The sequence below is a fragment of the Bacillus rossius genome, chromosome 18 (genome assembly GCF_032445375.1).
Source record: "Bacillus rossius redtenbacheri isolate Brsri chromosome 18, Brsri_v3, whole genome shotgun sequence".
Classification (NCBI taxonomy): Eukaryota; Metazoa; Arthropoda; class Insecta; order Phasmatodea; family Bacillidae; genus Bacillus; species Bacillus rossius.
This window is the reverse complement of record NC_086345.1, coordinates 7,153,065-8,136,711: the sequence shown is the minus strand read 5'-3', so window position 1 is coordinate 8,136,711 and position 983,647 is coordinate 7,153,065. Positions and strand designations below refer to the sequence as shown.

The window sequence follows — 983,647 nt, the reverse complement described above, 5'->3', positions numbered from 1 at the left end:
TTATGTCAAGGACGAGGTCTTCCGAACACATGTACCAGATGTTGCAACCCTTCGACAACGGATCATTGCATCGATCCCTCCAATGATATTGGCTAATGTGTGGATGGAATATATATATATATATTCTATTTAAAAATACATGATTTAATTTTTTTATATAAACATCACTTGTTTTGAACCACTGTTTAAACCATGTTTTAAACCATTATGGATTAAATCAGCCAACCCTGGATAAATGAACTTTCAAAGTTAGTTCTGAGCAATGCTTTTTTGGGAAAATTGAGGTAAGTATTTACTAGCACCGTATTGCTTGGATTTAACAACAAATTGTAGTTTTTATCTGGTTCTATCTTCACATAATATAATGTTTTACCTTTGATGGCAGATGTGCACCAGAGTGTAGGCGGAGCTGTGTGAACGAGACAGCTGTGTACCTGATTTTTTATCTTCTATAACTCCATTTTGTCTTATTGAATAATTTGATACTATTTTTAATGTTGCTGATTTAAGAGATATTCCAAGAGAAATCACTAAATAATTAAATTAATAATTGCTTGGAAATATATATATATATATATATATATATATATATATATATGTATATATATATATATATATATATATCCATATATTCTAATATAAAGCTTGAATAAACAGCTCAAAACGATTTTTATTTCATTTTTATCTGCCACCATTTGTATTCAAGGCTCGGATATATTTACTAATACATGCAGAAATACGGTCTCACGGAGATTTTGATGAAAGTTCATTGTTGGCCTTGACTAAAAGGTAGAAGTGTCTTGTTTCTGCTGATGAGAATGATACTTAAAAGGCTTACATATGATGCATAAAAATATATAAAATCATTTTTGAAACACTAGGTAAAATGACATTGAATCGTGCTAAAATATTGGACATATTTCATGACCGTTTTAGGGGCCCGCCTCGTCAGGGGTGTATGTGTGTCAGCGAGGCGGGATGATAAGCGCGACGCTCGCTGGTGCTTCTAGCGCGGTGTCTCCTCTGGACTGGCGCGCAGTCTTCTCGTCGTACACATGAGCGGTGACCGTAACATTACATGGCGGGGAAATGAAGATAAAGGTATAATGCAAGTCCCTTAAGTGCTTTCAAGAATCTGTACCGGTTTTTACGCCTTAAAATTACTCTGAAAACATGCGTTTTAGCCATTTTAACTCTTCTAAAAATACAGTTTAAAAACTTAATCCGAAATCAAAAGTACTTTTTGGCCCTCAGTGAACTCTTAAATGCATTTCGTAAGCAGACCCCACTCGGATATCTTGATTAGTTTTGAAATTGCGTTGTTTTTCCTGAAACTCTGCTCGTGTGTGTCCGGGTAGGCGGTGGCCTTAGGGTGACTTTGAGTTGGAACCACAAGAACAAAATTTCTTTGAACACCTATCCCTAACGTAGCACATCTTCAGATTGCGCGGATACATTTAACGTGATGTAAATTTTACTGCCCCAATCTTTAATAGCACGTTTGCAAATTTCAGTTAGCAAAAAATCTTGGCAGGCAAAAAAATAAGTCGAACACAACGCCACAAAGTCTGTTTCAACTGTTGTAAACAACAGATGTGCCGTGGGATAGAGTTAGTCATACAAGGGGGGAAGAGTTGCATGCGCAGGTCTGTCTACGCTATCGGCTGTTGTACTAACATCAGCTATGGCAAGTTAAATTGCAGCTATGGAGTGTAAAGGACCAAATGTTTTTACGTCCGCGCGTACCGTTGTCGCCTGGCCACAAACCGGGCCATGAACTCAGTCTAGCCAGTGGCAGGGAATTCACTCAAACAAAGGTAACGTCTGCCCATTCAGCTGCCGGTAACTGTACGTGCTTGATCACTCATAATGCATCGTGTTCAAGTATTTGAGACAAAACTAGAAGTATTACGGCACACAGATTTTCGTGAAGGTCACGCTTATGTTGGTCGCACTTTAGTTTTAAGCAAGTCAACTGTGCGCACAATTGTACGAAATAAGGACTCTTACGAAAAGTTTATATAGGTCTGATGCTGTTGGTTGTACTAGCGGGAATATATTTGACATTGTATACCGGAATAGAAATGAACAGATGATCCACGCGGAAAAGGTTGTTAAATGAATGTTGCAATGAAAAAAAAGTAATCATTGGCCTGACAGGATTGGTGTGAACCAGGTGGTGATACGTGAATAAATACTTTAATTTTTGCAAAATTAAAATGTAACCATCCGGTAAAATAATATCTGTTTCACTGTCAGTAAAGGATGGTTTGGTAAAGTACGCGGCGTGAGTTCAAGGTCACGCCCGGGCGGGCAAGTCAGCCAGCCGACTGACGAAGTACATAACCACGTATCTCATGTTACGCTGTGTCATATTTGTCATAGAAAGAGTGATGGGAGGCATATACAGACAAATGGTGTGACAAATTTATAGTTGAGTGTTATATTACGTAAAGTATATTTTCCTACACAATTTTGGAACACATTAAATAAATTAGCTTTGTTATTTATGGAAACTAATGCTTCAGAATCCGCGATTTCGAATAACCCGGGCATTTTTAGGAATAAATTAGTCGTGCTAAGTGAGTGATAGGTGTAATAACTGTGACTAGAGTGCTTTCCAGCTGTGTTGAGCTGGTGAAGTATGGGGTTTAACAACCCTTTTGTGCTTTTTTTGGATTTAAATTTCTAAATGTTCCAATTTTGCTTATTTCAAGGTCAAACACCGGAACTTGGGTTACTTTTCTCAGTTTTCCTTATATTTTTATTTATATTGACTAGTAAAATGGTATTTTAAGTAATATTTACATTTTAATTTTTTTTATCAACTAAAGTGGGTTACATAGATGATTTCGGTGTTAGTTGTAAGAAACCATACGTACAGTGGTCACATCAATATTTTTTAAAAAAAGTGGAGCATGTTAACCTTAAGTTGGGGATACTTTGCACCAGCCTTTAAAATCAATACTTAGATTATGTAGTATTGTATGACTTTTTCAAATATAAAATCCTGTCTTATGTCAAAATAGAACAACTTTTTGAACAGCAACATTTTTAAATATGCTGATTAACATCACAACATAAATAGTTTTTAAAATGTTAGTATTGGTACACTTTATTCATTGACATCTTGAATAGAAAAAAAAATAAGTTTTATCCTCATACATTTCTTGGAGTAGAACACACCAAAATCAATATAGTTCAGGGACAGTAAAGTAACCACAATGATTTATCACATTTGGAGGTTTGATGCTTCCAATTATATTATCAAAATGATAAAGTTTTTCATCTTGAGGTGTGGGCCGCCTCCATGACTTCAGTGAAATTTTCATGGCACTTATAGTCTCTCCTACTTCAGTTACCTTTGTGATCACACCAGAAAAATATTCATCTCCATAAAACTTGCTGTCTTACATTCTTGATGACTTCTCCAAATCCTGATCTGCTTTCTTTACATACGTCCGGAGTCTCTTCCTCGGCCATTGAACTGGCTTGCTGCTTGCGGTGTAGCTCAAAGTTCTCTTCTCCAGATGAATCTTGAAGAGTGAGATTTTCACCGTCTTCCGCCGAACTGCTGTCATGTATACACTGTTTAGAAATCTGCTTCTTTGTTCCCAAATCAGTGTAAAATCGTACCCATCACACTATGTCCTGGAGTCACCTGTAATTTTTTTTCCTTCCTCTGCTACTTCGAGCACCTGTAGCACCTTCGGCAGTCCCAGCCAGGCATCAGGGAAATGCTGGAGTTGCAAATATTTTCTGGGTATTTTGCCCTCCATTTTTCGAGACCCCATTTCTTTCCTGGGTCATCATCGGTTAAGTTACTTTCGTTGAAGTTCCAAATACTGCTAGCAGGCACAGCCGTCACTTCGACACTCAAATGGTCTGTGTTCTTGCTGTCATACTTCTCTTAATATTACTCACAAAATGTAACATTCGTGACCTGGTTAGTTTTCTTTAAATCTTGGTGCAGTTGTTCCCAACCTAACGAGGTAAATTAACTTCTCATGTGTGAACATTTTTATCATAGGAATACTTTGCCCAATTTGCTGTGGTGCAATATCCCCAAAATCAGAAAAAATCTAACCTAAAAAGTTGAATATTTTGTGACATATAATTCAACACGCACACATAATGAGCTCTGAAAAGAAAGCCAATTTAACTCCAAATGAAATAACATTCAGTGCGCTGTAGACCGAAAATTAAACTTATCATGTCTGCCAACCACCAATTTTATGCAATATTAAAAAAAATCTCACAATTGAACTTAAGCTGATTTTGTATCTGGGTAACAAAACAACTTTTTCTTTAAATGAAACAATGTTTTACCCGAAAGAGTAATGTTTACCCCCAAGTTATGGTATCTTAAAAGGGGCACCAGATAAAATTTTTCTGTTTATGCCAAAAAATACTTCTATTAGTGCTTGTCAAAATCTGCAAGTTTAATTTTGTAGTTAAAACTTGTTTAAAAGTTAGAGATTTTGAAACACATGTTAATTTTGTATACATCTATACTATTATTAAATAACTGTCTGTGTGTTTGAACATCACGCAAAAACTACTGGACCAATTTTGATGAATTTTTTTTATTAGAAAAGTCTTTGGCTAACTTAACTTGGCTATGTATAACTACAGATTTCCACCCCTAAGGGGTTGAAAAAGAAATAAATATGGTTTTAAGATAATTATAACTTAAAAATGAATCAAGCTAAAAAGATATTCTGTACCAATACGTAACATACAAAAACATCCAACCAAAAATTTTAAATTTATAAAAAAGATGAATAATAAAATCTCAAAATTTAATTAAGCAAAATAAATTATGTTGGGTAGCAATAATAAACATACAAACACAATCAAATTTTATGTTTTGCAAAGTTCAACCCCTAAGGTTTAAAAAAAAAAAGGGGGGGGGGAAGTGGTGGCAAATAAAATGAAAATAGTTTTGAGTTATTTATTGATAAGGCTTTATTTGTTAAAAAATAAATAACCTTTTCTAAAATGGAGAAGCAACCACACCATGGTAATTTCATACAGAATTACACTTAACACAACTTGGACCCTTTACTTTAGTTAACATTGTCTAGGTTTACGAATAACTAACGGAAGAACTACCAAGGTGCTTTGAAAAGAATTTAACAAAAATAAATGCTTACATCTTTAATGGTAAATTTTTAAATGATCAGCCTAGGTTTTGCAGAAGTTATAATTCATTGGAAAAATATGTAATACAATGTCATACACAGAATTAAATTTATTTTGTCCTTGGAAAGGAAGGGGGTGGGGGGTGGATAGTACCTCTAAGCCTGCTCTTTGCTTTCAAATTCTTACGTTTTGTTGTTGGGAGTAAAAGAATTATTGGATTTGTTTGTTGGTTTTTTTTTCCTGGTAGGAAAAGGGGGGGGGGGGGGTGATATCACACCAGTGTCTCACAGAATTAAAATATAGGTAATAGGACTACATGTGTAAAAATATTTTGATCTGCTACAAATGGAATAAAAACCAGTTTACTATAGACCAAGAAAAATGTCAATGGAATGAAAAACATTTGTGTAAATTTACTCTTTTGATTGGATTTTAAATTTATTATTTCCATATCAGTCCTTGAAGGGCTATATGAGTGCAGGTTAGTTGGTTGTATAATAAGTGCATTTTTGGAATAATAATCAATTGGTAGTGGTGTGTTGGTAGGGTGAAATAAATTGAACAAATTGATTAATTTTAAATGTATATGTAGAAAAATTAGGATGAAATAGGTGTATGTCGATAGTGGTGGGATTTTAATGTTCTTACAGCTTTTTTTTTTGTACAACGGTTGCCCTCATTGCTTCACTGAAGCTACCCCAGACCATGCAACCATATTTCAGTTGCGAGTTTTAAGTGCGCAAAATATTAATCTCAGAGCCTTGATAGCAAGTCTTGTATACTTGCATCAGGGAGCAAAAAAACCTATTTTTAATTGGTTTTAAAAATTTCCTGGATATTCACCATTGCAGGAGCATCCATTCATGAAGATACTTTATGCAAGCTCCCCCATCGCAAGAATTATTCAAAGAACATGTAATTTCATTTGCAATCCTTCTGTACTCGAGCATAAAATTAATGTCCCTTAGGTTTGTCCACAATCAATAACACAAAAACAGTTTCACTAGCCATCTGCCGCTTCTATAATTCACAGGGGAAAAAATTTCAGATATGAGAACAAAACAGTCAGGATTTACATATATAATAAAAATGAACCACAAAGTAATGATTAAACACTAAACATTCTTGTATTTGAAACAAATTTAACGTCGTGTAAAACGTAAATAAACTTGGCCAAATACACTGCTTCCGTTGGTCGCACGGAGCGACGTAAACGGGAAGAGTTGGGTGTTGCCAGGCTGATCCGTACCACAGTGGACACTCCATTCCGTGAGATCCATCTCCATTTACGTGATGCTTCCTCGAGCCTTAACGACTTATTTCAGGTTATGAGGTCTCGTTAAGTTACTTGTCCAAGTTCAGCATAAGTTTATTGGAACCAAAACAAATTCCTAGTATTTGAAGTTTGTGACTAGCTGTTTCTGTCAGCTGCAGTAAAATTGTTTTTGCACTATTTCGAAGAAAGAATGTAGACTGCCTGTCGCAGTTGTACCCGTGGTGAGACTTATGGAAAACTGCACCTAGTTTTTGGTCTCCAGGTCCCTAGATGTTGAAGCTGTTGTCAGCTCAGAAGTGTATGCACATCTCGCACTTTCGGGACCGCAGGCTCGCCACAGCGCCAACTGCAGGAATGTGGAACGCCACGCACAGTCCAGCGACTTAGCGACGGAGGTTCTCCGCCTGATTGGTGCCGGCTACAGGGTGTACTGAACCATGAGTACCTTTACTGTCAATCACTTTTTGGCATGAATTTCCGACAGGAATATGAACGTCTTTAATCTCGGGTTGGGTTGTGTCACTTCGGCTGAGGATTCGACACCGCTTAAAAATCGTAAACTATGAAAGCTACAGAAATTAAGTAAATATATTTTATTAGAGCAGACTTTGCATGTGGTCATTACGTATGACTCACCCGGTTAACATTTGCAGTGATGACGTAATGAGCGTTGGTGGGGGGCGTCGAATTGAAGTCACTGAGACCTGTGACTCCGAGAGTAATACACCGATTGAAGAGATTTTAATTATTAGTTGCTCGTGAGTGAGCACTGAGTGGAACTAGTTGAATGGAATAACTATAAAAATACTGGCTTTAGTTTTGGAGCCATTAATCGGTAAATACCTAAACGAAAATAGGTTATGTTGGAAAAAGAAAGAAAACAAGAGAATTTGCCTGAGCAGAAGTAATTAAAAATGCAGACAAGTGTCGTAGGTATCAAATGAGGCAGATAGTGGCTACGAGAAATGAGTTAGTGGGGCGAACGAGGCACGAAATTGGCGCTTGTGCAAGCCTCAGCCATTCGCCTCGCGAGAAGTGACGGGAAATGCAGAACATTGTGTGGTAATGGACGTGGATATTCTCCCTAATGATTCTGATGTTGATATGGAGACATTGAGTCAGTGGTTGTGAAGGATAGGTAGAGTGTTTCGTGGTTTGGTGTTGCCTGGCGTGGCCGCCTGACCGTCAAGTAAGATGTTCATTGAATTCACATCAAAAAATAAAACATCAGTTTTGTTAAATTATTTTATTTATTTCATACGTAACATTCCCGTACAGCACAGTGGAAATTCGTGAAACAAACCCCTAACGGCTGTAGTCCAAAATACAGCCTACCCAGAATTTTTATGTAAGAATGTAAAATTTTGCTCGAGTTTTTATAAGTGCAAGATTGGTCCTTTAACTCTAATGCAAAAAAATATATATTCCATTTGAAGTTATTATGTATACCAAAGACTTTAGATTAAAAGTTTATTTGGTAATACCAAACATAGTAAATAGGTATGTTATTTTCGAGGTAGTTTTCACTAATAGCACTGGGTCGGACACAGTGTCCAGCTCATATTCATGTATATAGAGAATATTAAAGACAGTCTATGAAAATGCTGGTTGCATTAAATAGAAAACAAACAAAACATTTTTGCTGCATGGAAAAGTTTGCAGTGTGTTCCAGAAGCTTCTAGTGGGAAGGGCAATCTGTGTGGTTGCATGGGTCTATGAGCATTCCAGAAATATTTGATATTCCATTCCAAAAATAAAATAAAATAGTTTATTTGTTTTTTCTTTACAGTAAGTGGGACTCATTCACAAAAAACTAGAATTAAAAAAGTGTGTGTTAAGATTAATGAAGCCAAGAAGATTCATTATAAAATTTTGGTTTGCTTTCTGCAGGTATATAATACATACCTACTTTTTAAGTTTATCAAATTATCTGTGATTGTGATTAAAAAGTATTAAAAATAACTATTTTTATGTATATAATCAGTTGGACCAACACAACAATTTTCAAACTCAAATCTGTACTGTTTTAAGAAAATAGATTGCCCCATTTTTTTTGTTATTCTCTTGCAATTGACACTACACTATAATGGCTTCATATACATTTCTGTCTTTAGTTTTTATTACTATTTTGCATTAATTTTTCTTCAAATCCTATATTTGAAGAAAACAAAGTTCACTGTATGTTAAATTTTAATTTGCAAAATATTCAACAGTAATGAATAATTTGATATTAAGTTCTAAATTTTAGTCAAATTAAAAAAAATTGGTTATCTGTAAAGTCGGTTTATGGACGATAGTTTAACGTGACAATATAACAAAACATTGATGAAATGATTGATCCAGAAGAAAATGAAATATCATATTCAGCCTGAGACTGAGCTGTAATAGGTTTTTGCAAACAAACCATTCAGGCATTAAAAATATTATATTCTTTGAGAAAGAAATTTTTTTTAAATTTTTCAATCTTTTGTATGATAAAATCTACCTCTGCATACTGTTATGAATAAAATTGAATCATTTTTATTGAATTATCACTATTTTGTATGGATACAAAGAAGGAGTGAAATTAAATCTACAATTTAATTAATAAATTTACTTGTATTTGCATTCATTAATTCAAATATATTTATTACTTTTGAAGTGTCATGCACGCCATATTTATTTTTACAAGTACAAAAAAAAATTTCAGCCGCCGGGATTTGATCCGTCAACCTACCATAATACGTACTTGTAAGAACGCCATTTCCTTGCGAATATACTCCTGTGGCGCGGTGCACAACAATAACCTCGAACCCCGCTACATTGTCGTCTGCCCCAAGCCGTGTGTGGCGACATGCGCAGGCGTGATCCAACCGGTGATACCCGCCTATCCCTGCAGCATGGTGGGGTGAAACCTGAGCAGTACGCCGCCACGTGCCGGCCGGAGTTCTCTGTACCGTCCGCAACATACCAGAGTGATGCCACGCATGCGTAAACAGGACACATCCGTAGTGGGACAATTTTTCGTGCGTGCAGCCAGTGTTCATCGATTTATTAGACGTCACGTCAAAACCAGAATTCACAAAAGCCTCGGAAATACGTTGGCTGCCAGGTTGCAAGCATTTATGAGCCCTGACTTTCTGACTACATTTGCAGATGATTTTTGTCCATTACTGGATTTGTGGCAACTTCGCATCCCACGGTTGTGTTTTAGTGTATAGCTACTTTTTCGAACAAACACACATCCCCATCAGCCAATCTAAAGTAGTATTTCTTGTCGTCAAGACAATCAACTCGAATAAAGTTATTTTAACTTTATGGATCCTGTTTGTTGTTGCAATTGCATCTAAACACAAACTTTCCTATTAGTTTGTATTTAGGTTCGTGAACATTCTACATTCGTCTAGGACTGCAATGGCTAACTTCACTTAGTGTGAGCAGTAGATATCACTTTTGAAACTTATCAGAAAGCCAGTTACATATGAATTAATATTGAATTTTTACAACAATTTTTATGTATTTTGTTCTGTACAGGGACTAATAAACAAAATCTACGGCAAAAAATGAAATAATTAACAATAAGTCTTTTAAAAATTGAATTTAAAAGGAAAATAAAAATAATTAGTGAACATTATATAATGTTAATGATTGGAATTAACTATTTTTTGAGAATTTGTATGAGAATACTGTGACTTCTAAACACTGTCAGCTGAAAACTTTCATCTTCAAATATAAAAAAGCTGGCTTTTACGTGATAGTTTACCTGATGGTATGTCTTTGTTGAAGGATTGTTCAGGCGAGCCGTTGGCAAGGGTCTCACGGGCCAGATGTGGTTCGTGGACCGCCAGTTGCCTACCACTTTAATACTGCTGCAACGTGCTTCGACAAACTTATTTTGAATACTGGAATTCACGAGCAAAGTTCGCAGTATGTTTGTAACGTATGTGGTCTGAGTTGGACCCACGAGCCAAGTTCGCTGAGCTCATGCGTGCGTGAGCTGCTTTAGGCCCGCCTGGGGTCTACAGTTGCGATACACCCTGTGCCATACCCGGGTCTACAGTTGCGATACACCCTGTGCCATACCCGGGTCTACAGTTGCGATACACCCTGTGCCATACCCGGGTCTACAGTTGCGATACACCCTGTGCCATACCCGGGTCTACAGTTGCGATACACCCTGTGCAATACCCGGGTCTACAGTTGCGATACACCCTGTGCCATACCCGGGTCTACAGTTGCGATACACCCTGTGCCATACCCGGGTCTACAGTTGCGGTACACCCTGTGCCATACCCGGGTCTACAGTTGCGGTACACCCTGTGCCATACCCGGGTCTACAGTTGCGATACACCCTGTGCCATACCCGGGTCTACAGTTGCGATACACCCTGTGCCATACCCGGGTCTACAGTTGCGATACACCCTGTGCCATACCCGGGTCTACAGTTGCGATACACCCTGTGCCATACCCGGGTCTACAGTTGCGATACACCCTGTGCCATACCCGGGTCTACAGTTGCGATACACCCTGTGCCATACCCCGGGACAGAACCTTTTCAATTCGAATAAACGCCATTCAGGAATCAAACTAGTTCTGATTATATAAATATAATTTTTGGTGTCACTATGTTGTATCCACCAAGATATATTTTGTTTAGTAAAATATTGGTCAGAATAATAATTGTAATTAATGGGTGTTTAAATTAGTGCTTAAAAATTTCATGTTTACTTAAGTTTAAAGAAATCAATGTTATACATGTTTAATGAAAACGCGTTTCAAACTTACATTGTTTTTGAGTAACATTCAATCTTGTTCTTTTTTTTTTTCCTGAACGAGTATAATGCAGCTAGAAGAGAAAATAAAATTCTTTGTGAAGAAGATAGGTCTGCAAATCTGGTCCGCTAGGCGAATAGGACAAGAATTTGTTTGGACAATGGGTAATTCACTAATTAGTGAACATTGATTACTTATTTTGCATTATTAATTCACAGAAGCACTTATTTACTGTTCACTTTTTGTTTGGTCATAATTACAAAAACATGTGAGTTGTGTGTAAACTGGGAAGGCTACAAAATAAACTGTTTGACTGTGGCAGGTTTGAGACCACAGCCATCCCAGATTAGCAGTTTTACTGGAATGTTGAACATCAACGGAGCGATGGAAATACCAAAGGAAAATCAACACGCAATATGATACTCAAAGCATATTTTAATAAGCTATTCTATGGCAATAAAAATTACACATGAGCGGTACTGAGAAGAAATTTCTCTGATGTGCATTCATGTTCAAGAAAACGCCGAATCCACCTGAAACGATCTGAACGGAAACAGCTCAGTTGGTGCGAGACAGAAGGATGCTCAATTAAAGTGGTGGTCTCTCACTCACTCGCACGCACTCTCACACAAAGAGGATATATGACTGTGTGAAAGCTTGTTCTGTTAATAAAGGATGTCAATATTTGATTCAATATGTTATTTGGACTTACGCCATTGCTTGTTATACTTCGTCATAGATAAACCTCTATCTGTGCTTGTGGATGGGAACAAATCTCAGTTCCTGAAACATCACGACTGTTGTCTCGGGAAGTACTATGTTCGTCTGAACTGTTGTCTTTGCGGTGTCATCATCGCTGGGTTCACCTGTGCGTCGTCTTTTTTATCTTTATTTACATCTCTTGCTTTTTCTTTTGCCAAAAAATTGTAAACAGCATTTTACAAAATGTGATCTTAAAGCAGACAAAATGAGGACCGCGAATGTTGGTAATTATTGTCATTTGATGGACATTTTACAGCGCAAAGAAGAGTAATGGTGAACTCTATAAGAATAAAGCTTACATATAAAATAAATGCATAAAAATATAGTTATTAAAGTTGCATATGAGACAGAGCCTAGATTCCTTTTTTTTTTTTTTTTTTTTTTTTTTTATGTGTGTTTTTGCAGAAGTTAGTGCAGAATATGTTTTGTATCACCGTTGGGTTTGTCTATCACTGTGTTGCTAGCCCATGTGTTCATTTGTGCTGTAATATTTTTTCTGAATAATGCCTTCCATGGAATTTTCTGTGATGTCTATGTTAGCCAGTTATGCACATAACATCTGCATCTTTAAAAGATTTTTGTAATACTTTGTTTCAAATGTGGAAGGCGGATACGCAAGCCAAAATACATTAAGTTGAAAGTTAGCTGATGTTGCATTGCGTTTTTACATCTTGTGTGGTTTATAAACTTGTATTTTAAAACGGTGTTATTGAACTTTTGTGTCCTACATTTCTTGCGTAATTTATACACTCGGCCTAACGGTTGTATTTATGCGTCATACTGGACAGAGTAAAACTGTCTCCTTAAGATTTCTGAAAAGACAAAGTTTAGAAGTGGATATTAAATATATATATATATATATACACACACACACACACACACACACATATATAATAAAATAAAATAAAACATGCAGTGTCAAATATAAATGTACACATAATGGTCAAAAAGTGTGCTAAATTGACAATAAATATTTTTAATAAAGAATCATAAACTCTCACATGCAATGTTAAAACTAGTATGTTTTTATGCAATATTTTATATTTAAGTTTTATTCTCATAGAATTCGCCATTATTTTTTTTTTTTTTTTGAGTTTAAAATGTCTATAAAGTGATAATGGTTACTACCAACATTCATGTGTCTTTTTATTTCGCCTTTAAGATAACACTTTGTAAAATGTAGTTTTAAAATTTTTTAGCAAAGCAAAATGCAAGAGATGTAACACATTCACAGGAATAGCCCTTAAAAATACTAATAATATAGATATAAAAGAATTAATTTGTCATGTTAAAAGTGAAGAATAAATTGTCAACACTTAAAACAGAGAAGAATAAAATGTGAAAAAACACTGCTTCAACAGCACCCTCAGTTGCAGCATGTGTGCAGGTTACAAAAGTCTCGAGAAAGCCAAAATAAACAGCAAGGATGCTAGAAGTCACCCAACTTTAATCTCCATCAGCCTTCATCTTACTTATAATTGGTTTTTTGACACATAACTTCAGTTTATCGGCACATACTTCTATTTAGTAAATGTAAAGAAGAGTTTCTGTTTGGTTGTTTGTTTCTTATACAAATCTATTTTCACTCGGATATTGATACAATTTTGCTCACTCGACCTTCGAAACAAAAGGAAGGTCACTGTCTACATGTGATTTCTGAAAACTTACCCCGTCTACCATTTCTGTACCCTTAGAGCAGAATAGTGAAATATAATTCCAAGTTTTAAAATACCTGAGAAAACTGGCATTTCATTCATTATAATACACGTCTTTTTTAACTCTCGTCTGGCTTGCAGCGCATTATAGTGCGAGGTTTGTAGACTTACGGAACATGGTGCAAATCTAATCACTGGTAATTTTTTGTTTTGCTTTTTTTTTAATAACATAATATAATAAGATTGCATAATACATAATATGGAATAAGCTTGATAAAGTTATCTGTTTGTAGCAAGTATTTACAGACTGATTTCAGTCATTAGAGCACATACAAATATACATACACATACTTAGTGCTAAAACACATGCTTTAAAATAACAATTCTGTTTTAATGTCTCTACTAGATTGCAAATTTTAGTTTGAAAAACACCTAAAAGATAGGGCCATGTTCGTAACACTTTAGAGAACCAACAAAATGTGAAATAGTTTTGACGCCATGTTCGTCCCAACACAATTTTCCGGGCTAATAAATTTTAGGTATTATTTAAGTAGTAGATTCCCCGATGTTCGCGAAACATGAACGGGTGCATGTTGCTACATGTGGGTCCGCCATGTTGACTTCGGCTCGTGGCTATAGCAGTTTCTGCGTGCATGCGCATTAGATTTTCAACCCGTCAAATTTCCGTTGTGTAATGTGCGTTAATTTCATTGCCTTTATACTGCACACTAAAACTCAACACACCTCAAAAACACAGGCGATAATTCCGGTTTAGGGGGGAAATGTCGCATGTACATGTGATGCGATGCGTTTGGTACTTGTTTTTTATGGCTAGCCCCGAGAAACTAATAGCACTATTTTATATAACAGAATTATATGTAGTTAAATTTTTAATTAGTGTTTTACTGTTTTTCCCTAAAATGAGTACTTTTTGTATATTTATCACTATCTCGCAATATTTTAAAGAATTTTACGTTGAATTTGGTGTCGGAGTTTTGTGTTGCAAATTTTTTAGAAAATGAGAATACATGGATTCACTCATTACTGAGGTAAGATGTTTACACATTACTAGACTTGCTCAAAAACTTTTTGAGGCCAACATTTTTTTTAAAACAAGAGATTTCTGTAGTGTGTTTTTTTTTTATTAATTCTGTTTATTCATAATGATAGCATATTATTCTATGAAAATGACACTTAAAACTGCTTGTGAAATAAAAATTAATGAAAATTTAATTTTGACTAATAAATGACACACTATTTCAATATAAGTATTTGTAATAAGCATTTCTAAATACAGTAAGTCCTCGGTTTACGTCGGGGTTACGTTCCTGAAAACCGCGACGTAAATAGAAGACGCAAAATGAGCCATGTTTCATGCCACCGGCCGGCCGGAAGCGCTGGCATACAGACGTGACAACGGGCAATTTTATCAGCAAATGACAACCGACAGCATGGGAAACAAGTCCAACTAGTACTTCTCAGCTTTATAGAATGGTTATTTAACCACCAGCTGCTTTATTACCTTTATTGACTGAAATATAAAAACAGATATATAGTACATACTGTACGTAATATAAACGCATAATGCATTCAAAGTGTAAGGATACAAAGTGGTTTAGCGCTACACAGATTTTACTTTGAGTCATTCGCGGGAGAAAACAACTGTTTTCTTTTGGAGGCTGGTAAGAACAAAGTCAAAAGAAATGCATACATACAATAAAAGTACTATAAGTATGACAAACATTGAGAGCCCTTGATTTAAAATAATCACATGAAGTAATAAACACCTAAAAGAGGTTATACAATAGCGCGGCGCAATTCTTACAATTTACGTACGGGAATAACTAATAAAAATCAATGTAAAATATTTTTCATGAGAAACACTACTTTAAATTTACGTCACAAACAATATAAATTATATCATTTTACGTAACATTTTAAATGAAAAAGCTCTGAATACACTACACATTGTGAATAGAATTCCAAAAAGGATGACGTGACAAGTTTGTCAATTTATTCCGAGTCACTTTGAACATTTTCCGATTCCTTTCCTACACACATGGAAGCTGTCGCCGCCTTTGATGTTCCGCCGAAGAAAGCATGAAGTGTTGTCTGCTTGGTTGTCTGCTTCTTTTTCTCCTTGAGGAGCTCCTCGTAGCACTAACACTCTCCATTACGTTTCGCCGCACTTTAGAGCTCCGTTCCTCATTTATGTCGTTTTCAGAAAAAATTTGCAATGCCATTTTGACATGGCCTAAGGTGGAGGTTAGTTCTTTCACTGTGATGTCTGTTTTCACTTCCGGGTCATCATCTTCACTATCAGTGTTGTCTGCTGCAGGATGGTACAAGTTGGTGGAAATAATTGTCATTGGCAATTGTGTTCCATTAACGCTAACTGAACAATAACCACTAACAGGGGAAGATGTAATCAAGACAGCTAGCTTGCCTGGCGCCTCCTGTTTTCCGCATGTTGCATGGTTCGCACGCAGAGTCTGCTGGTGCATGTGTGGTGGTTTCCTTCCTCTCTCTTGGCTCGAGTCGAGCTTCACCCGACGTTATCCCCAGCCCGTACAGCTGGTGTAGCTCTTCGTTTGTAAGCTCTTCTACATTAGCATCCAAGACTTCGTCAATGTCGTCAGTTTCGAGATCGTTGAATCCAGTTCTTTTAGCGATGTCAACGATGTCCGCGCGTACGTCTACAGCAGGAGAGGCATCTTCAAATCCCTTAAAATTATGTAGGCAATCAGGCCACAGTTTACCCCACGTCGAGTTCAAGCACTTTATAGTGACCTCAGTCCATGCTTCTCCAATATTCTTGATAGCATGCAAAATGTTGTAGCCACGCCAGTACTCCTTGATTGTAGGCTTATCCTCACCATCTGTACCTTCAAGCAGCTGTTGGAATGTACGCCGCAAATAATAGGCCTTGAACGATGCGATGACGCCTTGGTCTAGTGATTGCAAGATAGCTGTGGTGTTTGGAGGAAGAAAAACCACTTTCAAATTTTCATGCATTTCTACTACCTTGGGTGGGTGACTAAGTGAGTTGTCGATCAGAAGGAGAATTTTAAAGTCAAGGTTCTCCTTGGAACAGTACTCTTTCCATGCAGGGATGGCATACAAGTTAAGCCATTCCCTGAACAGGGTGCCAGTTATCCAGGCATAATTATTTGCTCTTAAAATCACTGGCAGGTGCTCCTTTGAGTAACCTTTCAAGGCTCGTGGGTTGGCTGACTTGGTTATCAGCAGCGGTTTCATTTTACAGTCGCCAGCTGCATTTGCCGCCAACAATACTGTCGCACGATCCTTTGCAGCCTTGAAACCAGGCGCAGTCCTCTCTTGTTTAGCGATGTAGGTTCTCGCCAGCATTCTTTTCCAGAAAAGTCCCGTTTCATCTGCATTGAAAACTTGTTTCGGCATGTAGCCACCTTCTTCAATGATCTTCTCAAGTTTCGGGATGAATTCCTTTGCGGCGTCAGTGTCGGAACTTGCTGCCTCGCCTGTCAGTTTTATATTATGGAAACTGTACCTGGCTTTAAATCGCTGAAACCACCCGCGGCTGGCATTAAACACTTCCTCTTTAACGGTTGAAGTACCTTCAACATTTTTCATTTCCTCATTGTACAATGATAGAGCTTTTCTTTGAATAAGCCTTAAATTTATGGAGCAATTGTGCTGGTTCTGTGTTTCAATCCATACGGCAAGCATCTTCTCCATTTTCTCCATAGCGCTATTACGTGTATAACTTGTCTTTGTAGCACTGACAGATGACATGTTCAGTAAACTACTCTTAATTTTGTCCGCGTTTGATCGAATTGTACGAACTGTGGTAGGTGGCAGACCTAACACTTTACTAATCTCAACAGCCCTCTCGCCCGAATCGAAACGTCTCAAAACTTCCATTTTCGTGGCTAATGAAACATGTGTTCTGTTCTTATTTTTTGAAATTACGTTTGAAGATAAATTTAGTCGTTTGGAAGACATCTTATGAAGAAAAAATCATAAATTGCAGTGAGCTGATACTGTAGGCCTACTACAAACGCATTTAATCACAATAAAGTTAACAATGGCACGTTTAAAACTCCGGCCAACTCAATGATATCATAGCGACTGAAGTGCCAAGGAGTTGGACGAAAAGGGGTAGGAGAAAATGCTGTGTCGTTGCGGGAAGTAGATTACACTTCTACGTGCGAGATACGTGGGTGGCCGAGCGGGCGGGCTGGTAGTATTGCATCACCGCGCGGAGAGCAGCGGAGAGCAGGAAGCGTCCCTCATGATGTATGATAAGGCGGTGAACGTGTAGCTTACGCTACATAGCATAAATTAACTACCGAAGGAAACAAAGAATTATAAACGAATTATATACGGTGTTTTGGTTAAAATAAAGATTTACGGTCATTGTAAACGACGTTATTGTGAATCGGCGACAACTTAAATTGAAACATGAGTACTCAAACATTAGCGACGTTAATCCGAAACGACGTAAATCGGTACGACTTAAATAGAGGACTTACTGTACTCCGAACAATAAATTTAATTGGCAGGCATTTGTTCATTTAAAAAATGTATCTATGTTGTAATGTAAAAATATGTTAATTATAACAGTGCAAGAACAAAGTAAAAGTTTTTCTAATATAGTTAGCGATACATTTTGATTTTGGTACAAACTTCATGTTAAATAAGTTACATTAATTGTTTAAATATATTAAAAGTTTGTTCTTACGTGATTTTAATTAAGTTTTGATTAAAATAATTAATTTCACGATTTTAGTTGCATCTTGGTGCTTTATGTTGTATTTAAATGCATTTGTATTTTGGATGTTATATAATGTAATGACAAGATTTTCGATGTTATTTCAGTTTTATCGCATTCACCACATAATCTTGTTCCTTTTAATTAGCAGTCCTAACATCCACATTTTCCGTTATAACACCATGGCCCATTTTGAAGTGTAGTTTGCGCGTTTCAAATAATTACAATTCATCTCAACATGAATTAATTTATTTCAAGGAATGCAATTATACACAGAATATTACAGATTAACAACATTCATCCAGTTCTTTCAAACCTGTTTTGATTTAACAAATATTTAACTGTACTTGCAAGCAGTGATGTCTAAGTGATATCCTCGATTCTCAAGGAACTGTATGATTTGCTACAATGCACTGTCATTCTACAGCACTTGTACTTTTTTGATTATTGCCTTTAATATTTTATTTTACACATAGTTACCTATTAAATATTAATGAAATGATTTCTGGAATTGAAAACATGAATGGTATTGTCACTGGCATCAATCAGGAATCTAAATACTGCGACATCCCTACTTACAAGTCTTGCTACACAGTAAAAATTCCAATTATCCATTGTCACACATCACGTGAGCATCTGGAAACACTAAAAATGTCTTGCAAATACACTTAAACACTTACACTAAGTCATAAATATACAAAATACTAAGCTATACAATGTACAATTGTTTCCAAAACAAGTTGACACTTGCCAACATACTTGAACATCGGTAGTGTAGGTTACGTGCACGCATCTTGCCTGAAGCCACTAAGAGCGTGTGTATAATACTGTATAGCGGGCCGCTGCCGTGCGACGCACAAGCAACATTCGCCTGAGCACGGCGCTGCCCTGCCTGCTGTGACTGCTTGAAACTACGCGAGACCGTCGCTATCTCGACACATGCACTGCAAGCAGCAATAACGAGGAGTGAAGCTAACACTCAACACAAGACTGAACTGTGAAAGCCTTCTAATAAACTGGTCAGTAAAACAAGAGTCCTGCAACATCATTTTTCACAAACAGGCAGTTTTTTACTCAGTGTTAACAAGAACGAGATGCGACTGTGAACATAGCCTAGTTGGTTTACTGAGACGGGTAGCAATTGTTTTGTGACCCGTGTATAAGAATAATAAATCAGTAGTTCCTGAGAGTCCAAGTGCACCAGTAGCTGCCCCTTAATTGTGCAACCCAGTTATTTTAACAAAATACAACCCCTAACCATTTATACTATAACGATACTTAAACCAACAATTTATCTTCTTGCAATCTACGTATGTAGTTCTTGCAACTGTAAACACAGATGAAAATTAATTTATTTTCAATAATTCTGTAAAAAAAATAATGTTTTACTCATTTGTATAAATATAATGAGTCTAGCCTAAAGTGTGACATACCAACGTGTTGGCAATGCTGGTGTCCATCCTGGCTCAACAAGACGGACAAGTCTTTCGCTTGTTCCTACGCCTAACCAACTGTTAGATTAAACCTCAAATTTCTTCTTCTTCTTAGATTTATCACCTCCAGTTACACTTCCTGTTAATTTCTTAAAACTCTTAGGCTTCTCTCAAAAAGCATGCCGACGTATGATCCGCATCTGCTCTTGCCGCTAGCTGGTGACTAGACACTGGTCATACGATAGAGTAATATCACGGTATCGTCCATCACACAGTTTCACGAAAATACTTTTAATACCATTCTAAAATATGATATATGTATAACACACTTATTTAAAGATTGCCCAATGCCAGTGGAGCATAGCTTGCCGAGGGTACGCCCCTGTGCACGAAGCGATGACTAATCTAGGTGTCGCAAGCAGGTGGTCTACTGCAGCATTCGCTACACGATAACCACCCCCCGCGGTGAGCTAACCCGTGTGAGATAGGCCAGTGTGTCCGTAACTTATGACTGGGTCGATGGTGTGTTCGCCCGCGAAGCGTTACATCAGCTATGCTTGACAAATTTGCTTTGAAATAAAATACAGCCACAATTAAACCCTTCACTAATGGGTCACAGGATAAAGCTACATTCTTCCAGGTCTGTACCTGCAACTCGAAGAGTTTGAATTTAAAAAAAATAGTAGAATAAACTTATAATAGCTATTGTACATATATAGACAATTTAATAATCGGGTAACATTTTTGAGACACTTGTTAAAAATTTTGGTCCTGAAATTCTGTGCGTATATAAATAGAAATTCTGTCAACATAAGCATTTTGTATTTACTGGCTTTCAAGGTCCGCACAGCAGAACTTCCAAGCCATTTATACTATTTGACGCTGTATTACTTGGCCATTACACAAGATGTCTTAAGCATGTCAACAGTAATAGATACAAGAGAGATAGCGAGCTATAAGTACGGCAGTGTTCAGTCAGTACTTGCAGATGGCTACTGAAGCAGCTCTGATCTGCAACATGAGGAGCAATCCAATGCAACTTGTTGGATCACTTCAGTAAACCTTTCACTAACAACATTTTAATTATTTTTTTCCCAGAGCATAAATAATTTTTTTTTGATTAGAGAACTGTAATTAAATTAATTCAGAAACACATACTTTAAAGTGGAAATAAGTTAAGCATGTATGTACACTTAAAGACTTCCCACTGCGTGAAATGGACTAGTTTTTCAGATAATATTTCTTTATAAAATCAGTTATGTGGTGTATATAGATATTTAATAATAATACAATATCATATGACAGTATAAATAGACTAAATATTTAAGGGTGTTGAGTTGGTACCCCTGGTGCTGCGAGGATGCAGCCGGACTGTGAATTGTCGACCACGCCATGTATTAACATTAACCAAGTCGTAACCCAGTTATGGACCAAGTTACAGACAAATGTGTGTTTTGGGCACAGGCAAATGGAGGTATATTTGGCAAGTACACACGAGCTCTATATTAATATAATAGACAAGCGTTTCTTGCCATTAGTGTTTGCCTTGTAACAATCTATATGGCTAAAAAAAATTAATCCGATTCGATTTAAATACAAAAAAAGAGCAATCCAGCTGACAACATGTTAGGTACACATCAGAAATCTTTAATTATTTTAACTGTGACAAACACACACATTATTTCTATACACATGTGTTCAATTGAAACCCAGACCTGATGGTCTGCCCCTAAGTGTTTAAGTAAACTAAGGTACGGTATGTCATTGGTAATGTATCAAAATCACACTCCAGTAATAGATGTCTCTCTGATCCGGAACGTTTGAAACCACTGCCGTGAGAGATTAGCAATTTTGCTGGATCATGGAAAGCCAATGTAGTTTTAACTGGACTACCAAAGAAAGTCATGCGTATCGCAATATTTAAAACAAGCTGTAATACACTGCTAGGTTACAAGAAATAACACCTGACCGTTAACTTTATAAAAGTTATCTGATGCATTTCACATCTCTTCTTTAAAAAAATCCTTAAATAACTAAAAACACAGGCAGCGAAAAGGCACAATTTAAAACTCAATGTCAACAAAAGCCCAAAACCATTCCAAAACATCCGAGCAAAAAGTGCTCCATCAGTTCCGAATAACAAATTTTTGTTTAAATTGGCAATAATGATGACTTTAATAAAGTGCATCTTATAATACTTTATTAAGTTGCTTCAATATAACAATGCATAAAATATTTCAACTCAAGTATTCAAATAATTACAAAGTAAAAAACTGTGAATCATTAACAAACTTCGGACACTGCTTTTAAAAACTGAATCATAAATTAATTACAAACATACGTAATGTTCACATAAATCACGTTGAGTTTACTTAGTAACACTTTTTAATACTTCACAACCAACCAACTGCAGCAGTAACTTCTCCAAATTTATGTATAGCACATCCCTGCTAGAATGAACATTTTGTAATCTACTTTCTACAGTCATACTGGCAAACATCTGCACCAAATACAACCAAAACAAACCTGTCTTACACCTGTTTCCAATTAGAACATATCAGGACAAGTAGTTTAATCATCTTGTCGACTGACTGAAAGAAAGCACTTAGCAATCATTCAAAAGCATCCGTATTACAGGAAGAAAAATATTTTGCTGCATGCATATGGAAAAATCAGCTGACTACACTGGTACAATTCACATACTATTTTCTTATGAATATCATAAAATATTTTTACAACTATATTTTTTTCTCAAACAATCGTACAACCAATCGACATCACAATTTGGGTAAGTTTTATTTTTGCGTGTTATAACAATTACACTACAAACTTAAAATAATTTTTTTACATAATGACATTTCACGTGATATATTACAAAATTTAATAAAGCTAAATTTTTTACAAAGTGACTCCACATACTTCCAAAATTTGCCAAACCAGGTAAGTATAAAACAATCATAATAAAATGTAAACTGTCGGCAGCCAACCTGCAGGTGCTACTCGGAGGGCAGGTCTCGCCACTGCAGCAGGCGCTGGTAGCGGGACTGGAACCGGCCCGGGCCGGACGAGCTGCTGTCGTCCGAGCTGTGCCCCGACGAGTCTGGCTCGTCCCGCTGGTGCTCGTCCTCCGAGGTCTCCTCCGAGATCATGGCCTCGCCGCCCGACTCCTTGGGCGTGCGGGGTGGCGCGGAGCAGGCCAGCAGCGTCAGGTCGCCGCTGCTGCCGCTGCCCGGGAGCGGGGGCAGGGGCAGGGGCAGCGCCTCGGGCTGACTCCCCTTCCTGCGGCGCCCGCCCGAGCTGCTGGACGAGGAGCTCTTGGCCGGGGAGTCCGCCTCGTTGGAGCTCTCCGAGGGCGAGGACCGCTTGGCGGGCTCCTCCGGGGAGACGCTGCTGGCGAACTTCTCCAGGAGGTTCCTGCGGGGCCAGTCGCAGTCCTCGGGCGCGGGGCCCGGCCGGGGCGAGGTGGCCTTGCAGCGCTGCCTCTTGGGCGGCGGCAGCGTGCGGGAGCGTACCGGGGACGGCACGCAGCCCGGGGAGGTGTGCCCCGTGGTACCTCGGAAGCTGCCCGCGCGCCGAATAAGCCTGGTGTAGATCTCGGGGGCCTCCTCCATGGCCAGCGTCCAGGACACCGAGTCGCCCTTCTGCACCACGCTCTTCACCTGGGGCGACTGCGGGGGCGAGGGCTCCCCGTCCCCACCGAGGGGCAGCGGCAGGAAGGAGGGCGGCTCCGAGAGGTGCTGCAGCAGCGCCGCGGTGTCCGGCGTGGCGGGGCTGGGCACAAACACCAGCCGTCACCACCTGCTGTCACCCCCACCCGCTGTCGTCACCCCCCGCCTGCTGTCACCCCCCGCCTGCTGTCACCCCCGCCCGCTGTCACCCCCCCGCCCGCTGTCACCCCCCGCCCGCTGTCACCCCCCGCCCGCTGTCACCCCCCACCCGCTGTCACCCCCCACCCGCTGTCACCCCCCACCCGCTGTCACCACCACCCGCTGTCACCACCACCCACTGTCACCACCACCCGCTGTCACCACCACCCGCTGTCACCACCACCCGCTGTCACCACCACCAGCCGTCACCACCACCCGCTGTCACCCCCACCAGCCGTCACCACCACCAGCCGTCACCACCACTAGCCGTCACCACCACAGGCTGTCACCACCACTCGCTGCCTCGCATCTCGAGTATGGCGAGGACAAAACAACAGACATAGCCCTAGTGTATTGTTTCCCTGTGAGTTCCATTATTTCCAATTGTTCTTTCCTATGTTTTATTTTATTACTCATGTCTCCCAATGAAAAACATTTGTAATAGCAGTAATGAATCACTATTTGAAGAAACTTTTTCAGCTATGACCCCCAAAACTTGTCAACAAGTTCAAATAATATCACACAAGTCAAATAAATTATCTGTATGTTAGTGAACGTCAAATAACTGAGAAATCAATATACATAAATATATTATTTCGTCAAGTAAAATGCACTTATCCTGAAAAAATTTTTTAAAAAGAATAGAGGAAATTAACAAACAGTGGGCATTGTGATCAACCGCTCAAGAACACAATAGCCTCTACAAACATAACTTCATTCAATATACAGGATAATTATAAAGTCCGTGTAACATTTGAAAAAATCCGTACAGTGAAATGGCTAAGAATTATGTAACAAATTATATACCACGTGAAAGAAAAACTCTCAAAGTTTTTTTTCTTCACTAATTATAAATGTTCTGTGTGTCCACCTTGCGTCACACGCCACACATCTAATCGATAGTCCAATTCTGCCCATACCCGACCCAGAATATCAGGAGTGATGGTAAGAGAAGCTGCTACGATGCGGTGTCTCAATTCGTCAAGGTTCTGTGGTAGAGGTGGAACATAAACACTATCCTTGATGTATCCCCACAAGAATAAATCGCAAGGTGTCAAGTCCGGTGATCGTGGTGGCCAGCGACGTGGCAACTTCTCATTCAGATAATCTCGTACCACATTGTGGTAATGAGGTGGAGCACCATTTTGTTGGAAGATGAAGTCCCTGCTATCAGCTTCAAGTTGTGGCATAAGCCACAATTGCAGCATGTTGAGGTAGGTGATACCAGTGACAGTTCTCTCAGCGAAGAAGGAGCCATAAACTGTCTTGTTTGACATGGCACAGAACACGTTAACTTTTGGCGAATCTCGGACGTGTTCGAGAGTTGCATGTGGATTCTCTGTCCCCCATATGCGTGTGTTGTGTCGGTTGACTCTTCCTGAGAGATGAAAAGTGGCTTCATCACTGAAGATTAATTTTCTTGCAAAGTCATCATCTTCAAGATAGTTCTTGCATGGCAATGCAGAACTGCAGTCGGAGCAATTTGTCATCGTGGCTGATAGCTTGCAGAAGCTGCAATTTGTACGGCTTCACTCTTAATCGCTTACGAAGAATTTTCCACACTGTTGGCTGAGGGATGTTCAATTCTGCACTAGCCAGATAAGTTGACTTCTTGGGACTCCGCACAATCACGTCCCGTACACAATCCACTGTCTGTTGTGACACGCCTGGCCGACCCGACCGTTTTGCGTCGCACAAACAGCCGTCTTCCTCGAATTTCTTGTACCACTTCATTAACTGGTGGTGTTTTTTTAAACTTGCCACGGAACGCTCTTTGGACACTCACTACTGATTTACTACGGCGTATTCAAGCACACAAAAGGCTTTCTCTGCCTGGTTCGCAGCCCTTTTAAGCAACTACATGCACTAGCGCCCCTGTCGGTTGTTTTTTAAAATAGCTTTTTGGCGCTACATTCAAAAAAATTTTGAGTTCTTTCACGCTGTATACAATTTGTTACGTTATTCTTTTCCATTTCGCTGTACCGATTTTATGAAATGTTTCAAGGACTTTATAATTACCCGCATGAAAAATTTGTAAATCGTCAATTTATGCTTTTAAAGTAACCATATTGAAACATAACTCCTCATGTTCAAAATATTAACAGCTTTTTGGTTGCACACGTGGGATTTTCATCTTTCAAGCAAAGGTGATGATTGAATTGTTAGCTGTCCATTTACGATGTAGTTTCGCTTGATCTATACGGTTATTACCAAAAGGTTTCCTGTCATATAAAATTATTCATTTGTATTTTTTCCTATGGAAGCAAATTGCGACGACAAGGTCGCTTCAGGAGAGTGGCTAATAACACAAGTCACTGCTGCTGGAGGGACAACCAGCCGTAGGCTGTATTAAGGCGCATACCAGTACTTGCCTGAAGACAGCTGGACTGGGGCTCCGAATCCTAGCGCTACCTTGATCTGTCTAAACAACGGGAGGCTTCAAACACTTACACCACTCATTATCAGTCATTTGGAGAAAAATGCCAATGTTTCACAATTAAAATTTAATCTGAAGTAAGGAATGGATTTGAGAGATATTTTTTACTTTGTTATTATGCAACATGTAGTTTTGAAGTGAATATTTGTATGAAGTTCATAATTGATTTGTAAAATGGTATTTCATAAATATCATAGTTACTTCTATTTTCATTTTAAACTGACATTTTGATAGCTACTCAGATATGGGTGAAATGTATTAAATTAAATAAAAACTTACAAATAAATTTTTTTTTAACATTTCATAATGCTACCAATACTGATGAATGCCATGATCATGGATAAAGAGTACTTAGCAGAAAAAACTTTAAATGATTAGCTATCTATAACTAAATCAAAAAAAAAAAAATCCAAAATAACTGGCAAAATACGTGTGTTAAATCCCCCCCCCCCCCCCCAACACACCCTTGATAGAAATGTTTATCTGCCACTGGTGGCACTACGCAACATTCCACATCCAACAGCAGCAACAGTTCAACATGTGCCATGTTATCTGTCCTCCACAGACCCCCTTTAACTCACAACAGCATATCTTGATCTTTGGTGATCCTCAAAGTCTAGTCATTAAGTGCAACTTGATGATCAAAATTCTGTCCGCCCTCAACAGTCCACAGCCAAAATGCACCGTTTACCAGCTAGCCGTCAATCATCACCGACTTACTTAACACAACCACTGCGACCCTAGAAAAAAAAAAAATTACTCTCAAGTCACATTAACTATAAGTTTGCATTTTTTAAATATTGTATTACAAATAAATAGGTAGTATCCTTACTAATTGAAAGAGAAAGAGAGAAAGTGTGTGATAGTGTGGTTCTTGTCCTCCTTACACACAGCACTGGAGCAACGGATCCAATTGATTTTTGACGTGACAAAGTCTAATAAATCGATGAACTCCGGCTGCACGCACGAAAAAGTGTCCCGTTACGCATATTGTCCCGTTACGCTCATTGTACGCTTGCGCCGCATCTATCTCTCTTCCACTCGATTGGAACAACCATCGATTTGACTATTTCGAGGCACATTAAACTTGAAACACTCCCATTTGTTTTCTACTTATACTATCATCGTCCTATCCTTAACAGAATAACACAGATTGGAAGAAGTTAAATAGCAAACACGTATAAAAGTTATAGTTAAAATAATCTCTTCGTTAAAGTAATAAACATATTTGAATTAATGAGTGCAAATAAAAGTAAATTTATGAATTAAATTGTAAATTTCATATCACTCCTTTGTATCCCTACAAAATAGTGATAATTCAATAAAAATGATTCAATTTTATTCATAAAAGTATGCAATCATTTCATCAATGTTTTGTTATGACGTCACGTTAAACTATCGTCCGTAAACCGACTTTACAGACAACCAATTTTTTTTTCATATATAGATAGTTTATGTGCCAGAGAAATTCTATTCCTAAGGGAGTTAAAAGGGATAAATTCAGTTTTATAATAGAAAATGATAGGAGGTAGTGACGCCGACCGCCGGTACTCCCTCTGGTTCGCACAGGTCGTTATGCCACAACAACACTTACTCTTAAGTGCGCCGAACACGCCCGAGCGTGATGTCCGCCGAGTGTGTGAAAGTGCGCCGCGACGAACACCAAAGCGACGTCAGCGCCCGGCCGGGTGTGGCAATGCGCCTAATTAATTATATAATTATTCTGTCAAATCAAAAACAACCAATCTAATAACAATTTAAAACATAATTAATTCAAGGGAAATCATGTCTAATTATTGTTTTATAAGCATATATTGTGTAACTTGTCTTTAAGTCCAGAACTGGCCGGGTCGGTTTTCCCGCGTTCCACGTGGTTAGGCGCGAGGCCGCAGGGCGGTCTTGCGCTCAGTTACCGTCGGGAGCTCGAAGGGGTCGGGCGCTCCGCGAACGTCAGGCCATCAACTTTCACGCTTTATCTCCATATCAGCAATAGTGTAAGTCTTTTAAAATCCTTTAACTAGCTTGGCGCCGACCCTACCCGAGTCGCACGATATTTCGTGCGACTCATAACTTATTAATTTTTATCCCGACAGGGAATTTTCACATATTTTACGTAATTTCATGTCCAGTTTAAGGACAGCGTAATAGTGGTACGCAGTTTCGGCTTCATAGCCAATTAATTGTCATCATCGAAGATTCTTTGTAACGAGTGTTGAGTGCTTACTGACTAACTCTCGCCTTTTAATTTTCACCATCTTAAACGTGTAATTTGTAACGTGTGATTTAACTGAATAACTTTCAATTCCAAGAGACTTTAACGTGTACGTCTCCACCTGGCATATCTACGTAATTTTAGAGACATTAATATTTCATCGCAAGCTAGATTGCAAACAATCCTGAACATAGGGATTTCTCTTCGTGTTTCCGTGTCAGCCTAAGTCGTAGCAACATAAGTTCCGCGACTATCCGCCAAATCCTCCATAGGGACGAGTACTCACCGTTCCAGCTTGTCGATATTACTTTGCAACCTATCCTGGTCGCGCGCACCGTTTACGTTCAGAGATACGCGTGTCGCAGCGGTCAGACAACGGACGCGGCCAGTACCGGGACCAATAAGTGTATCGGTTCTGAATAAAGTGCAGTGTCGTGTCAATCAGTTTACCAGTTATTTACAAGGCGTCCTGGGTGGCCTGAACAGCCCGGGTAGGTTCCGAACCACAACGCGCTCCTGCCTGCAGCCACGAGGCCGAACCCCCGTTAAAACCCCTGAGATCACTTTCCACATTAATAATCAATTAAAAACTTAAACAGGCAGCGGGAGTGGCGTCAGTAGGGTATAGACACAAATAGTGATTTTTTGTCATTTCTCTATATCTGCCACACGGTCATATAATAAGGTCTGGCAACTTCCTATCCTTCTCCTTGGCGAAACCCATCCGTTTAGTGAAGCTCACGGCTGCTAGCGAACTAAAGGCGCTAATAACAGTTTAGTTTAGAAATTCCTCAACAGATGGCGTTGTCTTGAATTTTTAACGTGCTATCGTTTGGTGCGTCAGTCACGTCTTGCCTGCGTGTTACCAGTCTTCCCACAAAATGAAGTTGAAGATTGGCATCCCGGTTTTGCTGATGCGTAGCCTTGATGCACCGAGATTGTGCAATCACTGGGACTATAAAATCAAAATTTCCCATTCTTAAAGTATATGTCCTACAAACAGGAAACACGGTAGTGATGTTTCTTATATTACGATGTGTTTAGCCCCGGCAACGCCGGGTACTTCAGCTAATTGTAATAAGACTAACCGGAAATTAGGGTGCAGGATTTACACTAAAATGTTAATGATTTTCAAGGTTGATCATCATAAACTGACAAATTTGTTGTAAAATTTAGTGATTCCCTAAAAGTTGCTCATGACCCCAAGGAGTTGTGAACACTTCTCACGAGCAAAGAGACCACAGCTAAGTGACTAAAACTACAAGCACTGTACGTTCACAGGATTCTGCGATGGGGAAAAATGTACTTTTCCTCATTTGATGCCAAGTTATTTACACCTACACATCTGCCGGTGTGGATATTTCCCGAACAGTGCAGGTATCTTTGAATACATTACCCAATAACCACTCAAATCCTTAAGTAGTTGTTTAAGCTTGAAACTGTAAGCACTGGCAGGAAAACTGGCCAAACTTCTGTGCCGGTGAAACAAACCTAAACGCAAGCAAGCAACAATCACCATCATTCAAGCTTAATGGTTTGGTACACTGATTCCCTACTGCAGCTTGGCAAGTAATTTGCAGAAACATTGTTTTGTAAAACCAGGGAAAAGGCATTGGCCTTGTCAATAAGCATGGGGGCTAGTGAAAGCACACAGTCTGGATTCCTGCAGTACAGTGCTGGTGAAGACATACAGGTGCAGAGGTGCAGTTTCCGTAGTGTGCTCCACCAAACACTAAGCTCAGTTGCAAAGTGACTTGTGCAAGAAGCCTGCCAAACTACCATATTCTCATGACCACACACTAACTTTCTTTAAAAAAACAATTCTAAAAAACTTATTTGTATCTTGACTATATTGTACAAACACTTCCTATTTGTAAAATCAGAAGTAAACAAAAGTAACTATTTTCCATACATGCTTAGCTCAAGACAGTTCATTTTCGAAAATTAACAGCTAGTCCGATCAGAACTGTACGTCTACTACAACCTGCAAATTTTATTTATCATTAGTATGCAGAAGTTATGCAACATAAACTAACATTACCATGCCATCAAATCATTGTTTTTATTTTGACATCTGCCTTTATGTTGTTAGCCAACAATTTTCACAGCTAGGTCACATACCTAACATAGCCTTCAAGTCTATCAGACAAAACAGGTCATGTACAGTAAAACCATCTTAAGAAAATTCCCTCAAAAATATTTCCTGCATAAAAATTTAAGTTTAAAAAATTTACAGCTGAAAATTTTAAAATAAATTTTTTTAATTTTCATCACCAGTCTGTGGCCGGGTCAGCTGTCCCTCCACCATTCCTTGTTTACTATGTTCCTCTCTCCTCTCTCCTACAATTCCTTACCAAGGTAGCCTCTTTTCCCAGTCTCATACATCTCATCCTTGCTTTTTCAATCATCTCATTCAAGACGGTACGCCTGCTCTTGCTTAAACCATCACACTAGCCAACATACTCCTCATAGACTTCATACAGATTACTCTGATCTCCCCAGCAATAGAGTAGTGACCTATTAATGCACACAATTTTAATATTTAAAAATTTTTTCCCTGTTAATAAGTATAAATCTCCAAGAACCTTAAACTTCAAACAGTGATTTACCTTTAACACCAGGCAGATGTGGCCACCAATATGGCAAAACTCCCGACTACATCCCAGATTCTGATTAAACATGGAAAGGAGGAAATTGTTAATCCCTAGATCTATGAAAAGGGTTAAGCTGTAATTCGGCTACCGGGAACAGAATATAGTCTCTGAAATCACGATGAATTAGTTCCGGTATAGATAAAACCTGATGCAGCGATCCTATTTACTTCAGTAACTAAATATGACTGCTCGCTTAACTTGTCTCTTGTGCTTCTCAGAGTTATACATGTGCTTTTAGTGGCTATTGACATTATTATAACAGTTTCGGTCATTTCCAAAAAATTAATTCAATACTAAATGTCAATGACTTCTCAGGATAAGTTATTCATAGCAACCAATAACAATTGTGTGTTCAAGCCATAAAATGTCATAGCGAACTGTGGCTTACTTTTCAGAAGAAAAAACCTAATGGCAGACTAAATTCCCTAGCCGGTAAGTAGCCTTACACTGGTCTCAGTCAAAGTCAACATTACAGAATATTACAAGCAACCAAAAAAACTTCAAACAAATTTATATAAAAAAAAAATTTGGCATTTTACAATCTTAACTTTTTATTTTGAAATTTTAATGTAAGAATTTAAGGTCTAAAACATTGCAAATGATGTCACAAAACCTTAAACAATAGAAAACACATTAAATTTTCGCAAACTGAAATGTGTTAGGTAAAGCTATAAAAATTATCAGTTCTTCTCTCTTTCGCATCTTTTACCCTTGACCACTGCAAATGGGGGAAATAACTTGCAGATAAATAAAATGTTGGTGCAAGTTTTCAATTATGCCCATTTCAACTCATTTCTATATTTTTTTTTATTTTTATTTTATGCCCACACTTTACTATTTACATTCTTAAATTACAGTTATTGCAAAATTGATACATTCCCTGACAAGGCTGTTTGTGCTGTGCTTATCACTGTCTGTGTATTCTTAAAAAATGGTATGTTCTGAACATACGTGAATAAAACACACACCTCACTCAATACCACCTTGCTGGTAAGTTATTTAACATTTCACATCAACAGTGCATGAAAATATGGTATGTTTGAGCATAATCTCACTACGCCAAATAATATCCTTACCAAGAGTAGGCATCAAAGTGTGAGTAACCTACACAATAAAAGAAATCAGTTTAATAATTTCACTCAAGCTACTAATCTAAATCACAGCAAAATTTGCAAACTTTGAACATGGTAACTCATAAATAAAATTCTGACATCTCATTCTGTGTGTTCAACAGTAGTAGGCTACTGTTGACACAATTCATTCTCAAATGCTACTAATACTATAACATCCACACCAACGTTACTGTATGGTTAATAAATCCACTGGCATAATAATATTAAAAATGTATTTGTACCAAAACCAACAGAAAAAAATTATGAAATACACAGGGAAACTAATAATATTTAATCGATAAAGCTTTGATGCAGAGGTTAATACTTTTACATTGCTCACTAAAAGCTTTTGTTTCTGTAGTGACATTCCAAAAACCATGAAATATTTCACTGAAAAGGGATAAATATTTTTTCAAGCAGAAATGCAGCTTCAAGCATATCACCAGATTGTCAAACAAGTTGTTAGCAATGGTGTACTGTTGTAAATGACAGCAAAATAATAATATGAATTTAATAAAAACTAGCAATGAGTCAAATCTAAACTTTCTTTAATCATAATCTGGAATTCAAATCTCAAACCCTCAAATTCATATCTAGGGTCTGTATTCAAAGACGTTCAGGTAAGGCAGCGAATAAGCACTGCCTTGTTGGGACACAACCGTAACCCAACATGTAGGCCGTATTCCAAAACTTGCCACAACCGAATTCCAGTAAGGTAACGGATTGGCAGCTGTTTTAATAAATGGTGCCCTGTGCGAGGCTAGAAACAGTTTCACATAGCGGAACGAACATGCTACTTGACATGTACATACACAGCATTTGTTTACATTTAAACGAGAAGAATGGAAGACGACAAAAATCAGTGTGTCTGGTTTACGTCTCGTGAAAAGTCTTAATTTCAACATTTGCTATCACAGTTTTTGTAACTGAAAAATATTTCACAACACGGAGAATATAAAATGTATTATTAATATATAGATACATCCTATAATTTATACTGTTTTCATGTTTTTTTTTTGTAAAAACTAAGGGTCATAGTTATAAAAAATAACCTAACCAATGGGCTGAGATACGTATTAGAAGTTATTACAGCAATTACTCAAGAAAATATTTAATTTTACATGCATAATGCAATTAAAACTTTTATAAAAAAGTTTTAAAAAAATTTCCCACTAACCAGACTTACTTCTGATTTAACTTGCATTTTACCACCCTGCTACGTAGCTAGGACAAAAATGTGGAAAACTATGGGTATTTAAGCTGCAATGCTAATTTTCAAGTATTTTTATTTGTTATTATTTCCTGTGACTATTAAAGTGTACAAAATGTGTTCCAGGATAGTTTCACTATCATAAAGTTTCATTTGGCATACCAATACACTTGGTACATCCCTCAATGTTCGCAAAAGTGAATATATAAGATGGCACCCGTTGTATCTTGACGAAATCACCAAAAAAGTGAGCTCTGTGCATTCACACAAGTTTGAGCAACATCTAGGTTACGGATAGAACAACAATCTGTTCCCTAAAATTAAGGGACTGGCCATCAACTATAAGGGTTTTGGTACGTTAATGTGACTAGGAATATGGTTAGAATACAGGTGTAGCATATTCAACTCCTAAACCATTATTTTTCTGCCTTGGAATACAGGCCTAGGGCACAAGGGTATAAATAAAGCAATACTCAAGAAATAAAAAACCCTTACTAAAACATTGTTAAAACATTCAACCCTTTAAATATGGTTTCACAAACTTATTTTTCAAAAATCAATACATATGGTTTTATATTTATGTATTTGATTACGTATTAAAAGTACTATATCTTGGGGAAAGATAATACCTTAGGTACAGAGGAAAATGCTAAAAGACCTTGAAGACCTTTGCACCTTTTTCCTTAAATGTCAAATCTTTAAAATTCATGATATTAGAAGGTTTAAGGATTTGATCGGTTCAACCCTAAAAAAAACTGCCTGCTATTGATGGGCTCAGAATTATTGTGGTTATCTTTACAGTGCTACTTGTACCAAGTCTTTACATTTTTCAGTCTTTCTTATAGAAAACAACACAGTTCATACACATCATGTCTAATCAGGGCCACCGAGAGAAACAAAAGACCCAGAGGCAAACAATTTTGTTGCCCCACTCCATATTATTTAATGTAAAACTTTAATACCCCAAAATGAAAAAGAAAAACTTAGATTGTGAGGATTACCATAGCTGTAAGTGTAAAATTGATCGCCGCATTTAGCATAACATTTAAGGTTTTCAATAAATTCTAATACCAATAGCGACCTATCAGGGTAAACCCAAGCATTAAAAATAATCTCGAAACTCAGCAGAAAAATGCAGCTACGGAATGTCACCGATCATTCGTACATGCATAAACCTGAATGTGAACTAACAGTGTCAAGAGAATATGAATGTATAGTGCATGTAGAGTGCATGTATAGAGCAAAATCATAATTTTACATAAAAACTTCAGCTAAAGTTACATTATAAAAAAAGTTAATTGAAAGCAATATTACTTTCGCTCATAAGTGCTTTCCAAGGCTGGTATATGCCTTTGAAGTATGAGTTACACAACTGTTAGTTGCAAATACAGAAAGTATTCAAGATAAAACACTGAGCATCTAGAAAATGTTTAAATGAAAAAAGTTCTACCATACCGTGTTTTATCGCATAATCATCACACATTTTATACTAAAATCAAGTTTGAAAAGTAGGGGGTGCGACGTTTATGCGGAAAAAACATTTTTTTTGTTAGGTAAAGTTAATCATAAAAACAAAACCCATTCATGGGAAGTAAATTTATTTAAAGGTGGAGTATACAAGAGCAATCCGAACAATTTAAATTAATAACTCATGTGACAAAAACATTTCTTCAACTTTAAGTACAAAAACAAAATGTGAATGTGAATGCAAATGTGAGCCTGAACTAACGCATAACTATCGTTGTAGTACACACCATGAAAGAGTGCTGGCCATCAAATGTAGTTGACTTGGCAAGACAAAGAGCGCGAATTGCATGTAATCGGCGAGAGAACGATATTCGACTACGTGTGCACGCTCTATACGGAAAGCAACATAACCAAACATGAATGATGCCAACTAGCGCTGGCTACATTATTATAAGCGGTACACCGTGGCAATGCAGACGAACAGATAAAGGTTATAACATTTAAAAACATCTTTAAAAGAAAATTTACACATCAGACGTATTTCCGTTAATTAAATAAGTAAGAGGTAATTTCCGAATAAATATTAGATTCATATTTTAAAATACATCATTTTATACGGAAAAGATACCTACACAAAGCGCTCGGAATCTAATAGCGGGACCAAAAACATCATGCAACGTTTACGTGAGAGGTTTTTTTATCCAAATTTTGACACCCTAAAATATAGGTGTGACGATTATGCGTGTGCGGCAATTATTCGATAAAACAGGGCAATTCTAAAAAAAGGCAATGTTGCAAAAAGATTTCATTGAAATAAATGAAGGTACCAAAAAGTCAGAAAATGTACAGAAAATTATGCTGTTACCCCCAATTATATAAATGAAAATTTTACAACAGCAACTAGTTTTGTGCTGGTTGTAGCAGTGTGTTTACGAATTATGTAATTAAACATTATCTAGATGGTCATACACTTTCTCCCTTATTTACAACCAGCCAGTGGTTCAACTCCACTTCTAAAGATATGCAACAGCCGAGGGAAGCACGTCAGACCATCCGTCATGTGTGTATATTATGAACTTGCAGCCCAAGTTTATCTGCAGCATTTAGACTCACTCTATGCACTATCATGAAGTACAGCTGGCCTGAACAACAATTCTGGCTATTTTCTGTCCACGAAGCCATTAAAATATGGAACATACATGTCATGTCAGTTGGATATTTGAAGTTGAATTACACGCAGTTGTAAACAGGAACGATTGTCATAAATAAACAGAAAAATTCTTCAGATTAAAATGGCTAAATTTGTGGGTTCAAAACTTGGATATCACACCATGTTCATTTTTAGTTTCATCGTCAATGCTTTTCTGTAGGGGCTTTTTCTTGCAATTTTGGTTCTGCCACAAATATTTTCAACAGATATTAATTTAGTGTAATAGCATTGGTGTAAAAAGGAAGTGGTGATATTTACAAAGACTTGTGCATGCTTTTATACCCATGATATTACATTAAGTGAAAATATATAGAAAATATTTGTGGTAGAACAATAAATTTAAGGAAGGTAGAGAGTTAAAATTTTACAAATAACCACTGAATCAGCACTGTCAACTTTCATGATCATCCACCAGTATAATCACATTTATGCACACAATAAAATACATGTATAACCAACACTAATAAGTTAAAACCAAATACTAGACTATTCAAAATAATTAACACTTTCATTCATCAAGAGGCTGATTATTTAAAAAATCAAAAAATAACAAAGGTTTTAAAATAATTATGTTTTGGAAAAGCTGAAATGAGTTTCAGGAATTATACAGCGAAACCCCTTATTTACGTTACCGTCATTTAAGTTTTCCCGTTATTTGCACTATATTCTTCAGGTCCCGTTTAGTTCCCATTTAGTCCAATACAATACTTTCACGCGAATTACGTCTCAAAAATCAAATCCATCCCACTATTTACGTCACGTAACAAACATAAACTTGGTGTAATCGCCATAGATGATGAAACTGTAAAAGAATTGTCCGAGAATAAACATGTGAAACGCGTCAAAGATTGCGTTAATATCGAAAACCACAACAAACACATTACAAAATGGCGATGAAGTTGTGCTGGCTGGATTTGCGCTGCGATAGCTGTCGAGATTCTGAACGATATTTTAATCACATACAGTGAAACCTCGATTCTGCGTACACTCACGGTTCTCCAAAATTTGTCCTTACGACCGAGTTGTACATACGAACAAGCGAGGCCAAATTACGTCCATTTGTGGCTATTCCTTCCCCCACCATTTTTCTCACCGCTGCCGCGGGAAATGAATTGCCGTTGCCGTGTCCTGCCAACCAACGTAACGTTTATAGTCGGCAATGAACATTTTAAATCGCAAAATATACATATTTTATAACATGAAAAGTTGCTTTCATTTCTAAACATGTAATAATTTAAGCCTAGGCGTGTAAAAGTCCGAGTAATTATAGCAGGAGACAATCTAAAATGTACTAGGGAAAAACGTAAACACACGAATGTATAAACGTAACGGAAATGTTGGGAATATTATGTCGCTGAATGTTAGTTCTGATACTATATTTATGTCACAACTTAGCCGAAATACTGGTACGAGACATAACCTTCACAAGATAAAATGAGCTGTCTTGGTAACTGTTTTATACGTATTTTATAATTTCGGAAGTATTGTACAGTTGAAGCATGTTTTTTAAACTAACCATTTATTTCTGGGGATCGTAAACAATTAATTATTGGTATCAAGACATCAAGATGAACGTAAACTTGAACATGTCACGGCAGCGAGAAAACTGGTGCGTATACCAATAAACTGGTATTAGAACTGGACAAAACTGGTACACGGGAGGTGGAGCTTATATTTTCTTCCGCTAAGCTCGCATCTATTGGCTGGCTGCTGATAGAAGGTCACGAGTCTGGGCAGAGCGTTGAGTGAGTTATACTGCGCATGCGCAGCTCAGAGAACAGAGAGAGCCAGCCGGCGGCTACGCCGTGCCGTAACAGCTGATCGAGTACAATGACCTTTCTCCGCGCACGGCGCGCTATTGACAGTAAATTTCCATCAATTTAGGCCCTTTTTTTTAATTTTTTTACTGTGGTGCAATGCGTATGTTTAATGTAGCCCGTATTTGTTCTGAACGCTGCAGGATGCGACTGTATTTTAGTTAACTTTAACGTATTTCTTATTTTTCCTTTTATTTACACTTTCCCGCCTTTTATACTTTTTTTCTTTGTCCCCATGAAAAGTGCAAATAAGGGGTTTTGCTGTATTTAATTGAAGATTTCGCACCAGGTTTTACTGTCTTGTTACACGAGCTAGAAAAATGCTGCCAACAACAACTGTGCCCGTGGTTCCGTGAAGGGAAATCAGCAGCGCTCGGGAGCACTGCCCGACAGAGCTCGGCACGGCCACTCACTAGCAAGTGTCCGAGGACGAGGGCGTGGAGTTGTGGCAGCTGCGCAGGCTGGTGGACAGTGCTGCCAACATGTACTCCTTGTTCTGCTTGAGCTTGTACTGCAGCTCCTCGTTGTGCTGCGACAGCCTCTTCTTCTGCTTGCTCTCCTCGTGGAACGACTCCAGCAACTGCTTGTTCTCCTTGGACAGCTGCCTGCAAGCAACACAGCCCCCGAGCTCTCCCTCTTCCTTGCATCCGACTGCAGATACATTCCAGTACACATTACTATCAGTGCCTGTTCTCAACAGGCTGGAGTTTAAACACAACATCTGTGCTTGAGGTAATGGTAGCCAAGAAAGCATATGCATTACCCATGTTCTGACTCAATAAAGTACAATGTTTTATCGCATAATCGTTGCACATTTTTATTAAACTCAAGTTTGAAAAGTAGGGATACAACATTTATGTGAAAAAAGCATTTTTGTTAGGTAGATTTATTCAAAAAAAAAAACCTACTCATGGAAAGTACATTCATTTCAAAAGTAGGGTATACAAAAACATGCCAAACTATTTAAATTAATAAGCAATACAAAAAAAATTTTGTTCAACTTTAAATAGAAATACAAAACGGTGACGCGATAGTAAGTCGAAGCGCATAACTATCGTAGTACACACCACGAGAAAGCATGGGCTATCAAATGTAGTTAACTCGGCACTAGACAGAACGCGTGTGTTGCACGCAATCTATGAGCTATCTGTATCAATATACGACTACCTGCGCGCGCTCTATACGGGAATAAACAGAACCGAACTGGCGCTGGCTACATTTAAATAAGCTGTACACAGCGGCGATGAATACAAAAAGATAAATGTTATAATGTTTGAAAACATCTTTAAAAGAAAATTTACACATGAGCACTAGCATTTTTAAATTCTCTGGTATCACATTGCATCTGTGATTGAGATCTGTTTGAAACTTCACGACAGAGATGTTACCCACTGTAAGACTGGAAGCGCGGCAGGGGACCGGGCACGCACCTCTCGAAGGTCGTCTTGTCGCGCAGCTGGGCCTGCAGGTCCTCGACGCGCGCCTGCAGCCCCTGGGCGCGCAGGCGGCAGCCCTGCACCTCCTCCGCGGCCCACGTCAGCTCCGCGACCTGGCGCCGCAGCTCCTGCACCTCCTGGCCGCGCAGCTCCAGCACCGTCTGCAGCGACTGCACCTCGTCCTGCAGCTGCTTGCAGCGCCCCGCCGCCACCTGCGCAGCGACACACTCGAGGCCAGTCTGGGCAACACACGAGCCACTCTCCCCCTTACCGAAACACTGGCATCAGGAAATGTAAACTTATATTGGTAACCAATCTTTAACTTTCAAGTGAAAACTTCTTTAGCCGCGTTGAGGGATTTTTTGGTAGGGGCAGAACTTACGGGTTCGAGTCACCGACATGCTGTAGTAGCAGTACATGAAGTTAAACTTACCACATTCAACAATTTTCTTTTGTTTATTTATTTACGCAGTGAATGTTTATTATTTGTGGATTTAAGTTCATTGTTTTTTATAAGGATAAAACCTAACTTATTCTATTTTTAAGGTTATAAGATTTTAATTTTATTTTATTTTCCAAGGAAATTTTAATGTCATGAGGACTGTCAACAGAGGTGAAAACTTAAAACTCTGTTTTTAAATTTGTAATATGACATCATATCTACGTCAAATGTACGTAAGAAAATGATTTTGGTATTATATCAGTACGATGTCAGCATGTTATCATTTATCCTTACATCATTCTTTAGTCACAATAGATGTCAGTGGTATGTAAAAATTACATAAAATTTCATTACCTAGCTACGACTTACCAATGTATTCATTTATTCACCTGGTCAAATTAACTTCACTTACTGCTACTACAGCATATCGGTGATGCGAACTCTCAAGATTTTACCCATCCAAAAAAAAGTCCAACACGCACGTGATACAGTCGAGTATATACAATGTATATACGCGTATACATGTACACAGGCCGCTGCGATTCGCCTGTCTGGCACAACACGTCACTAGCATGTCGGTGACATGAACCCGTAAGTTTTGCCTCTACCAAAAATCGCTCAACGCGGCTAAAGAAGTTTTCACTTCAAAAGAACTTAAATCCACAAATAATCAACATCACCTCTCATAAATCAATAACCTGACATTTAAAGAAATTCACTACTTAAATAAATAAACAAAAGAAAAACAAAACCTCACCTTAACTTCCTACTAAAAAAATAGCCAATACTCACAATATATACCACACAAAATCTTTACATTTCTTACTCATGAGTACAAATTAAAGTTCGTCTGACATAACCTTAGATTTTTGTGTTAAATTAGTTCCCTGACAAGTTGCTATTGTAGATGACCATTTCTGAACCAATATGTTTTCAAGAGTCATAAGGTAAACATAAAAATACAGGATTCATATCATTTACCAACACTTTAGGTCAATTCTCTAAATATAATTGCATGTCTCCTAAAGTAATATATGCCTAATACAGGCAGCAGCGCTCAGCTAAATGTTCGATCACTGTAAGCCTAGTACTATATACAAGTACAACCGAAACAGGAGTTCTTCGGATTCTATACGTGATAGGTGTTGGTGAATTCCAAACACAAGCATGAGAAATCAAGACAGTTCCCAAGTTTGTACAAACTTGCTTTAGTAGGGTGATGAAATATGGATATAATATAAAATAATGAGTTTCAATGTATCAGTAGAGTTTTGTTGCTATGAATGTGTTTACATGGGGGGGAAAAAGTAAATTTCCTGCCTTTTCATTTTTGGCCCTCCTAATTAATGTTGACTGTTCAATCAAATGTGTCACGAGTTAATATGCACTATTTTCCCTATTCACTTGATATTGCCTAGCAGCAAGTATTACCACAATATTTTATATATTATAGATAAATAGTTGAGGTATGTACCTCATTATTACCAGGTGAAAAAAAAAAATTACTTCACTTATGTAAAGAAATTTTAAGGACAGTAAGCGATTTTCAATATATATTGTATGAAAAATATAAAGTGTTTTTGTAAGGGAAAAAAAAGTTGCTTCATGTATAAAAAATATGAATCATGGTTTAAACAAATACCACTTTCATCTGCCAACTAATTATTAGACTGGTAAGACACCCAATAGACGACACGAGGTTTGGTGCAAAAAATTGAGTAGCTGTCAATTGCTTGCACCCATGCCTGAAAAAGGAGAAGAGAAGAGGGGCGCATTCTGCCTTGGGACATAGCCGTTCTCGGTTTGATAATTTAGTTTAACGTCGTAGCCAGGGCCGTCGAGAGACTAAGGACCTGGTGGCAAATCAGGCCCCTCCACATTGTTACTTACTGTATAATTTTTAATCTCCGCAATTTGAAAAAATATATGTAAAAAATAGTTTTAATTACTGTGGGCTCAACTGTAAATCTGATCTGCACGTATCGTATAACCATTAGGAATTACGTTGACAATACCTTTGAATATATATACTGTATAGAAGTCGCGAGTGGATAGGATTTACTCTATGTTTTTCAGGAACGTATAATGAGCAGCTTGAGGAACTTCACCGCTGCAGTGCGCTGCCGTAACTCCCTGCATCGTCTTAGGTTGTCGTTTACACGTTGGAGCGTAACACTGACGCACGCTGTCATTCCCCGCACCCCCCCACCAATCATTCACTGCAGCTAACGGTCGTACAACAAGAATTTGTGCGTCACAAAACTGTAGGGATGAGAGGTGGGGCAGAGGGTGGGTGGAGGACAACTCATGTTTGAGGGAGGGTGGGGAAGGGGTGTTTGAAGAGTTCGACACTCGTCCGCCAGGGACCACCACAAGTCGATGCCCTAGAGATGGTGGCGATTGCGGCGGTGAATTAACCAGCTACCTCAAAACTGGGCTGGTGACTTCTATACAGTGTATATATATTCAAAGATCGCGGAGCCCCACCTGCAGCTTGGAGTCCTTGTCCTTGCGCAGGTTGTCCATGACGCGGCGCCACTCCTCGCGGTTCTCCTTGCCCACGTCGGCCAGGCGCTGCTGCAGCTCCGCCTCGCGCGCGGCCGCCTGCTGCACGGCGCGGCGCTGGTCCTCGCCTCGCCGTGCCGCGTCCTGAGCCAGCGCTTCGCCCTCCTGGCGCGCGCGCTCCAGCTGCGCCAGCAGCTCCCGGCGCTGCTCCTCTGCCGCCGCCACCTGCGCACCGCGCCACGTCACACCTCTACTCCTGCACGGTCCCGTGTTCCCGGCGCTGCTCCTCCGCCGCGGCCACATCACACCTCTACTGCTGCACGGACCCACGTTCCGTCACCGAGGGCACGCACACCGAGACTTCCCTCACACCGGGTGTCCACAGGTCGCAACTCAGGCGGGACCCGAATAAAGTTTACAAAATAAACAAGTCACTGTGCTGGGAAACCAGGAAACTTTCAATTTCCAACAGCCTTTTGGAAAACTTCCGTTTTGTTTTTTATTGACGCCTCACTTCAGTTAATATTCGCACATCAAAAAATAAGCAGTTGGGGAGGGGAGTGTGTCCATTAAATTATCTTGAAACTTATCTCAGAGAAATTTTTAGCTTTTAACGTTATAATTGGCACGTTCCTGAAAATAGTATTTCTATACTGTTTATAAAAATAACCCTGTGATTTAAGAAATTTAAGAATATTTCGTGAAACGGTCCTTCAATTGGCTCACTAGATGTTTCAGTAATGAGAGGCTGCAGTGATGCAATGGTGTGACTGATCAACTACCTCCCTACAAGGTGATCCAGAATCAAGCCCCAGCAGGGTCAAACCTAGGTTTTCCATTAGTATTTACAAAATCTCACCAACCCTTTCCTTGATTTTCCATGACCAATATTTCCAATCTTCCCATATTGTGAAATAATTTACCTATTTTGTTAATTTTCTGAAAGATATAAAAATACAGCCTTTACCAACCTCACAGACGGTCTAGGTCACACAGAACCTTGCATACACCAATTTATACTGAGCACCAACATCGGAAAAAATAAATGCCTATGCAGTCTGGCAGATAGCAAACCGGAGCATTAAATTTCCCCACCTAAAATTATCATCACTGAAAATTCCCATGACTTTTCCAGGTTTTAAAATAAATTCCCCGACTTTCCTTTACAAATTTTAACTTCTCAGACTTCCCTGATTTCCCCAATTTTCCAGAATGTGGACTCCCTGGAGTGGGTCATGCTGTGTGGCACCAGGTTCTCTCAGGTCAGTCCAGTTTCCCCAACCTTCTAAACTCAATCAATCACCATCTCCAGCGCTGCCAACTTACAGGCACGCCCATCAGTAATCACATTAGAGAATACAATAAAAAAGTGATAAAGTTCACACCAGATATTAGAATCAAAAAATAATTACCACTGACTCCTATAGTGACAATCTAAACCAACCATTATATTATATTATTTAAAAATTACGCAGGTTTGCAAATCACATATAATTAAAATAATTTAAAGGATTTATTTATTTCAAGTATATTACAAAGGTCACCTTTTTGTTACATGAGCAAACTTTATGGTACGGAATGCTGAATTCACACGATATTACATCAATGTCATGTTTCTGCATGTACGAGATAAATTGATACCTCTCCATTATTCCATAACTGTATGTCAATAATAATCATGAGAAATCTATCAATCTTGGCTGCACTGCACCTTCAATGACCTCGATGATACCAATTTCCTTTTAAGTAGCAAAAAGATAATTCTAGTCTCCCAGATAAAAAGAATAAACTTATTTCAGACACAGACAGCAAATCAAAAAAATATTTGTTTACTTTGAATAAAATTCTATAAAAAGAGTACCAAATAATTTTGTAGACTTTCAGTGTATTGTAAGATGTAGTGTGAATTATTTAAACCATATAATTATTCTCATTACATTATACACAACTACTACCACACAGCATGCACTTATAAGTATTATAACGAAAACCTTATATGACTGGAAATGTGTTAAATAGGTGCTTTAAACAATTTTTTTTAAATTCACTCCCAAATTAATCATTAATTTTTATAGATCTCTGAATATACCAAAACATAAACAATGTACTATACATTTAACTAACACTATCCCAATGAAGACCCGACATTTTAATGTTTTTATTGCTTTACTTAAGGATGTTCAAAATTATTACATGCTTCTCTTGCAATCCTAACATATTTGTGCAAGCAAAGTCATTAGTAGTGAGCTAAAATCAAATAAATATGCATTTGTATTTGCTGTTTACAAAACAATTACTTGAATTTGTTTTGGTCTACAACTACTTACCACTTCTTGGTGTTGTTTCTCCAGTTCTGCCACCCGAGCCGTGTGCATTTCATGAACTGAAACAAAAACTCATTAGAGTTAAAGAATTCACTAAAGAGATTAATTTTTTTTTACAATAAGATTTTGAACAAGCGAAATTATAATTCTGCGAAGACCGTACAAAACATTTAAACAGGTACCAAGTTAAATGTTCTAAAAAAAATTACACCCACAAGCATTTTATCATGAAATATAAAGCCTCTAGGTGTCTTTGACAGAATTTTGTTTAAATGTTAATGGTACTGAAAATTATAGAAATGATATCTTAAAACACAAGTGACACTTCACCTCTCATTTGTTTAAAATTTTTATTTACTGGGATGTAAAATATGATGGCATGAATTGTGTGATGCAATCTTCCCAGTCATTAAAATTTTGTTGAAAATTGGCACATGAGTACAGAAGTACTACTACCGACCAAGCATCCCTCGAACATGATTCAGTTTCGATCCGCAGCAGCTCCGCCTGTGTACTCTCGGACCACAAGACAAGCAGTTAAACACTTAATAGATGGTCTTCCAGCCCTCGGTCAGTCCACAGGGATCCAGGCGTCAACTAGATTTAAATATTGCTCACGACTTCTGAAAGGCATCACCTTACAAAACAGCATTTAATGAAACACTGATTTTTTTTTAGGTAGTGTTGTTTTCATATTTCATATTTAATTACAATTTCGTGAAAGGCATGAATAGTTGAAACCAGTTTTTTTTTTCCAAAACTGTTCGTTGGTTGGGAATTTTGGTACAGACTCTTTCAAAGTAGGATACATGATTCATACCCTCTTGTGCAATCAAAAATTAAGGAGTTTCTAAAGACCCTCTTTGCTTCATCGCCTTCCCCATCACGAAGTAGAAAACTATTTGTAATATCACAAAATCCCTCAAGAAAATAACCTTGTTAAAAAGTTAATGTACAAAAATATTTTTTTGTTGATTGGTTCAAATCTATAGTCCATAATTTTCTCTGGAACATATATCTAACTCAAGCATGGAATCAATGTGAAATTTGTAGCTCTAAAACCTTTTTCTAGAACAATAATTACATTTACTTTATAAGTTCAAAGTAGTACATTAAAAAAAAACTTTTTTTAGTTTAAAGTGAAATAGAAAATACAAAAAAATATTTTAAATATTTTTTATAAATTAATTCTAATCACATGGCCCGAAATTCGCCAATCGTACTGAGCATGAGAAAAGCATTGTTTACTGGAAACTATATTAGGGTTAGCCCTACTTGAGTTATACAGTTTAGTTCTTCAAACGACAATGCTGTCAGGGAGAGCTGGGTCAGTTGAGATGCCCACGAGGGTTACTTCTCACTCGTCCCACAGGCTGTGTGCAGCTGTGCTAGTGACATCCAGGCCAGAGCATGCACCGTGCAACGACAACCCTAACATCTAGGTTCACGTCACAAATAACTCAATCCTAAAATATTCCAATCACCACCTAACCAATAATCCACCTACCAACACTTTTTTCTGGCAGTGTGGTACAGACAATTGGCACACCTGCAAGTGAGCACCATAAAGGAGTCATCAAATGGATCCATGACACACACTAACCTTCAAAAATAAGTTTCAAGACCATTACATGCTGGTATATTTCTTCTGCAAGAACATTACAATCCACCTTGTATACCTTGACTTGTGGCCAACTTAAGTTATGTGAACTGCCACCGAGTATGCTAGCAACTAGCATACAAGGACTTTTATGCTAGCTAGTGCCACATAGGAACAGTACTATTGTTTCATTATCTCTATTGTAAAAGTCCAGTATAAATAAATAGAAAATTTACCTATGCACCTATCCCTCACTTAGCACGACTAATTCGTTCCTAAAAATGCTCGAGTTATTCAAAATCTCGTATTCTGAAGCATTAGTTTCCTTAAATAGCAAAGCTAATTTATTTAAATGTGTTCCAAAATTGTGTAGGAAAATATACTTTATGTAATATAAATGTGTTGAATAACACTCAACTATAAATATGTCACACCATTTATCTTTATATGCCTCCCATCGCACTTTATAGGATAAATACAACACCACGTAACGGGTGATACGTGGTTATGTACTTTATAGTCAGTCAGCTGGCTGACTTGCCCGCCCGGGCGTGACCTTGAACTCACGCCGCGTACTTTACCAAACCATCCTTTACTGACAGTGAAACCGATATTACTGTCTGGATAATAACTTTTTTTTTTCCCCCAAAAAAATTAAAGTGCTTATTCGCATATCACCACCTGGTTCACACCAATCCTGTCAGGCCAACGATTATTTTTTTTCATTGCAACATTCATGTAACAACCTTTTCCACGTGGATCATCTGTTCATTTCTATTCCGGTATATAATGTCAAATATATTCCCGCTTGAACAACCAACAGCATCAGACTTATATAAACTTTTGGTAAGAGTCCTTATTTCGTACGAGTGTGCGCACAGTTGACTTGCTTAAAACTAAAGTGTGACCAACACAAGCGTGGCCTTCATTATAATCTGCGTGCCGTAATACTTCTAGTTTTGTCTCAAATACTTGAACACGATGCATTATGAGTGATCAAGCACGTACAGTTACCAGCAGCTAAATGGGCAGACGTTGCTTTTGTCTGAGTGAACTCCCTGCCACTGGCTAGACTGAGTTCACGGCCCGGTTTGTGGCCAGGCGACAACGGTACTCGCGGACGTAATAACATTTGGTCCTTTACACTCCATAGCTGCAATTTAACTTGCCATAGCTGATGTTTGTACAACAGCCGATAGCGTAGACAGATCTGCGCGTGGAACTCTTCCCCCCCTTGTTTGGCTAACTATATCCCACAGCACATCTGTTGTTTACAGAAGTTGAAACAGACTTTGTGGCGTCATGCTCGACTTTTTTTTTGCCTGCCGAGATTTTGTGCTAACTGAAATTTACAGACGTGCTATTCAAGACTGGGGCAGTAAAATTAATATTGCGCTAAATGAATCCGCGCAATCTGAAGATGTGCTAAGTGAGGGATAGGTGTATCAGAGTTATAAAAAAATTACACTTCCTTCAAAATGCATATGAATTCTAGCCCATATTAGTTCTCACAAGTATATATTAAATAACTTTCTGTATCAAATTTTATCTCACGTCAAAAATAATAAGCACATGAACTTGTATATATATATATTTTTTTTTTGACTGGGACTGGAATTAGGGTTTGCCAAATACAAACGGATTCAAAACTGTAGTATTCAAACAATTTCACTGGCCGGTAAAATATTCTAAGAAAATATTTAAAAAAATAATATCTTAAAAATTTAAAACTAACAACAAACAAGTTGAATAAACATACCTATATATTTTTTCATGAAGCTATCCAATTACCATCTTCCAATACATTGGTCCTTTCATTAACTATGTAAATAAAATTATAAATTGTGAAACTAATATTTCTGGGGTTCAATTAAACAAACACAATATTTTTTTTTCTTATACATTAATTTATATTCGAACCTTAAACACCTATATTTGGGTTCAAGAGACAGATGTGAGGTTGTCTCAGTAATTTGAATTCAAGATTGGATCCAACCCACCACTATTAGCGTCAGGTCTTCCAGCAGACGTTCTGTGCTTTCGCACTTCTGCAATCCAGCGGCTCATGGTCATGTTGTTCGGGCGGTAATACGGCGCTGCTGGCATTTCTAGTTTGCTCGGAGTTTTTAGTACTGTCTGTTTACAGTACGTCCTGTTTTCTAACGCGTTAAGAGTTCACTTTTTACGAGTCCATTTCCATAATGATTTTGTTTTGGAAAAAAATTGGTTGTCTGTAAAGTTGGTTTACGGACGATAGTTTAACGTGACAACGTCATAACAAAACATTGATGAAATGATTGCATACTTTTATGAATAAAATTTAATCATGTTTATTGAATTATCACTATTTTGTATGGATACAAAGAAGGAGTGAAATGAAATCTACAATTTAATTAATAAATTTACTTTTATTTGCACTCATTAATTTAAATATGTTTATTACTTTAACGAAGAGATTATTTTAACTACAACTTTCATACATGATTGCTATTTAACGTCTTCCCATCTGTGTAATTATGTTAAGGATAGGACGATGACAGGAAAAGTAGGAAACGAATGGGAGTGTTTCAAGTTTAATGTGCCTCGAAAAAGTCAAATCAATGGTTGTTCCAATCGAGTGGAAGAGAGATAGATGCGGCGCAAGCGTACAATGAGCGTAATTGGACAATGTGTGTAACGGGACAACGTGTGTAACGGGACAAAGTGTGTAACGGGACAAAGTGTGTAACGGGACAAAGTGTGTAACGGGACAAAGTGTGTAACGGGACAAAGTGTGTAACGGGACAACGTGCGTAACGGGACAAAGTGCGTAACGGGACAAAGTGTGTAACGGGACAAAGTGTGTAACGGGACAATGAGTCATCCTTTTTTGTGCGTGCAGCCGGCGTTCATCGATTTATTAGACGTCACGTGGAAAGACTCTACAGAGCAGTAGTGTTGTGACGGGGATCTCACCTCGCTCCAGCTCGCAGGCGTGGGCGGCCCGCGAGTCCGACAGCTGCTGCTGGTAGCCGGCGGCCGCGAGCTCCATCTCGCGGCGCTGGGCCGCCACCTGCTGGCACATCTCCTCGCCCAGGCGCCGGTAGCTGGCCTGCGCCTCCTCTGCAGCACGCCCCCACACCCGGCCATCACGCTCGGCCCTCCCCACTTACATCACAGCATCTTTCCACACTCTTCATTTCTCAAAGATACTTCTATCACCATCAACTTAATATGAAAAAAATTTGTAACATTTTTAAGATATAAAATTACATATGTTCTGTGAACAACTTTGTTCAAGACATTACAGTGCTAACTTAACTTCCATAAATTATACACATATACAGTAGAACCCTGTTATAATGTTTTTAAAGGGTGCACAATAAAAAAACATTATAAGCAGGAAATCTCAATCTAGCTCTTAACAATGTTCGAGCTTTGTACCAATGGACTCAGCTATGTAAACAACTTTAATGTTAAAACCAAATATAGTATACTTGATACATGAATTTTCTGAAACAAGCCAACAATTTTTTCAACTTCGTCTTGTTCCTTGGTTAAATTTTGTTTGTCTTTAAAGATACACTGCCACATTTTTTGTAAAATCGTCTCACGATTCATGATGACAACCTTAAGAGTGAGAACGTCTACTCCTTTGCCACCTGAAAATGTTTAATTTTGGGATTCCTACGTATGAATGAAAAAAAAAATATTTGTAAGCAATAGAAAACACTTTTAGTTATGCCCTCGCTCAATGGTTGGCAATTTAAATATCGTAGGACTATGTATGTGCATCTGAATACCCACTGGAATGGCAAGGAAGAGAAGAGTTGACTAAGGGTGCCAACTGACACATAACTATGAACATTGTGTACCTTCAGTATATTGAATAAAATTGTATTTTAACAAACTTCATGTATTGTATGGCAGTGATTGTAAACATAAACATACATAAAATAAACTTTTTAATGTAAGTGTTGGAATAATTTGGTTTTAAAACATATTTTCCCCATTTATTAAATGTTAGAAAGCAAACATTATAAGCAGGAAATTACACTATTTATGAACGTTATATGCAGGAAATAAATACATTGTCCTTATGGGGGAAATATTGGGACTTTAAAAATATGACATAAACAGGAAAACATATGCAGGAACATTATAACAGGGTTCCACAGTAATTTTAATTTTTTTTTGTATATGATGTTACTCATTGTAAACTGTTCAAATTATTTGTGTTTGTATGTGTAACATCCATTTGTTGTGCATTTGTTGTATGTATGTAGATGTACATAAGTTCTTTAACTGTTGTTCGGTGGGAGAGTGAAATTATAAATAGGGTTTAAATAAAACTTCAAACCACCAAAATGTATTATATTAATGTTTGAAATTCGATGAATGCCGTTATTTTAGGACAGAGTTTGTATCAAAGTGCATTGATAAGAAAAATTTTGCTAAACATTTATTGTATAGGGAAAAAAAATCCTTCAAATTGAATAATGTTTGTGCAGTTTTCAAACATAAAACTTACTGCTCATCATTATTATTGTTCGGAATGAATCCGTCAGACAAGTTTACTGCAAATTATTTATTGTAAAAATGCAGTATGTTAACATTGCACTATTTTGGTAGAGTAAGGATTATGACACATTTTAATGTCATTTATCAACAAGGTAAGGTACTACAGTAGAACCTTTATAAACCGGGGTAATTGGGGGGAAAGAAGAAGGTCAGCACGGATAAGTAAAAATCACAAATAATAGAATTAAAATATATTTAGGTTATGCAATGCAGAAAAATTTTGTAAGTAATTTATACAAAACAAATGTACAAATGTACAAGTGTTTAAAAATATGTATGAATGAAATTATTTTAATGACCTAAAAGACACAGTTCTACTACTTTCTTGTCCCTTCCCTAATGAACTACACTTCGCGGGCCAGTTATTTCCTCCTCCCCAAAAAAAAATGTTTAGTTTTTAATTGAGAAACCAAATAACTGAATGCTGATTAATCAGGTAATGGATAAGAGAGATTCTACTGTATATTTATAAACAAAAAATATTTAAAAAAATAAAACAATAAAATCTTGTCTGAATTAAAACCCAAGGATTTTACAAATACGTATATCAAAATCTAATACCAAGCTATTTTTCAAGGACAGTTTCATCGTTTTCCAGACCTTATGCCTCCTTCAGAGATAGTGTTGTCTGCACAGTGATTTTCTCACTTCCCGTATTGTGCCTGAAATTCTACTCACAGATGAAATTTCTGTTTAACCTCTACTTAAGTGGTCTCTGCAGTCTAAATCTGTATTCTCATAGGCATGTTCATATTGTGAATTCTGATGTTTTGCAATGTGATAAGAACAGTTTGTGTATCCAAAAGAATATAATAAGTGTGAAGCATATTTCTTATGGATATTTTTGACATATTTTAGCACGTACAATTATGTCTCATTTAGATAGCAAAACACTTGTAACTACTCATGTTTGTTTTACCTTCTTTTTTTTTCCCCCTTAATATTGCTTAGAACTAAAAGTAAACATTTTTAAAATATAGTATCATTACTAAAATGCAAGAGAGCTATAGTGATAAATTTAACTAACTAGCCCTTATTACAAAGAAATGCCATACAAATTAAAAAATGAATATGTCTATCAGACCAATGTTTCAGCCAAAAAATTAAAACTATTTTTATTTTTGTCAGCCTCTCTTCAAAAAAATTATTTCAAACATAGAAAACCCAAAAATAAAAACACACAGAGCAAGCATTAAAGAATGTATTATGTTTGAATGCCACGGACATGGCTGAGAGAGAACAGAGATAAAGGAGAAGTGGAATGCAACAGTGCACGAAACAAAGAGCAGTCAGAAAAAATCCACAGCTCACTGCACATCCGTCATATTCTCCAAAAAAAATAACATTTTTACCCCACTAGAAAAAAAGTGATCTAACCAATCAGCAGACTTTCACAGGAAAGCTGAAAATTTTTCCCCCACTGCACTTCCGAAACAAAATTTCTCGTAAGTACACATGCTTTACCATCCTGGCTGACTTTTTTATCACATTTTTTGTCATGCCTGCACTAAGCCTTTCGTGCAGACACTGAGACGAGTTTATGTCCTATGTAAAGCTGTAAGTTCAGTTTTATTTCCTTGAAACTGAACTAAAAATCTTGGACTTCACAGATTAGCATGACAATATCGTCGTTCTTTAAATGGATGAGAATGTTTGATTGTGCTAGCAGTAAAAAAAAATGATGGAAGTACTACAAACAAACTCTTTGGTAACATGATCAAAAAAGTTAACTTTTAAGCATTTTGATTCTGCTATTTGTATATGTATATGCATAACTACAATTGTATTCTAAATAGGTTTCAAAATATCTGCAAGCCTAAGCACAGAATCTGTTCCTGTGAATTAGTGAACATACCCAGGAATGAAATAAGCCACTATGATCATGTCCAATTAACCTATCGAACACAGTTGTCAATGCATAAACATGTAATGCCATCTGCCAATGAACTTCTTACAAGATGTGTGGTTCACGAGTTCAAGCACAGCTACAGAAAACCATATAATTGCAGTTACATGCATGATAATTAATTTAATATATTACAAAAAGCTAAATCACAATTGGGTTGCAGTCTATTTTAATGTGATTGTATTTATATCATAAAGTGAATGAAAAGGGACAAAGAAAGTATGCTCTACAATTCAGATAAAAAAAGGGGGGGAGGGGGGGGTGGTGGTGTTTGTAAAGTCGGTTTATGGACGATAATTTTACGTGATAACGTCATAAGAACACATTGATGAAAAATTGCAAACTTTTTTAATTTTCAAATATTATTTACAGTTTTTGCAAATGTAATTTAAATAATTTGTTTAAATATAATCACGAACAATTACTTTAAAAAACCCGCCTTAACCTGTTTGATATTATAGAAGATTTTCTCGCACGGTGGTTGGCCGGTTCTTGCACGCTCGGCTCAGGCGGAACGTGACAATGAGTCATGCCTTTTTCGTGCGTGCAGCCCGGCGTTCATCGATTTACAAGACGTTATCACGTCAAAAATTAACCAGTGGTGGCAATTTGATCAAGGTGACATGTTTGGTAGAAAGAGAGTTGCCTTGCCTAGTTCGAGCCTGGTGCGAAGCCACTCTCCGTTGAGCTGCTCCAGGTCTCGTCGCAGCTGCGGCGTGGCAAACGCCTCCAGCTGCCCAACAGAAACACCAGTAACACCAGTAACACCAGTCACCGCGAGTGCAACACCGCCACGCACCAGAGAGCAGTAGGCCTACCTTGGCCGAGACGCTAGAGACCAGTCCTCCCATCCCGCGCCGCGCCGGCCAACTGATCCCGGCCAGACCAGCCTCCTGGCCAGTGTAACACGCGCGATCGAGAGCAGTTTTGCTAACCGTCAAGATAGCGTCCCAGCCCCCCGCACTCCTACACTTCTACCAACTCCCACCAACTCCATCATAACCAAGGGCGTCGCCAGGGGGTAGTGGGGCAGTCGCCCCCCCCTAGAGCCTTAGAGATATAAAAAAAATGTAGCCAAATGCAAAAAAAACACATAATTTTCCCAAAACTGCCCCCCCCCCTCCCCCCAGACCATCGGCTGGTGATGCCCTTGATCATAACTACTACCTATTATCATACTGACATACATCAGCCCAGCCACACTTACACATGTGAACATCCTTTACAGACTCACTATATTTTTTTTTATAATTTTTTACTTAAATAATCTTAATCTATCAACCCACTGTACCCAATGGTATCGAACCAACAACCATGGATAGAATCAAGAGAGACAGCAAAAGAGTAAAAAATAATTCTATTACAAAAATATTTGTTCATCCAAAAAAAAAAGTTTTTTTTTTTACATATCACGGCTTTGATACGTTATTTGCAGGGTTACATTGTAACTGCCTTATTTTAACGCTCACCCAACATACAAGGATGGACATTGCATACACATTCTCCATAAGGGGACGAGATATGAATATAAAGACACCTTTATGGTTTCAATAGTTAATTGACAATTGCAAATTTACTTATTTAATATTTAAAGTTTGCAGAGGCAAAATTATACCGAATTTTCCACATACTTCATCCCATTTACCTGAGTTTTCTCTGGTTTCCTTGTCACACTTTACATTTTTTCCTGTCTCAATCTATCTAGTAAGAAAATATAATACAATAGTCACTATTACCCAAAACATTTTAACAAATATTCATTCCCAGCAGAAAAAAATTGTAAAATGTTTCCAATTACATTAAACTGTTTGCACTGTTATAATTTCTCTCAACACGACATAACCAACACAACTGCGTGAAAATAACATTTGATCAAACTTTGAAACAGACATATTGCTTGTAAAAAAGCAAGATATTTGATTGGGCTTCAAATTAATTCTAACTTGTTTCTATCCCTTAAATATAGTATTCATATCATTAAAACATTATATATGTATGATTAAGTTAATATATTTTGGTCTGGAAGAACACAAACATCATCATTAGAGGTCACAAGCTCAACTGTTTTATCTCGTACCCCTGGTGACAGACTGTTCACAGTGTGTCTAGACAATTTATTATTAGGGGCATGTGAATTTATGATCAAAATACACATTAGGTTTAAGAGACATTGGGATATTAGCCTACATGGTTAGAAAAATTGACAATGACTTGTAACCAGGACACTGTCTGATTACCTGTATTTTCCCGTTTTTGCAGACCTTTTCAATCCACAGGGTTTTTCTCAATTTTCCCAGATTTTTTTCTTTTGTCTGCAGGAACCCTGACACATGATTCAATAGGATGTTGAAGTTAACAGTGGCTAGTTGCTGCAAATAGTTTACCTCGAGAAGGAAAATCAAGGTTAGCGTTGAATCAAATTTTTAGGAACGCCTACAATTTTGATAACTGCCAGATACACTGTGCCAAGGGCTTTGTAAATATCTTTGTGTGATCTATGCCATAGCAAAAGGTCAATTTCCAATTTTAAAAATATTGTGGAAAAAGGGTGGATATAAAAGGTGTGTGTGTGTGGGGGGGCGGGGCGGGGGGGGGGGATTTCCAAATTGTGACATACCTATAAAAAATTGGTTGTCTGTAAAGTCGGTTTACGGACGATAGTTTAACGTGACACGTCATAACAAAACATTGATGAAATGATTGCATACTTTTGTGAATAAAATTGAATCATTTTTATTGAATTATCACTATTTTTTATGGATACAAAGGAGGAGTGAAATGAAATCTACAATTTAATTGATAAATTTACTTTTATTTGCACTCATTAATTCAAATATGTTTATTACTTTATGGAAGAGATTATTTTAACTACAACTTTTATACATGTTTGCTATTTAACTTCTTCCAATCTGTGATATTCTGTTAAGGATAGGACGATGATAGGAAAAGTAGGAAACTAATGGGAGTGTTTCAAGTTTAATGTGCCTCGAAAAAGTCAAATCGATGGTTGTTCCAATCGAGTGGAAGAGAGATAGATGCGGCGCAAGCGCACAATGAGCGTAACGGGACAATGAGCGTAACGGGACACTTTTTAGTGCGTGCAGCCGGCGTTCATCGATTTACTAGACGTTGTCACGTCAAACATAGCTATCCGATGAAGAGAAGGCAAGGCGAGGGAGGGGGACTCACGTCGAACACGAGGTAGTGCACGAGCACGCCGAGCGCCTCGAAGCCCGCGGAGTTGTGCCTCAGCTGGGGCAGCAGACGCTCCTCGGGGGCCGGCCTGGGGGCGGGCGCCGCCTCCGGGGGCTTGCCGGGCCCCGCCGCCGGCTGCTGTCGGCGGTTGTGCTCTGCAACACAACATATCCCAGTGGGATGAGCACTTCGTTCTTCAAACAGTAATTTTAGGGTAGTGAAAATTGCTAGACCCCGTCAAGGCACGATACACACATACAGACACTTGATGGCAGTCGAGGGTTCTTGTATTAAACCTTCGTCTACATTTCTCCACCTTGCAAGATGACGGTGAACGCTGAGATCTGATTGAAGACTGCGCGCCAGCACTAGCGGGCCGTCCTGACTGGACTCCACACACCTCACTTGTAGCTTTGAATATATATACTGTATAGAAGTCGCCAGCCCAGGTTAAAATTTCTAATACGGTTTTGAGGTAGTTGGTTAATTCACCGCCGCAATCGCCACCATCTCTAGGGCATCGACTTGTGGTGGTCCCTAGCGGACAAGTCTCGAACTCTTCAAACACCCCCTTCCCCTCCCGTTGAACGACGCTGAGCTGCAGTGAATGATGGATGAGGGGTGCGGGGAATGACAGCGGGCGACAGTGCTGCGCTCTAACGTGTAAATAACAACTAAGACGATACAGGGCGTTACGGCAGCGCACTGCAGCGGTGAAGTTCCCAAGGTGCTCATCATACGCTCCTGAAAAACGTAGAGTAAATCCTATCCACTCGCGACTTCTATACAGTATATATATTCAAAGCTTATAGCCGGCACTGCCTGGCTCCACTCGCCGAGCAACGCGTTGCTCTTAAATCCAAAGTCCCAAATTTTTTTACTAAATAATACTTGGGCCATTAAAAGGGCTATTGAAATGCAGTGGTGTAGCTAAGGGTGACTGGCGCCCCCTCATCATGGATTAAAAGAGAGGGGGTAGGGTTCAGTAACCACGAAACCGTCACAGCGGTGCCCCCCCCCCCCCCTCCCTGCCACCCGCCTGCTACGCCACTGTTGATATGCATATCGCACGTCATGTGACCGGGAGTAATGCAGACTATAAAAAGAGAACCCGAGCCGTCTGGCAGAGGGGGTGGAGAGGAGAGGGGAGGGGAGCACGTGGAGCACAAGAGGGTCACGAGTGCGCCAAGGTCGCCCCGCGCCGCCGGAACTCTTCTCTCCTCGCCCCCCTTTTCTCGCCCCGAAGGGGCCGGATGCACCCATGTCCCAAGCCTGGGCAAGCTCAGCCACGCCGACCTCGTTCCCAGGCCACGTGTTTCACTACGACCCCTTCGTAAATGACGCAACACCAAAATATACCAACCATTAACCTACTAGGTGAAAAACCTTAATGCCCCCCTCCCCCCACCCAACACCCCCAAAAAAAATTTCCTTGCCTCAAAATACATCACGTAAGCCTAAGATTTTGTTAACAATCAAATGTAAGCAGGCTTTTTTTTTTATTACAAATCATAAACAGGTCACCGTGGATAGTCTCATGTGTAAAACACGGGGCGATAGAATTGTATCCCCTTGAAAAGGGTACCTTTCATACTATTGGTGGCGGTAGAGTAGCTGGGTAGAAACTGAAAAGGTAGCCTTTCCGATTTCTTAAAACGCATGTTATTATCTGCTTAAAAATCGTAAAAGTTATCCCCTCTGGAAACATATCCCAAAATGGCTGCCACCAGCACCTAGTTCCTCAGTTTCTTACTAGGTAGCGCTGGTAGGGAGTGTCCACAGAATACCTTAGCAAAATAACCGCCTATGTAGCGAAACATTTGAAAATGGCTTCTCTTTTGTCTTTTTGTTCTGCGTGTAAACACTACTTCGATCAGAACATATGATCGGATGAAAATTCTTATCACGTGTATTGTCTGTGGCGAACTAGGCAACCGCCGAGGGCGCCAAGTAGCTGGGGGCGGCGCAGCACGACACATAACAGCTGATGTAATATGTAACGATTATTGAAACTAGATGAAAATGGGTTTTTTTGTAACAGTTTGGAATTATTATATTGATATAAGTAATTATTTAAAGTCCACGGTGACCTGTTTATGAATTGTAATAAGTAAAAAAGTAAAAAATAACACAAGCCTGCTTACATTTGATTGTTGACAAAATCTTAGGCTTACGTGATGTATTTTGAGGCAAGGAAAATTTTTTTGGGGTGTCCGGCCCGGGAGGGGGGGGGGGGGCATTAAGGTTTTTCGCCTAGGGCGCCAATTTACCTTGCACCGGCCCTGGCACCATACTTACCTAACCAAGGGGATAACTACCCAGTACCTACTCTACCGCCACCAAAAGTAGGAAAGGTACCCTTTCCAAGGGGATACAATTCAGCACCCCCCCTCCCCCTAAAAACAACACGGGTAGGTAACATTCTACTGTCCACCAGGAGGCATCACTACTGCCCTATGCTCTCTCCATGTGACGACGGGGCCTCGCGTGTGGCAAGGGATAAGTTCCAAAAATTTAAGTGTCAGAAGAAACTGGCATGGTGAAACTACCGTGGAATTTTGTTTTGCAAACTTAAATAACTGTAACACGAAATAATCACAACTTTAAGAAGTCGTGGTTAAACTAGGGTCCGCAGCACCACGGTAAAGTGCTGGTATCGGTGAATGACACATGCAGTCCTCGATCCAGATTGTATCGTCGCGGATGCTGCCAGAAAGAACAAAGCAAGTATTTCTGCATGAGAATTATAATTTAAAACGTATAAAAATATTATATCCATTAAGTAAAGCTCAACTTTTGTACGAATAAAAGTTCATGTTAGATAAAAAAAAAACAAATTGGTGCATGTACTTATGTAGTAAAAAACTAATTTTGCATGAAAAAATTTATAGAAATAAAATCATACAAAGGACTAGTGACATTATAAATAGGCTTGGTAAAGTAAAACTTAATCAATTTTAATTTATAAATACAATATATAAATGCAAAATATTTAATCTTAAAAAAATATATATTTAATAGTCCCAGAAACGTAAAAACCCACAAAATAAATCAAGGTCACGATAAGTTATAGTCGAAAATTTAACGACTTTTTGAGTTGTTAGGTTGCTTATAAATACCGCACGGTTGGCTGATTTCCAAAGAAAATGAGGGAGTTAGTTATAGCATTGAGTTGTTTTGTGGCCAAACTACTTTCCCCTGTGGCGCTTCTTTGGCTTCTCTGCATCCTGCTCGTTCACACGCGCCACCGAGTGGCGCGACCGAGTAGCGCGACCGAGTGGACAGAAATGTTTCATAGTTTTGTGTACGAGAAGAGTATAAGAAAAATATGAAAGATCAGTTACATGGTAATATTCCTTCAGAATCAATGGCTTGCATATCTTTGGTTATTTTTAGTGTTTGGTTCAATTGACAGCATCATGTGTATTTTTAGTCAACTGCTATGGAAAAACAAATTCACCAAGGGAAAAATAAAATGTATATAAACATTAAACAATATGTTTTCTGAAAAGACACAAACATTTCAGGAGATTAACTATCGTTATGTTATCTTCTGTAGTTCACATTAAAAAAAAAAAACAAGTCTTGATATATAAAAAAAAATATTGTGCCATTTTTGACATAACATTTATTTTTCATGCTAAGCTATTTTGAAAATCTAGGATTAAAGGGTATTGGAGTGTGATTTAATTATGTAACCATAACATTAGCATGCAATTAGTCACGTCATGACAATAATTCATAGCAATAATTGTACTCATTTAACTGCAAGAGTTAAAAACGCTACCGAGTTAATTTTTGTTAAGTTGGATTATTAATAACTTTTTTAATGATCATAATCATTAAATTCTTAGTTAAATAAAACCAGCTAGGTTTTGTTTTTCCATTTAACAGAGCTGCAGTTCCTCTTAATAATTTGATTATTCATGAACATTATATGGAAACACGTAGAAGTGTTCAATTTTAGAGTTATTTTATTGTTTAATGTTATTGTTCTTATATTTCTTTTTACAATAAGAAATACAGGTTATGCAGTACAAAAATACTAAAACAACTGACTGAGATATGTATTAAAGTTATTACAGCAATTATTAAATCATTTTTGCTTAAAGTACAATTTTTATACTGCAATACTCTCAAATAGTAACCGAATAAATAAGACAATAATTGTACCACGTCGCAATACGTACACACTACTATAAAACATAAATCAAGGGTAATGCAATGAATAATCAATTATTGACAAACAATTCATTGAGCCAAACCAAGTAAAATTGTAGTGCAACAGATGCATCGCAATTTTAATATATGTAATCCTGTAATGTATCATCTAATTAAAACCTACTTAATCCCCACAATGTAATTGTGCCGCGTAAACCCATGTAAGCCGGTAGTGAAATCAAACAATGAAAACCAAAGAGATCAACAATAAGGACGTAAGTGGTACTTCACAAGAAGGAAAACCACAGACATCCGAATGAATCGAAAACTGAACCAAATGATTGGGTGTTTCAGTAATACTTTTTACCCACAGAATATCCGAATCATGCTGTACAAATCCAATGTGATCAGAACAAGGGGACCCGACTAAGGTGTTGGTAAAGTAGTCGATGGCAACTGCACGCATGTTCAGGAACTACGCAACACAGGTCCGCCAGTGCGCGCTCTGGTCAACTCGTTCCACGCACTTCCAAGGGCTAGAGACGTGTTTACATTCGGAAAAAACATTACCACATTTTTCCCGAATATTCTACTTTTTCTCATCACTAGAGACCGGGAAAATTCGCGGATTCATTTTGCGATAGGCTAGAATCCAAACTAGTTCAACTTCTTGCTGCTTCAGTGATTGGACCACAGATTACCTTAATGACTAAGCCAATGAAAAATCCTCAGCAAAAGAAACAGCGAATCACAAGCATTCCAGTTGACAGGTGTCACGGATTAGTATCCAATTCAGCAGGTGTAATCTGCACAAGTACATAGAGGATCGTGGAGTCTATCCTAGAGGTCATTGAACCCGCCAACTTTTCCAGTCCCTACTCATTACCAACATAGATTTACACAATTAAGGTTGAACTGAAATGCGTTTTACAATAATTTATTTCCTGCAGATTGGTAGCCACTGATCAAACAGCATGTTCTTTGTGTTATATGTTGGTGGAGGGTGGCATGGGTTTCTATGAACTCTCTGAATCTCGAGTGAGCAAATAGGAAGTTGTTCGCATAAAAACGTAGTTTTCAAGTGGAAGTATGACTCGTTAAAAAAAATTCCCAAAAAAAAAAAATACTTTTAAGGAAAACTAACATCTGTTTTTTGAATTTTATTTTTGCAATGGAGAAAATATATTAAAACTGTTATTTTGGTCATACGCCATTGCTAGTTACACTGTATGTCAAAAAAAACCTCAAAAACGAACAAACAAATGAATACACACAAAAAATGAACTTGCAGATACACAGAAAACAAGCTAAAAATCAGCCGAAGTAAAAGAAATGTAAAACATGAACAAGCACACAATATTCCATGGAATGAATCACAGCAGAGACGGACCACGAGGAGGACAGTAAGACGAACAGGCGAACGACAGCACAGACTCCAGCCCGCTCCCTGAGCGGTGTGACGTCAGACGGCGGCCCACAGCCTCCTAGTGTATTTATAGAGCTTATCTAGGCGGCGCGCTCAAAGGTCGACCTCGCCTATCGGCCGGCCAGGTCGCAATCGATTACTTCCATTCGCCCAGAGGAACCGAGTGGCAATCCGAGAACCTCACGTCTAGCTCCTGTAATGCATGCCTGCACAACGGAATCTTCATGTGTGAATGTGTGAACATTGTATACGGCATTTGATAGGAGTGATTTCGTGAAAAGGAACGGAAGTGTCAAAACGGAAATATGACACAAATATGGCGCATCCACGCGTAGCATGGTCACTTTTGTAAACATTGGGGTACACTGCAAACGTTTTGGTGTGCCAAATGAAACTTTACGACAGTGAAACCACCCTGGAATACATTTGGTACACTAAAATAATCAAAGTAAAAGGTGATCTGAAGTTTTAAAATACCCAATAAAACTAGCATTACATTCGTTATTACCACAGTCTCCAGCCCTAACTTCAGTTTCCCAAATAGCGCAGTGGTAGAACGCGCAGTTGATAAACTCAAGGGCCGTGGTTCAACTCTCGTCAAAGGGATATTTTTAATATTATAATATATTATATAATACTATTGAATAAGAGCAATAAGGTTAAGGTTTGTTTGTAAATATTTTTGGAAACCTGATTTCTATAGTTGGATCAAAAACTAATATACATACATATATACATAGCGCAATAAAATGTATTTTAATGTCTCTACTGGAATGCAATAATTAATGATGCAGTTTGATGATAGTCACCTCTTGCACGAAAGCGGCATACAAAAACATTCCACATTGTCCTTGAGCTGGCGACAGGACATGTCGCACTCCACAGCTCATATTCAATACAAGTTTACGGTCAAACATTCAGATATGCGCGACAGCCAATTTCGAGTCATTTCAAACAGCCTGCAGTTGCTTTAGGCGCTCGGACAGAGAGTGGAACAGTAACAATTTAATTGCACTGCTGTGCGAATGGAGGAAACGTAATTATTTCTTCTTCGAAGTTTAGCAGCTAAACTGCGGGCCTCTAACAGGGTCCAATGGTCCATGTCCTCTTCCGACTAATGTTGCTCTCCAAACTGCGTTTGTAAACAACTTGTGGTTGTCGGTGGTTGCTTTGCAAGTGACAGTTGCCACTGCTACTACTGATGTCAAATCTGATACACGTCACACGAGACAGCAGATCGCGTCACCTCCCAGAGTAGCTACCCCGCTACCACTTTACCCGCGCATGTCGACAATTACAGGCGTCACACTTTTCAAGGGAAGCCTTCTTTTCACAGACGAGAGAGCCAAACGCCCGATCGTGCATCTTCGGTATTTTTTTGTTCATTGTAAATAAATATGGCGGTGTTGATAAAAGGATACTAATTAGGTTAGGTTAGCTACATTATAAATACTTTAAAACATTGTGGACGGTTGATTTGGTTAGGATAGCTACATTAAAGATACGGAAAAAAAAAAAGCATGAACTTCGGGGAACTTCGGGTTTTGACTCTCTCGTCTGTGAAAATATGGCTTCCCGCTTTTCAACAAGATCGCGTCTCACGTCATTCCAGATAGCGGGACCTACGTAGAAAGCACGCCGCATCTCCACTTCACAGTTCTTTCTTAAGGGCCCCGCCTACCTGGGCACACATACGGTGTGCAGAGCTTCAGGAAAAACAACGCGATTTCAAAACTACTCAAGATATCCGAGTGGGGCCTATTTACGAATAGCATTTAAGAGTTCGCTGAGGACCGAAAAGTACTTTTAATTTCGGATTAAGTTTTTAAATTGTATTTTTAGAAGCGTTAAAATGGCTAAAACGCGTATTTTCAGAGTAATTTTTAGGAATAAAACAATCAGTACAGATTCTTGAAAGCACTTAAGGGACTTGCATAACACCTTTATCTTCATTTCTCCGCTATATAATGTTACGGTCACCGCTCAAATTGCACAGTTATCCTGTGACGACGAGACGAATGCGCGCCAGTTCAGAGACTTGCGCTTAGAGGCTATACCGCGCTGGAAATACCAGCGAGCGTCGCGCTTATCATCCCGCCTCACTAACACACATACACCCCTGACGAGGCGGGCCCCTTAAGGGGCAAACAAGATAAAAAAAACATGCAGTGTTTCTGTAGCTGTGTTGTTTTCTAACGATGAAGACGTGATTATTCCAATTCCATGTCTGGAATCAGTAAACTCAGGACGCGGAAGTTAACGAAAACATCTCAAATTTTACGAAGATCCCTGGATAATTTATAACTAGTATAGTAACTGAAAGTCAAATTTGTGTTTGAAGTGTAGCTGCGCTCGCCATAACACGCTTGGGAGGAAAGAAGTCGTGTCGGAAAGTTCTTTAGAGCCCAAAATGTATCACACAATCTAGGTCTTAGGACGGTAGTATTCTTAATTATTTTGCTTATAATATTTCGTTTTTGGTTCATGAATTATAATAAATAATCATTTAAATATTTAATAGTTTATAAAAGTGTATGTTCCACTAAACAAGTACTTAACATTTTTATTACCTTAAAAACTAATTATGTCAGTCGTAGTATGTACTAAAAGCATGAATAATATATAGTAATACAGCTTGAAATGTGATTAAGGCGAAGGCTACATGCGAACGGTACAGATATGAACGGTTATTTCTAATCTGTATAAAACATGATTCCATGCATTCAGTAACGCTCGGGCAGACTAAAATGTGCCTTTGAATTCATAAAAACTATTTAATACGAACTATTTTTAATAGAAAAGTCTTGTGTTAACAATTAGATGGTTATATTATATATGTATTTAGAATCATGTGCAAAAACAAGAAATATCAGAAGCGAAGTGAGTTAGGATAGTCAGGTCTAGACAGCGAGGTCAGTATAGGCGGGGATATCGGCCAGGCTGCCAGGCTGTGCAACAAGGAACTATCAGGCACTTGCCTCCGAGAACCCATATCAGGATATATGCATACTTGAGGCTTAGATTTACAGGGCCGGGAAAGTTCAATCCCAAATATCTCTGTAGAGTCGTCTGCATTCTACAAACCTACCTCGAGTTGCACCAAAGTAATACTTAAACAAAATTATTTAAAATGCAACAGAAATTGCCTAAAACTGCATTTTTATATCTCGCCAGCGTAACAAATCCAAATCGAAATAGGAGTGTCTGTAATACAAAGCTGTAAAACATTTTTTTTTTTACTTTTATAACATGTATTGAAAGTTGTTAACATAGGTTCATGGTGTTCGCAAATTACGGGGCATCAATTTAATGGATGGAAGTTAAGTTCCAAAAAAAAAGAAACTTTTGTTGAGATATTTTCGGAAAGGAAATTCTGCAAAGTTACAATTACTGGTGAATTAAACACTTTTTTTTCCTTTCAATATTAGTTTCATGTTTGTAATTAAGTAATTAGCATATGACTTGTACAATCTCAGATTAAAATCTGTAATACGGTTGTATTTTTATCCGTGAACATTTGTATATTATCTGTAAGACTTTTTTTTTTTACGTTGCTCAGCTCAGACAGCCAGAATATTTCTTTAGGACTTAAAAGATCCACCATAATCTGGGACTGCGACTCCTTAACATGTTTATTTTTACGAATTGAATTTAAATTGTGTTAATGAACCATATAATTGTCTAATAAGGGCCGGCCCATTCTTTGGATAATGTGATTATAAATCCATGTTATAAATATATATTTTTGTTAACTCTTTGCAGCATACCTAAAATCTAATTTTATTGACTACCTATGCACAGAATATTTTTTGCAAAAACTTTTTTCCCTTTCTGAAAATTTGAGCACTTATTCACAGTTATATCAATTACAAATACATTAAAAAAAATTTTTGGTGTTTTATTTGACACTATTTTTAATAAAATATTGTGGTTATTGTAGATAACCACCATGCATTAGGGGACTTTGTCATGGTGGTTATCAATGGTAACCACTTACGCCCAAATAAACCAATTTGTGCACAGTTTAATCAGTTATGTACTTATAAACTTATAATTCATTAGAATTTGTTAAACATATATGTGCAACACATAGATTAGCTGGAATTAAATAATTGTTGTGCTAAACAAAAATTTAAAAAATTACTTAACTTAAAAATAATACACTTGCCCTTTGTAACATAGAATGAGATCTATCAAGTACTTTACATTACCTAAATAACATTTACTTCACAGTATTTTAAAAATAAACATGTATATGTATTAGGACGTGGTGTTCTAAACTGGAAAGTGAAGCAGCTACATCTGGGTAGGCACATAAAATTGACCTGAAAAACGTACACTGCATGTTGAGCTTACATCAGCACTAATTTATGTGAAAGTCTTGGAAGCAATTTTTGTCTTTCCTCAAACACAATGGAACCTTGCAGGAATTGCACATCCAAATTGTCCTTACTGGATGCTTCTTCGTGCTGCACTTTGCACATCGTTTAGATGATGAACGCTGTGGTTGATGGTCGGCACTCTGTAGTCGTATACACTTGTCGACTGTCGGTTTGTGGCCCTTTATCTCGATGATACGCTTCTGTCCCCTATCTTTTGGTGAGCATATAGTTGATTTCAAAATCAGCGAGTCATATAGTGACCTTCGAAAATTCTTGTTACTCAGCTTTTCTTGGCAGGTTTGTTTGTGAATGATAAATGCATTGGTGATAGCTGCATCAACAAAGTGAAAAAATAGCCTCATATACCATTTTTTACTTTTTCTATCTACCTGATAATCATTCTTGAGACGGTCAAAGTTGTCAACGTAGTTCATATTTCAAGATTTGTGGACAATTCACCTCTGAGACAGATCCATCCCTTTCCTTTCGTTGCACAGCAGTCACATTGTTCGGATCATGGTAATTAGAAATCAAATTTACTACCCTTTTATCCTTCCACCTAAACATTACAATGCCCTTTTCAGTTTGTTTCCAGTCAAAGTCCCCTCTCTTCAACTCTTTATCTTCTTTCAAGGATGGCAAATTTTTTCGTGATTGATTTACAGTACCACAACAAAATATTTGACTTTCTTTTAGTGAGACCATCAAGTCAAAACTGCTGAAATAATTATCGATGTACAGATGGTGGCCCTTGCCACCAAAATCTTCACAAAGCTAAAGAACTACACGAGCTGCTAAGCCATGTTCAACTTGATTCACACTTTTGCCAGTGTACACTTGGAATCTGAGGTTGTATCCAGATGAATCACATAACATCCATATCTTGAAACCTCTTTTTATAGGTTTGTCCCTCATATACTGTTTCAAGGTTGATCTACCCTTAAACTTCACCATTGCTTCGTCAACCACGAGTTTTTGATGAGCATGGTAGTTTTCTGAAAAAGCCTTTTGGATAGAGTTTAGGATGGGCCTAATTTTGTACAGCCGATCATAATCTTGCTGACCAAACTTTGGTTGCACTGTGTTGTCATTGAAATGTACATGGCTTAGTAGCCAGACAAACCTGTTTACTGTCATGACATCTGAAATATAGTAGTCATGAAAGTCTGGTTTTGACGACCAGTAATCGCGGTAACTAGGTAAAACTTTCATGCCCATGTATATATTTATTCCAATAAAAGCCCTTATTTCATCGGAATTTGTTAGTTTGAAAGTTTTCCCTGCCTGTGTGGCATATAAGTTAGTTTGAAATGCAATATGTTCATATAATTCACTATCAATAAATTGTGAAAATATTGTTACGGGGTCGTGTTCTGGGAGATGTAATATCTTATCTGAGGGTCCTTGCCTCTCTGTAAAACTAGGAAGCGTATCAAAATTCCTCTCAGCTTGATCCCAAACAGGTGGAGTTACTACAGAAGACTTTCTCGACCATGATTTACTAGAACATGGCATAGATGTGCTAGCAGAAACATGAACAAAACTTTTTGCATTTGATTGTTGCGCTGTAAGAGTTTGATTACTAGTTTTCACTGCTGCAGGAATATCATATGAATCATTATCTGAACTAATCTCCGAGGATGACGATGACGCTGATATTTGAAATGTCTTTTCTTTTTCTATACTAAAGGATGGATCTGCGTCAGAATCATCATTACTTATATCACTTTCTGAATTAGAAGGTTTTTCTAGATAACATTGTTTTCTCCTTCTAGAACTTTTTCTCTTTGGACGCATTATAGAACAGTGCGAAAAGAAATACTGTAAAATGTATATATGGGCTGACTTACTGTATCATTGGCACGGTGGTCACTGTTGCTAACCACCAAAAAATAAGTTATAAAATATAAATTAGTCAATCAAGATTGCATGTAAATTAATAAAATAGCTTTATAAAGACTATTTACTAGTACAATTGTTTTATACTGAACAATTGTAACACTATTACCACAATAACTTGTATCTAAACACAGCGTAACAAAATATATCGTCACTAATATTCGAAACCACGAAGAACTGAACAGTAACCTCGCGAGGGTCAGAAGTGCATTTGCATGCGATCTAGCGGCATTTCACGGAACTAGTAAAGGTGGTTAGCGGCGGATACCACCGTGCATTCGGAGCAGGCAGAAATAAGTTCAAGTGGTTATCGCTGCTAACCACCATGCTTGTATGACCAAAATTTATGTGGTCACCACCACTGACCACCATGCTTCAAAGAGTTAATCAACTTATAAAATATCCAATGTGAAAATAATCAAAAGTAAAATAAAGCAGAGGTAGGTACTAACATCTAGACGAAATCATTATTCTGCAGTCTGAAACCAAAAGATCCACTAGTTGCCCCCCAGTCATCAGGAGAGTAAATTGTAACAAAGTTATAACATAACTTTGGTTTGCTCTGTTATGACTGAGGAGTGTAACATTTTTTTTTGTCTACGTAAAGACTGTATAAGTATCTGTATTTCTGTTTCATTGTCGTGTCTATGCACTTGCACTGTTGGCGTATCTGGGAGACTAGCGCAGTGTTGGCAGAGATGGTGTGCGGTGGCATTCACCAAGGTCGCCTCCACAGCAGACCGCCTGCACCTGGTAGTCTCACAGCACGGGAGCGGGCATGGTGTAAAGAAGAGGAGGTGAAACCGTGCGCAGGTTTTCCCCCTCCACGCGCTCCCTCGCTACGTCACCTTGGTTGTAGCCAGCGGTCTTCTTCCAGCGCTTCCCATCCATTTCATCTGCGTCTCGTGCGATCCTTTGTTATTGCTGGTGCTTACATAATCCTGAGTGCTTTTATGTAGCTGTGCAGTGCTCAAAAAGACTCGAGATTCTGGCATAAAATATTTTTCTTTTCCAAAAAAATTAACATCTTTGCAATAAGTGGGTGAACGTATGCAAAAGGAAGGAAAATTTCTGTGTTAGCAGATTTAAGTTTAAACAAACGTTATTTTAAGTAGAAATTTCACTTGTTTTATAACACGAGTATTTATTTTTAATTTTTTTGTATGATTAACTGAAGGTTAATATTAGGTCAAGGAATATATTTCGTGCTAAATACTGAGATATTATCTATAATAATAAAGTCTTTCACAGTAAAAAGGTTATTTATTGAATAAATTTATTAAATTATATTTAAATGTATATATATATATACATTAATAAAACTCAAATCAATGGTTTTTAAAATGTTAGTGTGTTTGGGCATCAGCGAGAACTAGAGAATTTATTTCAATTTTTTTTTTCTTGTTTGTTATAGTACTAACCTAAACACTAGGTTATGTGGTATTAATAAAGGGGAAAAAATATTTCATCAATGCATGTAAACAAATCGAATAAAAGTAGGAATGTGAACCCCCTATACATCAAAAAGAAACATGCGCATTTTTTCTATTGTTCAAAATGTTCTCTTTAATGGAATGGGTAGGACGTATTATATCATTACGTTTAAATATATTTAAATATACACGCAAAACTGTGAGATATTAATTATAAAATATATAAAAACGAAACAGGCTTACATACAATCACTTTTGAAATTCGACGTCTAATATGTTTGTTTTAAATGAATTCGTATAGGCTTTGGAAGAAGTTAATTTTTATTTCATTACTATTCATATGTATTTAACATAATAATGTTAAAGCAAAATACCGCTTAAAATGCGGTGCGTGAAAGTGAATTAGCCTACTTCTCTAGTTACATGTGATCATACTGACTTAAATAATATGTTAGTTACCTAAAGGTATTTTAAGATTTCGGCATTACAATCTGCTTGTGTTGTGTTATTTTGTTAGTTTACACACAATAATGAAAATTAACGTAAATGAATTCATTATCAACTTTTGATTTTGTCAATTTTTTTCCATTCAAGCGTTTAGATAATGGTACAATTTTGTTTAAGAGTTTGTGTTTTATGCCTTAAATAGCATTTAACTCGTTTAAAAAACTTCGGTTTTAAATACTTAAAAATAAAGTTTGCAGGGACCATCGTTCAGTACATTCTCAGCGTAATGCCTGCAAGCTGTTTTTTGCTGAATATCGTAGAGCTATTTGGTTTAATAATATGTTTTAAATATATTTTTTAAATATATTTTTGGTAATTATTTATCATTTTGTTTATTGTTTGTAACTAAATAAATTTTAAATTAGTAAATAAATCAAAAGCGCTTATGGTTGCGTAAATTACAAATAAGTATTTTAAAAACTTTATTTTGTGTCAGATTTTTTTTATAATATGTGTGTATTATTCTTTGCCGCCGACATCCTGAATGTTTATTATCTCTATTTTATTAATATTCATAATAAATATTTTCGAAGTGTATTCATTCGAATTACCACTACAATTCTGTGTCGTTTTATGTAAAAAAATTTTTCGACAGTGCTGACATTTATGGCCATTGCGGTATCTAGATAAATAAAAGACCCAGTCAACATTTTGAAGTGATGAAACAGCGGAAAGAATATTGCTTCATTAATTTTATTATTAATATAAACCCCGTGTTTTGATACTACTATATTTATTTAAACTGTATGTTCTAAATGCATGTTATACAATGCACATAGCAAAGTATTTTTACGCTTCGTGGTAACTCTCACTATTCAAACGACTGTAAATGAACTGTCTGTGCGTGGTATTCCCGTGTGGACCGGGCGGTGCGACCAAGGTAACGTAGTGCGCAGTGGAGGACGAGTTTGGGCGGCCGGACGGTTTCACCTGCCTTTCCTTACACCATGGGCGCGGGGAAGAAGTAGCCACAGCGCCACAACAAGTGCTCTGTTGCCGCTGCAGCGAGGTTATGGTCGACGGGTGCATGCACGCAGTATTTATAGGCAGGCCACCATCGCGCCGCGAATAGCGCCGTGTTGTGGCTACAGATCGCCGCGCCAGTCATAACCACAACACGTCACGGAACCTTCCCCGACTACGTCACAATAAGGGCGAGCAGCGTGTTCCACGAATAAGCGCTCTGTCTGCAGCCGTTAGTTCGGCCAGAAATAATCTGTGCTTACTGCTGTGGTATCCTAGGCTATTTAGTCGGCAGTACGCTCTGGAACTGAAAGACGCCATATTGGTTTCAACAGTAGAGGCGAGCGCCGGACAAACAATGTCTCTCATAGGCCGCGCTAAACCCCGTGGAGACGAGCTGAACCCAGTTAAGGGGCCCGCCTCGTCAGGGGTGTATGTTTGTTAGTGAGGCGGGATGATAAATGCGACTCTCAATGGTATTTCTAGCGCGGTATCGCTTCTAAGCGCAAGGCTCTGAATTGACGCGTAGTCTTCTCGTCGTCACAGGATAACTGTGAAATTTGAGCGGTGACCGCAACATTATATGGCCGATAAATGAAGATAAAGGTGTAATGCAAGTCCCTTAAGTGCTTTTAATAATCTGTACTGGTTGTTTTACGCCTAAAAATTACTCTCAAGACATGCGTTTTAGCCATTTTAACTCTTCTAGAAATACAGTTTAAAAACATGATCCAAAATTAAAAGTACTTTTCGGGCCTCAGCGAACTCTTAAATGATTTTCGTAGACATACCCCACTCGGATATCTTGAGTAGTTTTGAAATCGCGTTGTTTTTCCTGAAGCTCTGCACACCGTCTGTGTGACCAGGTAGGCGGGCCCCTTAAGGCCCCCGCCCACCCGGGCACACACACGGTGCGCATAGCTTCAGGAAAAACACCGCGATTTCCAAACTACTCAAGATATCCCAGTGGGGTCTGCATTTAAGAGTTCCCTGAGGGCCGAAAAGTACTTTTGATTTTGGATTAAGTTTTTAAACTATATTTTTAGAAGAGTTAAAATGGCTAAAACGCATGTTTTCAGAGTAATTTTTAGGCATAAAACATCCGGTACAGATTCTTAAAAGCACTCAAGGGAATTGCATTACACCTTTATCTTCATTTTTATACCACATAACGTTACGGTCACCGCTCAAATTTCACAGTTATCCTGTGACGACTAGAAGACTGCGCGCCAGTTCAGAGCCTTGCGCTTAGAGGCGATACCACGCTAGAAGCACCAGCAAGCGTCGCGCTTATCGTTCCACCTCACTAACACAGATACACCCCTGACGAGGCCAGCCCCTTAACGCCGTATTGTCGTTCATCATGCGTGCCTTAACAAAACCTAACTTGTTCTCTCTTTCGCAGATTAAATCGTAAACAAAAAATAAGATGAACGCCTCTTCCACGTGGTCACAACTTCCATTAGCTGGCCGAGGGACATAAACGTCCAGTGTGTTTATTGTCACTAAGTTCCCATATGCTAAATCCAACTAAACTCCGCCAGCGACATTCCGCTTCTAATAACAAATGTTTTATTTAATACTTTTCACTGACAGAGAACGGAAAAATTGGCGGATTGATTTCCCGACAGGCGATGATTGACAATACTTTCACCTAAACGAGCTTGTTCAGCCATTAAGTCGCAGCACATCTGAAGGAACAGTGGCCGATAAAACATGGACAAAACGACTGAATCACGGACATCTCGCAAGTGTGCAGGGGAGATTTTCTGAGTAGGCCTATGTACAGGACTTAGGTCCATCCTAAACAATACAGAACTCGCAAATTTTTCCATTCCATAGCTACAAAACACTTTAAAGTAGACTGACAATTTTTTCAGCTGTAATTGTCTTTTTTTTTCTCATCCATATTTCATGTGATTTTTTTTTTTAGCCGAACAGGAAAGTAGATTACAATGGTTGATAACTACCCACAAGTTTGTATCTGTTTGGCGGTATCACATAATTATTGCGATGCTTTGTCATGAATAGTGACCAACTGATACAGATAGTTTCTACTGTAAGATAATAATTGGTGTTTGGTAGCGATGTTTCTTTCAGAATGTGAACAACTGTAATAATACTGTTAATTGGCAATATTTTAGGGTATCAGAAAATAATAATAGTATTGAAAACAAGCCTGGTAGAAGTAGTGGCCACCTCGCCGGCCAAACAGTCACTCACACTGAAGCCCTGGGATCACTCGACCGTGTCTAAGTGATGTGCCATGAACAATGTCCTGGCAGTTGCCAGAAGGCTCGCCGCGGCGCCACAGGTGGTAGCAGCTGGCTCGTACAGAACCGGCGCCGGGCAGGCAAGGAATAAAGTAGCGAGCAAGTCGCCATGTTTGTTCCAAACACCTCGCACCTTGACGGCGACCTTGCGGGGAGGGGGAGGAGGGGAGGGGGTGGTCACTGAATGGGGCGCCGCGCGCGGGGTCGCTGGGCCGCGAGGCTATATTTGCCACAGGCCCCGCCGTCCACTCCGTAAATATAGTCCTCGCCGCTGGCCGACCGCGCGCCTCGTTACCTCGCCTCTCGCTGTCCTCTGCAGCCGTACAGCCGTGTCCTGCCATTTGGCATCATGTCCCTGTGCAGTGCTACTGTCACTGTGCATGGCGAGTCGCTCCATTCTCGACTCAATGTGAGCCAAGTCTTTCAGCACTCACCATCTAACCTCGGCAAGGAGCACATCCGCGTGTTCTCATCTTGCAAATACACTTATAATACACTTCTCGAACCGACTAGAGCGGCCGTGAAGAGCCGCGTCATCCCGGGCCAACCCGACACCCGAAAAGTCCAGAAAGGCGGTCCTCATTCGCGCCACTCCGCGCGGCGGCCCACGGAATTCCCAAGGCCGCTCAGCGATAGATAACGATGCTGAGGAAGGAACGTGGAATTATTTAAAATAAAGCCGAAGGTGGTAAATATACGTAAATTGTGTTTTCAACTATATTTCTGAACGAGAATCAAACGGATTTTCGCACCCGCCGCTAGAATACGCTGCAGGAGCAGCTAAGTCGACTATTGAATTATTTGCTTAGCGGACAAACTTAATATAATGAAACGACTCCCATAAAAGCGAAAAAGACATTTAAAAAAAATACTAAACCCCGGCTCTGAAGCTGATTTTCGACAAGTAATTTTATTGCAATACCGTTACGAATGCGAGAGACCAGACCACTATGTCAGGTTCAGAGCTGGCTGGCGGCCTTGCACGGCCGTGTCACATGCCGTCCACTGACATAAGGCATGCCATGCGCGCCTGGCCAGATTAAAAGGGTCATCGCTCGCCACGCATTATCCTTCCTCAGAATCGTTATCTATCGCTGAGCGGCCTTGGGAATTCCGTGGGCCCCCGCGCGGAGTGGCGCGAATGAGCACCGCCTTTCTGGACTTTTCGGGTGTCGGGTTGGCCCGGGATGAAACGACTCGTCACAGCCGCTCTCGTCGGTTCGAGAAGGGCGTCCCAGGTACTTAAGCAGCGACGCCGGCCTCCGCGGGAGTGCCGCGACAGTTTCGCGAGTGAAGGGAAGTGCGACATCGGCGAAGAGGGTGAGAGACCCTCTCGATAGCGGCGTAACGAGGAGCGACGGGACCGTGGCGCGAGACTGTGTGTGGACAGGCGTGAGGTAAGGGGCGAACCACTGTTGAGCCTAGCTCCAGTGAATCTTGAATTACCTCCCCTTCCCGAAAAAAATCCTGTATACACCACTATACTGTGGGAGGGAAATTTTCCTCATTGGTGGATACTGATTTGGTGCATAGTAGTTTTAATAAACTCTCTAGACACACCAGGACTGTTTCTTTCCTTCTAGAAAACAAATTTAGTGTCACCAAAATTTACTCCCATTATTGTTACAATTCTTTCAATGTATTGTTATGATTTATTAAAATTAAAATAATAAATCGTCGTGGGAAAACTACTGTGTTCGTGAATGGATAGCCGAATTGAAGATTCGACCACTACACAGTTTTATTAATTGCCAGTATTTACATACAAATAATCTTCTAAAAATGCCTAATAATCAATTACAATTGAAAATGTTTATTCCCCAGTCACTTTGTTTTTACACACCACACACCTCGCTGGGCCGCACTTCTGGCACAACTCTCGCCGCATCACCCCTCGTGGACCTCCGTCGCCGCACTCCGCCGCCGCACTTCCCTTCGCCGAGGTTCAACTCAACGCCTCGCTTGAAACTTCGCTCGGGACTCTCGCCGCACCCGCGGCACTATCACCCAGACTCTTCGTCTCTCAAATCTCTCTCTCGCCGAGGAACTCCGCCGCACCGCGACACTGGCACTGTCGCAGAGGGAAAACTCTCAACTGAACTCTCGGAGGCCGGCGTCCTGGGCTTATATAGGCCCAGGCGCCACTTATAGAAGTCACGAGCGCGGCTGGAGCCAGTCGCGTCATCCCGCGCCGACCCGACGCCAGATTTACCGAGAAAGGCGTCGGGAGCTCGCGCGACCGCAGGCGGAATTCCCACAGCTGCCAGGTGTCAAGTTAACGGAACCGCGCGGGGAGCGGGGAGGAAGGAGGGGGGAAGCGACAACCCTTGTAATCCGTCAGGCGCGCGCGGCACGTCTCACGTTGCGGCGGCCACGTGACGTCAGTGGCTGTGCTGGGCCGCCAGCCAGCTCCGAATCTGCGCGTGCCGCGGCCTTTGCTCACGTTCGTAACAGTATGTACGCCACAAGAACATGCCATCTCCTGACAGTGCCTTCCTCCACAACTCGAAACACAGCCGACACGAGTCGCTACGTGGAGTTCGCCGGTCTTCAGCTCGACTCGCTGCAGAAGAGGGCATGATTACACTGAGCTAGTACGTGCCGCAACTTTGTGAAGCACACTACTAGCTGTGGCAGATACAGTATTGGCACAGCAGGTTTTCTTTAAAGAATTACTTTACAAAGCTGATGTCCAAATTACTGCCAACTGTCCGAGCCATCGCTACTCCATTGTATGGCTCGCATATTAAAACGATATGTTTTTCGCGATTTCACTGGGCTGGCTGCTTACAGAACGGCACTTCACGCACGGAGACGGGGAAACACACAGGAAGTAACCATCAAAAAAGGGTCCCTATACTATCTCTTTAATCTCTTCAAAGTTTTTACAAACGAAAATTAAAATTCAAGGCATACTTACTGAACAAGTACTAAGCACTAATTATTTTAATACAGAGCGTGAGGTAGTTTACAATTACCCTGAATGCTCCTTTTATAACTTCAACACACATTCAAAGAAGTGCAGCCAACATATCTATATGAAATAAAAATAAGCAATTTACGTTTAACATCCATGATATTATCACATTATAAAGTTAGATAGTTAGTGGTTTTTTGGATTGGTTAAAATCGAAAACTACTGGAACGATATTTATATATAAATATATAGACATCACTGTTATAAAGCTTTATTTTTCCAGATGGAAATAAGAAAGGCTTTATTTTATTTTTGAATTATGGTTTCATAACAAACAGCACATGTAACGTGTTCCTCGGCTCGGAACGCGAGGACGTCAGGACGTCAGGGACTGGCCACCCCTGGCCAGCACTAGACATCCCGCAACTGGCCAATCGGCGCGCTTCCTCCGCCCACGTGACCCGGCAGCCACTCCCGAGGCGGCCTGTGCTGAACAGCCGATCCTTCTCGAACACACCGGCAGTTCGCCTCTCGCTGCTACAACTTCGCGGTCCGAATAAAAAAAACTCAAAGTTGAGAGATTTCATTTTCACGATGAGAGTATTAAAATATATAGATCACCTTACACAACCAACCTTTCATGTTATTTAACGATCGTATAGACGAGCGAAAAACTACTCTCCAAAATAAAATTTAAACAAAAACTGTATTTTTGCAATAATTTTAATACTTTTAAGAACAATTTCACGTTATTTATGTTAAGTTACCTAACGTTACCAACCTTCCAATATATCTACGATTACTTAACGTGTGAAAAACTAATCACCCTCCTTTTCAAAAAAAAAATAATAATAATAATTAGTTACAAATTTTTACGAGAATTTTACTTATATAACAGACCTAACCACGTTATATTTTCAAACCAGCAAAAAAAAAAAAAAAAAAAAAAAAAAGCTACAAGAACACGGGTTACAAGGCTGTGTGTGTGTGTGTGTACATGCTCTCAGCACACAGCAGAGGTGCCCGGGACGCCGCAGCAAGGCTTATTGCCAGAGCGCCCGGCCCTAAATCCGGGTCATAGAGTCCAACACCGTGTGCGCGAGTGCAAACAAACACGAGACAACGTTTGCATCGGCTGAATCAGCCGGTTCTATTGGCCAATGGTCAACTGACAAGACAAGTCATGCGCACAAGACCATCTGTCGGTATATTTTGTACACTTTCCAAGTGATCACAAATCTATTTCGTTTTTTTATCATAATTTTAATTATAGTGCCACTTCAAAAGGTTTCTGATCTGTCCCGAGTTCAAATGTGCATATTTTTTTTTTTTTTTAGAGTACTACTCTTTGAAATTAATTTCCAAGCTGACAAAGCGACGCCGTGTAAGAACATGGGACTGGCCAATGAGGTCGTGCTTGCTATACATCGCCAGTCCGACCACTTGGCCCGCCTGCACAACATCAAGTAGGCCCTATACCGAGCATCAGCAGTCCGTGCATATACGTTAGTACAGTGTTCTCACAGACACACTCAAAAATAGGGTGTATATTTATGTAGTCTATTCATTGTTTTAGAAGACTTGTTATTAGTTACTCCACCAAGTGTAGCGAACCAGGCTGCAAGCAGTCCTCTGGTTCCTCTCACCGTCGCAGTCACGTGAGCTCGCCGTCAGAGTTCGACCAAACAAACAAATCCGTGTCCACTTCTTGTCAATCCTTTGGCCGAACGTTGAAACCTACGACCACTGACTACTGAGGAATTGTTACAAAGTATAATTAAATTACGTACATTCCTGATTTAGTGTTTATTATATAAAAAAATACTTCGGGATATAAAACCATAAACTGAGAAGAAAATTGTCAGAACCATGTAACTCATGTGACGCAGTTTATCATACTCATTAGTCAAACTGGATCTATTCATACAATAAGCAAATCAATACCGATATAGAAATTGATACTGTCGTGAAATAACATGTTATAGATTTCAGTAGACGCAAAACTAACATTACCCTTTTTGCAGGCGTTTACAGCCTGAAGCTACTTCTCTTAGTTCGTTAGCAACAGCGCATACACTAAGGTTGTTAAATGTCGTTTATTGGCAATAACATCCAAGGATTGGTTCGAAAGTTGATTTTAAAACGTTCCGATATTAGCGTGATTGTATCGAAAGTTTTAGTCTTTCTCGGGTGTAAGTTTAGTTTAGTGCTGAAGATATTCAGACGCGTTTATGGGGCCTTAAATAACAAGCCTTCTGGCTGGGCGCCATTGTGCTACTGGAAACGTAGACGCAGGACAGTTCATTACCGCCAGTCCACGAGGTGTCCAGTCTAGTGCTAACAACTATCTTGTACACACATCTTCCGGACAGGCGAATAACTAGTCAGCACATCCGAAGTTAATTTATGGGGTAGAGTTCGGAACTAAAATAAACCCCATAACAGTTTGTATTCCATAATAAATTAATACTACACATCAATTACTTTACAGGGAAAACTATTCTATTAGATATATTAGTCACTACTAACTTTAAACATGCATTTGAATTGTATACGTTTTAACGAAGCCAAATTAAACTATAGAAAATAGTTATGGCCTAAAAACTGTCAAAACCAGGATGTTATATTTCTGTTTTTGTCTCTTGACCTATTTCAATTGTTTGACAAAACATGGACGTGGATTCTCTAGCCTTGTGTGGTTTGAAGTCCGGGCCAGAGATAGTCTCTCCACGCCTCACCAGTGTTTGCCACGAGCCCTCAATAGGCCACCAGGATGCATGGACTCTGCCTCTCAGGATAACGTGAATCGGCGATTGTGCAAGGACTATACGGAAACATGTACGGAGGTACGCGGGAGAAGACAGGACTGTACCGCGGTGTCCACAGGCCGCAGGAGCGGAGTGTACTCGTCCTCAAAAGGGTGTCAGGATGCGTCCACTGCCGCATGACAATCCCAGAGGACAGACAGCCATTGGCTCACCGAGGCCCGACTTGGCACGGCAATGACCCACAATGCATCAGGCTGCCGGGCGCGTCGCCAGGCAACAGCGTGACGTCACTTGCCTGTTTGCCAGAACCCAGCAACAGCACACCTCACAACAAGCCCATCCTCACAACAAGTTCACCTGCACAGCTCAGAATATTCCTCGCCACGCACTGAGAGGGGAGTTCACATTATCTACATTGTGCATGGCGAAAGTAAGAACACTAAGTTAGTTTTACAAATTTTATTTATTAAAAAGTTAAATCTCTATAACATCTGAAAAGGCATATTCGTACATTTACTAACACGTAAATGTTATCTTTGTCATGCACAGTCAGGTTTTTTTTTTTTTTGTTTGAAAGAATTTCCAGTGCGATTGCTGAATTACGTCCACGTCTTCTGTAGGTAGGCAGGACTGTTAGTACTAAACTCCCGTCATTACAACTAAAACCACAGTTGTAAACCTTCCCCGCGTTCTTTCTGTTCAGTGTAATATGACGTCTTTTCCATTCTTGTCGGCGACGGTCGTATAAGACACTACACAGAGGTCGATCCAAACTGACTTTCATCGCGGACACTCCGATACCTACAGACAACTCCCGTCAGTTCCACGAAACACGTGTAAAAGGTTTACTTCGCAGACCCACATTACTGTCAGGTTCTAACGGCGCACGTCAGATAATATGTTGTTATACGGGTCACTGCAGCACCCACCACGTTTCCCACTACGAGTGGCATAACGGTTTCCACGCCACTGCCGCAGTTGGAGGTCTACGGTCCTGAGTTCGGACATGCTGTTCGATAGCACCTCACACACTGCTACACGTGATCTAGAATACACGCCTTTCCGTTCAAACCATAATAGGAACAAGCTTATTTATTTTTTAACGTCTAAAAAAATGACAAAGGAAAAGTTGGTGTTTGTTAAAATTTAGCGAACACAAAAGTAAACGTTTCAACTATCTCGAAAGCAATAACTTGCAGGAAATCACATACATAAACGGCTATAAAGGAGTTTCTTAAATACCTTTTCGAAGCCAGTGCTGCAGCAGAATGTACGGCCGTGTCAAGAGTTCTATTGCATCTATGTACTTACAGCCGCACGTACTTGCATTTATTTGTTGACACTTCCTAATAAACCATTTTCGATATTTAATACGTTAATAGTGTACATTTATAAATGTGTTTTGAAATTTAAGTAGCTTGGCTTCTGGGTCGTAGCCCTTCCTGGGCGAATAATTCGACGAAGTTTCGGTCGACATTGCGACTTAGTAGGTAACTGCTCCCTGATGACGGCGACTGCAATGTCGACCGAAACGTCGTTGAATTATTCGCCCAGGACGCGGCTACAACCCAGAATTCAAGCCACTTCAGACAATGGCCACGAAAGCCAGCGAACATTATTAGGGTTTTTGAAATTGCTGAATTGTGTCCAATATGTAACCCACGGAACGCTTTTCAAATCGGCAACGTTTACATGCCTGGAAGAAGGCGAAGGCGAACATCAGAGATACCAGCAGTTCGCGGTCCTTCAGATGCCACGTGATGGTCCCAGTGGTCCCAGCAGGGCGAGTGACGTCATCCCCCCACCGCCGCTACGTCCTATTAACCCCGCGCTACGACTTCCCCGCCGCTCTAAACTTAGCAGTTACCGCCGGTCCATTTCGGCAACTCTAGGCCTGTTCATCCACGAGCAATAAACTGATAAAAAAAAACAATGAGCGGTTTCCAAAACTTGTGTACGAATAGATAATATAACCGCAACCAAGCAGATGTGCAGTACTTATCCTGGAATCTGAATTTCCACGTTTACAGAATAAGATGCCAAAAAAAAAAAAACTAAGAGACTACAAACTTATTTTGATTACTCTTAAAATCACCTTATTCCCTACAGTAGCACAGGAAATAAAATCCATGACCGCCGAAAAAGGATATAAAGTATAAAGAGCTATGAACAGTTTCAATACTATATCTTTGAATTTATCTAACCTGTCACATCGATTAAATTTGTTCATCAAACCCACAAAAATGTATTAAATTAATATGCTTTAAAATAAAAAAGGCACTTAACAACCATTAAAAATTACAGGCTATATTACAATATTCTGAAATCATAATGTAACTTGCTAATTACATAATATAATAATTATAAAATGAATATTAGTACAGCTGGTATTTTTTATAATTGTAGAGCTAAAAAAAAAATCTAATATCCAAGCTAATAATTTATTTTATAATGCAGACCACCTAAACCAAATTATGTGGGCTCATAATTTTATTGCTAGCATGAAGTTTTTTTGGGGACATTTGTTTTCTATTATAATAATTATATACATTATATTTTATCCATTGCCTTAGAACACTGACAAATTAGGTCCGATAACACTAATATCTCTTAACAGTATTCGAAGTCCTAGTCTGTAGCAAATATATCATAACTCATTACAAATGTATTTCAGAAAATAGTAGACACAAAAATATGCAAAATTAAATTTTAAAAACAATAACATTGGATAAATTTAATCATATTTATTGAATTCTAAAAGGTATAATTAATAATTAAACACAGTACGGAAATTCTATCTAAAAAATGTTGCCAGATATTAAGAATCATTATAAAAACCAAAACAAAAGAGACTCACGCGGGCCACCGACAGTCATGGTGCACATCCCGGCACAGACCGGGTCCAAGACGCGCACGCAGCACGCACTAGCACTACACACATCCCACTGGCTCCACGCACCCACACGCACTGCGCCGCCGAACTGGGCCGAGCGCGCTTGGCACCATCCGAGCGGTCAACTGCGACATCCATGAGCGCCCGCCCCACCTCCTCCTCATCGCCAATCTGCCCGCCTAGTGTCCAACCAGCACAGCTCGCCCCACCCGCTAGCTTCACGCACTCACACGCACTGATCCGAGCGCGCTTCGCACCATCCGAGCGGTCAACTGCGACATCCATGAGCAGCCGCCCCACCTCCTCCTCCATCAGCCCGCCTAGTATCCAACCAGCACAGCTCGCCCCACCCGCTAGCTTCACGTATTCACACGCACTGATCCGAGCGCGCTTCGCACCATCCGAGCAGTCAACTGCGACATCCATGAGCAGCCGCCCCACCTCCTCCTCCTCCATCTGCCCGCCTAGTATCCAACCAGCACAGCTCGCCCCACCTGCTAGCTTCACGCACTCACACGCACTGATCCGAGCGCGCTTCGCACCATCCGAGCAGTCAACTGCGACATCCATGAGCAGCCGCCCCACCTCCTCCTCCATCAGCCCGCCTAGTATCCAACCAGCACAGCTCGCCCCACCCGCTAGCTTCACGCACTCACACGCACTGATCCGAGCGCGCTTCGCACCATCCGAGCGGTCAACTGCGACATCCATGAGCAGCCGCCCCACCTCCTCCTCCATCAGCCCGCCTAGTATCCAACCAGCACAGCTCGCCCCACCCGCTAGCTTCACGTATTCACACGCACTGATCCGAGCGCGCTTCGCACCATCCGAGCAGTCAACTGCGACATCCATGAGCAGCCGCCCCACCTCCTCCTCCATCAGCCCGCCTAGTATCCAACCAGCACAGCTCGCCCCACCCGATAGCTTCACGTATTCACACGCACTGATCCGAGCGCGCTTCGCACCATCCGAGCGGTCAACTGCGACATCCATGAGCGCCCGCCCCACCTCCTCCTCATCCTCCATCTGCCCGCCTAGTGTCCAACCAGCACAGCTCGCCCCACCCGCTAGCTTCACGCACTCACACGCACTGATCCGAGCGCGCTTCGCACCATCCGAGCGGTCAACTGCGACATCCATGAGCAGCCGCCCCACCTCCTCCTCCATCAGCCCGCCTAGTATCCAACCAGCACAGCTCGCCCCACCCGCTAGCTTCACGTATTCACATGCACTGATCCGAGCGCGCTTCGCACCATCCGAGCGGTCAACTGCGACATCCATGAGCAGCCGCCCCACCTCCTCCTCCATCAGCCCGCCTAGTATCCAACCAGCACAGCTCGTCCCACCCGCTAGCTTCACGTATTCACACGCACTGATCCGAGCGCGCTTCGCACCATCCGAGCGGTCAACTGCGACATCCATGAGCAGCCGCCCCACCTCCTCCTCCATCAGCCCGCCTAGTATCCAACCAGCACAGCTCGCCCCACCCGCTAGCTTCACGCACTCACACGCACTGATCCGAGCGCGCTTCGCACCATCCGAGCGGTCAACTGCGACATCCATGAGCAGCCGCCCCACCTCCTCCTCCATCAGCCCGCCTAGTGTCCAACCAGCACAGCTCGCCCCACCCGCTAGCTTCACGCACTCACACGCACTGATCCGAGCGCGCTTCGCACCATCCGAGCAGTCAACTGCGACATCCATGAGCAGCCGCCCCACCTCCTCCTCCATCAGCCCGCCTAGTATCCAACCAGCACAGCTCGCCCCACCCGCTAGCTTCACGCACTCACACGCACTGATCCGAGCGCGCTTCGCACCATCCGAGCGGTCAACTGCGACATCCATGAGCAGCCGCCCCACCTCCTCCTCCATCAGCCCGCCTAGTATCCAACCAGCACAGCTCGCCCCACCCGATAGCTTCACGTATTCACACGCACTGATCCGAGCGCGCTTCGCACCATCCGAGCGGTCAACTGCGACATCCATGAGCAGCCGCCCCACCTCCTCCTCCTCCATCTGCCCGCCTAGTATCCAACCAGCACAGCTCGCCCCACCTGCTAGCTTCACGCACTCACACGCACTGATCCGAGCGCGCTTCGCACCATCCGAGCAGTCAACTGCGACATCCATGAGCAGCCGCCCCACCTCCTCCTCCTCCATCTGCCCGCCTAGTGTCCAACCAGCACAGCTCGCCCCACCTGCTAGCTTCACGCACTCACACGCACTGATCCGAGCGCGCGTATCACCATCCGAGCGGAAAACTGCGACATCCATGAGCGCCCGCCCCACATCCTCCTCCTCCATCTGCCCGCCTAGTATTCAACCAGCACAGCTCGCCCCACCTGCTAGCTTCACGCACTCACACGCACTGATCCGAGCGCGCGTATCACCATCCGAGCGGTCAACTGCGACATCCATGAGCGCCCGCCCCACCTCCTCCTCCATCTGCCCGCCTAGTATTCAACCAGCACAGCTCGCCCCACCTGCTAGCTTCACGCACTCACACGCACTGATCCGAGCGCGCGTATCACCATCCGAGCGGTCAACTGCGACATCCATGAGCGCCCGCCCCACCTCCTCCTCCTCCATCTGCCCGCCTAGTATTCAACCAGCACAGCTCGCCCCACCTGCTAGCTTCACGCACTCACACGCACTGATCCGAGCGCGCGTATCACCATCCGAGCGGTCAACTGCGACATCCATGAGCGCCCGCCCTACCTCCTCCTCCTCCATCTGCCCGCCTAGTATTCAACCAGCACAGCTCGCCCCACCTGCTAGCTTCACGCACTCACACGCACTGATCCGAGCGCGCGTAGCACCATCCGAGCGGTCAACTGCGACATCCATGAGCGCCCGCCCCACCTCCTCCTCCTCCATCTGCCCGCCTAGTATTCAACCAGCACAGCTCGCCCCACCTCCTCCTCCTCCATCTGCCCGCCTAGTATTCAACCAGCACAGCTCGCCCCACCTGCTAGCTTCACGCACTCACACACACTGATCCGAGCGCGCGTAGCACCATCCGAGCGGTCAACTGCGACATCCATGAGCAGCCGCCCCACCTCCTCCTCCATCAGCCCGCCTAGTGTCCAACCAGCACAGCTCGCCCCACCCGCTAGCTTCACGCACTCACACGCACTGATCCGAGCGCGCTTCGCACCATCCGAGCGGTCAACTGCGACATCCATGAGCAGCCGCCCCACCTCCTCCTCCATCAGCCCGCCTAGTGTCCAACCAGCACAGCTCGCCCCACCCGCTAGCTTCACGTATTCACACGCACTGATCCGAGCGCGCTTCGCACCATCCGAGCGGTCAACTGCGACATCCATGAGCAGCCGCCCCACCTCCTCCTCCATCAGCCCGCCTAGTATCCAACCAGCACAGCTCGCCCCACCCGCTAGCTTCACGTATTCACATGCACTGATCCGAGCGCGCTTCGCACCATCCGAGCGGTCAACTGCGACATCCATGAGCAGCCGCCCCACCTCCTCCTCCATCAGCCCGCCTAGTATCCAACCAGCACAGCTCGTCCCACCCGCTAGCTTCACGCACTCACACGCACTGATCCGAGCGCGCTTCGCACCATCCGAGCGGTCGACTGCGACATCCATGAGCAGCCGCCCCACCTCCTCCTCCATCAGCCCGCCTAGTGTCCAACCAGCACAGCTCGCCCCACCCGCTAGCTTCACGTATTCACACGCACTGATCCGAGCGCGCTTCGCACCATCCGAGCGGTCAACTGCGACATCCATGAGCAGCCGCCCCACCTCCTCCTCCATCAGCCCGCCTAGTATCCAACCAGCACAGCTCGCCCCACCCGCTAGCTTCACGTATTCACACGCACTGATCCGAGCGCGCTTCGCACCATCCGAGCAGTCAACTGCGACATCCATGAGCAGCCGCCCCACCTCCTCCTCCTCCATCAGCCCGCCTAGTATCCAACCAGCACAGCTCGCCCCACCCGCTAGCTTCACGTATTCACACGCACTGATCCGAGCGCGCTTCGCACCATCCGAGCAGTCAACTGCGACATCCATGAGCAGCCGCCCCACCTCCTCCTCCATCAGCCCGCCTAGTATCCAACCAGCACAGCTCGCCCCACCCGCTAGCTTCACGTATTCACACGCACTGATCCGAGCGCGCTTCGCACCATCCGAGCAGTCAACTGCGACATCCATGAGCAGCCGCCCCACCTCCTCCTCCTCCATCTGCCCGCCTAGTATCCAACCAGCACAGCTCGCCCCACCTGCTAGCTTCACGCACTCACACGCACTGATCCGAGCGCGCGTATCACCATCCGAGCGGAAAACTGCGACATCCATGAGCGCCCGCCCCACATCCTCCTCCTCCATCTGCCCGCCTAGTATTCAACCAGCACAGCTCGCCCCACCTGCTAGCTTCACGCACTCACACGCACTGATCCGAGCGCGCGTATCACCATCCGAGCGGTCAACTGCGACATCCATGAGCGCCCGCCCCACCTCCTCCTCCTCCATCTGCCCGCCTAGTATTCAACCAGCACAGCTCGCCCCACCTGCTAGCTTCACGCACTCACACGCACTGATCCGAGCGCGCGTATCACCATCCGAGCGGTCAACTGCGACATCCATGAGCGCCCGCCCCACCTCCTCCTCCTCCATCTGCCCGCCTAGTATTCAACCAGCACAGCTCGCCCCACCTGCTAGCTTCACGCACTCACACGCACTGATCCGAGCGCGCGTATCACCATCCGAGCGGTCAACTGCGACATCCATGAGCGCCCGCCCCACCTCCTCCTCCTCCATCTGCCCGCCTAGTATTCAACCAGCACAGCTCGCCCCACCTGCTAGCTTCACGCACTCACACGCACTGATCCGAGCGCGCGTAGCACCATCCGAGCGGTCAACTGCGACATCCATGAGCGCCCGCCCCACCTCCTCCTCCTCCATCTGCCCGCCTAGTATTCAACCAGCACAGCTCGCCCCACCTCCTCCTCCTCCATCTGCCCGCCTAGTATTCAACCAGCACAGCTCGCCCCACCTGCTAGCTTCACGCACTCACACACACTGATCCGAGCGCGCGTAGCACCATCCGAGCGGTCAACTGCGACATCCATGAGCAGCCGCCACACCTCCTCCTCCATCAGCCCGCCTAGTGTCCAGAATTCAATGAGGACATCCAGGAACACTTGCTCCACCACCTCACCCTCTCCCCGCCAAGCATGCAACCAGCTTATGGCCTCACGCACTTACATTAATGAACCGCCAACTTGAGAGTACTATTGGCACTGTCCGCGCGGTTTACTGAATGGTTTGTGTTTCCTTGTGCCAACGATTTAATCCATATATTTTTTTTGTATTGTCAGCCATGGTAGGTTTCATTACCTGCCGAGTAACGCACTAACACCCACTTATTTGCCGAATTGTGGTAAGCACTTAGTAGCAGTTAATGTATTTCTACAAACCATGATGAGGTTTTTCAACTACTACCGACAATTGTTTTAAATTCTGGAAGTTGCTTAATAGAAATTTTTATTTAGTCAAACTCTTTGTAAAACTGATGCTTTAAACTTCATCCAATTATTTATATTAGTAAATAAAAATTATTTATATTTTTATGTGATTTTTACTTTGTAATTAATTATTTGTTAGATTCTATAAATACTATCACAAACATTTCAACTATTAGTCCGTATATGTTTTACCACTTGATTATTTCACCACGCTGTTCTAATGAAGATAATATAGTAGCTTGTAATTAATGAACTACATGTCTTCCTCCCGAACAGCTGAAAACTAAATATATAGGTTTTTTAGTTGAAAACAAAAAATAGAATCCCGATTTTTAAACTTGACATATACGCACATTTTATTTTACAGTAAAACTAAGTTTGCAAAAGAAACTTGATTTTTTATTAACCCAGGTGACTTATGATTGTTATTCAATAAGTTTTAATGACTATTTTGTTGCCATTTATTATCTTTCCGTGCCATTGTGGAAGAGGACAAACAGGTTCTCAGCCCCTAACGCAGCGCTAACCGTGGGAACACCGGGTGTCCCAGGAGGTTGCGCGGCCCTGGGAACCGAGACTTCCGTCCCGGAACCAAGGTTCAGAGCGCGTGCAAGCAGCGCCTCTGCAGACTCCGTCCTGCAGCTGCCTCGTGCTCAGAGGGAATATACATGATTTATCAATACTTTCATTCATGTGTTAAACTTTTATTTCGTCATCGAAGACTCGGTACTTGAGACCATGCATTTGTCAATATTCCCATACTACTTACTGTCATTTTTACAATTGCATCTTTTTATTTTAATGATCGTCCCTGCCGAAAAGTTTAGTTGGAGTCGCTCCTTAAATTGTACAGACTTTTGGCAAGTTTATGTTACCATTCAATAACAAAAAATATATATAATGAACATGAAAAGGCTAGATTTCACACGCCAAACCAGTATTTTATTTACATTTCCTCCTCACAAACACTATTAGAGGGGGGCTATTCCAGTAAATTTTATCACGGTAGCTCTCTTGCATTTTATATTCGTCTCAAGTTCAATTAACGGATATTCAAGGAATTGTTCATAATTATTATCAAATATTTACGTGACATTTTAAAGCCAGCAAGTTAGTAAACGTCTGGTGAAAAAACTTGAAACCGAACCAATAATCAGACAGAACTATCGTAAAACATTGACACCAAAATGACAAGATCAAGAGGTAACCAACGTAGCCTTAAATGTTTTCAAACTCCTATACCGGGAATAAGAATTAGGCTATACCGGGAATAAGAGAGTTAGGCTAAGTTAGAGAGAAATTTAAAGTTATTTTATAACAAGTTCAAACAACCAGTTAGATCTTAAGTGTCTGATCTACTCTCTAGTGACATGGTTACATCATAATGCTACAAGTCCGCCCAAACAGTAACAAGCGCGTACTGCGACAATCTGCCTTCAGCAATGTCACGCCTATCGCCGTGAGTCTGTGTATCAATCATACACTGGGTTGCTTACAATGTGTCTGGAAGATGCTACATACATCACCTCAGAAACTGGTTTCATCACAGTCCGGTCGTGATTGCCCATTCAAACCATACAGGTTTTGCAAGTACTTCAGAACGACATATATTCTACTCGTACTTGTGATTGGCTGGATTAACGTCATAAAAACCATTTCTATAAAAGATGACCTGACGCTCGTTCAGCAGCAGAATAATCTACAACTAAAACATTCAAACTGATTTAATTTGTGTTAAGTGAAATGCGATGGAGAATAATTGTGTGTTAAAATAGCTTTGATTATGAAACTAAAGAAACATTCTACTAAACTCCGTAACACAAACGTTAACATTCCGATCGATTCTAGGTACAATCAATTGATTCCCGTGTAACCCGACAAGCACTTTCTTCTCAATAAAGTAAATGTTTTAAAATACTAATAACTTAACATATTCTCTTAACTAATTAAGCTGTACCATGTAGCCGAGCTACAATAAGTATTGTTACGACACGCGCCAGGTCGGGAGCTGGTTGGCAGCCCTGCACGGCCACTGGCATCACGCGCCCTTCACTGACGGAAGGCATGCCAGGCCAGATTACTAGGGCCGTCGCTACCTCCCTTCCCCTCCGCACCCCACGCATAGTCATTCCTCAGCGCAGTTATATATCGCTGAGCGGTCTTGGGGAATTCTGGCGGCCGCCGCGCGAAGTGGCGTGAACAAGCGAAGCTATTCTTGACGTTTCGGGCATCGTGTCGGCCCGGGATGATGCGACTCGTCACAGCCGCTCTCGTCGGTTCTGGAAAGACGTTCTACCGGTACTTAAGAAGCGATGTCGGCCTCCGCGGAGTGCAGAGTGAGTGCAGAGTGAGTGCAGAGTGAGTGCAGAGTGAGTGCAGAGTGAGTGCCGAGTGAGTGCCGAGTGAGTGCCGAGTGAGTGCCGAGTGAGTGCCGAGTGAGTGCCGAGTGAGTGCCGAGTGAGTGCCGAGTGAGTGCCGAGTGAGTGCCGAGTGAGTGCCGAGTGAGTGCCGAGTGAGTGCCGAGTGAGTGCCGAGTGAGTGCCGAGTGAGTGCCGAGTGAGTGCCGAGTGAGTGCCGAGTGAGTGCCGAGTGAGTGCCGAGTGAGTGCCGAGTGAGTGCCGAGTGAGTTCCGAGTGAGTGCCGAGTGAGTGCCGAGTGAGTGCCGAGTGAGTGCCGAGTGAGTGCCGAGTGAGTGCCGAGTGAGTGCCGAGTGAGTGCCGAGTGAGTGCCGAGTGAGTGCCGAGTGAGTGCCGAGTGAGTGCCGAGTGAGTGCCGAGTGAGTGCCGAGTGAGTGCCGAGTGAGTGCCGAGTGAGTGCCGAGTGAGTGCCGAGTGAGTGCCGAGTGAGTGCCGAGTGAGTGCCGAGTGAGTGCCGAGTGAGTGCCGAGTGAGTGCCGAGTGAGTGCCGAGTGAGTGCCGAGTGAGTGCCGAGTGAGTGCCGAGTGAGTGCCGAGTGAGTGCCGAGTGAGTGCCGAGTGAGTGCCGAGTGAGTGCCGAGTGAGTGCCGAGTGAGTGCCGAGTGAGTGCAGAGTGAGTGCAGAGTGAGTGCAGAGTGAGTGCAGAGTGAGTGCCGAGTGAGTGCCGAGTGAGTGCCGAGTGAGTGCCGAGTGAGTGCCGAGTGAGTGCCGAGTGAGTGCCGAGTGAGTGCCGAGTGAGTGCCGAGTGAGTGCAGAGTGAGTGCCGAGTGAGTGCAGAGTGAGTGCCGAGTGAGTGCCGAGTGAGTGCAGAGTGAGTGCAGAGTGAGTGCAGAGTGAGTGCAGAGTGAGTGCAGAGTGAGTGCAGAGTGAGTGCAGAGTGAGTGCAGAGTGAGTGCAGAGTGAGTGCAGAGTGAGTGCAGAGTGAGTGCTGAGTGAGTGCAGAGTGAGTGCCGAGTGAGTGCCGAGTGAGTGCCGAGTGAGTGCCGAGTGAGTGCCGAGTGAGTGCCGAGTGAGTGCAGAGTGAGTGCAGAGTGAGTGCAGAGTGAGTGCAGAGTGAGTGCAGAGTGAGTGCAGAGTGAGTGCAGAGTGAGTGCAGAGTGAGTGCAGAGTGAGTGCCGAGTGAGTGCCGAGTGAGTGCAGAGTGAGTGCCGAGTGAGTGCCGAGTGAGTGCAGAGTGAGTGCAGAGTGAGTGCAGAGTGAGTGCAGAGTGAGTGCAGAGTGAGTGCAGAGTGAGTGCAGAGTGAGTGCAGAGTGAGTGCAGAGTGAGTGCAGAGTGAGTGCAGAGTGAGTGCAGAGTGAGTGCCGAGTGAGTGCCGAGTGAGTGCAGAGTGAGTGCAGAGTGAGTGCAGAGTGAGTGCAGAGTGAGTGCAGAGTGAGTGCAGAGTGAGTGCAGAGTGAGTGCAGAGTGAGTGCAGAGTGAGTGCAGAGTGAGTGCAGAGTGAGTGCAGAGTGAGTGCAGAGTGAGTGCAGAGTGAGTGCCGAGTGAGTGCCGAGTGAGTGCAGAGTGAGTGCAGAGTGAGTGCAGAGTGAGTGCAGAGTGAGTGCAGAGTGAGTGCAGAGTGAGTGCAGAGTGAGTGCCGAGTTCCTAGCGAGTCCCGAGACACTTCCGAGAGTTCGGAGAGTTCCGCGAGCGAAGGAAGTGCGACATCGGCGAAGAGAGTGAGAGAACCCCCTCCCCAGAGAGTGGCGCGACGTGGAGTTCGACTGGATCGAGAGAGTGCGGTGACTGAGTGGCGCGAGACTGTGTGTGGAGACAGGCGCGAGGTAAGGGGCGAACCACTGTTAAGCCTAGCTCCAGTGAGGAGTGCGAACTGTGGGACTTGACAGACGTTGAGTGACTTGCGAATAAACATTTTTAAGTGCCAGTGATTTGTTTTCGGACATTTTTAAGTACAGTTATTTATTATTAATGTAAATATTAGTAGTTAATAAAACTGTAATAAAATTAAATTGGGCTATCCCTTGCGTACCCAGTACTCCCCAAATCAAAAATTCTTAACAGTATGTAAATGAGTGGTTGCCGATAGGAAAATTAGAGGATTTATCTGACCTTTTAAACTAAAAATGGTTAATTCGCTCACAGAACCTATCAGTGGAACTAAGTAACAATGGTGCAGTCTCCTCACAGTTGCAGAATCCACGCTTGAAGAAAGCTGTGAGGAGCCGCAGTGGGACGAAGCGACGTGTCGGGCGAGCGCCAATTGAGCCAATAAGGAGCGGGCTTGCTGCGTGCGTGCGAGACGCCAGATACGAGACAGGAGACAGGGCGGGGAACATCCACGGGGCCACTGGTCTCTGGGCTCCAAAGCAGCGTGTGTGTGATACTATCACAACTGGGTCAAATTGCAATTGTACAAGTTACAAATTGTTGCGAAAAAAGCACGCGTGTGTTTGAAGTTGCCAATTGTAAACAAAAGTGAATTGTCAAAGGTAGTTTGCTATAGTTATAGGCGGTTCGAGAGCTGTGTTCAGAGAGTGTGACCATGAAATACAATAGTCGACTTAAATATCAAACCAAAAGTGATATTTTACACCTCTACTTACAAATTTATTTTCATTCAAAAATTTAAAATAATTATAGATATGAACTTGTTTTTTTTTTAATTAAAAGTAAAACTACTGTACACAGCAATTTACGTATAAAAAGTTTTTAATGTATAGTACATATATATTATTTTTATTAAATAATGCAGATATCGCAAACTTTACTCGGTTCCAATCCAGGTGGATGCACTTGTGAGTGAAAACGATTCATCACGTAACTTCATCTAACATACCCACCGCATGCCTGTTGTGACATCGAAACGGCCATATGGAATTCTCTTGTCTGCTAGAGAATACCACGGGATCCTTCGCCATTTTACTTCACTTGTTATTTATTTGATTAAACTACCATTGTCCGACATCATATCAACGATCACCTTGAAAATACATATATATTGTTAAGAAACAATGTAGGGAGAACTGATATCGTAAGGGATAGCCCAATTAATTTTTATTACAATTTTATTAATTACTAAAATGTACTTTACTAATAAATTACTTAAAAAAATGTATTTTCACCAATCACTCGCGCTTAAAAATGTTTATTCGTAAGTTACTCAATGTCAGTCAAGTTCTACAGTTCGCACTCCTCACTGGAGCTTGACTACAGTCGTTAGCCCCTTACCTCGCGCCTGTCCACACACACAGTCTCGCGTCACTCGGTCACACTCTCGCACGGTCCCATCGCTCCGCGTCGCACTTCCCTTCACTCACGGAACTCTCCGAACTCTCCAAACTCTCTGAACTCGCTCGGAACTGACCGGCCCTCACGCGGAGGCCGGCGTCGCCTTCTACACTAGTGGGTCATATTTTCTGAATGGACGGTAGCGACTGCGACATGTCGCGTCACCCCGGGCCGACCCGACGCCCGAAAATTCCAGAAAGCCGGTGTTTATTCACGCCGCTCCGCGCGGCGGCCCACGGAATTACCAAGGCCGCTCAGCGACAGCTAACAGCGCCGAGGAAGGGTGAGGGGAGGGGAAGGGAGGTCTAGCCGCGCTAATGCGCGCATGACGTCAATGACTGTGTAAAAGGCCCGGGTCAGACTACAGCTTGAGAGCTCGTTCTGCTTCACAGTTCTTAACACTATCAACAACAAAAAAATACTAAAAATTCGAAGAAAAAAGGTAGTAAAAATATTAAATTGTTATATCTATTTCGGTAAACAAGTCGCAAAAAATGTATGGGAAATAATAGTGTCTCGCTCAACTACTTCTATGAAATCATTTTACAACAGAATTAACTTTTGCAATGGTTGCAGAATTATTGTTTGACTAAACAATATACAGACGCTTAATATTGCAGCTTATATACTCCGTTCGCAATAGAGCAGGTGTTGAACTACAACTTGGTAAGCACTAGGTCTCGAGTGGCACGTGATAAACCTGTACGACGGCGACTGTGGCTGTGGCTCGACCGAGGGTCTCGCATCCACGCAGCTGCGACACCAGAGCACCGCACCACCTGCCAGTGGCCAATAGGCGCAGCTGACTCCAACCCACACGCATCGTTGCTCCAACTGACGCCTGGTATTTATCACCGCGAATAATAAACTGGACGTTATGCATCAACAGAGGCAAGGCATCGGACCACGAGGCGTCGAAGGGCAGCTGGTGCGGGCAGGTGTCCCTGACCAAGCTTGCCAACATGTGTGGTCAAAATAAAAAAATCTCAACCCGTCGTCAAGAAATTGCCAGACAATTACCACTAAATGTTCTACTTCCACGAATACCACTCATTCTGACCGACATAACGTTTGAGTTCAAACGACTTCAATTTCCCAAACGCCTTGCTTTCGCTATTACCATCAACAAAGCGCAAGGGTAATCTTGGCAAGTTGTCGGTTTGAATTTAGAAAAATAATGCTTCTCAGGACAATTGTACGTCAAATGCTCAAGAATCGGTAATTCTTCTGATCTTTATTTTTATGCAGAAAACAAACAAATAATGAAGTCCATCCACTAGTATTCCTTTCCATAATTTCTCAAACTATTTTTATACCAACTCTAGAACCAATGATATTTTTTCTACTTGCCCATTGCCATCCCGGAAATTACAAAATCTCAGCAATGGACACAACCACTAAAACGCAAGAACACTTTGAAATCTAGTTCTGTAAAGAATAGAACTTTGGTTTTTTTACTTTTACATTTTGAAAGAAAAAATGAATTATGAAATTACGTAAAATAATAGTTATGTCAAATTCACCGTATTTGTAGCGACTACTTCACAAGCCTTACCGTACACACACCTATATTATCGTATGTCCCTCACATTTACCGTACGAATTGGCAATAGTTGTCCCGTGTGCGATATGGCGTCTAGCAGCTTAGCGAACAACAGTCTTGAACTGTTAGCGCACTATCCCTGTTCTCCGGGTCACACTAACATTCACCACTGTCTCGTCTAATACACAAGCCACACATATTGAACACAAGTAACGTGCAGCTGGAGCCGCAAGCCAAGGAATAAAAGCGGACCGCCTCGCCTGCAGCCATAAAGGCAGTGAAGGCGTCGCTGGCATTTCGCTGGCATTTCACGCTTCACGGCGATGAACTCTGTGGTGTTATGGAAGAGAGGGTTAAGTCAAAAAAATCAAATTTTAAGAGAGGTGGAAGAAAGTCTAATATTTTCACGATCAAATATTAGTCGTTATATTATTAATTATTGATATTTTATACAGGCAACACAAAACTACAAACCATATAAAGTGTCAAAAGGCGTACAAATAATCCTTGACTTTCTTCCATAAAATTTGATGTTTTTGACTTAACCCTCTCTTCCATAACACCACAGAACTATGCGCTGGGTCTCGTGCAGCCTGGTGCACACAATAACCCCCGCACATCTTGGCCAACCTTTTTCAAAATTCTACTTCGGTGTGTGAAACAACATTATCATACAACTAGTTATAGAATTAATGTTATTGTTAAACAACTAAAAGTACATATTTCTGTGTAGCTCACAGTCTCTTACACTTCCCATTAGCTACAATTTATTAGGATTGCAATGTCAGACCTTTTCTATAAATAAGCGGAACTTTGTTTACAAGAACAATAATACGAAATTGCACTGGTAACTGGCGTTATTTATTCGACACTTCCATGATATCGAATCTCTACATTGTGAAATATATGTTTATTGTTGCGTTTACGTATAATATTTTTTATGAAATTAAAATACAACTCTTTGATCTACAGTTTTAACCATAATAGACGCATTTCTAGCATTTAGAAACGGCTATTCGGTAAATTTAGAGAAAGCCAGTACGGAATAACAATTGCTAGTTTAATATTATCCGATAAGCTATATGCTGCACAAAGCTTTTCAAATACCCGTCTATACAATTATGTGAATTCAGAAGAGAAAAAAAAGTATATTTTTAATGTGAATACTAAATAAATAACACGAACAAAAATTCGTAGACGAGCTGCAGTAACCTATGTAGACTACTAGCTGAAGTAGACCTACCTGGCGTTGCCCGAGCCTTATGGAAGAGAGAATACACTAGATTACATATTAGGGAAGGGGGGGGGGGGGTATTTTTTCCTGAAATCAGAAGTAGATAGTCATTTCCCTCTTAATTTAAAGATCAGTTATTCAAAACGGATCATTTACCAAAATTCTGCTTTAAGTGGAGGGAAAGTAGAACGAGGGTAATTTTTCAAAATCTTATTCAGAGGTTCAGTGTGCGAAAATTCATCAAGCTCTAAGTAAAACTTTCGATTTATATGAAAACAAAACCAGACGTCTATATATGTTTTTACAAACAACATTAATTTAATGAGAACATATACTTTAAAGTTGTGCAATAGTTAAGATAGCTTTGTAGCTGAGTAGTGTAAATTAACTAGCTTGCTAAATCTATGTTATAGAATAAAATAGATAACCTAGATTTGTTTGTTAATGAAATATTTCGCTCATACAAGATATAGGTAATTACATCGTTACCTGAAATTCTTGCCATAAGTTCGTTACTCCCTTCTTTCAGATTGAGTTCTCCCATATACCAAACTAAATAGACAAGCCAACAATACCTACTAAATGAACGTCTAGTATTAATAAGAAACTGTCCTACCTGACGAATCTTTCGACGTGAAGATTCCCCGAGCAACCACTTCAACTTGAACATAAAATATCCGCAGCCAGTTAAAAACAATATTCATGGTAACCGTTACGATTAAAATACTCGTAAAACACACTCGGCCATCGCACACAGACAAGAGATATTTATTGCATGCAGACCAGTAACTGGATCTTTTGAAAGCTGCGGCTGTGTTCAGCGCTTCGTGCGTGAGCGCACACAACTAACCGTCAGTTTGCTTCCAACAATCAACTCTTGAGGAAAAAAAAAATTATATGCATCCATATCACGTAGAAATTAAAACATCATTTTTGATTTCACTTGCACACGGGAAAAAAAATCTTAAATCTCTAGCGATACATTTGTGTCAACACAATTTTTAAAAAATTACGTCAACACCGCTCACAACGCATAACAGTGTCTACATCCTGATCGCAAAATATTTCCTTGTGTATATACAAGTAATACCGCGTGCAGGTTACTAATTAAAAATCGCGAACACTTTACAGCACCTTGGAGGGGGCTCGAAGGCATAAAAGAATATTAAATTGCACTAGGCCGGCGCCGGCAAGAAAGAAGCGTCAACAATAACCGTCCCACAGACGACGAGCACGAAGAGGCGGAAAAGCGGGCGCAGCGAGAAGGCGATTGCAGCGCGGCGCGCGGACGACGCGGCAACTGTAGCGCCAGGTAGACAGACAGCCGTGCGGATTGCGGTCGCGTTCCTAACGGCCGCGGCAGGAAACAACGACGAGCAGCTGCAACACGGGCCGTGTCCGCCCTCGGCTGAGGCGCGCAAATACGCGAACAATCTGCCACCGTAACTGCCCCAATCTGCCATATTAAACAATGCTAAATTATTTTTGACGTGATAACGTCTTATAAATCGCTGAACGCCGGCTGCACGCACGAAAAAGCATGACATTGTCACGTTCCGCCTGAGCCGAGCGTGCAAGAACCTGCCAACCACCGTGCCAGAAAATCTTCTATAATATCAAACAGGTTAAGGCGGGCTTTTTAAAAAAATTTATTTATTTGTACAATTTCGTCATTTCAAATTAATTATTTATTGACATTGATTTGATTTCAGTTTATTTCTATAAATTATTGTTCGTGATTAGGCCTATATTTAAACAAATTATTTAAATAAAATTTGCAAAAACTGTAAATAATATTTGAAAATTAAAAAGTATGCAATTGTTCATCAATGTTTTCTTATGACGTTATCACGTAAAATTATCGTCCGTAAACCGACTACAGACGACTCCCTTTTTTACTTTACTTATTTTATGTCTATGACTTCTTCTCAGCGTCCCTTACCCAAGCGGTTTTTTTTTATAAAATAATAGTACGCACACAAACTCACACAAATGTTATGTTACGCTTAGTCTGATGCGGCGTAAGTATGAATGTTCTCATCACGAAATACAACCCAGACATTTAAAGAGCCAAGAGATTTTACAACCAATGACAATCCGCCAACTATACACGACTTGACACGTGGTTTTAACATTTTCGTTGCAACAGGTTGGACCTAAAATGCTCCCTCGGTTAGTTCCTGCCATTAAATAATATGGAATAAACCCCACGTGTAAACTGTGTCGCAACAAATTTTTGGTTAACAGATAAGAAGTATCTAAAAGAGCTTGGTGTAGATTTTCAAAGACTCAGCACTGTAAGCTATGGTAAAGAAAGACCAGTGGTTCAAGGTAGTAACGAAGAAGCTTGGGCACAGAATCGTGTTGCTATCACGGTTGTGAGAGACTAATTTCACGTGCATGTACAAGCGCCTAAGCTGTAGATGCTGCTGTAAGGTATGGACTTGCACTTGAGTACTGTAAAAATAAAAGTTCCAAGGTGTAAAATTGCACATTGTTGAATTTTACAGTCTCAAAGAACTTGGTCAAGTACGTGTAATTTTCAATGCAAAATGATTTTGGTGTTTCGTAACACTAAGAATAGGGCATACTTCGTGAAATTTAACACTGCATAAATCGAAATGCTTTAGAGAACCAACAAAATGTGAAATATGTTGACGCCATTTTCGTCCTAACAATTTTCCTGGCTAATAAATGAATTTTTTGAAGTTTCAATTACATTTTGTTTTGACTATTCAAGTTTACAAATGTATCCCAGGATAGTTTCACTACCATAACGTTTACTTTGGCCCACCATTACACTTAGTACATCCTCCGTGGGTTCACCATCTAGACAACTTCGGCTCGTGGCTATAGCAGTTTCTGCACGTCAACCTGTTGAATTTACGTTGTGTAATGAGCGCTTAATTGCATTTCTGTCGCATACTTAAATTTTACTATCAACGCACCTAAGAATTATAACCTCCAAACCGATAGTACCATCTTGTTAAACAGACTTATAGTTATGTTTTAAAAAGGGAAGAATTTTTCACGGTCTTTCCCTAAACTTAACAATTTTCATGTACTCTTATCATGCTCAGCATTTTTTTAAATCATTCTACGTTAAATATCTGGTCCGAATTTCGTATAATAATTTTATTTGCAACATGAGAATACATGAATTTGCTAGTTACCGAGGTTAGATAAAAACAACTTTTTTTTTACTTATGTATACTTTTTGTTATTTAAACTTTTTATTCTGCAATATATTTTTTTGTAACTAATGGTAACAATTACTTTTTTTATTGTCCTTAAATTTGTTCATTTGAATAACATGTACGTGTTCTGAATTATTTTAAAATATAGATTTGGTATTCTTTACACACTAGTCGGTTCCAGAAATACTGCCACGGGTATAAAAGCGGCGACGCCGGCCTCCGCGCGAGTTCCAACAGGCGAGTGGAGTGAAGTGCAGTGAAGTGCGAGTTCGGCGAGGAAGACGAGAGACCTCCCGCGAGAGTGGCGCGAGACTGTGTGTGGACCGGCGCGAGGTGAGGGGCGAACCACTGTCGAGCCTAGCTCCAGTGAGTAGTGTGGACTCTGGAACTTGACAGATACTTAGTGATTTGTGAACATACGTTAAGGTTGGTGATTTAATCAGTAATGTAAATAGTAGTAAATAAAAATGTATAAAAATTAATTTGATCTATCCTTACAAACCAGTTTTGGCCCACTCGTAACACTATGTCGAATAAAAAGTTTTAACTCCAGAAAGTTATACTGTTACAAATTTTTAATTCAACGAATATCGATGTCTTAAATACTACATAAAATTATTTCATTTACTGCCATATACTCACTTAAACTTACAAATGGGTTAACCGTACATTACACTACAGAACGTCTGTGAAACAGGCAATCAAATATGACCACTGGTAAAACAAAAACACCACATAGCAGCATTGAAATCGGATTTCAGTTTATAGTCTGTGGCGTCGACCGGGGTTTCGTCGACACACACAGAGCTAGCACGGCCCCATCTCTCTCAGCATCCACTCTCGGAACCACCATTCGGAACTCTCTCACTCACTCTCACAGCTCACGCATGGGTGACCGCAACGCGAGCGTCTACTCTCTCCTTGCGATGCACGCTTCATGCCAATAGCGCCGACATTCCAGTGCGCTCCGCTGTCGGACACAGGCTATACAGCACTGACTAGACACAGTAAGGCTAATTATGAAAAATTACTTTTTTTTTTCAAGAAATATTTAGAATTAGAATTTTTAAAATACACTATCTTGTATTTCATCTAGAGCATCATTTGATAATTTGTTATTCCTACGAATGTTATAATTTTTTGTCTAAATGTTTATATATATTATTTAATATTCTTTTTAATTAGTTTTTTTAAGCATATCAAATTAATGTTATGAAATGCATTGTTATTAATAGTGACAGACTACTACAATTCGTTCCTCCTGTGAAATAATAATTGGTGTTTGGTATTGAATTATTTTTCTTTCAAATGACTAACTGTAACAATAGTGTGAATAGACACTAAAAATTATAGCCCAATACCACTCAAAAGTGTCCATTAAAATGCAACACTGTTATCTAACATCTGAACGGATTTAAATGAAATATTTTATCGGTAATGACTAACTTAAACTCTAGGCTGTATATATAATAAAGATATTGACTCCTGTATGTGTAAAATAAATAAACATTGTTTTAAGATTTAAAAAATTAACTTCGAAGTTAATTAAGCAAAATTTAAGATATTGTCGGTAAATAATAACTGCTTAAAAATTGCCAACTCCGTTTCGCCATTTAGCGAAAGGAATAATTGGTTTTACGAAGTGTATATATATATTCAGATCTAGTTTAGCACGAGATAAGACACTAGGCAAGAATAACTTGTATGAAATCTGCGCAATGTGATTTTTCAATTCTTCGACATTTGAACCACTATGACAGTAAAAAATACATATTTTATGAAATAAAATATTTATGAAACAAACCAACCTGAAGGTAAGAAAATAATGCAAGATAACATACGTAAACTGACATGTATGTAATGTATTTTTCTATTTTTTGACATTTTGACTGAAAGAGGGTTCTAATAATCAACTCCATGTTTCTTATATGTACTAATATATGGTATTAATAATAAATACATAAACTATAAACATTTCTCACTTTTTTTTCTCTCAAAATTACACCCATAAGGGAGTAAAAATGGAGTAGGTCTGCAACATAGGTAAATATAACACGAAACTACTAAGGGCGAAGGTAAGGAAATGAGCAGGAATAACATTCACAAAGTTTTTTCTCTTTAGAAAACCAGGCTACTATAAACGTCTGTAACTTTGCAGGGTATATTTTCCAAACATGGTTCATAAAAAATTGCTTGTTTTAGCATTCCCTACCACCTACTCAATTTACAGCTTTCACAATATTCTTAACTATACTATGTGTGAAGTTTCTATAAACATTCCGTTTGCATTATTATTTTGGTTAATTTTTTTTTAGTTTGAAAATCAAATATTTTATATTTTGCTTATCACTTGATGGTGATTATACTGCGTGTATTAGCTATTTACATCAAGTATTTACAGAGCCGAGTGCATCGCAATGCTTTGCGACGATACAGAAATCTTATTTAACTCTGCGACCACAGATAGTAAATAAAAAAGCCCCTAATTAAAATAGAATGACAAAAAAAAACCTTCCTTAATCATTTGGTACGACCTTAGCATTATAAAAAATATTTTATTTTATTTTATTATTAGTCTAGTGTATAACTATCATAAATAAAAACCACACACATAAGTAAAAAAATATAATAACCATAATTTTTTTTTTACCGTAGCTCCTATTTTCACCTCACAACTTAACAAATGTTGCACAAGTTGAAGTACGGTTTAGCTGTGATGCTGTGATGCTGTTTTCACGCCAGTAGCATGGAACAGTATGAGCTGGAGTGTAGCGCATCTGCTGACCGACTAGTGTTCGGCCTGGGGCGAGATGCAGGGCATGAGAGATGTAGCTCACGGATAGTGCGGGGAAAGGGTGAAAGTGATGCTCACTGCTCGGCAGGCGTGATGCACCAGTGATGCACCAGTGACGGACCAAGTTTCGAGACCTCGAGCGTACGACCAGAGGGTTTCGGTGAACGGCAGCTGAATGGCAAGTACGGAATTTCGGAAAAAATGTCAAATGCACCGTTTAAAACGCTGTTTTTAACGCATTTCGAATGTCTTCAAAGTAAATATAAAGTCTTGTCTTGTTTTAATTTTTTTAAGAGAACTCGAGCTAAAAATAAATACAATACAGTAGCAGTAAGAAAAAAAAGTTGAAACGACTTCAAAGGTAAGGGGCGGACGTAGCGTATTTCTTTTCCCCCGCCGGTTTTCTGCGTGGTTAAAGGCCCGTCTATAATAGCAATGTCCTAAACTGTGTCCGAAGGACGCCCTACGCTGATTGGTCCACGTGACCGTCTGACGTCATGCGTCAAGTGGGCGAAGGTCCGAACCTACCTGGTCCGAAGACATTCGTCAATTTGAACTTTTTGTCCCAACCTGTGTACTTCGGACACAGAAAAAGAACAGAACACTCACGATATTTGAATTTCCGGTTCCCGTTTGAAAACGTGGTGTTTGTTTTTGAAGGAAATGGAAGGTGTTGTAATTCAAGAAGAGCAAGACGACATTTAAATTAGTGCTGTTCGATTGCTGTGATATGAGTTCATTTTTTAGCATTTACATTTGCCACTTTGCCTTACTGAATAAATATATAATATTGAACTCCCACAACTTTCATAAGTTCAATCTCAAACTACAAAGCATCAAAACAATAAACAAAAACATTTGTTTTGGCACATTTACTGCGCTCTGCTAACAACTTTATTCGGACATCGCAATTGTGGACAGTGCAGTTTTCGGTGAGACAATGTGACGTCACTCACATTCGGATGACACGGACCACGCACAGGTTCGGACTATTGTAGACGGGCCTTAAGGAGAACGCAGGACTCCGCCCCCAGGACAGCCGGTGTGACGTCAGATATTGGATCTCGCAGCAATCTGTATTCTCGAGCAGCCACGCAGAAAGTGTTTGCACGTTTCCTTTCTGGGTTATTTCATATGGATAGCCTATCAGAACCCTTTGGAATATCCTGCCGACCACTGCACATCAACACTCTAAGGACCAACAGTTCATATTGGTATTGTCTGCGTTACAAAAACGATGGACCCCTTTAGAACTTACGATAGAATAAGCGCATGCATGAATTCCTAAGTAAAAACTTTGGATTCAAGACATTTTTGTTCAGATACAACATCGGCTTGATTTTTAAGGTTAAAATAAATATAAACTGGATTTCATCCAAATTGTTTCATAGATCAGTACAGTTTCAGTCTTAGTTTGTAGTGGGCATTTTAATGAGCATTTACTCTCGCTCTTTCCAATGCACGGTCAGCTGCAAGGGCTGTATTCCGTTGCAGATATACCCAAAGTGAAAAAAAAAATTATTGACCAACTTTATAATGCAATGAAATATTTTATTATCTACTTAAAATTTATATTTAAAAAGAACATTTTGACTGTGAGAATTTTCGACACATATTTTCTTGTATTTCATCAAGACCTGATAATAATCCATTTTGTTTTATTTTTAATGATACATAACTAAATTTGTCACGTTCCGCCTGAGCCGAGCGTGCAAGAACCGGCCAACCACACCGTGCGAGAAAATCATCTGTAATATCAAACAGGTTAAGGCAGGTTTTTTTTAACTAATTGTTCGTGATAATATTTAAACAAATTATTTAAAATTAAATTTGCAAAAAAAGCTGTAAATAATATTTGAAAATTATAAAGTATGAAATTTTTCATCAATGTGTTCTTATGACGTTATCACGAAAATTATCGTCCGTAAACCGACTTAACAGACAACCCCCCAATGTTGACACACTTTGACCATAGAACGTGGTCGACTGCTACCGGGCAGCAGTGCGACTGGGAGACCTAAGATGCGCATAGAGTTCTGCCATTCCCGATTACACCCGAACAATCCACCTTCGGCCAACTTCGGGATTTGTTTCATTTTTTTGCAGGGAAAAATGAATTCAAATATTAAAAGTGGTCGGTTATGTTAGTTACATCAAAACACTTTAAAACACTATGGACGGTAGATGGGCGTCGCAAGGATATATATTTTTGGGGGGGGACTGCAATTGATTTAGTTGTTGAGGAATATGGATCCGCTGGGGGAAAAAAGGGAGGTCCGGGGGTCCTACCCGGGAAAATTTGGGGTTGGAAGGTGCAAAAAGGTGGTTTTTAGACATTTTTCTTTCCTAAATATTCTAATTATAGTTGGTTGCAATATATAATTTATTTTTTTATAAAAAAAATATTTTCAGAGAACAAATTAGTAAAAACACAGTGCTCACATTACAAGGATTGGACTAAATGCACCATGCGCAACATACGGGTTGTATCACAGAAATCATATTACTAATATAAGTACGAAAGTAAATATATGATTGGAGGGGACGTGTCCCCCCTGGTCGGTTAGGCTAGCACAGCTGCAGTCTGGATGAAGGCGAGGTTGGCCGGGAGCGGAGCGGCGACTCACCCCTGTGGCGTCGCGGCGCCCAGCAGGAGCCCTTGGGCCGGCTCTGGTCGGCGAACAGCGCCGCTATCCTGTCCAGACGCCCCATGCCCGGCGACTGCCTGTCCCAGGGAGCCCGCGCCGCCACTTTCCCCGCCGCCATCTGGAGCGAGACGCTCTCCCGGCCCGCACACTCCACTTGTCTTCTGGGGCCGCCCCCAGCCCCCAGCCCCCAGCCCCCAGCCCCCAGCCCCCAGCCCCCAGCCCTTCTCCTCTAGCCACTAGCTTTGAACATATATACTGTATAGAAGTCGCGAGTGGATAGGATTTACTACACGTTTTTCAGAAGCGTATGATGAGCAGCTTGGGAACTTCACCGCTGCAGTGCGCTGCCGTAACGCCCTGTATCGTCTTAGTTGTCATTTACACGTTAGAGCGCAGCGCTGTCGCCCGCTGTCATTCCTCGCACCCCCCATCCATCATTCACTGCAGCTCAAGTTCGTTCAACGGGAGGGGGAAGGGGTGTTTGAAGAGTTCGACACTTGTCCGCTAGGGACCACCACAAGTCGATGCCCTAGAGATGGTGGCGATTGCGGCGGTGAATTAACCAACCACCTCAACACCGTATTAGAAATTTTAACCTGGGCTGGCGACTTCTATACAGTATATATATATATATATATATATATATATATATATATATATATTCAAAGCCACTAGCCAGCCCCGGGTCCTACACCATACAAGCAGCCCTACTAATATTATACACGCGACAGTGGATGGATGTTTGTTACTCAATCTCGCAAAAACGGCTGAACGGATTTGATTGAAATTTGGCACACAAGATAGTTTATAACCTGGATTAACACATAGCCCACATATTCATGTGAAATTCCATCATCCCTAAGGAAGTGAAAGTGTGATAATTTTCATTTTATAACAGAAAAAAAATCATAGGTCATAGACATACAAATAGTGAGTTTCATTTCTCTATGTCTGTCACACGATCATACACATAGTAAGGTCTGGAAAATTAATATCCTTCTCCTTGGTGAGACCAGTGCGCTTAGTGGAGCTAGCAGCGGCAAGCAAAATAAAGGCGCTAATAACAGTTTTGTTCTTAACTTCGTCAATAGATAGAGTTGCCTTGAATTTTAAACTCAAGATCGTTTGATGCGTTTGTCATGTCTTGAATTTTCTTTTGTTTGTGCCGTATGCGTTCCTATATACCATTCATCCGATTGCGATGAAATTTTGGTGAGTTAATAGGTAGCCCGAGAGTCGTTTCAATAAATGTGTTTATTTCATATTATATAGCGGCAATTCGTCTGTTTTTGTTGTATAAGTGCGCACGCATTAGATAATTTAATTAAATATGAAAGAGAAACAGAGATAGAGTGATAGATATAGAGTGAGATTGAGAGGAGAGAGAGTGAGATTGAGAGGAGAGAGAGAGAGAGAGAGATAGGTATAGGAAACGAAATGGAGTTAGATAAAGAGCTGTATATATGTATAGAGCTATACGGATATTGGTATATAGAAGAGAAGAGATGGTGGGAGGTATGTATGTATATATGTATATATGTATATATATGTATATATAGAGAGATAAATATAGATAGAGAGATACATAGATATATAGATGCAGATAGAGAAAAAGATATACATATATATATAATATAAAACTCATTTCATGTTTCTTGGCTGTCAAAATCGTAACGAATGAGAATTTTGAAATGCCAGGTAACAATTAATTAATATTTTCTCAAAGAAATCGAAACCATTTCTTGAAATAGCTAGTGGCATTGCAGTTAAACCTAAAAAGTTTCAGTTCTGCGATAAATTAAATTATCCTTATTTGTACAACCTAAAAAACGTTAGCAATGTAACTTTGGCAGCTAATTATGCAGGGAGGCAGTAGTTTCTGCGAGCCAGTCCACAGTCCCGCCTGACCTCAGGAAGCACTGTCACATCTGCTGCAAGCAGGCTCGCCGCAGCGGGCTGTAAGGCCTACCCACAGCTGCCGCGCGCCGCGCAGACGCGCGAATCCCGCCCCTAACCGCCGGCTCGGAGGTTAAACAATGCATAGAGACCGGAAATTTTGGCGGATTCATTTCGTGAGTCTAGAATCCAAAAACGTTTGCCTTTTTACTGAATCAGTGATTGCGGGCCACAGTTTATCTGCATGATACTCGGCCAATGAAAAACCTTCAACAAAAGAAGTATCGATTCACTGGCGTCCCAGTTAACAGGTGTCACGAGTCAGTAGCCAATGAGCAAATGTAATTTTCCCGCGTGCATATAGGATCGTGAAGTATATACTACAGGTCATTGAAATCGCGAATTTTTCCGGTCTCTAACAATGCATTTGCTAAGGACACTGGCCCGGGTAGCCGAGAAGCTTCGGCTTGAAACGTTATGCGTTCGGTCAAACTTATGGAGAATATACTGTGTACCTACGTAAATGTTTAAAATTCAATAATTCAAAAATAGTGTTTGGTATTCGTTGAATTATTATCAGTGCAGGTGGCCTGTGAAGTCTGCACAGTGAAGTGATTTACTATTAAGTTCGAATTTATGATAACAGAGTTCCGTGTGTTTCATTATTGTTTTGGTTTCGCGCGCCATGAGCGTTGTTGTATCTGCGATGTTGCCAAACCGCTGGCCACGTCAGCAAGCAAGCTGACCGCTGATTGGCTGATGCGCGCGGCCCTGCGACAGCACTCGCTCGCCCGCCCCATAGAGCTGTCGGACTGTAGAGACCACTCTCTAACCGCCAATGGTCAAGAAAAAATTCAGTTTGTCGCATCTATGTTCTATGCTTGAGATTTAGTTTTGTTTATTGTTGGAATATTTCGTCCAGGATTTTATCTGGTGTTAGGTTTAAGAAAAATTAAAGCAAATTATAATTTTTTTCTGCTTTATTTATAATTATCAAATATAATTTGTGCGAAAACGTTCGTCCCTTTGTATGTCCAGGTACAAAGCAGTGATATTTGGTTACATATACATGACAATACATTCAACTTTAAAATATTAGTAAACACGTATCTGTTGCCATTTGCAAACAAGCGCGCATGTATCTGCAGGCGTCTCCAGATTTATTCAGTTCTGCTGGGCGTAAGCAAAATTTCATTTTGGGGTAGGATGGAGTTGAGGAGGGGGGGGGGGGGAATTCGAATCGTAAGTAATCTAGCAAACATATTTAACTTCATAACTGGGGAACACAAAGCTCACAAATAAATAAAAGGTCATCCCGGAGAAATTTTTGATTTCAAGGTGCAGGGTATTTTGCGAAGGCACATAATGGTGGGAACATAAATGTTTAATTTTGAGAAAATTTGTTTAGGAAATAATTTGAGAAAGATATTTTAACATAAGTAAAGCATTACCCAGAAAAAAAATATATATATATATAATCAGCGTAAATGTTAATGTTACACAATGCAATTTAAATAATTATGTGCATTCATGCTAAGACTATTAAAAATATTCGCTGGAAGTGAACTGCGAGAGCAGTACCAGGCTGCAATCTGCCGAGGTCTGCCGACTGTTCACGACAGTGGCGCGGCGGGCGGCGAGACTGCCGACTGTTCACGACAGTGGCGCGGCGGGCGGCGAGACTGCCGACTGTTCACGACAGTGGCGCGGCGGGCGGCGAGACTGCCGACTGTTCACGACAGTGGCGCGGCGGGCGGCGAGGTCTGCCGACTGTTCACGACAGTGGCGCGGCGGGCGGCGAGGTCTGCCGACTGTTCACGACAGTGGCGCGGCGGGCGGCGAGGTCTGCCGACTGTTCACGACAGTGGCGCGGCGGGCGGCGAGGTCTGCCGACTGTTCACGACAGTGGCGCGGCGGGCGGCGAGGTCTGCCGACTGTTCACGACAGTGGCGCGGCGGGCGGCGAGGTCTGCCGACTGTTCACGACAGTGGCGCGGCGGGCGGCGAGGTCTGCCGACTGTTCACGACAGTGGCGCGGCGGGCGGCGAGACTGCCGACTGTTCACGACAGTGGCGCGGCGGGCGGCGAGACTGCCGACTGTTCACGACAGTGGCGCGGCGGGCGGCGAGACTGCCGACTGTTCACGACAGTGGCGCGGCGGGTGGCGAGGTCTGCCGACTGTTCACGACAGTGGCGCGGCGGGCGGCGAGGTCTGCCGACTGTTCACGACAGTGGCGCGGCGGGCGGCGAGGTCTGCCGACTGTTCACGACAGTGGCGCGGCGGGCGGCGAGACTGCCGACTGTTCACGACAGTGGCGCGGCGGGCGGCGAGGTCTGCCGACTGTTCACGACAGTGGCGCGGCGGGCGGCGAGGTCTGCCGACTGTTCACGACAGTGGCGCGGCGGGCGGCGAGGTCTGCCGACTGTTCACGACAGTGGCGCGGCGGGCGGCGAGGTCTGCCGACTGTTCACGACAGTGGCGCGGCGGGCGGCGAGGTCTGCCGACTGTTCACGACAGTGGCGCGGCGGGCGGCGAGGTCTGCCGACTGTTCACGACAGTGGCGCGGCGGGCGGCGAGGTCTGCCGACTGTTCACGACAGTGGCGCGGCGGGCGGCGAGGTCTGCCGACTGTTCACGACAGTGGCGCGGCGGGCGGCGAGGTCTGCCGACTGTTCACGACAGTGGCGCGGCGGGCGGCGAGGTCTGCCGACTGTTCATGACAGTGGCGCGGCGGGCGGCGAGGTCTGCCGACTGTTCACGACAGTGGCGCGGCGGGCGGCGAGGTCTGCCGACTGTTCACGACAGTGGCGCGGCGGGCGGCGAGGTCTGCCGACTGTTCACGACAGTGGCGCGGCGGGCGGCGAGACTGCCGACTGTTCACGACAGTGGCGCGGCGGGCGGCGAGACTGCCGACTGTTCACGACAGTGGCGCGGCGGGTGGCGAGACTGCCGACTGTTCACGACAGTGGCGCGGCGGGCGGCGAGGTCTGCCGACTGTTCACGACAGTGGCGCGGCGGGCGGCGAGGTCTGCCGACTGTTCACGACAGTGGCGCGGCGGGCGGCGAGACTGCCGACTGTTCACGACAGTGGCGCGGCGGGCGGCGAGGTCTGCCGACTGTTCACGACAGTGGCGCGGCGGGCGGCGAGGTCTGCCGACTGTTCACGACAGTGGCGCGGCGGGCGGCGAGGTCTGCCGACTGTTCACGACAGTGGCGCGGCGGGCGGCGAGGTCTGCCGACTGTTCACGACAGTGGCGCGGCGGGCGGCGAGGTCTGCCGACTGTTCACGACAGTGGCGCGGCGGGCGGCGAGACTGCCGACTGTTCACGACAGTGGCGCGGCGGGCGGCGAGGTCTGCCGACTGTTCACGACAGTGGCGCGGCGGGCGGCGAGGTCTGCCGACTGTTCACGACAGTGGCGCGGCGGGCGGCGAGGTCTGCCGACTGTTCACGACAGTGGCGCGGCGGGCGGCGAGACTGCCGACTGTTCACGACAGTGGCGCGGCGGGTGGCGAGACTGCCGACTGTTCACGACAGTGGCGCGGCGGGTGGCGAGGTCTGCCGACTGTTCACGACAGTGGCGCGGCGGGCGGCGAGGTCTGCCGACTGTTCACGACAGTGGCGCGGCGGGCGGCGAGGTCTGCCGACTGTTCACGACAGTGGCGCGGCGGGCGGCGAGACTGCCGACTGTTCACGACAGTGGCGCGGCGGGCGGCGAGACTGCCGACTGTTCACGACAGTGGCGCGGCGGGCGGCGAGACTGCCGACTGTTCACGACAGTGGCGCGGCGGGCGGCGAGACTGCCGACTGTTCACGACAGTGGCGCGGCGGGCGGCGAGACTGCCGACTGTTCACGACAGTGGCGCGGCGGGCGGCGAGACTGCCAACCAAGCCGGAGACAATGACCGCGACACGCCCCCCTCCTCCAAGACACTCACTGAGCCACAGCCAGTCACCCGAGCCCTACTCGCTCGCTGTAGTAACCACATCTACACCATCCAACTGGCTTTTAAATGTCGCTCACCTAACCCCAAAAAATTATTTTCATTTCGAAAACTGACCTACCCGCAATAAATAGAAATTGATAGAGACCTGAAAAATTCGCGGGTTCATTTTGTGTTATGCTAAAATTCAAATAATTATACCTTAGTGCTGCTTCTGTCATTGGTTCACTGTTAATCTAGAGGATTGAGGGCCAATTAGAGACCCTCACTCATAGAAGTGTCGAATCACAGGCCACCCAGTCGAGACGACTCACAAGTCAGCAGCCAATGAACAGTTGGCATTTTCCCGAGTGTGTAGAGGATATTGGAGTCTATCCTGGAGGTCATTGAACCCGCGAATTTTTCCTGTCTCTACAAATTGAGTGATAATTATTGTGATAATTTTATTTATTCTAACATTTACTCTATTTTACCTAGGCAACAGAAAAGCGTATCGTTTGGAGTCTGGACTCGGGGTCAAAAAAAAAATTCCTAACCTAACTAAAACTAAGTGTATTTTGGAGGGGTCCGGGTTAGCGTGAGCGACCCGCAGAGGCGGAACTACCCGAGTTCTGCCGATCAGCGCCGAGCAGGGACTATCCTCTCCCCTGGGAAACCATCGACATGGGAAACTCTGACCCAACAGCATAGGCGAAGCGCAAGACACTTTACTGCCATTGCTTTCAAGCTAGTTTACACTCCACGCCGCTAGATGTCACCACTGTTAACTTGTTTCACGCAGTTAGCTTGGCTTCTGGGTTGTAGCCGCGTCCTTGGCGAACAATTCACCGATGTTTCGGTCGACATTGCAGTCGCCATCATCAGTGAGCAGTTTATATATTGTTACCTACCTGATGATGGCGACTGCAATGTCAACCGAAACGTCGGTGAATTGTTCGCCAAGGACGCGGCTACAACTCAGAAGCCAAACTTCTTCATACAATGGCCGCGAAAGCCTGCGAACATTATTCGTTTTACGCACTTAAAAACGTAGGTGTACTCCACGCTAAGTTCGCTGCAATAACTTGTCTCACGTATTTCTCACGAGTTTTCCCCATTATTTGGCTGAACTCACAATGATCCACCACCCTTTGTAAATTAAGTTAATTAAGTTAAGTAGCAAGAAGTATTGCGGTAGTAAAGTAGGGAACTCCCAGAATATGAGATTTTTCATTATACTTGTTTAACACGCATATTTATAAATATTGTATCTTATCGTAATATTAATTTAGTATGAAATGGAAGCGTGGCCAAGTTGTAATAGTATTTGCGTGAAAGTAGAAAATCATATTTTACATGCTGCGAGACTTAAATTGTAGTCTTTATTTACCATTTATATATTTTTATATTTACTTTTTATGATTGTTAACATATATATATATATATATATATCAGGAAATATGCCTCACAGTCTGTTATTTCTGCATTTGAAAACAAGTTTTTCTATACAGTTAAGAGTTTGTAAAAAAATATAAGAAATTAGTCTAAAAATAAAGTGCAAAAAAGTCGTTAATCTTTTGTGGACTGTTACTTCAAAAACAACTATCTTGCCTTTTTTTTGAAAGTACATTCTTTAAGTAATTTTAAATGGTATGTGTTTTTATGAATTTTGCTTACACCCTGATATGATGGGTTTAAAGTCAGAATTTTTGATCGATTTTAATAATTGTTGGTATCAGCAACGTTGAGCAAAACTGACGCAAACCCGGGCCGCATGTGGGAGTTGTCTCCTTTTACTCCGTAGCGGAGGAAAGGGGACAAGGGGGAACACTAGGCGTCTGGATGGTTATTAATTAGCCGAATAGTCACTGTTAAAAAATTATTTTCACTGAATAATTGGAAACCGCACCAAGTCACAAAAATATTTGGGAAATAATGATACTCCCGATTATATCCTTGACATAAGTTTATGACAGCGACTAGTGCTGCGGTGTTTGTACAACTTGGTTTAGTTCAAATGAAAAAAAAAAAAAAAGCCTTCGCAGAGAATTTATTAGCTCTATCAGAGATGATAATCTCTCCATTGAGCCAAAGAGAAAGGCTTATAAAAGTCTACCACTGACCTTACAAAAGTAATTTTAAAAAACTCTTACCCACAATAGCAGCACAGTGGAGGGACAGTGGTTTGTGTCACAGATTGGTACGAGATATGTACGAGAGAAAAAAGGAACCGAGAGACGTCTTCTTGGTTTCAACAGTGCGACAACACAATATTCTATCGATAAATTATCTTAATTTGGCTTCGTTAAATAAAATTAAACCATGCAGTGGAATGCGTTAAGTTAATAAGGACTCCTTGCTACAAATAGCTTATCCTGTAAAGTCACTGGCATTTAGTATTTAATTATTTTTTCGGCATGAAATCAGATCTAATAAGTCTGTGTAAATATGCACTTATGTCATGAGCTTGGTAAATCTCTGACTTAACGAAAACAAGTTTACGACATTTAACTTTAAAAAAAAATTCTGAGGCATAGATACAGTTCCAGGATGTCCACAAAAATCAGAATAAAATTTCCCTGGCTTTTTCCCCCGACTCTCCCTTGCCAAATTTATACATATGTAGTATTTTTTTAAAATAATTTAACTATTGCGATTATCTGAAATAAAGAAAATTCTGGTCCTACTATTCCTATTACTGGCCTAGAATTATCTATACTAATATTATAAAGCTGAAGAGTTTGTTTGTTTGTTTGTTTGTTTGAACGCGCTAATCTCAGGAACCACTGGTCCGATTTGAAAAATTCTTTCAATGTTGGATAGTACATTTATCGAGGAAGGCTATAGGCTATATTATATTATCAATAACATTAGGGATCCTTACTAAAAGTCCAATTTAGAATCAATATGCGTTGGAGGGGGTTAGATACAACATGCAGTACACGTACGAAGTGTGTATTGACAATGCCGCAGGCGCTAGAAGTTTATTTCCTATTGCCTATTAACATTGTTGCCACGCACTAGATGCCTTATCATTCTTAATTTTCCCATACAAGTGAAAAACACCCGTGTGATAGTAACAACGAAGCAATCAGTACCCTCATAAGAGTTCAATTAGTATTTAAATACTTTTTATCACGTTAAATCGCAAACCTAAACTATTGTTTTTTTTTCCTCTCTGTGTGTTTAATTTGTTTCTTATTGCCCCTTTTTTCAAGTATATATATTTTACAGACTTGAAACTTCACAGTAATGTTCCTTATGTTACGCAGGATGACATTTTCCGAAAATTAGTTCCCATGGGTGGTTAAAACCAGGCAACAGTGGGTACTTTGTCTGCATGAGAACAGGATTTTGCATTGTTCATGCCTTCTGCGTCTCCATGGCAACGGGCATCGCGCGGCAGTGGCGTACCCACAAGGAGGGGCATGTATAATGAGCGGCGCAAGAGTGATCTGCCTGTAGACTGCCGTAGCGAAGTACGGGTACATCAGTTGTACGTTGCGTGCACGAGTCGGGAAACCATCGGTGCTATTCATTTTCTCTCCGGTACATTATACAGCATTGTAATAAATTTTCACTGATTTTTTTTATTTACCATTACTGTAAATGGGAGATGTGGCTTAATTTTTTTCCATTAGTATAGCCGTGCGAAGCCGGGTCGGGCAGCTAGTATAACAATAAAAATTTTAAGAGAACCTCGCATATGCTAACTTAAAAACTCTCTTAAAAAAATATCTCTGTGTTGGTAATGGCACACTGAAGAATGAAAAAAAAAAAAAAATTCCCTCATAATTTCAAGTGAATTCCCCGACTTTTCTTGGCCAAATTCAAATTCCCTGTCTTTCCATAATGTGTACATCTGTGTTGAAACCAGCATGGCCTCTGTTGCTATCCCCCCACCCTGTCCGTCTCGGCGCTGGACGCTGCGAATATGTCTACATCACGGGAGAGCCGTCGCGTCGCTGCGAAGAGAGCAAAACATACGGGTGGGGGGTGGAGGGGAGGAGGGACTGCGGAACCTCTGGGAGACCCTAGGAGGGGAGAGATTGAAGAGTGTGTTGAGGATGGAAACCATCGTGTCCACGGCGAGCTGACGAACAGGCCAGTCACGTCTTACATCATCGCCATTTTGAAACCACACAGAACAAAGTTGGAACTGCTGCTTGATGACGCCTCTCGTCGTACATAGGAAAAATATGATTTTTTTGCAGTAGTAAACATAACATTAGACGGCGCATAAATAAATATGGTGTAATGCAAGTTCCTGGAAAGCTTTCAAGAATCTGTACCGAATGTTTAATGTCTAAAACTTATTCTGAAAACACGCTTTTCAGCCATTTTCACTCTCCTAAAAACAAAGTTTAAAATCTAAGTACGGAAACGGGACTAACTAATCTGCCCTCAGTGTATTGTTCTTAAATGTTTTTCGTGAACAGACACCACTTTGATACTTTAACAGCTTTAAAATCGATGTCTTCTGAAATTCTACATACCGTACATGTGTGTTCCCAGGTAGGCGGGGACTTTCAAGAAGTAAAATTTGGAATATCCATCGTTGAACACACTACCAACATACAATGCAAACGCCACACTTAGACAGTGTTTTGGAAGTCCTACAAACATGGTGCAGACCATAAGCTGGACAAAGAGGCTTCGCATGTTATCCATGCAGTACTAATGCATGCCTGTCCACCCCCGTTTGTAGATCTGCATTCACCTTAGTTATTGCATTTCATTCCATTTTCGTTCCAGAACAATTCATACCAAAGTTTCACTACACGAGCATTGCCTATAATTATTTGGAACTTTACACCAAGAATGAGTTACTCTGTCATTGTAATTTCATTCAATAGTACTTAATTTTCCGCAATTCCACAGATGGGTAGTACTTACAACGTAAATCAAATTAATATTTTGTACAATTGCTTTATACAATCATGGAACTAGCAAAAAATATGTTCAACATAGCAAAAAAAAAAGTTTACATTGCTAAAATGGTCCATTGCCATTTATGTTAAATAGCTATTTTGAAAATATACTCAAACGCTCATTTGTTTATGAACTCACTGCGAAATCTCGCCGGCCACCACACCCCCCTAAATTTTCCTCAAAAATTTCACTGTAAGGTGTTCACAGAAGCGAGCACCTCAAGGCTGGTGTTTCCTACGGAATAAACTGGTTAATATAGCCTGTGCGTTCCAACATTAAAATGCGTGAATAAATAATTTAAATACTTAATTACTGTATCACAAAGAAAATACTGTTACGAACGCGAGAGACCAGACCGCCATGTCAGGTTCGGTACTAGCTGGCGGCCCTGCACGGCCACTGGCGTCACGCGCCGTCCACTGACGTAAGACGCATGCCACACGTGCCTAGCCGAATCACAAGAGTCATCGATAGCTTCCTCCCACACCCCATCACCAAGTTCGTCATGCCTCGGCGTTGTTATCTATCGTTGAGCGACCTTGGGAATTCCACGGACCGCGACGCGGAGTGGCGTGAACCAGCGTCGCCATTCTCGATGTTTCGGGCGTCGGGTCACAACCGCTCTCGTCGGTTCGAGAAGGGCGCTTCAGGTACTTAAGCAGCGACGCCGGCCTCCGGAGAGTTCGGCGAGGATTCCGCGTGAGTCCCGCGACAGTTCCTTTGTTCCGCGAGCGAAGAGAAGTGCGACATCGCCCTTAGTGGCGCGACGCAGAGCGAGGGGATCGAGAGAGTGCGACTGAGTGACGCGAGACTGTGTGTGGACAGGTGCGAGGTGAGGGGCGGACAAATGTCGTGCCTAGCTCCAGTGAGGAGTGCTGACTGTGGACTGGACAGACATTGAGTTACTTGAGAATAAATATTTTTAAGTACAATTAATTATTATTCATGTAAATATTAGTAATTAATAAAACTGTAATAAAACTAAATTGGGCTATCCCTTACGAACCCAGTTCTCCCCACATTATAAACCGTAACAATATTTTAAAACCAACGGTCAATTAAACGGTTTTAACGGTTAATTTGAACGGTTAATTAAAAAAATTATAACACACTATTTAATGCTCAGAAAGACAAAATGTTGCTTTTATATTCACAAAACCCATTAAATAAGTACTTTTTAGTGGATAAATCATTAAAAAATTATTAAATATGGTCATATCACGAACTTAAGAAAATGTTTAAAAAAATTGGTTGTCTGTAAAGTCGGTTTACGGACGATAGTTTAACATGACAACGTCATAAAACATTTATGAAATGATTGCATAATTTAATGAATAAAATTGAATCTTTTTTATGTTAATAATAAAAGAATAAATACTTGAAATCATACTAGTAATCAGATTTTTAAAATGCAAGAATAATTAACCTTTATTGCCGAAATTGTTGTTGTAATAAGCAATGAAAACCACATTAACTTTTCACTTCACTTTATAAACAGTCAACGAAACAGTTCACGTGTAGATGTAAGTTGTGTGCTGCCGCTGTCTTTCTTCTCCTCGGACGCATAGGCCAATCGAGTGGAAGAGATATAGATGCGGCGCAAGCGTACAATGAGCGTAACGGGACAAAGCGTAACGGAACAATGTGCGTAACAGGACACAGCGTAACGGAACAATGTGCGTAACAGGACACAGCGTAACGGAACAATGTGCGTAACGGGACACTTTTTCGTGCGTGCAGCCGGCGTTCATCGATTTATTAGATGTTGTCACGTCAAAAATTATGAGAAAAATAACTTATGATAGTAACCCAACAACAACTATGTGGTTTTCGGTGTTCGTAATAAACATCGGGTGTTGCTTTGCAAGTGACAGTTGGTGCTAGGGTATCCACATGTTGCAGGTTATCCGGTAAGTGTAACCCCGTGACAAGACATGGTGCGACGATGTTGGAATTCCCCCTGTGCCAGTCATCCGTTACGGCGTATCCGTTCACGAACAAATGTTACGTCCCGTAGACACACCATAAGGGCAGTTTATCAATACCCATGAGCGCCGATTAATTTCCAGTGGCCGCCTTCTTTTTATACACCTCTCGCTTGGAAGAAGAAACAAAAAAGAAGGGAAGGTCTCTTCGTTGGTGGATGCAGAAGTATTTACAAGTACGGCGGTTAGAGTTTGTTGGCTGATTTTAAGTTTCAAACAATAGAGTGAGTGGACTTTTAAGAACCTTCCGAGCATGCATCCGACGGAATTTGAATTTCATTGTGTGTGTCCAATAGAGCTAAAAAAAAAAAAAATAAGAATGATACGCCGCTGGTCCACACTGGTTCTTTTTATGAGCCGTAAGACTTTCTTTGATGTGACGGCGACAAATGACGGGTCGAGCCCGTGGCGTATCTTCCGTGTCAAATCTTGACACGCAACGCTGCAACATCTTGGTTACGTTACGGCCCAACGTTACGGTTGTTTGCAACATGCGGATACCCTATTTTAAACGTGAGACAGTCACGTGACAGACTACAGCAGACTAAACCGGACTAGCCACGTAAAGTGCTCGGACACTGCGGCGTGCACGACTTCCAGGGGTGTGAACCAGCATCGCCTACTTTATAAACAAATACTAAAGAGTCTATAAACCAGGCAAAATTAAATAAGAGTATTAAAATTAGTGGCTCCTAAATTATTAAAGCACTTTTTTTAATTAAAAATTACGACGCGGTTACAATGCACTGAACTCACGTTCTGAATATGCCATCTTAGTTTCAACAATTTTTCAGGTCACAAAAAAATGTTCGCCGTTCAGTAGACAAAATCTGGCTACCTTAAAGCATAATACAGAACTTACCTACTGAAGTCAATGGCGTTCAATAGTGATTTTCTTTACGACTGAACTCAATACACTCTATAAGGCCTCCCAAAATCTCCGAATGATCACTGGCTTAACGAGGAAAAACGATTTAATGATTTCTTGAAATTCCTCCCCCCCCCCCTTTTCCCATAAGCTTTTTTATTGTATGACCCTTTTAACGAATAAATAATACTGAATTCACTAAACACCTTTATACATAGCAGTACAATTTGTTTACAAATAATTATGGCACAAAAATGGTGCGACAACAAAATAATTGCACTTTTCGGGGTAATGAGTTTTGCCTAGAATGGTACTCCTGAAACCAATATCTACTAAGAAAATTGATATTTTGCCAATGTGTTTTGCCTGGGATCGAACCACGGACTAAATAGATCGAATAAATTATATTAATATGTAAATAGTTATTTGATTGATTTTTTTCGAATTTTTTTTTAAATAATTACGATTTTTCAATGGGGCGGCCAAGATGGCCGACGTGATGGCGGATGCTACAACGGTCTGGTGCACTGCGACGGGTATAAATGAAACTAATATGGCGGCATAACACCACCAAGCGAAAACAATATGGCGGCATCCAATATGACCACCAACCATTACATGATACTGGTTCTGATGGAAAAGTTTTTCCTAAAAACGGGACATTGTCATAGCGTTTTGGGTCAATTATGGTGAATTCTGAGTCAGTTTCAGCGAATTTTAAAACAATTCTAAAGGCGGCCATGATGTCTCAATCAAATATGGCGGACACCCGGATCCGGTTCCATACCCGGCAGGACCTACTACTACTACTACTACTACTACTACTACTACTACTACTACTACTACTACTACTACTACTTCTACTACTACATCCTCTAGTTATTTTTAATAAATTTTCCCTAGCAAAATTTCGCCTGACTGAGAAATGTTTCTCCAAACTTTCGTTAGGGGAAACGTTTACCACACCACTTTTTTTATCGTCGGAAACCTTACGAAAGCCTCTAAAAGAGAAAGCAGATTCGGGCAGGGCTAGTCAAGAGCTCGTCAAATATGTAGTCAAGATAACGAGGCGGCGGCAGATCACACAGACACTGTGTGCGCGTGTTAGCGCGCGCGCCTGACAGACCAGAAGTTATCGTTGACGTTACATAGAATGAAGGAGCAAGACCTACTGAGGCATCCCACCATTCTACATGGGCTAAGCCGCACATAAGGGTCAGCCTACGTGTTTATGAAACAGTTCACGGCACAGCACACATGATAAGACTCGTGGAACCAGATTACTCCAAATTAATGGCACATCCTTAAAAAAAAACATAATTAGATCTAATACCTGTTAGTTTATACTAGAAGTTGTGTGTTTCTGGCCTTCAAAATATTCTGATTCTCTTGTGTCATTCATCCTTAAAGGCTGTTTGTATATATATATATATATATATATATATATATATATATATATATATATATATCGGTTCATCTTCTGATGACTGTTATTAACCTTGTTTTTTTTTTCTCAATCGGGGTTCACTCTTCTAACAGAAAATTTCGTCCAATATGTTTCTTACTTTACATGAAGTCTAGATAAAATTAGCTTAAACATGTCGTTAATCATTTCCCCAGTGCCACATTATTCCTCAATGGACAGGTTGTAGAACTCCAAAAAGTAGTGTTATAATTCCTCTTCATTTCCAATTTATTCCTCACAGTTTGTATTGTCTTGTTTCTTTTAGTTCCTCTTCTACTTATACTTTAATATTCTATAATATTTTATTTTTCTCTATTTTTTTTTTGACATGACAACGTCTAATAAATCGATGAACGCCGGCTGCACGCACGAAAAAGTGTCCCCTTACGCACATCGTTCCTTTACGCTGTGTCCCGTTATGCTCATTGTTCCGTTACGCTGTGCCCCGTTACGCTGTCGGCGAGTGCAGTAATAACAGGTTATGTTACAATTGACAAAAAAATTATGGTGATTCATATAATTGATGATAGATATTTGATTACACTTAATTTATATGAAAACTTGTTCATAATTATATTTAAACTTTATAGCTAAACGCCAGTTTTTAAAATTAATTACAAGTCATCTACACGTGAACTGTTTCGTCGACTGTTTATAAAGTGAAGTGAAAAGTTAATGTGGTTTTCATTGCTTATTACAACAACAATTTCGGCAATAAAGGTCAATTATTCTTGCATTTTAAACATCTGATTACTAGTATAATTACAAGTATTTTTTCTATTATTATTAAAATCAAAATGATTCAATTTTATTCATAAAAGTATGCAATCATTTCATCAATGTTTTGTTATGACGTTGTCACGTTAAACTATCGTCCGTAAACCGACTTTACAGACAACTTTTTTTTTTTTTTAAGTAGTTCAGTCTCTGTTCATAACTCTAATCATCATAATAGAATCCTCAAGCTTCCACGGAGTCCTACTCTGACTGCCGTCTGCAGCGAGTGTGCGAGCACATGGCCCAGACACCAGCGGGTCACGTGACACACATGCACAACAACACCTGCACGTCAATGAACCAACACGTCATCCGTCAAACACGTCGTCTTCGCTGATGCATTTCCTTGGCACTGCCATCAACGACAGCATCCTTGCATTTTGCGTTTCATCCATGACCGTACCAACAGATGTTCACTCGGCGCCAACCAATAGCGGTAAAACGCCACGCAAGTGTCCTTACATATCATCACTTACGAGATATTTTACAGCTCGCAAATAAATTTTAATGACTATCTGGAGACAGGCAACTTTGTTTTACAAAAAAAAAAAAAAAAAACAATGCAAGAGAGCCTTCGGGATAGTTAGTAATGACGAGGTGACTAAGAGAATCCATCACGAAACCGAACCTTGTGGGATTGGGGGGGGGGGGAGGAGGAGGAGGAGGAAATATCTTAAATTAATTTGATTCTTACGATTCATGTTCCTTGTACATGAATTTTTAAATAAATTCATAATAATAGCCAAATTAAGTTGTTAACAAGCGGGCTTTTTTTTTACACTAAATGAGTCCTTATTCAATGTTTTGTTATAAGACCTCGAATTTTTCATACGATATCGAGTAGTTATCGATACTTTACGGTATCGAGTAAGTGCATCGATACCTCCGGAGCGCGGCCACTTCCTGCGGGTGCGACTGCGCCCGGCCGCGCCGGAAGACGCTCGCTTGTTTGTCCCCCCCCCCTCCCCCTCCCCCTCCCGCTCCAAGGGCGCTCCTCCTGGAAGCAGTCCGCGCGCAATAAACACGTCCTCCGGCGGCGGCGAAGACAAATATATTCTTCCGCCGCCCGCTCCGCGCGGCAACAAACACGACCACCGAGCGAGGGCCTTCTTCCGCTCCCCCCCCCCTCCCTGCTGACACCCCCCTGGTGCTTGCTCTCCCGCCATCACGACTGGCAAATGCAACATCGGTTATAACTGTTACCGTTAGTCGCTGTTCAAACATTCATTACTTTCAAGCGCTCGCGGATTTTAATTCAGCTGCTGCGCCATCACATTGTAACAGGTGTGACAGTTGCATACATGTAGTTTAACACTATAGAACTAATGTAATAGCTGCGTAACCTCCTACAGTTGCTTGCAGAGTTACATCCCGCACTAGCGACTGTACGCATGGGCACTTTACATGAAGGGATTCTAAAAGGACCACAACATAGTGACTGATGACATTATTAAAACTGTAGTAGTAATTCCACAAAAAATTGAACGCAATACTAAATGATAATGATTTCACAGGGAAAAAATATTTTGTAAAAGGCAATCACTGTTGTCTTCAGGCATTACGTTAAATTATAAACTATGATTTAACGAAGTCAAATTTAAAAAAAAAAGATGTAAGGTAATTTCTATGGCATAAAAACCGTTAATACTTTTGGTATCGAATAGTTTTCTTCCGTTACCAACACATTTTTATACTACAATTTTCTTAGGTACTTTTATCCATGTGGTTTTTTTTTTCAGGTATCGTATAGAATTTATATATTATATATATAATATATATTTTTTTGTAAAATGAGTGTGATATAATCCAAAATTTGGCTGTAAGTTCAAAATAGTTTCACTGATAATCTATAATAATTTCTTATCCTGTTTTATTGTTTTCGTAACAGAAAATTTTAATAATAATTGGAATTATCACTTTTTTATTTATTATTTAATGTGAAAAATCATTGCTAAGTACATATAAGGCATTGTTGCTTTTCATCCCATACTTTATGAGTACTTTTTTTTAAACTACTCGTGAGTACAATTCCGATTCTTTTCATTCCGTAATGTGCTCCTAGACTCGAGGGACATACATTACCTTCAGAGCGCAAAGAACTGTGAACATTAGTCCGTGGCGGAATTTCTACAGAGAGGAACGCCTTACTATCTTATAACCAAAACATTATAAATTATTTCCTGTTCGTATTTATTTTCGATTATTGCTTTAATGAGCTTAACATCTCGTTATGAGCGAGGTCATTAGAGCTGGAAACAACAGAAATCAAGAAACTGGTGTACAGTAAACAACTATCCCAGTACTTGGCTCCAGTGATTCTGAGGTACCGTGGTGAATCATTATCAGATGGCTAGTCCCGGGTACGAACTCGGGTAGTCAGTTTTAAGAATAGTTTAAAAAAAAAAAGTAGTGAGGTACGTACAGTGTGACAACAATGAAGGTATCAGAGAAATTGCACAAATACGTTCTCAAAGGACCCTTTAGCGTAAAGGACATGTAAGGAATCGCCGATGCCGCCTTCCGCGTAACTCGTACACGTTAAAAAAAAAAAAAAAGCTCAGAATGTAATCGCGAAGAATCTGTAAACACACAAACAAGAGTTATTTGTTGTTATTTGTTGATATTTGTTGATGCTCCTTTCCAAACTACGCCCCTCATAAAAGTTTGGAATACCGCTAAAACTAGCATTCAGAGATATCCCATGCCACATGTACGTTATTCATTAGACTATCACAGCCCTGAAATTCAGGCATGCTTTGTGCTCGTATACCAGTAACGGGAACACACCCTGAGTGCTGTAGCATGTCTCCAAACACTAGAGCCAGTTTGAGACACGCCACGCAGACGAATAGACGTGTCACAGGATTCAGACAGTGGCTCTACTTGCGGGTCTGAGGCGTGGAGCAGGCAGAGAGACGGGATATGTGTCAGTCCTCGGGGTCACACCAGCCCAGGATCGCTACCAAGTGTCGGCTCGCAGACTCCAGGGCTGCGAGGAATGGCCTCTCCAGGTTCGTACCGCATATTGAACAGAGCGCAGTAAGCATGGAGTTGGTCTCAGTTCAGGTCAGTGAAAGGCTTTGCACTTGACCAACGGAACCAAGCTTACCAAGGAACTGGACTCTTGCTCATCAACATTAGACAATTGCAGAATGGTGCAATGTCGTGTTTACCGTTGAGACTAGGATTGACACATGACGTACAAGAGTACGGAAGAAGTCGGCAAACTAGGCACACTCAGGAGGTTCAGTCTTATGTTCTGGGCAGTTGTGTGCTGAGCTGGCGGACCCCACTCTTACCATTAAGGGTGCAGTGAATATCCCCCGATACATGCATGATGTGTTTAAACCATTTGAGTGACATTCCCCAACTGCATTCGGAGATAATTTCATCCTAGCAGATGACAATGCAAGACCTCGCCGTCATGGTAAAGTTTTTACGGAATTTCAAAAAAAAAAAAAAAAATCACTCGAATGAACTGACCTGCAGTTTCCAGACATGATGCAATAGGCAATGCATAGGGCAAGCTGAAAGTGGCCATTTCAGACCGTCCAAACCTACCGGACAATCTTCAGGAACTCACTGTAGCAAAAATAGAGGAGTGAGATGGTTTGCCCCAAGACAAACTTGATGACCTCATGGGAAGCATGCAGCACAGAAAATGAGGGGGGGGGGGGGAATTCATACGTATGCAGGGTGGCCATACCCACGACTGAAGAATGTTAGCGCCGTGCCATGAAGGGGAGTTTTAAGTGCTGTTGTCTGGACTTAATTTCAGAAGTTGCCTTTTGGTTTGCTTGTTCGGTATATGTTGTAAAAAATATTCGATTCAGAGGCAAATATGCTTATTCTGTTAAAATATTTAATGTAAATCCACAAAACGGTTGACACAGTATAGTTATATCCATGTTATTCCAATCTTTTGTTGAGCAGTTATTTACTTACTGAACGCAGCTTTTATATTAAAGGGTTCTCTGGTTTAGGTTGAATCAGCAAGTGACGTATCAAACGTCACACGTCTTAATTTTCTTCTCAATGTTTTCTTTCGTGCCGTACATTTATCGCGATAACACTTGCGTTCGTTGACGGGACACATTTCTCCAGATGATTGGTTTTTCTGGCTGTAAAATTTCACGCAAGTGATCGTAATTATAAATGCTCGTGTGGACTCGCTATTAGACAATGTTTAGTAGATGTTAGTCGGGAAACATGCAAGAGCTTGCTAGCAATAACAAGACAAAGGAAAGCGGCTGCGAGGCCTGGGCCCAGCACGCCGCAGGGAACGGACTGCAGACAGATGCTATCTGCAGCGCGGCATTGTCCGCCTGGTTCACACGCACTTCCTCCCGCTGGTTTCCACACAGCACCGAGCCTGGTCCCGTCTCATCGCCGGCGATAGTCACGAGTCCCCATCCGCCGTCACACGCATCAAGCTTCGTTATCTCACACTGTACTGATGTCTGAAGGCCATTTTCTGTATCCATCACGGTAACTCGCTTGAATTTTCTCGTCACGATGTTTTCCAGTTGTAAAAGTTCACGCAAGTTAGAATCAGTATATTTCGTGAACTCTTGACCGCTTTAGATAATATTTACAAAAAAAAAACCCCCCGTTTAGTAAATTTGAAATCAAACAAAATACAAGAGAGCTATCAAGACTACAAATTACAGTAATGATAAGTAAAAAAAGAGTAAACAAACGTTGCGTATGCGGCCGAGCATTGATCACGTTACTAGTATAAAATGCGTGGTTTTTCACATTCGCATCAGGCTCAATACAAGATCTGAATATAAAATTGATTACTATGCCACGGGTTCTTGTTCTTTTTAGGATGTTCCATATCTTTGCATTAATTACAATTTTGAACGGTTTATACCAATTTTTCCTACGTTGATGCCTAAATCTTATCTCCCAGATCTTCTATACTTTGTTGCGACCACATATTCACTAACAGGCTCCAGTCTGTAAGCGCCGCGCCGTAAGGAATAACGACAATTGTCACGACAACCACACCAGTCCACTAGTGTTGACTTCAACAAGTAGCCAGAGCCAAGTCCTACGCCACAGCAACCCAAAAACTTCAGCATATAAGCTTTATTGCTGAAATTGCAAGATGGCGAGCCCTTATCCTTCACATAAGTATAGAATATTGTTCGATGATGCGGGTAATAATAAAAAAAATAATGTACTTGACTGAAACAGTTTTACGACAGATTACAGATGGCGGCAGCAACGCATGACTTAGTATACTTACATTCCAATAAAATGTGTAAACGTTTCTTAACTTAAGTAAACTTTTGTCTACTTTCAAAAACTCTCAATTCGCAACTATGAACCCTCGACTTTGAAGTTGGATCCAGTGTAAACATTAGAATAATTGTGATAATTTGAATATACATTTTCATTAGAGTTAGCTATCGAAAATTCTTTAATTAATTCTTAGATTCCATTAAATACATGCCCGAGTACAGAGAGGTCTATCTTCAACGTCTGAGTAGAGTACCCTCCCTGAAATTGTCTATCCCTCTTATCTGCTGTGTTTCAGTTGCAACGTACGTGGTGGCCACACACCCGTGGTTTAGGGTTATCTATAGTGTTAGTTGCGGGGTCTACTCGCAGCGGGGTCTACTCGCTGAAGGATCTACTCGCTGAAGGGTCTACTCGCTGAAGGGTCTACTCGCTGAAGGGTCTACTCGCTGAAGGGTCTACTCGCCGCGGAGTTTATATGCCAAGGGGTCTACTCGCTGAAGGGTCTACTCGCTGAAGGGTCTACTCACCCCTGAGCGGAGTAGGCGGCTTGTGGACGGCGGACGGCGCGCGCCGCGACGCAGGCTTCCTCAGGGGAGTCTTCATGTCAGCCACTGTCGCGCTCAGGCCGTTCTTCTCTGCAACACACACCTGCTACTACAGTGCTCTCCTTCAATAACAACACAACACGACACAACACAAGCTACTACAGGGCTCTCCTTCAATAACACAACAACCGCTGCTACAGTGCTCTCCTTCGATAACAACACAACACCCGCAACTACAGTGCTCTCCTTCAATAACAACACACACCCGCTACTACAGTGCTCTCCTTCAATAACAACACAACACCCGCTACTAGTGCTCTCCTTCAATAACAACACAACACCCGCTTATACAGTCCTCTCCTTCAATAACAACACAACATAACACCAGCTACTACAATCCTCTCCTTCAATAACACAACACCCGCTGCTACAGTGCTCGCCTTCGATAACAACACAACACCCGCTACTACAGTGCTCTCCTTCAATAACAACACAACACCCGCTACTACAGTGCACTCCTTCAATAACAACACAACACGACACAACACAAGCTACTACAGGGCTCTCCTTCAATAACAAAACACCCGCTGCTACAGTGCTCTCCTTCGATAACAACACAACACCCGCTACTACAGTGCTCTCCTTCAATAACAACACAACACGACACAACACAAGCTACTACAGTGCTCTCCTTCAATAACAACACAACACCCGCTACTACAGTGCTCTCCTTCAATAACAACACAACACGACACAACACAAGCTACTACAGGGCTCTCCTTCAATAACACAACACCCGCTGCTACAGTGCTCTCCTTCGATAACAACACAACACCCGCTACTACAGTGCTCTCCTTCAATAACAACACACACCCGCTACTACAGTGCTCTCCTTCAATAACAACACAACACCCGCTACTACAGTGCTCTCCTTCAATAACAACACAACACAACATAACACCCGCTACTACAGTCCTCTCTTTCAATAACAACACAACACCCGCTACTGCAGGTCTCTCCTTCAATAACACAACACCCGCTTATACAGTCCTCTCCTTCAATAACAACACAACATAACACCAGCTACTACAATCCTCTCCTTCAATAACAACACAACACCCGCTGCAACAATGCTTTATTTAAATAACACAACACCCGCTGCTATAGTCCTCTTTCAATAACCAACAAAACAGTCCTCTTTCAATAACCAACAAAACACCCGCTACTACAATGCTCTCCTTCAATAACCAATCAACTCCCGATACTACAGTCCTCTCTTTCAATAACAAACACCAACAGCTTACAGATTATCCACGTGTATTCCTTCATTCATGAGTATCCCTTGATTCCGATGGTGTGATCCTGTACACTTTATTCCTGAGGTACATTATGCTTGCTTTTTCATTTAGTATGTCGGATGATCCTCGACTTTACAGAAACCTATGTTTTAACGATGAATTATGATCGTAAAATTAATGCAAACAAATCCGCAGTTTGTTTGTATTCTTAAATTAGAGTTGGTTTGACCCGAATGTTTCGACGTACTATAGCACAAGTTGCAGAGATCTTTAAGAAATATTTTCAGTTCAAGAAATTTTCTGGAAAATTATTACATTTTTCCGGGAATTTGTCATTTTTTTCCAATACCAAAATATATTTAAATGAATTAATGCAAGCTATAACAGTACAATCTTTCTATTCTGTAGTATACACATGTGTATAGTGTATCCTCCATTGCAAAATTCTTATAGGCTAATACTATAAAATGTTACATTACCATTGTTACGAACGCAAGAGACGAGACCAGACCACGATGCCGGGTTCGGAGCTGGCTGGCGGCCCTGCATAGCCATGTCACATGCCTCCACTGACGTAAGACATGCCACGCGCGCCTTGCCGGATTACAAGGGTCGTCGCTACCCCCTCTCCCTCCACACCCCGCGCAACGTCCTGCCTCGGCGCCGTTATCTATCGCTGAGCGGCCTTGGGAATTCCGCGGACCGCCGCGCGGAGCAGCATGAATTGACGCCACCTTTGTGGACTGTTCGGGCGTCGGGTCGGCCCGGGACTGCACGACTCGTCACAGCTGCTCTCGTCGGTTCGAGAAGGGGGTTACAGTACTTGAGAATAAACATTTTTATTTGTCAGTGATTTGTCATTTTTAAGTATAACTGTTTATTATTAATGTAAATATTAGTTAACAATAAAACTGTAATAAACATAATTGTGATACCCCTTAAACATTCTTCAAGTAACGTAAACATTTAAATTATTTTTGTGGTTTTAATGTAGGGAGGCTAGAAAAAATTGTGTATTTTGTACAAAACTGAACTACAGGGTAATTTGTAGCCATTTTTATGTATTAATATATTGTTTACAACATTTAGAAAGTAAATATGTACATTTTTACATAAGTTAAAATTAAAATGCTAATTGCAAAATAATAGATAAAACTTGGAAAATAACTGGTATTTTTTCCGGACCTACTCATCAATGTTTGAACACTGGCCAGCCCGTGTCTAGTCGGAGGGGACTGGCCAGCCCGTGTCTAGTCGGAGGGGACTGGCCAGCCCGTGTCTAGTCGGAGGGGACTGGCCAGCCCGTGTCTAGTCGGAGGGGACTGGCCAGCCCGTGTCTAGTCGGAGGGGACTGGCCAGCCCGTGTCTAGTCGGAGGGGACTGGCCAGCCCGTGTCTAGTCGGAGGGGACTGGCCAGCCCGTGTCTAGTCGGAGGGGACTGGCCAGCCCGTGTCTAGTCGGAGGGGACTGGCCAGCCCGTGTCTAGTCGGAGGGGACTGGCCAGCCCGTGTCTAGTCGGAGGGGACTGGCCAGCCCGTGTCTAGTCGGAGGGGACTGGCCAGCCCGTGTCTAGTCGGAGGGGACTGGCCAGCCCGTGTCTAGTCGGAGGGGACTGGCCAGCCCGTGTCTAGTCGGAGGGGACTGGCCAGCCCGTGTCTAGTCGGAGGGGACTGGCCAGCCCGTGTCTAGTCGGAGGGGACTGGCCAGCCCGTGTCTAGTCGGAGGGGACTGGCCAGCCCGTGTCTAGTCGGAGGGGACTGGCCAGCCCGTGTCTAGTCGGAGGGGACTGGCCAGCCCGTGTCTAGTCGGAGGGGACTGGCCAGCCCGTGTCTAGTCGGAGGGGACTGGCCAGCCCGTGTCTAGTCGGAGGGGACTGGCCAGCCCGTGTCTAGTCGGAGGGGACTGGCCAGCCCGTGTCTAGTCGGAGGGGACTGGCCAGCCCGTGTCTAGTCGGAGGGGACTGGCCAGCCCGTGTCTAGCAGGAGGGGAGAAGAGGGACTGGCTGCTTGTCACTCGGGACACGCGCTGCCAGACACGTGACCAGCCACGAGCGAGGTGGCATTGTGTTGGGACAACCCCCGGGTACAAGCGGCCTGCCTCTGGAGACAAGTGTCGCTACAAGCTGTCACCCGGGGGGGGGGGGGGGATGTAAAACTGCTTATTTCCAGTTTACAAACTGCTTAAGGTTTAATTCACAAACTGTTCATATTTATTATTGGTTTGCATATCCAAACCTTAACTTTGGCAGGTAAGAACGGCTACAAGATTTGTTTTTTTTTTACAATCGGTTTGAAGGAATTAATATCACGTCACAACGTCTCGTAATCACAAGAGTGTCACCACAACTAACTTATTACAGGCTTTCGAGGAAATGATCTAATACACTATCTTAGCTTTAGAAGCGTAGTATAAGGGGTAAATAGTACCGAGGTTTCGCTCTGCATTCCAGCCGGCTTCGTCAAGGTTGAGGATCTACTGAGACCTCAATATTGGCTGTGTTTGTTCGAAGTGTAAACGTTTTGCATAATTAAATTGTTAAAAATAAACCGAATAAACTAGCCAACCAGGCAAATCACTAAATAACTTATTTATTTCTCCAATATTAAAATGCTGTTTGTGTCGAAGTAAAATATCACTCATAAAAGAACCTCAAATGAGCAAATCATTTTTTTTTTGTTTTCGGAAATACCTAACATATAAAAAGTACATTCATTGAATATTCTTTGCACAGTACTTACAACACCACAAGAGAACCCTAATGTTTATAATAACGTCCAAAGTTCACATATAACATTTCTACAGGATATAATCTTTCACCGGCACATTGGTTAGCTATTAGTCTGTATGGTCTCACCTGGCCTCTCTCAACCCTCTCTTTGAATAAAGCTAAGTCGTGTGTTGATAACGAGCATCTATGAAGATCCTTCTCGCATGTTATCAGAGGTACAGCTCAGAACACCACACACAGTGTTCCAACTCCCGCCTGGGCGCTGCTACAGGCTTTACAACATTCACACGACGATTACAACTTTTACACAACTGACTCGACAAGTCTCCCTCGCCTTCCAGACACAAATTATCCCGTGGCCCACTTGGTGTTGCATTTGGGGGGGGGGGAGGGGGGAATACATATGTGCTTTCAAATGTGTCACCTTCCAAAATTAAAGCCCTGGGTCCATCTAAAGCTTTCGTACGTAAGCTATCGAACTCGTATGTAAGCATCCGGAAATTAGTTTACCCCTTTAGTGTTTACAGTAAAAGGATCAGGGTTTCAGGAAAAGGAAAATCAACGAAATTTAGTTATTAGTAAAGGTTTGAACAATTTTTTTTTGAGGAGCCTGAACGTTGGCGGAAATGGTATTTTCGGTTTATTTTTCAGTCACAAGAAAAAAAAACACAAATATTTGGTGGGGTTTTTTTTTCTGACTTCTATATGTATTTCCTGATCGTCTGACTTATCCCTGTTTTCTACATCCACAGCAACCCTGCGAGGCCGGAGCCTGGGAGCCAGGGCAAGGCGTGGATGGTCGACAGACGAGTACAGCCGTACACGACCCACATTAGAACAACCGCTGCCAACTGACTCCGGCATTCGCACACGGAAGGTTGATATCGTTTATGGCCAAAATTATACCAGAAGGGTAAAACTCTTTGAGGAACTTAAACATAACTATAAAGCCCTTCACATAAAACATTTGTATCTGTTTGAAAGTTATTTTTTACCTTAGAGAACACAATTTCGGGTCCTTTTACAGTAACAGCAAACCACCTAAAACTACTTTTTTGTTTGTTACTCAAGTATACACAATATCAGGCCCGTTCAGTATTGTTGAAAATCTTCTAGATCCTATTGGGTACCAGGTTCTGGAACCTATTTTTATAACTGCAATCCTTATGGCAAGGGGCAGATCAATTCCGTTGAGCGCTTGGAAGGAAACTGGTGTGTTATTTCCCGGGAGCTTCAATGGCGCAGCAGGAAAGACGCCTGCGCCAACTGCTTCCTCGCTCGAGCTGACTACACCGCGACGGAGCAACAGAATGTCACACGTGGGGCCTAGTGTGTCACAAGTGTACACTTCCGAGCCGAGTGTTCACACTCTGGGAGACGAGGACATCAGGGAAAAGGCAGCCGAGTTGGAATTGGACCAGGAAACTCAACTAATTCTCTTGAAATTTTGGAAAGGGTTACTGAAAAAGACTCCCATGCTGATAATTTTAAGAGAAAATTTCATGCTCCTCCAGTTTGCTTTGCATTCACTCTGTGAAAACTTGGATGTGTAGTAGAAGAAATTTCTTTAAAATGGAACGGACGTCGACTAACGGAAATGTGACAAAAAGATCGCGGCAACATAAACCCGTATATAGTAACTTTCGTAAACATCAGGTGATAAAGGTACCAAATATATTGGTGTGCCAAATGAAACTTTATGATAGTGTAACTACCCTGGAATGTATCTGGTAAACTAAATTAGTCTGAGTATTAAATTGACACTACATGTTGATAATACACAGTCTCCTTCCCAAACCCCAACAGTTCTGACAGCGCAGTTGTAGAGCGCGCGGATGATAAGCTCGAGGGATGATTTTCGACGTGGTTCAAACCTTGTCACTGGATCTTTTTTTTTTTTACTTTTCAATAACAAATTACTAGATAATACAAACTGTGCGTACACAAATAGATATGAATACATTAATTTTTTATCTTATTGCTATATTTTTATTAATTACATAGCTGTCCTTTTGATGGATTATTTCATACTAAGCAGGCCTATCCCATTCTTTAGTTCTACTTAACATAAAATTAAATAAGTTACGTTGATTAGGAAATTAATGTCCATAAATTCGCATAGGTATTAAAAAGTAAAAAGTTTTCATAGTAAAACTTTCCTTTTATATGATTTTTAATTATTTTAATCTAACAAGTGCGGGAACTTTATAATATAAATTATTGTTAGATGAATTTTAACAAGATGGGTCATGTTATAGTAAAATGCCTTGTTGAAAATCAGGTCTAAGGCCGGGGTTTAGAGTTTTTTTTTTTTAGAGTATTTTTCGATTTTATCGGAGCCGTTTCTAATAGTTAAAAATTTCCTTCTGTTACGTGCTACCATCTGCGCTTGACGGTTACAATCAGTAGCGGGTCCAGAGGGAGGGGGGGCTAAGGGGCTCAAGCCCCCTCCAAAAGCATCTGGGTCCACTATTGTTTCAGTGTTTGCCTTGATATAAAGCCTAGCCTCAGCTGGGTCAAGCCCCTCCCAAACCAAAGTCCTGGATCCGCCACTGGTTACAATCAACGGTTATGATTCAATCAGCGAATTCTAGCGGTGGCGGGTGGAGAAATGCAAATATTTATCACGCTTGGCATTGAACAGCCATGTGGTGTTTCAACGGCCGGGTGTATAAACTACGTAGACACACGTGTTGAAAGTATATTTGCAACAAGATATCACATCGTTACCAAGGTTAGATGTTTACACATCACTGGCTAGTAACTGATAGACTAGCTCGTGGTTTTCTTTGTTATAGTTAGTACAAGGTCACACATACTATATACAATGTATACAAGGTTCTTTTTGAACTAAGCCAGCTAAGGTGATGGTGAAGGCTGGATTTGCTTCATTTATTTAATAAAATTGCAAAACAGATAAAATCAACCAAAACGTTTAGAAGGGTGATTCGTAATTTTGGTCGTGGAAAAGTCAAGGAATTTTGATCACAGATTAGTGAGGACACCCTGCATATAAATATGTAAGGTACCTACATACGACAGCATCTCACGTATTTTTATCTCGCAAATGAAATAAATTTCCTAATCTTAATATAGTATATCTGAAATTATATTAATGAGATATTGTGAAAATAAATTTGAACTTGAAGGGCAGATAAAAAAAATGGTTGGAACTTGATATAAATTTCGACATCAGTTTTTGATAGTGATTCTCAAAAGATGAGACATGTTGCTGTGTTAAAGCTGTGTATCCACCCGTGTGCCAGGTGACGCAGTGGTAACATACGTACCTCGCATTCGAGCACACCCTTGCTCAACACACGCCGACTCCTTGTTGTTAGCGCTTTGCCGAAATAACACCCGACATTTCTGTAACGGTTTCTTGATAGGTACTTCAATATTTTAGACTCCAATCATTCCGATCTGATTAGGTATGTGTGTTTCCGTCTCATATTACCTTGCAGGGGACGAGAGGTGAGACTTAATTAAAAACCACGTAATTAAAGCACTCGGGCTGGGGACAGCTCACGTCTAGCCGATGACATGCATCTGGTGACTTCACAAATGTAGCGTAAATAACCCTGACTTTCAATTGTTTTCCACATTCCAAACTATAAAGTTAAGTGTTTCTTATTGTAACAAAGTTGGCAAAAATACTCAGTAAATATTTCTTCTCGTGTGATGGCAATGGTTTGCTTCTAACGCCGGGTTTATAAACTTCACGAGAAACGCAAGGACGCAAGGACGCAAGGGGGGAAAAAAATCGTCCATCAAAGCACGTAAGTTACGTTACATCACGAACACAAATTGAAATTGCAAAACTGAAAGTTCTTCTTCGGGCTTCTTGTGTAGTTAATGATCACGAAAAGGTGTGAAATTCTCAACAATTTTATTCAAACCTGTGATTTGCTTTCACTGTGTCAGTGAAAACGTTACACATACGATTAAAAATAAATAACGTAGCCTTATACACATCACTTCAAACATATAAGGTGGAAACGCAAGCTGAAACAACAGTTTGAAATTAAAGCAATCTTGTGTTGCGGTTTTTGCATTTTGCGTTAATTATAAATGAGAATTCTTAAATGTGGTTACCAAACATTTTTCGTATTGCGACTCACGCGTTTTTTTAGTTTCCTTCGTGATTAGTAAACCAAACCTAAAACACCACACTTCAATACCAATCTCCCAGCTGCGCCGTAAGTGTTACTAAACCACAACCTGCGTCACTTTGCACGGGCGATAAGGAGGCCACATAAGCGCAGTAAGCCCACGGAGCGTGGCAATAACACCCTTAAGCTCAAGCCAAACAGAGTGGCTCGTTGCCACTTCATCAGCCGCCTGATACGACGGACTAACGAGTACTTGCGCAGATCTCTGCCTGAGCAGCTATCCTCAGCACCTGTGCGCTGTTTCTCCTAGAAGACATCACAAGATCGGTTCATTTTCAACGACGATCAAATATAGCTCAACACACTCGCATCTCAAACAAAAGAGTAAAACTTCACATATGAAATAGCTGGTAAATACGTTCACATTAATGTCGACAGCAATCTCATCCCAACGCATGGCTAAAACACTGAAAAATAGTTCTACATATCAACTTTTAAGTTTCAAAGTTTTGAATAGCGATAGTTTAATTATTTAGTGTGTTTTAAGTCGTTTGTGTTTTAAATCTTATATATAAAAAAATTATGTTTGTGTGTTGCGTCTTTTATGGGTTCGCGCATCGTTCATCCTGTGGAATTGAAATTTCGGCAAACTTGACCTTCGAAACAAGGAATGCCACTATTTAGGTGAGAAATAAAGTTCGCAGGCTTTCACGGTCATTGTCTGAAGTAGCTTGGCTTCTGGGTTGTAGCCGCGTCCTTGGCGAATAATTCACCGACGTTTCGGTCAACATTGCAGTCGCCATCATCAGGGAGCAGTTACCTGATGATGGCGACTGCAATGTCGATTGAAACGTCGGTTAATAATTTTCCAAGGACACAGCTACAACCCAGAAGCCAAGCTACTTCTATCTAGGAGAGATTTCGAGAAAACCACCCCTTGAAGCAGAATTTAATTATTTGTAATAAAATTTCGTCGTGCATTGATGATGTTTGTTTCGTCTCCATGGCAACGGCATTTTGCATTGTTGATTCCATCTGCGTATCCATGTCAAAGGATACAGTGCGAGTGTGTTCTGCTTGCAGCCAGCCGTAGCGAAGCGCGGGTACATCGACTAGTGGTTTATAAAAAGGATACAATTCCATAGTAAAATTACAACAGGTATTACGTTTACGAATATTAAATTAATTATCCGATAATGATAACTTGTCGAATGTTTAAATATTACAAATTACTCTTACATTACACACGCTCCTAAAAAAAAATTCTATAAACGCATTATGTGTGTTCGTACTCCTTGTCGTTTGAATATTAGATAAACATCCTTTAACACAACTGTAATTAATTTAAAAACATTATAGTGAGTAAAAAATCAGGCGAGATACAAACTGATAACTATCCCTAATTAATTAGAAATATTGTTACGAATGTTAGATATCGTACGACTTACGCTATTATAGACATAAGTGTTTGTTAAAACTATTATTTCATTAATCTTATTTTCGAATATTTATAGTAAAATGTTATGATGTATTTTAATATTATTAGAATAAACCAATCTTAAGAATTTCCACTGAATTATTGATTACCAGTGGGCTTAAGAGGAAGCGATAGAACCCGAAATACGCCATTTTGGCTTCAACAGTATTTAGGCGATATTCAATTTTCATAGTTTAATTTTCAAGATGTTCCTTCACAAACACACAATACAAAATTTAAAAAGGATGACTGAAGTTAATAGTGATTGGCTGCTACAATACCGTTTTTGTTAGTATTAAATTCATGTTTTGGGACTGTTGCATACAACTGTTACGATACTGGCCATAGACAATAGACTCGAATGTTAGGGTTATTTTGAAAAATCTCGAGTAATCTTTGTCTCACGAAGGCAAATGCTACGTTACGGCACGAGAGCTGTAGAAAAAGGTATGGCGTCCCTAGAGCATGATGAGAGTCAGTGATCAGCAATAAGGTCGTTACGACCAGAGTGGTCCTGCGCACTCAAGGCCAGGAGCAGATGGACACACGCAATTTGTTTTCAAGACAAGGTCAGTGTTCCTGCGGGTCGCGGGAAGGAAAGTACACGAGGAGTCGCTCGCTCGCCGAGACAGAGACAGAGACACAGAGACAGACAGAGACAGACCGGGGGGAAAAGCGGCGGCAAACACAAACCACTTTTACCGCCGCCAACAGCGCTTTCTACCGCCGGCGGCACGAACCACTGCCTTACCGGGCAGGCGGCAGTTACCGCCCTGCAGCCGTGTGAGGGCTTCCTGCTCTGCGCTTCCCTGGTCAGCTGGGGGCCCCCAATCCTCCGGGACCCCCAATCCTCGGACCCCAATCCTCACCCCCCAGTCATCGCTCCGTCCATCTCCGCCCGAACGTCAGCTGTTGGAAACTACAGTCAGTTGTCAGTTTACGGACTACCCAACGAATAATTCAACTCAAATAAATGAAGCGTTCTTTGTACTTCCAAACAACTGAACTTCCGTAGAAACTACTCCGTGTTTGGACTTCCTTGTTGCATGTTTAATTATAAACAAAGGTAAACACATTGACAATAAAGTGCTGTTACAGTAAATTTAACAAAGGGGGGGGGTTAAGTTTTGTTAATATTCCAAGAATATTCTTTTGGATTCATGATAAAAGTGAACTCAGTGAGCGTACATGTACGAAGATCCCTGGATGGTCTGCAACCAGGGTCCTTCGTGAATTGAAGGTTAAGGTGTTAAACTGTGTGCGAAGGCAAACACTTGCTAATTAATTTTGCAATCCGCCAGTTTTAATTTTTGTTACAACCGAGATTGGTCCCGGGGCATTGTCGAACATCAGCTGCCGAGCCAGTCGAACCAGTCGTATTTGCGAAACAAACTAACCTTTGAGGAAACCTTTTTCTTTATCATAAAGTTTTCCGCTTACAGAATGCATACAGGAGTAAACCTTTAGCCTAACCCCCAACACGGGTTATTCCTATAGATTTGCGCCGTGCATGAGGCTGTGAATGGCCCAGTATAAATACAAGGGTTGTCTGAAATGTTTCCCACCTCAACATGAAGATGGCAGCACGCATCAACAAAAATTTCAGTATGTGTTTCCTCATGCTTTGGAATACACACCCCGAAATTTCAACCATTTTAGACACGCAGTTGTTACAGCGTGCAGTTGTTTAGTGAATTTTAACACGATAGGGATTTTTTTTAATACCTTTTAGAAAATCAGGTCTAAAGCCGGGGTTTAGGATTGTTTAAAGTCTTTTTCAGTTTTATCGAAAGCCGTTTCTAATAGTTACAAATTTACATCTGTTTCGTCCTGATATCTATGTAATGCCTGCGTTATTTCACAATAAACATTTACAAAACTACCAAGATACTTTATTCACTGCCGAATAATGCAAACATTGAACAGAAGACTACAAGAAATTGTCATGAAATGGTTGCTTAATGCTATACAAGAAGTTCCGTCTCACCAGGATGATTCACGTGTACTGCTGATATGTACAAACATTTAAGTGTGTTGTTTAAAGCAAATACAATTATGTTTGCCTCAAATCACAGCATCCTACATGGTGTCTTGTTGGTCGCTACCCGATCTGAACGAAACATCATGCCTCCGAGTGCAACTACAATTCTAGCTTGATCCTCTTTTATTCCCAATCGTCTGGCACATGCGCATCTGCGGCCCTAGAGTGGTTCACGCTCTTTGAAGGTCGGCCCCAGCGTTCGTCACGAATATTCGTTAATATTCCGTCCTTAAACACGACGCACCATTTTCGAACTAAAGCTTCATTCATCGTATTACCATAAACCTAGGTTACGTCTGTAAATTTCCATGGGGCGGACTTTCTCCGCATTCCAAAAGGCATATTGCACTGCGAACCTCGCCCCTGGTCTCGCTCAACAGTGAACGACCCTTGCGTCTCGCCTTGGCGTCAGACTGGTCCGTGGGGAGGGAGGAGGGTGGCGCATCTTTACTTTTAGAATGGTCCTCGTATATTACTCATTGTTAGGGACCGGAAAAATTCGCGGATTCAATGACCTCTAGGATAGCCTCCATTATCCTCTGAATTTCTCAAGTAAACACGCGTGATCATTGGGTAATGAATTGTGAGGCGTCTCCACTGGGTAGCTTGTGATTCGACGCTTCTTTGGTCGATAGTCTCTCATTGGCCCAGAGAGCTCCAGTTTAACTGCGAGCCAATAGCAGAACCAGCAGAATTGTACACATTGTAGCGTCGGGGCCGGCGTAACTCGTAACTTGTAAATTGTTCTCTATATTTTGTAGCCTTGATAATGGCTCGTTCACTTGAAATTTTGCTGTGTTTGTTATCAATTTAATTGTTAACCTAATTGGTTTTCCTGTTAACGTGTTCATTAATCAATTTGTGTTTGACCTAATAAAACGCCAAGCGTTTAAATAATTATGTTATTATGTCAGCAAATACCATTCCTCAATCCTTGCCATGCTATGGCCTCCCTCCTCGTATCCAAGCATTAGGCTTTCAACATGTTTTGATTTCAGCCTATCACGAAATTAATACGCGAATTTTTCCGGTCTCTACTCATTGTACAAACGACAAATTCAAAATGCGATCAAGCATATAAATGTATTGTACCATAAACCGAGATTAAATATGTATCCTGTATGATTACGTAAAAACAAAGTTCACGCGTTGCATTTATAAGGCCGTGGCGCACAGCAGTATTTCACGAGCAGGCTAAACAATAGCTCGCCAACCAACCCGCCATGTTCATTGTCATGATGCTGAAATCACAACAGCAGGACGTGCGAACGAAATATGTTTCCAGCCAATCACGAGCAGTAACCAATCAAGAGAGTGTAATTCCTTTGCATCGCATTCTTCATGTTACTGAAATGAGCGTGAACCATTGGTTTTAGAATGTTATTTATTGATTTTTAACTAGCGCATTGGCAATAGACATGCTTAAATTTTATTGAAAAGTATTTTTGGGTAAATGTTTCGGTAAATTACCAGAAACGTTTCTTAAACCCGGAAAAATATTTTTACGAGTTGAACTTTCACAGACACAAAAATAATGTCAACGTTTTTATACAAACAGCACCATATAAAACCCCTTCTAGCGTTCCTTTACTACTTACTGGCTCACATAAAATTTGAGAATCAAGTATGACCCATGCTACTTTCTACCAAATGATAGGAACAAAAGCTGATTTAACTGTACCAAGAATTCTGTAGAAAAGAAATTGTTGTATAACGTATATTAACCTATCTTATATTATACAAATCTAGGTTCGTAAAGGAAAAAAAAAGGATATTTATTATTAAAAAAAATGTGGTTATCTTAAAACGGAAAATATTTTCCACTCGCACTTCTAAATGACAATAAATTTATCATTGATGTATACATAAATAGTTTGAAACATGTCAAGTTAAGTTCACATACAGAATAAATATTAAATCTGGATCAAACAAATTTTTCTAAACTGGCTCAGTAAAACAAACGTGCAAAACACAGATGGTGTTCGTATTTTTGAAGTAATTTAATGGGAATACTTATTTGAATGTGGTTGTTTGTCGCGCGGTTAGGAACACCATGCTCAGAATTACGCGACATCTTCCCGCCTGACGTGACAGAACTGGCGACATACGCGATTGACGACTTGGAGCGACGAGGCGAAAGAGAGGCGAAAGAGAGGCGAAAGAGAGTCGAAAGAGAGTCGAAAGAGAGTCGAAAGAGACTCGAAGAGGAAAGATTGCTTTGTGCCGCGGGCGTCAGGGGGAGAAAGAGCGACGAGTTTCCAAAAGCCGTTACTTGACCGGCGAACGAGTTACTTGTGATCAAACACGTTAGCTTAGATTTCCTAACACTGCCATAACTCGGACCACTATTACACAGAATATTCAACTACATATTGGACTACGTTTAACTCAGCAACTGGTTAAAAATATAATGAACAATGTTTCGATCGAGGTCGTTTCCAATTTAAACTAACGAGTTTTGCCAATTATATGTTTTCTATTTTGGCTTATGGTTGGCTGGTTTACCGTCAACGAATCATAGCTACAAAGATGGCCGCAGGATTTAAGCAGCAGCATACAAGAGATAAATAAAAAAAATAACTTATGTATTGTGTAAATGTACAGGAATTAACGAATAATTAGTGCAATTAAAGACCCATCCTAATGAAACCGAAAATAGGTTAAGAGAGTGATATAATTCAAGTTGTAAAACATCATTTCCGTGTAACTTGTCAAGCACTTTCTTCTACATCAGCGGTACCGTGTACCTTTGATTTAAGGTACGGTCTAACACACCAATTGATTTTTTATTTATTTTACATTTTTACATCACTTCTTTAAGGGCTATGTCCAAAATTTTAACTCGATATCCCCTTATCCATTGATTTTTGCCAAAATTATTTGGAACAGAACTTCACTTAGTGTAATATATATAAACATTCGCACCAGATGATAATTACGAAGTGCGCAACTTTTTACACCACTTATATTACACTGATTGAATATTCGTTGAAAATATTTGTGGCAGTACAAAAAAAATGAAAGAGAGGTATCAAGTAAATATTTTAGAAAAAAGCCCATGAATAAAAGTAACGACAAATAAAAAAGTCAAAATGGCACACACATTGTGGCTGAAAAATAAATTAATATTACTCAAACCATTTAAATGGCTAAAATAATCCTTTTGATTTCCAGCTTATGTTTCTACTTATTGAAATAGTTTACCAAACATTATAAATGACAGCACTGCCCCGCAACACGCTGCCCTGTCTGCAGACACAGTTACACTGTACGCCCTGACCGCACTACCTCCTGCCCTACATGCCCTACTCGGCGGTACTCGTCCGCCCACACTAACCAAGCCCTCGCCTCACTCATGCTCACTCCCGCCCTAGAGCAACACGCTGCCCTGTCTGCAGACACAGTTACACTGTACGCCCTGACCGCACTACCTCCTGCCCTACATGCCCTACTCGGCGGTTCTCGTCCGCCCACACTAACCAAGCCCTCGCCTTACTGATGCTCACTCCCGCCCTAGAGCAACACGCTGCCCTGCCTGCAGACACAGTTACACTGTACGCCCTGACCGCACTACCTCCTGCCCTACATGCCCTACTCGGCGGTTCTCGTCCGCCCACACTAACCAAGCCCTCGCCTTACTGATGCTCACTCCCGCCCTAGAGCAACACGCTGCCCTGCCTGCAGACACAGTTACACTGTACGCCCTGACCGCACTACCTCCTGCCCTACATGCCCTACTCGGCGGTACTCGTCCGCCCACACTAACCAAGCCCTCGCCTCACTCATGCTCACTCCCGCCCTAGAGCAACACGCTGCCCTGTCTGCAGACACAGTTACACTGTACGCCCTGACCGCACTACCTCCTGCCCTACATGCCCTACTCGGCGGTTCTCGTCCGCCCACACTAACCAAGCCCTCGCCTTACTGATGCTCACTCCCGCCCTAGAGCAACACGCTGCCCTGTCTGCAGACACAGTTACACTGTACGCCCTGACCGCACTACCTCCTGCCCTACATGCCCTACTCGGCGGTTCTCGTCCGCCCACACTAACCAAGCCCTCGCCTTACTGATGCTCACTCCCGCCCTAGAGCAACACGCTGCCCTGCCTGCAGACACAGTTACACTGTACGCCCTGACCGCACTACCTCCTGCCCTACATGCCCTACTCGGCGGTTCTCGTCCGCCCACACTAACCAAGCCCTCGCCTTACTGATGCTCACTCCCGCCCTAGAGCAACACGCTGCCCTGCCTGCAGACACAGTTACACTGTACGCCCTGACCGCACTACCTCCTGCCCTACATGCCCTACTCGGCGGTACTCGTCCGCCCACACTAACCAAGCCCTCGCCTCACTCATGCTCACTCCCGCCCTAGAGCAACACGCTGCCCTGTCTGCAGACACAGTTACACTGTACGCCCTGACCGCACTACCTCCTGCCCTACATGCCCTACTCGGCGGTTCTCGTCCGCCCACACTAACCAAGCCCTCGCCTTACTGATGCTCACTCCCGCCCTAGAGCAACACGCTGCCCTGTCTGCAGACACAGTTACACTGTACGCCCTGACCGCACTACCTCCTGCCCTACATGCCCTACTCGGCGGTTCTCGTCCGCCCACACTAACCAAGCCCTCGCCTTACTGATGCTCACTCCCGCCCTAGAGCAACACGCTGCCCTGCCTGCAGACACAGTTACACTGTACGCCCTGACCGCACTACCTCCTGCCCTACATGCCCTACTCGGCGGTACTCGTCCGCCCACACTAACCAAGCCCTCGCCTTACTGATGCTCACTCCCGCCCTAGAGCAACACGCTGCCCTGTCTGCAGACACAGTTACACTGTACGCCCTGACCGCACTACCTCCTGCCCTACATGCCCTACTCGGCGGTTCTCGTCCGCCCACACTAACCAAGCCCTCGCCTCACTCATGCTCACTCCCGCCCTAGAGCAACACGCTGCCCTGTCTGCAGACACAGTTACACTGTACGCCCTGACCGCACTACCTCCTGCCCTACATGCCCTACTCGGCGGTTCTCGTCCGCCCACACTAACCAAGCCCTCGCCTCACTCATGCTCACTCCCGCCCTAGAGCAACACGCTGCCCTGTCTGCAGACACAGTTACACTGTACGCCCTGACCGCACTACCTCCTGCCCTACATGCCCTACTCGGCGGTTCTCGTCCGCCCACACTAACCAAGCCCTCGCCTTACTGATGCTCACTCCCGCCCTAGAGCAACACGCTGCCCTGTCTGCAGACACAGTTACACTGTACGCCCTGACCGCACTACCTCCTGCCCTACATGCCCTACTCGGCGGTTCTCGTCCGCCCACACTAACCAAGCCCTCGCCTTACTGATGCTCACTCCCGCCCTAGAGCAACACGCTGCCCTGCCTGCAGACACAGTTACACTGTACGCCCTGACCGCACTACCTCCTGCCCTACATGCCCTACTCGGCGGTACTCGTCCGCCCACACTAACCAAGCCCTCGCCTTACTGATGCTCACTCCCGCCCTAGAGCAACACGCTGCCCTGTCTGCAGACACAGTTACACTGTACGCCCTGACCGCACTACCTCCTGCCCTACATGCCCTACTCGGCGGTTCTCGTCCGCCCACACTAACCAAGCCCTCGCCTCACTCATGCTCACTCCCGCCCTAGAGCAACACGCTGCCCTGTCTGCAGACACAGTTACACTGTACGCCCTGACCGCACTACCTCCTGCCCTACATGCCCTACTCGGCGGTTCTCGTCCGCCCACACTAACCAAGCCCTCGCCTCACTCATGCTCACTCCCGCCCTAGAGCAACACGCTGCCCTGTCTGCAGACACAGTTACACTGTACGCCCTGACCGCACTACCTCCTGCCCTACATGCCCTACTCGGCGGTTCTCGTCCGCCCACACTAACCAAGCCCTCGCCTTACTGATGCTCACTCCCGCCCTAGAGCAACACGCTGCCCTGTCTGCAGACACAGTTACACTGTACGCCCTGACCGCACTACCTCCTGCCCTACATGCCCTACTCGGCGGTTCTCGTCCGCCCACACTAACCAAGCCCTCGCCTTACTGATGCTCACTCCCGCCCTAGAGCAACACGCTGCCCTGCCTGCAGACACAGTTACACTGTACGCCCTGACCGCACTACCTCCTGCCCTACATGCCCTACTCGGCGGTACTCGTCCGCCCACACTCACCAAGCCCTCGCCTCACTCATGCTCACTCCCGCCCTAGAGCAACACGCTGCCCTGTCTGCAGACACAGTTACACTGTACGCCCTGACCGCACTACCTCCTGCCCTACATGCCCTACTCGGCGGTTCTCGTCCGCCCACACTAACCAAGCCCTCGCCTTACTGATGCTCACTCCCGCCCTAGAGCAACACGCTGCCCTGTCTGCAGACACAGTTACACTGTACGCCCTGACCGCACTACCTCCTGCCCTACATGCCCTACTCGGCGGTACTCGTCCGCCCACACTAACCAAGCCCTCGCCTTACTGATGCTCACTCCCGCCCTAGAGCAACATGCTGCCCTGCCTGCAGACACAGTTACACTGTACGCCCTGACCGCACTACCTCCTGCCCTACATGCCCTACTCGGCGGTACTCGTCCGCCCACACTAACCAAGCCCTCGCCTCACTCATGCTCACTCCCGCCCTAGAGCAACACGCTGCCCTGTCTGCAGACACAGTTACACTGTACGCCCTGACCGCACTACCTCCTGCCCTACATGCCCTACTCGGCGGTTCTCGTCCGCCCACACTAACCAAGCCCTCGCCTCACTCATGCTCACTCCCGCCCTAGAGCAACACGCTGCCCTGTCTGCAGACACAGTTACACTGTACGCCCTGACCGCACTACCTCCTGCCCTACATGCCCTACTCGGCGGTTCTCGTCCGCCCACACTAACCAAGCCCTCGCCTCACTCATGCTCACTCCCGCCCTAGAGCAACACGCTGCCCTGTCTGCAGACACAGTTACACTGTACGCCCTGACCGCACTACCTCGTGCCCTACATGCCCTACTCGGCGGTTCTCGTCCGCCCACACTAACCAAGCCCTCGCCTTACTGATGCTCACTCCCGCCCTAGAGCAACACGCTGCCCTGTCTGCAGACACAGTTACACTGTACGCCCTGACCGCACTACCTCCTGCCCTACATGCCCTACTCGGCGGTACTCGTCCGCCCACACTAACCAAGCCCTCGCCTCACTCATGCTCACTCCCGCCCTAGAGCAACACGCTGCCCTGTCTGCAGACACAGTTACACTGTACGCCCTGACCGCACTACCTCCTGCCCTACATGCCCTACTCGGCGGTTCTCGTCCGCCCACACTAACCAAGCCCTCGCCTTACTGATGCTCACTCCCGCCCTAGAGCAACACGCTGCCCTGTCTGCAGACACAGTTACACTGTACGCCCTGACCACACTACCTCCTGCCCTACATGCCCTACTCGGCGGTACTCGTCCGCCCACACTAACCGAGCCCTCGCCTTACTGATGCTCACTCCCGCCCTAGAGCAACACGCTGCCCTGCCTGCAGACACAGTTACACTGTACGCCCTGACCGCACTACCTCCTGCCCTACATGCCCTACTCGGCGGTACTCGTCCGCCCACACTAACCAAGCCCTCGCCTCACTCATGCTCACTCCCGCCCTAGAGCAAGACGCTGCCCTGTCTGCAGACACAGTTACACTGTACGCCCTGACCGCACTACCTCCTGCCCTACATGCCCTACTCGGCGGTTCTCGTCCGCCCACACTAACCAAGCCCTCGCCTCACTCATGCTCACTCCCGCCCTAGAGCAACACGCTGCCCTGTCTGCAGACACAGTTACACTGTACGCCCTGACCGCACTACCTCCTGCCCTACATGCCCTACTCGGCGGTTCTCGTCCGCCCACACTAACCAAGCCCTCGCCTTACTGATGCTCACTCCCGCCCTAGAGCAACACGCTGCCCTGTCTGCAGACACAGTTACACTGTACGCCCTGACCGCACTACCTCCTGCCCTACATGCCCTACTCGGCGGTTCTCGTCCGCCCACACTAACCAAGCCCTCGCCTTAATGATGCTCACTCCCGCCCTAGAGCAACACGCTGCCCTGTCTGCAGACACAGTTACACTGTACGCCCTGACCGCACTACCTCCTGCCCTACATGCCCTACTCGGCGGTTCTCGTCCGCCCACACTAACCAAGCCCTCGCCTTACTGATGCTCACTCCCGCCCTAGAGCAACACGCTGCCCTGTCTGCAGACACAGTTACACTGTACGCCCTGACCGCACTACCTCCTGCCCTACATGCCCTACTCGGCGGTTCTCGTCCGCCCACACTAACCAAGCCCTCGCCTTACTGATGCTCACTCCCGCCCTAGAGCAACACGCTGCCCTGTCTGCAGACACAGTTACACTGTACGCCCTGACCACACTACCTCCTGCCCTACATGCCCTACTCGGCGGTACTCGTCCGCCCACACTAACCGAGCCCTCGCCTTACTGATGCTCACTCCCGCCCTAGAGCAACACGCTGCCCTGCCTGCAGACACAGTTACACTGTACGCCCTGACCGCACTACCTCCTGCCCTACATGCCCTACTCGGCGGTACTCGTCCGCCCACACTAACCAAGCCCTCGCCTCACTCATGCTCACTCCCGCCCTAGAGCAAGACGCTGCCCTGTCTGCAGACACAGTTACACTGTACGCCCTGACCGCACTACCTCCTGCCCTACATGCCCTACTCGGCGGTTCTCGTCCGCCCACACTAACCAAGCCCTCGCCTCACTCATGCTCACTCCCGCCCTAGAGCAACACGCTGCCCTGTCTGCAGACACAGTTACACTGTACGCCCTGACCGCACTACCTCCTGCCCTACATGCCCTACTCGGCGGTTCTCGTCCGCCCACACTAACCAAGCCCTCGCCTTACTGATGCTCACTCCCGCCCTAGAGCAACACGCTGCCCTGTCTGCAGACACAGTTACACTGTACGCCCTGACCGCACTACCTCCTGCCCTACATGCCCTACTCGGCGGTTCTCGTCCGCCCACACTAACCAAGCCCTCGCCTTAATGATGCTCACTCCCGCCCTAGAGCAACACGCTGCCCTGTCTGCAGACACAGTTACACTGTACGCCCTGACCGCACTACCTCCTGCCCTACATGCCCTACTCGGCGGTTCTCGTCCGCCCACACTAACCAAGCCCTCGCCTTACTGATGCTCACTCCCGCCCTAGAGCAACACGCTGCCCTGTCTGCAGACACAGTTACACTGTACGCCCTGACCGCACTACCTCCTGCCCTACATGCCCTACTCGGCGGTTCTCGTCCGCCCACACTAACCAAGCCCTCGCCTTACTGATGCTCACTCCCGCCCTAGAGCAACACGCTGCCCGCTGCCCTGTCTGCAGACTGTGGCACTATACGCCACAAATGTATGTATTTTTTCCTGGTTTCCTGATTTTTTTCTTAATTTAGTTTACCAATATATTAATACATATATTTCAGTTCTCATTTGCTTGTATATTTCGTTAATTTGTCAAAGTCTGTTTAAAACTAAACGGATAAATTTGTTTAGTTGCAATATTCACTGTAAGTTATTTCAGTATTGTTACGAAACGTAAGCAGGGCCGCGGTGCGCAGGTGCAGGGCTGGCTGACATCACGTGGCCGCCGCAACGTGAGACGTGCCGCGCGCACCTGGTGGATCACAAGGGTCACCGCTTCCCCTCCCGCTAGCCCTCCACTCCCCGCGCGACGCTTTATCTCAGCGACGTTAACATGACACCTGACAGCTGCAGAGTTACGCGAGCCACTGACGCGCGTTTCGAGAGAATTCTGCCGTCGGGTCGGCGCGGAATGACGCGACTGGCCCCAGCCGCGCTCGTGAATTCTATAAGTGGCGCCTATGATATGTAAGCCCAGGACGCCGGCCTCCAGTGGAGTCAGTATGCGGTTGTACCGGGAGTTTCCCGTGGCAGAGTTTCCGGGCGATAGTGCCGCGGGTGCGGCGAGAGTCCAGAGAGAAGTTGCGAGCGAAGCGTCGAGTGGATCCTCGGCGAAGGGGAAGTGCGACGGCGGCGGCAGAGTGCGGCGACGGAGGTCCACGAGGGGTGCTGCGGCGAGAGTTGCGCCAGAGGTGCGGCCCAGCGAGGTGTGCGGCGTGTACATACCTAATGACTGGGGAATAAACATTTCATTAGGTGTAATTGATTTTTAGGCATTTTTTGAAGATTATTTGTTAGTGAAGTAAGTAGTGGCAAATCAAAAAAAGTGTGTAGTAAAATCTTTAATTGGGCTCGTCTTTGAGGTTACATCGTAGAATTTATTTGTAGTCAATTGTTTTCAATAACATGATGAATGAAGACAAGTACCCATACTCCAGAAACTGCCATGCCTCGGGTGTTTTGGAAGAAGGTACTATCCGACCGAAGTAATTATAAAATACTTCAGTAATGTGCAGATATTGGTTGTGGACTAAAACCAGTACAGAATTAGACATACGCAATATATATGTATATATGTAAAATTGAGTTGTGGTGGTAACACGGCATGCAGCAAATCAAAGAAAGGCATTTTCTCCTATTTCATAGCTGTGCATTTACTTGTCCTAAGACGATACTTATGTTTAAAAACTAGGTGTAGTGACCTTGGGATTACAATGTACAAACTGCCCCTCAGTCTTTGTTTGGCCGTGTATTACCAGCCTCCATCCCGGAACTGTGTGTCCGGACGTGCGTTGCCAACCTGGCAGCGCACAATATACCACACTCCTCTCCTACCCATAGTAGCGAACAAACAAACAACGACACATGGACAAAGAGTACTACTAGAAATGTATGTTCACACACATCACAGGTTCATCATTTTTTTGGGGACCCTGTTCCTTTTGGGGTATCGTTGTTGACTACTGGCATCACCACTCACGAATACACTGTCTTCCCCTAGCACAAACCCCTTAAACCCGCTTTCCGCATCACTACACCTACTCCTTTCTTCATTTTGGACACTGCCAGCTGCACTTTCCATCACGTTTTCCTGTGGCTCCTTTTCTGTCAGTGCTGCCCTGCCGCCTGTAGGCTCCGAAGTTGAGGACGTTTGGTGGCAGGGTGGCAGCTGTGCTTCTCTACCACTGACCCGCATGTTGTTGCTGCTGACCGTGTTTGCCTCCATCTGCGACAACGGCGGAAGGGGGCGAAGCTGATCTAGGTGGCGGCGATGGGTGACTCCGCTGGCCCCTTGCACACTGTACGTGAGTGGACCCAACTTGCCAACGACCACCCCCTTCTCCCAACTCTGTTTCCCACGTGCATAAACAGTAAATCCAACACTGTCATTCACATCAAAAGCTCTGTTCCTGAGGGTGGAACGTGAGACCACCGAACCCATTTGGCGAGTTGCAACAGTGTTAGCTACAGACGGGGCTAGCAACGACAAACGGTTACGAACAACCCTACCGAACATTAAACTGCTAGGTGACTCCCCCGTGACTGTATGGGGGGTTATTCTGTAGCTCAACAAGAAGCGGGGTAAGGCTGTGTTGAGCGGAACATTAGAGTGAACCAATGACTTGAGTTTGTTTTTAAAGGTTCTGACCATGTTTTCCGCCAGACCGTTTGAGGAAGGGTGATACGGAGGTGAAAACGTGTGCCTTATGGCATTGTGTTTACAAAAACGACTGAACTCTTCCGACGAGAACTGGACACCATTATCTGAAACTAGCTGTTCTGGCAACCCGTATACAGCGAACCACCAACGCAACTGTGTTATCACTGCATCCGACGTAATACTGGGAAGAACACTGATTTCTGGCCATTTTGAATGGCTATCCACAAGGACTAGGAAATGCTTTCCCATGAATGGACCGGCGATATCCACATGAATTCTTTGCCAAGGTCGGTCGGGCCACGCCCACGGCAGCAGGATTGACTTGTCTGGCAAGGACTTGTTCTGGAAGCATGGGGTACAAGAAGAAACTACCCTCTCCAAATCCTTGTCTATCCGATGCCACCATACATACGAACGTGCCAAGGCTTTCATTTTGCATATACCAAAGTGACTGGTGTGCAACTCCTGCAACACTCGATCCTGCAAGGCTTGGGGAATGACGACCCGGTGCCCCCACAAAACGCAGCCCCCTTCTAGTGCAAGTTCGTTTCTTTTGTCATAGAACGGTTTGAGCGTGTCGGACAGTTGCGTGGCCCAACCATCTCTAAGACACCTAATGACTTTACCTAACACTCCATCCCTTTCAGATTCTCGCCTGATTTCCTGAGGCGTCACTGGCAAAAACTCTGACACTCCAACATCCAAATATGAAAATTGGGTTGAAGAAGGCTCAACATTTGGAAGTGGCAACCTAGAGAGGCCATCAGCATTCGAATTGGCGTCACCTTTGGCGTACTGAACTGTGTAGTCGAAACCCTGAAGAAGCACTGCCCAACGCTGCAGCCTATTGGCAGCGAGCTGCGGAATACCACAATGGCTACCTAGAATGTGTGTTAATGGTTGATGATCGGTAATCAGGGTAAAGCTTCGGCCGTACAAGTACTGAAAGAACTTTTTAACTCCAAATATAATTGCTAAGGCTTCTCTATCTAGCTGAGAATACCCTCTCTCTGCAGACGACAAGGTGCGAGAAGCAAATGCAACTGGCTTCTCTTCCCCGCTGGGTAGGATGTGGCTTAGGACTGCTCCCACACCATATGGGGACGCATCGCATGCCAAACGAACTGGCAAATCCGGGTTGTAGTGTATGACAACATGTGAGGAGACAATCAGCTGTTTTAACTCTTTGAAGGCAGAATCACAGCTTTGTGCCCAAACCCACTTATGACCCTTTTTCAAAAGCTCATGTAAAGGTGCCAACACCGTGGCTAGGTTAGGCAGAAAACGGGCATAGTAATTAACCAGACCTAGCCATGCCCTCAACTGGCTGACACTACGAGGTGGCGGTGCATCTACTACTGCTTTGACTTTGTCATTACTCGTATGCAACCCCTCCTTATCTACCCTATGCCCCAGAAAAGAGACTAATGAATGGAAAAATGCACATTTCGCTTTATTTACCTTGAAACCAGAGTCCTGCAGACGTTGTAACAGTCCATGAAGATTTCGCCAGTGAATTTCCTTGGTAGCGCCTGTTACCAAAATGTCATCTTGAAAACACACAACACCTTCTAACCCCTGTAGGACTTGCTCCATTGTGCGTTGAAAAATAGCGGGGCAAGACACTATTCCAAAAGGGAGTCTGCTAAACCGAAACAATCCCCTATGCGTGTTGATAGTGCACAGCTCCTGCGACTTCTCATCGACCTGCAACTGCTGGAATGCCTGGGAAAGATCAATTTGAGAAAACTCTATCCCCCCTTGCAGCTTGGAAAACAACTCATCAACTCGCGGTAAAGGATAATGTTCCACAATAAGGTTAGGGTTGACTGTGATCTTAAAATCAGCACAAATACGGACCGTACCATCACGTTTTGCAACGGGAACGATTGGGGTGGCCCACTCACTAAATGACACTGGATGAAGTACACCTAACCCCAGAAGCCTGTCTAGCTCTTTATCAACCTTACTCTTAAGCGCAAAGGCCAGGGGCCTAGCAGGTAAAAAGACTGGTGCTGTCCCTTCACGTACATGCAGTGACACCTTACTTCCAATGAACGTACCCAAACAGTCATCGAACAAGGTAGGGTACTGTTTGGTAATGACACTCAGCACTGACCTGTCCTCATCTGAAGTGGTCCTGATATGGTTGAGACTCGGTTTTGGCAGCTCTAAAGCATCGTACCAATCCCTGCCAAGAAGTGGAGGGCCTCCATTTGGAACTACAAACAAATCTAGCTTCTTGGGCTTGCTCGATTTCACTTGCACCAGTACTGTAATTGTCCCGCATGGGTGTATTACACCGTTCGTGTAAGACTTGAGACTAACCCGTGTCGGAGACAAGGGGTATTTTGAAAACTGCATCCTATACAGCCTTTCTGAAATAGCGGATATGGACGCGCCACTGTCGATTTCCATATCCAGCACCACGTCCCCCACCGACACCTCCATAACCCAAGGTCGTGACCTGGCTGCCAACCCACACAACTGGAACACAGACGCAAAATCCTCGTCCGACGTGTGTACACTTTGGCAATCAGGGTCTTCACGCACAACATAATTATGACGGGTCCGGTCCTTTGTATCAGTCGACATGAAGTTCGGACACATTCGTTTAAGATGTCCTATACGTTTACAATTATTACACTTGTACTTACGGAACTTGCAGTCACGCACATAATGAGTAACATTTCCACAGCACAAACACCCAGGCCCGCCCTGGTTTTTGACGCCATCTTCCCGCGAATGTGTTTTCACCACGTGTACATTTACTGGTCCTTCGGTCTGTTCCGCCGAGCCGTGTGAAATTTCAACTTTCGGCACATTTACATGAAGGGCTGCATTTCCCACGGCCGCTTCATGCTGAACTGCTATGCCTACTGCCTTTTCGAAGGTGAGGTCATCGGTTTCCAGGTAAAGCCGCTGGGTAATGTTTCTGTCCCTTAACCCTACCACAAACTGGTCACGCAAGGCGGCGTCTAAGAAGGTACCAAAATTGCAAGAGCGCGTTAATTTCCTTAAATTCACCACAAAATCTGAAACTGTGTCCTGTTCTTGTTGGACACACTTGTGGAAGTTGTGACGCTCGGCAATCACAGACGGCCGTGAAGAAAAATGGCTCGTCAACAAAGTGACTAGCTCGCTGTAGGTGCGCTCCGATGGCTTCTTGGGCTCACACAGATTGCGTAGCACTTCATACGTTTGTTTCCCTACAGACGAAATAAGGATTGCACGTCGTTTAACTTGATCCTCTGGCTTGTCTCCCACGCCCTTTGCGATGAAAAGCTGTTCCAGCCTTTCGACATACGAGTCCCACGTGTCCTCGCCGGGCGTAAAACTTTCAACTTTAAACCCCGACATTCTTTCTGAACATTACACGAGCCGTAATGCACGCAAAGAAACCAATCCCATCCTCGTCGCCAATGTAGTGACCTTGGGATTACAATGTACAAACTGCCCCTCAGTCTTTGTTTGGCCGTGTATCACCAGCCTCCATCCCGGAACTGTGTGTCCGGACGTGCGTTGCCAACCTGGCAGCGCACAATATACCACACTAGGTTTTGGTAATTTCATAAAAATTAATTCAGAAAAAATACCGTGGAAATTGTGAGATTCATTTTTCACCAATAGTAAATGACAAGAGGTTGTTTCGACATGCCTTGATGCAGCCCTCTTCAGGACGACTAACGACTGAAGGCCTGGTGTTTAGTTGGTAATCGCCCTTGAAGACAGCTGCATCAAGGCATCAATTCATCCCAGAAACCAAGATGTAGTGACTGACAACGAAGTTCTATGATATAATATAAAACAAATTGGTTGTCTGTAAAGTCGGTTTACGGACGATAGTTTAACGTGACAACGTCATAACAAAACATTGATGAAATGATTGCATACTTTTATGAATAAAATTGAATCATTTTTATTGAATTATCACTATTTTGTATGGATACAAAGTAGGAGTGAAATGAAATCTACAATTTAATTGATAAATTTACTTTTATTTGCACTCATTAATTCAAATATGTTTATTACTTTAACGAAGAGATTATTTTAACTATAACTTTTATACATGTTTGCTATTCAACTTCTTCCAATCTGTGTTACCGTAAAACGGGGCTACTTTGACATGTTTTGGAAGTTTTTTGGTGGTTACATTTTTTTAACATCCAAAATTAATTATATATTTGATCCAACAGAACAATGTGTTCATTGGCTATCCAATTCATATCAATATTACTCCCCACTAGTCCCCCAAAATTTTATTTATATTTTTAAAAAAGTGTCAAAGTTACCCCGAGTGTGGGGTTACTTTGACAAGGCATTTAAATGCCACTGATGTCAAAGATCTAAAGCGTAAAGGTTTCTTTGACATTATTTAGATAAACAAATATTAATATTTTATACATTATACACAAAAATAAAAAGTAAAAACGAGTTTTTTAAAACAATTTATCATTTTTATTAAAGACTTATTTAACACAATAATACCAAACACTTAGGTTACAATTATAGGCACATAATCAGTCTTGCAATTATCTTTGAAATCATAATTAACATAAGCATTATTACAATCAACTTTAGTAATAAACGTAACAAATTTGTCAATATAAAAAGCTAAAATTAATTATTAATCCGTATCTTCGCACTCCATACATTCATAGGCAGGATTGGTTGAGCCTTTGTTACACATGCCACAAATCCATTTGTTGCAAGTGATGCAGCAAATCCAGTCAGCAGCATGGTGGTAGAATCTGAAGTCACACTTACAAATGTAACAGAGGTTGTCCTTGTTCTTGCCTTTCTTATTGCGCTTCTTTTTGCCCGTTATTTCCATCTTACGAGACAAATCACTTAGAGGAACACCTTCATCTGAAGAAGTCTGGTCAGTCTCAGGCAGAACCCGAGATGTTGAGGGAATTGATGTGAAGGTCGGGTCATCCTCGATAGCTGAGACAGTTTCAACTGAGACATCATTTTCCATTTCTGGAGCATCATCGAATGCTGGGACATCTTGGGTTGTTATAGAGATCTGTGTACCTGGTTTATGAACGACTTTCTTTCCTCTTCTGTGTCGAATTCTTTCAGAGTTGTAGCCCCTTGTCTCTTTTAAAAACTCCAGCAGACTGCTGTCGAGGACACGTCCAGACTCTTCTGAGCGATCTGCTGGAAGCTTTTTCAAAACGGCTTCCGGATCAAAAGGGCAAAGACCTGTAGTTCTGAAGGAGCTCTGTAGATTTTTTTTTATATTAGGAGCCAATGCATCCATCAATCTCTTTAGCAGCATGGGAAACTGTGGCTTTGGGATGGCGCCCCGTGTTCTTGATTCTTTTCTCCAGCTATCCAGAACCTTCCGCCATTGTTTCTTTAATGGTCCATAGATACCCACATCCAGTGGTTGCATCATGTGCGTCGAGTTAGGGATCAGAGTTGTAAAATAAATGTTGTTTTCTAGTGCAGTTTTGATGACTTCAGGTGAAAAATGAGACGCCAAATTGTCACCAATGACAACGACTTTTTCATTTTCTTCTCTGTGTTCCTTGATGTGCGGTAGCAATATTTTGAAGAACCATACTTCGAAGAGGTTCATATCAAACCAGCCGCTGCTGCTGTTCCTGTAAATAGTTTCAGGTGGCCCACCCAGTGTCCAGTTGTCGTAAAGGTGCTTCGATTTGTAGACAACCATGGGAGGAATCAAATGTCCTTCTGCTGTGCCACAGAACATGATGCTGATAGATGATTTTGAATGCTCCTGGACTCTTTCCACACGTTTGTGCCCTCGGCGTACTAGGACTTTTATCGCACCCGGGTCGTCTGTAATATTTGTCTCATCATAATTATAAATGAGAGCGGGACGTGTCTCCTCTAAAGCTGGTCTCAGATTCTCGAAAAACTCTTTTATCTCGTTAGGACCCACTGATGCCCTTGAAGTTTTGATGTTTGTGGCCAGTCTCTGCGTGAGGTTGTTCCGAGCTGCAAATTCGTTCACAAAGTCATAGCCTGGCAAATTGTCTTTCCACTGTTTTACAACTCTACCTTCCCTGTTGATAATCATTTGAACGATTGTTCGAATGTCAGCTTTTGTGAAAGGAAACCCCCAGTCTGCTAGTACACACAAGGTATCTGCTATTAATTTTTCACTCTGAGGTGTCAAAACAGTGGGGTGGCCTGGCTTTCCTTCGTGCTTGTGATGGATCCTGTTAAGAATTGTGGTCCTATTAATTTTGTATTTCTTGGCAGCACCTGCCTGAGTAAGTGTCCCCGCTCTCACTTCTGCAACAGCTTTAGCAAGGTCTTCATCACTATAATGTCTATAGTTTCGGGCACCGAGTTTTCTTTTATAAGTTCGCACCATTGTGACTCATCTGTAATGCAAATAAACACAAGGTTAACCTATAACAAATAGAAAAACCTTATATACCTACCACCGATTAAATCACATATGCACACATTTATATCTTAATCTACCAAAAAACTATATATGATTACGTAAATAATACTATAAACTTACCGAAAACTAAGCATCCAAACTGAACTAAGACGTATTTACGCACCACACTACAAACACTAACGACGAACACGCTCGGACTAGTCGGTGAGTCAGGTGATCGCAACACAACACACGCGCCCCCCTTACCGCGCCCCCTTCACCAAGCTACCCCCACCGCAACATGTCCCACTTCCCCCACCAACAACTCGTCCCACTTCCCCACTCCCCGCAGTAACCCATTCCCAGCACACACAGCACTCCCTTTCTGCCTCACAAGTCACGAGAATTCGCTCCGCACACGTTTACACCTTATTTTGGCACTCTGTTAAAGTAGCCCCAAAAACTGTCAAAGTTACCCTTAAAGTCAAAGTAACCCCGTTTTACGGTATTCTGTTAAGGATAGGACGATGATAGGAAAAGTAGGAAACGAATGTGAGTGTTTCAAGTTTAATGTGCCTCGAAAAAGTCAAATCGATGGTTGTTCCAATCGAGTGGGAGAGAGATAGATGCGGCGCAAGAGTACAATGAGCGTAACGGGACAAATCGTAACGGGACAATGTGCGTAACGGGCATATGAGTCATCCTTTTTCGTGCGTGCAGCCGGCGTTCAATGATTTATTAGACGTTGTCACGTCAATAATTGTGTACAAAGAAACGGCATACACATCTCAACTAACTGAACAAGCTGGGGAGGGGTGACAGGAGAAGGGGGGATGTAGTTGGAGCTGACCGCCACGGCCAGTCACGTGACCTGCGAAGGCACGCGAGCGCAGTGCGGCATCGGTCACGTGACCACTGCTGCCAACATGGATACCCCCTGCTCACGACTCCAGCACCAGTGCAGCCCACGACTCGCCCACGGCCGTCAAACAGCCGACACTTTACGATACTTCAAAACAGAAAAGTTTTGTTTTACTATTTTCATTAGGTGTAAGGTAGTAATTCAACGCAGGACACATTTAAATACGCTTGTAAATAAACACACAAAAAAAACTTCTGCACTGAAGAACGTAGATGAGAAGTGCTACAAGAATTTATAATACAAATAACGTGCCTTAACAAACATTCTACACTTACATTCACTTGAAAGGAAAATCTCAAAAAGAATCGTAAAAATGCTATCATTAAGCGAGTAACACTAGCAATTAGTTAAACCTCCTTATAACCAAAAGAATACAGGGGAATAATATATTAACACGGCAAATAAGGAGTTTTAGGTCCGGGTTTCTAAACTACGCAAGTTCAATAACGATGTTTTCTATTTGATATGAAGTGTTCTGAAAACTTTTAAAGACGCCCAAATAATGTAAATAGAAGGAAAATATGTTGTTTTATTAAATAATGTTTACATATTAAAAAAAGAAATATCACTTAATAATTAAATTTACTGTTTGTATATGTTTTCACGATAAAACAAGTAGGTGTTATCAAATGATAACCGGGATTGAAATTTGTTTTCTATTCTCTGAACGATTTCCAAGTTGTAGGACGATGACGTCTCGCGACTTGCGTGTTTATAAACGACCGTGAGCGACTTGCTTTGGTTGCGTGCTGCGTGGTATCGTGCTGCGTGGTATCGTGCTGCGTGGTATCGTGCTGCGTGGTAGCGTGCCCCGTGGTGCGTGGTGCGTGGTGCGTGGTGCGTGGTGCGTGGTTTATAAACGCGGCTCTAGACACGCGGTCTGTTCCGCCCAGAGCCACGGCTCTGTAACCGCCTGCGCATCACCGCCAGGCATGCCAACCTTGGGAATCCCGCCTTTTCACAGACGAGAGAGCCAAACGCCCGATCGTGCATCTTCGGGATTTTTTTTTGTTCATTGTAAATAAATATGGCGGTGTTGATAAAAGGATACTAATGGTCTATTAGGTTAGGTTAGCTACATTATAAATACTTTAAAACATTGTGGACGGTTGGTTGATTTGGTTAGGATAGCTACATTAAAGATACGGAAAAAAAAGCATGAACTTCGGGGAACTTCCGTTTTAGCTCTCTCGTCTGTGAAAAGAAGGCTTCCCTGCCAACCTTACGTCACGACTGCAATCTTGGCGTCGCAACGACTTAGCAACCATTATATTGTTGAGAGTAAATTCTCTTTATCGTTGAATTTTAAAAGAAAATAATACTCGCATACTAAAATCTCAAGGAAAAGTAGACTTAGAATTTTAACGTTCACACACAGAATTTTAAGTAAACATTTGGCTTGAGAAATCAGAACCATTAAATTGTTTTCAATATGTACTTCGTTCCTAAGTCAAATGTTTTATGATTTCGTTAAAACAATTTACAAATACATAGCTACAATGTTACGACCTATGTTGGGAGAACTAAATTCGTAAGAGATAGTCCAATTAAGTATTATTACAGTTCTATTAATTACTAATATTTACATTACTAATGAATAATTGTACTTAAAAATGTCCGATCACCATCCACTGGCACTTAAACAAGTTTATTCTCAAGTCACTCAGTGTGTCTCAAGTTCCACAGTTCGCACTCCTCACTGGAGCTGGGCTCAACAGTGGTTCGCCCATTACCACGCGCCTGTCCACACACAGTCTCGCGCCACTCAGTCGCACTCTCTCGATCCCGTCGCTCCGCATCGCGCCACTCTTGAAGGGGTCTCTCGCCCTCTTCGCCGATGTCGCACTTCCCTTCACTCGCGGGAACCCCTGAACTCTCGGAACTGCCGCGGAAACCGGCGTCGCTGCTTATATACCCTGGCGTCCTTCTCGAACCGACGAGAGCAGCTGTGAAAAGTCGCGTCACCCCGGGCTACACGACACCCGAAACATCGAGAATGGCGAAACTTATTCACGCCACTCCACGCGGCAGCCTCTGTAAGCCCGGAACTACAAGGCCGCTAAGGGTGATAATAGCCCGAGGCAAGACGTTGCGCGGAGACCGGAGGGTGGTGGGTAGTGAGGACCCTTGTAATCCGGCCAGGCAAGCGTTACATGCCTTACAGCGCGTGACGTCAGAGGCCGTGCGGGGCCGCCAGCCGGCTACGAACCTGGCGCGCATCGCGGTCCTGTCTCTCGCGCTCATAACAATATTATTAATATTATTAAATACATGAAAAATGTCACATTTGTATGAAAGGCATGCTTACAGTAACACGTATGAAAACCATATGTCGACTATTTGGAAACAAAATCCCTGCCGCACGTGTCCGAGGTATGTCCGGTTAACAGGGAGGCGATACACAGGGAGGTAACCCACAACTCTGTAACCTTATGAAGCTACGTTGATGCAATCTTCTTTTTGTCTCCTATTTATTTTTCTTTCAGCGTCGGAAGAGTGAGGGTTGGATTCCACGGGCCTCCCCTGTCTAGGTTTGCGCCAATCAAATGAGGCGTAACTTCCAGGCGGGGCAACGACGTGAGTGGAGCAGCCAACACAAGGCCGTGTCCGAGTATACACTTGTGTGTACTTGTACTTGTGAGTGACGTCACGAGGGCAGACGAACTGCAGGTCATCCGTACTTCTCGCGTACTTCCACTTGAAGACAGGTCGCCATTTTGAGAAAGACGAAGAAAAAAAAACATTTTGCGAGGTAAATTTGATTACAACATATTTAAAATTTCGAGAAATCATTTTCACTTTTGGTTTTACTTATATCAATAAATTGAATGACCAAATTAACATTTAATCATGTTTCAACAAATGCGTGCACATACATACCGATCGTAACTACAAAGCTAAGGTATAAAAATAAAGTAAATGGCCGGAAACTCGCGTGAGGTGCTGAGAATGGCCCATTTCAACTAAAGGTTTTAGTAAAATCTGTGTGTTGAGAAATAAAATGTTCGGAACGCAAGTACCGGTACCATGCGAAGAGGCCGAACAGCGAACCCGTCCGGGTTCGTCAAGGGCACGTGAAGTACGCAAGGTCGCAAGTACACAAGTGCATACTCGAGTTCGAACCCGGCCGAATACTGGCGTGGAGAAGTGGGGCACTCCAACGATCCAGCGGCTCGAAGTAACGTCCGCCAAGTTTCCACACTTGCGTGGGGCCTCTAGGGGCTCGCATTGTGTTCTGCGGGGAATTGGGGGGGGGGGGGGAATTAAACCGACCACTCAAACCTCTGTGGTCGCTTGGAAGCATGAGGATGTGTGGGAATAGTCGACTCGACTGCTGGGTCCTTCTAGTCTGCAGCAGGAGTACATGGCGACCACTGTTGCCACCAGGCTTGTTAACATTACAACTATCTTATTAACCACCATTAATTATAAGTTTTGATATTGTCTAGTTATGCTATGTGTGTTTTTTAAAGAATAAAATAGTGTATATTTACAGTACTATTACAGTTGTAATCATTACCAAAAAAAATTTAATTACCAATTAATATTTCACAGGAAAAACAATTTGTAGCAATCACTATTAAAAAACGACCAAAAATGTATAGTAATGACAATTATATAAAGCATGTGTTGCCACTACGCCTCCTTGTAAGTAAGAATGGAATGTTATCAGATGATTCTCTTGAGGAAATACGACAAGAAATTGTATTTCCAAAATTCTCATTCCAAAATATATTTTATTAAATACAAAGTTTTAGATATATTAATTTTTTGTTTGGGCATGCCTTGGTTGTTAACATCTTCAAGGGCGATTTTCTTCTGAAAGCCAGGTACGTGTGTGTGTATGGGGATAAATTTTTTGAATCTCGACAACTGGATATACTAAGATTCTCAACCTAACTGGTTGAACAGTCACCTATCATGGCCGCCCACACGGACCAATCACCGCTCGATTGTAACCGGTGAGTCAGAACACCAGTCATCACCCTTTAAGATGGTTGTAACAATACATGCCGAAAAATCAAGCACTATCATTTCCTAAGACGTGATCCAAGCCCAAGAAAGCCTTCGATCAATTTCAATGTTACATTTGGTACGTATGAGAAACAGTTACACAACACCACGTAAAGCATTGCGAAGTGTAACAGCTTGTATGGTATACTACGGCTAGCACGAGACCACACACTGCATACCAGCCTTGGTACTGGACACTAACTTCAAACATTACAGTGCTCACCAAAACCGCTGCTCACACATACACACAATTCCGCGTGTACAGTTCTGGCCATGATGTTCGGCGACACACACTGCGTGAAAGCATCAAGCACCACTCACTGTGTTAATTAATCATTACTGCGTCCAGGGGATTATGTTCTTACTTGTTTGATGGTGTCTAATCAGCTTACAGCTTCCAGGAGGGCTATTACCATTAGCGACTTATATCGCTCACAAGAGTAGAGCTAAATGGAGTAATGTTGTGGAAGTGTGTGATTATCGAACCTCGAACCAGCGTATGAATGGCTACCAGACTCCGCTTCTGCATCATGTAAGGATCCTCTTTAGAACACACACAGCCCTGCTCTTAGACCATCAGCCTGTGAAAGCTGAAGTTCTTTTTTTCGCTCTATACATAGTTTTAAAAAGAAACTTTTCGAAAATTAAATTACAGAAGCAATGTAGTGTGCGTTACCCAGCTACGGAAACTCAGAACATGAACTTCTCAACCATTAGGATTATAATAATGTTCGCAGGCTTTCACGGCCATTGTCTGGAGAAGCTTCACTTCTGGTTTGTAGCCGCGTCCTTGGCGAATAATTCACCGAAGTTTCGGTCGACTATGCAGTCGCCATCATCAGGGAGCAGTTACCTACTGAGATTCCTACAAGTAGAGGTGGGTCGAAAAGTATCAGCATGATACTTTGTCACTGATACGCGCCTGTATCAGGAACGTCAAACGAGTACACTTGAAAAGTATCAGGTACTTTAGTATCAGTTCAGAATTCGCCTGGAACAACACCACGGCCAATGTGCGCAGAACCCGATCGCAGATGACGGTCACTTGGGCGGAGCTTGTGAAAGGGGAGGGAGCAGGAACGACGAATAAGGGATAAAGAAGGGAAATAATGTAGGGGAGGAAGCGCAGGGGAAGGCGTTGAAGGAGAGGCGCAAAGCGAAATTGTTACGAGTCGTTTGGTTATTGTCCCACATCAAAGTACGCTCAGTGCGCAGTGCGTGCACAGTCTCGTTCAATAATAAAACTAATAAAATTTTAATATTAAAAAGTACATTAATACAAGATATAATATTTATATTTGTGCACCAAACAGCTATGAAAATGCAAATAAATTCTCAGTTGACACTAATAACAGATGTAATCAACATATGGACTTTTTTTTTCGAAAACAATTAGTAACTAGTGTTTTCATACATTAAAAGATTACGATTTTATCAAAAATTAAAAATAAAAAAACAGATACGTACATTAGTGAGCATACTATATCAATGTTTACGTTTCAAATGTTTCTTCAGATTAGTCGATGATGATTTATAACTCAGTTTTTGTTTACACAAATTACAATTAGCAAACTCATTATTTTCCGTAAAAAAATTCCACACAAATGAAGTCTTTTTCCTGCACTTATCCATTCCTTATTTCACTATAAACATACTAACTACAAAGCATGACAGCCCGCAACAATGTACATGGTAGTAATTAATACACGGCCAGGACGAACTGCAGTGAATGTTGAACTGATTGATACTGGCTGTATCAGTCGGGCATGAGAGTAACAGAAGTAGAGAATTACCGGGCGTGATTAATAATGTGATGACGGCACGGAGGATGTGTACCCTGTTACGAGATTGCTGATACCTTGTCGATTCCTGGGACCGCTACTACTTGTAACTAGGTACATTACTGTATCAGTATCAGGTTGGAACAGATACCGAAAATTGCTGTAACAACCCACCTCTAGCTACAAGTTATCCTGCCTTTATATACTCTCGCCTAAGGGGAAGGTGCTTCCTGATTGGCTGCTGCTGTGAGCCAATCAGAGCCTGGTTGTCTGGGCAGTTTTGCCAATCAGGGGCGATCTGTCTGATGTTGGCTGTGGAGCTATGTTTTGAGGATTTCTAAAAAGTGGGTTCCATATTTCGCTTAATTTTTAGCCATCTTCTCAATTAATGTTTGCTGGGTATTTTAATATTTCTACTGATTCTCGAATGTATCTTTTCTTGTATTGTCGGATGTTGGATATGGTGCGGAATTGGTCGAAATTAGGATTATAAATTAATAAATTAGGATTATAATTAAGATTGAATTTACAAATGGCAGATAAGTAGCATAACATGCTATCGTATGATACAGAAAACAAAACGTAATGGCACGTTTGAAGAAATGGCCCCGGCATGATAATGAGAACTTCGTGGGGGATGAACCGAGTCTTACGGTTCACTGAGTTGAGGTCGGACATCCAAGCAGTTCTTAACACAGCAGAAGTTTGCCACCCATTCGTAGTAGCCTACTTCGTGGTGGGGATAAAACTAACAATTCCCAATAAACATGTTATTTGACGATTCTAGAGTATTTTAACCATGGCTTGCGCAGTCATGCCGCGAGGCAAAGGTGCGTAACTCTTCCATTTCAGTACGATCAAGTTAGTCCAAAAAATAGGGGGTACCCTTGCATAAATTCCCCACAAGCGGAAAATTACCATTATATAACTTTAGAATTGCCTTTTCTCAGAAATGGTGGATCTTAGGAACAAAAAAAAAGTAAGGACCATCTTTGTAGAGAATGGAATAATCTATCATTTTTATCTGAGCTATTTTTATCGTACAACTAACAGTTTCGCTTAAAAAAAAAATAAACATTTTTGCGAACTTCGACCTTGCATAAAATTTTTCACACACGGGATGGATGGGGACTTTTCACAATTTCATTATAATGGCATCCCTAACGTTCATGCAAATTTTCAGCTTCTTGGGAATTTATGCATGGGTGAATGTCTATTTTGACCGGACTATTTGATTTATTTCAATTAGATTTTACGCACCCGACTGTAAAAGCAGGCCTAAATGTCATTGACGCAACTCAACCAACCTGATAGTCTAGACGTGCAACAGGCTGTCCACACAAATCCGTAATAAACCTTCCCAGACTTTCCATGACCGAAATTACAACTTCTCTATTTTCTTTTTTAAATAGCCCCATTTTACAATCCAGCATCCACTATCACAATAGTTCAAACAGTACCTTGCATTAGCCATATAATAGTGTATATGACTGTGCACTGAAACGCAACTTTAAAAAATGTTTTTTTTTTTTTTTACAGTATGCAGACTAGAGCATAACATTTTCCCCTCAAATTACTATGAATGGAGTATTTCCTTGAATTTTCCAGAATTTCAAATAAATTCCCTGACCAATTCTATATTCCATGACCTTCCCCTAAATTTCCTGAACGTGGACAGCCTTCTGAAATTGTCAATCGCTTAGGGAGTGGAGGGCTCAAGATGTCAAGATTCACAATGCCGGATGTCGGGCCTATGACTGGGTACGAGTGAACCGTTGGTTCTCCGTCAGCCTGCGAGCCGCCCACGAGGAAGAAAGCTGAGGAACCGGATGCGGGTGTTTGGCGCCGCTTTCACTGCAGGGCAGCTGCACGAGCCGCATCGGCGCGCGATACTGCGTCGAACACGTTCCGTAACCGCCACGCTAGCTGCCTCACGCCTATCTGGGAGGTCAGAGTAGAGCATCTACACAAGATGGGTAAATAAATCCCTATCGACGCCCTTATTGATGTACACGGTACACGGCATTTGTACGAGTAATTTCGTGAATGGAACGGAAGTCGCATGGAACGGAAATGTGTAACCACGGTGATGCCATGTGTAGCGGATGTCGCGAACCAAAGTTCACAAAGCCAAAGGGAAACTTTATAGTATTAACTGTTAAATGAATTTTAACAAGTTGGGCTGAATTTTAATAAAAATTCCTTATGGAAAATCAAGTCAAAAGCTGGGGATAAGTTTTTGTTCAAGTGTATTTTTTTTTTTGCTTTTATCGGAGCCTTTCCATTATATAGTTTAAAATTTCGCTCTGTTAATCAAATGATGGAATAGTTGACGTAGCTGCTCCGGTAGCGAAATCTAGCGCCGGGTGCGAAGACTACATGTGATTCGCGTATAGAAATGTAGTTGAAAACACAATTTGCGTATATTTATCCAGCTCAGCATTACTTTAAAGAATTCCACGTTAAATTTCGTGTGTGAGTTTCGTATTATAAGTGTATTTTCAACATGAGAACACGTGAGTTTGCTTGCTACCGAGATTGAATGTTAAACATTTTTGGCGAGTACGCATTTTTTTTACCTCCAATACCAAAATTGTCTGTTAGAAAGCAATTACAGTACATAAACTTTTATAAAAACGCTCAAAATCAACCTTAAGTTGGTCAATCGGGGTTTTATTATTAATAATGGAATTTCCCTAAAAAATTAATGACGATCATTCACTGTTATCGGATCACAATTTCTCACTTTATACAAAATGGTATTTTTGAGCTTTTAAAGGTCACACTTGTGAACCTATTTAATAAAACGTGCGTGAGTTATGAATTATGGCCGCCTTTAAATTATGTCAAGAAAATGTTTTTGATGAAACATGAAATGAAAAAGAGCTTTCGTGGTAGATTTGCAAAGAAACTCTCCAGTAACCGAGATTACAAGAAAATTAATTGACCAACATGACGTGCGAGAGAGCGCCTTAAAAACTTCCGCTCAAGAGTAAGGCCGGGTTTACAAGCTACGCAAACAACCAACAGAAAACTCTATCAACGCTAAGTCACAAGACATGACTAACCCTACAACTTGAAATTGCTAAACAGAAGAAAAAAATTTTTATCCCGGGGCTTCTTTTGATAATTCAAAATTTATCATTGTCAATAATTTAATTTAAAGTTATTTTAATTCACTGTGCGAAAGGTTTACAAGTGAAAACGCGATGAAAGAAATAAAAAAGTTCTCTTAACAATTCACTTCAAAAATGGAAGACGAAAACGCAAGCCGAAACTCAAAAAGTTGAAAGTTGGCCAATTATTGCATTGCGTTGTCTCGCGTAGTTTATACAGCGTGTGTTTGGAAACGTCATCGAAATCATTCTGCGTTATTGTGATTCTTGCGTAGTTTACAAACTCAGCGTAGAAGCCCCCGCGCCTCATTTTCCTGGTTTGTCTAGTTTTCTGTGAAAAATAAAGTAAATTAACGGCAAAATTAACAATTAGATTGTAAACAAAACGTAATTTTTTAAGTGTTGGTCAATAAATTTTGATTTCGATTGTGTTTTCATAACTTCATGTTAGAAAAAAACTTTTAAAGATATTTTTGCCTCGTGTAAACAGAGTTCGATCGTTTCAATTTTTTTTTTAACTAACCCGAACATAATTTTTTATCAGGAAAGAATATTTAAAATTGTTACGCCAAATAAGAACAAAATCATAAAAAAGAAATTAAGTTCAGCGTTGTCTTAGTAATGTTGTTTCCAAAAGAGGTTAGTATTCAAACACTCCGGGGCAGGACGTACATAACGGTTAAACAGGAAAATTCGCGGGTTCATTTCACGATATGCTATAATCCAAACAAACAAACAAACAAACAAACTTTCTTTCTGTGATTGACTCACAGTTTATCTGAAGGACTTTGAGCCAGTGAAAAACCCTTCAACCAAAAAAAGTATCGACTCGCTAGCGTCCCAGTTGACAGGTGTCACGAGTCAGTAGCCAATGAGCAGGCGGCATTTGCCTGAATCCTGAATGTGTAGGGGATTGTGGAGTCCATCGAGCTCGCGAATTTTTCCAGTCTCTAGTAACGGTCCCTGGAGTGCGCTGGCCCGTGGCCGCGCTAGAGCAGACCGTGTAAGACGGGCCGAGCCAGGGATACACGGTGTACACGGTGTACACTGTGTACACTGTGTACACTGTGCAGGACGTACCTGAAGGCTGGCGGCGGGCATCTCCAGACGCGCCGCTGAACGGTCGAGGCACAGACACTCACTGGTCTCACTGGCCGCGGCGCGAGGCAGGGCTGCCAACTGCCGCACGAGCGCGCGAACTGCACGCGCGCGGACTGGCGGCGAACTCGCGAACCAGTCTCCCCCCCCCTTCCCAACTTCGTGGCTTGAGGAGGGCGCGCATCGCAACCCCGTTTCACTTTTATGATCTCGTGTTCCTGTTCGTGATTTCAAACACATTCATTTCATCACGATATGTATATGTTTATAAATGGTTTTAGCAACCAAACAACTCAAAGTTTTTTTTTTTATTTTTTTTTATAGGCAAATTTTCGTGTCAGTCCTGGCATGTATTAAAAAGCACTGAATCGTGCTTACAGTTTTTTTTTTTTAATTAACAGATACTCTACAGCCGGTGTCTTAAAACTTTTTCAAGTGTTGGTATTCATGTGTGGATCAATGAAAATTAGGTTTTCAGAAAATCGTTGAAACCTGAGTTTTACCTTTGAATATATATACTGTATAGAAGTCGCGAGTGGATAGAATTTACTCTACGTTTTTCAGAAGCATATGATGAGCAGCTTGGGAACTTCACCGCTGCAGTGCGCTGCCGTAACGCCCTGTATCGTCTTAGTTGTTATTTACACGTTAGAGCGCAGCCCTGTCGCCCGCTGTCATTCCCCACACCCCTCATCCATCATTCACTGCAGCTCAACGTCATTCAACTGGAGGGGGAAGGGGTGTTTGAAGAGTTCGACACTTGTCCGCTAGGGACCACCACAGGTCGATTCCCTAGAGATGGTGGCGATTGCGGCGGTGAATTAACCAACTACCTCAAAACCGTATTAGAAATTTTAACCTGGGCTGGCGACTTCTATACAGTATATATATTCAAAGGTTTTACGAGGTTTCTGGGTAAACTTAATTTTTTTTAATTGATGTACGAATGGTATAGGCACAAAAAATGAAGAGTTAAGAGAGCGGCTATATAGTAACGGTTAACTTAAACTGTGTGCCACGATTTCATGCTTTCAATCCACGCCGAGGATTGACAAAGTGAAAGTTCCTAAGACCTCAAAATACCGACATTTAAGTAGAAAAAACCTTTCACAAACAATTAAATGCATTTTTTAAAACCACAAGGGAAAAAAAACACGAAATCATTGAGCAAAAATGTAGGACACTATCCCCCTAACTACAAAAAAGTGAGAGGGGGTGAGTTATGAACCGAAATACGCCATCTTCATTTGAACATTTTATTTGGCTATTACAGTTTTGTGTTTTATGTTATAATTCTTTTAAAGCATAATATAAAATTTAATGGAATTTCCTAAGTTAATATTGACTAGGTGAATAGGTTGAATAGGTATTAACTAAAAATGTATCCATACTGTCAATATAAACTAGCTTATTGTCTTTGAAGATCTCTTAAGTGTGCGATTGATGCCTCAAAATAAAATAACGGCATGTAAAGGTTAAAACCAAAACAGAATGTAAGCTAAATGCAAAGTAATCTACAAAAAATTGAAATCTGAAGGTCGAAGATTATTACCGCATAGAAGCAATAATTATGCAAATTGTTGGCATGTGTATCCACGTATCACGCTAAAAGGGTAGTTTAATTCCGCACCCCTGAACTTAAGGACACCATGTGACACCATTACAGTTTTTTTCAAGAAAGTATGTTCTTGTTTTATTTCAACATTATTTTCAAGTTTATTCGCTAGTACTTATGGGAATTTGTCAAAATGCAACACATTCTGGGAATTGTTTACTGGAAAAGAATTTTTTTCTAGATACCAAATATAGTTTTATGTTTTAATTCCACCAACTCTATTTCATAAAAATAAAAATAAAAACATTTAAATTGTTACTACAAGGATGACCCGACGCCCGAAACATCAAGAAAGGCGGTGCTTACTCTCGCGGAATTCGCCAGGCCGCTCAGCGATAGATAACAGCTCCGGGACAGGACGGTTCGCGCATAGAGGAGGGAGGAAGGGGGTAGCGACTACCCTTGTGATCCGGCCAGGGAAGGCACGTGACACGGCGCGTGACTCCAGTGGTCCTGCAGGGCTCCGAACCTGGCGTCGAGGTCCGGTCTCCCGCGTTCGTAACAATACAAAACATGCCATCTTATGTTTCTGCTGCCAACTGTGTATTCGGAAAATATTTTGATAGCTACCGGATGTTCCACAACAGAGGTTTGCATTTGTTAACATATATATGTCGATATATAAAAAGTCCTAAGTGTCTTACAGTTGGCTGACTACTTTGTGTGAACTCTATAGTTTCCCTTAACCACCATCGAGCGCTCCACTCCTGAACATTTCACTTTTCGTTTTTCGTTACGCTCTTTAAGAAGTTTCCCTTCATAAACCTACCGGCTGAGCGCTAGTCCGGTGGAGCACTTACCCTAGCTTAGATACCTGCTGGTGTAACTGTGTACACAGTAAGTAGAGAGAGATGTCACTCCAATGATGGCAAACCCTCCTTGTTGGATAGTCACTTTTAGGTGTGGTGTATACGTACTGACCTCCGTCAATAAAGTTGAAAACATTAAACATAAAAAAATGTTTTTTTAAACATTTTGTATATGCGAACGAATTAAAAAAATCAAATAATATATTTTTGTTGAATGTTGTGACTAAGTAAAAAAATATTTTATATCTGCGAGCATACAAGGCCACTAAAGGCCACATTTGCGTTGAATTTTTCTTACTAAACATAGTTTTCTTTCCTCAATCGTCTTTCGTTTAGAAAATTATATTGTTTATACGTCACAACCAACATATTAACCGCCCAATTTTCTATTTTTTTTTAAATCCTTTTTTTAAGTTATCTAGAAACAAAAAAAAACACGAAAATATACACGGGAGCGGGACTATAAACATCTGTCACCAAACAAAATCAAGTGAAACGAAGTGACCACCCTTTCGAAAAATTTTAAGTATGTCCTCAATAAAGTTAGTTTTCATACAATAAAAAAAAAGCTTTTAACCATTAAATATTCAAAGATGCAAAAGAATGCTAACTAAGGTTATCGAAAAACAATTATCATCACTAAAATTCAAAGCGTACATTGAAATTCAAAGCGTACATTGAAATAGTACTGGTTGTAACTTTATTTCGAGGTTGGCAGTAGAACTGGGTCTGACTTCCCTGACTAGTGCCGCCGCTGCCTGGGACCGTGGCGAGTCGGGCGTAACGGCAGCAGTGTTGCCAACCCGCGCGGTGGTGGTCCTGACGCGCGGTGACTTAGTGAGCGGTAAACTTGCGAGGTAATCGCTAGAATCACGGCAAATTTTTACATATGATATATTATTTTGCCTAACGCTTTACACTTCTATCATTAAATGTAATAAACAAAAGTTTCATTTCTTACTGTTCTAAACTTTAAATAAAGCCTTACTATTTTTTTGAGCTTTTGTACCATGGCAGAGATAACGGTGTTTACAAGATGGCAATGCGTAAGTAGAAAAACAAGAATCATTCGTACTTGAGTTGTACAAAAATATTTAATTAAATCATGAAATATTTAGTTCCTTAAAACTTACACATTCATATCTTCTGTAATACGATTTAAAACATTAGTACCAATGCTCGTATTATTTTATTTCTAAGAAACACAATTCAGATTTAATTGCGACATACATCTTCTCGAATGAAGATACATATGTAAATGCATTTAGTAAGTACGTCGTCACTAATTTCAAGCTCAAATTAAATGTAACTTATTTAATGTCACGTTGGTATATTGTTACGAGGATGCCAGAGGCGAGGCAGGCCGGTCGGGCCGGCACGCCAGCCAGCGGGGGAGGGGGGGGTGTTCCCACCTCCATGACAGGTAGCGCTCGTCGCTTCACTGCATTGTAATACGATTAGAGCAGCGATTCTCCGTCCCTCTCGAATGTTCGGCACATCCCCAAAGCTCCGTAAGCGTGGAGTGGCGTAACTAGGATGCCACTGTTCTGGCAGCTTCGGACGCAACACTTCTGAGGGCTACGAGACCTTTCCAGGGCACAAGACGACGACTGCAGGCGAGAGAGAGAGAGACTGGTGAAAGTGGGTGAAGTGACGAGGGTGAGTGACCTCTTGGCGAGTGACAGCGGGTGACGGTCCCATGTGCGGAGGTCGGATCATCCGAGGACAGACGATTACGGGAAGGTGTTGTGATTACTGCGAAGTGAGTATTGCGAAGCAGTGTGTTGGGACCGAGGTTGGTAGTAAGAGACAAACAATAAGAGCCACAATCAAGCCGAACTCAAGTGGGGAGAGTAAAAAGCGCACTTACGAAGGTGTGATTAATCTGTTGACAAGACATTTAAATTGTTGTAATATAAAAACAGTAATTATTAGTCTATTAATAAAACTGTATTATATAATTGGTAGAGACCGGAAAAATTAGCGTATTCATTCGGCGATAGGCTAGAATTCAAATACATATACCTCTTAGATGATTTTTCTATTGGCTTACTGTTCATCTGGACGCATCTCAACCAATTATAAACCCTCAACCCAAGAAGGTTCGAATCACAGACGAACCAGCCGAGTCGACTCACAAGTTGGCAGCCAATGAACTTGCGTTATTTGCCCGAGTGTACAGGTGTATGTGCAGTCTATCCTGAAGGCCATCGAAACCGCGAATTTTTCCGGTCTCTATTAATTGACTTATCCTTCCGGACCTGTGTTTCCCACTTGTACCAATATTTCCGGAGTGCATTTTTAATTTATTTCGTTGGTAACTTCAATAATATTTGCTTGATATGTAGTTCTCTTAAGTTGCACTTGTGGAAGAAAACAAGGTTTTTGGTTGGTCACTGACTGAATGGCACGTTTTTTTATGGTATTGTGGAAGTGTACAAATACACGGTGATTTCGTGACAAAGGCCCAACAAATTCTACCCTAGATGTTGGCAACCTTGTACGGCGGCGCAGCAGTCTGAGCGGAACAGCATTGAAACTATCACTTCCCGTGGGGCATTGTCTGAGGACGCCCCCCCCCCCCCCCCCCAACCACTCACGCGCACCACGCAACCTCTGAGAACTGGCACGCAATAGCAACACTGAATATACATATTACACATTACTTATAAATACTTATATTCTTAGACTACTTCCTAAATATATTCATTGACAGTACACCGACCTAGTGTCCACTGGAGGAAAAGATGAGTCACGCCACGAAAAAAAGTTATTTTAAATTTTCGCTGAATAATTTAATTTGACGTAATATGTTCTTTAAATTATCATTAAAATTGGAAATGCCGATTTGAAAAATTTTATTTATGAATATGTGTCATTGCTGGTTTCGCTGTAAGACAGAGAAACCACAAGAATGTACCAGAAATATGAGTACACAAACAAACAGAAAATCAAGCCAAAATTACCCAAAGTCAAATGTTAAATGAAAAGACAGCACAGGAATTTAGTGGAAGGACTTACAAAAATTCGTTACGGAAAGGCGAACACAGCGCCTCCCAAACAAAACAATTGCTACGTTTCGGGAACTGACATCTGCTCATGTCGTCAGACACAAAACATATGTTAGTACTGTGGACACACTCCACTGTTGGTATGCCTTGGATGTCATTCCTGTCGCCATTTGTGAGGTTCTTTTTTTTTCCAATGACAACCGGTGTAACACAACAATGGCGCACATCCAAGATATGTTCATTCTATCTCCCCCAAACAAGAATCGTCGAAAAAACGTATTCACTGCGTAATCTCAGTCCGGTGGATTGTTATGATTTTTAATGAACGCAAATGCAAAATGGTGTTTTAAGTGTAATTATCAAAAATTACCTCACAAAATTGTTTTGCAGCATGTCCAGTGTGAGGTTTTAAAAGCGGTGAATCAAATATTCCAGTGCTACTTTTTTTTAATTTACTGTTGAAATGCGACCTCGTAATTAAAATGGCCAAGACTTTTAAAAGCACACGTTAATTAGCTTTCGAATGAGGACATTTTAAAAATATGTTTATCTAAATAATTATACGTAATAATATCATGACTCTCTGGTTCAACTCGTATATCTACTTGAATTTCCCCACCGCAGAAAATACGCTTGAGGGATGTTAATTGTGCAATGGAGACCAGCCATGTTCTATATTGTTTCAGGGCTATTAAAAATTCTTCCACGCGTGTCAAAACACACGCAATGTTTGAAGTTCTAATGTGGCTTTTTTATCCTCGGCCAGCTAGAAAATTTGAAACTCTTAATATTAATCCAAGAAGAGTGTGTACTCGACAAATTATTTAAGTTAAACTTCTTAACATACGATCATGAAGGTCAAGGCGATGACTGGGCGTAGCAAAGTTACAATGTTTAGGAATGGGGCACTCAATTGAGGAGAGGATGGTTGAGGGAGTGGGAGAGATAATAACGAATAAAGTAAAGAGTGATACAACTGTAAGTCTCTTTGCAAGTATGTTACCACTCTGAACCTTTAGTGTGAACCTCCATTTTGTACTTTGTTTTATCGATTGAGTAAATGATCGGATATTTTATTTTTATCTTACAAGCGATCTACTGAAGTGTGAAGATTCAATTCTGGCGCGCGTGGCGGCACGGCGTCCATGTTTTTTCCATTTTCACTGAAGAAAATCACAGCCGTGAACAATGCAGCCATTGTGTGAAGAGTCGCGTGTGGCTGAGTGAGAGATGCTTTCACTCGCGCTCCCGCACTCGCTTTCCTTTCCGCTCGTTCCCGTGGCTTGTTTACTTCCATCTTCCTTGGCAGACCCCGATACAAGCACTTCGCTACAAAAAAAGGAGGGGGGGGGGGGTGTTTCCCTCAGTGTTCTAATTAAATGAACTTTCAAGTTCACATAGCTATAAAAAAAACCGGGGTCAAATATTTCAAGTCAAACGCGTTCAAGTACGATTATTCTTCAAAATGTTTCTAACGATCGATACTGAAGTTAACGGATTCCAGGCCCCGAACATAAGTTAAGTCTTTGTTGTAATATAGTTCGTACTTTGTTTTATTTTAGTTGTGTTTTTATGCTCGAATGGTGTTACTTATGCTCAGTTTTTGTATGCACAAGTTTTTTAAATTGTTTGGAGCCGGCCGGAGACGGCTGGAGCGACGCCCGTCCCTCCCCTGCAACTACACGGACACTCCATTGGCGGGCAGCTGCCTGCTGTCCGGTCACCTGGCTGTCGAGACATTGCCACGGGTGAGCCCAGGTGCGGAGGGGAGCTGCAGTCGAGTGGGGAGGCGAGCGATAGCGGGCGACGAGAGACAGACTTGGTGCGTGAAGGTTGGTGTTGGTGCATCAGGGAGGGTGCTGGGACAGAGGAGCGAGGTAAGAGACGAACAGAAGAGAGAGACACTGAGCCGAGCTCTGGTGGATAGAGTAGGTAAGTAGTTGACCAATAAAGTGTGATTAATTTGTGGACAGCCATTATAATGTTTTATCTTAATATGCTAGACAGCTAATAAAGAAATATTAGTTAGTTACGATAAGCTATCCTTTTCGAATTTATAACTCCAAGTTAGTAACAATAAGTAAAACGATCACCTTTTGTTAAGTAACTGTATCTTCTTTTTTCGTTGCTATCTCTTTAACAAATTGTATTTATTGTTGTCATCTATTTGTACTGTGAATGTAGCTGGTTCTGTTTTGTTTTTTTTGACGTGACGTCTAATAAATCGATGAACGCCGGCTGCACGCAAGAAAAAGGATAACTCATTGTCCCGTTACGTACATTGTCCCGTTATACACATTGTACCGTTATGCACATTGTCCCGTTATGCACATTGTCCCGTTATGCACATTGTCCCGTTATGCACATTGTCCCATTACGCTCATTGACTCGTTACGCTCATTGTCCCGTTACGCTCATTGTACTCTTGCGCCGCATTTATCTCTCTTCCACTCGATTGGAACAACCATCGATTTGACTTTTTCGAGGCACATTAAACTTGAAACACTCCCATTCGTTTCCTACTTTTCCTATCATCGCCCTACCCGTAACATAATAACACAGATTGGAAGAAGTTAAATAGCAAACATGTATAAACGTTAGGCCTATAGTTAAAATAATCTGTTCGTTAAAGTAGGCTAATAAACATATTTGAATTAATGAGTGCAAATAAAAGTAAATTTATCAATTAAATTGTAGATTTCATTTCACTCCTCTTTTGTATCCATACAAAATAGTGATAATTCAATAAAAATAATTCAATTTTATTCATAAAAGTATGCAATCATTTCATCAATGTTTTGTTATGACGTTTTCACGTTTATCTATCGTCCGTAAACCGACTTTACAGACAACCAATTTTTTTTATTATTATTGATAGTGTGTGTTGAATCCCCAATTCTGTGCCATTGTGTTTTTCCCCAGCGTTGGTTCAAATTCGAGTGTGTCGTCCTGTCGAGTGCGACGTGTCGACTCGTGAAGAATCTTTGGGCACGCGAGGTGTTTCCATCAGCCGAATACAGCGGCCACTATCTGCAGGATTCACAAGTCATCTCGCCAGGCAGTCCAGGCCCACGTGCATGCAATAAGCAGAGAACCTTCACAATATTCAGAAGGTTTCCTCGAAACATCGTGTTTGAGTTATGATTACGTTTATCATCCGTTCCCAGTGGCTTTTCCTTACACAGAGAAAAAGGTTTGATTCAAACAAATATTTCTTTATATATGGCAATACAAGTATTTACTTGCTGTAACAACATGTTTTGTTGTCCAAACCAAATTTGGCGAGGAACCAAATTGTTTTGCTACATCTAACAAAATCTGCAGTTGAGTAGACAAAATCATTTTGTTGGGTCAATAAAATCTTTCCTACTACAAAATATTTGTTTGAATCAAGAAAATTAATTTATTTCGCCATATATAAACAAATATTTTGTTGAGGCAAACAAACAGTTCTCCCCAGTGTACCCGGGGATATGCGCCTATAGCTAGGGGCAAGACGATCTGATCGCTCATGAGTAGGGACCGGAAAAATTCGTGGGTTCAATGACCTGCAGGATGAACTCCATAGTTCTACCAACACTCGGTCAAATGCCACCCACTCATTGGCTGGTCTCTTGTGAGACGTCCCAACGTAGCAGCCTGTGATTCGATAAAGCTTTGGTTGGGTGTTTCTCATTGGCCCAAAGTCCCTCAGGTGATTTGTGAGCCAATAGCATAGGCAGCACAGAGGTATAACTATTTGTATTTGAGCCTATCGCGAAATTAATTCGCGAATTTTTCCGGTCTCTACTCATGAGACTGCTACTAGCTAGGATAGACCTGGTCTGCAAGAGAAGGCATTGTCCTATTCGGCCGGGCCATTCGGCACTGGGTGGCTGTGATTGGTGCGCAGCCACACGGGAGTACAGTCCCAACACGCAGCTGGTCTGAAGGCACACGGCCCTGCCATGGCCTGTAAGCCTGTCTGCCTACTCTTGTGCAGCCTCATGTGGCTGAGAGTATTCTTTCCTTTAGCGTGTACTTCTTTTGACTAAGTTATTCATCCACTCATTGTATTCATAATATCACTGTATATAAAATCGATCATTTGGTGGTTTTTTTTTTAAATCTACTTTATGTCTGTTTATAGTGTGTTTTATAATTTATCATTTTATCCTTTTGTGCTTATCGGTTATCACCCCTGCAACAAGAGACAATTTCGTCTGGAATTGCTGTTTGTTTGCATCACAAGGTTTCTGTGTGTGTTATTCTTCCTATAGTTTATATATTATTGGCCATACGGCCTCTGATCACAAAAATGATTGAACAAATAGCATTTTTGACAACCAAAAATAGGGGGTTGTCTGTAAAGTCGGTTTACGGACGATAATTTTACGTGATAACGTCATAAGAAAACATTGATTAAAAATTGCATACTTTTTAATTTTAAAATATTATTTACAGTTTTTTGCAAATTTAATTTACAGTTTTTTGCAAATTTTATGTAAATAATTTGATTAAATATAATCACGAACCATTAGTTTAAAAAAAACCGCCTTAACCTGTTTGATATTGTAGAAGATTTTCTCGCACGGTGGCTGGCCGGTTCTTGCACGCTCGGCTCAGGCGGAACGTGACAATGGGTCGTGCTATTTCGTGCGTGCAGCCGGCGTTTATCGATTTATAAAGACGTGATCACGTCGGAAAAGAACCACGGGCGGCAGCAGCTGGAAGGGAGACGTGTGTTTGCATCGTGCAGTGCGGGGGGCAGGAAGGGCGGGAAGGGCGGGAAGGGCGGGAAGGGCGGGCGCCCCAGACTCGCGAATCCCGCCCTTCAGCCGGCACAATGGTCGGGGCGGGGCGGGGCGGGGCGGGGCGGGGTCCGCCATTGTGCGCCGCCCGGGGCGCAGCGACCCAGTCCCAAGTGACCTTCAGGCAGTGGTGGATTCATAGAGGGGGCGCAGGGGGCGCGCGCCCCCCCCCCCCCCCTTGACCAGGGCAGCCCAGCACCAAGCATGGTTCTTGGCAAGGGGAGGGCGCGCACCCGGCCGCCGATGTTATACAATACACATTCATACACTTACCTTTAACGACTTCATGTCTTGGAAACAGTTTGAATAAAGTTTTATTAAGCTTTGCATGTGACTAGAATCTTTAGTTTTTCTGTAGTGATTTTGACATTTGTATACTGCACAATTGGCCATTTTAACTACACATAGCACACAATTGTGCACCAACAACAGCAAATATTCGGGCGAGACGTAAATGAAACGGATAGAGCTTGGAAATAGATCTCCGGCTGCATCCAAGCAACCAAGGTGACGTAACAAGGGAGTGTGTGGAAGAGGTAGACCTGCGCCCCCCCCCCCCCCCCTACCTTGAGACTTTTCTGTATCCGCCACTGCCTTCAGGCGGCAATGTCATTACAACACATCCAGTTCATTTGCCCCAGCTGCCACCCCATCTTGTGTTTCTCAAATCCCACACACTTGAGGCTCAGGCGCACACGCCATTTCGATTTTTTTTTAAATTTTATTTTCATTGTTCTGATTATTTCCAAAATAAGGGCTAGGTATTTTTGAAAACGTGACACGCTATCGCTCTAATGTTTGTTGTTCTTTCGCAACAGGAAATACACAATACTGGTGACAAGTGGACTAGCCGTGTTAAAATAATATCAATGCCGAGGAAAAGAAAATAACATGAGTGAGCCACATACTGGATCTACTGGGGCATGTGTTGGGGCCCGTGCTGTCACGATGTTGTGTCAGCTCGCTCCTTGCGGCGCGGCGGCTTCGATTCACCTTCATTTATTTACACTTCTTTAACTGGAACTAATTTTTTTGCACTCTTTTTACAAATTACGGTACAACTAACGGTCGTTTCAACGAAGATTTCACCTCGAGTAAGCGAATCTTCGCAGACACTTCGCCGTAATTCGACTTCAGAGTTTATGACTTTAGGTTAAAAACACTCTTTGAAGAACTAAGCGTGTCTTTGCAGGAATTTACATTTTGATGTTTCGCTGTTTCACCAAAAAAAAAAATTTTTTTATGGATTCGTGTTACAAGTAAGTAAACTCAGTGCCCAAAAGTTTACGAAGATAACAGTATATTTACGACGATCCCTCGATAAATTTATTGTAACTAGCATTGTTTGTAAATTTAAGGTGAAAATTGTTTAACTGTGCAGGAGTGGTCAGGGTTAGGGAGGGACTATGAAGTCTATACGCCTAGTCGTGCTGGGATCAGCCAAGCATATTGGGGTTTGTTTGGGATTGGCCAGCCATGACAGCGAATGAAGCCGTGAATAACTCGCATATCTTGGATCTGGACTGTAATTAGTAGAGACAGGAAAAAATCGCAAATTCACTTCGCGATAGGCTAAAATACAAATAGTTATACCTCAGTGTTGCCTCTGCTATTGGCTCACAATTTACCTGGATGACTCTGGGCCAATGAGAAACAACCAACCAAAGCTTTATCGAATCACAGGCTGCTACGTTGGGACTTCTCACAAGACAGCAGCCAATGAGTGGGTCACATTTGACCGAGTGCACGTAGAACTATGGAGTTCATCCTGCAGGTCATTCATTGAACCCGCGAATTTTTCCGGTCCCTAGTAATTAGTTAAGTTGGGGCCAGGTTAAACTTGCAACACACATGCGTGGTGGATGGGCAGGCACTAGTGATGTAGGAGAATACAGGAGGGGGCTCGGACACACGGACTCGCGACCTTCAACACCAGACAAACAGGCGTCCACCAGCTCCATCTCAAGCCCCGTGTTGGTTACTTCGTTTTATTGTCCTTACTGCTATTTGTGGTCATTCCCTGAATTCATCAAAATGACTTGCATAACCTGTTTAATTTCAAATTTTATCGACAAATATATACTATACATACATATATTATATAATAGGCGGTAAAACATCGCGTGTGAGATCACAATTACGATCACTATTGTGTGCGTGACCTTATAAAGCACGAAAATAACTAACTCTTTCTCTCTCTCTGCTACAATGTGGTAGTGCCATAGGAATAAATTGACAGGATAATCCCTCGAAATAAATCACGACATGCAATAACCAACAATAAACAGTTGTGGATAACTTCTGATCGCAACCGTCGCTGATATCTATCCCCGGTAACCGCATGTTTCGGTCTGATATTGGAAAACTGTTCACGTCCGAACTGTAAGAGAAGTCACTGGGGAATGTGCAAGGTCTGAAGTGGAGAAGAGACCGGCGTGTAGCCCTGCGCCGCTCCGCTGCGTGAGAGCAGTCGAGCGGGAAGCCTACGACTCACGTAGTTTCGGTTCCCTACCACTAACACGTTCGTGCAACTTCGGATTTCTCTCGAAAATTGAAATCAAAAAAATCGAAGGGTTAGGTTAGGTTGGGTCAGTCACAACATGCTCGTTTTCATTGGAAACTTCTGATTTAGCGGCTGAAGTGGCGTTGATACCAAGACGCAAAACTTCGGAAATGTTCGGAAATTCTTGCAGGGAACCGAAACTACGTGAGTTGTAGGCTTCCTGCAGTCGACGCGGCGAGGCGCGACGAGCGAGCGCGGGGGCCTTGGTGCGGGGGAAGCCTGAGATGTACATCAAGTTCCGTCCCTGCCCGAACACGCCCGAAGATTCACCTTCGGCCAACCTCGGGTTTATTTATGTATATTCATATTTCTCTGTTAATTTTAATGTAGCTATACTAAACTAACTAACCGTCCATAGTTTTAAAGTGTTTTAATGTACCTAACATAACCGACCACTTTTTAATATTTGAATTCATTTTTCCTGCGCAAAAATAAAGCAAATCCCGAGGTTGGCCGAAGGTGAATATTCGGGCGTGTTCGAGCAGGGACAGAGCTTGATGTACATCTTGGGCTTCTCTTGTTCCGGCAGCAGTCGGCCTCAACAGTGGAGCGGCGCTACTCGCTCTCCAGGGGTGGGGTAGTGGGGTAGTGGGTGTCCGCAGTCCCGACTACTACCGCAGTCATTCTTTGTCAGAAAACCTGACCAAAAATAAACAATTATCAGTGTTATTTTTTTTAACTTTATACTTTTTAATCTATGTGTACAGTATAAAGATTATTTGGTTATGGATAACATTTTTTTAATAACCTACAAATAAACTAATTATTGCCACAAATCTAACAAAAAGGTCTTATTTAATAGAAATTAGAAGGGCGGGGATCAAAATGTCCTTTTGTTTCTGCTAAGAGTATAATTGGTTTTACTTATTTCCATCAGCGAAATCTTTTAAAATGTTGGAAGAGGGACGCTTACCTAAATTTCAGTTTAACATTGTGAATATTGCGGACTCCAGCGTTCACGCTATACAGGGAACGCACTGCAGCGCTCGAGATACTCTCGCTTTAGTAACTGTAACGGGACAACTTGAACGTTGGATGATTACTTTGCGTTTTTCGTCAGGTTTGCTTTTGTGCGATTCTGAATAACCACAACATGATTCTCTAGGCCGAGAACGCTTCTTATGTCTGATGTTTAAACTTCATCGTGGTATAAAATACCTGCTACGTCAGCCTGCACAGGTAGCAACGAACAGGACATTTCCATTAAAACTTATGGATTAGAACACTATATAATGAATTATAATTACAACATATTTTGACGAGTGTGTGTATTAAATTGTATTTCTTGAATATTGTCGTGGTTAAAGTATAATAATAACTAATTTACTTTAGACCAGAGGCCCGCCAAGTGATAGTCCTCCTGCGAGCTATGAGTTTACAAGGACGAGGCGGGCTGCTTACAAGCAAGAAGTCCATTAGCACTCCATACTGCTCACTGCTCACTGGACGCATTTTGTATTTATCCAGAAATATATCCTTAAATTGAAACGCATCTATTTTTGTAAAATATTTATGCCATCCTAAACAACCATTTTAATGTCACACCTAATATTTAACACCATGGTGCCATTATTTTTAAATTTGATTTTGTAAATATGGTTTATGTTAGTACTACACTTTGATGTTATTCGGTAGAAGATTCATCAGTAATAGCCGTAATTTGTTGTTTGTTAGTATGTAATTTCATGTTTGATTGTTAGATATTAGGCTACTTATTATACGTTGCATTTATTTCAGAAATGTACTTTTTAATCTTAAAAAAATGTATTAGTTAGCCGATTTAAAATAAATAAAAACTTATTTTGCTAGATATTTCATTTAGGTTTAATTTGTCATATTACAAAAAGAGACTGCAAATTTTTGAGGGAAAAAAATAAAGAATGTTTATTAAGACAGAATGTGCACATATAGTGTAGCCAGCAAGATTTAACCTGGAGAAACAATTGGCCCTTACTTAATTGGTGGAGTGAATGCAGAACTTCATTGTGGGAGTGGTATGCACAGGCAGAGAGATAGCCCAAGTGCTGTGTCTGCATCACTGCGTGGCGTGGATGAAGATAGTCGCCACCAGCTAGTGGCCGGAGAGGAGTGAAAGTGCGGAACAGATCCTCACTCCATGTATGTCTATGAAAGTGGTCCTGCCATCCCCGCGGCCACGCGTAAACATCTCCAGCTTCTACGAATACAGATCTCCGACGACCAGTCGCCATATTACCTCCTGCCACACTACACAAACTAAACATTCCTTTGGAACAGGGGGCGGATCTAGTTCCTCCTTCGATCCTTCCCAACAGCAACAAACGTGCCAGACACGTGTGTTTTGCATCCGTGTACATTGTATGTACAGTTAATGACTACACTTCTGGGCTTCTTTTTCCTTCGCTTAAGATGTCTTCCTGTTGTCGGCTCGTATTGGTGGTGATGATGATAAAGCCAAATTAAAAGCAGTATGGAATCCTGAGTAACAATTCCAGTGACGCAGCACGCGGTACATGGTTGTGTAGTTTGTTTGATGTGCTAACTGCCAATAACCCACAGCTACACACTCAAACATATCCAGTGGAAAAATATCATTGATAATGTTAACATATCATTAGTAGATATTATATGGTTATATTTCATATTTACCTCTCATTTCACACTTTTTGTAGCCTTCAAGAAATTTGTAAGTCCGACTCCAGGGATTGGCTGTTTGTCCCCACCCCGCTTTTTTTTTTTTTTATCTCTCTACCTGTGCACACCACTCCCACAATGAAATTCTGCATTCACTCCACGAATTAAGGGCCAATTGTTTCTCCAGGTTAAATTTTGCTGGCTACCCGGAAGATCCTGATTTGGAAAATACTAAATTATTGTGCATATCCGTGTAAATAACAAGGCCTACTTCATCCGATAAATCACAGTAGAAACTTGACTCAGCTATACTTATAATAATATAACTAGTGTTTGGCAACTAGGTTTAAAAAAAAAAAAAATAATAACGTTGTTCGTAGTCGCTCAGAAATGATCAGTTGAGACTGTCGCTCAGGCAGACATCACTTCACCCGCAGCGAGTGAACTGAACCAGTTTCCGTAGCATGACTACTTGGCTGTGTCTGGTTCACACTGGCTGTGTCCCGCGACCCACGCTAACACTGCGATCATACTGTCACGTAGGTACCTACGATATTAAAAAAATTGGTTGTCTGTAAAGTCGGTTTACGGACGATAGTTTAACGTGACGTCATAACAAAACATAGATGAAATTATTGCATTCTTTATGAATAAAATTGAATCATTTTTATTTTAATAATAAAAGAATAAATACTTGAAATTATACTAGTAATCAGATTTTTAATATGCAAGAATAATTAACATTTATTGCCGAAATTGTTGTTGTAATAAGCAATGAAAACCACATTAACTTTTCACTTCACTTTATAAACAGTCGAGTGGAAGAGATAGATGCGGCACAAGCGTACAATGAGCGTAACGGGACACAGCGTAACGGAACGATGTGCGTAACAGGACACTTTTTCGTGCGTGCAGCCGGCGTTCATCGATTTATTAGACGTTGTCACGTCAAAAGGCTATATTTTAATGGTTGGCACACTAATTTCACAGATTTGGAACTGTTTTCACAAGCTCGCACTGGCTGCTAGCAGGCGCGGTATCAACGCGATTGGACGCAGGTTGGAATGAGGGGTACTTGTTGCAGATCAGCAAATAACCTCCAACCCACGCATGGATAAACTATAAAAAAGTACCCTCACAAAATATGTACCTGAAAACAAATGGCAATGTCCTAAGCTGGATTATGAATGGCTACTAGAGGTGTGTTATTGTAGGTATAAGCAAAGTTAAATTTTATCTTGACGTCATCTTTACTATCCTTTCAACTGCAAATAGGTACATTATAAACAGGTACAAAATAGTTTCTTTCACAAAATACATAGTTGAATAATTCTGATATAATACTGATAATACTGTATAATACTGCTCTCTGTAACTGTAACAACCATAACTTGCACAAATTTATAAACATAACATTAAACTATTATAGTTTACAGTATAAAGTCCCGCAATCGGACTCTCGCAAACCAAAGCTAGCTAGTAGTGAATGTCAAAAAGAGAAAGAGTCAAATAGATACAACACATTATGCCACAAACAGTCTAACTTGTTAACGTAGACCAGACTAATATAGAACTGGCAAAGCATGATACAGTTACTACTACAAAAAAAGAGAAAAGAATTGAAAAAATTATTTAACCACAAAACCGTACGTACCACGAGACTACTCGACATGGTTACCCTACTGCAGAATTCCAAACGTAATTTCCAAGTGGCAAGCCGAAACAAATAATTTAGAAGAAATATCATTAAGCTACATAACGATCACCTGACGTTAAGAACAGGGCCACAACCTGTTGGTGCCCAAGCACACAAACCCAAGTTCCGCGAAGAAGCTTACCATGTCGAGAGCTCGCCAGCACCGTACCCCTAACTGACTTAAAGAGTTACAAAAGGAACTACATGCTGCTCAAATGGAAAGTGACCTATCACTGTCGGTGGCTACAGCTGAAAAGGCCACGAGCCCTAGCACCTAAAATCCTCGAAAGCAGCGCCCCAGAAGGGGAACCGCGCAAGCGCAGTAAACCGGAAGTGTGGGGGATCAATTACCAATTGGCAGGAGAAGGCATCGTGACGTATCTAAAGGGTAAAGGAGGGGGACTGGGTAGGAGGGGTGACAACTACGCCGCGCCGAAGTCGAAGTACATGACGTTGTCATTACAGGAACATACGACGTATATACAAATAAATTTCATATATGCAATGCATACTTACAGCAAATACTATAAGTTGTTTGCCTATTATATGGAAATATGTTTGGTTTCAATTTCTCTTCAAACTGCGATTCATTAGGCTTAGAAGGTAACCAATGTTTACTTTTTTTTTTGTGAAAAAAAAACGCCGTGAAACGGTGGCTATCGCCTTGCATTTGGTTATTCATTACAAACCATTCTGCACAGAAGAAGCTGTTAGCACCGTCCAATTTCAGCGGGGCCTGCTTAGTGAAATATTAACACAACCATCATTTTTTTTGTCAAAATGTTAACTCATCCAAACCTAGTTACAAACAGAAAAACACCATTTAAACACAATAAATGGTAATTCGTCTTAATGCAAAAATATTACTGTGAGCAAGCAGGTATATGGTAGGAAAACAATCACAACACCACAACGTAAGATTATTGAATTAAACATAAAAGGTGCAAGATCAAGCATGGAAAACTTACATGGTTCTATTTCAAGTGTTCTTTTAAATATGCAACCATTCTAATTCTGACTTGCATTGCTGGCAATTATAATTCAAGTTTGGTTTTGCAACATTCAGAAAGGTTACGAGCAGAAGACAGAATTACTCACACCAAGACAAGAGAAAATGAAAAAACGTGACAAACGACAAACTAACAGACAGAAGACAGGCAGGACAAGTTGTGAACACACGAACATAGGACTCCCCGTGCCGCAAGCAGACTTCACGGGACAAGAAACCACCCCCGAAGCTCGTTCGTGCTACCGACGGGGTTAAAAAAAACTCATCGTAACCACTGCAAATATTGAAACTATTTGCACTGGCCACGATGAGAGTTTTATGCCCGGGGCTCGAACGGCTACCTTCTGTCTGCGAGGCAGGCCGCCCCAACAGCTGCATCCTCTTAGAGCCAGCGGCGGCAACAGAGCGAGCGTCGCGTGGTTGCCTCTTCTGCGCGCAGGCAGCGCCACTGTCTCGGGCGAAGCCTGCGAACAGACGCCGCGCAGTGGCAGAACACGGAACTACCAGCAGAGCGCTGTCCGGCCGCGCCGGCTCAGTCGACAGCGTTTCTCGTGCAGAAACTGCAATGCGGCAACGAAGGTTTTACTCATTATCTCACCCCTATAAAAGACACTTAGATTGTAATACTTTTGAAAACATCGTGGCATCTTGGATTGGCGTACGCTGGACTGATTCGAAAGCCGGGTAACGTCCATGGCCGGTGAAAAATATGCACATTTATGGGAAAATGCGAAACTAGATTTGTTATTACCGTGAAATTTATAGTGCCGGTCGAACATTTCGATTTCAATTGATTTTTCAGGATTTCTTACTAGCAAATTTGTAAAAATGTTATAAGTGGCATGTAATAACACAATTTCACCGGAATTTGATCGTCAGCATTTTTGTCAAACTGAGTACGTTTTAATTTTAAGAAATATCAAAATTTCTAAAGATTAATTATCCCTCAACCCTCCTTTTGTCAAGGGAGGTATTTCAAATCATAACCGAATTCGCCCCTCCCCTCCACCCCCCCCCCCCCCGCCAACCCGTGTACAAAAAAAAGTCCCGGACAGAACAAGTCTTAGACCAATGAGCGCACTCGCTTGTAGTGTATCTAGGGTCCGATTCGTTACCTAATTTTAGACGTAATAAACTTAATTCTAATTATTGTTGGGAGAGAAAAAATTTGAAGAAATTCACATTTTCTTCACGGCTACTTTATGTCACGGTAGGAAATTAAATTACCGTTTCATTCGTGTAGGTAAAATTATCCAACATAATTTAAGACTGTTGAAGTTACGCTTACTCAGCTGTACAAAACAAAATTATATTTGTCATTACTGTGGACATTTTTTTAATGAAGCACTAAACAGAACCAGTATGCTTCATGCATAGATTACTACGCGCTTCTCACAGACTCGCTACTATAATGCTTAAATTATGGAGAAAAGTTATTTTGTTAGATAATTTTAATAATAATGTAAGCAAAGAACGTATAAATCCCTAAAAATTTGTTTCCTTCTAATATGTATTTGTATATTCAGATTATTCTTACGAAACAACACTTCCGTGTCTCAGCGATATTTGTTGATGTTTCTGAGTTATGATGTCTCTAAGTTATGTGGTTCGCTAGTTGTGTTTTTAAGACATCGTTCCAACTTTTGACAGTTTTAAAATATGTGGATTTTTCAAGAATTTGAAGATATGTTTGTTTTAGGTGGTAACTTTCTAAGTTATGAAGGGATCCAGTATTACTACCCAAGCCTGCACAACTTCAGAAATAAGATCTGTACAGACTAAACAGAAACTTAGGCAAATGAGCAATCTGCAACGTTACTAATTTTTAATTAAACAGAAATGGCGAATCACCACTGATTCACGACAGCCAGAAAGAAAACTAGTGTGAATGGTTATAGCAACCGAAACTATATTCTGAATAGTAGCGACGTAATGCCTTTAATAAAGTGAGCACAAAAAAGCTTTTACTCGATATATATATATATATGTATATATATATATATATATGTATATATATATATATATATATATTTAATTATATGTAAATATATATGTATATATAAATATATATAAATATATATATGTGTATATAAATATATATGTATATGTATATATATAAATATATATATACACACACATATATGTGTGTATGATGTGTATGTGTGTATGTGTATGTGTTTGTCCTGCATGCGTTCCTAAACCAATAATCCGATTGCGCTGAAACCTCGCACACTTGACCTTCGAATCACGAGGAAGGTATCTGTTTACATGAGATTTCGAAAAATCACCAGCTCCGTTCTCCCCTTTAAAAAAAGAACAGAATTTCACACTTTTAATGATTTTAATGATTTTGCTTTCACTTTGCATTCAAAATAAGAATAACCATACTGTTTATAGTTGAATTTTAAAAAAAAAGTGAGTAGCTCTCTAAATTAAAAAAAAAAATCCCCTTTTCTCACACACTAAAACTAAATTTTTGTACTTTTTGATTAAATTTAACACACTTTCCATTTAAATTAAGGGGCAAATTACTGTCTTCAATGATTTAGAAAAATTGGAATGTCTAAAAATCACCCCTATCCCCTTTCCTATAACTTGAAACAGGATATTGGTATTTGTTTACGAAATTTCACAAACTTGGTGTCTACGTCTACGTCTACGTCCGATTAAAAAAAAAAAATTCTTTCATCCCCCTGTCCACATGATATTACGAAAAACAACCCAAATTTCCCTTTCCTACTTCTTAAGGCATTTTTGGTCCTAGAAGAAAAGTTGCACACCTGACTTAAAAATGAGAAGAACACTACTATATACATCTGATTTTAACAAACAGTTGAATGAATTCATGAGATTTTGAAACACTACCTTTCTCCCGCTCACCCCCCCCCCCTTTTTTTCTTTCCTTTCCTTCCACATCACGCTTTTCTACCCCTTAAATCAAAATTTGTGCAACTCTTGATGAAATCTTGCACACTCGACGTTCAAATTAAGAATACACTATGGCCATCCGATTTCTAAATAAGTCCCGTTCATCCTGCGCTCAACCCGGGCAACGCCTGGTACTGCAGCTAGTAATGATATGTACTGCAGATGTGACAATGACGTTCAGTGTGCAATTACTTCCATGAAGATGTATGGTCCCGAACAAATTCCTGTTACTATCACGTAGGATGATTTTGGTGATGATCTACAATCAGGGACGCAACAACAGGGGGGGGGGGGGCAAGGGTATTTTGCCCCCCCTCTGAAACCTTGAAGTGGGGGCAAATGGGAGCAAAGAAAGTGCTGTGTAATTAATTTTTAGATAATAAAACTGCTTAAATAGCACCATTTTCCACCTTGAAATACAAATTTTCCCGGGGGAGGACCCCCCGACCCCCCGCTTCAATAGGGGGGATCGATGATTCTTTGTAAAAAGGTATATTGCCCCCCCCCCCCCCTCCCCTTTGGAAAGTTAGTTGTTGCGCCCCTGTCTACAGTCGTTACTTTATCCGGAAAAATTATAAAACTGAATTTTTTTTTAAACTCACTAATGTTCCTTTATTGTTCTAAAAATGACATTTTTAAATTCGCACTACATTATTAAATATCATAGAGTGGCGGGGCTGACGTGTCCAACCTTTCACTCTCGAAACAATGACAGCTACATTCAGAAACTAGAACATGTTTAAACTATCGGAACTAAAATCATAATCCTGATATTTTTTTTTCAATCAGAAACTCTTTTATTTACAAAACTACCATTATTTTCAATCACACACGTTTTTCTTTCAGATGACAGACGACATCTCGGGTGTTACGACAGAGGCAGGAGGTTCGGCTCGTCAGGGGTGTATCTGTGTCGGCGAGGCGGGATGATAAGCGCGACGCTCGCTGGTGCTTCTAGCGCGGTGTCTCCTCTGGACTGGCGCGCAGTCTTCTCCCAGTGCACATGAGCGGTGACCGTAGCATTATATGGCCGAGAAATGAAGATAAAGGCGTAATGCAAGTTCCTTAAGTGCTTTCAAGAATCTGTACTGGTTTTTTGATGCCTAAACGTTACTCTGAAACACGCCATTTAGCCATTTTAACTCTTCTAAAAATAGAGTTTAAAAACTTAATCCGAAGTCAAAAACTTTTCGGCCCTCGGCGAACTCTTGTTTGCGTTTCTCGCGTCACTGTGTTGCGTGGTTTGTGAACGCGGCCACGGTCTAGGCGCAGCAGCCATGACGCCGGAAGTGCAGCGACACGTGACCTGTGCCAGGGAGAGGGGGAACCACCCCTAGTGGGGAGGGGGGAGGGGTGCTGAGTCACTCACACCCTGGTCTAGTACGGGAAGCCTTCTTTTCACAGACGAGACAGCCAAAACCCGAAGTTCCCCGAAGTTCATGCTTTTTTTTCCGTATCTATTATGTAGCTATCCTAACCAAATCAACAGTCCACAATGTTTTAAAGTATTTATAATGTAGCTAACCGAACCTAATTGACCATTAGTATCCTTTTATCAACACCGCCATATTTATTTACAATGAACAAAAAAAAACCGAAGATGCAAGATCGGGCATTTGGCTCTAGTCTCCGCCGAGCTATGGCATCACATATTTACATCAACAACCATTACAATTATTTACACTGCCATAGTCACGACGTGATTAAGGATTTTAATCATTGTTTTGGGCATAGGCTATATCATTGCTTGTTTGCACTTTATGTCTTAACTAAAAAAAAATGTTTAACAAACCATTCACCGGGCCACAACAGTAAAATGTAGTCGCACCTTTATTTGTTAGGAAATTTCTTGTCATAAAGATAACTTGTTAAAGTATATTTTGTTTTAGGCACTACAGAAAAGAAAAATTTAAAGTTTGAAAAATGCATTCTAATTCTGTAAAGGTGGGTGCCCACTAGCGCTAAGGGAGGAGAGGAGAAGAGAGAAGAGAGGAGAAGAGAGGAACAGAGAGAACAGAGGAGAAGAGAAGAGAGTAGAGAAGAGAAGAGAGTACAATAGAGGAGAAGATAGTAGAATAGAGTATAAGATAGTAGAATAGAGTATAAGATAGTAGAAGAGAGTAGAAGATAGTAGAAGAGAGTAGAAGAGAAAAGAGGAGTAGAAGAGAAAAGAGGAGTAGAAGAGAGTAGAAGGGAGAAGAGAATAGAAGAGATGAGAAGAGAAAAGAGAAGAGAGTGGAAGAGAGTAGAGAAAAGAGTAGAGAAGATAGTAGAAGAGAGGAGAAGAGAGTAGAAGAGGGCGCGACGCGGCCACTTCCACCGGCTGTTCGGTGCTTGGCTGCGACACAATGCACCCCACGTGTTCTATGATCATATGGAATACTTTGGTAGATGCCATTAAAAATTGATACATGGTACATTAAAACAATGTGCTCCGGAAACTACCACCATCAGGAGAAAAATGAAAATCGTCCTCTTTCCCCCCCTCATGGATGGAATTCTACAAGAGGGTAAAAAATTGTGTATGTTAATTATTGGTCCGCAATATATTTTATTATGCTTGATTAGATTCGGATTTATTTATAAACATATTCGCCCTTTTTTTACGTCTTAGGGGTTGAATTTCACAAAGTGGTATAATTGTTTTTTTTTGTATGTTTAATAATGTTACCCAATCTATTTTAACTGTGCTTGATTCTATTCTGTAATATAATTATATGAAAAAGATGTTTGTCAATTTTTCTCCCCTTTATGGATGGGATTCTACAAAATTGTAAATTTTGTGTTGGTATTTTTAGTTATGTTCATTATTGCTAACCAATATCTTTTATAGTGCTTGACTGGATTCGGAGTTAAATATTTTTTTTCAACTTTTAACCATAGTTAGCCCTTTTCACCCCCTAGGGGTTGAATTTCGCTAAATCATAAAATTGTGGTTGGTAATTTATGTTTATCATTGTAACCAATATATTTTACATGCTGCATTAGTTTCAGAGATATTATCAATAATATGAAAATTACATTTACTCGTTTCCGCAAAATGTAAAATTGTTGGTAGTATTCGTACATGTATTAATGGAACCCAATATATTTTCCTAAGCATGATTAGCTATCATTATCTTAAAATCATAGTAACTCCTTTTTCAACAACTTAGGGGTATAATTCTGTAGTTATATATTGCCTGGTTTTTAAGTTATTCAAAGACCTTACAAAAAAAATTAATAACTATATTTTTGTTTCTTAAGTAATGTAAATAGCCAATTCAAATTTATTTTCATAAAATCATTCAATGTTCTGACTTCTTGCATAAAACAGTTTTTATTAGCATAGATAACATGCAATTTTAATGGATAATTTAGTAATTTGATCAATATTTGCAAAGTATGAGAGTAATGTAGAATAGGGCATACTGGGACATGACGCTGGCGCGAGGAGCGAGTGAACGGCGGCCATATTGGATGACCTTGACCTTTGACCTTCAAATTTGCCATTATTAGCCTAAATTAGCCAAAAATCGACAAAATTAGCCAAAAAAACACCTAAATTTCCATATATATTTTTTTAATTTTGCCAAATATTCTCAAAATATTCCACAATTCAAAAATTATGATTTAGAAAAACCTCAAAATACCTTTTGCCTTAGAAACAACACAGTGTCCTAAAAACGGCTTAAGCATCCATGTCTAAAGCCTCCGATAAGCCATTTCTAGGAATAAGGATACCATGACCGCCATCTTGGGTTATGAAGTCACCCTTTCAATTTCCGTTACGGTCGCCATCTTGAAAATCCGTAATTTTTATGTTAGAAATTCGGGAAAAATTTTAAAATTAAAAAAATTAATAATAAAATTTAATAATAACAATTTTAAAAAACTTATTAAAAAAATTAAATTTACACTTACGCCATGGAGCTCAGAGTCCTCGGTTCGAATCCAACGAGGTCAAAAATAAAAATAATGATGTCAGGTCCTTCCTCCACGGAAGCCGCCAGCAGACTGACCTTCCACCACTTATGTCAATGTGTATATATATATATATATATATATATATATATATATATATATATATAGTATGACGTCATGTCCGCCATCTTGGAAATCTATATTTATTATCCGATTTTAATGAAAAAAGTTTTAAAATTTAAAAAAAATCAAAATTTGATTAAAATATTTAAAAAAACGTTGCATGTTTCGTTACGACCGCCATCTTGAAATTGTGTAATTATTTAGCTAGAAATTCGGGGAAAAGTTCAAAAATTATTTTAAAAATTGCCTACTTCAAATGTTTAGTCAATTAAACGATTTCTGTCCTCGGTTCGATTTCCGACGAGAGTGAACCAGTAATTAAATAATGTATTTAAAAATTCTCAATTAAAAAAATCGCTAGTAAATAAACCCTCCAATGTTCTTACCCTATTTAATGCAACGTAAACTTGGCCTTTTGCAAAAACACTTTTTCCAACATTAAAAAAAAAAAAAAAAAAAAAGGAATGATTTGGGTTAAAATCGAGGTTTAAAAGGTAAAATCTACTCCTATTGTTTAAGTAGGTTAAAATGTAGCCTATGTTACCCGGGACATAACGAACCGATTGACACCTTATTCATCAAAAACGGATGAATAGATTAGTAGCTACGGAGGAACATACGTAAATTCATACATACCTAAATACATACATACATAGACTGCTAAAATCATAACCCTTCCTTTTGGCTTCGCCGTAGTCGGGAAAAAATACGTTAGAATGCTTGCATTCAAATTAAGATAATCATGTAACATCAAAAGCCAGATGTAGCGCAGCATTAAACACAATGCAGACGCGCAGGAAATTGTTAGATTTATTCGACGCTATGTTGAATAAAATGAACGCGATGTTGAATGAAAGGAAGTTGTTTAAGTAAAAAAAAAAAATACATAGTGTCATAGTATGCAAGTGTTAAAATTATGTCAGTTTAATTTTTTAAAAATAATTTTAAAAAAAATTATTTTGCTTTTATAAACGTAAAAGATAGGTTAGTTATGTGACAAATAAAAATAAACCTTTCGCATGAAACTATTCTTTTTTTCTGGGAGGATAAAAAGTATGGATTGTCGCAAAAAAGCGATCTTTACTCCGACCTTGAGTTTACGAGTCAGTGGGGTGTGTTCCGAACATAACAGGCTTCCCGCACACAGCTGGGTCCACAAGGCGCGGTGGTAGTTCACAGGGAGGGGATACTCACGCGGTGATTGGCGGACGGCGGGCGGCGGCGGGCGCTGATTAGCCGGAGGCCGCGATGCCGCGGAGTTGGTTGAGCCGTCGCTGAGCGGGCTGGCATCGCGCTTCTTCGAGGTGCCTGCAACCAGCACGAGGGTCAGTACCACCCTGCCCCCCTACCACACACACACAAACCACCCTGCCCCCCTACCACACACACAAAAACCACCCTGCCCCCCTACCACACACACAAAAACCACCCTGCCCCCCTACCACACACACACAAACCATCCTGCCCCCTACCACACACACACAAACCATCCTGCCCCCTACCACACACACACAAACCATCCTGCCCCCTACCACACACACACAAACCACCCTGCCCCCCTACCACACACACATACCACCCTGCAACCTACCACACACAAACCACCCTGCAACCTACCACACTCAAACCACCCTGCAACCTACCACACTCAAACCACCCTGCCTCCCTAACACACACACACAAACCACCCTGCCCCCCTACCACACACACAAAAACCATCCTGCCTCCCTACCACACACACACAAACCATCCTGCCTCCCTACCACACACACACAAACCACCCTGCTCCCCTACCACACACACAAAAACCATCCTGCCCCCTACCACACACACACAAACCATCCTGCCTCCCTACCACACACACACAAACCACCCTGCCCCCCTACCACACACACAAAAACCATCCTGCCTCCCTACCACACACACACAAACCATCCTGCCTCCCTACCACACACACACAAACCACCCTGCCCCCCTACCACACACACAAAAACCATCCTGCCCCCTACCACACACACACAAACCATCCTGCCTCCCTACCACACACACACAAACCACCCTGCCCCCCTACCACACACACAAAAACCATCCTGCCTCCCTACCACACACAAACCATCCTGCCTCCCTACCACACACACACAAACCATCCTGCCTCCCTACCACACACACACAAACCATCCTGCCTCCCTACCACACACACACAAACCATCCTGCCTCCCTACCACACACACACAAACCACCCTGCCCCCCTACCACACACACAAACCATCCTGCCTCCCTAACACACACACAAACCATCCTGCCTCCCTACCACACACACACAAACCATCCTGCCTCCCTACCACACACACATACCACCCTGCAACCTACCACACACAAACCACCCTGCAACCTACCACACTCAAACCACCCTGCAACCTACCACACTCAAACCACCCTGCCTCCCTAACACACACACACAAACCACCCTGCCTCCCTAACACACACACAAACCACCCTGCCCCCATAACACACACACAAACCACCCTGCCCCCCTACCACACACACACAAACCATCCTGCCTCCCTACCACACACACATACCACCCTGCAACCTACCACACACACAAACCACCCTGCCTCCCTACCACACACATATACCACCCTGCAACCTACCACACACACATACCACACCGCCTCCCTAACACACACACAAACCACCCTGCAACATACCACACACACAAACCACCCTGCAACATACCACACACACAAACCACCCTGCCTCCCTAACACACACACAAACCACCCTGCCCCCATAACACACACACAAACCACCCTGCCCCCCTACCACACACACACAAACCATCCTGCCTCCCTACCACACACACATACCACCCTGCAACCTACCACACACAAACCACCCTGCAACCTACCACACTCAAACCACCCTGCAACCTACCACACTCAAACCACCCTGCCTCCCTAACACACACACACAAACCACCCTGCCCCCCTACCACACACACAAAAACCATCCTGCCTTCCTACCACACACACACAAACCATCCTGCCTCCCTACCACACACACACAAACCACCCTGCTCCCCTACCACACACACAAAAACCATCCTGCCCCCTACCACACACACACAAACCATCCTGCCTCCCTACCACACACACACAAACCACCCTGCCCCCCTACCACACACATATACCACCCTGAAACCTACCACACACACATACCACACCGCCTCCCTAACACACACACAAACCACCCTGCAACCTACCACACACACATACCACCCCGCCTCCCTACCACACACACATACCACCCTGCAACCTACCACACACAAACCATCCTGCCTCCCTACCACACACACATACCACCCTGCAACCTACCACACGCACAAACTACCCTGCCTCCCTACCACACACATATACCACCCTGCAACCTACCACACACACATACCACACCGCCTCCCTAACACACACACAAACCACCCTGCAACATACCACACACACAAACTACCCTGCCCCCTACCACACACACAAACTACCCTGCCCCCTACCACACACACATACCAAACCGCCTCTCTAACACACACACAAACCACCCTGCAACCTACCACACACACAAACCACCCTGCCCCCCTACCACACACACATACCACCCCGCCTCCCTACCACACACACATACCACCCCGCCTCCCTACCACACACACATACCACCCTGCAACCTACCACACACAAAAACCACCCTGCCCCTACCACACACACATACCACACCGCCTCCCTACCACACACACAAACCACCCTGCAACCTACCACACATACATAATATGCTGCCCCCTACCACAAACACATACCACCCTGCCTCCCTACCACACACACATACCACCCTGCCCCCTACCACACACACAAACCACCCTGCAACCTACCACACACACATACTACGCTGCCCCCTACCACAAACACATACCACCCTGCCTCCCTACCACACACACATACCACCCTGCCCCCTACCACAAACTCATACCACCTTGCCCCCAAACACACACACATACTACGCTGCCCCCCTACCACACACACAATCCACCCTGCCCCCTACCACACACACATACCACACCGCCTCCCTACCACACACACAAACCACCCTGCCCCCGAACACACACACAAACTACCCTGCCCCCGAACACACACACCACCCTGCCCCCCCCCCCACACACACACAACCTGCCACCACTTTACCACACTTTGCACCACTGCACTCGTACCCACTTCCTGACAAGATACACCACATAACACTTTCGTTTGTGCCTTATCTTGTAGTTTGCCTGAAAATAACACAACCATGTTGTATACGAAGCCACTTTCTCACCGATTACAGCCTATGATAAATACCCGTCAAAACATTCACATATTATGTACCCTTAGGTAGAGATCTGCACGGTCAGTGTATTTATTCTGCTACCGGCTAGACTCCATACACCTGTACACAAACAAGTTAATGCCTTTAGTATTTCTCATAATGATCCTTGTTATGGAGATTATTATCAATTCCATGGGCATACGCTGGAGTGCAGGAAAACATCCATGAGGGACAACATAAACACAAAGAGAACTAGCCACAATCGGAACATGATACATGTTAAAGGCCTGGACCGCATAAAGAATTAAGTGGGCGAAATTTAGTATTAAAAAGTAATAAATGACAGCACAGACGAACACAGACTGTGCCTGGCGACAGGAGCAGATGTCAGTTCCCGAAAGCACGCATCTGTTTCAACTTCGTCTGTGCTGTAATTGATTTAATTTTACTTTCTCTGGCTGAATTCCTTTCACACACTACAGAGGTCTCCTCGATTGAATATTTTCGGTGCACTAATTATCTGTAAATGCTTGTTCCCTTCTTTTGTCTACGCTTCTTCGGTAAAGCTCAGCTGACATGTTCTTTTTTTTCCTCTTGCCTAACGTGAGAGATGCCTAAAATTCACTTAAATGCAGTCAAGCTCTCAAAACAGTCCGAACATTTCCGAAGATAACAGCTTGTTCGTACATCTTCGTGGTCTGTATGAAATACGACATTTTGCGAGCCTTCAAACATTTTCATTATAGTTTTTTTTAAATTCCGCTAACCTACCTTTTACTTCTAGAACAGAAAAATTTAGGTAGTAGATAATCGAAAGGTGTGGAGACGAGGATTATTCGTGTGTATGACTCGGGCTAAGTGAGGTTCCTCCTGACAAACACACGGAGATGCAGCAACTCGCTCATTCAGACGTTCAGGCCCGAATGTCCATTCAGAACATTTCCCTTGTATCCGTGGATCCAACAGGCATCGTAGGTTTCCATGTGTGTGTCGCTCAGTACCATTCGCCCCCACAAACCTGCGCAGGTAATTTATCGCATTTACGCTATGACAGCGCTTACAGTTTTAAAAATCCAAACACCCCAAAAATTGGACGAAACATTTTTAACTTAATATCACGTTGAAGCCGAATTCTGAAGTCTTCCTTTTTATGTTATCAGGTATTTACTCCCGGCTAGGGCGACCCCGGGGTTGGGCGAGTGGGGAACATGACGGACGTTGCCTTGCGCCGGTGGGTTCTCTCTCGGCGCTGCTGTTTCTAAATGTTCCGAAGCCGCCTTCTAAAAGGTGCTCCAGCCAGTCTGGACATTTCGGAACGGACTTCCATCAGTCTTTTATTCCAACAACTAGTTTTATAAATTAGTTTGGTTCTATGACGTTTTAGACCATAGTTTAAATTGAATTAATAACTCTTCTTTGTTACTAATTGGTACATCAACAATAAAAGCGTTTGTTTAATGGTGTTCAGAATGTTAAATGCAAGGAATAAGAAAATGTTTTTCCCCACGGTACTCCCGTTTATTCCACCCAATCCCGTCGGTGCTCCATCATTCTCCCCCCCCCCCCCCCCCCCCGCTTTTCCGTGTCTCTAATGCCCCTGAAGGCGACGAGGGGTGAGCTCATTCCTATAGATGTCTATGAACACGAACACATCTTACGTAGATCATTCTCCGCATTTTCTTCCTCCCCAACAAAATGTTGCTTTCTTTCGACCTTGCTGTGCTGAGAGTTTATGGCAGGCTCGCAGCCTCGTGATTGGCGGCCGCTTATCTCACTGCCAATCAGGACTCGTTCGCTTCCGCGCTGGATGGCTGTGATTGGTTCGTCGACTGATTCAAACTCAACCATTCACGAAACACTAGACGATGCCCGACTAGACTAAAAATATTTTCGCGAAAAACGCATGCTTCTACGTAACGGTTCATTTGATTAACGTATCTAGCCATGACCTTTTGTGCTTACTAAATAGGTACCAAATAAATTGTCGCCAAAATATGGCCACCTCGAAATGCATTGGGTAAAAACATAAGCAAAATAATAATAATAATGATAATTTGAGGTTTTCATTTAAGCGACCATTTTCAACAGAAAGTTAAAGTGAAGTGGCTGAAACCTGTTCCACAACATAGAGACACAAACTACGAACAGAGGTAGCTTACAGTAGTACTTGCGGAAACATTAGCTGACGCTTCTGTAAACTGTCCTAAACAGCGAAGCGAGTAGCCAAGGGCAGGGGAGGGGGTATGTGGGAAGAAATCCTAAAAAAAATCCTAGAATATCAATCATTCCCTCAACAAAAGGAAAGAATTTGAAAGCAAACAGCATGCAAAGAGGTTCCATCACCCCCCCCCCCCTCCTCCCTTCAATAATACATTCTGCGCACGCTCATGCGGTCCAGCGAGTAGCCACTACCTGGAAGCGTGAAGCTACTTGTCCGGTGGGTAGTCAGCGCCAGATCATTGGCTGAAGTGTAGTATTTGCCTTGCACAGGACTGTATTCCATGGAAGTGACTGTAGGGATGGACATAGCACGTCACAGCAAGCAGTCTCCGGACAACTCCATTTTTTGATGTTGTTGTCCCAACCAGAGGCGTGCCTGGGGGGGGGGGACGAGCGGGACCGGACCCCCCCCCCCCCAGGGCTAAAAATATTTTAATATTAAATTCATAAAATGAAAAAAAATATTTAGTATGATATTAAAATAAATTCAATGACACAAGCATAAATGTTTAATTAAACAGTATTTTTAGATAGCCTAAATCAGCAATATCACGTATTTTTCAAAATTTTCCCGGGGGAGGACCCCCGGACCCCCCGCCTAGCTGGAGGGTATTCCATACCCCCCAGACCCCCAGGAAAGGCCCTAGCCATCTGCCTGACCCCCCCCCCCCCCCCAGAGCAAAATCCTGGGCACGCCACTGGTCCCAACCTAACTAAGACAAGGTGTATTTGTTCGGGTTAGGGAAGACTCTAGGTGCGACTCAGGCAGAAGCCTGTACGCCTAATCATGCTGGGTTCCAGCCGTGCAGACATGCGTGTGCTGTGTGCGGGGATTGGCCAGCCAGTTAAGTTGGGCCCAGGTAAACCCTGCAAGCACTAAGGGGCACGCGACGCTCGCTGGTATTTCCAGCGCGGTATCGCATTTAAGCGCAAGGCTCTGAACTGACACGCAGTCTTCTCGTCGTCATAGGATAACTGTGAAATTTGAGCGGTTACCGTTAACATTTTATGGAGGAGAAATGAATACAACGGTGTAATGCAAGTCCCTTAAGTGCTTTCAAGAATTTGTACCGGTTGTTTAACGCCTAAAAATTACTCTGAAAAACATGCGTTTTAGCAATTTCAACTATTCTAAAAATACAGTTTAAAAACATATTCCGAAATCAAAGGTACTTTTTCGACCGTCAGCGAACTTCTAAATGCTTTTCGTAAATAGACCCCACTCGGATATCTTGAATAGTTTCTAAATCGCGTTCATTTTCCTGAAGCTCTGCGCACCGTCTCACAGTGTGCAATATGACCAATCTAGAGGGACAAAACTATTTTTTTCGACTTTTTAATTATGGGTTGTGGTTATTGAAATGTTATAGTAGAGACTTCAGACCATTCAGTAATGTGCTTGGTTGACCGTTTTAAAAATGCTGCGTGCCTTCTGGAGAGCTGATAAGACAGCTGTATCGGAGGAGTGCTCCCGGCCGGGGCAGTATTGGTGCGGAGTGCGCTCTTTCAAGAGCTGGTACAGTTAGTGCGAGAGGTATTTTCTTGTTTTGTGATCATGGAAGACGTTCATAAAGGTATGTTCTTTAATTTGTATGAGTAACGCATACTTAATTGTGAATATTTATCCATAAATTTATAATTTATCAACTGACGAAAAATAACAATAATATGTAAACTTCATAAATTTCAATTAGAGTTATAAAAAAATGTATGCAATATACCCTCACGAAACTTCTGCAGTGCAATGATCCATATTTATATTAAATGTTTTCGCTTTAATATTCTGCGCATATTTGCGCGATTGATGGTTTTTAATTTTTTTCAGAGGTACTGCGCATGTCACGTGGCGATCTCTTTAACATTTGGTTGCGTAGTGAAAAAACAAAAAGGCACGAAGAAGTATGTAAATACTTAGTGAGTTTCTTTGTCTTGGAAGAAGTGCCAGAAAACATTCAAACTATCTTAAAAAATAGAGTGAGGTTGTTTTTAATTAAACTGAATAAACTTTGGGCGCAAAGCGTAAGGCATTATGATAGATTTGTTCAGCGAAACACACAGTGGCTTTGGGGGAATTTAAACTAGGAAATGAACTGTTGGCAATGTTTTCGTCTGCTGTTACACAACCCTGCAATACACCTGGGCCAAGCACATCGCCTGCAACTGATGCTGGACGCCCTAAGAAGCGTTTCAAAGATTATAGCAGAAAGAGTAAAAGGAGGAAAGTTCAACATTTGCTGCAGTCCCAGACTCCTGAATAGATCTCATTTTCCACTGAAGTAAGTTTACGAGCTGCTGGGAAAAGAGATGCAGCAGATATTGTTAAAGAATTATCTACAGCATCGCCACAAAGAGCGACAAAACTAAAGAAAGCAAGAATGTCCGATAAAGAACCTATATTTTACAAAAATGAAGAGGCATTGGCTTTTTTTCTTGACGCACAACTTACAACCTACCAATACAAGCTTCTGCAGTCTCAAGCCAAAGAAAGAAACTGTAATATATATCCACCATATTACATGTTACAGGAAGCCAAACAAATGTGTTACCCACTTAAATAAGTTATTTTGATCACTAAACTGAGCGCAGAAATAAATCTACAAGCCCTTCTTAACCACACCATTGAACTCATTTTACTAGTGCAAAATGAATTAGTAAACCAGATGCTGTCTGAATCTGATATCAATGACATGTCGTTAATATGCAAGTGTGGTTGCGATGGAAGTTCAGGCCACAGTATATTTAAACAGAGGTCTGAGAAAAAACAGGCGAGGTTCCCTATGACGAATATCTTTTCGTTATATCATTTGTTCCTCTGCAGCTCCACACAAATGAAGATCATAAACGAATTATTTGGCAGAATCCAAGAACTTCCTCTACTAGATATTTTCGACCAATAAAATTGCTCTTTAAAAAGGAAACAGAAGCATTAATCCAAGATGAAAGTAAGAACATCAACAAACAAATAAATTAACTCTCACCAACCAGAGTGACAATTTGTGGCAATGAAAGAGATGTTCGTCAAACAATGTTGATGACTATGGTTGATGGAAAAATTTGCAACGCTTTGTCCAATAATCGGTCATCACAAAAATGTTATATATGTAGCATCTCCTAAACAAATGAACAAAAACGAAATATCACATAAAACAAATGTAGATCCATCAACATATGCATTTGGTCTGTCTACACTCCATGCCTGGATTCGGAGCTTCGAATGCTTGCTGCATATATCTTACAGGTTGGATATAAAAAAGTGGCAGGTCCGAGGAGCAAGTGATAGATCAAAGTATGAAGCGAGAAAAAAATTAAATAAAGAAAATAATTAGAGATGAGTTGGGGTCTAGTGGTTGACACGCTAATACCCGGTAGTGGAAACACAAATGATGGAAATACTGCCAGGAGATTCTTCAAAAATGCACGTGAAGTCGCATCTATAAGTGGAAATAATGAAGCCCTTATTAATCACTTCCGTGTTATCCTGGAATCCATATCAAGTGGTTACAGTATTAATGTTGAGGCGTTAGAAAAAAACTGTTGTTTGGTGATATTTGCATACTTAAATATTTTATGTAAAAACCTTTTTAACTTCAAAGGATGGCAGAAAAACGCTTCTATAGTAATAAATTTAATTTTATAAAAACTTAAAAACTTTGTACATATATAAAAACATTAACTAAAGAATTTTCACTAACAAGAAAAATCTGGTTCGAAAAAGAAAAAACATTGTACGTTGTTTTGCAAAGTAAACGAATTTCAGTAATGTAACCCTGTATGGTCATCTATAAATACTATAAATTTTGATGTCAAAGTTGTCATAAATCATTAAGTTATCTAAAAAATCATTAAAACAGCAAACAAAAGCAAAAGGAAACATCATTGGCTTGAGTTTCGAATTTTGTCCCTCCAGAATGCTCATATTGCACACTGTGCGTCTGTGTGACCAGGTAGACAACGAGAAGCATGATCCAGGAAGAGGAGTGTGTACGCGCGGGTGATGTCACAGAGGCGGACTGACGGTAAGTGAACCAGAGCGAGCGCCGGAGCATGGAGGCTAATAATAGCGGCAGGGCCAAGGACTGCGGCGCGGTGGAGCCGGGTGCAGGTAGCAGCCGCCACACGACACACGTGGCGAGGCTACAAGGCCCTAATTGCCAGCCGGCAAATTATTACGAGCTGCCGTCAAACACGGAGACGTGAAAAAACTACTACTTTTTTTTAAAGCTGAAACATTAGTTGTGAGAAAGAGCAGTTACAGTTAAGGAATGTATCCCAACGCTATTATTCTTTTTAAAATTAGTGTTTTTTATATATATATATTTTTAAATAAATTCATAACATAACCATGGGCAACTGTTTGTAAATTGTTTTGTCAGTTACATAAGAGTAAGTTTAATGTGTTTTTTTTTTTAAGATAAATTTATATCATCTCTTGCATGAAAGAAGTGGTACGGTATATAGTTCTGAATTAAACGTTGTAGTCTTTGTTGTGAAACACTTTTATTTAACGAAATAATTCGTAATCAATATATATTTGGTCCCCCCTCCCCCCTCAAAAAAAAGAAGTATACTTGAAATAAACATGGTTTTGGGAAGAGTTTTAGGACAAAAGCTGTATATGAACAGTTAATTCGAATTGTTTTTACATGCTTTCAATTAATGATAGAAACAAAAGTTTTTAAAAATATTTAAATAATTCATTAACTATCAACTATAGAGAAGTTAAAATACTAATAACTGAACGATATTCGCGCGCAACGAGAGAGAGAAAAAAACAGATGAAAAAAAACCAAGTCGGCCAGTCGGGATCCAGTTGTCCTCCTGGAGTGAGAGCGCAACACACACGCCGCGCATTTAGGACATATGAACATCCAAAAGCGGATAATTAACAAACTAAAAGACTCGCGAACCATACAGAGCACAACTGAGAATTAAAATATTAATATATCACCCTTTTAGTGTTTGTTATTTTATTAATAGTAGTGAAGCAAACAAAACTGTTTCCTTGATGAGTAGCCGTCGGTGTGCAAGAAACCGACCTATGACTAGAGACCTGCAAAATTCGCGGATTCATTGACCTCTAGGATAGACTCCACAGTCCTTTAAATACTCGCGGAAATAACACCAGTTCATTGGCTACTGACGCGTGAGACGTTTCAACTAGGCTGTCCGTAATTCGGCACTTTCTTGGTTTAGTGTTTCCCATTGGCTCACAGTTCCCCGGATAAAATGTGGGCCGATCGCAGAAGCGGTACGAAGGTATAGTTGTTTTGATGCTAGCCTATCGCGAAATGAATCCGCGAATTTTGCATGTCTCTACCTATGACTTGTGTGCAAGGTCTCACCCAGGCTATTGTTGAATGATGTACCTCCTGGTGCTCTGTGCTACAGGTGCCAGCAGCGAGACTCCACTTCAGCCTGTGTGCTACCCGCACGACGGGCAGGACACGCCTCAGTGGTGTTCTCTCTCTGCTCTGGCCAATCACGCTTCAGCCCGAGACCGCCCGAGCGAGACGCCAAGATGAGCCCGCACGGAGCCTTCCACGAACTACCAATAACTTCTTCAACCAGCCGTGGAGAAGATTCAAAATTAAGACGACTCTGCAGTCAGCATCCAGTAAAATATTCAAGAGGATAAGCAAGTGTGCACCAAGAAGAATGTACTCTTCGATTAGAGTCGCGCATACGAAGGACCCTTTAGCCTGAAGGATCTTTTAAAAGAGCCTCTTGAAAGATTTTTCTCGATCTTCCGAAAAAGTTGCAAAGATTCTCACACAATCGCCGATGCGCAGTCTTCCATGAAAGGACCGGGAGTCCTCTCGTCCTTGCGTGCATCCTGGTGGTCTTTAGTGGAAACTGACGATAGTTGGTAGTTGAGACGGCCAACTGCTTTCCATCTTTTTTAACGTTAGACAACTACAAATTAGATAATGATCACGAAATGGCAGCGAAGAATCCGCAAACACAAATGATCACTACAAAATAAAAATTATACACCAGGCTGTGTAGTGTCGAAAGAATGAAGTCTTGGGGAAAACATTAGCCTATGCATCAGCACCGCCATGACCTTATTATTCGGAAACAGCAAGTTTGTGTATATATGTGACCATTGAGGGGGATGTCATTCGGGACAAAAACTGATCGCTACACAGGCTGAATCATGAGAAGGCACCAGCCATGGCCTGCGGTGATGCCAGGAGACTGTGGAAACTGAAACCAGGATGGCCATAAGAGATCACACCAGAATCCTCAGAGATGCTAAATGCCAAAACCTTACGTATTAAGTGTAAATTGGAAATTATATTTGAAAGATTTATGCATTGGGAGTGCATGACTTGATGTAATCTTTTGGACATTCGCCATTGCTAAGCACTTTTTCTGTTGAAGAAAACTAAAAAAATACCAAAAAGACAAAAAATACAAATTAAGCAAAAAAATTGCTGTTGTCAACAGGATATAAACATCACATAATATTCCATAACAGGAATATGGTCAACAAACAAAGAAAAAACAAAGAAAAATGGACTAAGAGAACGAAAAACAAACCACAAATGATGACTGCACAAAAATATTGAACCCAAAAAAATTCAGCACAACAGTTGAAACGAGACCAAAAAACGACAAAACGAAAAGACGAAACAAACACAAAAGTATTTCCAAAACAGAAACAAGCTACGTTTCGGGAACTGCTATCTGCTCCCGTCCTCATGCTGAGGTCGTCTGCTGGATGTCATCATCTTGAATGATGTAATGTTCGTCACCTTTTTTCTGCTATTTTTTCTAGTGTGTGCCAGCGACGCTCTGTCTCATGCACACAAAGTCCATGTTCCGTTTCCATAATGTTGGGAGAACTGGGTTCTTAAAGGATAGCCCATAAAATATGTCTTGTCAAGTTCCACAGTGCGCACTCCCCACCGGAGCTAGGCTCGACAGTGGTTCGCCCCTTACCTCGTACCTGTCCACACACACAAGTCTCGCGCCACTCGGTCGCAATCCTTGAAGTCGAAGTTGCTTCATCGTCAACACGCATCATTTCTATGTGGCAATTAATTTTCCAAAGCTAAATGTATCCTCAGTTTTCACGGAAACGATACTTCCATTGTCTTCAGTCTTTAAACTTCAACATCCTTCAATTTAGTTATTTGTCGAGATCAGAAGAGATTTGAACATAATCATGTTTAGACAAGGAAAATTAGTTTTGTCACGCAGCACACCCTTCATTAGCATAGCAGCTCCATCGCTGAATTGTATCTAAGTGTGCGCGGCTTTGAAATTCTTGCCATGTTTTTTAAACTATCACTTCGCGGTAACAACCTGCCTCAATGGCCGTTAACTTCACTCTGCGTGGTGGGCTTTTAACACAATCGTTCTTCTCGTGATGCCTAGCATTCTTTCTAGTGACGAACTCCTTACTCCAGAGATCACACCTGAGGTCTTTCGACACCACCGCACGCATCGATCCGGAATCCATGTTAGCTTCTGGTACTAAGACCAGATGCACACCGAAATGTTGAAGTGAAATCAAAAACTTAAATAGGAATTTTAATAATCCATCAGCGAGGATCAATATTTTTTTCGTTTTCAAAAATTCATGCTCCAAGTAGTTCTGCTTTCAACCAACAGATGTCGCATCATGAAATGACTGAAGACAGCATTCGAGCTACATAATAATAAACATTTGAACAAATAAAACTCCGCAGAGAACTGATGTCTCAAGAATAACTATAAGCACACTGAGACAAATAACGGACGTCTGGCAAACTTGAGCTCAGTAAATGAGCAAATATGCGTGGAGGATTGTTTGCTCAGTAATAACCAGGACCAAACGGGAACAAATACCAAATCTGTGCAGGAATTATCTGGAGTACACGGGGTCTTTGTGAATATAAGTTGCCGATTAGTGTTTGTTTCGCTGTGGAAATGAACCACACAGTCGGCGGGTTGTTAAAACGCGGTGGTAACGAACGTGTAAGAGTGCGATGACGGAACTCGCCCAGTGTAGTCGAGGCTGAAGCCTCGGTGGGTCGTGGCTAATAGGAGCTCAAACAGTGTCGAGGCCAGGCGCCACTGGCCAATCACCACTCTCTGATTTGGTGACGTTGCGCAACAGCCAATTACTATCGTTGGCATCTGAGCGACAGTGGGGGCACTACATACGGAAACACAACACGAACAAGGGATATTGGGAAAGGAATCCCCAACGACCTACCGCAACAGTTTATAGCGGGAAAATTCCTCTGGTCATACTTATATGCTTGTCGTAAATACAAATTAGGAATTTGTTTCAAGCTCACGCATTAACCAAAGGAATTTAGTGTGAAACTAACTAGCCGCGAAAATACATCTGAATTATTTTAATGGTAATATAACATAGTGTATCAATTTTTTTTTCGGCAATCATTTGTTTGCATTTACAAAATTTGACATTCTTTTTCCGGTATTTTTCAGTTTTTACATTTGAAGTTACTCGTTCAGTTATAGAATAACATAAAACGTGTAGACAGCGGTTATTTTTTCTTTCCATAAAGATAGCGCTATAGACCACTCATAGGCCGCAAGTATACATAAAACGACGGCGACACGTCGTATCGGCTATTTTATAAATTTCCTGTAAACTATCTACGAAGTCAACAAAAAACGCTGACATCGTTTAAGATGCAGTCAAGGATATTTTAGAAAAAAAAAGAGTCTTTTAAGTAATATTCCGAAACAGCATACAACATAGGTACTTTTTAATGTATCAAACATTTTATTTTATTTTATTATCGGCTATGATGGGTGAAATGTTCTTTTCAGCATTTCACTGGTCAAATGGGATCGCGGTTACTGTACTAACTAATGTCCAGAATTTGCCTGAAAATAGGTACGAAGCGTCAAAGATTATTCCGGAAAAAGGAACAAAACAAAAAACCAAGTGTTTTGAGAAATTTCGCACACGAATCAAGAGAGAAACAGTATTGAGGATGACCAGGCGGGATCATGGTGCAGGTCACCTGTAACACAGGTCCAGTTAGCTCGTCTCGTGTAGATACCGGTGCAGCAAGACAAACACTCCTACAGACGCTGGTACAACCAGTGGCCACCTAGCTTGGACACAAGTGGCCAAGTACGGAGCGCGCGCCGAGACACATGCCTGTCGCCACCTTGTCTATGCAAGTGAGTCATACGTCGTGTGTAATGCGTAAACGTGCTAACCCATGCGGCATGCAAAGGTAGTCAGCGGACTGGAATTGTATATCGTATGAACTCAACTGGACACATTATTAGGTTCACACCGCATGAATTCACCAAAACTCCCCCAGGCAACTGATCCCAATAGGGCGTAGTCCTGGTTAGAAGAAAAGATGGATCTTTTACATGCCTGACACTGTTGCCAGTGTCCAACAGGGGTTCCAAGAACCGGGAAATAGATACGCCTCAACTGGACAGTTCAACGAGTGCTTGCACTGATACAAACCCAATTTCATCAAGACTTACGAATAGCTGGAGAAGGAAATGGAGAATTAGTCTGCCGCCGTGAAAAAAAAACAACTTAGTAATAAGAACAAAAAATTTTTTCGTAGCATTTTCTCCGGTGTAACATGGCTTTAAAAATGTTCGAGGGCGTCAAAAGGATAATTATAGGATGGCATAGAACTTGAAGGCAAGGGTCGTTAAGAAAGGGAGGAAACAGTGGGGGAGGGAGAAATACGAGTCAACTGCTGGTTTAGAGTTAAGAAGACATTCCGAGGTTTATGGCCGAGTTGTTTCAACACCGTTCTAAGAACCAATTAAATCGGTAGACTAAATACTGCGCCGTGTTAAAACACAAGAGCTTGATGCAGCACACAACGTTTTTCGAGTAAGTAATCACTGACGCGAAAATAAACAGATTTTATTAGTCGAGGTACAAATTTGAGACTGAATACTAACTTTCGGCACAAATGATAGCCTGTGATTTCGCTAATTTTTTTATCTGTCAAATATTTTTCGGTAATATTCAAGAAAACAGTAAAGTTAAATTATTTTGAAGATTGAAACAGCATAGCTAACACGAGCACTTCACAGTTTAGTTCATAGCTGCTCAAAAACGTTTTTGGACATTTCTTGTTTCATTTAACGTTTTGTTGCAACTTTCTCGTTGATGCGAACCTACTGTGTACCTCTACACTGTGACATTCCTTACACGAAATGACCTGTAATGCCTGTGCATTTAACTGTTGAAATCTAATAACTTTTGATTGTATTATGTATGATTGCGTATTCATCTCTTTGTCCGCTCTTAAGGTTTCTTTATTATACATACAGTATAACAAACAATAGAGACTTCCCCATTGCAGCAATCATTTAAAGAACATATTAATTCAGAACTACTTAACATTTCAGATTCTTGTTGATCTATAGAATACTTCTTGCTTTTTAGTCACCCAACGCTATTACCAGAATTGTTTGATTATATCTGAGGAGAGAACAAATTCGGACATACAATAAACCTTGTTGAAGGTCTTGTAAAACTGAAACAGAGGTTAAGTACATCCACAATAACTTCGCTTCTAATTCTGTCACATTTTAATGCTGTAAGAGTGCTTCGTAATCCTGTCTTGAAGTAACAGGAACACTGGTTTTATTCTTGTAATTCTAACACAGTATTTGAAAACCAAGAGCCAAATTATTTATCGCACAACAAAAACTAGCTTTCTTTGGAATATAATTTAATATTTTCTGTTACAAGATACTAAATATACATAATTTAAACATGATAAAAATTAACATTATGCATTACTTTTAGTCAGTTGTAAAAAACGATTACTTTAAAACATAATTATAGCAGATACGTTTCCGAACAAAAACGTAAAAACCGGTATTGTCCCAGCACCTAATGTTCTTCAATTTGCCGACAAATACTAGCAATATTCACGCAAGACTCAGCCCAACTAGCGGTATTCCCGCCACCTTGACCTGTGACCACCAGCGCACCCACAGTAGCTGGCTAGCTCACCCCAGAGACAGTGCCACTCTAGATGATAGATGATTTTTCATGGAAGCCAGGTGAAGGATTAAGGTAGGAGAGTTAGTAATTAGTGTGAGTAGATACGTGGGTAATGTTTTTTATTTATAATCTTTGACTTAACGGGGTGGTATCCTATATAAATATTCCCCTATTATTTAGTGATTTTGAGCATGATTTTTTGCAAATTCTTAATATAAATATATTTGCTTTTAGACTAAGAGGAGTTTCTTACTAAACCCGTCCTTTAATTGTTTTTATGGACTTAAATGATATTTATTTCGAATCGAAACATTTTAAGCTAATGGGTTTTTCTTACTAAACCCGTCCTTTAATTGTTTTTATGGACTTAAATGTTTATTTCATATCGTAGTATGCACTGAATGCATGAAATCATGTGATAAACAGTTTTATATTAACCGTTCGTATGTAGACAGTCTTTAAACTGTTTATTTTTAGTATAGAATTTATATATTTATAAAATTTATATTTTCCTAAAATTCCGAAAACCTCATGCTTTTATGGTTTTGGAGAAACCTATTTATTATTGATGTATGAATTAAAACAAAACTGTATACCACATGATTTCATTCTCTCAGTACATGCTAGGAATGAAATAATTTATATTTACTTACATAAAAAAACATTTAAAAGATACCGTGCGTGAACATATTTCAGAGATTTCACGAAATAAATTTACTAAACAATCTTAAAAATAATAAAACATGCCATAGATAGATGTCAGATACTATGCGATGTAATTAAAAATTCTACTGACATTACAAATGCGAAAGTGTATGTGTGTGTTTTTTGTGTGTTTGTTACCAAATTAAACGGCTGAACGGATTTTCATTAAATTTGGTATGTAGTTACTTTAGGTCCGGGAACAGGACATTTATGGCACTTTTCATGCCAGAAAAATTCATACTTCCTGTAGGATAGTAACAAAACTTAACTCTGTAAATGCTGATAGCATTGTTGATGCATTTCTCGTCACCGTTAAAATTTTGCGTAGGCATTAAAGATAAAAGAAATTCCCGTTTCTTCAAATATATGCCCACCAGACTTGAAGCTCGACAGTTAAGTTGCTTCTATCACGGTGTGTTCAGACCGGGCTACGCCGGCCACTTGAGCCAGTAGAAAATATCAATTGGAAGTCTGTGGCGTCCCCCATTTATGTTGCGTTTAAGTCAATGGTGTGTCAAATAACGTGATTGGTTGCGCTATTGTGATTCCACTTTCACTCGCCGAGCTCATTATTTTTTTAATGGGAAAACTTCTATGGGAAGGTTTGGATAGGGAGTAAATTCATGTAAGTCGTCATCGACATGGTCACGTGACGTGTTAACGATAACACTATATCTGTTCCTATTAGTATAACTTATTGCGCTTTTAAGTCTTAAGTATACGATTACCGTGCAGTAAAAAGTGAGTATAAAAATACATTAATATTCTCATATAGATATATAGTTTGAATAACGAAGAAAACTGGAGTCTTTGTAGCAATATAACCTAAAAATTAAGATCATTATTTATTTTTTTAATACCTACAATGCGTATTTTATAGTAATTCAGGAGTTATTTAACTAACGTGATAAAACAAATTTGGTGTGTGATGTTTTTTTTTGTTTTTTTCGTAAAAATGGCGAAAAGGTTAGCACTTCTGTCGGCAGTCCTCATGACTGCTTTGAAATTGATGTAATATTATCATTTAAGTGTTATTCCTGTGCACACGGCACACAACTATGCTCTGGACGTCGTGGTCTGTGACAGGTGACGCAGGAATGCACTCGACATCCGTCCCGCGGTCCAGGGGCGGGAACCAATAAGGCACGGCGAGAATGTGGGCGTGGCCTGCTCCAGCCTCAGGGCTGTCCAAAACCTCTCCCCGCTCTCTCCCTGCCACTACCCGTAGACCCCGTGCTAGACACCGCTCAAGCCAGTCTCCAAGATATTTCCATTTTTTAAAAGATTGTTATTTTTTTAAATATCTATTCAATACTTCAAGCATTTTCAAAGTTTTTAATTTTTATTTTTTGAAGTTATACCTCTTCAGGCGTTCAGGCGCGATATGAACAAGAAAATTGTGAGTGAATTTCTACGATGCGCTCGCACCATTCAACGATATTTTCAAAGAATGAAGAGGAAAAAAAGCTACACACAAATAAAAATTATATATGTGCTTTTTAAAATCTTAGACATTACTGGTTGATGATATTGAATATCTGATCCATTTAATTTTAAAAACATTTATTTATTGTGAATATTAATGCTGGAAATTGTGTCTATAAACATTTTTCTAGTGTGTAAGTGAGGTCATTGTTATATTATGTTTTTTACAAAGCAGAAAAAAATTCGAAAATATATGTGGAACTCTTTTTAAAAATGTTACATCCTACAGTTAGGTCTTCCAAAAAATATGGCCTGTCATAAAATCTCGCATGGAAATATTCCAGGGTGGTGTTGGTGTTCGCAGAGCTTGCTAGGAGACTAAAGCTGGGTTTGCGATTGATTTCCTTAAGAATTATAACTTAACATCGAGCACACGATTAAGTCAAAACTACATTTTCCAGTTTATGATTGACATAGAAGTCGTTAATCCCAACCAATCACAGCACAAAACACAAGTCGAACAACAAATCATCGCCCGATTTTTCTTCTATCATTTCATCATCATCTACTGAAATGTCAAATTCTGTTGCATAAGAATGTTCACTCATGTCTAAATTCATTCGTAATTACAAATATACGAATTATAACCAAAAATACTGCCTCGCTCGGTCCAATACCAAGACATAAACTTCCGGCTGAAAGGTTCCGGTTTGTTGTGATTGGTCGCTTCTCTTAAGTCTTAACGAAAAATATAAAAAAATAACCATTTCTGTTAAGTCTTAAGTCATCATATATGGTTCACACACGACCCGTCAAAGTTCACACACGACAATCATAAACCATTCCACTAGTTAACATAGTCATATGGTAAGTACACGACTAAGTCTTAATCCTTAATTTACAATCGTAAAGCCACCTTAAGACCCAGCGGTGTCTGCGCTCTCACACCCGCAGACCTCGTCCATGGCAGTTTCTGCTAATTACCTTTTTTTTATTATTCCTCTGATTTTGCGGCTGGTATTTTAAAGTTGAACACTGCTAATACATGTTTTTAATAAATAAAACAATAAACGTTTCATTAATATCAGTTACTATCCTCAACGGTTTAAGATGTAATTATATTATAATTATTATTATTTATTTCCCCCTTTTTTACACTTTAAAAATATTATCTTAATTAACCAGGAAATTTAGCACACACGGAAAGCAGGCTTGTATGCGAGTGCATCTAGTCACTTCAAATTACATGCGGTATTTTGACAAATGTAAACATTTGTAAATGTATAATTACTGATAAATATATAAAATATAACCTAAGAAACATTACATTAGTTTTATAAAGATGAAAGTTAAAAAGAGCAATTTATTAAAATTCAATATAATGTACAGACAACCAACGTATAAATTATAAAATTGTTACATGAATAAATGAAAATATAATTCAATAAAAATTAGTATTTTAAGTAAGTACAGGTAAAAAGTTATAACAATATATAAAATTTACTTAAATACTAAAGCCATCCCTTCATCAGTTAAATTATCTAGCCAAATATTAACATATTTTTTATTTGAAAATAATTTTTAGTTTTTAGTTTTCCAGGAAGAATAACAATTTTTGGAAGCAACAATTCTAAAGATCTCCGAGATATTGTTTTCCTCCTCCTTTGTGCCGCTCTCACATGATTGGACTGCTGCCCGGACACGTGACACGCCCTACTGAGACTGCACTGGCTTCGACATTACAAACTGTTATCGTTTAGTATAACAAATTCGAATTGGTTGAGGCAAACATAACGCATTAATAAAGTATGTTCAAAGGCCATGTTTTTTTTTTCGCAAAAAAAACCTGATCGCTCATTAGATATGCCAACGCTAGTGAATGTTCCCTTTTAACTGCGAGAGAAGCCGCTGCCCTGATTGGCTGGGACATCCGGGTAGCGTGTGCCTCCGCACTTGATGGCTGTGATTGGTGCGCTGATACTAGACACGTAGGTACCTCAAGTGAATCCAGCCTATCACAAAACACAGATTTAATACGCATCTGGTCGGAGAATCTTTTCGTGAAAGATAAATGGCCCTAGCCATAACATGTGTCTATTGACAGTATTATAACACTTAGGTTAAAATCATTCCTATAATGAATTATATACTAATTCACGGAGGGAAATATTTGTATAAGCCACTCACTATTAACTTCAGGCATTTTGTTAATACAAATTTTGAAAAGGAAACGAAAAAAATTGATATTACCAAAAAAAATTGTCGAAATAAAAATGGGGTGCCGGCTTTCTGTTATATATCTCCCCACTAACCAGTGACGGCTTTTACAAAATTAAGAATGTGACAATAAGGTTTTATTCTTTACTTCTCTTTGCAAATGCGCTAGCGCAACTACTCGATCTTCGAGATGAAACACGTGATCACAGCAAGAAAATAAATAACCAACAAGCTGGCGTCTTCGCAAAAAAATACAGCCTCAGGAAATGTGTCCTTCACCTGACTGGCGTAGATTACGTTCTAATTCTTCAGGTTCAAAAGTCTTTGAAAAAAAGTAACCAGTTAAAGTATGTTAAGGTAGCACTTCATTTAAAAGAACCTCGTGGGATTCTAAAGCAACACGCCATTCTTGAGCCCAATACGCAAGGACGCAAGCACGTCACGAAAGCAAGAAGACGCCAAGTCAAAACACATCACTGGCAACCTCTAGGGTTATTTTTTCATAAGTAATTATTTCCATGGAAACGAGTGCAATTCTTAACGATTCGATCCAGAGCGAGATGTGCTTTCACTGTGCCATGGTTTAAAACGTGAAAACGGTGTTATACGTGACAAAGCCTTCTAGACCAATGAATAAATCAGTAAAAGGGTTTCGGAAAACGTTAAGAGTAGAAGGCGGAAATAAGCAGAAACGCAAGGAATGGAAAGATGGTCGATGTTTACGATGCGTTTATCTGTCTTACGTGATATAAACGGAAATTTAAAAAAAAAAACCTTCGTTATTTAACTTATTGCGTCTTGCATTTCTTGTGTGGTCTGTGAAACCGACCTAAATGCGTATCTTTTCTACAAAACCACTGGTGCATGTCACGCTATGTGTGTACGTAAGGATGAAGTAAACAGGAAAGCTGACTTAACTCTAAAGTAATAACTACGTAATCCATTTAGTTAAAAAAAATAAAAAAGGCACAACCAAAACGTTAAACATGCGACTTTATAGTTGTATAATCATGGAAACTAATTATATATATGTCAGTACAAGGAGATAAACAACACACGCGTGTAGCGGTCAGCAGTCTGACCCCTGCAGGGGCATGCAGCCCGTCAGCTGCAGGCGGTATTCCCCGTGACTGGTGACGTCACACTCCAGTCACAGGCCACACGGCCCAGCACCGAAGCGCCACGGGAAGCCTTTTCACAGACGAGAGAGACAAACGCCCGATCGTGCATCTTCGGTTGTTTTTTTTATTTTGGACAGCTCATGATAACTAATGGTCAATTAGGTTAGGTTAGCTGCATTACAAATACTTTAAAACATCGTGGACGGTTGATTTGGTTAGGACAGCTACATTAAAGATACTGTGAAATCATGCAAACTGTTTCCTAGCGCTGGATAGCTACATATTGAAAAGTTATTTGCTAAGCAACCTTGTGGGAACTTCGGGCGTGGCCCTCTCGTCTGTGAAATGATGGCTTCCCGAGGCGCCACACTGCATCACGAGTGCAGCCAGGCTGCGCGAGCGGCAGCCTCGTGTTCTCAACAGCCCGGGCTTGTACAACCATCAACTAATGGCGTGTTATGACCAATGTGAGGAGTAGCCTACTGGGTTCGTAAGGGATATCCCAATTAGGTTGTATCACAGTTTTATTAATTACTAATATTTACATTAATAAATAATTGTACTTAAAATGCCCGATCACAAGTCACTGGCACGTAAAAATGTTTATTCTCAAGTCACTGAACGTATGCGGAGTTCCGCGCAGTTCACTGTAGTAGTATATAATAGCCGGACCTGAAACAGGCCTCAGGCGGTGGTGCCGGTACCGGTGTCCGCCATCTTGGATTTGGAGCCATTTAGAGCTGTGTTAAGCATTTGGAGGCTGTCAAGCATTTGGAGGCCGTTTGGAGCATTTGGAGCCATTTGGAGCTGTGTTAAGCATTTGGAGGCTATTGGAGCATTTGGAGCCTTTTTTTGGAGCTGTTGGAGCATTTGGAGCCTTTTGAAGCATTTGGAGCTGTCAAGCATTTGGAGCTGCTGGAGACATTTGGAGCATTTGGAGCCGTTTGGAGCATTTGGAGCCATTTGGAGCTGTGTTAAGCATTTGGAGGCTGTTGGAGCTTTGGGAGCCATTTGGAGCTAAGAAGTAGTCGTTGCACGTCTATGCAGGGCTAAATGTTTATAAGATTGTTGTTGGCTTTCGCAAGTGATTCTGTAGTAGGATAGAAATTGTGTAATAAATATTATGTTTGTAAAAGACTTTGAGGTGTTTTATTTCTCGAACCTTACACTTTTCTGGTACTTTTTTAAAATTAAAGTTGTTTTGTATCGGCCAGGGATCGAACCAAGGACCTTAGTCGATCTAATCAATCAGTATATAGATTACAAATTTATTTAATGAATTTTGAACTTTTTCCCGAATCTCTAGCATTACAATTACGAATTTCCAATATGGTGGTCTTGGTGTCTGATAGGATGATGGTAGTAGAGGATTTAAAGTCTCTTTAAGAATTTTGAACATGGTTTATTGAAATTATTATTTTTTATATAAAATTAAATGTTTTGCATCATTCGGGGATCGAACCAAGGACTGGAGCGGATCGAATCAATATGTAAGTTAATGAGTGATTTATTTAATGAATTTTGGAATTTTTCCCGAATTTCTAGCTAAATAATTACGGATTTTCAAGATGGCGGCCATATTTCAAGATGGCGGGTGTCACAGTAATAATAAATGATTACTGCACTCTAGCGGATACGAACTAAACTAACATGGTGTCAGCGCACTCTCGTCGACGATACAATGATGATGATGGCTTCCAGCATCGAAGACAAGATGGCGGACATGACGTCATACTAGGTGACGATATATATGCTTTAAGAAAAGTGGTGGGAGTCAGTCTGCCAAAAGTCACCACGGGAGGAGGATCGGTCGCCATTTTTAATTTTTTTTGGCCTCACCGGGTTCGAACCGAGGACTCCGAACTCCGTGTCGTAAAGATATATTTTTTAAATATTTTTCATTAAAATTTTATTAAATGGATTTTTTTAATAAATTTTAAAAAATTTTTCATTGAAATCGGATAATAAAAAAGTTAAATATGGCGGCCGTAACGAAAATTGCAACGGTGACGTCATCGTCCAATATGGCGGATAACACAATGCCGGAATTTTCTAGAAAACGAAATGACGTCATCCAAAATGGCGGATCCAAGATGGCCGCCGGGGTCAAGGTCACATCCTGATAGAGGCTTAACTGAGGCTTGAGTTAAGGATGCTTAAGCCTCTATCAGGACATTTCTAGCCGTTGGGATTTTTGAGGAATAAAACGGGAAATTTTCCCTCGAAATGGGAATTTTTCCCTCGAAAACGGGAAATTTTTTCTTAAAACGGGAATTTTTGAGTCATTTTGAGTCATTTTTGAGGAATTTTGAGGAATTTTTGCCGCCGTGACGTCACAAATCCAAGATGGCGGACACCGGCACCGGCACCACCGCCTGAGGCCTGTTTCAGGTCCGGCTATTATATACTACTCACTCCTCACTGGAGCTAGGCTGAACCGACGAGAGCGGCTGTGACGCGTCGCATCATCCTAAGCCGACCTCACGCCCGAAACATCGGGAAAGGCGGTGTTTATTCGCGCCACTCCAAGCGGAGGCTTCAGTAAGCCCATAATTCTCAGGCTGCTCAGTGATAGCTAAAAGCGCCGAGGAAGGATGGTGCGTTAGATGAGGAGGGTGGGGGGGGAGGAGGGTAGCAACGACCCTTGTAATCCGGCCAGGCATGCGTGGCATGCCTTACGTCAATGGATGGCGCATGACGTCAGACACCCTGCGGGGCCGCCAGCCAGCTCCGAACCTGGCATCGCGGTCTGGCCTCTCGCGTTCGTATAATCATTTAAGAGATTCAGATTTCTCATCGATAGTTTTCCACTGATGTTTTAACGGACCTTCGCGTTTCAATAGGGAGCTCAGTGGAGGACTAACAAAATGACCATCGAAACTCCAGAGTAATGCGTCTGGTTCGCCGACACCAAACAACAGAGGTAGTCTTTACCATCCTCACCAAGTGTGTGTACGAAAGCTCATTACATAGAAAGCTGTAAGTAAACAGAAGTGTCTATTTCGGGATGAAACAATTAGCACTTTGTTCTACTTTCTTTCGTCCTCAAAACTAAGGCACCTTTGAATTATTAAAAGTTTGGTTCTTACACCTATTACTAACGAAGATATTAAATTTTAGCAGCACTTCGGTATTACACTTTCAAAGCTAGCACTAAAGTAACAAACACGAGTACAACATGGTTGGCTAAGACATCACGAATCTCTAATTATTTCCACGGCAATGCAAATGTATTAGAAAAAAAATTGGTAGTCTGTAAAGTCGGTTTACGGACGATAGTTTAACGTGACAACGTCATAACAAAACATTGATGAAATGATTGCATACTTTCATGAATAAAATTGAATCATTTTTATTGAATTATCACTATTTTGTATGGATACAGAGGAGGAGTGAAATGAAATCTACAATTTAATAGATAAATTTACTTTTATTTGCACTTATTAATTCAAATATGTTTATTACTTTAACGAAGAGATTATTTTAACTATAACTTTTGTACATGTTTGATATTAAACTTCTTCCAATCTGTGATATTCTGTTCAGGATAGGACGATGATAGGAAAAGTAGGAAACGAATGGGAGTTTTTCAAGTTTAATGTGCCTCGAAAAAGTCAAATCGATGGTTGTTCCAATCGAGTGTAAGAGAGATATATGCACCGCAAACGTACAATGAGCGTAACGGGACAATGTTAGTAACGGGACAATGTTCGTAACGGGACACTTTTTCGTGCGTGCAGCCGGCGTTCATTGATTTAATAGACGTTGTCACATCAAAAAGTTTAGGCTAGCTTAAAAAAAGAATAAACACTGGTTTGCCTGATAGCCTTCGCAACAGAAGAAGAGAATGAGGCAACTAACTACCTTTCGAGTGGACTGCACTTAAGTAAAAGTAGCGTCACGACTTGCAGCTCCGCGGGAGAAAATGCGACCATCAGGTACGTAACATTTCTCTTTCTCCGCTTCATGCCGATATTGTCTGTGCTTAACGGCCCGTGAAACGACCGGCGATCGTTGCGAGCTGCGAGCTGCCATCTGCCATCTGCCATCTGCCAGCTGCAAGTAGCCAGCAACACGCAGTATCCACCCGGTGGCTAGACTTCTGCTGCGCCACATTGCACGGGATGTCCCACCACTCAAAGCCGAGGACAATCATAAGCCACTTAATTACGGCTTTTAATCAAGAAAACCAAAATCAAGGTGTGTCATTTTGAGTTTTCGACATTTTTACAAATATTTTAACCCCCCCCCCCCCCCCAACCCTGCACCAAATTATTAGATACTGTGAATATTAATGCTCATAACCCTACAATTGATAACAATTAAGAATAAAACCAAACATGACTAACTTCCGAAAAAATATATATATTTCCACGACTTCGCTACAAACGGTTTTCAATCGGGTAACGTTGACCATTCATACCGTGAAGAATTTACTATTACTATACTTATCACGTTATTTGTAAAAATGACTTATTTAAGCAACTAACTCGCTAAGTTAGCATAGTTAATTTTTTACAGAATTAACAGTCAAAAGTTATCAGTTTTATTAAAACGATCATGAACTCTAACATTAACTTTATGGTATATTAATTCATAATAATTGGCTACTGACTTGTTCAACAAGTATCATTGCAGAGTCCCCCAAGATTTGAAACGCAAAGATACCAGCCTACAGCATTTCTCTGGAGAAGAGTAATGCACGCACAAGTTGAAACGATGGAAGGTCATGAGTGCGGTACACAATGAATCAGTTCAATCCTAAATACGTGTTTGTGGATTTGTATCGTAACTTCAGTGGTAGCAAAAAAAAAAAGTACTTATTTATAGCACGAATTTTTCTTCTTGCAGCTCGTGTGTGTACCCGCGTTAATTCAAGTTCACTACATGAACAACACGTTTTCCACATTTTAAGAACCTCCAATACTTATGCATGTGATGTAAATAACAGAGAAGGAACTTGCCGAGGCCTGTCTCATGTGGGAGGCGCTCGACACACGAGCATGCACAGACACAATGTAGCAGGTAGCAGGTAGCAGGTAGCAGGTAGCAGGTAGCAGGCAGCGAGGCCGCGACTCGCAGCTGTGCCAGTTGGCGGACGACTGTTCATCTCGGCGACAGCACTTGGCGAGGCTACAAGTCGCGGGTTCGAGTCACGTCGCAGTGTGCCGGATGATAAGCTCTCGCCTGCAAAGGCAACCCCCGGTGACAGGCGGGCGCGAGGGGAGATGGGCGGTTGTCGTCCCGAGGCGCAGCAGGAAGGGCGATGAAGGGTGGTAAGGGCTGGCAAGTGCCTCTTCCTGTCCTGTCGCGCCCCAGGCGGTGAGCCACACAACTACACACCTCTACAGCTGCCTCACTTCACTTCTCCACTGCCGGATCATCCAGCTACACAGCAGTTTAACACGAGTAACAAAGAAACAAATGTATCGCTCAATGATATTTAAAAACAAGTAGAACACACATGAGCATTATCCACGGGTGCCAGATTACAGAATGTGCCGAACCGGAGAATCCCGGATTAGAGGACTCCCGACCACCGAAGGTCCGTCAACGATGTTTGTGAACAACTCCATGCCCGTGGGACAATCAACGTTGTGTTGCTCTGCAAGTGACAATTTTGGAAACGTTGGTTGTACTTTCCGAAAACTGTCAAATTGCAGACAAGTTGCATGCACACTTCAAGAATACACACAACTGTTGTAAGCAGAGACCAAAGTAAATCTCTGAAAGCTAATATTCGAGCACGTGTGACGTGCTGTGTGACAATAAAACAACAAGGAAGTTTGGGTACGGAAATGGAAGTTCTGAAGACAGTCAGCATTCAGAAGCGAGGAACGAGAGAACCTGTATGGCTGGACGTCTCGCAAACGCACACAGCTGCTCTGCTGTGTTTAGACACAGGTCGGCATTGCAGTCGCCCATCATCAGGGAGCAGTTCGCCAAGGACACGGCTACAACCCAAGAAGCCAAGATACTTCAGACAATGGCCGTGAAAGCCTGCGAACATTATTGCACTCGTTGAGTTTGCCTTGTTAGTATCCACAAGTCTCGATTCATTGCGTGTTTACTTGTTTATAATTGGGGAATGGTAACACTGGCTTGCCTTGTGTTTTGAAACACGTTAACGTTTTAGTTTATGTCTCTGTTCTGGTTCCCCACGACAGACGAACCTCCGCTATGCCCTACGTCCACGAGTTTCACCTGGCTTTATGCCCCTGTTGCCCGGAACTGAGAGGGCCAGGAGCATCACAAACACACAACCGCGACAAACACTGTGTTCCACGAAGTATCCACAAGAACGGAATGACTTTGAGCTTCCGGCCTCACGTGGAGCTTACAGGCTGGCAACGCAGACAGAGCGAATGCGCCGACTGGAAATATAATACATCCGAAACTGCGTCGGGCGTTCACAAAATACGCTAGAACGCAATGGTCGTTTAAAAAAAGAACACACACCACAAAAATTTCGCAAGATATCACCCACCCTACAACTTGAATTTTTTCCCCCCACCGCTGAAAAAATTTTTTTTCTTCTCCGCGCTTCTTTTGAGAATTCGTGTTTATCACGAAAAACGTTTGAAAGTGTCAGTGTTATCTGCTTTCACTGTGCAAGTGTTTCACAAGTGAACGCGCGCTGCATGCAACAAAAAACACTGTAGCCTTCTGTTCTTCTGTTCACACAGCGCGGCGTCGGAACACTTCACTTCAAATACGGACGGATTGGAAACGCGAGCCGAAAAGCGAAGGAAGTTGAAGGCTGGCCAATGCTAACATAAACAGGCACGCCGAAGCGTGGTTCTTGAAGTAGTTCTGTCTTGCGCTGACTCAGTGCGTACACAGTGACGATAAGACAGTATCGATCCCCCTTGCCCCATTTAACCCTCGCAGACACACTGACTCGCCGACAGCTCTGCGCCGCGGACTACTGCTCGTGCCACGCAGCCTTGCACGCGACAGTGCGCTGTGCCCGCGATACTCGTGTGTTTCCTGTCTGACGTCATCACTACACTCCACGTCACTGTTCCACGCGCCTGATGACAGCTGCCACAGCTCAGGGAAGGTAGAGGACGCGATTTTCGTGGCCAGCATCGTACACAAATTCGTCCAATTACCAGTACAAAAATTTTATAATTTTAAATTTATTTTTGAGTAATTTTAAAAGTTACCAATTTATAGGGACATGCAAAATTCGAGGATTCATTTCGCGATAGGCTAGCATCAAAACAACTATACCTTCGTACCGCTTTCTGCGATTGGCCCACATTTTATCCGGGGAACTGTGAGCCAATGGGAAACACTAAACCAAGAAAGTGCCGAATTACGGACAGCCTAGTTGAGACGTCTCACGCGTCAGTAGCCAATGAACAGGTGTCATTTCCGCGAGTATTTAAAGGACTGTGGAGTCTATCCTAGAGGTCAATGAATGCGCGAATTTTGCAGGTCTCTACCAATTTATTACTGAATTCTGTTAGATTATACGAATGTGGATTATTTTATGACAGTATCACACATGTTAATTACACACACAATTATACATATATGTATGTATATCTGAAATAAAACATACAATTTGTGTTAAATTAATGAGTGAGCGATTTTTTCCCCTACATTTTAGTTTCTGATCACACACACTTCGCTGTGACGTTCCGCAATATCCGTCGAAGTAAACTAAGACTCAAACAAGTGTCAAATCGCTTGACTACACAGCATCAAAGATATACGCCGAAGTAGAAATATATATTTTTTGCTAACGTAAGCATGCTCATAGCAATTCACTACGTACAACTATTTACGTGTAAGAAATGCTAAAAATGTTTACGTGCACAAAACTAGTTAATAACGCATACCTGATACCAAATCTGCTTAATCATTAAGTAGACGCATCCAGTGGCGCCCTTCGAACTGTGGTGCTCTTGCAATATTTTGGCAGGGGACTACAACCCATTATGTTCGCAGGAAGATCTTTAAATAAGCAAGAGGAAGGATATATCATCTATGAGAAAGATACCTTGGCCTGCTTATACGGGAAGCCTACGATTCACTCGTCCTTCTGGACATACCCGAATACTCACGTTGGCAAGCCTTCTTTTCACAGACGAGAGAGCCAAACCCGAAGTTCATGCTCGCTTTTTTTTCCGTACCACAACAGGTGTATTTATTTGGGGGAAACAGTTTGCATGATTTTACAGTATCTTTAATGTAGCTATCCTAACCAAATCAACCGTCCACAATGTTTTGAAGTATTTATAATGCAGCTAACCTAACCGACCATTAGTTATCATGAGTTGTATATTTATTTACAATGAACAAAAAAAAAACCGAAGATGCGCGATCGGACGTTTAGCTCTCTCGTCTGTTGAAAGAAGGCATGCCAACGTGAGTATTCGGGTATGTCGAGAAGGACGAGTGAATCATAGGCTTCCCTGCTTATACCGCGTAGAATGTTACCAACTTATTCAGAGCATGCCGAGTTTTGATATCCACACTGACCACCTGGTTGTACTCGCACCCGCGCCAACTGGGTGAGACAGGAAGGTGGTGATGAGGGTAGTCACCCACGTTGAAGGTGAAGACAATGTTGTGGCGGATGCATGCATGAGCAAGAGAGCTGTCAGGGAGGAAGATGGTGAACAAGGTGAATCACTGTCTGCGCTTGGAACCCGAACTGTTTGGAAAATTAAAACATAGCATGAATCAGGATGGAAAGGTCAAGATTACAGTACAAGAGGTGATGCATTTGTAAAAGGATGGCCTGTGTTATGCCCCACCACGGAAGGAGGGACTGCAGGCCATGCCAAACAGTCGATTGAAGAATTCGCCAGAAAGGTAGTAGGTAAGTTGCGGGTAGACTGGTTCCACGGACCCCACAACCGCACACACGTGTGTTACACCCTGGTGCGGGCACCACGAGGCAGACACGTGCGCAGCTCGGAGCAGTGAAGCCACGTGTGCCCAGTGTTTACAATCCCGAGTGCCTGAGCGCCCCACTCCCCTCACTCCCCTCACTCCCCTCCCCCCCGCCGACAGCCCGGGCATCACGGATCATGCGGCTGCGTCTCACACCACACTAGCTCCTGTCTTTTAAAAAATAATTCATTTTAGTTAAGGGCTGAACTTAAAACTAAACCCCAATTTTGTTTAAAGCAGGAGGAGTGGTCAGGACGCTCGTCTTCGGGTTTGCTTCCCGGCGAGTTTACCCCCCCCCCCCCCCACGTGGACCTGCCTCGAGCGGGAAGCTGCGTGACCATTCTCATGTTTCAACTCACTCAGTGCAATATCTTGGGTGTAATATGTCGGGCAAGTAATTATAATTACGACAATTTACGCCAACTTTCATATCCATAGATTATCATTAGAAATACCCCTTCAATAAAAGTATGATTACAAAAAAATCAACATGGCGTCTTCTTGTCAGGGGTGTATGTGTGTTAGTGAGGCGGGATGATAAGCGCGACGCTCGCTGGTGCTTCTAGCGCGGTGTCTCCTCTGGACTGGCGCGCAGTCTTCTCCCAGTGCACATGAGCGGTGACCGTAGCATTATATGGCCGAGAAATGAAGATAAAGGTGTGATGCAAGTCCCTTAAGCGCTTTCAAGAATCTGTACTGGTTTTTTGATGCCTAAACGTTACTCTGAAACACGCCATTTAGCCATTTTAACTCTTCTGAAAATAGAGTTTAAAAACTTAATCAGAAATCGAAAGTACATTTCGACCCTCAGCGAACTCTTAAATGATTTTCGGCAGCAGACCCCACTCGGATATCTCGAGTAGTTTAGAAATCGCGTTGTTTTTCCTGAAGCTCTGCGCACCGCGTGTGTGCCCGGGTAGGCGGGGGCCTTAGGGCGCCGACAAAACCTTCGCTGCAAACCTCCAATGAAGTTGGTGTAGTACATCACAAGCGCAGCCATATTAGTTTGGAAAGTTGGACGATTTGAGTATTCTTTAGACATATTATAAATAGAACTAGTTTTACAAATGTCGAATATTTGTTGAAATTAAATTAGAATCGTACCGAGCGAAAACGGTAATGGAATTATTTCCATTCCATCTAATATTGGAAAATTGGGAAGAATTTGGAGTGAAAATTTTCCATCCAGATATTTGATTTATTATTTTAATTATAAAGTAACATAAAAAATTGGTTGTCTGTAAAGTCGGTTTACGGACGATAGCTTAACGTGACGTCATAACAAAACATTGATGAAATGATTGCATACTTTTATTAATAAAATTGAATCATTTTTATTGAATTATCACTATTTTGTATGGATACAAAGGAGGAGTAAAATAAAATCTACAATTTAATTGATAAATTTACTTTTATTTGCACTCATTAATTCAAATATGTTTATTACTTTAACGAAGAGATTATTTTAACTATAACTTTTATAAATGTTTGTTATTCAACTTCTTCCTATCTATGTTATTCTGTTAAGGATAGAACGATGATAGGAAAAGTAGGAAACGAATGGGAGTGTTTCAAGTTTAATGTGCCTCGAAAAAGTCAACTCGATGGTTGTTCCAATCGAGTGGAAGAGAGATAGATGCGGCGCAAGCGTACAATGAGCGTAACAGGACACAGCGTAACGGGACACTTTTTCGTGCGTGCAGCCTGCGTTCATCGATTTATTAGATGTTGTTACGTCAAAAACTTAAAAGTTCTCAGAGCCAGATTAATCCAATGATAAGCGCCGACAATGTGACAATATTTGAAACATGTTGTCGGTGTATGCAGAGAGGCGCTGGCCACCTGGAGCGCCCGCACCGGCCGCGAGATCCAGCAGCCACGTGCAGCGACACGCAGTTATAAATACCGCGAGCTGCACTGCCCTGGCCCGAGCCAGCAGGGTCAAGGCGCGTCCCTGGCCAATCACCGGCCGCGAGATCCAGCAGCCACGTGCAGCGACACGCGGTTATAAATACCGCGAGCTGCACTGCCCTGGCCCGAGCCAGCAGGGTCAAGGCGCGTCCCTGGCCAATCACCGGCCGCGAGATCCAGCAGCCACGTGCAGCGACACGCAGTTATAAATACCGCGAGCTGCACTGCCCTGGCCCGAGCCAGCAGGGTCAAGGCGCGTCCCTGGCCAATCACCGGCCGCGAGATCCAGCAGCCACGTGCAGCGACACGCAGTTATAAATACCGCGAGCTGCACTGCCCTGGCCCGAGCCAGCAGGGTCAAGGCGCGTCCCTGGCCAATCACCGGCCGCGAGATCCAGCAGCCACGTGCAGCGACACGCGGTTATAAATACCGCGAGCTGCACTGCCCTGGCCCGAGCCAGCAGGGTCAAGGCGCGTCCCTGGCCAATCACCGGCCGCGAGATCCAGCAGCCACGTGCAGCGACACGCAGTTATAAATACCGCGAGCTGCACTGCCCTGGCCCGAGCCAGCAGGGTCAAGGCGCGTCCCTGGCCAATCACCGGCCGCGAGATCCAGCAGCCACGTGCAGCGACACGCGGTTATAAATACCGCGAGCTGCACTGCCCTGGCCCGAGCCAGCAGGGTCAAGGCGCGTCACTGGCCAATCACCGGCCGCGAGATCCAGCAGCCACGTGCAGCGACACGCGGTTATAAATACCGCGAGCTGCACTGCCCTGGCCCGAGCCAGCAGGGTCAAGGCGCGTCCCTGGCCAATCACCGGCCGCGAGATCCAGCAGCCACGTGCAGCGACACGCGGTTATAAATACCGCGAGCTGCACTGCCCTGGCCCGAGCCAGCAGGGTCAAGGCGCGTCCCTGGCCAATCACCGGCCGCGAGATCCAGCAGCCACGTGCAGCGACACGCAGTTATAAATACCGCGAGCTGCACTGCCCTGGCCCGAGCCAGCAGGGTCAAGGCGCGTCCCTGGCCAATCACCGGCCGCGAGATCCAGCAGCCACGTGCAGCGACACGCGGTTATAAATACCGCGAGCTGCACTGCCCTGGCCCGAGCCAGCAGGGTCAAGGCGCGTCCCTGGCCAATCACCGGCCGCGAGATCCAGCAGCCACGTGCAGCGACACGCAGTTATAAATACCGCGAGCTGCACTGCCCTGGCCCGAGCCAGCAGGGTCAAGGCGCGTCCCTGGCCAATCACCGGCCGCGAGATCCAGCAGCCACGTGCAGCGACACGCGGTTATAAATACCGCGAGCTGCACTGCCCTGGCCCGAGCCAGCAGGGTCAAGGCGCGTCCCTGGCCAATCACCGGCCGCGAGATCCAGCAGCCACGTGCAGCGACACGCAGTTATAAATACCGCGAGCTGCACTGCCCTGGCCCGAGCCAGCAGGGTCAAGGCGCGTCCCTGGCCAATCACCGGCCGCGAGATCCAGCAGCCACGTGCAGCGACACGCGGTTATAAATACCGCGAGCTGCACTGCCCTGGCCCGAGCCAGCAGGGTCAAGGCGCGTCCCTGGCCAATCACCGGCCGCGAGATCCAGCAGCCACGTGCAGCGACACGCGGTTATAAATACCGCGAGCTGCACTGCCCTGGCCCGAGCCAGCAGGGTCAAGGCGCGTCCCTGGCCAATCACCGGCCGCGAGATCCAGCAGCCACGTGCAGCGACACGCGGTTATAAATACCGCGAGCTGCACTGCCCTGGCCCGAGCCAGCAGGGTCAAGGCGCGTCCCTGGCCAATCACCGGCCGCGAGATCCAGCAGCCACGTGCAGCGACACGCGGTTATAAATACCGCGAGCTGCACTGCCCTGGCCCGAGCCAGCAGGGTCAAGGCGCGTCCCTGGCCAATCACCGGCCGCGAGATCCAGCAGCCACGTGCAGCGACACGCAGTTATAAATACCGCGAGCTGCACTGCCCTGGCCCGAGCCAGCAGGGTCAAGGCGCGTCCCTGGCCAATCACCGGCCGCGAGATCCAGCAGCCACGTGCAGCGACACGCGGTTATAAATACCGCGAGCTGCACTGCCCTGGCCCGAGCCAGCAGGGTCAAGGCGCGTCCCTGGCCAATCACCGGCCGCGAGATCCAGCAGCCACGTGCAGCGACACGCAGTTATAAATACCGCGAGCTGCACTGCCCTGGCCCGAGCCAGCAGGGTCAAGGCGCGTCCCTGGCCAATCACCGGCCGCGAGATCCAGCAGCCACGTGCAGCGACACGCGGTTATAAATACCGCGAGCTGCACTGCCCTGGCCCGAGCCAGCAGGGTCAAGGCGCGTCCCTGGCCAATCACCGGCCGCGAGATCCAGCAGCCACGTGCAGCGACACGCAGTTATAAATACCGCGAGCTGCACTGCCCTGGCCCGAGCCAGCAGGGTCAAGGCGCGTCCCTGGCCAATCACCGGCCGCGAGATCCAGCAGCCACGTGCAGCGACACGCGGTTATAAATACCGCGAGCTGCACTGCCCTGGCCCGAGCCAGCAGGGTCAAGGCGCGTCCCTGGCCAATCACCGGCCGCGAGATCCAGCAGCCACGTGCAGCGACACGCGGTTATAAATACCGCGAGCTGCACTGCCCTGGCCCGAGCCAGCAGGGTCAAGGCGCGTCCCTGGCCAATCACCGGCCGCGAGATCCAGCAGCCACGTGCAGCGACACGCGGTTATAAATACCGCGAGCTGCACTGCCCTGGCCCGAGCCAGCAGGGTCAAGGCGCGTCCCTGGCCAATCACCGGCCGCGAGATCCAGCAGCCACGTGCAGCGACACGCGGTTATAAATACCGCGAGCTGCACTGCCCTGGCCCGAGCCAGCAGGGTCAAGGCGCGTCCCTGGCCAATCACCGGCCGCGAGATCCAGCAGCCACGTGCAGCGACACGCAGTTATAAATACCGCGAGCTGCACTGCCCTGGCCCGAGCCAGCAGGGTCAAGGCGCGTCCCTGGCCAATCACCGGCCGCGAGATCCAGCAGCCACGTGCAGCGACACGCGGTTATAAATACCGCGAGCTGCACTGCCCTGGCCCGAGCCAGCAGGGTCAAGGCGCGTCCCTGGCCAATCACCGGCCGCGAGATCCAGCAGCCACGTGCAGCGACACGCGGTTATAAATACCGCGAGCTGCACTGCCCTGGCCCGAGCCAGCAGGGTCAAGGCGCGTCCCTGGCCAATCACCGGCCGCGAGATCCAGCAGCCACGTGCAGCGACACGCAGTTATAAATACCGCGAGCTGCACTGCCCTGGCCCGAGCCAGCAGGGTCAAGGCGCGTCCCTGGCCAATCACTGGCCGCGAGATCCAGCAGCCACGTGCAGCGACACGCGGTTATAAATACCGCGAGCTGCACTGCCCTGGCCCGAGCCAGCAGGGTCAAGGCGCGTCCCTGGCCAATCACCGGCCGCGAGATCCAGCAGCCACGTGCAGCGACACGCGGTTATAAATACCGCGAGCTGCACTGCCCTGGCCCGAGCCAGCAGGGTCAAGGCGCGTCCCTGGCCAATCACCGGCCGCGAGATCCAGCAGCCACGTGCAGCGACACGCGGTTATAAATACCGCGAGCTGCACTGCCCTGGCCCGAGCCAGCAGGGTCAAGGCGCGTCCCTGGCCAATCACCGGCCGCGAGATCCAGCAGCCACGTGCAGCGACACGCGGTTATAAATACCGCGAGCTGCACTGCCCTGGCCCGAGCCAGCAGGGTCAAGGCGCGTCCCTGGCCAATCACCGGCCGCGAGATCCAGCAGCCACGTGCAGCGACACGCAGTTATAAATACCGCCAGCTGCACTGCCCTGGCCCGAGCCAGCAGGGTCAAGGCGCGTCCCTGGCCAATCACCGGCCGCGAGATCCAGCAGCCACGTGCAGCGACACGCGGTTATAAATACCGCGAGCTGCACTGCCCTGGCCCGAGCCAGCAGGGTCAAGGCGCGTCCCTGGCCAATCACCGGCCGCGAGATCCAGCAGCCACGTGCAGCGACACGCGGTTATAAATACCGCGAGCTGCACTGCCCTGGCCCGAGCCAGCAGGGTCAAGGCGCGTCCCTGGCCAATCACCGGCCGCGAGATCCAGCAGCCACGTGCAGCGACACGCGGTTATAAATACCGCGAGCTGCACTGCCCTGGCCCGAGCCAGCAGGGTCAAGGCGCGTCCCTGGCCAATCACCGGCCGCGAGATCCAGCAGCCACGTGCAGCGACACGCAGTTATAAATACCGCGAGCTGCACTGCCCTGGCCCGAGCCAGCAGGGTCAAGGCGCGTCCCTGGCCAATCACCGGCCGCGAGATCCAGCAGCCACGTGCAGCGACACGCGGTTATAAATACCGCGAGCTGCACTGCCCTGGCCCGAGCCAGCAGGGTCAAGGCGCGTCCCTGGCCAATCACCGGCCGCGAGATCCAGCAGCCACGTGCAGCGACACGCGGTTATAAATACCGCGAGCTGCACTGCCCTGGCCCGAGCCAGCAGGGTCAAGGCGCGTCCCTGGCCAATCACCGGCCGCGAGATCCAGCAGCCACGTGCAGCGACACGCGGTTATAAATACCGCGAGCTGCACTGCCCTGGCCCGAGCCAGCAGGGTCAAGGCGCGTCCCTGGCCAATCACCGGCCGCGAGATCCAGCAGCCACGTGCAGCGACACGCGGTTATAAATACCGCGAGCTGCACTGCCCTGGCCCGAGCCAGCAGGGTCAAGGCGCGTCCCTGGCCAATCACCGGCCGCGAGATCCAGCAGCCACGTGCAGCGACACGCGGTTATAAATACCGCGAGCTGCACTGCCCTGGCCCGAGCCAGCAGGGTCAAGGCGCGTCCCTGGCCAATCACCGGCCGCGAGATCCAGCAGCCACGTGCAGCGACACGCGGTTATAAATACCGCGAGCTGCACTGCCCTGGCCCGAGCCAGCAGGGTCAAGGCGCGTCCCTGGCCAATCACCGGCCGCCAACACCCCTCCCCCCCCTCCCCATCAAGCCATGAGACATTTTCGGGGACGCACCACAACGCCGAAATGCCAAATTGACCACAACGCCGTCAGCTAGAAAAAACTGCTGTGTACCACAACGCCGAATTACCACAACGCCGAAAAATGTCATCGCAGGACTGCCAAAAAGGTTAGGTTTGGTTAGGTTTGATTGTGGTATTTCGGCCTTAAGGTACATTTAATAAACACTCACAATTTCATTCAGTTGTTATTTCGGCGTTGTGGTACACAGCAGTTTTTTCTAGCTGTCGGCGTTGTGGTCAATTTTGACATGCAGCATTATGGTATTTCGGCGTTGTGGTAACGACCCGACATTTTCTACTCCACTTATAATTTAAGTGAAGGAAGCTCTTTCTGAGTCGGTAGCGTAGTCGCGGCGATGAGTCATAGAGCGTTATTAGAAGTGACTCGGAAAGTTACGACTACATCGCTATTCGGAGGCCTCTTATTTCCACTTGCACTTCTATTGCGACACGAAGCAACTGGGTTTATGAACATGGATCACTGATAGTGTAAACCACAGAAACACCAGATTATCTTGTAGCTTTATAGAAAATAATCATATTATAGATTATGTATGTTTACTTAAAGACTACTCTGGATATAATCCTTTTTATAAGGTTTGCAAGAGTAGTTTATTTATATTTATTGCACACATGATTATATTTTTAACACACATATATATATATATTATATAATATAATACAGTTTATATTATATAATAATTCATATCCTTTTAGCTTGCTTATACAGGTTTCCAGGGCGTTATTCTGTCATAATTCTTATTCTTATTTTCAAAGAGAGATCTGGTGTATATTTTTAATTCTCTTATTCTTAATTAATTCTTTTCAGTTCATTTATCTAATTTGATATAATATTCCGACTGTTCGATTACACTATACACAAGAAGAACAGCCAAAGAAACTTGTGTAGGAGATTCAAAGAGTTATTTTATTTTTCTGTAGTAAGTTATTCCGTATCGGAAAGCAGATCTTCCATCAGAGATTGTTCGTGCATCCAACTATCGAAACGCTCCAGTCTCTTGGATACTTCAAAGGTGTAATTTCTCCATATGTCATAAGTCTTCTTATCTCTCACAATTTGATTAATATCCTTAATATCAACATCCTCCATAGCCATCTTCCTTGTGTACTTGTTTCGTATGTCTTCTATTTTAACGCAATCATTTAGAACATGCTCTACTGTGTCTTCTTCCATGCACACAGGGCACATAGGGCTTTCCACTAAGTTAAAAGAGTTTAATTTGTGTTTAAAATTCCCGTGACCTGTTAGGAATTGTGAAGTGTAGTGGTCAGTACTTATCCATGAAAATTTCATCCGTTCTTCTATTGAAGGGAATATATTGTGTGTATGCCTTCCCTTGTCAGAGTTTCGCCACCTTTCTTGCCAGATTTCAATATTTTCTATGTGAATTCTGCGATATTTTGAAGCAGTGTATTCCTTGTTCATCTTTAATATCACAACTTTTGCTCTTTCTTGTATTAGTAGGTCTATAGGTAAGGCTCCAGCGATAACCTGCAGTGCTTCTAAAGACGTAGTTCTGTAGCTTTTTGTTACAGCAATTAGAGCTGTTCGTTGGGATGAGTTTAACCTTCTTCTTACATGTGAATTGCGTAGTAGTTCATACCAGACTGAGCAAGCATAGGTAAGTATGCCCAGGTATACTCCATTGTACAGTGTTGTCATAGTATTAGTGCTCAATCCTACATTTGTAGGTTTATGACTCCTTATTTTTTGCTAGCTAGCGTCTCTCTGGGCAAGCACCCCCCCCCCCCCCCCCCCCAAGCAGAGTCGCTAACACTACACTTGACATTTTTTGTACTTTTTACAAAGAAATTCCTTGGAAACCCAGTTGCCACCGATATCACTTGTAAAAACCTCAAGGCTGAGCTCTATAAATTTCCAAACGGTACAAAACTCTGCCTCGCAATGTACAAGTGATATCGTTTGCAACTGTACTATCCTTGTTAAAGAACAAAAAAATTTTCAAGGTCTATTTATAAAAAAAAATTTACTCGTTACCGCCCTTGCATTTTTTCTGTCACAAATAATGTCATCTGATAGTCACTTAGTGCAATATACTGGATGCAAAAGTCCTGTGCGCAATGTGTCCGAAACTCCATGCTATGAATAATCACATTGATTTGCGTTATGTCCACGCTAAAAATTGCGTAAAATGAATATATTTTTTTAAACTTACTTTTATGTCCAGAAGGTATGCCACGCACAGTTTGGGGGTGGGGGGGGGGGGTAGGGGTAGAAATCTGTCTGAGCCTCATTTGCATAAAGTTTTATTTTTTTAAGTAAAAGTTTACAAAACACAAAAATATTTTTTACCCTAATACAGACATTGCAGATATTACAGAAAGTCTGGGCTGGGCAGAAATCCTAATGCACTGAATTTGTGCGGGTTTAGAGGAAAAAATCCAGCAAAACTACAAAGTGATATGCCTTTCTCTGGAAATGACACTTGAAAATAAGCTGTGACTAACTGACTGTGCCTGATGACGGAAGCAGATGTCAGCTCCCGAAACGTCGCAGCTGTTTTGTCTTGTGTTCGTCTGTGCTGCAATATTTTTTCTGACATTCCTTCTGCAGAATTATTTATGCTGTCCAGGCATTTGACATCAGCTGTTTTTGTCAACTTTCTCATCCACTTTGTCTATTCGTAAAGCTTTTCTATTAAATACTTTAACAATAAAAAATGGCGTAAGTATATCAAAAGGATTTAATCCAATCTTCTTCATTGCAACTATAATCCAAAGAACGTACCAGAAAATAGGACATTAACATTAGATCGATACTTCTTGTGTTTTAAACTACTATCTTTTTCGAATACGTGAATAAAAAAAACAGTTTTAGCTTTGCAATAAATTTAAAAACAAATCTAATAAACATCAAAAGATTCACTCAAAGAGACGAATAAAAATAAATTGCGTATAAAACTATTCCTTTAATCAAAAGTTTTTTCGCATACTATCAACAAGAGAATCAATATTATATTTATTTTTAGGTAAACGTAAATGCCATAGAAGTCGAATATTAAATAATTTTTTCTTTCCCTATTTTATAACACTTATATCAATAATTTATTTAAATGAACAACTGCACTGCTTTTAACCAAAGACTCAATGCAATTTGTTATCAAAAGGATGATTCGATTCCCCATTGTCAACTGTGCTGGGAAATACCGCGTAAACACCACCCCCCCCCCCCCCCCAAACCAAGCCAAGCCAAGCCAAGCCAAGCCAAGCCAAGCCAAGCCAAGCCAACCCAACAGCGAGGCATTACCCAGCAAACCCAACTTACCAATTATTGACTTATTTGTTAAATAATAATAACAGTTAAATACATATAGTGTGTATAATTATATACAGTAAAATATATTTAGTGCGTGAATGATGCCCACTACAGGCGACTGAACAACCATCAATGTAAATGGTTTTCGCTAAACTTCAATGAATACAATGTAGTACATTAGGAAGAAGCGATAGGCATTGCGTATAGACCGGAAGGGGAAACCACTGAGTGACCCAGCGCTCTCAGGTGCCTCTGGGGCGAGAGAAGCAGATGAGACACTGTCGTTCCTCAGGAACTAGGCCTACCCTGCTCTGATGTCTCGAGCAGTTAGCAAACCGCGAGGTTTCTTCTGAAGCCCGGACACTATAGCAATATGAACCTCCCTCGCAGTCTCCGTGCCGTGAAGCTGATTCCAGATATCTGGCCGCGCGCCGCGCCGAGGCCACGGCTGGTTCATCGCCCCGCCCCGCTTCCCTCGCGAGCCGCTCGGAGCGCTGTAGTCGCACTGCGCACGTGACCTAGCACCGCGCTCTGACCGGCCCTCACCCTCACTTGGCCCGCGTGCCATTCTCTAATTCACTCGAGGCTATGCACCAGATTAGCACACCCTCCCTTACCCGCACGCCTTCAGTGGCGAGCAGAGGCCCGTTTTAAGTTTCGGAGATTTTTGAAGTGAAACTTCTTTGCTGAGGGGAGTACAATTTTCGAGGGTTACGAAAATTCCGATAGCATGAGGGGAAATTGCTAGGTAAGTGGTGGGGGAACCAAAGAGGAGACAGTACGGCATAAATTTTTGCGCACATCCGCTCAATATTTTGCATAAACACGCGCACTTTTTTGCCTACACTCTCGCACTTTTTTGCCTGCACTCTCGCACCTTTTGCCCACACTCGCACACTTTTTAAATACTCTCGCACTTTTTTTGCCTACACTCTCGCACTTTTTTTGCCTACACTCTCGCACTTTTTTTGCCTACACTCTCGCACTTTTTTTGCCTACACTCTCGCACTTTTTTTGCCTACACTCTCGCACTTTTTTTGCCTACATTCTCGCACTTTTTTTGCCTACATTCTCGCACTTTTTTTGCCTACATTCTCGCACTTTTTTTGCCTACATTCTCGCACTTTTTTTGCCTACATTCTCGCACTTTTTTTGCCTACACTCTCGCACTTTTTTTGCCTACACTCTCGCACTTTTTTTGCCTACACTCTCGCACTTTTTTTGCCTACACTCTCGCACTTTTTTTGCCTACACTCTCGCAATTTTTTTGCCTACACTCTCGCAATTTTTTTGCCTACAGTCTCGCAATTTTTTTGCCTACACTCTCGCAATTTTTTTGCCTACACTCTCGCAATTTTTTTGCCTACACTCTCGCAATTTTTTTGCCTACACTCTCGCAATTTTTTTGCCTACACTCTCGCAATTTTTTTGCCTACACTCTCGCAATTTTTTTGCCTACACTCTCGCAATTTTTTTGCCTACACTCTCGCAATTTTTTTGCCTACACTCTCGCACATTTTTTGCCTACACTCTCGCACTTTTTTTGCCTACACTCTCGCACCTTTTTGCCTACACTCTCGCACCTTTTGCCTACACACTCGCACCTTTTGCCTATACACTCGCACCTTTTGCCTACACTCGCACCTTTTGCCTACACTCGCACCTTTTGCCTACACTCGCACCTTTTGCCTACACTCGCACCTTTTGTCTACACTCGCACCTTTTGTCTACACTCGCACCTTTTGTCTACACTCGCACCTTTTGCCTACACTCGCACCTTTTGCCTACACTCGCACACGTTTTAAATACTCTCGCACTATTTATGCATACATTTGCACACTTTTTTGCATACACTTACACTCGCACTCTCTCACACTTGCACTCTTGCATGTGCGCGGTTGTTTCTTGCGGGTGACACGTCGCGCTATCCCCACTCCAGGGCCGTTGGTGCGGGCGGTGATCGCTGGAGCAGCCTTGAGCTCCACGTGGTTGAACCCCGCCATGCTGCAGGGATAGGCGGGTCGCGCTATCCCCACTCCGGGGCCGTTGGTGCGGGCGGTGATCACTGGAGCAGCCTTGAGCTCCACGTGGTTGAACCCCGCCATGCTGCAGGGATAGGCGGGTCGCGCTATCCCCACTCCGGGGCCGTTGGTGCGGGCGGTGATCACTGGAGCAGCCTTGAGCTCCACGTGATTGACCCCCGCCATGCTGCAGGGATAGGCGGGGCGCGCTATCCCCACTCCGGGGCCGTTGGTGCGGGCGGTGGTCGCTGGAGCAGCCTTGAGCTCCACGTGGTTGAACCCCGCCATGCTGCAGGGATAGGCGGGTAGCGCTATCCCCACTCCGGGGCCGTTGGTGCGGGCGGTGGTCGCTGGAGCAGCCTTGAGCTCCACGTGGTTGAACCCCGCCATGCTGCAGGGATAGGCGGGTCGCGCTATCCCCACTAGGGGCCGTTGGTGCGGGCGGTGATCGCTGGAGCAGCCTTGAGCTCCACGTGGTTGACCCCCGCCATGCTGCAGGGATAGGCGGGGCGCGCTATCCCCACTCCGGGGCCGTTGGTGCGGGCGGTGATCACTGGAGCAGCCTTGAGCTCCACGTGGTTGACCCCCGCCATGCTGCAGGGATAGGCGGGGCGCGCTATCCCCACTCCGGGGCCGTTGGTGCGGGCGGTGATCGCTGGAGCAGCCTTGAGCTCCACGTGGTTGACCCCCGCCATGCTGCAGGGATAGGCGGGGCGCGCTATCCCCACTCCGGGGCCGTTGGTGCGGGCGGTGATCGCTTGAGCAGCCTTGAGCTCCACGTGGTTGAACCCCGCCATGCTGCAGTGATAGGCGGGTCGCGCTATCCCCACTAGGGGCCGTTGGTGCGGGCGGTGATCGCTGGAGCAGCCTTGAGCTCCACGTGGTTGACCCCCGCCATGCTGCAGGGATAGGCGGGGCGCGCTATCCCCACTCCGGGGCCGTTGGTGCGGGCGGTGATCGCTGGAGCAGCCTTGAGCTCCACGTGGTTGAACCCCGCCATGCTGCAGTGATAGGCGGGTCGCGCTATCCCCACTAGGGGCCGTTGGTGCGGGCGGTGATCGCTGGAGCAGCCTTGAGCTCCACGTGGTTGACCCCCGCCATGCTGCAGGGATAGGCGGGGCGCGCTATCCCCACTCCGGGGCCGTTGGTGCGGGCGGTGATCACTGGAGCAGCCTTGAGCTCCACGTGGTTGACCCCCGCCATGCTGCAGGGATAGGCGGGGCGCGCTATCCCCACTCCGGGGCCGTTGGTGCGGGCGGTGGTCGCTGGAGCAGCCTTGAGCTCCACGTGGTTGAACCCCGCCATGCTGCAGTGATAGGCGGGTCGCGCTATCCCCACTAGGGGCCGTTGGTGCGGGCGGTGATCGCTGGAGCAGCCTTGAGCTCCACGTGGTTGAACCCCGCCATGCTGCAGGGATAGGCGGGTCGCGCTATCCCCACTCCAGGGCCGTTGGTGCGGGCGGTGGTCGCTGGAGCAGCCTTGAGCTCCACGTGGTTGAACCCCGCCATGCTGCAGGGATAGGCGGGGCGCGCTATCCCCACTAGGGGCCGTTGGTGCGGGCGGTGATCGCTAGAGCAGCCTTGAGCTCCACGTGGTTGAACCCCGCCATGCTGCAGGGATAGGCGGGTCGCGCTATCCCCACTCCAGGGCCGTTGGTGCGGGCGGTGATCGCTGGAGCAGCCTTGAGCTCCATGTGGTTGAACCCCGCCACGTGCAGGGATAGGCGGGTCGCGCTATCCCCACTCCAGGGCCGTTGGTGCGGGCGGTGATCACTGGAGCAGCCTTGAGCTCCACGTGGTTGAACCCCGCCATGCTGCAGGGATAGGCGGGGCGCGCTATCCCCACTCCGGGGCCGTTGGTGCGGGCGGTGATCGCTGGAGCAGCCTTGAGCTCTACGTGGCTGAACCCCGCCATGCTGCAGGGATAGGCGAGTCGCGCTATCCCCACTCCGGGGCCGTTGGTGCGGGCGGTGATCGCTGGAGCAGCCTTGAGCTCCACGTGGTTGAACCCCGCCATGCTGCAGGGATTGGCGTGTCGCGCTATCCCCACTCCGGTGCCGTTGGTGCGGGCGGTGATCGCTGGAGCAGCCTTGAGCTCCACGTGGTTGAACCCCGCCATGCTGCAGGGATAGGCGGGTCGCGCTATCCCCACTCCGGGGCCGTTGGTGCGGGCGGTGATCGCTGGAGCAGCCTTGAGCTCCACGTGGTTGAACCCCGCCATGCTGCAGGGATTGGCGTGTCGCGCTATCCCCACTCCGGGGCCGTTGGTGCGGGCGGTGATCGCTGGAGCAGCCTTGAGCTCCACGTGGTTGAACCCCGCCATGCTGCAGGGATAGGCGGGTCGCGCTATCCCCACTCCGGGGCCGTTGGTGCGGGCGGTGATCGCTGGAGCAGCCTTGAGCTCCACGTGGTTGAACCCCGCCATGCTGCAGGGATAGGCGGGTCGCGCTATCCCCACTCCGGGGCCGTTGGTGCGGGCGGTGATCGCTGGAGCAGCCTTGAGCTCCATGTGGTTGAACCCCGCCATGCTGCAGGGATAGGCGGGTCGCGCTATCCCCACTCCAGGGCCGTTGGTGCGGGCGGTGATCGCTGGAGCAGCCTTGAGCTCCACGTGGTTGAACCCCGCCATGCTGCAGGGATAGGCGGGTCGCGCTATCCCCACTCCGGGGCCGTTGGTGCGGGCGGTGATCGCTGGAGCAGCCTTGAGCTCCACGTGGTTGAACCCCGCCATGCTGCAGGGATAGGCGGGTCGCTCTATCCCCACTCCGGGGCCGTTGGTGCGGGCGGTGATCGCTGGAGCAGCCTTGAGCTCCACGTGGTTGAACCCCGCCATGCTGCAGGGATAGGCGGGTCGCGCTATCCCCACTCCGGGGCCGTTGGTGCGGGCGGTGATCGCTGGAGCAGCCTTGAGCTCCACGTGGTTGAACCCCGCCATGCTGCAGGGATAGGCGTGTCGCGCTATCCCCACTCCGGGGCCGTTGGTGCGGGCGGTGATCGCTGGAGCAGCCTTGAGCTCCACGTGGTTGAACCCCGCCATGCTGCAGGGATAGGCGGGTCGCGCTATCCCCACTCCGGGGCCGTTGGTGCGGGCGGTGATCGCTGGAGCAGCCTTGAGCTCCACGTGGTTGAACCCCGCCATGCTGCAGGGATAGGCGGGTCGCGCTATCCCCACTCCGGGGCCGTTGGTGCGGGCGGTGATCGCTGGAGCAGCCTTGAGCTCCACGTGGTTGAACCCCGCCATGCTGCAGGGATAGGCGGGTCGCGTTATCCCCACTCCGGGGCCGTTGGTGCGGGCGGTGATCGCTGGAGCAGCCTTGAGCTCCACGTGGTTGAACCCCGCCATGCTGCAGGGATAGGCGGGTCGCGCTATCCCCACTCCGGGGCCGTTGGTGCGGGCGGTGATCGCTGGAGCAGCCTTGAGCTCCACGTGGTTGAACCCCGCCATGCTGCAGGGATAGGCGGGTCGCGCTATCCCCACTCCGGGGCCGTTGGTGCGGGCGGTGTTCGCTGGAGCAGCCTTGAGCTCCACGTGATTGAACCCCGCCATGCTGCAGGGATAGGCGGGTCGCGCTATCCCCACTCCGAGGCCGTTGGTGTGAGCGGTGTTCGCTGGAGCAGCCTTGAGCTCCACGTGGCTGAACCCCGCCATGCTGCAGGGATAGGCGGGTCACTGCGCCTGACGCCACTCCTACTTTTAAGCCAGTCAATAAGAGGCAAAGTAAGAACTTTTTCCAGCAGTCCTGAAAACTTTATATAAGGGTAATTCAAGGACGCTGAATCGAATGATGTTAATTTTTTTTAAATCGGACGTGAAGTTTTTGGTTTGACTCAGTTTCTCTCAATCTAGGCGTTTAAGCGAAAAATATTTCAAACAAAAGTTGTGGATAGTAAAAAAATACATAAAAAGGTTCCCAGGCCCATCTTCGTATTTGTAAACATGAGAGAGAAATATTGGAGAGAAAGTAGTAAAGCGTAATTGTAAAAGTGGGGCTAGTGTACGTACGAGCGTACGTGAGAACTAAACAAACGAAGGGTCTTCGGCAATTCTCGGGCCTCTCCGTCATGACTATAGAGTGCGGGTGAGAGACGGATCCATTTAACCTCTCTTTTTTATTATCTCTCGCGTTAGCGAGTATTTTTCGTCTTTGGATGTCAGGTGTCGAGATGGACCAACGTCAAATAATTCTGCACGACAAAATAATTAGTCATAACTTCACAACAGAAAAGGGTTACACGAGTTATTTGTGCGTCGTCGTGTGGCTATTGAGGTGCTCTAACAGCTCAGCTGTAGTCGAGTGCAAGGTTGTGCGGGTCACAGTCGCAGCAGGCGGCGGGAGAGGTCTCGCTTCAGAACTCGCCAACAGAGCGAGCGCCGTGCACTTGCTGCAGGGTCGCCCACCAGCACGGCTGGATCAACTACAACCATCAACACCCCATACAGATGGACGAAGGCGAAGCAAATGAAATCCCGCTTTAAATGTATTTAATGTACATTAAATATTTTAAACTTTATAAATGTAAAATATGATATTAAGATTAATCGGGGAAAAAATATAAATACATTTATATATAAAAAATCGAGTTTCATTTCTTTCCTCTTATATTGTACCTGGCAGTCCACAAGAAAGGTTTTTAAGCAAAAAAAACAATTTATGGTAGTGTAGCGATGATAACTACCCCGATTTTTTTTATTTTTAAATATTGTTACGAACGCAGACAGGACCGCGACACGCCCTAGCTTCGGAGCTGGTTGGCGGCCCCGCACGGCCACTGGCGTAAGGCAGGCCACGCGTGCCTGGCTGGATTACAAGGGTCGTCGCTACCCCCTCCCCGCTCCGCTCCCCGCGCAAAGTCCTTACTCGGCTCTTATATATCGCTGAGCGGCTTGGGGAATTCCGCGGGCCGCCGCGCGGAGTGGCGTGAACAAGCGACACTCTTCTGGATGTTCGGGCATCGGGTCGGCCCGGGATGACGCTACAAGTCACATCTGCTCTAGTAGATTCGAGAAGGACGCCAGAGTACTTGAGCCGCGACGCCGGCCTCCGCGGCGGTTCCGAGCGGATTAGGAGCGAAGGAAGTGCGACATCGGCGAAGAGGGCGAGAGACCCCCTCGAGAGTGGCGCGACGCGGAGCGATGGGACCGTGTGAGCGTGCGACTGAGTGGCGCGAGACTGTGTGTGGACAGGCGCGAGGTAAGGGGCAAACCACTGTTGAGACTAGCTCCAGTGAGGAGTGCGAACTGTGGGACTTGACAGACATTGAGTGACTTGAGAATAAACATTTTTAAGTGCCAGTTATTTGTGATCGGACATTTTTAATTGCAATTATTCATTAGAAAAGTAAATATTAGTAATTAATACAAGTAATAAAACTTAATTGGGCTATCTCTTAGGAACCCAGTTCTCCCCACATTACATAGGTCGAAACAATATGAATTATTCAGTTAATGATTCAGCGATAATATATTAGTATTTGTACAAACATTGCATTTAAATTCCCTGACAATATTTTTTCGTAACTATTCACTAATTTTTCCAGAACCTCAAAATTCATCGACAATTCCAAGGTTTTTTTTATATTTAGATTTTTTAAAACATGCCCCCTCAGAACACAACATTACTTAATTCGCTACGCAGAGCTGCAGTAAAGTGTGGAACATCCCTAGCCACAATATAAAATTGACTATTTAATTTTTTTTCCCCACTCGGAATCTGCACTGGTATCAAAAATCCTATTGGGAGCATTCTGTGTGTCGTGATGAGATCTGACTTGCAATGTCTCATCCGTTAAGTAATTTACAAAAAAAGAACACAAACCTACCGGACGTTAAGAATGTCCCCACTTAAACCTTCAAGTTTCGATGCAGGGACGAGATAACACACAACATGTTTGACGCACAGCAGAAAATAATTTGGAAAAAAGACCCGAAGTTCTTTACGACAAATCGACAAAAAAGAGAAATAATTGTTCGCTATCACGTTTCGGTGATACATAAAATTTTGTCAACTTTTATTTGCTCTTCAACAAGACTAGAAAAAAAAGGACAAATTCTACATAAATCCTTGTGTTGCTTGGCAGCTGACCGCCGCTTCAATGGTCGGGAGGGTGAAATCTCGCCAAGAGACGTGTGCACGGTATCTTTCAGAAAACGCGATGGATCGTGGCTTATGGAAAAAGCTAATACGTCACAGCAGCTAGCCAGGGTGGAACCCAACACCTCCTGAATGAGATGCATGTTCTATCCGAGGACAAGCCACGTGAACTAACGACCCGTCTCCCAGCATACGGCGCAGTTGAAGACACGCAACATTGTCGCCATCAAGATAATAAATAGTTCCTCTTCATGCGGTCGCAATGTACCATCACTCTCCAGTTTTTGTTTTAAATTAGGTTACTGATTTCAAAATCGTGTGAATGAATATTTCTGCGCAGACCCACTAGAGTTATGGTGGCAGCCAAACTGAGAACACAAGAGAACGATAAGTGTGACCTTGAAGCTTGCAACCAGCACTTCCACTCATCATCCCGGAATAGAAGCGCGTCACTCCCGCGCCAGACCGCCTCCAGCAAGCAGGTTCCTGATAGGCTACGACGAAGCCTCTGGCCCCCACGTGGTTCACAGCCTTCAGACACCGCGTACTCTGTTCATATGCATTCTTCTCGCTGCTTCACACGTGACACGTGATTCCTGCCGGGTCGTTACCACAACGCCGAAATACCATAACGCCGAAAGACAAAATTGACCACAACGCAGACAGCTGGAAAACTGCTGTGTACCACAACGCCGAAATAGCAACTGAATGAATTTGTGTGAGTTTCTTAAATGTATCTTAACGCCGAAATACCACAATCAAACCCAACCTAACCTAGTCCAACCTAACCTAGTCCAACCTAACCTAGTCCAACCTAACCTAGTCCAACCTAACCTAGTCCAACCTAACCTAGTCCAACCTAACTTAGTCCAACCTAACATTTGTGGCAGTCCTGCAATGACATTTTTCGGCGTTAGTGTATTTCGGCGTTCTCACTGCCTCGAACGCTTTCCAAAGTACTTGTCTTCATGGTAGTAACAGTAGCAGTCACTATTGCGTGACATATTTTACAACCAGACATACTGCCAATGTAGAGAATATTCGACAATTGTTCCTTATTGCGTATCAAGTTTACATAAAATCTGCATTATGCACGTATTCAAAAACAAAACAAAACAAAATATTTTCTTAATTGTACAGTTTAAAATCACAAAAACATTCAACTGCCTAGTTTGTTTTTAAATTTTACGTTGTGGATGTTACACAGAACTGCTCCCGGGGACAATGCCCTTAAAGTTGGTAATTACAAAAATTGCATCAAACACACACGCAATTCCTTTCTTTCTTTTAGTATTTTATGATAAAATACAACCGGATACGCAACACGGAACAGTGACCGAAAATGCCTACAACTATGGCCTGAAACAGCAGTACTAGCCTGTAGCCACAGACCAGCAGGCAGGCCATGCCCTGACGCCTCAGTCACACTGGCTGCTGGCTACATTCCTGAGCGTGGGAGCGTGGGAGCGTGGGAGCGTGGGAGCGTGTGAACTCGGCGAGTGTCGACTACACGAGGACGACGCACCTCACTCACGACAGATGTCACTTGAAACCTTGCAGCTGTTTTACATGCGCTTTTCATTTCCTTTAAATATCTTTATTTAAAATTAACTGCAAAGACAATACTGGTGATTTTCTCACAACACTGTGCAACACGATTGCTTGGATCAAGATTGAAAGGGAAAAAATCTCCCAGTACCTGGAGTTTCGTTCTCTTGGTATAGGACTCGAGAAAAAGAAATTAATAAAATTCTTAAAAGAAGAAGACTATTATTTTTTCTTACAATCCAAGTGAATGGAGGTTATTTATAGACTTGCCCAAAAGTAGTCTCAAAGGTGTAATTTTACATAATGGAAATGTCTTTGATTCATTACCAATTGCGCAATCAATGCATCTCAAGGAAACATGAAAATCTCTAAGTTATGCTAAAATGTGTGAACTATGAAAAACATTCTTGGACAATTTGCTGTGATAAAGTTGTTTGTATGGCTACACAAATATGCTGTGTTTATTTGTGAATGGGACAACCGAGCCAAAGACAAACACTGGAAGCAGACAGACTGACCTACAACCCATTTCACAGAACATAATAAATGTACCACTTGTTCAACAAACAAGGTACTATTGTCTCCTCTTCACATTTAACTCGGATTAATGAAGCAGTTCACTAAAACACTTCCAAAAGAAGGTGACTGCTTCCAGTATATGTATGGTAAAAATATTTCCGAAAATATCTTACGCGAAACGGAAAGAAGGGGTCTTTGTGGGACCGCAGATCATAAAATTAATGAAAGACAGTATGTTCGAAAATACAATGGATTCTGTAGGGAAAAAAAAAAGGCCTGGGTTTCTTTTTAAAGTTGTGACCAACCTTTTGGCCAACAAAAAAAAACATCCAGAGTACAAAAGAATGGTTAAAGAAATATTGGGTGGATTTCATGAAATCAGGATAACATGAGAGTGAAACTTCACTCGGGTAATTCTTACTTTATATATATATATTAAATATATATATTAAATTCCTTAAATGTTGTTCACTATTTTTTTTCTAATCCTGTCATAACCCAAAAAAAATTAATGAGTTGAAAAACTTGTGTTTTCACGCGGGAAAGCCATAATTAACATATCTATTTACTATCACAACCAAACACATGCATGGCCCGCTATGCATTGCCAACCCAGACTGAGGTACCGCACTCTCTGTCTCGACATCGCCATTAGGCAACCGCCGATGCGTCTGTCCAACAGGACCCGGTCTGCCGCTGGTTCGTGGGTGTGTGTGGCAGATGGCAGCACTGCGGGAGTGAGCGAGTGCAAGTGCACAGTGCCACATGGCGCACGTGCAGACTACCGTTAGCTGGTTTGTCGGAACCACGTGTCGGCTCCTTGAGGAGGGGGGGGGGGGGGGGGCGCGACAAACAGACTCACCAGGCGATACAGGCCTGCAGGCACGTAATACGCACAAAGCACAATAAAATTTCATTACTGCTGTTGCACAGTTACAACGGTCTCCACTCCCATGTTGGTGGCCATCTACTTACTACACAGAACTAGGCTAGATGTGCGACTCTTACAGTGAAAACTGCAACCATGTTATTCGCGACATGTTACGCTATACCTGTTGGGTTGGCTCCTTCCTTAACTACTAAAAAAACCTTGGATGGGATCAGAGATCAAACCGTGCGAGAAAATATTAACGCCGCTTGGTAATTAAATTGGCACGATCTATATAAATTAGGAGAAACAAAATGTTCAAGTAACCCTCACCGGAAAAAAAAAATGTGGCTACCAAATTAAAGTGAATTAAATTTAACTGGTTTGTTTGCCTGAATACAGATTAAGCATTACTTCTCACAATTAACATAGCTACGTTAGTAATATATTATTAAAGCTGCCATCTAGCAAGTGGGCTCCGAACTACTACTCGGTCTGTGCCTCAGCTACCATGCCTGACGAGTACACGACTCACCTCGACTGATCTGGAAAACACAGGCAATCATATAGTCGGCGGCCCGTTATACGGCACCGGTATTCTATATGAGCTATTACTCTGTGGAAGTCATAATTCTGAGCACATTCCGTAAGGATTTTCGAAGAAGAGATCCGAAGCACGGATGCAATGTAATCTCAGAGGCTTTTTTTCTTGAAACAGTAAAGCTCATTAATATTTTTTCTATTGCTATAGAGCAGTTAATTACAACTTTTTAAAATACCATCGTAGTGTATATACTACGGGTAACCCCAAATAATTCTATTAAGTCGTTCAGAAGCTATTATTGTTTTAATATTCTAGTCATTCATGCACGGTGCGACCTATCCTATCTCCAGGAAATGTGCTTTATTTCAAGGGAGTCCATTGGTCGTACATGCATGCTACAGTTGGACTTCATTATTGCCAAGAATCAACTAGTGACGTATCTAGGGGGGGGGGGGGGTCAGCCCCGGGAACCTGCTTAGAGGGCATAGGACGAACCGACATTTTTTTTGTATAAAAAAAGTGTTAAATAAAAGGCGAATAAAAAATTATACAATATTTAGTAATATTGGTATTTTACTTACTATCAATAATCGTACGTTCTTTAAATTATTCATGCAATAGGGGACGTATGAATGGTATGGTACGTATGGACCAGGTTTACATAATTCAATTAGGAATGCCGAAGAAATTGTATCAAATCAATAATCATGTTTTCAATGGCGGTCTTTATAGCTACACCTGTAGTGAGATCAAGCGGCAAGCTTGTCCCATACTTGTTCAATATCGCAATTTAACGAAACAATTACATGTTTCTTTATACTGTGTGTTTCCGTTGACCTTCGAATGTTATTTATTATAAATACAGCACGTACGGTAAATAAAACGTGCACTTGAAAATATAATGTAAACGAACTATGCCTGATACGTTTAATGAAAAGGGAGGGGAGGGTGCTAATCACAATATCGGCCCCTGGAATCATCACCTGGAATGCACAGCCGTGTATACTCCACAAGCCACTGGATCAGTCGGGTTCTCTCTGTTATGTTCCTGGGATAGGTAAGTTGAAGGCTGTGCGAGTTGTTAGCGGCGGAGCTAGCACACGACAGCTGGAGGGAAGAAGGTAGAGGGGTGGAGAGGGGAGGAGCGTAGGGGGATGAGGGGTAGAGGAGGGAAGAGGGGTAGAGGAGGGAAGAGGGGAGGGAAGAGAGGAGTGAAGAACGAATAGAGGAATGAAGAGGGGAGTGAAGAAGGAAGAGAGGAATGAAGAGGGGAGTGAAGAAGGAAGAGAGGAATGAAGAAGGAAGAGGGGGATGAAGAGGGAAGAGGGGAGTGAAGAAGGAAGAGGGGAGTGAAGGAAGAGGGGAGTGAAGAAGGAAGAGGGGGAGTGAAGAAGGAAGAGGGGGATGAAGAGGGAAGAGGGGGAGTGAAGAAGGAAGAGGGGGAGTGAAGAAGGAAGAGGGGGATGAAGAGGGAAGAGGGGGATGAAGAGGGAAGAGGGGAGTGAAGAAGGAAGAGGGGAGTGAAGAAGGAAGAGGGGAGTGAAGGAAGAGGGGAGTGAAGAAGGAAGAGGGGGAGTGAAGAAGGAAGAGGGGGAGTGAAGAAGGAAGAGGGGGAGTGAAGAAGGAAGAGGGGGAGTGAAGAAGGAAGAGGGGGATGAAGAGGGAAGAGGGGAGTGAAGAAGGAAGAGGGGAGTGAAGGAAGAGGGGAGTGAAGAAGGAAGAGGGGGAGTGAAGAAGGAAGAGGGGGAGTGAAGAAGGAAGAGGGGGAGTGAAGAAGGAAGAGGGGGAGTGAAGAAGGAAGAGGGGGAGTGAAGAAGGAAGAGGGGAGTGAAGAGGGAAGAGGGGAGAGGGGATTGGGGAGAGGGGAGAGGGGAGAGGGGAGAGGGGAGAGCGGAGCCGCACTCACCTCGCTTGAAGCTGCCCAGCCGCATCTTGTGAGGCGGCGCCGCGAGCCCCTGGGGGCGGTGCTTGGAGCCGTGCGCGCCCATGGTCGGCGACACTGCCCTCCCGGTGACGTCACGACCCGGCGCTGCGCCGCACACACCACACACTCCCTCACACACACTCCCTCACACACGCACGCACGTCAGGGCGACTGGAAGACACCGCCCGCCGCTAATACTGATCGAGCAGAGCATGTAGTCAAACACCGTGCCATGTCGCTGATAGTGACCCGAGTGCTGCGAACAGCTACATTGGTAGGCGAGGATTCTCCACCGCACGCAGGGCGGTCACGTGGTCTGTGCGGTCTGTGCGGTCTGTGTGTGCCGGCTGGTCACGGGTCTGTCTGTGCTGGAGTGTTGGCGAGGACTGTTCTGTGTCGCTGTTGCGTAGGCCCAGACAACCACCAGCTTCCTTCTGGAACGTCTTAATATTATCAAACCTAGGCTTGAGGCTGGTGACACGCTATGCCTTTTCTGCCGCTACGGCTAAAACTTCCGTAGCGTTTTATTGGCGGAATATTTTCAAGAATGCACTACGTAAATTTGACCAAATGGAACACGTGAGTACTGACCTGGAGGAAGTCTCAGACCAGCAACTGGCCACCGCCTAGGCAGGTCTCACGCCCAGGCAGGTCTCACACCCAGGTAGTTGTTACATTTCCTTGTCATTGCTCGTACTAATATCGTAAATACGCCAGTGCGTGTGTCCTCACTTCACGCAAATAGTTCATGGGCCGGACAGTAACATAGACTACATATAACTATGAAATTATACCCCCCAAGGGAATGAAAACAGGGTAAATTAAGTTTTATAATAAAAACATCATAGGAGTTAGGTCACAGACACACAAACAGTGAGTTTGTGTGATTTCTCTATGTCCGCCACACGGTCATATACTAAGCTCTGACAACTTCCTATCCTTCTCCTTGGCAGAACCCATCCACTCGGTGAATCTCACGGCTGCTAGAGAACAAATGTCGGTAATAACAGTTCAGTTTAGAACTTCTTCAAGAGATGTCGTTGCCTTGAATTTGTAACCCGCTATCGTTTGGTGCGTCCGTTGCGTCTTGCCAAGAGGTTACCTGCCTTCCCACAAAACTAAGCTGAAGAGTGGCGTCGCCTTGATGCGATCAATAGGTCTTGAAGAAGGGGAAATTTTTATTTTAAAGTTAATGTCCTACAGACTTGAAACTTGGTCGTTGATGTTCCTTGTATTGTGATGTGCAGCCCGGGCAAGGCCAGGTACTTAGGTTAGTTGCTCATAATTAAGTTATTTTTTCTTTACATTTATACTGAAAGATCTCTTGCATTTATAATTTGGTCACTTATGTTTTCAACCCGTATTTATTTAAAAAAAAATTTCGAGCTGCAAAAAAGGTGACGCGAGTCATAACAAGGCGCAAACACTTGAGCATTTTTAACGCTATTAGATTATTATTAGCACCTAAATATCTGTTAAAAAACCGTTTAGACGAAACACAATACGCAAGCGCTCTGCCGTGATAATTTATAGAAATAGCGCATGGATACTAATAACGACAAGACTCTTGAGTTACCTAATCAACATAACGTGAGACTCAAGTCTCAAGGGCGAATGCATTGTTCATGCATTAGAACTGAACGATCCACTGAGGAATCAATCGCACGCACACTTCGCGATGATAAACTCGCTCCCGCCGGGCGGGCAGAGGTGAAGCCTCTACATCTCACAGCGTAACTCGCTGGCTGCTTCTTCCAACATCTCACCCGCCTGGACAACAGGTGTGCAGAGCTCCGGAATAATCTACGCAATTATAAAACTGCCCCAGACATCAGAGTGCTCTCTGCTCACGAATAGTTGAGGTCGGGTGCGTAGTTGTTACTGTATTTCTTTGACGAGACAACGTCTAATAAATCCACAAACGCCGGCTGCACGCACGAAAAAGTGTCCCGTTACGCACATTGTCCCGTTACGCTCATTGTACGCTTGCACCGCATCTATCTCTCTTCCACTCGATTGGAACAACCATCGATTTGATTTTTTTCAGGCACATTAAACTTGAAACACTCCCATTCGTTTCCTACTTTTCCTATCATCGTCCTATCCTTAACAGAATAACACAGATTGGAAGAAGTTAAATAGCAAACATCAATAAAAGTTATAGTTAAAATAATCTCTTCGTTAAAGTAATAAACATATTTGAATTAATGAGTGCAAATAAAAGTAAATTTATCAATTAAATTGTAGATTTCATTTCACTCCTCCTTTGTATCCATACAAAATAGTGATAATTCAATAAAAATTATTCAATTTTATTCATAAAAGTATGCAATCATTTCATCAATGTTTTGTTATGACGTTGTCACGTTAAACTATCGTCGGTAAACCAACTTTACAGACAACTAATTTTTTCAAAACTATTTTAAGAAGTGTGAAAATTGCTAATTCGCGCGTTTCCTGAATAATGTTTACGTATGACACTCCCGGTAAATGGGGGCTTGCGATACACATATTTGATCGTTATTCCTCTGCCGTTATTTTACCGGGTTTGGGATACAAATTTCTATAGTAAAATAGTGAAGCATTTGCATTCACAATTTTTTTTTTACACTAACAGACATAAACCATTATTTTACTCTGTAAGTGACAGTTTTTCTTAAAAATTTTGTGTGGTTACTAGACATTATTCCGACCTACGGCCGGCATTCTAAGTTCCCCTCCCACATATGCACCCTATCAGGGTAGGGCGGGAGTGACATTCCAGTTCGTTTTTGGATGAATTCCAGAGCTTATTATTTAAAACAGAACTGCTAGGGATCACTCCCTCATTTGTTTGATCAGGAAGGTGTTGGAGCCTCAGCAAGACCAGACTAGGACAACCCAGCATAGTCACCGCCTCAGCCCCTGTACCGCACTCAGCTGACCAGACAGTTGGCTGTGTACTATCAGCACTGCTGGCGCCCACATCACACTGGGACCCAGTGAACCCGTGGTCCGGTGGAGGCCTAGCTGTCCAGGCTAGCACCGGAGCTGTGTCGTCGCTCATCACGTCGACTCCGCATCGGGCTAGGGAACCCTTGGAGCCTGCTACAAGCGATCGAATAGTGGTTACTAGACACTGAGTGAAGGAATACAGGACGAGAAGACCGCGCGCCAGTCCAGCGGCGACATGGCGCTAGAAGCACAGGGACACAGGGACAGCCCGACCAGGCAGGCGGGGATGGAAGACGGCAAGACATCGCACAGATGTCAGGAACGTGCTAGCCTTGCAGGCAGGGGCGTAGCCGGTGGGGCGGGGGGGGGGTAGGGGTTAAACCCCCCCCCCCCAGCACCAAATATTTAATTAATTTCTTATTCATCACTCAAACAAATTTCATATTAAAATTAATAAAATTTTTACCATTACAATATTTAAATTTAAGAACCGAAAACTGCTAAAATAGAACTATTTTACACCTTAAAATCCTAATTTTCCCGGGGGAGGACCCCCGGGCCCCTCCGCTTTAATACGGGGGGGGGGGGGGGGCCATGCTTCTTAACACCCCCCATACACAAATCCTGGCTACGCCACTGATTGCAGGGACAGGAATCCACGGGAGGGCAGGCACCGGCACTCGAACCAGGGTCTCCATAGCGAGAGTCCACACTGGGATGACCTCCCGACACCTCCCGCCCAATCGGGGACCAGCGCAGTGGTTCTCCTCCCTCGACTCCATTGCTGCTGCAACACCGCAGCTGAGAGTCTAACCCGTGTTTCCCAACTCTGGAGTAATGTTCCCTGCTTGCGACAGCAAATACGCAGGTGCACAGGCACTTTCTACAGTCTCGGAAATATGCGATACATTCACGGACTTGCCACCGTAGAATGCACCTCCAGTAATCTAAGAGTTCTTCGCAAGTTCACATTGCTGAATATTCGTAGAAACGAGGCGGTATTCCGACTTACCCAGATCTGTTTTTTTACAGTAAACACATTTGTAGAAGAAATAAACAGTAGTTTTTTTTTTTTTTTGCAGAATTCTTAACAAGATTTTGAAAACAAACTTAGTATGTACTCGCAAATTTACGAAGAACGGTTAGTTTGCGGAGATTCCTGGATAATTTGTATCCAGCGATCTTCCTCAATATAAGATGTCAAAAGGCGAATGAAGCTTCACAGACACGCCTCGATTGCCAGTTTATGCACTATGTAAACTCTAGAAGACTGGCTACGACACATGTTGCACTGATATCCAAGAGGGTTAGTCAGAACTGTCGCCCGCTGTCATTCCCCCGCACCACTCTTCTATCATTCACTGCCTTACCCGAAATTTAAATCAACATTGTGTATCAAACCGACGGGAGGGGGAAGGGGTGTTTAAAGAGTTCCGCTAGGGACACCACAAGTCGATGTCCTAGAGATGGTGGCGATTGCGGCGGTGAATTAACCAACTACCTCAAAACCGTATTAGAAATTTTAACCTGGGCTGGCGACTTCTATACAGTATATATATTCAAAGCTAAAACTAAGTGTATTTTGGAGGGGTCCGTGTTAGGGAGGGACCTAGGTGCGTCTCAGGCCGAAGCCTATACGCCTAGTCATGCTGGGATTAACCATGCAAGGAGAGGGTCGCATGCATGTGCTAGGAGGGGATTGGCCAGCCATGGCAACGATTGGCGCCATGACTAACTCCCCTCACTCTTAAATCTAGACTATAACTAGAGATAGGTTGGGCCCAGGTAAAAACCTGCATAGACACAGGGAAAACCCTGGGCACATTCATGCGGGATGCAACCATCCTCTGTCTCCTGTAAATTCCTACACGTAGTGGACTGCACGCTTCCCGCGTCAAGGTCGACAAACATCCGAACCCACCCGAACACACCCGAACAGCTCCCAACGGGAGCGCCAACTGCGCGGGCACGGACATGGTGTAATGCTTCCTGCGGGCGCTGGCGTCACGAGCAGCCGTCACGCGCATGCGCGCTGTCGTGACGCCCCCCACCCCCTCTCCCCCTCTCACAGTCCCCACAGCGCACGTGCCCCGGGCCCAACAGCTTCAGCAGAACGATGAACCAACTGCACTGCCGGGGAATCAACCGATTTCAAACTTCTCACACACATTTAGCCGCCGATCCATCATACTGCCATACGGGGCAGTAAGCGTGGGCGAGGCCAGAAACCGAAGTTTCTATAACTCGCCAAGTGCATAGTAAATCTGGTGCACCCCACACTGGTGAAGTATCGTTTGAATCGACGGCGGGCGTGCGTGTCTTGTGGGATAGGTTTGGCACACGGGCCTGTGTGATCTGGTTGGTTGTGTAATGCAATAAAAGTTACGTGTACCTAACTCGGCGGGGGAGTGAAGCTCCCCACCCGTTAGATCGGCTAACTGACGTGAACACATTGAGCATTCACGTATGAATATAGTCCCTTGCAATTATAGCCCCTACGTGCTATTTATACATTCCTGAATATATATAAATAAAAATTTAATCTGGACAAATCGGAACGATGGTTTCATACCCCTCGATAGTTTACCGAGAAGGTGCGAGGTTAAGAGAATGTAATCGCAAGCGATGCAGATGCGCACGAAACAGTATTCCAGCAGCCACAGACAGTAACCGTCTACTTATGGGCGGCGCGCTGTGGAGAGAGTGCGGCGGCGACACTCAACACCAGGCACTTTATGCCCTCGCCGCAGCCACGGAGTTCCACAGCCGAGTGGTGCGGGCCCGGAGTCTCGCGAGCCGCACTCCGTGGCTCATGCCACGTGGATCCAGGCAGTGCCTACCCGACCTCCCAGCCCCGGGCTGCCCGCAGACTACTGGTCGGCACTATACAGCACCAGTAGCTAGTGCCTCAGCCACCACTCCTACACGGCGACCCCACACGTGGCTGAAGGGAGCCACTTGCTCGACACACAGTGGGCAGGGCCACGTGGGACCAGGCAGTGCCGACCCGACCTCCCCGCCCCGAGCTGCCCGCAGACTACTGGTCGGCACTATACAGCACCAGTAGCTAGTGCCTCAGCCACCACTCCTACACGGCGACCCCACACGTGGCTGAAGGGAGCCACTTGCTCGACACACAGTGGGCAGGGCCACGTGGGACCAGGCAGTGCCGACCCGACCTCCCCGCCCCGAGCTGCCCGCAGACTACTGGTCGGCACTATACAGTACCAGTAGCTAGTGCCTCAGCCAGCACTCCTACACGGCGACCCCGCACGTGGCTGAAGGGAGCCACTTGCTCGACACACAGTGGGCAGGGCCACGTGGGACCAGGCAGTGCCGACCCGACCTCCCCGCCCCGGGCTGCCCGCAGACTTATGGTCGGCACTATACAGCACCAGTAGCAAGTGCCTCAGCCACCACTCCTACACGGCGACCCCGCACGTGGCTGAAGGAAGCCACTTGCTCGACACACAGTGGGTAGAGCCACGTGGGACCAGGCAGTGCCGACCCGTCCTCCCCGCCCCGAGCTGCCCGCAGACTTCTGGTCGGCACTATACAGCACCAGTAGCAAGTGCCTCAGCCAGCACTCCTACACGGCGACCCCGCACATGGCTGAAGGGAGCCACTTGCTCGACACACAGTGGGCGGAGCCACGTGGAACCAGGCAGTGCCGACCCGACCTCCCCGCAGACTTCTGGTCGGCACTATACAGCACCAGTAGCAAGTGCCTCAGCCAGCACTCCTACACGGCGACCCCGCACGTGGCTGAAGGGAGCCACTTGCTCGACACACAGTGGGTAGAGCCACGTGGAACCAGGCAGTGCCTACCCGTCCTCCCCGCCCCGAGCTGCCCGCAGACTACTGGTCGGCACTATACAGTACCAGTAGCAAGTGCCTCAGCCACCACTCCTACACGGCGACCCCGCACGTGGCTGAAGGGAGCCACTTGCTCGACACACAGTGGGTAGAGCCACGTGGGACCAGGCAGTGCCTACCCGTCCTCCCCGCCCCGAGCTGCCCGCAGACTACTGGTCGGCACTATACAGTACCAGTAGCAAGTGCCTCAGCCACCACTCCTACACGGCGACCCCGCACGTGGCTGAAGGGAGCCACTTGCTCGACACACAGTGGGCAGAGCCACGTGGAACAAGGCAGTGCCGACCCGACCTCCCCGCCCCGAGCTGCCCGCAGACTTCTGGTCGGCACTATACAGCACCAGTAGCTAGTGCCTCAGCCACCACTCCTACACGGCGACCCCGCACGTGGCTGAAGGGAGCCACTTGCTCGACACACAGTGGGTAGAGCCACGTGGAACCAGGCAGTGCCTACCCGTCCTCCCCGCCCCGAGCTGCCCGCAGACTTCTGGTCGGCACTATACAGCACCAGTAGCTAGTGCCTCAGCCAGCACTCCTACACGGCGACCTAGCACGTGGCTGGTAGAAGCACTTTGCTCGACACACAGTGGGCAGAGCCACGTGGAACAAGGCAGTGCCGACACGACCTCCCCGCCCCCAGCTGCCCGCAGACTACTGGTCGGCACTATACAGCACCAGTAGCTAGTGCCTCAGCCACCACTCCTACACGGCGACCCCGCACGTGGCTGAAGGGAGTCACTTGCTCGACACACAGTGGGCAGAGCCACGTGGAACAAGGCAGTGCCGACACGACCTCCCCGCCCCCGCTGCCCGCAGACTACTGGTCTGCACTATACAGCACCAGTAGCAAGTGCCTCAGCCACCACTCCTACACGGCGACCTAGCACGTGGCTGGTAGAAGCACTTTGCTCGACACACAGTGGGCAGAGCCACGTGGAACAAGGCAGTGCCGACACGACCTCCCCGCCCCCAGCTGCCCGCAGACTACTGGTCGGCACTATACAGCACCAGTAGCTAGTGCCTCAGCCACCACTCCTACACGGCGACCCCGCACGTGGCTGAAGGGAGTCACTTGCTCGACACACAGTGGGCAGAGCCACGTGGAACAAGGCAGTGCCGACACGACCTCCCCGCCCCCGCTGCCCGCAGACTACTGGTCGGCACTATACAGCACCAGTAGCAAGTGCCTCAGCCACCACTCCTACACGGCGACCTAGCACGTGGCTGGTAGAAGCACTTTGCTCGACACACAGTGGGCAGAGCCACGTGGAACAAGGCAGTGCCGACACGACCTCCCCGCCCCCAGCTGCCCGCAGACTACTGGTCGGCACTATACAGCACCAGTAGCTAGTGCCTCAGCCACCACTCATACACGGCGACCTGTCAGTCTTGCGGTGCACTAGAGCAGCCTGGACGCACATGTTGTGTGGTCACCAGAACTGGTATCTCTGATTCACTCAATAAATTGAATAACAGTATAAAATTGTAATCTATATGAAGTATAATTTTTACACTCAATTATAAACTATTTATGGCAAACTGTTTCAACTTTATAAGAAATTGTAAGTATATGAAACTTTCGTTAAATATACATTTCTCTTTAAAATGTAGGACAGGTTTCAGTCTAGTTGCACAATTTGCACAAAATCAAACTGTTATATGGTTTGTTCAAGAAACGGCGTACGTGCAGTGCAAGCACGGGCACAACACGCAGCACGAGATGCTATCACACCGCGGCAATAACAATGCCAACAAGATCAAAAAGTAGTTCCGCGGAGGTTTCCATCTCGACGCGGTTAAAAGGTCGAGGCGCGTCGCTCTCACCAAGGCCGCAGACAATCACTATTCCTCCCAAGGCCACGCATGAGAACCTGCGAACTGCTGTGTTGCTGTAATTTCCCACCAAACATGGCGGGAGGAGTAGGCTCCCACCACGTAGTCTATCTGCTACTTTTCGGCGGGAATTTTATTTTAATTAGCTAGTTTTACCTGAGCGAATAACAAAAAGTAAATATTAGGCCCTCGAAGTATATAATGTTACGAACGCAGACAGGACCGCGACACGCGCGCAGGTTCGGAGCTGGCTGGCGGCCCTGCACTACCACTGACGTCACGCTCCTATTCACATGCCGTACACTGATGTAAGACATGCCACGAGCGCCTGGCCGGATTACAAGGGTCCTCACTACTTCCTCCTCCCCCCCCAACGCTCCCGGGCATAGTCCTTCCTCGGCGCTGTTATCTATCGCTGAGCGGCCTTCGGAATTCAGCGGGCCGCCGCGCGGAGTGGCGTGAATGGGTGCGACCTTTCTGCACTTTTCGGGCGTCGGGTCGGCCCGGGATGACGCGACTCGTCACAGCCAATCTCGTCGGTTCTGGAAAGAAAACCCACCAGTATTCAAGCAACGACGTCGGCTTCCGCGGGAGTTCCGAGAGTTCAGAGAGTTCCACGAGTGAAGGGAAGTGCGACATCGGCGAAGAGGGTGAGATATTCCCTTGTGAGTGGCGCGACGCGGAGTGACGGGATCGAGAGAGTGCGACTGAGTGGCGCGAGCCTGTGTGTGTGGACAAGTGCGAGGTAAGGGGCGAACCACTGTTGAGCCTACATCCTGTGGGGAGTGCGAACAGCGGAACTCGATAGACATTGAGTGACTTAAGGATAAACATTTTTTAAGTACAATAATATGTTATGAATGTAAATATTAGTAATCAATAAAATTTAAATGGACTGTTCCTTACGAACCCAGTTCTCCCCACATTATAAATCGTAACAATAGTGTTGTCCGCGCATGTGTTTGCAGTCTCTTGGACTCTCCGGGTCCTAGGTGGCGGCGTAGTTCTCGAATGTTCCATGAGTTTATAGAAGTTTCCAAATAATTTCCACAAGAAATATGTACTTCGAAATATAAGTACCTACGGCTGTAGTGTCATTGTTAATTCATTAATGATATTTTCCTCAAATTAACGGGTGCCCTGTCGGCATCGCCCTGTCTTGTTTCGCATCATTACATAACACAGCAAGTACCGCCCTCTGGCGCTTCAACGCCCTTCGTCTGGTGACTTGTACTCTGCGTTATATGTATTTTGAAACTTGTGTAATGAACAGTAAGCCAGCGTGGAAGCGGAAAGTCCCGTATATAATTGCAACGTGCGAGCCAGTGGCCAAGGACGGAGCGTGCTGATTGGTCCACGTGACCTGCTGACGTCATAGAAGGCCTCAGTGTTCCACACCCGAGAGTAATTCTCGTCCTACTACTCATTTACCCCAGCTCGTCCCAACATAGGATTGTAGCATGGTAACATTCTTGCGAGCTGGACAAGGCGGTGAAATGTTTGGTAGCGAATAAAGAAACAAATATGATGTATTTTTTAAACCGTGTAAAATGAAATTTCAAATGTATCCTCGAATTAAATGTATAATAAAATATGGAAGGTTATTGTTTTCTAAGAGAACTCAGTCCATACGCAGAGGTTCAACTTTTAACATTAGTGTCGGTTATTATTAAACTATATAAATAAGAAAAATTGATGATGTAGTCGTGTATTTCCTGTTGGATCATGTGCTGGTTTTAAAAATACAAACTTTAAAATGGACATTCAAACCTTACAAAATCGCAATGCGAGCAAATACGAGTTTAAATACATGAATTGAAATTTTTTTGTGTGTGCATTCGCCATTGCTAGTTCACTCGGTTTGACATGGATTAACCTGAAGAACGGACAAAGAGATGAACACGCAAACACAAAAACCACGCCAAAATCAGCCTAACGTCAAAAGTTAAAATGCATTGACAGCGCAGAGAATTGTGTGGAAAGAATTATTCGGAAAATAAATATCACAGCGCAGACGAACACGGTGGCCTGACGACCGTCAAGTGTTAGTTACAGTAGAACTCCCGCCAACAACAGTAACGTAAAATAGATGTTTGTTTGAATTGTGTTATGTTTGGCGAAGAAGCAGACTTGTTGGCTGAGCACAGCGGCCGGCAGGCGCCGGTTGGCGAAGTCAGCGCTCGTCAGCGCTCGTCAGCGCTCGTCACCGCATGTGCTATGTGCACGCGGCAGTAGCACAAGCACAACGATCTACCTGCGCAGACAGAACAAGGGGACCTAAAGACCGAGGGAAATGGCTCAAACCTCATGTAACTGCGCAGACATTACGACACGTCACGCAGATAAGTTGATTCGCATGGATCGTCCTTTAGACGGCAGTTTCCGTCCGAGGGAGAGAGAGATAGTGAACATGGCTGACATGCGTCAGTGCTCTAAAGTGTTTCTGATAGAGTTTATTGAACTATGTAAAGCTACCCTCATTTATTGTGAGTTAAAGTTAAGAGTAAAGTGATATGGATAAAAAAAAAGAGCAGTATTGGGAGAGAAAGAGAAAAAAAAAGATCGCTTGGCAAACCCCTTAGACATCTTTACTCAGAACATTGCATATAGATGGATGTGTTTCAGGAACGCGTGTATTTAGAGATTTGTTTTCACTGAATAGCAGCAAAATTCCAAGTTCTTGTAGCTCCTGCCAGACATGGATCCAGGATCGGAGACGTCCCCCCCCCCCCCCCTTATTTTAGTCACGTGCTACATTATAATTGCATGGTTATTTCTTACCTATACTCTTTTCAGAATATCTAACCTGAAAATACAGGATATAATTATGGTTACTATTTTATAAGTCCAAACAAAGCTTTATTTATAAAAGTATTTTACTTTAAAATAACCACAGCGAGTATTGTTATTTATTTTACACACTGACGAGGCTGGGCCCGGGCCCACCCAGCCCCACCCTTGTGGGGGCCAGGCTGCCAGTTAGAAGAAACACTAACTCTGCATTCAGCCTCCTATGGGCAGACACTGACTCATGCCGCCATCCGCTCATTGGCAAAAATGGTCTCTCTCATGCCGGGTTCATTCCGTTTTAAGTGTGGAGTCACTAACTGCACTGACGTCCATGCGGAAGTAGCCTAACTGCGCCTACTGCAGACTCGCCTTGCAGTTCACGAAGCAACCTCACGAGGGAGACCTGGTCCCTCTCAGCGGCCAGTAACTGCGCCTCCTTCCACGCTGTCTCCTGGAGTGTTGCAACCGCTGAGTTTTAGCAAGATTCCTCCGTGACTTATCTCGTACTAATTGCTGAGTGTTGCGCGGTTTCAAACTGCACAGGGGGATAGTCGCTCTAAAACCTGCCTGTCAAATACAGAGGTCTTAATCCGACATCTCTGGAAGACGGCACTGTGCCTACTGTCTAGCACCCTGCTTCACAAGGCGGGCTACCACTCTTTATCCCCCATTCTTCCAAAATTATGTCTTCCGAAAATAATAAACACAAATAACAATTACCGATTGCTTAAAAAAAATCCCGATCTAATCTCAAACAACATCTTGAATTAGCTACCAAATATTAGATCTGACTTTATGACTACCCGACGAAATACGTAATATTTTTTTACCACATTTTAATGTAGTGTGTACTACTTATATCTCATAAAATATTTAAATATTAACCATCGGTCAAATATTCAACATAAAACAATGTATATTCTTTACAATACTTTTAAAAAATGTGATATTGACTTAATAGGATTACTTTACAACGAATGCCAGAACTGTAATGTTGAACATGACATGATAAATTAAGTTTAATGAGCTACAAATACCAGTCCAGAGGAAGAAAGCTGGGCAAGGGGACGTTAAATCTCTTCGTGCTACATTACAATTGTTCTTGGTTAATTTCCCGTGAAGTTCCCCAAGTCACGGCAGCAAATTGCCGAGCTCAGCGGAGCACATCACGTGAGGAATCTTAACAACCACTCGCAAGAGCTCAGTGGTCCATGCGTCCTTGCGCGCTCTGGCCGCGGATATTCCAGCCACGAGCTCAGCGCAACTACACATGGACATTTGCTTCATCCAAATATCTTCAACTTGCTGAGAACGTTAAAAAAATTTATTTTTGTTGTACCACTACTACATACTTGAGAAAAAAAAATTATATTGGGGAGGGGGGGTGGAGCAACATTTTGTGTATTAGGTCTAGGTCTAACAGCCATGCTGGTTTTATAATTTTCTTGTTATTACTAACGTGTAAACTTTCACTTGTGTGTCCATAATTGTGACGACTGGCGCGAAGTTTTGAAACACGAAAATAACGTTTACAAAATATATTCTGGGAAAAAAAAGTGTGAACCAACAACTAATTCAAGAGAGCTGTGGGAAAACATGACAGCTCCGCGCGTGAGACCCAGGCTTAAGAAGTGAACATTTCCTCAAAAAATTACGGTTTGGTACAAGAAAAGCTGAGATGTCTGTTTGGACTAAGCCTAACTAGAATAAACTGCAGCGAACTTTGATGAACACATGTTACCAGTTGCACTGTGCGCATCGAAAAATGTGTAATAGTGTTTTTGGTCTCAGTTCTCATGAGTATTTATTCCGACAGTAAAGAGTTCAAATTTAAATTTAAACTTAGTTACGCAGGTGTAGTTCGGTTCGTAGTGCAAGCTATTTTTGTCTCACTCCTCACCCAGGTTGGTTATTGTATTTTAATGCTATTGTTTGTCCTAGGATAATTCTTACGGAATTTAACTTCGTAAACATAGTTTTTTTATGATTCTATTTAAAATTGGTAAAATGGCAGGCACATACACGTTCTGTGCCTACTTGCTTAAATGTCACTTTATGTCTCCAAATATGGGTACCAGTTTCCCTCACTCAATTCAGCCAATGACCTTGAGTTTTCCTGTCTCGCCTAACATGTTTTCCTGTCTGTCACCTGACAAGGTTACAACACGCGTTATATATCAAAATATATGTAAATAAATCTACATAACTCGTATAAAAAACTTCAAGAAGTTTTACTACGTAATATACAGCCTGCACAGTTGATATTTCCATCAACACTACATAATTAACTCTCAGGCTGATAAAGAAAAGGAATACTTATATTTGTTTGATAAATATTGTAAACGATACATAGAATGTGATCAGGCGAAATGCTATTTATATTTTTTTGTTCTTCAAATTAATACTGAGTGGTTTTTATCACTACTTTATTAATTAATTCTAGCGATACATACTTAACAGCACAATAATTCCCGATTTTTTTAAAAAAAAGAATTCAGATTTAAGACACTGGGACATTACATACCATGAAACTAAAACCTTGTCTATTTCCCCGTTTTACGTGTTTTAGGGAAACTTCCTGAAAAGGGAATGAATATAGTGTTTTACTGCGAGGCAGTCTGGGCGCGCAGTGAGTGTTGGCACCGTCCGTTCAGAGGCGTGTGCTGTCCAGCAGGTAGTCAGCTCGTGTGGAGACAAGAGCTCACTAGGACTGGCGCACAGGCAGTGCCATGAGAGTAGAGACGTGATAGTGGCAGAGACGCGGCCAAGACATACACTCTCGTGGTAGAGTTGTCACGTGTAACAAGTACAGTCTGTTGCATACCCGACAGTGAGGATGCACTGCTCTCGGGTAGCGTACGCTGAGGGGTCGCTGGTTCGAAGCCAGAAAGAGCAGGAGCTTCCAGCGACCGTGAAGTTCCGTTTCAAAGACAATACATGGCCTGTTTAAGGAACCAGACAGGCGTGGGGGTCATAGCCGAGTACAACTTATGACTCCCCAGACTAAGGCGATAAGTGCGAAGATCCAGGGATCCAGAACCCTGCCCAATACGATGATGAACATTCCCCTACCTTACTACCCCTACTTTCCCACCCCCTTCCGACCGAATTTTACTCTGGTGTTGTCAGAACCTCGGACCATCACTGTCAATAATGAACAACCAATCCCTTACAGTTCTTCAGCTCCTGACTTAGCCCAGTTTCCCATGTTCTCCCCGTGTGCGGGTAGCCTGTGGCAATGTCTGTCAATGTGCGTGTGTAGTCTCCTTGGCAACACAGCCGTGGATGCAAGATGGCGCGGAGGGAGGTCCTAATCGCAAATTCCTTGGCACCGCGCCGCTAATGGCCGCTTGCACCATTAGAGCCCCGGCGTGATCTCGTTCTTTTAACAGCTTGGATCGCGGTTCTGCCACACTGCCTGTTCTGCCACACTGCCACTGGACACGGGCTAAACTGACGGAGCGGCGGGTTTACCACTGTCATCGGATCGACACAGCGCGACCAAACATGTCCTGCATTTTCAAGGACTTAAAAGTTTATTATTTAATCAAGCATGAAAATTAGGTTCCCAAAAGATTACTAAGTTTCAGACCATATACAATACAAACATTTATTAAAAATGCTTAATTTTTGTGAAGCAGCACAACCACATCACACAAGTGATACTCATGTGTGTTTTTAAGTGTTTGTAATTATAAGTTAGATTAATGCTTTAACAAGACTTTATTTTATAACAATTAATTTCTTGTATTAAATAAAGGCTTATTTTTTTTAGCAAAAAATTTATTTAAATTTCATACTGTTTTGTTTTACAGCAGCTTTTAAGTATCGGTGGTTTGTAATCGTAAGTAAAACTCCAGAGAGGCGAGGAAGTGACCACGTGGCGACAGCATCAACCATTTGCTTGCCACGGGACCCGTGAGGGTAGTCTAGGGGCACTACTTTCATCTGTGTACTCTCCAAGCATCCACCGGCATGTTAGATGACCTTGGAGCCTTAGATGTTCCATTCTGCCTTTTGAATGGTTAGAAACCATCCTGCGGGGCATTACCGAGAATAGCATATCCATTCTGAAATCACCGCCGTGCCAGCAGCCAAAATAAAGCTTCGTCAATGTTCGTTAAAATCCATTCCATGTGCGTCCACACAATAAAACGGCGGTGGATGATTGTTACCTTTGCCACGGGACAGATTTGCTCCGACTTTTACGGCCGGTGTTATTCATGTTCCCCTCCCAATATGCGCCCCTGAAGGATAGTGTGGCAGTATCTTCCAGTTCGTTTTTAAACATTACAGAGCTTTTTGACGTGACAACGTCTAATAAATCGATGAACGCCGGCTGCACGCCCGAAAAAGGATGACTCATTGTCCCGTTACGCTCATTGTACGCTTGCTCCGCATCTATCTCTCTTCCACTCGATTGGAACAACCATCGACTTGACTTTTTCGAGGCACATTAAACTGGAAACACTCTCATTCGTTTCCTACTTTTCCTATCATCGTCCTATCCTTAACAGAATAACACAGATTGGAAGAAGTTAAATAGCAAACATGTATAAAAGTTATAGTTAAAATAATCTGTTCGTTAAAGTAATAAACATATTTGAATTAATGAGTGCAAATAAAAGTAAATTTATCAATTAAATTGTAGATTTCATTTCACTCCTTTTTTGTATCCATACAAAATAGTGACAATTCAATAAAAATTATTCCATTTTATTCATGGAAGTATGCAATCATTTCATCAATGATTTGTTATGACGTCACGTTTAAACTATCGTCCGTATACCGACTTTACAGACAACCAATTTTTTTTTCTTCACGGTGAAGTTACTTGTGATTGGCTGGTGCGGGAGAGCGCGCGGCGAGCAGCGGAAACACGCGCCGGAAGCAGGTTGTTGGTCGGGAGACAGTCTGGCCCCGCCCCCTCCCCCTCCTGATAGGTCACGCGACACTAGGCCGCTGCCCTCACCGCTGCATGGCTGTGGCCAGATAACAACGTACCGTTCAGCGACTGGCGGCTCCAACAAGGCAACGCTCGACTGTTTGGAAACCAGTTTCCCTCTACGTGGGCACGTCACACAAATACCTGCTCGTGGGGAATTTGGCAGACTCGCTAGCAGACATTACTGTCGAGATAATTTTCAAACATTACTTGCTGTGGTACGCGTGGCCAAAGATTTTTAATACAGCTTTATTTTTTTTATAAATACTATAAAAATATTTAAGTCAATGTTAAGTTACCAACTAATTATTTTTTTTTTGTTATCTGCCCTTCAAATTAAAAATATGTTTATTTTCTTACATCTGAAACGGTTTAATTGACGTAAGACAAGGAAGTAATCTATTCGTTTTTCTTCACGTATTACAAATATTGCTACATCTTACGGGAACACAATTTAAAAATATTTATGTCTATCTGGGATAGTGTAGTAGCAGCTTTATATAAGTAATATATATTTTTTTAATGGATCCAATAGTTTTTGAGTTTCCTTGTTACAAAGCAAGTTATTTCGTCATAATATCAGTTCGGTTTCAAGGAGGAAAAAAGGGAGGGAAAATGTTTTGATATTGTATGTCAAATTAGTTAGTTATCGTAGGTTTTTTTTTACAAACGCTGAAGTGAGAACACTTAACACCAAATAAAAACTAAAATGACTTAACTGTTTCGTTAAGAACTTGTCCAGAGAGCCCTGATTAATTTATTTTCCATAACCGCCAAGTTATTAGCGATAAAGAGCCAGTTCGTGCCTTTATGTATAAATAAAAGGAGTTTTGAAGAGTTTTTAACAATTGAGAAATTCAACAAGGATACCAGTACATTTTTTTTTCTACGTCGTAGTTCACGAGTTATTAAATAAGTTATAACGCTAAATAAAAACTTGTGAACTCTCTCTCACACAGAGAGAAGCAGACAGTACTTTAGGAGCTTCACATACAGCATTGCTGTACACTCGCTATGTTGCTGCACGACCAAAACCCAACTAATAAAAAAAATAGCCAGTCAACAGAAGTGAAAACTTAAAACTTTGTTTTTAAATGTGTAATATGACATCATTTCTACGTCAACTGTACGTACGAAAATGATTTTGGCATTATATCAGTAGGATGTCAGCATGATATAATTTATCCTTACATAATTTTTTTAGTCACAACAGATGTCAGTGGTATGTAAAAATTACGTAAAAATTCATTACCTAGCTATGACTTACCAGTGATGTCAGACCTAGGTCATGTATTCATGTGGTCAAATCAACTTCACTTACTGCTAACTACAGCATGACGGAGACGCGAACTCACAAGATTTTACCCATCCAAAAAAGAGTCCAACACGCACATGATACAGTCTTTGAATATATATACTGTATAGAAGTCGCCAGCCCAGGTTAAAATTTCTAATACGGTTTTGAGGTAGTTGGTTAATTCACCGCCGCAATCGCCACCATCTCTAGGGCATCGACTTGTGGTGGTCCCTAGCGGACAAGTGTCGAAATCTTCAAACACCCCTTCCCCCTCCTGTTGAACGACGTTGAGCTGCAGTGAATGATGGATGAGGGGTGCGGGGAATGACAGCGGGCGACAGCGCTGCGCTCTAACGTGTAAATAACAACTAAGACGATACAGGGCGTTACGGCAGCGCACTGCAGCGGTGAAGTTCCCAAGCTGCTCATCATACGCTTCTGAAAGACGTAGAGTAAATCCTATCCACTCGCGACTTCTATACAGTATATATATTCAAAGATACAGTCGAGTGTATACAATGTATTAGTGTATGTATGCGTGTACATGTACACCGGCTGCTGTGATTCGCCAGTCTGGCGCAACACGTCACTAGCATGTCGGTGACGCGGACCCATAAGTTTTGCCCCTACCAAAAATCGCTCAACGTGGGTAAAGAAGTTTTCACTTCAATAAAAACATGCACGTAACTCAGATTGGTTTTATTCGCCTGGGAACGAAATGCCCGCTAATGCCCGCAGCCAACGAAGGGCGCTGGAGACACGGGGACGAGCGAGGCCTGGGAATCAGTGGAGGCACAACAGGCTCCATTCACAGCGCGGCTCTAATGGGAGCCAACCACTGACCTGCTCCTGCTGGAGCCAGATGCCCAGAGTTCACTGACCCCGAGCCAGTGCCGAGCTCAGAGGGTCGACGCTCACTGAGGCAGCGGCAGCCGCCAGGAATACAAAACTGGGAAGCCTAAGATGTTCATCAAGTTCTGTCCCTGCCCGAACACGCCCGAATATTCACCTTCGGCCAACCTCGGGATTTGTTTTATTTTTGCGCAGGAAAAATGAATTCAAATATTAAAAGTGGTCGGTTAGGTTAGCTACATTAAAACACTTTAAAACACTATGGACGGTTAGTTAGGTTAGTATAGCTACATTAAAATAAACAGAGAAATGTAAATATATATAAATAAACCCGAGGTTGGCCGAAGGTGAATATTAGGGCGTGTTCGGGCAGGGAAAGAACTTGATGTACATCTTAGGCTTCCCTACAAAACTACTTGGCCAATGAGTACTTAGCGTGTGGAGGATGTGTCCCTGAGATAAAGTCATTCTCTTTGGCGACTAATTAGCAAAATAAACACTATTTGTATAATAGGCTAAATGCCGAAGTTAGTCTAATCCCTTGGAAGAAACTCGCTAGGAAAGAATGATAAATATAGTCATGAAATGAGTGTTAACACAAATATATTAACAAATCAGCAAGGAATCTAATTATAAATTTTAACTAAATTATTAACATGCCAAAGATTGCACACCATGCGTTTTGCGACATTTCACACGTTTTCACGACTTAAAAGAGTATTTAAAATGTAATCGACCTAACTCAACCAAACTTTTATTTCAGTTAAAATAACCCAGACGTAAAAAAACTGCCCTCCCGAGAATAAATTTAAAAAAATTGAATTTTCCCTAGATTTATGTAACACACTTAACGTACGATTTAATTTTACAACAGCACAAAAAGTCAAAGAAGCACGGACGCTGATTTTACGTGTGTCGGACTCGTGGTCAGTGAAAAGTTGGTTTCCCGGCTACCGAGACCGTATCGTTATATTTTTTTAAAAAAGAAAAAAAAAGTGGGGCGAGGTCCGAGTAACGGTCGCCATTCATTTCTGTCCTGTCCGCGGTCCGCTGCGTGGAGCCGGTACCAACTTCTTGGTACACGTACCATCTTCCAGGGGCCCTGTACCATTCAATCCTGTCCAATCCTCGACCCACTGCGTGGAGACGGTACCGACGTCTTGGTACAAGTACCATATTTCAGGGCCCATGTACCATATATTTTTTCCTTGATACGCAAAAATACTAATTTTCTGGCATCGACCATGAAATAATACAAGTTCTCCATAAAATAAAATCCAGTTTGAATGGTACAATATAACAGTTTAACTTAAGACTGTAAACAAAAAATCGTACATCAAATTAAAGGTACACTTAACTAGTGTTTTTGTAACAAATTAAAATTTGTGCACTTTATTTAAAGGGCACTCATCCTACACAAGTCCAATTTTTCTGACACTTTGGTTAACACGTCCTAAGTAACGGAAGCAATTCTGTGTCAACTCCGGCAAATTAGGTAGCGGCGGAACGTAGACACGATCTTTTACAAAGCCTCAAAGGAAAACAAAATCGCGGGCTAGTATAAAAGAGCTATGTCGTCTCGACCATTACAAACAATCCAACTGTCATGGACTTCCAAGTTCAACAACTCTCGTGCAAATAAGATGCCAAAGGGGAACGGGCGCCATCTTGTTGCCAAGAAGAGTTTACAGCTTCACTCTCCACTGATCGCCATTTTGCGTAGGTGGCGCTGCAAGCGAGAAGACAATAAAACAGTATTCGCGCATGAGCTTATCTAAAACTGTTAAGAGTTACTCTTTGTGACCTTGAGCCGACACTAACACGCTTACAGTTGATACTGTTAAGTTTTATAACTGTGATCTTCTTTCGTGGACATACTGATTTTTGTCTATCGTCAAGATTAATTTGCTCTAATTATAATGAACAGTTGCACCCCCGGTCACGTTATCATTCACAGTTTGAAAGTGAGTCGCTGTCACGCCTGTCTGCATGAGCTCAGCATGTGTCGCAGTGTTCACAGACTGGGAAGCCCATTTGACAAATACTCTCTTGCAAAGATACATCAGTTAGACTATAATGTCAGCTCAGCACTTTAAATCATTAAACTCTTTTTTTTTTCTCTCGCTATAATATGTATTTATATATTTTCTAGGCAACCATACATTAGTAATGGCATTTGTGCGTCAATTTTTGTTTCAAATACCAAACTTTAAAAGTGTTAAAACGCAAGTTAAAAACAATTGTTATGGAAGCAGCTAAACAAACAACTTCAAAACTTTTTATGATAAACATTTTGGATGTTGTGTTTGAACCGCCCATCGAAGCTTCCTGATTGGCCTGAGGTCACGTGATGGACGAACTGGCTCGCTGCGAGTTCACTCGCCCGGCGAGTGTCGAGTCAGAGCCCGGGCTGAACTCTTCTACTCGCTCACGAGTACACAGTGGGGTTTAGTTATTGTTTCTTGCGTTGCGTTGCGTAGTTTATCGTTTATTTAAAACTGAATGAAACGATTTTTTTTTCTTCTACAAATTTCGTCATGCAATTGTTTTCCAAGACGACCAATCAAAACTCCGCGTTGACTAGTGAGCAATGCATAAACAAGTCCAGTTATTTTTGTTTCATTTTATTTTAGTTGCCTTTGAGGGCTTCTCCCGTAAATTCAAGTAACTATCTTGTATTTCAAGTTTCATCTCGAAATTTCACAAAAGATGTTTACTTAAGATTCTTACAACGGTAAAAATCAGTTTTTATATTTATGTTCACTTTGACATTTTACAGTTATAAATTATCGTTTATCGAAAATTTGTTTTGCAACAAATGCAATATAACCATCCCATCATCATACATTTACAGTAAAATATCTTAATTACTAGTAATGACAAGAAAATATGTTACCATTACATGGGAGACCTAACAAACTTCACTCGCTCGATCAAAGCAAGCGATTACAATGAGCGAGTTTGCTGGCAACGAGTGGATTTGCAGGCGAGTAGCAAGTTAAATCGGATCAAAAATCATCGGTAACTTTCTACTACGGCTGTAGACGAGAAAACCCGACAGGTAGGTCATAACACTAACAGCGAGCAGCTGTTCTAAAAATCCTATTTGAAGGGCACCAATATGGCAAATATAAAGTTTTGTGGCCGACACAAAATATTTTTTGTGAAAGTAGACCACACCAAATATGTTGTTTTGATAAGATATATAGTTTGTAATATTAACTAAATTATTTAGAATGCAAGCAAGATTTTGATGCCATTAATAAAAGGCTACCATATTATTTAGTTGTGTGTACAAAAAATTTCTTGTAGTCTATATCGACAACAATAATTTTTCTAAATGCATTTTATTATAAATATAGGCACAGTTAGGACCACTTTGCAGGAAAGTAGAAAACTGCTATTTCAATACTGTTTTTTCCTCCCACCATCAGGCCCGCAAGAAAAAAACTCACGATTATTTTAGTCTTTAATTTATTACAAATGGAGGACGTTTTACAAGTCATAGGAACAACAGTAACATTGCAGCTGGACCTGCGTTTGTCTGGCTCAGCCACAGCTTTAGGCTTGGCTCGCATAAATCTCGCATAAACGCTTTAGAAACGTCTTATGATTCGACAGGAAATGAAATGTTTGAGTCAGTCTGCAACACAGCAAAAATCCGCCAAATTTCTGCCTTGGGTACGTCTGCCTCCGAGATGCAGCGGTGTGTAGTAAGTACCGGGAACGGGGAACTGCTCCGAGTGGACAATGCAGTTATCAGTTATCTTATCGCGGGATGCTGCACGAGGAAGCTGCACCACAGCGCTATCTGCAGACACGCGCTGCTGTGCTGACCTCGGCAGCCGCCTGCCGCGCTGGTCTCGTGCGCCCCGGGCACACAAGTCACATTTCAAGAGCGATTCGCTTTAACACTGAGATGACTCGTTAGTTCTTATCTCCACCCCATGCTTCAGCAAGAACATCAAACATTTGAACAACCGCACGAACACGTCCCACCGACCACCAGTGTATTTCAGATGACAATGTTGTATAAGCTTCTGATACAGGAATTACTATACATAAAAAAAATCTCTTAAAATTCTCTGAAAATACCTTAGATAACCAAGTACATAATTATTCTTATTTTTAGTTTTATTTTTTTTAATAAAACTGATATTTGAGTGTTAAAAATATATATTTAATTCCTTGTATATTATGATTGTATTTAAAGATTTTTATAAATTTTTGTATGTAAAAACCTGAAAAAATATCGCCCTTATTTTGCTTTTTATAAAATTTTTCAACCAGGTATCAAAATCTATTAAATAATATATATATTTTTTTAATTTTTATTGAGGTTAAGAATAAATTTCTAACACTTTAGAATAGAATTTACTATAGTAAATTTTCTAATGGTATTAAAACAATTTTTTTTTTGGGGGGGGGGAGGGCCATGTATTCAGACCATAACTCACGTAAAAAATTTTTAAAAAATTAAGTAAATTGTCATTAATTCCGGCATTCATAATTGTTAGCTAGAATGTTTGGCTCAAATGAAAGCATGGTGATTGTAAAAATGAACGGGCACGAGGTGTTTTCCTGGCTAACAGCGCGCGCACAGGCCAACAACTGAACACCGGGGAGAAGGGGCGAAGGGGAGAGATAAGCCCGCGGGTTTAGACACGTACCTGCTGCCGCTGCGAGGCTTGCGGCCGCCAGAGGAACTACACCGGGCGCTATCGCCTTAATTGATCTGCCGCGCAGTTAAAGAACACGTACCAGTCGACCGACCGGCACGAACACAGCACAGAGCACAGAGCACAGAGCACAGCGCACAGAGCACAGATCACACTGCACCCTAGCCGCCGCACACACTTCAACATATTCACCGCCAAGCCTACATATAGTAAAGCTGGTGTCGCAATCCCACGACAGAACACACGACAAGACGCGACAAACCGTCGTACAGCTCTGCAGCACGACAGTCAACAGCGCAGGGTCACAATACCACGACATCATCAACCGACCAACTCTAATATGGCTGTCGGCAAGTCGTTTCCAAGCCAAGTACTTCCACAAAATGCAGTACTGAATGCGCTATAAACAGCGTATAAGAGAAAAATAAAATGCTATCTCAGCCCATGCTTTTTCTTTTTTTGACAATACTGAAGTCCAACACAATATCATTCAGAATACCATGGTACTGAACTTTTTTAATTAAAAGTTCTTCCCTGAACTCATTCATTCATAAATTAAATCTTCGCCAATCTACAATAACAACATTGTCCATTAACAAGATGATACACGTTGAACGCAAGTTAAAAATATTAAGAATTACCCATACGTAAAACAAATTTTCAATTTTCAGCATAAAGGTTTACCAAGTAGGTAATATTTTTGAAGTTTAGTTCTGTAAGGTTTCCGTTTCCGTTTCCGTTTTGCTTCCTGTCGGGCAGCAAGACACAACAAAATTAGAAATAGAATGTATTCCATGCGGGCCGTCGGTGTGACGTCACGGCGAGCTCGTCTTTCATTGGCTACTGAGCTTGTCGGGTCCGTCGTGGTAACGTGACTCCAGCATTACGCTCATCACTGACTTAATGATCGCGTAATGCTGGAGGCTTTATAATTTTCACTGGCTCTTTGCTAACCTGTTCCTCCTAGCATTGCTGCAGAGTCCGTGGTACAACTACATCTTGGTGTTGGGTAAGCCATTTTCCTGCACATCATCAGCGAGTTAATGTAGGATTCTGTGTGTTAGTTGATTTGTATAATTATTTGTGTTAGTTGATTTGTATAATTCCGTGTGTGAATGATTATGTGTTTTACCATTATCTTCCCGTATACATTGCCACTATCCTATATATGGGTGATTATCTGTTAACGCACAAATAGTTGTCCAAAACACAGTTTCCAATAAGTATTGCTGTATCATAAATGAAAATATTTCAGAACGCAAGATTAAGAATATTCCTTTTTAGTACAGTTATAGTTTTTTTTTCTATCAAAAAATTCCCAAACCAGCATAAAAACAGTCCCCTGTGCTGTCTCATTTCCAGAATTAACATATTGGGATTTTATTTTAATATATTTATAATATATAATTTTGTGCGTAATTTTTAAAAAACACAACTAACTTACTTTATTTCGAAATAACACCTTAAACCGAATTATTTAATTTAATTTATTTGATGAAATCTTGTCCGGGCTTTTTAAGCACGTACCCTGCCGAAAATTCATTACAAAAAATAAAATCTTCCACTGTATATTTTCAAGTTTCCTACGTACACAGGAAAGTAACTAGTCTGAAGTTAGTGTCAGAAGCACTAGCGGCGCTGTGCCGCCATTTGATTTGCTGTCAATGCATCGTTTGTGGTCCACTGATAATTATTTTATTTTTACTGGATATATTCTGGAGTTGGATAAATTCTATACAATTTTATAATGATTTATGTACATATTTATTGAGAGCTCAAAAAAATTAAATACATCACGATAGTTTGCTTGATCGTTCACGATTTATTCAAAACACGCAGTCCCCTGGGCAGATGTGGCAGAGGATGGTCTTTCATTCCAGGGGATTCTGTGAATTTGACAACAGTCTCACTTTTGAAGTTAGTTTAGTTATTGATACGCCAATAGTCATAAAATTTATTTCAGGCTAGCTGCGATTTTGGAGACATGTCTCCTAAAAAGCCAAAGTTATCCAGAGAGGAATTATTACAGAAAAAAGAGGTGCGGAACGTCTAAGGTACCAACGTAAAAAAAAAATTATACCCAAAAGAGGGAAGAGATGGAAGAAAAAGCGAGGTTAAAATACAAGAAAAAAAGGTCAGAAAACTTGCCAAGGATATGACTCCACTTGAGCACAGTGCTGCCCTCAAGAAATGGGGGGGGGGGGGGGACAGTGTGTTGCTTACCGGAAAGAAAAAAAGCAATTAAACAATGTTACCAACAACTGGACACGAGAAAAAACACCGTCCTCGGATTCTGAACGGCTCACACCAGCTTCAGGACGCATTACACCTGTTGCAATATAGGATACTCCCGCTCCAAGTATCAGTCACGAGTGAAAATATGCAGCAAAGAAGAAAGGCAAAAAACAAAAAAAAAAAAAAAAAGAGAGAGAAATGAAAGGATTGCAGTGTTGCAGAAAAAGCTTGAGAAGTACAGGAAAAAAAAATTCCTAGACTTGAAGGCAAAACAACAAAAGAGTACTGAAGATACACCGAATGCTAAAATGCAGATGATGTTAACTAAACCTGATGGTAGAGAAAAAGTGGTCAAAAAGGCATCTTTTTGGTGACGTCCTTATGAAACAGCTCTATTCGAGGCTAAAACATGTCGGAGATAAACGAATATTAACAAAAGCAGTGTGTGGACAGATGATCTAAAAGTATGGCCATTGGATACCTAAAGATAATGATACTTATAGAGGCACAATTAAATCAGAGTCGTACAATTCTTTATTCGTACCTAAATCAGGACGAATGAGGTTACCTAAACATGTGGTAACAGGTGGTTCAGAAGCTTCATGAAGACGACAGTAACAACCGTATAGGAGCAGGAAAAAAGGAATTCATTACCAAAAACGAGATTATAAAGCATAAAAAAGGTATCTGCTTGATACAATGCGCAATCAAAAAAAAATTGGCCGATAACTTCAAAATTAGCTATCAAAGATTCTGTCAATTATCTCGTTCTGGGTAATCAAGCCTATGGTCAAAATCGTGATACATGCCATGTATAGTCCACAGTAACCTGGACACGAAGTTGGCAAAAATATTACCTTACAATTATCACCAAAAGTTACTAGAAGATTGCACAAAGTATTCAGTAGAGATACAAGCATTTCAATCACGAGCTCAACTAAGCCTGCATGCGGTAGTGATTTATCAACTAGGGTCAATACGACCGTATCGTACCGTCTCACCTGCTGCCATTTGGGCACATCTACAACCCATCTTTAAAGCTCTTCCAGATGGCATTAGGCGCGTACACTTCTTGAGCGATGGCCCCGTTACGCGGTACCGTGACAAAACTTTTTTTTTATAATAGCAACTAAACTTTCAGGGGAAATGCCACGAGTAGAGGCATTCACATGGAATCATACAGACAGTGGGCATGTAATCATACAGACAGTGGGCATGGAACGGGTGCACCAGACTGCGTCGGAGCAACATGCAAACGGATGGCAGGTTTGTTGTAACCGCTGGTGGTGGTGATAATGATATCGAATACGAACAATGCGTACAATCCATCCTAGAACGATGTCCTAGCATTACATGCATCACAATTGACAGTCGAGAAAAGTGTAAATTAGGCGACAAAACAAAAAAATTTCAAAGGTTCTTTGAGTATGAATCAAGTCACAGGTGTATTTCCAAACACTATCCTCGGTCCAACTAGCTGTACAACTCTAACGGCGAGAAGTTTCAGCTGTTTTTGTAACAGCAACACTTGTGAGCATTTCAAAATAGGCAATATTACCTAGGACCCAAAACCCGGGGGTAATGTGAAAGAAGAGTCTACCGAATCAGAAGACAATCTTCATTTATTTGAAGTTACAACAAACATGCTAAATAAAGAAAATTATGCTGAAGCTGAAACCAATGGCCTACAGCAGTCATGTTGTAATACCGGAGACTACGTTCTTTTGAGATTACCAGCAACCCCGGAAAGTTCCGAATCCGAATATTACCGAAGTAAAAGCTTAGGTTAGATTAGGTCTCACTCTAAAGGTTGGTTAGACTAGACCAGGGGTTGGCAGCCCGCGGCTCGCGAGCCACATGGATGTGCGTCTCTACCGCAGCACTGCACTCGCCTAGCTGCTTTTTCATTTTAATAAATAGTTAACATAATTAAGGGTTTTCTTGTTTTATCAGTAGCTCTCTGCCAATGACTACCATTATTTTTTTACATATAAGTTTTTTTTAAATAGCGTTTATTTTTAAGACTATGTTTAATTTGTGAATAAAATATTAATAGTTTTTAAATTCTCTTACATGTTTCTTTATGATTATTGCTCTTTATTTTGGAAAATTGGAAAAATGGAAAAATACATAACAAAAAAAAATTAATTAATAATAAAATAGTTTAGTTAAAGTACTAAATTTAAAAGCTACTTTTGTAAAGCCCGCCTTAACCTATTTAATATAATAGTAGATTCATAGGCCAATCGAGTGGGAGATAGATGCGGCGCAAGCGTACAATGAGCGTAACGGGACAAGTCGTAACGGGACGATGTGCGTAACGGGACACTTTTCGTGCGTGCAGCCGGCGTTCATCGATTTATTAGACGTTGTCACGTCAAAAAATTGGAGAATATGTTTACTTAATATTTGTCTCATCGCACTCGAAGTCTGCAGACCCTTGTTCTAGATTACCTATAGTTATTTCAAATACTCTGTGATAGTCGAATGTATGTAAATGTAAATCCTTGCAATGCGGTGTTCTTTCACGAGCGATCGGCAAGCCTCGGAGATGTTCGGGACTGTTCGGGCGCGGCTCCCACCCCCGGCTTATTGATCCGGGCAGGGCGCGCTATCACTGCCCTCGGAGCAGGGACCAGCAGGCAGCGTCTGGCCACGTGACCATGCGTCACTGCAGGGACTCACGCACTCGCCGACTCAACTCGCCACGAATCACCCGCAGTCATAAAACATACACACTTCACATTTGGCTCGTGTATTCTCTTCGCCGCCTCCACATCCGTTAACCCTTTGTTTTGTAGTGGTATTTCTATGATACCACTTTGAAAAAATGTTACTATTCGGAATGTTTCAGTGGTATTGCCGAAATACCTCGCGTGAGTAAGCCTTGTGCTGCTACCTGGCGATCCTAACAAGAACAAGCAACATTGGTTGCTTTAATTTTTCCTTCCGCCACGTCTGCTAAAAGTTACACAATAGATTCTAATTTATTTTTAATATATTTCTGTGTGCCTCAAAGGGTTAAGAAAGGATTTTACGAATATCGAGGGCCTTAAAGATCGAATTTCCTCTTTAGATCGAAAATCTCCTTGGCGAAGGCTGTTACATTGTTGTTGATTCCTTTGTCTCCATAACAATGTTGATGCATTCTGCGTATCCTGGAAACGGTCATTATATTGTTATGATTATGAAATATTCAATACATATAATGTAAAACCTTCAAGAACAGTGTTAATAAGTAACCAACAATAAAGCCAAACAGTTCTTGCCAACAAATAACCGACAGACGGATCAATATTAATTAGTACCTATCGGAATGCCACGGCGAAGTCACGCTCAGTCCAGCTCCTGTTGTTCTCTTGTTTCCGACGCCCGGATAGCTTTTTGTCTTAACTGCAAGGTTTTTTTTATGAATACTTGTTCCTTTCTTCGGTGATGGCAATCCGATAGCAACTAATTAATATTGATCAGTATATCGGTTATTTGTTGACAAGAACAGGTGAGTTTTGCTTTATTTTTGGATACAATTTAACAATGTTCGTTAAGTTTTTACACATCTTTATAGAATTGAATATTTTATCTATCATAATACTGAAATGACCGTCTCCAGGATAAGCAGAACACATCAACAATGCAAACGACTACATGACGTGGTGTACCAGCATACCACATCCAGACAGAAACGAGAAGGCGAATGATAGTGGTGCATGTGTAACGATTGAGGGAATACACCGAAGGGAAGTACTGCCTGATCGGGGGAGGGGGGGGAGTGTTACGAGGACTCTAGCGATGAGGCAGGCCAGCCAGTCCGCGCGCCCGCCTGCGCGATGCAGTAGCGCCCTCCCTTTATTGCCGCTACACGCCTAATCCTATTAGCAGCGGGACCTCACTACCCCCTCCCCTATCCCCAACACTTATCCATTCGTTCCGAGAATTCTTTGAAGATCTCGAGAGTTCGGCACGTTCCCAGAGCCCCGTATGCGTGAAGTGGCGTAACTAGAACGCCCGTGTTCTTGCAGCTTCTAGTGTTAAGTAGAGAGGATTCTGATGACGCGACACATCCAAGGGCTACGAGGCAGGGTCTGGCCAGCACATGAACAGACTCTGGCCTGAGAGGGCCGTGAAGTGAATAGGGTGAGCGACCCTCGGTGAGTTGGTGAGTTGGTGAGTGGTAGCGGACACCCGGGTGTTGTATGTGCGGCGGACTAGTGAGTAGTGCGAGACTAGGTGTCGAGACTAGGTGTCGAGACTAGGTGTCGAGACTAGGTGCCGAGACTAGGTGTCGAGACTAGGTGTCGAGACTAGGTGTCGAGACTAGGTGTCGAGACTAGGTGTCGAGACTAGGTGTCGAGACTAGGTGTCGAGACTAGGTGTCGAGACTAGGTGTCGAGACTAGGTGTCGAGACTAGGTGTCGAGACTAGGTGTCGAGACTAGGTGTCGAGACTAGGTGTCGAGACAGAAGTGAGCGGTAATAGATGAGGGGCAGGAAGAGCCACTATCAAGCCAAGCCACAGTGGGGGGAGAGAACCGAGGTCTAAATGAAAGAGTGATTATTTTGTAGACAGACATTTACAATATTATAACTTAACGAACAGTGTAAATATTAGATAATAAATTAAACTGTATTTAATTACGTAGGCTAACCTTTCCGGAACTGTTTTATTTTTTCCCCACTTGTAAAACTAGTATAAATTACCGTTCCCAAACCCTTACACCGCCAGTCCTTTAGTTTTAGGGAACTGATTTTGGTCTCCCATCAGTGACTCAATTAGCGCGCATGCGCAGAATACTTGTAGACTTGTAGAGTTAATGATTGGCATTGAAATTAGAAATTTAGTAAGCCACGCGTTTTTTTTGTAAACTACATCGAGCTGGATGAAATGTAGTGACGTATAGCTCCACATTGCACTTATCAGACGAGATGCTAAATGTTTTAACGACGTCCGAATACATGTCTATATTATCTGCGCCTAATGCAAAATTGGAAACGCTTGACCGATATTTACGTTTAGTTATTGCAATATTTTTAAAATGTAAGCAAATTTATTTGTACTGGTGCTATTGGCAATAAGCTGTCATGCTGGACAATTACATCATATTTCACCGAAATATTCGGACTATTTTCAAAAATTTTGAGAAAGATTTACAGACACCCACAGTGCATTAGAGCAATTTTTCATGATAGTTAACTCACAATTCTTTATTTAAAGTTTTTTAATGCCCCGGACTATTTTTTTAATCCCACTAAAACATTAACACATGTTTATGTCACATTTATATGTCGTTCATGATCATGCGGAATAGTTATGTTGCTTCTCAACACTGCAGATGATTAAAAACATTTAACGAGAAGGTGACCTAAAAAGTATCACTAATGTGCACTTCTTTAAACGGAAACTTATTTAACTTAACAAGAAATAAACTTTCGGCAAGTTTTCAGATGGCCACAACCACAGCGGGCTTCAAGGTCAACTGTCAGACCTGTACGAGGACACGACTCTGAGCTACTCACTGCCGTCTCGACGCCAGGAACGACCGAAGCTACTACGTGAGCGATGCAGGGGACGCACCACAACGCCGAAATACCGCATCGCCGAACGTACAATAACGCCGAATACCATAACGCCGAATGTCAAAATTGACCACAACGCCGACAGCTAGAAAACTGTGTACCACAACGCCGAAATACCGCATCGCCGAACGTACAATAACGCCGAAAAATGCCATTGCAGGACTGCCACAAAGGTTACGTTAGGTAAGGTTAGCACACAATTTCATTCAGTTGTTTTCCCCGCAAAATCATTTTTCGGCGTTGTGGTATTTCGGCGTTGTCGTAACGACCCAGCGATGCACAGTTCACAGTCCAGTTCACTGCATCACTAATGGTTGGAAAGAACGCAGGGGAATGAGTAACGTCATGGAAGCAGGCCAGTGATAAACTGGGATGGAAGAACGAAGGAACCTACAGTATGGAAACGGTGAAAGAGTAAATGGACGGTGTTATGTAAAAATGGTTCAACCCACAAACATTTTCAACTGAGTAAATTGAGCTCAAAGTCGAACACACAATAACCGCTATTGTGGCAGTGCGTTGAATGTTTGGTCTCAAGATGGCACAGTAGCAAGGAATGTCGGTTAAAAAAAATTAGCTCAATTAAAAGTGTCATTTTACGTACAGAATTATTTCAATAACTTTTTTTCCTTTTGTTGGTTAACTCATTTTTGCATAACACCATCCAAATAGCGTTGTGATAAATACGAATGAGTGAGTTCATAATATTGTAACCGGACCTAATTTGTCTTGACTCAGGAGCCTACGCAGAATTTTATTTTTTTTGGGGGGGGGGGGGGAAGAAGGGGGAATAGAACCTCTTTGCTTGCTGTTTGCTTTCAAATTCTTTCCCTTTGTAGCTGGGGATGATAGATTTTTAAGATTTTTTAGGATATCAGGGAGGGGGATTCCCATCTCCCCCTGTTTCTCCCTTTGGTATGACTCAACTGAAACTTTGGACTTAGGCTCTAATAATTTTCCCTTAATGCTTGGGAAAATGTTTTGAGCCAGGTACGAAGTTATTGTTCGATAGGAGATGCAATAAACGGACTGAGTTCAATGATCTCTGAGGTACAGTGTTTTAGACACAGCAGCAGGAAGCGGTCAAACCTGTCCGCGGAGTTCGCTGGCCACAACAGTCGTGAAGACACTGTGCATTCGCAAAGAATTAAATAAATAAAAATGGTTGTCTGTAAAGTCAGTTTACGGACGATACTTTAACGTGACGTCATAACAAAACATTGATGACATGATTGCATACTTTTATGAATAAAATTGAATCATTTTTATTGAATTATCACTATTTTGTACGGATACAAAGAAGGAGTGAAATGAAATCTGCAATTTAATTGATAAAATTACTTTTATTTGCACTCATTAATTCAAATATGTTTATTACGTTAACGTAGAGATTATTTTAACTATAACTTTTATTCATGTTTGCTAATTAACTTCTTCCAATCTGTTATTCTTTTAAGGATAGGACGATGATAGGAAAAGTAGGAAACGAATGGGAGTGTTTCAAGTTTAATGTGCCTCGAAAAAGTCAAGTCGATGGTTGTTCCAATCGAGTGGAAGAGAGATAGATGCGGCGCAAGCGTACAATGAGCGTGACGTGCAATGAGTGCAAATAAAAGTAAATTTATCAATTAAATTGTACATTTCATTTCACTACTTTTTTGTATCCATACAAAATAGTGATAATTCAATAAAAATGATTCAATTTTATTCATAAAAGTATGCCATCATTTCATCAATATTTGTTATGACATCACGTTAAACTATCGTCCGTAAACCGACTTTACAGATAACCAATTATTTTTTTTGTCTTAGTCATGCATGTTCCGACCCTGCGAACTGCCCTTCGTTGTGTTACTGTCTCACGACCTCGACTGCGACAGTAACAGTGAACCTGACTTTTTAGTGTTCAGCAAATTTTGACCCATTAAATTTTTTATAGTCTGAGATTGTGACAAGCTAAACTTATCTATTAAAATTAGCTGGTAGCAGATACACGATTAGTAGTCATTATAGTTATCAATGATCTGTTTTGTGTAACGTGACTTGTCCAATAACTTTGTGGTTGCTTGTACGGACTGCAATTAACTAGAACTAAGACTTCCGACTGCAAGGTAGGAAGGGATACACCTACTGTTCACTGACCTAGAGTCTAACACCCGAATAATTCGCGTTTGCGCATCCTCGGATTATCTGATTTTGCTGTCAGTCAGGTCAAGTCTCTTACGTAAATACAACTATCGCCAATATTAATCCTTTGTATATTTTTTTTCCGGAAGGACACGTGACATCCCGTCCAAGAGATCTTAGCAGAAAGTTTGGTTGGGTTAGGTCAAAACAACCTTACTACTCGAAGGATTTTTTTTTTAATTTAATAGAAATAGAGAAAAAATAGGTGTGGTTTAGTTGACCTGGCATGTTATAGCAACCTTTACATTTTATAATGTGCTAAAGTTGCTTTATGCAAAGAGTAACCTAAACTAAGTTTTACCATCATTTGTATATACACTGAACAACAATGTTTCTAGCCATACTAAGTATTGTGTTTTAAGGAGGTAAATATGTTAGTAATATATATTTTACACGTTCTTCTATTGATTCGATCCGTCAACCTTTGGATTGGTAGTCAGCAATGCTAACCTCACGGCCACGAGGCCAGGTTACATGTTCTTCTCGCATTATTCCGCCAAGGAAGTCGCACGACCTGGCGGCAAACTTCGGCAATGTTCGTGACCGGTCGTGGCTGGTCGGGGGTCAGAGAAGCGCCGGCGACCCACGGGAGTTACGTAACCGCCGCCGCGCGCGAACAGCTGTTCACACATGTGCACGAGGGGGGGAGGGAATACCGCCTCTCCTCTACGCGAAGGTCGCCAGGCAGACGGCCTGGAAGCGAACAGCCCACCCGCGGTAACCCGCGGTGGGCGAGTCGTGGGCCCTGGGTGGGCGAACCAGGGCTCTTGTTTACCAACACCGCCAGTGTTCCAAGGTCACCTCGCGTCGCCAACACTTCAGCACGGCTCAACTCACGGCACGTGACAACTCCGGTGACCAACGGCATTTAGTGTCACAACGCGCTCATTAAAGCCGTCTGATGTTAACCCGAACTACTTGCAACGGTTATTTTTTTTTTTTATAATATTCCGGGATGATAAATCAGAATAAATAAAGATGGAACTATATAGCGCTCAGCTTTCAACGTGCGACTTACCGCTATTAAATATCATTCTGATTCACTCTTAACACTGGACATACCACTACAATTTCAACTAATATTCAAAACAAGTAAAAAAAAAAAAAACGCCAAGGATAATATTTTTTCTCTGCAGCTAGAGGAAAATAAATTTATTAATATCTGTCCATTGCTACAGTCATATGGCCTATGGCAAATGAGAACACACTACGTGTTCACATTCAGCGAGAGATCTTGGCTGCGTTTACGATTTCTTGGAATACGTCAGAAACGTTTACTTTTTTTTTTTTTTGCGTGGCAGTATCTTCCAGTCGTTATTAAGTAAATTACAAATTACATAAAATATTCACACATTCGAAAAATAACATTCCAGGGGCTGCGGAAGCAATGGGTCAAAGGGTCACAGCAGGAGCATACGGAAATATTTCAATACGATATAGAACCTCTTTGCCTGCTTTTGCTGGTGGAAATAACAAGACTTTTTTCTAAGATTGCATAGGATTTCGTCCTGTTTGCGGACTTCCCTGCGTCAAAACACCTTGTAAACAGCTGTGACGTCAGATTATCTAAAGAAATATACCTGAATGGCCGCCACAGAGTTTCTAGATTTTGTACGCATGATCTGACATTTGTTTCTAAACTACAACGGTTAGGTTAAGATAAAAATTACGTAGGTAACTTATATATGTAGCCTAACATAAGTTTAGAGTAAACGTTAATGTTAAACATGTTATAAAACTATTTTTGGGTATCATAACATTTGATAGAGTTGATTTGATTTTAAAACCAACGAGAAATATTCAGTTTTGTTTATTCATCGATCATTGACCTCGCAATGACGTATACATTCCGCAGCCCCTGCAAACAGGCTCTCGCATTCAAACCGGATACGTACCCAATCACACACTCCCTGTACGAGCCGCTCGGGCTGTTTACCAAAGGCATAACACTCGGACACTCGCAGAGACGCTGGAAGCGGGGAACGCCCCCTTGCAAGCCGCGCCGGCTGAAGCTATAACTGGACGTCCACGTGCGGCGATACGCATTTAGATCGCGGCCGGGGAAGACACGGCACGCACACGCGTGTTCTCACGGCTGCGGTCGACATCAACCTGTTAGCGCCGCTCGGCCGGCGACATGGCGGGTAAATATAGTCGCGACCGACCGCCGATCCCGACACAAGCCGCCAGCTGCAACCGTCAAAGCGACGCGAACACGGCACACTGCGCCGACTGTCGTCTTGTCGTGATTCCAGCGCTGCTCCTCGCAGCTGGTTCCCCGAGCCGCCGCAACCGCCGCGCAGCGCTGCGCCCGCTGCTCCTTGCAGCTAGTTCCCAGTCCCGCCGCCGCGCAGCGCTGCTGTAGCGTTCCAGTTCCACGTACCAGCCACACGTCAGCGGAAAAATCCATGCGCGAGTGCTGCTGTTAACTAACTTTCACCACTTAACTAGCCTTAACTTCCAGCTTCGCTAACAATGTTGCTAACGAAATAAAATTTCAAGTTACAGTTACTCTTGACACAACATATGAATAAAAACTACCAAGATTATAAATAAAAAATGGCTGTGTGTACTTGTGTATGCGCGTGTTAGAAGTTATACTTACTAAACTTACTTATTTTGCTGCAAATAATAAAAAAGTAATAAAATAACAGGACTGGAGTGCTATTATAAAATACGTTTGGTAAAATATATTTCAATTAAATTTAAAAATTACAATAAATACTCAGTATTCAACATTAATATAAACACACCTAACCTGACTTATATAAATACACTAAGTAAATAATCACCATTTCAATCACTTATTCAAAATTAGTATATATTATTAATTTATGGACCAGGGTATAATAGGTATCAATCACTAAAGTACGCATATGATTTAAAGCACATTTATTATTTTTATTTGAATGTAACCTTGTTTTTCATCCTGTGACAATTTAGTTGCATGGTGTGCGTGCATCGTAAAAAATCCCTCTCATCATTATTTCATAACGCACCTAAGAAGCCTAACTTCCAAAATTCTGTTATAAATTAATTAGCATAATATATTCTATATTGCTTAATACATTTCAGTCTCTGCATTATTCTTTTTTTTCATAGTAAAAACCAATATAGTTTAAAGACATTTCAAGTTTATGATAAAACATTCTAAAATGCTCGTAACTACGTATGTAATGAGTTAAACCATTTTTATTATTTAAATTATGATTACTTGATGTTATCAACTGTTAAATATTATGTTTTACATTTCAATTTGCTACCAGCTACCTGTGTTGAATCAGAGAATATCAGAACTATCTATTTGATATTTACTGGTTATTAACAAATTCATTTTGGCGAAGAATAGTTTATATTGTTCACCATAACGGAAGGTAAACAATGATCATCCAAGACGACCCACTCCAGTCACGCGAGCGACCGATGACTCGCCCAGTATAACCGCTCCTTGCTGAGACCAGCTGGCGCCAACAGGACACGCGCCAACACATTTATTTCAGTCCAGCTCGTATTTCAGAGCCTTCTTCCTGCCGGCGACCCACCCAGTGGCAACATGGCAGCACGCCGTAGGTCCCCGCCTGCGAGGGGTAGCTCTCTTCTTGACGATGTCTGCCTGTATCTCCCCGCGTCTCCCCTATCGCCCGGCGTCACCCTTATCAACCCGCGTCACCCTTATCAACCCGCGTCACCCTTATCTCCCGGCATCACCCTTATCTCCCGGCATCACCCTTATCTCCCGGCATCACCCTTATCTCCCGGCATCACCCTTATCTCCCGGCATCACCCTTATCACCCGGCATCACCCTTATCTCCCGGCATCACCCTTATCTCCCGGCATCACCCTTATCTCCCGGCGTCTTCCTTATCTCGCGTAATCTCCCTTATCTCGCGTAATCTCCCTTATCTCGCGTAATCTCCCTTATCTCCCTCAATTCCCCGTAGTCTCCCATAATCTCCCTGAGTCTCCCTTATCTCCCTGAGTCTCCCTTATCTCCCGGAGTCTCCCTTATCTCCCGGAGTCTCCCTTATCTCCTGGAGTCTCCCTTATCTCCCGGAGTCTCCCTTATCTCCCGGAGTCTCCCTTATCTCCCGGAGTCTCCCTTATCTCCCGGAGTCTCCCTTATCTCCCGGAGTCTCCCTTATCTCCCGGAGTCTCCCTTATCTCCCGGAGTCTCCCTTATCTCCCGGAGTCTCCCTTATCTCCCAGCGCCTTTTTATCTGCCGGCGTCTCCCTGAATCTCCAAACGTCTCACTGTTTCTGCCGGTGTCTGCCTGTATCTCCCGGCTTCTCCCGGGGGGAGAGAGACACAGTCGGCTGGCGACACTCTCGAAACTCAAAATTGCAGTAATTCTCTACCAAGCCTCGCACGTAATTGTGCACTGCTGTTTCCGAATACTGATGCGACCATCAGGAAACAGCCTCGCCCAAAACATCCTTCAAATTAATGGCTAAATTCAGTAAGATACCAGTTGTGGTAGAATATCAGGACTATTTCAACTAACACAACCTGATGAATCAAAAAAGAAATTCTTATTCTACGGGATTCGTTGCCATTTACAAATTCTTTAGGCTTTATTTCAAGGGAATTTTACATTTGTATACGTTAAAAGGCCTAACTAAGACAATAATAATTCAACTTAAAAATGATGTAGAAGGCAGTTATATGGCAAAACATCAAAATAATGTTACTTTTTTTTACTAAAAGATTTTCCCAAATATTTCGAAGGCCATAAGGATTCTACCAACATGACCTTTTAGAAAAGTATGCATCGGTGATTTTGCAAGGATCCTTCTAACTATCTTGAACGTTACCAAAAAAGTTTTCAAGGAATCTTTAGGCTATAAGGTCATTTAAGGAGGTTTCAGTAAACAGTAATGCTTGATAGGCAAGAAAGCTATGCAGTGATCGTCACGTGAACCATGTCTGTGTTAATGGAGCTCTTCGCAGTTCCAGATAACTGGATCCTCGTGGAAGTAAGCTCCTGGAGTTGCGTGTTCACTAAAAACATGCTGAACAGGACGTTGAAGGAGAAAAATTAAATATTAAAATAGACTTACCAAGTTCTTTGAAGGTTATGTTAATGCTAAAGTTACATTTTGCAAAAATAATTTTAGTGTCCGTAAAAATGTTAAGATTTCTGGATAATTTGTAACCAGTACTTTCAGCATGCCGAGGGTTCAAAATGTTCTTACGGAGTGGTACTTGAATTGGTCTGCGCCATCTGCCACGATTCTGTTGGACACGCATCTGCCAGCTGCCATCAGCTGGGAGTCTAATATTCATATAAGTGTAGTAGTCAGACACCCAAACAGTTACGAAAACAACAGAATTTGGGAACTCGCTCCAGGGAGTACGGGGTCGGAGTTAAAAAAAAAAAAAAAAAAATTTTGCGATGAATCAATTCCATGGTTGTGGTAGTTTTGCCACCTCTCGCGTAATGGCCACTAAATTGCTGGCAGGTTAACTGTGTAAAGCATTGTATTACGTTCTTCACTCCAAAGAACACTCTTTCAGGAGATGTATGGTCGAGTCCACAGCAGGACCATGTTGCAGTATCTAGTCCAAGCACTGAGCAGTTGGCGTCGTGGGTGCTGCGTGGAGCATGGACAAGGACGGCGGCTACTTGTGCCTGGTGGGGAGAGAGAAGGATTCAATCTCATCTTCAGGAAGACAGTCACCACTTGGCACGCAAGACGCTCCTCTCACAGAGAGCGTATCAACCGTCTCCCGCGACTCTTCAGGGAAGCAGATGGTAACAGAGAGATCACCAGAGAAAACACAATATTCTTCACATCATGAACGCATCCTGCTCACTTAAATAACGTAAGTACAGGCCCAACCAAAAGTTTATGATAATCGGTGAATTAAGATGGTAATCTTTTGTTAGGTAAATTCTGATTAATTTTAACAGTTCAAAAAAAATTCATTTAATAATTATTTAAAAAAATTAAGCATTCATTCTTAATTTCAGTAATTATATATTTGTAAGATAAATAAAATTTATAGCTCTACAAAAGAAAAAAAATCTACTGAAGTAATGATTTTAATATTTTTGAAATAGCTTGATTTGTATACATTTGTGTATGCTTAGACGTACCTGTACGTAGAAATAAATGGGGTGTGGCTGTATCATGGACACGGCCGTGTGTTGTACGTGAATACGTGTACGCAACCGGTAATATTTTCTATACAAAATATAAAAAGCGCTATTTTTTTTATTTTAACACCATACACATTCACTGTAACTATTTTACACTAATGTTTTATATATGCAATCGATAGATTTTGAAGAGAGCTGACGACAAACTCAAACGAAAGTCGTAGCTTCTTCGAGTCGAAAGTTATAATACATGGAAATATATCGAAACACAGCAAAATGGTTCTCTTCCTTTTAACATTAACAGTTTGCTTTAGTTAAAGATTCAAAAAATAAATAAAAATTCTAACAAACGTACATAATAATACGCACTATTATTTTAACTTCTCTTCAACTAGGTATGTTGCCACCGAATTACGTCGTCACATAGGAATCTATGCAGGGTAAAACGGGAGAAATATGGCAGTGATTTGTCACTATTCACATTAGTTAAAAATTACGTTTTAAGTGGGAGGAATGTTAGCACATAATAATAGTGCGAACGATTCACTGTAGCCTTTTTGTATAATGCCACCATAAGCTTGTTTACAGGAATATTCCTGTAAACAAGCTTATGGTAGCAATATTTGTGTTTGCCATTCCATTTCGGTTTTACTTTACCAGGCGTACTTGGGTACTATGCCACTTGCCACTGCAGTTTCGTCTTAAGGGCGTAAATTGTTCGTTCGGAACTGCCGATTTCTTTGGAAGATTTCTCAACTGCATTGCATGCAATCGTGGTATTTTTTTTTTAAAAAATACTCAGATACGTTTAACAAAATCTTTCGCTCCCAGCCCGTATCATCGCAGCTAAACAATGTAGTTTCTTTTCAGTGTTTTTCACGTTCCATAGTTTAAAAGTATGTACCCCACATAAATAACACGTCAAGATTGAATTTGTAGCGAGTCACGCCGTTATACCGTTTCCCTTGATCGCGAGACGCGGCCCCAAATAGTAGGCTGGTTTTCAGACATGCCTGTTGAAGGAAAAAGCTGTATAAGCAAAGCCTCTATCTTTGTAGTTGCTTGCAGCACAGAATCTCACGGAGGTGTTTCCTCTCACGACAGCAGTCTGGGAGCGAGCCTCTTGCAGCGCACTCTTGCGCTGACGAGACACGTATACACAGGGGAAGCCTTTTCACAGACGAGAGAGCCAAACGCCCGATCGTGCATCTTAGGTTGTTTTTTTTGTTCATTGTAAAATGTTAGGTAAGCTACGTTATAAATACTTTAAAACTGTGGACGATTGATTTGGTTAGGATAGCTACATTAAAGATACTGTGAAATCATGTAAACGGTTTCCTAGCCCTGGATAGCTACATATTAAAAAGTTATTTGCTAAGCAACCATAAAATGATTTTACAGTATTTTTAATGTAGCTATACTTACCTAATATAACCAACCATCCACAATGTTTTAAAGTATTTATAATGTAGCCTACCTATCCGAATCGACCGCAAAATTTAATGCCACACCGGTTTATACAATGAGATAGAACGGAAAAAAAAAGCGAGCATGAACTTCGGGGAACTTCGGGTGTGGCTCTCTCGTCTGTGAAATGAAGGCTTCCCTCTTCACAGCTATGGACACGAAAACAGTGGGAACAATTTATTGAGATTGTGTTGTTTTCCAAAATAAATTTCATTTCACGTGAACATTTTCCACACTTTCGAATCCCATCTTAATTAAATAACAAAAGACTTTGCAACTGATAAACTTTTTCAAGTGTCAGTTTCTGACACAGGATTAATAAAAAGTATATAATTGAAATGCATATCAAGAGTTTTTGCTAGAGGGTGCTTTCTAGAAAGCATACAAACACACAGTTCACAGCAACCATAGTCATCATGCTGTGATCTCCAGCGAGGACGCGAACAGGAACCAAGAAAAGCCCGACATGTGGCACAGAGAGTGTTCCGAGAACATTTTCTAACAAGACGTCAATGCTGGAGCCTCAGTTTGACCAGTTGTTGCGATGTGGGGTTTGCGTTTGGAAGTTTTGAATAAAAAAATTCCTTACGTTGATCGATGTTGTGTCATCCTGTAACTTCCTGTCTTGTTTCTCAGCATGTCATAACACAACGCATACCCAGGGGCGTAACTAGACGAGTTCCCACTCAGGGGCATAACTAGCACAGTTCCAACCAGGGGCATAACTATCACAGTTTCCACCCACAGTAGAACTCAGCTTGGAGCCCCCTTTTGATTTCAAACCAGCCAAACCAAAACCTTTCCCCAAAACACCCCATATGGCAACCAAAAATTAATTCCACTATTACAAATATTTTTGATTAAACTTAATTGGTCAATAAACAGATTTATTTGCTGTCATTTCATTTTTAATACAGCAAAAGTTAGATAGTACACGAAAAATACCCTTTTCTTTAATATTTGACGATATATATGTAAGTATCTTTCAATTCAAATAATTCAGTTCGTCTGCCCTCTAACATTTTTTTTTCGAACACTACTTACACTGCCAGTTCCTATCCCCCCTACCCCCCCCCCCCCCCGTTTCTGCCCTAGTGTAGTTAAAAAAGCTTTATATTAATGTTGTTATAAAAGCCCTGGAATCTGCTTTAAGTGGGCGAAAGACACAACAGTATACTCAGAGGTACACAAGGGAGAAACATTACGAAAAAGGAAACTTACTTCTCACTACAGGAAGTAGAAAATGGATTGTATTTGAAGTAATAAATAAAAGTAGTAGTAGTTTGCTTAAAGCTTACCCTTTTTCATTTTTAATTATGGTTTTCATTATTTTCTTTTAATGGTTTCAGAAACTAAAAAATTACACAGATCAGAATTAATGGGGCCCCAGCTGGTAAAAGTTATCAATTACAAATATATTATAAATGGTAAAAATTAACAATAATGTTTTCACAAAAAAATAACATAAATAAATTTAATTAGGAAGTTGCAACGTTTGTTAACCCAAACAGTGCGGGACTACATACAATTTTATTTAACAATATCTGATCGTTGACTGTTCACTGGCGGTGACTAGAAGCGGGAGACTCGTAGAACCCATTCCAGAGGGAAAGGCGTAAATTTAGTGGAATTCTGGGACGGGCTTGAGCCTGAGAAAACCCTGCACTCTTGCACCATCTCTCGGATCATTTCTTGAACCCCTTGGGAACAAAAAAAAAAAAAAAATCCACTGGTCAAGAATATAGATTTAATTACGAAACAACAAGAATCGAGAAGTTAGGGTAAAAATTAAATAGAGAGCCAACTATAGGCAAAAAGGCATTGAATTTTCCACTTACCATCCTGGGGGATGAATTGAAGAAATTCACTCCCTTCGAAGCTGCACAAGTGCTCGCGGTAGCCACGCACGAGACATGATACGAGATTAGCTAGTAGTATGAACTGAAGCGACTAGAAAACTAGATAATAAAAAAAAACAGGGATAAATCCTGGACTCTAGGGATCACATCCCTTAAGTTAGTCGCGGCGAGATAGCTTGCGAATATAGTCGCTGACAAAGCTCCAGAGAGATGGGACCAGGTGACATAAGAAGAACAAATCAATCAATCCACAGTGCTATATGTTGTTAAAACTTGGGCTAGAGGCCTAGAGGCCTATGAAGTGGGGGAAATGGCCTCTGATTAGCTGGAGGTTGCACCGACCAAAAGAAAAATAACAAAGGTGAGTCGTGGCCTAACTTAAGGGGCATCGGAGGTCACTCGCGCTCGGAAAGGCAGTGCGCTCCGTCGGTGAGAAGGAGAAACACACTCGGGGTTAGTTCGCAAAAGTCCTGCAAGAGGGGCTAGCGTAAGACTGGTACTAAAGGGGCCAACTGGTGCGCGCTCTGTCGGGCTAAAAGAGAACTAGGGAGTGGCGAGGTGACGGCCGCTAGGTATCTCGCTCCAGCGCCGAACTAAAGTAAAGTGGTTGTCATTTTCGCCACGAGATGGCGAAAGCAGGTCTTTCACCGGCCAGTGAGAAGACCTTGATTTAGGCTCGCCGGGAGCCTAAAGCATCAATGGCCCCGGTCAGTGCTCTGGGCAGAGTTCGTGAAGAGGGACGGGGGGGATCTGCTGGCTCGTGAGAAATGTCTTAGGGCGAGCACCAATACGGGCCAGACAGCCCTGGAACATTAGAATGGGGCATGAATGGAGCTGCTAACCTAAGCTGAGCTCTGGGAAGAGGGCTGCCCTAGGAGGGCGCTGAGAAAAGCGCTCGCGGTCACGAAGCTGGACACAGTTACTTGTCGCGTTTATGGCCAGAGGCGGGAAGAAAAATGATGGCTAACACTAGCCTGGCGAAATCACATAAAGCTATCAGCTGCGGGGCTGGTTAAATGTGATGGGACTAGTAGGAAAGATTTGATCAGGTTGCACAATGGGCTAACAAAGTTTATATTAGGGAATTGAGATGAAAAATATATTTGTGCCAAAAATTTAAAATTTGCAGCACACCTTCTCCCCCCCCCCCTCCATGGTTTCGTCCCAGCACATACCTTCCTCAAGCGCTTCGCCGCGTGAGTTCTGAGGATATACTGTACCGTGGCTTGTGCTTGTCTGGTTCTGTTGTATTCCCTATTTAGGTACCTATATACCACGAATTGGAAACATTCCATACATACATAACATACCCTGATTCATATTAAATCACAACACTGTCATTGTGGACAACATCGAACAGATGATACCCGGTGTCTTTTGTCATAATCATTTTACAAGTGTTTGCAGTAGATATTTTTTTTATAGTTTTAGTATTGTGTGGAATGTGGCTGACGATGAGGACCGATTGAGAATATATATAATTTGTGTTTAACAGGAAGATGATTCACAATGCTTCAACAACTAGACTTCATAGAAATACTAAATAAATTCCATAAGAAACAAGACATATATTCGCATATTTCACTGTAGATATGTATGTACTTTATGAGAGAGGTATTGGGTCAAAATATGCCACCATGGTTTCGACAGTTTTTTGGCCTTAACAATTTTCTATACATTGATATTACAAACTTGTCTTTAATATAACATAGTATCTAACTTGATTGAATGCCTAAAGTTATTAGTGAGTGGCTGCAACTGAAAGAATCCCTTGAGAAATCATTTTTGCTTAGTAGTGAATTAATTTTTGAAGTAAATTTCCAGCTTTAATAATACCGAAAATATACACCATGCTATGGTATTAATAAGCCTCCTAATGAGGTAACTCTTCCTCAACGAAGGTAAGTATTAGAAATTTAATGTTTCAAATCTTTTACAGCATACAAATTGTTGAAACCAATATGGTATCTTTTGGTTTAATCCAGGGCCAGCACGTCCATATAGGCGAACCAGGCAACCGCCCAGGGCGCCAAGTAGCTGGGGGCGGCGCAGCACGACTCATAACAGCTCATATAACATGTTTAACGATTATTGAAACTAGATGAAAATGGTTTTTTTAAGAGTTTGTAATGTTTAGATTGATATAAGTAATTATTTAAAGTCCACGGTGACCTGTTTATGATTTGTAATAAGTAAAAAAGTAAAAAAAAAAAAGCCTGCTTACATTTGATTGTTGACAAAATCTTAGGCTTACGTGGTGTATTTTGAGGCAAGGAAATTTTTTTTGGGCTGTCCGGCCTGGGGGGGGGGGGGGGGCAATTATGGTTTTTCGCCTAGGGCGCCAATTTACCTTGCACCGGCCCTGTTTATATCTCTCCCTTGCATGTGCAAATGTGTTTAGAACTAGTGAAGACACACTTGAGCGCAAGTAGCACAGAGGTGAAGGCCACTCACCGAGCGAGGTGGTGGACTTGTTGAAGGGCTTGCACAGGGTCCGCTGCCCGTGGCCCGCGCTCAGGTCGCTCGCAGAGCTGTGTGCAGAGCTGTTGACGGACCCGTGAAGGGTGCTGGCCTGGGAGGACGAGGCGAGAGTCCTGTTGCGTCGACTGAAACCAGAACACACCCGCCTACTAGTCTCGTCACCTTTATTGACGTGACGTCTAATAAATCGATGAACGCCGGCTGCACGCACGAAAAAGGATGACTCATTGTCCCGTTACGCTCGTTGTACGCTTGCGCAGCATCTGTCTCTCTTCCACTCGATTGGAACAACCATCGATTTGACTTTTTCCAGGCGCATTTAAACTTGAAACACTCCCATTCGTTTCCTACTTTTCCTATCATCGTCCTATCCTTAACAGAATAACACAGAATGGTAGAAGTTGAATAGCAAACATGTATAAAAGTTATAGTTAAAACAATCTGTTCGTTAAAGTAATAAACATATTTGAATTAATAAGTGCAAATAAAAGTAAATTTATCAATTAAATTGTAGATTTCATTTCACTCCTTCTTTGTATCCATACAAAATAGTGATAATTCAATAAAAATGATTCAATTTTATTCATAGAAGTATGCAATCTTTTCATCAATGTTTTGTTATGACGTCATGTTATACTATCGTCCGTAAACCGACTTTACAGACAACCAATTTTTTAAAAATTGTTTTGCTTGGATAACTGTTACTCTGATGCCTTGTCATGTAATGAAATATGCTCATGGTTTACAGCAAACCCTCTAGTGAAATAGCATATTTATGTATATTTATCACAGAAGTGATATCATATCATATACATTATTTGTGTAAGAAGATTGATTGAAATCATAATTTTGATCACAAGTCATTGCTAGTTTGTCCACGATTTCAAAGATAAAACACAAAGTACCAATAATAAAAAATAGTAGAGGAGAAGGTCCAAAAACGGGCTAGGGTCTAAATACAGGCTACCTGCTGAAAGTGGGGGAAGAGAGTTGTGCGCATGCGCGGGATTGGCACTAAAAGAAACAGTAAGAAGCGGGAAAACAGTAGTGAGCAAATGGCCGCGGCCCTTGGCCCACGTGGTTTGTAGCGAATTGTTTAATCAAAAAACCTACTTTTGAGGAACTCCAAACTTTTCAAGGTAGGTGAATTTAAATTTCTCTTTTTCTTAATTATTCAGTTAGGTATATTAATTCAACCTCATCTGAAAGTAGATGATCTAAGCTTCTTGTAGAGCAGCTGCTGTGCTTGATATGTTTGTTTTTTAATGGCTGCCAGTAATGCCAACTTGAAGTAGTGGATGGTCTAAAAACGGGCTATCATTGATGGTCTAAAATCAGGCTAGCCCGTTTTTGGACCAACAATGTTAGCCCGTTTTTAGACCTTGCAGTCGCAAATTTTAAATGAATTCGAAGGCAAAAAAATATTGACTTGAATTAATATAAAAATATTAACTTCGATTCTGAGCAAATATAGACAAATCTGTGTTTTAAAAAATGTTTTGTTACAATCAATTTATAGCACAAAGTAGGAGAATTAACTTTTTTAATTTTTTTTTAAAATCTGTTTTTAGGATTCCCAGAACGAAGGACAAATATGAAAAAAAGAATGTGAGGTTGAAATGTGATGCACACAACATGGAGGAAGCCATCATAGCTGTTCGTGAATGCAAGATGGGAACTTTGAAGGCAAGTAAAATTTTTAATGTTCCTAGAACTACTCTCCAAACTTTGAGTAAAAAAATTGATGTTGAGCCCGCCCAAGCTGCTCAAGTCAAGCTGGGCAGGAAAACTTTATTAGGGGAAGAGTTGGAACTTGAGATTGTAGATTACTTGCTCAACATGGAGAAACATTTTTTTGGATGCACTCTTAAAGATTTGAGGCGTCTGGCTTCTGAATTAGCCATTCGGAATGGCCTGGAAACACCCTGGAAAGATTCTGAGGAAGCTGGTAGGTCATGGCTTGATTTGTTCATGAAAAGACACAGAGATCGTTTATCTCTACGAAAACCATGTGGGACCTCATTTGCTAGAGCCCTTGGCTTCAACCGAGAAAATGTTGAAGCCTTCTTCAATATGTTGGAAGAGCTCTATGACAATTTTAAGTTTCCCCCAGACAGAGTTTTCAATGTTGATGAAACCGGTTTGACAATAGTTCAGAGTAAAAATCCTTCAGTCATTTCAAGAAAAGGTAAAAAAACAAGTGGCTGCCTTGACATCTGCTGAAAGAGGTAGCACCATCACAGTTATTGCTTGCATGAGTGCTTCTGGGATTTTCATTCCTCCATATGTGATTTTCCCAAGGGTGAATATGGCCACAACGCTTATGAAAGGTGCTCCTCCTGGGACTATTGGAAGGGCCCACCCATCTGGCTGGGTGCAAACTCATCTGTTCACCGAATGGCTGTCTTTATTTATTGAACGCACTAAACCAACTGAACAATCCCCTGTACTTCTTGTATTGGATGGCCATTACAGCCATGTGCGAAATATTGAGTAATTGACTTGGCAAGGGCTAACTTTGTGACCATTGTGTGTCTCCCTCCTCACTCAACCCATAAACTCCAACCACTGGACAAGAGTTTCATGGGTCCATTGAAGGCTCACTACAGTGAGGAAATTAGAAAATGGTTAAGGCATTCTAACCCCCTGTCACACCAAATGACACAATGGAGCTCTTTGGCAAAGCTTACCTGAAAGTTCAGACTGGAGAGATTGCTGTGAATGGTTTCTGAGCAACGGGGATATACCCTCTTGATAAGCATATTTTCTCAGACAGTGAATTTTTGGCTGCTGCACAGGAAGCTGATAAAACTTGCAGCCCATCACTTTCTGCGGCAACTTCTGTCAATTTTCCTGACCCTTCCACTACACAAAAAGTGGATCAACGATCAATAAATAAGCATCAACTTTTTAGCACCCCGGATAAACAACCAAACCCTCAAGCTTCAACATCCAAACAGGTTAGTCCATATGAAGTAGCACCGATTCCCATTGTCGCAAAGAAAAAGAGCAATCTAGGTCGTAAGAGTGCAAAGACTTGCATCATAACTGGATCTCCCTACAAAGAAGAACTGAAGAAAAGTGTGGAGCGTGCAGCCTTGAACAACAGTCGAAAAATTGTGAACGTGGAATCAAGTGCTCAAGCAAAGAGAAAGAAGTCAAAAGCAACAAGCCAACCCAAAAGGTCAAAGAGGAAAACTCAACAAGATGTGTCGGACTCGGAAGAAGACCACAGGCACCCTCCAATTAATGACAACAGTGGTGATGACCAGCTAGCGGTTCCTCTGGGGGATAAACCTGGCGACGACAATGCAGCATGTATTTTCTGTGATGGACTCTTTTCAGATGACGTTAGAGGGGAAGTGTGGATTCAGTGCTACAATTGTTAAGATTGGGCACATTCTGATTGTGCTGGAATGGAAAAAGACATATACATCTGTGACTTCTGCAAGTAATAAAAATGAAAAATGTGCTTTTATTTTTAATTAAAATTTTTAGTGGTTTAAAGACAGTAGTTAATAGAGTTTCTGAACAAAAATTGTGTTTTTTTAAATTTTTTATGTGATTATTTCTTCTTTCTTTAGGAGTAGCCCATATTTGGACCACCACTGAAAAACTAACCTTTTTACCTCTTTGTATAAACATGTGGTTTTGGATAAATAAAACTGTTAATTTGCATTTTGAACATTGATATCACTTTCAGGAATGTTTTAGAAGTAACTGACACTAAAATAATTCATTTTAGTGAGCAGGTAAATCTGTAGGTAAAAAAATAAAAGTGGTAGCCCGTTTTTGGACCTTCTCCTCTACAAACACACAGAGAAAAAAACTGATGTTAAATATTAACAGTATAGGCAGTACAGAGAATTAAATGAAAACAAAAATAGTCAGCACATACTAACACAGTGGGCAGATGACGAGAAAGTTACAAAAATCAATAAACAGACAAAACTACATTCTTTGACAACACAGTTACAGACAGAGGAAATCAACGATAATACTACACAGATAATATAACTACATGTTTAATTTTATCACTGGGTTTGCATGTGTTGCCTCGTTGTCAGCGTGGTGTCCAGATTATCTGTTTAATAACATTGTTGGGTTCCTCTGTCTGTCGCTAGGTTTTCCAAGGTTGTTTTGCCTGTATTTCGGCTTTCGTTGCAAGTGTCGCGTCGTTGTGAGCCCTCTGTGTTCGTCTGTGCTGTGATAATGTTCTGACTAATTCCTTCTACGTAATTCTCTGCACTGTCCATACTTTTGAACATCTGACCTCGGCTGAATTTGGCTTGTTTTGTGGGTCATCTTACTTTGTCTGCTCTTTGAGTTTTCTCTATGACGCCCAGTGCAAACTAGCAATGGTGTATGTCCTATATTATGAGTTAAAACATTACATTGCCTATTCCACAGGCACTTGCAACCACAATATATATTTTTTAAGTAACACATCCTATTATAAAACTGAATATTTATGTAAAGTGGGGGTAAAAATTCTTGCGGGTTGTCAGTATGGTGGTGGGAGGGTTAAGTGTGATGGGGGAGGAACAACGGAAAGTTATCATAAAATGTTGGAGCATAACTAGTGTGAATGTGTCGGAGCAGACAGTAAAATACAAATTATTAAGCTAAGCTAGTTGCCCACAATGAAAACTTACACTCTCGAGAGTTGACAGTCCAATCAACTGCAAATAACAGGACCATGTCCGCATGAAATCATCATCATGCTCCGAGTACCAAGCCCACGCTTCAACAAAAAAGACCAGTGCAGTACAAGTGACACTGGGTTGGAAGCATATAACCAATATGATAGCTCTGAAGATGTAATACCTAGTCTATTCATGGGTCAACAAAGCAAATTTTAGCAAAATTGTTTCACTCGGAACTAGTGAGGCACGCTCCATGTGGGATTAGCGCGACTTTCCGAGGTTATGTGCAGGTGGTCAAGCAGGAGAAGCAAGAAGGGCCTGGTCCAGTTGCAAGACTGTTTGGTCGACCCTAATTATAGATCTATTGATCATAAACATTTTGAGTAATGTGATATGCAATAATCACGTTTAAATTTATGGCCACAGTAACAGTCACAGTCTTTGGGATTTTTTGTAACTGTGGAGTTAAATTAAGTTGTACATTAAATACAAGATGACACAGAAAAATAATAACTTTTGATAACAAATAAAAATAGAATACCTTAAACAACACAAAATTTTATCGACAGTAAGCGAACCATTACATCTTCCTATTTAAGGAACAACAATTCAAAATATTAATTATGGCAATGAAATTTACATCCTGCAAATGTCATCCTTGTCCAAGTATATACATTCTTTTAGTCTGTTGTTCAGGTTCCCCAATGATCGCTGCAACATCTCAGCTGGGTTGCCACGAATTTAAGTCTTCAATCCATCGAGTGTCCTTGACACAGTTGTGTGGACCCGACTCTTGAGGCAGCCCGACAAGAAAAAAATCACAAACCGTTAAATTAAATTGATAATTTTAAATTGTTGTTCCTTAAAAGTAAAGTTGTAATGGTTCAATTTCTGTCAATAAAATGTATTCTATTTTTATTTGTTTGCCAAAAGTTCCAGTTTTTCTGTGTCACCTTGTATTGGGGAGGAGCACCAAAATAACTGTTTGTCCCAGACCAGTGGTCCTACTACAGTAAATGAAAGTTTTCCTCGGTCTTACCTTTTAGACTTGACGGCGCTGTCCTGGCCCAGCCTGCTCTTGGGCAGCGGCAGCCTGCCCTTCCTCGCCCCTCCGTCGACGGGCGGAGCGGGCGGCGGCAGTATGTTCATCAGCACCTTGCTCTTCACGTCCTTGAGCTTGGTGGGCGTCCACCTGTTCTCCGCCTGCCCCTGAGCTATCTTGCTCATGACGGCGTCCCAGCGGCCGCCCTTCTTGGGCGACTTGGTCCTCGCGGGCCGCTGGCTCTCCCGCTCGTCGCCGGCCCCCAGCGAGGAGTCGATCAGCGACTTCACCTTCGACACCACGTTCCTCTTGGGCATCTTGTACTTCTTGACGGTGGCCGCGGGGGTCGCCGGCGCGGCCTTGGGGGCAGCCTCCGGGCCGAGGGGCTCCCGGTCCGGGGACTCGGGGGCGGGGGACTCCGCCGCGGGGGCCGGGAAGCCGGCCTTGAGCTGGCTGAGGTCGGAGCGCGAGGAGGTCTTGGTGCTGGCGTCGGGCGAGCAGTCCACCTGGACGGAGGGCAGGGTCTCCGGCACCGTCTTGAGCGGGGCGTCGGGCTGCTCGTCCGGCCGGCGCTCCAGGTCCGAGTACACGCCGCTCGACTCCATCTCCTCGTTGGCGGAGGCCGTGAGGCTGGGGCGGCGGTGCGGCGGAGGCGCCGTGCCGCCCGCCTGGCTCGCCGGGGGGTGCGCGTCGCCGCTGCCGTAGAGCGTGCCGTCTATCACCTGCGCCTTGCGGTCGCCCCGGCCTGCAGCAGCAGCCATGCCGTGCAGTGCTCGACACCTACGCTCTGTGCGCCATGCGACACTAGTTTATGACAGACCACTTTGTAATGCAATCAAAACTTTCTAAATGTATCTTAAACATTTTACTTCATAAAGAAAAATTTCGGAATGAGAATTTCGGGAATATATCTTCTATTTCATCATGATCATCATCTCATAATATTACATTTTTACTTCCAAGGAGGCGTAACTGAAAGACGCCATCTTGGTTTCAACCCTTTTTGTCAACAAATATAGGTATTAAAAATCTTAGCACATAATTCAATGCAATGCATTGCTATTAATAGTTATTAAATGTCACAAATAGTTTCTCCTTAAAAATGATAATTGGTGTTTAGCATTGAATTATAGTTTTTTTTCCCTTTCATACACTTTTTATGGTCTTAGAGAAAACAAATAGTAGAGTAAAAAAAAATAATACAACTTGTTAGAACTATCATTGGTATAAAACTTGATATTTTTAATGTTTAACATGCCGAGTGGTACCTATCTGGAAAGTGGGCGCCTTTTTCTCTCTAATGGAAACTAAGAACGAGACACACTTTAGCTTTACTTAGTGTCGGCACCTGGACTCAATCACACGGAGGATACCACGACATGATTAAAAGGTAATATTGGGATATTTTCGCTAGTGCTTTGTATCTGCAGCGTTTACAAAATCTTTCATTAATGACAGGTTACCCTACCACCAGATTCTGACAGCGCACAGTCGAGTTCCAGCATTTATGGTTTATCCTTCCAGTCTGGAAATATTCATTCACTAAATGCACATTGCTTCACAATAAATGGCTAGCAAATTTATTCCAATCATTAAGCAGTGTCTCATCACAGCAATTCTTAACAATTCTAACGTTTTAAAAGAATTTATTAAAGAACGTTTTACATTTTATTACATTCTTGGTAAATTCTGTGCTATAACAACTTCGAAATAATTAAAAATAAAATAAATTACTTTTGTATACATATTAATAAAGACTCCTATTTTTCTGAAACAGACAGCAGCAGTTTTCACGGTAACACATATTAAAGAAAACAAAGGTTTGCAGCAACTTTTATTGCTATCTTGTGTTTACACATCCATTCATATCAAAAATTTATGTCAACCTTCAAAATATATAGGTAAATACTGTCTTCATACTGGGAATGAAAATGTGCTCACACACTAGTATTCCAGCAGTTATTCAACTAACTGTACCATAAAAATGCTAAATGTACATTCGAAATAAGTGTTTGCTAATATTGCAAAAGTGCTAATTTCACATCATTTCTGGCAACATACTGTAGACTGTTAAACAGATTATTGTGCCTGTGGTTTCTATCATTGGGTGATTGGGTATTTTAGACTCCACAACGGACTAAACGGTAATTAATAACTAATTAGAGTTTACCAAGTTCAATGCAAACCAGTAAAGAGTGTTATAGAGGGTTCGAATTTGGCAACAAGTCTATTGACGAATCACATTGTTTTATTTTGTATTAAAATTTGACTTCTACCCTGGCAAGGTATGATAGTGCAGGTTCCCTTTGAAATGGGCAACAGTAAAAAAAAAATAAGTTACCCCATCACAGTTTAAGGAAGTTGCGAGAGAAAAAAGTGAAATAATTACGTCCGAGAAAATACTTAGCATTGTTGGCAGTTGTTGGTTCTGTCAGATTGACAAGTCAGCGGAAAAAATTAACTTCTTTCATCCCAACATATTTTCTTGGAAAAAAATTATTATGTTCTTGGATGATCATGACATGAGATTGGGAGTGATGGAATACTGAACTAGAGTCAGGACAATCAGGGGAGCAACAACTAAATTTCCAAAGGGGGGGCAATATACCTTTTTATAAAGAATCATTGATGCCCCCTATTGAGGCGGGGCCGGGAAAATTTGTATTTCAAGGTGGAAAATGGTGCTATTTAAGCAGTTTTATTATCTAAAAATTGATTACGCAGCACTTTATTTGCCCCCGTTTACCCCCACTTCAAGGTTTCAGAGGGGGGGCAAAATACCCTTGCCCCCCCCCCCCCTGTTGTAGCGCCCCTGAGGACAGTGACATGTTGAGCTTGTTGACGCGCGAGACGAATGAGGTGTTCAGGCAGGGCGCACCTGCGGCCTGCTCGTCGTGAGGGTCGGCGTCGCTCTCGGTGAAGAAGTCGGAGTCGGTGAGCGCGTCGTGCGGCGCCACGCCCTTGATGCGCAGCGCCGCGGCCAGCGAGGCGCGCGGCCCCGCCGTGGGCGAACAGTGGTCGGCGCCGCGGCTGCCCGGCCGGCTGCACTCGCCGTCCCCCTGGTAGCCCGTGTCCAGGCTCGTGATGCTCGTGATGCTCGCGATGCTTGTCACGCTTGTCACGAAGCTGCTGGCCGGCGGCGCCGAGGAGCGGGAGGACGGCTCGGCGGACGACGGGCCTGCGCACAGCGCTCTCCCCGCGTCAGCTACCTCTGCAGCCACTGCAACCACTGCAGCAACTGCAGCCACAGCAGCCGCTGCAGCCACAGCAGCCGCTGCAGCCACAGCAGCCGCTGCAGCCACAGCAGCCGCCGCAGCCACAGCAGCCGCCGCAGCCACAGCAGCCGCCGCTGCAGCCACAGCAGCTGCTGCAGCCACAGCAGCCACTGCAACCACTACACACCAACAAGCCTTGTGGAATACAACTGGCGACCACTTGCAGTTCTGGGAAAACAAAGGCCCATAGTGCTACTGACCATTTACCATCACTATGTGATTTTATACATATTTATGGAGAAAGACATTCCTGGAAACAGGGCCCACAACACTATATGCCCATCTTGCCTAGATTTTATAAAAATCTGTCAAGCATTAAATGTGTTTTTTAGGTTCGGGTTTGCTTGTCATTTCTTTTTAATATCCGTTCCTGTAATTTTTCTCCATTATATCTCTTGCATTATTTGTTGTTCTGACACACAATTTTTTTTTCTCGAACTGGTGAGTTATCATAATTGTGAACACTTCTGTGACATTTTAGTTATTATATAATACTTAGTAAGTATTTGTTGATGAATTTTGAAATGAAACAAAGTGTAAAAGCACTACCATTTTGAATTTTCAGGAAATGACTTATTAACAGAAATGACACGATAATAACTAACATGGTGTGCGAGACAATGATTTCATTATTTAAATATAATACATGTTATTACCATTCTCAATTTACGTTATGTTACAGTTAAATTATCTACTGCAATCTCGTCCACTACTTTCTCACAATTGTTCCTTACTTTGCATTAATAAATTCCATTTTATTTCACGTACGAATCACAGGCGAAGGAACTAAATTCTTAGTATAATGTTTTCTCTCGGATGTTTCAACTGAATATAGTGTTTGCTGTGCATATTCATAGGCCTATGCAAGTAGTACCTGAAATGGCAGAAGATAAAATCTGCTAGAATGAGCTAGCAGCTAGTGGTACCACCAACTCTACCACTAAGTTAAGAACAATAGAGATTGATTTTCAATTCCTAGAATTAATAAACTGAGAAACTCATGTATGATGTCAAGTATGTATTACAGTAACTATCGCAACTAACATCATCATCATCTTCTCAATGACCCATTAAACACACACACACACACACACACACACACACACACACACACACACACACACACACACACACACACACACACACACACACACACACACACACACACACACACACACACACACACACACACACACACACACACACACACACACACACACACACACACACACACACACACACACACACACACACACACACACACACACACACACACACACACACACACACACACACACACACACACACACACACACACACACACACACACACACACACACACACACACACACACACACACACACACACACACACACACACACACACACACACACACACACACACACACACACACACACACACACACACACACACACACACACACACACACACACACACACACACACACACACACACACACACACACACACACACACACACACACACACACACACACACACACACACACACATATATGTTTGTTTTTTTTTAATCACATACCAGAAACTTTTAAGGAAAAACAAAGTATCTACATATTTTCCTAAAGTAATAAAACTACTTTTAAAAAAATTAGCTAATAATTTGCAAGAATACATGAATTCACATAATTCAGCATACAGATATGCAGTTTTAAAAGTGCTATACAAAAAATATATACATGCTACACATATACATTTACGCTACACATTTACAATATGAAAAAATTACACCTAAAAAAAAATACATCTTATAAAAAAATCGAAATTTGTGATGCACAAGCAACTAAATATTCGCTTGAGGTTGAGCTAGGTATTTGAAAATGATATTATGCCCTTTCAAGGATAGTGCGCACTTCGAAAGAGATAGCGAACACTCCGAAAAGAGATAGTGAACACTTCGAAAAGAGATAGCATACACTTCGAAGAGAGATAGCGAACACTTCTAAGAGAGATAGCGAACACTTCTAAGAGAGATAGCAAACACTTCGAAGAACAGATAGCGTACACTTCGAAAAAGAGAAAGCGTACAGTTCGAAAAGAGAAAGCGTACAGTTCGAAAAGAGAAAGCGTACAGTTCGAAAAGAGATAGCGTACACTTCGAAAACAGACAGCGTACACTTCGAAAACAGATAGCGTACACTTCGAAAACAGACAGCGTACACTTCGAAAACAGATAGCGTACACTTCGAAAACAGACAGCGTACACTTCGAAAACAGATAGCGTACACTTCGAAAACAGACAGCGTACACTTCGAAAACAGATAGCGTACACTTCGAAAACAGACAGCGTACACTTCGAAAACAGATAGCGTACACTTCGAAAACAGACAGCGTACACTTCGAAAACAGATAGCGTACACTTCGAAAACAGACAGCGTACACTTCGAAAACAGATAGCGTACACTTCGAAAACAGACAGCGTACACTTCGAAAACAGATAGCGTACACTTCGAAAACAGATAGCGTACACTTCGAAAACAGACAGCGTACACTTCGAAAACAGATAGCGTACACTTCGAAAACAGACAGCGTACACTTCGAAAAGAGGTAGCGTACACTTCGAAAAGAGGTAGCGTACACTTCGAAAAGAGGTAGCGTACACTTCTAAAAGAGGTAGCGAACACTTCTAAAGAGATAGCGAACACTTCTAAAGAGATAGCGAACACTTCTAAAGAGATAGCGTACATTTCGAGATAGGTAGCGTACACTTCTAAAGAGATAGCGTACACTTCGAAAAGAGATAGCGACCACTTCGAAAAGAGATAGCGACCACTTCGAAAAGAGATAGCGTACCCTTCGAAAAGAGATAGCGTACACTTCGAAATTAGATAGCGTACACTTCGAAATTAGATAGCGTACACTTCGAACAGAGATAGCATACACTACGAAAGAGGTAGCGTACACTTCTAAAGAGGTGGCGTAGGTACGCTTCTAAAGAGGTGGCGTACACCTGGAAAGAGCGTCTACCTGGCAGCGCTGCTCTACCTGCGAACTGGTGCTCCTCCACCACGTCGAGCACCCGGAGGTCGCCCTGCACGTCGCACGCCTCGTCCAGGGGCAGGTCCTCGGGCGACAGCGTGTGGTCAGAGGCGTCGTGCGCGCTGGCGGGCGTGAAGGCGTCGGAGGGCGTCTGGACGCCGTCTGCGAGCCGCAGCGGCAGGCTGGACGGCGGCCTCTTGGCGTCTCCTGCGGACCACGCGCCCACCACCACTGCTGCGTCACACCTCCTCGTAGCTTTCAGGGGCATTTTCATTCAGAATATGTGGATTAAAATCAAATAAAACAAAATCATAATCCTTTTTGGGCTGTATTTAATATGTGAAAGTGTTTGAATGATCTTTTTGGAATATTCGAAAACGTATAATTAAGGTGATGCTTACATAGCACCGACCGACATACTATACCATTCCAAGTAAAGTCAGTGAGAGAAAATGAAATTTAACATTCTGTCCCCAAGAGTTTGTTTTTCATCAGCTCACAGAATCCGTGGCTATTGATTCTGGACTTAATTCAGTCTGTAAAACGCCAACCGACTTGGCGCAAAACGCGACCAACAGTTTACTGCGAGCAGTGAATAAAACTAAATAGTTCATATCACCAGACATACACTTCGTGTAAAATTAATTAAAACAATGCTAGAAATTTCGAAATCGTACATATCACTCTTTCTAGATACTAGGTGATGAAAAAGTTGTTTTAAGTATTTATTGATTTTTTATTTCTTATCTGTCTGAGTTTCGACATACTCTACCAGTGATACAAGAAATGTGGGTTCGTTCAAAATAAAATTTGCAATTCTGTTTTTTCCGTTGCTTGAGAGCTGCGATGTCATGCACCTTAAAGCTCGTTCTCACACGGCATGTTGATTTTTTCGTTTTCAGCCGTTTTATTTTTAAGGACTTTTTCTAAATTTTAAATTGATACCTCCTTTAAATTTGTTGTTCTACAACAAATACTCTGAACAGATATTCACTAAGTGGAACATCATGGGCGTAAAAAGTCGCGAAAGTGTTTGTAATTGTCATCACTTGCACACCATTTTTACACTCATGATATTACACTAAGTGAATACCTGTTGGAATGAAATGTGGCATAAACACAAGAGAGGAATCGGTTAAAATTTTAGAAATAGGCCATACAAATTAAGGTAAAAATTCACGCGAGTGTCGAAATTATTGTTACGAGGACGCTAGTGACGAGGCAGGCCAGTCATACGGCGCGCCAGCCTGCGGGAGTGGCGTGATGCAGATAGTGCCCGTCCCTCCATTACCGCTACACGCCCAATCCGATTAGCAGCGGCGCCTCTTCACCTCTATACCCCTCTCGAAGGTTTGGCATGTTCCCAGAGCCTCGTCTCCTTGAAGTGGCGTTACTAGACGTCATTGTTCTGGTAGCTTCGAGTGTCGAGTCGAGGAGGGCTACGAGACCTTCCAGGGTGCGGCTGAGAGGAATATAAACGGGGAGTGGAGGGTGGAGGGTGGGGTACACCTTGGCGGGCGATAGAGAGCGAAGAGCGATGGGCTTCGTGTGCGAAGATCGGATCGACGAGGATCAGAGCAGCGGGAGATAGTGTCGTGACACAATGTGCGATCAGTAGGAAAATCGCTGAAATAATTTTGGTGCATGTGAGACCTAAACTTAATAGCTTTTTTTGTGTGTTTCAAACAGCTCGAATTTCGTTAAAAATAAAACTTAGGTGTATATTATTTGCCGTTATGAGGGGCTATAAAGTAATGAGTGAATATGAGAGATCACCATGGGACCGCCACAGCTACCCACTGTCCAGCATGTATTGCACTCAGATGCGACAACCCTGGTTTGCCCATGCCGTTATGGGGTTATGGGTGAAGGTGGGAGATCACCATGGGACCCACCGTCCAGCGTGTCGTTCAGGTAGATGGGGCACTCCTGGTTGTCCAGAAGTGACGCCTCACAGGTGAGGTCTGCAAACCTGGCCCACTGCAGGTCGTCAGACTGCAGACAGTGCCTGAAGGCCAGCGCGGAGACGTCCCCGTACATCGTGAGGTCTGTCTTCATCTGGTCGGGGCTGAGTATACCTGCGAGCACATAACACGTAGCTAACAGGTGGACTAAACGACTAGCTGTGGTACCTGGCTGTATACACATATTTAACACTACAAGCTTTCTTTCAATAACGTTTTTATAACTTCTACATCTAAGTTATTGTAAAGATCCCACTATATTTTCATATTTGGTCTTAAGATACATTTTTTTTTATTGACAAATTCTGTGTCGACTTCATGACAAAGTTAATATGACAAAGATACTGGTTTAAGTTCCGAATTTGTTTTCACTAGCTAGGTATACAAACATATAAAATATTCAAGAATATTTAGTTCGCACAAGTCCTCCACGTGATGGCGTCATATCGATATTTTGTTATGTCTGAAAGTAATTGCAACTAAGCAGTCTACTAGGTCTTTGTTTGTTTATTTTTTATTAATCTACTTTTAGTTCATTTTACCATTTAAATGTTTTTACACGATGGTGTGGGACACGTAAAACACAAATTAAATGTCAAATATAGAGAAAATACAGATATGAAAGTAAACAAAAATAGTAATGCAGGTACAAAAATTGTTATAAAGATGAAAGTAAATAAATTATACTTAAATAGTTGTAAAACAGTAATAAAGGTACACATTTCGGTTTTAGTTGGCAATGTAATTATTTATCTTACAGGAATGTAATTTATTAAATTTAAAAAATAGCCATGCCCATCTGGAATAATGTAGCTTGAAAACAGTAAATATTTATTTTAAATCAGTCCAGTACTCTTGGAGTTTACTTCTTACAAACTAACAAATTCACTCTCTCTCTCTTTATAATATGACTATGTATACTGAATAATTTGACGAAAGGCGTGACAAATAGCAACCAAACATTTTTCTACCAATGTGAATTAAATTTTGCATATGAGGAATAAATAAAAGTTCAGAGCAGTAAACTCAAAATACTTAGTTTCATGAACGTATGAGATCCCGTGCGATTGAGCATGGTAATGTTAGAAGCTTGTCTCGGAGGTCTGACGGAGTGAAGGCGATAAACGATTATTAAAATCATAACATTTTGGTGTCATATGTGGGATAACCCTAATTAAATAATTTACAAATAATTAATAGTGAATTAATAAAAAATTTAGAATTTAGATTTTTGGTATTAAAATTAGTGTTAGGAACAGTAGTTAGTTTTGAGTGTAGTCATTTTAAAATTAGTGTTCGCATGCAACAACACATTGGTCAATTGCGTTCCTCCGTGCGCTAGACGCATGCCTTTGACGCACGTAAAAACGCACCAGTGTGGACATACCTTTCGCACCTGTTATTAACATCGTCCTTTAGCTATGTCCACACTGGTGCGTTTTTACGCGTGTCAAAGGCATGCGTCTAGCGCACGGAGGAACGCAACTGACGAATGTGTTTTTGTATGCGACATCGGAGTTGAACGGGCTGAGTGAACGTAGCGCACACGGTGACTAAAGCCGGTCCGTACAACTCGGGGATTTCGTGCGCCTTTCCTTGCGCTTTTGATATTTTTGAAGCCATGCCGTCCGCGGTTGAGGATACTTTAAATTTTATAGAAGAAAATAAAAAGTGTCCTGCTTTGTGGGATGTTTCCTCAAAGTTGTATACAAACAAAGCCGCTCGAAACGACGTGTTAAGTAACTTGGGAAAGAAATATAATCTTGATGTTATAAAAAGCTTGTGCTTATACTTTTTGAAAGAACGCAAAAAAGTTAGTAAGAAAAAGACGGGTTCTGGGGCTGATGAGAGGTACGAACCACCATGGGTTCAATTTTCCGCTGAACCATACTCAACAAAGTGTCAAAGTTGGCTCCTGACATCCTTGAGGAATTTCTTAACAGACCATGATCCGGACGTACTTCCTTCAAAATCGTGTAATCCCGTTTCTTCAAAAACTCCTTCATCCATATTGAGCGTTGCCTGTGGTTGTTTCTTCTTTTTTCTCACTGTTAATTACCAAATGAGCTGCACGTATCACAAGTGAACTCGCGTCCGCAACATCCATTGTTGAGTGTTGAACGGAACTGACGCGCCAGTTTGGACAGGTGTAGCTAGCGTCAGGGACATGCAGCTGCAGGAAAGTTGGAAAGAAAGAGGAGTTGCAAGTTGAAAAGAAAGAGGAGTTGCAAGTTGGAAAGAAAGAGGAGTTGCAAGTTGGAAAGAAAGAGGAGTTGCAAGTTGAAAGGAAAGAGGAGTTGCAAGTTGAAAGGAAAGAGGAGTTGCAAGTTGAAAGGAAAGAGGAGTTGCAAGTTGAAAGGAAAGAGGAAGTTGAAAGGAAAGAGGAAGTTGAAAGGAAAGAGGAAGCTGAAAGGAAAGAGGAACTGCAAGTTGAAAGGAAAGAGGAAGTTGAAGGGAAAGAGGAAGGTGAAAGGCAAGAGGAAGTTGAAAGGAAAGAGGAAGTTGAAAGGAAAGAGGAAGCTGAAAGGAAAGAGGAAGCTGAAAGGAAAGAGGAAGCTGAAAGGAAAGAGGAAGCTGAAAGGAAAGAGGAAGCTGAAAGGAAAGAGGAAGCTGAAAGGAAAGAGGAAGCTGAAAGGAAAGAGGAAGCTGAAAGGAAAGAGGAAGTTGAAAGGAAAGAGGAAGTTGAAAGGAAAGAGGAAGCTGAAAGGAAAGAGGAAGCTGAAAGGAAAGAGGAAGCTGAAAGGAAAGAGGAAGCTGAAAGGAAAGAGGAAGCTGAAAGGAAAGAGGAAGCTGAAAGGAAAGAGGAAGGTGAAAGGAAAGAGGAAGCTGAAAGGAAAGAGGAAGCTGAAAGGAAAGAGGAAGCTGAAAGGAAAGAGGAAGCTGAAAGGAAAGAGGAAGCTGAAAGGAAAGAGGAAGTTGAAAGGAAAGAGGAACTGCAAGTTGAAAGGAAAGAGGAAGCTGAAAGGAAAGAGGAAGGTGAAAGGCAAGAGGAAGTTGAAAGGAAAGAGGAAGTTGAAAGGAAAGAGGAAGCTGAAAGGAAAGAGGAAGCTGAAAGGAAAGAGGAAGCTGAAAGGAAAGAGGAAGGTGAAAGGAAAGAGGAAGTTGAAAGGAAAGAGGAAGTTGAAAGGAAAGAGGAAGCTGAAAGGAAAGAGGAAGCTGAAAGGAAAGAGGAAGCTGAAAGGAAAGAGGAAGCTGAAAGGAAAGAGGAAGCTGAAAGGAAAGAGGAAGCTGAAAGGAAAGAGGAAGTTGAAAGGAAAGAGGAACTGCAAGTTGAAAGGAAAGAGGAAGCTGAGAGCGCACCAGTGTGGACAGGGACAGGAGTGTGAGAGGAGAGCGCCTGCGACTCGCGGACAGACGAGGAGGACCGCCCAACTCACCCAGGGACTCGTCCTGGTCGAAGGAGTCGTGCTTGCTGAGCTCGTGCAGGGCAGGGCGGCACCCGGGCTGCTCGGCCGAGGGACAGCCCCAGTCGGCGCCGCAGCCGGGCGAGGCGGGCGGGCTCTGGCGGGGCACCTGCGCAACACACGATCCCCCGTACTCAGCACCGGCAACAACACTGCTCCTGTTACCAGCCCGGACGGCTAGGACCTCCACCGGACCACGGGTTCACCGGGTCCCAGCGTGATGTAGGCGCCAGCAGAGCTGATGAGGTCTTAGGCAAGGGCGCCCATGCCTATGGGCAGGGTGGGTCCGTGGCTCCCCCTAGCTTTCAAGCAAAGAAAAAAAAAATTGGTGTTCTTGAGCATTTTGGGCCAATTTTGAGTCCTTCAAGGCCATTTTTGGCCATTTTATTTTGGCATTTGTGATGGTTTGCCCCACCTCCCCCTACAAATTCTGCCCACCCTTACAAACTTTCATATGGGCGCCCTTGGTCTCAGGGCTCATGACACAGACAATTGTCTGGTCAGCTGAGTATGGTACGGGGATAAGGCGGTGACTTTGGTCAAGGTGAAGCTAACACCTTCCAGCTCAGAAGGGGGGGGGGGAGGGGGAGAAGTAATCCCTTGACAGCTCTGTCTTAATATTACTTGTTCTCGAATGTATAAAAAAAAATATCTGTAAGCAGACTACCAATCTAGCCTAAAGGGCGCATATTCGGGAGGACAGGTGGAGGGTGTACACCATATGTTGGAACACAGAGATGCTTGTCCAGTGCAGATATAATACCATCTCTTGGAAGATATAATACCATCTCTTGGACATACGACATTGCAGTTTTGCACTCTCATGGAAAACAATTAAGAAGTAAACTGAAAACATTAACCCACAGAGAACAGTCCTAAATCAGCTGATGTCAAACAGATAAACCCAACTATGTGCCTGAACAGGTATCATGGACAACACCACGACAGCACAGATGAACACATCCAAACTTAAATAACAGACAACACAAGAATTCCGTGGAAGAAATGAAGCCATGTGAAAAATAACAGCACAGGCGAACACAGTGGGAGAACGGTGTCCGATATCCGTTTTTGCCTGACATGGGAACATATGCCTGTTCCTGAAATGTCGCAACTGTCCCGGTATTGTCTGCCTGCATTTAGGGCGACCTTCAATGACATTCGTGTAAGGTAGCGAACAAACACTACCTTGTTGGGATACAACCGAAACACAACTCATAGACCGTATTCCAGAATGTGTCCACACTCAATCCCTGTTAGATAATGAAACGAGGCTAGAAACTGATTCAATGTATTCGAGCAAATGTTTGGCAACCATCAATACATTTACTACGCTAAAATTCCTACAGATAACAGCACTATTGAGCGAATTTAAATGGAGTAATTTTAATTTTCTCAAGTACTTATAAAGTTCCGATTATTTGTTTTGATGACCATTAAAGTGTACAAAATGCATTCCAGGGCAGCTTCGCTGTCATAAAGTTTCATTTGGCACATCACGCTTGGTACGTCCCCCAATTATCTCATAAATGACTACATACTAACTACATAGCGCCAGACGCGGGTCCGCCATCTGGACGAAATCAACTTAAAAGTGAGCTCTGCGCATGCGCGGAATTTGAGCAACAGAATGGCAACGAATAAACACCAAAATACTTTGCCTTAAAATAAGGAACTGGCCACGTGCTATCGTGCACTTGGTTAGGGTACATGTGTAGCATATTCAACACCTAAACAATATTTTTTTGTCTTGGGATACCGACCTTAATGATATTGTTGAAATTGTTTTTTTTAATGACAAATTCCTTCCATGGAATTCTTGTGCTGTCTGATATTAAAGATTGAATGTGCTCTCAGTGCTGTCCATAATTTCCATTTAGGTATAATGTTGGGTTTATCTGTTTGGCATAGCTGATTTAGGTTTGTTCTATGTGGGTTTGTGGCATGGGCTTGCCACTGTATTTTAATTATTGTAACTATTTCCTGAACATTTTAGTTATGTCAGTTTTATTTACATTTATAATTTACTTTATTCACTTTATTTGTTAATAATTTAAATTAGTTTTGGTAAATATAGTTCTTATGGTATCAGGTTAGAAAATAACTTTGAGAAAAACTGGAGTAGAAACTCAGAAACTAGGACAAACACATGCTTTAAGATAGTTGAAGTCTAAGGTAACTTTTTAACTAACTTTAAATCAGGTTAATTATATAAAAAATTATTTTTGGGGAGATAGCAAACTTAAGATTTTATTCTTATTTGTATTTATGTATGCAAGTATAAACTCTATACAGTGCGAGTTACATTTTGGCGCGCAGTCCGGCCAGGGTGATGCATGGTCCGTGTGAGTGGGGGTAAACACGAGGTGCGGTACGTGAGTGGGGGTGGATGCGAGGCGCAGTCAGGATGCGTGGGGGTGGACGCCGGACAGTCTAGTGGTTGCATGTGGTTGTGGCAAGACGCGGCCGCCACGCGCCTCGGGTTTTCGAAGCAGTATGCCGCGCGATGCCTTCAATGGAAATTTTAACAAAGGGGATTCTGTCTACAATTATGTGTGTCACGCCTATCGAACTGGAGATAGTTGACTCATGTGACGTTCCTTACGAGTTGTGCGAGCAAGTATTCCGTGTCTAAATGTGACGTGTATATTTGCCGGCGGAATGGTGTAAACACCATGTTCAGCTGCTTCGGGGAAGCTAACAGTGAAACCTGCTCGGTGTATTTAAGGGCGTTTTTTTTTTTTTTTGCATCTTGTCCACCTACTGAAACTTGAGGTGTGAATTTCTTCGCTCATGCGAATGCTGTTCCACACTGGACTTCGCAATTACAAGTTACAGGGTCCCCGTCTTCCCGTTGGCCGAGACGCAAGCCATTCGACCCCAAGCAAGACCGTTAGTTTGTTTTAAAGAGATATACATGGGCGTGGCTAATTTATGGAAAACAGAAAACTGTGTAGTTGAAGACTTTTTGCACACGGAATTTGAGTCGCGACGGATCTTTTTTTAAGACGATTATGCCGGCACTACTTTTAATAAACGTTTTGTATGACTTTTTCATGTAAAAATTGTTCAATATTTTTTTTTTTATTCTTCCCAAAATCAGTTGTATTTGCAAACCTTTTCAATAATGTTAGTGAATATTTTTAAGGTACTTTTAAGTGTCTAAATATTTAGTACCTATTAAAGTGATGGCACTCCTTTATAATTGGCAGAATTTTCTAATTTGCCTATTTGTGGAAAGGTAAACAAATATAACTTTATAATTGTAGTATTCTTTTGCATCTCTCGCCCGCGATTAAATGTTAATTTCTTTAATTATTTTGATAAATGATTTGTAAGAGTAATTTTAACTTCTTGAATAGTTTTTTGCCTCTAGTTTTATCTCTCTCTCTATTTATTTAAATGCTTACCAACGTTTTTCGGGTGCTTCAATTTTGTTTACTACCATCACGTATTTTAAAAATCTTGCTTTCTTTGGACTGATTGTATGTTTGCTTTGGGCCCAGACTGTTGCGGTCGGCGTCGGGGTAAGTGGTCAGACGGAGTTTTCGGAGAATGTTGAAGTTAAAAGTTAAAAGTTAAAAGTTAAAAGTTAAATGTTAAATGTTGCCACTGACGAATGCTGTCCCAACTTGGGGATGCGGACAGCACTGACTTTCAGGTTTATATTTTCATTTTATTTTTTTGAATTTCGTGATTTGCGTTTTTGAATTTTTTCCATGACAAAACAGTGCAAAACTGCAATGGTGTATGTCCAAAAAATTGTATTCAATCAAAATTTCCTTTTTCATGAATAATTTAAAGAACGTAGTAATTGTTGACTAGCCGGAGCAATAAAATGCGGAAGACGCCATATTGGTTTAAATAGCTTTTATTCTCTCACAACCTTTTTATCGTTGATATTGAAAATTTTCCTTCGTCAAGGCAGAGATCAGCCTTAAAGATAATTTTAAACACCACAATATAACGTCTATTTATAGTATTATTAAAGTGGTAGTTATTACCAAAAATGTTTGAATAATAGCATCCAATGACTTTAGACATTTCACTGGATCATATACCAAGTATTAACAATACAAATTTTGGAAATTAAATGATAGCTTCAAAACATTCGAAACAAAAATGGCGTCATCAGTATTTACTTCCCGTTAACGATTTATTGCAGCCAGTTGACTGAACAGATAAAACACATACCATGGTATTATGTTTGAAGTGTCTGTCGTCCATGATAAAATATTTTTAATGTACAGTAGACATTCAGTAACATATTTTCGAAGATATTTATATGCCATTCTCGAACTAACTTATCATGTTCGTGCCGTCAAGCACGTAGCGGGACATGGCATTAGTGTCAACGAGGTCAACCTCGAATCTGCCACAGTATGTATGTTACTTCACATACTACATAACATCTCTAATTGGGTTCGGTATGTACCTAGCCTTTGATATAAATTCATTTAAAGACAAATTTTAATCGGGATTATTAAGGAAAACCAGTACCTGCCATATTGGAGTATCATTTTTTTCTTTAATTTTGACTTTTTAAACTAATATATGTCACAATAGGGCATAAACAATCCTGGTGCTTACTAACGGGTCACAGTCTGGAAACACCATAAGAAAATAACTGAATACTTACTTCGTGAGAACAACTAAAACTTGAAAGTTTACTACACCAAGTTAAGATATTTTAAACTACATACTTAGTGCCAGAAGATAGGGCTCGTCCATTAATCACGTGTTTTTTTTTTTAGCAAACTTTTAATCCACCCTCCCCCCTAATGATTTGTGGTGAGGTTTTATACTAACCCCCCCCCCCCCCCCAATAAATCACGTGTATTTTTTTGGTACAAAATATTTTTAAAAATTTCAGAATATTATCTTTAAATATAGGTGTAATCTAATTTAATTCTGGAAAATTAAGCACAGTGATAAAAATGTCCAGACACACATTAAGGTTGCATGTTTATTCTCACTGGCATAAAAATAATAAAGGAAAGGCTTATATGTTATTTACGCATGTATTCGGCGCCAAAATCAGTCTTACTGGCGACTGGCAAGCCGAGCCGGGTGGTTCATGTTGCGGCGGGCGGGGATATTGTTGCCTGGCTACGGCGAGTCAAGGTCACGCGTTGCTTTTCGGTTTAGTAGAAATCGGGCGAAAAAATAAATACACGTGATATCTCTCTACACCCCCCTCCCCCCTTGTGATATTTCGTGATTTTTCCCGACCACCTCCCCCCCTTTTCAAGGCTCACGTGATTAATGGACGATCCCATAGGTCTATTACGACTAGAGGTCGATTTGGCAACCCTGCTTTTCTTGGGGAAGAGGCTTTTGTCGGGGGGAGGTATGTTATATTGGGGGGAAGCGACGAATGAGTCAGGGTCGGAAACACGAGTGCATTTTAGTCACTCTCGACTTGTTTTATTGTTTGCATGTGTCTTTATAAAGCATCAATTGAACGCAACAGCGAAGAGTGACCGGGGCATATGCCTATAGCAGACGAGGAGGGTCCAGAGGGCACATGGCGCTCGGGGCGACTGAAATGCTGCCCCTTGGAAGGGCAGCCCTTCAGCATTTTTCTGACAGTGGTTAGTTTAGGTTAGGTTAGGTCACTTTACAAACTAAACACTGTCAGAAAAATCCTGAAGGGCTGCCCTGCCAAGGGGCAACAATTCAGACAACCTTTCAAAAACACTTCTGTCAGAACAATCCTGAAGGGCTGCCCTGCCAAGGGGCAACAATTCAGACAACCTTTCAAAAACACTTCTGTCAGAACAATCCTGAAGGGCTGCCCTGCCAAGGGGCAACAATTCAGACAACCTTTCAAAAACACTACTGTCAGAACAATCCTGAAGGGCTGCCCTTCCAAGGGGCAACAATTCAGACAACCTTTCAAAAACACTACTGTCAGAACAATCCTGAAGGGCTGCCCTTCCAAGGGGCAACAATTCAGACAACCTTTCAAAAACACTTCTGTCAGAACAATCCTGAAGGGCTGCCCTTCCAAGGGGCAACAATTCAGACAACCTTTCAAAAACACTTCTGTCAGAACAATCCTGAAGGGCTGCCCTTCCAAGGGGCAACAATTCAGACAACCTTTCAAAAACACTTCTGTCAGAACAATCCTGAAGGGCTGCCCTTCCAAGGGGCAACAATTCAGACAACCTTTCAAAAACACTTCTGTCAGAACAATCCTGAAGGGCTGCCCTTCCAAGGGGCAACAATTCAGACAACCTTTCAAAAACACTTCTGTCAGAACAATCCTGAAGGGCTGCCCTGCCAAGGGGCAACAATTCAGACAACCTTTCAAAAACACTTCTGTCAGAACAATCCTGAAGGGCTGCCCTGCCAAGGGGCAACAATTCAGACAACCTTTCAAAAACACTTCTGTCAGAACAATCCTGAAGGGCTGCCCTTCCAAGGGGCAACAATTCAGACAACCTTTCAAAAACACTTCTGTCAGAACAATCCTGAAGGGCTGCCCTTCCAAGGGGCAACAATTCAGACAACCTTTCAAAAACACTTCTGTCAGAACAATCCTGAAGGGCTGCCCTTCCAAGGGGCAACAATTCAGACAACCTTTCAAAAACACTTCTGTCAGAACAATCCTGAAGGGCTGCCCTTCCAAGGGGCAACAATTCAGACAACCTTTCAAAAACACTTCTGTCAGAACAATCCTGAAGGGCTGCCCTTCCAAGGGGCAACAATTCAGACAACCTTTCAAAAACACTTCTGTCAGAACAATCCTGAAGGGCTGCCCTTCCAAGGGGCAACAATTCAGACAACCTTTCAAAAACACTTCTGTCAGAACAATCCTGAAGGGCTGCCCTTCCAAGGGGCAACAATTCAGACAACCTTTCAAAAACACTTCTGTCAGAACAATCCTGAAGGGCTGCCCTTCCAAGGGCCAACAATTCAGACAACCTTTCAAAAACACTTCTGTCAGAACAATCCTGAAGGGCTGCCCTTCCAAGGGGCAACAATTCAGACAACCTTTCAAAAACACTTCTGTCAGAACAATCCTGAAGGGCTGCCCTTCCAAGGGGCAACAATTCAGACAACCTTTCAAAAACACTTCTGTCAGAACAATCCTGAAGGGCTGCCCTGCCAAGGGGCAACAATTCAGACAACCTTTCAAAAACACTTCTGTCAGAACAATCCTGAAGGGCTGCCCTGCCAAGGGGCAACAATTCAGACAACCTTTCAAAAACACTTCTGTCAGAACAATCCTGAAGGGCTGCCCTTCCAAGGGGCAACAATTCAGACAACCTTTCAAAAACACTTCTGTCAGAACAATCCTGAAGGGCTGCCCTTCCAAGGGGCAACAATTCAGACAACCTTTCAAAAACACTTCTGTCAGAACAATCCTGAAGGGCTGCCCTTCCAAGGGGCAACAATTCAGACAACCTTTCAAAAACACTTCTGTCAGAACAATCCTGAAGGGCTGCCCTTCCAAGGGGCAACAATTCAGACAACCTTTCAAAAACACTTCTGTCAGAACAATCCTGAAGGGCTGCCCTTCCAAGGGGCAACAATTCAGACAACCTTTCAAAAACACTTCTGTCAGAAGAATCCTGAAGGGCTGCCCTTCCAAGGGGCAACAATTCAGACAACCTTTCAAAAACACTTCTGTCAGAACAATCCTGAAGGGCTGCCCTTCCAAGGGGCAACAATTCAGACAACCTTTCAAAAACACTTCTGTCAGAACAATCCTGAAGGGCTGCCCTTCCAAGGGGCAACAATTCAGACAACCTTTCAAAAACACTTCTGTCAGAACAATCCTGAAGGGCTGCCCTTCCAAGGGGCAACAATTCAGACAACCTTTCAAAAACACTTCTGTCAGAACAATCCTGAAGGGCTGCCCTTCCAAGGGGCAACAATGCAGCTCGACGCCACTCACGTGCCGGGTCTCCTCGCAGTCCGCCCCTCCTGCCAGCAGGCACCGCGCGCTGTCCTTGGGGATGCAGAAGGTGTCCCGCCGCAGCCTGCCGGCTCCCGGGGGCGCTAGAGGAACCACCTTCTCCATCGGTGCGAGGATGCCGTACCTCTTGCGGCACAGGAAGTACCTGCATCCAGCACATCCCACATCCAGCACACCGGTGTAACACTGTTCAAATACTGCACACTACACATGTTTATAGTCCACGAATGTATCTCTAACATTGTTTCCAAGTTTATGGGGCGATACAGCTCCAATTTATATTTTAATCATACGTACGTCTGAAAACTGATTAACCACAAATGTTTGTTCTGTTTTTCTGATATTACCTTTTCTCGGTGCTGATGGATTGTCATCATTTCGACAAAGTATTAACATGGCAAATATTGCACATATAAACTCCTTTGTTATTATAACGAATATACCCTTATGACATGAGAATTGTCACTACTAACAAAGACAGTAGGGGAGGAGGGGTCGGGAAGTTTCACTCTTATTTTCTACTCGCCATCGCTCATCATACATGTGGATGCAACACAGCACACACAAAAAAAATGGAAGGGCATATTATTCCAGATCCATTTTCAACGAGCCAGGGTCCTCTACTGGACAAAGAGGTAACCATGCTTTGTCATGGCCCATGTAAAACAACTTCCTACTGAGCACGAGGTCGCAGAAGACCCATCCAGTTACACTCAAGTAGGGGGACCACATCAGTTCTGGACGTGAGTTACACAAACATGTGCGCGTGCAGTCCACGCGCGACAGAAGTGAAACTTCTTGCTTATTAGTTGTATATATAGATAAATTACTCATGTTAATAGAACAAAAAATAATAATTAAGAACACTAAGGAAGTGGGTATTATCTCAAATGAAATATCTCTTTTCCACACGAATAAATACATTGTAGAGTTTTTTTTAAATAAAAAATGTACTAAATTTTTTCTTGTGCATTAAAAACAAACTTTTAATTTAAATAATTCTTAACCTTGAAGCTTGCCGTATTAGGTAGTTTGTGCAGCTTAACTAATTGTCCAAATGGACGTGTGTATTCTGAGGTAGGTATCTGGCACGTTAAAGTGACATGGCATACTAACAGGATCTAGCTCAATGCTACTTTGTTGAGCCACAATCACCCACAGCTACACTCCGATCGATAAATATTCACGCCTCATTGTTTAACTTTTATTTACACACACGTGCACTCGTAACTAAAAAACTATGTGTGATTTAGTTAATCAAATAAGAATTCGCGACAAATAATAATACCTATGTCAAACTAAAGCGTGAAAGGTATTATACCAGCAGAAACATTTACACAGCTAAAACAACACTCACATAACACTGTTTAACAATACTGATTTACACAAGTAATTTAATTAAAAATACATACATGGAAGAAAAATATTTTCTTTCGAATATGGCCAGTGACGTGGTGCACAACAATAATCTCAAATCCCGCTGTGTTTCCCTCTGCCCAAATACTCCCTACAGTCGGGTGGCATCAGGCGCAGCGACCCGCCTATCCCTGCAGCATGGCGGGGTTCAACCTGAGCCGCACGCCGCCACGTGGAGCCTGCTCAAGGCTGCTCCAGCGATCAACGACGGCACCAACGGCCCGGAGTGGGGATAGCGCGACGCGTCACCCCCAGGAAATAATCGCGAATTTGAAGTGTGCAAGATGGCAAGAAAGCAAGTACACGACTTAATTTCCACCTTTCCCTGCCATCTCCTTTATCGGTTTCCACAACATACCTAACTATTCCCCTCCTCTTCCGGCTCCCCCACCACATACCTAGCTATTTCCCCTCATGCTATCATGCTCGAAAATTGTTATCCCCTCAGCAAAGAAGTTTTACTTCGAAACACACACAAGCTCCTGCAGGCGATACTCTTACTTCTAACCCACCCAGAGTTCCTAGGACCACTTCCCTTCCTCCACTCCAGTTTGGGGACATGGACAACTCATGGATAGTCATACAGGGTAATTATAAAGTCCATGAAACATTTCATAAAATCGGTACAGCGAAATGGAAAATAATAACGTAACAAATTATATACCGCGTGAAAGAACAACTCTCAAAGTTTTTCTGAATGTAGCGCCAAAAAACTATTTTAAAAAACAACCGACAGGGGCGTTAGTGCATGTAGTTACTGAAAATGGCTGCGAACCAGGCAGAGAAAGCCTTGAATATGCCTGTAGCGAATCGGTAGTGAGTGTCCAAAGAGCTTTCCGTGGCAAGTTTAACAAAATACTACCAGTTTACAATAGCATAATGAAGTGGTTCAAGAAATTCGAGGAAGACGGCTGTTTGTACGAAGCAAAACGGTCGGGTCGGCCAGGCGTGTGCCAACACACAGTGGATTGTGTACGGGCAGTGGCGTAGCGTGGGTGGGGCGGAGGGGGCGGCCCGCCCCGGGCGGCAACCCGCGGGGGCGGGTCGCCGGTGAAGCGGGTTGAGATCTGATCTATGATTCATTCATTACATGTGTCAGACACACTATAATGTTCCATTTTTATCTTACATTTTGCGCACCGACTATTTTTTAATATTTATTTAAAAGAAAAACTGCGAAATCACTGACAGAGCTCTTTATAACGTTTGTTTGTTTACATACGAACGGCAACACCGCATCAAGCCGCGCCGCCCGGCGCGCGCGAGCCGAGTTGAGCGGCACTCATTATGTTAATTACTCATACAAAATCTTTTGTTTCACGCGTCGGCCCGTGTCGATGCCTCTCTTTCGCACTCATTGAATTTAGTACTACGCATTGTACTGTAAAGTTTGACCTTAACCCAGGGCAAACCAAACAACTTCCGCAAACCGGGACACAGTAAAACTCCTATATTGCCCCGTACCGCGAGCGCAGGTAAACCCCAAAAAATATTAAAACCCAAACTAATAGCAGGCTTAAAAAATACTAATAAGGTTGCGAACAGTGAGAGGAGGCAGCAAGTTAAAAAGACGCAAAATTTATATGACAACATTTAATGAATATATATATCATAAAATCGTTTCATCACAAATAGGCGCATCCATCATAAAATACATGCCCTATTACTACTTATAAAAAAATAACTATATAATAATACTAAAAAAAATACTTTAACAATTCCCCCAAAAAATTATAATTTGATCATATACTTCGGAGCTCCGAAAATTAAATATAATTACCAAAAAGGCATTAAAAATATATAAGAACATATTAATACAAATACAAATATAGATACGCACCGGGCGTATCACCGCTGTAAATACCAATTAACATAGGCGAAATCTAGCAAAAAATTGACACACCTTAACATGCAAATAAATATACCAAAAATTTAGCAAATTACAAATTATGGGTTTACAAGCCCTTCTCAGTTAAGTCATTTTCTAACGGTCGACGCCTTTTTTCTTCTAGGTCTGGCAGGGGTTGGGTGAAACACGCTGAACGTAAAATCCCAGTTTCAGTTTTATTAGTCCGTTAATTTAAATCCCAAAAATCCACAAATTATAGTTTCGCACCAGGGGTCAAAGGGGCAATCCTTGTATTGTTTTTCTTGCAAGCTGTTTGGCAATTCCGGCTCTAGCTTCGCATCTGATGAAGGATTCAACAAATGGTGGAAGCTAAATACAAGAATAGGAGACCATGAAAATAGCCTGGGCCATGAACAGAGCTTCTTGAAATGGAAGGAGTTGGAAGTTCGCCTGAACTGTAAAGCAACCATCGATCAGAAACAACAAGAAGTTTTCGAAAGTGAGGAGAAGTAGTGGAGGGATGTACTGTACAGGTTGCTGAATATTATCCAGTTCTTAGCCAAACAGAATCTGGCCTTCAGAGGACATCGAGAAGACATTCGAGGAGATGATAGTGGCAATCGCGGGACTTTCTGGAGTTAGTGCACCTCCTAGCTAAATACGACCCTCTTCTAATGGAACACCTGACAAAGATAAAGCTGGGAGCAAGAGTCTCAGTTTCGTATCTATCTCCAGAAACCCAGAATGAATTTATAAACTTACTGGGACAGCAAGTTCGATCCACCATCATCCGTCGTATTCAAGAAGCTAAATATTATTGCGTAATCTTCGACAGCACACCAGTCATCTCCCACAATGACCAAATGAGCCAAGTTCTGCGATACGTACATATCGAAGGAGAAAAAGTCGCCGTGGTAGAATCTTTCATTGACTTCTTCGAACCAAAAGGAAAAAATGCAGAAGATCTCAGCAACGATATAATCGCGAAGATAACATCAGACGGACTGGACATACAGAATCTGAGAGGACAGGCTTATGACAATGCTGCCACAATGTCAGGGATCCACAATGGAGTTCAAGCCCGGATTAAAGCACTGAATCCGAAAGCTATATTCGTTGCATGCACAAACCACTCACTAAACTTGGCTGGGGTACACGCTGCTTCTGAATCAGTGGATTCCGTGAAGTTTTTTGGAACTCTGGAGAAGCTGTTTGCCTTCTTTTCCGCATCAACTGTTCGATGGAACGCTTTGGTTGCCGTCACAGGTCAAGCAGTAAAACGAGTCACTGAAACGCGCTGGAGCGCTAGACATGTAGCTGTCAAGATGCTTAAAAATAAGTTTGAGGTAGTTCTTGAGGTACTGGAACAATTAACAGATTCATCTCAAACTTCCGAAACAAGATCGGGAGCCAGTCTTCTCCTGACAGCCATGCAGTCATTTAACTTCCTAACTTTTCTTGGCTTTTGGGCTGCAGTGCTACCTGAAGTAGATGACGCACAGATTTACCTGCAGCAACGAGGACTAAGTGTGGATAAGTGTGCTCAGAAACTCTGCGCTTTGAAAACCCTCTTAGTGGAAAGTAGAGACCGTTTCGTGCAAGAAGCAATTGACTTTGCTAAGACTCTCTGCGAAAAACTCGGAATCGAACTCAAAACGAGAAGAATTCGCAGGAAAAAACGCATGCATGGCGATGAATCTTCTGAAGATGCAGCTTTGTCTCACGAACAGGAAATCCGTCGAGAGATTATCGCATCATTCGACAAGATCATTCAAGAAATGACGACTCTATTCCAGCAAATTCAAGAAATATCGGACAAGTTCGGATTTTTTATGCCAGCGAAACTTTTGGACAGCAAGTTCGGGGATCTTTCCCATGTATTAGAAGACATCGACAAGGACGAGTTTCAGATGGAGCGGAAGCGTCTTCAGCAGTTTGTTGTTGTTGCCTGTTCTGAATCAGAGGAAGATATAAGTTGTAAAGGACCGATGGAGCTCTTCCAGTTCATTCAAAAACTGAATCTCGGAATTTCGGTTCCAAATATAGTCATCTTGATTCGTAGGTATATATTTGACTTTGGCGATTAGTGTTGCAAGTTGTGAAAGAAGTTTTTCGAAGTTGAAACTAATAAAAAATTACCTCAGATCTACTATGAGCTCCGCTAGACTATCAAACTTGGCTATATTGTCAATTGAACAAGAATTGGCTGTTAATATTGATTTTGACAAAGTTATTTCTGACTTCGCTGCTCATAAGGCCCGTAGAATCCGCTTGTAAAACAGCTCATCCTACTTTAACTTCAATATAAGGTACCTCATTGCATGTGAAATTTAATTTTAATTAAGCACCTATAGAATGGGGGCGGCAAAATAGGTCTCCCGCCCCAGGCGCCGAGATGGCACGCTACGCCACTGTGTACGGAACATGATGGTGCGAAAGTCCCAAGAAGTCAACTTATCGGGCTAGTGCAGAATTGAACATCCCTCAGCCAACAGTGTGGAAAATTCTTCGTAAGCGATTAAGAGTGAAGCCATACAAATTGCAGCTTCTGCAAGCCATCAGCCACGATAACAAATTTCTCCGACTGCAGTTCTGCATTGCTATGCAGAACCGTCTTGAAGACGATGACTTTGCAAGCAAATTAATATTGTGACGAAGCCACTTTTCATCTCTCAGGAAGAGTCAACCGACACAACACACAAATATGGGGGACAGAATCCACATGCAACTCTCGAACATGTCCGAGATTCGCCAAAAGTTAACGTGTTCTGTGCCATGTCCAACAAGACAGTTTATGGCCCCTTCTTCGCTGAGAGAACTGTCCCTGGTATCACCTACCTCGACATGCTGCAATTGTGGCTTATGCCACAACTTGAAGCTGATAGCAGGGACTTCAACTTCCAACAAGATGGTGCTCCACTTCATTACCACAATGTGGTACGAGATTATCTGAATGAGACATTGCCACATCGCTGGATGGGCCATGGGGAGGCCGCTGACCAAGTGCTACTCCCGTGGCCACCACGATCACCGGACTTGACACCTTGCGATTTATTCTTGTGGGGATACATCAAGGGTAGTGTTTATGTTCCACCTCTACCACAGAACCTTGACGAATTGAGACACCGCATCGTAGCAGCTGCTCTTACCATCACTCCTGATATTCTGGGTCGGGTATGGGCAGAATTGGACTATCGATTAGATGTGTGGCATGTGACGCAAGGTGGACACACAGAACATTTATAATTAGTGAAGAAAAAAAAAACTTTGAGTTTTTTTTCACGTGGTATATAATTTGTTACATAATTCATAGCCATTTCACTGTACCGATTTTTTGAAATGTTTCACGGACTTTATGATTATCCTGTATTTATGCTCCCACATAAACCTAAATGGAGGGATGGAGGAGGGAGAGGTAGCATCTGATTTTTGTTGTTTTTTTGCACAAAACACAACACAAAATCATTTCGCTCCCCTTCTCATATGCCTCAAGAGTACTCAGTGGTTGTGTTCAAACCACTACCTCTCCACATAATAGACCCGGGCTCGATTTACAGTGAAACCAAACCTATTGTTCACAAAAGACACAAAATTAAACAAATATTTCGTGCAATCCAGCTAATCTGAACATACTGTAATTGTCTTCTGACGATCATTATGCAACTTGAACGTATTTTGTCTCAAAACGTTTCTTTTCATGTTGACAATATGTTTGTGAAAGTAGTTTCTAACAGAAGGATTGCCTCGTGACTCAAGGGACGTGCATGCTGAGTGTGCTGAGTGTGCTGAGTGTGTTGAGTGTGTTGAGTGTGCTGAGTACCTGCGGCCGTCCACGGAGCCGTCGTTGAGGCCCTGGGCCTCGTCCAGCTCCACGCCGCAGTAGGGCCCCTGCGCGCGGTGGAAGGGCCCCACATAGCGCAGAGTGCCCACCTGGTGGCCGCACACCACCACCTTCTCGCCCACCTCCAGCCGGGGCGGGTCGGTCGTTCGCTGGCCGCAGCTGGAATCCTGCGGCCTCGGTCGCGCCAGCCCGTCGCACGCCGGCGACACCTCGGCGCTCTTGTCGCTCAGTCCGAGCGAGAAGTCGCAGCAGTCGGCGGCCGCGGGGGCCTGGCCCTTGGAGCCGGCGGGCTCCGGGTCCCTGGGGCCGGCCTTCAGGGCGAACAAGTTCTTCAGGAGCGAGGGTCGCTGCCTGTCGTCGCCCGTCGCTGGTCTGGAGGGCGCCGGCGTCGGGATGCCCGAGGGCTTCGACGTGCGCAGCTGAGGGATTCCACTTTGTTTCACACTCTGAAACAAAAACAAAAAATATTTTTTATGAAGCATTATCCAAGTCATAATAGAATATAACATATACACATGGACACAACTGATTACAAGTGACATCCAAGTCCTACAAGAATTCACAGGTACAGGCGGGGGCGCAACAACTAAATTTCCAAGGGGAGGGGGGGGGGCAATATACCTTTTTATAAAGAATCATCGATCCCCCCTATTGAAGCGAGGGTCCGGGGATCCTCCCCCGGGAAAATGTGTATTTCAAGGTGGAAAATGGTGCTATTTAACCCTTATCCGGAGACGTGGGGTCTCCGTGACCCCAGCAAAACTTTAACTTGCCGCCATCTATGTGCAGTTCAAGGCACTTGCTTGTGGTACCATCTACCTTTCGCTTGGATATCACATAGTCTCCTCCTGCAGTGTCAGATTTGTTTACGCTGTCTGGCGCTAGATATCAGGTCGCAAAGATAACTTGGGGTCGTAGTGGCACCACGTCACCAGTTATGTTTCTATCTCAGAAGTGATAAAAAGGCTTCTAAACGAACTTGTGTACGTGTGGGTGATCCAGATTATGACGAAACTATTTCTAAGTGATTGAAAGATATTTTTAGTGACTTAAGTGATCAAAGTGTGTGTGGAAAAGAAATGTGTGATGTTTGCAGAGCAAACAAATACTCTACTACAGAGTGACTTTTCGTAAAAAATTAATTTTTTCAAACAATGTTCGGCTAATATAATATATTATGTAAAAATGCCATTTTCAAAATATATAAGTATGCATGTGCTTTCTAGTTAGCTAGATTATATATTTTGCTGCATTGGTTATGCAAGGAAAATATTTGGAGAGGAAAAAAGTAATTTCTTTTTTTTTGAAAATTATCTGTTGTAGATTTTATGAAAAGTTCTTATTATTCATAGAAGTTTTCTAGATTTTGTTTTGTCACTATATCTATATTGAATAGCAAATAAAACTTTTAGGCTACCATCTGCTTATTTTTTTTAAAAAAGCAATTATAACAAATAGGCATTTTTAGATTTATTTGAGCAAGCAACAATGGAAAAAATTGTATTTTATAATTGGTGAATAATTATTTGCTAATTTATTTTTTAATTTAATTAATAAGTATAAAAAAGGCATTAAATAATTTTACATGTAACAAAAATAATTTCTAATCAGTTAACTTCTACAAAACATTTTGGGGTCTGAGGGGCACCACGTCACCAGATATGTCAAATATTTTCACGTCTCCGGCTAAGGGTTAAGCAGTTTTATCATCTAAAAATTGATTACACAGCACTTTTTTTGCCCCCGTTTGCTCCCACTTCAAGGTTTCAGAGAAGGGGGGGGGGCAAAATACCCTTCCCCCCCTGTTGTTGCGCCCCTGGGTACAGGAAGAATTAACTTATGAAACAGGTACGCCTGCCCCCCAGGCGACTCACGCCACAAGCAGTGCCCTGTAATTCTTTTCCGAGCCACCAGAGTGCTGCACTAGTCTCCATAAGGCCCATGCTTTTTAAGTCGCCTCGTGCGAGAGATGCACTAGCCGATCATATTTTGGTTCGGCCACCCCTCAGTAGGTCACACTGCGATCGGCCACTAACATCAACATCGAGATTCTAAGTCAGTATTTCTCGACCACCCCCTCGGAAATCTACTGAAACTTTCGGTCCGGAAGCCGCGAAGTCCCCCCCTTTTCTTTCGAAAGAAAGCGCCTTTTTAATTAATAGTCGCTCCCGCCTTGCAGAGACTTCGTGCCGTGCATTCATACTGACCACCTTGCGTCCACGGCCAGCCCACAGCAAGACTTCACTTCTGCCATCATATGAGAATGTAGTCCTCTCGTAAAGGGATTTTTTTCCCTATTTTTTTAGACCTTGATTAGTCAGTCTGTGTTTCCTATGTAGAGATTTTTATATTTTGCTAAATTCTAATTTTTATCATGATGAGTGCATCCGCGTCCATTGTTCGGGACGGTCTTCGATCACCTCCCGGCGGGCACACCTGCTGAGTGCTACGAACTACATTCTGTTTTGGTTAGTTTCGACAACCTTTTCTCTTCCCTAACCATCACCGTTTTTGTGAGCATTTTTGCTCGTTTAATGACTCTGTGAACCAGGTCTAATCATGTTCGATTTGGCTTGTCCACAGACAGGGTTCAAGAGCCAGAGCAAGCATGGCGACCACCTATTCTTTCCATCCTCGGACCCAGGTAGGCCAACTCCAGCGTGAGACTTCATCTTCGGCCACCTAGGTCCAAACATCGTATTTCCAAATTTTCCGTTAGACCTCCAGCGTGCCAAAATGATAGAATTAGAGAACTAACTACACGACATACCAATCATAATAATCCTGGGATTGTTTATTCTTATCGTTAATTATTTCTTCTTATTGTTAATTATTGTGGAAGTCATCTCGTAATATTTTTACAACGGGTCGACCCTACAAACCAAGATTAACTCAATTTGTGTATTAGCCACCATTGTAATGTCTAACTAATAATTCATTAGTCAAATTATGTATGTCAAGGAACTAACTTCTTTCTTTATCATGTTTATTGTCATAATGTTTTGTTAGCTCAGTTTCCAGTAACTATAAAAGTAATATATATAGGTGCATATATCGACGAAATTGCATTTGTTACTGATGTATTTGAAACCACAAGATCCACCAGTCTCCCAAGGTTTTTCCAAAGAGACATTGACGTTACACCAGTGTAGAGAAGAGTGAGTAACAGTGTTTAGTTATTTTCCCCATTTATCAATCATTACACACTTTCAGTTCACTTACATTCTTTTACAACCCAAACTACTTGGATTTATTTAAGGATCTCCTATTTAAAACAACTATAATAATCTGTGTTGGCTCACCAACTTAACTAAATCTTACAATCATATTCACACACCGTTATTCCCAAAATTTGAATTCTGCGTACCTGTGTGTGAGCCATGTGGGGGCTATCCTAAGAGACGTAACTCACCACGTAACGGAGTATCTAAAATGCTTTGGCCAGCTGCACCACATGAGCTAGAAAAAATATATATAAAACTATATAACTTGTGTGCCAAGAATATGATCAGACAGTTTGGCGATAGATCAAGACATGAATATGTTTTTTGTCTACTAGCCACTGCAAATAAGCTTCATTGCTAGGGAAATTCCTTAAAAAAAATTTGCATTTCTCCTCCCCTTGCCCGTAAGGGAAAACTGCCTCCAGGATAGGTAATGTTATAACGATTTTATAAGATTATATTTTCCCCCGGGCCCTAGTCTCGTTCGGCGGCCTTCGCCTGCAGAGTGTTCCTGATGCGGGGCGCAGGACTGCGCGCGGCTGCAGTAGCGCGGCCGGGTGAGGGAGAGGGGAGAGGGGAGAGGGGAGAGGGGGAGGGAGGGTGGTGCAGGCGTCGCGACGCCACGTGGCCTCGTCCTGGCGTCTCTGGGGCGGCGCCGGCGGTCAGACACGAGGCAGATGTCAGCCCCGGCCACTCCACTGCGCCACAGCACACGGTGTGCAGGGCAGGTCTGTCTGTCTACGTAAAGCATTTATGATTACGCCGAGGGTGGAAAAGCAGTTCTTTATCGGTATAGACATGCAAAATTCGCGGATTCATTTCGCGATAGGCTAGCATCAAAACAACTATACCTTTGTACCGCTTCTGCGATTGGCCCACATTTTATCCGGGGAACTGTGAGCCAATGGGAAACACTAAACCAAGAAAGTGCCGAATTACGGTCAGCCTAGTTGAGACGTCTCACGCGTCAGTAGCCAATGAACAGGTGTCATTTCCGCGAGTATTTAAAGGACTGTGGAGTCTATCCTAGAGGTCAATGAATCCGCGAATTTTGCAGGTCTCTATTTATCGGTATTCCTTCGTCAAACTATTTTTAGATGAGTACAAATTACTAAAACGCATAGGAAATCCAGTACAGATTTTGTAAGGATTTCTTAATTTCTCCGCCACATAATGTTATGTTCACCGCTATGCACGACGAGAAGACTGCGCGCCAGTCAGCCGTGCGCTTAGAGGCGACAGCGCGCTTTGAGTAGTTTTGAAATCGCGTTGTTTTTCCTGAAGCTCTGCACACCGTGTGTGACCAGGTAGGCGGGCCCCTTAAAGGAGGTATTGGTACACAGCGCAAGCCTGCACGTGCTTGTAAAGACGGTATCCCCGCAGTTTTACTTCCCGAACACGCCAGGCAGCTCACTAGCCGCAACACCAGGCAAAGAACACTAGCTCCGGAAGTGAAGCAACACACGAACTGCACTGAAATTCACATTAATTACAGAATTGTGTCTATTTAAAAATAACATTCCATTTATTAAATATGTATTTTATGTTACTAAAAACAAATTTTCGTATATTCTGAATTAATTTTATTTGGTTCCTAATGAATGTATATTTTTGCTAGTATAATGGAAAAATAAAGAAAGTAAAACAAAAGCATTTAGTTTAAAAAACTTAAACACAGAAATAACTGCTGTCATACAGTATGTCTTTAAGACCTAAAGAAAAAATATCACATACGTATAAGGAAAATGGTCTTTCAACATTTGTATATTCATTCTATTTATTATTGACAGTATTTTATAACAACATAGTCAAAAAAGGTAATATTCATATTTGAGACAAAATTAGCACCATTAAGAAATTAAAACCATGCAAACAAAATTGTTTAACATATTTTTAACTGTTAATAAAGTTTTTCAGGTTTAATTTCCAATAACAGTGTTTCTTGTTTTAATACATAACATGTTGTATATGCTACAATAAATTATATGACATACACAGATTTTTGAAACCATTCGCGCGCCACCAATCATACATTGGTTGTACTAATTCAGAAACATTGGCGGGCAGGCACGTAACAATTCACCCAAGTTTCATCGCAATCTGATGTACGGTTTAGGAACGTAAGAGGGGCAAACAAACATAACATGTATATATCGTCCAGATGTAATTTCGGCAACATACATTTACCGGTGGGTAGGCATGCGCACAATGGACACACCGCGGTACAATGCGCACAATTACGGTACACGGACACAGTTACGGCACGGGCACGAGGATCGTGGTACGCACAGCCACCTTGACCCGAACAGGCAGCACCGCAACAGCAACACGGCATGGCATATCGCTCAAGGTCGGAGTCCACTTCTGACGAGCATTGGAACACGCCCTTAGTGGGCCGCCTTCCCTCTGTGCACTTATAACAGAGATACATATATACGTCAAAGGGATTAAGTTACGTATGTTCCTTTTATTTGTGTTTTTGACATGACGTCAAATAAATCGATGAAAGCCGGCTGCACGCACGAATGTGTCCCGTTACGCACATTGTCCCGTTACGCCGTGTCCCATTACGCTCATTGTACGCTTGCGCCGCATCTATCTCTCTTCCACTCGATTGGAACAACCATCGATTTGACTATTTCGAGGCACATTATAAACTTGAAACACTCCCATTCGTTTCCTACTTTTCCTATCATCGTCCTATCCTTCCTTAACAGAATAACACAGATTGGAAGAAGTTAAATAGCAAACATGTATAAAAGTTAGTTAAAATAATCTGTTCGTTAAAGTAATAAACATATTTGAATTAATGAGTGCAAATAAAAGTAAATTTATCAATTAAATTGTAGATTTCATTTCACTCCTTTGTATCCATACAAGATAGTGATAATTCAATAAAAATGATTCAATTTTATTCATAAAAGTATGCAATCATTTCATCAATGTTTTGTTATGACGTTGTCACGTTAAACTATCGTCCGTAAACCGACTTTACAGACAACCAATTTTTTTTTATAAAAATTGTTTTAATTCGTCTAAGTTTCTACAATACTAACAAAAAATTTACACTCACGAGGGGGCAGTCGTTACCAACTCACAGGAATAACGGAATAACCCTAAAAGTACCACAACCGGGCACACAACGTGATTGGAAAACCACTCAAGATAACCGAGTGGGGTCTGTTCACGAATAGCATTTAGGAATACGCGGAGGACGGACAGGTAGTTCGGTTTTAAAATGTAATATTAGAACATTTATAAGTGGCTAAATTGCGTGTTTTTCCGAATGATTTTATGCATGAACAACCCTTCATCTCCATTGCTCCGCCATGTAGTGTCAACTGTCACAGTTGCGCTACGCAGGACGAGAGACACGGCGCTAGAAGCACGCTGGCGCAGATGCCCCACGGGAAGCCTAAGATGTACATCAAGTTCTGTCCCTGCCCGAACACGCCCGAACAATTCATCTTCGGTCAACCTCGGGTTTATTTATATATATATATATATATATATTTTTCTCCGTTTATTTTAATGTAGCTATACTAACCTAACTAACCGTACATAGTGTTTTAAAGTGTTTTAATGTAGCTAACCTAACCGACCACTTTTAATATTTGAATTCATTTTTACCTGCGCAAAAATGAAACAAATCTCTGAGGTTGGCCGAAGATGAATATTCGGGCGTGTTCGGGCAGGGACAGAACTTGATGGACATCTTGGGCTTCTCATGCACCACATGCCAGGCGGGGCTGAGAACCGCCGCCCGGCGAGCGAGTGTGGCAGTGGGCCGCAGAGCACACCAGTGGGCCGGGCCGCCGGAAGCGACACAAAGACCGGCCGGAAGTCAGAGCGCGGGGGCAGAGGCCAGGCCTTGCCCACAGGAGTACTCCCTGCAGGTGGGGAGTGTTCACGCACTTCCCAGCTGTCACGACCATCTCTCTCTTCGAACCAATACAAATGCAGAAATTGATATATTGGTTCAAAAAGATACAAAGTTTCTAGGTATTATCTTTCCATGAAGATTTACTAAAAGAATGTTTGCAACTAAAATCTCTCTTAAATATATACATCTTTGTAAATATTGAACACCTGATTTTCTAATAACTTCAACGTGTGTTCTAAAATGACTTGAAACTGTAATTAGAGGTAGATATAAATTTTTGCATTTTTTTAATATTCAGAAGCATAAGTAAAAAAAATTAGAAATCAAAACTAAAAAGCAAATTGCAGTACGAAACGAGCAGGTACTAATTTCTCTAATGATATATTTAGGAACTGGGAAGCAGGCTCGCCACGCGGGCCTTACAGAGGGGCCTAGCACTGCCAGTGACGTCACGCGCCTATACCGGCCCCTTGCCCCCGCTGCAACCTTCCTCGGCGCTGTCATGTGTCCCTCAACGGCCTGGGAATTCTGCAGGTGTGGAGTGGCGTGAATAAGCACCGCTGTTCTGGATGCTTCGAACGTCGGGTCGACCCCGGGATGACGCGACGTCACAACCACTCCTCCAGTCTGTTCCAGAAAGACGGCCAACGAGTATAAAAGCAGCGACGCCGGCCTCCACTGGAGTTCCAACAGGCGAATGGAGTGAAGTGCGTCTTCGGCGAGGAGTACAAGAGACTTCCCCCCCCCCCCCCTTTTGGCGAGCAGCGCGACGTGGGGCTACGGGATCGAGAGAGTGCGACTGAGTGGCGCGAGACTGTGTGTGTGTGGACAGGCGCGAGGTTAGGGGCGAACCACTGTTGTACCTAGATCCTGTGAGGAGTGTGAACTGTGGACTGGACACATACTTAGTAATTTATGAACAGACATTAAGTGTGGTGAATTAACAAGTAATATAAATATCAGTAGTAAATAAAACTGTATATAATTAATTATGCTATCCTTAAGAATCCGTTTTCCCCACTCGTAACATTTTGTGTCAGAAGTGGGATAGCCATAAATTATTTCTGAATAATTAATAGTAAATAAAAATAACTTAAAAAGTAAAAATAATAGATTTTTTACTTGTGAGATTGAAATTTGTGTTAGGCACAGAATTTAGTTTTGAGCCTGAGTAGAAGTTTAGGATATTGCATAGTGTAGTAATAGGACAGTACTGATAGTAATATACATTAATAGTGCTTGTGGACAAGGAAGATGGCTGTCGATGAACTTAGTTGCTACTCAAGAAGAAATTAAGAAAACAATTGTCGAAACCAAAATTCAGTTCGAGGGTAAAGTAAAGTGTTTGGAGCAGCATCTCGCACAACAGGATAAAAGCTAATACAGAGCTCGAACAGGACACTAAATGGCGTGAAGAAGTTACAACCTAGGATTGCCGATGGTCGATCAAAGAAGTTTCTGCTGCTACAAAACGGAAAAGTTTCCACGGGGAATTCAAGGTGGAAGATGCTGCCAAGCCTTGAAAACCGAAGTAGCACGCAGTGTTTCAAGAAACACGAGCATTAGGACAATTCTAAGGAAAAACATTTTTAATACATTTTTCATTTAAATTGTTATGCTTTCCTAAACTTGAATTGTAATGACGAAATAAAACTTAATACTTTTATACTGAGTTCTTAGTTAAGGAAAGAATTTTATTAACTTTGAAAAAAAATATTTTTTTCACATGATTTGAAATAAATTCATAATTTAACCATATTACTTGCTATACGAGTCCTTATTTAATGGTTTAATGAACTTAAAGTCTTTTATTTCATGTCAATCGTGGCATGGACTATAAACATGAAATCATGTGGTACACAGTTTTGGATTAGCTGTTCGTATGTATTTTTCGAAATGACACATCATTTTTAGTAAGTAAAACAGATATCTTCAAACTAGATTTTTTTTTTAAACATAGAAACCTGAGTTTTAGGGTTTTGGAGAATCTTAATTTTTTATTGATTTATGAATGAAATAATTAAAACAAAGATTTTTAAGGTGGAACGTTTAATCTAAAACTGTATATATCATGATTTAAAGTTTTCAATGCATACTAAATGGAAATAAAACTGGCAAGTTCATAAAAACTAGTAATAAGGACTTATTTAGCAGAAAAAAATACTTTTATAAAAATATGGTTTTTAATTATTTTGTTAAAAATCATGAGCAAAAAAAAAAAGGAATATGAGACGCCACATAATTCAGGATTCTGTTCCCTTAAGTAGCTACTATAATACATTTTATTTAAATGTAAGTTTGTGATTGGATTTGAGTATTTTTTTCATAATGTAAAACACTGCGCTACTTGTAGACTATAGCTTTCATACTATTATTACGATTCTAACGGGAGATTACCGTCGTATATATTAGTATTGTTAGTCGTCTAGAACGAATAAACTAGCCTTAGTTTCAAGCGTACTAGTATGTTTAGGCGTAATGGCGTTATGTTCAAGCTTTACTGGCGTTGTGTTCCAGCTTTACTAGCGTTATGTTCCAGCTTTACTGGCGTTATGTTCAAGCTTTACTGGCGTTATGTTCAAGCTTACTGGCGGTTTGTTAAAGCGTACTAGCGTAAGTTTAAGCGTACTAGCGTAAGTTCAAGCGTACTAGCGTAAGTTCAAACGTACTAGCGTTATGTTCAAGCGTAGGTACTATCGTTATGATCAAACGCTCTAGAATTATGTTCAAGCGCACTAGCGTTTTGTTCAAGCGCACTAGAATTATGTTTTCATACAATAGCATTTAGTTGGAGTGTACTAGCGTTTAGAGCATGTGGCAGCTGTACCATTGTTACGTACGTGCCGTACCTGAATGTCCCAGCTGCCTCCAGCCTGCTGGACCATCAAGCACAAGTGACGCTGAAGTGACCACTGTTCGCCTCAGGGTGTAAGCAAGCGGTACTCACTGCTCACACAGCAGCCCGGCATCTGCACCACGCTGTTCCCGCACAGTTGGTAGCCGTGGTCCAGTCCCGTGCTAACAGGACCGGCAGCTACTACTGCACGCAGCCAATTAGCTTACAGCTGTTAGGCGTGCCATTACTATGGTACAGGTACCATGCGGGTCCTAGCAGATCATGTTCCACAATTGCATGTCGGACTACAGTAAAAAAAACATTTTGAAAAGGTATATGTGGGAAAATGGTTCAAAATAAGGTAAACAATTTTTGAACAAGCATCTCGGCTGTGAAAAGGCTTATAACATTATAAAAAATCCCTTTCAGTACAACCTACAGGCTTAGGTAGATTTCAACATACCTATTTACTATGGAAATATTTTGGGAGCCGTATATGAAGTATCTAATTCGAAAGGCGTTACTCGGCCGGGTGACTGGGTGACCGTGTGGTGTTGTGCACGCTGCGTGTCCCGTGGTGTCAGGTGACGTCATGTCACGTCATGTGACACGTGACCACCACACGACACACGACACGGCCTGGCGGCTCAGCTGCGGTCACCCAGGTGTGCCAGCGTGAGAAGCTGTAGACCTTGGAGGGGGTTATCTTACACCTCCGCGTCACCAACCTCCAAATAATGCACCGACCTACATGCTTTGTTTTCGAGCGAAATTGTCTCCCGCTCACCCAAAAATAATTATTTTACCTCTTTAATTACTTAATAGTAATAAAACTATTTAATTTTAATTGTATAGAAATTATCACCTATGTTGTTGTTGCATATGAAACTATCCGAAAGGTTGGTCACACTGTTACAATTTATTTAGATTTATTTTTTCGTGGCAGATGTTTATTGTTCTTACGCACATGTAATCTTTCGTGGATTTTTTTAAAAGAAAACTTGAATTCCAAATGAATTCGTTTAGAAAATCGAACATCTACCACTACCTGAAACGAGAGAATCTAGAGAAAAATGAAACTAGCGTATGTAAGAAAATATGTAAACTAAAATGTCACCCTGCGTGGCCGTTAAATTAAATGTAAACATGTAGACACTATTTCGATAAAAATACAGTAACCAACATGAATATACATACTGACTTTAGTATACAGAATGTTGTACTACCACATAGCAAAAATTGTTATTTTTTACACGTTAATTAATGGTTTAGTTTCCCGTCTTTATAGTCCGGTCAATCTAGACCAAAAAATGAGAGTGAAGGTACATAAAATCCCAACAAGCTGAAAATCAGTAAAATTGTTCAAAACATAATTATAAATAATATTTAAAAGTTCCCCATCATTCCCGTGCATGGAAAAAAATTTATTCAAGGTCAAAGGTCAAAAAAATGAAATTATGTTTTGAACAATTTTACTGATTTTCAGCTTGTTTGGATTTTATGCACCTTCGAATGTCTAAATTGACCGGACGGATGTTGGTGGGTATACAGAGCCCTACAACGCAAACATTCCACACCCAAAAAAGACTTAAGGAACGTTCGCCAACATAAAATTGTCGTCTGTGACAATTCACTACTACTGTAGCTATAGTTCGTTTGAATTACAGATAATACTGAACTTCTTTGGACTTACTGTTATAGACCCTGCCACATTCTGAAATATTCAGTCTCATACTATTTTTGAAAGCAGTACATGTGGGGTAACATTGGCCGAAATGTTGCTTTAAAATTTATCAAATAAATTGGGACAAATAATTTACATTAAGTTCTGAAACATATCAAACTATCAAAATTTCTTAATGGACTGATATGGCTCAAACATTTAAGTTTTAATTTTATTTTAGAATTTTTGTATTGGATCGCAGTGCTAATAGAAAATATCAACGTTGTTTTTATTTTTATGATTTTTTTTATTTCGACCCGTTTGCAATACTAGTTGCATAAAAAATATAATATTCATCAAACATTTTTGGTATACACACATTATAAAAACATAACTTTATTTCCCATGTTCCCTTCGCCAGTTATAAGATTCCTTGTGACGTAAACAGAAGCCATTTCCGTTTTTTTTGGGCTCATTCCTATCGACTGATTCCGTCAAACATCCAACGTATCTAATAACCAAGTGCATACAGAACATGTCTGATGGAAGTTCAAGCTATCCAAATTGACAAACAAAAAAAAATTGGTTGTCTGTAAAGTCGGTTTACGGACGATAGTTTAACGTGACGTCATAACAAAACATTGATGAAACGATTGCATACTTTTATGAATAAACTTGACTTATTTTTATTGAATTATCACTATTTTGTATGGAAACAAAGGAGTGAAATGAAATCTACAATTTAATTGATAAATTTACTTTTATTTGCACTCATTAATTCAAATATGTTCTTACTTTAACGAAGAGATTATTTTAACTATAACTTTTATACATGTTTGCTATTTAACTTCTTCTAATCTGTGTTATTCTTTTAAGGATAGGACGATGATAGGAAAAGTAGGAAACGAATGGGAGTGTTTCAAGTTTAATGTGCCTCGAAAAAGTCAAATCGATGGTTGTTCCAATCGAGTGGAAGAGAGATATATGCGGCGCAAGCGTACAATGAGCGTAACGGGACACAGCGTAACGGGACAATGTGCGTAACGGGACACGTTTTCGTGCGTGCAGACGGCGTTCATCGACTTATTAGACGTCACGTCAAAATGTGAACTTGCTTAAACGTTTGTGGCAGTGAAATCAATAATGAAGTTAAATACTTGCTTTTGTATTAGTGGACAGCCAGGTGCAGTTGGAATAATAAAAAAAGAGAGTAATCGACAATTTGAAACATGATAGTGGGTTTTGGTAGAAGAATTAATCATGAAGTAGACTGTGAAAAACCGAAAGGCGATCTCCGTGGAATGCAGAATTAATGTATGTTTTTTTTTTCTTTAAGGACACGGGAAGAAAGAATATTAGTTGTCGCGCCAAACACTGGCGACTGTTATCGCCCGGCACCATGTCTTCACAGTAGTCAAACGTCACTCGTTACTGAACCTGAGGATCTCTCATGGTTCTGCAACATTTACAGTCATGATACCTACTGCAAAATAAAATTAATAAGTCAGCTCACATGAATTCAAAATCCCTCTATCCGGCACTTTCTGTAATCCGGCACAGAACGATCCAACTCGCTTGCTGGAGTCGGGTGTTTTTCGACCTTGACGTCAGAGAGCTCTGAAGCAATGCACCGCTCATGTGCATTGTTTCTTGACACAAAGAAGGTCTATTAAAAATAACTTAAAATACCGAAATAATCCTGATGAAACTATGTTGATGTTCGATAATCCAGTAGGACCGCAGTCCCAAACATGCTGGATAATGAGCCTTTATTGACACAGAAATAATCTCTAGCACAATATGCTACCTTTTGTTGCGTCTCGTCGACAGAGTTATCAGACAGTTATAACGACCCGGGGCTGTCGGGGAAGCCCTCGACCACTATGATACAGTTTGTTGCGTCTCGTCGACAGAGTTATCAGACAGTTATAACGACCCGGGGCTGTCGGGGAAGCCCTCGGCCACTATGATACAGTTTGTTGCGTCTCGTCGACAGAGTTATCAGACAGTTATAACGACCCGGGGCTGTCGGGGAAGCCCTCGGCCACTATGATACAGTTTGTTGCGTCTCGTCGACAGAGTTATCAGACAGTTATAACGACCCGGGGCTGTCGGGGAAGCCCTCGGCCACTATGATACAGTTTGTTGCGTCTCGTCGACAGAGTTATCAGACAGTTATAACGACTCGGGGCTGTCGGGGAAGACCTCGGCCACTATGATACAGTTTGTTGCGTCTCGTCGACAGAGTTATCAGACAGTTATAACGACCCGGGGCTGTCGGGGAAGCCCTCGGCCACTATGATACAGTTTGTTGCGTCTCGTCGACAGAGTTATCAGACAGTTATAACGACCCGGGGCTGTCGGGGAAGCCCTCGGCCACTATGATACAGTTTGTTGCGTCTCGTCGACAGAGTTATCAGACAGTTATAACGACCCGGGGCTGTCGGGGAAGCCCTCGGCCACTATGATACAGTTTGTTGCGTCTCGTCGACAGAGTTATCAGACAGTTATAACGACCCGGGGCTGTCGGGGAAGCCCTCGACCACTATGATACAGTTTGTTGCGTCTCGTCGACAGAGTTATCAGACAGTTATAACGACCCGGGGCTGTCGGGGAAGCCCTCGACCACTATGATACAGTTTGTTGCGTCTCGTCGACAGAGTTATCAGACAGTTATAACGACTCGGGGCTGTCGGGGAAGCCCTCGGCCACTATGATACAGTTTGTTGCGTCTCGTCGACAGAGTTATCAGACAGTTATAACGACCCGGGGCTGTCGGGGAAGCCCTCGGCCACTATGATACAGTTTGTTGCGTCTCGTCGACAGAGTTATCAGACAGTTATAACGACCCGGGGCTGTCGGGGAAACCCTCGGCCACTATGATACAGTTTGTTGCGTCTCGTCGACAGAGTTATCAGACAGTTATAACGACCCGGGGCTGTCGGGGAAGCCCTCGGCCACTATGATACAGTTTGTTGCGTCTCGTCGACAGAGTTATCAGACAGTTATAACGACCCGGGGCTGTCGGGGAAGCCCTCGGCCACTATGATACAGTTTGTTGCGTCTCGTCGACAGAGTTATCAGACAGTTATAACGACCCGGGGCTGTCGGGGAAGCCCTCGGCCACTATGATACAGTTTGTTGCGTCTCGTCGACAGAGTTATCAGACAGTTATAACGACTCGGGGCTGTCGGGGAAGCCCTCGGCCACTATGATACAGTTTGTTGCGTCTCGTCGACAGAGTTATCAGACAGTTATAACGACCCGGGGCTGTCGGGGAAGCCCTCGGCCACTATGATACAGTTTGTTGCGTCTCGTCGACAGAGTTATCAGACAGTTATAAAGACCCGGGGCTGTCGGGGAAGCCCTCGGCCACTATGATACAGTTTGTTGCGTCTCGTCGACAGAGTTATCAGACAGTTATAACGACCCGGGGCTGTCGGGGAAGCCCTCGGCCACTATGATACAGTTTGTTGCGTCTCGTCGACAGAGTTATCAGACTGTTATAACGACCCGGGGCTGTCGGGGAAGCCCTCGGCCACTATGATACAGTTTGTTGCGTCTCGTCGACAGAGTTATCAGACAGTTATAACGACCCGGGGCTGTCGGGGAAGCCCTCGGCCACTATGATACAGTTTGTTGCGTCTCGTCGACAGAGTTATCAGACAGTTATAACGACCCGGGGCTGTCGGGGAAGCCCTCGGCCACTATGATACAGTTTGTTGCGTCTCGTCGACAGAGTTATCAGACAGTTATAACGACCCGGGGCTGTCGGGGAAGCCCTCGGCCACTATGATACAGTTTGTTGCGTCTCGTCGACAGAGTTATCAGACAGTTATAACGACCCGGGGCTGTCGGGGAAGCCCTCGGCCACTATGATACAGTTTGTTGCGTCTCGTCGACAGAGTTATCAGACAGTTATAACGAACCGGGGCTGTCGGGGAAGCCCTCGGCCACTATGATACAGTTTGTTGCGTCTCGTCGACAGAGTTATCAGACAGTTATAACGACCCGGGGCTGTCGGGGAAGCCCTCGGCCACTATGATACAGTTTGTTGCGTCTCGTCGACAGAGTTATCAGACAGTTATAACAACCCGGGGCTGTCGGGGAAGCCCTCGGCCACTATGATACAGTTTGTTGCGTCTCGTCGACAGAGTTATCAGACAGTTATAACGACCCGGGGCTGTCGGGGAAGCCCTCGGCCACTATGATACAGTTTGTTGCGTCTCGTCGACAGAGTTATCAGACAGTTATAACGACCCGGGGCTGTCGGGGAAGCCCCCGGCCACTATGATACAGTTTGTTGCGTCTCGTCGACAGAGTTATCAGACAGTTATAACGAACCGGGGCTGTCGGGGAAGCCCTCGGCCACTATGATACAGTTTGTTGCGTCTCGTCGACAGAGTTATCAGACAGTTATAACGACCCGGGGCTGTCGGGGAAGCCCTCGGCCACTATGATACAGTTTGTTGCGTCTCGTCGACAGAGTTATCAGACAGTTATAACAACCCGGGGCTGTCGGGGAAGCCCTCGGCCACTATGATACAGTTTGTTGCGTCTCGTCGACAGAGTTATCAGACAGTTATAACGACTCGGGGCTGTCGGGGAAGCCCTCGGCCACTATGATACAGTTTGTTGCGTCTCGTCGACAGAGTTATCAGACAGTTATAACGACCCGGGGCTGTCGGGGAAGCCCTCGGCCACTATGATACAGTTTGTTGCGTCTCGTCGACAGAGTTATCAGACAGTTATAACGACCCGGGGCTGTCGGGGAAGCCCTCGGCCACTATGATACAGTTTGTTGCGTCTCGTCGACAGAGTTATCAGACAGTTATAACGACCCGGGGCTGTCGGGGAAGCCCTCGGTCACTATGATACAGTTTGTTGCGTCTCGTCGACAGAGTTATCAGACAGTTATAACGACCCGGGGCTGTCGGGGAAGCCCTCGGCCACTATGATACAGTTTGTTGCGTCTCGTCGACAGAGTTATCAGACAGTTATAACGACCCGGGGCTGTCGGGGAAGCCCTCGGCCACTATGATACAGTTTGTTGCGTCTCGTCGACAGAGTTATCAGACAGTTATAACGACCCGGGGCTGTCGGGGAAGCCCTCGGCCACTATGATACAGTTTGTTGCGTCTCGTCGACAGAGTTATCAGACAGTTATAACGACTCGGGGCTGTCGGGGAAGCCCTCGGCCACTATGATACAGTTTGTTGCGTCTCGTCGACAGAGTTATCAGACAGTTATAACGACCCGGGGCTGTCGGGGAAGCCCTCGGCCACTATGATACAGTTTGTTGCGTCTCGTCGACAGAGTTATCAGACAGTTATAACGACCCGGGGCTGTCGGGGAAGCCCTCGGCCACTATGATACAGTTTGTTGCGTCTCGTCGACAGAGTTATCAGACAGTTATAACGACTCGGGGCTGTCGGGGAAGCCCTCGGCCACTATGATACAGTTTGTTGCGTCTCGTCGACAGAGTTATCAGACAGTTATAACGACTCGGGGCTGTCGGGGAAGCCCTCGGCCACTATGATACAGTTTGTTGCGTCTCGTCGACAGAGTTATCAGACAGTTATAACGACCCGGGGCTGTCGGGGAAGCCCCCGGCCACTATGATACAGTTTGTTGCGTCTCGTCGACAGAGTTATCAGACAGTTATAACGACCCGGGGCTGTCGGGGAAGCCCTCGGCCACTATGATACAGTTTGTTGCGTCTCGTCGACAGAGTTATCAGACAGTTATAACGACTCGGGGCTGTCGGGGAAGCCCTCGGCCACTATGATACAGTTTGTTGCGTCTCGTCGACAGAGTTATCAGACAGTTATAACGACCCGGGTCTGTCGGGGAAGCCCTCGGCCACTATGATACAGTTTGTTGCGTCTCGTCGACAGAGTTATCAGACAGTTATAACGACCCGGGGCTGTCGGGGAAGCCCTCGGCCACTATGATACAGTTTGTTGCGTCTCGTCGACAGAGTTATCAGACAGTTATAACGACTCGGGGCTGTCGGGGAAGCCCTCGGCCACTATGATACAGTTTGTAGCGTCTCGTCGACAGAGTTATCAGACAGTTATAACGACCCGGGGCTGTCGGGGAAGCCCTCGGCCACTATGATACAGTTTGTTGCGTCTCGTCGACAGAGTTATCAGACAGTTATAACGACCCGGGGCTGTCGGGGAAGCCCTCGGCCACTATGATACAGTTTGTTGCGTCTCGTCGACAGAGTTATCAGACAGTTATAACGACCCGGGGCTGTCGGGGAAGCCCTCGGCCACTATGATACAGTTTGTTGCGTCTCGTCGACAGAGTTATCAGACAGTTATAACGACCCGGGGCTGTCGGGGAAGCCCTCGGCCACTATGATACAGTTTGTTGCGTCTCGTCGACAGAGTTATCAGACAGTTATAACGACCCGGGGCTGTCGGGGAAGCCCTCGGCCACTATGATACAGTTTGTTGCGTCTCGTCGACAGAGTTATCAGACAGTTATAACGACCCGGGGCTGTCGGGGAAGCCCTCGGCCACTATGATACAGTTTGTTGCGTCTCGTCGACAGAGTTATCAGACAGTTATAACGACTCGGGGCTGTCGGGGAAGCCCTCGGCCACTATGATACAGTTTGTTGCGTCTCGTCGACAGAGTTATCAGACAGTTATAACGACCCGGGGCTGTCGGGGAAGCCCTCGGCCACTATGATACAGTTTGTTGCGTCTCGTCGACAGAGTTATCAGACAGTTATAACGACCCGGGGCTGTCGGGGAAGCCCTCGGCCACTATGATACAGTTTGTTGCGTCTCGTCGACAGAGTTATCAGACAGTTATAACGACCCGGGGCTGTCGGGGAAGCCCACGGCCACTATGATACAGTTTGTTGCGTCTCGTCGACAGAGTTATCAGACAGTTATAACGACCCGGGGCTGTCGGGGAAGCCCTCGGCCACTATGATACAGTTTGTTGCGTCTCGTCGACAGAGTTATCAGACAGTTATAACGACCCGGGGCTGTCGGGGAAGCCCTCGGCCACTATGATACAGTTTGTTGCGTCTCGTCGACAGAGTTATCAGACAGTTATAACGACCCGGGGCTGTCGGGGAAGCCCTCGGCCACTATGATACAGTTTGTTGCGTCTCGTCGACAGAGTTATCAGACAGTTATAACGACCCGGGGCTGTCGGGGAAGCCCTCGGCCACTATGATACAGTTTGTTGCGTCTCGTCGACAGAGTTATCAGACAGTTATAACGACCCGGGGCTGTCGGGGAAGCCCTCGGCCACTATGATACAGTTTGTTGCGTCTCGTCGACAGAGTTATCAGACAGTTATAACGACCCGGGGCTGTCGGGGAAGCCCTCGGCCACTATGATACAGTTTGTTGCGTCTCGTCGACAGAGTTATCAGATAGTTATAACGACCCGGGGCTGTCGGGGAAGCCCTCGGCCACTATGATACAGTTTGTTGCGTCTCGTCGACAGAGTTATCAGACAGTTATAACGACCCGGGGCTGTCGGGGAAGCCCTCGGCCACTATGATACAGTTTGTTGCGTCTCGTCGACAGAGTTATCAGACAGTTATAACGACCCGGGGCTGTCGGGGAAGCCCTCGGCCACTATGATACAGTTTGTTGCGTCTCGTCGACAGAGTTATCAGACAGTTATAACGACCCGGGGCTGTCGGGGAAGCCCTCGGACACTATGATACAGTTTGTTGCGTCTCGTCGACAGAGTTATCAGACAGTTATAACGACCCGGGGCTGTCGGGGAAGCCCTCGGCCACTATGATACAGTTTGTTGCGTCTCGTCGACAGAGTTATCAGACAGTTATAACGACCCGGGGCTGTCGGGGAAGCCCTCGGCCACTATGATACAGTTTGTTGCGTCTCGTCGACAGAGTTATCAGACAGTTATAACGACCCGGGGCTGTCGGGGAAGCCCTCGGCCACTATGATACAGTTTGTTGCGTCTCGTCGACAGAGTTATCAGACAGTTATAACGACCCGGGGCTGTCGGGGAAGCCCTCGGCCACTATGATACAGTTTGTTGCGTCTCGTCGACAGAGTTATCAGACAGTTATAACGAACCGGGGCTGTCGGGGAAGCCCTCGGCCACTATGATACAGTTTGTTGCGTCTCGTCGACAGAGTTATCAGACAGTTATAACGACCCGGGGCTGTCGGGGAAGCCCTCGGCCACTATGATACAGTTTGTTGCGTCTCGTCGACAGAGTTATCAGACAGTTATAACGACCCGGGGCTGTCGGGGAAGCCCTCGGCCACTATGATACAGTTTGTTGCGTCTCGTCGACAGAGTTATCAGACAGTTATAACGACCCGGGGCTGTCGGGGAAGCCCTCGGCCACTATGATACAGTTTGTTGCGTCTCGTCGACAGAGTTATCAGACAGTTATAACGACCCGGGGCTGTCGGGGAAGCCCTCGGCCACTATGATACAGTTTGTTGCGTCTCGTCGACAGAGTTATCAGACAGTTATAACGACCCGGGGCTGTCGGGGAAGCCCTCGGCCACTATGATACAGTTTGTTGCGTCTCGTCGACAGAGTTATCAGACAGTTATAACGACCCGGGGCTGTCGGGGAAGCCCTCGGCCACTATGATACAGTTTGTTGCGTCTCGTCGACAGAGTTATCAGACAGTTATAACGACTCGGGGCTGTCGGGGAAGCCCTCGGCCACTATGATACAATTTGTTGCGTCTCGTCGACAGAGTTATCAGACAGTTATAACGACCCGGGGCTGTCGGGGAAGCCCTCGGCCACTATGATACAGGATGTTGCGTCTCGTCGACAGAGTTATCAGACAGTTATAACGACCCGGGGCTGTCGGGGAAGCCCTCGGCCACTATGATACAGTTTGTTGCGTCTCGTCGACAGAGTTATCAGACAGTTATAACGACCCGGGGCTGTCGGGGAAGCCCTCGGCCACTATGATACAGTTTGTTGCGTCTCGTCGACAGAGTTATCAGACAGTTATAACGACCCGGGGCTGTCGGGGAAGCCCTCGGCCACTATGATACAGTTTGTTGCGTCTCGTCGACAGAGTTATCAGACAGTTATAACGACTCGGGGCTGTCGGGGAAGCCCTCGGCCACTATGATACTGTTTGTTGCGTCTCGTCGACAGAGTTATCAGACAGTTATAACGACCCGGGGCTGTCGGGTAAGCCCTCGGCCACTATGATACAGTTTGTTGCGTCTCGTCGACAGAGTTATCAGACAGTTATAACGACTCGGGGCTGTCGGGGAAGCCCTCGGCCACTATGATACAGTTTGTTGCGTCTCGTCGACAGAGTTATCAGACAGTTATAACGACCCGGGGCTGTCGGGGAAGCCCTCGGCCACTATGATACAGTTTGTTGCGTCTCGTCGACAGAGTTATCAGACAGTTATAACGACTCGGGGCTGTCGGGGAAGCCCTCGGCCACTATGATACAGTTTGTTGCGTCTCGTCGACAGAGTTATCAGACAGTTATAACGACCCGGGGCTGTCGGGGAAGCCCTCGGCCACTATGATACAATTTGTTGCGTCTCGTCGACAGAGTTATCAGACAGTTATAACGACTCGGGGCTGTCGGGGAAGCCCTCGGCCACTATGATACAGTTTGTTGCGTCTCGTCGACAGAGTTATCAGACAGTTATAACGACCCGGGGCTGTCGGGGAAGCCCTCGGCCACTATGATACAGTTTGTTGCGTCTCGTCGACAGAGTTATCAGACAGTTATAACGACCCGGGGCTGTCGGGGAAGCCCTCGGCCACTATGATACAGTTTGTTGCGTCTCGTCGACAGAGTTATCAGACAGTTATAACGACCCGGGGCTGTCGGGGAAGCCCTCGGCCACTATGATACAGTTTGTTGCGTCTCGTCGACAGAGTTATCAGACAGTTATAACGACCCGGGGCTGTCGGGGAAGCCCTCGGCCACTATGATACAGTTTGTTGCGTCTCGTCGACAGAGTTATCAGACAGTTATAACGACCCGGGGCTGTCGGGGAAGCCCTCGGCCACTATGATACAGTTTGTTGCGTCTCGTCGACAGAGTTATCAGACAGTTATAACGACCCGGGGCTGTCGGGGAAGCCCTCGGCCACTATGATACAGTTTGTTGCGTCTCGTCGACAGAGTTATCAGACAGTTATAACGACCCGGGGCTGTCGGGGAAGCCCTCGGCCACTATGATACAGTTTGTTGCGTCTCGTCGACAGAGTTATCAGACAGTTATAACGACTCGGGGCTGTCGGGGAAGCCCTCGGCCACTATGATACAGTTTGTTGCGTCTCGTCGACAGAGTTATCAGACAGTTATAACGACCCGGGGCTGACGGGGAAGCCCTCGACCACTATGATACAGTTTGTTGCGTCTCGTCGACAGAGTTATCAGACAGTTATAACGACCCGGGGCTGTCGGGGAAGCCCTCGGCCACTATGATACAGTTTGTTGCGTCTCGTCGACAGAGTTATCAGACAGTTATAACGACCCGGGGCTGTCGGGGAAGCCCTCGGCCACTATGATACAGTTTGTTGCGTCTCGTCGACAGAGTTATCAGACAGTTATAACGACCCGGGGCTGTCGGGGAAGCCCTCGGCCACTATGATACAGTTTGTTGCGTCTCGTCGACAGAGTTATCAGACAGTTATAACGACTCGGGGCTGTCGGGGAAGCCCTCGGCCACTATGATACAGTTTGTTGCGTCTCGTCGACAGAGTTATCAGACAGTTATAACGACCCGGGGCTGTCGGGGAAGCCCTCGACCACAGCTCGCAGCGCAAACCGAGATAGCGGGCGGAATGCAACTGGCACACCGGCTCCATGAACACGACACACGTCATGAGCACGAGTCTTGCACGGAATGTTGGCAGCTGATTATTTAACATATCTCACCAATAACATCGATGAATAATGTATTTGGTAAGGTGTTTCTGGACAGCCCATTAAGCTTCATGTTTTCTTAAAAGATCACAAAGAGTATTTGATTGGCATATTACAGGCGCATGTATCATCTCCGTGTATACGACAAATGATAAATGACGTGACACCGCCTCGTCAGGGGTGTATCTGTGTCGGCGAGGCGGGATGATAAGCGCGACGCTCGCTGGTGCTTCTAGCGCGGTGTCTCCTCTGGACTGGCGCGCTGTCTTCTCCCAGTGCACATGAGCGGTGACCGTAACATTACATGGCGGAGAAATGAAGATAAAGGTGTAATGCAAGTTCCTTAAGTGCTTTCAAGAATCTGAACCGGATGGTTTATGCCTTAACATTATTCTAAAAACATGGCATTACATATTTTCACTCTCCTAAATATATAGTTTAAAAACCGGATTAAGAAAACTGACATATTCATTGACACCGCGAGCAGTTTCCGAATGGCGAGGTTACATCCGAAGCTCTCTCTCCTGGCGGCTGAAGAGGAAACATGGGACATTCCTACGGAAGAGCAAACCCCAAGTCTTCACGTGAACATCTGAATAATTACATTTATTATAATGCAATTATATCTTGTCGCATACTTTTCTTTCGTGTAAGAGAACAAGCTGTATAGTTAGTTGTCTTACTAAGTAACTTCGACTTTGTTAAGTATTCAGGCTATTTATAAGGACATGGTAATCACGCAATTAAACGCGATATTTTGCCCACTCATCCATCCGAAGGCCATGAGTAAAAAAAAAACACCCATGAAGCGTAGCTAATTGACTGCATTATTACTGACTGGTTAAAGTTGACGGCCTTCAAGCGAAAATCTTCAAAACATTTCAAGTACACATACTTCACTCACAAAAGTCAAAGGTTTATGTATTTTTGTACTTCTGATTTTACCTCATGATCAGACGAATACTCGTCAAACGCTGTATCTTAGTTCAATGGACCATTACGAATACTTTGGTACCGTGGTGGTGGTGGTGGTGGTGGTGGTGGTGTAGTGTGGTGATAGTGTAGTGGTATAGAACTGTTATCCGTCGTGACGTTACTATTACATTATGGATTTTTAGTTTCAGAAAGTGATATTGTTTGAAATTTCGCCTTAAACAAAAATAAATTTCCATATAGTCGCAGCCTATATATGAACATCACGCGAGATAACTTTAAACGTATTACAGATAACTCTTGCCATTAACAACTGAAGTGTTGTTGGATGTGTAAGACACGCCACGTGTGAAAGGAGACACGAGATATTTCTAACACGAGTCCCGGCAATTCTGTCTGTGCAATTACAAGGTAAAGTGCGGTAACAAGTCAAGCGAGGGAACCTTTTTCTTTTTAACACGCTTTTATTGGCTTCATACGTATGTAACGGAAACTTTGAACATGATTTTGACCCCTTTCAAAACGTCGAATTACCTCTAAATTTGGCATTCTTATCAAGGACCGATTACAATTCAATATTTTAAACAGTTAGACCCGTTATCCTTACTAGGATAATCAGGATTAGCGATTTTTTGTTTTCTTAAAACTGGTACCTAGTGTCTTTGCGCCAAGACCAAGAAGGGAAACCACCAGGCGCGCCGATCACCTATTTCTCGGATAAGTTACCGACTTTGAATAAGATGAAATTTTCGGAGAGGGAACCTGAGAACCGGCCATCTCATCCAAGGGAGGCAGCAGGCGCCCAAATTGCTCATTTATCGGATCAGTTACCGACTTAGAATAAACATCAATGACTTTCCAATTTTATTGAAAATCATTGATTTTCATAGCAGGATATTGAAAATTGTGTACTATAGTTCTTCAACACGCTATATCGAATATGTATTTTAAAAGCAGCCAATATCTACTCAAACTCACTTTAATAGTAAATTGATGTAATAAAGAAAACAACTAAAAAATGAAAAAAAATAATAGTTTTAAAAAACTAAAAAGCACGCTTTTATAGAAAATCCAACTAAAAAATGAAAAATAAATTATAGTTTAAAACCCTAAAAAAAACACGCTTTTATAGAAAATCCAACTGAAAAATAGAAAACTAATTTTAATAAATTTAATTTAAGAATACTGTAAATAAGAGAAAAAATGTATTTTAATGTAAAAAAAGCGTGGGGTGCATGGTGTCAATAGTTATAAATATTTTATTGACAGATATGAGTAGAAGGATTATCATTTTGATCATATCTTAAAAAGCAACCCACGCTTTTTTTACAATAAAATACAGGTTTTTTCTTATTTCCACCATTCTAAATTCAAATTTATTAAAATTTATTTTTTATTTTTTAGTTCGATTTTCTATAAAAGCGTGTTTCAGTTTTTTTTTTAAACCATTATTTATTAAATATCATCTGTAGCATTATGGGTAGATTATTTACAAGCTGTAATTACAAACACCGGGGAAACATGCACACTTAAACTGTTCGTACCCAGAAGGCAAATTTATTCATATTCTATCAAAAACCACACTCTCACGTCCACGAAAATTTGAAAGTTATAAAAAGGAGAAAAGTGTTTATTTTAAATTAATTTTTATTTATTTATCTTTCGCAATAAATTCTTGATTTTCGAAAGTCCACATAAGTCAAGTCACAGACGATTACTTTGTTGGATTTACTGAGAATAATTAAAAGTGACTGCTGACACATTTTGTCGTCACATATCCGATGGTCTTCGTGATAGTTTGGCATTGTTCTGTACCTCAGAGCCCAACGAAACCAAGTCCAAATTTTGCGATTTTATTTAGTGCCAACTATGTCTCATATGTTCGTTTTTTTTTACTGTCCTACAAAATCGTAACTCTCATAACATTTCTAAAAAAAACCGTTAAACGAGCGTTATAAGAGCCTAAGTCCGAATATTTGGTTCAGCCCGACAAACTTAGGTCCAGTTACAACGCTATGTACCATGTTGAAAAAAAAAATTGAATTTAATTATAAGTTCCTTTTCGCCGGCCACACGCATATGGAGCAGACGCGCTAGTGAAATGATCCGGGAGGCGTCTCCGTTTCCTTCCGTTCCTCCCACGGACCAATGACAGCTCTGCTGTGGAAGGCCCTGCGCAAGTATGCCGCGGCGGAACGACAGGTCCTCAGGACTTGATGTAAGTGTTTGGACATACGCCATTGCTAAGAACTTTTTCTGTTGAAGAAAAAAAAAAAAACTAATAAATAAAATAAATAAATAAAAATAAAAATACTCAAAAAAATATACAAAAAACACACAAAATTAAGCAAACAATTGCTGTTGTCAACAAGGATATGAACACCACAAAGTATTCCGAAACAGGAATATGGTCAGCAAACAAAGAAAAAACAAAGAAAAATATACTAAGAGAACGAAAAAATCCCCACAAATGATGACAACACAAAAATATTGAAACCCAAAATAATTCAGCACAACAGTTGAAGCGAGACAAAAAACATGACAAAACGAAAAAACAAACAAATACAATAGTTTTACCTAAACAGAAACAAGCGACGTTTCGGGAACTGCTATCTGCTCCCGTCCTCAGGCAGAGACGCACATGGCACGGAAACACAGGTGCGACAGTCGCACTTAGTCTTCTCGTCGCGCATAGGGCAACTGTGAGGTTTGAGAAATGGCGGAGATATTAAGACGATGGTGTAATGCAAGGCCCTTGGGTGCTTTCAAGAACCTGCACTCAAAGAGTTTCATGACAAAAATTTTTATCCGATCTCACGTCTTCTAGACATGCAGTTTATAAACGAAATCCGCAAACAGAACTAACTCATCCACCCCAAGCGTAGTCTATTCTTAAATTCTTGTTGTAAACAGACCCAGCTCGGGTGCCTCGACAGTTGTCAGCTTGCTGTGGTCGCGTGGTTGTCAGCTTGCTGTGGTCGCGTGGTTGTCAGCTTGCTGTGGTCGCGTGGTTGTCAGCTTGCTGTGGTCGCGTGAGTGCGCACGGGCCTTAACTTCTAGCCTGGAGAGTTTCTGGTCTATTCTGTTCAGCGCTCGTTTAAGGTTAGCCACCAACATGTTCAAGTGGGTCTTTCACAGTTGTTACAGACTATAAATGACATGTGAATGATAAGTCAGCCTAACGTAGCGCGGACTATCAAGGAGAAACGTCCTTCCCCCAAGGATAGTCGTGTATCCTATCGCAAAATACTTTAGAAATGCATTCAAGAAGATAGCTAGCTCACAGCGGCTTGCAGAAACCTGTATCAAGCCTACTGGTGCGGATGTGCGATGTCCGATAATTTACCGTGAGAGATATAAAAGGTTTTCATTATAGTGTTGCCAATGTGACGGACTTAATTGCAGCAAAATAGGCAGCACGTCAGTAGACTTGAATCGCTCGACCAATAAGCACTAGACCTATTGGTCACTTTGCTGAAAGTGTTTTTAACCAGACGTTATTTGACGGTGCCACTCCGCCAAAGTCGCTTATCCGACATTTAGGACACATGACTTTCGGTATTGGCCTCCCCACTCTTAGAAATTACGGTACATTCGAAGAATTCAACTCAAACTACGAGTTCTTGGTAATTCAAGATAACCGCATTTTCATTTAAAAAAACCGCAGGATTTCAAATTTCGAGTTCAGTTTTTAAAGTAAACACACATGTAGAAGAAATAAGAATGCTTTTTCATTTTTTTAATGACGAGTTATACTGACATTATTTTCGTGGAAAAATATTCAAAATAAGTGAGCTAGCACCCGTAAATTTACGAAATTAACGGTAAATCTGCGAAAAACTCTGGGTAAATTGTAACCAGCATTCTTCGACAATTTAAGGTGAAAAATTTTAACAGTGTAAATAGATTTGTGAATAATTTTAAGTTCGTGTTGTTTATTGTTTGATTTTAAACCACTATAAAATTAGGTTGTAAAGATATGCAAGACCATCGAAGGGAACCTATCCTTTTTTACAGAATTTATCGACCGAATGTTTATTTTTAGTACTATCGGTAGTATCCTATATTCTTTTCCTTATAATATTTCGCTTTTTTGGTCACACTTTTCAGTAAATTAATATATAACTGATTTAATTGTTAGTAAAACGCTTTTTTAGTATAAAATGTAATGGTTTTTATGAACTTGAACGCAACATTTTACCCAGTCCTAGCATGTACTGAAAGCACGAAATCATGTGGCATACATTTATGTATGTATTTGTATGTACCCATTTGTATGTAGCCTTCGCCTTCAAACTAATTTTAGTAGGTATATCATACATTAAATCATTAAAAACTGGGTTTTCTTAAAACCCAAAAAAAAAAAAATGGTTGTCTGTAAAGTCGGCTTACGGACGATAGTTTAACGTGACGTCATAACAAAACATTGATGAAATGATTGCATACTTTTATGAATAAAATTGAATCATTTTTATTTTAATAATAAAATAAAAACTTGAAATTATACTAGTAATCAGATTTTTAAAGTGCAAGAATAATTAACCTTTATTGCCGAAATTGTTGTAATAAGCAATGAAAACCACATTAACGTTTCACTTCACTTTATAAACAGTCGACGAAACAGTTCACGTGTAGATGTAAGTTGTGTGCTGCCGCTGTCTTTCTTCTCCTCGGACGCACAGGCCAATCGAGTGGGAGAGAGATAGATGCGGCGCAAGCGTACAATGAGCGTAACGGGACACTTTTTCGTGCGTGCAGCCGGCGTTCCACGATCTATTAGACGTTGTCACGTCAAAAAATCTCAGGTTTGCACAGCTACATACGTATGGTTAATCCAAATTTGAACATGCCGGAACCGACACAAAAATTTGCCTTTCAAGTACATAAGACTACAATAATTCATTACTTGTTTAGTAGAATGCTTTTTTTTTATAAAAGAAAAAACTATTACATGTATTTATACTATGGATGTTACTTGAAATCAGGTGTAAAAGAAGCAACTGAGAAGGCCGCCGCCCGAGCGAGCCGAGGTCGACGGCCGCGCTGTCTTCCGGCCCGACGAGGAACTGAGGAACTGAGCAACCTGGACACACGCATCGCTGGCGGCGCTGACGCAACACCTGGCGCTCTCGCTCTCTCCCTCTCTCTCCCACCAGGCGACCTCCTGCCCGCGGAGCCGAGACAGCACGGTCCCGAGCTGGAACTGTGAGTCGCAGAGATGAGACAGTGACGGACTGGTCCTATTACTGGTCTGTGGACTGCTCTCCGTCAATAGCTCTTTGGTTGTCTCAGGAGTCGCAGAGGTATGAGATGCGTCTTGCGGCGTTCTCAGGATTGGTGTTCCCTCAGAGTCGACCCACGATTGGCTGAGGAGGGGCAGGGTCTACTGGGACGCGCATGGCGGCAGCAGCTTCCCCCATTGAATCCACGACAAGCTTTGCTCGCAGAACACGGTCCCCATCAACAAGGTTGGACAGACAACCTCAAATATGTTCCAAATCATTATCAAAGTTTATTTTTGGTCGGATATGTCTCAAAATTTTATATTTTAATATGATTTTGAAAAAAAAAAAATAATGCAGCACAGTGGTGAATTGATTTTTTAATTTTTGATTGTGCATTTTTCAAACTTTTAAAACATCAATGAATATAACTCACATTAATACTAACACAAAAAAATTAAGTTCAGTTATTTTTATAATTTATATAAACGTGTCTCTTTTTTACATAGAAAATTATGTTGCTTACGATATTCTCAATAGCATTATTTTAAGTTTTTAACCTTGCTAACCTCTTTAATCGCCCACATGTTCTTGTGTTCTTCGCCATTTTTAAAGATTTTTTGTGACGCAAACGAACGCCATTCTCGTTTTCACTGTGCACGATTCTGATCGATTCCGTCCAACATCCAACATGTTTTAAAACCCGTTCCATGTGGAAGATATCTGATGGAAACTCAAGTAATCCAGCTTGCCAACCAAACAGGGCTGCGCTAGTGTCGTTTACTGTGACGTCACCACCCTGGAAGGTGTTGGAGCGAGAGTGACAGTGCGGCAGGGCCTTAAGGGCTCCGCCTACCCGGGCACACACGCGGTGCGCAGAGCTTCAGGACAAACAACGCGATTTCTAAACAACTCAACACATCCGAGTGGGGTCTGCTTACGAAAATCATTTACTACTGGCTCACTGTAGGAAAGGTTTTTATGGAGATTAAAAACTGACGAAAACTAGCTTCTACTGCGGAGCTTAGGTTCCCCCCTTCCTTCTTTGCGACAGAGAATTTCCGCCACTCCCCTCTTTGTCGCTAATAAGGGAGGGGGGAACCTAAGCTGCGCAGTAGAAGCTAGTTTTCGTCAGTTTTTAATCTCCATCAAAACCTTTCCTACAGAGAGCTAGTAGTAAGAGTTCGCTGAGGGCCAAAAAGTACTTTTGATTTCGGATTAGGGTTTTTTAAACAGTATTTTTAGAAGAGTTAAAAAGGCTAAAAGGCGTGTTTTCAGAGTAATTTTTAGAAGTAAAACAACCAGTTCAGATTCTTGAAAGCACTTAATGGACTTGCATTACACCTTTATCTTCATTTCTCCGCCATATAATGTTACGGTCACCGCTCAAATTTCACAGTTATCCTGTGACGACGAGAAGACTGCGCGCCAGTCCAGAGGAGACACCGCGCTAGAAGCACCATCGAGCGTCGCGCTTATCATCCCGCCTCACTAACACACTTACACCCGTGACGAAGCGGGCCCTTTAAGGCGATTGGTGCATGGAAAATATTACGACAAAACTAATTTAACTGTACATATTTGTTTTTGATGCTTCTTTTTAAGACATAATATACCTAGGATATTTTTAATAAACTTTTTTTTACTGAGTTATGTCATTTTAAATGCATTTATTTTTATTCCAAGCCAGAATTATTTAGAAAACACATAATTATGTTAAACTTAAGTATAGTTCAAGAAACGAGTGTACGAATAGGTTTCTGCACCTATAAAAGTAAGAAAAAAAATTTCATCGTCAAAATTACAGTTTAATATTGACAATTTCCATTGATCACTGCTGGACTACTTCAGGAGCGATTTAAAGAATAACTTTAAATGAAAATGAAAACATAATTGGCAGAACACTATTGAGTTATGTATATATTTTCATATCCTTTTGTTTTTGATACGATCCGACTCAAAACATGCCCTCTGGAGTGACAGTTCTAGTGCTGCGTGTAAAACTCTCGCCGCCGGGAAGAATGTCCCCGCGACGTGGCGCTGAGGGCGGCGCTTGTCGGAACCAGGTAGTCCGGCGGAGCTCCGGCCGGCCGCAGCCTGCGGGTGGGGAGGGGGAAGAATGGGGTGTAGAGGGATGACGAGAGAGGAGACCGAAGAAACGGTCTGTCAAGGTCGCGCTCATGCAGCTAATATACAGTAATACATCTGGAGAGGACAAGGGAAGACAAGCAGAGGATGCGAAGTGAAGCCGGGTATCGGCTTCCTACGCTGAAAGAAAATGAAAAAGACCCAAACACGCCTCGCGCGGCCGAAGAATCTTCCAAACTAAACTCGCAACAGCTCCGAAACTATCAAAACAATCAAACTGAAAATTTTACTGGAGTATCTATAAACATTTTTCCCCACATCGCTTTAATATTTTTTTCGAAACATGAATGCTTTCATTTTTAAAAATTAAATACTTATTTACTGCCAAAATTTTTTGTGATTATGCAGAGTAAATTACAACATCGAGGAAAAATTTTTGCTTGCATATGTAAGTGGGGGACACTAGCGTATGAAATAAGGAAGAAGCCTCAAATTTTATTTATATACCCCTTTTGGCGCATTCAACCCCATACTTTTATTTTTACAGAGAGTTGAAGTGGGAATAATGTTTCAGTGGGTAACACTACCGACATATGTCTTCGGAACGCACTTCTTTTTGTTATTATACATCTCAAAATTTATAATTTCATACACAATGTTTATAAAAACGAATTCTTACTTACCTCATTTAATCTATTACAAACCTCTTGTAATATACGTGTATTAGTAGAAGAACAAACGTAACATGCAAACCTTAGGTAAACACTGGTAGAGAATTGTTTGGAATAACTGTAATGCTATGAATATACTGACAATGTAAGAAATTTCCAATTTTATTAATTGTTTGCATAAGAATTAATAATTTAAAAAAAAATCATAGAATAGGCCTTTATAGACTGAAAACCTTTCACGTAGTTTCAAGTCGCGTACATAAAAGTTTTTTAATATATATAATTACCAAATATTGTTGAATATATTTAACATTTTTAATACATGTTACAACACACATATAATAACAAACCTATATAGTATATAAAAAGACAAACGCCAAATTTTAGCATTTTGTATTTCTTTTCTCTGTGTGAATAAAATAACAGTTCTTAACGTAGTTGCTAATACTGTACTATATTTCTAAAAAAAAAATTACGAAAACCCCTGACATCGTCACCATAACAATGATAAATTTGCAAAATAATTAAGGCACATTTTTTAATGCTACGAAGCACACTCTTAAGAGAAATGTTTTAAACTTATGTTGGGATGTAACTAATATCTTAAAAGCATTCTGAAACCGTTACTTTGAGGGAAACCTTAATATACCGAACACCATACCATCCTTTAATCGAGTACGATTTTCGCTTCTTAAGACCCATTTGTCTTCAAAATGCACTGTACTGTGTAAGTAATAAATCAGTCTTAAAATCAGTCAATTGTTTTATCTTCCTATTTCGTATTCTAATTGAAATAAATATCAGATAAGCATGTGTTACTTGTATCACGACATCAAGGTATTATTTATCAGTAATTAATATTTCATTTTATTTTTTGTTAACTAATGTGCATAGGTCAGTGCACTAGACATCACTACCTGTGTGTAGTGTTGCGTTACACTTTTCAACGCATTAGAGTTTACATAAAATGATAAATTCAAAATTTCGTTTAAAAGTATAAATATCAGCGATCAATTTAATTAATGTCCAGTATAACTCAGTCAGTAAAACATTCGGAAATATGTATAGGACCTGTTAACCTAAAACTGAACTAAGATGTGTTAGAGTGGTTTTTTCTCTGTCCGTATATTAGAGGTATGGAACATCAATAAATATAGTTTAAAAAACTAAAGAAACATGCTTTTAAAGATTATCAAACTAAAAAGTTAAAAATAATTTTAAAATTTAATTTATGACAATAAATGGTGCGCTTTGTGCCATATTTTTTGTATATTAAGCGCCCCATGCTTTTTTCTCGTTTATACTAGTATTGCTTATATACTATTGTCATAAATTAAATTTTAAAATTATTTTTAACTTTTTAGTTTGATAATCTTTAAAAGCATGTTTCTTTAGTTTTTTTAACTATATTTATTTTTAACTTTTTAGTTTGATATTCTTTAAAAGCATGTTTTTTTTAGTTTTTTAAACTATATTTATGTATAATTATCATAGGGAAATGAGTTACCGACACTACCTATTACCATCTGAGATAACTATTTGGAGTTGCAACGTCACAAAGAAATGGTAAAGTCTCTCCGAATCATTTACAGTTAGATGTATGGATATAATCTTAGAATTTACCAGAAAAAAAAACATTTTTTTTCAGGCGTGGCCGGGAGTAGAACCCACGATCGCTGATTACGAAAGCTGACGTCTCAGAAGTTGCCTTAGACCGCTAGGCTAACGAACGTGATGAAATTGGTGGGACATTTTATACTGATGAGCCACTCACTCTTAGTCGAAAGAATTACAGACAGACAAACAAACATACAGGTGAAGCTAATATAAAGCATGTAATAAAATACGCATCTGTCACCCATTTACTTTAAATACAGAATTATAAACTACATATTGTGAAAACATTCTGCAGCAGTTTTTGCTGAACGGAAATACACGGATGAGAAGACAGACGAAATGTGTTTGGTAAGTGATTTTTCGTCAAATGAAATGGAACAGGACAGTGCTTATCAGAATGAAATTACAGAACTACTTTTGTGCAAGGAAATGTATTTTACAAAGACATTTCAAGAGAAATCACCTTTAAATGAAATAGATCTTGCTGACATGGAAGAAATAGTCTTAGATTTAGAGGCCAGATCCCTTTCAAGTGACGAAATTTCTCTTGAAGGGCTGAAATATGTTTCTGGCTATATAGCTCATCGTTTCAGAAATAAATATCCTGACCTTGGCCCTACGGATTTCAATTCGGAGGACGATAGCTGGATACATGTACAATCAAAGGGTAACTTAAAATGTCCCACTAATGAATTTTTGGAATTAATAAAGATCGCTGAAATGTGTTTTGATAATGTTCATGGCAACAATTTGTGCAAAAAAGAGCGGATTTTTGAATCACTGACTAAAATTATTTGCGGAACTACTGAAAATAAATATCCAGAATAAGTTATATACTGTTTTGTCAGGACAAGAACGTATATGCGTATCAAGTATTTGAACATGAAATATTTTAACGAACAAGACCAAAAACGCAAAGAAAGAAATAAGATGAGGAAAACTACCCTCTAAGATTTTTCAGTGTGATAGTGTCCACTTTCCTTCACCATAATATGTATGTTCATAATTTATTTACGATGTTTTTTAATTACTATATTTAAGAAAAGCATTTATTGTGAATATCGCAGCAATTATGTAGGGCTTAAGGTATTTATTGTATTCCAAATATTGAGTATGCCATTTTTATTGCCTTTATTAAAAATAATATATATGTTAACAATGTAACAAAATTGCGATATTTTTGTATTGCTATTGCAATTTCGTTTCTTGTAAACATTATTGTAGACTTTTTCATATTGAAATTAAATTTGCTATAGGGTTGTTTGTATTTTAATTTTACAGTTATAAGATTTTTTATATGTTGCTTACTGTTTACAAACATTTGAAAAATATTTCCTTAACCATATTTCAATTTCCATGGCAATAGTCTTGTTAGCTTTTCGGGTAACTCTTCTACATGGATGATAAGATGGTGCGACATCTAAAACATATCACACCACCTTTACATAACTATAAAACTAAGAGGTGTTTTCTTTACATAATATTAAAGCACAATGTTTCCTTGTTGCGTAGGTGATTTAGAATTTCCATTTATCTAGAAAAATGGGCTTTCAGAATGTTTTTTAACACACAGTGTTTCGGAAGGTTTTTGAAGAAAAAAATTGACTACCCGTTTTATTTTTTTGCAGCTGAATTCGGGCATGTGCATGAAATATAATTAATCCGTAGGAAGCGCAATGGTTTAAAGTATTGATGTTGAAGATTTGAAAAGATTTATTAAAATAGTGTGAGAGAACGAGTGAGTTGAGTGAGAAGATGTGCGCTCTCAGCCACATGACGTGCGCAGTTGCGAACAAATAAATAATCCATTCCGCCTCTCCATGGCGAAGGATGAGTGAAAGAGAAAACCTGCTAACCCCTTCCCCTCCTCAAAGCACGATAGAACCGTATCGGCTGTGTGTTAGAGGGAGAGGGAGATAAAACCTTCGAGGTTCTGTTAATTCCTCCTAGATGGCAGGCCGCAGAGCGACCACCAGCAACACCCTTCCCGTATGAAGGCCATCTCGCCACTGACGAGCTGGAACTAAGCTCCTGACCTCCCTACATAGTAACAGTCACCCACATAGGCATCTAGACTCTTTAATGATCATATGATACAAAATTCATTGCTTTCGGGCCTGTGACCGTTTTTTACCGTTCACCAATCGCCTTAAGGAACTGTCAGGAAGGGGCATGTGTGACGTAGCTGACCACCGCCATGTTGCAACACCCGCCCTCAACACTGCGGGAGGTGCTCAACCACTCCGGACCATGGACAACGAGTAAGAATCACAACTTCCATTGCCAATCCTCAAGCAGACACTTCCGTGGCATAAAGCCCTTTCAAAACAGTTTCCACACCAAACACCACACTTCGCACATGTTCTGCACGACAGGCAGAGCACATGCAGTAATGCGTGGACATCCACAGCCTGTGTCGCGTCTCTCCGAACTAACACTGGTCACGCGTGCATTGTTCCCTGTTTGTCACTAGTTAGTTGTACGGCCCTGAGGGGCCCGCTGACATTCATGACTATAACCATCACTGAAACACGCTGAAACCTTCGGCCTCGTCAAAATACGACGCTATGCCCCCATGCATATTATCTTTGCGCCATGGACTCTGCAGCAATGCTAGAAGGAACAGGTTAGCAAACAGCAGTGAAAAGTTTACCCCATAAGCGCATGAAATTCATACCGCGTTACAGAGTCACTCTGTGAGTCAGTGATGAGCGTATTTATATTATTTATAACAAATATTATTTATGTTTATTGCATTCTGGTTCTTAAGCATCACGTGTAAATATGGCATGAAAGGGTAGTTTCTAGTTACAGCATTAAATGGTAAATAACCCAGGAATATTCCTGAGACAGGCACCTGTTAATACTCCACCGACTAATTATTTCAGATGATTTCCTACTGCAGCTATTTCCTCGTTTTCCCTGTCTCGTCTGGCGAGATGAGATATATTACAATATACATTATTATTAAAACACATTTTAACGAACATACATGACGCGCAGGATGTGCATACTCTCTTTTAGGTCTTTCGCATATTGCAGTGGGTTAACCGCCAATTATTTGTTTTGCGTATTTGTTTGTTGTAATATAATTATTTGAATGTCTGGTTCCTATTCGTAACTGATGTCGGAGTTATTTCTTTCACATCTCAATATCCTGATAACGTGGTTTTTTCTCCAAAAAATTTACAATCCAAGAAAACTATGCAAATAAAACAAATGCATAGTTGTTTGTCACCTATAATTTAATTCAGGTTATGACAACGACCTAGAGATATATAGACTGCTTATCACCCTGCTTTCAGCGCCAATTGCTGCTGTCGACGGCATACTGGGGAACTACAATCCGAGCGAGAGAGACAGAGAGCTGATTTGACAGAATGGTGGGCAAAACATAGCTGTAAAAGCATTGGTTCTTATGGGAGAAAAATGCAAGTTGCTAGTAAATTCCCTAAAAATGTAGGTTTTGCAATTTTACAGTTTTTGCGGGTAATACTTAAAGATGGAACGAGTGAAATATAATTTTAAATACAGTTTCGTCGTAATGCGATGTGTAGGTACGACATTAAATGCGCTAGAAAATAGCTAACTCTTCTTTGACCCAACATTTGTGACCAAAATGTAGATCAGTTATTGAACCTATTATATATGTATTTCGTGTAGGTAATTTGATACAGTACATGGAATTTATATCATTACTAAGTACTATTAATTTAAAATAATCGACTGCAATGGAATAATGACCACTTTTAAATTATTTGTGTGGGTTTGTTATTATTGTAGTCGTATTCGTTCATTACGAGTTTTAGTTGTGTCTTTACTGTTAATATTCCAGATTCAATGCAATTACATAATTAACTTAGTACACTGCCACTTTTCTGCTGTCAACGTACGTCGTCTGCTAACAAAGAACTGTTTGCCCACCATTCTGTCAAATTCAATTGGAATCAAAGATGGCCTCCCACTAGCAGTCTATATATCTCTAGGTCGTTGGGTTATGATGCCTAGGAAATTTAAATCATTCTTCATTTAAGTTGTGTGCACATGCAGGATACGTTTTATAATAGTCTAGTTTAAACACGTAATACAATTTATTCTTCTTGGCCCAGGCTCTGGGAGTGTTAGTTGCACATGTCACAACTTTAACAACAATCATAGATTGTTTTAGTTTACAGTATCTTATACTTCATGACAATGTGTAGAATAGCAATGTAGACGTTAGTAGCACATGAAATAACAAGGAAACCAAAACATTCTAGAGTGTTAGCAATATCTCTAAAGTATAAAGAGTTCTCTTAAATGATACAAATTGGCGGTCTAGCTATAAGACTACTAGGTTATAGTACCATAGACATGGATTTTTTTTGTTTACAAACGACATCAAACTAGAAAATAAGACTTGAATCTTTGTTCAAAATATCATAGACTCACCTCCATTGGAAAACAGCAGAGTTCTCGTGTGAAAGTGAGCACTCGATCTACACTCGTGATTTAGACTTCGCACAGTCTGTGCAACATTCGCAGGCACGTGGCTGATATGCACGTGACACACGAAGTCACAGAATATAACATGCTCTGGGAAAGTTACGCAAACCATAGAGGTGATATACATTACATTACCTCTTTGGCTTCAAAATGGGGAAAATACTAGTCAAGGCCACGGTCATATATGTAGGTCAGGCAACCTACCTTGATTCTCCGTCGACTCAGTGAAGCTCGCGGCCTGCTCGCGAACTAACGGCGCTAGTAGTAGTTGAACCCATCATTAACACTGTGTTCAATGGGAGTTAGCATAAAAGTAGGAATATTTTTTAAACTCTTGTTTCGTTTAGGTTTTTTTTAAATTTATTTGGGAGCTTTGTAGAGGTTCAATGCATAGCAATAACTTGTAACTTTGCCGCAGCTGTCAGTTAAATGTTTGAGTGTTGATAATGCGGATCCCAAACAAACTGGGACTTCGATAAGAAATCAATGTTAAAACTTATTTAAATAGTACTGTCCGTGTCAAAATGTGTTTTTAAAAGCAAGTTTTGAAATTTTGTGCAATGTTATGATCACATTCGGCAACTTTTTTTATACAGCCTATAACTGTGATTACAGTTTCAATGTTAGTAACACATCGCCATTACAATTATCGATATTTCCAAAGAACAGTCTGCATTCCAGAAACAAAGACCGGAGTTTCAGCTGGTCACCCTCGGAGAGTGAACAACTACTCTTACTCTTGCAATGTTGCTGTGTTTCCAACAGCCAGCAAGAAGGAGCTTAACCATTCCGTACAAATGGAGGACTTTTTTTTTCCCAAAAGTCACAGGTACATAACATTGTAACTGGACTAGCGTTTGTCCGGCTCAACTGTAACTTTGGGGTGTTCGGTTCTCTGAACTCGCCCACCTGGTGTGCAGAGCTCCAGAAAGAAAGAAAGAAAAAAAATCACACGATTTCAAAACTGCTCGCATATCAGAGTGGTGCGCGGTGCGTTTCCGAAGCATTCAAGAAAACGCTGTGGGTGAACGAGTATTTATAATTCCGTATTTATTTCTAAAATTAAAAAATATATATAACTGGCTAAATGACGTGTTTTAAACTTGACTATCACACGGTGCAGATTCCTGGAATCAGCCGAGGGACTCGCCTTACACCTCCATCTGCTCCGACCACCAAGTGTTAGGCCACGCTACGCTCGAGCAGACAGAGGGGTCGTTACCACAACGCCGAACGTACAATAACGCCGAATGCCAAATTGACCGCAACGTCGACAGCTAGAAAACTGCTGTGTACCACAACGCCGAAATACAGTAACGCCGAAAAATGTTGCTGCGGAAAGAGGGGGGGGGGGCACAGGAGCAAAATGAAAAACAACTGAATGAATTTGTGTGTGTTTCTTAAATGTAACTTAACACTGAAATACCAAAACCTAACCTAGGCTAGTCTAACCTAGACTAACCTTACCTAACCTAACCTTTGAGGCAGTCCTGCAATGACATATTTCGGCGTTAGTGTAGTTCGGCGTTGTGGTACACAGCAGTTTTCTAGCTGTCAGCATTGTAGTCAATTTGACATTCGGCGTTATTGTACGTTCGGCGTTGTGGTATTTCGGCGTCGTGGTGCGTCCCCCTCACAGAGACGAGCATGGAGGCAGTCACACACTTGCTCGAGAAGGAGAGGTTACACTTGGCGCGCCCGGAGGAGCGAGCCACGCCTCTTGTCTATCCGACCACAGGAACACTTCCGGCGATTGCTCCCTCCTCCGGGACCCAACAAGTGCGTCACGGGAGGGGACAGTCGTGCGCGATTAGGTGCGTCGCACTTACCCATACTCCTCAATCCTCACGCGCCAATTAGCGTCCAAACAATTCAGATTAGGACCGCTATACAATTACAACGAACATTAAAAAGGAAAACAAATCACGGAACACCAAGATACATGTTGTACTTTCAATTGGGGAAAAAAAAAATTCTTTGCACAACTTAGGCGACAACAATTTTTAATAATTGGGTAACTTTGACTATTCTCACTGAAAAAGAAGCTTCATTTAAATACCAAATTAGCATTCATTTAAATACCAAATTAGCAAAGTATTTTATTTTACAGTATAGCTAGTCAAATTTACCCGATTAAATTTTTTTTCTACGTAATTCTTCTAAATGTCCCCCCCCCCCTTAAAAGTTAAAACTTTTGATTTTATTCGGATTATTACAGGATTGCTTAAGAAGAATTTTTAGTTACAGTATCTAATGCTTTTAGGTAGGGCGGGAGTTAAAAACGTTTGGAAAAAAAACCCTATAACTCGAAAACTAGGATACTTTTTGAATTTTGGTTTTTTGATTCAGAAACGTAATTTACCTACTGGTCTATCAACTTTTCTCGGCTTCACTAAGGATGGTATATCCTTTACTATAATAAACCACAAAGTATCGATAGAACACAATACATTCTTCTACTCTAAACAATTTAACGTATTTAAAACGTAAACAAAAATGGCTACCACCACGGCCAAATATTATACACCACGGCTTCTAACAGCCACACGGGTCAACTTGAAAGGAAGACTGGGCATTGCCAAGCTAATTCGTACAGGCGCATGTCTTCATGCCATAGACATTGTAGACACTGCGTTCCGAGATCCGCATGCATTTGCGTCATCCGTATCAGTTTCCGTATGGCTGTGGAACGGGCCTTAACCGCTCCATACGTTTCACAGCCAAGGGAACTTGTTTATCAAGTTCACATTAAGACACAAATAAAAAAGGATAGAAAAATTGGCGGATTTGATGCACCGTATGCTGGAATCCAGGTCCTCGAGCTAATGACCTTACGGAACGACTTACAGCTACGCATATGAGCTGCAGATAATCAAGAGACAAGTGAGCAGTCGCGACAAAGAAGTGGCCAAGCTGTCCGCTGGTCGCCGCAGTTGGCGCTATGCGTATCCCAATTGTGATCCTGACTCGCATATCGTCAAGTGTGTATTTGTAGAGTTAGTGTTCGAGACACGTACGAAGACTGTCCCCCCCCCCCCTAGTACCATGCCAAACAGCTGTGCCTTCTCGTATGTCATGGCAGTGATGAACATTCGCTGTTTAAAAAAATCCTCAAAAAAACATTTGGTTTTGTAATCTGGCAAATTTGTCGCGTGATTTTGGAAAACTTCTACAGTTGGTGTAATTTTACATGACTGTTTCCATAAAACCAAATTGTAATACATGCTTGGGTACAAATTCAAAAACGCACATTTGTTATTACAATAAATACCGTGCTAGTATATACTGGGCGGTCCGAGCCCTGGTGTCGGAGTGCGGAGGCGACGCCGGGGTCCGCCATCTTGGACGACCTTAACCTTCAAATTTTGCCAAAAATGACTCACAATTTGCCCAAAATCCGCCAACATTTCCAGTTTATGGGGAGAAAAAATTCCGCCAAAATCGCACATTTAGCAGTTTTCAATCATAAAAAAAAAGTTTATAAACAAAATGCAGAAACAGAACTATCTCAAACCTCCCTCAGCACAATCTTTAATGCTTCTCGTACACAGACACCACTCGTACGTCTTGAGCAATTTTAAAATCACGTGAGTTTTCAGAATCTCTGCACACGGCATGTGTGCCTAGATGCGGGCCTTAACGCAATCACTCACTCACTGGTAATAATCTACTAGCAACAAGCATACATACTCTTACGCCCATATGCACTCCTCATGCTTCTCGCAGTGCGTCGGGAATGGTTGGGTCTTTGGTTTAAAAATAAATGATAATAGAATTTTAAATGTTTTTTCTAATCAAAAATTTTTAAAATTCCCACCTTAAATTTACGATTAATGCTGGTTACAGATTATCTTGTGAACTTCGTAAATTTATGGTTATCTTGGTAAGTTTACGGATGTTGAGTTCGCTCACTTTGAACAAGAATCGATAGTAATTTTATCATACTGTGCCACAAATTATTTTTGGCACAGATTCTTCAGTCCTTAATTTAATTTGTGAACTTTAATACTCGAAAATCAATGTGTAAAATTAATTTAAATTTATGAGTCTCGTTGTACACTCTTGTTTAATCTTTTTCCCACTGGTCCAACCGAGGCATTCCCAGCGCTTCAACGGATATTTTGATGACCCTTTGTGGACACAGCATGTAGCCTCATTTTTCTCCCGCCTCGGTACATGAAGACCCCCTTGGGATTACTGTCGGCCTGCGTGGCACCAGGTGCTTCATTCAGCTGCACCAGAGTGCATCCTCCTCCTCAGCTCGCCTGAGCTGAGCGATTCCAGTCACACTTCAGATCCCCTACCATCCCCGGCATTTCTGCAGGCTCTGTTGAGCCCAGTTCCCACTGTGACTGCAGTTTACACCCACCCCACCATCCTCCTTTCACCGGACTCGACCAAGAGCTCTGACCGGCCATAACCCCGGAGAGAAGCCTTCTTTTTACAGACGAGAGAGCCAAAACACCCGATCGTGCACCTTCGGTTTTTTTTTTTTGTTCATTGTAAATAAATATATGGCGGTGTTGACAAATGGATACTAATGGTCAATTAGGTTAGGTTATAAACATTATAAATAATTTAAAATGAGGCCACTTGTGGTGGCCTCAGTCGTCTTGGTTATTACTATTACCTTTATTTTGCGTAAAGTTTATTTTAAGATGAGTTAATTTTTTCAATAACATTATTTATGTGTTTATATTATTTAATGGTGTATGTTATTATTTATTTATTGTAACTTTTTAATCGTATACCTTTTTTATTTTACGTTAAGTACCCTTATTCTGGAGTGGGACTTGCAAGAAATAACCAGAACGATCTAGCGGAGTGAGGGGTGGTAGTAGAGGAGAGGGGTGACGTCAGCTGACGTGACAAGGGGAGGCGACGGCCAGCTGTTTGCAGCGGGAGAGTGTGTTTGACCGCCGGCCGCGGAACTACTCGGTGGATAGTAGAATTTGCATCCCAGCGATGAGTAACTGGTGTTACGTTACGTGAATAAGATTTAATATGACGGTAACGCCACGACACCTTGGGCGAAGCAACATAAGTGGTGGTATACGAGAACGCGATATTTGGGGGCCTAGTGCACGGGCCACCGATACAGCGCGATGCAAGAGGCGCTAAAAAGTGAGTGGGGTTTACAACCGACCCCGGCAGTCACCAACTACAGAAGTATGCTTCAGTAACAAGTAAGTGCGAGAACTGGATTTTGTACTTTTTGCCCGGCTGGCATGATTTATGGAAGACGTGTTTGAAAGACAGAGTGCGGCGACGGGAATTGCTGGTTGAATTTATCTAGACTGAAGGACGTCACTATTTCGTTTCCCCCCCCCCCCCCGTAATAGACTTTGTGGGACTTTGGAATATAATTAAGTTTAGTGTAAGAGTGTCTGTATACAAATGTCGCTACATGCGTTGAATTCAATTATAGCGACTTAAATGATATCTCGAATTAACCTTTTAGATCTCTTTACCCTTTTACAGTACTTAATTTTGAGCATCTTATTTTTGGTAATTCATTATTATAACTATCACAATAGGTTATGCAGGACTGTCGGTAAATTTAGCATGCTAATGATTTATTTTGCGCACTGGCCAAATGTTACACCAGTCCATGCGCGTCTGTTGAATTTAATTCTACTACGCTTTCAATATCAGCATGGCAGTGGCGACGCGTATACGGGACTGGCGTGGCGGGTGCGGACGTGTGCAACTACCCCGGTATAAGGGGGGTTGGCCACAAAAACATTGAGGACGGTTGATTTGGTTAGGATAGCTACATTAAAGATACGGGGGAAAAAAAAGCATGAACTTTGGGAACTTCGGGTTTTGGTTCTCTCGTCTGTGAAAAGAAGGCTTCCCCAAGGGGCAGACGCGCCCTGGAAGAGCAGGAAGAGCAGTCACGTGGGCTGGCGGGTCGCCGAGGTCAGAGGGTGGGCAGCGCCGCAGAGCTCCTCTGATTGTCTGATTGCCCAGTTACTGGGCCGGACACCCGGACACCGCCCACCCGGCCGAGACGACCTCACGCGGGGACCACGCTTCTGGTCGCATTAAGAGTGATACAGGGTCATAGAGTTAAGGGGGAAAAAATACACAAAATCTTGTATTATCTGTATTATTTTTATCTAACCCTAGCAATGCTCAAGGCTGATTTTTTTTTAATTTAACGTCTGATTTATCCCATCTTGAACTACGTAACTTAAAACGACATAGTTTTCTTTAAAGCCAATTCGTTAAAATTTTAAAATTGTTTAATTTTAGGTGTATTAAGTTTAGATACCTGCGTCGCTCTACCGCCACAGCTGCAAATTACAGTGTTTTCCCCGCACCAAGATGACGGTCATACGTGGATTAGTCAAGTCAATATGAATATTACAGCAAATAATCATTGGTAATCCCTAATTAACACTTTATTTAGCTATCAGTTTAAATTATTAAGAAAAAACTTACCGTTACATTGAAAATGTATATCTTTTTACAAGTCCTTGTCAGAATTGTAACGGGAGAGGAAAATTATTGATGGTCCGAAAAATGAAAAATAATTAAAAATAATAAAAATAATTCTAGTAAAAGAAAACAAATTAAACACAGAAAGAGAGGGAAAAAAACAATAGTTTAGGTTTGCGATTTAAAGTGATAAAAAGTATTTAAATACTAATTGAACTCTTATGAGGGTACTGATTGCTTCGTTGTTAATATCACACGGGTGTTTTTTACTTGTATGGGAAAATTAAGAATGATAAGGCATCTAGTGCGTGGCAACAATGTTAATAGGCAATAGGAAATAAACTTCTAGCGCCTGCGGCATTGTCAACACACACTTCGTACGTGTACTGCATGTTGTATCTAACCCCTCCAACGCATTTGATTCTAAATTGGACTTTTAGTAAGGATCCCTAATTTTATTGATAATATAATATAGCCTACAGCCTTCCTCGATAAATGTACTATCCAACACTGAAAGAATTTTTCAAATCGGACCAGTGGTTCCTGAGATTAGCGCGTTCAAACAAACAAACAAACAAACTCTTCAGCTTTATAATATTAGTATAGATGTGGTATATACGTATGTAAATACTGCTAGAATTGACAGAATATATTTGAAAGTCAGTAATGAAACTAAACGAGATAAAAAAAATCCAACAGTACTGAAATCGACCGAAAACACAGACCGGAGCCGAAGCAGCGAGAGCCGGCAGGTGTCGGCGGGAGAGACTGGCGCCAGAGAGCGTGGAGGTAACGAGAGGTCGCCGTTAGGCCCTGCGAGCTCGTCAGGCTCTGTCGGCGGAGCGCGACCCTGGGTCGTCGGCAACCACACACTGTCTTCCTTGGGAGGCACCCGTGTCTGCGAGCACAACACTTGTTCCACTTGCTCGTCACTTCACAAGCAGCACTATCCAGTGCACATCCCACCCTCTGTGCTGACCGTCCTGTGCTCGCTGTTGCTGTTGGATGTAGCGTTTCACAGCGGGAAATAAACACTCTCTGGGTGCTACAATTGCAGTTGCATTTTTATGTCAGCGAAAGGAATAACACAGCAAAGCACCAAAGAGTTGTCACCGGTTGAGTGTGAGGACAGATTGTTGACCGCGGTGTTGCTGGAGTAAAGCGACAGGGCGGTTACAGAGTATAAACAAATACGTCTGCCACGACACTCAGCTGATGGACTGAAGGACGCTGTTCCCACACACGGCAGTTCGGATTGAGGGCACTCCAGCCCGCGGTCCGATTTAATGGACAAGCCATCAGTTAGTCAGTCCGTCATTCACCCTCCTTGCTCAAGTATGGAAGTTCGGACTGACTGGACCTTTAGATTCGTGCTAGTCCATTCCATGGTCGCGTTCGTGCATGTTCGGTTTTTAGCCTCCTCGGTTTTTGGTTGATTATAAACATGGAAAAATCTCGGCCGCGTTCGTTACTGGGCAATATCCGACAAAAGGGATGGAAACGAGGAAGGGTTTTCTTAAGAACAGAAAAATTCGCTGTAACTACCATAATATGATGAATATCACATCCTTTCGTACGAGTGATACCAAAAACATTTGGTTAAAAACAGTTTTTGATACGACCAACTATATCTGCAAGGGGTAGAAAAAACAAGGGTTGGAGGACAAAAGCAAACAACTCTTCGTAGGAATATCATCGAATTCGTTCAAAAAGTTTGTAAATCTTATAATTTTTATCCAAAACTTTTGACTGAAACAATTTTTGATAAACGAATATTGCCGTAAATACAATGGTTGAAATAAAAAAAAATTCAAAACTTTCTTAGTATCAAATTCGAATTTTTTTTAAAAGATATTAATATCTTCAAACTTGATGCAAAGAAAATATTTATACGGCTACGTTATTACTGCAAGGGATGAAAGATAGTGCTTGAAGGTCAAAATATTAAATAATTACTTTAGTTGGCTTATAATATGAAATTCGTTCTAAGCTATTTGCTGGATACATTAAGGTAAAAATATTCATAATATTTTCGCTGCATGGAAATTGAGCAAATATTTAGTCAATCATTTTGTAATATTATAGAACATAAATATTTTATGTACATTAAGTTCTTAAAATATTCCATGATTTTATAGAAGTTTCCAAAATATTTCCAGAGCAAATAGGTAGGCCTACTTCGAATATACTTACGGCTGTAGGCTGTGCCAGAAGGGATTTTTCTCTGTGTTTGCCTAAAACCAAACACTAGAAAAGAGTGTTTTCTATAATCAATACGTCTAGGATTTGAATTTTAAATTTCATTTATAGGGTATTTGATTAGACGTTTTATGTTGATTGCTTAAAACATTGATTGTTCTGGTAATTCTGTCAATTCTGAAGGAAAGCGACATCTGAAAATTAAAAATAAAATTCAAAAAGTAAAGTGTTTACCATTTTAAGGTTCGGTGTAAATATTAAAAATGTGATATCGTGAGAATGGTAGGTTAGCTACGTTAAAAATATTTCTAATATTGTGTACTTTTGGTTAGGTTAAGATTGGTAAATTCAAAATACTGTAAAATAATTTTAATGGTTGGTTAGGAATTACCGATTCAAGATATAGCTAACCTAACCTAATCAACCGTCCACACTAATCAGAAGTATTTAAAAATTAGCTTTGACAATTATCTTAATTTTTCCGTCACTTAAATCTATTAACCACGATCTTGACATTTTTATAGCTCGTTTTTATCATACGGAAGATGCACATTAAAAGCGGTAAACTGCAACTTTGGAACTGTTCGGGCATCGAAATGAACCACACAAACAGCAGTGAACAGATTGTTCCGAAACTCACCCGATATAGGTACATAGGGAAGCGACTGCTCACTGAAATTCTATTTCTCAGAATCAAACAAACCAAATTCTCAATTGGGCAACTACGTGTTCGTGTGTGTGCCCTGAAATAAGAAACTTAAAATTAATTAATTTAAAATGGAGGACATTTCGAATAGCAAAGATACTTAACACTAACTGAACCTAAGTTTCTTGGGCTCAATAAAAGTTTTGGACTTACTCTCATAACACTCATTAAATACTTTTAAAAAAAATTGTATAAGTTAGTTTGATAGAAAACAAACTTTTAAGACATAATCTGCAATAAAACAATAATCGCCTTAATTATAATTAGGTCCGTTTGTCTGTGAGGTACAGAATTAATACACGAGTTTGAGAGAGTCTAGCAAAATTCGTTTGGTTAATATTAACCCTTGAAAATTAGTTTTAGGCATGGAATTAATGCAAAATACCGAAAATTATTGGACATTAAAATACTGTCCCCATTAAATAGTGTTTCATGCTACGAAAATCTTCACCCCGTTGATTTTTACTAACCCCCCACAAATTCTTTTTTTTTTTTTTTAACATCCATGCCTTTCCATTTCAGTGAAGATACTCTAGGTCAAATTACACTTTACCTAAATGTCTTTATGCAAAACGACTTTAGCTCTACTGCTGTGCCACAAATTATTCCCTTCGTGCCATGGATAGATTCTGATGCCGAAGTCTATAACCTAGTGAACTACAACCTATTAAGTTAAAACTGAAGAGGAAGAAACTAGGGAGATGCCAAGAGTTTTAAGTGAAGGGAAAAACATATTTATATTATTTAGTGATGGAAAAATCTTATTATTTCAATAATCGGTTATCAAGTAGATTATTGCTAGAGAAATAGCATTAAGTGTTCGAACCAAATTCATCGGCCAACATCGGTCAACTGAAGACAGTTCATGCTCGCGTTAACTCCAGCCTTACTTCGTAGCATTGGTGAAAGGCCATGCACGCAATGATCCCTTTGCGACTCAGCACTTTGGACCGCGGCCAACAATAAAACGTGTTGGGCACTATGACGAACAGATATTAGTCGTTGAAATGATTTTCCCCCCTCGATAATCGATCCATCGATTGCCAAACAGTGGTGGTTATACGGGAAGATTCATGAATGCCTTCTTGTTAACCCAATAAGCTTAAAAAAAACTGGAGAGAGAACAAAAAATAACCTCCTCCAGGACACATCTAAACTTATTGGAGACTCTTATGAGTGTTATTACATGCGTACCAGGAGGCAAGGCCGCGACGCGCGCCAGGTACCTGAGCTGCCTGGCGGGCCCGCACGGCCGCTGACGTCATGCGCGCATACCTTTGGGGATTACAGCAGCCCGGCCTCGCCACTCCCTGCCCCCGCGCTGTTACCTATCCCTGAGCGGCCTGGGAACCCCGCGGGCGTGGAGTCGCGCGAATCAGCGCCGCTATTCTGGATGCTTCGAACGTCGGGTCGGCCCCGGGATGACGCGACACGTCTCAAACACTCCAGTTAAGTTCCATTAAGACGGCCAACCGGTATAAAAGCAGCGACGGCGGCCTCCGCGGGAGTTCCGACAGGCGAGAGAGTGAAGTGCGAGTGCGACTGAGTGGCGCGAGACTGTGAGTGTGGACAGGTGCGAGGTGAGGGGCGAACCACTGTTGAGCCTAGCTCCAGAGGGGAGTGCGAACTGTGGCCTGGACAGATACTTAGTGATTTGTGAACAGACATTAAGTGTGGTGGTTTAATTAGTGATGTAAAAATTATTAGCAAACAAAACTGTATAAAATTAGGTTATCCTTACGCGCCCATTTTCCCCCACTCGTTACGGTATGTCATTTTTAAAAGCTTAGGTACTTTAAAAAAATTAGATAAGAAGCTTATCCACGCACTGGAGTGGATAATTTATATCTCACTGATACATACAGTTTATCACACCTTATAATGTGTTAGTTAATGTGTGCATTCTAGTCAACTTCATACTTACGGCTATGAAATAAATTTCATCATAATTTTATAAATTATAATTATATTATACATGAATATCATAATTACAGCATAAATGTTTTTCTAAACAAAATATAAACAAATGTTAAGTTGAAATAAATTAAAAATAGAAATGTTGAGAACTGAGGAAGTGTGGCTAAATGTTCGAGTGGTCAGAAATGAGCTGAAAGGTCCTGTCACGCACTCTGACCGCCAGCAGCCACAGCTCCACGCATGGGGGGCGACCCACACACGCACTCTTCCTTCTGCTGCATACGCCACTGGCTCCCAGTTACACACTTTCCCCTGTCCTCCACTCGACCAGCCTGCGTGCTTTCTTGCTTCTAACACTTCGCGTTCAAGTTTCCACCGAGTCCTTATTTATTTGATAGTTTTTTATCATCTCAAAAATTAACATTTTTATCTCAGTCTCGGCACGTACTGAAAGCATCAAGTCGTGCAGTAAAAAGTTCTGGATTAACCGATCGTATATAGCCTTCATCATAAAACACTTTATTTTTTTAGTTTTATCATTCAATAAAATCAATAAAAATTTAGTTTCACCAAAATCATAGAAACCCAAATTTTTTTAGAGTTTCGAAAACTATTTTTATTTACTTATGAATGATATGCTAAAAAAAAGTTAAGACGAAGGCTACATACGAGGGTTAATCCCAAACTTTATACATTATTCTATGCTTTCAGTACATACTAGGATTCAGATAAAAATATACCTTTAAGTTAATAAAAAAACACTAAATAAAGACTTGTTTTAAAAGAAAATAACTTTTATATTCTATTTAATATGGTTGTATTATGAATTTTTGTAAAATCATTTGCAAACACACGAAATACTTGAAACAAAACAATTCATGATAAAACCTATACAGATTGCCTTCCCTGACTGCCCCTGCTCTACCATTATTTGTGATAGTTATGTTTACTCACAAAAGACGTAACATTCACACACTGATAGTCTCTAAAAATGCACTGCAGCAGAGTTCCCCTCGCTATGTCGGCCAGTTTAAAATACCTGCACAGCTCCCATAGTCACGATACACGATACATGATACACAAGCAACTTTATGTTAGCAATCCCCGCACATTCGTCAATACGTTTATTAGAATCTTTCGCAGCCACGAGCAACAGGCCCTTGAAAGAACTGCACCAGGAGACAAGGCAGTATAATAACCTAGCTACACTTATGCACAGGCTGAAGTATCTCACCTACTCGGCATGATCATTCCGCTGTTTACTGTATGAATGTGTGTATGAATTAATGTGTTAAGTAAATGGTACTTATGCAACACTACCTCATATTAACTTATGTTGGCAACAAATTACTTTTACCTTAAATTTCATTCCAGGAAATGCATACCTATTCTTAATTTCGAGATATACATGAATTAGTTAGTGTTCTCTTTATCTTCAATTATCATTTGAGTTTATAAAATACATTTTTGCTACGCTGATTTCTTATTCATTATGAAATGTTATGTGGAAAATCTTTTAATGTGGTTGAGTTTAAAAAAAAAGCTTATCGCCTTAACATCGCCACCAATAAAGATGATAAAGTAATATACAAAACAGAAATCAGCATGGTCGGACCGAGAGTGGAGTGGAGTGTGTTAATACTGCGCCACCTCTTCATTTCAAACCAAGGCACGGATACAAGAACCAATTCTCAGCGCCCTTCCAAGAAATGTCACTACTGAGCACGAATACATACAAGTGTCCACACGGTAGTGTTTCGACTCGCCTTAATTCATGCCATGCCTGTGTGGAGCCAAGACGAAAGATACTCCGAACAAAAAAAAAACACGAGGAGTTTGAAAAATAGGTGTTAGATAAAAACAGAGGTTGCCCAATCATGCATCACTAAATGGACACTGCGCAAGTCGCTTTGTTATCAGGCTGACGCTCTGCCCCATGTTTGCAGGAGAGACAGTAATTTGGGTGGAGTGTTGTTTGCACTGTGGAACAGTTTAAAACGGCTTTGTTTTATGGCTGTGACTGTTCTCAGCAACGGGAATTATAGATAACTCATGTGTATTGTTACGAGGACTCTAGCGACGAAGCTGGCCAGCCAGTGGAGGGAAGAGATGCAGGTAGCGAACATCCCTCAGCCATTACCGCTACACGCCTGATCCGATTAGCAGCGGCGCCTCGCTACCCCCTTTTGTCAACGCTTCCTCATTAGTTCGGATAAATCTCTGCGTCTCTCGAGGGTTCCACACGTTCCCGGAGCCCCCGTCTGCGTGAAGTGGCGTGTCTAGAACGCCATTTTTCTTGGAGCTTCGACTGTCGAGTCGGATATTCTGATGACGCAAAACTTCCGAGGGCTAGAGACCTTCCCAAGGCCAGGACTTGGCCGGAGACTGGCCTGCGCAGGCAGTGAAGTGAAGACTGCGAGTGACAGCTGACAGCGAAGCTGCGGGCCTCGTGTGCGGAGACTGGTGCACCGGGGTATGAGTGGTGCGAGGCAGTGTGCAGGGACAGAGGTGCGCTGTACGAGACGAGCCACTGCCGAGCCGAGCTCCGGTGCGGACTTAATTAAAGAATTATTAATTAGTGGCCTGACAGTTAAATTGTTATTTCTTAACGAAAATTGTGAATCTACGTATTTAAAAAAACTGTATTTAATTGGGCTATTCCTTCCGGACCAGTTTTCCCGCTCGTCATCAGGTGTGGTGTTGCAACATGGCGACGGTGAGGTGAAAAGTGAATTCAACTACGCCATAGCATGTCATTCGTTGACAATTCGTAACTCCAGGGATGGAAGAACAGAATATCGAGTGGATAGGCCACGTTCACAATGGGGAATCCCAAGGGGGAATCAAAAAGCCAAGGAATATTCCACAGGTTAATGAGCTAAGAAAATCCAACTATATGATACTTGTGGCCTTCGATAGGGCACATGCAAAACTGTTGAATACTTTTTGGACCGAAACAACTCACCAGTCGCCAATTATAAAATGTAGACACAAACTGAAATTCAAATGTTACCACGTTAAATTATTTTATTAGTGACTTAAATATTATGCCACACGTAGCAAATAATTATCAACTTTCTCTTTATGTGCAGCATTTTTATATTTTAATTATTTTTAAAAAGCTAAGAAACTTATACGATAATTAAGTATATAAACAACGAATTAAATAAAAAAAGAGACCTTAAATAACGGTGCTTTGATATTGACAAGGGTATAATGCCCTTCATTAAGGGGTTTATCGAGTCACTGTATTCACGCAGTGCATCAAAAACCTGATGCAGTTCACCCGAGTCGTTTGCAGTGGCGACTCTGTATTTTAGATAACGGGTAACGTTGTCTCGTCAAAAATATGTAAAAATGCAACGAATGAATGCTTCAAGTGATTCCTCAAGGTCAGGTAGAAGGCACACACAGGGCGCGGCGAGTACTGTTGCTGGCACCCGCTCCGTCAGAAGAATGTATTACTCCGCCGATCTCGCCAGCTGATCACGTAGCCCTCTCAAGAATGTCGTTCCACTGCCAAAGTCACAGGCAGCAACAGGATACGCAAGCACCTATTTCGTGAACATGATCCTTCAACCACAACGCGACTGTCCAACAACAATTTTTGTCCAAAAAAAATCCTAAAAAATACGTAAGTCATTCCGATAAAGTCGCGAACAGGCATAAACAACGTACAGAAATTACGTAATTATTTCAAATTACTAAATGTCTGAATTGTGTCTGGTAAGTTTAAACTTAAAAAGTGCGTTAGTATCAGAACTAAAAAAGGGCATCAGCAACTGTTTTAGATGTAATCTATACGAATAATAATAATAAAACTGTTCGATGCAAAGAGTCTGTAAATTGGATGAAAAACGATTGTAAATTACTATTTACTTTATTGAGAACTCAAAAAAAAAATATTTTTTTTTCTGGTTGTTTGTTTGAGCATCAATCAAATAAAGATGTAATTGTATCAAATATTCTTAAATAATGGGAGGTATTTGTAATAAGATGAAATTATTGAATAATTCTAAGAATATCTCTAACCATAGTAAATTAATGTTTCTGTGTAAACGATGGCATAATCTAGTTAAAATAATTTAGGTGACGGTTTAAGATTTTTTTAAAATTGTTTACCTCATGAAATGAAAAGGAGGTAAGTGTGATTTCACCAAGTGAAAATCTATCTTCGAGCAATCAAACATAATTTTTTTAAAATCAGATTGTTAATCTATACTAAAAAAGGGGGGTCTACACATAACTACTCCAAACATATCATTCTTAAACAGTTATGTTATTAAATAAATATTTTATGAATCCAACAATTTATTTTGTCTATTTGTTCAATAAAAACGTTTGGAATTAATCACATAATTTTTTAATGGTAATATTTTAGCAATACTCAGAAACTGTGCGAGCGAAGCCGCGGTTTATTAGCGAGTAATCTTATAAAAGAATATTTAACATTGTAACAAATCTTCAAATTTATGATCGCAAGACAGAACCATACTGCTTTACCATGTTCATTGGAGTGATTGACGAGTGGATTATGTCACTTCAACGAGGCACTTTGCGCACGGTAGATGATAAATCACCTGCAGGTTCGAATGTACCTTCCGGCTGTTGTAACAGTTAAATGTTGAGAGCGAGCGCTTGTCCAGAGAGAGGGAGTGGGAGAAAGGCAGTAAGAAGCGCAGGGGAAACCAGTTCTGCCGCAGTCTTAACTGGCCGATTACGTAATGACCTCGGGAACCGCGGGCGAAGGCCGCAAGGAAAGTGGAGACAGGTGCGTCAGTAAACTCGTTTCCCGGCGATGATACCGAACGGAGAACTCGACTAGCTAAAATCGACTAGCTAAAATCGACTAGCTTACTCGACTAGCTTACTCGACAAGCTTACTCGACTAGTTTACTCGACTAGTTTACTCGACTAGTTTACTCGACTAGCTTACTCGACTAGTTTACTCGACAGTTTGTTCGAGGACGTAATCACCGCATAAAACTCGAGAACGGCTCGAAAGTGATGCCGACATTGTGGTGGTAGATTTGCGTCTACGTCTCCGTTACCTGTGCAGGCGTGTGCTGGCCCGGTAGACGAAGTGAAGTAAAGTAGACTAGGAGAGACATCCCCAGAGCTGGAGGAGGGTTCGGCCAACCAGCAGATACGTGCAGGCCTCGCTAGGCCTCCGGGCACCTCGCGCATGCGTCGGGCCTATCAGCCACGCAAGGGACGCAACGTCGCAGTAAGGCCGGGTTTATAGAAAACGCAAGAACGCAGAAACGCAAGAACGCAGGACGCGACAACCGCAAGAAATTCACAGTCGTTTATAGAAAACGCAAGGACGCCGGCCATTGCCAACGTCAAAAATTAAAATTTTCTGGAATAAGTCATGATTATTTTTAAAATCTTTGTTGTACTTATCGTACAGGTAGGGAAATTTTTTGGATAAGCTGAACAAGAAATTAATCAGCTTCCTCCATTGCGCTGTATTCACTAGAAGAATGCCAGCCCAAAACATAAATAAACACAAGCGTAACGATTAATTACAATCGCAGAGCCTTCTATATGCATTGCATGACAGTTTTAGTTTCCACATACTAAGCAACCAATTTAGAAGGCCGAAACGCAAGGAGAAAACGCAAGAAGTAGAAAGTTGAACAACTTCTGCGTTGCGTTCTTGCGTTCTTGCGTGTCTTGCGTTTTTTATAAACGTGCTGGTAGAAGAGTTAAGGTTGGACTTTTACCGTAGTTGCGTTTCTTGCGTTTCTGCGTTCTTGCGTTTTCTATAAACCCGGCCTAAGACCCGCTCCACGATGCCACGCAAACGGAGACAACATCTCCCGCGACATTGCACTGTCGCGTCTGATGCTTCCGCAATGCACGGAAATGTAAGAAGTGGCAAGCAATGAGATTGCATTTCAGTGTATCGAATGATTAATTTTTAAAAAATCCTTTCGAAATCATAGCACGAGCGGAACTTGCAGAATTGACAAAAACGATCAAGCAATTATAAAACACTAGATATAATTGTAATTGAAACAAATTTTAACGTATTTAGAACATTAACAAACATGCCTACGGCCGCTGTCAAGTACCTACCTCCTCGGCTTCTATTGGTCGCACGGAGCGACGTAAACGGAAGAGCTGAGCATTGCCGAGCTAATCCGTACGTGTCCGTCTCTGTGCTATTGTAATAGACTGTTCCGTGAGAGGCGTCTCCGTTTCCGTGATCCGTCCCGGTTTCCGTGTCATTGTGGAGCGGGCCCAACGCAACACGCAACAGATGGAAAACAAACCATTGTCATTTACAAAGCACGCAAGTCACAAGACGTAACCAACCTTCAACTCAAAAATATAAAACAGTAGAAAATTAATTACCACCCGCCGGATTCTTTTGATCATTCATATCCAAAAATAATTATGAAGAAATTGTCAATAATTTGTTTTAAGTATTCATATTAATTAGCTGTATGACAGTTTAACAAGTGGAAACGATGGGTATATAACAAACACAACACTGAGGGCTTCTATGTACAAAACGTCTGCGTTTTTTAAAACTAATCTTCCAACATACAATAAAATGGGACATTTAGGTCATTGCAAATAATTTAATTCATTCATATTTTTAGAAATTAATACTTAGTGTATTTTGTATAAATTACGAAATTTTGCTGTATTGTATAACCTAAATACATTTGAAACGATTATCCGTGATGACCTCTCCCCCTCCCCTTCCCCCTCCCCAACCCATTTTCGAAGTAAATCGGTGTCGAGACAGGCGCGCGCGGTGTCGATACGAGCGCCCGCTACACGGTGTGCCAGCCACGGCACCCAGGGCCTCAGGCACCGGCCACGTGGCTGGCACGCCTGGGCAGGAGGAAGTACGCCTGGTTCACACGCACTCCGCCACTTCCTCCCGCGAAGGCCGCGGCTTGCCACGAGCCAGCCCTGCGAGTCTGCACTCAGTTTCACTTTGTTTTAAAGGCTCTTTAAAGGGATATCTTTTTTTTTGTTTCATTTTTCCTGTTAATCTAATACCTCTCTTGCATTTGTTACGAATATTTTTCACACGTATTCACTCAGTGTTATATATATGGGTGTAAAAGGCCGCGCAAGTGATTACTACCCACACCTTAGCGACTTTTCATGACAATATAATATTTGGTAAATATCTATAACAAAACAAAAGAGAGAGAAGTATGTTAAATTAAAAAAAAAAATTAATAAACCCTGAACTAATTGTAATGCTGAGAAAAATTGGGGAAAAAATCAATATGGCGTGTGAGACTCGACCTTAATACGCGCTGAAATGGTGACACACAAAAATATTGACTCCAAACATGCCTGGAGTTTGCTCTTGAATACCAATTTTTGAAATATCCTCTTCTTGAAATTTGAAAAAAAAAAAAAAAAAAAGCAATAAAGCTATTTTACACGCCATATTGGTAATCCATTTTCTTGTCATTATCTACTATTTATTAAAGCTTTTTCTGCTTTATTTATCACGTTAACGTTTTTGCATATTGTGTTTATTTTCACTTTTTAAACAAATATTTTCTGGATATTATTTAATACCTGTATAAATTATGATCACTTGCACTATCTTTTACAGCTCACAATGGCTAGCAATGAATGACCCTCGCAATGACTCGTAATAATCCGAAAAAAAACTCGGAAATAATTTCCAGGAAAACCCCTCAATAATTACAAGAAAATGTAATAACCAACATGCCATATGGGATTAAGTCTTCATACCAAGTCGATTGTCCAGTTATTACAATCCTTATAAGTCACGTCAAAAAAGTCGTCTACCGAACCTATATCTTGTTTAAACTACGAACATCAGCCTTATATAATTTAAGCGATTATGGATATTTTGGTCAGCAGAAGAGGTACATGCAATTAAAGAGAAAAATAAAGCACAGAAATTGTTTTTTTCTGTTTATAATAGAGTTTCTATAGTTATGCGATATGCTCATATCACGTTTACAGTTGTGACCACGGCAAATTTGTACAAGCAAATCTGCCTGGAAGTATATATAGCAATAATACATCTTGTTTCATGTTGGATGAGGATGAGCCTGGGTTATCGCTTGGCGGCGGAATGTTATAAACCTGATAAGGCTATGAACAATGAGCCGGCCACTGCAGGTGGATGTTGCGTGAGGGAGATGTTACTTCAAGATAATGAGCGGGACAGTTTCTGTTGCAGCCAGTATCTCGTTGATTTGTCCACCGTGTTCAATCTGTTTACGAAGCCCGCCTCGTCAGGGCAAAGTGAGGGGTGTATGTGTGTCGGTGAGGCGGGATGATAAGCGCGACGCTCGCTGGTGCTTTTAGCGCGGTGTCTCCTCTGGACTGGCGCACAGTCTTCTCGTCGTGCACATGAGCGGCGACCGTAACAATACACGGCGGAGAAATGAAGATAAAGGCGTGATGAAGAATCTGGACTGGTTGGTTTTACACCTAAAAATTGCTCTGAAAATACGCCTTAAATCCATTTTAACTCTTCTAGAAATACAGTTTAAAAACTTAATCCGAATTCAAAAATACCTATCAGCCCTCAGCGAATTCTTAAATGCTTTTCGTAAGCAGATCCCACTCGGATATCTTGAGCGGTTATCAAATCGGGTAGTTTTTCCTGAAGCTGTGAGCACCGTGTGTACAGTGAGAACAACGCTAGCATACCACTGGGAAAGCATAATCGTTATATATAACATACATATATATTTCGATCCAGTTGTATCCGTTTAACTTGGAATATTAATTAAATGACCTTTAAGTACAAAGATCCGAAATCACCCGTGTACAGCTAAACCTGCAGATAATAAAATATCAGTAACTTAAAAATATTTTTACATGATATATTAAATATACATCCAGTATATTTTTGTTCGGAGTTAGAAATATGAGAGCAAATTTGCTAAGCTCATTGATACACGCCACTTTTTATTTTAATTTATTTACTTGATGAAAGTCACGTAAAATTGAATGTGATAAATATTTCCAGAAAATTATGGAATACTGACAAATCATGTGCTCAAAAGCGGAAAGAAAATCATAAAAAATAATAACAGGCTAACAAAGGTCAGACAAATTTATTTAGTATTGGGATTGTGTTATCCATCGCAAATGATAAACAAAGAAAGGAGGCAAATAATTCGTTCGAAACTCTTCATTGCTCTCAAGATTTGAACTTATCATTGTGTGCTGATGTTCGAACTCTGCAGTCAGGTTGCAGTGGTGAAAACTGGCAAACTGACATTGGATTTCTTACATCCGTGACACTGATCAATAAAGAAATAGAGCAGGCTGTTTTAAGAGGACCCCAGTTGCATTTGAACTCTTTACTCCCGACTCTGATTCACGTGCATTTCCTTTGTCGCACTCCACTTCGTGCTTTTCCAAACAATAAAACTGTACCACGAGACTGGCTGGTTGAGACTGATAGCCGACAAGCATTGTTTTGTTTCCCTTGCAGATTATTTTTAAACCAACCAGAATCATGCTGCTCCAAAGATTTTAAATGGAAAAAAGTTGTACAGTAAAATCTCTGAACACCAAAACAGCAATAGGCACAACAAATTTTATGTTTTAAAAAGGAAAATATTGACATACTTTTTGAAAAGGTATAAAAAGATGAATATTATTGAGACACAAAAAAAAATCTTTCCTTTAAAAGCTGTTAAAAAGCACTTAATTTTATCTGACTTATACAGCATTACAATCTCTAACAGGTTTGCAGTCTTGATTTTTTTTTAATAGTGAGAAGTTTGCAGAGTTATGTTTTAGGTAACAGGAAGCGGTCCGACACTATCCACCCCCCCCCCCCCCCTTACCCTTAGTGTATCTCGACGTGTCTAGTGAAACAATACTGTGAACATACAGACAAGGAAAACCCTTTTCAAACTTTTTAAAGCATTTAACTTAAACCACCCAATTAAATACTTTGTGTACTACATGAAAACCTAGGCACTGAACTCAGTGTCAACAACACTCCACATATATCCTAATAGGACAGCTACAAATTTGCACGTTTCGCTACGAATATACTTACGCCTGTTTATCGTCTTGAGACAGGCAACAAGGCTTTTTCACTGCAAAATAAATTGTGTAATTCTACACAAAATGTGGCACGAGTCTCTCCACTAACGATAGTCTAACTAAACACTTGCATATGTTCGTGTAGTAAATAAACCATCCAAAGAGTTAAAATACAATTCAAATTACTTGTTAAATACCATAGCTGTATGTGTATTTTTACTCCGTGGTGCCTGTATAAAGTTTCATTATGCATGCATGATTAAATTTACCATGACTATCCATTGATATTACTGTATTATTTAGAAAATTTACCCAAGTATTCAACACGTAAATTTTTATCATTTTCAAAGAAAATTATTGGATGTTAATTAACACTGTGTACTTAAGAGCTGTTTTTAATGATCACATTTCTATGGTCAAGTAAACAATTCTAACAATCTGAGTAAATAAGCGGAGTACCTCAGTTAACAGTTTAAGAGTCTTAACCTCTATCATCGTGTACAACTACAAGTTATGACTTGTTGACTAGTTCTGTAAAATAATAACCCAATGTCTCAATGAATATGCATTATTGCAAATTCTTCCTCGTTGTAAATTTACACTGATAAATATTATGCATTATTACGATGACATATGTGTGTATGTATGTTGTATATAACTACAGTGTACTGTACTAGCATTAACACTTCTTGTATGTGTAATTTCACATGTGCATTAAAATGAGTAATTCGACATGTTATTGAAATTCAAGTTTTATGTCGTGCATTATAACCTAAGCCTACAGGAAAAATTTAGTTTTCTAAAAAAAGTTTTTTTTTTTAAACGTATATCAAAAGGTTTAAAGGTACTTTTAATAAAAAAAATTTACAGTGTTAGTTCCAGAAAGTTCTTGGAGAATGTTTTAAAATCCATACTCGATAAAAGAGGGCAGTGATCCGAGCGAATCAGGGCATTTAGCTCACAGCCAGCGTCGTGGAACAGCCGGAAACAGTATGGCGGGCAAGCGAGACCATCAAGGAGAAACTTCCGGAAGAGAAAATAGCGGGAAAGAAACAACGACCTGCTGGAAGACAGCAGGAAACAGCGAGCGGCGCCAGCCTGAATCCAGAAACAGGATTGAGGGAACCCTACCTACTACCTCTCTCCTCTTCTTCACCCTGATGCACCCAAAAATAAGTTTTTGACATCCCCGTGTAGGCGCCACAAATACACGTGCTTCTTCCCTGGAGTCAGTCAAGAACATGGAGTCAGCAACTGTCAGGAGAGGACATGCTGTGGCGTGGTTGAAGTCACTTCACACCTCGCCGCCGCCATATTGTTCGCCCCAAACAGAACACTGACCACGTCTGGTGATGGTCAGTTAAGTACGAATCATAATATCCGTCGTTAAACACTATCGCTTTCGTAACATACATTTATTTAAATATGTTTCCCACAATGCAACATGGCGCCGACCGTGAGCTACACCCGCTCACCACGTGATCCCGCAGATGTGCCCGCCCCCTGGTCCAGATGTTGAGCAGGTTTGGGCCTCAGCTGCTCAGCTGCGTGCCAGATTCAGCTACGTCGCTGTGTATGTACATATCGTGGGCTTAGTGGGAAAAGTTGCTAAGTCCACTTTTATGTGAAAATGAGTTAACTTCACAGATGAAGTTGTAAGGGCCATATCTTCGCCAAGAAAACGTTTGGAAGTCCAAATAATGAATGATTGTGGACGTTTTCTTCTAGCTTTATTTCGGCAAGTCCATTATAACGCTATTCTAGGCAAGAAAAACTCGGGTAAGTGAACTAACAGTCTTTTTCCAGAAATTGGACTTACCGACTTTTTCCACTAAGCCCACGATATTATCCTTTATACATGTGTTGATGGATTATGAGACTTGAGTAGGCATTTGCCATATTTATATAGCTTGTTTCTAGTAATAAAATGTGAATACAAAATTAAATAATATTTTTACGGCAGTTTTGTTGTAGACTATATGTTAAGTGTTGTTTGCTACGGTTGTGTTTACATAAATAATAATAAAAAAAGTGTTTCCAGCTGTTTTCGTGTTCAATGAACATACCTGACGGTGACTGCTGAAGCGAGCGTGCCACATATCAAACAATGTGTTGGGTATCGTTGATTTTCTTATCGTTAATATTCTTTTTACGGATTATTCTGTAAATTTATTCTGATGGCTCTCTTGCACATTATGCATCATCTCGAAAATTCTAAACAGACTGACGCTAATTATTACAATTCTAATATAACATTTACTAGTAAATATCTCGATAGAAAATTTGTGATCCACAGAGAAACGCGCGAGAGCCATCAGAACAAATAGAGCAATGAGACAAGAAAATTAAATAACCCAGCCATCGTGTCAGAACGAGCTTCAACTGTGACTAGCACTAGAGACGTAGGTGTCCAATAAGGCATGCATTAAGTGGGAGAGAAAATAAGCAAAAAAACGCCACATTACATTCAATTATTTTCGCAACAACAATTAATAACGTTTGATGTTGCAGAGATCACACATTAAGTAGTTTTCAAAGACTATAGCACTGCAGTTGTAGACATTCTCAAAATTGATCGAGTAACAAACGCCAATGACTTTACAGGGCAAATAATAGGTAGCGAACAGTTGCTTTTAACTTCCAGCATTTACTTAATTAGAAACCATGTTTTAACGAAGGCGAATTTAGGAGGAAAAAAACCTCCCTCCCACGTGAGCAGGTACTTAAAGCACAGATCCAAAAGCGATGATCCAGAGGAAGAGTTGGGCCGGGCAAGCGTGTGCAATGCACGGAGGGCAAACGTGTGCAAGGTGATGGCCAACAGGATGTCCAGGCACATTCAGTTGGATCCACGCCAGAAAGCATTTAGATCTGTGGATGGCTGTTCGGAGGGCGTTTTCCTTTTGGACTTAGTTCTCTGGCATGCCAGACGCAACCACCGGCCGTTGTACTTGGCGTCTCTCGACGTAGCAAAGGCATTTGACTCTTACGCGGCCATCCTTGACGTACTCCGATCATTTGGTGTTCCTCCACCAATGGTTGAGTGCATAGCATCTGTGTATGCTGGATCTCGGACAAGGCTCCAGGGCGATGGGTGGCGGTCTCGTGCTATTCACCCCACTTGTGGGGTGAAACAGGGTGACCCGCTCTCGCCTATATTATCCAACATGGTTATTGACCGCCTGTTCTCTTTGTTTCCTCAAGAGACTGGAGTCCAGGTGGGAGATGCTGTGTTGAACGGAATGGGGTACGCAGACGACCTTGTGCTGTTTGCCTCAACACCTGTCGGACTGCAACAGCTGCTGGATATTACTGCCGAATATCTGACGCAGTGTGGCTTGCGTGTAAACGCAGGAAAATGCTTTGCAGTATCCCTCGCAATTGTCCCTCATGAGAAAAAGGCAAACGTGTGCAATGCACGGAGGGCTGGGTTGTTGGACGATGCTGGTGTCGGGAGTTGGCGAGCAGCGAGGAAGTGAGACCGCGCGGGGCAGCGCCGCTGATGGACCTCTGACGACTGTGGACAGGCGCGCGACCCAGGGTCAGGCCGGGACTGGTCCGGCGCCGCCCACCAATCAGGTCACGAGCCCGCCCTGGTACCCGGCGCTCCGCCGAGACGCACTTGGTCTCGCCAAGCCTTCTTTCAACAGACGAGAGAGCCAAACTCCCGATCGTGCATCTTCGGGGTTTTTTTTTTTTTGTTAATTGTAAATGGTTAGGTTAGCTACATTATAAATACTTTAAAACATTGTGGACGGTTGATTTGGTTAGGATAACTACATTAAATATACTGTGAAATCATGTAAACTGTTTCCTAGCCCTGGATAGCTACATATTAAAAAGTTATTTGCTAAGCAACCATAAAATGATTTTACAGTATTTTTTAATGTAGCTATACTTACCTAATATAACCAACCATCCACAATGTTTTAAAGTATTTATAATGTAGCTAACCTATCCTAATCGACCGCAAAATTTAATGCCACACCGGTTTATACAATGAGATAGAACGGAAAAAAAAGCTAGCATGAACTTCGGGTGTGGCTCTCTCGTCTGTGAAATGAAGGTTTCCCCGCAGTGCACTGTCCGTCGCGCCAAGTGTTGCCGAGTGTTGCCGAGTGTGGCCAATGCCGCCAACGTACACTTACAACAACTATTACCGAAACAAACTCAAACATACAACACACAGACACGGAAGGAAAGACAGACGCACAAAACTGAGAGGAATAAACCGAGATGAAGGACAAACACACACACAGAACGACATACATAGGGCATACCAAACCTAAACATAGAAGCAAGCTGGTATCAGTCGGGCAAGTATTCTTAACTAAAACTTTTGTAATGACGTTGAAGCCGTGACTTAGCTAAGAAGGAGATTGATCACAATAGCCTACAAGTACAACCCATTTTGTAAGTACAAGCTGACTAACCCTCGTATTTACGAAGAACACAAACCACTACACAAGGAAGAATGTGTTGCACGTTAAGTAAATAAAGGGCGTTATGTGGGTGGAGTGGAGCAGGGAGTGGCGAGACAGGAGGCTTCTCCCTGGCCATAGAGCGCATGACTGTAGAACTGCCGCTCGTCACGCCGCTGGTGTATAAATAACAGCATGTATTTATTTCCCTTCGCCAGTTCCTCCGTGGCGGGGGCAGAACGGCGCAGAATGGCGGGAAACATCAGGGAACGGCGGGGAACAAAGGTGAACGGCGGGGAACAAAGGTAAACGGCGGGGAACAAAGGTGAACGGCGGGGAACAAAGGTGAACGGCGGGGAACAAAGGTGAACGGCGGGGAACAAAGGTGAACGGCGGGGAACAAAGGTGAACGGCGGGGAACAAAGGTGAACGGCGGGAAACAACGGGAAACGGCGGGGAACAACGGGAAACGGTGGGGAACAACGGGAAACGGCGGGAAACAACGGGAAACGGCGGGAAACAACGGGAAACGGCGGGGAACAACGGTGAACGGCGGGGAACAACGGTGAACGGCGGGGAACAACGGTAAACGGCGGGGAACAACGGTGAACGGCGGGGAACAACGGTGAACGGCGGGGAACAACGGTGAACGGCGGGGAACAACGGTGAACGACGGGAAACAACGGGGAACGGCGGGGAACGGCGGGGAACAACGGGGAACAACGGGGAACGGCGGGGAACAACGGGGAACGGCGGGGAACGGCGGGAAACAACGGGGAACGGCGGGGAACGGCGGGGAACAACGGGGAACGGCGGGGAACAACGGGGAACGGCGGGGAAAAACGGGGAACAACGAGGAACAACGGGGAACGGCAGGAACGAACGGCAGGCACTGAATGGCGGGCGGGGAATGGCGGGCACTGGAGGCCTGCGGTCTCGGCAACTCCGTGTCGGGTCGCCACTGCCGGGCTCAACTAGACATGCTTGCATCTGTTAGATACAATTGGAAAATACTTGTCATAAAATTGTTATTTTGAATGATTCATACAATGGGGGAAAATTTATTAAAATTATTTTTCCATTGCTTGTTTACACTGTATGTCATAGAACAGAACTGAAAAAAAGAAAAGATGAAAACAAAACCACACAGAAACCTTAACAAAAATCTAATAATGTCAAATGTAAAAGGCATAAAAACTTAAAGTTTCGTGTAAGTAATTCGTCAGAAAATGTCACAGCGCAGACGAGACAGTACAGACGAACCCAACTATGATAGTACACGGGTATTCTGGACAACACGACAGCACAGGCCATGCAGTAGGCTTCAACAAGACAAAAAGGCTGGGAACAGGAACTGACCAACAAACCCTCGCAGCAGGAATGTTGTGCCTGACGACGCACAAACATTCCTGCTGCGAGGGTTTGTTGGTTTGCATTTGTTTTAGCAGTAAAGTAGTTTATGTTGTAATTTTCTGTTTAAATGTTACCACTTAAGTAAGCAATTTATATATAAATTTTTAGTTAAGATAGGTAGGTTTTCAGATCTTTATTAACAGATGCGTTTAGGATTTGCTGGGTTTTGAGACGCCGTGTGTTAGGAGAACATGGCTGGTATAGCTTGCTTGGTTGCCAGTACCACGTATCTCAAGCCGGGTTTATAAACTGCGCAAAAAAACTCAAGAACGCAATGATGCAGCAAACTTATGACAACTACGGTAGTTAAAAGTCCAGAGACACCAGACAACCCTACAAACATGAAAACTGTAAAATTGTATAAAAAACTTTCCTACACCACCCTCGTTTACACAATTGTAATTTATTTCTCTCGGAAATGTGTGAAATTCTAAGTAATTTGATCATTAAAAGCATCATTTGCTTTCTCTTGGGGATAGATAATAAGCTAAAACATGTTACATGGGAGCAAAAGGAAACCGTATTGTTCTATCCACTTTAATTCTGGAGTTTTGAAATTAAAGAAACACTTCTCTTCAAATATTGGAATCTGAAAAGCAAGTCGAAAGGCAGGAAGTTCACAGTGTCGACATACCCTGACGTGCAGTTTCAGCGACCCGCTCAATCGCAAACATGGTCAGCATCGTGGGTGTTGCGTTCCTCGAGGTTCCTCACACAGCCCCAGTCTGCCGACTGGTGAAGGGAACATTATATATTTGAATATATATACTGTATAGAAGTCGCCATCCCAGGTTAACATTTCTGATATGGTTTTGAGGTAGTTGGTTAATTCACCGCCGCAATCGCCACCATCTCTAGGGCATCGACTTATGGTGGTCCCTAGCGGACAAGTGTCGAACTCTTCAAACACCCCTTCCCCCTCCCGTTGAACGACCAAGAGCTGCAGTGAATGTTAGGTGGGGGGTGCGGGGAATGACAGTGGGCGACAGTGCTGCGCTCTAACGTGTAAATAACTAAGACGATACAGGGTGTTACGGCAACGCACTGCAGCGGTGAAGTTCCCAAGCTGCTCATCATATGCTTCTGAAAAACGTAGAGTAAATCCTATCCACTCGCGACTTCTATACAGTATATATATATATTCAAACCTTATATTCAGCAGTCAAGTGCCTGCAAAGAAGTCTACGTATTTAAAGTATCGTGACTCAATATTAATTATTAGTAAGGATACCGCTGTCCCATGGCCTATATATTATTTTCAATAGATACTTCCAAGGAAGGGGGATATAATAATGAACCACAGACGAGAGGAGCTAAGGCAAGCTCTGGTAGGGGTGTAAAAAGGAACTGTGCCAGTAAACACTACGAACTGCAGCGACGTGAGCGCTACAGACAGAGCGGCGAGGTGATCACTACAGACAGAGCGGCGAGGTGAGCGCTACAGACAGAGCGGCGAGGGGAACGCTCCAGACAGTGCAGCGAGGTGAGCGCTACAGACAGAGCGGCGAGGTGAGCGCTACAGACAGAGCGGCGAGGTGAGCCCTACAGACAGAGCGGCGAGGTGAGCGCTCCAGACAGTGCAGCGAGGTGAGCGCTACAGACAGAGCGGCGAGGTGAGCGCTACAGACAGAGCGGCGAGGTGAGCCCTACAGACAGAGCGGCGAGGTGAGCGCTGCAGACAGAGCGGCGAGGTGAGCGCTGCAGACAGAGCGGCGAGGTGGGCGCTACAGACAGAGCGGCGAGGTGAGCCCTACAGACAGAGCGGCGAGGTGAGCGCTACAGACAGAGCGGCGAGGTGAGCGCTACAGACAGAGCGGCGAGGTGAGCGCTCCAGACAGTGCGGCGAGGTGAGCGCTACAGACAGAGCGGCGAGGTGAGCGCTTCAGACAGAGCGGCGAGGTGAGTGCTGCAGACAGAGCGGCGAGGTGAGCGCTGCAGACAGTGCGGCGAGGGGAACGCTACAGACAGAGCGGCGAGGTGAGCGCTACAGACAGAGCGGCGAGGTGAGCGCTGCAGACAGAGCGGCGAGGGGAGCGCTGCAGACAGAGCGGCGAGGGGAGCGCTACAGACAGAGCGGCGAGGTGAGCGCTCCAGACAGAGCGGCGAGGTGAGCGCTACAGACAGAGCGGCGAGGTGAGCGCTGCAGACAGAGCGGCGAGGTGAGCGCTGCAGACAGTGCGGCGAGGTGAGCGCTACAGACAGAGCGGCGAGGGGAACGCTACAGACAGAGCGGCGAGGTGAGCCCTACAGACAGAGCGGCGAGGTGAGCGCTGCAGACAGAGCGGCGAGGGGAGCGCTACAGACAGAGCGGCGAGGATAGCGCTACAGACAGAGCGGCGAGGTGAGCGCTACAGACAGTGCAGCGAGGTGAGCGCTACAGACAGAGCGGCGAGGTGAGCGCTACAGACAGAGCGGCGAGGTGAGCCCTACAGACAGAGCGGCGAGGTGAGCGCTGCAGACAGAGCGGCGAGGGGAGCGCTACAGACAGAGCGGCGAGGTGAGCGCTGCAGACAGTGCGGCGAGGGGAACGCTACAGACAGAGCGGCGAGGTGAGCGCTACAGACAGAGCGGCGAGGTGAGCGCTGCAGACAGAGCGGCGAGGGGAGCGCTACAGACAGAGCGGCGAGGTGAGCGCTCCAGACAGAGCGGCGAGGTGAGCGCTGCAGACAGAGCGGCGAGGTGAGCACTACAGACAGAGCGGCGAGGTGAGCGCTGCAGACAGCGGCGAGGTGAGCGCTGCAGACAGTGCGGCGAGGTGAGCGCTACAGACAGAGCGGCGAGGGGAACGCTACAGACAGAGCGGCGAGGATAGCGCTACAGACAGAGCGGCGAGGTGAGCGCTACAGACAGAGCGGCGAGGTGAGCGCTACAGACAGCCGCGAGGATAGCGCTACAGACAGCCGCGCCTGCCCGCAGCTCGAGGCGAGCGGGCCCGTAGCGTCGCTATGTGGGCCAAGGCGGCCTCTGAGGCAGAGCTGCCCGCCCTGGCGACAAGAGCGAGCACCATGGAGCACTGCGGAACTGCACCGCAGAGTGGACCCTCTGTCTGGGAGCAACTACCGAGCTACCATAGTGCTGTAATATTGCGTGTCGTAGCTCATGGTGGCACACAACGTACTTCAGTTATACAATGTACTCCTCATTCCTAAGGAAGAATGTTCGGAACCGAAATACTCATTTTTATTTTAACAGGCTAAATGTAATTTTATTTTCATATCTTTTAATTTTTAAAACAAGACTTCGTTAAAACATGTGTAAAATTTAATGAAATACTTAGCACGATGACCTAATCAGCATCCAAACCCAGTAAGTTGTAACCACGTCACACTGGCCTAATATTCGCCAAGTATGCTGTTAATACTTCCCTGTATAGAAAATAGAATTAGGATTTCCCCACAGCATTTCGTTTAGAGACTACTTTAAATGATTAGAATCATAGTATCGTAATAAATACATCATTCTCATCCATTCCTGCTATCAAATACATCGAACGTATTTGACACTGACATTGTGCCAATACTAATATTGAAATCATTTTAATTTTATTTTCAATTTGTTGCACGACCTATAAAAGTTTATATCTCTATAGGAGACTAAAATATTGGTTTGTGATAGCCTACAGCGTATTTTAGACTACAATGTTTCAGTTCTGTGAACAGCATTGTTTCTCTTAATAGTTTGTAAGGCTTAGAAAATAGTTTCTTAATAGAGCTAAAATAAAAATAATATAACAATTTAAAAGTAAAGTACTTACAGTGGTTGTAAAACGAATAAGTTATTTCAGAAACAACGTCACTATTTCGGCAGTTTTGAGTTAGGCATGATTTTAACTTCTGAACATGTAGGCGCATAGTTTTAAACAAAATAATCATTCAGCCTATTATTTACTGCAGATACAACAAAGGTCTATGTTTTTCTGCACTTATTAATTATTACTAAATTACCTATATCTACCAAAGAAACTGCCGAACATAGCAGTGAATGAATGTTTTAGTGTAGAGGTAATGTCACTGAGTCTGGAGTGCGAGATCGATTTTGAAATAAATGTGAAGTTTTCTGTACGTATTTATAACTGAAGATTTATTCTGACGATAAAAGTTATGCTTCCACTTAATAATTAAAGACACTGGAATCAAGGAATAAAAAATGAATGTGATTAGGCTATATAAACGAAATTGCCAACACAAGAGTGACATTGACTATTGGTTCTAATAAATAGTTGGTGTACTAAAGAAAAATAGGTTTCAAATTGTTATTAAAATTCCTAAAACTAGCCAGCATGGGAGAGAGAAACTAAACTGTAGGAACTAACTATGTATAATTAGTAATTTCAGTATTCAAGTTATTTAGCGACAAAACATTTTCTGAGCGCAACTACTAATTACTGGTCTAACTTCGGTTTGCTTAAGAAGAATTTTTAGTTACAGTATCTAATACTTTGAGGTAGGACGGGAGTTAAAAACGCAACGCAAGTATCAGCCAACTATCAACTTGCGTTTCCGCATTCCACACGTGAAGTGTTCCGAAAACTTTCAAAGACGCAGACGTTTTGTGCTTTAGGCCATGTGCGGTTTTTATTATACACGTTACGTTTTCACTTGTTAAAACTTTCGCGACACAACCACCTGTCAGCTCGACACTCGCGAGCAGAGTCAGTGAACTGCAGGCTGTGGTTCTCTGCGGCGGAAAACTCAAGAAACGACGCTCTTTTTTAGAGCGCGGAAGCCGCACGACATACCAACCGCTCAACTTGAAATTGTAAACAGTATAAAACAAATTACTTCCACAGGCTTGTTGTTATCATTCATGTTCATCATGCAAACATATGAAATTGTCAATGATGTATTTCAAAATGTTATTTTCTTTCACTGCGCGAAAGTTTTAACAAGTGAAAACGTAACGTGTATAATAAAAACCGCACATGGCCTAAAGCAAAGAACGTCTGCGTCTTCGAAATTTTTCGGAACACTTCACGTGTGGAATGCGGACACGCAAGTTGATGGTTGGCCGATACTTGCGTTGGTTTTTTTTTTTTTGCGTAGTTTATAAACGGGAATTTTAAAATGTATTTAATTTGTTGCGTTTCTTGCGTACTCTGTAAATGTGCAATTGTACATCTCTGTTGGAGGCAGGTATACCTGCATGGGCTCACATACGAGACAGTTTTGTCGTCAAGTATCACCGACCGAGTAGACGCATAGCTGGAGTCACGTTACCACGACGGACCCGACAAGCTCAGTAGCCAATGAAAGACGAGCTCGCCGTGACGTCACACCGACGGCCCGCATGGAATACATTCTATTCCTAATTTTGTCGTGTCTTTGCTGCCCGACAGGAAGCAAAACGGAAACCTTACAGAACTAAACTCCAAAAATATTTACCTACTTGGTAAACCTTTATGCTGAAAAACGAAATTTTGTTTTACGTATGGGTGAATTTTAATATTTGATACTTGTGTTAATCTGTTTATATAAACGGATATCATCGTGTTTATGGTCAATGTTGTTATTGTAGATTGGTGAAGATGTAATTTATGAATTAATGAGTTCAGGGAAACACTTTTAATTAACAAAAAATTTCAGTATCATGGTATTCTGAATGACATGTGTTGAAATCTGCCAAAAAAAAGCATGGTCTAAGATAGCATTTTCTTTTTCTATTCTACGCTGTTTTAAGCGCATTCTGCACTGCATTTTGTGGAAGTACTTGGCTTGGAACGACTTGCCGACAGCCATATTGGAGTTGGTCGGTTGATGATGTCGTGGTATTGTGACCCTGCGCTGTTGACTGTCGTGCTGGAGCTGTGCGACGGTTTGTCGTGTGTCGTGTGGTGTTCGTCGTGGTATTGCGACACCAGCTTAAACCTACTAATCACTGACGGGCAACTCAACCAAAACACATTAAAAAAATCACGTGCACACTGTATCCGTATTTTCACACAGTTTGAACGAGTAATTCTACTAATAGCGATTTAAATTTACATGTAATCATTGTTTCCGTAACAGTATATATATATATATATATATATATATATATATATATATATATATATAGCTGTGTGTGTGTGTAAAATTATATTTGCTAGTGTAAAATAACACATGTATTGTATTTGTATAATTACACTGCTGTATAAAGTGTTTTTTTATCATTTATCTAGTAAAATTATACCTACACCACTTATGTAATTCTACACTTTCAAAGATGTAATAGTTAAACATTACATGTACGAGTAAAATAACAACATCCACAGTGCACGTTGTTCTTAGAATAGTACTTGCAATAGGGAAGATTGATTTAAGATGTTTTTTTTTTTGGACATGCGCCATTGCTGGTTGCACTTTATGTCATAAGAAACATCAATAACAGACAAAACAATGACGCCAGTGTATTAAGAAACCTACTTTGTTCGTCTGTGTTATAGTTGGGTTCGCACGTGCGGCGATGTCTTGTCGTAATGTAGTCCATATTATCGGTTTTGAATCGTTTGGTCCCTCTCTTTATAGCGCAGTATCATCCAAAGTTGTTGTTTATATGTATCCGCTGTTCTTGTCGCCAACTGCCTAGTCGTTAGCCCCCCCGTGGCCGTCTGTGCTGTAGTAATATATTGTCCAATTGCTTCCACGGAATAATCTGTGCTGTCTGTTGAATTTTTTTTTTGATTGCGTCTTGTTTGGTGTGTGTTTGCGTGCTCGTATTTCCTCCTCCTCCCCCACCAACCAGTATTGAGGTTGCTTACGGCATACAGTGTAGCTAGCAATGGCGTAATTTAAAAGCTGTTAAATGTAGAGATGAGGTGTCATTGAGCCACGGTTCATACCGGCGCGGCGCCCACGGAGCCACGTGTTGGCAGCCCTGCGAGGTAGCGGCCGTGGCGCGTGGCTGTGGCTGGGAACACGAGACAGCTGATAGCAGCCGTGTTATCTGCGCGGGTCGTTAGCGCGGCCCGCATACCGCAGCCAGCCGAGCCCCGCTACTTGCCTGGCCGCTCAGCCAACAAGCTGCAGCGCGTCTCGCCCTCACTCGGGAACCACACATAACTTAGAACAGTCATAAATTAGAAACCTCGAAAAAATCCACGTAACTTTATGTCATAAATTAGAACGACCATAACTTAGAAACACACAACTTTGAAACGTTGTAACTTAGAATGTCATAAGTTAGAACTTTCACAACTTAACATAAAACTTAGAACTGTCATAACTTATAAACACGCAACGCAGAACCACGCAACTTAGAAACGTCGTAACGTAGAAATTCATAACTTAGAACAGGCATAACTTAGAAGATTCTATTTTGTGTGTTTCCAAGTTGTTGTGTGTTTCCAAGTTGTTGTGTGTTTCCAAGTTGTTGTGTGTTTCCAAGTTGTAGTGTGTTTCCAAGTTGTAGTGTGTTTCCAAGTTGTAGTGTGTTTCCAAGTTGTAGTGTGTTTCCAAGTTGTAGTGTGTTTCCAAGTTGTAGTGTGTTTCCAAGTTGTAGTGTGTTTCCAAGTTGTAGTGTGTTTCCAAGTTGTAGTGTGTTTCCAAGTTGTAGTGTGTTTCCAAGTTGTAGTGTGTTTCCAAGTTGTAGTGTGTTTCCAAGTTGTAGTGTGTTTCCAAGTTGTAGTGTGTTTCCAAGTTGTAGTGTGTTTCCAAGTTGTAGTGTGTTTCCAAGTTGTAGTGTGTTTCCAAGTTGTAGTGTGTTTCCAAGTTGTAGTGTGTTTCCAAGTTGTTGTGTGTTTCCAAGTTGTTGTGTGTTTCCAAGTTGTTGTGTGTTTCCAAGTTGTTGTGTGTTTCCAAGTTGTTGTGTGTTTCCAAGTTGTTGTGTGTTTCCAAGTTGTTGTGTGTTTCCAAGTTGTGACAGCCCCCCCATTCACTCCACCTGTCACTAGCGCTGTTCGTGTTCCGGCGCGCGCTGTTGCCAAATGTACGCAAGGAGCACACATGTTTTAGACAATACTTTTTAAGATGCAATGTGAAATTTTAAAAATGCACGTTAACCGGGGTTACTTTGGTCCAACACGAAAAGGAAGTTATTAGGAACAAACAATACAAGATAAAATAAAATTTTGGGCTTGGAAAAATAGTTTTTACCCTGTTTTGAGGGTAATTCAACAATTTTTTTTTTGTTATTAGCAACACTGGAGTTTTTGTAAACCTTTGTTTCCATTGAACATTTTTATCCTCCAAACTTTCTCCTGTGAGGCAATCTCGAAAAGAGTTTAAATGAAGGTATGTATTGGAGAAAATATCACCTTTAGTTACCTGTTACCAATGCTTGATTATAGTTTTTCCTGAAATTGTATGTTTTGTTTTGACAATAAATTTAAAAGTTTTTATACACAACATAAAAACTAGGTTTTCGGGGCTACTTTGTGGCAGGCCTAGTTAAGATCTAAGTAACCCCAGCTACCGACATATAGTTTTTTTTTACTATCAAATCTTTTAAAAACGTTTTCAATAACTCTTATCAAATGTTGTTCTAATAGAACTTAAAGTGGTTGGTTTGATATTGAGACGTTCGAAGATTGTTTTATCTCAACCCTACTTCAGTTGAAAATGCTTCTCGGAGACAACGAAAATTTTTTAAAAGCATGCGAGGAAAACAATTTAACGTTTGCATGCCTATCCCAAAATTCTACTCGCTTAACCCAGCCATTGTACGTTACCTACTATCGTCCTATGAAAAGAGTGGCGTAAGATATTGACTGTGGGAAGAAAAAAGCCAATGACTAACCATGACTAGTCCTACTGATGATGGCTCCAACTTTCACTTAAGATTCCGGCGAAAACTTTGGTTTCAGTGGGCCTAGCAAAGAACATATCCTACTGGGACGATCACCTCTAAAAAGCAATTTAGAAGAAGCTGACTTTGTCATAGCCAAATATGCAGAAGCACTGTCCTGGTTTGATACCAAAACTGCCCAGTGGAGAAGGGTCAGGCCCTACAATGGACTGCATAAGCAAGACATAAAAGTCATTGATATGGCCCGATAAAAAAGATCTTGTTTATGAATGGGATTGCATAAAAAAAGTAAACCTCCCAAGCCAATGAAACGAGGACACTTCAGTGTTGCTGAAATGGCTTATTACTACTTAGATTGACAAGTTCAGCTTTGACAAAGTCATAAGAACAAAGATTATGCTTTGAGAAATTGTTGATGTTTTTCATAACTAAAATTGGTTTTGTTGTGTTTCAAAATGATATATAAAATCTATTCAAGTTGTATTAAAACAAGTGAATGAGCCAAAGAAACCCCAAGCAAAGGCTATTTTGGTCAAAAACATTAAAAATAGTAAATAATAAAAAACAGAAAAATATTTTTAAAACTAACTCTTTATTCCACATTAATTGGTTAAAACTAAATTTATATTTAAAAAAACATGTGTTACATATTTTTTAATAACAGAAAAGTTAGTGAAAACATGAAAAAGTGGCCCAAATATGTTCAGGTTGATCGCACTTAATTTTTTTTGTACATGAAAATTTGGGATAAGAATTTTACAGATAACATTTTCTTGTATTTGATTAAGCGCATAATATATTTAATTTTCACTTCTAAGGAAACTTAAATGAAAAACGTCCGTCTGGTTTTTTTTTTTATGTTTGTTACCTCAGAACTTTTGACTGGGTGAACCGATTTTGATGATTATTTTTTTTATATGAAAGCTGGTGCTTCCCGTGTGGTCCCATTACAATTTGGTCCAGTTCTGACAGTGGAATCCATTAGAAAACTTAAATTTGCATTAAGTATGTGCGTGACAAATGGTCGAATAACTCAAAATCACGCACACCGATTTCGATGATTATTTTTTTTATTGGAAAGGATGTACGTCAAGGGTAGTTTGATGAAAGTTCAGTTAGGTTCTGATTATGGGATAAATTACAAAGAAACGGAACTCTTCAATTTTTAGGAGCAAATTAACGATACTCGGCCGAATCTTTTATAGGCTAACCGGATATTTTTGTCACCTACCGTAACGTGGATCAAGCTGAGACGGTTTGCACGTTGCTCTTCTGTCTCTTTGGATAGACGATCGTGTATCACGCTGATTCGGTGGGCACGTTGCTCCTCCGTCTCATTCGATAGACGATCGTTGATCAAGCCGAGACGGTGACTATGTTTTTCGATATTTTCCCTGTTCCAAATTTATTAATGTAAAGCCGCATTTTCGAAGGTCTATTTTTGCGCTCTTCGCAAGTCTCTTTTGGAATTGTTCTTGAGGTAGATTTCCTCTGTTGAGATAGGCGTTTCTCCATGACTTCGTTTGTTTCATTTAAACGGCGCTGTATCAAATGAGCAGCAGGTTTAGTAGGTCTACCCATATTCAGACAAATTAGTTAGTGTAAGTACTTCAGATTCACTAAAAATCAAAAAATAAACACAAATTTTAACAAAAAAAACCGAATTCAAAAACACTATTCCAAAACAAATTAATATGCACTAAAAAGTAAAAAAATAATTCCGTATTCTTCTACAACTTAATCAACTAACTTTTTCTACTTATCAATATGTAGGCACGATCTATGTGTTTACCACGCAAGGTAGGTATAATGTAGTTCAATTGTTATTTTTGGAGTCGGTGTCAGCCAAGGAAACACTAAAAGATTCCTAGCAATAATAATACGAGAATACTTTAAGAAATATTTATTTTACAAATTAACTTTTATACGAACGACAATATACTGTGACTACTGTGACAGAATACCAATACCTAATTAAACCCATTTACAAATTAACTTTTATACGACAATATACTGTGACAATATCTGCGACCTTGAAACGACATGAATAATACCTAATTAAACAAAACAAACGAACTTTAATATGACACTATGCTGAGACAATGTAGCAAATGGTGATACCAAAATATAGCCAAAATTAAACACAAGGACTTACCGTAAGAAGGAAGGTGTAGGTATGTGTTGAGTTAGATTTGAAGTGTGACACAGTCTCCTAAAATAACATTTTACACTGCCTTTTTTTATAACAATTGTTGTTATATAGCATTATAGCGTTTCACCATTAATATCCAATACAGTTTAATGTGTCAGCAAGTATTTACTTACAATTATGTTAGCAGACGCCGTGTGTTCAATGTACAGTTGATGCCCGGCGCAACAGTTGTATTTCGGATTCGCGCGCGCACGGTTTGTTATGGCTGACGCCGGACCGAGTTTTGTAAAGCACAGAACGGGTAAGCCTTTGAAAAGTGCACACAAAACTATTGTGTTGAATGTTTTTAAAACATTTTCAGACAAATATACGGATTGTCGTGTGAACGATATTGCGAGTTTAACTGCGGAATTTACGGGTGTTTCGAAGAGCAGTGTGCATCGTGCAAGGAAAGAATTACAGTACACTGGGAAGAAAAGGAAACGTGAGTATCCTGTTATCAAAATTTGTGATGATTTTGTGAAGACGGCTATTAGTCGTAAAGTGCATAGTTTTTTCTTCGCAAATGAACCACCTACGCTGAACAAAGTGCTACGGTGCTTCCTGTTATATTACTTCTCCGTTATTTTATTAGCACCGACTGTACTGAAGTGTGTGTGTTGGAACTAGTGCTTGGCGCGCAAGATGAATTCAGCCTATCACTTGCTGACGCGGCGCAGTGATACGACGGTGTTTGTTTATTTCAAAACTCAGCTAAGAGTGAACGGAGAATACATAACTCCACCCCTCACTACAAACGATTATTTTTAACTTAAGACCAATATATAACAGGTTCCGTTAATAATGTTCGCAGGCTTTCACGGCCATTGTCTGAAGTAGCTTGGCTTCTGGGTTGTAGCCGCGTCCTTGACGAATAATTCACCGACGTTTCGGTCGACATTGCAGTCGCCATCATCAGGGAGCAGTTACCTACTGAACGTAACTGAAGGTATCTGCTCCCTGATGCAGAAGCCAAGCTACTTCATAACATGTTGCGCCTCCAAATTGTAAAAGGATGCGACACACTACACATTCAAGCTTCCAAGAACTGCGCAGTTTCATGCGACACGTATACCACCTCGTGTGTTGTTCTAACAAGCTAACTGCAAGGCTACAAGCAACACAAACACAGAACACGTATAACGGTCTGGCTACAATGGACCTCAACCTAACCACACTCAGATCTTTATTTTAGTGGTTAGACTCGTGGTATTAATGCTGTTGTTGTTGGTAGCGTTTTAACACAAAAAAGAATATTGCACTTGCAAAACAAAATTTATTGGAATTAGGGAATAAATACTTAATTATTTTTACTTTCGGTAAGTCTACCGTGACATTCATGTCATAATTTTAATTTTTTTTGGGGAAATGTGTAAACCTAATAAAAAATTATCTTAACAATTAATTTATTACAGTTTTTACATTACAGTGTTTCTAATTTACCGGAAGCCTAGCAGGGTATCAGCAATGACAGTGTTAAGCAAGAATGAAACCCGTTGTATTGTTACCGCCTGTGTAGATGTTTGTAACTCAATGCACGATTGTAGCCTGCTAGAGTGAACTGCGATAAGTAATGTGCAAAGCTTGTGTTGACCGAGTGTGGGCCTGAGAGTTCAGCCAATAGCGAGCCGGCTACCAGTGCACGTGTGTACACTCCGCGCAGAATGCCACAGACCTTGATGACCGTACACGTCACAGCCACGGTCCGGGGGGGGGGGGGGGTGGGGGGGGGGGGTGGCAGGTACAGAGACACGCCAATTGGTTTCAAACATTTCTAGCAAATAATTTCCCAGTCGTTTCAATAATGATGATTCGGATCTGTTAAAAGCATATCATATAATTAAATGGATTGCCTTAAGTAAATAGAGACTAACTGGCAAGAGCATATCCAGTTCAAAACAGAAAAAAAAGGGGGATTTCTGAATCCGTCTGATAGGGGGGGGGGGGGGGGGGCATTTTCTGGAATTCAACCGCATTCATAGGGGAAGAGGGTTCATGGGGCATACAACAATAAACAACGACAAACAAACTTTAAAACAATTCTTTCAAGTAATTATGCTAGGATAAGTTACAAATTTTCTCCAACTTCAAGGCCTTTTTTTTTTGTTTTATTTATTTTCGCTTCTGCGCACGCAAGTCGCCAGTGTTTACCTAATACAAGCTCTAGAACTAGTCTACCGACCATTTTTTTCTTCTTCTCGGAAATAGTTCGGCATGCTCTCTGCATAACAAAGGCTAATTTTCTATTTAATAAAATTGTCATTGGCTAATAACTGAATAACATGTAACAATGTTATAATTTATAAGTTTTTTGTTTACACATTATATTGAATTTTAATAAATTGCTCTTTTTAACTTTCAATCTTCATAAACCTAATGTAAGGTTTCCTAGGTTATATAATATATATTTATTTCTAGGTAATTACACTTTTTTTTTTACATTTGTCAAAATACTGCATGTAATCTTAGGTGACTAGATGCGCTCGCATGCTTTCGTGAGTGCTAAATTTCCTAGTTGATTAAGGGAATATTGTTAACAAAGTGTAAAAAAAAGGGGGGGAATAAATTATTATATATATAAAAATTGTTTTTAAGATGAAATTTTAATTTCTCTCTCAATCTCTTGTCTCTCAATCTCTTCTTGCCTCTCAATCTCTGTCAATCTCTCCGTAACTGCACAGCCAGCTCCTGGCGTGTACCTCCTCACAGGGCTGAGCGCAGTGCAGTACCCAGTGTTGCCAGTTCTCGCCGCGGCAGCAGGGAAGCAGCGCACGGACGGCCTCGGGTGTCGCGGGTAGGCGCGTGCCGCGCTACACAACACTCCCGCGCAGTGCGGCACCACTGTGGCTACCGCCCAGGGCCGCAGCTACACACACACTCCCGCGCAGTGCGGCACCACTGTGGCTACCGCTCAGGGCCGCAGCTACACAACACTCACACGCAGTGCGGCACCACTGTGGCTACCGCTCAGGGCCGCAGCTACACACACACTCCCGCGCAGTGCGGCACCACTGTGGCTACCGCTCAGGGCCGCAGCTACACACACACTCCCGCGCAGTGCGGCACCACTGTGGCTACCGCCCAGGGCCGCAGCTACACAACACTCACACGCAGTGAGGCACCACTGTGGCTACCGCCCAGGGCCGCAGCTACACAACACTCACACGCAGTGCGGCACCACTGTGGCTACCGCCCAGGGCCGCAGCTACACACACACTCCCGCGCAGTGCGGCACCACTGTGGCTACCGCTCAGGGCCGCAGCTACAAACACACTCCCGCGCAGTGCGGCACCACTGTGGCTACCGCCCAGGGCCGCAGCTACACACACACTCCCGCGCAGTGCGGCACCACTGTGGCTACCGCTCAGGGCCGCAGCTACACACACACTCCCGCGCAGTGCGGCACCACTGGGGCTACCGCCCAGGGCCGCAGCTACACAACACTCACACGCAGTGCGGCACCACTGTGGCTACCGCTCAGGGCCGCAGCTACACACACACTCCCGCGCAGTGCGGCACCACTGTGGCTACCGCTCAGGGCCGCAGCTACACACACACTCCCGCGCAGTGCGGCACCACTGTGGCTACCGCTCAGGGCCGCAGCTACACAACACTCACACGCAGTGCGGCACCACTGTGGCTACCGCCCAGGGCCGCAGCTACACAACACTCACACGCAGTGCGGCACCACTGTGGCTACCGCCCAGGGCCGCAGCTACACAACACACACACGCAGTGCGGCACCACTGTGGCTACCGCTCAGGGCCGCAGCTACACACACACTCCCGCGCAGTGCGGCACCACTGGGGCTACCGCCCAGGGCCGCAGCTACACAACACTCACACGCAGTGCGGCACCACTGTGGCTACCGCTCAGGGCCGCAGCTACACACACACTCCCGCGCAGTGCGGCACCACTGTGGCTACCGCCCAGGGCCGCAGCTACACAACACTCCCGCGCAGTGCGGCACCACTGTGGCTACCGCTCAGGGCCGCAGCTACACACACACTCCCGCGCAGTGCGGCACCACTGTGGCTACCGCCCAGGGCCGCAGCTACACAACACTCACACGCAGTGCGGCACCACTGTGGCTACCGCTCAGGGCCGCAGCTACACACACACTCCCGCGCAGTGCGGCACCACTGTGGCTACCGCCCAGGGCCGCAGCTACACAACACTCACACGCAGTGCGGCACCACTGTGGCTACCGCCCAGGGCCGCAGCTACACAACACTCACACGCAGTGCGGCACCACTGTGGCTACCGCTCAGGGCCGCAGCTACACACACACTCCCGCGCAGTGCGGCACCACTGTGGCTACCGCTCAGGGCCGCAGCTACACACACACTCCCGCGCAGTGCGGCACCACTGTGGCTACCGCCCAGGGCCGCAGCTACACAACACTCACACGCAGTGCGGCACCACTGTGGCTACCGCCCAGGGCCGCAGCTACACAACACTCACACGCAGTGCGGCACCACTGTGGCTACCGCCCAGGGCCGCAGCTACACAACACTCCCGCGCAGTGCGGCACCACTGTGGCTACCGCTCAGGGCCGCAGCTACACACACACTCCCGCGCAGTGCGGCACCACTGTGGCTACCGCCCAGGGCCGCAGCTACACAACACTCACACGCAGTGCGGCACCACTGGGGCTACCGCCCAGGGGCGCAGCTACACAACACTCACACGCAGTGCGGCACCACTGTGGCTACCGCCCAGGGGCGCAGCTACACAACACTCACACGCAGTGCGGCACCACTGTGGCTACCGCCCAGGGGCGCAGCTACACAACACTCACACGCAGTGCGGCACCACTGTGGCTACCGCCCAGGGGCGCAGCTACACAACACTCACACGCAGTGCGGCACCACTGTGGCTACCGCTCAGGGCCGCAGCTACACAACACTCCCGCGCAGTGCGGCACCACTGGGGCTACCGCCCAGGGCCGCAGCTACACAACACTCACACGCAGTGCGGCACCACTGTGGCTACCGCTCAGGGCCGCAGCTACACACACACTCCCGCGCAGTGCGGCACCACTGTGGCTACCGCCCAGGGCCGCAGCTACACAACACTCACACGCAGTGCGGCACCACTGTGGCTACCGCTCAGGGCCGCAGCTACACACACACTCCCGCGCAGTGCGGCACCACTGTGGCTACCGCTCAGGGCCGCAGCTACACACACACTCCCGCGCAGTGCGGCACCACTGTGGCTACCGCCCAGGGCCGCAGCTACACAACACTCACACGCAGTGCGGCACCACTGTGGCTACCGCTCATGGCCGCAGCTACACACACACTCCCGCGCAGTGCGGCACCACTGTGGCTACCGCCCAGGGCCGCAGCTACACAACACTCCCGCGCAGTGCGGCACCACTGTGGCTACCGCTCAGGGCCGCAGCTACACAACACTCCCGCGCAGTGCGGCACCACTGTGGCTACCGCCCAGGGCCGCAGCTACACAACACTCCCGCGCAGTGCGGCACCACTGTGGCTACCGCCCAGGGCCGCAGCTACACAACACTCACACGCAGTGCGGCACCACTGTGGCTACCGCCCAGGGCCGCGCTACACAACACTCCCGCGCAGTGCGGCACCACTGTGGCTACCGCCCAGGGCCGCAGCTACACAACACTCACACGCAGTGCGGCACCACTGTGGCTACCGCCCAGGGCCGCGCTACACAACACTCCCGCGCAGTGCGGCACCACTGTGGCTACCGCCCAGGGCCGCAGCTACACAACACTCCCGCGCAGTGCGGCACCACTGTGGCTACCGCTCAGGGCCGCAGCTACACACACACTCCCGCGCAGTGCGGCACCACTGTGGCTACCGCCCAGGGCCGCAGCTACACAACACTCACACGCAGTGCGGCACCACTGTGGCTACCGCTCAGGGCCGCAGCTACACACACACTCCCGCGCAGTGCGGCACCACTGTGGCTACCGCTCAGGGCCGCAGCTACACACACACTCCCGCGCAGTGCGGCACCACTGTGGCTACCGCCCAGGGCCGAAGCTACACAACACTCACACGCAGTGCGGCACCACTGTGGCTACCGCCCAGGGCCGCAGCTACACACACACTCCCGCGCAGTGCGGCACCACTGTGGCTACCGCTCAGGGCCGCAGCTACACACACACTCACACGCAGTGCGGCACCACTGTGGCTACCGCTCAGGGCCGCAGCTACACACACACTCCCGCGCAGTGCGGCACCACTGTGGCTACCGCTCAGGGCCGCAGCTACACACACACTCCCGCGCAGTGCGGCACCACTGTGGCTACCGCCCAGGGCCGCAGCTACACAACACTCACACGCAGTGCGGCACCACTGTGGCTACCGCTCAGGGCCGCAGCTACACACACACTCCCGCGCAGTGCGGCACCACTGTGGCTACCGCTCAGGGCCGCAGCTACACACACACTCCCGCGCAGTGCGGCACCACTGTGGCTACCGCCCAGGGCCGAAGCTACACAACACTCACACGCAGTGCGGCACCACTGTGGCTACCGCCCAGGGCCGCAGCTACACAACACTCACACGCAGTGCGGCACCACTGTGGCTACCGCTCAGGGCCGCAGCAACACACACACTCCCGCGCAGTGCGGCACCACTGTGGCTACCGCCCAGGGCCGCAGCTACACACACACTCCCGCGCAGTGCGGCACCACTGTGGCTACCGCTCAGGGCCGCAGCTACACACACACTCCCGCGCAGTGCGGCACCACTGTGGTTACCGCCCAGGGCCGAAGCTACACAACACTCACACGCAGTGCGGCACCACTGTGGCTACCGCCCAGGGCCGCAGCTACACAACACTCACACGCAGTACGGCACCACTGTGGCTACCGCTCAGGGCCGCAGCTACACACACACTCCCGCGCAGTGCGGCACCACTGTGGCTACCGCCCAGGGCCGCAGCTACACAACACTCACACGCAGTGCGGCACCACTGTAGCTACCGCCCAGGGCCGCAGCTACACAACACTCACACGCAGTGCGGCACCACTGTGGCTACCGCTCAGGGCCGCAGCTACACACACACTCCAGCGCAGTGCGGCACCACTGTGGCTACCGCCCAGGGCCGCAGCTACACAACACTCACACGCAGTGCGGCACCACTGTGACTACCGCTCAGGGCCGCAGCTACACACACACTCCCGCGCAGTGCGGCACCACTGTGGCTACCGCCCAGGGCCGCAGCTACTAAAACACTCCCGCGCAGTGCGGCACCACTGTGGCTACCGCCCAGGGCCGCAGCTACACAACACTCCCGCGCAGTGCGGCACCACTGTGGCTACCGCCCAGGGCCGCAGCTACACAACACTCACACGCAGTGCGGCACCACTGTGGCTACCGCTCAGGGCCGCAGCTACACACACACTCCCGCGCAGTGCGGCACCACTGTGGCTACCGCTCAGGGCCGCAGCTACACAACACTCCCGCGCAGTGCGGCACCACTGTGGCTACCGCTCAGGGCCGCAGCTACACACACACTCCCGCGCAGTGCGGCACCACTGTGGCTACCGCCCAGGGCCGCAGCTACACAACACTCACACGCAGTGCGGCACCACTGTGGCTACCGCTCAGGGCCGCAGCTACACACACACTCCCGCGCAGTGCGGCACCACTGTGGCTACCGCTCAGGGCCGCAGCTACACACACACTCCCGCGCAGTGCGGCACCACTGTGGCTACCGCCCAGGGCCGCAGCTACACAACACTCACACGCAGTGCGGCACCACTGTGGCTACCGCCCAGGGCCGCAGCTACACACACACTCCCGCGCAGTGCGGCACCACTGTGGCTACCGCCCAGGGCCGCAGCTACACACACACTACCGCGCAGTGCGGCACCACTGTGGCTACCGCCCAGGGCCGCAGCTACACAACACTCACACGCAGTGCGGCACCACTGTGGCTACCGCCCAGGGCCGCAGCTACACAACACTCCCGCGCAGTGCGGCACCACTGTGGATACCGCCCAGGGCCGCAGCTACACAACACTCACACGCAGTGCGGCACCACTGTGGCTACCGCCCAGGGCCGCAGCTACACAACACTCACACGCAGTGCGGCACCACTGTGGCTACCGCTCAGGGCCGCAGCTACACACACACTCCCGCGCAGTGCGGCACCACTGTGGCTACCGCTCAGGGCCGCAGCTACACACACACTCCCGCGAAGTGCGGCACCACTGTGGCTACCGCCCAGGGCCGAAGCTACACAACACTCACACGCAGTGCGGCACCACTGTGGCTACCGCCCAGGGCCGCAGCTACACAACACTCACACGCAGTGCGGCACCACTGTGGCTACCGATCAGGGCCGCATCTACACACAACTCCCGCGCAGTGCGGCACCACTGTGGCTACCGCCCAGGGCCGCAGCTACACAACACTCACACGCAGTGCGGCACCACTGTGACTACCGCTCAGGGCCGCAGCTACACACACACTCCCGCGCAGTGCGGCACCACTGTGGCTACCGCCCAGGGCCGTAGCTACTCAACACTCCCGCGCAGTGCGGCACCACTGTGGCTACCGCTCAGGGCCGCAGCTACACAACACTCACACGCAGTGCGGCACCACTGTGGCTACCGCCCAGGGCCGCAGCTACACAACACTCACACGCAGTGCGGCACCACTGTGACTACCGCTCAGGGCCGCAGCTACACAACACTCCCGCGCAGTGCGGCACCACATTGGCTACCGCTCAGGGCCGCAGCTACACAACACTCACACGCAGTGCGGCACCACTGTGGCTACCGCCCAGGGCCGCAGCTACACAACACTCACACGCAGTGCGGCACCACTGTGACTACCGCTCAGGGCCGCAGCTACACACACACTCCCGCGCAGTGCGGCACCACTGTGGCTACCGCCCAGGGCCGCAGCTACACAACACTCCCGCGCAGTGCGGCACCACTGTGGCTACCGCCCAGGGCCGCAGCTACACAACACTCACACGCAGTGCGGCACCACTGTGGCTACCGCCCAGGGGCGCAGCTACACAACACTCACACGCAGTGCGGCACCACTGGGGCTACCGCCCAGGGGCGCAGCTACACAACACTCACACGCAGTGCGGCACCACTGTGGCTACCGCCCAGGGCCGCAGCTACACAACACTCACACGCAGTGCGGCACCACTGTGGCTACCGCCCAGGGGCGCAGCTACACAACACTCACACGCAGTGCGGCACCACTGTGGCTACCGCCCAGGGGCGCAGCTACACAACACTCACACGCAGTGCGGCACCACTGTGGCTACCGCTCAGGGCCGCAGCTACACAACACTCCCGCGCAGTGCGGCACCACTGGGGCTACCGCCCAGGGCCGCAGCTACACAACACTCACACGCAGTGCGGCACCACTGTGGCTACCGCTAAGGGCCGCAGCTACACACACACTCCCGCGCAGTGCGGCACCACTGTGGCTACCGCCCAGGGCCGCAGCTACACAACACTCACACGCAGTGCGGCACCACTGTGGCTACCGCTCAGGGCCGCAGCTACACACACACTCCCGCGCAGTGCGGCACCACTGTGGCTACCGCTCAGGGCCGCAGCTACACACACACTCCCGCGCAGTGCGGCACCACTGTGGCTACCGCCCAGGGCCGCAGCTACACAACACTCACACGCAGTGTGGCACCACTGTGGCTACCGCTCATGGCCGCAGCTACACACACACTCCCGCGCAGTGCGGCACCACTGTGGCTACCGCCCAGGGCCGCAGCTACACAACACTCCCGCGCAGTGCGGCACCACTGTGGCTACCGCTCAGGGCCGCAGCTACACAACACTCCCGCGCAGTGCGGCACCACTGTGGCTACCGCCCAGGGCCGCAGCTACACAACACTCCCGCGCAGTGCGGCACCACTGTGGCTACCGCCCAGGGCCGCAGCTACACAACACTCACACGCAGTGCGGCACCACTGTGGCTACCGCCCAGGGCCGCGCTACACAACACTCCCGCGCAGTGCGGCACCACTGTGGCTACCGCCCAGGGCCGCAGCTACACAACACTCACACGCAGTGCGGCACCACTGTGGCTACCGCCCAGGGCCGCGCTACACAACACTCCCGCGCAGTGCGGCACCACTGTGGCTACCGCTCAGGGCCGCAGCTACACACACACTCCCGCGCAGTGCGGCACCACTGTGGCTACCGCCCAGGGCCGCAGCTACACAACACTCACACGCAGTGCGGCACCACTGTGGCTACCGCTCAGGGCCGCAGCTACACACACACTCCCGCGCAGTGCGGCACCACTGTGGCTACCGCTCAGGGCCGCAGCTACACACACACTCCCGCGCAGTGCGGCACCACTGTGGCTACCGCCCAGGGCCGAAGCTACACAACACTCACACGCAGTGCGGCACCACTGTGGCTACCGCCCAGGGCCGCAGCTACACACACACTCCCGCGCAGTGCGGCACCACTGTGGCTACCGCTCAAAGCCGCAGCTACACACACACTCACACGCAGTGCGGCACCACTGTGGCTACCGCTCAGGGCCGCAGCTACACACACACTCCCGCGCAGTGCGGCACCACTGTGGCTACCGCTCAGGGCCGCAGCTACACACACACTCCCGCGCAGTGCGGCACCACTGTGGCTACCGCCCAGGGCCGCAGCTACACAACACTCACACGCAGTGCGGCACCACTGTGGCTACCGCTCAGGGCCGCAGCTACACACACACTCCCGCGCAGTGCGGCACCACTGTGGCTACCGCTCAGGGCCGCAGCTACACACACACTCCCGCGCAGTGCGGCACCACTGTGGCTACCGCCCAGGGCCGAAGCTACACAACACTCACACGCAGTGCGGCACCACTGTGGCTACCGCCCAGGGCCGCAGCTACACAACACTCACACGCAGTGCGGCACCACTGTGGCTACCGCTCAGGGCCGCAGCTACACACACACTCCCGCGCAGTGCGGCACCACTGTGGCTACTGCCCAGGGCCGCAGCTACACAACACTCCCGCGCAGTGCGGCACCACTGTGGCTACCGCTCAGGGCCGCAGCTACACAACACTCCCGCGCAGTGCGGCACCACATTGGCTACCGCCCAGGGCCGCAGCTACACAACACTCACACGCAGTGCGGCACCACTGTGGCTACCGCTCAGGGCCGCAGCTACACACACACTCCCGCGCAGTGCGGCACCACTGTGGCTACCGCCCAGGGCCGCAGCTACACAACACTCCCGCGCAGTGCGGCACCACTGTGGCTACCGCTCAGGGCCGCAGCTACACACACACTCCCGCGCAGTGCGGCACCACTGTGGCTACCGCCCAGGGCCGCAGCTACACAACACTCACACGCAGTGCGGCACCACTGTGGTTTCCGCTCAGGGCCGCAGCTACACACACACTCCCGCGCAGTGCGGCACCACTGTGGCTACCGCTCAGGGCCGCAGCACACACTCCCGCGCAGTGCGGCACCACTGTGGCTACCGCCCAGGGCCGCAGCTACACAACACTCACACGCAGTGCGGCACCACTGTGGCTACCGCCCAGGGCCGCAGCTACACAAAACTCCCGCGCAGTGCGGCACCACTGTGGCTACCGCCCAGGGCCGCAGCTACACAACACTCACACGCAGTGCGGCACCACTGTGGCTACCGCTCAGGGCCGCAGCTACACACACACTCCCGCGCAGTGCGGCACCACTGTGGCTACCGCCCAGGGCCGCAGCTACACAACACTCCCGCGCAGTGCGGCACCACTGTGGCTACCGCTCAGGGCCGCAGCTACACAACACTCCCGCGCAGTGCGGCACCACTGTGGCTACCGCTCAGGGCCGCAGCTACACACACACTCCCGCGCAGTGCGGCACCACTGTGGCTACCGCCCAGGGCCGCAGCTACACAACACTCACACGCAGTGCGGCACCACTGTGGCTACCGCTCAGGGCCGCAGCTACACACACACTCCCGCGCAGTGCGGCACCACTGTGGCTACCGCCCAGGGCCGCAGCTACACAACACTCCCGCGCAGTGCGGCACCACTGTGGCTACCGCTCAGGGCCGCAGCTACACAACACTCCCGCGCAGTGCGGCACCACTGTGGCTACCGCTCAGGGCCGCAGCTACACACACACTCCCGCGCAGTGCGGCACCACTGTGGCTACCGCCCAGGGCCGCAGCTACACAACACTCACACGCAGTGCGGCACCACTGTGGCTACCGCTCAGGGCCGCAGCTACACACACACTACCGCGCAGTGCGGCACCACTGTGGCTACCGCCCAGGGCCGCAGCTACACAACACTCCCGCGCAGTGCGGCACCACTGTGGCTACCGCCCAGGGCCGCAGCTACACAACACTCCCGTGCAGTGCGGCACCACTGTGGCTACCGCCCAGGGCCGCAGCTACACAAAACTCCCGCGCAGTGCGGCACCACTGTGGCTACCGCTCAGGGCCGCAGCTACACAACACTCCCGCGCAGTGCGGCACCACTGTGGCTACCGCCCAGGGCCGCAGCTACACAACACTCCCGCGCAGTGCGGCACCACTGTGGCTACCGCCCAGGGCCGCAGCTACACAACACTCCAGCGCAGTGCGGCACCACTGTGGCTACCGCTCAGGGCCGCAGCTACACAACACTCCCGCGCAGTGCGGCACCACTGTGGCTACCGCTCAGGGCCGCAGCTACACACACACTCCCGCGCAGTGCGGCACCACTGTGGCTACCGCTCAGGGCCCAGCTACACACACACTCCCGCGCAGTGCGGCACCACTGTGGCTACCGCCCAGGGCCGCAGCTACACAACACTCCCGCGCAGTGCGGCACCACTGTGGCTACCGCTCAGGGCCGCAGCTACACAACACTCCCGCGCAGTGCGGCACCACTGTGGCTACCGCCCAGGGCCGCAGCTACACAACACTCCCGCGCAGTGCGGCACCACTGTGGCTACCGCCCAGGGCCGCAGCTACACAACACTCCCGTGCAGTGCGGCACCACTGTGGTCTCCGCTCAGGGCCGCAGCTACACACACACTCCCGCGCAGTGCGGCACCACTGTGGCTACCGCCCAGGGCCGCAGCTACACAACACTCCCGCGCAGTGCGGCACCACTGTGGCTACCGCCCAGGGCCGCAGCTACACACACTCTCCCGCGCAGTGCGGCACCACTGTGGCTACCGCCCAGGGCCGCAGCTACACAACACTCCCGCGCAGTGCGGCACCACTGTGGCTACCGCTCAGGGCCGCAGCTACACAACACTCCCGCGCAGTGCTGCACCACTGTGGCTACCGCTCAGGGCCGCAGCTACACACACACTCCCGCGCAGTGCGGCACCACTGTGGCTACCGCCCAGGGCCGCAGCTACACAACAATCACACGCAGTGCGGCACCACTGTGGCTACCGCTCAGGGCCGCAGCTACACACACACTCCCGCGCAGTGCGGCACCACTGTAGCTACCGCCCAGGGCCGCAGCTACACAACACTCACACGCAGTGCGGCACCACTGTGGCTACCGCCCAGGGCCGCAGCTACACAACACTCACACGCAGTGCGGCACCACTGTGGCTACCGCTCAGGGCCGCAGCTACACACACACTCCCGCGCAGTGCGGCACCACTGTGGCTACCGCTCAGGGCCGCAGCTACACACACACTCCCGCGCAGTGCGGCACCACTGTGGCTACCGCCCAGGGCCGAAGCTACACACACACTCCCGCGCAGTGCGGCACCACTGTGGCTTCCGCCCAGGGCCGAAGCTACACAACACTCACACGCAGTGCGGCACCACTGTGGCTACCGCCCAGGGCCGCAGCTACACAACACTCACACGCAGTGCGGCACCACTGTGGCTACCGCTCAGGGCCGCAGCTACACACAACTCCCGCGCAGTGCGGCACCACTGTGGCTACCGCCCAGGGCCGCAGCTACACACACACTCCCGCGCAGTGCGGCACCACTGGGACTACCGCCCAGGGCCGCAGCTACACAACACTCCCGCGCAGTGCGGCACCACTGTGGCTACCGCCCAGGGCCTCAGCTACACACACACTCCCGCGCAGTGCGGCACCACTGTGGCTACCGCCCAGGGCCGCAGCTACACACACACTCCCGCGCAGTGCGGCACCACTGTGGCTACCGCCCAGGGCCGCAGCTACACAACACTCCGGCGCAGTGCGGCACCACTGGGGCTACCGCCCAGGGCCGAAGCTACACACACACTCCCGCGCAGTGCGGCACCACTGTGGCTACCGCCCAGGGCCGCAGCTACACAACACTCCCGCGCAGTGCGGCACCACTGTGGCTACCGCCCAGGGCCGCAGCTACACACACACTCCCGCGCAGTGCGGCACCACTGGGACTACCGCCCAGGGCCGCAGCTACACAACACTCCCGCGCAGTGCGGCACCACTGGGGCTACCGCCCAGGGCCGCAGCTACACACACACTCCCGCGCAGTGCGGCACCACTGGGACTACCGCCCAGGGCCGCAGCTACACACACACTCCCGCGCAGTGCGGCACCACTGGGACTACCGCCCAGGGCCGCAGCTACACAACACTCCCGCGCAGTGCGGCACCACTGTGGCTACCGCTCAGGGCCGCAGCTACACACACACTCCCGCGCAGTGCGGCACCACTGGGACTACCGCCCAGGGCCGCAGCTACACAACACTCCCGCGCAGTGCGGCACCACTGTGGCTACCGCCCAGAGCCGCAGCTACACACACACTCCCGCGCAGTGCGGCACCACTGGGACTACCGCCCAGGGCCGCAGCTACACAACACTCCCGCGCAGTGCGGCACCACTGTGGCTACCGCCCAGGGCCGCAGCTACACACACACTCCCGCGCAGTGCGGCACCACTGTGGCTACCGCCCAGGGCCGCAGCTACACAACACTCCCGCGCAGTGCGGCACCACTGTGGCTACCGCTCAGGGCCGCAGCTACACACACACTCCCGCGCAGTGCGGCACCACTGTGGCTACCGCCCAGGGCCGCAGCTACACACACACTCCCGCGCAGTGCGGCACCACTGTGGCTACCGCCCAGGGCCGCAGCTACACAACACTCCCGCGCAGTGCGGCACCACTGTGGCTACCGCCCAGGGCCGCAGCTACACACACACTCCCGCGCAGTGCGGCACCACTGTGGCTACCGCCCAGGGCCGCAGCTACACAACACTCCCGCGCAGTGCGGCACCACTGTGGCTACCGCCAAGGGCCGCAGCTACACAACACTCCCGCGCAGTGCGGCACCACTGGGGCTACCGCCCTTGGGCCGCAGCTACACAACACTCCCGCGCAGTGCGGCACCACTGTGGCTACCGCCCAGGGCCGCAGCTACACAACACTCCCGCGCAGTGCGGCACCACTGTGGCTACCGCCCATCGCCGCAGCTACACAACACTCCCGCGCAGTGCGCAGTGCGGCACCACTGTGGCTACCGCCCAGGGCCGCAGCTACACAACACTCACACGCAGTGCGGCACCACTGTGGCTACCGCCCAGGGGCGCAGCTACACAACACTCACACGCAGTGCGGCACCACTGTGGCTACCGCCCAGGGGCGCAGCTACACAACACTCACACGCAGTGCGGCACCACTGTGGCTACCGCTCAGGGCCGCAGCTACACAACACTTCCGAGCAGTGCGGCACCACTGGGGCTACCGCCCAGGGCCGCAGCTACACAACACTCACACGCAGTGCGGCACCACTGTGGCTACCGCTCAGGGCCGCAGCTACACACACACTCCCGCGCAGTGCGGCACCACTGTGGCTACCGCCCAGGGCCGCAGCTACACAACACTCACACGCAGTGCGGCACCACTGTGGCTACCGCCCAGGGGCGCAGCTACACAACACTCACACGCAGTGCGGCACCACTGTGGCTACCGCCCAGGGCCGCAGCTACACAACACTCACACGCAGTGCGGCACCACTGTGGCTACCGCTCAGGGCCGCAGCTACACACACACTCCCGCGCAGTGCGGCACCACTGTGGCTACCGCTCAGGGCCGCAGCTACACACACACTCCCGCGCAGTGCGGCACCACTGTGGCTACCGCCCAGGGCCGCAGCTACACAACACTCACACGCAGTGCGGCACCACTGTGGCTACCGCTCATGGCCGCAGCTACACACACACTCCCGCGCAGTGCGGCACCACTGTGGCTACCGCCCAGGGCCGCAGCTACACAACACTCCCGCGCAGTGCGGCACCACTGTGGCTACCGCTCAGGGCCGCAGCTACACAACACTCCCGCGCAGTGCGGCACCACTGTGGCTACCGCCCAGGGCCGCAGCTACACAACACTCCCGCGCAGTGCGGCACCACTGTGGCTACCGCCCAGGGCCGCAGCTACACAACACTCACACGCAGTGCGGCACCACTGTGGCTACCGCCCAGGGCCGCGCTACACAACACTCCCGCGCAGTGCGGCACCACTGTGGCTACCGCCCAGGGCCGCAGCTACACAACACTCACACGCAGTGCGGCACCACTGTGGCTACCGCCCAGGGCCGCGCTACACAACACTCCCGCGCAGTGCGGCACCACTGTGGCTACCGCCCAGGGCCGCAGCTACACAACACTCCCGCGCAGTGCGGCACCACTGTGGCTACCGCTCAGGGCCGCAGCTACACACACACTCCCGCGCAGTGCGGCACCACTGTGGCTACCGCCCAGGGCCGCAGCTACACAACACTCACACGCAGTGCGGCACCACTGTGGCTACCGCTCAGGGCCGCAGCTACACACACACTCCCGCGCAGTGCGGCACCACTGTGGCTACCGCTCAGGGCCGCAGCTACACACACACTCCCGCGCAGTGCGGCACCACTGTGGCTACCGCCCAGGGCCGAAGCTACACAACACTCACACGCAGTGCGGCACCACTGTGGCTACCGCCCAGGGCCGCAGCTACACACACACTCCCGCGCAGTGCGGCACCACTGTGGCTACCGCTCAGGGCCGCAGCTACACACACACTCACACGCAGTGCGGCACCACTGTGGCTACCGCTCAGGGCCGCAGCTACACACACACTCCCGCGCAGTGCGGCACCACTGTGGCTACCGCTCAGGGCCGCAGCTACACACACACTCCCGCGCAGTGCGGCACCACTGTGGCTACCGCCCAGGGCCGCAGCTACACAACACTCACACGCAGTGCGGCACCACTGTGGCTACCGCTCAGGGCCGCAGCTACACACACACTCCCGCGCAGTGCGGCACCACTGTGGCTACCGCTCAGGGCCGCAGCTACACACACACTCCCGCGCAGTGCGGCACCACTGTGGCTACCGCCCAGGGCCGAAGCTACACAACACTCACACGCAGTGCGGCACCACTGTGGCTACCGCCCAGGGCCGCAGCTACACAACACTCACACGCAGTGCGGCACCACTGTGGCTACCGCTCAGGGCCGCAGCAACACACACACTCCCGCGCAGTGCGGCACCACTGTGGCTACCGCCCAGGGCCGCAGCTACACACACACTCCCGCGCAGTGCGGCACCACTGTGGCTACCGCTCAGGGCCGCAGCTACACACACACTCCCGCGCAGTGCGGCACCACTGTGGTTACCGCCCAGGGCCGAAGCTACACAACACTCACACGCAGTGCGGCACCACTGTGGCTACCGCCCAGGGCCGCAGCTACACAACACTCACACGCAGTACGGCACCACTGTGGCTACCGCTCAGGGCCGCAGCTACACACACACTCCCGCGCAGTGCGGCACCACTGTGGCTACCGCCCAGGGCCGCAGCTACACAACACTCACACGCAGTGCGGCACCACTGTAGCTACCGCCCAGGGCCGCAGCTACACAACACTCACACGCAGTGCGGCACCACTGTGGCTACCGCTCAGGGCCGCAGCTACACACACACTCCAGCGCAGTGCGGCACCACTGTGGCTACCGCCCAGGGCCGCAGCTACACAACACTCACACGCAGTGCGGCACCACTGTGACTACCGCTCAGGGCCGCAGCTACACACACACTCCCGCGCAGTGCGGCACCACTGTGGCTACCGCCCAGGGCCGCAGCTACTAAAACACTCCCGCGCAGTGCGGCACCACTGTGGCTACCGCCCAGGGCCGCAGCTACACAACACTCCCGCGCAGTGCGGCACCACTGTGGCTACCGCCCAGGGCCGCAGCTACACAACACTCACACGCAGTGCGGCACCACTGTGGCTACCGCTCAGGGCCGCAGCTACACACACACTCCCGCGCAGTGCGGCACCACTGTGGCTACCGCTCAGGGCCGCAGCTACACAACACTCCCGCGCAGTGCGGCACCACTGTGGCTACCGCTCAGGGCCGCAGCTACACACACACTCCCGCGCAGTGCGGCACCACTGTGGCTACCGCCCAGGGCCGCAGCTACACAACACTCACACGCAGTGCGGCACCACTGTGGCTACCGCTCAGGGCCGCAGCTACACACACACTCCCGCGCAGTGCGGCACCACTGTGGCTACCGCTCAGGGCCGCAGCTACACACACACTCCCGCGCAGTGCGGCACCACTGTGGCTACCGCCCAGGGCCGCAGCTACACAACACTCACACGCAGTGCGGCACCACTGTGGCTACCGCCCAGGGCCGCAGCTACACACACACTCCCGCGCAGTGCGGCACCACTGTGGCTACCGCCCAGGGCCGCAGCTACACACACACTACCGCGCAGTGCGGCACCACTGTGGCTACCGCCCAGGGCCGCAGCTACACAACACTCACACGCAGTGCGGCACCACTGTGGCTACCGCCCAGGGCCGCAGCTACACAACACTCCCGCGCAGTGCGGCACCACTGTGGATACCGCCCAGGGCCGCAGCTACACAACACTCACACGCAGTGCGGCACCACTGTGGCTACCGCCCAGGGCCGCAGCTACACAACACTCACACGCAGTGCGGCACCACTGTGGCTACCGCTCAGGGCCGCAGCTACACACACACTCCCGCGCAGTGCGGCACCACTGTGGCTACCGCTCAGGGCCGCAGCTACACACACACTCCCGCGAAGTGCGGCACCACTGTGGCTACCGCCCAGGGCCGAAGCTACACAACACTCACACGCAGTGCGGCACCACTGTGGCTACCGCCCAGGGCCGCAGCTACACAACACTCACACGCAGTGCGGCACCACTGTGGCTACCGATCAGGGCCGCATCTACACACAACTCCCGCGCAGTGCGGCACCACTGTGGCTACCGCCCAGGGCCGCAGCTACACAACACTCACACGCAGTGCGGCACCACTGTGACTACCGCTCAGGGCCGCAGCTACACACACACTCCCGCGCAGTGCGGCACCACTGTGGCTACCGCCCAGGGCCGTAGCTACTCAACACTCCCGCGCAGTGCGGCACCACTGTGGCTACCGCTCAGGGCCGCAGCTACACAACACTCACACGCAGTGCGGCACCACTGTGGCTACCGCCCAGGGCCGCAGCTACACAACACTCACACGCAGTGCGGCACCACTGTGACTACCGCTCAGGGCCGCAGCTACACAACACTCCCGCGCAGTGCGGCACCACATTGGCTACCGCTCAGGGCCGCAGCTACACAACACTCACACGCAGTGCGGCACCACTGTGGCTACCGCCCAGGGCCGCAGCTACACAACACTCACACGCAGTGCGGCACCACTGTGACTACCGCTCAGGGCCGCAGCTACACACACACTCCCGCGCAGTGCGGCACCACTGTGGCTACCGCCCAGGGCCGCAGCTACACAACACTCCCGCGCAGTGCGGCACCACTGTGGCTACCGCCCAGGGCCGCAGCTACACAACACTCACACGCAGTGCGGCACCACTGTGGCTACCGCCCAGGGGCGCAGCTACACAACACTCACACGCAGTGCGGCACCACTGGGGCTACCGCCCAGGGGCGCAGCTACACAACACTCACACGCAGTGCGGCACCACTGTGGCTACCGCCCAGGGCCGCAGCTACACAACACTCACACGCAGTGCGGCACCACTGTGGCTACCGCCCAGGGGCGCAGCTACACAACACTCACACGCAGTGCGGCACCACTGTGGCTACCGCCCAGGGGCGCAGCTACACAACACTCACACGCAGTGCGGCACCACTGTGGCTACCGCTCAGGGCCGCAGCTACACAACACTCCCGCGCAGTGCGGCACCACTGGGGCTACCGCCCAGGGCCGCAGCTACACAACACTCACACGCAGTGCGGCACCACTGTGGCTACCGCTAAGGGCCGCAGCTACACACACACTCCCGCGCAGTGCGGCACCACTGTGGCTACCGCCCAGGGCCGCAGCTACACAACACTCACACGCAGTGCGGCACCACTGTGGCTACCGCTCAGGGCCGCAGCTACACACACACTCCCGCGCAGTGCGGCACCACTGTGGCTACCGCTCAGGGCCGCAGCTACACACACACTCCCGCGCAGTGCGGCACCACTGTGGCTACCGCCCAGGGCCGCAGCTACACAACACTCACACGCAGTGTGGCACCACTGTGGCTACCGCTCATGGCCGCAGCTACACACACACTCCCGCGCAGTGCGGCACCACTGTGGCTACCGCCCAGGGCCGCAGCTACACAACACTCCCGCGCAGTGCGGCACCACTGTGGCTACCGCTCAGGGCCGCAGCTACACAACACTCCCGCGCAGTGCGGCACCACTGTGGCTACCGCCCAGGGCCGCAGCTACACAACACTCCCGCGCAGTGCGGCACCACTGTGGCTACCGCCCAGGGCCGCGCTACACTACACTCCCGCGCAGTGCGGCACCACTGTGGCTACCGCCCAGGGCCGCAGCTACACAACACTCACACGCAGTGCGGCACCACTGTGGCTACCGCCCAGGGCCGCGCTACACAACACTCCCGCGCAGTGCGGCACCACTGTGGCTACCGCTCAGGGCCGCAGCTACACACACACTCCCGCGCAGTGCGGCACCACTGTGGCTACCGCCCAGGGCCGCAGCTACACAACACTCACACGCAGTGCGGCACCACTGTGGCTACCGCTCAGGGCCGCAGCTACACACACACTCCCGCGCAGTGCGGCACCACTGTGGCTACCGCTCAGGGCCGCAGCTACACACACACTCCCGCGCAGTGCGGCACCACTGTGGCTACCGCTCAGGGCCGCAGCTACACACACACTCCCGCGCAGTGCGGCACCACTGTGGCTACCGCCCAGGGCCGAAGCTACACAACACTCACACGCAGTGCGGCACCACTGTGGCTACCGCCCAGGGCCGCAGCTACACACACACTCCCGCGCAGTGCGGCACCACTGTGGCTACCGCTCAAAGCCGCAGCTACACACACACTCACACGCAGTGCGGCACCACTGTGGCTACCGCTCAGGGCCGCAGCTACACACACACTCCCGCGCAGTGCGGCACCACTGTGGCTACCGCTCAGGGCCGCAGCTACACACACACTCCCGCGCAGTGCGGCACCACTGTGGCTACCGCCCAGGGCCGCAGCTACACAACACTCACACGCAGTGCGGCACCACTGTGGCTACCGCTCAGGGCCGCAGCTACACACACACTCCCGCGCAGTGCGGCACCACTGTGGCTACCGCTCAGGGCCGCAGCTACACACACACTCCCGCGCAGTGCGGCACCACTGTGGCTACCGCCCAGGGCCGAAGCTACACAACACTCACACGCAGTGCGGCACCACTGTGGCTACCGCCCAGGGCCGCAGCTACACAACACTCACACGCAGTGCGGCACCACTGTGGCTACCGCTCAGGGCCGCAGCTACACACACACTCCCGCGCAGTGCGGCACCACTGTGGCTACTGCCCAGGGCCGCAGCTACACAACACTCCCGCGCAGTGCGGCACCACTGTGGCTACCGCTCAGGGCCGCAGCTACACAACACTCCCGCGCAGTGCGGCACCACATTGGCTACCGCCCAGGGCCGCAGCTACACAACACTCACACGCAGTGCGGCACCACTGTGGCTACCGCTCAGGGCCGCAGCTACACACACACTCCCGCGCAGTGCGGCACCACTGTGGCTACCGCCCAGGGCCGCAGCTACACAACACTCCCGCGCAGTGCGGCACCACTGTGGCTACCGCTCAGGGCCGCAGCTACACACACACTCCCGCGCAGTGCGGCACCACTGTGGCTACCGCCCAGGGCCGCAGCTACACAACACTCACACGCAGTGCGGCACCACTGTGGTTTCCGCTCAGGGCCGCAGCTACACACACACTCCCGCGCAGTGCGGCACCACTGTGGCTACCGCTCAGGGCCGCAGCACACACTCCCGCGCAGTGCGGCACCACTGTGGCTACCGCCCAGGGCCGCAGCTACACAACACTCACACGCAGTGCGGCACCACTGTGGCTACCGCCCAGGGCCGCAGCTACACAAAACTCCCGCGCAGTGCGGCACCACTGTGGCTACCGCCCAGGGCCGCAGCTACACAACACTCACACGCAGTGCGGCACCACTGTGGCTACCGCTCAGGGCCGCAGCTACACACACACTCCCGCGCAGTGCGGCACCACTGTGGCTACCGCCCAGGGCCGCAGCTACACAACACTCCCGCGCAGTGCGGCACCACTGTGGCTACCGCTCAGGGCCGCAGCTACACAACACTCCCGCGCAGTGCGGCACCACTGTGGCTACCGCTCAGGGCCGCAGCTACACACACACTCCCGCGCAGTGCGGCACCACTGTGGCTACCGCCCAGGGCCGCAGCTACACAACACTCACACGCAGTGCGGCACCACTGTGGCTACCGCTCAGGGCCGCAGCTACACACACACTCCCGCGCAGTGCGGCACCACTGTGGCTACCGCCCAGGGCCGCAGCTACACAACACTCCCGCGCAGTGCGGCACCACTGTGGCTACCGCTCAGGGCCGCAGCTACACAACACTCCCGCGCAGTGCGGCACCACTGTGGCTACCGCTCAGGGCCGCAGCTACACACACACTCCCGCGCAGTGCGGCACCACTGTGGCTACCGCCCAGGGCCGCAGCTACACAACACTCACACGCAGTGCGGCACCACTGTGGCTACCGCTCAGGGCCGCAGCTACACACACACTACCGCGCAGTGCGGCACCACTGTGGCTACCGCCCAGGGCCGCAGCTACACAACACTCCCGCGCAGTGCGGCACCACTGTGGCTACCGCCCAGGGCCGCAGCTACACAACACTCCCGTGCAGTGCGGCACCACTGTGGCTACCGCCCAGGGCCGCAGCTACACAAAACTCCCGCGCAGTGCGGCACCACTGTGGCTACCGCTCAGGGCCGCAGCTACACAACACTCCCGCGCAGTGCGGCACCACTGTGGCTACCGCCCAGGGCCGCAGCTACACAACACTCCCGCGCAGTGCGGCACCACTGTGGCTACCGCCCAGGGCCGCAGCTACACAACACTCCAGCGCAGTGCGGCACCACTGTGGCTACCGCTCAGGGCCGCAGCTACACAACACTCCCGCGCAGTGCGGCACCACTGTGGCTACCGCTCAGGGCCGCAGCTACACACACACTCCCGCGCAGTGCGGCACCACTGTGGCTACCGCTCAGGGCCCAGCTACACACACACTCCCGCGCAGTGCGGCACCACTGTGGCTACCGCCCAGGGCCGCAGCTACACAACACTCCCGCGCAGTGCGGCACCACTGTGGCTACCGCTCAGGGCCGCAGCTACACAACACTCCCGCGCAGTGCGGCACCACTGTGGCTACCGCCCAGGGCCGCAGCTACACAACACTCCCGCGCAGTGCGGCACCACTGTGGCTACCGCCCAGGGCCGCAGCTACACAACACTCCCGTGCAGTGCGGCACCACTGTGGTCTCCGCTCAGGGCCGCAGCTACACACACACTCCCGCGCAGTGCGGCACCACTGTGGCTACCGCCCAGGGCCGCAGCTACACAACACTCCCGCGCAGTGCGGCACCACTGTGGCTACCGCCCAGGGCCGCAGCTACACACACTCTCCCGCGCAGTGCGGCACCACTGTGGCTACCGCCCAGGGCCGCAGCTACACAACACTCCCGCGCAGTGCGGCACCACTGTGGCTACCGCTCAGGGCCGCAGCTACACAACACTCCCGCGCAGTGCTGCACCACTGTGGCTACCGCTCAGGGCCGCAGCTACACACACACTCCCGCGCAGTGCGGCACCACTGTGGCTACCGCCCAGGGCCGCAGCTACACAACACTCACACGCAGTGCGGCACCACTGTGGCTACCGCTCAGGGCCGCAGCTACACACACACTCCCGCGCAGTGCGGCACCACTGTAGCTACCGCCCAGGGCCGCAGCTACACAACACTCACACGCAGTGCGGCACCACTGTGGCTACCGCCCAGGGCCGCAGCTACACAACACTCACACGCAGTGCGGCACCACTGTGGCTACCGCTCAGGGCCGCAGCTACACACACACTCCCGCGCAGTGCGGCACCACTGTGGCTACCGCTCAGGGCCGCAGCTACACACACACTCCCGCGCAGTGCGGCACCACTGTGGCTACCGCCCAGGGCCGAAGCTACACACACACTCCCGCGCAGTGCGGCACCACTGTGGCTTCCGCCCAGGGCCGAAGCTACACAACACTCACACGCAGTGCGGCACCACTGTGGCTACCGCCCAGGGCCGCAGCTACACAACACTCACACGCAGTGCGGCACCACTGTGGCTACCGCTCAGGGCCGCAGCTACACACAACTCCCGCGCAGTGCGGCACCACTGTGGCTACCGCCCAGGGCCGCAGCTACACAACACTCACACGCAGTGCGGCACCACTGTGACTACCGCTCAGGGCCGCAGCTACACACACACTCCCGCGCAGTGCGGCACCACTGTGGCTACCGCCCAGGGCCGCAGCTACTCAACACTCCCGCGCAGTGCGGCACCACTGTGGCTACCGCTCAGGGCCGCAGCTACACAACACTCACACGCAGTGCGGCACCACTGTGGCTACCGCCCAGGGCCGCAGCTACACAACACTCACACGCAGTGCGGCACCACTGTGACTACCGGTCAGGGCCGCAGCTACACAACACTCCCGCGCAGTGCGGCACCACATTGGCTACCGCTCAGGGCCGCAGCTACACAACACTCACACGCAGTGCGGCACCACTGTGGCTACCGCCCAGGGCCGCAGCTACACAACACTCACACGCAGTGCGGCACCACTGTGACTACCGCTCAGGGCCGCAGCTACACACACACTCCCGCGCAGTGCGGCTCCACTGTGGCTACCGCCCAGGGCCGCAGCTACACACACACTCCCGCGCAGTGCGGCACCACTGTGGCTACCGCCCAGGGCCGCAGCTACACAACTCTCCCGCGCAGTGCGGCACCACTGTGGCTACCGCCCAGGGCCGCAGCTACACAACACTCCCGCGCAGTGCGGCACCACTGTGGCTACCGCTCAGGGCCGCAGCTACACACACACTCCCGCGCAGTGCGGCACCACTGTGGCTACCGCCCAGGGCCGCAGCTACACACACACTCCCGCGCAGTGCGGCACCACTGGGACTACCGCCCAGGGCCGCAGCTACACAACACTCCCGCGCAGTGCGGCACCACTGGGACTACCGCCCAGGGCCGCAGCTACACAACACTCCCGCGCAGTGCGGCACCACTGTGGCTACCGCCCAGGGCCGCAGCTACACACAACACTCACGCGCAGTGCGGCACCACTGTGGCTACCGCCCAGGGCCGCAGCTACACACACACTCCCGCGCAGTGCGGCACCACTGGGACTACCGCCCAGGGCCGCAGCTACACAACACTCCCGCGCAGTGCGGCACCACTGTGGCTACCGCCCAGGGCCGCAGCTACACACACACTCCCGCGCAGTGCGGCACCACTGGGACTACCGCCCAGGGCCGCAGCTACACAACACTCCCGCGCAGTGCGGCACCACTGTGGCTACCGCTCAGGGCCGCAGCTACACACACACTCCCGCGCAGTGCGGCACCACTGGGACTACCGCCCAGGGCCGCAGCTACACAACACTCCCGCGCAGTGCGGCACCACTGTGGCTACCGCCCAGGGCCGCAGCTACACACACACTCCCGCGCAGTGCGGCACCACTGGGACTACCGCCCAGGGCCGCAGCTACACAACACTCCCGCGCAGTGCGGCACCACTGTGGCTACCGCCCAGGGCCTCAGCTACACACACACTCCCGCGCAGTGCGGCACCACTGTGGCTACCGCCCAGGGCCGCAGCTACACACACACTCCCGCGCAGTGCGGCACCACTGTGGCTACCGCCCAGGGCCGCAGCTACACAACACTCCGGCGCAGTGCGGCACCACTGGGGCTACCGCCCAGGGCCGAAGCTACACACACACTCCCGCGCAGTGCGGCACCACTGTGGCTACCGCCCAGGGCCGCAGCTACACAACACTCCCGCGCAGTGCGGCACCACTGTGGCTACCGCCCAGGGCCGCAGCTACACACACACTCCCGCGCAGTGCGGCACCACTGGGACTACCGCCCAGGGCCGCAGCTACACAACACTCCCGCGCAGTGCGGCACCACTGGGGCTACCGCCCAGGGCCGCAGCTACACACACACTCCCGCGCAGTGCGGCACCACTGGGACTACCGCCCAGGGCCGCAGCTACACACACACTCCCGCGCAGTGCGGCACCACTGGGACTACCGCCCAGGGCCGCAGCTACACAACACTCCCGCGCAGTGCGGCACCACTGTGGCTACCGCTCAGGGCCGCAGCTACACACACACTCCCGCGCAGTGCGGCACCACTGGGACTACCGCCCAGGGCCGCAGCTACACAACACTCCCGCGCAGTGCGGCACCACTGTGGCTACCGCCCAGAGCCGCAGCTACACACACACTCCCGCGCAGTGCGGCACCACTGGGACTACCGCCCAGGGCCGCAGCTACACAACACTCCCGCGCAGTGCGGCACCACTGTGGCTACCGCCCAGGGCCGCAGCTACACACACACTCCCGCGCAGTGCGGCACCACTGTGGCTACCGCCCAGGGCCGCAGCTACACAACACTCCCGCGCAGTGCGGCACCACTGTGGCTACCGCTCAGGGCCGCAGCTACACACACACTCCCGCGCAGTGCGGCACCACTGTGGCTACCGCCCAGGGCCGCAGCTACACACACACTCCCGCGCAGTGCGGCACCACTGTGGCTACCGCCCAGGGCCGCAGCTACACAACACTCCCGCGCAGTGCGGCACCACTGTGGCTACCGCCCAGGGCCGCAGCTACACACACACTCCCGCGCAGTGCGGCACCACTGTGGCTACCGCCCAGGGCCGCAGCTACACAACACTCCCGCGCAGTGCGGCACCACTGTGGCTACCGCCAAGGGCCGCAGCTACACAACACTCCCGCGCAGTGCGGCACCACTGGGGCTACCGCCCTTGGGCCGCAGCTACACAACACTCCCGCGCAGTGCGGCACCACTGTGGCTACCGCCCAGGGCCGCAGCTACACAACACTCCCGCGCAGTGCGGCACCACTGTGGCTACCGCCCATCGCCGCAGCTACACAACACTCCCGCGCAGTGCGCAGTGCGGCACCACTGTGGCTACCGCCCAGGGCCGCAGCTACACAACACTCCCGCGCAGTGCGGCACCACTGGGGCTACCGCCCAGGGCCGCAGCTACACAACACTCCCGCGCAGTGCGGCACCACTGGGACTACCGCCCAGGGCCGCAGCTACACAACACTCCCGCGCAGTGCGGCACCACTGGGACTACCGCCCAGGGCCGCAGCTACACAACACTCCCGCGCAGTGCGGCACCACTGGGACTACCGCCCAGGGCCGCAGCTACACAACACTCCCGCGCAGTGCGGCACCACTGGGACTACCGCCCAGGGCCGCAGCTACACAACACTCCCGCGCAGTGCGGCACCACTGTGGCTACCGCCCAGGGCAGCAGCTACACACACACTCCCGCGCAGTGCGGCACCACTTGGACTACCGCCCAGGGCCGCAGCTACACAACACTCCCGCGCAGTGCGGCACCACTGGGACTACCGCCCAGGGCCGCAGCTACACAACACTCCCGCGCAGTGCGGCACCACTGGGACTACCGCCCAGGGCCGCAGCTACACACACACTCCCGCGCAGTGCGGCACCACTGTGGCTACCGCCCAGGGCCGCAGCTACACACACACTCCCGCGCAGTGCGGCACCACTGGGGCTACCGCCCAGGGCAACAGCTACACACACTCCCGCGCAGTGCGGCACCACTGTGGCTACCGCTCAGGGCAACAGCTACACACACACTCCCGCGCAGTGCGGCACCACTGTGGCTACCGCTCAGGGCCGCAGCTACACACACACTCCCGCGCAGTGCGGCACCACTGTGGCTACCGCCCAGGACCGCAGCTACACACACACTCTCCCACGCAGTGCGGCACCACTGTGGCTACCGCTCAGTGCCGCAGCTACACACACACTCCCGCGCAGTGCGGCACCACTGTGGCTACCGCTCAGGGCCGCAGCTACACACACACTCCCGCGCAGTGCGGCACCACTGTGGCTACCGCTCAGGGCCGCAGCTACACACACACTCCCGCGCAGTGCGGTACCACTGTGGCTACCGCTCAGGGCCGCAGCTACACACACACTCCCGCGCAGTGCGGCACCACTGTGGCTACCGCCCAGGGCCGCAGCTACACACACACTCCCGCGCAGTGCGGCACCACTGTGGCTACCGCTCAGGGCCGCAGCTACACACACACTCCCGCGCAGTGCGGCACCACTGTGGCTACCGCTCAGGGCCGCAGCTACACACACACTCCCGCGCAGTGCGGCACCACTGTGGCTACCGCCCAGGGCCGCAGCTACACACACACTCCCGCGCAGTGCGGCACCACTGTGGCTACCGCTCAGGGCCGCAGCTGCACACACACTCCCGCGCAGTGCGGCACCACTGTGGCTACCGCCCAGGGCCGCAGCTACACACACACTCCCGCGCAGTGCGGCACCACTGTGGCTACCGCTCAGGGCCGCAGCTACACACACACTCCCGCGCAGTGCGGCACCACTGTGGCTACCGCTCAGGGCCGCAGCTACACACACACTCCCGCGCAGTGCGGCACCACTGTGGCTACCGCCCAGGGCCGGAGCTACACACACACTCCCGCGCAGTGCGGCACCACTGTGGCTACCGCTCAGGGCCGCAGCTACACACACACTCCCGCGCAGTGCGGCACCACTGTGGCTACCGCCCAGGGCCTCAGCTACACACACACTCCCGCGCAGTGCGGCACCACTGTGGCTACCGCCCAGGGCCGCAGCTACACACACACTCCCGCGCAGTGCGGCACCACTGTGGCTACCGCGCAGTGCGGCACCACTGTGGCTACCGCCCAGGGCCGCAGCTACACACACACTCCCGCGCAGTGCAGCACCACTGTGGCTACCGCTCAGGGCCGCAGCTACACACACACTCCCGCGCAGTGCGGCACCACTGTGGCTACCGCCCAGGGCCGCAGCTACACAACCCTCCCGCGCAGTGCGGCACTACTGGGGCTACCGCCCAGGGCCGCAGCTACACAACACTCCCGCGCAGTGCGGCACCACTGTGGCTACCGCTCAGGGCCGCAGCTACACACACACTCCCGCGCAGTGCGGCACCACTGTGGCTACCGCCCAGGGCCTCAGCTACACACACACTCCCGCGCAGTGCGGCACCACTGTGGCTACCGCCCAGGGCCGCAGCTACACACACACTCCCGCGCAGTGCGGCACCACTGTGGCTACCGCGCAGTGCGGCACCACTGTGGCTACCGCCCAGGGCCGCAGCTACACACACACTCCCGCGCAGTGCAGCACCACTGTGGCTACCGCTCAGGGCCGCAGCTACACACACACTCCCGCGCAGTGCGGCACCACTGTGGCTACCGCCCAGGGCCGCAGCTACACAACCCTCCCGCGCAGTGCGGCACTACTGGGGCTACCGCCCAGGGCCGCAGCTACACAACACTCCCGCGCAGTGCGGCACCACTGGGGCTACCGCCCAGGGCCGCTGCTACACAACACTCCCGCGCAGTGCGGCACCACTGGGGCTACCGCCCAGGGCCGCAGCTATACAACACTCCCGCGCAGTGCGGCACCACTGGGGCTACCGCCCAGGGCCGCAGCTACACAACACTCCCGCGCAGTGCGGCACCACTGTGGCTACCGCTCAGGGCCGCAGCTACACACACACTCCCGCGCAGTGCGGCACCACTGTGGCTACCGCCCAGGGCCGCATCTACACAACACTCACTCGCAGTGCGGCACCACTGGGGCTACTGCCCAGGGCCGCAGCTACACAACCCTCATGCGCAGTGCGGCACCACTGTGGCTGCCGCCCAGGGCCGCAGCTACACAACACTCCCGCGCAGTGCGGCACCACTGGGGCTGCCGCCCAGGGCCGCAGCTACACACACACTCCCGCGCAGTGCGGCTCCACTGTGGCTACCGCCCAGGGCCGCAGCTACACAACACTCCCGCGCAGTGCGGCACCACTGTGGCTACCGCCCAGGGCCGCAGCTAAACAACACTCCCGCGCAGTGCGGCACCACTGTGGCTACCGCCCAGGGCCGCAGCTACACAACACTCCCGCGCAGTGCGGCTCCACTGTGGCTACCGCCCAGGGCCGCAGCTACACAACACTCCCGCGCAGTGCGGCACCACTGTGGCTACCGCCCAGAGCCGCAGCTACACACACACTCCCGCGCAGTGCGGCACCACTGGGACTACCGCCCAGGGCCGCAGCTACACAACACTCCCGCGCAGTGCGGCACCACTGTGGCTACCGCCCAGGGCCGCAGCTACACACACACTCCCGCGCAGTGCGGCACCACTGTGGCTACCGCCCAGGGCCGCAGCTACACAACACTCCCGCGCAGTGCGGCACCACTGTGGCTACCGCTCAGGGCCGCAGCTACACACACACTCCCGCGCAGTGCGGCACCACTGTGGCTACCGCCCAGGGCCGCAGCTACACACACACTCCCGCGCAGTGCGGCACCACTGTGGCTACCGCCCAGGGCCGCAGCTACACAACACTCCCGCGCAGTGCGGCACCACTGTGGCTACCGCCCAGGGCCGCAGCTACACACACACTCCCGCGCAGTGCGGCACCACTGTGGCTACCGCCCAGGGCCGCAGCTACACAACACTCCCGCGCAGTGCGGCACCACTGTGGCTACCGCCAAGGGCCGCAGCTACACAACACTCCCGCGCAGTGCGGCACCACTGGGGCTACCGCCCTTGGGCCGCAGCTACACAACACTCCCGCGCAGTGCGGCACCACTGTGGCTACCGCCCAGGGCCGCAGCTACACAACACTCCCGCGCAGTGCGGCACCACTGTGGCTACCGCCCATCGCCGCAGCTACACAACACTCCCGCGCAGTGCGCAGTGCGGCACCACTGTGGCTACCGCCCAGGGCCGCAGCTACACAACACTCCCGCGCAGTGCGGCACCACTGGGGCTACCGCCCAGGGCCGCAGCTACACAACACTCCCGCGCAGTGCGGCACCACTGGGACTACCGCCCAGGGCCGCAGCTACACAACACTCCCGCGCAGTGCGGCACCACTGGGACTACCGCCCAGGGCCGCAGCTACACAACACTCCCGCGCAGTGCGGCACCACTGGGACTACCGCCCAGGGCCGCAGCTACACAACACTCCCGCGCAGTGCGGCACCACTGGGACTACCGCCCAGGGCCGCAGCTACACAACACTCCCGCGCAGTGCGGCACCACTGTGGCTACCGCCCAGGGCAGCAGCTACACACACACTCCCGCGCAGTGCGGCACCACTTGGACTACCGCCCAGGGCCGCAGCTACACAACACTCCCGCGCAGTGCGGCACCACTGGGACTACCGCCCAGGGCCGCAGCTACACAACACTCCCGCGCAGTGCGGCACCACTGGGACTACCGCCCAGGGCCGCAGCTACACACACACTCCCGCGCAGTGCGGCACCACTGTGGCTACCGCCCAGGGCCGCAGCTACACACACACTCCCGCGCAGTGCGGCACCACTGGGGCTACCGCCCAGGGCAACAGCTACACACACTCCCGCGCAGTGCGGCACCACTGTGGCTACCGCTCAGGGCAACAGCTACACACACACTCCCGCGCAGTGCGGCACCACTGTGGCTACCGCTCAGGGCCGCAGCTACACACACACTCCCGCGCAGTGCGGCACCACTGTGGCTACCGCCCAGGACCGCAGCTACACACACACTCTCCCACGCAGTGCGGCACCACTGTGGCTACCGCTCAGTGCCGCAGCTACACACACACTCCCGCGCAGTGCGGCACCACTGTGGCTACCGCTCAGGGCCGCAGCTACACACACACTCCCGCGCAGTGCGGCACCACTGTGGCTACCGCTCAGGGCCGCAGCTACACACACACTCCCGCGCAGTGCGGTACCACTGTGGCTACCGCTCAGGGCCGCAGCTACACACACACTCCCGCGCAGTGCGGCACCACTGTGGCTACCGCCCAGGGCCGCAGCTACACACACACTCCCGCGCAGTGCGGCACCACTGTGGCTACCGCTCAGGGCCGCAGCTACACACACACTCCCGCGCAGTGCGGCACCACTGTGGCTACCGCTCAGGGCCGCAGCTACACACACACTCCCGCGCAGTGCGGCACCACTGTGGCTACCGCCCAGGGCCGCAGCTACACACACACTCCCGCGCAGTGCGGCACCACTGTGGCTACCGCTCAGGGCCGCAGCTGCACACACACTCCCGCGCAGTGCGGCACCACTGTGGCTACCGCCCAGGGCCGCAGCTACACACACACTCCCGCGCAGTGCGGCACCACTGTGGCTACCGCTCAGGGCCGCAGCTACACACACACTCCCGCGCAGTGCGGCACCACTGTGGCTACCGCTCAGGGCCGCAGCTACACACACACTCCCGCGCAGTGCGGCACCACTGTGGCTACCGCCCAGGGCCGGAGCTACACACACACTCCCGCGCAGTGCGGCACCACTGTGGCTACCGCTCAGGGCCGCAGCTACACACACACTCCCGCGCAGTGCGGCACCACTGTGGCTACCGCCCAGGGCCTCAGCTACACACACACTCCCGCGCAGTGCGGCACCACTGTGGCTACCGCCCAGGGCCGCAGCTACACACACACTCCCGCGCAGTGCGGCACCACTGTGGCTACCGCGCAGTGCGGCACCACTGTGGCTACCGCCCAGGGCCGCAGCTACACACACACTCCCGCGCAGTGCAGCACCACTGTGGCTACCGCTCAGGGCCGCAGCTACACACACACTCCCGCGCAGTGCGGCACCACTGTGGCTACCGCCCAGGGCCGCAGCTACACAACCCTCCCGCGCAGTGCGGCACTACTGGGGCTACCGCCCAGGGCCGCAGCTACACAACACTCCCGCGCAGTGCGGCACCACTGGGGCTACCGCCCAGGGCCGCTGCTACACAACACTCCCGCGCAGTGCGGCACCACTGGGGCTACCGCCCAGGGCCGCAGCTATACAACACTCCCGCGCAGTGCGGCACCACTGGGGCTACCGCCCAGGGCCGCAGCTACACAACACTCCCGCGCAGTGCGGCACCACTGTGGCTACCGCTCAGGGCCGCAGCTACACACACACTCCCGCGCAGTGCGGCACCACTGTGGCTACCGCCCAGGGCCGCATCTACACAACACTCACTCGCAGTGCGGCACCACTGGGGCTACTGCCCAGGGCCGCAGCTACACAACCCTCATGCGCAGTGCGGCACCACTGTGGCTGCCGCCCAGGGCCGCAGCTACACAACACTCCCGCGCAGTGCGGCACCACTGGGGCTGCCGCCCAGGGCCGCAGCTTACAACACTCACGCGCAGTGCGGCACCACTGTGGCTACCGCCCAGGGCCGCAGCTACACAACACTCACGCGCAGTGCGGCACCACTGTGGCTGCCGCCCAGGGTCGCAGCTACACACACACTCCCGCGCAGTGCGGCACCACTGTGGCTACCGCCCAGGGCCGCAGCTACACAACACTCCCGCGCAGTGCGGCACCACTGTGGCTACCGCCCAGGGCCGCAGCTACACACACACTCCCGCGCAGTGCGGCACCACTGTGGCTACCGCCCAGGGCCGCAGCTACACAACACTCCCGCGCAGTGCGGCACTACTGGGGCTACCGCCCAGGGCAGCAGCTACACAACACTCCCGCGCAGTGCGGCACCACTGTGGCTACCGCTCAGGGCCGCAGCTACACAACACTCGCGCGCAGTGCGGCACCACTGTGGCTGCCGCCCAGGGCCGCAGCTACACACACACTCCCGCGCAGTGCGGCACCACTGTGGCTACCGCCCAGGGCCGCAGCTACACACACACTCCCGCGCAGTGCGGCACCACTGTGGCTACCGCCCAGGGCCGCAGCTACACAACACTCACGCGCAGTGCGGCACCACTGTGGCTGCCGCCCAGGGCCGCAGCTACACACACACTCCCGCGCAGTGCGGCACCACTGGGGCTACCGCCCAGGGCCGCAGCTACACACACACTCCCGCGCAGTGCGGCTCCACTGTGGCTACCGCCCAGGGCCGCAGCTACACACACACTCCCGCGCAGTGCGGCACCACTGTGGCTGCCGCCCAGGGCCGCAGCTACACACACACTCCCGCGCAGTGCGGCTCCACTGTGGCTACCGCCCAGGGCCGCAGCTACACACACACTCCCGCGCAGTGCGGCACCACTGGGGCTACCGCCCAGGGCCGCAGCTACACACACACTCCCGCGCAGTGCGGCACCACTGGGGCTACCGCCCAGGGCCGCAGCTACACACACACTCCCGCGCAGTGCGGCTCCACTGTGGCTACCGCCCAGGGCCGCAGCTACACACACACACTCCCGCGCAGTGCGGCACCACTGTGGCTGCCGCCCAGGGCCGCAGCTACACAACACTCCCGCGCAGTGCGGCACCACTGTGGCTGCCGCCCAGGGCCGCAGCTACACAACACTCCCGCGCAGTGCGGCACTACTGGGGCTACCGCCCAGGGCAGCAGCTACACAACACTCCCGCGCAGTGCGGCACCACTGTGGCTACCGCTCAGGGCCGCAGCTACACACACACTCCCGCGCAGTGCGGCACCACTGTGGCTACCGCCCAGGGCCGCAGCTACACAACACTCCCGCGCAGTGCGGCACCACTGTGGCTACCGCCCAGGGCCGCAGCTACACAACACTCCCGCGCAGTGCGGCACCACTGTGGCTACCGCCCAGGGCCGCAGCTACACAACACTCCCGCGCAGTGCGGCACCACTGTGGCTACCGCCCAGGGCCGCAGCTACACAACACTCCCGCGCAGTGCGGCACCACTGTGGCTACCGCCCAGGGCCGCAGCTACACAACACTCCCGCGCAGTGCGGCCCCACTGTGGCTACCGCCCAGGGCCGCAGCTACACACACACTCTCGCGCAGTGCGGCTCCACTGTGGCTACCGCCCAGGGCCGCAGCTACACAACACTCCCGCGCAGTGCGGCACCACTGTGGCTACCGCCCAGGGCCGCAGCTAAACAACACTCCCGCGCAGTGCGGCACCACTGTGGCTACCGCCCAGGGCCGCAGCTACACAACACTCCCGCGCAGTGCGGCTCCACTGTGGCTACCGCCCAGGGCCGCAGCTACACACACACTCCCGCGCAGTGCGGCACCACTGTGGCTACCGCCCAGGGCCGCAGCTACACAACACTCCCGCGCAGTGCGGCACCACTGTGGCTACCGCCCAGGGCCGCAGCTACACAACACTCCCGCGCAGTGCGGCACCACTGTGGCTACCGCCCAGGGCAGCAGCTACACAACACTCCCGCGCAGTGCGGCTCCACTGTGGCTACCGCCCAGGGCCGCAGCTACACACACACACTCCCGCGCAGTGCGGCACCACTGTGGCTGCCGCCCAGGGCCGCAGCTACACAACACTCTCGCGCAGTGCGGCACCACTGTGGCTGCCGCCCAGGGCCGCAGCTACACAACACTCCCGCGCAGTGCGGCACTACTGGGGCTACCGCCCAGGGCAGCAGCTACACAACACTCCCGCGCAGTGCGGCACCACTGTGGCTGCCGCCCAGGGCCGCAGCTACACAACACTCCCGCGCAGTGCGGCACCACTGTGGCTACCGCCCAGGGCCGCAGCTACACAACACTCCCGCGCAGTGCGGCACCACTGTGGCTGCCGCCCAGGGCCGCAGCTACACAACACTACCGCGCAGTGCGGCACTACTGGGGCTACCGCCCAGGGCAGCAGCTACACAACACTCCCGCGCAGTGCGGCACCACTGTGGCTACCGCTCAGGGCCGCAGCTACACAACACTCCCGCGCAGTGCGGCACCAGTTGGGCTACCGCCCAGGGCCGCAGCTACACAACACTCCCGCGCAGTGCGGCACCAGTTGGGCTACCGCCCAGGGCCGCAGCTACACAACACTCCCGCGCAGTGCGGCACCACTGGGGCTACCGCCCAGGGCCGCAGCTACACAACACTCCCGCGCAGTGCGGCACCACTGTGGCTACCGCCCAGGGCCGCAGCTACACACACACACTCCCGCGCAGTGCGGCACCACTGGGGCTACCGCCCAGGGCCGCAGCTACACACACTCGCTTGTCGTCATAACAACTTTCAGTTTGCATACGAATAATACTAATAAAATAATAAAATTACTGGAATGATGATATAAACACGGAAGTATAAATAATATACAATAATATTTTTAATAAACACTCAGTATGCAAAATATTAATTTAAACACGTGTATAAAATTATCAAATTTATAAAATAACCTGAATAAATTTTAATTAATAATGAAAATAAATAAACATACTGAATGTTATTTCTCGTTTATTAATTTTATTTTTAAAATATGTAATAATTTATAATCCAAATAAATTATACATACGGAAAAAATAACCACAGACACTCCCTGCCAGCGACAATGGAAGCTTACAAGCAACTTGATGTCGTTACACACGAGAACATTACCTCATTACCTCACTTATAGAAATACACTTGAATATATAGTTGAAAAAGTTTAAAAATACATTTCCATCACTAATAGTGACCATAAATAAAAATATTCATTATCAATCACTAAAGTATAAGATTTAAAAGCACATATATAATTTTTAGGTAGCCTTTTTATTTTTTTTATCCTGTGAAAGTTTCGTTGCATTACGCGCGCGCACTGTAAAAATTCGCTCTATTCAATTATTTTCCATAAAGCGCCTAAATAAATATATCTTTAAAAAAATACTCTTTGAAACAAAACTTTAGAGCCAACCCGTAACTATGATGGATTTTGGAATTTATTCATTGTTAAAAGTGTAAAAAATGAAAACGACCAATTAAGATGGTTTTAGTGTTAGGCAGTCCAGGTAATGTAATGCAAGTGATCGGACACGACGAGCAGTCTGCCAGCGAGGCTTGTAGCCACTCCTCACTTGGCAGCTCTGAATATATATACTGTATAGAAGTCGCCAGCCCAGGTTAAAATTTCTAATACGGTTTTGAGGTAGTTGGTTAATTCACCGCCACAATCGCCACCATCATTAGGGCATCGACTTGTGGTGGTCCCTAGCGGACAAGTGTCGAACTCTTCAAACACCCCTTCCCCCTCCCGTTGAACGACCAAGAGCTGCAGGGAAAGATGGTTGGGTGATGCGGGGAATGACAGCGGGCGACAGTGCTGCACTCTAACGTGTAAATAACAACTAAGACGATACAGGGCGTTACGGCAGCGCACTGCAGCGGTGAAGTTCCCAAGCTGCTCATCATACGCTTCTGAAAAACGTAGAGTAAATCCTATCCACTCGCGACTTCTATACAGTATATATATATATATTCAAAGCTTGGCAGCGCCACGAGCTCTCTCGAGTCGCAGCTAGCTCAAGCCACGCCGGCATCGCTTCCACGTGAATACGTCTTCAAAATGGCTTCCATAATTGGAGGCAATTCAAAAAACGAATGATAACAAAATCGGGGGATACAGTTTTGTGTTCCAGCTACATATCTACCATCTCCAACCAAAATTTAATTACACCACTAGATAGCTCAAGGATCAAATAATTCGTTACGCTAAGTGAAGACTGTGATTCATCGCACGCGGTTGGAGGGGGAAGCGCCGCCATTTTGAGGTCATTTTTCTGCGTTTCGAGTTTTCCGTTTAGTATAACTTTTGACTCGGTGAAGTTACGACGTTCATTTCAGTTTCAATCTTCAGCTCTCTTAATAATCTGCCGATTGCATATATAACACATTGGTGTAAAATAGTCACAGTGAAAATATAAAATTAAAAAAAAAAGAGAGAAATAGTTGCTATTATAAACAAAACATGAAAACCCGAAGGACTTCATAGTGTTCAAACATGATTATAACACATTAAATAACGTATTTTGTATTTTGTATAGAAATGTTACGTACACGCATTCACGTACAACACACTGTCATGTCCATGCCACAGCCACGCCCCATTTTTAATATTTTTTTCATTTATACATCTTCGAAGATGATCGATTCACAATAACAAGTTCAACTACTACCGCCATATTTGCTATAGCGAGTGCCACGACATTCCACAGGACACAAGGATGCAGCGATGCTGTGCATCGTTGCAACTCTTTGATAAAGGGGGGGGGGGGGGTCCCCCACGTGGCCTGAGGGTTGCGCGTGTGTGTTAAGGGTTCGTCCATTAATCACATGATGTTTTTTTAGCAAAATTTTAACCCCCCCCTCCCCCCTAGTGATTTGTGGTGAGGTGTTAGACAACCCCTCCCCCCCAATAAATCACGTGTATTTTTTGGTGCAAAATATTTTTATAAATTTCGGAATATTATCTTTAAATATAGGTATAATCTAATTTAATTCTGGAAAATTAAGCACAGTGATAAAAATGTCCAGACACAATTAAGGTTGCAGGTTTATTCTCACTGGCATAAAAATAATAAAGGAAAGGATTTACGCATGTATTCGGCGCCAAAATCACAGTCTTACTGGCGACTGGCAAGCCGAGCCGGGTGGTTCATGTTGCGGCGGGCGGGGATATTGTTGCCTGGCTAATGCGAGTCAAGGTCACGCATCGCTTTTCGGTTTAGTAGAAATCGGGCGGGAAAAAAAAAAATACACGTGATATCTCTCTACACCCTCCTCGACCCTTATGATATTTCGTGATTTTTCCCGACACCCTCCCCCCCCCCCCCCTTTCGAGCCTCACGTGATTAATGGACGATCCCTAATTGACAGAAGTCCTATCTGGATAAGGTGATTTCATTTTGTATACTGCTCATATTTTTACCTATACGGATGCAATAAGCACAACACTTTAAATTGTACAACAAGGTTTTCCATAAAACAATTTTGACGTTTACGTTCATCAACTCAGTTTCACTATCACGACTTTGAAAGTGCAAACGGGCTTCCTGGGTGAGGGAGGGGCTTATTAATTCCATAAATCATATAATAATTAATTACGATCGTAAGTCGAATAAAAGGAATTTTATTTGAACCTATCATAATTTTTTATTGAGGAATTTATTTTATGTGCATGATACAGGATAATCCAACAGGATCATGCCATTAGGATATACTTGGATCCTACATGAAACACCCCCCATATCAAACACAACATACGACGGCTGTAATCAAAGAATTACCTGGAAAGACCGCAAAATTCAATGTCTCAGCTACTTCATTGCAGCGCAATTATTACTCAGAGAAACTAAAAGACGTTAACAGTTCAAATTTTTGGCTTCCGATAGACTCGTTCGTTACAACGTGACTCAAATTATTACGTACATACTTCAAATGCAATGTAACCAAAACAAACATTTCGTAATACAATTACTTATTCGAATAAAACATGAAATATAAGCATTAAAAATTCCTTAAAACTGCAATACAGTCGTTATTTTAATAAATTTCATGATTATAACACGTACATTGACTGAAGTTCTAAAAAAAATAATTAAACAATCCACGCGGGAAAACAATGAATGTCTGCGATTGAGTAAGTACATAGGTATTATAATGTAAGCTGTAAACAGTTTTCTTCTTCTCATAAAACAGTAGGAACAAAGAAACCTTCCTTTCAGGGTTAGTTCTGAAACGTCTCAGGTTTATGGAAAACATATTCCTATTTATCGCGGGTAAACAATGAATTGCGACGGAAGCGTAAAAGCATGATATAAAATTTTAATTATTTTTCACAAACTAGTAGCAGATACGAAACCATCCCTTCGAAGTAGATACATGGACGTGTATAGTGTGTGAAAACCATGTTTTCCGAATTTTTTTCCCCCGTTCTAAAATGCAGCGATGTCCGGTAATTACTCGCTACGAAATGAGTAAGCCTAATCGCATTAATCATTGTATTTTCTGTATCGTGTTTGAAACCTTTACTGGAAACTATAACCTACGTTGATATGTTTTTTTTTTTCATATAATTTCTATACATTTTCTTCTAATCTGCCGAAACAAATGACCATAACTAACTAATCAGCTTAACTGGATAAGAGGTAACATGAAAGGATAGATTTTACATCAAATTTGTTTTACACTAGATTCAGCCAGGGGCGTAACTAGGGGGGGGGGGGGTTAGGTGTTCTAACCCCCCCCCCTTTTCCTTACCACCAAATCTTTAATTAATTTCTTATTCATCACTCAAACAAATTTCATATTAAAATTAATAAAAATTTTACCATTACAATATTTGAAGTGAAGTACCGAAAACTGCTAAAATAGCACTATTTTACACCTTAAAATCCAAATTTTCCCGGGGGAGGACCCCCGGGCCCCTCCGCTTTAATACGGGGGGGAGGGCCATGCTTCTTAACACCCCCCATACACAAATCCTGGCTACGCCGATGGATTCAGCCAACTTTTCGCTTTTAGAGAAAAAAAACAACACGGTTTCCAGGGTTTTGGATGTTTACAAATGGAAGCTTAACGAACCGTGATATTGCCGACATACAAACACTGAGAAATGCTGGTTGTCGTACAACTAACCTCTAGTCGACGGTGGCGCAGCTGTGTGATGGTAGTGATGATGCAGGGTGATGGTGGAACAACACACGCGCGCCCTCTGGCATGTCGCCCGCCACACGACCAGCCCCTCCCCGCGTCACGCCACAGACTGCCGCTCCGAGCGTGCGGACACGCGGCAGACGGCGGGGCGGCCCCCTCCCCTCTTCTACCCCCCCCCCCTACTACCACCCCCTCTCCAGTGCAGTCACGAGCAGCGCCCGACCGCGACCATTGTTGAGCTGCGAGCGATGTGCGCCGTGATTGAAAACACGGCCCGGTCCGTTGGGCAGGCTTCGTGGAACGGGAAGCCTACGATTCACGCCGAGTATTCGACATGCCCGAACATTACCGAATATTTTATTTGTTATTTGGATATTCTTGCGCAAGTAATAAGTGTAAAAAAAAAAAAAAAAAAAAAAACGTGAGTTCCCACTGTTCATCCTTTGTACCGGTTTGCTAGGTCAGGTCAGTTATATTATAAATACTTTAAAACTAAACAACCATTAAAATTAATTCATGTTATTTTTAACGTCCGCTTAGTTTGAAAATATTTATAATGTAACTGACCTGACCTAATCGACCTTTTAATTAATACTTAACTGAAAATTTAAGTTAATTACATCGCATTTTAATTTGATGACATTGCTAGACGAATGTAAAAGGTAAGAATGTTCGTATATTTTCTCAAATATTAGTCTTGGTTTTAATGGCTTAATTTGTATTATTGTTATGAAACTTCCTACCTTTATTTGTTTATGTCCGGCATTTAAAACAGACTTTTTTTTCACCTAAACAAAATAATTCCGAAGACACCCGAAGGCAAGTATTCGGTAATGTTCGGGCATGTCGAATACTCGGCGTGAATCGTAGGCTTCCCTTCGTTGGAACACACTGGCGTAGCGATGTCGCGCCGCTCAGATGCACTATGTTCCCCTCTTTGCCTGAAACTTCTACACGCCCCGACAGTTTCTACATACATAACTAGTAGTAATGTCCGTTAGTATCTAAGTAACGCCCTCAAAAGAAAAAGTTATAAACACCATACGAAAATAATTAATTAAGTTTTAGTATTTTAAAGTAAGACTAAGTTCAAGCAATGTGCGTCCACGTCTCGGCTGTGAACTGTGAATATAATAGAAACTTGACTGATCAAGTGTCTAGTATGTAAGTTTGTCTGATTTTCTTTCTTCTCCTGTTCCAGGCGCTGACTGGCAGCGGAGGGCAATGGCGGCTTCAGGATGACTTTTCGGGAGGGGCTATCGCACAAAGGAAGGTCGTAGTTGCAAAAAATGAAAGTGGTCAGATATTGGCCTTGGAATATTATTTACAAATTACAGGTTTCAAATACAGAACCTTAGTGGTATGATATTACATCAGATCACAGAACAATGAAATTTAATTTAAAATAATTTATTTATGTTTTTCAATATTTGTTTACAATTTTATTTGTCACAAATTTATATATCTTTCATGTTAATTAACTCCTAGATTTGTTTTGGATAATTGCTTTGAATTTCGCAACCTTTCTCTATGTTAATAATGTTAAATGTAATATATTTTAAATGATTAATTCAAGGCCGGTGATTGGCCGAAAGATCGGCAGACTTTTTAAAGACATTGTTGGTTATAGACGCTATTAATTTGGTAAAAAAAAAAAAGGGGGAAGGAAGAGGGCCATCTTGTGGTTTGTGGATATTGTCACGTCGGGCCTTGCCGACGTGATATTTTAATTAATATATAGCATCGATTCGTCTCTCAAATTGGCAAGGAAAATACGCCCGAGCTTCGGCGAAGCTCCGAGAGTAATGGTTTTATTGGTGTGTTATCTAAAACCATATATCATCAAGTCTTCAGGTATGACTATATGCTATGTTGAATCCTGAGCATTCGCGTCACCGAATCATAGCACTATTTGAAGTAGCGATCATCTGCTGTTTGAATATTATAATTGTTTTCAAATCTTATCGCCTTTGAGTAATACTACAGCCTCTAGTTTCTTGAAATTATGGCACGATTAATATTTTGTACGACTTCACTCAGAAGTCTTGAAGGATATTGAATTTCATGCGATCCGACGAATACTGAACTAGCTAAATTTATTTTTATCTCCTAACAAATGAACTTTTGTATCTGTTGTGCCCAACGTAATTTTATTAGCTACTTAATATGATATTTTCTTTATATTCGAATGTGTAAGCAGCCGTCTTTGTCATGCTATTTTTTTTACCCTAAACAATAAAAGTATTATTATTATTATTAAATTTATTTTCTAACTAGTAAATAATTAAGTTGGGTACCTACGGGTACTGGCGCCCATAATGGATTCAGAAGCGCATGAAAGGGAGAATTTATTAATCTGTAACTGTGAAAGGAATCATTCACTATCACAGTGAATTGTGTACTAAGCAGGGGGCATTACAGTGGCTCCATGCAACTTTCGATGAGATAAAAGTTTAACATATGAAATTAAATGTTTAAGTAAACATGAATATACACTAATCAATAAAATTGGTCTCGGGAGGGGCTATCGCCCCCACCGCCCCCCTTCTGGAGCCGCACTTGGCGGAGGGAGTGGCCACAGCAGCAGGGGTGTAAGCGCCCCTGGTCATATCCAGCCACGCATGTCAGATGTGAAGGCGGACTTCGCATCCAAGCTCCTAACCCCCGCATGGTGTCCAACTCTGCATCTGTATGCTGCGTGCTCCTGAGCTATTAATGCATGCCCTTACATCCCGCACGTATGTGCACCTGTGTCTATGCAGGTTTCACCTGGGCCCAACTATGGCGCCAATCTCTACCATGACTGGCCAATCCCCGCACACAGCACACGATGCATGCGTGGCTAATCCCAGCATTACTATCCGTATAATAGGTTTCGGCCTGAAACGCACATAGTCCCTCCCTATCCCGGACTCCTCACAAATAAACATAGTTTTAGCTACGTTTAGGGGGGAAAAAATCGCTTGGACTCAATCACAACATGACTGCTCGTCTCATTTTTTTTAATTTATTTAATCACGCCCAAATTCATCGCTTGCCTGTATTTACAGCTGTCATGTGTCAAAATATCAGCATTACTAATTAGTAATTATAAAAAAACAAATACTAAAATATATCATTAGATGTAAAAGAAACACGTATGTGTGTTTTTTATTAGATGCTAAATAATTCCAGCATTTTGCAAAAATTTAAGTTAAATTTTATAACTTAAGTAGTGCAGATTTTCACACAATGTACTAATATTTTGCAATGAAACTTTTGAAGACAGAACACTACATCATTTTGTAACTTTAACAATATACAAAGTGCGTATTTCACTAGGCGAGACTCGTGCCCTGTACTCTCGCTACACTCTTGGCAACAATACATTATCTGGTCTAACTTCGGCCCGAAAGCAACTATCCCTGGGGCTTGCTGACCACACTGTGACCTCTCCTGACCACGCGGCATCGAAACTGCCCGTCAGCTCTACGCTCACCAGGGGGGGGGGTGAGGGAGGGAGAGGGAGAGGGAGAGGGAGAGAGAGAGAGAGAGAGAGAGAGAGAGAGAGAGAGAGAGAGATAGAGAGAGATAGAGCACACTGCACTGCAAGGCAGCACCTCGGAGCTGCTGCGTCGTCGACAATTGCACACTCCAACGCCTTCACAGACTTGCTGCTACATAAATACTCTAATCTTAAGTTCTCGTACACCATTTTTCAACAAATAATGAATTTTAAATTCTTCTTATTTCCATTAAGTAGCAAGCGATTCAAATGCACTTGTAATTGTGATCAAACATTTAAATTATTTAAACTCACTTAAAGACTGGCTTGGAAAGTAGTGTTAGAGAGTAAACTAATTAAAAAGTAAATCTTAGAATAAACTGTACTCCAAAGGATGAAAAAAAGCACGGGTTGGGTTTTTATCATTCTTTGCATCATATAGTTTTACGATTACTAATATATGTAGTGCGCATCAAATTCGTGGAAGAAAAAAAAATATGGGTGCGTGTTTCTGCTTGCTTATATTTCGAGTTGAGGAGTAGAGAGTTCTGTTTGGCTGGGAACGTCGACATTATAAAAGATATTTAAGTTAATAGTATATGTCTACAGTTTGTTTTAAAAATTCATCTTATGGATTTATACAATATAACATTTTAAAATTTAATAATTTTTAAATATTTTTGGTAGAAACCCATTGAAATAAATACATAATTTAAAATTTAAAATAGAATTTTCGCATTGTTGGACACACACAATGCATTTTTTAATACACGAATAAACATAACTAAAATTAAAATACAATATATAAATTATTTTGTATTGAAGTAACAATAATTGGTTCAAAGCTTCAATGCTTCAATTGTTAAAGTATGGAAATTTAACACAGACACTGCGAGTTCAAATCCTCTGACAGTTTTACTGACGTACGATAAATTATTTTTTTCAAATTATTTAAGAGAATTTAAAAACGGTTTTCTTTTGTATTGACTTGCAAGTAGAAATTCTTTTTTTACAGTAGTGATTATACTTAAATACAGTACTAAAACTTATAAATGAAATGTTACGAACGCGGACAGGACCGCGACGCTCTCCAGGTTCGGAGCTGGCTGGCGGCCCTGCACGGCCACTGGCGTCACGCGCCGTGCATTGATGTAAGGCATGTCAGGGGTACCTTGCCAGATTACAAGGGTCTTCTCTACCCCCTCCCACCCTTCTGCACCCTTTGCAACGTCCCACTCACCCTTAGAGCTGTTTAGAAATTCTGCGGGTTTACCGAGGCACACGCGCGGAGTGGCGCGGATAAACACCGTCTTTCTGGATTCTTCGGGCTTCGGATCGGCCAAAGGTGACGCGACACTTTAAACGCCCCCCCCCCCCCCCAAAGACGGTTACAGTAGCGGTTTAGGTTAGCTCATAGGAGAAATTACAGTAGGTTATAGGACAGTAGTGATAGGCTGGTAGTGTATGTGGACAAGAAAGATGGCGCCCGACGAACTAAAAAGCATAATGGCTTTCTTGGACGAAATAAATAATAAAATAGAGGAAATAACGAAGGGTCGGGAGGTAATGAATAATAAAATCGAGAGTAACAAAGAAGAAATAAAGAATGAAATGAAGAATGGCCAATAAGAGTTAAATAATAAAATGAAGAACTGCCAAGAAGAATGCTATGAAGACCACGATAGAGGACATTATGAAGAACCAAAAATAAATGTAGAATATCGATGTAACCAGCATCCAGTTGGACGGCAAGGTGCAGAGTTTGGAGCAGCACCTTGCACATCAAGGACAGCAACTCGTACAACAAGAACAGCAACTTTCCCGACAGGAGAAACAATTATTTCAACTTGCACAGGCAAACCGAGCGGCGTGTAGAAGCTGTGACAGAGTAGTGCCGTCGGATGATTAAGGAAGCTACAGCTGCTGCAAACCTTAAGTGTAACTCCGAGGATAGTAAGAGTAGGGAACTTCCAGCAGCCATGCAAGATTCAAGCCACCAACCTTCGATGGTCAGTGTTCGTGGACAGTGTACAGAAGACAGTTCGTGGCAGCTGCAGAAGGAAGGAATGGCTACGGCACTCGTCTTGGCCCGGCGAGGATCTCCACTAGAGCTGCTGCAGGCCATTCCAGTTACAGACCAGAGAGAATATGGGGTATTAGTAGAGGCCCCTGAGCTGAGGTATGGCGACCGACACATGAGCGAGGTGTACAGAACAGTCCTGAAGACACGTCAACAGACTCTGGTATATTATGCACTACAAAAATTGTTAAGGGAAAAATGTTACTTTGGTAGGCTAGATGTCTACCTTCGTTCTGTTTGCTTTGTACCTTGACTGGATACCAACAAGTGCTCTTCATGTACTGGGTTATGATTTCAAACACGGTATTGCTGTTGGCGGGAGGACCAGGAAGCAACGCCCTGCGCGCCGCGTGTTGAGGCCTCGTGGTCGGTCCCCTGACACCTCTCTGCAAGCTTGCGTCTGCAGTCCGGGCGCCTCTGTCTTTAGACGTGACAATTCTTTCAAATCTACGTGGTTAACGTTCTTGAATTTACATACGTTTACTGTTCGTACGTGAATACTTTTGATTTCACATGTATCGGAATTTATTTTTACGCAAGGAAAAAGTGATATTAATGTTGTGTTTTTTTTTTTGGTTATTGTATCCCGGACCTTAGACTGTTTAATTTAAAATTAATCAATTTAACAAGCTCTGTAATGCCCGGCATCAATAAATGGACAGTAATAGATCGAATCTATTATTACTTTAAGAAATTTTTTTTTATTATTATTTCTTTCCTTCATATTTTCTAGGTCAATTGGTACGAATTTTCAAGATGATGGTAATTTTGTCATTGTCAGCTTACTGGAGGCAGGTAGATGAAAAAAAGCCACTTTTATGATTTTGAACATGATTTTTTAGATAAGTTGTTTTTAACTATAATTTTAATTTGTACATTGATCCACTATCAAACGAGGTGACCGAATCAGTCAGTAAATAAATTGCTGATTTTGTCCCCAAATTTCTAGTTAAAAAATTACAGATTTCTAAAATGGCGGACGAGATGGCGGGCGCCCTAGCTATAAATGATTCCTGCACTCTAGTGGGTAAAAATTACACTAATATTGGGCCAGTACCCTCTAACAAACGAAAACAATATGCTGGATCAAAAATGGCAGCCTCCAGCAGACGAAAACAAGATGGCCGCCACGATGCTTTGGCATTTGTGGGTGGGAGGTAGAGGTGGGTCAAAAAGTATTAACCTGATACTTTGGCACTGATACGCGCCTGTATCAGGAACGGCAAACGAGTACACTTGAAAAGTATCAAGTACTTTAGTATCAGTTCAGAATTCGCCTGGAACAACACCACGGCCAATGTGCGCAGAACCCGATCGCAGATGACGGTCACTTGGGCGGAGCTTGTGAAAGGGGAGGGGGCAGGAACGACGAATAAGGGATAAAGAAGGGAAATAATGTAGGGGAGGAAGCGCAGGGGAAGGCGTTGAAGGAGAGGCGCAAAGCGAAATTGTTACGAGTCGTTTGGTTACTGTCCCACATCAAAGTACGCTCAGTGCGCAGTGCGTGCACAGTCTCGTTCAATAATAAAACTAATGAAATTTTAATATTAAAAAGTACATTAATACAAGATATAATATTTATATTTGTGCACCTAACAGCTATGAAAATGCAAATAAATTCTCAGTTGACACTAATAACAGATGTAATCAACATTAGGACTTTTTTGCCGAAAACAATTAGTAACTAGTGTTTTCATACATTAAAAGATTACGATTTTATAAAAAATAAAAAATAAAAAAACAGATACGTACATTAGTGAGCATACTATATCAATGTTTACTTTTCAAATGTTTCTTCAGATTAGTCGATGATGATTTATAACTCAGTTTTTGTTTACACAAATTACAATTAGCAAACTCATTATTTTCCGTAAAAAAAATTCCACACAAATGAAGTCTTTTTCCTGCACTTATCCATTTCTTATTTCACTATAAAGATACTAACTACAAAGCATGACAGCCCGCAACAATGTACATGGTGGTAATTAATACACACACGGCCAGGACGAACTGCAGTGAATGTTGAACTGATTGATACTGGCTGTATCAGGAACAGAGGTAGAGAATTACCGGGCGTGATAAATAATGTATCAGAGACACCGATACCTTTATACGCTGGTGATGACGGCACGGAGGATGTGTACCCTGTAACGAGAATGCTGATACCTTGTCGCTTCCTGGGACCGCTACTGCTCTGATACAAAAGTATCAGATACTTGTAACTAGGTACATATTACTGTATCAGTATCAGGTTGGAACAGATACCGAAAATTGCTGTAACAACCCACCTCTAGTGGGAGGTCAGTTTGCCAGTGGCTTCTGTGCAGGAAATATTCGTCATCATTTTTAATCGAATGACCTCGTCGGGTTTGAAGCCAGTACTTTTTTTGTAAATTTTCTAATTAAAATATTATTAAATTCATTTTTTCATCAATTAAAAAAAAATCCCGAATTCCTAGCTAAAAAAATTCGGAATTTCAATATGCCGTGATTTTCAAAACGGCGGATTTTCATTTTATTAAAATTATATTTATTAAGTTTTTATGAATATACATTTTTTTTTTTCGATTTTTTCTGATGAAAATTATACATTTTTCAAGATGGCGACCATAACGAAAAGTTCAACATTAGAGATTTTGACATTCGATTCCAATATGATGGAATATTCTAGGTTTCAAAATGGTTGCAAAATGGTGGAACAACAAAAATGTGGAAAAATAAATTAGCAAATTTGAAATGGAGGCCGAGTTTAAGGTAAATGTCATCCAAAATAGCCACCGTGACGTCAGATTACAAGATTTCGGACACCGACACGGCACCCTAGACCCTGGCGCCGGAGGTCCTATTATATACTACTATAAATTATCTGTTTAGTTTTACCGAGACTGATTTATTAAAATATTTTTTTGAGTACTGTATTTTTTTTTTAACTATTTCTGAACGGATTCAAAATATACTGATCCTCCATACATCCAGGTATACCATCATACATTTACATAGTTACATTTTTTTCCTCAAATCAACATATTTGAATGTTCGGCCCTAAGATTCGTTGACGATGATCGCAATTAAAATTTTAACTGCAAACTGAAGTCGCTGAAATCGAAGAAGTCGGTTGGGATCGTGGTAGTTCGAGGAATATGCGCCATTGGCTCCTGTAAGGATGATGGTTTTAGTTATGTTGTTCCTGGCAGTTTTGTCCCATTGCACAGACTTGGGGGGGGGGGTGTAGGTTACACATAGAAATAACTGAAATCCCAACTCTTATATTTAGACATGAGATGAAAGGCAATTAAGAAATTCTAGTTTTCTATACAACACACGCTACTTACTGACTGGATATTCTACTCCATGCACAATGAGAACAAACTCTGGCATTGGCCACAATAGCGAGTAGCTCACTGCCAATGTTTAAAAGTTACAATAACATTTTCATTTGCATTACTGCTTACATTTTACAACTGTGGTTTTGAGAACACCTTATAGGGATTTAATTAATAATATTCTCACCGAAAATAAATAATTGTAAGACGAAGACTTCATACCAACGGTTATTCCTAAAATGTATACCAAATTATTTCTTGCTTTCAATTTAGTGCTAGGACACACAACATAAACATTTGCTTTTAAGTTCATAAACACCATTATTTAAGGCCTTGTTGGGTAGAGAAAGCCTGTTATGGCTAAATTAAAACTGGTCATGATACGAATTTATTTGGAATCACGTGCGAAAACACAGAGTATAGGAAGCCATCAGACTGCACGTTAACGCGCGACTGTCGCCTCGCCACTTGCTTGTGGGAGCCCGCGCGATGCCGGACACTGCAGTGTTGCCGAGTGCCATGTTGCCAGGAACGCCACACAGCGCTACAGTTTTAGACACAATTTACAATGTTATGATTTTATATTTACATACAAAACATTGTATTTTGTAAACTAAATTTGGAATGAGAATTCTGAAAATACATTTTGTTGTGTTTCACTAGGATATATTCTGATATTGCCTTTTTAACTATAAGGAAGTGTAACTGAAAGTAGCCCCATCTTAATATTCAAATATTTTTGTTAGCAAACTTTTATGTATAATTTAATATTGTTACGAGTATGAAAACAGGTTCCAAAAGGATGACCTAAGTAATTAAATACAGTTTTATTTATTGCTATTATTTACACTATAATTTAAATTAAAATCCTTAACATGTCTGTCCACCAACCAGTCACTCCGCCCAGTTCACTCTCGACCGGAGCTCGGCTCGGCAGTGGCTCGTCCGCGCACCTCAGTCCCAGCATACGGCCTCGCACCACTCATACCCCGGTGCACCAGTCTCCGCACACGAGGCCCGGTTATCGCTCGCCAAGGGGTCGCTCGCCATCTTTGCTTCGCTGCCTCAAAGGCTGCCCCCCCCCCTCTTCAACGGTCTCGCACCCCTTTCAACAGGGTCGACCCGACGCCCGAAGCTCCCAGAAAAATGGCGTCCTATTTGTGCCACTCCACGCGGTAGCCACAGAACCCTCCAGATGGACTCAGGGATCGATGACACAGCGCTATGGAGAGAAAGGGGGGGGGTAGCGAGGCCGGGCCGCTAGTCATGAAAGGTATGCGCTGTGATAATGCCCCCCCCCCCCACGGGATAGATGACCGCCGCAAGGCCTACTGGCCCGTCTCTCGCACGTGCTCCCGATACGCTCGTAACAATATCATAACTTTTGGATCCATTTCAGCATAGGAGATGCTTTTATAGAATGCCTATGTAAGAGTATAGTGACCGACTGCTACAAAAAATAGTTTCATCTGTGAAATGTGCGAATACATTTTTTTGGGAGTTTAGCATTGAATTTTATATACATATATATATATATATATATATATATATATATATATATATATAAAATAACCGTTCCCCAACCCCTTAAACCACCTTTTCAGCAGGCGCGGATCCAGACGCTAAAAGAGGTCCCAGCCAACTGCTACTGTGTTAGCCCTTACATATGTCCAGGGGCGTAGCCAGGGGGGGGGGGGGGAAGTTTTAGGGGTTCAAACCACCCCCCCCCCCCTTAGCACCAAATCTTTAATTTATTTCTTATTCATCACTCAAACAAATTTCATATTAAAATTAATAAAATTTTTACGATTACAATATTTAAATATAAGTACCGAAAACTGCTAAAATAGCACTATTTTACACCTTAAAATCCAAATTTTCCCGGGGGAGGACCCCCCGGACCCCCCGCTTTAATACAGGGGTGGGGGGGGGGCCATGCTTCTTAACACCCCCCCATACACAAATCCTGGCTACGCCACTGCAGATGTCAGTTATCACATTTGCTAGCTGAAAACGGGCAAACGCAGCAGCGCCAGCCAATATAACGCAGGCCGCCCCTGTGGCAATGAAGATGGAGGGGGGGGGGGGGGGGGAAAGCCAGAGGACGCGTCGAGGCGGGAGAAAGTGCTAGTGCCAGCGCCTGCCGCCAGAGTCGCTGATATAAGTGGCGGTGACGTCAGCTGAGAGATAGCCACGGCGCCGGTAACAAAGCCACGTGCCACGTGGCCGAGAGTGCTGGGGCCGCAAAACAACTCACTGCTATAGCAGACGCTCTTCATTTCTTCGGAAATCAGCGAACTGCGCGGTATTCATAAGCAACCCAACAGCCTAAATATCGTTACATTTTCAAAAGTAAATCATGGTTAACTAGACATTTTTTGTGGTCATTCGTTGCTGTGCTAGTAATATCCACCATACATGTTTAAGATTATCTTTTTTTCGCAATGCGGAACAACCAAAACACTATCTTAAAATGCTTTCTTTATAGTTTGTTTCAAAAATTAACAACTGCCTAGCCGCAAAGTATTAGTCTTGAAAATCATACCATCAGTTTCAATTGCAAAAAAATACACACGTGCTGCATGCGGCAGCCATGCTTATTTCATTGCCACCAAGAATTCAACACTGTCAACGATTATTCCTAAGTATAATATTTTGCAATCATAATTAATACGCCACTGAACTAAGAATATTTTTAATTACTTTTTTATTTAAGTAATTATGTTTAAGAAATTTATATAATTTGTTTATATTTAAAACTTGATTGTTGATGTTGGCATTTCTCAAGCGCACGGCTGGTGTAGTGGCCACACTGCGCCGACAGCTAGGCGGTGTGCTCGCGTCTCGACCAATCAGGGCTGGTCTTCCTTCAACCGCGGGTAGAGGACAGTCAAGAAAAACCAATTACAACAAAAGGTCAACAAGCAAAATGGGCATGACATTTTATGTGGTAGCAATACAGGCTGCGCTTTTGTCGAACCTTTTTGTTAAAATATTCTGTACTATCATTTGATTTTCCCCAGGAAGTCTCAACTCCCCAGATATTACAGGTTTTCTTGTTTCCCCTAATGATAGACAAGACGAACCATTTTATTTATGAATCGAAACCTTTCCAATTAAGATTTTGCAAATAAAAGAAGCCCTTGTTAAATTTAATAACGATTATTTTATTAATTCCCGTCCCTCCTTAAACATTTCAATTTTAACTATCTTTTATAACATTCGATCATTTTCAAACCTACTGCATATTTTTTTTTTTTTCAAATTTGTTTATACAAATATAAAGGCCATTATTATATAAGAGTTTTGTGAAATTTTAAGTGTCGTATGTATTTGTTTTAAAATTGAATGAATGTATAAAGTTTTTCACAATTTCATTTTTGAAATTTTCAAACGTTTGAACTGGTGTAAGCCAACATTTTTTAATGACTCTGAAAACTTAAAACATATTTTTTGGATTTGATGTAGCTTAAGTGTTTATTAAACATTAGTGGTTTTCTACGAAAGGGTAGTAAATTTGGGGGGGAGGGGGGGGGGGGAAACACAAAATGTGTAATCTCTCTTGAACGAAGGATTTTTTTGATCTCGAAAAGTTACTAAAAGTTTTTTTGTTCCCTTTACAACTGATGCTACGACTGACTTACAAAGTTTAGACAAAAGGAACTGATACATTCTGATGAACGACAGGAATTTTAAATCCTACTAATTAACCATCATCAGGCGAGATGAAGCATAGGTTACACGATAATGCGATGACGAGGTAGCAAGTGACTTCAACTGCGTCAGAGCCTGGCATCTCCTGACGAGTCCTAAAGGCTCTGTCACACTGTCACACCTCTCAGTAAACACCTCTCAGTAAACTTGGTACCTGAGACAATGTTGGACAGTTATGTGGACATCCGTAGCGTCACTAGCGAAGCCACGCTCGATAGGTTAGTTCCATTACTTATAATTTCTATTATCTATTTTGCTACAGGACTGGTTCAAACGTACTGTATTGGGATGTTTCACGCAATCAGACAATCAGAATTGTGCCCGTGGAAACGGAAATGGGCTGCATTTCCGTCTCAACGAATCTTTAAAATTTCGAAGGAATCATGGGAGATTAAAGGTAAAATAATTAAAATAATATTTATGCGAAAGTCATTTGTTAAATAAACTATTTGTGAGAACATTAATTTTAAAACATGTTCGGGTTTATCAGTCCAACTTCACTTGATGTCAAGACTAAAAGTCAGAGTAACAGGCGATTTGCCTAAAGGTGGTTTGCCTAAACATGAAATCGTTACGGCGATTTGCCTAAAGTCATTTCGCCTGACGGCGTTTTGCCTGACTCCGATTTGCCTGACTCCGATTTGCCTGACTCTGATTTGCCTAAAATGTTACTATGATGACAAAACCTCGTTTTGCCTAACGGCGAATTTTCTAACGGCGAATTTTCTAACGGCGAATTGCCTAACGGCGAATTGCCTAACGGCGCTCTGACTAATGGCGAATTGCCTAACGGCGTTTTTCCTAACTACGATTTGGGCAACGGCGTTTTGCCTAATGGCGTTTTGCCTAACCTAACTTAACGGCGTTTTGCCTATCGGCGGTTTGCCTAACGGCGTTTTGCCTATCAGCGGTTTGCCTAACGGCGATTTGCCTAACCACGATATGCCTAACGGCGTTTTTCCTAACGCCTAATTGCCTAATGGTGTTTTGCCTACAAGAGGAAAAAGCGTTTTGCCTAACGGCGATTTTCCTAATGGCGTTTTGCCTAAACGGCGTTTTGTCTAAAATTAGGCAAAACGCCTTTAGGCAAAACCACACATGCCCGGAAGTCATGCTTGTCCCGTGTCCGCACTGCCGCGGCAGGGTTGCCTGAAGGGGGGACCACGGGCAACGTGGCTTTGACCGGGGGGGGTGGGGGTGTAGAGGGGAGGGGGGTGGCGGCGAGTATCGACCCGCCAGGCGGCTGGCGGACAGCTCGTGGCAGGGCTGCAAACTGCCCGCGGCTGACCTTGCAAACCCCGCCAGTCAAAATGCTCAATCATAACTATTTCAAGTTTAATCAATTCACCTAAAAAATAATGCAGAAATAAATTAACAACTATGGTACAAAATCCTGCATCGAGACTGTTTTATATTTACAAAACTAATTTCAAATAAATAATAACACACATTTGTTACGTAGTGAAAATTTGATGTAATTGGGTGGCATCAAGGCTACCAACAGTGTGTCTATAGAGACAATATATTTCTCTATCGTTACGACTATTAACAAAAATTGGGGTGTTATTTAGCAATGAACATAATAAATATAATATAATATAATGTTTAAAAAATATATTATTATTTATTTTCAATGGTTTGAATTGTCCAACTGCAGGAAATAATATAATATATTATACCAAAAAATATTTGTGTTTTAATCCAAATGTTTCAATCAAAATTATGTTTTAGCTCTGGTGATAATCTGCATCTTAGTTATGAGGAAGCCATACATGGTAAATATTTGTAAGGTACTTCATTCCTACATCCCTGTTGAAAAGTGACATCTTCTGCTATAAAACAGTGAGGAGTGATTTGACGTGAAGACGAGAAGAGTATTTACATTTAGCTATAACTATTATCATTATACCTATTACTCTTTTATATTTGAAAAAAAAAATTAATTACTGTAATATAAATATAAAGTAATATCTAATAAATAAAACGAATTTTGTAATAAATAAAATCATTTATGTTTAAATTAATTATGTTTGTGAGCAGTAAATTTAATAATTTTTTTTAACTTGTTAAAAAATAATGACAATTGCGAGTCGAAACACGAGCGTCTGGGCGGTATGAAAATCCGTAACCACACAGGCCGCAATACTGTTGGGCAGAATGAATCTCTACTAGAATAAAACTGTGCTTAAATTTCCAAACTTTTTTTTTTCTCGGACGTGGCTGGCCAGCGCGCTGTATTATTTGAAGGGGTGAACACCCTAAAGGTTTACTGCTGATACACCGAGTCTCATCCCGAAGTGAATCTCCCAAGTCGCGGCCTCCCCTTGTAAGAGCAGTCTCACAGTAGACCGGCTCTCAGCTGACCGACGCCCAGCCAGCGACGACACGAGCGAGTGGTCTTCGCGTCTGACGGACAGCAGCTCGTCCTCAACACAGCACGAGGAGACCACAGACTGCAGCAGACATGTGTTATCCAACACCTTCACCGGCTTGTACATCCCCACCGACAGCTTTCCTCGCCGATAGACCATGGGAGTCGCAACGATATATTTTTTGGGGGGGACTGCAATTGATTTAGTTGTTGAGGAATATCCATCCCCTTGGAAAAAAAAAAAGCGGGGGGTCCTGGGTCCTCCCCCGGAAAAAATTTGGGGTTTGAAGGTGCAAAAAGGTGGTTTTTAGGCATTTTTCTTTCCTAAATATTTTAATTAATGTTAGTTGCAATATATAATTTATTTAAAAAATATTTTCAGAGAACAAATTTGTAAAGACACAGTTAAAATTATCTGCTGGTGCTATATCCACACAAAAATCATTAATTTAAACATCAGGAGAAACCTGAATGTTACACTTAAATGCCGCAGCAGTATTAAGGATATTTCGTACATGTACACAAACATAAGTAATAAAGTGATTATATTCACTATTATTATAGTATCTCTCCTCGGTATCGGACCTGATTTTGATTTTACACGAAGATCTAATTAAAAAGTGCTCACATTACCACGGTTGGACTAAATGCATCGTGCGCAACATATGGGTTATATCACAGAAATCATATTTTTAATATAACTACGAAACTAAATATATTATTGGATGGGACGAAATTGAAGACTTTTATTATTGGGGGGGACGTGTCCCCCCCCCCCCCCCGGGTGCGACGCCCATGGCTTACAGTCAGATGTCGTCTACCCGACCCTCACATTTGTTGTTCTCCCCACAATCGTGTACCCGGCTGTCGGTTAGACGATCATACCGTTAAATCCGTGGCAACCTTACCCCAGAAAATACTAATAACGGTGAAGCCCCGTTTCTTTGTCATCGCCGACGACAACCACGAAGACCTTGATGGAAGCTGTACCGTCGACTGCGGAGATCTGGCCAGCGAGGATGCAGATCCCGATGGAATGTGCATCATCGTCACCAACAACAGCAGAGGAAATGTCAACAGGCGTGGTTCCACCTGCAGAAAAGACTTCAAATGACTGCAGTGCTGGATGCAGAGGAAACCACGACGAACGACGTTTCACCCTCGATGGAGACTTCAAGGGCTGGTGATTCGTCAACAACTATTGAGCATCGAAGTCTTTACTGTGTCAAGATTTTCTCGAACAACAGTAATGCCCTAAAACACGAGATGAGAGAATGTGCTAAGAATCTACCGCGTAAAATGTTAAGCTGTAATAAGTGTCGCAAGCAATTTGCAAGAAATGATACGTTGAAAAGACACTTTAAGACATGCAGAGGTCCTGCTGCGCATCAGAAACTAAAGGTTTTTTCTGCCACAGCGATAAATTGATTCTCTTTAGAGTTCACTGGGAATTGGTACAACTGTACCAACGTCAGTATTTGGTTCGGGCCTGAAAGGATCGTCTTCATCAACTAGGCATCCTAGTATCTACTGCTATACGTCGTTTGTATTTGTCCACAATGTTTGGTTTATTCGTGTTGAAAATTTGAGACGGCATGTGAAAAACTGCAAAGGTGAAGACCGTGTGCTTGCTGATGAACTACCTGCAGACATTTCGACTACTCGCTTTAGACTGGAGACTCGTATGCGTACAAGAACGGATGTTCGGCAACCGATTTCGATGACATCTGTACATGAGTCAATACCTCAGACTGTGCTTGGTGCATTACAGGTAAATGATAACGATTTCTACTTGGCAAAATCTGGATTTCGTGGAACGCTGAAAGACTACTATTACCTAAATACGTTTAGTGAGTCGAAAGACATTTGTACTTTTCTTGACGATATCAGGCAGATCATTATCAATCAACTTACTGACGAAGTAGCTACATATGTACCTTTAAAATATAACTTTTGGTTGGACTGTGTATATGGCAAACCATATCCATTCGAGGACAAAGTGAAGAAGCGGGCATACAAGACCGCGAATACTCCTATTCAAAATTCCGACGATGTGAAGCAGTCTGTTAAACACAGTATCGAGAAACTCTGTCAGGAAGAAAAAGACTATGTAGGCAAAGGATCTGGCTGGTACCTGTTTTCAGTAAACCGACTGGAGCTAAGAATTAGTCAGTTAACGCCAATGCAGTACTAAAAGTTTAAAAGATTGCTGAATTTAGCAAGTGTTCCTGAAGTAGAGTAAAATTTTGTAAAAAAAGTTTGTATGTGATTTTGTTGTTTTATTTCTTAGAGATGTATTTTTTGGTTCTTTTAATTAAATAAACATTTTTGCATCGATCAAAGATTTATGCAAATACACGAATCCATCGATTGAACCAGTAAAAAAATGAGTAATATTTTTTATTATTTGTGGAATTTTTTCTGAATTTATAGGTTAATTACTACGAATTTCCAAGATGGCGCTCGAATATGGTGGCTGGCGTCACAATAATAAGTGATTACTGCACTCTAGCCGGTAAAAATTAAACTAACATGTCGGTAATGTTCTCTAGCAGACTAAAACAAGATGGTGGCCTCCTATGGACGAAAACAAGAATATGGCCTCCAGCAGACGAAAAAAAGATGGCGGTCATAACGTTATACCAGCTGGCGATATATATACACACCTTGTAGTAGTATGTAAATGTTCCTCCGGGCCCAGGCTCCAGGGTGTGGTACCTGTGGTGCCGACCGCCATATTGGATTGTGACGTCACGGCGGCCATCTTGGATGGTTGTGACCTTGACCTTTTACCTTGACCTTGACCCCGGCGGCCATTTTGGATCCGCCATCTTGGATGCAGCATAACGGGACACGGCATAACGGGACACAGTGTAACGGGACAAGTAGGTCACAGTCGCAAATTTAAAATCCGCCATCTTTAAATCGAGCGCCCCACTCATTATGATGAAATTTTCGTCTCTGTCGTCATATTGATTTTTTCTGTTCTGCTGGAGGCCGCCATCTTGGATACCGTCGACTCTGTTTCTGTTGTTTGTTCCTAGATAGCGCCAGCGTCGCTCTTGATTTTTTTCTGTTCCACTGGAGGCCGCCATCTTGGATACCGTCGACTTTATTTCTTTTGTTTGTTCCTAGATAGCGCCAGCGGCGCTCTTGATTTTTTTTGCTGTTCCACTGGAGACTGCCATCTTGAATACCGTCGACTTTGTTTCTGTTGTTTGTTCCTAGATAGCGCCAGCGTCACTCTGTCTCATCACATAAGGTCGATGTTTCATTACCTACCAGAGCTATTATGGTCCTTATCGACATATAAAATTAATTTTTTTATGCAAAATACATTGGAAGCGCTGTGATTCGAACCAGCGCAGCTCTGATCGCTAGGTTGGAAAACATACACCTTTAACCGCTCGGCTATCGAAACATTTACCAGACTGAGAATTAAATAAGGTATATAAAAAAATAACATGCATATCCAGACTTGAATTTTTTTTAATTTAAAGTAATAATAGCAATTCCTGTTCGAGACAGAACCGCCATCTTGTATTAAGTCGTAACCGTTGCAATTTCCGTTACGGTCGTCATCTTTAAAATCCGCAATTTTTATGTTAGAAAATCGGGAAAAATTGTAAAAATCATTAAAAAAATTAAATAATCGAATTACATAATAAAAATCTTAAAAACCACTGTTGCAGTTATCGTTACGGTCGCCATATTGGATTATATAAATGATGCATGTTTCGTTATGCCCACCATCTCGGTTGAGTACTATGTCATCGTTACACTTTATGTTAAGACCGCCATATTGGATCCTATTATTGTTGCAATTATCGTTATGGTCGCCATCTTGAAATTTATACATCATCTTGGAAATCCGTATTTTTTATGTAAGAAAATCGGGAATAATTCCAAAATTCATCAAAAAATTAACTTATTATAATTCTGATTGATTATATCGATTCCCGTCCTTGGTTCGAAACCGTTAAGAGCATACAACCGATTCTTCCTCCACGGAAGCTACCTAGACCGACCTCACACCACCAATACCAAGATATACATCGTCATCAGGTATGACGTCATGTCCGCCACCTTGTCTTCGTCCGCAGAAGACCGTCATCTTGTTTTCGTATGCTAGATGTGCTAGCAACATGTTAATATAATTTTCAGTTCACCATAACTTTAACCTCGACTGTTGGCATTAAACTTTGTCATTGACCATGTACTTTGACCTTGACCTTGACTCTTGATCTTTGACCTTGACCTTTGACCTTGACCTTGATTTTTGACCTTAACCTTGAAATTTGTCCTTGATCTTTGACTCTGACCTTGACGTCCATCATGGATCCGACAATTTATGTTTAGTACATGCTACCAGGAGTACCTACCGCCTGCTAGTGGTCATTACCTTCATCTTGTTTTTGTCTGCTGGTGGACACCATATTGTGTGTACTCGTCTTACCATTCTTACCCGCCGCAGTGCAGTAAATCATTTATTATTACTGAGTTGCCAGACATCTTGAAATTTGAGCACCATCTTGAAATCATGTAATTATTTAGCTAGAAATGCGGGAAAAAATTCCAAAAGTCACCGAAAAAATAAATTATTAATTTACAAATTGATTAGATCAGTTCCTGTCCACGGTTCAACTCTTGAACAGTGACAGTTGTAACTAAATATTAAAATAAATTTTAGATTCTGTTTTCCATTACCTTTCGCGGAGTTTATTAATCATTCACTCTACGAAAATCACTTCAAGACACTATACCTGACCAACGAATTAAATACAGTGCCGCTATGCTTTACATGAAAGTCTAGTTTTTTGATATTTAGATTAACCTTTAAAATGTTCATGTACAAAGTCATCCATACATATAGCCCAAGTGTCTCCGGACATTGAGATCAAGTCATGACAATGTCAGTCATATAGTCCATGAACACAGTACACACAGGAAAACGGAATTTACATGCAGGAAAACGAAATGTACACACAGTACACGGAATTTACACACAGGAAAACCGAATGTGCACACAGGAAATCGGAACGTACACACGGTACACACAGGAAAAAACTTAATGATCACACATGGAGTAGCGGAAACACATGCTTAGTTGGAAATCAGAATATAATAAATAAATCATACTTTTTTTAAATATAAATACCTCATTAATTTTCAATAGTACACACATGACAGTTAAACAAATGATTATTGTATGTATCCAGCTTCCCTCAGTTCTTTGAGTATGAAGGATATTTCTTTAATGTTCGAATAGTTTCCTCTACGAACAGATGCCACCAACTGTCTTAGCCGGTCAACCAATATGTTCGGATCTTTCCATGATGTGTAATCAATCTCTTCTGCCACCATCTTCCTTGCACGTTTATTATAAATATTATGATCTCTGCTGTCCTCCGTTTTAACACCTACCACAAGGTCACATTCGTCATCGAGCTAGTGATCATCACAAGCTTGATCAGATTTATTTAATATATCACGACGTTTCCATCGTTTTGATCTCAGGACACCACCACAGCCTTCGGTCTTGTCCGCTTTAGCTGCCTCAGCACAGTCTTCGATCACGTCGCCAGCTTCAGAGTCACTGTAGCAATCACCGTAGAAGGCATCGTCTTCACCCAGATTACCGTAAGAACTCGTTATCGTTGATGGCGAAGTGTCTGCATCGCCTTCATGCTTCCTTTTTTAGGAGTCAATTATTTTTACAAAGTATGGACGATCTACTGAATATAGGCTTGAGTGTATTCTCACTTTTCACGGTGTTGATACTTCCATTAGTTTCAGTCTTCCCGAAACCATCAGCATCGTTCAATATTTGTTTCTCGTCACGATCGGCGTGCTACGACTTCCATCTTTTCTATATTAATAATATTACTTGTCTTAAAATCTCCGCATCCGTGTCACTATCACAGATTCAAATCATCATCATCGTAGCTGTCATCAATATTGTCATGAGCTGCATCAATATAACTCATTTTATGATATCGTTTCTACATTTCAGTTGTCAGAGATTAACCACAATCTATGATCTTGTGAGCTCCATTCTCATTTTCTGTAAAAGCCTATGTGTTCAGTTATATTATTTAATCCGTCAACCCATCATCCGAAACTCAATTAAATAATCTTAGTATATTGAAAAAAAATCATCAAAGTTCCTTTCATTTAATATTAGGAACCGCATCATCCTTTCCACCTATAGTATAGTTTCTTGAGCCCAAGAGTCTTTCATTATATATGCCATGCAGTGTTCTTCAAGAGATGTGGTATAGCCTACCACCATTTCTACATACAAATCCATCCTATCAATGATTTGTTTACACATAAAAAAACCTTCACGTTATTTTTACATGTTTTATTAAATTATCTCTTCGACTAAAATAATTACCACACATAGTAAGTTCTACAAAGGACACTTTGTCCAAGACATTTTAACCATCATCTGTCTGAAAACAACCATGTCTCATCTATATCACAAAGTAAACGAGGGTTAGAGGAGATAGGTCAAACAAGTGCTAGTCACTCATAGGGTAAGGAACAGGTGTTCGATACCTATTCCAGACATTGTAGCATCTATGTATTTTTATTACCTCATGTAGAAAAATATCTTCCAATGCATACGAATTTAAACTTATTCACGTACGTCTAGTCAAAAGTACATAAATTCAAGCATGTCAACCGCAAAAAAAAATTCTCAAGGATAGAGGCAGAGACTTCTCGATCGAGACATGCCTACCATCACCTGCAAATGAACATTGACCCCTCGCGCGGGAGTTGCAAGCTTGCAGAATGCTGCGGCAGTCATATGTTTGCTCGAGTCATACACACATCACGTCGCTAGTCTTCCCACTCATTTCACGTAAAACTCCAGTGAAATCGTAATCCAGCATACGTAAAGTAATTGCTGGAACCACTTCAAAGTATGCATCATTGAACCAGAGCAGAAAATCAGCCTACGTATGTATAACTTGCTACCAACAAAAAAAATTGTAGCACATATACGAGAGGAGTCGATTCCTACATACCATACTGTGAAAGCCGATACTCTGATAATTATAAGCGGCAAAATATTTCAAATCAAGACCCCGGCCAGTATACATTATTTCCATGACTTTGTACATGAACATTTTAAAGGTTAATCTAAATATCAAAAAACTAGACTTTCATGTAAAGCATAGCGGCACTGTATTTAATTCGTTGGTCAAGTATAGTGTCTTGAAGTGATTTTCGTAGAGTGAATGATTAATAAACTCCGCGAAAGGTAATGGAAAACAGAATCTAAAATTTATTTTAATATTTAGTTACAACTGTCACTGTTCAAGAGTTGAACCGTGGACAGGAACTGATCTAATCAATTTGTAAATTAATAATTTATTTTTTCGGTGACTTTTGGAATTTTTTCCCGCATTTCTAGCTAAATAATTACATGATTTCAAGATGGTGCTCAAATTACAAGATGTATGGAAACTCAGTAATAATAAATGATTACTGCACTGCGGCGGGTAAGAATGGTAAGACGAGTACACACAATATGGTGTCCACCAGCAGACAAAAACAAGATGAAGGTAATGACCACTAGCAGGCGGTAGGTACTCCTGGTAGCATGTACTAAACATAAATTGTCGGATCCATGATGGACGTCAAGGTCAGAGTCAAAGATCAAGGACAAATTTCAAGGTTAAGGTCAAAAATCAAGGTCAAGGTCAAAGATCAAGGTCAAAGATCAAGAGTCAAGGTCAAGGTCAAAGTACATGGTCAATGACAAAGTTTAATGCCAACAGTCGAGGTTAAAGTTATGGTGAACTGAAAATTATATTAACATGTTGCTAGCACATCTAGCATACGAAAACAGGATGACGGTCTTCTGCGGACGAAGACAAGGTGGCGGACATGACGTCATACCTGATGACGATGTATATCTTGGTATTGGTGGTGTGAGGTCGGTCTAGGTAGCTTCCGTGGAGGAAGAATCGGTTGTATGCTCTTAACGGTTTCGAACCAAGGACGGGAATCGATATAATCAATCAGAATTATAATAAGTTAATTTTTTGATGAATTTTGGAATTATTCCCGATTTTCTAACATGAAAAATACGGATTTCCAAGATGATGTATAAATTTCAAGATGGCGACCATAACGATAATTGCAACAATAATAGGATTCAATATGGCGGTCTTAACATAAAGTGTAACGATGACATAGTACTCAACCGAGATGGCGGGCGTAACGAAACATGCATCATTTATATAATCCAAGATGGCGACCGTAACGATAACTGCAACAGTGGTTTTTAAGATTTTTATTATTTAATTCGATTATTTAATTTTTTAATGATTTTTACAATTTTTCCCGATTTTCTAACATAAAAATTGCGGATTTTAAAGATGGCGACCGTAATGGAAATTGCAACGGTTACGACTTAATACAAGATGGCGGTTCTGTCTCGAACAGGAATTGCTATTATTACTTTAAATTAAAAAAAATTCAAGTCCGAATATGCATGTTAAGTTTTATATACCTTATTTAATTCTCAGTCTGGTAAATGTTTCGATAGCCGAGCGGTTAAAGGCGTATGTTTTCCAACCTAGCGATCAGAGCTGCGCTGGTTCGAATCACAGCGCTTCCAATGTATTTTGCATAAAAAAATTAATTTTATATGTCGATAAGGACCATAATAGCTCTGGTAGGTAATGAAACATCGACCTTATGTGATGAGACAGAGTGACGCTGGCGCTATCTAGGAACAAACAACAGAAACAAAGTCGACGGTATTCAAGATGGCGGCCTCCAGTGGAACAGCAAAAAAAATCAAGAGCGCCGCTGGCGCTATCTAGGAACAAATAAAAGAAATAAAGTCGACGGTATCCAAGATGGCGGCCTCCAGTGGAACAGAAAAAAATCAAGAGCGACGCTGGCGCTATCTAGGAACAAACAACAGAAACAGAGTCGACGGTATCCAAGATGGCGGCCTCCAGCAGAACAGAAAAAATCAATATGACGACAGAGACGAAAATTTCATCATAATGAGTGGGGCGCTCGATTTAAAGATGGCGGATTTTAAATGGGCGACCGTGTCCTGCTTGTCCCGTTACGCTGTGTCACGTTACGCCGTGTCCCGTTACGCTGCATCCAAGATGGCGGATCCAGATGGCCGCCGGGGTCAAGGTCAAAGGTCAAGGTCACAACTATCCAAGATGGCCGCCGTGACGTCACAATCCAATATGGCGGTCGGCACCACAGGCACCACACCCTGGAGCCTGGGCCCGGAGGAACATTTACATACTACTCCTTGGCATTAGTAGTATGTCAGTCTGTCAGTGGTTTCAATGGAGGAAGGATCTGTCGTAATTGTTTTATTTTGCTCTCATCGGGTTTTATCCAAGAACTCAATTATGTACGCGTGTTTTTAAAAAAATATGTTATTAAAACTTGATTACTTAATATTTTTATAATTTTTTTTTTCCAAATTATTCTGATAATAATTACGGATTTTCAATATGGCTTTCTAGATGGCATAATCCAACATGGAGTGTTTTTCATTTAAATTTTATTAATTATTTATAAAATATTTAAATTTTTCTCGATTTTCTAGCACAAATAATACAGATTTTCAAGATGGCGGGCATTAAGATAATATCAATGGGTACTTCCTAATTCAATATGGCGGTCATAACTAAATGTGCAACGATGACGACATACAAATCCAAGATAGTGTTGTAACGAAACATGCAACATTTGTAGTATCTAAGATGGTCACCACAATTAAATATGCAATGGTGATGTCTTTATACAATATGGCATAATATTTTATTAGATTTTTTAATTAAATTATAAATTTTAAATTTTTTTCCCGATTTTTTAGCATAAAAATACGGATTTTCAAGATGGCTGCCGTAATGATAATCTCAACAGTTACGTCATAATTCAAAATGGCTTCCATGTCATCCTAATTGTCAAAGCCATGACCTCGGCGGCTTATAGCGGCTTGCTTTAAGGAATCTTAAGCCGCTGTAAGGAATTTTGAAGTGATTGGCATTTTTCAGAACTATAACGGGAATTTTCCCCTCAAAACGGGAATTTTTCCTTAGAGATAGAAAACATTTTTTTAGGAATTTTGGTAAATTTTGAGTTATTTTTTGAGGAATTTCGAGGAAATTTGACACCAAAAATGGCCGCCGAGACGTCACAATCCAAGATGGCGTCGACAATCCTCAATTATCAGCATGAGCATGAAGCCTGGCCAGGAGGAACTATTATATACTACTAATGCTATCGTTATAAATGTACAGATAAAACCCTTAAATAATAATAATAATAAAAATATTAACTAACATGCCTCAAGAAATTTTGAGACACACCTACATACTAACAACGCGATAGATAAATAAATCAAGTTTTCAACGCGTAAATATTTAATGCAAAATATAAAGCTACAGGTACTACATGCCAGTAACACGTGACAAGACTAGCCTCTCAAGCCGTAACGCCCGCCAATCAGAGAGCAACACGAAAAACTATTGTCGCGGTAACCATATAATTTTAATATACCATTTTATTCGCAATAATGCAAACTTTGGTCCTATAATTTTACTTTTGTAAAAATACTAATAAGTTCCTCGTAAATTGAATTTATCGTTTCTTACTTTTATTATTATTATAATTTTTATTTTAAAAAGAACATATACACAATTTTGAAACTGTAGGTGCGATGTTATACGTATCTTCTTGTGGCATAAAATCATTGAACTCAGTGTCTTTCATGGTTTACAAAAAAAGCTTTAGAAAAAAAAATATATGTTGTTCGAGTTATTATGGGGCGTAGACAGGGGCGTAGCCAGGGGGGGGGGGTTAGGGGTTCAACCCCCCCCCCCCTTAGCACCAAATCTTTAATTAATTTCTTATTCATCACTCAAACAAATTTCATATTAAAATTAATAAAAATTTTACCATTACAATATTTAAATTTAAGAAGCGAAAACTGCTAATTTAGCACTATTTTACACCTTAAAATCCAAATTTTCCCAGGGGAGAACCTCCTGACCCCCGCTTTAATACGGGGGGGGGGGCATGTTTCTTAACCAGTGGCGTAGCGTGGGTGGGGCGGAGGGGGCGGCCCGCCCCGGGCGGCAGCCCGCGGGGGCGGGTCGCCGGTGAAGCGGGTTGAGATCTGATCTATGATTCATTCATTACATGTGTCAGACACACTTTAATGTTCCATTTTTATCTAACATTTTGCGCACCAACTATTTTTAATATTTATTTAAAAGAAAAACTGCGAAATCACTGACAGAGCTCTTATAATGTTTGTTTGTTTACATACGAACGGCAACATCGCATCACGCCGCGCCGCCCGGCGCGCGCGAGCCGAGTTGAGCGGCACTCCTTATTATGTTCATTACTCATACAAAATATTTTGTTTCACGCGTCGGCCCGTGTCGATGCCTCTCTTTCGCACTCATTGAATTTAGTACTACGCATTGTACTGTAAAGTTTGACCTTAACCCAGGGCAAACCAAACAACTTCCGCAAACCGGGACACAGTAAAACTCCTATATTGCCCCGTACCGCGAGCGCAGGTAAACCCAAAAAAATATTAAAACCCAAACTAATAGCAGGCTTAAAAAATACTAATAAGGTTGCGAACAGTGAGAGGAGGCAGCAAGTTAAAAAGACGCAAAATTTATATGACAACATTTAATAAATATATATATCATAAAATCGTTTCATCACAAATCGGCGCATCCATCATAAAATACATACCCTATTACTACTTATAAAAATAGCTATATAATAATACTAAAAAAATACTTTAACAATTCCCCCCAAAAATTATAATTTGATCATATACTTCGGAGCTCCGAAAATTAAATATAATTACCAAAAAGGCATTTAAAATATATAAGAACATATTAATACAAATACAAATACAAATATAGATACGCACCGGGCGTATCACCGCTGTAAATACCAATTAACATAGGCGAAATCTAGCAAAAAATGGACGCACCTTAACATGCAAATAAATATACCAAAAATTTAGCAAATTACAAATTATGGGTTTACAAGCCCTTCTCAGTTAAGTCATTTTATAACGGTCGACGCCTTTTTTCTTCTAGGTCTGGCAGGGATTGGGTGAAACACGCTGAACGTAAAATCCCTGTTTCAGTTTTATTAGTCCGTTAATTTAAATCCCAAAAATCCACAAATTATAGTTTCGCACCAGGGGTCAAAGGGGTGAACGGGGCGGTGGCACGGCTGGCACTTACTTGCTTTTTGACGTCGTGATGTCCGGTCACCAAATACACTCGTTTGCTCACGAGTGTTTTTAATGGCAAACCCTTGCCATTATACGTTACCGTAGCTGCAGGTAATTGTACGGATATGACGAATCCTTCGCCATACCGTCTTGGAGTTTATTTCGGCGCACATAATTCATCCTTGGAAAATCCTCGCGATATTCACACACGCCTCACCAACCACTCGCGTTCATCGTACCAAAGCGTTCTAAATTATATAAATGAACCCCGTTCATATTCAAAAAGGAACACTCGTATACAGTTACTTCGATGTGGAACCATCACCATGGCCAACCCGCGTTTTACTTCACGTGCGCACCCGCCTGGGCCTACCAGGCAACTCCGCTCGCCCGTCTCACCTGACGTCACACAATCAGCTGTTCTGCTCACGCGCCGTCTAGCGCAGCGATTACCAACATATTCGGTAGTGTCCTCGAACTTTCCAGACCAATTTAATAACTTAAAATCTTAAACTTAAAAATAATAAGACTAAACAAGAATTACAAATTTCTTTTTTAAAACAACATATAACAAACTTAAATCCAAAATAACTCGTATTACCAGGGCATCCGAAAGATTAATAAAATACGTTAACCATTTCTGCCAACATAAACATTATCAAAGGTAGCAGCTGTAGCACACATGCTACAGTACTGATCTTTGTTTTAGTGCATCGTGAAATACCGTTACGCAATCACGCTTTACTCGTATGTTTGTTTCGCGAGAGTTTCGGATACGGAACGAAAGTCATTTTGATTGTGTTTAGATCTTTTAAATACTGTTACGATCGCGCTTGGCTGCAGTGCTTGGCGTCGCCGCGCTCGTTCGGCCTGTCTGCGCCCCCTTCCACCCGCATCCTCTCCCTGGTATCTCGTGTCATGCTATCTCGCTACATCCTGACCGTCGCAGCGCGCATCTGCCTCAGATCGAGTTACTTAAAAGAGGCCGCACTGCGGCATAAAAGGACTCAAGACATGTTTATCGGCGCATTTTGTGGGAGCCCGATGCTGTTGCGTTTATCGGCATTCTTTGAGCAGCCGCCGCGTCCTTCGCCAGGACTCACGACGCGTTTCTGGACATTTCGACGGCGAAGGTCGCGCGATATCTCGGAGACATACCCGATTGTTCTGGACGGGAACCCAAGGGCTATATAAGGAGGTAGGCCCGAGGACGTCAGTCAGTCTGAGTCGGAGACTGAATGAGTTCTCCCGCGGCGGAGATCCGGGCGATAGTGCCGCGGGTGCGGCAGAGTGGCGAAGTCCTTGGACGAAGGTTCCAGGGCAGGGAGTGAGTGAGTTCAGTGGAGTCGGGAGTTTCCGGGCGATAGAGTCGCGGGCGCGGCGGAGTCCCGAGTGAAGTGGCGAGCGAGTCGTCGTGTGGGATCTCGGCGAAGCGTGTGACGGCGGTGGCGGAGTGCGGCAGAGTCCCGCGGCGGAGACCCACGAGGGGTGCTGCGGCGAGAGTTGCGCCAGAGTTGCGGCCCAGCGAGGTGTGTGGAACGAGTGACTGCGGAATTGACATTTATTTAAGTTTAATTAATTATTTGCTAATTTAGAAGATTATTTGTAAGTGACAAGTAGTGGTAATAAGTAAAACTGTGTGTGTGAAATAAAATCTTTTAATTGGGCTATCCTTTACGAACCCGCAGGGAAATCGTAACAATACTGTTGAATCTTCTAAAACTAAACATTTAGAACTTTACCCAATCTTTGAACTAGTTTTTGAAAATGAAAAGAGTCAAAGAAAGCGGTGCGGGATTCCGCAAAAAAAAGGCTAAGAAAGAAGCAGATGCGAAGAAGTCTCAAGGTGCATTACTGAAATATTTTAGTTCCATTTCTGGTTCGAAAGCCACGTTAACGTCTTCGGTGGCATCCTGCAGCAGCGGAAGTGATTCCAGTGTAAGTAGGTATATGATTCCTCCATCTAGAATCATGCATGGCCTAGAATTACTCCAGTTATTTATAATTATTATTTATTTATTGTTTACAAAAGTTACAATATTTCTTACATTAGTCTCGCAAAACCTATTCACCTAGGTTTGTCTGCGAGTACGGAGTCACACTCGTTCATTAAATCTTATTTTATAATACACTTAAAATTGCTCTAATAGCTGTTTGAACATTGATAATTGTTTAAAAAGTATGGAGTATATTAACATAAATTACATTGAGTTAAGGTACATCTTTTTAAGTTTACGACTGAATTTTGTCCTGCTACTTGAATTTAAAACTTCAATAGGGGATGTTTTGTAAATCAGGTTGTAGTCTAGGAATATTTTTTTTTTGTTTTTGGATAACTTGATTATTTATGGTACCTGTCATACAAAGAAAACATAATTTTTCATTTAGCTCAAAAATGGCGCCAACGATTTTTCTCAAATTTCTCGTCATTTTATCTTTTAATAACATCTATAACATGGCTTACTCAGTCAGTTTTTACCGGGAAACTCTAAAAATGGTAGCTGCCATACAAAATCAATTTTGTTTGTAAATTTTCCTATAAGCCTGGCAAACCGCGCCGTCACCAAAACCACTTTTGTTTTGTGATAGATAAAATACTTATTTGAAATTCGAACGTGTCCTCCGGCCAATATTCATGGGAATACATAACTTATTTTACAGGTACAAGAAGACGTACCTGCCGTCGCAGTTGGAAGTAGTTCTGGTCCCACCACAGAGCAGGGTCAAGACGAAGTCGACTCATCAAAAGTACCTCAAGCATCTAGTCATAAGCCTGCAGAAAAAGTGAATGTTGCCAAAGAAGACATAATTGAAATCGTGCCTTCTGCTCCTGCCAAAATCAAAGATGTGAATCTCGACGATGTAGGTTGCTGGCCTTCTCCTATGACCGACGAAGTAAGATCGCTTCTAGTACGTCGCGGATCTGACTCAGTACAGCACATCGATTCCAAATTTGCCGATGTTGTTCGCTCAGGGACTTCAATGAAAGGCGGTACCCGAAAACTATCCAAAGAGTGGTTCTACAAACCATTATCTAACGGCGAAAAGGTTCTCCGAACATGGATGGTGTACTCGCCTTTGAAGCAATCCTTGTATTGTTTTTCTTGCAAGCTGTTTGGCAATTCAGGCTCTAACTTTGCATCTGAAGAAGGATTCAACAAATGGTGGAAGCTAAATCCAAGAATAGGAGACCATGAAAATAGCCTGGGCCATGAACAGAGCTTCTTGAAATGGAAGGAGTTGGATGTTCGCCTGAACTGTAAAGCAACCATCGATCAGAAACAACAAGAAGTTTTCGAAAGTGAGGAGAAGAAGTGGAGGGATGTACTGTACAGGTTGCTGAATATTATCCAGTTCTTAGCCAAACAGAATCTGGCCTTCAGAGGACATCGAGAAGACATTCGAGGAGATGATAGTGGCAATCGCGGGAACTTTCTGGAGTTAGTGCACCTCCTAGCTAAATACGACCCTCTTCTAATGGAACACCTGACAAAGATAAAGCTGGGAGCAAGAGTCTCAGTTTCGTATCTATCTCCAGAAACCCAGAATGAATTTATAAACTTACTGGGACAGCAAGTTCGATCCACCATCATCCGTCGTATTCAAGAAGCTAAATATTATTGCGTAATCTTCGACAGTACACCAGACATCTCCCACAATGACCAAATGAGCCAAGTTCTGCGATACGTACATATCGAAGGAGAAAAAGTCGCAGTGGTAGAATCTTTCATTGACTTCTTCGAACCAAAAGGAAAAAATGCAGAAGATCTCAGCAACGATATAATCGCGAAGATAACATCAGACGGACTGGACATACAGAATCTGAGAGGACAGGCTTATGACAATGCTGCCACAATGTCAGGGATCCACAATGGAGTTCAAGCCCGGATTAAAGCACTGAATCCGAAAGCTATATTCGTTGCATGCACAAACCACTCACTAAACTTGGCTGGGGTACACGCTGCTTCTGAATCAGTGGATTCCGTGACGTTTTTTGGAACTCTGGAGAAGCTGTTTGCCTTCTTTTCCGCATCAACTGTTCGATGGAACGCTTTGGTTGCCGTCACAGGTCAAGCAGTAAAACGAGTCACTGAAACGCGCTGGAGCGCTAGAAATGTAGCTGTCAAGATGCTTAAAAATAAGTTTGAGGTAGTTCTTGAGGTACTGGAACAATTAACAGATTCATCTCAAACTTCCGAAACAAGATCGGGAGCCAGTCTTCTCCTGACAGCCATGCAGTCATTTAACTTCCTAACTTTTCTTGGCTTTTGGGCTGCAGTGCTACCTGAAGTAGATGACGCACAGATTTACCTGCAGCAACGAGGACTAAGTGTGGATAAGTGTGCTCAGAAACTCTGCGCTTTGAAAACCCTCTTAGTGGAAAGTAGAGACCGTTTCGTGCAAGAAGCAATTGACTTTGCTAAGACTCTCTGCGAAAAACTCGGAATCGAACTCAAAACGAGAAGAATTCGCAGGAAAAAACGCATGCATGGCGATGAATCTTCTGAAGATGCAGCTTTGTCTCACGAACAGGAAATCCGTCGCGAGATTATCGCATCATTCGACAAGATCATTCAAGAAATGACGACTCGATTCCAGCAAATTCAAGAAATATCGGACAAGTTCGGATTTTGATGCCAGCGAAACTTTTGGACAGCAAGTTCGAGTGTGATCTTTCCCATGTATTAGAAGACATCGACAAGGACGAGTTTCAGATGGAGCGGAAGCGTCTTCAGCAGTTTGTTGTTGTTGCCTGTTCTGAATCAGAGGAAGATATAAGTGGTAAAGGACCACTGGAGCTCCTCCAGTTCATTCAAAAACTGAATCTCGGAATTTCGGTTCCAAATATAGTCATCTTGATTCGTATATATTTGACTTTGGCGATTAGTGTTGCAAGTTGTGAGAGAAGTTTTTCGAAGTTGAAGCTAATAAAAAATTACCTCAGATCTACTATGAGCTCCGCTAGACTATCAAACTTGGCTATATTGTCGATTGAACAAGAATTGGCTGCTAATATTGATTTTGACAAAGTTATTTCTGACTTCGCTGCTCATAAGGCCCGTAGAATCCGCTTGTAAAACCGCTCATCCTATTTTAACTTCAATAAAAGGTACCTCATTGCATGTGAAATTTAATTTTAATTAAGCACCTATAGAATGGGGGCGGAAAAATGGGTCTCCCGCCCCAGGCGCCGAGATGGCACGCTACGCCACTGTTCTTAACACCCCCCATACACAAATCCTGGCTACGTCACTGGGCGTAGATAGTAGATACGCGCAGGGAAACATGCAGGCTGTGTCTCGGACAGTCAGGGCCGGTGCAAGGTAAACTGGCGCCCTAGGCGAAAAACCTTAATGCCCCCCCCCCTCCTTCCCGGCGGACACCAAAAAATTTTTCCTTCCCTCAAAATACATCACGTAAGCCTAAGATTTTGTCATCAAATGTAAGCAGGCTTGTGTTTTTTTTTTTACTTTTTTACTTATTACAAATCATAAACAGGTCACCGTGGACTTTAAATAATTACTTATATCAATATAAACAATCCAAACTTACAAAAATACATTTTGATCTAGTTTCAATCATCGTTAAACCTTATGATATGAGCTGTTGTGTGTGGTGCTGCGCCGCCCCCAGCTACTTGGCGCCCTAGTTCGCCTGTATGGACGCGAGAGAGCACCAGGGAAGTCTGCCCGCGCTATTGGCGAAGGTCGAGGACGACCGGGGCATGCCCTTGGACCCCGCGTGTGGGGGGGAGGGGGGGAGACGCCCCAGACTGGCGCCGGGACGCTGGCTGCAGAGACGCCGAGACTGGTTGGAGACCTCGTCAGGCGCCAGTCTTCTTCCAACACTCAAACCATCGAGAACAACCACTTAGCCATAACCTGGGGTGGATTATTCAGCATTTTGACGTGATGACGTCTCATGAATCGATGAACGCCGGCTGCACGCACGAAAAGGCATGACTCGTTGTCACGTTCCGCCTGAGCCCGAGCGTGCAAGAACCGGCCAACCACCGTGCGAGAAAATCCTTCTATAATATTTTTGAATGACTATATTTTTAAATAGCTAATTACTCTATTACAATATTTGTCAACTTGAAATCTTATCAGGTTGTGTAAATTTTATGCGAAAAAGATTTAAGGAGCCTAAAATCCTAAAATAATATTTATAAGTACTTTTAAGTGTACTTTTATCGAGAGTCACTTATTTGGATAATCACGATGGTTTATTTTAATCGTGATTTTAAATATTATAATACTGTTGACTCAATAAAATACTTGACTCAAAACAAAAGTGATTACATTTTCTTAAAAAAAAATTAGCACTTAAAATAGTTAAGGTACGTTTAATTGTATTTTTGCATTATGCTTATTTTTATCCGTTTTTGTGATTAATGTATTTTTTCTTTCTAATTATATGGATGATGGTAAAATGCCGCACGTAGCATGATGAGACTAGAATCACCCATACACAAGCTAGCTTAATAGTGTGATAAGTTTCCTGAAATTTAGTGTGAATGTGTAAATAATGTTTAAAAAAATGAAAACAAATAGCTTATAATAGTTTGCTTCAGTTTTAAAAGACTTGTCAATGAACATGAATATTCGGTCCACATGGCCACGGACACATCAGGCTTCCTGGGACAGTGTCAACAGACTTTATAGGACAGTACCAGCTGGCTTACTGGGACAGTGACAGCAGGCCTCCTGGAACAGTGACAGAAGACTTCCTAGGACAGTGACAGAAGGCTTCCTAGGACAGTGACAGCGTGCTTCCTATAACAGTGACAGCAGGCCTCCTGGAATTGTGACAGCAGACTTCCTAGGACCGTGACAACAGACTTTATAGGACAGTACCAGCTGGGTTACTGGGACAGTGACAGCAGGCCTCCTGGAACAGTGACAGCAGACTTCCTAGGACAGCGACAGCAGCGATGTCTTGTAGTGACAGTTTTAAGTAGCGTCATGTCGTTGTCAAAAATAGTTTATACCTTCCATCAACATCAGGACGGACTCAGCTTCAAAAATGTCGGGAAGGCCCAGTGATGGATGGTTTTGAGTAGTATGGACTACCTCTCAGTTTCATGGGAAGACGGAAATTTTGAAAATAACCGCCTCATTAAAAGACCTTTTTAACGCATTTCCCGCCTTTTTAAAATTAATTATCAAAGTTATAAAGTAGATTGGTTATCATCTCAATACTTTTAAGTTCCTGTGGGTGTTTGAGGGGTTGGGGTGTTTCCATAGAACCGCCACTGATACGACATAGGTACTACCAGTTAAGAGAATACTTGTTGTCGATACTAGGTAACAACTTCTTGTTGACTCGCACGATGCTGATAAGTAGGTGATAAATACTGTAAGCGACATACTATGTGGCACTTCATACTTCACAAAACTAGCTATGTGGGAAATATAATGAGCAACAACGCATCAACGCGTTGATTCACAGAAACTCTTCATTCCTATGTCCCTTAACATTCCGTTACTGCTACATTCTCATATCTGTTGAAATTCAAAAAAAGATTAAATTTCACACAACCCTCGCCAATATATTTCCATAATCAGGCACGCACATCCTGTATATGACGTGTGCTTAATGTTTCACTTAGTTGCTGTAGTCGTGTTCATTCAGCATTCTTCTGTGGGGGTCTTTCTCAATTCTAGCCACCTTTCCCGGTTTTACAATTTGTAGAGTCGTGATTTGCGTTTATGACACACGTGACATCGCACTCATTATTAATATATTATTTACAAATAAATTAATATAATTAATATAAAAGTCATTTGTTTTAATAGCCTGAGTAGTCGGATAATAAAAAGACGTTTGAGGTGCAGGTCAATGACCTTCAGTCAGCTTGGATTTTAGAGAAAACTTCCTCAAAATTCCTCAAAAATACTCAAGAATCCTTTAAAAAATTCTTTTCGGGGAAAAAAACACCCTTTTTGAGGAAAAAATTACCATTTTAGAACACAGAATGTCATTGGCTTGATATGTCTTAAAAACTACTTAAGGCTCCTAAAACAAGCCGCTGAGCCTAAATCGTGACCTTTGGCCTTGAACTCTGAGATAATGACATTGCCCGCCATCTTGTATTCCACCATTTTGTATTTCGTCCTTTTGTTTTTTAGAAATTTCCCCCATTTATTTTTCTACAACTTCAAGTTGTTTTGGATTCAGACATTTTGAACTATGACGTAATGTCCGCCATATTGAAAACTCATAATTATTATTCGGAAAAATAGCAAACAATAAGTATTTAAAATCTATAATTTTTTAATTACATTTTTATTAATTTTGAATAAAAACGTATTTACATCGTGGAGCCTGAGTCCTCGGTTCGATACCGTTAAAAGGAATTTAATAAAATACGAATAAAAAACTTTTAATAATTCAGATTAATATTGTTAATAAACTTAAAAGAAAACTGCACTTACATAATATATTTTCGAAGTCCTCGGTTCGATTCTCGGTGAATGTACTTGACAGCAACATTCTACAAACAATTCTACTGAACAGATTAATACCAAGGCATATATTACTCTCAACCAATGGAACATCGTAGCCTTCTGGGATGACCTTGACCCCAGCGTCATCTTGTTCATGTCTGCTATACTGTGAACCAAATCATATTAGTTACATTTTACCCACTGCAATGCAGTACCATAAATCACAAAATCGTCAGATGTCGTAGAATCCACCACCTGGACGGCCATATTGGCCGCCATCTTGAAAATATGTAATTATTAACCTAGAAGTTCGGAAAAATTTCCATAAATCATCAAACAATCTCTTAATAATATAATGATTGACTCAATAGATTTCCGTACTTTATTAAATTACCGCTAAGGTTAAATCCGTTTAAATCAAGGCCTCACATTCAAGTAGAAGAAATAAAACACATTCTCACAAATAATGTTTACTATGCAAGTTTTTCTCTACTACACGTACACATGCAAAACATAAATAGAACAATATATACATCTGCTTCTGTCATGAGTCGAATTCTCAGCTCATTCTCAGCTCCAGTCTGTCCACCGAAGTCAGTTTCTAGCCAGATCATTCTCCTGTTTAGCTTTTTTCTTCTCTGCATAGTTTCTCAATACTTTCTTTTTCAGTCTGCTCTGCATCACCAGAATTGTAAATGGCAGTGTTGATCGTCTTGAAAGCACACTTCTTCGCTTGGTGGTCGTGCGAGTAAGTCAAGCATTGCGCTTGTAGCAGCGAAACTTCATGCGAGAAGGATTCGTTGCACATTTACTCCTCTTGTATCTTCGTGCATTGCTGCAAAAATGCGAATAACGTATCACAGTGGCTGCAAGGATGTCGAGTCAATGAGGACGGCGATGTTACTGCTGTAGTACCAACAAATACCCGGTCTACTCCTAAGCGCGTCGACGCAACTTTGTTGCAGCGAAACCTTGGCTTTCTGCTGCCCGGCAGGGCCTTTGCGTGTGTTCAAGTGTGTGTTTCTTATCATCTTTCCTGGAAAACTGATTATGGTATTTCTCACAGCCAAATTTCTTGCAAGATGGTTTCTGCAGACATTCTTTCTTCTCGTGTCGGCGATCATTACTGTTGTTCCAGAACATCTTTTCCGCGGTGCTGGCAAGACGTCGGTGAACCTTCATTGGTCACTAAAGCCCAACCCACACAATGCCCCTTGTCTGCTATAACTTCTGTTATATCCATGGGCATTAAAGTGGACATACAATAGCACAGGATACCTAGAATGTTAACATAAAACCAGCCAATGCAGTTGCCAACCAAAGCAAGAATAACGGGGAATAATAAATGCGTTGTTGTCAATTTAACAAAATGCTGAAGAAAAAAAATTATGAAAATAGTAGCAGTTTGTTAAAAATTATGTAACTTTGTGAATGATTTTTGTGATATATTATCTTCTATATTTGCAGTGATATATTATCTTCTATATTTGCAGTGATATATTATCTTCTATATTTGCAAAAATATAAAACAATTGGTTTAGTATTCAAAAACATATACAGAGAAATTAGGAAATTAACGAGATTGTATTTTTTTTATTGATAGGTTGATTTAAAAATCTGGTAATATAAAATTTAAAGGATACAAGGCTAATTCACAGTATTAACTGTGCTAATTTCATTGTAATAGTAAACAAATTATACCTATTCACGTATTTTATATGTGATACTTGATTACTAATTTATTTTACTATTTACTTTGAGAAATTGTAACGAATCATTTTTGTAACACAGCGAGACAAAGAAACCCATATAGTTAACATAATAAGCATTAACCTAAAATGAAGGAAAAACATCTCGCATTTGCATTTAAACTAACAGGTATGGGTTTCTATGAATTGTTAATTTATTCATTAACAATTTATGGACAGACTTTTACTAATAAACGTTGGAGTTTTAATTAGAGAAATAATTATTTTTGGTTTAAATTATTTGTTAATATATAATTTTATTTTAACCAAAAATAAATCTACCTAGTATGAAATAATAAAACCAAGGATCTGAGCGATGAATTTAATATTATTTTAACAATAAGATAAATAAAATGTATTAATACATATTTTCTTAAAGCACAATATATATAATCGAGTAAACTGTTATTTAAAAAAGACAAAAAAAAAGTTTTTGCAGAGATCAGGTTTAGAATCACATCAAAAATTGCGTTTCGAACACCCCAACCACGCGCTATACCAAACATGTCACCACGACTAACATACTTTGAGGTGGTGACTACGAGCTATTAACACTGTAATGCATTTTCATTACGTATTTTAAAACCTGAGATTACTTCTTTTTACGATGATTTTTGTTTACAAATTATTCCAGGGTATTTTTTCTATCATAAAGTGTCATTTGGCATACCATTATGTTAGTTAAGTCCTCTATGATTACAAAAGGGACTATATATGTTTATATTGCTACACGTTGGTTCGCCATGTTGAAGACTTCCGCTCATGGGTACAGCAGAAAAATAGAACACGTTCTAGTTATTACAGTAAGACTTCGGGTATGAAAACATTTATACCCAGAGCCAGACGCCTTGGAAGAGTGCTGGAATGTTACCCACATGAGAGCAGACGCGCTAACAGAAAATAGGTATGGAAACTGCCAAGGAAAAGAGTTTCGTGGGGTTGGCTTAACGAAACGGCTTTCCTCGAGGTTTCCTCTGCAGACGTCCCTGCCCACGTCACTGCATGTCTCCTCCAGCGCTCTCTCCAGCTCTGTCCCTCCAGCAGTCGGTCCACGAGGCCTGCGACTGTCGCTAGGGCAACTCCTGCGGCGGTGTTGTCTGAACAAGGCTGGATTCACTGTTGAATAGACAACAAGAAAGATACGAGATATCACCGCCACGTTTTCGATCTTGCGCATTTAACAACAGCGCACAGAACAGTCGTGTGCATTTCTGTTATCTTCGTATGGCGCAACATCCAACAAGAGAATAGTATGGTGTCTTTTTTACAGGAGTGTGAACCGTTTATATTTGTGTATTTATTATTATTAATATAAAATACTGTTACGAGTGGGAAAACAGAGCTGAAAAGGATAGTTCAATAAATTCAGTTTTATTTATTATTAGTATTTACACTACTAAATTACAACACTGAACATGTCTGCCCACAAATCAATCACTCATTCATTAATCACTTGTCTACAGTTTACAATCTCCCCACTGAAGCTCGACTGGCAGTGGCTCTCTGCTGATCGTTCCTTACGTCGCACCGCCTTACACAGAGCACAGTCCCGAAGCACCAGTCTCCCCATACGAGGGTCACTTCACAGCCCCAGCCACTTCCATGCTCCTCAGCTCCCTTCTGGAATGGCAGCGTCATCAGGGCAGGCTGGGACGCAACTGCACGCAACTTCACGCAGGCGTGAACCTCCAGAGATGCCGTGGAAGGGTGAAGGAGGGCAGGCGGGTAGCGAGGTGCTGTTGCTAAACCAAGTAGACGCGCGGCAGTAATGGTTCGCGTCCCACCCGCAGCTGGCTGGCTATCCAGGGTACTGGCCCATCTCACGGCTCACCTACAGTACACTCGTAACACTGCCCCTACCTTAAACCTGTTCATCCCGAACAGGTATCACATCTCTCCCGCTGAATCCCCCCAATCCGTCCAAATGTACCAATTTCATTCGTTCCCTCTCACCTCTCTGGATGCAGCACACCAGTATACCACATCATTTAGCAGTTTTAACACTTCATGTGGGCCTTTCCACGTCAATTGAAGATAAGGGCACCTAATCTTGCTTTCGTTGCTGGTTGTACAGCCACATCAAATTGCCCTCCTGAAATTCGGTCGAGTTAGCCTTCAGGCCGTACCTCGTCTTCATCCAGTTCGTCGCTAATGGGAGATTCTTATGAGTCTGATCGTGTGTGTCACACGCTCCTCCAGACGAAGGACACAGTCGGTGGTGCTGGTCAGCTCTTGGCGCGGACGGCCGAACTTGTGTCACACGGCAGCCTCGACTCACGTCCATACACAATACTCGTGGGGATCTGTCCAGTGAAGTCATGGAGTCATTTCCTACAAAAATATTCTTTAATGTCATGGTAGTCAAATGTTTGACAACTATCCATGTGAATGGTTTAATGTTTAAATGAAAAAAGTAAGAAGACAAACAAGCGTTTGAGGGGGATGGGAGAGTTAGCGGAGCCGATCAACTCTAATAGGTGCTCCAGGCAGCAGACTGCCTGTTAGGCGCGACGTGAAACTTTAATAAGTGGTCGATGAGCTGGGACTTAAGGACCTTAATTCTCTTATCACTTACTAAATGAATAACCACATTAATATGTAACCGACCCCAATGACGTCTGCACACCGCGCAGATCCAAGTTTCCGTGGTACTATACAAAGCAAATTCATTTATTATATTTTAATCTTCCCGTTTCAAATATTGAACTGGCGTATTACATATAATTATAATCATTTTCTATGTTATTTTTTTTTACTTACGTTGCTATGAAAATTTAAAAAAATGTGCAACTTAGAATAAATTTCCAATTTACCTCGAGTGGTGCAAGTTGACATAATCCTATGGCGCTAAAACTTTCAATGATTCATGTTAAAACGCTGGGGTGAGTTGGCAATTAAAATACAACGAATAACGGTACATTCAACTATTTTTCAATTTAAAACATTTTTTGAGCTAACATCAAGTCTTACTATTAAAAAAAAGTTTGTATTCGATATAATATAAATCGCAACAAAGTTTTTTTAAAAATATTTTAGACCAGAGAATGTCTGAATTCCACAGACAAAATTTGTCTGCTGATTCATCACTACAAAACAAGTTATAACCAGCACCGTCATTTTTGTGGCTGTAGAAAAATTATCAATTAGATAATTGAGGGTAACAACATTATTTTCAATATATTTTTGACGCGTGTTACTACCCCCAATTATTTCAGTGGAATATTTTTTATACACCCACAAAATTCGTGGTTGTTGGAGGACTTACTTCAATAAAACAGTTCTGACGCGCAATTATCCATATCAATTACTTTATTATTTACTTTGAAGCGGGGATTGAACCGCAGTTTTAAAGAGGTACACCCCCTGCTTGGTAGGCCCTTTAGACCATAAGACGTAGAGTTGATTTCAACTTATTTTGACGGTCGAATTCAGACTCATTCTGTATATTTGAAGTGATGCATTTTTTTTTACCGTTACCAAAATTATAAGTAACGTTATGGCTTATTTAATATTAATGTAAGTAATATAAAACTGTGAGAACAAGTTTTTAAAACTTTACATGCGATCCATCCCCTTTTATCTTCACAAATTTTACGGGAAAATCAAAATCCACTGAAGATTTTAACCGAATCACACAAAATCTTACATAAAGTACAAAAATAATTCCCAAATTCCACGTCACAGAAAACAACGCCAATCAAAACTTTACTGAAACAGGTTTTCCACGAGAATTTTTAATCACTTAACGCTAGTTTGCAATTAAGTATTTGAGTATTAACTGTTTAGCCTCAGAACGCTTTAAAATATAACCGTGTATACGAGATTTTCTATCGACACAATCATATCTCATTACGCTCGAATACTGTCAGGGGTGTATGTGTGTGTGAGGCGGGATGATAAGCGCGACGCTCGCTGGTATGTCTAGCGCGGTATCGCCTCTAAGCGCAAGTACAGTTTAAAAACCTTAATCCGAAATCAATAGTACTTTTCAGCCCTCAACGAACTCTTAATGCTTTTCGTAAGCTAGGATATGTTGAGTAGTTTAGAAATCGCGTTGTTTTTCCTGAAGCTCTGCTCACCGCGTGTGTGCCCAGGTAGGCGGAGCTCTTAAAATAGGAATATTTCTTACTGTCAATTATTAAGCACTTAAATGCAAGCCAACCTTCTTTCAATGACGGAAATACATTTTTAAAAAAATTGGTTGTCTGTAAAGTTGGTTTACGGACGATAGTTTAACATGACGTCATAACAAAACATTGATGAAATGATTGCATACTTTTATGAATAAAATTGTATCATTTTTATTTAATTATCACTATTTTGCATGGATAAAAAGGAGTTAAATGAAATCTACAATTTAATTGATAAATTAACTTTTATTTGCACTCATTAATTCAAATATGTTTATTACTTTAACGAAGAAGAGTATTTTAACTATAAATTTTATACATGTTTGCTATTTAACTTCTTCCAATCTGTGTTATTCTGTTAAGGATAGGACGATGATATGAAAAGTAGGAAACGAATGGGAGTGTTTCAAGTTTAATGTGCCTCGAAAAAGTCAAATCGATGTATGTTCCAATCCAGTGGGAGAGAGATAGACGCGGCGCAAGCGTACAATGAGCGTAACGGGACACAGCGTAACGGGACAATGTGCGTTACGGGACACTATTTACGTGCGTGCAGCCGGCGTTGATCGATTTATTAGACGTTGTCACGTCAAAAAAAAAACAGTGGCACAGGCTTGGCTGAAGAACAAAGTGTTTTGTTCCGCTGCGTCAGCGCAACCCGACACCAACCACCGCACAGGCAAGGACAAGCTACTCAAAAAGGGCAACGAATTGGCCGCCACACTCGGCTGTCGGGTGAGCCTTCACTTTGGAGGCCGCAGCCGTCAGCGGTCTGAGGCATCAGCCCGGACCTGCCCCCATGTTGGCAGCTCTGCGTCACGCGGACAGGGAAGCCTTCATTTCACAGGCGAGAGTGCCACACCCGAAGGTTCCCGAAGTTCATGGTCGCTTGTATAAACCGGTGTGGCATTAAATTTTGCTGTCGATTAGGATAGGTTAGCTGCATTATAAATACTTTAGAACATTGTGGATGGTTGGTTATATTAGGTAAGTATAGCTACATAAAAAAAATTTACAATGAATTTAAAAAAAAACCGAAGATGCACGATTGGGAGTTTGGCTCTCTCGTCTGTGAAAAGAAGGCTTCCCCACCAGCCCCGGGCTGCGGCCTGCCCCGGTGTAGCGGAGGGCGAGCAACTGAGTGAAACCCATCTCTCCAGCTGTTAGTTGCCGTAGGGTTCCCTAGCCCGATGCGGAGTCGACGTGGTGAGCGACGACACAGCTCCGGTGCTAGCCTGGACAGCTAGGCCTCCACCGGACCACGGGTTCACTGGGTCCCAGTGTGATGTGGGCGCCAGCAGTGCTGATAGTACACAGCCAACTGTCTGGTCAGCTGAGCGCAGTACAGGGGCTGAGGCGGTGACTATGCTGGGTTGGTGGTCCCAGCCGCTGGTCAGTGCCGAAGCTCTAATACCCTCCCGATCAAACAAAAGTGAGTGATCCCTAAAAGTTCGGTTTTAAATAAGCTATGGAATGTCTAATAAAAGCGAACTGGAATGTTTCTCCCACCCTACCCTATTAGGGCGCATATGTGGGAAGGGAACGGGAGAACGCCGGCCGTAAGGTCGGAATAATCTGTTACTTGCCGTATTTCCCAGAAGCCGCTTTTATGATGAATTACCCGACCCTGAAACCACGCAATTTGAAAACTGCTCGAGGTATCCGAGTGGTTGTCTGTTTGTTAAAAGCATTAAAGAATACGACGAGATCGGATAAGTGTTTCTGTTTACGTACTTCGCTTTATGAACTGTAATTTTTAGAAGAGTGAAAACTGCTAAAACGTGTGTTTTTATAATTATATTTAGGCAATAAATCTTTGGTAGATATTGTTGGAAATACGCCGCCACATAACGTGACGGTCACCGCTCAACTCTCTCAACTGCCCCGCGCTTAGAGGCGACACCGCGCTGGGAGCACCAGCCTAGCGTCGCCCTTACCTCCCGCCTCGCCAGCTGGTAGTGACCTAACTATTCCCATTCTATAATCCCGTGTTTTGCTCAAGATTTAAAGTGAATTTTGTAACGATGTAGGCCTGTGTATCTTGTACTGCGCCATCAGTTCGTGGTGTGTCCCCAGACGAACAGAAACTGAGTTGTCCCACTTGCGACCCCTGTGCGCCAGTGATGCCCCATTCCAGGTCATTACAATACATATTTACGTGCCGCACGGTTAAAAGTGCCGTCTTTTTGAATGGCCAAACTTTCATAAAATGTGTGTGTGTGTCTACCATGAATGGTTTGTCAAATAAAATGTAAAGAGTCTTCCAGCACTCGCCTGTGATGCGTAGACATGTAGCCTCGGTAACGAGCCAATCCATGTATATTCTCATGTTGCAGATAAACTTATAATACGAAACTCGAGACACGAAATTTAACGTAGAATTCTTTTTACAAACATTTTGAGTATGATAAATGTACGAAAACTTTTAATTACAGGATAAATGGTAAAAACTATTCCACTTCTTTTACAAATTAACTATAATTATTTTTAAAAAGATGGTAGTACTGACGGCGTCAGGCCTAGCCGAACAAGAGTACCGAACCGTTGCATGGAAATGCCTCAAAACTGAAACACCGAATTTCAATGATGCAATGGCATTAATAATGATTTTACCTGAATACCTGTTAACAATGTTGTTGGTACATCATGGAGTGTTACGTTGAGTATCTTGAAGGTCTTCACCCTTCGCACCGAGACATGACCTTCTTTCCTAATATTTAAATTGTATGACATTTCCTCCTAGACTGGAATTATCATAGACTCCATTTTTTTAGGTTATACTTCTTTAGGTACGTTTGGGATGACATTTTAGTTTGTACCGTAAATGCGATTAGTTAAACGCGCATCACACAAAGAAGTTTAACCGGTTGAAAGTGAAATGCGCATGCACGCAGAAACTGTCATAGCAAGATGGCGGACCCACGTGGGGCGTCATGCACCCGTATACATTAACTTTCGCGAACATCGGGGGATTAACTTGGCGCATTGGTGTGTTAAAGTAAACTTTATGGTAGTGAAACTATATTGGAACACGAAAAGTCACAAGATAAAATCGCAACTCTAAAAAAAAAACCTATAATTTATTAGCTAGGAAAATTGTGTTGGAGCAAACATGGCGTCAAAGATCTTTAACGTTTTGTTGGTTCTCTAAAGCATTATGAACGTGAAGTAGGCCTATCTTTTAAAACTCGAGGTCCAATAAATAAATTAAAACAAAATTAAACTAAAATATTTTAAACACACAACATTAAATAGGTATATGTATGTGTATGTATTTTTGCCTAAACGACAGATTCAGTATGTAAATACTTCCTACGAACAAACCTGAATCTTATTAAGCTGAGTTAACATTTGAGATTTAACAGTAGGAATTTCATCACTATATTATTTTATCAAACTTGGCCTAGCATATATGTAGGCTAGCAATTTCTTGTCTCTACACAGTATGACGAGGACTTTTCAATGTTAACGAATGTTTGTCAAAATTGTATTGCATGTTTGTCATTTTTTTCTGTTTATAACTATAAATTATAACAGGGTATTGAAGGATAGTTTGTACTATAACAGCAGTACAGAGTGTTTGTTTACATTTTTACCGTTGCTATAATGCAATCTTTGAACCATAATTTGCTTTGTTTACATTTTTGTGAACATTTCTACTGAACCACATTTTGTTTTGATCATGATTTATTATTTATTTGGATACGTTTGAGTATGTACAGTTGATATACATAATATTGTGTTATGAAATTAGAGACCGTTTAGGCCTCCAACAATGTTTCTGAATGGCATGATGTGATTGGTCGCTACTTCGGTGATGCAGCATTTCAAAATTAACTGTCTGAATTTTTGGAGCGTCCGGCGAGTTGCATCGTGGGATCTGGAACACTGAAGAGTCTGTTGGCCCAGCACCGACAGAGATACCGTCCTACGCGTCAGGCGAGGCTGAGAAGAACCAATAAAGTGCGTGCTGCGCCGCAAATTTGAAATAATTGACACACATTTATTGTTCACCTAAAACCCCTATTAGAAACTTTGTAAGCGCATTGTTGATCCTGATCTAATCTTTCCTACTAGAGTCCCGCTACGTTTTCCCAGCGCCGCAATCGAGAGCATGGTGTGGTTTCACCAGCCAAGCATAAGACATCTTTTTTCTTCCCGCCTCAGGCCATGAAGCGACAGGTAAAAGTGTCCGGCTTCGTGCCCATGAGTGCTTTTCTCAGCGTCCTCCCAGGGCAGTCCTCTTCCCAGAGCTCAGCTTAGGTTAGCAGCTCCAGTCATGCTCCCTCATGATGTTCCAGGCCTATCGGGCACGTATCGCCACGAGCTAGCAGATCCCCCCCACTCCCCCACTTCCCCTGGTGCAGTGACCCAGACTGCACTCAAGGTCTCCTCGCTGGTTGGCGAGCGGCCGACATTCGCCCTCTCGTGGCTAAGGCATTAAGGGGCCCGCCTCGTCAGGGGTGTATGTGTGTTGGTGAGGCGGGATGATAAGCGCGACGCTCGCTGGTGCTTCCAGCGCGGTATCGCCTCTAAGCGCAAGGCTCTGAACTGGCACGCATTCGTCTCGTCGTCACAGGATAACTGTGAAATTTGAGCGGTGACAGTAACATTGTATGGCCGAGAAATGAAGATAAAGGTGTAATTCAAGTCCCTTAAGTGCTTCCAAGAATCTGTTCTGGTTGTTTTACGCCCAAAAATTACTCTGAAAACATGCATTTTAGCCATTTTAACTCTTCTAAAAATACATTTTAAAAATTTAATCCGAAATCAAAAGTACTTTTCGGCCCTCAGCGATCTCTTAAATGCTTTTCGTAAGCAGACCCCACTCGGATATCTTGAGTAGTTTTGAAATCGCATTGTTTTTCCTGAAGCTCTGCGCACCGGTCCCGCTTCCCTCTAGCCCCCTGAGAGCAGCTCCAGGCTAGGTTAGCACACTCTTCACCCCGCCCTCTGAAGAGGCACGACTCAGGATCTCTCGTCCTGTGGTCAGGCGGCGGCTTGTTTGCACACTGCCCCACCTAGCAGGTGCTCCCCGAGTCTGGTACACATCTTGGAAGTTGCGGCTGAACAACTTCTGTTGAGAATATTAAGGAACGTGTTTGAGTCATGTTCAATTAAGTTCTACAACCACCGCGAATTTTGTCGGTTGCAAATGTGAAAAAAAAATGTTTCAATGAAATAATTTTGCGATGATTGTAGAACTTAAATTATTCATAATCCAGTCGGCCCATTAGCTTTCGCAAGTTTTACAATAAAAATTTTGTTTATCTTCAAAGACCATAAGTCGTAGAGATGATCTCAATTATTTTTGTCGTGATGAGACGATGATTTTCGGTGGAATCCAGACTCACCAAGACAGTGAGCTATTGTCAACACACTTACTCTAAGAAACCTTCCGTAATGTTTGTGATACGGAAAACCCTCCGTTTATGCTGTCGATTAATATTTGTATTATAACCACTTAACATACCTTTACATTCGTAGATATAGTGATAGTGCATCCTTTATCTCCATTTAATTTTTTCTTGTGGAGACAACTCGCTTCAGGGCCTGTGGTGGCTCAGAAGATACAAGATAAGACTATTTGTTTAATGTTTCCACGCCTATGAAGTTTATTTGCGCATTTTTATAGAAGCTTTTTACAACATATTTCCATAATACATATCTATACACACCAAAAAAAATTGGTTATCTGTAAAGTCGGTTTACGGACGACAGTTTAACGTGACAACGTCATAACAAAACATTGATGAAATGATTTATCCAGAAGAAAAGGAAATATATTCGGCCTGAGACTGAGCCGTAATAGGTTTTTTTCAACCAAACCATTAAAAATATTATATTCTTTGAGGAAATTTTTTTTAAATTTTTTCTATCTTTTGTATGATAAAATTTACCTCTGCATACTTTTATGAATAAAATAGAATCATTTTTATCGAATTATCACTATTTTGTATGGATACAAAGGAGTGAAATGAAATGTACAATTTAATTAATAAATTTACTTTGATTTGCATTCATTAATTCAAATATATTTATTACTTTTGAAATGTTGCGTACGCCGTATTTATTTCTACAATTACAAAAAAAAAAATTCGCAGCTGCCAGGATTCGAACTGACGATGTTTTGATAGGAAGACACCAACGCTAACCACACGACCAAGAGGCCACACTTAAAACGTAGTGGTTTCAGATGTTATATATAATATTTTAAAAATTTTGTTCACTGTAGGGGAATAATATTTTTCGTTTCTATAACACGATTTTATAACAAATACGCATCCCAAATACACCAAACTTATTTATAATGTGTTACAATATTTTTTTAAAACATTGTGCAAAAGATCCCGGGTGTAATTTGAATTATTAAGTGTAACTGTAAAACACCATTGTTGGTTCAAAACGTATTTGAATATTCAACATTACTTTTAAATAACCTTACCGATTGTGCTGAAAATCGGTGGACGATCGTTTAAATTACATAATATTAATAATTCAAACGACGAAAATATGATTGAATAGTCAAATCGATGGTTGTTCCAATCGAGTGGAAGAGAGATGCCACGCATGCGTAAAATGAGCAAACAGGACACATCCGTAGTGGTACATCCGTAGTGGGACAATTTTTCGTGCGTGCAGCCAGCGTTCATCGATTTATTAGATGTCACGTCAAAAATATCTAAATGATGCATAAATCAAACTAAAACTGTAGTTAAGTACTATTAAATCATTTACGAAGTCTGAAATATGAATATTTTGATTTTGGCGCAAAGTCAAACTGCAGGTGCATCAAGTGGGTTTTTAAACATGGCACTGCCAATCAAAACACACACAAAAAATAAACATATTTGTTTAATGAAATACACTAAAAGTAATCTTCAGGCAAAATGTGCTAAGGCAAATCCCGAAATCACTGCAACAGGACATTATAATTTTACTTGTACAACTACTGCAAAACTACAAATGAAATATTAAAAAAAAATCTTCAGTAAACCTTCTAACATGCGAAAGAACATCTCAACGCCGTGTAACTGGGCAGTCGGTGAGACTTTTAATCCAAACCGGCTCAGCACAACATTTTGTTTCATCGAAAGTCTATCTACAACTACTAATTGAAAGTGACGTTAACGTCGAGATACGCAAGAGACCAAGGACGCAGTACTAAACAAACGCAAAAAAAAAAAAAAAAAAAAAAAAACTACTAAGATCTATGTATATCAACAAGTGTGTAGTTGTATTTGTTTTTCTTACGTCAGTTTTTACTCCGATGTTGAAGAAATTTGGCTCAATTAACGTTCAAAACAAGAGGAAAATCGCCGACTATCTGAGATTACACAAAACTGCCTTTTGGCCCTGAACGAAGCCGCACCACTTTGTGAGAGTCCAGGCAAGGCCGGATACTTCAGCCAAATGTTTATAAACCACGCAATGCTCAAACGTCACCCACCCTACAACTTGAAACTATAAAATTAAAAAATAAATCTCTTAATAGGAATTATATTTTTCTGACAATAACGAGACGAGTTTATTAAATATTATCAAAACATGATAATAGTGGTAATAAGAAAATCTTAAGCCTTTTGCACAGATTTCTGACGCATCTTTAAAAGTATTCGGGACACTTCACGGTTAAAAGGTGGAAACGTAAGAAGTGGATAGTTGGTCCATGCTTACGTTGGATTTTTGCGTGTTGAGTAATTCATTCGAAAAAAAAAAAAACAATTATTTAACTTGTTGCGTATTGAGTTTCTGGCGTTTTCACGAAAATTATAAACTCAAGACTTACTTCGAAAATTTGTATTTTGGGAGTATTGAAATAATTAAATTTCCTGGTTTAAAAAATCAACAAGTTTTTAAGGGGTCGGTCTAATTAATAATTGTTATTTATAATGGGGAAAAAAATTCGTACTAACTCAACGCGTTATCCAAGTTCCAACAGAGATTCTCCAAAACAAACATCTTTGTTACAGCGTTGATAGTTCCCCCCCCCCCCCCCCAGGGTTGATACCGCGACAACCTGCCTTGGGGTAGTTGCCTCGCTCTCGTGACATCACGTCAGAACTGTCGTGAGAGTGCTCCGCAACTCATATTCACTCATTCCTTGGATACGATTTAGTGATTTTAATGAGAAAAAAAGGGGGTTGTCTGTAAAGCCGGTTTACGGACGATAATTTTACGTGATAACGTCATAAGAAAACACTGATGAAAAATTGCATACTTTTTAATTTTTAAATATTATTGTTACGAACGTGAGCAAGGCCGCGACACGTGCAGGTGCAGAGCTGGTTGGCGGTTGCCGCAACATGATATGCGCCGCGCGCGCTTGGAAGATTACAAGGATTGTTGTTTTCCCCCCTCCTTCCCACTACTCCCCGCGCGGCGCCCTGCCTTTGACACGTAACTGAAACCTGACAGCTGTGGAGTTACACGAGCCGCCGACACGTGTTTCGAGAGATTTCTGCCGTCGGGTCGGCGCGGAATGACGCGACTGGCCCCGGCCGCGCTCGCAAGTTCTGGAAATTGCGGCTGATAGATAAAACGAGAACGGCGGCCTCGAGAGAGTCAGTAGAGCTGAGAAGAGAGTTCAGGCAGGAGCCTTCCCGCAGCGGAGTCTCCGGGCGATAGTGCCGCGGGTGCGGCGGAGTGGCGAAGTCCTTGGACGAAGGTTCCAGGGCAGGGAGTGAGTGAGTGAGTGAGTGGAGTCGGGAGTTTTCCCGCGGCGGAGTTTCCGGGTGATAGAGCGTTCCAAGTGAAGTTGCGAGCGCGGAGTCGAGTGGGATCTCGGTGAAGAGGAAGTAAGTCTCGGCGGCGGCGGAGTGTGGCGGCGGAGACCCATGAGGGGTGCTGCGGCGAGAGTTGCGCCAGAGTTGCGGCCCAGCGAGGCGTGTGGATTGTGAGAAACGAGTGACTGGAGGAAGCAACCTTTTTTTTTTTTTTTAGTGCAATTGATTAATTGGCATTTTTAGATTATTAGCTAGTGATGTAAATAGTGGCAATAAATAAAACTGTGTGTGATAAAAATCTTTAATTGGGCTATCCTTTACGAGCCCGCAGTAAATCGTTACATTATTTACAGTTTTTTGCAAATTTAATTTAAATAATTTGTTTAAATATAAACACGAACAATTAGTTAAAAAGCCCGCTTTAACCTGTTTGATATTATAGAAGATTTTCTCGCACGGTGGTTGGCCGGTTCTTGCACGCTCGGCTCAGGCGGAACGTGACAATGAGTCATGCATTTTAGTGCGTGCAGCCGGCGTTCATCGATTATTATAAGACGTTTTCACGTCAAAAACTGATAAATAATAACTGTAAATGTAAATTTATGTTGAGTAGCATGTTAGACGTGCTAAACAAAATTTTTATGTGCACAGAAAACACCAAGACCCTCCTGTGCCGTGAAACATATTTTTCATTCCGCTTATTCGCTTACCCATCTTTATGGCATTTTTTCTTTTTGCGACAGCATCACACCAACTGCTGCATTTAGAACGAAACACTCCGCTTTTACATTGTCCTTTTACGCGCATGTAGGTAATCTGACTTCATCACGACGGAAATTCCCTCACATGACAATTTTTGGCTCTAGTATAATTTATGATACCCGAGGCGTTTAAATCGTACTTTGATATTAAAAAAACAAATTATATACGCAAAAGTGGTATCGCAGAATATAGGCTACCAAATCGGATTGGAGTGTAGTATGGAATACGATACTGTAGGAAATAGACGTGCGGTATCGTGTTCAAGAATAGAATAGGAAGGTGTGTAGGATAAATATATTACGTTCCCGGAAAGTAACTTTCATGAAGTAACGTATTTTGTACGAAACAAGCACGCAAATGCCCGCGCCCAAAACCACTCATTCACGCGCTTATCCCATGAGAATGTGTCCAGGCGCGCGGCCATGTTGGTTGCGTCATCAATATTATTACGGCATCAGAATCTAGACCACTACATCGTACTGTTAATAGAAATACAATCGTGTCTACCAACCTAAAATTCTACTTTGCCAAATATATGAAAATGTTCACGTACGTTACAATGTGTGATGTTTAGTTAGTATGACTATGTTTTTACTTAGGGGAAAAGAAAAGTTAATTTAACTACATTTAGAGGGAATGATGCAGCTGTATGTAATCATGTTAGACAAACATTCAACCAATAGAACTTATTTATCAAGAAGATAATAATGAACTATCTTGTAAGATACCATTGATAAAGAGAGATCGTGGTTGCATCGGGGCCGTGTTCCGCCACACGCTGTAAGGCGAGTGAGTTGGGCAGTCACACGTGGCTGATTGCAGGAGAATAACGAGCAGTCCACAGCCGAACTACAATCAGCCAATCAGCCAATCATCCGCACTCTCGGGCCCAATACCAACAAACCGCAGGAGTCACTTCCGTAAAGCGATCAAGGCCGCGTCTAGTACTTATGTACTTATACGTACTCGTCCCGCAAGAGACTTGGCGAGGGTCATCCGAACTGGAAGCATACACTTACCTGCGCGCTTCTCGAGTACGTTCAAGTTGAGAAACGTCGACATTTTGAAGAAGAAAAAAAAAAGGGGGTGGGGGGGGTTGGTAGTCTATGACACACACTGTCAACAATTCAGGCTCGCAATGTCATGCACCAGGATTAACAATGGAATTAAGTATAAATACTTAAAACAGTTTCATAATTAAGTTTAAAAAAAAAAATACGCGCACTTAAACTGAACGAAGAAACGATAGAGGGTTGCAGAAAATACGTATGTCAGAGATACTAATTTCAGTTAAAAACACTTTGCCAAGGATAAAATTAATTTATTATAATTTGACTGTCAACAATCGAACATTATTGCCAAAACTTATAAGTTGGGAATATTAGGAATGATTGGAAATTGTTGGTTTAGAAAGCCAAACCGTTTAAAGAGGTCATCGTTAGTACTAAGGGGGGTGAGGGGAATCGTGGAAACTCAACAAAGCTACCACTGCAGAACAGAACCACAAGCTGCGACGCGGACAGCCGCTGTGAACCGTGCGGGGGTGGTGTGAGCTGGTGTGAGCTGACGTGAGCTGACGCGAGCTTACCTTGGCCATGTCGCGAGTGTGTGGAAGCGGTCGCGCACCTCACGTAGCGCTGAGCGGCCACTGACACTCGCTTATCGCGGCGCTCGGCGGAGCCGCACGACGCATGCGCGGTGCTGATCAATACCAGCGCCAACCAGCGCCCGCCACTGCGCATGCGCGCGGCTGGAAGCCGGGCGCGCACTCGCGAGTGCAAGCCCCCGACCCCCGCACCACGTAGCCAACCTGCATGGCTTCTGCACCCCCGTGTTTCAGCTGGGCCCAGCCTATCTAGTTCTAGTCTAGTCATGGCGCCAGTCGCTGCCCTCCTAGCACATGGTGCCAGGGGCGTAGCCAGGGGTGGTTTTAGGGGTTCCCCCCTTAGCACCAAACCTTTAATTAATTTCTTATTCATCACTCAAACAAATTTCATATTAAAATTAATAAAAAAATTTACCATAACAATATTTAAATTTAAGTACCGAAAACTGATAACATAGCACTATTTTACTCCTTAAAATCCAAATTTTCCCGGGGGAGGACCCCCCCGACCGGCCCGCTTTAATACGGGGGGGGGGGGGGGGGCATGCTTCTTAACACCCCCATACACAAATCCTGGCTACGCCACTGCATGATGCATGCTACCTCTCCTGCATGATTAGAGCGTATAGGCTTCGGTCTGAGACGCTACCCAGACCCCTCCCGCGCCAGGAAGGCCAGTCTGTTGGTGGCTTCCGTGGAGGAAGAATCTGTCGTCAATTTTTCTTGCTCTCGCAGGGTTCAAATCGAAGAATCCATGACATAAGTGTGTTTTCAATCAAATTTTTATTATAACATTATTAATTTATTGTTTATATTTTTTTTTACAATTTGTTTGGATTAAAATTGCGGAATTTAAGTATTTCGGTCGTGACGTCATAAGCCAAGATGTTTGATTTTTATTAAAATGTTATTAATTAATTTTTTAATGAATTTTAATTTTTTCCCCCCAATTTTCTAACCTAAAAACACGGGTTTTCAATATGGCGGCAGTAACGAAAATTCCAACATTCTAGAATCCATGCAAAATTGACGTTATACATATCCAAGATGACAGACATACCTAATGTTAAGTGCAATGTTTCTAGAATCCAAGATGGAGACCATAACGAAATGTACAAAGATGAAGTCTTAATTTAAGATGGTGGAATTTTTTATTAAAATTTTAATAAAATTTAGTTTTTATTAATTTTAAAAATAATTCTGATATTCTAGTAAAAAATACGGATTTTAAAGATGGCGGCGTAACTAAAATTGCAACGGTGATATCATAACTCAAAATGTTGGCTGTGACTTCCTAATGGTGGAGGTCGTGACCTCGGCGGCTTTGTGCGGCTTGTCGCCGGGGAATTTAAGCCACTTGGGAGAATTTTTATGCCGTTGACATTTTTGAGGACTAAAATGGGAAGTTTTCCCTCAAAACGGACATTTTTTCCCTCGAATATTGAAATTTTTTGAGATTTTTAAAGATTTTTTTTTCCTTCAAAAAAATTAATATTTGACATATTTGGGCGAATTTTTGGCAAATTTCAAGAAATTTTTGGGCAATTTTTGAAGTTCAAGGTCATCCAAAATGGCCAATGTGATGACACAATCCAAGATGGCGGTCATCGGCTCCGGCTCCACAGCCTGAAGCCCGGCGCAGGAGCCAGGGCCATACTACTCGTGATGCAAGTTTTTGCACAGTTTTACAGTTTCATGCTGTAAGACTGGCAAATTTTGTGACCTGTGTGTTTTATAAACTACCATAGTTTTCTTGCATTTGTTTCGTGCTGCGTTCTTAACGCTCTTGTGTTTCTTATGAAGGATTGTAAGTTCAACTCCTGACTCCGTGCGTTCGTACATATGCGTACACATATTATTATTTTTTTGCTGTTGTTAAAATAAACGTTTTTAATTAATCAAGTTAGGTAGGTGTGTTACATAATTAAGTTATTGTATGTTTAGAGACCCAGATACTTTCTTTCTGCATTTGTGTTGCTTTCTCTCTTTCTTTGTGGGTGTGATATGCTGTATGTGTAGAGACCCAGACATGTTTATTCTGCCATCATTTAGCTCTTGCTTCATTATTTGTAGTAGTAATGCATGTACTTTGTTAGACAGTTATTTTTTTCGTAAGGGTAAGTTTTTGCACATTTGGGTGACCGTAACCAACATGAATTGTGGGTTATGTTAGGTCAGTGACATTCACAACACTCCAAACGCGAAGTTGCAGGTGCGAGAGGCGAAATTTGGATTATGTCTTGGGATTGATCGGGAGTAAGTGAATCTGACACTTCCCGTCAAACGACAAGACAAACCACGGTGCGCAGTCGTTTAGTTGGCAGGCAAGTGCAAAGTACAGGATTTCCATGCAAGAATGCCCTATTTTCAATGGTATATTATAACAAATTAATTTAGACTATTTATAACAAATCATACATCAAATTGAAGGTAAACTAACATATTCTTTCCCTACAAATGTTTAATTTTACGGCACACATCCAACCTAATGTCCAATTCTTCCCACGAATTGGTTAACAAGTCCATAGTAATGGAAGAATATCCTCTTCAATTCTGTTTCTCAACTTTGGCTAATCATTAGGTAGCGGTGGAACATAAACACATTTTTTTATATAGACCTAAAGGAAAAAAAATCTCATGGCTTTATGTCAGGTGAAGGTGGAGGCCAGCGAAAAAGAGCTCTGTCATCTCGAACATTACGACCAATCCAATGGTCAGAGACTTCGACATTCAACCACTCTCGTACAAAGAGATTCCAATGGGAAGGGGTTCCATCCTGTTGCTAAATAAAGTTTACAGGTTCACCCTCCACTAATTGGGGAAAGAGCCAGTCTTTCAACATATCCAGATAAGCAGAGGAGAAAGCAGTACTAGCGCATACAGTTGTCTAAAACTGTTTGAGTTACTCTTTAATTGTGACCTTGAACCAAAACTCTACAATACTTACAGTTGATACCATTGAAATTTATAACTGGGGCATTCTTTTATGGACTTACTGTATATTGTTACGAATGTGGGAATGTAGGTTTGGAAAGGATATCCCAAATTAATATAGTGGTACTATGATGGTGTCAGCCGCCATCTTGGATTGTGACGTCATGGCGGGATCGTTACAAACTGTTACACTGTTGAACTGTTCGCCGCGTGTTAGTGGTGGTTCCTCACATCCAATAGCATTGAAGACTTTCTAGCTCTCTTGAACGACAAATAAAAATAAAGGGGCGTGCAGTACGGAGCATTATGACCAATAACTTTTGTTATTGATGTTGATGTCATTTATATGTTCAAATAAAGAAGACAACAAGCGCCTTGTTATTTAACATCGTGGCGAGCAGTTTAACAATCGGACACTTCAACCTGTATCACGTGAAGATCTGTATCAACCTATCAACTGTTCGCCGTATCAACTGGGTGCCACGGCAGCCTGTCATTTAGTACCTGGGTTCACCGGTAGGTCATGCTAGACACGTGCGAGAAAAACTGCAAGCAGATCGCGCTTGAGTTTACGCTTGGCTTTCCTAGAAATAGTCAGCATGCTGCAATCTGAGGAGATAATATCGGTTGGAATATGTATTTTGCCACAGAAATCTGGGACAGAATATGTAACGTCATAAGATCAGTACGGTGGTCTAGAGTCTCTTTTAACAAGCGAAAATACCAGTTTGCAGTGCACTAGAAAGGATTTACATAACACATAACATCCGAACAAAAATAACTATTTTATTCTGTATTTCCTTAGTTTTTTTTTCTGTTCAAAGAAAAATAAACCTAATATATTATCGTGTAAAATTGTGTTTTTCGATGTAAATGTCGCTTAGAAAAACTTAAACTACACACTATTACACCCGGAAATGCTTTACCTACACCTCCTATCATTGTACCTTAGCTAAGCACATATCCTTCAAGTTTATGAATAATTAAAGCCAGAATTACATTAGTCGTCGCATCTGTCCGTCATCCGTCCATCGTCCATCTGTCCGTCAGCCTCTGAGCGACTTACAACACTCCGTTTCTCCCTCAAAATTATTTTCCCGGTGAATTGGTTGTTCTTTGCCTGTGTTAGTGCAATGGTAGACTAGACTAGAACTCTATCTTTCCTCAGCAATGAGAAGTTCACAAGCTAGCAAAATTGGTTTAGGTATTTTTTGTAATTTTTTCTTCATTTTAAATTTTTTATTAATTAAATTTTATTTAAAAATATTTTTTTCTGTTATTTTATGATAACTTACAAAAGTGTGATGGTTTTCTCCGTGTGCTCCCGATTATTCTTGTCAATACATTTGCTCCTGATTATTCTCGTCAATATGATGATGGTTTTCTCCGTGTGCTGCTGATTATTCCTATGGTTTCTTCAAGTGCTTCTGTCTATTCTGAGAAACCGCTCTCTGCATGAAGGATTTTTTACCTAATGAGTCATGACATTTTATTTGGAGTTACATTTAATTCGTGAACTTCTGCTACTATTTCAGAACTTGCATTTTTTTTACCATGTGGAATTCAAAAAATAAACAACCATTACTCAGTCAAATAATACACCATGAGACATCTGTGAAGCACTAACATGCAAGACGAACTTCCTTCTCCTTGGTGTCTAGCGAAGCCATCCTTCTTTTGCGATCGTTAGTGAGCATCCCGCATCCCACATAAAATAACTAAATAATATTTACCTGTAAGCAACATGTGGTGTCATCTGTTGTTAAGAATCGACACTACTTTAAACGGGTTATTTTACATGAGATAAATTAACTCACACCACTGAATGGTGCTATTGTAGTCAGTTAGATTCAAGTAGTCTCGTAGCCACGTAGCCTCGTATCCTGTTAGCTACGTAGTACTGTAGCCTTGCAGTCTCGTAACCTTGTGTCCTGGAAGTTTCGTAGTCCTATAGCCTCGCGATCACATAACCTTGTAGACTTGCAATCGCATAGTCTCGTAACCTCATGGCTCGTAGTCACGTAGCCATGATGCCTTGGAGCCTCGTAGACTTGTAGCTACGTAACCAAGTAGCCTTGTAATCTTATAACATAATGCTGTTGGAGCAGTTGGAGCAAAAGAGAAAATTCCGTTGAATACAGATGCGCCAATTGGAGCCTTGTAGATATTGTAGCTTCGTAGCCACTTGGTCTTGTAGTCAAATAGCGCAAGTCCTAAGACTATTTGGAGTCAAATACTCTTGACATCATTGATATTGTAGCCGTAGACAGTTGGAGCATTTGTAGCTTATGGAACTTTGGAGCTTTCAAGCTGTTGGAGCTTTGGAGCTTTGGAGCATTTGGAGCTGTTGGAGCATTTGGAGCTGTTGGAGCTTTGGAGCATTTTGAGCTGTTGAAGCATTTGGAGCTGTTGGAGCATTGAAGCTTTTGGAGCATTTGGAGCTGTTGGAGCATTTTTAGCTGTTGGAGCTTTTTAGCATTTTAGCAGTTGGAGCTGTTGGAGAATTTGGAGCATTGTAGCTTTGGAGCATTTGGAGGCTCGTAGATTTGTAGCTACGTAACCATGTAGTCTTGTAATCTTATAACATAATGCTGTTGGAGCAATGAAGCTTTTGGAGCATTTGGAGTTGTTGGAGCTTTGGAGATGATCAGGCATTTGGAGCCTCGAAGACTTGTAGCTACGTAACCAAGTAGTCTTGTAATCTTATAACATAATGCTGTTGGAGCATTTGGAGCATTTGGAGCATTTTTAGCATTGTAACATTGGAGAATTGGAGCATTTGGAGCTGTTAGAGCATTGACGCTTTTGGAGCATTTGGAGCTGTTGGAGCTTTTGAAGTTTTGGAGCTATGGAGCTTTGGAGCATTTGGAGCCTCGTAGACTTGTAGCTACGTAATCAAGTAATCTTATAACATAATGCTGTTGGAGCATTGAAGCTTTTGAAGCATTTGGAGTTGTTGGAGCTTTGGAGCTGATTCAGCATTTGGAGCCGAGTAGACTTGTATCCATGTAGCTTCATAGCCATGTAGTTTCGTAGCCACGCACCCTTTTAGCCATGCAGTCTCGCAGCCATGTATAACTCGTAACCTGCTAGATCAGTGTAGACTCATAGTCTTGTAACCTCATAGCCTCTTAGACTCGTAGCATTCTAGCCAAATATAATTGGAGCTGTTGAAGCAAAGGGCAGTTGGAGCCAATGACTTTTGGAGTCAAAAGACTGTTGGAGTCAATTACTGATAGAGCCAATGACTTTTGAAACTAAAAACTGTTTAATTCATAGACTGTTGGAGACATTATATCCTAACTTAACATTGACGATCGCTACCTACCGAGTTGAATGAATGAGAGAATGCACCTCCTTTTCGTAAATGAGCTTTCGTTTTGTAGTATTTCCGTCCAAACGTGCTTCGTTTTCATTGAATGCTTGACCTGCGTGAACGATGCGTAGTCATTGCGTGGACTGTGTGTTCATGGTCTATATGTCTGACATTGTTCATGACCGGGTCTCGCGGTTCGAAAACGCTTGGTGTACATGTATGGATGGTTTTGTACATGAACATTTTAAAGGTTTTTCTAAGTATCAAAAACTAGACTTTCATGTAAGGCATAGCGGCACTGTATTTATTTAGTTGGTCAGGGGCCTATTCCACCAATAAACTATGCAAGTTTTCAATTTGCACTTTCACTTTGCATATAACTGAAAAGTGCAAAGTAAATGTGTTCCACCAAAATTTTTAACCTCTTTGCATTTCTATAGCCAGTCTGCAAAGTCTTTGCATTATTTTATTCATTGTTTACATTACTGTTGCCTAGTTTTTAGGTTAAAAAGTGCATTATGAGTAAGAAAATAGAAGTTGTGCATAAAAAATTAGCAGTATTAAAACTTATAAAAGAAAAAAATTTATATATATAGTATAGGAATGTATGTTCTGGCACAGGGTCCAGGGTCCGGAGCTGTGTGTCCGATCCGCCATCTTGGATTGTGACGTCACGGCGGCCATCTTGGAGGAGTGTAACGGGACATAGCGTAACGGGACAAGTTTGACCTTGACCTTTGACCCTCAAAATTCGCCAAAATTGGGCAAAAATTGCCCAAAATTCCTCAAAATTTACATTTCTGTGGAAAAAAATTCCGCCAAAAATTCTCAAAAAATTCCACAAATTAAAAATTTCTCTTTTCGAGGGAAAAATTCCCGTTTCGAGGGAAAATTTCCCGTGTTTAGTCCTTAAAAATCCCAGCGGCTAGAAATGTCCATATAGAGGCTTAAGCATCCATGTCTACAGCCTCTGATAAGCCTCTGACGTCATCATGGAATATGTCATTTTGAATAAAGACGTCACCGTTGCAATTTCCGTTACGGCCGCCATCTTTAACTTTTTTATTTATTATCCGATTTTAACGGAAAAAAATTTAAAATTTATAAAAAAATTCAATTAATAAAAATTTAATAAAAAATATTTAAAAATCATACATTAACGACACGGCGCTCGGAGTCCTCAGTTCGAACCCGACGAGCGCAAAAAAAAAAAAAAATGACGACCGATCCTTCCCCCGTGGTGGGTGTTAGCAGACTGACTCCCACCACTTTTTTTCAAAGCATATATATCGTCACCTAGTATGACGTCATGTCCGCCATCTTGTCTTCGATGCTGGAAGCCATCATAATTGTATCGTCGGCTAGAGTGCGCTGACGCCATGTTAGTTTAATTCTTACCCGCTAGAGTGCAGTAAACATTTATTACCGAGGTGCCCCCGCCATCTTGAAATTTGACCGCCATCTTGAAAATCCGTAAATATTTAGCTAGAAATTCGGGAAAAGTTCCAAAATTCATTAAAAAAATCACTCATTAATTTACATATTGATTTGATCCGCTCCTTTCCTTGGTTCGATCTCTGAACGAAGCTAAAAATAAATTTAATTTAAATATCAGAAAAGTGTCAGGTTCAAGGAATTAAACACCACAAGTTCTTTTACAAACATAATATTTATTACATAATTTCTATTCTACTACAGGATCAGTTGCAAAAGCCAGCAATCTTATAATCATTAGTTCCGCATCGGTGTGAAATGACTAATTCTTAGCTCCAATCGACTTATACTAGACAGAGACCAACCAGAACCTTTACTGACATAGTCCTCCTCTTCTTGACAAAGTTTCTGGATACCGTGTTTAACAGTTTGCTTCACATCGTCCGAACTGTAAATTACTGCTGCCGATGTCTTGAATGCACACGTCTTCTCTTTGTCATCAAACGGATATGGCTTTCCATATATACAGTCCAACCACAAGTTATATTTCAAAGGTCCGTTTGTTGCTACGTCATCAGTAAGCTGATTGATTATGTTCTGTCTGATATCATCAAGAAAATTACAAATGTCTTTCGACTCACCTAACGTATTTAGATAATAGTAGTCTTTCAATGTTCCACGAAATGCAGACTGCGCCAAGTAGAAGCCATTATCATTCACCTGCAGAGCACCGATCACAGTCTTAGGTTTAGTTCCATGCCCAGATGCCATAGCAATCGGTTGCTGCGCATCTGTTTTCTTGCTTGTACGCTTACGAGTCTCCAATCTAAAGCGAGGAGTCGAAATTTCTGAAGGTAGTTCAGCAGTAGGCGCACGAACTTCACCTTTACAGTTTTTCGAATGTCGTCGCAAATTATCAATTCGAGTAAACCATTCATAACACTCATCACAGCGAAACTTCATGCGAGAAGGATTCTTCATGCATTTGCTCCGCTCATGTCTTCGTGCATCATGGGAAAATGCGAACGACGTATCACAGTAGCTGCAAGGATACCGCGGTGATGAAGACGAACCTTTCAGACTCGATCCAGATACTGACGTTGTCGCCGACGTACCATTTCCAGGCATGCTCTTATACACATCGATGCATCGTTGTTGCACCGATACCTTTACTTTCTGCCGCGCAACAGGTCCTTTGCATGTCTCCAAGTGTTGCTGCAAATTAGCATTTCTTGTAAATTGCTTGCGACACTTAATACAGCCAATCATTTTTCGATAAGGGTTCTTAGCACATTCTCTATTCTCATGTCTGCGAGCATTTGAGGTGATAGTAAATGATGCGTCACAGTATTTGCACTGACGCAATGTACGCTCTTCATTAGTTGAAGAATCCATTGCTGATGATGAAACTTCGGATGATGGTGGTATCACATCTGTTGAAATCTCCTCCAATGTTGACGTCGTCGTTGCCAACGGGATCTGCACATTCTCCATCGTAGCTGTCGTCAAGGTTCCCGTAGTCGACGGTACAACCTCCCAGTTTAACGTTAAAGACGGTAAAGATGCCATCGAGGTCTCAAGAACAGCTAATTGACACGACTTATGCACCAGAAGAAACAAACTAGGTGATCCTTACACCGCCGTCGTCAGAAACAAACTGAGCGTCCTGCTGTCTAGGACTCGCTTATAGACATGCACCGTATTGGAATAATACGCTAGTCAAATCAAGAACCATGTACAATAATACTAGAGTCAAATCTACAAATTAAAAAAGAGGATCATTTGATCGGGAAAAAAAATCGATCTCTCCAATATACGCCAGGCTCCAAGAGCTACAATTCACGTCATCAGATCCATCTACATTTTGCTCCTATGCTTCAATTGACCATTAGCTGCAAGTGCTCCAACAGCTCCATCAGCTCCAACACGTAATGTACGCAATCTACGCGCAATACATGCAATTTACACGCAATAAATGTAATGATTACACAGTACACACAGGAAACGGAACGTACACACAGTACACACACACAGGAAACGGAACGTACACACAGTACACACAGGAAACTAAACGGACACACAGTACACACAGGAAACTAAACGTACACACAGTACACACAGGAAACTAAACGTACACACAGTACACACAGGAAACGGTACGTACACACAGTACACACAGGAAACTGAACGTACACACAGTACACACAGGAAACGGAACGTACACACAGTACACAAGGAAACTAAACGTACACACAGTACACACAGGAAACTAAACGTACACACAGTACACACAGGAAACTGAACGTACACACAGTACACACAGGAAACGGAACGTACACACAGTACACACAGGAAACTAAACGTACACACAGTACACACAGGAAACTAAACGTACACACAGTACACACAGGAAACTGAACGTACACACAGTACACACAGGAAACGGAACGTACACACAGTACACACAGGAAACGGAACGTACACACAGTACACACAGGAAACGGAACGTACACACAGTACACACAGGAAACGGAACGTACACACAGGAAACGGAACGTACACACAGTACACACAGGAAACGGAACGCACACACAGTACACACAGGAAACGGAACGTACACACAGTACACACAGAAAACGGAACGTAAACACAGTACACACAGGAAACGGAACGTACACACAGTACACACAGGAAACGGAACGTACACACAGTACACACAGGAAACGTAATGATCACACATACAGTAGCGGAAACACACACAGGCTTAGTTGGAAATCAGAATACAAGAAATAAAAACATTAAATTTTTACTTTCAATATTTTATTACTTCTCAACATTACACAAATACAAGTAAAAGAAGCCATTATTGTATGTAGCCAGCTTTCCTCAGTTCTTTGAGTATGAAGGATATTTCTTTGATGCACGGATAGTTTCCTGCACAAAGCGAGCCATGTAGAAGTCTTAGCCGGTCAACCAATATGTTTGGATCTTTCCATGATGTGTAATCAATCTCTTCTACCACCATCTTACTTGCTTGTTTATTATAAATAATTTTAATATCACAATCGTCCCAGTGATCATAATAAGCATTATCAGATTTATTTATTATAACACGACGTTTCCATCGTTTCGGTCTCAGGACATCGCCACATTCTTCGATCTTGTCAGCTCTAGGTGCTTCATCACAGTCTATGCCTTTGTCAACAGCCTCAGAGTCACTGTAACAATCACTGTAGAAGACATCCTCTTCACCCAGATTACCGTATGAATTCGCTATCGATGATGTCGAAGTGTCTTTATCGTCTTCATGCTTCCTTTTTAGGAGTCCATCATTTTTACAAAGAATGGAGGATCTACTGAATATAGGCTTGAATGTATTCTCACTATTCACGGTGTTGATACTTCCATTAGTTTCAGTCTTCCCGAAGCCATTAGCATCCTTCAATTTATGTTCTTCCTCACGATCGGGTGAGCCAATACCATCACGCTCAGGACAAGGAAAATTATTGTCATAATGCTGATCACTCTTCTTTAGTCTAGTGGATCCATCGGTGTCCTCTGTGCCGTAAGTAGTCTTGACTTTACATGTTCTACCATGTCTTTTTAAGCTGTCAATTCGTGTTAACAACCTGCTACAACGATTACAGCTTAACATGTTGCGTAGTGGGTTTCTAGCACAATCATTCTTCTCATGACGTCTAGCATTCCTTCTCATGACAAAATCCTTGCCACAGTATCTACAGCGGCTTCCTTCCGATTCAGCTATAGATAACAAACCACGAGCCATGGTAGCTTCTGTGACTAATGTTAGATACAAACTGTCAGTTTTCTCCAATTGGAACCATTTCTTAAATAGAGTTTTTGAAATATTACATCAGCGAGAGTTAAGTTATCTAATGCAAAGCAAATTGATGCAAGTAGTTCCGGCTGTCGTCAACAGATGGCGCCACGTGTTGCTTGCAGGTAAATAATATATATTTCATAATGTGGGATGCGGAACGCTCACTATCGATCGCAAAGGGAGGTTGGCTTCGATAGTATCCAAGGAGAAAAAAGTTCGTCCTTCCTGCTAGTGCTTCTCAGATTTCTCACGGTCCGCCATCTTGGATTACGACGTCACGGCGTCCATCTTGGATGGGTGTGACCTTGACCTTTGACCGAAACCGCAGGAATGATCGCAAGCACACGGATTAACCATCAAAATATTGATAAGAATAATCAGGAGCACACGGAGAAAACCATCATAATATTGGCAAGAATAATCAGGAGCACACGGAGAAAACCGCCACAAGTTTTCTTTGATATCATTAAAATACAAAAAAAAATTAATAAAAAATTAAAAATAAAAACGAAAAAAAAAAAATTCAAACATTCTGCTAGCTTGTGAACTTTTCATTGTTGAGCAAAGATAGAGTTCTAGTACAAGCCAGAATGTTTGAATTTTTTTTTCGTTTTTATTTTTAATCTTTTATTAATTTTTTTTTGTATTTTAATGATATCAAAGAAAACTTGTGGCGGTTTTCTCCGTGTGCTCCTGATTATTCTTGCCAATATTATGATGGTTTTCTCCGTGTGCTCCTGATTATTCTTATCAATATTTTGATGGTTAATCCGTGTGCTTGCGATCATTCCTGCGGTTTCGGTCAAAGGTCAAGGTCACACCCATCCAAGATGGACGCCGTGACGTCGTAATCCAAGATGGCGGACCGTGAGAAATCTGAGAAGCACTAGCAGGAAGGACGAACTTTTTTCTCCTTGGATACTATCGAAGCCAACCTCCCTTTGCGATCGATAGTGAGCGTTCCGCATCCCACATTATGAAATATATATTATTTACCTGCAAGCAACACGTGGCGCCATCTGTTGACGACAGCCGGAACTACTTGCATCAATTTGCTTTGCATTAGATAACTTAACTCTCGCTGATGTAATATTTCAAAAACTCTATTTAAGAAATGGTTCCAATTGGAGAAAACTGACAGTTTGTATCTAACATTAGTCACAGAAGCTACCATGGCTCGTGGTTTGTTATCTATAGCTGAATCGGAAGGAAGCCGCTGTAGATACTGTGGCAAGGATTTTGTCATGAGAAGGAATGCTAGACGTCATGAGAAGAATGATTGTGCTAGAAACCCACTACGCAACATGTTAAGCTGTAATCGTTGTAGCAGGTTGTTAACACGAATTGACAGCTTAAAAAGACATGGTAGAACATGTAAAGTCAAGACTACTTACGGCACAGAGGACACCGATGGATCCACTAGACTAAAGAAGAGTGATCAGCATTATGACAATAATTTTCCTTGTCCTGAGCGTGATGGTATTAGCTCACCCGATCGTGAGGAAGAACATAAATTGAAGGATGCTAATGGCTTCGGGAAGACTGAAACTAATGGAAGTATCAACACCGTGAATAGTGAGAATACATTCAAGCCTATATTCAGTAGATCCTCCATTCTTTGTAAAAATGATGGACTCCTAAAAAGGAAGCATGAAGACGATAAAGACACTTCGACATCATCGATAGCGAATTCATACGGTAATCTGGGTGAAGAGGATGTCTTCTACAGTGATTGTTACAGTGACTCTGAGGCTGTTGACAAAGGCATAGACTGTGATGAAGCACCTAGAGCTGACAAGATCGAAGAATGTGGCGATGTCCTGAGACCGAAACGATGGAAACGTCGTGTTATAATAAATAAATCTGATAATGCTTATTATGATCACTGGGACGATTGTGATATTAAAATTATTTATAATAAACAAGCAAGTAAGATGGTGGTAGAAGAGATTGATTACACATCATGGAAAGATCCAAACATATTGGTTGACCGGCTAAGACTTCTACATGGCTCGCTTTGTGCAGGAAACTATCCGTGCATCAAAGAAATATCCTTCATACTCAAAGAACTGAGGAAAGCTGGCTACATACAATAATGGCTTCTTTTACTTGTATTTGTGTAATGTTGAGAAGTAATAAAATATTGAAAGTAAAAATTTAATGTTTTTATTTCTTGTATTCTGATTTCCAACTAAGCCTGTGTGTGTTTCCGCTACTGTATGTGTGATCATTACGTTTCCTGTGTGTACTGTGTGTACGTTCCGTTTCCTGTGTGTACTGTGTGTACGTTCCGTTTCCTGTGTGTACTGTGTTTACGTTCCGTTTTCTGTGTGTACTGTGTGTACGTTCCGTTTCCTGTGTGTACTGTGTGTGCGTTCCGTTTCCTGTGTGTACTGTGTGTACGTTCCGTTTCCTGTGTGTACGTTCCGTTTCCTGTGTGTACTGTGTGTACGTTCCGTTTCCTGTGTGTACTGTGTGTACGTTCCGTTTCCTGTGTGTACTGTGTGTACGTTCCGTTTCCTGTGTGTACTGTGTGTACGTTCCGTTTCCTGTGTGTACTGTGTGTACGTTCAGTTTCCTGTGTGTACTGTGTGTACGTTTAGTTTCCTGTGTGTACTGTGTGTACGTTTAGTTTCCTGTGTGTACTGTGTGTACGTTCCGTTTCCTGTGTGTACTGTGTGTACGTTCAGTTTCCTGTGTGTACTGTGTGTACGTTTAGTTTCCTGTGTGTACTGTGTGTACGTTTAGTTTCCTGTGTGTACTGTGTGTACGTTCCGTTTCCTGTGTGTACTGTGTGTACGTTCAGTTTCCTGTGTGTACTGTGTGTACGTACCGTTTCCTGTGTGTACTGTGTGTACGTTTAGTTTCCTGTGTGTACTGTGTGTACGTTTAGTTTCCTGTGTGTACTGTGTGTCCGTTTAGTTTCCTGTGTGTACTGTGTGTACGTTCCGTTTCCTGTGTGTGTGTACTGTGTGTACGTTCCGTTTCCTGTGTGTACTGTGTAATCATTACATTTATTGCGTGTAAATTGCATGTATTGCGCGTAGATTGCGTACATTACGTGTTGGAGCTGATGGAGCTGTTGGAGCACTTGCAGCTAATGGTCAATTGAAGCATAGGAGCAAAATGTAGATGGATCTGATGACGTGAATTGTAGCTCTTGGAGCCTGGCGTATATTGGAGAGATCGATTTTTTTTCCCGATCAAATGATCCTCTTTTTTAATTTGTAGATTTGACTCTAGTATTATTGTACATGGTTCTTGATTTGACTAGCGTATTATTCCAATACGGTGCATGTATATAAGCGAGTCCTAGACAGTAGGACGCTCAGTTTGTTTCTGACGACGGCGGTGTAAGGATCACCTAGTTTGTTTCTTCTGGTGCATAAGTCGTGTCAATTAGCTGTTCTTGAGACCTCGATGGCATCTTTACCGTCTTTAACGTTAAACTCGGAGGTTGTACCGTCGACTACGGGAACCTTGACGACAGCTACGATGGAGAATGTGCAGATCCCGTTGGCAACGACGACGTCAACATTGGAGGAGATTTCAACAGATGTGATACCACCATCATCCGAAGTTTCATCATCAGCAATGGATTCTTCAACTAATGAAGAGCGTACATTGCGTCAGTGCAAATACTGTGACGCATCATTTACTATCACCTCAAATGCTCGCAGACATGAGAATAGAGAATGTGCTAAGAACCCTTATCGAAAAATGATTGGCTGTATTAAGTGTCGCAAGCAATTTACAAGAAATGCTAATTTGCAGCAACACTTGGAGACATGCAAAGGACCTGTTGCGCGGCAGAAAGTAAAGGTATCGGTGCAACAACGATGCATCGATGTGTATAAGAGCATGCCTGGAAATGGTACGTCGGCGACAACGTCAGTATCTGGATCGAGTCTGAAAGGTTCGTCTTCATCACCGCGGTATCCTTGCAGCTACTGTGATACGTCGTTCGCATTTTCCCATGATGCACGAAGACATGAGCGGAGCAAATGCATGAAGAATCCTTCTCGCATGAAGTTTCGCTGTGATGAGTGTTATGAATGGTTTACTCGAATTGATAATTTGCGACGACATTCGAAAAACTGTAAAGGTGAAGTTCGTGCGCCTACTGCTGAACTACCTTCAGAAATTTCGACTCCTCGCTTTAGATTGGAGACTCGTAAGCGTACAAGCAAGAAAACAGATGCGCAGCAACCGATTGCTATGGCATCTGGGCATGGAACTAAACCTAAGACTGTGATCGGTGCTCTGCAGGTGATTGATAATGGCTTCTACTTGGCGCAGTCTGCATTTCGTGGAACATTGAAAGACTACTATTATCTAAATACGTTAGGTGAGTCGAAAGACATTTGTAATTTTCTTGATGATATCAGACAGAACATAATCATCAGCTTACTGATGACGTAGCAACAAACGGACCTTTGAAATATAACTTGTGGTTGGACTGTATATATGGAAAGCCATATCCGTTTGATGACAAAGAGAAGACGTGTGCATTCAAGACATCGGCAGCAGTAATTTACAGTTCGGACGATGTGAAGCAAACTGTTAAACACGGTATCCTGAAACTTTGTCAAGAAGAGGAGGACTATGTCAGTAAAGGTTCTGGTTGGTCTCTGTCTAGTATAAGTCGATTGGAGCTAAGAATTAGTCATTTCACACCGATGCGGAACTAATGATTATAAGATTGCTGGCTTTTGCAACTGATCCTGTAGTAGAATAGAAATTATGTAATAAATATTATGTTTGTAAAAGAACTTGTGGTGTTTAATTCCTTGAACCTGACACTTTTCTGATATTTAAATTAAATTTATTTTTAGCTTCGTTCAGAGATCGAACCAAGGAAAGGAGCGGATCAAATCAATATGTAAATTAATGAGTGATTTTTTTAATGAATTTTGGAACTTTTCCCGAATTTCTAGCTAAATATTTACGGATTTTCAAGATGGCGGTCAAATTTCAAGATGGCGGGGGCACCTCGGTAATAAATGTTTACTGCACTCTAGCGGGTAAGAATTAAACTAACATGGCGTCAGCGCACTCTAGCCGACGATACAATTATGATGGCTTCCAGCATCGAAGACAAGATGGCGGACATGACGTCATACTAGGTGACGATATATATGCTTTGAAAAAAAGTGGTGGGAGTCAGTCTGCTAACACCCACCACGGGGGAAGGATCGGTCGTCATTTTTTTTTTTTGCGCTCGTCGGGTTCGAACTGAGGACTCCGAGCGCCGTGTCGTTAATGTATGATTTTTAAATATTTTTTATTAAATTTTTATTAATTGAATTTTTTTATAAATTTTAAATTTTTTTCCATTAAAATCGGATAATAAATAAAAAAGTTAAAGATGGCGGCCATAACGGAAATTGCAACGGTGACGTCTTTATTCAAAATGACATATTCCATGATGACGTCAGAGGCTTATCAGAGGCTGTAGACATGGATGCTTAAGCCTCTATATGGACATTTCTAGCCGCTGTGATTTTTAAGGACTAAACACGGGAAATTTTCCCTCGAAACGGGAATTTTTCCCTCGAAAAGAGAAATTTTTAATTTGTGGAATTTTTTGAGAATTTTTGGCGGAATTTTTTTCCACAGAAATGTAAATTTTGAGGAATTTTGGGCAATTTTTGCCCAATTTTGGCGAATTTTGAGGGTCAAAGGTCAAGGTCAAACTTGTCCCGTTACGCTATGTCCCGTTACACTCCTCCAAGATGGCCGCCGTGACGTCACAATCCAAGATGGCGGATCGGACACACAGCTCCGGACCCTGGACCCTGTGCCAGAACATACATTCCTATACTACTTATATTATTTGCAAGTTTCTCGAGTAAAATAACACAGAAACAAAAGGAGAAGGAATGGACTGACGTTCTTTTAAAAGCACGATCGCTTCAGCTTGCGGGGGCTGATAAAAAATGGACATTTGCGAGAGATCAGTTGTGGGGGTTATGGAAGTGTCGAGCACTGGTAAGATATTTATCTAAATTACTATTTTTATGGCAGCAGTGCTTGGAAATATAAATACTGTGTCCAGTATTTTAATGATGTTAAATTTTGTCTTTCAGGCGAAAAGAGATAATGCAAAAAAAAAACAGGCTCAGCTGGAGGCAAGGAAAAACTTCCAGATGAAGTAGATAGAGCAGTGTATGACATTCTGGACAGTGCTTCAGCAGTTTTAGACGGATTAGGCCTTCCACAAAGCCAAGAATATGCGACACAAGAGACAGTAGCAAGTATACACATTGAACCTTCTTCGTCATTGCAAAATTCAAATGAAGCAGTGAGTCAAGATTCTGTAAAAGTTACTACGAACACTAAGAAAAGGAAGCATACAACTTTATCATTAGGGGGTGACCATGAACGGGGGGAACTTAAAACCGCACTACTCAAAGTAGAGTTATATTATAGAAAATTAAAGTGCCTAAAATTGGAGAGAGAACTGGGTTTGCCTCCCTCTGAGGGAACACAGGATGTTTTCAACAATGCAACCGTTGAAACTGAAAAATTTCTTTCATTAGATGTAAACGAATCTTATATTTGTATTTCCAATGCTCAGGATACTGAACATTAATATCTAAAGACAGTGCATAAACATCTGTTTTGAACACTACTTTTACAACTTTCAGTTCATCACTACAGTGATGACGTAAATATAAAAAGGTATAGAAAATACCTGAAAGTTTATTTGAAACCAAAATGTAATATGTGAAATTAACTTCAATCGTTTTTTTTTTAAATCGGAACCTTGTATTGTAATAAATATAAATAAAGTTTTTATGAAGCATTTAACAACAATCTTGAACACAATTTCACTGCTGGAAGTAATTCAGTAGAGAGTTTAGACGCTGTTGGGCACCAACTGATATGACTTCAGCATCCCCATCAATGTTGTTCAAATCCACATCTTCATCATCACTGCTCAGATTGTGTTCATCCTGCGGATATGCTTCACAAGCAATGTTGTGAAGGGTTGCTGTAGCTAGAACAACTTAAGCTGCTCGTTCTGGCACTAGTGTTAAATGGTTCAGGCATGGGAAACGCTCCTTCCATATACCTATAGAATTCTCAACAATCCGCCTAGTTTTTTTTATGGTGCCTATTAAAGCGCTGCTCTGTGGGAAATCTGGATTTCGGTTTATTGGTGGAATTAGCCACTCCTTCAAACCATAACCGCTATCGCCTAGCAAAACTGCACCTGGAAATGGTCTCCACCCATTCTCAAAATGGTGGCATATAGCAGAATTTCGTAGTACTCTGGAGTCATGGACACTTCCAGGCCAGTTAGCATTCACGCTGTACAATTTATAATTAGGGCCACTGATAACCATTACATTTAAAGAGTGTTTGCCATGTCGGTCAACATACACTTCTTCATGTATTGGGGGACTATCAATGTTTATCAATGTTTCATCAACTACGCCGCATACAGATGGAAATCCACCTTTAACTAAGAAATCTTTTGGAATATTCACTGTGGGCTCTGGCCAGCATACAGTATTTTTAAACAGGATATCGATTATTACATCCACAACTATTGCTACAGTTCGGCACACAGTAGATTTGGCTACTCCATGCATTGAAGCCACACCGTGCATTTGTCCTCCATTGCCCAACCATTGTAGGCATAATAGTATCTGCTGCTTGGGAGATAAACATTTACTCCTATTTGTAATGTTCTGGAGGTGTGGCCTAATAGCACTCAAAAGAACATCAACTTGTTGTGCACTTAACCTAAAACATTCTTTAAAATGAATATCATTGTCAATCATGAAATTTATTCTTAATCTGTACACTTTCCTTACTGGAACTCTGTCATCTTCATCAGATTCATCACTTGAATGCAATAAAATACGCCTCATCATTTTCCTTCTTTTACTTTTGTAGGTTATGTGTTTATGTTACTACGTTTTCATTTCTCTCAACCACATTAAATTAAATAAAATAATTACTTAGATGCTAAATTCATAACAAACAACACTTTTAACCACCTCAAACAAATTATTTAAATAAGATCACACAGTAAAAAGTTAAACTGCAAAAGCAAAATAATATTTGCATAACCTCTGAAAACTTTGCAAATATTTATAGATGAGTTATGCAGAGAGAGATTATTGTGGAACAGAAACACGTTCAAAAGTGCAAAGTCTTTGCACTTTTCGCTTTGCACTTTTCAATTTTTGCTTTGCGAATTCTAATTTTCGTGGAACAGAAGTAAGAAAAAAAGTGAAAAGTGCAAAGTGAAAAGTTGCAAAGTTTATTGGTGGAATAGGCCCCAGGTATATTGACTTGAGTTGTTTTTCGTAGAGTGAATGATTAATAAATTCCACGAAAGGTATTGGAAACCAAAATATAAAATTTATTTCATATTTAGTTACACTTGTCACTGGTCAAGAAGCAAACCGACGACAGGCATCCATCGATTCAATATGTAAACTAATGAGTTATTTTTTCGGTGAATTTTGGAATCTTTCCCGAATTTATAGGTCAATAAATACAAATATCCAAGATGGTGGTTGTAGTGGCTTATAGGATGATGAATGATTTGGAAACCATGCTTCTTTTAAGGACTTTGATAATTATTTATTGAAATTGATATTTTTTTTACATTAAATTAAGATGTTTTGCATTGCCCAGGGATCGAACCAAGAACAGGATTCGTCGAATCAATAAGTATATTAATTTCAAATTTATTTAATGAATTTCGGATTTTTTCCCGAATTCTTAGCTAAATAATGACACGATTCCAAGATGGCGCCCAAATTTCTAGATGGCAGGCACCTCAGTAATAATAAATTATTACTGCACTCTGGAGGGTTAGAATAAAACTAGCATGATGGTAATGATGGTAATGATGGTAAGACGAGTGCACACACAAGATGGTGTCCTCCAGCAGACGAAAACAAGATGGTGACAATGTCCTCTAGCAGGTGGTAGCTCCTGGTAGCATTTACTAAACATAAAATGTCGGATCCATGATGGTCGTCAAGGTCAAAGTCAATTTTCAAGGTCAAAGTTTAAGTTCAAGGTCAAATTTCAAGGTCAAGGTCAATTTTCAAGTGCAAGGTCAAGTTCAAATTTCAAAGGTCGATGTCAAAGTTCATGGTTGAAGCTCAAGGTCAATGTAAAATTTCAATGTCAAGGTCAAATGTCAAGGTCAAATTTCAAAGTCATGGTCAAAGTTCAGGTCAAAGTTCAATGACAACAGTTGAGGTCAAAGGTATAGTGAACAGAAAATTATTCTAACATGTCGCAGCACACTCTAGCAGACGAAAACAAGATGGTGGTCTCCATCGGACGAAGACAAGATGGCGGATATGAAGCCATATACATCGTCATGACGATATATATATATACACCTTGGTATTGGTGTTGGTAGGTCAGTCTAGGTAGCTTCCATGGACGAATGATCTGTTTTTTTTCCTTACTGGTTTCGAACCAAGGACGGGAATCGATCTAATCAATCAGTATTCTAATAAGTTAATTTTTTTGGTGATTTTTGACCTTTTTTCATTAAAATCGGATAGTAAATAAAGATTTTCAAGATGGCATCTTTCACGATAATTGATACAAGTGGTGACATAATTCATAATGTTGTGTGTGGTGTAAAACATTTTTATTACTTTTTATTTAGATTTTTTTTAAATGTATTAATAAAATAATGGTTTACTCACGCCGGGAATCAAACCGAGGACCGAAAACAATAAGTAACTTAACATTTGTAGTATGCAATTTTTTAAATATTTTTTGGAATTTTTTCGGAATTACTAGCATTGAAATTACGGATTTTCAAGATGGCGGCCATAATGCTAATTGCAACATTAATAGGATCCAATGTGGCGGTCGTAACGTAAAGTGTAACGATGACATCGTACTCAACAAAGATGGTGGGCTAACGAAACATGCAACATTTATATAATCCAATATGGCGACCCTAACAATATGTGAAACAGTGGTTTTTAAGTAATATTTTTATTTAATTTTTATTATTTAATTCGATTGATTAACTTTTTAACGATTTTTAGATTTTTTTCCCGATTTTCTAACATACAAATTACGGATTTTCAAGATGGCAGACATGACGTCATACTAGGTGACGATATGTATACTTTGACATAATTGGTGGAGGGAAGTCAGTCTGCCAGCGGCTTCCTTGGAGGAAGGTTAGAACCCAATTTTTATTTATTTTTTGCCCTTAGCGGGTTCAAACCGAGGACTCCGATCTCCATGTCATAAATGTATGTCTTTTTAAATATGTTTTATTAAAATTTTAGTAATTAATTTTTTTATAAATGTTAATTTTTTCATTAAAATCGGATAATAAATAAAGATTTTTAAGATGTCTGCCGTAACTGAAATTGCAACGGTGACGTCATAGTCCTAGATGACGTCAGCGGCTTAGAGCGGCTAGCTCTTAGGACTTTTAAGCCGCTTTTAGGATTTTGTGTTCTTTAGTAGGGAGAGCGTGCCGACTCTGGAACATAGGCGAGGGGGGAGCGGGGTAATCCGGGGATTATCCCATTTTTTATGGTTTTTTACGCATTTTTTATGGTTTTTTATTTGCAAATCCAGTTTTTTATGCGCTAATCCAGTGGCTAATCCGCTAATCCGCAAATCCGCAAATCCGCAAATCTCAAATTCGCAAATCTCAAATTCGCAAATCCGCAAATCTCAAATTCGCAAATCCGCAAATCCGCAAATCGCAAATCCGCAAATCCGCAAATCCGCCATTTTGTATTTCTAGAAATTTCCACCAACTTCGAATCGTGACGTCATGATTCTGTGTCGTCTGCTGGAGGCCGCCATCTTGATTTCTTCTGGCCGCCATCTTGTTTCGTCTGCTGGAGGCCGCCATCTTGATTTCTTCTGGCCGCCATCTTGTTTCGTCTGCTGGAGGCCGCCATCTTGATTTTTCCTGGTCGCCATCTTGTTTCGGCTGCTGGAGGCCGCCATCTTGTGTGACGTCATATAGTTCTGTTGGTCGCCACCAGGTAGCAGCAGGTATTATTTTATTTTAACTAAAATATTTTCAGTGCCGAGGCTGGGATTCGATCCATGGGACGTGAAAACGTCCAGGATGTCGTGGTTACGAGGCGGACGCCTTGACCACTAGACCACGAGACCAATTGGAATATGGTGGAATAAATAATCTATATATGCTACGTACTGACGGCAAGTTTATGATAAATGGGGGAGGGTGTTTTTGCCTTCCTTAATGCATACCTAAGGCGCCACATTTGAAATTAAAATTATTATACAGCCGCCATCTTTAATTCCAGCACAGACTACCAGATGGCGCCAAATTCAAAAATTAGTTGCCAGAGGCGCCGCCATCTTGGTTCTCAAGTTGGCTGGTAGATGTCGCTAGTATCGCGCGCCAAATTCAAAAATTAGTTGTCAGAGGCACCGCCATCTTGGTTCTCAAGTTGGCTGGTAGATGTCGCTAGTATCGCGCGGCAAATTCAAAAATGAGTTGCCAGAGGCGCCGCCATCTTGATTCTCAAGTTGGCTACCAGAGTGTGCCACCGTCGCCATCTTAATTCATATTTCAGATGCCAGGGCACAGCACCATTCGATAGATCGAATGCTAATCGATATATTTACTTTTATTTCATATTTCTGCTGCCAGGACGCAGCACCATTCGATAGGTCGAATGCTAATAGATATATTTACTTTTATTTCATATTTCAGCTGCCAGGGCACAGCACCATTCGATAGATCGAATGCTAATCGATATATTTACTTATATTTCATATTTCAGCTGCCAGGGCGCAGCACCATTCGATAGGTCGAATGCTAATCGATATATTTAGTAACAAGTGTTGCTACCAGAGGGCGCGATATTTAAATTTAAAAAAATATTACAACCTTTAAACAATTCTCCGCCATATTGGATTCAACAGCCCCACCATCTTGGAAGCACATGATACACCCAAGGACTCGTTCCAATACATGCACAGAGTGCACCGAAAAGATTGTTCCCTTACATGCACAGAGTGCACCATATTGAATGATCATGATATGTGTTCCTTTATATGCATCAGAAGCAGGCATAAGAAATTTTTTCTTATAGGCATACTTTAGTGTTAGCTTTCCTGTAATGCATTTAATAATAGTGTAAGCTCATTATTATTATTTAGTGATAGTGAATTTATAACTATGATGTGTATTCTCATTCTCTTCGTCTCGACGTGGCGGAAGATTCTCTGGAGTGTAAGCTGAAAAAAAAAAAAAAAAAAAAACTTGTGTTTGAATTTATAGTGGTATGCTGCTTTCCACATCACCTTAGAGACTATGTCTCAGGAGGTACAGCATTAGATGCGTTAACTCCTTTTTTTTATACATGGCGAGTTTCCCCGAGAGGCCTATTTTCCATGTTTAACAAGGGCGCAAGCATTATGCTTCACCGTCACTCTCTCCCAAGCCGCTGTCCACTCCATCATCTGGCTCCACTTGCTCTTGAGCCTCCATTACAGCTTCAAAGCATGCTATAATACCGTTGTAAAGGTATGTTAGAAACTCGTATTCCTCTGGAAATGCAGCGAACAAATTGATCGCGGAGACCTCTAGATGGTGTACTATCGCATCTATATTCATGCCGATGCAAGCATGAAGCGCATATTCAATGCAATCGCGCATTTCCTCAAAAGCAGCCATGTTCATTATGGAATTGTCAGAGACAGAATGAAGACTATAGTTGACCTGGTCTTGACGGAAAGATGACATGCAACCCCGATGTCGCGCTACACATTCCAATGAGGCGCCCAGCGCGGGCTGACGTCACAGCTTGTTGATCCCAAGCTGCAGAGTGCTGGGTCGTGTTCAGGAAGTAGTCCACACATTATAAATACATTGCAGGAATAGAATCTCAACAACAGCCCACACAAACGATTCCATAGAATATGTTTCGATTGAGAACAAGCAATAAGGTAAAATAAAATGTGTATATGTAATCTTAAACTCCCATATCCTTTCTCTTTACCCATGTCCTCACGGTATCGGGAAACCCCTTCCAAGACACCTGGAATCTTTCACCACGCTTTCGATGAATTTTATTTACCAAGTATGTATCGGGGTATTTTGTAATTTGAATTTCTGAAGCATAAAAAACACCTTGTATTTCATTTCCATCCATATCACTCAAGTTATACACACGCGGAAAGCTGGACTTCATAGCTGTTACTTTAAACACTTCGTGAGACCAATTCGGTGTAAACCCCTTTTCAAAAACTCCTTGTTTCGTGACACGCGTACATGATCCCCCACACGAGCCTTAGGTTTTCTAGGGTCTATTGTCTTTACATATTTGTAAACACTTTGTAGCAGAGAGTCATCCTTCACTTGATTCGGAGCCATGCCAATGGTGCGGTGGAATCTGTTATTGTAGACACGTAGAACTTGTGGTAAAATTTTAAGCCACTTATAATTTCCTTGAGCTGAAAACTCGCGAAAAAGCAGCGATTTTAGAGATCTATTAAACCGCTCTACCACACTTGCTTTAATCTCACTGTGAGTGGAATAATGATTAATATTTTTTTCTTTTCATAAGAGCTCTGAAAGTTGAGTTATAAAATTCTGTTCCCGCATCACTTTGAATACTTTTAAAACTTCCTGCTTCTTTCAAAATACTTCTCATGGCAGCAGTAACCATCACACCTGTCTTTTGTTTAACTGGAACTGCATAAGCACGTTTGCTGTACACATCTATGGCAGTCAGGATGTACTTGTAACCACTGTTCACTTTACTGTATGGTATCATTTCTACCAAATCAATCTGTAGTAAATCATGGAGTCCATATGTTAAAACCTTTCTGCGAGGAAATATAATATGTTTGCCTCGGTGAAGCTCGTATGCAATCCCACGCTGTGCGTCGCTCATTTTGCAATGTATCCTGATTCTTGTAACTCTTCAAGTATCGAAAGGATTTCGTTATTGTGTCCGGTGTGGCCAGAAGCCTGCGAGGCCATTAACAACCTGAGTCGATCTACTATCTCATTCGGATCATTCCAATAAATGAACTCTCGTTTACGACCTAAATCCAATGTTTTATGTAACAATCCACTTCCTCGTTGCTGCGAACCAATATGTGGAAACAGTTGCTTAATGATATCAAATTTCGCATGTGACGTGCTTTTATAGAGATTTGTTGCAGGATCATTCTTTTTAAAATAAGCATTTGTAAGCTCTAGTAGATTACCATATTGTTTAAGGGCCGATTCCGAGTACGTATGCGGCTCTCTGCGAAATAAAAGTTCAAATAAACCAGGAGCAGGTTGTATCAGTTCATCTTTAACGCGAATCATATTGTTATCGTGAAAAAATACTTCCGTGTCCCCTAAAAACCAGCGGTTATGTCGTTTAGATACACCATAGGTTCCATCACCAGAGCGAAGGTTGTAGCTCTGCAAATAAGACTGCACTCCACCTAAAGAATCATCATATGGAACACCGTGATGTTTTAAAGGAATAGCGTTCGAGTCATCACTGTCGCTTGATTCTAAATATTGTTTCACAGTAGCTTCTTCCGCAGAATCCTGCTTCACAGTATCGATAGACTGTGCGAGCGATGTAGTAGGTCCAAGTTTATCCAAACGCGAATTAACAGACTTGAATATTTCTTCATTAATTGCATCCCTCTCCAAACGAGCTCGTTTGGCAAGTAGATACTTTGCACGAACATTTTCTATGACGCGCTCCAACTTACTAGCCTCAAGAGACATGACTGCAGAGTTAGCGATAGCATATCACCCTTTTATATACAACTAGCATCAATACGTGAGTGATCTAGGCATGTATAGAGCTTGATGGTTTTGGAGGTGCTGGTTTTGGAGGTGCTGGTTTTGGAGGTGTTGGTTTTGGAGGTGCTGGTTTTGAAGATGCTGTTTTTGCAGGTGCTGGTTTTGGAGGTGAAGGTTTCTTAGACAACACACCGCGAGAATATTCATCAGGAGTAATCGTCAAAACACCAACAGTGCGATTCATTTGTGAAAGCTGTTGTACAATTCCAGCATTAATTTTCAATACCATCTCAACCATGTTAGCATTTAGTGCATCATTTAGTTCCTCTATAAATGTTTGTGCGAATAAATCTAACCTGCTCTCCAACGAGGTGCACATATCACCCAACTTTGTCGACACAGCTGAAAGACTTTCATTTAATTGAGCAATTAAATGCTGTTCTTTAGCCTCCATATTGCGCAAGAACTCCATAATCCCCACTTGCACATCTCTTGTTACAGTAAGTGATCTGTTGATATCTGTAACTTGTCGTGTCATACCATCAGTCATCGAATGCAAAGCATGTGTAAAAGCCCCGCTTACTGCGTCAACATACTTCTTATTAGCAGCATCACCATCTTGTTTAGGATCACCAACTCTCTTCAAATGTTTCCAGCTTAAGTCGCAGTCCCCTTCACGAGTAAACGTCATGCATGAGTCGTGCGATCGTTTAAGTCCACCACCACCGAACTTTGACATCATGATTCATGAACCTATCACAATAAACTGATCAAAACCACATCTGTAACGCCCTTTATGTAGAGGAAAATCTTTAGCTATCACAATGAAACCATGCTCATTAGGACTGTTCCAACAGTGACCGCAAAGAGTTTTAAATCTCTCAAAGCTCATATCTGTACCGACATGGTCGGAAAACACATGTTTTAGATTAAGATCGTCCATTTTAAACAAAATTATTAGATTACAATTATCTCGCACTAATTGCTTTCGGGTTTGGGTATAAGTTTGTACCAAGTAGAAACAGTCGATCTTGTGGTGTCGCCCCATAGAATAATACTTTTGAACAATGCTTTGTTTATCACAAGCAACATCATCGAAGATTATCACAGAGTTGGGGAGGGCTTGACTGGGGTCTAAAACATCAGCATTTTCTCGAAATTTAAAAAATTTCACTCCCCCGACATTTTCCAGCACATGGGCTAAACGTTGATATTTTGGTTGTTCTAGGGACTTGCTATATAAATACACATTCTCAAAACGTATCCCATTGGGGTGTTCTAGAAGTGAAAGAATAAGACAAGTTTTGCCAGAATTCGAAGGACCTGACACTATACACCGTATGGTATTTGGTAACAGAGATCCATGACGTTCTTCAGTTTTACTAAACACATCATCATCAATTAGTGAAATTGGTAAAGCGAGCTGTTGTTGAACAACCTCCATTCTTAATACTAAACCTAAACACTATAAAACAGTCATCCTTATAGTGAAACCACTCAGTGTCTTGATATGTCTTGTATGAGACGGAAGAGAGGTTCAGGCTTAGTTAATTCTGTTATAAATAAGCTACCATTCGAGGCACATCTTCCGGGCTACAATTTCTGTGGACCTGGCACGAGACTAGCCGAGAGACTAGCAAGAGGTGATCGTGGTGTGAATGCACTAGACGAGGCGTGTCGTCTTCACGATATTGTGTATGCGAATAGTAATAACTTGGCTGAAAGACATAAAGCGGATAAAATATTAGCTGACACGGCCGAGAAGATTAGAAAGTCTCCCGAAACTAAATTTGGACAGAGAGTATCCGCGTGGACCGTTAACAAGATTATGAGAGTGAAACGTAAGCTTGGTGCAGGTTTAAGATTTTCATCATCATCAAAGAAGAGAAACCGTAAATCTGTCAGGAAAGCCCTGGGGAAGAAGGGTGGTCTATTACCATTTATATTTCCAGCACTCGCTGCATTAGGCAGCTTAATTGGTGGAGCTGCGGGTGTTGCTAAAACTGTTTCCGATGTCCGGAGTCAGGCACGTATGCAAGCGATAGCACGTGCAGCAAAAAACGGTTCAGGACTTTATCTACGCCCCTACCCACAGTCGGGTGGTGGGGGAAAGCGAAGAGGAAGAAGAAGAAAGAAAAATCGCGGGAGCAGGAAGCGATAATCAAAAACTTACCAAAGCGAGCTCTTACAAACCTCGAGTTAATGAAGGCGATAAAAGAATTGAAAATACCATACTTTAGACAAATATACATGCGCGATTCGCTACCTAAGAAACCATTGCGTAATGAAAGTGCTATTTTGAATCTAGACTCATCCAAAAGACCGGGAACGCATTGGACTGCTTATGTCAAGACCGGTCCTAACGTTGAATATTACGATAGCTTCGGAGACTTGCCTCCACCAGTGGAACTGATACGATATTTAAACAAGTGCAACATAACCTATAATTATGACAGACAACAAAAGTTGCATTCATGGAATTGCGGTCACTTATGCTTAAGATTTTTAGTATCAATATATAAGAAGCATTAGTGTTATCATAAGCCACATATGCGACAGAGTGTTTATAGAGAGACCACACACAACGCGAGACGCAGTGTAAACTAGACAAAATGTCAATAACATTAATTTTAACTGGGAAGAGCTCGATTATGAGAACCTACTACTTCCCTCCCTTGCAATTGGATGGAGAGTGGACAATGGCATTGATCGATCTGACAACATATAACTCGATACCGAACATTGATGAAAATAATCAAGTTTTTCGATACATCGCAAACAATGAACATCATGAAATGAAATTACCAACAGGTGCATATGAAATAAGTGACATGGAAGCTTACATAAAACAGAACCTACCTGCAGATTCAACATTTCTATTACGAGGCAACCCCAACACCTTACAGTGCATAATGTTCAGCAACAATATACATGTGGATTTTAGTGGAAAAAATACATTAGGTGAAATGCTTGGATTTTCTTCTCAAGTATACAAAGCAGGTGAGCTGCATGAATCGACAAATCCTGTAAATATATTCCCCGTGAATGTTATACGAATTACAAGCAATGCTGTGGGACACACATACTTGAATGGTAAATTAAACAATACTATTCATGAATTTTCCCCCATAGTACCTCCGGGATATAAGATAAATGAACGACCTACCACGCTCATTTATGTCCCAGTTACCGTTCAATCGATATCGGAGCTCGACATTCAAATAGTCGATCAGGAAGGACGCTTAGCTAACCTAAGAAAGGAAGAAATAACTCTAAGACTGCATTTGAAAAAACAATGGGAGTGAAATATTTTTCTAAGCATAAATGGAGCGGTTCAGGTGTGTCCTTATCCAGTAGACGACGAGACATCAAGCGGCTAACATCTGTTAACGTGAGATTCCTTAAAAAACTTGGATTTAGAGTTTATCCTCATGGAGAACACCGTTCTTGAAGTCGAGCAAGCACCACAATTTGAGGATTCTATTTCAAAAACTGAACTGCATATTTACAAACCATACTTAAATGGACCCTATGCCCCCAACTCTGAAATCCGTATAGTGATTCAAAATCATGATGCATACACAAACATCTCAAAATCCTTTTTGCGTATACGTGGAAAACTCGTAAAGGCAGACGGACGGAAACCGGACCATGCAAAGATTATAAACAATGGTGTATTACATATGATCAATCGGATAGGATTTGAACTGAACGGCGTTCTTATAGACCAGACCAGATCACTAGGAGTGGTATCTACAGTGAAGAATTATCTTTCACGAACTCGTGATGAATACGCCATCAGCAAAATGGAGGGATGGTGTCTCGAGGAAAACTATAGCTTGCCTCTAACAGCCGATGGTGTTTTCGAAATCTGTGTTCCGCTAAGCCATCTCCTCGGCTTTGCTGAGGATTATCACCGTATACTTCTAAACTCCAAACAAGAGTTAATTATAGTTTTAGAAAATACGTACATTAACTCGATCGTAGATGCGAGTGCGCAGCCTCAAGCAGTTAATTTAACCATAAACTCTATCGATTGGGCCGTACCACACATCCAAGTGTCTCCAGCGGAACGCACGCGACTGCTTAAGCTTGTGGAGAAAAGCAGAAATATAGATATAGCATTTAGATCTTGGTCTGTTGAAACATATCCCAGCATGCCACAAGCACAAAATGTCAGCTGGTCAGTAAAGACAAGCTTCTCGATGGAAAAACCACGATACATAATAGTCGGCTTTCAATCGGCTAAACATAATGTAATGGCTGCCGATAAATCGAGGTTTGACCACTGCAACATAAAGAATATAAAACTATTCTTGAATTCAGAAAGTTATCCATACACGGATTTGGACATAAACTTCGACAATGGATTTTACTTAATCGCATATGATATGTATTCAAATTTTCAAGAGTCTTACTATGGAAAGCAGAATGCACCTTTGCTTGACCCTCATCAGTTTAAGGAACTGGCTACGTTATTCATGTTTGATGTAAGCCGTCAAGCTGAGAAAATACCTTCGAATATCATAGATTGCAAGTTGGAGATCACAAGCTCAGACAACCTACCGATCTTAACACAAGCATTTGCAATAATATTGCACGACAGACTTGTCTCCTATAATCCACGAGACAAAGCTGTTAAAATACTGAGTTAAGCATAGTAGAGGCTCAGTCGTGTCTCAGCCACCATGAAGTATGTTAATCTGCAAGGATTTTTCTCTCAGTATGGCTTTATTACCAAGGAACTTAGCATCGCTGACTCTGAGGGGAACATAATTACGCGAACATTCAAACCGCCGTTTGAGTGGAGAGACATTAGTCGTAAATACAGGAGAAGTAATGCGTGGCTCACTAAAAATTTTCATAGTTTAAAATGGGAACACGGATTGTTTCCCTACAACAGTCTTTCCACCATCTTGACAACTCACTTGAGTGGAACTGTAATAGTTGCTGGAAGCGAACAGAAAAGATGGTTGGGTAAACACTGTCTCAAACACATGCACATAGTGGATGCACAAGAGGAATATGGCTGCCCGGCTTTCAAAAAATTAGACATAATGTATGCTCAAAATCGTGACAGCATAAGACCTGTATCGTCTCGCCGTAATGTCGCATTGCTTAGGGCTTGGATGCTAGAACACAGCGATCCTGGAATGTTGGATGACGCGCTCGAAATGGAATCAACAACAAGCGAAGCAACGGTAAACATGTCTGGACTGGAGGCGCTATAAATTGAGGTCATCGTCCCGGGGTACGACAGTCAGCGTACAGTTCGCGGTCGTGCGGGCGTAGACTCACTATATATTCAAGAAAAATGACGTTCGATCCATCGGCACGCTACGCAGACGTGTCACCCGGCTTTCGTCGTGTGGCATACCTTACCGGAGATGGAGAGTTCCACCTCATAGTCTGCAACTTCAATCATCACTGGAGCACCGATTGCGATCTGGAGGCTCCGGACTTTATTGAGACGCCCTGCAATCAGGTAGATTGTGTTGTGCACTACTTGAGACCCGACAGTAAATTTCCTGCTACCTTAGAAGAACTTAAGGCAGCAGCCGCTACTGAAACTATAACCTCAGAACCAGATTATTCTGCAGTAAGGTGTGATTTGAGACGCAGCACGAACCCAGAGACAGTTGTGCATTGGGAGGAGCAGTGTGATGGTTATGTTCACAACACAACTTATGAAAACAGTGTTGGCTACGAGACATGTAGTTTCCTTCAGTGTAAACTTTATCGATTCACCCCATTCGCTTAAGTTTGAGAGCTAAGACAATACCTATGTCAGTCATGTTATCACCGCGATTCCATGATATAACTCAAAGCCAAGAAGATGCCGTAATAGATGAATTGTGGGCACCGAGCATCTTAACATGGAATGAAGCGACAAGATATTTTAATTATCCTCCTGATCCACGATCTAAAGAAATGAAGCCTTCGACTTTGTTTGACAATACCGAAAATAGATATCTTTACAAACGTGCAAGTCTGAACTGTGTTGAATTTCATGTAGAGTTCTATGAATTTGATATTGGATTGAGTAGTCTTCGATACGTTTATTTCGAACTTTGTCGCGAAAATACTCATTTCCGACTGAGGTGGCACGCTGATAGACCATACAAGTCCGTGACTCTCTTGACTGTTTTCGACTGTCAGCATAAAGACTGTGTAATAAATCTTAGTCATCCAATGGCAATGTTTCCCTGTACTATTGATGAGCTCAAGACATCCCGTGACAGAGACTATGAAAGTACTTTCTCCGAATGGTGTACCGGAATTAAACACTATCGCCATAATCCCGCTACATGCATGTGGAACCCACCTCACGACACGCCTTGCAGTAATCATTTGTGTTCCTTGTCGAGAGGTCGTTTATTACGAGAAAACAAATTCTCGGTGTCGACGCATCTAAGCAAGCAACTATGGGGATATAGATAATGGACTGTTCTACGAGATGCTCTACTCTATGGAATTTCGTAATCAATTTATTCATTCGGATGGGCAATATATTTTTAAATAGGATCGCCGCTTCCTGGGTCGACAGTCGAGCTGAAACTGTGTCGGTGTGAGGATCTGTGCCAAGCAAGATGTCTAACTTTCATTCAAGCAAGAAATACGTGAGTGTAAATCCTGGTCTAGGCAGTGTTGATTACAGCGAGTGGAGTCAAGACAATTTAAAACACATATCGGAAAGCTGTGACGGCATGTTTCACTCGAAACAAATACTCGACCCAGGACCTCAAGACATACCATTTGAACTAATTAACTGCTCGGGTTATGGACAATGTATTGTTAACATGCTTCGACACGATACAGTGCTGCCTGCCACGAGTGAAGACGTCTACGCACACGCATTCAACCAGACAGCTACCCAATCGGTTCAGGTTATCCCTGAATGCATTCAAATCAGCCCTGATTCGCCAACATCCATCATACCTGTAGCTGAGCCAATCACCGAGGCGACACCGAAGTCCACCAGACGACAGCGAAAGCCTGCTGCCTCTCGCAAGAGTCGAACCAGAGATCTCAGTCATTTAGGACCGGTGAGTCAAGATGTCGGAGTTCAAACAGAGTCTAGTGCTTCCATACAAAGAACTGACGAGATGGCCCGGGTAGCAGTGCGCTCATTACTTCTAGAATTATTAAGCAAAGTATAATTGAATTTTTGTCACTTTGTGTATGTAAATGTTTCAGCTGAATACGTAAATATAATATTCTTTGTGTGTAAGGAAATGTTCAAGTTAGCATTCAAATCTTTTTTTTATCGTCACTTTAATACTCTTTGTATGTAAATGTTCAGGTTTGTATGCAAACATTATGTGTGATTTTCTTGTAATATTTCAGTTTTGCATAAAGTTTTAAAATAAATTGTTAAAAGCATAATGCATATTTTATTACCGAAACTGTTTGCAACTTAAGTAAAGAACGTGTAGGTTACTGTATTTTTTATTAATACTCTTTTCAATTATATAATTTTCTGGTTTAGTATAATTTAAAAAAAAATGTATTCAAATTATCCATCAGTCTCTGCGCCCGCACGTTCACGAAATGTATGTTGACTACAATAAAACTAATGTGTAACCTCTGATTTATTGTTATGATTTAAGTATTCCTCTGATATAAAATAAAAGCTAGCATTGAAACGTCCTGCCTTCCTGGGCCGACCAGCGGGTTGACGTGCGAGAGCCCGTGGATGAAGCTCTCTATTTTCAGAGAAAGGAATTTGTTTTTCCAGACAACTGTCGTCGCACCTAAGAGGTGTCTATATGCTGTCACAGACTTGGTTGACAGTTTCTGCAATCGTTGTAATGCATTACAACGATTGCAAAAAAATGTTTTCAGTAAGCTATAATAAAAAAAACATTAATTAAATTTTAATTCTGAAAAAAGTGAATGGTAGAAAATCTACTTTCTAAAACAAAAAACATATAGTTTAACTAGTTTTCCATGATCACCATATTATTAAATGATTTTACCAAATATAATCTACTCAACTTTCTTAAATTAATAATTTTCAGTTTATAACTGTCATCTAAAGCCGACACACAGAGTAGGCGATTCCGCGAGAATTCAGGTCATCGCCCGACGCAGATTTATATATATATACACCTGCCACAGAGGTCGGAAACCTCATTTGATCGCAGCCAGCCCTCGTCAGCCCTCGATACCTCCTCCGCAGAGAGACGTTCTTCTCCAGATAAGGTATGTGTTCTGTCAGTTCTGACTGACAACACGAGATGGAGTACATTCGTTTCGTTAAAACACGTTCGCGCACTGTGTTTACAGTTCTTATTTAACAATATGTCCACTATTTTAAATAAATAAACACGTTAAAACGGTCGAATTAAGCAATAACTAAATCCATGTATTTATATTACTTAAATTGTGTATTATCACGGAAAAATTACTAAACTCTATTTTTTTTGTTGCGATTATATTACTTTGAATATTATTCCTGTTTTCGCTTATTTATTAATGATTGAGAATCAACTTGTTTTCATAATTATTTTTACAACGGGATGCGTGTATTTAATATTTCTTTAATACATCTTTCATTCTGTTACTGAACGCTATGCGCGATTTATAAAAACAACAACCATTCAGAGCTCGTTCTTTGCTTGCAAACAGTTAAATAAATTTTGTCAAACTTTAAACAATATTAAGCGTGATATGAAGTTGATATACATTTGTTTTCAATACAGTATGTTCCATGTAAATAATAATTCTCTACATTCTCAGAATATACCGACATATAATTAATTTCTTGCACATTGTTTACATGTCTTAAACATTTTATATTTCTACATTATTTACAACTTGAAATACTTCACAAATAAATATTACAAGAAGTTTTCTCATGACATACAATTATTTCATATTTACACTTATTTTTTCAATACAAATTTTTACACATATTATGGAAAATAATAAGTGCTGATACAGCTGTTGGTTTCAGTATATTAGAGCAAGCATCTTTTATTTATTTTTCAGGTTCTAACTTGTTGAGCGTATCCTTCTTTATTTTTTTTAAATTCCTTTTATAATAATGTCTTCTCCATACTCTAATAAGCGTGCTAGATTTGAGGAAAGCGAGCCTTCGATGTCTGAGCTCGATGAATCATCTATTGATTCATTGATTTCATCTTCATCATCATTTGAGTCAGTGATTTTATCGTCGGCTGATGATTCATCCAACCTAGAGATCGAAGACACGCCACCTCCCTCTTTGCCTAGCCTGAAGCCCGTCGCTTTATATTCCGCATTCCAGGGTCGACTTGTTGATTCCAGAATCGCGAATGATATTCCCCAGCCCGACCCCAACATTAATAGATTTCTCTCCAGGTGCAGGGAACCCTTTCTGGACGTAGTGGGTGGCGTTCTCCGCCCATTCAAAATTTATCTTACATTGGCCGCGGTATTTATTAAGGAGGATCCTGGGCAGGGGCCCATCAGTGAAAGCTTCCACTTCGCCTCCAAAAGTATCCCTGTTTTGTTAAGTGAGGACCTAGCAGAAATTTTCAGTTTCACATTAGTTTCTGTGCTTATGGAGCATGTAAGTGAGTTTGCTTTGCGCGGGTCTGGATGGATGTTGAGTCATGTAAAACATCTCGACATGCATGTCTCTGCATACCGACCATTCACGGTGGGGGCCGCGCATACAAAGTTGCCTGCATTTTTGTCTAACCGCAAAGCTTGTGTAAACATCGAGACTGACCGTGAGATGTGCTTTCTGTATGCCGTTATGGCAGGTGTGACGCCGGCGGCTGGGATGGTTACTCGTACTGGATCGTATCCTAATCCTCTCGAGGTTTTTGATACGACCGGTATGACGTTCCCCATGACACTGCATCAGGTTAAGATCTTTGAGAGTCTCAATAATATTTCCGTGAACATTTATTCTTGCGTGAGTGATCAGGGAACGATTATTGACGAGGATTTTAACAAACCCACTGATGCAAGTATCCAGCCGATTTGCATTACCTCTATGCGATGTGATCGCCATGTGAATATTTTGGCTATTCGTGCGTCTGGTGCTCCCGCTCATCTCCATTTCGTGACTATTAAGAATTTGTCCCGCTTGCTTTCTTCTCAACTCTCGCGTGATCAACATACAAAGTGGGTTTGCGACCGCTGTCTTCAGTATTTCCATACTGCGGACAAGTTGAACTCCCACACTGATTTGTGCAGCCAACACACGGCCGTTCGGTCAGTATTCCCGACTGAGGAGACCAAATGGCTCGAGTTCACAAATGTATCCAAGAAGGAACGTATGGGCTTTGTCGCTTATTGCGATACAGAGACCTACTTGAAACCGATGTCCACCTGTTTACCGGAGACCGATGCCTCCAGCACCACGACGGTGAACGAGCACGTGCCTTATGCATGTAGCATTTTATTAGTTTGTTCGTACGATGCTTCGCTTACCAGATATGCGCACTTTGAAGGGGAGAATTGTGTTGCCGACATGGTCTCTACCTTGATTGATATGACTAAGTGGGTGTGCGCGATTTATGCTAAGACCGTTCCCATGAAAGCCCAGACTCCTGCTGTTGCTGCGCGGTTGGCGAGTCAGACACATTGCCATATATGTAATAAGACACTAGGTGACAAGTCAGTGTTGGACCATGACCACCTGACCGGTGAGATTCGTGGCTATGCGCATTCTAAGTGTAATATTGCATTTAGACTGCAGAAGAACCAACTGGTGGCTATTTTCCACAATCTTCAGAATTATGATGCCCACTTTTTGATGAGACCATTAGTCTCACGTCATATTGCACAACCTGACGGTTCCTCCATTTTGGAGAACCCCGGGGAGGTCAGGGTTATAGGCACGTCTCTTGAAAGTTACAAGAGCATAACAAAGTACATACCGATTACCGGTAATGATGCGAGAGGAGGTACTCGAACAGTGCGTTTAAGATTCATTGACTCCCTTAACTTCCTAACTTCATCTCTGGATACTCTGGCAGGTAATCTCTCGCCTGCTCAGCTGAGCCTCACTCGTGTCCAGTTTCCAGAAGACGCACAGTTTGATCTAGCTCGTAGGAAAGGGGTGTTCCCATACGATTTCGTCACTAGTATGGCAGAACTGCAGACGACCTCACTACCCCCTAGGGAAGCATTTCATAATGCTCTTAGTGGGACTGACGTGAGTGACGGGGACTATGCTCACGCTAGATCTGCATGGAATGTTTTCCGCTGTAAGACTTTGAACGATTACGCGTTGCAGTATTTGAAGGTGGATACGTGTTTGTTGGCTGACGTGTTCGAGAATTTCCGTTCAGTTTGTTGCCAGTCCTATGGCTTAGATCCGGCGCACTACATTACGGCCCCATCACTTGCGTGGGACGGTTTGTTGAGCAAGTCTGAGGTGTGTCTGGAATTAGTCACCGATCCAGATATCTATCTTTTCTTGGAGAATGCTGTTCGGGGTGGGATCACCAACGTTAGTCGGCGCTATGCGAAGGCTAACAATGTTTACATGAGCGATTATGACTCCAGCCTGCCATCTTCCTACATCTGTTATTTCGATGTAAATTCTCTCTATGGTCATACGATGCTTGGTAAGCTTCCGGTGGGCAACTTCCAGTGGGTGCAGGAACTCGAATATGCAAACTGGAACTTTAGCACCATGGACACCGATGGTGACTGCTCATGTTTTATAGAGGTGGATCTATCCTTTCCGCGTGAATGTCATGACCGGCTATCAGACCTGCCGCTTGCACCCGTGAATGGCGTACCGGTGAACGGCAATATGTCAAAGCTCTTATTGACACTTGAACCGCGAAAGAACTATGTTTTACATGCAAAAACACTGCAGCACTACCTTACGTACGGGGCCGTTCTTGAAAATGTTCATCGTGTTTTGCGCTTTGAACAAAAATCCTGGATGGCGTCGTACGTACGGTATAATCTGAATTGCCGTGCTCAGGCAGCGAACCCCTTTGAGAAATCCTTCTATAAATTAATGAATAATTCCGTTTTTGGCAAATCTTTGCAGTCGCCGCGTAGGGAGCGTGACATACGTGTGGTTTCGCGGTACGATACCATATATGGTGCGGCAGAGTTGATAGGTCGTCCGTCATTTAAGGCAAGGCGGATCGTCGATGAGAATCTGGTCCTCATTGAGTTAGCCAAAGGTTCGGTAACCTTCAACAAACCCCTTTACACTGGTGTGGCCATCTTAGATTTATCCAAATTGCATCTCTATGATTTCCACTATAACTATATGCAGGTTAAGTTTCCCTTTCCATCTCTGCACCTGCTTTACTCAGATACCGATTCTCTTCTGTACCACATCGAGTGTCGCGATGTGTATTCTTCGATTCTCCCCGATTTGGCTTCTCGATTCGACACTTCGAATTATGCTCCAGATAATGCTCAAAGGTTTCCATCAGTCAACCACGGCATGACTGGTGTCATGAAGGATGAAGCCGCTGGACGCATCATTACTGAGTATGTTGGTCTTCGCCCCAAACTTTATGCATACAAGATGGACGATGGTGCTTTTACGCTTAAATCCAAGGGTGTGAAGGCCAGTGTACTCAGCTCGCTACTTTTTGAGCAATATCTGGATTGCTTGCAAACAAATTCACGGGTTTGGGGGACTCAATATCATTTTCGTTCACGAAATCATATTGTTTGTACTGAACGCGTGACTAAGGTGGCGTTGTCATCAGGTGACGACAAGCGGAGCATTTCCGATGATGGAATTAGCACGCTTCCATGGGGACATTACCGTCTAGATCCCTGAACCTGAGTTCCCCACATAATAAGAGATTCTAACTTTTTTTTTTTTTATAATTTTCCAGTTTATTTTTTTTTGTACTATCCTCATACCTTGGTACGCTCAATAAGCATTGCTGCTCCGAGTCGAGTTGTAGGAAAACAACAGCACTCCAAACTCCTCCTCCGCTCGGAGTGGTCAACTGGGTAGATGGCAACCAACTTCGATTCATTGCCTCCCCCTTCAGCCATAAAACATTAAGAATGTTGGACAGAACTCATGCACTACTGTACTGCGCATGTGGAGATAAAACCATCGGTATGTTTAACATGTAGAGATTGCACTCATCTTATTTACACGGTTCAGATAGTGAATCTGATAGTTTTCTTTAAATGCTAGTCTGTTTAATAATTTAAAGTAAATTTGAGTCTATCCTGATTTTAAATGCTAATGTGGTTAAACTTTGTTGCATGTCATCTTTCCGTCAAGACCAGGTCAACTATAGTCTTCATTCTGTCTCTGACAATTCCATAATGAACATGGCTGCTTTTGAGGAAATGCGCGATTGCATTGAATATGCGCTTCATGCTTGCATCGGCATGAATATAGATGCGATAGTACACCATCTAGAGGTCTCCGCGATCAATTTGTTCGCTGCATTTCCAGAGGAATACGAGTTTCTAACATACCTTTACAACGGTATTATAGCATGCTTTGAAGCTGTAATGGAGGCTCAAGAGCAAGTGGAGCCAGATGATGGAGTGGACAGCGGCTTCGGAGAGAGTGACAGTGAAGCATAATGCTTGCGCCCTTGTTAAACATGGAAAATAGGCCTCTCGGGGAAACTCGCCATGTATAAAAAAAAGGAGTTAACGCATCTAATGCTGTACCTCCTGAGACATAGTCTCTAAGGTGATGTGGAAAGCAGCATACCACTATAAATTCAAACACAAGTTTTTATTTATTTATTTTTTTTCAGCTTACACTCCAGAGAATCTTCCGCCACGTCGAGATGAAGAGAATGAGACTACACATCATAGTTATAAATTCACTATCACTAAATAATAATAATGAGCTTACACTATTATTAAATGCATTACAGGAAAGCTAACACTAAAGTATGCCTATAAGAAAATATTTCTTATGCCTGCTTCTGATGCATATAAAGGAACACATATCATGATTATTCAATATGGTGCACTCTGTGCATGTAAGGGAACAATCTTTTCGGTGCACTCTGTGCATGTATTGGAACGAGTCCTTGGGTGTATCATGTGCTTCCAAGATGGTGGGGCTGTTGAATCCAATATGGCGGAGAATTGTTTAAAGGTTGTAATATTTTTTTAAATTTAAATATCGCGCCCTCTGGTAGCAACACTTGTTACTAAATATATCGATTAGCATTCGACCTATCGAATGGTGCTGCGCCCTGGCAGCTGAAATATGAAATATAAGTAAATATATCGATTAGCATTCGATCTATCGAATGGTGCTGTGCCCTGGCAGCTGAAATATGAAATAAAAGTAAATATATCTATTAGCATTCGACCTATCGAATGGTGCTGCGTCCTGGCAGCAGAAATATGAAATAAAAGTAAATATATCGATTAGCATTCGATCTATCGAATGGTGCTGTGCCCTGGCATCTGAAATATGAATTAAGATGGCGACGGTGGCACACTCTGGTAGCCAACTTGAGAATCAAGATGGCGGCGCCTCTGGCAACTCATTTTTGAATTTGCCGCGCGATACTAGCGACATCTACCAGCCAACTTGAGAACCAAGATGGCGGTGCCTCTGACAACTAATTTTTGAATTTGGCGCGCGATACTAGCGACATCTACCAGCCAACTTGAGAACCAAGATGGCGGCGCCTCTGGCAACTAATTTTTGAATTTGGCGCCATCTGGTAGTCTGTGCTGGAATTAAAGATGGCGGCTGTATAATAATTTTAATTTCAAATGTGGCGCCTTAGGTATGCATTAAGGAAGGCAAAAACACCCTCCCCCATTTATCATAAACTTGCCGTCAGTACGTAGCATATATAGATTATTTATTCCACCATATTCCAATTGGTCTCGTGGTCTAGTGGTCAAGGCATCCACCTCGTAACCACGACATCCTGGACGTTTTCACGTCCCATGGATCGAATCCCAGCCTCGGCACTGAAAATATTTTAGTTAAAATAAAATAATACCTGCTGCTACCTGGTGGCGACCAACAGAACTATATGACGTCACACAAGATGGCGGCCTCCAGCAGCCGAAACAAGATGGCGACCAGGAAAAATCAAGATGGCGGCCTCCAGCAGACGAAACAAGATGGCGGCCAGAAGAAATCAAGATGGCGGCCTCCAGCAGACGAAACAAGATGGCGGCCAGAAGAAATCAAGATGGCGGCCTCCAGCAGACGACACAGAATCATGACGTCACGATTCGAAGTTGGTGGAAATTTCTAGAAATACAAAATGGCGGATTTGCGGATTTGCGAATTTGAGATTTGCGGATTTGCGAATTTGAGATTTGCGAATTTGAGATTTGCGGATTTGCGGATTAGCGGATTAGCCACTGGATTAGCGCATAAAAAACTGGATTTGCACATAAAAAACCATAAAAAATGCGTAAAAAACCATAAAAAATGGGATAATCCCCGGATTACCCCGCTCCCCCCTCGCCTATGTTCCAGAGTCAGCACGCTCTCCCTACTTTCTTTCTTAGGCAAAAGACTTTTGAGGTTTTTCGAAATCCTAATTTTTGAACTTTTGTGGGGGAAAAAAAAGAGACATTTTTCGTCAAAACGGGAATTTTTGAGTCATTTTGAGTCATTTTTGAGGAATTTTAAGGAATTTTGAGAAGTTGCAAAAAGCCTAAACACCATAGTTACAATCATACTAAACATCAAAAGACTAATAAAAAGGTGGTCGGAGAACCATTTTTCTGTGCTACCTAACCCACCTACATTTCAGAGCCGCTTTCTCCATTGCCACTCCACTCCAGCATGACCACCGAGGTTTTTTTTTTACAAAAAAACTTATCAATTCAGGGAAACACATAAATGACAAACACAAGAATTCCAAAAATAAAAATAAATCCTTTTAAGAAACCAATATTAAAAATCAGGTACCAAGCGGATTGACCCAAATAAGCTTTTGGTCACCAGCACTCAGTGCAAAACTTGTATTTGTCCCATAATCCTAGGAAAACGAATGTGTCACATTATTTTTCCTGAAAATTCCCACTGTTCTGCCTTATGCAAAACACTGATTGGCACACATGGATACCACATTTAACTGATACTGGTTGAGTTTGTAGTTTTACTTCAGGGACTCTTTTTTAAAACTTAACTTGTTTCACAGCCACAGACAGCCTTTGAATACCAACACTGCTGCAATATTCAAGGTCAAAATTGATTTACTCTCGTGGAAGTTTCCATTTTTGATGTGTTATGATTAGCGACTGATTTGTTTTTTGGCTCAGATTTCATTGCTAAAACCAGCTTAGCAATTGATCTTTAAGCAGAAAATTTTTAATTTAATAAATAAGTCAAGATTCTATTTGCAGCTCTTCAGTATAAAATTCAAAGTAAACTTCCCACACAGCACACATATATCTAAAATATATCTAACGAATATTTCAATGGAATATTTTGAACATCCACTGGATATCCATAATATCTATTAAATATCAAATGGATATCCATTTCATCTCCAAATGTCCGCCTAATATCCAAAATATGGATATCTATAAGCAATATTTTATACATGTCTAATGGATATTTGGCTTGATGTCAATGTGCAAGGAAAATGTATATGTAATATCCAGAATATATCTAAATTTAATAACAAATATTTATATTTATAACACGCGCAAACACTTTATGCAAGCAAAACACAATCACACAAGAGCAAACATGAAACAGGAAGTAATGACAAACGAGCATTCGCAGAAAACTAATATGGCGCGTTGGCCTATGGGCTAGATTCGTAGGAAATGTGTAATTTGTTGAAATTAATTAAAATAACAGAAAGTTACAAAATATAGTAATATTATGCAGCTCCAATAAAAATGTTAAAAACTAAAACAAAAATACACAAAAAATTTATATATCCATAGATATCATATATATCAGACATCCCCGTTATTTGGTTATATGGATATCTTTTTACGATGTCCAGTATATATCCATTGGATTATAAAAACTGACATGGATACGTTCTGGATACCTTGGATATCTGCTGGATGTATTTCAGACAATCCGTGCTGTGTGGGTTAGCATGCTACAAACCATTTCTAACCAGTGCTTGGACTATCTGAACCAAGAGAAAAATTAGCTGTTAGAAATTTATGCAGTCAATTTTCCAACGTTTTAACAAAAAAAAATTGGTTGTCTGTAAAGTCGGTTTACGGACGATAGTTTAACGTGGCAGCGTCATAACAAAACATTAATGAAATTATTAATCCAGAAGAAAAGGAAATATCATATTCGGCCTGAGACTGAGCCGTAATAGGTTTTTGCAACCAAACCATTTAGGCATTAAAAATGTTATATTCTTTGAGGAAGGATTTTTTTTAAATTTTTCTATCTTTTGTATGATAAAATCTACCTCTGCATACATTTATGAATAAAATTGAATCATTTTTATTGTATTATCTCTATTTTGTATGGATACAAAGGAGTGAAATGAAATCTACAATTTAATTAATAAATTTACTTTTATTTGCATTAATTAATTCAAATATATTTATTACTTTTGAAATGTTACGTGCGCCGTATTTAAATTTACAAGTACAAAAAAATATTCACAGCTGCCGGGAATCGAACCGAAAATATTTTGGATCGGAAGTTAGCCATTCTAACCTCACGGCCATGAGGCCATATTGAGAAATTTGTTTCAGATGGTATAAATTAAGACTATTCCACGCACGATATTTGTTTGAATTTCTTTTAACTAGCATATTCTCTGTTGGACTCGAAATATTTACACGCTCGTGGGCTCATAACTATAATACGGTGTGTGATTTAGTTGATCAAATAATTACCAATGTCAAACTAAAGCGTGAAAAGTATCACACCAGCATTAAATATTTAGTTACACAGCTAAAACAATACTCATACAAAACTGTTTAAATATACTGATTTACACTAGTAATTAAAATAATACGTACTTGTAAGAACGCCATTTCCTTGCGAATATACTCCCGTGGCGCGGTGCACAACAATAACCTCGGTTTGCCGCCACGTGCCGGCCGAGTTCTCTGTACCGTCCTAAACATACCAGAGAGATGCCACGCATGTGTAAGTGGGACAAACGATTGATTGATTGGATTTCGGCGCCCGGCTTCCGAGGAGAGAGGACGTCCTGACGAGCAGCTCTGCGAGACCTTCAAGCCACAGCGTGGAGTGAAGAGTCGAAGAGAGCTACAAGCTGTGCTTGCACTTTTTAGTGCCACACAGCCCGCAGAAGGTTACCTGTGCGCATCTATGCGCACAGGGGTAACAGTTGTGCTGTCGACTCAGACTTAACAGCAACCAGCAGCACTGCTTACACCCAGGGTGCAGCACCCTTTGGCCTAGCCGCGACCCTGGCTAACTAAGTCCCAGGGAAGCGGTCAGTGGGTGAAGTAAGTGCAGTTAGGCTGTCTCTGACACTGACACTGACTGACGACATGGAGGCAACACCATCAGCGGCCGTAACGAGAGACACTGGCGAAGGTGAGTGGCAGACAGTGCCGGACAAGCGCCTCAAGAGGCACCACGAGGCAATGGACGGCCAGGACGAGGGCCCTCCGCCCCCTGCGCCCGCGGCAGCGACCACCCAGCCCGCACAGGCAGCGACCAAACCTGGCAAAAGCCAAATAAAACCGCTGTACACGATTGTGGACGCCACCCACAACTACCCGGCAATCTACCGCGCCTTGAAGGGGTCCCTTCAGGACAAGTTCACGGTGTACAACCGTGGCCGCGACCAGCTCCAGATCCAGACCGCGAGCGTGCCCGAGTACCAAACCGCGATTAGGGCCCTTAAGGCCATCGGTGCCCAGTTCTCCGTCCTGCTGCAAAAGGACGAGATACCGGGGAGTCCACAGGGAGACCCCAACAGAATTCGTGACCGAAACTTTCCAGGACATGCGGCTGCCAGTGCAGTCGTTCTGGTTCCTGGAAAACAGGCATACGCGACAGAAGTGTGACAAGCTTGTCGTCAAAGTCCCTCAGACTTGCGACAGCGAAAAAATTCTCGCAATAAGGAAATTCTCGGGTATGAGTATACGCGTGGAGAGCTACCGCCATCCGGAAGGACCGAGTCAGTGTAGCAACTGCCAACGGTTCACACACGTGGGCAGGGGCTGCAACTCCAAGCCAGTCTGCCGCTGGTGCAGCGGCCCGCACCGCGCTCCCGACTGCCCGCACGGGGGCCATCGGGAATATGTTCGCTGCGCAAACTGCAAAGGGCAGCATGCAGCAAACTACCGGGGCTGCCCGGTGTACAAGGCTGAGTCGCGCCGCCACCTCCCACCGCAAACACGACGCGAGCGAGAGCGACAGTCGAAGTTCGACATGCGCGAAAATCGGCGTGCTGCAGCAGCGCCGCAAACACCGCCCCAGCCACAAGGCCCCTCAGGCCAGCGACCAGACAACCCGCGACAGCAACCCGGGCCCACCGGAACCACCCAGGCACCGCCCCTGGGGCCCCCCAGCGCCCCCTCACCTGGGGCAATACTTCCCGCAAACAGCGCAAAATAGGTTTGCGCCCCTCGCGCAGGAGCCGACCTACCGCGAAACCGAATGGCCAGTCTATGCGAATGACTACCGGCCTCGCCGACAACACCATGGCCAGCCCGTGCCACACTTCAAGAAGCACCCGAGCGGCCACAAAAATGGCAAGGGTGCCTCACGTCAGCCGCGCAACACACCTGCGCCTCCCGCACCGCAGACACCGGCCAAAACGCGCAACGAGCCGCAGAAGGCCCCTCCTGCTCAGCCGCAGCAGGCCTCACCTGCACCTGCCGACACAATGGCAGTCGACGCCACCCCTGGGACGTCAATGGCACCCCAGCCCACCCCCGCGCCCACACCAAAACAACCAGTGCTGGAGGACTTCCTGCAGGTCTTGGAGAAATCTGAGACCTTCAAGTCAGACCCCAACCTGGCAGCGACCATCATGCCAATGTGCCAACTCATGGCCATATGGTGCAATCCGCAAACGGAGCTGCCAGATAAAATACAGGCCACAATGGGCTTCGTAAAGCTCGTGACTGCTCGCCTCAATGGCAGCAAATAATTCCGGACCGACTTAAACGCAATCGGCCGGAAATAATAATAATAGTCTATACAAAATCCTCTTCTGGAATGCACGTGGAATTATAAATAAAATATCAGAATTTATTCATCACCTGAATAACTTTAAAATTGATATCGCGGCAATCAATGAAACATTTTTGCAACAGGCAGACCGACTTACTATATTAAATTATGTCATCTATAGGCACGATCGGGATAACGGCGCCAGACACGGAGGCGTAGCTCTAGCTGTGCACAGGCGCATTAAACATACAGAATGCCAGCTCCCACAGTTCCCTAACTTAGAAGCTGTAGGCATTAACCTGGTCATTAATAGACAAAAAGTCAAAATAATATCCATATATGCTAAACCAGGCCGATCACTTACCGTGGCAGACCTGGAGGCTTTATACAATATAGGTCCATGTTTCCTGGCTATCGGGGACATAAATGCTAAGCATATAGAGTGGAACTTCAGGCGCACTACAGCGAACGGTAGACTGCTCTATACGCATCAACTCACCAGAAATTACCATGTGCATGCTCCCTCAGAGCCTACCCATGACACAGGCCGAATAAATTCTTTTCCTGACATACTGGACATAGTTATTAATAAGCGTTTTAATACAGGTTTCGAGCTGGAAGTGGTACATGAAATGTCCTCAGACCACTTCCCAGTTCACATTCTATTTGATAATGCGAACACAGAAACCAACACGCCCCGAAAAACTAAAGACTATCTCCGCGCCGATTGGAGGGGCTTTCAAAATCATTTAATACACGCCTTGCCTGACGCGACAGAGCTTAATATCACAACAGGCAATGAATTGGAGGCAGCGATAGCTGACCTCACAACAAAAATACAGGACGGGATAACCGCGTGCATACCAAAAAAGGAGATTAGGTTAGAGCATGACGAGCTGCCAGCATACATCTCGCAATTAATAGCACAAAAAAGCCGCCTACGTAGACGGTACACGAGACACAGACAGGTCGAAACCAAGCGCCGAATAAACGAATTACAGACGGTAATATCGGAAGAAATAGACCTCTGGCGCGCCCGCACATGGGAACACAAAATTTCTAAACTTAAAATCCAGGACAATAGCGCCTGGACTATGACGAAATTCATACTTAATAAGTCACAGAAAATTCCTCCTCTACAAACTGACACGGGAATAGCTTTCAAACCCGCGGACAAGGCAGAAGCCTTTGTAAAAACACTGGAAACTGCAATCCAGCCGCACAACCAGCCTTGCGATAGGCAATTCACTGCCCACATATACAGGGAACTACGCACTAAACTACAACAACCAGTGCTAGTGGAACCGACACTCACCTTCGCACAAGAAATTAAACGGGTCATTAAGCGAATGAAACCCAGAAAAGCCCCCGGAAACGATAGCATCCAAGCTATTGTTTTAAAACAACTCCCAGACGAAACGTTGGAATACTTAGCTGCGTGTATTAATGCAATATTAGTATTACAGCACTTCCCTACGCAATGGAAAGAGGCAAATGTCATTGTCTTTCACAAACCAGAGAAAGACAAATCCCTCCCGCAAAACTACAGACCAATAAGTCTCTTAAGTACGTTGTCAAAAGTAGCCGAACGTATTATATTACATAGGTTAAATATACACATACGTGAACATAACATCCTGCCCAACGAGCAGTTTGGTTTTCGCGCAGCGCACTCTACAATACAGCCACTAGTCCGCCTCACAGAGGAAATCACTAGCGCATACAATGTCGAGGATTATGTAATTGCTACATTCCTAGATGTTGAAAAAGCATTTGACAGAGTCTTTCACGCAGGTTTAATACACAAACTGTACGAAACAGGTTTCCCTGACTGTTGCGTAAAATTAATAGCATCATACCTGGCCAATAGAACATTTAGAGTCACTGCGGAAGGCACTAAATCTACTCTCAAACACATACATGCCGGCGTACCACAAGGCAGCATTTTAGGGCCAGTATTATTTAATGTGTATGTAAGCGACGTACCCAAACCAGAACACCGACTCGTGAAACTAGGCTGCTATGCAGACGACACGGTTCTGTATAGCAGATCACATAATCTGCACCTAGCTACGACTAGACTGCAAACCGCGCTAGATGCAATGCAACAGTGGTGCACAAAATGGCGCACTTAAATTAACACCACTAAGTCAGAGGTAGTAATATTTACACGCAAAATCCTACCGCAACCGAACAACAGGCCACAGCTAACCTTATTTGGCGAAAATATACCGCACAAGGACGCAGCTAAATACTTAGGAGTCATCATGGACCGCAAACTACTATGGCGAAACCATATAGACACCAAGCGCGGCCAAGCATATGGGAGAATGAGCTCACTCTACCCAGTAATGAGTAGGCGCCTGGGAGGCACCATGTACAATGGCCTGGCCCTGTATACTGCCCTCATCAGACCTCTAATTACTTATGCAGCCCCCGTGTGGGCCACAGCAGCCAAAATACATTTACTAAAACTGCAGCGAATACAAAATAGATGCATTCGTATCGCCACAGACGCCCCCAGATACTGCCCAGTAGAGGCACTCCATAGGGAAACGGACATGGAGACACTACATGATTTCTACATTCGAACTACACAAACATTTTACGATAAATGTGCGACAAACCATAACCCACTTGTTTCATCCCTCGGACAATATGACCCGGATGAAATAATTAAGTTTAAGCGACCGAAAATGGTACTCGCGCACCGACCACCGTAGTGTCCTGTCATTGGCCGGACCCTGCGGCCAATCACAGCGCGTCTACGCGGCCACCCGGCCACGCTCGACGCAGCTTTCAATTTTTTTTTATTTTCCTAGCCTAAGTTAATTCTAAGTGTGTAGGGGAGGGTCCAGGTTAGGGGAGGACCTAAGTGTGTCTCAGGCCGAAGCCTATACACTCTACCATGCGGGTTTTTAACCATGCAGGACAAGAGCACGTGCATCGTGTGCGTAGTGGGGTTTACTGGCCAGCCATGGCTGCAATTGGCGCCATGACTGATGCCCCATTGGTCGCCTAGCTTAAAAGCTAGCTAATGTGACCCAGATAAAACCTGCATAGACACAGGGAAAACCCTGGGCCGGGTCATGAGGGGATCAAATAACATGCATTAAGCAAGCAGGTAACTACTGGACAAGAGAGGAAGAAGGGTCCAGGTAAGAAGAGTTGGAGGGGCTGAAAAATCAACCATGCTGGAGTTGGGTGCTTGGGCCTTGGGGCCCACATTTAAAGGTTGGGAACTCCTGGGTTATTATTAACCAGGGGCGCATGCGCCCCCAGGGGCGGGCGACTTCACTCGTCGGCCCAGCCACAGCTGCCCAGGCAGCCACAGTTAAAACAGAAGTGGGCAGACGAGCCAGTAAACAGGCTCGAACTGCTGGCTCTCGGAGCGAAAGGCAGCCTGACATTGCGCCATCTTCATCTTCCTTCTTCTAGTCAACAGCCAACGACCTTTCAAGCCAGGGTGGGGGTAAGTCGTTCAGGCGAATGAAGTATCTTGCGAGTGTGACCCTCTTGCCCCCCAAATTCCCGGGTCGGTTGAAGGTCGCGCCGCCCAGGCTACCACTGGCTCCAACAGGGCCCCAACTTGAAGGCGCCGCCATCTCTTCCTTCAGAATTCCGATGCTGTTCAGTTCCGTTGCGCGCGCGGCAGTCCACAGCTCCGCAAGTTCCAGCCCGCAGTTCGTCTACACTTCGCATCCAGGGCACATCGAGCTCCCCTGCGGTGCCTTCGCCGACGAAGCTGCTTTCCGCCGCGCGCCTAGCTACATTCAGGCTACCTATCTCCCCGACAGCCGTGATAACGACTCCACAGGCCGGCCATTGGTCCGCGGACTGCTATTGGTTATTCACAGCCACCCCAGCGAGATTGCAACTCTCGAGCTGGGCTCCCGTATCCGCCACCCGCGGGACGCGGTCGGTAGCAGTTGGCACTGCTAGGCCGCCCCCAGCACGCACACAAAACCCACACGCACTGCCAGCCTTCGGTTACCCAATAGGGCACAGGGAACTCCCAGCCAACAGCCCGCGAGAGAGATGCGCACGCCCCGAGAGACGACCACCGACCGACGCAGCTTTCCCGAAAAAACCAGACCCCGACCAAACGGTTGCGGACTGGCAAGAAAATTCTGCCCTATACTTTAACATAGCGAGGGCAGGCGTGTTTTTAAAATGCACAGTTCTCCTAGTGCACTTCACACAAGTATGCTGGCAGCTCTTAAACACATCTACAGTTAATACTACACGCACACAAAACCGTAGATAATCAAGCGTAGAAGTTGGGGCTGAAGGGCTCGCGATGAAGGAACTGGATAGTTTCGCGACCGACCGACTGCCCTTACTGGCGACAGGCGACAAGTGCTGTGTCCTTTTCCTGAGTGATTCCTGACGCGCCAACTCGTGGATACACTATTTAAATTAATTACTCGTAGCTTGAAGCGTAGATGCTGTGATAATGGGTTAAGCAATGACGGACGAACTAATTTCTCTAAGTGCCGACAGCCATTGACAGGCGACAGGCGACCTGAAGCTATAGTTTCTCCGGAGTAAGGCCCTTGTCTCAGCTCGCGGATAATTAACGTACTTAAAACATTTAATGCTCACACATGCACTACAACACATGTCATTTAGAATTAGGATACAAAATAGTATTAATTTCAGCTGGCTGGCAGCTGGGGGGAAACGACTAAGTCGCCCCAAAAAAAAAACAGTGCCCCTAAACACCACAAGCGGACTAAACCGTCCAAGCGCCCAACCCCCGCATGGTAGACTCTTTCTACTCTGACCAACTCTTCTTCCTGAACCATCCTTCTGTTCCTGTAACCAACCTGCTCGTAATTAATGCATGAAATTTTGCATCCCGCATGAAAGTGCCCAGGGTTTTCCCTCTGTCTATGGAGGTTTTACCTGGGCCCAACTTATCTAGTTATAGTCTAGTATTAAGAAGGGGAGTTAGTCATGGCGCCAATTGCAGCCATGGCTGGCCAATCCCCGAACAAGCACATGATGCATGCTCCCTTGTCTGCATGGCTTAAACCCAGCATGAATAGGCGTAAAGGCTTCGGCCTGGGACGCACCTAGAGTCTTCCCTAACCCAGACCCTCCCAAACAAAATACACTTAGTTTTAGTTAGGTTAGGAAAACAAAAAAAAAAATAATTGTGGGACATTCGTAGTGGGACATCCGTAGTGGGACAATTTTTCGTGCGTGCAGCCAGCGTTCATCGATTTATTAGACATTGTCAGGTAAAAAAACTGGGATGCGCCCACCTAATTGAATACAATATCAAATTTTTGTATCCTTTCACAGCAAAATGTCACCCTTAACAGTAGTTATGGCCAAAATGGAAATCATGCAATATCACATACAACATTTATTAGACAAAGATGTCATCGAACCATCCACCTCTTTTTTCAGTTCACCTGCCTTCTTGGGCCCTAAAGGTACAGATCAACGAGTTATGGTTGACTTTGCAAAAAATAATGAGATTTATATCGAATCAGAGCCCTTACCAGAGCTCAATTCAGCCTTCCATTGGTTCAGTAATACAAAGTATTGCAGTGTTTTCGACCTTAATTCGGCATATCATCAAATTCCACTCACTCAAACATCAAATCACAACATTGGCTTTTGTTTACTATAGAATTTATAACCAGTACAAGGTTGTACCTTTTGGGTTGGCAACTAGTGCACAGGTGCTGACTCGCTTGCTCGGCCTAGTAGTGGGAGACCTAAAATTTATGTAGGTTTTCAACTATTTACACGGTATTGCAGTTTACTCAGAAAGTTTTCTGGTGCACATTTCCCACTTTACAGAAGTAGGTACTCCGCAGACAAAAAATGTAATATTTGCAGTCCAGGAGATATCCATTTAGGTCACTGGTCACCATTGATCCCGAGCGCATCCGAGCCATTATGAACTTTAAACCCCCAAAGAATGCTAAAGATGTTACCCTCTGCATCGGCATTACTATTTTTTATTCTAAGTACATATCCAATTTTGCTGAACATACAACCACCTAAAAGCTTTGCGCAAATAAACAAGTACAGTTCCACTGGGTACCAGAACATGAAAAAGCTTTCCAATTCCTAAAACAGGCATTGCCAGTCCTCCAGTTTAACGCATGGCCGATTTCACTAAGCCTTTTATACTACTATCTAAATGCATCAAGCATAGCAGTAGGAGCAGTCTTGTCACAGGAATTCGATGGTTTCCTTCAACCCATCGCACACTAACTCACCAAGAAAGAAAGCCTCTTCAGTATATGGATTAGAATGTTTAGCAGAATTTTTTGGCGTCGATAAATTTCTGACAATTTTTGGAACATAGAAAATTTCTTCTGAAAACTGGTGACCAAGCCATTACATGGTTTTTGGCACATCTTAGGCAGTCAGGAAAACTTGGACATTGGATTGCCAAAAATTCTTCTCTCAGGTTTCATACGAGGTTCCAAAAACATAGTAGCTGAAACACTTTCTCGAATGCTCGAGAACCCCATCCGACCATTTCTTCCAGAGGTCCCTCCAAATTTGTGTCAAACGTTTCTAACCGACGCAAGCAATAGGGCACAAGCCCTTGTGGTTTCTAACTCGTTAAATCAATCCAAATAAAAACATGCCACAAATATTCTAATTACTTCAGTGTGTCTCACAGCCGTAGTCCAGAACCGGTATACTAAGCTGATAAGGGAGTGTTCACTATCAGTTAAACTAGTTCTCATAGCATAAACTCGCCATCCACGAACCTAATGAACCATGCTGGGGCCAACGAACCACACACACGAACATTTGGTTGGATGTTAAAAGCTAGCCTGGTGCCCTCCCAGAACAATAAAAGCCAATCGACCTAGTCAGCCTCACTAGGTTCACCACTGGTCTCGAACTCAAGACCGTGGGTGATGGCAAACAAATAATCGCAATTTTAAAAGTACTTGAGAAAATTAAAATTACACCATTTAATTTGCGCGATAGTGTTGCTATCTGTAGAATTTTTTGGCATAGAAAATGTATAGATGGTTGCCATACATCCACTAGAATGCATTGAAATCAGTTTCTACCCTTGTGCAAGGCACATTTTATTAAAACCATTTCTCTTTTCATTACCCAACAAGGATTGGGTTTGAACATGTTCTGGAATATAATATGTGCGTTAGTTTACATTTGTATCCCAACAAAGGTAGATCTTATTAGCTTTACCTGAATGTCTTGAAATACCACCCTTATACTATTAAGTACAATATGTATTATGATAAGAGTGGTTTATTACAACAACTCGGTCATACATTTACTACCAATTGATCTGACCTGTCCCTAGGGTCAGAGCCATGATTCGGTATTACATGTGACCATGAGTATGTATTCAGCTGACCGGAATATGGTGATGTGGAAAGTATAGTTACAATGGTGGAATGTGGTTGCACATGTGTCTCTTTTGTTACGCACATCGCATGTAGAAGGTAACCTGTTCAGATAGACCCTGCACAATTTTATACATTACAGTTTGCTATAAAATATTAGTACACTGGAGGCCATCTGGGTAAGGAATTACACTAAGGATCTCGTTGACGACTAGAAGGAGACGTCAGTAGTCACTACTCCTTAGTTCACATGCACTATCTGCAGAAGGCAATTTTCTCCCATTGACACCACACAATCATGTCTTTTACCCATTACAAATTAAAAATGTTACACAAGAGGCATTCTCGCCAGAGGTTACACTGAAAGCCATCCAGGTCAGACATCAGGCTATGTATATAGGTTAATAAGTAGTTTTCGGTTCAGTCGGTTTACGGACGATAGTTTAACGTGACAACGTCATAACAAAACATTGATGAAATGATTGATCCAGAAGAAAATGAAATATCATATTCGGCCTGAGACTGAGCCGTAATAGGTTTTCGCAACCAAACCATTTAGGCATTAAAAATATTATATTCTTTGAGGAAGAAATTTTTTAAAAATTGTTTTATCTTTTGTATGATAAATCTACCTCTGCATAATTTTATGAATAAAATTGAATCATTTTTATTGAATTATCACTATTTTGTATGGATACAAAGAAGGAGTGAAATGAAATCTACAATTTAATTGATAAATTAACTTTTATTTGCATTCATTAATTGAAATATATTTATTACTTTTTAGTGTCGCGCATACCGTATTTATTTTTACAAGTACAACAATAATGTATTGTGGTGGCTGAGATTCGATCCGTCATCCTTTGGATCGGAAGTCAGAAATGATAACAGCACGGCCACGAGGCCATATTAGAAACAATTGTTTCAGATGTTATAAAATAATAATATTCCACGCACGATATTTGTTTGAATTTCTTTTAACTAGCATATTCTCTGTTGGACTCGAAATATTTACACGCCCGTGGGCTCATAACTATAATACGGTGTGTGATTTAGTTGAGCAAATAATAACTCATGACAAATAATTACCAATATCAAACTAAAGCGTGAAAAGTATCATACCAACAATAAATATTTAGTTACACAACTAAAACAATACTCATACAACTGACATCGTACGGCCGAAGGCCACCCCAAAGCCCGACCTGCACCCGCCAGTACTCGGCTCCGCTGACGGAAAGCACCCCTAGCCATGGCCCACCTGAGTCAAGTGAGCGGACCGCAGCCCAAGGTAGAGAATAGCGAACCATTTTAATTACACATGCAACGCACCCCGCGTGCCTACAAAATTCCCCACACAATAATAAATTAATCAAAAACAAACAAAAGCCCCTAACTAATAGAGTGCGATGTAGGAGTGCCCGGGTCACTCACGTGTAGCTTTCTACTAAAACAGCTGTGAGTGCAAATTTGCGGCCTTCAGCCTAAATTCAGTAGTGAAATGTGTGACTAACGCAAACCGCCCCAAATTAGCATTATCATTCGCCACTGGAGTAGCTATCAAGAAACAGACAGTCTCCAGCTTGACTCTAATATTCAAACTTATTTAAGACAAACTTATTAAATGTCAATTCTAAAACATATATTAAGTTAATCATTAAGTTTTATTGTATGAATTTAGAGTCACTTGCTTTTTATTATTAATGTAATTTTTTACGAATAACGGAACTTTGGAAACTCTGGCGTGACAGGGAGCTCACCCCTCCCCTCACACCAGGGCCAGACGCCAGTACAGCGCGACTCGCGGACCGGGACGGACGCACGTCCCACGGGGAGCCAGCATTTCTTTGTTTCACCGAACGTCCATCTAATAATTATTCTCACAACCAAAAACTTTTTTTAAATACTCCCCGAGTGCGCCCGGTCCTTTTCCGGTGTAGGGCCTAACCCAGCCGCGTCAATTTAACACGCCCCACACAAAGCATTACGTGGGGCCGTGCAGTATACGGAACGGGCCGTCTCCCGCCACCCCAGAACTTTAGTTAATCGCCCAGTGCACAGGCTACATCCAAGCTTAAACGTGTTTTTAATTTAGTAGCGAGCCGCGGTCCACACAGGTGGGCCCACGCGTCGCAATTTACCGATTACGAGGTTAGCCGACGCTAATCGAATGCTCTCCCTCAACTGCGACTGGCGTGAAGGCTTAATAAGTAAACACACGTAGAGGCACGCAGGTGTCCCTCTCAGATAATGTGTGGAGTGTAGTCGTGTACGTAAGAGCACCACAGGGTGCCATTTTGTCAAGTGTAATTGTAATAATAGTGTAATCAAAACTTCTACGTGTTCCGACGCCTCACTGGCAGTCATGTACCGCCGAGTAGACCTCGTGCCCAATGTAATGAACCAGTGTAAATCGTGAACAATAAAACGTCCACCCCGCACCTCCCGTGCGCGACGTGCGACCCGTAGAACAACCAGAACAGTGTATGTAAATTAACCTAAACAACCCAACCTAATCAGGAAACAAATTCCATCACCGCCGACGGTTTTAGCGGGCCACGCTGGGGCAACGAACCCACGACCATCACACGGTTAGACACCGAGCTAGCCTGGCACCCTCCCGGAACAGAAATCTCTAAGAAAGCCAGCCACCCCGCTAGGACCTGCGCCCGACCTCGAACACGCGACCGCGGCGGACGGCACGACACTGTTTAAATATACTGATTTACACTAGTAATTAAAATAATAAGTACTTGTAAGAAAGCCATTTCCTTGCGAATATACTCCCGTGGCGCGGTGCACAACAATAACCTCGAACCCCGCTATGTTGTTGTCTGCCCGAAGCCGTGTGTGGCCACATGCGCAGGCGTGATCCAACCGGCGCGACAGGCCTATCCCTGCAGCATGGCGGGGTGAAACCTGAGGAATACGCCGCCACGTGCCGGCCGAGTTCTCTGTACCGTCCGCAACATACCAGAGAGATGCCACACATGCGTAAACAGGACACATCCGTAGTGGGACATCCGTAGTGGGACATCCGTAGTGGGACAATTTTTTGTGCGTGCAGCCAGCGTTCATCGATTTATTAGATGTTGTCACGTCAAAAAAATATATTGATTGATCTTTACTGGGAGCGACTTCCACTAGAGAGTGGTTTCAGCAGGAGACATGTAACTTCCGATTAGAACAAGGCCATTTTAATGAAAATAATATTCATGTTCTACAGTGTGGTAAATGATATTTAAATACTATACAACAATTAGTATTTTGTTATTATTTCATGTAAATGATACAAATACTGTCTTGTCGATTGTGACATGGTAATAGATAACTCAATTGTGTCATTCGTTCGTTGCACTGCACTGTGTCCTATTAAGTGCTTTCTTGTCACGCACATTGCCACTCACACACAATGGAGGTGTGGCGATGGAACACAAATGTGTGTGAGAAATGAGGGAGAATCAATGGGTGTCAAATACAGTAAATAGGAATACCGGACACTCCTGTCGTTTAACATGGGAAAGCCTGGCAACCACCGACACTAGCGCTTTCTTGCGTGAGGTGTTGTATGCTAGTGGCGGGAATTCAAAAATGAATGTATTTCTAATGACATACACGAGTTTGTTACAAACATTACAGTCATTTTTTCAGTGGTTTGGTTAAAATAACTGTCAGATTGAAATGTGTAATATTGGTTGTGCATAATAAACAAATTTGACGCGATGACATTGTGGCAAATATTGAACATACTGTCCTAAATGTTTGTTGTCATTGGAAAAGCAGAAATAATCTTTGTTGTGACATGATCTGAACAGGCGAAAATATTGGAAATTATTATGTACTCTCTTGCTAGTGCTGGAGGACAGAAATGGAAACGAACATGACCTCGGAACGAATTAAAAGAGAACCAAGTGATGAAGACATATTTGTGTACCAATTAGGTTAGGGTGAACATGATGTTATAAAAACAGACTAAACATGCATTAAAATATTTTTTTATACATTTTCGTAAAGGTATTTTGTAAGCTACTTAACATTAAATATGCTTGCAGTAAGTTTATTCTGTTTCCAAATTTTTGTTTACTTATGTGTATGTAGGCCTATATAGACTGTTCTTTGGCCTGGCCGTGTCGCAGCTTTCAAGAGTGTGTAAACTCTCGTTAAAAACCAGGATTGCACTCTCTCTTAGTTGGGACTGGAGAAAGGACTTTCTGCGACATCAAGAGTGGGCAAGAGAGTGCTTTATGAGCGAGTAGAAACACAGTGTTTGTCTCAAACAGTATTGTAATTATGCACTCCAAGAGCAGAACTCGTCATAGTGGGGAGGGCTGATGAGATCATTAAAATTTTGGGGTAAAAACAGTTAAATCAGTAGTATAAAAGTGTAAAAATACTTTACTGAAGGTGATTCAACCTACCTTAACCTAACTATAATTTTTAGCTCAAAGAATGCTGTAATAACAGCTGGTAGTAAAGGTCATGTGTCAACAAAGAAGTAGAAGCAACAAAAAGTAAAATAAGCATGCTCTGTAAAAAATTACTATAATGTCACTGTTGTTGACACTAGTAAATTTGGTAAGGAGCTTTACAGTGCTCATGGGCATCATCTGAATAAGTCAGGAAAAATCTTTATGTTTATATTTATGTTTATATTTTCAAATCCTTCATCAAGTTTACCAATAGTACTATTTACAACATTCCATATACCTTTACTTTTATTTTAAGCATTACTAATAATTTTGTTATTCCTCAGTAATTTGGCTTTGTTGATGATCTTTAAATAAACCAGCTTATAATTTTTATAATAATTTTTTTACTTAGCCTAACTGATGTGTCTCTTTTGCTTTAAAGATATTTTAAATGCAGTGCAGGATAGAGGAGAAGACTGGAATAAATTGAAGGATGAGGAATTGTGGAAAGACAGAGGATGATGGAGGCATTGTACTTAGCTGACCCGTAGACAGGCTGGAAACAGTATAGGATGACTGATGATGATTTTAGTTTAAAATGGCCTATTTCCTATGTTACAGAGACCTAACATAACACAATAAAACATAACTAATATACTGTGGTATTCCTTACAGGAAAGTGTGTGACCTGAATATTACTTGTGCATTATTTTCTTGGCTTTCATGTTTTGCTTCTTCTTTGCTTTAATTATGTGACTTTCATTTACTACTTTAACAAAACACTTAATACTAGCATTAAGAAGTTTTGATACAAACATGGTTTTACACACTGAACACACTGACAAAGATGGCAACCTACACATGATTTCTTTCATTAGAGAAGATCTTACACCAACATTACTTTGCAAAATAATTTTCTTCAACATACTTTTAACACACCCATGTACAATTCTTGTCACTTGCTTTGCTTCATCACTGGGGTATAACAATGAACAACCTTTGCCGTCGTCCGGGGTCTCGGGCTCGAGTCCCGGTGTGGCTCCTAGTGGGAAAAGGCGGTTCTTGATCTGTGTTGTCCGGGTGGGCGCCAGACTAGCTCGTTTCTAGTCGTGAATTTGGGGTCGTGGATGTATGTGCCCCTGCGTGGCCCACTAGGGCCGGCATCGGTGTTGCGTGAGATGATTTTAAATAAGAGACGTGGAGTTGAGGTGGTGGTGTCGTACCTTTTATTCAGAGGAGCGAGTCGTACACAATACAACACTCTACAGAGGTCCCCGGGGGGTTGTTACTTGTTATTCCGTGGCGCCGTATTGTTTGTGTTCCGCGTTACGTGGCCTCGGATGCTGTTATGTCTCAGACGTCTCACTGGGTACGCAGGTAACGTAATTTCGTAACACAAAGGCGGGACACAAAATACGCTGAATTAAGGGGGCGCGTACAGGTTACATGGCACTCGTTACTCGGGTAACGTAAGTTAGCAATACAAAATACGGGATACAAAAATACACTGAATTAAGGGGGTGCGCACAAGTTACGTGGCACTCGTTACTCGGGTAACGTAAGTTAGCAATACAAAATACGGGATACAAAAATACACTGAATTAAGGGGGTGCGCACAAGTTACGTGGCACTCGTTACTCGGGTAACGTAAGTTAGCAATACAAAACACGGGATACAAAATTACACTGGATTAAGGGGGCGCGCACAAGTTACGTGGCACTCGTTACTCGGGTAACGTAAGTTAGCAGTACAAAATACGGGATACACAAATACACTGAATTAAGGGGGCGGGCGATTGGAGACGGCCAATCCCGTATGCAAATGTCTCGGCGCGGGTGTTGTGCCCACTGTGGTGAAACACGCACCGCAATTAAGTTTGTCCAAGTTCCCTTGCGGGTTTGTGGTCAGCGCCGTGCGCGTGACCTTAAATAAAGTTCTGTACGTTGCGGGAGACGGCCCGTGCCGTATGCTGAAGAGCAGCCCCGTTGACCAAGTGTGGTGCGGGGTGTCCTTAAGTTGATGCGGCCGGATTAGGTCCTGGACCGAAAAAAGGGACCGGGTACTCACGGAGAGGTTAAGTAATAAAGGGGGTTTTGTTAATTAGTGACTATATTTACCGGACGTTACTTTCAATGTAGACAAAGGATGTTGCCTCTCCGTGGGACGTAGGTCCGCCCCGGTCCATGAGCTGCGCTGAACTGCCGAACTGGCATGGCGTCCGAGGGAGGCTCGGCCTCTCTCGCGCCAGGCGTGACCTCATTACGCTAGACTCCAAACGGGTGTGTCTGGAAGAGATTTTATTGTCGCTAAAATCCTAATTTAATGTTTCAGGAGGAATGGGTATGGTTCTTCTCTTGTCTACTCAGGTTTCCGCGGTTTTGCCTTTAATTGCTGTTCGGCTCGCCTGACTCGGGTGGGCCATGGCCAGGGGTGTGTTCCGTTAGCGGGAGCGTATACTGGCGGGTGCAGGTCGGGCTCTGGGGTGGTCGTCGGCCAGACGACGTCACCTTGATACTCTTTCATGCTGATGTGAATTTCATCTATTTCCATAGACCAGTTCTCTTTGGTAAATTTTCTTTTGCAGTCTTCATGTTGAAGCTGACTACATGCCCAGCCAGCAAGGTATGTAACTATTAGAGTTAACACAGTAATATGCGCTCACTTCTGTTACTATATACATGGTTTTATTGGATTGACTTCACAGTCTACATTTTAAACAAAGTGTATCAGCAGCCTACACAACAACAACAACGGAAGTCGTTAAAAAAAAACAATGCTGCCAACATTAACACATAACATCCTCTTCCACTAACAGAATAATACCAAAACCAGAATCACTTATATTACGTACCTATACTAGGACGATACATATAAAGATCTAAATCGGAATTGTCATCAACACTCCCTCCCAATTCCACATTACATTCTAACAAGATTTAACTTCTCAACAAAATATTCAAATTTACAAGCAGGCAGTCCCTTGGTCATGATATCTGCTATCTGTTCAGCAGACTCTACATAGATTAATTTCACCTTTCCTTTCCCTACCAGATCTTTGGTAAAATGATACTGTACATCAAAGTGCTTAGACCTTTTGGTCTCTAATGACTTAGCAATCTTAATGGTTGATTGATTATCCTCATGAACATTAATTACATCAGCCACATCTACTACTTCTTTCAGCAAATTGTGTACGAAAATGTCTTCTGTTAAACATCTACCTATAGCATAGTACTCTGACTCACTGCTACTAAGTGCTACCACACCTTGTTTTTTTGAACCCTAGCAGATAACATTGTTATTCAGTTTTGTTACAAAACCTGAAATACTTTTCCTATCATTTGTGTCAGAAGCATAGTCAGCATCAACATATGAGGATATAGTTAATGTGTTACAATATGACTTTGCTAACTTCAAACCTATGTTAACTGTATATTTAAGATACTTCAAAACATGTTTCAGATGTCTCCAATGGTTGTAAGAGTAACATTTTTGGAATCTACCAAAGTATGATACACTGAAACATAAATCAGGCCTTGTGCAGACTGTAAGATACATTAGGCTGCCTAACAGCTCTTTATAAGGCACCTTAATCTTACACTCTCCATCACATGACAAGTTAAGTTTGGGCTGAATTGGAACTTTACTAGGTTTACATTCTATCATGTTAAATTTTTCAAGAACTCTCCTAATCAAATCACTTTGACTGAGAATTAAGCTTCCATCCTCACCTTTGAGGATGTCCATGCCCAAAAAATGCAACTTTTCATTCGAACTCAAATCTCTCATGCCCATCTTAGACTTAAGAGCAGACTTAGTGTCTTCGAGATCTGCACCAGAATTTGATACTAACAGAAAATCATCAACCCACACTAAGATATAAAAAGTACCCCTATGGTACAAACAAGGATCAATTTTTGATCGCATAAAACCCAGGTTGATCAATTCACTATTTACATAGTCATTCCATGCTTTAGGACTTTGCCTAAGCCCATATAAGGCTTTGTTCAACTTAAGAACTTTATCGTCACTGCACTGTACACCATCCGGTGGTTTCATATACACAGGCACTGGTAATTTGCTCTTCAAAAATGCTGATTGTACATCGAGCTGGTGTAGCTGAAGACCTCGCTCAACTGCAACTGAAAGCAGAACTCGTAGCGTTGTCATCCGGGCAACTGGAGAAAATATATCTTCATTTTCCAATGTTGGCTGTTGATACCCACGAGCAACAAGTCTGGCTTTCTTCTTCGTAGTTCCATCCACACTTTTAGAAGAGAAGATCCATCTACTGTCAATAACAGATGCATCCATGGGTGCTTCAACCACTTCCCAAGTTTCATTACTTTCTAAAGATGACAGCTCCTCATTTAGTGCTTGCCTCCAACCAGCATCTTTAACTGCATCTTTGAAACTGTTAGGCACATCTGAAGATACTGATAATGCCAGAACATCGACAGCAAAGTTGAGCTCAAAATCTTCCAAGTACTTTGGTAGTTTTTTGTGCCTAGAAGATCTGATTCCAGTTGATTCATCATACACACCCTCAGGATGAAAACCAATGAAGTCACCATCACCATCATCATCAGACTGATTGTTTTCATACATTTGTGTGTCATCTCGTGCAAACTGAGGACATACATCCTGTGTTTCATTTGGAATGTTTGAAGTAACACCTTCTGATGTTGCAGTATGTGTAATACTACCTGAGGATGGGCTTTCAGTATACCCAAGCTCATCAAAGATCACATTTCTTGCAAATTCAACATTTTTCTTTTCAGGATTCCACAGTCTGTAACCATTGTCACAATACCCGGTAAGAAATAACCTTTTAGATCTGTCACTGAGTTTTCCTCCATCTCTATCTTCTTTATGAATGAATGAATATGCAGGACATCCAAAAACTTTTATCTTTGACAGATCAGGCTTATGGTTATACCATCTTTCAGCTGGGCCCATAACCTATTAGAGTTAACACAGTAATATGCGCTCACTTCTGTTACTATATACATGGTTTTATTGGATTGACTTCACAGTCTACATTTTAAACAAAGTGTATCAGCAGCCTACACAACAACAACAACGGAAGTCGTTAAAAAAAAACAATGCTGCCAACATTAACACATAACATCCTCTTCCACTAACAGAATAATACCAAAACCAGAATCACTTATATTACGTACCTATACTAGGACGATACATATAAAGAACTAAATCGGAATTGTCATCAACAGTAACTGCATTCATTTCGATTTCATCACAGAATGGTATATGATCCGGGCAATCCTTCAGTGTTACCTGTGGCTCAATATATAATTTAAAACTAGCATCATTTATTTCTTTCCGCTGCAACAAAAATGTTTCCATATCCATTTCAACATTGCTGTCAGGAGATGATGTAAGAAGCTGCTGAACCATAGCTTCCCTTAGAGTTGCTCGAAATTTACTGGCATCTGGGGTCACATTATTACCCCCTTTCGATCTCATGACAGAAAAAAAACTCTCCAAGCAATCTTGTGTCAACCTTCTCGTCAACAAAAACTTGAAATGAAATTTTGTAGACAGATCATTCCACAACAACTTCAAAGCACAGATGTTTGTCTTCCATCCACGTATACAGCGAATTTTTTCTCTGCTACCACCTGTGAAATGAACGGTTTCTAACAAATGTGATGCCTTCACTAAAAATTCCCAGTGTATTGAATTATCTTGAAGAGGTTTTCGGAAGATGTTATTTGCACTGAGCGATGACGAATTGAAACAATCAAATAAATTGTCCATGTGTTCCAAAAATTCTCCGGTATGGGCAGCTTCGGGAGCCATGCTATTCAGCGCTACATGCGTCAAAATACCCCTACTGACGGAGTGACTTAAGACTTGGGCATTATCTTTAAAAGATTTGTGCAATGGGAGTGCATGACTTGATGTAAGTTTTTGGACATACGCCATTGCTAAGAACTTTTTCTGTTGAAGAAAAACTAATAAATAAAATAAATAAATAAAAATAAAAATAAAAATACTCAAAAAAAGATACAAAAAACACACAAAATTAAGCAAACAATTGCTGTTGTCAACAAGGATATGAACACCACAAAATATTCCGAAACAGGAATATGGTCAGCAAACAAAGAAAAAACAAAGAAAAATGTACTAAGAGAACGAAAAAATCCCCACAAATGATGACAACACAAAAATATTGAAACCCAAAATAATTCAGCACAACAGTTGAAGCGAGACAAAAAAACATGACAAAACAAAAAAAAACAAATACAATAGTTTTACCTAAACAGAAACAAGCGACGTTTCGGGAACTGCTATCTGCTCCCGTCCTCAGGCAGAGACGCACATGGTACGGAAACACAGGTGCGACTGAGAAGGGGCTGCCGCCGTTTCCTCATATGCTCGGCCGGGAGCGTGTGACAGCGATACCGGGAACTATTACGTTCCCATAACTCGCTATGTGGTCGCCAATATAAATAGTGCAACCCCGTCACTTTGATCGAATCATTGGAAACGTCGGCGGGGCGCGATGTGTGTGATTTTAAGATTAAAGGTGGCTCACGGTCCAGAAGAAGTAAAATAGCTGTCGCATGTTGCTTGGCTCTATTATGCCATAATTCACACACTAACCAACCGAGCTGAGATTATTTGTTCTGATGACAAATCTATTGCGGTTGAACACAATCATATAAAAAAAGAACTCATAGCCAATGGTTACCCTGTCAACACCATCAAACAGCATTTGAAATCCAACAAAACACTCAAATCCACAGAAACTGAGAAACCTGCAGGAACCCTAGTTATTCCATATGTTCAAGGGCTTTCAGAAAAAATAAGACGCCTAGGAAATAAATATGGACTTCAAACAGCATTCCGTTCTAAATCTACTATTAAAAGTATTGTTACCAAGGTGAAACCAGCCACAGAAAAATTACAAACTCACAACTGTGTGTATCAAATCCCCTGTGAATGTGGCCACATGTACATAGGTGAAACTGGCAGAGCTCTATCCACCCGAATCAAAGAACACAAAAACAACTGCAAGAAGGGTGAAACCCTAAAATCCAGACTTGCTGAACATACATGGGAAAATAGCCACAAAACTCTCTGGGAAGACTCCACACCACTCATACAGGAATCCGATAAAATAAAAAGGAAAATCAAAGAATCAGCCTTCATTATTAGCAATAAAAATATTTTCAGCCAGCAGAGCATTGAATTAAAAAATATGTGGATCCCTTTGATAAAGAGAGAAACATCCCTGCAGCACAAAACAATAGCCAATACTCAACCCACCATAACCAATCCGCTTTAACTACATGGTGCACAGCCAATGGGGAGACAGCTCGTCTGTCATTGGCTGAGCAAGATGTAGCCCTTTCTCTGATAAATACCCTCATTTTCCAGCCCCTTCTCAGTCGCACCTGTGTTTCCGTACCATGTGCGTCTCTGCCTGAGGACGGGAGCAGATAGCAGTTCCCGAAACGTCGCTTGTTTCTGTTTAGGTAAAACTATTGTATTTGTTTTTTTTTGTTTTGTCATGTTTTTTTGTCTCGCTTCAACTGTTGTGCTGAATTATTTTGGGTTTCAATATTTTTGTGTTGTCATCATTTGTGGGGATTTTTTCGTTCTCTTAGTACATTTTTCTTTGTTTTTTCTTTGTTTGCTGACCATATTCCTGTTTCGGAATATTTTGTGGTGTTCATATCCTTGTTGACAACAGCAATTGTTTGCTTAATTTTGTGTGTTTTTTGTATCTTTTTTTGAGTATTTTTATTTTTATTTTTATTTATTTATTTTATTTATTAGTTTTTCTTCAACAGAAAAAGTTCTTAGCAATGGCGTATGTCCAAAAACTTACATCAAGTCAAGACTTGGGCAGCCAGACACACCCTCATAGAACTGAATGGAGGCAATGTTATATGAATGTTCTTCAATTTTGGGGCTAATCTAGGATACATATCCTTATCTTTGTGATAAAATTCTTCAATGTGTTTCCATTTAAACGTTTTTCCACCAGCAACAATAACATATTTTTTGAAATTGTTTCGAACAGATTTCAGTAGATGGGGAACATCATAGAAAAAAAATACCTTCTCCCCATTTTCTTCTAGAAATGGTTTTTCCTCTGTGATACCTAATAAATTTCTGTATTGGACATTATTACTTCCCTGATCAGTAGTGACTACTTTCGGAATGAAACCAGCACCCTTGACTTTGTTGATCGCGGTCAGAAGGATGTTTTTTAAACTCTGTCCTGGAATAGGCCCATTTGAAAAAAAGTAACCTATTACCTGTTTGAAATTTGTTTTAATACCTCTCATCATGATAACCAACACTTGGTTTGCTAGAGGGATATCCGATTCCACTCCTGTGCCTGTACTGCTTACATCAAACTTCCAAGGTGCTATCCCTTCAATGATGTCACCAGCAGCATGGTATGATACTGCTTCTTTCAACGACATTTCATCCATGACCAACGAGACAACTTTGTCTTCTGTACGCATGTGTCTGCTTTTCATATTCAGCAATTGCAATATATTTTCTGCAAACCCAGGGCACACAGCTATACCTCCCAACCATCGCCGTAATGAGCGAACAGTAGGCAGGCATATAGTTTTCCTCAGAAATCTGTATGCAACAGGCGAACAATAATGAAGAGCTAAAGCAAAACTCTTGTCTGACTCAGTATATCTTCGAGCCTTCAGTTTTTTACATTTCAGTTTTAGCTGGTGGAAAAGGAAGCTATCTTTATCTTTGAAAACACTAGCCCAACAATTCCCATCTTCAATATCAGTACAAGTTCTAGGGAGTTCTTTAGTTTCTTTTAGTTTTTGTATTGTTTTCTTCAATTTCGAAATTCTGCTTCGTGCTAACTTCAACTTCCTTACCTCAGCTTGCATTTGCAAATAAATAGCAGTACTATTTCTTTTTGGTAGCCTCGCATCTGGAAGAGGCCCTGAAAACAAAAGTTAAATTACAATTGCACTGCATCCCACTTCAATCGAAGTTGCATTTGTCACTCTGATAAAAAAAATATAAGTCACCGACTGCTTATTATATTCGCTGCCCAACCAGTTTGTAAATATTGATCGCAGATGTGAGAGATCATTTCAATGCTATGTGATCATGCACCACAAAATAATGTTTTGGTTTAGGCAAAACAGACAAGTATTTCAATGAAAACAAACATAATTCCAACACAAATGATTTGTTAACTGCTGCTGTACAGTACACAACATAAAAACTGACAACTGCAATTAAGTATTTTCTCTGACCTCGAGCACACTTGCTGGACCAGCAAGAGTTACAATTGTATTTGGCATTGAAAAAATTTAAAAATTTTATTTCAGAAGGCCACACCAGAAAGATATGACAAGCACAATTAGTTTTGTGAAGCAATTGGCATACTTAAATTGATTAGAATATGGCCTTGTACATAAGCAACTGAAGAGTTTTATACTTGGTACTGATTATGCTATTTAATAACACACAAATCTGGAATCTTGAAGGAGGAAATATCACAGAATTTTACCTGAATTTTTACAATTTTGTGGCAGTGTATTTGTTCTGTTTGAACATCTAGAGGGGCTTGATGTATCCAACCGAGGCCGTTTCTTTGGACTCCTCCTGGAATCTACCTTCGTGCTTCCATTATAAACATGTAGACTTGGAACAACTCCTTTTTTTAACCTGGAAATGGATTTCAAAATAACATTAACACACTGATATTCTTTAACAAACAATCCATACCAACTATAGCAACCAGCTAAGAACAATAGTACATAACCTGACTTGATAGACACAGGTGGGAGGAGGAAACAATATGAATTATGACAGAAGGTACAATTGTGGACTGAAGTGAAAAAAAGAAAATATGTGTGAGACAAAGACTGTGGGGTTTACAAGCAGAATAGTGAAGTGTATGGGCATACATAAACAGATGGGAGGGGCAGGAGCGAGAGCATTAGAATAAGAGTGAGAGATTTAAGTCAGTGCTTAAAATCCAGGTCTTTAGCACTGGTACAGGGTGACTAATTAACATGGAGTGACAACAGAATGAAAGGGTGGGGGAACTGGGAGATGCCCAAGAAAACCCACCAACCAATGGCATTGTGCAGCATATTCCTACATGGAAAATTCTGGGGCATGGCCCCACTGTGAAATGAACCAGGATCGCACTGGTGGGAGGTAACAGGACTGACTCGGCCACCGTGGCCTTCCTGGCAGTTAGTAGGGAGGTGCAGCAAAATGGTGCCTGTCTGTGAAAATAAAGGCACATGAGATGAAGAATGTGTAAAACATTAAAAAAATGTTAACGTGCTTTTTCATGCGTTACCAATAGATACACAGGACGGATATGATATTACACTAGTAGGTTTGAATATTATGACGTTTAATGAAACATTTCGAATTTATAATGCTTATACGTTGACTACAGAAGTAATGAATTATATTGTGATTTAAAAATAAAATTTGTTCTGCAAATAATTTCCAACACTTCTACAGTATGCAAAAATTTTACATGTAAACCTGTACAGTTTCTGAGTGGGTGTTGTAAATGATTTCGACAATCAGCGCATGTTGTTGCAAATGCAGCCTAAACTCAAAAACTGTAACAGACACTGCACTGCATTACTTTCAAAAAGCTAACACAATTATGGAACAATTAAACTGACTTTAACAAACTTTCTCAAAAACCAAACATTTAAAATATGTACCTGTAAACAAAACACTTACCCTTGGGATTTATTTCTTGGATTTCTAAAGTCATCATCCTTGAAATGTATTTCACACACTTTCAAATATTTGAGACAATCTGGACCTCTAAGTTTGACACTTTCATCAAGGTCAGCTCTCTTTGTTTTGTGCACCCACTCTTTATAGCTGCAAACAAACACAGAAGAATATTTTGTAACTAAAACATTGAGATGTATGCCTTATGTTTCTGCACACTATTGGCACCCTTCAGGGCTCTCCCCACCATACCCAGGCCCCTTCTTCCCTTGAAAACTACTCTTCCACCTTACCCTTCCACCCAAGGTCTTCCTGTAATACAACTCCCAGGTACTTATTACCGTCGCCTCCCCATTCTACTGATCTCCTCATCTGTAAAAGAGCCTGCTCTTTACCCTCTTCTTAGTGAATCTCAATACTTTCGTCTCCTTGACATTATTCTTCATTTTATCATTGCTTGATGCCCAGGAAGCTTGCGATAAAACTTTCTATAATTACAACTCAAAATGTAAAGTTAATACTGTTTCACTACTTATAATTTAAGAAACAGGCTACTGCATATAGTTTGAATTCTTTTCAACCTGAAATCTCTTCAAAATTTTACAGCAAAACGCAAACAACAATGTACTTACATGTCAGACTTCGGGAAAGAAAAAAATGACTTGGCATCCTTCTGAACTCTGTAATTACTGCACCCATACATTGCGCATATACTGCCGCACGTACCATATGTCGGCGGATCCATCTCAATTGCGCGTTATAAATTATTTACCACAAAATAATCACCGTCAAAACACGTAAACAAATGGGCTAACAACGTTACACACAACACTGCCCGATAGGAGCGCTGATCGCAGTTGTTTCCAATATGGCTACCGAGTGTCCGGTATTCCTATTTACTGTATTTGTGGGTGTTCAAAAGTGATATTTTAATATCATCACGAGCCTTTATTGTATCCATAGAATTGAAATCATTAAGTTAATATAATATCATATTGTATAAATATTTATATTTTTGACTTTTTTTTGCAGTTTATAATGAAAGATTGGTTAGCCTAGTGAGCAACAACTAAAATACTCCAAAAATTTTGAAAATGTATGAATCGAGCAAAATCGTTTTTAAGTCCATCTTTGTAGTTTTACATGTGTGCCACAAACTTCGGGTATGTTCGTAACTGATCGGTAACGAGTATTTATGCACCTCTGCATTAGTAATAAAAAAAATTCGTTTGAAACTTTGAAATACTAAACTGTAAACTTTGTCGATGTTGTTTCCAATCTCCACGTATTTTCTCTTGCTCTCTATGAAAGAGAGTGCAGTAAAATTTTGCGCCAATTTCTGTGTTTAAAACTTAAGCAAAGAATTTTAAGTACCGTTACTATCTAATAAATAACAAAATAATTGTATACATATCTTGAAGTGCATTGAGTTGTAAATATTGTATTTCTAGAACTACACCGTTACGAAATTTATTTTTTTGCCTTGTAAGTTCTGTTTAATATATGTAAGATTGTATTATTAGGATGGTTTATGTTATATTTGTTATACATTGAAAACATTCTTTAAGATATTTTAGGTTAATTGTAAATTAATTATGTTCAGTTTAGGTTGTGGGCTTGGCTTTATTAACGTCTGGAAAAGTAATTTTGTGAAATTCATCTACAAGTAGGTATATTTCTTCACTTCTTATTCATCCATTATTTGTCAGAAATGCCCTTTTCAGTAACCAATCTAAAACATTTGATAAATATGTAGTTTAGCGGTATTTGCGAAAAAAAAATTAAAAATACGAAAATACTTTTATTATATGCTCTTTAACTTCCTCTTTTCATTAAACCCGGCGGAGATAAGAAATTCCAAATACTTAAGGAGATATCGAATTTTTTAATTTTCATCACAATACCTGCGTATTCATGCTGCGATTACCATTGTTTCTTGTTTACGAGTATATTATGTTTCTTATTGGACAATTTTGTCACGTGACAGTTCCGTGATTGGCCAGTATTCAAATGAACCAATATATTATTATTTATTTATTTATTAATGTTCCGTCGGAGGTATCGCGACGTGGGTGAACGACTACATCATTTCCTTCTAATGGCAAAGGAAATGTACCCGCCTCCAACTTAGGTGGGCTTTTAACGTTTCTAATTTTAAAGTCTTATTTTTTATTTGCATATTGTTGCGCAAGTAATAAGTAACAAAAATTTTTTACGTGAGTTGTTAATGTTCATCATTTGTCCGGGTTTGTTAGGTCAGGTCAGTTACATTATAAATACTTTAAAACTAAAGAACCATTGAAATTAAATCATATTATTTTTAATGTATGCTTAGTTTGAAAGTATTTATAATGTAACTGACCTGACCTAATTGACCATTTTAGTTCCTACTGTTCATCCTTTGTCCCGGTTTGTTTGGTCAGGTCAGTTGCATTATAAATATTTTAAAACTAAACAGCCATTCAAATTAATTCACATTATTTTTTATGTCCACTTAGTTTGAAAGAATTAATAATGTAACTGACCTGACCTAATCGACCATTTTATTTATTACGCATTCACGAACACACAGCAAAATAACAAAAATTGCGTCGTTCGAATGGTTGTACAGGTGTTGTATTGCTAAATAAAAAAATTTGATATCTCCTAAAGTATTTGGAATTTATCTCCGCCGGATTAATGAAAAGAGGAAGTGAAAGAGCATATAATAAAAGTAATTTCAGATTTTTAGAATTTTTTTTAGCAAATACACCTACTCTACATGTTTAAAATTAAAAAATTCGATATCTCCTAAAGTATTTAGAATTTCTTATCTACGCCGGTTGATTTGAAAAGAGGAAGTGAAAGAGCATAGAATAAAAGTATTTTCGGATTTTTATCATTTTTTTTTTTTCGCATATACAGCTACTTTACATATTTACCAAACATTTACATGTTCAATAGTTTTGAATTATATTTCAGTTCGAAAAATGTGAAATTGAACACTATTGTATTTCACTTGCAGATTATTTTACACAATATTTGTTCCTTATTGCATATCCATTGTATATCAAAGTTTTAATATTCATATTTTCAAAATCAAAAATATTTTTGCTATGGTGAAGTGTTGCATCACAAACACATTCAAATGCATACTTTATATCAATATCTTATGTTAAAATTCAATTGAATACCTACACAGAACACTTGCTCCTGCGCTCCTGGGGACGATGTTTGGTAAACGTTCTGTCGTGTATCCAAGTTATCCCTTATCCCTATGGCATGATTCTGTGGTACATGACACATGCTGTGTTAATTTAGTAGGTACGTCGAAAGTTCCTGGACATGACAAAAACTGTGATGTAACAATGAATTATGATTGTAAGTTGAATACAAAAATTAAAATCCATAATACTTGTCATAATTTGTATTGTGATATTTTTGTAATGTTTTAGGTCATTAAACAGCCAACAGTTAAGTACTTGTATGATTGCGACCTTACTTAACTCGTGGCATACTAGACCTATTCACGTACGTGTTTGCTTCTATAACTGCAAGTAGCTATCTAAACAATTCGTGAAATTAAAAAGAAAATTAATTCCAACCTAACATTTTAATTACTTTATTATGTAGATTATAAAGTTTTGTTTTTACCTTTGTTCTTAAGTTACTTTGATTAAGTATTTTTTAAAATTGGTCTTTGCTTTTAAGAAACAAGGAGGTTACTAGAGATGGTGACACTTGACTACACGATGCAGGAGTACGGAGGAAGCAGTCCGTGGCCTGTACGAAGGAACCATCTCCGAAACCTTGGCCGAACAAAGTCAGGTTGGCTGGACTGTGTTTCGAACAGAGTCCAGTGCCACCTCGCTCAATGGCACAATCTGTGCAAGAACCTTTCTTATCAACCTGGTTCTGTGTTTATTACTTTCAAATGAATCTTTGATACTAGATAACTGAAGAATAGAGGTGGATACAGGAATTTTTGGGAAAGGGGGCAGGGGAGTTTAATTTGAAAGAAAAAAAAAACTAAAATTGAAAATGTGTAATGTGTATAAACAACTTACATTACTATTCACGCTAAAACACTTACGCAAGGGCTTACAGTTGTAGCCGTAGGTGATACGGGTTCACACACAGGTGTTGTAACAGCTCACTTTGCGTAATAACATTCTGCCTTCACTGATATTTTGTCAAATGTTTTCCCAACTTCAAGGATGGATGAATTTCCCCCCCCCCCCCCCCCCCCCCCCACCCCTCAGTTCTGGTATGTACCACCGCTGAAGATGATTTGTATGGTTCTTTAAATCACCAACATAGTCAATATACGTAATAATATCTACCATAAATTTTTCAAAATAATTTTTGTTAACTTGCAAATCCAGGCAGCCCTCATGGGGTTACTTTTGGGGACAGGATTATTTCATAGCCTAATTTTTGCCTCGAAAAACAAGTTGGTTACTTAAGAGTGTGCAGTTGGTGAGACTCACCCATCCTCCTTTCTCTCGCTCGCGACGGCCCAGCGAGAGAGTGCACTGTACACCTTTATACACGTCGCCCTGCCCCGACGCTTCTTGAACGTGAGGCAAACTACAGGAAACAAGCAATCCAATATTTGCTTGTATTGCTGCATCCAGTACTAGTTTATTACTGCAGTTTTCTCTCAGGGATGTACTCTAGGAAAGGGGGGGGGGGGAAAGCTTTGACACAGCATTCTTCGATAGTGCTTGTTCTGTAAGCCGACGCGATCCAGCCACTCACATTCGGATTCTGTCGAGTGGATTTGTGTGTTTTGTGGATTTTGATCGCCGCCTATAACTCTGCAGAACTGATAAGTTTGTGTATTATCCGTAATGACTTTTTGTAGAAGAATAAATCTAAACTATAGATGCAACGTGGCATCAGATAATTCTTTAAACAGTAACCATCTTGTCCTTTTTTTTTTTAGCCACAGTACAGCTTATTACAATTTCTTTTAAATATAATGAGCTGTATACTAGTTTTCTTTGGTACTATTCCGGTCAAAACCATATTGACATTCGATAATGTAACAAAAGCGCTGATTTGCACAGTTGTCTAATTATGCCAGATTAAAAACATTTTACTGTAATGTGGGCATCATTAAATAGTGGCTTTTCAGACAATGGTTCCGAGAATGCTTCAGGAAGTTATTCTGTTCCACTTGGTTCCACACAGCACACAATATATATTACTGGAACATTATAATGTTTCTGAAATATTTTAATAAATGTGTGTTAAATATTTACTCTCTCCAAGATATGGACCTAGGATAAATGAAGTTTGTACTAATGAATTACTGGGTTTAAAAGGAAAAATTGGCGTCAGGATTAACATTTTATGTTATTTAACGAATCCTTATTGTTTGATGAACCACCTGCATTATAAACATTTGATTCACAAGTATTCAAAAATCAAAGAAGTACTTTGGGAGAGAAAATCACAAGAATAAAATAGCTTAGTTGCACTTAATCATTTAAACTATCGGAGCCTAATAAAAACTTAACTGTAATACATTAATGGTAGTGTCAAAACAATCAGCCCACAGTGGAGTAATTATCTGCTTTATCTTACAAAAAAAAAAAAACTTGTTCTCATTAAAATGGTGCAATTCGTAATCAAAATTAATTTTTATTTTTACAGTAGAAGAATTGTGAGCAACGATGTCCTCATGACTAATATTGTCTGGTCATAACTTACTGTCAGATTATTTTAAAATATGTGAAAATTAAGTGTACATCTGCTACATAAGAGCTGGTTTTTTGCTTTTGTATGATGTACCATAAGATTTTACATTTGAGTTTTGTATTTTCATTTTACAGTTTTATAGTTTCATTTTATAGTAATAGTTTTGTGTAGCAGAAGCATGTTGTTGCGTACTCTGCATGTGCTCAGCAGGTTGCCAGGGCCACGAGAGAGAGGGGGGGGGGACAGGACCAGGCCCCCCACATCATTCTGTGGGCCCCGTTGCTAGAGGTCATGATGATCCCCCCCCCCCCCCCATTTTTTATACTAAAAAGATTTTAAAAATTTTTTGGCTTCTATGTATACCATTGTTTTAGTTATATTAATTCTTAACCTTAATCACAATTATTTTACAAACACACATTGAAACTAGTTTTAAGTCAGTGTTCAGATTGTCAACGTAAATTCATGTTGGATAATTGGAAAATAAATTAGTGTAACATGGTTTCAAGTCGGATATGTTGGTGGTGGTTTTGTTACTCACAGTTGTGGATTCAGACACGTTCTGTACGCACAGCATATTCCGAATCATATTACCCAGGTGTGATATTTCGTCGGTAACTAAAATCTGATTGTTTAATTGTTTTCTATGATTTATTTTAAAATTATCTACTTTTTTTTTGTTTTAATTTGTTTCTTCTTTCCTTCGCTAGGCCCCTAGTCTCGCAGCCCCCCCCCCCCCCCCTCCTAGACTCGCGGGCCCCGTAGCACCGGCCGTGTGGGGGCCCTGGACAGGACAAGTATTGCAGGTCTTGATGATGGTATTCATTGTAAACGCTGCCTGTGTGCCGGGCAGATGTCTGCACGGGCCGTGCTACTGCTGAGGCTGATGGAGGACGTGGCGCGGTACCTGGACCTGAGCGGGCAGCTGCCGGCGCTGGAGCAGGCCGGCCGAGCCCACCAGGGCGCTCCGGCCGAGTGCCGGCCCGTGTTGCGCTTCTCGGTCAGGGTGGACCTGCTCCGCCTGATCCACCTGTCGGGTGAGTGCCTGCTCCTGTCTGCTCAGTGTCTGCTCCTGCCTGCTCAGTGTCTGCTCCCGTCTGCTCAGTGTCTGCTCCTGTCTACTTAGTGTCTGCTCCTGTCTGCTCAGTGTCTGCTCAGTGTCTGCTCCTGTCTGCTCAGTGTCTGCTCCTGTCTACTGTCTGCTCAGTGTCTGCTCCCATCTGCTCAGTGTCTGCTCCTGTCTACTTAGTGTCTGCTCAGTGTCTGCTCCTGTCTGCTCAGTGTCTGCTCCTGTTTACTGTCTGCTCAGTGTCTGCTCCCATCTGCTCAGTGTCTGCTCCTGTCTACTTAGTGTCTGCTCCTGTCTGCTCAGTGTCTGCTCCTGTCTGCTCAGTGTCTGCTCCTGTCTACTGTCTGCTCAGTGTCTGCTCCCATCTGCTCAGTGTCTGCTCCTGTCTACTTAGTGTCTGCTCCTGTCTGCTCAGTGTCTGCTCCTGTCTGCTCAGTGTCTGCTCCTGTCTGCTCAGTGTCTGCTCCTGTCTACTGTCTGCTCAGTGTCTGCTCCCATCTGCTCAGTGTCTGCTCCTGTCTACTTAGTGTCTGCTCCTGTCTGCTCAGTGTCTGCTCCTGTCTGCTCAGTGTCTGCTCCTGTTTACTGTCTGCTCCCATCTGCTCAGTGTCTGCTCCTGTCTACTTAGTGTCTGCTCCTGTCTGCTCCTGTCTGCTCAGTGTCTGCTCCTGTCTACTGTCTGCTCAGTGTCTGCTCCTGTCTACTGTCTGCTCAGTGTCTGCTCCTGTCTACTTAGTGTCTGCTCCTGTCTGCTCAGTGTCTGCTCCTGTCTACTGTCTGCTCAGTGTCTGCTCCTGTCTACTTAGTGTCTGCTCCTGTCTGCTCAGTGTCTGCTCCTGTCTGCTCAGTGTCTGCTCCTGTCTACTGTCTGCTCAGTGTCTGTTCCTGTCTACTTAGTGTCTGCTCCTGTCTGCTCAGTGTCTGCTCCTGTCTGCTCAGTGTCTGCTCCTGTCTACTGTCTGCTCAGTGTCTGCTCCTGTCTACTGTCTGCTCAGTGTCTGCTCCTGTCTACTTAGTGTCTGCTCCTGTCTGCTCAGTGTCTGCTCCTGTCTACTGTCTGCTCAGTGTCTGCTCCTGTCTACTTAGTGTCTGCTCCTGTCTGCTCAGTGTCTGCTCCTGTCTGCTCAGTGTCTGCTCCTGTCTACTGTCTGCTCAGTGTCTGCTCCTGTCTACTGTCTGCTCAGTGTCTGCTCCTGTCTACTTAGTGTCTGCTCCTGTCTACTTAGTGTCTGCTCCTGTCTGCTCAGTGTCTGCTCAGTGTCTGCTCCTGTCTACTGTCTGCTCAGTGTCTGCTCCTGTCTACTTAGTGTCTGCTCCTGTCTGCTCAGTGTCTGCTCCTGTCTGCTCAGTGTCTGCTCCTGTCTACTGTCTGCTCAGTGTCTGCTCCCGTCTGCTCAGTGTCTGCTCCTGTCTGCTCCTGCAGGACCGTAACCCCCGGGACCTGCTTCTTGGATTCATCCTGATAGGATGAGAATTACAAGTCCACAATCAATAGAATTCATAAAAAAAACCTTACAACTTAGAAGTTAATGCAGTACGCGCAGTGTACGTTTACAGAGTTATGGCTACGATAACATTTAAGCTACGGCCGCGCAAGGCGTTATGCTCGTGATGTTCGCCGCGCGAGTTAAATATAGCCAGCTGCATCTCTGGTTTCACCGGCCACACAAAGCTTGATTCGCTGTGTTGGCGGCATCACCGGGTGTTTGGTTCTTGACTGTTTTGTGCCCGAGATTCGTATAAGAGTAGTATATGCAACATAAGAACACATGAATTTGCTCTTTACCGAGGTTAGATGTTACACATTTCTGGCAAATACTGAAAGACTCTCTCATGGGGAGGTTTTTTTTTTTTTGGTTCTGTCGACAGTGTTTTGCACATGCACAGATAAAGAAAAACATCTGTTTTCGCGCAGAATTGTATTGCACTTCTGCGTTTGCTTTTTGTGAAGTTTAATTTCATCTCTTGTAAGTATTGTGCTTTAAATAACCAAGCCGACAGAAAAGTTAATTGAAAGATTACGAAAATATCCATGTTAATGGACTAATCTGTGGAAGAATATAGAAGGCAGGATATGCAGGACAATACCTGGGATTTGATTCCAAGGGGATGCTATCAAACTCAGTTGAATTAATCCTGAAATAATCCATAAATGTGGTTTCGTCCTCACAAGCAACTGCATCATCAAATGATTAAATTCTTTAAATTTTTTTTTTTAATAGTAAATTCATGAACCCATTTCTTTTCACATTTACATACTGTGAGAGCCAGCAGAATATCATTGTCGGAATCATTACTCGAATCTCATGGCATCCGTCTCTCCGACGTCGCGAACTAAACTATCCTGTTTGGCCACCTGGCGCACCAACATAGTGAACATCGTGAACATAGCGTAGCTTTCTGTGTGGCCTCGGCTTTAGAGTCTTTGGGTTTTTTAAATTGTGGGGAATGAAAAGGTGAACAAACATTAAATAGTAGGCCCCTGGGCCCTTATTTCTGTGGATGGCCCTGGAACAGTCACGTTGTACTACTGGTTTACAGGCCATTGTGGATCACTGTCCTTACCCACTCCTGATTGCTGGTTACTACTGTTGTAGATGTTATCTATGTTAGAGTTGGCAACCCTGTGTAGTGGGTAACAACTGAAGGTGCGGTATGTCGCCATCACAGTGTGTGTTGTATGTGGCTAGCAAGTGATAAGTAAAGATATGTAGCCTACAAGATTTTGCTGTATAACTAATGCATCCTCTCACTATAAAAGGGACTAAAACAACTACAACTGAAATGGTGTTTGCTGTGGGCCTGTGCCTACAGACTTGTGGATGTGCCAGTGTTTGCACGTGCACAAGCGGCGATGCTGTACGTAACACCCCCCGGGGGTCGAGTGGTGAGATCACCGCCTCCCACCGAGGTGATCCGGGTTCACACCTGGTTTGTTCACCAGTGGGAAACTGGCAGACGTCCCATTCATCCGTTATCTGGGCAGGAACCTGCAAACTCCACGTCATTTATTGGTACCAGACGAGACTGCAAACTATTGTGTGTTTTGTTGCCTTCTGTTATTGGTGGAGACCGGAAAAATTTGCGGATTTATTTTCAGTTAGGCTAAAATTCAAATTGTGACACCTCTGTGTTGCCTCTGCTAATGGCTCACAACTGACAGGATTATGTGGTGAATTGTGATAAGCATACCAAAACACGGCATAACACCACAATGCAAGTTAATGCACCTTATACTAGCACCTAAATGCAAGTTATATCATGGAATCAAATAGCGTTTAACCAAAAATTAATTCAAGTGATCAAAAATAATTTTTTGATGTTTAAAATTCAAGGAATGTCGTTTCCAGACCAAAAATTGTACCAAGTGCATGGATCAGAGAAACTATTTTAGTTTGTTGTATTTTGCGACTCTCATTAAATCAATTTTAAACCATAAATGCTCCTTAATTTATTTTTATTCCAAATTAATGTTTTAGACTTATTTATTAAAAATTATTTTACTGTGAAATGCACCATATAAATTTTACCCCTATGTTTGTGGAGTAAGTATGTACTACAAAATGGCTTGTATAAAAATAAAGACAATAACACTGAAATTGTCTGTTTTTAAGAACAAAATTGGACTAAAAATAAAACCATAAAATCTTATCTGTTCTCGCAACTCATCTGGACCAATGAGTACTCTTGTCTGGACTAATGAGAAACGCTCATTCAAAGCTGTATCAAATCACAGGCTACTATACTGGAACGTCTCATAAGACTGCAGCCAGTGAGTGGGTGATGTCTGCCCTAGTATACATAGAACTGTGGAGTCTATCCTGGAGGTAAGTGAACACACTCATTTTCCCAGTCCCTAGTCATTGGACCATGTGTTACTTGACAAAACTGGAAGGACTGTAAAGAAACATGAGACCCAGTCATGAGGCACCTGGGCAGAGGTTACAAATTATCTTTGGCCGATCAGCAAACAATTTTGCCCTGGTTGTATACAGTGATTTAGAGTCTACCCTGCTGCCAGGAAATGATATGAACTTGGCAGATCTCTGTTAACACCCGTCCCAGGATTGGACATGAGATTTCTAGTTTCATTGCAGGATCACGTATTCTCCTTTTCACAGTAGAGTCGTCGGTATACAGGCATATCACAGGATCTCTTCGTAAGTGACGGTGTTTAGGTGAACAGTCTGGATCATTGGCGGTTACAGGAACTTATTTAAGAAGAGGATTTAAAAAAAAATTTTTTTAATAAGAGTTTGTGTGCTCGAAAAAACTCATGTCAACAACGAGGGGTTTGGACAGTCACGTTCAAATTCTCGACATGCATCTCTGCCGTTATGATTTGTGATTCCAGGTGTTGTAACAGCTCACCTTGAATTGCTCAGAATAACACACTGCCTTTATAAGTTCAGGGAGGGGAGGGGTGTATCTCCCCTGACCATCGCCACGGGAGGTACCACGGTGTGGCCAGGACAGACCAGGCACAGTGATTCTGCTCTGGTTCACTACTGCCATCCACAGCATGCAGGTTAATAATCCGTCATCCGTCTGTCCACCCTCCGTTCATCCGTCAACGAGCCGGACAATGCACAGCGCTCTGCATGCACTTGTATGCTGCCAACTGACTATAACGATTAAATTTTGCAGAAAATACTCTGGTAAAGATAAATTAATTTGACGATCATGTAAGTTAAGCACTCATTATAACTCATTAAAATATATATTTTTTTGCTTTGATATTTATTTCAATATACATATTTTCGAGTTACCGTACATTATTAATTACAATTTTTTTTCCTCTGTCAATTTTTGTGTAAATATGAAACTTCACAAACATATTCAAAAGTAATTTAAAACCATGCTATAGAAGCAGGTAAAGAAATAAATAAGCTTTAAAACCTTCTAATGTAAAGGCAATGGTGTGTATGACATTTTACAGCTCACGAATAACATTTATTTAACATCAAGTGACAAGATTTGTGACAAATCTTAAAATATAAGATATGCTATCATGATAAATGTACAGGAACAGTCCTTAAATATTAGCAGTGATACGAAAATGACGTAACCAACATGGCGCGTGAGATTGAGTCTTAAAAACTTATCTTATTAGCAGGAAAATATTCTTTAATGGATAATATTTTATGATGTTCAAATGTCAGTTGAAAATAATGTGAACTTACGAAGCATAAAAATTTCTTTAACACATATCTTAAAAAAGTTTTCACTGTTAAGAAATATTTTTCAATTCAACAAGGTATGGTAGTTAATACAATTCAAAAACCTATTTACATAATTTTTCACCTTAATTTTCAACTAATCCCACTCAATATTAGCCAAAGAGGATTGACACAATTCAAATAGCAATCCCTCTGGGTTTGCCATTCTTGACCTGAGGGGAAAGTTCTTAATGACACTGGAAGTCTCTAGCATGGTCGGGAAGAGAACTTAGCCATAGACTACTGATGAACAAATATTCACTTTTCAAAATATTTACATATTGCTTGACAAAATTCCTGCAAATATTTTGCAAATATGTATATCAGAAAGAAATTTTTTTTAATGTGAAAATTATATTAATTAAGAAAAAAAATGAATTTCCTAGAATTTTTATTAGAAATGTTTTTTCTTTACTCCTTTTCCCATATTTTTTCAGCACATTCCTGAAGCAACATCTGTTTGTCAAATTTAGCACTTGGGTAGGAAGACACTGCAATAGCAAGTGTTCTAATTGCATCCTATCTTGCTTTTTTACATTTTTTTTCAACTCACAAAACTCAGTTTAATGCATAGACTTGAAATGATTTCTCATATCTGTTTTAGTTCTTCCTTTTCGCAAATATTCATCTTTTCACAGCTTGCATCTAGCTCGTTTAGCATCAGAAACTGTAAAATAACTTCATGTTTCACTAAAATTTAATTCGCTCATCTTAACAAATCACTAATCACACTCCTACCTCAAAATTCACTTGTTCCTGTTTTTGATCTGTCGTTAAATAAACAAACAAATAAAGGATCGCCTTATTTTGAATCGGTTCGGCAATTCCAGGAATAAGATGCAAACTGATGAATGTGTAGTGGCTTCATTGGCTAGGGCGAGCATCAGTTGTGCCAACAATTCATACCAAACCAAAATTTGAAAACTGAATATTTGCATTTGCGAATATGGGCAACATATATTCACATCTGTGAAGGCCTAAAAATTGACATTAGTTACATGACTACCTTCGATGCATCATTAAGACATCACTACCTCTAGACCAAACAGTTGGGCCTGCTTCCACTGTGGTGCTCTGAGAAAATACTACATTTAAATCTCCCGAGCTGTTTAAATGGTGACCATTGATTTATTTTATTGGAAATAAATGGTAACTGGCATCACTTCCATATAAATTATGGCAAGGACATGTCCGGCGGATGGCAAGGTGGCAAGGGGAGGGGTGTCCACTATCCCCCTCTAAAAATGTGGAAATAAATAAATAAATTATAAATGAAAAATAAAAACAAATTACAAATAGGTTGGTTGTTGGTATTCAAAACTTTGAAAGAAACTGATAATTAAATAAGACCCTGCATCATCTGTGAAAAGTCATAAGAAAATCCAGCCCCATTGAGAGGCTAAATTCTAAAAACAATTCCCCCCCCCCCCCCCCAAATTCTCCCTCCCCTTATTTTGAGCTGAATTTGCCCTTGAAATATGGGTACATGCAACATGTGGCTGCTGTGAGACCACTAGTTCCACGTCAGCCTGGCCACTGGAGTCTCGCTCTTGTGGTGAGGGTGGCAAGCTTGTTTGCCACCCTGTAGCTGGGGTGGTCGGAGCCTCTGCTTACGTAACACCCTGTCTCCCTCCCCTCCCTCCATCCCCGAACAGCTGAAAGATGAAATGTAAATTTGGGGCTAATTTTACATTAAGCACCTACTTGTCATTCAGGGTGTCAGGGTGACTTAGTCTGGATCAAATTAAGTTAATAGTATCTAGATATTAAGTCTCGTTCCCCAGTTACATTGGGAGGGGATATTCAAACCGCTGGTGCTGATCCCAGAAGTCAGTTGTGTATCCGCCCGTGAACCTGCTTTCATTTTGTTCAAATCAACTTGGCAAGTCACTAGTTCTGACCACATGATATGAAAGTACGTCCCTAGCGATGAGAAATAATTTTATGAGTGCAAGCCCTATTACTGGTAGAGTATGAATAATGTTGTGTGTGGTAAAATGGGATTAATAGGTGAAAAAATTTAGTTTTTATAAACAATCATTCTGTTGGAATTTTTCCTATTACAGAAAGCTTTATATGTGGTACGAGAGTCCAATAACTTAAACTAATATTGTTTTAAAATTAAAAAAAAAAAAAATTAAACTTAAAGAAAATTTATATCTAATGCACACCAGTGGGGTAGTTTAGAGTTATAGCATGGTTTTAAAATTATTTTTTTCATTCAAGTTAAGAAGTGTAGAATAAAATTTCATTCTCTGAAACATCAACCAAAAACTTTGTCTTGAACACTCTTTTTTTTAAAATACATATTTTTATATTTATAAAAACATGAAATTTTTAAAATTTAGATTCAAGAACAAAAATAACTGTGTTCAAACATTTTTTGTCATTTTTATATTGAATAGCAGAAGATAAACATTTTTGTTTATGCCACTGAATAAGCAACATTTTGGCATATTTTTAAATTAATCTAAGCAATAAATAAAGTTTGGGAAAAAAAATCACATTTTACTTCCAACGTACCCCACCACAGATTTACCACATTTTACCCTACGAACATTTGAGGTTTTAGTGGTTGTGTGATGATTCACAGCCTGGTAAGTGGGAAGAAGGAACATGCTGTCCATCAGTACCTGGCTCATCACCGCCAGTTATAACTATGCGCCGTCAACATAGAGGTCGTTACAGATGGATGGGTTAGGGCGAGGCAACAGAATGCTAACTGGAACACATTCCCAGAAACTACACTTTGCCACATTTTCCACTTGCGAAAATTCTGGGTATGACCTGGCCAAAAATATAATGTATGTAGCTAAGAATTAATGGTTTTTAACAAATTTTGTAGTAAGAAAAATTAAGTCCTAATTATGATTTTCATCTTTAAGAATGTTCTGTACACATGTCACCAGTATCATGTATCAGTATACAATGTAAGCCCAAGTTTCTCTAAAGTCCTTAAGCTACAGCTGTGTGTTTACCAATATTGACTGCTCTCATTTACTTAACTGATATACTAAAACAAACTATACACTCAAAAGTTATTAATTATGTGTACATAGTACAAAATTATTTAAATTTTTGACGTGACAACGTCTAATAAATCGATAAACGCCGGCTGCACGCACAAAAGTGTCCTATTACGCACATTGTTCCGTTACGCTGTGCCCCGTTATGCTCATTGTTCCGTTACGCTGTGTCCCGTTATGCTGTGACCCTTTACGCTCATTGTTCGCTTGCGCCGCATCTATCTCTCTCCCACTTGACTGTTTATAAAGTGAAGTGAAAAGTTATTGTGGTTTTCATTGCTTATTACAACAACAATTTCGGCAATAAAGGTTAATTATTCTTGCATTTTAAAAATCTGATCACTAGTATAATTTCAAGTATTTATTCTTTTATTATTAAAATAAAAATGATTCAATTTTATTCATAAAGTATGCAATCATTTAATCAATGTTTTTTTTATGACGTCACGTTAAACTATCGCCCGTAAACCGACTTTACAGACAACCAATTTTTTTAATGAAAGGTTAAAATAAAGATTTATGGATTTAATCTTTTAATTTTAATTGACGATATTAGAAAATTGAGGGAATCATTGCATTTGGGTGTTCTGTGGTGTGTAGCTTCCATTTCAGTGTTCAGTCATCGTGCTGCAGGTCACTGCGGCCGGCTGCTGCTGGCAGAGCCTCTGGTGGCCAGGGACGTCATCCAGAAGGTGGTACACCTGTCTCTCGAGGCTCTCGTCCCGCATCTCGTCCTGGGCAGAGACCAAGTGCAGGTGTGGTTGGCTCTTCTCGCACTAGAGACCACGTTGTACGGTCTCCACCATATCGTAGTGTGTGTGTCCTGTGTGCGTAGTTGCGTAACGTAAAGTCTCACATTTACTTTAAATAGCCTGAGACCTCGCAAGGTTCCATTTTTATTGGCTTTGTAAATATTAACCCTATAACTAAATATTTATATTTGCTATGTAATCGACAACCTTACGACTAAATGATGCGAAATGTAGATAATTATACAAAGTTTTTTTTTTAAAGTTAATGAAACGAACACTTTCTTGCAGGTGTAGAAGGTATAATTTAGTTACATTTAATTGCTAGTTATTTTCTTTAGTTCACTTTGATGCATTCAGTATTACAATCTCTTTTAGATTGCAAGCCAGAAATTAAATTAATGTGTCGGATGTTGAAAGCTGCATGTGTATTAATTATATATATCAAAAACATTATATTGTTTTTACTTACACACAAACTTAACAATCCCATTGACCATAGTTGGCTACCTACCAAATTTTATGGAAATCCAATGAACAGTTTGAAAGTCACATACATACATACTGTTACGATTATTAAAACAATAATTAATAATCGCAGTGTGGGAGAACTACTGGGTTCATAAATGGATAGCCCTTTTAAAGATTCTATCACTACACAGTGTTATTTATCGCCAATATTTACGTCACTAACATAATCTTCTAAAAATGCCTAATAATTAATTACACTTAAAAATTTTCATTCCCCAGTCACTCAGTTTTTACACACCGCACACCCCACTGGGCCGCATCTCTGGCGCAACTCTCGCCGCATCACCCCTCGTGGACCTTCGTCGCGGGACTCTGTCGCTGCTCTCCGCCACCGCCGTCGCACTTCCCTTCGCCGAGATCCGCTCGACGCTTCGCTCGGAAAATCGCTCGGGACTCTAGTGCCTTGGAACATCGCTGCATCCGCGAGACTATCACCCGGAAACTCCGCCGCGCTCGCGACACTATCGTCCGGAACTGAACTCTCTGCCCTGGAACCTTCGTCCAGGGACTTCGCCGCTCTGCCGCACTTGCGGCACTATAGCCCGGAAACTCCGCCGCGGGAAAAATCCCGACTCCTCACTCACTGACTGACAGACTCCCAGAGGCCGGCATCCTGGCTTATATATCACAGGCGCCACTTCTAGAATTCACGAGCGCGGCTGCCGACCCGACGGCAGAATTCTCTCGAAGCACGCGTCGGCGGCTCGCGTAACTCCGCAGCTGTCAGGTGTCAGTTACATGTCGAAGGCAGGGCGTCGCTCGGGTAGTGGAGGGAAGGAGGGGGGGAAACGACGATCCTTGTAATATTCCAGGCGCGCGCGGCACATCTCATGTTGCGGCGGCCACGTGACGTCAGTGGCCGTGTGGGGCCGCCAGCCAGCCCTGAACCTGCTCGTGTCGCAGCCCTGCTCACGTTTTTAACAATACAAATAAACGAACGCCAATCGCTCTACTTACCATGCAGACCTTGCTTCTTTCGGGTGTTGTTAATTAATTAATTTTTTTTCACAGTTTTATTTAGTCCTGTAGTTCATTTCCATCATTTTCGTTTAAAACAATATGCATTTCATTATTTGATTACACACGTACGTGTTGCATTTCACGCTGGCATAACTGTGAGCAACTATTCCAACTTACGAGATAAGTGGCAGTTATAACTTCAAGACCCACACATCTAGGAGATTCCCTTCCTGCTCTCAGGGTTGGGTCCTGTGTTGTCTCCGCCGTGACAGCGGGAACCACCACGGAATCAGTCCGACGGTCTGCTTGTTGTCTGGGGTCTGAACAGTCCTCGAGGCGGATCACTTCATCGTCGTGCGACAGAGATGCCAGTAGCCCCTCCTGAGGCCTAATTTTATTTATTTTTTTTAAATTTTATCTGTAGTGTGTGTATTTAAATAATTTAATCTAAAGTTGTATGAAGGTATTAAAGTTATGTATTTAGTGTTGCTGGTCCTAGCCTAACTCCAACTTATTTAATGTCATGTTTTACAACTGCATTCTTTCTTGATACGGCAGCCCCTCCCGTAAAGTCTTACAGGAACCGCCCCTGGAGCATCATCTAATGTTGGTAATGCCGCACAGTCATAGTCTTTTACTATAAATAGTGTGCATTTTTATCGCCATGTAATACTGTACAATGTTTTCATGCAATTGCAATACAGAAACTTCTGTAGACTCTGGACTGCATGGCTCAGAGTTAATTTTTAGAGGTGACATTCTTTTTCAATCAACAGAAATGTTCTGCAATCACACTAAAGATTGCACTGGGATTGAACAAAGGGCTTACACACTTGCCCTGTGACCAGAATGCACCGTGTGTTGCTTAGTTTTTAAAGTCAGTTCATAATTCTTGCAATATTTTCTTTACGCAAGTTACAACTGACGACACCATTGTAGAGTGCAAACTACAATGGGAACTGGTTTGTGCATGAATGTCCAAGGTGAAGCGTGGTATTGCAGATAACGGTTCGACTGGAGACCTTCCCTTCGACCAGCCTGTTGACTCGCGGACCTCAGCTCACCGGACTGGTCCTGATGAAGGGCGTTCTGGTGGCCCGGACGACTACCGTCAAGTACATGTGAGTTGGCATTCTGTACTCAGTATTTAAGGGGCCTGCCAAATCAGGGGTGCGTTTGTGTTAGTCAAGCAAGATGGTAAGTGTCATCTTTGAAAGATTTGTGCAATGGGAGTGCATGACTTGATGTAAGTTTTTGGACATACGCCATTGCAAAAAATTTTTCTGTTGAAGAAAAACTAATAAATAAAGAAATAAATAAGTAAAAATACCCCAAAAAAACAAACAAAAAACACGAAATTAAGCAAAAAATTGCTGTTTTCAACAAGGATATAAACACCACAAAATATTCCGTAACAGGAATATGGTCAACAAACAAAGAAAAAACGGAGAAAAATGTGCTATGAGTAGGGACTGGAAAATGTCGTCGTTTTGAAAGTGCAAAAAGCGGTGGTTTGAATTCTTAAAAGCGGTGTTTTCATTTCGGTGTTTTCACCAATGTGATTTTTTTGTGGATTCCCAAAATTAATATGAACATTATATATTGATACTGAGATACTTGTAAAAACATTCTTAAAGCCTTTACAATGAGGAAATTATTATTTACTTATCGTAATATCTGTACATAATTTTAGCTTCTATATTTGTTAGTAATGCTCCTATCAAAAAAATTCACAGTTTCCTGCTTGTCACAGATCATAAAACACAATACATAATATTTACAGCTGCAAAGTTGAATACATATGTAACACTAAACACATAGACATGGCATACAACTAACACACTAAAACAGTGTTCAACCTTCAAAATAGATTTCACTGAGAATAGCTACATTTTCAGCATTAAGGCGCTGTCGTTGGTCACTTAGAACAGAACTGTACTTAGAAAAAAATCGTTCGCAGTCTGCATTTGCACATGGCAACCATACACTTTTCAAAGCACCCTTAGAAAATTCTGGATGATTTACAGAAAGAGACAATAATATTGCAATCAAATCCAGTGATGCATCACTTTTGTCTCCTAACTGTTTCTTCACCAAGAACTGAAGCTCTTTATAGCCTTGAAGCAATTGACTTTCATCGCAGTCCTTGAACAATGCCATTTTCTTCAATTTTTTACCAAGATCTTTTGTTACTTCCGTAATTAAAATCTGTGCAGGGTCAAAAACACTCAGTTCAGAATAAAGATGACTTGCAGGATCACTTGAAATTAAAGCTAGCAGCTTAGTGTATCCATGTGATGCAGCTTTTACTAAGGCAGATTTAACCTGAGCTTTTGCAACATCTCTTCCACATGACTGCAGTGCTAAACTTGTTTCTTCGCCAAAATTTCCTGCTTCAGCAAGCTGCAAAACTTGCTCAACTTTGCGTAGGTTACCACACAAAATGTTGCTACAAGGATATGACGACCCTTCCAACAACTTCGTCAAGTCAACAATTCCCTTTGCTGTTTCTTTGATGAAGGCAGCCTGCACCTTAACATTAAGGACCTGTTCCTGTGACAAACTTGCCAAATACTGAACTCCAACATTGCTAACTGATGCTATGTCGTCACTCTTCATGAACTCAACAATAGCTTCTATGTAGTCGGATACATAGGCTACAGACTCGTACCACGAAGACCATCTCGTGAGGACTGGCATTGGGAACAGTGGAACCCTTCCAGCTTCATATTTATCATCCAGAAATTGCCGGAACAGATGCTTTCTCTTTCGAGTGTTCAGGAACGCACTCTTGATTTTGGAAGTGGCATTTTGAAGTTCAGGAAGGTGCTTTCCCAGAACATTCAAAATCAGATTGAGTTTGTGCGCCCAACACTGAATCACTACAACATTGTCCGACATCAAGTTGGTAAGTGTGTCAAAACACTTCCCCATGTATCGGGCTGAGTCTGATACTAAGGCCAGGACACTGTCATAGCTAATGTTATATTTGTTCAAAGAATCAAGAATAGCTCTTGAACAACTTTTTGCATCAGCTGTTTCAAGAATGTGGACATCACCTACTACGATTTCAACTTGGTGACTGGCTTCTATAATCTTGAAGATTATAACGAAAACACACCGACCTTGTTTGTCTGTTGTTTCATCGCAGCATACCGCAAGGTGCTTTCCTTTGACCTTCTCCTTGATGTTTTCTTCCCTTTCCATATTTAATCTGGGAAGGTGCTTTTCTCGCAAAGTCTTTACACAAGGCAATGCGCCAGATCCTGAAAAAAAAATTTCCTCAAAATTAAGACCACCATTAGCATAGTTTACTGGCATAACGATGTACTTCAAGTTAACTGTTGTTGTATATTGGGTCAATTGCAATTTACAATACTGGACATTTGTAGTTCAGGAAAACGTTTTATTTCCTAGGTTAGTACTACACTCGTTAAGGTATTGAAAACAAAATGAAAAGTTTGTTAGGTTAGGTCAGCTACTTTTAAAAAAAAGTTAATTGTAGTGGGGATGATTGGTTAGTTCAAGTACATTAAAAACAGTCCGGTATCGCAAACTACAATAGACCTGTTATATCTGAATTTTTACTTACCTTCAATAAATTCATTCATGAAGTTCACCATGTGTTCATTGTTAAGTTTCTCAAGTGGTATGTTAGCCTTTACAAATGTTTCTGTGACACGTTTTCCAAGATAATCTGCCGATTTTTTGTCTTTGACAACTTTATTAAAGCATGATGCAACTGATGTTTGTAGTTTTGTAGTCTCTTCTTTTGTTGCTGCTAATGACGCCACGTGTTTTGCCGACTTTAAATGTTTTTCAATCGTGTCTTTTCGATCCCACGAAACTTTCGTGTTGCAAAACTTACACATAACCGTGCTATTATCTGTACAGTAAAACCCCTCCTTCTTATACTGAAATGCTCGATCCCTTGCACTTAATTTATTCCGCATTTTTACTCACTCACTAGTCACTATCCAATTAATAATCTTGTTAACTTGCCGATTTGCCCGTCGGAGTAGAAGTCAAAGTGAACATGACGACAGCAGCAGTTGCACACCAGTGAAAACTATTCTCTTTCAAGTTAATTTTTTTTTTCTTCCGTGGATCCCAAGGAATTAAAAATAAAAGTGTTTATATCCCCCGCAGTCTCCATGTAAATAATTTTATCTTTTTTTACAGTCACTTTTTTCCCGATGTATTAAGTAATTTTATTATGTTCTCCGTAATTACGTCCCAAAGTCCCACTCAATGGTGTGTTAATTTTAATCATGAATTTAAGTTACTGGCTAGGAGCGTTATCCGTAGGCCATAGCAGCAAAAAAAATGGCTGCGATGACTGGCGAAAGGAATGGTTTACACCGGCGGACTTTTATTTAATTAAAATGAATCAACGTCACGTTAAGTGTTTCATATTAAAGCGGATGTTAGTTAATAAATAGAAAATCGTAAATTACTTAGCAATGATTAGCATCGCAAATTATTATAATACATAATAATAATTAATTATAAGTTTTACCCTTCATGTTTTTTTTTGGTTAGGACATTTATTTCCTTACATTTTTTTATTCAAACGAACATATTGTTTGTGAATTGCGTCGATGCGTGTGACTGCGACTTATTTTTATGATTATGATACTAAATTTATAATAAATAAACCTTTTCGCGCATAGTTTGTTAAAATTCGTAGAAATTTCGTTTTTTCGCAACAAATGGTATTTTTCGCGTTTTACACTTAATTTCGCGCGAATTCGTGAAAATTTCGCGATCGCGAAATTTTCTAGTCCCTAGCTATGAGAAAGAAAAAAACCCACAAATGATGACAACACAGTAATATTGAACCAAAAAAAAATTCAGCTCAACGTTTGAAACGAAACAAACACACGACAAAACGAAAAGACGAAACAAACACAATAGTTTTCCAAAACAGAATAGAACAATAAAAACTCCCCACAAATAATGACAACACAAAAATATTGAACCCAAAATAATTCAGCACAACAGTTGAAACGAGACAAAAACACGGCAAAACGAAAAGACGAAACGAACACCATAGTTTTACCAAAACAGAAACAAGCGACGTTTTTGCAATGGCGTATGTCCAAAAACTTACATCAAGTCGTGGTAAGTGTCACACACACTGGACTGGCACGCTGTGGTGTTTTTGTATCTGTCCATTTCTGTTTGCTATAGCGCGATAACTGAGTGGACTGTATACGATAACGATTATAGATGCCATTATAATACAACAATTTAACGGTGAAGCTGCACCATAGTACTACTCACTGCCATGATGAAAATTAGGACTTACTTCCGACTGGAAGTCCAGGGCTGCCAACTATTGGCAGAGGATGCTAATAATGGTTGCCGCTACACAGCAGCGCGGGAAATACAAACTTGAAGTATTCAGAGACTTCTCAGAAGCACTGATTACGTTGAGGTCTAATCAATGTTACTACAGTAGAGCACCCCTCAACCGGAATCATTGGGGGGAGGTCTATTCCGGTTATGGGAAAATTCCGGGTAAGGGGAGTTGCGGTAGGGCCTGCCTCCGGGCCGGTTGAATGACCTTCCTTCAAGCAAGCTGGCAGGCACGTGTTTCTTATCACTGTGGGTGGGTGCGTGGGTGAGTGAAGAGGGTTCGGGGGAGGTAGTAGGACTACAGCTGCAGTGTTGTGTTACTTCTGTGTTAACGTGCTAGTGATTCACACTTCCGGGAGAGTGTATAGTTACTGCCACGCACAGTTTACATTTCGCATACACAAAAATAACACTTAAAGCATCTCGTTTAAAAACACAGAGATAGAGAAATACAGGTAAATGTAGACTGTTTAACCATATATTAACGTATAAATATGTACATAATACATATTTGTACACTAAATTATTGTCTAAAAACTGAAAGCATCACACGTTGGAAGTAAATGTCACTCGCTATCACGTGTGTCAGCGAGTATAGTGGGAGTCGGTGTACATACTCTCGGGCCGGCAGGAATTTTGCGTTTACTTGACGTAGTGAAACAATAAAACTACTTATAGCATAAACATCTTTATAGTAATTCATGTCCGACGCGAAAACCAGCTGTGTATTTACGCAATGCACGGGAAAGACTGGCTATAATTAGCTCTCTGACAGACGTGCGCGCGCGCCTACAAGACATGTACAGTCAGGCAAAAGCAAAAACGCCTCGTTCCAGTGCGGAAATGTTTTGGAGATGTTTTGTAATGTTTAAAAATTTTTTTTTTTTTTGGAAAATTAGTTCCGGATATCGGGAGTTCCGTTTGTGGGAATTACGGTTGACGGGTGCTCTACTGTAACACAAAATTACACACACTAATAAACAGTCTGAACACTGGTTTTGGTTAATGTAGCTTTGTGGTGGGTGTTGCAGCTGCAGCTCGGTGTACCGCTGCCCCACGCCGGGCTGCGGGAACCGGGCGGGCACCCGCCGCGCCGGGCCCACGCTGCTGCAGGGGGCGAGGTGCCGGCACTGCGGGGAGTGTCTGGAGGAGCTGCCCCGCGGCCGCGACACCGGGGACCAGGTGCAGGGCCTCCTGCTGGCCCCCGAGGCCCTCCGCGGCCGCCCGGCCCGGCCCCTGCCCCCCGTGCTGGTCTGCTTCCGAGGTGAGGCGTCCGGGTCTGCATGTCATACTCATATTTGTGAATACTTACATTCAACATTTCAAAACAAATAATTTTTTTAATTATTCACTCACAATAGATACACCAAGTGGGACTTATTCATAAAAAAAATTAATTGTAAAGCTGTAACACCTATAAAGCTAAGGTGAGATAGAGATTTGTTTCTGTAAAAAATTTTACGTACTTTGTTTTTATATGTAACAAATAATCTGTGCCTATAAATTTTTTACGTTGGACAACAAAACAGTATGAAATTTTAGATTTTGTTTGTGTAAGAAAATGTATGTCAGGTTTTCTATTTCTTTCATTTTACGCATCTCTTTTTTTGTTCCATATATGTTTGTCTTTTTTATTTTACTTTATTTGGATAAAAATTTCATACCTATGAAGTGTGAAAAAAAAATGTTTTAGTGTATTTTAAAATTCAATTAGAAAAATATTCTATATTCAAAAGTAATTTGATATTCAATTTAAAAAAAAAAGATCTGATTCAATCAGAATAATTAGCATAGAAAGTAATGTACTTTATTGGGGCCAAGATTCTACAGGAGGAAGAATATAGTTAAGGTGTTTATGAAAATATAATTTAGAGTCTAAAATGATTCCAAGATCTTTAATGCAAAGGGTTTTAGAGATTATTAGGTTGTTAAGTTTATAGTTAAAATTGACTGGATAAAGTTTTGTTTGTATTAAGAGTAACCAGCTTTCTAGAACACCAGTAATTAACTTGAATTATGTAGTTCTGTAGTATAATGCAATCATTTGGTAAAGTAATTTTCATGTAAATTTTAAGATCGTCAGCAAAAAGAACACCTGTTGAGTGATTGAGGACAAAGGTGATGTCATTAATAAAGATGTTAAAAAGGAGAGGTGAAAGTGAACCACCCTGTGGAACACCAGAACTCACAAGAAATAGAGAGGATTATGACTATTTAAGGATACATATTGATTTCTATTCTCAAGAAAGCTGGAGAACCAATTAACATAATTAACACTTAAACCAAAGTTACTTAGCTTTCGGAGTAGCAATGAATGATTTACTGCAGCAAAAGCCTTGGCTAGATCGAAATAGCAGACATAGCCCTGACCCCTGTTTGTAACTTCACTGTAAATGAGATATAGAAATGTAATAAGATTAAAAGAGGTTGACATTCCAGTCAAAAATCATGTTGAGTAATAGATATTTTATTACTGATTTCAAATATAAGAATTTAACTATAATTTTTTAAAAAACCTTTAAGCAAAGAGATTGGTCTATAATTTTAAATAGATAATTTTGAACCATGTTTGTAATTAGGGATTATTTTTGCAATTTTCTTTCCAAGGAAAAACTTGAGAATTTAGACTATTATTGTATACATGTGTTAAAAGAGGGGCAAGTAAATGAAAACAGCCTTTTAGAATAATGTACTTGTGTGGACATCGCTCTAGTCTAATGTCACGCGCTCGCACGCTCTTCTAATGCTGCCACACGCCACGTTGCATGCCTAGACAGAGCAGGGCTAGAGTAAGCATGTCGTCTTTAGTAGCTCCCGATTTCATTGCGACGTTATTAAAAAATTTAATCAAAAGGTTGAAAGGGTAAGGATAAGATGATACATAGATTGCAATATTTATAATGTTAGCCTGGACCTCCTGTGCGGTGTGCAGATATCCACGTAAAACCGGGTCACTACTGATTTGCGTATTTCGGTGAGATCTAATTCATTAAGCTCATGGGAAGTGAAACTTGCATGCCACCGAGTGGTACATTTTACATACGTTTTGGGGTAAGAAAATATCCATGTCACCTTCTTATTAGATGTGCTATAATAAATAAATTTACTCCCAAAGAGATTCAAGGAATCCAAACATGCAAAACTTCCATTATCAAACTATAAATAAAAGTTGGACCGGTTTTAAATGTTTTTGACGTTACAACGTCTAATAAATCGATGAACGCCAGCTGCACGCACGAAAAAGTGTCCCGTTACGCACATTGTCCCGTTAAGCTGAGTCCCTTTACAATCATTGTACGCTTGCGCCGCATATATCTCTCTTCCACTCAATTGGAACAACCATCGATTTGACTTTTTCGAGGCACATTAGACTTGAAACACTCCCATTCGTTTCCTACTTTTCCTATCATCGTCCTATCCTTAACAGAATAACATTGGAAGAAATTAAATAGCAAACATGTATAAAACTTATAGTTAAAATAATCTCTTCGTTAAAGTAATAAACATATTTGAATTAATAAGTGCAAATATCATTAAATTTATCAATTAAATTGTAGATTTCATTTCACTCCTTCTTTGTATCCATACAAAATAGTGATAATTCAATCAAAATGATTCAATTTTATTCATAAAAGTATGCAATCATTTCATCAATGTTTTGTTATGACGTTGTCATGTTAAACTATTGTCCGTAAACCGACTTTACAGACAACCAATTTTTTTATAAATATAAATCCTGGATTTGATTTTTTTTTTTTCAAGCATTAAGTAGCATTTTACCCTTCTGTGATTTTTGAATTATTTAGTGGGTGTGTTAGTTCACTGTTGTGTGAGGATGTTGTAACGGGCAGTGAGGGGTGGGGACTGGTGTTGTGTCGCGCGGCAGACGACCTGGCAGAGGGGCTGGAGCTGGGGGCATGCTACAGCGTGGTGGGCAGCCACGACCGCCGCCAGCTGCTGGCCTGGCAGGTGTGGAGCCAGCCGCCCTCGCATCTGCCGCGCTCCGTGTCCCTGCCGTGAGTCCGGACCACCCTTATATCCATTTGTGCCACCGGCTCTTATTGACAGTGATAACATGTCAAATGTATAGACGATGCAACCGCCCTGCTGCGTAACTGCCGCATACAGTGCGATTAGCAACTTTTCCCCACACTCATGCCCCAAGGCCAACCAAAGGTAAATAGCTTATTCCCCGGGCAATGTGTGAGTACCATTATAAAAAAAAAACATTAAGTGCAGTCATTATTTACTATCATGGCTACCAAGGATTACAACCCCACACGTATATATTACATTAAACACATAGTTATCCTGTACAAATATATATATATAAAACTATAGTTGAAAGATAATATAAAGTTTCTATAAGTCCTGTGCGCGCACTTTCCCTAAACTCGTTTGCTCGTGGGTGATACTGCAGTCCTCGTAATATTCAAACAAAGTACGTGAACTGTCTCCATGCACTCCATCCAAATTAATACTGTGTGGACCCGAGTGAAAGACAAGTTCATTAATGTTCATCCACTACAACAGTATTTACCGGTCCTGAGTAAAGTCAAATTACGTTGCTAGTCACCGTCTACTTCAGCAAAAAAAGTATTTCACAGCCCCGACCTTCGCCTATTCTGGCCATAACAAGCATGAGCGTCGACTCCTTACTTTGAGCATGTTGACTGGGGCCCCAGCTGGTGGTCAACGCGCCTCCGCGCCGCTGCCACACCGCGGGCCAGACGGTCGCACCGAACCATCCTGCTGCTGTCGAGTCCGGCTCGCAAGTCCCGTACCGCACACTCGCGCGCCACCGCTGAGCGCGTCACTCGGCTACGTCACCATCGAGCTTCTTCGGCCGTCCTCGGGTACACTCGGAACAACCACACCCACACATCACTAGGTGGCCGTTGAGCAAACGGTTTCATTTTCTTAGTGTCCTACTAATGCAATTAAATAATTTAAAAAAGGGGAAAACCCAATAAACATAACAATGAATAATTAAATAACAATAACCAAAACAATAAATAAATTATTAATTACAAAAACAGTTACCGGAAACGGTAACAATCTCCGCGCCAAAAAAAAAAAGAATTTGGCTTTCACGATACCATCATTCAAAACAACCTATCAACTCTCAGATGCTAACGAAAACATGAACAGGGCAAGAGGAAGAGAGAAGCTCAGAAATCGAGAGAAAAACACACAAGACACCAAAAGGGAACTCTAAAAGCACAACAAAAAGTTAACAAAAACACTCACTACGAATATCTACTGGAAACCAATTTCTTGAGCAAACAGCCTACTCAGCCAAAAACAGGGTTACCAAAAAAAAAACTGAAACCAGAACGAAACCACGTTCCAACGTAATAGCACAACTGACTTAACAAACAGCCCTTCACTTAGGTCTCAGATGGCTTAACATACTTTTTTAAATGACTCACATGAGCCTTCCTGGTTTTGAAATTATTTTCTAGGTCCTGTAAAAGCACTGTAACTGGCCCTAAAAACTTCAAGATTTTAAACGGACCAACATAAGCATACTCTAGCTTAGAACTCCGAAAATTCACTTTCTGACTTAATAAAAATTGTCTACATAACACCAGTTCTCCAGCCACAAAATCCATTTCTCTCCTTCCCTTGTTATACTGTACACTGGCCTTTTTTCGGGCCCTTTCTAAATTCTCAGCTGCTATAATCCAGTTTTTTTCTAACATACGAACGCTGGCAGCACCAAGACATTCTTTAGGAACGCCCCATACATTTAGGAGCGGGTGGTTTACATTACGCCCTAGGAACAGCTCGGCCGGTGTGAAGTCTGTAGCTTCATGCTTACTCATGTTAAAGGCTAGGTTTAAATGACTGAGGAGGGCGTCCCAACGACGCTTATCTTTCTGGTTATAAATTGTAAGAGCCACTTTAATACTTTTATTTAACCGCTCTACCATATTGGGGCACGGATAATAGGGGCTGGTCGTGAAATGCTTAATCCCCCAGTCTAAACACATCGTTTCAAATACGTTACTAACAAAATACGTAGCATTATCCGAAACTATTTCTTCCGCTCCTCCAAACATACTCCATACTCTAGTTTCTAAAGCCTTTACTACTTGGGTACTTTTCATGTCCCTCATCCCTATTAGAAAACAAAACCTGGTGAAACCGTCTACCACAGCTAAAATGCAATTATTTCCGGACACACTACGCGGTAAAGGTCCAAACACGTCAATATAAACTCTCTCCCAAGGTCTGTTAATTTTCTGTACGGAGTAAAAACCTACCTTTGAATTATGCGGTTGCTTCGCTAATTGACATTCCTTACACCCCCTAACTACTTTTTCTACATCCTCACGCATTTTGGGCCAATAAAAATCACTCGAAACCTTCTCATAGGTTTTCTCAATTCCCCCATGTGCGCCTATCGCCGAATCATGATAATATCTCAGAATCATTAGTCTTATCGCGCCGGGTGCGAAAACTACTTTTTTATTATTTTTCACAATATATAACACATCCTTGTGTTTAGCAAATCCTTTCGTATTCATATCCATCAGGTTATTTAAGATCTCCCTTACTTCTAGGTCTTTGTCTTGCCATTCTTTAATATTACTAAAAACTTCTGGGAAATTTTTTAACACACTACAAAACTCAACCTCCTGCAACCTATCCTCTTCTCCCTCCATCTCGGATTCCCCCTCAACCATTTCCGGTGTTTCAGGGGGCGGTTCCACTAGGTACTCTCCGGGATCAAACATCCGCGAGAGAGCATCAGCTACCGCGTTCTCGCTGCCCTTAACGTGCTTCAGCTCAAACTTGAATGTGGTAAGGCGCATAATCCAACGCCCTATTTTCCCTAATTGTTTAGGGTGTGAAAATAGCCAGGTCAACGCCTGGTTATCCGTCCTTCAAAGACGGTTGTGTGACCAAATACGTATAAGGTGTGCTTGGGAAAAGACTTTTTAAGTGCATACACTTTAAAGGGTGTCCATATTCTGGAAAATCAGGGAACAGTCAAGGAAGTTGACATTGGTCAGGGAAAGTCAGGGAATTTACTTAAAACCTGTAAAAATCATGTAAATTCCTCAGTGATAGTAATTTTAGAGAGAAATGGCATGCCCCGGACTGCCATCAACCAGACTTTGAACACATTCCCCCCCACCCCTAGAATGTGTTTCGGTGCGTAGTCATACACACTGTAAAATGGCGTATGCAGGGTTCTGTTTGAACTAGTACAGCTGAACAGATGGTGGGTGCTGGATTGTCTTTAGTTATTCCAAAAAAATTAAAATACTTAGGTAAATTATATTTTAAATATGTATGTCAGGAAACTTTGTAAGTGTGGTCTTTGGAAAAGTAAGGAAAATTTTTCTACAGATTCATGTGGGCACCCTGCTTGAGTCGGGGTGCATCTAGGTTGGTGTTAAAAAAGAAGCAGCTTGGAGCTGCTGGTGACTGCCGGTGACTGCTGGTGACTGCTGGTGACTGCTCGTGACTGCTGGTTACTGCTCGTGACTACTGGTGACTGCTGGTTACTGCCGGTTACTGCTGGTTACTGCCGGTTACTGCCGGTTACTGCCGGTGACTGCCGGTGACTGCCGGTGACTGCCGGTTACTGCTGGTTACTGCCGGTGACTGCCGGTGACTGCCGGTGACTGCTGGTTACTGCCGGTTACTGCTGGTTACTGCCGGTTACTGCTGGTTACTGCCGGTGACTGCCGGTGACTGCCGGTGACTGCTGGTTACTGCCGGTGACTGCCCGTGACTGCTCGTGACTGCTGGTGACTGCTCGTGACTGCTGGTGACTGCTGGTGGCTGCTCGTGCCGCAGCGAGTCGAGCCCCGAGTGTCCCTGGGCGCGGGTGTTCTCCCTGGCGGCCCGGCTGGCCCCGCACCTGTACCCCCCCGAGGCCTTCCTGCACCTGAAGATGGGCCTGCTGCTCAGCCTGGCCTCGCAGGTGAGCTGCCTGTCCCTCCCGTTACACTCCCGTTCCAGCCAGGTGCTCGCGTGGTTCCCGACGGGTCGTTCCCACAACGCCGAACGTACAATAACGCCGAATACCATAACGTCGAATGTCAAAACTGACCACAACGCAGACAGCTAGAAAACTGCTGTGTACCACAACGCCGAATTACCACAACGCCGAATTAATGATTTTGTGGGGAAGGGGGGGGGGCACAGGAGCAAAATGAAATACAACTGAATGAATTTGTGTGCTAAACTTACCTAACGTAACCTTTGTGGCAGTCCTGCAATGAAAATTTTCAACGTTGTGTAAATTCAGCGTTGTGTTACACAGTAGTGATGGGTCGTTCGTTAACGATTCGTTCAAAAAGAATGAATCTTTGAGAGAACGAAATCTTGCGATTCGTTCGCGATGTAAAGAACCGGCTCTTTGAGAGCCGGTACCTTGAAAGATTCGGAAGAACGAAAACGCGGAGAGAACGAGAGAACGAGAGAACGAGATGAGAGAACCGGTCACGCGCCCGGTCTGATTCGTTCGTAAAATGATTCATGACGTCAGGAGTCTGAAGAATTAGTAATCACAGCGTGCGCATGTTCACAAGCGCAAACGATAACTGATCAAATAAAATAGGGTAACATGAAAAGTATCTATACCTGAAAATGTCAACTGTTAAGTAGTGGTTTAAAATTGCTTTTTCACATTCACATACACAAATTTGGAAATAAAAAACTAAAAAAACAAAAAAAAAAAGCCGTATGAATTAAAAAAAAACAGGGAAAGTAACTACAAATGTTCACACTTACCATTTTTGGGTTAATTAATGTACTTCATTTGTTTCTCTTCATACTGAATTGCAGTAGTATTAAACTTTTGTCTTTTTTCTCTAAATGTGTTGGTCTACATGTAAACACTTTACTGTCACTAGAGTGTAAATAGCCTATATATTAATATTTGTAACTTAAAAAGTAATAAAATATAAATAATCTTGTTTCATATACGCAACTGTGATTCACTGGCTACGGAAAGCAATGTTCAAAATCAAATACAAAAACACGTACGTAATACTCTAAAAGATGAACGAGTTACGACACTTGATAAAAGAGCCAGATCCCATACACAGAAAAGAACGAATTGACCGAGATGAACGAATCATCTCACGGAACTGATCCAAAAGAACCGATTCGGTCAAAAGATCCGTTCTGCCCATCACTATTACACAGCAGTTTTCTAGCTGTCGGCGTTGTGGTCAATTTTGAAATTCTGCGTTATGGTATTCGGCGTTATTGTACGTTCGGCATTGTGGTATTTCGGCGTTGTGGTGCGTCCCCTTTCCCGACATGTGAAACACAGGAAAATAGCAAATATCTAAGTACAAAATAATTTCAATACATTTTCATAATACTAACACTGTAACGTGTCTTAAAAAAAACAATTTTTTTTTTAAATTTTTGAATTAATTTGCATTTACTGATCCATGTCCGATTTTCATATAACTTTAATTAAGTGTAGGTTTACAACAACTTACTGTGTGTTTATTTGAAGAAGACTCAAATATATTTATGCTATATCTGTAGTTAAATCACAATCCAGAATGTATCATTTTAAAGGTTTATCAAATCAATACAATTTTCATCTCTGTCACTCTTGCTGTGTTAGTTAACGTGTTTTATCGCATAATCGTCGCACATTTTATAGTAAAATCAAGTTTGTAAAGTAGGGTTGCGACGTTATGCGAGAAAAAAATATTTTTAGTTAGGTAAAGTTATTCATAAAATCAAAACCTGTTCATGGAAAGTACATTTATTTGAAAAGTGAAGTATGTATAAAAGAGCACGCCAAACAATTTAAATTAATAAGTCATGCAACCAGTGGCGTAGCCAGGATTTGTGTATGGGGGGTGTTAAGAAGCATGCCCCCCCCCCCCCCCCCTCCCGTAAGAAAGCGGGTGGTCCGGGGGTCCTCCCCCGGGAAAATTGGTTTTTAAGGTGTAAAATAGTGCTATTTTAGCAGTTTTCGGTACTTAAATTTAAAAATTGTAATGGTAAAAATTTTATTAATTTTAAAATGAAATTTGTTTGAGTGATGAATAAGAAATTAATTAAATATTTGGTGCTAAGGGGGGGGGGGGTTAACCCCTCCCCCCCTGGCTATGCCCCTGCATGCAAAATAAACCTTTCTTCAACTTTAAATAGAAAAACAAAATCTGTGATCCGAACACGAGCCTGGACTATGGCGTAACTATCTTCGTAGTACACACTTACCAATAAGAGTGCGGGCCATCAAATGTAGTTAACTTAGCAGTTAGCACTCGACAGAGAGCGCACTGTGTGTGCTATCAGTGATACATTAATACGGGATCAATATCTCTATACGGGAAGCAACATAACCAAACATGAATGATGTCAACTAGCACTAACTACATTTTTGTAAGCGGTACACCGTTGCGACGCAAACCAACAGATAAAAGTTATAACTTTAAAAAAATGTCTTGAAAAGATTATTTACACATGAGACAACTTCGAATTTCCATTAATAAATAAATAAGTGGTAATGTCAGAATAAATATTAGATTTACTGTAAAATACATTGATTTATACAAAAAAATACCCACACAAAACGCTACGAATCTATTAGCGAGACCAAAAACGATTACGTGAGATTTATTAATCCAAATTATGATGCCCTAAAATATAGATGCGACGAATATACGCGTCCGACGATTATGCGATAAAAGGGGTATATAGTGTTGATAAAAATAATACCAGTGCAAACCATATATTGTGCAGTAAAGCATTTTATAGTCACATCCAGCTGGAGGAGGCCAGCCTCCTGGCTCCCTCCTCCCAGGGCTGTAGACCAGTAGTGGCGTGTGCCGTGTGCAGGACGGGAACACTCCAGTGCCGGTGCTGGCAGTGGGGGAGGAGACTCTTGCTGCCCGCTACCTGCTGGCTCCCACCTCCCAGGGCTGTAGACCAGTAGTGGCGTGTCCCGTGTGCAGGACGGGACCACTCCAGTGCCGGTGCTGGCGGTGGGGGAGGAGACTCTTGCTGCCCGCTACCTGCTGGCTCCCACCTCCCAGGGCTGTAGACCAGTAGTGGCGTGTGCCGTGTGCAGGACGGGACCACTCCAGTGCCGGTGCTGGCAGTGGGGGAGGGGACTCTTGCTGCCCGCTACCTGCTGGCTCCCACTTCCCAGGGCTGTAGACCAGTAGTGGCGTGTGCCGTGTGCAGGACGGGACCACTCCAATGCCGGTGCTGGCAGTGGGGGAGGGGACTCTTGCTGCCCGCTACCTGCTGGCTCCCACCTCCCAGGGCTGTAGACCAGTAGTGGCGTGTGCCGTGTGCAGGACGGGACCACTCCAGTGCCGGTGCTGGCGGTGGGGGAGGAGACTCTTGCTGCCCGCTACCTGCTGGCTCCCTCCTCCCAGGGCTGTAGACCAGTAGTGGCGTGTGCCGTGTGCAGGACGGGACCACTCCAGTGCCGGTGCTGGCAGTGGGGGAGGAGACTCTTGCTGCCCGCTACCTGCTGGCTCCCTCCTCCCAGGGCTGTAGACCAGTAGTGGCGTGTGCCGTGTGCAGGACGGGACCACTCCAGTGCCGGTGCTGGCAGTGGGGGAGGGGACTCTTGCTGCCCGCTACCTGCTGGCTCCCACCTCCCAGGGCTGTAGACCAGTAGTGGCGTGTGCCGTGTGCAGGACGGGACCACTCCAGTGCCAGTGCTGGCGGTGGGGGAGGGGACTCTTGCTGCCCGCTACCTGCTGGCTCCCACCTCCCAGGGCTGTAGACCAGTAGTGGCGTGTGCCGTGTGCAGGACGGTACCACTCCAGTGCCGGTGCTGGCGGTGGGGGATGAGACTCTTGCTGCCCGCTACCTGCTGGCTCCCACCTCCCAGGGCTGTAGACCAGTAGTGGCGTGTGCCGTGTGCAGGACGGGACCACTCCAGTGCCGGTGCTGGCGGTGGGGGAGGAGACTCTTGCTGCCCGCTACCTGCTGGCTCCCACCTCCCAGGACTGTAGACCAGTAGTGGCGTGTGCAGTGTGCAGGACGGGACCACTCCAGTGCCGGTGCTGGCAGTGGGGGAGGAGACTCTTGCTGCCCGCTACTTGCTGGCTCCCTCCCCCCAGGGCTGTAGACCAGTAGTGGCGTGTGCCGTGTGCAGGACGGGACCACTCCAGTGCCGGTGCTGGCGGTGGGGGAGGAGACTCTTGCTGCCCGCTACCTGCTGGCTCCCACCTCCCAGGACTGTAGACCATTAGTGGCGTGTGCCGTGTGCAGGACGGGACCACTCCAGTGCCGGTGCTGGCGGTGGGGGAGGAGACTCTTGCTGCCCGCTACCTGCTGGCTCCCACCTCCCAGGACTGTAGACCAGTAGTGGCGTGTGCCGTGTGCAGGACGGGACCACTCCAGTGCCGGTGCTGGCAGTGGGGGAGGAGACTCTTGCTGCCCGCTACTTGCTGGCTCCCACCTCCCAGGACTGTAGACCAGTAGTGGCGTGTGCCGTGTGCAGGACGGGACCACTCCAGTGCCGGTGCTGGCAGTGGGGGAGGAGACTCTTGCTGCCCGCTACTTGCTGGCTCCCACCTCCCAGGGCTGTAGACCAGTAGTGGCGTGTGCCGTGTGCAGGACGGGACCACTCCAGTGCCGGTGCTGGCAGTGGGGGAGGAGACTCTTGCTGCCCGCTACTTGCTGGCTCCCTCCCCCCAGGGCTGTAGACCAGTAGTGGCGTGTGCCGTGTGCAGGATGGGACCACTCCAGTGCCGGTGCTGGCGGTGGGGGAGGAGACTCTTGCTGCCCGCTACCTGCTGGCTCCCACCTCCCAGGACTGTAGACCAGTAGTGGCGTGTGCCGTGTGCAGGACGGGACCACTCCAGTGCCGGTGCTGGCAGTGGGGGAGGAGACTCTTGCTGCCCGCTACTTGCTGGCTCCCTCCCCCCAGGGCTGTAGAACAGTAGTGGCGTGTGCCGTGTGCAGGACGGGACCACTGCAGTGCCGGTGCTGGCGGTGGGGGAGGAGACTCTTGCTGCCCGCTACCTGCTGGCTCCCACCTCCCAGGGCTGTAGACCAGTAGTGGCGTGTGCCGTGTGCAGGACGGGACCACTCCAGTGCCGGTGCTGGCGGTGGGGGAGGAGACTCTTGCTGCCCGCTACCTGCTGGCTCCCTCCTCCCAGGGCTGTAGACCAGTAGTGGCGTGTGCCGTGTGCAGGACGGGACCACTCCAGTGCCGGTGCTGGCAGTGGGGGAGGAGACTCTTGCTGCCCGCTACTTGCTGGCTCCCACCTCCCAGGACTGTAGACCAGTAGTGGCGTGTGCCGTGTGCAGGACGGGACCACTCCAGTGCCGGTGCTGGCAGTGGGGGAGGAGACTCTTGCTGCCCGCTACTTGCTGGCTCCCACCTCCCAGGACTGTAGACCAGTAGTGGCGTGTGCCGTGTGCAGGACGGGACCACTCCAGTGCCGGTGCTGGCAGTGGGGGAGGAGACTCTTGCTGCCCGCTACCTGCTGGCTCCCTCCTCCCAAGGCTGTAGACCAGTAGTGGCGTGTGCCGTGTGCAGGACGGGACCACTCCAGTGCCGGTGCTGGAAGTGGGGGAGGAGACTCTTGCTGCCCGCTACTTGCTGGCTCCCTCCCCCCAGGGCTGTAGACCAGTAGTGGCGTGTGCCGTGTGCAGGACGGGACCACTCCAGTGCCGGTGCTGGCGGTGGGGGAGGAGACTCTTGCTGCCCGCTACCTGCTGGCTCCCACCTCCCAGGGCTGTAGACCAGTAGTGGCGTGTGCCGTGTGCAGGACGGGACCACTCCAGTGCCGGTGCTGGCGGTGGGGGAGGAGACTCCTGCTGCCCGCTACCTGCTGGCTCCCACCTCCCAGGACTGTAGACCAGTAGTGGCGTGTGCCGTGTGCAGGACGGGACCACTCCAGTGCCGGTGCTGGCAGTGGGGGAGGGGACTCTTGCTGCCCGCTACCTGCTGGCTCCCTCCTCCCAGGGCTGTAGACCAGTAGTGGCGTGTGCCGTGTGCAGGACGGGACCACTCCAGTGCCGGTGCTGGCGGTGGGGGAGGAGACTCTTGCTGCCCGCTACCTGCTGGCTCCCTCCTCCCAGGGCTGTAGACCAGTAGTGGCGTGTGCCGTGTGCAGGACGGGACCACTCCAGTGCCGGTGCTGGCAGTGGGGGAGGGGACTCTTGCTGCCCGCTACCTGCTGGCTCCCTCCTCCCAGGGCTGTAGACCAGTAGTGGCGTGTGCCGTGTGCTGGACGGGACCACTCCAGTGCCGGTGCTGGCGGTGGGGGAGGAGACTCTTGCTGCCCGCTACCTGCTGGCTCCCACCTCCCAGGGCTGTAGACCAGTAGTGGCGTGTGCCGTGTGCAGGACGGGACCACTCCAGTGCCGGTTCTGGCGGTGGGGGAGGAGACTCCTGCTGCCCGCTACCTGCTGGCTCCCACCTCCCAGGGCTGTAGACCAGTAGTGGCGTGTGCCGTGTGCAGGACGGGACCACTCCAGTGCCGGTGCTGGCGGTGGGGGAGGAGACTCTTGCTGCCCGCTACTTGCTGGCTCCCACCTCCCAGGGCTGTAGACCAGTAGTGGCGTGTGCCGTGTGCAGGACGGGACCACTCCAGTGCCGGTGCTGGCGGTGGGGGAGGAGACTCTTGCTGCCCGCTACCTGCTGGCTCCCTCCCCCCAGGGCTGTAGACCAGTAGTGGCGTGTGCCGTGTGCAGGACGGGACCACTCCAGTGCCGGTGCTGGCGGTGGGGGAGGAGACTCTTGCTGCCCGCTACCTGCTGGCTCCCACCTCCCAGGGCTGTAGACCAGTAGTGGCGTGTGCCGTGTGCAGGACGGGACTACTCCAGTGCCGGTGCTGGCGGTGGGGGAGGAGACTCTTGCTGCCCGCTACTTGCTGGCTCCCACCTCCCAGGGCTGTAGACCAGTAGTGGCGTGTGCCGTGTGCAGGACGGGACCACTCCAGTGCCGGTGCTGGCGGTGGGGGAGGAGACTCTTGCTGCCCGCTACCTGCTGGCTCCCACCTCCCAGGGCTGTAGACCAGTAGTGGCGTGTGCCGTGTGCAGGACGGGACCACTCCAGTGCCGGTGCTGGTGGTGGGGGAGGAGACTCTTGCTGCCCGCTACCTGCTGGCTCCCACCTCCCAGGGCTGTAGACCAGTAGTGGCGTGTGCCGTGTGCAGGACGGTACCACTCCAGTGCCGGTGCTGGCGGTGGGGGAGGAGACTCTTGCTGCCCGCTACCTGCTGGCTCCCACCTCCCAGGACTGTAGACCAGTAGTGGCGTGTGCCGTGTGCAGGACGGGACCACTCCAGTGCCGGTGCTGGCGGTGGGGGAGGAGACTCTTGCTGCCCGCTACCTGCTGGCTCCCACCTCCCAGGGCTGTAGACCAGTAGTGGCGTGTGCCGTGTGCAGGACGGGACCACTCCAGTGCCGGTGCTGGTGGTGGGGGAGGAGACTCTTGCTGCCCGCTACCTGCTGGCTCCCACCTCCCAGGGCTGTAGACCAGTAGTGGCGTGTGCCGTGTGCAGGACGGTACCACTCCAGTGCCGGTGCTGGCGGTGGGGGAGGAGACTCTTGCTGCCCGCTACCTGCTGGCTCCCACCTCCCAGGACTGTAGACCAGTAGTGGCGTGTGCCGTGTGCAGGACGGGACCACTCCAGTGCCGGTGCTGGCGGTGGGGGAGGAGACTCTTGCTGCCCGCTACCTGCTGGCTCCCACCTCCCAGGGCTGTAGACCAGTAGTGGCGTGTCCCGTGTGCAGGACGGGACCACTCCAGTGCCGGTGCTGGCGGTGGGGGAGGAGACTCTTGCTGCCCGCTACCTGCTGGCTCCCACCTCCCAGGGCTGTAGACCAGTAGTGGCGTGTGCCGTGTGCAGGACGGTACCACTCCAGTGCCGGTGCTGGCGGTGGGGGAGGAGACTCTTGCTGCCCGCTACCTGCTGGCTCCCACCTCCCAGGGCTGTAGACCAGTAGTGGCGTGTGCCGTGTGCAGGACGGTACCACTCCAGTGCCGGTGCTGGCGGTGGGGGAGGAGACTCTTGCTGCCCGCTACCTGCTGGCTCCCACCTCCCAGGGCTGTAGACCAGTAGTGGCGTGTGCCGTGTGCAGGACGGTACCACTCCAGTGCCGGTGCTGGCGGTGGGGGAGGAGACTCTTGCTGCCCGCTACCTGCTGGCTCCCACCTCCCAGGGCTGTAGACCAGTAGTGGCGTGTGCCGTGTGCAGGACGGTACCACTCCAGTGCCGGTGCTGGCGGTGGGGGAGGAGACTCTTGTTGCCCGCTACCTGCTGGCTCCCACCTCCCAGGGCTGTAGACCAGTAGTGGCGTGTGCCGTGTGCAGGACGGGACCACTCCAGTGCCGGTGCTGGCGGTGGGGGAGGGGACTCTTGCTGCCCGCTACCTGCTGGCTCCCACCTCCCAGGGCTGTAGACCAGTAGTGGCGTGTGCCGTGTGCAGGACGGGACCACTCCAGTGCCGGTGCTGGCGGTGGGGGAGGAGACTCTTGCTGCCCGCTACCTGCTGGAGGAGGCCGGGCTCCTGGCAGAGCGCTGCGTGGCCCCCACCTCCCCGGGGCTGTGTGCGGGCCTGGGGGGTGGCTCCTACACGGACGAGAGCGGGGCTCGCTGGAGCGAGGCAGGCACGCTGCTGCTCGCTGCCTCGGGCGTCTGCAACCTGGGCGACTGGGCGGCTCTGCGCCAGCCCGCCCTCCGCTCGTACCTGTTCTCCGGTACTACCTTGTTCCCTTGCTGCTGATACTATACAGTGCAATAGAGATGTGGTCCCCTAATAATGGTATGATAACTAACATACTTGTGAGACAGTCTTAAGTTATTAGGAAGGACAACAAATTGTTTATGTGTTTAAGCGATGCTTTATTTGGAATTCAGATAGTTACTCACTCCACCCTTTTAATAAAGTCTTATTTAAAGTCAAGGGGGTTGTGTTTGTTATGTTTGTTTTTTTTAACTTATCATTACCAAGAAATTTGAATCACTCAAGATAAAGTTACAAAGTTTGTATCTGAACTACCCAGTACACATCCTGTTGGAGATGGAAACACATAAATGCATAAGCTCATAAACACATTCTCCTTGAGTCATATTAGGAAACAAAGGGAAACCAAACTCGGGATGGCCGGGCCAGGAATGTGAGGTCATAGTGATTCTTCCATTTGTTTCTCTATCATGTTTGTGACTACTAGATATAGCTTCACATGATGGATCCAGGTTGAAGTAAAAGAATGGGATCCTATCTTCAGAAAACCTCAAACCTAGCTCTGCATCTAAGAATAGACGGGTCGCCTCTGGTTGGCCAAACAGCCCAGCCAACCTGCCCCCCCTCCTTTTCCCAACCTTCTTGGAGGTCCTGCCAACTACACAATGAAAGGACTTTAATTCCAACACGTTTGGGGCCAGTGCCGGCCAGATTAACAATTTTGCCAGATTATCAAACGTCAATGTAGTTTAAACAGGAAAACCTCAGAGAAAAATTTAACATAAAGTACAATGGCATTTTAAAAAAAGTGTCTGATATAATGCTTCTTCCGTGAGTTGGATCTGTTCGTCGAAAAATCATTACAGAAATGCATCCTGCTGGAATACAGGAAACACTACTCAATTGAAAAGAAACGATAAACTCTGAGGGAACTAAAACACCGGCAGCACAGTTATGGGACCTTGCCGACCAAGGTCTCGGCCTGAATCCATCTGTTGGTGACGGGTTGCATCATGGAATGTGTTGTTTTTGCTGGTGTGTGACCTGGCCGTGAGAGCTGAACGCTGTCTTGTTGGCAGTCCTGGAGAGTGGCTCGGTGGCCGTGGAGGTGGAAGGCCCCGGCACAGCGGTGCTGTGCTACCCGCTGCGCAGCGCGGTGTGGACCTACACCAGTCTGCCAGCCGCCGGCACGCCCGTCAAGGCAGCCCAGCTCAAGACTCTCATAGAGTAAGGATGGCCCGCGGGTCGCTGTCTCTTGCGGAACCACTCCACTCGTGGAACACTCACCTGAAGCTTGTCAGTGTGCATGCTGCCGGCACCTGTTGAGCTGCGCCTTTACTGCAGCATGCTGACGTCTTTCAGTGTAGTTGTTTCAGTTTTGTTGTGCTAAAATTGTTTTGGGTTCAGTATTTTTGTGCTGTCATCATTTGTGGGGGTTTTTTCTTTCTGTTAGTCCATTTTTCTTTGTTTTCCTTTGTTTGTTGACCATATTCCTGTTGTGGAGTATTGTGTGGCGTTAAATCCTGACAACAGCAATTTTTTGCTTAATTTGTGTTTTTTGTCATTTTTTTTTGTAGTTTTCTTCTACAGACATACATGTGCTAAGCAATGGTGTATGTCCAAAAGCTTACATCAAGTCATGCACTCCCATTGCACAAATCTTTCAAAGATAATATCTTTCAGTATTACTAAATGTTTCCCTCCATAGCAGTGAATCATTCTACTGCCATGCATAATGTCCTATAATATAGGAGTATAGCTTGTAATTGACATCTGTCCATTATTTCTTTCAAGAACTACGTGCAGCTCAATTCAATCATAGCTGGACTTACACTTTTTAACCGACTTCAAAAAAAGAGGAGGTTCTCAATTCGTCTGTATTTTTTTTTTTGTTTGTTACCTCAGAACTTTTGACTGGTTGAACCTATTTTGAAGATTCTTTTTTTATTTGAATGCTGGTGCTTCCCGTGTGGTCCCATTACAATTTGGTCCAGTTCTGACAGTGGAATCCATTAGAAAACCATATAAGTCTTAAATTTGCATTAAGTATGTGCGCGACAAATGGACGAATAACTTAATATCATGCCAACCAATTTCGATGATTCTTGTTTTATTGGAAAGGATGTACTTCAAGGGTAGTTTGATGAAAGTTTCGTTAGGTTCAATATTTTTGTCTCCTACCGTAACGTGAATCAAGCTGTGACGGTTTGCACGTTGATATCTGTCTTTTTGGATAGACGATCGTGTATCACGCTGTGTCTGTGGGCATGTTGCTCCTCCGTCTCATTCGATAGACGATCGTTGATCAAGCCGAAAGGGTGACTACATTTTTCGATATTTTCCCTGTTTTCATGTAAATCTGCATTTTCAAAAGTCTATTTTTGCGCTCTTCACAAGTCTCTTTTGAAATTGTCCTCGAGGTAGATTTCCTCTGTTGAGATAGGCATTTCTCCCTGACTTCATTTGTTTCATTTAAACTGTGCTGTCTCAAATAAGCAGCACGTTTAGTAGGTCTATCCATATTCAGACAAATTAGTGTACTTCAGATTCACTAAAAATCAAAAAAATAAACACAAATTTTAACAAAAAAACTGACTTTAAAAAAAACTATTCCAAAACAAATTTATATGCACTAAAGTGTAAAAAAATAATTGCGTATTCTTCTACAACTTAATAATCAACTTACTTGTTCTACTCATCAATATGTAGGTACGATCTATGTGTTTACCACGCAAGAAGGTAGGCATATGTAATGTAGTTACAATTATTGTTATTTTGTTAGCATGTGGAATATAAATGAATGATTGCATAAAGTAATCATGGATGAGTGTGTTGTGCTTGTTTGCCGGGGAAAATTGCTGTACTAATCTAAGCAAGTAGTTAGCACTTCCCGGCCATGCCCGTACCCCTCTGGATCCCGGAACACAGGAACAGCCAGCTGTTCATCGTTATTGGCACTCCAGGAGTCCAGTGTTTCTATTGTTTGTGCTCAGCATTCATTTGCATCTTGTTAATGAGGTGTGACCAATGTTCAGTGAGATTTAATTTTTCTCGTGATAAAAAAAAAGGAACCCCCACATGTGACACTATTGGAGGGAGAGAAACAGAAAGTTCAGTGATGGGGGAAGGGTTTGCATGAAGGGACAGGCTGCAGCAATGTAAGAAATTAGCGAACAAATGGGCTGGTGGTGGGAAAGAGGAGTGCAGGCGCTGCTACTTCCATACTCCTATTGGCTGGACATCTGCCTCAAACTGGTGTGTGTGCGTGCGTGTCAGAGCGCCGAGCGATAACATGCGCACCTGCCAGATAGATAATTACAGGTACCGCCTTAATGGCCGACATCCTTGTGTACGTGAAACGAGCTGGTGGAAATATTTGCGAAGCACGGTGCCCTAAATAAATGCATCAAAGTTACTTTTCAATGTGATATTTTCAAGTAATTGTTTACATTGACCCTTTTAAAAGCTGGTTGTAGAGTGGAGAGTTGACCGCCACCGAGCATGCTCCGTGTGACGTGGCAGCGCTGTGTCTAGCGTGTTTGGCATCCCGTTCCTGGCGGAGGCCGGCTGCTCAGCGGAGCGCGTGGCCCAGCACGTGCTGGGGGCTGCCGTGAGCGGCCAGCGGGCGCGCCAGTCCGTCCCTCCCAGCGAGCTGCGCGAGGTGAGTGCAGCTACGCCGTTTCCCTCTCTCTCTCTATCCCCCTCACACTCCCCCTCCCTCTCCCCTAACTCTCCCCCCTTCCCTCTCCCCTAACTCCCCCTCCCCTAACTCTTTCCCCTAACTCCCTCTCCCCTAACTCTCTCCCCCCTCCCTCTCCCCTAACTCCCTCTCCCCTACCTCTCCCCCTCCCCCTCCCCTCCCTCTCCCCTAACTCTCCCCTAACTCTCTCCCCCCTCCCTCTCCCCTAACTCTCTCCCCCCTCCCTCTCCCCTAACTCCCTCTCCCCCTACCTCCCCTACCTCCCCCCCTCCCTCTCGCCTAACTCTCTCCCCCCCTCCCTCTCGCCTAACTCTCTCCCCCCTCTCCCCTACCTCTCTCTCCCTCCCTCCTCTCTACCTCCCCCCTCTCTCTGAAAACAGTCACGCCATCCTCCTGCAGGCAGCACACAGGTCACGAAAGTCCCGCAATAAACTGTAACAATGCTGGAAATCACGAAATTTTATTTTGGTACTAGGTATAATTTCACTTGTATAAAAAAATTGAAAACAATTTAATAAAAAGGTTCCGAAAAAGGATTTGTCATGAATTTGTAGACCCACTGATGTTAGGTCTACTCCGCATAGCATTGCAACCGTGTTACCAGGAAAGGTATTCGTGTCTTGTATATTGTGCAAGCCATTAAGTGATCGTAGTTTTTGTTTCTCACTTTCTTTGATACGGTTTTTCTATGGTCTTCATTTGTTACACAACTCCTTCAATTATCTGTTTTTTTTTTCACCTCTCTGTGTAGTGTGCCTGTTGTACCGGGATCTGTTGATGTTAGTGTGGTGTATAACGGTTGGCAGCAAGGGCGGACTAGAAAGGTGGTGTATAACGGGCAAGATGGTGGTTTTGTGATGTGTTGATGAGTGTGTGATTTCCTTTGGGAATAGTAATAAAGAACCTAACAATTGGCGACGAGGATGGGATCGGCGATGTGCGGTAATTTATGGGAGTGCATTACAACAACAGTGGGGTGTATTGTGAGTAAGGTGGGCCACATTTTGTTCACTTTCACGTACCGCACATGAAAATGTAAACATGGGGTTGCTGGGACATATTGGGGAATATAATGCGCAGACAGAGGACTTTGATTCGTACGTGGAAAGGCTAAAACAGTTTTTTGTAGTGAATGAAATCAAAGAAGATGCAGAGGTGCCACTATTTATTACCCTTATGGGGGCCAAAACGTACGCTACCCTCAAAAGCATACTGATACCAGACAATCCTATATCAAAGAAATTTGAAGAATTGTTGGAGGTGCTTTCTACACATTTTTCGCCTGCCAAGAACATCATAGTCAAAAGGTTCAGATTTCATAAATGTGATCAGCAAAGCAATGTATCGGTATCTGAATACATAATAGAACTAAAAAACCTGGCAAAATCATGTAACTTTGGTAAATTTCTACAAGAAGCATTACGGGATCGTTTGGTATGTGGCTTGCGGTCCGAAATCATACAACGTAGTCTGATCTGTGAACCTAACCTAGACTTTGACAAGGCTTGCCTTATCGCCAGCAGCATGGAACAGGCCGCACAGCAGACAAAGTTGTCCCAGCCAACATTGCCAACTTCGCCAATGGACGTAACAGAAACTGTCAACAAAGTAACAGATCAGCAACAAGGTACAGTCCAGGAAACATACTCGCGAGGCGGGCAGCAGAGAAATAATGACTACAAGTCCACATACAGGTCTACATCCAAACACCCTAGTGGAGCAGGGGCAAGCGGAGCAGCATCATCTTGCTTCCGATGTGGACGGAGGCATGCTCATGAGACATGTCCAGCAAGGCAGTGGACCTGTTACTCGTGTGGGAAGAAAGGTCACGCAGCTCGAGTATGTCGCTCTCGTATGGTGAAAGAACTGGGGCCAGAGTCTAGTGACGAGCTTCTGGAACTTAATGCATTGCATCTTAATCAAGTTAACTCTTCCGTGAACACAACAGTATATATATCAATAGTGTAAATAAACCCTTGACTGCAGTGGTTTCCGTAGAAGGTCAAAGGATAAAAATGGAGATAGATAGTGGAGCTTGTGTATCTGTCATACCAGTTTCTGCTTACAAGTACCATTTTCCACGGGTAGTACTTAAACATTGTGCCTTAGAATTAAAGTCAGTCACTGGTAACCATGTCAAAGTGTTGGGGCAAATCAGTGTAAATGTAAGAGGGCAGTCTGGGAGAGAGCATCAACTGCCCCTCGTGGTAATAGGAGGGAGAGCAAACATGTTGCCTCTGTTGGGAAGAGAATGGCTTGATGCTATTCTACCTGATTGGAGAAATAACTTGGAGGCAGTAAGTAACGTAGGTAAATTGATTGGTTGTGGTCAGGGTCCCAATGAGGTATCAAGCACATGTGTTGAAGTGGGGACACCGGGACTAAGTGAAATGAGTACAAGATTTCCTAGGGTATTTAATGCAGACACTACTGGATGCATACGTAATTTTAAGGCCCATCTGAATGTCAAAGAGGAGGCAATACCAGTGTTTCACAAAGCTTATGATGTGCCTTACGCACTTAAAGAGCAGGTAGAAAAGCAGCTACATGATTTGCAGAATGTAGGTAAAATTATTCCTGTAAGACATAGTGAGTGGGCTAGTCCCATTGTGGTGGTACCAAAAAAACAGGGGGGTGTAAGAGTATGTGTAGATTTTAAGGTGGCCTTAAACAAAGTCCTAAATGTTGATTGTTACCCGCTACCAAAATTGGAAGATATTTTTGCTGGGTTAACAGGGGGTAAGATTTTCACTGTATTAGATTTGAGCAACGCGTATCAGCAGTTAGAAGTGGGGGAGGAATCTAGGCCTTACCTCACAATGAATACTCACCTAGGCTTGTTTCAGTGGACAAGTTTACCCTATGGCGTAGCTAGTGCTCCAGCCATATTTCAGTCCGTTATGGATAGAGTGCTGCAAGGATTACCTGGGGTGGTATGTTACATAGATGATGTTTTTATTGTGGGAACATCAATAGATGATTGCAAGCAAAAAGTATTTGCTGTACTAGAGCGGTTAAATGATCATAATATTAGAGTTAACCTGTCGAAATGCCGCTTCTATGGTGAGTCAGTAGAATATTTAGGGCATAAGATAGATGAGTATGGAGTTCATCCTACCGATGAAAAGACTGAAGCCATTACACAAGCAGCCAGACCTTTAAATGTAACACAGTTAAAATCCTTTCTGGGTCTGCTGCAGTTCTACCATAAGTTTTTACCTATGCTGTCCAGTAAGATGAAACCCCTGTATGATTTGACTAAATGTGGCAGCAAGTGGATTTGGAATGCAGAGTGCCAAACAGCCTTTGAGGCAGCGAAGCAAATGTTAACATCCAATCAGGTATTAACGCACTTTAACCCAACAGCTCAAATTGTGGTGGCATGTGATGTATCCCCATATGGAGTTGGTGCTGTGTTAAGCCATAGGATAGAGGGGAATGACAAACCTGTGCTTTTTGCATCGAGCACACTTTCAAAGGCAGAGCAAAACTATTCACAAATCGACAGGGAAGCGTTAGCCATAATGTTTGCGGTAAAACGTTTCCATAAGTACATTTATGGTCATCAGTTTGTACTGGTGACAGATCATCAACCTTTAAAGAGACTGTTGGGTCATGATCAGGCCATTCCTACCTTAGCACATGCACGGCTTCAGAGATGGGCAGTTATCTTAGCAGCTTATAATTATAAACTTGAGTACAGACAAGGATCATTAATGGCTAATGCAGACGCCTTATCTAGGTTGCCCCTGCCGGGGAGCATAGATAACGGCATTTTTGCTTTCACAAACATTCCTGATTTACCCCTCAATACAGATGATGTTTGTGAAGCTCAGCGTCAGGATGTAGGAGTAGCAAAGGTAATAGAACTCACAAAACATGGATGAACAGATAGGTTATCAGATCCAAACTTGAAGCCATTCTTCATGAGGAGGCATGAACTGTCGTTACAACAAGGATGCCTTATGTGGGGAAATAGAATAATTATACCAAAACAGCTACAAGAGAAAGTCATTGAAATGCTACATGATCAACATCCAGGAATTGTGAGAATGAAACTGTTAGCACGTGGTATGGTTTGGTGGCCTGGTGTTGACCAGGACATTCAAAATAGAGTGCAGACTTGTGAAGCTTGCCAATGTACACAGAATATGCGCAAGGAGATTCCAACAATGACCTGGCCTCAAACTTATTCAGTATGGGAGCGAATTCATTTGGATTTCTTGGACCAAGGAGGAGAAAAAATACTCATTCTATGTGATCACTTTTCTAAGTGGGTGAGTGCCTGGGTCATGAGTACTACATCAGCGGGGAAGGTCATTGAAAGGTTACGTTCATGTTTTGCCATTTTTGGAATTCCAGGTGCTATTGTCTCTGACAATGGGCCTCCCTTTAACTCTGAAGACTTCATATCCTTTTGTAAAGGAAATGGCATACAGGTGTTGAAAAGCCCACCGTATCATCCCAAATCGAATGGACTAGCAGAACGGGGGGTTCAAACATTAAAACAGGCATTGAAGAAACAGGTCATTGATGGAACACTCAAAAATAAGCATGTAAACATCCACCATAGGTTAGAAGAGTTCTTGTTTGTTTACCGAAATACTCCTTGTACAGTAATGGGACAGACCCCGGCGGAAGTGATCTTTAAAACAAAACCCAGAACCAAGCTGAGCATGTTAAAACCTGATAAAAATAAAACCAAAAAGTGTGAACGAAGGCAACCAATAAAGGATGGTGTTCCTTTATATGAAGTAGGGGAAAAGGTCCTGGTGAAAACAATAGGAGATAAAGTATGGAAATGGGTTCCAAGTAGAATTGTAAAAGTCTTAAGTTCATTGACATATTTGGTGTTATGGGGAAGTAACCAAAGAAATAGGATAGTGCATGTGGATCAAATCCGGAAATCACAGTTACCAGATTGTAGACATCCAGTAGTGTCAAACAATGTGGTTAGTGACACACTGGCATGGGGGCCTAAGTTAGAAAACTGGGCAACATCAAAGCGTGGTAGTGGGGAAGGAATTGATGACAAAGTGAGGGGGAGGGTTGCCACAAAGGTGGTGCCTAAGGACTGTACTGCAACATGTTTGTTTTGACAGTTTAATTATTTATTATTATTTACGATTTATTTTATTTTTGTTCGCTCTATGTATAATATCATTTATTTTCAGAAACGGCAATATTTGGTTATGTATGTCTATGGAAAAGTGATTCTTTGGATTTTTACCGGACTATTTGAACGAGGTATTGTTGATACCCCTCTAAGGACTAATGGACTTGAAAACTGTAAACGGTAAAATTAACGCCGTAATTTTATAATGTAAATTATAATTTTAATATTTATGTATTTGAATTTTAAGTGAAATTTTGTTATCCGCGCAATTGTTGCGTTCGGAGTTTACGTTTTCGGTAAGAAATTAGGTAACTGAAACGGTCCTTTTGGCCAATCACGGGCCACCATTTAAAAGTGAGTCTTACTGGTTATTTTGAGGAAACTAGTAAGAAAGAGAGTTCTACAATGGCCAGCTGAATGAGCGGCAACTTCGTGACGTCGGCGATTTTAAATCCTGAAAATTAGCTATCTAGCATCAGGCATCCCGGATAGTGGATGATAATTATGAACCATTAGGGAGTTCAGAACATTTAAATAGGATTTATCTAAAAAGATAAATATTATAGGAGTGATTAACGTGAGTAATAAAAGTGCCTAGATTTTGTGCCCTAATCTTATGCACGAATCACGCAACTCCCGTTTTTACGTCACATCGCCGCCGAAACTTATTATAAATATTGATTTCATGAATTAAATTGACTTTATAGATGATTTAAATAATAATTGGACATAAATTTTACGATTTACACACTATTTAACAGACTCAGTGGTCCTATAGATGAGAGGCTCTGAGCTCTGCCGATGAACTATCTGAACCTAACTAGCCGAGGTAAATTGATTTTAAGTTCCCTAAAAACTTTAATTAAAAACTGTGTAGTGTCAACGAACCCGAATTAAGACTTTTGAAAATATTTAAGTGTGCGCAACATAACTCCTGGTAATTGAACTTTTATTGAATTACTATGATGTCACCGTTAAGTTAGGTTGTTGTTTTGGATATGAATAGTAATTAATTATATTAATAAGATTAAAATCTTTCAAATCATTTTTTTTTTACATTGGAAATAAAATAATTCTATATTTTTTTTTATTCAAAGTGTTGTGTTGTGTTATTTGTAATTCCACCTACTCCAGTGTATATTTATGTATGTTCCAAATCAATCAAGTAACACCTGACTGTGACTTACCTTATATCAACATTACCAGTGAAGAGTCACAAAATTAAGAAATCTCATTTATTACACAGTTTTATTCAGCCCAACGTTTTAGTGTGTGTGTGGGGCCTAAACTATTAGAAGGTAGCTCCACATATTAATTTGGCTACCCCTAGTGGGGCCTATTGAGTTTCAAAAGTTCCCGCACACACTAATTTGGAGCCCATACGGTGGGGCCGATTTTGAGGTTAAGGGACACCTCAACATTTTTGTGTGTAAATTCTGTACCAGCCAAGTACTGAGTGCAAGTGCACTATTTGTGTAAAATATTATCTGGTCAATTGTTTCATTGCACACTATTATGGCAGACGAACAAAACAAATACTTTCTTAGAGAAAGATCACGAAGTGTAGGTGAGGAGTATGCTACTGCACAAACCTCAAGCAGTGAGTCGAATCCTTCATCATCTGCAGGGAATTCGCCTGTAGTCACCTGTGAGGAGAGGTTAGGGCGGCCCACATCTCCCCTAATCATAGAGCAGGCAAACGTGAATGACACTGTCATCCACACAGCTACACCCCAGGACAGTAATCCTACAACACCACCAGTGACACTAGAGTCACTGATGAAGATTCTGCTGCAAAACAACGCAGAAATGAAACAAAACAACACCAATCTTACTGCTGAATTGAAGACTGAGCTGGAACGTAACAATACTAATCTTACTGCTAAGTTAGATCAAACCAGTGACAGCATCAGGAATCTCGAGCATAGCATCGAGGTTAGACTCGCACAACAACACGAGGAGATCCAACAGATAGCCGAACAGGTCTCCCAGTACAACTGCAGGGTAGATGGGTTGGAATCCCACGTCACGTCCCTGAGGAACATGATGGCCAACGAGCACCGAGGGCAGGCCAACGCCAGGGAAGAGGTGCGTGAGCACATCCAACACCTGGAGAGCAGGCTCAGCGATATTGAGGTGGCCACAGCTACGCTGAGGGACAGGTTTGAAAATCTGTCTGTTCAACCAAGTCCTACAGCTGCATCAGCTGGTAGTATAGGCCAGGCCCAGGCAAGCGAGTGCCATGGACCCACTGTTCCCACACTGCCTACCACAAGCAAACGACAGGGCGGCACCGAGTGCTACACTGAGCACCAGCCCCAGGAACAGCCACACGTGACCCCCATCACTCACCGACCAGGTAGCAGGACGTTTGTGAACACGTCGAGTATGGACCCTGCCACTCTGATCCACCACCCGGCCAAGCATTGGGCAGAGGCCATGCCCACGTTTTCAGGAAGGGTTACTGAGAACCCTATACGGTTCCTGAAACGTTTTGAGGAATATGCGGCCACGTTCAATCTCAGCGAGACTGAGGTACTAAAGTGCCTCAACAGTGCTTTGAAAGGGCAGGCTTTCTACTGGTGGGAAATGCTGAGTGCAACCACCAGTAGCTACAATCACTTCCAGGCCATGTTCCGCCAGCAGTATTGGAGTCTGCGGATTCAGAGCAATCTGCGTGCCCAGCTCCATACTGAGAGGTATGACCCCAGGAAGGGCACAACGCTGGAGGCCCACCTCTCAACAATGTTTGAGAAAACTAGATACCTCGACTTGCCCATGACGGACGAGGAGTTCGTAGCGGCAATACTCACTCAGTTGCCGCTGCGCTACCAAAAGCAGTTGTCCGGCCTGACTTACCGAGACGTCACAGAGTTCAGAGAGAGGCTCCTGAACTACGACAAGCTGGAGAAAATGGACAGGACGCCAGCACCTAAGGAGGACCACGAGAGGGTGCCTCAGCAAAACCGCCAGCCACCCCTGAATAACTACTGGCAAAACAGGGACAACAAGCCAAGGGACAACCGTCAGGCAGCTGTCCACACTATGACGTGGCAACCCAAGGGCAGGGAGCAAAGCTCGTATGTCCGTTATGCTGCGAGCCAACGCAAAGGCCCCTACAACAAGAGGAAGACCTGGTGGTCAAATACGAGGAACTATCATAGCGACGAAGAGATGTACCAGCGCAAGAGGAAGGACGACCGCAACGACAACCGCCGCCGCTCCTACTCGCCTGAAGTACGGCCTCCCAGGGAGTCCCGTGACCGACACCCAAGATCCTCGTCTGAAGACGAGAGAGAGTACGCGAGGAAGTACCGCAAGATGGAAGAACCTCGATACCAGGGCCGGCACGAAGAAACCCGAATGCCACCTCACCATTATTCCCCCCAGACGACAGAGAATCATGGCGGCAATGCCCAGAATAGCCAGTTCTCTGGAAACAAACGCTACCAGAACGCAACGTTTCCGCCACCATTCCAGGCGCAGCATCCAGGACATCAAGCTGCATACTACCAGAGAGGGGAAGTGAACCCGGTAGCAGCCGAGTTCAAGGCTGCAGTGTCCAGCGTCGCAGGACCAAGTAATTGGAACCACAAAGAACAACAACAACGTGTTCCAGGTGGACGTGCCAACCAGGGCACGTTAAACTAGAACGGGTTTCAGTTGGATCGCCCCGAACAGAAACCCACTATTCAGGCTCAGGGAACGACAAAACTCCAATTTACAGCTGCATCAGCTACGATAAATTTATATGCACTGTTATGCTAAGAGAAAGTGAAAGGGACTTTCTCTATAATGAAAATGATGAAAATAGGGTTCATCAAGTTTGTACAGTTTGTCCACATGTGACATTAAAAATTGAAGAATGCAACGTGGATGCATTAATTGACAGTGGCGCTGAAGTCACGTGTATCAATGAGGAGTTGGTGAACTACCTCGAGCATCAGGGCATCATACTACCCAAGATACCAGTACCAGCACTCAAGATAATTGGAGTGACATCAAGGGCAAGCCCTATTGTAAACAGACAGGTACTGATAACAGTACACGGCCTAGGCAGACCGAAAGACATGACTGCACTAGTTGTGAAAGGCCTAGCAAAACCGCTAATAATAGGCACCGACTTTCTATCACAATTTGGTGTAGTGATAGATTTTAAACTATGTAAAATTCATTCAAATGACTGTGAAACTCCAGTCACACTCACAGGCAAGTGGCATGTGAGGGAAAGTTTTGTGGGAATATTGTACAGTGAACCTATGCACAGGCACATATACAATGCACAAGCAAGTGAGCAACTTCAGGCATCACTTGAAGACATAAGACAGTCACTACAGGAGGTGAAGAGTGTATCACCCAGTCAGCTGCAACAACTGTTTGGTGTACTGGCCAATTTTCAGTCAGTATTCTCTGACAAGCCAGGCAGAAACAGATTCTACCAAGCTAAAATTAAGATAAATGAGGAGGCACCGTACCACCGCAAATGCTATCCCATTCCGGTGAAGTACGTTCAGGAAGCCACAGCCTACCTACAACTTCTGATTGATTGGAATGTAATCAGGAGAGAAGCAAGCCCCTATGCTAACCCCACTGTTTGTGTGAGTAAACGAGACGGGACAGTAAGACTGTGTCTCGATGCTAGGGAGCTCAACAAAATTACAGTCAAGGACAGGGAAAGTCCTATACAAACGGCAGAAATTTTAAGATTGTATCAAGGTGTGAAGTATCTCACAACCATGGATCTGTCGTCAGGCTATTGGCAGATACCATTAGAGCCTAATTCCTGCCAATATACATCATTTCTGTTCAGGAATCAGCAGTATGTATTTACAGTTATGCCGTTTGGACTGTGTAACGCAGTGGCTGACTTTACGAGATGTCTAGACGCAACCTTAGGACCCGAGTGTCAGGGATTTGCAAGGGCGTATGTCGATGACATATTAATAACATCATCAAATTTTGAAGAGCACATGCAGCATGTTGCCACTGTACTGCACAAATTGCAAGAGGCAGGCATGACTGTGAAAATTAGAAAATCTGTTTTCTGCAGAGAGGAATTACCCTTTTTAGGACACATCCTCACACCTGAAGGCATTAAGACAGCCCCAGACAAGCTGCAGAACATCCAAGAGTTTCCTACACCGAGGAACGTGAAACAGCTAAGAGCGTTTCTTGGAATAATTGGGTTTTACAGGATATACTCCTACCAAGTTGCACAGTGTGCAGTTCCACTGTTCAGCCTATTGAAGAAAGGCCAGGCATGAATGTGGAGTGAAGAGCACGAGCAAGCCTTCATCAGCTTGAAAAACTTGTTCCTGACTGAACACGTCATCTACCATCCAACCCAAGGGAAGGAATTTCTGTTATACACAGATGCCTCTGACACAGCCCTAGGATGTAAGCTTGCACAGGAGGAAAATGGAATTGAAAAGACTGTAGCAATGGCTAGTCGTACTCTCAACCAAGCCGAGAGAAATTACACTGTTACAGAGCGAGAGGCTCTGGCCATCATATGGGCACTCCAGAAGTACAGGGATCTGCTACTTGGAGAAACAGTGAAATTGTTAACAGATCACCAGGCGTTAACATGCCTTAAGGCAGGCAAGTTATTTGGTAGCCGCCTTACGAGATGGTTTTTGCTACTGCAGGAATATGATATTCATATACATCATATCAAGGGATCTGCCAACACCACTGCAGATTACCTAAGTCGCCATGCATGAACTACAAGAAAGTTCACCATCTACATCAAAACGACAGAAGGAATTTTTAGTGGCACCAATATCCACAGAAATATTTAAAACCAACCCTAAACTCCGAGATATCCTGAAGGATATAAAATGTAAACAACAGGCAGATGAGTACTGCAAAAACACCATCAACCAGCTGCAGAAGCAGTCAGTTGATAATAAAATTCACCAGCATTTCTGTTTGTCAGCAGAAAATGTTTTGTTTGCCCAGTCAAGGAAGAGAGGCATTTTCGAAGATCACTGGAAACCAGTGATACCAGCTGATTTGAGGCAACCAATCACCTGGGAACTACATGTAGCCTTGGGACATGTAGGGAGCAAGAAGCTCATCGAAGCATTAAAGAGGCAAGTGTATTGGCCTAACATGTCACGCTATATAAGTAAGGTCACAAGTGCCTGTGACCTATGTCAGAAGGTGAAACCACCTGGACAACACCTGCATGGAGAATTGCAGCCAATCATTCCAACAGCACCATTGGAATTATTATCCGTTGATTTATTTGGCCCCCTACCACAGTCAAAGGGAGGTGTTAAGTATGTTTTTGTGATGCAAGATGTTTTCACGAAATTCACAAAATTATATGCAATTGTGAACCCAACTGCAAAAGCAGTTATGCAAAAATTAAAAACTTTCGTTGAAGAAATTGGTTTACCTAAAGTGGTATTGTCAGACAGAGGTACCCAGTTTACCAGTGATTTGTGGCAAACAGGAGTCAGGAAATTAGGTGCAATACCTACAACTATCAGTGTACGACATCCACAAAGTAACCCTGTGGAAAGACTCATGAAGTCAATAGGGAGTCTTTTACGTACGCTATGCCATAACTCGCAGCAATCATGGCGAGATAAGTTGCCATATGTAGAGTGCATTATTAACCATACTGTACATGGTTCTATTGGAATTACCCCTGGAGAAGCCATGAGCCTGAATAGATCGGCGGCGATCAACCCGAAGTATTTACCCCGATGTGAACAAACCCCTAATGAAGAAGAAAAACTACCTACAGGAGAAGAGGTAGAAGCTCTAGTGAAGAGGAAGTTGACAGCAGAAGCTGACATCAGACGCAAGAGGAAACCAGCATCAAAATTAGCAAAATTTAAAATTGGAGACCAGGTACTGAAGAAAACAACTCCAGTAAGCAAGGCCTGGGAACATGTAACCAAGAGATTGTTTTTGTTATTTGAAGGTCCTTATGTCGTCACAGACATAGTGCAAGAGAATTGCTATGCACTAGCAGAGCCAGCAACAGGCCGACCAGTAGGCCGTTATAATATAACGCAGTTAAGGGAATACAAGAGCCCTACTACTATGTAAGCAGTACCGACCTAAGCTGTGAATGCCTCGTGATGGTACAAGGTGTAGTACCATAAACAGCTGAGAGCAGTCTAAGTGTAAGTTTCAGACCAGGGATCTGAACTGTGCAGAGGAGTAAGTGTATGTCACTGTGATTATGTGATCTAGTACGCCATGTGAGGCGTAGTGCAGCCACTGTAATTTGTAATGTTAAGCGGAGGTGTAATTCCCGCTTGTTTCTGTGTAAAGGTGAAGTAAAATGCCACCTATGCAGATATTTACCCTGTGGTTATGCGGAAGTGTAATTCCCGTTATATTGCTGTATTTGAGGTGAAGTGAAATGCCACCCATACAGATGTTATTGTAGCCTGTGAAGCTACCAGTGTACAATGTGTATTGTATTTATGTATCAGTTGGCTTGCACAATTCCTCGTATGAGTATGAACTCAAATGTCACGAAGACATATATATACAACGCTAGACTAGCCTATACCTATGTGAAGCTGTATGTACTGTGTACTAACAAACGAGAAGAAATTAAGCTTATTTAGTGTCGATGTAACTATGTGGTATGATACCCCATCCTGCTGTGTAAACATAAGTAAACACTGGCATGCAAAGCATCTCTAAAAGCACATAACCCTTCGCAACTACAAGCAGAATAATATAATGCAGGTTACCTTGATTTATTGATGATGCTGAGTAATCCAATAGGCGTCGTTATGTTGATGATGAAAAATAGAAGATCACTGAATTTTCTAATATTTATAGAAGAACTCACTAAGATTTTAAAACTTCACTATTTTATTACCATTTCTGGGATGAATTTAGGGAAAAGAATGATCTTTAGGATTGCATTCTACCCAGAATGCAGATTAGAAAAGTATGCACTCATTTCGCATACAAATCCAATCAGATTCAGCTGAAACTTTTAGTTTATTAAACTTTGGATGTCAAGGCATTGATATTCTATGAAATGAAAACACTGAAATTTGGAATCGATGATTTTTAAGGATTTATTGGGAGAAGCCCCTATACAAGAAAATTACGTCGTCTCAACACTATTCACTCGCAGCACTGTCATAGTTGTTGAGTAGTATTCTTCGAATGATGTGAAGAATAGCGAAGCATGTGGATCTGAAAAACTCAGGATCTAAGCCCTTTGTCGCGAGAAGTGAATGTACTCCGGCAAACAAGTGTCCACAAGCAACTTCGCCTAACAGAAGTTATAAAATTGAAGAAGCAAGAAAATTTTCTTAAAAAGAAATGAAAAAGATATTGAACATGTGATACCCTATGTTGAAAGCTATCCTGATACAGCATGTTTGTGAAACAGCTGATTGGTAAAAGGAACCTTAGCTACACTGAAGCCAGGAGCCTCAGTAGGTTACAAGACTCATGTTACTGATAGTAACCAAGATGAAATGAAATGTGAACATTATTCAACCCAGCGAGACCGCTACGGGATGAAAACAACAGTAATGAAAGATGAGAAGAGGAAGATAAAGCCTCTACAGCTGTTGAGCTGAGCACAGCAGACTGAAATTGAAAAGTTACTAAGTTGGTAATTGTATAAACCAACGACTTCTCTGTATAGGAGAAGAAAATGGAAACAATGTGTAAAGACACTATGAAATTTTGATTGTACAACCTGTAAACATAATGGAATGTTAATGGTATGTTATGTAAATGTTATTATATACCTAATTATATATAAATGTTATATTTTATGATCAATTGCTAGTATGTACTATGTAAACATAACAATGAACTATTAATTGTCAGTATGTACATGATCTGATATATATTCTTGGATGACATGTTAACAAGTGTGATGAAATGCAAATGTAAATAGCAAGCTAAAGATGCTATAGTTAAATGCAAATATTTTTAATAATGAAATGTAAACATGTAAGTTACAAACATTGAGTAATGAATATAAATTATGTTAGCTATCAATAAGTTATTATGAAAAGCAAAACATGTGATGTTTAATATTCAATAATGATATGCTATAATGATATGTTTTTGTGAAATGTATGAAATCTCATGAAATGAGAACACAAACAAGCAAATGCACTGTGATGCATATTAATCGAGTACAAACTAACAATGTGATATGTTAGTAGCAAGCAAAGTACTAATATTGAATTTATTGTTTATTGATAACCATGCATTGTTATGCAAGAATTGAGATTTAATAATTAATGGTATTTATTTATTTTTTTTCTCTAACAATGATGTTAATAATGTGAATGTTATATGTTAAGCTAGGAATTTTAAGGTTAATTTAAGATATTTTTGTTTTAACGTTGACGTCATAGTGTTCCGCGACAAGTACACAAGTTGTATTGCCTGCAGACACTTGTATTTGCAAGAGTACAAGTACGCACATAGTGATTAAGGTATCGATTAAGACCCGGACACCTATACTTAAGTCAGGTGCGAAGGTTACACCAGAGTGAGCTAGACGTAGTGCGGTTCGCAACGATTGTGTACCTAACAGTGATGGGAATAGACGAGTGCTTCCTTGTGGGAAGTGGTGACCTCGCCCCACGCAATCAGCACCGCAGACGCCACGACGCCGTCTCGCGCGTAGTCGTGAGGCAGGGCGGCTGGACGCCGCCACATCAGCAGTTGATGACGTCAGCTGCAGTGCCAGATGCCGTGCTGTCTGGTACAGCATCATCGCCCCACGCCAGACCCCGTCGACGCGTGGTGAACCAGGCCAGGTTTGTTGGTCGTTTTGAGGACAGGCGCCGTCTCGACACCGCTGTCCGCTGCAGGAAGGAGGAGTCGCAGCAAGGATGCAGTCATCACCGCAGATGGACGTTGACCCATTGCCGTGACGTGACCTGGAGAACGTCCTATTGTTGACTCACGTGTACATTGCACCCCTTCGAATCCCTTTAGTGAATCATACTCACAGTAAGTAAGTCCTCCCGAGTCCTTCTCAACAGGAGCGGCTCAAGGCAGAAGCTGTCGGAGAGCAGCAGCAGTTCCAGCCTTCGAAGATTTTGCACTGCAAAATCCGTGAACTTCTTCGCGCAGGTCTGTTAGCAGCGACGACCCGACAAAAAGTGTTTAAAAAGGCGCGATTTTCAGGCGCGCAACGGTAAAAAACGAATCGAGGAGGAGAGGTAGTCTCTCTCAAGTTGTTTTTTTTGTTTGTCGTTTGGTGCGCGCGTTGCTAGGCAACGAAGAGTGTTGTGTATTGTGCGACGGAGAAAGAGAAGTGCCAATCACATTGCACCGTTTTGAACAGGTCAAAGAGCACTGTTCAATGTAATTGACAAGGGCGGCAAAATCTGTACTGCAACATGTTTGTTTTGACAGTTTAATTATTTATTATTATTTACGATTTATTTTATTTTTGTTCGCTCTATGTATAATATCATTTATTTTCAGAAACGGCAATATTTGGTTATGTATGTCTATGGAAAAGTGATTCTTTGGATTTTTACCGGACTATTTGAATGAGGTATTGTTGATACCCCTCTAAGGACTAATGGACTTGAAAACTGTAAACGGTAAAATTAACGCCGTAATTTTATAATGTAAATTATAATTTTAATATTTATGTATTTGAATTTTAAGTGAAATTTTGTTATCCGCGCAATTGTTGCGTTCGGAGTTTACGTTTTCGGTAAGAAATTAGGTAACTGAAACGGTCCTTTTGGCCAATCACGGGCCACCATTTAAAAGTGAGTCTTACTGGTTATTTTGAGGAAACTAGTAAGAAAGAGAGTTCTACAATGGCCAGCTGAATGAGCGGCAACTTCGTGACGTCGGCGATTTTAAATCCTGAAAATTAGCTATCTAGCATCAGGCATCCCGGATAGTGGATGATAATTATGAACCATTAGGGAGTTCAGAACATTTAAATAGGATTTATCTAAAAAGATAAATATTATAGGAGTGATTAACGTGAGTAATAAAAGTGCCTAGATTTTGTGCCCTAATCTTATGCACGAATCACGCAACTCCCGTTTTTACGTCACATCGCCGCCGAAACTTATTATAAATATTGATTTCATGAATTAAATTGACTTTATAGATGATTTAAATAATAATTGGACATAAATTTTACGATTTACACACTATTTAACAGACTCAGTGGTCCTATAGATGAGAGGCTCTGAGCTCTGCCGATGAACTATCTGAACCTAACTAGCCGAGGTAAATTGATTTTAAGTTCCCTAAAAACTTTAATTAAAAACTGTGTAGTGTCAACGAACCCGAATTAAGACTTTTGAAAATATTTAAGTGTGCGCAACATAACTCCTGGTAATTGAACTTTTATTGAATTACTATGATGTCACCGTTAAGTTAGGTTGTTGTTTTGGATATGAATAGTAATTAATTATATTAATAAGATTAAAATCTTTCAAATCATTTTTTTTTTACATTGGAAATAAAATAATTCTATATTTTTTTTTATTCAAAGTGTTGTGTTGTGTTATTTGTAATTCCACCTACTCCAGTGTATATTTATGTATGTTCCAAAACAATCAAGTAACACCTGACTGTGACTTACCTTATATCAACATTACCAGTGAAGAGTCACAAAATTAAGAAATCTCATTTATTACACAGTTTTATTCAGCCCAACGTTTTAGTGTGTGTGTGGGGCCTAAACTATTAGAAGGTAGCTCCACATATTAATTTGGCTACCCCTAGTGGGGCCTATTGAGTTTCAAAAGTTCCCGCACAGGACGGAATACCGAAAGAGCTGTCTTCCTCAGGACTACTTAGAGAAGATAGCCATAGTCCACCCTTCAAAGGCTTTGTATCCCCCACTTCAGTGCAAGGGGAAAGCAGACCTAGACCAGACAGACGGTCAACACGATTAGTGAAACCTCCAGTAAGGTTAGATTTGTAACATTATTTTTGATTGTTGAGAAATGCAACTTGTCATGTAATAAGTATTTTTAGTAGGGTAATATACAACTGTACTACAGTCAAACCTCATTATTACAAACCTGAAGGGACCATATTTTAGCACTTTGTAATAACGAGGGTTTGTATTAACCAAACTATTGGGATATCATGACCAAAAAAATTTATTGAACTTTAAATGCCTATATTTACAATTATAAAGAAAATTATACACACCGTTGGTAGTATAAGCTGGCTTCACTACATGCATGACAATATGTAAACACTGAAGAAAACAAACACAATGCAACACTTAAAGAATAAATCATAATACAAACTTCAATAAACTTGCATTCATGACACATTTCCAATTCAAACATTTGGTTTAAAAAAAAGCGTCAATTCTGGTTTGCACTATCTTTTTCTTATAGGCATTGTTTACCACATTTAACTTTGGTCATATATACTGCTGCCGACTCCCTACACATAGTTCTGCCAACAAGATTGTTGCGATCCTTAAACCGTTGTAGCCAACCATTGCTGAACTTGAAGTCTCAAATTCCTAACCTCAATGCTAGGTAGTCTGTCTTCTTCTGAATCATAGGTCCAGAAATTGGCAAGTTTGCTGCACGCATTTCTTAAAACCACTGCAACAATGTAGCTTCCATTTCATGATGTTTTGGGCCCCGCATTCGTTTTCTTGTTGATAATCTGCACGAACTCGCAAAAGCCGATTCAATCTTTTCACGATTTTTTAATATTGTCGAAAACGACGATTGCGGGATGTTAAGAGGCCGTGTCACAAATTTGCGCTCCTATCTATATCAATGTTATTTTAAAAGGCAGTTTTTCTCAAAGTCTATAAGAGGTAGGGGCCGGAAATTTTGCCTACTGAAAGTATACAATACATTTAACATAACCGCTTTTTTCAAATTTAGTTATCATATATATTATTTCTGTGATGAAAATAATATTATCAATATTTTGATTTGTCCAGATACATTGAAATTTTGCTTATATTTATAATTATTTAGCAAAAACTGAAAACGCCATTGAAATGTATTGCACATTACCTTTCGATCAGTGTCTTCATGATCATGATGGGTTTATAAACCTGGGTGTAATCAAGTCTTTAACTATTACATGACAACATTTATACTTAATAATTTGGAGATATGCCTTTTCTATCCTCAGCCCCTGAGCTTTTACTATCTGGTCTGGCGACCGACCTGACACTCTTCAACCACCCCAGGGGTCTCCGATTGCACATCTTATCAAAAAAAAAAGCTGTTCGTTCATTTGTTTTTGTGTTCGAGCGAAGGTTTACTTCTCCATAAGTGCCACAGACTTCACACATTTATGCCAAGGGAATATTCCGCTGATGTGACGCCATACGAATGTATTATTTGCGACCATACAACTTTTTTGTTTGTCATCGGGAAAATGACGCCGCAGTTTGATTTTTTGTGGTGATATAAAATAAATTTTCTTGCTAGGGAATGTTCATTTTGAATTGAGCATTTTCAAATGTCAGCGTAGAATATGCTTATCTGCCCATTTTGTTTCTTTCCATAATAATGAGTAAAGTTAACATTGTCATAGACATTTTATTATATTCGTTTGCCGTCCAAGTACAAATATCACACTATATCGCACGTAATTATATTTTTTACTAATTTGTTAGTTGTCATTTTATTTAAGTTATAAATAACAGTAATAAAAATTATTTTTTAATAGTCCAGAATAGAGATTGAGTTATTATTCATTTAATAGGGGTTTAAAATATGGTACTACATACATATTTATATTATCTTGTTGTCTTCTTTGTAACTTTACTGGAAGAATGGCATTTGGTATGTATGTTAACTCACAATGAAAATACTTCAGAAGTACTCAATTAACAGTGAACAACCTAGGGCCTATACTAATTTCATTATGTTCATGAAATATAATTGATATTACTAATAATGAACTGTATGTGTTTTGCGTAGAGATATCGTACGAACTGTATGTGGTACAGACCAACATTAGCTAAGACTCTGTAAATAAGTAATTTCAGTTAATGTGTAGAGAATATTAAAAGTTAGAAATAATGATATATATATAAAACAATGCAGAGTTATCAGCATAAAAATAGAAGTTGTTTTTACGTAGCGCCTACTGGAATGTATATTTTGTGTTGAATTATGTGGTATGATTAGTATTCTCTTATTGTAAGTGTGTTTTGTTAAAATCTTATAAAACATCACTTACTGTTCAAGGATTTTCATTTCTTTTGTGATGATCTTACTTAAACAAGTTTTAATTATATTACACATGTATATTTTAAAATCATTTTAATGTATACTTATAGAATTGTAATAGGCTTTATACGGACTCTCACGATGCATGTGAGCATCTATAATTAATAGAGACCGGAAAAATTCGCGGATTCATTAGGCGATAGGCTAGAAATCAAATACATATACCTTTTAGATGATTTTGCTATTGGCTTACTGTTCATCTGGACGAATCTCAACCAATTATAAAACACCAACCAAAGATGGATCGAATCACAGACAAACAAGCTGAGATGACTAACAAGTCAGCAGCAAATTAACTGCCGTTATTTGCCCGAGTGTACAGGGGAATGTGCATTCTATCCTGAAGGCCGTCGAAACCGCGAATTTTTCCGGTCCCTAATCTACATCAATATTATGGCCGTTTCGCAAGATCAAATATTTATTGAATTCAATCTTTTGCATTCATTGTACATGATTTTCGATATGTACATTGAATTCAATACAAATTGAAGATGTTACTCAACTAAGCTTATTCTTATTAACTTATAAGTATTTTGTTTGTTCAGTACATAAAAGTAAAAGATTCGTTATTATTTAAATAATGAGCATCTTTAAGCAATAACGTTTTCAAAATATTTACATAAACATAATGGAATATATTTTTTAAATACTTTATATCTACGATCACATCAACGGCAGTATTATGTAATCAATGAGGTAATGAAATATCTTGAAAGGATATTTTCTTCTCTGTAAAGTAAATTTGTAATGCAGCCCTCTTAATGTTAGTCTTGTGAGTTATTTCGTCTTCTAATATGCTACAGCAATGTATAAAATTAAGTTTTGTTAGTTTTTTAGTCTTGTGTAATGTTAAAGTGTAATGTGATAAATTCAATAATTTTTTTGTAAGTTCGTATTCATAAAGGTAGGCTACATATCGTATTAAGATAAATAGTAATATTTGTAAATTTAAATTCTTTGAAACAACGTCGATAAGAGGTTCACCTACCTCTGTTAAACTGTATGATGGTGCATTGTAAAAAATTAGGTAGTCTGACTTAAGTGAGATTGTATTTAGATTGTGTGTGATGCATATGCAATATATAAGCATATGCATTTATGTTATTATCCTTTTAAAACGTTACATGATGAATTTCGTATACTTTTTAATGTCAACTAACATTATTTTTCACAGACTATTACATCCAGATAAAGAATAATTACCACATGTTTGAAGATTAATTGTATTCCGATACGTCTAAAGTATTAAAATTTTTAGTTTTAGTTTTAGATACGACTCATACTACATTTGTTAAAGTGAGGTTTCTTGATTCTGAATCCCTGCATCCGCAATTTCCTAGTGAGCCGCCGGTCAGATTGTCATCCTCTTAGATTGTCGAGGAACCAGATACATTTTTCGTCGAGTAAACTCGAGCTGTCAACCGTCCCACTAATCCTGTGAAAGGGTATAGTAGCTTTATCACGCGCTGCGGCTACAGTTCCTTCGGTTGAAAAAGCCACTAAATCTCACTGTTAAAAGAGAGAACTTCTAGAGCAGAATATTGGAAATAAACATTTACTGACACGGCCTCTTAAATTCTCTTGCAATTTCAGTTTTCGTTCTCTCTCCATTGTCTACTTCTTCGATAATTTTAACTTTAACTTGCAGTGTAAGTTCGTTGCGTTTACGTTTCGCAGTCATATTACAAAACAACAAACACTCAAAATTGAGGTTAAGATACACGTGCGTGAACAATGGAAAATATCTGAACTTTTTTCCATAGATTGTTTAAACTTCTACGTATGTACACTTCCGACGACTAATATTAATAAGGTATAGAGTTTTTTCCTTTTCGTTTTCCGTTTACAACATGGCATCTTTTCTAGTTTAGTTACTAACATCGCCACTAGAGTTGAACTTTTCATCTTGTTTTTGACCATTTTGCGCTGTAGGATACATACATTTATCTTTGGAGAAACGTTTGTTTACATGATGGTTAGGCTGGGTTCACAATTGAAAAAATAACAGTAACAGTAACAGTAGGTCGTGTGCATAGGATATGAACGCCATGTTTCCTAACCTAATGATTCACAATAGCAGAAAGTTGGTCGTGTGCATGGGAGCGAGGTCGTGCGCATAGGAGTGAAATGAATATATTTTATTTCGATCGCGTACACATAGCACAACAGCCAATGAGAGAAGAGCAGGGTGCTTTTTTGGCGGGACTAGAAATATGTTTATATTTATTAACCATATTGTGGTAAGAAAATGTCGAGATAATAAAAGTATTAATGTTATTTTGAAAGTTAATATGTTTATTTACTAACACTGCTAACAGATGTCGCTTAGTTCGCGAAATTTCATTGGCTGAAATTAACAGTAAGAATTCAATTGTGAACCGATTTCGCAGTTCGCACAGGTCGTGTGCACAGGTCGTGTGCATGGCTTGCTATGCACTCGCTTAATTTTTTTAATTGTGAACCCAGCCTTATGAAGACGATTTACTTTAGACTTCGGCGGTGAAATTCGTATTAACCGTTTACTTATACACGTTAAGGCTGGGTTCACAATTAAAAAAATTAAGCGAGTGCATAGCAAGCCATGCACACGACCTATGCACACGACCTGTGCGAACTGCGAAATCGGTTCACAATTGAATTCTTACTGTTAATTTCAGCCAATGAAATTTCGTGAACTATGCGACATCTGTTAGCAGTGTTAGTAAATAAACATATTAACTTTCAAAATAACGATAAAACTATTATTATCTCGACATTTTCTTGCCACAATCTGGTTAATAAATATAAACATAATTCTAGTCCCACCAAAAAACACCCTGCTCTTCTCTCATTGGCTGTTGTGCCATGCGTACGCGACTGAAATAAAATATATTCATTTCACTCCTATGTGCACGACCTCGCTCCCATGCACACGACCAACTTTCTGCTATTGTGAATCGTTAGGTTACGAAACATGGTGTTCATATCCTATGCACACGACCTACTGTTACTGTTACTGTTATTTTTTCAATTGTGAACCCAGCTTAACAGCTACTTGAGGGATCAAAACAACTTCGTAATTCATATTAACCGTATTTCGTATTAAAAGTACTGAATAACATAGGAAATCATACTTAATTTTCCGGGACTGTGAAAGTACTTCGCATAAACGGGAATTTCGTACTAAGCGGATTCGTATTAATGAGGTTTGACTGTATGTATTTTGGAGATCATTTGATCTCAAGCTCATAAGGAAGGATGGGATTGTGGTGTATAACGGTTGGCAGCAAGGGCGGACTAGAAAGGTGGTGTATAACGGGCAAGATGGTGGTTTTGTGATGTGTTGACGAGTGTGTGATTTCCTTTGGGAATAGTAATAAAGAACCTAACAGTTAGGAATGTAAATTAATATTTCTATGTCTAGGTGTGTACATCTACATAATTGTTTCCAGAAAAACGGAATTAAAGTCTTTGACACTATGAAGTGAACTGTAATATTGTTAAACCATTTTCTAAAATAACGTTATTTCATAACCTAACATGTGCATTTAACTTGTGCAGAATTGTGAAAGTAGTAATGAGTTTCAAGATTGTTTATATACAGCTTTATGTGTTCTCATTCCACTGACAGCGTATCATACAGACAATATTTTTAAAGATTCATTCTGGAAGACGTGTGTAATGTGGCGTGCAATCAGTGGTGGTTCTAGAAAAGATTCTCAGGAGGAGCTGTCCTGCACAGAAAGGTGCAGTTGCAAACATGACATTAAATAATTTCTGGAATACTGGACTTCAGTACGTTCTTAAAATGACTTGTGCAGAATTTAATTTTGTGATGAAGATAGAACCACTTTGCTAGCTGCATGCTTTCAATTCTTTGCATTTGTTATTGGGAATATAATAAGCCAATCCCACATATGAAAATTATGTGTATAATAAGTTTGATAAAACTAACACTGGACCTACAAATACATACAATTTTACCCTTTTAGTAAAATTTCTCTGTTAATAAGTTCACATTTCTAAGTACCTTGACAATTGTCTTAACATGGATTGAAACTGATTGATTTTTTAGGATTTCAGAAACTGGGTGGGGTTTTTCCTCCTTAGGAACGCCCCGGCTGTCTTACCACTTTTGATGAATGGTTTAAAAATGAAATTTTAAGTATTTTAGTAAACATAAATGTAACTTCCAAAAGAAAGTGAGTTCAGGAGGGGTTGTCGTCTTTCAAGTCCGCTCCTGCCTTGAGTGTAATTCTTTGTGTGTAGTAACCTGTAACTCTGTACCCGAGGTAAAGACACCATTTACAGATGTAAATTTTTCACTCTGTCTATACCATTATATCCTAAGTGCAATTTTCAGATACAAACACTATTTCCATGATTTAAAAAAAAAAAAAATTAAAATTTAAGGTTTTTATCTTAAAAACATTAATTTTTGTCTGATAAATAAGTTGAAGAGAGGCATGGTTGTCAAGTGGTCAGACACTAGATCTCTCGCCAAGCCGACCGGGATTCCATTCCCGGCGGAGTCTTGACCCGTAGTGTTTGCAAGTGGGAGGCTTGCTGTGGTCGTCGCTGCTCCGCACATCTCGCCTCACGCAGTCTCCGTGCTGTCCCGCTCCGCACATGTGGACCTGCCACGACCGGGAAGCTACGTGAAGATACGTAATGTGTTAAAAGTTCCATACAGCAATTCCTACTTCTATCGCAGAAACCTGAAAATAAATGAAGTTTAAACAAATGGAAAAGTGACGTGTGCCTTACCTCCGGGACTTCAGAACCTGGAGCCTGGGTCGGTGCAGTGAGTGGCACGTGTGTGTGTGGGCGCAGTACGTGGAGACGGTGAAGCGCCGGCCGGTGAAGCTGAGCGACGCGGCCGGCCGGCTGATCCGAAACTACTTCGTGGCCAGTCGCAGGCTGCGGCCACACTGCCTGCCGGTCGGTGCCACCAACACCATGTGAGTGCCGGCCGGTTTCCTGCAGTCCCTATTCTTTAATGGCAAGGGTGGGACAGTTTATTTGAGCAGTTTCTCTTTATTCGACCAATGTGGTTTACAGCAAGAATTGGTGTAGCAGTAGCATATCTGTTATCTTTAAAAGATTTGTGCAATGGGAGTGCATGACTTGATGTAAGTTTTTGGACATACGCCATTGCTAAGAACTTTTTCTGTTGAAGAAAAATTAAAAAATAAAAATAAATAAATAAATAAATAAAAATACCCAAAAAAGACAAAAAAACACACAAAATTAAGCAAAAAATTGCTGTTGTCAACAAGGATATAAACACCACAAAATATTCCGTAACAGGAATATGGTCAACAAACAAAGAAAAGCAAAGAAAAATGTACTAAGAGAACGAAAAAAAAAACCTACAAATGATGGCAATTAGTTTTTCTTCAACGGAAAAAGTTGTTAGCAATGGCGTATGTCCAAAAACTTACATCAAGTCAGTAGCTGGAGTGGGTGGGTCCCCGGCGATGCGAGGACGCTGGAGCGTGCCGTGCCATGCTGCAGCACCCGGCTGTCGGAGGCGTGCGCGCGGCTGGACATGCAGCGGGAGGTGAGCCGTGCCCACGTGCTCGCCGTGCTGTTCCTGTACGAGGAGGCCATGACGCGCGTGTTCGGGCCCAGTCCGGCCGCCCCCCACCTGCCGGCCGGCGCCTACCTCCACCTGCCCCTCCCCGCACAGGTGGGTCTAGCAAGCCATGTGCGAGGCAAAGCTCAGGACTTATTTTCTTGTCTTCAGATGCACACATATGCACAAAGGCAGACAGGTGTACGTGCATGCATGTACAACTGTCTGCCTTTGTGCATGCCTCTCTGGTTTGGTGCATGCTTACATGCGCTTGCATGCCTGTCTGGCTTTGTATGTGTGTGTACGGCATGTCCATGCCTGTCTGGCTTAGTGCATGTGTGTGTGAGCATGTGCACCTGCCTGTTGTGCGTGCATGTGCATGTGCATGCTTGCCTGCCTGACTTTGTGCATGTGTGTACGTGCCTGCTAGCCTGTCTTTGTGCCTGCCTGCCTTTGTCTGGTGTGCATGGTATCATGTTTTCATAAATATTTGTTAATGATTTATAATTTTCCTTTAACTTATGACATGTAATGATGGTTAGTTAAATCAAGACATACAGGTTAGAACTATTTTATATGGTAAATAAGAATCACTCGTTTACATTTATCATGTTACATTATATTATACAATTAACTTTACATATTTGACTAGACTAGTAGGGAAGCCGAATATCGCTTACAAAGAACTATATAAAGAACAATGAACCTGGTTGAATTAACACCATGTCAGCGGAGCTGAGATGTCCTGAACAAGCGGCGAACGACCCGGCCCGGGCAGGGATCGATGCTTGGGGGAGCCCGCCCAGCGACCGGACGATGCGCTTGGGGGAGCCCGCCCAGCGACCGGACGATGCGCTTGGGGGAGCCCGCCCAGCGACCGGACGATGCGCTTGGGGGAGCCCGCCCAGCGACCGGACGATGCTCGACGCCGCACCTCGTGATGGCGGCAGGTGGACGAATAGGTTTGAAGCCCTTGTCTTGACCTGGTTCCTCTTGATTGAAAATCTCCAGGAGAGTGCCTGGTGCGATGACTGTCTGCTGAGTTGCAGGTGGTTTGCATCCTGGATGTCTGTAGCATGGGCCTCTCATAACACATTGTCTGTCTGTGTGTGTCCATGTTATATGTAACTTTTGTATAGAAACAATAACTGCCATAATTTTCCACAGATTATTTTCAGACTGATGTAAAAAATCTTGGATGGTGGAAAAACACAATCGGCGGGATGCAATGTCCGATCCTGTGCTTCGACCGTCTGTAGCAAAGACTCGCCTTGTTGTCGCTGACGAGGTGGCTGGAAAACTGCGCGGGGTTTCCGGCAGTCTCGACCTCGCTGTGTGACTGTGAGAAAGGAGTGGGGGGAAACAGTGAGTCCAGGCTCGTGTCAGCTGCTGCCTGCGATGGAAGCACGGGCGCACGACCCACCCTGGTCTCCAGCGTCACCCGGTGCTGGCAGGTGCTGAGCGCGAGGTTGCTTCTCTTCCAGGTCAGCGGCCGACTGAAGGACTTCAGCGAGTGGGTGGACCGACACTTGTCGCTGCTGGGCGAGCTCGAAGAGTAACCACACAGGTAGGTCTCACAAACTATTGTTTAGTTATAATAAATTGTTTTCTTAATGAAGTGAGGTTATACCTTATCACGTATACATGGTTTATAATTATAACAACCAAAATGTTGTTGAAATTTATATTAAGTTTTGAGTTTGTCAAGATTGTCCTTATGTTTCACGCAAACTCATGTTTTGTCTAGGAAAAATTATAAATGTTATTAGTAGCAGAAATATTTAATATTTTACTGTTTTATTTATACCTCGATTTGCTCATTGTTATGTATAGTAATTCAATAATGCAGACTTATGCAAAATAGGTTTAAAATTTTAATCTAATAAATTAGAGAGAATGCTGATTCACACTAAAACATTAAGATATGTCTTTAATCATCTATAGCCATACTTAGTATTATTATTCTGTAATACAACACTGCTTTAGCAAAAAATACTGCATGCAGGGTGGCCACCAAACCGGGAAAACGGGAAAAACCGGGAATATGTCGGGAATTTGAAAGGGCCCGGGTAAAACCGGGAAACTGTCTGAAATTTTATTTCTTTCCTGGGCAAATGCTGCGGTGTAAATACGCACAACTTATATAAGACGTACATCGCGGCGTCTGATAATCACGCGGCAAATCTGTACAGTGTCATGTTGGCAGCGACTGTAGTGTTCCCAGGCGTGTCATGTTTCTTCTTTCCTCATAGACGCAATACGTCACTAAGAGGCGGAGGGGGAGGGGGAATATGAACCGCACTACGGCGTGCAACATGGGGTGTTGTTCTAATTTGTTCTGTTCAGTACAAGTCTTCGAGCGGTTTTAGTCTTACGCTGTGCAGTTTGTTAGGAAGCTATTGCAGCAATGTCTACTAGGTATTCCTGTCGTTATGAGTCTTGAGGTTCCATGGGCTACTGAGGATGCGAAAGACAGAACTTGTGCGAGATGCAAGATATGCAATAAAAGTTTCAAGATCGATACGATGGGTAGGGGAAGCATTTACAAGCCATGCCAAATCTAAGAATTACAATAGAGTTATAAATAACCAATCAAGAAACCTGCAAGTTACAGAATTTTGTTTCCACTCAACCTGCTCAGGATGAAGCCCACGCTTCCTGTAACAAAGTTTTATTAGTACTTTAATTTATACTAGTAGCTTCCAACGGTTTAGCGGTGTTATAAACTACGACGTCTTGTAATCCATCGCTTATCAATAAACTGTCAAATATGTCCAGTAACTAACGACACTGCACGTTTTTTTATGAATATTCGCAGCGTGTTGAGGCCGGCCGATAAACCTTCCGCATTAACTTACCTTTAACGTCGGTAATGCTATGTTCACTTAAAATTTGTAAAATAATAATACTAAACATATAATTATTATGTACACCAGAACCCCGATTTCACGAACACCGGATTTAACAAAGCAGTGATTTTACGAGTACATTCTCGGGAACCGTAAAAAAATTGGAAAATTTGACCAAAATGTGAAAAACAGAAAAAAATATTAAAAAAAAAAACGCAATGAAAGATCATATATACCGAATAAAAGCATGTTGGACCTCCTGCGGTCACCAGCAAAGCATAAACACGACCCAATGCGTGGTGCAACTGCTACATCGCTTTGTTATTGCTCGCGCGAGAGGCGGGACGTGGAATGTTAGAAGAAAGGAAGGGGGAAATGCGGGGGATGACAGACAGCAGCCAGTGTGTTTCCTGCGTGGGGAATAAGTGGCGTAGCTCCTTTTTTATGCTGTGTGAAGCGACCTTTTTCTATCAACTCACGGGAAAAGATAATTGCTTGAGCTGTCAAAATAAACATCGCTGCGACAGTTAAAACAAGATGCGGGCGAGCATCCGGTAGGTCGATGTGTGTATCTACTCGAAAAACATTTCTCAATTCATGACACTAATAAGATTCCTTATAACTTACACGTATAGCCTGATGTTTTCAGCCTGATCCATGCAAGTTCTTTAGCCACGTTTTGAATGAAAACAACCACCAGCCGGCCAGTGTTGTGCCCTGTTTAATACGCACAAAATATACCAAATATATTTGGTTCAAAAAAAAAAAAAAAAAAGAACCTCAGGGAACTTAGGGCAAAAAAAGTCAAAATAATGAGTGATGCCTTAAAACAGATCACTCTCATAGACGAAGAAATTTTTAAACACAAAAAAGGTTAAAGTTATGTGGCAAATATATATTTAGTAAACTGCCACCTGTTTTTTTAGTTGGGTATGTATCACATTTTGTGCATTTTTGTTTTATATTTAGTACTATACAGTTCCGTGTTTTAAAATGTGTGCTTTGTATCATGTATTACATAAATAAAAACATGTCATTTTGTATATATATTGCAAAACCTGGAAAATCTTGAAAATACCTGGAAAAACCTGGAAAAAACCTGGAATTTGTTATCACAAATATAGTGGCCACCCTGTGCATGCCGATTAAATGATTACAGTACTCACTTACCTTAGCATGTTGTATTGTCAATATGAAACATTACCTAGCTAATATAACAGCTTAACTACTTAAGGGGCCTCCCTAGTAAAATTTTTCAGCCTGCTGGGCTACTGGCCACGTGCTGCAGCTAGTAGATAGGCAGAGCGAAATACGTTATCTTGCGAAGTGGTGGGGGAGACGGCCCGGGAGCGTTGGAGGGGAAGGTTCTATTGTAATTGTGTGTCGTCTGGAGTCCAGTTACAGCTCGTACCCGCGTTATCTGCGAACAAGGCGGGTTACTCTGCATATCGCTACATGCACCAACAGGATCAAATCATCGTTTTTCCTTCCTCGCTTCACCACATTGTTTGTTTACTTGAAAAATTAAATGAGTTCTGCGCTCCAGACTATATCCATCAATTCAATTTCAAACAACTTTAATTCCGGTTTAACGTTTTTTAATTCACATAGTACTACGTAATTAGAGTTGACGATGGTTTTGAAGACTATGGACTATGAAACGAAACACTATAAAATAATTTCCAGAAGTCGCACCATTTAACAGCTACAATAGGTAGTATTTCTTCTAAATCTACCTAAAACAGCGAGAAAACATGTTAACACATTCAAATAAATTTTCATATTTATTTATAAGCATGAAAATAAAATTTTAAAAAAAGTGAATGAGTCTTAGTACTCACCAGTGATGTGTTTACATCTAACCTCAATAAAGAGCTAATTCACATGTTCTCGTGTTGTTCACTCTGCAAATTAATATGTAATACGAAACACGGACACAAAATTTAAAGTAGAATTCTTTAAATAATGCAGCGCGTAATAAACATATTGATCAATAACATATTATTTTTCAAGTCATGCACTTAAAATAAATCGACAAGGTAGCTCGGGTTTTCCAATCACAAATCAGAAAAATATCTCCCACGTTTTTATTTTCGAAATAACATTTAGGCAATGAAAGGTTTTCCATGTACAGTCATGCTTACATTTACAAAAATGTTCCATAACGTGACGAAAATCACTTCTTTCTAATAGATTGTATTCTAACAGTATAATTAAAAACATCGCAAATTAAGCATTAATTTTTGTACACACATAAATATATTTTGAAAATGCAAAATATCTTATGAAATAGCTATAACTAAACTACAAACCAATTTTTAACCTACTTCCTAAAGAAAACGTGCAAGTGAAACTCATTTCCCAATTCTGTAAAGGACAATTTAACTTCGGGAAGAAAATGGTGTTTGCACTGACACATTGTGAGCTTTGTATTGTAGGTCTCAGATTGTATTTATTTACACAATTTAATTTACGGATACGGCATCTTACTATTTTCTAAAAAGACTTGAATTTTGGACAGTATGATTAATATTTGAACACAAATGATTTGGCATCCCGTTCCGAGCCATTTACACAGACTTTTTTTAGCTTTTGCAAAAGCGGAGAACAGGTGGATTAGCACTTCAGGCTTAGGTATTTAATCACGTTAAAGTCCACGTGAGTTCACAATGATCCAAGGAGTTCGGGTGGTATGTAAGTACTCAGTGTGCACTGACTGTTGCTCTCAAGGCGTTAGTGCAGTGTATAGCTGAAATTAATTTTTAACCTACGTACATATTTGGTGCGGTATTAGGGCTGCCAAAAAAGTTTCAAAAGATGGCTGCTTGATGTTTAATGAGAGCAACTTTTGTCTGGGAAAAAAATCTCCAGCGACATCCCTAAATACACAAATGCTATTGCTGGATTTTCTATACAAATCATTAAACAATTTTGGTTTCTTCACTGTCTGGTCATATATCATACGGAAAGTATGTTTGACGTATTAATTTACGGCATTCAGCTCAGTGTAAAAGCGTTAGTCAAACATCTTTTAAAAAATTAGAATTTTCTCTACAATAGAGTATAAGCAGGGTAGTATACACTGGCTTAATTTAACATTCAGATCTGGATAAAGTTTCTTATTTTTATGCTCACAGAAGATTAGACTTTATTCTACATTGGAGTGGCTATTTTCCCTAATTTTAGGAATTTATTCTGCTGCTTCACTCCCATGGCTGATATTGTTTTCTGAAGTGGATACCAATTGAAATTCTAAGAATGAATCTTTCACCACATCTTTTGTTTTCACCGAACAATGATTCGTCTCTTTTCTTTTATACTTCCTAGAAAAAATTAAACTTCAGTTAGAAATAAACAGTTTCTACACTGGTATAAGAATCGAAAACGTTCACATAGCAATATGGCCTGGTTAAAAAAAATTAATACTAACCTAATATTGTCAGGTTGTTCGCCAGAGTGACAATTTGATTAAATGTTTGGTCCAAAATCATCATCAATATTTCCGCACGTAAAGAAAGCAGACAGCGTTGTCGGTTCAAGTTCTGTTAATTGGTATTGGCCAATTCCTTGCATCTGTTGTGCATAAGAACTTTCCTCGTGTTTTCTCAAATCACTACCAAAATCAAAATCACATATGTATAAAATTAAATACACCTATCCCTCACTTAGCACGAATAATTCGTTCCTAAATATGCTCGTGTTATTCTAAATCGCGTATTCTGAAGCATTAGTTTCCATAAATAGCAAGGCTAATTTATTTCATGTGTTCCAAAATTGTGTAGTAAAATATACTTTACGTAATATAAATGCGTTGAATAACACTCGACTATAAATTTGTCACACCATTTATTTTTATATGCCTACCATTGCACTTTATATGACAAATACGACACCGCGTAAAAACTTTGTACATTTTACATGGAATGCCTTCATACATGGTATGTACTTCATTGTCAATCGGCTGGCTGACTTGGGCGTGACCTTCAACTCACGTCACGTACCTTTCCAAACCACCCTGTACTGACAGTGAAACTGTCCGGATAGTTTCATTTTAATTTTTTAAAAATTAAAGTATTCGCGTATCACAACCTGGTTCACACTAATACTTTCAGGCCAATGATTATTTTTTTTTCATTGCAACATTCATTTAACAACCTTTTCCACGTGAATCATCTGTTCATTTCTGTTCTGGTATCTAATGTCAAATATATTCCCGCTAGTACAACCAACAGCATCAGACTTACATAAACTTTTGGTAAGAGTCCTTATTTCGTACGATTGTGTGCACAGTTGACTTGCTTAAAACTAAAGTGCGACCAACATAAGCATGGCCTTCATGACAATCTTCGCGCCGTAATACTTCTAGTTTTGTCTCATTTACTTGAACACAATGCATTATGAGTGATCAAGCACGTACAGTTATCGGCAGCTGAATGGGCAGACGTTGCTTTTGTTTGAGTGAATTCCCTGCCACTGGCTAGACTGAGTTCACGGCCCGGTTTGTGGCCAGGCGACAACGGTACGCGCGGACGTAAAACATTTGGTCCTTTACACTCCATAGCCGCAATTTAACTTGCCATGATAGGCTAACTAACTGTATCCGACAGCACATCTGTTGTTTACAGAAGTTGAAACAGACTTCGTGTGCCCAACTATTTTTTTTTTTTTTTTTTTTTTGCCTGTCGAGATTTCGTGCTAACTGAAATTTACAGACGTGCTATTCAAGACTGGGCAGTATAATTCACATCGCGCTAAATGAATCCGCGCAATCTGAAGACGTGCAAAGTGAGGGATAGGTGTATATAAAATCAATAATGTTATAAATAAATTTTAAAAACCATGTTATCCAACAAATGCTATTTCCACATAGTGTTAAGGGTTTTTATAAGATATTTATTAGGCCTCTTCAAGCTCTCATACTTAGTATTTCCGCGAAACACAACCATTATTTTCCTAAATAAATTAACGATTTCCTTACCAAATGAGGACAATATCACCATAAACTTTAAATGTGATACATAATTTATCTGGTTCATGCGGATTTCGCAAGTTTTACACAAGTAACTAATGAGATTATTTGTTTTACATTACAATTATTCCCTGGCTGACTTGGTACGCCGACCTAATAGTTGTGCCGCAGTATTTAGGTTTTAAATTTAACCTAAAAAGTAGCCATCCAGCTCGAGTGTTTAAATATTCGTATTTGAAATAAAAAGTAGTATTAAAATATAATTATAAATCACTCATTTCCATGGCTGTAATTGATAGTTAGTGTACTACTTATGTAGATGCTGATGTTGCAGCAACAACTTTCTCCAGTCTCTGCAATTTTCTATACGTAAGAAATTAATTTAATTTTAAAAACATCAATTTCTACTTAGTTTCATATTTAGATTTTTTTCAGGGGATGGTTAACAAATTAATTAACATAACTTACACACGAGTCTAAACCTGGTTAGTCTTGAGGTAGAAGTTACAAATATTACTGCACTGAGAGGGAATCAAACTCGTAATCAGAGCGAACAAGAAAAACTGCACCACTTGGCTACAGTGGTCATGAAAAAAAATGGACTTTTTTTCATGAAAAATTATTTTATACGTTTTGCTAAGTTTACATTCTCACTAACAAATACGAGTAATTTTTATTATTTTTTTGCCTATTTTTATTATACATACACGATTAAAGCAGTAGCTCTCTTTTTATTGCGTGGTTCACTAATCTTCAAGCGACGTCTTGTTTTCTCCTGTTCAATTCGTTTTTCTTACATTTGTTGTTCTTCAATGTGTTGTTTGAACACTTTAATTACTTTATTGTTTATTTCATTAGAAATTTTCTATTGTTGTAAGCTTAAAGATATTTGCGTTTTAAAGAAACACAACGTTTTGGGGTCAAACAAATGTATTTAAAGAATATCGTCGGTCTAGTTAGCAAACCTCGTAATTCCCTGCTGTGGATAGGCACACTGAAAGCAGTAAGTGAGATTCCTTTGTCACAAGGGTATTGTTTACGTGGCCGTTATCTTCCTCTCCACGCACACACACTACTGATCTGCCTCTCCTTCGAGCCCGTGTTCCCCCACCACTCTCTAGACTGTGTCTCGGCTGGCTCCGTCGAGCTACAGCACGAGACGGGTGGAAATATACCAAAATTTTCATAAACGGAGGATAAGAAATCTCGGAATTTAAGCAATGACTATAGGTAGGTTTTTATTACACCAATGTCTTCAGAATAAAATTATCTTTTTGTCTATAAGCTTACTTTCTTTTTTTCATTCTCCTAAAGAGCACAAAAATGACTCAAAGTTGGACATTTTATGATTTTTTATTTCATATTTAGAAACACAAAAATAATAATTTAAACTCATACCCACAATTTTTGTAGTTTCTTCTCGTGGGTGAAAAATTTTCAAATTCGTGGTTTTGATAAATAGCGTGTAATCATCATCCAAAAAGTAGTGTGTTCGCGAACCTTTAATGCTACTAGGGAGAGCCCTTAACATTGGAACAATAGTTTTGACAGGCTTGCTTTGAGAGCGTGTGTAAACAAGGGCTGTGACTTCCTCCCCTGCCGCGGTGTCACACTGCTCCTAGACCCTACAGGGGTGTCCGGGGTGAGGGCGGACAGGGAGGCAAACTTGATTTACTAAAGCAGTGGTAGTATATTCAAAGCAAAATGAAATGTAGCTACTTTTTTTTTGTGGCCTAATTAAGTTGTTGCTCTAGTAAGAAAGTGAATTTTAAGATGTAGAACGATTTTGTAATTATTTTTATTTCAGTTTATTTTTTAATACTTTAATACAAAAATACAGTTTTATTTAGATGGCACTTGTAAAAATATTATGTAGTATTTTTTTAAATTAAAAAAAATTGCATGACTATAATTTGTATTTTTGTTACAATTAGGTTGTTTATGATTAAAAGTTTATGTAAGACATACTTAAATTTTAATTAGATTTATTAAAACATATATAATGAAATTAAATTTTTTTATTCATAAATGTATTTATACTTACTAAAGAAATTATTCCTTTTCTTTCGAATCTCGCTGAGTATGCAGATTCCTGCAATACGTTTTACAAAATTTGGATGAAAATTTCTTTACCACAATTGTCAAAGCAGACTTTGCGTGATTTTTTTTTGACTGAATGCAGCTCTGGAGGAAGATTGTTTGGAATAATGTTCGAGTACTGTATCTCCTGCAACTATTCGAAAATGTTAAAACTCCCTGAAATTGAGAACTTCAATGCTTACATTTTTATTCCGATTCTGAGAACTAACCTCACCATCATTCCAATGTTCAATAAGTGGAATATTAGGTAGTTCAAGAAAATTATTTGAAGGGCTTCAATGTGACATGTTAACTTTAAAAGTCATCTTATGACGTCCAGTAGGTCTCTGACAATCACTCGGAAGACATATGAGTGCAACAAATGCGATAAGGTTTTTTTTTCCCAATTGTAATAGTCTAGGTAGTCACCAGAATATGTGCATAGGAATACAAACAAGTCCTAGTATGCTTCCATACCATCAGGCATCATAATCTATTGCTTTGCCTGTGTCGATAGTCAACAAAAGAGCAGTAGTGAATGGTCTAAACTTGAACGATCAAATGGAGTATTTTGGCAATATATGTCGAAGATAAATCTCAAAATCATTTCGATAAGAGGTATTATGCTTTGGAGAATAAGTACGATTCGGTTTGTCTGTACTATCCACAACAATTAAATCAGATAAATATATTTGAGAAAAATAACCCTGACGTTTCAGTTAATGTGTATGTTAAAATGAGAATAATAAGTTGTGCCACGCACTGGTAACCAATCATGAAAGTAAATATCATTTCGATTTTTTGGTTGTAACAAATGACAGCAATGCTGCACACTACTGTTACATCAAAAATTTCTCCCTACTTGTGGGACCTTAACTTAGAAAACAGCAGCGTAAGATTTATGTGTGTAAGATGAGCTTTAAGTATTTCACTAATCAATCTCGAAAATCGAGGCTATCAGCTATACAGTATCAAAAGCACAAAAGTAAATGTGGAAATAAATCTTGAACAGAATTTGTTTATATAATCTACTTTCTAAATAAATTGTTTGTACTTTTTTGTAGTAGTGTAGAATTTATGTAATAAAATTTATGTTTGTAAAAGAACTTGTGATGTTTTATTTCTTGAGCCTGTCAATTTTATGGTAATTTTAATGAAAATATATTTTTTTGCATTGAACAGGGATCGAACCGAGGAAGGATGTTGATAGATTAAACTAGTACCTTAATAAGTGATTTTCTCGAAGAATTTTGGGATGTTTTCCAAATTTCAAGGTCAAATATTATACATTTCCAATATGACAGCCAATATGTCCTCATCGACCTACTGGAAGCTGATAAATGAGGAATTTCAGTTTCTTTTAGGACTTTCCACCATATTTACTAAAATTATTATTTTTTACATAAAATTAAGTATCTAACCCGAGGGCAGGAGTCTATAGAATCAACCAGAATCAACCAGTGTATCAATAACATATTTATTTAATTAATTTTGGAATTTTTTTTTCAAATTTCTAGAAAAATAATTATGAATTTCCTAGATGGCATCCAAATTAAAAAATGGCGGTTGCCACAGTAATAATAAATTATTACTGCAGTCTTGTGGGTAAAAATAACAAGATGGTGGCCTCCAGTAGATGAAAATATTATGGCAGACATGACCTCACACTAGATGATGATGATGATGATATATATATATATATATATATATATATATATATATATATATATATATATATATAAAACTTGGCATTAGTCGTGAGATACATGTTAGCCGACGGCTTCTGCGGAGAATGGATCGGTCGCCATTTTGTTATTTTTGCATGCACCGGGCTAGAACCGAGGACTTCCTGATGTAAGAGCGTTTTTTTAAATGTTTTTATTTAAATTTGTTTACCGTAGTTAATTTTTTTTTATAAATTTTAAAATGTTTTACGAATTTTCTGGAAAATTAGTATGGATTTTGAAAATGGTGGCTGTATCAAATTGCAACAGTGTTTTAAAATAATATTTAATTAAATTTTGGTTAAGTAATTTTTTTTATAAACTTTAACTATTTTCTTGTTTTAATAGCATAAAATTATGGATTTTCAAGATGGTGGCTGTAACGAAAATTGTAACATTAGAGAGTAGGGCATTTGATTCAAAGATGGAGGAAAGTAGGGGAGACCGGGGCTGGTTGTAACAGGGGCAGGTTGTAACACGACATATAGTTCCACAACCAGTCACCAGAGAGTCTTTTCCATTTAGTCAAGGGAACGCCTGTAGTTGCTCTCAGTGTGAATGGCAACATATCGCCGGTCAGACACGCTCGTTAGAAACAAGATGAGAAAGACTGTTTTTTGACATGTTGAGTAAATATTTCCCGTTTAATATTCATAATTATTGAAATTTGTGTTTACATTGTTTAAAAACTCTCTTTGGAGTACATACATATTCTAAACACTGGCTTTGCATGTATGTTATTGGCATTTAAATTATATATATATAACTTTGTCAAAATGTATGAATTCTCTAATAGTGTCATTTGGGGCAGGTTGTAACAACTCAAATAAGTTGTTACAACCAACCCTGTCGACTGTTACAACCTGGTTTTCCTTAAGCTTTTGACAGTTAAAAAAGATCCTACTGCACTTGTTGTCCTACACTCTACAGAGACTATTTCGAGCAGGATTTATTACCTCTAGCTCATTATCACCTTTGCAGCTACACGTGTCGATTTTGCTTCCTGCTGAAACTGAAAGTTGGAGCGATGACATCAGCCGAACGAGGACAATTGGTTACCTTAACTGTGGCAGTGAATGCTGCAGGCAATTCTATTCCTCCCATGTTCATCTTTCCTAGAGTCAGGTATTACGATCACTTCATCAGAGATGGTCCAACAGGGTGTATAGGTGCTGCAAATAAGTCTGGATGGACAACCAAAGCCGAGTTCTTGATTTTTCTTAAGCATTTTGTCGCTTGTGTTTGTCCTAGCTTAGAGACACCAGTCCTCCTACTTTTAAACAATCATCAGTCACACATATCTCCCGTCTGTCTAGATTTTACAAAACAAAATGGCATAGTTATGTAATCGTTCCCACCTCATTGCACTCATCGGCTTCAGCCACTTGATCAAAGTGTCTTTTCACCACTCAAGAGACAGATAAACACAGCAAACACAGCAATGGATGCATGGTTAAGGAATAACAAAACCCCAGACGCAACAGTTGGGAAGCCGATGACAATCTATGATATTCCATCAATCTTAAAAATAGCTTTCCCGCTAGCTACAACTCCGATAAACATCCAACAAGGATTTGAGAAATGTGGAATTTTTCCTTGCAACAGAGACATATTTAATGATACAGATTTTGCTTCTTCGTTTGTAACGGACAGACCAAATCTAGACGTAGCACCAAGTTGTTCACATGATATGGCAAGGGAATCTCCAGATTATCAAACTCAAGCATGTCCTAATAATTCACTCGAGCTAGAATTGTTTTCCCCGGAAGCAGTCCAGCCACTTCCAAAATCCGCACCGAGGAAAACAAATGGTGGCAGAAAAAAAAGGAAAAGTGCCATTTTGACAGACACACCGGAAAAGTATGCGCTGGAGGAAGAATATGAGAAACGAAGAAGGGAAAGAAGAAATTACCACAAATGTGCAGACGTGTTAAAGCTGAATATGAGAAACGAAGAAGGGAAAGAAGAAATTACCACAAATGTGCAGACGTGTTAAAGCTAAGCTAAAACTTCCTCCAAAACAACGAAATTCATTACAAAGTGACAGCATCTCATCAGAGGACGACAGTGAATGTTTTTGTTTAGAGTGTTTGGAACCATTTTCTTCAAGCAAGCCTGGAGAGGAGTGGGTTCGTTGTTTGGACTGCCAATTGTGGTCACACTTTTCTTGTGCGAAAAAATCGAAAAAGTATGTTTGTCACAACTGTCAATCAGATGGATTATCCGAGTAAGAATTAGGTACCTACTATGCATTCGTAAGAATTTTTCGTTCTGCCAAATATGTGAAAACAAGTTCATGTTTAATATTTCCTGTATGGTTCGCAATTAATTGTAAATAATTCCTGGATTTAAATTTTTAAACACTTAAATACTGTTACTGAGACACTTCGGGTGTCTCATGTGATTATGTTTAGTGTTTATTATGTTTAATTATAATTTTAACGTAATTTTTTTAAGTAATGTTTTCATATTTATTTTTATATAAGTCTTTACTAGTTTTAGTTAATATTTAATCAAGTACTGTGGTTTACTGTGCGGCCATTGACCCCTGCTGAATGGACTTGTCCACGCATGAGAGAGGGGGAAATTAGCAAAGGGAGGTGGATGACGTCACGGGAGTGTGACGTATGCAGCGAGCGGACAGTTTGGACTCTGTGCAGTCTAGTCGAAAGAAGCTTGCGGGCGTTGACCCACGGCGGGTCAGTTGTGAATATGGTTTCCCAGGGTAACCCTGTGCATGGGAGTTGGGACTCGACCCACTTTTCGGTATGAACGGTTAACCATGGACACTGCTACGCGGAGTTATCGTTGCCGCGGCCCGCATCAGCTGCATTATATTTTTGATAATTTGGAATGTACGGCAACGTATTTCGCACCAACGATTTTAAACTTTTTCGCAAGTCGCGAGTGTTAATCCACCACGCCCCGAAGTGCGTCGACCGGGGCCATTTGACTGTGCAACAGGTGTCGTCTACGCCCAGTCTACAGCCCGGGTACCCGAGGCGCTACGGTTTGGTAAATTTCTACTGCACGGCGAGCACCAATGTAAGTAAAACTTTAATTTAGTAATGGTGGAAGAAGAGGTTGTTTTGGGACGATAGCCAAGATTTCGTGTGGACTCTCCCCCCCCCCCCCCCCCCCTCCCTGAAGGACAGACTTAGACTTATGCGATGGCAAGGTTTTTGTGCCGCAGGTAACGTGATCGCTACGGCAGGGCGTCACGTATAGCATTTGTAAATTTTATGTCGTTTTTTATGTTTTTTATTCCACTTGTCTGTAGTTCATGTATTCTAATTTATCCGGAATAAATTTAAATGTTTGTATATAAAGTAATTGGTCTGAACGCTGCAATAACCTACTGCATACACAATCAAACTTGTAATTTAGTTTTGCGTCTCTACCGCGTTTACGCATCTAGCCTTGGCGAAGTCAAGGTTAGCGGGGTTGAAAAACAATGCTTGTAACTGGCAGTGCAGGTAGAGATGGACGTGGGCTGTTTGCCCCCGCACAGGGTAATTTTTTACACCCACATTACAACCAACCCCAGGGTCTGTTACAACCAGCCCCAGAGCGGGGCTGGTTGTAACACTTTTCTCTTAAGCGGTTTTCCCCTTCTGCAGCAAAAAATAGCAGGATTGTTTCCAAAATACCTGAGATGGAAGAAGAAGGTCTCTTTCATAATTTGCCCAGTAAATATTTTTCTTAGGTATTATACACGAACACAAAAAAAAATTAATTACAAAAACTGTTACAACCTGCCCCGGTCTCCCGTACTATAAAACAAAATGTCGTATTTCATAATGGAGGAAAGTTCTATAAAACAAAATGGAGAATCCAAGATAGCTGCCAGGGTCACTGACATATTTCAAGCTCAAGGTCATCCAAAATGGCTATCGTGATACACAATCCAAGATGGCAGATAGTTCCACAGCAAGAGTCAGGGCTCGGAAATATATTCATATACCCGCGGGCGGGCGGGCAGGCAGGCAGGCAGGCCGGCCGGCCGGCTGGTGGGGGGCAGGGGGCAGAGCAGGGCAGGCACCCGACGTTTATGCCGACAGTCTCCCTATACACTCTAACCTACTCTGCGGACCCGGTCGTCGTACTCCGGATCGCGGCTGCTGGCAAGGCGCGGCGGGCTGCCAGGGGTGAATCATTTGAATCGACGGCAGGGGTGCGTGTTTTGTGGGATAAGTTTGGCACACGGGCCTGTGTGTGCGCTGGTAGGTTGTGAATGCTATAAAAGTTACGTGTACTTAATTCGGCGGGGGAGTGAGGCTCCCCACCAGTTAGTTCCGCTAACTGGCGTGATGTAATGTCGTGTTGGTGTGCATTAGAGGCTTGTCTGTGTGCTGTAATTTCAAGTGACCTAGTTAAACTCGGGTGTGTCGTTTAGTCTAAAGCTGTGCGAGCCGCTCCTTCGAACCCCTGAGAACACATAACATGCCAGGGTAGTTAGCCCATTAGTGCAAATAACAGGTAGTTCAGGCCGACACTCGCGCAGGCATATAAACGTGTGGTCGTGTTGGTGAAACGGTAAAAGAAATTACATGGGTTAGTAAACCTCTAGCCGCCTTGAGGACCGAACTATTGCGTTCCGACACAGCTCGGTCAAAGTTAGGCTAAGCCAGTATTGCTGTAGCTAGCCCCCAGGCTGTCGTCTTCTAAAACCTGAAAAATAGAGTGTGGAGTTAGTACATTTTATTTCTAATGAAGGTCGTCCTGTTTTATTATTCGGGCGGAGAAATGCCCTCGTCCAAACTTTTTTTAAAAATTAAATCTAGATTTAAAGCTACTGTACATGCCCCCAGAGCCCTGCCCTGACAGGCATGCATGCCTCTCGGCCCGGATTCCCAGCGAGGGCTACCAGTTCACCTGCATGATTCTGCCTTGGCAAGGTGCTACGACGTGTGTGTGGTTTGTCGCTCGTGTTGTTGTGGTGCGGCTGCAAATTTTATTTACCCGGGGGAAGGTTTACGGAACTAGCTTTGTTTATTCAAAATCCCATGCCTTCCGAAACGCGGCCGGCACTGGAGGTGAAGCCTGCCAGGCGGGTCGCTCCCTTCAGACATAGGGAGATTTTTTTTTTTTCCTAACCTAACTAACACTAAGTGTATTTTGGAGGGGTCCGGGTTAGGGAGGGACCTAGGTGCGTCTCAGGCCGAAGCCTATACGCCTAGTCATGCTGGGATTAGCCATGCAAGGAGAGGGTCGCATGCATCATGTGCTAGGAGGGGATTGGCCAGCCATGGCAGCGATTGGCACCATGACTAACTCCCCTCACTCTTAAATCTAGACTATAACTAGAGATAGGTTGGGCCCAGGTAAAACCTGCATAGACACAGGGAAAACCCTGGGCACATTCATGCGGAGTAGTATATAATAGCCGGAGCTGCGCCAGGATTCAGGTTGTGGATTGTGTGGATTGTGATTGTCTGTCCGCCATCTTGGATTGTGACGTCACAGCGGCCATCTTGGATGACCTTGACCTTGACCTGGAATTTGATCCTCAAAAATCGCCAAAAATGACCAAAATTGGGCAAAAATTGCCAAAAATTCCTCAAAAATCGCCAAAATTTCAATTTTTTTGAAAAAAATTTCCGCCAAAAAATCTCAAATAATTCCACAGTTCAAAAATTAGGATTTCGAAAATCCTCAAAAGTCGCTTTGCCCTAGAAAAAACGAAAACTCCTAAAAGCGGCTTAAAACTCTTAAGAGCTAGCCGCTTATAAGCCGCCGACCTTCAAAATAAGGATGTCATGGCAGTCATATTGGATGATGATGTCACCGTTGCAAATTTTGTTACGGCCGCCATCTTTAACTTTTTTATTTATTATCCGATTTTAATGAAAAAAATTTAAAAATTATAAAAAATCCATTTAATAAAAATTTAATAAATTATTTATAAAAAATGTACTTTACGACACGGAGCTCAGAGTCCTCGGTTCGAACCCGGTGAGGGCAAAAAAAACTAAAAATGACATCCGATCCTTCCCTCGTGGAGGGCGCTGGCATACTGACTCCCACCACTTTTTTCAAAGCATATATATTCACCTAGTATGACGTCATGTCCGCCATCTTGTCTTCGATGCTGGAAGCCATCATCATTGTATCGTCGGCTAGAGTGCGCTGACGCCATGTTAGTTTAACTCTTACCCGCTAGAGTGCAGTAATCATTTATTACTAAGGTGCCCGCCATCTTGAAATTTGGCCGCCATCTTGAAAATCCGTAATTATTTAGCTAGAAATTCGGGAAAAGTTCCAAAATTTATTAAATAAATTTGCAATCAATATACTGATTAACCCGGTCAGTTCCTATCCTTGGTTCGACCCCTGGCCGATACAAAAAAATTAAATATAACATCAATTTAACTTAATAGTAACAGGTTCGAGGAATTAAACACCGCAAGTTCTTTTACAAACAGAATATTTATTACATAATTTCTATTCTACTACAGGATCACTTACGAAAGCTAGTAAATTTATAATCAATCATTTAGTTCCGCATCGGTGTGAAATGACTTATTCTTAGCTCCAATCGGTTTATACTAGACAGAGTCCAACCAGATCCTTTACTGACATAGTTCTCCTCTTCTTGACAGAGTTTCTGGATACCGTGTTTAACAGTTTGCTTCACATCGTTAGAACTGTAAATTACTGTAGCCGATGTCTTGAATGCACACTTTTTCACTTTGTCATCTAACGGATATGGCTTTCCATATAGACAGTCCAACCACAAGTTATATTTTAATGGTCCGTTTGTTGCTACGTCATCAGTAAGCTGATTGATTATGTCCTGTCTGATATCATCAAGAAAAGTACAAATATCCTTCGACTCACCGAACGTATTTAGATAATAGTAGTCTTTCAACGTTCCACGAAATGCAGTCTGCGCCAAGTAGAAGCCATTATCGTTCACTTGTAATGCTCCGAACACAGTCTTAGGTTTAGGTCCATGTTCAGTCGTCATAGCAATCGGTTGCTGCGCATCTGTTTTTTTGATTGTACGCTCACGAGCCTTCAATCTAAAGCGAGGAGTCGAAATGTCTGCAGGTAGTTCAGCAGTAGGCACACGGACTTCACCTTTACATATTTTCGCATGTCGTCGCAAACTATCAATTCGAGTAAACCATTCATGACAATCATCACATCGAAACTTTATACGAGAAGGATTCTTTTTGCATTTGCTCCGCTCATGTCTTCGTGCATCATGGGAAAATGTGAACGACATATCACAGTAGCTGCAAGGATACCGTGCCGATGTAGACGAACCTTTCAGACCCGATCCAGATATGGACGTTGCAACAGTAGTACCATTTCCAGGCATACTCTTATGAACATCGACGCATCGCTGTTGCACCGAAACCTTTACTTTCTGCCGCACAGCAGGACCTTTACATGTCTTCATGTGCGTTTTCATATTATCTTTTCTGGCAAACTGCTTATGACATTTCTCACAAACAAACATTTTACGATATAGGTTCTTGGCACATTCTCTCTTCTCATGCCGTCGAGCATTGCTGCTGTTTGAGAAAATCTTGTCACAGTAACAGCACCGATGTTCGTTAGTTGTTGTCGATTCGGCATCCATTGAAGTCTCCATCGAGGGCGAAACGAAGTTCGTCGAGTTTTCCTGCACAGCCAGCACTACCGGGATTAAAGTCTCTTCTGCTGGTGGTATCGCGTCTGTTGAAATCTCCTCCAGTGTTGTCGACGTGGTTGTCAACGGAATCTGCTCCTTCTCCGTCGTAGCTGTCGTAAAGGTTCCCGTAGACGATGGTACAACCTCCATCGAGTTCGACGTTAAAGTCGGTAAAGATGCCATCGAGGTCTCAAGAACAGCTAATTGACACGACTTATGCACCAGAAGAAACAAACTAGGTGATCCTTACACCGCCGACGTCAGTAACAAACTGAGCGCCCTGCTGTCTAGGACTCGCTTATATACATGCACCGTATGGAATAATACGCTAGTCAAATCAAGAAACATCTACAATAATACTAGAGTCAAAACAACATTAAAAATAGAAGGACCATCAACAAAAAGGAAGCACATTCTGGAAGCACAATAAAAAAAAGGCAGCACCGACAACGAAAAGGCAGCACATTTGGAAGCACCGACATCTAAAAGACAGCACCGCCATCGAAAAGGCAGCACATTTTGGAAGCACCGACAACGAAAAGGTAGCACCGTCATCGTAAAGGCACGGACCGCAAGTCCGGGTCATGTCAATATCAGACATATAGACCATGAACACAGTACACACAGGAAACGGATCGTACACACAGTACACACAGGAAACGAAACGTACACACAGTACACACAGGAAACGGATCGTACACACAGTACACACAGGAAACGAAACGTACACACAGTACACACAGGAAACGGAACGTACACACAGTACACACAGGTAACGGAACGTACACACAGGAAACGGAACGTACACACAGTACACACAGGAAACGGAACGTACACACAGGAAACGGAACGTACACACAGTACACACAGGAAACGGAACGTACACACAGTACACACAGAAAACGGAATGTACACACAGTACACACAGGAAACGGAACGTACACACAGTACACACAGAAAACGGAACGTACACACAGTACACACAGAAAACGGAATGTACACACAGTACACACAGGAAACTGAACGTACACACAGTACACACAGAAAACGGAACGTACACACAGGACACACAGGAAACGGAACGTACACACAGTACACACAGAAAACGGAACGTACACACAGTACACACAGGAAATGGAACGTACACACAGTACACACAGGAAACGTAATGATCACACATACAGTAGCGGAAACACACACAGGCTTAGTTGGAAATCAGAATACAAGAAATAAAAACATTAAATTTTTACTTTTAATATTTTATTACTTCTCAACATTACACAAATACAAGTAAAAGAAGCCATTATTGTATGTAGCCAGCTTTCCTCAGTTCTTTGAGTATGAAGGATATTTCTTTGATGCACGGATAGTTTCCTGCACAAAGCGAGCCATGTAGAAGTCTTAGCCGGTCAACCAATATGTTTGGATCTTTCCATGAAGTGTAATCATTCTCTTCTACCACCATCTTCCTTGCACCTTTATAACAAATATTATGATCTCTGGTGTCTTCCGTTTTACCACCAACCTCAGGGTAACTTTCATGTTTGAGATGGTGATCATCACAAGCTTGATCAGATTTATTTAATATATCACGTCGTTTCCATCGTTTCGGTCTCAGGACACCGCCACATTCTTCGATCTTGGCAGCTTTAGGTACTTCATCATAGTCTATGTCTTTGTCAACAGCCTCAGAGTCACTGTAACAATCACCGTAGAAGGAATCGTCTTCACCCAATTTACCGTAATAATTCGATGTTGATGATGTTGAAGTGTCTTCATCGTCTTCGTGCTTCCTTTTTAGGAATCCATCATTTTTACAAAGTAGGAAAGATCGACTTGAATTCGGCTGGAATATATTCTCACTTTTCACGTTAAGGATTCTTCCATTGTCTTCATTCTTCCGTAAATCATCAACCTTCTTCAATTTAAGTTCTTTGTCGAGATCGGAAGAGCCAAGAAAATTATTGTCGTAATGCAGATCACTCTTCCTTAGGCTAGTAGATTCATCATTGTCCTATAGCTTGTACGCAGGCTTGGCGCTACAAGTTCTGCCATGTCTTTTTAGGCTCTCTCTCCGCGTAAACGACTTGCTACATCGAACACAACTTATCATATTGCGCAGTGGATTTTTAACACAGTCATTCTTCTCGTGTTGTCTTTTATTCTTTCTCAAGATAAACTCTTTACTGCAAAACTTACACCTATGTTCTTTCGATACAGCGTCAGATCCCAAATCGGAATTCATATTAGTTACTGAGACTAATGCCAGATACAAATTGAGTGTTTTAAATTAGATTCAATACTTAAATAGAAATTTTTTCGTATTTCATCAGCGAGAATTAATATATCTCATGCAAAAGTACTTTATGCATGTAGTTCTGCTTTTCAACAACAGATGTCGCCACATGTTGCTTGCAGGTAAATAATATTTAGTTCTTTTATGCGGGATGCGGGATGCTCACTAACGATCGCAAAAGAAGGATGGCTTCGCTAGACTCCAAGGAAAAGGAAGTTCGTCTTGCATGTTGGTGCTCCACAGATGTCTCATGGCGTTATATTAATTTGACTGAGTAATGATATTTGTTAATTCCACCTGATAAAAATATTGCAAGTTTTGATTTAGTAGCAGAAATTATCGAATTAAATGTAACTCCAAATAAAATGACATGTCTCATTAGACCAAAAAAAATCCATGCAGAGAGCGGTTTCTCAGAATAGTCAGAAACACTTGAAGAAACCACAGGAATGATTGCAAGAACACGGGAAAAACCATCAAAATATTGTCAAGAATAACACTTGAAGAAACCACAGGAATGATTGCAAGAACACGGGAAAAACCATCAAAATATTGTCAAGAATAATCAGGAGCACACTGAGAAAACCGCTCTCTGCATGGATTTTTTTTGGTCTAATGAGACATGTCATTTTATTTGGAGTTACATTTAATTCGATAATTTCTGCTACTAAATCAAAACTTGCAATATTTTTATCAGGTGGAATTAACAAATATCATTACTCAGTCAAATTAATATAATGCCATGAGACATCTGTGGAGCACCAACATGCAAGACGAACTTCCTTTTCCTTGGAGTCTAGCGAAGCCATCCTTCTTTTGCGATCGTTAGTGAGCATCCCGCATCCCGCATAAAAGAACTAAATATTATTTACCTGCAAGCAACATGTGGCGACATCTGTTGTTGAAAAGCAGAACTACATGCATAAAGTACTTTTGCATGAGATATATTAATTCTCGCTGATGAAATACGAAAAAATTTCTATTTAAGTATTGAATCTAATTTAAAACACTCAATTTGTATCTGGCATTAGTCTCAGTAACTAATATGAATTCCGATTTGGGATCTGACGCTGTATCGAAAGAACATAGGTGTAAGTTTTGCAGTAAAGAGTTTATCTTGAGAAAGAATAAAAGACAACACGAGAAGAATGACTGTGTTAAAAATCCACTGCGCAATATGATAAGTTGTGTTCGATGTAGCAAGTCGTTTACGCGGAGAGAGAGCCTAAAAAGACATGGCAGAACTTGTAGCGCCAAGCCTGCGTACAAGCTATAGGACAATGATGAATCTACTAGCCTAAGGAAGAGTGATCTGCATTACGACAATAATTTTCTTGGCTCTTCCGATCTCGACAAAGAACTTAAATTGAAGAAGGTTGATGATTTACGGAAGAATGAAGACAATGGAAGAATCCTTAACGTGAAAAGTGAGAATATATTCCAGCCGAATTCAAGTCGATCTTTCCTACTTTGTAAAAATGATGGATTCCTAAAAAGGAAGCACGAAGACGATGAAGACACTTCAACATCATCAACATCGAATTATTACAGTAAATTGGGTGAAGACGATTCCTTCTACGGTGATTGTTACAGTGACTCTGAGGCTGTTGACAAAGACATAGACTATGATGAAGTACCTAAAGCTGCCAAGATCGAAGAATGTGGCGGTGTCCTGAGACCGAAACGATGGAAACGACGTGATATATTAAATAAATCTGATCAAGCTTGTGATGATCACCATCTCAAACATGAAAGTTACCCTGAGGTTGGTGGTAAAACGGAAGACACCAGAGATCATAATATTTATTATAAAGGTGCAAGGAAGATGGTGGTAGAAGAGAATGATTACACTTCATGGAAAGATCCAAACATATTGGTTGACCGGCTAAGACTTCTACATGGCTCGCTTTGTGCAGGAAACTATCCGTGCATCAAAGAAATATCCTTCATACTCAAAGAACTGAGGAAAGCTGGCTACATACAATAATGGCTTCTTTTACTTGTATTTGTGTAATGTTGAGAAGTAATAAAATATTAAAAGTAAAAATTTAATGTTTTTATTTCTTGTATTCTGATTTCCAACTAAGCCTGTGTGTGTTTCCGCTACTGTATGTGTGATCATTACGTTTCCTGTGTGTACTGTGTGTACGTTCCATTTCCTGTGTGTACTGTGTGTACGTTCCGTTTTCTGTGTGTACTGTGTGTACGTTCCGTTTCCTGTGTGTCCTGTGTGTACGTTCCGTTTTCTGTGTGTACTGTGTGTACGTTCAGTTTCCTGTGTGTACTGTGTGTACATTCCGTTTTCTGTGTGTACTGTGTGTACGTTCCGTTTTCTGTGTGTACTGTGTGTACGTTCCGTTTCCTGTGTGTACTGTGTGTACGTTCCGTTTTCTGTGTGTACTGTGTGTACGTTCCATTTCCTGTGTGTACTGTGTGTACGTTCCGTTTCCTGTGTGTACGTTCCGTTTCCTGTGTGTACTGTGTGTACGTTCCGTTTCCTGTGTGTACGTTCCGTTACTTGTGTGTACTGTGTGTACGTTCCGTTTCCTGTGTGTACTGTGTGTACGTTTCGTTTCCTGTGTGTACTGTGTGTACGATCCGTTTCCTGTGTGTACTGTGTGTACGTTTCGTTTCCTGTGTGTACTGTGTGTACGATCCGTTTCCTGTGTGTACTGTGTTCATGGTCTATATGTCTGATATTGACATGACCCGGACTTGCGGTCCGTGCCTTTACGATGACGGTGCTACCTTTTCGTTGTCGGTGCTTCCAAAATGTGCTGCCTTTTCGATGGCGGTGCTGTCTTTTAGATGTCGGTGCTTCCAAATGTGCTGCCTTTTCGTTGTCGGTGCTGCCTTTTTTTTATTGTGCTTCCAGAATGTGCTTCCTTTTTGTTGATGGTCCTTCTATTTTTAATGTTGTTTTGACTCTAGTATTATTGTAGATGTTTCTTGATTTGACTAGCGTATTATTCCATACGGTGCATGTATATAAGCGAGTCCTAGACAGCAGGGCGCTCAGTTTGTTACTGACGTCGGCGGTGTAAGGATCACCTAGTTTGTTTCTTCTGGTGCATAAGTCGTGTCAATTAGCTGTTCTTGAGACCTCGATGGCATCTTTACCGACTTTAACGTCGAACTCGATGGAGGTTGTACCATCGTCTACGGGAACCTTTACGACAGCTACGACGGAGAAGGAGCAGATTCCGTTGACAACCACGTCGACAACACTGGAGGAGATTTCAACAGACGCGATACCACCAGCAGAAGAGACTTTAATCCCGGTAGTGCTGGCTGTGCAGGAAAACTCGACGAACTTCGTTTCGCCCTCGATGGAGACTTCAATGGATGCCGAATCGACAACAACTAACGAACATCGGTGCTGTTACTGTGACAAGATTTTCTCAAACAGCAGCAATGCTCGACGGCATGAGAAGAGAGAATGTGCCAAGAACCTATATCGTAAAATGTTTGTTTGTGAGAAATGTCATAAGCAGTTTGCCAGAAAAGATAATATGAAAACGCACATGAAGACATGTAAAGGTCCTGCTGTGCGGCAGAAAGTAAAGGTTTCGGTGCAACAGCGATGCGTCGATGTTCATAAGAGTATGCCTGGAAATGGTACTACTGTTGCAACGTCCATATCTGGATCGGGTCTGAAAGGTTCGTCTACATCGGCACGGTATCCTTGCAGCTACTGTGATATGTCGTTCACATTTTCCCATGATGCACGAAGACATGAGCGGAGCAAATGCAAAAAGAATCCTTCTCGTATAAAGTTTCGATGTGATGATTGTCATGAATGGTTTACTCGAATTGATAGTTTGCGACGACATGCGAAAATATGTAAAGGTGAAGTCCGTGTGCCTACTGCTGAACTACCTGCAGACATTTCGACTCCTCGCTTTAGATTGAAGGCTCGTGAGCGTACAATCAAAAAAACAGATGCGCAGCAACCGATTGCTATGACGACTGAACATGGACCTAAACCTAAGACTGTGTTCGGAGCATTACAAGTGAACGATAATGGCTTCTACTTGGCGCAGACTGCATTTCGTGGAACGTTGAAAGACTACTATTATCTAAATACGTTCGGTGAGTCGAAGGATATTTGTACTTTTCTTGATGATATCAGACAGGACATAATCAATCAGCTTACTGATGACGTAGCAACAAACGGACCATTAAAATATAACTTGTGGTTGGACTGTCTATATGGAAAGCCATATCCGTTAGATGACAAAGTGAAAAAGTGTGCATTCAAGACATCGGCTACAGTAATTTACAGTTCTAACGATGTGAAGCAAACTGTTAAACACGGTATCCAGAAACTCTGTCAAGAAGAGGAGAACTATGTCAGTAAAGGATCTGGTTGGACTCTGTCTAGTATAAACCGATTGGAGCTAAGAATAAGTCATTTCACACCGATGCGGAACTAAATGATTGATTATAAATTTACTAGCTTTCGTAAGTGATCCTGTAGTAGAATAGAAATTATGTAATAAATATTCTGTTTGTAAAAGAACTTGCAGTGTTTAATTCCTCGAACCTGTTACTATTAAGTTAAATTGATGTTATATTTGATTTTTTTGTATCGGCCAGGGGTCGAACCAAGGATAGGAACTGACCGGGTTAATCAGTATATTGATTGCAAATTTATTTAATAAATTTTGGAACTTTTCCCGAATTTCTAGCTAAATAATTACGGATTTTCAAGATGGCGGCCAAATTTCAAGATGGCGGGCACTTTAGTAATAAATGATTACTGCACTCTAGCGGGTAAGAGTTAAACTAACATGGCGTCAGCGCACTCTAGCCGACGATACAATGATGATGGCTTCCAGCATCGAAGACAAGATGGCGGACATGACGTCATACTAGGTGAATATATATGCTTTGAAAAAAGTGGTGGGAGTCAGTATGCCAGCGCCCTCCACGAGGGAAGGATCGGATGTCATTTTTAGTTTTTTTTGCCCTCACCAGGTTCGAACCGAGGACTCTGAGCTCCGTGTCGTAAAGTACATTTTTTATAAATAATTTATTAAATTTTTATTAAATGGATTTTTTATAATTTTTAAATTTTTTTCATTAAAATCGGATAATAAATAAAAAAGTTAAAGATGGCGGCCGTAACAAAATTTGCAACGGTGACATCATCATCCAATATGGCTGCCATGACATCCTTATTTTCAAGGTCGGCGGCTTATAAGCGGCTAGCTCTTAAGAGTTTTAAGCCACTTTTAGGAGTTTTCGTTTTTTCTAGGGCAAAGCGACTTTTGAGGATTTTCGAAATCCTAATTTTTGAACTGTGGAATTATTTGAGATTTTTTGGCGGAAATTTTTTTCAAAAAAATTGAAATTTTGGCGATTTTTGAGGAATTTTTGGCAATTTTTGCCCAATTTTGGTCATTTTTGGCGATTTTTGAGGATCAAATTCCAGGTCAAGGTCAAAGGTCAAGGTCAAGGTCATCCAAGATGGCCGCTGTGACGTCACAATCCAAGATGGCGGACAGACAATCACAATCCACACAATCCACAACCTGAATCCTGGCGCAGCTCCGGCTATTATATACTACTATGCGGGATGCAAATTGGCATGCATTACGTGTAGGAGTTTACAGGAGACAGAGGATGGTCTGGATGAAGTGTTGGACAGATTAGAAAAGAGTCTACCATGCGGGGTTGGGAACTTGGACTCGTAGTCCGCTTTGCTTTTTATCCAGGACTGGATTTAGTGACCAGGGACGCAAGCGCCCCTGGTGGTGAGTGGTTGCACTGACCACTCACTCCGCCGCCAGTCAGCACCTAAAAAACTAAGAAACTAAAACATAAAAAAGATAAATGACTTACAAACTAGGCATTTCGTTACGAAATATGCAAACACCCAACTCAGGGATGGACGTGCAGTGCTTAAGATAAAACTAAAATAAGAACTAAAAATATATATATTTTTTTTTTATTTTTTTTTATTTATTTATTTTTTTTAGATTTTTTATTATTATTTTAGAAATATATATTTTTGATGACTATTACTTAGTATCTAGGACTTATTACTAATTTACAAATCTCTAATATCTACTACTATACTACTAGTTAAATATAGAGGAACTGTCGGTGTATAAAGTTACAGGTGAATTAAGTCAAGACCTATTCGCATTCTGGCATTGTTGCAAGCTTGTAATTCAAAATCCCATGTCTTTCAGAAACACAACCGGCACTGGAGGTGAAGCCTGCCAGGCGGGCCATGCCCATCGTACATAGGTAGTCAGCCCTAACACAACAGGCAGTGAACTCCCGGGAGCCGAACCTACACCTGCGTGCTTCTGACCATTTTGAATAAGCAAATTATTCGTTAATGTCTATAATTTAAGTTTCAACTCGCGGGAGACTGATTGGCCGATCGCTCAGCCAGCCACAGCACACTACGGAGGTCTGTGAGCCAAGATTGAATTTGGCATTTTATATTTTCCATGCAACTCTGGATCTTGTTCGCCCAGTGATGAAATATATGGGTTTCTGCTTATGGCACATTTATCATAGAATTTTTGCGCAGTTCGGAAATAATAATGTTTTAAAAGTTCGAGTTTGAGCTCTCTGTGCATAGCCCTTACGGGGCAATACACAGGCGCATCTGTCGCAATACGAATACTCTTATTCTGAATTCTCTGTAGCTTGATTAAGTGAGATTCCGCTGCTGTTGCCCACACCGGCGCTGCATACGTGATTATTGGTTTTATTAGTGCGTTATAAATTATTATTCCGTTTTTAACAGAGCTACCTAAACGTCTGCTCATGACGGGGTAGAGGGTCATGAGCCTAGTGAAAGCTGTTTTTCTTTTCGCCTCTATGTGATCGCGCCATAGTAGTTTCCTATCCATGTGTACGCCTAAATATTTAACCACATTTTTGTGAGGAATTTGCTCATTGAAAAGTGTTAGTCGTGGTCTATCTTCAAGTGGCGGGAGATGTTTACGCGTAAAAACTATAGCTTCTGATTTAGTAGGGTTTACCTTAATTCGCCATTTTGTGCACCACTGTTCTATTGAATTTAACGCGGTTTGTAATCTGTCTGCTGCGAGTTCTAGAATACTAGATCTGCTAAACAATACCGTATCGTCCGCGTAGCAGCCAAACTGAACTGATCGGTGTGCGGGCTTAGGCATATCGTGGATATAAATATTGAATAAAACCGGCCCCAAGATGCTGCCTTGTGGGACTCCTGCTTTAATTATTTTTAAATCGGACTGTGCTCCTTCTGTCGTGACTCTAAACGATCTATTTTCTAAATACGAGGCCAGTAATTTAATATAACAATCGGGGAAGCCAGTTTTATATAATTTATAAATTAAGCCTTCATGAAGTAGGGTAGATGGGGGCACAATGAAACAATAAAGTTACAAAGCTGAAAAGAACAAAGTTTTATGCATGGATATTAACAGAAAATATTTTACACTACTTGTGTATGAATAGGTTATCAAATTAAAACACAAAATTGAAGATAAAGCCACAAACAGTTTAGCAAAGTAATATTTTCTACCCCACTGCATTTGTTCCATTGTGCCCCATGATAGGGGCACAATGAAACACATTAAGGGGCACAATGAAACATTATTTCTGTGAATACAATAAAACAGTAGAAAAACATTTTGACACTACTACAAGATATGTACACATTACAACAAAATTAAATTAAATATTTGTCCTTAGAAGACCTCGCTTTCAATTCACCTACTTAATATTCAAATGTGAAAACTCAAAATCAAAAGAAAGATAACCCTTTTGTCTCTTTGTCTGCCCATAGCATGTGGGTTTTGAGAAAACATATCGTATTTGGGAGATGTTGACTGCTGCTCTATCTTCGATTTGAGGTTTTATGAACTTATTGGCCATTTTGTTGCTTTTACGAAGAAAATTGACTTCATAATCATTCTCAGTATTTTTATCCTTCATCACTTCTCCTATGTAGAAATTACTTTTCTTTCCCGGAATATCATATTCGACGAGAACAAAATTTCCAATGATGGGTTTACACTCAATGTCTTCAAAACTTTTAGGACACAACTCTTCTCTCAGATCATCAATACGTTCTTCATCATTATCAGAGTCTGCGTAAGGAACCTCCATTGGACTATCTTCGTCTGTGGACTCAGTAGGATGTGCCTTGAACAGAGCTTTTCTTCTTTTCTTTTTTGTCACATTCCTTTTCTTTCCAAGCAGCTTCTTCTTTTCTATAAGTTTATTTTTCTCTGGAGTACTAGTGGCAATCATGCTTTGTTTTTTAAGTTAATTACATTTTCGTTTCCGGTTGCCAGCTTTCGGATAACCCTTGAACAACTCTGGGCTTTTGTAAGTTGTCCAATAGGCATTTTTGTTAGGTGTGATTCTTTGCTCAGAAGAATTACATGCAAGTTCCTCTTTTTCAGCTTCAGAAACAACTGAATTATCTGCAGCTTCATTCATTGAAAGCTCAACCATTTCTGTAGACTGAAGGGATGCTGATGAGTCCATTTCTGTAGAATGCAGAGAAGTTGTTGGTAGAGTTTGCTCATGTTGTTTCTGTTCAGGTGGTGCTCTGTCACTGACAAAACTGCAGAGGAAATCTTTGTCTGTGAAGATATGTCGATCAAAAGGGTAAATTCCTGATTTTCGGAAACCTGACATAATGTTTCCTGGTGTCAAGCCTCTTTCGTGAGCGATTTTCACGATGCCAGCTATGTCATATAGTGTCAGTGTGTTACCAGGGTGTTGCATCATCCAGGTATCAACCGCTGCATTGTAGAACGACTTGAATGCTTTGTATACAGCAACATCCAGAGGTTGTAACCTGTGGGAACAATGGGGAGGGAAGGTTACAATTGTTACCCCATTGTCCCTGGCAATATTTATCACTTCAAGAGACAAGTGACTCTCATGATTATCAAATAAAAGTAATGTAGGAGAATCTTTAGAGCTGTTCGTATGGCGAACGAAATGCTTCATGACTTCAATGAAAAGCTCTGAATTCATCCACCCTGAGGGTGTGGCAAGTCCTAATGTACCAGCTGGAGCATCTTTTATCATGTGTTGTTTAAAATGCACCCTGGGAAATACCATTACAGGAGGAACTGTGTTTCCACTAGCACTTACAATGCAACAAGTAGTAACAGTTGTGCCCCTTTCAGCACTCGTGCATTTTGCTACTTGCCGCGACCCTTTTTCAGCCAAGACTTTCTGCGGTTTTTGGACAGTAGATGTAGCTGTTTCATCGAGGTTGAACACTCTTGTTCCAACAGCAAATTCAGAGTGTGCTTTGTACACTTTTTCAAGGTTGTCAAAAAACAATTTCACATTCATTTTGTTGAAAGAAGTAGCTCTTGACAAGCTGCATGTTTCTGGAGACCGAAGACTTATATCAGGATGCCTCTTCATAAAATTTGAAAACCAGTCTATGCCTGCCAAATGCTTCTCTTCCCAATTCTTTGGACAGGTTATTCCATTTACATTTGCCATTTCATAAGCTAAATGTCTACAGTCTTTTGTTGTCAAGCCATAATACATCTTGGAACATTTCAACAAATATTTCGCTAAATCATCTTCTTGCTCTTTGGTAAAAACCTTTCTACAGTCATAATGTGGGCACATCCTAATGCTTACCTCTGGGCCAGCTAATTTTTTCTTCTTCACATACCGACAAAGTGTTGCATATTTTAGTCCTTTGGCAGTCGCAGCTTTGCGCAAGCTGAAACCATTTTGAACTAACGCAACAGCTTCACACGTTACCTTCGGAAAAGTTTCCCTTTTCCGTTTTTCTCACTCTGTTTCGAACCATGATGTTATCTGAAACATACCAGGTTTGTTTTATTGCAATTTGTAAATATTTACCATTTTACATGAATTAGATATTGTTTTTAAATTTACCTACTATAAATATAAAAACAAGCATATTGCAACTGGGGCACAATGAAACAAAACAATTATAAAGTGTTTCATTGTGCCCCTCCAAACACTCTACTATTAAACACACCTAACCTCTAAATTAATATAAACACACACTTCTGATACTTACGTTGATTAAAAAGTGATCTACACCCTTTCCAACAGTCTCTTCAACAAACACATGTTTTCAAAACAATATTTGTAAAATAAAATTAACATAAATACAAAATTTTTACTTTTGAGCTACCAAAACAACTAAAGTCGCATGATATCCATAGAATACATGATAGCATCTTCTACTTGCTCCAATGTTCTATGTTGTAGTACAGATCCCAACCACCACTAGTGCCACCAGTCTGTTATTTCAAATATGGAGGAAACAACCACTGTTTCATTGTGCCCCTTGTTTCATTGTGCCCCCATCTACCCTACTCTATCAAAGGCTTTTTCTATGTCCAAAAACGCTGCGAGATTATAGCTATTCTGATTGAACGCAGTTATTATTTGTTCTGTCATACGGACCAGTTGATGCGTTGTTGAATGCGCGCTGCGAAAACCAAATTGTTCGTCCGGCAGTACGTCATTTTCTTTAATGTGAGTATTTATTCGCTGTAGAATTATGCATTCAGCTACTTTTGACAATGTACTCAGCAGACTAATGGGCCTATAATTTTGGGGCAGTGTCTTATCTTTTCCGGATTTATGAAAAACTATCACATTCGCTTCTTTCCACTGCGATGGAAAATACTGTAGTTTAAGTATTCCATTTATTAATTGAGCTAGGTATTCCAAAATTTCATCGGGCAGTTTCTTAAGGACTACTGCCTGAATGCCATCGTTTCCCGGTGCCTTACGTGGTTTCATACGCCTGATAGCCTGTTTAACTTCCTGAGATTGAGTTAAGTAAGGTTTTGAGGTTAAAGGCTGATTAAGTTTAATTGTAAGGTCTCTGTATATTCTGGCATTAAATTGCGGGTCACAGGGTTCGATATTAGGTTGAAAGGCTAATTCAAGGGTATTCGCGAAGGCTTGTGCTTTGTCTGTCGGTGTAAAAGCGAACCCAGTGCGTGTTTGTAGCGGAGGTATTTTATCTATCTTATGAAGGAATCGCTTTGTCATACTCCAGGTGCTACCATCTTGCACCTGTAGCTGAGAGACTTTCGTCTCCCATTGGCTGCTCCTCCATAGAGTTATTTCATCGTAAATTATTTTCTGTAATTCATTAATTCTCGCTTTAATGTCGCGCTGCCTACGTCGAGTATATTCGCGCCTTAATCTATTTTTCTGAGAAATTAAATCCCTAATATACACCGGCAGTTCATCTTGCTTAAATCTAACCACCTTTTCTGGGATGCACGAGTTAATTGCAGTTTGAATTTTAACTGTAAGTTCAGTGACTGCTGATTCGATGTTATCTTTTGTTTTGAAGTTGGCAGCATCGGCTGCAGGCAAATTATCGACTAAATACGTCTGAAAGCCTCTCCAGTCGGCTTTCTTGTAGTCTTTAATTTTTCTCGGAGGACTGATGTCAGTGTCCACGTCATCGAATAGTAGATGTACTGGAAAGTGGTCAGACGACATTTCGTGAAAGACTCTGAGTTCGAATCCCGTTTGAACTCTCTTATTTAATGCAATATCTAAAATATCGGGGTTGTGCCTTAGTACTCCGCTATCGTGAGTGGGCTCTGAGGGAGCATGTACTTGATAATTTTTGTTAGACTCGTGTCTTTGCAGCAGTAGGCCATTGGCTGTATTGCTCCGACAGTTCCAGTCTTTATGTTTGGCATTAATATCGCCGACTGCTAGGAATGTGGGAGCTGAGCCATATAAGATGTCCAGCTCGTTTTCAGTTAGTGACCTGCCCGGTGGTGCATACATCGAAATAAGCACAATTTGTTGTTTATTGACTTTAAAAGTAATTGCCACAGCTTCTAATTTATTAAATTCAGGTAAATGAAATTCACTATGTTGTATACTTCTGTGGATTAGTAGGGAAACCCCTCCACTTCTGGTATCGCGGTCGCGCCTATAAATAGTGTAATTTAGGATAGTTAGACGATCTGTTGGAATTAAGTGTGTTTCGTTTATCGCCGCGATTCTAATATTATGTTTAATTAAATGATCGGTAAATTCGATTATTTTATTTCTAATTCCTCGCGCATTCCAGTAAAGGATGGTACTTAATCTACTGTCTACGGGGGTAGTATTAATGGCAGAACCTAAATTAAGTGTGTGCAGTATTAAAGCTGGCCGCTAATGCTGTCACGAAGCCCGTGGTGGCTTTTATTTTGTCCTCTATTGACTTGGACGGATTACACCAAATAGCCATTAAAATGCACATTGGTTCCAGGACGTGTGCCAGGTTAGGGTTCTGTGCAATGGCATCCGATTGGCCTACGAGCTTCAGAAAGTCGCTCGCGTCCATCGCTGGCTTCTCCGCGGGATTTAGCTGCGGTGAAGCAGTTGGCATTACTGTTGGTGAGTCAGTCTGCAACGGGCTGGCTTGTTGTTGCCCAGGCGCGACTTTCTTGGAATCACTGGGGGGAGTGGTGGAGTTGGGTGGCGCCTTAGTACCTGGCTGATCCATCACTTGACCTTGCGCCCGGCCTTTACCGTTTTTGTGCCCCGAATGGTGTTTCTTCGGGGGCCTCTGGGGCAGGGGCTGGCCTCTAGGTCTGGGTGGGTTTGCCAAGACAGGATACTCCAGTTCATGCCTATCGCTCAGCACTGAATATTGGTTAGGGCTCTGCCATTGCGGGGGGGCGGGGTAGCTCGGGGCTCGCCACGGCTGCCTTGGGGGCTGGGGGCAGTAGCCTGAGGGGCCGGCTTGTTGTGGGGGCGGGCGGACTTGAGCCGCGGCTGTTGCTCGCTTGTTTTCGGGCAATGCGCGTTTGGACTGCAGCTCTCTGTCTTTCCGCTCCTGTTGCGGGAGGTGACGCCAGTTCTCCCTCTTGTAGGCCATGCAGCCTCTGTAATTGGCGCAATGCGGGCCTTCACATCGCGCGCACTTTGCCTTCGTCCTGTCACCTCCCTGGGGGCAAACCTCGGTTTTGTGCCCTTGGCTGCACCATCGGCACACAGGGGAGGCTCTGCAGCCTTTTGCGGGGTGGCCAAACCTCTGACAGTTGCCACATTGGAGGGGGCCTTTGGGGTGTCGATAGTCCTCAACACGAATGCTGAGGCCTCCGAATGACTTCAGGTCGTAAATCCTTTCTGGATTTACGGCCTTCGGGAGCTCTACGACTAACTTATTTATAGGCTGCCTTGTCTGCCTGTTGTACAGAAACCAGAAGTTCTGCACTGGAAGACCCATTGCGGCGAACTCGGCCTGAATGAATTGTTTGTCGGTGCTGCTATGCACTCGACAAAACACAAACTTGTTCGGGATCTCGTCCCGTTGCAGCAGCACAGAGTGTTGCACTCCGGCCTGCTCCAGTGCACGCACTGCCCTGTGGTACTCCTCCACAGTGGCAGTGTGAATCATGAGCTGGTCATGGCCGCGACTGACGCACGACCAGCGCTCCTGCAGTGCTGCATCCAGCACTGTTTTAATGGCCGGGTAGCTGTGGCCAGAATCCACGGATACATACAGGGGTTTCACCTGCATTTTCTTTGCCTGAGGGGCAGGGTTTGGCGGGGCAGGGCTCGAACCTGCGGACGTGTTGGCGGCCGTTTGATTGGCCGAGTTGTTTGCCCTTCTGACGGGCTGCTTGCGAAGTCGCTCGGCCTGCTGCCTGGCGATCGCGGGGTTCGTCAGTGGGGGGCGCAGTCTTTCGTCCTTTCCTCCCGTTTTTTGTTTTTTTGAGACGACTGTTGTAAAGCCGTCGTCGCTAGACATTTCTTGTTCGTCGTCGCTCGGCAGGGGCACATCGATGCACTCCTGCATCACCTGCTCGTCACTTAACTGGTCAGTCATGTCGCTAGTTACACCCTACAACGCACTAACACCCACTGACCACGCACCCGGTATTAAGCCGGGCTGTGGCTAGGCTGTAGGGTTAGCTACAACCCGGGTTGTTTTGCACGCTTACACTTCTTAGAAAAAACCTGGGAATACCACCTGGCCTGTGTGCGAGCAAACAGGCTGTTCCTGGAATCTCGCAGCTCCGCTTGACGCGTCCGTCCTCGGCCAAGGCTCGAAGCGAACTCGACATAGGGAGTCAGCCCTAACCAGGGTCGGACTGAGCCGGAAGGGCCCGGGTGGCTGACCACAAGCCCGGGGCCCGAGACTAAATGATGGTAGCTGGGATACTATCGGAAAATACTGAGGTACATAAATTGAGATAAACAAAATATAAAATTTAATTATCAACGATGTAATAAATTATTAGGTACAGACCAGTATAAAAGGACCTCTCTTAATAGGCGAGTTTCATATAACTCGAGCTCAGTTCAAGGTCAAAGTATAGTAACCTGATAGATATTTCAATAATTATTAATTAAATTAAACACACATTTAAGAAAAGCGTTCTTTGTAAATTGTTTGACACAAAAGACTGATATTAATTATATAGTCCCTCCTCTAACATCAATGGGCTATGGGTTATTTTATTTTCCTAGTATTTAATACACACGTACATTACCTACTACATACCTTTAAATATTGTTTTTGCTTTTAAATTACACTTACATAAAATAGCAACCATTGAGTGCTTGGTTACTTTGGCAATGATGTCTTATTATTGGCTTTTGTATTATGTATAACACAATTCAAACATGTATATTAATTATAAGCTGTTGGATATCTCAATCAATAATAAAATAATAAGTATAGCAAATAATAAATAAAGCTAGCCAATCAACATTTTTTTTAAAAGAGAGAACTTTCAGCTAAGCAGTTAATGACACGATCGTAAAAACTGCTGTTCTCGTCATCCTTGATTAGATCCCATTCTGTGTTTAATATAATCAACGAATCCAACAGTTCTTACCCCAGTAGAGAGCGAAGTCTCGTTTTAATGCGCTTCAACGCTGAAAATCGTCTCTCACAAGTCACTTGCGTGAATGAAATTGTGAGAATTACACAATATGCATCATATAAGGTGGTGTACGTCCTGATATGCATGTTATACTGTGATAAAAGTTTACATGCACATGGTATGCAACTTTGAAAGACGTCCAAACCACCTCTGGAAAAACACATGGCGTCCTTTGCTGTTTGGTCTAAGTCTAAGACATCTTCGTCGTCTTCTTCTTCACTTTGTGAATCTAAATCTTGCTTATGTTGCCTATGTGAAATGTGCTGATCCCAAAGAGTTTTAGACAGTTCATTAAAATAATTTGCAAAAGATTTCAGTTCTTTTGACAGAAACTCTCGATCGACTTTTGCAATTGATGCGAGAGACTTAGTGCGTCATTAGGAATCCCATTTTGGTTGATTTTATTGAAGTTTTTCGGGTCCAAACAAACTGCATCTTTCATTAAATCTTCGTTGCAGATGAATTTTTCGTTTATTTTAACCAAAGCTGTATTAATAATGACTTTGTAGACAGAAATAGAATCTCTTTGGGTCTGTAGCCAATAATGTTGCTTCATCTTGGCATAACTCATCATGTTTCTTAGGTTTTTTTTAGAAATTCTTCGTAACGGCAATGTGGTTTGTATGTCGATATCAATGTTTTCGTCGTGCATCAAGTCTTGAACATCGAATGAAAATAAACTTGCAGCTTTGAAAATATCATCAAAAGTATCTAAATATCTTCGTAAATGCATATCTAAACATTTGCTGAATCCCCAAGCTTAAAGATAATCCAATGTAGGGGTTTGGAGATATTGGCTTACTGGAGTTGATAGGTCAAACATTTTCTTGAATTTGAAGGCTGTCAGGATAGTTTCAAATTTCAAAAAGGAATCCATCAATGCCTTTGCTTGGAACGAAACCTTTGGTTCGAACTCCGTGCTCGAAGATGACACTTAGGCCTAAAGTTTTTATTAACGCGACCTATCTAGTTTTCTCCATAATAGTGGTCAAGGCTTTTTCTTTAGCCCACCATCTCGTTTTTCCAATATTCTGTAATCGTCTCAATTTGTCTTGTCCAGCTGTTTATTCTGAAATTATGTCCACCCATAGAGATGTGCGCTTAAATGATTCATGAATGAATACACTGGTAGACTCCAAGAGCCTAAATAAATTCTTTGCTTCAGTACAGCTTGACGTCGCGCCTCATAACACTAAGTTTAAAACATATGCATAACAATGTGTGTGTGTTCTTGTGGGATCCAATTCTTAACATAGCGTACGCAAATTGTAGCCTGGTCAACAACGCCAACATCCTGACAAGAATCCACATTGAGGCTAAAAGATTTCGCCGCCTGGATTTCTATAACGATTTCTTGTTTAACTTGACGTGCACATATATTTATTAATTTATTTATAGTGGTTTTTGACATAAAGGTAACAAGCCTACCTCGACAGTAAGTATATAATAAACGGACCGGGCGCAGGTATCAGGTAGTGGTGCCGGTGCCGGTGTCCGCCATGTTGGATCGTGACGTCACGGCGGCCATCTTAGATGGTTGTGACCTTGACCTTTGACCTTGACCTTGAATTTGACATTCAAAACTTGTCAAAATTGAGCAAAAATTGCCCAAAATTCCTCAAAAATCGTCAAAATTTCTATTTATGTGAAAAAAAATTCCGCCAAAAAATCTCAAAAAATTTCTCTTTTCGAGGGAAAAATTCCCGTTTCGAGGGAAAATTTCCCGTTTTTAGTCCTTAAAAATCCCAGTGGCTAGAAATGTCCATATGTAGGCTTAAGCATCCATGTCGACAGCCTCCGATAAGCCTCTGACGTCATCATGGATTATGATGTCACCGTTGCAATTTTCGTTACGGTCGCCATCTTTAACTTTTTTATTTATTATCCGATTTTATGAATTTTTTTTTAAATTTATAAAAAAATTCAATTAATCAAATTTTAATAAATTTCCTATAAAAAACAAACATTTACGACACGGAGTTCGGAGTCCTCGGTTCGAACCCGGCGAGTGCAAAAAAAAATTAAAAATGGCGACAGGCTCCTTCCTCAATGGTGGATTCCGGCAGACTGACTCCTACCACTTTTCTTAAAGCATATATATCGTCACCTAGTATGACGTCATGTCCGCCATCTTGTCTTCGATGCTGGAAGCCATCATCATTGTATCGTCGGCTAGAGTGCGCTGACGACATGTTAGTTTAATTCTTACCCGCTAGAGTGCAGTAATAATTTATTACTTAGGTGGCCGCCATCTTGAAATTTGGCCGCCATCTTGAAATCATGTAATAATGTAGCTAGAAAAGCGGGAAAAAATCCAAAATTCATTAAATAAATCACTCATTAACTTACATATTGATTCGATCGATTCCTGTCCTCGGTTCGATACCCGATCGATGCAATAATGTTTAATTTTATGTAAAAAATAATAATTTCAATAAACCATGTTCAACATTCGTAACGAGACTTTAAATCATCTACTACCATCATCCTATCAGACATCAAGACCACCATCTTGAAATCATGTAATAATGTAGCTAGAAAAGCGGGAAAAAATCCAAAATTCATTAAATAAATTTGTAATCCATATAATGATTGATTGGATCGACTAAGGTCCTTGGTTCGATCCCTGGCCGATACAAAACAACTTTAATTTTAAAAAATACTAAAAAAGTGTTAGGTTTGAGAAAATAAAAACACCACAAGTTCTTTTAAAAAAATTTTATTACATAAATTCAATACACTACTACAAGTACAAAAAAAAACACTGACAAATTACCAAAGCCTTTTGGATTCCTCGATTCAAACAGTCTTCTTATTGTACGGACTAAGCCTTTTACATGACTTTAAATGTCTATCCGATCCGGTCATCACCGCAGCCAGAGACGGACTGAAGTTCATATCACATATATAGTCTCATTAGCCGGTACAACACATGAGTCAAATCAATAACCATGTTCATTATACGTCTCGGAGCATTTTTTATAATGACGATGTAAGCTATCCAGACGTGGAATTAGTTTATTGCACTTATTGCACTGAAATTGTATTCTTTGAACATTATTAGAACAACCGCTTCTTTCATGTCTGCGAGCATTTGAGGTGATAGTAAATGATGCACCACAGTATTTGCACTGATGCGAAGTACGCTCTTCATTAATTGAAGTATTCAAAGCTGATGAAACTTCAGCTGATGGTGGAACAGCACATATCGAAGTCTCCTCCAGTGTTGTCAGAAGCGTTGCCAACGGGATCTGCTCCAACATCGTCGGCGCCGACGTCATGGTTCCCGTAGTCGATGGAACATCCTCCATCGAGTACGACGTTAAAGTCGGTAAAGATGCCATCGAAGTCTCAAGAACAGGCAATTACACGACTTATGCACCAGAAGAAACAAACTAGGTGATCCGTACACCGTCGACGGCAGTAACAAACTGAGTTTCCTGCTGTCTAGGACTCGTTTATATACATTAACCGGTTTGAATAATACGCTAGTCAAATCAAGAACAATTTACTAAAATACTAGAGTCAAAACAACATTAAAAAAATAGAAGCACCATCAACAAAAAAGGAAGCACATTTGGAAGCACCATCAAAAAAGGAAGCACATTTGGAAGCACCATCAAAAAAGGAAGCACATTTGGAAGCATAATCAAAAAAAGGAAAAACAATAGGAAGCACCGTCATCGAAAAGGCAGCACATTTGGAAGCACCGACTACGAAAAGCAGCACATTTGGAAGCACCGACAACGAAAAGGCAGCACATTTGACAGCACCGACAACGAAAAGGCAGCACATTTGGAAGCACCGACTACGAAAAGGCAGCACATTTGGCAGCACCGACAACGAAAAGGCAGCACATTTGGAATCACCGACAACGAAAAGGCAGCACATTTGGAAGCACCGACAACGAAAAGGCAGCACATTTGGAAGCACCGACAACGAATTGGCAGCACATTTCGAAGCACCGACTACGAAAAGGCAGCACATTTGGAAGCACCGTCATCGAAAAGGCAGCACATTTGGAAGCACCGACTACGAAAAGGCAGCACATTTGGCAGCACCGACAACGAAAAGGCAGCACATTTGGAAGCACCGACTACGAAAAGGCAGCACATTTGGAAGCACCGACAACGAAAAGGCAGCACATTTGGAAGCACCGACAACGAAAAGGCAGCACATTTGGAAGCACCGACAACGAAAAGGCAGCACATTTGGAAGCACCGACAACGAAAAGGCAGCACATTTGGAAGCACCGACAACGAAAAGGCAGCACATTTGGAAGCACCGACAACGAAAAGGCAGCACATTTGGAAGCATTATCATCATAAAGGCAGCACATTTGGAAGCTCCATCAACAAAATTAAAAGGCAAAAAGGAAGCACAAGTAACGAGATCTAAGTCTTAGTTAGAAATCAGAATACAAGAAATAAAAACATTAAATTCTTATAATTTAAATTATTTATTTTATTGCTTTACATTATACAAATGCAAGTTAAACAAGCCATTATTGTATGTAGCCAGCATTCCTTAGTTCCTTGAGTATGAAGGATATTTCTTTGATGCACGAATAGTTTCCTGCACAAAGCGAACCATGTAGAAGTCTTAGCCGGTCAACCAATATGTTTGGATCTTTACATTATGTGTAATCATTCTTTTCTACCACCATCTTCCTTGCACCTTTATAATAAATATTATGATCTCTGGTGTCTTCCGTTTTACCACCAACCTCAGGGTAACTTTCATGTTTGAGACGGTGATCATCACAAGCTTGATCAGATTTATTTAATATATCACGTCGTTTCCACCGTTTCGGTCTCAGGACACCACCACATTCTTCGATCTTGGCAGCTTTAGGTGCTTCATCATAGTCTATGTCTTTGTCAACAGCCTCAGAGTCAACAAAAATGTTTGGGAAGGTGTCTATATAACCATTCGTTGGGAAGCAAGTTGGCGAGCCTGGAGCAAATATTTCGTAGTTATTTGTTACTGAGTGATCGAATAATTTTTTGCCTGCTGGGTTAGTATTTTTGCATCCCATGTCTTCGTGTTTGCTGTTTAAATCGCCTGCGATGAAAAAGTGTTGCTGTGGATTAATTAATTAATTTAAATCCATAGAAAGTAGTGGCTTATCTGGGGGTTTATAAACTGCCGACATGCAGACATGCGCATTTTTATTACGAATATTAATGCTGGTGGCCTCTAGATGCTCTAAGCCAGTTATTTCTATTGGATGGTGATGAATCCCGTGTTTAATTAATATGGCTGTGCCGCCCCCACGAGTGGCGCGGTCAGTGCGGTAAGTGGTGTAACCACAAATACTAAATCGATGGTGCGGTGATAGGTGAGTCTCGGTAATGAATGCCACATCAATCCCATATATTACAAGGCACTGTTCCAACTCGTACGACCGAAGGCGGAGACCACATGCATTAAAGTTTAGGATTTGTAGTGTTTTCCCCATGTTTACTGCCATTTACTGGAGCACTGTCGCGAGTGCTTCCAATAGAATGGTTTGGCGATGTTTGATGCTCTCGGTGGAGCGAATGCGCGTGTAAAACGGTTCGAGTGCCTTCACTAAATTCCAATAATCGCACATGCGCAGGTTCTCTGCGAGTTCCGCGAGGCTAGAGATATTATTTGTTGCCTGTGCTTCTGGCGCGGTTTCTGTTCTACGCTGACTCTTCTCGACGCGAGCCTGCTCAATTTGTTCCGCCGAGCGCCGCGGTGCACATTCGCCAGACATCGCTGCCGCGTAGGACGTGGAAGCTACTGCCTGAGATTTGATTTTGCCCGGTTGGCTGGCCTGCTCGAAGGGCCGTGCGTTTCCCGGAATCTGCGCGCCGCGCGGACTGCGCTCTGCAGCTGGCCGAGGCACGTGGTCCCTGGTGTGCGCGGGGGGAGGGGGGGGAACTGTCCCGCGTCGGTGCGGCCGGCTGTGCTCGCGGGGCTGTGCGCGCAGCTTTCTGTGCTGCCTGTTCCGCGGCGGCCTGTCGCCTAGACTCCGCTGGGAACTGTCGCCAGGCCGCGCTGTAGCCTGTCTCCTTACAGTTGGAGCACACCTTTGGTGCCTCCTCTGGGACGGGGCATTCGCTGCGGGGATGCGAACCCGCGCAACTGATGCATTTCGGTACCTCCGAGCAGTTTCCTGTGGTGTGTCCGAAGGAACTACACCGTTTACAAAGCGGGATGTCTTCCGCGCGAGTTGCGTAGCGCTCGATTTTGATGCCACTTGTGTAATACAAGTGTTTTACCGCGTAGATATCGTGCGCGCTAGGTGCCACGCACACCACGAATGACGGAGTTGGCTCAAAAATTTCCTTCCCTGAATTGCGGTCTGTGAATCGCCGACTAAGCTGCTTGATGAAGTTTACTTTAAAGCCGAGCGCGGTGAGCTCCTCGGAGATCGCGTCTACCGGCGTGAATTTACTCAGATTTTTAATGACGACCTTCTCGCATCGCTCGCTGGGCTGGGAGAAGGTGTGGTAGGGCACATCGTTGGCCTTGAGCCACGCGGTCGCCTTGTCCTGGTCGGATTTACCGTCGAACATGATGCGTATTTCTTGTCGTTTCGTCAGCGTCATTCGGTTTTTGACTCCGAGTCGCGCGACGGCAGGGCCCAAGCTGCCGATTGCCTGAATGTTGCGTATGACGAAAGGGACACGTTTGTAGCGCGGAGCCTCGTCAATCGGTATCGGTTGTTGCGGTGTCGGTTCTGCTTGTGACGCATTGCTGTTACGCCTGCGTTGTCTACGCTCAACAGTGGTGAAGCCACTGTTGTCGTCTTCGGTTGTGGTGGGCTGGAGCCCTGGCGGTTTTTTAGAAAGAACAGAGTGTTCGTTGTCCGAGTCGCTGCCCTCGTGCAGCCGCTTCGTCGCGGTGCCGACCTACATTTCTTCGTCGCTGCTTTCCATCGCAAGTAGGTGCCCCGCCTTGAAAAAAGCAGGGCACACAACAGGCGTGTCGACTGTATTAACTAGCGTGTTTGCCCGTAGAATGCGACGCGTCCTATCTAGCTGACCTACCTATCACCTTAACACTGGCCACTGACCTGAGCTTCCGTTATCGGAAACCAGGCTAGGCTAAGAGATAGGACTACCTACTCCAACCAGTGCTCGGTAAAGAAATGAGGGACAGACTATTTTTTTTTTTCCTAACCTAACTAAAACTAAGTGTATTTGGGAGGGGTCCGGGTTAGGGAGGGACCTAAGTGCGTCTCAGGCCGAAGCCTGTACGCCTTAGTCATGCTGGGATTAGCCATGCAGGGAGAGGGTCGCATGCATCATGTGCTAGGAGGGGATTGGCCAGCCATGGCAGCGATTGGCGCCATGACTAACTCCCCTCACTCTTAACTCTAGACTAAACTACTAGATAAGTTGGGCCCAGGTAAAACCTGCATAGACACAGGGAATGAGGGACAGACGGCGAAACGGCGAACTAGTTATGTTTGGCGACCCTAGGTGGCCCGGCCAATCAGCGCGCTCCGTGCCCGTGATTGGTCGGTCCCCCGCAGGCCACCGCACGGAATGCTATTTTATGTGATTTAAAAGTTATTGAAGACTTTTTAATACCTGAATCGATGTCGCTTTCGTTTTTAATAATTATTGTTTTAATTTAATCGAGGTTTTTTATGTTTACGTTGCTCGGACGGGTCGTAGATCGCTATTGAGTTTATCAGGGCGTTTTCGTGCTGTGGTAAATCTAGAAACATTTTATTGTTGTTCTTTGAGATTATTTCGCGGATGTATGGTATTTTAAGTGCTTTGTGAATAGTTTCGTTGCTCGTATATCTACTGCAATCTACTATGGCCCTTAAGAAATTATTCTGCTTGACTTGTAGCCGATTTATGTGGTGATTTGCAGCATAGCCCCAGACCTCACATCCATATAGCAGCTGCGGGAGTACAATTTGCGTTTATAGTTGGAGTTTTTTCCTACGTGATAAATTAGGCGCTTTTAACATTGGGTACAGGTTTCTCAAGGACCCTGTTGCAATGCTGTTTGCTCTAGCGATGTGTTTGTCTCATAGTAATGATCTATCTGCCTAGCGTGAGTCCTAGATATTTTTCCTGTGTAACATTAGGAATAGGTTGTTGAAAAATTTCTAGTTCCCTGTCTGGTCTGCCTCTACATTTTGACATTACAAGCGTGGTTTATTTAGCTGCATTAATTTTAATTCGCCACCGATTGTAAAATTGCTCAAGTGCTGTTAGCTGCCGTTGACTGACCTCCTGATTGATTTTTATAATTTTTTTTTTTAACCTAACTAAAAACTAAGTGTGTTTGGGAGGGGTCCGGGTTAGGGAGGGACCTAAGTGCGTCTCAGGCCGAAGCCTATACGCCTTAGTCATGCTGGGATTAGCCATGCAGGGAGAGGGTCGCATGCATCATGTGCTAGGAGGGGATTGGCCAGCCATGGCAGCGATTGGTGCCATGACTAACTCCCCTCACTCTTATCTCTAGTCTAAACTACTAGTTAAGTTGGGCCCCGGTAAAACCTGCATAGACACAGGGAAAACCCTGGGCACTTTCATGCGGGATGTAAGTTGGCATGCATTAAATGTAGGAAAGTACAGGAGACAGAGGATGGTCTGGATGATGAGTTTGCCTGAGTAGAAAGAGTCTACAATGCAGGGGTTGGGCACTTGGACTCAAGGTCCGCTTTGTTGTCTTCTCCGGGACTGTAATTTGATGGCCAGGGACGCAAGCGCCCCTGGCGGTGAGTGTAAACACGAACCACTCACATCCGCTCCAGACAGCAACACCTATAACTAGAAGGAACATCCTACAAACTAAGCTTATTACAATAAATGCATGTTGCGCGGGCGAGGCCGTGCTAACATGCCTTAGAGGTACTTTAAATAAGCATAATTAAAACTATGTTTTTTTTACTACATTATTTAGTCTAATGTTAAGGTATTAAGATCTACTCGCTTAGTTATAATGGAAGAACTGTCGGTGTATAGGTTGACAGGCGAATGAAGAAGGAGCATTCTTCGTATTTTATTATTTTCATTATTTGGGTTTTATAGTCGTGCCACTTGCGGAGGACGCCGCCCATTAGCAACAGCATGCCACTCGTGTCGCTACTCGATCAGTGTTTATTTGCACTGATGACCCAGGCATGGCACGGCTTTCATTGCTGAATAATATCAGACTACTTGAGTAGTATAGTTTGGCCGGAACTGGCGCAGGCTTCAGGCTGTGGTGTCTGTGGTGTTTTCCGCCATCTTGGATTGTGACGTCACGGCGGCCATCTTGGATGGTTGTGACCTTGACCTTTGACCTTGACCTTGAATTTGATCTTCAAAAATCGCCAAAATCCACCAAAAGTGGGCAAAATTTGCCCAAAATTCCTCAAAATTCGCCAAAATTTCCATTTCTGTGGAAAAAAATTCCGCCAAAAAATCTCAAAAAATTCCTCAATTCAAAAATCAGGATTTCGAAAATCCGCAAAAGTCGTTTTGCCCTAGAAAGAACCCTAATTCCTAAAAGCGGCTGAAAACTCCTAAGAGCTAGCCGCTCTAAGCCGTCGAGGACATGACCTTGAAAATTAGGATGCCATGGCAGCCATATTGGATGATGACGCCACCGTTGCAATTTTCGTTACGGTCGCCATCTTTAACTTTTTTATTTATTATCCGATTTTAATGAAATATTTTAAAAAATTTATAAAAAAATTCAAATAATAAAAATTTAATAAAATATTTTAAAAAAACATACTTTTACGACACGGAGTTCGGAGTCCTCGGTTCGAACCCGACGAGTGCAAAAAAAAAAAAAAATGACGACCGATCCTTCCCTCACAGTGGACGCAGGCAGACTGACTCCCACCACATGTTTTTTTATCATATATATAATCCGGCAGTATGACGTCATGTACGCCATCTTGAAATTTGGACGCCATCTTGAAAATCTTTATTTATTATCCGATTTTAATAAAAAAAATTCCAAAATTCATCAAAAAATTAATGTATTTGAATTCTGTTTGATTATATCGATGTACATCCTTGGTTCGATTCCCGACGAGAGTAAACGGTCGATACTTCCTCCATGAAAGCTACCTAGACTGATCTACCACCACCAGTACCAAGGTATATATCATCAACTGGTATGACATCATGTCCGCCATCTTGTCTTCATCCGCTGGAGACCACCATCTTGTTTTCGTCTGCTAGAGTGTGCCGATAACATGTAGTATAATTATCTGGTCACCATACTTTTGTCCTCATCTGTTGACATTGATCATTGACCTTGGCCTTTGACCTTGACCTTGAACTTTGACCTTGACCTTGAAATTGGACCTTGACCTTGAAATTGGACCTTGACCTTGAAATTTGACTTTGCCCCTGAAATTTTACTTTGTCCTTGTCGACCATCATGGATCCGACATTTTATGTTCAGTACATGCTACCAGAAGCTACCACCTGCTGGAGTACGCCATCTTGTGTGTGTACTTGTAATATAGAGTACATTTCCATCTGGATAATTTTATTCTAACCCGCTACAGTGCAGTAATCATTTATTACGGAGGTGACCCCCGCCATCTTGAAATTCGGCAGCCATCTTGAAATCATGTAATAATATAGCTAGAAAAGCGGGAAAAAATCCAAAATTCATTAAATAAATTTGTAATCCATATAATAATTGATTGGATCGACTAAGGTCCTTGGTTCGATCCCTGGCCGATACAAAACAACTTTAATTTAAAAAAATACTAAAAAAGTGTTAGGTTTGAGAAAATAAAAACACCACAAGTTCTTTTAAAAAATTTTTATTACATAAATTCAATACACTACTACAAGTACAAAAAAAAACACTGAAAAATTACCAAAGCCTTTTGTATTCCTCGTTTCAAACAGTCTTCTTATTGTACGGACTAAGCCTTTTACATGACTTTAAATGTCTATACGATCCGTTCATTACCGCAGCCAGAGACGGACTGAAGTCCATATCACCAGGGTCTCACTTATATAGACTCATCAGTCGGTACAACACATGAGTCAAAACAAGAACTCACACTTAACTTCTCGGAGCATTTTTTATAATGAAGATGCAAGCTATCAATACGTGAAATTAGTTTTTTGCACTTATTGCACTGAAATTGTATTCTTTTAACATTATTAGAACAACTGCTTCTTTCATGTCTGCGAGCATTTGAGGTGATAGTAAATGATGCGTCACAGTATTTGCACTGACGCAATTTACGCTCTTCATTAGTTGAAGAATCCATTGCTGACGATGAAACTTCGGATGATGGCGGTATCACATCTGTTGAAATCTCCTCCAATGTTGACGCCGTCGTTGCCAACGGGATCTGCACCTTCTCCATCGTAGCTGTCGTCAAGGTTCCCGTAGACGATGGTACAACCTCCGAGTTCGACGTTAAAGACGGTAAAGATGCCATCGAGGTCTCAAGAACAGCTAATTGACACGACTTATGCACCAGAAGAAACAAACTAGGTGATACTTACACCGCCGACGTCAGTATCAAACTGAGCGTCCTGCTGTCTGAGACTCGCTTATATACATGCTCCGTATGGAATAATACGCTAGTCAAATCAAGAACCATGTACAATAATACTAGAGTCAAATCTACAAATTAAAGAAGAGGATCATTTGATCGAAAAAAAAAATTCGATCTCTCCAATATACGCCAGGCTCCAAGAGCTAGTGCTCTAACAGCTCCATCAGCTCCAACACGTAATGTACGCAATGTACGCGCAATACATGCAATTTACACGTAATAAATGTAATGATTACACAGTATACACAGGAAACTAAACGGACACACAGTACACACAGGAAACGGAACGGACACACAGGAAACTAAACGGACACACAGTACACACAGGAAACGGAACGGACACACAGGAAACTAAACGGACACACAGTACACACAGGAAACGGAACGGACACACAGGAAACGGATCGTACACACAGTACACACAGGAAACGGAACGGACACACAGGAAACGGATCGTACACACAGTACACACAGGAAACTAAACGGACACACAGTACACACAGGAAACGGATCGTACACACAGTACACACAGGAAACTAAACGGACACACAGTACACACAGGAAACGGAACGTAGACACAGTACACACAGGAAACTGAACGTACACACAGTACACACAGGAAACGGAACGTTCACACAGTACACACAGGAAACGGAACGTACACACAGTACACACAGGAAACGGAACGTACACACAGTACACACAGAAAACGGAACGTACACACAGTACACACAGAAAACGGAACGTACACACAGTACACACAGGAAACTGAACGTACACACAGTACACACAGGAAACGGAACGTACACACAGTACACACAGGAAACGTAACGTACACACAGTACACACAGGAAACGGAACGTACACACAGTACACACAGGAAACGGAATGTACACACAGTACACACAGGAAACGTAATGATCACACATACAGTAGCGGAAACACACACAAGCTTAGTTGGAAATCAGAATACAAGAAATAAAAACATTAAATTTTTACTTTCAATATTTTATTACTTCTCAACATTACACAAATACAAGTAAAAGAAGCCATTATTGTATGTAGCCAGCTTTCCTCAGTTCTTTGAGTATGAAGGATATTTCTTTGATGCACGGATAGTTTCCTGCACAAAGCGAGCCATGTAGAAGTCTTAGCCGGTCAACCAATAAGTTTGGATCTTTCCATGATGTGTAATCAATCTCTTCTACCACCATCTTACTTGCTTGTTTATTATAAATACTTTTAATATCACAATCGTCCCAGTGATCATAATAAGCATTATCAGATTTATTTATTATAACACGACGTTTCCATCGTTTCGGTCTCAGGACATCGCCACATTCTTCGATCTTAACAGCTCTAGGTGCTTCATCACAGTCTATGCCTTTGTCAACAGCCTCAGAGTTACTGTAACAATCACTGTAGAAGACATCCTCTTCACCCAGATTACCGTATGAATTCGCTATCGATGATGTCCAAGTGTCTTCATCGTCTTCATGCTTCCTTTTTAGGAGTCCATCATTTTTACAAAGAATGGAGGATCTACTGAATATAGGCTTGAATGTATTCTCACTTTTCACGGTGTTGATACTTCCATTAGTTTCAGTCTTCCCGAAGCCATTAGCATCCTTCAATTTATGTTCTTCCTCACGATCGGGTGAGCTAATACCATCACGCTCAGGACAAGGAAAATTATTGTCATAATGCAGATCACTCTTCTTTAGCCTAGTGGATCCATCGGTGTCCTCTATGCCGTAAGTAGTCTTGACTTTACATGTTTTACCATGTCTTTTTAAGCTGTCAATTCGTGTTAACAACCTGCTACAACGATTACAGCTTAACATGTTGCGTAGTGGGTTTCTAGCACAATCATTCTTCTCATGACGTCTAGCATTCCTTCTCATGACAAAATCCTTGCCACAGTATCTACAGCGGCTTCCTTCCGATTCAGCTATAGATATCAAACCACGATCCATGGTAGCTTCTGTGACTAATGTTAGATACAAACTGTCAGTTTTCTCCAATTGGAACCATTTCTTAAATAGAGTTTTTGAAATATTTCATCAGCGAGAGTTAAGTTATCTAATGTAAAGCAAATTGATGCAAGTAGTTCCGGCTGTCGTCAACAGATGGCGCCACGTGTTGCTTGCAGGTAAATAATATATATTTCATTAATGTGGGATGCGGAACGCTCACTATCGATCGCAAAGGGAGGTTGGCTTCGATAGTATCCAAGGAGAAAAAAGTTCGTCCTTCCTGCTAGTGCTTTTCAGATTTCTCACGGTCCGCCATATTGTATTACGTCGTCACGACGGCCATCTTGGATGGGTGTGACCTTGACCTTTGAACGAAACCGCAGGAATGATCGCAAGCACACGGATTTACCATCAAAATATTGATAAGAATAATCAGGAGCACATGGAGAAAACCATCATAATATTGACAAGAATAATCAGGAGCACACGGAGAAAACTGCCACAAGTTTTCTTTGATATCATTAAAATAAAAAAATAAAAAATAAATAAAAAATAAAAAATAAATACGAAAAAAAAAAATTAAAACATTCTGGCTTGTACTAGAACTCTATCTTTGCTCAACAATGAGAAGTTCACAAGCTAGCAGAATGTTTGAATTTTTTTTTTTCGTTTTTATTTTTTATTTTTTATTTATTTTTTATTTTAATGATATCAAAGAAAACTTGTGGCAGTTTTCTCCGTGTGCTCCTGATTATTCTTGTCAATATTATGATGGTTTTCTCCGTGTGCTCCTGATTATTCTTATCAATATTTTGATGGTAAATCCGTGTGCTTGCGCACATTCCTGCGGTTTTGTTCAAAGGTCAAGGTCACACCCATCCAAGATGGCCGTCGTGACGACGTAATACAATATGGCGGACCGTGAGAAATCTGAAAAGCACTAGCAGGAAGGACGAACTTTTTTCTCCTTGGATACTATCGAAGCCAACCTCCCTTTGCGATCGATAGTGAGCGTTCCGCATCCCACATTAATGAAATATATATTATTTACCTGCAAGCAACACGTGGCGCCATCTGTTGACGACAGCCGGAACTACTTGCATCAATTTGCTTTGCATTAGATAACTTAACTCTCGCTGATGAAATATTTCAAAAACTCTATTTAAGAAATGGTTCCAATTGGAGAAAACTGACAGTTTGTATCTAACATTAGTCACAGAAGCTACCATGGATCGTGGTTTGATATCTATAGCTGAATCGGAAGGAAGCCGCTGTAGATACTGTGGCAAGGATTTTGTCATGAGAAGGAATGCTAGACGTCATGAGAAGAATGATTGTGCTAGAAACCCACTACGCAACATGTTAAGCTGTAATCGTTGTAGCAGGTTGTTAACACGAATTGACAGCTTAAAAAGACATGGTAAAACATGTAAAGTCAAGACTACTTACGGCATAGAGGACACCGATGGATCCACTAGGCTAAAGAAGAGTGATCTGCATTATGACAATAATTTTCCTTGTCCTGAGCGTGATGGTATTAGTTCACCCGATCGTGAGGAAGAACATAAATTGAAGGATGCTAATGGCTTCGGGAAGACTGAAACTAATGGAAGTATCAACACCGTGAAAAGTGAGAATACATTCAAGCCTATATTCAGTAGATCCTCCATTCTTTGTAAAAATGATGGACTCCTAAAAAGGAAGCATGAAGACGATGAAGACACTTGGACATCATCGATAGCGAATTCATACGGTAATCTGGGTGAAGAGGATGTCTTCTACAGTGATTGTTACAGTGACTCTGAGGCTGTTGACAAAGGCATAGACTGTGATGAAGCACCTAGAGCTGTCAAGATCGAAGAATGTGGCGATGTCCTGAGACCGAAACGATGGAAACGTCGTGTTATAATAAATAAATCTGATAATGCTTATTATGATCACTGGGACGATTGTGATATTAAAAGTATTTATAATAAACAAGCAAGTAAGATGGTGGTAGAAGAGATTGATTACACATCATGGAAAGATCCAAACTTATTGGTTGACCGGCTAAGACTTCTACATGGCTCGCTTTGTGCAGGAAACTATCCGTGCATTAAAGAAATATCCTTCATACTCAAAGAACTGAGGAAAGCTGGCTACATACAATAATGGCTTCTTTTACTTGTATTTGTGTAATGTTGAGAAGTAATAAAATATTGAAAGTAAAAATTTAATGTTTTTATTTCTTGTATTCTGATTTCCAACTAAGCTTGTGTGTGTTTCCGCTACTGTATGTGTGATCATTACGTTTCCTGTGTGTACTGTGTGTACGTTCCGTTTCCTGTGTGTACTGTGTGTACGTTCCGTTTCCTGTGTGTACTGTGTGTACGTTCCGTTTCCTGTGTGTACTGTGTGTACGTTCCGTTTCCTGTGTGTACTGTGTGTACGTTCAGTTTCCTGTGTGTACTGTGTGTACGTTCCGTTTTCTGTGTGTACTGTGTGTACGTTCCGTTTTCTGTGTGTACTGTGTGTACGTTCCGTTTCCTGTGTGTACTGTGTGTACGTTCAGTTTCCTGTGTGTACTGTATGTACGTTCCATTTCCTGTGAGTACTGTATGTACGTTCCATTTCCTGTGTGTACTGTGTGTACGTTTAGTTTCCTGTGTGTACTGTGTGTACGTTTAGTTTCCTGTGTGTACTGTGTGTACGTTCAGTTTCCTGTGTGTACTGTGTGTACGTTCCGTTTCCTGTGTGTACTGTGTGTCCGTTTAGTTTCCTGTGTGTACTGTGTGTACGATCCGTTTCCTGTGTGTACTGTGTGTACGATCCGTTTCCTGTGTGTACTGTGTGTCCGTTTAGTTTCCTGTGTGTACTGTGTGTACGATCCGTTTCCTGTGTGTCCGTTCCGTTTCCTGTGTGTACTGTATGTACGTTCCATTTCCTGTGAGTACTGTATGTACGTTCCATTTCCTGTGTGTACTGTGTGTACGTTTAGTTTCCTGTGTGTACTGTGTGTACGTTTAGTTTCCTGTGTGTACTGTGTGTACGTTCAGTTTCCTGTGTGTACTGTGTGTACGTTCCGTTTCCTGTGTGTACTGTGTGTCCGTTTAGTTTCCTGTGTGTACTGTGTGTACGATCCGTTTCCTGTGTGTACTGTGTGTACGATCCGTTTCCTGTGTGTACTGTGTGTACGTTCAGTTTCCTGTGTGTACTGTATGTACGTTCCATTTCCTGTGAGTACTGTATGTACGTTCCATTTCCTGTGTGTACTGTGTGTACGTTTAGTTTCCTGTGTGTACTGTGTGTACGTTTAGTTTCCTGTGTGTACTGTGTGTCCGTTTAGTTTCCTGTGTGTACTGTGTGTACGATCCGTTTCCTGTGTGTCCGTTCCGTTTCCTGTGTGTACTGTGTGTACGATCCGTTTCCTGTGTGTCCGTTCCATTTCCTGTGTGTACTGTGTGTCCATTTAGTTTCCTGTGTGTCCGTTCCGTTTCCTGTGTGTACTGTGTGTCCGTTTAGTTTCCTGTGTATACTGTGTAATCATTACATTTATTACGTGTAAATTGCATGTATTGCGCGTACATTGCGTACATTACGTGTTGGAGCTGATGGAGCTGTTAGAGCACTAGCTCTTGGAGCCTGGCGTATATTGGAGAGATCGAATTTTTTTTTTCGATCAAATGATCCTCTTCTTTAATTTGTAGATTTGACTCTAGTATTATTGTACATGGTTCTTGATTTGACTAGCGTATTATTCCATACGGAGCATGTATATAAGCGAGTCTCAGACAGCAGGACGCTCAGTTTGATACTGACGTCGGCGGTGTAAGGATCACCTAGTTTGTTTCTTCTGGTGCATAAGTCGTGTCAATTAGCTGTTCTTGAGACCTCGATGGCATCTTTACCGTCTTTAACGTCGAACTCGGAGGTTGTACCATCGTCTACGGGAACCTTGACGACAGCTACGATGGAGAAGGTGCAGATCCCGTTGGCAACGACGGCGTCAACATTGGAGGAGATTTCAACAGATGTGATACCGCCATCATCCGAAGTTTCATCGTCAGCAATGGATTCTTCAACTAATGAAGAGCGTAAATTGCGTCAGTGCAAATACTGTGACGCATCATTTACTATCACCTCAAATGCTCGCAGACATGAAAGAAGCAGTTGTTCTAATAATGTTAAAAGAATACAATTTCAGTGCAATAAGTGCAAAAAACTAATTTCATGTATTGATAGCTTGCATCTTCATTATAAAAAATGCTCCGAGAAGTTAAGTGTGAGTTCTTGTTTTGACTCATGTGTTGTACCGACTGATGAGTCTATATAAGTGAGACCCTGGTGATATGGACTTCAGTCCGTCTCTGGCTGCGGTAATGAACGGATCGTATAGACATTTAAAGTCATGTAAAAGGCTTAGTCCGTACAATAAGAAGACTGTTTGAAACGAGGAATACAAAAGGCTTTGGTAATTTTTCAGTGTTTTTTTTGTACTTGTAGTAGTGTATTGAATTTATGTAATAAAAATTTTTTAAAAGAACTTGTGGTGTTTTTATTTTCTCAAACCTAACACTTTTTTAGTATTTTTTTAAATTAAAGTTGTTTTGTATCGGCCAGGGATCGAACCAAGGACCTTAGTCGATCCAATCAATTATTATATGGATTACAAATTTATTTAATGAATTTTGGATTTTTTCCCGCTTTTCTAGCTATATTATTACATGATTTCAAGATGGCTGCCGAATTTCAAGATGGCGGGGGTCACCTCCGTAATAAATGATTACTGCACTGTAGCGGGTTAGAATAAAATTATCCAGATGGAAATGTACTCTATATTACAAGTACACACACAAGATGGCGTACTCCAGCAGGTGGTAGCTTCTGGTAGCATGTACTGAACATAAAATGTCGGATCCATGATGGTCGACAAGGACAAAGTAAAATTTCAGGGGCAAAGTCAAATTTCAAGGTCAAGGTCAAATTTCAAGGTCAAGGTCCAATTTCAAGGTCAAGGTCCAATTTCAAGGTCAAGGTCAAAGTTCAAGGTCAAGGTCAAAGGCCAAGGTCAATGATCAATGTCAACAGATGAGGACAAAAGTATGGTGACCAGATAATTATACTACATGTTATCGGCACACTCTAGCAGACGAAAACAAGATGGTGGTCTCCAGCGGATGAAGACAAGATGGCGGACATGATGTCATACCAGTTGATGATATATACCTTGGTACTGGTGGTGGTAGATCAGTCTAGGTAGCTTTCATGGAGGACGGATCGACCGTTTACTCTCGTCGGGAATCGAACCAAGGATGTACATCGATATAATCAAACAGAATTCAAATACATTAATTTTTTGATGAATTTTGGAATTTTTTTTATTAAAATCGGATAATAAATAAAGATTTTCAAGATGGCGTCCAAATTTCAAGATGGCGTACATGACGTCATACTGCCGGATTATATATATGATATGAAACATGTGGTGGGAGTCAGTCTGCCTGCGTCCACTGTGAGGGAAGGATCGGTCGTCATTTTTATTTTTTTTTTGCACTCGTCGGGTTCGAACCGAGGACTCCGAACTCCGTGTCGTAAAAGTATGTTTTTTTTAAAATATTTTATTAAATTTTTATTATTTGAATTTTTTTTATAAATTTTTTAAAAAATTTCATTAAAATCGGATAATAAATAAAAAAGTTAAAGATGGCGACCGTAACGAAAATTGCAACGGTGGCGTCATCATCCAATATGGCTGCCATGGCATCCTAATTTTCAAGGTCATGTCCTCGACGGCTTAGAGCGGCTAGCTCTTAGGAGTTTTCAGCCGCTTTTAGGAATTAGGGTTCTTTCTAGGGCAAAACGACTTTTGCGGATTTTCGAAATCCTGACTTTTGAATTGAGGAATTTTTTTTTACAGAAATGGAAATTTTGGCGAATTTTGAGGAATTTTGGGCAAATTTTGCCCACTTTTGGTGGATTTTGGCGATTTTTGAGGATCAAATTCAAGGTAAAGGTCAAAGGTCAAGGTCACAACCATCCAAGATGGCCGCCGTGACGTCATAATCCAAGATGGCGGAAAAAACCACAGACACCACAGCCTGAAGCCTGCGCCAGTTCCGGCCAAACTATACTTCTCAAGCAGTCTGATATTATTCAGCAATGAAAGCCGTGCCATGCCTGGGTCATCAGTGCAAATAAACACTGATCGAGTAGCGACACGAGTGGCATGCTGTTGCTAATGGGCGGCGTCCTCCGCAAGTGGCACGACTATAAAACCCAAATAATGAAAATAATAAAATACGAAGAATGCTCCTTCTTCATTCGCCTGTCAACCTATACACCGACAGTTCTTCCATTATAACTAAGCGAGTAGATCTTAATACCTTAACATTAGACTAAATAATGTAGTAAAAAAAACATAGTTTTAATTATGCTTATTTAAAGTACCTCTAAGGCATGTTAGCACGGCCTCGCCCGCGCAACATGCATTTATTGTAATAAGCTTAGTTTGTAGGATGTTCCTTCTAGTTATAGGTGCTGCTGTCTGGAGCGGATGTGAGTGGTTCGTGTTTACACTCACCGCCAGGGGCGCTTGCGTCCCTGGCCATCAAATTACAGTCCCGGAGAAGACAACAAAGCGGACCTTGAGTCCAAGTGCCCAACCCCTGCATTGTAGACTCTTTCTACTCAGGCAAACTCATCATCCAGACCATCCTCTGTCTCCTGTACTTTCCTACATTTAATGCATGCCAACTTACATCCCGCATGAAAGTGCCCAGGGTTTTCCCTGTGTCTATGCAGGTTTTACCGGGGCCCAACTTAACTAGTAGTTTAGACTAGAGATAAGAGTGAGGGGAGTTAGTCATGGCACCAATCGCTGCCATGGCTGGCCAATCCTCTCCTAGCACATGATGCATGCGACCCTCTCCCTGCATGGCTAATCCCAGCATGACTAAGGCGTATAGGCTTCGGCCTGAGACGCACTTAGGTCCCTCCCTAACCCGGACCCCTCCCAAACACACTTAGTTTTTAGTTAGGTTAAAAAAAATTATAAAAATCAATCAGGAGGTCAGTCAACGGCAGCTAACAGCACTTGAGCAATTTTACAATCGGTGGCGAATTAAAATTAATGCAGCTAAATAAACCACGCTTGTAATGTCAAAACGTAGAGGCAGACCAGACAGGGAACTAGAAATTTTTCAACAACCTATTCCTAATGTTACACAGGAAAAATATCTAGGACTCACGCTAGGCAGATAGATCATTACTATGAGACAAACACATCGCTAGAGCAAACAGCATTGCAACAGGGTCCTTGAGAAACCTGTACCCAATGTTAAAAGCGCCTAATTTATCACGTAGGAAAAAACTCCAACTATAAACGCAAATTGTACTCCCGCAGCTGCTATATGGATGTGAGGTCTGGGGCTATGCTGCAAATCACCACATAAATCGGCTACAAGTCAAGCAGAATAATTTCTTAAGGGCCATAGTAGATTGCAGTAGATATACGAGCAACGAAACTATTCACAAAGCACTTAAAATACCATACATCCGCGAAATAATCTCAAAGAACAACAATAAAATGTTTCTAGATTTACCACAGCACGAAAATGCCCTGATAAACTCAATAGCGATCTACGACCCGTCCGAGCAACGTAAACATAAAAAACCTCGATTAAATTAAAACAATAATTATTAAAAACGAAAGCGACATCGATTCAGGTATTAAAAAGTCTTCACTAACTTTTAAATCACATAAAATAGCATTCCATGCGGTGGCCTGCGGGGGACCGACCAATCACGGGCACGGAGCGCGCTGATTGGCCGGGCCACCGAGGGTCGCCAAACATAACTAGTTCGCCGTTTCGCCGTCTGTCCCTCATTCCCTGTGTCTATGCAGGTTTTACCTGGGCCCAACTTATCTAGTAGTTTAGTCTAGAGTTAAGAGTGAGGGGAGTTAGTCATGGCGCCAATCGCTGCCATGGCTGGCCAATCCCCTCTTAGCACATGATGCATGCGACCCTCTCCCTGCATGGCTAATCCCAGCATGACTAAGGCGTATAGGCTTCGGCCTGAGACGCACTTAGGTCCCTCCCTAACCCGGACCCCTCCCAAATACACTTAGTTTTAGTTAGGTTAGGAAAAAAAAAATTTTCTGTCCCTCATTTCTTTACCGAGCACTGGTTGGAGTAGGTAGTCCTATCTCTTAGCCTAGCCTGGTTTCCGATAACGGAAGCTCAGGTCAGTGGCCAGTGTTAAGGTGATAGGTAGGTCAGCTAGATAGGACGCGTCGCATTCTACGGGCAAACACGCTAGTTAATACAGTCGACACGCCTGTTGTGTGCCCTGCTTTTTTCAAGGCGGGGCACCTACTTGCGATGGAAAGCAGCGACGAAGAAATGTAGGTCGGAACCGCGACGAAGCGGCTGCACGAGGGCAGCGACTCGGAAAACGAACACTCTGTTCTTTCTAAAAAACCGCCAGGGCTCCAGCCCACCACAACCGAAGACGACAACAGTGGCTTCACCACTGTTAAGCGTAGACAACGCAGGCGTAACAGCAATGCGTCACAAGCGGAACCGACACCGCAACAACCGATACCGATTGACGAGGCTCCGCGCTACAAACGTGTCCCTTTCGTCATACGCAACATTCAGGCAATCGGCAGCTTGGGCCCTGCCGTCGCGCGACTCGGAGTCAAAAACCGAATGACGCTGACGAAGCGACAAGAAATACGCATCACGTTCGACGGTAAATCCGACCAGGACAAGGCGACCGCGTGGCTCAAGGCCTACGATGTGCCCTACCACATTCAAACATTCTGGCTTGTACTAGAACTCTATCTTTGCTCAACAATGAGAAGTTCACAAGCTAGCAGAATGTTTGAATTTTTTTTTTCGTTTTTATTTTTTATTTTTTATTTATTTTTTATTTTAAAGATATCAAAGAAAACTTGTGGCAGTTTTCTCCGTGTGCTCCTGATTATTCTTGTCAATATTATGATGGTTTTCTCCGTGTGCTCCTGATTATTCTTATCAATATTTTGATGGTAAATCCGTGTGCTTGCGATCATTCCTGCGGTTTCGTTCAAAGGTCAAGGTCACACCCATCCAAGATGGCCGTCGTGACGACGTAATACAATATGGCGGACCGTGAGAAATCTGAAAAGCACTAGCAGGAAGGACGAACTTTTTTCTCCTTGGATACTATCGAAGCCAACCTCCCTTTGCGATCGATAGTGAGCGTTCCGCATCCCACATTAATGAAATATATATTATTTACCTGCAAGCAACACGTGGCGCCATCTGTTGACGACAGCCGGAACTACTTGCATCAATTTGCTTTGCATTAGATAACTTAACTCTCGCTGATGAAATATTTCAAAAACTCTATTTAAGAAATGGTTCCAATTGGAGAAAACTGACAGTTTGTATCTAACATTAGTCACAGAAGCTACCATGGATCGTGGTTTGATATCTATAGCTGAATCGGAAGGAAGCCGCTGTAGATACTGTGGCAAGGATTTTGTCATGAGAAGGAATGCTAGACGTCATGAGAAGAATGATTGTGCTAGAAACCCACTACGCAACATGTTAAGCTGTAATCGTTGTAGCAGGTTGTTAACACGAATTGACAGCTTAAAAAGACATGGTAAAACATGTAAAGTCAAGACTACTTACGGCATAGAGGACACCGATGGATCCACTAGGCTAAAGAAGAGTGATCTGCATTATGACAATAATTTTCCTTGTCCTGAGCGTGATGGTATTAGCTCACCCGATCGCGAGGAAGAACATAAATTGAAGGATGCTAATGGCTTCGGGAAGACTGAAACTAATGGAAGTATCAACACCGTGAAAAGTGAGAATACATTCAAGCCTATATTCAGTAGATCCTCCATTCTTTGTAAAAATGATGGACTCCTAAAAAGGAAGCATGAAGACGATGAAGACACTTGGACATCATCGATAGCGAATTCATACGGTAATCTGGGTGAAGAGGATGTCTTCTACAGTGATTGTTACAGTGACTCAGAGGCTGTTGACAAAGGCATAGACTGTGATGAAGCACCTAGAGCTGTCAAGATCGAAGAATGTGGCGATGTCCTGAGACCGAAACGATGGAAACGTCGTGTTATAATAAATAAATCTGATAATGCTTATTATGATCACTGGGACGATTGTGATATTAAAAGTATTTATAATAAACAAGCAAGTAAGATGGTGGTAGAAGAGATTGATTACACATCATGGAAAGATCCAAACTTATTGGTTGACCGGCTAAGACTTCTACATGGCTCGCTTTGTGCAGGAAACTATCCGTGCATTAAAGAAATATCCTTCATACTCAAAGAACTGAGGAAAGCTGGCTACATACAATAATGGCTTCTTTTACTTGTATTTGTGTAATGTTGAGAAGTAATAAAATATTGAAAGTAAAAATTTAATGTTTTTATTTCTTGTATTCTGATCTCCAACTAAGCTTGTGTGTGTTTCCGCTACTGTATGTGTGATCATTACGTTTCCTGTGTGTACTGTGTGTACGTTCCGTTTCCTGTGTGTACTGTGTGTACGTTCCGTTTCCTGTGTGTACTGTGTGTACGTTCCGTTTCCTGTGTGTACTGTGTGTACGTTCAGTTTCCTGTGTGTACTGTATGTACGTTCCATTTCCTGTGAGTACTGTATGTACGTTCCATTTCCTGTGTGTACTGTGTGTACGTTTAGTTTCCTGTGTGTACTGTGTGTACGTTTAGTTTCCTGTGTGTACTGTGTACGTTCAGTTTCCTGTGTGTACTGTGTGTACGTTCCGTTTCCTGTGTGTACTGTGTGTCAGTTTAGTTTCCTGTGTGTACTGTGTGTACGATCCGTTTCCTGTGTGTACTGTGTGTCCGTTTAGTTTCCTGTGTGTACTGTGTGTCCGTTTAGTTTCCTGTGTGTCCGTTCCGTTTCCTGTGTGTACTGTGTGTACGATCCGTTTCCTGTGTGTCCGTTCCGTTTCCTGTGTGTACTGTGTGTCCGTTTAGTTTCCTGTATGTCCGTTCCGTTTCCTGTGTGTACTGTGTGTCCGTTTAGTTTCCTGTGTATACTGTGTAATCATTACATTTATTACGTGTAAATTGCATGTATTGCGCGTACATTGCGTACATTACGTGTTGGAGCTGATGGAGCTGTTAGAGCACTAGCTCTTGGAGCCTGGCGTATATTGGAGAGATCGATTTTTTTTTTTTCGATCAAATGATCCTCTTCTTTAATTTGTAGATTTGACTCTAGTATTATTGTACATGGTTCTTGATTTGACTAGCGTATTATTCCATACGGAGCATGTATATAAGCGAGTCTCAGACAGCAGGACGCTCAGTTTGATACTGACGTCGGCGGTGTAAGGATCACCTAGTTTGTTTCTTCTGGTGCATAAGTCGTGTCAATTAGCTGTTCTTGAGACCTCGATGGCATCTTTACCGTCTTTAACGTCGAACTCGGAGGTTGTACCATCGTCTACGGGAACCTTGACGACAGCTACGATGGAGAAGGTGCAGATCCCGTTGGCAACGACGGCGTCAACATTGGAGGAGATTTCAACAGATGTGATACCGCCATCATCCGAAGTTTCATCGTCAGCAATGGATTCTTCAACTAATGAAGAGCGTACATTGCGTCAGTGCAAATACTGTGACGCATCATTTACTATCACCTCAAATGCTCGCAGACATGAAAGAAGCAGTTGTTCTAATAATGTTAAAAGAATACAATTTCAGTGCAATAAGTGCAAAAAACTAATTTCACGTATTGATAGCTTGCATCTTCATTATAAAAAATGCTCCGAGAAAGTTAAGTGTGAGTATAATGAACATGGTTCTTGTTTTGACTCATGTGTTGTACCGACTGATGAGTCTATATAAGTGAGACCCTGGTGATATGGACTTCAGTCCGTCTCTGGCTGCGGTAATGAACGGATCGTATAGACATTTAAAGTCATGTAAAAGGCTTAGTCCGTACAATAAGAAGACTGTTTGAAACGAGGAATACAAAAGGCTTTGGTAATTTGTTAGTGTTTTTTTTTGTACTTGTAGTAGTGTATTGAATTTATGTAATAAAATTTTTTTAAAAGAACTTGTGGTGTTTTTATTTTCTCAAACCTAACACTTTTTTAGTATTTTTTTTAAATTAAAGTTGTTTTGTATCGGCCAGGTATCGAACCAAGAACCTTAGTCGATCCAATCAATTATTATATGGATTACAAATTTATTTAATGAATTTTGGATTTTTTCCCGCTTTTCTAGCTATATTATTACATGATTTCAAGATGGCTGCCGAATTTCAAGATGGCGGGGGTCACCTCCGTAATAAATGATTACTGCACTGTAGCGGGTTAGAATAAAATTATCCAGATGGAAATGTACTCTATATTACAAGTACACACACAAGATGGCGTACTCCAGCAGGTGGTAGCTTCTGGTAGCATGTACTGAACATAAAATGTCGGATCCATGATGGTCGACAAGGACAAAGTAAAATTTCAGGGGCAAAGTCAAATTTCAAGGTCAAGGTCAAATTTCAAGGTCAAGGTCAAATTTCAAGGTCAAGGTCAAAGGCCAAGGTCAATGATCAATGTCAACAGATGAGGACAAAAGTATGGTGACCAGATAATTATACTACATATTATCGGCACACTCTAGCAGACGAAAACAAGATGGTGGTCTCCAGCGGATGAAGACAAGATGGCGGACATGATGTCATACCAGTTGATGATATATACCTTGGTACTGGTGGTGGTAGATCAGTCTAGGTAGCTTTCATGGAGGAAGGATCGACCGTTTACTCTCGTCGGGAATCGAACCAAGGACGTACATCGATATAATCAAACAGAATTCAAATACATTAATTTTTTGATGAATTTTGGAATTTTTTTTATTAAAATCGGATAATAAATAAAGATTTTCAAGATGGCGTCCAAATTTCAAGATGGCGTACATGACGTCATACTGCCGGATTATATATATGATATGAAACATGTGGTGGGAGTCAGTCTGCCTGCGTCCACTGTGAGGGAAGGATCGGTCGTCATTTTTATTTTTTTTGCACTCGTCGGGTTCGAACCGAGGACTCCGAACTCCGTGTCGTAAAAGTTTTTTTTTTTTAAATATTTTATTAAATTTTTATTATTTGAATTTTTTTTATAAATTTTTTAAAAAATTTCATTAAAATCGGATAATAAATAAAAAAGTTAAAGATGGCGACCGTAACGAAAATTGCAACGGTGGCGTCATCATCCAATATGGCTGCCATGGCATCCTAATTTTCAAGGTCATGTCCTCGACGGCTTAGAGCGGCTAGCTCTTAGGAGTTTTCAGCCGCTTTTAGGAATTAGGGTTCTTTCTAGGGCAAAACGACTTTTGCGGATTTTCGAAATCCTGATTTTTGAATTGGGGAATTTTTTGAGATTTTTTGGCGGAATGTTTTTTCACAGAAATGGAAATTTTGGCGAATTTTGAGGAATTTTGGGCAAATTTTGCCCACTTTTGGTGGATTTTGGCGATTTTTGAGGATCAAATTCAAGGTCAAGGTCAAAGGTCAAGGTCACAACCATCCAAGATGGCCGCCGTGACGTCACAATCCAAGATGGCGGAAAACACCACAGACACCACAGCCTGAAGCCTGCGCCAGTTCCGGCCAAACTATACTACTTACTTGTTTAGTTAGTATTTATAGGTTAAATAATCATAAAGTTAAGTATTAAGCTGGGTTTACGATTGATTTCCTTAAGAATTATAACTTAACATCGAGCACACGATTAAGTCGAAACTACATTTTCCAGTTTATGATTGACATAGAAGTCATTAATTCTAACCAATCACAGCACAAAACACATGGTCGGCCATTGTTCGAAACGGAGAAGCAGGTTTGAAATAGGTTATTAACAAATGGGATATACTCGGACTAGGTAAGGTTAATATTTCCTATGGTTATTCAAAATATTAATTACTCTTTCTAATGGTTCTTTTGCAGCTGTATGTGATAACTATGCAGGTTGCATAGTCTATGCGAATTAATGTTCTATTGGCTTGATATATTAATATTATTTATTAATGGGAATGGTGTACTTATTCCTGACAGCAAACATTTTGACTTAACTTGGTTGTCAATTTTGTTTACATTTAATTGACACTACGATTGCCGGGTGCATGTATGTATAGTTTTTTTTATGTCCACTTCCCTAAAGAGACATGCAGTTGTTTCTCAGAGGTTCCAATGTCCTATGAAACTTTCATCGGTGACAGTGACATTTCATTAATGGGATGCTTAAATGCATGCTTCTATAGATGTGCCCGTGCATCTGATCAATATGTTCATCGAGATATAGAAGTGGGAATGAATATGTAGTTTTCGTAATTTTGAGGGTTTCCAGTATACGTTTCAGGAGTCTTTTCCCCCTCGATTACGTAAGTTGTCTTTGAGAGAGGAGTGGCCCTCCCCTACCTGCAGACGATAAGGAGGGGTAGGAGGGGTGGTAGTTAGGGAGGGAGGAGCTACGTGGAACAGAAACGTACAAGGTCAGTTACTAAGTTGCCGGGCTATAACTGGACTTATTACTTGGCCCTAGACATTAATATACAGATAGATGTCATTATGCTAAAACTACTGATAATAAAGCTGGTGTTACAAACACATCTTGAAGAATTGGCTGCTAGACACAGAAGAACGTTTAAAACTTATACATTAAAATTTATTAAAATTTTAAAATTATTGTGCTGATTGGGGCGTTACATTGTCAGACACAGCATACACACAATCCACACATAAATAATAAACACAAAGTCCCCAAAATCCAATTTTTTAAAATTAAAAATGCCTCAAAATGTTTTTGTCTCTAGTAAAAGGTAGGTATGTTATGAAATACTTGACACAGATAATTGCTCCTTAGCGGAATCTGATGAATTGAGATAAACGGCTGATCTGGAGTCATAGTCTGTTGACATGTAGAGTGGCCTTACGTTTTTAAGACGTAATATTGCTTTAGAAATAAATAAATGTTAATAAAATCAACACTAGGTTAACAGACAGTTTGAAACTTTCGGTTCGACACACAGAATATTTTCAACGACCAAGGAACAACATTTTACTTTTCATACTATAAAAAAAAAGAATCAATTTACATTAGGATGCAAAAGCCATATTCCAGTTTCTTGATGAGTTTTATTGTGCTTCATGGTCTCTCTAGAGGTTAACATGTTCGACTTATACACAAAAGGTTATGTGTTCGCTTTTCCGCTAAGACACTCAGATTAAAGGAAGTAAATACATGATCATAAAAACGTGATAAATTAAAATATATTTTAATATTATATTTTTATTTTTACATAAACATTAAACCGTTAAAAAGTAGCATAACGTCAAATTAAAACGCACTTATACATAAAAGAAAAAAATTTTCATAAACAACTCAAGTGTTATTTTACAGCATCGCATGAAGAATGGTCATTGCAGCTACTTGTGCAGAAACTGGCGAGAAAACTTGTTCAAACCTCCGTGATAGTTCCCACCAAACCGGTATAACTACATTCGAGGGACCAGTTGCCTCTCAGTTGCCTCGCGATGACCGTGCCCGACAGTTGGGTGGCCTCGGGAGTCGTGCTGCTGGTCCTCCTCGCAGCCGCCTGGTATGTGCGGTATGTCCGCTGGGGTCGCTGCCGCCGCCTGATGGCCAGGATACCAGGACCTCCCGGGGTCCCTGTCCTCGGCAACCTGCTGGATCTACTCCACTACAGGGAGGATATCATGGATGCATTTCAAGTGTACCACGAACGCTATGGCTCCGTGGTTAAGGCCTGGATCGGCCCTTACTACGGTGTCTCTGTGACAGATCCCAGAGACATCGCTGTCATACTCAATGGCCGGAATATATTGTCCAAGCCAATTATATATAAACCATTTACCATGGTTTTAGGTGATTCGCTTCTTGCTGCAGACAAGGAAACATGGAAAAAGTTTCGAAAAATTATGGCCCCGACACTTTCCATTCAGGTAATTAACGATTACATCAGTACGTTCAACGAGAAGTGTCAGGCGATGACTTACCAACTAGAAATCCATTCTCAAAATCTGCCATTCGATGTGGTCAATTATACTATAAAATGTTTTTTGGAAATGGTCACAGAGACTACTATGGGCGTGCCAATGAATAATGAAGGTATGAACCAAAAGCATTTTCTCACAAATTTACCAAAAATAGTAGACATTTTAACTTATTTGATTGTCAGCCCATGGTTTTGGTCCACAGCCACTTTTAAGTTCACCCAGTTATATCAAACTCTTATGTCATTACTCAGACCCGTGAGAGATTTTGTGGCCCTAATTGTGAAGCAGAAGACCAGTTCATATAGTTACACAAGTGAGGAAGTAATAAGTTATGAAGAGAGTGACACAAATACTTCTAAGCAGCGGCAAGGGTTTCTGGACCACATGGTAGCGACCTTGTCTAAGAAACCAGGGCTATTCACTGTACAGCAAATGATAGACCAAGCTTTATTAATCGTAGCAGCTGCTACAGATACTTCTGGCTACACAGTGGCACACACACTCATGTTGTTGGGCTTACACCAGGATGTGCAAGAGAAAGTATTTAAAGAACAGGAAGATATCTTCGGAAAAGACATTAACCGTCCAGTTACCGTCAATGATCTGAATCAGATGGTGTATTTGGAGCAAGTAATTAATGAATCCCAAAGACTATATCCAACAGTTCCCTTTGTTGGAAGGCTTTTGGACGACGAGATCAGTATTGATGGTTACATTTTACCTCCAGGAGCAATCGTTATTATTCCTATTTTCCTTGTGCACAAAGATCCAGCCTATTACCCAGACCCTCATGTGTTTGATCCAGAGAGGTTCAACAAAGAAAACGGCGCCAGTCGCCCAGCGTGTTCGTTTATTCCGTTTTCTTCTGGACGCAGGATGTGTCTGGGCAGGAGCTACGCCTACATGGCGATGAAGACCATGCTGTCGGTGATGCTGAGGAGATTCAAGATATTGGAATATGGTTCCAGAGAAGACATGGACACTTTTAAATTTAATTTTTTCCTCAAGCTTGTGAATGGTTACAATATCAAAATTGGCCCGAGAAATTTTTAATCAAACTAATTATCGAAAAAGTGATTGAAATATAATATATATAATTTTTTATATGTTACGACCCTCACACCTATCATACCTCCGATACAAATCAGAGGAAAGACGTTGTGAAACATGCTGTGGCATGTTGGCTCAGTTTCGTACAACTCGAAGCACGACAGGCTATTAGGACATATTTCCAGCGTGTTGGATAGGGGCAGTATCCCAACAGCCGGAGCTCTGTGTGATCGGGAGGCTAGGCGACTGTCGTCGTCGAGGAAGGAACATCGGGGCTCGGTGTGCGTCACCAGGGGTTGTGGGCCAGCAGTCTGCGAAGGAAGTTGGCTGAAGGGCGAGTCGCAGCCCGAGCATCGTGTGCAAGAGTCGCCGGCCGCGCACCAGAGAAGCAGGTGAGCGAGCAGTTAGGACCTGTTAGTGCGACGAACAGTGCGTGGTGGGCGTCGTCGCGACCGACACACAGCCTGTTCCGGTGGCGAGTAAACTAGTGGTTCAAAATAGTACACATCTGGATTTCCAAGGCTTAGGAAGTATAGTTGCACTGAACAATAGTTGGAATTCCACGGAAACAATATTTTCCCCCTCATGAAAGATTGAATATGGAGTAGTACTATTATAGAAATTTTCTTTATTTTAATTTGAATTGGCACGTATGAACTTAGTTGAATTCCTAATAGCGTAAAGTATTGACGTCGACCCAGAGGCCACCCTAGCTCCTACAGGCCGTTATGGCGCGTCACCGCCTTCTTCTGTGCGCGGGCGTGTGCGGGAGCCAGTGGTGCCACCTTCAATAAATCAGTGTCCCTCCGACGTAGTTTTTTTTATGTATATTTTCTTTTCTTTCAGCAGGACATAATTTTTATTGTAAAAACTATAATATCATCCATCATGTATAATTTAAATTAGAAGGGTAAATAACATGTATTTTAATATGCACGGGGTGAACAAGTCGCGGGTTCCCGTCCACGAGGACGTCAGATGCTGCACGAGACGCGCGCGGGGAGGGGGTCGGCGCGAGCAGAGGAGGCAGTCGCGTCTGGAGAACCGCGGAGGAGAGACGTGTCGGCCGCGAGCTCTCGCCAAGACGAGTGAAACGGGTGAGCATAGAGGCCTCCGGGCTTAACGTCAGTGACGCGGGGAATAGATCAGCAACAGTCTTCGAGTCGTGTCAGGCAGTTCGAAACTATGGAGATTAGTATGTAAACTATTGCCAAGGGGTCGCCTTATTGTAAATAGTTTAGTTTTCTTTTTATTAGTGTTTCATAATTTTTTCCTTTCCTCTTGTATGTATATATATATATATATATCTTTATTCGCTTGTATAGTCATGCATTGCCTAGGATAAAATAGTACCATTGTGTCATGGACGAGACCTCGCCATTTTAATGGGACATTTCAGAAACTGTGTCCGCAGGTAGTGCTTGCCTGAATTCGCTATAGGACAGGAAATCAAAGCCCTGCCGGTTTGGGACAAACGCCATCGGTTAGCGCCGCGACGCCGGCGCCTACTACTTCCCATAGGCGGCCGTGTAAGGGGAAATTCTCGTGTAGTCAGGCCTCACCTAAGAACGGTCGTAGGCGGGAACTGCGATAGCCCCGTGCCAGTGCAAATAGTGGCCAATAAAAAGAGTGAGTGCCACGAAACCCTATGTAGTTTCATTATTAGCAGGCTAGATCCTCTTAACTGCCACGCGGCCCGAAACCCACCCCCAACTGAGCTAGCCCAAGAACCTACACAACCAATAAGGGGATCAGCCCGCTCGACGACAAGTGGCCCCCAACTAGGTGGCAACGCATTCTCAAACTTTCAAATTTTCAAAACTTTCAATTTTTTTTAAAAACTTTCAAACTTTCGAAATTTTGTCTCAAAGGGCGTAATTTGGCAAAGTGCGGGTTGCCAAGAACACGGACAAAGTGGGCGGAAAGGACATCACGGACATTATATGGACTGGAGTAGCGTGCGACGTAGCGCGAGTTGCGTCACGCGAACGGCGCGGGAGCTGCCTGGCGCGGCGGAGCGGCGGAAGCAGGCGGAAGGAGCGGCGCGGGAAAGAGATAAGGAGACGCATCCACGCCGGGATCAGGTTCACGCGGGAGAGAGATAAGGCGGCGCGACCCACGCCGGGCTCGAATTCGCGCGGTATCGCGCTGCGGCTTATCGCGCGCCGAGAGGCGAGTTCGCCGACCGAGCCGAGAAGGATCGGATAACCAAGTGAAGCCGGGTGACGACCGGAAAAATGGAGGGACCGGATGAGACAAAGGCGAGGGTGATGGACACGTGTGTGGGGTGTGGACTTCCGTTCAGGGGGAGACACGGACAGGACCTTTCGTGCGAATGCCCATGGGGACTAGCGGACGTGAAGAGTAGCGGGGAGAGTAATGACAGACAATCGGGGAGTCATTTACCGGGTCACCGCGACGAGGGCGTTAGAGAGCCCATAGGTCATGGTCATCCGAGTATAGTGATGCGAGTGGTCGAGGTGGCTAGCCCATTACCGGAGTTTGCGGGAGAACCGCACGAAGATCCGAGTGCGTTTGTAGCCGCGTGTGTGGACAGGCTTAGGGGAGTGCCACGAAGGGACTGGGTGACGAGAGTGTGTGGCCAGTTACGGGGCCGGGCGGCGAAATGGTGGACGGACACGGGGGACTATCTATCCGAGTGGGGAGAATTCGAGCGAGCACTAGAGAGGCGGTTCAACGGACCACTGGCACGAGCCGAGTGTCAGCGACAACTTTACAGTGTACCACAGGCCGCAGGGGAGAGCGCCGAATCATTTATCTATAGGAAGGTGCGGTTGCACCGGCGAGTGGGGCCGGAGAGAACAGTGAGCGAGGTCATGCCCGTAATATGCGAACAGTTGTTGCCGTCGCTACGCCCTTTTCTGCGACGGGCCGTGGACCTAGAGGTATCCGAGTTCGTGGAGCTGGCCCGGGAGACTGAAATGGACTTGGCAGCAAGTAGGAGGGAACTCTGGGCAAGAGAGTCACGACGGGAGCCTAGGATGACACCAGTGATGTCACAAGAGACTGTGACACCCGAGGACGCAATGACATTGGTCCGATACAGGGGCGGGGCCACACCACAAGGGCAGAGGACGACAGGGGGACCCACACGGGAGACCAGAACACGGTCAGAGGAGCGGAGTACGAATCAGCGGACGAGTGACAACCGTCCACCCAGGTGTCAGTATTGCCGCAGCCCGGAGTATCACTGGCACGCGGAGTGTCCAACCAAGGCGGAGTTGTGGAGGAAGATGGAAAGGGAAGGACGCCATCCGGGAAACGGACAATAGGGGGCAGGGACAGAGTCGGCCACTGCCTCCTAGATACGAACCCGGACAACATGACAGAAAAGACCTCACCGAGCCCGAGAACGAGTCAGCCCAACGACGCCCGCCATGACACCAGCCACAGGGACGAGAGGAACACAGGGACGTCGCCCGCCAAAAGTGACAGCCCCACTGGGCAGCTCGGAAGAGACACGAGGGACCACGGGAACCGCAGCATGGACGCCACAGCAGACGGGGGAGCCAGTAGCAGTCCAACAGCAGGGGACAGGTCACCACCAGAGGAGCAGGGGGCTCCTCCAGCACAGCTGGGACAGCTGGGCACGGACCAGGCGGCGCTGCTCCGGGTGCCAGTGCTCCTGAACGGCCGTCCCGTCCACGCGTTGGTGGACACGGCGGCGACCCACTCTTTTGTCTCCGCCCACCTGGTGCCGGACGAGGACTTGGAGCCACACGAGGACGAGGTGCAACTGGCAACGGAGGGGACAAGCGCGTCCACGTCTGGACGCGCACAGGTAACCATCGGTGTTCGTGACTTATTCAGTCGGACTAGCGCCCTGGTGATGCGTGGACTGCGGGAGGAGTTGATCCTGGGCCTGCCTTGGCTGGTCCAGGAGGACGCCGCCATTGACATCAAGGACAGTAAGTTGCACGTGGGCCATCAGGGGCGCCGAACGCTGTACGGCGTGGGCCGGGCGGGCCCTGTTCCTCCCTCACCACAGATCCAGCTGGCAGACCTCACTCATGACGTGCCACCAAATTACACAGGGTTGTTCGAGGGCGTGTTGTCGCAGCAACCGTTAGTGTTCGCGGCCACAGACATGCTGCGGCGGACAACGGTGACGGAACATGCCATCCCTACAAAGCCACACAGTCCCATATACGTAAAGCCGCGGGAGTTTGGACTCAAAGACCGTCAGGTAGTGCAGGAACAGATAACCGAAATGCTCCAGAACGGAGTAATAGAAGCTAGTGAATCTCCGTACAATAGCCAAATCGTCATGGCTAAGAAGAAGGACGGGACCTTGAGGTTCTGTGTGAACTTCAAACCCGTGAACTCTGTCACCATACCCGCCCCACCACCACTGATAAACATTGCAGACGCGTTGGCAGGCTTGGGGGACGCCCGTATATTTACGTCACTTGATCTAAGGTCCGGGTATTGGCAAGTCCCCGTCAGGCAGGAAGACCGTCCTAAGACCGCGTTTACGGCCCCGGACGGACGCAGGTTTCAGTTCCGAGCCATGCCGTTCGGGCTGATGGACGCCCCCTCGACATTCCAGGCCATGATGGTCCGCGTCCTGGATGGGTTCGTGGGCGACTTCGTCACGGCCTATCTGGACGACGTGATCGTCTGGTCACGGACGTGGGAGGACCATGCGCATCACCTGGCATTGGTCCTCGAACGGCTGGCCAGACACGGGCTGACCTGCGCCCCGCACAAGTGCCATATCGGGGCAACGGAGATCAGATTCCTGGGGCATGTCGTCAGTGAGAAGGGGTGCCGCCCTCTCCCGGAGCACCTGGACCTGATCGCGTCCAAGGCGGCTCCACAGACGAGAAAACAGCTGCAAAGACTCATGGGGCTCCTGAACTGGCTGCGGTCCTTCATACCGGACTTCGCAGCGGTGACGGCCCCCATGACGGACTTGCTATCCCCCAAAACAAAATACAGGTGGACCGCGGAGGCCGACCGCGCCCTGGCTACTGTCAAGCGCTTGTTCAAGGACAGTCACACCCTCGCACGGCTGGTGCCGGGCGAACCCCTGTACCTACAAACGGACGCGAGTCAAGTAGGTATGGGGGCCGTGTTGTACCAGGTCGGACCCAATGGCGAGCGACGCGTGATGGAGTATTCCAGTGCCAAATTCGGGCCGGCCGCCCGGAACTACGATGTGAATGAACAGGAGTGCTTGGCAGTGGTGTGGGCTGTCAAGCGGTACCAACACCATCTGGAAGGGCGGGAGTTTACTCTTAGGACGGACAATCAGTGTTTAAAATGGTTGAACTCGATGCAAGGGAGGAAGAGTAAATTTACCCGGTGGGCTGTGACCCTCCAAAACTTTGCATTCACAGTGGAACACGTGCCAGGGAGGACTAACCAACTTGCCGATGAATTGTCACGACATCCTAACCCAGAGGACATCTTTGAGGACGAGGGCACGTGGGACGATCTGCTTCCTCCGTCAGGGCGCGCACCCGTCACGGGAGACCAGATGGGGCCCGCGGCATTGTACGCGGTAACACAGGAGGAACCAGTCACTGAACCCGAGGCAGTGGACACTCTCTCCCAGCTGATTAGCGCCGTGCAGCGGGTTCAGCGGGGGGACGACGTCTCGAAGGCCGCCGTGGAGGCGTGCGGGAACCAGGTGGTACCGGATCAGCGCTGCGTGGACGGGGTCCTGCAGACGCGGGTGCCGGGAGGTGGGGATGCTTGGCGAACTCACGCCCCGAAGGGGGCCCGCGCGGCCATACTGGGTTATTTCCATGACCACCAGCTAGCAGGCCACCCCGGGGCCGAACAAACCGCGGAGGCAATCAGGGTCTCCTTCCACTGGCCCGGCATGGGACACGATGTCCGGGAATACGTCCGACGCTGCCACACTTGCCAGCAGCGCAAGGCCCGGAGGACAGACGGCGAGGAGCAACAGCGACCTCGCCGCCCGCAACACCCATTCCACACACTAGCTCTAGATATCATGGGGCCCTATCCCCGCAGCAGCAAAGGCAAGCGCTTCCTTGTAGTACTAACAGACCTGTTTACCAGATGGGTCGAGGCCTATCCGGTCTCCAACGTCCGGTCGGGAACGTTGATAGCGCTGATCGACGGAGAGGTAGCCCCTCGCTTCGGGTACCCAGCGGTGCTCCTATCGGACAACGGATGTCAGTTCACGGGAGCCCGCTGGAAACAGGCCTGCAGAAGGTGGGGGGTGAGCCACCACACGACGCCGACGTATCACCCGAGGGCCAACCCAACCGAGAGACGGAACCAAGAGATAAAGGCTCAGCTCCGTCTCCGGTTGGGAGAGGACCATTCAAAATGGGATACCCATTTGCCGAACCTCTTATACTGTCTGAGGCGTCGTACGAGTGCCGCCACGGGTTACTCGCCGGCAGAGCTGGTCATGGGGCGGAACCTGGCGCTGCCAGGAGAATGCCGGGTAGAGGCGGCAGCCACAGAAGCCGGATGGGGCGAATGTCTCAATACCGAGCTGACCAGAATGCAGGAGAGGGCTAGGCGGAGACAGGAGGCCTATCTACAGCAGACGACACCACAGTCCACTAGACCCCCCCCTACTCTGAACCCCGGGGACCAAGTGTACGTCCGACAGCATCCTCTGTCGTCAAGGGCAAAGAACTTTTGTGCAGGTCTAGCCCCGAAATGGGCGGGCCCCAGGACCGTTCTGCGACAGGCGGGGGCCACATCGTACTTAATACGTACACCAAGCGGGAGGCCCGCAAAAATTCACAGAGACCAACTGCGCCTAGCCGCGGGGGAGAGACAAGCTCCAAGGGACACGGACAGGGGAGAGGGGTCTGCCTCTACACCAGTCACCGACGCAAACCAAGCCAGCCGTGACATGGACGGAAGGTGGGACGAGGACATGGCGGGACAGAAAGAACAAGGAGACGTGACAGAGACGCGACCGGCAGCCGACACAGGGGCAGCCATGAAAGGAACGGAGACAGGAGGGGCAGAAGAGAGCGTAATGGAACCAGCCAGGACATTTGGGGAACCAGACGAAACGACCGCCGACACAAACGTGATCCAGTTCATCACGGAACCGGACACGGACGGGGAGGACGAGGAGGGGAAAGACCCAGACACCCCTCTCTGGCCCCTCAATACGAGTCTGGCGGACTCGTCGTTCATTATGACCGTCACCGAACCAGACTCAGATACAGAACGGGGGGACACAGAGGGGATGGAGGAAGAACTGATGGGGGTCCTGACAGGTGAACCAGGATCTTCGGGGTGGTCTGCCATCCCAACCACGAGGATGGGGGGAAAGGGCAGGACATTAGACCCCAACTGTTCGCTCAGCCCCTCAATTTCCAGAAGCGAATCTGGGGAAAACTCCCGACCTAGGAGGATACGGCGGGTACCCACCTACTTACGGGAATTTCAGTGCAATAACCTACCAAAGGCAAGCCACCACACTAACACAGGATCCCGACTCAGTGTCATGAGTTTACTGCCACCCTTCGCGAGACACCCGCACACGATACACACCAGAGGCCAAGACACTTCCTACCCTCTCGTTTCTACGATCAACGAGTGCAACGGCAGATGCGATTAAGAGACGTTGACGCGCATAATGGCCTTGTGGGAGGGGGGGGCATTTGACGTCGACCCAGAGGCCACCCTAGCTCCTACAGGCCGTTATGGCGCGTCACCGCCTTCTTCTGTGCGCGGGCGTGTGCGGGAGCCAGTGGTGCCACCTTCAATAAATCAGTGTCCCTCCGACGTAGTTTTTTTTTATGTATATTTTCTTTTCTTTCAGCAGGACATAATTTTTATTGTAAAAACTATAATATCATCCATCATGTATAATTTAAATTAGAAGGGTAAATAACATGTATTTTAATATGCACGGGGTGAACAAGTCGCGGGTTCCCGTCCACGAGGACGTCAGATGCTGCACGAGACGCGCGCGGGGAGGGGGTCGGCGCGAGCAGAGGAGGCAGTCGCGTCTGGAGAACCGCGGAGGAGAGACGTGTCGGCCGCGAGCTCTCGCCAAGACGAGTGAAACGGGTGAACATAGAGGCCTCCGGGCTTAACGTCAGTGACGCGGGGAATAGATCAGCAACAGTCTTCGAGTCGTGTCAGGCAGTTCGAAACTATGGAGATTAGTATGTAAACTATTGCCAAGGGGTCGCCTTATTGTAAATAGTTTAGTTTTCTTTTTATTAGTGTTTCATAATTTTTTCCTTTCCTCTTGTATGTATATATATATATATCTTTATTCGCTTGTATAGTCATGCATTGCCTAGGATAAAATAGTACCATTGTGTCATGGACGAGACCTCGCCATTTTAATGGGACATTTCAGAAACTGTGTCCGCAGGTAGTGCTTGCCTGAATTCGCTATAGGACAGGAAATCAAAGCCCTGCCGGTTTGGGACAAACGCCATCGGTTAGCGCCGCGACGCCGGCGCCTACTACTTCCCATAGGCGGCCGTGTAAGGGGAAATTCTCGTGTAGTCAGGCCTCACCTAAGAACGGTCGTAGGCGGGAACTGCGATAGCCCCGTGCCAGTGCAAATAGTGGCCAATAAAAAGAGTGAGTGCCACGAAACCCTATGTAGTTTCATTATTAGCAGGCTAGATCCTCTTAACTGCCACGCGGCCCGAAACCCACCCCCAACTGAGCTAGCCCAAGAACCTACACAACCAATAAGGGGATCAGCCCGCTCGACGACAGTATACTCTAACTGATTGTTTGTGAAACTAGATTTTTATGACAGTGTTTGCTCAAAGCTTGATGATCTATTTTATAAGAATACGAAACTAACGTACTTGTTTACTAATATGATTATATACTACCGAAAATATGGACAGTCTTGGGCAACATAATGTGTTCACGCTATTATTTATCTTAATTTGTATTTGAGATTATTGTAAAATATGTTTTTTCTTATAAACGCCTACATGTCTCTGTCATGTACGATGTACCACCTGCCAATCCTATCGCGTGGGCATTTAGCGTACATACATTGCATTGAAGCATAAATCATCTATGCATACATGAAGTAATTTCCTTTGGATAAATTTTAAAAAAGTATTAAAACATCTTAACATCGCTGACAAATTAGACGGCAAGTAAAGCAAGAAAACTGTAAAACAAAATTTGGATGCTGTGCAAACTGAAGTTTTTAATTCGTAATTTTGTACAACAGGATCAAAACACTTCAATATGATGTTAAAATTGGTGCTTGATTTCTTATTAGGATGCATCTCAAATAAGGGATTGTAGCTGATACTGCGATGTATCAGGGTGATCACAAGATAAATAATGGCCTATTACTGATAAGATAACAAATCATTGTAAAAATTGATCGTAGGATGAATTAAGATAGTAGTAGAGAAAGGGGCTACTGCGCCAAGGTTCAGGGTGTGGAGCCTGTGGATCCTACCACCATCTTGGATTGTGACGTCACGGCGGCCATCTTGGACTCAACAATTTCTCAAAGTTCAAAAATGACTCAAAATGACTCAAAAAATCCTGTTTTGAGGAAAAATTTCTCGGTTTCTTCCTCAAAAATTCTAAAACTAGGATTTCGAAAATCCTCAGAGTCTTTTTGCATTAGAAAGAACTCAAAATCCTAAAAGAGGCTTAAACATCCATTTATACAGCCTCCGATAAGCCTCTGACGTCATCTAGGATTATGATGTCACCATTGCAATTTCCGTTATGTCTGCCATCTTTAAAACCTTTATTTATTATCCGATTTTAAAGAAAATTTTTTAAAATTTATAAAAAAATTCAATTAATAAAATTTTAATAAAAACTATTTAAAAACATACACCTACGACATTGAGCTCGGAGTCCTCGGTTCGAACCTGGTGAGGGCAAAAATAAAATAAAAATGGTGACCGATCCTTCCCGCACGGTGGCTGCTGGCAGACTGACCCCTACTACTTTTTTTTATAGCATATATATCATCAGGTAGTATGACATCAGGTCCGCCATATTGAAAATCCGTAAATTTCATGTTAAAAAATCGGGAATTTTTAAAAATCATTAAAAAATTAATTAATCAAATTAAATAATAAAAATCTTTAAAACCAGCGTTGCACTTTTCGTTACGACCACCATCTTGAAAATCTGTAATTTCAATGCTAGAAATTCGGGAAAAATTCAAAAATTCATCAAAAAATTTACTTATTAGAATACTGATTGATTAGATCGATTCCCGTCCTTGGTTCGAAACTGTTGAGAGCAAAAAAATATAAAAAAATGTTGATAGATCCTTCCTCCGTGGAAGCTACCTAGACTGACCTCACACCACCAATAACAAGGTATACATCGTCAGCTGGTATGACGCCATGTCCGCCATCTTGTCTTCGTCCGCTCTAGATTGCCATTTTGTTTTCGGCTCCTAGAGTATGCTGATGCCATGTTAGTGTAATTTTTACCCGCTAGAGTGCAGTAATCATTTATTATTACTCTGACACCCGCCAACTTATCATTTGGGTGTCATGTTGGTATTTTATAATTATTTAGCTAGAAATTCGGGAAAAATTCCAAAATTTATCAAAACAAAACATTAGTGCACATATTGAATCGATACTTGGTTCCATCTATGGACGAAGCTTAAAATAAATTTAAATGCCAGAAAAGTGTCAGGGTCAAGGAGTAAAACACCGCAAGTTATTTTACAAACATAATATTTATTACATAATTTAAGATTCTACTACAGGATCACTTGTGAAAGCCAGCAATCTTATAAACATTTAGCCCTGCATAGGGGTGAAACGACTAATTCTTAGCTCCAACATATCCAACTGCTCCAAATGCTCCAACAGATCCAACAGCTCCAAATGCTCCAAATGCTCAAAATGCTCCAACAGCTCCAAATGCTCCAATTGCTCCAACAGCTCCAAATGCTTTAAAAGATTCAATGCTCCAACAGCTCCAAATGCTCCAACAGCTCCAAATGCTCCAAAGGCTCCAACAGCTCCAACAGCTCCAAATGCTCCAACAGCTCCAAATGCTCCAAATGCTCCAACAGCTACAACAGCTCCAAATGCTCCAACAGCTCCAACTGCTCCAACAGCTCCAAATGCTCCAAATGCTCCAACAGCTCCAAATGCTACAAATGCTCCAACTGCTTCAAATGCTCCAAATGCTCCAACAGCTCCAAATGCTCCAAAGCTCCAACAGCTCCAAATGCTCCAAAGCGTCAACATCTCCAACCGCTCCAAATGCTCCAAATGCTTCAAAAGCTCCAAATGCTCCAACTGAGTTCAATTATTTTTTTTTATCGAACTTGACATGATTACTTGCATGACTTTATTAGTATACAGTTTGGCTGTCAGTGGTGACTTTTTTACACCTGTTATGGGTTTTATTTAGAAATGAGATTTCGAGAAATGATAAAATCCATTTCGAAAAAATAAATTATTAATTTTTCTTCAAGTTTATACACATGCATTTAATCGAAGCCATTATTGTATGTAGGCAGCTTCCCTCAGTTCTTTGAGTATGAAGGATATTTCTTTGATGCATTTCTTATTTCTTTGCATGCATGATATTTCTTTGAACCATGTAGAAGTCTTAGCCTGTCAACCAATATGTTAGGATCTTCCCATGAAGTATAATCAATCTCTTCTGCTACGTTCATCTTCCTTGTATGTTTATAATAAATATTATTATCCCTTTTGTGTCTTCCGTTTTAACACCAACCACAAGGTCACTTTCGTCATCGAGCCAGTGATTATCACAAGCTTGATCAGGATAATTTATTTTATTACGACGTTTCCACCATTTTGGTCTCAGGCCGCCATCACAGTCTTCGATATTGACAGCTTTAGGTGCTTCAGCACAGTACTCAATCATGTCAGCTTTAGATGTGTCAGCAGTCACCGATCATATCAGCCTCAGATGTGTCACCACAATCTTCAATCATGTCAGCTTCAAATGATTCATCACAGTCATCGGTCTTGTCAGCTTCAGGTGGTTCTCCATCTTTCACATTTTCATGGAGACGACTAGATATTGGTGTAAATATCTTTTCATTTCTAATGAGGTCGCTACTTTCTTCGTTTGTTTTAAAATTTAAATTATTTTCTTGATCTATATCAATATTTTTAGCATTAGCTTTTTTACATTCTTCGTAATCATTATTGTCGTCTAATATTCCGCCTTCGTTATCTTTATTTATCTTAGTTGTACAGTTCTTGCAATGTCTATCCAACAATCCAAGTAATATCTTCTACCAAAGGATTTCTGACACTGACTGCAATTAAATGGTTTTTGACAAGGACCCAAATTACACTCGCTTCTCTCATGTCGTTTAGCATTCTTTCTCAAGGTAAACACATTGCTGCAGTATCTACAGTGATGTCGTTTTGATACAGCTACAGGCAACAAACCAGGTTACATGTTAGCTTCTGCGACTAATGCCAGATGCAAACTAAGAGTTTTAAATTAAAACCATTACTTAAATAGAATTTGTTAAATATTTCGTCAGCGAGAGTTAAGTTATCTCATGCAAAGGTACTTGTTGTAAGTAGTTCTGCTTTTCAAGAACAGATTGCGCCACGTTTTGCTTGCAGGTAAATATTATTTATTTATTTTATGTGGGATGCGGGATGCTCACTAACTATCGCAATAGAAGGATGGCTTCGCTAGACTCCAAGGAGAAGGAAGTTTGTTCTTCCAGTTAGTGTTTCTCAGATTTCTCAGAGCACATTATTATTTGACTGAGAAATGCTATTTTTTAAATTCCACCCGATAAAAATATTGCAAGTGTTGATTTAGTAGCAGAAATTCACTAATTAAATGTAACCTTGAATAAAATGACATGTCTCATTAAGAGTAAAACTCCTTCATGGAGAGATCGGTTTCTCAGAAATAACCAGAAGCACTTGGAGAAACCACATGAATGATCGCAAGCACACGGAAAAAACCATCAAAATATTGACAAGAATAATCAGGAACACACTGAGAAAACCATCATAATATTGACATGGATAATCGGGAGAACACGGAGAAAACCACCACACATTTTCTTTGATAACATAAAATTACAAAAAAAAAATTAAAAATTAAAAATAAAAAAATTACAAAAAATACAAAAACTGATTCTGCTAGCTTGTGAACTTCTTATTGTTGAGCAAAGATAGAGTTATAGTCCAAGTCAGAATTTTTGAGTCCAAGATGGCCGCCGTGACGTCACAATCCAAGATGGTGGTCGGCTCCACAGGCTCCACACCCTGAACTCTGACGCAGTAGTCCCTTTTCTATACTACTAAAGATTTATCTAAAAAGCATTAAACATTTAAGAAACGTGAACGGAAAAATAAGTTACTTGCATATTGGGTCATGTAAAACTAGCATTTCTGCATGATATATTCATTCGGTCTCGTATCTAGTTTGTAAAAGTTTTGTTGGAAAAAAAAGTAACGTATTTTTAATTAGTTTTGTAATGTGCTTGCTTTACAAAGTTCGAGCAATGAACCTGAACCGTAACCATACTGTACAGAAATAGTCTAGTAAGTGTCCGTATTGTGTTGTGATAAAAAAAATTATATTGTGTAAGTGGCAGAGGTCTCTCCACTGACATTACTGTATGTTGTTATGAGGCAAAGTAGACCGGGTTCCGCCTACCCGGGCACACATATGGCGTGCAGAGCTTAAGGAAAAACAACGCGATTTCAAAACCACTCGAGATATCCGAGTGGGGTCTGCTCACGAAAGCATTTAAGAGTTCCCTGAGGGCCGAAAAGTACTTTTGATTTCGGATGAAGTTTTTAAACTGTATTTCTAGAAGAGTTAAAATGGCTAAAACGCGTGTTTTTAGAGTAATTTTTAGACGTAAAAAAACCAGTACAGATTCTTGAAAGCACTTAAGGGACTTGCATTACACCTTTATCTTCATTTCCCCGCCGTGTAATGTTACGGTCACCGCTCCTGTGCACTGGGAGAAGACTGCGCGCCAGTCCAGAGGAGACACCGCGCTAGAAGCACCAGCGAGCCTCGCGCCTGTCAGCGCACCTGGAAACCGGCTGTTCGCCCCCGCCCCGCCGAAGGCACGAGCAGAGCGGACCGCAGAAGCCCATGGGCCGACGAGGGCCCCCAAGAGGCAGCCAGGAGCCCGAGGTCGGACACGGGGCGGAGACGTGTGCTTCGTCCCTCGATGTCGTTCCCCAGCTTGAGCCGTGGTTCAGATAGCAACAATCACTGTCTACAAGCTACCCTCGCACTTCAAAAGAGGTATAAATCATTAATGTGAATTGTTAGCTGTAATTGCTGTTCATTTTAAACATTCTATTTTTTTGACGTGACAACGTCTAATAAATCGATGAACGCCGGCTGCACGCACGAGAAAGTGTCCCGTAACGAACATTGTCCCGTTGCGCTCATTGTACGCTTGCGCTGCATCTATCTCTCTTCCGCTCGATTGGAACAACCATCGATTTGACTTTTTCGAGGCACATTAAACTTGAAACACTCCCATTCGTTTCCTACTTTTCCTATCATCGTCCTATCCTTAACAGAATAACACAGATTGGAAGAAGTTAAATAGCAAACATGTATAAAAGTTATAGTTAAAATAATCTCTTCGTTAAAGTAATAAACATATTTGAATTAATGAGTGGAAATAAAAGTAAATTTAATTTATAAATTGAATCATGTATTGCAGAAAGGCGTTAAGTCACAAAAATCCACTTCAGAGATAATAAAGAAAAACTGATTAATTCTTTTATTTTTAAAAGTAAGGGAACCAAGATTTACTGCCTTAAAGAACACTTGAATTGTGATATATTTCTCGGCTAATATGCATTTCAATGATAGATATAAGTCATTTACAATAATTAATAGTGATTGGACTTACCCCTTTTCTTCTGTGAAGTATATACTTTTATACTTCATACAGTAAATAGCTCTTAACCAGCATATCAATTTTGAAAGTTTGCATTGTACCAAGGTGTAAAACTAGCCTAACAAACATTGTTTAAATACTTCCTGTATTTGGCCAGTACGAAATACGATACATAAGGTATAGGTAAGCACTTATGAACTTTTTTAACAAAGAGCACTACACTAACACGTCATTATTTTACTATAGTACACTTTTACTGCTATGGAACTAATGTTGTCTTATGTGTTGCATGACAGTACCAGGTGGGAACAAAAACACACACACATTATTATAGCTGTTTGTATAACTAGATTTTGAAGTTTTTATTATACATGAATAAGTCAAGATATCTTTTTAAAACAACACACACTTCTTCAGCAATAACATATTGGTTATATTATAATGTTAATGATTATTCAAGTTTAATGATAGTAGTGCAAACAAAAACTTAGTCATTGTTTTGCATTTGCTTCACAGGTTTGTACAAAATTATTTTCTTCCTACACTTCATCATCACTGTTCATGTCTCTTCCAGAAGTGGGCCATTCCAATATTTTATTGTAGAACATTGAATACTCTGATGGTATTAAATGTATTACTTTAGCAATATCTTCTAATTTACGAACATTTATTGGAACCTTGCCACTGTATGCATTCTGAAATGGCAGTGGTGGACAGCACGTGCCTGGTTTTCTTAGGTGGAAGATGTGCTTTGTGATGTCGTTGCCTATGAATGTGGATGCTTGAACAGATCCAGGCAAATCTCTACAATACACAAACTCGCTGAACTGTGCTGGGTTGAACAATACTTTCTGTTCTCTTGGTGTTCCCCTACCAGTATCCACAGAAGAGCACACTCTCTTGTAATATTGAGGCCACCTTCGCTTGAAATCCTTGATGTCGTCTGATGTAATCACTGTAACTGAAAATTTGTTGTGTTTGCTAGCTTGGCAAATTAATTTAATGTATTGATAGGTTGTGTAAATTCTGTCTACTTTCTTGATTAACCGCTTAACAACACCAAAGTCACGGTCACATGGCAGGTAAGAATGTCCGCGTTGCGGAAAGTAGTGTGCAATTTTATCAAACTTACCTAAATCTGTTAGTGCAAGTAACATACTGATGACTGTATGATTTTTATTTTGCCCTCCGCAGTTGTCACTGAAAATGTGCACTTCTTTCACTTGTTCAGACACTTCTGTTTCTAAGTATTGTGTAAATGTTTCATGTTTTCAAACAATTAACAGGTAATTTAGCTCTCACTTACCCACATGGTTTTCCTGTTGCACGGGGTTTAACAGTTTTCCCAACCCAATTTTCAAATTATTTACCCATAACTCTGCTTTTCTTATTAACATTTCTTTTATACATTTCTTCACTACGGCCTCGTTTTCTTTTTCTACTTTCATCGATTGGTGTATTCATCTTAGTAGACATTTTAACACTGTTTAATAACAAAACACAGAGATAAAACAAAAAAGCAGCGATTTTTTTACATCCAGTTGCATTCCAAAGATAAATTTCTAATGTTCTATAGTGAACAAGGAGATCGCAGATACCTTGGCATTACAGAAAGGGGACAAGTCCTGGACTTGTCTCTGTTCTGCACTGCACGCGATAAATGTGTGTTTATTCAAAGCATTGCAGACATATGGACATGTTCCGTTTCACCACAGGACGATGCAGTAAAGGCCAAATAATGGTTTCCTAGTCATAACTAATTTTTTTTAAATTGTGGACTTATCTCCTTTCTGAAATGCACCATTCAATTAAATTGTAGATTTTTTTTCACTCCTTCTTTGTATCCATACAAAATAGTGATAATTCAATAAAATTGATTAAATTTTATTCATAAAAGTATGCAATCATTTTATCAATGTTTTGTTAAGACATTGTTACGTTAAACTATCGTCCGTAAACCGACTTTACAGACAACCAATTTTTAAATTAAACTATTAACGCCCAGGTTTAACACTTTAATCATCTTCGCAAGCAATAATAATATAATATATGATAAATAGCTACCTGTAACAATGTTAACACATACCATTTTCATGATTCTTAAATTCAATGTATAACAGAAGATACTATTATCCTGATATGATCGACTGAGATCATTTAGACGTGAGGCAGCATCCACTCGATAGATAGTGAGACATGATGTGGATTTTCCGCAGCAGCAACAATAGCATTAATGTGCGTGTTGGCTAAAAACAGTTCAAGCTCTTGTTTCAAATCAATGAGTATATTTTAAAAAATAATTACTTCAGTGATCTGGACTATTTACTACTATTACATTAGGTAGATATTTTTGAGAAGAACAAACCCAAAGTGTCAGTTTAAGTGAATGCACTAAATTAGAATGACGAGGTGTGCCCAATTCGTGCAACTAAACATGAAAGAAAAGACCATTGTGATGTGTTGCTTTCGACAGACGAAAACAATGCTGCACATTACTTTTACATAAAAAAAATAAACATTTCCCGACTTGTGAGACACCACGTTTAAAAACATCAGCGCAATATTTATGTGTGTTTGATCTGCGTTGAGTATTTCACTGATCGACCTCGGAAATCGGGCCGTCACGAAAGTAAAACGTCTTTGAACAAGTGTGCCAAGGTGCTCAAGGCGGGCTTGCAAAAGCGGAGAACAGGTTGATTAGCACTTCAGGCTTAGGTATTTAATCACGTTAAAGTCCACGTGAGTTCACAATGATCCAAGGAGTTCGGGTGGTATGTAAGTACTCAGTGTGCACTGACTGTTGCTCTCAAGGCGTCAGTGCAGTGTATAGCTGAAATTAATTTTTAACCTACGTACATTATTTGGTGCGGTATTTGAAACTTTTTTGTCTGAAAAAAAAAATCACCAGCGACACCTTTAAATACACCACTGCTATTGCTGGATTTTCTATACAAATCATCAAAACAATTTTGGTTTCTTTACTAGCTGGTCTTGTATCAAACAGAAAGTTGTATGCTTTACGTATTAATTTACAGCATTCAGCTAAGTGTAAAAACGTTAGTCACATCTTTTAAAAAATTAGAAGTTTATCTACAATAGAGTATAAGCAAGGTAGAATACACTGGCTTAGTTTAACATCCAGATATTAATAAAGTTTCTTATTTTTTTGCTTACAGAAGATTAGAAATTGTTCTACATTGGAGTGGCTATTTTCCCTAATTTTAGGAATTTATTCTGCTGCTTAACTCCCTTGGCTGATATTGTGTTCTGAAGTGGATACCAATTGAAATTCTAAATGAATCTTTCACCACATTTTTTTTTTTTTTTGTTTTCACCGAACAATGATTCGTCTCTTTATAAGAAATTTCCTCGGGTTTTCTCAAATCACTACCAAAATCAAAATATGTATAAAATTAAATATATAAAATCAATAATGTTATAAATAAATTTTAAAAACCATGTTATCCAACAAATGCTATTTTCACATAGTGTTAAGGGAGTCTCTTCAAGCTCACATACTTAGTATTTCTGCAAAACACAACCATTTTTTTTCCTAAATAAATTAACGAATTCCGTACCAAATAAGGATAATATCACCATAAACTTTAAATGTGATACATAATTTATCTGGTTCATACGAATTTCGCAAGTATGACACAAGTAACTAATGAGATTATTTGTTTTTCAGTACAATTATTCCCTGGTTGACTTGGTACACTGACCGAATAGTGGTGCTGCAGTACGTAGGTTTTAAATTTAAACTAAAAAGTAACCATCCAGCTCGATTGTTGAAATATTCGTATTTGAAATAAAAAGTATTATTAAAATATAATTATAAATCACTCATATCCATGGCTGTAATTGATAGTGAGTGTACTACTTATGTAGATGCTGATGCTGCAGCAACAACTTTCTCCAGTCTCTGCAATTTTCTATACGTAAAATAATTAATTTAATTTTAAAAACATCAATTTAACTTAGTTTCATATTGGCGATTTTTTTCAGGGGATGGTTTACAAATTAATTAACATAACATACACACGAGTCTAAATCTGGTTAGTCTTGAGGTAGAAGTTACAAATCCCACTGCACTGAGGGGGAATCAAATTCGTAATAAGAGCGAACAAGAAAAACTGCACCACTTGGATACAGTGGTCATGAAAAAAAATGGACATTTTTTAAATGCAAAATTATATTATACGTTTTGGTAAGTTTACTTTCTCACTAACAAATACGAGTAATTTTTATTATTATGTTTGCCATTTTTACTATACGCGATTAAAGCAGTTGCTCTCCTTTTCTTGAATGGTCCACTAAGCTTCAAGCGTCATCTCGTTTTTTTCTGTTCACTTGGTTTTTCTTCCATTTGTAGTTCTTCAATGTGTTGTTTGCGGGGGTTTAGCCAGGGGGGGGGGTTAAGGGTTCAACCCCCCCCCCCCTAGCACCAAATCTTTAATTAATTTCTTATTCATCACTCAAACAAATTTCATATTAAAATTAATAAAAAAATTTACCATTACAATATTTAAATTTAAGAACCAAAAACTGCTAAAATAGCACTATTTAACACCTTAAAATCCAAATTTTCCCGGGGGAGGACCCCCGGACCCCCCGCTACAATACGGGGGGGGGGGACATGCTTCTTAACACCCCCCATTCACAAATCCTGGCTACACCACTGGGTGTTTGAACACATTAAGTACTTTATTTCATTAGAAAATTTTCTATTATTGTGGCTGCTAGGGAGAGCCCTTAACGGAATGAAACTGCTTGGATTCCACTTTTCAGAGTTATGTGCTGTATTTACTGTCATGTTTATGTTATTTTGGTTTTATTTTTATTGTTTGCTTCATATTATAATAACGGTATAAAATGTTTAGTAAGTATTTTTTTTAAAATACGTACAATTTTATGCTTTATTTGCATGCATGTACTATACAACATACAACCTGTGCTAGTTATCTGAATCCCTAAACAGTGAGGTGTAGAGATGCATGCGCCGACCCTGATTACTACTTGAGACATTCAGAAAGGAGTTAAATTGTTGATCGCAAGTTTCATGTACATATGAATGTACTTTTGTATTTTTGTTTTGGAAATAAGTAATGAGCTTGACGACAGCTGTCGAGTCTATCCTGGTCCCTAGGCCTGCTGTTGCCCATAGCCGCCTGGTCCGGGCATGAGTGTTACAAAGTGCTTTGAGTGGTGCTTCGAGTGCAGCGGCTGTGACGAACGACAGTGCAATCTGACCCGGACCGCGGACTGTCTCCCCTGCCTCCCGCTCGTCGTGCGTGGGAGTCAGACGTAGCTCAGAACAGAAGGGAAATAAAGATGAGCGACTCTTCACTGTGGAAACTGATACCGTGATTTTTTTTCCCTAACTTAACTAAATCTAAGTGTGTATGGGAGGGGTCCGGGTTAGGGAGAGACGTAAGTGCGTTTCAGGCCGAAGCCTATCACGCCTTAATCGTGCTGGAATTAGCCATGCATCATGTGCTAGGAACTTAATGCTGTTTTGTAATAAACCGTTATGTAATAAATAAAGGAGTAGGAGGTGCAAAAACTCATTGTATTACACACCACAAAATTAGTGGCTACCTAAATAGAGTGAATTTTCACTGGCTTGTTTGCCTGATAATAGCTTATACATTACTTCTCCTAATAAATTAATGTAGTTATGTCAGCAATATATTATGAAAACTACTATCTAGCGGACGGGCCCATAACTACTTCAGAAAACTACGTCTTAGTCTCGGTAATTAAGAGTTTCTCCCGCATGAGTCGTAGCTCGCCTGTCATCCGCGACGGACGCGTCTGAGCGCTGCTCCGCGCTTCGCTGCTAACTTTGAATATATATACTGTATAGAAGTCGCCAGCCCAGGTTAAAATTTCTAATACGGTTTTGAGGTAGTTGGTTAATTCACCGCCGCAATCGCCACCATCTCTAGGACATCGACTTGTGGTGGTCCCTAGCGGACAAGTGTCGAACTCTTCAAACACCCCTTCCCCCTCCCGTTGAACGACCTTGAGCTGCAGTGAATGATAGATGGGGGGTGCGGGGAATGACAGCGGGCGACAGTGCTGCACTCTAACGTGTAAATAACAACTAAGACGATACAGGGCGTTACGGCAGCGCACTGCAGCGGTGTAGTTCCCAAGCTGCTTATCATACGCTTCTGAAAAACGTAGAGTAAATCCTATCCACTTGCGACTTATATACAGTATATATATATATATATTCAAAGCTGCTAGCGACTCGTGAGTGGCTCGCCGTCTAGCAGCCAGTGCCCTAACGACACAGTCAGAACTAAGTGGCGTCTCAAGCTCGTGGTGTCGCTGTTGCCCTGCCCCCTGTTGCAAGCCACGAGGTGAGAACCTGTTCACTCCCTGAGTTCAAGGCTGGCCGGCGCTCTCCCTGCCCCCTGTTGCAAGCCACGAGGTGAGAACCTGTTCACTCCCTGAGTTCAAGGCTGGCCGGCGCTCTCCTCACGACAGGGAATCAATCACTCGCAGCAGGGGGTCAGACAGCCAGGTGTCGTCAAGCTGTTTTATTTTACATCTATATTTTTTTTTTTTACCAATGAGTTTACAGAACAAGAAAAATTCTTAAATGATTTATCATAATGCCAATATACTGAAATATAATTAGATTAACAATATGTTTTCTGGAAAGCTACATTCAGTTGGTTTTTTTCTCTCTTCAAATTAAACCATTTAAAACAAATGGGTGAATAAATCCAGATTTATAATATAAAAAAATTCCTAATTATCTAACAAATTGTTCAAACAGAATCTGACACAACCAACAAAATGGTTTAAACAGATAAATAAACTGATTAGTGAAAAATTATAAATGTAGTACATAAAAATATTACTTTTGTCATAATTTACACATGGTTTTAAGCAAAGCAATTAAAACTGGCTTGTACTTCAAGAATGGCACCCCTGTTATCTCCCTGAGTGAAACACCTACCACTTCTCAGTGCTGTCATACACTGGGACCACAAACAAGCATGGTTGAATCCTTTAAGGGTAGTACGACTGACAACTGGGCTACAGTCTTCTTTTAAGCCCGATGTGCCTCGTCATCTCTAGCACCCCCCCCCCCCTTTTCAGCCCAACGTTGCCCTCTGTTCCAAACCACCCGCAGTAGTATATGAATGGGGCTCCGAGATCAGGCGCCAGGCGGCGGTGTCTGTGGTGTTTTCCGCCATGTTGAATTCTGACGTCACGGCGCCATCTTGGATGAGCGTAACGGGACACAGCGTAACGGGACACAGCATAACGGGACATAGTGTAGCGGGACAAAACGTAACAGGGCACAGCGTAACGGGACAAAACGTAACGGGACAAGTAGATCACGGCGGCCATTTTGGACCCGCCATTTTGGATCCGCCATTTTGGATGACGTAAATGTGTGTTCTCGAACATTCCGGCCTTGTGTTTTCCGCCATTTTGGATGATGACGTCACCGTTGCAATTTCCGTTACGGCCGCCATCTTTAACTTTTTTATTTATTATCCGATTTTAATGAAATTTTTTTTAAAATTATAAAAAAAATTAAATAATAAAATTTTAATAATTCTTTTATAAAAAACAAACATTTACGACACGGAGTTCGGAGACCTCGGTTCGAACCCGACGAGTGCAAAAAATAAAAATGGCGACCAATCCTTCCCCCCGCGGTGGCTGCTGGCATACTGACTCCCACCACTTTTTTCATAGCATATATATCATCCAGCAGTATGACGTCATGTATGCCATCTTGAAATTTGGACGCCATCTTGAAAATCTTTATTTATTATCCGATTTTAATGAAAAAAATTCCAAAATTCATCAAAAAATTAACGTATTTGAATTCTGTTTGATTATATCGATGTACGTCCTTGGTTCGATTCCCGGCGAGAGTAAACGGTCGCTCCTTCCTCCATGAAAGCTACCTAGACTGATCTACCACCACCAGTACCAAGGTATATATCATCAACTGGTATGACATCATGTCCGCCATCTTGTCTTCATCCGCTGGAGACCACCATCTTGTTTTCGTCTGCTAGAGTGTGCCGATACCATGTAGTATAATTATCTGGTTACCATACTTTTGTCCTCAACTGTTGGCATTGAACATTGACCTTGAAGTTTGACCTTGACCTTGAAATTTGACCTTGACCTTGAAATTTGACCTTGACCTTGAAATTTTACCTAGACCTTGAAATTTGACCTTGACCTTGAAATTTTACCTAGACCTTGAAATTTGACCTTGACCTTGAATTTGGACCTTGACCTTAAAATTTGACCTTGACCTTGAATTTTGACTTTGTCCTTGACCATCACGGACCCGACATTTTATGTTCAGTAGATGCTACCAGGAGCTACCACCTGCTGGAGTACGCCATCTTGTGTGTGTACTTGTATTATAGGGGTCATTCTCCAAAAAGTGTGCAATTTCAGTCCCGGTCAGTTTCAGAGTAATATAACATAATTTTAATGCTTGAAATTGCAACATAAATTCAATGGAAACCAATAAAATTTAAAAAACCTGTAGAAAACCTAAATACAATATAATCTCATTTTTTATTTGTCACAAAGTGTGCAATATCTCACCTCCGTGGCTTGTCTCCACCGACAACTAAGCACTTTTATCAGTTCACTTTATTTGAATGGCACAATTTTTATCTGCTTTTATTTATTTGCCATAATGTATACCTGTAAACAAGTTATTGTTGATAAAATAAAGTGCATAATTTATTTATTTCATAAATATATTGGGTGTTTTATGTTTGTCCCTCACACAGGTTCTTATCTCCATCAGTAAGACTTGAAACTGTAATAATTTACTATAGAGTGCATTGCAAGCAACAATCTGAAGACAAAAGCAAGGCGTGGTAGTCATTTTGTTTACTCTTAAAAATGCAGTTTAGTAAGTTGTTTCAAATGTGTATTTTCTGAAGTTTGTAGTATGAAATATGGATATTGTGTTTTGAAGTTCTCACCTCCGTGATAATTATTTCAAGGTAAGAAACATTGTATTTAACTTTCATTCTGTAGATAAATGTAATAATGTGGTGAATAAAAGTGAAATCAACAAACACAAACGTCCTAACCTGAAATATGCCATAATTATTTAACTTCAAGTTTAAAATTCTCACCTCCGTTACCCTCACCTCCGTTACTTGCAATATTCACGGAGGTGAGAAGAAGTAACGGAGTAACATTTTTCAACATTTTAATTTTGTTATTTTTGTGAGTAAAACATTATGTACACATTATTACATCACATAAATTATCAAGCATTAAAGTATATTTCATGCATAATATATTAATGTATTGGCCATTTTAATATGCTCTTAAAGATGCATTGCTATTAAATTGATGTTCAATTCTTCTTTGTGACCTACAATTAAGGTTATTTTATTATAGTAACAGACACTTCCATTGTTCAAAACTGTAGTATAAATAATCACTATTTTGCAAAATCTACAATGCAGTGTTTAAAAAAATAAAAATAAAAATATTGAACATGAAATGTCACAAGCTTCTTAAATGTACGTATTCTATGCAGAACAATTTTTCTGGAGTGATGCTTCAAGAAATGTATGCAAAGTTTACTTTCACTAATAATATTTAATTTGAATTTTAAATATTTTTACTACTTTAAATTTAACTGTACAGGCCTAATTGTAAATAGATTTGTAAAAAATTTTGTTTTTGTTTTTGCGGGATCTAGTAAGCTAATTACAGTTCATTCTATATTTCAGAATGACTAAAAAGGACATCATCTAAGAAATTTATATTTCCTGAAGTTGAGGATACTTCTGTTGTTGCAAGAATAGATATAGTCCAAATTATTGAACAACCTTTGGTGAACAATCGTGGGCAGTATTTATTCAGCAATAATCTTAAAGGCTATGAAAACCTTTCATGAAATGTATTTAAAATACTTTTAATTTGTGAGACCTGTGTGTGTGTAGTGCAATTTTTCAAATTATTACTAGTAAGTTTTAATACTGAATAGAAACTTGAAATCGGAGGCTGATTTAACAGTGCAAATTACTTGCTAACATCAAAATGTGAAATTTAAGTTTATGTAAATTTGCGTAATTGTGTCTTAAAATTAATGCTACATTTACTGTCTGTCTGTGGTTATTTATTATACTGGCTTCTAGAGATTAACTCTACTCTATGAACTCTATTCTCACCTCCGTTACCATAATCTCACCTCCGTGAATGTGAACTTTTTAATATAATATCTTTTTGAAGAACAATCACAACAGCAATAATGTACATAATACTGTAGGTAACTTGTAAAAATAATAATGAAAAAAAATCATATTTTTAAGTTTTGAGATTTCAAAATCCAAATTGCACACTTTTTGGAGAATGACCCTTAGAGTACATTTCCATCTGGATAATTTTATTCTAACCCGCTACAGTGCAGTAATCATTTATTACCGAGGTGCCCCCGCCATCTTGTCATTTGGCCGCCATCTTGAAAATCCGTAATTATTTAGTTAGAAAAGCGGGAAAAAATCCAAAATTTATCAAAAAAATCACTCATTAATTTACATATTGATTCGATCCGCTCCAGTCCTTGGTTCGATCCCTGAATGACGCAAAACATTTAATTTTATATAAAAAATAATAATTTCAATAAACCATGTTCAACATTCTTAAAGAGACTCTAAATCCTCTACTACCATCATCCTATCAGACATAAAGACCACCATATTAGAAATTCGTAATTTCAATGCTAGAGATTCGGGAAAAAGTTCAAAATTCATTAAATAAATTTGTAATCTATATACTGATTGATTAGATCGACTAAGGTCCTTGGTTCAATCCCTGGACGATACAAAACAACTTTAATTTAAAAAAAAATACCAGAAAAGTGTAAGGTTCGAGAAATAAAACACCTCAAAATCTTTTACAAACATAATATTTATTACACAAGTTCTATCCAACTACAGAATCACTTGCGAAAGCCAGCGATCTTATAAACATTTAGCCCTGCATAGGCGTGCAACGACTACTTCTTAGCTCCAAATGGCTCCAAATGCTCCAAACGGCCTCCAAATGGCTCCAACAGCTCCAACAGCTCCAACAGCCTCCAATCGCTTAACACAGCTCCAAATGGCTCCAAATGGCTCCAAATGCTCCAAACGGCCTCCAAATGCTTGACAGCTCCAAATGCTTGACAGCTCCAAATGCTTCAAAAGGCTCCAAATGCTCCAACAGCCTCCAAATGCTTAACACAGCTCCAAATGGCTCCAAATGCTCCAAACGGTCTCCAAATGCTCCAACAGCCTCCAAATACTTAACACAGCTCCAAATGGCTCCAAATGCTCCAAACGGCCTCCAAATGGCTCCAAAAGCCTCCAAATGCTTAACACAGCTCCAAATGGCTCCAAATGCTCCAAACAGCCTCCAAATGCTTGACAGCTCCAAATGTCTCAAGCAGCTCCAAATGCCCCAACAGCTCCAAAAAAAGGCTCCAAATGCTCCAACAGCCTCCAAATGCTTAACACAGCTCCAAATGGCTCCAAATGCTTGACAGCTCCAAATGCTTCAAAAGCTCCAAATGCTCCAAATGCTTGACAGCTCCAAATGCTTGACAGCTCCAAATGGCTCCAAAAGCCTCCAAATTCTTAACACAGCTCCAAATGCTCCAAATGGCTCCAACAGCTCTAAAAGGCTCCAAATGTTTCAAAAGGCTTCAATTGCTCCAAGAGCTCCATCTTCAATTGGTTCCAACTGATTCCAATTACTTTTTTTATCGAACTTGGCATGATTACTAACATGTCTTTATTAGTATACATTTTGACTGGCAGTGGTAACGTATTTTGCACCTTTAAGTTATAAGTTTTATTTAGAAATCAGATTTCGATAAATGGTAGATACCATTTGGAAAGAAAATATATTAATTTATCTTCAAGTTTATGCACATACATTTAATTTAAGCCATTATTGTATGAAGCCAGCTTCCCTCAGTTGTTTGAGTATGAAGGATATTTCTTTAATGTTCGAATAGTTTACTGCACAAAGCGATCCATGTAGTAGTCGTAGCTTGTCAACCAATATGTTAGGATCTTCCCATGAGGTATAATCAATCTCTTCTGCTGCGTTCATAATCCTTGCATGTTTATAATAAATATTATCTCTGGTGTCTATCGTTTTAACACCAACCACAAGGTCACTTTCGTCATCGTGCCAGTGATTATCACAAGCTTGATCAGGATAATTTATTTTATTACGACGTTTCCATCGTTTTGGTCTCAAACCACCATCACAGTCTTCGCTCTTGCATGCTTTTGGTGCTTCAGCACAGTACTCAATAATGTCAGCCTTAGATGTGTCAGCACAGTCTTCGTTCATGCCAGCTTCTGATGTGTCACCACAGTCTTCAATCATGTCAGCACCACAAACTTGATCAGGATAATTTATTTTATTACGTCGTTTCCATCGTTTTGGTCTCAGACTGCCATCACAGTCTTCGATCTTGCCTGCTTTAGGTGCTTCAGTACAGTACTCAATCATGTCAGCCTCAGATGTGTCACCACAATCTTCAATCATGCCAGCCTCAGATGATTCATCAAAGTCTTCGACCTTGTAAGCTTCAGGTGGTTCTCCATCTTTCACATTTTCATGGAGACGACTAGATATTGGAGTAAATATATTTTCATTTCTAATGTGGTTACAACGTCCTTCGTTTGTTTTAAATTTTAAATTATTATCTTGATCTAGATCAGTAATTTTAGCATTAGTTTTTTCGCCTTCGTTCCTCTTTCGCGATGTTGTAGCCCAGTCTTCGTTATCTTTATTCATCTTAAATGTTGTGCCGGAAATTAGGCATTTCGTCACCTTTTTTTAATTTTTTCTATAATTTTAAAATTTTTGGGGTTTCTTATTTTTTAAATTTATCTAGTTGTTAATGGGAGTGATTTACTTCTTGTTAGGCCGCTGTACGCTACGGATTTAAACTTTGTGCCAGTGGACCGAAGCCCCTTCCCAGGGGGGCCTATCTGATATTTTGCTGGCTAATGTGGACATGGTCAGCCCGGTTGAAATTTCTTTCGCCTGCAGTCACGTCCCGAGTTTGTAATTTTAATTCCCGGCATGACCAAAACTGCTTTGAGCAGCTCCTGGGCTGCAAGCTGCTACCTTGTAGAGGCCTGCTGAGAAAAGCATGTCTCGTCACGAAGCAGTCTCCAGTGGAGCTGCGTTCCCACTTTAGTGGCTATTTCTGCCCCCCCCCCCCCCCCTTCCTCTCTCTCCTCCTCACTTTAGTTCTGAGAAATTAAGCTAAGAGCAGTGACCGGACGGGACGATGACCTGATGCAAAAACCTTCTCCCGGGTCCGACAGACACATCCCTGACATCTAGCGGAGGAAAAAGTAACCGCGGGCCTGGTCGCCAGCGTGCAGAGCTTACCCTCATGACACCTGGTGGCAAGTCTGCTCACCACCTCATGTAGTTCCCCCTTACGCCGCTAGAAAGCAGCGTCGCGGTGCCATAAGGCACTATGCTTTCCTCTCGCGGCCCGGAGAAGTCGATTGTTCGTTGCTTTCGTTTCGGTCCGGTAGAGAGCGCGCATGTCGTGTTGGTGTCACGCCCGCCTCGGACTCCTTCGGAAATTTTCGGCGTAGAACCGAACCTACCCCCTCCTTTGACCCGGGGCCTTACCGCCCGATTTAATTAGGTGTTTTGGCCGATTGCGGGGCACTCAGTCCTCTGACCTCGGCTACTGACCACGTCTCCTCTACGTCCTCTGCGCTAAGAGGCTTTTTGCGGGAACGGTGATTTTCGTGTGCACGATAATGTAGTCAGCTTGCTTAAGGGATGTGATCCCGTTTGTACAGTAGCCAGGCAGAGGTAGTTTTTAGAAACGTCATGCGTTGTTAAATTTTTTATTTATTCTTATTTAATTCTAAAAATTCCGGTTTCGTCCGCGCATCCTGACTTCTCGGTCCGCGGCATCCTGATGTCGGCGCGGGACACCTAGTGAGCTCCGAACTCTACACCCTGGTTGGTGAGTAATCCGGCCTTTTCCCCCCCCATTCCCGTTTGTTGGCCTTTTGCGCCGACGGTGTAGGACTGTCTGGAAGCAAGTCTAATTCGTTTTGAATTTGATTTGGGTTTCAGACAGGGTCGAAGTGCTGGAGAGACAAATTGCTCCCAGCTCGTGGTCCTGCACCTCCACTGCGGGTCACGTTAGAAGAGAGGTTTCTGCGACCCGACGTTATTTTTTGAAGACCCGGGTGGTAATGTGAAATCAACATCCCCCCCCCCCCACCTTCTAGCTACGAACTACATTAATCGAATGAATAGCCTACCAGCGAACAGTGCTTTCCTCAAGAATATGTAGAGCCAATAAAAACTAATCATCGATGTAATAATTGGACAAATCAAATTTGGTGCGATTTTTAAATTTTTGATTATGTAATAATATTTTGTTAAGGTGTAATGTGCATTGTTTTAAATTATTCTGGGGCGCCCTCTTTAACTTTGTTAATTACTAAGATTTTTATTGTCAGGTTTGAATAATACGAACACAAAATTCCATAATAATATACTAGGAACCTATAGACCAAGCTACCTGTGTAGTGTTAATTTATTTATGATATACCTTCTTCCCGTAAACGATCCACCAGCTCCCCAGTTGCTTGTGTCAGGGAGTTCCAAATTGTCTTGTTCTCCACCTCGTGCCACCTCTGGTCAATAAACTTATTTTTCTTATATTTCTTACCTAGCAAGTTTCCAAGGCTCTTTTTAATTAATTCAAAATAATTCAATATTGAGACACGAGGGGCGGTACAATTGGTAGCAGAGCATGGTTTGGTCTATAGGCATACCTAAATCGAGTAGGCATACCTAAAATAAATAAAAAAAATAATAAATATAGAAAAAAAAATTATTAAATTTTGTGATAGCAAATTTGTAATAATAACATTGTAAACTGATCGCTGGTACACCCTGTAGTTATATTGCTTTTCAATTTTACAATTTATTTTGAGTTTTACGTCCCACTGTGATTGAGTTTACGCGCGGTGAGACACCGCGCGGCCTCCGTCGCGTCGGTGCGACGACCCTCAGGCAGCGTGCTTTATCAGGCGCGCGTGTCATTCTCCCTGTCATCCTCTTCACCCCTCCCCTTCACGCCTCACCGGCTGGAGGAGGCAAGGTCATGTCGTTGACCCGTGTCCGGCAGCGTAAACATGGCGTTGCAATCTAGTTTGTTCCTCGCGGCCGACAGTGCCTGAGTTTGTCTAAATTCCTCCTTTTATCTGTGTTTTTTTTTATAACACATCCGCCTGCAAACCAGGCAATCTTTGTAAAAAAAAAAAAACTCATCATAGAAGTCCTTTCGGACATCGTGGTATTTTTTGTTTTGTGTCTCGGCGCCTTGCGCGCGCCGACATGTTATCTCTCCACATGACAGGGCCGCCAACCGCGCGGAACCCCCTCTCCTCTCCCGTGTGCTCCACCCATGGGCCACGTATTTTGTAAACAAACTACCCATGCTTTGTATGTCCTAATAATAATATAATTTTTATGTCACAAAACAAGCACTATAAATAATCTATACTGCATTAATTCTAGCAGCAAAGTATTGTCTTAGTCTAGGGGAACTTAAGATATAACATAATAATTTTATATATATACCTTATAATAATATTATCAATACAAATAATATGATAATATAAACCTTTTGTTTTAGCTAATGTTAGGAAACTTCCATTGTTTACTATTTCTAAGTATCATAAAATTAACGATTAAGTATTTTAATAATACATAAAATAAATAAAAAAAAAGGTCCATTCATTATGTAATATAAAAAAGAATATGCTCTTAAGTAATATTAACTAGTACTCTAATCCAATTGCATCGTTCACAAGCTACGTGGATATACTTCGACGTACTATTTCTTTGTGTCACCATACACACCCATGTGCCTAGCTTTTGTTTAGATTTATTTCGTGATCACCCAACGAGAGGTGCAATCACTCATGCCTTTAAGGAAAGGTTACTGAATTAAATTGTTTATATACACGGGTTGAATCCCCAATACTTTTTACGCTAGTCATGAGGTGAGGAATTTATTGTAAGATAGAGTACTATACCTTTTTTTTAACGTCGAGTTTTCTATGAGCAATTTACCAATTAATCTAAGAATGCAAGGTAAAGGATAAATAATATTTTTGTAATTATGGATTTTGAGGAAACAATTTATTAACTTTTATATTTTTTGGATCGGTGTTAATTTCCTTTATAAGGTGGTGTACAGCTATGTATTTAAAACATCTAAATTTTTTCATAATCATTTTTCATCCAAATTTGTTGATCTTTCGGGTTTCAAACCCGAACTAACTCAGGGGTGAAATTCCCTCGTAGGTCTCTCTGCTTCAGCCTGATGGTCTGATCAACCGTCAGAGCTTGAACATATTGAGCCTATGTGAGTTAATAAATGTAGGTATCCGGGACCGAGGTGTACTTCGCTTTTTAAGCAAGTATTACCCATACAGCACAAAATGTTACAGATATCTTTCAGAAATATAACTTTTGAAACATTGTAACATGTTTGAAACATTTCGCAACCTACCTGAAACATCTCGGATATATTTCAGAAACGTCCAAATGTCCGCCCTGTGAAATATTTCAATGAAACCTCCCTGCAACATCAAATGGTAATGTTTCTGAAATGTTTCAATGAAACCTCCCTGCAACATCAAATGGTAATGTTTCTGAAATGTTTCCACTAATGTCCCATCAATATTTCTGAAAACATTTAACCGAAATATTTCCATAAATGTTCTGAAATACATATAAAATGTATCATGTGACCCAAAATACCTCTGGAAATTAGGATGACTGAGGGTATATTTATAATTTAAAAGAGTATTGCACTTTAACAGATACCATAATGTTACAGCTGCATTGGTCAGCTAGTTGCAGTGAAGTGCAGTGACTGTGTTCCAATTCATCACAGCATTCCCTCGTACACTTCCTCTTGATCACTTTTTGCATAATGCCCCTTGACCACACCCTTAGAAAGTGTTAATCGGTGGATTGATATGATCTTGTTCGTATCTTCTTGTTATCGTCAAGTTTTGCTTGTCCATAGTAATGTGTCATTTTTTGATTATATAAAAAAATAGATATTGTAATATTATTTTGTTTGAAATTATTTTAAAGATGTGCTCTGGTAGGGCATAGAATGTAAATTTTTGTCGTTTTTAATGTAATGATAATTGATTATATTACTTAATAATTTGGCTTGTACAATAATTAAAAATTTACTTATAATTTCTAATGTAAGATTAAAAAGGCCTGCCGACAAAATCCAACAATTCAGGTAAATTAATGAAACCATATTCTCCACCCTACTGAGCTTAATTTATAATTTATATATATATATGAACCAAGTTAAAGAAATAATTTAATTAATAAAGACATCAGATGTTTTCCCAGGTCAGCGTACCAGACTTGCCTAACATTAATTTTACAAACTATTTTATTATTCTAAAAACAAATTATGGTTATAAAAGTAAAATTTAAATAAGTCTTCAGTATGCTTGCAAAGTGAATGAAACTTACATGAATGTAATAGGTAGCCCAGCATTGGTGTCCATGGTTCCTGTCCATTGCATTTTATTTTAATGGGGAATTTGAATGTGATTTAGTGGCAGGCAGGCATGCATCTACATCAGTACATGGGGAAAAAGGGACAAGCTAATGCACAAAGGTTCCATTATTAAATACAATGACAATGTCATCTTGTAATGAATAAATTAAATTGAGGCTCCCCAAGCTATCTGGATGTGATCTCCTTATGCTCAGCACAGAAAGTATGCTAATATTTACTTAATCCATAACAACCAAACCCCACTTGCATAGGAGACATGATTACTGAGAATTTTAAAATATAATTTTGTAACACCCCTCGTGCCTCAAAGTTGAATTATTTTAAATTAATTAAAAAGAGCCTTGGAAACTTGCTGGGTAAGAAAAATAAGAAAATTAAGTAATTGACCAGAGGTGGCACGAGGTGGAGAACAAGATAATTTGGATCTCCCTGACACAAGCAACTTGGGAGGAGTATGGATCTTTTAAGGGAAGAAGGTATATCTTAATAAATTAACACTACACAAGTAGCTTGGTCTATAGGTTCCCTGGTTTATTATTAAGGAATTTTGTGTTCGTATTATTCAAACCTGACAATAAAAATCTTAGTAAATAACAAAGTTAAAGGGGGCGCCCCAGGAGTAATTAAAACAGTACATGTTACACCTTAGCAAAAATTATTACATAATTAAAATTTAAAAATTGCACCAAATTTGAATGTCCCAACAATTACATCGCTGATTAGTTTTGTTGATTCTACATATTCTTGAGGAAAGCACTGTTCGCTGGTAGGCTATTCATTTGATTTATGTAGTTCGTAGCTAGAAAGTGGGGGGGGGGGGGATGTTGATTTCACATTACCACCCGGGTCTTCAAAAAATAACGTCGGGTCGCGGAAACCTCTCTTCTAACGTGACCCGCAGTGGAGGTGCGGGACCACGAGCTGGGAGCGATTTCTCTCTCCAGCACTTCGACCCTGTCTGAAACCCAAATCAAATCCAAAACGAATTAGACTTGCTTCCAGACAGTCCTATACCGTCGGCGCAAAAGGCCAACAAACGGGAATGGGGGGGGGGGGGGGGGAAAGGAAAAAAAAATTACTCACCAACCAGGGTGTAGAGTTCGGAGCTCACTAGGTGTCTCGCGCCGACATCAGGATGCCGCGGACCGAGAAATCAGGATGCGCGGACGAAACCGGAATTTTTAGAATGAAATAAGAATAAATAAAAATTTAACTACGCATGACTTTTCTAAAAACTACCTCTGCCTGGCTACTGTACAAATGGGATCACATCCCTTAAGCAAACTGACTACATTCTCGTGCACGCGAAAATCACCGTTCCCGCAAAAAGCCTCTTAGCGCAGAGGACGTAGGTGAGACGAGGTCAGTAGCCGAGGTCAGAGGGCTGAGTGCCCCGCAATCGGCCAAAACCCCTAATTAAATCGGGCGGTAAGGCCCCGGGTCAAAGGAGGGGGTAGGTTCGGTTCTAAGCCGAAAATTTCCGAAGGAGTCCGAGGCGGTCGTGGCAACAACACGACATGCGCGCTCTCTACCGGACCGAAACGAAAACAAAGAACAATCGACTTCTCCGGGCCGCGAGAGGAAAGCATAGTGCCTTATGGCACCGCGACGCTGCCTTCTAGCGGCGTAAGGGGGAACTACTTGAGGTGGTGAGCAGACTTGCCACCAGGTGTCATGAGGGTAAGCTCTGCACGCTGGCGACCAGGCCCGCGGTTACTTTTTTTGCCGCTAGATGTCAGGGATGTGTCTGTCGGACCCGGGAGAAGGTTTTTGCATCAGGTCATCGTCCCGTCCGGTCACTGCTCTTAGCTTAATTTCTCAGAACTAAAGTGAGGAGGAGAGAGAGGAAGGGGGGGCAGAAATAGCCACTAAGGTGGGAACGCAGCTCCACTGGAGACTGCTTCGTGACGAGACATGCTTTTCTCAGCAGGCCTCTACAAGGTAGCAGCTTGCAGCCCAGGAGCTGCTCAAAGCAGTTTTGGTCATGCAGGGAATTAAAATTACAAACTCGGGGCGTGACTGCAGGCGAGAGAAATTTCAACCGGGCTGACCATGTCCACATTAGACAGCAAAATATCAGATTGGCCCCCTGGGAAGGGGCTTCGGTCCACTGGCACCAAGTTTAAATCGGTGGCGTACACCGGCCTAACAAAAAGTAAATCACCCCCATTAACCACCAGACAAATTAAAAAAATGGAAACCCCAAAAAAAATTTAAAATTATAGAATAAATTAAAAAAGTGACGAAATGCCTAATTTCCGGCACATACTCCCCCGCTTGAATGCGGAGCATATAGGGAAGAAAAAAAAACAACACTTACACTGCTCAGTAAAACTAGTACCAGGTTCGCCTGTATCCTACTACTTATATTCTAACACCTTTGAGACGCGTCCGCCTCTCAGGCACAACATATCGATAACCCTTAAACAAACTTATTAACTAAGAGCTTATTAACTAAGTGGCCACTTAAAACTAATACAACGTAAAGCTAGCATTCTTATTTCTAGTACCATGGATTTTTAAGACCTCGAGGATTTCTGGCATGCCTAATATTAGAGAGTCCCCTATGTTAGGGTAAAGAAATTAAACACATCTACTTTAAGTCAGCCTGTGTTTTCTTTAGATGGGAGATGTGCGCTCTGGTCACGAATTATCCTGAACTGGGGTCAGCTAGGCTAACCGTAACTGGCGTTAAAAATCGCTGTATTTGAAAGGGACCTCTCCAGCGGTACGCCAGCTTGGCGGAAAACTTATCCACTGCCTTGCTGAGTGGGTGTGCCTTACAAAGCACAAAATCGCCTACCCTGTAAGGGTTAGGAGATCGGTTTTCGTTGTATTTCTTTTTTCTGCTCTCATGAGCCAGGTTGAGATTTTTACGAGCTCTTCTCCAAATCTCCCTGATGTCTCTCGGATCATCGGGAAATAGGTCATTCAAAGACCAAAGATTTGAAAGAGGGGTATTAGGTCGGTAAGTGAACATGAGTTCGAAAGGAGTACTTTTGTGTCCTTCATGATGTGCATAATTAAAGGCCATTTGCAGCCACACCAAATTCGAATCCCATTTATCCTGCTCCTGCGCATGGTAAGCTATTAGAGCAGACCGGAGATTGCGGTTGAATCTCTCAGCATGCGAGGGCTGTGGATAATAAGGCGAGGTTGTGACGTGCAGAATGCCATGTGAGAAGCACATGTTCTTAAAAATCCTAGCCGTGAACTGGGTTGCATTGTCTGAAACTACTATAGACGGGACTCCCGACGTCTTGAAGATCTGATTACGTAGCGCAGATACTGTGTTTTCTGCGGTGGCTTTTCGCATGGGGATGAGCCAGACAAATTTTGTGAAGGCGTCGATACACACCAGCAGCATAGTGTTTCCTGTCTTTGAGCGCGGGAAAGGCCCGACAAAGTCGATAAACATCTTTTGCATGGGGCGCTCGGCCACATCTGAAGTTAAATAACCGAAACGAGTGTTCTGCGCTGGCTTACTCAGCACACAGATTTTGCATAGTTTCACCTGCTCGGTGATGTCCTTGTGCATGCCGTCCCACACGAAATGACGTCGGATCGCCTGAATGGTCTTATATATACCGAGGTGTGCGCCCACCGGCGAGGTGTGATAATAATGGAAAATCATATTACGCAGATTTTGCGGGAGCACGATTTTGTATGTTTTTGATTGGGGGGTGCGTTTTTGCAACAGCCCCTTAGACATCCTAAAGTATTTTGGCGCCGTTCCTGAACTAAAAAGTTTAATAATACTGGAAATGTGTGGGTCAGCTTCCTGCTGGCTCTGTAAATCCTGAAATGCTAACGGAAAGTCTGTCAATAGGGCTTGACATAAGAGTGGTGTTCCTTCGGGCGGAGTCTGAGTTGGGTTTTCGAACATGCGAGACAGTGTGTCCGCTACTATATTCTGTGTGCCACGAATGTGTTGGATTTTGAACTTCAAAGAGGAAATTTTTGCAATCCATCGCCCGAGTTTCCCTAATTGTTTCGGGTGTGCCAAAAGCCAGGCTAATGCCTGATTATCTGTCTCTAACAGGAATTCCCTGTGTTCTATAAATTGGCGGAATTTGTCAATGCCAAATACCACGGCGAGGCATTCTAATTCGTAGATCGAGGAGGCTTTCCTCTCGGCGTGGGTAAGTGTCCGCGACGCAAACGCAATGGGCTGTCTGCAGCCTTCGACTTCCTGTGACAGTACTGCGCCAATAGCCACACTGGACGCATCAGTCTGTAAAATGAAAGGTTTGGTGAAATCTGCCATGCGGAGTACAGGCGGGGAAGAAATCGCCTGTTTCAGGAAATTAAAGGCTTTTTCTTGTTCCGGACCCCATGTGAAAGGTGTGTTTTTCTTACGCAACGTATTTAGTGGTGCTGCGTGCTCAGCGAAATTAGGAATATATTTTGAGTAAAAATTTGCCATACCAATAAAACGTGAAATACCCTTAGGGTTTGTGGGAGGCGGAAAATCACGAATAGCTTGAGTACGTGAAGGATCAATGGTGACTCCCTTGCTAGAAACCAGGTGTCCTAGAAAAGACAGTTCTTGGACTGCAAACTTAACCTTTTTTGTGTTGACAGTTAACCCCGCTTTACGAAATCTACTTAGGACTTCCTCTAAATGTTTGATGTGTTCTTCAAATGTTTCTGAATATACGACGACATCGTCTAGGTAGTTGTACACTGTTTTGAATTTTAGATCTCCTAGTATCTGATCCAGGAGTCGAGTTAGTACTTGGGCTCCCGTGGCAAGTCCGAAAGGTACTACTGTGTATTGGTACAAGTTCCAAGGGACACAGAAGGCTGTGATGGGTTTTGAATCCGCAGTAAGGGGAATTTGGTGGTAGGCAGAATTTAGATCAAACACACTAAAATATTTGGCTTTACTGAACCAATGAAAAGCAGTGTTTAGGTCTGGCAAAGGTATGTTTTGTATCACTATTTTCTCATTAACTTTTCTATAATCAATTACACATCGTTGTTGATCCTTGCCCTTAGGCACCAGAAAAGCTGGGGAACTGTAGGCGGAGGTCGAGGGTTCGATTACCCCTTTTTCCAAAAGCTCCTGAACATGATTGCGCATCGTCTGCATCTTAGGGCCTAAAAATTGATAAGGGTGAGATTTCACTGGTATTTTATCCGCTAACTCAATTTGGTACTCGACTAATTTTGTGCGACCTAATTTACTAGTCAAGACATCTGGAAAAGTTCTGCATAATTTATCAATGGCGGCCCGCTGCTGTGTATTAAGGTGCTCGTGTGAAGTGGTGTTACCCTGATCCAAGATGGCTGCCGTTGGCTCGGCCGGAGCTGAAACTATTTGTTCAGGGGTCCCACAAGGAATAGGATTACCCATGTTGAATTTGAAAACGAAATTCTTCGCCTGAAGATTAATGATTAGACCTGTCTTGGCAATGAAATCAGACCCGTAGATTAGGTCTGTGGCAAGTTGATCAGACACCAAAAATGGGAAATTCCATGAATATAAATCAATCTTCACCTTGATCACAACTGCTAACATAATATTTAATGGCTGCTCTGAAGCTGTGAAACATTGTAACTTAGTGGTCTCAGTCTTTAGAATTAATTTGCTCTGTTTTAACTTGTTAAATAACTGCCCAGAAATCAGGCTGCGCGCTGATCCTGTATCAATTAGTCCCGGTACAGTGTGTTCGCCAATCGTTGTTACTGCATACGGAATTACTGTAGGAATATTACCAAAAATTTGGTGGCACTTTCTCTTGCCCTTATTTGTAGGATCAACACACGTTTTACATGAGTACGTGTGCGTTGAATTACCATATCCCTTATTTTTGTTATTTCTCCTGCTATTGTGCTTTCTTTCTTTATGTTTGTGACCTCGCTTGTTACTTTTATTCCTGGACTCCTTGTTGTTAGGATTATTGTTTTTGTGTAATGGTGTTTCTTGTGTACTGCCATTACTTGGCGCAAGTTGAACTTCCCACTTATAAGAAAAAATTTTAACACTTGAATTTTTCGGTGGCCCTGAATAAGGTTGTTCAGGCCACCGCGTTATGCGTTTTTTGGAGTGTCGCCATTTTGTTTGTTGTTTTTGTGGTAACACTGGGCCAGGGAATGCCCGTCTCTTTTACAGAAAGTACAATGTGCATTTTGTTGATATCTCCCTTGTGGCCTTGAAGAGAAAAATGTATTGCCCTGATGTTTCTGTGCTGCATTCTTATGTTGCGAATTACTGCGCTCCGTTCCCGCGCTGCTACCTTGTTGACTAGCGAATGTGGCTTGTTTATTTCGCTGAAAATCAGCGTATTCTATGTTTGTGGCGTGTACGCAAAGTTTGTCAAGCTCAGCATAATTTTGGGGGCGTGCCTGGAACACTGAGCGCGAGCGCTCCGCTGGGTTCAAACCGTCTAGAATCGTACTCACGACCTCTCTCTCGGAAACCTTTAGCCTGAGTACCTGGTTGGCTTCGCGTATGTCAGCCACGTAATTTGGCAAGGCTTCATTACGCTGCTGCAGTCGGTTAAACCACTCCAACCGGATGTTTGTGAGTAGCCTACTCGGTATACAAAAATTTAACACGTCTTCATGAAACTCGTCGAAAGTGAGGTCATTCTCAATGGCTGCCATGATCCTCTCACTTAGGGGAGCTTGGGTGTACGGGTAAACAATTTCAAAAATTTGTTTGTCGGGAATCCCTCCCTTTTGTCGTAGCTTTAACAAGACTCGAAGGAAATCAATCAGTTTGTGTGCGTCCAGACCCGACGCCTCTGGCAATTCCTTGAGTAGCCTTTCTACAGGATGGGTGATTTTTCCATAGAAACTGTAGCCAGTTTCTGAGGCTGTCGTGCTCCGCAATACTGAGTCGTGGGGCTGAGCCGCGGCTCCTGCCGGCTGAGGTGAAGGCTGGTGTGACACCGGGTGCGACTGAGTCTGTTCCCGAGTCGCACCCAAGGGGCTGATTTGTGGTGGAGTGAGCTGGGGCGTTGTGAGTGGCGGCTGCAGAATACCAGCACTCGGAAGTGGGGTGGTTTGCCATGAAGGAAACTGTGGCTGAAATTGAGCATAAGGGTTAAAATAGCCCTGAGCGATCGGATACGGGAAAAACATGTTTGGTGGGTATGGTTGCGTCATTTGGTGTGCCAAGGTTGGTAATCCCTGTGAAAATGTCACGCTAGTGACGGGGTGGGTTGTCACATGACTCGTTGTAATGTTTGTCGCCGCTGTCGTCGACTGCACAAGCGGCTCTGAATGAGTGGTAGATACGTGTATCGGTTGGTTTGGAAGCGACGTTAGTGGCTGTGAGTCAGGGGCTGCGTCTGGTAATCTGCTCGTTTCCGTCTCCTGTCTGTTTACCGTCGCCCGTACTTCTGATTGTCGCGTGTCGGGTTGCTCTACTCCCAGGGGCAAGCTAGGAGCGTCCCCTTCCGGGAAGGCGGGACAATCGATGCCTAAAGCCTGTGCCCCAGCCACATAATGCTGACTGCGTCGTGTGTCTTCCAAAACGGCTGCTCTCGCCGCCAATTTTGAATGGAAACCTGCCGTCTGTTGCAAACATCGTTCTACCTCTTTTATATAAATTCCATGGAGAAGGTCTGCCGAAAGCTGTTTCAGGTTTTGCAAACGTCGGGTAACATGTTTTAGCCTGACTATATGTCGCTCGACATTGGGTAAATTTTCCTCCACATCTAGATAGCTTACGAAAGCCGATATATCATAAAACTTGGCGCAAGCAAGGTTGAATTCTTCAGTTACATCTAAATCCAAATTCGCTACACTAGTGGGCACACCATCATGAAGGGCGGCCCTGAGCCTCTTCCTGAGGACTTGGACATTGCCACTGGAGGGCAAATTGCGTAGCTGTAACTCATAGGTCAGCTCATCTGACAGCAATAACTCCGGCTTAAACATACTGCTCGGACGTAAATTACTGCTAATTAAAACAAAAATTTAACACACATGTACGATTCAAACGTACACCATAAATACTCCTCTCTTAACAACTATCTTAATTTTAAATACCTCATAAGGCTTCCTATATTAATATCAAATACCAACTAGCCCCAAAGCGCAGGGAGTAAGTCACACTTTCAAGGTGGGGGGGTATGTGCCCAAACTTATTTGCGTATAAAGTTGCCGTACTACTCAGACAACTGCGCGAACGTCCCCTGTCAGCTTGACCTGCACCACCTGTATACGTCCACAGGGGGACTGACCTGCCGCTCGCAAGGTCGTCTGCCACGACGGACAGAGGGAGAGGGGTGTGCGGGAGGAACAGGGCCGTGTCGTCGCTCTCAGATAACGGGCGTGTCGCAGGCTCGAGCGGGCTGGGGGGGGGGGGACGCCAGCTGAGGCGAGAGATAAGCCACGTCTCGCTGCCGGCCTGCTAGCAGACCGCACGGCGCGACTTCTTGCGCCGCGCGCAGACTAAGTCCGCACGGCACTTTAAAACTCAATCATAACTTTAAAATACAAAAGCAATATAACTACCGGGTGTACCAGCGATCAGTTTACAATGTTAAAAATACAAAATTGGTTTCACAAAAAATTAATTAATTTTTTTTTTTAGTTTTTTTTTATATTTTATTTTAGGTATGCCTACTTTATTTAGGTATGCCTATAGACCTAACCATGCTCTGCTACCAATTGTAACGCCCCTCGTGCCTCAAAGTTGAATTATTTTAAATTAATTAAAAAGAGCCTTGGAAACTTGCTGGGTAAGAAAAATAAGAAAATTAAGTAATTGACCAGAGGTGGCACGAGGTGGAGAACAAGATAATTTGGATCTCCCTGACACAAGCAACTTGGGAGGAGTATGGATCTTTTAAGGGAAGAAGGTATATCTTAATAAATTAACACTACACAAGTAGCTTGGTCTATAGGTTCCCTGGTTTATTATTAAGGAATTTTGTGTTCGTATTATTCAAACCTGACAATAAAAATCTTAGTAAATAACAAAGTTAAAGGGGGCGCCCCAGGAGTAATTAAAACAGTACATGTTACACCTTAGCAAAAATTATTACATAATTAAAATTTAAAAATTGCACCAAATTTGAATGTCCCAACAATTACATCGCTGATTAGTTTTGTTGATTCTACATATTCTTGAGGAAAGCACTGTTCGCTGGTAGGCTATTCATTTGATTTATGTAGTTCGTAGCTAGAAAGTGGGGGGGGGGGGATGTTGATTTCACATTACCACCCGGGTCTTCAAAAAATAACGTCGGGTCGCGGAAACCTCTCTTCTAACGTGACCCGCAGTGGAGGTGCGGGACCACGAGCTGGGAGCGATTTCTCTCTCCAGCACTTCGACCCTGTCTGAAACCCAAATCAAATCCAAAACGAATTAGACTTGCTTCCAGACAGTCCTATACCGTCGGCGCAAAAGGCCAACAAACGGGAATGGGGGGGGGGGGAAAGGAAAAAAAAATTACTCACCAACCAGGGTGTAGAGTTCGGAGCTCACTAGGTGTCTCGCGCCGACATCAGGATGCCGCGGACCGAGAAATCAGGATGCGCGGACGAAACCGGAATTTTTAGAATGAAATAAGAATAAATAAAAATTTAACTACGCATGACTTTTCTAAAAACTACCTCTGCCTGGCTACTGTACAAACGGGATCACATCCCTTAAGCAAACTGACTACATTCTCGTGCACGCGAAAATCACCGTTCCCGCAAAAAGCCTCTTAGCGCAGAGGACGTAGGTGAGACGAGGTCAGTAGCCGAGGTCAGAGGGCTGAGTGCCCCGCAATCGGCCAAAACCCCTAATTAAATCGGGCGGTAAGGCCCCGGGTCAAAGGAGGGGGTAGGTTCGGTTCTAAGCCGAAAATTTCCGAAGGAGTCCGAGGCGGTCGTGGCAACAACACGACATGCGCGCTCTCTACCGGACCGAAACGAAAACAAAGAACAATCGACTTCTCCGGGCCGCGAGAGGAAAGCATAGTGCCTTATGGCACCGCGACGCTGCCTTCTAGCGGCGTAAGGGGGAACTACTTGAGGTGGTGAGCAGACTTGCCACCAGGTGTCATGAGGGTAAGCTCTGCACGCTGGCGACCAGGCCCGCGGTTACTTTTTTTGCCGCTAGATGTCAGGGATGTGTCTGTCGGACCCGGGAGAAGGTTTTTGCATCAGGTCATCGTCCCGTCCGGTCACTGCTCTTAGCTTAATTTCTCAGAACTAAAGTGAGGAGGAGAGAGAGGAAGGGGGGGCAGAAATAGCCACTAAGGTGGGAACGCAGCTCCACTGGAGACTGCTTCGTGACGAGACATGCTTTTCTCAGCAGGCCTCTACAAGGTAGCAGCTTGCAGCCCAGGAGCTGCTCAAAGCAGTTTTGGTCATGCAGGGAATTAAAATTACAAACTCGGGGCGTGACTGCAGGCGAGAGAAATTTCAACCGGGCTGACCATGTCCACATTAGACAGCAAAATATCAGATTGGCCCCCTGGGAAGGGGCTTCGGTCCACTGGCACCAAGTTTAAATCGGTGGCGTACACCGGCCTAACAAAAAGTAAATCACCCCCATTAACCACCAGACAAATTAAAAAAATGGAAACCCCAAAAAAAATTTAAAATTATAGAATAAATTAAAAAAGTGACGAAATGCCTAATTTCCGGCACAATTTTCACAACCCAATGTGTTATGGCCACTTCAAGTTTGTTTTTGAGTATCATAAATGAGCACTTGTCCATCGATGTCTTTATCTGTATTTGAACAATGTCTTGAGAATTTGGGTATGGTTTTCTATTGCATTCCAGATGTTGACATTCTCAAAAATCACGACACTGTTATTGTGTACGGTATCAGTGGTCTAGATAATCATGTGGTATTACATTAACTTAAAATACTTGATACACACAAGAAAAAAAATCGCATTCAACCTCAAACAAATGTTATAGAAATAAAAAAATAATATACCTATATACAATACACTAACATATTATAATAGAAAATTCCTACTTGTATGTTGCACAGGAAACCGGTATTAACATAATGAACAGCCATGAGACTTGACCTGTGCTCGTATTGTGATGTACTTTTCTCCTTATTTAATGCTATAGTAAGTATATATGGCTGGTGCTTGTTTTTTGGACATTTGCAAGAAAAAAATGTGCGCTTGAAAACCCTCAAAAGACATGTAACAATTTTATGTTATAATTAATGTCTTTTTCTTCTTAAACACACATATACTAATTTACAGAGGGTCTAAATATGAAACAATGCAGTCTTAATACAATTTCATCATATAGCTTTATAATCGACATATTGTTTTCCATTTCACACAAGCTCAACATAAATGAGACTGGACTAGAATCGGCTGTCCTCACTAAACAAAAAACTTGTCTGACCAGCCTAAATGAAGTGAGATGGTGGTGTAGTAGTGGAATATAAATGGGAATGAAACAAATGTGCAATGAGAAATACTCTTTAACATTGCAATGTCACTTTCCCTAATTGAAAGACTTATTGTATCAGACAAGAGCTCAAATTGATCCAGCTTCCCTAACATTGAGTGGCCAGTGACTTGCTGAAGATAAATAGTGGCAGTCCATAAAAAATCTGGTTTCCTTAATTTTTTCTATTGATAGCATGTTAATCTACCTAAAGTTCGTGGATTAAGCTAGGTTTTATATTTGTATTTTAATACTACCAAATTGACTAAATAGCCTAAGGATAAAACAACAAATACAATATGGCATTAGTATATAGGGTCTCTAAAATCCAAATTTTCAAAGTAAATACACAAAATAATATTAACACAACAGTACTTCCACACAAACTATATTCAAATGAGATCACAAATTTATTGTAAACAAATAATATAAATAATTTTATAATATGCAGTACAAAATTTTAAAATAATATGAATGGCGAGTTATACTTTGTACAAAATAGAAGGTAGCTAGTTTGGCCTAACTCGTCAACAATGAAGTCATTAGAGATAGAGAAACTTATTCAAACAGACAATGGGGTTTTGGATTGTAACTTCTATGATCTATGTTATGAAACCAGCCAAGAATGCACCTGAAGTAAGTTAAGAACCATGTATAACCATAATCAGAAAGCCACACCAGGTCAAACCAGGTTCTTTCCATTTGAATACTTAACAATAGAGGCAAAGATGCAAAGGGGTATTTTCAATAACAAATAACAACGTAGTCTGAGAAGTAGACTTTAATAAAAAAAAAACTATATATATATATATATATATATATAATATATATATACAATACATGAAACTTTTAACTGACTCTCTATGCAGATGTTCTTGGAGATTTTTGCTGGAAAAAAAAAAAGAAGAAAAAACAATTATTTTTAACTTGTTTCAGGTCAATTATGACATGTATGTGAGATTTTTAAACATGTAGACACTAAGTTGTTACATTATTTATTTTTAAATTACCATGCAAACAGAAAAAAAAAGTTTCTGATGCCAATGATAAATTTCAAAACTGAAAGCATCTTAAAATTGACAAATTGGTATTGCAACCTATGCATTTTTTTTTTTTCAAACTTATTAAGCAGGAATACTTCTTCACTGGGAATTTCTTAACATGCTATTTACATTCCTAATAATCAATTTAATGGTGTCTGGTTAATGCAAAGAGGCCCATGACATTGTATAATAACACATTTTAAGCAAAGTTTTAAAAGAAAACTTAAATTTAAATCCTAATGATTTCCTAATAAGTGTCTGTGTGAACAGTGCCTGTGATGTTACATCATTACAATTCAGCCCATGTTTTTGTGCAATAATACTCTAAAATTTCTAGTAATTTTTTGAGCAGATTCTCAATATTATCCTTTGTAGTGCACATTTAATGTTTATTTTCATTATTTAAATTGCTACCACTACATAACTATACACATGTAATCTAATAAATCATCATTTAATGTGTTTCCTTTATTGTCATATAATGGATGGAATTAGGTTTTGTCAAACTCTCCAAATCAAACATAATTTGTTACTAAGTACTATAATTTAGCATAAGAAAAACTAATTTAAATAGAAATACCAATGATGCTTATGCTTAGTACAACACAACTCGAAGACTTGTACCTTCTCTGCGGGAAAGGATAAAATTTATTTCAATTATTTTGCGCTGTAATCCCAGCCCACCAATAACATGAAGGCCAGATTGCAGAAATAACTTTGTTAAAACGAAATGGCAATTAATGAAACCGCTGTCTAATTATATGTGTAGGCCTAGTGCATTCACTTACAATAAATTACATTTATGACAAGCCAGATATAATAGAAGGCTTTATTAAATTTCCATTAATAGTAATACGTACGCCTACAACATACAATAAGTACTACTACATAGTGCAGAAAATAATAAAAATAATTACTTAACCAGCAGAATTGTAAATTATTTAAAATGAAACACTTCAATATTTATATTAAAATAAACACAACATAATTAATTTATGTGTTGTGCACAGTAAATAAACATTAATTACCCTTAACTACATATTATAGGTTATGAAATATATTTACTTAAGTATATTATAAAAGCCCGAAGGTGATAACTGAATAAAATAAATTGGTTTAATCAAATGCTATTAAAACCAAAATATTTAGGAACCTATAAGCCTATATTTGTGTGATTTTTAACTAAAGATAATAAATAACCCATACATTAGCATTCGTGTTCTACAGTCAACGACCATATATAGCTACAGTAAGTAGAAAACTTGTTAGATGCTTTCGCAATTTTATTAAATCGCGAATATCCTGTTAATGCATCACATAAATTAAAAAATCAGACTGAAAACAGCGCACATATAAATATGGCACGGGAATGTTAAGCATACCGACAAAAAAAGACATTCCTTAACCTACAGCTTTACACATTTCGAAGACGCATAAAAGAATGTTTCTATACCGGTACTTGCTTAAGTGCGAAAGTAAAAACAAAAAAAAAGTAAACTAACATGAAATAAATAATGTTAAAACTTACAATTTATTCACCACATATAAAAATCCAAGTACCAAAATACTGCGCCAAAACAAGAAATAATACACAAAGACAAAGATTTCTAAACTTCAGTGCCAACAAGCATGATGGGAAGTTTCAATATAATGTCTCAGATACATTTCAGAATCAACCACAATGTAATATTGCCAAACGAATCTTGCTGAAATGTATCTGAAACTTCATTTATAGACATGAGTACTATGTTTCCAATGAAATGTTTATGAAATATTCCAGAAACATGACAGATGAAATGTAATCTATTCGAAACATAGTAATGTTACTGCAATATCACAGACATGTTACTGAAACATTGTGTGCTGTATGGGTAAATTCATATATTTCGTCTGATCCATCGTCAGATTGTGCAGAGCTATGACTCAATGCCTTCGACTTCTTATGGACAGCGAAACAATTATGTACAGGGGTTATATTCCCAAATTTAGCTTGTAAGTTACGGGTTACCATACCCATTTACAGGGGTTACAGTCCCCATTAGTCACTGAGTGCTCAAGGACGCATTTCCCTTGTTTCGGCCTCAGTGCTTTTCGGCCTCCCTCATAGCGCCCATTTTGTGTTCCTACACGATATCCAATATCTGAGATCAACGGGATGAATTTCATTTCATAATATAGCAAAGACATAAATAGTTGTAAGCTTACAGGTACTTTAAGGTTAAGCTTTAAATTTAATATTTTATTTATTAAATGATTTTAAGGATTTATTTTAAATAATTCAAACCAAGTTTAAATGGACTCTATTTAATTATTAATCTTGTCTTGGACTTATATACTCTTTATCTTTTCTTTTAGCTCATTAATAATAATAAAATCAATCATATTAAAATACGTATTCCCCAGAAATTAAGCAGCTACGAGGTGACTAGTATCATTTTAATATTTACAGTAATCACCGAGAGTGGTGAAATACTTTTAACCCCCAACGAGAGGTCCACTTAATTAATTTGAGTATGTTTGAGCATCCCGTTTCTAGGCTAGCACAAGCTAGGTAATTTAAGATATCTTAATTTTTAATTTTTACATATGTAAGTTCAGTCTCTAACAAGCTACTTGACGTAAATAGTTTTAATGTTTTTTTACTCAGGAATACCTCTCTGATTATTTTTTGAATCTTCATGAATCTTGTTCCACGATTTCATATATTTAATTTCTGATTACGTTCCTTTTTTTAATAACCATAATTCGTAAAGTAAGCAAGAACAATGTTTGTAGTGTTTTTTGTACTGATTTTGCGTTAATACTTGTACATGTTTATTTCTTTATTTTCCCTTGCACGTAAATGTGATGTACAGTGACGTACATAGAGTCTGAGCACTGAAGCTGTCACATCTAGCCATTTTTCTTTTTTCTTTTGCATTCTACCCCAAAGTTGTATTTCTTTTACATCGTTATCGATGAGATTGTTTATTTAAGTAAGAGCTACGTGACTTCAAGACGGCAAACTGGTTTCATTTATGTGTTTTTCTAAAATAGGAGCTAGGTCAAGCTAGCCAACGAGCGGCGCAAAAGTTAGGGTCCTCTGAGCCAACGAGCCATGACCAAGGTCCTCTGAGTGAAAAATCTCATGACCATTTTCGAGTGTGCTTTGGGTTACATTCCCACCACTCATCTTTGGACGGCCTATGTTCAAACCCCCTCTCAGGCAGTGCGAAGCCTATCAGCAGTCATGGAAGATCTAACCGCTCCATTATAATTTATCCCTTTTTGATTTATAATTGTTGGTTTATTGCATTTTACATTTCTTTAAATAATTTAAATTTGAGTGCGAAGAATCGTTAATTTATCGTTTTGTTTCCAGAATACTTTAAATAATAAATATTAGTTAATAATAATAAATATCAGAGTGGTATGCGATGAAATTTCTTAATTTATCGAAAATATTTTTAAATTCACTCCTTCCTACGGATGGTTGATCTGTTCGGGTTTTCATCCCCAATCATTTAAAATTCCGCCAAGGGAATACCACCCTTAGGCCCTGTGTCACTCTAGGACTGAGGCTCTGTTTCGCCTTCGGGCAAGCAGCAAATTTGACTGTCTTCTCCATCGCCTGACTGTGCAGGGCTGAGTCCCAATGCCTTCGGCTTCTTATGGAAAGACTATTTTCAGGGGTACACAAATCCCCACCTTTCATAACTGGCACCCGACGGACCAAGTTCCGGTTCCGGCCCAGTGTTTTCGGCCCGCCTCACAGCGCCCATGTTTAGAGTTTTGTCACGTGACATCATTCCCAACATCTGAGATCAACTTTCCTAATTACATAATTCACCGTTAAGGGTAATTTAATTAATTATAATAAACCATCAAATTGATCAACACATTTTTTTTATAAGTAGTAGGATACAGGCGAACCTGGTACTGGTTTTACTGAGCAGTGTAAGTGTAATTTTTTTATTTTCCTATATGCTCCGCATTCAAGCGGGGGAGTATGTGCCGGAAATTAGGCATTTCGTCACCTTTTTTTTAATTTTTTCTATAATTTTAAAATTTTTGGGGTTTCTTATTTTTTAAATTTATCTGGTTGTTAATGGGAGTGATTTACTTCTTGTTAGGCCGCTGTACGCTACGGATTTAAACTTTGTGCCAGTAGACCGAAGCCCCTTCCCAGGGGGGCCTATCTGATATTTTGCTGGCTAATGTGGACATGGTCAGCCCGGTTGAAATTTCTCTCGCCTGCAGTCACGTCCCGAGTTTGTAATTTTAATTCCCGGCATGACCAAAACTGCTTTGAGCAGCTCCTGGGCTGCAAGCTGCTACCTTGTAGAGGCCTGCTGAGAAAAGCATGTCTCGTCACGAAGCAGTCTCCAGTGGAGCTGCGTTCCCACCTTAGTGGCTATTTCTGCCCCCCCTTCCTCTCTCTCCTCCTCACTTTAGTTCTGAGAAATTAAGCTAAGAGCAGTGACCGGACGGGACGATGACCTGATGCAAAAACCTTCTCCCGGGTCCGACAGACACATCCCTGACATCTAGCGGAGGAAAAAGTAACCGCGGGCCTGGTCGCCAGCGTGCAGAGCTTACCCTCATGACACCTGGTGGCAAGTCTGCTCACCACCTCAAGTAGTTCCCCCTTACGCCGCTAGAAAGCAGCGTCGCGGTGCCATAAGGCACTATGCTTTCCTCTCGCGGCCCGGAGAAGTCGATTGTTCGTTGCTTTCGTTTCGGTCCGGTAGAGAGCGCGCATGTCGTGTTGGTGTCACGCCCGCCTCGGACTCCTTCGGAAATTTTCGGCGTAGAACCGAACCTACCCCCTCCTTTGACCCGGGGCCTTACCGCCCGATTTAATTAGGTGTTTTGGCCGATTGCGGGGCACTCAGTCCTCTGACCTCGGCTACTGACCACGTCTCCTCTACGTCCTCTGCGCTAAGAGGCTTTTTGCGGGAACGGTGATTTTCGTGTGCACGAGAATGTAGTCAGCTTGCTTAAGGGATGTGATCCCGTTTGTACAGTAGCCAGGCAGAGGTAGTTTTTAGAAAAGTCATGCGTTGTTAAATTTTTTATTTATTCTTATTTAATTCTAAAAATTCCGGTTTCGTCCGCGCATCCTGACTTCTCGGTCCGCGGCATCCTGATGTCGGCGCGGGACACCTAGTGAGCTCCGAACTCTACACCCTGGTTGGTGAGTAATCCGGCCTTTTCCCCCCCCATTCCCGTTTGTTGGCCTTTTGCGCCGACGGTGTAGGACTGTCTGGAAGCAAGTCTAATTCGTTTTGAATTTGATTTGGGTTTCAGACAGGGTCGAAGTGCTGGAGAGACAAATTGCTCCCAGCTCGTGGTCCTGCACCTCCACTGCGGGTCACGTTAGAAGAGAGGTTTCTGCGACCCGACGTTATTTTTTGAAGACCCGGGTGGTAATGTGAAATCAACATCCCCCCCCCCCCCACCTTCTAGCTACGAACTACATTAATCGAATGAATAGCCTACCAGCGAACAGTGCTTTCCTCAAGAATATGTAGAGTCAATAAAAACTAATCATCGATGTAATAATTGGACAAATCAAATTTGGTGCGATTTTTAAATTTTTGATTATGTAATAATATTTTGTTAAGGTGTAATGTGTATTGTTTTAAATTATTCTGGGGCGCCCCCTTTAACTTTGTTAATTACTAAGATTTTTATTGTCAGGTTTGAATAATACGAACACAAAATTCCATAATAATAAACTAGGAACCTATAGACCAAGCTACTTGTGTAGTGTTAATTTATTTATGATATACCTTCTTCCCGTAAACGATCCACCAGCTCCCCAGTTGCTTGTGTCAGGGAGTTCCAAATTGTCTTGTTCTCCACCTCGTGCCACCTCTGGTCAATAAACTTATTTTTCTTATATTTCTTACCTAGCAAGTTTCCAAGGCTCTTTTTAATTAATTCAAAATAATTCAATATTGAGGCACGAGGGGCGTTACAATGTACAGGTCTTGTAATGGCTATCCAAGTAATATCTTCTACCAAAGGATTTCTGACACTGACTGCAATGAAATAGTTTTTGGCAAGGACCCAAATTACACTCGCTTCTCTCATGTCGTTTAGCATTCTTTCTCAAGGTAAACACCTTGCTACAGTAACTACAGTGATGACGTTTCGATACAGCAACTAATCCCGAATCAGGATTCATATTAGTTACTGAGACTAATACCAGACGCAACCTAAGAGTTTTAAATTAGATATATTACTTAAATAGAATTTTTTAATTATTTCATCAGCGAGAATTAATTTATCTCATTCAAAGGTACTTGTTGCAAGTAGTTCTGCTTTTCAACAACAGATGTCGCCACATGTTACTTGCAGGTAAATCATATTTAGTTCTTTTATGCGGGATGCAGGATGCTCACTAACGATCGCAATAGATAGATGATTTCGCTAGACTCCAAGGAAAAGGATGTTTGTTCTTCCAGTCAGTGTTTCACAGATTTCTCAAAGCATATTATTAATTTGACTGAGTAATGTTATTTTTTTAAATTCCACCTGATAAAAATATTGCAAGTTTTGATTTAGTAGCAGAAATTATCGAATTAAGTGTAACTTCAAATAAAATGTCATGACGCATTAGACAAAAAAATCCATGCAGAGAACGGTTTATCAGAATAGTCAGAAACACTTGAAGAAACCACAGGAATGATAGCAAGAACACGAGAAAAACCATCAAAATATTGACAAGAATAATCAGAAGCTCACGGAGAAAACCACCATAATATTGACCAGATTAATCAGAAGCACTCGGAGAAATCCGCCACACGTTTTCTTTGATATCATAAAATTAAAAAAAATTAAAAAAATAATAAAAATTTAAAACAAAAAAAAATTACAAAAAATACATAAATAGATTCCGCATGATCGCAAGCACACGGATTAACCATCAAAATATTGATAAGAATAATCAGGAGCACACGGAGAAAACCATCATAAGATTGGCAAGAATAATCAGGAGCACACGGAGAAAACCGCCACAAGTTTTCTTTGATATCATAAAAATACAAAAAAAAATTAATAAAAAATTAAAAAAAATAAAAACGAAAAAATTCAAACATTCTGCTAGCTTGTGAACTTCTCATTGTTGAGCAAAGATAGAGTTCTAGTACAAGCCAGAAGAAAACTTGTTGTTGAAAAGCAGAACTACTTGCAACAAGTACCTACCTTTGAACGAGATAAATTAATTCTCGCTGATGAAATAATTAAAAAATTCTATTTAAGTAATATATCTAATTTAAAACTCTTAGTTTGCGTATGGTATTAGTCTCAGTAACTAATATGAATCCTGATTCGGGATAAGTTGCTGTATCGAAACGTCATCACTGTAGATACTGTAGCAAGGTGTTTACCTTGAGAAAGAATGCTAAACGACATGAGAGAAGCAAGTGTAATTTGGGTCCTTGTCAAAAACTATTTCATTGCAGTCAGTGTCAGAAATCCTTTGGTAGAAGATATTACTTGGATAGCCATTACAAGACCTGTACATTTAAGATGAATAAAGATAACGAAGACTGGGCTACAACATCGCGAAAGAGGAACGAAGGCGAAAAAGCTAATGCTAAAATTACTGATCTAGATCAAGATAATAATTTAAAATTTAAAACAAACGAAGGACGTTGTAACCACAATAGAAATGAAAATATATTTACTCCAATATCTAGTCGTCTCCATGAAAATGTGAAAGATGGAGAACCACCTGAAGCTTACAAGGTCGAAGACTTTGATGAATCATCTGAGGCTGGCATGATTGAAGATTGTGGTGACACATCTGAGGCTGACATGATTGAGTACTGTACTGAAGCACCTAAAGCAGGCAAGATCGAAGACTGTGATGGCAGTCTGAGACCAAAACGATGGAAACGACGTAATAAAATAAATTATCCTGATCAAGTTTGTGGTGCTGACATGATTGAAGACTGTGGTGACACATCAGAAGCTGGCATGAACGAAGACTGTGCTGACACATCTAAGGCTGACATTATTGAGTACTGTGCTGAAGCACCAAAAGCATGCAAGAGCGAAGACTGTGATGGTGGTTTGAGACCAAAACGATGGAAACGTCGTAATAAAATAAATTATCCTGATCAAGCTTGTGATAATCACTGGCACGATGACGAAAGTGACCTTGTGGTTGGTGTTAAAACGATAGACACCAGAGATAATATTTATTATAAACATGCAAGGATTATGAACGCAGCAGAAGAGATTGATTATACCTCATGGGAAGATCCTAACATATTGGTTGACAGGCTACGACTACTACATGGATCGCTTTGTGCAGGAAACTATTCGAACATTAAAGAAATATCCTTCATACTCAAAGAACTGAGGGGAGCTGGCTACATACAATAATGGCTTAAATTAAATGTATGTGCATAAACTTGAAGATAAATTAATATATTTTCTTTCCAAATGGTATCTACCATTTATCGAAATCTGATTTCTAAATAAAACTTATAACTTAAAGGTGCAAAATACGTTACCACTGCCAGTCAAAATGTATACTAATAAAGACATGTTAGTAATCATGCCAAGTTCGATAAGAAAAGTAATTGGAATCAGTTGGAACCAATTGAAGATGGAGCTCTTGGAGCAATTGGAGCCTTTTGAAGCATTTGGAGCTGTGTTAAGCATTTGGAGGCTTTTGGAGCCATTTAGAGCTGTCAAGCATTTGGAGCATTTGGAGCCTTTTGAAGCATTTGGAGCTGTCAAGCATTTGGAGGCTGTTGGAGCATTTGGAGCCTTTTTTTTTGGAGCTGTTGGAGCATTTGGAGCTGCTTGAGACATTTGGAGCTGTCAAGCATTTGGAGGCGTTTTGGAGCATTTGGAGCCATTTGGAGCTGTGTTAAGCATTTGGAGGCTTTTGGAGCCATTTGGAGCCATTTGGAGCTGTGTTAAGCATTTGGAGGCTGTTGGAGCATTTGGAGACAGTTTGGAGCATTTGGAGCCATTTGGAGCTGTGTTAAGCATTTGGAGGCTGTTGGAGCATTAGGAGCCTTTTGAAGCATTTGGAGCTGTGTAAACATTTGGAGGCCGTTTGGAGCATTTGGAGCCATTTGGAGCTGTGTTAAGCATTTGGAGGTTGTTGGAGCTGTTGGAGCCATTTGGAGACCGTTTGGAGCATTTGGAGCCAATTGGAGCTAAGAAGTAGTCGTTGCACGCCTATGCAGGGCTAAATGTTTATAAGATCGCTGGCTTTCGCAAGTGATTCTGTAGTTGGATAGAAATTGTGTAATAAATATTATGTTTGTAAAATACTTTGAGGTGTTTTATTTCTCGATCCTTACACTTTTCTGGTATTTTTTTAATATTACAGTTGTTTTGTATCGTCCAGGGATCGAACCAAGGACCTTAGTCGATCTAATCAATCAGTATATAGATTACAAATTTATTTAATGAATTTTGAACTTTTTCCCGAATCTCTAGCATTGAAATTACGAATTTCCAATATGGTGGTCTTTATGTCTGATAGGATGATGGTAGTAGAGGATTTAGAGTCTCTTTAAGAATGTTGAACATGGTTTATTGAAATTATTATTTTTTATATAAAATTAAATGTTTTGCGTCATTCAGGGATCGAACCAAGGACTGGAGCGGATCGAATCAATATGTAAATTAATAAGTGATTTTTTTGATAAATTTTGGATTTTTTCCCGCTTTTCTAGCTAAATAATTACGGATTTTCAAAATGGCGGCCAAATGACAAGATAGCGGGGGCACCTCGGTAATAAATGATTACTGCACTGTAGCGGGTTAGAATAAAATTATCCAGATGGAAATGTATTCTATAATACGAGTACACACACAAGATGGCGTACTCCAGCAGGTGGTAGCTCCTGGTAGCATCTACTGAACATAAAATGTCGGGTCCGTGATGGTCAAGGACAAAGTCAAAGTTCAAGGTCAAGGTCAAATTTCAAGGTCAAGGTCAAATTTCAAGGTCAAGGTCAAATTTCAAGGTCAAGGTCAAACTTCAAGGTCAATGTTCAATGTCAACAGTTGAGGACAAAAGTATGGTAACCAGATAATTATACTACATGGTATCGGCACACTCTAGCAGACGAAAACAAGATGGTGGTCTCCAGCGGATGAAGACAAGATGGCGGACATGATGTCATACCAGTTGATGATATATACCTTGGTACTGGTGGTGGTAGATCAGTCTAGGTAGCTTTCATGGAGGAAGGAGCGACCGTTTACTCTCGCCGGGAATCGAACCAAGGACGTACATCGATATAATCAAACAGAATTCAAATACGTTAATTTTTTGATGAATTTTGGAATTTTTTTCATTAAAATCGGATAATAAATAAAGATTTTCAAGATGGCGTCCAAATTTCAAGATGGCATACATGACGTCATACTGCTGGATGATATATATGCTATGAAAAAAGTGGTGGGAGTCAATATGCCAGCAGCCACCGCAGGGGGAAGGATTGGTCGCCATTTTTATTTTTTGCACTCGTCGGGTTCGAACCGAGGACTCCGAACTCCGTGTCGTAAATGTTTGTTTTTTATAAAAGAATTATTAAAATTTTATTATTTTTTTTTATAATTTAAACAAAATTTCATTAAAATCGGATAATAAATAAAAAAGTTAAAGATGGCGGCCGTAACGGAAATTGCAACGGTGACGTCATCATCCAAAATGGCGGAAAACACAAGGCCGGAATGTTCGAGAACACACATTTACGTCATCCAAAATGGCGGATCCAAAATGGCCGCCGTGATCTACTTGTCCCATTACGCTGTGCCCCGTTACGTTTTGTCCCGCTACGCTGTGTCCCGTTACGCTCATCCAAGATGGCCGCCGTGACGTCAGAATTCAACATGGCGGAAGACACCACAGACACCGCCGCCTGGCGCCTGATCTCGGAGCTCCATTCATATACTACTACCCGCCAATGAAAGAGAGACATAGAGACACACATACAAATCATTTCATTCACCAAGAATATTGAACAAGAGTAATTAAGCATAATGCGGTAACCTTCACAACATTAGAACGTGTTCTCAACTTGACTTGTATTTTTAAAATTTATTAATACATATTTGCAGGGCCTTAAATCCAACAAAATTAATTCTGTATGCTTTTCAAATGGCAATTGTGCAACATATTAATAAGTAACATAATAAAATTATGATTTAATATTTTTGTGGTTCAAATTTGAGGCGAGGGACATTTGTGATGGAAAGGACATGCCGTTCCACAGGGACCTTCAACTTATGAACATCATGATTCATCAGTCTGGTAACTATTACCCATCATTAAGAAACTTATCTTTTAATCCCACCCGAACTTCGGTCAATTAAAGGTGTGGGGCCCAATCTGCTCGCTTTAATTTCACTTTGCCATGTAGATGTGCTGCCGAGTGAAAACATACAGGGCTGGCCGTCACCGGAGAAGAAGAGTTTTACTAATAATAATTAAAAAAAAACACCTTATGAATAGAGACCTGGAAATTTCGCGGATTCCTCTGGTCTCAGGATAGAATTCAAAGTTTTAGGTGTGCTCGACCCATGTTTACTTTCCCATTGGTTTATTTCTTAGCGAGAACATTTTTATCCTTGTTATTTGGCACTACCTGATTCGCTCACTTCTCTCCTAGCTGGGCATCATTGGCTCACGGTCGTAGAGGGGCGTGTCCAAACAACTGCGGTCCAATCATGAACACATTGCGAGAGTGTGAAGATTTGCATTCTAGCTTGCGACTAAATGAATGCGTGAAAATTCCGTCTCTCTACTTATGGATCATTCAGTTTAATTAAGACCCTGTCACACTGCCAAATATTTAACCTTGGTAGTGAATCATTGAGAAGGGGAAATGCTGTTGCCAGCTCTAATGTGAGGCACGAACCAACAGGATCACGTGATGTGTGCATGGCCTCCCTGCACCAGGGGCAACCTCCTGGTGGTACCGAGGCTCGTTGACCAACGCAGGCTCTGCCGAGGTGCAAGAGCCCTCCGTGCAGGCAACAGCACTGGGCCCCACAGTGAAGAACCACATACGGCGTGACGATAACTGCGACCAGCTGTATCTGAGGGGCTTGTTCTGCGGGTCTCCAGTTCTCGAAGTGACCAAGCAGACTTTACTGGGGTAGCTACCCCATTAGCTTATGGGCTAGCCCCTAGTGCAGTTGTGAGAGGCAGCCAGTCGTCGACTGGGAGATTCTCCTGAAGAGCCCGGGCCGTGTGGTGTCGGTCTTGCACTCGGCGTGTGGTCGCTCGCAGCTTTACGAGCAAGCCTGACGACAGGAACAGATGCCAGTCCCCGAAACGTCGCAACTGTTTTGCCGTAGCAAACCCACTGTTGTCAGTGTGTTGCTGATTTAGGTCATCTGTGGGTTTATGTTTTCATTTTTATTTCTTAATTTGTGTTCTTGAGTTTTTTTCCATGTCAAACAGTGAAAAACTGCAACGGCATATGTCCAAGAAATTGCATTATATCAAAATTCCCCACTGCATGAATGGTTTAAAGAACTTATCAGGAAGGCAAGATAACAAAGTACATAATTTGGAGGCCCCGTGCTTATTCGGCATTAAAAACAATAACTTTGTTGTGTTCACTTGCCCTTGCTCTAAAAGCCTTCAAGGCCACAAGATCAGTACTCATTCCTCCAGCGCTGCTGGTGGAGTCCCGCCCTTCTGACACGCCTGGTCACACCAGCCTCAGCACTTACACCCCTACATTTTTCGGGAAGCCTTCTTTTCACAGACGAGAGAGCCAAACACCCGATTGTGCATCTTCGGGGTATTTTTTGTTCATTGTAAATAAATATGGCGGTGTTGATAAAAGGATACTAATGGTCAATTAGGTTAGGTTAGCTACATTATAAATACTTTAAACATTGTGGATGGTTGATTTGGTTAGGATAGCTACATTAAAGATACGGAAAAAAAGCATGAACTTCGGGTTTTGGCTCTCTCGTCTGTGAAAAGAAGACTTCCCACATTTTTCCCGGCCACATATTTTCAAGCCAAATGACCCAACCATGATAATAATACCAGTATTCTGAGGGGTTGGGTTCTTCAAGACACCATTGGGTCCTTTCATTATTTCATGGATATAAGTATCTGTTCACTTTTATTAAATAAGTATTAAATTAGCTTCTCTTAAAATATGCTGAAAATATTTTGCTGTAAGTAAAATATAAAAGGGATTAATCTTTTTGTATAATTATTTGTTATATTTATAAAAATTAACATGTAAATTGGTTTGTTTTGCATGTCTTTTCAACTAAAGAAATTTCTGGATCTCTACTCATAATTCAGCCAACATATTGTGTATTAATATAGTACTCTTATAAGAACAGATCACTGTAACCTGAGTTTTCCATCTCTTACCCATTTTAATACATTTATAACTTAATTCCTTTGGTATGTGGCTACTGCAGTATTAGTTTTTATTATTTATAACTTAAGTTCTTATGAACAAATATTTACATTTTTTTCTAAAGCAATTTTTTTACTGGTGTGCCTCAAATACGGACTCAGCAAAACTAAAGTTACACAGTATGTATTACTAGATATTGTTTCACCGCAGGATGGCGGTACAGTACTGCTCCAGCATCCAGACACACGAGAAGCAACATGCTGCCTAGGGGCTGGTCACTTGTTTGTGGTCTGATTACGGTGGAGAGTCATACTTATCGAACACACCATTTATTAGGGTCTACAGATCTTTGGTGTGATCAGGCTTTCTTGTGTGGATCAGACATTTACTGCTCTCTAACTTATTTTAGCCTTTAAATTTTTAGCTGTAATTACAATTTTCAAAATTCAAAATGAATGTATGTATGTATGTATGAATGTATGTATTGCATGTATTGTATGTATGTAGTGCATGTATGTATGTATGCATGTATGTATGCATGTATGTATGTATGCATGTATGTATGCATGTATGTATGTATGTAGAAAGTTAGAAACAACAACTTATTTTTAAAAAATATGTTTGAGTATTTAATGCATTATGTTTTTCAAATGACGTGTAGAATAATGTAATTTAAGTAAGAGTTTACATAAAATCAATTTCACCTACTGGCAATCGGTGGAGTAAAATTTTAAATTCCACACCAGGTTTTCCTTATATTAAGAATAAATTTATACTAGTCTTTGAATGTTGCAGGAGACAAAGTTCATAATTAGGTATTTAAATCATTTTAATTGCATTTATTTTACATGTATAAGGTAACACTACAACAATAACAATTTAAGATAAACATTTTATGCAGCCTGAATGTCTAGTTTAAAAATTTACAGTTTCACTAAATATAATTAAAATTTGTACATTTATCAAATATTTGTACACAAATTAAAAACACTACTGACTGAGAATTCACTTTCAATACTGGCATGATAAAACGCTACGAGAAATTAATAACACACATTCAACTGGTTGATCCTTGCATCAAACATTTGTTGTTTCAAATTGTGCATCCCAGCTAATCTGAATGTTTTAAAATTGTTTCTAAATGCAACGTTTTCAGTCGAGAGGGCTTTAACATTTGAAACTGTCCGGCCAAAGTAGCATGTTGTCAACAGAACAGGTGTTAGGACAGGTTGCATTTAATGTGGATTCTGCGCTGTCAATGACACAGATTCCTGTCAGATTGTTGGTTCTAAGTCCAGACTAGCCGGAATGAACAACACACGGCTTCCTTCTGCCTGCTGTGTTCATTCAGCTCTCGGAATGAGGTTGTTCTTCTCCGGCTGTAGGAACTCTTCGACGATTGCTGCGACCATTGTGTGCAGCACTTCCTTGAGCTCAGCAACGTTCCTGAAACAAACAGTGGCCTCTCTTTACCGATCACAGTTGAAACATTTTCTGGGGAAAATATAACCACATAGCTTTCTGGAATTTTTTTTCCCCGTACCATCATCAATTTGTATAATCTAACACTGGTTGTTATATGTTATACAATAATTTATTTTGTGCAGGATAGTAGGTACTGGTTAAACATAGTTTTTTTTTTTCAATCAGTCAGTAGATTGTATCACTGGTCTTAACCAATTCTCGAATGTTAAGTGAGCCATTAGGTGGTACGGTACAGAGAGACTCTAAATGTCTGTTTTATTTGGTTCTGTTTGTGTAAAAACTTTGATAAATTTTTTTTGTGCATTTCTGTAAAAGTATATCTCAGAAAAGTTTTAATTTCACAGAAAATTTTCTGGTAAATGACCAGATATTTTCTCAAAAATACTTTTTCCTGATAACTAACATCTCTAGTTCTCGTCAACACACAAACTTAGTATAACTTCTCTTTAAGTGTGGAAGTTTTAATAACATGACAATTGAGCTATGAAACATTATATACGTACTTTTACCTTTACAATACAATGAATTTTTTTTTTAAATTTTTGAGAAACGCTAACAGAGTGAATGCTTTCCTGCAACAAAGCAATGCATGGTATTTCTGATGAAAAATTATGTTGTAAATGAAATTTTGTAGCAGGTATGAGGTAGTGAAATAACAATATTACTTTTAGACCTTACTCCAAAATTTCCAGCATATATTTTATTTAAAAGTGTATAGATTGAGTGAAAATTATTAAAAATTTTAATTTCCATGAAATATGGAACCAATAAATGATTCAGTCACCTAAAAAAATAATTACATAAAGAACAAATGTGTACTACAAACAAAAACTATGAAATTTTAAGTTCAACCTTTAAAAAATAACATAAAAATAAAAAAATTGTTTTCGTAGCTTAGTCCATTACTGTTGTAGACTTATCATAGCATAACTTTTGTGAGAGCAAAATCAGCCGTTTCTCTCAACATGCAGCCAAGCTATAAATTGGACACTGAAATATTTTACTTCGTGTTCTGTGGGTGCATGTGTAAAAACTAAACATGATACGTGCCCAAGTACAAAACATAAAGGTAGGACACAAAATGCAAGTGTTTTTCAAAAACAGGTGTACTGACAACGTACTGCAACTGCAGAATGTCCTAGTTTTATCGGGTGCAAACCAATTAATTTATAGTGATCAGTCTTCATTCTTCAGCTCTTAAGACTCACTCTCACATGCCATGTTGATTTTTAATTGTATCTTAAACGTAATTTTGTAAAGTAAAAAATTTGGAATGAGAATTTTCTAGATACATTTTCCTGTCGTTTTTTCCATCAAGCGAATCATCTGATAATATTCAAATTTTATTTTTACGGACATGTAATCGAAAGACGCCAAATTAGTTTTAAATATTTTTGTCAGCCAAATATTTAATATCATTTGGACGTAGTCATGCGAAAAGGAACCAATCCACATGAAACCTACTCTGAGTATTTTGAAGTTAAAAGTTAATTATAAATAATTGTAATTCTCGTATTGATAACATAATGTGGGTGTAATTTTAAATGTCTAGTGTATAAATACTGATATAATAGTGGCAACGTAGGTACGATCAACCTCGTACTATTTTAATTATATTTTCAAATGAAATATAACAAAATTGTGGGTTGGTTCCTTTTTGCATAACTACGTCCATTTAACATTTAAAATTTTGTTTGCTTTCTCCAGCACGGTACGTGACGGCAGTGGCGTAGCCAGGATTTGTGAATGGGGGGTGTTAAGAAGCATGGCCCCTGTATTAAAGTGGGGGGTCCGGGGGTCCTCCCCCGGGAAAATTTGGATTTTAAGGTGTAAAATAGTGCTATTTTAGCAGTTTTTGGTTCTTAAATTTAAATATTGTAATGGTAAAGTTTTTATTAATTTTAATATGAAATTTGTTTGAGTGATGAATAAAAAATTAAATAAAGATTTGGTGCTAAGGGAAGGGGGGTTGAACCCCTGCGTGACGGTGACGGTACCTCTGGCCCGGCGCGGCGCGCAGCTCCGTGAGGTACTTGATCTTGGGCTCGGTGCCGCTGGTGCGCAGCGTGGCCACCAGGCCGTTGTCGAAGCTGAAGGTGATCATCTGGGAGGAGCGCGACACGGGCAGGACGGCCCGCCCGTCGGCGCGGGACGAGTCGTGGCCCGTGGTGAGGTCCCGCACCGCCGTCACCGCGTGCTTCCCGCCCAGGACGTGCCGCGGGTACTGTCGCAACACGCACTGCGACCTCACTCGCTCCGCCCGGCTCTCCTCCACCATCGCTTCAAACACGAGGAACGCCATTCATCTGGTACAAAGTTTGCAATTGTACTCACCTTCACACTATGGCATTGGCACGTGCCGATTCATTTTTTATTATTCCGGGTAGTTAAAACACGATTATTACAAATTATTGCTTTGCGACGGTGCATCATGCGTCAGTCAAAACGACAGCCGTATTGGCGAGATAAATTTCATGAAAAATTTAAGTATATCAAATTTGTTGAATAATGTATCTTTACGAGTGAAATAGAAGGTACATCGAAATCTCCTGTTTATAAAATTAAAATTGGCCTAAAAAATAAAACCATTATAATCTTATCAATAAAAATGGCCTGGGTGATCAACTATTTACAACATTCCAACTGTTTCATTTGCAATACTGCCACACTTGTCTACCGATAACCATTTATGTTTTCTCAGTCACATTTTGCATTTCATCTGCATGCATTGTGCTATCACACACTATAATTCCATAGGCCTAATTATTTCTTTCCTTTCTCATAAAATATTTCAGGTTTTCACTATAGTTTCATTTGCAATAAGCAACATTATTTGTGTCTATGCACATTATAGATTATATTATTATTATTATTATTATTATTATTATTATATTAAACTTAAGTTCTTTGAATGAATCATGCAATGGAGAATACTGATTTAATACAATTTTTTAGACATACAATTGCAGTTTTGCACTGTTTGTTAATGAAAAGAAAATCAACAATGCAAAATAAGAAATAAAAAATGAAAACATTAACCCATAGAGGACAATCCTAAATCTGCTGATGTCGAACAGATGGACCCGACCATGAACCTAAACAGGTATTACGGACAATACAATGATGACAGCACTGACGAACTCAGTAGATGTCCTATAACAACGCTGTTGTCAAGTTTAAGGAACTGGTATCTGTTCCCATCATCAGATACAAACAGACTGATTGTATCTGATGACGAGAACAGATGCCAGTTCCTGAAACATTGCAACTGTTTTGTCACAGGAAACCTACTGAGTTCATTGATGCTGTCATCGTTATGTTGTCCATAATACCCGTTTGTCCAAAAAAACTGCAATGGCGTTTGTCCAAAAAATTGTATTAAATTAAACATAGTAAAATTACCCTTAGTTTCTTAACTTCATTCGTCCAGAATAGTGTTAGAAAACCCACAACTGCCATAAACGCCTTCATGTTTGTAATAGGTTTGCATTTTAATAGAATACATAACTGGAATTATTCTAACTCAAGAAATGTACAGCTGCATCTTGCTCTGGCCCCGCTCTAGGAACACTCACCTGGCTCAGTCACAGTGCCTCTTGTCTGGCATCACAGAGGGCCAGTGCAACAACACAGAGCAGTCAGCTCTCTACAGACGGCGGGGCAGTTGCTACGAGGGCCGGCAGGGGGCATGCAAAGAACGAGTACCTAACCAAGACGTCCACACAACTCTGCAATAAATTTTCCTCCACTTTTCCATCACTTTCCACGATAAAAATTACGAATGTCTCAGACTATTTTTTTTTAGAAAATTGCAAAATGGTAACTAATTAAAAACAATTAAGGAATACCCTGCTTCCATCATTCCCTAAGCCAGCCTAGTTCCAAAAGAACGTTGCTAATGCCAGGATGAGGCATTAAACACTGATATATCTTAAAAAAAAATGATATCTGAAGTCTGAGTGCCGGCCAGTATTCCCAGTGGACACCTGGCAGGTCCCGAACACGAGGGACGGGAGGCGGCTCGGGGTGCATGACGTGTGCAAGAGACTCAACACACAAGTGCTCAGAAACCACACTTCAGAGTCTCAGTTTATAAACTACACTGGACGCAGTAGCACAACACAAGTACTGTTCAGTTTACAACTTTATTGTATTTTGTCTTTCGTTTTCAAGAGCCATGTTTGAAGAAAAGTGTTCTTAAATTTTTTTTTAAGATGCAGATTTTATGGGCGCAGTAGCCCATAATGTTCTTTTTAATTATGTATATATTTTATTTACACTTGTTAAAATTTCACATAGAGATAGAAAATAACTTTTGTAAAATAAAATTACTGACCATGTGTTCTTTTTGTGATAAATATTAATTATCAAAACAGGCTAGGAATAAAATTGTTTTCTACTATCTTTAATTTTCAAGTTGGAGGGTGAGTGATGTCTTGCTACTTGTGTGCTATAGTAGTTGCGTTTATAAACCCAGGAGAGGGGCGGGGGAGGGAGGGGGAGAGAAGCTCAGCAGGCCACACTTGGTGAACTTGGAACGAAAGAGGCAGGGGGAAGACAAAAGGTCAATGTCGTGGGGGTCGTGCCAAGTTGTTCACAGGGCGTGTCAAGAGCGCTGTACACTACTGGAAACTGATACGTGCTCCTAGCGCTGTGTGGCTGAGCTGGAAGCCGTGCCCGGCAGCACATGCAGCACATGCAGCATGGGGCATGAGCCGTGCAAGCTACTGCCGAGTGTTGGCAGAGGACTTGAGCCAAGTGGCCTGCAGAAAAATTAAAACTGAAAATTAAACCTCAGGGACAAAAAAAATTTAAGATTTCAGGAAAACTTAAAAGTACCTTAAATAATAAAAATTCCAAAAAAAATTAAATTGTGCTCTAAGTTAACTAATATCTGGCGCATCAGTTTCATTTTTAAAGACTAGAATTTCCCACTTCCTGCCACCCAGTTTTACGTCACTGAGTATACCACTTGGACAATATTCACACAGTTGTCTGCAAATACTCGGTCTAGTGGAACTGCACAAGTGAGTTGCACCCACGCCCTAACAGCAGTCCTTATAGATTCCAGGGACAGCTAAATGACTTAGCAGTCTCATTTTCTGAAAAACTACTAGCTGAGGGAGCAATAGACCAAAAGTAATACCATTTAAACTTTGGCATCAATTCATCAGGCAAAAGCATGTAAATTAAATATTTACGCTGGTTTGTTAAGTTTACTAAATAAGCAACAAATAAAATATGACATGTACAACTAAATAACAGCAAACACAAAATACACAATTGTTTATGGTGTTATGTTTCATTTATTACTCAATTAAAAATTTTTAAGAAACCTGGAAATAGGGTATGGTATCCTGGATAAAATAATTTAATTTAAAAAATTCATATTTGTGAGAACTTTAGTACTTTAAATAAAAACAAGTTTCCATGTCACTGACCCAACCTAACTAATCTTTTCACTTTAACAAAAAAAAAAATCGAGGCTGCACGAATGTGGATTATTCCAGTGTCTGACTCACAGAGATTGGTATTAAAAAAGACTACTGAAATGTTTTCTCTCACTTCTAGTGAAAAACGAGGAGACATCCTGGTGTGCTAGAAGAGCTACCCGGACACGCGGGAAGGCTATAAAAAGAGGACATTACGTATGACCCTGGGCCACCGTAGCTAGCTGTAAGTACTCTAAGTCTATCATGGTGCCAATCCCCGCACAAAGCACACGATGCAAGCGACCCTCTCCCTGCATGGCTTAGGCCTGAGACGGACTCAAGTCCAATCCTAACCTGCGTTCCTGCTACAAAATACACTTTACTTTTTAGTTAGGCTAGGCAAAAAAAATATATATATCAAGATAGGACGTCTGTGAACCACTATGGTTTATATGCAATAAAACTTGGGGAACTATTCAACACATTTATAAAGTTAGTTCATGAGGATACACTACATAAAACCAATTACAGTAAATTAAATTCAGCATGCAAAATGCAACCCCAATGGAGATGTTTAGGCATGCCCATGCACTACTAGACTACCAAAGCTTTGCACGAAAGAACAATGGCCACAAAAATTAACATGTTAGCCAACAGAACATACATGTATATACAGCTACAAGTGCACAATCTGTTATCCTAGATTCCTAAAAGTGTATTTTATTTGGAGAGTTCAGATATTTACCGCTGTTGTTAAAAGTGGTAGACCTATTTACTCAGTAACACAGACAGTGACATATTTTTTTTAGTATCGCAATGTAAAAAAAAAATCCTACAATCTTAATTTCTTTTTATGTAAATTGTGGAAGACATATATACAAACATTACCAAATTCCTTTTTATCATATTTTATGAACAATTACTCTAAAAATTATTTCCTTCTTGTTGAGCAAAAGTCTTAATATTTCAACCATAATTTTCTGCTCGTTATTTTTTCCCCCCGCCTAAAACTAAGATATGTCATGGAACCAAACAGGTGGAAGAACTAAGACAAGCTTAGTGCGTATAGATACACATACGTACACACAAACACACAGGTTAATCAATACTACAAAGTACAACACATACAGCACAAACAAGAGGTTAGAAAAATACAAACATACAAACAATCAAACACAGCTGTTGGGACCTCTCAACTATCCCAGTGCAGCTGAGTAGAGTAAACAAAAAAGGGGTGTATGTGTTCGAATTTGTGCTCATTCCTAACCACCCATGCTACTCAATAGTTTGTGCACATTTCTAACAGCCGATGTAGCTACTACTATAATTTGTACTTCAGAACACAGACAGCTGAACACGTTATAATCATGTGAAATAGAATTACTTCAAACCATCTAGACACTATGAACAGAATGTAAAAGAATACACAAGTTTAAACTTTCATTGGGAAAAAATAACTGTAATATTTGTAGTGTGTGCTGAAGTAAGTCTTAAAAGAGTAAAAAAAGTATTTCTGTAATGATAAATATTAACCTTATTGGTGTTTGAATTCCACAAAACATTTTATTCACTATTTGATAATCTGTATAAATGAACATAAACTAGAAAATCGGGAAATGCAGTCAGTAATTGTATTTCAATGTCATACATTATAAAAAAAACCTATGTATGTTGAAACCAAAAGAACTTGTTATATTTTTATAAAATATGTGAAATAATGCATGGTAAGTTTCTAGGCCACAGAAATTAAAAAAAATTTGTTGGAATAAGAAAAAATAATCTCAATACTCTCCATAGTATATTTTGTAATGACTTTCCACAGGGTCAGTATGCTTGGCTTCTGGAATGTAGCCGAGTCGAAGCTGTGACCCAGGAGCTTAGCAACTTCAGACAATGACCATGAAAGTCTTGAAAGTCCCCCACATCTAGCTAATGCTACATATCGACTAGTATGTTACGACAAATTTTGATTTAATTATGGAAACTGAATCACTACCTGAAAACAAATCCGTTTTTAATTTCATAAAATACGACTATTAGGAGTACCTAATGGGTAAGGAAATATATGTCTTTATTGGTATTGGTATTCCTCAAACCAGGGAGCACAAACAAAATCATGACACAAAATTCAAGTACAGATATTAACAGTTTTCACTATTTATTGTATGACATTTGAGATTTTTAAATATGGAAAATATATTACGTATATATTTTCAGAATATCCGAGGATTGGTATAACTTAGTTATTTTATGTTGCCGATACACCTATCTTCTTGATAAAATTATTCACTTATTAAGAAATTTCTTATTGTTACAGGTTACTTATTTCTACATCTACTAAAATGAAATTTAGTACTCAACAAATTAACAAAGTAATGGGAATTTCGTAATTTTGCAGGTTCTATTAGTCCGATTAGCACAATTTTTTTTATTGTTGTGTTGGTAAACATGTCTGAAAAGTATGTGTACTTTGTTAGCCATATCGGAACTTTAGTCTGTTGTCAGCTGTTAAAAAGGTAAAATTTGTTTTGGGACATCAACATTTTATTTTTATTTATCTAAGAAATGGATCAGAGAATTTACACTAAATTTTGTTAGAAGAATGGAATAAAGTGTAGCAATGTTTAATAAATGTTAAATATTGCTTTTGTTGAGTCTGCTGTGGGTAAAACACGGGTATACGAGTGGCATACGAGTGGTATACGAGTGGTATAAGCCCACCGGACGCCACAGAACATCAACAATCAATGAAAACGTACATAAAGTGAAACAAATTAATTATGCACGATCGCCGAATCACAATCAGAGAATTCGCTGATGATGTTGACACATCAATTAGCTCGTACCATGAATTTTGCAGGTATTTTGAGTATGAAACGTGTGAAGGCAAAATATGTTTCAAAATTGTTGAATTTGGAACAAAAATTGCCAATGTAAGTTTCTAAGGAGTTGCTAAATGAAGTCAAGAATGATGCAACTACTGGAATATGGGTGTAAGGATATGATGTCGAAACTTACGGTTCAATCGTCTAGTGGAGACATTCTGGATCGCCAAGACCAAGAAAAGCCCTACAAGTGCAGTCGAATATGAAGATTATGCACACTGTGTTTTTCAATTTTAACGACACAGTGCATCATGAGTTCTAGACACAAGGTCAAACAATCAATCAATAAGGAGTGCTACCAGCAAGTTCAATTCCGTTTGCGTGAAGCAATAAAAAAAACAGGACTTGCGGCCAAAAACATTTATGGCTTTTGCACCATGATAATGTACCTGCTCACACCTCACTGCTTGTAATGACGCCTCAGCCTCCAACCACCAGACACAGCCCTGTGCGACTTTCGCCTGTTCTCAAAAATAAACAGAACCTTAAAGGACTGTTGTTTTACAAGCATAGATGACATTAAAAGTGCATCGCTGAAAGAGCTAACAATACCCCAAAAATTGAGTCGCAGAAGTGTTTTGGGGATTGGAAGAAGTACTAGCGTAAGTGTATAATATCTAATAGGGACTATTTTGAAGGGGATAACATTAATGTAGTAGACGAATAAACAACTTCTCTTCGAACAACGAAAATTCTTGTTACTTTTTGAACACACCTCATATAATTTATTAAATTTAATATGACTCATAAATTTTGGTTTATGTATGGTTACAATTTTTTTTTTAAAATAGCTCAGACTATTGTGTAGTTTAGAATGTTTTTTTTTAAGTATTTCTACATAAATAAAATGTTTCCTGTAATATGCAAGGCACTAAAGTATTAATGTAAAAAGACTGTTTAACTAGGTAGCCCTATGATTTATAGTATTGTGAACCTAAACCTCATCATACCTGATATAAACTCAAATTATAAAACAGAAATTATGAAGTAAAAAAATGTGTTTCCTTGGATAAAAGGTTGTGCACCTGTACTGTACATTCCCATTAAACTTCATATTCTAAGCAATGCAGCAAAGCTACATTGAATGAAACGACAGCCACCTGACCAACTACTGTTTTAATGTTAAAATGTTACTCACTGTATCTTTCTCTCCTGAGAAGTTACGTAAACGATTAAACAACTTCTTGATGACTTCTTGATCATGACAAAAATAATATGAGTTGAGAGAGATATGATGCCCATAGCTGCAAAACGAAAGTCAATATTTTACACCTTTCCAATGAAAATATGTATTTGTCATGGAAATAAAACTCAGCAGCAAAGAAAGGGCTGAACAATTCAACAGTTTCAAATAAATATTTACATTCCTTACAACAACAGAATAGAACTGCAAGGGACTGGATTCAATTGAGAGCCAGTAAAGTGCATCTCACATCTAACACTGATGCAAATCTGGCCCTGTTATTGATTTAGGCTTAATATAAATGTACAACTTTGGATGTTTGATACTGAATTATGTTTTTACTACTAAAACAATTTGGTTGAAATTAAGAACAAAGGTAGCCCATATAATGGGCTAACACGCTGTATGCTACTATCATTATGAAACTTCACCCATAAGGTGGTGCAAGATTTTGGTTATTTATTTAATTCTTTCATCCCTTAAAAATAGTCTTAGGGTTGTGAAAATTAACACATTTAGACAACTTCTAATGCTCGGCAATAACAAAACATTACTTCCCAAAATAATCACTTTAAAATGTTTAAATGTTCATGTGGTTTTACTAGGACGCATGCTGGGATAAGGACCAATCTCACAGAAGAACTAATGTATTGGAAAGACAGCAGATGCCTGCCACACTGCACATTGCAATGCGAGCGTGAGACACACTATAGTACTGTACAGACTCCATAACTGTCAGAATTAAGCACATACTAGGTAACAATATTTGAAGTAAAAATGGTTAGTGATTAATTGTTTCTTAAAAAAAATTAATTTTCAAAATACTTACAGAAAACAGCATATTCAAAAAGTTTGAACTGTAACACGATCAGACACTGAAATACCCATGCACGAACTACTTGTTACAGTGAACAGCCAACAACCAGCTACAATCAAAAGTTTCTTCCCTACCAACACATCACCACAGAACAACTGAACTGACATGTTTACAAATTCACCATCTTTGGGTCACCAAGTTTTGTAATTAATTTTTTTTAATGGTACCAAAAATAAAGGAAAAACATTTACATGAAAGAATCTAGTCTATCACTTAACTTTTCAGCATTGTCTTGACTACTGCCTATATGGTTGTTTTTAATAATAAATAAAATATGTCAAAATAATTAGGGTCATCACAATGGTGGGTTGGAGGGTTTTTTTTTTTGGGGGGGGGGGGGAAGGGGGCAGTTGTGTTTAAAAAAATTTTTAATGCTTGGTTTTATCCCAACAGGATTAAAATTACAAGCCTATTGCTAATATAATTCTTTGGAAACCTTATAAGTTATACAGTACACCCAGAACACATTTACAATTATGGCCACAGTAATGTTTAGTCATTGTTTAACTGAGAGGAGCTTAGATTTCATTGTTTAACAGAGACGAGCCCGACAAAATTATCTGCTCCCGGGCCCTAAGCGTTTCTCGAGGACCCTCATGATAGTTACTCATTATTGACAATACCTATTACATGAGACACACAACAAACAATAGCAAAGAATTACATAAATAACAGAAAATGGATGATACCCATGCTATCAATGACATCATTACTAGCATCACAATGTTGCTCACATTCTATGATAATTCATTTTCATCAAGGAAACTATTATTTTATGACCAGAATATTTCAAAGAAACATGTTGTCACACAAGAGTTAACATGGTCCACCATAATTTAGAGGTTTTTAATAAGTTAGTCTCAGTGCAATTTTTTTATGTTTTGGTATTAACGTAGGAGAGGAAAGTGATGTCTAATTGTTTTCAAAGTTTGTGAGAGAAATGGAACAGCCGGCAACAAACTAATGGAAATAGTTTAAAAGCAAAAGTAAATTTAAATTTTAGAAGAAATGTTAATAAGGTAAGATTAAATACAAGTAAATATATATGTAGAGTCATGTGTATGTAATGGTGTGAATGAAATGCAAACAATTTAATGTGTAACGTAATGTTAATAGTGCAATAATGCGGATTGTAAGTATTGCAGAAGAGAAGGGGGGGGGGGGGGGAGGCCAAAAAAAGATAGAAATTTTATTTGGTGATACCGGTTGTAAGTCATTACACGTGTAAAAAATTATGTAAAAAAAAAATTTACTTGGTATCTTAAAGTAGAGTACAGTCCCACCCCATCTACTCTTATTTTGCCATACCAGTATTCACTTTTTTCATTTAAGGGTGCGGTTCAAGTCGAAAAAATCGTCACTGTTCCGAAACATTATTTTGCGGTCGTGTTGTCATTAGGGGTCTCAAAGCGATGTCCCCCACTACTACGCGTGCTTGTATTTAGGCTAGGGCCGGTCCCAGCGCGGTTCAGTCGCGAGAGAGTCGTCGAGCAGGGAGGTTGTGTCGCTGCTCTGTTTGGCCTTAAAACTGAAGCACGCGAGATCTGGGAAACCTCCCTTCTCCCCTCATCCGTGAGTGCCTAACGCCTCCGCGCAGCGTTGCCAGACTGCTCCCTCCCCTCCCAGGGGCGCGCGGCTGTCTGACCCAGGCGGCCGGCTGAACGCGAGGATGAGGCAGCGAGTGGACGGTACAAACAATATATCAAAAGCACTATTATGAAAGACACATTATCTTACACTACGATTATATTCTCACTATCATTTTATTACGAACGCTGGGCTGCCAGTAAACACTCAAAGTGTTTAATTAAATTAAGGCCTTGGAAGTGTCAGCCCAGAAAACAAAACAATAAAAACAAAAATCACAGAGGTGCCCAGACGTCGTATAAAATAATTTTATTTATAACCTCCTAGCAACTCTAGTAGGCTATGTGGATCGGGGATGAATACTAATGAAATAACAAGACTGGTGGTTTGATTTATATAAGTGCCCTTTTACTTAACTAATTTACTTTTGATTTTATCTTTTAATTACATTGGTATGAAAACATCTTGACTACAAAATGGAGGGAGCCCCGGGGCAACAAAATACATATATAAGTAACACCATAATACCTCTGGAATTTAATACTGGTTTTAAGTTAGCTCGCAGGCTCAAAAAAAATTTACATTGAGATTTAATTATGTCCTGTGTCCTGGCACCGGAGGTTTCAATTGATTAACGTCCAGAAGAAATAATTTTTAGTAGAAACTCGGAGTTAAACTTGGAGTGGAGCTTGCAGCTAGCAGCTAATTTTGGAACTTGGAGCTCGACTTGGAGGCTGATTTTGGAGCTAAACTTGGAGGCTGAATTTGGAGCTAAACTTGGACCCCGCCCAAAACAGCGGGGTGAAGTTCATGTCGGCTGCCTCCAGGAGCAGGGAAAGCAGCTCGCGGCACGGAAGTTCTTGATAATCATGGTTAGAGAAAATGAAATAAATTTAGATTAACAAAAAAAACTATTGCGGGCAGCAAAATTTAAAAATAAGAAGATTGAGGCCTCTATGCCTTGACGTTGGCGACTACATGACGTAGTGTTGAGTCTTGGTCGAACAACAGAGATTGACTCTCACGGATCGCGACGCGTGGTCCGCACAGACCAGATGCTGCCCGCCGAATCTTCAAAAAATGGCGTCGGGGCACCTAATTAAAGTAAGAAACTGCCCCCAGCCAAAGAAGGGGGTGGTGGTGATTGCCCGAAGGTGTCCGGAGATGCCCGAAGGGGCGAAGCAGACTGCAACCTGTTCGCTGCGCTCTCACGCGAGTCGTAGGCGAACTAAAATCGCAATCGCACTGCGACTGCTGCCAAGGTCGATTGTGACAAGCTGTCTCTTATGGGAGGGATGAGTATTGCACTCTGGTGGCCAAGACGAGAACCTGTCTGGAGGGTCACAGAAACGTCCGCTAGAGTGCAGTGGGCGCGCTCGCGACCAGCGCTCAGAGCAAGGTTAGGGATTTTTCCCGCCGCTAGACTTCGCTGAGGGCTCTGTTTGACAAGTGGGAATGTCCTTGGGGAGGCAATGTCCCCGCCTGGGTTCACTGGGGGTCGATGCTCCGGGTTGTAGTTCCCGTGAAGCCACCGGTGGGTGATGAGGGAAGGGGGGTTTAAATTTGCTAAGTCGCCTGGGAAAGGCGTCATGTGGACTGTCTCGAGGCGTCGCCGCTGGCTGTAACTTGGTCCAGAGGCATGCTTGCAAAACCCTTACGTATGCTTGCCTCCGAGAAATGAAAGTTGCTAGCAGTGGGGTTGGGGTAGCGTTTGCTAACGCGAAAGTCGTTCCGTTACATAGGGAAGGCGTGACGCGAACCGCGGCCGGGATGCTGCGATCGCAAATCGTCAGCAAACAGTATCTGTTTGAAGCCTGCGAACAAGCGCAGGTGCACTGGGTTGCACAAGATTACGTCGGAGTGTACAGTAATGGAAACAAAATTTAATAAAATAAAAATTACAAATTTATTATTTGGTTTTCTTCTTTAAAAAATTAAAAATTAAATTTAAATTCATACATTTGGGCCTGAAAGTGGCACTGAAACGGCACAATTTTATGTTGATTTGCAAGTGACGGTAGACATTATGTATTTCATAGCCAAATATTCGTTGCGACGTCCATTATTTCCCTGCCGCTCACTGCTAGTAATTCTGTTGGTAATTAACCTTTAAAAATAAACTTCACTAAGGTTTTTAAGTTACAATTATGTACTTTAATTATCCTACAAAAATTTTACATATATCTGGCGGCACATTATATTTAGTGTCACATCATGAAACAGTATAAAAATGAGTAGAAACTAATAAGCGAATTTAACAGCCTCATAAACATACCTTCTGATACAGTTAGCGGCTACATAAATATTCTATTAGACATGTTTTAACTTGAAATGCCTCTTGAGTCTTATGCAAGTACACTTTCAATAGGTAGTATGCCACATATGATAATTTCGCAAGAACAGTATGTCAAGATCCAATATACAGTATGTATATTATATATATATATATATATATATATATATATATATATATATATATATATATATATATATATATAATATTTACACTATCATACATGATTCATGAAATGATCACTGTGAAAAGAAGGGCGATTTTGATGGGATAAAATTACTGTATAAAACATATTTAGTATTAATTATAGAAGAATATAAATTGAAACTGTTACCATTGTTAAAAAGTCTCCTTTTATGCCAACCCAATTCAAACATATCAAAGTTGCAATTTTTGCAAAGTAACATTTTGGTGGTGTGACAAAACTCTTCGCAGTACATGACATATCAGTAATTAATTATACAAAAACTTGAGTGTGACTACATACTAAAAAATAAAACACTAGTAATACAGCAGTTATAATTAAAATTATTAGTAAAAAGAATGTAAGTTACAATCATTTTATTACAATGTTAAGCAGTACAAAAATAATTAAAGAAATACAGTACATAGAGTTTGTTTAATAACAGTAAAATATTTAGATTTTGCTGGCTGTTATTAGCGTTTTTTTTAAATTTACATTTTATTTAAGTACAACGTTTTTCCCACATTGTCATCTTCAGTGGCAGTACGCAAATAATATATTTTATATTTAAACCACGTTAATAGTATTCACAGTAATAGAGAAATTACAATGGATAAGCAAGATATAACATGATTCTATCATTTATTTTATTACATATCAAGAAATAAATTTTGAGAAATAACACATCTAGTTTTAGTTTCCTGATTATCCCAATCCCACACTGTTTAATGTAATTGGTTGGTCACATTAACTTTCAATGCAATACCGCAATATTTAAACATTCAATCCATTTAAAATCCAGAGTGCCTTGTTGTGTAAATATTGTGCAGGAATTCAATACGTAATATGAGCTAAAATCGACATGAGAATGGAGGTGTCAATAATATAAGGCAGCAATTAATGTCCAGGCATAGACGCAAATCATAGGCCCGATGAAATTATTAGTATTTACCAAGTTACCCTATATTAATTTACAAATTTCGGAACAATAAATGCAAATAATTAGAAACATATTAATTAATCTACAAAAACAAACCACATCAAAATACTCACATTTGCAACAAAAAAAAAATTGTTTTCTCTAAAAGTACCATAGCACGCATGCGGAACAGACATTGTAAAAATGTATACACAGCACTTAAAATTATTGTAATACGCAAATCATGTTTTGCAGGGAACCAACATTTGTAAGATGCAATGTCTTAGTAGGCATGGGCCAGCCAGTAACATGGAGACAGATGGTGTTACAATCTCACATGGAAGCATACATAAGTCGGATATTCTCCTGAATAAGATCATCAGGGCCAGATTTAGAGGTCTGGAGGCCTCAGGGCAACAGAGGAGTGGAGGCCCCCTGGACCCAAATTATTTTCCAAATAAAATGAAACATTTTTTTCAGTCGAGTTTTCCAATAAATAATTTATTTTGAAATCAAGTAGATTTTCTTAGTATTAAAAAAAAACATACATAAATACTAGTGTTTACTTGTCGGAATTTGAAAGATTTTTTTTCCGAAGTCTCTATTGTGGGGGCCTTCCGTTTGTGGAGGCCCTCCGTTTGTGGGGGCCCTCCGTTTGTGGAGGCCCCGGGGCTTTCGCCCCGGTTGCCCTCCCCTAAATCCGGCCCTTAATATCATGCTACAGCTGGTGCTACTGACCCTCCAAATACATAGTAGTTGTCACTGGCCATGTTTGCGGACCCACATTATGGTTCCAAACGTTCTCATTGAACGAACAGTCTAGATGCCTTGCGTGTTCACTGGACTTGGCTCGGAGGGTCAGTCCTCGGCTACTATGACCTTACTCTGTGTATTGCAGCTATAAATTATTGTGGGATACGTATGTCCGAAGTGGTACATCCGCGCATGTATTCTGCATAAAACGTGAATGGGACACATGTTAGGCTACTGCGATACAGTGCGACAACCTTTGTTGTACGAATACTAGCGCCATTCGCTCATGCAGTATTTTTTGTATGTTTTAAGAAATGAGTTTATTATAACTGCTTGAAATAAAGGCTAATAAATAAATTACAAAAAAACAAACGTTTCAGTGTTGCAGAAACAAATAACAATTAAGGTTAATTACTTTGGTGGTTTTTTCTATTGTAGGCAGATAGTGCATTTCACTTCATAGGCCGTCAATTTTGAATTTTGAATTCCGAAAATATGAAAAGAGTGATTCACTAAGGTAACATTAATTATCGGTATAAAAAGTAAAACTAAAAAGTTCTGCATGAAAAATGTTTTAAACACTGTTATATTTAAAATGGTCAAATGTCCATTATCTTGACAGTAATGAGTCAGTGTCAAAGGTATCACGGTAATTTATTACGACTGAAATAACAAGTACCTATTTCACAAATATTAGCAGAGATCAAAAAAAAGTATGCACAGTCTGCTACTAATCAAGTGTGTAATATCGTAAATGCTACAGGAAAACTGACAGAAAGCCATTAATAAAAGTGGGGATTTCATGTTTAAAAAAGAGGTTTACATCCCCGACACTGAACGTCACGTTATGTCTCATCCGAAAATCGGACGCTTAGCAAGTGGTAGTTTAAGACTAATTTTAGAAACTGAAGCCAGTAGTATATTAGTGTGATTACTTTCCTTTTAAGTCATGGAAACATTACCTTAGTTTTAATTACAGTAACCTTCAAAACATTTTATTACTAATTTTTATATTTTAAGCACAACATTTCCTGTAGAATTGCCTCAACGAAAATCATGAATCATTTAAAACAGTAGCTACTACCATGGGCGTAGATCCCGGGGGGGCCAGGGGGGCCCGGGCCCCCCCTGGAATTAATGGGCCCCTTCTTGGGGGGGCCCACTTCGTGATTTTAAAGTTAATGGTGTACACAATATATATATATATATATATATATATATATATATATATATATATATATATATATCAGATTATTATTTACAACGACCACAGACGCTTTGACATGCTTTACATTCCTACCTTCGAGTTCCGTAGTTATTTTCCCTTACCCCTTCTGCGAAAGCCATGGTATGGAGTTTTCCAGTGAGAACTTTGAAACCCTTAATTCCTAGAAACCGTTCATTCCAAAGGACGAAGCTAGGGTAGGGTTCAGTTAGCATTTCCTCCCCATTGTTACCCACACTAACTTGTCCTCTGAAACGACAGTATTATAGGTTTCAGGTAGTCTGTTTTTAAAGTGGTTTTGCTCTCGTGTGCGCCAGTCTTCTGCTTTCTTGGCAAACATCAACATGGATAAGTTCGTGACGCGGAAGAAACGGAAAACAGAATCTAATTCTCACCTGGTAAGCTTGATTGTTTTATAAGTAGTGACTATTATTTAGGTAATATATTTTATTTAAGTTATTATGTAATGTTATTTTTTCCAGTAAATAAACAACTTAATACTTTAACAGTAATTATAGCAGAATTTAGTTTATTTACGAACTAAAACTTATATACCATTTTCTGGAATTTTTTTTAGCTCATCTCCATTCTGTAAGGCTAGCTGCTCTGTACGTTACATGTGAATATACAGGGAATAATTTTTTTCCTCGTCAGTATGGAATTTAAATTCACTCTCCTTTTATTATCAAACGATAATTTTTCACAATTCATGGCCGATAGTCACTTTATAACATTTGTTATTTGATAACTGCAACACTGCACGAGTAAACAGAAGTAAAAGTGAGAAAGAAGTATTTAAACGTTACACATCCGTATTTAAGTTAATAAGGAAGCAAACGCGTCTCTTTAATAACTAATCAAGCGGCATATTTTAACTAAATATATAATTCACTGCCAAAATACTGATTATACTAAATATAAGCCGAGAAATGTATGTGGTTCAATTAGCTGTAGGATAAATTTCATAGTTCTATCTCTGAGATTTTTCATTTGTGTCATTAAGTTTTTTTCTTTTTTACCTGGTTGATGCCTTTACTAAATAAAATAGTCTTTAAGGGTTTTAATATGATTAGATCGTTCATTTGATGTTGATCCGTTTATTAGCTTTGGCGCTTTGGGTTTTTAGGGCGCATCAAAAACTGTGAACAAAGAATTTCACGAACAGCATTTGAATCACAGTAATTATGAGATGTGGCATAAAAAACCCGACTAAGTGCGAGTCAAACTCGCGCACAAAGGGTTCCGTACCATTCATTATCTATAAAAACGGCAAAAAGAAATCATGTCTGTTGTATGGGAGCCCCACCTAAACAGTTATTTTATTCTGTTTTAGTATTTCTTGTTATAGCGGCAACAGAAATACATCATTTGTGAAATTATATTCTGTTTTCACGTTTGTTGTATGGGAGCTCTGAGGCGTCTGAAGACATGGTTAAGAAGTACCATGACTCAAATCCGTCTCAACTTAGTGACTGTGTGTCATGTTCACAAAAGTCGTTTGGATGAACTTAGTTTACACGAATTAGCTAAAGATTTTGCTTCAAGATCTGAAATTAGAATAAACACTTTTGGAAAATGGTAATGTATGGGTGGGGTGGTGTTATCTATTTGCATTATCTTCACGTATATTATTTTTATAGATTTTTTCATGGATATTTTATGTATTTAGGTTAGCAAATTATTCAAACATGTTTGAGAGATCACTTCTTATAGTCATTAATTAATAAATACTAAAACATATGTTGCTCTGCTTTATTGTTAATATCACTTACGTAAAAATAAAGTGTATAACATACGAGCTTATCATCCAGAGAAGACTTGTTTCGGTTGACCTCTAGCGCAAAATTCTTAAACCATAGAATTCATGGGCCCCCCCTGGAAATCCTACAGATTTGCGCCCATGGCTACTACTATAATAGCTGTGAAGGTGATACAGGTTTGATTCCGGGTCGGTTAAACAATTTTTTTTTTAATTGTCCTAACAAAGTTGTTGGTCGGCTTGTTTTCGCAAGGAACACAATTTTTTTCTCCCTTTCGTTCAAGTATTCCATGTTTGCCCCATTCATCACACATCTTAAATATAGCTGCTGGTCCCTTCCGACTTCCAATAAATAAATTACTATGTGTGCGTATATATACACACACACTCAATTATAAAAAGATTGACTGTTGCTGTTATCGTGAGGGGAGAAATTGAAATGCCATGTACGTGCTACATGTGGTGAAGCACGGAATTTCATAAAATTCAAACCAAACAATATAGAATTATGTATATATCATACTTATGTATAACAAAGGGTGAGATATCACGCGAGGCAGACATAAGATAGTGCGCACCGCCAAAGTGTAGGATGTCGCAGGAGAAAATTACTTTGGCGAGGGGAAGGAACAGGCGGGCTGAAACGACACAGAAACACGCACAACTGCAGCTCGTCGCGGCCGTAACAATATAATATTGCACTCACAATTTTTTAAACAGTCTGTAACTTATCGCAGTTTCTTCGTATTTTGCAACTTTAAGGTGCTCAAATAAGCAAAAAATAAGTAAAATAAGCTTTTGTAGTCAAAGGATACATCAGTTTGCAAAATGTTTACATAAATTTGTGTATGGTAGGACAGTACATATTTTTTTTTCAAAGTGTTCAGTTAGGAATTATTTGAATACTTTGCACCAGTTAAAACTAACTCCCTGTTATGGCCTGGACCCCTCTCCCTTCGGTAAATGATATTACCATACTATTACTTATTGAAAGCGTGATCCGCCACGAAGGCAGGTATCGACCCGAGAGGCGTCGGGGAGAGAACCACTGCCCTCCTAGGTTCTCTACGTGACATGTTTCTGCGATGGTTTCGCTATTGCCTTCCGCAGAATGGCGTGAAGAACAAACACCACAACAGCTCTGCCCGAGCCGGGATCCGAGCCCGGGTCCTCGTGCACCGCAGGCCGGCGCCTAGCCCACACTGGCCGCTGCCATTCAAGTGTTCACATTTATACAGTTCTGCAACTATTATTAGTTTGGTGAAGTTAGAATTCTGGATTAAATAAAATTTACAAACAAGAAACAAAGGTCTCAATTATATCCTTCACTTTTTTTTTTTTTTTATTAGAAAATGTGTTGATCGCGAAAACAATAAACACTTTGAATATTTTGAGCAACTGCAATTAACTTACGTGAAAAACATAAAACAGACACTATGTTACCTAATTCTATGTTAGCGTAACAATAAGCATAACTAACAAAACTGTTTATAACAGTGATGCAAGCGGCGATTGCTCAATATCTTGAGTGTTTTCGTCATTTGATTTTTCAATTTTCTTATTCCGAAAGTACAATTCTCTTGCGACAGCTTTCTTTGATTTCTTCAACCGATGATATTCTCGTGAAAATGAACTAATTTTTACATTATTAATTAAATCAATCAGAGACTAAATTTGCAAAGCTTGTTTAGTCTCCCTCACAAGGTAACTCTATTCAAAATACGTTATTTAAATATATATGTTATAATAATAACTGCAGAATTAAAATTGTGCTAAATATCACATTTATTGCAAAGCAATACGGCAACAGATCTCAAAAAACCCGTTCCTCTCTCTCTGCGAAGACACAAAATTGGACTTGGCAACACTGAGCACGGCCTTCGCGGTTTGCTAGTAGTGGTGCATTCTTTCGGCGCGTTTCGAAGTACACCCGAACGCTGCCGCGCGCGGTGCACAAGTATTTCACATGCCATTCAAAATCTATACGGGCTACGTAAACCTGCAAGTACCAATTCAAAATCTACGGAATTTCCTCTTTCAACTATGTTAAGTATAATGTGTTTAAAATGTGTTTTTCGATCAAAAAATGTAGTTTTCAAATGTTGATTGAATGCTACTACAGAGAAATAAATTATTTTAAAACTTTAATATAATATTCCATTCAATGTTTAGGAGCTAATTCCGTACGAAAAAGTGATTATTCTTATAATATAATTTTTTTTATAGTTTCAATTGTTATTTTAAAAGTTTTCTTTGAAATTCTCATGTATTACAGCACATATGTTGCATTATAAATTATGGCAATTTTTTCACACTGAAAAAAATACTAACCATTGGAACTCCTATTATACTTTTTAAAATAACCTTTATTAATCTACCGTTTATAGTGAACCCGCCTATAATGAATTCCCGTTTATTGTGAATTTCAGTCTCAGTCCCGGCAAAATAATGTGAGGTTTTGTATTAATTTATTGGATATAGCGCACAACTTTTGTCAATGTTGATACGTTTTCCCGTGTACCACGAACAAATTTTGCCGACATAATGCACATTTATCTCAAATATTTTCATATAATTAAAAGTTTTTTCACAAAACGTCTCTTCTGGATCACATTGAAGTTTTTCTCAGCAACACACTACTCGATTGTCCACTGTTCATATTATAAGGTTTGTTTGACTCTAGGTCTCTTTTTGACCTGTCAACTCTCGGGTGCGCCCTTGTCAGGAAGCAGTATGGCGGATGGTCGTTTTACTCGCGGGGGCAAGTTGCTCTCAGGTCACTCAGGTCATGCTCTCGATGCTCCTCCTCTCGAGGAAGAGTTGCGAGGGCAAGTCGTCTGCTGGTTGTTTTGGCGCGACTTTCACGATGGAGTCAATATGTTATCAAGCTACATTTGGTGATGACGGTAATATTTTAATAGATGACGACATTGAAGCGGAAAAACATTACAATATAACTTATTCGGCGTCCTTTATTTAACAATCAAAAGATTTGCAATAGTTTCCTAGTACAGGTTAGCTTATGCATACTACAGGCGGTTTAAAGTCAAAAAGCAATAATTATATTTTTTTTTTACCTTTATCAAGCTCTCTCATTATTTGTAGTCCAATATATGGTAAATCAATAACAACTTCATCTTCATATGAATCTTCATTTCCAAACAAATTTCTCACGATGTCTGCTATATTTTCCCCCATCATTGTTTAACAACAAATCGCGTTTTCTTCGTGTATTAAAAGTTACCGACTCTTTTTGCCCGCAGGTCAACTCGCTCCCAACTCTTTCAACTCCCGAGGAGCACGAGAGACCTCGAGTCAATCAAACCTCTATAAACAAGTCGTATTCGAGTGGCCTCGGTAGGCTACGTGTAGCCAAAAATGGTGATCAGTTTGGTCAAAATAAAAAATAGTTTTCCCTGCATAGTTAAAGAATGGGCGAACACGTGTACATTTATTATGTTATCAAAATTATAAATAAATTACCGCCACACAAATACGTATGTACATTATAGCAGCAAATTCAATATTTTTACGTCTCATTTTTATCGTTCACGTTTCGGACATTTTGATCGAGTAAGGTTCGTAAGACTACCACTAGATAGAACTCTGTGGACAAAATGTTTCCATAGAAAGTGAGAAAATTTCGTTCCAGCTTTAGCAACTGCGATACTAAATGATACGTTGTAATCTTTGATGCACCAGACTCGTTATTTTTCGTTTATTTACTTTTCACGGTAAAAATAATTACGTGTTATTAAGCTGCAAATGTGCTTCAATAAGAAATACATACATAAAATAGGTGAAAAACGCGTTAAAAAACGTAAGGCATTATCTGTGCGAGATAAACTGGACATTATTGAAAAGGTAGACAGACTTAAACCCCACTGTCCCGCACGTGTTAATAGCAAAGGAACTGGGAATTGCAACATCCACATTAAGTACAATATTAAACAAGCTGAACAATCTTCTTTCTCAAGCTGCGATAACGTCACAGAGTATTAAATGCCCGAAAAAAGGATAATACGCCGATTTCCAAGAACCATTAGGTAATAGAAAGTGTAGTTCATTAAAAATATTATCTGCATTTGCTCATAAAACTGTTGCTTTGAGTATTTTCATTCGTTCTTTTCATGGCTTAGGCCTATGTGTAGTTAAGATTTTGCTTTTGAGTATGTATTGCCAATATAAAAGTTTTCCCAGATATAAAGTTTCCCCTCTATTGTGAACATATAAACTACTCCCTTCAGATTCGTTATAACAGAGTTCTACTGTATATACATGAATACCTTTTTCAGTAATCATATTTGAACGCCAGAAATTACAGCTATAAATAGTGCCAAATTGAAAATTCTGTTCAACCGCGCCCTTAAAGAACCCTGTAAACTTTTTTTGAAAATCAATTTAAGATTAAACTCAAACCATCACCACCCCCTTCCCGGACAGATACCCCAACAACTGACCGAAACAAAAGTAACAAAGAAAACTGTCCTAGCAATTTGGAAATAAATACGGTAGTGCCTACTATTTGTCAGATAGTAAAATAAATAACGTGACGTGTTTGTAAACGTGTCACGATTGAAATAATTCCAAACAAGTTTAAAAATATTTGTGTATTATTAACGCGATCAATTAGCAACAAGTATAAAGACGGCTTAGACTTTCTTGGCCTAACATAAACAATGTTATTATTCGTTAATGAAAATGTCCCAACAAATTAATTAAGAGCATTTATATTAAAAAAAAGGCACATTGGTATGTTTAATGGTGGGAAAAAATAGATTTTGTCTATTTTCTAAATAATAAGAAATGCATACAAGTATATGTATATTCAAAGGCTTGGTTTATTCGAGTCGAGCATACCTTGACCTTAAAGCCAAGCGGAAGTTTGATAAAAGGAAGAAAGGACGGGATTCTATTTTTAAAGCCACGCACTTAGGTGGCGACTGCAAGGCTGAAGAATGTGACAGGCGTCAACGGCAAGATGTCTAGTGGCGAGCGAGAGGAGCGCACTTCACGCGATCACGCCGTAAATTCCTCAAAAAGACCTCGTTATTGCCGTGTTCTCGCTATTACCGTGCTCGCTATAACGGGATTCTCCTGTAGTTACACATAATCATCTAGTATTATTTCATAACAAACAGTCTGGACAGTTTGCTGCCATAATTTTTATATTAAACAGTTTGTGATAGAGGCAGTAGGAGTACTTCGGAATAAATAAATAAATGATTCTTATTTACAAAAGAAACACAAATTTTAACATTACATATACATAGATAACAGAAAAAAATACAAAAATCCACAGTCCAAATAGTAACCAAAAACACTCATAACTAACATTAAAATCACTTTAACTATTTGAGTAATCAAAAATCTTCTTGTTAATTTACTTTGCAACTTTCTTACTGAAGTGCTAACTGTATTTTTAGCAGGATAAAATTTTACAGTCAAATATTCATACATGTATGCATGTTGGTCAAAATGTATTCTGGTAGTACGTGTTGTTTTCATATTGTAATATTTTGCCAGACAGACCAATGAGACAGGGAAAACTCAGGGAAATGAACTAAATTAAGACTGTAGGAACCCAGCATATTAACCATCATCAGAAATTTGCTCATAGCCATGAGGTGATCATATTATGTCCACGCATACTTTTTAGCCATTCATTGACTACAGTAGCAGTAGTCTACATTTATGCAAGACTATCGTTAACTGTGTCTCAGGATATTCCGCTGCAGGAAAAAAGCAAACCAAGTAAATAAATAAATTCACTAGTTTTCTTAAATGATGATTATAAATCTTAAGCAGATTGTTCATACAAAACACTAACTTGGTCTTTTAAATTTCACTTGTTCCTTCATGATCCAACAAGTTCTTTTTGACTAGCGCTTTTGCATAAAACACTACAAAAAAAAAAAAACAGAAAAATGTACGGGGGAGGGGAACTACTACCTGAGAATAGCTCAAATTTGTTTATGTTCCACATTAAATGCACAAAAATCAATATTGCAAACGTGTGTCACACTGAGTTAACAATGAAATAGGCAATTATTTTGAAGAAAAGCAACAAATATTAGATAAATATTTTTTTTTTTACTGGAAAATAAATAAATAGACTTTCATGCAACCTATCATTAGAAAGAATTATAGGGATGTGCGGGTACCCGATAATTTCAACTTCGATTCGATTCCTCAACTATTTGAACCCGGAATCGAAACTAAAATTTGGAATCAAAAAATTCGGGCAAATTTTTCAAGAGTAAAAAAAATCGAAGAAAGAAATTGACAGTTACCGTTTAACTGATTGCTAGACATAAATTTATTCGTCAATTATCATTAATGTAACTCGTAAAATTGCCGCGCACTTTCACTCAAGCAAATTTCATAACGTTATGAAATATAGGTTAGGGCGAACATTGAATTTTTTTCAAAGATTGTGTATGATTTAATTTACACGTTCAGAACCACTAACTGTTTAGGCTTGCAAAGATAAATACCTTACGAAAACTGCTTGTTTATGAAATAGTTTAACAATCTGCTCAAACATTTTTATTTCTGCCTACTTACGGCATATTACTCATGACCATTTCTCACGTTGCACGGGAAAAAAACATTGTTGGTTTATTTGTTTTGAAAAATAAATAACACGTATTAAAAATGAATTTTACAACCATCAACGCACAATTTTCTGTCAACAGTCAAAGTATTTCCTTGTTCAACCAGACATTTACAAAGATCGCCATTCTGTGACAGCCTTCTGTTACCAGAATAACCAACATTAAAACATTCACGACCTGAAAATATTTTAGCGGTGCCGGACGTGTAGACCAGTTGAAATGCCACCATTTATCATAGATTGCGCGTGCCGACACAAAGGAATCAAATCACTGAATCCTAACATTCTGTCAGTATCGAAGTACTGTTTATACTTTTGCCTTTTACAAAACTTAATTAAAGCTGATCATCGTTGTGTGGTTTAACTTTGTGAAGTTAATAAATTAATCATATTTACGTATTTTTTCCGTTTTTAGGGGAACAGATCTTGTTGAAAAAAACTAGTGGTAAATACATGTAGTTTAGCGGTATTTGCGGAAAAAAAAAATGTTAAAAATTCGAAAATACATTTATTATATGCTCTTTCACTTCCTCTTTTCATTAAACCCGGCGGAGATAAGAAATTCCAAATACTTTAAGAGATATCGCCGTTCTTATTTTGCAATACAAGACCTGTGCTATCATTAGACCGTCACATTTTTTTTATTTTGCCGTGTATTCGTGAATGCCTAATTAATTAAAATGGTCGATTAGGTCAGGTCAGTTACATTATAAATACTTTCAAACTAAGCGGACATTAAAAATAATGTGAATTAATTTTAATTGTTATTTAGTTTTAAAGTATTTATAATGTAACTGACCTGACCAAAAAAAACCAGGACAAAGGATGAACAGTAGGAACTCACGTAATTTTATTTTTTTTTTACTTATTACTTGCGCAACAATGTCCAAATAACAAATAAAACATTAAAATTTGAAACGTTAAACACTCACCTAAGCTAGAGGCGGGTACAATTCCTTTGCCATTAGTAGAAAATGATGTAGTCGTTCACCTACGTCGCGAAAAAAAAAAAAAATTAATACGCGTAAACAAAAAACAAATGTATACGCCGCATGAATGCACAGGTATTGTGATGAGAATTAAAAAATTCGACATCTCCTAAAGTATTTGGAATTTCTTATCTCCGCCGGGTTTAATGAAAAGTGAAAGTTAACGAGCATAGAAAAATTATTTTCGCAATTTTTAAATTATTTTTAACAAATATCGCCCAACTATGAAAACTAAAAAATTCAATATCTCCTAAAGTATTTGGAATTTCTTATCTCCGCCGGGTTTAATGAAAAGAGGAAGAGAAAGAGCATATAATAAAAGTATTTTCGGATTTTTAACATTTTTTTTCGCAAATACCGCTAAACTACATATTTACAAAAAAAACGAAGAAATATGTTACTTATTGGTTTTAATTTAAATAAACCTACTGGCTAGGCCATGCTGCATACGTCATATGTGCAAATGCTGGTTAATTAATAAATTATACTTCTGTGTGCAGCACGCATCGCACTATCTCGGTGACTCCAGTGAGGCAGCTGACGTTACCGTTGATAACATTTGACATCTTTAAACAGTGGTGAAGTGATTAAATAAGTAATGGATGAAAATTGTGGCAAGTTTAAGGGCCGCAGTCATCTTTGGAAATTTTATGACTAAATATCAGAAAGCCAAGCTGAAACCTCAGGGTGTAATTTAAGTGTTTGGAGTTGCTTTGAAGAACAGTCTGCAAAGTTGGATGCATCATGTTCAAATACTCGGAAAGATATGGTGGAAAAAGACATCCTTTTGTACTTAAATGAACCCATTCAGAAACGTACTACTAATCAAAATCAGTGGTGGCAAGAAAACCAAGTTCGCCACAGATATTATTCTGATGCTGCGCGAACACTATTGTGCATTCCTGCAACATCTGTTCCAAGTGAACGCCTGTTTTCCTCGGCAGGAAATATCGTAACAGCACGGAGAGAGACTCTGTCTCCTGAAAGTGTAAAACAGTTAACCTTCTTAAATCAATACCTGCAGGCCTAATCGTGAAATAATGTAGTGTTAAAAGCATTTCTAATCGGGACCCAGTTATCACCTGAAAAGTGTTTATTCGTTAGCAATTACTTAAAGCTGCATTGTGTTGTATAGTGTAAATATTATCATCCTTCAGTTATGTACCTGGTATAACATTAGGCAGGTCTCAGGTACCCAACAGTGTTAAAATGAACTTATTAGTTACATAGGTACTATTCCAGAATTGTCTTTCTTATTCATTTAAGTTAAATATGGTTCAAAATAAATGCAATTTTTTTTTTTAGTTATTCCTACCAGACTAATGACTATGTAGATAAAGTTACCCAAAGAATCAAAATCGGAATCGAATTTCAACTCGTGGTGAGAATCGAATCGGAATCGAATCGAACTGAAAATCATGGAATCGCACAACCCTAAAGAATTATATACTTTATCAAAATAAATGTTGCACAAAATCAACCCACTACACACAGCATGTAAGAAAGAGGTTGCTTCACTTGTTTGCGTATTCCTCTGGCCATGAATAAAACTGCATGATCGGCAAATAATGGTTGTACCATCATGTAGGAGCCCTCTGCGAGGAAGTATGAAGTGAGAACTGCCTTACGTGTCGTAGATGTCCGCCAGCTTGCCGCCCAGCGTCTGCCCCCGGGAGTCCAGGAACGCAGCCAATTCCGCCGCCTTCACCCCGGCCGAGATGCCGTCCTTGTCCAGGACGCTGGTCCCCCACATGAACCCGATGGCCTCCTCGAACGCAAACAGCACCGTCTTGCCTGCGGCCAGGAGGTCTGCCGCGACGTTCCCCATCCACTTGAAGCCCGTCAGCGTCTCCTGCGACAGCAGCCAGTCGGTCAGACCCCACACACCACCACTGGCCCGGCCGGGCAACCTGACAGTGACCTTCAGTAGACACTTGAAGCCCGTCAGCGTCTCCTGCGACAGCAGCCGGTCGGTCAGACCCCACACACCACCACTGGCCCGGCCGGGCAACCTGACGGCGACCTTCAGTAGACACTTGAAGCCCGTCAGCGTCTCCTGCGACAGCAGCCGGTCGGTCAGACCCCACACACCACCACTGGCCCGGCCGGGCAACCTGACGGCGACCTTCAGTAGACACTTGAAGCCCGTCAGCGTCTCCTGCGACAGCAGCCGGTCGGTCAGACCCCACACACCACCACTGGCCCGGCCGGGCAACCTGACAGTGACCTTCAGTAGACACTTGAAGCCCGTCAGCGTCTCCTGCGACAGCAGCCGGTCGGTCAGACCCCACACACCACCACTGGCCCGGCCGGGCAACCTGACGGCGACCTCCAGTAAACACTTGAAGCCCGTCAGCGTCTCCTGCGACAGCAGCCGGTCGGTCAGACCCCACACAACACCACTGGCCCGGCCGGGCAACCTGACGGCGACCTTCAGTAGACACTTGAAGCCCGTCAGCGTCTCCTGCGACAGCAGCCAGTCGGTCAGACCCCACACACCACCACTGGCCCGGCCGGGCAACCTGACAGTGACCTTCAGTAGACACTTGAAGCCCGTCAGCGTCTCCTGCGACAGCAGCCGGTCGGTCAGACCCCACACACCACCACTGGCCCGGCCGGGCAACCTGACGGCGACCTTCAGTAGACACTTGAAGCCCGTCAGCGTCTCCTGCGACAGCAGCCGGTCGGTCAGACCCCACACACCACCACTGGCCCGGCCGGGCAACCTGACGGCGACCTTCAGTAGACACTTGAAGCCCGTCAGCGTCTCCTGCGACAGCAGCCAGTCGGTCAGACCCCACACACCACCACTGGCCCGGCCGGGCAACCTGACGGCGACCTTCAGTAGACACTTGAAGCCCGTCAGCGTCTCCTGCAACAGCAGCCGGTCGGTCAGACCCCACACACCACCACTGGCCCGGCCGGGCAACCTGACGTCGACCTTCAGTAGACACTTAAGCAAGTCAGAGTTTAATTAGTTGTTTTTATTTTTTGAAGTTGATTTCGCCCAAGATTTAGGATGAGTAATTATTTGCATGAATAAAAAAAGTTTTTTTTGAAACTGTGCTTTTGTTTATTGTTCTTTTCCAAAAACAAGTAAATAATATCAGAGAAGCTAACTCGCATACAAAGTCCTAATGATTTTCCCAAACATAAAAAAAACTGTCACTCATCGCTCGATCACAAAAAAAAAAAATATGTTGCTTAAGTCCTTCAGTTAAATTTTTAACTGAAGTTAGAAGAAGTACGAGATACGTATCGGTAGGCAATCCACTTGGCCCTGGGCCGTCAGACACACCTGGGGTTGAACTTCTAGTTTAAAAAATTCTGCGGAAAGTAAAAAGTTTATCTTCGGACTGGTCCTGACCAGCAGGCTTTAATTTATTGGTCTCTCCGTCACATACTTTTGAGTTTGAGTTATAGACGACGCAGTCAGGCACGGCAACAATCATGCGACAACTAGTTGGACATCGCAGCTGCCTTCTTTCACAGAGGTGAAACGAGGAAGGCAGTCACGTGGGCAACCGACCAATCACAACAAACATGACTTCATACAGTAATAGACCAAACCCCATAAGCAACTACTGAACCACGGTCAGCTCCCTCAGGTTAACAAACACAGTAGAGGTTCCACGATTTTTGGTTACAGAAATACTTTAATGTGAATGTTCTTTCACACTGCTGCGCAGTCACGGACAAAAGTGCTGGGTTTTCCGAACACAAACTCTACGATGTGCGTGCCACTTGCAGTAACAACCTCGGCAGAAGACAAACAATGATCAACTGCACCACTGCTAGTGTACCTGAGGGAGTTCCCAGTGATGCTAGCGTGCCAGAGGAATACTCTGTTTCCAAACTAATTTAGACGGCCAATACTCATACTACCAACTACTGAAATATAGTAAACTAAAATTAAAAATAGTAATCATTAGCGATTAGCTTAACCTAACCAACAAATTTTAAATATTAATTAAGACATTTGTCATAAATAAATATCATACCTCAAGACTATCCATGTTACTACATGAAACACAATTATGAAAGCTAACATAACCTTGTAGACTAACACACCATTCCAGTAACAGTATTGTTAATTTTCTTAATAACTGTGTTTACCCGCAATTGTGTCGCACATTTTATGCCGATTATTTGTTTGATAACATGTACTGCGATCCATATTAAAGATTATTTTTAATTTGGGTGAAAAAATTGGAGTTGAAAATGGGCTTGGTGTTGGGGATGAGTATGTTTTTAATAAATATACTATAGGTAAAATAAAATTGTTTAGTTAAAATACCTCAGCTGAGCGTGCAAGCATCATGAACTGTGCTGTTACGCTACCCAGCAGGCGCCGGTAAGTGGCGTGGCTGTCTGCCACCAGGCTGGCAATATGGGAAGAGGAAACCAGCCAGAGTGTGAGAAAGGGGAGGAGGGGTGTGAGTGCGTGTGGCCAAGCAGAAGTGTTGATGGTTCTCCCTCCCTCTCTTGTCGCCGTCAACTGGCACCGTACACAATTATCACGTCTATCTCGACAGGTTTTTGTGACGCAGCTGTGTCCAAACATTGGTTTTTGTGCGAGATTTCCCGTTCTTTCAACTCCAACATTCCGTGACAAAACTTCAGTAACAGGCGTGCTTGATTTTATTGAAGAAACTGGCCAAAAAAAAAATTGACAAAAATAGTAGCGTACCATTATTTCTTGCTTGGAGAAGGGAACAAGTTAAAAAAAAATAATGTACAACAGACTAGGAAGGGAAACATGGGTGTAAAAAATAGGTTTCTTTTCCTTTGTATTTTTTGGTTGGATAGTGCAAGGAAAAGAAGGATGAGGGGGAAGGTAATAAAGTATGGCGAGGAGAGAGACGGACAGAGGGTAAACAACAGTGCCGTATTTCTTACGTGTCGATAAACTGAGATGAACTACCAGGGACCATAAACACTTCACTTGTATTCTACTGGAGACAGATACATTGTGCGACCCTTATTCGAGGGCTAACCTTACAATGAAAAGGTTAGACTTTTTATGTCTAAGATTATAAATGTGATCCATACGCAGGGGCAACTTTTCTGCAGATAAATACATAAGTGTTTATGCAATGTTACAACTCGCATGCTTACATGTGAGCATGAGGTCTCACATTGTTTAAAAACTATTCAGTTTGAAATGAGTTATTACTACAAACAAATTATATTGTGAATAGTGATAAAACCAAAATAACAGATACATATATAATATCAAATTTCAAGTCAATACACCACAAAGTACCAAAATGCAATAAAATTAAAAAAACTAATGAGCACTTTCAATTATAACTTAAGTGTAATGACAAATATGTGATCTTTCAAATATTATATTCAATGAAAGTAATTTATATAGCATGAAGTTTATATCATTATTTATGAAAAAAAAAAAAAAAAAAGATTGTGAAAAGTTTACTTTTTTAATCTTTTCAAACACAAAAATATTTATAAATTATTGTTTTTATTTGATCCAAGTATTAGACATCCTTAACACATATCATTATACTGTAAAAGGTCTTCATATATCAGTCAAAATTACACTGTTTTGAAGAAATTAGTATGATTAAATATTTAAGTGTCATATTTGTTAACTAATATACTATATTTTTTAATAAATACCGTATTCACTCGCGTAATGTCCGCCCTCGCATAATGTCCGCACCCTTTATTTATATATCCTTAAAAGAAAAAATTAAAAATTCGCATAATGTCCGCACCAGTCGTCTAGGGCGGGCAACACAACTTTGGCCACCCCTAAAGGACGCAGTACGAATGGAAAGTTGACGGCTCTGTAAACAAAGCCGTGACCTTGAGCTGTCCTTTCTCTCCTGTTCTGAAAGGGTGGGGAAATTCGTTGAACTGAACAAAGCACGGTCAAAGGCCCCGCCCTCGTATAAGCCCCCCTCGTTTTGTAAACATTTAGGAGAAAAATTTAAAAACGTGTTTTTCTGGGTTTATCTGAGGGTAGGGCAGCTTGGCATGCATCAAAAAACAAGCCATGTCTTGTGAGCGGCGGGAGGTGATTTTGTAAGTGTCCGTTCTCAGTAGGACCGTCGTGAGGCATGCCAGACGTAAGCAGTTAGTCCTATCTCAAACGACATAAAGATAAGAAAGCTGGTCTAGCGCGCTGCCGCTGTGTTGATGTGGAGTGTTGTCGGAGCAGAAGAGGGGAAGTGAAGGATGAAGGGAAGTGGGTCAAGGATTCCAACACTCCTTTGTCTGGTTGGCTGGCTAGCTGGCAGGAGGGAGGTTAAGCCACGCCTCTGCCTCTCTCGCCTCCAGACACAGCGCTGCCTCTGCCTCTCCCCCCCCCCCCCCCCGTCATTGAACTGCCTCTCCCCCTTACGGAGTCGTTGCCTCTCTCTTCCTCTTGCCGTGTCGCTGCCTCCCCCGCCTTCCTCATTAGAACAAAGACGCACGACTTGAATAGAACACAAATTTTGTATTTTTGTATTTTTCCTCGCATAATGTCCGCACCCCATTTTTTGGGCCAAAAATGTGGTCAAATTACTGCGGACATTACGCGAGCGATTACGGTAGATTTTATAATAAATAAAAAAAATAACACCTGATTTAAATATGAAATTGGCCTGAAAATAAAACCATTAAATCTTGTCTAGTTGTTACTCAACCAAACTAAATAGATTATAAACGTAATCTCAGATAAAACTTCTTCATCGGAGGTATGCAGAGGAGATAGAAGGGATATATCCCCAACCCCTCCCAAAACCAAATCCTAAAAAAATCTATCATTACCACAAACAAACTGAAATAATTTGAAAGTAAACAGTAAACCCACCCCTGCCCCACCCAAGAAATAAAATTGTGTGTACACTATTGTTTTCCGTGTTGTTGCCTGACTCGATCCTTTGCAAAATAAATACAAGTGAAAAAAAAATTAAATTATTTTTCCAATTATAAAAACATGTTTAATTGCAGCAAAACGATTTTCAGCAGTGTGACAGCAATGGAATGTGAGAATGTTTTCTCCAATATCTTTGGTAACGGTAATAAGACGTAAGAAGAAACAAAATAGGTCAACAAACTTTAGACGTGCCGGCATTAAATTTTTGAAAATACGTTTCTTCCAAAAAAATTTTCTTTAAATCTGTATGTTTCAAATACTAGAGACTGAATGTTACTGGAGGGTTGGGGCAGTAGTCGGCAGGAGACGCACAATGAAGTTGAATCCCTCCGCCCTGGCCATGGTGTCGAGGATCATGGAGGACACGGTGCTGGACAGCATGTAGACGTCCCGGAGCGGCGCCCCGGGGTGCGTCCGGGTGTAGCAGTGCAGGCTCCACCAGCCCAGCAGAGCGCCCAGCTCGTTGCCGGAAAACACTCGCCACGCGCCCGTCCTGCAAGCAGTCCAGTCCTCCCACCCTTTAGTCGGCTTACACATCCATTTTATACATTCCAGAGCGAGTGAAATTACGACAGAGCTGTCATGGGATCACTCCCCCCTTTGATCAGGAAGGTCGGTGTTAAGAGCCTCAACTTGACCAGACTAGGACAACCCAGCATAGTCACCGCCTCAGCCCCCTGCCTCACTCGGCTGACCAGACAGTTGGCTGTGACCTTAGCCCTTGGACTTTGTCAGCACTGCTGGCGCCTACCCCGATCTCCCACTTCACATCGAGGAGACAGCGAGAGCCGTCTAGAGTGGCAAGGGGGGGGGGGGGGGGGGAATATCCCATAGCCCTGGCGCCAGGCCTTGGAGTCCGTGACCCTGGAGCCAGCCACGTCAGTGCCACTCACGCATTCCTGTTGGTCTCTGGCGTTCATCCCGCAACTGGCTCGCAAAGTGAAATACGTGTGTTTACCCGAAAATGTGATGTTTTTTTTTACCAAAACTGCTGAAATTGAAAAATTATTATCTTGTTTGCTGGAGGAACGTGAATTAGCAACAATAGGAACAGCTTAGTTAAATAATAAAAGACACGCCTTGGGTATGAACTGGTCACTTGGGCAACTTTAAACTGTTCATCCTTATTGCTTCCTAAACTTCCCACCGTCTGACAGATGAGACAATAACTCTTAGGAATGCACACAGAGAGAGAAGGGGGAGAGATAGAGCTAATGAAATAAGGTCTCCCCCCCCACATCCTTCTTCTGATCATTTTGGCTGTAAGCATTACACTACATTTATATTCAAACTGCACACGATACAGTATAAATCACACAAATCACAAAAGCTCTTGTAAATATCATAAAAAATTTACTAAATTACAGAATTTTCAAGATCCATTTGTTTGAATAGTGATTTTTCCCTCCAGACAATCTTTTCTTTGACTCACAATTAAAAAGTTTGGGGTCACATCATAGTCAAGAGTTGCATTATTTCGGATAAATACAGCAATTTACTTTTATTTATTTATATTTGTAACATGCCCAATGTTGGATTTGTAAATACAGTAGAACCCCGATTATCCGCGACTCGATCATCCGATTCGCGGATTAACCGCGATTTATGTCCATAAAGTCCAATTTTTTAGTTACATATAACCAATGATTCAAAATGTATGTAAATGTTAAAATACTTTGCAAAATGTATGTTGGTCAAAGTACTTTGACTCAGTTACGTTTATATACACAGAAAGTTTTAAAAAAATACTAGTACATACATACGTATGTACATAATATTTTTGTGTTCCATGTTACGTGAATAGATTATACACCGGTGCGCGATTTCACGTCCGCATGACCGGACTGTACACTCCCGCGCGCAGCACGGCGCCGTGCCACAGAGATTACCCGGCGCATGGAGACAGTCCATTCCATTAGTGTACGTTGTTGAAGCGTGAAGGTGGTGATAATTTTATGTATTGTAACAGTGATCTGCATTCCGACGGATTATACCTTTGTGTTGTGCGGAAGTGTTGAGCGCAACATTTCATCATGTCATCAAATGAACAGAAAAGAAAGCGAATGGTACTGTCCATCGACAGCAAAACAAAAACTATAGAAAAATTTCAGAGTGGAGAAACGATTGCAAACTTGCGACTGAGTTTGATGTCGGTAACACAACAGTGCGCGACATCATAAAAAATCGCGAAAAAATCCTTCAGTTTGCTTCACAGGCTGACACTTCAAGTGGATTAAATAAACGCAAGACGATGCAAGAATCCACATTTAGCAGCTTGGACGCTTGTTTGTTTGAATGGTTTCAACAGAAAAGGTCGGAGGGTGTACCATTAAGTGGCGTAATTTTATCACAGCAGACGCAAATTTTTTAAAAAAACTAGGCTTGACAGAAGAACCATTTTCCTGTTATATTACTTCTCCGTTATTTTATGAGCACCGACTGTACGGAAGTGTGTGTGTTGCAACTAGTGCTTGGCACGCAAGATAAATTCAGCCTATCACTTGCTGACGCGGCGCAGTGATACGACGGTGTTTGTTTATTTCAAAACTCAGCTAAGAGTGAAAGGAGAATAGATATAACGACCCCTCACGGTTCCCGAGATTAGGGTCGTTATAGAGAGGTGGTCGTTATAAGATTTCCGACCCATCTGCAACACTAAGTCATAATAGGTCGTTTTTGCACTAAGTCCACGTTCAGCAAGCTAAAAATAAAAAATCTAACATTTAAAATTCATATAAATAAAGGGGGATAAAAACACTGTGAATTATACGAGACAGAGACACCGTTTCAAAACCATGAAATCAAGTCTCAATGCACTGGTATGAAAAATCTTATCTCGAAAAGAATTTTGAAGGCAGTCGTTCTGTAAAACAATAACCAGCCCGATGGTGTTACTGACAACAGAGCAATGAGCTAAGTGTGGCAGCGTCGCTTACGGGCGATGAAAAGAATGCGTGACCTTGGCAGCTATCAGCTGTCTTGGGCCCTCGGACTGGCGGGCGGCTAGTCACACACCTCGGTGCAACAACGACTCGCGTGCCCACGTCTCCGCACACGAAAGACTTAAAAACCACTGCTGCCCAGCACTAAGCAGTCCGCTTCTATGTCAACAACGCACACACACACAAAGCATGTGTATATATGTAATCTCCGAATGTCCACAGATGGCTGTCTGTGGGCTAATGACCTTTGAGGCAAGCATGACTCGGCGAACCGCGATTTTCGATTATCCGACTCACTCGTCCCCTTCATTAACACGGATAATCGGGGTTCTACTGTAGTGTTTACCCTAGATTTATATTAACTAATCCAAAGTGTTGGATGCTTCAAAATTCAAATATGGCGCCATTTTGCTGCCATTAACTCGAGCAACCCTGGTGGCCACCAGGAAAGACTCAGTGGTTCATCTGGCACCGGCGTCATCGGACGTCCGGCTATCGTTTTTGACTTTCATGTTATCTGGTAACAGTTTCAGTACGAAACACCCAAAGACAGCTGGAGAACTTTTGAGGTGGGCATGACACACATACAGCCAATGAACAATGCAGGCAGGCACACAAGCGAGCACCCGTGTGTCGACTCACTGCACGTCCTTCTCCGCCACGGCCAGCCTGTCTGCGTCCGGGTCGTTGGCGATGATGACGGTGCTGCCGCTGGCGTCGGCCGTCCTCATGGACAGGTCCAGGGCGGACTTGCCCTCCTCCGGGTTCGGGAACTTCACCGTCGGGAACTCCGGGTCGGGGTCCTTCTGCTCCTCCACCGTCACTAACGGCTGCCGGCACCGGGAACAAGCGCCAGCTGACACGCGACTACAACTACCAATAATTAGCCTGTACAACCATCAAAAACTGTTTACACACTCCATTACAATGTGGGTTCTTAGTTTCAAAGTAAGTAACTACTTCACCTGGAAAGTAAATTTTAAGCTACCTTAAACTCTCATTTACATGTTGACACAAACAGGACTATTTTCTTGGTATGTTTTCCTTTCAATAGATTATTACAACCCCAACTTGAGGTTTTTCCATTTGTTTCGGCATTATGCAATAACAAACTTGAAATCACAAATGTTCTTCTTTCTTGGAATGGCAAAGGTAGACATCAAACAGTGAGAATCTCGTAATAGAAAGTCATGTCTTTGCTTGTCAGCAGTTTCAAGTCTCCACCGTGGCTTTGTACATGTTACTAGACTCACTTTCCGACACCACCTCCCAAACACCTGACGACAATGCCACCCTGCTGCCCTTGGTCACTACCAGTGCCGGACCAGCGAGATGTACCGCAGGTCAGAAGTGCTACGCCCTAGCTCCTGCCAACTGACTTCCCAAGTGTTTCAAAACACCACCTATGAGCCACGACCAATGAGACGCCATCACCACTGGCGCCCTGGTGCCAACTTAACTCACCCAGACCTGACCTGTGGTGTCGGCCACATGCCTCGTGCAGTTCTATGGAAGGGATGGTGGAGCAATTTCCCCCCCCCCCCCCCTTCTCCACCTGATAATAACATAAACAACTCCAGTACACATCTGTACTTTAAGAGTTGGTACAACTACCTTTTTTTTTGTAAAAATGTAAAATTTTGCAATTTTTTTTTTTTAATTGCTGTAGTATCTTCCTATGTACCATTTTTAATTTATCACTCTTTAAAACCAGATAAAACAACGGTTTCAGTATTATATTTTCAAGGCGTCAAAATCTGTCAAATCAGGCTTTGAGGGGCTTTTGATTTTTAACATTATGGTAGGTGTTGAGACCACCCAAAACCTTCCAGTCCCCCCCCCCCCCCCCCCCCCCCGAAAATTAGAGCCAGAGTCCGCCTCTGAGCAGACGTCGCTGCCTGCTCCTTCGCACAGCTGCATCAGGCTGCTTGAGCAGTGCAAGCCGGGCTTCGTAGTTCGGTCGGGATGAACCAGAAGAGCTAAGCAGCGGGCACTCGGCACAGCACAGTTACACACCAACTCAGCCCCACTGATACGTGTTCCCTTCCCTCCCAGCCCCCTCGCTCCTCAGCGCCACCGAGGGTTTGCAAGACTCACAGCCGGTACTACACCCTTTCCTGTAAGCTTCAGCCCAACCAAGTCTGAATAGTGAATACCGACAACAAAGAGACCATGATGCACCGACAACTGCTCTACAAGCATGGAAATGAGCAAATAAACAATAATTAAATTAATTGAAAACCAGCAGAAGGACACTGACACGAGGAATCAGAAGCTGTCATAGCCGGTCTCTGTTCCAACTTCCCTCACTCATCAGCAGGGGGTCACAGGCGGGGACTCGTGACCCCAGAAGGGTGAAGTATGCACTGGATGCTGTGAGTTCTGAAGTCCAGACTACCAGTGCCTGGGTCCGCCCCTACTCAGCAGTAATCACATTTATGCAAACAATTAAACACGAGTGAAACAAATGCGATAAAGTACCTGTAGAATACAAGACTAAAATGTAAGTAACACTCACTCATATACAGTAACAAACTAATCCATAAAATAATTTAAAAATTACACAGGTTTCCAAACCACTTAATATTAAAAAAATAATATAATATATATTGCTTATATTATATATTATTGTATATTTATATTATACATTTACTTTATTATATTTATATTACGTACCTACTTTATAAAATGTTAATCTTTAATCACATGAGCTGCATAGGCTACATGAGCACGATTTTTGTACTAAATGCTGATAACTTATTTCAGATTATTTATTACGTTACTAATAAATAATACTCCATAATTCTGTAACCGGACATCTTAATCAGTAAAATTATGGAAAATCCAAAATACTTGGCAACATTGCGATTTTTCGAGTATCCCTGTAAAGTATTGGTATTGGCCAAAATATGATATTCCTGATTTTATGGATTTTATATGCACTAAATTACAACCAATACTTTACAAAGCGATATAGTATGTGGTAATAAAAAAGTAGAAGTTAATCCACTCAAGGTTCCCCAAACTTTTTGTGTGACCTGTTTGAAATTGATCTGCATCTACAACTACAATCTTCTAAATAATTTTGCGTTTTTGAAATCATAGACAAGAACATTTTGGTAGCTCTAAACCCGCTTAACAGATTATGTCATCATACGGTACCAAACTTGTGTCTTATTTATTGGAGGAACTATAAGAATATAATAGGCATGTTTATAGAATTCCATGAAACAATTATGTCCACAAATGCATTAACAATTTTATTGAACCACGGCTGAAGCTAACACCCACTGCTTACAATATTAAGAGGATGAACAACTCACCAGAAATATGCAATACATGGTCACCTGTCATATTGTGAACACTATGTGCAGCGCAGTACACCAACCATTTTTGTACAAAGCAAAACACTGCCTAACTCTGCCAAACTTGTAGTAATGTTTTGTATTTTTACCGGCAACATGTAATTTTACTATTACTTTTGGATTTAATCAATACCTTTGAGCTCAAAGCCAAAAATTATTTGTAGCAAGGATATTAGCTCGTTACTGGAATATGGACTTCAGAGGTTCGTTTGTTGTTTACATTTGGCCAGCAACAAGGGACCTTACAGGTTTTCCTGTTTATAAGAAATATAAGTGACGTGTTAAAAATTTTAATAATTTTTTTTCTTATTCGGCTTTAATGAACACTGCTTGTTAATAAGCAGTAATGTGTTGCGATATTTGAAAGTTGTATTTGTTTATTCATCAAAGGCTGAATGTGTATTAAGCTATGCACAAATTTTATGAGGTAAAATGGTTTTCTGTCATCTGCCTAGAAATGTTTTCAACTGAGAATTTTATTAATGTTCATGATTATTACTAACAAATACACCTACAGTAGTGTCTCGACTAACTCAGCTTCAATTGAACGAGGTTCCACATCACCCGAGCTGGCCTTAAGCGCCATTACTGGCAGACTGTTGAAACAAATGCTTGAGGATGGATCTAGAAAATGATGTGACTATCGTTGAAAACCTACAGATTTGAACCTCAAAGCTGCCACTTACTGGTTGGGCAAATCATGGAGCGACCTGAAAGCATCTACACCGAAGAACACCTGGAAGAACATCACTCTGATAAATGATGCCAGTGGGCCAAGACAATTTCCTTATTATATCCGAGATAGCCAAAATTTTGCTTAATCTGAGGTAGGTGCGGTCCACATTATCTCAATTAAGACTTTACAGTCTTGTGTTTGTCTAGACCTGCACTGTGATTATTTACACAAAGTATTGTATCTGTTAACGGATAGGTTAAAAAAATGTACATATCCGTAACTGTAATGGTATCCATTATTTGCCCATTGCCAAGTGGGGTTCAGAACCGAGAAATCTCGATCCCAAAAGTACTGGGTATTCCTGATACTTTTGATACAGTAAAAGAAGCGAGATTTTAAAATTGATTCCCAGTTCTTTCTGTACTTTCGGGACTCGACAACAAAAGCATAAAATTTTGTTTTTACTGCGTGCTAAGGTTACTCTCCTCTGGTGAAGCGATGATGCAGACTGGGTGAAGGGAACGAGTCTACCGCCCCGAACCGGCGTTCCGCCTGCGTTTCTCAGTCATCAGTCAGTGTTCGGACAGCTGTATGCGTGCCTGTGAGTGTTGCACCAATATTCTTTAAATTACCATAATTTTTTCTTTTAAGTTTGTTATGAAAAGAATAAATGTTAATTTAAGTTAATAACTGAGTGATTTTGCATGCGCTAAAACAATTATTTGTTTGAATGTTATTTTTTCCCCATAGATAATGATTAAGAATAAAGTGATTTATTTGTTCACGTTAGTAGATACTTTTTGCAATTAAAAATTGCTAAACGAATGTTTATTTTTTTTTTTTTTTTACTTTTGGTCACTAAAACTTGTTTAATCATTCAAAACTATTACTATTTCAACCACCGACTCCTGTTCCGTTAATTTAAAAAAAAAACTACCTAGTATCGAAAGTGCTGGGAATTTTCGGGTCCGTTGAAGACTAGTACCGAAATGGCGAAATACTGAAACTGGGCTATGGTTCGGAATACCCTAACTGCCAACAATTATAAAATCCCGCTTCTTTTGCTACGTATATCGAAAGTCTCAGGAATACCCGGTACTCTCGGTTGTGAACCCCTCTTGGCAATGGGCAAACAGTCCCGGATGTGTGCGCGCTACCTGGAAGCAGCAGCTCCTGAAGGCCTCCGCCATGTAGGCGTGGCCCACGCCGTGCATGGCCGTGTACGTGAACCTGAGGGACGTGCCGGAGTTGAGGCGGGCGTCCAGCACCGAGCCGCCCAGCGTCCTGAAGTACTGGTCCCGGGCCGCCTGCAGCGGGTCTCGCAGCATGTCGCTGGCCCCCAGCGCCGAGGTGTCCCAGGACCCCGGCCACGGCTCCAGGTTCCCCAGGATCTGGCCCTGGATGCCCTTGTCGTGCGGCGGGATGATCTGACAACACAACGCATTCGTATTCACAGTGAGGAGAGCAAACATCATTGAGGTACAGACAACACCAGCACGGACATTTAAGTACAGAAGACATAAAAAAAAAAATTCAAAAAAAGGTACATGTTAATAAAAAACACACAATAGTTTATTAGATTTAAGCCTTCACTAAAAGAGTTTTTATATTTTTTATACTCTTAGGGCCGGTTTTACGACCCCCGGCTAAATCTTCAGGTTAGCTAGCCCTCAGGTTAGGCTACCCTCCGGTTAACGAACGAGGGGTGTATTATGACCCATACTTAGCCTGCGGTTGGCTAACCGGAACCTGACGAAGTGTGTGGTGTAATAATGGGTGTGTTGGTAATAAAATAAACCAGAATTTGGTAACTTTTGTTGCGAGAGTTTTTTTTCTGGTAGAATGTTAGTCAGCTGTTTGTTTGTATTGTGAATCGTAATGTTTACAGCTGCAGTAAAGAAATATGCCGCGAACTTTATCTTGCAACAGATATAATTAAATTAACCAAAAACTACTTCGACGTCAAACCTGCTTTGTATTAAACCATAAAATTACAATAATATTCAAAATCGTGTGTTTTCAACTTTACTCTTGTATTTAAACTCATGATTTATTAAGCCAAAACTAACGAAGTAATTCTATACAAACAAATAAATAGGGATAAGACATTTTTGCTAGAGAACACTTATTTCTTTCATAAATTTATTTCATAATCAAATAATATAGACCCTGTTTCGGGAAAATATTTGTCGATTTTCATTTCACTGGTGTAGGTTTAATTTTTGTACTAATAGTTTCGTATCACGTATCAAAATTAATCCGATCCTGATGGAATTAGTTTGTGGTATAGGATGCTTGCTGTTTAATTTAGTAGGTAGAGAGATCCTAGACATATTCACTGGTGAATTAATTATGATTGTAAAATGTAGGTATACGAAAGAAATACATTTTTACAAGACCTGACATAATTTGTTTGTATCGTGATATGTTAGGTATTTTGTGTTATGTACAGGATTTTTCAACATTCTTAATTAAAACAGCAAGTATAATGTAAAACAAGACCAACATTGTAAATGTGCCATACTCACAGCACTATGAAACTGAATAATTTTTATTTTGTCTTTGGACTCGAATGAACGCTATGAGAAAAGATTATATTATTTTATGTGCTTTGTTTTTGCAAAAAAGTGCAATATCTTTGCTGACTTGTAAAAAAAAAAATTTTAAATTAAAAATGGAAGTTTTGGATTGTTAATAGTGAGTTCTGAATAAAATGTTTTGCTGTATGCAATAATTAAAGAAATGTATGCCAAGAACTAGGTGATTTAAATTGGAATTAAATCACCAAACTTGTATAATGAATGAAGAAAGAGTGTTCAGGTGTCAATATGATTGGCATCAATGTACTGGTACATGAAGTTTCATCAGGTATGTGGGGTACAAATAGGAATAATTGCAACTAGATACTATCCCAGTGGTAGAGAAATAGAGGACTGTTGACTATAACTGAGTTATAAATTAGCCAGCAAAAACTTTTAAATCTGATATTTTAAGAACTTTTGATTCGTGTTGTGTGCCCAACTATTAAAGGCAATGCTAGATACGAATATTTAAATATTGTTTTAAATTAACTTCTGCAGTAATCATATTTTATTTATGTCAAAGTTTATCTACACAGTCGAAAGTAATATAGATGTCAGATATTAAAATTTATCAAAGTAATATAATCTTGACACACTAGGTTACACTGGCAATAATTATATTTAAAATAAAATATCAATTATACTGTGAGGGTTAGCTTCCCCGCAACATATAAAGGGTCATGCCGATAGGATCAAAAGAAAAACTTGGATACGGGAAACAGAATAATTCCAGTGCTGTTTTCGTTTTGCACTTGCGTGGCAGGTAGATAATAAGTACCTAAAGGTTTGTAAGATAGGGAAGGGATAATTGGGTAACATTTATTTTCACATTCAATTGTATTCATTGAATTAGAAACACGTCTGAAGTCGTATGAAGTGCATTTCATTACTGGCATATGTCACAGATACAACTTCCACGAAAACACATATTTTATAGGTAATAATAACCCTCGTTTTCCAATTTTAAAATGCACTAATTTACACATATTCTTAAGCAGGAACATTTAAGTTTATATACATTGCATACGTTTATGTACTTCGTGATCAATTAAAGTCAAATAATAATATGACTCAACGAGAATCTAAAAGCGTGACTACACTTTCATGTAATTTTTAATAAAACTTTGATAAATACGGCGAAGCATTTTATATTTAGTAATAAATTATTCCATCGCATCCTGCAAATATTCAATAGAATTCCTCAAATAGTCATCATCACTATCAAAAACTAACCTCGCCTGATACATCGCCATTTTATTTTCTGTCGCTTAGCCTCCGGTTAAGCAGCTAGCGGCCGGTTCATCCACCCGCTAGTTTAGCGGGAACTTTTAACTGGAAGGTAGACGTTAACTGGGAGACATAAAACCGAAATAAGAGCTAGCCTGCGGTTTAAATTTTAGCCGGAGGTTTAGCCGGGGGTCATAAAACCGGCCCTTAATGAAAGCCACCAATTTTTTAGTGTTTATTCAACAGCATTTTATTTTTTTGTTTTGTACATTGATTTTTTTTCATCCTGCTTCTTTTTAAGTCTTTACTAGTGTTATACATAATTTTTGTTTACATCCCTTTAACTATATTGTAAAAGCGGGGAACTAAGAAAAATATTAATTTCACTAAATAAATGAACAAATAAAATAAATACGTAAAGATGGTGGATGGTGAACAAGTGCATGTGTGAGTTTATTGTGAAGTAAACGATGTAACTCAATAGCAACTATTACTGGCAGAGCCTCAGAATGCTGCCAGAGTAAAGTTAACCATTATATTATTTCTGAGGGAGTTATCGTCTTTTCCTACTGCCAGGTCCAAAAATGTGAAACCTTTCACATTTTGGGACCTGGCAATAGGAAAAGATGATAATGAACAGGTAACTGTTTCTCCCAAGCATAGACCCCACCACCTCCCCTTCTCAGGGCAGACAGCGCAGAGAGTGCGGTAAAGGAAATCCTCAAGCTGCAAACATTTGTTTGTCACTAAGCACTAAGGGTTTAATAATGTTAAATTGCAGTTACACTATACGTAAGATTCTGCTGAGAGCATATAAATTTTAAAATTGTTTGTCTAATTCACACTGTACATATATAACTACACAAAAGAGAGAGAAAATCATTTGTAAAAAAAAATGTCAGATTATTTATGTTTATTAAGTGTTTGTATACTTATAAATTTAACAGGAAAAAAAATCTTGATATAGTAGTTAATCTTGCTTTCACATATTTATTTTTGGTTTTGCAAATTTTTGCTTTTTATTTACAAGCAGTGGCAGTTTGTTATCTTGCTAAATGTTCCCTACATTGTGTGAGGTATGCTGGTTGTGCTGATTAAACACCAACTCATGCATCCAGAATTGTATCCATGGATTTTTCTTACAGTAGAAAAAATATTTAAGTGGACTTTGACTTCGTCTTAAGCGAAGACTTAGATCTTAGTCTCCAACTTTGATTGGAATTGGAAAAAAAAGGTCTTCTCAAACTCGTAACGATGTAAAAATAACACACGAAAATTTACTCGTTCCAAGAAACTGGGACGGTATTTAAATTATAATAAGTTAACACCAATTTTCAGATATTCTACCAAGTTGCTATATATAGATACAGTTGAATACTTTAATGTTAATATAAAATTAAAACTGCTCACAAAAATATATTATTCTTATCGCTATCTCCTAGATTCTGTGCCTGGCTCCTGACCTTCAGAGATCGTGTAGAGGCGTGCTCCAGAACGGAAGTTACCTGAGCCCCATTTTGCCAATACACTTTGTAGCCGTTGTCCTCTTTGGGGTTGTGCGAAGCAGTGATCATGATGCCTGCCAGGAGGTTGTGCTGGCGAATGGCAAATGGAACGAACGGTGTCGGACACAACCTCGAGAACAAGTACACGGGAACTCCCGCTTTCAGGATAATGGAGGCGGTTATCTCGGCAAAACTGAAACAAGAGATCATACAGAGTCAGTTCAAATGTCACCATAATTATACTTAGTACTTGTTCATTATTTTTTTTTTTGATTCAGGATTAACATCTTGTCAATGGAAAAAAAGCATCCAATTTAATCAATCAAATAAATTTGGACAGATAACCTCAAATATATATTTTTTAAATGTCAAACTATCAAAGTGTATTTTTGAACTATCTCAAACTTTTTTATTTTATCTCATTTTGAAATTAAATAATGCATCAAAGTTCTGGACAGAATTTTTGAACTTATTACATTATTTATGGATTTGTAGATTTTAAAAAAAAATTCATTAATTTTACTCACAATAATATTTGTTACACAATAAAATAAATGTTGAGTCATATGTTATGTTATAGCAACATAATTTTCTTTTTACACATCCATATTAACATTATTTTAGTTATTTCATTTTATAACCTATTAAATTTCCTATGTATTCTATGCAATTTTAAAGATTTTTTTGTGACGGAAACAAATGTAGTTTCCATTTTCGCTAGGCACCATTTTGATTGGCCAATTGCATCCAACATATGTTATAACCTGTCCTATATGCAAAATATTTGCTGGAAACTGAAGTCATCCAACTTGTTAAACAAACATGGCTGCGCTAGTGACATCATAACCCTCCACCTTGTGACACAACATATTGCAAGGTGTAGGAAGCTAGTTTGACAGTGTGGCAGGGGCTTTAGAAACAGTAAAAACGTATGAAAAGGCTTCTGTGATTTTTTTTTAAAACCAAATTTCAAATCTAACAAATAATTATTCATGAACATTGAATATTTTCAAAATATAATTTCAACCTAAAGTGAAACATTAGGTTTCATCTTAACAGATGTCCAAGAAAATTGATGTAAAATTCAGAAAGAGAGATGTATTGAACCTTAACAAAGTGCAAAATTCAAGAAAATAAAATACCTGACAATGCCATTTTCTCAATCAAGTAAAATTTTCACTTTGAGACTTGTTTTGCTGACCCAACTGATAATCATTTTAAAAAAAATTGTATTTTTAATATATTTTAATCATATTGGCTAACTATTTGTTACACATAAAAAGAAAATACGTATGATGTTGCAAAACAAAGATTGAAATTTCTCATTATAATTTTCTAAGTTTTATATGTCATGTTTTTTTTTTGTTTTTCCATTAAATTTTTTGTGAATAAATTCCACCTGCTGTATCGGTAACGATTATTCAAAAAAAATTATTTCGTTTTAAATGCTGAATTGAACAGCTAACTATTCACGAACATGAAACCCCTGTGGCCGGTCGAAGCACCCGGAGACGCGGGCGTGACCAGGGGCCAGAAGGAGGGGGGGGGGGGGGGGGGGACACTTACACAATGGGACCACAAGGAGCAAGGAGCTGTGGCTGGAATGTTTTTAACTAATCCACACAAACTACTGTTCACAAGAACAATTTGTTTAGTAACTGATGACCTTCATTTTGTTACTGTATGCCATGGCATAATGGACCCTGCTCCCCACGAAAGAGGCTGATACGCCCTTACCTGGAGACAACCACAATCAGGACCAGGGGCGCAACAACTAAATTTCCAGGGGGGAGGGGGGGGGCAATATACGTTTTCATAAACAATCATCGATCCCCTCTATTGAAGCGGGGGGTCCTCCCCCGGGAAAATTTGTATTATAAGGTGGAAAATGATGCTATTTAAGCAGTTTTATTATCTAAAAATTGATTACACAGCACTTTCTTTGCCCCCGTTTGCCCCCACTTCAAGGTTTCAGAGGGGGGGGGGGGGGGGGGGCAAATACCCTCCCCCCCCTGTTGTTGCTCCCCTGATCAGGACGGCAGGTGTCTGCTCGAGATCATGTTGGCGCTGCGCAAGACACGGCTGGGCAACTGCCAACACCACTTCCCCAACCAATGTAGCACGGCAATCGACTGAACTATGACCACGGGCAGGATTACATGGTGAATTGCGATATAACCTGAATAACACTGAAAATCATGTCAAATCAAAGCATATCCCCGAAATGCAAATTAATGCGCCATGTAGCTCCGAAATGCTAGTTATATTACAGAATAGAGAAGCATTTTACCCAAAACTCAATTCAAATCACAAAAAAAAAAAAAAAAAAAAAAATAATAATAATAATAATAATAATAATAAAACTTTAAAATGTATGTCATTTATGGACAAAAAATTTACCTCATGGCTCACAAAAATTAGTTTTTTTTGTTTTTGTTTTATTGTGCATCTCTTATTGAGTCACGTTCAAACCAAAATGCTCGCTAATTTATTTTTATTGTTCTGAATATATCTGATTTAGACAAATTTATTACAAATTATTTTATCATAATAATGCGACGTATAATGAAATTGGACAAAAAATAAAACCATAAAAACTTGTTTCTAACTTGAACAATATATGGTAGCTACAGCAAAACTATTTTGCAATTTAATTCTATTTAATATGCTGAACAAAACAATAAAATTCCTGAATATAACATATGCACCTCATGGTTTTAAAGAACAAAAAGCTCATGAGAAAGAAAATTCACACAGCTGTTATATAGTTCATGTCGTAATTATTTATTCAAGTCTGCCTAAGTACATACAGAACCAAGTTAGCTAATTTTTTCCTGACCAAAATATGTAAACAAATTTTATTTCTATTGAAAGCAAGTGATACACATTTTTTCACTACTTTCCAACATCGACATAGTCCGAAGAGTAGGGCCTCTACAGTAGCGCTCCGAGGCGCTATTGATTGCATAAATTATAATTACGCACAACAGCATTGCAAGCAAGCAAAGACTGAACCCAAATACAATATGCATGGCACAGTTAATGGGTTAGCAGTAAAGGACGAACCTTTGTATGGCTAACCATTTTATTAATATTCCTCGTCATGACACATTTTCATGGCAATTCCTTTTTCAAACAGAAATTTAAAATGTCACGATTCAGGTGTTTCATGTTTTTTTTCCCTAAGCTCGACAAACTGACTATAACAGCACACGTACAAGCTTGAAAGCTAACAGCACATTGAACTATAACTTCCACACCCACAAGCATTTATTACTCGACTCTCACACAAGAAATTTAGCAATTTTTCTCTCATCTACTTACAAACACATGCCGATAATACTTAGTAAATAATTTATACAAAATCAAATAATGTAAAACATTAAATGTATACCCTTTATAATTAATAAGTCAAGGTTAACACATAAAAGTTTATATATCATGATTCCTGACTCTTGTTATGTACATCTTGATTCTATGGCTTACAGAACCTGTCAAAACACTAAAATCTAAGAAGGTGATATGTACCTATAAACAAAGAAATTTAACAATGTACACAAAAAAAAGATTTTATAACTGTACAACTATGTTTTAAGATATGGGGAGACTTTTGTTACAGCTGAATACTTTTAAGGCTAAGATCCTGAGTTTCTCGTGAGCGGGCAAAGACACGCGTAGTTATCTTTGTCCTCAACAGAGCGCATTAGCAGTACTGTTGAACGATGTAGCGACACGCGGAAAAAGGAGGGGGGTGGGCAAGAGGACGCTGTTCTCAGAATTCTTATCGCCCAGCGGGGTGTCATGTTTACGACCGGTCTGGGAGAGGGGGGTGGGGAAGGGTGTACTCTTCCTCGGCTAGCATTAGATTTCCAATCCCTTTGCCTCTCTGTCCCTTTCCCATACACCCATCCAAGACTGCTCGATCCTCAACAAAGCGCAAGAGAATAAATATTACTATTTTTGGTACATTTCAGTTAGAAACCCGTACGTAACCGAGTGCAACCCAAGGTAATTATAATAAATATTAATTTGGTGCACTACACTTATACAATATACAAATTGTATGTTTTACTGTGGTGATTATGTGGCCAAAACTATCAAGATTTGGTCTCTTTTCCAAGAACGCTCGTTCACAACTAACCGCTACATTCAAATAAGTTGGCCAGTAATGTAGTTTTCCTGCCCCCGTAAAAAATATAATAATATTTTTTAACTGTGTACTACAAAGGTTTTGCGCTCCTACAAATTTTATTTCTTTACACATTTTGTCACAGGTGTGTGCGTATGTGTATTACACAAACAGTTGAACGTTGACCATCTAATAGCATGACGTTATGTTGCAAAGCGGTATTATTTGCTATATTTGATATCTCATTAGGACTGTATTTTTCTTTGCAACTATATATACAGGTAAACTTTTTATACTATCAGAGAATATTTTGTAGCTGAATATCTGTCTTCAAAATATTGCAGGTTATTGCATTAATTTTAGTGTTTTAAATGTATTATGTTTTTAAGCATGTATACATGAGGCTAGAGCTAGAAAAATGTTTGGTTTCCGTTTTTAGCTGACCTGCAGCTTATGGCTTTTGATTACACTTCCTTTTTTTATATGTGATGTTTAAAAACGATGTTATTTGTAAATGTCCTGGCATTCGTACTTCTTGTAAAAAAAACATAATCATATTTTCGAAAAATAAGCTATCATTTAGTAATTTATTATTGCAATATAAATACTTGTGTATGTCAATCGCGTCTGGTGAAATGAGGAGCTCCTTCACGCTATCCCTACTGGTGACGTCAAGCATCACTGGTAGTTCGTCTTTTATGTATGAACTGGAAGTCAAAGAGGCTCGAAATAAACATCAGTTGTAACTAATAATAATAATTTAATTCTGAAAGGGCCACATACTCGAAGAATCGCCTTCTCTACGCAATCAAACGTGTTGGAAGTAAAATATCTAAGGAGTAGGCTACACGTCATAGGTTGTATAAGAATATTTCGGAGGGAGCTAACCAAAGTATATTTTATCAAGCATACAGATAAAGTGATATTTTAAGAGTAGTAATTCCCCCCCCCCCCCCAACACCACCCACAAACTGACGGATTTATTGACACATCCGTACATAAAAAAACACTGCTCCAGAATCTGCACCTGAATCGTCTTAGTGGGGAAAAGGTGTACATAAATTATGATCACTGACTGAGGTTATACAGAAGGTAATCAACCAGAGTAAGTGATTAGGAGCAAGGAATACTAATCCAATAAATATGCCATTGATATAATTTAATGATAATTTTTACTCACGTTTTAGAATTTGATATTGCTGAATAGCAAATTTACATTTTAAAATATTGTAACAATGAAAAATTGCGAACCAATAAATATTTTTTGCTGAGTGTATAATTTGATTATGTCTTAAGACAAATAGAAACTAGATATTATGAGTACAAAATATTTGTAGGTAATAAAAATTTACATAATAAAATACTTACATTAATACAAAATACAAATATTTTTCTTAGATATACAAGTATAACTTCAATTCATTTTCGGCCAACGAACATAAAGTTATGCTTTGGGCCCTGATAATAAATAATACCTACATAATTACATTTTCACTTTTCACCAAAAGTACATGAGGTACAAAAGTCAACAAACCTTAAAACACAATAAAAATATACCCGGTATACATTATATTTTAATACAAACACCAATACAATACTAATTTTAACTGAAATTTTTTTGGAGGTATGCATAATTTTATTAAAATTAATCAGAAAGTAATGCAGTTACATGTTTACAACCTTGCGTACTTCACTTGCCTTTGACGAATCCGGATATGTTCAATGTTTAGCCAGCCGAAAAGGATGTTTGGATTTTATTTTTAAACACATGTGAAATTAGTCCTTTCTTTTAACACTTCATCGCTGTCACGTGAATTTAAGGCATCTTACATTATTATTGTACTTTTGTTTTGTAGTAACGATCGGTAGGCTAAATATGTACATGTGTTTGCTGAAACTTTGTTTTAAACATCCATAAATTAATTTTGTCAATTTATTTATTGATACCAGTAAAATACAAAATAAATGATATTTATTTTACGACCTCTTAAATTATTTAAATTATATATAAAATATGACCAAATTTTTTTCAAATGAAGACGTATTTTCAACTGGAAGTACGCGAGAATTACACAGATTCATTTACTTGCGTATTGCATAGCATACTTCACGTCCATTTCTGACAGCCTTGCGAAGTCACTTCCAAAGTATCTACAAGTATATTCTTCAGGCGAATTCTGACACGGCATTATAATCTTCCATTATATCTAGAAGACGTGTTCTTACATTTGCTTGGAGTTTTCAATTATTTTTTTGAAATAATAAAGGCAATTTTAAAGTTTAACTCCATTTCAGAAACACTTACGCAATATATTTGGTGGTTCTCTGTAGTGGGTTGGAATTTTTATAGGCCAGTGTGTGAGCGAGTGAATTACTTTTTGCATATTCGAGCAATTCAAAACTTAGGCAATAAAGTTTAATTATAACAATTTCACGTAAGCTAGAAAGCTCAAAGGCTGGTAAAACAATAGAATTTTATTTCATATAATTCTAGATCAATTTCATCTAAGTATAACACACCCATTTAAACACATTTTATATACATAATAATTTTACTTCAGCAAGGTCTTCGGTTTCTTGTAACACAAATAAAATTACCTAAAAAAATTACTGGACATACTTACAAAAGTTTTTAGATTGTAATATTTGCCAAATAATTTAAATAAATCTAACTGAAAATGTAAGAACACAATATAAAGGTCTTTAAAATTGTATTTTGGAAAATTACCTGAATGTTTATTTGCTAAAACTCCTCATTTCACTTGTTCAAAAGTATTTACATGTATACATATGTGTGCGTGTATGCGCGCACTTGGAACTTATGTTTCTTTGATCATTTATAGTTGCAAATAATGTAGCGGAAGTTAAATTGAAAAATATATAATTCTTTCTGGCCAATATTTGTTTACAAACATAATTTTACATGACCCCAAAAGAAAAATTAAAAAAAAGAATCGCCACTGCTTTGTAATTGTGTTTCTAACGAACTTGTGTAACTAACGAAAATGTTTAACTGCTCAAGGTTAGTGATACAATAAATGCTTGGGTAGTGAAAAATCTATTGTTAAAAACCAAAGGTAATTTTAAACGACTTTTAGTTAACCATTGTTCAACGACAGCATCGAGAGATTGGCCCTTATTTTTGTATCGTTATATACATAACTAAATCATTACGGGAGGAAGTTGCCATAGGCGGCTGGTCCTTCAGTTACTATTTTTTTTTAAACATCTCTATAGAGTTGCAATAGTAACTATTAATATTTTGATCATAACTCATTTATGTAACATTAAACCCAGAGGTATAGCCCATTCTACCAGAGCTTAAGTCGAGGTACAAATATAATTTAAGAAACACAATTAAATAAATATAACTAAAGAAATATAATTAAATAAATTTATAGAAAATCATTGTCATTTTGCAAATAAATTTTTTTTACAATAATTGAAATATTCTAATAAAATCTTAAACATTATTTATTTGTCTTGAATGTACGATTCTTGAATAGAAGTATAAATAATAATTTAATAATTTAAATTGATTTTGGAAGTTATATTATTATATGAAACCATTTTGCTATTATTGTAATACACCGTGATTGCAGGATTCATTCATGTGTTAAGGTAAAGAGTCATATCAAAATACATAATGAAGTCACTAAGATAATATGTGAAATAATGTTGTAATAAAATGTAATGTGCGACGTTCACGTAGATGCCCGTAAACGAAACAGGTTAGATATTATAATCATATTTAGCACTTTAGTATTTCCAAAATAAGTTTTTTTTAAGACGCCCAACTATTATAATAAATCTCTATCTACTAAAACAATTCAGTAATTGTAGTTAGATGATTTTAAATAAAAAATATTCTATGAATAAATTTGTCACGACAAGTGAAGCATATTAATAATAATTTACATCACTGAAAAGCTGACAAATATATCTATAGAAATTGTCGACAACGTGAGACGGTTTTCAATTCATTGATTACTATTGCTGATACTAGTGTTGTGTTTTGACCGTTTCGAAGCGATAATATTCCCGCCTGAACTCCTGCGATATTAGAGCCATCTAGTGAGTAAACTCGGAACTAATCGGAGCTCTAGCGGCAAACTGTTGAACTCGTTCCTTTCATCAGCGGCAAGTGACAGTTAAATCACAGTATTTAATACTCAGATTATTTAAATTCTGTACGTTGTATTAAAAAAATTACTAGACAGAATTGTTCATTGTACCTCCTTTAAGTTGTGTGCGAAGTAACAGCCGTGTACCGTTAAAATATATACCTAATATTTAGTTTTGAAAATTTCAAAATTAAAATTAAGTAAGAAAGCATTTTTTGAAAAAAATTTTATCATCATATTTACAAAATTCAAAGTTTTATTTACAATTCTGTCTAGTATGTATTTTTTATCTACTACGATATTCATGGGAGAAATAATTTTCTTGGAGGCTGCAAAACTAAGGATCTTAGCCTTAAAAAAGTTAGTTCTTACTTTTTAATATAACCAGAGGTGGTTTCAGAAAACGGAGAATTAGAAGTGAATATTTATTTACAGTGTGTTACTTAACACACAAAAAAGATCTAATGGCTGCAATAAACTACACTAAAAAATTTATTGATCAATAGCATACTAGTCTAATGCTACAAGCAGGGCCGGTGCAAGGTAAATTGGCGCCCTAGGCGAAAAACCTTAATGCCCCCCCCCCCCACCACCCGACAACGCCGGACACCCCAAAAAAAATTTCCTTGCCTCAAAATACATCACGTAAGCCTGAGATTTTTTCAACAATCAAATGTAAGCAGGTTTGTGTTTTTTTTTTCTTTTTTACTTATTAATATTACAAATCATAAACAGGTCACCGTGGACTTAAAATAATTACTTATATCAATATAAACATTCCAAACTGTTACAAAAATCCATTTTCATCTAGTTTCAATGATCGTTAAACATATTATATCAGCTGTTATGTGTCGTGCTGCGCCGCCCCCAGCTACTTGGCGCCCTGGGCGGTTGCCTAGTTCGCCTGTATGGACGCACCGGCCCTGGCTACAAGAATTAGTGTTTGTTTTGTTTACTGATGGAGACCCCGTCACCTCCTGCTGTTGTGCCGGCCGTCGTAGCCAACCACCACCCCTCGCTGCCTGTCCTGCTGGCGGGGGAACTCGCCGAGCAGGTGCGCCACCAGGCCCTGCGTCGTCTGCACGATCACCAGGTGGTTCATCCGGCCGGGCCCGGGGCCCATGCGGCCGCGGATCCCCGCCGTGCCGAACGCCAGCCGTGCTCCGAACAGCCTCAGCAGCGCCGGCCGGTCGCCCGCGTCCACCAGCGCCTTCAGCTCGGCGCGAGTCGCCTCGTTCTGCACAGAGCAGAGCACTTCGTCGCTACCGTGTCCCCCCTGGGTACTATCTTTGAAAGATTTGTGCAATGGGGGTGCGTGACTTGATGTAGGCTTTTGGACACGCCGTTGCTGAGCTCAGCAATGGTGTACCTATGTCCAAAAGCCTACATCAAGTCAGCCCCCCTGGGGTTTACAATATTATGCACTGCAGGGAGGGCAGTACGGAGGTGCGCAAAACAAAATAGAAAATAATACGTTATCACCCTTTTATAAAAGAATAATCACACATTTGACAAAAAAAATGGTTCTACGTGAACAGATAAAACTTTATGTACTCAAATTACAAATTTAGCGGGTGGCAAGGGAAGGCCGAAACAAGCAATGTGCTGCTAAAGGAACAACTCTGCAAGGTTACAGGCCTGGACACTTCTCCAGTAGCCGAGGACGTGCGATCGCAGAGCAGTGACGTATCGCGGTTCAGGCGCTCCGCAGGAAGCACGGTGATGAACAAAGGGCAGCTGTTTAGAGTGGGTCTCATACACACTAACAACCAGACACAGGGCATGTTCGGCCTTGGGGCTATAAGCGCAGCGTGGAAATAAAAGGTCACTTTCACTCTCTTCCTAACACACACAGACTGCCCTTAGCACTGTCCTTGTTTCCGTTTGCTCTCTGTTGTCATGTTACATCATACAAATTTAAAATTGTATTTTTTTTAGAATAAGAGTTTTTTGCAAATTTTATAGCATCGAAATATGCATTGTGTGTGTATGTATATTTTGCAGACTTAATGCCATTTTAATGGGGCCAAAAAAAGTTTAAAAATCTAACTTCTCCACTTGGAATTTTTGAAGTGAAACTTCTTTACTGAAGAGGCAACAATTTTCGAGTGTTATGAAAATTCCGATTGCATGAGGGGAATAGTTAGCTACGTGGTGGGGGATCAGGTAGAGCAGAAAAGTGCGTCAGTGGCGCATGCACTAGTGGTCAAATGAGAAGATGGCAAAAAAAAAAAAGGGGGGGGGGGGGGGGGCAGTATGTAGTTGTAACGGCCGGAAGGGGGACGGCAGGGGAGAGGTTTGCGATGCTACGGAATTCCCGTAACGCTGCTTGCATTTGTCTGCTCCTCAGTTTTCATAACGGCTGACGATTGACGCTGCCATATTAATTTTATTTTATTTAAAGAATATACAATTTATTTATTTATTTATGTGGAATAGAGTTATTGATTTGTGCCACTGAGTTTATAATTATCATTCACTTTTATGTGGATAGTTTGATCGAAAATGTGCGTGGTCTCTAAGCGCAATTTTTTTTATATTATTCCAAATATATCACATAAAAAAAAATAACTCACAGATGTATTCTATTCAGAATTTTTTCTGTTATAAATAAACTCTTCCTATTTCAGTTATAGAATTTTGTTAATCCTAAAAGGCATTTCCTCAGAAACTGACACACAACAAATTTGATCAGTGTTTTTTTTTTTTTTTTGTTATTAATGTTAGATGGGGGTTGAAAGAGTAAAATATGTTCACAATGAATGGAATTTTTTTAGTTTTTTAAAAGCAACGCCATCTCAATTGCTCAAACAGTTTTCATGTTCATAGCTGTGAAGACGTGTCATGAGCGTAAGAGCGCGCTGCAAGAGGCTCACTACCAAACTGCTGCAAACACCATTGTATGTTTGGTGAAGTTAGTTCTGTCCTGCAAGCAAGTTCAAAGTTTCTGCATTTATGTGGATTAATCAAATGCAAACTACGGAAGGTGGAACACTGAAAAGAAGCTAACTGGTTGGCTACGAGGGAGGGAACAAAAGATTGTCTTGAAAGTAAATGAGTATTTTTTAAAAAAAGTGTGAACAATGCACTTAAGGACGCTTCCAAGGCAACCGGTTGTTCCCAAGAAAATCCATTTACGCTCTTAAAATGGAACTGCAGGGTGGTAACGGTAACTTAAGTATGCTTGGTAAAGCAAAAACGAAAAGTAAAGGCAAACAAAAAATTCACGTAAACAATGGCGTAGTACATACTGGGTAATGAAAGATTTTTCATACTGTTTTGCTTGCTAAAATTCCCCCCATTTTAAATGTCAGTCTAACAATAAATTAATAATGATGAATCACTGCCTTATTTCTCTTGTAACACCCTGCGTAGGTTCACACACGACATTGGGTTTGAGTATCGATGCAGGGGGAACAGCGCATCATTTATAGAACGTGATGACATAGGTAATTTGGTGGCGGCATACCTACTTAAGAGAAGTAAAAAGGTTTAGGAATACAGGTAAATGTGGGACTCAGTGAGGAAAAGGCATGGAAAGACACAACAGTGAAGAGCGCTCAACAGACGGCCATTGAGGGCCTTAGTTCAGGTATTAACCCTCCTACAGGACGTGGCGTGCAGTTTTCATTAGTGTGTGCAGGGTATGATGACGCAGGCCTTACTTTCTTGTACAAATGAACACAGCTGACGCTCACGATGAAAGGACTGCAGACGGGTATTAAAAGTAGTTTGCCAACAACTTTTACCAATTCCTCCAGAGGGAACTGATACTGTTTTAGATAATACATCCTACTTTAGCAGGATGTATGAAATGATTCCCATGCAATGTTTAAGTGTGGGTGATACAAGACAGTGGCTCACAGCATTTCTTATGATTAAGCGGCAATCGCTGCACATAGTATGACGGGAAAGTACAAAGAGTACAAACTTGAATAAATAGCCAAAAGCATAGGTTCAACTGTACTTCGCTTGCCCCCGTATCATTGCGAGCTCAACCCTAGTGAAATGGTGTGGGCCCAAGTGAAATAATTGTTCTTAAGACTTCATAACACAACTTCCAAGGCACATGATATGTATTCCCTAATAACACAAGGTTATGACTACATATCAAAACAAAACTGAAAAATTATGCAGAAAAGGTGAAAAACATGGAAGAAGAGTTGTGAAGAAATGACAAACTTCAAGATGAGGAGGAAAGGGTCTTGATAAGTTTCATCCCAGCCATCTCCACCGCCCCAGGCCAGCCCTTGTGGGAGGGGTATCAGCTCTGGTCAGCGGTAGCGAGAGTGATTAAAAGGTGTGTGTTATTAATTTATTTATCAAGTTTACTTTGCAATTTCAATTTATTATTTCGGATGAACCAGTGTCAATGAATGTGTGTTAACAGTTTCTTGTTGTAAGTTAAAGTAAAAAAAAAAAAATGGCAATGTATTACATATTATAAGCATGATAGTATAAATTATTATAAATTTACAATATGAGGTCTTAAAATGCCTCTTGTGCAGTCAGTATCCTGAAATTCGTAATGTGTTGGAGATTTGGCAAGAGTGCGCACCGCAAGAGCGGGACACTCCATAGCCGCGGCTGTGTGATGGCTCCAGCCTCTTCACTCGAGCTGTGCTCAGTCACAAGGCCTCTCCATCACGCGACCCAACCGCTCGGTAGTTTGTCAAGACCCGCGTGACACGTGAAAACCTTCTGGAGTTACGACAGAGCACGATGGCAGGTTGCCAACTTCTACACGACGTGTCACAAGTGTTCACTAGAGTGCGTGACACCATGCTTCGCTGCTGTGATGCCTGCGTTGAGGCTAGAGGACTGCACTTGGAACATATGTTGTTGTGTCTAAACATAGCAACTTGGTAGAATTTAATATTCAACGATTATGAATAATGCATTTCTAGGGAGGAACAAAAATTAAGTTTTTTAGGCTAAAATAATTTTTTTTGACATTCTTGTCAAAGTATAGCACACAGATGAAGAGTTACTTTCAACAGATACAACTTAACAACAACAAAAAATTTAAAAGTCATTGTCATTCTGTCCTACATTTAAAACATTAGGGCCTACAATAATCTACTGTGAAGAAAGAAACAAAATTATTTATTGCCCTAAATTAAAAAAGTATCATGTAATGTACCATCATTTATATAAATATTTGGCAAAAATCTTAACTAGTAATTGAGCATTCATAGCTCATAGCACAAACAAGATTTTTCAAAATATGTTTTTTACTAGTATAATACAATTGACTTTCAATGCACAAAAGTGCACAAAATTGTTTTCAGATTTAACATGAAATACACATCTCGCACATTTAGAACTCATTTTATTCATCATGACTAGTCATGCACAACTCAACGTTTATGCTTTTATTTTGGTCTTGTTTAGTATTTTATCTAATGATATTATTCCAGAGATGTTTATATGCTAAAATGAATTTCTATGTCATTAATACTAATTTTAAGATTCTAACAAGAAGCCTCTGAAAATTAATAAATCTGCCTGTGCATTTAGTTAAGAATTATGCATCATTTGTTTCTTTTACTTCCTTTAGGCAAAAATAAGTCATTGAAAATGCTTCATCTGTAGCAAGCATCATTCAGAAAACATGTACAGTAAAGAATATTTTATATTTTAACAGTAAAACTTATCTTGTAGGAAGAAACCACTGACAATGTCGCTGCAAAATGGTCTTCATGCTAGCTGTTTGCTACAGTTATGCACCGTAATTTTGTCTTTCTTTTAGCCACAACTAATACATATTTATCAAAATTTTCATGCAAATTCCGCTAAACCTTATGCACCATTCAATGGTTAAGGTTTTTTTGGGGACAGCAAGATGTTGAAATAGCTCTTCTGTTGTACCAATTTGTTTCTTAGAGCATGGGTCTAATTAAATAAATTAACGTTTAAAAAATATATTACCGGTACTCATTTTCTTGCAACAAACTATTGAAATTGGACTTCGCTCTGGATGTTCACTAAAAGTTCAAAACAACTGAAAGTTTTAGCTTTCTTTGGCTACGAGGGATTGCAAATTCCCAAATATCAATTTAATCAAAGGCCATCCAATTTTAAAATAAAATTCATATTACAAAATGATAAAACGTTTATGTAAGAAGCCACTACAGACCATGATAAAAGTAGATATGTAATTAGCAATTTGGAACTAAGAACAATTTTAAAATATTCACTATTTTGTATCATTGAAGGTATCCTCCCTCAACTAACGCAAATAGTAGGGAGTTACTATGTACATGGAATCAACTGATTGACGCTCAAGTCTCTCAGACATTGAAACCACCAGATGATGAGGGTCGAGTGATGTGAATGCACGGGTGGGGAAACGAGAGCACTCATATTACCCACGAGCCACTGCAACGCTCACCTTCCTCCCGGCTTGGGGGCCTCCACTATGTACATACTTATTTTTAAGAACAAGAAGTCATGTAAAATAAGACATCTGTGAAGACGAATTACCACTGACAGCAGTATTTCAAAAGAACATGAAAGACTACCATAGAATTACAACCAAACAAACAAAATGTAAATTATTTCCAACTAATAAAGTAAAAGCCTAACAAGTAAATTTCACTCATTTTGAGTATCCAGTATCTGAATAAATATTCAGTTCAAATCTTACAAATGAAACTTCCTTTCTTGAGATACATGTCTCTACCTTATCAAGTCCTTTATGAACTTAGCTGCCAGAGTGCATTCAATTTTATTTGCTACAGTTTATACATTTCTTGGTATATTATTTGTTTCAATATTTTATTATTAAAGAAACTTAACTAGAGTATTATTTATTATAGTTTTCTTTTACATTTTTGATGTTAATTTGTTTTATTTACGTACGCATATATGAATACTTACTTTAAAAAAATATTATTTCAAAATCATTAAAAGAAAATTGGTGTTCATAATTATTTTCGACAATCAGTAAGAACAAGAAAGATAGGTTCATGATGTGTTCTTGAAGTCTACAGTCGCTGAGGCTAAATAATCACTTACGTGCAGAGGGCAGCTGGTTCTAGACTGTCGTCTCTTCGGTACAAATTTTGAAATAGATTTTTAACTAACTACCCGTTGAGCTAGACACTTTAAACTTAGCTCAGAACTGCCATGTGCACATAAGATTAAAAAGCAGAAAATAATTATTCAAATAAATATACCACGTTTTTTTAAACTGAATAAAAAGTATAAACAAAGTTTCTCCTAGTCTCATACATATTGTCCTGAAAATTTGTCATTGTGAAGTAATACTTGTTAGAGTTAAAGCGGAGAAAAAAAAAAAAAGAAAAAAAACTGGTAGGGCACATGCAACAGATAACATTAAGGAGTAGCTGTAATTGAGAAAAATTCCAGGCACAGCTAAATTGTCTTATCAGCAAGCCAGTATCAAACATAGTCCACAATCCACCGAGATCACGGAAATACCACCTGTGAATAGCTAACTGAGTGACGTGAAACATAATTTCATTCCACGGCTTGGTAAGTACTGCTGTGCAGATGGCCGGAGCTTGGCAGTGACATTGTGTGTAGACGAACTCATGTTGAGCGCTTACACCTGCCAGCCACCACAAGTGGTAATGCATACCTTCACCTCTCGACCCCACCTCTCCCTTATCGACTCAAGTACAGCCACAGAATATTAATATGTATTCAGCATTTCCATCACACAATCTGCTATTTTAATTCTACTTAATTTCATAGTTGAAAATTGAATCAACTATATTTCCTGGGTAAATTTTTGGAGAAACAATATGAAATTATCGTGGGGAAGTTTCCGCACCACATGACCCACCACTGATGCAGCATTCGTGTGCACGGCTGATTCCAAACATCACCTGGCTCGTCACATGCTTCCCGTGGAGCGTCTGAAGGTCACGGCGCTGCGATTATGCAATCACGCGTACTCGCAGTCATGGAGAGGCGCATGATGTGTGCACCCGTAACTTTCCAGATTGCATTTCTGGACATTGTGCTTTAAATTTTTTTTTTTTTTTCATTTCATCCCCTGCCAACCATTTAACTTATGCCCAGCGTTTGCAAACTATTGTAATCCTCCTATTGCTGGCCAAGACTCGCACAACTACCACACCAGTCCCAGGAACAGCAAAGGCACACCTGGCTGTGTTTTGGGACAGTGCAGTAGTGAAGAGGCCCGGGCTGGATGCAAGGGGTGTCACGTCTTGTCCAGAGATGAATCTTGATCCAGCGTTACTTCGGGAAACTATCGTGCAGGTATGGCATCCCTGGCATCACGGTGAGAGCAGCCAGAGGGTCTGGTGGTGGTTTGGGGCATCCCGCCATCCCAGCAGTAATATCTGTATCTTCCCCTCCCACAAAGTCCTGGGAATGTGTCGCAATGAAATTTGTGTGCGCCAGCTGGCCGTGTCTCGCTGAAGTAGTCCCGTGGCCAGCGGTCCACTGATCCGTCCTCAAACAGGACAAGTGTGGGGTCAGCTTGGACGTGGAGTCCGACCTGCCTCGGCTGCATGCTCCACTCCAAAACCAAGTAGGTACAAGCACCCGGGCCCCGAAGAGAGGGTGTGCGTGTGCATGTGCGTGCATGCATGTGTGTGGGGAGAGAGAGAGAGAGAGAGAGATTAAACAACTAGAATACAGAGCTACTGTTTGCAGGAGCACGTAATTTTTAGGTTAGAAGATAACTGTCTTATGATTTAATTAACTGGGAAATTTTGAACAATTATTTTTAATGTGTTACTATAAACTGAGGTGAGGCATCAAAAAAAAAAAAACACACAATTGAGCAAAATATGTGCTAGAAATTAAAGTTTTGTGACTTCCGGAACCGTTACTGTAAATAAGTTTTTTGAAGTGAAAACTTCTTTAGCCGCGTTGGGTGATTTTCGGTAGGTGCATAGCTTAAGGGTTCACGTCACCGACATGCTTGTGACGTGTTGCGCCAGACTGGCGAATCGCAGCGGCCTGTGTACATGTATACGCATATATACACTAATACATTGTATATACTCGACTGTATCATGTGCGTGTTGGACTCTTTTTGGATGGGTAAAATCTTGAGTTCGCATCACCGACATGCTATAGTAGCAGTAAGTGAAGTTAAACTGACCACGTGAAAAGTTTAATATGTGTATACTGTGCATTGCCCAGTGAACACGACCTTGGTCTGACATCACTGGTAATCATACATCGGTAATGAATTTTTACGTAATTTTGACATACTGCTGACATCTGTTGTGACTATAAAATGATGTAAGGATAAATGATATCATGCTGACATCATACTGATATTTATAGAAATCGAGGTATAGAGAGCTGAGAAAATTTGTATGAAATCTTCTGAAGCCCTCGCCCGATAAAATAGAAATAAAAAATTTCAATATTCTTAATTTAAAAACAATTGTTTACAATAATCTTCCAAAAAGTAAAACAAGAAAATAAAAAAAAAATGATATTTTTTATAGCCAATAAGATAGAATCCAACTTTTATTTATTTTCAAACTAGTACGTACATAATAATTTTACATTTGATCGTGACCTTTTACTCCTTCTCTCTTAAATATTCAACATAATGCATTGCCATTTGTAGAGGCGTGGTGTACAACTACTAGTAAAATGCCGAGATGTAAGTCAGCTGTGTAGCGTTGTGGATAGCGCATAAGACTGGCGAGCATTAGTTACCTACTATGTTTGGATCCTGAGTGGTACAATTTTTTGTCTATTATTTTTTTTGTATTTGAGTCACATTGAATTATTTTATTATATGTTTATAATTTATTAATAATTATGATTTAATAAATAATCATCTAAATAACAATACTAGAGTCCTTTTTGAAGTTATTTATGACTAAGTTTTCACTTCTTTTGTCAGTCCCCATGACTGGCTATTTTTTTTTTTTTTTTTTACTTGAATGACTTGCTTGACCTGTAGAAACACCTATAGATGATGATTTTAAGCACTTTTACATTGTAACATTGCAAGGCCACTGCCCTCCCAGCTAAATCATTTTCTTTTAAACTCTTTTTTGTATATATAAGTATTAATAAATCAATGTTTTTTGAGCAGTATATGTATTCTAAAATAGTATAAGCAGACTTTATGGATATTAATATATGTTGTAAATAAGGTTTGCCTCATATTTACAGTTCTTGAAAAGCTTTTCTAATGATATTTTACCATTTTTAAGGGTTGATATTTGCACTTGCTGTGTGTTTTAAGAATGTACGTTGTATCTTAACAGACATTTTAAATCATTACTATTTTTTATGTAATTGTTCACAAATATGTCGTTGTACTGGATTTTTGCCAGTTTTGGCCTACTTTTCAGGTTTTTCTAAATAAGTTTAATTTTGTCAAGTAATTTGTATAATGATTGCTGTTTTTAACTTTCATTAACGTGTTGCATAATGGTTCTATAACAAGGAACTGTGTCTGTGGCGGATGTAAATAGAGATAAAGAGGGATATGAGATTTGTAAGTAAGAGTGAGACAGATACTGGAATTCCCCGCCAACAGAGACTAAAGCTGGGATTCCCCACTGGTCATGGGAACTGAGTGATAACTGCTGTCTCACGATGTGGGAGAGAGAACGAGAATGTAAAGTCCCTGGCTCTGTTCTTTGTGTAGAAAACTGTTTCCAATGTATGTTGTGTATTCCTATTGGCTTGTGATTTGTAGTGTGAATGAAGCGTGTGTGTGATTGGTCGGTGAGGTCATGTGACTTCTCCTCCCTGCATGAAGAACACAGTGCCATGATCTCACCAGTCATCTGTCGATCGTAGCACTGCGAAGGCGCGTTTCGGCGGCGTCTCACAAAAAATGTAGTAAAGTTTGGGAGAAATAATTTAACGTCAGTGGTTAGAGCCATGCCGGAGTCTTAACAGATTAACCTATTGTTTTATTTGTTATTTCGAACATTTAAATAGAAATTGTGACCATCGGTGTCGGCATTTCGGCTCGTGGCTACTGCGGTTGGCCAGGTGAGGTCAGATTGGTGGCCACACACTAATCGTGTACTCAGGGCCGGTGCAAAGTAAATTGGCGCCCTAGGCGAAAAACCTTAAACCCCCCCCCCCCACCCACCCACCCCAAAAAATTTTTCCTTGCCTCAAAATACGTCACGTGAGCCTAAGATTTTGTCAACAATCAAATGTAAGCAGGCTTGTGTTTTTTTTTACTTATTACAAATCATAAACAGGTCACCGTGTACTTTAAATAATTACTTATATCAATATAAACATTCCAAACTGTTACAAAAATCCATTTTCATCTAGTTTCAATAATCGTTAAACATATTATATCAGCTGTTATGTGTCGTGCTGCACCGCCCCCAGCTACTTGGCGCCCTAGGCGGTTGCCTAGTTCGCCTATATGAACGCGCCGGCCCTGCGTGTACTTCCAGAAAGATTTTGCGGAAGGACTTAGTCTACGTTATTTTTTGATAATTCTCATTGCCCGAGTAGTGAGTAATTCTCTACAGGTAGTCGAATGAGTGAGAGAACTATTTGAATGTAATTGGATTCAGTTGTTTGGTCTTTCAAAAAATTAAAAAAAAAAAAAAACTTTCAACGAAAGTTTGCTTTTTATTTCATAAAGCGAACTGTTACAACATCTATATTTTCTTGTTTCCCATACCATAATATTCCTGCTCTTTGAAACCCTGCCTAATATCAGATTTCTAATAAACCAGACAGATCTGAGAACATACCTGCTTTGTGAAACCTTATTTTTGTAGTTTCCAAGAAGGAACAAGTAATTTATTGATTAACATCTTATCGATGTTACCTTACAATTAATACGATACAAGCATATCAATTTTATTGTTATGGCCCATAGTAATGTTTTAAATATTTTTTTTTTTTTAATGAGGTTCTAAAATTTTTACATAAATAAAAAGGGGTCTCAAGAAATCATTTTCTCCCCTAGTCCTTGGTTTCTCTCAGAAGCCCTGGCTACAGGTGGCTGAGTGATCTTCACTCTATTACGAGTGGTTAATAATAGTTTTTGCTCTACAGATTTTACGGGAATTTAATTTTACACATTTGTTTGTGAACCTTTTTAAGTGTTATCTTTAAAAGATTTGTGCAATGGGAGTGCATGACTTGATGTAAGTTTTTGGACATACGCCATTGCTAAGATGATAAGCAATGGCGTATGTCCAAAAACTTACATCAAGTCAACCTTTTTAAGTATTTGAAAACACTATCAAAAACTTAATTTACTTTCAAATAAATTTGACTTCTCGTTTGAGTACCTGTCACATTAGTGATGCCTCCAATTGGATTGCATCATTTTTAATGGCCAAAAATGCCCAGATCTGATTGGCAGTTGACTGGTATGCCGACAGAATTAAAAATTAACCTTCCATCAGCCCTGCAGATCTGCAGCAAATTAAGTCATGTGACCGCTTAGCTAATTCGATGACAATAATCAGCGGCAGACTATCAGCACAGCATCCCACTGGCTCATGGCTAATGTAGGAGGAATTCAAAAACACCCAATTTTTGTGAAAAAGGGGGAAGGCAAAGATAATCATGCAACATTAGTCCTATAGTTAAGACATTTATTTTTAATCTTACATGAAAATAATGTTACTTTCGCTCACCAGTATCTCACTCACACTTTATGAAAATCCATGTAATCAATTCCTATACTTATTAAAACGACGAACATTCAAAGGGAAGATAACCACTAGACAGTGGGTTCATAGGCATAACTACTGCAAGCTAACAATGTGGCTGAAGACAATTTTTTTTCTTCAGCAGCAAACTAACATTGTAAAATAATCACTTCCTGATAAAATAATAACCTTACATATGACCTACCGTTTAAAGAACTATGAAAATTAATTATACAAAATCTGTGTTTTTAAAGAAAATTATTTTTATTTCAAGATTAAAAACAAACCTTATCCCAATCTAGCCACCGAGCTACGTTTTCATCCAAATCTGTCGTTTCCGTTGGTTTCATTATGCTTTTATTAAGATGGTTACACACTTTCAGTACATTTACACTTAACCAACTATTGTAGTAGGACTATCTTCTTTATACAATATTTGACGTAACTAAAATAAAACCTTGAGAGGGGGGAAAGGAACCATGTCATTCGCGTCAAAATACGCAAAGAGCAGACCTTCACCTTCACCGACCTTGAAAGTACATTGATAGTGGCGCTATATTTAGAAAAATCCAAAGGGCAAATACTATAAAGCTAATGTGTTTTTGTTAGATACATTTTTTTTAATTATTTAATTTAAATTATGTGGCCTACAGCTTTTTCGCCAACGGCCAAAGGGTCATTATATTCAGTGGATATCTCAATTTCAAATCGTTATCAAATATCAGAATATATATGGTACACCCATGCCTTACCCGGGACTCGAACCCAGGACCCCTCGCACCGTAAGCCAGTGTGCATCCGACTACGCTACGGAGGTCGGCTTGTTAGATACAGAATGAATAGAAATCCACATGAACCGCAGAGGTAGAATAATCTGGGTACACAAAATTGAGTAATAAATAAATTAATAGATTAATAAATAGATAAATTAAAAATAAATTTATAAAAAATTAAAAATAAAAAGGAGCATTTGGATATAATTTGGCTTTTAATAGATTCAAGTACCTACAGCAAACAACTGAAAACTGTATGGTTGAGCGAGAGAGAGTTAAAAAAATTACGAAACTAATGCCAATGAACATTAAAAGCTCACGTTAAACCGATGAAAAACCCTCCGGTTTACAATATAATTTTCATATTAGTAAAGTCGAGGTTTTGATAAGCGATATTACTCCTTTTATATCATAATTTTAAAGTTTGAACTGTCCTTTAGGATGAAGATCTATATTGGATTACCAACTTAAAAATACTTCTACAAGGTTGTATTTTACTTTATGAGCGGATTTCACCAAATGACACAGGCGCAGCCATGTTTCTTTAATGCGTTGAATGATGGGCAGATGATGGGTTTTCATTAAATATTTTGCACTAGGACAGGATCTAAAAGAAGTAAGATGTTGGATGCAATGAACCAATCAAAATCGTGATAAGCGAAAACGGAAATTACCTTAGTTTCTGGCAAAACGATTATTTTAAATGGCGAAAAACACATGGCCGAAATATAGTTATTTAAAAAAAAAAAAAAAAAAAAGGAAATAAGATTGTGTTAAAATAACTATAGTAAGCAAAAAAATTGTATGTGTAAAAATTAAATTATATTTCTATAACTTCAAAAAATGTCTAAAGATTTAGTTCTTTATTTGCAAATATCATTGCGATTAAAATCTATTCATGTTCAAAATGCAAAAACATAATAACAAGTTTAAAAAATTCCATCCAGCACTGTGATGCATTATAAAAATTTCAAAATTGAGAAAAAAATAGAAAAGTTTGGAATAGATCAGACTAAAATAAACTCTGATAGTGTGAAATGATTTAAACCACATTTTAAGCTTGACACCGGTCCGGCTGCCTTCCCGTCAAAGCTATAAAGTTTTTTGAGGAATTGGTCTCGGGGTTTGGGTTCGGCTAAGTGGCGGGAGGCAGGGACGTGTCCGTAGAGGTGATCCCTGGGCTGTTTAGGCCACCCAAGATGCCTTACACTACAAATGATATACTCCGCTATGTGAAGTATTTTTTTTATTACTTATCAAACTTTACATGGTGCTATCCATCCCCTGGCCTCGACTGATCGAGGTTAGAGTGACGTCGACCCAAGTGTCTCCCCTGCTCATAAAGTACGTTATGCTGCGCCAACTCCTGAACCAACCCTGCCCGTGCAGTGTGACATTTTAATTTGTATATATTAAGAATGTACTTTTTATTTAATAAGGGGTCATGTATTGTTTTTATGTATTATTTTTCAGTACTTTTTGTAATTTTATTATTGTTATATGTCTTTCTAAAGTATTATTTTAATTGCTGTCACCGGGCAACGAAGCCGAGGCCAACACCCGGAATCACTCCGAGCACTGCATGTGTCGCGGCGGTGGGGGGAGGTCGGGCGGAGAGGCAGACGCGCGGCAGGAGGGGGAGTCGAAGTCTGGCGGCCGGAGAGGACAGACGTGTCCAGGGACGAGAGTCGCAGGGCAACGACGCAGTAGTCATCTGGCGGCCGAGGAAGGCGGTCTCACGGCGAGATGAGTGCGGAAGCGAGACGTGAGCCAGGATGGTGAGACTGGATCAGGGCGATCGGGACTTTCACTTTCACGGGCGTTACGCTATCGGTCATCATTGTAACTAATTTAATTGTAAATAAGTATTTTCTTGGTTTTTTGAGGCGGGACATTACGCGCATCGGCGGACACGTGCGTGCCGCAACAGGACGAACTTCACGTCGCCGGCGACGGCATTCCAACTTAATTGGTTTTTCACTATCATAGAGAAGGGGCAGAGACAGTTCATTAGTCGCATAAAGAACCAGGGAGTGCAGTCCGCACTTGGCGCCTGCCCAACCCCAAACAGGTGCAGCCGAGCCTCACTCCGCGGAGGGACGGGTGTTGTGCCTCGGATTGCCCATGTACCTAGATTACGCGAAGGGCTCAATAAATACTTGTGGTCAAACTGTCGAAACATCATTGTAGCTCGGATAAGGTTAATTTCCCCCGCCACGAGGCCTGAACCCTCCCTGAGAATACTACGCAACCCGCATCACGGGGGTGATATCCGGGGCTACGACAAGTGAGCTGTGCGCTTGTATGGCTGTTCGGTGATAACCCCGCTTATAATGATGAGAGGGGGAGTTTGAAGAGAACAGTATGTGGCAGACGTTGCTGCTGTTATGACGCTAGGCGCGCAACGGCTGTCAAGACCTGTGCGGTGACGCACTGCCAGTGGGGTTGTAACTCACGCTCTAGATGATGTTGCAGAATTGGCGCGAAGGTGGCCTCTCAACGTTGCGCGAAGATGACCAGCCTCTCCAAGCTCCTGGTGGATACTGACGATCTCGTGTAGCACGGCGCTACAGCAGGCCTGCTAATTGCGCACCAAAAGAGCAGCGCGAGGGGAACAGACGCGGCCAAGTTTAGGACATATTCGCACGTTGAACAATTGCATTAATAAGTAAAAACGTTTGACGAAATATACATTACATAGTTTATGTCTGTGAGAGACAACATGTGCCCTTGAATGCTATAGTTCGGAGGAAGCACATTGCCACACCCAGCAGAGTGCTCCGCCGAGGTGGCCGGTAGTGGTGCTAGCTGCGGGTCGTTCGGTGCACTCACACTCGTTGCACCATGTTGCACGCTCGGGCGTGTTCGTGGCACACGGCTTTGAGAGGCGTCGGAAAGGCATCGCGGCCTGTGCGACTAAGAGGCACACTATCGGCTGGCGTCAAGTTATCTGTCCAAACATAATTGATGGACAAAATCGGAAACATTTTCCATTTAATACTTCCCTTCCAAAAATAATGTCAAATATAATGGAGATAGATACTTGACGGTTTATCTTCTGATTTTCTCCATTAATTATGTTTGGACAGATAACTTCAAATATTTTTTAATCATGTCTCACAAACAAAGTTTTTGTTAGAATGAACTGGCACGAACCCCACTACCTCCATGTGAATTTAAGTGACTTAAGTACCTATTGTTTGGAATCTCAGGGTAGGTTCGGCCTTGTGGCTAGAGGCAGTGGTTCGACACAGTAGGGCCCCCTGAGCTGTTTCGGTCACTTGGGACGCCTGAAAATAACAAGAAAAAACCGGCTGATTTCTTATTAATTTACTCCGGCACAGCCCTATACATAGTGGTGCCCGTCCTGGCCATAACGGTTGTCCCGAAACGTATCGTCACACGCGCAATCACTCACTCAGTGGCGGCTCACGATTTTACTACCCGGTAAGGTCATTCACTTTGTACACGATGCGATGATTACAAAAACAAACCCTAATATAACACACTAAATTCCTGAGCAAGATTACACTTCACAATTATAATTACGTAGTACACTTGGCTAAGAACGCGTAGGCCTGTAACTCCGGAGACGCTACATGAATCTGTCCCAGAAATTGACGCGTTAGTAAGATTGTTTGTTATGTGTTGCCTACTGGCTGCCCCGTGCGGGCTGACACTAATTAGCCGATTGGCTAGGATATCGCGTGAAGCGCCGACGTACCATCTCGCAGTTCGTACATAGTACTTACAAATCACATCGAACGCTCGTCCTGGAGCACTGAATAATTAGGTTACATACCACTGGGCAAGTCGAGGCCGACAACGGGACTGGAAGAAAAGTTTTATGAAATTATACAACTATTGAAAACTACATATCAGTGAAAATAATTGTTGTGTTACTAAAGACATCTCTTTATTGTGCTTCCTAGCTTGCCGCCATTACAAGATAACTCTCTTCGCAAGGCATGGAACCCCTGCACTCCATAAGTCTCTTACAGAACATCTCTCCTTTCCTAATATTTAAATTATAATGTTTTAGACACAAACAGAACAAAATCTTAAGATAACACCTTACAAGCACTGTCCCTCAGTTACAATAGTGTTCACCAAGCCTCTACTTCAACATCTATACATACATTTGTTTACATATAATCTTTCAACCAATTGGGTTTCTTTATACAGCGCTTGTCTTTCCTTTCTCCCTGCTTCACTTCACCGTGTCCTTGTTTACCAGCACCCATATTGTTATTGTCGGAAAAGCCCTTGAAACCCTCTCTAAGTAAATCTGATTCTGAATCAGAGTCTTGTGTAACGTAACTTTCCTTCACCACTTCTTCTTGCTGAATGTCTTCGTCTGCAACTGCTTTCTCTTCCTTCCTGTGTGAAGGTATGCAGGCTTTTACATCTTCCGTAGGTGCAACACTAGTGACGTTACTGGTGAATGGTTGAGGGACCTTGATGACATAATCTCCTTCGCTTCCATTCTTGGTCTTATAGAAAGGTGCCGGAATCAGAAACCATCGATTTCGTCTGTATTTACCTTCATCAGTTTCTATGACATAGGAACGTGGCTGTGGACCAATTTGCACTATGGTGCCATACCTCCTTAGGTCCGTGACCCAAACCTTGTCTCCCTGTTGAAAATCAAGTCAATGTCGGACTCTGTGTCTCCTGTCATAGTGAGCCGCCTGTTTCTCTTTTGCGAGCATTTCTCTAGCGTGTGCCAAATGAGGTTGTACCACCTCCTCCAGCACTGCAGGAAGAACCTGTAACCAACTCGTGTCTTACATGTTTCTATGAGTACTTAAATACAAAAGCTTGGAAGCACTGAGCAAAAGTTGGGAGCGAGCCCTAATACCATAGCATCTCCCAGAGGTGACACGAGTGGAAACAAGATGAATTTAGAGCACTCACTGGAGAACAGGTTGAGTGTTTAAGGATCGACAAGGCAAAAAAAAAAATCTTAAAGACTACGGTGTTAGTTTATAAGCATATTCATTTTATTGTTGGCATAGGATTATATTTATATTAGATCCAATTATTTCTCCCTCTTTTTGTTACACAGAAATTTCCATTATTACAATGCAGTCTTAATTTAAACTTGTTTATACCTCATTTGAATATAATTGAAATCGTGTGATTACGAAGTTACTCTCTCATTAAGTTACCAAATGTTGCAATTTATCCTAGCCCGGCCGGGGATCCAACGGAAGTTAACATACATTATAAAAAGTAGGATACAATATCGAATTATAACCATACCAACTCCACTTGTACCCTTATATTAAATTATTTCTGAAATAACATTATTATTTAATCATGCTAAACCAGATCAATTTCGATACTGCTGTCATTTACAATTTTTGTTGTAACAAAAAAAAATTGTTATAGTCCTTAACAGTGATTACAGACTAATTTCATAGTCCTGTTGGCTGGCGTATGTCGTCAAAAAGGAGAAGAATGGTGGCCGAGAAGAAAGAGAAGCCCGCTGCAGGGTCGCTGGTAGCAAGGGTTGCATCTGTAGTTGAATTTGGAACTCGGAAGACGCCCGGGGTGGTACTTAAACCCACTGCACAGAAGCACAGTGTAAATTTAGGATATTGGAAGTTTTCAACTATATAAAAACAAAAGGGGAACGTCAGACTAACTATTGTGGAATGAGGCGTAAATTATTACTCACCATCGTGGGTTGCAACTCGCAGATTAATCCATGCAGGAAATGTGACACGACCGCGGGTGTCGAGCAAAACTACGATGCACTTCCGGCACTACCGAATACTGTTTAAAATCAATAATGAAAATACAATATTTCGGGAACACTCCCGGGTCAAAAGCGACTACATACTAAGTAGCCAACTGGAGAGATCACTCGAAACAAAATTTAAATAGCGAAATAATTCGCGGACGACATTCCAGGACACAATCTGGGCTCGGTCTAGACAGAAGGACGACTTCATCTCATCATGGGAAGCGCAGTACATTAAAATGCCGAAAGGCGCCTGGGGGCAAAGAAGAGGGGGATCCAGGGCTCTGATTGGCTGGTACCCTGTCAGTTAGGGGCCTATGCATCAACCGGGGGAAGGGGGGTATGTGTGTATAGCAGGTGGACGGCAGTCAAGGGGCAACTCGTAGAGGGGTGTAACAGGCTGGGACAGGGGGCACTCTCGTGGCGAGTTACGGAACTAAGTGCAGTTGGTTGCCGAGGCCGCCACGAGAGATTAACATAAGCTAGGACCAAAGGGGCGACACTGGCGCTCCGAGACGAGAGGCTGGGGAAGTAGATGGGCTCGTGGTCGAGACATAGGTCGCAGAGAGCGCGAATGTGCCGCGCTCAGGCGGGTAAAGACGGAATTGAGATTTAAACTTTAGTTCACGATACCACCAAGATGTATCGTTTGCGGTATAGCTGCGAAAAGGAAGACCTTGGTAGGAGCACTTCTCGGAACAGCGATGGGGGTGCAAGGAGGGGGGGGGGGTTTGCACAGTCAGTGGGAAAACGGGGCTACGGCACGAGGCTACGTGCCTGGCCGGAGTGTAACTTGGGCCGAGAGGCCTGACCTAACTCGCCTACCACAGCTGAGTCTCAGGTCGGAAGCCGACCCTGAGAAGCTTGCCGAAGCACAGAACAAAATGTGAGTTCGTGACAGAATGGATCAGGAGGTACTAGATAACACGCCAGGGCGTGTTCTGGCCATTGAGAACTAAAGTCTGTCCAGCAGAGTCGGCTGGACACAGTTATCCTGTGCTGAGGGAGCCTGGGAAAGGACTGCCAGCAGCTTGGCAAAGTTTGAATGGGAGTGAGCCTTAGAAGGGAAAAGTTTAAATATGACAAATATTTAGGAGAAACAAAGTAACTTTAAATTGAAGCAAAAGGTTTTGGAAGTGCTAATCCGAGGGAATTTTTGGCACAAACCGGAAGTGTAGATATCAGTCTACGATTCATCAGCATCTCCGCCGAGCTGAAACCACAATCCAAGGGTGTGGTTCGATACGACAAAAGGCTCAAAGTGATATCCTCGTTCTTCTTCAGTAGACTCTTAGCAATCTTCACAGCTGCCTCCACACAGCCATTGGACTGAGGGTAATGTGGAGAAGATGTAAACACTTGGAACTTGTAGGTGTTTGCAAAGCTTTGAAAGTTTCTTGAAACAAATTGTGTACCATTATCACACTGTACTATTTACGGTATGCCAAAACGTGCAAAAATTTCTTTTAATCCACTTATCACTAGGACATCTGTCAAACGAAACAATGGTAATATTTCAAAATATCTTGAGTAATAGTCCGTAACAATAAGGTACCATGCGTCACATTTAAACAGATCTACTGCAACTACTTGCCATGGGTGAGATGGCCTTTCTGCTTTGACAAAGGGTTGCCTGGGGTTTTGTCTCTCTTGCACACAACTTGGGCAGTTCCTAATCAAGTTTTCTAGTTGTGAAGATAATCCAAACCACCATACAGACATTTTTGCTCTTTTTCTACAACTCACTATGCCCAGATGACCTGCATGAATACATTTCAGACAGTGAAGTTGAAGTGATGCTGGGATGACCAATCGAGTGCCTTTGAGCAAGAAAGAGTCTGCATAGGTTATGTCGTTTTTATATTGCCAATAAGGTAGCATGTACTCTGGGACCTCATGTCTTTGTCTTGCTCTGCCTGAATAGTAAGCAGGAACTGATCACTTATGGGACAGTTAGAGATGATCTGGAGGACAAATGCTTCTACTTCTCTCTCCAGATCTACCTTTATTCCATGTTGGTTGTCCCCACCCAGAGGACCCCGCGACAAACAATCTGCCACTGCAAGCTGTTTGCCTGGAATGTACCGAACTGTGTAAGAATATTTCATCAATCTTAGACGGAATCTCTGCAAACGAGGTGTTAACTCATCTATGTGTTTTGTCTGCAATATTTGAACAAGTGGTTTGAGGTCAGTTTCGAGCATTACTCGTAGTCTCAAAATGTACGTACTGCTGAAATCTGTCCACACACCATGTGAGAGCTAATGCCTCTTTCTCCACTTGGGAATAACACTGTTCTGTATCGGAAAGTGTACGAGATGCATATCCTACAACTTCCCGTTTCCCCTCTCGTTCCTGCATGAGGCACCCTCCTAAGCCTCTAGAGCTAGCATCTGCACTTACAATGATCGAAGCTGTGGCATCAAAATACGCCAGTGTGGGTGCTTGACTTAACAGTCTCTTAGCTTCTGAAAAGTGTTCTTGCTGTGATGTCTCCCATGCAAATGCCACGTTCTCCTTCAGAAGGGCAAACAACGGCGTAAGCAATCCAGACTTCTCAGGGAGGAATCAGGAAGAAAAATTGACAAGGCCCAGAAACCTCTGGACCTCTGTTTTGGTTGAGGGCACTGGAAATTTTTGAATAGCCTGAATTCTGTCTGGGTCCACTGAAACCCCCGCCGCACTAATGACATGACCTAGATATTTCACTTGTGTTACTCTAAAAACACACTTACTAGAGTTAAGGGAAATACCTGCAGCTTCAAGTTTGTGAAGTACTTGTCTCAAGATCCTATCATGCTCTTGCATACTTGATGCAAAAATCAAAATGTCATCTACATGGAACGTAGCACCCTCTATACCTTCCAGCAACATAGCTATTCTGCTAGAAAAATATTCAGGTGCACAGGATATGCCGAAGGGTAGCCTCTTGAAATAAAATCTTCCAAATGTAGTTATAAATGTTGTGAGTAATTGACTATGCTTCTCCAATGAAACTTGATAAAAGCCAGAATTAGTGTCTAGCTTTGAAAAGTACTTTGCCCCCGCTAATTGCGACAATGTAACTTCCACGCTGTGAATGGGGAAATGTGGCCTCTGAACACACTTGTTCAGCTCAGAAAAATCACCAAATATACGGACAGTATCTCCTTTAGGAATAACCACTATAGGTGCAACCCATTCTGTGGGCTCCGTGACACGCTCTATGATATCCAACTTCAGCAGGCGATCTAACTCTGCCTTCAGTTTACGCAATAGAGGTATAGCCACAACTCTAGGAGTTGGTTGAACAAAGGGAATGCAATTATCCTTCAGGACTATTTTAATATCCCCTGCGAATCTCCCCAACTGTTGAAAAAGACCTGGAAACTCTTTTTGCAGATCTATCTGTGACTTTGAGGGAGATGTTATGTTAACACTGTGATTATCGCTCCCTTCCACTGGACACTTGGTTTCGAGTTCTGGTGTGGATGCATAACGAATACTGTTTGTGACGAAGCCTGGAATAAGTACCTGTTTTTCTTGAAAACCCACAATCTGCAATTTTACGAGCCCTGTTCGACCCAGAAGAGGAGTTTGAAGATTAGATAAAACAAATACTTTGCTGTTGTGTTTAATCCCCCTGTGCTCTAATTGTAGCTGTAAGAAGCCTAAAAACCCCAAATCCTTACAATCCTGTCCCTTCAGTCTGTCTTTACAGGGGATCACAAAGTCTCTGTACGAAACCGGTACCATGCTGCCAGGAATGCACGTAACATCTGCACCCGTATCTATAAGGAAATTAAATTTCCGCTCAAAGTTTACAATCTTAATGTTCACTTTCCATGGGCTATGCTCTTGTTTAACATCTACTGAATTGCAGGTTAGTCCCCCTATAAAATGATCCTGACTGCAAGGACTTACACTGTTACAGTCTGACTCACCTTGATTATCCTGTACACTAAATATCTTGGAAGCACTTGAAGCCTTACACACCACTGCCCAATGCCCCTGTTTGTCACAGCGAAAGCACTTAGCACTTCGTGCAGGGCACCGGGAACTATCAAGCCGCTCCTTACCACAAAACCAGCAGAGTGCTTCCTTGCGTGTAACCGATGTGTTTGTGGGCTTGGTGGAACCGGGAATCTTTCCCAAGGCCACCGGCTGCTGTATTGTAGCACTAGCCACCTTATCCCTGCTGCGATATGGACCCCAATGAGTTCTGTTGAGTTCCAAACACTCTGAACCACCTTGTTGCAGAAGTCGTGATTGTTGGCTTTGCATCTCCGCTTGTCTGGCTATCAGCACCGCTTCCTCCAACGACAGAGAAGGTCTCAACTGTAATTGTTCACTAATTTTCCGATCTTTCATCCCTACTACAATTCTGTCCCGAATAAGTTCATTTTTTTAACGCACCATATTCACACGAGTCCGCCAAAGTTTGCAGTGAGGTTATGAATGCATCCACTGTTTCAGACCCTTGCACACGGGAATTAAACTTAAATCTTTCAAAGATTATATTCTTGCATGGCTGAAAATGATTCTCAAATGCATTTAAAGCCTCTTCGGATCTGGTAGGCTGAGGCGAAAAATGATTCCACAATTCTTCTGCTTTCTCGCCTAAGACATACAGAAGAATATCAATCTTCTCCCTATCTGTCCTCTCAATGAAACCAGAGACTGACATGTACCTAGAAAATCGTTGTTTCCACTGCTTCCACAATAATGGCGATGTAAAGTCAAAAGCTGCTGGAGGTTTGAGATTACTGATACCCTTACGTGAGTCCCGTGGCCGATCGTGCGGATCTGTCATCCTGGCCAAGTATACGTTTTTTGCTGCACTACAATTTATAATTCTACACCGTTAGAGATCTCACTTCTGACACCATGTTGTGTTACTAAAGACATCTCTTTATTGTGCTTCCTAGCTTGCCGCCATTACAAGATAACTCTCTCCGCAGGTCATGCAACCCCTGCACTCCATAAGTCTCTTACAGAACAATAATAAATGCTGGTCCCATGTCGCGCGGAGGCTGCCGGCTTCTGTGAGCTCCGGAAGGATACTGCCGCTCTCATCACGCGCGACCCCCTTTCCCGCCAGCCCTCCCGCGCAAATGTGTTATTTTCGCGGGAAACTAAACCGGCCAGGTTTCGGATAAGGCGCACGGTGAAACATAATTTTGGAAAATATAAAATGTTAAACAATGAAAATAAAGTCTAATATGTTCCTGTGGAAAAATACATAAACATTAGTTGTAGTTCGGTGGAGGGATATGCCACACCTAGCTGGATCCTTCCGCCGACGTGGCACTTAATTGTTACATGGCGTTCGCCCTGTTGCACTTTCTACACTCCGGTGCGCGCCCGAGCACATTCGGTGCACACGCTTTCGTGAGACGTTGATGAGGCAAAGCGGTCTATGCGACATAGAGGAGCATTGGCGGTCATGGTCAGAATATTCTAAAACTTTTCATTTTTAATCTGAATTTCTTAAAAAAAATAATGCATTGCAGCTCTGGATGGAATTTTTTAAATTCTTATTATAATTGTGCATTTTTCGATTTTTTGAATGTTTTGACGTCGACCCAAGTGTCTACCCAGCTCTCACAGCCTGTTATGTCACGCCAACGCCTTCTCCTGCCCTGTGTCGCGAGTGCGCCGAACAGTGTAGTGCGGTGCGGCTAGAGCAGGGGGGCGAGGGAGATTCGCACGCCAGGAGAACCAACGGGGGTAGACGAAATATCTTTGGAAAGAATGGACACTGTATTTACAGTGGGACAAATATAGTAAATATTCTTTATTAACCTTATTTTATTGTACATATTTAATTTTATCATTGAAGTGCTGTCACCTGGCCTCTGTAGAGGGCCCGGGAAGTACGTGACGGGCGCTACGGGCGTCGCGGTGCTGCTGTTGTCTGGGGAGGCGCCAGGCTAGTGAGACACTATTATCACACAATGAACTCGCCCCGGAAATCTCGCGGGACGCGGTTACGAGTGTTCTGGAGATGGCCAGTACCGAAAGTCTTAGGGTGGCTCAGTGAGCGGGACCTTAAATTATACTTACTTGTGGTTGCAGCCGGCAGGCGTATGCGTGGCAGTTTATCAAAAGCATGTTGGCTGGAGTCAGCCAGTGCCGTACCTAGCGTGGTCCGCGACGCGGTGCGGAACCACTAACGAAGGTGATCGGGATAAGCCCGGGCCCGCAAAATACACGCCGAGTCGATGTGAGCAGCTATGAAATAAAAGAAAAGGTTTAGAGATTAAAATGACTACAGAATGAACGATCGGTGAAACAAAGTGAAAGGCTACTCACGGACACACATTTTGATCCTGCACGGAGTGGTTGGAGACTTGCCGAACATGGCCGCCTCGCAAGGGAGGGAAAGTTTTGTCGTGGTCTGGTCGACTAGTTCCTGACAATGATGCTGTACTGCCGGCTACTCAGGGTTCGGTAGAGAGGGGGTTCAGGCCGCGTGGCCGAGGAACTTAGTCTCCAGAGATTAAATGAGAACAACTCTAATGAAGTTTGATGGTCCTTTATGCTCAAGACTCCGAACACTTTACATGTGGCTGCCACGTTTCTGCCTGTGACTATTTCTAGGTGGGTCGAAACCCGGTTCCGCGCACTGTTCTGGTTAAGAAAATTACGGGACGTCCCGCCCGTGATGACTATCACTCCCACGGTAAGGAATATAATTCTTATGACCTGCGCGTGATAGGATGTCTGTCTGACTGTACTCCGCACTGGCCAGAAAGAAATGAAAAAACACAGAACCAATGACTGCGAATGACCAGTTTGAAAAAATGAATCGCGACTCGCCCGAATTGAAAGCAGAACACGCGTGTGCGAATAATAAAAGGAAAACTCGCGACCGTAACTGCAAATCAACAGGCTCGACTGCAAAGTTGAGAAAACGTCTCCGCACGGCAAAAGTCTAGAACCTGTGCTAATAGCGCGCCCGCTTGTCTCACCGTCCTGGAGCGGCGTCACCAAGACGTCCGTCGCCTCTCGTGCCGGGTCCACGACTTCCTCCCGCTAGCGCAGAGCGATGACACTCGCGTGACCGCTATCTGCCGAGTCCTGGCGACGACTGACTCCCACTCCCCTGCCGCGCCTCAGCGCCCGCGTCTGCCCCCCTTCTCCGCGAGCCCGCGGAACACGCTGATTGGTCACAGGCGGAAGCCGCGGCCTTGGCGCCCGGTGAACAATTAAAACTTATAAAATACAAAACCCTTCAATACAAAATTAATTATAATAAAAATATACACAAAACGTAAAGCAAAAATATATTTATAATAAAATAATAAGTCATATCCTGTAAAGAAACACAAGGTAACACGTCACCGTCACTTGCGTCGCACCACACATGCAAGAGATGGCGCTGGCGAGGCATAACGGCCTGAAGGAGCCGGGGAGACTCTTGGGTCGACGTCAGTTTCGCCTCCTTTGTGAGTCGGCACCAAAATTATATAAACCTAATTTGCTCTATTATAAGCTAAAAATACTTTCCAGGAGTCCAATTAAAAGGTAGCACCTGGTAATTGGGTGCTTAAGGCTTAACAATTGTTTTAGAGTATTTAATTATTTGAATTGTGGCCAGAAAGTTGGTGACTGTAAATTCATTAACATATTGTCTCACTGTGATTTGTTTTAGTGGGATTTTTCCTAATCCGACTTGATCATTGTCATGGGCACTTTAATTAACGCCAGTGGCCACGGTGAATGTTAATGAGGTTTGTTGTCTGCTCTGTGCGTGTGGTGCTCGCACGGAGTGGCTACGACGCACTTGTTTTATGACAGGTAATTAGTAATTTTGTCCTAATGGCTTTTCCCTTAATTGTTTTATGGGTTCGAGCCCCAGGGGTTCCATGCCCTTAAGTTTCTTTACGTCAATTGTTGTCACGCTCGAGGCGCTCTCCTGACTCATTCCCGCTGGCCTGGGGGTGCGCTCCGAAAATTGGATCGGGTACTAGCGGTGAGGAGCACGGGCTTAGAGGCCATGGTCGGTTCGACGTAAAAGGACCCCCCCCCCCCCCAGCGGAAGCCAGAGCACTTGGACCTAATAAAGACTTAACCCACCCCACACACGAGGAAGGAATTGCAGAGCCTTATGAGCCTTATGAATTGGCTGCGCTCCTTCATCCAGGCCTTCGCAATGGTGACAGACCTACTCTCGCCCAAGACGAAGTACAGGTGGATCGCGGAGGCAGACCGCGCCCTGTCTGCAGTCAAGCGTCTGTTCTGGGAGAGTTATGTCCTCTAACATATAGCACCAGGGGAGCCCCTGTACCTGCAGATGGATGCCGGCAAGGTGGGCATAGAGGCGGGGCTATACCAGGTCGGCCCCGATGGAGAGCGGAGAGTGTTGGAGTACGCCAGCTCCAAATTTGGGCCGGCTGCTTGGAATTATGATGTAAGAGAGCAGGAATGCTTGGCGGTAGTGTGGGCGGTGAGCTGTTACATACACTACCTCGAAGGCAAGGAGTTCACTCTGAGGACAGACAACCAATGCCTCAGATGGCTGAATACCATGCAGGGGCGTAAGTCCAAATTTACTAGGTGGGCTATGACCCTCTAGAACTACACCTTCCAAGCTGAACAAGTGCCGGGGAAGCCGAACCAGCTCGCTTATGAGCTTTCCCGGCACCTTGACCCGACCAATGTGTACGATGATGAAGGGTTCCTGGGAGGATCTGGTTCCCCCTCAGGGCCAGTTCTTCTCCATAGGGCAGTCGTCCGGGTGTGCGGCCCTGTATACGGTGACACACCAGCCCATGAACCCCAGTCCCAAACAAGTAGACATCCTAGCCGACATCATCAGTGCAGTTCATCAGGTGCAGCGGGGAGATGCTGCCACCAATGATGCTGTGGAGGTGTGTGGCACCCAGGTGTTGCTGTACCAGAGGGTGGTGGACAGGGTCCCGCAGAGTAGGGTACCTGCAGATATGGAGTCGTGGCAAATCTATGCCCTGAATTGAGGTGTAGCTGCCATCCTCGCGTACTTCCACGACCACCATCTCGCGTGTCACCCCGGCACGGAGCAGACAGCAGAAGCGCTGCACACCAAATTTCACTGGCCGGGGGTGACATGGGACGTCAGGGAATACGTGGGGAGGTTTCTTCACTGTCAGCACTGCAAGGTGAGGAGGTCGGATGGCGAGGAGCACCAGAGTCCCAGACGACCCCAGTACCCCTTCCACACCATAACACTAGACATTATGGGCCCTTATCTCCAGAGCAGAAGGGGAAAAGGTATCTCATGGTGGTCACAGACCTGTTCACCAGGTGGGTGGAGGCCTACCCCATCTCCAATGTCCGTTCAGGCATGCTGATAGCCCTGTTGGAAGGGGAGGTCTACCTCCGGTTTGGTTACTCTGTGTTGGTCCTAAACGACAACAGCTGCCAGTTTACAGGAGCCAGGTGAAAGCAGGCATGTCGAAGGTGGGGGGTCGACCACCACACTACCTCCACGTACTACCCGAGAGCCAACCCAACTAAGAGACGAAACCAGGAGATCAAGGTGCATCTCCGTCTCTGGTTGGGTGAGGACCACAGCAAGTGTGTCACACATATTCTGGCCCTCCTGTACTGCTTGAGACGTAGGACGAGTACGGTCACGGGGTACATGCTGGCAGAAATAGTCCAAGGGCAGAACTTGGCACTGCCGGGCGAGGGCCCCGAGATTGGCTGCTACAGCAGGTGGGTGGGGCGAGTCGCTGCGGGCAGGGCTGGCAGGGAAGCGGGAGCAGGCCAGGCAGTGGCAGGAGACCTACCTCTGCCAGCACACGCCACAGACGGGCAGGCCGCCGCCCGTGCTGACACCCGGCGAGCAGGTGTATGTCCGCCAACATCCCCTGTCATCAGGCACCAAGAAGTTGTAAGTGGGGTTGGTGCCAAAATGGACGGGGCCCTGACTGGATCTGTGTCAGGCTGGACCTATGTCCTACTGTTGTGTCCTATATTTGCCCTCGGCCTCCTCTCTCTGCAACCAACATGGCCGCTTCACAAGGAAAGCTGTATCCCAACAGGCTTCTCTACACCAGCCGTGGGATACAGGCTACGAGTGGTGCCGCAGACATATCATAGATGGCAGCACGCATCTTTTTGAACGTTTATAGCAGTGCATATGGATTTATTAAGGACTGTATAATATAAAATGTGTGTCAGTGCTATATATGTTATAAGTAAATAATATCCTAGTGTGTGAATTACTGGGGAGGGCACAGGATGGCCTGTTTTTCTGTATTGGGGAAAGATTGTCGCTTTGTCAGTGACCAATGTCTGAAGGAGCTGTATTTAAGCTAGGTCGAAATGTATTTTATGATAAATGTGCGACAAATCAAAACCCACTTGTTTCATCCCTCGGACAATATGACTCGGATGAAATAATTAAGTTTAAACAACCGAAAATGGTACTCGCGCACCGACCACCATAGTGACCTGTCATTGGCCGGACCCTGCGGCCAATCACAGCGCGCACACGCGGCCGCCCGGCCACGCTCAACGCAGCTTACCCGAAAAAGCGGAACCCCGACCAAACGGTTGCGGACCGGCGAGAAAATTCTGCCCTATGCTTTAGCATAGCGAGGGCAGGTCGCGCCTTCAAATTACACAAAAACACTAGTGCACTTCACACAAGTATGCTGGCAGCTATCACACACATCACAACTAATTTTTAAGAGTACACAAACTCGTAGAAAATAAGCGTAGGAAGTTGCTGCTAGGGATTCGCAATGAAGGAGTGGGCAATTTCTCTAACCGACCGACTGCCTTTTGCTGGCGACAGGCGATCTGAAGCTATGTCCTCTCCAGAGTTTGTCCCGACACATCAACTTGCGGGCACACTATTTAAATTAATTATTCGTAGCTATCGATGCGTAGATGCTGTGATAATGGGTTAAGCAATGACGGACGAACTAATTTCTCTAAGTGCCGACAGCCATTGACAGGCGACAGGCGACCTGAAGCTATAGTTTCTCCGGAGTAAGGCCCTTGTCTCAGCTCGCGGGTAATTAACGTAATAAAAACATCTAATGCTCACACATGCGCAACAACACATGTCATTTAGAATTTGGAAACAAAATAGTATTAACTTCAGCTGGCTGGCAGCTGGGGGGAAACGACTAAGTCGCCCCCAAAAAAAAACCAGTGCAACTAAACACCACAAGCGGACACAACCGTCCAAGCGCCCAACCCCCGCATGGTAGACTCTTTCTACTCTGACCAACTCTTCTTCCTGAACCATCCTTCTGTTCCTGTAACCAACCTGCTTGTAATTAATGCATGAAATTTTGCATCCCGCATGAAAGTGCCCAGGGTTTTCCCTGTGTCTATGCAGGTTTTACCTGGGCCCAACTTATCTAGTTATAGTCTAGTATTTAAGAAGGGGAGTTAGTCATGGCGCCAATTGCAGCCATGGCTGGCCAATCCCCGCACAAGCACACGATGCATGCTCCCTTGTCTGCATGGCTTAAACCCAGCATGAATAGGCGTAAAGGCTTCGGCCTGGGACGCACCTAGAGTCTTCCCTAACCCAGACCCTCCCAAACAAAATACACTTAGTTTTAGTTAGGTTAGGAAAAAAAAAAAATTGCTTAGCCAGAGATCCTGGGGAAATACACCAGTAATATTGGATTGGTGTTTCATTTTACTTACTGCTCTCCTCTCCTCTCCCTTCTCCCTTCTCCCTCTTCCCTCTCCCTCTCCCTCTGGAGTGGCATTCGGGATTATGCTCTGGGATCCTTTGCTGGAGCAGCCTTCGGGTTTACGCTATAGCATCCTTCCTCCTCTGGAGCAGCCTTCGGGATTATGCTCTAGACTCTCCTCCTCCTTCCTCTGGAGCGGCCTATGGGTGCTCGCTCTAAGAGCCCCCACTTCCCCTATCCTTGGAGCAGTCTTCGGGTGCTCGCTCTAAGGCTAAACCTAACGCCCCTTCCTCGCCCTGTACTTGACTCCACCCCTCTTCTACCCCTGGCCCAGCAAAAGGGCAGGTTAGTGCCAATGTGTGAGAGTCAAGGAGCAGCTGCCAGCCTACCAGTGGGCCTTTCACCCCACCTCACGCCACTCCATCGCCCGACGCTGTTGCCGGGACACGTCACTACCTTGTACAGATGCCAAGCGGTAGACCGGCAAAGATAGACAGGGACGACCTGTGACACATGATGAACATAGAGGTGGACACAGGGCTGTCCAGAGGGGAGGATAAGCCACCAACGGTACCAACGACATTTCATTCTGCAGAAACAAGGGCTTCAAAATCGGGTATGGGGAGATATCCGCAGGCCCTTAGGGAGACAGAGGACTCCCAAACAGACCCGTCGCCCACTGGCACAGACATTGTGGAACACATGGACTTGTCGGACTCGGCCCCAGTTGACACCACACCAAATTTGACACCACCTGATGCAACAACGGACTCGACACCCACGGCTGCTGGAGTTGGAGTGCCCAGTGGGGCCAGAGGGGAAAAGGCATGTCAGGGGCCTCATGCCCAGGACTTTTGGCAGGGCCTGGAAGCGACCCTGGACTACCTAGAGATGGGATTAGAGGAGGGGCTGCCAGTGATAGGGGGGAGTATAGGGAGCCATCTTTGGCAGAGCCCAGGGACAGTGAGTGTGAGGGGTGGGTAGCTGTGGCACCTCTTCGCCTTCAGAGCCCCTGGACGGGAATGAATGAGTCCTGGGTGACTGTCATGGAACCGGACTCGGAGGATGAAGGGGAGGATTCCGAGGAATGACAAAGCCTCTCGCGTCCAATCTTTGAGAATGGCATCGATATCTCCAAGTGCCACCTGTTGTATGGCAAGACGAATCTAAGGGGCGAGGATGGGTACTACCCAAAGCCAGACTTGTATCCACAGTCGACGTCCACCCCTAGGGCGCAGCCACTGTCTTTGGTCCTCAACTCGCAGGCAGCCCCCACAAGGTCAGAGGGGAGCGAACCCGACCCTTCAGGACATCCCTTAATGTCACACAGGATCCCCTACTACCTGAACGATTATGTGTGTCCTACCCTAACCATGCCAGTATGCCACGACAAGCCGAGACCCAGGTGCAGTGTTATGAACTTGCTACCTTCCTGGGAGCAGTGTGAAGTAGGCCTCCCTGATCCGACTCCCACAGTGTTCGACGAGTACCCACATGCAGCATGTTTTGCCTAACTGAGAGACGTCGGTGCCCATAGCGGCCTCGCTGGAGGGGGGGGGGACATTTGATGTCGAGCCAAGTGCTGCCCTGGCTTCCTACAGGCCATTATGATGCGCCGACTCCCCTATTGCCAGTTATGCGTGTGCGTGGCATTGTAGCCATGTCGTTGTGGTTGGTGGGGGGGTGGGGGGAGGCAAGGAGCGGGCGCGTGGCACAGCAGGCGGCTGCGAGCTAGCGGAGCAAGTGGTTGTGTGAGTGTGCGAGGCGGAGTTGGGAGGACACGGCCAAATGGCTTGAACCCCTCTACCCCAGAGCAGCCAGAGCACCAAGTACACCACAGGGCCTTAGCCTGGACGACGTCCATACTTACTAACCAACATCAGATGTGGTCAAGCACCATTTTCGCATTGTTATGGGCGTATAGAAAATGGCGAACACAAGGTCACCTCTATATCACAGCATGCCGTCTTTAGGCAATTCGTAACTCCATTATCCTCATTATGTTATTTAATTAATTTTTCTTGCTTAAAAAATTGGAGGTTATTTAAGTGTCTTGTTTTCATCTTTAAGTATTATCTGACGCTATTATGCAGCTATTTTGGCTGTGTGCTAAACTACAGTTAAGATTAAACGACCGAGGGCAGATTTCACCATCGCCGGTTAAGGAGTTTAAATTTTGGTTAAGAACACTTAAACATCGTTTAGTTGTGAATTATATTTCACCAAAAGTTAAACAGTGTTTAAGTTCGTTAACAGTTGTTTAACATTAACCGCCCAAATTCGGGCGGTTAAGTCTTAAACAGTTGTTTTAAAGAGGAGTTGTGTCTCGTAATGGCCGCGCGAATGTACGATTTAATTTTTGAAGAGGATGATGATAATGTGCGAAGAAGGCCTAGATGGGTTCAAGAAAGATCAAACTATCTGGACGATTATGATGTTGACTTCAAAGCATCACTACAGCGATTGGTGGAAGGGCTTGAAGCATTGAATATCTTCGTCACAATTTCCCAAGATTTATTTTTTTCTTTATTTGTAACGGTATCCGTTTTTTTATTTTCTATTGTACTCGCGTGTTCTTGAACCAATTCAACTAGCAGTTCCTTTTCATACGAAGTAAAATTAACAGAACGTTTGCGTCTCTCACCCATGTTTCAAAACAAATATTAAATTTCAATAGCGCACTTTATTTTACATCACACCAAGCTGCAACACATACGTAACAATATAGCATCGCCACCGCCTTCTTTATATGAATCTTCTAGGCGAATAAAACTTAAAACAAGGTGTAACTAATTATCAATGGTAAGAAATGCGTGGTGAAATGAAAAAGCTTAACGGTTGTTTAAGAACGGAGTGTTAACTTTAAACAATCGTTAGTTAACACATTGTTTAACGACCGCATGGTGAAATTGGCCCCGAAATTGGTCTTTTAAATTTAAGTTAAATGTTATCTATCTTAAACAAAAGAAAATATTTGGTGAAATGAAATTCGTTACTAAACGTCTCTTAAGTTTGGTTCAACTTATTTTAACTAAAATTAAGGGGGAGAAATTGGCCCTTTGTTTGTAAGAAGTCATGATTTATGGATTTTGGTGAATAAATTCGCTAGCATTCCAGAATATTATGCTGTGTAAGTTTCGGACCCGTATTTCATTGTATCAATATTGTATGTAAAGTTACTGGTGTTTAATTTTTGAAAAAAAAAAAGTAATTTTTTTGCATACCTATATTAAAACAAAAAATTAGATTGCCTTTTTTTTTAAATGAATTGCAATTTTTAATTGTTTGTGTTATTTATTTATTTTTAATTTTTCTTTTAATAATTAATTATTATGTATGTGCTGCATTTGATTCGTTTATCTATGCACGGAAGTAATCCTTTTGGATACTGTAATAATTTCTTGGTTATTGGTGTTGTCGCCATCTCGCCATTGAAGTTTGTGTATGTGGTAATTTGGTGGAAATCTAGATTGCTGTCAGTTCGGTGGACGTGGTAACTACATTACCTTATTTATGAGATAACATTTATTTTAGTAAGTCGTATTTCCGGGATATTTTTGTGTTGCTACTTTTATTAGTGGTCTTTTATTTTAGATGTAGGCGCCATTGCCGGGTGAAGTGTTAAAACTTAACAAGTAACTGAATAATTTTGTAAGTATGTAACGTCTGTATAACGTTTGACATGTAAGTTGCCTGTTGATGTTATACATAATCGGTGATTGCGTTGCAAGTGAAGCTTTCATGGGGTATTAGTACTATAATCGTATTTTGGTAAATGTAGTTAGACGATATCTGTTTATTTTTTTTTTTTGAAATCCGAAAATACTTTCTTTTATATGCTCTTTAATTTCCTCTTTTCATAAAACCTGGTGAAGATAAGATATTACAAATACTTTAGGAGATATCGCCGTTCTTATTTTGCAATACAAGACCTGTGCAAGCATTCGTTTGACGCAATTTTTTAATTTGGCGTGTGTGGTGTGTTCGTGAAGGCCTAATTAATTAAAATGGTCGATTAGGTCAGGTCAGTTACATTATAAATACTTTCAAACTAAGCGGACATTAAAAATAGTAAGAAATAATTTTAATGGTTGTTTAGTTTTTAAGTATTTATAATGTAACTGACCTGACCTAACATACCGGGATAAAGGATGAACAGTAGGAACTCACGTAATTTTTTTTTACTTATTACTTGCACAACAATATCCAAATACAAATCAAACAAAAATTTTGAAACGTTAAAAACTCACCTAAGTTAGAGGCGGGTACAATTCCTTTTCCATTAGTAGAAAATGATGTAGCGTTCACCTATGTCGCGATATCTCAGACGGAACATGAATTTCGGAAGGTACCCGACGTAGTGGTCAACTTATTGACCATATCAAGGTACATTCTGCCTTACTTCCTGCCAAAGTCTATATTCTTTGGGTTTCGCCCCTGTGTTGGGATCAACACCATGTGAAGATAATCATGCTGAGAAAGGCAATTAAAAGCACGCCAACAGTCGCTTATAATTGTTGTTCCAGGCGAAATGTACTTCTTGATCACACGCAGGAGCCTTCTGCTAGTACAATCTTTGACAGGAATAAGAAAAATGTTATCACCATTTCTCTCGATTCCGCCAAAAACCCACTGACCCTGGATTACTCACCCATTATTATTCTTACGCTTACCAATTTTAGCCTCAACAATTTTGACAATTTTCCCCGGCCCACCCAATTTCTCTACATTTACGTCCAAACTCCACTTAATTAAAACTTCCCTACAAAAGGACGCCCAATCTACGACTGTTTTTAAACTAACATTACAATTCATCTGAATGAATACTGTATTTGGGTGATGAATCGTTAAAAAAAAATTGTTATCTTCATAATCGTTTTAAACTAAAGATGACTTTTGGAGAACCACTTGCCGTCTCTGAAAGATTTTTTGAAAGAACAAGATACCCTTTTAACTTTTTTATTGGCACGAGTTATTGTTGTCAGGTGACATTGAAAAAAATAGCTGTCCTCGGCCAACTTTATTACCGTCCCACATTGGTCGCACTTTACCTCACTACTCAAAACTCCATAATCAACTAAAAATTCAAAAACAATTTCCAATCATCACACAACTGCACAAACTCTAATACATGCAAGGAACATCCGCCGCATAGCTGACTAATCCCAGAAACACAGGCCATTTCAAAGACAGACTGTAACACGATAATGATACACGAATTCCCAGAACGACAACATCTAATGATCAAATGGCGGAAGTGACCATTGTAATTACACACAGTTTTGAACAATAAATGAATAAATAATCATGTATTGGTTCATTTGAATATTGGTCTATCACGCAACTATCACGTGACAACATTCTCCAATAAAAAAAATTTGAGGTAAATATGTATTAAACGGATTAGCGCCAAAAAAAATCGTACAAATATGAAATAACGTTCATTATATGCTATCTTACGTACTCTCTTCAGAACCGCCTGCGGAGATAAAAAATTCCAATTACTTTAGGAGATATCGAATTTTTTAATCTTCATTTTTTGGCGATTTTTTTTTTAAAAAAATTTAAAAATCCGAAAATACCTTTATTCTGTGCTCTTAAACTTCCTCTTTTCATTAAACCCGGCTGAGATAAGAAATTCCAAATACTTTTGGAGATATCGAATTTTTTAATTTTCATCCTGTGCACTCGTGCGGCGATAACGGTTGCTTGTTTACAAGTATCATTTTTTTTTTTTTTGCGATGTTCCCGAACGGAGAAACCTAAGATGCACATAGAGTTCTGCCATTCCCGATTACACCCGAACAATTCACCTTCGGCCAACCTCGGGTTTATTTATTAATATTTCTCTGTTTATTTTAATGTAGCTATACTAACCTAACTAACCATCCAAATGGTTTTAAAGTGTTTTAATGTAGCTAACCTATCCGACCACTTTTAATATTTCAATTCATTTTTCCTGCGCAAAAATAAATAAATCCCGAGGTTGGCCGAAGGTGAATATTCGGGTGTAATCGGGAATGGCAGAACTTTATGTGGATCTTAAGGACTCTCACGTAAACGAATACATCATGTAAAAAGAAACTTACGTGAGTTTATTCTGTTCATCCTTTTTCCCGGTTTGTTAGGTCAGGTCAGCTACATTATAAATACTTTAAAACTAAACAACCAATAAAATTAATTTTATTATTTTTAATGTCTGTTCAGTTTCAAAGTATTTATAATGTAGCTGACCTGACCTAATCTACCTTTGTCCCATTTTGTTAGATCAGGTCAGTTACATTATAAATACTTAAAACTATACAACATGTAAAATAAATTGATATTATTTTTAATTTCTGTTTATTTTGAAGTATTTATAATGTAACTAACCTTACCTAATGGAAAATTTATGTTATTTAGACATTCACGCGCACACGGCAAAATATAAAATGGCGACGGTCAAATTATTACACACGTCTGGTATAGCAAAATAAGAACGGCCATATCTCCAAAAGTATTTGGAATTTTTTATCTCCGCAGGCGGTTCTGAAAAGAGGACGTAAGATAGCATATAATGAAAGTTATTTCATATTTGTACGATTTTTTTTGGCGCTAATCCGTACAATACATATTTACCAAATTTGATACTCTTTAACAAGAAACAATTGTGAACAATGCACAGGTATTGTAATGAAAATTAAAAAATTTGATATCTCCTAAAGTATTTGGAATTTCTTATCTCCGCCAGGTTTAATGAAAAGAGGAAGTTAAAGAGCATAGAATAAAAGTATTTTCAGATTAAAAAATTGTTTTTTAACACACACAGCCCAACTAAATATTTACCAGTATTTTATTTCAAGGGATGTTAGTACGTTTTAGGTAATTTTCTAGAGGATTGCTCTTCTGAAAAAATAAAAGTAATTTTTGATAACTTTAAAAAAAATTTTAATCTAGTTATTTCATTTAACAAAGTGCATTTCAATATTGGGATTAGTCTAAATCTCGATACCATAATATCGACGTCATGGCGCTGACGTCAGTACCACCCTTACATTCTTACGTTACAATCCGAGAATACTTTTTTTATTTGGGTATTCCTCAAAATACAAATCTTGTCAAAATTCTTACGGTGCAGCTTTTCCATATTTAATAAAAATCTTATGATACTTATTTTCAGTAATTAGTAAAATTCTTAAAATACTTTTTTCGAACACTAGACATTCCTGTATAAACACCTAAAAACAGTGTTCTTATATTCTTACTATTTTATGAGAGATAACATTTGGTAAATATGTAGTGTATGGATTAGCGTCAAATTTTTTTTTAAAAATCTGAATTAACTTTCATTATATGCTCTTTTACGTCCTCTTTTCATTACAGCCTGCAGAGATAAGAAATGCCAAATACTTTATGAGATATTGAATTTTTTAATTTTCATCCTGTGCACTCGTGCGGCGTTCATTGTTGCTTGTTTACAAGTATGATTTTTTTCTTTTTGCGGCGTACGTGAACGGGGAAACCTAAGATGCACATAAAGTTCTGCCATTCCTGATTACATCCGAACAATTCACATTCGGCCAACCTCGGATTTATTTATTAATATTTATATTTCTCTGTTTATTTTAATGTAGCTATACTTACCTAACTAACTGCCCATAGTGTTTTAAAGTGTTTTAATTAGCTAACCTAACCGACCACTTTTAATATTTGAATTCATTTTTCCTGCGCAAAAATAAAACAAATCCCGAAGTTGGCTGAAGGTGAATTGTTTGGGTGTAATCGGGAATGGCAGAACTTTATGTGCATCTTAGGTCTCCCACGTGAACGACTACATCATGTAAAAATAAAATTACTGAGTTCCTACTGTTCATCCTTTGTCCTGGTTTGTTAGGTCAGGTCAGCTACATTATAAATACTTAAAACTATACAAGTAAAATTAATTGATATAATTTTTAATTTCCGTTTATTTTGAAGTATTTATAATGTAACTAACCTTACCTAATGGAAAATTTCTGTTATTTAGGCATTCACGCACACACGGCAAAATATAAAATGGCGACGGTCGAATGATTACATAGGTCTTGTATTGCAAAATAAGAACGGCGATATCTCCAAAAGTAATTGGAATTTCTTATCTCCGCAGGCTGTAATGAAAAGAGGACGTAAAAGAGCATATAATAAAAGTTATTTCAGATTTTAAAATTTTTTTTTGACGCTAATCCGTACACTACATATTTACCTAACATTTTATAGCTTGCATTAAATACTTGTTACCAATAAATTTTGTATCTTTTGCGATACCAGATTTGTATTTACTTAAATTGTTTATTTGGTTTTACTATGAATTTAACTTCTCAGGTACCTATCGTAAACTGTACTTCAGCCCTACCTATTCTAGTTTAAAATACAATACAGTACTGAATATATTCCATACTCTAATTTACTTTTCTCAACACCTTATGTAAAACAAGCATTTGAATCTTCCCCGTCCAAAATGCCCATTACCACACTTGTACTGTAAGAACGTACAGAACAACATCCTTGTTGAAGACTTTGTAGAACGTGGAATATTTAAATATTGACTTTGGGCGCCTAATTCTATATATGGTGGTTCTCCAGAAATAAACAATTGATTATGATTCATCTTATAATATTGCGTAATCCAAGTTATTACACTCATTTGTTCCTGGCTAATTTGTCTCCGCTTACAAGACATGTAAGTGTCCAAATGTGTAGTAAGTAAGTGTAGCGTGAATCATAAACTAAATACCTATTCAATTATGAATTCGATTTGTCGAATGTATATTTAAAAAAAAAGCCAAAGGTTAGGAATTTGACGTAACTAGTTATACCTTCCAAATTGTTAATTTTATTATCTTGACTTAAAAGAACAAGCAAACATAAATGACATCTATTTAGGTGATCAAATAGTCTCAATAACATATTTACTAGATCAGTGATAGTTATCTGTATGCGGAAATATATTCCTAGAGCCAAAAATCTAAGTAAAGGTATTTCATACTAGTAATGACACGATTCACGTAACCTTACGTCTAGTTCAGTTGTTCGGTGACACTTCAAACTCTGCAGCACTGGACCTCTGGATTGCGGTAACCAGAGACAAGGATGTTTTCGACCAGCTGAAAACTACGAATACTACTGTTTTAGTTGTAAAATTAGATGACGGCAGTCCAGCATCCTCCTCTGATCCTGAAAAGTCTTGATAATTAATGTGAAACGATCTCACCAATGTAGACCACATGGAACCTTAGATATATGGTCGTCATGATTGTGTCGGGAACTCAGGCCTCAGAATTCTTGTGACAGCGACTGACGGCACCGACCATCGTCCTTCAGGGATGGAAAGTACGAAGATTCGAACCCACAATGGTCAGGATTGTAGATATCGACCGAAGAGTAAGTTCATTCTTGAAGTTCGGAAAATCCATAATCCTGTCAAATTAATGCAGAATTTCGTGAACCCAACTTGACGTCTATCAAAATAACGGAACTCCGCTGTAGTCTCTTCTTGTGAGCTGAACGGAAATGTAAAGAGAAGTACGACCCTCACTCAGTACGTATCTTCCTCTCCGGATAATTTTTCCTTATTTTATTTGTTTTTTAAAGAAGCCATATTAAAAAAAAAACTACTATATAACAAATACCTGTTTATAGCAACCATAGATGAATTAACCAAAGCTGGAATTGAAAATCCACAGACTTATGCAAGTAGAAATAACGAGAATTTATACCACGCTAAAATATAGTAATTGTTTTATAAATGCATAGATAAAATAGCTTTGCAATAGCATCATTAACTAGATTTGAGGCTCTCTATTCACATCTTCCTCTTACTTTTTTTTAACATAAACATTTTAAATAAATTACATCAATTTTTGCACTCATAATCTCATAAAAAATGGGGGAAAAAAAAAAAGAAAAAATGTAAACATAGTGACGGTTTACAACTTCATCAATATCCCTACCATATTTTTTTTATTAGCTAGCCTATTCTTACCAAAACCTTTGTTTTATATTTATCAATTCAGCAATTGCGAAACTAACCTATAAGAAGATGAACCCTTTTTAATTTACGTAATAAAATTTATTATTCACGTAATCAAAGATCTAACATCGTAAATGAAGCACACCTCTCACCAACATCAAATTAAATGCACTTAAAAACACAACTATAAAAAACATTTAAAAGCCATTAAAAACTAATTACCTTTCTTGGCTTATTGGCATTAATCATTTACTGTCAATATTTCTCTTGTAGATATTAAATTTATGCAAAAAATTTGCCATTCTTACATTTAATTCTTTATCATGAAACACGAACAGTCGCTTTCCTATTCACTGCTACAATCACACTGCACATTCTCTCTACACTGCACCATTATATTAATTTAGTTTAATTAAAAATTACTTTGCTCGTCTGTTATCATTACACTCATTACTACATATATACAATAAATATCTTAATACTTTCCTACTTAATTATTATTTTGTAATATTTTATTCACTTATAACTAGTGGATTGAATCCCAATATTCTCGAAAACGAATCTGGAATCTGAAGCTCAAAGAGTGCCTCGAATCCACCTCTTAAATCCGAATCCAGGTTTAAAAGTCAAAATTTAATTAATGTACAATAAATAAAAATTACAACAAAGATAAAATGCTTTTTCATAGCACTTTATGTTGCTGAGATTGTTAGCTACATTTAAAATGATTTTACAGTATTTTAAATGTCACTAACCTGTACTAACCAACCTTCTTTACAATATCACTTTATTATACTGATACCTTACTTAACCATTTAATAAAATGATAACCTACTTGAAGTATCACAATGCCATCTTGCAGAAAAATTTGAAAAATGCCAGAGAATTAAGGATAAAATAATAATTTTAAGGTCCCCCCCAATCCAGTTAATCAATAATTAATTATTGTTTTTATAAAATAAAAAGTTGTGTGTTTCAGATTTGTGTTTAGAAACAATCTCAATAATACATAAAATCAATTCCATAACTTTCTTAAATTCAACAAAAAAATTAAAATAACTTGCTGTTGAATCATTAAAACACATGGTAGGTACAAAATGAAGCAGTATACCAACTATCTTTTGGCAGTAACAGGGTAGAATAACAACTAGTAAATGAAAACAGGGATGCAGTTAAAAGTACTTTAAACATATTGTAACATGTCTTCACATACCATTAACAATAATATCTTGGCCTAACCTATGAGATTTCTAAATTTTTAAGTGTGAATAAACGAAATGATAGATTAACACTATTATTTTTCAATTTGTTTTTCTCCACTTGAAAAAAAAATTTTGTGTCACGTTAAGTAATGAAAGACGTATATGCAAAACTAGGTATAAGTATATAATGTGTTTCAGCTTTTACTGTAAATAAAGTCCATTCTCCCCACCCCCCACCCTTTCTCTAAATAAACATAGATAAAATCAATATGTTCAAACACACCACAAAGAGCAACTTATCACGTTTGTGGTTTTCAAAAATAAAAGGAATGGGCTCTGTAGTAAAAAATACTACGTTCGAGATATGTCAAAATACTGTGTTATTGAAATTTGTTTCCGGTGTTAAAGATCTATGACATTCCGCATGATGTTTTCAGAAATGGGGTTGATCAACTCCCATAAACAGCTGTGTTCCGTGCCAAACTTAGTTTTAAAAAAAATGCTAAGAAATTTTGGAAACAACTTAAAACAGCACAATATTGTTGTTTTCGTTAATTTCATTCTTCACTATAGTATAGGGTCCCTAAATATGGCAAACTATACATTTATATTCGTTTCATGAACTACGTTTTCCTGATAAGTACATTAATAAATATATATTAAAATAATAATATTTTGGGGAACTATATTAGAATAAGAATAAAGATAACCATAAATAAGTATATTAAACTTAAAAGTTGTCAGAGTTTAATTTTTTAATTACAGTTTTACTCCAATATTTTCCTTAGAATCTTTAAGTCGAATCATCAATCATTTTCCTTGAATCTAGAATCTTTCGAATACTAGATTTAGTGGGATTTGAGGATTTGAGTAGCCCATTCCTACTTCTAAATACTTAATACTATCTACATACTAATTAATTCCTTGTACCATGACCATTACTGTTGCTCCAAAACTCACAATGTCATTTGTCTCTTTTTTACTCTGCTATTTTTTCTTTCGCAATTGCCAGTATCACACTATATTTTCCTTCATTCCGCTATTCACTTTGTTGTCATTGGCTAACTTCTATGATGCCATCTTTTTTTTCCTACTTTATTTCCATTCACCATGAATGCTTGCAGGTTATGACTATGAAGTAATCGTGTTACCTGTTGCGAAAGCGAAAACACTTTAGAAACTATCGTATGGTATTGTATAGTGATCTTGACCCACAATTATTTCAAGATATTTATAATTTTGAATAACCCAAATTGTTGATTAGGTTAGTTAAGCTCCATTAAAAATATTGTCGATTGGCTAAAAGTTTGTATTGTGTATCTTAGTTAATCCCTTGATCCTTACGACATGATCCCATTTACATTGATCCTATGGTACATGTTTTGTATTTTTAATTTAGTACATCTAAAGATCCTGGTTATAGCAAAAACTTGTTATGTTACAATTAGTTGCGATCATAAGTTGAAAACAAAAAAAAAATTTCCACAAGTCCTGTGTGTATTGTAATATTAGATTTTTTGTTTAAGATATTTCCACACAACTTATACATGTATGTCCCTCCAATGATGATGCAACTGACGAAACTATTTCATCAGCCAACAACAGCCTGCCCTTGCACAAAGGACCGGCCATGCTACAAAAATGTCAATGGAAAATTACGTTATCGCACATTTTATGAACAAAGACAAATAAACAATACTGAAGAATTATATGAAAACATCTAAACATTCAAATAAGTATGCCAAACTAAATAAAAATCCAGTTCATTGACTTTTTCATAGTTAAATAAACTATCAGAAACATTAAAAAAGCATGAAACAATATAAATTCTGATTATAAAACTAAATAAAAATCCAGTTCATTGACTTTTTCATAGTTAAATAAACTATCAGAAACATTAAAAAAGCATGAAACCATATAAATTCTGATTATAAAACAATTGTTAAACACACAAATGCTCTTAGAAAGAACAACAAGCTGTTACTTAAATTATACGAAAGAGAACTAACTTTATCATTTACTATAAGATAACATAATAAATGATTAATTAAGCTATTTATCAAGTGGCTAGGGCAGTAACCTGGGTTGATACTGGCATTGTTATAAGTACTTCAAAATATCAGGGCCTTTAATTTAAGGCTTAATTTTTAACAGTATTTTTTTAGACTTTAAGGATATTATTTTTGAATGGTTTCCCTAGCAGAAAGGGAAATAATTATCTACACTGTGAATTTATTTTGTCTTCTTAAATAATCAATTTGTTGTTTCCTTGTTGCACACATAATATTGTTAATAGTTTATTACCATGATCATATTGGAGAAGTGATGAATCCAATTCCTTCATTGTGATCGACGTATTACTGGCATTGCAATCATTTGATGTTTTAGGATTTTCATAATGCATATTGTTTACTTCTTAAAGTGAATTGCATCAGGTGTATTTTATCACTAATAAAAGTGAAAATAGGTTTGTGAAAACTACTGATATTGCTATATTGCTTGGTTGGAGGTTGGATACTCTGGAGGGGTGTATCTGGTTTTCTAACAGGGGGTTTGCTATTAGGACTGGTGCGTGGGTAAAAATAGGAAATATAAATTGAAAATAGTTTCAAATCACTTTAATATAATACACAAATAATAATTGTGGAATATCACAAAAACTTGTAGGGATGCACAGTTCAAAATTGACATTTCACAAACAAATCAAGGTAACTCTAGCACTTAATTTTTGCATTTAACTGTATGCTCTGCAGATCCAGTTTTGTCAGGTTTTACACGTGAAAAACCAAACCATTTGCAAACAATACCATTTGACAATATTTAGTGAAGTAAGGTGCATTTAAATAGGAAAATAACAAAATAAAACTGTATTAGATTATTATTACAATTTTAAACCTATATAGTGGCACAAATAAGTGTTATGTTGGATTCATTTTGGAGCTATATTTTTTACAACTACAGTTTTTCTGTATGTTTTATAGTAAAAAATTACCATGCAAAGAAGTAATTTGTCAAATGTCAAAAATTCACCTGAGTTATGAGTTTCTCTCATGCTTAATACACTACATACTTAATTTGTATTGTTTGCTTAATGGTTTACTGTTTGGCAGAATGAAAAACATACTTTATATTTCTGTTTTGTTTCAGGTTTTTTGCAGCTACCTGTGCAGTACTGAGTGAAGAACCGACGAGGTTAAATTTTACTTGGAGATATGAGTTACAACAATTATAAACCTATGTAAGTGTGTGTTGATTTTTTTACTTCAGAATTGATTATTTTTCTTGTAAACATGCCTGCTGTTTGTTGTACCTAACAAACAAGTTTAAATATTCATATCAGGGTTAATCAGTGTATATACATAGGGGGGACCAGTTATTGGGAGGGGGTAACCTGTAAAAGTGAGGGATTTTTTTTCTATATGTCAAGGAAATTTTTGAGATAAGCTTGTTTCTACATTGTGGTGATTTCTTCAATAGCCATTCGTTACAAAAAAAACTTGAGTTAGCTGTATCATTTTCAAAATCGTGTCTATATCAACCCACTCACATTTTTTATTAAAATGTCTGTAGAAAAAGTACAGTGCTCAGATTATTCAAAACTTGACATCGCTGCCTAGCACACGTTCCATAAAACTCCAAACTTGGTTAATCTTGATTAAGTTTAGCCCTTTTGTAGCATCCGTCGCACAATGGTGGATAAAAACTTGTATCTACTATGTCTTAAGTAAATTGGTTTAGGCAATTCTTCGACCAATTCCACACCATATCCAACATCCGACAACACAAGACAAGATTCATTCGAGGAATCAGTAGAAATATTAAAACACACCCAGCAAACATTAATAGAGAAGATGGCTACAAATTAAGCTAAATATGGAACCCACTCATTAGAAATCCTCAAAACATAGCTCCACAGCCAACATCAGACAGATCGCCCCTGATTGGCAAAACAGCCCAGACTACCAGAAGTAAGGAAGGCTCTGATTGGCCCACAGCAGCAGCCAATCAGGAAGCACCTTCCTCTTTAGGCGAGAGTATATAAAGGCAGGATAACTTGTAAGAACCTCAGTAGGTAACTGCTCCCTGATGATGGTGAGTGCATTGTCGACCGAAACGTCGGTGAATTATTCGCCAAGGACGCGGCTACAACCCAGAAGCCAAGCTACTTCATACAATGGCAGTGAAAGCCTGCGAACATTATTAACAAAACACATTCTTGGAAAGTACGTTTATTGAAAAAGTAGAGTATACAAAAGCATGCCAAACAAATGAAATTAATACGTCATGCAACAAAAAACTTTCTTCAACTTTAAATAGAAAAACAAAATCTGTGACCCAAATGTGAGCCTGAACTAACGCATAACTATCGTCGTAGTACACACTTACCACAAAAGAGTGTGGGCCATCAAATGTAACTCAGCACTCGACAGAGAGCGCTATCGGCGAGATATCAATAACGATATTCAACTACGTATGCACACTCTATATGGGAAGCAACATAACTAAACATCAATGATGCCAACTAGTGCTGGTTACATTTTTATAAATGGTACACCCCGGCGACGCAGACAAACAGATAAAGGTTATAACATTTAAAAACGTCTTTAAAGAAATATTTACACATCATACAACTTTGTATTTCCATTAATTAAGTAAGTACCTGGTAATGTCCGAATAAATATTAGATTTCTACTTTAAAATACATTGTTTTATACGGAAAAAGTAGCTACACAAAGCGTTTGGGATATATTAGCGAGACCAAAAACATCATGTGACGTTGACGCAAGAGGTTTTTTTAATCCACATTTTGATGCCTTAAAATATAGGTGCGATGATTATGCGCGTGCGACAATTATGCGATAAAACAGGGTATACGTTTCTTACATAACCTCTTCATCGACTAGAAAACAAACGTGGACTGTTTGCAGGTACCAGAGGATAACTTGATTTAAGACAGTTCCCACTTACAACCCGTGGTTCCACAGGAAGTCACGGTACACCTGAAGGACTCGGTCCCACTGTTCTGGCTACATCTCTGTCTATCTAACACTGTATTGATCATCTATCACTTCGGTGCAACTCCGTTGTGCATCTTTATTTCACAGAAACAATTGCTCCATTTTGTAGAAAAGTTACCTCAGTATGAAATACATGAGTAAAAATCTAGCTGTGAAAATTATATTTGAATCAAATAACAATGAAAATAACGTTTACGCAAACAATAACCAAGCAAGCATCGAGAAAGCCATCAAAAAAGTATTTAAATACCTTTTCTAGATAAATTCATGAAATATCAGTAACTATTAAAACAGTATTGTCAATAATAGAATACAAATGCAAAACTTAGGTCTCCTTGGCCTTGAACATACATAATCGAAGCGGCGATCCTAACGCTTCAAGCTGATGGACTGTAATACTTGAAAAATACCATATCACAAAGCTGTGGAGAGCAGGGATCTTCAATGTGACGTTATCAACAAATGCGCAATTGTTTACATTCAGGATATTACATTGATATCTATCAAACTTATTTGTGGCATAAAGACAAATGCAAGGAAGGTTTTAAGTTAAAATAAAAAAAGTCTTTATTAAAGGTAATGGCGAAAAACAAAAAAAAATTAAAATTGGAGAGAGAGACCAACCAATCATTAAAGGTCGAATTTAAGTAATAGTTATAATTTTATGGGAAGTAATTAATATCAAAAAGTATTTTAAGAAGGGTGAAAAGTGATTTGTTGTGTTTAGTAAGTTATTTTTTATTTATTTAATATTTGTTGCATGCCTACCTACAGCTTATGGCCTTGGGTGGTAGGCACGATACAAACAACACAGATACATGCAGACAGAACAATGCAATACAATACAACACGATGTGTTCCAGGAACTCGTACGGGATGTCCCGAGGCAGGGGCTTCAACTCGCGCGGGGGGTACCGCGGCCGCGGGGGCACGGACGGGGGCCCCTGGAGCTCCACGCCCATGAGGGGCCGGGGCTCGTTCTCGTCGTCTCGCGGCCGCTTCAACTGGTACAAGGACCACTCCGGAGGCTACGACGGCCCCCGATACAGCGGTGAGCACGTGCTACCTACTGCTGCGAGCTCAGCCAGTGATGCTTTCTGCATTGGCGTAGACGTGCATTTTGCAGGCTTTTTGTGTCGTAAACAATTTTTTTCTCAATATGTAAATAGTAGAGGTGGACGGGATTCCAAAACTTTGGATACAATTCTGCATACCTGCCAACCCTCCTGCTTTAGGCGGGAGACTCCCGATTTTATACCCTTTCTCCCGCCCTCCCGATTTGTCATTCAAATATACCCGTATTTTGGTTCTGTTTCTCTTGAAGTTTTTAATGCCATTAATTTATAGAATTAATATGTTTGTGCCATTATTCCTTACAAGCGTATAGTAACTACGGTTCGTACCATAACGTGTGGTTATTTTAATAGCCTTAATGCCCACAATTGTCGGCTAAAACTCTTGGTTAAGCGTACATCTAAGAAAGAAACATAGTTATTTACGATAATAATTATGGGAGCTGTTTTGATACACGTTCGTCATTGGTGTTTGTTAGCCAACCAGAAAAAGGTTTCATTTGTTTTCCAAGATGGTGTGTGTTGTCAACATTGTAACCTGTGTTTTCGGTGGTGTTGGTTTGAAATAAAGACGGACTGGATTAATAATGAGTTTGATACCACTGTTTACATTCGTGCCCAAATTCGCTTCGGTTTGTCAGTCGGTTATGTTTGAATTGTTAGTTAGTGCCCGAACAAATTCGCCTTTGTTCGTGTCTGTGCTTACAGACGAAGTGTAGAGGTAGCATTATAGTACAGTCTTCGAATTTATTCAATGATGTATTCATAACTATATTATTTTGTGGAAGCAGTTGCGTGATGAGTATTTTGTACGCTTTGTTTAGTTGTACACCTACTCCGCAATAGGGATTAAATAGAAATGGCACTAAGTAAGCCTACAGTGAAGTATCTTGCTGTGTACAAGAAGACATTCGGTGACGAATTTCCCTGCATTTTGCAATCAAGGAAAGGTGAATATGCTGCATTTTGTTCTTTGTGTCGTGATTTTTCCGTCTCGCATGCCGGAAAGGGCGACATTGTGAAGCATATAAATATGAAGAAACATGCCGACAATGTTAAATGCATAACTTCAAATCAGAAATTAGACGTTTTTCGGCACAAGTCGGAAAGAAGATAGTGTGACAAAAGCAGTGTGTTTGTTCACGTATTTTATTTTAAAACACAATTTGCCCATTGCTTGTTCTGATCATGCTGGTTTACTCTTTAAAAAAATGTTCCCAGATAGTGAAATCATCAAAAAGTATGGTTAGATTCTGCTATGAATGAATTGCAAACTGAATTTCAGATTGAAGTACTTGGAGATTATATAATAAAAGAAGAAAGAGCTGATGTTCAGTGGAGTTTAGTAGGAAAATTATTGAGTGCTACTGGAAATGTGAAGTATCATAAACTGTATAAAGTCATGCAGTGTGTTCTAACAATTCCTCACAGCAATGCTGAATGTGAGCAAATTTTTTAGCCAGGTGAAGAAGACCAGAACACAATTTAGGTCATCAATGTCTAATGCAACTTTGGGCAGTATCGTGGTGGCAAAATCTCGACGGAGGTTGAACTGTTATGAGCAAAAATGTGATCATGATTTTCTTAAAAGAGCCAAATCTGCGACAACTCAAGAGTTTAAATAAACTGTAGTAGGGCCTAAATTCATTGAATATAGGCTAACCTAAACAAACTTCTGTATTGTTACTTTTTATCATTTAATTTACAGGTAGAACTGTCGATAAAATATTGATAATGACATAGGACTTAATTAGGCATAGTAAATATCAAGAAACAAAAAGAAGTTGATAAAAATTTGGAAAAAAAATTTAACAATCTAGAATAAACGAATGTGAAAGGTGAGTAAATTTTAATTTGTTTTTTGTGTGGTGTGCACATACATAGTTTCTATGTTTCATTTGAATAAGACACATTGATTCTTTTTCTCGTTATTTTTAACTGCACAATACTCAGTTACCAAAATATATCATACTAAAAAAACTGCCAATCTGCCTACTTTTGTCATATCACATAATAAAAAAAAATAAAGGTCAGGACAAAATAGCGTAATATTTCAACAAGATAGAAAATAACATCACATTAGTTGATTATTATGTATAAAAGTTAAATGTAAAACACCTATAAGCGTGTGGCTTATTAAACTTCTAAAAACCACTACAGCGATACCCCTTATTTACGTTATCGTTATTTACGTTTTCCCGTTATTTGCACTATATTCTTCAAGTCCCGTTTAGTTCCCATTTAGTCCAATACAATACTTTCACGCGAATTACGTCTCAAAATCGAATCCATCCCGCTATTTACGTCACGTAACAACCGTAGTAGGCCTAAAAACATTGTGAAAAACATAACGTTTATAGTCGGCAATGAACATTTTAAATCTCAAAATATACATGAAAAGTTGCTCTTATTTCTAAACATATAATAATTTAAGCCTAGGCGTGTAAAAGTTCGAGTAATTATAGCAGGAGACAATCTAAAATGTACTAGGGAAAAATGTAAACTCACGAATGTATAAACGTATCGGAAATGTCGGGAATATTACGACTTTACGAGGCTGCTTGTAAGTTGTGATACTATATTTAAGTCACAACTTAGCCGAAATACTGGTACGAGACCTAAACTTCACAAGATAAAATGAGCGGAGTCTTGGTAACTGTTTTAAACGTATTTTATAATTTCGGAAGTATTGTACAGTTGACACATTTTTTTAAACTAACCATTTATATCTGGGGATTGTAAATAATTAATTATTGGTATCAAGACATCAAGATGAACGTAAACTTGAACATGTCACGGCAGCGAGAAAACTGGTGCGTATACCAATAAACTGGTATTAGAACTGGACAAAACTGGTACACGGGAGGTGGAGCTTATATTTTCTTCCGCTAAGCTCGCATCTATTGGCTGGCTGCTGATAGAAGGTCACGAGTCTGGGCAGAGCGTTGAGTGAGTTATACTGCGCATGCGCAGCTCAGAGAACAGAGAGAGCCAGCCGGCGGCTACGCCGTGCCGTAACAGCTGATCGAGTACAGTGACCTTTCTCCGCGCACGGCGCATTATTGACGGTAAATTTCCAATTTGCTGCCCTTTTTTAAAAATTTTTTACTGTGGTGCAATGCGTATGTGTAATGTAGCCCGTATTTGTTATGAACGCTGCAGGATGCGACTATATTTTAATTAACTTTAAAGTATTTCTTACTTTTCCCTTTATTTACACTTTCCCGCTTTTTACACTTTTTTACTTTATCCCCATGAAAAGTGCAAATAAGGGGTTTTGCTGTAAATTCCCCTTAAGCTTCCATACGTGTAATAAAAAAAATCACTTGTAAAAATAAAATACATGCATTGATAAGGTTGAAAATACACAAGAATGCCGCTGATAAATACAGTAGAACCCTGTTATAATGAATCTGAAGGGAGTAGTTTATATGTTCACTATAGAGGGGAAACTTCATATCTGGGAAAACTTTTATAATGGTAATAATTACTCAAAAGCAAAATCTTAACTACACATAGGCCAAAGCCAAGAAAAGAACGAATGAAAATACTCAAAGCAACAGTTTTATGAGCAAATGCAGATATTATTTTTAATGAACTACACATGTACAAACTTTCTATTACCTAATGGTTCTTGTGGACATCGGCGTATTATCCTTTTTTCAGGCATTTAATACTCTGTGATGTTTTCGCAGCTTGAGAAAGAAGATTGTTCAGCTTGTTTAACATTGTACTTAATGTGGATGTTGCAATTCCCAGTTTCTTTGCTATTAACACGTGCGGGACAGTGGGGTTGGAGTCTACCTTTTCAATAATGTCCAGTTTATCTCGCACAGATAATGCCTTACGTTTTTTACCGCCTTTTTCACCCATTTTATATACATATTTTTTTATGAAGCACATTTGCAGCTTAATAACACAAAATTCTTTTTACTGTCAAAAGTAAATAAACGAAAAATAACGAGTCTGACGCATCAAAGATCACTACGTATCATTTAGTATCGCAGTTTCTAAAGCTGGAACGAAATTTTCTCACTTTCTATGGAGTCCACAGAGTTCTATCTAGTGGTAGTCTTACGAACTATGCTCGATCAAATGTCGGAAACGTGAACGATAAAAATGAGACGTAAAAATATTGAATTTACTGCTAGAATGTACCTACGTATGTGTGGTGGTAATTTATGATTAATTTTGATAACATATTAAATGTACATGCGTTCGCCCATTCTTTAACTATGCAGGGAAAACTATTTTTTATTTTCACGAAACTGATCACCATTTTTGGCTACACGTAGCCTACCGAGGCCACTCGAATACGACTTGTTTATAATATGAACAGTGGACAATCGAGTAGCATATTGCGGAGAAAAACTTCAATATGATCCAGAATAGACGTTTTGTGAAAAAACTTGTAATTATATGAAAATATTTTAGATAAATGTGCATTATGTCGGCAAAATTTGTTCGTGGTACACGGGAAAACGTATCAACATTCACAAAAGTTGTGCGCTATATCCAATAAATTAATACAAAACCTCACATTATTTTGCCGGGACTGAGACGGAAATTCACAATAAACGGGAATTCATTATAGGCGGGTTCACTATAAACAGGTTCTACTGTACATAGTAGTCTGATGGTGATTTTAAACCTTCGTTTTATCGCATTTTAAACAGAAAGCATTTCCTCCCAAGATTTAGTGACTTTTAGGTTAGGCGTACTCCCCACCCTCGTTGGTGGCTAGGTTTGCTCCTGCTGTATCGCATATTGAAATGCATTTTATTTACCTAAGATTCGCTCAAATACTTTCAGTATGATAAAATGGTAACAATGTAGGAATAATAGTGCTTCACGTAGAGTTGAGAGGTTTCGTGTTTAAAGTTCATACGAAAATTATAATTTGTGAGAGGAGCGGCTTATTCAGGCATTTAATTAACAACACTGACTTTGTGTTATATTGTTTCAAGCTTACAAGATGCTAAATAAATAATATTATCAGTAGGGATGTGCGAAAGTGATTTCATCCACACGAAATGAAAGTGAAAGAAAATTTATCAAGTTTCGCGAAAGTGAAACGAAATTGAATTTTTCTATGAGATAATTATATTCTTAACGAAAGTTAAGCGAAATTTTTAATTAACAAAGAAAAAAAGTGCCCCAAAATTTGCTTTTCAGTAATAAATTCTATTACATAAATCATTTTGGTGTCTTTTGATGTATATATAAATATTACTATTTAATTTAATACACATCCACCCTAGACCGCACAACACAGCCCCATGTTACTCGTAAGTTTCAAGAATCAATCCAGATCTTTCAGCGCACAGACTATTTTCTTTACAGTCGTAATGTCACAGTCTATGATAATATATTTATCACGTGCATGGTACTGATGAAAAAACACGTGACTACTGCGGAACGGCCACCATCTTGAACCACTGTCACACATGGCTAGCTCAGGAAGCTGTAAACCAGGCAAAGGGACATGGTCAAAACAAAACATAAATGGTTGCTGCCAAGTGGTCATTACACGCAGTGACTTGTTGACCTTTTTGTCTAATTGGCTGTATATTATGAGGATTTTATATGCCAGACAGAGTATGTACAATTTAAATAAAACCGACGACAATGTTTTTGTCTGGCAGTGCGCGAATAAAAGTAGGTACTTTCTTTGTTTATGTGTATAAGGTAGATACTAAATAGTGTACTAACAGTTCTGGAATTTGTTTTACGAATATAGTACCTACACTACTGTTTGAAAGCAAATGAATCAGGTAATTTTTCAAATATTGCATGATTTTGTTTTGATACCTAGGCCTACTGTAATCACGGTTGAATTTTGTTTACTTTATCTGCCATGTTTGTTCAAATTATGATTTTACCGTATTTTCATTAATGTTTTTTTCCATCACCACGTAAATTAATCTTAATGGAAATCTTTTTTCTAATTAATGTCTTTATATGATTTGCATATGTTATTACGTTATTAGTAATAACCTGCAAATCATATAAAGACATTACAGTAGAATCCCAGTGCTAAGTACTTACAGGGACCTCCAGTTTTTGTACTTAGCACTGAAACATACATACATTTCATCTTTACAAAGAGAAAAAAATATATAAAAAAATAGCTACAGGAGAGCCGCTATGCCATATGTATTCGCAACTGCGACTTGCTTTTTCCCCTTGTCTAGTTCTCTGAGTACATCCACTTTTTCCTTAAGCGTGAATTGCTTTCGTTTCTTTTTATCTCCAGGATCATTCATATTATAGCACAAATACAATGTGGTGTCTAAATAACGTAACCTGAAAATAAACTCAACAATAACAATAAACAATCCCGGCACAGAAATCAAACAGTATTTTTAGCGTAGCGTAACACTCTTGTCCAAATAATGAATACTTCTCTCACACTGCCGTCTTTCGATGTATCGAATGGTTTTGTGTTGCTCACGTCGCATACTACGTACAGTATAATCCATGGTAGTGCGCGCAACTCTTTCGTAACTTTGTTTTGAGAATTTAGAGGTTAGAAAATACGTTGCGGTGGTATTTGTGTATCTTTGTTCTAATACATTAATGATTTAGCTGGAAATTTATTTACCAGTTTAAGTAAATTTTGGTGTAGTAATGCCACGCTTCTAGTAGAATTTATACGTTATAGTGAAAATATGTTTAAACTGAAACCGTTTTGCATGGCGAAGATACGATTTTTGGCGGGGACTTAAAAAAAAAATACGTTAAAGTGAGATATACGTTATAATAAGGTACGTTATTGTACCGGTATTCTACTGTACATTTTTATTAAATTACGAGTTCTTTTTCAACTAGAACAAACGAACTTCGGTAAGCTATTGAACTTTCGTTTAGCTCGAAATATTACGCTAAAAACGAACTTCGACAGATGAAATTCTTACCAAAATCAAAAATGAAAGTAGCAAAATTTCGATTTCGGTTTCGGTATACCGAACATTCGCACAACCCTAATTATCAGTGTATTCACCCAATACATATGCAGGGTGGCCAGCCAACCGGGAAATACGGGAAATAGCCAGGATTTCTTTAAAAAACCAGGAATACCTGGAATCAACCAGGAATTTTTATTAGAACCGGGAATTTTTTTTTATGAAATAAAGATCGCAATAACATACGGCTGTTAAAAGCCTATGATGGAGAAACTTGAACGTGAGCATGTTCACCACCCGTTGAAGCACGACAGTATGCTCGTGAGCTATATTTTGTGAAAGTTAAATTGTTCATATTGCATTTAAAAACTTTTGTAGGACGTAAGAAACCGTTAACAATTCAGACTTACATACTTACGTATTATGTTTCTGTATTCAAAAGCAACAGCATTTTGGCTGAAAATGTTGTTGTAGAGTGGTAGTAATTTCTCGCACGGCATGCTGGTAGCACTAGTTTTGTATGTATATTTTTTTTTTACTTTGCGCTCATGTTGTTGCGTCACGGTATCACGGATACTTTTCTCGAGTTTTTTTAAAAGTTTAGTTGTGCGGGACGTTGTTTTGAATTTTTTAATCTAACATGTAATTTGCTCAGACTATCAAAATGTCAAAGAGTTCGGCCACCACATACAATGACAAATATACGGAAGAGTTTGAATGGGTGGAGAAAGATTCAAAGTGCAGGACAAACGCCATTTGCAATTTGTGTAATGTTAAAATCAATATCGGTAGCATGGGAAGAACAGCATTAGCCAGCCACGCAAGAGGGGCAAAACATGTGCGTTTTGTGTCAAGTAATTTTGGTGACGTGAAATTATAAATTTTTTTGTTGGTGGTAGGTTTTGTTTTAAGCAAGTTCATTGATTTAATTTTTAAGCCTATAGTTAAGTTGTCTATTGTTTAACGCCAATAAAACATCATATTGTATGTGCTTTGTGTAACAAAAATGCAAATTGTCAGGGCCGGTGCAAGGTAAATTGGCGCCCTAGGTGAAAAACCTTAATGCCCCGCCGGACACCCCAAAAAAAATTTTCCTTGCCTCAAAATACATCACGTAAGCCTAAGATTTTGTCAACTATCAAATGTAGGCAGGCTTTTTTTTTTACTTATTACAAATCATAAACAGGTCACCGTGGACTTTAAATAATTACTTATATCAATATAAACATTCCAAACTGTTACAAAAATCCATTTTCATCTAGTTTCAATAATCGTTAAACATATTATATCAGCTGTTATGTGTCGTGCTGCGCCGCCCCCAGCTACTTGGCGCCCTAGGCGGTTGCCTGGTTCGCCTATATGGACGCGCGGGCCCTGCAAATTGTATGCAAATATTGATAAAAACCACCCTTGAAAAAACCTGGAAAAAACCAGGAATTTTATTATCCCAGAAGAGTGGCCACCCTGATATGCTACGGTACAAAATAGTGTGAATAAAACTTGCAGTCCACTAGAAAATATGCTATAAACAAGTCTAAGGATAATGTAATTAAATATAACAGTAGTATTTTTTGAACAGTCTTTAAGGGACGTATAGCACACCGAGTTGTTTCGGTACCTTCAAATCTGCAAATTAACTTCAACGGTGACGAAAATTACCAAATAATGATTAAATCAGGTCTAGTATTGTAATGTTTTACATCGAGTCACAAGAGTGTTTTTAATTTTTTTTTTCCATCGTATGATTTAAAGTAATAACAACTGACCATTGAAAAGAAAATTAATAATAACGGGCAACACGTTTCACAAGATCGCTAAATAATATTGTCATATTAAAAACTACAAACTTTCACAGTTTCTAATGCACTCCTTAACCTTCTTATATACTATTTAATAATCATAAACGACTTTGCTATGTAGGCCTAAAATGATTTTATTATATTTTCAGACTGAGACGTGACACGTGTTTTACTGGGCAAAAAGTAGTCTGTAAAACTTATATTTACGGAAAACCAACAGGCGTACCATGAAAATTTTTATAAATATTGAATTAAGTTGTGGAAAATATATAATTCAATAGACACATCATGCCTAAGTTTTATGAATGTCCTCAATCTTTTTTTTGTGTAGGTAGTTTTCTATTGGCTGTAAATTGCTAGCAGATACACCAACTGCCAAATAAAACACATCCTTTCTGTAAATTCACTGCCAACCTCTGCATATTATCGATTGCCAAGCCGTCATAGGTAAGGCGCCTTAGCGATGACGGGAGAGATAATGACGATGGGATCCGTGCTCACATTTTCACGTGGCTGTCACAACTCAGCCGTCATACCGGCGACGCGTTGTCGCTATGACGGTGGCGAGCGAAAGAACCATGCTCGACCTGCAGGTGTCAGATGTCCCCGAAATGCTTCAATGACCAACATGCCCATTTTCTTCAGAAGTGCTACCCGGGTGCCGATTCCACACAAGTCATAACCATTCTTAAATTAAATCACTCGTCATCCAGCCTTTTTCTTGACATTAAATGATTACGTCCGCAGTTTTCTGCCGTCTGTCCAAACAGATAACATCTCAGTGACTCGCAGCTTCTCATTTCTAGTTGTGTGCATGGTGACAGTCTGAACGCCTTTTGTTTCAACGATACTGTTGCTGAGCATGTGGAAATACACTGCCGTTTCGTCAGTGTTTCCAATTTGGCTGTACAAATAATTGTGTTCAATATGCACTCTAATCACATAGTGCTGAAATATAATAAATTTCTGTTGAGAATGTTTTGGCAGTTTTGCTCTTCTTTTGTTGTGCACTGCAGACAAAAATGCAGCAGCGCATCATTCTCACACACCAACCAGTACTTGTCTTGAAGCTAGTCCGCGGAATGTTCAGCTCGCGAGCAATATCTTGGGTTTTAATTTTATTACTTCTCGTGAAATTGGAATTCCGCCTCCTCTCCCCTCTTTGATGAAATTTTCCATTAGTGTTTCAATATCAGAACTATCCCTTGTTAGTCCCTCTGAATGCTTCCCTTGAGCCATTTGCATTCTTGAGATTAAGCAAAGCCCTCCGAATACGCACTTTGCTTTCAGTAACGTCATATTTATGAACAGCTTGGCAGTTGTTCGTTTGAATTGCGTGATTTGCCATTATAATTTTAAAGTTAGCATCGTAACTTCGTCTCATTCCTTTTGACATTTTAAATTGTGAACTCCCACGCCTGTCTAGAGTATCCATTCTATAAAATATTTTCACTTTCCTACAGTGCAAAACAAAGCACAAGGGGCCAAACAAACAACAATCACTTCTAATACTGACGCAAGCACTGACAAGTAGAGCTGTTACTTCACGTTTTGGCCACATCGCTGGCGCTGGCCGTGACCTTGGCACAGTTGTCTCGCAGCACCGTTTCAAAACATTCTTCCAGCAGCAAAGATGTAGGTTTGCAATTATACTGAAACCTTCACTTTGAGTTTCAGCAGTTTTTATAAAAATCATCTAATTATATTCAGGTAAATACGTTATGTCTTGCACTTCGAAACTACGTCTGAGTCATTTTATTGCACATCTTCGAACCCAGTTGATTATTTTCTGTGACATTAGGGACAGTTGAATTTTTTGCCGGTTGTTAAACATAATGTATTTTGGTATTAAGTTACAGATTACTAAATAGCTTCCTTCAAATATATTCTCATAATAGAATTAAATTCAGATGTGTTGATTGCATATTGCTCCTATTGAGTTCTCTTCTGCCTTCACTGTGTTTGAGTCCCGCCATGTCGTGTGCTCCAGGGGGCGACGGCAGGGACAAGTACTCGAGCCGAGGCCGCGGGGACGACTCCGGGTATCGGCGCTACAACAGGATGGTGAGTCTTGCTCCTGCTGAATACTTCATTAGAGACTATATTTGATGGTTTCATTCTTGGTAATTTTTTTTTCTTCGCAACCAGCTGCTGTTAGTTGAATCAGCACATGCTAAAAGGGCCTCGCTAACAAAAAATGGCAAAGTTAGTTAAGAATGTTATAAGATAGCTTCAACAATCTATGCTAAAAGGGATTGAGTCACACTTACGGTTTAGCTAATATTAGCCAGGGAAATATGTACTTAACGTACGCTAAAAGGGTTGCTTAGAGACAGATTTATTAGTTTTTCTCAGGACTGGGTTGCTTGGACTGAGGCCCTTTCAGCATGTGCTGATTCAGTTATTGTTTTAATATTTATAAATTCTGTTTTTTAATATTTATTCCACTAAAATAGTGTTGTCATTAGCGTTTTATGATAATCATGAATTCTAATAAGTTCGTCTAAAACAGACATATTTAGAGCTATAAAAATAAATTGGTGAGCATTTGTAGTTTAAAAGTGATGCAATAGGAGAATTAATTATTCTGATCTGAAATGGACAATAAATGATACATGGAGTTTATCAAACCTTGAATGTGTAGGTCATGGCGTACGACATACTTTAAGGCTGTGAAGAAAAAAAAATTATTATTCTACATATTATAATTAAATAATTTAACAATAATATTAATACTACAGCTTAAGAAAAGTAGGTACCTCACAAAGACTTAAATTTAAAACATTTGAAGATAACTTTATTTTTGTGATTGAAATTAAGTTTAAGTTAAATGCTGCACAATTTTATGATTAAACATGAATTATGGTACAGTACTGTGTTTAGAAGATGCTTTTTGGTGTTGTTTCGGTTTGATTGCAATGCACCATATAATCTTGTCTCTTATCGTGCTCCTGAGTCACTAGTTTAGAATCCTGATGTGTCAGTTCAATCTTGTCTTTTAAGTTTAAACTCAAATATTAGTTCACTGTAAGCTGAATCTTAATTGGTGCTTAAGATAGCTGTATTATTAATTTCTTTTTTTTTTTACTGCTTGAAAACAATGTCAATAGCAATCATGGTCATGAGTTATGTAAATCATTAAATAACTGAGGTTATAATTGTAAAAAATTAGTAGTATTGTAAGGAAGATAAAGTTATTTTTCTATGATTTAAAATCAACAGTTAATCTCATTGATATCTTATTTTAAAGTTACAATTTGATATTTAAACAGGTAGTTGTAGCCTACCTTCAATGAAGTTCATTCTGTACCTGGTTGGCTCTCAATTAGTGCGATAAGAAGCAGAAGAACATGCGCTTATCCTGAGGTATCTGGGTGATCAGGTGAGGAGAGCGTTGAGTAGGGAAGGGAATTAGTAACACAGCCGCCTCCTGGCTGATAACTCCGGTCACTCAGTGGTCTGGGAGGCCTGATTACACGAACCAGTCTAAGCTATGGCTCCCACGTCGGGACACTGCGGGGGCAAGCTCGGGAGAAAGTCTACAAAGTGAACAAAAACTTGATTCCCTGAAACAAGTGCTGCAACAGGTGTCTCAATATCAACAGTTAAACGACTTTTTCAACAACGATGGGTAAGAAAACATCACAGAAAAATAATCAAAGTAGACAATTTTAAATATAGTGCTGTGAGGCGAAAAATTCAAGATTATACTATAAGAAAATCTGTATCCACATTAAATAATTTTAATAAGGCTTTGCAAGAAGACTGAGTTTTGAAGTGTAGCAGAGAATACTTTCGAAACTTGTTGCTAGGATTCCGCTGGAAAAAGTGAATCAAAGAGAAATATTTTGATTGAAAAGCCAGAAATAGCTGCTTGGGGAGGGTACTACAGTAGAACCCCGATTATCCGTGTTAATGAAGGGGACGAGTGAGTCGGATAATCGAAAATCGCGGTTAGCCGAGTCATGCTTGCCTCAAAGGTCATTAGCCCACAGACAGCCATCTGTGGACATTCGGAGATTACATATATACACATGCTTTGTGTGGGTGTGCGTTGTTGACATAGAAGCGGACTGCTTAGTGCTGGGCAGCAGTGGTTTTTAAGTCTTTCGTGTGCGGAGACGTGGGCACGCGAGTCGTTGTTGCACCGAGGTGTGTGACTAGCCGCCCGCCAGTCCGAGGGCCCAAGACAGCTGATAGCTGTCAAGGTCACGCATTCTTTTCATCGCCCGTAAGCGACGCTGCCACACTTAGCTCATTGCTCTGTTGTCAGTAACACCATCGGGCTGGTTATTGTTTTACAGAACGACTGCCTTCAAAATTATTTTCGAGATAAGATTTTTCATACCAGTGCATTGAGACTTGATTTGATGGTTTTGAAACGGTGTCTCTATCTCGTATAATTCACGGTGTTTTTATCCCCCTTTATTTATATGAATTTTAAATGTTAGATTTTTTATTTTTAGCTTGCTGAACGTGGAATTAGTGCAAAAACGGCCTATTATGACTTAGTGTTGCAGATGGGTCGGAAATCTTATAACGACCACCTCTCTATAACGACCCTAATCTCGGGAACCGTGAGGGGTCGTTATATCTATTCTCCGTTCACTCTTAGCTGAGTTTTGAAATAAACAAACACCGTCGTATCACTGAGCCGCGTCAGCAAGTTATAGGCTGAATTTATCTTGCGTGCCAAGCACTAGTTGCAACACACACACTTCCGTACAGTCGGTGCTCATAAAATAACGGAGAAATAATATAACAGGAAAATGGTTCTTCTGTCAAGCCTAGTTTCTTTAAAAATTTACGTCTGCTGTGATAAAATTACGCCACTTAATGGTACACCCTCCGACCTTTTCTGTTGAAACCATTCAAACAAACAAGTGTCCAAGCTGCTAAATGTGGATTCTTTCATCGTCTTGCGTTTATTTAATCCACTTGAAGTGTCAGCCTGTGAAGCAAACTGAAGGATTTTTTCGCGATGTTTTATGATGTCGCGCACTGCTGTGTTACCGACATTAAACTCAGTCGCAAGTTTGCAATTGTTTCTCCACTCTGAAATCTTTCTATAATTTTTGTTTTGCTGTCGATGGACAGTACCGCTCGCTTTCTTTTCTGTTCATTTGATGACATGATGAAATGTTGCGCTCAACACTTCCGCACAACACAACGGTATAATCCGTAGGAATGCAGATCACTGTTACAATACATAAAATTATCACCACCTTCACGCTTCAACAACGTACACTAATGGAATGGACTGTCTCCATGCGCCGGGTAATCTCTGTGGCACGGCGCCGTGCTGCGCGCGGGAGTGTACAGTCCGGTCATGCGGACGTGGAATCGCGCACCGGTGTATAATCTATTCACGTAACATGGAACACAAAAATATTATGTACATACGTATGTATGTACTAGTATTTTTTTAAAAACTTTGTATATATAAACATAACTGAGTCAAAGTACTTTGACCAACATACATTTTTTAACATTTACATACATTTTGAATCATTGGTTATATGTAACTAAAAAATTGGACTTTATGGACATAAATCGCGGTTAATCCGCGAATCGGATGATCGAGTCGCGGATAATCGGGGTTCTACTGTATTGTGAACAATTACGTGCATTTCTTAAGGCTGGCAGAACCGTATTTTATGTTGATGACACATATGTTCATGCTACACACACCTTTCCAACATACATCCTAACTTTAGTGACGTTGATTTTATATTAAAGGTATCACTTCAGTTAAACCTGATGCACATTTACATTTGTGATGTTTTCTTAAATCTTAGATAATGATAAATAAGTATACATAATATTTACACACCAGGAAAATTTTATAGTTGTGTTATGTTTATTTATGCCATGCTGAATAGTTTGCCCTTAATATATGTTTCCACTGGAATATGTTTTATATGTGGCCTCATGAAATAATATGCTTAATATAACAATTTGTGTTGCAGTGAAACATAGCTAGACATACGGTAATAATGTACGCAAGGTGTGTATCAGCTGTGACATTTTATGTTGATGGGCAATAGGTACCTTAGGGCTGGATGGCTCACTACTACGTACTTCCAAACCAGAATGCCAGCGGCTCACTGGGAGTAGTCTCTATCACGCCAAACTTAAACATTAAATAAATTTTAAAATGTCAAAAAAAAAATATGTGCGATGAAGAACCTACTCTCACTTGAAACAGCTGTGGAAAATATAACTAAAAAAATTTTTCCTGTAAAGTTTAAACTATAAGCATTATTACAAAAACGTAAGTATGGGAGCTTAACTAGCATAGTAGCAAAAAATTTTGGAAATAAATTTGCTTATACGTGACTTTCAAAATCATGAGATGAATTGTTATATATTTATGTGTAACATAAATACATAATTGTAAATATAAATTTATAGACCTAACTAAATTAAATAAAGCTATGATTAAAAAGGTACCTAAAAAAAATTTACTTATAAGCTTTTATTGTAAAGTCCAAAAAAGAAGATTGGTCATGGCCATGCCCTATTAATGTTGGAGTGGGTTATTAAAAAATATTCCTTAACTTCTCGCAAATTCACAGTAATTCTAAACAGTTAATTGCATCAAGATAAATCAGCATTGTCCACGCGAATCAACAAAGATTTTTTTTTTTACCTTGCTGACGGGACGCCATTTTCTGTTTAATCAGGAAAATGCTAACAGCACGAATTCGCTAAAAACATATCTTGAAATCAATGCCTTGGCGGATTGAAAACTCTGCTAATAGTTTCAAAAAAGATAGACATTTTCTTAAGTAGACTCGTTGAAAAGGGAGGGCTTCTCGATTTACACTTGCATGGTCCCACCACGAGCAATGTATGCCAGTCCAACCATCATACCTCGCCGCCGACTTACACACGTCTTGTATCACGTCAGATGATATTTCCGGCTCGCCTAAACACAATCTCATGAGTCCCGATGCCATTGTTAAATTATAACATTTGTTTCACACACAATTCCAGTGTTCCACGGTGCAGTGCAGACGCGTCTGTCCAGGTACTCCCTCCCCCCTCTTGTCTCGAAAAACAGCTGTTCACTTCCTCACCACTTCCCTTCTCTCGCCTTGTCTGGAGGGGCGGCACAGATTCACATGCAAATGCCTTAAAAATTGTGTTTTATAATGATCCCACACACGAATAATAGTCATACTAGCCCACATGTTAAATATCAAGAGTAAATACCATATTAAAAATACTATCTATGATAATACACACTAAAATATAAGTATAAAACTCACAATTAAAAATAAATGAAGGTTCTTTACAAATCTAGAAGCAATCCGTTCTACCAGCCTTTGCCCATTATCACCAGCATTACCAACTATAAAATTACAAATAATGACCAAAATTAACAATCTAATTTTAATTTTCATAGAGTTCATGAGTCCTACGTTTCCACCTCATGGGAGAAAAACATCTTAGTATTTCCGTGGTTGTAGTATAGGGCTTCCTGACCTCGGCTAGTGGCAGACAAAACAACCTTTCCTTGGCTTGTTTCACAGGATGTAGTGTGATCCCCGCTTAGCGCTTACTGCCATTGCATCAGTAAGCAGTTCTCTGTTTGCATCAATGTCCCAGAAGCTCAAAACTCTTTCTAAACTTCTTTCCGAACAATCTCGCGGAGTTAGAAATTGCGTCCAAAAGAATTCACAAGTTTTTGTATAAAACATTGCGGCAGGCTGCCAATGACAAATCGTGTTCTTTCCTTACACAAATGCTGACCCTCTGAGAAGCCAGGCTATACTTGGCAGTTTGTGACAGTTACTTGGAACTCGTGATGCGAGACTTATCGGTGATTACAGCGGTGTAGTTTTTCACTGGATTGTCCTGGAGAGATACTGGGGCAGCGTGGAAGCGAATGACTGGATTGTTCTGGTGAAATATGATGGCGTGGAAGCGAATGACTGGATTGTTCTGGTAAAATATGATGGCGGCGTGGAAGCGGATGACTGGATTGTTCTGGGGAAATATGGGGGTGGCGTGATAGGGAATGACTGGATTGTTCTGGTAAAATACAATGGTGGCGTGGAAGTGATGACTAGATTGTTCTGGGGAGATACGGGGGCGGCGTGGAAGCAAATGACTGGATTGTTCTGGTGAAATACGATGGTGGCGTTGAAGCAAATTACTGAATTGTTCTGGGGAGATACGAGAGTGGCTTGGAAGCGGATGACTGGATTGTTCTGGGGAGATGGGTGGCGTGGAAGTGAATGAATGGATTGTTTGGTGAAATATAGGGGCGGCGTGGAAGCGATGACTGGATTGTTCTGGTGAAATACGGGGGCGGCGTGGAAGCGAATGACTGGATTGTTCTGGTGAAATACGATGGCGGCGTGGAAGCGAATGACTGGATTGTTCTGGTGAAATACGATGGCGGCGTGGAAGCGAATGACTGGATTTTTCTGGGGAGATACGGGAGTGGCTTGGAAGCAGATGACTGGATTGTTCTGGGGAGATGGGGGGTGTGGAAGTGAATGAAAGGATTGTTCTGGTGAAATACGGGGATGGTGTGATAGCGAATGACTGGATTGTTCTGGTGAAATACGGGGGTGGTGTGATAGCGAATGACTGGATTGTTCTGGTAAAATACTATGGTGGCGTGGAAGCGGATGACTGGATTGTTCTGGGGAGATACGGGGGCGGCGTGATAGCGAATGGTTGGATTGATCTAGTAAAATCCGATGGCGGCGTGGAAGCGGATAATTGGATTGTTCTGGGGGTAGGTATGGAAAATTCAGAGTTAAATGGAGTGTCAGAAATTTTGAAAAAATAATAGATCATTAAACTATTTTAACACAATTTTGTCATCTTAAAAAGTAATTTTTTGTCACTCCAGTTATTTTTAGTTATGGAGGACAGGCACTATGCAAAAAAGTGGAATAAGGGAAAGAAAACACTGGCATCCACAAACATCCTCCCCCCAACTACTCAATTCTAGAAAAAGTCATGGCAGAACCGAAGATTTGTTATGTACCGCACTAATTTTAATGTCTGTCGTAACTTCGTAGCTGTCAAAACTTACCTACCCTTATTAACACACAGTTTGCCTTGCAAGTTTTCCTATATTGTATTTATTTGTGTGCGCTTGGAGGGTGGGAGTGAGGTTAATGAGGTGTGATGCCACCAGAGTGGTTGTTATTCTCCTGTCTTGCCGGCCGCTCTCAGAGCGTGCCTTCGCTTCGATCAGCGCCTGACGTTAGTCAAGGAGCGTAGCCAAGTGGGATGATCTCTTCTTTGCATGTCTAATGGCATTTTGTGGATGGATTGTAACTAGCTGAGCACCACAGCTATTATTTTTTATCGTTCAATCTAAACTTTTCAGTTCCAACTCATTGCAGCATAATTAAATTTTATAATTTACTGGCTTTTTGAAATTTGTGTGTGTTTGCGGAATGTGTTTATCCCATGAATATTTTTTGGAGTGGTACAAATCATTTCTTTTGTTTTAGAGAAATAGTTCGTGTCTTAACTTTTACCACTCTTATCTCTAATGCATGGCATGCCATTCTTGTTTTTGCCCTTCCATTTTTGTGGCAGGGTGTGCGATTATTACTCCTCTTCATTGATACGTTCTGTGACAATGTTGTGTGGTTAAAGAAGCAGACGTGTATTGCTTGTAACTAAAATGAGTTATGAAAGTGTACATGATAAGGGCAAATTAATTCACTAGGTGTTTCTTATAAGAGAAATGGAGAAGATGGTGTTTTTGAACTGTATGCGTGTCCATTTTTTTTTTTGTTTCTCAGCCCCATGTTCCTTTGTTTTGATTTGCCCTGTCCCATTATTCCTCTCCACTTCCCGTGCCGCTGCCCAGTGTCTGGAAGCTCTAGAGGCTTGTGTTGACGTTCTAGGACGGGCCCGGTTATCAGTCTCGGGACCGACACGGATCGCCTGATTCCCCCAGGAAACGAATGAGGACAGAACATGGTTATGTTCAGGTAGGGGGTGGCTTTGTAAGTAATTTTTTGACTTGATTATAGATTAGTTTGATTTATTAACATCAGCTACTGGACTGCTGGACAGTCATTTGACTTGGTAAAGTACAATTCAGAGACACTCTTCATGATTTCTTGTGTATTAAATCAGTAGTTGCATCATTGGAACACATGGTAGGCATTCGTGTGCAAACAGAATACTTAGTGGGTAGGAAAAAATATTTGGTAATGCTGGTTAGGTTGAGAATGTGGTAAGCACGGACATTTCAGTAAAATATCAGTCATTCCACGTGTACTCAGATGCCAAACACAATGCAAACATGAATTTTAAAATCACAGCCAGAAAATTCTGCCATAATTAAAATTAGGGCAGAATTGGTTTACTCTACCAGTTATTGCATGTGGAGATTCTCAATGTCCCAAATTATGTCTGTTGGATATTGATAGCTGATTGGTCCACATAACACTCTTGACGTGGAGGGTGTGGAAGTGTTCCGATTCTCCCTGGTTCAAATACATGTTTCCAACTTGAACATTGGTCCTAATCTGTGTTCTTTGGTAGCATGCAAGAAGAAAACTCTTGTTAGCAGTTTCCGGTTTCTGTTTCAAAAAGATAATCAGAAAAGAACTGACGGTATGATAGGAATCAAGAACACCAAGACAAAATTTTGATTAGTGGTGTCCATTTTCTACTGGAACTTTTGAAAGGTCGATTCACAAGAAATTCACTGCTGGGAGAGTGATTAGAATTAATTTATTAGCACTTAGTTTTACATTACCGAATCACAAAATATTTTTTAACTCCCACAACTTCAATAAGTTAAATAAATATTCCAAACTTAGCTGTGCACTCATTTACAATGAATGAAAACATCAAACAAAAACAATCATAAAAACTTACTTTGGTGCTCTGTATTTACTGTGCTCTGGTGACTTGAAGAAATCAGTCTAGATCCAATTAATTACAGTACAACTTTTCAAAGTCTCGCATCATGGAACCAAGAATTGCCTCAATGTGTGTTTAATAAAACTTATGGAATGTTATTGCTAAAGTAAACAATCTACATTTGATGACTCATACAATTTGATGTAGGTAAAATGAGTTGGTACTTTTCTTATATGTGAAATGAAAAATATAAACGTCATGAACATTGCACATTTTATAATAAAATTTGGTTTGAAAAGTAAGTGTGACTGAAATAAAATTTTTTGTTTAAAATTTTAAATTCAAAATTTTAATTTAACTGAGTTAAAACAAAACCTGCAAACACCCAAATATTTCTAGATTTCTCACATTTCTATGTGTGTGGGAACTACTTCAGCCATTGAATATTATGTCTTTTCTTCTGACTCATCTTTAGCATTACAGTAGTGTCAGCACATCCGTTTATTCTTAGCTCATACAAATTCAAGCATGCAGGCGTCAATATTGGAAAATTTAGATGTTTAATGCTACAAATAGCTTTCACTATAGCATCTTAAACTTAGATTTTGCATATGCCAGTCTCTTGCTAACTTTTCATTTATAGAAAAACCCTATCTCCACACAACTTAAGTGATTTACCATGTCAGGACTTAATAGTGTAGCAACAGTGCAAGCTGGAAGGAAACAACAGCAAACATTTCTAAAGTTGGAGTAAAGTTATCCACATAGAAGACAATATGTGTGCGCAGCCTACAAACATATTGCCTGTTCTGAAAACATTTTCAACTTCTCAGCATGTGAAAGATAGCAATGTATAGACTATTCAAGAAAGCAAGTTGTGGCTTGTCATGGTGCATGAATTTTGAATACCAAATTATATTGAATATGATTATAATAATGCCATAAACATTATAATAACATTTTAAATAACAATTGCTCATGAAGGTGTAATTTGTAAGAATTTTTGTAAATGATAAAAAAAAAAAAATTTGAAAACTGTTTTTCAACTTCAAAGTATCAGAAATCATGTTTTTTTTATATAGTTTATTGCTATCATGATTTTTTCAGATGTCTACATATCAGTGATCAAAATATAAGTGGTCACGTATAACAAATGAAGCTGAACATAGTAAATTCAAGTCAGAGTAGTCATATTTCTTAAAATACGTGATAATCATGTAGTAATATGCACATGTACAATAGAATGCACATAAACCTATAACAAATGAACTTGCTAAAGTAATCTGTAAAAAAAAAAAATATATATATACAAACTGATGCTAGGCCCAACAGCTAGCTGGTCTTGTTACACCTGCATTTAAACTAGTTCTCTGATACCACGTGCAACAAATTGCTGCTGTTTTCTTGCGCTACACAGTATTCTGTTTGGGTTTCAATATAGACTGATTTGTTTGTCTATCCTGTTGACTTTGCTGCAGAATTTATGAAAACTTAAATTCTAATGGACATAGTAAAAATATTTTTTATTATCTATTTTGAAGTCTGTCAAATATGAATGTATTTTAAATAATATGTTAAATGTAACTTTTGGGTTTATATTTTCAACAACCTTTTTTTTTTTTTTAACAATATTTAGGTTTCCATATTATTTACCAGCTGGAGATGTACTGTTTATTATTAATGTATCATGTATAACATATTTTAGTATCCATATCATGTAGTGTTGTGCTGTCAATATATAACCATTTCAGCCATTAATTACTGTTTCTTCCAAAAATACTGATTTTGAAAACATAATGCATTTATTCTTTGATGAAAGAAATTGTAATTTTGTAAAGGTTAAAAGGATGATTTATTTTTATTTGAATTTGGGGTTAAAATTTCATAACTAAATTTGTAAAGATACATTTATTTTAAAATACTGTATCCTATATACTAGTTTAATTTATGTGATTTGAGAAGGCAGATATATATATATATATTTTTGAGAACCTAAACTACTGGTGTCCAACTAAATAATTTAGCTATACTACTGTCTAAATTTATCCATGCTAAATTCTTTTCGACATTATATTGATGTATTAGCTATTATACTTAGGCATGGCTCCATCCAAAAGATGATCTCTGTATTGTTTTTTTCTTCCCAGTAACCCATTGTGAAATATCCTTAACAGCACAAAAAAATAGATCACGAACTAAGACAACTGAAATCATTGGCAGAAGTTGAAAGATAACATAAGTTGACTGCACTGTTCAAACTCCCATATGTTGCGGTCTGCATATTCTGTAAAGGGAAGTATGCACACGCATGTATTGTTCAGGTTTTACAACAGTCACATGACCTGATCTGTCTTGAAGAAGTTTAGTTACCATTTTATAATGTATTTGAAGCTGTATGTTTGGAGCATACTGAGAATATTGTTACTTTTGGTGATAGCATCTCTGGATGAAATATTGAACCACGCTAAAATGACACTATTGTCTCTAGCTAGAAGAATTGTTGCTCGTGAGTGTTTAAGAACATTTCCTGTTGTATGGTTGCAATGGAGACTGTTTTCACTACCATCGTTATAACCACATTTCTTTTGCAGAATAAGCTTGCAAATGTCTCCTGTTCTACTCACTCGACACAGAATGTAATGTGGACTCGAGTTGATTCTTGTGAAATGACATAGAAGATCAACTGTCTAGAATATGTTTGTATGTTCAGTGGGAAATGATGACCTCTGTTTCAGTATTTCAGCTCTGCGCAGATGGCGAGAAGTGCGTAATGCTGTTTGTTCTCTGGGTTTGCACGCAGACTTCGAGCCGACGCAGCCACGACGGTGGATATGGTGGTAGTGATTACAGTAACCGCTATAATTACTCGGACGAGAAGGGAAGCTACGGAGACAGAGGGCGCGGCTACAGAGACGATAGACGGTCGTCGGGTGGATTCCGAGACCGCTCGAGGGAGGATTACATCCACAGAAAGTCGGAGGACTCGGGCATGCCCCCGCCGTCCGGCATGCCGACCCGCCACATGTCCAGAGGCACCTTCAGGGGGCGCATGAGAGGGACGCGAGGCTTCACCAGGATTCTGACCAGAAGAGCAGACTCTTTCCTCGTGAGGCGGCGGGGCGCCATGGATTACTTGGTCCGCAAGAGAATCTTGACCTCTAGGACCCAGGCGGATAATTTGAGGCGCCTCAAGCTACAAAAGCTGCGGAGGTAATGTGTAATGACGAGACGTAGTTAAGAGACGATGGACGATGAATGGTATGTGGTGTTAACTGTGTTTGACCACCTTACTTATGTTGAAGAATCAACTGGAGATGGGTGGTTGCGAAACACATGATCTGCAAAGATTTTAGCCCTGTGTGATATTACCCACAGTTTAATTTGTTATCTGTCACAGTTGTTACATGAATCAGATGTATTTTTTTTACAACACAACAAAACCTGTTATCTGCTGATTCATCTGATACTTGATACTGATTGCAAGAAAAATAATATTTGCATGCACAGTTTACCATGCATATTTACCATGATGGTAAAACTGAATATGGCCGGTTGTACATTTTAAAGGAAAGTTTGAAATCAAAATTTGATTGTTGTTGGTACATTTGAAAGAAAAGTTTGACATGCAGTAGCAAATTTCTGAAGAAGGCTAAAATCAATGAATAAATACAGTCTGATTTTGTACGAAAAATTTGATGTTTGTGACTGATGATTATGCTGAAGATGAAACTTATGTATTGGTGCCTTGAAAATCGAAAACTGATAGTTTGAATGACAAAGCTATAGTCATTAGGGAAGTACTTTATCCTTCGTAGTCTTTTAGAATGCTGATAGAGAGAAAAATATATAAACACTAAGAAATAGTGGCCCCATTTTAAATGTTATTAAAAGACTGACAAGATAGTAAAAATACAGACTACATTGCTTTATATATTATTGGCCTCCTTCATAGCTTTGTTAAATTTTGTTTTTGGACACTATTGTTTTCTTTATTTAGTGATAGTTTGGGTTCAATTATATAGTATTGTTGTCTTGCTAATGTTTGTTCTTTGCTCAAGTAGGCTTAAAGAACTTGCTCTGAAGAAGGACAAAGATGATAATGATTCCACCAAACCAGAGGATCTCACAGATGATGAAGACAAACCTGAAAACTGGGATGAATCTGAGGAAAAGGTTTGTTTAAAAATTCTTATCAACCATAAACTAGTATTCCTCCCATTCCATTTATGTAGATTTCGATATTGTAGCCGTTACCGAGGTGTGAATTCTTAACATTTTTATACAGTCAAACCTCTCTGAAACGACCCCTCACGGTTCCCAGGAATAGGGTCGTAATAGATGTTTTCCGAAATTTTCAGTTGATTTTAACACCTCCCCCCCCCTTTTTTTTTCCCAAACCGCTACTCGCTAAGAAACCAGCCGTACAATGGCAGGATGCTGTCATTCACAATGCTAGACGGCTTTGCTTTAAACCCACTTCAACCTTCATGACAAGTCCGTCGCCCTACCGGCCACCTCTAAAGAAAATATGTCAATAGACAGTTTATTTTTACTGGTTAGTTTACGTGTACGTTTTCTGCTTGCCGTAGTTAAATACACTAGAACCCCGGATTTAATGAAGCAGTGATTTTACGAATACATTCTCGGGAACCGTCTAAAAATTGGACATTTTGACCAAAATGTGAAAATCAGAAGAAAAAATAATTTAAAAAAACGAAATGAAAGATCATTAAAATCTGTTAATTTTAACACACAGCGTATTTGTGTGTCGGCTTAAATACTTCCAATAATGTATATGTAAGAATAACAAAAAAATAATGGGACATTTCCTTTAAAAATACGGCAGCAGTAGCTTGTGCAACGTAAGTGGGAACGCGGGAATATCGTCTAGACAGGCTGGCGGCAGCACAGGCGGCGGATGCATGACGTCATACGGCCTACCTCTCCTTCCCTTATCCTGACGTCAAGGTTCATCCCTCCCAGGCATACAAACCATCATGTCTCTCTCCCCCTCCTCCCTCAACGTCCTTTGGCATGTGAAACTGTCAAAATCCTTCCTCCCCTTCTCCAAACTGCGTACGACGAAAGCCAGGTTTGTATAGTCCATTTCTGGTAAAATGAAAAATATTGAAGGGCCCCCACAATAGCCATTTACCGTTAATTGTTTTGATACAATTTGTTTGTTATTTACACAACATTATTTCTGTTGGAAAATCACTGAAACTTCAAAATTTCTTTAATGGAAAAATTTAGCAGGGCTGTAAAAGTATTCATTTTTGCCGCAAATGAACTATACTCGCCCTTCCTGCCGGACAACATTCTCGGCGCGTGACGCATGGCAACTACAGTCTTGTGCCGCGCACAGCCACGAAAAACCTACGCGATTTCCAAACTGCACTAGATATCCAACTGGAGTCTGTTTACGAAAAGCATTTAAGAATTTGTTAATGCCCAACTGGTTCTATTGAGATAAAATGGCTAAAAGGCATGTTTTCGAAGTTTTAGGTGTAAAAAACCCGTTACAAATTTCTTGAAAGTATCATAGGGAAATGCATTACACCTTTATCTTTATTTTTCCGCCATATAATGTTATGGTCACCGCTCAAATTTCACAGTTATCTGACGGGAACGAGATGACTGCGCGCCAGTTCAGAGCCTTGCACTTAGAGGTTTTACCGTGCTAGAACTACCATTGAGCGTCGCTCTTATCCCGCTTCACTAACACACGCTGACCAGACTGCGCCCTAAAGCTGATTAGAGGAAGCATGCCAGCTTATCAACCAGGACCCGGGCAAGACTTGACTATCAAGCTTTTCACATTAAAATATAAGACACTTGTATTGTGTAATTTCGGTGTTATTTAGCGGTTTTTCTTAAAAATTCCTTTTTTCACATTTTCCATATAAATTCGCGGAAAATTTCGCGATTCACCATATAATCGTGGCCCTAGTTATTGCTCACGCGAGAGGCGAGACGTGGAATGTTAGAAGAAAGATAAATGCGGGGTAGACAGACGGCAGCCAGTGTGTTTCCTGCACGGGAATAAGTGGTGTAGCCTTTTTTTTTTTTATGCTGGGTGAAGCAACCTTTTTCTATCAACTCACGGGAAAAGATAATTGTTTGAGCTGTCAAAATAAACATCGCTGCGGCAGTTAAAACAAGTCGAGGCATGAGTACATCCAGTCGGTCGCTGTGTATTGTAAACCGATAGTAATGAAAATCAAGAGAAATCCAGCAGGTAGCTTTGCCTTAACTGCGTACCACACTAGACACTCGCAAAAAGCTAAACGTAAACACGTTGCCACAAAAACCTTTATATGCACCCTGTCCGCAAAGGGACGTGGGATGGGGGTTGTCAAGCGCTGACAGCGGTCGACAGGAAGTGGTATCTATTTATAGATATGCGCTGCCTACGGCAGTACAGCACTCGGCAAGAGAAACGCAGTAACACGCTACTCACCACAAGAAACTTATTTTCTGTCCGATTTTCTTCGGATTTTCGGCAATTTTTTCACGGTTCCTCGAAATCGGGTTGTAATAGAGAGGTGGTCGCAATAAATGGGGTCGCAACAAAAAGGTTTTACTGTATAGTGCTTTTGTATCATGGTCCATAGAAACCAAAACCAATTATATAGTTTATATATACCGTATATTATTGCATAATCATCGCACCATTATTTTAGGACTTAAAAGTTTCTCGCATAAACGTCGCATGATTATTTAGCTTCCAAGCGCTTTGTGTAGGTATTTTTCCCATACAAAAAAAAAGTATTTTATAATTGAAATCTGATATTCATTCGGATATTACATCTTAATTATTTAACAGAAATACGAAGATGTCTGATGTATTAATTTTCTTTTAAATGCGTTTTCAAACATTATAACCTTTATCTTTTCGTCCTGGTCGCAGCGGTGTACCGCTTATAAAAAATTTAGCCAGCGCTAGATGGCATCATTCTTGTTTGGTTATGTTGATTCACGTATATAGCGCACGCATGGTAGTCGAATATTGATACAAATAGCTTATCGATTGCATGCAAGGCGTGCACTCTGTCTATTGACGAGTTAACTACATTTGATAGCCCATGCTCTCTTGCGGTGTGTAGTACAATGATCGTTATGCACTCCGACTCAGGTTCGCCTCACAATTTTGGTTTTTCTATTTAGAATTGAACAATTCATTAATTTGCATGGCTTATTAATTTAAAATGTGTGGTGTACTTTTATATTCTCAACTTTTTAAATGAACGTACTTTCCTTGAATAGGTTTTGTTTTTATGAATAACTTTACCTAACAAAAGATGCTTTTTTCACATAAATGTCGCACTCCCACTTTTCAGGCTTGATTTTAGTATAAAATGTGCGACGATTATGTGATAAAACACAGTATCACACGTGATAACTTTCATAATTTTTCACAAATCACTTTGAAACTGATTTTGCTCTTTAGCACCGCACCCTCCTTGTATGCCTGAACGTCCCACTGCCAGCCCTCCTGAGCACGGCAGCCGGTTTTGGATGCTACCGTCTCTCCCGTGGCAAACATTAAAAAATATCTTCTGTCTGTTACGGCGTCTCATTTCCCAGCCTTCAACACACAATGTTATTTCTTTGATTGTGTTAATAGTAACTTCCATTTGTTGACAGCATGTGGAGTGTTAATTCTAGGCCTGTGCGAAAATTCAAATTTCCAGATACAATTAATGAACTTTTTGATTCGACCTCAAATACTAACACTTCGAAATAACTAATGTTCTTTTGCTTACAAATATTTAACATAGTACATTTTTTCATCTAAGAAATTTTGAAATTTGTAATCTTCAAGCAGAAAGTTGTCCCGTGTCATAATATCTCATACAGTATTTAATAACGATAAACAGCTGTCACATGGGCCTTAAAGATGTTCATTGTACCAGGAATGGACTACTACACAGCATGGCGTTCTGGCTTTTGTCTCAGTGGAAAAAAAAAGGGGGGGGGGAGGTTGTATGGTGACAGTTTCTCAAACTGAAGTTTATCTGAAGGGAGGGAATGATGGGATGTTAAAGGGGGTAGACAAGATGGATTTTCTCTGGCAGGGATGAGCTTCAGGTTGGAAGTAGGGAAGGAGAGGTAAGCCATACGTCGTTATGCAGCTTCTGCCGCCAGACTTAAAAGATGGAGTATCCCGCGCAACCACTTACGTCACAGAAGCTACCTCCACAACATTTTTAAATGGAATGTCTTAATTTGTCGGTTCGTAAGGAACATAATTTAGAGTATTAAAGCCCACATAAAAATATATGCTGTGCTTTAAAAAATAACATAATTAAAAGCTTTCATTGGATTTCGTTTTTACACATTTTTTTCTGATTATTAAATTTTGTGTCAAAATGCCTGTTTTTTCCTATTGTTCCTGAGACTGTATTTGTTATATCCGGAGTTCTTAAGATCTGTATTCTGTTTGTTAACCATCCTTAAATATGTAAAATTGATTCCGAGACAACTTTGTATTTCATACATTGAAAGGTCTTTCATCTAGCACTAGGTGGTTCGGCACGTTCTGTAATCCTGCACCAGTCGAGTCACTTTCCTTCAGATATTCCCTGGTGGAATCCAGTGGTTTCCATCTCAGTGTGTTGCTATTTATCACCTCTGTAATTATGGTTTGTGACTAACACTTGGTACTAATGCGAGTTTACTATTAGCAGGGTTTAAATTGAATAAAATTCCAGAGCATTTGTTTTTATGTTTGCAGAATGATAAGGAGACTGAAGGAGAGGCGGGAGAGAAGAAAGTCGTGAAGACCAAGAAAGTGAAGAAGGTGAAAGAGGAGCCGGAAGAGGGGGAGGAGGTGGATGAGGATGAAGACGGCGAGGGCGGGGAGAAGGAGGATGACGACGAGAAGGGGGAAGAGGGGGGAGACGGCGAAGTGGGGGATGATGAAGAGGCAGACGTGTCGAAGTCCTCCAAGAAGTCCGAGGGCAAGCTGGAGAGTGGGGTTCATGTAGGTTGACACGCACGTCTCGGGGGAGGAGTAAGTTACCGACTGCGTTCTCGGCCGAGCAGTAACAAGTGATGGTTTGTTTTCCAGATCACGATCAAGCAAGATTCAGACTCGCGAGCCGTGAGCGAGGAGGACCACCCGAGACGCACCAACTACCGCACGGGGAGGCCCTTCATCCGCCTGCACTGCCCAGTGTGTTACATGCGCTGCGTGACCTTCAAGGTACGGCCACGCCTCCCAGCGCGGGTCAGCTCGGGATGTTGCCCGCCGAAGACAACTAACCTCTTTTATCGCATAATCGTCGCGCGCACATAATCGTCCCACCCATATTTTAGGGCATAAAAAGTGGATTAAAAAAAAATATTGTAAACATCGCATGATGTTTTTGGTCCCGCTTTTAGATTCCAAGCGCTTTGTAAAGGTATTTTTTTCCTATAAAGTAGAAATCTTAATATTTATTCGGACATTACCACTTACTTATTTAACGGAAATACGAAGTTGTCTGATGTGTGAGTTTTCTTTTAAAGATGTTTTTAAACGTTATAACCTTTATCTCGTTTGCATTGCCGCGGTGTACCACTTATAATAATGTAGCCAGCGCATCATTCATGTTTGGTTATGTTGCTTCCCGTATAGAGCCCGCACACGTAGTCGAATATCGATATCTCGCACATTGCATGCAACACGCGCTCTCTGTCTAGTGCAGAGTTAACTACATATGATGACTCTTCCGTGGTGTGTACTACTACAATAGTTATGTGTTTGTTTAAGCTCGCATTCGGATCACAGATTTTGTTTTTCTATTTAAAGTTGAAGAAAGGTTATTAATTAAAATTTTTTGGCATGCTCTTGTACACTTCACTTTTTAATCAAACGTACTTCCATCAATGGTTTTTTTTTATGAATAACTTTTCCCTTATAAAAAAATTTTTCACATAAATGTCGTACCCCTACTTTTTAAACTTGATTTTAGTATAAAATGTGTGACGATTATGTGATAAAACACGGTACTGTTTCTTGCATGTACACAACATTTGCAAATTATCTAGATGACTTTAGCAGTTAGTTGAATGTGATATTCTCTTAATGATTATATTAGGGAGGGAAAAACAAGTTGCATATTGTAATGTCGAGTTGAGTACTGCCAAAAAATAATTCTTCAAGTCAAGTAGTCGTGTAGTATTTTTTTTTTGCAGTTTTTTTTAATTTACAAAAGAATTTTACAACTTCATATTTCCATGTATAATAGCCATTTGAATTGTTCCTATTGAAAAATTTTAAGGTACTAGTACCTATTAATTAAAAAAAAATTGAATTAACTCTTTCAAATTATACAGTAAAACCTTTTTGTTGCGACCCCATATATTGCGATCACCTCTCAATTACAACCCGATTTCGAGGAAGCGTGAAAAAATTGCCGAAAATCGGACAGAAAATAAGTTTATTGTGGGGTCATTCCATACCAAATCAACCAAAAAAAAACTATTTTTGACACCCACCGTCTCAGATTTTGTTGAAACTTGGCATGGTTGTTCAATTTATTGATGTAAGTAACCATACCAATTTGTTTTGCTCTATTTCTAGTGGTTTAGATTTTACAGCCCCTTAAAGTTTATGGATTATTGGCATTTTAATCATCTGGCCACCGTTAACTAGATGTGTTGTCCGATGGAAAAAAATTAATATTTTTTTTATTTACTAACCATTATGTCTGGAAAAATTTTTATGTTTGGATCAATGTAGCAGGAATAATATAAAAAATGAACAAAACTACTAAGTGTTTATTTGGAACCATAAAAAAACCTCAATGTATAATTTTTATAATTATCGAAACAAAATGTAGAGTTTTACGGAAAATGGTAAATCTCATAAAGGGAAAAGAATAATCATGAAATCTCTGTTTTATTTTTGTTCTAAAAGATATGTTCTACCACATTAAACAGTAAGATTCGTGGTTTTTTTACTCCTTTGATAATTTTTTAACTTCAAAACACAAAAATGAGTTAATTATTTAATTTTGATTAAAAAGCTGCTTTGGCTGCTATTTGCCTGCCAGCCTGCCTGTGTTTCTGAATTATATACAGATGATTAAAATACCACATTATTCTTTTGGTATCCCACACACTTCTTTATAAAATAAATTACCTTACTTGCTGCTTCCTGTTTCCCATGCTGTCAAAGCCCTGCATTCGTGCCATGACACCATCCTGTTCCTTTTCCACTCGCAAATACATAAACAACTGCCAGTGTAGTTTACCTATTTTTTTGTGTTTGTGCCTGGCTGCGGACTTCACACACCCCTTCCCCCGTCTTCTGTGGTCACCCTCTTCCAGATCCAGATGCAAGATCTTCCCAGGAGATAAGCCATAAGGCCAGCAACTGATACAATCCGTGCATAGAGGGAGAACAAGGCGGGCTGTGTGTGACCTTGTGCATGTCCGAACCTGCCTTCCCCTCACAGCAGCATTGTCAGTCCGTCACAGGCAGTTGCCATGAAAGATGTAAGATTGGTGCTTATACATAACAGTTAATCAATCATTTCAGTAAATGAGTGTTATTGATAGTATTCATGTGTTTTTATTAAACTAAGTGAGTACCAAAGTGCATTGTTGTTATGTTTTGTTGAACAATGGAGAAAAAGTGCAGTGTTGGAGAAACTACTGAAAAGTGATTGCCATCTGTTACACTATGTCAAGGACAAGTCTATACAAGGTATTGAAAAAATTTCTGAAGAAGATTTGAATCTTTTGACATTAAGATGTGAATCCAACAAGTTAACAACTGTTTGCCTTCACCATGAAAGTGTGTTTTTAAAGAAGTATGAATTTTTACAAAAGGTTTGTTGTGATCCTTTCAAAAGACATAAAACTGTTATTAAAAAAGCACTTCGTGTTTTAACTGTACAACAGAGTATAATCATCTTATCAAAAGGGTACAAGGTTAAACCTGGTCAGAAACTTTGTGCGTTTTGCAGGAATAAACTTTTAAAAGATAAAGAAGCTGACAAGGTTGAAAGTAATGATGAGCACGAGAATGGACAAACATAGGATATAGGACTAACATTTAGACATGAACTAAACCAACTTCAAAAAAATACTGTAATTGACGAGCTAAATTCTTCCTTTCATGAAATTGGATGTTCACCAATGAAATTACATGCACTTGGTCATCATAGCAAATCAATTTATGCTAAAGAAAAGCTACAAAAACTTCATGAAAAAGTAAAATCAAAAATTGAAACTGTTCTTGAAGTTGATCTACCAGAAGAAAAAAACTTGTTGGAAAAAAGTATGTTGCAGAACAGTGAAGACATGGATAAACTAGTGAACATTATTAAAAAGGAAATTATAGGTGCATCAAGAAAAAAACGCATTCAAATGTTGACAATACCAGCTTCTCTGTTGTGGTCAAGAAAAAAAATAAAAGAAACTTTTAACACATCTGATTATTTTGTTCGTAAGGCTCAACATGTGTTTAAAGACGGGTTTTTTAGGCGAACCAGACCCTAAGCAAGGGAAACAGCTAAGCCTTGAAACTATTGATTTAGTGAAACAATTGTGGCCATAGGCGGCATGGCCACTTGATTTTAGATTTATTTTAATTAATTTTGAATTATGGCTGTTACGTAATTTTAGTTGTAATATTTGCCCCTTTCTTTTTTTTTAAAAGTATTGGTTTGTTATAAGTTTTGTAAATCTTATTTTTAAATATGTTTTTATGTTATGTAATTTTTTACGTTAATGGTTTAGTTTCTTAATATTTAATAATAACGCTTTGGACTTTCAATCAAAATACTGTGTGCGACGCTCCCCCGCGGTGAGCATGCAAATGGACTGTTCCAAGGCTATAAGGTGGTGGGGGAAATACATCAAGGAAAAAGAAAAAGACAGAATGAGCTGTAGGCGGAGTGTCGTCAGCTGATCGCCGTGTGGCGTGTGTGCGCTTCGAGCGTAACGGGCGCGATGGCTCGTGGTATTGGGCCTGGGCAAGCTCGCGAATACTTTTTCAATAAAATCAGCTGACGTATATTGAGCATTGGGGAATACTTACGTCGTCACGGGTGCCGCCAAGAAGAAGAAGAGTTCACGCTACATTTTCCGTTGATTGCAGAGTTAATATGAAGCATTTAGCACCTCTGCTAAATTACAGCCCGCTTAACTCCGGGCCAGGAGGTCCAGGGTGTGATTCAACCAACGTTCGTCCAAGTAAGTGATTCCGGCCCTGAATTTTTGCCCCTGTAATCCCGGGGCTTTGATTTGGACTTTGCCAAAATAAGAGTGAATAATTCAAAAATAACTTCTGCAAAAAGACCCTGCCCACAACTTCGAGTGTATGTTCCATCGTGGTACCAATTTTAACGAACCTTGTATAATGCTTGCCGCGAAGCGTCAAAAATTAAAAATCACCCGGGTGTAATTAAGACATTTTAGAGTGACATTTATTTTTATTAACTTTTATTTAAAAAGAATTGTAATTCATTATATATATATATATATATATATATATATATATATATATATATATATATATATATATATATATATATATATATATATATATATATATATATATATATATATATATATATATATATATATATATATATATATATATATATATATATTGGAGCAGCTTTTCGTCAATGTCTGATTTTATTTATGGGTTTATTACAGTATTTATTGGTATATACTAAAACGTGGCTCTAATAAAAGCCTCTGTAGCTCTATAGGGCAAAAGGTTATAGGTATTATTGTAATCTTTTTGAGATTTTGTCTTCAATTAAATTGCCTGCCATGTTCATGCGCAAGTAGTCCTATTAAAGCTTTTGGCATTTCAAGTAATTATGTGTTTTTCGTTTTAAATACTATTACTCTGTTCTCTTCCTTTTCCAAAAGGTCTTTGAATAATTTACTTAAGAATTTTGGGGCACCCGTTTATTGGAGCAGCCCGCAAAATAATAATTTGAAAAAGATTAAGAATTTACGTGGAGTGTTTAAGGCTGTTCCCAGACGGGTGTCTGACTTGTGGTGGTGTGACACAGGGGGTGCCAACCACGACACAATTTTATCAGAGTGCTGAACATTGTAGAATTCTTCCAGGGATGAAGGATGTCGTGAGTATAGGAAAAAAGGTTTATGAGAGAAAGCGTTTGATTTTGTGTAATCTTTCTGAGCTATACTCAAGTTTTAAATGGGAGCATCCTCATTTGAAAATAGGTTTTTTAAAATTCTGTTTCTTGAGACCTAAATTGTGCGTTTTAGCTGCCTCTAGTGGCACACACTTAGTATGCGTGTGCACAATACACCAGAAGGTTATTTTAATGATTCATGGAGCCGGTATAGAAGAAGATTACAAAGAACTGATATTGCTCATGGTTTGTGAAGGAGCAACAAGAGAATGTATGTTAAGGCATTGTGACAAATGTGCATCAAAAGGTAACCTTGTCCATTTTTTACAGACAAAGTTTGAAGAATATGACAATAAAGACGTTATTGAGTTCAGTCAGTGAGTTTCCACAGATCGAACTGAAATGATAAGGTGTTTCAGCTCTGTTGTTGAATTTATAGAAACATTAGTTGAAAAACTGAACAAATTAATACCTCATTCTTACATTGCCAAATCACAAGCATCTACTTTTAAAATTTTAAAGAAAACAGCTCTTTCCAATGTAGCTGTAATTTCAATGGACTTCAATGAAAATTATGCTTTCACGATACAAGAGGAAGCCCAAGGTTACCACTGGACCTCAGATTCATGCACTATTCATCCTGTAATCATTCACTGCAAGGATGCAACTGGCAAAAAGCTTGTTTTACCTTTTTGCATCATATCTGATGACCTCAAACATGATGTAAGTATGGTGTACGAAATCCAAAAAACTATGACTGCCTTTTTGAAAGAGAACCACCCACACATTAAAGAGATTCATTACTTTAGTGATGGGTGTGCAGCACAATATAAAAATAAATACAACTTCGTAAACCTGTGTCTACATGAGACAGATTTTTTACTGAGAGCTCAGTGGTAATTTTTTGCGACCAGCCATGGCAAAACTGAATACGACGGAATAGGGGGTACTGTAAAACGCATAGCTCGGAAGGAAAGTCTTAAAACGACCTCTGGAAAAACAAATTATAACAGTGGCTGAACTGTTTGAGTTCTGCAAGACCAGAATTGAAAATATCAGTTATTTTATTTTATTAATAAAGAAGCAGTTAAATTGACTCGCCTTGCTATGGAAAGTCGCTTCAAAGATGTTCAAACTCTTCCAGGGACAAGATCATTTCACAACTTTCAGCAACAAAATGATTCACAAACAATTGAGGCTCGAAGAATTAGCAAGGATGAAAAAGCAGCTATTATTTTTATTTTATTTAGCATTCAGCAAAACTATCTCATGAAATTAGAAGATTTGTACCCTGGATGTTTTATTGCTTGTGTTTATGACAGCTTCTGGTACTTTGGCATGGTGAATGAAATAAATGATGAACAAAAAGATGTCACGGTACAGTTTCTTCATCCCCGCGGACCATCACCATCCTTTTTTTGGCCCAAGAAAGAAGATACATGTGCTGTGCCCATTCCTCATATTATTGCTATGGTGGAACCGCCAAAAACAATGACTGGAAGAACCTATCAGTTTTCACAAGAATGTATGACAAATATCCAATCAAAATTTGACAGTCTAGAAGAATTTTGAAGTACAATGAGCTAACAATGTTACAACCGCATGAACTGTAATTCTTAATAACATAGTAGTAGTGCATGTGTAAGTAAACACACTAATGTTTTATGTAGTGTAATTTAATAATTATATTTAAATTGAACTGCAATCTCATTACTGAGGTCAGTTCTGTTCGTATTTGCGAGTGTAAAGGGAACAGGTTGATGCCATGGCAGGAATGCAGGGCTTTGACAGCATGGGAAACAGGAAGCAGCAAGTAAGGTAATTTATTCAGGGTGGCCAGCCAATCGGGAAATACGGGAAATAGCCAGGATTTATTAAAAAAACCAGGAATACCTGGAATAAGCCAGGAATTTTTATTAGAACCGGGAATTTTTTTTATGAAGTAACGATCGCAATAACATACGGCTGTTAAATGAGCACGTTCACCACCCGTCGAAGCACGACAGTATGCTCGTGAGCTATATTTTGTGAAAGTTAATTTGTTTATATTGCATTTAAAAACTTTTGTAGTACGTAAGAAACCGTTAACAATTCAGACTTCCATACTTATTATGTTTCTGTATTCAAAAGCAACAGCATTTTGGCTGAAAATGTTGTTGTAGGGTGGTAGTAATTTCTCGCACGGCATGTTGGTAGCACTAGTTTTGTATGTATATTTGTTTTTATTTGCGCTCGTGTTGTTGCGTCACGGTATCACGGATACTTTTCTCGAGTTTTTTTAAAAGTTTAGTTGTGCTGGATGTTGTTTTGAATTTTTTAATCTAACATGTAATTGGCGCAGACTATCAAAATGTCAACGAGTTCGGTCACCACATACAGATAAATATACGGAAGAGTTTGAATGGGTGGAGAAAGATCCAAAGTGCAGGACAAACGCTATTTGCAATTTGTGTAATGTTAAAATCAATATCGGTAGCATGGGAAGAACAGCATTAGCCAGCCACGCAAGAGGGGCAAAACACGTGCGTTTGGTGTCAAGTAATTTTTGTGACTTGAGATTATAAATTTTTTTGTTGGTGGTAGGTTTTGTTTTAAGCAAGTTCATTGATTTAATTTTTAAGCCTATAGTTAAGTTGTCTATTGTTTAACGCCAATAAAACATCATATTGTGTGTGCTTTGTGTAACAAAAATACAAATTGTATGCAAATATTGATAAAAACCACCCTTGAAAAAACCTGGAAAAAACCAGGAATTTTATTATCCCAGAAGAGTGGCCACCCTGTTATTTTATAAAAAGGTGTGTGGGATACCAAAAAGAAAATATGGTATTTTAATCATCTGTATATAATTCAGAAACACAGGCAGGCAGGCAAATAGCGGCCAAAGCAGCTTTTTAATCAAAATTAAATAATTAACTCATTTTTGTGTTTTGAAGTGAAAAAAATTATCTAAGGAGTAAAAAAACCACGAATATTACTGTTTAATGTGGTAGAACATATCTTTTAGAACAAAAATAAAACAGAGATTTCATGATTATCCTTTTCTTATGAGATTTGCCATTTTCCGTAAAACTCTACATTTTGTTTCGATAATCATAAAAATTACACTTTGAGATTTTTTTATGGTGCCAAATAAACACTTAGTAGTTTTGTTCATTTTTTATATTATTCCTGCTACATTGATCCAAACATAACATTTTTTTTCAGACAAAATGGTTAGTAAATAAAAAAAATATGAATTTTTTTCCATCTGACAACACATCTAGTTAACGGTGGCCAGATGATTAAAATGCCAATAATCCATAAACTTTAAGGAGCTGTAAAATCTAAACCATTCGAGATAGAGCAAAACAAATTGGTATGGTTACTTACATCAATGAATAGAACAACCATGCCAAGTTTCGTCAAAATCTGAGACTGTGGGTGTCATGGTGTGGTTGAACTGACAGTGGTGAATAGCGTGTTACTGCATTTCTCTTGCCGAGTGCTGTACTGCCGTAGGCAGCGCATATCTAAAAATAGATACCACTTCCTGTCGACCGTCGCTTAACCCCCATTCCAGTTCCCTTTGCTGGCAGGGTGCAGATAAAGGTTTTTGTGACTGGTTTACGATCGCTGTCAGCTCTTAACAACCCCCATTCCAGGTCCCTTTGACGGCAGGGTGCACTATGTCAGTTATTGTGCTTCTGTAGTAACTATGTTGCTTCTACAGTAACTGTAGTTTTTTTATGGGAACTATTGTGTTTGTGCTCTAATTATGGTGTGTGTACTGTGTTTATTCATGAATTGTTATTCATTTGTCTTAAATTCACGTTCACACATGCCATTATTATTTTCAGCTAGGCGGTTGGTAAAATAGACGTTTATTTTTTTCAATGTAGCATAGTATGAATAATTACGTGGAAAAGGATATTTGAAGCCTATTTTAAGAGACTGTTGTAACTGCAGCAAATTCTACAAAATTTTGATCAACACTTGCATAGAATTTATATGTTTTGTGTTTGTAATATAGGTGAACATAAACTAAATTATGTCAATGTGCTAAATGACCATAAATAATTCAAAACAAAAATGAAAATTCTCACTAATTATTGCACCAAATAACACACAACTGCATGTAGAGATCAGTACATAACTGTTGGAAAAGATGTACAGTAGAATCCCGCCGAGGCGACCCCCCTCTGATGCGTCCATTCTTTTTATACGACCGTTTTTTAAGAAACCGTGAAAAATTTGAGCAGAGAAAGTCGAAAATTTGAGTAAAATCGGCTGAAAAACAAGTCTGTTACACTTTGTTGGGTGCTGTGTGTTCACGTTTATCTTGGCGAGAGCTGTACTGTAAGCAAGCAGGCTTACAAAAGACGGCTAAAATAGATACCACCCCTCTAGACTGTCCACGCGGCAGTGTCTAGCGGAGCTCCACTCGCTCGTCCACTATCCACTATCCTCGCCCACTGTCCACTATCGCAAGAAAAGCCGTCTCAGTTGTCATGTTATCTTACCGCTGGAAAGCGCTGTGGTAGCTTCTGCGAGAGCATAAGAAACTCCTCCGGCCAGCATCCTCCTCCCCTCCCACACTGCGTGTGACAAAAGCCAGTTTGTATAGACCATTCTCGGTAAAATAAATATTTTTATGGGCTTATATGACTGTCCTTCGCCGATAATAAATACTTTATAAGTTTAAGTTATTATGATACAATTTGTTATTAGTCACACAGCAGTTTCTGCTGAAAAATCACCAATACCTCGAATTTTATTGAATAGAAACATTTAGCAGGGCGGAAAATATATTTATTTTACTGCATAGTTACTTTTCCATCTGCGTTCCAAAAATTTTTCTTTTTCTTTTTTTTCTTTTTTTTGCTGCGAAGGGATGTGGAAAAGATAATTGCTTGAGCGGTCAAAATAAACATCGCTGACGGCAAGGGCGGGAGCGCATTCTGTCGGTCTGTCGCTGTGATTATCTACTCCAAAAACATGTCGCAGCATTTCAGGATAGCATTGTTCTTATATCTTTCGTTTATAGCCGAATGTTTTCTACCTGATCCACACAAGTTCCTTCGCCAAGTTTTGAACAAAAATAACCACCAGCCGGCTAGCATAGCCGAACTCGCGTGACACAAATTCACTTAGCGCGAGTATTTATCGGTGTTCATTGTTCGGGGTATGCGAGTCCGAGGTGTAATATGAATTTAAAAAGTTGTCTTTTTTACACCATAGACTATTTGAATATGAAATCTATGCGAACAAAGGCAATTTTTTTATGTATTTCGATACATTGGGGGGGGGGGGGGGGTGGTAAAAATTGGCCCGAATTCTCTATTGCGACCATTCCGTTTATAAATCCGTTTTTCCGGAAACCGTGAGGGGTCGCATCAGCGGGATTCTACTGTATATGTCGATCTTGTACTCAATTGTATAGATATTCCAACGAAATTTCCCAAAGTTCTTTCAAAGCTTTCTTCGCCTTTCAACAGGATGATTTACATGAATGTATTGAAAAATTAACAAATGTTTCTGGTGCAAGTTGTAATGTTTGGAGATTCAGTGCTTCCAACTGCTTCTCAAAAGTATTCTAATGCGGTAAAAAGAGCATTGCCTAACGAATGAAGACACCATATTTAGAGGAATATGGTATGCTGTGAACTCTTACAGTAATGTATGATGAATAGATTTCACACTTTTCTATTTCAGCTTTTAATCCGTGTAAACTTTTCTAATTATTTGCTTTTAAATGCAGTGCTGTGGCAACATAAACTGCAGGAAATATTTTGCATAGAGCAGGAAGGTAATGCATTACTTCTATAGGAAAGTAACAATTAAAATAAAAAAAAAGATGTTAATCAAGAAAATTCTTAAATTCTGGGTACATAAAGTGTTTTTACTGCGATAGTTAATTTTGTGTTAAAAAGTAAAGGATACTATAATAGTAAGATTTTTATAAGTCATAATTTTCTAAATGTACAGAACAAGGAAAATACTAGCTCCAATTTCTAGTTTTTAAAAGCAGAAAACTCGAGATTTAGTTATTAAGAGAAAACAACTGGAAATTTGAATTTCGGGGTACTCGCAGGTGTCTACAATACAATGTGATCTGACATGAACGATGCCAACTAACGCTGGCTACATTTGTATACTAGTGATGGACAGAATGATTCGACTGACCGGATCAATTCATTTGAATCAGTTTCGGCTAATGATTTGTTCAAAAGATTTGTTCATGATGTTCTTTTAGTTCTGACCACTGTTAATTGATTGGGCATACCTCGAAAGTCATAACTCGTGCATCCATTCAAGTATTCCTTACGTATTAGACGCTGGCCTTGTTGTCGGGCTGTTTATCTTAATCTGGTTGGCTCAGTTAGCTGAAATTCCAGATGTCTAGCTGTTAAAAAAAAATGTGCGGGAAAAATTGCAAATGTCTTACAGATTAATTTAGTAAACAAAACCTAGACAATTCATAAATAATTATAACATGATACTTGTTGAGTCACTAGCCTCCCCCCCCCCCCCTTCCCCGTCACCTTATTCATGTTACCCTTTTTCTTTGATCATTCATTGTTTGCTCTTGTGAACACACGCATGCTGCTTTTACTAATTACTCGGAGTCCCAACGTCATGAGGAGTTTCACGGACGAAGCATACTGGGGGGCTACTTCTCTCATTTCAACATTTTGGTCTCTGTAGACTTGAGTAATCAACTCTCAAAGAACCGATTCATTACGTAACAAACGAGTCACTTGGTTTTGTTCACTCAGAGATTCTATTGTTTTGAACTAATTGTTTACAAAATCACTTATATGCGCTACGTAGCGGCAGCGAACAGATTAAGTTTATAACGTGTGAACACGTTTTTAAATAAATAAAAATTTATACATCGGACAACTTTGTATTTCTGTTCATTGTATAAGTAAGTGGTAAAACCCTTGTGAATAATGGATATCAACTTTAAAATACTTGGTTTTATTGGGAAAAGAATTATAAATACAACACCACACATAAGAAAAAATATGTGCATCTCTTGAAGAAAATGACAATCGAAACATTTGACAGAATTGGAAGGGAAATTGCATTGTGTGGGCACATCTCAAATGAGTTTTACTTTATTCCTCCCATTATACTCCCACACTGCCTGTCATGAACTAGAAAACAGATTGCTGTTGCACGGTGCTTTCTCCTGTAATCTTTGGCAAGGTCACGTGTACTATCTGCACATAGTGTTCGGAATAGGTTCAAAAACATCATGCCGTTTTTATGTGAGAATTATTTTCCCAAAATTTTTATGCTCTAAAAATACAGTATGTTGATTATTTGATAAAACATTGTATGTAATTAATGTGGAACTTCTGTCACAAAACTTAATTGACATTTAATAACTAAAAACCTACAGGGGGAAGAGGAATACTTCTTTTTTGCTGTTTCGTGTCTTACTGAGAGAGAGTCCCTTGCGCTAAATCCTTTTCAATCTGTCCTGAGTTTCAATGGCTGCGGTGCTTGCACGAGTGTGTGGAAGACTGACTACCAGCTCAGCTGGTGTGCTCACTCGCCTCTCCCTTTGCCTATCACGCCTTTCCTCCAGCACCACTCTCTCTCTTTCTCTATCTCTCTCTCTTTCTCTCTCTTTTCTCTCTTTTTCTCTCTCTCTCTCTTTCTCTCTTTCTCTCTCTTTCTCTTTCTCTCTCTTTCTCTCTCTCTCTTTCTCTCTCTTTTCTCTTTCTCTCTCTTTCTCTTTTCTCTTTCTCTCTTTTCTCTTTCTCTCTCTTTCTCTCTCACTTTTGCTCTATCTTTTTTCTCTCTCTTCCCCCCCCCCTCTCTCTCTCTACAACCGCTGCTTCCCTCTACACTACTATCCTAACTCAGGCCTAATATCGCCAAAATTAACTTAAAAAACACATCGATTTTTACACAAAAAAAAGACTTGTGAAAATTAACTGGGTGGTAGTCTTAAATTCATTTTGAATGTTAATGTTCAGTTGGTTGATGGGGACCTGAAAGTAAGCCCATGGTAGTGGCAGTGCTGATGCGAGCTGTGTGCTGGGTGCAGGAGTACTCGATGCACCTGTTCACGACGCGGCACGAGAACTCGATGTACAAGCTGTCGCTGCGGCACAAGCAGACGCTGGCGCGCATGCGCATGAAGCAGCGGCGCGAGCAGCGCGTCATCGAGGAGTCGGAGGAGGTGCTGTCCGCCCACACCAACTTCTGCCACATCTGCAAGCTCAACTACCGCCAGATGAAGGGCGAGCACCAGTCCTCCGAGTCGCACGCGGTAACCTTCGCTTTGGCCGATCACATTACATTCATGTTCCTCAAGTCAATACAATGAGGGATGGTTTGTACGGATGTTGATGGGGAAGCTGATGTACATTTAGATTACGCCTGTGTCGTGCCCTGATTTTTTTTTGGTTTCAGTTCCGGTTCCTTTAAAACACCAGACCCGAAACCGACTTTCGAAATCTTGGGTTTCATTTCCACGTATTTTTTTGTTAACATTTATTTTACTTCGTTAACTGTAATCTTCATGAAACCTTAATTAAAAAAGAAAGTAAACAAACAATTCTTTAAATGTCGCGCAACGTCTCGCGATATAGCGACACATTAAAATAATGTCATAAAGTATAGTTAATTTTGATGCAATGAATTTTGGGAGATATAGGAACCAAAAGCAGCCATCTTATTTCATCAAATTAAGGCCATAATCTAATTTTTTTGCATCATGTGACCAAATTATTTTTAAATATAATTCCCTTAATTATAGTGACTCATTACTGCAAACATTTTTTTGCGTGATATCTTATTTAACAAAGATGAATTAAAAAAATTATTGTGAAAAAAAAATTATGGCCAAACACAGTTGTAATCCATATGGTGTCTGTCAGTTCCCCAAATATTTCGGTTAGACTGTTTTTCTTTTCTTTTTGGAATGATACAATTTCTTACAGTTTGTAGGTATGTTTAGAATGTAGATTCTAACAAACAAGTTACATTTTAAATATAAGAATAGAAAGCATAAAAGATTTCCAAAAATGCTGAACTACAAATAGAAAATGAGAATGTATCGTCAAGATTTTGATGCCATCATCCATTGGGCCAATGTATTTTAAGGTTTGAGGTTAGGTTGAATATATTTAAGGGTACCATTTGAGTTTTGATGTTTGCTGGTATTTCTAGCGCGGTGTAGCCTCTAAGCTCAAGGCTGTGAACTGGCGCTCAGTCCTCTCGTCACAGGAAAACTGTGAATTTTTTTATATGGCGGAGAAATGAAGATAAGGTGTAATTAAAGTCCTATAAGTGCTTTCAAGAATCTGTACCAGTTGTTTTATGCCTAAAATTTACTCTAAAACATGCCTTTTAGCCATTTTCACTGTTTTAAAATCAAAAGTACTTTTCGGCTGCCAGCGAATTATTAAATGCTTTTTGTAAACAGATCCCACTCTGATATTTTGAGTAGTTTTGAAATTGCGTTGTTTTCCCTTAAGGTCTGCGCACCATTATGTGTGCCCAGGCAGCGGTGCCCTTAATGGTTTTTAGAAAACCAAATAATGACCCAGAAAAACCTATTAATAAATTTAGTGTGCCTAGACCCCCCCCCCCCTTTTTTTTTTTTTTTAGTTGCCTGCTGGGTTTTCTTGTGTATGTGTTATTATAGTATTGTCCTCAATGCTCATTTTGTTTCATGTGGTTGTTTTGTCTACATAATTTTTTATGTTTATTGTGCCTACCACTCATGGCCTTATGCCGTCGGTAGGCATGTATCAAATTGATAAATAAATAAATTATAAGATACAGAACTCCGAACCTAGGTTCTTGATGTACATCAAAATCAGAACTGAACTGATCAATAAAAACCAGAACTGCACAGCCCTAATTTTGGTGATGATATAATGTCAAAAATTCATAATGCAGCAGTGTAATTTATTTTATTTGTTATACAGATATAATGGTTTCTGAAGGTGTGATTGTATTCACTTCTGTTGCAGAGCATGAAGCGGTTTTTGATGCCCATGTGCAACGTGTGTGAGATACGGTTTAGGTCACCAATGCAATACGAAAACCATCTTTGCTCACTGGATCATATTAAGGTAATTACATCATATTGTAGGGAATTAAGTTGCTTTATCTGAGAATTACGTACCGTATTGGCCCGAAGATAGGCTGACCTTGCTGGTAACACCTTAAAATTAACTAAAATTAACAGAAAAAAATTTCTCTGATATTTTAAAACAAGTTATAGAAGTGATTTAGATGAATTATGATGGAGATTATAATATTTTTAACCCTTTGGTTTGCAATCTCAATTAAAAAATTATTCAATACACATACTAAAAAAACACTGAAGTTTGAACTCTACCCATCACTTTGTGGCATCATGAAAATAAATTGTGTAATGCTTTGAAGATGTTCCCATTTGGAAGTGTTCCTGCTCAAAAAGTTAAAATAATTTTGCACTTGATTTAAAAACAATTTGCAACATAACTCTTTAAAAAACGTTTCCTGGCCGTCAAGTCCAATTGTGTCCTTTATGAAATTTCCAAACAGTTCAACTAATATATTTTTTACCTTTATTCATTGTACAGTATTTTGTTTTATCATTGTAAATGTTACATTTCCTTTACAATAAATGCTAGCGATATATGTGTATATCATTTATAGTTTCCTTTTCTTCTATCTTTGAGGTTTCGATTATAGGGCAAACTGAGATTTTCAAGTTGCTAAAATCGGCAAATAAAAGTAGGCCTCTATTCGGACTAATATGTTCATCACGTTTTTATATTGCCATCTAATGGGAGGGAATCAAAAATCCTCAGAAACAAAAAGAAGCGAGTGTTGGAGTGCCTCATTACATTACTGACCCTAATACTGCACTGTTAAATAATTGTTTCTGAACAGCCACTGTTTGACTCCTGGTGAGTTAAAAACCTTACTGACATTCGCTGTGAGCATCTGAGATTCCCCAGGGCACTCCTGTTTCTCCCACCCTTTTCATTTCTTCAACACTGCATTCTCATGTCATCACCTCTCGCTGTCTCGATGCCAACGATTCATTCATTCATTCATTCATTCATTCGATTTTGAAACAAAAGTGTTTGAGAAGGAATGCCGCCCGTCTCAGGTTAGCGTGTCGCCTCACTGGACTTGTTAGTGACTGCTGGAGGAAGGCTGTGAGTGGAAGTGTGAGGTGCGACTCTGCCACGGTGACGTGGGCGGAGGCAGTGCAGTTGTGAACGTGTTCCTCTTGGTGGTCGCAGAGGAAGGCGCACTTGCGGGAACGCATGGACCGGGAGCGGGAGGAGAAGGAGGAGGGGAGTGAAGATGACAAGGACATCAACATGGAGAACTTCATGATCCTCGACTCTGTGGGCACTGTCGACGGTATGTTCATACTGGGCATGGTGATTCTCGGGCTGGTGCATCTAGATTTAATGCTGTTAGGGATGGGCCAGTCAAATTCACAGTATTCGCAAGATTTAGTATTTGAGAAAAAAGATTGAAAGAAAAATATGTGGGGAAGGGAAATTCAGACATTTAAACATTAGCATTTTGTAGTTAAAATTACTACAGTCAAACCTCTATCTATCGAACTCGCATGTATCGATTGTCCGTGTTTATCGTATACTTTCTACGGTCCCGGCAAAATTGCCATACAACTAAGGTTAAAAAAAGTCCGCTTGTACCGATGTTCGAATTATTGATTTGTCCACATTGATCGTACAAAATATGTGGTCCCGTCACAATAAATTATAATAGATGATCGTTTAACCATAAAGATTTTGCAGAAATAACCATTTCTTAGACAGAAACCACCATTTCTTAGACAGAAACCGTCATAAAAACAGTAACGATTGTATACAGAAGTAGTAAAAATCACCTTAAATCTGCAGCCATTAATGGAGCACGTAAACATGAAGAAAAGCCAAATGAACAACAACTTACGAAGAAATATGGCTGATGTACCATAACTACAGTACAAACCCAATTGTTATCTTATGATAATTACCATATAAATAACTAAAGATTCTTTGTAGATACCATAATTAGAGGCACTGGAAAATCGTAAAAACGATATAGGCGCGAATAAAAGCGACAAATTGGTTTATCGACGAATAAACGCTACAATCCCGTTTTTAGAAGTAAGTATTAAAATTTCAAGTAATATTTAAATTTCCAGTAAATTTTAGGTTTACCTAATATTTTTAAATAAACCATTTCTTATTATTAACGGCCTAACCTCATACAATAAAGAACATTCTTTATTTTATGTATCTTACCGTGTTTGAAGATAACCTAGTAAACGGTGACGATGGCGAGCCATGTAAACAATCAACATGATCTATGAATCTTGCAAATAACACGAAACACAATTTAAATACGCATAGGCTTGCGCGGAAACTTTGTTAACGGCAAACGTAACGTACGACCTAAACAACAAATGTAAAAGGTTAAAGAGAGACGTTTATTTACGCGCATGAATATTTTCACGGGAAAGAAAGTGAAAACATTGAATCCGCCATGTTTGCAAACGTGTGCGTGCGTGCGTGATATTAACACAAGCAATCGAATTATTTACTGTTAAATGACAACTAAAATATAAAAATGCATTCATTTAAGTTTACAACACACGCAGCCTATATTTGGCAACTACAAAAAAAATTACGAAAATCTACTTCAGTCAAATTCGTTAGCACTTTAACGGGAAAAAAAGATGGCAGCAATGTAGCTCTATGCTTTTGTCGCTCATTTGTTGAACGTACCTAGTGTTTCCATAATTCCTAACCCGAAAAACAAACGGTAATCTGTGAAACTAAAATATTGCGCTGCTATTCACAATAAAATTAAGGTTATTAAAGTCGGTTTTCTGTATCGCGTTCGCGTGCAATGCAGTTAGAACTATAAAATATGTATGTGTGTGTGTGTGTGTGTGTATATATATATATATTACTATTATGGGACGGACAAAATCTGTTACGGTGCATTCACATGCAGAGCAATACAATTCGCACCATTTATATGTTAGTGACACTAACATACTTATATGCAAAGCTTGCAACATCCGCATAAACTGGGAGAAGAATTAAAATTAATGCTATATAAATGCTATATGGCAAAATATAAATGCTACGAACAGCCATTATAAACGCTATTTTCCAGTGCCTCTAACCATAATACTACAGAAGCATGATAGCTACCCCATTTGCACTATAGTTACCGTAACAACCGAGATGTATATTTTCCGCGATGGTAAAGTATTTATTTATGACATATTAAAATTAAAGAACATTATTGAAAAAAAAGCATGTTATATTTTTATATGTACGGTTGGCACATGTTGGGAAGAAATAATGCGATCTGAAAGATTGCAGTACTACTACGAAAAGTGAAAAGGGTACTCGTGGATTTTTAGGTTATGGCAGTCTCTCTTGTTTTTTCAGTAATATCGGCCGAAAATTAACAAGCGTATCGGAAGTCGGCAGAACTGCCGATTCAACTAAATATTGGCAAAATCGGCTTCTTTAGTACAGCTCTACATTTGATAACATGAGTAAACATATTTCAGACTTCAGGATATTGAAAAAGACTTTATTTCCATGTAGGTTTATTGTGCGTATGTTTTTTTTTGCAAGTGTAAATTGAATTAAGTAAAATGCTTCCATTTTTATTTTTTTTTCCAACTGATTAAACTTTAATGACAAGTAACTGACATATTTCTGATACTAATTATGAGGTTAAAAATTTTTTTTTCAAAATCGTTGTTTGTAGATCATTTCAGAGAATATTTTTGACACAAAAAGAAATGAACATCCAAATACGAATAATCTACCCAGAATAAACCACATTAATTCCTCACAGGTAATATGGTGATAGAGTACAGGAAGAGTTGTTAGTCTCTTTTTTTAGGCAGACATCTTGGTATGATTGATTTGATTGATGTCTTTTGGTTTAGAATCTGGGGACGACTCTGGAGATGGTGAAGGTAAACCTGATAAAGAGAAAAAGGATGAAGACAAGAAAGGAAAACAAGAAATTGTTCTGGGTGAGTTGTTAGATACCAGCAAATAAATGCACCAACAAATAAATTCTACTGTTGTTATATATTTAAAATTGTTGTGAAACAGTAGCGGAATAAAAACACTGTACGTGAACTAGTACAAGTATCTGGCTGTTATTTTACAGTGAAAAAAACACTTAAAAAAAATTAAATGAGAATGTTTGCTGATAATGTTTTTGAATTTCATCGTTAGGTACAAATTTAATGTTCAATTTTACTGACGTAAAAAAAACTTAAAGCACTTCTTTATTCAGTTTTGGTAAAAATAACATCATCCGCTATTACACAATGTTAAAAAAAAGGTCCTAGTGGTTTTCATGACATACAAACAAAATTTCTGTGCTTTGAAAACGTGAATGTTTATTCGTGGTCTGTATCACAACCCGCAAAGGTACAGTTAAGTGTTGTGTGAACCAGGCTCGGAGTACGTGAAGCTGATGGAGGTGTACTTCTGCGACCTGTGCCACATCTACCTGCCCCGGCTGGAGCCCAAGGAGCGGGCCATCCCGATACACTGCCGCTCGCGCACGCACCTGCAGTGCTACGTGCGGTTCCGCGACGACCGTGCGCTGCGCAGGGAGGCGGAGAGGATCCACCGCAAGGAGGTCAAGGAGAAGGAGCAGAGGGAGGCGGTGGGCAAGAAGGAGGGCGACGACAAGGACTCTGAGGAGGTACGTGACCTTTCCTTCATAATAAATACCGTATTTACTCGCGTAAAGGCCCCCCTTTTTTTTCTCCAAATTTTCGATTCCAAAAAAGGGGAGGGGGCCTATACGCGAATTTGGAGGAAAAAATAAATGGTGGCAGCGACGCGGCAGGAGGGGGAGAGAGGCAGCTAGTCAGGAGGGAGGAGAGGCAGCGCTGTGGCAGGAGGGAGAGAGAGGCAGCTAGTCAGGAGGGAGGAGAGGCAGCGCTGTGGCAGGAGGGAGAGAGAGGCAGCTAGTCAGGAGGGAGGAGAGGAAGCGCTGTGGCAGGAGGGAGAGAGAGGCAGCTAGTCAGGAGGGAGGAGAGGCAGCGCTGTGGCAGGAGGGAGAGAGAGGCAGCTAGTCAGGAGGGAGGAGAGGCAGCGCTGTGGCAGGAGGGAGAGAGAGGCAGCTAGTCAGGAGGGAGGAGAGGCAGCGCTGTGGCAGGAGGGAGAGAGAGGCAGCTAGTCAGGAGGGAGGAGAGGAAGCGCTGTGGCAGGAGGGAGAGAGAGGCAGCTAGTCAGGAGGGAGGAGAGGCAGCGCTGTGGCAGGAGGGAGAGAGAGGCAGCTAGTCAGGAGGGAGGAGAGGCAGCGCTGTGGCAGGAGGGAGAGAGAGGCAGCTAGTCAGGAGGGAGGAGAGGCAGAGCTGTGGCAGGAGGGAGAGAGAGGCAGCTAGTCAGGAGGGAGGAGAGGCAGCGCTGTGGCAGGAGGGAGAGAGAGGCAGCTAGTCAGGAGGGAGGTGAGGCAGCGCTGTGGCAGGAGGGAGAGAGAGGCAGCTAGTCAGGAGGGAGGAGATGCAGCGCTGTGGCAGGAGGGAGAGAGAGGCAGCGCTGTGGCAGGAGGGAGAGAGAGGCAGCTAGTCAGGAGGGAGGAGATGCAGCGCTGTGGCAGGAGGGAGGAGAGGCAGCGCTGTGGCAGGAGGGAGAGAGAGGCAGCTAGTCAGGAGGGAGGAGAGGCAGCGCTGTGGCAGGAGGGGGAGAGAGGCAGCTAGTCAGGAGGGAGGAGAGGCAGCGCTGTGGCAGGAGGGAGAGAGAGGCAGCTAGTCAGGAGGGAGGAGAGGCAGCGCTGTGGCAGGAGGGAGAGAGAGGCAGCGCTGTGGCAGGAGGGAGAGAGAGGCATCTAGTCAGGAGGGAGGAGAGGCAGCGCTGTGGCAGGAGGGAGAGAGAGGCAGCGCTGTGGCAGGAGGGAGAGAGAGGCATCTAGTCAGGAGGGAGGAGATGCAGCGCTGTGGCAGGAGGGAGAGAGAGGCAGCGCTGTGGCAGGAGGGAGAGAGAGGCAGCTAGTCAGGAGGGAGGAGAGGCAGCGCTGTGGCAGGAGGGAGAGAGAGGCAGCTAGTCAGGAGGGAGGAGAGGCAGCGCTGTGGCAGGAGGGAGAGAGAGGCAGCTAGTCAGGAGGGAGGAGAGGCAGCGCTGTGGCAGGAGGGAGAGAGAGGCAGCGCTGTGGCAGGAGGGAGAGAGAGGCAGCTAGTCAGGAGGGAGGAGAGGCAGCGCTGTGGCAGGAGGGAGAGAGAGGCAGCGCTGTGGCAGGAGGGAGAGAGAGGCAGCTAGTCAGGAGGGAGGAGAGACAGCGCTGTGGCAGGAGGGAGAGAGAGGCAGCGCTGTGGCAGGAGGGAGAGAGAGGCAGCTAGTCAGGAGGGAGGACAGGCAGAGGCGTGGCAGGAGGGAGAGAGAGGCAGCTAGTCAGGAGGGAGGAGAGGCAGCGCTGTGGCAGGAGGGAGAGAGAGGCAGCTAGTCAGGAGGGAGGAGAGGCAGCGCTGTGGCAGGAGGGAGAGAGGCATCTTGTCAGGAGGGAGGAGATGCAGCGCTGTGGCAGGAGGGAGAGAGAGGCAGCGCTGTGGCAGGAGGGAGAGAGAGGCAGCTAGTCAGGAGGGAGGAGAGGCAGCGCTGTGGCAGGAGGGAGAGAGAGGCAGCTAGTCAGGAGGGAGGAGAGGCAGCGCTGTGGCAGGAGGGAGAGAGAGGCAGCTAGTCAGGAGGGAGGAGAGGCAGCGCTGTGGCAGGAGGGAAAGAGAGGCAGCTAGTCAGGAGGGAGGACAGGCAGAGGCGTGGCAGGAGGGAGAGAGAGGCAGCTAGTCAGGAGGGAGGAGAGGCAGCGCTGTGGCAGGAGGGAGAGAGAGGCAGCTAGTCAGGAGGGAGGAGAGGCAGCGCTGTGGCAGGAGGGAGAGAGAGGCAGCGCTGTGGCAGGAGGGAGAGAGAGGCAGCTAGTCAGGAGGGAGGAGAGGCAGCACCGTGGCAGGAGGGAGAGAGAGGCAGCGCTGTGGCAGGAGAGAGGACAGGCAGAGGAGTGGCAGGAGGGAGAGAGAGGCAGCGCTGTGGCAGGAGGGAGAGAGAGGCAGCTAGTCAGGAGGGAGGAGAGGCAGTGCTGTGGCAGGAGGGAGAGAGAGTCAGCTAGTCAGGAGGGAGGAGAGGCAGTGCTGTGGCAGGAGGGGGAGAGAGGCAGCTAGTCAGGAGGGAGGAGAGGCAGCACTGTGGCAGGAGGGGGAGAGAGAAGCAGCTAGTCAGGAGGGAGGAGAGGCAGCGCTGTGGCAGGAGGGAGAGAGAAGCAGCTAGTCAGGAGGGAGGAGAGGCAGCGCTGTGGCAGGAGGGAGAGAGAGGCAGCGCTGTGGCAGGAGGGAGAGAGAGGCAGCGCTGTGGCAGGAGGGAGAGAGAGGCAGCGCTGTGGCAGGAGGGGGAGAGAGGCAGCTAGTCAGGAGGGAGGACAGGCAGAGGCGTGGCAGGAGGGAGGGAGAGGCAGCGCTGTGGCAGGAGGGGGAGAGAGGCAGCTAGTCAGGAGGGAGGAGAGGCAGCGCTGTGGCAGGAGGGAGAGAGAGGCAGCGCTGTGGCAGGAGGGGGAGAGAGGCAGCTAGTCAGGAGGGAGGAGAGGCAGCGCTGTGGCAGGAGGGAGAGAGAGGCAGCGCTGTGGCAGGAGGGAGAGAGAGGCAGCGCTGTGGCAGGAGGGAGAGAGAGGCAGCGCTGTGGCAGGAGGGGGAGAGAGGCAGCTAGTCAGGAGGGAGGACAGGCAGAGGCGTGGCAGGAGGGAGGGAGATTCAGCGCTGTGGTAGGAGGGAGAGAGAGGCAACTAGTCAGGAGGGAGGAGAGGCAGCGCTGTGGCAGGAGGGGGAGAGAGGCAGCTAGTCAGGAGGGAGGAGAGGCAGCGCTGTGGCAGGAGGGAGAGAGAGGCAGCGCTGTGGCAGGAGGGCGAGAGAGACGCAGTTTTTCAGGAGGGAGGAGAGGCAGCGCTGTGGCAGGAGGGGGAGAGAGGCAGCTAGTCAGGAGGGAGGAGAGGCAGCGCTGTGGCAGGAGGGAGAGAGAGGCAGTGCTGTGGCAGGAGGGAGAGAGAGGCAGCGCTGTGGCAGGAGGGAGAGAGAGGCAGCTAGTCAGGAGGGAGGAGAGGCAGCGCTGTGGCAGGAGGGAGAGAGAGGCAGCTAGTCAGGAGGGAGGAGAGGCAGCGCTGTGGCAGGAGGGAGAGAGAGGCAGCTAGTCAGGAGGGAGGAGAGGCAGCGCTGTGGCAGGAGGGAGAGAGAGGCAGCTAGTCAGGAGGGAGGAGAGGCAGCGACGCGGCAGGAGGGGGAGAGAGGCAGCTAGTCAGGAGGGAGGAGAGGCAGCGCTGTGGCAGGAGGGGGAGAGAGGCAGCTAGTCTGGAGGGAGGACAGGCAGAGGCGTGGCAGGAGGGAGGGAGAGGCAGCTAGTCAGGAGGGAGGAGAGGCGCTTTGTGGCAGGAGGGAGGAGAGGCAGCTAGTCAGGAGGGAGGAGAGGCAGTGCTGTGGCAGGAGGGAGAGAGAGGCAGCTAGTCAGGAGGGAGGAGAGGCAGCGCTGTGGCAGGAGGGAGAGAGTGGCAGCTAGTCAGGAGGGAGGAGAGGCAGCGCTGTGGCAGTTGGGAGGAGAGGCAGCTAGTCAGGAGGGAGGAGAGGCAGTGCTGTGGCAGGAGGGAGAGAGAGGCAGCTAGTCAGGAGGGAGGAGAGGCAGCGCTGTGGCAGGAGGGAGAGAGAGGCAGCTAGTCAGGAGGGAGGAGAGGCAGTGCTGTGGCAGGAGGGAGAGAGAGGCAGCTAGTCAGGAGGGAGGAGAGGCAGCGCTGTGGCAGGAGGGAGAGAGAGGCAGCTAGTCAGGAGGGAGGAGAGGCAGCGCTGTGGCAGGAGGGAGAGAGAGGCAGCTAGTCAGGAGGGAGAGAGAGGCAGCACTGTGGCAGGAGGGGGAGAGAGGCAGCGCTGTGGCAGGAGGGAGAGAGGCAGCTAGTCAGGAGGGAGGAGAGGCAGCGCTGTGGCAGGAGGGAGAGAGAGGCAGCTAGTCAGGAGGGAGAGAGAGGCAGCGCTGTGGCAGGAGGGAGAGAGAGGCAGCTAGTCAGGAGGGAGGAGAGGCAGCGCTGTGGCAGGAGGGAGAGAGAGGCAGCTAGTCAGGAGGGAGAGAGAGGCAGCGCTGTGGCAGGAGGGAGAGAGAGGCAGCTAGTCAGGAGGGAGGAGAGGCAGCGCTGTGGCAGGAGGGAGAGAGAGGCAGCTAGTCAGGAGGGAGGAGAGGCAGCGCTGTGGCAGGAGGGAGAGAGAGGCAGCTAGTCAGGAGGGAGGAGAGGCAGCGCTGTGGCAGGAGGGAGAGAGAGGCAGCTAGTCAGGAGGGAGGAGAGGCAGCGCTGTGGCAGGAGGGAGAGAGAGGCAGCGCTGTGGCAGGAGGGAGAGAGAGGCATCTAGTCAGGAGGGAGGAGAGGCAGCGCTGTGGCAGGAGGGAGAGAGAGGCAGCTAGTCAGGAGGGAGAGAGAGGCAGCGCTGTGGCAGGAGGGAGAGAGAGGCAGCTAGTCAGGAGGGAGGAGAGGCAGCGCTGTGGCAGGAGGGAGAGAGAGGCAGCTAGTCAGGAGGGAGGAGAGGCAGCGCTGTGGCAGGAGGGAGAGAGAGGCAGCGCTGTGGCAGGAGGGAGAGAGAGGCAGCTAGTCAGGAGGGAGGAGAGGCAGCGCTGTGGCAGGAGGGAGAGAGAGGCAGCTAGTCAGGAGGGAGGAGAGGCAGCGCTGTGGCAGGAGGGAGAGAGAGGCAGCGCTGTGGCAGGAGGGAGAGAGAGGCAGCTAGTCAGGAGGGAGGAGAGGCAGCGCTGTGGCAGGAGGGAGAGAGAGGCAGCTAGTCAGGAGGGAGGAGAGGCAGCGCTGTTGCAGGAGGGAGAGAGAGGCAGCTAGTCAGGAGGGAGGAGAGGCAGCGCTGTGGCAGGAGGGGGAGAGAGGCAGCTAGTCAGGAGGGAGGAGAGGCAGCGCTGTGGCAGGAGGGAGAGAGAGGCAGCTAGTCAGGAGGGAGAGAGAGGCAGCACTGTGGCAGGAGGGGGAGAGAGGCAGCGCTGTGGCAGGAGGGAGAGAGGCAGCTAGTCAGGAGGGAGAGAGAGGCAGCGCTGTGGCAGGAGGGAGAGAGAGGCAGCTAGTCAGGAGGGAGGAGAGGCAGCGCTGTGGCAGGAGGGAGAGAGAGGCAGCTAGTCAGGAGGGAGGAGAGGCAGCGCTGTGGCAGGAGGGAGAGAGAGGCAGCGCTGTGGCAGGAGGGAGAGAGAGGCAGCTAGTCAGGAGGGAGGAGAGGCAGCGCTGTGGCAGGAGGGAGAGAGAGGCAGCTAGTCAGGAGGGAGGAGAGGCAGCGCTGTGGCAGGAGGGAGAGAGAGGCAGCGCTGTGGCAGGAGGGAGAGAGAGGCAGCTAGTCAGGAGGGAGGAGAGGCAGCGCTGTGGCAGGAGGGAGAGAGAGGCAGCTAGTCAGGAGGGAGGAGAGGCAGCGCTGTGGCAGGAGGGAGAGAGAGGCATCTAGTCAGGTGGGAGGAGAGGCAGCGCTGTGGCAGGAGGGAGAGAGAGGCATCTAGTCAGGAGGGAGGAGAGGCAGCGCTGTTGCAGGAGGGAGAGAGAGGCAGCTAGTCAGGAGGGAGGAGAGGCAGAGGCGTGGCTTAACCTCCCTCCTGCCAGCTAGCCAGCCAACCAGACACCACTTCCCTTCCTCCTTCACTTCCCCTCTTCCACCCCTCTTCTACTCCGTAAACACTCCACATCAACACAAGCCCGGGTCCAGCTTTTTTTTATCTTTATGTCGTTTGAGATAGGACTAACTGCTTACGACGGTCCTACTGAGAAAGGACAAACTATAATATCAGTCTCTGTATCACTGCCGCTTCCTAAATCACCTCCCGCCGCTCACAATACATGGCTTGTTGTTTGATGCATGCCAAGCTGCCCTGCCCTCAGATAAACCCAGAAAAACACGTTTTTAAATTTTTTCTCAAAAATGTTTACAAAAAAAAGTAGTGTGGGGGGGCGTATACACGGGCAGGGCTTTACGCGAGCAAATACGGTATAATTCAGTGCTGGACCTATAAATACATACAATTTTTCCATTTTAAAGAAATTTCTGTAAGTGTAAATTTGTAGGTACCTAGAGAAAATTCTCAACAGATTTTTATTGTTTGAGAATGTGTGAATTCTATATCACAAAAGTTTTGAACAAAATCAGCCCAGTACCACAAAAAAAAAAAAAGGGCAAAGAAAAAAAGAAATCTGAATTGGTACTCGCATCTTCTGACAATATTTTGAAGAAGGAAGATTTTTGGATAAAAGCTGAGTGAGCAAGTATGTATGTGTGTGTGTAGTATGTATGCATATGTGCGAATGTGCTGCACATGAAATACACTAAAACCCAGTGAAGAAGTTTCTCAAGTAAGTTTTTAAAATGTGGGAAATTTTCTGAACAGAGTTTTACTCCTGATAGTTAAACTTTTTGTTGACCTCGATATCATCACCCTGACTTACTTTACGGACTGTGAAGTAGTTTAATTTCAGATGATTATCACTATGGCACTTGTAACAAAACTACTTGTCTTGACAGGCTGTGAATTGGGATGTGTTTGCTCTCGGTTATAGCCAGTCAAAGGCTAGTTTCATAAATGTTAGTTATGCCTGAATGGACTGAAGGTTTTTGTGAAATGTTTTTCTAATCTCTGTTTGATAAACGCAAAGAGCGGACTGTGTTGGTCCTTGGATGAATGTATGCAGTGAAAATCTCGTAAGAAGAGTTTTCATTAGGTGAGGATTAATTTGAGATTGAGGTGATCAATAGGCATCTGTAAATCAAGGATTTTCATTTTTAAATTAATTTCAAAATTTGTAAAAAATATCCACACAGATGAAACTTCTATAAAATTGAATAGTTTTTTTTTACTTCCTAATAAACTTTAAAATCACTTGAGACAAGAGATATTATTTTTACTTCATTTTATTTTTAAATTTAATTATTTCAGTGTTATTGTTTTGTTATTGTATAGGTTTGTCTATAAAACCATGCTAATATTACAGTAAAACCTCCATTAACGATTATTCTATTTAACGAAAAACCCCATGCAACGAAATAAAATTTTGGTCCCGCCGAACCGCCATAAGATCAATGCTGTTTTAACCTCTAAATACTGAATTGTATTTGTTCCGAAATAGTGAAATTCCCTTTACAACGAACTGCCGCTTTTGAAAAACACGCAAAAATAAACATCTCCTACAAGACATCCACTAATTTTTTTGTATTCACTGCTTAAAAATATGTGCGTATAACCTTAAAATAATAAGCACCATCGCGGAAGACATTAAATAAACAAAGCATCATGGATAACACACGTCGTGTATACATGCCACACTTTGTTCAAAATGGCGGGTACATTTACATGGTTGCTACAGGACTAGAAAACCGGGAAATGTCAGGAAAATTAAAATGGTCAGGGAATTCTGGGAAATGTCAGGGAAAATTCTACGAATTCTGGAAATTTTAAGTTGCGTATAATTCAAACAAAGGTTTGTTTTGATGCGCTCGTACCGCTACCGAACGACTCCGCTAAAAGGCTGCTGCTTAAGGCACACGGCAACTGCAACTTTTTTTTTTACTTGGTCTACGATTGTCCGTTGCAATAGGCTGTTACAACCACCCACCATAACTTTTGGCCAATCCAGGCACTCGTTCGTTCACTAGCGAAAACGGCCTTCATTTGTTCGTGTTTTGCTCCTTTTTAATTTGCCCTTGAGACTTTGTATTATGTTCCGTTCCATGCAGTGAACTATAGAACGGGCATGGCGTCGTTTATCTTTTGAAGGCTATTTTCACGTGGAATAAGATGAGTACAAAGCTTATTACGTGAATTTAAAGGCATTGTTTCAGATGAAGTTAGTTTTTGATGCGATCATAAGAAAATAAAGTGCATTTTGATAAAGATGCAATACCAATTCTCATTTTGAAAACTACCAAGCTGATACGAAAACACGTGGCTTTTGTGTGCGGTTATGTATTTGCATTTTTTCTACTTATTTTTTTAATTACTTTTTTTTCAACCGTTATAATCCGTGAGTTCTGTTGCGTGACACATTGTGTCTAAAAAAATATGCATAACTGAACATGTTTTCCCCCAGAATCGTTAATTAACATTGTAAGATTGTAAGAGTATTGCATGTTGTAATTCTCTAAGTAGGCCCGTTATATTGCTAGGTGTGAACGGGTAAATATGCGGAAAAAAAATGTTAAAAATCCGAAAATACTTTTATTATATGCTCTTTAACTTCCTCTTTTCATTAAACCCGGTGGAGATAAGAAATTCCAAATACTTTAGGAGATAATGTTTTATTTGTTATTTCGATATTGTTGCGCAAGTAATAAGTAGTCAAGATTTTGTGGTGTTATTTTAAGACAAATTTCGGTGTAAAGAAATAAAGATTTCGGTGTTATGTGGTTTTATTTTTTTGCTCAAAATACCTACGGCAAAATTTTCTTGCTTTTCTGTACGACATGCAAATTTATTAAAACAAATATTAATAAACACTAAAACCTCATGATCTAATTACAATAAAGTTCATTTGCAAATTCATAGATAATTAAGTTCATTTGCAAATTCATAAATTCAAACTTTTAAATAACTACTAATAATTTTACGACTTAATAACAATCACATACACTACAAAATTACACAATTAAGCACTTCCAAAGTTACTATTAAGACGGTTTAATTGAAATGCAATTGGCTGGTTTCTGGCAATGAAAGTTCATCCTTAATTATTTTTTTGAAAGCAACATAGCCATGTATGAATGTATCATTGGGAAGATGGGAAACAGAAGTCAAGTTATGCAGAGACTTCTGTAGGTTTGCATCTTCTATGCTAACCCTACTCACATGTCTTGGGTTGAACAGCAAATTAATGGCATTAAAGACTTAAGACAAGGATGTCGTTTAACAGATGAGTTTTGCCTCAAACGCTTATGTTTCTCACTCGCGACATGTTTCACAAGCGTATCGCGTCTCTCGTAGTCTAGCCTGTAGTCAGAATTTGCACATTAAAATTTTATCACTGAAATAAAATCCTTCGCTGGAAAATTCTTTCGATCGGTCACTGGCAGAAACATTCGTTTTAGGCATTATCAAAAAAATTTTAATCTCATAGGAAGAATTTAACCTCTTAATACGTAAAAACTTGCCGTGCTGGAAAGATCAAAACAATGGAGAACAGATGCGAATACAAACGCATACCGAATACCAACATACGTACGTGAAAATAAATACGACATAAACATGTACTATTTATTATTTACAATCGTTACGTTAAGCAGGGTTAATTTTATTTTCGTACCCTACGTACTTCATTTTAAATAAACAGTAAAAGCAATGCGCTTTAGTGTGTAATATTTTAATGATTCAAAACGTAATCTTAGAAAAACATATTTTGGACGTTTGTTATTTTTGTATTTACAGAAAGCGAATGGCGGCCATTGTATCATAGTTATCAACATCTTAAAATATTATGGTACACAAGATTACCGTTTAATGAAAATATTACGTTAATTCAGAGACTTCATTTTAAAATCTATAATGAATCACCGTCGCATATAATATATATGGCTGCTAGTTACTGTCAGAAATATTTGATTGTGCTGAAGATAATGAATTGTCCTTACAGAATGGAAAAAAAAAAAACGTAAATACAGTAGAATTTCGTTATAGCGAGCACGGTAATAGCGAGAACACGGCTATAACGAGGTATTTTTGAGGAATTTACGGCGTGAGAGCTTGAAGCGCGCTTTTGTTATTTGTCTGCTCTATCTCCACCCCTCTCGCTCGCCACTAGACATCTTGCCGTTGACGCCTGTCACATTCTTCAGCCGTGCAGTCGCCACCTAAGTGCGTGGCTTTAAAAATAGAATCCTGTCCTTTCTTTATTTTATCAAACTTCCGTTAGTTATCTGTACCGTGTGTAGACAAAGTTTTAAATTTTGGAACAGAAACAATGTAAGAAAGTATTTTTTACAAATTAGAAATATGTATGTTTTTGTTTTTATAATCGCGTATATTTTCACGTTTTTTTTGTTGTTATCTTAAAAGAGATAATATTAAAAAGCCGCTCTAATGAGATTTAATTGTTTCTTGGTTAACAAAAACTATTAATTGTTTATATTCTATTTATTATTATTTACGCGACGTCATACTGTACGCGTACGCAATATGACTGGATTCGTTGCTGCAACATAACATAGCATGTTATGCGGTATCAGAAGTAACAAGTAACGTAACGATAGTAACGAGTACTAATTGTTATAGTAACGAATACATACGGGTACGCATTTTTTCGTTACTTTTACACCTCTAGTAGGCACTACCGTATTTATTTCCGAATCGCTAGGACAGTTTTCTTGTAACTTTTGTTTCGGTCAGTTGTTGGGGTATTTGTCCGGGAAAGGGGTGGTGATGGTTTGAGTTTAATCCCAAATTTATTTTCTAAAAAAGTTGACAGGTTTCTTTAAATTAAAAAGTATAGTTTTCCAGCGACTATTTCGTTTGAGGCGTACGTGCGTTGCCGCAGCCGCACTCCTGCTATTTTGTAAGGAATCAAATCGTCGCGCTACACTAGCACCACCTGTTAGCAACATCCCGAACCAACATGGCCGCCAGCAGACAGCCCGCGTCGACGATAGATAGCAGGACAATGCTGCGTCGGCCGCGGGCTGAGATGCTATACTTACGTGGCGTGGTAGGGTATTCTGGTTATTTTGACGCAATCGGTGATCGCACCCGTACTTATGGGGTATCGTTTTAAAGAGAATTCACACATCTGCTCACAGAAATTAAGATTTCGTTAATATAACCTGTTATTTTCCAATTATACAGGTTTAAACACAATTTTTATGCTATTTTCGGTTAATTTTTATTTTTTGGGGGCCAAAATTTGTCCAATTCGGTTATAGCGAGGACACGGTTATAGCGAGGATCAAACCCGGAACCGTGACACCTCGCTATAACGGGACTCTAGTGTAATCAGGATAGACGAAATTTCGTGACATATCGCGGATTTCGCACAATTTCGTTTTATTTCGTGTTTTCAAGCGGTTTTCGGTGTTATTTCGTTTTATCGTGCATTACCATATAATCGTGCCTCTAGTAATAAGTAAAAAAAATTACGTGAGTTCCTACTGTTCATCCTTTGTCCCGGTTTGTTTGGTCAGGTCAGTTACATTATAAATACTTTAAAACTGAACAGCCATTAAAATTAAATTCTCATTATTTTTAATGTCCGCTTAGTTTGAAAGCATTTATAATGTAACTGACCTGACCTAATAGACCATTTTAATTAATTAGGCATTCACGAAAACACTGCAAAATATAAAAAATTGTGACGGTCGATTGATTGTACAGGCCTTGTATTGCAAAATAAGAACGGCGATATCTCCTAAAGTATTTGGAATTTCGTATCTCCACCGGATTTTCTGAAAAGAGGAAGTTAAAGAGCATAAAATAAAAGTATTTTCGGATTTTTAACATTTTTTCCCCGCAAATACCGCCCAACTACATATTTACCAAAATATTAATATGTACTTTTTTTTTAGCTTAGAGATGTCGAAGAAAATTACTTTTAAGGAGAATTGGCTCAAGGAGTCAGTTTCAGCATATCAAACCCTCTGCTAAAAACATAAATTCTGCGTACTGCTTTTTGTGCTACTAAAGTATTCAACTCAGCAATATGGGCCGAAGAGCTCTCACCAGCCACGTCGAAGGAAAAAAACACATTCGCAATTCTGCCGTCAAAATAACACAAAAAAAAACTTATTTTACCTCATGTTGAAATTTTTATATTATATTTAATCATATGCACGCTTATATTTATGGTATGTACTTCAAAAGAAAGTCAGGGAATTTTTCTAATAAATTTCTGGAAAACAGGGAAAAGTCAGGGAATTCTAAGATTCTATTTCTGTAGCAACCATGATTTAGCGCTAGTGGCGGAAACCTCTCGTACCATCGCTCTGGCAGGACGAACAACTAGTATATTTTGCATTTCTATGGTTAAAGATGCGCACACGCAAATATTTTTAACTATGGTGTAGTAAAAATTCGGTTTTTTCAGTTTTCACTGTTGTTTGTTTATTTCTGCACGTAGTTACGGAAATCAACTCATTACTACTGTAAAATGAATTCCAATCCTAAAAAGCGGTGACAGATTGACGTTGAAATAAAATTACATATTTTAAATGCAGTTGATGAAGGTGGAAAAAAAGTGATATAGCTAAATGTTCCGACATCCCGGCGTCTACATACACTTTCGACCATATTATCCAACCGGGATCAGATCGAAAACAACGCTTCTCTGGTAGGGACAAATCGAAAACGTGTGAAAGGATGTAAAAATTATGATTTGGACAAGATACTTTTTGACTGGTTAATGGAGGCTAGGGCATCTAACATCAACAAAGGCATGCCAGGAAGCACTGGGGATGGGAATTGGCAATTTCCAAGCTTCAAATGGTTGGCCATTAAACAAGTGTATTATATGTACTTTTTCATGCTTAATTCCTCGTATCGTATTAAACAGTTCTAGCCATTTATGTGAAGCTTTATGATGACTAGAAATATATTGTGCGAAACCTCCATTTAACAAACCCCTTTACAACAAACACAACAAATTTTGGTCCCTTAAGATTTGTTAAATAGAGGTTTCACTGATATCAATAGTCAAATGATATATTTTTTCACAGAAATGGGTCGTTATAGAATTTTTTTTACATGATTTGTATTAATGTCAAGAGCAGATTTACCTCTAGCCAAAAGAATGAAATATGTTTTTAAGTTTAGAGGTATAAGAATCAGATTAATATTTAAAAATATATTTAATATAGTAACACTAAAATATAATCAGTCGGGGGGGGGCTGGGGGGAGAACATTTTTGCAATATGTTATACCCTTTTGTTAAATTAACATTAATTTTATTTTGAATGTTAAAAAACAAAATTTTTGTGTTTTAGAGTTAATATGCCTCCATAATATCCTTTAAGTCCTTAATAATGACGGCGTGTAATTAATGGATAAATGTGTGTGTTCAAAATGGTTTTTTTTTTCCAACTGGTAGCAGACATGTGCATTACAATGGCAAATTTTTGGTTCACATGAGTAGAATTTATATTAAATCCTTTTTTTTATATATAAGTTTTTTTTGTACCTCATCTTTAAGCAAAAAAGCCTTTAATTTAAAAAGTTGTATTTTGCTATCTTAATTTGGACTCATAAAGTAAATGTAATAAATGATCAAATTAAATGCAAATTTCAGACGTATGCTATGCTTGGGTTAGGTATGTGTTCAAGAGATGATTCTGGACAAGAGCCTATTCAACGTTTTTACTTAGGGTATTCCGTGATATTACAAATAGTTTTTCGCCCCTTGAAAGTGATGGTAGTGGGTCCTTAAAAACTCGTTAGTTTATGTTTGCACAAGAGGGTAGGAACCATGATAAATGAAGTCCATGTGGGACAGTGCATGAACACTAGAGCTGTTGAGCTGTAGCAAACCGTATGTATTCGGTACTGGGTAAATGGGTGCGCCATATAGTAATGAGTAACGAAACGTTACACACGGCTGCATTTCGTTACTCACGTTTCTTGATGTTTTACAAAGAACGATGTTTGTTTATTAAATAAAGTATAATTTGAAAATTCGTCGTCCAAGTTTTTTTACTGTTTATTAAAGGTATTGTGTGTGTAGACAAAGTTTGAAATTGGAACAGAAGCAACGTAAGAAAGTATTTATTTACAAATTAGAAATATGTATGTTTTTGTATTTTATTACCGCTTATTTTCACGTTTTTTTTGTTCTTAACTTAAAAGAGATAATATAATAAAGCCACTCTAATGAGATTTAAAGATACTGGGTTAATAAAAACTGTTAATTATCAAATATTGTTAATTGTTTGTATTCTATTTGTTATTATTTACGCGACGTCATACTGTACGCGTATGCAATACAACTCGATTCGTTGCTGCATGTTATGCAGTATCAGAAGTACCGAGTAACGTATCAATACTGTTTTGTACTGAAACTGTTACCAGATAACGTGAAAGTCAAAAACGATAGCCGGACGTCCGATGACGCCGGTGCCGGATGAACCACCGAGTCTTTCCTGGTGGCCACCAGGATCGCTCGAGTTAACGGCAGCAAAATGGCGCCATATTTGAATTTTGAAGCGTCCAGCACTTTGGATTAGTTAATATAAATCTAGGGTAAGCACTATTTACAAATCCAACAGATACGATAGTAACGAGTACTAATTGTGATAGTAATGAATACATACCGGTATGTTACTGTTACACCTGTATTGAACACAGCTGAGTGACGAGCGTGTGTGGTGCTGCAGAAGGAGGCGGAGAAGGGGGAGGCGGCGGCGCCCCAGGAGCCGGGCAAGAAGGGGCCGGACCCTGACGCAGAGGCGGGCATGGACGACAAGCTGTGGGCGGACGTGGACAAGGACATCGGGGAGCTGCTGCGGGAGGTGGAGCCAGGCAAGTCCTCGGACGAGGAGGACGACTCCCGCTCCCGCTACGACCGCTTCCGCAACAGCGTGAAGGGCGGGGCGCTGGTGGCGGGGGCCGAGCCCGCCCAGGGCGAGGAGGAGGTCGCCAAGGAGGAGGGGGCCCCGGCGTCCCAGGAGCAGCCCCGGGACGAGGCGGCCGCCCCCGCCGCCGACGCCCCGGCCGGCGACGACAAGTGATCACTGTTTACACTTGCTTCGTGTCATTTCTTCGTCATCTTTTGTACAATCTAGCTTGTTAGATGTTAGTGAAATAAACTTACAGTACATAAAAAATTAATAATTTTGTCGTTTAATAACTGGAGTTTGTAAGCAAAGGACAAATTAATGACGTACAGTCTTAGTGGACAAATTTTATGTAGGTATCCGATCAAAATTAAATATGCAATGGTTGAAGTTGTGCTCTTCCAACTCGGCACGCGGTGCAGTGGCGTCCCTCTAATCTAATTGGGATTCGAGACACGTTCGGATTATCACAGTTTTGATCGGCCGAACATTCGCGGTAATAGAACACATTAAGCAGGAAATGGGAAATCGCGTACTTTAAATGTCACCACTGTGATGTGAAGATGCACGAAAAATGTTCATCGTGCAGTTTATCTGTCACAATTTTCGTTATGACTGAGACTTAGGAAAAACCTTCATATATATATGAAAAAATGATGAACTACAAAGTAGTCAGGGTTTTGATGGCAGCAACGAACAGGCCTACCTATTTCAAGGTTTTTGGCTATATATTAAAATGCTTAAAATAAAGTATTAGGCTATTGCAAAAAAAAAATACTCTTTTCTATGTAGTTATTTAGTTTTTAATAACCAAATAATGACAATGTTAATATTTTATACACACACACACACACAACATAATTTTAAACACGCGAAACTCATTCAGATTAGCCAGTTATTTGGATTATTGGGACTCCACTGTATATAAATGTGAAATATTTGTTTGAAATTAATTTTATTGATTTCTTTGCAAGCTTTGTAGAATAATAAGTTTTCTGTATTTATATTAATAAAAATCAAATAAAAAGTGCTATGTCAGTTCTACATTTTTCACATTTATCCTGGTGGTTGGTTTGTCCCTGGACTTAGACAAGACTTGTTTTCCCAACCAATTGAGCAGAGTTCTCAGCCACTGCAGACCAGCCCCGCTACAGGGCGCGGCAGGGTGCAAGGGTCGACCTGTACCTGTCTGGCAGGATGTGAGCCACACTACAGCACATAGATGCGACAGTGTCAGCCTCCATGCACTTTGATGCTGTTTCATTCACGGACGATGTCTGTGGATAATGAAATAGAAACAACACTGGTGTTGACTCACAGCGACATCATTAGTTAAGTCATTCGATCACAGTCCTCTAAAGCTGAATCATACATTGATTTTGACTTTGAGGAGTTGTCTCGACAGCTTCGGAAGCTATTCTGAGCTCGGGAAAACTGAACAAATTCATCTCTAAACACGAAAAAAAGTTCCAGAAGAGATCAGGAAATCTTCTGTGACACAGAACATTTGTTAAACAGAGTATCATTCAAACTCAAAAACAAACTGAAATTACAGATTTTTTTAAAAAAAATAAACAAACTTAAGTTATGCAGATACACAAATATTTAAACTAATGTACATATGTAATGTAATACAAAAACTTGAGGTTGCTGTACATGTACTTAGTAATGAGATTCTATTCTACTTAGTGTACGACACAAGGTTGAAGTTTTCAATCGCAGCACACCACACAGAAAAAATATCTTACCCTCACGGTTTCCGGAAAAAGGGACTTATAAACGGAATGGTCGCAATAGATCATTCGGGCCAGTTTAACCCCCCCCCCCCCCCCCCCCCCCCAAACACACACACATACACACAATATATCCTAATACATAAAAAATCGCCTTTGTTCGCATAGATTCATATTCAAATAGTCTATGGTGTAAAAAGGACTTTCTAAATTCATATTACAGTGTGAGCTCTTGTTGCCAGCTGAAGTGCAGGAATGCGAGCAGTAGGGTAAGTATAGGAGGGGTGGGGTTGTGCACGGGTAGGTGAGGGGAAGGAGGGCGGAGCTGCTGGCTGCGCACGCATCTACTCGCCAGTCGCCACTGTCTGGCGACACAGACACTTGTACATATTTTATTCACTGGCTGATGATGGAACGTAGCAAAGTAAATGTGTTTGCCGACTTGGGCAGGCAGTAAGTTGTTTAAGCACTAAGCCTGCATGTCAGTTAGGCATGGTCGGGCAGCGAAATTTTTCTTCGCGTGGACTCGGGTGGATAATTGTCCAAACTTCTCAGCCTCGGGCAATCTCTGTCGGCCTTGAACACTACTTTGTGACTGAGCATATGCTGTGCGTGTGAGGCTGGCGACCAGCAGCATCGTTAGCTAGCAAGAGAGTGACGGTAAATGTCGACCTTGACACCTTCCGCTTGCTGCAGGGCTCGTTCTTTTATTAGCGACAAACTGGCTCGCTTTACACTCATTTTCACGAATCCGTGTAAATTCAAAAACGAGTCACAATCGTCAAAGCTTTGCAAAATGAGACCAAAATTGTAAGCAAAATAAAATCTGTGTAAAACTGCATGTGTCGAACAACGATCGTTCATAGAATCAACCTAACAATGTAACCAAATCAAAATACAAAAACAAATGCATGTGTCGTCAACAATTATTAGCAAAACCAAATCAGTAGTGTAACCAAATCGGTGTCCATGAAACAAAGCTTAATAAGTCAACAATCACTAATAAAAACCAAGATAATGTGAATCAACAAGCGAGAGTAGCGTATCCACAAGTGAGCAAGATCACACTAACCAGTCGCAAGACAAAGGGACCGGGACGGCAATAGACACGCTGGTAGATGGTATCATATCAGGTGATGCATGCAGTTTACCGGTATTGGCCAGCGTGGACAGTCTAGAGGGGTGGTAACTATTTTTAGCCTTCTTTTGTATGCCTGCCTGCTTACAGTACAGCGCTCGTTACGATAAACGTGAACACATAGAGCCCAACAAAGTGTAACAGACTTGTTTTTCAGCCGATTTTACTCAAATTTTCGCCTTTCTCTGCTCAAATTTTTCATGGTTTCTCAAAAAAAACGGTCGTATAAACGGAATGGACGCATCAAAACATCGGCGGGATTCTACTATACTCATGTACACCTAAATTAGGATAACATTTATTTATTAATTTTCAAATGTGCAAATACAGTGTGACGTCGACCCAAGTGTCGACCCAGCTCTCACAGCCCGTTATGCCACGCCAACGCCTTCTCCTGCCCTGTGTTGCGTGTGCGACGATCGTGCTGTGCGGCTAGGGCAGGGGAGGGAAGAGAGATTCACGCGCCAGGGGAAGTTTAATGTACCTAATTATTGTAAATATTCTAACATTCTTTACTGTAACTTGTTATTTTATTATTTGAAGTGTTATGTATAAGTTTTTACTTGTTCACCGGGCACCAAGGCCGTGGCTTCCGCCTGTGACCAATGAGCGTGTTCCGCGGGCGCTAGGTTGCGCGAGGCGCGGAAGTAGTTGGCGGCTGGGCGCAGGAGACAGCGGACGTGTCTGCGAGATTGCTCCGAGACGGTGAGAGTGGAACGAGCGCGGTGTCTCGCTGTAGTTCGGGCCTTGCCAAGAGGAAAGAGTTTCACTTCCTACAGTCGTATTGTCATTCAGGCGAGTGTGTCACCTCGTCGTTCAGTCACGGTTCGCAGTTTGTCATTTTATCGCGTGCGTGTTTCTCCGGAGGTTTGCGAGTCGCGGTGTACTGTTGTGGACTGGATATTCGCCATTGTGTGTACAGTGATTTACGGGCCCTCCCGGACACTGTGTTGCTCGGTCAGACATTCAGCTTATTGCGCGAGTCATAGAGAGTTCAAGTCTTAGCGGCGCGGGTGATGCTCGTCACGAGCGGGACGTCACGTATTTTCCAATACAGTATAAGTGAGCGGAACCTGTCTTCGCCCTACAGAAACGGTCACAGGCGGAGACACGGCAGCCACCTGTAAAGGGTTTGATTTACCGTGTATAAAGGATCTGGAAACTGTCTTCGAGTGTGTCAATTGTTATTCTGGTGACTAAGTCCACGCGGCCCAAACCCCCCTCTACCGAACACTGAGTAGCCTATTTTAAAGTAGAAATCTAAAGTTGTCTGATCTGTAAATTTTTTTTTATAAGAGGTTTTTAAACGTTATAACCTTTATCTGTTCGTCTGCGTCGCCGCGGTTTACCACTTACAAATATGTAGCCAGCGCTAGTTGGCATCATTCATGTTTGGTTATGTTGCTTCACATATAGAGCGCTCACACGTAGCCGAATATAGATATTGATATCTCGCCGATTGCATGCAACGTATGCTCTCTGTCGAGTGCCGAGTTAGCTACATTTGATGGCCCGCACTCTTTTGTTGCAAGTATGTACTACCACGATAGTTACGAGTTAGTTCATGTCACAGATTCAAGTGGCTTGCATTCGGGTAACAGATTTTGTTTTTCTATTTAAAGATAAAGAAAGGCTTTTGCTGCATGAATTATTATTATTATTATTATAAATTGTTTAGTGTACTATTTTATTCTTAACTTTTTAAATAAACATACTTTCCATGAATGGGTTAGATTTTTATGAATAAGTTTACCTAACAAAAAATATTTTTTCTCGTAAAAGAAACACCCCTACTTTTCAAACTAAATTTTAGAATAAAATGTGCAACGATTATGCAATAAAACACGGTACTCAACATAAACACACTTTAAAAAGTCAATTACTGATAAACTACTTGTAGTGTCACAATGCTCTCTCAGATAATTGAAAAGCACGTCAAGAAGTAAAAAAATAATAAGAAGAATAATTTGCAAATTTTATTATACTCTTTTAAAAGTAGTTTGTTTCATTTTGGTAACTTGTCTGCTATAATTTATTTGGGTTACTTAATAGATCAAGGTCAGAAAAAATTATAATCTGGACAGGGAAAACCTGGAAATGGGAATTTCATTTGATAGTTTGTATGGCCATCCTGTAGAACTACAGTTGTATAATTTTTTTTTGTAACTGCAGAACGGGGTGTCAATGTCATTTAAGATGGATTACGTATGTAAATAACTCCACTGACAAGTGCATACCTGCCAACTTTTACGGATTGTCCGTAAGTTTTACGGATTTTAATACTATTTTACGGTTTTACGGACGTCTTTAATATCTTACGGATTTATTTTTGCGTGGTGGTTTATTACCGTTCACTGTACGGGCCATGTATACCTGCCAAATTTTACTGTACCAGCCATGTTACCGACGCACCGACGGAAGGCGGAATGAAAACAAAACAAGAGATATAGTTAGTTATTTGTATATGGTTTGGACTGGACGGTTTACGGTCGTTTCCCAGTTACCGCAACGAAAAATTGCTTCCTTAAACGGAGGAACGGACCACAATTGTGACGTCAGCCCTACCTCCTTGGTCTGTTCCTTATATTACGTCCAAAATGGCTGACTATACAATTGTTCGTAGTTCCAATGTAGTGCTGCGCAGCCTTTTTTTTTTTCATGTGCATTTACGTGGTGGGAACCATGAGTAAGCTAGCCAACAAGAAATATATTCAGACTTACCGTGCTGCGTATAACAACGAATTCCCGTGTATTCTGAAATTGCAAAAAGGAGAAACTTTTGTGTTTTGCACAGTGTGCCGGTGTGATTTTAGTATTGCTCATGGAGGTAGGTCCGACATAACTACACATGTTAAGTGTACTAAGCATAGGAAAAACGTGCTTTCCACAGTAATTCAGAATGTGAGCGCATTTTCAGTATGGTGGAAAAAAAAACAACCCAATTTAGGTCCTCCATGTCATCTGAAACTTTGCAGTCTATTTCTGTGTTGAAATCAAGGAATTGTTTGTTATGAACAAAGGTTTACCTCAGATTTATTAGGTAAAGCAAAGAAGGCAACTGCTGCACATTCAAAGTCTTTAAATTGCATCAAAGATGATAATCAGGAGATGACTGAAATATGTAACAAACATGTGATATAGCAAGGCATGTCTTTAAGTAATCTTGTTTAGTGAATACTATTGCTTTTGTTTTGTACTTGATCATTTTGCTTTTCATATGCATGCTGTGTAAATTGGCACATTCTGGATAGGTTTAGTTTCCCAGTACATTTACAATATTGACTGTATGAGGTTTTCATTCTAGGCTATCGATATGCCCTTCATGTCATTAGTAAATTAGCAGAAACCAAATGGAATAGAAAAATAGAAAATAATTGCACATAAAGCATGTAAAAAATTGCCGCATTTGATTTACGATACATTTTCCCAATTTAAAAGTTTTCTTGATGACCAAACTAAAAAGTTGGCAGGTATGCAAGTGGTTGCAGAAAGGGTCTAGTAAATATGGAATAAACAAAATAATTTTCAAGTGCTATGTACTTGAATTGTGATCTCCAATCCATAATTTTTTTTTCCATTAAATTATAATCAAAATGTTTAGGTTCACATTATTTTCGGGTAAATACGGTATATCTTATTTTGACCCAGGATGTTATTTAAATGCATGAGAAGTGTCACTCTTGGACAGGTGTTGATTTGCCAGCAATATCTGTAAACAAATAAATACAAGAGTTAACATTACATTATACCATATAAAAAAAAAGGAAATACAATCCATAAAATCCTAAATTTGATATTTATTACTGGTGTGCATCTCTTGGTCATACACAACATTGGCCACTGGCAGCTAATGTAACATACCCATGAAATTTTTTGTTTTGTTTCTGGGGGGGGAAGTATGTCATATTATTACATGTAATTAAAAAAAATTGAGTTCAATTTTCCATCAGTGTGTTAATGTACAAATTTCAAGGACAGCATAAGGGGTTTTAAAATGTCACAAACAGTAATTAATTATAATTCCTATTGGACAAGTGCTTAAAGTGTGAGGAACCCACAAATGGGTTTGTTGGTCTTAATACTTTATATGTTGATAAAATTCTTACTGCACTTTTGTGGCAACATTTGTTGTTGTACAAACACGAGCATGGTCAGGAATTTTAACATTTGAGCTGAATATACAAAGTAGTGTCTGGAAAAAAATGTTTCAAGTTGGCACCTAAAAGAAGGGGGTGTAAAGCTTGTCTAGCTTCGGAACATGGGATAGTTGGCCAGAACCTGGCATGGACTGGGGTATACGTGAATGGAGCAGTTTAGGTAAGCAAGGTAAATGGTATCAGGAACACAGACATTTTATTCAAACATCAAATCATAACATTAGGTTACTGATGAAGTTAAGTGAATACAATTTAAGCAAGGCTAAATACAAAAACAATAACAAGCTACGAAGGTAAGCCGGCTACACCGTAAGCGATCCCATTATACAACGCGCAGTTGACGCGAAGCAAAGGTAGTGTCAAGTATGCAGTTCAATCCAAACATTTTTACATTTTTCATACTGCTGCAAGGTTCCGTTACAATTAAAAAATAACAGAAAGATGTTATATTCATTACGTTGTACAAAACTACTGCAAAGTGCGGTTACAATTACAGAGGGAATTTACATTAATGAGAATTAATCAAATACGTGCGACAACGTCTCAGGGGGAGACAGTTACCAATAAAAACCAAGTTGACAGTGAAGTTACATTAATGCATTAATTCAAACTAAACAATTTTCAAGGTGGCGGCCGAAAAGGAATTAAGACAAACCAATTTAAGAATAAATGACTCTACATTAAGGTGAGGGCCACCGCCTCACACACAACTTACATTTTCCCCTGAGGTCACACACCCACGTAGTTCAAACTGAACCTAATGGACTACATGCTCGTAGATTACAACAGCTGACAACCGAGCCTGACTAAAATCAAGAAAGAAAGAGGCTCCTGACCAATTTGCAGCTCCGCTTATAACATCGCGCCGCAGCGCGCGCATGCGCCAATCAAGGAGGGAGGGGGAGAACAAGTAGACATAGAAACACTAGGAGGGGGGGAGCGGAGTGCCGGAGGCCGATGCGGCGCGCACAGTTCAAACCGCTACAGGGGGTTAAGTTAGATGTAATGGGTAGATACCGGAACAATTCGCGGATCCATTCCATGATAGGCTGAAATTCAAACGTGTACAATTCTGCTGGTTCTGCTATTGGCTCGCAGTTTAACTGGAGCTCTCTGGGCCAATGAGAGACTATCGACCAAAGAAGCGTTGAATCACAAGCTACCCAGTGGAGACGCCTCACAATTTAGTACCCATTGAACACGTGTGTTTACTTGAGAAATGCAGAGGATAATGGAGGCTATCCTAGAAGTCATTGAATCAGCGAATTTTTCCGGTCACTAGTAATGGCACAGTGCTACCCTGCGGAGGGCACGGACCTGAAGGCTGCACCCCGTAGTGCGGCCTGCGGGCCAGCACGCAGTGCACACAGACGTGCACGCACAGCGCGACGAGCGCTCCCACCCCGTACACACGGAAGGTGAAGGCCCCGCCTCGCTGGTACAGGATCCCCCCCAGCAGGCTGCCCAGAGAGGCTCCTGCCGACACACATCGCGACTTTCAAGATGTCGTCCGTCACATCCAACACAGTGGTTCCCAGTCTTTTCCCTTGTAGGCATACCGCCACGGTCTATTGCTCCATGGTTGAGTAAAAAAACATTATTTGTATCGTATCCCTTCCTTATGTATATATAATTGACCATCAAATATTGCAAATATATATGTATATATGTATATACCGTGTTTTATCGCACAATGTTCGTACGCACGTAATCGTCGCAACCATATTTTAGACTGTCAGAATTGGGATAAAAAAACTTTGTATAGAGCGCGCGCACGTAGTCGAATATTGATATCTCGCCGAGTGCATACAACGCGCGCTCCCTGTCCGATGCCGAGTTAACTACATTAGATAGCCCGCATTCTTTCGTGGCAAATGTGTACTACGACACGTTAGTTCACGTCAGATTCAAGTGGCTTGCGTTCACGTTAGTTTTGGTTTTTCTATTTAAAGTTGAAGAAAGGTTTTTGTTTATGGAATTATTAATATAGATTGTTTGGCGTGCTTTTGTATACTCCACCTTTTTTTAAATAAACGTACGTTCCATGAACGGGTTTTGTTTTTATGAATAACTTTACCTGACAAAAATTTTTTTTGCATATTCGTCGCACCCCTACTTTTCAAACTTGATTTTGGAATAAAATGTGCAATGACTATACGAGAAAACACGGTATGCTATTTTTAAGATACAGATTGATTATTGATAAACAATTTGTGTTATTATTTGAAAAAAGTTGACAAAATACCAGCATTTTGCAGCGAAACAGTTATTTATTTAACAGTAGATATGTGTGTTTGCACACAATTCAAATTGTTTCTAATCCTTATCTTTTCTGATGGTTTATTCGATGGTGTGTGATAGTTTAGTGACCTGACATGTTTCACACGGGAGTACACACCGACGCCCTCGAACACGGCTCCCACGAGGCCCTGCGCGGTGGCCTCGGTGCCGGGCGGGGCCGCGATGCTGGCGTAGGAGGCCATGGTGGCGTACATCAGGCCATACGTGGGACCGTGCAGCAGCTCAATGGGCAGGCTCCACCAGGGGTCGGCCAGCAGCGAGTACAGCAGCAGCCGCGCCCCGTAGGCCGCCAGCACCAGCGACATGGTGTGCACGTGGCCCAGTCGCGCCAGCACGCCGCCTGCCCGCCGGATGTCAAGGGAAAACATTGTCGGTTTACAGATGATAGTTTAACGTTGACATGGTCAGGGGATTAAGTAGTAATTAAATTGTACGTTTAGTGGGCGCCACCGTGTCTAGGGGGCACGGACCCGGCGAGAAGACTCTGTCTCAGGCGTGACGTAGCCCGTGTGGAGGCGTGACTCGTTTCCCCCTTCAGCAATTACCCTAACCACTGATCCGGGCCCGCTCTCAGCGTCGGGCACACTATTTCTAAAAACCACGCAGTGGGATCTCAGGGCACCCCACACGCCGACAGACAACACTCGAAGGACGCGAACACAATCGCTCTATGAAAACGCCTCGCGGCACGACAGGCACAGCTGTGGTCCAACCACCTCGATAGGCGCACCAAGGCGAAGTCCTCGGAGAGCCGGAACGGAGCGTCTTTTTTCAGGTAGCGACGGGAAGCGACTGCGCGAGCAATGGCCACCGTGGTAAGGGGGGGGGTTGTTTTTGGTGCCAAGCGCCCTGAAAAGTTACCCTTTTTCCCGTCATGCCGCGGATGTAGTTAGTGACGAATTACATAAAAATTACAATCAATTTGGATATAAAAACACATGGCACTTGGGGAACAAAACAGAAGACTTGCACAGTATTATTATTTCTTGGGAGCGAAGCACTGATTCTACAGCGTCCTTTTGCGGCGGCGCGCTATTTAAAAACACGTCAGCCGAGAGGATTAACAGGAGGGGAGGGAGGTGGTGGCACATCGGGCTCAGATGGGCACAGCCCTGGACGACGTCAATTGCCCCCTCCTAAAGTAAGCCACGTGATGACATCTCCCGACCTTGAGTGGGCATGGCATTGTTTACATCGCGCTCCCTGTTGCAATGTTTACATTTCGCCCGCTGTGCAGTAGCTCCGTGCCCTTGGATGTCTCCTGGGTCGTAGGTTGTACCTTGGAGCGGGCTCGGTTGCTCCTGCTTCTCCTTCACCCCCCTCGGTTTCTGCGGGTTTTTCCACGAAGACCCGAAACTCGAGAGTCCTATATGGAGTAGTGGAATGGCCGCCATATCTCATGGCTGTCCGGCGACTCTAGTCGTTTGTACACTTCGTCTGGCATCCATATCAGTGGCGAGGGCGTACCGTCCCCTCTTGTCGGCAGTTCGTCTGTCGCAGAAGGGAGTGTCCTCTCCGTCTGTCTCTGTAAACAGCTGTCTTGTCAGGTCCGTTCTGCGTGGGGCTAGAACCGACTCCACTTCCACTTCCGGAAATCCTTGGAATCCTGCGCCCTCGTTCTCCATAGGGGTTGATGTCGCAGCATTGGCGTGGTGTTGGTCCTCGGTAACTGTGGGGGTCACGGGTTCGCTTCCCTCTCCCTCAGGGCCTCCTTCCCCGCCTCCGTGCGCGATTCGTACATCATCCCGATGGTACTTCGCGGCACGACCACTCGGAAGTGTGACTACGACCGCGGTGGGGCCTGGTATGCGCAACACTGCTATGGGGCCGATCCACTTGGGTGCAAGCCCCGCACAGAAGTTTTTGTTTCCAGCTGAGAGAGGATGTAGACGCGCGTACACCAGGTGTCAGTGGTGGCGGTGGTCGTGTTATGACGGGTGTGTGTTGCGCCTGGTAGGCCGCCTGCCTGCGACGAGCCTCTTCATGCGTCATAGCGATGTTCCGCCCGCGCTCCTCTGGGGTTTCCTCCCTGTCCCCCGCACATCTCTCTTGCACCCGGTACTGGCCGGGCAGGGGTAGGTTACGTCCTTGCACGAGTGTGGCTGGAGATACGCTGGTAACTGTTCACACGGCGACGCAGGCAATAAGTGATTTCCGGAATGTGCGTCTCCCATAGGCTGTGGTCTTCAGCCAGCCGGAGTCTCAGCTGCACCTTTATCTCCTGGTTGCGCCTCTCGGTGGGGTTAGCGTGGGGGTGGTACAACGGCGTGGTATGCGTCGTGACTCGCCACGCCTCGCATAGCTCGCTCCACTTCCGCCCCGAGAACAGTGACGCGTTATCCGTCAAAACAACGCGTAGGTAGCCCCAGCGCGGAAAAAATTCTGTGTCCATGGTGCGTGCGATGGTGCCAGCGCGGCAGTTTGATAGCGGAAAGGCCTCGACCCAGCGCATGAAGCACTCTGTCACAACGAACAGAAACCTCTTCCCGCATGCTGACCTTGAGTACAGCCCCATCAAGTCCAGAGCGACCGTGTGAAATGGCTCGGATGGTTGCCGGGGTCTTTGTTGTTCTTGCCCATCGGCCGGCCATGCCTTTCGCTGTTGGCAGTATTGGCATCCTCGCACGCCGTCCCTCACATACTTGTTAACACCGGGCCAAAACAAGAGGTCTCGTACTGCACATACAGTCTGATTCGTACCCGGGTGTCTGGCTAGTCTGTTCACATGTAACATCGTGAATATTTCGCGTCGCGTCACTGCGGGTGCAAATGTCCGCCATGGTTGTTGAGTGACTGTGGTGAGTGCCTGTTACAATCCTTCGCACGTCGCCTTCCCGCACTGACGTATTAGCCGTTGCATGTGTTCGTCTCTGCTTGTTCCGCGTGCACGAATGTTCTAGATCGTCTAGTTCCGCCCCTGGCGGTAGGGTGGGGGTATTGTTTACATCTGTGATCGCACACAGCGCCGCCGCCTGACTAAGTGTGAGTGGCCTAGGTGTCTGTGTGCCGCTCGTGGGTGGGAAGAGCTCGTCCCAGTCCGCGTCGTCCCGCGCCTCGACCGTGTCGTCTGGGTTACGCGACAGCTGGTCGGCCAGCTCGTTGTTTGCCAGCGACGTGTTCCACAGTAAAGTCGAGTGCTTGCAGGACCATAGCCCACCGCGTCAATTTTGACTGCCGCCCCCGCATAGTGGCAAGCCATTTCAGGCACTGGCTGTCTGTCCGCAGTATGAACTGCTGGCCCTCTAGGTGTGGCCTGTACCTCCTCAGGGCCCACACCACGCCCAAACACTTCCTCTCATTCACACTGTAGCGTTGCTCTACTGCCCCGAACTTGGCGCTCGCATACTCAATTATGCGAGGCTCGCCAGCATCTCCAAGCTGTAACAATATGGCTCCTATTCCCTGTTGGCTTGCGTCCATTTGTACGATTATCAACTTTCCTGGAACTAATAGGGCCAGCAAGTGACATTGCCGGAATCGCTGTTTCAATTCCTCGAAAGCCGCTTGCATTTCCGTGGTCCATCGGTAGGGCTTTTTTGGTGACGGCTGTTCGGTCAGTGGTGCGGCGATGACAGAGAACTCTGGTATGATCGCACGTAGCCAATTGGCCAGTCCGATGAACCGTTGCAGCTGTTTACGACTGTTTGGGATAGGCTTGTTTACAATGTCAGACAGTTGTGACGTTGGCCGATTCCCCTCCGCATTCACGACCAGGCCCAGAAAATCTAGTTCCGTTGTACCTACGTGACATTTCTTGGGGTTACATGTAAGCCTGTGGGCAGCTAGTCGCTCTAGGATCAACGCGAGGTGGTGCGCGTGTTCGTTCCATGTCTGTGACCAAATGATAATGTCAATCAGATATGCGGCCGCGAACTTGCCCGCGTAGTCCCCTAACACACGCATCATCATGTTCTGGAATGTGGCGGGTGCATCCTGCAATCCAAAAGGCATGGCGCAAAACTGAAACTGTCTGCCGTCCGGAGTCGTAAAAGCGGTTTTAGGACGGTCCTATGGGCGTATGGGTACTTGCCAGTAACCCACTTTTAGATTTAACGAGGAAAAAATCTTTGCATTACCCAACCACGCGATTGTATCTGCGATGTTCAACCGTGGAGGTGGTGCGTTTACAGTTACCTTGTTAATTGGTTTAAAATTTAAAATTACGCAAGTAAAGTGCCATCTTTTTTTTCCACTAGCACGACCTGGAAGTTGTATGGGCTCTAGCTGGGCTCGATAATGCCATCTCGCAACATTTCCCTCACTTGATTCAGGATGGTCTGTTTCCCCGTGTGCCCGTAGCTGCCAGGAGGGATGAACATAGGGGTGTGGGGGTGAGTAGGAATAGAGTGCTCTGCGACCGTCGTACGTCTCAGCGGATCGGCAGTCGCGAACACATCACTGCTGGGTACAATTACACTATGGATAGCTGCCTGGACACCCCATGCTTGAAAGTAGCGAGACTGACCTGGTATTTGGTTGGTGGAGGTGAGCATCCGAGGCCATACACTGTACGGCGGCCCTGGTTGCTGACATGTACGCACCCACCTCGTACCTCGATCATGGCACCTTGGTCGTACAGCCACGGATATCCCAGGATAACGTCATCTCGGAGGTTGTCGACCACCAACGCCGTGGTGCTCGAACGTTGGTCGCGCACGTCCACGTGCAGCGTTACGACGCCCCTGGTGTGGCAGGCGTTCCCAGTGGTCGCCAGCTGGAGTTGGCCCGGCCAGGCCTCGAACTGCGATGACACACAGTTGTGGCTGGCGGCGGTGTCAATGAGGGCACTGACTGCCCGCCCGTTGACCACGACCGGGATGTGAAGTAGCACGCACTCCTCCAGACTCACGTGCCCCAGGCTTGGTCCAGCTGTTGCTGTTGTGAGAGCCGGTTGCGCGGGGGTGGCGGGCCGTGTTAGCGCGTCGCCCCCGGCTGCCCGTTTCCCGACGGATCGTTCCGTTGGGCTGCTGGTCGATATCGGTTGCGCACTGGGCAGTCCTCATGCCAGTGGAAGGTGCCACTCGGGCACGTATGGCATTGCGGTGGCGGCCCCTCGCCGGTCTCACGTCTGCGCCACGCCGGTGGTGGGCGTTCCTGCCGACTGTTGTTGGCGGGTGGGAAGTACGGCACCACAGCCGTTGCGTCAGCGGCTGTCATTGTCTCTGCTTGTTTCTTGACAATGAACGCCTCCGTCGATTCAGTCAGAGTCTGTTCCAGACAGTACAACTCCGTCCTGACCTTCATCTCCGCTTTCACGTCCGCGAACCGCGCCTCGAATCGCCGTGTGAACTCAGACCAGGGCATGTCAAATTCACTGACGATGCTCCACTACGTCTTCGCATCCCCTCTTAGCGCGCCTCCCACGCGCTCTGCCCACTCCACGTCCGGCACGCCGTACCGATCCAGCCTCTCATGAAACACTCGCACGAACTTCCCCGGGTCGTCACACATCCGTCCAGAAAATTCGGGAAGGTCGATATGACTCACAGGCGTAGGTTACGCGCACACATTTGTTGGCTCGACATAGACTCGCGCCCCCGTGGCGAACACCGCCCCGCGTGTTGCGAAATTCACTTCCCGACATTCGGTGCAGTCATACCAACTGTCGCGTGAAGAAGCCTGCTCGGTCTGGTCCATACACCGCACGTGTCTAAAGGCCCAGCAGTTTCGGCACCAAGCGTCCTTGCCCGCCTCTCCAATACAGGTTGCCACAGTACACTTCAAACGTTCTACTCCGACTGAATTCAATTCACCCCGCAAAACCGTCCAGGCGTGGTTCGCAGCGTTCCAGACACACGCACGTGTCCGTCCACGAGGCCCCCGTGACGCCCCCCACGTGCCTCGGACATGCGCACGTGACGCAATACATACTGTTTATGTTAAACACGAGCTCTGGTTTAATTTAGTCCACCCTAGCTGCCGGTCGTCTATCGTCTGCCATGCTCGCATTAGTCCAACTCACACAGGCGCTGCAATAAAATTACCGCGCCCAGACTGCGGAATGCCTCTGCTGCGCCTGGATTCCTGGAAGCGCGCTAGTGGTCACTGGATCGGTCGCGACGGAGTACCATTAGGCACGCTGCACGGACAATGGCTGCTCGGCTCCAAGCACTCCGGTTAACAATCGCACAAGTCCCGCGCATCCGGTCTCGATGGTTAAGGCAGCTTTTTGTCACGCGCCCCACGTTGGACGCCAATTGACATGGTCGGGGGATTTGGTAGTAATTAAATTGTACGTTTAGTGGGCGCCACCGTGTCTAGGGGGCACGGACCCGGCGAGAAGACTCTGTCTCAGGCGTGACGTAGCCCGTGTGACGGCATGACTCGTTTCTTCCTTCAGCAATTACCCTAATGGCCACCGAGGTAGCGAAGGGAGGGGGGGGGGAGGTTTTGGCGCCAAGCGCCTTTAACAGTTACCCTTTTTCCCTTCGTGCCGCGGACGTAGTTAGTGACGAAATACATAAAAATTACTATCGATTTGGATATAAAAACACATGGCACTTGGGGAACAAAACAAAAGAGTTGCACAGTATTATTATTTCTTGGGAGCGAAGCACTGATTCTACAGCGCCCTCTTGCGGCTGAGCGCTATTTAAAAACACTTCAGCTGGGAGGATTAACAGGAGGGGAGGGAGGTGGTGGCACATCGGGCTCAGATGGGCGCAGCCCTGGACGACGTCAACGTGACGTCATAACAAAACATTGATGAAATGATTGCATACTTTTATGAATAATATTGAATCATTTTTATTGAATTAGCACTATTTTGTATGGATACAAAGAAGGAGTGAAATGAAATCTACAATTTAATTGATAAATTTACTTTTATTTACACTCATTAATTCAAATATGGTTATTACTTTAACAAAGAGATTATTTTAACTATAACTTTTATACATGTTTGCTATTTAACTTCTTCCACTCTGTGTTATTCTGTTAATCATAGGGCGATGATAGGAAAAGTAGGAAACGAATGGGAGTGTTTCAAGTTTAATGTGCCACGAAAAAGTCAAATCGATGGTTGTTCCAATCGAGTGGAAGAGAGATAGATGCGGCGCTAGCGTACAATGAGCATAACGGGACACAGCGTAATAAGACAATGTGCGAAACGGGACACAATTTTTTGTGCGTGCAGCCGGCGTTCATCGATTTATTAGACGTTGTCAGGTCAAAAAGTAACCTTTAAAGTGAAAGAGTGATACAAGCTCTTTCTTTGTACTATTGCAATAAAAATACACCAACCGTTTTCCCTTGACTGAAGTGACATTGCTCGCGCATAACTCATGGACACAATACACCTGTACGCCTATTTTCTAATAGTCATGCTGGTCTCTTTGTAACCTGTATGGCTTGGTCTTGCAAGCCAAATTTATTTCATTGACATTACCATTAGTTAAAGATTTTTCCTATAAATTTATTTTATTGCTCTTTGCATTCACTGTTGAGTCTCAAATCTCACCAGATAATTGCCAAATATTTCGGAGTTATTAAAGGTCACACAAGTTACCTTTTAATTATATATCTTAATTATTTTTATAGAGCCCTGAAAATTTATTGAGTAGCAAGTCTTAAAATTGCTATATAAATATGGAAACATTATTAAGAAATAAATTTATTAAATGAAAAAGACATGCATGTCAAAGAAAGGGCTGTGTGAATTTTACAACATTTTTGCAATTGCGGTTATCTATTTGGCACACCGATAAGTTTGATATGTCTCCCAGTGTTCATATAATCAATTACATATAGATATATGTTAATGCTACAACACACAAACGACTTTGGCACCAACACAACTAAGGAATTTTAACTTCAAAAATGACTAGCAGCAATTAGCAACATTGTAAGTGTTGCAATGAAACATTGCAGGAACTTTTCCAGTCATAATAAATTATCACAACTGCAGAAAACTTGTGTGCTGAAAACTCTTTTATATTTTTACTACTGGATATGGTGGTGATAGGTGTTGAACGTGTGTGGAGGTTTAAATGTAAATAAACAGATAATGTGTTGTTTTGTTTACAAACACAGCTCTGGGGGTGGTATGAAAATGACATGTCAATTCATGAGTGGCATCAGTACTAATCATTAAAGTAAATATTTATGTTGAGTAACGAAAATGCTGACGGGAGACTGTGCCAAACCGGTACAGAAACGCCTGTCGTTTCACGCGATCTTCAGCGAAACGTAATACTGCGCCGCGCGGAGTGACGCGGTTCCACTCCCAGTGACCCCAGCGATCACCTACTCTACTCGCCGTTATATACTAATCTAGGGTGCCAGTAATGGTGCCATTCATAAAACAATTTTCGATAAAGTTTTTGCGCCTCTATAAAACTCCGAAAGTTCTTGAATTTTAAAAAGTGATATTGCACTTTGTCCTTTTTAGTTTTCCAAAATAATAAATGATGAACTCAAACAGTTTCGGCGACCATCAACGATCACACGACTGGCGCTCATGCGCTGTCACTAGTCTGTTCCTCCCCTCCCGCGCTGCTTCCACCGTCCTCACCGTTTTCCCTGTCAGTCCAAACATAAATAAACTGGGAGCCTATTGTTGAAATGTCAACTACTGAAATTAGATTCATAGGACTCCAAACACTTAAATAAATAAATAAATAAATAAATGTGTGTGTGTGTGTGTGTGTGTGTGTGTGTGTGGGTGTGTGTGTGTGTGTGTGTATACCGCTGCAACAGTACACTTGGAAAAAACGCACATTCTAAATAATCAAAATACCATTATCTCATGTGTCAAGTGTGTAGGATCAGTGCTGCATAATGTTCTCCTATTTTTTTTTTTATTATTTTCCTATCTGGTCCTACTACAATATTTGGTTGAAGTATTCCATGCCCATGTCTGCTGGAACATATTCTTAAATGTTCTTTAATGGACTCTGCAGTAAATTAATGTAAAAAAATGTACTAAGGTCTAAAATAAATGCTATCATTGATTAATATGAAAAAGTAACCAATAGTAAATTTTCTGCAAAAAAATGACAATACATAATTAAAAGTCTCATTTATCGATCAAGTCACTAAAAGTCATTGCAAAAGTGACCTGTTATGAGCCATGAAAACTGGAATGATTATTGACTGTCTTTTGAAAATATGGTTCACTCCTGAGGCTGGCATGAACAGTCAGCAAGTGCATTGGAGGGAAACACTTCTGGGAATGAAGCAGTCATGATCCAACGATGGTGGAGTGGGAGGGACAGTGTAACCGTTCCCGTTATGGATTCTGTGACAGTGCTGTGCCGTTGAATAAAACAAAGGAAGTTGTTTTAACAGCTGAATGATTCGGGAAGGGGTGGTGTCTGCTACAGAACAGTGGGGTTTGTTGCTTATCCAACAGGTTTCCAGCCAATAACCATAAAAAAAAAAGTGAACGAGTGAGATAGTTTATTTTAAAATTCTATTTGTCTGAAACTAAGGTAATTAATTATATCATCTCTGCCATCGCTGATTAAATGAAATTATTAAAAATTCACGTGAATGGACACAGAAATTTGTGAAAACAAAAATTAATAAAGAATTTTACGTGTGATTTGCAAGCAAGACAAAAATACCTGAAAACCCATTTAACATGCATTAAGTGATTTCTCACTGTTCGAATTGTGAGTTGCGATTTTTACAGGTCCTTACATATATCATAGTTATGAGCACTTGTTTTGACGGTTGCAAACAAACTTGAGACGAAGCTGCCTACGGGAAGGAAGAGCCCGACATGGCCACTCACCCGACAGGAAGAGGAAGGGCAGCTCGCCGCCGAAGGTCTGCACCGCACTGACGGCTCCCTGCAGCGTCTTGGTCCAGCGCGCCACGCCGCCGCCGCGCAGCACGGCCAGGTCCTCCAAGTGCCTGTGGGCACGGCACGGTAACTCACGTCTAAACTAATCTTTGCAACACTTTTAAGTTTGCTTTGCACACCATTTCCTTTACAAGGAATTCTTATTAAAATTATAAAATTTGTTTAATTAAAATTGGATAATAAATACAAATTTTCAAGACTGCGTCATAACGGAAATTGCAACGGTGACTTCATAATTCAAATTGGCGGAATTCAAAATGGAGGAATGGAGAAGTATAAACATTTCATTTGTATTTTTGATATATATGTTGTATTTACATCCAACATTCTTAACATTAACACATGAATTAGATGAGAATTTTTAAGAATGTGATGGAAAAATAAAGGTGTGTATTGGAACAAATAAAGTTAATGCAAATAAACATTTCAGAACACTAAATGAATTATTTAAAAAAATTACACAGAATCATTGGTTTAATTCTATGAACACAATATACTGTACTCTACAAATTTATTAATGTGACCATACAGTTAGGCAGGAAAAAGTTGCTGTACATAATGTGTTTTTATGTGTGATATCAAATATGTAATGTCTAATGTGCAAATATGTTGCAAATGTAATTTGTTCAAAATTGATGTCTGGGGGACATATACATATTCAACTAGAGTAATTACTTATGAGCACATAGACCTGGCTGACGACTCTACGACAGGGCAGTGACGTGGCTGGTAAACGGGCCTTAGCTATCAAATTCTTTATTATTTCTAATAAATATATTTAATTTGCTAAGACTCGAAAGTACTTAGACTCGTTCTGGTGTATTTATATGATAAGAACAAAAGAACGAATCATTTAGTTGAATTTGTGGGCGCCAACAACTTCTACGAAGTTGTAATAATGAATAATCATTACAATTACTTCTATTTTAATTAATTTGTAATACACACCATTAATTAAAATATTTTTTTATTATTGTCCGGACTAGTCAGGGGTAGAGTTGGGTATATCGTGGAAAAATTTGTAAAACCTTGGATTAGCTTGTATACAACGATTTTGTGAATTTTAACTCAAGTTGTCTCTAACTTTAGCAATCTGGTATGGTAAAAGATTTAGTAATGGATTTCAAGTGATATTAATTATTCCCGATTGTCAGTTTTGCAAGCTAGTAAAAGTGGTGACATTCATTCATCATCATATAACCGACCTGTTATTATAGTTCCGTGGTAACGAACTATGCGTTACTAGGTTTGCCTTCTTTCAGCCAGGATCTCAGCAATGAATCTTCTGCATCTTCATCCTTGGCACGCCCGTTCGCTGTCTTGCACCTTCGTCCTGGGAACGCCTAGTATTAACGAGTAGTCTTCGTCCTGGGAACGCCTTTCGTTGTTTCAAACTTCGTCCTGGAACCGCCTCTAGATGACCATCTTCGTCCTGGGAACGCCGATAGTTGATCGTCTTCGTCCTGGGATCGCCTATCGTTGATCGTCTTCGTCCTGGGAACGCCTATCGTTGATCGTCTTCGTCCTGGGAACGCCTCGCGTTGTTTCCGTATGTTCTCGTACAGTTGAAAATTAGAAATACTTATTTCTTCGTCCTGGACACGCCTTAATCTGATTTCAGTCTTCGTAGTTTATACTTGTAGTCTTCTTCCTGGTATCGACTTGTAGTACTCAAATATTCTTATAAATAATAATTCTTCTTTATTTCTCTAACTCTCTTCAAATCATTAATATTATTACTATTTATTATCATATATTATAATTATCAAAATATTTCACCAATTATAAGTTCAATTTCTGCAGTCATAAAAATATCATGTCTTTTCTATTCGAAGTTCCTATATCAATTCCCTTTCGTTTTCGCTATTCCTTCCAAACAAAACTTTTATTAGCTAGCAATAATTTTTGTTAAATATTTTCCACCAATACCAGATTACTTTACAAATATTCGTCATATAATATTACATATGAACTGTGAAAAACAACTATTCTTATTCGTTAAACAAATATCATGACTTGAGCAAAGAAGTATTACATTCAAAGATATAAATACAAATTATTGATTTTATGGTTCATAGAGAAATAAAATGTGTAGTGAAGTGAAATTATAAATATGCTACATTAATTTTGTTCATCCATCTTGTTATGTGAAATTAACAAGTTCAACCTTTATACTGGCTCTGAGCAGCGCACACACTATGACTGAAGTGATTGATGGTCGTAGGTGGGCTCTCTAGGTCCCTTGACCGGTGCACACGTGGTTGAGCAGACAAAGTACTCACGGGATTTATTACCAACTGTTTTAAATGAGATATGCACATAAAACATTTCCTAACACAATCCTAGGTAAAACACTAATTGCAATTAATTGGCTTAGGTGTGGACCAGGGCAGCATGTGATCCGGTCTAGAAATTTATGTTGTCTCTTTTGGTGTTAAAATGTCTATTACTGAACTGAAATGATTAGGTTTAACAGCATGCCACCTGGAGTTAGCCTCGAAGATAATTTATATTTATTTATGTACAGACAGGATGCTAATGGATGAGAAGTTGTGACGGTGATGTCTTGAGATCCTACTCCGGGCGGCGGTCGAGAGAGACTGGGCAGGGGTTGGTTGTCACGGCCTCAGGAAGCCGCGGAATTACTGTCAGGTCGTGAACATACTAGCACAGTATACCCCTTCAAACTCTTTCATTAACTTCAATGGGCCGTGGTTACTGGGGGGGGGGAAGGAAAGGGTCTGACTACACTTGCTACATAGTAACTGTGAACTGTGAAACGGGGTGGATAAATGTAAACATTAAAAGTATGTTTTATGGGAAGCTTTCTGTATCTTATAAAGTTTTCTGCTCAGTGCACGTACAAAGAATATGGACAGTATACAACATACAAGCACTCCATTCAGAGATGACTTGTGGTGGTTAACCCTATGTGCATGCTCCCACTCCCTTGCGTATTCCCCCCCCCCCCCCCCCAAAGAAGATACTCCTTAAGATTTGTGCCCCTAAGTACATGTATTTACCATGTATTAAAATTACTTTTGTGTTTACTGAATTCAAATCTAAACTGCATGAGTGAGGGTGCGTTCCGAAAGGGTTGCGCACGCACCACTCTGTCTTATTGTAATTGGGGCTGAATGGATTAAAGTATTATACGGCACATGGCACCTATTTACACCTGTTGCAGGATGGAATAGCACACGCGCACACACACGATAGACGGAGGTTTGAAATACGTTGAGGCGATAGAGAGTGTTGGTGGGGGAAGAAGGGGCCTAAAGTGAGGTGAGGCACATCGCGCTTACCGGAGGGCGTAATCCTGGAGACATCAACGTAAAGGAAATTTTCTGCAAGTACAACACATTGTCTTATATGGATTTTTCCTAAACTATCCGGCCAACTCGGGTTTTCATTATCATGGATTGGCCTCGGTCCCAATCAGTTTGACTGAGCGACATCCTGCAGGCTTGCAAATACCCTAGGCAGACCTCGGGCAGGGGTGCCAACCTTCGAATAGCAAGGACCAGTTCCAAACGTGTAATAATAATCAGGGATGGGCCAATGAAATCCTTAAATACCATCATTTATTTAGTATTTAAAGATTTTAAAATTAAGAAAAACTTTCTTCAAAATATTTGAGGAAGGTAATTTCAGAAATGCAAACACTATCACCTGTGTAGTTCACAAGGAGACATTGTTTATCTCTGAAAAGCTATCTGAGAAATCTTTGTATCTGCCACTAGCAACATGCTCTAAGGATGTTTGTTTAGCACTTCAGGTACCAATTTTGCCAGGAAAAAATACTTTTCCATTATTAAATCCAAAAATATTTTATTTATTTTTTTAAAGTAAAAATTTTGATGGGTTGTGTGTTTATTTAAAATTTTAATTACTTTTTTTTTTTTTTTTTTTATTAAATATTACTTCATCCCCAACACTAAAACTGTTTATTCTAATACAAGATTAGGATTTCAGAAAAAGTGGTTGCGACCCCTCATTAGTAAACAATATTTTTAGCCAGATTGTAATCACGGGTCAATAATTATCAATACTCATTCTCTTCCCATTGATTGTGCCCGTTTGGTTTGTGGCAGAGCTACAGTCAAATAAGTATTATGTCAGTAGGAAAATCACAGCTGTTATCTACAGTAGTGTAAGAAATGTACAATTCTAAATTTTAAATTTTGCAAGAAAGTGTGTGTGTGTGATCTTATTAAGTTATTTTGTAGTTATCCTTGCAGGGACTTGTCAATGTGGCAAGCATGCCAGGACTTGGGTCGTCTACACCAACAGCACAGCACAGGCATCAGTGCACAAAAAACAAAATCTAACAGCAACAATTTTACAAACAAATAAAAAAAAATATTTTCTGGATTTATACTATTTCTTAATTCTTGAATACGTGAATCCCTCTAAGGGTATATTTGTTTTCATAGCATACTTAATAAGATGAACAGGATTATTGTACAGAACAAACGCTAACACACATTATTTCTGGTATGTCATTTCCACAGTAAATAAATAAAACCCCTGTGAGTCTGTAACTGGGGTCCAAATCAATAAGAATTAAGTCAAATCTGTAATACTTGGTAAGTACTGCAGCAACATACATTACAGAGCCCGCCTAGTCACGGGTGTATGTGTTGGCGAGGTGGGATGATACGTGCTATGCTTGCTGGTGGTTCTGGCGCGGTATCGCCTGTGAGTGCAAGGCTGTGAACTGGCGCGGCGCAGTCTTCTCCTCATGCACGGGACAACTATGAGGTTTGAACAGCAACCATAACGTTACATGGCGGAGAATTGAAGATAGAGGATTAATACATGTCCCTTGAGTGCTTTCAAGAATCTGAACCAGTAGCGGATATAGAGGGGGGGCTAAGGGGCTCAAGCCCCCTCCAAAAGCATCTGGGTCCACTATTGTTTTAGTGTTTGCCTTGATAAAGCCTAGCCTCAGCTGGGTCAAGCCCCTCCCAAACAAAAATCCTGGATCTGCCACTGATCTGTATCGTGTGTTTTGTGCTAAGAAATTATTCTAAATACCCATGTTTTAGCAATTTTCACTCTTATGTGAACACAGTTTAGAAACAAAAAATACAGAAACAGAACTACTTATCCACCCATAGCGTATTCTTATATGCTTTCTGTAAACAAAAACCACTGTTATCTTGAGCAGTATCTTCTGACGCTGAGCACACTGACGCGCAGTGGTGGATCCAGGATTTTGGTTTGGGAGGGGCTTGACCCAGCTGAGGCGAGGCTTTATCAAGGCAAACACTAAAACAATAGTGGACCCAGATGCTTTTGGAGGGGGCTTGAGCCCCTTAGCCCCCCCCCCCCCCCCCTCAGATGCGCTACTGCTGACGCGTGTCACCATCGCACGGTGCCGGAGACGCTCACCAGAACAGGAACTGCCACAGCAAGCCGGTGCACAGGCCACAAGCGATGCACCAGGCCACGAACATGACGATCCTCAGGTCAGGCAGCAACTTGGCGATGTCTCGCAGGATGTTCTTCGACCGCTTCCTCTCGCCGGGCTGGAACGACACGTGCAGCGTGGTTCAAGAACACACGCGTCACAATCGACAACCAACACTTGTGATAATCTTTCATCTGACACAATTCACAGCGCTGCAGACCAGGGGAAGCCCTCAACTCACGTAGTTTTGGTTCCGGGCAAGAATTTCCGAAGATTTCCGAAGTTTTGCGTTTTGGTATTAACGCCACTTCAGCCGCTAAATCAGAAGTTTCCAATGAAAACAAGCATGTTGTGACTCACCTAACCTAACCTAACCTAACCTAACCCATCGATTTTTTTAATTTCAATTTTTGAGAGAAATCCGAAGTTGCACGAACGTGGTAGGGAACCGAAACTACGTGAGTTGTAGGCTTCCCGCAGACAAGTTACAAATGTATTACTAATATACCTGATTGGAAATCTTACAAATTATGTGATACGTGCAAATAATGTTTACAGCTATACGAGGGTATTGTGAACAATCTTTACACTTTTTTTTTTACTGTGGGGTTTGAAAATACGTACAATAAGTAATAGGGAGAGGCCCGGACACTTAATTTCTCTGAATGAACCTGCGTTACATATGCTGACATTATGTCCTTGCGAGAGGTTACGTTCTTGAAACGTCATCCTTCCGTTTATAAATCACTCTAAAATATTTTTTTTAACATTGTGTAATTTATTTAGAAGGAGGACAGATGAATTCAGACATTAGTATTTGATCAACATTAAAAATACAGTATAAATGAATGAACTTTATTTTTAATTCATACTTTCAGCAAGTACTACAGTGAACCTGGAGTCTTACAGAGTGACCCATGGTCAAATAATGTTGTTGGGTCATCCCTGTTTTCAAAAGCCACAATATGCGTAACTATAAATGAGATTGGTGTGTATCGCATTGTAAGCTTGAAGGTGGTTTTAATTCGACAGGTTGTTAAGTGAGCAGCACCGCATGTTTAGGGGCACACGACCCGGCTGAGAGTCCTCTCAGGGTGTGACGTCGCCCGTGTGGGAGCAGGATTCCACCGCTCCGAATGTGAGCTAAATTACCAGGTCCCGGTCCTCTCTCAGCTTCGGAAACTATAACTATAAGCATGATATATTACGGTGGGCTCTTGAGGCGTCCCAAATGCCAAGAAATAACATGATATTCCACAACTTGTATTTTATTGACGACTAGAAATTACAATCCGCCCGCTCGCACGCTCAAGTACACAGTTAAAAGGCCTTATGGCACGAATGATTTACAGTGAGGTACAGACCACCCTAGTAGTCGTACATAGTTACGCGTCAGTTGATTTAAAATTCCCATCAAGAGGAAGAAAATACAGTGTTTTCTCGCACAATCGTTGCACATTTTATTATAAAATCAAGTTTGAAAAGTAGGGGTGCAACGATTATGCGTAAAAATTTTTTTTTATTAAAGTTATTCATAAAAACAAAACCCATTCATGGAAAGTACGTTTATTTAAAAAGGGAAGTATAAAAGAGCATGCCAAACAATTTGAATTAATAAGTCATACAACAAAAACCTTAATTCAACTTTAAATAGAAAAACATCTTTCATCCAAATGCAAGCGGAACGGACGCATAACTACCGTAGTACACAACACAAAAGAATGTGGGCTATCAAATGTAGTTAACTCAGCACCTGATAAGAGAGCGTGCGTTGTATGCACTCGGTGAGATATTGATATTCGGCTATGTGCGCGCACTCTATACGGAAAGCAACATAACCAAACATACATTAATGATTGCAACGAGCGCTGGCTACAGTTTTGTATGGTATACACCGCGGCGACGCTGACGAACGGATGAAGGTTATAACGTTTAAAAAGTATTTAAAAAAAAATTTACACGTCAGACAACTTCGTATTTCCGTTAATTAAATAAGTAAATGGTAATGTCTGAATATATATTATAATTCTATTTTAAAATACATTGTTTTATACGGAAAAAATACCCACACAAAGCGCTCGGAATCTAATAGCAGGACCATAAACATTATGCGACGCATACGCTAGAGGTTATATGGCTGCGACGATTACGCGCGTGCGACCATTATGCGATAAAAGAGGGTATTCAACTAAACAGTCTGCCTCCTGAGGCAGGCCCTGAGGACATTAAGAAAATAATTTGGATTATTAAATTATTAGGAAAGAATCACTTAGTCACTGAGGGTGACGGATGAAGTTCCTGAAGTGCTGGTGCGTCCTACCTCGGCCGGTAGGGCTTGCTCTTCGAGGCATCCTGGCGTCTTCACGCCTGACAAAGCTACCGTTATAGTTATTTGATTATGTGCCATAGGTTGTTTGAGATAACTACACAAAGATCTTGTAAAAAATAAGGCCCGTCTCCCCACACCCTCGTTATCAAAAAACAAACAGTGATACATTATTTAGTATTTAAAAATAGTGCCAGGTTCGGCCAAGTTCGAGTCCGCTCGGGAGTGCCCGGCAATGTCTTTGTGAGAGAACATAATTGACTTAAAACAATAAAACATGACTCTTTACTTCAGTCAGCTAAACACAAACACTTGGGGTGAAAAGAAAAGGTTTACAATGTTAGTCTTCAAATTTACGTGAGCGAGGCACTGCTAGTGCTGTTCACACACACGGTCACATGCACACGTACGTGCGATCCAAGCCCGGAAGGACGGCTGAGGACTGGGAAGGGAGCCGAGTCGTAACAGGCTCGTGGGGCGAAGCCCCGGTTGACGTCAGCATTACTTGCAAGATTTACAATAAATTCTAATAACAATAGACTTTAAGTGTTGAGCTATCAGGCTCAACCCAAGCATTACAAAAATATCTTTAACTCCGCTGGGCCCCGCTGGTGCCTCCCCCCTCCCAGCCCCTCCCGCGCCACAGCTCTGCTTCACAATGCCAGTCATGTGGCCTGGCTTACAGCTGACCAGCTTCGCTGCCGACTGCGTGATTCTGGCCCGGTCTGCGACGAGTACGGCCAACAGGACAGAAGTTGTGTGCCCAACTATTGCAGCTGGCTCATGGCGTGTCAGTTTGGCATTTGCTGTGAATTAGTCAACAATTCAGTGTATGTTGTACTCTCGACTATGAGAGGTAACCAGAATAAATTATTTTGGCCATTATGATTGTGCTAAGATAAGTAATCTTGTGTGAATAAACGTCAATTGTTACGTAATTGTTACGAGGCTCAGCAGAGCCTCCAGCAAATCATTAACCTGAAACATGATTATAACTTTGGGGGTAGAAAAAAAAGAAATGATAGAGCACTATCCCGAGGTACCCGAGACCTAGTCTCCTACCTATACAGGTAGGGTAGGGAAATATTCACGAACTGAAAGAAAACATAATTAAACAATTCAGACACAGTTTATTATTTACCACATACTTAAAGTTCACAAACAAATAAACTCTAATAAATTAACAACAAAGTAATAAGTAATTACGTGTTAAGTATACTCTGTAACTTCAGTATTTACGTGTTTGACAATGAAATTTATAATTCTGCAGACAAATCATTTGCTTACTATCCAGGAGATACGAGTTATATACCAGGAGAGGTCATATTTTCATGCATAGTTATTAATCAAGAGATTTATTTCTCTTAACAAAATAAACCAGTTCTGTCAAAGCTGAAACTAGATTTTTCCTGTTTCATTCAAAAGTCTTTCACCTTGAGCTGGAAGCAGATGCAGAAATTCAGACCGACAAGGATCAGTAAGATGTAAAACATGACGGTGTAGTCTTTCTTCTGTTTGCCGCGACTGAACTCATCGATGAGCGCTCCGGTCATGAGGGAGAATATCCCCCAGCCAATGGAACCCCACAGCCTCTGTCGGCCGTACAGGATTGGTCTCTCGCCTGCAATCATAGGCCAGCAAACATCACAGTTCATGCAAGCACTAGCAGTGAGGCGAGTCAGTGCCCTCAGTACGTAGAGTGACTTGACATTAATACATTATTCATGCCTTTCATTTAAAGGCTATTTTCTCAAATTGATGTTGACAGGTCAAACAAGCAAGCACAACCTTCGGGTTGGTGGCACTTCCAACTTAAAAATTAGATGAAGGTAGATAACTGCACTTAAATGGGAAGTCCAAAAATTATAAGAGATTATTGCAAAGTATGGGCTTCGTCTGGAAACAGTGCTAAGACAGGTGGCATTTGTTAATTGAAAGAGCTGACATAGTGGCATGGTGCTCCAAATACCTCACACAAATTAGACAGTGTAGGTTCTGAAGGTAAGGAAGTGTTTTACCTTGATGAGACGTGGGTGGATACTGATCTCACATTCCAGAAATGCTGGCAACGCAAAAATGATGTAACGGGAGTAACTAAAGGAAATGCAACCAACAGGCTAATACTTGTTGACATTGGTTCAAGATGTGGATTGCTCCCGGGGGGATTATTGATGTACAAGTCAGGTATGACAGTCGGAGATTATCACGGGGAAATGAAAGCTATTAATTTCGAAAAATGGCTGACCGAAAGTGTTCTACCAAACTTGCCGCCATATTCTGTTGTGATAAGCCTACTTCGAAATACAGTACAAAAAATAAAATGATTAGATGGCTAAAAAGTGTAGAGTCAGATGAAAAAAATGATGAAATGTATGTTTATGGAACTGGAAGAAAAACACAAACCAAAGGAGAAAACAATTCGGGTTGATCAAATTTTAAAAAATGCCGGACATCATGTTATTCGACTTCCACCATACATGTGTGAGTTCAATGCTATTGAATTAGCGTCGGCAAAGATAGAGAGGTGCATTTGGGAATGTAATACTGTGGAAGGGTTTTCCGCGTAAGCACTTCAGACGCACACACTGGATGCTGTTAACTCCGTAACAAAGGATGACTGGGTAGGCTACTGCAATCATTTTGAAAAAAATAGAAGATGGCTACTGGAAGAGGGACTGCATAATAGACTTGGCAATGGATCAGTTCTTAATAAATTTACATGACGACAGTGACGATGATGATGAATTCCTTTCATCAACGAGTAACAGAGTAACGGACAACAGTGATGAAAATAGTGATACTGGCAGAGCTACATTGTGTTTGGCTCAGCCTTTGTAACAGCTGGTATTTATTCTTTGACTTATCGAGATCTGGTAATATTTTAATGTTTCCCTATCGCCTCGTTTCGTATGACTGAGAGGTGCCATTTCTCCACTCTTGGTTGACGTGAGTTGTGGATCAAACCAACACTGCCTTCACTGGGGTGAGTTTCCAAACTTTAGTCACATTTTCTTTACAATCACGTCATGATTGAATTATAAGTGTCTATTTACATGTGTTAAATGTCACAACATGCCATTATTCCTCTTTCTATTTTTTCACTGACACACAATTAAATGTTGTACTGTCATTACTGCACTGTATATTTAGAACGCCAATATACAGCAGGGCTTTGCCAATTCCATGCGAGTCCCCCCCCCCCCCCCCTCCCTCCCTCACCCAACGCTTCGTCCTGCCGATCCGTGCCGAGCAGTGTTTGTTGTCGGAACTATGGGGCGCAGCCACGGGTGTAGCCAGGGTTTTTTTTAGGGGTTCAACCCCCCCCCCCCCCTAGCACTAAATCTTTAATTAAATTTCTTATTCATCAGTGAAACAAATACCATATTAAAAATTAATAAAATTTTTACCATTACAATATTTAAATTTAAGTACCGAAAACTGCTAAAAACGCACTATTTTTCACCTTAAAATCCCACACTTTAATACAGGGGGGGGGGGGGCATACTTCTAAACACCCCCCATACACAAATCCTGACTACGCCACTGGACGCAGCTCACTACTTTCGTGGTCCTTACAGAATGTGCCTTTCCCAGTTTTCAGATTTACGTTAATTGGTAAATGAAAGGTTTATTAACGTAAAGAAATAGAGAATAACTATTAATTATTGTAAAGAGTAAGTCATCCAATAAATATAAACCTGCAAAATAATTAATTAGTTTTATTTATAATGTTACCATTTATTTCAAGTAATTAAAAGGAAGAAATTTCACATTTCAGGAAACTGAATTTACTAAGTTATCTTGAGATTAGATGAGTTTGTCCTCCTTTGAAGTGTTTGGTTTATTACTGTCTGATTTCTCTCGCACCAGTTCTATCATGTGTCAAGGAAACAGAGAGTGGTGGAGGTTTTATGTGAATTTATACGAAATTTTGGGTTTGCAGTCCAATTTAAATTAAATTATTCACAGTTAGAGATGATAAGAATCTGCAAACCCACTAAATCCTCGTTCATCACCATTATCAATTGCATCCCCATATTTGCTCAGGTCATAACAGTATTAATAAATACCTAATGTGCGTAATATTGGAAATTATTTTCCTACTTGAAATCAGTTCAAATATTTTACCACGGAGAGCATTTGACAGCAAATTTTTTCCAACAAACAGACACAGTTGCACTACCTGGCCTAACGCCTGTCTCTTTGTCTGAATAGTTCTCTCTTTCTCCCTCTTGCCCCCTCCACGTTCTATCCTGACGTCTCCTTCGCTGCTCGACTGGTTGGAGGATGGCCTTCGTTTCCCCTTGTAGTGTGTGACTGGCGTTGTGTGGACCTGCCGACCAGGGCCGGTGCGTCCACACAGGCGAACCAGGCAACCGCCTAGGGCGCCAAGTAGCTGGGGGCGGCGCAGCACGACACATAACAGCTGATGTAATATGTTTAACGATTACTGAAACTAGATGAAAATGGATTTTTGTAACAGTTTGGAATGTTTATATTGATATAAGTAATTATTTAAAGTCCACGGCGACCTGTTTATGATTTGTAATAAGTAAAAAAAAAAAAAAGCCTGCTTACATTTGATTGTTGACAAAATCTTAGGCTTACGTGATGTATTTTGAGGCAAGGAAAATTTTATTTTGGGGTGTCCGGCAGGAGGGGCATTAAGGTTTTTCGCCTAGGGCGCCAATTTACCGTGCACCGGCCCTGCTGCCGAGGAACGAGTTTACATTTTCCACCACATTCATGCAATCAATTTTGCATTGTGAGAATCTAAGACGGTTTGCTGGAATCGGTTGCTACAAAGTCTCAGCTATCACAACACGCACACAGCGAGGGAAGCAGTGGCGTTTCGGCCGAGCGGGAGACTCCAAGACAGACGGGCGGGGGAGGGCTCACCCAGCAGCTGGAAGCAGAGGGCGTCGCCCAGGCTGACCACCACGGCCATGCCGACCCAGCTCAGCGCCAGCAGCCCCAGCAGCAGCCAGAACTGGTACAGCGAGACGGGGTCGTCGCCCGAGGCCGCGGACTCCAGCGCCTCGCGCAGCGCCGCGTCGTCGCAGCGCGCCTCGCAGCTGGCGCCGGTCGGGTTCCCGCAGCGCGGCGCCAGGCAGGCGTCGCCCACACGGCACGCGCCGACGCGCAGTTCCAGGCACGAGCTGCCCTGCTGGCGTGCGGGAGATACACGACAAGCCACTGTCCACTGTCCTGTTAGCTTTCAAGTTCTTGTCTTCCGTTGGTGGGAATCACAGTTTTCAGAATTTCTGAGAGAGAGGGAGGATATATACCACCATCTCCTCCCCCTTTCATAAACTCAGCACATGGCATATTAGACAACATAAGACTATAAGTCACATAGCATGCAAGATAACACTACATGCAAGAGACACAGAATATAAGGCACGTTGACATGGCATGTAAGATACATGGCATATTATGGCATACATACATTATAGTAAGTACGACAAGGTTTTCTGTCCAGTAATGAAAATTGGAAAATTAATTTGCACCTCTATAAAAGATTTAGACTCCTGGTCTAAGAGATGAAAGTAGCACATCCCTGCTTATCCACATGCGAGGTGAGGCATTTTGGGCGGTGTTCTGACTGTACTTGCGAGAATAGGTAATTATGTAGTGTTGACGTCGTACCGCCTGTGACAGTGAAGCCAGGTCTCCACCCCGCCAGTACCGGACCCCGCTGCGAGACCGCACCCCTAGCCTAGCCTATGCAGGCTGACGCTGCCGCCCCCCCTCCTAGGCCGGCCGCGGTCAACGGCAGTCGACAACGGGTCATCAACTAGGACGGACGTGCCGTTCCCCGCATTTCCCATCCGTTTAAAAACGTGCGTGTGTTCATTGTGTTCAGCCACCATATATATATATATATATATATATATATATAGAGAGAGAGAGAGAGAGAGAGAGAGAGAGAGAGAGAGAGAGAGAGAGAGAGAGTGTGTGTGTGACCAAAGTTACAGCAAAAACAAGAGGAAATACTGTGTTCAAATTGCTAATTATCAAATAAGAATCTAGAGCTTGAAAGCTATGTTTTTTTGTGTATGGCATGATTAGACTACTTTGACAACAGAAGGTAGATGAGGTGCTTGGAAATATTCAACAGGCACTACCTCTTGCCTTTAGGCCCTACTGCATAGGAAGAGACTACTACATGTAAAGTATAGCACTGAGCACTTCTGGCTGCCAGAGGTAAAGAGAACAGGCTCGAGCTATGTCTTCCCTGAGCCCCACGGAGTGCGTGCAACAAAGACACAAGCAGGGACGTGGCACCCAGGGTGACCCGTGTGAACGACTGGGAGGGGGAGGCAGTAACTACAGTTTTCCTCAGCATATTTTTCCTTCAAAATTTGTTCTAAAGTAATCAGCCAAGCAAAATTTAAAATGTTTTTCCACAAATGTGTGAACTAATTTAAGTGAAGTGAATGTGATATGAAGCAAACTCTCACACAAGATTACATACGTACTACTTACAAGACCAATGGAGGTATTAAGTCATCAATGAACATTATAAAAGGTAAATTAAGTTTATCCTTGTTTGTTGTTAGCAGCTCGTCTACCAGGTCGTCGGATACAAACACACACTCTGCAGGTTGAGGTTACCGGGACATCTCTGAAACCACGGACAGGGTCAACACTGATCTGTAATAAAACTTCCTTGACCTTCCCTCACCAAATTTCAAATCACCCAGACTACTTTTATTTAATAATGTTCGCAGGCATTCACGGCCATTTTCCGAAGTAGTTTGGCTTCTGGGTTGTAGCCGTGTCCTTGGCGAATAATTCACCGGTGTTTCGGTCGACATTGCAGTCGCCATCATCAGGGAACAGAAGATAAGAATAGACCTATTTTTCAATTTTCTGAAACATATAAAGAAAATCCACCCCTTCTCTCTTAGATTTCTTTGTTTCAAACAAAACATTCAGTACACCAATTTTATAGTGTGTATGACTGCAATGAAACACAACCTGAGAAAAAAAAATTGTTTGAGTGGCATTTTCCCCGAGACTTTCCTTCCCGAATGTGGATACCCTGATGGAAGGCCGAGCATACGCCCTTTGAACCAGAGTCCCGCCACTTGGAAGTCCAACGCTGTGGCGTTGAGTCAGCTTGTTCTACACTGCACGGTTATGCACCGAGGCCTATGGCCACAGGAACTCCAAAACTACTGTGGGCTCGAACAACGCAGCTGTTGTCTCTGCTTGTGTACTTAAGTCATTCTTGCGGTTACGCATGATCAACCACGCCTCAAGGCCCTACCCAATCAACAGTTCAAGGGCACGTTCACACAGGGGAAAAGGGAAAGAAGAGGCGGGCAAGAGTCGAGTGAAAGGAATTATGATCAACCAATTTCTGCTTTAATAATTTGTTTTCTTTCTTATGTTGTGTATTAAAACATGACTAAGTAGCACCACTGTTGAAAACAGGTTAAATGAGTTAGCATCAGATGTCCACACTAATTTACGAAAATAAAATCCTTGATTTTTCTAGCCATAATTCAAAATTTTCCTTAAAATTAAAAAAAAAAAAATTGATAAATTTTCCAATTTACTCAAAACAGGTAACTCATCCTCACCATCCCCACTCCTGTCTTCGCTTTCTTTATTCAAACAGATCCTTGCATACTCCATTTCACAGCAAGTTTGACTGTGCACTAAAACACTACAGATTTTAAATAAAGAACATTAAAAAAAAATGCTTTGACTATCTGGGTGATGGCAGATTGGAGGATAAAATTTTCCCCTCGAATTTGTATCAGTGGGCAATTTCCAGGATTTCAAGAAAATTGGCTGACTTTCACAGGCCAATTCCAACTTCTCGGACCTTTCCCTGACTTTCCAGAATGGGCCAATGGGTTTTCGAAACAAGACACAAAGAGCGGTACTGTGATTGTCTATTATTGTACGGCACAATGGACCTTCCTCCTCCGTGAAAGGGGTTCAACTCTGAAAAACGCTCTTTCTTGTGTTTCGGGCCACGTACGCCCTCGGAACGGTTGAAAGGCACACCTGCAGGATGTTTCCCGGAGGAACTTCAGCCACCAGCTGGACGTCAGCGGCTGCCGAGTCACAGAGTGCTTCCAGAGTCGTCCCGCCGGTTGGTCGCACTGCACTCGTCTCCGTGGTGGACCCGGTGGGCCCCTGGCACTGATCTGACTCGGTCCACGAGGAGCAGATCTCGAAGACCAGGGAGCTGGCGTTCCTGCACGACAGCTGAGGACAGAGACCAGTTACTTACTTGTTACTCACAGTAGACATGTTGTTTAGCTCCAGCTACTAACACCAATACAGCTTAATCTTGTCGTGATCAAGCTGCAACCCAAGTTCATCTGTCGAATTCACTCATCCGGTATTAAATATACACCCACACAAATAATGTCAGCACTAAAAAGCCCACAAAATAAAATTAATTTTTGTTTCGAACAAGTAAGGTACTCACGAGTGCTGTAAATTCTTATTTTAAAAAAAAATGTTTTTTTTTTTAAATCCTTGATTTTTAACTCAGCATTAGTAAACATAATGCATCATGCCAGGAGTTGGTGTTACACATTTTGGATATATTTAGAGAGCCACTTTCCAATGACGGTCACAGCAACACTGCCAAATACCCGGATGTTCTTGTGTGTGTATCTCCCGCCTGCCTGTACACACTACTGCCCCTCCCCGACTTCCCCTCCTCTGCTTGGACGGCGTATACCCCGCATGGCCTAGACCTACCGAGGGGCAAGTTTACATTTTTCACTACTTTACCATAGTAAACTAATAAGTTGCTGTAAAGACAATGTTATCACAGCAAGCCAGTCTACAACAACCTATTGTAATGCTGAGGTTGTCAGTCACTAGCAATAATATTTTAACAGCCCCAGTGGACTAGTTTTGCAAAGAATGATATATGAACTGGAGTAAAAGTAACATTTTTGATATGCACTAAGTCTCTTATAGTCAGTTTTAATCATGCAGCTTATATGAACATTTATTCTTATTGTTCATGCCACAGTATTTTTATGTTCACGGCAAACTACAAAACGAAGCTCAACATTGTGAAGTTGCATTTCGAGATCCACAAGGCACGGATAGTCATTTATATTTTCCAATATTTTTATTTTATTTTATTTTTATTTATTTTTGTGGTACTGAGTGGAGGTTTTGAATAAATATCTATTTTCAGAATCTATTGTGTACTGGTACAACACATTCTTGCATATTCCTTGACCCATTACACTTGGGCAGTGTAGCAAACAGATTAACTTGTTTTACACACATGTTTATTGCTGGCGCAAGGAAAGTGGATTGCTGGTTTGGCTTCCCGGTCCGGCCACGTGGCTTCGGCGTCGATCAGTCGCTGTACGCGAGGACAGCCAAGCTCTGAGTTTGGGTAAGAATGAATAGTGCCTTGTAAGAGCTGAGTGAAGAAAGAATGTGTCAAAAATCAAGGTTTTTTTAAAAAAAAAAAAAAAAAAAACTAGCAATTCTACTGAAACAATTAATTTTTGAATAACAGATTTGACGTCGTCCGGGCCTGCGGCCCCTTTGAGCCCGATACGACACCGCCCAACCACCATCTCTATTCAAACCTCCCGCTCGTGCGTGCGTGTGTGCGTGTGTGTCTAGCCCGGCAAGAGGGCGCTTAGAAGCAGTGCGGCGACCCCTAAAATTGCTACGTTTAATATTAATTGCAAAACTTTTTGTTTGTTTTCATTCGCCTTTGCCCCAGTGTTGTGCAATTTACTTGTGTTTTCTTTAATTTAAATAAGTTACCTTAAATAACTATAGACGTTGCCCGGGCGGACCCGAACAGGCACGGACTTGGACGAGGATAGGAATGCTTTTATATGAATTATCATTAAATAAGTAAATAGTAACAAACTTTCCATTGTCAGTAATTTTTATATATTTTTAATGTTTATCTGTAATTTACTCAACTTTCGCCGGGGCACGGAGTCGTAGAATATAGTAACGGTAATTGTGTTGGCGCGAAGGGCGCCATGTTGCCACCTGCGAGCGATGAGCTCAGCCCAGTCCATCTTCATCACTGACCGAGAGCAGACGCGCCAGCACCCCGGGGACTTCAACCTTTGTTCTGCACTGACCAAGTAATTCTGTCTCGTTAAGTATTTCTGAATCTCTTTCGCTCGTCATCCTCGGGGCAGCTCTCGGCCAGCGGGCTGTTTAATTAATTAATTGTCTCAGTCGAGTTTTTTCATCACCGTGTAATAAGTATACTTTGCAGCATGGCCACGTGTGTGGACCATGCCCTCACCTAAACCGATTCGTGCCTCAGGCGTTTTGACCGTGTAATGTGTAACGTGTAACGGGCGTGTAGAGAGACGTGTTAGTGAAATTAAATCTGGATAATAAATATAAAGTGAGTACTTATTTAATCACGTGGTGAGTGAGTCTAGGAGTGTGGCGTGCCCGACGCCTAGAGCGGGCCAGGTCTGGGTAGCTAGGATAGAAAGGGCTGGTAACTCGTCCCCACTTGGGCTACGTCACGCCCTGAGTGAGAGACTCCGCCGGGTCCACGTGCCCTTCCACGTGGTGGCGCCCATAGTTAACATCTCGAAATCACCGGCAATGCGCGATCAGCCCTCAGATTCGTAATGCAATTATAAAGGAATTTTTTCCCTCCGGAAAGCAAGGAATGAAGGTACCCTTGTCCCACGGAATATTTGCCTGTTTTGCGGCCAGTGTCTCACCGAATGCAGCCATGAAATCAAAGGATCATTAGTTGAAGGCTGCATCGGTAAAGAGCTCCATGCTTAACATTCTGAAACAGTACCTGATTCCTGTGAAAAACTAAATCCCTCTACTCAAGGATTACACTCACTTAGTCATTGCACAGAGCTGAGTCTACCAAGTCGCAGTGGCTACAGTCTGGTAACTAAGAGACTAGTTACTAGTGAAAGAAATTATGAAAATACAGTAAAATCCTCTTAAAAAAAAAAAATCCTACTTAAAAATAATAAGTTGAAAAAAATTTGGCATAGGACCTATAAATACATATTATTTCTCCGTTAATAAGTCCAAATTTCTTGGCACCTTGAGCCTCTTGTGAGCATGTGATTGCACACAAGGGTTTCTGCGAGCAGACACACTGGGGAGCAGCAGGAGGTTCATGGAACACGGCGCGGCCCACCTCGCAGCTGACGTGTGTGCCGGGGAGCTGGCCCGCCGTGCCGGGGCACAACCGGAAGGACGTGGTGTTCCCGCAGAGCAGCGCCACGGTGGTCCGCGTGGGCACGGCGGGCACGAACTGCACGGAGAAGAAGGCGGCGGCGGTGAGCGCTTGGAAGGCCAGGAACAGCGCTCGCTGCAGCTGGTAGCGGTCGGCCAGCGCTCCGAGCAGGGGCTTGGCCAGGAGCCCGCACACGGGCAGCGCCGCGAACACCGTGCCCACCGCCACGCTCGACAAGCCCCGCTGCCGCGCCCACGTCGACGCGAAGGACACGGCCGGCGCCGTGCCTGCCGACAGAGACCCTCCGTGACACTTCCATCCTGCCGGCAGGCCAGACGGCTTCGACTGTGGTGAGCACGTCTCGTGTGCAGGTGGTTTGGATTTACGATAATGAAAGTTAAGCTCTTGTAAATCATTAAATGCTAAATTTTTTCACTCTAATATTTATATATTCTCACATTCGACTGTACATACTCGATAACACTTCTATGTCTGTGAATTTTGTATCATATATAAAACTTTAGAGTGTTCAAACTTGGAATGGAATCAGCAAAAAAAAAAAATTCAAAATCTTACGAGATTGTAAAGGTTGCCAGCAACACCTAGCTTCCATTTGGGAGGCTGCCATTTCATCCGTCCGTCCGTGATGAGTTAGAGCTTGGGAAGTTTTTGATGGACGGAATTCTTCCCGCCCTCTGATTGATTTGAGGTGACGTGATTGGACGGATGGGAAACGGGCGGATGAGTCCAGCTCCACTGGTACTGGTACACCAAGGCAGGGGCAGTCACGCCAGGGTACACCACCGGAGGGGGTTGGTCTGTCAGCAACACCTCTCAGTTCACTCCGGGGATTGAAGTTTTTAAAATAATAACCCTTTAAATTTTTTTTGCTTAATTTGTGTTTTTTGTCATTTGTGTTTTTTTTGTAGTTTTCTTCTACAGTCATACATGTGCTAAGCAATGGCGTATGTCCAAAATATTACATCAAGTCAATCCTTTAAAAGGCTATTTGATGCATTTCTGACGTCTTGAAAGCCACTACCGAAACAATGGTTTTATCTGATAACTTACAGTACTTTTTTCCCACGGCACAGTGGTAGTAAAAAAATGTAAAATATCACATTTTTACATTAAAAAATTGCATCAGGTGTAGCTTGCTGTGATCTCTCTGTAAAAGTTTATTTTTGGTTTTGTTTGGTAAACAGGAGAAGTGTGTGGAGGGGGAGGGTGGAAACTGACCTGTTTGCCCTCTGATAGTCAGCACCAGGATCTTGAATTAAAAATGAACAAGACTTTTTGGGCAGGTGTGAAGAAAACATCCAAGTAATAGTGTTAACCTGAGCATGTCAGATGATATGATTAGAGACCCGTAAAATTTGCGGGTTCATTTCGTGTTATGCTAAAATCCAAATAATTATACCTTAGTGCTGCTTCTGTCATTAGTTCACTGTTAAACTGGAGAACTGAGGGCCAATTAGAGACCCTCACTCATAGAAGTGTCGAATCACAGGCCACCCAGTCGAGACAACACACAAGACAGCAGCCAATGAACAGTTGGCATTTGCCCGAGTGTGTAGAGGATATTGGAGTCTATCCTGGAGGTCATCGAACCTGCGAATTTTACGGGTCTCTAGATATGATTACACATCATTAAAAAAATTATGGCTGAAGAGAAAAATAATTATAAATTTGAATTCAATTCAGAATAACCCGATGGATCAATGAGATTAACACCAAAGGCAACTGATGAAGATGGCAAAAGCAGAATACATAGTGTAGACGGCTACAAAACACATGTCTACTAATGTCTGCACTACGTATTTTGTTTTACAACCTTCATCTAACCTACATTGAACACTAGTTTGTGGGGGAAAGGGGGGAAATAGGGCATGTATGTGCATGTGTGTTTGTGCATGCATGTGCATGTGTTTTTTTTTAAATACGTTAAACGTGTCAAGTTTGTATGAAAGGCATACTTGCAGTTAACTCATGTGAAAACAGGCACTAAATATAAACTATTTGGAAACACAATTCTTGCCGCTTCTGTGTCCGAGGCACGCCTGGCTACAAAAGGGAAGCAATACATTATTGTAACCAATTTATCTGTTCCTTTATGTAGCTATGTTGTTGTAATCTCATTCAGTGATTGCTTGTTTCATATCCTGGCAGGGATGGCCTATGCCAGGGACATACGCTGCGCTGCACAGACGACCCAGCAACAAGGACCGGACCCTGATTCAACATGCACGAGGGAGGGGATGGATGAGTGATACAGTACAAGCCTTAGTCCAACCATTTCATTTCAATAACCTGACTAAACATTTATTTCCCAGGTTAGTCACTGATTTTCATATACGGTACTAAATTCAAAATTCCTAGGCTACCTATTGCAAGTTTGTCCAGATTCCTCTAATGCTGGACTCTGGTCAGACGGAATAAAAATTAAAACTATGAAGTTTAAAAAAAAAAAACAATAATTAGATATTAATTTGAAATAGTAATAATAGACTACATTGTTGTGTTGAATGGGCAAAGACCCTCTTACAGGTATTGTGGTCAGATTTTCCTACAACAGTAGCGTCCCACTGATCCGGACGGGATTACCAAATTAAAAAGCAGGATTTGTACGTTAAAAACTTAGATCTATGTACAGAGCACAGCACTAAACTAAACTAAAATTAGCTGTGGGGAAAGTTGTATTTATGAAATATAAAACATAAAAGTTAACCCTTTGCCCATTTTTAAAACTTGCATGGCATGCATTTTACGACAATAAATAGTTGGGAGCTTCTATCTGTGAATATGTTAGTCTTTTCAGAGCATCTAATTAATCCAATTATGTGTGAAACTGGAGTTAATATTCAGTGAATGAGCTCAGTGATCAGCAGGACTAGGTGTCATGCTGCGAGAGGCAGTGGCGTAGCCAGGATTTGTGTATGGGGGGTGTTAAGAAGCATGGCCCCCCCCCCCCCCCCGTATTAAAGCGGGGGGTCCGGGGGTCCTCCCCCGGGAAAATCTGGATTTTAAGGTGTAAAATTGTGCTATTTTAGCAGTTTTCGGTACTTAAATTTCAATATTGTAATGGTAAATTTTTTATTAATTTTAATATGAAATTTGTTTGAGTGATGAATAAGAAATTAATTAAATATTTGGTGCTAAGGGGGGGGGGGGGGTTTGAACCCCTAAAACCCCCCCCTGGCTACGCCCCTGGCCAGTGCAGATTCAGCTCATGTAGTTCGCCCATCCCACCACCATGATGGCTAGGCGATGAACCAGCCAGGCTGATCACTCGATCATCAATAAGTAGAGACAAGATTTCATGGTTTTATTTTTAGTCCAATTTCATTTTTTAAATGGATAATTTCAGAGTATTTGTTTTTATTTTTGAAATTCTGTCTTGTAAGTAATACCTATACATCTTAATAGTGTAATGTTGACATAATGCATTCTTACAATATAAATGAAATTAATTTATGATCTACACCCCATGGTATAAACTTTGTACGGAAATAATTAAATTTCTTGAATTTTTTGATCAGATTGGTTAGATGCTTCTAATTTTCCTGACTGGACATGAAAATTGTTGCTTTATGGTGCATTTACATGCTTTTCACTGTTATTTTGGTTATACTGCAATGCACCTTATACTCTTGTCCATATGTATTGGTAATATACTCTCACCCCTTTATAACATTATGTTAAAATGGTTTCCTACTCTTTTGCCTTTTCTTTATTCCATTTCAATGATTCGCCTGAATAAAATGTTTTTGAGTATTCCTACATTTTTCCATCAGCCAAAAGGATTATTTCTTTAAAACTTGTGTGATGAGTGAAAAGGGAAGCAGAAGTCGTATGAGCAGGAACCCTCTGGCCAATCCACGGAGAATGGTTATAGAGCTCTGTGCAGAGGACATGGTTCAGTTCTCTCGATACACATTGTAAGTTACTGTACCTAACAGAAAACAGCAAGTACTGTTGATTAAAGGCACAGAGCAAACAACTATTTTGTTTGTTCAGTATTTAAGTTGTTTAGTGCTCCCTGATATGGATCCACTCAAGCTGTTTGTCACTGCAAAACTCTTGTGTATGTTTCCTTGCCAATTAGCAGTTTATTACTTGTTTTGAATATAATTTGACCTGGAAATGCTTCACTTGGATCATGAATCTGTATATTACCTGATCACGTCTGGTTTACTTACTCTCTGCTGAGCTACCAGGAAAACAATCTGTGTTATTATTGCAATTACCTTTTTATCCAATTTATTATTTATCATAGTGTTACGATTTACTGCGGGTTCTTAAAGGATAACCCAATTAAATATTTTTATCACACGCACAGTTTTATTTATTGCCACTACTTATGTCACTTACAAATAATCTAAATTGGCAAATAATTAATTACACTTAAAGAAAGGTCTATTCCCCAGTCACTCGTTCCACACGCCTCGCTGGGCCGCAACTCTGGCGCAACTCTCGCCGCAGCACCCCTCGTGGGTCTCCGCCGCGGGACTCCGTCGCCGCACTCCGCCGCCGCCGTCACACCCTTCGCCGAGATCCCACTCGACGCCTCGCTCGGAACTTCGCCGCGCCCGCGACACTATCGCCCGGAAACTCCGCCGCGGGAAAGCTCCCGCCTGAACTCTTTCTCTGAACTCCCCTGACGTCCTCGAGCATATATATTGGCCCTGGCGCAATTCCAGAACTCACGAGAGCGGCCGGGGCCAGTCGCGTCATTGCGAGCCGTCCCGACGGCAGAAATCTCTCGAAAACACGTGCCGGCGGCTCGCGTAACTCCGCAGCTGTCAGGTGTCAGTTACGTGTCAAAGGCAGGGCGCCGCGCGGGAAGTGGAGGGAAGGAGGGAGGAAAGCGACAATCCTTGTTATCTTCCAGGCGCGCGCGGCTCATATCATATGTTGCAGCAGTCACCAGCCAGCTCTGCACCTGCACGTGTTCTGGCCTTGCTCACGTTCGTAACAATAGGTTAAAAGTGAGCTAAGAAAACATTGGTTAGGATATGTCGTGATTCAGAAATCATCACTTGAAATAATAATATATATATCATAAATTTCATCAAATTGTTTTCCAGGGGTTAGTTTATTTTAATTTCCAACAATTAAAATCGGAAGAAACACTTAAAAACATGTCAAAGGACTTCTGGACCTGGGTTTGTATGTCCGTTTATATTGAAGGTCAATTTGTAAACAAATGAGATGTTATTTTCATACCAAATACAAACAAAATAGTGCTTTGGGGCTATTTTCAAAGTTTCTTTAATATGGGTGGCGTCACTAGTACGTGCGATAACGGCCAACCAAAATGGCCTGCCTGGGATGCTGCGACACTGGACCAATCTTTGATCACACGTAGAATGTCCGCGGGTAGTGATTACACACAAAATTATTGTGATTCTTGTTGTGCCAACACTCACTGTTAACTGTAAAAATCAGCTGCCGTCAGACACATCTGACGTGGATGCTGAGTCTCAGCCGGGCTGGACCAATGACTTCTGCAGTATTCTGAATCCGTCAGGCAACACGCCGGGCACCTCAAAGCTCTCAACAGAGTTTGAAATGCCACGCCACACGAACCAGCTCCAATCACATGATGCCGTTCAGAATACTACAAAGGCTAAAAACGGTTATTTATTACATTAAAACTGGTTGTGTGATGAAACTGCGCATTGCCAATGTCTTTAAATACACAGTAAATATTGTCTGAAACACAATATAGTCCAAAAGCATGATTTACATACATGTAAACAGACCAATCTGTTCACACTCGGTAGCCTTGGAGACGATAATTCAAAATACAAACCAACCAGTTTTAGCTCTCTGAAGTATTGCACTGTATTTTAATTTTTCTTAGGTATTCCTGTTAAAGACTTCATGACATTCAATAATCCGGAAAAATCACTAATATGGCATAGCAGTGATCCCGAACGTAAATTAATGAGCCTTTACTATCAGGTAAGACTCCTCTGAGTGCGTCTCACTGGAAGATCTAACAGCAAACATAGCAACTACGCTTTATTATAATGTTGTTTACCGTAGCTAACAGAGCTGCTTTACTTCGTTGCAAGCCTTGCTTCAACATTGTCGACTGCTAATGTGTGTCATGTTGGATTGGAGTATTTTCAATTTAGTTCTCTTGATTGTACATTTCTTTCTGTTCATTTATTACTGTCTTAAAGCTTGCCAACATTAAAAGTCACTCCGACCGAGTTGTTTTTGCTGCAAGACTGACGTTCTGAACCTCCTCCGATCATGTCACATCCTTGCATTTTTGTCCGTACCTGTTAACGTTTCAAGCAACACTGTTTATGTTTCTTTATTAATTATGGTATGTTGCCAAGTTATCTTTGTTCTGGACAGTATGCACTCTGGAATACCATTGTTTCATTTCTACAAAAAAAATAACTAAAATAAATCTTTTCAGCTACGACAAAGAAACCCAAGTCCATGCAGTGAAAAATATTACCCACCTCAGCGGTGGGATGAATGGATGAATAAACGCAGTATCTCTCATCAACATCCGCACATTAGAGCTGAACATGTAACATTGACAAGCGTGGTTCTAGGAAAAGGAAGGGAGGGGTTTTGAGGGTATAATTATGTTTATTTAAATACTTAAATTCATGTATAAAAATTTTTTTAAACCAAAGTTTTATCCCATTTGCAAAAAGTCATGTTTTGACCCCGCAAGGAACGGAACCTGGGTTGCCTTGTTGGGCAATGAGTAGTAACAGTGCTATGACCCCCTCCCAACAAACTATCGACTAGATGAACACATACTGAAGAGATAGGATCTCGAGTGCTTTATATTTAATTGTATACAGCGACACAACAGTTCTCTTTGGAAGGACACATGAGTTTTTTTAAATTTTTATTATAGCTAATGACAATACACATTATTACAAAATTTTAAATTTTACCTGCATTCCATAAGAAGTAATGACATTTCATTGGAAGAAGGGCTGGATTGATTTTCTCTCTGATGTTTTTTATGAAGGTCATTTTGATTTGTGAAGACTTCAATATCTATAAATGAGAACCATTTGATAAGATTTAAAATATGTCATTACTAGGGACAATATTATAATGTGAATCGCAATGAAGCCAAGCTAACACACAACACATCTCAATAAACCGCATAACACCAAAATGCAACAAAAAGTTATGAAATTAATCAGCATATATAATCAAAACTACTCAGATTACAAATAGTATTTTTATATATTAAATTTAATAAATGTAAATTATTTAGCATGGATTTAGTACCAAAATTTATGTACTAAATTTAGACTGGAAAAAATGTAGATATTTTTTTATAGCAAATTTTATTAGTAACTAATTTTTACATAAAGATGGTCATACATTTTACAAATGCACACTTACTTGCTAATTTATTTGTATTGTTCCCAGTAGTTATTATACTGTAAAGTGCATCATGTATCAGTCAAAATACAAGTGTTTTGGTGAAGTATCATTGAACAAGCAAGTGTCATAATTGTTTTAAAAATGGTGCCATCTTGATGAATAAATACAGTTCATAAAAATAAAAACAATAACACCGAAATCTGTGGTTTCAAAAATTAAATCAGCTTAAAAACTAAAACATAAAATCTTGTCTGCAGTCACTACATAAGTACAGTTCATAGCACAATAAATTTTGTGTTCAAACTTTATGGAAACAACTTGGTAAGGTTTAGAAAGACCTGCTCAGGTGTATCTACTAAACATACCAATTTGTGAATTATCATGTGTTTCTTAACTTTACCATGTTGTTCCCATAAAGTTTGAACACAACATTTATTGTGCTATGAACTGTATTTGTGAGTACAGACAAGATTTTATGTTTTAGTTTTTAAGCTGATTTCATTTATAAAACAACAGATTTCGGTGTTTTTGTTTACATTTTTATAAACTGTATTTATTAATCAAGATGGCACCATTTTTAACAATTACGACACTTGCTTGTTCAGTGATACTTCACCAAAACACTGTCTTTTGACTGGTACATGATGCACTTTGTCCAAGTAAAAAAATACACTGCAAGTATTCTCTCTCAATAAACTTTTGAATGGTACCACCTTGAGCTTGCTTGTAATTATTAAATGTGTTCTCCATTTTTCAACGGCAGTTACTATAACAAGGTACTGAATTAACTGCTAGAAGTTACACACTTTACCCCGGAGAGATTAGATCCACAAGAGAACAGCAAGAGCATTGCACAGGGAAAAGAAGTGGTTTAAACACAACAGCTGTGTCACAAGCACGCACACAGCAGACAAGGTAAGCTGATGAGCAGTGTCACAAGAACAGGCGAGGCAGGTAACTCCCTGAAGTAGCTAGCTCACATACAGGTGTCGTTGCGTCTCAAGTGTAGGTGTAAGGTGGCAACAAATAAAAGATGAAGCATCATCTTTCATCACAATGAAGCAGGTGTGTGTGGTGGGGGGAACATCTATAAGCCCTACAGGATGAGTCACAGAAGCACAATTCACTGCACTGTGATGCAATGTGCCTCAGCCAATCAGAGCTAGTTTCAGTGCATGCTACCTGCTCTGAGTCACACACACATCAGACATAGCATTAATTGCTAATTTAATGTTCTTTTTGTTTATTAACACCATAAACCATGCTGTTCAGTCAGCTGATCCAACTGTAACTCTAAATTATGCAAGCTACTGCGTTCACAGAAGCGGCAAGAATTACAAATAACCTACAAACGTGCTTGCATTACATTTTCACAGAGGAGCAACTTACTTGATTGAAATGGTTGTTACAATAACACAACTGAAGCGGTACATAGCACACTGATACCTGAACTGAGTTCTTGGTTCAAGAACAAGTTGAATGATGTAGCCTGACCTAGAGAGGCTCGATGTTATTAAAACACATAAACCTGTTATCTTCTCCAACAATGTTGTAATCAGACATTAAAGGATTATCTAAAGCTTTGGTATCAACTTCAAGGTAGTTATCAGATTAGATTTATAATGTAACAACAATCTAAAAGGAATGCAAGAAGAATATTTACGTCGGTTGCCTGCGGAACATCGGGCATAACGCTGATGTTTTAAGGAAACATATCACATAAAGTGGCCAGCTAATTTTTTTAAAAGGTTTTCACAACTAGACGGGACCTTGTCTCTCTCGGTCTGGAGACTCGGCCGTGGAAGTGATGTTGAGACTCAGCAGTGCTGCGTCCCGAGCCGTCGCACTCCCCAGAGAACGCCACCCGCCGGGAGCAGAAGGGAAGCAACAGTGAGAGGTCTCGGGACCGCGGTCATGCCACATTACCAAACACCAATATAGTTCCAAAGGGACTACTAAACTGTGTTATGTTAACTTGCTATAAAACAGAACAGTAATGTTGAACTCCCAAGGGAAATGGCGGCCACTGTACACCACCAGAGGAGTGTGAGAGGAGGAGGGGCGGGCTGAGCTCTGGCATGGGGTACTTCTACGACCACCCCGCACACTTGTTCCAGGGGCCACTTCTGAACACTTGCACCAACACATCAGCAGTGTTCCGAGCACTGCACGTCCACTGGTGCCATACGTGCACTCAACACGGTCCTCTCAACAGGCACGGCAGCTGGGCGTGCGTGCTAGCCTGCTCCCGAGCAGCGGTGACCTTCACAGTCTCCGCGTCTCTCTTCTCCTCTGGAACCCAGCTAGTTCCCTCTCTCATCGGTCTGTCTGGCAAACTAACAGACACTACTGTCACATGTAACGTTGCAAAACCCTGCTCTCCCCACTTATTTAATGGTTTAATTGTTCATTTATTATATTGCCATATACTCAATATTGTGGTTAGTTCTTCTGATATATTTTAATACAATTTATTTTGTTTTAAAATTAATCCTGCAATTGCCATATATTTCATAATCATAATTTATATTATTTCATGCTTTTCAAGTTGTTATGATTATTTGCTTGCTTCATTATAAACAAGCCCCTAGGTTTTGTCTTACTTTTTTCATAAATGAGAATATTAACATAATTTTCTTTAGTACTCGGTTTTCACCATGATTTTTGTCTAAAAGCTGATGCAATATTTTGGCTTGTTGCACAAGAAGGAAATGAGGGAATGAGACAAAAAATTCGGTAACAGTGGGGAAAAGTCTTGGAAGGAGTAGGGTGGCTGGTAATTTGTTAGGGTATTTTTTGTGAATGGTTAAAAGTGAGATCACTACTCACTAGACCACGTGATTTTGCCTTAATGTAATAGTCTCTGTCAAAAATGTCAGTGCTAGGAGGGATCAGGAATTGCATCCCATGGCTTTGTGACTGCTGTGCTGTGATTGGCTGAAGAGGTGCATCAGCTGCGTACTCCAGGTGGTACACAGCTTCGGGCAGTCTGTGTCTGGACGAGGTACCGTTGGGTTGTGTTCGGGTGAGGGCTCACAAAAGCAAATAAGTGTAATTTTAGAGAAAAATTTGCATTTGTGATCCAGGCACGACCGCATATTATCACCTTTATTTGTTTTTGGAACTTTATTCTTTAAATTTTCGACCAGTCATTGGTAACAGCAGGGCTGCAACTATAGTCTCTGGCATCCGGGGCATGAATGGATTCATGCGCCCCACTCTTTTTTTTGCACATACCACACCAATAAAGCGGGGGGTCCGGGGGCCTCCCACGGAAAAATGGTGCTGTTTAAGCATTTCCCATACCTACATGTAACAGTTTCTGTGCTACTGTAACTTCCATGCAAAAACTTTTTACCAGTTACCAGTTGTAGTAGGAATTACAATGCAAGCGATTTCGGCGCCCCCGGGGCGTATGCCTCGCTTCCCCCCCCCCCCCCCCCCCCCCACCCGCCAGTTTCGGCCCTGGGTAACAGCCCAATACAAGACTTGAGTGATCGCGGTTTTGTACTTGCATTAATATTTTATTTTCCGGGTGCATCTTCAGAACTCTTTGTCACTTATTTGATTGGGTTTATTGACAAAGGAATTGGAAAATTAAGTTGGATATAGCTCCAGATAGTTAGTTACAAGACTTAAAAAATATAAGTCTTTTATACTTTCATCGCCAGAAAATATATGTTCATTCAAGTTCTTTCAACGGTTTAGTCAAACATTAGCTGTAATGCTCCACATATTCATAATTTGTCAGAAAAATTATGCTGAACCGATATTTTTTGTTAAATTGTTTGTAAAATCCAGTACTATGGCTATCAACCCAGTGCTGTTCACAAATACTCAAATTGTTAGTAGTTATAATTACCGCCGGATTCCGTATTTTTGACCGTCACAACCATGAATTTATTCACCCAAAGCAATAAAATACTACGTATGTTTTTCAAGTTCAATCTAGCACGAATAAAACAGATGTGTATTAATTTAAATGTTAATGATTATTTGAATTTTTTGTCAGTTATGAAATAATTGAAAATAAAAAAAAATACTTTCGTGTGATTTTTACTGTTAATAAAGCAATTTAATTATGTTCAAATTAAATGTGATATTACTAGTCATCGGTTGAAAATTTTAATAATTTCTTTCCTTGCCTTCACAAAAATTATGAGAAACATACATCTCTAGTGAAGCAAAAATAACAATCTTTTTTCATAGCTGACAAATAATAGTGACTGTGAATAAATTACACCCAAATTTCTCCTACATCTTGATGAAATAACATTTAATTGAAATACTTCATGAGAAGTTTTGTTTTGAATGTAGTACATACATGTTGGTTGTACGAGACAGCGTGGGAGTGCAGTAGCCCACACAGTGGCTCCGACTTGACCGGGCCTCGGCGGGCGAAGGGGAAGCCAGTACAGTTGGCAACACTGTCCTCCAGCAGGTCTGCACCCAGCTCGGGGCAGGAGCTTTGAAACACGCGCCTGTCCCAAGAGATCTGGAGCGATACACACTCCCTGTCTGTCCGCTTCCTTCGGCCAACAAAGTCTGGTAGAGTTCGACCCCCTCTACAATAATATATCATCAAAATTAACATTTGGGAAAGAAGATTTGTGGGGGGTTAAACCGCACCCTTTAAGCGGGTTTCTGAAGCAAAATAAATTCCTTTTGCTTTTTGCATGATCGATGATGCTCATTTTACAAAGACAGTTGGCACCACTGAAGGTGCAAACATTGTAATGAACATGTTTGTAAATTTTTCTGTTCCTAAACTAAAAAAAATTGTTAAAAGTCATTGTGGTTATTTAGTAGAAAATGTTATAAATTTATTAAATGTAAACATGAAAATATACACCAATTCCAAAAAATAATTGTGTAAGAAACTTTAATCCCTTGCCCAAGAACTGAAAATGTCATGTTCAATTTTAAACACAACTGTTAAGAACCACAAGACTGGATGGATTTATTGTTTTCACAGCAAGGTAACGAAATTACAGTTATTTATAAATCCTAAAGCTGTTCACATATTTTATTCTTGGTGGTACATGTAACATTTTTGTTTGATATCAACTTGAAATAAATATACCATTTTATTCAAAATGAAACCATCTACAAATCATGTCATGACCAAAAATTTGATAAGTGTTAAGCAAATAACCTAAATCTTAACTAGAAAATTGTGTTTTGATATGAATACACTCAAGAATTCAGGGTATTTTTCGACGTGACGTTTAATAAATCGATGAACGCCGGCTACACGCATGAAAAAGTGTCCCGTAACGCACATTGTCCCACTACGAATGTGTCCTGTTATGCTCATTGTACGCATGCGTGGCATCTCTCTTCCACTCAATTGGAACAACCATCGATTTGACTTTTCAATCATATTTTTGTCATTTGAATTATTAATATTATGTAATTTAATGATCATCCACAGATTTTCAGCACAATTGGTAGTTTTTTAACTTCCCGCCTACAACTATAAGAAATAAACATGGCAGACTACATACATTTTTAAAACTCCCACAACACAAAATTTTTATAAATATATATATAACATCTGAAACAATTGTTTCCAATATGGCCTCGTGGCCGTGCGGTTAGGGTTGCCGGATCGAATCCCGGCCGCTGCAATACCTTCATTTTTGTACTTGTAAAAATAAATACGGCACGCGCGACACTACAAAAGTAATAAACATATTTTAATTAATGAATGCAAATAAAAGTAAATTTTAGGGATGGGCCGGTCGAATCCTCGAATCCCACCGAATCTCTAGTATTCGAAAGATTCGAAATTCGAGGGAAAAGATTCCGGATTCGAGGAAATATGTTGATGTAAATTTAGTAGGTACTTTAAAAACTTAAATGCTTACAATTTACTTGGCCTGTTTACGTTTTCCTTGGAACAAATCCTATTGAGGTACAGTAGAACCTCGTTAATACGTGATGGTCAGGACCGAGATAATCACGGATTACCGAATTTCACGGACTAGCGATTAAAAGCCCGGAAGGTCTTGTCAAGTTTCTCAGACACCGGCGTGCAGCTGGGTTAAGAGTGAGCGATAGTAAAATTTTTTTCTGCAGATTGGAATGAAATTTTGTCAAAAGTTTTATTTAGCTACTGTTGTTGTCTGTACGTAGTTTAGAAATTTTTCATAACATATTAATTGAGATATTAAACATTAAGTTTTAATAATTTAAAGCAGTTTTATACAGAATTTTAAAAAGTCTCGTGTCTGACGCGTTGACTATATATGCATGTAACCTTCTTGTTTACTAAAATAAAATTTCGTGTTAATAGGTGCATAAATTCTATCATAAAATAATTAAATTATAAATATCTGCATAATGCAGAAGTGCAGTCTTTTATGAAATCGCCTCTTACACGTTACTAACATATTGTAGAGAGATGGGATGAAGCCCATATAGAGACAAAGCACCATGGATATTTGTTAAGGCTAAAATATGTCAGAGCTATATCTGGGAAAGCCAAACGAACATCAGTTAATATTACCAATTTTTCACACGTAGCGAGTGCAGACGTCTGTGAAACTATTTCCACATAAGTTCGTATTCGACGAATCAAAATGTAAGTTAAACTATTATACAGTAGAAAGAATACTGCATCGTTTGATACCTAACATATGTCTGTGCACTGCCTGGAAACTCTAATCGAAGGTTAGTTAAAAGTCCAATTTCGCGTTGTTTTTCGAATTTTACACGCAGCCGTTTAAAAATAATACGCGCTGAAGAGCCCTGAACAGTGCTGCTAAGGATTGAGCAGCGGGAACTTCCCTGAACCAGGTACTACCTGCTCGTGGTGGCGACTGGCCAGACCGCGCTAAGCCGCTTATCTCTCTTCAAGATCAGGAAAGGGGGCAGTGCCTTGTTACCTTTCTGACCACTGAACCATGGAAGTGCAGAGTGTATCAGTGCTGTCGTTCAAGTTCCTTGTGCCAGCTGAAAGAAACTTGCATCAACAGCTTCTATGTTCAAAGAGATAATTAGTAATCATATTGAATTATTTATAATTAATTTTTATTAACGTTACCTTATTTTTCCCTGTTCACTTACAATTTTGTTTATCTCACACGTCTGCCTCCCTACTCTCAGTACGCCTTCATGGCCAGTGACAGTAAACCTTGTTATCATTAAAGCCCGTTATGTAATGACACGGAAACGTAATCAAACGGAAACGCATCTCGTAAACGCAAGACGACCATTTACGGTACTCCGTCAGCTCGTTCTACAGAGTACGGATTTCACAGAAACATAACAAAACTTGCGCCAATAAGCGTAAAAAATACTGACGTCAGCAACATCATTGTAAACAAGATCAAACGTGAAATTTTAAACATGCATCGGTTTTTATGTTTAGTTTACGTTTAATTGTGCATGATGACTTCTGTTTGATGCATTTAACTAGTCAAACGGCTTATAATTAGAGACGTCTGAAGTTCGCGAATAGATTTCGTGACTGGTTGTATTGCATATCACTGCATCTTATATTCACGTAACTGATTAGGTGCTTGTTACTCTCGCGCGTCTGGGCACTTAAATATATATATGTCAAATATCGTACCACACTTACAGTATTGTATGATTAATCACTTACTGTAATTTTTACATCATGGAATGCATTTATACACAACACATTCGGCTTCGTTTTGATAAAACTTAAACAATTAGCTTGTCTGTATTTCACGGTAAATTTATCAATGTACTGAAATGTCACTTTTGGTTTTAAATAAATAAGTTTTATATATCACACTGTATAAAAACATAAAATTGTGTGAATTAGCACATAACAAACAAGGTAAACAACCTAGATTTCATAAAATAATTTCTACATCCACCGGTTTTAAAGTCACGATGTATGTAGACTAACCGACATGCCGAAGGCATTACTTGTTGGAATTTCACGCTTAATCTAGCTCTAACACTAAATATTTCCATTCGTTAAAAGTGTGCCGCAAATATGCTTCTGTTTGTTTATTGACATTTTTTTTTTCACTTGAGCCATTATCATTACCCAGCCTTTTTTCGCCGTTCAAAACTGGTATTCCCGAAAGAGAGGTGTACACCAAACTAGACTTTTTTGATATTCCAGACAGAAAAAATTACGTCTTAAATAATAAAGCGGAAATAACTAGCTAATACATAAATATCGTATGGGGAAGGTACCTAAGGGTAGAGTATCGTACTCCGAGTGCAGACTTGTTATTGGGCGCCTGTAGACATCTGCGTGCCCTAAGGGATGAAAGCAATGAAGCCCTGCAATGGCGAAGCGCTTGAATGAGTGGGGCGGTGGAAACGGGAGATCCCCGAGAAACCCCGCCAACCACGAAATCGGAACGATTCCTACGTTCGAAATTCCGGGCTTCTGCCCCGCTGGGATCGAACCCAGATCGCTTTGGTGGGAGGCGAGGGGTCTGACCCATCGACCACCGCGGACCCTAACATGATATTCAAAAACAAGAATAAAATGGACATGTACATGGTATACGTAGTGATAAAATAGTGCATTGCTATTAGCTGCATGGAAGAACGCATGCACAAGAGTTCGGCATTGCCCATTTCTCCATCTCTCTTACGCTTGCGGATGCGAATATGTGTACACTTACGTGTGAATGTAGAACGAACTTAAAGGGTCTTACGTTTCCCTTTTCGTGATACGTATACGTTTGCGTGTCACGGTCAAACGGGCCTAATCATTACTTGCATAGCTGTTTCATAAATAAGTAGGTATATACTTAAACTCCCTTGCCCAGAAAACTGCTCGTAACTAAATAGGCACTTCGTTAACGATGCTAAGACTTTGCTGCAACTATTTTAGTATACAACTTGTATTTTAGTTAAATTTATTAACATTTCTGAATGCGTACTGCTGTATTTTCGTAAAATTAATATCACACACGTGATGTCACGGAAGTTGTTATTATGGCATAGTTGTAATGCACGTGTTACTGAAGTCTCTATTGTTTTATATAATCATCCTAACTACACTATTAATTTCAACGACAGTTTGTCATTTATTTGGAAAAAAATTTTATCTTGGTTTTCATTTGAAATAAGTGCATATGACCTTAACACTGGCGAAGTACACTGCTTTCAAATAACACCACAACAATTTAAATTACAAAAATTACAATTAAAACTTTTTTATATATCTGGTTATTTACTAAAAATACGTTAATGGAATTTTAAAGAAAATAGACCCTAGTTAACTTTAAAGAAACAGCGTCTCCATGAAGATTCGAACCACAAAACATTTTTCTCTATATTAATTAATCTATACACTGCTAACTAAACATACCCCAGAACAAATGAACAGTAAGCACCAAAACGAAAATATTTAACAGAATTAGCATAAAATGTACAAAACAAAAAAATTTGTTTTACAATAGCATAAAAATTACAATATAAAATAAGCGCGGATGTGAGTGTCTTATAGTGCCTGGTTGTAATACTACTATAACAACCACGATTTAGTTAATTATTTTGGACAACGCCATTTATGTTTTGAACTGTTAGTCATCTAAAAACCTCCGAAAACCAAATAAATAAATAAAATATTAACAACAGAAAAAAAAATTTAAAAGAAAAACAAGACCGAGTCAGATTATTCGAACACAGTCTGAACCAGCAAGGAAAATAAAAATAAATATGGACAATACAACGAAAACATCACAGACCAAATATTTAACCTCAAAAAAACTAGAGAGCACAAGAATTCTGTGAAAGGAACTTATTAAAAAAAAATGTATTAAACACAGACGAACACAGTGGACATACAGTGAGACAGATTGGATGCAAGCAGACAGAAAAGCTGGACAACGCAGCAAACACATAAAGACAACGATGAAAATAAAAAATTCTGTGAACAACACAACGACGACAGCACTAACGAACACAGAAGTTTTTCAATAACATCAGGCACAAACAGTTTGTTTGTGCCTGATGGCGGGAACAGATGTCAGTTCCCGAAACGTCGCAACTACTGTCATTGAAAAACTTCTGTGTTTGTTAGTGCTGTCGTCGTTGTGTTGTCCATAGTATTAGTCTGAATGCTCGGTTCGCCCGCGCTTTGTTATAATAAGTCATATAGCATCGATCATACAATTTCGTATTCCTGTAGCTGTCTCGCCAGATGCGCAAAACTGGCATGAGTTTTCAAGAAATGATATAACCACAGAACATTTTTGAAAAGCAGCATAATTATAAATCGGCCCCTTTGCATTACCGTTATTATATTGAGGAAAATACATTTCGTGGGAACAGATTTTTTTTTGCGGCAACCAATAAATAGTTTGTGACTAAACGAATGTAGCACTAATAAACAGTTCAGTGACTGAGTAAATATTATCAATGTTACATATTATCATCAGCGTACCAAGCTGCTAAGTTGGTTTATATTGTACTATTAGCCCCGCCTCGAAGCTTAGTCGTGTCCCGATTAACCATTTCGTGTTATTGTGATTGTGTTTTGATGCAGTGTTTACCATTTCCTTGCCTTGAACTTATACTTGAAACATTGCACTTATTCACTGTCACAATAAAATAATTCACCTCCCTTCAAAAAGTTGACAAAATTAGATTTAAATACATATGCAGAACTCACAGTCTACTGGACCAATCACTTGCAGCACTGACTGCAACGGATGCTTTCATAGTTCTGTCTGGCCGTTCATTAATATGATAACGGTAGTGTGCAAATTAAAACAGACCGAGATGTCTGACTGAATTTAAATCTGCACAGTACTGTATTGTAAATTAAAACTTTTCTGAAACAAGCATTTGAAAGCATCATGGAGAATTACGTAACGGAAGTTAAAGACAAAAGTTCTTAAAATGCTTATTTACCAATTTTATTTCAGTTCAAAAAAGCTAGTGTTCCACTAGTTCTTATATTTTTTAATTTTTGTGACATGATAAAGTTATATTATTACAATGCTGTTTACGTAATGTATTGAAGTGACTCAACTTAAAGATTAAAGCAGTGTTAATGGTGTTAATCTTGCTACTCTTTCGCCATAAATTGTAATCTCCATCATCAGGGTAACAGCCATGGTACAAAGAGTGGGAAGGTATACCGTGTAGGTCAGTGGTGAGGGCATATAGTTGAATAAGTAACAATCTTGATCCACTACGCTGCCAGGAACATGGCAGATTAGATTTTGTCCGTTATCACTCCTCGTTAATATGCCGCACTGTGCGTTCTATAATGGACGTAAAGTTTTTATCATTTCTGAAAGACGTTGGGTTTGCGAAGACAATATATAAATGTGTGTAAGAGAAGAGACACTGTTAACGTGATCACAGGTTATCACATATTGTGATCGTTGGAACGTTATCAACAGCACTCATAAAAATTAGAGTTGAATTCATTGTTTAATAACTTGCGTAAGTGGTAGTATTTCTTTGGTTTATTTATGTTAGTTCTACACCTTTGCATTACAATATCAACGGAATGTTCGTAATTGTATATGTGTGTGTGTATATATATATATATATATATATATATATATATATATATATACATACATATACATACATACACACACACACACCTAAACTCATGCCGTTACAAGCTTTTGGCTTCAAATGGTATATAGTCTATCCCATGAACGAGTGTAGGCCTACTTCTTTACATCTCGTAAAAGTAATTTTAAAAACTAAACGTAGTACCTATTTTATATTCGCAAATATATGAATAACTTGCCACAGGGACGATTAAAGGTGAAACGATGTAAACAGCAAAAGTAACAAAGTAATTTGAAAATAATGATGTCTAAGTGGATGAATAAATAAAAATTTTATGAGTAGGGTACACGAGTCTCATACCCCGAGGGCAGACTTGTAACTGGGCGCCCGTTGACATCTGCATGCCCTGAAGGATGCAGAAGCGACGGAATGAGAAGGGCGGGGGAAACGGGAGATCCCCGGCAACGTCAGAATGCAAAAAATCTCGGATCGCCTTTCGAAGAAATATTGCCTGTTTTGCATCATGTCGCTAAAATAATGACGTAGTCCTCTTAACAACTATATTTCCATTTTTGCCTTCATTATTTTCCATTATGCCTAAACAATTAATATTGAGCGAATAAACTCCAACTGGTTCAAACACAACTTCCAAATATGCATTCGAAATATTTAAAGGTACACATTTTCGTACAAGAAAGTTCGAAGTGTGTACTGACCACGTTTTGGTTGGATGCTAGGTTCACCATAGGCTCATTCACGCAATTTAACTACCACATCATTAATTATACGTTTTGTTACAAATTATTTGTATTATTTGTGTTAATACAATATCATAATTTTACCACGTATATTTACAATTGGGAGATTTTTGCTAGCAGACTGACTATTGAAATAATGATGTTTTGTTTTCGATTTGCTCTGCAACTAAAACACTAGAAAAAATCAAATGGAATTGACAACAAAAATGCATTTATTTACACACCGAATTTTGGTATGTTACTTTACTACTTTAATTAAGGATGATAAGCTGAGGTCGCAACGAGACCTTTGCGTTTTTTTATCTTTCTTTATCATGTCCTTATTATAACACAGAAATTGAATTCAGTTTATGAAATTTTATGCCCAGAAACTTTGTTTAAGGTATTTCGTTTACAACAAGACTACAGACTATTTCAAACTATGTCAATATATTACAATTGATAACTAGCACGATGGTGTACTCTGAAAAATTACGATTTTAAATGAAAACAATGGCTAAACCTAACATGGTAATTTTCCATTTAAAACAATACGACGAGAACATTTAAATATTGTCAGCATACTTGTTATGTTACTTAACAAATATATCATATTTAATTTATGTAATTTTGTGATAAATCCATGCAAAACTAATGATAACAATACATTTGGTTCTACAATATGTGATCCAACGAGTTACATCTTTGCTTAACATGTTTCTTCGCCAATTTCAGGCCAACCACACATAAGGAAAATTCAGTTTGGTGTTTACAAACAGATTCAGTTAAAATGTCTTTCTTGCGTATTTACTTTTACAATACAAACTTACAACTATGTACTGAAAATACTTTCCTCCCCTTCTTTTTTCAAATGCACATTTGTCGATGTTTTAAGATTTCATGGAAAACAAAACAAACGTAAAATTTTAATAATTTATTTTGAGTAATATTATTATTTAAAATAGGATTTAAACAATGCTCCCCCAAAACTGTTTACACATAATTTGCAGAGCTAGACGAATAAACAATTTTACCTTTAGAATGAATTTTTATATTTTATGTAGTACGCATTACTTTTAATCCTAATTCTATACGCAACTTTTCACGAAATTTTAATTTACAGCATATTTATTACTACTGACACGATTTACACTGATTGTTATTAGGTAAATTTCAAGTAAATGCTACCTTTTGTAGCTGAACCCACGGTGTGAATTATGGGAAATTTTTATATAGTTTTTCGTTTCATGGTCCATAGACCTCAAATACAATTTGTGGACACGATAACTGCCGCAATTTTTTACCAATCACTTCTAAACTGATAAATAAGTTCTGACAGTGGAAATTTTCGATCAAGTTCGTTAATAGACAATATCTGACCAAAGTGGTAGAATTGGGGAAGGTTTTCCTAAAACCCGAAAAATCAGTATAACTCCCATAATATGAGAAATATCATATTCGTTTGAACGTATTAAAATTTGAATTTTGGTCTTAGCTATTTTTTTATACGACCAACCATAACTGCAGGGGGTTGATAAAACAAGGGTTTGAGGACAATAAAAAAATCATAGCTCCCAATGTAGGCACAACTTCGGATATATGAATTTTTGTATTATTGTTATAATTTTTATCTCAAACGTTTGTCTAAAACATTTTTGGATTAGAGAAACGTTTTCTGAAAAGGGTCAAAAAATAAGGGCGAATTATTAAAAATAATTTATAAAGCGCCCTTTGTAGAAACACTACCAAATCCGTTAAAATGTTTTGTTAATCTTTTAATTTTGATCTAAAAATTTAGTCTAAAACATTTTTTGATTAGACGTACTGATTTAAAGGGGTTATATAAATATGGGTTAGTTATAAAAAACCATTACTCCCTTAGAAGAAACACTATCAAATCAGTTCAAATTTTTTGTAAAACTTATAATTTTGTTCTAAAATTATTTTTTACGAGACGAGCCAATATTGCAAGGGGTTAAAAAAACAAGAGTTGGAGAAGGAAAAAAAAATCATAGCAAGGGCACAACTTTGGATCCGTACGATTTTTGTATTAATTTAATAATTCTAATCTTAAACTTATGTGTAGAAAAAATTTTGATTACACAAAAATTGCTGCAAGGGACTGAAAAAAGAGTGGTATAATTAAAAAAAATTACAGTTCCCTTCTTAGGCATACCATAAAATCCGTTCAAACTGTGCTTAAATCTTATAATATTCTTCCAAAACATTTTGTCTAAGAAAATTCTTGATAATACAAACCATTGCTGCAAGGGGTTTTGAAAACTTTGGTATGGAATATGAGAATAATTAAAAGCTCTTTATCATGTACTTTATGGAATTATTTTTTGTTTTTGTTTACATTTTTAGTGTTGCAAATATTTTTCTAAGTAAATTTTATGTTACAAACCATTGTAAAAATCTTCAAATCACTTTCACTTTGAAATCTACGTACGCCTGTAGGCTTTGTTGAAATAGATTGTTTATATCTATTTACAGATGCACACGAGATAGTAACACAAATGAATCATCCAGTGTCAACAAGTTACCAATTCCAAATTAATATGTTTCAAAAGGTATCTAATATCAATACAAACTTTTAATACATTATCTTCGAAATATATCTTTTGACTTTTTTTTAAATAGATGTTTCCTCATGCATAATGATAAACACAATAAAAACAAATTTAATTGGAAAATAAGTAAATTCACTTTGAAAAAGTTAATGCATAAAGTGGCTAACTTACATTCTGCACTAACGATTCAAATGTTGTTAGGTGTTTTACATTACCTGGAAGACATATATTAATATTATACAAATTGAAACCAAATAACAAAATTTGCTTCTTCGTTTTGCAGATGACGTGCCTTATAACATGTATATTTTCTTTGAAATTCTATCCAAATCGGCTGCAACAAAAGACCTAACTATAAAATGTGTTCAACAATATTTTTGTTTTAAATTACAGCATTTTAAAACAGATGTTGAATCTTATAAAATTTTTATTTCTATAAATTTAGCAATATTATGCACGCAGAAAAAATTCTCTTTTCTTTATTTAAAATACTTCGCAATGAAAAATCAGATACATCAAGTCACGGTTAGCTTTTTTAAGGCCTCGTAGGTTTATTATATATATTTAAATGAAATTATTTACATTAATAAGATTAACGGATATTATTGTTGGCAAAACAGTTCACAATTATACTGACAAATTTGGACGTCGTTTGACTAAATGGTTTTTGATTTATGGCGAGTTGAGTTTGACAGATCAGAAATAGCGGACGCGCAAACACACTCCTTGCGCCTTACACAGCCCAGCTACGTCGCAGGACGAGTTCGCTCCCCCCTCCCCAACCTTTCCTGTTTTGCTCTTCATAACGGCCCAACCCTGCCCCAACCGCTCTAGCTAGACACAGTGACGGCAGCTAATCCTGCTTGATTGACAGCAGCTACCCAGCTACGACAGTGCCCTCTATGAAAAGATTCTGGAACTGTTTGCAAGTCTATTTCGTGGCCTCCGTGGCTCCTCCACGATTTTGTCATTTCCTCCTTCCGCCTCCGACCAGTCGCTCACTCTTAAGGCCGTTC

General features: G+C 42.2%; 9 protein-coding genes and 2 long non-coding RNA genes across 22 annotated transcripts; 6 read left to right on the top strand and 5 right to left on the bottom strand.

Moving 5' to 3' along the window:
* Positions 1–18,576: 18,576 nt before the first annotated feature.
* Positions 18,577–493,577, bottom strand: LOC134541304 (uncharacterized). 3 transcript variants are annotated; one of them, XM_063384632.1, is made up of 21 exons: positions 493,512–493,577; positions 324,294–324,760; positions 317,188–317,353; positions 309,255–309,390; positions 305,809–305,991; positions 303,920–304,120; positions 300,500–300,799; positions 297,619–298,366; positions 291,907–292,058; positions 246,807–246,929; positions 192,355–192,468; positions 184,548–184,670; positions 125,522–125,629; positions 55,724–55,884; positions 53,186–53,267; positions 49,024–49,170; positions 44,472–44,527; positions 42,127–42,369; positions 39,192–39,409; positions 38,175–38,366; positions 18,577–23,547 (listed from the first exon to the last, which is right to left on the bottom strand). In XM_063384632.1, the coding sequence occupies exons 1-21, from the start codon at positions 493,518–493,520 to the stop codon at positions 22,773–22,775; spliced, it is 4,704 nt and encodes a 1,567-aa protein (XP_063240702.1). In that variant the 5' UTR covers positions 493,521–493,577; the 3' UTR covers positions 18,577–22,772. The 3 variants fall into 3 exon arrangements, with proteins under 3 accessions (XP_063240702.1, XP_063240703.1, XP_063240704.1); XM_063384633.1 differs by lacking the exon at positions 184,548–184,670; XM_063384634.1 differs by lacking the exon at positions 246,807–246,929.
* LOC134541215 (uncharacterized) lies at positions 306,440–309,203 on the top strand. The gene is made up of 2 exons (XM_063384462.1): positions 306,440–306,453; positions 308,057–309,203. The coding sequence occupies exons 1-2, from the start codon at positions 306,440–306,442 to the stop codon at positions 309,201–309,203; spliced, it is 1,161 nt and encodes a 386-aa protein (XP_063240532.1).
* Positions 493,578–538,214: 44,637 nt separating the features above from the next.
* On the top strand, positions 538,215–539,827 carry LOC134541369 (proteoglycan 4-like). The gene is made up of 2 exons (XM_063384792.1): positions 538,215–538,653; positions 538,890–539,827. Exons 1-2 carry the CDS (start codon positions 538,215–538,217, stop codon positions 539,825–539,827), a joined length of 1,377 nt encoding a protein of 458 aa, XP_063240862.1.
* Positions 539,828–562,355: 22,528 nt separating this feature from the next.
* On the bottom strand, positions 562,356–563,253 carry LOC134541419 (uncharacterized). Its single transcript, XR_010076630.1, has 2 exons — positions 562,987–563,253; positions 562,356–562,504 (listed from the first exon to the last, which is right to left on the bottom strand). It is a non-coding gene; the product is annotated as an uncharacterized LOC134541419 (long non-coding RNA).
* Positions 563,254–563,730: 477 nt separating this feature from the next.
* LOC134541368 (uncharacterized) lies at positions 563,731–587,915 on the top strand. The gene is made up of 6 exons (XM_063384791.1): positions 563,731–563,839; positions 568,893–569,076; positions 577,987–578,108; positions 580,596–580,714; positions 585,986–586,218; positions 587,887–587,915. The coding sequence occupies exons 2-6, from the start codon at positions 568,893–568,895 to the stop codon at positions 587,913–587,915; spliced, it is 687 nt and encodes a 228-aa protein (XP_063240861.1). The 5' UTR covers positions 563,731–563,839.
* On the bottom strand, positions 579,986–584,376 carry LOC134541418 (uncharacterized). The gene is made up of 2 exons (XM_063384861.1): positions 583,186–584,376; positions 579,986–582,859 (listed from the first exon to the last, which is right to left on the bottom strand). Exons 1-2 carry the CDS (start codon positions 583,544–583,546, stop codon positions 581,448–581,450), a joined length of 1,773 nt encoding a protein of 590 aa, XP_063240931.1. The 5' UTR covers positions 583,547–584,376; the 3' UTR covers positions 579,986–581,447.
* A 38,867-nt stretch (positions 587,916–626,782) lies between the features above and the next one.
* LOC134541140 (uncharacterized) lies at positions 626,783–639,940 on the top strand. Its single transcript, XR_010076557.1, has 3 exons — positions 626,783–629,594; positions 630,151–630,325; positions 631,696–639,940. It is a non-coding gene; the product is annotated as an uncharacterized LOC134541140 (long non-coding RNA).
* Positions 639,941–695,736: 55,796 nt separating this feature from the next.
* LOC134541367 (cytochrome P450 4C1-like) lies at positions 695,737–697,950 on the top strand. Its single transcript, XM_063384790.1, has one exon. The coding sequence runs from the start codon at positions 695,737–695,739 to the stop codon at positions 697,270–697,272; it is 1,536 nt and encodes a 511-aa protein (XP_063240860.1). The 3' UTR covers positions 697,273–697,950.
* A 58,387-nt stretch (positions 697,951–756,337) lies between these two features.
* On the bottom strand, positions 756,338–824,315 carry LOC134541468 (phosphopentomutase). 2 transcript variants are annotated; one of them, XM_063384949.1, is made up of 10 exons: positions 824,054–824,315; positions 812,124–812,386; positions 802,897–803,089; positions 798,740–799,009; positions 794,184–794,371; positions 790,912–791,092; positions 785,342–785,565; positions 766,467–766,572; positions 759,009–759,235; positions 756,338–756,972 (listed from the first exon to the last, which is right to left on the bottom strand). In XM_063384949.1, the coding sequence occupies exons 1-10, from the start codon at positions 824,114–824,116 to the stop codon at positions 756,870–756,872; spliced, it is 1,818 nt and encodes a 605-aa protein (XP_063241019.1). In that variant the 5' UTR covers positions 824,117–824,315; the 3' UTR covers positions 756,338–756,869. The 2 variants fall into 2 exon arrangements, with proteins under 2 accessions (XP_063241019.1, XP_063241021.1); XM_063384951.1 differs by lacking the exons at positions 756,338–756,972; positions 766,467–766,572 and having other exon boundaries at positions 759,076–759,235; positions 824,054–824,288.
* A 20,967-nt stretch (positions 824,316–845,282) lies between these two features.
* LOC134541413 (uncharacterized) lies at positions 845,283–923,426 on the top strand. 5 transcript variants are annotated; one of them, XM_063384846.1, is made up of 15 exons: positions 845,283–845,408; positions 856,253–856,343; positions 858,987–859,174; positions 869,891–869,964; positions 877,788–877,889; positions 881,558–881,967; positions 882,819–882,930; positions 887,495–887,743; positions 887,831–887,965; positions 900,916–901,140; positions 902,852–902,953; positions 904,121–904,244; positions 906,814–906,903; positions 907,336–907,589; positions 922,214–923,426. In XM_063384846.1, exons 2-15 carry the CDS (start codon positions 856,318–856,320, stop codon positions 922,565–922,567), a joined length of 2,445 nt encoding a protein of 814 aa, XP_063240916.1. In that variant the 5' UTR covers positions 845,283–845,408; positions 856,253–856,317; the 3' UTR covers positions 922,568–923,426. The 5 variants fall into 5 exon arrangements, with proteins under 5 accessions (XP_063240916.1, XP_063240919.1, XP_063240917.1 ...); XM_063384849.1 differs by having other exon boundaries at positions 845,308–845,408; positions 877,788–877,874; XM_063384847.1 differs by lacking the exon at positions 845,283–845,408 and adding an exon at positions 845,430–845,448.
* A 3,801-nt stretch (positions 923,427–927,227) lies between these two features.
* LOC134541414 (major facilitator superfamily domain-containing protein 6-like) lies at positions 927,228–969,861 on the bottom strand. Of its 5 annotated transcripts, none has more exons than XM_063384853.1 (11): positions 969,610–969,861; positions 967,396–967,501; positions 960,425–960,750; positions 957,298–957,501; positions 954,172–954,439; positions 950,706–950,893; positions 946,928–947,064; positions 941,459–941,580; positions 931,820–932,062; positions 930,739–930,897; positions 927,228–928,973 (listed from the first exon to the last, which is right to left on the bottom strand). In XM_063384853.1, exons 2-11 carry the CDS (start codon positions 967,475–967,477, stop codon positions 928,939–928,941), a joined length of 1,764 nt encoding a protein of 587 aa, XP_063240923.1. In that variant the 5' UTR covers positions 967,478–967,501; positions 969,610–969,861; the 3' UTR covers positions 927,228–928,938. The 5 variants fall into 5 exon arrangements, with proteins under 5 accessions (XP_063240923.1, XP_063240922.1, XP_063240920.1 ...); XM_063384852.1 differs by lacking the exon at positions 969,610–969,861 and adding an exon at positions 969,230–969,296; XM_063384850.1 differs by lacking the exon at positions 969,610–969,861 and adding an exon at positions 968,652–969,192.
* Positions 969,862–983,647: the final 13,786 nt, after the last annotated feature.

What these genes read in the sequence shown, in the direction of transcription:
- LOC134541304 (XM_063384632.1), bottom strand. An exon ending in TGCACTACCTCGTGTTCGAC is followed by an intron (nt 53,268 to 55,723) that starts GTGAGTCCCCCT and finishes TCTGTTGGGCAG; the next exon opens with CTGGAGGCGTTTGCCACGCC. An exon ending in GACAAGACGACCTTCGAGAG is followed by an intron (nt 38,367 to 39,191) that starts GTGCGTGCCCGG and finishes TGTTGCTTGCAG; the next exon opens with GCAGCTGTCCAAGGAGAACA.
- LOC134541369 (XM_063384792.1), top strand. Translation starts at nt 538,215, where the DNA reads ATGGAGGCAACACCATCAGCGGCCGTAACGAGAGACACTGGCGAAGGT. An exon ending in GGGAGACCCCAACAGAATTC is followed by an intron (nt 538,654 to 538,889) that starts GTGACCGAAACT and finishes ACACGTGGGCAG; the next exon opens with GGGCTGCAACTCCAAGCCAG.
- LOC134541368 (XM_063384791.1), top strand. Translation starts at nt 568,893, where the DNA reads ATGTCTGCACGGGCCGTGCTACTGCTGAGGCTGATGGAGGACGTGGCG. An exon ending in TGGGCAGAGACCAAGTGCAG is followed by an intron (nt 578,109 to 580,595) that starts GTGTGGTTGGCT and finishes GTGGTATTGCAG; the next exon opens with ATAACGGTTCGACTGGAGAC. An exon ending in ACGACTACCGTCAAGTACAT is followed by an intron (nt 580,715 to 585,985) that starts GTGAGTTGGCAT and finishes TGGGTGTTGCAG; the next exon opens with CTGCAGCTCGGTGTACCGCT.
- LOC134541418 (XM_063384861.1), bottom strand. Translation starts at nt 583,546, where the DNA reads ATGCGGAATAAATTAAGTGCAAGGGATCGAGCATTTCAGTATAAGAAG. An exon ending in CATGAATGAATTTATTGAAG is followed by an intron (nt 582,860 to 583,185) that starts GTAAGTAAAAAT and finishes TTTTTTTTTCAG; the next exon opens with GATCTGGCGCATTGCCTTGT.
- LOC134541367 (XM_063384790.1), top strand. Translation starts at nt 695,737, where the DNA reads ATGACCGTGCCCGACAGTTGGGTGGCCTCGGGAGTCGTGCTGCTGGTC.
- LOC134541468 (XM_063384949.1), bottom strand. Translation starts at nt 824,116, where the DNA reads ATGAAACCAACGGAAACGACAGATTTGGATGAAAACGTAGCTCGGTGG. An exon ending in GGTGGCTAGATTGGGATAAG is followed by an intron (nt 812,387 to 824,053) that starts GTTTGTTTTTAA and finishes TGCTCTGTGCAG; the next exon opens with AACGAGGCGACTCGCGCCGA. An exon ending in ATTGGCAAAATGGGGCTCAG is followed by an intron (nt 799,010 to 802,896) that starts GTAACTTCCGTT and finishes TTGTGTTGTCAG; the next exon opens with ATCATCCCGCCGCACGACAA.
- LOC134541413 (XM_063384846.1), top strand. Translation starts at nt 856,318, where the DNA reads ATGAGTTACAACAATTATAAACCTAT. An exon ending in GGGATGAATCTGAGGAAAAG is followed by an intron (nt 882,931 to 887,494) that starts GTTTGTTTAAAA and finishes TTATGTTTGCAG; the next exon opens with AATGATAAGGAGACTGAAGG. An exon ending in GCTCACTGGATCATATTAAG is followed by an intron (nt 902,954 to 904,120) that starts GTAATTACATCA and finishes TGGTGGTCGCAG; the next exon opens with AGGAAGGCGCACTTGCGGGA.
- LOC134541414 (XM_063384850.1), bottom strand. Translation starts at nt 968,690, where the DNA reads ATGCTCTTGCTGTTCTCTTGTGGATCTAATCTCTCCGGG. An exon ending in TTACTTCTTATGGAATGCAG is followed by an intron (nt 960,751 to 967,395) that starts GTAAAATTTAAA and finishes CTCTGTCGGCAG; the next exon opens with GCACGGCGCCGGCCGTGTCC. An exon ending in GCATCTGCTTCCAGCTCAAG is followed by an intron (nt 947,065 to 950,705) that starts GTGAAAGACTTT and finishes GTGTCGTTCCAG; the next exon opens with CCCGGCGAGAGGAAGCGGTC.